Source organism: Thalassophryne amazonica, chromosome 2, assembly GCF_902500255.1.
Source record: "Thalassophryne amazonica chromosome 2, fThaAma1.1, whole genome shotgun sequence".
Classification (NCBI taxonomy): Eukaryota; Metazoa; Chordata; class Actinopteri; order Batrachoidiformes; family Batrachoididae; genus Thalassophryne; species Thalassophryne amazonica.
The window spans coordinates 117,763,202-118,745,196 of NC_047104.1; the positions used below are offsets into that span (position 1 = coordinate 117,763,202).

The 981,995-nt window shown below is 41.8% G+C and overlaps 3 protein-coding genes, 1 long non-coding RNA gene and 1 pseudogene across 5 annotated transcripts in view; 3 read left to right on the forward strand and 2 right to left on the reverse strand.

The window, feature by feature from the left end:
• The window catches only part of gpc6a (glypican 6a), a 743,431-nt gene extending 687,402 nt beyond the window's left edge, over positions 1-56,029 (forward strand). For both annotated transcript variants that reach the window (XM_034192493.1, XM_034192502.1), the window contains 3 exons: positions 27,127-27,257; positions 37,379-37,554; positions 55,409-56,029. In XM_034192493.1, coding sequence (XP_034048384.1) covers positions 27,127-27,257; positions 37,379-37,554; positions 55,409-55,626 — 525 coding nt within the window. In that variant the 3' untranslated portion in view covers positions 55,627-56,029. The remainder of the gene's footprint in view (positions 1-27,126; positions 27,258-37,378; positions 37,555-55,408) is intronic.
• A 74,759-nt stretch (positions 56,030-130,788) lies between these two features.
• Positions 130,789-883,452, reverse strand: gpc5a (glypican 5a). The gene is given in 10 exon segments (XM_034192522.1): positions 130,789-131,625; positions 442,172-442,334; positions 582,415-582,535; positions 719,594-719,719; positions 719,862-719,904; positions 719,907-719,994; positions 723,981-724,214; positions 724,293-724,753; positions 871,623-871,784; positions 883,017-883,452. Coding segments are annotated over 10 exon segments (1,698 nt in total). The 5' UTR covers positions 883,168-883,452; the 3' UTR covers positions 130,789-131,476.
• LOC117529684 lies at positions 622,363-636,223 on the forward strand. Its single transcript, XR_004566074.1, has 3 exons — positions 622,363-622,374; positions 635,877-635,888; positions 636,092-636,223. It is a non-coding gene; the product is annotated as an uncharacterized LOC117529684 (long non-coding RNA).
• Positions 883,453-908,921: 25,469 nt separating the features above from the next.
• LOC117502822 (ephrin-B2a-like) lies at positions 908,922-933,721 on the reverse strand. The gene is made up of 5 exons (XM_034161934.1): positions 933,590-933,721; positions 932,441-932,724; positions 924,483-924,575; positions 912,110-912,229; positions 908,922-909,598 (listed from the first exon to the last, which is right to left on the reverse strand). The coding sequence occupies exons 1-5, from the start codon at positions 933,694-933,696 to the stop codon at positions 909,213-909,215; spliced, it is 990 nt and encodes a 329-aa protein (XP_034017825.1). The 5' UTR covers positions 933,697-933,721; the 3' UTR covers positions 908,922-909,212.
• A 4,200-nt stretch (positions 933,722-937,921) lies between these two features.
• On the forward strand, positions 937,922-944,028 carry LOC117504064 (annotated as a pseudogene).
• Positions 944,029-981,995: the final 37,967 nt, after the last annotated feature.

A 981,995-nucleotide genomic window follows, 5' to 3' on the forward strand; every position in this document is an offset into this window, starting at 1 on the left:
GACCAGTCAGGAGGTCTTCTGCAAACAGGCTGTTCTCTGTGTGTACGCTTATGTGTTCTCCGTAAGCCAGGTCTCAGTCAAACATATTAGGCTACTCTCCCGATACATCTTCTGGTTCCATACAAGAGTCTCTAATTCCAGTGGTGGGCACAGCTAACCAAAAAGTTAGCTTCGATAACAGCTAATCAGCTAACTGAAAAGTTATCTTTTGTAAAGCTAAACCGATAAACCACCCAAAAATTTATCAGAAGCTAAAGCTATCCGATAACTGATAACTTTCAGTATTGTCTCCGGAACACTCTGTTACTAACAAGTTGATTTTGAGTTTTCACACCGTGATCACAAACCCAAACGAGTCACCACTTCTGTGTTTGTGCACCCTGCCCCCTGCTGGAAGCTCCTGTTTGCTACGTATGTTGAAGCAACGAAGAAGTTGAGAGGCGTTAAGCTCAACTCTACCGCAGCAAAAGGAGCCTGATCGCCTGGTTTCATTCAGCAAACCTCAATGTTATTTGGCACATTGTTACAGATCATCTACCACAATGTAAAAAGAGACACAAAAAAAAACTTGTCCTATTATTTTGAACCTCAACTTCATTAAAAACATTAAAAATAAAAAACATGAACAAACAGCGTATGCGGAGCTGCATGCAACAGGCTGCCGTCTCACCAGCGCCAAGACAGATCATTTGCTTTCTGACATTTCGGTTGAACTTGTTGGTTTTGATGAAAGTGTTTGTGTAATGTTGATATTCAGCACTGTGTTGTTTGCTCAATTTAAGAGTCTGATTTTAGTGCAAAGTTTCATGTGATACTTTGCAGTGAGTATGAGTTACCAGTTATGTGCTGGAACAGCAGGTATGGTTGTCAGTGCTATATATCCATCTGTGTTTAACCAACATAACAAAAATAGTTTGATCCATTTTGGCTGAAATGGTGACGTGATCTGCCAAGGACATAGTGATTTAAATTTGAGAAAAAATGGTTAAAGGTCAAAAGCCAAGGTCCAATGCTTGTACATATTTATAATCTCTGATTTCAAGATATTTAAGTTTGTACATTTTATGTCTAAAAAATCATACTGTGTTGAGAGTAGATTTTTCATGATAAATCCTAAACATACTGCAGGTCTTTTTATGTTTCTCTGATTGTTTATATAATAATATATCACCTGTTCTCTTTTTGTAACACTTTTAAAGGGTTAAACATCAACCATTAGTTGCATCTTAGTAACATATCTTAAAAACTAGAGCCAATCAACAATTTCAAAAATCATTTTCATTCTCAGTGCCCCACAATTAGTAAAGTTTGAGTGTATTTATTTATTCTTATTTTATGGCTGAACACTAGTGGAATACCACTCCTTAAAATGGCTTACCTATCCATCCAAAACAAAAAGTTAAATGATACAAACTGTCAACTTGGAGACATTTTTCATGGCAAATGTCATAAATATGAAAGTTTTTCTTTTCTGTTGATCAAGTAATGGTCTCAGGTCTTTTCAGGTCCCCATGCCTTTGAGTAGAACATGTAAAAACTGAATGGATGTTAGACAAACATCAGGGAACATCCATACCTAACTTTGATTGGTTTGCTCGTTAGGCATGTTATACTCACTGTGCAGCTGTTCACTACCGGCAGAGCTGCATCTGGCAGTTGTACGAGGTCTGTGATGAAAAAAGCGGTCCTTTTTATTTTTTCAAAAAATAAATGGATTTGATTCATATGTTTTTACGTCAGACAAGCTTGGACCCTCGTGCGCATGCGTGAGTTTTTTCACGCGTATCGGTGACGTCATTCGCCTGTGGGCAGGCCTTGAGTGAGGAGTGCTCCACCCCGCCCGTCGGAATCTCTTTGTCTGACTAGCCGCTACGGACGGCGCGCGTTGCTTTATCAACATTTTTCTGGACCTGTGAGGAATATCCGAGTGGACACTATTCGAGAAATGAAGCTGGTTTTTGGTGAAAGGTTTAACGGCTGATGAGAGATTATGGGGTGTTTCTGTCGGTGTAAGGACTTCCCACGGAGCGGGACATCCTGCAGCGCTTCCAGGCACCGTCGTCGGCCTGTTTTGACATGAAAACATTCTAATTTAAGGCTTAATTCAGCCAGGACGTCGTGAGAGAACAGAAGATTCAGAAGAGGTCGACATGAGGACTTTATGCGGACATTCCACTGTTTAAGGACATTTTGTAATGAAAGACGTGCGCGCAAATTCGCCGAGTTGTTTCCGTGACGACTCGGCGAATCTGTGTGCGCCGCGACAGGAAAAACACCTCCGTGTTGAAAACCATTTGTAAAATTCAGGCGGCTTTTGATGGCTTTCAACAAGTGAGTAACTGAGAAATTGTTTAACAGCTTGGGCATGTTCCAACTTGCCCGTTAAGGTTTCCAACGGAGGTGTTTTTCCTGTCACGACCCCCCGCAGTCGGGTCCGGTCCGACATGCGACTTTGCCCGCACGTTCTTTCATTACAAAATGTCCGTTAACAATGGAATGTCCGAATAAACTCCTCATGCCGACTTCTTCTGAAAGTTCTCTGTTCTCTGACGACTTACTGGATGAACAGACCCTGAAATGTGGAAGTTTTCAACTTGAAATGGCGAGACGCTGCCACCTCGAAGCGCAGATCGCCGTCAGGCGCCGTGGGCCGTCCTTAAAGCGACACTACCAGACCAAAATCTCTCATCAGCCGTTAAAATGTTTACCGAAAACCAGCTGAATTTATCGAATGGTGTCCACTCAGTTGTGCCTTACAGCTTTTGAAAAAAATTTTATCAAACAAAGCAGCAGTCTCTGAGCCATTCCTAAACAATGAAAAATCGACGAGAGGGTGGGCCACTCCTCACTCAAAGACTGCCCACAGATGAATGACGTAACCGACAGGCGTGAAAAAACCTCGCATACCCACGAGGGTTCAAGCATGTCTGATGTAATCACACGTGATTCAAATCCATACCATCCATACATACCAACTAACAAAGGTAGTTGAGTGTAGTACTTTTTTGAGTGTAGTCCCTAATATTTAAGCAAAACATTTGTAATTGGACAGTTGGCTGCTCGGCTGTTTCACGCTCAGGTGTGTGCTAGTCCCTCATTATTTCATTTACACATCACAGATAAAAGGTCTTCTGTTGATTTCAAGTGTGGGATTTGCATTTATAATTTGTTGTATTTAACTGTCAGTTTGAAGTCCAGAGAGCTTTTGGCAGTGAAGTAGACTGTCATTAAGCTCGCAAACTGAAACAAACCTACGACAAACATATGTAGCAGCTCCATTCAAAGTGGCTACATCGACAGTTTAGCACATTTTAAAATAGGAAATAATACATTCCTGAGCTCAGGAACTCAAAAATGCAAGGAAGGACAAAGTTGTGTGGTTGACGCTCACAGAACCTTTGTCATGGCAAAGAAATAATGATTTTACAAGGTGACCAGATCAAGAAGACCCAGCAAGTAGTCCATTTATTAGATTAGAATTAGATTTTGCCAAAAAAAAACAAAAAAAAAAGAAGAAGCCCTATCTTTGTGATTTATAGTGTATGACCTAAATCACGTAGCACAAGTGCATTTAGAATGTGCCCATGTGCACTTTGCTCCCTACACGGCAAATAATCGAATTCAAAGTAAGGTGCCCAGTACAAAGGGCCACTTAATTAGCCATTGGTGTGTTTTGGGTCAAACAGGAAATAAACCATTCAGACTGTTAAGGTGCACTAACTTTGATTCACACACTTATACGGCCTGTGTCATGCAGGAGAGTAAACTCGTCTTTAGCAGGTGCAGACTGAACGTGAGAAGGACATTGGCATGTGCAATTGTGCAAAGAGAATTTTGAAATGTTCAAAAAATCCTTCACGCATAAATGTCATGCTACGTGGCGCGATCTGCTCGCCAACACTGCGTGCAGCTCTTCAAGTGGAGTAAAGAAGAAGTGAACAGAGCGAGTGGTTGCGTCAGTGGATCGCATCAGAGTGCAGCTCATCTGAAGGATTATAAGGCGATGTTAAATCTGTCATAAACATACTCCTCCTCTCAACCACATCCATATACTACCAGGTGCAGACAGACCCAACCACCCACTCACACCCCACCGCCATCCCCTGTGTACCTAGACACTGTCGCCAGTCCTGTCTTGGTGCTGTCTGCCAGCCAACTCAGGGAGAAAGAAAACCAGTATAAAATATGCTAAAAATCATAGTTGGTAAAGTTCTGGATTTTTTTTCCCAGTGGATTTTTTTTAATATATTTTAATTTAACAAATGTGTAAATCTCAACCTATATGTGATATATCTGAATTTTGTGTCTTGACTTTACACTGTAAAGGATCTAGTCAAGGACCCAAATGCAGAAAAGCACAATGGACGATGGTGAGACTAGATTTTATGGTTCTAAATAATTTAAGTACAGCTGCAGCAGCAACTTGGCAGGCAGGAGGAATGGTCAAAACATGGACCTAGGTCAGGCACAGTAATCCGGCCAAAAAACAGCTTCATCTCAGAGGAAAACACAGGAGAATAATTGAAAAAGCCAGTAAGCATTCAGTAACTGGATTTCTCAGTAGCTACTGAGAGGCTATAAGATAGGAATCTCGAATGGCAGCAAGGGTCTACAACCAAAAACACTGTAACCACAGCACAAAAACAGCAAGCAAAAAATAGGAGTCTGGGACAATGGCAAAAATCTGTACCATGGAATCCACAAAAGTACTGTAACATGAAACACTAGAGAGCACAGTGGAACGTAACAATCTGGTGACTACGAGACATTCTTCCAGTGTTTATAAAGAATGTAGAACTGTTTAAGCCTGGAACTGTGGGTACACCTAAAAATGGAAGTCAACAACCTGGAAGTGAAACTAATACAGGAGAGAACATCAAAGTACGAGCATGACAAATACACATTACTTAACAGCTGGAAAATTAGCACAAATATACAACTAGAGCCAATATGTGACCTATGACAGTTGTCAAATTCACACAGGAGAAATGTGAAAATAAGAACACAATTAATAAAGTACAAAATATAAAAATACCAAGTAACTCAGAGCGAAAACTACCAGAAATAACTCACAATGATACTGGATCAAAACCACGGGTTGTGTTTATCTTACAGGGGGTGAAGTTTTAAGTAACAAGTACAATTGTAGTTGCTACTTATATGACAGGAACTCTGTGCATGAAAATGACAACTGTGTCAGTTGTGCATTAACGGTGACACTTGCACTGGGCTGTGGACTGCTTTGTGCCTCGTTGAAGATAGGTGCCAGAATGCCTGACTAACTTGACCACTACTGGAAGGCCAGACAAAATTCAACTTGTACCAGAAGACTGGAGAAGTAAATTTTCATCATTGAAAATGCACCATTGTATGCATGAAGCTTGGCAGAAGAGGTGGAGTGGAGCTGGTACCAAAAGATTTATTGATGATGTGACTTCTGACAAAAGCAGCATGATGAATTCTGTCATGTTTCAGGCAATATTATCTCTTCACAGCCATCTAAATATTTCAACACTCATAGGCAATGACCTGAAGCATACTGTGACAGCTCCCTGAGACTTCCTAAGGTATGTGTCATGTTCTGCAGGAGCCACATCAGAACGTCTGTGCAAAAACCAGCTCAGCTGTATTTCATTACTTGAAGACAAAATGAACCAAGTGAGCTATGAAGTTAGGCGGACACCTGAAGGAGCAACAGCAGGGAAGGAACAAAAACTTTGGGGATGTGTATGGGTTAAAAAAGTTCAGCTTGTAATTATTTTAGCTTTTATTTGTTGTAATCAGAGCTAAAGCAAAGCCAAAATCAAACCCCAGTATGCAGGCAGCTGAGAGACAAAAAAGTAGTTACTAGAACCATGGTGATTTAATAAGCAGAAATGTGAACAAACAATCCAACAAGACAATGAGCCTGTATATGAATACAAAAGAGTCCAAAGAAGGAACAGGGTGGAGAACGAAAGGAGGATAGGATAGGACAGATGGAAACAACATCTGGAATCTATGAACACGAGATACTCACAGAGACGGCAGGAGGTGAGACCAACGTAACACACAACACATAGTTTGCACAACAGCATCATTACATGAACGACAACGTTAAATAACCTGCGACCACACAGGGAAAGGTGCGACTTAAAAGTAAACAAACTGATTAACAACAGGTGCAATGATCAATGAGGAACAGAACACCAGATACACGTGAAAACCAAAAAAACACAAGGAGACTAAAAACTAAAACATCTTACAGGATGTGGAACGTAAACCTAACAGTGAAACATAACAGACGACATACAGTAGTGTTCAGAATAATAGTAGTGCTATGTGACTAAAAAGATTAATCCAGGTTTTCAGTATATTTCTTATTGTTACATGGGAAACAAGTTACCAGTAGATTCAGTAGATTCTCACAAATCCAACAAGACCAAGCATTCATGATATGCACACTATTAAGGCTATGAAATTGGGCTATTAGTAAGAAAAAAGTAGAAAAGGGGGTGTTCACAATAATAGTAGCATCTGCTGTTGAGGCTACAAACTCAAAACTATTCTGTTCAAACTGCGTTTTTAGCAATCCTGTGAATCACTAACCTAGTATTTAGTTATATAACCACAGTTTTTCATGATTTCTTCACATCTGCGAGGCATTAATTTTGTTGGTTTGGAACAAAGATTTTGCTTGTTTACTAGTGTGCTTGGGGTCATTGTCTTGTTGAAACACCCATTTCAAGGGCATGTCCTCTTCAGCATAAGGCAACATGACCTCTTCAAGTATTCTGACATATCCAAACTGATCCATGATACCTGGTATGCGATATATAGGCCCAACACCATAGTACGAGAAACATGCCCATATCATGATGCTTGCACCACCATGCTTCACTGTCTTCACTGTGAACTGTGGCTTGAATTCAGAGTTTGGGGGTCATCTCACAAACTGTCTGCAGCCCTTGGACCCAAGAAGAACAATTTTACTCTCATCAGTCCACAAAATATTCCTCCATTTCTCTTTAGGCCATGTTGATGTGTTCTTTGGCAAATTGTAACCTCTTCTGCACATCTTTTATTTAACAGCTGGACTTTGCGGGGGATTCTTGCACATAAATTAGCTTCACACAGGTGTCTTACTGTCACAGCACTTACAGGTAACTCCAGACTGTCTTTGATCATCCTGGAGCTGATCAGTGGGTGAACCTTTGCCATTCTGGTTATTTTTCTATCCATTTTGATGGGTTTTTTTCCATTTTAAAGCATTGGAGATCATTGTAGATGAACAGCCTATAATTTTTTGCACCTGCGTATACGTTTTCCCCTCTCCAATCAACTTTTTAATCAAACTACGCTGTTCTTCTCAACATTGTCTTGAACATCCCATTTTCCTCAGGCTTTCAAAGAGAAAAGCATGTTCAACAGGTACTGGCTTCATCCTTAAATAGGGGACACCTGATTCACACCTGTTTGTTCCACAAAATTGACGAACTCACTGACCGAATGCCACACTGCTATTATTGTGAACATCCCCTTTTCTACTTTTTTAAACTCATAACCCAGTTTCATAGCCTTAATCAATCAATCAATCAATCAATCAATTTTATTTATATAGCGCCAAATCACAACAAACAGTTGCCCCAAGGTGCTTTATATTGTAAGGCAAGGCCATACAATAATTACGGAAAAACCCCAACGGTCAAAACGACCCCCTGTGAGCAAGCACTTGGCGACAGTGGGAAGGAAAAACTCCCTTTTAACAGGAAGAAACCTCCAGCAGAACCAGGCTCAGGGCAGGGGCAGTCTTCTGCTGGGACTGGTTGGGGCTGAGGGAGAGAACCAGGAAAAAGACATGCTGTGGAGAGGAGCAGAGATCAATCACTAATGATTAAATGCAGAGTGGTGCATACAGAGCAAAAAGAGAAAGAAACACTCAGTGCATCATGGGAACCCCCCCAGCAGTCTAAGTCTATAGCAGCATATCTAAGGGATGGTTCAGGGTCACCTGATCCAGCCCTAACTATAAGCTTTAGCAAAAAGGAAAGTTTTAAGCCTAATCTTAAAAGTAGAGAGGGTTTGTGTCTCCCTGATCCGAATTGGGAGCTGGTTCCACAGGAGAGGAGCCTGAAAGCTGAAGGCTCTGCCTCCCATTCTACTCTTACAAACCCTAGGAACTACAAGTAAGCCTGCAGTCTGAGAGCGAAGCGCTCTATTGGGGTGATATGGTACTATGAGGTCCCTAAGATAAGATGGGACCTGATTATTCAAAACCTTATAAGTAAGAAGAAGAATTTTAAATTCTATTCTAGAATTAACAGGAAACCAATGAAGAGATGCCAATATGGGTGAGATATGCTCTCTCCTTCTAGTCCCCGTTAGTACTCTAGCTGCAGCATTTTGAATTAACTGAAGGCTTTTCAGGGAACTTTTAGGACAACCTGATAATAATGAATTACAATAGTCCAGCCTAGAGGAAATAAATGCATGAATTAGTTTTTCAGCATCACTCTGAGACAAGACCTTTCTAATTTTAGAGATATTGCGTAAATGCAAAAAAGCAGTCCTACATATTTGTTTAATATGCGCTTTAAATGACATATCCTGATCAAAAATGACTCCAAGATTTCTCACAGTATTACTAGAGGTCAGGGTAATGCCATCCAGAGTAAGGATCTGGTTAGACACCATGTTTCTAAGATTCTAAGATTGTGGGGCCAAGTACAATAACTTCAGTTTTATCTGAGTTTAAAAGCAGGAAATTAGAGGTCATCCATGTCTTTATGTCTGTAAGACAATCCTGCAGTTTAGCTAATTGGTGTGTGTCCTCTGGCTTCATGGATAGATAAAGCTGGGTATCATCTGCGTAACAATGAAAATTTAAGCAATGCCGTCTAATAATACTGCCTAAGGGAAGCATGTATAAAGTGAATAAAATTGGTCCTAGCACAGAACCTTGTGGAACTCCATAATTAACCTTAGTCTGTGAAGAAGATTCCCCATTTACATGAACAAATTGTAATCTATTAGATAAATATGATTCAAACCACCGCAGCGCAGTGCCTTTAATACCTATGGTATGCTCTAATCTCTGTAATAAAATTTTATGGTCAACAGTATCAAAAGCAGCACTGAGGTCTAACAGAACAAGCACAGAGATGAGTCCACTGTCTGAGGCCATAAGAAGATCATTTGTAACCTTCACTAATGCTGCTTCTGTACTATGATGAATTCTAAAACCTGACTGAAACTCTTCAAATAGACCATTCCTCTGCAGATGATCAGATAGCTGTTTTACAACTACCCTTTCAAGAATTTCTGAGAGAAAAGGAAGGTTGGAGATTGGCCTATAATTAGCTAAGATAGCTGGGTCAAGTGATGGCTTTTTAAGTAATGGTTTAATTACTGCCACCTTAAAAGCCTGTGGTACATAGCCAACTAATAAAGATAGATTGATCATATTTAAGATCGAAGCATTAATTAATGGTAGGACTTCCTTGAGCAGCCTAGTAGGAATGGGGTCTAATAGACATGTTGATGGTTTGGAGGAAGTAACTAATGAAAATAACTCAGACAGAACAATCGGAGAGAAAGAGTCTAACCAAATACTGGCATCACTGAAAGCAGCCAAAGATAATGATACGTCTTTGGGATGGTTGAGTAATTTTTTCTCTAATAGTTAAAATTTTATTAGCAAAGAAAGTCATGAAGTCATTACTAGTTAAAGTTAAAGGAATACTCGGCTCAATAGAGCTCTGACTCTTTGTCAGCCTGGCTACAGTGCTGAAAAGAAACCTGGGGTTGTTCTTATTTTCTTCAATTAGTGATGAGTAGTAAGATGTCCTAGCTTTACGGAGGGCTTTTTTATAGAGCAACAGACTCTTTTTCCAGGCTAAGTGAAGATCTTCTAAATTAGTGAGATGCTATTTCCTCTCCAACTTACGGGTTATCTGCTTTAAGCTGCGAGTTTGTGAGTTATACCACGGAGTCAGGCACTTCTGATTTAAAGCTCTCTTTTTTAGAGGAGCTACAGCATCCAAAGTTGTCTTCAATGAGGATGTAAAACTATTGACGAGATACTCTATCTCACTTACAGAGTTTAGGTAGCTACTCTGCACTGTGTTGGTATATGGCATTAGAGAACATAAAGAAGGAATCATATCCTTAAACCTAGTTACAGCGCTTTCTGAAAGACTTCTAGTGTAATGAAACTTATTCCCCACTGCTGGGTAGTCCATCAGAGTAAATGTAAATGTTATTAAGAAATGATCAGACAGAAGGGAGTTTTCAGGGAATACTGTTAAGTCTTCAATTTCCATACCATAAGTCAGAACAAGATCTAAGATATAACTAAAGTGGTGGGTGGACTCATTTACATTTTGAGCAAAGCCAATTGAGTCTAATAATAGATTAAATGCAGTGTTGAGGCTGTCATTCTCAGCATCTGTGTGGATGTTAAAATCGCCCACTATAATTATCTTATCTGAGCTAAGCACTAAGTCAGACAAAAGGTCTGAAAATTCACAGAGAAACTCACAGTAACGACCAGGTGGACGATAGATAATAACAAATAAAACTGGTTTTTGGGACTTCCAATTTGGATGGATAAGACTAAAAGTCAAGCTTTCAAATGAATTAAAGCTCTGTCTGGGTTTTTGATTAATTAATAAGCTGGAATGGAAGATTGCTGCTAATCCTCCACCTCGGCCTGCGCTATGAGCATTCTGGCAGTTAGTGTGACTTGGGGGTGTTGACTCATTTAAACTAACATATTCATCCTGCTGTAACCAGGTTTCTGTAAGGCAGAATAAATCAATATGTTGATCAATTATTATATCATTTACTAACAGGGACTTAGAAGAGAGAGACCTAATGTTTAATAGACCACATTTAACTGTTTTAGTCTGTGGTGCAGTTGAAGGTGCTATATTATTTTTTCTTTTTGAATTTTTATGCTTAAATAGATTTTTGCTGGTTATTGGTGGTCTGGGAGCAGGCACCGTCTCTACGGGGATGGGGTAATGAGGGGATGGCAGGGGGAGAGAAGCTGCAGAGAGGTGTGTAAGACTACAACTCTGCTTCCTGGTCCCAACCCTGGATAGTCACCGTTTGGAGGATTTAAGAAAATTGGCCAGATTTCTAGAAATGAGAGCTGCTCCATCCAAAGTGGGATGGATGCCATCTCTCCTAACAAGACCAGGTTTTCCCCAGAAGCTTTGCCAATTATCTATGAAGCCCACCTCATTTTTTGGACACCACTCAGACAGCCAGCAATTCAAGGAGAACATGCGGCTAAACATGTCACTCCCAGTCCCATTGGGGAGGGGCCCAGAGAAAACTACAGAATCCGACATTGTTTTTGCAAAGTTACACACCGATTCAATGTTAATTTTAGTGACCTCCGATTGGCGTAACCGGGTGTCATTACTGCTGACGTGAATTACAATCTTACCAAATTTACGCTTAGCCTTAGCCAGCAGTTTCAAATTTCCTTCAATGTCACCTGCTCTGGCCCCCGGAAGACAATTGACTATGGTTGCTGGTGTCGCTAACTTCACATTTCTCAAAACAGAGTCGCCAATAACCAGAGTTTGATCCTCGGCGGGTGTGTCGTCGAGTGGGGAAAAACGGTTAGAAATGTGAACGGGTTGGCGGTGTACACGGGGCTTCTGTTTATAACTACGCTTCCTCCTCACAGTCACCCAGTCGGCCTGCTTTCCCGGCTGCTCGGGATCTGCCAGAGGGAAACTAACGGCGGCTAAGCTACCTTGGTCCGCACCGACTACAGGGGCCTGGCTAGCTGTAGAATTTTCCACGGTGCAGAGCCGAGTCTCTAATTCACCCAGCCTGGCCTCCAAAGCTACGAATAAGCTACACTTATTACAAGTACCATTACTGCTACAGGAGGCCGAGGAATAACTAAACATTTCACACCCAGAGCAGAAAAGTGCGGGAGAGACAGGTGAAGCCGCCATGCTAAACCGGCTAAGAGCTAGTAGCTGCGCCAAGCTAGCGGATTCCTAAAAACACACAAAGTGAATAATGTGTAAATAATTTAGAGGTGATTCAGCAGAGGGAGTGCTTTAGTTAAGGCACGTGAAGATTACACTGTGAAACAAATCGTTATCTAGGTAACTAGATCAATCTAACTGCGCAGATTAAACAGCTAACAGATACAGCAAAACACAGCTGTGCTCCGGAACAGGAAGTGATACAATACCGCAGTGAGCGCCAACCACCAGTAGAGGCAAGGATCTCTGCACACTCTTATGGAAGCCTTAAGAGTGTGCATATCATGAATGCTTGGTCTTGTTGGATTTGTGAGAATCTACTGAATCTTGGATTTGTGAGAATCTACTGAATCTACTGGTACCTTGTTTCCCATGTAACAATAAGAAATATACTCAAAACCTGGATTAATCTTTTTAGTCACATAGCACTACTATTATTCTGAACACTACTGTACAACCAAAATACATATAAAGTGGCAAAATGCAAAACAATCGTGAAACGCAAGTGTACAACCGTGGACAAACTGACAAGACTAAAATAAACAAGAAAGGCAATTGAAACGCAAACTTCACAAGAACTAAATTATTATCAAAAGGTAAAGCAAGGAACACACACAGTGACGACACAAGGAACTCAAAAGTGAAAAGGAGTGCAACAAGAAAAACCAAAGAACACATACTGAATCATATAGAGCAAAAACACTCAGACAAGATAAACATAAGGACCGCACAGACCGCAGCCTGATCGCAGGATGACTAATACAGCAGATTACAAATACACACAGACACACATACATAAGACACGGACTTAATTGACAAAACGCACACACATAAGGCACAGATGCAACTGACAGATGCACGAGCACACACACATTATTATTACTTTTGATATCACAAAAAGAAACTGCTGCATTTCATTAAAATTAAACCCAATTTAAGCTGCACTCAGCCCACCGCATGTGTGTTGGACACGTACGTGTCACAGGGAGTGGTAGATTGCAGCTGTGCCACAGGAGTCTGGGGAAAGGTTTGTGAAAGATCACTTGTTGGTCTTTTCATGTACAGGCTGCACACCTGTCTTACACGAGTTATGGGGCATATTGCATGTATGGCGAGTTATGAGTGTGCAGTATTTGAAGACCATCAAATTATGGTAGAAAGTCTGCTCTGCAACACCAACATACTGACAGAGGGCTGCAATCACAAAAACATTGTCACGTTCCATTGGTGCTGCAACAATTAATGGAATAATCTATTGCTGAATTAATTACCATAATTTGGAAAAATCAATTAATTCTTTTCAGTTTATTATTAATGTCCCAGTTTTCTGATTTCAGCTTCTTAAATCAAAATATTTTCTGTTTTTTACTCCTCCTGACAGTAAACTGAATATCCACCCCCTCCCCCCACACACCCACACCGTCTATGAATGCCTGTTTAATTTTTGGCACTTTATATTTTTATCATGTTGAGATTTTTAATACTTTTTTTGAGATGTTTGAAAGCAAAGTTGAACATTATTTGTGGAGTTCATGGTTAAGATTTACTGGAAGATCAACCAAAGGACAATCAACCAATACAAAAATAATCAACAAACTAATTTTTAAAAAATGACTAATTGATTAATCAAAAATTAATGGATTAATTAATTACAACATAGTTGCTCGATGGAACTTGAATGTCCAAATACAAATGGACCACACTGCATGCAATCCATTTTTGCAGGTAACTTTAACCTGTTTGTGTCCATTTTTTTTTTTTATAAGTGGAAAAAGTTGCATTAGTACCTTTGAGATTTTTTATTGTGAGTAGATAATGACAGTGATACACTAAGACAACAATTGTTGCCAGTGGGCAAAATGGGTTAATGCTGCATCTGTGATTGTTTGACTGAAATATGATACCACATGATGCCGCATAAATTTTTAAAGCAGGTTTATTGAACACATCATAAATTCAAAGCTGCAGCAGATAACTTTTATGCACGTTGGTCTGTCAGAACCCAGTAGCAGATAAAGCTGCTCTCCTCATCTTTATTGAATTTGAAATCATTGGAAATCTCTGCAGCGGCTGAGGAACAGTGGGAGGCAGCGGGCTGTAACTCCTGTCAGTCACTCATTTATTATATGCACTGTGATGTGAAGGTGTACAGTAGCTTTGTTTGTGTTTATGATGCTTCTTTTTCTTTTCTGTTAACTTTTTTCAACTATACTATTTTGCCTTACCACCAGTCCTCTTTGTGATTTTCATGGGCAGGATATTGAGGCGTATATGGGGCGGGGGGGGGGGGGGGGGTATGCAGTTGGGTGGGCTCAGGGTCTCATCACTGCTTTTTGCAGATGATGTGGTCTTTCTGCTGCCCGTCTAAACTGAGTGATCGGAGGAGAAGGGCCTTAGTGAAGAACCCGATGGTCACTCTGTCAGAGCTCCAGCATTCTTCTGTGAAGAGAGGAGAACCTTTCAGAAGGACAACCATCCCTGCAGCAATCCACCAATTAGGCTTGAATGGTAGAGTGTCCAGACAGAAGCCACTCCTTAATGAAAGGCACATGGCAGCTGGTCTGGAGTTTGCCAAAAGGCATCTCAAGGACAAAATTTTCTGTTCTGATGAGACAAAGACTGAAGGCGTGAATGCCAGGCATCATGCTTGGAGACAATAAGGCACCATCCCTACAGTGAAGCATGGTGGTGGCAGCATTATGGTGTGGGGATGTTTTCAATGGCAGGAACTGGGAGACAAGTCAGGATTGAGGGAAAGATGTATGCATCAACATACAGAGACATCCTGGATGAAAACCTGCTCCAGAGCGCTCTTGACCTCAGACTGGGGCGACGGTTCATCTTTCAGCAGGACAATGACCACAACCACACAGCCAAGATATCAAAGGAGTGTATTCAGGACAACTCTTTGGATGTCCTTGAGTGTCCCAGCCAGAGCCCAGACCTGAATCCGATTGAACATCTCTGGAGAGATCTGAAAATGGCTGTGCACTGATGCTCCCCATCCAACCTGATGGAGCTTGAGAGGTGCTGCAAAGAGGAATGAGCAGAACTGCCCAAAGATAAGTTCACCAAGGTTGTGGCATCATATTCAAGACTTGAGGCTGTAATGCTGCCAAAGGTGCATCAACAAATTATTGAGCAAAGGGTGTGAATACTTATGTACATGTGATTTCTTAGTTTTCAGTTTTTAATAAATTTGCAAAAATTTCAAAAAAGCTTTTTTCATGTTGTTATTATGGGGTTCCCTGAGTAGAATTTTGAGGGTAAAAAATTAATTTACTCCATTTTGGAATAAGGCTGTAACATAACAAAATGTGGAAAACGTGAAGCTTTGTGAATACTTTCCGGATGCACTGTATTTAGGGCTTTGGGGTAAGGGTCGGGCTCAGCCATGTTGGAGACCAAGGGACCTAAGAGTTGCGTTATCTACTGCTTCCCTACACCAGGGTACCTATGCTCCCACCTGCATCATAATTTTAATTGTTACATTATTGGGACACTTTCTATGTTAATCTGTGTATTTACATTTAATCACCAATTCATCCATGGAAAATCTTTGGATTGTTTGTATCAGGAGGAGGGAACATGGGTCAATGTGGCATGGTGAGGGGAGGGGTAATCCTGTTACTCCCAACCAGGTTGTTGAGAATACACAGGAGCTCAGGCTTACTGTGTGGTATGGACTATTGATGGATTGTTATTCAATGCTTCTGTTGTTACCAGTGAAATGCACAGTGGAGATGGGGTAGATGGATGTGGTAGTGGGGGTGGCATGGTGGGGGAGCTGCAGGGTGCACCTTCTGGGACATGTGGCAACCCCCAACTGGCTGTGTGTGCCTGGTGGATGCCCTCATGTTGGTTTCAGCATTAGGGCCATGGGCTCACGGAGTGTGATGGTGTTTGTATGTGTTCCTGACTTTTGTCTCAGTTGGAGATTCCAAGTGTGGCTGTGGCTCATCTTCTTTGAGGTTCTTGAAAGTGGGAGCCTCTCTGATTTGCTGAATCTTGCATGGTAGTTAGGTGCACTTCTTGATATTTTGGCTTGTATGTGTTTCCTGGAAGTACTCCTTCCCTCTTGGTGGCATTCAGAGCTGGTCATATTTTGCATGCGTCCTCTTGCTTGGTGCCTGGATTGCTCTGCATGTACTACATGTCATGGAAGTGGGATCACTATATGTATCTGCATTTTGGGTGCAGTGTGGCACTGATGCAACTCCCCACAAACTTTCATTTTATCACATCATTACATCTATCGCACTCTGCACATGAATATAAAAATGCCACACTTTCATAAATATGTACATTGATGTAACGCTCACATTCACTAAATTTTTCTATCTAATGGTAAACTGCATATTTTTCTGACACATTATCATCACAATTACTTCCTCTAGTAAGTATTGTTTGATGTTTATTACAACCCTAAATCAGAAAACATTGGGACAGTAAAGCCCCATCACACATACCAAGAATGTGCCGGAGCCAAGCCCGACATGGCAAATATTGCCATAATCCAACGCAGTTGGGAGGAAAAGAGGTGTGGTCAGCAATGTCATATATAATGCCTTTGTGGCACATATCAAAATGTTCAGAATAATCTCTTCTTTCAGAATATGTGATGCATATTTGTCAAGAACACTGTATACACAAATAATGTGCCTCTAAATCTGAAAAGATGAAATGTGTTTTATAAACATTTCAAATCTTGAGTGAATATACATTTTTATTCAGACAGACAAACTGTTTTGTTGTTAGAAATGGGTTTACCAAAGTCTGTAGGTTGCAAAGTAGTAGAACTTTAGCACAAGGGGGAGCTCTATGTCAGATGTCAGTGATTGGTATTTCACCCTCTATGTTCTCACTCACTCACTTACTCATCTTCAACTACTTACTCTAAATGTCACAGGGGAGCTGGGGTCTATACCAGCAGTAATAGGGCATGAGGTGGGGTACACCCTGGACAGGGCACCAGTCTGTTGAAAGGCCACATATAGATAAACAAACACATTTACACCCACACACACACCTACGGACAATTTAAAGTCTTCAATCCACCTAATCTGCATGTCTTTGAATCTGGGTGGAAGCCGGAGCACCCAGACGGTGTTATTGCTGATTGTTTATCATAGGTTTAAATTGTGTGTGTGTGTGTGTGTGTGTGTGTGTGTGTGTGTGTGTGTGTGTGTGTGTGTGTGTGTGTGTGTGTGTGTGTGTGTGTGTGTGTGTGTGTGTATATATATATATATATATATATATATATGTGTGTGTGTGTGTGTGTGTGTGTGTGTGTGTGTGTGTGTGTGTGTGTGTGTGTGTGTGTGTGTTGCATGTTTGGTCATATATAAAAACAAAGAAGGAAAAAAATCACAGTGAAAAAGTTTGCTCTTGTGGATCAAACCACTTTTGGTAGGGAATGTGTGAGGTGGTACAGTTGTAAAACTAGGGGGAGCTCTACATGTTAGTGATTAGTATAGCACCCTCTATGTTGTGATTTGTGTAATTATCAATCATGTTGAGACTGCCAGCACGTTACAGTGGATGCTGGGGTAGTGGATGTTCTACACTGTGACAGCCTATAAAAAGAGCAGGTGAGATGAAGAGTGGGGTGTGACAGTCTTGTCTTCAGATTAGAGAGAGTTCAACCATCTTCCACCACACCTTGGGAAAGCCATGCTGGATTACCTTTCTGGAGTACCGTATGGATCTGTGAAAAGGACTGACCTGGGGCTGTCATTGGACTTGGTGGACATTTGGACTTTGAATAAATATGGTTTATACTCTCCAATATCTTGGTCAGGGTATGTTTTAGGTAGGATTTAGGCATTGTTCATCTTTAAAGCAGTTCAGTTTAATGTTTTTCAAACTGTTTTTGTAAAAGTGTGGTTTAATTAAATTTCAAATTCCACATTCTGTTTAGAAACTAAAACTTTTGTCTGTCGTCCTTGCTGTTGCTTTGTCCATAGCATAAAGGTACTATAAAATATTAAACATATTTTGAAAGAATGTATAAATAAATTACAAAATATATGTGTGGTGCAGGGCAGCTGCTCCAACCACTGGGAATAAAATAAAATCACTCACTAGTCCCAGCTAGATGTATTCTGTCACCACTCTATCCAGAAATGTCCATAAATATCCTTCATTGATGAAGAGTGGAATGTCCCACAGACAGTGGTGGGCACAGATAACCAAAAAATTACCTTTGATAACAGATAATCAGATAACTGAAAAGTTATCTTTGATAAAGATAAAACGATAAACCACCCAAAAATGTATCAGAAGTTACAGATAACCGATAAATTCCAATATTGTCTCTGGTACATTTGCAACTACTAATAAACTGAATTTGAGTTTTAACATCACAATAGCTTCTAGTAATATTAAAAGTGACAACAAACCCAAACAACGAGGCCACACTTTTGTCTTTCAACATCCTACCCATGCTGGAAGCTCTCTATCAATCACAATGCTCCGGTCAGGCAGAGGTCTTGGAAAATAAAGTCATGCTGACTTATGGTTTTGATTTATAAATAACATTAATACCGATAGAATAACTCCATTAATGTCAATTCTGTAATTTGTACAAAGTTAAAATATAACATATATCTTTTAATGTTGAATAATGCACTAATTCTGAGGTTTTGTAACAAACACAGACAGATCGCAAAGGATTCTGGGTAAAAGTGCCTCTGCTAAACACTGATTGGTTCAGTCATTATGTAAACCAACACGTTAATGTGACATGTCGTGTGTTGGTGTTTACAGATAAATGTGCTTTTGTAAAATATTCCATTTTTTATTTGTAAAAACAGGCATTTTTACAGAGCCCTGGAAGTGGCTTTACACTGTGCGAGCTTTGGCCCTTTTTCAGATGATTTTTCATTCGTGCGAGAAATTTTTGGACAGAGTTTCAGGTTAATCGCGCGTCCTGTATCGTGTAGTGTACATGGAGTAACAAGCTGCGTTTAACATCTCATGACCACCTCCTGATCGCCGATCGTATGGTCGAATGAAAATCAAACCTGTTTGATTTTATTCTGGTCGGCCGTCGTGAGGTTATCCTGCTGCTAAGGGGCTGCAAGCGTCCAACCGCTCGCACTATGCCTGTGCAAACACCACAGAGCTGCCTTGTAATGTTATTTTTTTGTTGTTGTTGTTTTGTTTTATTTTTAAACTTAATTTGTAAAAAAAAAAAAAAAAAAAAAAAAGCCATTTGCAAAGCCAAAAAGTTGATTTGACAACCATCTGATATAACCGGAGTCAAAATAAATAGAACACTGCCATCTACTGGTGCCCAGATGCTTAGTACTTAGGGCAAATACTGCCATGAACACTGCTGGCCAGTAGATGTCAGTAGAGGCCTGAAAAACTTGCCAAAACAAACTCCCAGATAATCCGTGTCTGCTACATTTAAGATGCATGGAATTTAACAAACGCAAATACAGTAACGTCTTTAAATGCAGAGAATATATTCACGAGAGTTTTAGGCACTAGAGTTTAATGCTGCCGTGGAGCCTGAACAGAGTGTCTGAAATGCATTTGTCCTGTCGTGAACATACTGAGATTAGACTATCCTACCCATAATGCACTGCTGGGCACAGCATGTGCTCACTAAAACCTTAAAATTAGCACATTACTTTAAAAGTAAAACATATATCTGATATTTTCAATTTATAAAATGTCAGACATGACAGTAATTTTAAATAACTTGTCCAAAATTAGTTTGGTTAAAATTTGAACCATAAATTAAAAATGTATGCCTCTGGATGACTTGGGTGATATTGCCAGCATATCAGTATGGTGTTAAAGGAAATGATTTTTTTTTTTTGTGAAACCAGTTCTCTTTTGCTTGCAGAGGATAGAGTGGTTTCTTCTGGAAGCAGCTCTCTTCTGTTTGTAGAGGGTAGAACTATGCATCTGTTAGGAAACTTTTAACAGGCGGCTCAACTGATTTTAAATTTTAAAAGTGTTTATCACTGTTGATCTTTGTTTACTATGTTATTGGTCTAAAAGTTATCGGACAAAAATGTATCGGAAGATAATTAGTCCGATAATGGTTTTTAAAGTTATCTAAAAAGATAATCCGATAATGAAAACATTATCTTTGACAATGATATGTTATCGGATTATCGGAACTGTGCCCACCACTGCCCACAGAAATGTCCATTTGCACTATTAGAAAAAAAAGTGTTAATTAATTTACTTTATTTCACTTATACGAGGTCTGTCCGTAAAGTATTGTACCTTTTTATTTTTTTCAAAAACTATATGGATTTCATTCATATGTTTTTACGTCAGACGTGCTTGAACCCTCGTGCGCATGCGTGAGTTTTTCCACGCCTGTCGGTGACGTCATTCGCCTGTGAGCACGCCTTGTGGAAGGAGTGGTCCTGCCCCCTCGTCGGATTTTCATTGTCTGGAAATGGCGGAATGAAAAGGACTTTTTTCCATCAGAATTTTTTCAGAAGCTGTTAGAGACTGGCACCTGGAAACCATTTGAAAAATTTATCTGGCTTTCAGTGAAAATTTTACGGGCTTCACAGAGAATAAGGACTTTAACTACAGGTTTAAGGAACACCTCCGTTTCGGAGTGTTAGAGGACAAGTTGGGACATGTCTATCTCGGCTTTCAGTGCTTACCAGTCAAGTGAGTATAAAAGAACTTGTGGAGAGCTGGACATGTCCCAACTTGTCCTCTAACACGCCGAAACGGAGGTGTTCCTTTGTCTCGCTTCATCAGCGAATCGGAGCTGGACATGTCCCAACTTGTCCTCTAACACGCCGAAACGGAGGTGTTCCTTTGTCTCGCTTCATCAGCGAATCGGTCGTGACGCGCGAAGCCTCCGCGCGGCTTTCCATGACAAAATCTCTTGTTAAAAGTGAAATCTGCCGGAAAATGGCTGATGTCCAGCTCTTGTGATAACCAGAGAAAGAGCACACGACGGTCTCGTATCCACAGAGCCATCAGCTTAGAAATGATCCAGTGGTTTGTGCCGCATCGTCGCAGCTCGCAGCACGGCGCACCGACCGTCCTTTAAAGGGGTCCTTAAACCTGTAGTTAAAGTCCTTATTCTCTGTGAAGCCTGTAAAATTTTCACTGAAAGCCAGATAAATTTTTCGAATGGTTTCCAGGTGCCAGTCTCTAACAGCTTCTGAAAAAATTCTGATGGAAAAAAAGTCCTTTTCATTCCGCCATTTCCAGATAATGAAAATCCGACGAGGGGGCGGGACCACTCCTTCCACAAGGCGTGCTCACAGGCGAATGACGTCACCGACAGGCGTGGAAAAACTCACGCATGCGCACGAGGGTTCAAGCATGTCTGACGTAAAAACATATGAATGAAATCCATATAGTTTTTGAAAAAAATAAAAAGGTACGATACTTTATGGACAGACCTCGTATAGTGCCAAATCACAAAAAAGTTGCCTCAAGATGCTTCACACAAGTAAGGTCTAATCGTACCAACCCCCTGAGATTGCACACAGGTGACAGTGGGAAGGAAAAACTCCCTCTGATGATGATGATTTGAGGAAGAAACCTCAAGCAGACCAGACACAAAGGGGTGACCATCTGCTTGGGCCATGCTACTGACACAATTCACAAAACAATTTATAAAATGAATATACAGGAAATTTTGCCAGTGCACAGGACAGGAGGGTTGCAGAAGAAGAACCACTCCCATCTCTGGATGGAGCCACACCTCAAACAGAGAGGAAAAAAAAAAAAAACAGAATCAGGCATCAGGCATGCGCAGTGTAGGCAGGGGGAACTGATTTTTAAGGGGGACCGTTCGGTCGGCAACACTGAAGGCTTCAGCCGCTTGGTCCACCATGTAAAAAACAAGGCTCCACGTTTTCCCACAACAATTAACTTTGTCTGTAGGATTAAATGAAACCTAAAAATTCATTTGTTATTCCTACTGCACATCTCACTGCTGTCGCACTGTCCTTGTACATATCCTGCACCGCCCTCACATACTTTTCTGCCACTCCAGACGCTGTGCTCTGGCTGCAGCGTCCGGGTAGCCGAACACTCTGGGTGGGGTAACAGTGGGGATAACATCTCCAAGGTCTCAATAACTCCCAACAAGCGCAGCCCTGGTTTCAGTTCATGAGTACACAACTGTTCCTCACAATGACCACACCCTTATTTATTCACATTTTTATGGCATATAGCTTAAACTGACTAGTCATTAAAAACAAAAACTTTGACTGTGGTCATGAGCATGTGATTGAAACCAAAACTGCTTCGTGTACCAGACTGTAAAGATTTATTTTCATAACCTTTTAAAAAGGTTATGTTTTTGCGCCATTTGTTTATCTGTCTGTGAACCGGACCTGGCACCACGAGGGGACGTTTGGGGGCGACGCCCCCTCACATCATCAACCTCGCCCCCTCGGATATGAGAGTTATCAAAAATAAAAATAAAAAAGAAAGAAAAATAAATACTGGAAAATATAGCACCTCGCAGTTTCGCAGATTTTTTTAGTCCAATTTTGCATGCTTTTTTTTTTTTTAAATAGCGCATTGTGCTCTGCGTCCTCATCAAGCAGGCCGGTGGACACCTGTTGCGGCACCGCGAAGGGAGAGCACGTGCATTGTGTTCTGCATGTCTGTTTATAAGAATCTTCTCGCCCAGAAGAAAAAAGAGCGCCAACAACTACCCATAACTGTGTTCTTCACTCGGAAAAAGACACCTGCAGCGAGGTGTGACTCAGTGGAAAAAGGTGCAACAGTCCAGGACAAAGCGGCTCGATCAGAGGATGGGTTGATCGTTAAAATTAAATTTGTTAGTTCTAAAAGCCATCATAATTATTTATAGGAAAGCGTTCTATTTTTATTTCTCAAACAAATGTTTGGGCCTGAAAACAGGTTGGTCTCATTTTTCTACTAAGGTTTGAACTTTGAGAGTGTTTACCCACGAGAGAAAAGTGAGAAAATGTTAATGCCTGTTTGAGAAAAGTGTATAGTGTGTAGTGAGGGGTTTTACAGCCTTAAAACATCTATAACAATTGTAAAAAAATAACGCTGACTACTTCACGGATTTTGCCTATTGCGGGCTATTTTTAGAACGTAACTCCCGCGATAAACGAGGGACCACTGTATATCTACATGAAAGGTTTATGTGGGGTTAATCTACTGTCTCATGTCGTTTCTCAGATCAGTTGTTGGTTTGGTTTTGTGGTATGCTGGAGATCACTTGACCGAGGGTCTATACGTTCAAATAATAATTAAAAAATACTGTCATCACTCTTTACTTACTCAGTCCCTTAACAACGGTGTAGCCTAAATACACGAGCTTTCTAGGAGCGCACCCAATTCATTACGCAAGCTCAGAGGCAGGTACCCTCCGGTGCACACTTTCTTTGTGTGTGTGTGTGTAGGGGGGCGACCCCGCCCCGCCCCGCCCCCTGTGATAAACTCATCGCCCCCTTAATATTTTTTTTCTGGCGCCGGGCCTGCTGTGAACAGCCTGGAGCCCACAGTTTTTCATATATCATTATGTAATTTGTCCTGAAAATTCATATCCTGATTGGCAAGAACTGATTCAATTTTCAAAATCATAAGTCAAAGTTTAAAGTCAAGAAAAATCATGGAAAAATCCCTACCTTTAACATTGAATAAATTTTAAAAAATTCATAACTCCAAAAAGATGCCAAAAAAGATGTTTTTCATATACGAGAGCATTATTATTAGGATGGTATCCTTTATTGAGTGTCAAAGTATGATCCGCATCTGATGCAGATTACTGATTTTGTGGCCATTTCAATTTAACCTTGAAAACCCCATTTAATGTATTTTTTACATTATATCCTAATCAAACATGCCCCAATCACTCTCATATTTGCAAGTGAGGGGCAGACTGGCACTCACTATCACCTGACAAAGTTTGATCCAGATTTGATCCAGGGGAGGTGATGGTCTAAGCATTGTGCTTGAGACCAGAGGATCCTCGGTTCAAACCCCGTCCTGACTGGAAAATCACGAAGGGCCGTTGGGCAAGGTCCTTAATCCCCTACTTTCTCCTGGTGTGTAGTGAATGCCTTGTATGGCAGCACCCTGACATTGGGGTGAATGTGAGGCATTATTGTAAAGCACTTTGAGCATCTGATGCAAATGGAAAAGCGTTATATAAATGCGCTATATAACCTATATATATATATATAAATATATATATATATATATGTATATATGTGCCAACCGTATAACAAGCATGAACGTCCACAAATCATCAGACACAAGGGGGTTATTCCCATTCTAATTCAATTCCATCGTCTGCATGGTTTATTTTTCTGTAGGTAATTCAGTTGGCGAGGCTTACCCTCGAGCCGAGGCAGCATCGCTCCAACAGCGGTCAGTTGCGGAGTAATCCACCAAACGTGAAAATCCATCAAATGTGAAATGGTAATTCTGTATCAGAATCCACATCAATACTTTTGTATGGTAGCTTAACTTCACCCATTTAGGCGGTGGTGGTGGTACGTGACTTTCGCTCACTCTCAGCTAACAGTACTAACAGCTAGCAGCGCGGGTAGCCGATGTTCTGTCAAATTGTGCATCTTATCACATAAATCAACAGTTCCACGTCCCCACAATCAGAATCTACATCAACAGTTTCATATGGCAGCTTGAATTCACCCATTTAGGAGGCGGCGTCTTTACGCGACTTTCTCTCGCTCTCAGCTAACAGCACTAACAGCTAGCAGCGCGTGCGGCCAATGTTTTGTCGAATTGTGTGTCTCATCATTTCCACCTCCTGACAATACTGCACATACATGCGCGTTTGTGCGGAAGACAATAATGATATTAGACAGGAATGACATCACGTCAGAACACCGGTCAGGGCGCGGAGTAATACATCCAAATGTGAAACGGTCAAATATTTTGCCACCGTTACCCCAGTATTAGACAGTCTGAAATGTCACACTATTAACCAATCAGATTCGCGGAAAAAATGTAATTGGATTAGAATTTACATTATATCTTAATCAAACATGCCCAAATCACACTCATATTTGAAGGTGAGGTGCAAACTGGCTCTCACTGTTGCCTGACAAAGTTTGATCCAGATTTGATCTGGATTGTGGATTTTGTGGACATTTAAATTTACTATTGAAAAGCCCATTTGGTGTACAATTTGCATCATATCTTAATCATTATATCTCAATGTGCCTCAATCACTCTCATTTTCTGTTATAGATTTACCTATACCACCAAAATTGGATGGAGGTTCCAATTTTACGCCTGTTTGTCTATCTTCCAGTTATCAGTTGGAAACCAAGTGTCAAAAAGCATTGACAAATTGTGCATAGCAAAGATAACCAATGTTCTGAAAAATAATTCAGAAACTAAAAAAGGTGAAAGAAAAAAAAAAAAAAACGACGCCACAGCAAAAATTCAAGTGCATGAACTAAAGACATGCTCCTGACATTTGATCACATCTAATTTAGCTTATGAAGAGCCACTTCTACAGTAAGGAAAATAAGTATTTGATCCCCTGCCAGTTTTGCAGGTTTTCCCACCTACAAAGAATGGAGAGGTCTGTAATTTTTATCGTAGGTACACTTCAACTGTGAGAGACAGAATCTAAAAAAAAAAAAAAAATCCAGAAAATCACATTGTATGATTTTTAAATAATTAATTTGCATTTTATTACATGAAATAAGTATTTGACCCTCTACCAACCAGCAAGAATTCTGGCTCTCACAGACCTGTTAATTTTTCTTTAATAAGCCCTCTTATTCTGCACTCTTTACCTGTATTAACTGTACCTGTTAACAGTTGATGATGATGATTGATGATGTTTCCACCCCCATGCTTCACGGTTGGGATGGTTTTCTTGGGGTTGTTCTCATCCTCTAAACATGGTAAGTGGAGTTGATTCCAAAAAGCTCTATTTTGGTCTCATCTGACCACATGACCTTCTCCCATGCCTCCTTTGGATCATCCAGATGGTCCCTGGTGAACTTCAAACGGGCCTGGACATGTGCTGGCTTGAGCAGGGGGACCTTGCTGCCCTGCAGGATTTTAAACCATGACAGCATCATGTGTTACTAATGTAATCTTTGTGACTGTGGTCCCAGTTCTCTTCAGGTCATTGACCAGGTCCTCCTGTGTAGTTCTGAGCTTTCTCAGAATCATCCTTACCCCACAAAGTGAGATCTTGCATGGAATCCCAGACCGAGGGAGACTGACAGTCATCTTGTGTTTCTTCCACTTTCTAATAAATAATCATAACAGTTGTTGTCTTCTACCAAGCTGCTTGCCTGTTGTCCTGTTGTCCATCCCACCCTTGTGCAGGTCTACAGTTTTGTCCCTGGTGTCCTTAGACAGCTCTTTGGTCTTGGCTATGGTGTGATTGACAAGTTGGAGTGTGATTGATTGAGTGTGTGAACAGGTGTCTTTTATACAGGTAACAAGTTCAAACAGGTGCAATTAATACAGGTAAAGAGTGCAGAATAAGAGGGCTTCTTAAAGAAAAATTAACAGGTCTGTGAGAGCCAGAATTCTTGCTGGTTGGTAGGTGTTCAAATACTTATTTCATGCAATAAAATGCAAATTAATTATTTAAAAATCATACAATGTGATTTTCTGGATTTTTTTTTAGATTCGGTCTCTCACAGTTGAAGTGTAGCTACGATACAAATTACAGACCCCTCCATTTTTTGTAGGTGGGAAAACCTGCAAAACTGACAGGGGATAAAATACTTATTTTCCCCACTGTAACAGGACTCTGACCTTGAAAAAGTTTTCCAAGGTAAAATATTGTGAAATTGGAAACTAGTGTTGGTGGAGGTTTGCGCTCTATGAGTGCAGTGCATTACAGTTTCTAGTGTAATGCTGAAGATTTTAATATGGGGGTCCATATAACTGCAACATTTGGCACTTCATTGGCTTCTTTTGTGGGCACTGAAGGTTGGTGTTTGGTCACAGGCTCTAGAGCACACACAATAGGTTGTCAAGATTGGATCCCAAAGTTCTGGAATCAATCAAGTCTAACAACTTGACAAGTTATGTGGATAAGAAGTTCAACAAATTTCACTTCAGTTCACATCTCACCCTCCAAACCATCAAAGATGCAAAACTATCAACCTCATAGTTTTCTGTCTGGTGTTTTTGCCCTTGGCAGGTGATTGACATCAAAGAGAAGCTGAAGGAGTCCAAGAGGTTCTGGTCCAAACTGCCAGATGACATCTGTGCCAAGGGCAAACTTAGTGATTCTGATGAGGAGCAGTGCTGGAACAGCCATATGAAGGGCAGGTGAGGACTCCTGCTGCTCTTTAAAAACCACAGCAAAGTCACCTCGTTCTTCTCTTATCACATTTTGCCTGCCAGGGATTAAATAACCACACTGTGCCCAGATTAGCACACTCTCTGTAAGTGCAACAGTTCGTGCTTATATGGAGACCCTCCATATAAGCTCTGAGATTCTAATACCCAAGGGACATGTGGACGCTCTTATCACGGCAGTGCGCAGAGGATCACCTCGCTCTGGACCGGCCAGTGATTTGTTTCCTCTGATGGCGAACCACAGAACCTGGCAGGCAGAATATATATCACTCCATCAGCCTCTCCAAGTAACAAAATCACCAGATGGTGCAATAAAAGGCATGTCATTTGCTTTGTTTGTGCCAGTATCTTTCTGAACATTGGTTTAAATGTGGTGGATAAATCATTTGCCCACAAATAATAAGCAGCAGTCAGGGTAAAACTGCACACTACCTCAACACAAAATTCACACATCATGCTGTAAAAACTGATATAATGATTGTAAAAGCTAATGGGATCGGAGACAAATCATTAAATTAGGGTTTCAGTGACACAGGTTATGTGTACAACTGTGTTGATAACAAACACAACAGTTTGACAGATATTTGTTTCTCACTTTGTAACCTCTGTAAATTTAAACATGCAAGACTGAAATTATTTCAGTAATTAAATGGTCTGCTAATAGGCCATTAAGCACAGCTTACCTTTGACTTGTACCATTGTACTTTAATTAATGAGCAGTGACATGGCTTTTGATTCTGGTCACATTAGATCTTATGCTTTGTTTTGAGATTTGTATGTTATTTTAAAGTTTAAATTTGCTGCTTGCAACCTGTTATCAAGTTTACAAAGGATGTTTGTTATCATGACACATGGCAGCTTGACAACATAACCGTAATAAGATATCAGCTCTGATATCTCATTTTAATATCAAGGGCTTTTCCAATAAAAAAATAATATATAATTTCAACAAAAATATTATAATATTTTTTTATAAAATGAATATAAAATATTAATTGCAAATTAATCATGATTATAAAAAATAAAATAATCAATAAAAACAATGAAAAAACAGAAACAAAAATGAATGAAGAAAGTGTGTTGAAACGAACTTTAAAATCACATATTTTGGAGACTGGAGAGGAGAAGGTCTACTGATTCTTCTACCATTAGACAAGACATGGGGTCACAGCAAGAAATTATTCAAAACTAGGTCACATCTGGAGAAGAGTGACTTCTCATTTACAATAAGAGTGGCAGATACATGGAACAGCCTGCTGTAGTATGTAGTAACATTGCAGAGTGATGTTTTAAAAATAGATTTTTATTTTAAAAATAGATTAAATAAACTTAGAGGAATGATGATGGTAACTATATTATGGACAATATTAGATTAATTAAATGTAATGCTAGTGCAGTAGTGAGTTGCATTCTGTGTATATTGTTACACTTGCATCCAGCAATTCACTTAACATAAGAGACAATAGGCAACAAACTGACAAATGCACAATTCATTATTATTATCATCATTATTATTATTTAAGTGAATTGTGGAAAATATTTCACATTAGATAACTATCCCCTGCTAGCTGTAAAACCATAAGGAGGGTGTAATATGCATATGTCACGGACAACGAGTGAAGCTCGTGAGCATCTCACCATGTCATTTAGGTTCTTCAGATGTTATTTTGAGTAAATGCTCCAGGGGAGCATTAGTATGGCAAAAACCTTTCAGCTTCTAGGGGAGCTCTGCCCCCCCCCCCCCCCCCCCCCCAGACTCCCGCCTTTTTAAGCATTTTTCTTTATTTGCCTCTCACACACTTGGAAAAGCTCCTCGCCATCTAACCATGTCCTTTAGGTCCTTCAGACTTTTTTCAGTAAAATGGCTCTTGGGAGCATGAGCAAGGCTAAATCCCCCAATTACAGCCCTGTTAACCTCCTGCCACTTTAAGCATTTTTTTAATGTAGATGTAAATTAATAGTCAAAGTTTTCAGCTAGTTGACAGTAGGGCTGTACAATATGGCCAAATTATCGTATTTCAATATTGTCATGTAAATGTCACTTATATACATGCTGTCCATATTCTTGAGCCGCTTAGGTGGGTAGGGAGAGTTTCCATGGGATAAAAAAGCTTTTCAACCTACCATCCCTAAGTGGCTCTACTCTCTCTCTCTCTCTTTTTTTTTTTTTTTTTAGTTATTTATGTGTACCTTAGTAAACACTAGTAGAGTTCCACTTTAGATTTGGAATGTATAATAGAAGATATAGCTTACTGAATTTTTATATCAATATGATATACGATATGACTATGATTTGACAAAGTGCAGCAACAGTGAAAATTAAACATTCTTAAACAAAACAGTAATAATACTACACTCATTTTGCACTCATCATAAGGTAGGGTACTGTGCCCTCCAAAAGTATTGGAACACTTGGAATTTCACACATTTTAATTTCTTAGTCTTTTAGAGCGCTTTCTGAAAAGTCTTTCAGAAAGCGCTGTAACTAGGTTTAAGGATATGATTCCTTCTTTATGTTCTCTAATGCCATATACCAACACAGTGCAGAGTAGCTACCTAAACTCTGTGAGTGAGATAGAGTATCTCGTCAGTAGTTTTACATCCTCATTAAAGACAACTTTGGATGCTGTAGCTCCTCTGAAAAAGAGAGCCTTAAATCAGAAGTGCCTGACTCAGTGGTATAACTCACAATCTCGCACCTTAAAGCAGATAACCCGTAAGTTGGAGAGGAAATGGCGTCTCACTAATTTAGAAGATCTTCACTTAGCCTGGAAAAAGAGTCTGTTGCTCTATAAAAAAAAGCCCTCCGTAAAGCTAGGACATCTTACTACTCATCACTCATTGAAGAAAATAAGAACAACTCCAGGTTTCTTTTCAGCACTGTAGCCTTGCTGACAAAGAGTCAGAGCTCTATTGAGCCGAGTATTCCTTTAACTTTAACTAGTAATGACTTCATGACTTTCTTTGCTAATAAAATTCTAACTATTAAAGAAAAAATTACTCATAACCATCCCAAAGACATATCGTTATCTTTGGCTGCTTTCAGTGATGCCGGTATTTGGTTAGACTCTTTCTCTCCGATTGTTCTGTCTGAGTTATTTTCATTAGTTACTTCCTCCAAACCATCAACATGTCTATTACACCCCATTCCTACCAGGCTGCTCAAGGAAGCCCTACCATTAATTAATGCTTCGATCTTAAATATGATCAATCTATCTTTATTAGTTGGCTATGTACCACAGGCTTTTAAGGTGGCAGTAATTAAACCATTACTTAAAAAGCCATCACTTGACCCAGCTATCTTAGCTAATTATAGGCCAATCTCCAACCTTCCTTTTCTCTCAAAAATTCTTGAAAGGGTAGTTGTAAAACAGCTAACTGATCATCTGCAGAGGAATGGTCTATTTGAAGAGTTTCAGTCAGGTTTTAGAATCCATCATAGTACAGAAACAGCATTAGTGAAGGTTACAAATGATCTTATGGCCTCAGACAGTGGACTCATCTCTGTGCTTGTTGTGTTAGACCTCAGTGCTGCTTTTGATACTGTTGACCATAAAATTTTATTACAGAGATTAGAGCATGCCATAGGTATTAAAGGCACTGCGCTGCACTGGTTTGAATCATATTTATCTAATAGATTACAATTTGTTCATGTAAATGGGGAATCTTCTTCACAGACTAAGGTTAATTATGGAGTTCCACAAGGTTCTGTGCTAGGACCAATTTTATTCACTTTATACATGTTTCCCTTAGGCAGTATTATTAGACAGCATTGCTTAAATTTTCATTGTTACGCAGATGATACCCAGCTTTATCTATCCATGAAGCCAGAGGACACACACCAATTAGCTAAACTACAGGATTGTCTTACAGACATAAAGACATGGATGACCTCTAATTTCCTGCTTTTAAACTCAGATAAAACTGAAGTTATTGTACTTGGCCCCACAAATCTTAGAAACATGGTGTCTAACCAGATCCTTACTCTGGATGGCATTACCCTGACCTCTAGTAATACTGTGAGAAATCTTGGAGTCATTTTTGATCAGGATATGTCATTCAATGCGCATATTAAACAAATATGTAGGACTGCTTTTTTGCATTTGCGCAATATCTCTAAAATTAGAAAGGTCTTGTCTCAGAGTGATGCTGAAAAACTAATTCATGCATTTATTTCCTCTAGGCTGGACTATTGTAATTCATTATTATCAGGTTGTCCTAAAAGTTCCCTGAAAAGCCTTCAGTTAATTCAAAATGCTGCAGCTAGAGTACTGACAGGGACTAGAAGGAGAGAGCATATTGGCCTCTCTTCATTGGCTTCCTGTTAATTCTAGAATAGAATTTAAAATTTAAAATTTAAAATTCTTCGTCTTACTTATAAGGTTTTGAATAATCAGGTCCCATCTTATCTTAGGGAACTCATAGTACCATATCACCCCAATAGAGTGCTTCGCTCTCAGACTGCAGGCTTACTTGTAGTTCCTAGGGTTTGTAAGAGTAGAATGGGAGGCAGAGCCTTCAGCTTTCTTCCTGTTAAAAGGGAGTTTTTCCTTCCCACTGTCGCCAAGTGCTTGCTCACAGGGGGTCGTTTTGACCGTTGGCGTTTTTCCGTAATTATTGTATGGCCTTGCCTTACAATATAAAGCGCCTTGGGGCAGCTGTTTGTTGTGATTTGGCGCTATATAAATAAAATTGATTTGATTTAATTTGTTTATGTCATTTTAAATACAAGAAATACAAAAAAATAAACAATAAAAATTTCTAAAATTAACTTCCTCAAACTCAAACTGAAAGCAAATCTCTAAAACTTGATCAAACCTGTAAATAATAATCAGTTTTATTGCCAGTTTTCTTCACACAAGTCCGGGGATGGAATCATGAACATTTCCAAGTCACTGAATATGTCTTGGATTTTATTTACATTCAATTATGAAGAAATACAAAAGTTTCTTTCACCAAAACATCAAATCTAGGCTTTTATTTCAAATGTACTTTCCATCAAATTGTAGCTGAACTTTCAGGTCTTTTTAAGAAAAACCTCCTCTACACCACTTCATCAGGAAGCTGGATTTTATATTTTTAATTAATTTATATCAAGTTGTAGAGATCTGCTTTCATTTTGAGTTAAGAAAGATAATTTTAGAAAAAAAAATGTATTTGAAATGGAATAAACAAATTAAAATGTGTGAAATACAAAGTGGTCCAATGCTTTTGAGGGCAATTGAGAAACTTACATCTCATATAAAGTGCAGTAGATAAGAGAATATTTAGAGTGGAATCGTGCAAATGGTGATACAAACATCAAATGTGGCACAAATAATCCATAGACATTAACTCTTTAAAAAAAAAAAAACTGATTGGCCACTTGAATTTTCAATAGGCAGCCAGGTAGGGGTCAACTGAAGAATTACAGAGAGGTCAAAATCACTCCAATCAATATGATTGGAGCATCTTGGTGGGCAACTTGTTCCAGAAAGGGCAAAGAGGGTGTAGGTTCTCTTTGCAGCCACTGGCTCCACCAGGTGATTTCACTGATTAACTGATTCCATCTGCTCAAAGTGATATTAATCAGTGAAATCACCTGGTGGAGTCAGTGGCTGCAAAGAAAACCTGCACCCTCTTTGCCCTTTCTGGAACAAGTTGCCCACCCCTGGTCTAAATTAAAAGATGCTCCAATCATATAGAAAACTATACCACATTATTTGCCTGATCATAAAGATTGCAAAAGAAGGTATAGTTTGGACAATCTGTGACTGAATGTTATGGACTTATGGGGTAAAAGCAGCAAGAATGGTGACAAAGGTCAGGTTCAGTTTGTACAAGGGTCAAAAGTTAAAGTTGCTCCATTAATTTTGCTCCAGCTGAATTTGATGCTTGTATCACCATGGATCTTGTCTGTCAATCCAGGAAGTCTTTGACATTCGAACATTTCCTGTTTCACTGTGACTGAGAATTCGGCACTTCCTGTTTGAGTTTGAGCTTGCCACTGAGTTCCCACGAGATTCCATGGGATCTCGTCTGTCACACTGGAAGTGTTTGACATTTGAACATTTCCTGTTTCACTGTGACTGATAAATTGGCACTTCCTGTTTGAGTGTGAGCTTGCCACTGAGTTCCCACGAGATTCCATGGGATCTCGTCTGTCAATCCAGGAACTGTTTGACATTTGAACATTTCCTGTTTTACTGTGGATATGAAAATTGGCACTTCCTGTTTAGGATGCCCTGTACCATGAGTGAGCTTCGCGCCGCTGCGTGACACTTCGCTCATATAATTGCACTCCATTGAATTTACTTCCTCAATGAATTTGCTTTACTCAACTGAATATTGTTTATTTTTCTTTACTCTCCTACGGCAGCCATGCATTTTTCCACACTTCCTTTTTTTCACTTCATCTTTATTTTTCCAGTCCCTCCATCTATATTGGCCTTGCCTGGGGGAAGTAACCCACACTGGATTGGCATCCTATCTAGGGAGAGTCATGCACACTTGTCTGCTTCACACTGTGGCATACAGAGATATGCACTAGCAATCACTATAGGCCTGTACAGGGCTTTTTCTTTCTTTTCAACATGAGTTGGCTCGTTTTATATCCACACCATAATAAATCAGACAAACATAATTATTATTATTAATAATAATAATAAAATGCAAAATTTCTACATGAATTCTAAGCCTTCCATTTGAAATTTTAAAGACCTGCCAATTGTTCATTTGTGGCAGTGCAGTTATGTCACCAACAGAACTGTTTTTATTCTCAAATGCTGTATCAGAACACAAAAAGACAGGCTTCAGGGAATATCTCTTAATTTATCAAGCCAACACTCAGTAAATTGAATGCCATGATACTAATTGCCAGTGTTAGACGCATGGTGCAGCATTGCGCCTGCTTATGCACTATTTGTGCAGTATTTGTTTCTGATTTTTTTGGAAGACTAACTCCTGTTAAACATTCAACAAATAAATATGGATCCAACAATGTTGTTAAAAGTATTTGACATCCAAACTTTCATATTTACTCATGTGCTCCAAATACAGTAGTGTTCAGAATAATAGTAGTGCTATGTGACTAACAAGATTAATCCAGGTTTTCAGTATATTTCTTATTGTTACATGGGATACAAGGTACCAGTAGATTCAGTAGATTCTCACAAATCCAACAAGACCAAGCATTCATGATATGTACACTCTTAAGGCTATGAAATTGGGCTATTAGTAAAAAAAAAAAAAAGAAAAGGGGGGTGTTCACAATAATAGTAGTGTGGCATTTGGTCAGTGAGTTTGTCAATTTTGTGGAACAAACAGGTGTGAATCAGGTGTCCCCTATTTAAGGATGAAGCTGTTATGTGCTGACGCGGGTCAGAGAACCGAACCAGCAGCTAACAATGGCCCAGCGCTAAATAACCAGAAAGCGGTTCCAAGAAACAAATTTATTCCCCCTCATGTGCAATAATTCGTGTACAACATAAATAGTCAGCTGTCTTGGCAAGGTGAAGGACGGCGCGCTCTCCAGCGCCCAAATGGATCAAAGCCCGGCACTTCTGGACTCAGATTCACCGCAGAACACCCCCCAGGTGAATACGACAAACTGACTCTGTGAAGGACGGAAAAGGTGAGGTAAGTCAACAGAGCTACAACAAATATCCTTCAGAGGCACACACTATCAGCAACAAATTCAGGTCTGAATTTAAGCCTTATGTAAATGAGCAGCTTCTCACAACAGGTGGAGGATCATCAATCCGTACGCCACGGCAGTGAGAAGCAAACTGCACAATTCTCATCAATGTTCAAATATACTGCGTAACAAAACGCCAAATTACTATTAACGATTATTCAGACGATAATCACCTCTGATGTGTGCTGACAGCATGTGTCCCTCACCCGTCCTCCTTCACAGGCACGATGTGTCAAACCCTGGCGCGGTCCTCAGCGTCTCACAACCGAATGTCACAAGGTCGAGTTCCCGGCAATTCTGCTCAAATCACTCATGGCTTAAATGCAGAACGCCATCTCATTATCTGCTTCAGCTGAAAGTCTTTAAGTCTGCACGTGAGCATCATCCACAGGTGCTGCAAGTTGTTAGGCCTGCACGTGAACATCCTCCACAGGTGCAGCCAATAGTTCTGATGAGGGTGGACTCTTCCGCCAGCACCTTCTCCACAGAAAAAAAACAGTTTGCATACCACCTGGAGAGCAAAGAAAAGAAAACAGCACTCAAATGTCCAGCCAAACCCCCCAACACACAACAGAAGCCAGCACCTGTTGAACATGCTTTTCTCTTTGAAAGCCTGAGGAAAATGGGACGTTTAAGACATTGTTTAAGAACAGCGTAGTTTGATTAAAAAGTTGATTGGAGAGGGGAAAACCTATATGCAGGTGCAAAAAATTATAGGCTGTTCATCTCCAATGATCTCCAATGCTTTAAAATGGACAAAAAATACCAGAGACGCTTGGAAGAAAATGGAAAACAACCATCAAAATGGATAGAATAACCAGAATGGCAAAGGTTCACCCATTGATCAGCTCCAGGATGATCAAAGACAGTCTGGAGTTACCTGTAAGTGCTGTGACAGTTAGAAGACACTTGTGTGAAGCTAATTTATTTGCAAGAATCCCCCGCAAAGTCCCTCTGTTAAATAAAAGACGTGTGCAGAAGAGGTTACAATTTGCCAAAGAACACATCAACTGTCCTAAAGAGAAATGGAGGAATATTTTGTGGACTGATGAGAGTAAAATTGTTCTTTTTGGGTCCAAGGGCCACATACAGTTTGTGAGATGACCCCCAAACTCTGAATTCAAGCCACAGTTCACAGTGAAGACAATGAAGCATGGTGGTGCAAGCATCATGATATGGGCATGTTTCTCCTACTATGGTGTTGGGCCTATATATCGCATACCAGGTATCATGGATCAGTTTGGATATGTCAAAATACTTGAAGAGGTCATGTTGCCTTATGTTGAAGAGGACATGCCCTTGAAATGGGTGTTTCAACAAGACAATGACCCCAAGCACACTAGTAAACAAGCAAAATCTTGGTTCCAAACCAACAAAATTAATGCCTTGCAGATGTGAAGAAATCATGAAAAACTGTGGTTATACAACTAAATACTAGTTTAGTGATTCACAGGATTGCTAAAAAAGCAGTTTGAACATAATAGTTTTGAGTTTGTAGGTCAACAGCAGATGCTATTATTATTGTGAACACCCCCTTTTCTACTTTTTTTTACTAATAGCCCAGTTTCATAGCCTTAAGAGTGTGCATATCATGAATGCTTGGTCTTGTTGGATTTGTGAGAATCTACTGAATCTACTGGTACATTGTTTCCCATGTAACAATAAGAAATATACTCAAAACCTGGATTAATCTTTTTAGTCACATAGCACTACTATTATTCTGAACACTACTGTATGTAGAACCAACACACTTTCCCAATCAATTGAATGGGAAAGTGTGTCCATGCCTAAGCAGTATTACTGTACCCTTCGTGGTCCTTCTGTCTCTCCTTCTCCTTGATATATTGTAAAAATGTATTAACAAATAACATGACATTTAAGAAAATCACAAATAACATTTTCACTTGTCTTGTGATTAAGTACTTTTAAATAAACAGTGATGCCATTGAAACTCAAGGTCTAACTCCTGGATGTGTGACCTAACAAGAGTTAGAATAGGATTCAAAAAAATATAATTATGAATAAGTGAGGTCACAAAATGACCTTCTTCATTATTTCATGAGCTTCTATAAACTTAAATATTCCTAACTATGGAAAGAAAAGTTGTTTTGAATGTGTGCTACTACACAAACAGAACACAGTGCTGCAGGGTTAAATGCTATAGCTGAAATGAAGTGAATTTATTTAAGAGTTTCTATTTCAGTGTGTGTGTGTGTGTGTGTATATATTATCTTCCGGTAAAAACACGCATAATTACAGTATTGCCAGCAGAAGTACACATCACTTAGTATAGGTGTATTCAAATGAGGTGCTCTGCAGATGATGGAAATCCCTATATTTTGTAATAAAATCTAACATTTTAAAAGAACATGAGGCATGAGATATTTAGAGGATTTTGGTGTATTGTCCTGACTAGATATTTCCCTGAAGTGGTGAAGGAAGGTCTAACCAATCAGGTCAACAACCCTGAGGTGGATGTGGACATCACCAGGCCCGACACCCTGATCCGACAGCAGATTATGGCTCTCCGTGTCATGACCAACAAGCTGAAGAATGCCTACAATGGAAATGACATCTACTTCCAGGACTCCAGTAAGTTCACTTTAATCCAGAGTACTGTTGGGTTCTTCACAAGTGGAAACATCTGACATGAATATCTTGTTGTGTACATGTAAGACATTAGGTTTTTTTATTGTGATTGTATGACACAAACTCAGGCAGCAACTTGTCATACAGTGCATGCATTTTGCCGCACAGCAAGACGGATTTTATAAGGAGAATAAATAGCTGCCTGCATACAAACACAAACACGTCATAACACAAGCCACTTTTCTGATTTCTGTGGATGCCTTTGAGGTGACACGATGTGAAATTCTCTCAGCGACAAACACTGCTTGGATGCATGACCTATTCAGAGTTACAGTTCAGATTTCAGCTTCTGCATCTTGAATTAACTTTATTTTAACCTCAGAGACCCTGAGGCCTGTTTATAAATCTTTGCTGCACTGTATAGTTTCAAGAAAATGAGCACAAAAATACGAGGTCTGTCAATAAAGTATAGGTCCTTTTAATTTTGGGGGGAGGTGGGGGATATGAATAATAAAAATTTTAAAAAGACAAGAATATTCAACATATACAAATATGTATACGAGGGCTGTCAATAAAGTATAGGTCCTTTTTATTTTTTTTAGAAACTATATGGATTTCATTCATATGTTTTTACGTCAGAAATGCTTGAACCCTTGTGCGCATGCGTGAGTTTTTCCACGCCTGTCGTTGACGTCATTCGCCTGTGAGCACTCCTTGTGGGAGGAGTCATCCAGCCGTGCGGACGGATTGCAGCGTCGGCTCGCAGCCGCCGCGACCAGGGGCGTAGGTTTGCATATGGACCATAGGGACAAGTCACAACCAATATTTTGGGATGGCAAAATAGTCCCTACCAATATTTAGAATTTTTTTTATATAACAAAATCATTCACTATTTTTTTGCGAACTCGATACTATAATTTTAGTCGTCACGTTTTGTGTTTTCGACGTGCCAGAGTGACAGGGTTACCCATGTTGCAATTTCATTAGCTCACGTTCTTCTCACATGGACGTAAACAAAGCGCATCTCGTGGCAGGCAGTGCTTAATTTGTAAAGTGGGAGGTCCCAGAGCGCAGAGGATGGGTGGCTCCGGTGCAGTGTTGCCAGATGTACGATAATTATCGTATTTGTACGATAGTTTTGCCCTCTGTACGATGTACGATCAATAATGGGAAAAAATCCAATATGTACGATAATTTCAGTTGGTTGCCCAAACACGCATCTCTCTCTGACACCCAAGAATCATTTTGCAGGTGTTGCACTCAGGCGGCATCAAATGCTGGCTTTGGGCGACCGGGACAGTCATTTGAAAGCCCGCCCCCTCTCCATACAAAGTTATGAGTTCCCATCCAATCTCTGCCGTGACAGGAAGATTCCCCAACCAACATCTTTTTTTTTTTTTCGAAACTTTATTTCAACAAATGCAATAACAAACGAACAAAACACAAGAGCAAAGAGATATACAAGAAGAATAAAAAAAAAGTAAAAGTTCCTTATGGAGGTATCAACATTTTTTTCTGTGTTCAACAAAATCTGCACAAGTGGCCATGGCATCAGATGACGACAGTGACCTCGAGGTTGAATTCGACTCTTTCTAGTCTGGTAATTAACACGTTTGTGTCCCTTCACAGAAAAAAAAAAAATCTTTCTAGTCTGGTAGTGCATTTGCTTGTGCATTTGCGTTGTTGTTGTGCCATAGTTTCCCCATTACTATAATTACTGTTTAAAAATGTGACATAAAATTCTTTGTAAATAAAAAAAAAACGCTAAAATAGCTACGTTGTATGCGTTTTGTTTGTGTACGATAATTTCTCCCAAAATACGATAATTTTGAGGTTTTGGTACGATAGTTTCATATTTCATATCTGGCAACACTGCTCCGGTGCAGAAAAACAAGAAGGGCGGGGGCTTGCGAACAATGCTGTGCGCCACACTTACAATAAACTGCACACCCACACAAACACGCACACACACCTTCACAAATGACACTAACACCCTGCCTTTTCCTCAAAAATTACTACATTTATGTTTGCTGTCTGTCTCTGTACTTTTCTGTCACTTTTGCGCTCTTTTTCATACTTTTCCCTCGTTTCAAAAGTCACCGAACGCACTTTACCGTAATATATGCAACATATAGCATACTATTGGAAACCACGGGTTCTTGGCTTGCTGTCAGTGTTGAAATTTTTCAGCATGAGGGCTTACATGGCGCACTAGTGTGAAACGTCCGTGTTTTTCCTCTGCGTTATCACATCACAGGCTTACGTTTACCGTAATACACCATATATATCATTGTAAAGCCCTTTTTTTGTTGGCAAATTAGGTTGCCAGATACCTACAACTGCATTATTGATGAAGAGAATAGATTATACATCTTGGTTGCAAAAACTTTTTTTTGTTAGCTCCACAAGTATTTTTTTTGTTGTCTTGTTCTCTCAGGTGTAGGCCTATAGAATAGATTCGTGATTTTGGGTGCAATTTTGTTATTTAAGATATTTGTTTGTTTGCCTACACACTTAATAATGTAAATAAAGTGTTAAATTATTCAGCATTATGTCGTCATATGTTATGTATTATGCTGTACTTGTGCGTCTAATGGTATGAGTGGGTTAGGGGGTGGTGGTGGTGGGCAGGGGGGCGGGGGGGTGGTATTGTCCCTACCAAAGCTGAGACCAAACCTACGCCCTTGGCCGCGACGCTCCGCCACAGGAAAAACACCTCTGTTGGAAGCCTTAAGGACAAGTTGGAACATGTCCAGCTGTTAAACAATTTCTCATATACTCACTCCACTGAAAGCCATCAAAAGCCGCCTGGATTTTACAAATATCAACATGGAGGTGTTTTTCCTGTGCCGCTGCACCGCGTTGGCTGCGTCCCGACGCGCGGACCCGTCCGCACGTCTTTCATTAAAAAAATCTCCTTTAACAGTGGAATATCCGGATAAAATGCTGAAACCGACTTCTTCTGAAACTTCTCTGTTCTCTCACGACGTCCTGGATCAATAGAGCCTGAAATGTGGAGGTTTTCAGCTTGAAACAGGCTGACGATGGCGCCTGAGAGCGCTGCGTGACGTCTCGCACCGTGGGAAGTCCTTAAAGCGACAGTATCACCTCAAAATCTCTCATCAGCTGTTAAAATTTTCACTGAAAACCAGCTTAATTTTTCGAACCGTGTCCACTTCGATGTGTCTCACAGTTTTAGAAAAAATTTTGATCAAACAAAGCGCCAGTCTCTCAGCAACTTTTCAGACAAAGGAATTCCGACGAGGGGCTGGACGACTCCTCCCACACAGAGTGCTCACAGGCGAATGACGTCACCGACAGGCGTGGAAAAACTCACGCATGCGCACGAGGGTTCAAGCATGTCTGACGTAAAAACATATGAATGAAATCCATATAGTTTTTGAAAAAAATAAAAAGGACCTATACTTTATTGACAGCCCTCGTATATCTATATGCAGTACTGTGCAAATGGCATAGGCATTTTTGCTGTGTCTAAAACATTTGACACATGAAGTAAATGTAAATATTTGTAAATACATATAAATTTAATTATATAAAATATGTGACCACTTTCATCCTTTAAACATACATGCTTCATTTACCTGTGTTTTCTGCATGAGTTGTTGTTGTTTCAACTGTTTTGTTGTAACAACAACGACAAGTTGTTATTCTTGGCAACTGTTGAGGTACTGGGTGTTACACCAACAAGGGCATGTATTCTTTTTGTTGATGTTTTATTTGAAAATTAGATTTGTGACTCAGTAATTGATTAATTTCTTAAGGCACTGTTTTTCTTTTCAAAAATAGCATGGTCTAAACTTTTGAGTGTATGCCACATAATTTAGACAAATTTGGATTTCGGAATCAATCAATCAATCAATCAACTTTTTTTCTTGTATAGCGCCAAATCACAACAAACAGTTGCCCCAAGGCGCTCCACATTGCAAGGCAAGGCCATACAATAATTATGAAACACAGTCTACGTCTAAAGCAACATAACCAAGGGATGGTCCAGGGTCACCCGATCCAGCCCTAACTATAAGCCTTAGCGAAAAGGAAAGTTTTAAGCCTAATCTTAAAAGTAGAGAGGGTATCTGTCTCCCTGATCTGAATTGGGAGCTGGTTCCACAGGAGAGGAGCCTGAAAGCTGAAGGCTCTGCCTCCCATTCTACTCTTACAAACCCTAGGAACTACAAGTAAGCCCGCAGTCTGAGAGCGAAGCGCTCTAATGGGGTAATATGGTACTATGAGGTCCCTAAGATAAGATGGGACCTGATTATTCAAAACCTTATAAGTAAGAAGAAGAATTTTAAATTCTATATATACGAGGTCTGTCCATAAAGTATCATACCTTTTTATTTTTTTTAACGTATATGGATTTGATTCATATGTTTTCACGTCAGACAAGCTTGAACCCTTGTGCGCATGCGTGAGTTTTTCCATGCCTGTCGGTGACGTCATTCGCCTGTGAGCACGCCTTGTGGAAGGAGTGGTCCCGCCCCGTCGTCGGATTTTCATTGTCTGGAAATGGCGGAATGATTTGGGTTTTTTTTCCATCAGAATTTTTTCAGAAGCTGTTAGAGACTGGCACCTGGAAACTATTCGAAAAATGTATCTGGCTTTCGGTGAAAATTTTACGGGCTTCACAGAGAATAAGGTCTGTTAGTACAGCTTTAAGGACCCCTTTAAGGATGCTCAGCGCGCCGCGCTCCGAGCTGCGACGACACGGCACAAGCCACCGGACCATTTCTGAGCTGATGGCTCTGTGGATACGAGACCATCGTGTGCTCTTTCTCTGGTTATCACAAGAGCTGGACATCAGCCATTTTCCAGCAGATTTCACTTTTAACAAGAGATTTTGTCATGGAAAGCAACACCGAGGCTTTGCGCGTCACGACCGATTCGCTTTGGAAGCGAGACAAAGGAACACCTCCGTTTCGGCGTGTCAGAGGACAGGTTTGGACATGTCCAGCTCTCCACAATTTCACTGATACTTACTGGACTGGTAAGCATTGAAAGCCGAGATAGACATGTCCAAACTTGTCCTCTGACACGCCGAAACGGAGGTGTTCCTTTGTCTTGCTTCCAAAGCGAATCGGTCGTGACGCGCGAAGCCTCCGCGCGGCTTTCCATGACAAAATCTCTTGTTAAAAGTGAAATCTGTCGGAAAATGGCTGATGTCCAGCTCTTGTGATAACCAGAGAAAGAGCACACGATGGTCTCGTATCCACAGAGCACTCAGCGCAGAAATGGTCCGGTGGCTTGTGCCGTGTCGTCGCAGCTCGGAGCGCGGCGCGCTGATGTCCTTAAAGGGGTCCTTAAAGGGGTCCTTAAAGGGGTCCTTAAAGCTGTACTACCACAAGGGTTCAAGCTTGTCTGACGTGAAAACATATGAATCAAATCCATATAGTTTAAAAAATAAAAATAAAAAGGTATGGTACTTTATAGACAGACCTCGTATAGATTTGTTTAAAATATTATTTATTTATTTGGTGTTAATTTGGAGAAATGCAATTAAAATGACACAACAATTTGGTATTGACACACCCAAATGGAAAATTATGAAGAATTTTGATAGATTTATTAAATACAAACACATCTTAACAAATATGCTCTACATTCGCCACACAAGCATGTGTGTGTGTGTGCGTGTGCATGTGCTATGTATAGTACATTTCTAAACAAACATTACAAAGTGCTTTACACCATGAGTGCAAATAAGTCATAAAAGAAGAGCAAAGAATAAAAATGTGTAATAGGTTACAAAGCAAATGAAGCTGAATATGTGGATCACAGACTGCACCCACAACTAAATAATTGGTCAATTAAAATTAAATAAGCTCATAAACATTAAAATCTGGATAGGCAGACCGGGGTGGTGGTCCCTCTGTTTAAGAAGGGGGACCGGAGGGTGTGTTCCAACTACAGGGGGATCACACTCCTCAGCGTCCCCGGTAAGATCTATTCCACAGTACTGGAGAGGAGAATTTGACCGATAGTCAAACCTAATAAGTTGTTTAACGCAAGCTCTAAAGAGTTTGCGTTAAACAATTATGATCCATCAATCCATCCATTTTCTTTCGCTTTATCTGGAGTCGGGTTGCGAGGGCAGCAGCTCAAGCAAAGCCGCCCAGACCTCCCGATCCACACACACCTCCCCCAGCTCCTCCGGGGGACCCCCAAGGCGTTCCCAAGCCAGCCGAGAGATGTAGTCCCTCCAGCGTGTCCTGGGTCTTCCCCGGGCCTCCTCCCAATGGGCCGCTTGTACTCGCGATCTCGCTCTTTCGGTCATGAGCCAAATCTCATGACCATAGGTGAGGATCGGAACGTAGATCGATCGGTAAATCGAGAGCTCTGCCCCCCTACTCAGCTCTCTCTTCACCACGATGGTCCAATACAGCGACCGCATCACTGCAGATGCTGCACCGATCCGTCTATCGATCTCACGCTCCATCCGTCCCTCACTCGTGAACAAGACCCCGAGATACTTAAACTCCTCCACTTGAGGCAAGGACACTCCAGCAACCTGAAGAGGGCAAAGCACCTTTTTCCGGTTGAGAACCATGGCCTTGGATTTGGAGGTGCTGATTTTCATCCCCGGACACTTCACACTCGGCTACAAACCACCCCAGTGCACGCTGAAGGTCCTGATTTGACAAAGCCAACAGAACCACATCGTCCGCAAACAGCAGAGACGAGATTCTGTGGTTCCCAAACCAGACCCCCTCTACACCCTGGCTGCGCCTAGAAATTCTGTCCATAAAAATAACGAACAGAACTGGTGACAAAGGGCAGCCCTGCCGGAGGCCAACGTGCACTGGAAACAGGTTTGACTTACTACCGGCAATGCGAACCAAGCTCCTGCTGTGGTCGCACAGGGACCGGATAGCCCTTAGCAAAGGATCCCGGACCCCGTACTCCCAGAGCACCCCCCACAGGGTGCCCCGAGGGACATGGTCGAACGCCTTCTCCAGATCCACAAAACACATGTGGACTGGTTGGGCGAACTCCCATGAACCCTTGAGCACCCGATGGGGCGTGTAGAGCTGGTCCAGTGTGCCGTGACCAGGACGAAAACCACACTGGTCCTCCTGAATCCGAGGTTCGACCATTGGTCAAATTCTCCTCTCCAGTACTCTGGAATAGACCTTACCGGGAAGGCTGAGGAGTGTGATCCCCCTATAGTTGGAACACCCCCTCCTGTCCCCCTTCTTAAACAGAGGGACCACCACCCCGGTCTGCCAATCCAGAGGCACTGTCCCCGATCGCCACGCAATGTTGCAGAGGTGTGTCAGCCAAGACAGTCCCACAACATCCAGAGACTTAAGGTACTCAGGACGGATTTCATCCACCCCAGGAGCCTTGCCACCAAGGAGCTTTCTTACCACCTCGGTGACTTCGGCCTGGGTAATGGATAAGTCCACCTCTGAGTCCCCAGTCTCTGCTTCCTCTTCGGAAGACGTGACAATGGGATTGAGGAGATCCTCGAAGTATTTCTTCCACCGCCTGACAACATCAACAGCTCCCCACCCGCACCATAAACAGTGCTGGCGGAGAGCTGCTTCTGCCTCCTGAGGCATCGGACGGTTTGCCAGAATCTCTTCGAGGCCGACCGATAGTCCTCCTCCATGGCCTCCCCGAACTCCTCCCAGACCCGAGTTTTTGCCTCTGCGACCGCACGGGCTGCGGCACGCTTGGCCTGCCGGTACCTGTCAGCTGCCTCTGGGGTCCCACCTAAAAACAAAGATAAGTAGGACTCCTTCTTCAGCTTGACGACATCCCTTACTTCCGGCGTCCACCACCGGGTTCAGGGATTGCCGCCGCGACAGGCACCAGAGACCTTGTGACCACAGCTACGAGCGGCCGCATCGACAATGGAGGTGGAGGACATGGTCCACTTGGACTCCATGTCTCCAGCCTCCCCCGGGATCTGGGAGAAGCTCTCCCGGAGGTGGGAGTTGAAGACCTCGCTGACAGAAGGTTCCGCCAGTTGTTCCCAGCAGACCCTCACGATACGTTTGGGCCTGCGAGGTCTGACCGGCTTCCTCCCCTTCCAGTGGATCCATCTCACCACCAGGTGGTGATCGGTCGACAGCTCTGCCCCTCTCTTCACTCGAGTGTCCGAGACACGTGGCTGAAGGTCAGATGATACGACTACAAAGTCGATCATCGACCTCCGGCTCAGGGTGTCCTGGTGCCACGTGCACTTATGGACACCCTTGTGCTCAAACATGGTGTTCGTGATGGACAAACTGTGACTAGCACAGAAGTCCAACAACTGAACACCACTCGGGTTCAGATCGGCGAGGCCGTGCTTCCCGATCACCCCCCTCCAGGTCTCATGTCACTGCCCACGTGGGCGTTGAAATCCCCCAGGAGAACAATGGAGTCCCCAGTCGGAGCGCTATCTAGTACCCCTCCCAGGGACTCCAAGACAGTCGGGTATTCTGCACTGCCGCTCGGCCCGTAGGCCGAGACAACGGTGAGAGACCTGTCCCCGACCCGAAGGCGTAGGGACGCGACCCTCTCGTTCACTGGAGTGAACTCCAACACATGGCGACTGAGCTGGGGAGCAATAAGCAATGCGACCCCAGCTCTCCGCCTCTCCCCGTGGGCAACGCCAGAAAAATGAAGCGTCCAGCCCTTCTCCAGGAGTTGGGTACCAGAGCCATACCGGGTGACGTCTCGGTCCTTGATTTTATACTGGTCATGGAGGTTCTGAACTGCCCTTAGTCTGACCCGTCACCTAGGACCTGTTTGCCTTGGGAGACCCTACAAGGGGCACAAAGCCCCCGACAACATAGCTCCTAGGATCATCCGGGTACGTAAACTCCCCCACCACGATAAGGTGGCAGCTAGAGGGGGAGACAATTATGATTTTTGGTTTAATCTTTTAAGGACACCCACGGTCATGGGTCATGTGACCAATATTCATATTTGTGTTCAATAGTAACCATACGTGTATCTTTAACTAATTCCTCAGAACAGCCTTTGTAAATGTAATCTTTTGTTAAGCATGAGGCCCAGATTTTGGCCCAGCCTTGTTCACATTTCACAATTTTTTGTCAAAATCAAATCACTTTGTTTTTGGCTGACCATTAATGATTTTGCCACATTTGGCCCAAATTGGGTTTAAGCACTTAATTTTGTTCACGCACAGATAAACACACAGGGCCGAGAACAATATCCCAGCATGCACTACTGCATGCTGGTAATATGCCTGTAATATGCCTGGATGTGTATTGTCACACATTTAATCTTGCAGTTATTATTTGGTGCACTATTAATATGTGCAACTGAATTTACCCGAGCTTTAAAATTAAAACAGTACAGTGCTTTGTGAACACACTGCGAAGCAGAGCCTCGGGTAAAAACACTGTGAATTATATTAAAAACATTCTGCTGCATTGTACAATGAACAATCAAGCGTCATACACAGTGGCAGTCTGTAGTTTGTTCCCTACACTGTTTTGTGCCAGAATAAAGCATGAGGTCATCATGCACCATTACACTTTATTATACTGCCCTATTTATATGTTGGGAAGAGAATAATTACTTCATATTTCTAAATTGATCAAGTTAATTAGGTCATGGTAATTACAGCCCTTCTCTTAGTGCCTACCGTTTTTACATTTAGTGGTGTAATCTGAAACAAAAAAGGTGCAGTTTATCTGCACTGACCTTGCTTTTGTTCTTGCAACACTGTCAGCTAAAATTCAAACTTGATATGAAGTGAACCTGCAGTAAACCACCAGCTTTGTAAGTTTCCGCCCTTCCTAAGGGCCCCTTCACACATAGTGCGAATATGGTCGATTTGCGCATAAAGTGTGCATGAAGCAGGAATCGTGTGCAAAACATGTAAAATCACAGCTGCCTCATACAACTGTTGCGACATCTTTTTGTGCACACCAGCGGCTGAAAGACAGACTGTGCGCTGTGCAAACCCATCAAACCCTCTTGCGGCAGGTGTCGGCCAAATTCCAGGTGACACACAGGAACATTTAAAACCGCTCTCATGGCACTTAGAAAATGTGTGGCCATTTGTACTATTAAAACAACAGCAGACAATCACTGTCATGCTGGCAGTGAAATTTGTCCAAGTGCCCCACCAGTGTGGCTTTGGTGTGTGCGCTGAACTGACAGGAGGTGTGGCAGTTGACAGAAGCAGATGTGGAGATCTGTCATTCTGGACATCCCAGCTGGACAACATGAAATTTCTTTGGATGGACATGGACTAAAAACTGGCCACTGTGACGCGCATGTGTCTGTTTGCTGTGATCATGTGGACATAAATCATGGGTTAAAGTTCTCCGTCACCACGACGGATTTCTGTCATTTGGAAAATTTAACTACACATATGCGTGCGCACGTGGTGTCATGCGTGTTTTGGGACCAAAATATGATAGTCTCACTGTCAAAGCAACATCCCATTCTGAACTAATCAAAGCAGCAGCAATGTCAGCGTGGACTGCGGAGGAAGGGACTGTGTGAATTTTCCTTCCTCTCCACTCTGTTTACTGCTTACCATGAGCCACAGTCCTTCTCCTCCCTGTCTTCGTGGAAACATTGGCAGACACTCCCCAAGTACAGCGGGGCGTGGCTTTGCTTTGAACCAATGAAGCAATGATCCGACTCTGCTTCTATGGTTTGTCGCTTTATCTTAATTTTCCACCGCTAAAACCCTAAAGAGCATGTCTGTGAGTAATATTTACCTTTTTTATATTAAACTGACCTGTTATGGTCTTCTAAAACAGTTGATAGATGTATTTTATAACTTAAAAACGGGACCGATGCTAACGCGTTAGCATGTCTATGGTGTTTTCAATGTTAAAGTTAGCATTAAGCTGTTCGCATCTCAGCACAGTTTGTGTGCATGTTTTCTGTATAATAAATAAATGATGGCTTAGTGTTTGTTGTCGTAAAAGAGTCAAATGTATTCCGAATTGTAATTTATTTATTTATTTTTATTTATATATTAATAATAATAATAATCAGAAGAATCAGAATCATCTTTATTGTCATTGTAATTTGCATGACAAGGAGATTCGATTGCAACTCCAAAAAGGTGCTTTCCGTGGTGCGAGTAATTTTTAGCCAAATAAAAGATAGTGAAATTTAACGGTAAATTATTCAGAGTATATGTACAACTAATATAAACACAAGATAAAATAAAATGAAATGTGGACTAAGTAATGTAAAACGAGAATTATATACAACTGTTTAAGTTTAATGACAATTTGTTTCAGTCAAACCACATCCAAACTGTGTTTTTACACAAGAAAAAAATAAAATGCAGTAAACTGCACATATGTGTCTTTTTTCATGAAAATAACTTATTAAAGATCACATATTACACTTTAGTCAGGCCTTTAAAATACTTTTGTGGACTCTTGCTGTAATATGTTGTCAGTGGTTGAGATAATTTCTGTAGGCATCTAAAAATGCTCATAATTGGGTTAAACCTGATGGAAATCTCTCAGAATAAAACAAAACATTACTCAAGGTATGTTTTTGAGTTTTGAGTTTCTCATTGCGCATGCTTTTTCAAAACTGGTGACAGTGTTACTTTGTGCACAGCAGAACAACATTGTCAGTTGCTTTAGGCCCTAATTTTGTATTTTATTGACTGTACAGCCAGTGACACAACACCCATTTGGTGCATCCTTTGGATTAGAACAGACCAAAATACTACAGAAGACAAAGAATTTTTACTTGACAATTTGAAGTGAGTTTTCTTTGTTTCAGAGGACTTCATACCCATTAAAATTCACCAGAATATACAAAATTTGACTTGCTCTTTTAAAAAAAATTCTGTGGGAGATCCCCCAGACCCCCATAGTTTGAAGTGAGCTTTCTTTGTTTCAGAGTGCTTCATGCCCATTAAAAATCACCAGAATATACAAAATTTGACTTGCTTTTTTAAAAAAAATTCTGGGGGAGATCCCCCAGACCCCCCATAATCAATACTGTGTTTTTACTTAACAGTTTGAAGTGAGTTTTCTTTGTTTCAGAGGGCTTCATACCCATTAAAATTCACCAGAATATACAAAATTTGACTTGCTCTTTTAAAAAAAAAAATTCTGGGGGAGATCCCCCAGACCCCCCACAATCAATACTGTGTTTTTACTTAACAGTTTGAAGTGAGTTTTCTTTGTTTCAGAGAGCTTCATACCCATTAAAATTCACCAGAATACACAAAATTTGACTTGGTCTTTAAAAAATGTTCTGAGGGAGCATCCCCAGACCCCCCAGAATCAAGACTGCACCCCACCACTCTTTTATGTACCTTTATGTTCAGGTTTTGCATTCTTTTTATGCTTTGTCTCTCTCTCCTTAGAGGCTATTTAGAATAGATTTGTATGGTGTATAATGTGTTTATTGTATTTATTGAGGAAAAAAGAGTGTGTGCCCCCACTACTCCACATTTTAGGGAATTGCTGGCAGTGATTTTTGCCAGGAAAAAATTTCAGTCAGATGAAAATTTATTGCTTCAACCCATGACATAAATAAAAACATATATCACTGTGGCGATAGCAGGCTGCCCCCAAGTTGAAACGGACCGTCAGATCATAACTCGCAGCTGGCGATCTGACTGTCACGTAACCCACGTGAGCTCTGTTCCACATGACGCGATGTCAGTCCTGCGACGCACCGGCAGGACACGCGCAGAGCCGGCTGGGCACGCACCAGCAGATGTGGACATGATGAGATGAGCAAACTGCTTCTCATTCATGTCATTTCATGACTGTACATCTGTGACCATGGGTCATCTACAGAGGAACAGATGGTTCATATTTGTATTGCACCGCTTGATAAGAGGGATTCAATATAATGCGATGTTTTTATATGGTGTGTGATTTTATGTTTTTTAAATACATCCACGTCCTTCCTGATATCAGGCAGTTTCCTGCACCTTCACAGGTCAGCGATGGTAGCTCAGTGGTAAAGTTTCTGACTGCCAACCAGAGTTTTTGGTAAGCATAGGTTTGAATCCCGTGGGTGACATGTATTTTTTTTTTTTTCACAGCAGCTGCGTGATGTGGTTACACATCGCACTGCTGCTCGCACTTTGTTCCCATGTGCACAAAACTGTTGCAACATGTATTTTTAAAAATTTTTATTTATTTTTTCTTTACAGCAGCTGCGCAATGTATAACCACATCACAGAGCTGGTACAAACCATGCACGAACCATCACACCGGCATCGCACACGCCGTGATGTTTCGTGGTGCATTCATACGAACTGTTCCAACAGGAGTTGCCCTGAGTTGTACATATTCGCACTATGTGTGAAGGGGCCTTAAAATACACGTTATGCATATGTCAGTTTTCTGTACAAGTGTGCACATTTTAGAAAGTAAGGGCGTTCTACCAGTTTTTGCCCCCAATTTCTGTCCCAGTGTCAAAATTGAGGAAATCTGGCCTGATTGTGTAAAATCGTAGACACTGTTTATATTACCTACTTTTATAATCTCCGCTTACATATGTACAAGTGTAACCAAGTATTGCTGAATACGCCTGAGTATGTACTATTCCCATTGCATGATTGTTTTTGTGTATGCTACAATGCTCCTTTTACTGGCAAACCAACCAACCAAAGATGCAAAGCAAAGCAACCAAAGATGTTAGTAATGTTGTGTATTTATATTTTAACTTTGATTTACTATGTTGTTGGTTTTGATGTATGGGTGCTATGTACCGGATGTGTTGTTATGTAGCAGACCCCTCTGTCCAAGAGGTTATATTTACACACAGTCGAAACAGTTTCCACCTAGCTAGCAGCATGTGATGTCACCGTGCTAATGTCCGCTAAATGGTTTGTAAATCCTTCCAGAGGTGTTATCAGGTTACAAAAACAGCGTTTTCAGAAGTGCTTTTTTAGAAGTGTTTATTTCTCGCTAGCTTTTACATAATATATGAGAAAGGTGTTATTTCTAACCAAAAATGAAGCAGTTAGCAACACCAGGAAGTGACATCAGCACGCTAATGTCTGCGAGATCATGCCATAAAATTAGGTACAGAATGCAACTTTTTAACCTCTTAAAATAACTCTTACAATAGGTCAAGGTTCGCCATCTTCGAACTTGTCCAAGGTCTGTGTCCCAAGAATTTTCCCTGTGAATTTGAAGGATTGGACTTATGTTGAACACAGATGGATGGCGGGACAGACGGATGTCAGGTCTTCACAATGCCCGATGGCCATATGTTGGCCTCAGGTAAAAATGATTATCCATATATGGGCACAGGCAATTGACATTTTTGGCTTAAAATTCAGATTTATTATATGGCTGCGATGCTACGCGCACTCTGACTGACTGATTACAGGTTTGATATTTTCCCATATCAGACCAGTTTCCATGACAACTGGTTCACAACACATTTTCTTTTCAAACCAGAAAGCTAAAAACTTGATTAGAAAAAGCAAGTCGGACATGAACGTACTCCCTAAATATCTCAACAGCATCAGAAAAAACACAGATTGATAGCTTACCAGTTAACGACAGGACAATGTTAGCAAGTTCTTCATGGAGGCGAAGAAATAGAACAAGCTCAATACCGTCAGCAGCATATTCGGGTGATACTGTAAGTTTGCACATTTGTATGTATATAATAGCCATATAATAAAGGAATTATTAACCTCACATTATTAATCGGGGATATCAGACCTTGGTGTTTTCCGCACAGACCTCACTGTGATAACACCTCGGTGTGATATTTCCCCATACAGACCTCTCCCTCGGTTAATAATCCTTTAATATTTAATGTGAAACACCCACTGAGAGCAAGCTTTTTTAACCATTGTTGATGGAGAAAAGGTTGTGCAGTGTGTGGAATCTGCAATCACTCCGGATGCAAACTAAATTGAAGTTCTATTGTCAAACTGATGATTGATATTCCATCACCAAATACATGAACCTCTAGCATTTTGCTGATGTATAAAGTAGTAATGGGGCAGTGTGACGTCAGATGAAATCAGTATTCCATTCACGGAATCCTGGACTGACCAGTCTAGTCAAAAGGCCATCTATTTTACAAAATATGATTCTCCTCAGAGATAACATGCTCTCCTTTGCTCGACCAACTAAAAATATCTTATATTTTTAGAGGGACATGTCACTGTCTCCAGTCCAAACATAGAGCAAACAGCCTCAAATCTGTTTCTGAACATCAATCGAGCCGATGTGAAGCAGCGCCGAGGTAAAAAGTTGTATCCCTAAGGTAAAAAAGTAAAAAGGATGTCATGTTATTGTGATTTTAACATTTGTTCACTTTCCCCATTGTATGAAAGTTTCTTTTTTATTTTCTAATCAATATGATGTGTGTGTGTGTGTGTGTGTGTGTGTGTGTGTGTGTGTGTGTGTGTGTGTGTGTGTGTGTGTGTGTGTGTGTGTGTGTGTGTGTGTGTGTGTGTGTGTGTGTGTGTGTGTGTGTAGAACTCAGGCACATCCTGTGATGTTTAGACAAGACAAATAAATTGAACTAGTGTGTTGCCTGTGGGCATCCACAGGCTCTAGATTGACCCAAAATACATAAGCATACCAAACAGCAAATGTCAGTTCTCCCCAGTTTCTCCGTGATCGAGGTTACACACATGCACAGATATGCAGAGCCATTGCCTTTTAATATACAGATGATTAACTGCCCCCTGCTAGAATGGCGTGTGAATCCAGAATTGAATTCTCAGCGTCCATTGATCCCCTAATATCCCTAATTTCTCCATATATATTAGTCCTGTCAATATTCCTTTTTCGCTGCATTCGTCTTTTACCCAAGATACATAAGCATACCAAACGGCAAATGTCAGCTCTCCTCAGTTTCTCCATGATTAAAGCCATATACACACACACACACACACACACACACATACATGTGCACAGAGGCTACTTGGCTTTTAATGTATAGATGAGTTTTAACAATTTTCACATTTTCATTGAAGCATCTTTCAAGTCCCATTTTATGTTTGTATGCAGTTTTTTGTTGTTTTTTTATGTCCCTGGTGTGTTGTAGTAATTAAATTAAGGGGTTGGGGGGGGGGGCAAATATTATGTGCTTTACAGACTTGGGGAGTAACGGAATACATGTAACGGCGTTGCGTAATTAGGATACAAAAAAAGGTAACTGTATTCCGCTACAGTTACAGAAAAAAAGACGTATTCAGATTACAGGTATATTTAGTAAAAATGGGGATTAGTTCACAGGATTACAATTTTAATGCATTTTATGATATTATCTGTATATATTTTTTTCTTTGAAACGAAAATGTGGACAGCATGACGTCTCCAAACCGGGCAAAATATTGATGAAGTACACGGATGTTAATGCATTTTCAATGGAGATTCACGACTGAACACACTCAGAAAAATGCTCGCAAAATACGTGTTAAAAAAATGCCATTTTGACCTGGATATCGAGCCAGTAAAATTAAATTACATTAAATTATGTCAGGAAAGTATTAAACTTACTCTGACACACACACATTCTCAAATATTAGTGTTGAAAGTTACACGGATCTGCGCTGTTCAAGCTGCTGAGCTGAGGCGTCCTGCTGCAGCTGCTCTGTTCAACGCAGCTCCTAAAACCATTACCAATTACCGATACATTTATATATATTATATTTTTACACAATTATCCTTTATTGACCGAGTTTCATTCATGAAGTCAGTGGTGTGGGTACACATCGCTGTGTGTGGGTGTGACTGTGAGCGGTACAGCACGGGTCATTATAATCTCATTATTTTAAGGTGCAAATAAAAAAAAAAAATCCCGTGTCTTGTCGAACAATTTTAATCACTAACGACAAGTATTTTAACTAGACATTGGTCTAGCAGTGGAAAATATCAACTAGACATAAGTGAAGAGTTAATGGTCCGTGTCATCGGGCGACACGGGTGGCAGGAAACATACAACTGTTGATCATCCAAATATCACGGACAAAGTGACAAGAAAAACCAAACCACTTATGGAAGGAAATATTGTCTCCCTTGTTCCTCCGTTTGTGGCTTTGCCAACATGCGCAGCTTTCCAGAATATTCCACCTGTTTCTTGAACTTCTATTCACGCAAATCACTAACTTGCCCGGAATTAAAATGGCGATCACGCCTCCTTACTGACAGTATTTACTTAATGGTTTTCATTATGCTGTTGTTCTTATTTTGAAAGTTCAATAAGTGGACTGATATGTTAAACATGGTGCAAATGCCATGTGAAAGACTAAAGTAAGATAATTTTATGTTTACTGAACAAGTAGTAGACTTTTTTTGTTTTGTATATTGTTCTGCCACTTTTAATTACAAATTAATCCGCACAACGCCTGAGTTTTCATTATCCTTCATTTGTTTGGCATTTTTTGTTGAAAATTTAGCAGGTGAACACTGGGTGTGTTTAAAACAATATTGTGGCGCTCTTAATTCATAATGTGAAGTAAAACAGAGCATGCCATGTAAAAGAAACAGTTTTATTTTTGCTTAATAAACTGTACTATGTGGTCAAGACTATTTATATTTAGTTTCTTTTGTCTGTATTACCATATTTGATATTGGAGTAATCCAGAAGTAACTGAAAGTAATCAAATTACATTACTTTAATATTATGGTACTTGGATTACATTACTGACTACATTTTTCAACAGGTAACTAGTAACTGTATTGGAATACATTTTTAAAATAACCCTCCCAACCCTGGTGCTTTATTAGTGCTGGAACATTAAATTTTCCACTTCCATAATTTTCACCCATTTTCATTCATTCATGTTTGCAGAAAATATGCAAACCTTATTTTTATGCTCTAGAGTCATATAACTCTTCACACCAGCCGTGTCTGTCTATTTCTTGAAAATGTGCATCATTTCTTGCTGCAGGTGATGAGGGCAGCAGCTCCGGCAGCGGCAGTGGCTGCACTGGCGGCTGCACCACAGAGATGGTTTTCATTGGAACAGAGGCTCCTGTGATCGGAGCCGACAGGAGCGATGAGCGTGCAGCAGCGGCAGGCAGGTTGCCCTCCCATCAGCCGTCTCTGGTGATGCTAATTGTTGTCGTGGCGCTCCCTCTGTGGGCGCTGCAGATACAGTGGAGATAATACACGAGCAATCACAGACCTTTGTACTGTTACGTGCAGTATGTTGAACAGTAAGTGCAAATGCTGTTGACGTTCCCTCACTGGACATGTAGAAGCTCCTGGAGACATGTTGGGCTGCTGTAAGGACTGACGTGAGTGCAGTGCTGCATCCTGCTTGTCCCCCAAAGAATGCTTGGTGCCATCACTGAACCAGCTTTCACACCTCTGAAAAAGAGAATGTGTTGTTTTCTCATTGTTCTGGAGTCGGTTCTGACAACATGTTTCTCTTCTAGAAAGTGATAACCTTCTTAAGATGGTTCACAATTCTTCAGAGAAATGGGATTTTTTTTTTTCTTTATGATAGATTTCTGAGATAAGAGCCATTTCATCCAGCCAGTGCTCCCGATCAGCGGAAAACAAGAGTTGAGTTTTGCAGGCTGCAGGATTGGCAAGTGAGCAGTTGGCCCGTTTTAATTTATTTGCTGATATCACTGTGGCTGTTGGAGGGAGCTGCTTTATTCTTGCACATTTGATAATCTCAGATTAGGTACTAATGTACTGCAACACAGAAGGTACTTTTGCACAGATTAATTTTTGTTGTATTGTTAAATTTATAAAACTACAGGAAGCATCGACCCTCCTACAGAAAGAATATTTGTTTTCAGATCAATTCAGTGATTGTATTGACCGTACCCGTACACTTTTATCCATCTCACTGGCAGTCTTACTGGTTTTGCTAATGGCTGCGAATTTATACAAAATGTGTTGTTTTTAAAAACTCCAAGAACACCTGTCAAATGAAAAACTGCCTGCTGCCAATGTTCAGTTAACGGATTTATTTGCTTGAACATTTCAAATTTAATTTCACTTACTCAGAATGTCTCATAACAAATCAAAAAATTGGGATGATCAAGAGGAAAACTTGAACTTAGTAGAAATGGGTACTCATTAGGGCAGGGGCACTTATCAATGTAAGGTAAGGGTTATATGATGGGGTTACTTCATCCAGTTTGGTCACATGACAATGGATATGCAAATATATATATATATATATATATATATATATATATACAACCCCTGGCAAAAATTATGGAATCACCGGCCTCGGAGGATGTTCCGAGTTGTTTAATGAGTTGTTTAATTTTGTAGAAAAAAGCAGATCACAGACATGACACAAAACTAAAGTCATTTCAAATGGCAACTTTCTGGCTTTAAGAAACACTATAAGAAATCAAGAAAAAAAGATTGTGGCAGTCAGTAACGGTTACTTTTTTAGACCAAGCAGAGGAAAAAAATATGGACTCACTCAATTCTGAGGAGTAAATTATGGAATCACCCTGTAAATTTTCATCCCCAAAACTAACACCTGCATCAAATCACATCTGCTTGTTAGTCTGCATCTAAAAAGGAGTGATCACACCTTGGAGAGCTGTTGCACCAAGTGGACTGACATGAATCATGGCTCCAACACGAGAGATGTCAATTGAAACAAAGGAGAGGATTATCAAACTCTTAAAAGAGGGTAAATCATCACGCAATGTTGCAAAAGATGTTGGTTGTTCACAGTCAGCTGTGTCTAAACTCTGGACCAAATACAAACAACATGGGAAGGTTGTTAAAGGCAAACATACTGGTAGACCAAGGAAGACATCAAAGCGTCAAGACAGAAAACTTAAAGCAATATGTCTCAAAAATCGAAAATGCACAACAAAACAAATGAGGAACGAATGGGAGGAAACTGGAGTCAACGTCTGTGACAGAACTGTAAGAAACCGCCTAAAGGAAATGGGATTTACATACAGAAAAGCTAAACGAAAGCCATCATTAACACCTAAACAGAAAAAAACAAGGTTACAATGGGCTAAAGAAAAGCAATCATGGACTGTGGATGACTGGATGAAAGTCATATTCAGTGATGAATCTCGAATCTGCATTGGGCAAGGTGATGATGCTGGAACGTTTGTTAGGTGCCGTTCCAATGAGATTTATAAAGAAGACAACATGTAAATTTCCACAGTCATTGATGATATGGGGCTGCATGTCATGTAAAGGCACTGGGGAGATGGCTGTCATTACATCATCAATAAATGCACAAGTTTACCTTGATATTTTGGACACTTTTCTGATGTTTAAGGATGATGAAATCATTTTTCAAGAAGATAATGCATCTTGCCATAGAGCAAAAACTGAAAACATTCCTTGCAAAAAGACACATAGGGTCAATTTCATGACATAGGGTTAATGTCAACGAGCAGATGTGATTTGATGCAGGTGTTAGTTTTGGGGATGGAAATTTACAGGGTGATTCCATAATTTTTTCCTCAGAATTGAGTGATTCCATATTTTTTTCCTCTGCTTGGTCTAAAAAAGTAACCGTTACTGACTGCCACAATCTTTTTTTCTTGATTTCTTATAGTGTTTCTTAAAGCCAGAAAGTTGCCATTTGAAATGACTTTAGTTTTGTGTCATGTCTGTGATCTGCTTTTTTTTCTACAAAATTAAACAACAGAATGAACATCCTCCGAGGCCGGTGATTCCATAATTTTTGCCAGGGGTTGTATATATATATATATGCACACACTACCAGTCAAATTCTTGGACATACTTACGGTAGTAACATTCATACATTTACAGTGTTTACAGATAATTTTTTTCTTCACACTGTCGTGCTTCACCTTTTCCTTTTTTCTTTAAGCTGTCCTATTGGGCGTAATCTGTTTTCATGTACTTTTTACAATTCCATGTGTTTCACATTCCATATTAAATCTCCTCAAACGTTCCATAATTCTGTGACTGCATATAGAAATTCTCCTATTGTATGCAAATATAAATCTCAAAACTGCTTACTTTTATGTCATATCTCGACTCCTCCTAACTCTGTGAGACACACCCACTGAGATGCTCTGCGGTCTGTCTGACATGCCCACATGTTTCCATGGCAAGCAGCAGTTCTGTTCTATTTAATGCAACAGATGTAAAATGTAGGGGTTTTTTTTAAGACGTGAAAATAGATTTGATTTAGGATCCATGATCTCAGTGTTTGTGGGTATTTTTTTTAGTGCAAACTGTAACATAATTTTGAAAACACCTGATGATTTCTGTTAGTTTGCTTTAAAAAAAAATGTAAAATTGTAGATGATTTTTTAGTTGTTTCAATTATTTTTCTACCACTGAGCAAGACTTATATTACATAACAAAGTGAAAACAGAACTACAGAATGTTTTGTAATTCAAAGGAAATCCTGAAAAATCAGGTGGCACAAGGTTTAAAACCCTTAGACACTTTTAAAAAATGGAATGCACCTTTGTATTTGTCCACAGCTTCCTTTGAATCCTCCTGTGGCACATTTAGTTGATCAGACACGATTAGGAATTTCTCACAGATCTGGGCAACAGTCTGACAAAAGTTATAGATGTATGAAACAATCTCGACTTTTTCCAGAACAGGTCCATTTGCTAAACTAAGCTACCAAGAGAGAACTGGCTTGATAAGAGTGATGACCAAAAATCTGATGGTCAGTCTGGCTGAGGTTCAGAAAATCTGTGTGGAGAAACACTCAGAATCATCACTTCAACACTGCAGTAAACTGGGCATCACAACAAAGTGACCAAGTGGAAGCCTCTCCTCACAAAGACACATGAAAGTCTGCTTCGAGTTAGTAAAAGGTCTCTTTTATTATGTGCTGCTAGAAGTGAAAAAGAAAGAAGCCGTCCTCTACATTAACTGATTCTCTGCATCAGACAGACAAGACAGACAGGATGGACATCTAAAAGGAAAAGAAATGGTCTGCTTAAATATATTCAGCTGAATGACACTCCTCAGACTTAAGTACATATTTTTTAGTGCTGATGTGCAGCTAAAGTGATTACTGTTCAGTCAAGGTTTATCTTTATCATGGCAGCCCCAAGGAGCACATTACTCAAAAGTAATTATCATTATCCTGGCATGTTACCTAGAGCCAGGGGGATTTAAACCCTTCTAAAAAAAAAAAAATCCACACCTCATAATTGCAGTTATATATATATATATATATATATATATATATATATATATATATATATATATATATATATTGTAATTTCCACAAAATAAAGCAATTTCTTCAGGAAAAAAATAAATAAAAAAGCATGAAACAATTACTTCAGAAAATGAGTCAGTTTTGAAATGCTCTAAACACTAAATCAAATTATATATATAAATGTCAACACACAAATACTAAAGCATAACATCATAAAAGATCAAGCTTACTATGAATTAATAAATTATGGTAGAACCAATTCTTCAATCATAAATACTGGGGGGGAAAGATGTTTGAACCCTTGACTTAAAACCTTCCCCAATTTGTCTAATATTTGCAGGGAAGCTGTTCTGTAAAGTTGGCACCTGATGAGCAAAGACAATACATCTTTTGTAACAGATATGTTCTAAAATAAGTCAGTTTTGAAATGCTATATGAATGGTTGTTTAAGGCTGGCCTTCCATTGCTAATTTTCAGCCCTGATTGCCATCCAAATTAAAAAATGATGAAACTGGGCCCCATTGTCCACAACATCAGTCTAAAGTTATAGTATTATAACTATTATATGCACTATTATACACAATATACACCAGGTTATTGGCGATTATAAACAACATTAAATGCAGCCCCATGACACGGGAGCTACTGGGTATGCAATCAGTGCATAATAATGTCTGGTGTTACCTTTGTACAAAGCTAAAATGTATCTGTTAACATCTGAAAAATGTGTTCTGCTGAAGGATGTGGCATTCCTTTCTTGGGATTATGGATGTTTGTTATATTTCAAGAAGAGATTTAAAGAGGTCAGTGAACAGCGAGTCTGTGAACACAGTCATGCACACAGACTGACCTTTGAGCTCTGCTGCAGGTCCGATCAATGACATCGCTCTGCTCCAAAACAGAAAACAATCTGCACTGTATTTTAATTTTAGCCTTTAACTTTAACCTGGATTCAAAATGAATGAGCAGCCAAATCCCCATTCAAGCATAAATTATTAATTTGAAGATGCAGAGACAGAGAATGTGTCTGATTATTCGCTTTTGTGGATCATGATATGCAATGCTTTTTTTTTCATATTCAAAATTCTCCCAATTGGTATATTAACTATATTCTGCATCATATAGCATGCTCAAAATGAATACCCTTTCTTTTTTTTTTAGCTCCAGAAGTGAACAATTGGGTGTTAAAAAAAATCAATAATGGAAGACTTGCTGAGAAAATTATTGTTCTGAAATGCTCAAAACACAATGCAAACTGAAACAATTGTTTCTGAAATTTTTCAGTGTTTTACAATAACCAAATCACTCAGTGGAAACAATTTCTATTGATAATTTCTTTAGAAAATGTTAAGTTTTCAAATGCTGCACATCTCAGGATGGCATCATATAGTCAGCACTGGGGATTCCTTGGGTCAGAAAATGATTCACCGTCATGAAATGTGCAACAAAATATTACTTCAAACAAGGTTAAATCTGGCAAGACTTCAAGATCAGACTATTTCTCAGGAATTTGCATGCAGTCTGGCTGGAGGACTTGCAGGCATGGACACAGGTCATGATCCAAATAGGCTGGGGGAGTTCTTCTGCAACCAGACTCTGAAAGCTGCTGAGGATTTCATTGTAGCCACCAGTGTCTATAGGAGGAGGTGTTTCATTTCTGAGGACAATCTAGATATCATCCACAGGAGTTGTAGTGCATGTTAGGATGTACAGGGAGCTGAGAAAGCGAGCTGTGATTTCCCTGAGAATGGACAAGGAGGCGTTAGAGGAATTTGTGATCAGGTGACACACCATCTGTGTCTAGCGACCCTCAACCTGCTTACAGAAGAATCAAAGCGCCTTGTTCGTCCAGACCTACACCTTGCCCCACTACAGCTATGGAAGAGGATGTTTCAGTCCTGACAGATGCCTCTGCTGTACTCTCAGATTGTGCCAGATACTTTAAACAGTTGTATAAAGCTGATCCCCCTGCTGGGATGTTAGACATTTCTGGTGCCAGGGTTCTTGTAGTTGAATCTCCAGTCAATTGTGAACCACCAAATCTTGTTGAGATCACAAAGGCTGTGAAACAACTGAGGGTGGGGAAAGCTCCAAGGATTTGTGGCATTCGAGCTGAGCTCCTGCAGGCCGGTGAAGATGCTATTCTCCTGGCATTGCAAAACTTTTTGTTTCAGTCTGGGAGACGGTTATCATCCCTACAGATTGGAAAAAAAGGTCTTGTTGTCCCACTCTGGAAAGGAAAGGGCGATCACAATCGATTGTAACAAATATAGGGGTATCACGCTGCTCTCTGTACCTTGGAAGGTGTTTGCAAGGATCATTCTCAGTAGGATTCAGTTTCAGCTCAGTGACCAGAGCAGTCTGGCTTCACACCCAAGAAGTCAACTGTTAACCACATTTTAGCCCTTCAGATACTCACAGAGGGCAAGTGTGAGTATCGACAGTGCTTCTTTGTAGTCTATGCTGATTCTCGTAAATCGTTTGATTCAGTTGATTGGACTGTTCTCTGGGACATCCTGAGGATTTGTGGGATCTGCAAGAAGCTGCTGGACATCATAGCCAGCCTATACACAGACACTGAGTGCTGTGCAGAGTGGAGGCAGAGACTCTTTCCCAGTGAAAACTTGCATTCATCAGGGTTGTGTTCTGGCTCCTACATTGTTCAATGCCTGCACAGATTGGGTGTTGGGTAGGATTATGGGAGCCAGTAACTTGGGAGCTTTTGTTAGCAAGGAAAGGTTTCCTGACCTTGACTTCACAGACGATGCTGTGATCTTTGCAGAGTCAATGGATGGGCTGATTACAGCACTTGAGAAACTGAATGAGGAATGGAGTGCCTGGGTTGGAGATTGTCCTGGGGTTTCAGGCTTTTAACGATTTCCTGGAGTCAGCCATCAGAAGAGTAGCTCTGTGTGGTGAAGGAGTTGAACTTATGGAGCCATTCACTTATCTCGGCATTGACATACACGTCTCTGGGTCGTCTGCCTTTTAGATCAAGAGGCAACTGGGAAGAGCTTATGGAGTCATGAGGTCACTGGACAGAGGTGTTTGGCAATGCTGATATCTTTATAGGCGAACAAATGTCCAAGTCTTTAGGGTCCTGGTGCTGCCTGTCTTGTTGTATGGTTGTGAGATTTGGAGGCCAACCAGTGACGTAAGGCGACAACTCGATGCCTTTGGTATGAAGTTGTCTTTGAAGGATCCTCGAGTATCGCTGGAATAACTTTGCATGAAATGAGTGATTAGTGAGAGAGACTAAGGGTCCCTTCACACACAGTGTGAAGTTTGGTCGAAGTGCGCACGAAGCAGGAAATGTATGCAAAACATTTGGAATTGTAGCTGCCTCTCACACCTCTTGCACCCACCTGTCGCTACAACTGTTTGCGACCACCAGTGGCTGAAAGACAGAGTGTGCACTGTGCGAACCCATCGCTCCCTCTCGCGGCAGATGTCGGCCAAATTCCAGGTGACACGCACGAACATCTAACACCGCTCGCATGGCACTTAGAAAATGTGTGGCTAGTCGCACTCTTGGCACAATAACAGACTGCAGACCATCACTGTCGTGCTGCTGTGAAATTTGTCTAAGTGCCCCACGACTGTGGAGTTGCCGAGATGTGGAGTGCCACAGAGTGTCAGCTCCCCCCACAAAACGTGCGTGTGTGTCGCGCACTCCCTCCTGCTTCCCCCAACATGTGCATGTGTGTGGTTCCCGTGCGTCCCCGCAGGTGAGTGACACCTTGGACTGTGCTCTGAACGGACGGAGACATGGCAGCTGTTGACATCTGTGGTCTCTGGACATCAGAGCTGCAGAACACGCACCGTGTTTTGAAGGACGTGCATGTGTGCGTTTGTGGTCCTCACATTGAAACATGAAACATATATTGCTTCTTCGACGGGCTGGAGAGTGGGCACACTGACAGGCTGTTCCAGCTGGACCAGACCGTCAGTTTATGTGGACACGCAGCAGGTAATCTGAATGTCACGTCTGTCTGACAGGACAGTGAGCTGCTTGCCGCAGGACCATATGACAGGCCAACAGTACGACAAATACGCCACTTTCAGTCACGTATCAACAGAAATACACCATAGCAAACGATGTTTGGTCAGTTATCACGCCGCTTTTTTCTTACTTGTTGATTTTAGCCATTTCACACTCCTGTTATGCACCACTATCACATACAGTGATTGTGGTGCAGTGGTAAGAGTGTCCATCTGGTGATCAGAGTGTGTGGGTTCAAATCCTATGAGTTTTTTTTAACCAGGGTTGTTTAACCGCGGGGTTCTGTATTGTGTCCCTCTTTTTGTATTATTTATATCAACCCAGTGATATTCACTAATTATACAGCTGGTTTTATTTAATTTTCCTCCACATCAGCAGTGCATTGTGGTGCAGCTCGTCCCATGGAACACAATGCGAGCAGCTGCTGTTCTTGCTCGACAGACACCATCACGTGCATGAACCATTGCGCCAGCGTCATGCACGCCTGCCCTTCGGCGCAATGTTTTGTGGTGCGCTCATATGACTCTACCGCTGTGTGTTGCCCTGGAGTTGTACGCAAATCGACCAAATTCGCACTGTGTGTGAAGGGGCCCGAAGATGAGGAGTATCACTTGCATTGTGAGGGAGCATCAGCTACAACATTTTAGCCATGTAGCCCATCATCTAGCATGCAGATACCTGAGTGCTGAGGACCCCAGTGGCCTGAGAAGGCCAAGGGGACGTCCACGCTGCACCTGGCTGAAGCAGATAGATTGTTATTTTAGACATGTGGAAATGGATCTGCCTGGGTTGTCTGCCTGGATCCAGAGTCCGGGTTCCATGGTGTTGTGGATGTGGCAAAGTGCAGCACCAGCACGTGCTCTCAGGCTTAACTTGACTTCGCTTCAAACAAAAGTGCTTGCTATTTAAAATGTGTTGAAACATGAAATGGAACAATGTTTTGATTCTACTGAAACATTTAATGAACAAAATTGGTATGAAGTCACCAGTATTTAACAAAAAAATCGAAACACTAAATCCTAAAAAGAATAATTATCCTCCTTGAACGTTTTTAATAATGTGCTGTTTCAGTTTAAGACTGAAACATTTACCTTCCCCTGACAAACCAAATCCATTTGGTGCAGAAGGTTTTGGCATTTGAATTGAAGAAATAATGCATTGTTTATTCCCTTTCCACAGGAATCTAATTTTTAAATGGAGCCTCATACCGTTTCCAGAAATTTAACTCAACAGGAGCTGAGTACCATTCATGTCAGATTACACTATGTAACACAATTTTTGTTCCTGGCTTCTAAGTGTTATATTTCAACTGCTTATGTCTAAAGTCTATGTAAAAATGACTACATTCAGCACAAAATTTGATTTTTTTTTTTTTTTACGTTCTAGAAAGTTCTAAAAGTTTCTTGAAATTTCTAGATAATTCTGGAAACTTTTAGAAAATTCTGGACAGTTCTAGCAGTTATAGAATATTCTAGAAGACTACTCAGTAGTAGTGAAGGCGAATCGAGAATATTCTTGAAAACAGACAAATTTCAATATATCACTGTCCTGATCACAGAAGCAACGTTTCTGTGGAATAACAGCTATTTTCTATTTATTTAAGGCATAACAGGTTAGGAAAACACACTGTGTACCCAGGAACAAAACAAAAATAAAAATTTGTTACATAGTGTTATATATGTAGTTTTGGGTAAGTGGTAAATGAAATAAAGAGAAATAAGATTATTGGAAGTGTAACAACATCGGTTGAAGCTCACTGCATTCAAACACCACCGTATAAATATATTTTTACAGCATTAAACAAAAAATATTGTCAAGACATTTGAACCAAAAGTGAAGCAGGAAAACTGATACAGTCTATATTCGATGATAAGGCAAGACGTGTGATGAATAATGGTCTTAAATTCTTATTAAGCATCAACTACTCTAGAATGCTGAAATGAAGCTGTGAGAAAAAAAAACCCAGGATAAACAAGAAGTCTTTTTTTATAGAATGGCTGAAGAAATGTTCTGTTTTTTTTTTTGGGGGGGGGGGGGGGGGGTTTGTTGTTGTTGTTTTGTGTGTGTGTGTGTGTGTGTGTGTGTGTGTGTGTGTGTGTGTGTGTGTGTGCTTTTTTCTTTTGTTGTTTTTTTGCCCACTGTTGTGTGTTTCCTGCTAACAAGCTGGTCAGACAAACACGATCACTATCTGAAATTCTTCACTTGTTCTGTATTTTTTTTGTTTAAATACATGTATCTATCTGTCTATCTATCTATATATATATATATATATATATATATATATATACACACACTTCAGAAGACTAAATCATGGGTGGCTTTAAGGCTTTAACAGAATGCTCAGTATATAATGTGTTATGCAAAGTCTTTTTCATTTTGATGTTACTCGTTTGCTGCACTTTTGCTGAAACATTATGCTGTGAGTGTAGTGCTGTGGTGATTTGCAAAATCGGATAAGGAAGGAGCACATTAAGATTTTCAGAGCTGACAGTGCACGCTGTTTTAAGTGTTTTGGGGGAACTCAGATTGATGGTTATTCAAGCAGACATGCCTTACCATTTTTTAAGACTGAAAAATGGATTGCTTATTTGGCTTTTGTTATACGTTCTTGTATACAGAAAATAATACAAGTAATAATAAACATTTTATTAAAAAATGACTGTTTAATTGTTTTTATATGAATACATTTAATTTAGCACAGGTCTGAGGGCAGCACGGTGGCTTAATGGTTAGCACTGTTACCTCACAGCAAGAAGGTCATGGGATTGAATCCCACCTGTGGCCTTTCTGTGTTGGGTTTGCATGTTCTCCCCGTGTTTGTGTGAGTTCCCTCCGGGTGCTCTGGCTTCCTCCCACAATCAAAGACATGCAGGTTACGTGGATTGTAAACTTTAAATCAGAGCTCTCAAACCTGTTCCAGAAAGGGCCGAGAGGGTGCAAGCTTTTTGTGCAACCACCCACTCCAGCAGGTGATTTCACTGATTAACTGATTTCACCTGCTCAAAGTGATGTTAATCAGTGAAATCACCTGCTGGAGTGGGTGGTTGCACAGAAAGCCTGCACTCTCTCGGCCCTTTCTGGAACCGGTTTGAGACCTCTGCTTTAAATTGTCCGTAGGTATGCATGTGGGTGTGAATGGGTGGCCCTGTGATAGACTGGTGTACTGTCCAAATTTTTTATGATATTTTTTCAAATTTATAAAAAAACAAGCAAACAACAACAAAAAAAAACAGCCTTTCCCCGTGAAGCTCATAATTGAGCTCAGGTGCATCTTGTTTCCACTGATCATCCTTAAGATGTTTTTACAGTTTAATTGTAGTCCATCTGGGGTAAATGCAGTTGATTGGAAATGATTTGGAAAGGCACACACCTGTCTACATATAAGGTCCCACAGCTGAAAGTGCATGTCAGCTGTGGGCAGTGGCACCATGTCAACTATTTATTTTCCTACTGCCTCATGGATTGTTACTACTTCTGTTTCTTTTCTTCTTAGCCCTGGTCACATCGAATAATGGATGAAGAATAATGAGCCACATACCATGTTTTTTTTGGGGGGGGGTTTGGTATGAGTGGAGTTATTCATGAAATGTGGGAGAATAGTGGCTCTTAGAGGCAGATTATTCGGCTAACAAGGCTCATCTCTGAGCGTGGCACTAATTTCAAGTTCAAAATTTACCAAAAATAGTGGGGGGTGATTTGTGTACGAGGTACTACGAGGACAAATGAGGATGTTACAGGCATGTTAGTGGTGAGTATGAGGCTGTTAGAAGCCTATTATCCGAGTACCTGGCAGCTACAAGGACAGAACAGGCTATGTGCAACAGAGCAGGTTCCACTCTGAGAAAGCCCTTGTAGCCTTTTCTAACATCTGTTTCCTGCAATTCCTTCAGAAGAACATCATATACATGGCTCATTATTCGAATAATCACTGAAATTTCTGACAAATCCATACGTGGCCCATTATTCATGGCTTTAATTAGTTGGTGTGGCCAGGGCTTTACACTACTTAGTGTGATGATAACGAGCCAAAGGTCCATTCAATCTAAAAACTGCTTTCACACCACAATCAAAACTGACCATGGTTCTGTTGGAGAGGGACCAAGACCATCCCTTTGACCAAATTTTGGTCAACGTAGCGTTCACACCTGGTAGTTTGGTTTCCATCAAAGTGAAAACTCAAACGGTCAGGACCAAATCAGGGTGTGTGTGAAAGCACTGCCAGTTAAGACTGATAAACAGTGCCATATAATTTACAAATGAAATTCTCACTTTATCTCACCAGAAAATACTCGTCAAATGACATTCACTGAAACTACTCATGACATTTTAAACAAAGCTTCAGATGACATGTATGTAAGATAAGAGGGAAAATGTAAAACACTCACTTTCCCAAAATAGCAAATTACTGAATTGTCTGCTTTCAGATGCTAATAAATGTGAGAATGCTTGATGACAGCCTGAATTAATGCAGTTCCAAGCTGAATTGCAGCTCACTGCTCATGAAAGGGATCTTGATCTTAAAAAAAGAAATTATTCCTGCATGCAAACTAATGAACTCCAATGAGCCCTAATTAAATAAAAACACATATCTTTTCTCCAAGCTGATTTGCATCATCTCTATGGAAGTTCTTCATTTTCTCAATTATTTTGCTTTTTGTTATTACCTGTTCTACACTGATATTCTTTCACAAATTACTGAGTTTTCAAAACAAATGCTGTATGTATGTGTGTGTGTGTGTGTGTGTATATATGTATATATATATATATATATATATATATATATATATATATATATATATATATATATATATATGTGTGTATATATATATATATGTGTGTATATATATATATATATATATGTGTGTGTGTGTGTGTGTGTGTCTGTGTGTGATGATTTTTTTAACAGCAGCAATATTTTACAGCATGCAAAAGTAAGCTTACTGCACAAAAACATGCAGAAATACAGTATGCTTGTGCCAACAAAGTGATGTGGATAAAAACAGCAGAAACAGACAGGGAGTAGATACAGTAGAGCACCGTTGGCCACAGTAAAGATTAATGTGCAAACTGCTACCTGTAATTTGTCAGTGCTCAGACTTGCCTCTGCATCACATTTTGTGTCTGTTTCAGCACCTGGCTGGCTGGTAGACCAAAAACAGACAAAAAGCTTACTGCACTGCCACATTCAATACAGCTTAGTATCTCCCCAAACATCCATTTATTCATTTTCAGATGACAACATCAGTGGCGACATGAAACTGCTTCAGATCTGAACCAGAATTATTCATTATAAATCTCTTTTTCTGTATGTACAATTATTCATGTGGTTTAATTATTGATGAAGGGATGTAAAAGGACCAAGCTCCGGATGAAGTAAAAATATATGTATAAATTTCAGGGCTTTCAAAGGCATGGCTGAGTTTTTCTGTAGGATTCACATGATTATCTTTGATTGCTCTTGGCAAAGCCTGGGCAACAGTGAGAATTAGCTGTGATGTACTGTACTCTGCAGGAATCCAGGATGAGAGTCGCACATGCACCAGAACCACCTGATCTGCTGCTGTAGTTTATTTTCTTACATCCACCAACAAAGTTGGAGGAGATTATGTTTTTGCCCCTGTTTGTCTGTTTTTCTGTTTTGAACAGCCTGGAGCCCACAATTTTTCATATATCGTTATGTCATTTTTACTGAAGATTCATATCTTCATAACCAGAAGGGATTAAATTTTCAAAGTCATAGCTCTAAGGTCAAAGTTAAGAAAAATCTTTGAGATTTGGAAAAATCCCTGTTTTTAACATTGAACTAAATTTCAAAAACTCGTAACTGTCAAAAAAGATCACATTTCTTTCATATTTGAGGGCTTTATGTGGGATGGTGTCCTTTATTGACTGACAAAGTTTGATCTGGATCTGATACAGATTTTGTGGGTATTTAAATTTAACACTGAAAACCCCATTTAATGTATATTTTATATTATATATTTATCAAACATACCCAATCACTCTCATACTTAAAAGTGAGGTGCAGACTGTCACTCAGTATCACTGACAAAGGTTGATCCGGATCTGATCCAGATTGTGGATTTTTTTTTTTAACATTTGAATTTAATATTGAAAGCCCATTTGATGTACATTTTGAATTATGTCTCAATCAAAAGTGATTCAGTCACTCTCATTTTTCTGTTATGGATTTACCTACACCACCAAAATTGGATGGAGGTTCCAATTTTATGCCTGTTTGTCTATTTTCCAGTTATCAGTTGGAAATCAAGTGCCAAAAAGCAATTTGGTACTTTAACGCTTCCCAGAATGCACTGTGGTGCAAGCAGAGTTCTGGCGTCTCACAGCACATGTAAGCAATGACAAATGAGGATGTGGATGGTGGTGATCCAGTGAATTCACGGGTGATTATGATGATGACACATTCTTCCAATTTGAGAGGGTTATCTAAAGGAGATGTAGCACCGTGCCCCAATGTCATCGTGTTGTCCATACATTGGTTTGTTTACATTGTGCCCTGAACTGGAACTCTGCTGAAACTGACCTCTCGTGTGAGTCACGGACCACAAGACAGCACAAGATTCACAACTGCGAAACACTGAATGACAAATTGTGCATAGCAACAATAACCAATGTTCTGAGAATATTATCTGAAAAAGAATTCAGTCACAGAAAAAGTTGAAAACAAAAAAAAAAACCTGACAACACCACAAAAAACTTTGACTCAAGTGCATGAACTAACTCTAGTGTGTGTGTGTGTGTGCGCGCATATCTGTCTGTCATATATACACACAAACGTATGCATTCAGGTAAAACATATGTCATATATCATGGTATGTCATTGTCATATGCCATACTGTATGACAAAGTTAATACGTAGTTGTGCATGTTCAAATCTATTGTACGTAGCGTACACATTTGACAACAGCATCTGTGATGTGAGGTGTGATGCTCTTGATGGAAAATCTTTTGTATCTCAGCCTCATCTCAACCCCTCTTTGAATTTGACTTTGTACTATTATAACTGGGAAAAACGTATACTCGTAAGTGCATAAACTATGAAAAAGCATTAAAAATAAACAATTTCAGAGGTTATTTAACACTGATGTATTGTGATATGTCTTTAAGTTTGTTTTTTATCTAATACACAATTTCAAACTCACTGATTCAATTCACTATGAAATACAAAAAGCTGCAAATCATCTGAGGCTTGAAAGACGATATGCACAATACCAGTCAAACATCTGGACACACTGTCACATTCAACTGTATGGAAAACATTTGACGCGTGCTGTGGCATCAGATTGTCTCTGTATTGGTTAATTAGATTGTAATGATTATTCAAAAACCTGGCCAAAATATTAATGTCAATAAATTAATGAATGGAATACAACACAAAATCAGTTTGGAACATAATGGGGCATTGTGGTGACTTGGATTTTACGATGCCACACCATTCATTGTGATTTTCAGCCTGACAAGGTCTGTTACACATCTTTCCAACACTCATGAGGTATGCTTCTTTCATGGATGTGAGTTCTCTTTTCCATGAGCCTCCAAAATATGGTGTTTTGGGAGGGTTATATCTGAAGATGAGTTGTTGAGAGACTAAAGCCCCCATCACACATAGCAAGAATATGTAGGAACCAGGCCGAAACAGGATATATTACCATCATCGGACGCAGTCGGGAGGGACACGTTGGCTGCACGACGTTGGCTGCACATCGTTGGCTGCACATCGTCTCTCACATTGGCACATTTTTATTTACAAAGCGATCTTAGGTCAACTCCCCCAAAATCTATGTGGCTACATTTCGAGAACCCAAAGCACTTACTCCTTGCATTCCAATGATTGCTATTTGCTCAATGTCCCCAAAATTCGCACTGAGTTAGGTAAGCAATCCTTCATGTGCTTCATACCTGCTGCCTGGAACTCACTACAGATAACTTTGAACTTGAGAGAACTAACTTCTTTTTGAACATTTAAAAACATTATGAGGGACTTAGTATCTGCCTCATATCATTCTTGTTCCTGCTTATGAAAGTCCCATATTAACTCTATGATGTGACCAGATTGTATTAGTCTGTTTTATTGTTGTCTGACTCCGTGTTCTCCTCCTGAAACTTAATGTTTAAGCTGCTTTCTTGGCCAGGCTTCCCTTGGAAAAGAGATCTTTGTGTCTCAATGGGATAGACCTGGTTAAATAAAGTTTTAATAATTAAAAAAGAGGCATGGTCAGCCATGTCAGAACACATCCAGATTACCTCGTCCACACCTGCACGATGGCATCGAAAACACATGTTGACAACAGTTTAGATGACACAGACTGCTGTCAGATGGCCATAAAAGGCACTGAAGCAATAGAGAAGGCTCTGTCCCCTTTGATCTTCCTTCTGGATCTCGGGACTTCCAGGAGGGGCTGGTTAGCTGGCCAAGAGACCGACATGTTACATAAGAATGAAGAAGCTCAGAGAGGTAAGGCGGGGCAATACTGTGAAGAGAATTAAAAACGAACATAAGAATTTTAAAATGTATCCTAAAACATACAGACAGCCAACGAAGTGAGGCCAGTACAGGAGATATATGATCTCGCTTTCGACGTTCCTATCACAAGGCATGCAGCGGCATTTTGAACCAACTGCAGATGTGAAAGTAACGACTGATTGACTCCCACATAAAGTGCATTACAATAATCCAGCCGAGATTAAATAAAAGCATGGATCACTGTTTCAAAGTGCTGTCTAGACAAGAAAGATTTCACAGTTGCTAACCGCCGTACATCATAAAAAACCGGACTTAACCACAGCTTTAATTTGGCTGTCCAATTTAAAATCACTGTCCACCTTAAAACCAAGATCTTTATTAACAGGTCTAAAATAAAACTTTCAATAGGTTCTAAGGCAACGGAGGAGGACTCACAGGGGCCACTGGGTCCAAACACCATCATGAGCAGGATACCACCACCTCAGGAGTAGGACGAGGTATGGCAGTCATCAGCTAAATCCAGAGAAGCTGTGGCAAAATCATCTACTGTGTCACTAGGCAAGCAACTAAAGTGCAACATCTGGTGCAGCAGATTCATCTGCCATGTCTGAATTTGTTGAGGTGTGTGGTGCCACTGTTATCTAGGAATGAGGAGCTAGAAAAGCAGATGGGGGTACCACTGCCTCTGAGACAGGATCATAGGATGCTGTGTGGTCTGAGGTTCGGATTAGATTGGTCATGAACTCCATTCACTATCTCAAATGTTTGTGCCTCTGTTTCTGCTTTCTGAAGCCTTCTCTGCATTGGGGGAGCACGTCATGTCACCACCCTCAAATTGTTGTCCAGTCACCTGTATCTCCCATCCACTTGCATTTCCTCTTCAATCTATACCTTTATTACCTCCACAGTGAGCAGATTCATTCTTTCCTCCAGTGCAGCTACCTGAGAATCACTCATACTGACAGAATGGTGTGTCATGGCACTCTGGCTACTTCCATAAGTGTATCAAATCCCAGCGCTCCCACTCTGACTCAATGTCATTAGGATTAATTTTGATGGCTGTTCACTGTTATGTAAGGAAAGGTGGGATTAATGGATTTTACAGGTAGGGGAAATTCTGATGATTTGGTCTAGTCTGGTCTTTCCTCTCCATTTGAGGAGATTGGCCCTGAGCCACCCCATTTCTCTCAGGCTCATCCACCACCAGTGACTTCAGAGTTAGGGAAATGGGCTTTAACCTCTTCTTCTGGCTTGTTGCCACCCTTTTGAGACTTTAGCTCAGGACTTAATCTGCTTGGAAGGTAGGGGCTTGCAGCTTATTCTTGGGCCTGAGGCACTTCCCATGTGACAGTGTGGTTTGAATTCAGCCAGTTTTATTGCCCTTGCATTTTCTCTGCCATGGCCCACTTAAGTGTAGCTTGAAGACAGTGTAAGAACTATTAGGTTTGGAAAGTGGATTGGTGATAAGGTTCAGGTGGAATAAATCGGATGAGTGAGACTTCATGATCAGATGACTGAGAAACTAACAGTGGTGGTCAAATCTAGTCCAGCTTGCATTTATTGCAAGCGTGCATATGCTGAAAACATCATGCAATGAAATGAATGATTGAAATATGAATACAAATATGAAAAAACTGAATATATATATATATATATATATATATATATATATATATATATATATATATATATATATATATATATATATATATATACGAGGGCTGTCAATAAAGTAATGGTCCTTTTTATTTTTTTCAAAAACTATATGGATTTCATTCATATGTTTTTACGTCAGACATGCTTGAACCCTCGTGCGCATGCGTGAGTTTTTCCACACCTGTCGGTGACGTCATTCGCCTGTGAGCACTCCTTGTGGGAGGAGTCGTCCAGCCCCTCGTCGGAATTCCTTTGTCTGAGAAGTTGCTGAGAGACTGGGGCGTTGTTTGATCAAAACTTTTTCTAAACCTGTGAGACACATCGAAGTGGACACGGTTCGAAAAATTAAGATGGTTTTCAGTGAAAATTTTAACGTCTGATGAGAGATTTTGAGGTGAGACTGTCGCTTTAAGGACTTTTCACGGTGCGAGACGTCGCTCAGCGCTCTCAGGCGGCGTCATCAGCCTGTTCAAGCTGAAAACCTCCACATTTCAGGCTCTATTGATCCAGGACGTCGTGAGAGAACAGAGAAGTTTCAGAAGAAGTCGGTTTCAGCATTTTATCCGGATATTCCACTGTTAAAGGAGATTTTTTTAATGAAAGACGTGCGGACGGGTCCGCGCGTCGGGACGCAGCCGACGCGGTGCGGCGGCACAGGAAAAACACCTCTGTTGAAAGCCTTAAGGACAAGTTGGAACATGTCCTGCCTATTAAACAATTTCTCATATACTCACTCCACTGAAAGCCATCAAAAGCCGCCTGGATTTTACAAATGGTTATCAACACGGAGGTGTTTTTCCTGTGCCGCCGCACCGCGGCGGCTGCGAGCCGACACGCGGATCCGTCCGCACGTCTTTCATTAAAAAAATCTCCTTTAACAGTGGAATATCCGGATAAAATGCTGAAACCGACTTCTTCTGAAACTTCTCTGTTCTCTCACGACGTCCTGGATCAATAGAGCCTGAAATGTGGAGGTTTTCAGCTTGAACAGGCTGACGACGGCGGCTGAGAGCGCTGAGCGACGTCTCGCACCGTGAAAAGTCCTTAAAGCGACAGTATCACCTCAAAATCTCTCATCAGACGTTAAAATTTTCACTGAAAACCAGCTTAACTTTTCGAACCATGTCCACTTCGATGTGTCTCACAGGTTTAGAAAAAATTTTGATCAAACAACGCGCCAGTCTCTCAGCAACTTCTCAGACAAAGGAATTCCGACGAGGGGCTGGACGACTCCTCCCACAAGGAGTGCTCACAGGCGAATGACGTCACCGACAGGCGTGGAAAAACTCACGCATGCGCACGAGGGTTCAAGCATGTCTGATGTAAAAACATATGAATGAAATCCATATACTTTTTGAAAAAAATAAAAAGGACTGTTACTTTATTGACAGCCCTCGTATATATATAATTAAAGATATCCTAATGAACACTAAAAATACAAATAAAATAGACCAAAATATGAACACCGCTCGCATGGCACTTAGAAAATGTGTGGCCATTCACACTCTTGGCACAACAACAGTCTGCAGACAATCACTGTCATGCTGGCAGTGAAATTTGTCTAAGTTCCCCACAAGTGTGGCTTTGGTGTGTGCGCTGAACTGATAGGAGGTGTGTCCACACACTGAAGCGGCTGTGGAGATCTGTCATTCTGGACATCCCAGCTGAACAACACGTACTGTGTTTGGACAGACATGGACTAACAACTGCCCACTGTGACGTGCGTGTGTCTGCTTGCTGTCATCTCATGGACATAAATAAAAACATATAGTTTTATGCAAAAGTTTGGGCATCAGTGATAATTTTCTTTTATAAATAATTCTTTTATAAATCATTGTTTGTCTGGATCAGAAATTTCAGTTAAATATATCATATAGCAGACAAACACACTGATATTTGAGAAGTGAAATGAAGTTTCTAGTATTTACAGAAAGTGTGCAATAATTATTTAAACAAAATTGGGCAGGTGCATAAATTTGGGCACCCTTGTCATTTTATTGAATTCATTTAGCACTAATTATTGGAACACAAAATTGGTTTGGTAAGCTCATTCACCCTTGACCTCCTTACACAGGTGAATCCAATCATAAGAAAGGGTATTTAAGGTGGCCATTTGCAAATGTTTCCCTTTTTTGCATCTCTTCTAATGAGTGGCAACATGGGAAACCTCTAAACAACTCTCAAATTACCTGAAAACAAAGATTGTTCAATATCATGGTTTAATGGAAGGATACAAAAAGCTATCTCAGAGATTTCATGTCAGTTTCCACTGTGAGGAACATAGTGAGGAAATGAAAGACCACAGGCACAGTACTAGTTAAGGCCCGAAGTGGCAGGCCAAGAAAAATCTCAGATAAGCTGAAGCGAAGGATGGTGAGAACAGTCAGTCAACCCACAGACCTGCTCCAAAGACCTACAACATAATCTTGCTGCAGATAGTGTCTCTGTGCATTGTTCCAGTCAATATCAGCAGATTCTTGAGAACAGTGGCCAAGACTCAGTGACAAATTTGAAGTTGTGCCGGGGCTGGATCTTTCAACAAGATAACAACCCTAAACACTGCTCAAAATTTACTAATGCATTCATGCAGAGGAACAAGTACAACGTTCTGGAATGGCCATCTCAGTCCCCACAGCTGAATATTATTGAAAATTTGTTATGTGATTTTAAGCAGGCTGCAGAGTCTCATTGGAAGCTATAGAAAGTTTTTAGAGGCTGTTATTTCTATCAAAGGAGGATCTACTAAATATTGATGTATTTTTTTTTCTGTTGGGGTGCCCAAATTTATGCACCTGCATAATTTTGGTTACAGAATTATTGCACACTTTCTACAAATCCTATAAACTTCATTTCACTTCTCAAATATCACTGTGTTTGTCTGCTATATGATATATTTAACTGAAATTGCTGATCCAAAAAATCAATGATTTATAAAGGAAAATCATGGAAATCATCAGGGGTGCCCAAACGTTTACATACCACTGTATATCGCTGTGGCAATATATGCTGTGGGCTGCAGCTCATTGATAGGCTGCCCCCAGGCTGAAACGGACCATCAGATCAGAACACACAGCGGGCAGTCTGACTTTCACGTCACCCACGTAACCTATGATGCATATTTGAATTTGATTTTTTTTTTTTTTTTGAATTTATTAGACACCACTGCTTAACAAAAAAAAAACACTCATTTACAGGCTACAAAATAAAAACAAAAAGTTACAGAAAAGAAGAAGAAAACAATGTACATGGTGCCAAAAAGGGGTAGGCAGAAGCAACACTTATCAACGCCTACACCCACCCATACAGTCAAATCAACCCAAGCTATGTGCCAGTTCATGCACATTCATTTCCAACAAAGTCTGAACAGTAGCAGCTCATAACTACAGCTGAGAGAAGTCAATATTTCACAAACAGCTCCTATTTCGTACTAGTTACCATGGTACATATTCAGTAATAAGAATTCAAATGAAGGAGATTCATCATACAACACAAACTCAACGTTTTTCATCAGATATATATCCGGAGAACACCATTTCTTTGTATAAATATTTTGGACATCGTTTGAGTTTCTCGGGTAACTTATTCCATTTTTTGGGGGGGGGCACAAATACAGATTCAGAAGCATTTCCTGGTTGTCCTAGCTCCAGCAATTTTAAAATGATACAAACCCCTTAAATTATAAATTCCTTCTCTTTGCGTAAAATATTCTTGAATTCTAAATGCTAATTGCTTCTTTTTCACTTTATACATCAATTGAACAGTCTTAAATGTCATAGAGTTTTAATATCTTCGATTTAATAAGCAATGGGTTAGTATGATCTCGATACCCTGCACTGTGAATTATTCTTGCTCTTTTTTGAAGGATGAATAATGGTTGCACTATAGTTTTATAGTTATTGCCCCAGACTTCAGCACAGTAAGTGAAGTAAGGTGCAATCAATGTGCAATACAGAGTATGTCGTGATTTACTATCAAGAATGTGGTTTGCCCTATTTAATACTGCAATACTTTTTGATACTTTCTTTTGAATATGTTGAAATATGAGCTTTCCAGTTAATTCTATCATTGATGATCACACCTAACAACTTGTTCCCTTTGACACATACTATATTTACCCCACGTATATTTAACTGTATTTGTTCATCTTTTTTATGATTTCCAAATATTATTTTCGTTTTAGACCAATTTAATGACAATTTGTTCATATCAAACCAACTCTTCAACTTTATCATTTCAGATCCCAAATCAATTAATAATTGTTGCAAATGATCTCCTGAACAAAATAGGTTTGTGTTGTCTGCAAAGAGAATTGCTTTAAACACATCTGAAACTTTACAATAAATCTTTGATATACAAAAGGAATAATTTTGGTGCCAACACAGAACCCTGAGGAACCCCACAAACAATGTCCAGATGCGAAGAACAGCAGTCCCCTATTTTGACAAACTGTTTCCGGTTTTGTAAATAGCTTTTAATCCATTTCAGAGCCACTCCTCTTATCCCATAAATCTCCATCTTTTGTAATAATATGTGGTGATTGATTGTGTCAAAAGCCTTTCTTAAGTCAATAAATAATCCTATTACTGTTTTCTTTTGGTCCACATGTTTATTAATCTCTTCTATTGCATCGAACAAAGCCATTGCTATGGACCGTTTTGCTCTGTAACCATATTGACTGTCATTAAGCAAGTTCTGTCGTTCAATACATTTATCCAAGCTGTTATTATAAAGTTTTTCCAATATCTTTGAAAATTGTGACAATAAAGACACAGGCCTGTAGTTAGTAAAAATATGTTTGTCACCAGATTTGAATATAGGTATTACTTTTGCTACTTTCATACCATTTGGGACAATTCCAGTTTGATATGATTTATTAAATATCTATGTTAATGGTTTAGTAATTTCTGCAATTATTTGCTTTACTAAGGCCATATGTACATCATTATGATCCTCTGACTTTTTGCTTTTACATGTACTGACTACCTTAATAAATTCCCTCTGATCAACTGGGCCAAGAAACATTGCATATGGATTTCTGTCAATTAATTGGTGATTTACCCATGGGCTGTGTGGAATGTTAGCTGCCAAATCTGGCCCAACATTAGCAAAAAAATTATTGAAACTGTTCACAACTTGGTTCATGTTGTATTCATCCTTGTTATAAGTAAAGTATTTTGGGGAGTTCTTTGCCTTTGGTGCATTCATCTCTAACTTGTCAATGAGTGCAGATAGCATTCTCATTATTGGTGACATTAACATTCATATAAATAAGCCGCGTGATCCCCTCTGCAAATCATTTATGGAAATTGTGGATGCATTAGGATTTCAGCAGTGCATTCAGGACTCAACGCACATTAGTGGAAATAACCTGGATTTGGTTCTCGCACATGGTATTGCTGTTACAAATATTGACATCATGACTCTTGCATCGATGGTCTCTGATCACTCACTTATTAGATTTACAGTTTTGCTGCAATGTTTAGTGGAACAACAACCTTATTTATCACTGCGGTGAACAATTAACTCCTTAATTACAACTGAACCTGAAGCTAGACTGCCTGATATTCACATTTGGAAAATGTCCAATCAGTAGACAGTCTTGTGGATAGCTGAATCTCAGCGCTCAAAACTACACTCAACATGATTGCGCCACCTTTATTAAAACCATGCCCCCCAAAACACAGTCACCTTGGTTCAGTGACTACTTGCTTGACCTCAAGCATACGGTTAGATGTCTAGAACGGAAATGGTGTAGTTAAAAATTAGAAGTATTCCACCTTACGTGGCGTGATGCTATCTTCGACTATAAGCATGCACTGCTGGCTGCAAAGTGGGCCTATTACTCTGATCTGATCAACAAAAACAAGCATAACTCAGGTTCTTGTTTGACACGGTGGCAACACTTATTCATGGACAACGGATATCAAATTTATCATTCTGTCTGGTCATTCCCACTGTGTTATGTGCAATGACACTACCTCTGATTTTAGGGGCATGAAGTTTGGGGTTCTGCAGGGATCATTCTGGGCCTCCTGCTTTTTTCCCTGAATACCTGGAAATCTTGTCCACATAAAACCTTTAGACGACTGCCTTGCAGGAGTGAGAAGTTGGATGTCTCGTAACTTTCTACTTTTGAACTCTGACAAGACTGAAATGATGTTTCTTGGTCCAGCAAGACATCAGCATCAATTTGATCAGCTAGCGCTTAGCCTAGGTTCTTGTGTTATACATCATACTGACAAAGTGAGGAGCCTTGGGGTAATTTTTGATCCTATGTTGTCCTTTGACCTCCACATTAGGGACATTACGAGGACTGCTTTCTTCCATTTAAGGAATATAGCGAAGATTCGTCTCATCCTGTCTATGGCTGATGCTGAGACACTGATTCATGCATTTATTTCTTCCAGATTGGACTGTTGTAATGTTTTGTTTTCTGGTTTACCGCAGTCCAGCATCAGGGGTCTTCAACTGGTTCAGAATGCTGCTGCCAGACTTCTGACATGAAGCAGAAAGTTTGACCATATTACACTGGTTCTGGCACCCCTTCCTGTCTCTCTGAGATCAGATTTTAAAGTATTATTATTGGACTATAAAACTATTCACGGACTGACACCCCCCTACCTGGCCGGCCTGGTTGAGCCTTATATACCGGGTCGGGCCCTGCGTTCACAGGGTGAAGGCCTATTGTGTGTCCCTAGGGTGAAAAAAAAGTCAGTGGGTTACAGAGCCTTCTCTCACCGTGCTCTGTGGAATGATCTACCTACGCAGATCCGACAGTCGGACTCTGTGGAGACTTTTAAGGCCAGACTGAAGACACACTTTTTTCCTTGTTTTATCATTAGTATTTTATACATTTGTGTGTCTTCTTTTATTATTTTTATTTATTTTATTAATTTTACTTATTTATGTTTTATTGTTTTATTTTGTTTTTAATCTTAATTAATTTTATTCTGCCTATTATATGATGTTTGTGAAGTGCCTTGAAGCGACTAGTCGTGATTTGGCGCTATATAAATTAATAAATTTGAAATTTTGAATTTGAACCACCTGTAAGTCTCTCTCCTTTGTCAGCACAGGATTTCTTGGATTACTTTGAGAAGAAAATAGAAGACATTAGGTTAAAGATATCCCAACTTGCCTTCATCCAGCCACGATACCCTGCTATTGAGGTAGGTGCCATCACTGAGGTGTTACCTAGATTTACAGAATTTGATAGTATCTCACTCGCAGTGGTGGGCTTGGGATTACCTTTCACAGTTATGCTGATGATACTCAGTTGTACATGCTGATAACTGCTGGTATTCTCAACCACATAAAATCCTTAGAAGATGGTCTTGCAACAGTGAGGAGCTGGGTGTCTAGCAATTTCCTACTTTTAAACTCTGATATGACTGAAATGATGATTCTTGGACCAGTGAGACATCGGCATCAACTTGACCAGCTAACGCCTACCCTAGGCTTGTGTGTCATACATCACACTGACAAAGTGAGGAATCTTGGGGTAATTTTTGTTTCTACGTTGTCCTTTGACCTCCACATTAGAGATATTACGAGGACTGCTTTCTTCTGCCTGCAAAATATAGTGAAGATTTGTCCCATCCTGTTTATGGCTGATGCTGAGACCCTGATTTATGCATTTGTCTCTTCTAGATTGGACTACTGCAATGTTCTATTTTCTGTTTTACCGCAGTCCAGCATTAGGGGTCTCCAATTGGTTCAAAATGCTGCTGCCAGACTTTTGACATGAAGGAGAAAATTTGACCACATTTTGGCATCTCTTCACTGGCTTCCTGTCCCTGTGAGATCAGATTTTAAGGTTCTGCTAGTAATCAATAAAATTATATTCACAGACTGGCACCTCCCTACTTAGCTGACCTAATTAAACCTTACATACTGACCAGGGCTTTACGTTCTTAGGGTGTAGGACTATTTTGTGTCCCCAGGGTGAATAAAAAGTCTGCAGGTCACAGAGCTTTCTTTTATTGTGCCCCTGTTCTGTGGAATGATCTCCCTGCGTCAATAAAACAGTCAAGTGCTGTTGATACTTTCAAGTCCAGACTTAAGGCGCACTTATTTTCCCTTTCCTATGGCTAGCATACTGGCATAGCATGTTACTATGCTTTTTACACTTTTAATTCATTTTATTAGGAGTTGTTTTTGTAATTTGTGTCGGTATCTGTGTCGGTAGCATAGCCCAAGCAGAGGGTCGCCCCTTTGAGTCTAGTCTGCTTGAGGTTTCTTCCTCAGAGGGAGTTTTTCCTTACCACTGTCGCCTGTATGCTTGCTCTGGGGGTTGGTAAGGTTCGACCTTGCTTGTGTGAAGCACCTTGAGGCACCTTTGTTGTGATTTGGTGCTATATAAAATGAAATAAATTGAAATAGAAAATTTAAATAGTATAATAACATGGAGAGGAAGAAATCACAACTGAGAAAATCTCCAAAACAAATACATTGTAATAGTCAAACTGAGGTACCACAGGGTAAGGTTCAAGGACTCTGTTAGTGTCAGATCAGCACAGAAAATAACAACTGTATTATATTCATATCACATCATAATCATGAAGCACCCTTTTATGAACAAATATGCTTTAAACAAAATGATCCCATTTGCCTCTGCACATTATGAATATTTCATTTCTGTGTCTAAATGTAGCACAACAGACAGTCTAATGTAAGACAGTGAAACCAAGTAGATCGGTTTGTCTTTTAAGTGTCCTTCACAGCTCATGAAAATCAGCATTCTGAAAGTGGGCTCATGTAAATATTAAGGTCTGAGTATGTTGTTAATAGATCCTCTGATGACACGTTTCTTCCTGCCACTGATTGTAATTGCTTTTTACGTGACAAGTAATAGTGTGAGGGCTTTGGAGATGACAAAAATCCCTTGGAAATAGACGCCTGTGAAATTAAACCTTGCTTTTCAATTTTCACTCCCACAAGAGTTAAGTAATTAGATGTATTTTAAATGAGTACAGTGTCAGAAGATATAAATAAGTCTCAAAAATGGATCTCAGGTATTAATTTGTGTCACATAATTTTCATTGAAAAGTTTAATAATTTTAAATCACAAAATAATAAATGTGACTTCTAACGTGATTTTTTGTGATTTTGTAGCTCCGAAGCCCAATGCAGTATGGCACATATGCTTTTTAAAATTATTCAGTACTAAAAATCTTGTTTAAAATAATTTATGTACACTTTGCTATCATGCCTATGGCTTTGTTGTCTAGGGCTAATAATCTTTAGAAACATGTCCTTGTACCTGTTTGAAAACTGAAAAGAATCTGTTGTGAATACCATCAGCCCCTTATTTTCCCAAGGTTTTCAAAGTACTTGTTTCTCTATGCTGTCTTTCCCTCTCTGGATTTAGGATAGAAGCAGAATTAGAGAGTAGAACAGTCTTGGATAGCAGAGAGATTACCCTTCCCAGTCTTTCTACAGACAAGAATAGTTCAGTTCAAAACCCTCCCTCAGGACATAACCGCCTCAGCGCTGACAGACTACATATTAACATTCGACAAAGAAGAAAAAGAAAGCAGTTTTATCCCTTTTGACCCACCACTTGACGTTAAGAAATGGAGGACTCGAGTGAGGTCATGCAGTAGATTTAGTTGTATCACAGCAATGATCGGTACTCTGAGGATAAAAAAAGGAACAATGATCCTGTATTGTAGTATTAGAGATAAAGGTTTCGCTAAAGGAGTGGATTTGGATTTTGAACCCCCTCTGACTATTCCCACACATGGTGATGACAGAAACAAGGCTTTCTGAAACTTTGGACCAATTGCTTCAGCAAATGATTGACTTTGTGAAACTGAACTGGAACTGAAACAAATTTTCCAACTATGCAAAACCTTTCAATCAATCAATTTTATTTATACGTATAGCGCCAAATCACAACTAATGAAGTAACTAATGAAAATAACTCAGAACAATCGGAGAGAAAGAGTCTAACCAAATACTGGCATCACTGAAAGCAGCCAAAGATAATGATACGTCTTTGGGATGGTTATGAGTAATTTTTTCTTTAATAGTTAAAATTTTATTAGCAAAGAAAGTCATGAAGTCATTACTAGTTAAAGTTAAAGGAATACTCGGCTCAATAGAGCTCTGACTCTTTGTCAGCCTGGCTACAGTGCTGAAAAGAAACCTGTGGTTGTTCTTATTTTCTTCAATTAGTGATGAGTAGTAAGATGTCCTAGCTTTACGGAGGGCTTTTTTATAGACCAACAGACTCTTTTTCCAGGCTAAGTGAAGATCTTCTAAATTAGTGAGACGCCATTTCCTCTCCAACTTACGGGTTATCTGCTTTAAGCTGCGAGTTTGTGACTTATACCATGGAGTCAGGCACTTCTGATTTAAAGCTCTCTTTTTCAGAGGAGCTACAGCATCCAAAGTTGTCTTCAGTGAGGATGTAAAACTATTGATGAGATACTCTATCTCAGTTACAGAGTTTAGGTAGCTACTCTGCACTGTGTTGGTATATGGCATTAGAGAACATAAAGAAGGAATCATATCCTTAAACCTAGTTACAGTGCTTTCTGAAAGACTTCTAGTGTAATGAAACTTATTCCCCACTGCTGGGTAGTCCATCAGAGTAAATGTAAATGTTATTAAGAAATGATCAGACAGAAGGGGGTTTTCAGAGAATACTGTTAAGTCTTCAATTTCCATACCATAAGTCAGAACAAGATCTAAGATATGATTAAAGTGGTGGGTGGACTCATTTACATTTTGAGCAAAGCCAATTGAGTCTAATAATAGATTAAATGCAGTGTTGGGGCTGTCATTCTCAGCATCTGTGTGGATGTTAAAATCGCCCACTATAATTATCTTATCTGAGCTAAGCACTAAGTCAGACAAAAGGTCTGAAAATTCACAGAGAAACTCACAGTAACGACCAGGTGGACGATAGATAACAACAAATAAAACTGGTTTTTTGGACTTCCAATTTGGATGGACAAGACTAAGAGTCAAGCTTTCAAATGAATTAAAGCTCTGTCTGGGTTTTTGATTAATTAATAAGCTGGAGTGGAAGATTGCTGCTAATCCTTCGCCTCGGCCCGTGCAACGAGCGTTCTGGCTGTTAGTGTGACTCGGGGGTGTTGACTCATTTAAACTAACATACGAGGTCTTTTAGAAAACTATCCTACCTTTTTATTTTTTAAAAAACTATATGGATTTGAATGATGTGCGATTACACCACTCATGCTTGAACCCTCGTGCGCATGCGTGAGTTTCTTCACGGGTGTCGGTGACGTCATTTCCCTGTGGGCAGGCCTTGAGTGAGATGTGGTCTCGCCCTCTCGGCTGAATTCCTTTGTTTCACACACTGCTCGAGACGGCGCACGTTGCTTTATCAAAAATTTTTTTGGACCTGTGAGGAATATCCGAGTGGACACTATTCGAGAAATTAAACTGGTTTTCGGTGAAAAGTTTAACGGCTGATGAGAGATTATGGGGTGTTTCTGTCGCTGTAAGGACTTCCCACGGAGCGGGAAGTCGCTCAGCGCTTCCAGGCGCCGTCGTCGGCCTGTTTCGACCTGAAAACATCCTAATTTAAGGCTTAATTCACCCAGGACGTCGTGAGAGAACAGAGAAGATTCAGAAGAGACCGGCATGAGGACTTTATGCGGACATTCCACTGTTTAAGGACATTTTTTAATGAAAGACGTGCGCATCTGTGTGCACCGCGACAGGAAAAACACCTTTGTGTTGAAAACCATTTGAAAAAATTCAGGCGGCTTTTGATGGCTTTCAACAAGTGAGTAACTGAGAAATTGTTTAACAGCTTGGGCATGTTCCAACTTGCCCGTTAAGGTTTCCAACGGAGATGTTTTTCCTGTCGCGACCCCCCGTGGTCGGGTCCGGCCCGACATGCGACTCTTCCCGCACGTTCTTTCATTACAAAATGTCCGTTAACAATGGAATGTCCGAATAAACTCCTCATACCGACTTCTTCTGAAAGTTCTCTGTTCTCTGACGACTTCCTGGGTCAACAGAGCCTGAAATGTGGAAGCTTTCAACTTGAAACGGCGAGACGCTGCCACCTTGAAGCGCAGATCGCCGTCAGGCGCCGTGGGCCATCCTTATGGCGACACTACCAGACCAAAATCTCTCATCAGCCATCAGCCGAAAACCAGCTGAATTTATCGAATGGTGTCCACTCAGTTGTGCCTTACAGTTTTGAAAAAAATTTGATCAAACAAAGCAGCAGTCTCTGAGCCATTCCTAAACAATGAAAAAATCGACAAGAGGGTGGGCTACTCCTCACTCAAAGACTGCCCACAGGCGAATGACGTAACCGACAGGCGTGAAAAAACTCTCGCATGCCCACAAGGGTTCAAGCATGTCTGATGTAATCACACATGATTCAAATCCATATGGTTTTTGAAAAAAATAATAAGGTCGGATACTTTTCTAATAGACCTCGTATTCATCCTGCTGTAACCAGGTTTCTGTAAGGAAGATTAAATCCATATGTTGATCAATTATTATATCATTTACTAACAGGGACTTAGAAGAGAGAGATCTAATATTTAATAGACCATATTTAACTGTTTTAGTCTGTGGTGCAGTTGAAGGTGCTATATTATTTTTTCTTTTTTAATTTTTATGCTTAAATAGATTTTTGCTGGTTATTGGTGGTCTGGGAGCAGGCACCGTCTCTACGGGGATGGGGTAATGGGGGGATGGCAGGGGGAGAGAAGCTGCAGAGAGGTGTGTAAGACTACAACTCTGCTTCCTGGTCCCAACCCTGGATAGTCACGGTTTGGAGGATTTAAGAAAATTGGCCAGACTTCTAGAAATGAGAGCTGCTCCATCCAAAGTGGGATGGATGCCGTCTCTCCTAACAAGACCAGGTTTTCCCCAGAAGCTTTGCCAATTATCTATGAAGCCCACCTCATTTTTTGGACACCACTCAGACAGCCAGCAATTCAGGGAGAACATGCGGCTAAACATGTCATGAACGTAAGGTTTAATTAGGTCAGCTAAGTAGGGAGGTGCCAGTCTGTGAATATAATTTTATTGAGTACTAGCAGAACCTTAAAATCTGATCTCAAAGGGACAGGAAGCTCTGTTGTCATATTTTGCGCTTCATAATGCGCAACACAATTTCAATGGGCAACAGGTCTGGACTGCAGGCAGGCCAATCTAGTACCCGCACTCTTTTACTACGAAGCCACGCTGTTGTAACACGTGTAGAATGTGTCTTGGCATTGTCTTGCTGAAATAAGCAGGGATGTCCCTGAAAAAGACGTTGCTTGGATGGCAGCATGTGTTGCTCCAAAACCTGCATGTACCTTTCATCATTGATGGTGTCATCACAGATGTGTAAGTTGCCCATGCCATGGGTAATAACACACCCCCATACCATCACAGATGCTGGCTTTTGAACTTTGCACTGGTAACAGTCTGGATGGTATTTTTCCTCTTCTGTCCGGAGGACACGACGTCCATGATTTCCAAAAACAATTTGAAATTTGGACTCGTCAGACCACAGCGCACTTTTCCACTTTGCGTCTGTCCATTTCAAATGAGCTCAGGCCCAGAGAAGGCGGCAGCGTTTCTGGATGTTGTTGATGTATGGCTTTCGCTTTGCATGGTAGAGTTTTAACTTGCACTTGTAGATGTAGCGACAAACTGTGTTAACTGACAATGGTGTTCTGATGTGTTCCTGAGCCCAAGCGGTAAGATTCTTTACACAATGATGTTGGTTTTTAATGCAGTGCCGCCTGAGGGATCGAAGGTTATGGGCATTCAGTGTTGGTTTTCGGCCTTGCAACTTACATGTAGAAAGTTCTCCAGATTCTCTGAATCTTCTGATTATATTATGGACTGTAGATGATGGAATCCCTAAATTCCTTGCAATTGAACATTGAGAAACATTGTTTTTAAACTGTTGGATTATTTTTTCACGCAGTTGTTCACAAAGTGGTGACCTTCACCCCATCTTTGCTTGTGAATGGCTGAGCCTTTTGGGGATGCTTGTTTTATACCCATTCATGACATTCACCTGCTTCCAATATGGTGTTCTTTGAGCATTCATCAACTTTCTTTTGTTGCCCCGTCCCAACTCTTTTGAAATGTGTTGCAGGCATCCATTTCAAAATGAGCACATATTTGCACAAAAACAAAAACGTTTATCAGTTTGAACATTAAATATCTTGTCTTCGTGGTGTATTCAATTGAATATAGGTTGAAGAGGATTTGCAAATCATTGTATTCTGTTTTTATTTACATTTTACACAACGTCCCAACTTCATTGGAATTGGGGTTGTAGAATTCCATCTGCAAAGTGCATATGATTTACTGTGAGTTATTTCTATAATATTTTAGCTCGCGTGGCCATGTAACATGGTCTGATTTAAACTCACTGCAGTTCTGTACATTTAAAATCAGCAAGCGGACTCTGCATCTTCTGTCCACTAGTTTTTATTTGTTTGATTGATGTTGATTTGTGCCAGTGATTTTATTGGCTTATTTGTTTTAAAATGATGAGTTGTTAGGAAGGAAAAAAGAATCACCCATAATTATCATCTTCCATAAAGTCAGCATGAAGAGGTTAAATTATCTATAGAGACCAAAACCAGGCTGTAAACATGTTTATTTGTGCTGTAAAGAATGGAGAATTTAACATGGGATTCTACGGGGAGTGATTCACTTTTGGAACCAGCCTGAAGCTGCCATACAAGGCCTTGTTGAACCCCCATCACCATTCTTCGGCTTTTGTAGACATGGCAAAGCCATGTTGAAAGTACCATTCAAAATCCCTCATCTGTTACACGTCTCCCTAGCATAAGCTCCTCCTTCATCACCCAATTAAGAAGCATGAATAATGTACTGTCTTATGCCATAAACGGGAGCTGTCAGCAGAGGATCTGTTCCTGATCTAAAACGGGAGCTAAGGCTAAGCGGAACACCCACCTTGCACCATTAATCTATGGGAAAAGAAAGTGAGGAGGAATCTGAAGAAGAGTATAGTGGAGCAGTAGCTTGGAGCAGATAAGTAATGTGCAAGAGGAGATAAGCAGGAATTATGCGATTAGAAAATTTGGAATTTTTAAAATTGGCTTCTCCAGCAAATGGGTCAGCGGCCATGGGGATGGGCTGGTCGGCATGTTTGTGTCAGCTTCTCTAAGTGGGTCAGTTAATAAAACGAAGCTGTCCTCCCTAAACGTCGCTGAAAATGATGACGGTGAAGCATGATGGGAGCACTGTGAGCATGCCACCTGGAATAAACAGGATCATTTTAATCTATTAATTATGCTCTATTAATGCACTCACTTGAAGGTGTAAACAGCAGTTAAGGTGTAAATAAGGGGATTAATTAAATCCTCTCTTCCTCTGACAGCACATGCATATTTTTCAGGCTTAGCAGCAGTTGGTGTGTGCCAAATTAGCTTCCTGTTGTGTGATACTGCATTGTATGGACAGATGCCAAAAGACTTTCCAAAAGCAGACAATGTGGTGATGATGAGGGAAAATGAAAGAAGAGGCGGTGCTCGTCTCAGGACACAACAGGAAGGATGTGACCCATTTATGATATATATCATGTCCTATTTTTTTGGAAAATGATAACAGCTGAAGAAGGGTGGGCATTTAGATTTTTTTAATTATTTTTCCAGGTCTATTCTCTTCAATTCTTCCATCTGTTCATAATAGAAACATTCTGATCTGCACTGTCTGCAAAGCTAAATGTTGGAAAAGTATGTTAATTAGGCTGCTGTGGATTAATGCGACATCAAGCCAAACCTTTGGATGAGAGATGAAGGAGCTCGAAAAAGCAAGGGAAAAAAGATAAGTGACAAAGAAAGCAGAGGAGGGAAGGACTGAAAGGATTAATGGTGAAAGCAGCTGTGTAGTTCTCTCTGATAATGTGAAAGCTGTGGGAGGGTCGACAGCAAGAAAACACCATATTGATGGGACTGTTTACCCCTGTGTCTGAAAAATATCTCGAATGGGAAAAGAGTGAAAATGGACGGGCTGATGTCTCCAGGAAGAACAGGTGTGTGTCATTACCCTCAGCATATCATTAATGTCTCAAATCGCACAGCAAGTAATACATCTATGGCTCTGCATGGAGGCACTGTTTGGCACTCATGGAATATATATGTGCAGCTGAGGCCATATGTTTATACACACACCTTGGATAAAAACAATCCAGCTCTGTTTTCCCCAGTTCGACACATTTCATGTTGCCAAACAACTTGTGTTCATGTAGTATGTCTACTTATTTTCCATATAAATCTATTTAAAATATATTAACAAACAGATTTTTTCAGTTTTTTTCACTCATTTCAGTTCCTCGGGGTTCAGTTTGAGATCCATTATTATTCTCTTTTTATGTAGTACAACTTGATTGTATTATTTACAGTCATCGGATTAATTATCACTTTTATGCTGATGATATACAGATGTATATGACTGTTGTTATGGTTAATGTATCTCATATAACAAATCTGGAGACTTGTCTGGTTGCAGTGAAAAGCTGAATGTCATCTGATTTTGGCCCAGTGGAAACATTTATATGATCATTTAATGCTGACTGTAAGTGATTGTGTCATTCATCATCATGAAAAGATTAAAAATCTTGGTTGAGTTGTTTTTTTGTTTTTTTTTTCAGTCCCAGCGAATTAATGGAGTGACTATAAATGTACATTTCATTACATAACAATGCAGTAATTAGATCTCAGTGCAACAGTGGTGCCTAAACCATGAATGAACTTGATGCCAGACTTCCTGGGCATGATTACTGCCATAGATAGACTAGTGGATAACTTAAACTCAGCAAGTCTATTAGATGTTGTTGCTGTATCTACTATAAAAGCACATTGCCCTAAAATGCAAACACCATTGATCAACGAATATCGAAGTAATGTTAAGCCAACCCAGTCTCACACCATTTTGTGATTGCATCACGAAACGTAAAGTGATATATTGCTTCATGATACCATCATGAAAATATGGAGCTTTTCATGATGGGAGCATGAACTCATTTCATGATGGTATCACAAAATGCAGGATGACATAGGGGGGTGGTCTGTGGGGGCTGTGGTTAGAGTTAGGGGAAGGGATAGAGTTAGAAATAGTAAAATAAAAAGATTCTCACCAAATTTGCAACACAAATAGATATTAGGGCACGAAAGACTCCACTGAAGTTTTGACGTGACCCAGATTTAGATCCAGATTCTGGATAAAGATTTCACGTCACATCGGCTTTGAAGGATTAAGGATTACAACAAAATTACTTTACAGATTCTCACCAAATTTGCACCACAAATAGATATTAGGGCATGGAAGACTCCACTGAATTTTGGAGGTGATCCAGATCCAGATTCTGGATCAAGATTTCACTTAATATACGGTTTGAAGCGTTACGTCAAAACTACTTCACAGAATCTCATCAGATTTTTACCACAGACATATAATAGGCCATAAAATGGCGTATGGATGTCAATTTGTACAGCATTCATGAAATTTGTGCTCTAGTGTGACAGGGGTATAAGCAAAGCTCTCAATTTACCACCCAGCTTTTCTTCCAGTTCTATTATAAACACAACTTGTGGCCATTGTTCACAACGACACCATACTTACAAGGTGCTAACATGAAGATACAATTTGATAGACAATGGAGATTTAGGATTCTGTGCCTTTGCACTGACATAAGCAGACTGAGGTACTTTGAGTACCTACAGCAAGGATGCCTCTTGGCGGATGACAGGCCCCTTGGAGGTGTTTTGTGTGTGACAAATGGCACGAGCGTCTGGAGCAGAACCAATGTGTGCTGGGTGGATTACATCACAGTTGAAGCCTGAGTCTTCAGATACTGGCATTACCAGGACTCTGGGAAGCTGGCTTTTTAAACATATGTCTGTGACCTCATTCATTTGTATTTGCTGAAAACTATAACTGCTATAGTTTGGTCCACGCTTGAAACTGCCTTAACTGATCCATGTGGTCTTTTTTCTATCAATTATTCTTTTATATTTAAGAAATGGCAACAACAAAAAGTGTAAAGTAAAGCAACAGCAAACAAAACTCTGAATGGATATGACATTTGTGCATTACAGCATGCAAATTATCAGGTGCAGAAGGCATTACAAATGAAAAGATAATATACCCCTTTCAAAATGAAATAGCCAAAGAGCTACGTAAATGCATTTTAAAATTCACCTTGGGATTTTGTGAAAAATTAGAGCAAATACTTATTTCATATGTATTTCTAGAAAGCTAATTTTAAAAAAATGGTGATATTTCTGTTATTACCTGTGAAAGTATGGCAGACTTCTCAGTGTAAATTTAACTTAAGAGTACAGTGTTATTACCTCCGTCAATGAAGTCGTTGTTTGTTTATTTGTGTGTTTGTTTTTGAACAGCTTGGAGCCCACAATTTTTCATATATTATTATGACATTTTTTACTGAAGATTCATATCCTGATAGGCAAGAACTGAATCAATGTTCAAGGTCATAGGTCAGTTTTACAAACAATTTGTAAAACTGAAAAAATCTCTATCTTTAACATTGAACAAATATTCAAAATTCAGAACTATGTCCAAAAATATCACATTTCTTTCATATTTGGGAGTTTTATGTAGGATGGTATCCTTTATCGACTGACAAAGTTTGATCTGGATCTGATCTGGATTGTGGATTTTGTGAACATTTGAATTTAAAATTGAAAAACCCATTTGGTGTACATTTTTATTTTTATATCTCGGTCATTATCTCTCATTTTTTCTGTTCTAGACTTACCTTCACCACCAAAATTGAATGGAGGTTCCAATTTTATTCCTGTTTGTCTAGCTTCCAGTTATCAGTCAGAAACCAAGTGCCAAAAAGCAATGACAAATTGTTTATGTCAGGGCTGGTGGTGGTTTGACGCAAGAAGCAGTCGGAGACCAATGCACACTCACAGACATGACTGGTTGTGGAGAATAAGTAGCTTTATCTGATAACCAGGCAGTGGGTTCGATACACAGGAAGTCAGACATACAGGCAGAGGTATCAGACATGGAACAGGCAGAGTCATGGTCAAAAAACAAACAGAGTTTGTACCAACGGTGTCAAGGAGTATAACAGGCAGGGCAAAGGCAGAGTCAAAAAACAGGCACAGTTCAGGGCTACGGCGAGGTGGAGGACAGAGTACACAAGCAAGGTCAAAAAACACTAGAGTGCAAACTGGACAGGACGAGAGGTGAGAGAGTGATCAAAATCAACAATCGGGCAGTGAGCTGTGGAAGTTAATAGAAGCAAACTAATCAGGGTGATGTGAAGCAGGTGTGTGGAAGGTTCTGGAAAGAGGTGTGATTTAGTGAACAAAGAAGTGGGAGGAAAGGCAAGAGAGTGCGGTAGGGAAAAACAAAGCAGTGCAAAGCAAGATAAGTAGGTAACAGAAAAACTAACTGAATAATGTGACATGTTCCAGATAAACAATAATGCATGAAAGAGGGAAAAACAAGGAACTTAATATTAAACCAAACTAGGATGAAACAGATACTGGCTGAGACAAAAGAGAATACAATAAATAAAACAAGATAATGGATAAACATAAAATGCAATGAATAACAAATTAAACATAATCAGATAAGCAACACTGAAGATAAATAATAACAAAAACCTGTGACCAAGCATTATACAATAAATTTGATAAACTCATGATAAAAATGAAAACACAAACCGGCAGGACAAAACTAAAATGGAACTGAATCATGACAAAAGAATGCGAAGTGACAAAGAAACAAAGTGACAAAGCAAAATGGAACACAGAATAAACACATGATGAAAATACCCCACTAATAAAACAAAGCAGGAGCCGAAGGGGAGGAAAAGAAAGAAGGAATCAAAGTGTTGAACAGGGCCAAACCATGACAGTTTATAGCAGAGATAACCGATGTTCTGTGAAATAGTATTTGAAAAAGAATTCAGAAACCAAAAAAGTTGACAATACCACAAAAAAGCCTTTGATTCAAGTGCATGAAGTAAATACATGCTCGTGACATTTGATCACATCTAATTTAGCTTAGGAAAAGTCATTTCTAACAGGACTTTGACCTTGAAAAATCTTTCCAAGGAAAAAAATTTTGGACTTGGAAACTAGTGTTGGTGGAGGATTGCACTGTATGAGCGTGGTGCTCTAGTTTTGCTTGCTGTATGGTTAGTTGTGTTGTGTGGGCCGCTGAAGAGGAGGTACTGCTGGCCCACCATCACCAGATGGCGCCCTGCTTGAAGTGCGGGCTTCAAGCATGAGAGGGCGTCATAGCAACCGGGAGTGACAGCTGTCACTCGTCATCAGCACCAGCTGTCACTCATCCACATCACCACCACCTTAAAGGCCGGATTGCAACTCCACCTCCCCGCCGAGAAATCAGCTACCTTGGAGGTAATTTCTCTGCTGAACTAAACACTGACTTATAGTCTGAACTACTTTGCAGCCGTTTTCCTGTGGTGTTGCCTTATCTGTGGGATTGGCGTTTGGTGTGAACAGTGACGGCTTCGCTTCACACCCCAACCAGATAAGTGGTTAGACAGGAGCTGCACGAGCGTGTTATTGGAGGTGGAGGTGCTCCCTCCCTAAGGAACACAGACTGTGGGATTACTGAGTGTGCGTACTCACACTCACCTGTGCTGTTTCTGTTCTCTGCCAGCAGTGCCAGGTCTGACAGCTGGAGACGGTGACCACCTGGGGACTCAGGACTTGGCAGCTCCGGTGTTCTTCAGATCCGTTGGCGGTGAGGGCCGTGTGGGATCCGGCTCGGTTCTGGACGGGCGTCTCCTATCCTCAAGCCTGCCCACACGTCACCCAACGTGTAATTGACTGTAGTTCCAAACTTGTTGTTGTCTGTATTCTGTTGTGCACACAATTGTTACTGTTTGGCTTATCCATTGCCCGTTCTTTTATGCCCCCTGTTGTGGGTCCGTGTTCCTACACTTTCACAACAAGTTGTACGAACAGATCAAAGAAGTTGGTTCTTTTGTATTTCTGTTGAGTGACATTTGAGTATTATTTAATGTATAGGTTAGCGCTGTTACCACCAGGTTAACATGAATTAACAGATAGCTTGATGACATTAGGTCCACTGATGGTGCAATTATGCACTCAGCCACATGGGGTATGCAGCCAGTACATTCTGAGTGCCGGTCCCAAGCCTGGATAAATGAGGAGGGTAGAAGGAGGCAGGGTGTTTGCCTGAAGGTTTGTCAAATCTCCGCCAGTTGTGGTGTGCAGCCAGTACACTCTGAGTGCTGATCCCAAGCCTGGATAAATGAGTAGAGCTGCATCAGGAAGGGCATCCAGCATAAAACAAGCCAAGCTAACCATGCAGAGTACAAATCAAATGTCCATACCGGACTGGTCTAGGCCTGGGTTTACAACGATTGCCACCAGTGCCATTGTCCAAGATGGTGCCTGCAGAAATTGGGCTACTGCTGGGTGATGATGAAGAAGAGGAGAAGAATGTGTCCAGGGGCAGTGGGAGAAGAGGAAAACTGGGAGGGTAAAAGTGAGAGTCTGGACATTGAATGTTGGGCGTATGACTGGTAAAGGGGAGAGAGCTGGCTGACATGATGGAGAGGAGAAAGGTAGACATATTGTGTATGCAAGAGACCAAGTGGAAGGGAAGTAAGAGCAGGAGCATTGGCAGTGGGTACAAGTTGTTGTACCATGGTGAGGACAGGAAGAGAAATGGCATTGGGGTCATTTTAAAGGAAGAGTATGTAAAAAGTGTGTTGGCGGTTAAGTGAGTGTGAGATGATGAGTGTGAAGTTGGAAATTGAAGGGGTGATGATGAATATCATCAGTGCATATGCTCCACAGGTAGGTTGTGAGATGAAGGAGAAAGAAGATTTCTGGAGTGTGTTAGATGAGGTGGTGGAGAGTGTGCCCAAGCATGAAAGAGTGGTGATAGGAGCAGACCTCAAGGGCATGTTGGTGAAGGGAACAGAGGTCATGAGGAAGTAATGGGTAGATATGGTATCTACAGGGGTGGAATGAAGTCACCATCAAGTCACTCTGAACTCATGAATCAGCAAGTCAAGTCTCAAGTGAGCACAGATGGTAGCTTATTTTGCAAAAAGGATGGAAATGGCTGTAGTGAATACCAACTTCAAGAAAAGGGAAAAGCACAGGGTGACATATAAGAGTGGAGGACAGTGCACACAGGTGAACTGCATTCTTTGTAGGAAATACAAGTTAAAAGAAATTGGAATCTGAAAGGTGGTGGCATGAGAGTGTGTAACTACACAGTAGAAGATGGTGGTTTGCAGTCGTGGGCACAGTTCCAATAATCTGATAACCAATAATTATCGAAGATAAAGTTTTCATTATCGGATTATCTTTTCAGATAACTTTGAAAACCATTTTCGGACTAATTATTATGAAATGTATATGGATTAATCAAAAGTTGCTATATTTATTGTTTATTTTAAAACTATTTACAGAACAGCCTCAAAATTGAGATTCAAATAAATGTTTTTGCTCACAAAAGTAAAAGGAACTATTTACAGAACAAGTTTTTTATAAACTCAGAACATGAATATTCTTAAGTGTATGAATAAATAACAGAACATTCTCAGAATTGAGATTCAATGTTTCTTTATCACAATAATAAAAGGAACTATTTACAGAACAAGTTTTTTTATAAACTCAGAAAAAGAATATTCTTAAGTGTATGAATGAACAACAGAACAGCCTCAGAATTGAGATTCAATGTAGTAGGAAATTATGAACAACTAAGTATGCACGAACAAGAGTTGTCATACTCAACACAACTTTCTTTTTTATTTTTTTGATAATTTTATGATGAAACTGTGGGGGGGGGGGTTGACTGTGTGAGAGGGATAGAGAGACTGACCAATTTATTTTTATGAACTGCAGTGAGAAAATGTCAGATACTGCATGTAGCCATATACAATAAAAATATTAATATAGGCTACTTTGTGTGTTCAGCTATATGTGTGTGAGCAAAGTTTTCCAACTGACTTTATATCACCAGCCAAACTAAGAGCAAACATACGGTTAAAAAAAAACCCCGACCGGACTGGAGGCAGTGACCGGCGACACGAGCAGCACTGTCTTGTCAAATGTACTGCGTACGTTACAAAACAAGTTCACAAAGTCACTTTAAATATCATACGAACCGAAATAGAGGTGAGCTGAAGAAAACCTAAGGAGTACTGAGAGAGCAACATGAGGTAGTCAAGCCAAGCACAGAGAGAGAGAGAGAGAGAGAGAGAGAGAGACAGAGAGAGATATCAGTCTGTTTCTGTGTGTGTGAGAGGCTGCAGAGAGGTGTCTGTGTAGGGAGGGGCGGGCACTGTGTGTGACTGCCAATCACAGAGCATGAAGGCAGTCAGTTACCCAATGAGGATTTTCCTTCAGCACGAGCACAGATATTGACGGGTTTTACTTGTATAGTGCTAGTACTCATCAAAAATGTTTTATCCGATCAACCCTAATATTGGGTATATGTGTGTGAATGAGAGGGAGTAGAAGTGGTGAAAGTAGATGAGTTTAAATACTTGGGATCAACTGTCCAAAGTAATGAGAGTATGATAGAAATGTGAAGAAGAGAGTGCAGGCAGGGTGGAGTGGGTGGAGAAAGATGGCAAGAGTGATTTGTGACCAAACAATATCTGCAAGAGTGAAGGAGAAATTTTACAAGACAGTAGTGACCAGCTATGTTTTGTGGCTTAGAGATGGTGGCACTTAGAAAAAGACAGGAGGCAGAGTTGAAGGTGGCAGAGCTGAAGATGTTGCGATTCTCTATAGGAGTCATGACAATGGACAGGATTAGGAATGAACATATCAGAGGGACAGCTCAGGTGGGACGGTTTGGAGACAAAGTCAGAGAGGTGAGATTGAGATGGTTTGGACAAGTGCAGAGAAAGGACCCAGGATATATAGGGAGAAGGATGCTGAGGATGGAGCCACCACGCAGGAGGAGAAGAGGGAGGGCAAAAAGGAGGCTTTATGGATGTGGAGAGGAAGGACATTCAGGTGGTTGGTGTGACAGAGGAAGATACAGAGGACAGGGTGAGATGGAAACGATTGATCTGCTGTGGTGACCCCTAACAGGAGCAACCGAGAGAAGAGGATGGTGCAACGGTGACTAAGGCAATATGCTGGTCATATGCTGTAATACACAAATGCAGGAGAAGGAGAGAGCATATCTCACCCATATTGGCCTCTCTTCATTGGCTTCCTGTTAATTCTAGAATAGAATTTAAAATTATTCTTCTTACTTATAAGGTTTTGAATAATCAGGTCCCATCTTATCTTAGGGACCTCATAGTACCATATCACCCCAATAGAGCGCTTCACTCTCAGACTGCAGGCTTACTTGTAGTTCCTAGTGTTTGTAAGAGTAGAATGGGAGGCAGAGCCTTCAGCTTTCAGGCTCCTCTCCTCTGGAACCAGCTCCCAATTCGGATCAGGGAGACAGACACCCTCTCTACTTTTAAGATTAGGCTTAAAACTTTCCATTTTGCTAAAGCTTATAGTTAGGGCTGGATCAGGTGACCCTGAACCATCCCTTAGTTATGCTGCTATAGACTTAGACTGCTGGGGGGTTCCCATGATGCACTGAGTGTTTCTTTCTCTTTTTGCTCTGTATGCAACACTCTGCATTTAATCATTAGTGATTGATCTCTGCTCCCCTCCACAGCATGTCTTTTTCTTGGTTCTCTCCCTCAGCCCCAACCAGTCCCAGCAGAAGACTGCCCCTCCCTGAGCCTGGTTCTGCTGGAGGTTTCTTCCTGTTAAAAGGGAGTTTTTCCTTCCCACTGTCACCAAGTGCTTGCTCACAGGGGGTCGTTTTGACCGTTGGGGTTTTTCCGTAACTATTGTATGGCCTTGCCTTATAATATAAAGCGCCTTGGGGCAACTGTTTGTTGTGATTTGGCGCTATATAAAGAAAATTGATTTGATTTTCAGGAGCTAAATTCTGAATAATTACAAGCAGCAAAACAGATCAAGATAATTCAAATGGAATGCACTCTTCTTAATTAGGGCCTAATTTACGAAGATAACGAGAGTTAAATTGCGTGGGCAATCCAAACCTTTGCACACTGGCATGGGGGCAGTTTGGTGGAGATTTACTAAGAGCAAATGTGCAGTTGATAGCAGGTGGTAATGTGATGTAGACAGCAGTATGTAAATGAGGATTTTGCCATTTTACTGGCCATAAGAAATTAACTCAGTCACTTAAATTACAAGACACAGGTGCAAGACACCTCTTTATGCAGGTGAAATATACATGGAAAACAACTCAGTACTCAAACAGTAGTATATTTTATTGATTTATCAAATGCTGTGTATATTGTACTTACTATCATTATTTCTCCATAGTTTGTCTAATCTATATTATAATAGCCAAGTGGCCTTTGTATGCATGTATGTGTTCATGTGTATGGCATCGACCATGGAGAAACTGGGAAAAGCTGACATTTGCCCTTTGGTATGCTTCTGTATTTTGGGTCAAGGATGAACGCTGCAAAAACAGAAAGTTGATAGCACTAATAATTTTGAAGAAATTAGTGAATATTAGCTTACAACAGCCAACAATGGACATTGTGCTGCAATGCACCTTGGGAATTCAGGGTTTTGATGTTTTAAATGGTGCTATTGTGGTTCATGTTAAACAGTGCTGTTAGTGTTATTTAGTGTTATGTAGATTGATTGTGATTTTAGTTCAATTGGATTAGTAATTTTACTTAAGTGGCGTATTACCATTGCCATGACTGAGTTAAGTGTCATGTTGCTGTTACCATGAGTGAGAAGGATAGTAAATGGTAAATGGACTGCATTTATATAGCGCTTTTCCATCTGCATCAGGCACTCAAAGCGCTTTACAATAATGCCTGCCATTCACCCTAATGTAAGGGTGCTGTCATACAAGGCGCTCACTACACACCGGGACACAAATAGGGGATTAAGGACCTTGCCCAAGGGCCCTTACTGATTTTCCAGTCAGGCTGGGATTTGAACCGAGGATCTTCTGGTTTCAAGCCCAATGCTTTTACCACTAGACCATCATGTCCCCTAAACCTCCATTTCAGGGGACCTCCCATGGGGATTCCTGATACTATGTTTGATGTCTTCCATCAATGACTCTGTGGGTGTGTTAAAATAAAAACACCTGCTTGCTGCAGAATGCAGAAAAGACAAAAAGGTCTGTGTGCTCACTTGTATAACCTCAATCACAGACAAAATGGGGAGAGCTGACATTTCCATTTGGTATGCTTATGAATCTTGAGTCAAGGATGAGTGTTGCCAAAAAGGAACATTGATAGGACTAATAGTTTTGGAGAAACTACGGATATTAGTTAACAACACTGAACAATAGATGTTGCTAATTACATTCTGGACTCACATGCCATTCCAGCAGGAGGTGGAAAATTATCTATATATTAAAAGCGTGAGTGCATGCATGATTTTATTTTACTAAGTTCAATGTAAGTGCAAAACAGAATGATAAATAAAATGAAGCTGAGAGCTGTACTGTCTGGAGCCTTTGTGCTCCTGGTAGGGTTTCCCATGGCAAATTGGTCTCAGGCGAGAGGCCAGATTAAGGATGGTTCACAAGACACCATGATAGAAGGAGGTAGAGGAAATGTGACCCAGCCCGGACGAAGCCCAGGGCCCTCCTCTGAAGCCAGGCCTGGATGTAAGGCCTGTCAGTGAGTGCCTAGTGGCTGGGCTTGCCACGGAGACCAGTCGGGCACAGCCCGAACAGGTAACATGGACGTTCCATCTCCACCCTGTGGGCTCACCACCCTCAGGGGGAACCGCTGGTGTCACATGTACTGTCCCTTGGGTGGCAGTAAAAGTCGAGGGCCTTGACGGACCAGACCCAGGCAGCAGGGGCAAGCTCTGGAGGTGTGGAACGTCACCTTGCTGTGGGGAAAGGAGCCGGAGCTTGTGCAGGAGGTGGGGCGATACCAGTTAGATCTGGTGGGCTTCGCCTACACGCACGGCCTCAGCTCCGGAACCACTCTCCTTGATTGGGGTTGGACCTTATTCTTCTCTGGAGTTGCCCAGGGGGTGAGGCGTCAGGCGGTTATGGGGATACTACCGAGTTCCTGGCTGAGAGCTGCTACGTTGGAGTTTATTCCGGTAGATGAGGAGGTCACCTCCTTGCATCTTTGGGTGGCAGGGGGGAAAACTCTGACTGTTGTTTGTGCATATGCACCGAACAGCATTTTGGAGTATTTGACCTTCTTGGAGTCCCTGAATGGAGTCCTCTATGGGGCTCCGGTGGGGGACTCCATTGTTCTGCTGGGGGACTTCAATATGCACATGGGCAATGACAGAGACATCTGGAGAGGTGTGATTGGGAGGAAGGGCCTCCCTGATCTAAACCCAAATGGTCATTTGTTATTGGACTTCTGTGCTAGTCACAGACTGTCCATAACAAACACCATGTTCGAACATAAGGATGCTCATAAGGTACTTGGGACCAGAGCACCCCAGTCCAAAGATCAATGATCGATTTTGTGATCGTATCATATGATTTGAGGCTGCATGTTCTGGACACTTGGGTGAAGAGAGGGGCAGAGCCGTCAACTGATCACCATCTGGTGGTGAGTTGGATCAGAGGGAGGGGAAGGACTTTGGACAGACCTGGTAAACCAAACAGATAGTTCGGGTGAACTGGGAATGTCTGGAGGAGCCCACTGTCCAACAGATCTTCAACTCAGACCTCCAGCAGAGCTTCTCTAGCATCCCTGTGGAGGTTGGGGCATTGAACCAGAATGGGCAATCTTCAAAGCTTCCATTGCTGAAGCTGCAGCGGGGATCTGTGGCCTGAAGGTCTTAGGTGCCTCAAGGGGTGGCAAGCCTCGAACACCATAGTGGACACCTGTGGTCAGGGAAGCCATCCGACTGAAGATGGAGTCCTTCCGGGATATTTTAGCTCGGAGGACTCCAGAGGCAGTTGCAAGGTAGTGATAGGCCCGAAGGGCAGCAGCCTCTGTTGTGAGGGCGGCAAAGCAGTGGGCATGGGAGGAGTTCAGAGCAACCATGGAGAAGGACTTTCGGTTGTAACCAAGGTGCTTCTGGCGGACCGCAAGGCACCTCAGGAGGGGAAAACATTCAAGCTGTCAACAGAAATGATGGGACTCTGTTGACCTCAACTGGGGATGTAATCTGGCGCTGGAAAGAACACTTTGAGGAACTCCTGAATCAGACCGGAGTGCCCTCTATAGTAGGGGTAGAGCTGGAAGCTGATGGAGGATTTTTGTCAATTTCCCTGGTGGAAGTCACTGAGGTAGTCAAACAACCCTGCAGTGGCTAGGCCCCAAAATGATGAGATATGTCCAGAAATGATGAAGGCTCTGGGTGTGGAGGGACTCTCTTGGGTGAGACGTCTCTTCAACATTGCGTTGAGGTCTGGGACAGTGCCTACGGAGTGGCAAACTGGGGTGGTGGTCCCCATATTTAAAAAGGGGGACCAGAGATTGTGTGCCAACTACATGGTCATCACACTGTTCAGCCTCCCTGGTAAAGTCTACTCCAGGGTGCTGGAAAGGAGGGTTCGGCCAGTAGTCGAACCTCTGATTAAAGAGGAACAATGCAGGTTCCGTCCTGGTCGTGGAATAACCGACCTGCTCTTGACTCTCACAAGGATGCTGGAGGGTGCTTGGGAGTATACCCACCCAGTCTACATGTTTTTTGTGGACATGGAGAGGGAGTATGATCGGGTACCCTGGGAGATACTGTGGGAGGTGCTGCGAGAGTATGGAGTGAGGGGGTCCCTTTTCAGGGCCATCCAATCTCTGTACTCGCAAAGCGAGAGCTGTGTTCATGTGCTCGGCAGTATGTCAGACTCGTGTCTGGTGAAGGTTGGCCTCCGCCAGGGCTGCGCCTTGTCACCAATCCTGTTTGTGATATTCATGGTAATGAAGTTTCATTACACTAGAAGTCTTTCAGAAAGCGCTGTAACTAGGTTTAAGGATATGATTCCTTCTTTATGTTCTCTAATGCCATATACCAACACAGTGCAGAGTAGCTACCTAAACTCTGTAAGTGAGATAGAGTATCTCGTCAATAGTTTTACATCCTCATTGAAGACAACTTTGGATGCTGTAGCTCCTCTGAAAAAGAGAGCTTTAAATCAGAAGTGCCTGACTCCGTGGTATAACTCACAAACTCGTAGCTTAAAGCAGATAACCCGTAAGTTGGAGAGGAAATGGCGTCTCACTAATTTAGAAGATCTTCACTTTGCCTGGAAAAAGAGTCTGTTGCTCTATAAAAAAGCCCTCCGTAAAGCTAGGACATCTTTCTACTCATCACTAATTGAAGAAAATAAGAACAACCCCAGGTTTCTTTTCAGCACTGTAGCCAGGCTGACAAAGAGTCAGAGCTCTATTGAGCTGAGTATTCCATTAACTTTAACTAGTAATGACTTCATGACTTTCTTTGCTAACAAAATTTTAACTATTAGAGAAAAAATTACTCATAACCATCCCAAAGACATATCGTTATCTTTGGCTGCTTTCAGTGATGCCGGTATTTGGTTAGACTCTTTCTCTCTGATTGTTCTGTCTGAGTTATTTTCATTAGTTACTTCATCCAAACCATCAACATGTTTATTAGACCCATTCCTACCAGGCTGCTCAAGGAAGCCCTACCATTATTTAATGCTTCGATCTTAAATATGATCAATCTATCTTTGTTAGTTGGCTATGTACCACAGGCTTTTAAGGTGGCAGTAATTAAACCATTACTTAAAAAGCCATCACTTGACCCAGCTATCTTAGCTAATTATAGGCCAATCTCCAACCTTCCTTTTCTCTCAAAAATTCTTGAAAGGGTAGTTGTAAAACAGCTAACTGATCATCTGCAGAGGAATGGTCTATTTGAAGAGTTTCAGTCAGGTTTTAGAATTCATCATAGTACAGAAACAGCATTAGTGAAGGTTACAAATGATCTTCTTATGGCCTTGGACAGTGGACTCATCTCTGTGCTTGTTCTGTTAGACCTCAGTGCTGCTTTTGATACTGTTGACCATAAAATTTTATTACAGAGATTAGAGCATGCCATAGGTATTAAAGGCACTGCGCTGCGGTGGTTTGAATCATATTTGTCTAATAGATTACAATTTGTTCATGTAAATGGGGAATCTTCTTCACAGACTAAAGTTAATTATGGAGTTCCACAAGGTTCTGTGCTAGGACCAATTTTATTCACTTTATACATGCTTCCCTTAGGTAGTATTATTAGACGGTATTGCTTAAATTTTCATTGTTACGCAGATGATACCCAGCTTTATCTATCCATGAAGCCAGAGGACACACACCAATTAGCTAAACTGCAGGATTGTGTTACAGACATAAAGACATGGATGACCTCTAATTTCCTGCTTTTAAACTCAGATAAAACTGAAGTTATTGTACTTGGCCCCACAAATCTTAGAAACATGGTGTCTAACCAGATCCTTACTCTGGATGGCATTACCCTGACCTCTAGTAATACTGTGAGAAATCTTGGAGTCATTTTTGATCAGGATATGTCATTCAAAGCGCATATTAAACAAATATGTAGGACTGCTTTTTTGCATTTACGCAATATCTCTAAAATCAGAAAGGTCTTGTCTCAGAGTGATGCTGAAAAACTAATTCATGCATTTATTTCCTCTAGGCTGGACTATTGTAATTCATTATTATCAGGTTGTCCTAAAAGTTCCCTAAAAAGCCTTCAGTTAATTCAAAATGCTGCAGCTAGAGTACTGACGGGGACTAGAAGGAGAGAGCATATCTCACCCATATTGGCCTCTCTTCATTGGCTTCCTGTTAATTCTAGAATAGAATTTAAAATTCTTCTTCTTACTTATAAGGTTTTGAATAATCAGGTCCCATCTTATCTTAGGGACCTCGTAGTACCATATCACCCCAATAGAGTGCTTCGCTCTCAGACTGCAGGCTTACTTGTAGTTCCTAGGGTTTGTAAGAGTAGAATGGGAGGCAGAGCCTTCAGCTTTCAGGCTCCTCTCCTGTTGAACCAGCTCCCACATTTACTGGATCATTTCACAGCCAAGTGTGAAGTGGCTGGGATGAGGATCAGCACCTCTAAATCTGAGGCCATGGTTCTCAGCAGGAAACCGATGCATTGCCTACTCCGGGTAGGGAATACGGTCTTGCCCCAAGTGAAGGAGTTCAAGTACCTCAGGGTCTTGTTCATGAGTGAGCGAACAATGGAGCATGAGAATGGGAAGGAGAATCGGCGCAGCAGGGGCAGTATTGCATTCACTATGCCATACTGTTGTGACAAAAAGGGAAAGGCGAAGCTCTCGATCTACTAGTCAATCTTTGTTCCTACTCTCACCTATGGTCATGAGGGTTGGGTGATGACTGAAAGAACTAGGCCGCGGGTACAAGCAGCCGAAATGGGCTTCCTCAAGAGGGTGGCTGGTGTCTTCCTTAGAGATAGGGTGAGAGGTTCGGTCATCCGTGGGGAGCTTGGAGTAGAGTTGCTGCTCCTTTGTGTTGAAAGGAGCCAGCTGAGGTGGTTCAGACATCTGGTAAGGATGCCTCCTGGGTGCCTCCCTAGGGAGGTGTTCCAGGCACATTCCATTTGGGAGGAGACCCCGGAGAAGACCCAGGCTGAAGTGGAGAGATTATATCTCCACACTGGCCTGGGAACGCCTCGGGATCCCCAGTCAGAGGTGGTCAATGTGGCCCAGGAAAGGGAAGACTGGGGTCCCTTTCTGGAGCTGTTGCCCCCACGACCCGAACCCGGAAAAGTAGTTCAAGATGAATGAATGAATGACAAAATAGACACAATGACAGAACAAGGCAGAGGAAGTTTGACCTGACCTGGAGGAAGCCTAGGGCCCCCGTCTGGAGCCAGACCCGGATGTAGGGAACGCCAGCAAGTGCCTGGTGGCTGGGCTTTCCACAGAGCCCAGTCGGGCACAGCCCAAAAAGGCAACATGGACCTTCCATCTCCACCCTGTGGCTTACCACCCACTGGGGGAATGCTGGTGTCAGGTGCGTTGTCCCATGGGTGGCAGTGAAAGTCAAGGGCCTCAGCGGATCAGACCCAGGTGGCAGGGACTTGCTCTGGGGGTGTGGAATGTCACCTCACTGTGGAGAAGGAGCTTGTGTGGGAGGTAAAGTGATATTAGTTACATCTGGTGCGCCTTGCCTCCACACACAGCCTCAGTTCTAGAACCACTCTCCTTGATAGGGGTTGGACCTTATTCTTCTCTTGAGTTGCCCATGGTGTGAGGTGCCGGACAGGTGTGGGGATACACAGGAGTCCCCGGCTGAGCGCCGCTACGTTGGAGTTTACCCAGGAAGATGAGAGGGTTGCTTACCTGCGCCTTCAGGTAGTGGTGGAGAAATCTGACTGTTGTTTGTGTGTATGCACCAAACAGTAGTTTGGAGTATTCAGCCTTCTTGGAGTGCCTGAATGGAGTCCTGTATGGAGCTCTGTGGGGGATGCCATTGTTCTGCTTGTGCACTTCAACACACACGTGGGCAATGACAGAGGCACATGGAGAAGTGTGAATGGGAGGAACGGCCTCCCTGTGTAAACCCGAATGGTCATTTGTTCTTGGACTTCTGTGCTATTCACAGACTGTCCATAATGCAAGGATGCTCATAAGTGTAAATGGTACCAGAGCACCCCAGTCCAAAGATCAGTGATTGATTTTGTGATTGTATCATCTAATCTGACGCTGCATGTTCTGGACACTCAGGTGAAGAGAGGGGCAGAGCTGTCAACTGATCACCATCTGGTGGTTAGTTGGATCAGAGGGTGAGGGAGGACTTTGGACAGACCTGGTAAGCCCAAACAGATAGTGCGGGTGAACTGGGACCATCTGCAGGAGCCCAATGTCCAACAGATCTTCAACTCGCACCTCTCGCGGAGGCTTTTCCAGCATCCCTGTGGAGGTTGAGGGCATTGAACCAGAATGAGCAATGTTCAAAGCTTCCATTGCTGAAGTTGCAGTGGGGAACTGTGGCCTGAAGGTCTAAGGTGCTTCAAGGGGCAGCAACCCTCAAACACCATGGTAGACACAGGTGGTCAGATAAGCAATATGACTTAAGATGGAGTCCTTCCGGGATATGTTATCTCAGAGGAGTCTGGAGGCAGTTGCAAGGTACCAAAAGGCCCGAAGGGCAGCAGCCTCTGTTGTTGGGGAGGCAAAGCAGCAGGTGTCAATATCAATTTCAATTTCAATTTATTTTCATTTATATAGCGCCAAATCACAACAGAGTTGCCTCAAAGCGCTTCACACAGGTAAGGTCTAACCTTACTAACCCCCAGAGCAACAGTGGTAAGGAAGAACTCCCTCTGAGGAAGAAACCTCAAGCAGACCAGACTCAAAGGTGTGACCCTCTATTGGGCCATGCTACAAACATAAATTACAGAAACAATTCACAGAACAATTCAGGGATGAATATACAAGAAATGCTATTGGTGCACAGGACAGGAGGGTCGCAAACACAACTCCCATCTTTGGATGGAGCTGCACCTTAAACAGAGAGAAAAAACAGAATCAGGCATCAGAAAGACAAAAAAATACTGTATAATTTGCCAGCATTAATCAACAATCAAAACAGAAGAAATACTAAGGAGATCGCTGGCCACTGGCCCTAAACTTCACTAAAAGACCCTGAATTTAGGTAAAGTTGAGGCCGCAGCCCACTCCAATTACTGATAAATGAATTAAAAGAGTAAAAAGCAAACAAAACAAAACTGGGACTGGTTGGGGCTGAGGGAGAGAACCAGGAAAAAGACATGCTGTGGAGGGGAGCAGAGATCAATCACTAATGATTAAATGCAGAGTGGTGCATACAGAGCAAAAAGAGAAAGAAACACTCAGTGCATTATGGGAACCCCCCAGCAGTCTAAGTCTATAGCAGCATAACTAAGGGATGGTTCAGGGTCACCTGATCCAGCCCTAACTATAAGCTTTAGCAAAAAGGAAAGTTTTAAGCCTAATCTTAAAAGTAGAGAGGGTGTCTGTCTCCCTGATCCGAATTGGGAGCTGGTTCCACAGGAGAGGAGCCTGAAATGACTCCAAGATTTCTCACAGTATTACTAGAGGTCAGGGTAATGCCATCCAGAGTAAGGATCTGGTTAGACACCATGTTTCTAAGATTTGTGGGGCCAAGTACAATAACTTCAGTTTTATCTGAGTTTAAAAGCAGGAAATTAGAGGTCATCCATGTCCTTATCTCTGTAAGACAATCCTGCAGTTTAGCTAATTGGTGTGTGTCCTCTGGCTTCATGGATAGATAAAGCTGGGTATCATCTGCGTAACAATGAAAATTTAAGCAATGCCGTCTAATAATACTGCCTAAGGGAAGCATGTATAAAGTGAATAAAATTGGTCCTAGCACAGAACCTTGTGGAACTCCATAATTAACCTTAGTCTGTGAAGAAGATTCCCCATTTACATGAACAAATTGTAATCTATTAGATAAATATGATTCAAACCACTGCAGCGCAGTGCCTTTAATACCTATGGCATGCTCTAATCTCTGTAATAAAATTTTATGGTCAACAGTATCAAAAGCAGCACTGAGGTCTAACAGAACAAGCACAGAGATGAGTCCACTGTCTGAGGCCATAAGAAGATCATTTGTAACCTTCACTAATGCTGTTTCTGTACTATGATGAATTCTAAAACCTGACTGAAACTCTTCAAATAGACCATTCCTCTGCAGATGATCAGTTAGCTGTTTTACAACTACCCTTTCAAGAATTTTTGAGAGAAAAGGAAGGTTGGAGATTGGCCTATAATTAGCTAAGGTAGCAGGGTCAAGTGATGGCTTTTTAAGTAATGGTTTAATTACTGCCACCTTAAAAGCCTGTGGTACATAGCCAACTAATAAAGATAGATTGATCATATTTAAGATCGAAGCATTAAATAATGGTAGGGCTTCCTTGAGCAGCCTGGTAGGAATGGGGTCCAATAGACATGTTGATGGTTTGGATGAAGTAACTAATGAAAATAACTCAGACAGAACAATCTGAGAGAAAGAGTCTAACCAAATACCGGCATCACTGAAAGCAGCCAAAGATAACGATACGTCTTTGGGATGGTTATGAGTAATTTTTTCTCTAATAGTTAAAATTTTATTAGCAAAGAAAGTCATGAAGTCATTACTAGTTAAAGTTAAAGGAATACTCGGCTCAACAGCCTGGCTACAGTGCTGAAAAGAAACCTGGGGTTGTTCTTATTTTCTTCAATTAGTGATGAGTAGTAAGATGTCCTAGCTTTACGGAGGGCTTTTTTATAGAGCAACAGACTCTTTTTCCAGGCAAAGTGAAGATCTTCTAAATTAGTGAGACGCCATTTCCTCTCCAACTTACAGGTTATCTGCTTTAAGCTGCGAGTTTGTGAGTTATACCACGGAGTCAGGCACTTCTGATTTAAAGCTCTCTTTTTCAGAGGAGCTACAGCATCCAAAGTTGTCTTCAATGAGGATGTAAAACTACTGACGAGATACTCTATCTCACTTACAGAGTTTAGGTAGCTACTCTGCACTGTGTTGGTATATGGCATTAGAGAACATAAAGAAGGAATCATATCCTTAAACCTAGTTACAGCGCTTTCTGAAAGACTTCTACTGTAATGAAACTTATTCCCCACTGCTGGGTAGTCCATCAGAGTAAATGTAAATGTTATTAAGAAATGATCAGACAGAAGGGAGTTTTCAGGGAATAGAGATATGATTAAAGTGGTGGGTGGACTCATTTACATTTTGAGCAAAGCCAATTGAGTCTAATAATAGATTAAATGCAGTGTTGAGGCTGTCATTCTCAGCATCTGTGTGGATGTTAAAATTGCCCACTATAATTATCTTATCTGAGCTAATCACTAAGTAAGACAAAAGGTCTGAAAATTCACAGAGAAACTCACAGTAACGACCAGGTGGACGATAGATAATAACAAATAAAACTGGTTTTTGGGACTTTCAATTTGAATGGACAAGACTAAGAGTCAAGCTTTCAAATGAATTAAAGCTCTGTCTGGGTTTTTGATTAATTAATAAACTGGAATGGAAGATTGCTGCTAATCCTCTGCCTCGGCCCGTGCTACGAGCATTCTGGCAGTTAGTGTGACTCGGGGGTGTTGACTCATTTAAACTAACATATTCATCCTGCTGTAACCAGGTTTCTGTAAGGCAGAATAAATCAATATGTTGATCAATTATTATATCATTTACTAACAGGGACTTAGAAGAGAGAGACCTAATGTTTAATAGACCACATTTAACTGTTTTAGTCTGTGGTGCAGTTGAAAGTGCTATATTATTTTTTCTTTTTGAATTTTTATGCTTAAATAGATTTTTGCTGGTTATTGGTGGTCTGGGAGCAGGCACCGTCTCTACGGGGATGGGGTAATGAGGGGATGGCAGGGGGAGAGAAGCTGCAGAGAGGTGTGTAAGACTATAACTCTGCTTCCTGGTCCCAACCCTGGATAGTCACGGTTTGGAGGATTTAAGACAATTGGCCAGATTTCTAGAAATGAGAGCTGCTCCATCCAAAGTGGGATGGATGCCGTCTCTCCTAACAAGACCAGGTTTTCCCCAGAAGCTTTGCCAATTATCTATGAAGCCCACCTCATTTTTTGGACACCACTCAGACAGCCAGCAATTCAAGGAGAACATGCGGCTAAACATGTCACTCCCGGTCCGATTGGGGAGGGGCCCAGAGAAAGTTACACACCGATTCAATGTTAATTTTAGTGACCTCCGATTGGCGTAACCGGGTGCCATTACTGCTGACGTGAATTACAATCTTACCAAATTTACGCTTAGCCTTAGCCAGCAGTTTCAAATTTCCTTCAATGTCGCCTGCTCTGGCCCCCGGAAGACAGTTGTCTATGGTTGCTGGTGTCGCTAACTTCACATTTCTCAAAACAGAGTCGCCAATAACCAGAGTTTGATCCTCGGCGGGTGTGTCGTCGAGTGGGGAAAAACGATTAGAAATGTGAACGGGTTGGCGGTGTACATGGGGCTTGTGTTTAGAACTAGGCTTCTTCCTCACAGTGACACAGTCGGCCTGCTTTCCCGGCTGCTCGGGATCTGCCAGAGGGAAAGTAACGGCGGCTAAGCTACCTTGGTCCGCACCGACTACAGGGGCCTGGCTAGCTGTAGAATTTTCCACGGTGCGGAGCCGAGTCTCCAATTCGCCCAGCCTGGCCTCCAAAGCTACGAATAAGGTACACTTATTACAAGTACCATTACTGCTAAAGGAGGCCGAGGAATAACTAAACATTTCACACCCAGAGCAGAAAAGTGCAGGAGAGACAGGAGAAGCCACCATGCTAAACCGGCTAAGAGCTAGTAGCTGCGCTAAGCTAGCGGATTCCTAAAAACACACAAAGTGAATAATGTATAAATAATTTAGAGGTGATTCAGCAGAGGGAGTGCTTTAGTTAAGGCACGTGAAGATTACACCGTGAAACAAATCGTTATCTAGGTGACTAGATCAATCTAACTGCGCAGATTAAACAGCTAACAGATACAGCAAAACACCGCTGTGCTCCGGAACAGGAAGTGATACAATACCGCAGTGAGAGCCAACCACCAGTAGGCCTTCTTATGGCAATGCATGATTTGCTTTTAGCTGCTGCTGATGTCCATCTCTCCATTTTTATTCTCTTAGATCTCAGTCCAGTCTGTGACACAGTTGCTCAAACCATCCCTGTGTCCCATTTTGAGAACTGGGTGGCCATCGGTGTCAGACGAAACCTTCTGCACTGGAATTGCTGAGTTCAGGGGTCTCATTTGTAAACTATGCTTTTGGATAAAAAAAAATCTTTAAACATCTTTTCCCACACATGGACTGGAATTTATAAAGAAAGACAATGCTGTGAGAATGAGTATAATTCAAACCACGCATATACACATTTTTCAGTCAAGTCAAGACTGATATAATAACTTGGAAATGACTGCTGACTGAGTTTTGTGTTTCTTTTGAGTCACTGCTTAAATTGTTCAACATATCTTTGATTATAATGTGTCTTTAATAATGGCTTTCTCCCACGTTTTCTTATTTGAAGTTTGTCTTGGAAGTAATTTTTACTGAACCCTAATTGGCTGACATGCGTGTGTGTGTGTGTGTGTGTGTGTGTGTGTGTGTGTGTGTGTGTGTGTGTGTGTGTGTGTGTGTGTGTGTGTGTGTGTGTGTGTGTGTGTGTGTGGTTAGTTGAAAGCGCTTCATTTTGATTGTGGTATAATTCTGTACATAAACATACTGTAAATACAATCCCAAATCAAAAAAATGTTGGGACAATATGGAAAATGTAAATAAATTAAAAAAGAAAAAAAAAGCATGCAGCATTCCTGGCATTTAGTTTAACTAATACAGTAGTGTTCAGAATAATAGTAGTGCTATGTGACTAAAAGGATTAATCCAGGTTTTGAGTATATTTCTTATTGTTACTTGGGAAACAAGGTACCAGTAGATTCAGTAGATTCTCACAAATCCAACAAGACCAAGCATTCATGATATGTACACTCTTAAGGCTATGAAATTGGACGATTGGTAAAAAGAAGTAGAAAAGGGGGTGTTCACAATAATAGTAGCATCTGCTGTTGACGCTACAAGCTCAACACTATTATGTTCAAACTGCTTTTTTTTTTTTAGCAATCCTGTGAATCACTAAACTAGTATTTAGTTGTATAACCACAGTTTTTCATGATTTCTTCACATCTGCGAGGCATTAATTTTGTTGGTTTGGAACCAAGATTTTGGTCGTTTACTAGTGTGCTTGGGGTCATTGTCTTGTTGAAACACCCATTTCAAGGGCATGTCATCTTCAGCATAAGGCAACATGACCTCTTCAAGTACTTTGACATGTCCAAACTGATCCATGATACCTGGTATGCGATATATAGGCCCAACACCATAGTAGGAGAAACATGCCCATATCATGATGCTTGCACCACCATGCTTCACCATGCTTGAATTCAGAGTTTGGGGGTCATCTCACAAACTGTCTGCGGCCCTTGGACCCAAAAAGAACAATTTTACTCTCATCAGTCCACAAAATATTCCTCCATTTCTCTTTAGGCCAGTTGATGTGTTCTTTGACAAATTGTAACCTCTTCTGCACGTCTTTTATTTAACAGAGGGACTTTGCGGGGGATTCTTGCAAATAAATTAGCTTCACACAGGTGTCTTCTAACTGTCACAGCATTTACAGGTAACTCCAGACTGTCTTTGATTATCCTGGAGCTGATCAATGGGTGAGCCTTTGCCATTCTGGTTATTCCTCTATCCATTTTGATGGATGTTTTCCGTTTTCTTCCACGTGTCTCTGTTTTTTTGTTTTGTTTTGTTTTTTTGTCCATTTTAAAACATTGGAGATCACTGTAGATGAACAGCCTATAATTTTTGGCACCTGCGTATAAGTTTTCCCCTGTCCAATCAACTTTTTAATCAAACTACATTGTTCTTCTGAACAATATCTTGAACGTCCCATTTTCCTCAGGCTTTCAAAGATAAAAGCATGTTCAACAGGTGGTGGCTTCATCCTTAAATAGGGGACACCTGATTCACACCTGTTTGTTCCACAAAACTGACGAACTCACTGACTGAATGCTACACTACTATTATTGTGAACACCCCCTTTTCTACTTTTTTTTTTTTTTTTTTTTACTAATAGCCCAATTTCCTAGCCTTAACAGTGTGCATATCATGAATGCTTGGTCTTGTGAGAATCTACTGAATCTACTGGTACCTTGTTTCCCATGTAACAATAAGAAATATACTCAAAACCTGGATTAATTTTTTTTTTGTCACATAGCACTACTATTATTCTGAACACTACTGTACATCACTGCAGACAGTACAAACCCAAGATGTTTCATGATTTGAGTGGTCAAGTTAATTATATTTGTTAATATTATCCATTCCTGCATTTATGGCCCGCAACACATTCCAAAAAAAGGAGCAACAGGGCAATTTATTCTAAATATAAGGACTAAATTATCACATTTATAGGCAGTTGTCTTTAGACAAGTCAGGGGATGGATACAAGAACATTTCCAAGTCACTGAATATGTCATGGACTTCGTTTAACCCCTTAACGCCTGAATTCATATAGCTGTATATAAAAAAATGTTTTGTGTGTGTTTTTGCCTTTAAGTAGATGTAAATAATGTTGAGATTATTAATTTCACTTTTGCACAAAAAATAAATAGTAATTTTGGTATTTTGGTAATGACTTTATGTTATAATGTTATAATAATAATAATGGTATGTTGCAAATTTGCGACAACAGGCATACTGGTCAATTTGGTATGTTGCATATTTGAGTCAAATATTGTAGCATACTCAACAAAAATATAAACGCAACACTTTTGGTTTTGCTCCCATTTTGTATGAGATGAACTCAAAGATCTAAAACTTTTTCCACATACACAATATCACCATTTCCCTCAAATATTGTTCACAAACAAGTCTAAATCTGTGATAGTGAGCACTTCTCCTTTGCTGAGATAATCCATCCCACCTCACAGGTGTGCCATATCAAGATGCTGATTAGACACCATGATTAGTGCACAGGTGTGCCTTAGACTGCCCACAATAAAAGGCCACTCTGAAAGGTGCAGTTTTATCACACAGCACAATGCCACAGATGTCGCAAGATTTGAGGGAGCATGCAGTTGGCATGCTGACAGCAGGAATGTCAACCAGAGCTGTTGCTCGTGTATTGAATGTTCATTTCTCTACCATAAGCCGTCTCCAAAGGCGTTTCAGAGAATTTGGCAGTACATCCAACCAGCCTCACAACCGCAGACCACGTGTAACCACACCAGCCCAGGACCTCCACATCCAGCATGTTGACCTCCAAGATCGTCTGAGACTAGCCACTCGGACAGCTGCTGAAACAATCGGTTTGCATAACCAAAGAATTTTTTGCACAAACTGTCAGAAACCGTCTCAGGGAAGCTCATCTGCATGCTCATCGTCCTCTTCGGGGTCTCGACCTGACTTCAGTCCGTCGTCGTAACCGACTTGAGTGGGCAAATGCTCACATTCGCTGGCTGGCGTTTGGCACGTTGGAGAGGTGTTCTCTTCACGGATGAATCCCGGTTCACACTGTTCAGGGCAGATGGCAGACAGCGTGTGTGGTGTCGTGTGGGTGAGCGGTTTTCTGATGTCAGTGTTGTGGATCGAGTGGCCCATGGTGGCGGTGGGGTTATGGTATTGGCAGGCGTCTGTTATGGATGAAGAACACGTGCATTTTATTGATGGCATTTTGAATGCACAGAGATACCGTGACGAGATCCTGAGGCCCATTGTTGTGCCATACATCCAAGAACATCACCTCATGTTGCAGCAGGATAATGCACGGCCCCATGTTGCAAGGATCTGTACACAATTCTTGGAAGCTGAAAATGTCCCAGTTCTTGCATGGCCGGCATACTCACCGGACATGTCACCCATTGAGCATGTTTGGGATGCTCTGGACCGGCGTATATGACAGCGTGTACAAGTTCCTGCCAATATCCAGCAACTTCGCAGAGCCATTGAAGAGGAGTGGACCAACATTCCACAGGCCACAATTGACAACCTGATCAACTCTATGCGAAGGAGATGTGTTGCACTGCATGAGGCAAATGGTGGTCACACCAGATACTGACTATTATCCCCCTCCCCCAATAAAACAAAACTGCACCTTTCAGAGTGGCCTTTTATTGTGGGCAGTCTAAGGCACACCTGTGCACTAATCATGGTGTCTAATCAGCATCTTGGTATGGCACACCTGTGAGGTGGGATGGATTATCTCAGCAAAGGAGAAGTGCTCACTATCACAGATTTAGACTGGTTTGTGAACAATATTTGAGGGAAATGGTGATATTGTGTATGTGGAAAAAGTTTTAGATCTTTGAGTTCATCTCATACAAAATGGGAGCAAAACCAAAAGTGTTGCATTTATATTTTTGTTGAGTATATATGCAACAATAGGCATTAAGGGGTTTAATTAAATCATTAAGAAATGTATCAGTATAAATCGGTAAGAAATGACACAATGGCGCACATTTGTGTCTGGCTGCTCGTTTGCTGCTCTCCAGTCTGTTTGTTATTTTATTGTTTTTAATTTATGCTGTTTTTGAGTCAGAAGCACTGCGGGTGTATGATCGCCAAACTCTGCTGGATCTCCAGCCCCCGGTTCATGGTGCGGTGTGGTTATCGGCGGGTGGACAGAACTTTCCGCCCCCATTTTTAGCGGAGGTGCCGGCTTTTCTGTGCCGTGCTCCTGCGCTGCCTTTCGGCCGAAAGCACAGTCATCGTCGCAGGAAACGAAGTGGACGTCTTTTTTCCATTTGGCTTCCGGACGAGCTGTGCACAGAATTCTGCTGGTCGGCTCTGAGGACTGTCAGCCCGGCCGTCCACGTCTTCGCCGGATTGATGTGCGCCAGTGGCGCTCTCGGAACCTGGGCTTGCTTCGCCGGGTTCCGAACAGTGAGACTGTCATCCCCACTGAGGTCCTTACCCTGGGTCTCCTGAAAATCAGATCAGTGTCCTCAAAATCATTGTTGATTAATGATTTAATCATGGATCATCATTTAGATATGATTGGCTTGTGTGAAACCTGGCTCAAACCCACAACTCTCCTTCCTCTGAATGAGGCCTGCCCACCAGCATACACATTTAGTCACGTGTCTCGTGGTGTGAAGCAAGGCGGGGGTGTGGCTTTTATTTACAAATCTAGGTTTTCTTTATTAGCTGTTAGGGGTCACAAATATAATTCGTTGGAGCATCTGACTCTCCGTTATGCCCATGATGCTAAGTACTGTCAGGGTCATAAAACTGGAGCTCAGCTATGTTATTTTGTCACTTTTTATAGGCCCCCTGGCCCATATTCTGACTTCTTAGATGAATTTGGTGCGTTCATCTCTAGTTTGTCAACTAGTGCAGATAACATTTTGATTATTGATGACTTTAACATTCATATAAATAAGCCGTCTGATCCCCCAAGCAAATCATTTATGCAAATTGTGGATGCTTTAGGATTCCAGCAATTCATTCAGGACTCGATATACATTAGTGGAAATACCCTGGATCTGGTTCTTGCACATGGGTTTGCTGTCACAAATATTGACATTTTGCCTCTCGCATCTATAGTCTCTGACCATTCACTTATCAGGTTTACATTTACGCTGCCACGTTTAGTGGAACAACAACCTTGTCTACAACTGCAGCGTCATATTAAACCCTCAACTATGACTGAACTTGAGGCCAGATTACCTGATATTTTAGCTTTGAATCTGGAGAATGCTAAATCAGTGGACAGCCTCGCGGATAGTCTAAATTTAACGCTTAAAACTACACTTGATAAGATAGCGCCTCTTCTTTTAAGGTCACGCCCTCCTAAGGCACAGTCACCTTGGTTCAATGATTATTTGCGTGACCTCAGGCAGATGGCTAGAGGTTTGGAACGGAAATGGCGTTATTCCAAATTAGAGGTGTTCCGCCTTGTGTGGCAGGATGCTATTTTAGATTATAAGCATGCACTACTGGCCATGAAGCGGACCTATTACTCTGATTTGATCAGTAAAAACAAACATAACTCAAAGTTTTTGTTTGACACTGTCGCAATTCTTATTCACGGGCAGCCACCTGTTAGTCGTTCTCCCTTTTCAGCACAGGATTTCTTGGATTATTTTGAGAAGAAAATAGAAGATATTAGGCTGAGCATATCTCAGCACGCCTCGGCCCAGCCATTAAAACCTGCTATGGAGGTGGGCGCTACCATTGAGGTGTTACCTAGATTGACAGAATTTAATAGTATTTCACTGGGCGTGCTGACGAAACTTGTGGTATCTACAAAAAGCACAACCTGTTTATTTGATCCTGTACCAACAAAACTGTTTAAGGACCTGTGGCCCACTCTTGGACCAACTGTGCTGGAAATTATTAATCTGTCATTAACCTCTGGATCTGTTCCGAAATGTTTTAAATCAGCAGTGATTAAACCATTACTTAAGAAATCTAATCTTGACCCTAGTGTATTGAAAAATTACAGGCCGATATCAAATCTATCATTCTGTTCCAAAATTTTAGAAAAGGTGGTTTCACAGCAGCTCATAGACCACCTTACTGAGAATGATCTTTTTGAGCCGCTGCAGTATGCTTTTAGGAAATATCACTCCACAGAGACAGCGCTCACTAAAGTTGTGAATGATCTTCTGCGAGCAATGGACCCAGACACCACTAGGATTTTGGTGTTGTGAGATCAGTGCTGCGTTTGATAACGTGGATCATCATATTTTGCTCAATAGGTGGAGAATTTTTTGGGGATTACTGGAAGTGCCCTTGCCTGGTTGACGTCATATCTGTCCAGTCGTTCTCAATGTGTCTTGTATAATGGCACTACCTCTGACCTTGCTGACATGAGATTTGGGGTTCCACAGGGATCTGTTTTAGGCCCCTTGCTTTTCTCCCTGTATGTGGCATCCGTTGGGCATATACTGCAGAGTTTTGGGATTTCCTTTCATTGTTATGCTGATGATACTCAGTTGTACATGCCAATAACTGCGGGAAATCTCACTCCCATAAAATCCCTGGAGGACTGTCTTCTATCAGTGAGAAGTTGGATGTCTAGTAACTTCCTACTTTTAAACTTTGATAAAACTGAAATTATGGTTCTTGGTCCAGCGAGACATCGGCATCAGTTTGACCAGCAGCGCTCAGCCTGGGTTCCTGTGTCAAACATCATACGGACAAAATGAGGAACCTTCGGGTAAATTTTTGATCCCACATTGTCTTTTGACCTCCACATCAGGGATGTTACTAGGACTTGGACCCAAAAAGAACAGTTTTACTCTCATCAGTCCACAAAACGTTTAACAGAGGGACTTTGCGGGGGATTCTTGCAAATAAATTAGCCTCACACAGGCGTCTTCTTACTGTCACAGCACTTACAGTCTTTGATCATCCTGGAGCTGATCAATGGGTGAACCTTTGCCATTCTGATTATTTTTCTATCCATTTTGATGGTTGCTTTCTGCTTTCTTCCACGCATCTGTTTTTTTTTTTTTTGGCCATTTTAAAGCATTGGAGATCATTATAGATGAACAGCCTATAATTTTTTGCACCTGCGTATAAGTTTTCCCCTCTCCAATCAACCTTTTAATCAAACTACACGGTTCTTCTGAACAATGTCTTGAACGTCCCATTTTCCTCAGGCTTTCAAAGAGAAAAGCATGTTCAACAGGTGCTGGCTTCATCCTTAAATAGGGGACACCTGATTCACACATGTTTGTTCCACAAAATTGACGAACTCACTGACCAAATGCCACACTACTATTATTGTGAACACCCCCCTTTTCTACTTTTTTTTTACTAATAGCCCAATTTCATAGCCTTAAGAGTGTGCATATCATGAATGCTTGGTCTTGTTGGATTCGTGAGAATCTACTGAATCTACTGGTACCTTGTTTGCCATGTAACAATAAGAAATATACTCAAAACCTGAATTAATCTTTTTAGTCACATAGCACTACTATTATTCTGAACACTACTGTATATATATATATATATATATATATATATACAACCATACATGCATACCCATATGCACACACATACCTACACATACACGTACATATGTACATATGCATATATATAAACATGACTGGGATTGAAAGGGAGATAGGAGCATCTTCTTTATAATATGTGAAATGGAGTTTAGATGTGATAAGGTGACATTAGTGCTGGGATTTGTAAACGAGTTGTTATTGCACATCATATGTGGCTATATTAATAATATTGCACGTGATTTGTGGACATATTATTGCATGTGGTTATTTCACAGTGTTATTGTACAGTCTGACAGCAGCAGGGAGGAACGACCTGCGGTATCATTCCTTCTTGCACTGAGGGTGCCTCAGTCTGTCACTGAACGAGCTGGTCAGCTCCACTACAGTCCGGTACAGAGGGTGAGAGGAGTTGTTCATGATGGATTTTAGCTTGGTTAACACCCTCCTCTCTGCCACCTCCTCCAGAGACTCCAGAGGACAGCCCAGGACAGAGCTGGACTTCCTGACAAGCTTGTTCAGTCTCTTTCTCTCCCGCTCTGTGCTGCCTGGGGCCCAACAGACGACAGCATTGAGGAGAGCTGAGGCTACGACAGAGTTGTAGAAGGTCTTAAGCAGAGGTCTGCTCACTCCAAAGGATCTCAGTCTCCTCAGGAGGTGGAGGCGACTCTGATCTTTTTTGTACAGGGCGTCGGTGTTGTGAGTCCAGTCCAGTTTGCTGTTGAGGTGTACACCCAGGTATTTGAGACTGTCTACAGTCTTTATGCCCTCCCCCGGATGTTCACCGGTGGATGAGGTGGTGGTTTCCTCCTGAAGTTGATCACCATCTCCTTCGTCTTACTGGTGTTGAGACACAAGTGGTTGTGCACACCAGTCCACGTAGTCTGTGATGACCGTCTGGTACTCCAGCTCGTTCCCCTCAGACACGCGACCCACAATGACGGCGTCATCAGAGAACTTCTGGAGGTGGCGGCTGTCCGTGTTGTAGGTGAAGTCCGAGGTGAAGAGGGTGAAGAGGAAAGGTGAGAGGACGGTGCTCTGGGGGGCCCCGGCGCTGCACCTTACCACCTCAGGCTGACAGCCACGTAGCCGCACATACTGTCGCAGAGGGGACGGACGAGGTCCGGGGTGCAGTGAAGGTGACCAGGGGGTAGAAGGTGGTGGGTCAGAGGGACAGGAGGGCTGGCTGCTGGAGACATGTGAGGGGCCGGGAGCAGGCGGGGGGCAGGCGTGGAGGAGTCAAAACAGCTAAAGTAGCTGTTTAGCTCCTCTGCGAACCGAGAATCCCCATCTGCAGTCCTGCTGGCACCCTGCCCAAATCCGGAGGCAGTCTTGAGGCATCTCCACACTTCTCTGACATTGTTCCGGGACAGCTGCTCCTCCATCTTCCCTCCATACACCTTCTTGGCTGCACGGATCTTCCACTGGAGCTCCTGTTGGACTCTACGCTACCCCTCTCTGTCTCCCGAGTTGAAGGCCCTCTTCTTCTGGTTCATCAGGGCCTACAGCTCGGGGGTCACCCAGGGGTGGTTGTTGCGGAAGCACGATACCCTCCGGGTGAGCACAGTGCTCTCCACACAGAAGTTAACATAGTCAGTGACACACTGGGTCAGGCCGTTGATGTCTTCACCATAAGAGTTTTGAAACTTGCTCCAGTCTGTGGTTCTGAAGCAGTCCCTCAGCCTCTCAGTGGCCTCTTCAGTCCAGAGTTTCTGTGTAGGCTCTCAGTTGTCCAGCTGGTTTCCATTGTAGAGAAGCTTGAATCTTCAACTGGACTGGGTTGCTTGACGTGAGGACATTTCGCTTCAAATCACAGAAGCTTCCTCAGCTAAAATTCTTGCTCTGGTAGTCTGACTTCTGTCTTGACTCTTGTAGAGAAGAATAAACAGAAGCCACAAAAGCTGGATATATATATATATATATATATTTGTGTATGTGTATATACATATTTGGGGCATATGTAATAATTGGTAGTGAGGGAGAAAGGGGTGGGATAAATAAGCTGATGCTTCACTATGTTGGGTAGATAGTGTTAATTATTTATTTATTTGTCTTCTGTTTTTATTTGTCTAATTATATTGGGTGTGTCGTGTCTTTTTCACTCTTCACTTACCTTGTGTCACATGTTCAAAATAAACAGTATTTATATACAATTATACAGTTAAATACAATTAAATGTTTATATAAAGATATGGCATTCACTAGATATGTTTATGATGATGGGATTTGAGTTTGTGTTGTGTTAAAAGTGTTTGTAGAATAGCCCAAGCAGGGTCACCCCTTGGAGTCTGGTCTGCTTGAGGTTTCTTCCTCAATACATCAGAGGGAGTTTTTCCTTACCACTGGCACCTGTGTGCTTGCTCTGGGGGTTGGTAATGAGTATATATGTATGTATGTATATAAGGGGTGGGTGTTTATAAGCTTTGCTTCTGCTCACCCCCTTTTTGTCACACATGTCACTGTGGAATTGTCTTGTGTATCAGTTTTTTGTTATTGTTGAGTCTGTGTGCCAAATAAAATCATTAATTCAGTCATTCAAATTTTGTGCAGTTGGAAACTAGTGTTTGCGGATTTGTGCGCACTATGAGTTCAGTGCTCTAGTTTTTTTATTGTGTGTCGAATTTTAATAAAAAAATTTGTTTCATCTATTTAGGAATAAGACTGTAACATAACAAAATGCTGAAAAAGTGAAGCGCTGTGAATACTTTCCAGGTGCACCGTACATATCACGTGGGAAACAAAGCACTTTTATTTTCTCTGCACAAAACCTGCAAAATAGCTGCAGTCAACAGACAAGCAGGAGGAAAACGTAATATGATACTTCCTCATCAGTGAACCCAGACGTTACCACCTTCCACCCAGGCTGATAAAGGCAGAGAAAAATTGTGTTTGAATGATGGTAATATGCTCCTGAAAACTTAATCTCTTTCTCATGAAGAAAGGACTATGAATTCTCTTGGCTTCTCCCTTGGCTTCCCCCGTCACAATGTTAAAATTGAATTGTTCCAATTAGATAGACATTGAACAGCAACAGAACTACTGCATATGTAAAGCCAAGTACAGTCTATCTTATTTTCTCCAGTTCATCAGCTGCACAAACATGCCTGAACATTTTACACACACACACACACACACACACACACACACACACACACACACACACACACACACACACACACACACACACACACACACACACACACACACACACACACACACACACACACACACAGCCTTCTACGTAGTTGATCACTAGGTCCTTGGTCCATTGCGTTTTAGGAGATGAAGTGCTGCCTAAAGTTGAATATTGTCACATTTCTCTCTGAAACCTCTTACCTTAACACCTTAATTAGTTCCTGAAGGAAATCTCCACTCTTTAGAGATTAATGGAGCAGGTTTGAAACCAGAGGATCCCTGGTATGGTTCTCCGTCACACAGGAATATCAGTAAAGTATCTTGGGCAAGGTCCGGATCATCTTCAAGTTTCTCCCATCATGCAGTTGAGTGCCTTGCATGGCAGCAAATTGACACATGCATTTGTGTGTGTGTTTGTGTGTGTGTGTGTAAAGGATCATTTTAAAGCACTTTGAGCATCTGCATCAGATGGAAAAGCGCTATAGAAATGTGCTAAATATTCCTGATCCTGCAATTACACCAATTAGTTATTTGGAAATTTCATAAATCAATCAATTTCTGGTATGTAGCAGATTCAGGTAAGTTAGTCCCTTTGGCTGCTCCCTTGTTTTGCACTCGGGGTCGCCACAGCAAATCCAAGGTGGATCTGCATGTTGAATTGACACAGGTTTTACGCCGGATCCCCTTCCTGACGCAACTCCACATTACATGGAGAAATGTAGCAGGAGGGGATTTGAACCCGGAACCTTCTTCACTGAAACCAAGTGCTTTAACCACTTGGCCACCACCCCTGCTGAATCAGGAAGAATATAATATGTGTTTTAGGTTATTTGAAATTATCACTTGTGGATAATTTTACCTCGATTACTGGGGGCACAACTTATGACTGAATGATATTATAACAAGATTATAATATCACTGATTTTAGGGTCAGTCAATAGTAAATATTAAAATCAGTCTCTACTCTTCAGGAGTAAGTTCTGCAGGTCAGATCCGACACCCTCTGTAAAATCATACAAAATCACAGACAACTTCACACGTTTAAGATATTTATTTAACTCAGGCAGGAGTTAAATAAAGCCACTCTGTTTTTTATCTGACACGGTAGCCCGGTCTTACTTTGGAGGCGCTGTGCAGATCGGTCTCTGTAGGTCAGGTGCTGGAATTGTCTCCTCAGTCGATGACCCGTCTATCCCACAGCTGCTTCAGGGGCCTTGGCAAAGAGACTCTGCTGGTCAACCCACCCGGTTTCATTGGTTACCAGGACACTTTCCGTTGTTAGGCTGTGACTTGCGGTGGCGGTTCACATCACTGTCTCAGCTGACCCGGGTGTTATTATCTCTGCAGAGCGTGTGGTCTGGGCTCGTCCGAATAAAGGTTTGAGCGTCTTTATTCTCTATCAAAAAAATCAAAAATTCATCTTTCGTCATCGTCGGTGAGAGTGGGGTCAAATCAAAAACTCAATACAAAAATAGTTGACTTTATGAGAAAAATGTTCACGAGAAGAATTTGGAGTTTAAGAAGAAAAGGGTTTTAATTTGAAAAATCATCAAAACAAGTTAAATGCACCTGCACGTGGGTCAATTTTAATCAGAAAAACTTGATCAGCAAGTTGATGGCAATTCTTCACTGAGATGGTTTTTCTTGAGTCTGGTTGTAAAGACATATTTTTTGGACTTGGGGGCAGATATGTCTTGCTGTGGTCTGTTTCTTTTTCTGAGACAGTAGCTGGCACATCTGGTTTGGAATCTTGATAAGGGAATTCGCAGCTCCGTGAGGAATGCACTTTGCGGAGTCTTAAATCCTGGAAAGGGTCGGGTTTATGACACCGAGCCATCCTGTATTGGCTCGAATGGTGGTGCAGCTTTCCGCTACATGTATCTTCATTGCTTAAAGAAGCATTCATCCATTAATCCATCCATTTTCTTCCGCTTTATCCGGAGTTGGGTCGTGTGGGCAGCAGCTCAAGCAAAGCCGCCCAGACCTTCCGATCCACACACACCTCCCCCAGCTCCTCCGGGGGGACCCCGAGGCATTCCCAAGCCAGCCGAGAGACGTAGTCCCTCCAGTATGTCCTGGGTCTTCCCCGGGGCCTCCTCCCAATGGGACGTGCCCGGAACACCTCTCCAGCGAGGCATCCAGGGGGCATCCGGAAAAGATGCCTGAGCCACCTCAGCTGGCGCATTTCAATGTGGAGGAGCAGCGGCTTGACTCCGAGCTCCTCCCGAGTAACCAAGCTCCTCACCCTATCTCTAAGGGAGCGCCCAGCCACCCTGTGGAGGAAACTCATCTCGACCACTTGTACTCACGATCTCGTTCTTTCAGTCATGAGCCAAATCTTATGACCATAGGTGAGGGTCGGAACGTAGATCGATGGGTAAATCGAGAACTTTGCATCCCAGCTCAGCTCTCTTTTCACCACGACAGTCCAATACAGCGACTGCATCACTGCAGAGGCTGCACCGATCTATCTATCAATCTCACACTCCATCCGTCCCTCGCTTGTGAACAAGACCCTTAGATACTTAAACTCGTCCACTTGAGGCAAGGACACTCCACCAACCTGAAGAGGGCAAGGCACCTTTTTCCGGTCGAGAACCATGGCCTCAGATTTGGACGTACTGATTTTCATCCCAGATGCTTCACACTCAGCTGCAAACCGCCCCAGTGCACGCTGAAGGTCCTGATTTGATGAAGCCAACAGAACCACATCGTCCGCAAACAGCAGAGATGAGATTCTGTGGTTCCCAAACCGGACCCCCTCTACACCCTGGATGGTCCTAGAAATTCTGTCCATAAAGGTAATGAACAGAACTGGTGACAAAGGGCAGCCCTGGCAGAGGCCAATGTGCACTGGAAACAGGTTTGACTTACTACCAGCAATGCGAACCAAGCTCCTGCTGCGGTCGTACAGGGACCAGATAGCCCTTAGCAAAGGACCTTAACACCTAGACATTGACCCCGTACTCCCGGAGCACCCCCCCTCCCCCCACAGGGTGCCCCGAGAGACACGGTCGAACGCCTTCTCCAGATCCACAAAGCACATGTGGACTAGTTGGGCGAACTCCCATGAACCCCCGAGCGCCCGATGGAGGGTGTAGAGCTGGTCCAGTGTGCCGCGACCAGGACGAAAACCACACTGCTCCTCCTGAATCTGAGGTTCGACTATCGGTCGAATTCTCCTCTCCAGTACTCTGGCATAGATCTTACCGGGGAGGCTGAGGAGTGTGATCCCCTATAGTTGGAACACACCCTCCAGTCCCCCTTCTTAAACAGAGGGACCAACACCCTGGTCTGCCAATCCAGATGCACTGTCCCTGACCGCCACACAATGTTGCAGAGATGCGTCAACCAAGACAGTCCCACAACATCCAAAACTTAAGGTACTCAGGACGGATTTCATCCACCCCAGGAGCCTTGCCACCCAGGAGCTTTCTGACCACGTGACTTCGGCCTAGGTGATGGATGAGTCCGCCTCTGAGTCCCCAGTCTCTGCTTCCTCTTCAGAAGATGAGACGATGGGATTGAGGAGATCCTCGAAGTATTCCTTCCACCGCCTGACAACATCCCCAGTCAGGGTCAACAGCTCCCCACCTGCACCATAGACAGTGCCGGTGGAGAGCTGCTTCCACCTCCTGAAGTGTCGGACGGTTTGCCAGAATTTCTTTGAGGCCGACCGATAGTCCTCCTCCATGGCCTCCCTGAACTCTTCCCCAGTGTTGTATTGTAAAGAAGTAAAAATACTTCACTATTGTACTTAAGTACATTTTGGGAGACTTAGTACTTTACTTGAGTTTTTTTAATTCAGCTTACTTTCACTTTTACTTCACTACATTTCCGACCTTAATTGCATATTTCTACTCCAATACATTTTCTATGCGCCATGCCTTTACTCGTTACAACCCCCCCCCCACACACACACAAAAAGTCATGTTTCACCCAGAGACACCACTGATTACTAGTGAAGCAGTGATTCGCAGGTCGAAGCAGTGCTTCGATCTACGATTAGTGGATTTTTTTTTTTTCGGTTTATCCTAATTTTCTCCCGCTAAAACCCTGAAGAGCATATGTCTGTGAGTAATATTTAATATTTTTAGGTTAAACTGACCTGTTATGGTCTTCTGAAACAGTTGATAGATGTATTTCATAACTCAAAAATGGTACTGATGCTAACGCGTTGGCATGTCTATGGCATTTTCAATGTTAAAGTTAGCATTAAGCTGTTCGCATCAGCACATTTGTGTTGATTTGTTTTCTGTATAATTAATGGCTCAGCGTTTGTTGTAGTAAAAGAGTCAAATTGTAATTTTTTAAAATGTATTTTTATTCATATATTATAGCAACAACAATAATAGTCTAATAGACAATAATAGTCAATAATAATAGACTAATAATGTTACAATACAATTTTAGAGAAATAGACAAAAAAAAACTAAAAACACAACAGAAAAGATAAAACCATATAACAATGAAAATAAATAAATACATATAGAAATAAATAACTGTTTCCTGTGAACACCTAGTGAGTAGCCTACTCTCGTTTAGGTTTTGAAACCTTGTTTCTGAAGTGTTTTTGTGTGATGTGCACAATTTTCAGTATTTTGACTAATACTACCAGTCATTTACAAGCCTAGATAAACTTTTATTAAAAAAATCAGTCTGTTTTTGATTATTAACATTTACTTGTACTTTCAATACTTTACATTTAGTTGTACATTACTTGTCATACTTAAGTACAATAAATACTAGATACTTTAAGACGTTTACTTGAGTAGCATTTCAATCAGTGACTTGAACTTCTACCAAAGTCATTTTTAATGGGTATCTGTACTTTTACTCAAGTGTGATTTTCCGGTACTTTATACAACACTGCTCTTCCCAGACCCAAGTTTTTGCCTCTTTGACTGCATGGACTGCAGCCCGTTTGGCCTGCCGGTACCTGTCAGCTGCCTCTGGGGTCCCACTTACCAACAAAGACAAATAGGACTCTTTCTTCAGCTTGACGGCATCCCTTACTTCCGGCCTCCACCCCCGGGTTCGGGGATTGCCACCCCAACAGGCACCAGAGACCTTACAATGACAGCTATGAGCGGCCACATCGACAGTGGAGGTGGAGAACATGGTCCACTTGGACTCCATATCTCCAACCTTCCCCGGGATCTGGGAGAAGCTCTCCCGGAGATGCGAGATGAAGACCTCGCTGACACAGGGTTCCGCCAGTCATTCCCAGCAGACCCTCACGATATGTTTGGGCCTGCCAGGTCTGACCGGCTTCCTCCTCTCCCAGCGGATCCAACTCATCACCAGGTGGTGAACGGTCGACAGCTCAGCCCCTCTCTTCACCCGAGTGTCCGAGACGTGACCAAATGTCAGATGATACGACTACAAAGTCAGTCATCGACCCTCCGGCTCAGGGTGTCCTGTTGCCACATGCACTTATGGACACGCTTGTGCTTGAACATGGTGTTCGTGATGGACAAACTGTGACTAGAACAGAAGTCCAACAACTGAACACCATTCGGTTTCAGATTGGGGAGGCCATGCTTCCCAATCACCCCCATCCAGGTCTCACTGTCACCGCCCAAGTGGGCGTTGAAATCCCCCAAGAGAACGATGGAGTCCCCAATTGGAGCACTATCTAGTACCCCTCCCAGGGACTCCAAGAAGGACGTGTACTCTGCACTGCCACTCGGCCCGTAGGCTGAGACAAACAGTGAGAGACCTGTCCCCGACCCGAAGGTGTAGGGACGCGACCCTCTCGTTCACCGGGGTGAACTCCAACACATGGCGACTGAGCTGGCGAGCAATCAGCAATGCTACCGCAGCTCTCCGCCTCTCCCCGTGGGCAACACCAGAAAAGTGGAGCATCCAGACCCTCTCCAGGAGTTGGGTACCATAGCCCAAGCTGTGCGTGGAGGTGAGCCCGACTATCTTTAGTCGGTATCTCTCAACCTCCCGCACAAGCTCAGGCTCCTTCCCCCAGCGAGGTGACGTTGCACGTCCCAACAGCCAGGGGCTGTGAGCGAGGACCTGGCCGCCGGGCCACCCGCACTCGACTGCCACCCAATCCTCTCTGCACCCGACCCCCATAGCCCCCTCTGCAGGTGGTGAACCCACAGGAGAGTGGGCCCACATCGCTCTTTCGGGCTGAGCCATGACCCCCAGGCGCTCGCGCGCGAGCCCCAACCCCAGGCCTGGCTCCAGGCAGGGGCCCCAGCTCCACCATACCTGGCAACGTCTCGGTCCTTGATTTTGTACTGGTCATGGGAACTTCTGAATGAAAACAACAAAATTACTTTCCAATATGGAGTGGAATTCACCTCCAGTAGTCAATGTACTCCCTGGAAATCTGACAGCTGAGCAGGTGTTTCTAATGATGCCAAACACACGAGCAAGACGCTCTCTAACTGGAAGTCTCGGTTTCAAGATGGCAGCGCATCTTGAAAATTGTCCATTACAAAAAAATGCTCATGCTGTAGTATATATGCCAGGCCTGTATGTGATGCTGTTAGCCCCCCCCCCCCCCCCCCCCCAAAAAAAAGAAAACAAGAAGACATGGAGCACGCACATAACTAGTGGAAGCTTATCAATGTAGCAGCAGAAGCTACATAAAGGGGTACACTGAGTAAAATAAAGCCTTTTCAGAGAAAGAGGGTCATCTGAAATAGACATGGCATATTTAAAGCGAACCAGTGTGTTTGTGTATTTAAAAAAAAAAAAAAAACGGCACTGTGTTTTGGTCCACAGGCTGCTCTTCACCTTGCAGATGAAGTAAAACAGCATGCACTTTAACTGAATCAAGTTTAACTATCCAAAAAAAAAAAAAAAAACCCCTTTATTCAGATTCTAGCAGAGTTTTCATCAACAGGGTGAAGAGTGGATTTATCAGTGTGGCTTTTGTGGAGAACAGTTTATGGTGGAAAAGCTGGCCTCCACATCTGTTTTTTCACAGGCTGTGTTCACGTTCACAAGCAGCCTGACAGAAATACAGCACTTATGGGTCCAGGAAAGCCCATACATTTGTAACAACGTGAAAAATAATTATGTGGGAAAACAGAGAGGGAACATCCTAAATTTGAAAATCTCTGTGATGGTGAAGCACCACTGTGCCACCGCTTAGGGAGAGCCCTGGCCCTATTGATATTCTTGTTTTTGATATATTTGATAGCTGCAGCCTTAATATAATGAAATATGTGCAATAGGGGGAAATTGGGCTTGAGCGTCTTAAGGCAAGGTAAATGTAACCTTATGTCTGCAACTGTATGTCGACATAGAACAGCAAGATACCTCCTCAGAGTAAAAGTCCGCTAACTGGAAGAAGAGTCAAGACATCAACATGTATGTGTAGTTATCAAGTGTCCCATGGATAAAATGCTAGTAGCTACCAACATCAATAAACACAAACTCTGTGCAATGAGAGTGTTCATACAGGGAGGCAAGAGAGTGTCTGAGCCATTCCTGGATAAAACAGAAAAATTCATGAGAGCCGATGGCTTCCTGAGATGAAGAGGTAAGTGCCTCCGACAGCAAGATACAGGAGGTGATGGGGAATTGGAGGCCTCGCAGAAAACTAAAAGCTTTTCCACGAGACGTAGTTTTAACAAATGCAAGAAATGGCTGACGTTGACAGCAGTAGCTGCAAATGACTGGTCTGAAGGACACCACAGTAGATCTGATCATGGCAGCGTAACAACAGGCCCTCAACACAACATCAGCAGAAACAGGTCAGGTTACTCCCATGTTCATTATGCCAACGGGACACTTGCACTATATTTCTTCACCATCTTTCACCATACCGCCAACAATTATTATTTCATCACTCAGTCGATGAAAAGACTGAAATCAATACCAGTGACTGTTGATTATTGACTTCATAATGGGAATTACATTGCTACGCAGGTTTTATTTTGAGACATAAAGCTGCTTACACAAGAAAAACCTGATATTTGGAATGCTTGCGACGACTCTGCCGCTGTCCTTGAGCCTGTAGTAGCGTCACTAAGCTTCTACGTTCAGCTCTCATTGAATTTGTTGCCTTTAATTCATGATTTCTTTGATTTAGTGAAGATTTCTCCCCATGCATTACAGATACTTTGTATGTACTCTTGGGATGACATTGGAGTAACAAGCTGTTTTAATTCAGACAGCAATTTCAAAACTATACACGATAAAAAAGTACACGAAACAAGAAGAAGAGCCTTTATTGTCATTGTACAAATATACACACATACAACAAAAGTTGTCTTCTGCATTTAACCCATCCTAATTACAGTTACACACAATCCAACCTCTAGGAGGAGTGGGCAGCCACAGTCCGGCACCTGAGGACCAACTCCAGATGTAGAGATGCTGCCTTACATGCATGTTTTTTTGATTGTGGGAGGAAACCGGAGTGCCTGGAGGAAACCTACACAGACACGGGGAGAGCATACAAACCACACAGAAAGGATGGGAAGCGATCTCACGGCCTTCTTGCTGTGAGGCACCAGTGATAACCACAAAGCCATTGTATCACTAATTGCAAAGGCAAAAACTGTAGAGGCCTCGGTCAATCATATTCCAAATAAAATATCAGTGATAAAACCTCATTTTACAAAAGACACAAAATACCTTTGTAGCACATTAAATTGTAATATGGTGAATCTTACTTATGTACAAATCATTTACGTATATATGTGCTGAAATATAATTTAATTTACAACAAAATCTTACAACATATACTGTATAGTGATTTGTACATTGTGTAATGTATTCTATTTAAAATAAATCATTCACAGAAATAAATGGCACTTAATGATTTGAAAACTGTTATCAAAGCTGATACATAATCTCTCTTAGAAAGGTTTGGTTTGTCAGTCCATGAAGATGCAGGTGTGCTTCCACACAGTTGTTAGAGTTCATGTTTGGGTCCTGGACTATGTGGAATTACAGTTCACAACATCTTGGAGTTTGTTGGCTGGATGTTTCATTAATTGGTAAACGAGTTTCACTCTTGGTTTCTGCGCAGATCTGGTTAAATTGAGTCTTGACGGAACGATATTGAAAAAAAATAAGTTATGAAGCCAGCAGTATGTGTAAGTAATTCATCATTAATATTAGCAGAGCTCCTGTCGGCCTGTGGCTCCCGGATCTGACCTCCAGTTCAGAATCATCTGCATAAGGGTAGTGATGATGTCTGTGATCTCTGGCAACACTTGGGTTCACTGAGGAGAGAGCAGAGACAAATGGTTCAAACAAAATTATTAAGGTAAGGTGGTAAGGTTAGACCTTACGCGTGTGAAGTGTGCAGCATTGTTGCAATTTGGCGCTATACAAATGAAATAAATTCAGCTGAATCAGAACAAGTGTATTCTTAAAGGCATTAAAGATATCTATTCTTGTGATTACCATAGTCTGTATATAACTATGTTGTGTGGATGTGTGTCAGCACTATATCTTAAAAACAGTGATTATGATTTTGACCAAATTATATATATATATATATATATATATATATATAGTGGTGGGCACAGATAACCCGATAACAGATAATAAGATAACTGAAAAGTTATCTTTGATAAAGATAAATGGATAAACCACCCAAAAATGTATTGGAAGTTACAGATAATCGATAACCGATAAATTCCGGTGTTGTCTATGGGACATTTGCAGTTACTAAAGAGCTGAAATTGATTTTTAACATGATCGCTTTTGAAAGCATCAAAAGCGGTAAAAAACCTAAAGAATAACCAAGAATGTCTGACCATGCTGCCTCCTGCAGGAAACAGCACAGACAAATCCTGAGCACCCACAAAATCAACTCTTTACTAATTATAATCATTTTTCTTTCAGCATTCTGCCCCTGCTGGAAGCTCTTGTTTACAACAATGCTCCCACAACAGAAGTACACTGAAAGCAATCATAAGGCCAGCTCCCTATCAATTTTAACACTCCGGTCAGGCGGAGGTCTTGAAAAATAAAGTCATACTAACTTATGGTTTTTTGAAAATACTCATAGAATAACTCCATTACTGTCAATTCTGTCATTTGTACAAAGTCAAAATATAACATATATCTTTTAATGTTGAATAAGGCACTAATTCTGAGGTTTTGTAACAAACACAGACCGCAAAGCATTCTGGGTAAAAGTGCTAAACAGTGATTGGTTCAGTAATCCATTACGTAAACCAACACGTTAATGTGACATGTGTCGTGTGTTGGTTTAAAGATAAATGTGCTTTTGTAAAATATTCCATTTTTATTTGTAAAAACAGGCATTTTTATGGAGCCCTGGAAGTGTCATCGCAATTGCATGTTTTAAAACTTTTATGATGTTGTAAAACGTGCACTCAATATTAGTAGTAAGTAAGTAAATTTATTTATATAGTGCCTTTCACAGACATAAGGCCATGTACACACGTTGTCGGGTATTTATAAAACCGAATATCTTACCCTTTCAGTTTGGGGAAAAAACTTCATCCACACTACGTCGTTTAAAAAAAAATCCATCCACATCGAACCGTATAAATGTGTTGTAATTAGTCTGCCAAACCTTTGGGTGGCGGTACTGATTAAAATTCTATCCAATCAGAAGCCTTATTCTCTTGCCGTCACTTCCACAAAAACTAAAAACATGGCACCAACCTCATTCGTGTGGACCGATAAGGAGTCGGAATTACTTCTAACCGTAGTTTTAGAATACAAAGTTAACAAATATATGCACACAAAAAGCGCCTGGACAATACCAACACTTTGACAGCAGCCATGTACCCAGATGTTTAATACTGCCATGAACACTCCTGGCCAGTAGATGGCAGTAGCGGCCTTGAAAAAATGTCAAACAAAATTCCAGACAATCCGTGTCTGCTACATTTAAGATGCGTGGAATTTAACAAATGCAAATACACTAACGTCTATAAACCCAGAGAATATATTCACATGAGTTTTAGGCACTAGAGTTTAATGCTGTTATCTGTGGACCCTGAACAGAGTGTCTGAAATGCATTTGTCCTGTCGTGAACGTCTGAGATTACCTTATGCTACCCATAATGCATTGCTGCCTGGCACAGCATGTGCTCACAAAACCTTACAAATTAGCACATTACTTTAAAACGAAAACATATATCTGATATTTTCACTTTAGAAACTTCAGACATGACAATCATTTTAAATAACTTGTCTAAAATGAGTGGTTAAAATTTGAACCATAAGTTAAACATGTATGCCTCTGGATGACTTGGTGACATTGCGATTATATTAGTATGATATTAAAGGAAATGACTTTTTTTTTTGGTCATCAGTTCTCCTTTGCTTACAGACGATAGAGTGGTTTCTGTTTGCAGAGGGTAGAACAACATGTCTATTAGGAAACTTTTAACAGGTAGGTCTCAACAGCTTTAACATTTTTGAAAATGTTTTTCACTGTTCAGCTTAGTTTAGTACGTTATCAGTCTAAAGATTATCGGACGGTAATTCATCGGAAGATAATTAGTCTGATGATGGTTTTTAAATTTATCTAAAAAGATAATCCGATAATGAAAACATTATCTTTGATAATTAACTGTTATCGGATTATCGGAAGTGTGCCCACCACTGTGTGTGTATATATATATATATATATATATATTAGTGCATCTAGAAAGTATTCACAGTTTCCCTTTTTCCACATTTTTTTTTGTTACAGCCTTATTTCAAAATGGATGAAATTCTTTTTTCCCTTCAAAATTCTACACACAATAACCCATAATGACTATGTGAAAAACATTCTTTTGAGATTTTTGCAAATGTATTAAAAATAAGAGCAATGTGAGATTTCTGATGTCCACCAAGGGTTGACAAAGGACTCAAAAGATATATGATTCATATTGTGACACAGACTTTACCTCGATTCGGATTCCACAATACAATAATTGCATACTGATCCAGAATGGTTTGACTGATCAAGATGTGGCAATATGATATTTAATTCACAAGCTGAAACAAAACAGTGTCTTCCTGATCTTGGTTTTACATTGTGATGTCATACGTTTTTGCGGCAGAACCTGCATATTGATCCAGAACACTTCCAACATCCAACACTAACAGAGCGTTCCTTTGTACAGTAGCCACAAGTGATTTAAATTTTGCCAAGATCCATCAAGCAGATTTGAGATGATCCTTAAAATCGAAAGAAATTATCCAAAATCAGGATCTTGATCCCGATCTAAATCTATGCCGTAGTTTTGATGTAATCCTTAAACGCATTCTTGCTCAGTGACATCCTGAACCAGAATCTGGATCCGGATCACCTCCAAAATTCAGTGCAGTCTTCCATGCCCTAATATCTATCTGTGGTGCAAATTTGGTGAGAATCCGTGAAACAGTTTTGATGTAATCCTTCAAAGCCTATAAAGTTGAATCCTGAGCCAGAATCTGGATGTGGATCACCTCCAAAATTCAGTGGAGTTTTCCATGCACTAATCTGTGCTGAAAGCATAAAATGTTCTGCTGATCAGTATTAAGTTGATTTTCTGTTGGGTACAAGTCCGGGTACCTATACCGTACTAATGTACTTTGGATACCTAGCACAGTTTCATAAATCAAGACAACTGGAAAGTCTAATTTAGGGAAAATCACCCAAAATCGCATGTCACAATTGGCCACATCACATTTAATACACACAACTGTCACTAAAATATGTCTGTTGTTAAAGATTCCGAAACACTTTTTGTAATTTTTTTATTTATATGTCTGGCAATAATTTCTTCATTAGTATATTCATGTGCACAAGTCAATCATATATGTCACAGTTCAATGGCTGAGAAAACATATCATTTTGAAACTGCTGTTTCAAGCTCCAAATGTTTGTTTTTACTAATGTCGTCTGTTTTTCGCAGGATATTTATTGTTTACAGATATAACAGAATTTTTACCTCAATTTCGATACATTTCTCAGTGGCTGCATTATGACTACCATATATGCGAATTCCATAATGGTTTTGTCACATCCGTAGACCACCATTTCCTGATGATCTTGATGATTTTGTTCTAAAACTGGTTGTTGTCAGTGTCAACAACAGTGCTGAACACAATGGTATTTATGACTTTCAGTCTAAGCATGCTTGGTGGTGGTTTTCAATTTTCCACTAAACTCACTAATTATTGTACGTCAAATCCGTAGACCAATCAGTACCTCGGTGCTCACAGTCTCCTAACCTATAATTGATTACTAATATTAGTAAACAACCTTTACGGCTGCTATATTACTTTATCACTCCATCTCATGTTTTATCTATCCTGTGTTGTGGTGTTTTTTACTATTCTGCACTTCTTCTCTATATTTTCCAATGAAAATCCAATGTTGTGGATCAAATGATTTACAACAAAGTCCTAATGCATCAATTCAGTGTCAAGGTGACAGAAGGTTTTCTATATGCTATTTACTTACTTCAATATTGATGCATACTTATTCTTCATCATGTCTCCACATAAACCAGTCTTGTTCTGTTGTGTGTGACGTTACGTCCGTAGACCAGTATATTTTACAAATATGTTCAATAATTTACCACGTTTTTATGAAAAATGAAATTCCATTATGTTTTCACTGCTTTTGCCAGTTAACTGTCTTGGCTACAAAATTAAGGTATTTCCATAAAGCTAATTCACAATTCATTTTGAGGGGTAGGTGGCCACCATTTGGCACCATAATAAAATTTCAACCCATCTGTGGTACAAATTTGGTGAGAATCTGTGAAGTAGATTTGATGTAATCCTTCAAAGCCTACACAAAACGAAATCTTGATTCAGAATCTGGAACCGGATCATCTCCAAAATGTTATGGAGTCTTCTATGGCCTATTATCTATCTGTGGTGAAACGTTTGTCAAAATCCATGTAGTAGCTTTGTCGTAATCCTGCTAACAGACAGACAGACAAACAAATAAATAAATAAATGCCAATGATTTTATTATACCCTGGACGGACGTAATGAAATAAGGAATCACATGTACATAATTATTCCCAGCCTTTGCCATGAAGCTCAAAATTGAGCTCAGGTGCATTATGTTTCCACTGATCATCCTTGAGATGTTTCTACAGATTAACTGGAGTCCACCTGGGGTTAATTCAGCTGATTGGACATGATTTGGAAAGGCACACACCTGTCTACATATAAGGTCCCACAGTTGACAGTGCATGTCAGAGCACAAACCAATCAGGAAGTCAAAGGAATTGTCTGTAGACCTCCAAGACAGGATTGTCTTGAGGCACAAATCTGGGGAAGCGCACATAAAATTATGCTGCTTTGAAGGTCTCAATGAGCACAGTGGCCTCCATCATATGTAAAATTGTATTACAGAGATTAGAGCATGCCATAGGTATTAAGGGCACTGCGCTTGTTGGGAAAGTGTAGGAACACGGACCCACAACAGGGGGCGCAAATGAACGGACAATGGAATAGGTCAAATAACAACACTTTACTGTTGCGAACGTGCACAACAAAAACAACAAATTACAACAATGGACAAAGTTCAATTCACAAAGGTGTCGTGTGGGCAGGCTCGAAGATAGGAGACGCCTCTCCAAAGTAGAACCGGAACCACACGGTTTCCTCCGCCACAGGACCCCGGGAATACTGGAGCCGCCGAGTTCCGAACTCCCAGGTGGCCACTGCCTCCGCGTGTCGGACCTGGTACTGCTGGCGAGGAACAAGAACACAATTAAACGTGGGCGCGTTTGCACCCAGCAACCTGCACGGCAGGGAAGCTACCTCCACCTCTCGTTGGAGAAAAAAAAAGTCTGCAAGCACTCACAAAAATCACAAAGGTTACTGTCAAGCAGTCAGCTGAGATTATTACCTTCCAGGTAGAACGATATCTCGGCGATGAGGTGGAGATGCCGTCCTGCTGATATACCCCAGTGATAATTGCCGTCAGCTGTCTCAGGTGATGGGTGACAGCTGTTACCGAGGCAGCTCCTGTGGGGCGGCAGCGCCCTCTGGTGCCTGGAGCCCGCACTCCAGGCAGGGCGCCCTCTGGTGGTGGTGGGCCAGCAGTACCTCCTCTTCAGCGGCCCACACAACAGGACCCCCCCTCAACGGGCGCCTCCTGGCGCCCGACCGGGCTTGTCCGGGTGGCGACGGTAGAAGTCGGCCAGGAGGGCCGGGTCCAGGATGAAGCTCTTCTTCACCCAGGAGCGTTCTTCGGGACCATACCCCTCCCAGTCCACCAGATATTGAAAGCCCCGGCCCATCCGACGGACGTCCAACAACCGGCGCACTGTCCAAGCCGGCTCGCCATCGATGATCCGGGCAGGAGGTGGTGCCGGACCGGGTCATCAGAGGGGCGAGGTGTGATGGGGCTTGAGCTTCGACACATGAAACACAGGATGGATCCGCAGTGAGGCTGGAAGCTGAAGCCTCACTGCGGCGGGATTGATGACCTTGAGGATTTTAAACGGTCCTATGTACCTGTCCTGTAGTTTAGGGGAGGCCACTTGTAGTGGGATGTCCTTTGTGGACAACCACACTTCCTGCCCGGGGCGATACGTAGGGGCCGGGGTCCGCCGCCGGTCTGCATGGGTCTTCGCCCTCATCCGGGCCTTCAACAAAGCAGAACGGGCGGCGCGCCACACCCGACGGCACTTCCGCAGGTGGGCCTGGACCGAGGGCACACCGACCTCCCCCTCAACCACCGGGAACAACGGGGCTGATACCCCAAACACACCTCAAAGGGGGAGAGGCCGGTGGCTGATGACACTTGGCTGTTGTGGGCGTACTCGATCCAGGCCAGATGAGTACTCCAGGCCGCCGGGTGCGCGGCTGTCACACAACGCAGTGTTTGCTCCATTTCTTGATTGGCCCGCTCTGCTTGCCCGTTGGTCTGGGGGTGATACCCGGACGAGAGACTGACCGTGGCCCCCAGTTCCCGGCAAAAGCTCCTCCAGACATGCGAGGAGAACTGGGGACCGCGATCGGAGACGATGTCTGACGGTATCCCATGCAGGCGGACGACGTGGTGGACCAGGAGGTCCGCTGTCTCCTGGGCCGTAGGGAGCTTCGGGAGGGCCACGAAGTGGGCCGCCTTGGAGAATCGGTCCACTATCGTGAGGATCATGGTGTTTCCCTGGGACGGCGGGAGGCCCGTGACAAAATCCAGGCCGATGTGGGACCAGGGGCGATGAGGCACGGGCAGCGGCTGTAGCAGTCCCGGAGCCTTGCGATGGTCAGCCTTGCCCCTGGCACAGGTGGTACAGGGCTGGATATAGTCCCGGATGTCGGCCTCCAGGGACGCCCACCAGAAGCGCTGCCGGACAACTGCCACGGTTCTTCGCACCCCTGGGTGACAGGAGAGCTTAGAGCCGTGACAGAAGTCCAGGACTGCAGCCCTTGCCTCTGGTGGGACGTAAAGTCTGTTCTGTGGTCCAGTCCCGGGGTCCGGGCTTCGTGCCAGGGCCTCCCGGACGGTTCTCTCTACGTCCCAGGTGAGGGTGGCCACGATAGTGGACTCCGGGATGATGGGTTCCGGTGGATCCGACAACTCCGCTTTGACCTCGTCTTCGTGTACCCGGGACAAGGCATCCGACTTCTGGTTCTTGGTCCCGGGCCGGTAGGTGATGCGGAAGTCAAAACGGCCGAAGAACAGTGACCAGCGGGCTTGCCTGGGATTCAGCCGCTTGGCGGTCCTGATATATTCCAGGTTCCGGTGGTCAGTGAAAACCGTGAATGGCACGGACGTTCCCTCCAACAGGTGTCTCCACTCTTCAAGAGCCTCTTTCACCGCAAGGAGTTCTCGGTTGCCGACGTCATAGTTCCGTTCAGCCGGGGTCAACCTGCGGGAAAAATAGGCACACGGATGAAGGACCTTATCGGTCTTCCCACTCTGGGACAGCACAGCTCCTATCCCTGAGTCCGAGGCATCCACTTCAACCACTAACTGGCGACTAGGATCGGGCTGCACCAGAACGGGTGCAGACAAGAAGCGCCGTTTCAACTCCTTGAACGCGGCATCGCAACGATCCGACCAGGTGAAGGGGACTTTTGGTGAGGTCAGGGCTGTCAGGGGGCTAGCAACCTGGCTGTAGCCCTTAATGAACCTCCTGTAGAAATTCGCAAAGCCGAGGAACTGTTGCAGCTTCCTACGGCTTGTGGGTTGGGGCCAGTCTCTCACCGCTGCAACCTTGGCCGGATCAGGAGCGACGGAGTTGGGGGAGATGATGAACCCCAGGAAGGACAAAGAGGTGCGGTGAAACTCACACTTCTCGCCCTTAACAAACAGCCGGTTCTCCAATAACCGCTGCAGGACCTGACGTACATGTCGGACATGGGTCTCAGGATCCGGAGAAAAGATGAGTATGTCGTCTAAATATACGAAGACGAATCGGTGCAGGAAGTCCCGCAAGACATCATTAACCAATGCTTGGAACGTCGCGGGAGCATTTGTAAGACCGAACGGCATGACCAGGTACTCAAAATGACCTAACGGGGTGTTAAATGCCGTCTTCCACTCGTCTCCCTTCCAGATCCGAACCAGGTGATACGCATTCCTAAGATCAAGCTTGGTGAATATCTTGGCTCCATGCAGGGGCGTGAACACCGAATCCAACAAGGGTAAGGGGTATCGGTTACGAACCGTGATTTCGTTCAGCCCCCTGTAATCAATGCATGGACGTAATCCGCCATCCTTTTTCCCCACAAAAAAGAAACCCGCACCCATCGGGGAGGTGGAATTCCGGATCAACCCGGCAGCCAAAGAGTCCCGGATGTAGGTCTCCATTGATTCGCGTTCAGGTCGTGAGAGGTTGTACAGCCTGCTGGACGGGAACTCAACGCCTGGAACCAAATCAATGGCACAATCATACGGGCGGTGCGGGGGAAGGGTGAGTGCTAGATCCTTGCTGAACACCTCCGCAAGGTCATGGTACTGCACCGGCACCGTCCCTAGATTGGGCGGGGCTCTGACCTCCTCCCTGGCCTGGGAACCGGGAGGAACCGAGGAACCTAAACATACCCGATGGCAGGTCTCGCTCCACTGGACCACTACCCCGGACGGCCAATCGATCCGGGGATTGTGTTTCAACATCCAGGGAAAACCTAAAATCACACGGGAGGTGGCCGGAGTTACAAAAAACTCGATCTCCTCCCGGTGATTCCCCGACACCACCAGAGTTACTGGTGGTGTCTTGTGGGTGATTGGAGGGAGTAGGGAGCCATCTAGTGCCCGTACCTGCACAGGCGAGGTAAGCGCCACCAGAGGGAACCCTATCTCCCTGGCCCATTTGCTATCAAGCAAATTCCCTTCTGAGCCCGTGTCCACCAGTGCTGGGGCCTTCAGGGTTAAATCCTCATAAAGGATTGTAACTGGGAGTCGTGTGGCGATGTGGGTGTGTCCCACGTGAACGTCTCGGCCCCCCCCTAGCCCAGTGTCTAGGGGTGGGCGTTGGTGTTTAACCGCTCGGGGCAGTCTCTTACCTGATGCTCAATCGAGCCACAAACAAAACACGCTCCGCGGGCCAGCCTCCTTTGTGTGACCGGTGCCCTAAATGTTGCCCTACTCGTGTCCATAGCTTCGTCAGCAGGGGGAGCTGTGATCGCACGGAGCGCAGGGGCCGTGGAGCGTGGGGAGGGCGGAACGCGGTTGGAACCGGAAGGGAGAGGGACGACGCGTGCCTGGTCACGCCCTTCGTCTCGTTCCCGACGGCGCTCATTTAACCGATTGTCTAATCATATGACAAGATCGATAAGCCCATCCAAATCCCGCGGTTCGTCCTTAGCCACCAGGTGCTCCTTGAGGACCAATGACAGTCCGTTTACGAAGGCGGCGCGGAGGGCAGTGCTATTCCAGCCGGACCTCGCAGCCGCGATGCGGAAGTCGACTGCATAGACAGCTGCGCTCCGGCGCCCCTGTCTCATTGACAGCAGCACGGCTGAAGCGGTCTCTCCTCTATTAGGGTGATCGAACACTGTTCTGAGCTCCCTCACAAACCCATCATATGTCAGAAGGAGCCGTGAACTTTGCTCCCAGAGCGCTGTAGCCCAAGCGCGTGCCTCACCACGAAGCAGATTTATCACATAAGCTACTTTGCTAGCGTCGGTCGCGTACATGACGGGACGCTGTGCGAAGACGAGCGAACACTGCATAAGGAAATCCGCGCACGTCTCCACACAGCCTCCGTACGGCTCTGGGGGGCTTATGTATGCTTCAGGGGACGGTGGGGGGGGGTCGTTGGACAACCAGTGGAACGTCGCTGTCACGCACAGGGTCTACGAGAGGGAGAGCCGCAGCGGCGCCCGGAGGGCGCGCTTCCACCTGCGCGGCGAGAGCCTCCACCCTGCGGTTCAGGAGGGCGTTCTGCTCGGCCATCAAGTCTAACCGAGTCGTGAAAGCGGTGAGGATCCGCTGCAACTCACCGATTACCCCTCCTGCGGACGCCTGTGCGCCTTGTTCTTCCATTGGCCGTTCAACAGCCGGTTGACGCCCCTCGGGATCCATGACGCTGGCCGAGATATCCTGTTGGGAAAGTGTAGGAACACGGACCCACAACAGGGGGCGCAAATGAACGGACAATGGAATAGGTCAAATAACAACACTTTACTGTTGCGAACGTGCACAACAAAAACAACAAATTACAACAATGGACAAAGTTCAATTCACAAAGGTGTCGTGTGGGCAGGATCGAAGATAGGAGACGCCTCTCCAAAGTAGAACCGGAACCACACGGTTTCCTCCGCCACAGGACCCCGGGAATACTGGAGCCGCCAAGTTCCGAACTCCCAGGTGGCCACTGCCTCCGCGTGTCGGACCTGGTACTGCTGGCGAGGAACAAGAACACAATTAAACGTGGGCGCGTTTGCACCCAGCAACCTGCACGGCAGGGAAGCTACCTCCACCTCTCGTTGGAGAAAAAAAAAGTCTGCAAGCACTCACAAAAATCACAAAGGTTACTGTCAAGCAGTCAGCTGAGATTATTACCTTCCAGGTAGAACGATATCTCGGCGATGAGGTGGAGATGCCGTCCTGCTGATATACCCCAGTGATAATTGCCGTCAGCTGTCTCAGGTGATGGGTGACAGCTGTTACCGAGGCAGCTCCTGTGGGGCGGCGGCGCCCTCTGGTGCCTGGAGCCCGCACTCCAGGCAGGGCGCCCTCTGGTGGTGGTGGGCCAGCAGTACCTCCTCTTCAGCGGCCCACACAACAGCGCTGTGGTGGTTTGAATCATATTTATCTAATAGATTACAATTTGTTCATGTAAATGGGGAATCTTCTTCACAGACTAAGGTTAATTATGGAGTTCCACAAGATTCTGTGCTAGGACCAATTTTATTCACTTTATACATGCTTCCCTTAGGCAGTATTATTAGATAGCATTGTTTAAATTTTAGTCGTTACGCAGATGATACCCAGCTTTATCTATCCATGAAGCAGAGGACACACACCAATTAGCTAAACTGCAGGATTGTCTTACAGACATAAAGACATGGATGACCTCTAATTTCCTGCTTTTAAACTCAGATAAAACTGAAGTTATTGTACTTGGCCCCACAAATCTTAGAAACATGGTGTCTAACCAGATCCTTACTCTGGATGACATTACCCTGACCTCTAGTAATACTGTGAGAAATCTTGGAGTCATTTTTGATCAGGATATGTCATTCAATGCGCATATGTATTTTCCATTTGCGCAATATCGCTAAAATTAAATCAAATCAAATCAATTTTATTTATATAGCGCCAAATCACAACAAACAGTTGCCCCAAGGCGCTTTATATTGTAAGGCAAGGCCATACAATAATTACGTAAAAACCCCAACGGTCAAAACGACCCCCTGTGAGCAAGCACTTGGTGACAGTGGGAAGGAAAAACTCCCTTTTAACAGGAAGAAACCTCCAGCAGAACCAGGCTCAGGGAGGGGCAATTAGAAAGGTCTTGTCTCAGAGTGATGCTGAAAAACTAATTCATGCATTTATTTCCTCTAGGCTGGACTATTGTAATTCATTATTATCAGGTTGTCCTAAAAGTTCCCTGAAAAGCCTTCAGTTAATTCAAAATGCTGCAGCTAGAGTGCTGATAGGGACTAGAAGGAGAGAGCATATCTCACCCATATTGGCCTCTCTTCATTGGCTTCCTGTTAATTCTAGAATAGAATTTAAAATTCTTCTTCTTACTTACAAGGTTTTGAATAATCAGGTACCCATCTTATCTTAGGGACCTCATAGTACCATATCACCCCAATAGAGCACTTCGCTCTCAGACTGCAGGCTTACTTGTAGTTCCTAGCCTTCAGCTTTCAGGTTCCTCTCCTCTGGAACCAGCTCCCAATTCGGATCAGGGAGACAGACACCCTCTCTACTTTTAAGATTAGGCTTAAAACTTTCCTTTTTGCTAAAGCTTATAGTTAGGGCTGGATCGGGTGACCCTGAACCATCCCTTAGTTATGCTGCTATAGACTTAGACTGCTGGGGGGTTCCCATGATGCACTGAGTGTTTCTTTCTCTTTTTGCTCTGTATGCACCACTCTGCATTTAATCATTAGTGATTGATCTCTGCTCCCCTCCACAGCATGTCTTTTTCCTGGTTCTCTCCCTCAGCCCCAACCAGTCCCAGCAGAAGACTGCCCCTCCCTGAGCCTGGTTCTGCTGGAGGTTTCTTCCTGTTAAAAGAGAGTTTTTCCTTCCCACTGTCGCCAAGTGCTTGCCCACAGGGGGTCGTTTTGACCGTTGGGGTTTTTCTGTAATTATTGTATGGCTTTGCCTTACAATATAAAGTGCCTTGGGGCAACTGTTTGTTGTGATTTGGCGCTATATAAATAAAATTGATTTGATTTGATTTGATATGTAAATGGAAGAAGTTCGGATCCACAAGCACTCTTCCAAGCGCTAGCCACCCATCCAAACTGAGTGATAGAGGGAGAAGGGCCTGAGTCAGGGACGTGATCAAGAACCCGATGGTCACTCTGTCAGAGCTCCAGCATTCCTCTGTGGAGAGAGGAGAACCTTCCAGATGGACAACCATCTGTGCAGCAATTCACCAATCAGGCATGTATGGTAGAGTGGTCAGACAAAAGCCAGTCCTAATTAAAAGGCACATAGCAGCCCACCCTGGATTAAAACCTGTTTGCCAAAAGGCACCTGAAGGACTCTCATATATATATATATGCTTGCGTAATTTTTCACTATGCACTTGGTCCTCCAATGTTCAAGCTTCATTATTCCTTTACAGAAGAAGGTCACATCTTGAGCGTCCAGATACTCCTGTTTCCAAGTGTGGCTGAGAACATTTTGAATTACCCTCATTTAATATATATATCATAGGAAAATGGCTAGTTTAATGGAAAAGAGTCCAGCTATTCTGGAACACCACCAGATGTACAGATTCTTGTAATAACCTTGTTCACTTTGTGTGTTTGTACTGTTGCAATCAGGGCAGGAGTTCACGCTGATGCAAGAACTGGAGCGCAAGGGCTCCCAAGGGAACTGTACATAATTATAAATAATTGTGTTTTGCTGTGGTATTTTGGAATGTTTATTGCTTGTTTAACTGTTGTGATAAAGTAGAGAGGTTGCGTGTTTGTCAAAGTCCACATGTGAGGTGGGTTTTATTATTCACCTCCTGTAAGTAGTGATTTACTGAATCATGTTCACCTGTTGTTGCCTGTTTTTGTGGTTAAATAAAGAGGTACTCTCAGGATCATGTGGTGTATGAGGCATCAGAGTCACCAGCCTAAAAAGACAATCCCTTGTGGTGAGTGCTGCCACAGTGTGCATGTATATGCGTTAGGAAAATAAGTAAATAGTTAATTTTATGGAATTTCATTAAGATGTACCAATACTACACAATCGTGTGATTGCTTTAGTAATCACCTGTGTTAACATGTATGTATTGTATCTTTGAAAAATGTCTTTAGAATGCCAAATATGATTACGATCAAACTTGGCAAGAATATCAGGCCTATAGATTGGAAGAAGTAATATGTATGTAAGTTGTTAGGACAGATCAACACTCAATGCTGATCAAGGTCAAATTTTCAACTCCATACTAAATAGCTAATTTTATGGAAATGGGATATTTTATTGTTAGTGAACTTGACCATTTAAAAGCCCATGTGTCATTTTTTTTTCTCTATGCCTGATACTATAAAATGTGGATGTCATTACTTTGTGGTCTGACCCCCTTTTGTGGACAGTGTGCTATTGTGAGAGTCACTTCCATATTTCAAATGTGTTTTTGTGATGCATCTGTGGAGATATTATCAGTAAAGTATTGACTGAATTTTATAATCTTTCCTTATTTTTTTCCAATCTTAACACGAAGATCTTTTTTTAATCTCTTTCTTTTACATTCTTATTTTATGATGTCATAAAGATCAGCTAAGAATAAAAGTCAGAATTCTGATTGCCCACCTCTGTGGGTTTGCAGAGGCGGTATTTATTCTAGCGACAGTATGCTCTCTGTTTAAGTCACGCTCTTTTAGTCTTTACCATCATGCTGTGCAGTCAGATGAAACACTCTTACCCTCTGTCTTTCTGTGAATCCTCACAGTGGTTTAGTATGTGTTGCATCAATAAACACAATCCAACCACCGCATCTCACAAGTTCACACTGTAGATATTCTTGTAGGTGCAAATAAAATCAACAGATATAAACAAGAAGAATGTTTAGAGTCCACTCTTCTGCAAAGCCTCAAAATGTTTTACCTTAATGCCTGATGAAAACTTGTAAAATTGTCTGTATGACTCTCTTAATGTATGGAGTGGCAAATAGGATTTTCTTAAAACATGACATTTCAACTACAAGATGCAAGTATAGGCACATGGGAGATTGAAGCCTAGATTTGCTCAGTTTTCTTGTTTGAAAATCTTTATCTGTCCAACTCCAACATGAAGCTATGACTGGTGGAACAGACAAAACATGCTCTCTGTGCAGTTTCTCAATCACAGCCACAGAAGCCTATAACTTGTCATAGGTGTCTTGATGGTTTTTTGAATTTCATATTCATATTTAACCACTCCAGCCAACATGGTGTCTGCATGCACACTAGAATGTACTTTGCTTGTAAAACTAAGAATTGTCTTAAGAGCCTGTCACACCTTGATGATTTAGCCTGCGTATGCCAACCCTATTAAAAACGCTGGCATACATGGGCGTATGTCTAATAAATTATGCAGCTGTCACACCTTGATGGTTTAACCAGCATATACTGACAGTCCCATTTCCACTGAGTTGTTTGGGTCAGTACTGCACAGTATTATATACATGTCGGAACAGTTCAGTCTGGCTTGGTTTGCGTTTCCGCCACAGGCAGAACCCATTGTTTCACAAGTGGAACACTAAAATATTTATTATTTTGTTTTATTTAATCTTTGTCTTTGTGGATCATGGGATTTATTTTCATTGCATGCAGACAGAATCGACTGATGCATGCGTTAGCATTAATGAATGAGGCACTGTGGCGCAAAGCGCTGGCTGAGGCATGCACACGGAGCAGAAAAAGATAGAGGGACTTGTTTCTTCAGCAATGACAAGGAATTAAAGTATTTTCTGATATTGTTTTCCAAAATCAGGAGGCTTGATATGGATATGTGTTCCTCAGGCTGTGATGATGAATCCGAGTGAAACGAAAAGGTAAGACTTTATATTTACTCTGTGTGTGTAGAGTTTTAATATTTGAAAGAGTGTGTTCACATGAGGACTGCAGCCAATTAATGGACATATTTCAACTTATGAGTAAATTACAAGAAATGTGTGTCAACAATCGCATGACTTACCTACAAGCTTAGAAAAAAAACATTTCATCAAAAATTTTGCACCCTTAATCTTCAAATTAAAGTATATTTTACAGCCTAAATCATCTCACCTTGAAGTCAAACACCACCGCTTGCCTCACTCTTTGAAACTTCAACTAAACAGCACAGAAAATCAATTCAGACAGCTGCACTGCAGCAGCTGTCAGCATCCATCTCACTGTTTAGATCTGTTTATAGGCTTCAAGATTTGGAGGGAGTTTCACAGTCCCTTCCTGAGGGAAACACCATACAGATCATCCACTTTATCCATGCTGATGCTACTGCACAACACCTTGGACTCTTTCCAGTTTCACCACCACAGGGGAGAGAGGTGAGGCTGAGCCCTGATAGTTGATCAGCAGCTCTGGGTCTTCCAGGTTCCTCACGTCGTCACAAGGGTTATAAACTCTGTTGTGTGCAGGATTACGCGAATCCCGACCCTATCAGACTCTATAAAAGACTTTGTATCCAGCCTTATCTTCAGAGCTGAAAAATAAGACCAACTGTTGAGGCCGTTTCTGCTCTCCGGAATGGGAGAACAAATACAGCCTGTGATTCTTTTCTCTAACACAGGGTCAGTGACAATTACGCATTGCTATAACAGAAAAACAGATTTCTTTCTTCCTGTGAATCTGTATGTCCGTGCGGCCTCTTTGTCAGACTTCATCCTTGCAGATTTCACAAAAGCTGAATGCTAGATTTTTGCAGAAAAAAAGATATTGATCACTCCTTTCCACATGTAAGACATAGCCACAGAAACCCACATTTTTAAAAATGTCATGACTACCAGTACAAAACTCATATCTTAAGTGGTAATGGCTACAGGCAAGAGACATTTTTGTGACAATACTGAGTATGTGGAACTACGAAGGCCATGGCAGAACCCAGCAGGATAAACAGTGAATAAACAGTGTACTGCAGTTCATAGTTAATTACCAGAGATGCGCTGCGATGGAGCCATAAATGAGGGCAGGGATAAATTCTGGTGGCCACTTTTGTAATACCACCATGTATGTTCTGCACCTTTCATCTCAGAGTGGTAAAATGATACCATAAATAACAGATTTTGTTAATAAATGAAACCTGTCGGCTATGAAAAAAACCTTTGTTTATTTCCTCACATTTTTTGCAGTAGTCAGACTTAACAAGCACATCTGCTCAGAGCTTTTAATTTTGACTCACTTTTTTCCTGTGAGCTAATTGTGGGGGCCAACAGAGGCTACAACACTTCCCAATTAAGACAACACCAGCAAAAACAGACAAGAGTGGTCTGAGAGCACAATATCCCCCACTGCTAATGCTGCTTTGGTACAAGTGCTTGGTACATTCTGTTAACATTTCAAGGTATCTGATGACATTTGCTTTGTCAACACACATCAGCTATTTGCACTTCTATCACAAACTGTAAAATGAGCGAATTTTAGTGAAAAATTTATTTCATAAATCCAGTGAACCATTTCTTGCTAATGAATCACAGGATATAATAATAAATGTATTACTTTTCAAAGTTCACCTGTTGATTCAGACTCTGCAGTAACAAATATAAATGAAAAGGAATTTTCTAGGATGTGCCTCAAGTTGAATGATATGATAATAGGTGTATTACCAACCTATAAAAAGGACTTGTACAAAGTTTTACAAGATTCCTCCTAAACGTTTGAGAAGAATTGGTTTCAGAATGCATGCACCCACTCATTAAACTGATGGAGTCTAGATTTGTTAATCAAGGGCCATAACTCTGGTAAAATGGGCCCAACTCACACGATATTATAATAGGTGCATTACCAACCTATAAAAAGGACTTGTACAAAGGTTTACGAGATTCTTCGTAAAAGTTTGAGAAGAATTGGATTCAGAATGCATGCACCCATTCATTAAACTAATGGAGTATAGATTTGTTAATCAAGGGCCATAACTCTGGTAAAATGGGCCCAACTCGAACGATATTACAATAGGTGCATTACCAACCTATAAAAAGGACTTGTACAAAGATTTACGAGATTCTTCCTAAAAGTTTGAGAAGAATTGGTTTCAGAATGCATGCACCCACTCATTAAACTGATGAAGTCTAGATTTGTTAATAAAGGGCCATAACACTGGTAAAATGGGCCCAACTCGCACGATCTGATAATATGCGTATTACCAACCTATAACAAGGGCTTGTACAAAGTTTTACAAAATTCCTCCTAAAAGTTTGAGAAGAGTTGGTTTCAGAATGCAGGCACCCACTCGTGAAAGTGATGGAGTCTAGATTTGATAATCAAGGGCCATAACTCGTAAAATGGGACTAACTCAAATATATAATAATATGAGTATTATCAACCTGTAACAAGGACTTGTACCAAGTTTGACAAAATTTGTCCTAAAAGTGTGAGAGGAGTTGATCTCAAAATGCTTATACACTTTTCAGGACAGACGGATGGACAGACAGACAGATGGACAGAAATCGCCATGACAGGATCCCCTTCAGGCTGTCAGCTAGCAGGGGATAAAAACGCAAATGCAAAAAGCAAGTGCATAAATTCAACAACAGGTAATCAAAAAATATTTTGCAAATTTGAAAAAAAATGCTTGCAAACACATAGAACACAAATATAACCTGCAGTTCTTAAACCAAATTATTTGATAATGACAAAACAGAAAAGAAGGACTTAAACACAAACAGTATTTTTTTTTACCTGTTTTTTACCCATTTTTTTTTACCTGGAGGACTTTAATTGATGAACTGCTCAGTGCATCATGGTGCTGCTCTCGTTATCTCTACCTGGTCAGCAGAGGTGAGTAAGTTTATTCATTTACTTTATTCATGGTTTTACACTAATTATATTTTCACATTTTATTATTTTCTTTGCAATGCACTGAAGAATAGATGTCAGTTTAAGTCTTCCAGGCAGAAATTTATCCCACAGTTGTACAGTCTCCTGGTGACATGGTATAGAGGAGGATTTCTGACCATGGGAAACCCAAATCTAGATTTTATCTGCTTTCCTGTTTTATAGTCATTCTCTATAAAATGTTGTCTATGTTGTCCTTGTCTTTGTGGCCCTTGCATGTCTGTTTTTGTTTTATGTGGCAGCTTCCTGCACTTTGTCCCAAGACAAATTTCCCAGAGAGGGACAATAAAGTGTATCTTATCTTATCTACTCCACTCCAACATGAAGCTAATATGTATATATCACAGACATGAATAAGTGAAGCCCTCACCATGTCATTTAGGTCCTTCAGACTTTTTTTTTTTTTTTTTTTTTTGAGTAAATGCTTCAGGGGAGCATTGGCATAGCAAAAACCTTACAGCATATTTCTATTTTTCTCTTTCAGCTTCTGGGGGGGGGCTACATCCACAGATCCCTCTTATTACAGCCCTCTTAACCACCTTCTACGTTAAGCATTTTTTTTTAATGTAGATGTAAATTAACATTCAAAATTTCCAGCTAGTTGACAGTAGGACTGTACAATGTGGCCAAATTACTGTATCTCAATATTGTCATATCAATATGATATATGATATGAGTATGATTTCACACAAAGTGCAGCAACAGTGAAAATGAAACATTCTTCAACAAAAAAGTAATAATACCATACTCATTTTGCACTCATCATGTTAGGATACTGTGCCCTCCAAAAGTATTGGACACGGTCGAACGCCTTCTCCAGATCCACAAAACACATGTGGACTGGTTGGGCGAACTCCCATGAACCCTCGAGCACCCGATGGAGCGTGTAGAGCTGGTCCAGTGTGCTGCGACCAGGACGATGGTCGCAGCCCGGTCCATGCTCACAGCCCCTGGCTGTTGGGACGTGGAATGGTCCTGGTCCTGGTACAAAAATATAAAGACTAAAAATTTCAAAATTATCTTCCTCAAACTCAAACTGAAAGCAAATCTCTAAAACTTGATAATACCTGTAAATAATAATCAGTTTTATTGCCAATTTTCTTCAGACAAGTCAGGGGATGGAAACATGAACATTTCCAAGTCATCAAATATGTCTTGGACTTTATTTACATTATTTATGAAGAAATACAAAAGTTTCTTTCACCAAAACATCAAATCTAGGCAAATGTAGCTGAACAATCAGGTCTTCTTTTTAAGAAATCCTCTACACTACTTCTTCAGGAAGCTGGATTTCATATTTTTAATTAATTTATATGAAGTTGTAGAGATTTGCTTTCAGTTTGAGTTTAAGAAGGATAATTTTAGATTTATTTATATAAAGTTGTGTCACTGGTGTGTCACTCAGACAGCAAAATTAGCAGGCTATTTAAAAATAAGTCCTTCAGAGAGCAAAATTAAGAGGTTACACAGGTCTTATACAGAACAGAGGAGGAGTAAATTACCTGTATTTCTTTCAGCCTGTGTCTTCACGTTATATCTCATGAATCAACATCTACCTGCTCATTTAAAATCACTGGAGACACATGCATATATAAGACAACTCGAATTAAAGGAGAAATGCTGTTTTTAACAACTTGGACCTAATTTCTGGCATAAAATACAAGTCACTTACTCACCAATATAACTTTGGTGCCATTATTAGTCCCTATTCAAATGACGTGTATCTAAGTCAAACATTTTTCTTCTTCTACTAAGGTGGATTCAAACGTTTTGTGGTACACAGTGCCGACTACTGTACAGGAGAGGCCTAGCAGTCAGTATGTGTCACTGATTTCAAAATGCATCTCTTTTCAACTTTCTGTGCTCTGAACCATGTATGTACCAAGAACTCTCCTCACACTTATGTCATTCACACAGCCACATATAGAAAATAGTAACCACTGGCACCCAAACCAGTAACATAAGTTCAACAGCAGAAAATGTCATGACGGATGTAGATAGTGGGAAATGGTCCACTGTGGGATGCTACAGTAAAATATAGCTGCATTTTAATTGCACAAAAATCCCACTGGGGAGAAATAGGCCTAATGCTTATTTGGGCATTTATATATTTTTTCAGCTAAATTGTCCAAAAAGCAAAAAAACATAAAGAAAAGAAAAACAGAAAAAGGCAAAAGCAGAGGAGCTATCAGAATAAGTGAAGCTAAACCTAGCTGAAGAAACTGAGCAGCACAGTTATCATTAGCTATGTCCCGATAGGGATGTCCGCGCTGCCAGCGGTCATAAATAACTTGTTTCTGTGCTGCACTGTGACAAAGCTGCTGTTAGTGAATGACTGACCAGACACAAACAGCAGGCTGTGTCAGGCCAACGCGGCACAGAAAGCTGCGTACTGAATTTTAGCTCCTGTTTCACTTTAATTCTCCACAGCACTGCAGTTTTGCTGGAGGATAAAGTTTCAGTTAAATTTCAGTGTGTTGTTTTGTGTTGATGAGGTGTTTCAATCATCGCACTGAAAGGAGTTTTGTTCACTAACTATCAGTCTATCATCCTGATCAGCAGCATTGGTTTAATTCTTACTAATGTAATAGTGGTAGATATAGATGAAGTCCTACACCAGGCTGTTTGTCATGAAGTAAAAAAAGTCCATTACTAACCATTAAAAGAGAAGTTCACTATTTTTAGCAACAGTAGTCACAATAAAGCATTATACAAGGTCTGTGAGAAAAGTATCGGACCTTTTTATTTTTTTCAAAAACTATATGGATTTGAATCACGTGCGATTACATCAGACGAGCTTGAACCCTCGTGGGCATGCAAGAGTTTTTTCACGCCTGTCGGTTACCTCATTCGCCTGTGGGCAGGCTTTGAGTGAGGAGTGGTCCACCCCTCCCGTCGGAATCCTTTGTCTAACAACTTGCTGAGAGACTGCCGCTTTGCTTTATCAAAATTTTTGATAAAGTGGACACCATTCGAGAAATTCAGCTGGTTTTCGGTGAAAATTTTAACGGCTGATGAGAGATTATGGAGTGTTACTGTCGCCTTAAGGACTTCCCACGGAGCGGGACGTCACACCGTGCTCTGAGGCGCCGTTGTCAGCCTGTTTCGAGCTGAAAACCTCCAAATTTAAGCCTCTGTTGTCCCAGGACATCGTGAGAGAACAGAGAAGTTTCAGAAGAGCTCGGGATCAGCAGTTTATCTGGACATTCCACTGTTAAAGGAGATTTTGTAATGAAAGACGTGCGGACGGATTGGCGCGTCGGCAGGCAGCCATCTGTTAAACAATTTCTCAGATACTCTACTGAAAGCCATCAAAAGCCGCTTGGTTTTTACAAATGGTTATCAACACGGAGGTGTTTTTCCTGTGGCGGCGTGCTGCGCCGGCTGCCTGCCGACGCACCAATCCACATGTCTATCTCGGCTTTCAATGCTTACCAGTCCAGTAAGTATCAGTGAAATTGTGGAGAGCAGGACATGTCCAAACTTGTCCTCTGACACGCCGAAACGGAGGTGTTCCTTTGTCTCGCTTCCAAAGCAAATCGGTCGTGACGCGCGAAGCCTCCGCGCGGCTTTCCATGACAAAATCTCTTGTTAAAAGTGAAATCTGCCAAAAAATGGCTGATGTCCAGCTCTTGTGATAACCAGAGAAAGAGCACATGACGGTCTCGTATCCACAGAGCCATCCGTTTAGAAATGGTCCGGTGGCTTGTGCCGCGTCGTCGCAGCTCGGAGCGTGGCGCGCCGAGCGTCCTTAAAGGGGTCCTAAAGCTGTACTAACAGACCTTATTCTCTGTGAAGCCCGTAAAATTTTCACCGAAAGCCAGATAAATTTTTCGAATGGTTTCCAGGTGCCAGTCTCTAACAGCTTCTGAAAAAATTCTGATGGAAAAAAAAGTCCTTTTCATTCTGCCATTTCCAGACAATGAAAATCCGACGAGGGGGCGGGACCACTCCTTCCCAAGGCGTGCTCACAGGCGAATGACGTCACCGACAGGCGTGGAAAAACTCACGCATGCGCACGAGGGTTCAAGCATGTCTGACGTAAAAACATATGAATGAAATCCATATAGTTTTTGAAAAAAAAATAAAAAGGACCGTTACTTTATGACAGACCTCGTACTTTCTGTCAAATTGTAGCTGAACTTTCAGATCTTTTAAGAAAATCCTCCTCAACACCGCTCAGATCAGGAAGCTGGATTTTATATTTTGAATTCACTTATATCAAGTTATAGAGATTTGCTTTCAGTTTGAGTTAAGGAAGATAATTTTAGAAAAAAAAAATGTATTTGAAATAGAATAAACAAATTAAAATGTGTGAAGTACAAAGTGTTCCAATACTTTTGAGGGCAACTGAGAAACACTGAGGAGCAGCATCTTACTTTTTATATATAGTGCAGCAGATAAGAGAATATTTAGAGTGGAATTTTGCAAATGGTGATACAAGCATCAAATTTGGCACAAATAATCCATAGACAGAACTTAAAAAACCCCTGATTGGCCAGGAGGACAGGAGGAACCGGCAGTCAATGTGACTCACTGATTTGAAATGCAACTCTTTTCAACCAAACGTGGGGTGCTGTGACATGTCATCATCTGTGTCCAATCAGATTTCAGGAACGTTCCAGTGAAACACTGGCCTCCGCCTCTAGCTCCACCCATGCCAGGAAGTCTTGACATTTGAACATTTTCTGTTTCACTGTGACTGAGAATTCGGCACTTCCTGTTTGAGTGTGAGCTTGCCACTGAGTTCCCGCGCGAGTTCCATGGGATCTCGTCTATCAATCCAGGAAAGTGTTTGACATTTGAACTTTTCCTGTTTTACTGTGGATTGGAAAATTGGCACTCGTGTTTAGGACGCCCCATACCATAAGCCAGCCTCGTGCCGCTGAGCAGCACTTTGCTCATATTATTATTATTTTCTCTCTTATAGGAAAGTTTTTTAAAAGAGTCATAATGCAACATACATATGCAACATCAGTATTGAACAAACTGACTAAAGCAGACTTTTAACGACTCAATTATTACTATTTTTAATTTATTTTAATTAATTGTTTAGTTTATATAGTTTATATGTGTAACCATTAAATGTCCACATACAATATTTTCTATGGCGGTAGCTAAGTGGTTAGGTGCACTTACTTTCAGGTGCGGAAGGTTCCTGGTTCAAAATTCCCCACTGTCCATGTAATATGGAGTTGTGTCTGGCAGAAAACCTGTGCCAAATCAACATGCACGTCTGTCTCATATCTGCAGTGGCAACCTCGAGTCTCTGGTGGAGACGTTAAGAAAATATCCACCAGAGGGCATTACAGGCTGTCGTAAAAGATGCTACAACCTCAAACATGTCGATGGTCAAAGAAGTTGTAATCATGTTTGTACCACAAAGAATATTCAGTGGTGTCTATGTGACCATTAAATTATTTGCTATAAGATCACATATAGAAAACTCTGGTCAAGAGCAGCACGCTGGTTTAGTGGTTAGTACTGCTGCCTCACAGCAAGAGGTCATGGGAATGCTTCCCACTAAGCCTTTCTGTGTGGAGTTTGCATGTTTTATGTGTTCACGTGGGTTCCATCTGTGTGCCCCAGCTTCCTCCCACTTCCAAAGAAATGCAGGTTAGGTGAATTGGTGACTCCAAATTGACCATTTCTGTGCGTGCAGGTGTGAATGTGTTTGTATGTGGCCATGTGATACATCACACCCTATGACTCTGGGACAGGCTCCACCCGCCACATGACCCTTGACTGGAGTAAGCGGGTAATGAATGCCATTGCTAATGGTCTTCTTCGTACACCTTTATTTTAAGTTGCTCCATTTCTTGCATATGTACAACCCCTGGCAAAATTATGGAATCACCAGCCTCAGAGGATGTTCAATCAGTTGTTTAATTTTGTAGAAAAAAAAAGCAGATCACAGACATGACACAAAACTAAAGTAATTTCAAATGGCAACTTTCTGGTTTTAAGAAACACTATAAGAATCAAGAAAAAAAGATTGTGGCAGTCAGTAACGGTTACTTTTTTAGACCAAGCAGAGGAAAAAAATATGGAATCACTCAATTCTGAGGAAAAAATATGGAATCACCCTGTAAATTTTCATCCCCCAAATTAACACCTGCATCAAATCAGATCTGCTCATTGACATTGACCCTATGTGTCTTTTTGCAAGGACTGTTTTTGCAGTTTTGCTCTATGGCAAGATGCATATCATCTTGAAAAATGATTTCATCATCCCCAAACATCCTTTCAATTGTCCAAAATATCAATGTAAACTTGTGCATTTATTGATGATGTAATGACAGCCATCTCCCCAGTGCCTTTACCTGCCATGCAGCCCCATATCATCAATGACAAGGAAATTTACATGTTCTCTTCAGGCAGTCATCTTTATAAATCTCATTGGAAAGGCACAAACAAAAGTTCCAGCATCATCACCTTTCCCCAATGCAGATTCGAGATTCATCACTGAATATGACTTTCATCCAGTCATTCCACAGTCCACAATTGCTTTACTTAGCGCCATTGTAACCATGTTTTTTTTCTGTTTAGGTGTTAATGATGCCTTTCGTTTAGCTTTTCTATATGTAAATCCCATTTCCTTTAGGCGGTTCTTACAGTTCGGTCACAGACGTTGACTCCAGTTTCCTCCCATTCGTTCCTCATTTGTTTTGTTGTACATTTTTCGATTTTTGAGACATATTGCTTTAAGTTTTCTGTCTTGACGCTTTGATGTCTTCCTTGGTCTACCAGTATGTTTGCCTTTAACAACCTTCCCATGTTGTTTGTATTTGGTCCAGAGTTTAGACACAGCTGACTGTGAACAACCAACATCTTTTGCAACATTGCGTGATGATTTACTCTCTTAAGAGTTTGATAATCCTCTCCTTTGTTTCAATTGACATCTCTCGTGTTGGAGCCATGATTCATGTCAGTCCACTGGTGCAACAAGCTCTCCAAGGTGTGATCACTCCTTTTTAGATGCAGACTAACGAGCAGATCTGATATGATGCAGGTGTTAGTTTTGGGGATGAAAAATTTACAGGTGATTCCATAATTTTTTCCTCAGAATTGAGTGATTCCATATTTTTTTCATCTGCTTGGTCTAAAAAAGTAACCGTTACTGACTGCCACAATCTTTTTTTCTTGATTTATTATAGTGTTTCTTAAAGCCAGAAAGTTGCCATTTGAAATGACTTTAGTTTCATGTCATGTCTGTGATCTGCTTTTTTTTCTACAGAATTAAACAACTGAATGACATCCTCCGAGGCCGGTGATTCCATAATTTTTGCCAGGGTTGTATAAGCCAATTTCAAACAGATACATGACTGAGCTAATCGCTTGACACAGAGTAGCGTGTGATGAAGATGTGAAGGTAAATGGTCCTAAGGATGAGTTTGAGAACCACTGGTGTAAGCTAAGCTTACAGACATAAATATGGATGAAATATTCTTCAGGCATTGTTGTACCACTCGCATGCTGACGACAAAAAAAGTAGGTTGCTAGGTTGCATTATTTTTGCTGTTATTGTGAGCATACATAGAATTTTTGCAACTCCCACGGCACCTACCCCATTCACTTTCATTCCTTCTTTTGCAGCACTCACAACTTTGAGTGCTAGCAATATTTTAATATGACAAGGGCTGTAAAAAAGTGAACGTACTCCCTTCAGAATGTGATGAATCTACTACATATTGTCAGTTATCACTTGTTCACCAATGAATATGGCTTAATACCCCTGAAGAAAACCATACCTGTGTATGGTGTAGGGTGTAAAATGCCATATTCATTGGTTAATAAACAACTTGATAATGATTTTATCATATACCTATAAAGGATAAATGTATGTTTTCTGAAGGGTGTATAAAGCCATATTCCATTGGTTAAAAACAACTGATAACATTTTATTCATATACCTATAAAGGATAAATGTATGGTTTTTCTGAAGGGTGTATAAAGACCTATTCCATTGGTAAAACAACTTGATAACGATTTTATCATATACAGTGGTCCCTTGTTTATCGTCGGGGGAATTACATTCTAAAAATACCTGCGATGACACGAGATCCGTGAAGTAGTCAGCGTTATTTTTTACAATTATCATAGATGTTTAAGGCTGTAAAACCCCTCACTACACACTTTATACACTTTTCTAAAACAGGCATTAACATTTTCTCAGTTTTCTCTCCTGTGTAAACACCAAGGTTCAAACCTTAGTAGAAAAAAAAATAGAATGTTTTCTATAAATAATTATGATGGCTTTTAGAACTAACAAATTTAATTTAATTTTAACGATCAACCTACGAGGTTGGACACGTAAGAAATATTAATAGTGACTCACCAGTATTTCACAGTTCCTCTGACCGCGCCTCTTCGTTGTGGTGCCGCTCCGCTGTCCGGATTGGCTGATTACTCGGGTGGTATGAAAAAATATTACCCGTCTGCGAAAGGGTGTATTGCTATTTATTCTTTAGTGTTTTATCCAACCATATTGGCGTATAATTTATAGGTATATGATAACTTCTTTTACTGCCCACACTGAAAAAAAGTGAAACAGCAGTGCACTTCATTCAAAGTACTTATTTACATTGGTGTAATGGAAAATTGTGGTTTACAGTTTAAATCCGATGGAATCACTTTGCATCAAAGCGAGTGTTAAGCCCTCTTGTCAAACCTTATAATATTACTTTGATGAGAGCGATAATCCTACATTAAAGCAATCATTGGTTGTCACGTGATCACGTTATCAATCAATCAATCAATTTTTTTTTATATAGCGCCAAATCACAACAAACAGTTGCCCCAAGGCGCTTTATATTGTAAGGCAAGGCCATACAATAATTATGTAAAACCCCAACGGTCAAAACGACCCCCTGTGAGCAACCACTTGGCTACAGTGAAGGCTTTTTAGGGAACTTTTAGGACAACCTGATAATAATGAATTACAATAGTCCAGCCTAGAGGAAATAAATGCATGAATTAGTTTTCAGCATCACTCTGAGACAAGACCTTTCTGATTTTAGAGATATTGCGTAAATGCAAAAAAAAGCAGTCCTACATATTTGTTTAATATGCGCTTTGAATGACATATCCTGATCAAAAATGACTCCAAGATTTCTCACAGTATTACTAGAGGCCAGGGCAATGCCATCCAGAGTAAGGATCTGGTTAGACACCATGTTCTAAGATTTGTGGGCCAAGTACAATAACTTCAGTTTTATCTGAGTTTAAAAGCAGGAAATTAGAGGTCATCCATGTCTTATGTCTGTAAGACATCCTGCAGTTTAGCTAATTGGTGTGTGTCCTCTGGCTTCATGGATAGATAAAGCTGGGTATCATCTGCGTAACAATGAAAATTTAAGCAATACCGTCTAATAATACTACCTAAGGGAAAGCATGTATAAAGTGAATAAAATTGGTCCCTAGCACAGAACCTTGTGGAACTCCATAATTAACCCTAGTCTGTGAAGAAGATTCCCCCATGTACATGAACAAATTGTAACTATTAGACAAATATGATTCAAAACCACCGCTGCGCAGTGCCCTTTAATACCTATGGCATGCTCTAATCTCTGTAATAAAATTTTATGGTCAACAGTATCAAAAGCAGCACTGAGTGTTATGTGTCGGACGCAGCTCGGAGAACGACCAGCGTTTGAAGGACCCAGTATGAAATAAGCAGAGCACGGTACAAAGGCTAACTGAATTTAATACATAACAGTGATACAAAAAATAACAATGAAAGTGCGGTCTGGCGTGGTGCGCTCCCAGCAGCGCTACGGTCCGGAGCCAGAAGCTGTTCGGACCCCAGACACTAAATAGTGAAAAACAAAAAATAAATCCCACACAAAAAACCAACCTCAAAAAACACCCACACAAAATGAACTAACACAAACAAAATAAGTGATTTATACCGTCAAGCTCCAACAAATGGAACACACCTGTTTCCAACTTAAGAGCTTGACGGTAATGTGACTCAGTCACCAAAAGAGGGAGCCAAAGTGCTAAAAATAAAAACCCCCTTTGGTAACTGAGAAAACAAACTCATGCTGCCTTTCTGTGAGCAGCACACAACCAAAAATGTGATTCAACTAAATAACACCGGAGCTGACACAACAGACGCAGTAGCTATCATTACCCGGGGAAACGGGCTACGACTGTAAACACAGGAAGCACCGCGACCCATGCCACAGAGCTCCGCCGTGCGCGTTCACCCATTACAGACTCACTCCTGCAGCTCCCGTTCAAACCTCTTATCCGGTTGAAGTGCGACGCGAAGCCGTCGCCAGTCACACTCCACCACGACCCACGGATAAGGCACACACAGGAACACGGCTGCAAGAGAGCACGAATCAGTATTCAGTAATGGGTCTCAAACACGCACCATCCGGGCGTGAGAGCACCCGCAACTGATCCGGATAACTTCTGAACGTCTGCTGCCGCCTTCCCGGCGCGTTACCGTCTCTGCTACCGCTGGGTCCGTGATGTTTGGCCAGAGACTGCTGTTATTGTGTCGACGCAGCTCGGAGAACCGACCAGCGTTTGAAGGACCCAGTATGAAATAAGCAGAGCACGGTACAAAGGCTAACTGAATTTAATACATAACAGTGATACAAAAATAACAGAAGTGCGGTCTGGCGTGGTGCGCTCCCAGCGCGCTAACGGTCCGGAGCCAGAAGCTGTTCGGACCCAAGGACCCCGCCGACACCCCCCAGGTGCCGCAACAAACCGAGTCTGTGAAAGAAGGAACCATTATGTGAGTCCACACTCTACACACAGAGAGAACACTTAAAGGTGTACAAACAGCAAACACTTCCTGGCTGATTACTAATCCGCTTCCCAACCTGCAGGCATGGAACATCCAGTTCACAAAACTCCACTGCAGTGGAAGCCGATACATGACTAACATACAGCTCAATATAATAAAGGTGTGAGGGACACCACATTTACTGACTGATAAATGTTAGCTCACAAAATCTAACGTACCTCAGGAAGTGTGCTGACGAGCGTGAGACCTCACCCCCTCCTCTTTCACAGACCGTGCATCAAACCCTGGACGTTCTCTGCATCCACTGATGATGAGATGGCTCCCGAGACGACGATCTCACCCGTCTGGTCACAAGGTCGAGTCTCTGGCAAATACACACTGTATACTCCAGTCTTAATGCCACCATGTTCCAATCCATATAGATGCACCTCAGCTGTGAGTCCTGACGAGCCGCAGGTGATCAGGGTGAGGTCCTGATAACCTCAGCAACACAGCCACTCAGTCCCAAATGCAAGCCACCTGGAAGGAAAAACAAAAGACAGAAACAAAAAAGCAGCCAGGCCCCCCAGCCATACAACACTGAGGTCTAACAGAACAAGCACAGAGATGAGTCCACTGTCCGAGGCCATAAGAAGATCATTTGTAACCTTCACTAATGCTGTTTCTGTACTATGATGAATTCTAAAACCTGACTGAAAGTCTTCAAATAGACCATTCCTCTGCAGATGATCAGTTAGCTGTTTTACAACTACCCTTCAAGAATTTTGAGAGAAAAGGAAGGTTGGAGATTGGCCTATAATTAGCTAAGATAGCTGGGTCAAGTGATGGCTTTTTAAGTAATGGTTTAATTACTGCCACCTTAAAAGCCTGTGGTACATAGCCAACTAACAAAGATAGATTGATCATATTCAAGATCGAAGCATTAAATAATGGTAGGGCTTCCTTGAGCAGCCTGGTAGGAATGGGGTCTAATAGACATGTTGATGGTTTGGATGAAGTAACTAATGAAAATAACTCAGACAGAACAATCGGAGAGAATGAGTCTAACCCAAATACCGGCATCACCTGAAAGCAGCCAAAGATAACGATACGTCTTTGGGATGGTTATGAGTAATTTTTTCTCTTAATAGTTAAAATTTTGTTAGCAACGAACGTCATGAAGTCATTACTAGTTAAAGTTAATGGAATACTCAGCTCAATAGAGCTCTGACTCTTTGTCAGCCTGGCTACAGTGCTGAAAAGAAACCTGGGGTTGTTCTTATTTTCTTCAATTAGTGATGAGTAGAAAGATGTCCTAGCTTTACGGAGGGCTTTTCAGGGACCGAAGAGTTATGACGTCAGACGTCATAACTCTTCGGTCCCTGAAAGTTTTTGATGTCAGCCATTGCCTCGCTTCGCAAGAGCACCGTCGTCTACCTCGTGCTGGAAAGTTCTATAAGGTAAGAGTTTGAATTTGTATGTTGTCATGTACATTTATGTTTAGTAGAAGAACAGACCACAACTTTACTAACTGTCTAAAATACTTTTACACTGCGCTCTTTTAACAAGGCAACTTTCAAAAACTTGAACTGGCGAGCTAATTAATATTTCTTTCTCACATCTTTGGTAATTTGGTTATTTTGCGGCTGGACTGAAAGCGCGGGACGCACAGGAGCCACAGCGGGCACCTGCTCTCTCTCCTCCCTCCAGCCGTGCGGCCCACAGGGAGGCGGGCGGCTCTGTGCACAGGCTTCTGCTGCTGCTGACCCGCTCTAAAGGAGACAAAACCAGAACCTCCTTCAATGCGTTGTCGAACCACGCGTGGTTTCTTCTTCATCAACAGTAACAGAGTTTCAAGTGAAGCCTTTCCTCCGCAAAAGTCTGCGCACATTCACGTGTGTCTGTGTGCGTGCGCGCACGTCGGTGTGCCTCGTTTTGAGTGGGGAATGGCATGACTGGAAACTAAATGTGACAACGGAGGACGCTCTATCGTTTAAGACTTGCATCCTATATGAAGCCTTCAGCTGGTGAAAATCATAAAACACACACACTTAGAAATCTCACTCACTTGGATTCTACTGGTTGGCTCTCACTGCGGTATTGTATCACTTCCTGTTCCGGAGCACAGCGGTGTTTTGCTCTGTCTGTTAGCTGTTTAATCTGCGCAGTTAGATTGATCTAGATAACTAGATAACGATTTGTTTCACAGTGTAATCTTCATGTGCCTTAACTAAAGCACTCCCTCTGCTGAATCACCTCTAAATTATTTACACATTATTCACTTCGTGTTTTTTAGGAATCCGCTAGCTTAGCGCAGCTACTAGCTCTTAGCCAGTTTAGCATGGCGGCTTCTCCTGTCTCTCCCGCACTTTTCTGCTCTGGGTGTGAAATGTTTAGTTATTCCTCGGCCTCCTTTAGCAGTAATGGTACTTGTAATAAGTGTAGCTTATTCGTAGCTTTGGAGGCCAGGCTGGGCGAATTGGAGACTCGGCTCTGCACCTTGGAAAATCCTACAGCTAGCCAGGCCCCTGTAGTCGGTGCGGAGCAAGGTAGCTTAGCCGCCGTTAGTTCCCCTCCGGCAGATCCCGAGCAGCCGGGAAAGCAGGCCGACTGGGTGACTGTGAGGAGGAAGCGTAGTCCTAAACAGAAGCCCCGTGTACACCGCCAACCCGTTCACATTTCTAACCGTTTTTCCCCACTCGGCGACACACCCGCTGAGGATCAAACTCTGGTTATTGGCGACTCTGTTTTGAGAAATGTGAAGTTAGCGACACCAGCAACCATAGTCAATTGTCTTCCGGGGGCCAGAGCAGGCAACATTGAAGGAAATTTGAAACTGCTGGCTAAGGCTAAGCGTAAATTTGGTAAGATTGTAATTCATGTCGGCAGTAATGACACCCGGTTACGCCAATCGGAGGTCACTAAAATTAACATTGAATCGGTGTGTAACTTTGCAAAAACAATGTTGGACTCTGTAGTTTTCTCCCCTCCCCTTTTTCCCCTCCCCAATCGGACCGGGAGGGACATGTTTAGCCGCATGTTCTCCTTGAATTGCTGGCTGTCTGAGTGGTGTCCAAAAAATGAGGTGGGCTTCATAGATAATTGGCAAAGCTTCTGGGGAAAACCTGGTCTTGTTAGGAGAGACGGCATCCATCCCACATTGGATGGAGCAGCTCTCATTTCTAGAAATCTGGCCAATTTTCTTAAATCCTCCAAACCGTGACTATCCAGGGTTGGGACCAGGAAGCAGAGTTGTAGCCTTACACACCTCTCTGCAGCTTCTCTCCCCCTGCCATCCCCTCATTACCCCATCACTGTAGAGATGGTGCCTGCTCCCAGACCACCAATAACCAGTAAAAATCTATTTAAGCATAAAAATTCAAAAAGAAAAAAATATAGCACCTTCAACTGCACCACAGACTAAAACAGTTAAATGTGGTCTATTAAACATTAGATCTCTCTCTTCTAAGTCCCTGTTAGTAAATGATATAATAGTTGATCAACATATTGATTTATTCTGCCTTACAGAAACCTGGTTACAGCAGGATGAATATGTTAGTTTAAATGAGTCAACCCCCGAGTCACACTAACTGCCAGAATGCTCGTAGCACAGGCCGAGGCGGAGGATTAGCAGCAATCTTCCATTCCAGCTTATTAATTAATCAAAAACCCAGACAGAGCTTTAATTCATTTGAAAGCTTGACTCTTAGTCTTGTCCATCCAAATTGGAAGTCCCAAAAACCAGTTTTATTTGTTATTATCTATCGTCCACGTGGTCGTTACTGTGAGTTTCTCTGTGAATTTTCAGACCTTTTGTCTGACTTAGTGCTTGGCTCAGATAAGATAATTATAGTGGGCGATTTTAACATCCACACAGATGCTGAGAATGACAGCCTCAACACTGCATTTAATCTATTATTAGACTCAATTGGCTTTGCTCAAAATGTAAATGAGTCCACCCACCACTTTAATCATATCTTAGATCTTGTTCTGACTTATGGTATGGAAATTGAAGACTTAACAGTATTCCCTGAAAACTCCCTTCTGTCTGATCATTTCTTAATAACATTTACATTTACTCTGATGGACTACCCAGCAGTGGGGAATAAGTTTCATTACACTAGAAGTCTTTCAGAAAGCGCTGTAACTAGGTTTAAGGATATGATTCCTTCTTTATGTTCTCTAATGCCATATACCAACACAGTGCAGAGTAGCTACCTAAACTCTGTAAGTGAGATAGATTGTCTCGTCAATAGTTTTACATCCTCATTGAAGACAACTTTGGATGCTGTAGCTCCTCAAAAAGAGAGCCTTAAATCAGAAGTGCCTGACTCCGTGGTATAACTCACAAACTCGCAGCTTAAAGCAGATAACCCATAAGTTGGAGAGGAAATGGTGTCTCACTAATTTAGAAGATCTTCACTTAGCCTGGAAAAAGAGTCTGTTGCTCTATAAAAAGCCCTCCGTAAAGCTAGGACATCTTACTACTCATCACTAATTGAAGAAAATAAGAACCCCAGGTTTCTTTTCAGCACTGTAGCCAGGCTGACAAAGAGTCAGAGCTCTATTGAGCCGAGTATTCCTTTAACTTTAACTAGTAATGACTTCATGACTTTCTTTGCTAATAAAATTTTAAATATTAGAGAATAGAATAAAATTACTCATAACCATCCCAAAGACGTATCGTTATCTTTGGCTGCTTTCAGTGATGCCAGTATTTATGGTTAGACTCTTTCTCTCCGATTGTTCTGTCTGAGTTATTTTCATTAGTTACTTCCTCCAAACCATCAACATGTCTATTAGACCCCATTCCTACCAGGCTGCTCAAGGAAGCCCTACCATTAATTAATGCTTCCATCTTAAATATGATCAATCTATCTTTATTAGTTGGCTATGTACCACAGGCTTTTAAGGTGGCAGTAATTAAACCATTACTTAAAAAGCCATCACTTGACCCAGCTATCTTAGCTAATTATAGGCCAATCTCCAACCTTCCTCTTCTCTCAAAAATTCTTGAAAGGGTAGTTGTAAAACAGCTAACTGATCATCTGCAGAGGAATGGTCTATTTGAAGAGTTTCAGTCAGGTTTTAGAATTCATCATAGTACAGAAACAGCATTAGTGAAGGTTACAAATGATCTTCTTATGGCCTCAGACAGTGGACTCATCTCTGTGCTTGTTCTGTTAGACCTCAGTGCTGCTTTTGATACTGTTGACCATAAAATTTTATTACAGAGATTAGAGCATGCCATAGGTATTAAAGGCACTGCGCTGCATTGGTTTGAATCATATTTATCTAATAGATTACAATTTGTTCATGTAAATGGGGAATCTTCTTCATAGACTAAGGTTAATTATGGAGTTCCACAAGGTTCTGTGCTAGGACCAATTTTATTCACTTTATACATGTTTCCCTTAGGCAGTATTATTAGACGGCATTGCTTAAATTTTCATTGTTACGCAGATGATACTCAGCTTTATCTATCCATGAAGCCAGAGGACACACACCAATTAGCTAAACTGCAGGATTGTCTTACAGACATAAAGACATGGATGACCTCTAATTTCCTGCTTTTAAACTCAGATAAAACTGAAGTTATTGTACTTGGCCCCACAAATCTTAGAAACATGGTGTCTAACCAGATCCTTACTCTGGATGGCATTACCCTGACCTCTAGTAATACTGTGAGAAAACTTGGAGTCATTTTTGATCAGGATATGTCATTCAATGCGCATATTAAACAAATATGTAGGACTGCTTTTTTGCATTTGCGCAATATCTCTAAATTAGAAAGGTCTTGTCTCAGAGTGATGCTGAAAAACTAATTCATGCATTTATTTCCTCTAGGCTGGACTATTGTAATTCATTATATCAGGTTGTCCTAAAAGTTCCCGGAAAAGCCTTCAGTTAATTCAAAATGCTGCAGCTAGAGTACTGACGGAGACTAGAAGGAGTGAGCATATTTCACCCATATTGGCCTCTCTTCATTGGCTTCCTGTTAATTCTAGAATAGAATTTAAAATTCTTCTTCTTACTTATAAGGTTTTGAATAATCAGGTCCCATCTTATCTTAGGGACCTCATAGTACCATATCACCCCAATAGAGCGCTTCGCTCTCAGACTGCAGGCTTACTTGTAGTTCCTAGGGTTTGTAAGAGTAGAATGGGAGGCAGAGCCTTCAGCTTTCAGGTTCCTCTCCTGTGGAACCAGCTCCCAATTCAGATCAAGGAGACAGACACCCTCTCTACTTTTAGAATTAGGCTTAAAACTTTCCTTTTTGCTAAAGCTTATAGTTAGGGCTGGATCAGGTGACCCTGAACCATCCCTTAGTTATGCTGCTATAGACTTAGACTGCTGGGGGGTTCCCATGATGCACTGAGTGTTTCTTTCTCTTTTTGCTCTGTATGCACCACTCTGCATTTAATCATTAGTGATTGATCTCTGCTCCCCTCCACAGCATGTCTTTTTCCTGGTTCTCTCCCTCAGCCCCAACCAGTCCCAGCAGAAGACTGCCCCTCCCTGAGCCTGGTTCTGCTGGAGGTTTCTTCCTGTTAAAAGGGAGTTTTTCCTTCCCACTGTTGCCAAGTGCTTGCTCACAGGGGGTCGTTTTGACCGTTGGGGTTTTTCCATAATTATTGTATGGCCTTGCCTTACAATATAAAGCGCCTTGGGGCAACTGTTTGTTGTGATTTGGCGCTATATAAATAAAATTTATTTTTTATTATTAATGATAAAACGCTATTTTTTTTTTTACACTCTCTTGTTTAGATTTGGATTTTTCATGGCTTTCATAATATATCTATGCAAGACTTGGTTTGTACATAACCAGGTCCAAAGGTAGAGCAATAATTTTTCTTTTTTTTTAAGTACCAATAAGAGTCAGTTAAAGAACTGGACTCATAATGAGTATTGATAGTTTTAATATTGCCTAATTCTTAACAATTCCATTGCTTTGTCTGTACTTATCAATTTGTTGCTGTATGTACAGCTACTGCATCATTCACAAACCGAAGCCCTTTTTTGGAAAGTTGTGTGCCTCATGTTTAATGTTAAGCAAAGCAGCTTACTACTGCTTAGCCTTTTCCCTCTTCTTTCATGCCATGAATTCAGTGTCCATTTTGCTTCAGGGGATTTGTTTACTCTTTTTTTTATAAAAACCTGTATTCACATTTTTTAAACTACGTGGATACTACTTTTATTATATTTTTTAAACATTTTATTCTAAATAATTGAGTGATATCTGATAAAAGGGAAAATACATTTTGCAACATACAATTACTTCTTAATTTATTAGAGCTAGTTAATGAGTCTCAAATTGTAGTGACGACAAGGAATAATATTTACTGTCCTAACAAAAATACATTTCACTTTCCTTTGTATTCACAGGATTAGATTTCTGGAATCATTCAAGGTTTCAGTCTGGTTGCTGAATTTGGTAAGTAGCCCACAAAAACACAACACAAACGCACCAGAACATGTCATATATGAATGGCCAACCCTAGGAAATTCAGCACTTACAAGTTTACACTCTCTTAGCCTAACATTCAGCTTAAAGAGTGTTGTCTTCCTGCTAAAGAAGTAACTGTCAATAAGCATAATTATTTCTATATGCCATTCTGCAGTATTGTCAGAAAAGTGTTCTGTTGTGAATGAATTTTACTATGAGACTGTCCAGAGTAACTATAATCTTGGTCCCTGCTATTGGAATTAGAAGATAATAAGTTATTCTGGACATTCTCACAGTAAAATCACATTTAACATTGAAAACAGACTCCAAAATCTGGCTGCAACTGGACACCAAAATGTAACAATTTGGCTGTAATTACTGCGAAATGCCCCATATAATATGCAAAAAGTTTTATCCTGCATTGTGACTATTGTGCTTAACTGCAAATGGGTAAGGGTGGTATTTTTTGTTTCTCTCTAGTTTTCTGATGAATGTGGAAATGCAAAGACTGTGGTTCTTCTGTGTCACGAAGATCTGAGCTTCTTAAACATTATAAGCTTGAACACAGTCATTATGGACGCCGCTATTCTTATCCTTGCATCTATTTTAGTTGTCCATGTACCTGTAAGAGTTGGAAGGCACTTCTGACCCACTTGTCCAGATTTCATCAGTCATCTTCACAAACTGAAACCACCACACTCAAATGCCTCATATGCAACTGCAATCAAAGTTCAACATTGAAGGACTACTTTAAACATATAGCACAACATCTTCAGAACAATGAAACAGTAGTGTGTGTTTCAGGGGTGTTCATACAAAACAAATATCTATGCTTCTTATCGCACACACAAAAGCAGAAATCATAAGGACTGTTCAGTAAAAGACCTAAAACCTGGAATTTTTGAAAAACAGAGTTTGGCTACAAATTTTCATGCTGAAACAAACAGTTCTGATAGTATCCACATTGATGGTATTCATTCAGAGGCCTCAGATGATATCACTACAGAAGATTTCAGTGATGTCTGTTTTGACGGCCAGGATTTAAATGACGTGCCACGTAATGTTGAACTCAAACTTGCATCTCTTTTTCTGAAGCTGGAACATATTTATCTTGTTTCTAGTGTTGCTGTTGATGAACTTTTGCAAGAGTTTGACCATTTGATAAGCACTGCTTCTGTCCCTCTTATCCATCAAACTGTAGTTCAGCACTTGCAGAATGGTAACTGTTGTGTAGATGAAACAGTTGTGCAAGATCTGGTATCTGCTCTTTGTAAACACATCCAGTTGCAGCCACTCTTGGAAATCATGGCTCACTTTCCACTGCTTGGAAGAGAAAGACGTACTATAAGAAACATTTTGATATTGTTGAACCTGTAGAATTTGTCCTCGACAGCCAAAACAGAAAATCATTTCAATACATCTCTATACTAAAATCCTTACAGCAGATTTTAAGCTGTGAAAATTTTCTGGATATTGCCATCAATTTAAAATATCCCCATCAAATTCAGTCAGATGAAATACAGTACAAGTCATTTTATGATGGTAGTAATTACAAAGAAAATGTATTTTTTTCAAACGCGTGTGCTATTTCAATTTGTATTTAGACGACTATGAAATTTGTAACCCTCTTGGTACCTCCAGAAGAAAATTTAAAGTCTGTGGGGATATTGGACTTTGGGTAACTTACCTGCTACTTGTCACTCATCACTGGCTAATATATATTTAGCAGCACTAATTCACAGTGAGGATGTCAAGTACTATGGTTATGATGCTGTAAGGAAGCCCTTATTGCAGGATCTTATAATATTAGAACAAGAAGGTATGTTTATAGCCAAATTAGGAAAAAATGTGAAAGGCTTTGTTCACTGTGTTTTAGCAGACAATCTTGGAGCACACAGTTTTGCAGGCTTTGTGGAAAACGTTTCAGGCAGGCACTTTTGCAGATTTGTACAGCAGAAAATGTAGATATTCAATCAAAAGAAGTTGGGAGAAGAAAGAAGTCAGGAGCATTTTGTCTGAGGAGCAAGGAAATTCATGCTTCTCATCTTAAAGCTGTGAAGAAAATTCATTGGCTAGCCATTTTGGTGTAAAAAGGAAGTGTGTGTTGTCAGAGAATTTGTCATATTTTAATTTGACACAAGGTTTCCCCTGACCAGGTACTCAAAATGACCTAACGGGGTGTTAATGCCGTCTTCCACTCGTCCCTTCCAGATCCGAACCAGTGATACGCATTCCTAAGATCAAGCTTGGTGAATACTTGGCTCCATGCAGGGGCGTGAACACCGAATCCAACAAGGGTAAGGGGTATCGGTTACGAACCGTGATTTCGTTCAGCCCCCTGTAATCAATGCATGGACGTAATCCGCCATCCTTTTTCCCACAAAAAAGAAACCCGCACCATCGGGGAGGTGGAATTCCGGATCAACCCGGCAGCCAAAGAGTCCGGATGTAGGTCTCCATTGATTCGCGTTCAGGTCGTGAGAGTTGTACAGCCTGCTGGACGGGAACTCAACGCCTGGAACCAAATCAATGGCACAATCATACGGGCGGTGCGGGGGAAGGGTGAGTGCTAGATCCTTGCTGAACACCTCCGCAAGGTCATGGTACTGCACCGGCACCGTCCCTAGATTGGGCGGGGCTCTGACCTCCTCCCTGGCCTGGGAACCGGGAGGAACCGAGGAACCTAAACATACCGATGGCAGGTCTCGCTCCACTGGACCACTACCCCGGACGGCCAATCGATCCGGGGATTGTGTTTCAACATCCAGGGAAAACCTAAAATCACACGGGAGGTGGCCGGAGTTACAAAAAACTCGATCTCTCCCGGTGATTCCCCGACACCACCAGAGTTACTGGTGGTGTCTTGTGGGTGATTGGAGGGAGTAGGGAGCCATCTAGTGCCCGTACCTGCACAGGCGAGGTAAGCGCCACCAGAGGGAACCCTATCTCCCTGGCCCATTTGCTATCAAGCAAATTCCCTTCTGAGCCCGTGTCCACCAGTGCTGGGGCCTTCAGGGTTAAATCCTCATAAAGGATTGTAACTGGGAGTCGTGTGGCGATGTGGGTGTGTCCCACGTGAACGTCTCGGCCCCCCCCTAGCCCAGTGTCTAGGGGCGGGCGTTGGTGTTTAACCGCTCGGGGCAGTCTCTTACCTGATGCTCAATCGAGCCACAAACAAAACACGCTCCGCGGGCCAGCCTCCTTTGTGTGACCGGTGCCCTAAATGTTGCCCTACTCGTGTCCATAGCTTCGTCAGCAGGGGGAGCTGTGATCGCACGGAGCGCAGGGGCCGTGGAGCGTGGGGAGGGCGGAACGCGGTTGGAACCGGAAGGGAGAGGGACGACGCGTGCCTGGTCACGCCCTTCGTCTCGTTCCCGACGGCGCTCATTTAACCGATTGTCTAATCATATGACAAGATCGATAAGCCCATCCAAATCCCGCGGTTCGTCCTTAGCCACCAGGTGCTCCTTGAGGACCAATGACAGTCCGTTTACGAAGGCGGCGCGGAGGGCAGTGCTATTCCAGCCGGACCTCGCAGCCGCGATGCGGAAGTCGACTGCATAGACAGCTGCGCTCCGGCGCCCCTGTCTCATTGACAGCAGCACGGCTGAAGCGGTCTCTCCTCTATTAGGGTGATCGAACACTGTTCTGAGCTCCCTCACAAACCCATCATATGTCAGAAGGAGCCGTGAACTTTGCTCCCAGAGCGCTGTAGCCCAAGCGCGCGTGCCTCACCACGAAGCAGATTTATCACATAAGCTACTTTGCTAGCGTCGGTCGCGTACATGACGGGACGCTGTGCGAAGACGAGCGAACACTGCATAAGGAAATCCGCGCACGTCTCCACACAGCCTCCGTACGGCTCTGGGGGGCTTATGTATGCTTCAGGGGACGGTGGGGGGGGTCGTTGGACAACCAGTGGAACGTCGCTGTCACGCACAGGGTCTACGAGAGGGAGAGCCGCAGCGGCGCCCGGAGGGCGCGCTTCCACCTGCGCGGCGAGAGCCTCCACCCTGCGGTTCAGGAGGGCGTTCTGCTCGGCCATCAAGTCTAACCGAGTCGTGAAAGCGGTGAGGATCCGCTGCAACTCACCGATTACCCCTCCTGCGGACGCCTGTGCGCCTTGTTCTTCCATTGGCCGTTCAACAGCCGGTTGACGCCCCTCGGGATCCATGACGCTGGCCGAGATATCCTGTTGGGAAAGTGTAGGAACACGGACCCACAACAGGGGGCGCAAATGAACGGACAATGGAATAGGTCAAATAACAACACTTTACTGTTGCGAACGTGCACAACAAAAACAACAAATTACAACAATGGACAAAGTTCAATTCACAAAGGTGTCGTGTGGGCAGGATCGAAGATAGGAGACTCTCCAAAGTAGAACCGGAACCACACGGTTTCCTCCGCCACAGGACCCGGGAATACTGGAGCCGCCAAGTTCCGAACTCCCAGGTGGCCACTGCCTCCGCGTGTCGGACCTGGTACTGCTGGCGAGGAACAAGAACACAATTAAACGTGGGCGCGTTTGCACCCAGCAACCTGCACGGCAGGGAAGCTACCTCCACCTCTCGTTGGAGAAAAAAAAAGTCTGCAAGCACTCACAAAAATCACAAAGGTTACTGTCAAGCAGTCAGCTGAGATTATTACCTTCCAGGTAGAACGATATCTCGGCGATGAGGTGGAGATGCCGTCCTGCTGATATACCCCAGTGATAATTGCCGTCAGCTGTCTCAGGTGATGGGTGACAGCTGTTACCGAGGCAGCTCCTGTGGGGCGGCGGCGCCCTCTGGTGCCTGGAGCCCGCACTCCAGGCAGGGCGCCCTCTGGTGGTGGTGGGCCAGCAGTACCTCCTCTTCAGCGGCCCACACAACAGCGCTGTGGTGGTTTGAATCATATTATCTAATAGATTACAATTTGTTCATGTAATGGGGAATCTTCTTCACAGACTAAGGTTAATTATGGAGTTCCACAAGATTCTGTGCTAGGACCAATTTATTCACTTTATACATGCTTCCCTTAGGCAGTATTATTAGATAGCATTGTTTAAATTTTAGTCGTTACGCAGATGATACCCAGCTTTATCTACCATGAAGCAGAGGACACACACCAATTAGCTAAACTGCAGGATTGTCTTACAGGACATAAAGACATGGATGACCTCTAATTTCCTGCTTTTAAACTCAGATAAAACTGAAGTATTGTACTTGGGCCCCACAAATCTTAGAAACATGGTGTCTAACCAGATCCTTACTCTGGATGACATTACCTGACCTCTAGTAATACTGTGAGAAATCTTGGAGTCATTTTTGATCAGATATGTCATTCAATGCGCATATGTATTTTCCATTTGCGCAATATCGCCTAAAATTAAATCAAATCAAATCAATTTTTATTTATATAGCGCCAAATCACAACAAACGTTGCCCCAAGGCGCTTTATATTGTAAGGCAAGGCCATACAATAATTACGTAAAAACCCCAAACGGTCAAAACGACCCCCTGTGAGCAAGCACTTGGTGACAGTGGGAAGGAAAAACTCCCTTTTAACAGGAAGAAACCTCCAGCAGAACCAGGCTCAGGGAGGGCAATTAGAAAGGTCTTGTCTCAGAGTGATGCTGAAAACTAATTCATGCATTTATTTCCTCTAGGCTGGACTATTGTAATTCATTATTATCAGGTTGTCCTAAAGTTCCCTGAAAAGCCTTCAGTTAATTCAAAATGCTGCAGCTAGAGTGCTGATAGGGACTAGAAGGAGAGAGCATATCTCACCCCTATTGGCCTCTCTTCATTGGCTTCCTGTTAATTCTAGAATAGAATTTAAAATTCTTCTTCTTACTTACAAGGTTTTGAATAATCAGGTACCCATCTTATCTTAGGGACCTCATAGTACCATATCACCCCAATAGAGCACTTCGCTCTCAGACTGCAGGCTTACTTGTAGTTCCTAGCCTTCAGCTTTCAGGTTCCTCTCCTCTGGAACCAGCTCCCAATTCGGATCAGGGAGACAGACACCCTCTCTACTTTTAAGATTAGGCTTAAAACTTTCCTTTTGCTAAAGCTTATAGTTAGGGCTGGATCGGGTGACCCTGAACCATCCCTTAGTTATGCTGCTATAGACTTAGACTGCTGGGGGGTTCCCATGATGCACTGAGTGTTTCTTTCTCTTTTTGCTCTGTATGCACCACTCTGCATTTAATCATTAGTGATTGATCTCTGCTCCCCTCCACAGCATGTCTTTTTCCTGGTTCTCTCCCTCAGCCCCAACCAGTCCCAGCAGAAGACTGCCCCTCCCTGAGCCTGGTTCTGCTGGAGGTTTCTTCCTGTTAAAAGAGAGTTTTCCTTCCACTGTCGCCAAGTGCTTGCCCACAGGGGGTCGTTTGACCGTTGGGGTTTTTCTGTAATTATTGTATGGCTTTGCCTTACAATATAAAGTGCCTTGGGGCAACTGTTTGTTGTGATTGGCGCTATATAAATAAAATTGATTGATTTGATTTGATATGTAAATGGAAGAAGTTCGGATCCACAAGCACTCTTCCAGCGCTAGCCACCCATCCAAACTGAGGTGATAGAGGGAGAAGGGCCTGAGTCAGGACGTGATCAAGAACCCGATGGTCACTCTGTCAGAGCTCCAGGGGTCATTCCTCTGTGGAGAGAGGAGAACCTTCCAGTGGACAACCATCTGTGCAGCAATTCAGCCAATCAGGCATGTATGGTAAGAGGGTCAGACCAAAGCCAGTCCTAATTAAAAGGCACATAGCAGCCCACCCTGGATTAAAACCTGTTTGCCAAAAGGCACCTGAAGGACTCTCATATATATATATGCTTGCGTAATTTTTCACTATGCACTTGGTCCTCCAATGTTCAAGCTTCATTATTCCTTTACAGAAGAAGGTCACATCTTGAGCGTCCAGATACTCCTGTTTCCAAGTGTGGCTGAGAACATTTTGAATTACCCTCATTTAATATATATATCATAGGAAAATGGCTAGTTTAATGGAAAAGAGTCCAGCTATTCTGGAACACCACCAGATGTACAGATTCTTGTAATAACCTTGTTCACTTTGTGTGTTTGTACTGTTGCAATCAGGGCAGGAGTTCACCGCTGATGCAAGAACTGGAGCGCAAGGGCTCCCAAGGGAACTGTACATAATTATAAATAATTGTGTTTTGCTGTGGTATTTTGGAATGTTTATTGCTTGTTTAACTGTTGTGATAAAGTAGAGAGGTTGCGTGTTTGTCAAAAGTCCACATGTGAGGTGGGTTTTATTATTCACCTCCTGTAAGTAGTGATTTACTGAATCATGTTCACCTGTTGTTGCCTGTTTTTGTGGTTAAATAAAGAGGTACTCTCAGGATCATGTGGTGTATGAGGCATCAGGAGTCACCAGCCTAAAAAGACAATCCCTTGTGGTGATGCTGCCACAGTGTGCATGTATATGCGTTAGGAAAATAAGTAAATAGTTAATTTTATGGAATTTCATTAAGATGTACCAATACTACACAATCGTGTGATTGCTTTAGTAATCACCTGTGTTAACATGTATGTATTGTATCTTTGAAAAATGTCTTTAGAATGCCAAATATGATTACGATCAAACTTGGCAAGAATATCAGGCCTATAGATTGGAAGAAGTAATATGTATGTAGTTGTTAGGACAGATCAACACTCATGCTGATCAAGGTCAAATTTTCAACTCCATACTAAATAGCTAATTTTATGGAAATGGGATATTTTATTGTTAGTGAACTTGACATTTAAAAGCCCATGTGTCATTTTTTTTCTCTATGCCTGATACTATAAAATGTGGATGTCATTACTTTGTGGTCTGACCCCCTTTTGTGGACAGTGTGCTATTGTGAGAGTCACTTCCATATTTCAAATGTGTTTTTGTGATGCATCTGTGGAGATATTATCAGTAAGTATTGACTGAATTTTATAATCTTCCTTATTTTTTTCCAATCTTAACACGAAGATCTTTTTTAATCTCTTTCTTTACATTCTTATTTTATGATGTCATAAAGATCAGCTAAGAATAAAAGTCAGAATTCTGATTGCCCACCTCTGTGGGTTTGCAGAGGCGTATTTATTCTAGCGACAGTAGCTCTCTGTTTTAAGTCACGCTCTTTTAGTCTTTACCATCATGCTGTGCAGTCAGATGAAAACACTCTTACCCTCTGTCTTTCTGTGAATCCTCACAGTGGTTTAGTATGTGTTTGCATCAATAACACAATCCAACCACCGCATCTCACAAGTTCACACTGTAGATATTCTTGTAGGTGCAAATAGAATCAACAGATATAAACAAGAAGAATGTTTAGAGTCCACTCTTCTGCAAAGCCTCAAAATGTTTTACCTTAATGCCTGATGAAAACTTGTAAATTGTCTGTATGACTCTCTTAATGTATGGAGTGGCAAATAGGATTTTCTTAAAACATGACATTTCAACTACAAGATGCAAGTATAGGCACATGGGAGATTGAAGCCTAGATTTGCTCAGTTTTCTTGTTTGAAAATCTTTATCTGTCCAACTCCAACATGAAGCTATGACTGGTGGAACAGACAAAACATGCTCTCTGTGCAGTTTCTCAATCACAGCCACAGAAGCCTATAACTTGTCATAGGTGTCTTGATGGTTTTTTGAATTTCATATTCATATTTAACCACTCCAGCCAACATGGTGTCTGCATGCACACTAGAATTTACTTTGCTTGTAAAACTAAGAATTGTCTTAAGAGCCTGTCACACCTTGATGATTTAGCCTGCGTATGCCAACCCTATTAAAAACGCTGGCATACATGGGCGTATGTCTAATAAATTATGCAGCTGTCACACCTTGATGGTTTAACCAGCATATACTGACAGTCCCATTTCCACTGAGTTGTTTGGGTCAGTACTGCACAGTATTATATACATGTCGGAACAGTTCAGTCTGGCTTGGTTTGCGTTTCCGCCACAGGCAGAACCCATTGTTTCACAAGTGGAACACTAAAATATTTATTATTTTGTTTTATTTAATCTTTGTCTTTGTGGATCATGGGATTTATTTTCATTGCATGCAGACAGAATCGACTGATGCATGCGTTAGCATTAATGAATGAGGCACTGTGGCGCAAAGCGCTGGCTGAGGCATGCACACGGAGCAGAAAAAGATAGAGGGACTTGTTTCTTCAGCAATGACAAGGAATTAAAGTATTTTCTGATATTGTTTTCCAAAATCAGGAGGCTTGATATGGATATGTGTTCCTCAGGCTGTGATGATGAATCCGAGTGAAACGAAAAGGTAAGACTTTATATTTACTCTGTGTGTGTAGAGTTTTAATATTTGAAAGAGTGTGTTCACATGAGGACTGCAGCCAATTAATGGACATATTTCAACTTATGAGTAAATTACAAGAAATGTGTGTCAACAATCGCATGACTTACCTACAAGCTTAGAAAAAAACATTTCATCAAAAATTTTGCACCCTTAATCTTCAAATTAAAGTATATTTTACAGCCTAAATCATCTCACCTTGAAGTCAAACACCACCGCTTGCCTCACTCTTTGAAACTTCAACTAAACAGCACAGAAAATCAATTCAGACAGCTGCACTGCAGCAGCTGTCAGCATCCATCTCACTGTTTAGATCTGTTTATAGGCTTCAAGATTTGGAGGGAGTTTCACAGTCCCTTCCTGAGGGAAACACCATACAGATCATCCACTTTATCCATGCTGATGCTACTGCACAACACCTTGGACTCTTTCCAGTTTCACCACCACAGGGGAGAGAGGTGAGGCTGAGCCCTGATAGTTGATCAGCAGCTCTGGGTCTTCCAGGTTCCTCACGTCGTCACAAGGGTTATAACTCTGTTGTGTGCAGGATTACGCGAATCCCGACCCTATCAGACTCTATAAAGACTTTGTATCCAGCCTTATCTTCAGAGCTGAAAAATAAGACCAACTGTTGAGGCCGTTTCTGCTCTCCGGAATGGGAGAACAAATACAGCCTGTGATTCTTTTCTCTAACACAGGGTCAGTGACAATTACGCATTGCTATAACAGAAAAACAGATTTCTTTCTTCCTGTGAATCTGTATGTCCGTGCGGCCTCTTTGTCAGACTTCATCCTTGCAGATTTCACAAAAGCTGAATGCTAGATTTTTGCAGAAAAAAAGATATTGATCACTCCTTTCCACATGTAAGACATAGCCACAGAAACCCACATTTTTAAAAATGTCATGACTACCAGTACAAAACTCATATCTTAAGTGGTAATGGCTACAGGCAAGAGACATTTTTGTGACAATACTGAGTATGTGGAACTACGAAGGCCATGGCAGAACCCAGCAGGATAAACAGTGAATAAACAGTGTACTGCAGTTCATAGTTAATTACCAGAGATGCGCTGCGATGGAGCCATAAATGAGGGCAGGGATAAATTCTGGTGGCCACTTTTGTAATACCACCATGTATGTTCTGCACCTTTCATCTCAGAGTGGTAAAATGATACCATAAATAACAGATTTTGTTAATAAATGAAACCTGTCGGCTATGAAAAAAACCTTTGTTTATTTCCTCACATTTTTTGCAGTAGTCAGACTTAACAAGCACATCTGCTCAGAGCTTTTAATTTTGACTCACTTTTTCCTGTGAGCTAATTGTGGGGGCCAACAGAGGCTACAACACTTCCCAATTAAGACAACACCAGCAAAAACAGACAAGAGTGGTCTGAGAGCACAATATCCCCCACTGCTAATGCTGCTTTGGTACAAGTGCTTGGTACATTCTGTTAACATTTCAAGGTATCTGATGACATTTGCTTTGTCAACACACATCAGCTATTTGCACTTCTATCACAAACTGTAAAATGAGCGAATTTTAGTGAAAAATTTATTTCATAAATCCAGTGAACCATTTCTTGCTAATGAATCACAGGATATAATAATAAATGTATTACTTTTCAAAGTTCACACTGTTGATTCAGACTCTGCAGTAACAAATATAAATGAAAAGGAATTTTCTAGGATGTGCCTCAAGTTGAATGATATGATAATAGGTGTATTACCAACCTATAAAAAGGACTTGTACAAAGTTTTACAAGATTCCTCCTAAACGTTTGAGAAGAATTGGTTTCAGAATGCATGCACCCACTCATTAAACTGATGGAGTCTAGATTTGTTAATCAAGGGCCATAACTCTGGTAAAATGGGCCCAACTCACACGATATTATAATAGGTGCATTACCAACCTATAAAAAGGACTTGTACAAAGGTTTACGAGATTCTTCGTAAAAGTTTGAGAAGAATTGGATTCAGAATGCATGCACCCACTCATTAAACTAATGGAGTATAGATTTGTTAATCAAGGGCCATAACTCTGGTAAAATGGGCCCAACTCGAACGATATTACAATAGGTGCATTACCAACCTATAAAAAGGACTTGTACAAAGATTTACGAGATTCTTCCTAAAAGTTTGAGAAGAATTGGTTTCAGAATGCATGCACCCACTCATTAAACTGATGAAGTCTAGATTTGTTAATAAAGGGCCATAACACTGGTAAAATGGGCCCAACTCGCACGATCTGATAATATGCGTATTACCAACCTATAACAAGGGCTTGTACAAAGTTTTACAAAATTCCTCCTAAAAGTTTGAGAAGAGTTGGTTTCAGAATGCAGGCACCCACTCGTGAAAGTGATGGAGTCTAGATTTGATAATCAAGGGCCATAACTCGTAAAATGGGACTAACTCAAATTATATAATAATATGAGTATTATCAACCTGTAACAAGGACTTGTACCAAGTTTGACAAAATTTGTCCTAAAAGTGTGAGAGGAGTTGATCTCAAAATGCTTATACACTTTTCAGGACAGACGGATGGACAGACAGACAGATGGACAGAAATCGCCATGACAGGATCCCCTTCAGGCTGTCAGCTAGCAGGGGATAAAAACGCAAATGCAAAAAGCAAGTGCATAAATTCAACAACAGGTAATCAAAAAATATTTTGCAAATTTGAAAAAAAAATGCTTGCAAACACATAGAACACAAATATAACCTGCAGTTCTTAAACCAAATTATTTGATAATGACAAAACAGAAAAGAAGGACTTAAACACAAACAGTATTTTTTTTTACCTGTTTTTTACCCTTTTTTTTTTACCTGGAGGACTTTAATTGATGAACTGCTCAGTGCATCATGGTGCTGCTCTCGTTATCTCTACCTGGTCAGCAGAGGTGAGTAAGTTTATTCATTTACTTTATTCATGGTTTTACACTAATTATATTTTCACATTTTATTATTTTCTTTGCAATGCACTGAAGAATAGATGTCAGTTTAAGTCTTCCAGGCAGAAATTTATCCCACAGTTGTACAGTCTCCTGGTGACATGGTATAGAGGAGGATTTCTGACCATGGGAAACCCAAATCTAGATTTTATCTGCTTTCCTGTTTTATAGTCATTCTCTATAAAATGTTGTCTATGTTGTCCTTGTCTTTGTGGCCCTTGCATGTCTGTTTTTGTTTTATGTGGCAGCTTCCTGCACTTTGTCCCAAGACAAATTTCCCAGAGAGGGACAATAAAGTGTATCTTATCTTATCTACTCCACTCCAACATGAAGCTAATATGTATATATCACAGACATGAATAAGTGAAGCCCTCACCATGTCATTTAGGTCCTTCAGACTTTTTTTTTTTTTTTTTTTTGAGTAAATGCTTCAGGGGAGCATTGGCATAGCAAAAACCTTACAGCATATTTCTATTTTTCTCTTTCAGCTTCTGGGGGGGGGCTACATCCACAGATCCCTCTTATTACAGCCCTCTTAACCACCTTCTACGTTAAGCATTTTTTTTAATGTAGATGTAAATTAACATTCAAAATTTCCAGCTAGTTGACAGTAGGACTGTACAATGTGGCCAAATTACTGTATCTCAATATTGTCATATCAATATGATATATGATATGAGTATGATTTCACACAAAGTGCAGCAACAGTGAAAATGAAACATTCTTCAACAAAAAAGTAATAATACCATACTCATTTTGCACTCATCATGTTAGGATACTGTGCCCTCCAAAAGTATTGGACACGGTCGAACGCCTTCTCCAGATCCACAAAACACATGTGGACTGGTTGGGCGAACTCCCATGAACCCTCGAGCACCCGATGGAGCGTGTAGAGCTGGTCCAGTGTGCTGCGACCAGGACGATGGTCGCAGCCCGGTCCATGCTCACAGCCCCTGGCTGTTGGGACGTGGAATGGTCCTGGTCCTGGTACAAAAATATAAAGACTAAAAATTTCAAAATTATCTTCCTCAAACTCAAACTGAAAGCAAATCTCTAAAACTTGATAATACCTGTAAATAATAATCAGTTTTATTGCCAATTTTCTTCAGACAAGTCAGGGGATGGAAACATGAACATTTCCAAGTCATCAAATATGTCTTGGACTTTATTTACATTATTTATGAAGAAATACAAAAGTTTCTTTCACCAAAACATCAAATCTAGGCAAATGTAGCTGAACAATCAGGTCTTCTTTTTAAGAAAATCCTCTACACTACTTCTTCAGGAAGCTGGATTTCATATTTTTAATTAATTTATATGAAGTTGTAGAGATTTGCTTTCAGTTTGAGTTTAAGAAGGATAATTTTAGATTTATTTATCTAAAGTTGTGTCACTGGTGTGTCACTCAGACAGCAAAATTAGCAGGCTATTTAAAAATAAGTCCTTCAGAGAGCAAAATTAAGAGGTTACACAGGTCTTATACAGAACAGAGGAGGAGTAAATTACCTGTATTTCTTTCAGCCTGTGTCTTCACGTTATATCTCATGAATCAACATCTACCTGCTCATTTAAAATCACTGGAGACACATGCATATATAAGACAACTCGAATTAAAGGAGAAATGCTGTTTTTAACAACTTGGACCTAATTTCTGGCATAAAATACAAGTCACTTACTCACCAATATAACTTTGGTGCCATTATTAGTCCCTATTCAAATGACGTGTATCTAAGTCAAACATTTTTCTTCTTCTACTAAGGTGGATTCAAACGTTTTGTGGTACACAGTGCCGACTACTGTACAGGAGAGGCCTAGCAGTCAGTATGTGTCACTGATTTCAAAATGCATCTCTTTTCAACTTTCTGTGCTCTGAACCATGTATGTACCAAGAACTCTCCTCACACTTATGTCATTCACACAGCCACATATAGAAAATAGTAACCACTGGCACCCAAACCAGTAACATAAGTTCAACAGCAGAAAATGTCATGACGGATGTAGATAGTGGGAAATGGTCCACTGTGGGATGCTACAGTAAAATATAGCTGCATTTTAATTGCACAAAAATCCCACTGGGGAGAAATAGGCCTAATGCTTATTTGGGCATTTTATATATTTTTTCAGCTAAATTGTCCAAAAAGCAAAAAAACATAAAAGAAAAGAAAAACAGAAAAAGGCAAAAGCAGAGGAGCTATCAGAATAAGTGAAGCTAAACCTAGCTGAAGAAACTGAGCAGCACAGTTATCATTAGCTATGTCCCGATAGGGATGTCCGCGCTGCCAGCGGTCATAAATAACTTGTTTCTGTGCTGCACTGTGACAAAGCTGCTGTTAGTGAATGACTGACCAGACACAAACAGCAGGCTGTGTCAGGCCAACGCGGCACAGAAAGCTGCGTACTGAATTTTAGCTCCTGTTTCACTTTAATTTCTCCACAGCACTGCAGTTTTGCTGGAGGATAAAGTTTCAGTTAAATTTCAGTGTGTTGTTTTGTGTTGATGAGGTGTTTCAATCATCGCACTGAAAGGAGTTTTGTTCACTAACTATCAGTCTATCATCCTGATCAGCAGCATTGGTTTAATTCTTACTAATGTAATAGTGGTAGATATAGATGAAGTCCTACACCAGGCTGTTTGTCATGAAGTAAAAAAAGTCCATTACTAACCATTAAAAGAGAAGTTCACTATTTTTTAGCAACAGTAGTCACAATAAAGCATTATACAAGGTCTGTGAGAAAAGTATCGGACCTTTTTATTTTTTTCAAAAACTATATGGATTTGAATCACGTGCGATTACATCAGACGAGCTTGAACCCTCGTGGGCATGCAAGAGTTTTTTCACGCCTGTCGGTTACCTCATTCGCCTGTGGGCAGGCTTTGAGTGAGGAGTGGTCCACCCCTCCCGTCGGAATTCCTTTGTCTAACAACTTGCTGAGAGACTGCCGCTTTGCTTTATCAAAATTTTTGATAAAGTGGACACCATTCGAGAAATTCAGCTGGTTTTCGGTGAAAATTTTAACGGCTGATGAGAGATTATGGAGTGTTACTGTCGCCTTAAGGACTTCCCACGGAGCGGGACGTCACACCGTGCTCTGAGGCGCCGTTGTCAGCCTGTTTCGAGCTGAAAACCTCCAAATTTAAGCCTCTGTTGTCCCAGGACATCGTGAGAGAACAGAGAAGTTTCAGAAGAGCTCGGGATCAGCAGTTTATCTGGACATTCCACTGTTAAAGGAGATTTTGTAATGAAAGACGTGCGGACGGATTGGCGCGTCGGCAGGCAGCCATCTGTTAAACAATTTCTCAGATACTCTACTGAAAGCCATCAAAAGCCGCTTGGTTTTTACAAATGGTTATCAACACGGAGGTGTTTTTCCTGTGGCGGCGTGCTGCGCCGGCTGCCTGCCGACGCACCAATCCACATGTCTATCTCGGCTTTCAATGCTTACCAGTCCAGTAAGTATCAGTGAAATTGTGGAGAGCAGGACATGTCCAAACTTGTCCTCTGACACGCCGAAACGGAGGTGTTCCTTTGTCTCGCTTCCAAAGCAAATCGGTCGTGACGCGCGAAGCCTCCGCGCGGCTTTCCATGACAAAATCTCTTGTTAAAAGTGAAATCTGCCAAAAAATGGCTGATGTCCAGCTCTTGTGATAACCAGAGAAAGAGCACATGACGGTCTCGTATCCACAGAGCCATCCGTTTAGAAATGGTCCGGTGGCTTGTGCCGCGTCGTCGCAGCTCGGAGCGTGGCGCGCCGAGCGTCCTTAAAGGGGTCCTTAAAGCTGTACTAACAGACCTTATTCTCTGTGAAGCCCGTAAAATTTTCACCGAAAGCCAGATAAATTTTTCGAATGGTTTCCAGGTGCCAGTCTCTAACAGCTTCTGAAAAAATTCTGATGGAAAAAAAGTCCTTTTCATTCTGCCATTTCCAGACAATGAAAATCCGACGAGGGGGCGGGACCACTCCTTCCCAAGGCGTGCTCACAGGCGAATGACGTCACCGACAGGCGTGGAAAAACTCACGCATGCGCACGAGGGTTCAAGCATGTCTGACGTAAAAACATATGAATGAAATCCATATAGTTTTTGAAAAAAAATAAAAAGGACCGTTACTTTATTGACAGACCTCGTACTTTCTGTCAAATTGTAGCTGAACTTTCAGATCTTTTTAAGAAAATCCTCCTCAACACCGCTCAGATCAGGAAGCTGGATTTTATATTTTGAATTCACTTATATCAAGTTATAGAGATTTGCTTTCAGTTTGAGTTAAGGAAGATAATTTTAGAAAAAAAAATGTATTTGAAATAGAATAAACAAATTAAAATGTGTGAAGTACAAAGTGTTCCAATACTTTTGAGGGCAACTGAGAAACACTGAGGAGCAGCATCTTACTTTTTATATATAGTGCAGCAGATAAGAGAATATTTAGAGTGGAATTTTGCAAATGGTGATACAAGCATCAAATTTGGCACAAATAATCCATAGACATGAACTTAAAAAAACCCCTGATTGGCCAGGAGGACAGGAGGAACCGAGCAGTCAATGTGACTCACTGATTTGAAAATGCAACTCTTTCAACCAAACGTGGGGTGCTGTGACATGTCATCATCTGTGTCCAATCAGATTTCAGGAACGTCCAGTGAAACACTGGCCTCCGCTCTAGCTCCACCCATGCCAGGAAGTCTTTGACATTTGAACATTTTCTGTTTCACTGTGACTGAGAATTCGGCACTTCCTGTTTGAGTGTGAGCTTGCCACTGAGTTCCCGCGAGATTCCATGGGATCTCGTCTATCAATCCAGGAAGTGTTTGACATTTGAACTTTTCCTGTTTTACTGTGGATTGGAAAATTGGCACTTCGTGTTTAGGACGCCCCATACCATAAGCCAGCCTCGTGCCGCTGAGCAGCACTTTGCTCATATTATTATTATTTTCTCTCTTATTAGGAAAGTTTTTTAAAAGAGTCATAATGCAACATACATATGCAACATCAGTATTGAACAAACTGACTAAAGCAGACTTTTAACGACTCAATTATTACTATTTTTAATTTATTTTAATTTAATTGTTTAGTTTATATAGTTTATATGTGTAACCATTAAATGTCCACATACAATATTTCTATGGCGGTAGCTAAGTGGTTAGGTGCACTTACTTTCAGTGCGGAAGGTTCCTGGTTCAAAATTCACCACTGTCCATGTAATATGGAGTTGTGTCTGGCAGAAAACCTGTGCCAAATCAACATGCACGTCTGTCTCATATCTGCAGTGGCAACCTCGAGTCTCTGGTGGAGACGTTAAGAAAAATATCCACAAGAGGGCATTACAGGCTGTCGTAAAAGATGCTAACAACCTCAAACATGTCGATGGTCAAAGAAGTTGTAATCATGTTTGTACCACAAAGAATATTCAGTGGTGGTCTATGTGACCATTAAATTATTTGCTATAAGATCACATATAGAAAACTCTGGTCAAGAGCAGCACGCTGGTTTAGTGGTTAGTACTGCTGCCTCACAGCAAGATGGTCATGGGAATGCTTCCCACCTAAGCCTTTCTGTGTGGAGTTTGCATGTTTTATGTGTTCACGTGGGTTCCATCTGTGTGCCCCAGCTTCCTCCCACTTCCAAAGAAATGCAGGTTAGGTGAATTGGTGACTCCAAATTGACCATTTCTGTGCGTGCAGGTGTGAATGTGTTTGTATGTGGCCATGTGATACATCACACCCTATGACTCTGGGACAGGCTCCACCCGCCACATGACCCTTGACTGGAGTAAGCGGGTAATGAATGCCATTGCTAATGGTCTTCTTCGTACACCTTTATTTTAAGTTGCTCCATTTCTTGCATATGTACAACCCCTGGCAAAAATTATGGAATCACCAGCCTCAGAGGATGTTCAATCAGTTGTTTAATTTTGTAGAAAAAAAAAGCAGATCACAGACATGACACAAAACTAAAGTAATTTCAAATGGCAACTTTCTGGTTTTAAGAAACACTATAAGAAATCAAGAAAAAAAGATTGTGGCAGTCAGTAACGGTTACTTTTTTAGACCAAGCAGAGGAAAAAAATATGGAATCACTCAATTCTGAGGAAAAAATTATGGAATCACCCTGTAAATTTTCATCCCCCAAATTAACACCTGCATCAAATCAGATCTGCTCATTGACATTGACCCTATGTGTCTTTTTGCAAGGAATGTTTTTGCAGTTTTTGCTCTATGGCAAGATGCATTATCATCTTGAAAAATGATTTCATCATCCCCAAACATCCTTTCAATTGTCCAAAATATCAATGTAAACTTGTGCATTTATTGATGATGTAATGACAGCCATCTCCCCAGTGCCTTTACCTGACATGCAGCCCCATATCATCAATGACAAGGAAATTTACATGTTCTCTTCAGGCAGTCATCTTTATAAATCTCATTGGAAAGGCACCAAACAAAAGTTCCAGCATCATCACCTTTCCCAATGCAGATTCGAGATTCATCACTGAATATGACTTTCATCCAGTCATCCACAGTCCACAATTGCTTTACTTAGCCCATTGTAACCATGTTTTTTTCTGTTTAGGTGTTAATGATGCCTTTCGTTTAGCTTTTCTATATGTAAATCCCATTTCCTTTAGGCGGTTTCTTACAGTTCGGTCACAGACGTTGACTCCAGTTTCCTCCCATTCGTTCCTCATTTGTTTTGTTGTACATTTTTCGATTTTTGAGACATATTGCTTTAAGTTTTCTGTCTTGACGCTTTGATGTCTTCCTTGGTCTACCAGTATGTTTGCCTTTAACAACCTTCCCATGTTGTTTGTATTTGGTCCAGAGTTTAGACACAGCTGACTGTGAACAACCAACATCTTTTGCAACATTGCGTGATGATTTACTCTCTTAAGAGTTTGATAATCCTCTCCTTTGTTTCAATTGACATCTCTCGTGTTGGAGCCATGATTCATGTCAGTCCACTTGGTGCAACAGCTCTCCAAGGTGTGATCACTCCTTTTTAGATGCAGACTAACGAGCAGATCTGATATGATGCAGGTGTTAGTTTTGGGGATGAAAATTTACAGGGTGATTCCATAATTTTTTCCTCAGAATTGAGTGATTCCATATTTTTTTCATCTGCTTGGTCTAAAAAAGTAACCGTTACTGACTGCCACAATCTTTTTTTCTTGATTTATTATAGTGTTTCTTAAAGCCAGAAAGTTGCCATTTGAAATGACTTTAGTTTCATGTCATGTCTGTGATCTGCTTTTTTTCTACAGAATTAAACAACTGAATGAACATCCTCCGAGGCCGGTGATTCCATAATTTTTGCCAGGGGTTGTATAAGCCAATTTCAAACAGATACATGACTGAGCTAATCAGCTTGACACAGAGTAGCGTGTGATGGAAGATGTGAAGGTTAAATGGTCCTTAAGGATGAGTTTGAGAACCACTGGTGTAAGCTAAGCTTACAGACATAAATATGGATGAAATATTCTTCAGGCATTGTTGTACCACTCGCATGCTGACGACAAAAAAGTAGGTTGCTAGGTTGCATTATTTTTGCTGTTATTGTGAGCATACATAGAATTTTTGCAACTCCCACGGCACCTACCCCATTCACTTTCATTCCTTCTTTTGCAGCACTCACAACTTTGAGTGCTAGCAATATTTTAATATGACAAGGGCTGTAAAAAAGTGAACGTATCCCTTCAGAATGTGATGAATCTACTACATATTGTCAGTTATCAAGTTGTTCACCAATGAATATGGCTTAATACACCCTGAAGAAAACCATACATGTGTATGGTGTAGGGTGTAAAATGCCATATTCATTGGTAAAACAACTTGATAATGATTTTATCATATACCTATAAAGGATAAATGTATGGTTTTCTGAAGGGTGTATAAAGCCATATTCATTGGTAAAACAACTTGATAACCATTTTATCATATACCTATAAAGGATAAATGTATGGTTTTCTGAAGGGTGTATAAAGCCATATTCATTGGTAAAACAACTTGATAACGATTTTATCATATACAGTGGTCCCTTGTTTATCGTGGGAATTACATTCTAAAAATAACCTGCGATACACGAGATCCGTGAAGTAGTCAGCGTTATTTTTTACAATTATCATAGATGTTTTAAGGCTGTAAAACCCCTCACTACACACTTTATACACTTTTCTAAAACAGGCATTAACATTTTCTCAGTTTTCTCTCCTGTGTAAACACCCAAGGTTCAAACCTTAGTAGAAAAAAAAATAGAATGTTTTCCTATAAATAATTATGATGGCTTTTAGAACTAACAAATTTAATTTAATTTTAACGATCAACCTACGAGGTTGGACACGTAAGAAATTATTAATAGTGACTCACCAGTATTTCACAGTTCCTCTGACCGCGCCTCTTCGTTGTGGTGCCGCTCCGCTGTCCGGATTGGCTGATTACTCGGGTGGTATGAAAAATATTACCCGTCTGCGAAAAGGGTGTATTGCTATTTATTCTTTAGTGTTTTATCCAACCATATTGGCGTATAATTTATAGGTATATGATAACTTCTTTTACTGCCCACACTGAAAAAAGTGAAACAGCAGTGCACTTCATTCAAAGTACTTATTTACATTGGTGTAATGGAAAATTGTGGTTTACAGTTTAAATCCGATGGAATCACTTTGCATCAAAGCGAGTGTTAAGCCCTCTTGTCAAACCTTATAATATTACTTTGATGAGAGCGATAATCCTACATTAAAGCAATCATTGGGTGTCACGTGATCACGTTATCAATCAATCAATCAATTTTTTTTTATATAGCGCCAAATCACAACAAACAGTTGCCCCAAGGCGCTTTATATTGTAAGGCAAGGCCATACAATAATTATGTAAAACCCCAACGGTCAAAACGACCCCCTGTGAGCAAGCACTTGGCTACAGTGAAGGCTTTTTAGGGAACTTTTAGGACAACCTGATAATAATGAATTACAATAGTCCAGCCTAGAGGAAATAAATGCATGAATTAGTTTTTCAGCATCACTCTGAGACAAGACCTTTCTGATTTTAGAGATATTGCGTAAATGCAAAAAAAGCAGTCCTACATATTTGTTTAATATGCGCTTTGAATGACATATCCTGATCAAAAATGACTCCAAGATTTCTCACAGTATTACTAGAGGCCAGGGCAATGCCATCCAGAGTAAGGATCTGGTTAGACACCATGTTTCTAAGATTTGTGGGGCCAAGTACAATAACTTCAGTTTTATCTGAGTTTAAAAGCAGGAAATTAGAGGTCATCCATGTCTTTATGTCTGTAAGACAATCCTGCAGTTTAGCTAATTGGTGTGTGTCCTCTGGCTTCATGGATAGATAAAGCTGGGTATCATCTGCGTAACAATGAAAATTTAAGCAATACCGTCTAATAATACTACCTAAGGGAAGCATGTATAAAGTGAATAAAATTGGTCCTAGCACAGAACCTTGTGGAACTCCATAATTAACCCTAGTCTGTGAAGAAGATTCCCCATGTACATGAACAAATTGTAATCTATTAGACAAATATGATTCAAACCACCGCTGCGCAGTGCCTTTAATACCTATGGCATGCTCTAATCTCTGTAATAAAATTTTATGGTCAACAGTATCAAAAGCAGCACTGAGTGTTATGTGTCGGACGCAGCTCGGAGAACCGACCAGCGTTTGAAGGACCCAGTATGAAATAAGCAGAGCACGGTACAAAGGCTAACTGAATTTAATACATAACAGTGATACAAAAAATAACAATGAAAGTGCGGTCTGGCGTGGTGCGCTCCCAGCAGCGCTAACGGTCCGGAGCCAGAAGCTGTTCGGACCCCAGACACTAAATAGTGAAAAACAAAAAATAAAATCCCACACAAAAACCAACTCAAAAAACACCCACACAAAATGAACTAACACAAAACAAATAAGTGATTTATACCGTCAAGCTCCAACAAATGGAACACACCTGTTCCAACTTAAGAGCTTGACGGTAATGTGACTCAGTCACCAAAAGAGGGAGCCAAAGTGCTAAAAATAAAAAACCCCCTTTGGTAACTGAGAAAACAAACTCATGCTGCCTTTCTGTGAGCAGCACACAACCAAAAATGTGATTCAACTAAATAACACCGGAGCTGACACAACAGACGCAGTAGCTATCATTACCCGGGGAAACGGGGCTACGACTGTAACACAGGAAGCACCGCGACCCATGCCACAGAGCTCCGCCGTGCGCGTTCACCCATTACAGACTCACTCCTGCAGCTCCCGTTCAAACCTCTTATCCGGTTGAAGTGCGACGCGAAGCCGTCGCCAGTCACACTCCACCACGACCCACGGATAAGGCACACACAGGAACACGGCTGCAAGAGAGCACGAATCAGTATTCAGTAATGGGTCTCAAACACGCACCATCCGGGCGGAGAGCACCCGCAACTGATCCGGATAACTTCTGAACGTCTGCTGCCGCCTTCCCGGCGCGTTACCGTCTCTGCTACCGCTGGGTCCGTGATGTTTGGCCAGAGACTGCTGTTATGTGTCGGACGCAGCTCGGAGAACCGACCAGCGTTTGAAGGACCCAGTATGAAATAAGCAGAGCACGGTACAAAGGCTAACTGAATTTAATACATAACAGTGATACAAAAATAACAGAAAGTGCGGTCTGGCGTGGTGCGCTCCCAGCAGCGCTAACGGTCCGGAGCCAGAAGCTGTTCGGACCCAAGGACCCCGCCGACACCCCCCAGGTGGCCGCAACAAACCGAGTCTGTGAAAGAAGGAACCATTATGTGAGTCCACACTCTACACACAGAGAGAACACTTAAAGGTGTACAAACAGCAAACACTTCCTGGCTTGATTACTAATCAGCTTCCCAACCTGCAGGCATGGAACATCCAGTTCACAAAACTCCACTGCAGTGGAAGCCGATACATGACTAACATACAGCTCAATATAATAAAGGTGTGAGGGACACCACATTTACTGACTGTATAAATGTTAGTCACAAAATCTAACGTACCTCAGGAAGTGTGCTGACGAGCGTGAGACCTCACCCCCTCCTCTTTCACAGACCGTGCATCAAACCCTGGACGTTCTCTGCATCCACTGATGATGAGATGGCTCCAGAGACGACGATCTCACCCGTCTGGTCACAAGGTCGAGTCTCTGGCAAATACACACTGTATACTCCAGTCTTAAATGCCACCATGTTCCAATCCATATAGATGCACCTCAGCTGTGAGTCCTGACGAGCCGCAGGTGATCAGGGTGAGGTCCTGATAACCTCAGCAACACAGCCACTCAGTCCCAAATGCAAGCCACCTGGAAGGAAAAACAAAAGACAGAAACAAAAAAGCAGCCAGGCCCCCCAGCCATACAACACTGAGGTCTAACAGAACAAGCACAGAGATGAGTCCACTGTCCGAGGCCATAAGAAGATCATTTGTAACCTTCACTAATGCTGTTTCTGTACTATGATGAATTCTAAAACCTGACTGAAAGTCTTCAAATAGACCATTCCTCTGCAGATGATCAGTTAGCTGTTTTACAACTACCCTTTCAAGAATTTTTGAGAGAAAAGGAAGGTTGGAGATTGGCCTATAATTAGCTAAGATAGCTGGGTCAAGTGATGGCTTTTTAAGTAATGGTTTAATTACTGCCACCTTAAAAGCCTGTGGTACATAGCCAACTAACAAAGATAGATTGATCATATTCAAGATCGAAGCATTAAATAATGGTAGGGCTTCCTTGAGCAGCCTGGTAGGAATGGGGTCTAATAGACATGTTGATGGTTTGGATGAAGTAACTAATGAAAATAACTCAGACAGAACAATCGGAGAGAATGAGTCTAACCAAATACCGGCATCACTGAAAGCAGCCAAAGATAACGATACGTCTTTGGGATGGTTATGAGTAATTTTTTCTCTAATAGTTAAAATTTTGTTAGCAAAGAAAGTCATGAAGTCATTACTAGTTAAAGTTAATGGAATACTCAGCTCAATAGAGCTCTGACTCTTTGTCAGCCTGGCTACAGTGCTGAAAAGAAACCTGGGGTTGTTCTTATTTTCTTCAATTAGTGATGAGTAGAAAGATGTCCTAGCTTTACGGAGGGCTTTTCAGGGACCGAAGAGTTATGACGTCAGACGTCATAACTCTTCGGTCCCTGAAAGTTTTTGATGTCAGCCATTGCCTCGCTTCGCAAGAGCACCGTCGTCTACCTCGTGCTGGAAAGTTCTATAAGGTAAGAGTTTGAATTTGTGTGTTGTCATGTACATTTATGTTTAGTAGAAGAACAGACCACAACTTTACTAACTGTCTAAAATACTTTTACACTGCGCTCTTTTAACAAGGCAACTTTCAAAAACTTGAACTGGCGAGCTAATTAATATTTCTTTCTCACATCTTTGGTAATTTGGTTATTTTGCGGCTGGACTGAAAGCGCGGGACGCACAGGAGCCACAGCGGGCACCTGCTCTCTCTCTCCTCCCTCCAGCCGTGCGGCCCACAGGGAGGCGGGCGGCTCTGTGCACAGGCTTCTGCTGCTGCTGACCCGCTCTAAAGGAGACAAAACCAGAACCTCCTTCAATGCGTTGTCGAACCACGCGTGGTTTCTTCTTCATCAACAGTAACAGAGTTTCAAGTGAAGCCTTTCCTCCGCAAAAGTCTGCGCACATTCACGTGTGTCTGTGTGCGTGCGCGCACGTCGGTGTGCCTCGTTTTGAGTGGGGAATGGCATGACTGGAAACTAAATGTGACAACGGAGGACGCTCTATCGTTTAAGACTTGCATCCTATATGAAGCCTTCAGCTGGTGAAAATCATAAAACACACACACTTAGAAATCTCACTCACTTGGATTCTACTGGTTGGCTCTCACTGCGGTATTGTATCACTTCCTGTTCCGGAGCACAGCGGTGTTTTGCTCTGTCTGTTAGCTGTTTAATCTGCGCAGTTAGATTGATCTAGATAACTAGATAACGATTTGTTTCACAGTGTAATCTTCATGTGCCTTAACTAAAGCACTCCCTCTGCTGAATCACCTCTAAATTATTTACACATTATTCACTTCGTGTGTTTTTAGGAATCCGCTAGCTTAGCGCAGCTACTAGCTCTTAGCCAGTTTAGCATGGCGGCTTCTCCTGTCTCTCCCGCACTTTTCTGCTCTGGGTGTGAAATGTTTAGTTATTCCTCGGCCTCCTTTAGCAGTAATGGTACTTGTAATAAGTGTAGCTTATTCGTAGCTTTGGAGGCCAGGCTGGGCGAATTGGAGACTCGGCTCTGCACCTTGGAAAATCCTACAGCTAGCCAGGCCCCTGTAGTCGGTGCGGAGCAAGGTAGCTTAGCCGCCGTTAGTTCCCCTCCGGCAGATCCCGAGCAGCCGGGAAAGCAGGCCGACTGGGTGACTGTGAGGAGGAAGCGTAGTCCTAAACAGAAGCCCCGTGTACACCGCCAACCCGTTCACATTTCTAACCGTTTTTCCCCACTCGGCGACACACCCGCTGAGGATCAAACTCTGGTTATTGGCGACTCTGTTTTGAGAAATGTGAAGTTAGCGACACCAGCAACCATAGTCAATTGTCTTCCGGGGGCCAGAGCAGGCAACATTGAAGGAAATTTGAAACTGCTGGCTAAGGCTAAGCGTAAATTTGGTAAGATTGTAATTCATGTCGGCAGTAATGACACCCGGTTACGCCAATCGGAGGTCACTAAAATTAACATTGAATCGGTGTGTAACTTTGCAAAAACAATGTTGGACTCTGTAGTTTTCTCCCCTCCCCTTTTTCCCCTCCCCAATCGGACCGGGAGGGACATGTTTAGCCGCATGTTCTCCTTGAATTGCTGGCTGTCTGAGTGGTGTCCAAAAAATGAGGTGGGCTTCATAGATAATTGGCAAAGCTTCTGGGGAAAACCTGGTCTTGTTAGGAGAGACGGCATCCATCCCACATTGGATGGAGCAGCTCTCATTTCTAGAAATCTGGCCAATTTTCTTAAATCCTCCAAACCGTGACTATCCAGGGTTGGGACCAGGAAGCAGAGTTGTAGCCTTACACACCTCTCTGCAGCTTCTCTCCCCCTGCCATCCCCTCATTACCCCATCACTGTAGAGATGGTGCCTGCTCCCAGACCACCAATAACCAGTAAAAATCTATTTAAGCATAAAAATTCAAAAAGAAAAAATAATATAGCACCTTCAACTGCACCACAGACTAAAACAGTTAAATGTGGTCTATTAAACATTAGATCTCTCTCTTCTAAGTCCCTGTTAGTAAATGATATAATAGTTGATCAACATATTGATTTATTCTGCCTTACAGAAACCTGGTTACAGCAGGATGAATATGTTAGTTTAAATGAGTCAACACCCCCGAGTCACACTAACTGCCAGAATGCTCGTAGCACAGGCCGAGGCGGAGGATTAGCAGCAATCTTCCATTCCAGCTTATTAATTAATCAAAAACCCAGACAGAGCTTTAATTCATTTGAAAGCTTGACTCTTAGTCTTGTCCATCCAAATTGGAAGTCCCAAAAACCAGTTTTATTTGTTATTATCTATCGTCCACGTGGTCGTTACTGTGAGTTTCTCTGTGAATTTTCAGACCTTTTGTCTGACTTAGTGCTTGGCTCAGATAAGATAATTATAGTGGGCGATTTTAACATCCACACAGATGCTGAGAATGACAGCCTCAACACTGCATTTAATCTATTATTAGACTCAATTGGCTTTGCTCAAAATGTAAATGAGTCCACCCACCACTTTAATCATATCTTAGATCTTGTTCTGACTTATGGTATGGAAATTGAAGACTTAACAGTATTCCCTGAAAACTCCCTTCTGTCTGATCATTTCTTAATAACATTTACATTTACTCTGATGGACTACCCAGCAGTGGGGAATAAGTTTCATTACACTAGAAGTCTTTCAGAAAGCGCTGTAACTAGGTTTAAGGATATGATTCCTTCTTTATGTTCTCTAATGCCATATACCAACACAGTGCAGAGTAGCTACCTAAACTCTGTAAGTGAGATAGATTGTCTCGTCAATAGTTTTACATCCTCATTGAAGACAACTTTGGATGCTGTAGCTCCTCTGAAAAAGAGAGCCTTAAATCAGAAGTGCCTGACTCCGTGGTATAACTCACAAACTCGCAGCTTAAAGCAGATAACCCATAAGTTGGAGAGGAAATGGTGTCTCACTAATTTAGAAGATCTTCACTTAGCCTGGAAAAAGAGTCTGTTGCTCTATAAAAAAGCCCTCCGTAAAGCTAGGACATCTTACTACTCATCACTAATTGAAGAAAATAAGAACCCCAGGTTTCTTTTCAGCACTGTAGCCAGGCTGACAAAGAGTCAGAGCTCTATTGAGCCGAGTATTCCTTTAACTTTAACTAGTAATGACTTCATGACTTTCTTTGCTAATAAAATTTTAAATATTAGAGAATAAAATTACTCATAACCATCCCAAAGACGTATCGTTATCTTTGGCTGCTTTCAGTGATGCCAGTATTTATGGTTAGACTCTTTCTCTCCGATTGTTCTGTCTGAGTTATTTTCATTAGTTACTTCCTCCAAACCATCAACATGTCTATTAGACCCCATTCCTACCAGGCTGCTCAAGGAAGCCCTACCATTAATTAATGCTTCCATCTTAAATATGATCAATCTATCTTTATTAGTTGGCTATGTACCACAGGCTTTTAAGGTGGCAGTAATTAAACCATTACTTAAAAAGCCATCACTTGACCCAGCTATCTTAGCTAATTATAGGCCAATCTCCAACCTTCCTCTTCTCTCAAAAATTCTTGAAAGGGTAGTTGTAAAACAGCTAACTGATCATCTGCAGAGGAATGGTCTATTTGAAGAGTTTCAGTCAGGTTTTAGAATTCATCATAGTACAGAAACAGCATTAGTGAAGGTTACAAATGATCTTCTTATGGCCTCAGACAGTGGACTCATCTCTGTGCTTGTTCTGTTAGACCTCAGTGCTGCTTTTGATACTGTTGACCATAAAATTTTATTACAGAGATTAGAGCATGCCATAGGTATTAAAGGCACTGCGCTGCATTGGTTTGAATCATATTTATCTAATAGATTACAATTTGTTCATGTAAATGGGGAATCTTCTTCATAGACTAAGGTTAATTATGGAGTTCCACAAGGTTCTGTGCTAGGACCAATTTTATTCACTTTATACATGTTTCCCTTAGGCAGTATTATTAGACGGCATTGCTTAAATTTTCATTGTTACGCAGATGATACTCAGCTTTATCTATCCATGAAGCCAGAGGACACACACCAATTAGCTAAACTGCAGGATTGTCTTACAGACATAAAGACATGGATGACCTCTAATTTCCTGCTTTTAAACTCAGATAAAACTGAAGTTATTGTACTTGGCCCCACAAATCTTAGAAACATGGTGTCTAACCAGATCCTTACTCTGGATGGCATTACCCTGACCTCTAGTAATACTGTGAGAAAACTTGGAGTCATTTTTGATCAGGATATGTCATTCAATGCGCATATTAAACAAATATGTAGGACTGCTTTTTTGCATTTGCGCAATATCTCTAAAATTAGAAAGGTCTTGTCTCAGAGTGATGCTGAAAAACTAATTCATGCATTTATTTCCTCTAGGCTGGACTATTGTAATTCATTATTATCAGGTTGTCCTAAAAGTTCCCGGAAAAGCCTTCAGTTAATTCAAAATGCTGCAGCTAGAGTACTGACGGAGACTAGAAGGAGTGAGCATATTTCACCCATATTGGCCTCTCTTCATTGGCTTCCTGTTAATTCTAGAATAGAATTTAAAATTCTTCTTCTTACTTATAAGGTTTTGAATAATCAGGTCCCATCTTATCTTAGGGACCTCATAGTACCATATCACCCCAATAGAGCGCTTCGCTCTCAGACTGCAGGCTTACTTGTAGTTCCTAGGGTTTGTAAGAGTAGAATGGGAGGCAGAGCCTTCAGCTTTCAGGTTCCTCTCCTGTGGAACCAGCTCCCAATTCAGATCAAGGAGACAGACACCCTCTCTACTTTTAGAATTAGGCTTAAAACTTTCCTTTTTGCTAAAGCTTATAGTTAGGGCTGGATCAGGTGACCCTGAACCATCCCTTAGTTATGCTGCTATAGACTTAGACTGCTGGGGGGTTCCCATGATGCACTGAGTGTTTCTTTCTCTTTTTGCTCTGTATGCACCACTCTGCATTTAATCATTAGTGATTGATCTCTGCTCCCCTCCACAGCATGTCTTTTTCCTGGTTCTCTCCCTCAGCCCCAACCAGTCCCAGCAGAAGACTGCCCCTCCCTGAGCCTGGTTCTGCTGGAGGTTTCTTCCTGTTAAAAGGGAGTTTTTCCTTCCCACTGTTGCCAAGTGCTTGCTCACAGGGGGTCGTTTTGACCGTTGGGGTTTTTCCATAATTATTGTATGGCCTTGCCTTACAATATAAAGCGCCTTGGGGCAACTGTTTGTTGTGATTTGGCGCTATATAAATAAAATTTATTTATTTTTATTATTAATGATAAAACGCTATTTTTTTTTTTACACTCTCTTGTTTAGATTTGGATTTTTCATGGCTTTCTATAATATATCTATGCAAGACTTGGTTTGTACATAACCAGGTCCAAAGGTAGAGCAATAATTATTTCTTTTTTTTTAAGTACCAATAAGAGTCAGTTAAAGAACTGGACTCATAATGAGTATTGATAGTTTTAATATTGCCTAATTCTTAACAATTCCATTGCTTTGTCTGTACTTATCAATTTGTTGCTGTATGTACAGCTACTGCATCATTCACACAACCGAAGCCCTTTTTTTGGAAAGTTGTGTGCCTCATGTTTAATGTTAAGCAAAGCAGCTTACTACTGCTTAGCCTTTTCCCTCTTCTTTCATGCCATGAATTCAGTGTCCATTTTGCTTCAGGGGATTTGTTTACTCTTTTTTTTATAAAAACCTGTATTCACATTTTTTAAACTACGTGGATACTACTTTTATTATATTTTTTAACAACATTTTATTCTAAATAATTGAGTGATATCTGATAAAAGGGAAAATACATTTTGCAACATACAATTACTTCTTAATTTATTAGAGCTAGTTAATGAGTCTCAAATTGTAGTGACGACAAGGAATAATATTTACTGTCCTAACAAAAATACATTTCACTTTCCTTTGTATTCACAGGATTAAGATTTCTGGAACCATTCAAGGTTTCAGTCTGGTTGCTGAATTTGGTAAGTAGCCCACAAAAACACACACACAAACGCACCAGAACATGTCATATATGAATGGCCAACCCTAGGAAATTCAGCACTTACAAGTTTACACTCTCTTAGCCTAACATTCAGCTTAAAGAGTGTTGTCTTCCTGCTAAAGAAGTAACTGTCAATAAGCATAATTATTTCTATATGCCATTCTGCAGTATTGTCAGTAAAAGTGTTCTGTTGTGAATGGAATTTTACTATGAGACTGTCCAGAGTAACTATAATCTTGGTCCCTGCTATTGGAATTAGAAGATAATAAGTTATTCTGGACATTCTCACAGTAAAATCACATTTAATATTGAAAACAGACTCCAAAATCTGGCTGCAACTGGACACCAAAATGTAACAATTTGGCTGTAATTACTGCGAAATGCCCCATATAGAATATGCAAAAAGTTTTATCCTGCATTGTGACTATTGTGCTTAACTGCAAATGGGTAAGGGTGGTATTTTTTGTTTCTCTTCTAGTTTTCTGATGAATGTGGAAATGCAAAGACTGTGGTTCTTCTGTGTCACAAAGATCTGAGCTTCTTAAACATTATAAGCTTGAACACAGTCATTATGGACGCCGCTATTCTTATCCTTGCATCTATTTTAGTTGTCCATGTACCTGTAAGAGTTGGAAGGCACTTCTGACCCACTTGTCCAGATTTCATCAGTCATCTTCACAAACTGAAACCACCACACTCAAATGCCTCATATGCAACTGCAATCAAAGTTCAACACTGAAGGACTACTTTAAACATATAGCACAACATCTTCAGAACAATGAAACAGTAGTGTGTGTGTTTCAGGGGTGTTCATACAAAACAAATATCTATGCTTCTTATCGCACACACAAAAGCAGAAATCATAAGGACTGTTCAGTAAAAGACCTAAAACCTGGAATTTTTGAAAAACAGAGTTTGGCTACAAATTTTCATGCTGAAACAAACAGTTCTGATAGTATCCACATTGATGGTATTCATTCAGAGGCCTCAGATGATATCACTACAGAAGATTTCAGTGATGTCTGTTTTGACGGCCAGGATTTAAATGACGTGCCACGTAATGTTGAACTCAAACGTGCATCTCTTTTTCTGAAGCTGGAACATATTTATCTTGTTTCTAGTGTTGCTGTTGATGAACTTTTGCAAGAGTTTGACCATTTGATAAGCACTGCTTCTGTCCCTCTTATCCATCAAACTGTAGTTCAGCACTTGCAGAATGGTAACTGTTGTGTAGATGAAACAGTTGTGCAAGATCTGGTATCTGCTCTTTGTAAAACACATCCAGTTGCAGCCACTCTTGGAAATCATGGCTCACTTTCCACTGCTTGGAAGAGAAAGACGTACTATAAGAAACATTTTGATATTGTTGAACCTGTAGAATTTGTCCTCGACAGCCAAAACAGAAAATCATTTCAATACATCTCTATACTAAAATCCTTACAGCAGATTTTAAGCTGTGAAAATTTTCTGGATATTGCCATCAATTTAAAATATCCCCATCAAATTCAGTCAGATGAAATACAGTACAAGTCATTTTATGATGGTAGTAATTACAAAGAAAATGTATTTTTTTCAAACGCGTGTGCTATTTCAATTTGTATTTAGACGACTATGAAATTTGTAACCCTCTTGGTACCTCCAGAAGAAAATTTAAAGTCTGTGGGGTATATTGGACTTTGGGTAACTTACCTGCTACTTGTCACTCATCACTGGCTAATATATATTTAGCAGCACTAATTCACAGTGAGGATGTCAAGTACTATGGTTATGATGCTGTAAGGAAGCCCTTATTGCAGGATCTTATAATATTAGAACAAGAAGGTATGTTTATAGCCAAATTAGGAAAAAATGTGAAAGGCTTTGTTCACTGTGTTTTAGCAGACAATCTTGGAGCACACAGTTTTGCAGGCTTTGTGGAAAACGTTTCAGGCAGGCACTTTTGCAGATTTTGTACAGCAGAAAATGTAGATATTCAATCAAAAGAAGTTGGGAGAAGAAAGAAGTCAGGAGCATTTTGTCTGAGGAGCAAGGAAATTCATGCTTCTCATCTTAAAGCTGTTGAAGAAAATTCATTGGCTAGCCATTTTGGTGTAAAAAGGAAGTGTGTGTTGTCAGAGAATTTGTCATATTTTAATTTGACACAAGGTTTTCCCCCAGATGTTGTTCATGATTTGTTTGAAGGGATTGTACCTGTTGAGATTGCTCTTTGTCTTACTGTGCTAATTTCAAAACAATATTTTACACTGTCCAATTTGAATGAGGCAATAACAAAGTTTCCATTTAAATGGACTGATAAGACGAACCGTCCCCATCTTGTACCCAAAACCTACGCAACGAAGACAACAATTGGAGGAAATGCACACGAGAACTGGAGCCTGTTGAGATTTCTTCCTCTCTTAATCGGACCCAGAGTTCCTGCAAATGAGCCAGCGTGGCAAGTCCTCTGTGATTTAAAGGACAATGTCGAACTTGTTGTTGCACCTGTTCACACTGTGGACTCAATTTGTTATCTTGACTTCAAGATATCGGAACACAGGACTGTATTTCAAGAAGTATCCCCTCATGAAAGAATACTTCCAAAACACCATTACTTGGAGCATTATCCACAGCTAATACGGCAGTTTGGCCTTCTTGTTGTTGTGTGGGCCGCTGAAGAGGAGGTACTGCTGGCCCACCACCACCAGATGGCGCCCTGCTTGAAGTGCGGGCTTCAAGCACCAGAGGGCGTCATAGCAACTGGGAGTGACAGCTGTCACTTCTCATCAGCACCAGCTGTCACTCATCCACATCACCACCACCATAAAGGCCGGACTGCAACTCCACCTCCTCGCCGAGAAATCAGCTACCTTGGAGGTAATTTTCTCTGCTGACCTAAACACTGACTTATAGTCTGAACTTCTTTGCAGCCGTTTTCCTGTGGTTTGCCTTATCTGTGGGATTGGCGTTTGGTGTGATCAGCGATGGCTTTGCTTCACACCCCAACCAGATAAGTGGTTAGACAGGAGCTGCACGAGTGTGTGATTGGAGGTGGAGGTGCTCCCTCCCAAAAGAACACAGATGGTGGGATTACAGAGTGTGCATACTCACACTCATCAAAACTGTTTCTGTTCTCTGCCAGCAGTACCAGGTCTGACAGCTGGAGACGGTGGCCACCTGGGGCTCCAAGACTTGGCGGCTCCGTTGTTCTTCAGATCCGTTGGCGGTGAAGGCCGTGTGGGATCCGGCTCGGTTCAGGACGGATGTCTCCTATCCTCAAGCCTGCCCACACATCACTCAACATTTAAGTGTCTGTGGTACCAAAACTGTATTTGTCTGTATTCCGTTGTGCACTTCACAACATTAAATTGTTACTGTTTGGCTTATCCATTGTCCGTTCATTTAATGCCCCCTGTTGTGGGTCCGTGTTCCTACACTTCACAACACTTGTTGCACTGTGGACTATGAGATTTGAAGCAAAACATAGCTTCTTCAAAAGAGTGATCCGTCATACAAATTGTTACAAAAATGTATTGTATTCATTAGCACAAAGACATCAATTTCAGACTGCACATAATCTGCACATCTGTAGGTTTCCTAAACTGTCTTTAGAGGTCAGTGAGGTCTCAACAGTGCCCTTTGATATTGTTAATGAAGATATAACACTGGCACTGAAACACGAGTACCCATATATGGACACCGTGAACTTGGCCAAAAATGTTTTGTATAATGGCTTAAACTACAGGATTGGAATGGTGGTAGCACATTGATCGCTGTCTGGACTTCCGGAGTTTTGTGAAATTGTTCATATGACTGTTGAGCAAGAGACTCTGCTCTTCATTGTAAAGAATCTGGATGCCTGGTATATGGAACATTATCGAGCTTATGACTTGGTCACATCCGCAAATGGAGTGCTAAAGCTTGTTGGGGTGCAAGAACTGACAGATCACTACCCTCTAAATCAGTGATTCTCAACCGGGGTGCCGTGGCACCCTAGGGTGCTGTGATTGATCGTCAGGGGTGCCGTGGGTATTTTTCATATTCTCGATTATTTTTCATATTCGCGATTACCGTGAATTATTTATTTTATCCACAAAGCATAAAACGACTCAGAATCTGATGTCAAACGTGCTGCAGCCTCGCTCTCGTCTTAAGGCGGGACAATAACAAGGAGGCTGACGGCCGATTAAAACAGTGCCGTCTCCTTCAAAAGCCGTCTAAAATGCGGAGCTGTCGGTGTGTGTGTGTGTGTGTGTGTGTGTGTGTGTGTGTGTGTGTGTGTGTGTGTGTGTGTGTGTGTGTGTGTGTGTGTGTGTGTGTGTGTGTGTGTGTGTGTGCGCGCCCGCAGTTAACAGGCTGCAGACTGCGAGGGAGGGGGTGGGTGAGGGAGATTCCTGAATGCAGGCGCGACACGTTCAGTGTGCAGCGAGCGCGGAGCAGAGAGAGGATTTTAACCCGAGTGAACGTTAACAAAACGGAAACATGAAGCTGCCTTTACTTCTCTCTGAACTTTCTCTAAAGGTGTGATTCTGCCGTTACCGACCTGTTCACACCATGTGCGCGTCGTATGCTGAATTTATGAGATCATGAGATGAAATAAACGGTCAAATATCTTTAAAAACATTTTTTAAAAATGAGAATATATGAATGAACTGAGATACACAAAAAAAAAATGTTCAGACGCACAGATCAGAAAAAGCAGGTAAGAACTCTGAACTTTAACAGCTTTTCCAAAGGTATTTATTTGTTCAGTCTTGAGCTTAATGCAGTGTTTAAGCACAAAACGTGACTGATGAGGAGAAACAATTTCAGAAATGCAACAGAAACAACCACAAATCAGAAAAAGTTGGGACTGTATGTAAAATGAAGATAAAAATAAAAATGTTGCACCATTCCCAGTTTCTCCACTCACAGAAGCCAAACGTTCTTTCAGAGTTGTGTAATTATACTACAATAGTAGAATATAAAGAAGGGGAAAAAAAGAAAAAAAAAATAGACAATATATTCGTCAATCGCAATTATTTGTCTGACAATTAATCATCTCCAGAAATTCCTAATTGTGACAGCCCTACTTGAGATCAGAGCGCAAAATGCTTGAGGATTTTCGAAATGCGGTGTTTTCTGTATCGATTTTCTATTGCGATAATTTGGTTTTGCGCAAAACCAGAGGTAATAGCATTATAATATTATTTTGGTTGGTGGTGTGCCGCAGGATTTTGTAAATATAAAAAGGGTGCCGCGGCTCAAAAAAGGTTGAAAATCACTGCTCTAAATCATTATATGGTTGGTGGACGGCGCCTCATCTCCCTGAAAAGATACATACACGCATAAGGTGGTATATTTATGGTTATGATTAGAACTGCATTTGTTTTAAGCCTTTAGTTAACACTGTCTGTTAACCCTTTGGGCACCACCAGAGCAATTCTACACCACAGTCATTTGCTGTGTTTTGAGGTGCTGGGACAGGCCTTCCCCTATCTTTTAACTGCTGAAATAATACATGGTGCATGTTGAGGACATGGTGCTTAGACCAGGGCTACTATTGAACATTTAGCTTACTATGAGATATCTTTTCTTTTCTTTTCTTTTTTTTTTCTTCAAACAGCCAATCCAAAAATTTTGTGCCAAAAGGGTTAATATTAATGCAAAAATGATGCAGCTGTGCAACACACTTACAACTTATTTTACATTTGGAAAAACTTTATATGTACAATGTTTGGTGTATATCAGTATTTGTAATAATTGTTGTTTTATCGTTTTTAGAGCTGTATTGGGTGACGCAGCAGTGAAAATGCCGGCCAAGTTGCAGATTATTCTGAAGCCCGATGACACCAGGAAGCTTATTTTGCCCACTGGAATTCCAGAGACAATGGAGAAACTCCTGGATGAAGTCAGGAAAGTGTGTGGTTTGAATGGGGAATTCAAACTACAGTACCAAGACATTGGAGATGCATTTATGAATTTAACATCTGCTGCGGAACTTGAGGATCTGGCAACTATCAAGGTCATCCCAATAACTGATGATAGCAGCCAAGGATGCAATGTCACAGGTTTTGAGGACACACAATCTGCTCGATCATCTTTCTGTGATTCAGATGACACAGAGATCCTTTCCTCACCATCCAGCTCATCCACAAGAAGAGAATTGTGGCCTAGAGAGTTTCCAATCCCAAAATTTTCCTATGACACTGAACTGCAGTTAGAAAAGGGAATTGCAGAGTATAGGTCAAACAACACAAGGCTGACTCAAACTACAAAACTGAAGTTAGATATTCTGTTAAGGGTGTCTGATGAGATATTCAAGTTCAAAGCTTACCCAACAGATGCTGACTACACTGAAGTAGCTGAAGCACTAATTAAGAAACATCCATTCCTCTCTGAACCTGGTTCATACAATGGCTGCTATGGTTGGAAACAGCGACTAAAGACAAAAATGGGCAACTTCCGAACTCAGTTGAAGGAGGCTGGATGTTCTGAATTACTTGTCAATTCATTGAAGTCCAAAGCTCCAGAGGATGCATTGCCAGCAAAAAAGGTGAAGAGACCGAGAAGAGGGGAAGCGAACCACATACCTGACATTCCAATGGGAGAGACCACAGAAAAATTTGAAAATGAGAGACTGTCACTTTTAACAAAAGTAAAGAAGCGAGACAATTGTGCAGTGATAAAGTACAAAATGGCCAAAACATTTCCTCTGCGAAGACAAGAAATTGTGGAAAAGAAATCAAGAGTGGAAGAGTTGAGAGAGAGATGGCCTACATTGTTCACAGTAGATGAGGCATGTAATCTTCTGAATAAAATTTGTCAAAAAAATTTTTACATTTATTCAAAATACAAGTTTTGTCGATTAGTTAGTAATGTATTTCTGTGTCATTTATTTTTAGATCAATGCTGAATTTCTCCACTTCAAACAAGATTCCTGGCTGCCTTGGACAAGCACTATATCAAGCTGATTGAGCTCATCAGAAGCAAGGGAGGAGCTGTCAGGGAGAAGAGCAAGAGGATGCTCAAAATTCTTGATCAGGTATGTGCTAAAGTATTTTCCTCACTCGTGTGTGTGTGTATATATATATATATATATATATATATATATATATATATATATATATATATATATATATATATATATATATATATATATATATATATATATATATATATATATGTGTGTGTGTGTGTGTGTGTGTGGCCATCTTTTTTATATGTGTTAACCTTCACCTAGAGCCTTGAGGTCAACATAAAAAGGGAGTGTCTGCTGAAGGGCCTAATACTTTACCTTGGAGAAGACCTGGGCACACTTATTAAGGAGTATTTGGTGAGTGATTTTGAAACAATATAATCTCAATATATTATATCGTGGAATGTGTAATTTCTGTCTATAACACTGATATACAATTTTTTTGGAAGTTGCCTGCATCAGAAATTTTGGTTTAGTTTAATGAGATAAATGGAAATATCACAATAAGGTTTAATGCAGAAATTACTGTACTGGGTGTGCAAAACTTTGGTGGCCGTCGCCAACAATCAGCAACACACAGAACCCCGCAAGTAAGAGAAATTCAGATGTAATTTCCTGCATTCTGGTGTATTTTAGACAGCTATTTTCAGATTCTGTTGTCCAAAATCAGCTTTTTATGCATGTAAAATGCATTTTAAACAAGGCATGTTATGGGACCCCTTTCTATTTGAGGCCTCTCAGCGATTGCCCAATTAGCCCACCTCTATAGTTACAGCCCTGCAACTACATAATGTGGAAAATAAACATTATGCACAGTATTTAACAACTTGAGGACATTTAGACACACAGCTCAGGAACAGGGATAAAGCATTCACTGAGTATGAGGAATTCATGCTTGACTTATTTATATCAGTCGGCTATAATGTGAAGTGGCTTATATTATGTTTTGGCTCATTATAGTTTCATAATATTTACACATCATTTCTCTTTTCAAACTTTAGCCTACAACCCCAACCCCAATTCCAATGAAGTTGGGACGTTGCATAAAATGTAAATAAAAACAATACATTGATTTGCAAATCCTCTTCAACCTATTTTCAATTGAATACACCACAAAGACAAGATATTTAATGTTCAAATTGACAAACTTTATTGTTTTTGTGCAAATATTTGTTCAATTTGAAATGGATGCCTGCAACATGTTTCAAAAAAGCTGGGACAGTGGTATGTTTACCACTGTGTTACATCACCTTTCCTTCTAACAACACTCAATAAGCATTTGGGAACTGAGGACACTAAGTGTTGAAGCCTTGTAGGTGGAATTCTTTCCCATTCTTGGTTAATGCACGATTTCAGTTGTTCAACAGTCCGGGGTCTCCGTTGTAGTATTTTGAGCTTCATAATGTGCACCACATTTTCAATAGGCGACAGGTCTGGACTGCAGGCAGGCCAGTCTAGTACCTGCACTCTTTTACTATGAAGCCACGCTGTTGTAACACATGCTGAATGTGTCTTGGCATTGTCTTGCTGAAATATGCAGGGACGTTCCTGAAAAAGACGTTGCTTGGATGGCAGCATGTGTTGCTCCAAAACCTGGATGTACCTTTCAGCGTTGTACCTTCAGTGTTGGTTTTCGGCCTTGGTGTTTACATGTAGAAAGTTCTCCAGATTCTCTGAATCTTCTGATTATATTAGCAGGAGGTGATGATCTAGTGGTTAAGGCATTAGGCTTGAGACTAGAAGATCCTCGGTTCAAATCCCAGACTGGAAAATCACTAAGGGCACTTGGGCAAGGTCTTTAATCCCCTATTGCTCCTGGTGTGTAGTGAGCGCCTTGTATGGCAGCACCCTGACATCAGGGTGAATGTGAGGCATTACTTGTAAAGCGCTTTGAGCGTCTGATGCAGATGGAAAAGCGCTATATAAATGCAGTCCATTTACCATTATGGACTGTAGATGAGGCAATCCCTAAATTCCTTGCAATTGAACGTTGGACTATTTTTTTTCCATACAGTTGTTCACAAAGTGGTGATCCTCACCCATCTTTGCTTGTGAACAGCTGAGACTTTTGAGGATGCTCCTTTTATACCCAATCATGACACTCACCTGTTTCCAATTAGGTGTTCATTGAGCATTCATCAACTTTCCCAGTTTTTTGTTGCCCCGTCCCAACTTTTTTGAAACGTGTTGCAGGCATCCATTTCAAAATGAGCAAATATTTGCACACAAAAAAATAAAGATTATCAGTTTGAACATTAAATATCTTGTCTTTGTGGTGTATTCAATTGACTATAGGTTGAAGAGGATTTGCAGATCATTATATTCTCTTTTTATTTACATTTTGCACAATGTCCCAACTTCATTGGAATTGGGGTTGTACTTCTGCTGTTTATTGCATTTATTGTCATCAAAAATTATTGCTGCATTTATTTGACACCAAAACAAGAGACTGGTGAGCTCACAGTGTCAGTCCAAATCCTACACAGTTCCACTTCTCTTCTCCCTCCCTGCTTATTTGCAGCTTTTATCCAGTGCACTGCTCTGAGCGGGTCTGCGTGCTGACTCTGACCGCTGTGAGTGCACTGTGGGTGGGGTCGTAATGCTGACAGACCTGCTCTCCAAGCGTGGCTACTGTAGCGATGCGCTGAACCTGGAAATTATGACACCAGCAACATAGAGGTTTTAAATGAAATGCAACCCGCAAAGGTAAAACGTTTGTAAACTCAGAAATCACCACAGATAGATGTTCAGCATCTGTTGGTCTCTTCTGAGTGCATGAAGAGACAGGGGGAGAGTGTGTTGATTTAAAAAAAACTAAACACAAAAAAAAAAACTGTTATGACCCCTGTTAACACTGGAGCAGTGGATTTGATCTTGATGCTTTGAAAATTGAGGGAGGAGAGTTGCAGTCAATGATGACTTCTGCCCCCCCTTCTTAGCAGAATTTAAACATGCACATTTCAGCAATAAAAACATCGGCATCCTTTCGGTCTCTTTTGGCCATGAGACATAGGCAGTGTAAATCACACTGTACGGTAGGCTAAAACAGATAATGTATCACAATAAAAACACCAGATTGACTATAGTTTTTAAGATATTCTAGTTTTTAGGGTTCTTTATCAATATACATGTATTGTGTTAGGCACTAAATATAATTCTTAATTATGAAGTCTTCCTGTGTTTCTGGTACCTTGGTTTGTTCTCTGATTGGTTTTAACTCACAAAACACAAGTCCAATAAAAACAGGAAGCGGGTTTCCATGTTATAAGGCACTTGTCTCCATTTAAACACAAGAGCGACCCAATTCAAAATTGAAAACATAATTTTCAGTCTCAGGAACCCTTGATTAGTAAGGCTTAACTAAATTTGTTTTTGAAGCAGATTGTCTGTATACCAGTGTAATTTAAGTGTGTGTTGCCCAACACTGTTAACTATTCACAAAATGTTAGGGTTCAGCTTTCAGGTCAAATTTCTGAATTAACTTAAAATGCAGGTGACCTTGATGTGACTGTTGAATGCACATATCTAACTGTTTATATTTCAGTACTTTTTGCAGAACTTGCTGTTTTCTAAGCTTAATGTCAAAAATCACAAGTGAAAACATAAATTGACCATTAAATGTCCTGTTTTAATCAGTATGGGATTTTTGTGAAACCCAATACAAATCCTGCCTTTAACATTCAGTCTTAACAAAATGTATTTTGTTTTGCTTGAAATACTCATCACTCACTCAACTTCATCCACTTTTCCGGGTTCGGGTTGCGGAGGCAACAGCTCCAGCAGGGGACCCCAGACTTCCCTTTCCCGTGCCACATTGACCACCTCTGACTGGGGGATCCCGAGGCATTCCCAGGCCAGTGTGGAGATATAATCTCTCCACCTAGTCCTGGGTCTACCCCGGGGTCTCCTCCCAGATGGACATGCCTAGAACACCTCCTTTGGGAGGCGCCCAGGAGACATCCTTACCAGATGCCCAAACCACCTCAGCTGGCTCCTTTCAATGTGAAGGAGCAGCGACTCTACTCCAAGCTCCCCACGGATGACCGAACTACTCACCAGCCACCCTCCTGAAATGGAAATAAACAATGCTTAAATTGGAGCAAATTTAGCTTATGTTATTGACAAACTGTAATACTGTAGTGACCTAAATATATTGACCAAGTTGTAATAAATTTTGTCTTTTATCAGGTTGTCCAGAAGGATGAAGCAGAAAACGAGCTTGCGAGTTCCACAATGGCTGTGTTTGTCATCAGGGAGGAGGAGAATTCTCCACAGCCACCACTTGAAATCGGTGTTGTCATCGAAGGTGTGGAAGTCCTAAATGGGTTACCATCCGTCGCACATGCATGTGCCATGTTATTTGGCCTAATATATGTGCTGAACCTGAGCTATCCAGGTGAGCTGAAACACACCTTTGATGCACTACAGAAGATCTTTATGGAGATCGAGCCAAAGAAAATGACTTTGGCTCAGCCTCAGTGCTAAACTGTGAAACTTCAATTTGCCAAGAGAAATGTTTGGATCCGGTGTGTTTTGTTCGGTTTTAGAGCTTGTGTTCCAGAATAGTGTATCACTCTTAAAAGGTGGAAACAACTTGAAAACTAAGGTAACAGTCTTTATGATTTTGTTTTATTACTGACATAAGTGATGTTTGTGTTAAAAATGTAATAATTTAGTAATGCATAGATGACCAAACTTTGATTACAGTTTGCACTACAAGCCATTAAACATTTTTTTCAATAATTTAGATTTCTTGATCTCACATTTGTATTTGGTCAGCATAATTTTCTGTTTTTGCATTCATTCATACAGTTCTCCTTGGACACTGTTAAAGATTTTTTTTGTTACATCTCCTAATGGCTGTTACATATGAAGAGTTCAGATGCAAAACTCAGTATCTCCAAAACCATAAATTTTTAGTTGATGCCAACATGTACTTGGCTGTCAAAGGGACCATCGATGTGCAAAATATGAAAGAATTTGAACAAACGTTTTCATTTTATTGATGAAAGTCTGTGCATTTCCGCATAGGGTTTCCTTTAAATCTTCATTTTTCGAACTGCATTTTTCTCCATTTGGGGGGATAAAGGACTTACTGGGTTTTGCATCTGAACTCTTCATATTTCAAGTGTTGCATGCTTTTTTGCTAAACTAATTTGAATTGTTACATGGATGTGGGAGTAATACTCCATTTTGTCTTTAAGCATATAAATATAGATTTTTTTTTTCCAAGTATAGCGAAGTTTGCACACTGGAGACTGTTCTGCACTTAATGGCTTGAACATTTTAGCAATAAAAATGTTTAGACAACAAGTACTTTGTGTAAGCATGATGTGGCTAGTTGAAATGTTTAAAGAAATATATTTTTGTTCCTCAAGTGCTTATGTGGACAGCACATGCAGGCAATTTGTGTGCTAACTGCTAAAATCATTGTTGATTGCTGGCAATATGCACTACAATAAAACGCCAAGGTCCTTTGAAGATTTTTGGGGTCTTTATTTATGGAAAGTGAGTTAAGCATTGACTTAAACAGGATACTATTAGATTTGAAGTACAAAAAAAAAAAAAAACAGTGGTAACAATATTTGTGCAAATCTAGATTTTTGTCCTTGACCAACTATGTGTTTATTATATTAACCTAAATATTTTAACTATGGAGTAATCAGAAATTATAGTTTGTTCTAGCTAAGAAATTCATCTTGAACAAAACTAATCAATTACATCAATTTTATTAGTTTTTTCAAAGTAAAAAATCAATTTGTTTAATTGAAACTAAAAATATTAGGTTTTTCCAATTTGAAAAAAAATTGTTTGAAACAAAGTAAATTAGGTGCCATATAGTCTTTAATACAACTTATCTTTTTAATTTGTGTGAATGTAGATTTTTGTCTTGTGGGAATGTAAGATTTTGATTGACATTAAATTAAAATTTATGGTTAACACCAAAGCTTAAATATAATTTGAGATAAGCTAAACTATTCAACTTATTTTATCAATTTCAAAGTAAAAACTTTCATTGGATTTAATTGTAAATCTCCATTTTATCAAAATGAAATAATTTGGTTGTATCAAAGTGAAAAATTAACCTTGTTCATTGAAACAAATAAACTTTTTTTATTTGAACTAATACAATTTTTTGTGTTTGAGAAAACTAATATTTTTGGTTGACATTAAATCGAAATGTATGGTTTTAACCAAATCATAAATATACATTGTGAAAAACTAAAAAAATTAGCTGTAACAAATTACATCAATTTTTTAAGTTGATCCAAAGTACCATTTTTTTCAGTGCATGTTCTGAAGTGAAACATATTTACATTGTTCTAAAGTCATCATAATGCATGTTTATGAGGGTACCATGCAGGATGATTGAAAATAACATTGAGATAATTTTTTTTTAAAATTGACACATCATTGATAATAAAAAAATGGTTCAGATTGAATCATGGGCCAAAATAAAATAAGATGTGTGTGGTACATTGCTTTTAATTTTTTGATAAATCAGTTGAAAGTTGTGTACTTTTGAAATGGTCCTTGTGCCCATGGTGTGTTCTTGAAGCTCCTGCATACAGTATGGCCAAAGATTACCTACTGACTCACTGCAGAGGCATCCTTAGACTACAATGTGAACTGTGTGAACTGTGAAATGTGATTGTGTGTACTCAGCTCACACACAATCTGGCTGAATTTTTCTACTGAACTTTAATGGGTTAATCAGTTCCTCTTACTGGAGCTTCAAGGTTTCCAATCCAGCAACAGACTGTCAACAAAATGAAAGAATGTATCTTTTTGATGCATAAATGGTATGCCACTTAAATCACATTCCCTTTTATTTATTTATTTTTAGACTGCCTTGCAAACACGGGGAATACATATGCTGTAAAAGTAAAACCTAAAACATTAAACTGAACATGAAATGATCAAGTATAAATACTTGAAATTCAAAGTGATGGGTGAACTGGCGACTGGAGAAATGGCTTTAAGTCCCGAGATTGAAGGCTTGTTCCCCAGACTAAACGGACAAAACAATGTAGGTGAGGGTAGTAAAGAACAGCATGCAAGGTGGCCTTGACCAAGGTCCTTAATTCCCAAGTTGCTCCCAGAGTGAAACTGGTATCAATGTGTGCATTTGAATGTGCCTGCCTCAGAAAAAGCAACACACAGTAGAAATGTAATCGTTTGAAATGCTTCCTCTATGTAGACACTTCTGACATGCACACAAGCATAAACAAGATAGGAAATAAGGAAAAACCTGCACATTCTGCATAAAGAGATGAGATACATCCAAATATGCCATACTATTTGACATTACAGTTGGTATTATGTCACAGTCAGTACAGTGTCCAAATATTCAGTAGACATGTAGCAGCTGTAGTACGGTACCCAGACGATCTGCTACCACAACAGTTTGCAAATGGGCTGCACTACACTATACAGTGATGCAACTGTAGCCTGCTAACCGAAGAACTTCCAATGAAAATTCAAAGACAATAGTGGAAATAATAATGTAAACAAAAAAAATGCTTGTAAATAATGTAGGTGTGTATGTATATGTATGTAGTGTGTATATGTATATATACATTCTTTATTTTAATGGTATAAGGGGAGGGTGCTTATAAGCTTTGCTTCTGCCTTCACCCTTTTGGTCACACGGGTTGTCATATGTTGTTTCTTTTATGTTTTGTTATTGCTTTTGTTGTTGCTAGTTGTGTGCCGGATAAATAAATAAATAAATAAAAATAAAATAATTGTACATGAAAGCAATAGTGGTGTGCAAGGAGCATTGCAGCTTTGTTGAGCATTGTGGAACTATACAAATACAGATCAGGAAATATTAAAATATAACACAATGCTAAAATACCCACGTGTGTGTGCGCATACATGAGCTTTTGAAAAGACCAGGAGTTACCTTTGGCCACATGTGGTGCGCGTGCACACTAACATCCATAAGATGTCTTGTAAATCACTCCAGATGTGTTATCAAGCTACAAAAACTGTTTTCAGTTTTAGAAGATTTTATTTTTCACTAGCTTTTACATGTTAGATTTACACAGAAATGCAGCGGTTTTGGAGCGGAGCGGATTCTGCCATATTGGATTGGCAGCCACAGAGAGAGACCAGCCAGTAATGTCACAGTGCCTCTCTACTCTGCTTGGCTGTCACTGTGTCCTTCCTACAGCCCCCCCCCCCCCCCCCCCAAAAAAAAAGAGATTTGCATGATTCATGCTGTTGGCCATGAGCATAACATGAACATAGGAAACAGAATGTGACTTTTTAACCTCTTAAAATACCTCTTACAATAGGTCATGGTTAGCCATCTTTGAACCTGTCCAAGGTCTGTCCAAGAATGTTCCATGTGAATTTGAAGACACCGGCAGTAATAGGACCGGACTTGTGCTGAGCAGCCACAGACGGACAAACGGATGGACGGACGGACGGACAAATGGATGGACGGACAGACAGACAGACGGGCGGACGGACAGACGCAAGACCTTCTCAAAACCTGATGGCCATATTTTGGCCTTGGGTAAAATTCATCTGTAAACATCTGTGCCAAAGGACAGGTAAGATGTGGTGGTGTGGCACATCCAAACTATGTCCCTGCTGTTTGCTTGCTTACTTCCAGTACATACTAATGGTTCTGTAATAGGTTCCTATTCAACATTTGTACATACTGAGTACTTGGATGCAGGGATGGAAACGTCACCCTTATCTTCTTCTACACTGCATAAGTGTGGAATATGACCAGTATAAGTCTGTATTACTGCCCTCTAATGTTCATCTTTTTTCCACAGTTAATCACGATGTGATCAAAGTACACTAGTGACTTCAAACTAAAATATTTGTAACAAAAATAATGCCAGTTTTCATCCACAACCTCAGTCATAAACGAAGTGTGAGACAGAATGTTAAAAAAGAAAAATAGTGCCATGCTGGCTTGTTGATTACACTCAGGATTAAACATGTCAGCGTAATGCTTAATAAAGGTAATTTGGAAACAAACTTGAAAATTGTCAACAAAGTCGGAAATCCGATCCTCGGTCTGGACTGACTGTCACAGCAACAGTCTGATATGGGAAAATATCAAACCAGAAATCAGCCATTCAGAGGGCGCTTACTGTCATAGCCATATAATAATGCATTTTATTTTAGATGCCATGCTATGTCCTGTGAAATTAAGTGATAAACATGGGAAATTTAGCCTGATTTCACCTGCTGCTGATAAAAACTCAGAAATCTGAACCTCTCAGAAAACTTTGATTACATCATCTCAGAGCAAGTCACATAGGGCTTTGTGCCCACTTGCGGTACGCTGATCACACTCACCCCTGCAAGCTGTGAACCAGTTTTCTGACATGGATATGCCTGTTATGAGTTCTTCAAGCTCAGGGGTGACTTCCACTCCTATCTCCAGGCCGAAACGCCAAGCTTTAGTGATAGGGGATTCTATCAACCGCAAAGTCAGGTTACAGACGCCAGCTGACATTAAATATATTCCTGGGGCCAGAGGTCCCAACACTGCCTCCCATTTTAGGGTACTGATGCTGCAGAAGAGTAGACAGACAAAGTAACATGACACTAGATACAGTCACATAGTAATCACGTCAGCGCCAATGATGTCACAGTAAAATCACCAGTGTAAAACTAACACTGACAGTGTTAAATTAACACAACCAGTGTACATATGGTCCCACTCTAACCAGAGTCCCACTCTGGTCAGAGTGGGACCATATGTACACTGGCAGTGTTAATTTAACACTGGTGATTTTACTGTGCAGGATGAAGCACTCTGAGGTCACAAAAATGGACACAGAGAGGACATGTGACCTTGCCAGAAAGATGTGTCTGCATCAATTAATAGTCGCTGGTCACCTACAGTCCAACTGTCAACCCCACAGAGGTCTGGGTCTCATTAACATAAGATCACTGTCCTCAAAATCACTGCTGAATAATGATCTAATTATGGATCATCACTTAGATATGATTGGGTTATGTGAAACATGGCTTAAACCTACAGCTGCCCTCACCTTAAATGAGGCCTACCCACCAGCGTACACATTTAGTCACGTCCCGCGTGATGCGAAGTAAGGCGGGGGTGTTACTCTTATTTATAAATCTAGGTTTAATTTATTAGCTGTTAGGGGTCACAAATATAATTCGTTTGAACATCTGATTCTCCGCTCTGCCCACGATGCTACGTATTGCCAAGGTCAGAAGAATAAAAATCAGCAGTATTACTTTGTCACTGTATGTAGGCCCCCTGGCCCATACTCTGAATTCTTACATGAATTTGGTGCATTCATCTCTAACTTGTTGCAGGGGTGGTGGCCAAGTGGTGTGTGCACTTGGTTTCAGTGCAGATGGTTCCCGGTTCAAATCCCACCCCTGCCACATTTCTCCATGTAATGTGGAGTTGCATCAGGAAGGGCATCGAGCATAAAACCTGTGAGTGTCAAAAGTCACATGACCGAATTAAGCGTTCCTCCCATCAAATTCCCCACACTTTCGGTTTCAGTTTGAATGTTTGTTGAAAGTGTAGACTTCAGCCTTTAAACCAGTTTTTAAATTTTGTTGCTAGATTCAGTAAAACTTGAATAATGATTAATAAATTTCTGAAGGTTTTTACTGTGTTATTATAGTAATGTGTGTGGAGCGGTTCTCTGTTCGTGTGCTCATCCAGCACACATGCACACATTTCTCTCTCTCTTTCCTCTTGTTTGCTTCCAGCAGTTTCAAGGTGAAATAAACCATGTCTGTCCCTTTATGATTTAGTGTTAAACACATGCTCTAAACCAAACCAAAACTGATCATAAACCCATTCTTTTCTGATTCAATATGAAAACCTTGGACCTCTTTTTCCATGGTCGTGGGCTTGCTTTCTTGAATGGTTGAGAGTGTTTTTCTGGGAGCGTTCGATTGTTGTCTTAGACCCTGGACCTTATTACTGCCGCAGACCTATCCTCCAAAGAGGACTGTATTTTTTTGGACTCCTTTTCGTTGCACGACCTCCGTGTTCTCCGCCAAGGGCTTAGAGGAGTCTCATGCATCAGGAAGGGCATCCGGCATAAAACCTGTGCCAATTCAATATGCAAAGCCACCTTGGATTTGTTGTGGCGACCCAGAGTGCAAACGAGGGAGCAGCCGAAGGGACTTACTTTTTATCTCTAACTTGTCGACTAGTACAGACAACATTCTGATTATTGGTGGCTTCAACATTCATATAAATAAGCCTTCTGATCCCCTCTGCAAATCATTTATGGAAATTGTGGATATATTAGGATTTCAATAATGCATTCAGGATTCGACACACATTAGTGGAAATACCCTGGATTTGGTTCTCACATGTGGTATTGCTGTAACAAATATTGACATCATGCCTATTGCCTCAGTGGTCTCTGATCACTCATTTATTAGGTTTACAGTTTCACTGCTATGTTTAGTGAAACAACAACCTCATTTATCACTGCGGCAACGCATCAACTCCTCAACTATGACTGAACTTGAAGCTAGACTCCCTGATATCTTAGCTTCATATTTGGAAAATGCCCAATTAGTAGACAGTCTTGTGGATAGTTTAACCCTCTGGAGTTGTTTGACACGAGTCAGTGTCAAAAGTCACATGACCGAATTAAGCGTTCCTCCCATCAAATTCCCCACACTTTCGGTTTCAGTTTGAATGTTTGTTGAAAGTGTAGACTTCAGCCTTTAAACCAGTTTTTAAATTTTGTTGCTAGACTCAGTAAAACTTGAATAATGATTAATAATTTTCTGAAGGTTTTTGCTGTGTTATTATAGTAATGTGTGTGGAGCGGTTCTCTGTTCGTGTGCTCATCCAACACACATGCACACACTTCTCTCGCTCTTTCCTCTTGTTTGCTTCCAGCAGTTTCAAGGTGAAATAAACCATGTCTGTCCCTTTATGATTTAGTGTTAAACGCATGCTCTAAACCAAACCAAAACTGATCATAAACCCACTCTTTTCTGATTCAATATGAAACCTTGGGCCTCTTTTTCCATGGTCGTGGGCTTGCTTCAGAACGACAACATACGCAACATGCATCCAGCAGAATACACGCTGCCTGTACAACTGCCTGTAAAGTTTTTTGGCAAGTTATAACTTTCTAAACAGTGTAATTTGTAATGAAAGCCGCTTCATTTGTGCGGCTCTTTCGGCGCCATGTTTGTTTTTTCAGAGACAGCAGTAAGCTCCTCCTACCCATCCAAACGGAGGGATTTGTAGCCCTTCGCCTTCCCCTCCACCTCGCTCCAAAAAGAGAGACTCAGCCAGTGTTTAGCAGAGGTACTTTTACCCAGAATCCTTTGCGATCTGTCTGTTTGTTACAAAACCTCAGAATTAGTGCATTATTCAACATTAAAAGATATATGTTATATTTTAACTTTGTACAAATGACATAATTGACATTAATGGAGTTATTCTATCGGTATTAATGTTATTTATAATCAAAACCATAAGTCAGCATGACTTTACTTTTCAAGACCTGCGCCTGACCGGCGTGTCGTAATTGATAGAGAATTGGCTTTATGGCTGTTCTTGGAGTGCCTCTGTGCTGGGAGCTCTGTAGTAAACAAGAGCTACCAGCAGGGGCCAAATGTTGAAAGAAAAGTTTGGTCTCATTGTTGTGGTCTGTTGTTGTTTTTAATATTATTATAAGCTATTAAATTTGTTTTACTACTAGTTGTAGATGTGTCAGAGGTAATATTGGAATTTATCGGTTATCTGTAACTTCTGATACATTTTTGGGTGGTTTATTGTTTATCTTTATCAAAGATAACTTTTCAGTAATCTGATTATCTGTTATCGAAGTTAATTTTTTGGTTATCTGTGCCCACCACTGCCGCCAACACCAAGGACGTGCTACAGAGATTGATCACTCGCTTTAGGGATGGCTGCAGTGAATTTGGGCTTACCATAAGCCTAAAGAAGACCCAGGTAAATCTGTCAGGATGTCAGCAGCGATCCCTGCATCTTCATCGCTGACCACACTCTGGAAGTGGTGGAGCGATCCACCTACCTGGGCTCCATCATCTCCAGGAACCTCACCCTTGAGGCCGAGCGGAAGGTGAGGATTGGCAAGGTATCATCAACAGCAATGGCCCGCTTCATCAGGATTTTTTTAACTAATGAAAAATTTGAACGAATGCCGCCGAAAGCCAACCCTGTCTCAGGGAAAGTCGTGATTCAGGAGCACGAAATATACATTAATCTATTGGTTCGTGATATTGTGACGAAAAAGTAAAAAAAGTCATAATTCATTGAGAAAAGGTGGATGAAAGAGCTTTATCACCGAACAGCCTGAAAAGCAAGAGCGCAAAAGGGACGAAAGAGGAACTTAACAAAACCAAAGGTAACGATCTCGACGCTTTAACCAAAACAAGCCTAGAGCCACAGCTGGAGCAGTGTGTGTGTCTGCATCTCTGAGTTCCAGGACTCTGTGCTGAGACAGAGCTCATAGTACCTGAAACCTGGAGAAACTGCAAATAGAAGCTATGGAGATCTGTGCGCATGTTGGTGTACCACCTGCTCTGGTTCCTCGTCCAGAACAAAAGAGGTATCATCTCCTTCATCATCAGAATCCACACTGTCTGTCAACACACTGCACGCTCCGTCTTGCTCCAATTAAAAAAAAAACTGCGGTGTTCCGTGGTCACTGCTGTATCACTGTATTACATTACTAAGACATATATTGATTTATAACAGAAAACTGTCAAAACAGGGAATAAATATAAGTATAAAGGTGATTGAATATATCAGTGATCAGAATATGATCAGTCCATGTGAACACGCATTGACTCACATGTGCGGTTATTCCAACCAGCTACAACTGATCCACAACATTAATTCTGCCTTCCAGAACAGCTCTTTATATAATCTTTTGAATCATTTACCTGTTGCCACATGCACATAATGGCTGGATTGTCATTCCTACACTCATATTGTTATATTTAATAAAATATAATAATGCACACAGCAGCTGCTGCTCTCGCTGCTGCTGCGTTCGAGTACCCTCGGAAATTACACAACTTTTTTGTTGTTTCAAATTCAGCACTTGCTTGTGGCAAAATAATTAAATATATCCACACAAGATTAATTCTTCTCTATATAAGGTGTCTGAGCCCACTGAAGCTGACGCCCCCACCCAGATAAAAAAAATCCAAGCAAGCAGGCTGAGTTTGCCCTGTAATTTCCGATGGTACATGAATGCAGCCTCAGCAGCAGCGCTCACAAACCGGCTGCTGCACTGTGTGAAAACATTCAGCTGGTCGAACAAAGTCAAACTAAACACTAACGTTACAAAAACAAAGCAAACGATTAAGAAATGTCAAGAACAACAGCAAAACAAAACACGGATGAATTGAGGTTTCCGTTGTCCTTTGTTCAAATTTTTCAACAGTGTAAAAATCCAGACGAAGCGCCAGCTGCAGGAACGAAGCCGGGCGAAAGGTTAAGCGATGCCAACGAAACTCCAGATTTCTTGTTTCGTTAGTGCTTCATTGCCGTTCGTTAAGTGCCGTGTGACTGGGCCATAAAAGTCTCATTCCAATGCTCATCAGCGCGCTCCAGCAGGCATTCCACCTGCTGCTGCTGCTGTGCCTGATGTTTGGGAAAATGAGCGAGGCAAGAGCTGCATGGAGCCCCACATCTGGCTCTCTCCTCGTCTCCACGTCTCCTCTTCCTCTCTGCACCACTCCATGGCACAGAGCCCAACTAAGCATGCAGTCACAAAGTTCTTCTGCTATGGATTCATCGAGATTTTGAGGAGCAAACTGGAGCAATCTGAATTGTTCAGCAGCTGATGGTAGGATGAATATGGGGGTGTGCGACAGAACGTAACGATGCGCTGTTACCCGCAACAGCGCAGAACAGCGAGCAACAGCGCGGAATATTATTCTTGATTGTGCGTAATGGTTCCTGATAATTTGCCAGCAATACATGCCATTAACCGTAACGTGTGGTAACAGGTTGCAGCAGTTCCTGAGGACACCTGATGTCTCTGCCTCAAATCATCACATTCGTGATCAGTGGCCAAGAATGTATACTTCATGGCATTCATCATTATGTGTAAACACAGCATAAGCCAAAGGTTGTATAATGAGTTGGAATGGCATGTGAATCAAGACTGTTTTTAGAAACATACCCCTGTCACACATAGCCAGAATCACACAGAATGGTGTCAGAATGATGAATCAGCGCACATCTGAAAAGTGTTGGATTTCAGTTCCAAAACATTCTGACAGCCATCTGCGGAAGTCCACACAGTTGGTCAAAATCGGCCGGCGACCCCGAGTGTGATGCACATGTTTGAAACCCTCCAGACCGCTGTCTGATAGGTGTCCCATCTCGACAGCGGTTCATGTGCAATCTGAGGACCATCTGACTGAAATTTACATCTTCTGATGGCAGCAAAACAGGATCCAAAACGACTTGCACACATACGAGGGAACCTCAAGCTGGATCTGGCAAAGCAAAGCCTGCCGGTATGACCTGCACATGCCACGTATAATAATGTCCACTCCCCCACCCCCCCGCCAGAGCACAAAAGAACTGTTGAAATGTATGTGGCATCCTTCATCATGATAACAATTATGAATTATTTTCATGTAAAGTGAATGTGAACAGCAGCTATCAAACCGAAAGCTCTGTGTGCTACTGTTGGCATGCAGCCACAAATCTGAAGAGGCTGTCATATTCACAATAGACCTTATACTCCAGATATTTGTCCATTCCTACCCATGGGCAACATAAATAATGTGAATACTGTCTCCATCATAACTGTATACACCACAGCTGTGCCTCTCTGTGGTGCATAGTAATGCGTCATTGCAAGCATCAGGCTTGGAGCTGCATGGATCTCATGCTGTAATAAATGATCACCTTCTAACTCTGTAGGAGATATGACAGGGAACTATTTGCCAGGCCATGACATAATTAATAAACATTAATCTCACCTCCAACAGCGGTCCAGGAGTGTTTCACAGCACGAATATGGGGGTGAAGCCGGACCGCAAGCCTGTGGTTAAAATCTTCTCACCCAAAATGTAACAATAAATCCCATGTGATAATCCAACCAACGTGGTGTCCAGAGTTGCGTTGTCACCATGAAGTGAGCAAAAAAGAAAAAAGAAATTAAAGTTTGCTGGAAGGCTCCATCTGACACATGGGACAGCATGGCACACTGCCAGCAAACTTTCAGAGAAGCTGTCCAGTGGCACTAAGCTCATGCAGGGTTATGCATACACACACACACATATACACACACAGACGCGTGATAACTGCAGCCCCATGAGTGTGCGCTGAGTGCACATGTGCTGCGCACACATGTGCGTAAGGAACACAGTGCTCCAGTCCTGTGTTTGCCATCCAGACATTTGGACATCGGACAGTCTTCAGCGCCTTTTATGGCCATCTGACAACAGTCTGTGCGTGCATGTACCTGTTGTGTACATGCGCATTGGATGCCATCATGCAGGTGTGGACAAGGTAATCCGTATGCATTCTGATACAGCTGACCATGCCTCCTTTCAATCCAACTGCGTTGGATTATGGCAATATTTGCCGTGTCGGGCATGGTTTCTGCACATTCTTTATATGTGTGACGGGGGCTTAAGACTTCAGCAGTTTTTAGAATTTTTAGAAGAGGAACTCAACCCTTTTATTTCCTGTTAATTACACAATTTTTAATGTTAATTTACTGTCTTAATGCATTTAGAAATTGTTTAGGTTGTTTTTAACATATTCACATGATTATCATTATTATTATTATTACTATTATTACTATTTATATTTATACCATAGTCAGTGAGAATTCCATGTCTAACTGGTGTGCATTATTTTCGTGTATACGCACACGTAGGTCGGCGATGTAAATTCACTGTAATATCACTCCGCTGTGGTCATCACCATAGCAACGCTCAAATCAGTTGGCGCAGATCAGCTGTGTTTTGACAGGTGAATGACAGAAACGCGATAAAACATGGATTTCCAAGTGACTTTTAATATTTTTGGCCAAAATAAATGTTTGAGGAATGGGAAGAGGAGCAGAGCAAACGAGAAGAACAGCAAAAGCAACGGCATAAAGATTTAACATTGGACGAACTGGACAAGATTGAAGACAGGAAAGAAGAAGAGAACACGAAAAAACTTAACTTAAATAAATATTTGTGTGTTAGCTGACTGTGTGGGGACCATGGTATAAGCGGATTAACAACTCGAAGCCGTGCATTATACGGTTTGAATGCACTTCGCGGATTAACACCACTCCACTTCACGTCATGGTGTTTTGGACTCCGCTTGGTGCATTCAAACCGTATAATGCACGGCTTCGAGTTGTTCAATCCATACATATATGTCGCAGACATGAACGAGCCAAGCATCTCACCATGTTCATTTAGGTCCTTCAGGCTTTTTTTTTTGAAAAAATGCTTCAGGGGAGCATGAGCATGGCTAAATCTTTCAGCTTCTGGAGGAGCTCCACCCCCACCCAGACTCCCACCTTTTTAAGCATTTTTCTTTTTTTGCCTTTCAGCTTCTGGGGGGCTCCACTCCCCCAGACCCCCTTAATTACAGCCCTTTAACCCCCTGCCACTTGAAGCATCTTTTTAAGGTAGATGTGAATTAATATGCAACTTTCAGCTCGTTGACAGTAGCGTGCAATATGGCCAAATTATCATATCGCAATATGGTCATGTCAATATGATACGATATCACTATGATTTCACATTGTTTGAAAATATGATGAAGTGTACACGTGCTTGTCACGTCTTGCTTTCAGCCTCCCCCGCTGACTAGCGGACCACTGCTTTGCAACACCATGAAAGGGGAGCCGAGGTGCGTAAGTCTGGCCCTATCAGTATACGAGGTCTGTTAGAAAAGTATCAGACCTTTTTATTTTTTTCAAAACCTGATGGATTTGAATCACGTGTGCTTGCATAAGCCAACCTTGAACCTTCGTACAAATGCGTGATTTTCACGCCTGTCGGTTGGCGTCATTTGCTTGTAAGCAGCCTTTGTGTGAGGATGGATGTAGTCTCTCGTCGTTTTTCTTTGCAAGGAAATGGCGGAACGACTGGAGCAAGCGCGCTGACTGCATCAATTTTGCCAGAAACTGGGCCACAGCCAGGTGGAAACCATTCGGATTATTCAGACAGCTGGCTGTGGACAGTTTGTGCGACAATACGAGCATTGCAGGCACGAAGTGTACTAGGGGGGTCGGGGTCATGCCCCCCCCAGGAATTTTTAAAAAATGTTGCATTTTGGTGCACTGTGGGATTTCTGGACACACAATTCTTATCACTCTTTTCTCAGGTATGAAGCCCTCTGAACAAAGAAAACTCACTTCAAACTGTCAAGTAAAAATTCTTTGTCTTCTGTAGTATTTTGTAGCATTTTTTACCGGTTCTAATCCAGTAAAAGCACCAAAAGGGTGCTGTGTTGCTGGCTGTACAGTCAATAAAATACAAAATAAGGGCCTAAAGCAACTGACAGTGTTGTTCTGCTGTGCACAAAGTAACACAGTCACCAGTTTTGAAAACGCATGCGCACTGAGAAACTCACTCATAAAACTAACTAGGGCTGCAACTAATGATTTATTTTAGTATCTTTTTTTTTTTTGATTAATTGTTTTTTGTTTTGTTTTTTTTTTACTTAATTTTTTTTTAACTTACAATATTTCTATATTATGTTCATTGTTAGTTGGCTTTATCTTTTCTGTTGGTTTGGTTTATTAGGGTCTTTTTGTCTGTTTCTCTAAAATTGTATTGTAGCATCATTAGATATGACTATTGTTGTTCCTATTATTATTAATATATAAATAAAAATAATAACCAATATTACATTTTGTAATACATTTCACTCTTTTTACGACAATAAAGACTGAGCCATTAATTATTATACAGAAAAACAAATGCACAAAAACTGTGCTGAGATGCGAACAGCTTACTGCTAACTTACTTACTGCTAAAATGCCATAGACATGCTAACACGTTAGCATCAGTCCTGTTTTTATAAATAAAATAAATATAGTTATAAATATATATATCAACTGTTTCAGAAGACAATAACAGGTTGGTTTAACCTAAAAAAAAGTAAATATTCACAGATATATGCTCTTTAGGGTTTTAGCGTGGCAAAATTAAGGATAAAGCGAAATAAAACAACAACCCATCGACAGCAGAGGAGTCAGATCAATGCTTCATGGTTCAAAAGACAAAGCCAACGCCCTGCCCTACTTGGGGAGAAGGTCTGCCAAATGTTCCCACGAAGACAGGGAGGAAAGGACCGTGGTCAAGGCAAGCAGTAAACAGAGCGGAGAGGAGTGAACAATTCCAACAGTCCCTTCCTCCGTGGTGCAGCGCCAAACATGCTAACACTGGTGTCGCTGTTGATTAGCGTAGCAGAAGGGATGTTGCTTTGACAGTGAGAGTATCATATTTCGGGCCCCAAAACATGCATGTCCACCATGTGTGCGGGCGTAGTTGTGGTTACATTTTCCAAATGATGGAAATCCCATCATGGAGATGGAGAACTTTAACCCATGGCTATACCTACCTTATTGTATTCAAGGCGCAGTGATAGAGTCGCTTCAAAATCCAACCACCTCATGGCTCGTGTAACAAATCAACTTTGCCTTCAATTTAATTTCCGGTAATGGGGACTCCATTATTGCAAAACACTACGGAATTCTTTGGTTTTCAACCGATTTGTGTCAAAGTAAAGCATTAAATATTTTTTTTAACTTAGCGTTTGAGAACTTCTGACGGAAATGACGGAAACTGAATTTCGTTTTGACAGATTTACGTAATTTGACAGACAACTAGCACCCACACACCAACCAAGGAAATGTAATGTCAGAAGTATGTGTCCCAGCCTCTCTGACGTCCTCCAGCAAATTAACAATGCCAGGAAAACAGCAGTCATCGACCGCAGCAAAAGAGACTCACATTGACATACCCACACACTGCAAGAGACAAGGCTTCCCTCCAATGGCAGCCTTAAGGAGAGGACTATGCTCCCACACTCTGCTCTATAGTTGAGGCAAAGGATGCATTCTAACGAGGACTTGAGGCCATGACTCAAGGGATTCCCAAAAAGGAGCAAGTGTTCCTGCTTGGTGACTTAAATTCCCGAGTGGGTGCAGACTACAGCTCCTGGCCGCAATGCACTGGACACTTTAGCATTGGCAAGCTCAACAAGAACAGTCAGTGACTACTCGAGCTTTGCTCAAACCACGGTCTCTGTCTCATTAACACTTCTTCCCACCAGCCCGGCGTGTCCTGATGGCACCCCAGATCCCGTCACTGGCACCAGTTTGGACCTCATCCATCACCAGGAGATACCTGCTATACCAGGTGCATCATCACATGCACCTACCACAGCACGGGTTGCGACACCGACCAACTCTCTGGTCCACAGAAAAGTGCATCTTCTCCCCCGATGTATCCCTCTGCTCCAGGCAGAAGGTCATCCTCGCAGCAACACAGCTAAGACAGTCCAATACCTGAACTGCATGAGCGCTTTGCCAGAGACATCAATAGTGTCCTTGAGGTGTCCTTGAGGACTGCCACACCGACAGCACCATATTATGGCGAACTACTCTGTGATGTTGTGTACCAGGCTGCCTGAATCATTTTGGAAGGACAGAGAAATGAGGACTGGTTTGAGGCAGGAATTTTCGAGATGGAGCCCATCATTGCAGCCAAGCAAGCTGTTCTCCTCATATGCAAGAGAGAGCCCTTACAGAAGACTCTTGCTGCTCTACGTGCAGCCCAGAGAAATGCCCAGTGGGCAGCCTGACAATGACCCAACAAGCACTGGTTAGTGCTGTGTCAGGCATCGGCTGACTGTGGCAACGTCTGTGCCATGAATGATGGCATGAAGAAAAACTTTCAGACCAAGCATCATCAAGACTGCTCCCTCAAGGCTGCCTCTGGTCAGTCCTTACTGACCCGCAACCAACCGATGGAGAAGTGGCAGGGCAGTACCAGGAGTTGTACTCCAGGTACACGATGTTCTCCAGGAGAACATCGTCACTCACAAAGCCACTGAGAAACCACCCACCTGCCCATCATGGAGGAGCTGGACACCCCCCCACCATCGTAGAGCTCCGCAAGGCCATCGACTCACTAGCCTGTGGCAAGACTCCAGGCAGTGACACCATTCCCCTGAGGTTATCAAAAGCCGGCAAGGACAGCTCCCTCCTGGACCAGTTATACAAGCTACTATTGTAATTCATTATTATCAGGTTGTCTTAAAAGTTCCTTGAAAAGCCTTCAGTTAATTCAAAAGCTGCAGCTAGAGTACTAACGGGGACTAGGAAGGAGAGAGCATATCTCACCCATATTGGCCTCTCTTCATTGGTTTCCTGTTAATTCTAGAATAGAATTTAAAATTCTTCTTCTTTCTTATAAGGTTTGGAATAATCAGGTCCCATCATTCTTCGCTCTCAGACTGCAGGCTTACTTGTAGTTCCTAGGGTTTGTAAGAGTAGAATGGGAGGCAGAGCCTTCAGCTTTCAGGCTCCTCTCCTCTGGAACCAGCTCCCAATTCAGATCAGGGAGACAGACACCCTCTCTACTTTTAAGATTAGGCTTAAAACTTTCCTTTTGCTAAAGCTTATAGTTAGGGCTGGATCAGGGTGACCCTGAACCATCCCTTAGTTATGCTGCTATAGACGTAGACGGCTGGGGGGTTCCCATGATGCACTGATGTGTTCTGTTCTCTTTTTGCTCTGTATGCACCACTCTGCATTAATCATTATGATTGATCTCTGCTCCCCTCCACAGCATGTCTTTTCCTGGTTCTCTCCCTCAGCCCCAACCAGGTCCCAGCAGAAAGACGGCCCCTCTCTGAGCCTGGTTCTGCTGGAGGTGTTCTTCCTGTTAAAAGGGAGTTTTTCCTTCCCAATGTCGCCAAGTGCTTGCTCACAGGGGGGGTTCTTTTGACCGTTGGGGTTTTTACGTAATTATGTATGGCCTTGCTTACAATATAAGCGCCTTGGGGCAACGGTTTTGTTGTGATTTGGCACTATATAAATAAAATTGATTGATTGATTGATTGATACTATATACAGTGCTGGGAGGAAGGGACAGTACCCCCAGGACATTGCGTGATGCCAACATCATCACGTTGTATAAGAACAAAGGGGACCACAGCAACTGTAACAAGTATCAGGGCATCTCGCTTCTTAGGCATCGTCGGCAAAGCCTTCACCCACGTCATCCTCAACAGACTGGCAGTTCCTCGCTGAGGAGGGAGAAGCGGGTGTACTCAGAGTCCCAGTGTGGCCTTCATAGCCACCCAGGTCGACCATCTACATGGTGTTCTCCACGAGGCGTTGCAGGAGAAGTGTCGGGAGGAGAGATGACCCCTGTTCATGGCCTTCATTGACCTGACCAAGGCATTCAAGCTGGCCAGTCGAGAAGGACTCTTCGCTCTCTGCACCAGATTGGTGCCCCACAAGTTCCTGAGGATGATCACATCCTTCCACAACATATGAGTGGCACTGTTCAGGTATGACATATCATCCTTGGATCCCTTCCTAAATAGGAGCGGTGTGAAGCAAGGGGTATGTCGTTGCCACCAACCTTTTGGCGTGTTCTTCTCCCTGCTGCTGTGCTACACCTTCCAACAAATTCCGAAGATCGTGTCTTCCTCCACAGCAGAAGCAGTGGCAGCCTCTTCAACCGAGAATGCCTCTGAGCAAAGACAAAGGTGCGAAAGGCTTTCATCAGGGAGATGCTGTTCACAGACCAGGCCCCCTCACCGCCCACACCAAGGAAGTGCTACAGAGATTGATCACTTGCTGTGCAGATGCCGGCAGTGACTTTGGACTTACCATAAGCCTAAAAAAGAACCCAGGTCATGGACCAGGATATCAGCAGCTATCCCTGTGTCTTCAGCGCTGACCACACCCTGGAAGTATTGGAGCGAATTCACCTACCTGGACTCCATCATCTCCAGCAACCTCACCCTCAGTGCCGAGCAGAACATGAGGATTGGGAAGGCATCGACAGCAATGGCCCCGCCTGGACGAAGAGAGTCTGGGACAACACCATTCTAATGACCAACACCAAGATGGGGTGTATCAGGCATGCATGCTAAGCACTCTCCTCTACGGGAGTCCAAGCATGGACACCTCCCGCCAAGAACACAGGCTGAATGTCTTCCACATGCACAGCCTCAGAAGACTGCTTGGCATCACCTGCAAGGACTGCGTCACCAACTCTGATGTCCTGGGCAAGGCATAGATGCCCAGCATGTTTACCATCTTCACCCAGAGACACATGTGCTGGCCTCGGACATGTCAGGTGTATTGGAGGATGGTGGGGGAGAGGAGGCTCCACCACAGCACAGACTGCAGCTAGCACCCCACTATCATAGACAACCCAACCGACAGATTATACCTGCAGCAACTGTAGCAGGCCAGTGTCGGTCCCACATCAGCCTGTACAGCCACACCAGGCACTGCAACTCAACAACTTGATGGACGGCCTTGGACCTTGAAACCATGATCTTAGCGGGATCAATGGAGCCACACTATGATTTACACAAAGTGCAGCAAGAGTGAAAATTAAACATTCTTAAACAAAACAGTAATAATTCCACACTCATTCTGCACTCATCATAAGGTTAGGATACAGTGTCCTCCAAAAGTATTGGAACACTTGGTGTTTCACATATTTTAATTTGTTTATGCCATTTCAAATACAAGAAATACAAAAAAATATAAAGAATAAAAATTTCTAAAATGATCTTCCTCAAACTCAAACTGAAAGCAAATCTCTAAAACTTGATAATACCTGTAAAATAATAATCAGTGTTATTGCCAATTTTCTTCAGACAGGTCAGGGGATGGAAACAAGAACATTTCCAAGTCACTGAATATGTGTATTTACATCAATTATGAAGAAATACAAAAGTTTCTTTCACCCAAACATCAAACCTAGGCTTGCATCTCAGATGTACTTTCTGGCAAATTATAACTGAACAATCAGGTCTTCTTTTTAAGAAAATCCTTCTCTACACCACTTCATCAGGAAGTTGGATTTTATATTTTTAATAAATTTAAATAATCATGTGCAGAGATTGCTTTCAGTTTGAGTTTAAGGAAGATAACTTTAGATTTATTTATCTAAGTTGTGTCACTGGTGTGTCACTCAGACAGCAAAATTAAGAGATTATTTAAAAATAAGTCCTTCAGAGAGCAAAATTAAGATCTTACATACGTTTTAGACAGAACAGAGGAATAATTACCTGTATTTATTTCAGCCTACGTGTCTTCACACTATATCTCATGATTAACAGCTGCCTGCTCATTAAAAATCATTGAATAAAATGTAAATATAAGGCAACCCGAATTAAAGGAGAAATCCCACTTTTAACAGCCTGGACTTCATTTCTGGTATAAAATATGGATATTCACTCACCAATATAACTGGTGTCATTTGGAGTCTGTGGTTCAGACAATGTTTCAGTTTAAAATGTTAGTCAATATTTTCTTCTTCTACTAAGGTGGATTAGACCTTTTTGTGGTACACAGCACCAACTACTGTACTGCAGGGGCCTGTGCTCAATATGTGTCACTGATTTCAAAATGCAGCTCTTTTTGTTTTTTTCTTTTTTTGCATGTGCCATGACATGTCAATCATCTGTGCCCAATCAGATTTCAGGGGAGTCCAGTGCAACCCTGGTCTCTGCACTAGCTCCATCCATACCAGGAAGTGTTCAACATTTGACATTTCCTGTTTCACTGTGGACTCAAAATTTGGCAGTTCCTGTTTCAGTGTTAACTTGACATTGTGTTCCTGCAAAATTTCATGAGATCTTGTCTGTCGATCTAGGAACTGTTTGACATTTCTTGTTTCACTGTGGACTCCAAATCTGGCACTTTCTGTTTGCGACTTAGTGTACCATGAGCGAGCTTTGCGCTGCTTCGCGTTGCTTCGCTCATACAATATAGATAATCTTCAAGAGACGCAAGGGCTAATGACTGAGTTCATTTTGCAGCCTCCTTTCCTCAACATTTAGGTCAGGCCAACTCTGAGAGCATGCGCTGTTGCTGCACATCGCCACATCAACCACTTTGCAGAACTGTCCCAGTTTGTGGATGGAAACCACCCATAATTGTCAACAACTGTCACCACCTCTCAAAAATAACCACCTGTCTGTTGCATCCAGATAAAAAGTGTGCACTCTGTTGGCCCTCTCCAGCTGCTGGAGTCATCAACACTGGGACAACGTTGGATCATATCCAGAGAAATGCAACACAAGTCCAAAATCTGGTTACAGACGCTCCCTTACAATGCAAATGATACTCCTCATTTGAACACCCAAAAGTAGCCTTTCATCTGACAGAAAGTTAATCCAGTAGTATGCAAAGATGCTCCAAACAGACCTGCCAACAAAGACCAGTTCCCTCCTTTGGTCTCTGATTAGCATCCAAATCTCACAACCATACATTAAGGTAGGTTGCACAAGGACTCTAAAACATGGACCTTCGTTCTCCTGCAGAGGTAACAACATCACCAAACAACTGTATACAGCGACATCATATCTCTGTAAGATCTTTTCAGAAATCTGTGAACGTCAAAAACAGAGGACGCATAGACATAAATGCCATGGGAAAGCAAACCTCTCAACAAGTTTCAAAAATTTCACTGTTTCCAGATACACTTCTAATGGCTGAGTCTAGGAAGTCATTGCAAGCCTGGATCTTCATCTGGATCCAGGAGAATCACAAACCCAAAAACATTTCTCACTCACCCACTAAAGTTCTGCAATGGGGGAAATCATTGATTATGCAAAGATTACACAATCGACCAAGAAGTCAAGGTCGGTAAACCATTCCTCCTTGGCAAAGTCTCAAAAGTACTGGTCTCCATGACCCTACCCAGTTCATGCAAGCATTTAGCAGTATAGGAGTTAACATTTACATATCTGTTTTTCTTTCTTTTCTTTTCTTTTTGTAATAAGCAATCCATCATTAACATTGCAATTTCTGAAATGCATTTTCTCAGAGAGAACTGCTCTTATAACAGACGTGCAACTTCAATTATCCACCTCACACTATCAAACAGAGCCTTTTTACACTCCTGTAGGTGCACCCAAACTCTGTGCACGTGTGTCATGGTGTGCGACAACGTGTGCGGCTTAGCTTCTCAAAATGAGCTTAATCTCAGTACGCTGTACGTACGTCATGTGGAGCATAATAAGCAGGATAAGGGGTAAATGAAAAGACTCGTGTATGTTTCTGATCGAGCTGTTGTTTTTTTTTCCCCCTCAGAAATGCTTTGTTTACATGAGTGAGATCCACTGCACAAAAATGCTAAATGAAGAGAAACCACCTGAGACCACTTCAGAAAGCTGAGTACTCCCGTTCTCAAACAGAACAATTGAATAACATACTGCTGAGCTGGAGACAACATCCCCTTTCAATTAAACTCAGACACTCAGAGAAAATAAAACAATTTACTGTGTATTTAGAAAATAAATATATTAAATTTCCACAGCTTGACTCACTTATGCTGTCTGGACAGTTACATGGGACAACCAGCACTGATTCATTTACACTTAAAGCTGCTGTGTTATTTTTCACAGGTTTTTTTTTTTCTTCCCTTCGTGGTGTTCAGCAGTGTGTCACGTCTTAATATTTCAGCTGCCACATCACTTCACGGTGCAGCAGCACTAGACGTGTGGACAACATCATCTGATTCATGAGCCAGAATGAAATCTGAGCCAAGGATCACAAACTGACAGTCAGGTTTCGAATGCTGATAGACAGTAAAATTTCCAGTGTTAAATCAATCACTGAGTTAACACTGTTCCATTCAAAGCATGGTTAAATTATTAGATTATTATTATTGTTAGATTATTAGATATTAAATTATTGTTTCTATTTTCATCAAAGCAGCACACAGCGCAACACAAGTGTTATTGTTAGTGTCTACCATAGACCATAAGCAACCAGTCTGCTCTGTGTCAGGCTGGTCTTATCAGATCACAGAAGATGGGAAAGGTGGTGGAAAAATGGTAAATAAAATGGTAAAATGGACTGCATTTATAAAGCACTTTTCTATCTGTATCAGAAGCTCAAAACACTTTACAATAATGCCTCACATTCACCCAAGGCACTCACTACACACTGGGCGCAACTAAGGGATTAAGGACCTTGCCCAAGGCCCCTGAGTGATTTTCTGGTGTGGCTGGGGTTTGAACCGAGGATCCACTGGTCTGAAGCACAACGCTTAACCACTAGACCATCACCGCCCAGACACTGTGAGTCATCAAAAGACCAACAGCAACTTTATATAAACAGAAACTAATAATAATTTAAATGTGTCTGTACGGGGGGAGATGTAGATGAATAACTGTGGCATCCAGCCAACCAACTTAATTTATTAAGCACTTTAAAGAACCAAAATGTACCAAAGTGCTGCAGAGAAAATAAAAATCATCACAAAAGGCATAGTTCACATAAAATTGTAAACAAACTACAACTAAAAGCTATAATAATTCGCTGATGAAGCGAGACAAAGGAACACCTCCATTTCGGCGTGTTAGAGGACAAGTTGGGACATGTCTATCTCGGCTTTCAGTGCTTACCAGTCGAGTGAGTATAAAAGAACTTGTGGAGAGCTGGACATGTCCAAACTTGTCCTCTAACCCTCCGAAACGGAGGTGTTCCTTGTCTCGCTTCATCAGCGAATCGGTCGTGACGCGCGAAGCCTCCGCGCGGCTTTCCATGACAAAATCTCTTGTTAAAAGTGAAATCTGCCGGAAAATGGCTGATGTCCAGGTCTTGTGATAACCAGAGAAAGAGCACACGACGGTCTCGTATCCACAGAGCCATCAGCTTAGAAATGATCCAGTGGTTTGTGCCGCATCATCGCAGCTCGCAGCGCGGCGCACCGACCGTCCTTTAAAGGGGTCCTTAAACCTGTAGTTAAAGTCCTTATTCTCTGTGAAGCCTGTAAATTTTCACTGAAAGCCAGATAAATTTTTCAAATGGTTTCCAGGTGCCAGTCTCTAACAGCTTCTGAAAAAATTCTGATGGAAAAAAGTCCTTTTCATTCCGCCATTTCCAGACAATGAAAATCCGACGAGGGGGCGGGACCACTCCTTCCACAAGGCGTGCTCACAGGCGAATGACGTCACCGACAGGCGTGGAAAAACTCACGCATGCGCACGAGGGTTGAAGCATGTCTGACGTAAAAACATATGAATGAAATCCATATAGTTTTTGAAAAAAATAAAAAGGTACGATACTTTACGGACAGACCTCGTATGTATATAAAACTATGCATATACCCATGATAACTAATACAAAATATAAATTAATCACTGAACTAAAATTTCAAAGCACAAACATGCAAACAGCAGGGCAACAAAAACAAAACAAAATCGATAAACCTAATTCATCTGTATCTGTTATCTGTTATCTGTTAATTTTGGCTCTCTGTTGGGACTGTTTACACAGAGACTGCTACCTGCTGCTTTGGACTTTGAACTAATAGTCTTTTTCAAGACTTTTTTACTTTTTTACCTTTTTATTTTTTTTTTTTTTTTTTTTTTTTTTACTTTTTTACTTGACTCTACTGGTGGTCGGCTCTCACTGCGGTATTGTATCACTTCTTGTTCCGGAGCACAGCGGTGTTTTTCTGTATCTGTTAGCTGTTTGATCTGCGCAGTTAGATTGATCTAGTTATCTAGATTACGATTTGTTTCCCAGTGTAATCTTTACGTGCCTTAACTAAAGCACTCCTTCTGCTGAATCACCTCTAAATTATTTACACATTATTCGCTTTGCGTGTTTTTAGGAATCCGCTAGCTTAGCGTAGCTACTAGCTCTTAGCCGATTTAGCATGGCGGCTTCTCCTGTCTCTCCCGCACTTTTCTGCTCTGGGTGTGAAATGTTTAGTTATTCCTCGGCCTCCTTTAGCAGTAATGGTACTTGTAATAAGTGTAGCTTATTCGTAGCTTTGGAGGCCAGGCTGGGCGAATTGGAGACTCGGCTCCGCACCGTGGAAAATTCTACAGCTAGCAAGGCCCCTGTAGTCGGTGCGGACCAAGGTAGCTTAGCCGCCGTTAGTTCCCCCCTGGCAGATCCCGAGCAGCCGGGAAAGCAGGCCGACTGGGTGACTGTGAGGAGGAAGCGTAGCCCTAAACAGAAGCCCCGTGTACACCGCCAACCCGTTCACATCTTTAACCGTTTTTCCCCACTCGACGATACACCCGCCGAGGATCAAACTCTGGTTATTGGCGACTCTGTTTTGAGAAATGTGAAGTTAGCGACACCAGCAACCATAGTCAATTGTCTTCCGGGGGCCAGAGCAGGCGACATTGAAGGAAATTTGAAACTGCTGGCTAAGGCTAAGCGTAAATTTGGTAAGATTGTAATTCACGTCGGCAGTAATGACACCCGGTTACGCCAATCGGAGGTCACTAAAATTAACATTGAATCGGTGTGTAACTTTGCAAAAACAATGTCGGACTCTGTAGTTTTCTCTGGGCCCCTCCCCAATCAGACCGGGAGTGACATGTTTAGCCGCATGTTCTCCTTGAATTGCTGGCTGTCTGAGTGGTGTCCAAAAAATGAGGTGGGCTTCATAGATAATTGGCAAAGCTTCTGGGGAAAACCTGGTCTTGTTAGGAGAGACGGCAGCCATCCCACTTTGGATGGAGCAGCTCTCATTTCTAGAAATCTGGCCAATTTTCTTAAATCCTCCAAACCGTGACTATCCAGGGTTGGGACCAGGAAGCAGAGTTGTAGTCTTACACACCTCTCTGCAGCTTCTCTCCCCCTGCCATCCCCTCATTACCCCATCCCCGTAGAGACGGTGCCTGCTCCCAGACTACCAATAACCAGCAAAAATCTATTTAAGCATAAAAATTCAAAAAGAAAAAATAATATAGCACCTTCAACTGCACCACAGACTAAAACAGTTAAATGTGGTCTATTAAACATTAGGTCTCTCTCTTCTAAGTCCCTGTTGGTAAATGATATAATAATTGATCAACATATTGATTTATTCTGCCTAACAGAAACCTGGTTACAGCAGGATGAATATGTTAGTTTAAATGAGTCAACACCCCCGAGTCACACTAACTGTCAGAATGCTCGTAGCACGGGCCGGGGTGGAGGATTAGCAGCAATCTTCCATTCCAGCTTATTAATTAATCCAAAACCCAGACAGAGCTTTAATTCATTTGAAAGCTTGTCTCTTAGTCTTGTCCATCCAAATTGGAAGTCCCAAAAACCAGTTTTATTTGTTATTATCTATCGTCCACCTGGTCGTTACTGTGAGTTTCTCTGTGAATTTTCAGACCTTTTGTCTGACTTAGTGCTTAGCTCAGATAAGATAATTATAGTGGGCGATTTTAACATCCACACAGATGCTGAGAATGACAGCCTCAACACTGCATTTAATCTATTATTAGACTCTATTGGCTTTGCTCAAAAAGTAAATGAGTCCACCCACCACTTTAATCATATCTTAGATCTTGTTCTGACTTATGGTATGGAAATAGAAGACTTAACAGTATTCCCTGATAACTCCCTTCTGTCTGATCATTTCTTAATAACATTTACATTTACTCTGATGGACTACCCAGCAGTGGGGAATAAGTTTCATTACACTAGAAGTCTTTCAGAAAGCGCTGTAACTAGGTTTAAGGATATGATTCCTTCTTTATGTTCTCTAATGCCATATACCAACACAGTGCAGAGTAGCTACCTAAACTCTGTAAGGGAGATAGAGTATCTCGTCAATAGTTTACATCCTCATTGAAGACAACTTTGGATGCTGTAGCTCCTCTGAAAAAGAGAGCTTTAAATCAGAAGTGTCTGACTCCGTGGTATAACTCACAAACTCGTAGCTTAAAGCAGATAACCCGTAAGTTGGAGAGGAAATGGCGTCTCACTAATTTAGAAGATCTTCACTTAGCCTGGAAAAAGAGTCTGTTGCTCTATAAAAAGCCCTTCGTAAAGCTAGGACATCTTTCTACTCATCACTAATTGAAGAAAATAAGAACAACCCCAGGTTTCTTTTCAGCACTGTAGCCAGGCTGACAAAGAGTCAGAGCTCTATTGAGCTGAGTATTCCATTAACTTTAACTAGTAATGACTTCATGACTTTCTTTGCTAACAAAATTTTAACTATTAGAGAAAAAATTACTCATAACCATCCCAAAGACGTATCGTTATCTTTGGCTGCTTTCAGTGATGCCGGTATTTGGTTAGACTCTTTCTCTCCGATTGTTCTGTCTGAGTTATTCTCATTAGTTACTTCATCCAAACCATCAACATGTTTATTAGACCCCATTCCTACCAGGCTGCTCAAGGAAGCCCTACCATTATTTAATGCTTCGATCTTAAATATGATCAATCTATCTTTGTTAGTTGGCTATGTACCACAGGCTTTTAAGGTGGCAGTAATTAAACCATTACTTAAAAAGCCATCACTTGACCCAGCTATCTTAGCTAATTATAGGCCAATCTCCAACCTTCCTTTTCTCTCAAAAATTCTTGAAAGGGTAGTTGTAAAACAGCTAACTGATCATCTGCAGAGGAATGGTCTATTTGAAGAGTTTCAGTCAGGTTTTAGAATTCATCATAGTACAGAAACAGCATTAGTGAAGGTTACAAATGATCTTCTTATGGCCTCGGACAGTGGACTCATCTCTGTGCTTGTTCTGTTAGATCTCAGTGCTGCTTTTGATACTGTTGACCATAAAATTTTATTACAGAGATTAGAGCATGCCATAGGTATTAAAGGCACTGCGCTGCGGTGGTTTGAATCATATTTGTCTAATAGATTACAATTTGTTCATGTAAATGGGGAATCTTCTTCACAGACTAAAGTTAATTATGGAGTTCCACAAGGTTCTGTGCTAGGACCAATTTTATTCACTTTATACATGCTTCCCTTAGGCAGTATTATTAGACGGTATTGCTTAAATTTTCATTGTTACGCAGATGATACCCAGCTTTATCTATCCATGAAGCCAGAGGACACACACCAATTAGCTAAACTGCAGGATTGTCTTACAGACATAAAGACATGGATGACCTCTAATTTCCTGCTTTTAAACTCAGATAAAACTGAAGTTATTGTACTTGGCCCCACAAATCTTAGAAACATGGTGTCTAACCAGATCCTTACTCTGGATGGCATTACCCTGACCTCTAGTAATACTGTGAGAAATCTTGGAGTCATTTTTGATCAGGATATGTCATTCAAAGTGCATATTAAACAAATATGTAGGACTGCTTTTTTGCATTTACGCAATATCTCTAAAATCAGAAAGGTCTTGTCTCAGAGTGATGCTGAAAAACTAATTCATGCATTTATTTCCTCTAGGCTGGACTATTGTAATTCATTATTATCAGGTTGTCCTAAAAGTTCCCTAAAAAGCCTTCAGTTAATTCAAAATGCTGCAGCTAGAGTACTGACGGGGACTAGAAGGAGAGAGCATATCTCACCCATATTGGCCTCTCTTCATTGGCTTCCTGTTAATTCTAGAATAGAATTTAAAATTCTTCTTCTTACTTATAAGGTTTTGAATAATCAGGTCCCATCTTTTCTTAGGGACCTCGTAGTACCATATTACCCCAATAGAGCGCTTCGCTCTCAGACTGCAGGCTTACTTGTAGTTCCTAGGGTTTGTAAGAGTAGAATGGGAGGCAGAGCCTTCAGCTTTCAGGCTCCTCTCCTGTGGAACCAGCTCCCAATTCAGATCAGGGAGACAGACACCCTCTCTACTTTTAAGATTAGGCTTAAAACTTTCCTTTTTGCTAAAGCTTATAGTTAGGGCTGGATCAGGTGACCCTGAACCATCCCTTAGTTATGCTGCTATAGACGTAGACTGCTGGGGGGTTCCCATGATGCACTGTTTCTTTTTCTTTTTGCTCTGTATGCACCACTCTGCATTTAATCATTAGTGATCGATCTCTGCTCCCCTCCACAGCATGTCTTTTTCCTGGTTCTCTCCCTCAGCCCCAACCAGTCCCAGCAGAAGACTGCCCCTCCCTGAGCCTGGTTCTGCTGGAGGTTTCTTCCTGTTAAAAGGGAGTTTTTCCTTCCCACTGTAGCCAAGTGCTTGCTCACAGGGGGTCGTTTTGACCGTTGGGGTTTTACATAATTATTGTATGGCCTTGCCTTACAATATAAAGCGCCTTGGGGCAACTGTTTGTTGTGATTTGGCGCTATATAAAAAAAATTGATTGATTGATTGATTGATAACAAGGAATTAAATAATTTTTGTAGAGCCTTTAAAGTCAACCAAGTTACTGAATGATTTTATGTTATCCGGGCACTTATTCCAAATATTAACACCTTTAGCAGAAACACAATGACTTTTTACAGAAGTTTGAATCTTTGATTTCTGAAATAATAGTGTTCGTCACAAATTATAACTGGAGTCCCTCATTTTAAACAGGTCCTGGACGTGTGGAAAAAGTTTATTTTTTACTTTAAACATAATTTGTATTATGATATAATCAATCAAGTCCCAAATTTTTAAAATATGTAAACAGACAAATAATGGATTTGTTGGCTCATGGTGTAGTTTTGTTATTAATAATTCTTACAGCTTCCTTTTGGATTTGGATTAGTTTTGTAGGTGGTTCCCCAAACTTCAATACAATAGGTCAGGAGTGGCCAAGTTCGATCCTCGAGAGCCACATTCCTGACACTCTTAGTTGTCTCCCTGCTCCAACACACGTGAATCCAATGAAAGGCTCATTAAAAGTCTGCTAACGAGTCTTTGATTGGATTCAGGTGTGTTGGAGCAGGGAGACAACTAAGAGTGTCAGGAATGTGGCTCTCGGGGACCGAACTTGGCCACCCCTGCAATAGGTCATGTATGGAACAAGTAATGAATCATATGAGGTAACTAGTGTTGGGAGAGGAAGTCTTGTAAAGTGTCAAAGACCAAGGAGAATAGATGGGTTTTCAAAAGAGATCTAAAAGCAGACAGAGATGAGTTTTGGCTAATCTGCTGAGGCAAGTCATTCTATAATTTTGGAGCTGCAACAGCAAATTTGCGGTTGCCTCTGAGCTTCCGCTTGGTTTTCAGCACACTCGGGCAGCTGCTCAGCTGACCTGAGAGAGCCTCCCATCCCAGAGACTTTAAGTTTGAGCCCAATGAAGGGCAAAACAATGCAGGTTACACAAGCAATGAACAGTGACGGAGCGAGAACACATCTGTGACAAACACTGGCAATCAATGGGAAGAAGGCAGAGACTCTGCCACCACTCTGCACAGTCCCTGTGTTTAGGCCAGCTGTTATATCCAGCAAGGTGTTGGAGAGCAACCTAGTCACAGTCTGAAAGGCCCTTAAATGCCCAGTCATCTTGAGTTAGTTCAGTCTGCCTGTTGTCTGATTGAATTTACCTTGTGTACATACAGCTAAAGTATTTCAAATGTCTGGTCTATCCCCAATAAAAGCAGTATCCATCCTCTTTGTGCATTTATAGAGAAAAGCAGGATCGATTTAATCTAATTTACAACAGAGGCATCCTTCTAAAATACATGATCCTGTGCCTGTCTGCCTAGAGTGTACAGCAGAATAAAGTATTTTGGTTATATCCAGACAGCCCTGTTGCAAAAGCCACATAGAGTGTTCATGTCCAGGATGCCATCACCACAGCCTCCATTACATCCTCAGCAGTCAATACTGACCGCCAGTCACTCACTCTCAGGTTGCACACACAGGGAGAATACAAATAGGCGGGGATGCTGCTATTCAAAACACAGTTGGAAACTCAGCACTCTGCATCCTCTGCACGTACACACCTTGCTCATGCACCCACAGCACAAACGTACATCACAAAACACAAAAGTGCAAATATAATTATGGGCTAACATTTATGTTGAAATGGCTCTGTGACGCTGTTACATCTGTTGTGGCACAGATAAGCACATGAATCATTTGCTGTAGGTGATTATGAACAATATAATGTCATGTTATAACAATAATACTTGAAATCTTTGCTCACTGCCTGTATGGATTTAAAGAAAACAAAATGCAATACAAAAACAAGAGAGACTTGAATTTTCTGATGTCCTACCATGCTTTTGGTACACACGCATACACACTCAGGTCCCAGGTTTGTTTCCAACATGGTCCTTTGTGTGGAGTTTGCATGTTCTTCCAATTACCTCCTTTTTTTTGGCTCTTCCCATTAGGGGTCGCCACAGCAGATGAATTTTCCAGATGAATGAAGTTTCCATCTCACCCTGTCCTCTGTATCTTCCTCTGTCACACCAACCACCTGCATGTCCTCCCTCAGCACATCCATAAACCTCCTCTTTGCCCTCCCTCTTCTCCTTTTGCCTAGTGGCTCCATCCTCAGCATCCTTCTCATTATGTGCCCTGTGTCTCTCCTCTGCACATGTCCAAACCATCTCAATTTCACCTCCCTGACTTTGTCTCCAAAGATTCCAACCTGTGCTGCCCTTCTGATATGTTTATTTCTAATCCTGTCCATCCTCATCACTCCCAAATAAAAGTGCAGCATCTTCAGCTCTGCCACCTCCAGCTCTGTCTCCTGTCTTTTTGTTAGTGCCACTGTATCTAAACCGTACATCTTGTATCCTGCTGCCATCTTTCTCCACCTGCTCCACCCTGCCTTCACTCTCTTCTCCACCTCTCGACCACACTCTCGATTACTTTGGATGATTGACCCCAAGTATTTCAACTCATCTACTTTCACCACTTCTACTCCTTGTAACCGCACTATTCCACTGGGCTCCCTTTCATATTTACACACATGTACTCAGTCTTGCTCCTACTAACATTCATTCCCCTTCTCTCCAAAGCATATCTGCACATCTTCAGGCTAGTCTCAACCTGGTCTCTCCCTGCAGATCACAAACTCGTCTACAAACATTGTAGTCCATGGAGAGTCCTGTCTGATCTCATCCGTCAATCTGTCCATAACCACTGTGAACAAAAAAGGACTCAGAGCTGATCCTTGGTGTAATCCCACCTCCACCTTGAATGCATCTGTCCTTCCTACTGCACATCTCACCACTGTCACAGTGTACATATCCTGCAGTACCCTCACATACTTCTCTGCCACTCTAGACTTCATCATACAATAAGTTTTGTCTAAATCCACAAACACAACTCCACTCCTTCTGGCCTTCTCTATACTTCTGTATCAGCACTCACAGCAATCATTGCACCTGTAGTGCTCTTTCTCAGCATGAAACCATGTTGCTGCTCACAGATTTTCAGCTGTTTTATAAGCCTAGCTTTTACTACTTTTTCCTATGGTTGATTAACTTTATTCCTCTGTAGATTTTATTAAATAATCTGATTTGAAACTCCACTGCCATCTCTTCTAAATATTTCCATGCCTTCACTGGAATGCCATCTGGATCAACTGCCTATCCCCTCTTCATCCTAACTAATCCCCAGCACTTACTGATTTATTCTCTCCACATCATCCAGTCTTTTCTCTCTCTCATTTTCTTCATTCATCAGCTCCTCAAAATATTCCCTCCACCTTCTTAACACACTCTCCTCACTTGTCAGTACATTACTATCTGCATCCTTTATGACCCTAACCTGCTGCACATCCTTTCCGGTTCTGTTCCTTTGTCTCATCAACTTCCTTCGTGTTTAACTTACTGTACAGTTCGTTATGTGCCTCTTCCTTAGCTTTTGCCACTTCTCCTTATGCCACATCTCCTTGTACTCCTGTCTACTTTCGTCATCTATCTGACTGTCCAAGTTCTTTTTCCCCAACCTCTTTCTCCTTATACTTTCCTGAACATGTTCATTCCACCACCATGTCTCCTTGTCGTCCTTCCACTGTCCAGATATCACATGCAGTATTTTCCTAGTTGTCTCCCTCACCACATCTGCAGTACTTTTCCAGTTGTCCAAAACTGCTTCCCCTCCATCCAGTGCCTCTCTCACCTCCTCCTTGAATTTCACACAACAGTCTTCCACACCTCACAGCTTCCAACACCCGATCCTTTGATGAGTTCTCACTCCCTTTCTGTTTTCCACCTCTAAAGTCATTCTACAAACTACCATCTGATGCTCACCACCTTACAATCTCCCATTTATTTTAGGTTGCACCTCCTGCAAAGAATGTAGTCCACCTGTGTGCACCTTCCTGCACTCTTATACGTCATCCTGTGGATCTTCTGCTTCTTAAAGTAGGTACTCACCACAGCCATTTTCATCCTTTTTGCAAGATCTATTGTCATCTGTCCTTCCACATTCCTGTCCTTAACACCATATCCATCCATTACTTCCTTATCACCTTTGATCCCTTTAAAAACATGGCCATTGAAGTCTGCTTGCCATTCTCGCTTGGGTACACTCTCACCACCTCACCTAACTCATTCCAGAAATATTCTTTCTCTTTCATCTCACAACCTACCTGTGGGGCATATGCAGTGATTACATTCATACTGATTACATTCATCAACAACCCTTCAGTTTCCATCTTCACACTCATAACTCTGTCAGCTGCTTGAACTCCAACACACTCATAATGTGCTCTTCCTTTAAAATGACCCCAACGCAATTTTTCCTCCCATTCAAATCATGATACAACTTGAAACCATTTCCTATGCTCCTGACCTTTCTACTCTCCATCGTATTAACCAACCCCCTCCCTTTTCCAGTCATGCTGCCAACAATCAAAGACCACATTCATAGTTCCACTCATCTAACTTTTCTCCACTCCAGCTGTTTCTGAATATGGTCTCCTCTTTTTCTTCTTCACCCAGCAGTAACCCAATTTCCGAGGCTTCAGATGATTTTGTGTGGAATTTCGATTTGTGTCATTACATGGTATGCTTGAAAAGCCATCTTTACACTTGCAAAATTTGATCCCCCTACTGGCACACAGTCTTGCGTGCCAATTAGTAAACCTGTCATAAACTGTGCGCTAACTGTGCACAAACAATGAGAGACCCATCCTCTCATAGTTGAAGTAGAGACAGAATCCAAAAACAAATTCAAAAATCACATTTAAATAATTAATTTGCATGTTATTGCATGAAATAAGTATTTGATCACCTACCAACCAGCAAGAACTCTAGCTCTCACCGACCTGTTAGTGTTTCTTTTAGAAGTCCTCCTATTCTGCACTCTTTATCTGTATTCATTGCACCTGTTTGAACACGTTACCTGCATAAAAGACACCTGTCCACACACGTAGTGTACCTATGATAAAAAATACAGAACTCTCCATTCTTTGAAGGTGGGAAAACTTGCAAAATTGACAGCGGATCAAATACTTATTTACCTCACTGCATATACGACATTCAGTTGTAGGACAAAAAGAGCATGAAAAAAATTGATGGATCAAAAAACCAATAACATTAGAGTGGTCCCTGCAATGCAGCATAATATTTCAGTTAATGATCATAAAACTGTGTTTTATGACTGTTGGCTGAGTTTGAGTTTATATTATTTGTAAGTGAGTTTAAGGAATCATAAAACTGTGTGTGGATGGGGAAGTTCATGATCATCAAAATCACATCCCGTGATATCATCCCATCTATGCACACAGCGGTGGGAAATAAAAAATCTTTACTTGTGTATGTGACTGACAACTGTTGAAAGATACCATTAGCTAAAACAATTGTTACTGTTGCATCAGGGGAAGTCAAGGTGTCTCATCAAAGGCCATGCTGGATTTGTTGCATTGTTTTATGTGCAGGTTGTGTTGCCACAGTGAGGGGAAAAAAAAGCATCAGTCTCATGTCAGGCCCAGTATTAAAAATCACTGTGGTTCAAATCACACAAACAAAAGCTCATCCAACACCTAACTCTCCATGATTGGAGACATTTTAATGAGGAATTCCAGTATTAAGAGATGGTCATTATTTGGATTTCCTGTTTTGCTTACTTTGGGAGGCTAGTTGAGAGCATGAGGATGAAAATGGACAACTTGCACTTTGTTCTGCCTTTATGGCAATTTCTGCTTAAATGTAAATACATTCAGAAATCAGCTGATGTAAAAACATAGGTTTTAGAACCTGAACAATATCATTTGAAAGGACTGTTGATTAACCCTTTGAGGTGGATGGGCACGTCGGCGCATGTTTGTTGCCATGTTTCCATTAATAATTCAGTGACAGAATGTTACAAAGTCTTCACTGAAACAGTTCCTGAAACTACAGACAATCACCTCTAGTTTCACTCTCTGTTCTAGATGATCTTTGCCTTACAACCAATTTTCAAACCCAGAATAGATCACCTGGCTCTCTCTTTCTCTCCCTCTCTCTCTCTTTCTCCTTGTCTGCTGCTTCAACATGCTCATTCAGAGGAGACCGCCCTCTGTTCAGGAGTCAGAATCATTCACAATGCCACTAAACCTTCATAAATACTAAAAACAACTCTGTCAACCTGAAGATATATATATATTTTTTTGTACTTTTTATTTGGTCCTTCAAACAACACACACTGTCACAAAAACACATGGATGGGCTTTTTTTTCCAGAACTTACAAGCCCACGATGGAGCCAATGACCATGATTTACAGTATAAAATTTATTTATTTATTGTGCGGGTCCTGCCACTTTTCATTCAATGACACATATATATATGGACATTTCTGGAGACAGAAAACATTTAGCAGGAATTTATTTACATTGATATACAATTTTCTTCATATAATACGGATATGTTGCGGATATGAAGGAGCGAAGCTTGTCAGCATCTCACCATGTCATTTAGGTCCTTCAGACTTTATTTTGAGTAAATGCTTCAGAGGAGTATTAGCATGGCAAAAAAACTTTCAACTTCTTGGGGGGGCATTTTAAGCATTTTTCTTTATTTGCCTCTCACATGCCTGGAAAAGCTCCTCGCCATCCAACCATGTCATTTAGGTCCTTCAGACTTTTTTTTCAGTAAAATGGTTCTTGGGAGCATGAGCATGACTAAAACCCTTCTTGGGGGGGGGGGGGGGGGGAGCTCCCAGACCACCAACCTTTGTAAGCATTTTCCTTATTTTGCCTTTCATCTTCTGGAAGGGCTCTGCCCCATACTCCCCACTTTTTAAAGCATTTTTCTTTTTTTTGCTTTTCAGCTCACCCCCCTAATTAGAGCCCTCTTAACCTCCTGCCACTTTAAGCATTTTTTTTAATGTAGATGTAAATTAATATTCAAAATTTTCAGCTAGTTGACAGTAGGGCTGTACACCATGGCCAAATTATCGTATCTCAATATTGTCATATAAATTGTCATGTAAATGTCACTTATATACATGCTGTCCATATTCTTGAGCCACTTAGGTGGGTAGGGAGAGTTCCCATGGGATAAAAAAGCTTTTCAACCTACCATCCCTGGTTCTCAAGACCAGGCACCTAAGTGGCTCTACTCTCTCTCTTTTTTGTTAAGATATTTAGGTGTACCTTAGTAAACACTAGTAGAGTTCCACCTTAGATTCAGAATGTATAATAGAAGATATACCTTACTGAATTTTCATATCAATATGATATACGATATGACTATGATTTGACACAAAGTGCAGCAACAGTGAAAATTAAACATTCTTATACAAAACAGTAATAATACCACACTCATTTTGCACTCCTTATAAGGTTAGGATACTGTGCCCTCCAAAAGTATTGGAACACTTGGAATTTCACACATTTTAATTTTAAATTATGCCATTTTAAATACAAGAAATACAAAAAATAAAGAATAAAAAAACTGAATGCAAATCTCTAAAACTTGATAAAACCTGTAAATAATAATTGGTTTTATAGCCAGTTTTCTTTAGACAAGTCAGGGGATGGAAACATGAACATTTCCAAGTCACAGATTATGTGTTGGACTTTATTTACATCAATTATGAAGAAATACAAAAGTTTTTTCACCAAAACATCAAATCTAGGCTTTCATCTCAAATGTACTGTCAAATTGTAGCCGAACTTTCAGGTCTTCTTTTTAAGAAAATCCTCCTCAACACTGCTTCATCAGGAAGCTGGATTTTATATTTTTACTTAATTTATATCAAGTTTAGAGATTTGCTTTCAGTTTGAGTTAAGGAAGATAATTTTAGAAAAGAAATGTATTTGAAATGGAATAAACAAATTAAAATGTGTGAAATACCAAGTGTTCCAATACCTTTGAGGGCAATTGAGAAACACTGAGGAACAGCATCTTACATCTCATATATAGTGGAGCAGATAAGAGAATACTTAGAGTGGAATCCTGCAAATGGTGATATAAGCATTAAATTTGGCACAAATAATCCACAGATATGAACTCTTTTGAAAAAACTGATTGACCACTCCATTAATTTTGCTTCAGCTGTGTTTGTGCTTTATCTGATCCTTGTATCACCATTTGAAGGACTGTTTCAGTTATCTGCTCCACTAATAAGCCAACAGAGCATGAACCACCTGCTGTCTGTTAGCTTAAACATGTGTATATAAGGCAACCCGAATTAAAGGAGAAATGTTGCTTTTAACAACCTGGACCTCATTTCTGGCATAAAATCCAGTCGTTTACTCACCAATATTAAGTTTGGTGTGATTAGAAGTCCATAGTTCAAATGATATGTTCAGTGGAAATCTGAAGCAAACATTTTTCTTCTTCTACTAAGGTGGATTAGAACTTTTTTGTGGTACACAGCACTAACTACTGGACAGGAGGAAACTAGCAGTCAATGTAACTCACTAATTTCAAAATGCAGGTCTTTCAACCAGAAGTGTGGTGCCATGACATGTCCAATCAGATTTCAAGGGAGTCCAGTGAAACCCTAGCCTCCGCTCCAGCTGATTTTATTTGATTTATTTGTCATTGTCATCACACAGGTGCAACAACAACGAAATTGCTCCACCCATGCCAGGAAGTGTTCAACATTTGACATTTCCTGTTTCACTGTGACTGAAAATTTGGCACTTCCTGTTTGAGTGTGAGCTTGCCACTGAGCTACCATGAGATTCCATGAGATCTTGTCTGTCAATCCAGGAAGTGTTTGACATTTGACCATTTCCTGTTTTACTGCGGATTTTTAAATTAAACTTCCTGTTTAGGACACCCAGTACCATGAGTGAGCTTCGCACCGCTGCATGATGCTTCACTTGTATTACCCTACTTTTGTGAGTCAAAGACTTTGCTGAGACCCTGTCTAGTAACAATAAAGAGTTCAGTAAAGTGGAAATTAACCTTTTCAATAAAGATTTAAAGAATTTTCTAAAAATGATTTTTTTTTTTTTTTTCAGATTTAGAGATGAAATATTTAAGCAATGTTCTAGACAAAGCCGTGACACATATTCTGGAAGATGGGTTTTATTGTCAACATTTTAATATGCATTATACAAAAAAAGTACTTTAAAATGGTAATTACTGAAACTATAGTAACAAGGAAAATACCCTTGGACCCCAGAGGGATAAAGGGGTAACACAAGCCAAGCATTAAAAATGAGTTCATATTTTCAGAAGCTGCTGAATGAATTATTTATATCAGCAGTGATAGAAAAAGGACAAGAATAACAAACATGCAGTTGGCTCATTCCATATCAGGTGGATCCAATTTTAGTAAAAGTAAAATTAAGCCATTAAAAAAAATGGAAAGATGTAAATATTTGGAAATATAGAAATATTTTTATGTTAAGACTGCAAATATGCAGAATGTTCAGCATAAGATTTGCAATCATGTTTTCACAACACACTGTTTAAATAAGTTGGTTTGATTGTTTGTTGTATTTTCACAGCTTCTAGAGCAGAAACCACAGCATTGCATGTTTACAGAGTAAAAAACTAGGCAATATTCCCCATGGGCATGAAGACGTGAAAGGCTATTGCAAATAAAAAGGAGAACTAACACATCAATAAGGATGTGGTCAGCTTCTTTAAGATAGAATTTCCTGGTAAACAACTTAATTCGTTGCCTGGTAGAAGCATGGCGTTTGATCCAATAACCTTGACCGTTCCCCAAATAACTGCCCATTGGCTGACCTTGCAGAGGAGTTCAGGAATCCAGCTACATATGTGTGCCAAGTTTGGTTCAAATTGGAGTGAAAATGAATTTTGTGGACCTTCACCCCAATGGCCTTGATTTTTCACAAAATGAAGCCTTTTCCAGGGTGTAAGTCATGTTGTTTTTTTTTCTTTTTACTAGTTTGGAAGATCCTGTGACTTATACTCTGGAGCGACTTATATACCGCAAAATCACACATTCATTAATAATAATAATAATTATAATGACTACTTATATAGAATGTTCCCATGAATCAAAGCACAAAACAAAGGAAACTCTAATAATAGAAGAGTAAGTGTAAATAATAAAAAAAATACTGCAATACAGCAGTGCAATTACCAGCTCTTTAATTTGGGGGTTTTGTGAATTGCTGTAGTGTACTTTTTATTATTTGTATTTACACTTTTATTATAAATCCCAAATTAAAGAGCTGTTAATACAGAAGAAAGGTACAATTTATACTCCAGTGTGATCTATTCTCCCATGTGATTTATAATCTGGTGCAATTTATACTGAAATGCGATTATACTGAATAATACACGGTACACAGTAAAATCACCAGTGTAAAACTAACACTGATAGTGTTAAATTAACACTGCCAGTGTACATATGGTCCTACTCTGGTCAGAGTGGGACCATATGTTCACTGCCAGTGTTAATTTAACACTGGTGATTTTACTGTGTACTATATATTTAGCCAGTATATATATAGTATACTATATATACTGATGGTCCTTCAGGTCATTTTTCAGACTTTAGTTAGAAGAGACCTAGGCAAGACCTCCAAGGATCTTCTTGTCTGGGTTTCCTGATAATCAGTTGTAAAATGTTAATAACAACAATGTTTTCTATAACATTTGGACAAACATACTATTTATTTTTGATGTTTGTCTCAGTCATGCACAAGGGAAAAGACTTGCATGTTTTTAATAGCTACTTCAGGAGAACTGTCCATGGTGCTGACCAGGCACGGACTATAGTAATGTGATACTATTAACTGATTTTCATGTATTCTATATATTTAAGATAAGATGATGAGCTGGGTTTTAATCTGATAACCAATTAAATGCTTAAAAACAGACAAGCATCAACTGCCCTGTATTTCTGCAGCAGTTGATGCACAGACATCTCGAGCTCAAATATAAACATTTGCAAAGCTGTGGCATCTTGTGGTATATCCTGAATTAAGAGCTACATGATGATTTCAGTACCAGCACCCAGTGGGAACTTGGTGGTCCCACCTTATGCACAATAAATCCTCCTCAAACAATCATAAACTTTACGTACATGTTGACTGAAGAAGGGACTGGTGACAGAAATGACTCCGCTTAACAAATTTTAATCAAACACCTATATCATGTTATTTTGAAATTGTAGTGTAGTTTTAGTCCGGTACATAATATTTTCTTCCATTCAAACATCTACAGTATTCTGAGTATGATCTGATCAACCAGATATCTCACACACACTCATCTTCAACCGCTTATTCAAGATCAGAACGCGGGGGGCTGGAGCCTATTCAAGGAGTCATAGGGTGTGAGGCGGGGTACACCCTGGACAGGACGCCAGTCTGTCGCAGGGCCACATCTAGACAAACAAACACATTCACACCCACATGCACACCTATGGACAGTTTAAAGTTTCCAATTCACCTAACCTGCATGTCTATGAAAGTGGGAGGAAACTGGAGCACTCAAAGAGAACCCATGCAAAGACAGAAAGAACATGCAAACTCCACGCAGAAAGGTGTGGGAATCAATCCCATGTCACAGTGCTAACCACTAACCCACTATGCTGCCCAACCAGATAGCTGTCTTCTGAAAAACAAAAAGACTATTTGCATATGGTTTGTGAATTTGCTCGCGGGATTCGAACAAGCAGCTTACAAAAGCTCTGCGCTACTTTCACCGCTTTATAACAGAAGTGTAAAATACAAGGAGATAAACATATTTTTAAAAAAAATAGGCGATGTATAGAAGAGGAAGCTCATTTATGAGATATTTTCCTGCCTAACCAACAAATTATTAGTTGATGTTAAATGACAAAACAGGTAAGTTAAAGCAAATTTTGCCACAAAGAGATCTGTGCTGGACTGATTAGGTCTGCTCGGCTTGATCAGCCATTGGGCGCTAAGCGCCCTGTCTCACTGGGGAGAGGATTAATTGTGCATGAATTGAGTATACAAATTGCGGGCATTCGTTGTCATTCGCAACAAAAATGGCCAAAAATGACAAATGTCCCAGTATGAATTACAGATACACTCAACAAAAATATAAACGCAACACTTTTGGTTTTGCTCCCATTTTGTATGAGATGAACTCAAAGATCTAAAACTTTTTCCACATACACAATATCACCATTTCCCTCAAATATTGTTCACAAACCAGTCTAAATCTGTGATAGTGAGCACTTCTCCTTTGCTGAGATAATCCATACCACCTCACAGGTGTGCCATATCAAGATGCCGATTAGACACCATGATTAGTGCACAGGTGTGCCTTAGACTGTCCACAATAAAAGGCCACTCTGAAAGGTGTAGTTTTGTTTTATTGGGGGGGGATACCAGTCAGTATCTGGTGTGACCACCATTTGCCTCATGCAGTGCAACACACCTCCTTCACATAGAGTTGATCAGGTTGTCAATTGTGGCCTGTGGAATGTTGGTCCACTCCTCTTCAATGGCTGTGTGAAGTTGCTGGATATTGGCAGGAACTGGTACACACTGTCATATACGCCAGTCCAGAGCATCCCAAACATGCTCAGTGGGTGACATGTCCGGTGAGTATGCCGGCCATGCAAGAACTGGGACATTTTCCAAGAATTGTGTACAGATCCTTGCAACATGGGGTCATGCATTATCCTGCTACAACATGAGGTGATGTTCTTGGATGTATGGCACAACAATGGGCCTCAGGATCTCGTCACGGTATCTCTGTACATTCAAAATGCCATCAATAAAATGCACCTGTGTTCTTCATCCATAACAGACGCCTGCCCATACCATAACCGCACCACCACCATGGGCCACTCAATCCACAACATTGACATCAGAAAACCGCTCACCCACACGATGCCACACACGCTGTCTGCCATCTGCCCTGGACAGTGTGAACCGGGATTCAGCCGTGAAGAGAACACCTCTCCAACGTGCCAAACGCCAGGGAATGTGAGCATTTGCCCACTCAAGTCGGTTACGACGTCGAACTGGAGTCAGGTCGAGACCCCGATGAGGAAGACAAGCATGCAGATGAGCTTCTCTGAGAGGGTTTCTGACAGTTTGTACAGAAATTCTTTGGTTATGCAAACCGATTGTTTCAGCAGCTGTCCGAGTGGCTGGTCTCAGACGATCTTGGAGGTGAACATGCTGGATGTGGAGGTCCTGGGCTGGTGTAGTTACACGTGGTCTGCGGTTGTGAGGCTGGTTGGATGTACTGCCAAATTCTCTGAAACGCCTTTGGAGACGGCTTATGGTAGAGAAATGAACATTCAATACACAAGCAACAGCTCTGGTTGACATTCCTGCTGTCAGCACGCCAATTGCACGCTCCCTCAAATCTTGCGACATCTGTGGCATTGTGCTGTGTGATAAAACTGCACCTTTCAGAGTGGCCTTTTATTGTGGGCAGTCTAAGGCACACCTGTGCACTAATCATGGTGTCTAATAAGCATCTTGATATGGCACACCTGTGAGGTGGGATGGATTATCTCAGCAAAGGAGAAGTGCTCACTATCACAGATTTACACTGGTTTGTGAACAATATTTGAGGGAAATGGTGATATTGTGTATGTGGAAAAAGTTTTAGATCTTTGAGTTCATCTCATACAAAATGGGAGCAAAACCAAAAGTGTTACGTTTATATTTTTGTTGAGTGTATATTAATAATACGAGGTCTATTAGAAAAGTATCCGACCTTATTATTTTTTTCAAAAACCATATGGATTTGAATCACGTGTGATTGCGTCAGACAAGCTTGAACCCTCGTGCGCATGCGTGAGTTTTTCCACGCCTGTCGGTTGCGTCATTCACCTGTGAGCAGGCTTTCAGTGAGGAGTGGTCCACCCCCTCGGCGAATTTTCATTGTCAGGAAATGGCGGAATGATTTGGGCTTTTTTTCCATCAGAATTTTTTCAGAAACTGTTATGGCGCACAGCAACGCCGTGATGAAGCCTCACGGGACATGTTCTGGCATGTCCAGGCACATCCACAATTTCTCGGATAATCACTTGATGGAAAAACCACAGACAGCTGTCTGAACGCCATCTCAAAGCCGTCCTGTGAGACCAAAACGGAGGTGTTCCTTTGTCTCGCTCCATCAGCAAATCAGTCGTGATGTGCGAAGGCTCCGCTCGGCTTTCCATGACAAAATCTCTTGTTAAAAGTGAAATCTGCCAGAAAATGGTTGATGTCCAGCTCTTGTGATAACCAGAGAAAGTGCACACGATGGTCCGGCTCCACAGAGCCATCCGTTTAGAAATGATCCGGTGGTTTGTGGCTCTCGATGGTGGCACGGAGCGCGGCACGCCGAGCGTCCTTAAAGCCGTAGTAACAGTCCTTATTCTCTGTGAAGCCCGTAAAATTTTCACCGAAAGCCAGATAAATTTTTCGAATGGTTTCCAGCTGCCAGTCTCTAACAGTTTCTGAAAACATTCTGATGGAAAAAAAGCCCAAATCATTCCGCCATTTCCTGACATTGAAAATCCGCTGAGGGGGTGGACCACTCCTCACTCAAAGCCTGCTCACAGGCAAATGACGCAACCAACAGGCGTGGAAAAACTCACGCATGCGCACGAGGGTTCAAGCTTGTCTGACGCAATCACACGTGATTCAAATCCATATGGTTTTTGAAAAAAATAATAAGGTTGGATACTTTTCTAATAGACCTCGTATCTTTGGTAATTGGTACTTTAATACCAATGGAAAGACTAGTGGCATTTGCAAACGATGTGTTTGAGAAATCAAGTTCTATTCTGTAATTTTATTTTAATTTTGTTTAAGTTACGTTCCATTAATTTTGGGCTCGTATTTCACACAAATGGCCTGCTTAGAGTTAGAGTTGAATTGGTCACATGGCAGAAGCAACTTAGAGTTAAATTTTTAAGGCTTCATCCTATGTTTTTCTTAAAAAAAATAAATAAATACATGAATGTGTGCTGATGGACCTTGACCCTCATGATTTTCTTCACATTGTATGTTTATTAACATTGATTTTATGATGCTTTTATGTTGGAGACAATTGCATAAAATGGTGTGTGTGAGGGTACCATTTATTTACCAAAACACACAATTACCCTCCCTGCAAAGAGAAATAAATGAGAAATAATCTTTGTGTTTTTTTTCTGCACCATCTAAAACCCTATTTCTTTGAGAATAGATAAGAATAATAACAGCATTTCAAAGTAAAAAGATTGGAAATGCAAACAGCACAGACACATAGGACCATGTTATCAAAAAGTTGAAGAAAATGATATCAAAACTTTTTGGATGAATCCTCATTTAATGTTATGCTGTGGTTCAAGTACAAGTATTTGCCAGATGGCAGAGTGCATTCCTCAGCCAAAACTGAATAAACATGCATTTTAAAAATATTATTAAATTTCTTTTTTCCTTGTCTTGTCTATGTATACTGCTCTTGTATGAATCGAGATGGTTTGTACCATCATTCAGTTCTTAATTGTGCAACTGTCTGCAGCTACATTTCACTTAGTTTAAATTGCTTACAAAGAAGACAAGCGACAACAACAACAAGAGCAATCTGAGATTTCTGATGCCCACCAAGGGTCAGTGAGGACTCAAAACAAAAGATATGACCTGAACTTCACCTGGATCCAGACTCCACAATGCAATAATTGCATCTGGATCTGGACCACCTACAAAACACTCCCTGGCATGAGTGGAGCTACAGCGGAGGCCAGGGTTCCACTGGACTCCCCTGAAATTTGATTAGTCACAGATGATTGACATGTCACGTCACCACACGTGTGGCTGAAAAGAGCTGCATTTTGAAATCAGTGAGTCATACTGACTGCTAGGTTCCTCCTGTTCAGTAGTTGGTGCTGTGTACCACATAAAGTTCTAATCCAACTTAGTAGAAGAAGATTTGACCTGAACACGTCATGATGTTGTGAGTAAATAAGCATATTTTATGCCAGAAATGAGGTCCAGGTTGTTAAAAGTGGCATTTCTCCTTTAATTCGGGTGGATGTATATATACGTGTTTCTCCAGTGATTTTTAAATGAGCAGGCAGCTGTTGATTAAATAATCTCTTAATTTTGCTGTGTGAGTGACACACCAGTGACATAACTCTAGATAAATAAATCTAAAGTTATCTTCCTTAAACTCAAACTGAAAGCAAATCTCTACAACTTGATATAAATTAATTAAAAATATAAGATCCAGCTTCCTGATGAAGGGTTATAGAGGAGGATTTTCTTAAAAAAGAACACCCAATAGTTCAGCTACAATTTGCCAGAAAGTACATCTGAGATGGAAGCCTAGATTTGATGTTTTGGTGACAGAAACTTTTGTATTTCTTCAAAACTGATGTAAATACACATATTCAATGACATGGAAATGTTCATGTTTCCATCCCCTGACTTGTCTGAAGAAAACTGGCAATAAAACTGATTATTATATACAGGTATTATCAAGTTTTAGAGATCTGCTTTCAGTTTGAGTTTGAGGAAGATGATTTTAGAAATTTTTATTCTTTATATTTTTTGTATTTCTTATATTTGAAATGGCATAAACAATTAAAATGTGTGAAATACCAAGTGCTCCAGTACTTTTGGAGGGCACAGTATCCTAACTTTATGATGAGTGCAAAATGAGTGTGGTATTACTGTTTTGTTGAAGAATGTTTAATTTTAACTGTTGCTCCACTTTGTGTGAAATCATATCATATTCATATCATATCATAATCATATCATATCAATTATCATATTTATATCACAATATTGAGATATGTTAATATGGCCATATTGTACAGCCCTACTGTCAACTAGCTAAGCTAGCTTATTTTACATCTACATTTTAAACAATGCTTAAAGTGGGGGTGGCGACACAGGAATATCTGTGTTAGGTGCGCACAGCAGGGGACAGAGAGGAGGTGAGAACGCAGCCTGCAGGTTCTCTGCACAGAGAAGTCAGAGTGACTTATCTTCTAGTTTATATTTGTTGTTGTGCTGAGCTGCAGGTTTGCACTCTGAGTTCTGTTATAGTTTATCTTTCCTCCTTTGACTTTGAGATGCGCGCGTGCGCGCAAGCGAACCATCTGTGAGCAAATGTGGAGATGTCTGGAGTTATACTTGATGTGGACATGTCCTGTCTCTGGCAATGAGTCTGTGAGGAGGACTTATGTCCTTTTTTGTCCTTTTTTTTAACATAGTGATGACAGAGTTTGAGGGGAGAACAAGGAACTAACTGCCTGCAGGCAGACAGTTTTTTTTTTAATTGTTCACATGTGCGCACGCGAACAAATCATCTGTGAGTGGACTGGAGATGTCCGGAGTTTTTACTGAATGTGGACATGTCCTCTCTCTGGCAGTCAGTCTGTGAGCAGGATTTTTATGGACTTTATTTAAACACTTTTGTGAGACAAGAGCGAGGAACAGTAGCTTTTTTTTTTCTGTGCTCTTTTTTGAGCATGTAGTTTTACTGCATTGTGTACACGGTATAAAAATAATCCTGCATGATTAGGAATCAGAAATTGGCGTCGGGTAACGTTGTATTGTGAGGGTGTGGCTTCCAGTCACGTTGAGTACCGTCCTGTTGCCCTGACTTGCGCTGAAACCACTTAATTTCTGTGTCGAGCACAGGACGCAAAAAAAAAAAACATATTTAATTTTTGGCGTCCGATTTGCTTCATCCTTTGCGCCACTTCCGGTGTTGTGGCGTTGAGCTACATTGTCTCGGCACTAGGTTGCTTCCCCGCAGCATCATCATGATGCCGCACGACACAACTCGAAGCAGCCCCGGTGTGAAAGGGGCTTCACACCTTGTCCACACAAGTGGTGCCGAGCCACTGAAGGAGCCCCAGTACAAATGCCAAAGCCACTGCGAGAGTGAAATTACACATCCAGAGTAGCTGCAGGGACCACACCACAGAGAAGCCCACCAAACCTCCCAGCGTACAGAACCTGATCAAGCCTGGATCACAACATACTGTATATACTACAGACTCCCAGTCTCTACTGTTGACAGGGCCCAGAAAATGGCAATTACCCACCTAAGAGCAGACAGACCAGGTAACAACCCTGAGCACCATCACTCTCCCCTGAGGTTAAACCCACAGCACGAGAGTCAGAAAGAAAGCATGTTCCAGCCACCAGCCCCAGGCATGCACCCAGCTCATCAAAACTACCAGCTCTTTGGTGTACAACCCATACTGCCACTAAAGGGAACAGTCAGCCATCCACTTCAGTACACCATCCTAACCACCACTTGTAACTAACCCTGGGCCCATCTAATCCAACCCCTGGTGACTAGTAGGTGACAAAAAAACCATCAAAAAACACCCTATCAAAAACATCCCTGCCCAAGCTCACAAGGGGGGACTCAGGGGTGACACACATGATCAGGGAGTCCCAGCTGTGACCGTAGACACCCCAAGCCACTTTGCCATAGCTAACTAAGTATGCCCCCTCTGCAGCCACAGCCAAGTTCCCCGTATCTCCCCTGATCACCCAACATAAGTAGTGTTGGACATAATAATATAACAAATAATTGCACTGGGCATGCTGGTGCAGGTCAAAGGACATAGCTCCCCAACATAACCAACAATGATGGAACAGCATTTATAGGATATTCCAAGCAACATAAAGTGTATGTTTTAAAAGATTTTTGCAAAAAAATATGATTCTGTTGCTGGAAATAGGTTTGCATGCAAATTGCAAAATGCATCATTTTGTTATGTGAAGCAGATGAAAAGCAGTTTGCAAAACAAGATTTCAAGTCGCTGCTTCAAATACAAGTAGACAGAGTTGGAGTGGTAGTTTTTTGGTCCACTGGAGATGTCTGTGTCAATAGTGAGCTTTGGATTGCTTACAACATGAAAATAGGATAAATAACTTCATAGCTAACAGGACTGTATTGGGCAAATCAAGTCATGTGTGGGAGAATGCACTGTTACCACATGTCACCATATCCACCACACCACTTAACAACCCTGAATCCTGAATGGCAACCACCCAAGCAGACAACCGATTGCAGACAGATGAAACATGAGCATCTCCTAAGTCTTAGCTCCTGGGCCCATAAATGTAAAATATAAACTACAAGATCCATTTATTAATTTAGCTCACTCACAACATCCTTTAAGAGCTTTCACTTCAGTGGGGGAAAGCAAGAATGATTGGTGCATTATGTACCTCAAAACAACATTGTGCTTCACTCCTGAATGGAATCAAATTCTTGTCTCTAACTATTAAGGACTCACTGTGCACCACTGCTGGACACATGAATTAGTGACAAAACACGCAAACAAGACTGTCAGTTAGTATCTCATTGAAGTGCCACTTGCAGCTGAAGAAACATGACACGTTTGCATCATGGAGCTGATTGGTCTCACCTATTCATTATCACCTGCACCTGTTTTTAAACCCCAGCTCTTCCACTCCACACACACCAGAAACGTGGTTATCCTGCGGGGTACCTGGCCTCAGTTTGTCTTTTTGACAACCTTTTGATTCCTTGTCTTCTGGCTCCCTGTATTTTGTTCTTCTCAGATCACCTGCCGACTGTCAGCTCTGTCGTGGCCGCCTGGTTCTGTCTCTGCATTTGTGGAACTGGCAATATCAGTCCTCTGGTTCAGGGACAGCTACCCTCACCGTTGGCACCAGCAGATGTCTCTGCCCTGCGGTGCCTGCTTCCACGACTTTCACATTTATCTGTTCACTTTGTTAACAATAAATTGCTAATTTTTTTTCAATTCTGCCTGCTTACTGCAATTTGGGTCCTAATTATATCTTTGGATGTTTTCCACAACAGTGTGTGTCCTTTGATTTGATTTAACATATTAGGCAATAACACTGTAAGTCCCTTTTGCTGTTCCCTTGCTTGTTTGTTTGTTTTTACTCGTGGTCTCCACAGCAAGTCTGAGGTGGATCTGCACATTGATTTAGCACGTCCTCCTCCGTTCTCCTGCATTTTGGCTCTGACGGAAATATGACATCACATTTCCATGGCACGGCATTTAGTACAAAGATTTTCCAAGTTGAAAGACACATATGAACACTGTTGGAGCTGGAACTGAGCAGTGTGTAGTTTAATGAAAACATGTCTCATATTTCCTCTGATCAAATCAAATCAAATCAATTTTATTTATATAGCGCCAAATCACAACCAACAGTCGCCCCAAGGCGCTTTATAAAAGCCATACAATAATTACAGAAAAACCCCAACGGTCAAAACGACCCCCTATGAGCAAGCACTTGGCGACAGTGGGAAGGAAAACTCCCTTTTAACAGGAAGAAACCTCCAGCAGAACCAGGCTCAGGGAGGGGCAGTCTTCTGGTCAGACTGGTTGGGGCTGAGGGGAGAGAATTAGGAAAAAGACATGCTGTGGAAGAGAGCAGAGATCAATCACCAATGATTAAAAGCAGAGTGGTGCATACAGAGCAAAAAGAGGTGAATAAAAAGAAACACTGGGTGCATCATGGGAAACCCCCCAGCAGTCTAAGTCTATAGCAGTATAACTAAGGGATGGTTCAGGGTCACCTGATCCAGCTCTAACTATAAGCTTTTTCAAAAAGGAAAGTTTTAAGCTTAATCTTAAAAGTAGAGAGGGTGTCTGTCTCCCTAATCTGAATTGGGAGCTGGTTCCACAGGTGAGGAGCCTGAAACCTGAAGGCTCTGCCTCTCATTCTACTCTTACAAACCATAGGAACTACAAGTAAGCCTGCAGTCTGAGAGCGAAGCGCTCTATTGGAGTGATATGGTACTATGAGGTCCCTAAGATAAGATGGGACCTGATTATTCAAAACCTTATAAGTAAGAAGAAGAATTTTAAATTCTATTCTGGAATTAACAGGGAGCCAATGAAGAGAAGCCAATATGGGTGAAATATGCTCTCTCCTTCTAGTCCCTGTCAGTACTCTAGCTGTAGCATTTTGAATTAACTGAAGGCTTTTCAGGGAACTTTTAGGACAACCTAATAATAATGAATTACAATAGTCCAGCCTAGAGGAAATAAATGCATGAATTAGCTTTTCAGCATCACTCTGAGACAAGACCTTTCTAATTTTAGAGATATTGCGCAAATGCAAAAAAGCAGTCCTACATATTTGCTTAATATGCGCATCGAAGGACATATCCTGATCAAAAATGACTCCAAGATTTCTCACAGTAATACTGGAGGTCAGGGTAATGCCATCCAGAGTAAGGATCTGGTTAGACACCATGTTTCTAAGATTTGTGGGGCCAAGTACAATAACTTCAGTTTTATCTGAATTTAAAAGCAGGAAGTTAGAGGTCATCCATGTCTTTATGTCTGAAAGACATTCCTGCAGTTTAACTAATTGGTGTGTGTCCTCTGGCTTCATGGATAGATAAAGCTGGGTATCATCTGTGTAACAATGAAAATTTAAGCAATGCCGTCTAATAATACTGCCTAAGGGAAGCATGTATAAAGTGAATAAAATCAGACCTAGCACAGAACCTTGTGGAACTCCATAATTAACCTTAGTCCGTGAAGAAGACTCCCCATTTACATGAACAAATTGTAATTATTAGATAAATATGATTCAAACCACTGCAGCGCAGTGCCTTTAATACCTATGGCATGCTCTAATCTATGTAATAAAATTTTATGGTCAACAGTATCAAAAGCTGCACTGAGGTCTAACAGGACGAGCACAGAGATGAGTCCACTGTCTGAGGCCATAAGAAGATCATTTGTAACCTTCACTAATGCTGTTTCTGTACTATGATGAATTCTAAAACCTGACTGAAACTCTTCAAATAGACCATTCCTCTGCAGATGATCAGTTAGCTGTTTTACAACTACCCTTTCAAGAATGTTTGAGAGAAAAGGAAGGTTGGAGATTGGCCTATAATTAGCTAAGATAGCTGGGTCAAGTGATGGCTTTTTAAGTAATGGTTTAATTACTGCCACCTTAAAAGCCTGTGGTACATAGCCAACTAATAAAGATAGATTGATCATATTTAAGATCGAAGCATTAATTAACAGTAGGGCTTCCTTGAGCAGCCTGGTAGGAATGGGGTCTAATAGACATGTTGATGGTTTGGAGGAAGTGACTAATGAAAGTAACTCAGACAGAACAATCGGAGAGAGTCTAACCCACTTGTGATCATGCGTCCCTCACAATGAGCACATCAAAGAACTCCCACCGCATGTCCTCAGAGAGAGAGAGAGAGAGCAGAAGAAACAGAGAGAAAGAACGAGAGACAGAAAAAGAGAGGGATACAGAGAGAGCTCTCCAGATAAAAAAGTTTAAAACCGACACAGTGCTGCCTCAATAAAAAAATAAATAAAACAAAACAAAATAAACTTAAAAATAAACATTAAATACTCAAGTCCAGAAGTCCTGATGTCCATTGCACTTGCCAGGCTGGGAGCAGCTCGGCCACTTCCAGAAGAGGATGTTCCTCTCCAATCATCTCCGATATGGTGACATGCTCCCCCACAGCTGGTGCATGTGACCCCCCAACCCCCCCCAGCCTTGCCTCCGATCCCACACAGTTCACTTGTGAATTCCTCTTGTTAGGAGCGTCAGCGAGTACATTCAGAGGGTCACATGACAGCACTGATGACTCCGGGAGCACACAGGGAGGAGCCTTGTTGCCTCGGCAACTTTGAAAAATTCGAAATCCAGGTATAACGCTCTGCGAGTAAAAGATAATTCGCTCAATTCAATTACTGTTCACATGCTGTTGCAACCCAGTAAGCTAGAACTCTAAGTTGGCGTGCACTATTATGACAACCTGTAGAATCCTGCTCTATGATGGGGCAGTGGTGGGGCAAAACAAATAAAATTTTATTTACATTATTAGCAAAAAAACTTTTATAAGACAGCAGTGGTTGGGTAACTGTTCCAAATGCATTTTAATTGCCTTAAACAATGTGCATGACCACAGTACTAAAAGTATCATCAACAAATTTTTACACACATGGTGCACCAACACATTCCAAGAGGAGACACTTCAGGCAGTACATGCTGAAAGAAGCTCAGTACCAAGTTTTTCATGTCAGAATGATTTCATGGTGTGTGTGTGTGTGTGTGTGTGTGTGTGTGTGTGTGTGTGTGTGTGTGTGTGTGTGTGTGTGTGTGTGTGTGTGTGTGTGTGTGTGTGTGTGTGTGTGTGTGTGTGTGTGTGTGTGTGTTCTAATGGCTCAACTGATTTCTCCAGTCGAGCTCTCCCTGTGGTTGATTAACTTTGTGATCCATTAAGTGGCTCCATCCTCTCAGCAGGGACAAAGTGCCCTTCACCCACACACCGCAGAGGATTAGGACAATCCTTCAGACATCATCAAAACCACTCTAAGGTGAACAGTCTGGCTCACTTTCTATAAAGTGCCAATGAAGACAGAGCCACAACTCCACACAAGACTGTAGAATAACAAAATACAGCTGTGGCTCCAAATAAGAGGTATTTATACCTTATACGTACATACTGACTGAGAAGCTGCATGTATACTATATACTGTTAACAATTAGAGGGTTTATTTTTCTTGCATCTTTCGAAAATCAGTCAATTAAGTGTAAGAATTATCAACAGCAAGTAACCCAGCAAACAGTTCTACACTGGTAGGACATTGTGAAAATATCACTTTTTGGTCACCACCATATTACATAGTACCGTTGTCATGACGTAACTGTGTAGACTCCCAGCTATATTGCAGCTGCATCATGGAGTGACCGCCCCCCCCCCATGACCTTCATGAAAGTACATTATAATCTTCCCTTACACTAATCTACAATACTGTATTACTGCAAACTGTTTTACTCTCTTTTCCTACAGGAATGATGCACTGTAGACTACATTTGTTGAAAAAAAAATGACAATAAACCAGTCACGCAACATCTGCATGACATCTGCTGTATGTCACAGTATGAGCTTCAAAATGACACCCAAATGACATCATATCATAATGTCACTGGGATGTCATGATTTGTCATCATTTAGTGATGTTTTGTGACATTTAGATAATGTTATTACTGACATGACTAAATCTTGAACAAAACCTGGCGCCAACTGAACATTATGTGTTTACTGGGATAGCAGGAAATGCTTCACTGAGGAAGAATGAAGTCCTCAAGTTCATCTTTTCAGTTTTTAGTTTCACTTTTTTAAACAAGGACTTGTTGAAGTATCAAAGTCAACAATGTGTGATGGTAATGTAAATAAATTATTACTTCCACTGAAGAACATTATGTATCATTGTTGTCTGTTTCTCTGAATATCAAGATATCTCAAAAAGCTATGACATGTACAGGCTTGGGGAGTAACGAAATACATGTAACAGCTTTACGTAATTAGGATACAAAAAAAAAGGTAACTGTATTCCGCTACAGTTACAGAAAAAAACACGTATTCAGATTACAGGTATATTTAGTAAAAATGGGGATTAGTTCGCAGGATTACAATTTTAATGCATTTTATGATATTATCTGTATATAATGTATTTTTTTTCTTTGAAACGAAAACGTCCCTTCATGGACAGCGACATGACGTCTCCTAACCGGGCAAAATATTGATGAAATACACGGATGTTAATGCATTTTCAATGGAGATTCGCGACTGAACACACTCAGAAAAATGCTCTCAAAAAATACGTGTTAAAATGCCATTTTAACCTGGATATCAAGCCAGTAAAATTAAATTACATTAAATTATGTCAGGAAAGTATTAAACTTACTCTGACACACACACATTCTCAAATATTAGTGTTGAAAGTTACACGGATCTGCGCTGTTCAAGCTGCTGAGCTGAGGCGTCCTGCTGCAGCTGCTCTGTTCAACGCAGCTCCTAAAACCATTACCAATTACCGATACATTTATATATATTATATTTTTACACAATTATCCTTTATTGACCGAGTTTCATTCATGAAGTCAGTGGTGTGGGTACACATCGCTGTGTGTGGGTGTGACTGTGAGCGGTACAGCACGGGTCATTATAATCTCATTATTTTAAGGTGCAAATTTAAAAAAAAAAATCCCGTGTCTTGTCGAACAATTTTAATCACTAACGACAAGTATTTTAACTAGACATTGGTCTAGCAGTGGAAAATATCAACTAGACATAAGTGAAGAGTTAATGGTCCGTGTCATCGGGCGACACGGGTGGCAGGAAACATACAACTGTTGATCATCCAAATATCACGGACAAAGTGACAAGAAAAACCAAACCACTTACTTATGGAAGGAAATATTGTCTCCCTTGTTCCTCCGTTTGTGGCTTTGCCAACATGCGCAGCTTTCCGGCATATTCCACCTTTTTCTTGAACTTCTATGCACGCAATTCACTAACTTGCCCGGAATTAAAATGGCGATCACGCCTCCTTACTGACAGTATTTACTTAATGGTTTTCATTATGCTGTTGTTCTTATTTTCAAAGTTCAATAAGTGGACTGATATGTTAAACATGGTGCAAATGCCATGTGAAAGACTAAAGTAAGATAATTTTATGTTTACTGAACAAGTAGCAGACTTTTTTTTTGTTTTGTATATTGTTCTGCCACTTTTAATTACAAATTCATCCGCACACCGCCTGAGTTTTCATTATCCTTCATTTGTTTGGCATTTTTTGTTGAAAATTTAGCAGGTGAACACTGGGTGTGTTTAAAACAATATTGTGGTGCTCTTAATTCATAATGTGAAGTAAAACAGAGCATGCCATGTAAAAGAATCACTTTTATTTTTGCTTAATAAACTGTACTATGTGGTCAAGACTATTTATATTTAGTTTCTTTTGTCTGTATTAGCATATTTGATATTGGAGTAATCCAGAAGTAATTCAAAGTAATCAAATTACATTACTTTAATATTATGGTACTTGGATTACATTACTGACTACATTTTTCAACAGGTAACTAGTAACTGTATCAGAATACATTTTTAAAGTAACCCTCCCAACCCTGGACATGTACATACATCTTCAACTGCTTATTGGGTCATGGGGAGCAGCAGCTCCAGCAGGGGATCCCAATCTTCTCTCTCCCAGGCCACATTAACCACCTCTGAGTGGGGGATCCTGAGGAATTCCCAGGCCAGTGAGGAGATATAATCTCTCCACCTAGCCCTGGGGTCTCCTCCCAGATGGAACACCTCCCTAAGGAGGCACCCAGGAGGCATCCTTACCAGATGCCTGAATCACCTCAGCTGGCTAATTTCAATGCAAAGGATCAGTGGCTCTTCACCAAGCTACTCATGAATGACTGTGCGTCTCACCCTATCTCTAAGGGAGACACCAGCCACCCTCCTGAGGAAGCCCATTTCGACCAGTCATAACACAATGCATTCACTTATTAGATTATGATTCCTCTGATTCAGACATTACCTGCTATCTCTAATACAGTTACTAATTACAAGCTAAATTCAGCAATCATGATCAAAAGTCAGGATCTGCACCTTGATCCTGATTCCTTTGATGCTGATTACAGAAACAGAGTAATCAGCAGTCAGCCATCAAAATGAAAGTTCTGTGGCCAGGGTCAAAGTTCAAATATGAGTATAAAGGACCTAAGTTCAGAAATCACAATCAAATATCAGCAATCAGGATCAAGGGTGAGTGATAAAGATACATTTCAGAAATTTGGGTCAAATATCTAGTTAAAGGTTGGCTGATGACTGTCAGAAGTCCACAATCAGGATGAAAGCCGTGGAATATCTTCTCACTTCCAAAGACATGCAGGTTAGGTGAATTGGTGACTGTAATTTCACTGTAGGTGTGAGTGTATATATGTTTGTCTGACTATATAGCCCCGTTTCCACTGAGAGGTCCTGGTCAGTATGGCACATTATTTGTGTTTCCACATCCAGATTCAGTGGTGGGCACAGCTAACCAAAAAGTTACCTTCAATAACCGTTAATCTGCTAACTGAAAAGTTAGCTTTTATAAACCCCTAAAAAGTTGCAGCTTAAAGCTAAACCGATAACTGTCAGTATTGACACCATTACACTGGCAGGCAGCTACTGATACAACAATGAATCAGCACTTCTGTCTCAGATCAGCCTTCTCTCAGCAAAAGAGATCTGGGGACCAGAGGGGAGGAGAAGGGAAGGGAAGAAAAAAATAATGCACTGCGGCATGTGTGTCTGTGTTCTGTAAATGCTAAAACCTTCAAAATTAGTGCATTACTTTAAAACTAAAACATATAGCTGATATTTTCACTTTGCAAAATGACAGAGGTGACGGTAATTTCAATAACTTCTGCTCAATTAGTTTTTTTAAAAAAATTAACCATAAGTCAAAACTGTCTGCCTGTGCGTGACTTGTGTGATATACCTACAAGTCTGTATGGTGTGAAAAAAAATGTTTTTTTTTCCCTCTTCCAGCTCTCCGCTGCTGGCAGAGGACTGAGTGTTGCCACTCATAGCTGTCTGTCTGCTACAAAACATACAATAGGCATGCACTAAAATCTATGATTTCAGACTTTAGAAATGTTTTTAAACTGTTAAACTTTATTTACTATGCCCGCAAAAATATGTTAGCGGTCCAAAAGTTATCGGAACTAAATTTGTCAGAGGCTAATTGGTGTGCTGATGGTTTCCGAAGTTATCTGAAAAGATAATCTGCTAACGAAAATGTTAGCTTCAATAGTTAGCGGATTAGCAGAACTGTGCCCACCACTGTCCAGATTTAAGAACAGGTACCAAAATAACCAGCTCTGCAGCTAAAGTTAAAGCTGCAGTCCTCACATGAACATCCAAACAGTTCAGAGTGTTTCAAATATTAAAACCATTCACATACTGAATAAATACAGTCTTAAGCTTAACTGGTATGTCATTTCAGTTGGATTCATCATCACAGCCTGATGAAAACCTATTCATTGTTAGGGTTTATGCTTTTGCCTTCCCCTTTCCTTATATGTCTTGTTGTTTTCCTTCATCAGTCTGTCTCTATGTTGCTGGGTGGGGACTCTGTGTTCCCTCCTACGGCCTATCCATCTAATTCTGAGCAGCTACTGTCTGCTCACCTGCAACCAATCTGCAATCAACCCTCTGCGGGATGTAGTCGCGGCTCAGACATCCAGACACTGCCAGATCTTTCAGTCTCCAGTGTGGAATTGACGTCTAGGCCTCATCACTGATGATTTTTTTCATGTTTTGTATTTTGGAATGGAATGGAATGGAATGAGATTTATTGTCATTGTCATTACAAGTGCAACAACAACGAGATTATGTTTACACTCCAATTACCTTAGACATGATACAGCAATTAATCCACAATTATTACTTGTTTACCGTAATAATGGGTCAGATCAAAACTAAAGACAACACATATACACTTGACATTGTTTATGTGCTCTAAACTTGAAGCAGTCATCATCCAAATTGAGGCAAAGTGGGTGAGGGCCGCAGCAACATTAGTCGCGGTGTTGGTGTTTGTCATGAATTGGTATTTGTCTTCCTGAAACTCCTTCTGTCTGTGCTTCAGATCTGCCACACCCAGTCCACCCATATTTGACTTCTATGCTTTCCCTGCCCAGCTGTTCCTGTCCTCCACTATAAGACCACTCCAGCCAAGCCTGACTGCATGTCACACAAAATAAACTGTAAAACACCATTCTCTGTCTCCAGGTTGTGTCTGCACTTTGGAAACTCTGTGAGTTCATGGATCAACCATAACATGCACATAAAGTGTTCGTATGGAAACGACATCTGGAAATACGTGGTGTGTCCATAAAGTAACGGTCCTTTTTATTTATTTTTTTAAACTATATGGATTTCATTCATATGTTTTTACGTCAGACATGCTTGAACCCTCGTGCGCATGTGTGAGTTTTTCCACGCTTGTCGGTGACGTCATTCACCTGTGAGCACGCCTTGTGGAAGGAGTGGTCCCGCCCCCTCGTCGGATTTTCATTGTCTGGAAATGGCGGAATGAAAAGGACTTTTTTTCCATCAGAATTTTTTCAGAAGCTGTTAGAGACTGGCACCTGGAAACCATTCGAAAAATTTAGCTGGCTTTTGGTGAAAATTTTACGGGCTTCACAGAGAATAAGGACTTTAACTACAGCTTTAAGGACCCCTTTAAGGACGGTCGGTGCGCCGCACTCCGAGCTGCGACGTCGCGGCACAAACCACTGGCTCTGTGGATACGAGACCGTCGTGTGCTCTTTCTCTGGTTATCACAAGAGCTGGACATCAGCCATTTTCCGGCAGATTTCACTTTTAACAAGATATTTTGTCATGGAAAGCCACGCGGAGGCTTCGCACGTCACGACCGATTCGCTGTTGAAGCGAGACAAAGGAACACCTCCGTTTCGGAGTGTTAGAGGACAAGTTTGGACATGCCTATCTCGGCTTTCAGTGCTTACCAGTCGAGTGAGTATAAGAGAACTTGTGGAGAGCTGGACATGTCCCAGACCTCGTACTTTAATTCCTTGTGGTAGCTGAAGAAATGCATAGTTTTGAAAGAAGTCCCTCTGTGTTTGTCTGCTCCGGGTGCATTTCTCAGCCTGAACTAAAGGACGCAAGTGCTTTGTCCCATAATAAGAAAATTAACTTATTTTAAAAACTGAAAGAGTCACAGTGTCGCATTCATTCATGCCAGTGTTTACCACAGCCATGCATCTTCTCTTCAGCATTCTGCACCTGATGAGAATAATCCCATGATCCACCAAGACAAAAAAATTATCAAATTAAATTTTTAAAAATGTTAAATTACACTGTGTGGACTCCGTGTATGCGGTGTGACAGTGTATGCACTGTCAATGATGTGCATGCTGATGACTACATGCTCTGCTTACCAAACAAAAGGGTACTGCTGACAGTGGACACACAAGCCAAGCCACACTTAACCATTTTCACCTACTATACAATGCCATACCGACCCGGACCACCTAGTGAAAATGAGGCTTATGTGTCAATAAAGTGATCGGCTGGTGGCCTGCCCAGGCTGCTGGGATAGAACTGGAATTAGCAGGTTTAGAAGATGGATGGATGGATGGATGGATGGATGGATGGATGGATGGATGGATGGATGGATGGATGGATGGATGGATGGATGGATGGATGGATGGATGGATGGATGGATGGATGGATGGATGGATTTCAAGTACTATGTTTTTCTTCCCAAAAGCATGTTTTTTCCTTCTTCTACACAGACTTCACTGTATTTTAAAGCTTTGCGGTCCCTGTTGACGTCAACTCGAAATTCATAGCGCTTAGGTCATAATGCTCTATTACTGCAGTGCTGTGAGATGTAGCTGCCTACAAGGACACAGCAACTTGAACTTTTCATCAACAATCCCAGACAAGGCGTGAATGTGGCATGAAATGAGGTGCAGAAGCAAATTGATATTTAATTAATGCAAAGGCTTGACTGGAAGGCCAAGGCTCATCTGCTGCATGTCTTATCCGATACGGGTGATTTACATAGGGGCATCTTTCCACAGTAATCATGTCATGCAATTGGGAGCATCAATGTGACATCATGACTGCACATGCAGGATGCAAAGATTCAAAGGCAACAATGGTTCAATGGCGCAATGATTGTGTGAATAAGTACGCAAGAACACAAGGAAATTAAATGCTTGAGTGTGTTGTTGCTTCTAGTACATCAGGATACTCATTTATGTCTTATTACCTTTTATTTATTTATTTATTTATTTATTTCAAATTGTTTACTTTTTGAGGAAGTACTGTGTTCCGGTCAGGTATGGGAACATGCACTGGTGCTGCATGTCATACTTTTTGTCCTGGATGCCAACCATTCAGGCAGAGAAACAGTCCATCCCAACCACTCAAACCACACCTACACCATATGGCCAAAATATCATAGCTAAGGATTCACCACAATGCATGTGGCCAAAAAGAAGACACTATTACACGTGACACAGGTCATGCTGGGAGGCTTTGTGGTGCCAGATCTATCTCAAGGTTCCCTCGTACATGCTCAAATCATTTTGGATCCCGTTTTGCCGCCATAGGAATATGTAAATTGTGGTTAGATGGTCCTCAGGTAACACATGTATCCCATCTTGATGGTGCCCAGAGAATTACGAAGATGTGCTTCACAGTTGGGGCTGCCAGCCGATTTTAACCAACTGTGTAGACTTTCGCAGATGGCTGTCAGAATATTTTCAGGGAGAAAATGCCTCGGTCTCCCCTACAAAACTCTAGCCTGCAGCGCACTGCGCGGCAAGATGCAGGAGCAGCGGGGGGCGGGGGTTCTCCTAAGTTCTCCTGCTGTTGGAGAAAACTTCCTGCAGCAGGAGAACGCAGCAATGGGAAAAGTTCTCTGACACACCAGAGAACCTTTTTGCGCAGTCCCACGGAAATTATGGGGAACAAAAAAAGCCGGTCCATGTGTATGTGTGTGAGCGTCACCGTGTACACGTTTGGAATCCAAAGCGCAGATGGTTTTCACCCTCCACAGTCTCCTCTTCCTCAGCAGGGGCACAGATTCATCCAGGCATCTTTTATATTATTTGTCTTTTAAACTTATTTTATGTCAAACACAACACTTGATGCAGCAGCGGTGGAAGGCGCTGCACTCCGGCTGTAGAAGACTGTATCTCTTTCCGCTGTACGGCTGCGCTTCGACTGACTTTCACCACAGGCATTGCCCAATCAAATTTCTTCTACTTTTATATTGTAGTAATGAGTAACAAAGATGTTTAAGGGAAATGTATTGGAGTACAAGTATACATTTTATTGAGTGAAAGTCGCCAGAAATGTAAATAACGAAGTACAGATACGTCAAAATTCTACTTAAGTACAGTAACAAAGTATTTCTACTTCATTACATTACAACACTGTACAGTACCCACTTTCCTCAAATCGGCGAGTGTCAGTGCTCTGTTACTGGGCACGTCCAGACTGCTCTATCTGGTATATGCAAGGGGATTTTAATGGAAATACATTATGATGGGACGGGACGTTTTGTCCGATGTGAGCGAAAATCTGTAATACAAAATCCGTCATATACGGTGTTTATTACACGGAAAACCATTTAAAAGCTTTGAGATTTTTGCTTTTGCCGGTGAGTGCAAATATCCAGTTTATACGATGACAGTTTAGGCATATTTTACTGTACAGTGGACCCTCGTTTATCGCGGGAGTTACATTCTAAAAATAGCCCATGATAGGTGAAATCCGCGAAGTAGTCAGCGTTATTTTTTACAATTATTATAGATGTTTTAAGGCTGTAAAACCCCTCACTACACACATTTTCTCACTTTTCTCTCCTGTGTAAACACTAAGTTCAAACCTTAGTAGAAAAATAAGACCAGTATTATAGAATGAAACCAAAGATCAAAACCTGTTTTTAGGCCCAAACATTTGTTTGAGAAATAAAAATAGAACGTTTTCCTATAAATAATTATGATGGCTTTTAGAACTAACAAATTTAATTTTAACGATCAACCTACGAGGTTGGACACATAAGAAATTCTTAATAGTGCCTGACCAGTATTTCACAGTTCCTCTGACTGCGCTTCTTCGTCCTGGCGCCGCTCCGCAGCGTGTTTTTCCACTGAGTGACACCTCAGTGCAGGTGTCTTTTTCCGAGTGAAGAACACAGTTATGGGTAGTTGTTGGCCCTCTTTTTTTCTTCTGGGCAAGAAGATTCTTATAAACAGACACACGCAGAACACAATGTGCATGCTCTCCCTTCTCTCACTGCCTCCGGTGTTACTGCTGCGGGACGGATGCGGGACCTGCAAAGAATCCAAGTCATTAAAAAGAAACAAACTTCTCTCAGTGGCCACGAAGCTCTGCGGCTGCAGTTACCGAGACCATGCAGCGCTGCTGAATTCTATCCTTGCGGGCTGCTGGAGTGCTCTGCATCAAAACAGCGAGCGTGGTCTCTGGACCAGTTGCCAGATTTTGGCCGTAACTCCGCACAGCAGACTGTGGGGCGGTGTGAGTGGCCCGCTGCAGCGCTTACCGAGCCCGCAGACTTGGTAAGCGCATCGGAGGCAGTGAGAGCCGACCGGCCTGCCTGATGAGGACACAGAACACAATGCGCTGTTAAAAAAAAAAAAAAAAAAGAAGAAGAAGCATGCAAAATTGCACTAAAAAAATCTGCAAAACTGTGAGGCCGCGAAAGGTGAACCGCGATATAGCGAGGGACCACTGTACACAAAAATGTGAAGCGTCAAAGTCTTCAATTACATTTTACACTTTAATCCCTAAAGAGTACAGAAGGAATCAGTGTTCTTCCCGAGCTCCCCCCCCCCCCCCCCCCCCCATATGTGTTCAGCTGGTAAAGAGACCATAATTTTCCTCCCTCATCCATCTGTCGGCTCTTATGTTGCTCACATTACATTAAATAAATGCTCAGCTTCAGCTGCAGTAGCCTTGTTAAAGTGCCTACCTGTGTTATGATGATACATTTTCCCCAAAACCTTGGACCCCCAATAATCCCAGGATCCCCATAAATGCAGAGCATTTAGATGGCATTTGGAAATTAGATTGCATTTGGACTCAAGGATAGTCGATGTGAAGGAACAATAAACAGCCAGTGTCGCAACATTACAATGATATCTTTGGTAATAACACAACAATAATAAAAAAACAACAGAATTAGAAATTAGAAAAAAAATAGAAAAGTATTATCAATAATAGCTGCTTTGGTCATGCTCAAAGTAATTCTGTGTTGTTAAACGTATTTACATCCACTAATGCGTATGCATACAGTGTTCTGCCAAAGGCTATGTGACATTACATGTTAATCAAAGATGTTTTCGAATCATTTTTATGTGGCAACTCAGAAAATATGCAAATGAAACACGTGCACAACAAAAAGCAAAGCATAATCTGTAATCTTAAAGCCCTGTACTGTAGAACTCTATAGAAAGGCAAACAGCAACTTCATTCATATTCTAAGCTGCAGCAAAACTGTACAGTATTGGACAAAGTTGATTAATTATGCAAGAGCTGGCTGTCAGAAACTAGAGAACCTAAAGATGTTGCTGCCACACAGTCGCAATCATGTCTGCTTGCCAATTTCCCACCAAGCCTTAGTGACAAGCGTGCGTGATAATGGATGGCTCTAATGGTCAAGCATGGACCGCACTTTAGGAATCCGGTCGATTCACAGCATTGCACACAGGAAGCACTGCCACTAATCAATGCTAGGCTAATGGGCGAAAAGGAGCAAGTTGGATGTCTGTGTTGCCAATCAATAACTATTCATTTTCAGCAACCACATGTCCACAAATAGGACACTTAATATTGTGTGATTAGATAATTACCATGCCCAATTAAGGATGTGTGACACAAAGCGATGGATGGTAGGTGGAAAACATCTGCCACATGGAACTAAAGTAGACACATGCCAGACTGTGATCGACAGTCCAGAGATGAATCTTGATGTCGGCAAACTGTGGGATGCCAACAAAACCTGCAGCAGTCAGATAATTCTCACTCTGGCTTCGAGGCACCTAAGATAATGGATGTCCATCCTCTCATATTCAGCTCTAACAGGAAAAATACTCCCCAAAAGGGAAGAGATGCAATCACAATATCTACTGCTAATCTTCAAAAGTTTTTATACACACACGCACATTTGGACATTTAATAATTACAACCATTAGTAGAAACTGTCGCATCAGTTTCAGAGCCCATGAATAACTGGACAAATTAAATGTAAGTATTTTGAATATAAATTGACGCTTTTACAGCTTTGTTTAGACAAGTCAGGGGATGGATACATGACATGTGGTACTGTGTATTGAATGTGTCTGGAGTAGGTAGTTTTTGAAAACTGAGTGACTATGCAAAAAGGAGAGAATTGAGGGAAGCCACCAAGACAACTACAGTATGACAGTTTTGAAAGCTTCTGTGGCTGTGATGAGAGAAACTGTTGATCTCCCTGCATCAATAAAACAGTCAGATTGTGTAGAGGCTTGCAAGTTCAGACTTAAGACGCACTTATTTTTCCTTTCGTATGGTTAGCTCACTGGCATAGTATGTTACTATGCTTTTTACTCTTTTAAATTCCTGTTATTAGGGAACGGAGCAGGTTGCGGCCTCAACTTTATCTAAATTCAGGGTCTTTTAGTGAAGCTTAGGGCTAGTGGCTGGTGATCACCTTAGCATTTCTTGTTTTTCTTGCTGCCTAATGCTGACAAATTATATTGTACTTGTTGTCTTTCTGATGCTTGATTCTATTTTTTTCTCTCTGTTTGAGGTGCGGCTCCATCCAGAGATGGGTGTGTTGTCTGTTCCTGTAACCCTCCTGTCCTGTGCACTGGCAACATTTCCTGTATATTCGTTTTGTGAATTGTTTTGTAAATTGTGTCGGTAGCATGGCCCAAGCAGAGGGTCACCCCTTTGAGTCGGGTCTGCTTGAGGTTTCTTCCTAAAATCATCACAGGGAGTTTTTCCTTACCACTGTTGCCTGTGTGTTTACTCTAGGGTTTGGTAAGGTTTGACCTTACTTGTATGAAGCACCTTGAGGCAAATTTGTTGTGATTTGGTGCTATAAAAAAGAAAATAAATTGAAACTGAACTGTGAATAGCTTCATGGTGGAGCGGCACAAATAAGAATTTTCTTAAAACTAAGACATGAAATTTCAGCTGTAGTTTGCCAAAGGGCACGTTTGTTTTGTTGTTGTTGCTTATGTGTGTGTGTTTTGTATGTTTGTTGAATATTAAATCATACATGCTATATCACGCCTGAATAGATTCTTGTCATCTGATTGGTGCTTTGTATGTCATGTGAGATGGATCATTCATCTCATTTGCCATTGTGTTCCATTTAGCGTACAAATTTGGTTCCATGTGATTTGTACCATTGCACACTACAACCACCGCATGCACGCACCATGCACACACAAGTAACAACGGCATGTAGCAGCTTATTGACGCTGCTCATTCTTCAAACACACACACACACACACACACACACACAGAAAAAACAAAACAAATCCAGTACGCCGTAAGCCATCTGGAGGCATTTGCTATATTTGCTGGGACGTATCTAGCTAAAGTAGAACCAACAGGACTCCACAAATTTCTGTTGCAAATTTTCGCTGGACTGAGAAAAGCAGAAGAAGTACACAAAAAAGTCAGGGCATGGCATCAGCTATGGGCTACATCATCGTAATTATTTTAGAACTATCTGACTGTTTTTGCAAATTGTCAATTTTGGATTGGATTGGACTCCTATTTAAAATTCATGTTGGAGTCTTTGGAACCTCCTGACATCAAAGGACCAGCGATGCACACCTAAATACAAGTCCCTTTTCTCTTGTTTAGAAATGAATAAAATATCCCATTTTCAGGTGTTATATAAAACAAATAATGAATGTTTTTTTCAGTCATTCAGAGGTACGAATATTCCACCTCATGAAATATTTGTCCCATTGCACTCATAAACATTCCTTATTTGTATATTTTATTTTATCCTCAATATATTAGCATGGCACCTTGTCTTAACGTCTTCCTCTTTAAACCTTAAACATGAGGTACAGTCACATCTTGGGACATTGTGAACAGAAATTCAGATCATCATATGTTGAGGTGGACTAACAATTCAGACTCTATCTTTCCCTCCAGTCAAGTGTGTCTCTGCTGGAAACTTGAGTAAATTTGAACCCATGGCTGTACTCCTGAGGCAGATCTGACTTCCCATCAGTCTTGCCAGTTCAATCACTAAATATATCTAAAATATCTAAAGCTTCTTCTCAAAAACAACAAGCTCAACAATCATTTTAGATTCACAAATCTCCAAACAAGCCCAATAGTGTCATTGATTATTATTTTGACAACTGACCCAATGACCTTGACCTCTTCCAAAACAAATCCCTTAAGGGCATTTCTGGGGTCAACCTACATACACAGTAAGTTTGGTAGAAATTGGCACAAGCACCTTGGAGGAGTACTGGAGCAAACACACACGCACGCACACACACACACACACACACACACAAATAAAAACACAAAGGTGCAATGCATTATTACACTGTAAATTCCATATTTTATATTTTGACAGAAAATGAATATTTTACAGGAAAAGTATGGCAAAATATCACACTGCTTTTTATATCTTTTATTTTGCATACTTTGCGGTCTGCATTGAATTGTGACATGATTATTAAAACTTGCTGAATGTTGTACTGCTAAGAACATTTTAGAACATTTCTATCGACCTGCTACTATTTGACAGATGACTGTCAGTGTGGTGCTCATCTTTGGAATCAACAAAAAAGTGCACTTTTTCCTTCTTTTTTGTGCCAAAACAACATCCCTGTCACAGAAAACATTTGTGAATATTTTTCCCCCAACTCAGTGCAGCTCTGCTCAACTTGCTCACTAATTCTTGTTGTAATTTCATTATTTGAAACTGCTGTTGTTCCTTCACTGTTCATTCGTTCACAACATTGTGTGGTTCCACTGTTTTAACAGAGAATGATGGGTTGCTTGTGACAGCCACCACGCCGACAGCAAACAAACAAAGGAATGGAAATGAGTCACGCTTTAACAGCAGACGTCAATCAAATAAAATACATGGAAAATACGTGCTACTATCCTTCCCCTGCAGGTTACTTCTACAAAACATTAAATGACATCTTTAGTCGTTCAAGAAAATGACATCAGGCAGGTTAACATGTTTATTTCATGTCATATATGGGAGGAAATATTATTTATTAAATAATGTGATGAAGAACTTTTTCCATGCGGTTTGCTACTTGTGTTTGTCATTCTGATTTTTGACAGAAAATGAGTGATCGCTGCCAACCTACTTAAAAAAAACAACATAACTTATTCATGTCATATTTGAATATTGTTTTTTTTTTTTTGGACACATTAAGATCCACATAAGTTCTCCCATTCATTGAGTGTCACAAATGTGAAACAGCTAAAATAAATAAATGAATGGCTCTCGATCAGTGTACAACCCCAATTCCAATGAAGTTGGGACACTGTGTAAAATATAAATAAAAACAGAATACAATGATTTGAAAATCTTCTTCAATCTATATTCAACTGAATACACCACAAAGACAAGATATTTAATGTTAAAACTGATAAACCTTGTTGTTTTTGTGCAAATATTTGCTCATTTTGAAATGGATGCCTGCAACACATTTCAAAAAAGTTGGGACGGTGCAACAAACGACTGGAAAAGTTGATGAATGCTCAAAGAACACCTAACTGGAAACAGGTGAGTGTCATGATTGGGTATAAAAGGCACATCCCCAAAAGGCTCAGCCATTCACAAGCAAAGATGGGGTAAGGATCACCACTTTGTGAACAACTGCATGAAAAAATAGTCCAACAGTTTAAGAGCAATGTTTCTCAACGTTCAATTGCAAGGAATTTAGGGATTCCATCATCTACAGTCCATAATATAATCAGAAGATTCAGAGAATCTGGCGAACTTTCTACACGTACGTGGCAAGGCTGTAAACCAACACTGAATGCCCATGACCTTGAATCTGTCAATGCATTAAAATCAACATCACTGTGTAATGGATCTTACCGCGTGGGCTCAGTAACACTTCAGAAAACCATTGTCAGTTAACACAGTTCGTCGCTACATCTACAAATGCAAGTTAAAAGCAAAGCGAAAGCCATACATCAACAACATCCAGAAACACCGCCGCCTTCTCTGGGCCTGAGCTCAGTTCAAAAGCCAGCATCTGTGATGGTATAGGGGTGTGTTAGTGCCCATGGCATGGGCAACTTATACATCTGTAATGGCACCAACAATTCTGAAAGGTACATCCAGGTTTTGGAGCAACAAATGCTGCCATCCAAGCAACAATTTTCAATTTCACTTTATTAATTTATATAGCGTCATCTCATGACAGAGTTGCCCCAAGGCGCTTCACACAGCACATAATTCATAACAGCACAAAGTAAATTAAAATAAAAAAGGGCACAATAAAAAGGTAAAACACAGTAGAATAAAAATAAATTACAAGGCAAACATAAAACAGAATAAATTAAGGATAAGACAGTCTAAAAAAGTGGGTCTTCAATGTTGTTTTACTTTATAGCTGCAGGTAGATCATTCCAGAGAGTAGGGCCACGGTAGGAGAAGGCTGTATACCCCACAGAGTATTTATTCACCCTTGGAACACACAGAAGTCCTGTGCCCTGCGAACGCAAGGGGCTCAAGGGCTTCACTTTTAATTTTGTGCAGCCATCACAGAATGAATTAGAATGCATTCGTGCTGCCATGATGAAAATGAGGCACTTTTCATCACAATAACACGAACCAACAGATTAATGTATATTTTGTGCTGCTGAATCACGACTTGCCGTGAGACCAGGTTGGTTTGATGTGTCTCTTCAAGAAATAGTCCTTCTTTTCTTTTAGCAGATAGATTGATAATCTTGAAATCTTTTTTCAGATCTACTTCAAATTTTTTTTAATGTTTATCACTTTTATAGTCCATGAGCCCACAGCCAATTTAGATGTAATTAGTCACACCTAATGGGACAAAACAACTCTTACACTCCAGTCTCAGGATACCACTGCAACACAAACATGTATGATAACATGAAGCTCCTTCATTCATATTGAAAATTACAAAACAGCAACACAAACATGTATGATAACATGAAGCTCCTTCATTCATATTGAAAATTACAAAACACAATAGTTACCTCCGCCCACGAAGTTGGAGGAGGTTATGTTATCACCCCTGTTTGTTTGTGAACAGCAGGGACTCCACAATCTATATACATAAAGGGCTACGTCTGTCTGTCTGGGATAAACTCCCAATCTATAATATGTAGCCCTAAAAACGATATACGAGGTCTGTCCAAAAAGTATCAGACCTTTTTATTTTTTTCAAAAACCTTATGGATTTGAATCACGTGCTTGCATGTGCCAACCTTGAACCTTCGTGCGCATGCGTGATTTTTTTTCACGCCTGTCGGTTGCGTCATTCGCCTGTGAGTAGGCTTTGAGTGAGCACTGGTCCTCCCCCCTCGTTGGATTTTCATTCCGAGGAAAATGTCTGAACGATTGGAGCAGCATTGAATCAAATTTTTCCAGAAACTGTGAGAGACAGCCAGGTGGAAACCATTCGGAAGACGGCTTTCGGTGGCTTTTCAGTCGAGTGAGTATCCGAGGAATTGTGTAAGAGCTGGACATGTCACAACATGTCCTGTGAGACTTCCAACTTCCGCATGTCTTTCATTACAAAATCTCCTGTAACAGTGGAATGTGCCGAAAAAGTGCTGATGTCCACCTCGTCTGCAATTTCTCTGGTAGACAGACGACGTCCCGGATCAACACAGCGTTCACTTTGGAAATGATCTGGTCGTTTCAGCCTGTCGATGGCCGCTCGGAGTGTGGCGCACCCTCCGCCATTGTGCGCCGTCTTTAAACTGGTTGTAACACTCCTTAATCTCTGTGATGCCCATAGGATCGTCACCGAAAGCCGTCTGAATCTTCCGAATGGTTTCCAACCTGGCTGTCTCTCATAGTTTCTGGAAAAATTTGATGCAGCAAAGCTCCAAATCGTTCAGACATTTTCCTCGCAATGAAAATCCAACGAGGGGGGAGGACCAGTGCTCACACAAAGCCTGCTCACAGGCTAATGATGCAACCGACGGGCGTGAAAAAAATCACGCATGTGCATGAAGGTTCAAGGTTGGCTCATGCAAGCACACATGATTCAAATCCATATGGTTTTTGAAAAAAATAAAAAGGTCTGATACTTTTTGGACAGACCTCGTATATTCTGAATCCTCATGACATGGGGAACAAACTAGTACCATTGTTTTTTTTAAAAGTTGAACTGAAAATTACCCCCAAAATAGCCGGCTGTGGGTATGACCAGGCAGATCCAAATTTACAGCCCTGTATATGTGTTGGCCATCTCTGTTTATTTAATCCCTTTCTACAGCACACTCAGCACAGCACACTCAGCAATGCAACAACATGCGTAGGCTGAGGCTGTGGGTATGTCCAGGCAGATTCAAATTTCCAGCCCTGTATATGTGTTGGCCATCTCTATTTATTTAATCCCTTCCTTCAGCTACTTTATGTTCTCAACTGTTAAGCACCTGACTGTCCTGTACAACCCAGTTTGCCTTCCTGTCTGAATACATTCATTTTATGTTTGCAAAATTGCAATGTAAAAATAGTGAAATACACCACTACCTCAATTTTTTATTCATTGATATTTACATTTACTGTTACCTACCTTTTGTGTGTAATTTTGTTATAAATTTGATTGAAAAACAAAGTCTGCATGAAGGATTTCAAATGTGTTTGTCTTTTAACCAAGTATTTCCACTTAGTTTGGGGAGTCCACCTCTTATAGTTCTGCTGGACAAACTTTAGCCAATTAACTATTATATTTATGAGACATCAGCATTACAAAAACAAATGTTGGGCAATTGTTTTGATTAAAATGATTGGCATTTGGCTTATGTCTAAAACAGATTAACCCGGGCAGCGCCGGGTACCCCAGCTACTTTTTCATATATCTTTATGAAAATTACTGAAGATTCATATCCAAGAACTGACTGAATTTTCATGGTTAAAAGGGCAAAGTCAGGAAAACAATCTTGGAAAAATCCCTCTAACATTGAAGGAATTTTCAAAAATTCTGTAAAATTTTGTGGAATTGGAAACTAGCGTTGGTGTAGGTTTGAGCTCTGTGAGCGTGGTCCTCTAGTGTTGACTGTTTAGATTGCTTGGTCTCTACATGAATGGAAAAAGAAGTTTAACATTCCAGGCATTTTATGGAAATGTTCACAAATACCTTGTTTCATTCAGACTTGTAAGGCTGTAACATAAAAACGTGGAAAAAGTGCAGCGTTGAGGATACTTTCTGGATTCAATGTACCTTTTTTTGAAATTTGTAAGATCAGACAAGTAATGTAGTATAATTTTCCAACATGACTGGAGTGTTTTTAAATTTTGACCAACTGAGCAACTAGCTCAGTGGATAAGGAACTGGTCTGCCAGTATGTAGACCTGGGTTTCATTCCTACTCATGCTACTTGATTGTGTACTAGGACAGAGCACTTAATCTAGATTGTCTCAAATAAAGACATGGCTGGAGAAGTAACCTAATGACATCCCATCCAGGGGAAGTAATAGACTCTTATTCGCATTGCACGACAGAATCTGGAGATAAACGCCAGCACCAACAGGCATCAGGGCTGATATGCAGTTGGACTTACATTTCTCCTATCTGGCTGTAGCTACCATTGTGGGATGGACATAGATTTTTATGAAAGCCATGATGTCTTCAGACTGGATAGTAAATGTTGTTTGTCACCACCGGTTATATCATAAAGTTGCTTCACTTATGGACTATCACAATTAACTGAGAAAAAAAAAACAACAAAGCATTAATGCAGAAACTTCAAAATGCATTCCATGTACTTCAAGTATGTGCATTAAACCATGTCAGAAATATTTTAGCCTGCTCAAACCAGTGGCAGGGCACAATGGTGGCTTAGTGGTTAATTTCCTCACAACGAGAAGGTCCAAGGGTCCCTTCCGACCTGGTCCTTTCAATATGTTATTTGCATGTACTCCTGTGTTTGCGTGGAAAGACATGCAGGTCATGTGTAGTGGTGACTCTGAATTCACCACAGGTGTGAGTGTGAATGTGTTTGTCTGTCTATATGTTTCATCCCTGCAGTAGCCTGGTGGCCTGTCTCCCAATAATTGCTGGGTTAGACTCCAACCCCCCTGGTGAAATTGGAAAAAGTATGTTTAGAAAATGTATGGATGGAAACCAGAGGCAAGAAAAGCTGATTATAATGTGTCCTTTAATAAGGAGGCAGGGCTGTCTAGTGCTTAGATCTGACTAATAAAAGTAAATATGCCTGCCAGGAGGCAACAGGAAGCACCATATGGGCTGCAACTGGCAGTTATTGGTACCAAAAACACACAGTGGTACAATATACAGCCTCAACACAAATCATGACGGTTCTTCAATGTGACCAAAATATGCAGCATCTTACAAATCATCTTTTTCAAATCTTTACAAGTCACATTTTCATGCAATACATCACACATGCACCACACAGCTATAATTTACAGAAAATCTCTTCTTTTCAGAATATTTTGTGCTGCTGTGCGCTTCAGGCAAAGGAGATTATCAGAATAACATGCAAAGCAATTCCATCAGCTGAAGTTTGACTGAAGTGAGTGATGCTGTGTGGATTACATGTTTACCAAATTTAGGAGCAGCTTCACATATGCAGATTTCTGGAACAAAACAGATAGAGAGGGAGAGGGAGAGGGAGAGGCCAGAACAGCTAAATGTTCACTGTGTGTATGCGTACCTTATATTAAAGATGGATGGGAAAACGTTCCTGACAATATTATGAACCCAAGATCTCTGAAATCACTGTCAGAAAAGTGTATTTTGAAAAACTGTTAAAGTGTGAAAAGTGTTACCTGTGCACGACCTCTGTATTTATATCTAATGCTGTACAAAATCAAAAAGCAAGCTCTCTTTGACGTTATCTGGATTGTAAACTTCTTCTTATCTTAGGGACCTCACAGTACCATATCACCCCAATACAGCGCTTCGCTCTCAGACTGCAGGCTTACTTGTAGTTCCTAGGGTTTGTAAGAGTAGAATGGGAGGCAGAGCCTTCAGCTTTCAGGCTCCTCTCCTGTGGAACCAGCTCCCAATTCGGATCAGGGAGACAGACACCCTCTCTACTTTTAAGATTAGGCTTAAAACTTTCCTTTTTGCTAAAGCTTATAGTTAGGGCTGGATCAGGTGACCCTGAACCATCCCTTAGTTATGCTGCTATAGACTTAGACTGCTGGGGGTTCCCATAATGCATTGAGTGTTTCTTTCTCTTTTTGCTCTGTATGCACCACTCTGCATTTAATCATTAGTGATTGATCTCTGCTCCCCTCCACAGCATGTCTTTTTCCCTGTTCTCTCCCTCAGCCCCAACCAGTCCCAGCAGAAGACTGCCCCTCCCTGAGCCTGGTTCTGCTGGAGGTTTCTTCCTGTTAAAAGCGAGTTTTTCCTTCCCACTGTTGCCAAGTGCTTGCTCACAGGGGGTCGTTTTGACTGTTGGGGTTTTTCCGTAATTATTGTATGGCTTTGCCTTACAATATAAAGCGCCTTGGGGCAGCTGTTTGTTGTGATTTGGCGCTATATAAATAAAATTGATTTGATTTTGATTTAAACAGCATCAGAAGAGATGTCACCACCGCAGATGAATTGAGATGACAGGTTTGAGTTTCCATGTGTGTAAGCAGTGTGCCAGGGAAATCCAGGGCCCCAATGCACCAAAACAGGAGCATTCAGGCTCACTCTGTTTCACAGAGACCAAGCCGGAATGAGCAGACACGGATACTACGAGTCAGGTGATACCAATCCTGCATAAGTGTGCGTATGTGGATTCCTCAAACAGACCCCACCATGGATCACAGATTCACAGATGCACCATGGCAGCCAGAGCAATGTACTTCTCCCCGGCAGCAGGCGAGAAACAAATAATCCTGCGTTTACACATAACGACAAGAAGTCACGAATGCCACGAAGTACACATTCTTGGCCGCTGATCACGAATGTGATTATTCGGGCCAGAGGTGTCAGGTGTCCTCAGGAACTGCTGCAACCTGTTACCACACGTTACGATTAATGGCACGTGTTGCTGGAGAATTATCAGGAACCATTACGCACCGTCAAGAACAGTGTTCCGCGCTGTTGCGCGCTATTGCGCTAACAGTGCATCGTTAAGTTCTGTCACGTTGTGAACGAGGGGAATTGTCTCTACACACACACCCATATTCATCCAACTGAATTTAGATCACTCCAGTTTTTCAGAAGAACTTTGTGACTGCATGCGTAGTTGGGCTTTGTGCCATGGAGTGGTGCAGAGAGGAGGAGGAGGACAGAGCCAGATGCGTGGCTTCACGTGGCTCTCGTCTTGCGCATTTTCCCAAACATCAGGCACATGCAGCAGGTGGAACACCTGCAGGAACGCGCTGAAGAGCACTGAAATTAGACTTTTAGCCGACATGGTGTCAGCAACCAAACTGAATGTGATGCAGCAGGGTTTAATTGTGCGCACGCTTCTTCCTCCGCTGGACGAAATGAGGGTGGTGTGTGACATTCGTGGAAGATTTTTTGACAGGCAAAAACATGCTCCACAAATATCAAGAATATCACGCACCAACACGCACTATTAAGAAACCAATTCAGATGCATTAAGTCACATTAAGAATGTCAGGAATGTGTCACGAATGATAGAAAAATGACATTCGTAACGTGTCTTGGTTATGTGTAAACGCACCTTAAAAAAGAAAGGTAACATCGCCACAGTTATAAAACAATGACAGAAATTGCAGCAAAGTATTGCAGACTGCCTGAATGCGTTACTAATGCACAAATACTCACTGCTTCACTGAAACCAGAACAATTACAATCCAAATAGTTAATTAACATCTCTTAGAATGGAGTTGCACCCTGAATATGAATCTGTTGCAATTGTAAGGGAAACTGTGTAAATGTTCTCCATCAGACTGGATAAGTCTTTAACAAATAGAGAACTGAATAATTGAATTCCCCTTTGGGAATAAATAAATAATAAATAAATAAATAAAGTTCCTCTTATGTTATCTTGTGTTTGCTCCTCTGCTGTGTCAACAGCCTGTATGTATGCAAGTGTGGTTGCATGTGTATGCTGACTGATCATATACGTGGTCTGTCCATAAATTATCGGTCCTTTTTATTTTTTTAAAAAACTATATGGATTTCATTCATATGTTTTTACGTCAGACATGCTTGAACCCTCGTGCGCATGCGTGAGTTTTTCCACGCCTCTCGGTGACGTCATTCGCCTGTGAGCACGCCTTGGGAAGGAGTGGTCCCGCCCCCTCGTCGGATTTTCATTGTCTGGAAATGGCGGAATGAAAAGGACTTTTTTCCATCAGAATTTTTTCAGAAGCTGTTAGAGACTGGCACCTAGAAACCATTCGAAAAATTTATCTGGCTTTCAGTGAAAATTTTACGGGCTTCACAGAGAATAAGGACTTTAACTACAGGTTTAAGGACCCCTTTAAGGACGGTCGGTGCGCAGCGCTGCGAGCTGCGACGATGCGGCACAAACCACTGGATCATTTCTAAGCTGATGGCTCTGTGGATACGAGACCGTTGTGTGCTCTTTCTCTGGTTATCACAAGACCTGGACATCAGCCATTTTCCGGCAGATTTCACTTTTAACAAGAGATTTTGTCATGGAAAGCCGCACGGAGGCTTCGCGCGTCACGACCGATTCGCTGATGAAGCGAGACAAAGGAACACCTCCATTTCGGAGTGTTAGAGGACAAGTTTGGACATGTCTATCTCGGCTTTCAGTGCTTACCAGTCGAGTGAGTATAAAAGAACTTGTGGAGAGCTGGACAATAAAAAACGACGAGAGGGTGGACTAGTGCACACACAAAGCCTGCTCACAGGCGATTGACGCAACCGACAGGCGTGGAAAAACTCACGCATGCGCACGAGGGTTCAAGCATGTCTGACGTAAAAACATATGAATGAAATCCATATAGTTTTTGAAAAAAATAAAAAGGTACAATACTTTATATACAGACCTCGTATATATATATATATATATATATATATATATATATATATATATATATATATATATATATATATATATATATATATATATATGAGGTCTGTTCGAAAAATATCGGACCTTTTTATTTTTTTCAAAAACCATATGGATTTGAATCACGTGTGATTGCATCAGACAAGGTTGAACCTTCATGCACATGCGTGACTTTTTTCACGCCTGTCGGTTGCGTCATTTGCCTGTGAGCAGGCTTTGTGTGTGCACTGGTCCACCCTCTCGTCGTTTTTTTATTGTGAATTTTTTTCCAGAAACTGTGAGAGACCTCCAGGTGGACACTGTTCGGAAAATTAATATGGCTTTCAGGGATGATTTTATGGGGATTATACAGATTAAGGAGTGTTACTGCCGCTTTAAGGATGGCCTACAACTGCTGAGAGCGCGGCGCGCTCCCAGCGCTGATCGACATGCTCAGACCCCGCTGAAGCAACCAGATCATTTCCAACGTGAAGGCTTTGTTGATCCGGGACCTCGTCTGACTTTCACAAAAAGGCAGAAGTCGTGGACATCAGCACTTTTTCGGCACATTCCACTGTTACAGGAGTTTTTTATCATGGAAAGAAAAGCAGAGGGACGCGCCACGGAGCCGTTCATTACGCGGGACAAAACCACCTCAGTGTTGGTCTCACAGGACGGCTTTCAGGTGGATTTCAGATGGATTCCGGTTACTTTTCAATCGTGTGATTATCCGATTGTGATTGTGCATGAGCTGGACATGCCCCAACATGTCCTGGAAGGCTTCATCACGGCGTTGCTATGCGCCATGCGGCTCCACCGCGCACGTCTGTCTTAATGTGCTGAAAAAGTGCTGATGTCCACGTCTTTTCACAATTCCTGTGCTAGTCAGACGACATACCGGATCAAGACAGCGTCCAGTTTAGAAATGAACGGCACATTCCACTGTTACAGGAGTTTTTGTCATGGAAAGAGGAGCGGCTCCACCGCGCTCCACTGCTCACAGGCGAATGACGCAGCCGACAGGCATGAAAAAACTCATGCATGCGCACGAAGGTTCAAGCTTGTCTGATGCAATCACACGTGATTCAAATCCATATGGTTTTTGAAAAAAATTAAAAGGTCGGATACTTTTTTAACAGACCTCGTATGTATATACACACACACACACACACACACACACACACACACACACACACACACACACACACACACACACACACACACACACACACTCAACTCAGCTTTATTTATAGAGCGCTTTCGAACAGCCAAAACTGGAACAAAGTGCTGTACATGAGGGTCATAAAAAATCAACAAAGCAACCCAACAACAATTAAAACAGCAAAAAAACAAGCAAAACAACTAAAACAGAGCAAAGTCTCATATTGTGTTAAAGCCAATTAATAAAAGTAATAAAAACAAAATAAAAATACTGTATTTCTATTTATATGGGATGTGTATTTTATATGTCTATGTGAACCTGTACATTATCTAATGATTGTAACATCATCTAAAATCACTTCATCTAAAATCACTTTATCCAAAATGATTGGAATTAATGATCACAAGTGTTTAGTTAATGACAGTGGGTCTAGTTAAATATGGTAACAATGTGTAATGAGGAGTGGAATAACTATTGGTGGCTGCTGACCCCCAAAACATGAATCTGCGGCAAATCGTGAATTATCTGCAAACCATTAATGTAATGATGTAATGTAATCAGATGTAATGAAAATTCACGCAAACCATGAATATCGCGAACCATTAATAATTTTGCTGCAAACCGTGAATAAAATATCCCACAAAACATCAACGTAGGTCTCGCAAAACATGAATATTATCCATGACATATATTTTCTTTGAGTTTAAGTAGTTTAGAGAAGTCAGTCCATTACTTCAAGACAACTTGATTGCAAACCCTACCTCTGCAGAGATATTTTATTTTCTTTTGGTGGGGGGGTTGGGGGGGTCACTAGAGTGCCTTAATTGCGAGAGTGTCATCAACTCAGAACATGGCGCTATTTTGGTTCCAACTGCACTGAACTACTGAATGAGCCTTTTATGTTTTCAACATTTTTTAAAAATCATTTAAGCACATACAGCAACAAATTGCAGGTACAGGTACTATCAAAATAAGTATAAAAATAGTTAAGCTATCAAATTAACAAAAAAAATTACAATTTATGATGATTTATTTAATGAATTTAAAGCCTGATTTATGCTTCGGCAGCTCTGTAACTCTGTAATGCAATGACGTGTGTGACAGATTTAAAGCTCTCTGTAGCTGGATCATGCATTATTATGGATTAATTTGACTCTCAAGAAGCTTTTCTTTCTACAACAATCACCTCCAATTTAAAGGTAAGATGTACAATTTCCCAGTGGTGGGCACAGTTCGATAATCTGATAATTATCGAAGATAATGTTTTCACTATCGGATTATCGTTTAAGATAACTTTAAAAACCATTATCGGACTAATTATCTTACGATACATTTTTTTTAGACCGATAACGTGGTAAATAAAGCTGAACAGCTACAAATATTTATAAAACTTAAAATCAGTTCGTAGATGATGTGTAGTTCTATCCTCTGCAGGCAAAGGAGACCGGGTCCCCCTCAAAAAAAAACTCATTTCTTTTAACCCCATACTGATACGTGGGCAATATCACCCAAGTCATCCAGAGGCATACATTTTTAACTTATGGTTCAACTTTTAACCAAACTAATTTCGGACAAGTTATTTAAATTAATGTCATGTCTGAAGTTTTATAAAGTGACAATATCAGATATATGTTTTAGTTTTAAAGTAATGTGCTAATTTTTAAGGTTTTAGTGAGCACATGCTTTGCCCAGCACTGCATTATGGGTAGGATAGGGTAATCTAAGTACGTTCACGACAGGACAAATGCATTTCAGACACTCTGTTCAGGCTGCACGGACAACAGCATTAAACTCCAGTGCCTAAAACTCTCATGAATATATTCTCTGGGTTTATAGACATTGTTATTGTGTTTGCATTTATTAAATTCCACGCATCTTAAATGTAGCAGACACGGATTATCTGGAATTTTGTTTTGGCAAGTTTTCAAGGTCTCTACTGCCATCTACTGGCCAGTAGTATTCATTCGCCCTATTGACGTAGCCCATAATCCCTTGCATGCCAGAGTCGCTGCAGTCAAACAACATATAGACAATCAACACGGTGACAGTTGTAAATTAATATTATACTACAAAAAAGTATTTTTTTATGCTTTTCGTCACATAAGAGACTGCTGCATGATACCCTGAAAACTTGCTAAAACAATTATAACAAATAATCCATGTCTGTTACGTTTAATCTGCGTGGAATTTAATAAACGCAAACCGAATTTCAGACATATCATATATATTAGTCTGGAACAAAGAGCACAAAGAGTGTTGTAAAGAACAATAATCAAGACGTTAAAGCGCAAACTTCACTTTCCCCCAGAATGACATGATCAGGAAGCGAGCGTAGCTCACAGCAGCTCCCATTGAAAATAACAAAGAGACAGCCTGTGATTCTCGCATGTTTACATAAAACAAATGCAATAACAACGTCTAAAAACCCAGACAATATATTCACGAGAGTTTTAGGCACAATATAAAAATAGTTTTATGTTGCGATGTTAATAGTGTTGTCTGTGTGCAGCGGTTAAAGTGCAGTGTGATCAGAGCGTCTCAATGCAGTTCTCAATGTTACTGAGATCTCGCAGCACGGCGACCTCTCTGAGGTTTTGCGGGATTTGAAACATCAATAGGGCGAATAGCCAACATTTATGTGTCAAGACAATATTGAGTGCACGTTTTACAATGTAATAAAACCTGTGCACAATATAATAAAACGTGCGCACATCATAAAACGTGCGCACAATATAATAAAATGAGTGCACATTCTCTCCACATGCAAAACATTTTGCGATTACACTTCCAGGGCTCCGTAAAAATGCCTGTTTTTACAAATAAAAAAATTGAATATTTTACAAAAGCACATTTATCTGTAAACACCAACACTGTCAGGATCTGCCCCAGCCTGGGGTTCATGTCTGGGTTTTCCCCTTATTGGGTCTAGGCTTCCACTGAGGGTTTTATAGTTTTACTTTTCATATTATTATATGTGGTCATGTAAGTCTTGGTTTGGTTCTGCTCGTTTCTGTACTCTGTGTAATGCTTCTGTTACCGGTTTTAACCTATGTATCATTTATTTATGGTTTAGTCATTCATTGCATTACCTAGTCCCTGGTTTTGATTTGTTCATCATTTATTTCCTTTTCTGTCAATAGTTTGTTTTGTCATGTTTACTGTATTCACTTCCTGTGTCACGTCCTCTTTTTTTAGTTATCACTGGTTTTTCACTCCTCGACTCTCCACCTTAGTTTTAGTTTCACCCCCTCTGTTTTGTTCGTGTTTATTATGGTTAGTCAAGCACGTCACATTTTGCACCGTTGGTTTTTCTGTCATTTAATTATCTTGCTCCAGTTCACTTTGCTTTTGCCTTACTGCACTCTCTTGCACTTACCTTTGTCTTCCCTGGTCATGCCCCCTTCCAGCACTCTCTGCACACCTGTTCCTCATTTCACACTCTGATTCTTCCACTAGTATTTAAGCCCTCACAGTCTCACAGTCCCTCGTCAGATTGTTGCATGTTGCACTTTCCAGCCTCACACCTTTGTCCTGTTTTGCCTCGTAATATTTCTGACCTTGCCTGTGTTACCTACTTCCGCCTCGTCTTATCCCTGAACTCTGCTCGTTTTTGACTTTGCCTCTGCCTCAGCCCTGTGAACTCCTGTCGCCGTGTATTTGGAACTGTGCTTGTTTTTTGGACTCCGCCTCAGCTTGCTACCTGCCTGTACCTCCACTACGTTGACTGATTTCCTGTGTACCGAACCTACTGCCAGGTTACCAGATAAAGTTATTTTTTTCTTACTCCAACACCTGTGTCTGTGAGTCTGCATTTGCCTCCTACAACTTTCAGGGTCAAGCCACCACAAACCATGACAAACACACGGCACATGTCACATTAACGTGTTGGTTTACATAATGAATGACTCAACCAATCAGTGTCTAGCAGAAGAGGCACATTTTACCCAGAATCCTTTGCAATCTGTCTGTGTTTTTTTTTTACAAAACTTCAGAATTAGTGCATTATTCAACATTAAAAGTTATATGTTAATATGTTATATTTTAACTTTGTACAAATGACAGAACTGACACTAATGGAGTTATTCTATCAGTATTCATTTTATTTATACACCAAACCATAACTCAGCATTGCTTTATGTTCCAAGACCTCGGCCTGACCAGAGCGTTGTGACTGGGTAGAGAGCTGAGCTTTGCAGCTGCTCTCAGTGTGTGTCTGTGCTGGAAGCCATGTAGTAAACAAGAGCTTCCAGCACAGGGCAAGCTATTCAAAGACAGAAGTGTGGGCTCATTGTTTGGGTCTGTTGTTGCTTTGATGCTACCAGAAGCGATCGTGGTGTTAAAACTCAAATTCAGTTTGTTAGTAGTTGCAAATGTACCAGAGACAATACTGGAATTTATCGGTTATCTGTAATTTCTGATACATTTTTGGGTGGTTTATCGTTTTATCTTTATCAAAGATAACTTTTCAGTTATCTGATTGTCTGTTATCGAAGTTAATTTTTTGGTTATCTGTGACCACCACTGCAATTTCCTCTTTTCCACTCTGTGTTGTAAGGTTGCGGACTTATCTGATCCATTTGTAATCAGCGTGTGCACTGCAAAAACTATTAAAATATGAAAGAGTGAAAGCAGAAAAGTGTCAAATCACAGCCTTTTGTGTCTGATTTAACAGGTACACGTCAGGCTGTGGGTCCGAGTCTGAGCACGGTGTAAAAAGAATAAACGGTCAGACTTTTAATCAAGAAAATGATTCCGGTCCCACTTTCCTCAAATCAGCGAGTGTCAGAGCTGAACTAATTTGAACCTTTGTTACTGTGCACGTCCAGACTGCTCAGCTTTTTTAATGGAAATACACTGCGATCAGACGGGACACTTTATCCAATGTGAGTGAAAAGCCGTTACACAAAATCCCATATATACAGTGTTTATTACATGGAAAACAACACGAAAACATTGGGACTTTTTTTGTCCGGTGACTGCAAAAATCCTTTTTATACAATGACGATTTAGGTAAGATTTACTGTACAAGGGACTGAACAATAAATTTACCTCTCAAAACTCTGACGATGATGTCAGCTTCCATCCCACAAAGCTGACTTTATTTTCCCAAATTTTTCTTCTGTTCAGATGTGAAGGGAATCTGTACATCTTGATCCCACTCACTCATCTTCAACCGCTTTTCTGGGTTCGGGTCACGGGGGCAACAGCTCCAGCAGCAGGGGCGGATCTACTGGGGTGGCAACTGCCACCCTAAAAATAGCTCTTGCCACCCCAGTTGCCACCCCAATCAGAAGTGGGTGACATTTTTTTCAAAAAAGGGACCTTGTGAATGACTTTAACCGGCGAAAACTGTGCTCTCTGAGCGCCCTTGAATGCAGCACAAGCTGCACTTCGCGCTCTCCCTGCCCCCCCACCTGTTGTGACGCCGAACTTTCCCTAAAAGACACGACGACACACCAGCACACACGGCTGCCAGGAAAACTTTGCGAAGAAGGTATGTTATTTTCGTAATATATGTTTCATATGAACTCTAAGCATTGTCTGCATCAACGTTTATGTATATTATCAGTGTTGGCACTGTATGTACACTACAAAGAGCATGAAGCACGATGTCTTGTACCTTTAGATAGCATTGTTAGTGGCCATGTGTGTTTCACTAAGAGATGTATAATTGTTTTATTGTTCATTAGGTTTGTCTGCATCGCTAGTCTTAAAAGCTATAGCTATCAACTTTCAAACAGTGTTACAAATTCAGGGCAAAGGCAACTTAATCCATAGTCCGCACTCGTTTAGTGTTAGTAAAATCCCTTCTTTGTCCGATATGAGAACTTTCTGGACAACATGCGAAATAACAGCGAAATTCTCCCTCTTTTTTTTTTTTTTAGCGCAAAATCAGGCTACCTCATCTCAAAAAAGCACCTCGGAGACCACCTGCCACCTCTGATTTCACAGAAGAGGGTGTGTAGCATACGTAATAATTACAATAATAATTCTTACCTGTGATATATTTTCTAAAAAATGTGTATTCTTGTTTCAGATATTAACGGTATTAGGGGAAAAGACGGTGGTAAGTTTATAATTTTTAATACTCATTTATTTGAACAACCTCATTCATTTTGATCACTTATAGACTAACATGAAAAGGAAGAGTGTCGACATTTCCAAGTATTTTCGACCAGTGATGACAGCAGGAAGCAGCAGCGGCAGTGTAGTAAAAGATCACCACAGTAGAGAGGAAGAATTGAATGAGATTGGCAGAGGGAAAGATGAGGATGAGGATGAAGCAGTGGAAGAAGAGGCCACAGATGAAAGGGAGCACAAAGATCCAACTGGTAGGAAACGTATAAGAGGAGACTAACATGAAAAGGAAGAGTGTCGACATTTCCAAGTATTTTCGACCAGTGATGACAGCAGGAAGCAGCAGCAGCAGTGTAGTAAAAGATCACCACAGTAGAGAGGAAGAATTGAATGAGATTGGCAGAGGGAAAGATGAGGATGAGGATGAAGCAGTGGAAGAAGAGGCCACAGATGAAAGGGAGCACAAAGATCCAACTGGTAGGAAACGTATAAGAGGAGATGAGCCTTTTTTTTGTCCCTCAGTGGGTAAAATTTCAGTGTGAGGTAAAGTGTAAAGTAAAAAATCCCATATTTAAATTATTATTCTGAGTTCTCAGTTTCTTACACATTCTGTCACACACTCTCTCAAACAGTCTTAACGCATTCAATCGCTCATTCTTGACTCACTAATATTCAATTTTTATTTGATTTTTTTATAGATATCTCCAAATGGTGGCAGGAGGGACCACAACAGCCCATATTAACAGACTTTCTCAAATCCATGCAAGGAGGTTCAAGGAGGAGTTTTCATGCTGAATGGTATAAGAGCTACACCTGCCTTGAGTACTCCTGTGTCAAATACTCTGCTGTTTGTTTTGCATGTAGACATTTTAGCCTGCCAGATGCCTCAAGAACCGTTTTCACTTCACCAAATGGCTAACACAACTGGAAGAAGGCAACATTTAAAGACTGGTTTCTGTTCACACATACAGTCAGAGAACCATATCAAAGCTATGTATGCCTGGAATGTAAATAGACAAATGAAAATGAACAGCACATCACTAGCAGCACTATTAAAAAAAAAAAAAGAACAGATTGCAGAAAATCAACACTATGTCAAATCACTGGCAGAGATTTTGTTATTAACTGCCACTGAAAATGTATCACAGAGAGGTCACAGAGAATCAGGGGATGAGACTAATAAGGGCATATTTCTGGCAATGCTGGATTTGTTGGCAAAGCATGACCCAAAAATTGAAAAAAGACTGTCAAATCAACCCAAAAATGCAACATACACGAGCACAACTATACAAAATGAAATACTTGAATGTCTTGCAGATATGGTGAAGGAAGAAATAGTTAATGAAGTAAAGAAAAGTGGCCAATTTTCACTGATTGTTGATGAAACTAAAGATGTAAAGAAAAAGAAACAGATCTCATTTGTTTTGAGGTATTTCTATGAGGGAATGGTTTACGAAAGCTTTCTAGACTTTTCTGAAGCAGATCATCTAGATGCAACTTCCCTGTCTAAAAACATTATTAATTTTTTTGAGAAGTATGGATTAGAATACGAGACAAATCTGGTAGGACAGGGCTATGATGGTGCGGCTGTTATGAGTGGTGTACATGCTGGTGTCCAGGCAAAAGTTAAAGAAGTGGCCAAGCATGCAGTCTACATTCATTGTAGTGCTCATTGTTTAAATTTGGTCATAGTGGATAGCGTCAAAAGTGTCCCAGATGCAGGAACCTTTTTTTCATTATTGGAGCAATTGTATGTATTTTTATCTGGATCATATGTTCACAACAAATGGTTACAGGTACAGAAGGACATGTATGATGGTGCCCCAAGAGAGCTCCAGCGTCTTAGTGACACTCGATGGGCATGCAGGCAGGTAGCATGCCGTAATGTTTTGGACAGGTTGCCTGCTATTTTACGTGTCCTGGAGGAGTTATCTTCTGAAAAGCATCCCCAAAGAGCTGTAGAAGCAAGGGGAATACTGGCACAAATTGATATAAATTTTGTGGCATGTCTTGTGATCTTCACTGAGCTTTTAAGTGAATCAAAATTCCTTTCAGATCACTTGCAGTCAGAAACTTTGGACTTCTGTAAAGCTGTGGACCTCATTAGAGCTTTTAAAGATACACTGGTTCTCTATCGCAGTGATGATCATTTTGATGAACTATGGAGTAAAGTCTTAGACACATGCCAGCAGACCAATATATGTATAAGCACAGAGAAAAAAAGGATGTACACAGACAACATGTTAACTCAAAGACAGCGTAATTACATCTACTATCGGACAGCATGTGCCACCTGAAGGCAAGAGTTGTTTTCGGAACAAAATTTACTATGCAATCTTGGACAGAATGATGGGAGAAATAGACAAGCGTTTTTCCAAAACAAGTTGTGATGTCCTGAAAGGAGTACAGGCACTTAATCCTTCTAGCAAGACATTTTTAGGTGAAGATGTTATGTTATTGGCAAGTACATACAATTCAAACATTCAGGACCTTTCTCATGAGCTTGCACAGATCAGACGGGTTCTTGACAGATATCAAAACGACAAAAAAAATGGTTCTGGTGAGCTTTATGGATTTCATAAATTTTATGATGCAATTTGAAGATGTGTCTTTTGAGTTGTACAGACTGAGCAAAATTGCTGTTGTTTTGCCTGTTAGCAGTGCAAGTTGTGAACGCAGTTTTTCCGCACTTAGATTAATTAAGAACTACTTAAGATCAACAATGACAGAAAGCAGATTATCAAACTTGGCCTTACTCAGCATTGAATCAGAATGAGCTAAAGCTCTAGATCTGGACGTGTTCATTAAGAGGTTTGCGGAAAAACATGGTAATCGAAGGCTGCAGTTAATTTAAATTTATAATGAATCACCAGTTTTGTGTTTTGGGGGATTCAATATGTCCCTGTAGGTGCCACATGCTGTCCGACCATTATTTTGGGAGACCATGTTGGCAACCCAAAAATGTTTTTTTTTTTTTAAGCTTTGTGTGTGACTAAGCTTTATTCTGAACTTTGTTTGTCAATCTGAGCAGAAAGTTTGAAACACAACAGGTGACATGACTTCTGTCTTTTGCAATCATAATACTGGAAAGTCGCATTTGCGGCATTTCTTTGTGAGCATGAATAAATATGATATGCAAAGATCACTGTCTTTTTGGATGGAACTGTTCAGATTCCCCAGTTCCTCATCCTCACTGTACAACTAAATTACTACCTCACCAGAAGAATATAAATTCTATTCTTTAATGGCTAAGGTTTTTAAGGAGTGATATGTGTCCAGAAAACTGCCAAATTTGTGTCAAACATAACATCAGCTGTGGGATGTTATGGTTACTTTTCCAACAGTAAGCTCCAGCGCCCCCTGCTGCGAGGCGGAGGGAAGTATATACAAATCCGATCACTAAATCAATGTGAACAAAAAATTAAACAAAACGGTAATTTTATTGGATCTTTTCCTATGTACATGTACATGTATGATATGATTTAAAATCAAATCAATTTTATTTATATAGCGCCAAATCACAACAAACAGTTGCCCCAAGGCGCTTTATATTGTAAGGCAAAAGCCATACAATAATTACAGAAAAACCCCAACGGTCAAAACGACCCCCTGTGAGCAAGCACTTGGCGACAGAAACCTCCAGCAGAACCAGACTCAGGGAGGGGCAGTCTTCTGCTGGGACTGGTTGGGGCTGAGGGGAGAGAATCAGGAAAAAGACATGCTGTGGAAAAGAGCAGAGATCAATCACTAATGACTAAATGCTGAATGGTGTATACAGAGCGAAAAGAGAAAGAAACACTCAGTGCATCATGGGAAACCCCCAGCAGTCTAAGTCTATAGCAGCATAACTAAGGGATGGTTCAGGGTCACCTGATCCAGCCCTAACTATAAGCTTTAGCAAAAAGGAAAGTTTTAAGCCTAATCTTAAAAGTAGAGAGGGTGTCTGTCTCCCTGATCCGAATTGGGAGCTGGTTCCACAGGAGAGGAGCCTGAAAGCTGAAGGCTCTGCCTCCCATTCTACTCTTAAAAACCCTAGGAACTACAAGTAAGCCTGCAGTCTGAGAGCGAAGCGTTCTATTGGGGTGATATGGTACTATGAGGTCCCTAAGATAAGATGGGACATGATTATTCAAAACCTTATAAGAAGAAGAATTTTAAATTCTATTCTAGAATTAACAGGAAGCCAATGAAGAGAGGCCAATAAGGGTGAGATATGCTCTCTCCTTCTATTCCCCGTCAGCGCTCTAGCTGCAGCATTTTGAATTAACTGAAGGCTTTTCAGGGAACTTTTAGGACAACCTGATAATAATGAATACAATAGTCCAGCCTAGAGGAAATAAATGCATGAATTAGTTTTTCAGCATCACTCTTAGACAAGACCTTTCAAATTTTAGAGATATTGCGCAAATGCAAAAAAGCAGTCCTACATATTTGCTTAATATGCACATTGAAGGACATATCCTGATCAAAAATGACTCCAAGATTTCTCACAGTATTAAAAGAGGTCAGGGTAATGCCATCCAGAGTAAGGATCTGGTTAGACACCATGTTTCTAATATTTGTGGGGCCAAGTACAATAACTTCAGTTTTATCTGAATTTAAAAGCAGGAAATTAGAGGTCATCCATGTCTTTATGTCTGTAAGACATTCCTGCAGTTTAACTAATTGGTGTGTGTCCTCTGGCTTCATGGATAGATAAAGCTGGGTATCATCTGTGTAACAATGAAAATTTAAGCAATGCTTTCTAATAATACTGCCTAAGGGAAGCATGTATAAAGTGAATAAAATTGGTCCTAGCACAGAACCTTGTGGAACTCCCTAATTAACCTTAGTCTGTGAAGAAGACTCCCCATTTACATGAACATATTGTAATCTATTAGATAAATATGATTCAAACCACCGCAACGCAGTGCCTTTAATACCTATGGCATACTCTAATCTCTGTAATAAACTTTTATGGTCAACAGTATCAAAAGCAGCACTGAGGTCTAACAGAACAAGCACAGAGATGAGTCCACTGTCTGAGGCCATAAGAAGATCATTTGTAACCTTCACTAATGCTGTTTCTGTACTATGCTGAATTCTAAAACCTGACTGAAACTCTTCAAATAGACCATTCCTCTGCAGATGATCAGTTAGCTGTTTTACAACTACCCTTTCAAGAATTTTTGAGAGAAAAGGAAGGTTGGAGATTGGCCTATAATTAGCTAAGATAGCTGGGTCAAGTGATGGCTTTTTAAGTAATGGTTTAATTACTGCCACCTTAAAAGCCTGTGGTACATAGCCAACTAATAAAGATAGATTGATCATATTTAAGATGGAAGCATTAATTAATGGTAGGGCTTCCTTGAGCAGTCTGGTAGGAATGGGGTCTAATAGACATGTTGATGGTTTGGATGAAGTAACTAATGAAAATAACTCAGACAGAACAATCGGAGAGAAAGAGTCTAACCAAATACTGGCATCACTGAAAGCAGCCAAAGATAACGATATGTCTTTGGGATGGTTATGAGTAATTTTTTCTCTAATAGTCAAAATTTTATTAGCAAAGAAAGTCATGAAGTCATTACTAGTTAAAGTTAAAGGAATACTCGGCTCAATAGAGCTCTGACTCTTTGTCAGCCTGGCTACAGTGCTGAAAAGAAACCTGGGGTTGTTCTTATTATAAAAGAAAAAAGAAATATAAAATTGATACATTCACCAAGTATAAATTAATAAATAATGAGGAATAAGTTTTCAGTGGTATTTTTATTAGGGCGGAACCTCTTGTTTCCCTCGTCGTTTAAGGTGAACTGAAAACAAGGACGGACGTCAACACTGGTCACATCAGCCGGCAAAACTTTCTTTGTAGCTAGACTTCAGCTTTACTCATGTCTCTCATAGATATTAGGGATGTTTCGTCCAACCTTAAAGTCATGTTATGTTAACAAAAGTCCATGTACGCATGCGGCAATGTACGCTTTTTATGTTTCACTTTCATTTCATAACGCGACAGTGGAGCACTTTTTTTTTGCTGAGGGGAGAAAACACTTTGTTGTGGATTTAGAGGAACATTGGAAACAAGAGAAGAGGGTGTGAGGAGAGGACAGAAGGATGGACAGAGGACAGAGGGATGGACAGAGGACAGAGGGATGGACAGAAGACAGAGTACAGAAGGATGAGCAGAGGACAAGCGCTGATACACACACCCTTGAGGTGTGTTTCTGTGAGTCTTCAGCTCAGGTAAGACTCATACAGCTTCTCTGCTGTCATTTGATTACCGTATTTTCCGGACTATAAGTCGCACCGGAGTATAAGTCGCACCAGCCACTTTATCCATTATAAAGAAAAGCAAACCATAAATAAGTCGCACCGGAGTGTAAGTCGCACCAGCCACTTTATCCATTATAAAGAAAAATAAACCATAAATAAGGTCCACTGGACTATAAGTCCCATGGACATACAGGTATGTTAACATGAAAAGTTCAGATGATAATATTGTGACGGCTACCGTTTTCGGATGCATATTTCACCAGTCGCAACTTGTAATCTGCAGAGTATGATTTTCTTTTTGGTGGCATTTTTTCGGGCCTTCTCCATTGTCTTGTTATCAGTAATGTTAAAATTTTTATTTTTCTATGGTAGTCAGAAGTCGCAGGAACAGTCACACAAGCCTCGAGTGCCCTCTCGTGAGCTGCATTTTACCTACGGATATGTTTGTATTTTGCGGACCACATTGCGAGCCGAACCATGCAGCGCCTACCTGCGCAGCTCATGACCTCCCAGCGGTGTCGATCCAGCTCCTTCCAAGTGGAGACGCTAATCCTCCGCCGTCGCTCAGTGCTCCCATGCAGCTCTCAGCCTCAACTCTGCTCACACTGATATCCAAGGGTTGAAGCTGTCTTGTTAGCCGTCCCGGAATAAACACCATGTTCGTCTGCTTCAAACGCTTTTCACAATCATCGACGCCAGCTCCTTCCAAGTGCACACACTAATCCTCCGCCGTCGCTCACCCAATGCTCCCACGCAGCTCTCAGCGTCAACTTAAACACTCTGCTCACATTGATATCCAAGGGTTGAAGCTGTTCTGTTCGCCAAGCCGGAATAACAGCAAGCACCGAGTTCGTCAGCTTCACACGCTGTGGGTGAGGTGAGGAATACACATCCAAAGTTCTGTTCTCTGATTGGTTATCGCGACCAGCGTGAACTATAGGATGGCCGTCATACTACAGTGCCCATGATGCATTGCATTTCCTTTTCCGGTGGCCATTTTAAAACATAGATCGACTCTGTCACGTAAAATTGTTTTGTTACAGTAAATTAATTGAGATCCTACCGGTATATTTTTCATTTATAAGTCGCACCGGAGTATAGGTCGCACCCCCGGCCAAAACATGTAAAAAAGTGCGACTTATAGTCCGGAAAATACGGTAAACATGTTGTTTTCCACTACAGCAATGTTCGTTTTGTGATCATGAAAACACAATTTACAGATCTATGAAGCCCATTGGAGCGCTTGAAATTACCTTTCCACTCACACATTTTTTACACACATTGTTTATAGTTTTTTATATTGGTCTGCAAAAATGTTGTTTTAACGTTACATGAAAATTGGTCCATGGCGCAAAAAGCTTGCGGGCCGCTGCTCTAGGCTATATGAAACTTGGACTCGTGATGGTATAATCCAGATTCCTGACCTATAATAACATAATACATACACATTACATTGCCACCCCACATAATAGTGCCTGTCCCTGCTTTCCACCCCATGAATTTATCTCTAGATCCGCCCCTGTCCAGCAGAGGACCCCAGACTTCCCTTTCCCATGCCACATTGATCACCTCTGACTGGGGGATCCTGAGGCGTTCCCAGGCCAGTGTGGAGATATAATCTCTCCACCTAGTCCTGGGTCTTCCCTGGGGTCTCCTCCCAGATGGACGTGCCTGGAACGCCTCCCTTGGGAGGTGCCCAGGAGGTATCCTTACCAGATGCCCGAACCACCTCAGCTGGGTCCTTTCAATGCAAAGGAGAAGCAACTCTACTCCGAGCTCCCGACGGATGACCGAACTTCTCACCCTATCTCTAAGGGAGACACCAGCCACCCTCCTGAGGAAGCCCATTTCAGCCGCTTGTACCCGTGATCTAGTTCTTTCGGTCATGACCCAACACTCATGACCATAGGTGAGAGTAGGAATGAAGATTCACCAGTAGATCGAGAGCTTCACCTTTTGGGTCAGCTCCCTTTTCGTCACAACAGTACGGTTGAGCAAAAACAATACCGCCCATGCTGCGCCAATTCTCTGGCCAATCTCTCGCTTCATCGTCCCCTCACTCATGAACAAGACCCCGAGGTACTTGAACTCCTTCACTTCAGGCAAGGCCGTATTCCCTTCCCGGGGTAGGCAATCCATCAGTTTCCTGCTGAGAACCATGCCCTTAGATTTAGAGATGCTGAACCTCATCCCAGCCGCTTCACACTCGGCTGCGAACCAATCCAGTGAGTGTTGGAGGTCACCGGTCAATGAAGCCAACAGGACCACATCATCTGCAAAAAGCAGTGATGAGATCCTCAGCCCACCAAACTGGAAACCCTCCTCCCCTCAACTATGCCTCGATATCCGGCTATGAATATCACAAACAGGATTAGTGACAAGGCGCAGGCTTGGCGGAGGTCAACATCCACTGGAAACGAGTCGAACTTACTGCCCCGAACACAGCTCTCACTTTGCGAGTACAGGGATTGGATGGCCCTGAGAAGGGACCCCCTCACTCCATACTCCCACAGCACCTCCCACAGTACCTCCCGGGGTACCCGATCATACGCCTTCTCCAAGTCTCTTCTCCAAGCAGACTGGGTGGGCATACTCCCAGGCACCCTCCAGGATCCTTGTGAGAGTAAAGAGCTGGTTGGTTGTTCCATGACCAGGACGGAACCCGCATTGTTCCTCTTCAATCTGAGATTCGACTATCGGCCAAACCCTCCTTTCAAGCACCCTGGAGTAGACTTTACCAGGGAGGCTGAGTCATGTGATGCCCCTGTAGTTGGCACACACTCTCTGATCCACCTTTTTAAATATGGGGACCACCACCCCAGTTTGCCACCCCTTAGGCACTGTCCCAGACCTCAATGCAATGTTGAAGAGACGCCTCATCCAAGACAATCCCTCCACACCCAGAGCCTTCAGCATTTCTGAACCACTGTCCTTGATATGAATTTTCTGAAACAAAATTTTTGGGTCAGCCATCATTGAAATACTGAGTTTGGTAGAAATAAGTAAAAGAACCAGGGAGGAGTAAGACAATAGACAGGTAGACATGACCTTTACATCACTTTTCTAAACAACTCCAGAACCCACCCACATGTGTGTGTCACGTTTGATGCAAACTGGAGTCAAAAACTTACATTTTGCCCTTTAACCCTCATGGACTTGACCCAAATGATGGACCTTTTGCAAATTTGACCTTGCCTGGGCAATTCCAGAACCCACTTACATATGTTTGCCATGTTTGTGGGACAGGGCAGCACGGTGGCTTACTGGTTAGCACTGTTGCCTCACAGCAAGAAGGTTGTGGGATGGCTTCGCACCTGCGGCCTTTCTGTGTGAAGTTTACACGTTAGTGTTGGTTCCCTCCAGGTGCTCCAACTTCCCCCCACATTCAAAAACAAGCAGGGTATGTGAATTAGAAACTTTAAATTGTCCGTAGGTGTGGGTGTGGATGTGAATGTGATTGTCTGTCTATATGTGGCCCTGCGATATGGCATCCTGTCCAGAGTGTACCTTGCCTCATGCTCCAAGCCCCCTGCCAGTGACACTTAATTGCAGAAAGTGGATATAGAAAGTGGATGGATGGAACTTTGCTGGACATTGGACTGAACCTCTTAATTTTGACCTTTTACCTTGAGCATTGCCAAAACAAACGATTTAAGGGCAAATCTGGGGTTGGCTGTCATCCACATACCAAGTTTGCTGGAAGTTACGAAAAGGACCCAGGAGGAGTAGGGGAACAAACAGATAAACAAAATTTTGACCTCTGACTGCCAATGATCCTGACCTTTGCCAATACAAACCTCTTCAGTAAATTTGTGAGGTCAATCTATATGCAAACAACAACTTTGATGGAAACTGACTCAAGCACTACGGAGAAGTAGTGGAACAAACAACCACACAAACATTTCTCACACTATGGTATGACGAATACGTATTCATATTAATATCACATTTAATTTTTCCTATGAGTTTTGACTTGTCCATGTCCTATCTCCTAAAACGACAACACCTTGCACTGTGTACACAGTATATTTTTCAATGTGTGCGAGTGTGTGTGTTTGTGTGTTAAGTGATTGTGATTTGATAGATGTGAAAATGTGTGAGAGCTGCACAGTGTTGTGACATTCAATCACCCTGACGTGGAAAATAACTCATTGTGGGTCTTCAGGAGGCAGAGAGGAGAAATGCAGCAACTCCCACAGGGGGATCACAGATCACTGACACATATCAGCTCCCTGATATCTGACTGATACCATCATGTGGCTGCACAAGTGACACGGGTAAGTTTTCTGTTCCAGATGGTTATCATTGGCACATGTTCACAAGCCTCATTCCCATTCTTTACAGCTCAACGAGCTTGGGCTTGTCCTTCAGCTTGTATTTGTTTGTGTCTTGTTTTTGTTGCTTACACTTTTGAAAGAGAGTTTCCCAGCTAACAAAATAAAGTTCCCAAAACTGTATAAGGACATTGGTCACATGTTATCAGAATGTTAGCTGTAACATTCTCGTAACGTTTTTAAGGGCCCCTTCACACACAGTGGGAATTTGGTTGATTTGTGTACATCTCCAGGGTAACACACGGCGGTAGAGTTGTATAAGTACACCATGAAACATCACGCTGATGGGCAAGCGTGCAGGAGGCTGGCACAATGGTTTGTGCACCCAACGGTGTCTGTCGAGCAAGAACACTGAGCTGCTGCAGCTGCTCACATTGTGTTCCATGATACGAGCTGCACCACATCAAGCTGCTGATGTGGAGGAAAATGAAATAAAAACCAACAGTATAATTAGTGAATTTCACTGGGTTGAAATAAATAATACATAAAGGAGGATGCAATACAGAATCTCACGGTTAAACAACCCTGGATAAAAAAAACACCGCGCACGTGATTTGAACCCACACGTCCTGATTACCAGACAGAAACTTTACCACAACACTACAATCACTGTCTCATAACAGGAGTGTGAAATGGCTAAAACCAACAAGCAGACAAATGTATTTTCTAAAAAGAGAAGAAAATCGCTGTGATAACTGACCAAATAGCGTCTGCTACAGTGTATTTCTGCTGATACGTGACTGAAAGTGGCGTATTTGTCGTACTGTTGGCCTGTCATATGGCCCTGCGGCGCCCCACTCACTGTCCTGTCAGACAGACATGCAGACGTGATGTTCAGATCGCCTGCTGTGTGTCCACTTAAACTGACTGTCCGGTCCAGCTGGAACAGCCTGTCAGTGTGCGCGCTCTCCAGCTCTTTGCAAAAGCAATATATGTTTTTCGATGTGAGTACAGCAGGTGCACACACGCGTGTGTCCGTCAAAGCACGATGCATGTTCTGCAGCTCTAATGTCCAGGACCAGAGATTTCAACAGCTGCCACTCCCCTGTCTGCTCAGAGCACAGTCCAAGGTGTCACTCTGTGGTCAGATGAGATGCGCCTCGCCTGCGGGGGGGACCCACACGCATGCACGTGTTGGGGGAGCAAACGACATGCACACGTGTTGTGGGGGGTGCCGACGGCACGCCACATCTCCGCAACTCCATAGACGTGTAGAACTTGGTCAAATTTCACTGCAAGCATGACAATGGATGTCTGTAGACTGTTGTCGTAGCAACAGCTGGTGCGCCCAAGCTCAAACATACACAGTTCAAAGCTTGAAGAGGAGAGACAGGACAGGAGTTTGCAACTTAAGTTCTCTTTTAAAATAACAGCTACTCCTCCTCCGCGTCCAGTGGTCCTTGTTGAGTTGAAACAAGTACAGCCAAGCGGCAACAGTTCAGACAAGGCAGCACACTCACCAACACTCAGCCAGGTCTCTGTCACAAACAGAACATCCAAATTCCGCGACGTGAAGTAATCCTTCAGGATGAAAGTTTTGTTCGATCGGGCGTTAACCAGGGCACATCTGATAGGAGCTGGGACCTCGGCCGTTTGGGTTGCCCGAGCCAATGGTCGGAGGTAGCGGTGATCCAATCCACCTTGGCGACGGCAAATGAGACAAGGACCGGGAGGGTGGGTCTCCTCATCCGGGCCAACAACAGGTACGAGCCAGGTACCAACAGGGTCCAAGACTCGCCACGAAGACAGACGACGACAGGTTGCATCATGTAATGATGGGTAGCAGTGGAGCTGATTTTCTCTCTTCGATTTTATCCAGGGAGCCACTACGCTTTCCACGGCATCTGTGGTGTCTCTTCTGGGAAAGCGAAGCCTTAGCACAAAGGAGGTGAGCAGCTACATCCGAGAGGAGAGGGGGAGGCAGTGATCCTTAACCCATTTACATCAAACTTCACCAAGGCATCAACAGAAAGTTTAATCTTAAGAAAAGCTTGACAATCATAACACAGCAGAGAGTTTATGTTTCTGGGAACAATTGTTAGTATTAACATAAACACAAGCATAGCAGGGAGCGTCACACAGCGTGCCACACACACTGGTGCCCTCTTCGTCAGTCAGTTATCAGCAGGAAACTGCTGGATTTCCTACTCCGGGTAGGGAATGAGGTCTTACCCCAAGTGAAGGAGTTCAAGTACCTCAGGGTCTTGTTCACGAGTGAGGCAACAATGGAGCGAGAGATTGGCTGGAGAATCAGCGAGCAGTAGCTCAGAGTAGAGCCACTGCTCCTTTGCGTTGAAAGGAGCCACCTGAGGTGGTTTGGGTATCTAGTAAGGATGCCCCCTGGGTGCTTCCGTAGGGAGGTGTTCCAGGTAGGTCCAGCTGGGAGGAGGCCTCGGGAAAGACCCAGAACGAGGTGGAGAGATTATATCTCCACACTGGCCTGAGAACACTCGGTATGCACTATATATATATATATATATATATATATATATATATAAAATATACAGTGGCAAAAGTATTCAGCTCCTTGGTATTTCATGCATTTTAATTTGTTTATGGCATTTCAAATACAAAAAGTAAATCAGACTTCTCAATATAAAAATTTCGAAAATTATCTTCCTTAAACTCAAACTGAAAGTAAATTTCTACAACTTGATATAAATTAATTAAAAATATTGCATATGTAATGGGCCCCTTTGGTGTAATACGTGTAAATAATAAATTTAATTCCCAGTTTTCTTCAGCTGTTACATGAAATACATTATACATCATGATGAAGTGGTACAGAGGAGGGGTTTATTAAAAAGAAGAGCTGAAAGTTCAGCTACAATTTGGCAGAAGGTACATCTGAGATGTAGACTTAATGTTTTGGTGAAAGAAAACCCTCCTCTGTGCCACTTCATCATGAAGCTGTATAACTGGGGATACAAAATAGAAAACATGCACTATGCACAATTTGTCCAATCACAAACAGAGAAACTTAAAACTTCTTCTGGGTTGTCTGGGTGTCTTGGTGGCTTTCCTCACTCTTCCTCTTGCACAGTCACTCAGTTTTTGAGAACTGTCTACTCCACACAGATTTCCATTAGAGCGCCATACTGTTTGTATTCCTTCATAATCGATGCAAATAAAGTTCAAGACATATTCAGTAACTTGGAAATGTTCATGTGTCCATCCCCTGACTTGTCTGAAGAAAAGTGGCAATTAAATTAATTATTTACAAGTATTATACCCAAAGGGGCTGATTACTTATGCAACCCATCATCTTGGCTTTTATATTTTTAATTAATTTATATCAAGCTGTAGAGATTTACTTTCAGTTTGAGTCTAAGGAAGATAATTTTAGAAGCTTTTATTTTGAGAAAGCTAATTTACTTTTGTATTTGAAATGCCATAAACAAATTAAAATGTGTGAAATACCAAAGGGCTGAATACTTTTTCAAGCCACTGTATACACACACACACACACACACACACACACATATATATATATATATATATATATATAAAATACTGTGGGGCAAATAAGTATTTGATCCACTGTCGATTTTGCAACTTTTCCCACCTACAAAAAATGTAGACGTCTGTACATTTTATCGTAGGTACACTTCAACTGTGAGAGAGAAAAAATTCAGAAAATCACATTGTATGATTTTTAAATAATGCATTTGCATTTTATTGCATGAAATAAGTATTTGATCCACTAGAAAAACAGACCTTAATATTTGGTACAGAAACTAGGGCTGCAGCTATCAAATATTTTTTGAATCGAGTATTTGCCGAACCATAAGCTCAGGCGGTCTGTGAACTTCAGTGTGCAGACAGGACATTCTTTTTTTCCCTCTTATTGCACATTTCATTTGCACTTTTTATTGCTGTGATTTATTAGTGTTTAGTGTATATTTATACGAGCCATACAGAGTGCAGCTAAAACTGAAGTCAAATTCTATGTTTTCTGTGGATACCTGGCGAATAACAAAGCCTTTGAACTCCACAGCCGTTTGGCTGTGGAGTTCAGTGTTTCCACAACAGCTGCACTGATAAATGATCTGAATATAGGCATTTTTTTTTTTTTTTTGAATAATTAAACATGATTCATTTAAGTGCGTGTCCTTTCACTTCATCTGCGGAGGTGGAGAACGGCCAGTGGAGCAAACCGTGACTTTTAAAAATATATATAAACACACTGCTTCACTTTAAATGCATAATAAGTCTGTTTCAGATGATCAGCATGGACCCTTTCTCTTAAAAGGCTTTATTTAACTCAGAGTGCGGCATTGTAAGCTTGTAGCATCGCAAGCTACATTGATTAACGCTTACATTAGTTATGGGCATGCTCTACGGTCTTCTTCTCTTTTTTGTGGGAGCATTAAAGCACTACCTACAGGCCTGGTGTATGTACTACAGCTTTAAACGAAGCCTCGAGGCAAAGAATTTGCCTCAAACATTTTTTTGTAATTGAATTATTCAAATTACTTGATTAATCGTTTCAGCCCTAACAGAAACGTTTGTTTGCAGTTACAGAGGTAAGATGTTTCCTGTCATTCTTGACCAAGTTTGCACACACTGCAGCAGGGATTTTGGTCCACTCCTCCATACAGATTTTCTCCAGATCTTTCAGGTTTGGAGTTTCAGCTCCCTCCAAAGCTTTTCGATTGACTTCAGGTCCTGAGACTGGCTCGGCCACTCCAGGACCTTGAAATGCTTCTTACGGAGCTCCTCCTTAGTTGCCCTGGCTGTGTGTTTGGGGTCATTGTCATGCTGGAAGACCCAGCCATGACCCATCTTCAATGCTCTTACTGAGGGAAGGAGGTTGTTTGCTAAAATCTCACGTTACATGACCCCATCCATCCTCCTTTCAATATGGTGCAGTCGTCCTGTCCACTTTGCAGAAAAGCACCCCCAAAAATGATGTTTCCACCCCTATGCTTCACGGTTGGGATGGTGTTCTTGGGGTTGTTCTCATCCTCCAAACACGGCGAGTGGAGTTGATGCCAAAAAACTTTATTTTGGTCTCATCTGATGACAGGACCTTCTCCCATGCCTCCTCTGGATCATCCAGATGGTCACTGGTGAACTTCACACGGGCCTGGACATGTGCTGGCTTGAGCAGGAGGACCTTGCTGCCCTGCAGGATTTTAAACCATGACGGCATCATGTGTTACGAATGTAATCTTTGTGACTGTGGTCCCAGCTCTCTTCAGGTCATTCACCAGGTCCTCCTGTGTTGTTCTGGACTTTCTCAGAATCATGCTTACCCCACGAGGTGAGATACTGCATGGAGCACAAAACCGGGGAAGACTGACAGTCATCCTGTGTTTCTTCCATTTTCTAAGAACTGCGCCAACAGTTGCTGCCTTCTCACCAAGCTGCTTGCCTTTTGTCCTGTAGCCCATCCCAGCCTTGTGCAGGTGTCCAATTTTGTCCCTGGTGTCCTTAGACAGCTCTTTGGTCTTCGCCATGGTGGACAGGTTGGAGTGTGACTGAGTGTGTGGACAGGTGTCTTTTATACAGGTAATTGTATGTTTGTCTGTTGTATTACTTTGTTTCACTGCGTTACATTACTGACTAGCATTTGTTTCTCATGTTTATTTTTTGTTTGTACACAGAAACTGATGTACGGGGTGGGAGTTTATAAGCTTCTGCTTTTGCCCACGCCCTTCCAGCCGCACTAAATTGGTAAATTGTTTGAGTTTTGTTCTATATGTTTTAATTTTTGTTTTCTCTTGACTTGTTTTGCAAATGAGTTTGTTCATGCGTGCTGAATAAACCATTCATTCATTCAATGTTCCAGAAATGAAAAAATATATGTCCCCCAAATTACACTCATGATTTAAAAAAGTTCTAACAAAGAACTTCAGCAGAATTCATTTTTGCCAAACATACAGTCTTAACCCCATTTGAAAATAGATTGTTTTTGACTGTATGTTTCATTTGAAATTGGCCTTCCCACAGGTTTTCACGCAAGTGTTCCCAGAACATTTTGATAACATTATACAAAATCAAGTAATGTCTCATTTCATCCAAGTGTTTGATTCCATAACAAGTTTCCAACAGTTATACCCCCATCACACATAGCCAGAATCACACAGAAGGGCGTCAGAATGATGAATCAGTGTGCATCCGAAGAGTGTGGGATTTCAGTTCCAAAACATTCTGACAGCCATCTGTGGAAGTCCACACAGTTGGTCAAAATTGGCCGGCGGCCCCGAGTGTGATGCACTTGTTCAAAACCGTTGTGATGGGACACCTATCCAACGGTGGTCCATGAGCAATCTGAGGACCATCTAACCACAATTTACATCTTCTGATGGTGGCAAAACAGGATCCGAAACTATTTGAGCACATATGAAGGAACCTCGAGATGGATCTGGCACAGCCAAGCCTGCGGGTGTGACCTGCACGTGCCACGTATAATAATGTCCACCATCAATACCACCACCACCACCCCCCCACCCCCAGAGTGCAAAAGAACTGCTGAAATGTATGTGGCACGTTTCATCATGATAATAATTATGAATTATTATCATGTACAGTGAATGTGTACAGCGGCTATCAAAGGAAAAGCACCATGTGCTACTGTGCGCATGCCGCCATAAATCTGAACAGGCTGTTATATCCACAATACACCTAATAGTACAGATATTTGTCCATTCCTTCCCATGGGCGACGTAAATAATGTGAATATTGTCTCCATCATAACTATATATAACACGGGCAGCTGTGCCTCTCCGTGGTGCACAGTAACGCATCATTGCACACGTCAGGTCGGAGCTGAACGGATCTCACGCTGTAATACACTTCTAACTCTGTAGGAGATATGACGTGGAACTCTTGTGCTAGGCCGTTACAGCATTAATAAACAGGAATCTCACCTCCAACAGCAGTCCGGGAGTGTTTAACAGCGCTGACATTGACGTGGAACCGAGATCGCAGCCTGTGGTTAAAATCCTCTCACGCAAAATAAAAAAATAAGTCCCATGTGATAAGCCAACCATTACGGTGTGCAGAGTTGTGTTGTGCTGCTGAAGTGAACAAAAAAGGAAAGAGAAATTAAAGTTCCCTGGAAAGGCGCTCCGTCTCACGCAGGGGACAGCATGGCCCAATGTCAGCAAACATTCAGCGAAGCTGTCCAGTGGCATGTGCCTGCTTACTGGCTCATGCAGCATTATGCATACACACACAGCCACACAGCTGAGTGATAATTGCAGCCCCACGTGTGCACGGAATGCACGTGTGTCACGCACACGTGTGCAGGTGTGGACGAGGTAATGTGGTTGTGTTCGGACAGTGCTGACCACGCCTCTTTTCCTCCTGACTGCATTGGATTATGGCAATATTTGCTGTGTCAAGCATGGTTCCTGCACATTCTTGCTATGTGTGACGGGGGCTTTACTGATTCAAATACTTTGGACTCAGAAGTAAAGTGAAGTTAGAAGTAATATCCTTGTTAAATGTTCTGTCAAATTTCCCTCAACTATATTCGTCACCTGTAAATGTAAATATTTCATGTTTCATCACATCGACAAATCAAGCACATTCATTCATTTATGAAACAGGTCTTCCAAGCAGTGTTTCATTCAAGTGTTTTGTCATTATATAAATTGTCAAAATGTATGTTTCAGCCAAATGTTTCCAGAACATTCTGGTAACGTTTACCTATGTTCACTGAATTAATCTGGATAACTAAAGAAGGTGAAATAAAAAGCGATATCTTTTTAAAAATTTTTGTGTATTTTCCTCGACTATGCATGTGACCTTTTTAAAGTACTTCGTATTTCATTAAAAATTAAACAAACTTTGGCCATTCTGGTCATGTTACCTATATATATTCACTGAAGGAAGATGATATGAGAAGTAACAGCCTTGGAAAATGTTTGTAAAATTTCTCTCAACTGTAAACACAACCTACTAATCCTATGTTTACCAATTCATGAAATAGGCTGTCTTGACAGCATTTATTTCAAATGTTCCCAGAACATTCTGGTCACGTTAACTATATATATTCACTGAAAGATGATATGAAAACTAACAGCCTTGGAACATGTTGTAAACACAACCTACTAATTGTATGTTTAACAATTCACGAAATAGGCCACCTGGACAGCTTTTAATTCAAACGTTGCCCGGACATTCTGGTGGTGTGACAGGAAGCCAACTAAAGGTATGTTTCATCCAAACATTCCCAAAACATTCTGGTAATGTTACCTAAAGTCATTGTCTAGTCAGTGAAAGAAATCTGAGTAATAAAGATGGTGAGACTAGTATTAATATATTTGTCAAATGTCCCTCAACGATAAACATGACTTTTCAATCTATAATAGGAAGTAATATACTCAACCTAAGGTTTTAAGGTTCTGCTACTAGCCTATAAAAGTGTTCATAGACTGGCACCTCCCTCCTTACCTGACCTAATTAAACCTTACGTACCGGCATGGGCTTTGCATTCTCAGGGTGCAGGACTACTTTGTGTCCAAAGGGTGAATAAAAAGTCTGAGGGTCACAGAACATTCTCTTATTGTGCCCCTGCTTTGTGGAATGATCTCACTTCATCAATACAACAGTCAGATTCTGTAGAGACTTTCAAGTCCAGACTTAAGACGCATTTATTTTTCCTTTCATATGGCTAGCATACTGGCATAGTATGTTACTATGCTTTTTACTCTTTTAAATTCATTTTATTAGGAAACGGAGCGGGCCGCGGCCTCAACTTAATCTAAATTCTGGGTCTTTTAGTGAACACTTAGCGATCACCTTTGTATTTCTTCTGTTTTTTTTTTTGTTTGTTTTTTTGCTTAATGCTGACAAATTATACTATATTTGTTGTCTTTCTGATGCCTGATTCTGTTTTTTCTCTGTTTCAGGTGTGACTTCATCCAGAGATGGGTGTGGTGTCTGTTTCTGTAACCCTCTTGTCCTGTGCACCGACATTTCCTGTATATTCGTTTTGTGAATTGTTTTGTGAATTGTGTCTGTAGCATGGCCCAAGCAGACTGTCACCCCTCTGAGTCTGGACTGCTTGAGGTTTCTTCCTCAAACCATCAGAGGGAGTTTTTCTTTACAACTGTCACCTGTGTGCTTGCTCTGGGAGTTGGTAAGGTTAGACCTTACTTGTGTGAAGCACCTTGAGGCAACTTTATTGTGATTTGGTGCTATATAAATGAAAATAAATAAAAAAAACAATAATTGTATGTTTAAGAATTCACAAAATGTTCCCAGAACATTCTGGTCACATTACCTACATATATATTCACTGAAAGAAGATGATATGAGAACTAATAGGCTTGGAAAATGCTTGGAAAATGTCTCTTGACGATAAACACAACCTAATAATTGTATGTTTAACAATTCACAAAATAGGCCGTCTGGACAGTGTTTACTTCATACGTTCCCAGAACATTCTGGTAACCATAATTTAAATATAACGTTACCAAAACGTTATGTGTTATCTGGGTTTGTGCATATTGATCTGTCTGTGCTCACTGAAAGCAAACAGCTCCTCACTGGCTGTGTTCTGAGGTGCATCTGTTCTCAGCCAGGTTTTGCCAACAATACATTTTGTGCATGCAACTCAATATATAAAAGCATACAGAATGGGTCAAAAGGTCAGTAGGCATAACAACAGGAAAGTCATCATGTTCGTACTTGTTTGTTGCATCTAACAAAAGTCAACAGCAATTGTGTAAACAAAAACACCTTGTCAGTGAGAAAAGCCAATGGCACAGACTGTGGAACAGGAGGATCACAGGCAAGAACAGTCCTACACAAGCCAGAATATCTTCAGAAGTAAATGTAAAGGAACCAGTTAGATTTCAAATGTTACCGAACAAAAAGTAAAGTGAAATGCTCTGTGCACTCTACACACCACACTGTAAATGTACAAGCAAATATACAAATGTTTGTAACCATTTAATATTCCCATGATGTCTGAAGGAAATCCATCCAACCATTTTTGATTTATCATATTTTCTGCACCATAAGGCGCACCGGATTATAAGGCGCAACCTCAATTAGCGGGTACTTAACCCTTACAAAAGGTGCACGCTAAAACATATAGTCTACAAAAAATAAAAAAGGTCACGGAAGCAAAACAGTGAGTTTATTTGAACATTTTAACAACTTTGAACTACCGGTATTTAACAATATGGTACTCACATTATTTTTTATTATGGTTCTGTCACAAATCCATCAAAGTCCTCATCTTCTGTGTCTGAACTGAACAGCTGGGCAATTTCGTCTTCAAACACGCCAGGTTCCCGCTCTTCTTCCATCTCATCATCGCTATCATTTTTGCCTTCAGCCGAATGGTGACTGTAGAGATGCTTCTCCCAGCTGTTCTTTGTTCAATGACCCATTGCTCGAGTTGGTCTTAGCTGTGCCAACCTCGCTTTGTTTCTGCGGAAACTCCGTTTGGTCTTTTTAACTTGACGCAGTTCATTTTCTTGTTTCCTCCACTTACGTACCGTAGATTCATTTATCTTGAATTCACTCACAGCTGCTCTGTTCCCATGAACAACCACGTAACTGATAGCCTGCAGTTTGAATTGTGCCTCGTAAGCATGTCTCTTCTCTGGCGCCATTTTCGGGGGTCCTTAGACAAACAAATGTTGTTTTGCAGGATACCTGTAGTATACAGTAACTACTGGAGGAGTGGCGGAGGTAAGTGTACGTACCACGGACTCACGGATTCTTCTCTGATTGGTTTATCGCTGGCATCGTATGTATTCTACGCTACCAGTGTACGTATTTTACGTATTATGTAATGTTCTCCGATTGGTTTATCACTGCCAGGGTACGTACTCTATGCTGCCAGCGTACATACTTTACGTATTACGTCCCTGTGTCAGCGGGAAATGGTCCGATATTCCGACGGTCAAAGACAACGTCGGTCATTTTTACAGATTTTTGGAATTCAGTGCACACATAAGGCGCACCGGATTATAGGGTGCACGGCCGATTTTTGTGAAAATTTAAGGCTTTTAGGTGCGCCTTATGGTGCAGAATCTTGTTCACACACACACACACACGTGTCAGCAAAAACAATACCCTGCCCATTACATAGCTGACACATGGGGTAAAAATGCAAAACCTAGTGAAATAATACAAACACAAATGTAAACTGGATACAGAGGAATGGTCTATTTGAAGAGTTTCAGTCAGGGTTTAGAATTCATCATAGTACAGAAACAGCATTAGTGAAGGTTACAAATGATCTTCTTATGGCCTCAGACAGTGGACTCATCTCTGTGCTTGTTCTGTTAGACCTCAGTGCTGCTTTTGATACTGTTGACCATAAAAGTTTATTACAGAGATTAGAGCATGCCGTAGGTATTCAAGGCACTGCGCTGCGGTGGTTTGAATCATATTTATCTAATAGATTACAATTTGTTCATGTAAATGGGGAATCTTCTTCACAGACTAAGGTTAATTATGGAGTTCCACAAGGTTCTGTGCTAGGACCAATTTATTCATTTTATACATGCTTCCCTTAGGCAGTATTATTAGACAGCATTGCTTAAATTTTCATTGTTATGCAGATGATACCCAGCTTTATCTATCCATGAAGCCAGAGGACACACACCAATTAGCTAAACTGCAGGATTGTCTTACAGACATAAAGACATGGATGACCTCTAATTTCCTGCTTTTAATCTCAGATAAAACTGAAGTTATTGTACTTGGCCCCACAAATCTAAGAAACATGGTGTCTAACCAGATCCTTACTCTGGATGGCATTACCCTGACCTCTAGTAATACTGTGAGAAATCTTGGAGTCATTTTTGATCAGGATATGTCATTCAATGGGCATATTAAACAAATATGTAGGACTGCTTTTTTTTGCATTTGCGCAATATCTCTAAAATTAGAAAGGTCTTGTCTCAGAGTGATGCTGAAAAACTAATTCATGCATTTATTTCCTCTAGGCTGGACTATTGTAATTCATTATTATCAGGTTGTCCTAAAAGTTCCCTGAAAAGCCTTCAGTTAATTCAAAATGCTGCAGCTAGAGTACTGACAGGGACTAGAAGGAGAGAGCATATCTCACCCATATTGGCCTCTCTTCATTGGCTTCCTGTTAATTCCAGAATAGAATTTAAAATTCTTCTTCTTACTTATAAGGTTTTGAATAATCAGGGCCCATCTTATCTTAGGGACCTCATAGTACCATATCACACCAATAGAGCACTTCACTCTCAGACTGCAGGCTTACTTGTAGTTCCTAGGGTTTGTAAGAGTAGATTGGGAGGCAGAGCCTTCAGCTTTCAGGCTCCTCTCCTCTGGAACTAGCTCCCAATTCGGATCAGGGAGACAGACACCCTCTCTACTTTTAAGATTAGGCTTAAAACTTTCCTTTTTGCTAAAGCTTATAGTTAGGGCTGGATCAGATGACCCTGAACCATCCCTCAGTTATGCTGCTATAGACTTAGACTGCTGGGGGGTTCCCATGATGCACTGAGTGTTTCTTTCTCTTTTCGCTCTGTATGCACCACTCTGCATTTAATCATTAGTGATTGATCTCTGCTCCCCTCCACAGCATGTCTTTTTCCTGGTTCTCTCCCCTCAGCCCCAACCAGTCCCAGCAGAAGACTGCCCCTCCCTGAGCCTGGTTCTGCTGTTAAAAGGGAGTTTTTCCTTCCCACTGTCGCCAAGTGCTTGCTCACAGGGGATCGTTTTGACCGTTGGGGTTTTTCCGTAATTACTGTATGGCTTTGCCTTACAATATAAAGCGCCTTGGGGCAACTGTTTGTTGTGATTTGGCGCTATATAAATAAAATTGATTTGATTTTGATTTTGGTCATTCCTGACTGAGATTCCCTTTGTTAAAATCACCGAGAATTATAACAAGAGAGTCCGGAAAGTCTTTCTCCATGCTCATAATCTGATCCGCGAGCACGCGCTCGGCCTCGTGCACGTCTGCGCTCGGTGGAATATACACAGAGCAAAGTATGAAAGAGTTAAACTCACGTGGAGAGTAGAACGGTCAGCAGTTTATGAGGAGATATTCCAGAGAGATTCCAGCACCAGGCCTTGTTGATGTAGAAGCAGAGTCCTCCCCCTCTAGTTTTTCCACCAGAGAGTGCTCGGTCTCTGTCTGCGCGGAGGAGTTGGAATCCCTCTAGTTGGAGCGCGCAGTCCGGTGTCTGTGCATTTAACCACTTCTCCGTGAAGCACAGTACACAAGATGAGGAGAAATCTCTATTCTTCTTCATTAGCAGTGCCAGCTCATCCATCTTGTTGTGGAGTGAGCAGACGTTGGAGAGAAATATCCCAGGTAGGGGCGTGCGCGTGCTCCTTCGTCTGAGGCGCACGAGAGCTCCAGCTCGTTTTCCTCTCTGCCGTCGTCTCACTTTTTTGGCCAAAAAGTGAACCAGTTCAGCTGCAGGCACTAAAAAAACTGGCGTAATGTCAATGGGTGTTGATGATTTGATGTTTAGAAGCTCCTCGCGGGTGTAGGGACACGATGACACACAATTCACTCACAAAAACAGACAAAACAGGGAGCACCAGAGTACCAGGGCGCCTTCACGTGGCGCCATCTTGGAAAGGTGGAAAAAAGATACGTACTGTTTTGTTCTCAGCTGCAATCACCGAAATAGTTGCAAAAAGTGCAGTTTTTTCGGTTCCCAGTGGAGAAGGGAAGACAAGGACAATGGGAGAGGTCGTGTCAGTAGGTTTGAGGCTTAGACACATTGACAGAGTAGTTGTGGCCTCTCATCGATGCCTGGACCACCGCTTCGACATGTTTGAGCTCCGGGTCATAAACAAACTGCAACATATGTCCACTTTCCACCATATCTTCACTTTTCTTTGCATTTTCACTTTGTTTGCCGTGTAATTTGTCCAAAAACTCAGAGAAAGTGCCATGTTTCTGATGAAAACAGATGAGTGACTGGGCGATAATGTGGCTGTCCCCGGAAGTACAATTATTGCGTCATATGCTCTTTCATTTTAACCCTTTATCGCCCACCCTCAAACGAGATTATGGTAACCTATACATTCAAACTCTTTTCAATTTGCACATCTTTTAAGCAGGATATTCCCTTTTAGATTCAAGTGGCTGAACCACTGATTTAGATGTTCCAGCATATCTAAATTGTAAGGAAGAGAGTACCTTCAAGGGCACTGCATGCCGTGTTTTTAAAAAGACTATTACCACCAGGACAATGAATGATGGCTAAATACAAAGACCTTCTTAGTGGAGTTTTTATATAGCAAAGAAGGAATAACATAGTATTTTGAAGTATTACTTGGCAATTCCTTGTCCCTCAATGGACAAGTGTTAACAGTATTGCATTAAAGAACAGAGAAATTATGCAATCCCAAGAAGAACATAACTTCTCTGGACTCTGTGGAATCAACACTCATTATTTGTAAAATTGGATTAGATTAGATAGAACTTTAGTGATCCCTTGGGAAGAGTCCCTCAGGGAAATTGTGGTTCCAGCAGCATTATACAGGAGCACACAGAGTAAGAAGCGCACAGAGTATCAAAAGTGAAAGTAAAAAGAAAACAGTTTGCAAATATAAATATAAATACACAATATAAATACCAGACGTACTGATCAATACTGGTTTACTGGCTACTACTCTTCCTCTCATTCCCGACCTCTGTCTTCCTGTTACTTCTTCTCCCATTGAGTGAGGAGTTGTACAGTCTGATGGCCTAGGGGACAAAGGAGTTTTTCGGCCTGTTGGTCCTGCACTTGGGGAGGAGCAGTCTGTGGCTGAAGAGGCTCCTCTGGTTGGTGATGGCGGGTGTGCTGTCACCAGAGAATCCAGCTTCATGCCAACCACAGTGCCATGTAATGCTGTTGTTCAAACATAGTTTAATCTTAAAATGATCTCAGTTAAGCACTTGCAGACAATGAATAAGTATATGGCCAGATAGGCATATACTATGACAGACAGCTCAAAGGAAAATCACAAGGTCACAGTAGCCTAATTTTCATACATGACATATTTCTATCTGAAAAACCATGTGCACACCAAGTCTGGTATCTATACACCTAAAGTCCGATTTTGATGGAATTATTTCCACATTGTGTGTGTCACTGTAATTATTATGAGAGTTACTCTGTGATTTTAGTCCAGTCTGAATGTGGCATTTCACTTATTTTTATAGACTGCATGCTCCCATGTCAGACCTTTTACCTTCTGTAAAATTATCCATAGAAATTACCTCAAGTTATACTAGGGTAGTAGATATGTCAGTACGTATGTCATCATATGCTGTGTAAAAGGAGTTGTGGTTCATCTTAAGTACAGAGAGGCTTGAATAGGCATTTGGAACACAACACATGCACAGCGCACACCACACACAATGCAACTTTGCACAAACCATAAATAACCACCCCCCAAAAACAAATACATAAAACAGACAGATAACTTAAGAAGTTTATAGAGAGTAACCATCAAGAGAAAGCCATTCTGTCACAGATCGGAGACTACGGAAATGAAAAAAGACAAAGGTACAGAAGTCAGGTAATGTTCTCTTCTTTCTTGTTTTTTTAAATAGGTTATGGTGGTGCATCAGGCCTGTTTATTGTGTAGCAACTCCCCTCTATACATTTATACCAAGAATTCTTTTCCCGTGTGAACAGACCATATATATTACAGACATCCTGAGGTAAAATTACATTACTCCACCTCCCCATATAAAACTGCTCCTTTCCAAATAGGACTTTAGTGTAAAATTATGGCCTAGAAAAGTGTTTTCAGGCAGTAGAGCTGATGGAGAGTAAACCTCTAACCCCCCTTTGGTCCAGTTAATAATAACTGATTCCATCAAGAAAGAACTGATTACTGATAGATTACTGTTGAATGAAGAATTCATTGCTAAGGGCCCCTTCACACAGTAGGAAGTCTGAACGAAGTGCACACTTAGTGCACATGACACAGGAATCGTGTGCAAACCGTGTACTTTCATCCCTGCCTCTAACGCCTTATGTACCTGTTGCTACAACTATTTGTGGACACAAGCACCTGAAAGACACATTGCGCCCTCTTGTGGCAGTTTTCGGCCAAATTCCAGGTGACACGCACGAACATCTAACACCGCTCGCATGGCATTTAAAAAATGTGTGGCCAGTCGCACTATTGATACGACAACAGTCTGCAGACATCCACTGTCGTAATGGCAGTGAAATTTGTCTAAGTTCCACATGACTGTGGAGTTGCCGAGATGTGGTGTGCCGTCGGCTCCCCCCACAACACGTGTGTGTGTGTTGCGTGCTCCCCCACTCCCCCCCAACACGTGCATGCGTGTGGTCTGCTCCCCCCATTGCAGGCGAGGCGCATCTCATCTGATCACAGAGGGACACTTGGGTCTGTGCGCTGAACAGACGGGGGCGTGGCAGTTGTTGACACCTCTGGTCCTGCACATCAGAGCTGCAGAACACGCACCATGTGTTGACGGACACGTGCATGTGCGCGTTTGCCGTACTCACATCAAAAACATAAAAACATATACCGCTTGCAACGGGCTGGACAGCACGCACACTGACAGGTCCAGCTGGACCGGAGCATCAGTTTATGTGGACATGCAGCAGGTGATCTGAACGTCACGTCTGTCAACACAGGACAGTGAGCGGGGCACCGCAGGACCATATGACAGGCCAACAGTAAGACAAATACTCCACTTTCAGTCACATATCAGCAGAAATACACAGTAGCAAATGCTGTTTGGTCAGATATCACAGTGCGTTTTTTTCTTTTTTTGAGAAAATACATTTGTCTGCTTGTTGATTACAAGACAGTGATTGTGGTGCAGTGGTAGAGTTGCCGTCTGGTAATGTGTGGGTTCAAATCCCGTGAATGTTGTGTTTTTGTTTTTACCAGGGTTGTTTAACTGCTGAGTTCTGTGTTGCATCCCCCTTTATGTATTATTTGTATCAACCCAGTGATATTCACTAATTATACAGCTGGGTTTTAATTTATTTTCCTCCAAATCTGCAGCACGATGTGGTGCAGCTCGTCACATGGAACACAATGCGAGCAGCTGCAGCAGCATGAGCTGCTATTCCTGCTCCACAAACACTGTCGCGTGCACGAACCGTCGCGTACACAAAACGTTGCACTGGTGTCGGGCAGGCCTGCTCATCGGTGTGATGTTTCGTGGTGGGCTAATTTCAAACTGCTTTGCGCTGTTTCGCTGTTTTCGTCCACACATCATCCACACTTCGCACTATGTGTGAAGGGGTCATAACCAAACTTCTCTTGGATTTGAAGTAGGATGCACACTTCCTGATGCACAGTATTAATCAGATGATTAATGCACAGTACATTTTTAAATCAGAACCAGAAAATATCACAGACATCTTCTAATGATTATATATCTGACAACACAAAAAGCAGTTTAACCTGGAACTGTAACAACGTTTGCATCATTCATGAAGGATTGCATCTATTCCAGTCTCTTCTGTTGCTTTTTATCCAATACTGCTGAAGGTCAAACCAGACGTCAAGTCTGAACAGATTCAGACATGTTCCTGTTGCAAAACTCAGATTTCCACTGGCTCATCTGACGCGTTTCTCTCTGAGAATGTGTCCACACATGTTTATGTATAAATGTGTAGTTGCTGCAAAGCGTAGTGCTGAGGAAAATGTTGAGCTGAGTGCTTTTACAGTAGACATAAAGCATATACTTTTTTTCCTTCTGCCTGGCAGGGAAAGCATGCACAGAGGAGGGATAGCGGGAGAACTGAGTGAGAGTCTGCCAGAGCTGCTGATGCACATCTGAGAATGACCTTGGAGGTCTGAGGATGAAGGCTGAATGAAATTTTCAGAGAGCACGGGGAGGAAGGAGACCAAACCTGTTTGTCATATGTCACTATGCTGACAAGTGGTATGAGTCAGGCAGAATTTACTTTCATGTAAGACAAAAACACAGCCTAGAAAGGACATTTCAATTCAGTTCAATTTATTTATACAGCACCAAATCACAACATAACTCGCTACACGAGTAAGGTGTAGAATTTACCAAACCTATGAGCAAGCACATTGCCAATAACGGCAAAGAAAAACACGTTGAACACTTTTTTAATTATAGGAAAAAACCTTAAGCAGGCAGGACTCAGTGAAGTGACCATCTGTTATGACCATGCTAATGAGATAAAAGAAAAGCCACCACACCACATTTAAGGAATATGCAAAGTTACAAAGGATGCAGCTAAACAATCATATATATCTTAAGACAACAATTAAGAAAAAAATCTGACTTGAAATTATTATTATTTTTATTACTATTATAAGTAGTATTAGTAGTAGTAATACTATGAAAAAAATTTCTTTGAAAGTGGACTTCTAATCAAGGGCTGTTGTGGGGAGCTGCGTGCCCCCACCCCCACATCCACGCCCCCTTCCCACATGGATTCGCCCCTGGCTTGTTTGAGCAGAAGAATGGTAACATTTATTAAGGCAGAAAACACGACCAGATTGACAGGTAAGAAAATTTTATCAGCATTTTTTACATCATGTTGTCCTCAGAACGAGACTTTAGATGCATTTGAGTGGGGAAAAAAGCATGTGTATTTGGTGCTGTGAGCAGCAAGCAAGTGTAGAAGAATTTTTAGGTCCATATTTGAACTGTGATGAACTATCAAGTGTCCTGATCCGAACTGTATGTCCTCTGGTTGAACTAGCAGGTGTTCAACCCAAAAAAAGGGCTCTATTAGTCATTTAGTCTGTCAGGGGCTTTCCAAGGCCTTTTAGGTGCTTTCCCGCAGGCCACGTGCGGGGGCCTCAGGCCAGCTGCACGTGTGGCTGAGGCCACGTGCGGAGGGGGCCTCAGGCCAGCTGCACGTGTGGCTGAGGCCACGTGCGGAGGGGGCCTCAGGCCAGCTGCACCTGTGGCTGAAGGTCTTTTAAAAAAATCAGTTGTAAATCCTTCATGTTTTAATGGGAGCGTTTGTCACATTGAAATAATGGCCTAACACCTGCTTAGGGTTCACTAGAGGACGCTTCCAATAGAAAACCATGTCTTGGGAATGAAATAAATAAAAAAGTCGAAGGAGGAGCGATGCCCGCGGGTCTCCAATAAATAGACGAGCGCGGTTGTCATATTCAGTCTCTCTAGAGGACTCAGTTTGTCTAAGCTTTGTGTCAAAGGCTTAAATAAACTTAAAACCTCTGTGCATTTTATCTTGCTTAAGGCTGAATTATTCTAAAGTGTTGTGTCCTCTTTCTAGCATATCACTTGCAATTAGTTTGTGTTATCTAAAAGACGACATCCTGAGAAGACCAAAAAGACGAGCCGCAACAGAACTTGGCGAGCCAGCCAGGAGGGTCCAGGGGCATTCCGGCAGCCTGGGGCAGTCCAGCTCATCCCTCCAGACCGTAAATAACAGTGATCACGACTAAAAGGTAAGCAGAAACCTTTTATAATTTCTGCACGATCTGGAGGAGTGAGTCGGGATTTCCGCCCAAGTTGACAGGTGATATTTTTAATTGCCTCTTACCCAAAGAACCTGGACTAAGAAAATTGATAAGAGACTAAAAAAAGATAAGATTGAAAATTATCAGGCCTTGTAGATAAAATGCTCAGAAGGTGTGTGTGTTCCCGGGAAAAAGAATGTCTATGTGAGTGAAAGTTCAGGAATGTTCATGAACTCTGGTGCGGAAAGAGTGCGTGGAGAACTAACCTGGATGCTTGTGGAATAATTGGTGTTGAAATTCGTTACTAACATGCCGGCTGATAGCATGCGCTGTAGGGGTTAATTTAGGGGAGTATACTGACAAATAGATACAAGGTAATACAAGGTTATTTAAAGAGTTTAACAGAGACTGAAGTGAAATAAGTGAGAAAAAAGAGTTTAACAAGAGAATACGTGCAGATATAGCACAAGATAAGCGCCTGAGGGGGCGCAGTAGAAATACCGTACGTGATAAAGAGATTTAAAGAGAAAAGTGCAAAGAAGCACAGCTGACAGTAAGTAAAAGAGCTCAATAAAGGACGTCATTTTTTAAGAAAAGAGAAAAACTATAAAAAAATAATAAAATAAATAGAGAGTTAGTGCAGAATACATGAGAATTAATGAAGCAGAAAATAGTGCAGTAAGGCACCAAATACACGCTTGTGGGGCGTGGGAGAAGAATAAGTAATTAAGTACACAGTAATATGAGTTTTTTTATAAGAAAAGAAAAAGAGAATATTTTCAGTGCAAAGGCACATTAAGCTCACGAGGAGCTCAGTAAGTGAAAAAAAAAAGGCAGAAGAAAGTGCAGAAAGGCACAGGATACGCACGCGAGGCGCGGTAAGGCGTAGAAGTAAATGAAATATTGTATGCTCAGAAAGGAGCTGGTGGAAAATAATATATTAAGCACAGGATATGCACGCGAGGCGCGGTAAGGCATAGAAGTAAATGAAATATTGTACGCTCAAAGAGGGCTTGAAAAAAGTAATATATGAAGTTGCTGACAGCGCCGGAGAAGCTGTCTAACGTGAAGAAGAGATACATGCTTAAACAGAACACATTGGTGTTAAGTGAATAAAAGGTTGTTTAAAGCCGCGGAGTGAAAAGTGGCAGAAGTCTAGATAGAGATATATAGAAAGTTGTTTTTAATAATTTTTGTGTATAAAGCTTTTGAAGATTGGTGTGTGGGAGAGTGGAGAGTAATCTGTGTAAAGCTGTGAGAACTTGCAGGCTGGCTGACATACAAGATTAATGTGAAAGAGTATGAGGGGGAGGTATTTAGACCCAACAGGAGGACTTGGGAGGTGCATGACAGGCAGAGAGGAAAGTGTGAAACAGAGGCAGTGAAGAAAAAGACAGGAGAAGAGTGCTATGTAAATACAGAGAAGGTAGATATTATTTCAAAGAGAGAAAACTAATAAACAAACATAGCAGAAAAAGACGAGAAGCAGAAAGTTAAAAAAAAAAAAAATAAAATAAAAATTAGAAGGGAAATAGAAAGTCGGGAGCAAAGACATTAGGAGGTGTTAGGGTTGTAAGAGGATTAAATAAATAAAGTTGGTTATAAATCAAAAGAGTTAAAGCTTAGATTATAGTGAAAAAGCTGACAGACTGATCAATGCTTGGGACAGTCATTGATGGGAGACTTAAGTGATGATGAAATAATACTCCCAGAACATTACTTGACTGACGGAGACATCGAAACCCAGGGAATCAGGACACATTTTTGGCTGGAAAGGACCTATTTTGACAGGGTAGGAGCAGAACATTGGCAGACGAACAAGAGATCAATCAGAAATTATGGCAGATTACTAAGGTAATCAATCTGAAGCAAAAGAAAGAACAATTCCCTCTAATTAATTGGGAGCTGCTGATAAGACGTCTGTGGCATCAGGGTTTAACCCCGTGGCTGGAGCTGCTTTGTGCTGACCCTAATAAAGAACTTAGCATACCATTAAATCATTTAGTAACACTACCAACCGATCCAGGTGAAGAACTGTTTCCTAGGTTGACTCTGACTGTGGTCCCAAGGAAGGTTCGGTGGGAAACAGGTAAATTTTCATATTTAGTTAAAGAAAAAGAAGACGGGCATAGCAGTTGGAAATTTAATCCTTTTAAGGGTTTAAAATACAAAACAGAGATTTCCCTTTCATGGTGGATACAGGGGCAACATACTCTTGCATAGGGAAAATGGGCGCTCATCTCCCCCTCTCTGGGTCTGTAATTAAGACCATCGGCTTCTCTGGGAAAACTCAAATAATACCTTTTACACGCCCACTTCCTGTAATGATTGCAGGAAAAACAATTGAAGCACCCCTGTTATACTCACAAAATACACCTGTGAATTTGCTGGGAAGAGACATTTTATGTAAGCTACAAACCCAGATAGTGTGTACCCATCAAGGACTGCAAATACACTTTCCTGACGAAGCACTCGCCAACATTATGGTGCTTATGGACATGGAAAACAAGGTCCGACCTGTGCAACCCATGGTATACTGGCTGAAGTTACAACCAGAAAATTCAAATCTTCAACTGCAATGGGAAAAATGGAAGCCCTGGGCCGAACAACACTATGAAGCAGTATATACACCTAGTTTACCTTTACATGTCACCCTGATGTTCGATGCCAAACAAGAACAAACTGACTGCATGCTGCTGGGATGCATTGATGAATCAACGGCTGTTTCACATAACCACCACAGAAATTTATTTAGGCCCCCAAGGGGCCGCAGCTTCTGTCAAGCTAACTTCAGCTGAACAACAATGGTATCAAGTGCCGAATGCCATGCCTCATGTGACCCTTTTAGTCTCAGAAAAGTACGAATCCCATGACCTAGGTCCAATGGTAAAGACAGCCTCAGAAGTTGAAGAATGGCAAAACATGGAAAGTCCACAAGTACATCTGTCAAAAGACCAGCAGTTTATACGAATTAATTTAAAAGTAAATGATGAGGCTATAGCTCAAAAAGTGGAGCTCAATCCTAGACCAGAGGGACAGATGGTGTTATCGGCCCAACAAGAGAAATTGTTAGAGCAAATACCACCAGTGGTGTGGTCCAAAAGCAAAACAGATGTAGGACTAGTAAAAACAGCCTTACCAGTAAAAATAAAAGTAAAACCGGGAGCAAAACTGCCTCACCAAAGGCAGTATCCATTAAAACCTCAGGCTATTGAAGGCATAAAACCAGTAATTAAGGGACTAATGGCAGCTGGAGTTTTAATAAAAACTGCAAGCCCATGCAATACACCTATCTACCCTATCCCTAAAAATAATACCAAAGAGTATCGGCTGGTACATGATCTGCGTCCTATCAATGCAATTATAGAAATGGATGCACCTATAGTACCTGATCCGCATACTATACTATCAAGCATCCCTGCTGGAGCAAAATGGTACACAGTAATTGATCTGTGTTCAGCCTATTTCAGTGTGCCTGTGCACCCAGACTCACAACATTTGTTTGCATTCACATTTCTGGGACAACAGCTAACGTATACACGGCTACCTCAGGGACTGAACCTGTCCCCAGCCATCTTTAACAAAGTCCTGGCTGAAGATTTACAACACCTTGATATACCCAGTACATTGGTGCAATATATGGATGATCTCCTTATTGCATCAGAGACTCAAGAACAGTGTGAAAAAGATTCATTAATTGTATTGCATGCATTGGCAGATGGAGGTCATAAAGTAAATAAGGACAAATTGCAGTTCTGCAAACAACAAGTAGAATACTTGGGAAGACAGTTGTGTGGGACCACGCGATGTATAGCCCCAAGCCAAGTGGAGGCTATAATCAAGGCTCCCAAACCCCAAACAGTGGGACAGATGCTTTCATTCCTTGGGATGGCAGGGTACAGTCGGCCGTGGATTTGTGATTATGCTATAAAAACTGCACCTTTGCGTGCCATGATTAGAGCAGTGGGGCAAACAAGCAATGCAGCTCTCCTCGTCTGGACAGATGAGGCAATGGGAGCTTTTGAGGCCCTAAAAACAGACATGCAATCTGCTCCCGCGTTAGGCAACCCAGATTATGGGAAACCTTTCCATTTGTATGTTACTGAAAAAAACTGGATATGCTTGTGCTGTACTAATGCAGGAAACAAATGAAGGAAAACAAACCATTGGCCTATTATAGTACAAAGCTTGACAACATTGAAACAGGATTGCCACCATGCTATCAGGGTCTAGCAGCAGCTGCCTTTGCATTTCAAAAAGCATCATCCATAATCATGGGACATGCAGAACGTTGTACACGTCGCATCAGTTACATGCCCTGCTAACCAGTCAACGTTTTGTCTTAACACAAGCTAGACGCACTGGATATGAAGTTGTGTTGTCCGCCCCAGAAATAACAATACAACGTTGTCACACGGTGAATCCCGCCACCAAATTGACCACACCGTTAGATGGTACTCCACATAACTGTGTGGCAGAGACAGAGAAATTTTGAGAGCCAGAGAACATTTGTATAATCAACGCCATAGATGCAGATCTAACCCTGTTCGTGGATGGCTCATAGCTTTCGGGATGCCCGGATTGCATGCGGGTATGGGGATTGTTAAACTAAACACGGATGGCGAGACCTTTGAATTACTGGAGTCCCAAGGAATTGATCAGCCTTGTTCAGCCCAACTGGCAGAAATCACAGCCTTAACTATGGCTTGCCAGATAGCTAAAGATCAACGTGTTAATATCTACACAGACTCAGCCTACGCTTATGGCGTATGTCATGTACATGCAAACATTTGGAAACAAAGGGGATTCCTGAGAGCAGATGGCACCCTGTCACTCATGGAGAAGCGATTTCCCAACTGTTACAAGCTCTCCAATTACCGTCTGAGGTAGCCATCATTAAATGTGCAGGTCATCAAAAGAATAATAACATCATAGCTCAAGGTAACAACCTAGCAGATGACGCAGCGCGCAAAGGAGCACAAGGAGAAAATATGTTTCCCCTGCTAACCATCCAAGATTGTGCCCCACTGGTTTCACTTGACGCACTGATAGTGGCTCAAAGTAGGGCCAGTGGAGAAGAAAAACGAATGTGGGTTAAACGAGGCGCTATTGAGACACGCAGTCAGGGGCCAGCGGACAAGCTGTGGCGCAGTAGTCATGGACATTTGTGTTACCCACCAATTTATTACGACATGCAATCATTTGGGCCCACGGACCCGATCATTGTTCGCGAGTCCAAATTATGAACAAACTAAAAGCTGTCTGGTGGTCACCATAATATGGCAGCAACAGTGGACCGTTTGTTGAATGAGTGTGAGGTATGTGCACAGTACAATGTCCGGAAATCATTCACAGCCCCTTTAGCCCACATTCCGGTCCCTGATGGGCCATTCAGACATCTTATGATGGATTTCATAGACATGGGAGCTGAAAATCGAGTTAAACGAATGAGATATGTTTTGGTAGTGATATGCAGATTCAGCCGATGGATTGAGGCAGTAGCCTCTGCAAATCAAGACCATAAACGGTAGCCAAATTCTTGTGCCGAGATGTCTTTCCAAGATTTGGCATTCCAGATACTATCTCATCTGACAACGGTAGGGCTTTTGTAGCCAGGTTACACAAGAAACATTCAAACAATTGGGTATCAAACAGAAGTTTGGGTGTGTTTATCACCCTCAATCAAATGGGGCAGTGGAACGGGCTAATTGGCATTTAAAGAACAAACTAGCAAAAAATCATAGCAGACAGCAATGGCAAACTAACCTGGCTGGATGCGTTGCCGCTTGCTTTATTGTCAATGCGCTCACAAACTAACCGACTAACCCATTTGACACCATTTGAAGCTCTTACAGGTCGGCCGATGCCTATTCCATACCTGAGAGGACCCTACGAAGGACCATCGCTGGAGCAGCTACAAGACGAATGGCATAATTATCTGAGACAGTTAACCCAAATACACAAAACTATCTTTTTGCAGGTCAAAGGTGCTACAGAAGACAGAGAAGCAGAGATTCCACTCGAAAATCAGAGCATCCAGCCTGGTGATCTGGTTTACGTCAAGGTGTTCAAAAAGAAGTGGGACAGGCCCCGCCGAGAAGGTCCTTTTAAAGTTATTCTTGCCTCACGTACAGTAGTCAAAGTAGACGGTAAGGACACTTGGTTTCATTTAAACCACTGCTGTAGGGTTGGTGGCCCAGCGCCCCTGCGGCCTTGGCAAGCTCGTCTTGGCAGAGCCGCCGGGCCAAGGGGGGAAGCAGGAGAAGCCAGAGACCCTACAGCAGCACCGAGGGACGGCCACGCCTCCCTGCAGCCAGAAGAAGCACCGAGGGAAGGCCACGCCTCCCTGCAGCCAGGCGAACACTGGCCAAGGCGCTCACAGAGACTGATTGAACAAAGACGACGCACAGCTTCAGAGAGTAGTGGATCCCTGCCAGATAGAGCAGCGACAGACTCAGATGCAGACTCAGAGACAACTGGAGACGCAGGCCAACAGACAGACAGAAATACAGACCGACAGATAGACAGGCCACAGGAGACATCAGACTCGGACAGCAACTCAGTAGATTTACCGACAGAAGAACCGCAGGAAGTACAACCCAGACAAAGCACAGATACACCACACATCCCTAGTGACAGCTCATCTAGTGACGGCTCACTTAGTAGCACATCTAGTAGCACATCTCAACAGTCATCAGAGCAATGATTAAGGATTATTCAAGGGATTGACAATACTACTGGTGGTCAGTATGGAGAAAATAGACATCCAAAACATACAACGGACTGAGCCGTGGCCATGGCCGCAATAGCAGCTAAACAAGGCATTCTAAACACAGGAAAAACATATAATTTGGTATACATTAAATCAAAAGCCTACAAGAACATAGGAATACAGGGAAAGCTGGGGGATTACATATTAGGCGAAGCCATTAGCATCAAATGTGAAGAGGAGGGAACACTCAACATAGAGGTCATTTGTGATAAAAGAGGATGCAGGGAAACCAAGCAAGACGTAACTGTTACAGTACATGAAGCCACAAAATGGGTAAAAATCAAACCAAGGAAAAAGAGGACAATTAGAAGCCTAGAAACAAGCAGTCACTTAGGGAGATGGGATCCCAGTACAGACCTAGCCCGCACACAAGGGTTGAAGACCAATTTATTTTACCAATGGTTGAAATTTTCGGCTAGGCAGATCAGTGAAAAGCCTTGCATAGCCTGTCACCGGAAAGGTGTGATACCTCAGGCTAAAACCCCTACCTGATATCACAACTGTTATAGGAGTCCCCAACATAACTCAGACCAAGCAGAATGCTATTACACAATGTGTATGAAAATGGCAGTAGGTGATGAAAAATATGCTGCCGACAGTAAACTTTGTCCAGTGCCCCTAAGTACAGAAGAACCGTTCCACCTATGATTAAAATAAGAGAAAGGGATGATACACCCATTCTGTATAGCTAAAGGCTTAGTAGCACAATACATAAGCGATTGGCAGGTAGGGACGACCCAGCAAAACACCACATACAGTGTATGCAAAAGCAGCAAGAATACAAAACGGCTAAAACAGCATGGAAACATTACCGTCTGTCACACCCTGCCAGCAGCAGGCATACAGTGTGAACAATAGTAACGGCCACAGGGGGGTCTGTAATTGGACTGAATCTCACCCATGCTTCATGGGTATCTACTCAAATTTAGCTAAGGGTACCGTTCCCTTAGCTGACATCTTTTGGATATGCGGACAAAAAAGGAAACTCCTGTCATCGCTGTCCCCGAATTGGAAAGGCCTTTGTGCTCCTGCGATGCTCACAGGAGCAATAACAGTAATTGAAATGCCAAATTCAATACAACCCATGCCACTAGAAACTTCGTAAGAAAAGAGGAATAATGACGTTTAAAACAGACTACAACATCACAGTAAGAAACGGGATACCAGAAGGGATACCCCGACAGTTAGAAGCCATAGACAGTAGCAGAGTTAAAGCAGATGAAGATGCGGATAATGGGGATGGGCATTGGCTCTGTTTGGGGTTACTCCAAAAATCCGTTCTAGGTTCCAGGAGGTGCAGTGGATTAATTACTTGTGGTATAATCAGCAAAGATACCTGAACTGGACATTGGCAGCAGTAGGAGCCTTAACCGAACAACTGCATGCCACCTCACTAATGACAATGCAAAATAGATTAGCTATCGAGATGATGATGGCTGATGAACAAGGAGTTTGTATTATGATCAAAGCCACCGAATGTTGCACAGCTATTCCCATGCGTACGGGGAAGACGGAAATTTGACAGAGCTCTTAATCACACTTGAAGAGATGCAACGGAACTGTTAAGTAACTCCATAGGAGGGAGAAATGAAACTGACGATTCTGGATACATTGTAGGGAATGGAATGAATATTGGCCCACTGTTTTTCACTGTTTGGGACTCTAAGGAGAGGGTGGATATCATGGAAAGACTGGTTGTACAGATAGGTGTAATCTTGGCACTAACAGGGGTGGCGGTCTTGCTGGTAATATGTTGTGGTATTCCCTTGATAAATTCCTGGTCAATAAATTGATTTCATCCACAGTAGGACAGCTCCCACTGCTAGCCATCCGAGCCCTAGAAGAAGCACAAACGAAACAGACAGAGAACCAGATATATGGAAATGGAATGAAATACCAATTATCCTCCCCGACAGCCCCAGCTCCCTAACTATTGTGGCGTACACCCCAGATAGGGAGGACTGGGATGGGACCGTGCTTGGTGATAGTGTAGACGAGGAAGAAGACATGCACGCACATTTACATTCACACACATGCACCCCAAAAATGAGGGATAGGATAGACAATATCTGAAAGAATGATATGGAGCTGTAATATGAACGTAATGTATATTACTAGGACACAGGAGTATGGCTGAGAGACCAGACTCCCCTGATCAGGGACCTATGCCCTGATCTGCCCTCTATCAAGTCTGATTGGACTCTCAGAACTGTTTGGAGAAGAGGATATGCAGGAGGGGATGGTCGAGACATGATTGATCGCCACAGCCGCCATCCATCCAGCAGCTAAACCAGTTGGCAACAGAAGGATCTTCATCGTTCCAGCACCTGGCGATGACGGCTTCACAGAATCTGCCTGCAGCAAGAGTCGGCCCGAGGACTCCACCATCACCTGAAGGACCCTTTGGACTCAGGAACACACCCCTTCCGCAGATGCCATGGAGACAGTCACATGTGCCAGTGGCAACGATACCCTCCAGGGGAGGCAGCCAAGGTCGGCCATATGCAGCAACCGCCGAGTGCATCCTAGACCCAATTCACTGCTAGGACCTGTCCCCAGCTTTCCACCCCCAAGGCAGGAGAGATATTCTGATCAGCCCAGTACCTCTGGAGGAGGATCAGCAGGGGTAGACCTTAGCCGAACTCACCCACCAGGACAGAGGGGAGCTTTGTACAGGCTGCTAAATGCCCAGAGTGTCCCACCCACTTGCCTGTGCGACATCAACAATACTCCCCCCCACACACGAAATGCCTTCCCCCCTTGTACTTCCTGTCCCCTGGACTGCACAACCTTAATCTGGTCATGGTCACCCCACAGGACATGGCAATCTTGGTTTGAGAGCTTCGTCTTCCACAAGAGTCTGTTCCAAAAACCTTGGAGCAGCTCCTGCCCCTCACAAATCACATTCCCCCATGAGCTATTTGAGGAAATCATGCCACAACTAAGTCAGACAGCTGCATACCTGTTCAGGATACACCGTGACAATGCCAACATCTCTTGTGCTCAGGAGGGCCTCCATACTCAACTGTGTGGTCTTCAGTCTAGTATGGACATGCTAGCCTGCATGATGGAGCATATGGAAAGGGAACAGCTAGGGCTGGCCACCACCACCCTGAATGTGGGCAAGAATTCTCTCGGGGCCCTGTACAACCTGGCCAAGCAGCACAAGGAGCTGGAAAGATCCATCAGAGAACTGCACGACTGTCTGAAAGCCAGAATTCCTGATCCTCCCCCCACTACCCCTGAAAGGCCAACCTCCCCATGTTCCCCAACTTCTCCCAAAACTTCAGATGCTGAGTAAATGCTGAGGAGCGCGGACTGACGTAATGGCACTGAACACGGACTATGATCTTGGTTCTTGAGTTTGAATTGCGGACTGGTTTCAGAAATCTGAGTGTAACTAAAAACAAAGAAGGATATATGTTAGTAACGAAAGTTGGGTAAATGTCTGTCCTTACCATCATCTGCGTAACACAGATAAAGCTAAATGCATACACATAGATATCACATTGCAAAGTTATAAAAGGGGACCCTTACACGGCGTGTTTGTAAATTTAGTAGTAAAAATGCACCATAGGGACCCCTTTTTCTTAAATTATAGCATGCCTCAAGAGACATGCATCGCCTAAATTTGGCGTCTGGCCAAAAAGGGCATTAGAAAACAAGCTGAAAAAGAAGAAAAACAAAATGGAGAATGTTGAGAAATGGCCTATAATGAAAACCATTATATGATTGACTAAGGCAAATGACTTAAGGACGGACATGAAGGGAAACCATTTATTGTGTTTATCATTTAACTAGACATAGCTGCGCTAACCTTAGAATAGTTTCTTGATTGGTTGACTAAATAGTGGTAACGTAGGGGTTATTTGATGCATTTAAATAATAAATGTGTGACGCTTTAACAAAATAATATGTTAGAACCAAGTATAATGGGTTGGAGCCTCTGGTTGAGTGAGTCAATAGATGCCAGAAGATGATTGGTTGCACTGAGTCAATGTGAGCCTTTACTTTGCCATGATTAAGAGGTTGAATGTCAACTTGTTTTATGTGGCCATTTTAAGTGCCTTGAATTACACCAAAACTCAATGTTTGAATGTCACCTTTGTTGATATAATCCAGCTAATTGCTCACCTTGTGCCTTAGTAGTAGGTTCACCTGCACTGCAATATATTACCGTGTGAAGTATCACTGATATTCATATCCGCACCAGAGTTATCAGTAACTCGAGTGATGTGTTTTTTCTTTTTTATTGCAATGCACAAATGAGGATGTCTTGTCAGTAAACAACCCAAGAGATAGTTGATGTAATGGGACTCTTTCGAGTCCCAGAGGACGGGACTGTAGAAGAATTTTTAGGTCCATATTTGAACTGTGATGAACTATCAAGTGTCCTGATCCGAATTGTATGTCCTCTGGTTGAACTAGCAGGTGTTCAACCCAAAAAAGGGCTCTATTAGTCATTTAGTCTGTCAGGGGCTTTCCAAGGCCTTTTAGGTGCTTTCCCGCAGGCCACGTGCGGGGGCCTCATGCCAGCTGCACGTGTGGCTGAGGCCACGTGCGGAGGGGGCCTCAGGCCAGCTGCACGTGTGGCTGAGGCCACGTGCGGAGGGGGCCTCAGGCCAGCTGCACCTGTGGCTGAAGGTCTTTTAAAAAAATCAGTTGTAAATCCTTCATGTTTTAATGGGAGAGTTTGTCACATTGAAATAATGGCCTAACACCTGCTTAGGGTTCACTAGAGGACGCTTCCAATAGAAAACCATGTCTTGGGAATGAAATAAATAAAAAAGTCGAAGGAGGAGCGATGCCGCGGGTCTCCAATAAATAGACGAGCGCGGTTGTCATATTCAGTCTCTCTAGAGGACTCAGTTTGCTAAGCTTTGTGTCGAAGGCTTAAATAAACTTAAAAACTCTGTGCATTTTATCTTGCTAAGGCTGAATTATTCTAAAGTGTTGTGTCCTCTTTCTAGCATATCACTTGCAATTAGTTTGTGTTATCTAAAAGACGACATCCTGAGAAGACCAAAAAGACGAGCCGCGACACAAGCAAGTTTTCACATGGGACTTTTCTTGCTCCCTCCCTTTTGACTTTCCAAACCTCTGCGTTTGGACGTGGTTCCAAGACGTCAATTAAAAATGTTCTCATATGACACTGGTAGTACGGGGTGTATTATTGAGGGGCATACGGAGGATACTGGAGTCTGATGACCAATTTGGACATGGACTGGGCCATCTAAACACCAGGAAGACAAGGATCTTTTGGTGCTTTTGCTCAAGTTCCTGTCACCATCCAGGGGGGAGAACACTGAGATGCGTAACATCTATAAGTACCCAGGTGTTCGACTGGGTGACAAGTTAGGATGGGAGGTAACCATGGACAGGCTATACAAGAATGGGCAGAGCTAAGTTTTTCTGAGAGGTCAGCGGCTGATGTTTTCTATACTTCTGTGGTGTTGTCATTCTTTCTGCTGATGTGTGCTTGTGCAGCAGTATCAGAGCCATATACACCAAAAAGACTGAGCAAGATAATCAGAACAACTGGCTGTGGCTTGGGGCCAAAATTGAACGCAACCTGGCAAAGAGGCACATTCTGGCAAAAGTGTCAGCAATCATGAAGCTCCTCTACAATCCATTCCATAAAACACTACAGGGGCAGAGGAGTTCACGTAGCACCAGACTGCTCCTGCTGCAGGAAGGAACCTGTCCCGCAAGTTATTTCTCCCCAGTTAGCAGGCTGTACAACATCCATTCATCATATGTGCTGTCTTAAGAAATGTACAGTTTTTCTACTTGTTATGTCATGTCATGTACATTATGTACTCCTACTAACACTATAACACTGCAGTGAGGCTTTACTACTGTGGATCCAGAAAGTATTCACAGCGTTTCACTTTTTCCACATTTTGTTATGTTACAGCCTTATTCCAAAATGGAAAAAATAAATTTTTCTTCTTCAAAATTCTACTCAAAATACCTCATAGTGACAACATAAAAAAAAGATTTTTATTTATTTATTTATTTTGCAAATTTATTAAAAGTAAATTAACAAATTACATGTATATACAGTACATACACACATGCACAAGCTGGCATCAATTATGGGCAATCCCTCTCACCCCCTACATGAGACTGTGGAAGCCTTAAGTAGCTCCTTCAGTAATAGACTGTTGTACCCTCGTAAAACAGAACGCCTCCGCAGGTCAATTATTCCAACTGCCGTCAGACTATACAATACCTCAAAATGTTTTTAGCACCATAACAACCTGCTGATTTTGCATTATTAACTACGTCTACTGTCACCTTTTTGTGCTTTATTACATGCACAATCTGTTATGTGTAGGACGCAGGTGGAGGAGCGGTCCCAGCGTCTGACTGAACCCAGCGCTAAATAACCAGAAGCAGTTCCAAAAGAAACAAATTTATTTTTCTTCCCACTGTGCTATACACAAATACAAAGTAAATGAGTCTGGTGGGGTGAAGAGGCGGCACGCTCTCCCAGCGCCTCAACAGATCGGAGCCCGAACATTCTGGACTCAGGAGTTCCGCCGACACCCCCCAGGTGGCTTTTCCCGAGACTGTACTCTGCGAAGGAGGAACAGAGGTAAGGTTATTCAGTACTTTTATCAAGAAAAACTATTTAGAGGCACACTTATCAGCAACACGTTCAGGACTGATTTCAGGCTTAATTCAAAAGAACAGCTGCTCACAGCTTGTGGAGGATTATCAATCTGCACGCCACAGCCGCAAGGAGCAAACGAGACAATTCTCTTCAATACTTAATTTTAGCTGCGCACAATGCCACGTTATATTTACAGATAAGCTTATAAGGATAATCACCTCTGACGTGTGCTGACAGCACTTGCCTCTCACCCTCGTCCTCCTTCACAGACGCAATGTCAGATTCTGGAGCAGCCCTCAGCATCCTCAAACGGTCGTCACACGGTCGTATTCTCCGGCAATTAAGCCCAGATCACTGCTGGCTAAATGCATTCTTCATCTCTTCATTGGTACCAGCTGAGAGTCCTCAGAACTGCACGTGAATGTCACAGGTGTCATAGATCGTCCTGATTAGAGAATCGCACGTGAGTGCAACAGGTGCAGCAGATCACCGTGACAGAGGTGAGAGATTCTTCTGCAGCACATTCTCCCCAGAGATCAGCGCCAACCACCTGGGAAGGAAACAAACACAAAAACCACAAAACAGTGTCCAGCCAAGGCCCCCCCCAACACACAACACACATCTGTGCAATAATTCTTACCATATGTATACATATTTGTAGTCACTTATATTCTTTTTTCATGTAATCTGCCCACATCCGTATTTATGCACCCACCAGCAAACATTGCAATATGCTTTAGTCGCCTTTATTTAATGTAAATATTTCTTAGAAAAGGTGGGGCCATTTGTGCAGCCAGCACGAAAGTAGAGAGCAGGCAGACCACTTTTGAGCACCAACATGATTGTTCCCGTATTTTCTAAGTGCATTGCAACTGTGCTGTTACCGAGCAACACAAATGGCGTGCAAGTGTGCCCCTCCCCCAGCAACACAAATGGGGTTTAAGTGTGTCGGCACCCCCCACCACCACCACCAAACACGTGCACGCACGCACACACACACACACACACACACAGACACACACCATGATCAGAGGAGAATGTGCATCAAACAGGGTGTGCAAAGATAAGCAATAATAATACTTGTAACAATACAATAAAATAAGAAAATAGGTAGAAATACTATATATATATATATATATATATATATAAACATGATTAGAGTTAAAAATAGGAGCATCTTATTTACAATATGTAAAGTGGAGTTAAGATGTGATGACTCTAGTGCTGGAATTTATTGCACATGATTTGTAGACATATTATTGCATGTGGTTATTTCACAGTGTTCTTGTACAGTCTAACAGCAGCAGGAAGAAACCATCTGCAGTATCGTTCCTTCCTGCACTGAGGGTGCCTCAGTCTGTAACTGAAGGAGCTACTCAGCTCTACTACAGTCCGGTGCAGAGGGTGAGAGGAGTTGTCCATGATGGATTTGAAATTGGCTAACACCCTCCTCTCAGCCACCTCCTCCAGAGACTCCAGAGGACAGCCCAGGACAGAGCAGGACTTCCTGACCAGCTTGTTCAATCTCTTTCTCTCCCGCTCTGTGCTGCCCGGGGCCCAACAGACGACAACATAGAGGAGAGCAGAGGCTACAACAGAGTCATAGAAGGTCTTAAGCAGAGGCCTGCTCACTCCAAAGGATCTCAGTCTCCTCAGGAGGTGGAGGCGACTCTGGCCTTTTTTGTACAGCGTGTCAGTGTTGTGAGTCCAGTCCAATTTGTTGTTGATTTGAACACCCGGGTATCTGAAACTGTCCACAATCTCTATGTCCTCCCCCTGGATGTTCACCGGTGGATGAGGTGGTGGTTTCTACTGATGTCGATCACCATCTCCTTCGTTCTTACTGGTGTTGAGACACAAGTGGTGTGCTCACACCAGTCCACAAAGTCTGTGATGACTGACCGGTACTCCAGTTTGTTCCCCTCAGGACACACGACCACACAATGGCGGAGTCGTCAGAGGAACTTCTGGAGACGGCAGCTGTCCATGTTTTAGGTGAAGTCCGAGGTGTACTGGGTGAAGAGGAAAGGCAAGAGGACAGTGCATGTACTGCGGGTGGTCAGTGAGGTAGTCGATGGTCCAGGCGGCGAGATGTCCATCCACACCTGCATCCTCCAGCTTCCCCAGCAGCAGCGCTGGTCTGATGGTGTTGAAAGCGCTAGAGAAGTCAAAGAACATGACTCTCACAGTGCTCCCAGATGAGTGAGCGCCCACTGCATCAGGTAGATCACAGTGTCATCTATCTAAAAAATGTCCAGTATTCTATTGTCCCTGGTTTTACACGTGACGTACTGGGTGAATATGGGGAGGGTGGCGGAGAGGGAGGCGTGGTTAAAGTCCCCGGTGATGAGGAGGAGCACGCGGGGGTGTTGTGTCTACAGCCATGTCACTGCACTGTGATCCGCTCACAGGCAGTGGTGGCGTCTGCAGAGGGAGGAATATACGCGCAGAGCGTAATCACACTCCCAAACTCCCGTGTGAGATAGTACGGGCTCATGCTCACCGTGAGTAGCTCCATGTCCGAGGAGCAGATCTGATCCTTCACGTGAACATGAGCTGTGTTCCACCATCTCTGTGTGTATATCTTCCCCCAGGATATCCTAGCTGTCTTACGATATCTTGCCCCCACCTCCTGCATAGCAAGTTGCTGCAGTATTATCACACATTTCATCCTACCCAAATTCATACATGGCTGAAAGAGTGGAAACACTGATATTGTTGAGGCCATTTGATAGAAAACCTATTCCCATCTTGAACACATATCTACTTGTCTAAGCCCTCTTTTCAGTGGAAGTTATCCTAGGATATCTTATCCCCACCCTGGATATCACCACCCCCACCCACCCACCCACCCCTGCATAGCACGTCTGCTGCAGTATTATCATACATTTCATCCTACCCAGATTTATACACGGCTGGAACACATATCTACTTGTCTGACCCCTCTTTTCGGGGAAGGTGTCCTAGGATATCTTACCCCCACCCTGGATATCTTCCCCCAACCCCTGCATAGCAAGACTACTGCAGTATTATCACATTTCATCCTACCCAGATTTACACATGGCTGACACAGTGGAAACAACATTGATACTGTTGAGGCCATTTGATAGAAAACCTATTCCCATCTTGAACACATATATACTTGTCTGACCCCTCTTTTGTGTAAATTGTCTCAATTCACATCTAATTTCTTCCCTGCTCATGTATTATTTGACCTCCCCACTTATGTCTGGGTAGGAGGAAAGATATCCTGACCTGGATATCTTCCCCTCACCCCTGAAAAGCAAGTCTGCCATAGCATTATCACCCATTTTATCCTACCCAGATTTATACATGGCTGACAAAGTGGAAAACAACATTGAACGTGTATGTCACAGGGATGTGGTCTTGCCCTTGACTACCCTAGGATATCTTAACCCCCCCCCCCCCCAATCATGGACAGATGTTCTATCATATTTAAGGTTGTCAATCAGGTCCATATATCTGTAGAGTATATTTGGAAGGGGGATTTAAAGATACTTCAGAATAGAAAATAGTACTTTGTAGATAGATTCATACAGAAAGAATACCAATATCGTTCACCATCAATCAAACTGTGCTTCATCTGGGACCATAAAACATCCATGAAATGTAGAGTTTAAAGGTTTTTCCAGATTGGAAGGTTGCTACATCATTGTTTAATACTGCCAAGTTTATAGTGGGATAAATTTGGCAATATATAGCACAGAATTCTTGATATTGGGGTGGGGTGGGAGGGATATCCAGGTCACGATATCTTACCATCCACTCCATCATGGACAGATGGTCCATCATATTTCAGGTTGTCAATGAGGTCCATATATTTGTGGAGTATATTTGGAAGGGGGATTTAAAGATACTTCAGAATAGGAAATATACTGTTACACAGAGTATATTTGGAAGGGGGATCGACTTCAGAAGAGGAAATGTTCCTATTGTAGATAGCTATAGATACATACAGAAAGAATACCAATATCATCCACAGTCAAACTGTGCTTCATCTGGGACCATAAAACATCCTTGAAATATCGAGTTTAAAGGTTGCTCTATCCTGACTGGGCCTTATCAAGGTTTGGGAAAGCTTTAATCAGTGCTGCCCTGTAGGAATGTTGCCTTTCAGAGGTGGGGGGGTTCCAGGGTGGGGAGGAACATATCCGGGGGGAAGATATACTGTTACATCGTCAACCCCAGTCTGAGGTCAAGAGCACTCTGGAGCAGGTTTTCATCCAGACTGTCTCGTACATTGCTGCATTTATCTTTCCCTCAATCCTGACTAGTCTCCCAGTAAAATCACTAAAACTGTTACATAATACTGTACATTCCATTAGAGCGGCAGGGTTGTGACCAGAGGATCATTGGTCTGATGACCCATCAAATGTAACAATCAATAAGGTGCCCTTGAGCAAGATCCTTAATCCTGAAATTGCTCCCAGTGTGCAGCTGAGCACCTTGCAATGACAGCATGCTGAGGTAGAGGGAAGGGTGTGTGAATCCATGAATATGAAACAACACTGTAATGCTCTTTCAGCATCTGCATTAGATGGAAAAGCGCTATGAAAATTCAGCCAATTTAATGAGGATATTCATTAGTTTTCAGGGCTCTAAGAATGACATGAAATACCAACTGTGTGTTACTGTAAAAGGTCAAGAAAAAAAAACATTTAACACCACACGACTCTTGTAAGGATAAAGTATATAATATTACTGTATGACGAGTCCATACAGGGAACACAACAATTCAGCAGTATATGAAACACCCCAACAAACAAAGTGTCATTTTACCTGAGGTCATCATATATGGCCATTGGGTATTGCAAAGGCTTTGCGTCCGTCCGTATGTGTGTGTGTGCTCAGCATAAGTTCTGTTGGTGCAGCCATGCCGCGAAGTAAGATTTTGAGATGCCAATAAAAAACGAAGGAAAAACTCACCACACAAGCGTTGCATTTCACATGCATGCAACAGGTCTCCTTAATGAGCAGCAGCCTTTTATTGCAGATCGCGCACCGGTGTGTAGCTCCGGCCACACCCCAAAAACAGGTCAATGGGTCAATTAAGAACAAGAACAATAGATCGACACCCCCACTTGTTGCATTGACAAGGTTCAAACAGTGCATCAAATTCACAAATACATTTTCCAATACGAATATTCAAATACCAAATAAAAAAGTTACAAATTTATCCATTCTTATTTTGGAAACAGATTAAGTAAAAACATCTGCCACCATTCCATCTGTAGGGCAATAATTAAGTGTTATTTTGCTATCACTGAGTACAGATCGGACAAAATGATAAGCAATATCGATGTGCTTGCACTGTTGGCAACAAACTGGATTTCTGGAGAGGGCAATGGCACCTTGACTGTCTTCAAAAATAGTTACAGGTGTATATTCCAGACCATTGTCCATTCCAGCCAATAGGTGAACAAGATAAAGCCTTTCTTGTGTAGTAGCTGACAAAGCCATGTATTCAGCTTCACATGTTGATAAAGCTATTGTGAGCTGTTTCTTGGACTTCCAGGAAATAACATTGCCATTCTCAGACAAACTAAAGCAGTAGCCAGTAACACTGCACCTGTCATTCAGGTCCGCTGCCCAGTCTGCATCGCTATAGGCAACAAGTTTAAGATTGACATTCTGTTTTCTGTAACACAATTCCTGGTTCACAGTACCTTTTAAATACCTCAACATGTTTATCTGCAATCCAATGTTGTTGCTTTGGTTCAGAAAGATATTGTGACAATTTTTCAACAACAAAACTGAAATCTGATCGAGTAGATGTCATAACATAAATCAAACTTACAACCACTTCACAATACTTGTTTTGATCAGCAGGTTCACCCTCACTGTCAAATTTCATTTTCATTTCACATGGTGTTAGTCTTGGTTTGTAGTGAGTCATATCGATTCTCTCCAAAATTTTGGTAATGTGTTTTCTTTGATTCAATTTTAATTCCCCTTCTATTTGTACAAAATCAAAGCCAAGGAAAAGTCTCAGTTTCCCAAGATCTTTAATGTTGAAATTTGCACCCAACATCTCCTTCACACTTTTGCGTATTTGACCATCACTCGCTGAAATAATAAGATCATCAACCCAAATAATCAATATGACTCTAATATCATTGTCTGATATTTCACACCAGTGGCTAAAAGACAGAGTGTGTGCTGTGACAGCCCATCGAATCCTCTCGTGGCAGGTGTCGGACAAATTTCAGGTGACACACACAAAAATCTAACACCGCTCGTTTCGCACTTAGAAAATGTGTGGTCATTCGCACTGTCATCACAGAACCAGTCAGCAGACAATCACTGTCGAGCTGGATGTGAAATTTGTCTAAGTGCCCCATGACTGTGGAGTTGCTAAAAGCCACACACATGTGGTGCATGTGTCTCACACATGTGCGCATGTCGCCCCCCCCCACCCCCAACACATCTGGAGTGCTGGGGGGGGCACACTTGCATAAAATGCTTATATGTATGTACAGATCTGAGAACATGGGGGCCGGACAGCAAGGTCTGATCGCACACAGCACGGGGAGGGGCCTCTCAGCTGATCACAGCACACTGACAGCTGGATGATGGCTCAGTGCACACATTACAAACACAGAAACCACCACCAGGACAGTTATATAAATAATTACGACAATACCTACATATACAATTACATAACAAATAGCGAAAATGAATGACCACACAACACAGAGAGTGACACTTTGATCTGGGTGCTGGGTGTCTCTGCCCGCTGTCCTCAAGTGGAGCTATATAAAACATCTTTTGCTTTTGTGCCAGGCTGCAGTGGCTGGATACAGCGCACCTCGTCCATGTCTTATTGATTTCAGGCATATTTCTGCACTGATTACAGGACAGCGATGGTAGCGCAGTGGTAAAGTTTCTGTCTGGTAATCAGATCTTACGGGTTCAAATCCCATGAGTGACTTTTTTTTAACCAGGGTTATTTAACCGCAGGGTTCTGTATTGCATCCCCTTTATTTATTATTTATATCAACTCAGTAATATTCACTAATTATACAGCTGGTTTTTATTTTAATGTTCTCCACATCAGTGGCATGATGTGATGCAGCTATTCACACTGTGTTCCTGCTCGAAAGACACCGTCACGTGCATGAACCACCACACCGGGATCGTGTACGCCTGCCCATTGGCTCGATGTTTACGTGGTTCGCTCATACGAGCTGTTTCACCGGGAGTCGTACTAAGTTGTACTTATTCACACCTGATTGATGGTAAGGCTTGGGACTTCGGCGAGGGTGGTTGCATCTCCTCCTCTCTCCTCTCCTCTGTGTTTTTCTATCTCTGCTCCAACCTTCAAAAGTCCCAACTTCACCAGACTGTGAATTCTTCAAGCTATATTTGGAATAACCATGGAATTGATAAGCAGGTCTCTCAATGCTATTGACACAATTTTTTCAGGAAGGAAATCGGGGCTGGGGTACCCTGTGTGCCCAGATGGAACCTATCATGTGGGCTATGTTCTCGACACCTGGGAAAAGTGGTGCGTTGCGTGCTTGGCACCTTTCTCCGTGGAAGATGTCAAAGATTTATTCTTATTTAGTTAGACTCTTTCTCTCCGATTGTTCTGTCTGAGTTATTTTCATTAGTTACTTCATCCAAACCATCAACATGTTTATTAGACCCCAGCTGGGGCTGACTGGGTTATGCGCTGCTCTGACCTACTGGAAAATTGGAAAGATGGCTGCTGCCAGAACCACAACCCCACATCTGTCCATGATGATTAATGAAGTGGGTAAGGCTGTTGGGAAAGTGTAGGTACACGGACCCACAACAGGGGGCGCAAATGAACGGACAATGGAGGAAGTCAAATACAACACTTTACTGTTGTGAAAGGGCACAACAAACACAACAGATTACAACAATAGACAAAAGGTCAAATCACAAAAGGTGTCGTGTGGGCAGGCTCGAAGATAGAAGACGTCTGTCCAAAGTAGAACCGGAACCACACGATTTCCTCCGCCACCAGACCCCGGGAATACTGGAGCCGCCAAGTCCCGAACTCCCAGGTGGCCACTGCCTCCGCGTGTCGGACCTGGTACTGCTGGCGAGGAACAAAAAAACAATTAAACGTGGGCGTGTATGCACCCAGCAATTCACACGGCAGGAAAACCAACTCCACCTCTTGTTGGAAAAAGAGTCTGTTATACGATACACAAAAAGTCACAAAAGGTTACTGTCGAATAAATCTCACAGCCAGCTGAGAACGTTACCTTCCTGGTAAAGCGATATCTCGGCAAAGAGGTGGAGATGACGTCTTGCTGATATACTGATGCTGATCAGATGAGTGGTGACAGCTGTCATAGGTGATGAGTGTCAGCTGTCACCCCGGCTACTCCTGTTAGGCGGCAGCGCCCTCTGGTGCCTGGAGCCCACACTCCAGGCAGGGTGCCCTCTGGTGGTGGTGGGCCAGCAGTACCTCCTCTTCAGCGGCCCACACAACAAAGGCGGTACATTCTCAGACTGCGTTAACTTTTGAACTCAAACGCAAGTTGGAAAACATCTTGGAGCAAATATCTGGCTTTCAAAGGAAGTCGTTGGAGACCAGGGAATATTCATGAATTGGATTTTGACAGTCAGAGGAGCCACAAATGGAATTTCTGTGCCTCTCTGCCTAACTGAAAACATGGCAGCCTTATCAGCTACCGACGATCAAAACACTCTGCTTGTTTCCCTCCAGAAGGACTTCAACAGCCTTGGTGAAGCATTAGGCTTCCCTCTTGTGTTATCTCTCCTCCCTTACAGCCTGCTGTTGTCAAGGCAACTCCAGATGCACACACGGACAAAGACTGCACACATGACGCACGCCTCCCCCCTCCCACCCCTAAACAACCCCCCTTGTTTCTCTGACCTTATCCTCCCACACCCAGGCCTCCGCTCTGCCACTCTGGGAGGCTGTGCGCACATAAACAATATCAAATGTATATGTATTGTTCTAATTCTGATGTGTGCCATTATTACGTTCAGCTAGTAATAATTGTGGATTAATTGCTGTATTTTGTTTAGGGATCAATAAAGTTGTTTGAACTTGAAAATGTCTGAAGGGGCCCTTACTGTAAACACAATAGTCTACTGTGTTCTGGACAAACTAATTTTCAACTAGAAGCACTTGGAGAGCGCAGACCTCCGCCAAGGCCATAGGGTTACCGACATCACATGGAATACCCTTTGACAAAGAGACTTATTCCACATCGTTTCATGCATCGTCATGTTTCAGATTCAGTAGTTAATACTCTGGGGTCCGAGGGCATTTTTTTGGACAGTTCACTTGCCTGGAATAAATGTTTTATTATTGCTGTTAACAGCTCTCCCTGCATCCCACAATCAAGTTTTATGTCTCTTTTTTTCATGACAACCTGTACTCTCTCTCTCTCTCTCTCTCTCTCTCTCTCTCTCTCTCTCTCTCTCTCTCTCTCTCTCTCTATCTCTCTCTCTCTCTCTCTCTATATATATATATATATGCTATAGTTGTGTTTTATAAGTGTAATAAAGGTTTACAATCAGAAATAAGAAAGGAAAAAGTAAAGCGGAAAATAATTTTCCACACACATTTATTCAAAACACACAGCAAACTATAATAACCTAGTAACACATCACTCCTAAAAACAATCTTTGGTGTGTCACGTGAGGTGAATCTGCCCTATAATTGCATTGTGAACCAATTCCGACTGGACACTCACATTGCTCACATCATCACACAACTTCTATGAGGAGTACAAAGATGGTGGACGGTGGCTTAAAAGTCCGCAGAGTTAACTTTTCAGCAAAAAAGTAAGTTTTTATCTCATATCATTAAAAAGTTATTTCTAATTTAGTAAAGCTTGGTCTCAGCCGTCGTATACGACAGCTTCAGCCCCAGAGGGTTAAACCCTTAGATCTTCAGCAATTGTATTTATAAAGAGAAACTGCATGAATTACACAAGTTTTTTTTATTTTCTAATAACAAGTTTATTCAATGAGGAGAAACAAATACTAAATTATTGTTGTTTCATAACTTAATTTTTGTTCAGCCTTTGTGACCCTTCTTCATGAAGTTAGATGAAAAAATGTTGAAATTGGCCCTATCCTGCAATGATAAAGAACCCTTAAAAAAATTACTGGATCTGGATCGTGTTCCAGATCATTACCAAAATTTAATGACTTCTAAGTTAGGCCAAGATACACCCCTGGTAAAAATTTCACTGAAATCCATTGAGGATTTTTTTGAGTAATCCTGCTAACAATCCAACCAACCAACCAACCAACAAACACACGAACGCAACTGAAAACATAACCTCCTTGGCAGAGGTAATTAAGAAATCATGGAGCATTTCATTACAATTTCGTCCTGACCGCATTAAGCCATAAAACGACTTACTGAGTTTACACATCAATTTTTGTCCTGTTTTAGATTTGACCTTAAATCCTTCTGGTTGCTCCATATAAATTTTGCAATCTATTGGGGCATGCAGATATGCAGTTTTAACATCCATCTGATGGAGCTCTAGATCATACTGGGCTGCAAGCTGCATTAAAACGCATACAGAGGTCATACCTGCAGTAGGTGAGAATGTCTCATTATAATCAAGACCGGCCACTTGGCGAAAACCTTTTGCCACATACCTGGCCTTGTATATTGTCCCAACTTGATTTTCTTTAATGACATAAACCCATTTGCTCCCCACTGCATGTTTCCCTTCAGGTAAGTGTCTTGAAGTGAATGTATCATTCTCTAACAGTGAGTCTATTGCCTTGGGCTCCCTTAACAGTGAGCCCAAGGCTTCCTGCAGGGTCTAAAGGACATCACATATTATCCGATAACACTAGCCAATATTTGGTCTTAAGATTTAACCTGAGATGCAAATAAAACAATGTTATTCCCAAATGCATGAAGCAAAAGCCACTAGAAGCAGGCCACACAGCAGAAAAGATCCAGCACAGTTACCTTAGGAGGATTTTGGGTCTTAGAATTAGAAGGCTTCATTTTAAAATATTAGACCTCCAAAAATAATCTTGATAGTTTGCAAAAAGGTTAGAAACCTTAGTGGGGGAAGAGGCCCATAATAAGATCACAAAGTTCATAGTTAAAATTCAAATGGCTGAGCATTTAAAAAGTAAGGCATGGCAAATCAGGACGTTTCACAACCTTTTAGTGCAGAAAAGGCGTACTTTCAGTGGGAGTAGTTTTAAAGATACACCCAGACAAATTAGTGACAACAGGGAAAATTGGGTAAGGAATCTCTCCGACTGGGTTCTTACACAGACAGAAAAGGATGTGCTCGCTAAAGGACTAAAATTTCTCAGTGAGCCCTAAACATATACTGACAGTAGATTACATCACTGCAGTAGAGTCAGACATTAAACATAACAGTTTGTCAGAGTCAGAAGCTGGGGACCTCTGACTAAGAGCCACAGCAGTGATGAACAGTGCTAAGCCTCCTCCGTCCAACATCACAGGAGAACGGAAAGCTTTGTCAGCACTGCAGAAGGACCAAAGCATCCTTATCCTGCCAGCGGATAAAGGCAGATGCACGGTGGTCCTGAACACATCGGACTACGAGGCAAAAATCAACAAATTGCTCAGTGACTCCAATACATACGAACGTCCGAAGAGAGACCCCACAAGCGGCTATAAGAAGAAAATCATTAGTTACCTCCAAAACCTGGAGAAAGAGGGACTCATCGACAGGCAGGCATACTACAGACTGTACCCTGGGGATGCCACTCCATGCATCATGGACTGCCCAAAATCCACAAACAGGACGTGCCACTCAGGCCTATTGTATGTAGCACAGATTCCATCACGTATAATTTGGCCAAGCACCTCAAGTGGATTTTGGCTCCTCTAGTGGGTAACTCAGACCACCATGTGGAGAACACACAAAAGTTTGTGAACAAGATCAAGGACCTGCAGCTGGAGGCAGATGAAACGATGGTGTCATTTGATGTGACATCATTGTTCACCTGCATCCCCACCACTGAGGCCGTCTCAGCTGTAAGGCAGAGACCGCTGGAGGATGTGTCTCTACTTGAAAGGACCAAACTCACACCAGACCACATCTGCCAACTCTTGGAGATCTGTCTTAACACCACATATTTCCTGTTTAGGGGGAATTACTACAGGCTGATCCATGGTTGTGCAATGGGGTCTCCGGTATTCCCCCATTGTGGCCAATCAGTACATGGAGCGAGTGGAGAAGACAGCCTTGACGTCTTTCATGGGCATCCCTCCCAGTCACTGGTTCAGATATGTTGATGACACATGGGTTAAAATCAAGCAACAGGAGGTTGAGGACTTTACAGAACACATCAACTCGGTGGACTCCAATATCAAGTTCACACGTGAGGATGCCAGAAACAACCATTTAGCCTTCTTGGACTGTGATGTTACGATTGGAGAGAACAGGCAGCTCCAGACAGGGGTTTACAGAAAACCCACTCACACTGACCAATATCTGCTCTTTGGCTCAAACCACCCCCTTGAACACAAGCTTGGGGTGATAAGGACTCTTCAACACAGAGCCCTACAGGTGCCCACAACTGCAGAGGGAAGGGCTAAAGAACAACAACTTGTCCAGAAAGCCCTCACAGTATGTGCATACCCACGATGGTCCCTGGACAAAGTGCAGAAGTCCCAGAGAACAAAGAGACCAGATAGACAGGAGATGGAGACAAGAAGAAGAGGAGTGTCTCTCCCTTATTTAGCAGGAGTAGGGGAAATACTACAGAGGATCTTCAGACAGCACAAAATCCCAGTTTACTTTAAACCGGTTAACACCTTGAGACAGAAATTAGTTCACCCTAAGGACAGGATCCCTAGTTACAAACAGAGCAATGTAGTGTATTCTATCAGATGTCAGGAAAACTGTAACAAATACTGCATAGGTGAAACTAAGCCACCTTTATACAAAAGGCTATACCAGCACCGCAGAGACGGCGCCAGTGGACCTCAGTCTGCAGTTCATCTCCACCTTAAAGAAACTAACCACACGTTTGAGGACAAGGAAGTTAAAATCTTAGCCAGAGAGAAGAAATGGTTTGAGAGAGGGGTCAAGGAGGCATTCTATGTGAAACAGTTGAAACCCAGCCTTAACCGGGGAGGGGGTCTGAGACACGCTTTGTCCCCTGTTTACAATGGGGTAATCAGGTCAAAGCAGTTTCAGTCTTTGGTTCATGGTAATGAGTCATTCACGTCATCAGGAGAGTCGTCAAGAGAGCCATCAGGAGAGGCGTCCATCCCATCATTAGGAGGGACAGCTGCCCTGTCATTAGGAGGGTGCTACTAGAGCACATTAGGTCCTAATTAGAGCTATTGTTTAGTCACTAGCCTACAGCAGTCTGCCTCTCGGTAGGAGGGGTCTGGTTAGGTTTAAAACTCCAGCCTTTGTGGCTTCTGTTTATTCTTCTCTACAAGAGTCAAGACAGAAGTCAGACTACCAGAGCAAGAATTTTAGCTGAGGAAGCTTCTGCAATTTGAAGCGAAACATCCTCGTGTCAAGCAACCCAGTCCAGTCGAAGATTCAAGCTTCTCTACTATGTTGTAGCACCTATTTCTTATCATAGCAGCAGTCTGTACTGCATAGGTCCACAACTCTTTGGGTAATTTACTTTCAATTAACATGCATCTTGTCATTTTAAATAATGTCTTCCACGCTCTTTCTGCAGCTCCATTCTGATGGGGCGAGTAAGGAGCTGAGATTTCATATCTGATGCAGTTTTGACTAAGCAGTGACTGATACACAGAAGATGTAAACTCCATTCCATTATCTGAGCATATACATTTAATTTTGACATAAAGGCAACATCAGCAATGAAGCTCTCTGTGACTTTAACAGCATCACTATTAGCTCTAAGAAAATACGTGAACATAGCCCCTGAATAGTCATCTGTAAATGCAAGAGCAAACCTGAAGCCATCTTTCCCTGCTGGCTCTACAGGTCCAGCCAGGTCTGCATGAACAAGAGCCAACACATCTTTCGCCTTTTCATCTGGATCTGTATTTCTGCTCTGTGCAAATTTTCCCTTGATACACACTTCACATGCTAATTGGACTTGTCACTTTTTCCTTTCATTTTCATACCTTTTGTGACACTTTCCAATTTTAACACGTCATCACAATTACAGTGACACAAAATTTCATGCCACGTCTGAACGTCATAACACACATTACATTCATCAGTCAAAGTACTAAAATAGTCTGTCTTGTGTGTTAATATCAAAAGTCATACCATTTTTGAGGATGAGTTGATTCTGCCCTTCTTTAAAGATGACAGTTGCATCTTGCACTGTAGCCCCTTTCAATGAAAAGATGTCATGAGAAAATGATGGGACGTAGAGTGCCTCCTTCAGCATTACATTCACTTCATGGCCTTTACTTTCTCTCATGCACACGTTAGTGGTGCCTTTCTTGAGTGTAATTCTGCTGGCACGTTCTCCGTCAGCCAATTCTAGAGCATGGTTCTGTGACTTGAAGCTTGGGTCAAACTGAGCGAATTTTCCAATGTCAGTAATGATGTGCTTCATCGCTCCCAAGTCGACCGTGAGACACTTCGCCTTCACTGTTCCAAGCTCAGCAGTATCCACCTGCACCTTGAAAGCGAACGTGTGGTCCTCTTCATCCACCGCTTGTTTCACCGTGTCCCACTTTCCTTGCCAACAGTTTGAGTCTTTGTACGTGGCGCTTTTACAGAAAGTACACCACTGTCTCTGCTCCCTGTGCTCTCTGATAGCGGTCTCTGTGCAGATAATGTAGTCTGTGACGCTCTCATTCACACCTTTTTGGAGAGAAGTCAACTCGGTGTACAGATTTATTACGCAAGGCTTTCCCTTCAACATGCAATGGTCGTGCAGGATCTGCAGCACTTTTCTGCCATCATCGGCGGCGTCTCTCATTACAAGGGACAAACCTTTTTCATCCAACTACTGGATTAGAACTGCGTACGCCACCTCATTTTTATCAGGGTCTACCTCAACACCTTCGGCGTCTGAATCGGGGGCTTCACTCAGAATGGTTGTCTTTCGGTCAAGCAGACGCAAATGTGCCAGGAACTTTGTTTCCCACAGTTCATAATTCTTTTCATCTCTGTCAAAACATAAACCATTCCATTGTCTCCAAAAGTCTTTACTGGGCCCATAACCTGTTGGCGCAGCCATGCCTCGAAGTAAGATCTTGATATGCTGGTAAAAACAGAGGAAAAACTCACCACTTCCTGGTGTTGCTAGCTGCAAACTTTGCTTCATTTTTGGCTAAATATAGCACCTTTCTCATGTATTGCGTAAACACTAGTGAGAAATACACACTTCTAAAACCGAAAATGCTGTTTCTGGAACCTGATAACACCTCTGGAGTTATTTACAAGACATGTTGTGGACGTCAGAGTGCATGCTAACTTCCGCTAACTCAAGGCTAACTTCCGCTCCTGTCAAAAGCTCATGTACACATACACTCCTGCAGTTGCCATTAAAACGTAAATATTGGTTATGATTGACTGACTGATTGACAGCAGGGCTTTATTGAACATGTACAAATTGTACATAAGACAATAGGATCTTAATAATTAATTAAACTGCAAATTACAAAGAAGACAATGATCATATGGCCAAGAGTATTTTAGCATTGCGTTATACTTTAATTACACTAAAGCATTACAGTTCCTTTGTTGCACATTTTTTAAAGATCAGTTAGTTAAAGCTTGAAATGAAGCCCTAAACTGCGTCCAGTCAACACATCCATTAATGCGGCCATCAATGCAATCACACAGACAGGGAGTGGGAAATAGAGAGAAGTAGACACCGTTAATTGGTTTGCTGGACCATCAGAGAAAACGCTGTCTTAATGAAACGTTCAGTGCCTGTGCTTATTGATAGAGCACAGTTTTGGTAGATGGGCTGTGTGTCTGACACAGAGCTGATTATTAAAACAGTTCACACAAGGATGTGTGCGTGCCCTTTTCATGGTTCATTAACACAATGAGACGTCCTTCCGCATGCAAGTCACAGCTCATTAAGCCAGCCATTAGTTCATGCAAAGTCTCTGAAAATGATTGAAAAACAGCAATGTGCCGCCCAAGATAATGATAACTTACTGTGGTTAAAAAGATATGCTTAAAAAACAAACACCTGGAAGGCAAATGATAAAGGAAAGACAAGGTTTCTATTATCTTGCAGTAAAATGCCATTATGTTTACTGTGGCAAATCAAAAAGAAATTGTTTTTATCCATGGGTGGACTCATATAGGCAATAACACTCAAATCACATAGACTACGAGAGTGTTTCATATCAAACACTATCCCACCTGCGCTGTGATCCTGTTATTTGTTGAAAATTAAAACTGGTTTTATGTCCACGTTTGTCTGAACTAGGTAATCATGACACTACATTATAGAATCATATAGCTCTGTGTTGTCAGTGCTAACATAATGGTAAGTATTCAAATTTCACATGTACATGCAGAAACCAAGTCCTAGATTTTGAAAGGGATTTGCGTGCACGGCAGGTGGGTCCTGGCCCGGCTGCAGAGCCAGGTGGATGGACAGTGCTGGACTCGTTTGGCCACTTCCAGAAGTCTAGTTCCTCTCCGATCATATAAAAGGAATAGCTCACAACTGCTCACAAGTTGTGTCACATGTTGCGCACATTCTGAATTGCGGAGACTACATGGTTAGGGGTACGAGATGCCTGCATGACTAATTGGCTGGATTTGTCACGCACATTTATTTAGTCTGTTCAAAAACGAGCAACACGCAGGCACCGCCCTGTGGCTCAGGTGACGGGATGGAAAACAGCTGCAAACGTCACGCCAAATTCCACAAATTCCCTCACGGATGCTGTTTACAAGCTGTCGCAACCCAGTGAGGGACTACCCTTTGGAGAATTTGTGACTCTAAATTGACCGCAGGGGTGTGTGTGTGTTGCATGTGTGTGCGTACAAATAGGCTTGTCCATCTATATATTAACTGCCATCCTGTCCATTGGGTGCACCCCGCCTCACACCCTATGACTGCTAGGATAGGCTTCAGCTCCCTTTGATCCATGCAGTGGGTATAGAGAATGAATGAATAAAACACACACGCACTCATCTTCAACTACTTATCCAAGATTGGATTACGTGATGAATAAACAAATAAGTGCAATGATCATATCATATTAGTCAGAGCGAAATTTCACATTTTGAAAAAATAATCTGTAAATACTGGATGTGGGTGCCGTATTTTTGTTTCTTTTTGGGTGGGGGGGGCAATGGTTACTATCATTATCTTTGAATGCTCAATGTTCTGCTCACACAAGTTGAAGAAATAGAAAAAAAAAACTTATTGTATTGTTTAGCTCTTTAATTTGGATTTTTTTTTTTTTTTGCATTGTCGTAATGTAATTATTATTGCGGGGGGGGGGGGGGTTGTTTGGTTTTTTTTATTTGTTTTTTATTATTAGTGCTTAGATTCCTGGGAAATCCCTATATAAATAGAACGCATGGTTTTTTGGTATATCAGTTCTACTGGGATATACATCGCAGGACATCTAAAGCTAGTTACAATGCCATGACCTATCCTCCAGAAAATACAGGTAGATAAAGACACAGGTAGGTAAAATATATGTAAGATCATGCTTTCAATACACGTATTGAAAGCATGTACTGATTGGTTTTCAGACATCATGTTTAATGTCACATTCACTATGCAACAAAGCACAGGTATCCTAACATATTAGGGGTTGGTGTGTTGGCACTGAGCTGAGAGAGGACCCATCAAATAAATCTGATGGAGGAAAGAAAAATCAGCACACTTTATTTCATCAACCTGACCTGAGTGAGGGTATCTGAAACCCATTCAGTTATTGTTTGAAAACTTCATTGCAGAATTGTGAAAAACCCTGCTATAACTTTAAAATGCCAAATGATGACTAACTGACTAACCTTCCGAAAGCTTCAAATGAAGTGCTTTACCAATTCCACTCCAATTCCAATTACCAATAACCAATTCCAGTTTGTGCATGTTCATAAGCTATGGGCTTCATACAATTATCATTGCTGATAATGATATTATATTGCTTTCAAGTTGCACTTTGCCCTAAAAAACATTATGATTTCCACGATTCACTGCTTTAGCTGTGCCCATTCCTACTAGGTGTGTCATACTGGCTTGTGCTTTTGAAAAACAGTCACATCTTGCCCACCTTGCTTCCACACCTATGAGATCTGACACAAATCATAATTGGGATTCGTCCACATCCTCCACTATGACACAACTGAACTCCTTTCTCTAAAATAATTGCTAAAACAAGAGCAATCAGAGAATTCTGACATCTGCCAGTCTGGATCCTGATCACCTCAAAATTCAACAGAGTCCTCCATGCCCTAATATCTATTTGTGGTGCAGATTTGGTGAGAATCCATGAAGTAGTTTTGACGTAATCCTTAAAAGCCTATAAAGTGAAGCTTGATCCAGAATCTGGATCCGGATCACCTCCAAAATCCGGTGGCATCTTACATGCCTTAATATTTATCTGTGGTGAATATTTTGTCAAAATCCGTGCATTAGTTGCTCTGTTGCTCTATAAAAAAGCCCTCTGTAAAGCGAGGACATCTTACTACTCATCACTAATTGAAGAAAATAAGAACAACCCCAGGTTTCTTTTCAGCACTGTAGCCAGGCTGACAAAGAGTCAGAGCTCTATTGAGCCGAGTATTCCTTTAACTTTAACTAGTAATGACTTCATGACTTTCTTTGCTAATAAAATTTTAACTATTAGAGAAATAATTACTCATAACCATCCCAAAGACATATCGTTATCTTTGGCTGCTTTCAGTGATGCCGGTATTTGGTTAGACTCTTTCTCTCCGATTGTTCTGTCTGAGTTATTTTCATTAGTTACTTCATCCAAACCATCAACATGTCTATTAGACCCCATTCCTACCAGGCTGCTCAAGGAAGCCCTACCATTAATTAATGCTTCGATCTTAAATATGATCAATCTATCTTTATTAGTTGGCTATGTACCACAGGCTTTTAAGGTGGCAGTAATTAAACCATTACTTAAAAAGCCATCACTTGACCCAGCTATCTTAGCTAATTATAGGCCAATCTCCAACCTTCCTTTTCTCTCAAAAAATCTTGAAAGGGTAGTTGTAAAACAGCTAACTGATCATCTGCAGAGGAATGGTTTATTTGACGAGTTTCAGTCAGGTTTTAGAATTCATCATAGTACAGAAACAGCATTAGTGAAGGTTACAAATGATCTTCTTATAGCCTCAGACAGTGGACGTATCTCTGTGCTTGTTCTGTTAGACCTCAGTGCTGCTTTTGATACTGTTGACCATAAAATTTTATTACAGAGATTAGAGCATGCCATAGGTATTAAAGGCACTGCGCTGCGGTGGTTTGAATCATATTTATCTAATAGATTACAATTTGTTCATGTAAATGGGGAATCTTCTTCACAGACTAAGGTTAATTATGGAGTTCCACAAGGTTCTGTGCTAGGACCAATTTTATTCACTTTATACATGTTTCCCTTAGGCAGTATTATTAGACAGCATTGCTTAAATTTTCATTGTTACGCAGATGATACCCAGCTTTATCTATCCATGAAGCCAGAGGACACACACCAATTAGCTAAACTGCAGGATTGTCTTAGAGACATAAAGACATGGATGACCTCTAATTTCCTGCTTTTAAACTCAGATAAAACTGAAGCTATTGTACTTGGTCCCACAAATCTTAGAAACATGGTGTCTAACCAGATAATTACTCTGGATGGCATTACCCTGACCTTTAGTAATACTGTGAGAAATCTTGGAGTCATTTTTGATCAGGATATGTCATTCAATGCGCATATTAAACAAATATGTAGGACTGCTTTTTTGCATTTGCGCAATATCTCTAAAATTAGAAAGGTCTTGTCTCAGAGTGATGCTGAAAAACTAATTCATGCATTTATTTCCTCTAGGCTGGACTATTGTAATTCATTATTATCAGGTTGTCCTAAAAGTTCCCTGAAAAGCCTTCAGTTAATTCAAAATGCTGCAGCTAGAGTACTGACAGGGACTAGAAGGAGAGAGCATATCTCACCCATATTGGCCTCTCTTCAATGGCTTCCTGTTAATTCTAGAATAGAATTTAAAATTCTTCTTCTTACTTATAAGGTTTTGAATAATCAGGTCCCATCTTATCTTAGGGACCTCATAGTACCATACCACCCCAATAGAGCACTTCGCTCTCAGACTGCAGGCTTACTTGTAGTTCCTAGGGTTTGTAAGAGTAGAATGGGAGGCAGAGCCTTCAGTTTTCAGGCTCCTGTCCTGTGGAACCAGCTCCCAATTCAGATCAGGGAGACAGACACCCTCTCTACTTTTAAGATTAGGCTTAAAACTTTCCTTTTTGCTAAAGCTTATAGTTAGGGCTGGATCAGGTGACCCTGAACCATCCCTTACTTATGCTGCTATAGACTTAGACTGCTGGGGGGTTCCCATGATGCACTGAGTGTTTCTTTCTCTTTTTGCTCTGTATGCACCACTCTGCATTTAATCATTAGTGATTGATCTCTGCTCCCCTCCACAGCATGTCTCCCTGCATCCCACAATCAAGTTTTATGTCTTTTTTCAGGACAACCTGTTCTTTCATAATATATATGCTTTTGTTGTGTTTTATAAGTGTAATAAAGGTTTACAATCAGAAATAAAGGAAAAGTAAAGCTGAAAATAATTTTCCACACACATTTATTCAAAACACACAGCAAACTATAATAAACAACTGTTTGACACTTTATAAATGAAATTTGGGGTCTTTTGTGAAAGACTGCACAACAAAAAAGTTCAAACAATAAACACAAATGCACATTTTGAACAATATATACAAAATGGTGAGGTGTTTTTTTTTTTTTGTTTTGTTTTGTTTTTGTTTTTTTGTCTTCAACTCAAAGCAATTTTGGTCTGCTATTACACAAAGGTCACATCACAAATTTCTACTGTGTTTTGGAGTCTTCTGTCTGACTCTGCAAGCAGCTTTCATTTCACACTTTTGTTCCTTACAGTCTGAGGAGCGGTCCCTCTCCCTCACCTCATTGATATGGTAAACAGTGCTTTACGCCAGAGGGAGAGAGCCAGAGAATAATCCAGTAACATTCAAATGCAAACTAGTGGAGCAATCCTGATAGTTACACACTCTTTGTTTGAGCATGTGAGATTGTCATGTGAGGCTCTCTGTCTGCTTTCACTTTCGCTGTGCGTAATGGTGCAGGGCGCATTGGAAGAGTTAGGGGGCTATTCAAAAGGGGCCAACTAGTAAGATATCACTCCTGAAAATGATCTTTGGTTTATCATGTGAGGTAAATCTGCCCTACGATTGGATTTTGGAAAACCATGTGACGGTGAACCAATTCCGACTGGACACTCACATTCTGCACATCATCACACAGCTTCTATGAGGAGTACAAAGATGGCAGACGGTGGATTGAAAGTCCGGGGAGTTAACTTTTCAGCAAAAAAAGGAAGTTTCTATCTCATATCATTAAAAAGTTATTTATAATTCAGTAAAGCTTGGTCCCAGCTGTCGTATACAATGGCGTCGGCCCCAGAGGGTTAACAGACAAACAGCAGCCAAAACATAACTTCCTTGGCAGAGTGAAGAATAGTTCCACACAGATATAATCTACACATTATGTGACATAAACAACTACTACTGATGACTGTATGTTGTCAAAGCACTAGTTCTATTGGACAAAAACAGGTAGATGTTGGAAACCGTGCATGAATATCCATGTAAAGTAGATAATGGTACAGTAATGGCAGGGATTCATGACGAGTGACAAGAGTCTGATTACATAAAACTAATCCCCAGAAAGGCCTAAACCAAAAACAATGTGAAGATGAAAACAAAGCAGTGGTTTGTGGCCTGTCCAGGGTGTGCCACGCCTATTATACAAATAATGAATGTTTATGAGTTCAATCGTATGAATATTTCACTGAATTAGATATTCATTCCATTGAAAGAATGTAAAAACATTAATTATTTGTTTTATATAACAGCTAAAATAGATCCTTGTCATTTGATATTTTATTAATTTAGAAACAACAGAAAAGGGACTTACATTTTGGTGTTCCACTGCTTCTAAAGTCCAAATTTTGACATGTAGTCCAGTGATGCTGTGCACTGACTTCAGACTTCCATAAGAAAAAAAAGGACTTTGTGTAGTTCCTCAGTCTGGCCAAAAATCACTTCAGCTTTACAGCTTTTCATCTGAACAACTCTTCATGCATCCAGGCAGCTTACAGCGGAGTGGTTTTTGTGTGTGTGTGTGTGTGTTTATGTGGGTTTTACAAGAATTAGCACCGTCAGTTAACTCAATGAAATCGTCGTCTCGCTTGTGTCGTTGTCCCGCGTGTGTTCGCATGCGCACTTACATAACCGGGTCAGCGCTTGTGCGTGCGTGTACTACAAAAAAAGACTGTGTACATCCTCAGTGCAGCAAAAAAATAACATCAGAAATTAGTCCAGCTTTTCATTCTAACTTCCTGCTAACAGCCTCCAGACGGCGCAGTGGATTTGTTGTGTGTGTGTGTGTGTGTGTGTGTGTGTGTGTCAGAGTGCAATGGTACCAAATGTGTGGAACCAAATTTGCACTCTAAATGGAATCAAACTACACTCAAAATGCAATGCAACACAAATGGGACAAATAATCCATGTCATGTGACATACAAAGCACCAATCAAATGACAAGGATCCACTCAGCCGTTATATAATGCTCAATGACCGCTGGGATATGCTCCAGCTCCCCCGTGACCCTTGTATGGAGTAAGCAGGTATAGAAAATCAATTTATTAATAAAGCAGTGGTGCTCTTTGTTGTTTAAAGGAGCATTTCGGTGATAGAACATATCAATAAATTCAACTATGGTAGCATTATAACCTGTACAGTAACACATACATCAGTCAGCCACCAACATTGTGTTTGCAGATAGGTGAAGTGAATAACATAAATTAACTCATTACAATTGCACTTGTCGGTGGGTGGGATGTATTAGACAGCAAGCTAACATTTTGTTCTCAGAGTTGATGTGTTGGAAGTGGGGAAAAATGGGGACCCAATGTGATACAAACGGTTTAAGTTACTTTAACAAGGTCTAAATTGTGATGGCTAGACAACTGGGCCAGAGCATCTCCAAAGCTGTTTTGTTCGGTGTCACCACAGTGGATACAGCCAGATCCGCATTGGTTTCCACAGTTTCACGCCGGATGCCCTTCCTGAAGCAACTCCAGTTTTACCTGGAGAAACACACACAGCCGCTGGTGTTCCAAAGTGGTCTCCCATCAGAGTACTAACCAGACCCTACTCTGCTTAGCTTCTGAGATCTGACGGAATCGGGCTGACACAGAGCAGAGCAGCTGTGCGGGATGTTACCAGTCTGAAGTGGTCAGTTTTTAGTAAAAGTGGTAGAAGGAAGGAAAAGCAGTGAACCGGCGACAGGGTCTTGGGCAGCGAAGGCTGGCCCGTGTGATTCAATCCAACAAAAGAATTAGTTGCTAACAGCTTGGTGCCAGATACCACAGCACACCTTCCGAGGTCTGGTGTAGTCCATGCCTCGACCTGTCAAAGCTGTTGATGGCAAAAGGGAGACCTGTACAACATTTGACAGGTGGTCCCAATGTTATGGTTCATCGGTGACACAACCTATGTGACCAATCATATTTACGCCACAAAGAGAGCTTCAGGCGGGTCTATAGAGAGACATCAAAGTCTACTGATCACTGTGCAGAATATTTGAGATTAGTGCCAAAATAGAGTTTTCTAAATGTGCGATATTAATTTTAATCGCATGGAAATCATGCAGCTGGTGTTTGTAGAAATAGACTGTGCACACATTCACAATGCCATCTGCTGACAGTGTTAAAATACAGTGAGCAAGCAAAGCATAATAATGATGCACCTTGTAGTCAAAGCAGTGGAGATAGTAATGGTAGTTGATGTTAAAAGTTATAGTCAAGTAAATTAACCCTCTGGAGTTGTTTGATGCAGATACGCATCACTGTCACATGACTGAATTAAGCGGTTCTCTCATCAAATTCCCCAAACTTTCAGTTTCAGTTTGAATGTTTGTTGAAAGTGCAGACTTCAACCTACATACCAGTTTTTAAAATTTGTTGATAGAGCCAGTAAAACCTGAATAATAATTAATAATTTCATCATTATTATAGTAATGGGTGGAGCACCGCGCTGTTGATTGCTTTGTCCAGCCCATGCGTGAATGGGTGGTTTTCCTCATTTTCCTTCTGTCTGCTCAGAGCATTTACAATGGGAAAAGAAAAAACATGATTTCCCCTGTATCCCTTGTTGGAAAGGGCCCAAACTCTCATGAGAGCCACTAGCTTAGCTTATGACAAGCTAAAAGTGGACGCTCTCATTTTGGCTGAACAACTTTCCACAGTTTCTGGGGATTCTGTATTAGTACTCGCCCGTGGCCGACGTGCTTGATGAATTCCTGTGCAAAAGTAGTTCCCAGATAATTGTGATATATTCCTGTGAAATAATGAGTATATCTCATCTAAATCAATTCTAAAACTGACTAGTAATAAAATTAGAAAGATAACTGAAGTTTTAAGAGTGGCTGTAATAAATATTTAAGAAACTTAAAGTTTATGAGCACCTTCACTTGTTATTGCTCAAGCACATTGTAAACACTGACATGATGGAGTTTGATACAGAAGAGTTCAGAACGATACAATCGGAATGTTTTGATTACCATTTACAGTTGGCGGTGAAAGACTTGAGTGTTAAATTCGTGTTAAAGTCAGAACAAGAAGCTGCAGTGAAAGAGATCTATCTGGGAAGAGACACATTCTGTGTGTTGTTCCTCCAACAAGAGCGGCACGCTGAGCAGGGTGGCAAAAGTGGTCCAGCAAGCTCAATCTGTGGGCATGAGCTATCCCACAATGGCAAAATAGCAGAGATGTCGGTCCAATGAGAGCGGCACTCTGAGCAGGATGGAAAAGCCCATCCATTTGGCAGGAAAAGGCGCATTCAAAGCAGCTCCAATCTCTGAGGTGCGATCGCTTTGTCCAGTGCACGCTTGAACGTGTGGTTTTCCTCACTTTCCTTCTTTCTGCTCAGAGCAATTACAATTGGAAAAGAAAAACCTTGATTCCTCTTTATCTTTAGGTGGAAAAAAGCCAGCCCTCTGGAGGGACAGGCATATCCAAAGCCAAATAAAATGTTCACAGACCCATTTGTTATTGATGTGCACTGCATTTGCGTGTGTGGACATCAGGCCGTTATGACACCTCTAGCTGGTGGAAGAAAAAAAAAATCTTCCAAAAAGCCTTTACCAAAAGCACAACGTCAACGTGCATTGACCCCCACTCTACACATGGGTCCATCCAGGTGTCACTGAAATTGAGGAGAGGAAAAAAAAATCCTCCAAGGGCCCAATACTGCCTCCGAGTGGACAACAGAAGGACATTTCAGGTCTGTGACATGTCTAACACAAGTCAGAGAAGTCTTGATTTGGACAGGAATTGTTTTTCTGAGTGGCACAAATATAATTTGTGTGGCATCTCACTGTTTTGTAAATAGCAGTAAAAAAAACACCTGAAGCATTTCCTACATTTTAATGTAAATACTTTTCTCTCTCTCTCTCTCTCTCTCTCTCTCTCTCTCTCTCTCTCTCTCTCTCTCTCTCTCTCTCTCTCTCTCTCTCTCTCTCTATATATATATATATATATATATATAAACTGCTGTTTTCAACATTTGAACATATTTTTTTGAAATTTACAATTTATATTTACATTCTAAGTTATAAAAAATGGTTTATTAAACATATTTGTGTGAATTTATGTTTGCTGTGTAAATGTACTATGTCAGAATGAAAGAAAAACTAAGGTAGTTGAGGTTTTGCTGAAAAAAAATTATACCAAACAAGGCAAAATAACAGTTTTTTAAGATAAATGATGAAGGTAAAACCAAAAACCGCCAATTATACCCTGGACTCCAGAGGGTTAATGGATGCAGGTATAAACACATCTTTATCGAGATCTAATATGCATGAAATAGCCCCAACAGTTGAATATAACTAAAAGACTAAAACAGGTAAAAGGTTTAACCACACACAGTGATAATTAGAGGCTGCACATATTTGTCACTTCTCCAGCCAGCAAGGTCAGGATCACACCATGGGTGGAATTATGACAAGCTGCACTGTCTCATTTATGTGTTGTTTGGTGTGGAAACCATAACTTTGCTAGAAGCTCCATACAGTCCTTTCTAAAAGTATTAAAACAACAAGACCAATTCCTTTGTTTCTGTTGTTCACTGAAGACATTTGAGTTTAAGATCCAAAGATGAATATGAGACAAGTGTTCAGAATTTCAGTTTTTATTTCCTGGTATTTACATTTAAACAACTTAGGACAAATCACCTTTTGTTTTAGACCACAACATTTGTAGGTGAGCAAAACTAAAGCAAAAAATAACCTAGAGTAAATAACATTTAATATTTGGTGGCATGACCCTTGCTTGCAATAATTGCCTCAAGTCTGTGACCCATGAACATTACCAAACTGTTTCATCCTTAAGGGACCCCTCACGCATAGTGCAAATTTGGTCGACTTGCGCAGAAAGTGCGCATGAAGCAGGAATCGTGTGCAAAATGTCTAATTTCGTAGCTGCTTCCAACACCTCGTACACATGTTGCTACAACTATTTATGCACCCCAGCAGCTGAAAGACAGGGTGTGCGCAGTGCAAGCACACTGATCCCTCTCACGGCAGGTGTCAGCCAAATTCCAGCTGACACACATGAACATCTAACACCGCTCGCATGGCACTTAGAAAATGTGTGGCCATTCATACTATCATCACGAAAACAGTCACCAGACAATTGCTGTTGAGGTGGATGTGAAATTTGTCTGTGAAATTTGGCATCTCTCATCTGATCACAGAGTGACATCTTGGTCTGTGCGCTGACAGGACGGGGGCAAGCCAACTGTATGACAAATACGCCACTTTTAGTCATGTATCAGCAGAAATACATCGTACCAAACAATGTGTTGTCCGTTATCACAGCGCGCTTTTTTTTTAGAAAATATGTTTATCTGCTTGTTGATTTTACCCATTTCACGCTCCTGTTACAAGACAGTGATTGCAGCGCAGTGGTAAAGTTTCTTTCCAGTAATCAGAGCGTGTAGGTTTGAATCCCATGGTGTTTTTTCTTTTTATTTAACCAGGGTTATTTTACGGCCCCTTCATGACTGTATGTCTGTGACCATGGGTCATCTACAGAGGAACAGACGGATCATATTTGTATTGCCCGCTTGATAAATGTGGTGTTTTTATATGGTGTGCGGGTTTATTTCATTCTAAATAGGTCCATCTCCTTCCTCAGACAGGTTTCTGCAGCTTTCAAAGGACAGCCATTGTAGCTCAGTGGTAAAGGTTCTGACTGGCAAGCAGAGTTTTTGGAAGACATGGGTTTGAGTCCTGTGGGTGGCATGTATTTTTTTTCAGCTGCTGTGAAAAGCTGCTGTGTTCCCACATGCACAAAACCGTCGCATGTATTTTTTTTTATTTATTTTTTCTTCACAGCAGCTGTACGATGTGTAACCACATCATGCAGCTGATGGCAGTGTGTTCCCACATGCACAAACCATCGCACTGGCATCGTGCATGCCTGTCCTTTGGCACGATGTTTCGCAGTTCGATCATATGAACTGTTTCGCCGTGAGTCGCCCTGAGTTGTACATTATTCACAAAATGTGGGAAGGGGCCCTAATTTGTTATGCTATTCCAGGAATTTATCACGGCTTCTTTCAGTTCTTGTTTGGTTCAGGGGGTTTCTCCCTTCAGTCTCCTCTTCAGAAGGTGAAATGCATGCTCTACTGGGTTAAGGTCAGGTGATTGACCTGGCCAGATTAAAACCTTCCACTATTTCCCCTGATGAAGTTGTTTTTTTCTTGGCACTGTGCTTTGGATCATTGTTGTGCTTGCATGATAAACCCCACCACCACTCCCGATTAGTTTGGATGCATTTCTCCGTAAATTGGCAGACAAAATGTTTCTGTACACTTCTGAATTCATTCTGCTGCCACCATCATCAGTTAGATCAACAATAAATATTAATGAGCCTGTTCCAGAAGCAGCCATGCAAGCCCAAGCAATGGCATTACCTCCCCCATGCTTCACAGATGAGCTTGTATGCTTCAGATCATAAGCAGTTCCTTTCTGTTTCTACACTTTGGCCTTTCCATGACCTTGACAGAGCTAAATCGTGGCCTCATAAGTCCATAACATTGTGTTCCAGGGTTAGGGTTAGCAAATTTAATCTGGCCTTCAAATTTTTACTGCTGATGAATGGTTTGCATCTTATGGTATGGCCTCTATATTTCTGCTCTCTGAGTCTTCCTCAAACAGTGGATTGTGATCCCTTCACCCCTGCACTGTGGAGGTTGTTGGTGATGTCACTTACTGATATTTTTGAGGAATTATTCACAGCTCTCGTAATTTTTCTGTCATTGACTACTGTTGTTTTCCTTGGCTGATCTGTTTGATGTCTGTTGCTCAGTACACCAGTAGTTTCTTTTTCAGGACATTCCAAATTGTTGTGCTGGCTTTACCCAGTGTTTGTCCAATAACTCTGATTGATTTTCCTTCTTTTGTCAGCTTCAAAATGGCTTGTTTTTCTCCCAGAGACAGCTATCTGGTATTCATGTTGGTTTACCTCTTTAACAAGAAATGCAGTGATTATAGGTTAAACACAAGGCTAGTCACACAGAGCTCTTTAATGTTTGAACAACCAATCTAAAAGGCAACACCTGGGCAATAAGAAACACCTGTCAGTCACACGTTCCAATAGATATGCCCACTTGAAAATGGGTGGGTTCAAACAAAGAATCGTATGTCTTGAGTTGTTTAAGACATCTCGATGTACAGGGCTGTTACATTTTATACAATGTCAGATGGAAATCCAAAATGCAGGCAGCAAGAGGCAGCTGGAAAGCGCAAAAAACAGTTGATTGATTGTCTAAAACACAGCCAGTACTCCAAACACTGACAAAAGGTGAGTCGTGGGAAAAGGGTCCAAAAACACACAAAACAGAGTCCAAATTGAGTCACAAGGAAATAAATCAAAAAACACTTGGAATAACACAGCAGCACGGGAAACCTCTGAATACTCACAGAAAGCAGGAAGCAATGTGAAATGACTGGCAAAACTAATGAGTAAATAAACAACAGGTGTGTGACAAGGTCAAAGGTAAAGTGAAAACAAAAAGGTGGCTATAAGACAGACATCTAAAGGAAGTAGGAACAACACATAACCTAAGAAGAATAATCACAAAACCAAAAACACAAGGTGAATAAACACAAACAACCTCCAGGCGTAAGCAGAAATAAAAAAATAACTGAGGTCACAAATCACCACAGAGGAAGTGATAAAATCTAAATATAAATCCAAGTACACAAAAGAACAACCATGGAACTCAAAAGTGTAACAAAGGGGAAAACTCACAAGAAGAACTAAAACATGAAAAGAGGCAATCAAAGTACAAAAAATTAAAAACTAAGTCAAAAACTCAAACAGAAAACCAACATGGAGCTCAGCATCGAATAAAGTGCTACAGTGGAAAAAACTAACATGAAGATGAACACATAAAAGGGGACAAACAATAATCAAACTCCAAAAAGAATTGAACACTCTCAAAAAACTAAATCAAGGAACAGTAGCAAAAAATCAGTGAAACTCAACAGAGAACCAAGTGCAAACCAGGAGGGCACAGGGGAAACATAGCACGGAGAACTCAGGACAAGGGACACAAAACACAAACAGTGGGCAGACAGACCCAAGACAAAGACAGGGGATGAACAACAATGGTGGCACACCCGGATGACAGACAATGACCATAAGAAATACACAAGCGCAGGACATGGGAGCGCACTCACACACATGCACACACAACACAGTGCATCACTTTTTTTCAGATTTTGTTATGTTACAGGCTCACTCCAAAATGAATGAAATTTTTTTTTCCTCTAATGTCAACAGACAATACCCCATAATGACAATATGAAAAGTTTTTTTTTGTTGTTTTAGATTTTTGCAAATTTAATTAAAAATAAAAATTTTACATAAGCATTTTTAAAAAACATTTCTGCTGCTTTGAAGGTCCCAATGAGCACAGTAGCCTCCATTGTCCATAAATGTTTGACTCCACTACGACTCTTCCTAGAGCTGGCCACCCATCAAAACTGAGCAATCAAGGGAGAAAAATCTTAGTCAGGGAGGTGACCAAGAACCCGATGGTCACTCTGTCAGAGCTCCAGCATTCCTCTGTGGAGAGAGGAGAACCTTCCAGAAGGACAACCATCTTTGCATCAATACACTAATCAGGCCTGCATGTGGTAGAGTGGCCAGACAGAAGATTGAACTCTTTGGTGCGAATGCCAGGCGTCATGTTTGGAGAAAAACAGGGACCATCACTACAGTGAAGCATGGTGGTGGCAGCACCATGCTGTGGTGATGTTTTTCAGCAGCAGGAACTGGGAGACTAGTCAGGATTGAGGGAAAGATGAATGCAGCAATGTAGAGACATCCTGGATGAAAACCTGCTCTAGAGCGCTCTTGACCTCAGACTGGGGTGACGGTTCATCTTTCTGCAGAATTAAATTCAATTAAATTCAATTTTATTTATATAGCGCCAAATCACAACAAACAGTTGCCCCAAGGCGCTTTATATTGTAAGGCAAGGCCATACAATAATTACGCAAAAACCCCAAAGGTCAAAACGACCCCCTGTGAGCAAGCACTTGGCTACAGTGGGAAGGAAAAACTCCCTTTTAACAGGAAGAAACCTCCAGCAGAACCAGGCTCAGGGAGGGGCAGTCTTCTGCTGGGACTGGTTGGGGCTGAGGGAGAGAACCAGGAAAAAGACATGCTGTGGAGGGGAGCAGAGATCAATCACTAATGATTAAATGCAGAGTGGTGCATACAGAGCAAAAAGAGAAAGAAACACTCAGTGCATTATGGGAACCCCCCAGCAGTCTAAGTCTATAGCAGCATAACTAAGGGATGGTTCAGGGTCACCTGATCCAGCCCTAACTATAAGCTTTAGCAAAAAGGAAAGTTTTAAGCCTAATCTTAAAAGTAGAGAGGGTGTCTGTCTCCCTGATCCGAATTGGGAGCTGGTTCCACAGGAGAGGAGCCTGAAAGCTGAAGGCTCTGCCTCCCATTCTACTCTTACAAACCCTAGGAACTACAAGTAAGCCTGCAGTCTGAGAGCGAAGCGCTCTATTGGGGTGATATGGTACTATGAGGTCCCTAAGATAAGAAGGGACCTGATTATTCAAAACCTTATAAGTAAGAAGAAGAATTTTAAATTCTATTCTAGAATTAACAGGAAGCCAATGAAGAGAGGCCAATATGGGTGAGATATGCTCTCTCCTTCTAGTCCCCGTCAGTACTCTAGCTGCAGCATTTTGAATTAACTGAAGGCTTTTCAGGGAACTTTTAGGACAACCTGATAATAATGAATTACAATAGTCCAGCCTAGAGGAAATAAATGCATGAATTAGTTTTTCAGCATCACTCTGAGACAAGACCTTTCTAATTTTAGAGATATTGCGTAAATGCAAAAAAGCAGTCTTACATATTTGTTTAATATGCGCTTTGAATGACATATCCTGATCAAAAATGACTCCAGGATTTCTCACAGCATTACTAGAGGTCAGGGTAATGCCATCCAGAGTAAGGATCTGGTTAGACACCATGTTTCTAAGATTTTTTAATTACTGCCACCTTAAAAGCCTGTGGTACATAGCCAACTAATAAAGATAGATTGATCATATTTAAGATCGAAGCATTAAATAATGGTAGGGCTTCCTTGAGCAGCCTGGCAGGAATGGGGTCCAATAGACATGTTGATGGTTTGGATGAAGTAACTAATGAAAATAACTCAGACAGAACAATCTGAGAGAAAGAGTCTAACCAAATACCGGCATCACTGAAAGCAGCCAAAGATAACGATACGTCTTTGGGATGGTTATGAGTAATTTTTTCTCTAATAGTTAAAATTTTATTAGCAAAGAAAGTCATGAAGTCATTACTAGTTAAAGTCAAAGTAATACTCGGCTCAATAGAGCTCTGACTCTTTGTCAGCCTGGCTACAGTGCTGAAAAGAAACCTGGGGTTGCTCTTATTTTCCTCAATTAGTGATGAGTAGTAAGATGTCCTAGCTTTACGGACGGCTTTTTTATAGAGCAACAGACTCTTTTTCCAGGCTAAGTGAAGATCTTCTAAATTAGTGAGACGCCATTTCCTCTCCAACTTACGGGTTATCTGCTTTAAGCTGCGAGTTTGTGAGTTATACTACGGAGTCAGGCACTTCTGATTCAAAGCTCTCTTTTTCAGAGGAGCTACAGCATCCAAAGTTGTCTTCAATGAGGATGTAAAACTATTGACGAGATACTCTATCTCACTTACAGAGTTTAGGTAGCTACTCTGCACTGTGTTGGTATATGGCATTAGAGAACATAAAGAAGGAAACATATCCTTAAACCTAGTTACAGTGCTTTCTGAAAGACTTCTAGTGTAATGAAACTTATTCCCCACTGCTGGGTAGTCCATCAGAGTAAATGTAAATGTTATTAAGAAATGATCAGACAGAAGGGAGTTTTCAGGGAATACTGTTAAGTCTTCAATTTCCATACCATAAGTCAGAACAAGATCTAAGATATGATTAAAGTGGTGGGTGGACTCATTTACATTTTGAGCAAAGCCAATTGAGTCTAATAATAGATTAAATGCAGTGTTGAGGCTGTCATTCTCAGCATCTGTGTGGATGTTAAAATCGCCCACTATAATTATCTTATCTGAGCTAAGCACTAAGTCAGACAAAAGTTCTGAAAATTCACAGAGAAACTCACAGTAACGACCAGGAGGATGATAGATAACAACAAATAAAACTGGTTTTTGGGACTTCCAATTTGGATGGACAAGACTAAGAGTCAAGCTTTCAAATGAATTAAAGCTCTGTCTGGGTTTTTGATTAATTAATAAGCTGGAATGGAAGATTGCTGCTAATCCTCCGCCTCGGCCAGTGCTACGAGCGTTCTGGCAGTTAGTGTGACTCGGGGGTGTTGACTCATTTAAACTAACATATTCATCCTGCTGTAACCAGGTTTCTGTAAGGCAGAATAAATCAATATGTTGATCAATTATTATATCATTTACTAACAGGGACTTAGAAGAGAGAGACCTAATGTTTAATAGACCACATTTAACTGTTTTAGTCTGTGGTGCAGTTGAAGGTGCTATATTATTTTTTCTTTTTGAACTTTTATGCTTAAATAGATTTTTGCTGGTTATTGGTGGTCTGGGAGCAGGCACCGTCTCTACGGGGATGGGGTAATGAGGGGATGGCAGGGGGAGAGAAGCTGCAGAGAGGTGTGTAAGACTACAACTCTGCTTCCTGGTCCCAACCCTGGATAGTCACAGTTTGGAGGATTTAAGAAAATTGGCCAGATTTCTAGAAATGAGAGCTGCTCCATCCAAAGTGGGATGGATGCCGTCTCTCCTAACAAGACCAGGTTTTCCCCAGAAGCTTTGCCAATTATCTATGAAGCCCACCTCATTTTTTGGACACCACTCAGACAGCCAGCAATTCAAGGAGAACATGCGGCTAAACATGTCACTCCCGGTCCGATTGGGGAGGGGCCCAGAGAAAACTACAGAGTCCGACATTGTTTTTGCAAAATTACACACCGATTCAATGTTAATTTTAGTGACCTCCGATTGGCGTAACCGGGTGTCATTACTGCCGACGTGAATTACAATCTTACCAAATTTACGCTTAGCCTTAACCAGCAGTTTCAAATTTCCTTCAATGTCGCCTGCTCTGGCCCCCGGAAGACAATTGACTATGGTTGCTGGTGTCGCTAACTTCACATTTCTCAAAACAGAGTTGCCAATAACCAGAGTTTGTTCCTCGGCGGGTGTGTTGCCGAGTGGTGAAAAAACGGTTAGAAATGTGAACGGGTTGGCGGTGTACATGGGGCTTCTGTTTAGGGCTACGCTTCCTCCTCATAGTCACCCAGTCGGCCTGCTTTCCCGGCTGCTCGGGATCTGCCAGAGGGAAACTAACGGCGGCTAAGCTATCTTGGTCCGCACCGACTACAGGGGCCTGGCTAGCTGTAGAATTTTCCACGGTGCGGAGCCAAGTCTCCAATTTGCCCAGCCTGGCCTCCAAAGCTACGAATAAGCTACACTTATTACAAGTACCATTACTGCTAAAGGAGGCCAAGGAATAACTAAACATTTCACACCCAGAGCAGAACAGTGCAGAAGAGACAGGAGAAGCCGCCATGCTAAACCGGCTAAGAGCTAGTAGCTGCGCTAAGCTAGTGGATTCCTAAAAACACGCAAAGTGAATAACATGTAAATAATTTAGAGGTGATTCAGCAGAGGGAGTGCTTTAGTTAAGGCACGTGAAGATAACACTGTGAAACAAATCGTTATCTAGGTAACTAGATCAATCTAACTGCGCAGATTAAACAGCTAACAGATACAGCAAAACACCGCTGTGCTCCGGAACAGGAAGTGATACAATACCGCAGTGAGAGCCAACCACCAGTAGAGGTTGTGTCAGAACAATGACCCTAAGCACACAGCCAAGATATCAAAGGAGTGGCTTCAGGCAAACTCTGTCAATGTCTTTGAATGAAGAACTGGCAATAAACCATATCACAGACAAACAAATACGAACAACTAATAAAGCAATAAGAAAGTGATAAAACCTAAAACACAATTGGTTCAAAATAATGACAAAAACCAAAATCCAGAATACAAGTATCAACATGTGGAAATCAGCATAATGACGGCGCATGAAAAATTATAATAATGATACAGAGACACATGAAAGGGGATCAGCCTCAAACTGAGCAATACACACGCAAAGCACTGGACACACACACGACACAGAGTGGACACCGCACATCCACAAAACACAGACACACACCCACACACGCCAGAAGGAGGGAGGCTATTGGCACACACACACACACACACACACACATACATATCACAAGAAACACAAGAATGAACGGCAGAACCACACACTTCCATCCACACAGTGGAGGAAGGACATGATAGACACAAAACACTCAGCCACACAAGACACAACAGAGTAAGCCACGCACAATCAGTTGCACACGACGGACAAGAGGATACACACCCACACACAGGCAACGAGGACCAGGGTACAAAAGCCAGACACAAGGAGACACGGGAGAACAGAAAACAACAATATACAAAAACCCAAAATCAACCAGATCTCAAAGACACGGCCAAACGGGCTGGTGGCCGAAACCACCACATGAGGTTATTTCCCCAGCCATGGCCAGTGTTCATGTACAGCTCAGTGGACTTAGACAACGCAGATGAAGTGACACAGACAGACAGCATGACTCCTGCAAATGATTTAATAAACATAATTATGTAAGTAAGTTCTTTCTGGTTCTCCTTTTCACTTGGGTTCGCCAAAGCAGATGGATAGCTTTTATTATCATTGTCATTACAACAACGAGCTCAGATGTTCTTCCTGACACAACATCACATTTCATGGAGAATGGCCAAGCTTGGTCTTGAACTGGGAACCTTCCAGCATGAAGCTGCCCAATAAAAATTGATGCTGTACCCAGGGCCGATTATTTTAAAGGCAGACACACACACACCACCCTCACTGCACCATGTTAGTTCTTAAAAACACTGGTGCAGGACAACTGTCCAAATACATGTTATTATTTTTGACACAGGCACAAGGCGTCAAGCAAAAATAGGACAGCTGAACTCAAATATTAATCAGACTTTTAAGGTCCTTTAAAAGTGGCACACACAGACTTTCCTAAAACAGAGCTGTCAGCACAGAACCAAAAAAAACACAGAAGCATATCACTTTATACATCAGTCTTTTGTGAAAATTACTTTAAATTGCAGTACATCAGTGAAAAAAATGATCAGCACTCATTTATTAATAATAATAATAATAATAATAATAGTAATTCAACTGAATAGGAAAGTATGGCCAACGTTCTGACGGCTATGTATTTAACTGAGTTGCAGTGTATATTGGTAAATACTGTCATTGTGTTGCAGAACTGACTGTTTCCTTATTTTAGCTGAAAGTTACTCTTTATATATTAGAATATCTATATAATTGGTTTCCTGCCATAATATTTCTTGCCTAACCATCATTTCTCTTTACTTTGGTGCAGACAAGTGTGGAAACCTTTGTGTTGGTATTTAAAAGAAATAGAAATGATTAGCAGCAATATACGCATGAATGGTAGTGGCAGTATCAAGACGATCGGCAGAAACAAACAATGGTGGAAAGTTCTGAAAACGAGTTGTACAAACCAAAGTCCACAAATTTCCCACCTGCATCACTGGTGTTGCATAGTGACAAATATGTTTGTTAGATCAGATGGCTTAACTTCATTATTTAGATGGCTGTTGTCCATGGTCTGAGTACCTTGGTGTGCCCTCTAGTAACACACAAAGTCCACAGGCAAGCCCAATATTGGTCAGAATGCCACCAGTTGTCTACGCGAACACCTAGTTAAAAAGCAAGTACCGTATTTTCCGCACCATAAGGCGCACCTAAAAGACTTAAATTTTCACAAAAATCGGCCGTTCGCCCTATAATCCGGTGTGCCTTATGTGCGCACTGAATTCCAAAATCTGTAAAAACGACCGACGTTGTCTTTGACCATCGGAATATTGGACCATTTCCCGCTGACACAAGGACGTTATACGTAAAGTACGTATGCTAGCAGCGTAGAGTACGTACCCTGGCAGTGATAAACCAATCGGAGAACATTACGTAATACGTAAAGTACACTCAACAAAAATATAAATGCAACACTTTTGGTTTTGCTCCCATTTTGTATGAGATGAACTCAAAGATCTAAAACTTTTTCCACATACACAATATCACCATTTCCCTCAAATATTGTTCACAAACCAGTCTAAATCTGTGATAGTGAGCACTTCTCCTTTGCTGAGATAATCCATCCCACCTCACAGGTGTGCCATACCAAGATGCTGATTAGACACCATGATTAGTGCACAGGTGTGCCTTAGACTGCCCACAATAAAAGGCCACTCTGAAAGGTGCAGTCTTATCACACAGCACAATGCCACAGATGTCGCAAGATTTGAGGGAGCGTGCAATTGGCATGCTGACAGCAGGAATGTCAACCAGAGCTGTTGCTCGTGTATTGAATGTTCATTTCTCTACCATAAGCTGTCTCCAAAGGCGTTTCAGAGAATTTGGCAGTACATCCAACCAGCCTCACAACCACAGACCACGTGTAACCACACCAGCCCAGGACCTCCACATCCAGCATGTTCACCTCCAAGATCGTCTGAGACCAGCCACTCGGACAGCTGCTGAAACAATCGGTTTGCATAACCAAAGAATTTCTGCACAAACTGTCAGAAACCGTCTCAGGGAAGCTCATCTGCATGCTCGCCATCCTCATCGGGGTCTCGACCTGACTCCAGTTCGTCGTCGTAACTGACTTGAGTGGGCAAATGCTCACATTCGCTGGCGTTTGGCACTTTGGAGAGGTGTTCTCTTCACGGATGAATCCCGGTTCACACTGTTCAGGGCAGATGGCAGACAGCGTGTGTGGCGTCGTGTGGGTGAGCGGTTTTCTGGTGTCAATGTTGTGGATCGAGTGGCCCATGGTGGCGGTGGGGTTATGGTATGGGCAGGCGTCTGTTATGGACGAAGAACACAGGTGCATTTTATTGATGGCATTTTGAATGCACAGAGATACCGTGACGAGATCCTGAGGCCCATTGCTGTGCCATACATCCAAGAACATCACCTCATGTTGCAGCAGGATAATGCACGGCCCCATGTTGCAAGGATCTGTACACAATTCTTGGAAGCTGAAAATGTCCCAGTTCTTGCATGGCTGGCATACTCACCGGACATGTCACCCATTGAGCATGTTTTGGATGCTCTGGACCGGCGTATACGACAGTGTGTACCAGTTCATGCTAATATCCAGCAACTTCGCACAGCCATTGAAGAGGAGTGGACCAACATTCCACAGGCCACAATTGACAACCTGATCAACTCTATGCGAACGAGATGTGTTGCACTGCATGAGGCAAATGGTGGTCACACCAGATACTGACTGGTATCCCCCCCCAGTAAAACAAAACTGCACCTTTCAGAGTGGCCTTTTATTGTGGGCAGTCTAAGGCACACCTGTGCACTAATCATGGTGTCTAATCAGCATCTTGATATGGCACACCTGTGAGGTGGGATGGATTATCTCAGCAAAGGAGAAGTGCTCACTATCACAGATTTAGACTGGTTTGTGAACAATATTTGAGGGAAATGGTGATATTGTGTATGTGGAAAAAGTTTTAGATCTTTGAGTTCATCTCATACAAAATGGGAGCAAAACCAAAAGTGTTGCGTTTATATTTTTGTTGAGTGTATGTACGCTGGTAGCGTAGAGTACGTACGCTGCCAGCGATAAACCAATCAGAGAAGAGTCCGTGAGTCCGTGGTAGGTACACTTACCTCCGCCACTCCTCCGGTAGTTACCGTATACTACAGGTATCCTGCAAAACAACATTTGTTTGTCTAAGGACCCCCGAAAATGGCGCCAGCGAAGAGACATGCTTACGAGGCACAATTCAAACTGCAGGCTATCAATTACGCAGTAGTTCATGGGAATAGAGCAGCTGCGAGAGGAAACAAGAAAATGAACTGCCCCAAGTTAAAAAGACCAAACGGAGTTTAAGCAGAAACAAAGCGAGGTGGCCACAGCTAGAAGATCAGCTGTTCAATTCAGACACAGAAGATGAAGACTTCGATGGATTTGTGACAGTACCCGCTAATTGAGGCCGCGCCTTATAATCCGGTGCGCCTTTTGTAAGGGTTAAGTACCCGCTAATTGAGGGCCCGCCTTATAATCCGGTGCTCTTATGGTGCAGAAAATACGGTATATGTCCACCCTTATACCCCCGTCTCACATAGCTGGAATCACACAGAATGGTGTCAGAATTATGAATCAGCGCACATTCGAAAAGTGTCGGATTTCAGTTCAAAAACGTTCTGACAGCCATCTGCGGAAGTCCAGTTGGTCAAAATTGGCCGGCAGCCCCGAGTGCTATGCACATGTTCAAAACCCTCCGGGCGCCATCAAGATGGGACACCTATCCGACAGTGGTCCATGTGCAATCTGAGGACCATCTGATGGCAATTTACATATTCTGATGGCGGCAAAACAGAATCCGAAACTATTTAAGCGCATATGAGGGAACCTCAAGATGGATCTGGCAGGTATGCCTGCCGGTATGACCTGCACATGCCACGTATAAAAATGTCCACCCCCCACCCCCGGAGCACAAAGGAACTGTTGAATTGTCTGTGGCACGCTTCATCATGATAATAATTATGAATTATTAGCATGTACAGTGAAAGTAAACAGCGGCTATCAAACCTAAAGCTCCGTGCGCGACTGCATGTATGCCGCCGCAAATTGGAACAGGCTGTTATATCCACAATAGACCTTACAGTACAGATATTTGTCCATTTCTTCCCATGGGCGACTTAAATAATGTGAACTATTGTCTCCATCATAACACGGCAGCTGCGACTCTCTGTGGTGCGCAGTAACGCATCATTGCAAGCGTCAGGCTCAGAGCTGCACAGATCTCACACTGTAATAAATGATCACCTTCTAACTCTGCAGGCGATATGACATGGAACTGTTGTGCCAGGCCGTTACACCATTAATAAACATGAATCTCACCTCCAACAGCGATTCAGGAGTGTTTCACAGCGTGGATGTGAAGCCGGGACAACAGCCCGTGGTTAAAATCCTCTCATCCAAAATAAAATAAATTAATCCTAATTAATTAATTAATTTAAAATCTGCTTAAGAAAACACATTGTGACAGTTTTGCTTAGAAAAGTCTTACTGCACATTTTCAGGTAATGTTACATGTTGCCTGAAAAAAATGACAACCTAACTCTGTGCATGTTTTGCCTGTTAGACTAACTAACTAGCATATAACAGAAACACATATTTGGACCTTGAAGAATTATGGTACAAGCAACAGAATCATCCATCCATCCACTTTGCAAATGTGCTTACTTCAGTTAAAGTGTAGGTGACACCAAAAATGTGCACAAATAATCACTAAAAATGATCAAATGCTGATATTTTAAAAAATACTGAACAATAAAAGTCAATGATAAGTGCATGGGTGAAGGATTAACAACAGCTGTCTGAAGTGTGCACTCTACTTCAGCCCTCAGCCGCATATTATTTCTATGTCAGGCGAGAAGCTAAAGCTGTGACGCAACAGAACTAACCACTAAACCAATGTGCTTCAAAATAAATAAATTAAGCAAGCAATCTGAGATTTCTGATGTCCACCAATCTGGATCCAGATCACCTCTAAAATTCAGTGGAGTCTTCCATGCCCTAGTAGCTCTCTGAGGTGCACATATGGTGAGAATCTGTGAAGTAGCTTTGATGTAATCCTTCAAAGCCTATATAATGTGATATCTTGATTCAGAATCCAGATCCGGATGTAGAACACTTCCAAAATTCAATGCAGTCTTCCATGGCTTAACATCTATCTGTGGTGAAAATGTCTTCAACATCTGTGCAGTAGTTTTAAAGTAATCCTGCTAACAGAAAGACAAATAAATAAATAAGCACCATTGATTTTATTACATCCTTAGTGGACATAACAATAATAGTTATAATAAAGTACTTCAAGAGATAGGAAGTGAGTAGAAAATACTGCGAAACACTGAACAATGAAACGTGAAGATGAATCTAATATGTGACACCTACTGTATCTAACTATGGCTCTTTTCTTGTCATGTCCCACATCTCATCCCTCAGTTTTGCAACCAGAATCTCCATTTTCTTTTTTCCATGTAGCTGGACCTGTTGCAGGGCTCGGGCCTTGGGACAAAGTGAGCTCCCATGTAACGCCATAAACACAACTCTGCTGTAAAACCAGCGTTAACGGGAAGGTTTATACATAATGTGATGTCTATGACCGTTCCAGGTATGAACTAAATTGAAGTTATATTGCCAAGTTGATCACTGGTGCATTAAATATATGTAGATAATAACCTTATTTGTTTAATCCACCGCAGCTGTATACAAGGAAGAAAAAGTCCACATATTTCACTGGAAGTGAGATCCTGTGTAACGGCATAAACGTGGCACAATTCTGCCATAAACCCACTTTTGTACATAGCATGAGACTACGAACACTCCAGACATGAGCTAAATTGAATTTGTATTGCCAAACTGATGATTTGAACATTAAATATGCATGAGCACTTTACTAATGTTTAAGACATAGCAATTGTTAAAGTGTGATATCAGACGAAATCAATTTTTCCCTTGAAGAGATGCTGTCAACTGGACTAAACAAGCCAGACAATGGCTGTCTGCAGCACAATGGGCCATCTTGTAAAGTACATTTGGAAGATGGAATGCTGAATCCCACTTCAGATGCCCATTTTGGAAATCCTTAACATTAAAGAACGACCACTGTGAGCACAAATACCATACTAAGGTGTTTGTACCTCATTTAAAAAAGCACCACAGGAACTTCTGCTGACATACTGACATATCAGAGATGGTTCACAGAAACAGTACTTTCTGTGAACCAGGATCTCAAGGGTGTGGAGCTGACAGCTTTTAATGGCAGTGATTGTTGAAAGATTGTGTGCAAGAAACTGGGACACTGTTTTACTTGCCGCAGCACTGCTGTGGGTTTTCACCCACAAAACACAGATTTGTTCTTACACTCAACAAAAATATAAATGCAACACTTTTGGTTTTGCTCCCATTTTGTATGAGATGAACTCAAAGATTTAAAACTTTTTCCACATACACAATATCACCATTTCCCTCAAATATGTTCACAAACCAGTCTAAATCTGTGATAGTGAGCACTTCTCCTTTGCTGAGATAATCCATCCACCTCACAGGTGTGACATATCAAGATGCTGATTAGACACCATGATTAGTGCACAGTTGTGCCTTAGACTGCCCACAATAAAAGGCCACTCTGAAAGGTGCAGTTTTTATCACACAGCACAATGCCACAGATGTCGCAAGATTTGAGGGAGCGTGCAACTGGCATGCTGACAGCAGGAATGTCAACCAGAGCTGTTGCTCGTGTATTGAATGTTCATTTCTCTACCATAAGCCGTCTCCAAAGGTGTTTCAGAGAATTTGGCAGTACATCCAACCAGTCTCACAACAGCAGACCACGTGTACCACACCAGCCCAGGACCTCCACATCCAGCATGTTCACCTCCAAGATCGTCTGAGACCAGCCACTCGGACAGCTGCTGAAACAATCGGTTTGCATAACCAAAGAATTTCTGCACAAACTGTCAGAAACCGTCTCAGGGAAGCTCATCTGCATGCTCGTCGTCCTCATCGGGGTCTTGACATGACTCCAGTTCGTCGTCGTAACCGACCTTGAGTGGGCAAATGCTCACATTCGCTGGCGTTTGGCACGTTGGAGAGGTGTTCTCTTCACGGATGAATCCCGGTTCACACTGTCCAGGGCAGATGGCAGACAGCGTGTGTGGCGTCGTGTGGGTGAGCGGTTTTCTGATGTCAATGTTGTGGATCGAGTGGCCCATGGTGGCGGTGGGGTTATGGTATGGCAGGCGTCTGTATGGATGAAGAACACAGGTGCATTTTATTGATGGCATTTTGAATGCACAGAGATACCGTGACGAGATCCTGAGGCCCATTGTTGTGCCATACATCCAAGAACATCACCTCATGTTGCAGCAGGATAATGTACGGCCCCCTGTTGGAAGGATCTGTATACAACTCTTGGAAGCTGAAAATGTCCCAGTTCTTGCATGGCCGGCATACTCACCGGACATGTCACCCATTGAGCATGTTTGGGATGCTCTGGACCGGCGTATACGACAGCGGTTGTACCAGTTCGTGCCAATATCCAGCAACTTCGCACAGCCATTGAAGAGGAGTGGACCAACATTCCACAGGCCACAATTGACAACCTGATCAACTCTATGCGAAGGAGATGTGTTGCACTGCATGAGGCAAATGGTGGTCACACCAGATACTGACTGGTATCCCCCCCCAATAAAACAAAACTGCACCTTTCAGAGTGGCCTTTTATTGTGGGCAGTCTAAGACACACCTGTGCACTATCATGGTGTCTAATCAGCATCTTGGTATGGCACACCTGTGAGGTGGGATGGATTATCTCAGCAAAGGAGAAGTGCTCACTATCACAGATTTAGACTGGTTTGTGAACAATATTTGAGGAAATGGTGATATTGTGTATGTGGAAAAAGTTTTAGATCTTTGAGTTCATCTCATACAAAATGGGAGCAAACCAAAAGTGTTGCATTTATATTTTTGTGAGTGTAATTACAAACAGCCCTATTAAACCAAATTGAAGACGACGAGGAGCGACAGTGAAGCACAGTACCACAGAGGATCTACTGCTTGCCTTCAGTACTGCTGCTTTCTGAAATAACTCAGAACCCCACACGCTCACACACAGTCAGAAAGAACTAATTGCTTTCTGTCGCTTCCAATGCTCTCTTTGGTCAGTGATTTTAAATAGCAATACGGCTAATCATTAATTAAGCTGTGTTCAAGTGTACTGTGTCAGATGTGCTTGCAATCACACAAGTAGTGACTTCATTGATTTGCAATATCTCAAACAATAACTTATAAAATACTTTTTTCTGTTTCTATTTGTGGTCTTTCAACAGAGAATTAGCAAACTGTTAATTTGGCATTAACTGAAAACAGGTTGAGTGATAACTGAAAGAAGAATGGGAAAGAGCCTCGTCAATGGATGCAAGGGTCGGTGTCCTACTAGGGGCTGCGTGGGGGTGTCATCTGGAGACCCTGGATGCTCTCCTGGTCACTGGGGAGGGGGGCTGTGTGTCTCCATTGGCTCCAATATGGTAGGTCTTAACAGTGGTCTTGGAACATGGACTTCGTGGGGTGGTGTTAGTTGGGCATTGGCCCACCCTCTTTTTGGGTTTTCAAGCCCTGACTGGTGTTGGCGATGGGGTCCTATATCACATGTTCGCAGGGCTGCATCACACCTGCCTGTGGCCTGGTTGGGTGCACCTACTCAATGAGCAGCTACTCTGTGGTCCCTGTGGTTACCATTGCTTCCTGGTAGCTTGGGGTATCTAGCTTATTGGTTGCAATGTCACCGTGTCATCGTTCACACCTGTCCGACCATGTGTCCCTGCCAACAGCAGGTGGAATTTTTCATTGTTCACCAAATAGGTTTTTGTTCTTTGCTCTTTTCCAGCCGCTTCCTGTTTCTGTCGCCCAAATTTGTGTTATGTGTGAAGGGGCAGTAATTAATGGGGAAAATGGAAGGTAGCAAATTGCTACTTTAATGTAAAAGTGTTTTATATTCTTAATGGTCTAAGCCAGCTAGTGACTCATACTGGTGGGATATGTATACAGACAAAGGGCAAAAATAAAAGAAAGAATGGGACAAACCTGAAGGTTTAAAGGACAGGTTCACATAGGCCCTGAGCACTCTACTCTCCACAACATCATATATGATGACTGTGAAACATATAGAAATCTTTTTTGTTTTGGTGAATTAGTTTAGTAGTTCAGGTAGTCCAGGAGAGTCGTTGTGCAGCTTCCTGGGGTCTAAAAATCCACTGTTTGCTTAAAATAGCAAAAAAAAAAAGAAAAGCAAAACAAAACAACGACAACCTTTTTTTAATTGCAATAATAGTCAGCGAGGTGTATTTTTCCCCAATATAACAGTTGAACAGTCAAATTCAGATGAAGCACTTGCATGTAGGGCTTTAAACTCAAAGGTCTCTGCTTCTAAACAAGTTACCAGTGGTCTTGGAAATAAGAATAAAAATGGCAAACAAGCTAATTCAATTTACATGTAACTTCAAAATCACACATATTCTGAGAGAGAAAAGAAAGAAGAAGAAGTTGCTTGGCTACGTGCACATTAAAACTGAAAACTAGGTTATTTGAGTTTTAGAATGTAAACTACTCAGTAAATGGTAAATGGACTGCATTTATATAGCACTTTTCTATCTGCATAAGACACTCAAAGCGCTTTACAAAATAATGCCTCACATTCACCCCGATGTCAGGTGCTGCCATGCAAGGTGCTCACTATACACGGGGAGCAACTAGGGGATTAAGGACACTGCCCGTTGTTTTGTAATTTGTGTCTGTAGCCATGGCCCAAGCAGAGGGTCACCCTTTGAGTCTGGTTGCTTGAGGTTTCTTCCTTAGAGGGAGTTTTTCCTTACCATTGTTGTTCTGGGGGTTGGTAAGGTTCGACCTTACTTGTGTGAAGCACCTTGAGGCAACCTTGTTGTTATGTGTCGGACGCGGGCGGAGGACCGACCAGCGTTTGAAGTAAGACCCAGTATAAAATAAGCAGAGCACGGTACAAAGGATAACTGAATTTAATAACATAACAGTGATGTGCAGAATTACAAACAAATAAATGCGCGGTCTGGCGTGGTGGAATAGCGGTGCGCTCCCAGCAGCACAAACGGTCCGGAGCCAGAACAGTTCGGACCCAAGGACCCCGCCAACACCCCCCAGGTGGCCGCGACCAACCGAGTCTGTGAAAGAAGACACCATCATGTGAGTTCACCACTCCACACACAGAGAGACCACTCAAAGGTGTACACAAACAGCAAACACTTCCTGGCTTAATCACTAATCAGCTTCCCACCCTGCAGGCATGGAACACCCAGTTCAATTCTCCACTGCAGTGGAAGCTGATTTAAACGACTAACATAACAGCTCAATATAACAAGGTGTGAGGGACACCACATCTACTGACTGTACTCATGTTAGTCACAAAACCTAAAGTACCTCAGGAAGTGTGCTGACGAGCGTGAGACCTCACCCCCTCCTCTTTCACAGACCATGGCGTCAAACCTGGTACGGTCTCTGCATCCATGATGATGAGATGGCTCTGTAGACGACGATCTCACCCGTCTGGTCACAAGGTCGAGTCCTCTGGCAAATACACACTGTGTACTCCAGACTTAAATGCAACCATGCCCAATCCATGTAGAGGCACCACAGCTGTGAGTCCTGACGAGCTGCACATGACCAGCCTCAGGTGATCAGGGTGAGGTCCTGATAGCTCAGCCACACAGCCACTCAGTCCTGAACGCAAGCCACCTGGAAGGAAAAACAAAAGACAGACACCGAAGACAGAAACAAAGGCAGCAGGCACCCCCAGCCATACAACACTTGTTGTGATTTGGGGCTATATAAATTAAAATAAATTGAAATTGAATTTAAATCGCCCAAGGCACTTAGTGATTTTTCCGGTCAGGCTGGAATTTGAACCGAGGATCCTCTGGTCTCAAGCCCAATGCTTTAACCACTAGACCATCACCTCCCCCATCAGTCCTTTTTCTCTCTCACTGGCAATTATACCGGCTCCTCATACAGCATTAATGTGTGGTCAACACATTTCTGATATACTACATAGGCAACACAAAACTGTCCTCATATATGCCCTTTAATTGCTGAGTTATTTCTTGTTTTTGAGTAGATTGTGTTAACCACTTGGAGGTTATGGACTCTCATCTCGCTATCTACTTACTGCATTTTACAGGGTACATGCCTAGACAACCTAGGGCTACTGTTACTATTGATACCATATAAACCATGCATCTGCAGCCTTTTTCAGACATGCACTGCAATGATGAACTTTTCTAGCCATTACCCAGAGATGCAGAATGTGAGAATGCAAATGCCTGTTTCAGTTGGATGGACATTAAATAGACTTTAACCTGCCAGCTACCCATTATAAATTCTGTATAAAGTCCAACTGAACTCATATGCAAATACAGCAGATCATTATGTAAAAGAGTCAGAGGCAGTGAGTGAACATGTTGATAATGTTTCCATAATGCAACTGCTGTGTAACTCGAAGAACAGAAACATCCGGGGTTGAAGAAGGGCCTTTTGCAAAAAGATGTCAACTGAAATATTTAACTGAAGAGACAATAAGATTGTGGAACATCTTTTCAAAAGGGACAACATCTAAATCAGACAAATTCAAGGAATGGGAAGAGCAATTTCTGCAGCATAAATACTTTTGGTCACGTCCTTCTTCTCGCATGCGCTACTTAGGTGCAACCCCTCAATTCAGTTCAGTCCATTTTAATTTATGCAACAACAAATAAAACAGGCAACTCTAATACACAATTTTAACCCATACCCACCCCATGAGCAAGACCTTTGGTGACCGAGTGGTTGAGTGAATTATCAGATGAAAACTCAAGCTGACGAAGTAGTAGATGACCACCTGCTTTGTTCATACACTGAAAAAAAATGAAACATCAGTGCACTTCATTCAAAGTACTTATTTACATTGGTCTAATGGAAAATTGTGGTTCTAGTTTAAATCTGCTGGAATCACTTTACCAAATCATATATATACATTGTGGAAAACAGAAAAAAATTAGCTGTAACAAATTACAAGAAAATTTTTAGGAGTTGATCCAAAGTAATCATTTTTTTTTCAGTGTATGAACAAATACAAGAAAACAACAAAAATTATCCAGACCTGCAGTGATCATGTTTCTGCAAAATGATGCAGCTAAGCAAACATATATAGCTCAATATTCACAATGGCAGATGGCCGGAAGGACATTCAGGAGGAGACAGACACAGAGTCCTGCACAAACAGACCGCATGAGTAAATCATTGATGCCATCACTGCCAGATCTGCCATTGCAGTAGGACATTCTCAGATTCTCGTCCCCTCGCAACAGACGCAGAATCCAAAACTCCCAAAATCCCCGGAAGCATAATTCTAGTCCCTTCAGTAAGCCACCTCATGTTCAACACCAGCAATGCCAAATTTCTTCTGACAATATCAAGCTCCTTACATTTTGTTTTACAATGTTTGGGACTCTTTATTCTGACACCAAAGGAGTTCAATGAAACAAGATATTTTCAAACATGTTCCAAATCATCAACCATACAAATTCATTTGGGCCTCCCTTTCTTTGCAAGGGCCTCAAGGTACGTCCCCTTCATTAATCATGACAAATTGGCAATTCTAAATGGCATATTGTCATTCACTATTTCACCTGCAGTTGTGGGAATGTAATAGGAAAGCTCTGTCTTCAAGGCACAGCACGTCTCAAAAATGCTGAATTGTGATTTATATTCTCACTGCTCCATCAGGTTTGGACCTTAATTAAGTAACAATATCTCCACTTCTGAAATGCAAAATTACTATGTGGTCTTTCTGGTCATCTCTGGAGGCCTCCTCATCTATCTGCCAGTGACAGGGTCGTTAAATGAATGTGCTCATGAATGCTTCATGTTTCTTACAGGGACCTTGAGGCTCAGCTTGACTCTCTCCGGCTGTAGTACAAAGCAGTTAACTTAATGGTGGACAGAGTTTGAAGGATTTTCTGTGTCTTGATATCGATGGCCTCTCGCAGCAAAGATACTGAAGTGAAACAGTGAAAAGCCTTTCTGCAACACGGCGTTGCAAGAACACAATTAAAATCCTCAATGTCAATTCAGATCGACAGCTGCTAAAAATTACCACTGTTCCCGTGTTTTATATTTGTTACCAGTTCCAAATTAAAGTTACTTTTGATAATGCTATAGTGTTATCTTTCTGATAATCGTATTATTTTATAACATATGAAGTGTATCAACACTATAGACAGTACTTTACTGTTCAGATTTGAAAGTGTGACATTGTATGATGTGCTTGTGGCACATAGTGGCCAGTTGGGTGGTGAGTGCAACATGCACCTCAACATCACGCACATGTCTTACACATCCACACAGATCTGAGAATGACAGCCTCAAAACTGCATTTAATCTATTGTTGTGTGTTGTGGGCCGCTGAAGAGGAGGTACTGCTGGCCCACCACCACCAGAGGGCGCCCTGCCTGGAGTGCGGGCTCCAGGCACAGAGGGGCGCCGCCGCCTTACGAGAGCAGTCAGGGTGACAGCTGCACCCATTACTGGACCACAGCTGACTCCACTCAACACGGGGTATATCATCAGGACGGCGTCTCCACCTCAGGCGAGATATCGCCTTAAGACTGAGGTAACGTTCTCTGCATTCATATTCTGAATAACCAGCTAAGACTTGTAACCTTTTCAGGACTGCTGACTACTAAGAGCTAAATTGCTTGGATAAGTACTCACCTTCCTGCTATATATTGTCAAGAGGTGGAGCGGCTTCTCCCCTCTCCGTTACTGGGTGCTGTCGCATCCACATCTGTGTGTTGTTGCTCTCATCCCGCCAGCAGTACCGGATCCGACGAGCGGAGGCAGTGGCCACCTGGGAATTCGGGACTTTGGCGGTTCCATGTATTTCCAGGGTTTCGGTGGCAAGGAGATCTGGGTGGTTCCGGTTCTAGCTGAGACGGACGTCTCCTACCTTCGAGCCTGCCCACACGACACCAGCGATTCGACCCCAAATTGTTAATTGTTGTATTCGGTTGTGCTCGTTTCACAACAGTAAAAACTTGTTGTTCACCTTCCTCCATTTTCCGTTCATTACGCCCCCTGTTGTGGGTCCGTGTACCTACACTTTCACAACAGTTAGACTCGATTGGCTTTGCTCAAAATGTAAATAAGTCCACCCACCACTTAATCATACCTTAGATCTTGTTCTGACTTATGGTATGGAAATTGAAGACTTAACAGTATTCCCTGAAAACCCCCTTCTGTCTGATCATTTCTTAATAACATTTACATGTACTCTGATGGACTACCCAGCAGTGGGGAATAAGTTTCATTACAGTAGAAGTCTTTCAGAAAGCGCTGTAACTAGGTTTAAGGATATGATTCCTTCTTTATGTTCTCCAATGCCATATACCAACACAGGGCAGAGTAGCTACCTAAAATCTGTGAGTGAGATAGATTATCTCATCAATAGTTTTATATCCTCATTGAGGACAACTTTGGATGCTGTAGCTCCTCTGAAAAAGAGAGCCTTAAATCAGAAGTGCCTGACTCCGTGGTATAACTCACAAACTCGCAGCTTAAAGCAGATAACCCGTAAGTTGGAGAGAAAATGGCGTCTCACTAATTTACAAGATCTTCACTCAGCCTGGAAAAAGAGTCTGTTGCTCTATAAAAAAGCCCTCCGTAAAGCTAGGACATCTTACTATTCATCACTAATTGAAGAAAATAAGAACAACCTCAGGTTTCTTTTCAGCACTGTAGCCAGGCTGACAAAAGAGTCAGAGCTCTATTGAGCCGAGTATTCCTTTAACTTTAACTAGTAATGACTTCATGACTTTCTTTGCTAATAAAATTTTAACTATTGGAGAAAAAATTACTCATATCCATCCCAAAGACATATTCTCTTTGGCTGCTTTCAGTGATGCCAGTATTTGGTTAGACTCTTTCTCTCCGATTGTTCTGTCTGAGTTATTTTCATTAGTTACTTCCTCCAAACCATCAACATGTCTATTAGACCCCATTCCTACCAGGCTGCTCAAGAAAGCCCTACCATTAATAATGCTTCGATCTTAAATATGATCAATCTGTCTTTATTAGTTAGCTATGTACCACAGGCATTTAAGGTGGCAGTAATTAAACCATTACTTAAAAAGCCATCACTTGACCCAGCTATCTTAGCTAATTATAGGCCAATCTCCAACCTTCCTTTCTCTCAAAACTTCTTGAAAGGGTAGTTGTAAAACAGCTAACTGATCATCTGCAGAGGAATGGTCTATTTGAAGAGTTTCAGTCAGGTTTTAGAATTCATCATAGTACAGAAACAGCATTAGTGAAGGTTACAAATGATCTTCTTATGGCCTCAGACAGTGGACTCATCTCTGTGCTTGTTCTGTTAGACCTCAGTGCTGCTTTTGATACTGTTGACCATAAAATTTTATTACAGAGATTAGAGCATGCCATAGGTATTAAAGGCACTGCGCTGTGGTGGTTTGAATCATATTTATCTAATAGATTACAATTTGTTCATGTAAATGGGGAATCTTCTTCACAGACTAAGGTTAATTATGGAGTTCCACAAGGTTCTGTGCTAGGACCAATTTTATTCACTTTATACATGTTTCCCTTAGGCAGTATTATTAGACAGCATTGCTTAAATTTTCATTGTTATGCAGATGATACCCAGCTCTAATTTCCTGCTTTTAAATTCAGATAAAACTGAAGTTATTGTACTTGGCCCCACAAATCTTAGAAACATGGTGTCTAACCAGATCCTTACTCTGGATGGCATTACCCTACCTCTAGTAATACTGTGAGAAATCTTGGAGTCATTTTTGATCAGCATATGTCATTCAATGCGCATATTAAACAAATATGTAGGACTGCTTTTTTGCATTTGCGCAATATCTCTAAAATTAGAAAGGTCTTGTCTCAGAGTGATGCTGAAAAACTAATTCATGCCTTTATTTCCTCTAGGCTGGACTATTGTAATTCATTATTATCAGGTTGTCCTAAAAGTTCTGTGAAAAGCCTTCAGTTAATTCAAAATGCTGCAGCTAGAGTACTGACAGGGACTAGAAGGAGAGAGCATATCTCACCCATATTGGCCTCTCTTCATTGGCTTCCTGTTAATTCTAGAATAGAATTTAAAATTCTTCTTCTTACTTATAAGGTTTTGAATAATCAGGTCCCATCTTATCTTAGGGACCTCATAGTACCATATCACCCCAATAGAGCACTTTGCTCTCAGACTGCAGGCTTACTTGTAGTTCCTAGGGTTTGTAAGAGTAGAATGGGAGGCAGAGCCTTCAGCTTTCAGGCTCCTCTCCTCTGGAACCAGCTCCCAATTCAGATCAGGGAGACAGACACCCTCTCTACTTTTAAGATTAGGCTTAAAACTTTCCTTTTTGCTAAAGCTTATAGTTAGGGCTGGATCAGGTGACCCTGAACCATCCCTTAGTTATGCTGCTATAGACGTAGACTGCTGGGGGGTTCCCATGATGCACTGTTTCTTTCTCTTTTTGCTCTGTATGCACCACTCTGCATTTAATCATTAGTGATTGATCTCTGCTCCCCTCCACAGCATGTCTTTTTCCTGGTTCTCTCCCTCAGCCCCAACCAGTCCCAGCAGAAGACTGCCCCTCCTGAGCGCTGGTTCTGCTGGAGGTTTCTTCCTGTTAAAAGGGAGTTTTTACTTCCCACTGTCGCCAAGTGCTTGCTCACAGGGGGTTGTTTTGACCATTGGGGTTTTTCCGTAATTATTGTATGGCTTTGCCTTACAATATAAAGCGCCTTGGGGCAACTGTTTGTTGTGATTTGGTGCTATATAAATAATGTCAAAATGCGATGACTTGGGTGTGAGACTGGGTTGCTTTGGGATACACAGGTACACAGCTGTCTGTCTGCCTGCCTGTCATGTGTACTTGTGGTAGTTTGACCTCTTGTGTCCTTATTATTCTCCCTCCATTTGCTTGCAACCAGCCACATTTTTCCATCTGAAGTGACTTTCCAGTGTCACTGCTTATATTGACAAGGCCTCAGCCTTGTCAATATAAGGTCACTAAGGTCTAAAACACTGCTGATCAATGATCTTATTTTGGGGGCATTGGTTAGACATGATTGCCCTATGAGAAATACAGGTGAAACCAAATGTGAACCTGCCTTTGAATGAAGCTTGTTCACCTGTGTATGGACTTGCTCAAGTTGTCCATGTTCTTGGACAAGGTGGCGGTGCTGCTCTAATTTACAAATTTGGTTTTGGACTGATAGCTTATGAGGGTGCTTGTTTTGACTTATTTGAATATTTAGTTCTCGGCCTTTGCAAGATGCTGGAAGAAGTTATGATCAGACATTTGGATTACATATGTGTTGTTTTGGTTGTTGTGCATATATCCTGGCCTCATTCCAAATTCTGAGATGAATTTGGTGATTTAAATTGTGACTAGGTGGCTCATGCAAATAGAATTTTCATTACTGCTGGCATTAATATCCACATTAATCAGCTTTGAACCAGCATTTTTAGATGTTCTGGAAATGTCTGGTTTTGTTCAGATTTTATTCCAGTGGTCTACCCACTGTAGTAGCAACCCTTTTGATTTGGTCCTGGCTTGTACCTTGTTTTGGTTTTTTTGCATATTTGATCATTTCTGTTGTACTTTGATCTCTGTTGCTGTTAGAATGGCCAAAGCAATGGGTCACTCCTCTGAGTGTGGGTTGCATGAGGTTTCTTCCTCAAAAAACACCAGAGGGAGTTTTTTCCTTACCACTCTTGCCTACGTGTTTCCTTAAGGGGGTTGGTAAAGTTAGACCTTACACTTATGAAGTGCCTTGAGGTGATGTTGTTGTGATTTGGCACTATATAAACAGATTAATTTGAAATAGGGATTCTATGGCCGTGTTTGGCATCAGTGAAGAACTGGACATCCTGTAATTTCTTACTTTTAAATTCAGAAAAGACAAACATGATGGCCATTGGTGCCGTGAGACACAGAAGCCAGCTTGTCCAGTTAATGGTAAGGCTGGGCATGTGTCAATCAACAGAGTAATAAAATTTGCAAATGGGTGACTATGATCCTATACTGTCCTTTAATCTACACAAAGATTGTACAAAGACTGTGTTCTTTTATCTACACAATATTGCGAAGATTCAACTTACTCTATCAATAACATGCAGAAAAACTGATCCATGCTTTGTTTCATCTAAAATTGATTATTGTGGTGTTTTGTTTTCTGGATTAGCACATACAAGCATTAGAGGTCTTCCAATGCTGTGGCTAGACTCTTAATTCGGAGAGGAAAGTCTCCCTTCATTGGCTTCCGTTTTCAAAAAAGTCATGGGCTTAGTTGCGCTGAATTATTGTTCTCCTTAATTTAATAATTGGCAGGACTGTTGGAGAGAGTCTCAGTCTCATTACATCGAGATTTTGGTGAATATCGGCCAAGCGTGAGATTGGGTTTCAATTTTTTTGACAGATACTTTTGGTTGTTCAGTGCAATATTTTTTTGTTTGTGTGGCAAATTTCTTGTGCCTTGCTTTACTTATGTGAATTGTTAAAAACTGTATTTGTTTATTGTTGTTGTGATGCCCAGAGCAAGTGGAGCCTGGTTTGTTAATGTTGGGCCTTGCTCTTGTGAACTGCCTTCTTGGGGCAAAGCATTGTGATTTGCCGTTATATAAATAAAATTCAATTTAACTGAAGTGAGTGCATGCAAACTTCACAACACAATGGTATATGTCCAACAAAGCAAGTCCTTATTTCTCCAACCTCAAATTTACAGCTGCCACATGCACACCACCACAAAATATACCAGAAAATTGATTGTGCAAATGTCTGTAGCTCCACCTCTCTTGTTGAATGTTATGTCCATTCTCATGGGATGTTAAGCTGTCGAGAACCTTTACATACAACAGTTCCATTCGGCAGTTAATTGCTTCATGCCTGTGAGGCACAAGCTCAGATAACAACAAATACTCTCCTGCTGAGTCCCTGTTAATTAATAAGAGTCATACTAAAGGGATGCTCTCCCCATCCTGTCATTGTACTTGGTAGAAATCGATTTGTGTCTCTTTTGCTGCCAGTGTGTCTGACAGATGTCTCTCTGCAGCACAATACTCACTCTGAATGCAGTCACAGTGTCTGCAGCTGAACCATGCCGGTCCAGATAAGAGTCCTGGAGGAAGGGTGGTTTGTGTGAAACATGTTTTTATTGTCTCACAGCTGTGTACTGATGAGCCCTTTGCAGCCAGCCCTGTGGCATAGCAGGCGTCACACAAAATATCATCATTTTTGATTGGTACGTTAATTTTTGTCCTGTTCTTGTTTGCAGCTATTTGTTTGTGATTTGGACATTGTTTTCTTCTTCAATTTGTCATTTTGTATTATTATTATATTATCATTTTATATAATGCCTGAATAGATCCTTGTCATTTGATTGGTGGTTTGTACAGTATGTCACATGATATGGATTATTCATATCATGGAATAATCCATTCTTGAATAGAACATTCCATCTTTCACCTCATGAAATATTCGTACCATTGCACTCATAAACATTCATTATTTGTGTAATATTGACTCCAAGTTCTTAAACAGCTCTGTAAAAACATTCCAGACTGGATCAAAATGATCAACTAAGCATCCCTTCATGTTCTAAACTTTATTATTTTAGCAGTGACTGGGCAAGACACAATGTACACCTGGACACATCACCAATCTATCACAGGGCCAGTACATATAGACAAACATTCACACTTCCAGCCAGGACTATGCTCAATTTAAAGTCTCCAATTCACCAGTCTTAATGTGAGGCATGGTCATGCAGAGTGTTGGAGCATTGTTATCGTGAGGCATCTGAAAGCGATTGCCCCATACACCATCAAAAACCTGTGTACACAAGGCTATATTGAAAACAACAACCAAACCAAAAAAAAGTAAATGCTAATAAAAACATACAATCCTTCACTATTCTGCTTCATTGTTTTTCCACAGGAAGCTTTGGTGGTTACTCTCTGCTTCTATGAATAGACTCAAAACACACAGATCCATAAACTCACCAGCAAAATTTTCACTTGAGTCCACTGTTGAAATAGTTTGGATTTGTCTTGTGGGCATGTGTGCACCCCCCACCCCATTCAAGCGTTCAGCGTTAAATCAGCAGAAAAATGATCATTGTATAATTGGCACCTTTCACTGGACTTTCTATGTCTGGAAAAGAACACAGCCATGAAATATATAGTTGTTTTTTAATAATTGCAGGGACTGAATGAAAGTCTCACAACTGTTCAGAAAACTCACTTTTGTCCTGGAACGCCACACAGAAAAATGTTTAGGTTATAAAAGACTGTGGCACCACACAGAAAAAGACAATGGATTTTACAAAGACCTGAGCACCACAGGGAAAAAGAAGAACGTAAATTGATGGTGAGTCCACATAAACTTTAATGTACCTATTAATATATTAACATGTTTTTGTTTGGTGCAGTCAGGCTCACAGCAGTTTAAGAAAAATGCACACCCCTACATAATACATCCAAACTGAATGCATTGTACAGAAATGCAGAAAAAGGATTCATTTAACATTGTTTTGTCTGCTGTGATGACAGCTTGTTAGTTGATGCTACAGGCTGTCATCCTAACAGTAGCTGCCGATTTCTCAGCAGCTTCAGCTTACTGCTGGCTGCAAAAAATGCATTTAATGATAAGATGCTGTGGTTAGACAGGTGGAGCTCTGACATAATCCTTTCAGAAACATTCCATATTGCTTATGCACACGGAGACGCAAATACAGCATTTTCAGATTTACCCGTTTTCAAATACTATCATTTTTAGCCAACCAAAATGCTATTTACGTGTGGATGAAATGCCAAAACAATACAAAACCTATGCAGATACGCTAAATGTGTTCCCATGTGAATGAAGCCTAAGTCACACTGTGATGGATTAAGGAAACATATGAGTAGTGGATAAGACAATTTGATGTCCGTTTTGTCCTGTACAAATCATTTTCTCATTTGTTAAATGTGTTCCATGTCAGCTGATGTCCGGCAAGTCGGAAAGTTTTATGCACGCTCAAAACTCTGAGAAGACATCAGCTGGACAGCTTGCATGGGTTGCACATTGTTTACCGTTTTGTCCTGTACTTGTTCCCACCTTGCCAGTGGACATCCTGTAAACATTACTTTGTTCTGTGCTTCTGTTCACATCCAGAAGTGCTGCAAACCTGCATTGGGTGGTTATCCACTTATTCCATCAGAGGCCCAAATCCACTGGAGACTGACAGATTAGGTGACTTTTGACACTGGACAAAGTATTTCAATCGTTATGAATCAGTGTACTCATCCTTCAAAGCAGTGACTACACCATTACAAATGCCCTCAAAGTTAGCCAAATTCACTTTCATAAGTTCAACCAATGGGAGAACAGTTGCGTGTATCAACTGAAATATGCGTGTATCAACTGAAATAAAAATCTATAGCTAATAACCTGTAAAGAGTAGCATTCTTAATTGTACGACATGACTTTAAAATCAGTGGATGGTCAACTGAAATGTACAATTGTCATATAAATCTAGTTTTTTCCTTCTTAAACATCGGGCATGGTTTAGTAACGTATTGCTAATTCTATAGCACAACTTGTCCAAAAAGCTATTTGTAGGCCTTTTCAAGCATCACAAATATGGAACAAACTAATATTACAGTAAGTGGTTACTGATGGGTTAGTGTGGCATGAATAGCAAAAGGGACTTTCAAGATATTTAAAGAATAGCTAGGCCAGGTTTTATGTGAGTAACCAAATGTGTAAGAATTGAACACTCTCAAAAAACAAATCAAGGAACAGTAGCAAAAAATCAGTGAAACTCAACAGAGAACCAAGTGCAAACCAGGAGGGCACAGGGGAAACATAGCACGGAGAACTCAGGACAAGGGACACAAAACACAAACAGTGGGCAGACAGACCCAAGACAAAGACAGGGGAAAACAATGGTGGCACACCCGGATGACAGACAATGACCATAAGAAATACACAAGCGCAGGACATGGGAGCGCACTCACACATGCACACACAACACAGTGCATCACTTTTTTTCAGATTTTGTTATGTTACAGGCTCACTCCAAAATGAATGAAATTTTTTTTTCCTCTAATGTCAACAGACAATACCCCATAATGACAATATGAAAAGTTTTTTTTTGTTGTTTTAGATTTTTGCAAATTTAATTAAAAATAAAAATTTTACATAAGCATTTTTAAAAAACATTTCTGCTGCTTTGAAGGTCCCAATGAGCACAGTAGCCTCCATTGTCCATAAATGTTTGACTCCACTACGACTCTTCCTAGAGCTGGCCACCCATCAAAACTGAGCAATCAAGGGAGAAAAATCTTAGTCAGGGAGGTGACCAAGAACCCGATGGTCACTCTGTCAGAGCTCCAGCATTCCTCTGTGGAGAGAGGAGAACCTTCCAGAAGGACAACCATCTTTGCATCAATACACTAATCAGGCCTGCATGTGGTAGAGTGGCCAGACAGAAGATTGAACTCTTTGGTGCGAATGCCAGGCGTCATTTTGGGAAAAACAGGGACCATCACTACAGTGAAGCATGGTGGTGGCAGCACCATGCTGTGGTGATGTTTTTCAGCAGCAGGAACTGGGAGACTAGTCAGGATTGAGGGAAAGATGAATGCAGCAATGTAGAGACATCCTGGATGAAAACCTGCTCTAGAGCGCTCTTGACCTCAGACTGGGGTGACGGTTCATCTTTCTGCAGAATTAAATTCAATTAAATTCAATTTTATTTATATAGCGCCAAATCACAACAAACAGTTGCCCCAAGGCGCTTTATATTGTAAGGCAAGGCCATACAATAATTACGCAAAAACCCCAAAGGTCAAAACGACCCCCTGTGAGCAAGCACTTGGCTACAGTGGGAAGGAAAAACTCCCTTTTAACAGGAAGAAACCTCCAGCAGAACCAGGCTCAGGGAGGGGCAGTCTTCTGCTGGGACTGGTTGGGGCTGAGGGAGAGAACCAGGAAAAAGACATGCTGTGGAGGGGAGCAGAGATCAATCACTAATGATTAAATGCAGAGTGGTGCATACAGAGCAAAAAGAGAAAGAAACACTCAGTGCATTATGGGAACCCCCCAGCAGTCTAAGTCTATAGCAGCATAACTAAGGGATGGTTCAGGGTCACCTGATCCAGCCCTAACTATAAGCTTTAGCAAAAAGGAAAGTTTTAAGCCTAATCTTAAAAGTAGAGAGGGTGTCTGTCTCCCTGATCCGAATTGGGAGCTGGTTCCACAGGAGAGGAGCCTGAAAGCTGAAGGCTCTGCCTCCCATTCTACTCTTACAAACCCTAGGAACTACAAGTAAGCCTGCAGTCTGAGAGCGAAGCGCTCTATTGGGGTGATATGGTACTATGAGGTCCCTAAGATAAGAAGGGACCTGATTATTCAAAACCTTATAAGTAAGAGTAGAATTTTAAATTCTATTCTAGAATTAACAGGAAGCCAATGAAGAGAGGCCAATATGGGTGAGATATGCTCTCTCCTTCTAGTCCCCGTCAGTACTCTAGCTGCAGCATTTTGAATTAACTGAAGGCTTTTCAGGGAACTTTTAGGACAACCTGATAATAATGAATTACAATAGTCCAGCCTAGAGGAAAATAATGCATGAATTAGTTTTTCAGCATCACTCTGAGACAAGACCTTTCTAATTTTAGAGATATTGCGTAAATGCAAAAAGCAGTCTTACATATTTGTTTAATATGCGCTTTGAATGACATATCCTGATCAAAAATGACTCCAGGATTTCTCACAGCATTACTAGAGGTCAGGTAATGCCATCCAGGTAAGGATCTGGTTAGACACCATGTTTTCTAAGATTTTTTTAATTACTGCCACCTTAAAAGCCTGTGTACATAGCCAACTAATAAAGATAGATTGATCATATTTAAGATCGAAGCATTAAATAATGGTAGGGCTTCCTTGAGCAGCCTGGCAGGAATGGGGTCCAATAGACATGTGGATGGTTTGGATGAAGTAACTAATGAAAATAACTCAGACAGAACAATCTGAGAGAAAGAGTCTAACCAAATACCGCATCACTGAAAGCAGCCAAAGATAACGATAGTCTTTGGGATGGTTATGAGTAATTTTTCTCTAATAGTTAAAATTTATTAGCAAAGAACGTCATGAAGTCTATACTAGTTAAAGTCAAAGTAATACTCGGCTCAATAGAGCTCTGACTCTTTGTCAGCCTGGCTACAGTGCTGAAAAAGAAACCTGGGGTTGCTCTTATTTTCCTCATTAGTGATGAGTAGTAAGATGTCCTAGCTTTACGGACGGCTTTTTTATAGAGCAACAGACTCTTTTTCCAGGCTAAGTGAGATCTTCTAAATTAGTGAGACGCCATTTCCTCTCCAACTTACGGGTATCTGCTTTAAGCTGCGAGTTTGTGAGTTATACTACGGAGTCAGGCACTTCTGATTCAAAGCTCTCTTTTTCAGAGGAGCTACAGCATCCAAAGTTGTCTTCAATGAGGATGTAAAACTATTGACGAGATACTCTATCTCACTTACAGAGTTTAGTAGGTAGCTACTCTGCACTGTGTTGGTATATGGCATTAGAGAACATAAAGAAGGAAACATATCCTTAAACCTAGTTACAGTGCTTTCTGAAAGATTCTAGTGTAATGAACTTATTCCCACTGCTGGGTAGTCCATCAGAGTAAATGTAAATTGTTATTAAGAAATGATCAGACAGAAGGGAGTTTTCAGGGAATACTGTTAAGTCTTCAATTTCCATACCATAAGTCAGAACAAGATCTAAGATATGATTAAAGTGGTGGGGTGGACTCATTTACATTTTGAGCAAAGCCAATTGAGTCTAATAATAGATTAAATGCAGTGTTGAGGCTGTCATTCTCAGCATCTGTGTGGATGTTAAAATCGCCCACTATATTATCTATCTGAGCTAAGCACTAAGGTCAGACAAAAGTCTGAAAATTCACAGAGAAACTCACAGTAACGACCAGGAGGATGATAGATAACAACAATAAAACTGGTTTTTTGGGGACTTCCAATTTGGATGGACAAGACTAAGAGTCAAGCTTTCAAATGAATTAAAGCTCTGTCTGGGTTTTTGATTAATTAATAAGCTGAATGGGAGATTGCTGCTAATCCTCCGCCTCGGCCAGTGCTACGAGCGTTCTGGCAGTTAGTGTGACTCGGGGTGTTGACTCATTTAAACTAACATATTCATCCTGCTGTAACCAGGTTTCTGTAAGGCAGAATAAATCAATATGTTGATCAATTATTATATCATTTACTAACAGGGACTTAGAAGAGAGAGACCTAATGTTTATAGACCACATTTAACTGTTTTAGTCTGTGGGCAGTTGAAGGTGCTATATTATTTTTTCTTTTTGAACTTTTATGCTTAAATAGATTTTTGCCTGGTTATTGGTGGTCTGGGAGCAGGCACCGTCTCTACGGGATGGGGTAATGAGGGGATGGCAGGGGGAGAGAAGCTGCAGAGAGGTGTGTAAGACTACAACTCTGCTTCCTGGTCCCAACCCTGGATAGTCCACAGTTTGGAGGATTAAGAAAATTGGCCAGATTTCTAGAAATGAGAGCTGCTCCATCCAAAGTGGGGAGGATGCCGTCTCTCCTAACAAGACCAGGTTTTTCCCCAGAAGCTTTGCCAATTATCTATGAAGCCCACCTCATTTTTTGGACACCACTCAGACAGCCAGCAATTCAAGGAGAACATGCCGGCTAAACATGTCACTCCCGGTCCGATTGGGGAGGGGCCCAGAGAAAACTACAGAGTCCGACATTGTTTTTGCAAAATTACACACAGATTCAATGTTAATTTAGTGACCTCCGATTGGCGTAACCGGGTGTCATTACTGCCGACGTGAATTACAATCTTACCAAATTTACGCTTAGCCTTAACCAGCAGTTTCAAATTTCCTTCAATGTCGCCTGCTCTGGCCCCCGGAAGACAATTGACTATGGTTGCTGGTGTCGCTAACTTCACATTTCTCAAAACAGAGTTGCCATAACCAGAGTTTGTTCCTCGGGGTGTGTTGCCGAGTGGTGAAAAAACGGTTAGAAATGTGAACGGGTTGGCGGTGTACATGGGGCTTCTGTTAGGGCTACGCTTCCTCCTCATAGTCACCCAGTCGGCCTGCTTTCCCGGCTGCTCGGGATCTGCCAGAGGGAAACTAACGGCGGCTAAGCTATCTTGGTCCGCACCGACTACAGGGGCCTGGCTAGCTGTAGAATTTTCCACGGTGCGGAGCCAAGTCTCCAATTTGCCCAGCCTGGCCTCCAAAGCTACGAATAAGCTACACTTATTACAAGTACCATTACTGCTAAAGGAGGCCAAGGAATAACTAAACATTTCACACAGAGCAGAACAGTGCAGAAGAGACAGGAGAAGCCGCCATGCTAAACCGGCTAAGAGCTAGTAGCTGCGCTAAGCTAGTGGATTCCTAAAACACGCAAAGTGAATAACATGTAAATAATTTAGAGGTGATTCAGCAGAGGGAGTGCTTTAGTTAAGGCACGTGAAGATAACACTGTGAAACAAATCGTTATCTAGGTAACTAGATCAATCTAACTGCGCAGATTAAACAGCTAACAGATACAGCAAACACCGCTGTGCTCCGGAACAGGAAGTGATACAATACCGCAGTGAGAGCCAACCACCAGTAGAGGTTGTGTCAGAACAATGACCCTAAGCACACAGCCAAGATATCAAAGGAGTGGCTTCAGGCAAACTCTGTCAATGTCTTTGAATGAAGAACTGGCAATAAACCATATCACAGACAAACAAATACGAACAACTAATAAAGCAATAAGAAAGTGATAAAACCTAAAACACAATTGGTTCAAAATAATGACAAAAACCAAAATCCAGAATACAAGTATCAACATGTGGAAATCAGCATAATGACGGCGCATGAAAAATTATAATAATGATACAGAGACACATGAAAGGGGATCAGCCTCAAACTGAGCAATACACACGCAAAGCACTGGACACACACGACACAGAGTGGACACCGCACATCCACAAAACACAGACACACCCACACACGCCAGAAGGAGGGAGGCTATTGGCACACACACACACACACACACATACATATCACAAGAAACACAAGAATGAACGGCAGAACCACACACTTCCATCCACACAGTGGAGGAAGGACATGATAGACACAAAACACTCAGCCACCAAGACACAACAGAGTAAGCCACGCACAATCAGTTGCACACGACGGACAAGAGGTACACACCCACACACAGGCAACGAGGACCAGGGTACAAAAGCCAGACACAAGGAGACACGGGAGAACAGAAAAAACAATATACAAAAACCCAAAATCAACCAGATCTCAAAGACACGGCCAAACGGGCTGGTGGCCGAAACCACCACATGAGGTTATTTCCCCAGCCATGGCCAGTGTTCATGTACAGCTCAGTGGACTTAGACAACGCAGATGAAGTGACACAGACAGACAGCATGACTCCTGCAAATGATTTAATAAACATAATTATGTAAGTAAGTTCTTTCTGGTTCTCCTTTTCACTTGGGTTCGCCAAAGCAGATGGATAGCTTTATTATCATTGTCATTACAACAACGAGCTCAGATGTTCTTCCTGACACAACATCACATTTCATGGAGAATGGCCAAGCTTGGTCTTGAACTGGGAACCTTCCAGCATGAAGCTGCCCAATAAAAATTGATGCTGTACCCAGGGCCGATTATTTTAAAGGCAGACACACACACACCACCTCACTGCACCATGTTAGTTCTTAAAAACACTGGTGCAGGACAACTGTCCAAATACATGTTATTATTTTTGACACAGGCACAAGGCGTCAAGCAAAAATAGGACAGCTGAACTCAAATATAATCAGACTTTAAGGTCCTTTAAAAGTGGCACACACAGACTTTCCTAAAACAGAGCTGTCAGCACAGAACCAAAAAAACACAGAAGCATATCACTTTATACATCAGTCTTTTGTGAAAATTACTTTAAATTGCAGTACATCAGTGAAAAAAATGATCAGCATCATTTATTAATAATAATAATAAATAATAATAGTAATTCAACTGAATAGGAAAGTATGGCCAACGTTCTGACGGCTATGTATTTAACTGAGTTGCAGTGTATATTGGTAAATACTGTCATTGTGTTGCAGAACTGACTGTTTCCTTATTTTAGCTGAAAGTTACTCTTTATATATTAGAATATCTATATAATTGGTTTCCTGCCATAATATTTCTTGCCTAACCATCATTTCTCTTTACTTTGGTGCAGACAAGTGTGGAAACCTTTGTGTTGGTATTTAAAAGAAATAGAAATGATTAGCAGCAATATACGCATGAATGGTAGTGGCAGTATCAAGACGATCAGCAGAAACAAACAATGGTGGAAAGTTCTGAAAACGAGTTGTACAAACCAAAGTCCACAAATTTCCCACCTGCATCATGGTGTTGCATAGTGACAAATATGTTTGTTAGATCAGATGGCTTAATTCATTATTTAGATGGCTGTTGTCCATGGTCTGAGTACCTTGGTGTGCCCTCTAGTAACACACAAAGTCCACAGGCAAGCCCAATATTGGTCAGAATGCCACCAGTTGTCTACGCGAACACCTAGTTAAAAAGCAAGTACCGTATTTTCCGCACCATAAGGCGCACCTAAAAGACTTAAATTTTCACAAAAATCGGCCGTTCGCCCTATAATCCGGTGTGCCTTATGTGCGCACTGAATTCCAAAATCTGTAAAAACGACCGACGTTGTCTTTGACCATCGGAATATTGGACCATTTCCGCTGACACAAGGACGTTATACGTAAAGTACGTATGCTAGCAGCGTAGAGTACGTACCCTGGCAGTGATAAACCAATCGGAGAACATTACGTAATACGTAAAGTACACTCAACAAAAATATAAATGCAACACTTTTGGTTTTGCTCCCATTTTGTATGAGATGAACTCAAAGATCTAAAACTTTTCCACATACACAATATCACCATTTCCTCAAATATTGTTCACAAACCAGTCTAATCTGTGATAGTGAGCACTTCTCCTTTGCTGAGATAATCCATCCCACCTCACAGGGTGCCATACCAAGATGCTGATTAGACACCATGATTAGTGCACAGGTGTGCCTTAGACTGCCCCAATAAAAGGCCACTCTGAAAGGTGCAGTCTTATCACACAGCACAATGCCACAGATGTCGCAAGATTTGAGGGAGCGTGCAATTGGCATGCTGACAGCAGGAATGTCAACCAGAGCTGTTGCGCGTGTATTGAATGTTCATTCTCTACATAAGCTGTCTCCAAAGGCGTTTCAGAGAATTTGGCAGTACATCCAACCAGCCTCACAACCACAGACCACGTGTAACCACACCAGCCCAGGACCTCCACATCCAGCATGTTCACCTCCAAGATCGTCTGAGACCAGCCACTCGGACAGCTGCTGAAACAATCGGTTTGCATAACCAAAGAATTTCTGCAAAACTGTCAGAAACCGTCTCAGGGAAGCTCATCTGCATGCTCGCCATCCTCATCGGGGTCTGACCTGACTCCAGTTCGTCGTAACTGACTTGAGGGGCAAATGCTCACATTCGCTGGCGTTTGGCACTTTGGAGAGGTGTTCTCTTCACGGATGATCCGGTTCACACTGTTCAGGGCAGATGGCAGACAGCGTGTGTGGCGTCGTGTGGGTGAGCGGTTTCTGGTGTCAATGTTGTGGATCGAGTGGCCCATGGTGGTGGGGTGGGGGTTATGGTATGGGCAGGCGTCTGTTATGGACGAAGAACACAGGTGCATTTTATGATGGCATTTTGAATGCACAGAGATACCGTGACGAGATCCTGAGGCCCATTGCTGTGCCATACATCCAAGAACATCACCTCATGTTGCAGCAGGATAATGCACGGCCCCATGTTGCAAGGATCTGTACACAATTCTTGGAAGCTGAAAATGTCCCAGTTCTTGCATGGCTGGCATACTCACCGGACATGTCACCATTGAGCATGTTTTGGATGCTCTGGACGGCGTATACGACAGTGTGTACCAGTTCATGCTAATATCCAGCAACTTCGCACAGCCATTGAAGAGGAGTGGACCAACATTCCACAGGCCACAATTGACAACCTGATCAACTCTATGCGAACGAGATGTGTTGCACTGCATGAGGCAAATGGTGGTCACACCAGATACTGACTGGTATCCCCCCAGTAAAACAAAACTGCACCTTTCAGAGTGGCCTTTTATTGTGGGCAGTCTAAGGCACACCTGTGCACTAATCATGGTGTCTAATCAGCATCTTGATATGGCACCTGTGAGGTGGGATGGATTATCTCAGCAAAGGAGAAGTGCTCACTATCACAGATTTAGACTGGTTTGTGAACAATATTTGAGGGAAATGGTGATATTGTGTATGTGGAAAAAGTTTTAGATCTTTGAGTTCATCTCATACAAAATGGGAGCAAAACCAAAAGTGTTGCGTTTATATTTTGTTGAGTGTATGTACGCTGGTAGCGTAGAGTACGTACGCTGCCAGCGATAAACCAATCAGAGAAGAGTCCGTGAGTCGTGGTAGGTACACTTACCTCCGCCACTCCTCCGGTAGTTACCGTATACTACAGGTATCCTGCAAAACAACATTTGTTTGTCTAAGGACCCCGAAAATGGCGCCAGCGAAGAGACATGCTTACGAGGCACAATTCAAACTGCAGGCTATCAATTACGCAGTAGTTCATGGGAATAGAGCAGCTGCGAGAGGAAACAAGAAAATGAACTGCCCCAAGTTAAAAAGACCAACGGAGTTTAAGCAGAAACAAAGCGAGGTGGCCACAGCTAGAAGATCAGCTGTTCAATTCAGACACAGAAGATGAAGACTTCGATGGATTTGTGACAGTACCCGCTAATTGAGGCCGCGCCTTATAATCCGGTGCGCCTTTTGTAAGGGTTAAGTACCCGCTAATTGAGGGCCCGCCTTATAATCCGGTGCTCTTATGGTGCAGAAAATACGGTATATGTCCACCCTTATACCCCCGTCTCACATAGCTGGAATCACACAGAATGGTGTCAGAATTATGAATCAGCGCACATTCGAAAAGTGTCGGATTTCAGTTCAAAAACGTTCTGACAGCCATCTGCGGAAGTCCAGTTGGTCAAAATGGCCGGCAGCCCGAGTGCTATGCACATGTTCAAAACCCTCCGGGCGCCATCAAGATGGGACACCTATCCGACAGTGGTCCATGTGCAATCTGAGGACCATCGATGGCAATTTACATATTCTGATGGCGGCAAAACAGAATCCGAAACTATTTAAGCGCATATGAGGGAACCTCAAGATGGATCTGGCAGGTATGCCTGCCGGTATGACCTGCACGGCCACGTATAAAAATGTCCACCCCCACCCCCGGAGCACAAAGGAACTGTTGAATTGTCTGTGGCACGCTTCATCATGATAATAATTATGAATTATTAGCATGTACAGTGAAAGTAAACAGCGGCTATCAAACCTAAAGCTCCGTGCGCGACTGCATGTATGCCGCCGCAAATTGGAACAGGCTGTTATATCCACAATAGACCTTACAGTACAGATATTTGTCCATTTCTTCCCATGGGCGACTTAAATAATGTGAACTATTGTCTCCATCATAACACGGCAGCTGCGACTCTCGTGGTGCGCAGTAAGCATCATTGCAAGCGTCAGGCTCAGAGCTGCACAGATCTCACACTGTAATAAATGATCACCTTCTAACTCTGCAGGCGAGATGACATGGAACTGTTGTGCCAGGCCGTTACACCTATACTAAACATGAATCTCACCTCCAACAGCGATTCAGGAGGTTCACAGCGTGGATGTGAAGCCGGGACAACAGCCCGTGGTTTAAAATCCTCTCAGCCAAAATAAAATAAGTAATCCTAATTAATTAATTAATTTAAAATCTGCTTAAGAAAAACACATTGTGACAGTTTTGCTTAGAAAGTCTTACTGCACATTTTCAGGTAATGTTACATGTTGCCTGAAAAAAATGACAACCTAACTCTGTGCATGTTTTGCCTGTTAGACTAAACTAACTAGCATATAACAGAAACACATATTTGGACCTTGAAGAATTATGGTACAAGCAACAGAATTATCCATCCATCCACTTTGCAAATGTGCTTACTTCAGTTAAGTGTAGGTGACACCAAAAATTGGCACAAATAATCACTAAAAATGATCAATGCTGATATTTTAAAAAATACTGAACAATAAAAGTCAATGATAAGTGCATGGGTGAAGGATTAACACAGCTGTCTGAAGTGTGCACTCTACTTCAGCCCTCAGCCGCATATTATTTCTATGTCAGGCGAGAAGCTAAAGCTGTGACGCAACAGAACTAACCACTAACCAATGTGCTTCAAAATAAATAAATAAGCAAGCAATCTGAGATTTCTGATGTCCACCAATCTGGATCCAGATCACCTCTAAAATTCAGTGGAGTCTCCATGCCCTAGTAGCTCTCTGAGGTGCACATATGGTGAGAATCTATGAAGTAGCTTTGATGTAATCCTTCAAAGCCTATATAATGTGATATCTTGATTCAGAATCCAGATCCGGAATGTAGAACACTTCCAAAATTCAATGCAGTCTTCCATGGCTTAACATCTATCTGTGGTGAAAATGTCTTCAACATCTGTGCAGTAGTTTTAAGTAATCCTGCTAACAGAAAGACAAATAATAAATAAGCACCATTGATTTTATTACATCCTTAGTGGACATAACAATAATAGTTATAATAAAGTACTTCAAGAGATAGGAAGTGAGTAGAAAATAACTGCGAAACACTGAACAATGAAACGTGAAGATGAATCTAATATGTGACACCTACTGTATCTAACTATGGCCTCTTTTCTTGTCATGTCCCACATCTATCCCTCAGTTTTGCAACCAGAATCTCCATTTTCTTTTTTTCCATGTAGCTGGACCTGTTGCGGGCTCGGGCCCTTGGGACAAAGTGAGCTCCCATGTAACGCCATAAACACAACTCTGCTGTAAAACCAGCGTTAACGGGAAGGTTTATACATAATGTGATGTCTATGACCGTTCCAGGTATGAACTAAATGAAGTTATATTGCCACGTTGATCACTGGTGCATTAAATATATGGTAGTAATAACCTTATTTGTTTAATCCACCGCAGCTGTATACAAGGAAGAAAAAGTCCACATATTCACTGGAAGTGAGATCCTGTGTACGGCATAAACGTGGCACCATTCTGCCATAAACCCACTTTTGTACATAGCATGAGACTACGAACACTCCAGACATGAGCTAATTGAATTTGTATTGCCAAACTGATGATTTTGAACATTAAATATGCATGAGCACTTTACTAATGTTTAAGACATAGCAATTGTTAAAGTGTGATATCAGACGAAATCAATTTTTCCCTTGAAGAGATGCTGTCAACTGGACCTAAACAAGCCGACAATGGCTGTCTGCAGCACAATGGGCCATCTTGTAAAGTACATTTGGAAGATGGAATGCTGAATCCCACTTCAGATGCCCATTTTGGAAATCCTTAACATTAAAGAACGACCACTGTGAGCACAAATACCATACTAAGGTGTTTGTACCTCATTTAAAAAAGCACCACAGGAACTTCTGCTGACATACTGACATATCAGAGATGGTTCACAGAAACAGTACTTTCTGTGAACCAGGATCTCAAGGGTGTGGAGCTGACAGCTTTTAATGGCAGTGATTGTTGAAAGATTGTGTGCAAGAAACGGGACACTGTTTTTACTTGCCGCAGCACTGCTGTGGGTTTTCACCCACAAAACACAGATTTGTTCTTACACTCAACAAAAATATAAATGCAACACTTTTGGTTTTGCTCCCATTTTGTATGAGATGAACTCAAAGATTTAAAACTTTTTCCACATACACAATATCACCATTTCCCTCAAATATTGTTCACAAACCAGTCTAAATCTGTGATAGTGAGCACTTCTCCTTTGCTGAGATAATCCATCCCACCTCACAGGTGTGCCATATCAAGATGCTGATTAGACACCATGATTAGTGCACAGTTGTGCCTTAGACTGCCCACAATAAAAGGCCACTCTGAAAGGTGCAGTTTTATCACACAGCACAATGCCACAGATGTCGCAAGATTTGAGGGAGCGTGCAACTGGCATGCTGACAGCAGGAATGTCAACCAGAGCTGTTGCTCGTGTATTGAATGTTCATTTCTCTACCATAAGCCGTCTCCAAAGGTGTTTCAGAGAATTTGGCAGTACATCCAACCAGTCTCACAACAGCAGACCACGTGTAACCACACCAGCCCAGGACCTCCACATCCAGCATGTTCACCTCCAAGATCGTCTGAGACCAGCCACTCGGACAGCTGCTGAAACAATCGGTTTGCATAACCAAAGAATTTCTGCACAAACTGTCAGAAACCGTCTCAGGGAAGCTCATCTGCATGCTCGTCGTCCTCATCGGGGTCTTGACATGACTCCAGTTCGTCGTTGTAACCGACTTGAGTGGGCAAATGCTCACATTCGCTGGCGTTTGGCACGTTGGAGAGGTGTTCTCTTCACGGATGAATCCCGGTTCACACTGTCCAGGGCAGATGGCAGACAGCGTGTGTGGCGTCGTGTGGGTGAGCGGTTTTCTGATGTCAATGTTGTGGATCGAGTGGCCCATGGTGGCGGTGGGGTTATGGTATGGGCAGGCGTCTGTTATGGATGAAGAACACAGGTGCATTTTATTGATGGCATTTTGAATGCACAGAGATACCGTGACGAGATCCTGAGGCCCATTGTTGTGCCATACATCCAAGAACATCACCTCATGTTGCAGCAGGATAATGTACGGCCCCATGTTGGAAGGATCTGTATACAACTCTTGGAAGCTGAAAATGTCCCAGTTCTTGCATGGCCGGCATACTCACCGGACATGTCACCCATTGAGCATGTTTGGGATGCTCTGGACCGGCGTATACGACAGCGTGTACCAGTTCGTGCCAATATCCAGCAACTTCGCACAGCCATTGAAGAGGAGTGGACCAACATTCCACAGGCCACAATTGACAACCTGATCAACTCTATGCGAAGGAGATGTGTTGCACTGCATGAGGCAAATGGTGGTCACACCAGATACTGACTGGTATCCCCCCCAATAAAACAAAACTGCACCTTTCAGAGTGGCCTTTTATTGTGGGCAGTCTAAGACACACCTGTGCACTATCATGGTGTCTAATCAGCATCTTGGTATGGCACACCTGTGAGGTGGGATGGATTATCTCAGCAAAGGAGAAGTGCTCACTATCACAGATTTAGACTGGTTTGTGAACAATATTTGAGGGAAATGGTGATATTGTGTATGTGGAAAAAGTTTTAGATCTTTGAGTTCATCTCATACAAAATGGGAGCAAAACCAAAAGTGTTGCATTTATATTTTTGTTGAGTGTAATTACAAACAGCCCTATTTAAACCAAATTGAAGACGACGAGGAGCGACAGTGAAGCACAGTACCACAGAGGATCTACTGCTTGCCTTCAGTACTGCTGCTTTCTGAAATAACTCAGAACCCCACACGCTCACACACAGTCAGAAAGAACTAATTGCTTTCTGTCGCTTCCAATGCTCTCTTTGGTCAGTGATTTTAAATAGCAATACGGCTAATCATTAATTAAGCTGTGTTCAAGTGTACTGTGTCAGATGTGCTTGCAATCACACAAGTAGTGACTTCATTGATTTGCAATATCTCAAACAATAACTTATAAAATACTTTTTTCTGTTTCTATTTGTGGTCTTTCAACAGAGAATTAGCAAACTGTTAATTTGGCATTAACTGAAAAACAGGTTGAGTGATAACTGAAAGAAGAATGGAAAGAGCCTCGTCAATGGATGCAAGGGTCGGTGTCCTACTAGGGGCTGCGTGGGGGTGTCATCTGGAGACCCTGGATGCTCTCCTGGTCACTGGGGAGGGGGGCTGTGTGTCTCCATTGGCTCCAATATGGTAGGTCTTAACAGTGGTCTTGGAACATGACTTCGTGGGTGGTGTTAGTTGGGCATTGGCCCACCCTCTTTTTGGGTTTTCAAGCCCTGACTGGTGTTGGCGATGGGGTCCTATATCACATGTTCGCAGGGCTGCATCACACCTGCCTGTGGCCTGGTTGGGTGCACCTACTCAATGAGCAGCTACTCTGTGGTCCCTGTGGTTACCATTTGCTTCCTGGTAGCTTGGGGTATCTAGCTTATTGGTTGCAATGTCACCGTGTCATCGTTCACACCTGTCCGACCATGTGTCCCTGCCAACAGCAGGTGGAATTTTTCATTGTTCACCAAATAGGTTTTTTTCTTTGCTCTTTTCAGCCGCTTCCTGTTTCTGTCGCCCAAATTTGTGTTATGTGTGAAGGGGCCAGTAATTAATGGGGGAAAATGGAAGTAGCAAATTGCTACTTTAATGTAAAAGTTTTTTATATTCTTAATGGTATAAGCCAGCTGTGACTCATACTGGTGGGATATAGTATACAGACAAAGGGCAAAAAAAGAAGAATGGGACAAACCTGAAGGTTTAAAAGGACAGGTTCACATAGGCCCCTGAGCACTCTACTCTTCCACAACATCATATATGATGACTGTGAAACATATAGAAATCTTTTTTGTTTTGGTGAATTAGTTTAGGTAGTTCAGGTAGTCCAGGAGAGTCGATTGTGCAGCTTCCTGGGGTCTAAAAATCCACTGTTTGCTTAAAATAGCAAAAAAAAAAAGAAAAGCAAAACAAAACAACGACAACCTTTTTTTAATTGCAATAATAGTCAGCGAGGTGTATTTTTCCCCAATATAACAGTTTGAACAGTCAAATTCAGATGAAGCACTTGCATGTAGGCTTTAAACTCAAAGGTTCTCTGCTTCTAAACAAGTTACAGTGGTCTTGGAAATAAGAATAAAAATGGCAAACAAGCTAATTTCAATTTACATGTAACTTCAAAATCACACATATTCTGAGAGAGAAAAAGAAAGAAGTGCTTTGGCTACGTGCACATTAAAACTGAAAACTAGAGTTATTTGAGTTTTAGAATGTAACTACTCAGTAAATGGTAAATGGACTGCATTTATATAGCACTTTTCTATCTGCATAAGACACTCAAAGCGCTTTACAAATAATGCCTCACATTCACCCCGATGTCAGGGTGCTGCCATGCAAGGTGCTCCTATACACCGGGAGCAACTAGGGGATTAAGGACACTGCCCGTTGTTTTGTAATTTGTGTCTGTAGCATGGCCCAAGCAGAGGGTCACCCCTTTGAGTCTGGTCTGCTTGAGGTTTCTTCCTTAGAGGGAGTTTTTCCTTACCATTGTTGTTCTGGGGGTTGGTAAGGTTCGACCTTACTTGTGTGAAGCACCTTGAGGCAACCTTGTTGTTATGTGTCGGACGCGGGCGGAGGACCGACCAGCGTTTGAAGTAAGACCCAGTATAAAATAAGCAGAGCACGGTACAAAGGATAACTGAATTTAATAACATAACAGTGATGTGCAGAATTACAAACAAATAAATGCGCGGTCTGGCGTGGTGGAATAGCGGTGCGCTCCCAGCAGCACAAACGGTCCGGAGCCAGAACAGTTCGGACCCAAGGACCCCGCCAACACCCCCCAGGTGGCCGCGACCAACCGAGGTCTGTGAAAGAAGACACCATCATGTGAGTTCACCACTCCACACACAGAGAGGACCACTCAAGGTGTACACAAACAGCAAACACTTCCTGGCTTAATCACTAATCAGCTTCCCACCCTGCAGGCATGGAACACCCAGTTCAATTCTCCACTGCAGTGGAAGCTGATTAAACGACTAACATAACAGCTCAATATAACAAGGTGTGAGGGACACCACATCTACTGACTGTACTCATGTTAGTCACAAAACCTAAAGTACCTCAGGAAGTGTGCTGACGAGCGTGAGACTCACCCCCTCCTCTTTCACAGACCATGGCGTCAACCTGGTACGGTCTCTGCATCCATGATGATGAGATGGCTCTGTAGACGACGATCTCACCCGTCTGGTCACAAGGTCGAGTCTCTGGCAAATACACACTGTGTACTCCAGACTTAAATGCAACCATGCCCCAATCCATGTAGATGCACCACAGCTGTGAGTCCTGACGAGCTGCACATGACCAGCCTCAGGTGATCAGGGTGAGGTCCTGATAGCTCAGCCACACAGCCACTCAGTCCTGAACGCAAGCCACCTGGAAGGAAAAACAAAAGACAGAACAGAAGACAGAAACAAAAGGCAGCCAGGCACCCCCAGCCATACAACACTTGTTGTGATTTGGGGCTATATAAATTAAAATAAATTGAAATTGAATTTAAATCGCCCAAGGGCACTTAGTGATTTTTCCGGTCAGGCTGGAATTTGAACCGAGGATCCTCTGGTCTCAAGCCCAATGCTTTAACCACTAGACCATCACCTCCCATCAGTCTTTTTCTCTCTCACTGGCAATTATACCGGCTCCTCATACAGCATTAAATGTGTGGTCAACACATTTCTGATATACTACATAGGCAAAACAAAACTGTCCTCATTATATGCCCTTTTAATTTGCTGAGTTATTTCTTGTTTTTGAGTAATTGTGTTAACCACTTGGAGGTTATGGACTCTCATCTCGCTATCTAACTTACTGCATTTTACAGGGTACATGCCTAGACAACCTAGGGCTACTGTTACTATTGATACCATATAAACCATGCATCTGCAGCCTTTTTCAGACATGCACTGCAATGATGAACTTTTCTAGCCATTACCCAGAGATGCAGAATGTGAGAATGCAAATGCCTGTTTCAGTTGGATGGACATTAAATAGACTTTAACCTGCCAGCTACCCATTATAAATTCTGTATAAAGTCCAACTGAACTCATATGCAAATACAGCAGATCATTATGTAAAAGAGTCAGAGGCAGTGAGTGAACATGTTGATAATGTTTCCATAATGCAACTGCTGTGTAACTCGAAGAACAGAAACATCCGGGGTTGAAGAAGGGCCTTTTGCAAAAGATGTCAACTGAAATATTTAACTGAAGAGACAATAAGATTGTGGAACATCTTTTCAAAAGGGACAACATCTAAATCAGACAAATTCAAGGAATGGGAAGAGCAATTTCTGCAGCATAAATACTTTTTGGTCACGTCCTTTCTTCTCGCATGCTCTACTTAGGTGCAACCCCTCAATTCAGTTCAGTCCATTTAATTTATGCAACAACAAATAAAACAGGCAACTCTAATACACAAATTTTAACCCATACCCACCCCATGAGCAAGACCTTTGGTGACAGTGGTGAGGAATTATCAGATGAAAACTCAAGCTGACGAGAGTCAGTAGGATGACTACCTGCTTTGTTCATACACTGAAAAAAATGAAACATCAGTGCACTTCATTCAAAGTACTTATTTACATTGGTCTAATGGAAAATTGTGGTTTCTAGTTTAAATCTGCTGGAATCACTTTACCAATCATATATATACATTGTGGAAAAACTAAAAAAATTAGCTGTAACAAATTACAAGAAAATTTTTAGAGTTGATCCAAAGTATCATTTTTTTTTTTCAGTGTATGAACAAATACAAGAAAACAACAAAAAATTATCAGAACCTGCAGTGATCATGTTTCTGCAAAATGATGCAGCTAAGCAAACATATATAGCTCAATATTCACAATGGCAGATGGCCGGAAGGACATTCAGGAGGAGAAGACCAGAGTCCTGCACAAACAGACCGCATGAGTAAATCATTGATGCCATCACTGCCAGATCTGCCATTGCAGTAGGACATTCTCAGATTCTCGTCCCTCGCTAAACAGACGCAGAATCCAAACTCCCAAAATCCCTGGAAGCATAATTCTAGTCCCTTCAGTAAGCCACCTCATGTTCAACCCAGCAATGCCAATTTTCTCTGACAATATCACAGCTCCTTACATTTGTTTTACAATGTTTGGACTCTTTATTCTGACACACAAAAGGAGTTCATAATGAAACAAGATATTTTTCAAACATGTTCCAAATCATCAACCATACAAATTTCATTTGGGCCTCCCTTTCTTTGCAAGGGCCTCAAGGTACGTCACCCTTCATTAATCATGACAAATTGGCAATTCTAAATGGCAATATGTCATTCACTATTTCACCTGCAGTTGTGGGAATGTAATAGGAAAGCTCTGTCTTCAAGCACAGCACGTCTCAAAATGCTGAATTGTGATTATATTCTCACTGCTCCATCAGGTTTGGACCTTAATTAAGTAACAATATCTCCACTTCTGAAATGCAAAATTACCTATGTGGTCTTTTCTGGTCATCTCTGGAGGCCTCCTCATCTATCTGCCAGTGACAGGGGTCGTTAAATGAATGTGCTCATGAATGCTTCATGTTTCTTACAGGGACCTTGAGGCTCAGCTTGACTCTCTCCGGCTGTAGTACAAAGCAGTTAACTTAATGGTGGACAGAGTTTGAAGGATTTTCTGTGTCTTGATATCGATGGCCTCTCGCAGCAAAGATACTGAAGTGAAACAGTGAAAAGCCTTTCTGCAACACGGCGTTGCAAGAACACATTAAAATCCTCAATGTCAATTCAGATCGACAGTGCTAAAAATTAACACTGTTCCCGTGTTTTTATATTTGTTACCAGTTCCAAATTAAAGTTACTTTTGATAATGCTAATAGTGTTATCTTTCTGATAATCGTATTATTTTATAACATATGAAAGTGTATCAACACTATAGACAGTACTTTACTGTTCAGATTTGAAAGTGTGACATTGTATGATGTGCTTGTGGCACATAGTGGCCAGTTGGGTGGTGAGTGCAACATGCACCTCTAAACATCACGCACATGTCTTAACATCCACACAGATGCTGAGAATGACAGCCTCAACACTGCATTTAATCTATTGTTAGTGTTGTGTGGGCCGCTGAAGAGGAGGTACTGCTGGCCCACCACCACCAGAGGGCGCCCTGCCTGGAGTGCGGGCTCCAGGCACCAGAGGGCGCCGCCGCCTTACGAGAGCAGTCAGGGTGACAGCTGTCACCCATTACTGGACACAGCTGACTCCACTCAACACGGGGGTATATCATCAGGACGGCGTCTCCACCTCAGTGCCGAGATATCGCCTTAAGACTGAGGTAACGTTCTCTGCATTCATATTCTGAATAACCAGCTAAGACTTGTAAACCTTTTCAGGACTGCTGACTACTAATAGCTAAATTGCTTGGATAAGTACTCACCTTCCTGCTATATATTGTCAAGAGGTGGAGGCGGCCTTCTCCCCTCTCCGTTACTGGGTGCTGTCGCATCCACATCTGTGTGTTGTTGCTCTCTCCCGCCAGCAGTACCGGATCCGACGAGCGGAGGCAGTGGCCACCTGGGAATTCGGGACTTGGCGGTTCCAGTATTTCCAGGGTTCGGTGGCAGAGGAGATCTGGGTGGTTCCGGTTCGACTGAGACGGACGTCTCCTACCTTCGAGCCTGCCCACACGACACCAGCGGATTCGACCCCAAATTGTTAATTGTTGTATTCGTTGTGCTCGTTTCACAACAGTAAACTTGTTGTTCACCTTCCTCCATTGTCCGTTCATTACGCCCCCTGTTGTGGGTCCGTGTACCTACACTTTCACAACAGTTAGACTCGATTGGCTTTGCTCAAATGTAAATAAGTCCACCCACCACTTTAATCATACCTTAGATCTTGTTCTGACTATGGTATGGAAATTGAAGACTTAACAGTATTCCCTGAAACCCCCTTCTGTCTGATCATTTCTTAATAACATTTACATGTACTCTGATGGACTACCCAGCAGTGGGGAATAAGTTTCATTACAGTAGAAGTCTTTCAGAAAGCGCTGTAACTAGGTTTAAGGATATGATTCCTTCTTTATGTTCTCCAATGCCATATACCAACACAGGGCAGAGTAGCTACCTAAAATCTGTGAGTGAGATAGATTATCTCATCAATAGTTTTATATCCTCATTGAGGACAACTTTGGATGCTGTAGCTCCTCTGAAAAAGAGAGCCTTAAATCAGAAGTGCCTGACTCCGTGGTATAACTCACAAACCTCGCAGCTTAAAGCAGATAACCCGTAAGTGGAGAGAAAATGGCGTCTCACTAATTTACAAGATCTTCACTCAGCCTGGAAAAGAGTCTGTTGCTCTATAAAAAAGCCCTCCGTAAAGCTAGGACATCTTACTATTCATCACTAATTGAAGAAAATAAGAACAACCTCAGGTTTCTTTTCAGCACTGTAGCCAGGCTGACAAAAGAGTCAGAGCTCTATTGAGCCGAGTATTCCTTTAACTTTAACTAGTAATGACTTCATGACTTTCTTTGCTAATAAAATTTTAACTATTGGAGAAAAATTACTCATATCCATCCCAAAGACATATTCTCTTGGCTGCTTTCAGTGATGCCAGTATTTGGTTAGACTCTTTCTCTCCGATTGTTCTGTCTGAGTTATTTTCATTAGTTACTTCCTCCAAACCATCAACATGTCCTATTAGACCCCATTCCTACCAGGCTGCTCAAGAAAGCCCTACCATTAATTAATGCTTCGATCTTAAATATGATCAATCTGTCTTATTAGTTAGCTATGTACCACAGGCTTTTAAGGTGGCAGTAAATTAAACCATTACTTAAAAAGCCATCACTTGACCCAGCTATCTTAGCTAATTATAGGCCAATCTCCAACCTTCCTTTCTCTCAAAACTTCTTGAAAGGGTAGTTGTAAAACAGCTAACTGATCATCTGCAGAGGAATGGTCTATTTGAAGAGTTTCAGTCAGGTTTTAGAATTCATCATAGTACAGAAACAGCATTAGTGAAGGTTACAAATGATCTTCTTATGGCCTCAGACAGTGGACTCATCTCTGTGCTTGTTCTGTTAGACCTCAGTGCTGCTTTTGATACTGTTGACCATAAATTTTATTACAGAGATTAGAGCATGCCATAGGTATTAAAGGCACTGCGCTGTGGTGGTTTGAATCATATTTATCTAATAGATTACAATTTGTTCATGTAAATGGGGAATCTTCTTCACAGACTAAGGTTAATTATGGAGTTCCACAAGGTTCTGTGCTAGGACCAATTTTATTCACTTTATACATGTTTCCCTTAGGCAGTATTATTAGACAGCATTGCTTAAATTTTCATTGTTATGCAGATGATACCCAGCTCTAATTTCCTGCTTTTAAATTCAGATAAAACTGAAGTTATTGTACTTGGCCCCACAAATCTTAGAAACATGGTGTCTAACCAGATCCTTACTCTGGATGGCATTACCCTTACCTCTAGTAATACTGTGAGAAATCTTGGAGTCATTTTTGATCAGCATATGTCATTCAATGCGCATATTAAACAAATATGTAGGACTGCTTTTTTGCATTTGCGCAATATCTCTAAAATTAGAAAGGTCTTGTCTCAGAGTGATGCTGAAAAACTAATTCATGCCTTTATTTCCTCTAGGCTGGACTATTGTAATTCATTATTATCAGGTTGTCCTAAAAGTTCTGTGAAAAGCCTTCAGTTAATTCAAAATGCTGCAGCTAGAGTACTGACAGGGACTAGAAGGAGAGAGCATATCTCACCCATATTGGCCTCTCTTCATTGGCTTCCTGTTAATTCTAGAATAGAATTTAAAATTCTTCTTCTTACTTATAAGGTTTTGAATAATCAGGTCCCATCTTATCTTAGGGACCTCATAGTACCATATCACCCCAATAGAGCACTTTGCTCTCAGACTGCAGGCTTACTTGTAGTTCCTAGGGTTTGTAAGAGTAGAATGGGAGGCAGAGCCTTCAGCTTTCAGGCTCCTCTCCTCTGGAACCAGCTCCCAATTCGGATCAGGGAGACAGACACCCTCTCTACTTTTAAGATTAGGCTTAAAACTTTCCTTTTTGCTAAAGCTTATAGTTAGGGCTGGATCAGGTGACCCTGAACCATCCCTTAGTTATGCTGCTATAGACGTAGACTGCTGGGGGGTTCCCATGATGCACTGTTTCTTTCTCTTTTTGCTCTGTATGCACCACTCTGCATTTAATCATTAGTGATTGATCTCTGCTCCCCTCCACAGCATGTCTTTTTCCTGGTTCTCTCCCTCAGCCCCAACCAGTCCCAGCAGAAGACTGCCCCTCCCTGAGCCTGGTTCTGCTGGAGGTTTCTTCCTGTTAAAAGGGAGTTTTTACTTCCCACTGTCGCCAAGTGCTTGCTCACAGGGGGTTGTTTTGACCATTGGGGTTTTTCCGTAATTATTGTATGGCTTTGCCTTACAATATAAAGCGCCTTGGGGCAACTGTTTGTTGTGATTTGGTGCTATATAAATAATGTCAAAATGCGATGACTTGGGTGTGAGACTGGGTTGCTTTGGGATACACAGGTACACAGCTGTCTGTCTGCCTGCCTGTCATGTGTACTTGTGGTAGTTTGACCTCTTGTGTCCTTATTATTCTCCCTCCATTTGCTTGCAACCAGCCACATTTTTCCATCTGAAGTGACTTTCCAGTGTCACTGCTTATATTGACAAGGCCTCAGCCTTGTCAATATAAGGTCACTAAGGTCTAAAACACTGCTGATCAATGATCTTATTTTGGGGGCATTGGTTAGACATGATTGCCCTATGAGAAATACAGGTGAAACCAAATGTGAACCTGCCTTTGAATGAAGCTTGTTCACCTGTGTATGGACTTGCTCAAGTTGTCCATGTTCTTGGACAAGGTGGCGGTGCTGCTCTAATTTACAAATTTGGTTTTGGACTGATAGCTTATGAGGGTGCTTGTTTTGACTTATTTGAATATTTAGTTCTCGGCCTTTGCAAGATGCTGGAAGAAGTTATGATCAGACATTTGGATTACATATGTGTTGTTTTGGTTGTTGTGCATATATCCTGGCCTCATTCCAAATTCTGAGATGAATTTGGTGATTTAAATTGTGACTAGGTGGCTCATGCAAATAGAATTTCATTACTGCTGGCATTAATATCCACATTAATCAGCTTTTGAACCAGCATTTTTAGATGTTCTGGAAATGTCTGGTTTTGTTCAGATTTTATTCCAGTGGTCTACCCACTGTAGTAGCAACCCTTTTGATTTGGTCCTGGCTTGTACCTTGTTTTGGTCTTTTTTTGCATATTTGATCATTTCTGTTGTACTTTGATCTCTGTTGCTGTTAGAATGGCCAAAGCAATGGGTCACTCCTCTGAGTGTGGGTTGCATGAGGTTTCTTCCTCAAAAAACACCAGAGGGAGTTTTTTCCTTACCACTCTTGCCTACGTGTTTCCTTAAGGGGGTTGGTAAAGTTAGACCTTACACTTATGAAGTGCCTTGAGGTGATGTTGTTGTGATTTGGCACTATATAAACAGATTAATTTGAAATAGGGATTCTATGGCCGTGTTTGGCATCAGTGAAGAACTGGACATCCTGTAATTTCTTACTTTTAAATTCAGAAAAGACAAACATGATGGCCATTGGTGCCGTGAGACACAGAAGCCAGCTTGTCCAGTTAATGGTAAGGCTGGATGCATGTGTCAATCAACAGAGTAATAAAATTTGCAAATGGGTGACTACTGATCCTATACTGTCCTTTAATCTACACAAAGATTGTACAAAGACTGTGTTCTTTTATCTACACAATATTGCGAAGATTCAACTTACTCTATCAATAACATGCAGAAAAACTGATCCATGCTTTTGTTTCATCTAAAATTGATTATTGTGGTGTTTTGTTTTCTGGATTAGCACATACAAGCATTAGAGGTCTTCCAATGCTGTGGCTAGACTCTTAATTCGGAGAGGAAAGTCTCCCTTCATTGGCTTCCGTTTTCAAAAAAGTCATGGGCTTAGTTGCGCTGAATTATTGTTCTCCTTGATTTAATAATTGGCAGGACTGTTGGAGAGAGTCTCAGTCTCATTACATTGAGATTTTGGTGAATATCGGCCAAGCGTGAGATTGGGTTTCAATTTTTTTGACAGATACTTTTGGTTGTTCAGTGCAATATTTTTTTGTTTGTGTGGCAAATTTCTTGTGCCTTGCTTTACTTATGTGAATTGTTAAAAACTGTATTTGTTTTATTGTTGTTGTGATGCCCAGAGCAAGTGGAGCCTGGTTTGTTAATGTTGGGCCTTGCTCTTGTGAACTGCCTTCTTGGGGCAAAGCATTGTGATTTGCCGTTATATAAATAAAATTCAATTTAACTGAAGTGAGTGCATGCAAACTTCACAACACAATGGTATATGTCCAACAAAGCAAGTCCTTATTTCTCCAACCTCAAATTTACAGCTGCCACATGCACACCACCACAAAATATACCAGAAAATTGATTGTGCAAATGTCTGTAGCTCCACCTCTCTTGTTGAATGTTATGTCCATTCTCATGGGATGTTAAGCTGTCGAGAACCTTTACATACAACAGTTCCATTCGGCAGTTAATTGCTTCATGCCTGTGAGGCACAAGCTCAGATAACAACAAATACTCTCCTGCTGAGTCCCTGTTAATTAATAAGAGTCATACTAAAGGGATGCTCTCCCCTCCTGTCATTGTACTTGGTAGAAATCGATTTGTGTCTCTTTTGCTGCCAGTGTGTCTGACAGATGTCTCTCTGCAGCACAATACTCACTCTGAATGCAGTCACAGTGTCTGCAGCTGAACCATGCCGGTCCAGATAAGAGTCCTGGAGGAAGGGTGGTTTGTGTGAAACATGTTTTTTATTGTCTCACAGCTGTGTACTGATGAGCCCTTTGCAGCCAGCCAGTCTGTGGCATAGCAGGCGTCACACAAAATATCATCATTTTTGATTGGTACGTTAATTTTTGTCCTGTTCTTGTTTGCAGCTATTTGTTTGTGATTTGGACATTGTTTTCTTCTTCAATTTGTCATTTTGTATTATTATTATTATTATCATTTTATATAATGCCTGAATAGATCCTTGTCATTTGATTGGTGGTTTGTACAGTATGTCACATGATATGGATTATTCATATCATGGAATAATCCATTCTTGAATAGAACATTCCATCTTTCACCTCATGAAATATTCGTACCATTGCACTCATAAACATTCATTATTTGTGTAATATTGACTCCAAGTTCTTAAACAGCTCTGTAAAAACATTCCAGACTGGATCAAAATGATCAACTAAGCATCCCTTCATGTTCTAAACTTTATTATTTTAGCAGTGACTGGGCAAGACACAATGTACACCCTGGACACATCACCAATCTATCACAGGGCCAGTACATATAGACAAACATTCACACTTCCAGCCAGGACTATGCTCAATTTAAAGTCTCCAATTCACCAGTCTTAATGTGAGGCATGGTCATGCAGAGTGTTGGAGCATTGTTATCGTGAGGCATCTGAAAGCGATTGCCCCATACACCATCAAAAACCTGTGTACACAAGGCTATATTGAAAACAACAACCAAACCAAAAAAAAGTAAATGCTAATAAAAACATACAATCCTTCACTATTCTGCTTCATTGTTTTTCCACAGGAAGCTTTGGTGGTTACTCTCTGCTTCTATGAATAGACTCAAAACACACAGATCCATAACTCACCAGCAAAATTTTCACTTGAGTCCACTGTTGAAATAGTTTGGATTTGTCTTGTGGGCATGTGTGCACCCCCCACCCCATTCAAGCGTTCAGCGTTAAATCAGCAGAAAAATGATCATTGTATAATTGGCACCTTTCACTGGACTTTCTATGTCTGGAAAAGAACACAGCCATGAAATATATAGTTGTTTTTTAATAATTGCAGGGACTGAATGAAAGTCTCACAACTGTTCAGAAAACTCACTTTTGTCCTGGAACGCCACACAGAAAATGTTAGGTTATAAAAGACTGTGGCACCACACAGAAAAAGACAATGGATTTTACAAAGACCTGAGCACCACAGGGAAAAAGAAGAACGTAAATTGATGGTGAGTCCACATAAACTTTAATGTACCTATTAATATATTAACATGTTTTTGTTTGGTGCAGTCAGGCTCACAGCAGTTTAAGAAAAATGCACACCCCTACATAATACATCCAAACTGAATGCATTGTACAGAAATGCAGAAAAAGGATTCATTTAACATTGTTTTGTCTGCTGTGATGACAGCTTGTTAGTTGATGCTACAGGCTGTCATCCTAACAGTAGCTGCCGATTTCTCAGCAGCTTCAGCTTACTGCTGGCTGCAAAAAATGCATTTAATGATAAGATGCTGTGGTTAGACAGGTGGAGCTCTGACATAATCCTTTCAGAAACATTCCATATTGCTTATGCACACGGAGACGCAAATACAGCATTTTCAGATTTACCCGTTTTCAAATACTATCATTTTTAGCCAACCAAAATGCTATTTACGTGTGGATGAAATGCCAAAACAATACAAAACCTATGCAGATACGCTAAATGTGTTCCCATGTGAATGAAGCCTAAGTCACACTGTGATGGATTAAGGAAACATATGAGTAGTGGATAAGACAATTTGATGTCCGTTTTGTCCTGTACAAATCATTTTCTCATTTGTTAAATGTGTTCCATGTCAGCTGATGTCCGGCAAGTCGGAAAGTTTTATGCACGCTCAAACTCTGAGAAGACATCAGCTGGACAGCTTGCATGGGTTGCACATTTGTTTACCGTTTTGTCCTGTACTTGTTCCTCACCTTGCCAGTGGACATCCTGTAAACATTACTTTGTTCTGTGCTTCTGTTCACATCCAGAAGTGCTGCAAACCTGCATTGGGTGGTTATCCACTTATTCCATCAGAGGCCCAAATCCACTGGAGACTGACAGATTAGGTGACTTTTGACACTGGACAAAGTATTTCAATCTGTTATGAATCAGTGTACTCATCCTTCAAAGCAGTGACTACACCATTACAAATGCCCTCAAAGTTAGCCAAATTCACTTTTCATAAGTTCAACCAATGGGAGAACAGTTGCGTGTATCAACTGAAATATGCGTGTATCAACTGAAATAACAAATCTATAGCTAATAACCTGTAAAGAGTAGCATTCTTAATTGTACGACATGACTTTAAAATCAGTGGATGGTCAACTGAAATGTACAATTGTCATATAAATCTAGTTTTTTCCTTCTTAAACATCGGGCATGGTTTAGTAACGTATTGCTAATTCTATAGCACAACTTGTCCAAAAAGCTATTTGTAGGCCTTTTCAAGCATCACACAAATATGGAACAAACTATCCATATTACAGTAAGTGGTTACTGATGGGTTAGTGTGGCATGAATAGCAAAAGGGACTTTCAAGATATTTAAAGAATAGCTAGGCCAGGTTTTATGTGAGTAACACAAATGTGTAATTATGCAATCAGTCTCAATCATAAATGAATGCATAACAGATCATTTTCTCACACTTATTACTTGCAACCACTTACACCCGACCCATTATTCAACTAAAATCATGAGGGGTATTAAATCAGTGTTTAGTCAGCATTGAAGTGGGGTGGCTAAATGGTTGTTTCTGGCATCTCAAGTTCACATGTGAGGATGTCAGAAACAACCATTCAGCTTTCTTGGACTGTGATGCTACGATTGAAGAGAACAGGCAGCTCCAGACAGGGGTTTAAAGAAAACCCACTCACAATGACCAATAGCTGCTCTTTGGCTCAAACCACCCCCTTGAACACAAGCTTGGGTTGATCAGAACTCTTCAACACAGAGCCCTACAGGTGCCCACACCTACAGAGGGAAGGGCTAAAGAACAACAATATGTCTGGAAAGCCCTCACAGTTTGTGGGTACCCACAATGGTCTCTGGATAAAGTGCAGAAGTCCCAAAGAACAAAGAGACCAGACAGACAGGAGACGGAGCCAAGAAGAAGAGGAGTGTCTCTCCCTTATTTAGCAGGAGTAGGGAAAAACTACAGAGGATCTTCAGACAGCACAAAATACCAGTTTACTTTAAACCTGTTAACACCTTCAGACAGAAAATAGTTCACCCTAAGGACAGGATCCCTAGTTACAAACAGAGCAATGTAGTGTATTCTATCAGATGTCAGGAAAACTGTAACGAACACTACATAGGTGAGACTAAGCAACCGTTGCACAAAAGGCTATACCAGCACCACAGAGAGGGCGCTGATGGACCTCAGTCGGCAGTTCATCTCCACCTTAAAGACACTAACCACACATTTGAGGACAAGAAAGTTAAAATCTTAGCCAGAGAAAAGAAATGGTTTGAGAGGGGACTGAAGGAAGCATTGTATGTGAAACAGTTGAAACCCACGCTTTGTCCCCTGTTCACAATGGGGTACTCAGGTCAAAGCAGTTTCAGTCTTTTTGTTCATGGTAATGAGACATTCACGTCGTCAGGAGAGCCATCAGGAGAGGCGTCACATAGACAGACAGACAGACAGACAGACAGACAGACAGACAGACAGACAGACAGACAGACAGACAGACAGACAGACAGACAGACAGACAGACAGACAGACAGACAGACAGACAGACAGATAGATAGATAGATAGATAGATAGATAGATAGATAGATAGATAGATAGATAGATAGATAGATAGATAGATAGATACTTTATTGATCCCAGAGGGAAATTCAAGGCATCCAGCAGCTTACACATTAGACAAGACACACACATTGCAGCAGACACACAAAATAGGGTTAAGTAAATAAAAGAAAAATGGACTAATCAATAAAAGCTACTAACTAAAAATAAAATAAATTTGTGTACAAGTGCAGCATCCAGTCTCAGAGAATATGACGGAGGAGTAAATGTAGTAGTGCTGTAGTGAGGAGGTAGCACAGATGTAAACAGTACACAATGTGAACAGTGTAGGTTGTGCAAAAAGTAAGCAGTGTAAACAGTGTTGGTAGTGCAAAGAAAGCAATAAAAGGTCAAACAGATGTGTCACAGGATTATTTCTTACTGAGATGGGAAGAGTTGAACAGTCTGATGGCCTGAGGGACAAAAGACTTCCTGAATCTGTCCGTGTGGCAGGACTGGGACAGCAGTCTGCCGCTGAATGAGCTCCTCTGCCTGATGATGGCGCTGTGCAGAGGGTGCTCAATATTGTCCATGATGGCCAGCAGTTTACAGAGGGTCCTTCTCTCTGCCACTGATGTTAGTGTCTCCAGCTCTGTTCCCAGCACTAAACCAGCTTTCCTCACCAGCCTGTTCAGTCACCCAGCGTCCCTCCTCTTCATGCTGCTCCCCCAGCAGACCACCACAGAGAAGAGGACACTGGCTACCACAGACTGGTAGAACATTCGCAGGAGTTTATGGCAGATCTTGAAGGACCCTAACCTCCTCAGGAAGTACAGTCTGCTCTGTCCCTTCCTGTGGAGGGTGTCAGTATTGGCTGACCAATCCAACCTATCATCCATAAGTATCCCCAGATATTTGTAAGTCTGGACCACCTCCACATCGACCCCCTCAATGGAGACTGGCTGCAGAGTGGGCCCGGACCTTCTGAAGTCCACTACCATCTCCTTTGTTTTGGCAATGTTCAGCTGCAGGTGGTTTGATTTGCACCACTCCACAAAGTCCTGTATCAGGTCCCTGTACTCTCTTTCCTGTCCCTCTCGCACACATCCCACAATAGCAGTGTCGTCTGAAAACTTCTGCATGTGGCACGACTCCGAGTTGTAATTGAAGTCTGATGTGTACAGAGTGAACAGAACTGGAGAGAGCACAGTTCCTTGTGGTGCTCCAGTGCTGCTGATCATTGTGTCCGAGGTGCAGTTACTGAGTCTGACGTATTGTGGTCTTCCAGTTAGATAATCAATGATCCAGGTGACCAGATGAGTGTCCACCTCCATCTCCATGAGCTTGTCTCTCAGTAGCAGGGGCTGGATGGTGTTGAAGGCACTGGAGAAGTCAAAAAACATGATCCTCACAGCGCTGTTACCCCTGTCTAGATGAGAGTGGGCCCTGTGAAGGAGGTAGAGGATGGCGTCCTCCACTCCCACCTTCTCCCTGTATGCAAACTGCAGTGGGTCCTCAGCATATCTGACCTGAGGTCTGAGGACGCTCAGCAGCAGTCGCTCCATGGTCTTCATCACATGGGATGTCAAAGCGACTGGCCTGTAGTCATTCAGCTCCTTCGGGTGTGCCTTCTTAGGAACTGGAATGACACAGGATGTCTTCCATGTGACTGGGGCCTTTCTGAGACGCAGGCTCAGGTTGAAAATATGCTGGAGGGGCTCCCCCAGTTGGTTGGCGCAGGCCTTATGCATTCTGGGACACACTTTATCCGGGCCTGCTGCCTTCCTGGGGTGGAGTCTCCTTAGCTCTCTCCTGACCTGGTTTGCCATGAAGGAGGGAGGACGGTGAGAGTGGGTGCTTGTTCCGGCTGACTGTGACGATGATGATGATGATGGTGGTGAGGATGGTGAGGGTGAGGACGATGGCTGATCCACTGTGGGTTTTGGTGCTGACGGTGATGATGATGATGGTGAGGGGGAGGGCTGATCTGCTGGGGGTTTTGATGGTGATGAAGTAATAACTGCTGCGGGAGGGGTTGATGGGGGGTTTGCAGAGGTAGAACAATCAAACCTGTTAAAAAAGTCGTTAAACTGGTTTGCTCTGTCCACACCCCCATCTACTGGGCTGCGGCTGCTGCTTTTGCAGCCTGTGATGGTTTTCATTACATCCCAGACCTCCTTCATGTTGTTGTCTTGCAGCTTTCTCTCCACCTTCTTCCTGTAGGACTCCTTGGCCTCTTTAAGGCAAGCCTTTAGTTCCCGCTGTACACGCCTAAGCTCCGTCCCATCTCCGTCTTTGAATGCCCTCTTCTTTTGGTTTAGAAGATTCTTGACATCGCTGGTGATCCAGGGCTTGTTGTTTGGAAAGCAACGTACAGTTTTTATGGGAACAGCAACGTCCCTACAGAAGTTCAGGTAGCCCGTGATGCAGTGTGTCACTCCATCTATGTCCTCACCATGTGTGTCCTGCAGCACGCTCCAGTCCGTAGTCTCGAAGCAGTCCCTGAAGCAGTCCCATCGTTAGGAGGGACAGCTGCCCTGTCATTAGGAGGGTGCTAACTAGAGCACAATAGGTGCTAATTAGAGCAATTGTTAGTCACTAGCCAATAGCAGTCTGCCTCTCAGTAGGAGGGGTCTGGTCAGGTTTAAGACTCCAGCTTTGCTGGCTTCTGTTATTCTTCTCTACAAGAGTCAAGACAGAAGTCAAACTACCAGAGCAAGAAATTTTGCTGAGGAAGCTTCTGTGATTAGAAGCGTAACGTCCTTGCGTCAAGCAACCCAGTCCAGTCAAAGATTCAAGCTTCTCGACTTTGTATAAAAGCATTTTCAAAAGTATAAAATATTATATACGAGGTCTGTCCGTAAAGTATAGGTCCTTTTTATTTTTTTCAAAAACTATATGGATTTCATTCATATGTTTTTACGTCAGACATGCTTGAACCCTCGTGCGCATGCGTGAGTTTTTCCACGCCTGTCGGTGACGTCATTCGCCTGTGAGCACTCCTTGTGGGAGGAGTCGTCCAGCCCCTCGTCGGAATTCCTTTGTCTGAGAAGTTGCTGAGAGACTGGCGCTTTGTTTGATCAAAATTTTTTCTAAACCTGTGAGACACATCGAAGTGGACATGGTTCGAAAAATGAAGCTGGTCTTCAGTGAAAATTTTAAACAGCTGATGAGAGATTTTGAGGTGATACTGTCGCTTTAAGGACTTTTCACGGTGCGAGACGTCACGCAGCGCTCTCAGGCGGCGTCATCAGCCTGTTTCAAGCTTAAAACCTCCACATTTCAGGCTCTATTGATCCAGGACGTCGTGAGAGAACAGAGAAGTTTCAGAAGAAGTCGGTTTCAGCATTTTATCCGGATATTCCACTGTTAAAGGAGATTTTTTTAATGAAAGACGTGCGGGTGGATTGCAGCGTCGGCTCGCAGCCGCCGCGACGCTCCGCCACAGGAAAAACACCTCTGTTGGAAGCCTTGAGGACACGTTGGAACATCTCCAGCTGATAAACAATTTCTCATATACTCACTCCACTGAAAGCCATCAAAAGCCAACTGGATTTTACAAATGGTTATCAACACGGAGGTGTTTTTCCTGTGCCGCCGCGCCGCGTCGGCTGCGTCCCGACGCGCGGACCCGTCCGCACGTCTTTCATTAAAAAAATCTCCTTTAACAGTGGAATATCCGGATAAAATGCTGAAACCGACTTCTTCTGAAACTTCTCTGTTCTCTCACGACGTCCTGGATCAATAGAGCCTGAAATGTGGAGGTTTTAAGCTTGAAACAGGCTGATGATGCTGCCTGAGAGCGCTGCACGACGTCTCGCACCGTGAAAAGTCCTTAAAGCGACAGAATCACCTCAAAATCTCTCATCAGCTGTTAAATTTTCACTGAAAACCAGCTTAATTTTTCGAACCATGTCCACTTCGATGTGTCTCACAGGTTTAGAAAAAATTTTGATCAAACAAAGCGCCAGTCTCTCAGCAACTTCTCAGACAAAGGAATTCCGACGAGGGGCTGGACGACTCCTCCCACAAGGAGTGCTCACAGGCGAATGACGTCACCGACAGGCATGGAAAAACTCACGCATGCGCACGAGGGTGCAAGCATGTCTGACGTAAAAACATATGAATGAAATCCATATAGTTTTTGAAAAAAATAAAAAGGACCTATACTTTACGGACAGCCCTCGTATAAGCATCAAAATGCTTTATACAGCATTCTGGGATAAAACCATAGATCCCTGTCTTTCCACTTATTGTGCCATATTTACTCAAATGCAAGGCTGTGAAATGAAAATTGTGAAATCTGAGGAAAATTTGCAGGGGGTCTGGGGGGTGCAGCCCCCAGGAGCCGGAGGTTTAGCCTTGGCTCTTATTGTGAAAGACTCGTGCAAGAAACAGGAAGAGTTGTGTGGCAATGTGGCTAGCTTTGTAGAAGCTACAGTCACACGATGAAAGAGCTGTTCTGTTTGTGTTCATTTTTGTCTGATAAAAGTCCTTTTTCCTTCCAGCAAAATAAGTTTACTGTCAGCTGAAGCCCGCAAAGTTCACCATTAAGTTTTGTGTGTGTTCAGAACTTTGAGGGGTTCTTTTCTGCTGCCTAGACATGTGTTTGCTGCCTTGACTCTGACACAGTGGGCCACAGAAGACACGCAGTGTGAACATGGAGAAAAGTGACTTCAAGTGTTAACAGTCAGCGACAGACTGGATTTTCTGAGTTTTCAGTAAGTCTGACAGGAAAATTTGGGATTTTTTTATCTGAAAGAACAGGAATCACAGACAGTAACAGATTATTTAGCTGCAGAGTCACCTGGATTTAAACACGTAGTAGGTTTTTTAAACTTCCATGAGTGCCAGATAATTCAATTTTAATATACTGTGCATATGGAAAGTATTGATAGTGCTTCACTTTTTCCACATTTTGATATGTTACAGCCTTATTCCAAAATGGAGTAAATTCATTTTTTCCCTCAAAATTCTACTCACAACACCCCATAACGGCAACATTAAAGATTTTTTTTTAAATTGTTGCAAATTTATAAAAAAAAAAAAATAAATCACACGTACATAAGTACTCACACCCTTTGCACAATACTTTGTTGATGCACCTTTGGCAGCAATTATAGCCTCAAGTCTTGAATATGATGCCACAAGTTTGGGGCACCTGTCTTTGGGCAGTTGTGCCCATTCCTCTTTGCAGCACCTCTTAAGCTCCCTGTTGGATGGGGCGTGTTGGTGTGCAGCCATTTTCGGATCTCTCCAGAGAGCTTCAATCAGGCTCAGGTCTGGGCTCTGACTGGGCCACTCGAGGACATTCACAGAGTTGTCCAGAAGCCACTCCTTTGATATATTGATTGTCTTGCTGCGCTCTAAAAGTTATCTTAACTAAATTTATCAGAAGATAATTGGTCCGATGATGGTTTTAAAACTTATCTGAAAAGCCAATCCACTAACATAAACATTAGCGTTGATAATTATCGGTTATCGGATTAGCTGAACAGTGCCCACCACTGGCCAGACATCAGCTGACAAGGAACATATTTAATAAATGACAAAAGGATAGGAAGAAAAACTGACACAGACAGGTGATTTATTCTTTATTTTGAGGAAATCAGACATTTTATTGAAATGGACTGTCCAACAAACGTAATATTTTGACGGGTTTGTGCAAATGCCCACCCTCACTTCAAGCAGAATTTTGCGCAGAATGCCCAGGGCATGAATACAGTATATGTAAGCCACTGCTGGACAATTTTTTATAACAAATTGCTATTTTTTAAATATATCCTTACAGATTTTTTAGCAATCTTACAAGAAGAGCTGTGACTGGCTCAACTCACTATTTGCAACTAATAAGTTATTCAACTGTTTCACCATTGTTCGGTCATGTCTGGGAGATTGTGTTGATGTTGCATATCACCACATCTACAACACTATGGATGGTACAGACTGGCAACCACCAATCCATCAACATGTACATCCCCACTTCTTGAAAGTATCTGGTGCAGCCGGGAGAAACATCCCCATAGTCTTTTGCAGTTGCTCTGGTCCTCAACACTGAGGTACCTACACGCTGGATCATGCTCAAAGAAATGCACCACATGGCCATAGGTTTATAGCTTACATTCACGATATAAGCAGTATGTCTCATTTGATTCTGCCAAAGTAAACCTTCATTTGACACAAGATATTTTCAGCCATACCCAAGGGTCACCAAAAAGACATAGTGTCAAAGACATGCAGATATTACCCTAGGTCAGTGGTCTCCAAACTATTCCAGAAACGGCCGAGAGGGTGCAGGTTTTCTTTGCAGCCACTTACTCCAGCAGGTGATTTCACTGATGAACTCATCCCACCTGCTCCAAGTGATGTTAATCAGTGAAATCACCTGCTGAAGTCAGTGGCTGCAAAGAAAACCTGCACCCTCTCGGCCCTTTCTGGAATAGTTTGGAGACCACTGCCCTTGGTGATTAGGTCACATCCATTCTCACAGCCATAGTGTCACCTGAATTTTGAACAGTCTGAAGTTGGCGAAGTGACAAAGGTCCTCACCAAATACTCAGTGCCATCACAGATGTCCCAAATCCATCTGAATGTAGTCTCTATGACTCATAACATGCGAGAATTATGAGAGAACTTTGTGAGGGGCTCATGATTGACAAAACCATATTGTGAGCAATTGGAGACAAAAATGAAGAGCTGACATCCCTCATGGAAGTCACGCACAAGCTGCCTTGGGAGTGCATCATAATAGCGGAGATGATCAGAGAGACACCATGCATTTCAAAGCAGCTGAGGGAGTCAGCAGTCACAGCTCAACTGCCAAACCACATGCATGCATGGTCACCAGGCTAGACACACCTGTCCACAGTAGCTGAGATGATCTTTTCTTTTCTTCTAAATCAGGACCACAATGGGAAAAGTGTCATGCTGGTGGCTGTGAGCCATGTGCATGCAAGGTCAGCTCATGCGCACAGAGGTGGGCTTCAGCACAGCAGCTGACGAATACTGGTCATTCCTGAGAATCAAGGAGGACATCTGTCAACAGGCCGACGTCACGCACATTGCCAGTCAAGAGTTCTTTTATAGTGTGGACTACTGGATATTACATATTTCATCCTGTGGGCAGTTATTCTACAAGTGGGTGTGTACTCTGTTCAGATTTCTTCCTGCTTCATGTTTTTTCGTCAGTGGAGCCAAGCTAGACTTTGTTATTATTCATTTATTTATTTATTTACTGATTTATTATTTTATTTTATTCTATTATTATTATTTACAGGGCTGTTTCTTAATAGATACAGTCAGGGGAATTTTCACAGTATTTATTTACATGTATAATAACAGTGCATAATGTCATTAAACAATTCAAGGAATTTCAATGTATAAAGGGGAAGTGTGCAAGCCTAAGATGAATATCACTGACCTCCAATCCCTCAGATGGCACTGCATGAAGGATTGCCACTCATCAATAGCTGATATAAATACATGGGCATAATTTTGTAAATGTTTGTCACGGCATACAATATGGAGTTATATTTACAAATGGCACTTAAATCTTTACTGTGCAAAAAAGAGGCCTAATATTAACCTTGTACAGAAGCAATATCGACTTCTGAGCTTTGATGCATCTGGATTGGACCACCACACAGCAGAAATGTGTATTGTGGTCAGACGAATCAGTATTCCAGATCTATTTTTGGAAGACATGGACACCATGTGCTCTGGATGAAAAATGAAAAGGACCATCAAAATTGTTATCACCAACAAGTCCAAGGGAAAAGTAATTTATACTTCTGTTGGCAGCATTAATGCAGAAAAGTACATTGAGATTTTAAAGCAAAATATGCTGCTTTCAAAATGACATGTTTTTCAAGAATGCAATGCAAAACTACACTTTGCACACATTACAAAGGCAAGTTACTGGACTCCACAACATTACACAACAAATCAGAGACTGTACTCATTCTACGCAGCACTTATAGTGTATGTATATAGGCTGGTCTTTCAGCAATGTGTCCTTTCACTAGTTCTTTGAATTTACACAAATAGAAAGTCTTACTCACAATCTAACAAAAGGAATGACTTGGTCTGATGGCTCTGTTATCTGGAGTGCTTAACAGCAAATACCACCAACTTTGTTAAAACCCTTGAAAGAGTTTATGAGGATAAACCGCACACATTGACGCTTCCTGTCACATATGCAGTTTTCCAATACAAAAGTAATTCTGTTTAATGAGGATAATCCCTTAAATCAGGCGTGTATTGGATTTATCTCATTTTATTTACTTATCACACTGATCTGTCTCAGCACGTTCTCCTGATAAATATCAAAGACACAAAAGGACGCGATTGTGGATAATGGCACTGAAAGAAATCCAATTAATTAATACAAGCAGTGTGGGGTCTGTATCTGGCACAGAGATGGTGATAACAGTGGAATCAGGGTACCATGATATGGTGCGTACATCTCATTGTCATAATATGGCAGCTGGAAGATATTACACATTCTTGTAACTTTATTAGCCAAGACAACGATCTCTGAATTCAGACTGTAAGGGGTCTTTCACATAGTGTGCATAGCACACTGGGAATGTCACAAGTGGATGCAAAAACTTTGCAGGGATTTGTACATCACTGTTTCTGTTCTGGAAGCTAAAGAAGTCTCACAGTCATTATATTTGTGAAGACTTGTGTGTTAATGAGAAATTAATAAATAAATAAATAAAATGTGAAGCATTCAGTCTGTAAGTCATAGCCACAAAATTAACAGAAAAACGCAAAAGAACGAGTGACGGAGATCACACTGCTGGGAGGAGCTTTCTTCAATGACTGACCATCAGTGAGGCCTTGCAGGGCCGAAGCCGCCCAGAGTCGGACATTCTTCACTTTTGGACATATACACAGACCCAGTTTGAGCAATGGAGCTTTTTCAAATTTGTCTAATGTGCATAAGTAATCTCAAAATAAAACGTGATGTTAATGAAACCCTGAACACTGAAGTTTAATCAGCTAACATTAGCTTAGCCAGCAGGATGCCTTTGTGCTGGATCAATCACTCAGGTGAGCTCACTGAATGCTTTATATTTGTAAATTGTTCTATCTAGTTATTTTTTAACAAATAAATCTACAGCATTGATAAATTAATAACCAAGTGGCCTCTGTGTGCGTGTATCTGTGCATACATACATACATACATACATACATATCCTCTTCGGCTTGGAAGGAATCCACAAGGATTCCTATCGGAAAGCCGATCTTCTTAGACCTGGTCCACCGTCATATGTGGGTTGACTGGACAGTCGAGTGCCCTGTATTTATAGACCATAGGGTGATCCTTGAAATAATCATCCAATCGGCTTTTAAATGAATTTGTCGTGGGTGCATCTATCACTTCTTGAGGAAGACTATTCCACCAGGCACCTACTCGTTGAGTGAAGAAGTACCGTCTCTTATCTGTTCGGCTGTACATCTTCCTCAGCTTCTGATCATGGCCTCTAGTTCTTCTGTCGTCCTCCAGTGGTGGTAAACATGAGTCCACATCATATTCACCTGTGAAGTACTTGTATGTGTTAATCAGGTCTCCCCTCCTTCTCCTGTATACAAGGGTAGGAAGCTTGAGCTTTCTTAAACTCTGCTCGTAAGAGAGATCCCTGAGTCCTGGCACCCTCTTAGTTGCTCTTCTCTGCACTTTCTCTATTTCCTCAGCTAGCTTCCATGTATGCGGTGACCAAACAGGTGCTGCATACTCCAAGTGAGACCTTATCATTGTCTTATACAGTATCTTGAACATAGCTTCGTCCATATAGTTGAATGATCTCCACAATAGTCCTGTCATTTGGTTTGCCTTTTTGACAATCATGCTGATATGGTAATCGAACTTAAGAGAGGTGTCTACATATACACCTAGGTCCTTCTCAGGCTCTGACTTGGATAACTCCACCTTTATGTTCCCATCCATCATGTAATACCTGTAATCTGGATGATTAGCACCCACTTGTAAGATGGTACATTTCTTGGGATGGAAGCGCAACTGCCACCGGTTTGCCCAGTCTTGTAGTTTCTTCAGATCTTCTTGGATTTTGTCACAGTCTTCCGCATTCTCAACTCAATGATATATTTTTGTGTCATCTGCAAACAGCTTTATTGGGCACACAGTTTCACTTGGCATATCATTAATAAAGATTGTGAAACGCACCGGACCCAAGACACTCCCTTGTGGAATGCTCCATTTATTATAACCCGCTGTTGGCGATTTGACAGGAATGCTTCAATCCAAGAGTATACTTTCCCCATAATCTTATAGCTGAGTACCTTTTTCAGCAAGCGTTGATGGGGAACGGAGTCAAAAGCTTTTTGGAAGTCCAAGTATGCAATATCAACTCCTATCCCTTCATCCAATGATTGCGACCAAAATTCAATCGTCTCCAGAAGCTGTGTCACAGTTGATCGGCCTGCCATAAACCCATGTTGGTGTGGGCTGAACAAGTCATTTTCCGTCATGTGTTTCACTACCTGATCATGTACACAACCCTCCATTACTTTGCATAGAACTGATGTCAGGCTGACTGGTCTATAATTTCCAGCTTCAGTTTTTGCACCTTTCTTATAAATTGGGGAGACATGGGCCACCAACCAGTCTCTTGGGAGCACCCCCTCATTTAGTGAAGACTGGAATAACAAGCTTAGTGGGTGTGATAAAGAAGGTGCCAGTTCCTTCAGAAGCCTCGGGTGTAAACCATCAGGTCCAGGTGACTTACTAGATTTTAATTTGTTCAGTTTCTTCTGTACTTCTTCAGTGATCTGGAAAGTGTCCAGCTCCATTATTCCCTCGTGGTCATTGATGCTAGGGACGTTGGTAAGGTCCTCCTTTGTGAAGACACTTGTAAAGAACTTGTGCATTTGTGTATGTATACCTACCTTGGATCACGGACAAATTGGGGAGGCTGACATTTGCTGTTTGGTATGCTTATGTATTTTGGGGATGTATTTCAGGGATGAACACGGAAAAAATGGAAAGTTAATAGGACTAATATTTTTGGAGAAAGAACTACAGATATTAGCTAACAACACTGAACAACGGACTGTGATAATTACATTTGGGACTCACACACCATTCCAGCAGGGGGGTGGCAAATCATCTATATCAGGGGTTTTCAAAGTGTGGGAGAGTGGGCACCTGCACCCCTCAGAGAAACAAATGAATAGCTACACCACACACACACACACACACACCAGACACACAAACACACAATTTCAACATCTCCGTGTGTTTCTTTTATTCTTTTACACATCTTAAACACAATTTAAAAGTATTTGTGCATTTTTTAAGGAAACTGTCTATGCATTTACACATTTTACAGCCTTTGAAACATTTTAAACGTGTTTTTAAAGAACTTCCCATTCTTCTATTTTTACCTTTTGTCATATTTTTAAACAAAGATTTTTAACCATTTAAACATCTCTGTGTGTTTTAAATGTTTTTGGCATAACTAACACATTTTTAAGTTTGAAAACCACTGATCTATATATTAAAAGCAAGATGGTGTCTCTTATTTGCAGTAGTAACATACAAATAAATTATTAAAAAATAATACATTGTGATTTCCGGATTTTTTTTTGGGGGGGGGGGGGGGGGGATTATGTCTCTCACATGCACCTAAGATGAAAATTTCAGACCCCTCCATGATTTCTAAGTGGGAACTTGCAAAATCGCAGGGTGTTCAAATACTTATTTTCCTCACTGTATATCTCCCTCATCACTTTTTTTCTGATGTCAAGGATGATTAACAGATGTTAACATTTTTTAATTATTTTGGACAGGGTTGACTGAATATTCTTTATTTTTATTTTGTTTATGAATTGATAAAACAACAAAAAAACAAAAACATATCAAGACCAGCACCTAAGTGGCTCTACTCTACTCTTTTCTACTCTCCTATTTTACTCTTCCTTTTTAGATATTTAGATATACCTTTGTATACTAGCGTAGTTCCACCTTAGAATTGGAATAATTGGAATTTTTCCACAGCACTGTATTTTCCTTTTTTCCTCTTCTTCCAGTATGGAGTACAGATGACCTGCAATGTATTGTTATTCATTTATTATATTGTATTTGCATTTTTGTATTTGGCTCTGTTTGTATTGGACATTGTATTTCTGACAGTTTGGCTTCATGTTTGAAACCCTTGCACAGAAACTGAAGTAAATCCACCTGTGTTCATTTGCACTGTCACCACCACAGCAGTTTCGACTCACTGTGACCAATTTCATTTCTGTTGATATAATAACTTTTGCAATTAGGCTATTCTGAATGTCCATTTCTCTAATAAATGATAGAAAATAACTCACTTCTTAGTGGAACGTGGGGCAATTACTTCTCCAACTGTGGGAAACACTGCTAATACCTCAGTGCATGTGCAAACTAAATGAACCTTAGCCTCTGAATTAATAAGTATTTTCCAAAGTAGAGATGCTGAATCTTCGACTGGACTGGGTTGCTTGACACGAGGATGTTTCATTTCAAATCGCAGAAGCTTCCTCAGCTAAAATTCTTGCTCCAGTAGTCTGACTTCTGTCTTGACTTTTGTAGAGAAGAATAACAGAAGCCACACAAGCTGGAGTTTTAAACCTAAACAGACCCCTCCTACCGAGAGGCAGGCTACTATAGGCTAGTGACTAAACAATTGCTCTAATTAGCACCTATTGTGCTCTAGTAGCACCCTCCTGATGACAGGGCAGCTGTCCCTCCTAACGATGGGACTGACACCTCTCCTGACAGCTCCGCTGACGACTCTCCTGATGATGTGAATGACTCATTACCATGAACAAAAGACTGAAACTGCTTTGACATGAGTACCCCATTGTAAACAGGGGACAAAGCGTGTCTCTGGTTCAGATATGTCGATGACACATGGGTTAAATCAAGCAACAGGAAGTGGAGGCCTTTACAGATCACATCAACTCGGTGGACTCCAATATCAAGTTCACATGTGAGGATGCCAGAAACAACCATTTAGCCTTCTTGGACTGTGATGTTACGATTGGAGGAGAACAGACAGCTCCAGACAGGGGTTTACAGAAAACCCACTCACACTGACCAATATCTGCTCTTTGGCTCAAACCACCCCTTGAAAACAAGCTCTGGGTGATCAGGACGCTTCAACACCGAGCTCTTCAGTTGCCCACTACTACAGAGGGAAGGGCTAAAGAACAACAACATGTCCGGAAAGCCCTCACAGTATGTGGTTACCCACGATGGTCCTTGGAGACTGAGCCAAGAAGAAGAGGAGTGTCTCTCCCTTATTTAGCAGGAGTAGGGGAAAACTACAGAGGATCTTCAGACAGCAAAAAATCCCAGTTTACTTTAAACCTGTTAACACCCTGAGACAGAAATAAGTTCACCCTAAGGACAGGATCCCTCATTACAAACAGAGCAATGTAGTGTATTCAATCAGATGTCAGGAAAACAGTAACAAACACTACATAAGTGAGATAAGCAGCCGTTGCACAAAAGGCTATACCAGCACCGCAGCAAGGGTGCCGGTGGACCTCAGTCTGCAGTTCATCTCCACCTTAAAGACACTAACCACACGTTTGAGGACAAGGAATTTAAAATCTTAGCCAGAGAAAGGAAATGGTTTGAGAGAGGAGTGAAGGAGGCATTGTATGTGAAACAGTTGAAACCCAGCCTTAACCGGGGAGGGGGTCTGAGAAACGCTTTGTCCCCTGTTTACAATGTGGTACTCAGGTCAAAGTAGTTTCAGTCTTTTGTTCATGGTAATGAGTCATTCACGTCATCAGGGGAGCCATCAGGAGAGGCGTCAGTCCCATCGTGCTACTAGAGCACAATCGGTGCTAATTAGAGCAACTGTTTAGTCACTAGCCTATAGTAGCCTGCCTCTTGGTAGGAGGGGTCTGGTTAGGTTTAAAACTCCAGCTTGTGTGGCTTCTGTATTCTTCTCTAAAAGAGTCAAGACAGAAGTCAGACTACGAGAGCAAGAATTTTAGCTGAGGAAGCTTCTGCGATTTGAAGCGAAACATCCTTGCGTCAAGCAACCCAGTCCAGTCGAAGATTCAAGCTTCTCTACTATGGAAACCACCTGGACAACTGAGAGCCTTCACAGACGTTTTTTGCAAGCAAGCCTAAATTTACCTAGATTTACAGAATTTGATAGTATCTCATAGGTGTGCTGATGAATCTCGTAACATCTACCTGCTTATTTGATCCTATACCAACAAAACTGTTTAAGGTCCTGTGGCCCACTCTTGGGCTGATTGTGCTGGTGATTACTAATCTCTCATTAACCTCTGGATCTGTTCCTAAATATTTTAAATCTGCAGTGATTAAACCATTATTTAAGAAACCTAATCTTGACCCTAGTGTATTGAAAAACTATAGGCCAATATCAAATCTATCATTTTGCTCTAAAATTCTGGAAAAAAGTGGTTTCCCAGCAGCTCGTGGACTATCTACTGAGAATAACCTCTTTGAGCCAATGCAGTCTGCTTTTAGAAAATATCATTCACAGAGACGGCTCTCACTAAAGTGGTGTTTGCAATGGATTTCTGGTTTATCACAGTCCAACATTAGGGGTCTCCAATTGGTTCAAAATTCTGCTGCCAGACTTTTGAAACGAAGCAAAAGGTTTGACCACATTACACCCATTTTGGCATCTCTTCACTGGCTTCCTGTCCCTGTGAGATCAGAGTTTAATGTTCTGGTACTAGCCTATAAAACTGTTCACGGACTGGCACCTCTCTACCTAGCTGACCTAATTAAACCCTACATACTGGCCCGAGCTCTGCGTTCTCAGGGTGCAGGACTACTTTTTGTTCCTAGGGTGAATAAAAAGTCTGCAGGTCACAGAGCTTTCTCTTTTCGTGCCCCTGTTCTGTGGAATGATCTCCCTGCATCAATAAAACAGTCAGATTCTGTTGAGACTTTCAAGTCCAGACTTAAGACGCACTTATTTTCCCTTTCGTATGGCTAGCATTTGTGTCATGTAATTGTGTCAGTATTTGTGTCGGTAGCATGGCCCAAGCAGAGGGTCACCCCTTTAAGTTTGGTCTGCTTGAGGTTTCTTCATCAGAGGGAAGTTTTTCCTTGCCACTGTTGCTCTGGGGGTTGGTAAGGTTAGACATTGCTTGTGTGAAGCACCTTGAGGCAACTTTGTTGTGATTTGGCGCTATATAAAATGAAGGTAAATTGAAATTGAAAGCTCTTGAACTGGCATTGCAAGCAGGTAGGCAACAATCACATACGGTGACACTTTAAAAAATCTGAATATTTTTAACTTTCAATGGCATGCATTGTTTCAAAATGAGGCTGCCGCTCCCACAGCCAGCAATGATGGAATTTTTTCATTATTTTCTCTTTCAAAACAAAGGAAGATCCAATTTACTATCTAGCGTATACAGGCAACAAGTGAATGTTGTAACACAAGTCCGTACATGAAATCAGCTGGGTCACATTTGTGGTGAATAGAACTGTTCAAATCATCTATCAGAACTATTCACAAAATCCTAAAACACCTTTGAACAAGACAGAAAAGGAGCCACAAATTTGGATGCAACAAATGGGTGTCATGCACCCCTATGGGTCGTATTTCTTACTTCTATTTGATCTAGCTCTAAGGATCTCAGGGGAGGCTCATTCCCTGGCAACTGTGTTTCCACTCACACATAAAACAAACCGAGTTACTTTTTTGTCCATCGAGGGAGACCAACATTACTGTGATGGCCCTCAAAGTATGTGACAACAGTTCAACACAGCTGATGACGATTTTCACTGCTGGTTTATCGGATGTAACAGGTGGGAAGATCAGATTCTAAATCCAGGAAAGTGGTGTGCTGTGGAAAATTAATTTATGGGCTACTGGCATATGATAATACCAGACAACATCTAGCATCTAGTTTAATTAAGACAGAGTTTGTCACTGAGCAGACACCTGCAGCAGCAAGAACATCCCACTCCAGGAGCTCACATCAAACTAATCAAATTTAATTATATCTTTGCGGGAAAGAACATTACACAGAACAAGTGTATCAGAAATAGTGAAATATGTTATGTAGCATCTTATTATAGCAATGAAGTCATTGGGTTATATTTTATTAGTATGCTCGCATAAACTACTTTTAAACCATGAAGAACAAAACCTTCAAACTGTTGGCTGATTGTGGTTATACTGCTCTCAAGATTGACTACAACTTACATGATGCTAAAAGCACAATATTTTACATTGATGTAAGGGAATATTTTTATGTTGTTCTTTATATATTTTACTGATAATGCAATAAAACATTAAGAGCACTCAGTGCACCAACCCATGCATTTTAAATAGTTTGTTAGTTGCAGCACCACCTTCTGCAGCTTTTATTGAAATGTAAATGCCTTGCGGAAAACCATGAACATAAATTTAGGTCCATATGCAAATGGGAAAAAATGCCATTTTGGCCATGATGGCTCTGTGCACCATCACAATGGATATGAAATAAAACTATAAAGACATGGTTTAAGTGGAGAACTTCAGCTTAGGGTATCTACATCCTAAAGAAATGACAGGTTTAAGAATTGCAGCCTATTTTATTCACTGGCCCCCCATGTTCTGGTTTCAGCTATGTCATGGACATGTGTGTGATACGGTGTTATTATTTAATTTGCAAGTAAATCGACAGAAGGTGTGGCATTAAAATGGAAAAATAGCATTTGGAATTTCTTGCATGACTTAGTTACGCAGGTCAAGAAACATCACAACAGACTGATTTTGATAAATGCATCAAAAGTTATTGGAAGGTGAGGCATTGTGGAAATGGGCAATGATCAAACCTATCAAAAATTCTGAAGGCAGAGAAATGGAAAATTCACAAATGTCCTGAACCCAAGAACATGTATTTCACTTAACAACAACAATGCAGTTTTCAAAACATTCATGGTCACCTGTCATCACACCATCACAGACAAAACTGGAGTCATTGATGGCAGAATTTAAAAAAAAAAGTGAAGTTCCTGCAAAGCATCATTAAGGAAAAAACAGCATCTGGTAACATCTGTGGGTTTAGGATGTCAAGTCTATTTGTAAAAAATTACCATCTAAAAAAGTGTTGTAATTCCAAGAACTTTCAATGGATTTGGAGGTAAATATTCTCAAACTAAAGCTGAAAAGCTTCACTTATACCACATATGGATTGTCCCCGTCCGAGTCCATCTTGGTGGTACATAAAGCAAAGATGATTAAATTGGTTGCCTTCCTTAAATACTTACTGATCTAACTCTACATATGCACAGGCTCCACAACAGACTGGTCATCATGTACCCTGCTGTTCGTCCAATGACTGCTGGGAATGGCTCTGCACCTCCCCAACACTTAACAGTTCAGAAAATTAATGAATAACAGCATGATCTAACACTTTCAGCAAGAAAGTTTCTCTCCACAGTGCAAGCATTGAAAACATCACAATAGTGTTCAAATGGAGTACATACGTGGTGTGTCCATAAAGTAATGGTCCTTTTTATTTTTTTTAAAAACTATATGGATTTCATTCATATGTTTTTACGTCAGACATGCTTCAACCCTCGTGCGCATGCGTGAGTTTTTCCACGCCTGTCGGTGACGTCATTCGCCTGTGAGCACGCCTTATGGAAGGAGTGGTCCCGCCCCCTCATCGGATTTTCATTGTCTGGAAATGGCGGAATGAAAAGGACTTTTTTTCCATCAGAATTTTTTCAGAAGCTGTTAGAGACAGGCACCTGGAAACCATTCGAAAAAGTTATCTGGCTTTTGGTGAAAATTTTACAGGCTTCACAGAGAATAAGGACTTTAACTACAGCTTTAAGGACCCCTTTAAGGACGCTCGGTGTGCCGCGCTCCGAGCTGCGACGTCGCGGCACAAACCACTGGATCATTTCTAAACGGATGGCTCTGTGGATACGAGACCGTCGTGTGCTCTTTCTCTGGTTATCACAAGAGCTGGACATCAGCCATTTTCCGGCAGATTTCACTTTTAACAAGAGATTTTGTCATGGAAAGCCGCGCGGAGGCTTCGCGTGTCACGACCGATTCACTGATGAAGCGATACAAAGGAACACCTCCGTTTCGGAGTGTTAGAGGACAAGTTTGGACATGTCCAGCTCTCCACAAGTTCTCTTATACTCACTCGACTGGTAAGCACTGAAAGCCGAGATAGGCATGTCCAAACTTGTCCTCTAACACTCCGAAACGGAGGTGTTCCTTTGTCTCGCTTCATCAGCGAATCGGTCGTGACGCGCGAAGCCTCCGCGTGGCTTTCCATGACAAAATCTCTTCTTAAAAGTGAAATCTGCCGGAAAATGGCTGATGTCCAGCTCTTGTGATAACCAGAGAAAGAGCACACGACGGTCTCGTATCCACAGAGCCATCAGCTTAGAAATGATCCAGTGGTTTGTGCCGCGACGTCGCAGCTCGGAGCGCGGCACACCGACCGTCCTTAAAGGGGTCCTTAAAGCTGTAGTTAAAGTCCTTATTGTCTGTGAAACCCATAAAATTTTCACCAAAAGCCAGATAACTTTTTCGAATGGTTTCCAGGTGCCAGTGTCTAACAGCTTCTGAAAAAATTCTGATGGAAAAAAAAGTCCTTTTTATTCCGCCATTTCCAGACAATGAAATCCGATGAGGGGCGGGACCACTCCTTCCACCAAGGCGTGCTCACAGGCGAATGACGTCACCGACAGGCGTGGAAAAACTCACGCATGCGCACGAGGGTTTAAGCATGTTATGATGTAAAAACATATGAATGAAATCCATATAGTTTTTAAAAAATAAAAAGGACCGTTACTTTATGGACACACCCACGTAAATAACAAATTACAGGACATCCAGTTTTGCAAAATGAGAGGCATTACCTCCATAAACAGGCACGCACACGTGCAGGTCATTAGCAGATGTAGTTAAGATCAATCTCAAGCCTAAGTGCCATGTGACCAAGAGGGATAGCATATAGATGAAAGCACAGTGGACCCAACACACAACCTTGAGATAACCCATATTTCATCTCTGATAACTGAGATGTACCATTATAATTAACACATTTGCAACTGACCTAGCGAGTAATATCTCAGCCACAGAAGTATTCCCCCAACAAAATACAGCAATAAACAGCATTACAAACTGCACTTCAATGAAGTACATCAACACTGATGCAGTTCATAAAGTTATGGCAACATATGAAGAAAGGGAAATAAACTACTTCAGTAGTGTGCTGTACTATAAGCAACTAGGAAAATACTGCTGATCACAGGGAACTCTATCCTCAGCCAGCAATTCTGAATAAACTTTGAATTTTTCTCTGACAGCAAAACCAAATGACGGCTACTCACAGCCACTAATGAGAAATACATCAAAAACTGAACTACTTTCCTACAATCATGAAAGGAAAAAAACTATGAAATCCTGTTGGGGAAGGCTCCAGATGTGGATCAGGTAGCGAACCCTCAGTCGTTGTCTGAGGCTTATACAGCAGGGCACTAATGCTGGACAGAGGTTAGGACAGATGTCTGTCCATAAATATGCAAAACAGGCTGATCTGGCCTATGACAAGGAAGGGGGCAGCTCCACTGTCATAGGTGATAAATGTCACAGTCTCCCTGCAGCCTCTGATGAGCGATTATTATACGGCTTCCCTGAGCCTGAGCTGCAAAAGCCCGGAGACAGAACGAAGAGTAGTCAAGGAAACATTTACACGGACAGAATGACTTGTTTGGATGACCCACCTGCTCTTCTCGCTGCTGCCGTAGGCAAAATGAATGAGGTGATTAATCAGGTTGTTAACATGTTTGATGGAGAGCAGAGGGGAGGATCCCATGTGCTGAGAGGAGAGTGTGAACAAAATGAAGAGGCGAGCACTATAATGATTCATCAGAGCTCACTGATCCTCCAGGGAAACATAATTTTTCTAGTAATAGGCCTTGATTGTAATAATGTCCCCACAGCAACTATTATCTTTAACAACTACTATTATGGCGGTCATAAAGTAGAGACTGGAGCAAGAATATAGTGAAAAATTAGAACACATTATGCAACTGCAATTTCACTGTTCAAATGTGTATTTAAATCTGGGAATATGATAATAGATGGATGAAGGGGTGTTTTGTTCAAGAGTTGCTTTGGATGAACTCTGCTGGATAACTACATGTTGGCATGGTGAACTGATTAAGAGGTCACTAAAATAAAAGAAACACATAACTTACATTTGGCAACTCTGGAGACCTTTCTGTTCATCTCGTCACCACCTGAACCAACGCAACCATCCTCATCATCGCAGTCACCACTGTAATGGCCTTCTGCATCACCGCTTCCTGTTTCAATCTGGTCCAGTGTCCCAAATTTAGGAATAGATTTACCCTGCAACAGCTGGTATTGAGGAGAAAAAGCACAATATCCATGAAATTGCCATGATTTATTCATTTTTCAGATTAGTTTCAACTGGTATCACCAGGATCCTGTTCTCACAAATGTCAAAAACATTTTCTGTTTCCTGCTGTAAGAAGGACACAGGTCAGATTATGTATGTTTTCATAATATGATGGGAAAAAAATGAAGAATACACTGAAAGCTATTATGCTAAACTTTAATCCCCCAAAAAAGTCTAAAATACATCTGGAAATACATGGACATCTTCAGCTTTTTTGCACTGTAAAATGCTTTGCATATTATTCTTAACTTTGGTAACTTAATTTCATGAATTCATTTGACTTTCAATTTCAATTCAATTTATTCATTTCATATTGCTCCAAATCACAACAGGGTGCCTCAAGGCGCTTCACACAAAACAATTCAGAAAACAAAATAAAATGATTTAAAAGATTTTAAAAAGCACAATAAAAGAGTAAGAAGCATAGTAACATAATACGAGGTCTATTAGAAAAGTATCCGACCTTATTATTTTTTTCAAAAACCATATGGATTTGAATCACGTGTGATTGCGTCAGACAAGCTTGAACCCACGAGCGCATGCGTGAGTTTTTCCACGCCTGTCGGTTGCGTCATTCGCCTGTGAGCAGGCTTTGAGTGAGGAGTGGTCCAGCCCCCTCGGCGGATTTTCATTGTCAGGAAATGGCGGAGTGATTTGGGCTTTTTTCCCCATCAGAATTTTTTCAGAAACTGTTAGAGACTGGCAGCTGGAAACCATTTCGAAAAATTTATCTGGCTTTTGGTTGAAAATTTTACGGGCCTTTCACAGAGAATAAGGGCTGATACTACAGCTTAGGACGGCTTTAAGGACGCTCGGCGCGCCGCGCTCCGTGGCGCCATCGAGAGCCACAAACCACCGGATCATTTCTAAACGGATGGCTCAGTGGAGCCGGACCATCGTGTGCACTTTCTCTGGTTATCAAAAGAGCTGGACATCAACATTTTCCAGCAGATTTCACTTTTAACAAGAGATTTTGTCATGGAAAAACGAGCGGAGGCTTCGCGCATCACGACCGATTTGCTGGATGGAGCGAGACAAAGGAACACCTCCGTTTTGGTCTCACAGGACGGCTTTGAGATGGCGTTTCAGAGAGCTGTCGGTGGTTTTTTCATCGAGTGAGTATCCGAGAAATTGTGGATGTGCCTGGACATGCCAGAACATGTCCCGTGAGGCTTCATCACGGTGTTGCTGTGCGCCATGCGGCCACCGCCACGACGCGCCGAGGCCTCCGCTCCTCTTTCCATGACAAAAATCCTGTAACAGTGGAATGTGCCGTTCATTTCCAAACTGGATGCTGTGTTTATCCGGGACGTTGTCTGACTAGCACAGGAATTGCGAAAAGACATGGACATCAGCACTTTTTCGGCACATTGAGACAGACATGCAGAGGAATTCGCGCGTCACGGCGATGCCGCATGGCGCACAGCAATGCCGTGATGAAGCCTCACGGGACATGTTCTGGCATGTCCAGGCACATCCACAATTCTCGGATAATCACTCGATGGAAAAACCACCGACAGCTGTCTGAACGCCATCTCAAAGCCGTCCTGTGAGACCCAAAACGGAGGTGTTCCTTTGTCTCGCTCCATCAGCAAATCGGTCATGACGCGCGAAGCCTCCGCTCAGCTTTCCATGACAAAATCTCTTGTTAAAAAGTGAAATCTGCCGGAAAATGGTTGATGTCCAGCTCCTGTGATAACCAGAGAAAGTGCACACGACGGTCCCGGCTCCACAGAGCCATCCGTTTAGAAGTGATCCGGTGGTTTGTGGCTCTCGATGGTGACACGGAGCGCGGCGCGCGCGAGCGTCCTTAAAGCCGTCTTAAAGCTGTAGTAACAGTCCTTATTCTCTGTGAAGCCTGTAAAATTTTCACCGAAAGCCAGATAAATTTTCGAATGGTTTCCAGCTGCCAGTCTCTAACAGTTTCTGAAAAAATTCTGATGGAAAAAAAAGCACAAATCATTCGGCCATTTCCTGACATGAAAATCCACCGAGGGGGTGGACCACTCCTCACTCACAGAGAATGACGCAACCGACAGCGTGGGAAAAACTCACGCATGCGCACGAGGGTTTAAGCTTGTCTGACGCAATCACACGCGATTCAAAATCCATATGGTTTTTGAAAAAATAATAAGGTCGGGATACTTTTCTATAGACCTCGTATGCCAGTATGCTAGCCATACAAAAGGGAAAACAATCGTCTTAAGTCTGGACTTGAAAGTCTCTACAGAAACTGACTGTTTTATTGATGCAGGGAGATCATTCCACAGAACAGGGCCCCTTATAATTAAACTAAGGGGACGACTAGATGTCTTTGGTGCTGGTCGGATCCTTGACAACTGCCAGATTGACTTTGTGTAAAAATGACTGGTTAACTGGGCAGCGTAGTCTCGTTTGAGGGCAGGCGCTAATCTTGTGGTCTCGTTTGTGGGCAGGCCACTTATCTCAATTATCTCAATGAGACAATGAGATAATTGTGTGTCATTGAGATGATAATCAGTGCACACATCCTGTCCTTAACTCGTGATATTTCAGAGTAATTATTCTGTGCCAGGACCCCAAACTGCATCAAATCTTCTGCACCAGGCTCCCTCGAGCAGAGCGCAAGTCTGAAGCATATATCCAGTGTATCAGTCTAAGTCACAATGTGACGGACTGAGGAAATGTATGAAATGGATATGGAATTTTGATATCGTTTCTGTCCAATTTTCTTCCTGTACAAATTCTTTTTCTCACCTATTAAATGTGTTTCCTTGTCAGCTGATGTATGGCAAGTCCTTCGCTAAGTTTTGTGCATGCTCAAACCTTTGTGCGAACATCAGGCCAAGAGTTTTCCAAACACTGATGCATGTTTGATCACCATTTTGACCTCTGCTTGTTTTTTATTTTTACGATGCTCATGCATTAGTCCTGTGGGTGTCTGATGCTTCAGACTAGGCTTCTGACCGGCCAAAGCTCTGGTGCAAGGTGTGAATTCTACGTGAGTGGGAGAGAGGACAGTTTTCAACACAGCAACACACAGAGCCAAGCTCAGACTTAACTGAAGAAAAATTGGCAGCTGTGTGTTTTCTTTATCTAGATGTCAGAGCGCCTGGCAGATTCTCTTGTGCAGACGACAAAGCAGAGTTGTTTGCTGTCCTCGCTGCTGCAGCCGCACTGAATGCCAGTATAGTGAGATGATGTTGTCAGAGCATGAAAATAGTGAGAATGTTGTGTGGGCTGCCAGAAGAGGAGGTACTGCTGGCCCACCACCAGAGAGTGCCCTGCCTGAAGTGTGGGGCTTCAGGCACGAGAGGGCGGTGCCTGCCCACGGACACAGCCAGGGGTGACAGCTGTCACTCATTATCTCCTGACAGCTGTCACTCATTCATGCTTCATCATCTCACTCCATAAACCCGGACATCATCTCCACCTCATTGCCGAGATATCGTCGAACCATTCAGGTGGTATTCTCAGCCTTAAAAGTAAACTGTGTGTCAGTCTGAACTCTTTTGCAGCCGTTTTCCTGTGGTGTTCCTTGTCTGTGAGACCGGCGTTCAGTGTGACCACACCTCTACCAGATAAGTGGGTAGACAGGAGCTGCACGAGTGTGTGTTAGAGGTGGAGGTGGAATTCCCACCGTTGTTGCTACTGGGTGTGCACACACCCATATCTTATTGTCTCTGCTCCCTGCCAGCAGTACCAGATCCGACTTTTGAAGACGGTGGCCACCTGGGGACTCGGGACTTGGCGGCTCCAGTGTTCTCCGGGTTCGGTGGTGGAGGAAATCATGTGGTTCTGGTTCATCTCAGGACAGACGTCTTCTATCCTCGAGCCTGCCCACACGTCACCCTAGTGATTGACTGTCTGTAAAATTTCACATTCCTCTGTGTTGTGCTCATTCACAACAGTAAAGTGTTCATATTTGACTCTTTCATTGTCCGTTCATTTACGCCCCCTGTTGTGGGTCCGTGTCACTACACTCTCACAACAGGATATCTCTGCCAGCGTCATGGATCCCGAGGGAGTCACCCATCTGTTGGACAGCCATGGAAGAGCAGGGTGCACAGGCGTCTGCAGGAGGCCATGCTCGGTGAGTTGCAGCAAATCCTCACCGCCTTTACCGCTCGGCTGGATTTGATGACCGAGCAAAACGTCATCCTTAATCGCAGGATGGAGGCTCTCACCGCACAGGTGGAAGCGCGGGATCAGAACGCTGCTGCGGCTCCTCCTCCTGCCGACCCTGTGCCCGATATTAACGTTCCACTGGTCGTTCAACGAACCCCCCCCACCATCCCCTGAAGCATACATAAGTCCCCCAGAGCTGTACGGGGGTTGTGTGGAGATGTGCGCGGACTTTCTGATGCAGTGTTCGCTCGTCTTTGCACAATGACCCGTGATGTACGCGGTCTGACGTCAGCAGGGTGGCTTATGTTATTAACTTGCTTCGTGGTGAGGTACGCGCTTGGGCTACAGCGCTTTGGGAGCAAAACTCACGGCTCCTTACCTCTTATACTGGGTTTGTGAGGGAGTTCAGAACAGTTGACCGCTTTCAACAGTGCTGCTGTCAATGCGACAGGGGCGCCGGAGCGCAGCCGAATATGCAGTCGACTTCCGCATCGCAGCTGCGAGGTCCGGCTGGAATAACGTTGCGCTCCGCGCCGCCTTCATAGACGGACTGTCGTCGGTCCTGAAGGAGCACCCTGGTAGCTAAGGAAGAACCGTGGGATTTAGATGGACTTATCGATCTCGTTATACGGTTAGACAATCGGTTGAGGAACGCCGTCGGGAGCGAGACGAAGGACGTGGCCTGGCACAGCGCCCGTCCCTCTCCCTTCCGGGTTCGAAAAGGTTCCGCCCTCCCCACACTCCCACAGCCTCAACGCTCCGTGTGGCTACAGCTCCCCCTGCTGACGAAGCTATGGACACGAGCAGGGCCACATTAGACCACCTATCAGACAGCGGAGGCTGGCCCGCGGGGAGTGTTTTGTCTGCGGTTCTAATGAGCACCTGCAGAGGAGACTGCCCCAAGCGGTTAAACACCAACGCCTGCCCCTAGAAATGGGTAAGGGTGGCCAAGACATTCACGAGGTAGGGCTCCCTCTGGTGGCACTTCCTTCGCCATTGCAGGTGCAGGGCACTAGATGGCACCCTTCTCCCTTTGATTACGCACAAGACACAACCAGTAACTTTGGTGGTGTCTGGAAATCATCAGGAGGAGATCGAGTTTTTTGTGACTCCTTCTACCTCCCGCGTGATTTTGGGCTTCCCATGGATGTTGAAGCACAATCCCCGGATTGATTGCCCGTCTGGGGTGGTGGTTCAGTGGAGCGAAACCTGCCATAGGGTGTGTTTAGGATCCTCGGTTCCTCCCGGTTTTACATGCTAAGGAGGAGGTCAAAGTCCCTCCCAATCTGACGGCGGTGCGGTTGAGTACCACGATCTTGCTGATGTCTTCAGCAAGGATCTGGCACTCGCCCTCCCCCCGCACCGTCCGTACGATTGTGCCATTGATCTGATTCCAGGCGTTGAGTTCCCGTCCAGCAGGCTGTACAACCTCTCACGACCTGAGCGCGAATCAATGGAGACCTACATCCGGGACTCATTAGCTGCCGAAGCTGATCCGGAACTCCACCTCCCCGATGGGTGCAGGTTTTCTTTTTTGTGGGCAAGAAAGACGCCGGACTCCGTCCATGCATTGATTACAGGGGGCTGAATGAGATTACGGTTCGCAACCGATACCCGTTGCCGCTGTTAGATTCCGTGTTCACCCCCCTGCATGGAGCCAAAATCTTTACTAAGCTGGATCTTAGGAATGCGTATCACCTGGTTCGGATCCGGAAGGGAGACGAATGGAAGACGGCATTTAACACCCCGTTAGGTCACTTTGAGTACCTGGTCATGCCGTTCGGCCTCACCAACGCCCCCACAATGTTCCAAGCCTTGGTTAACAACGTCTTGCGGGACTTCCTGCACCGATTCGTCTTCGTATATCTGGACGATATTCTCATCTTTTCTCCGCATCCTGAGACTCATGTCCAGCATGTACGTCAGGTCCTGCAGCGGTTGTTAGAGAACCGATTGTTTGTAAAGGGCGAGAAGTGCGAGTTTCACCACACTTCTTTGTCCTTCCTGGGGTTTATCATCTCCTCTAACTCCGTCGCCCCTGATCCGGCCAAGGTTGCGGCGGTGAGAGATTGGCCCCAACCAACAAGCCATAGGAAGCTGCAACAGTTCCTCAGCTTCGCAAATTTCTATAGGAGGTTCATTAAGGGCTATAGTCAGGTAGTTTGCCCCCTGACAGCCCTGACCTCTCCAAAAGTCCCCTTCACCTGGTCGGATTGGTGCGAAGCCGCGTTCAAGGAGTTGAAACGACGGTTCTCTACTGCGCCAGTGTTGGTGCAGCCCGACCCTAGCCGCCAGTTTGTGGTTGAAGTGGACACCTCTGACTCAGGGATAGGAGCCGTGCTATCCCAGAGCGGAGAGACCGATAAGGTTCTTCACCCGTGTGCCTACTTTTCTAGCAGGTTGACCCCAGTTGAACGGAACTATGACGTCGGCAATCGAGAACTCCTTGCGGTGAAAGAGGCTCTTGAGGAGTGGGGACACCTGTTGGAGGGAGCGTCTGTGCCATTCACGGTTTTCACTGACCATCGGAATCTGGAGTATATCAGGACCGCTAAGCGGCTGAACCCCAGGCAAGCCCGCTGGTCACTGTTCTTCGGGCTTTTTGACTTCCGGATCACCTATCGCCCCGGGACCAAGAACCAGAGAATGAATGCCTTGTCCCGGGTACACGAAGAGGAGGTCAAAACTGCGCTGTCGGATCCACCGGAGCCCATCCTTCCTGAGTCCACTATCGTGGCCACCCTCACCTGGGACGTGGAGATCGTCCGGGAGGCGCTGGCACGAAGCCCGGACCCGGGAACCGGACCAAAGGACAGACTATACGTCCCACCAGAGGCCAGGGCTGCGGTCCTAGACTTCTGTCACGGTTCCAAGCTCTCCTGTCATCCGGGGGTGCGAAGGACCGTGGCAGTTGTCCGGCAGCGCTTCTGGTGGGCGTCTATGGAGGCCAACGTCTGGGAGTACATCCAGGCCTGCACCACTTGCGCCAGGGGCAAGGCTGACCACAGGAAGTCCCAAGGACTGCTCCAACGGCTTCCTGTGCCTCATCATCCCTGGTCCCACATCGGCGTGGATTTTGTCACGGGCCGCCCACCACCATCCTCACGATAGTGGACCGATTCTCCAAGGCGGCCCACTTCGTGGCCCTTCCGAAGCTCCCTACAACCCAGGAGACAGCGGACCTCCTGGTCCACCACGTCGTCCGTCTGCATGGGATCCCTACTGACGTTTTCTCGGATCGTGGTCCCCAGTTTTCCTCTCAAGTCTGGAGGAGTTTCTGCAGGGAACTGGGGGCCACCGTGAGCCTCTCGTTTGGGTACATCCACAGACGAACGGACAGGCAGAACGGCCAACCAGGAGGTTGGAACAGACCCTCCGCTGTGTGACATCCGCGCACCCGACAGCCTGGAGCAACCACCTGGCCTGGATCGAGTATGCACATAACAGCCAGGTGTCTTCTTGCCACCGGCCTCTCCCCGTTTGAGGTGTGTTTGGGGTACCAGCCCCCATTATTTCCCATGGTTGAGGGAGAGGTCGGTGTGCCCTCGGTCCGGGCCCACCTTCAGAGGTGCCGTCGGGTGTGGCGCACCGCCCGTTCTGCCTTGTTGAAGGCCCGGACGAGGGCCAAGACCCATGCAGACCGCCGGCGGTCCCTGGCCCCTGCATACCAGCCCGGGCAGGAGGTGTGGCTATCGACAAAGGACATCCCGCTTCAGGTGCAGTCACCGAAACTGTGGACAGGTTCATCGGACCCTTCCGAATCCTCAAGGTCCTCAGCCCTGCCGCAGTGAAGCTCCAGCTCCCAGCTTCACTGCAGATCCACCCGGTGTTTCACATCTCCAAGATCAATCCACACCACACCTCACCCCTCTGTGCTCCCGGTCCGGCGCCGCCTCCTGCCCGGATCATTGACGGGGAGCCGGCCTGGACAGTGCGCCGGCTCCTGGACGTCCGTCGAATCGGCCGGGGGTTCCAATATCTGCCTGGTTGAGGGGGGGGTCCTGTTGTGTGGGCCGCCAGAAGAGGAGGTACTGCTGGCCCAACACCAGAGAGCGCCCTGCCTGAAGTGCGGGCTTCAGGCACGAGAGGGCGCTGCCGCCACGGACACAGCCGGGGGTGACAGCTGTCACTCATTATCTCCTGACAGCTGTCACTCATTCATGCTTCATCATCTCACTCCATAAAACCCGGACATCATCTCCACCTCATTGCCGAGATATTGTCGAACCGTTCAGGTAGTATTCTCAGCCTTAAAAGTAAACTGTGTGTCAGTCTGAACTCTTTTGCAGCCGTTTTCCTGTGGTGTTCCTTGTCTGTGAGACCGGCGTTCGGTGTGACCTGCGACGGCGTCGCTTCACACCTCTACCAGATAAGTGGGTAGACAGGAGCTGCACGAGTGTGTGTTAGAGGTGGAGGTGGAATTCCCACCGTTGTTGCTACTGGGTGTGCACACACCCATATCTTATTGTCTCTGCTCCCTGCCAGCAGTACCAGATCCGACCTTCGAAGACGGTGGCCACCTGGGGACTCGGGACTTGGCGGCTCCAGTGTTCTCTGGGTTCGGTGGCGGAGGAAATCGTGTGGTTCCGGTTCATCTCAGGACAGACGTCTTCTATCCTCGAGCCTGCCCACACGTCACCCTAGTGATTGACTGTCTGTAAAATTTCACATTCCTCTGTGTTGTGCTCATTCACAACAGTAAAGTGTTCATATTTGACTCTTTCATTGTCCATTCATTTACGCCCCCTGTTGTGGGTCCGTGTCACTACACTTTCACAACAGAGGAAGTATGATGCCATGATCTCCAGGAGTCAGATTCTATCCACATTTGTGTTCAGACTTGGTGAATCCCTTTAAAATCCAGCTTCCCCCAGCCTGCATATACATATCTTGAAACTGGAAAAATCATTCTGCTGAATGCTGCTCTTTGTGTAGTCAGTGGAAATGTAACATCATCCATCCATTAGAGCCCAAAAAGGACTGGTGACCAATGGATTACATGATTTTGGCAGTGGACAACATACTTAAATATGTAATTAATCCATTTGCTCTGTCCATCACAGTGTAACAACACCTTTAATTTGCCAGCAGAGCAGATATAGGGTAGAAATTAGTTTAATTTGTGCCTTATGCTTGTCTTTTGTTTGTGTCTGGAAGCGCTTCGCGCCTGCATTCGATTGCTGTCCTCTCATTCCATCAGAGCCCCAAATCCATTGGAGACTAATGGATTTGGTGACTTTTGACACTGGACTAATTATTTCAATTACTACTCAGTAAGGTGTAGTCGCACAAAGGTTTGGGTGCCATGAACGCTGATGGCACCCAAATGCACCTGTTACTTTTGAACAAGAATCTTGGACTCCTTCACTTTGGGGCAGAAAAAAGAGTAAATAAACAGTCGTGTCTAAAAGCAGTTGTGCATTCATGTTGAAGTTGTGCATTCATGTGAATGGATCATGTTAAAAGCAGACAGCTTTTAACATGATCCATTCACATGAATGCACAACTTCTTTCTACCAGTACATACTTTGCGTTTACTGCAACTCTTCATCGAAAGTCATACAGTTATTTCTTCAAAAACAAGTTACCATAAAAGGAAATTTCACACATATCAATTTGTTCATATGCATGCTAAACCACAGAAGGTGTGAGGGGTGGCAGGCCATACAGCTCACAAATCAGCTATGATTTTTGTGCACAACTCATTGAGGAAATATCAACATCTGGTTTGTTCTTGCACATGCAGAAGCAGAAAAAAGATAAATTTAATAAATACAAAAATAAAAATACTGCAGTACTGCTGCACTGTGTGTGGTTCTGCTCACATAGCAAGCAATAGTATAGTTTTATGCCATCATCCTTGCAGGGAATGGAACATCTGGTTTACTGACTACCACACACCTCTAACGTGAATTAAGCATGAATGCTGATGGCACCCAAATGCACCTGTTACTTTTGAACAAGAATCTTGGACTCCTTCACTTTGGGGCAGAAAAAAGAGTAGATAAACAGTTGTGTCCCACTGAAAGCCATCGCCTGAATACCACCATCAGAGCTGCATCTTCTAACTAAAAGAAAAGCTGTGGAAACACCAGTCGACACTCTCTGACCCTCAGCTACTCCTTGAGAATCTCTTAAGGAAAATCACAAACAGAATCAGTGACAAAATACAAAGAAATGTGAAGAACAACAAAACATTTACAACATATTTACTCTCAACGTTGAGCAGGTAGCTCAATGAGATATGGAGTTGGGCTACAAATATGTGGACATGTGTTTGGAGTCTGATCACATCTGTGTATTTGGACAAGATGTATGCCTTATCACATGTCTGTTTATGTATCACGCCCTGTATCATGCCCCGAATTATGAGATACAGGTACGAGGGGCATAATGCAGGATGTGATACATAAACAGACATGTAATAAGATATTTATCACATATTACAACAAAAACAAAGAACAATAATCATACAGATGAATCATGTAGAATGAATAATGTAGGTTAATCATGTAAATATATAAATTATGGAATGTTCTTATGTCTCACACACACACACACACACATATATATATATATATATATATATATATATATATATATATATATATATATATATATATATAGGGGATCTTTGCCATTTAATTGGTGCTTTGTATGCCACGTGACATGGATTTTCCATCCCATTTGGTTCCATTTAGAGTGCAAATTTGGTTCCATACTGTTGTGTGGGCCGCTGAAGAGGAGGTACTGCTGGCCCACCACCACCAGAGGGCGCCCTGCCTGGAGTGCGGGCTCCAGGCACCAGAGGGCGCTACCGCATCATGGGAGTAATCTGGGTGACAGCTGTCACCCATCTCCAAACACAGCTGTTTCTACTCAGCACCGAGGTATATCAGGAGGACGGCGTCTCCACCTCAGTGCCGAGATATCGCCTTAAGACTGAGGTAACATTCTCTGCCTTCATATTCTGAATAACCAGCTAAGATTTGTAAACCGTTTCAGGACTGCTGACTACTAACAGCTAAATTGCTTGAATAAGTACTCACCTTCCTGCTGTATATTGTCAAGAGGTGGAGGCGGCTTCTCCCCTCTCCGTGGCTGGGTGCTGTCGCATCCACATCTGTGTGTTGTTGCTCTCTCCTGCCAGCAGTACCGGATCCGACGAGCGGAGGCAGTGGCCACCTGGGAATTCGGGACTTGGCGGTTCCAGTATTTCCGGGGGTCGGTGGCAGAGGAGATCTGGGTGGTTCCGGTTCGACTGAGACGGACGTCTCCTACCTTCGAGCCTGCCCACACGACACCAGTGGAATTCGGTGTAAACCCAAAGTGTCAATTGTTGTATTGGTTGTGCATTTTCACAACAGTAAAAATTGTTATTTACTTTCTCCATTGTCCGTTCATTGCGCCCCCTGTTGTGGGTCCGTGTTCCTACACTTTCACAACAGGATATCTCGGCCAGCGTCATGGACCCCGAGGGGCGTCAACCGGCTGTTGAACGGCCAATGGAAGACCAAGGCGCGGCGGAGGCTCCGGGAGGGGTACTCGGTGAGTTGCAGCGGATCCTCACCGCCTTCACCTCTCGGATCGATTTAATGACCGAGCAGTACGTTCTCCTAAACCGCAGGGTGGAGGCTCTCGCCGCACAAGTGGAGGCGCGCCCTTCGGGCGCCGCTGCGGCTCTCCCTCCCGAGGACCCTGCGCGCGAAAGTGACGTTCCACTGGTCGTTCAACGGTCCCTTCCTCCGTCCCCAGAAGCATACATAAGCCCTCCAGAGCCGTACGGAGGCTGTGTGGAGACGTGCGCGGACTTTCTGATGCAGTGTTCGCTCGTCTTCGCACAGCGTCCCGTGATGTACGCGACTGATGCTAGCAAAGTAGCTTATGTAATAAATCTGCTTCGCGGGGAGGCACGCGCTTGGGCTACAGCGCTCTGGGAGCAGCACTCGCGGCTCCTTCATACCTACGATGGGTTTGTACGGGAGCTCAGAACAGTGTTCGACCATCCCAACAGAGGAGAGTCCGCTTCAACCGCACTACTGTCAATAAGACAGGGGCGTCGGAGCGCAGCTGCCTATGCAGTCGCCTTCCGCATCGCGGCGGCGAGATCCGGCTGGAATAGCACTGCCCTCCGCGCTGCCTTTGTAAACGGACTGTCACTGGTCCTAAAAGAGCACCTGGTGGCTAAGGACGAACCGCGGGATTTAGATGGGCTCATCGATCTAGTCATACGACTCGACAACCGGTTAGAAGAACGCCGCCGGGAACGAGGCGAAGGGCGTGGCCAGGCACGCGTCGTCCCTCTCCCTTCCGGGTCCGGTCGGGCTCCGCCCTCCCCACGCTCCTCTGTTCCTGCGCTCCGTGGGGTCACAGCTCCCCCTACTGACGAAGCTAGGGACACGAGTAGGGCAACATTTAGGGCACCAGATGCACAGAGGAGATGGACCCACGGAGCGTGTCTTGTTTGTGGTTCAATAGAGCACCATGTGAGAGACTGCCCCGAGCGGTCAAACGCCAAACGCCCGCCCCTAGAGACTGGGCCAGGGGTGGGTCAAAACATTCACGTGGGACACACCCACATTGCTACACGACTCCCAGTCACGATCCTGTTTGAGGATTCAACCCTGAAGGCCCCAGCACTGGTGGACACGGGCTCTGAGGGGAATCTGCTTGACAGTAGATGGGCCAGGGAGATAGGGCTCCCTCTGGTGGCTCTTACCTCGCCTGTGCAGGTTCGGGCGCTAGATGGCTCCCTACTCCCACCAATCACGCATAAGACACCCCCAGTAACTCTGGTGGTGTCAGGTAACCACCGGGAGGTGATCGAGTTCTTTGTGACTCAGGCCACCTCCCGTGTGGTTTTGGGTTTTCCCTGGATGCTAAAGCACAATCCCCGGATCGATTGGCCGTCCGGGGTAGTGGTTCAGTGGAGCGAAACCTGCCATCGGGAGTGTCTAGGTTCCTCGGTTCCTCCCGGCTCCCAAGCTAAGGAGGAGGTCCGAGTCCCGCCCAATCTGAAGGCGGTGCCGGCGGAGTACCATGACCTCGCTGACGTGTTCAGCAAGGATCTGGCTCTCACGCTTCCTCCCCACCGCCCGTATGATTGTGCCATTGATTTGGTTCCAGGCAGTGAGTTCCCGTCCAGTAGGCTGTACAACCTCTCACGGCCGGAGCGTGAATCAATGGAGACCTACATCCGGGACTCATTAGCTGCCGGGTTGATCCGGAATTCCACCTCACCGATGGGTGCAGGTTTCTTTTTTGTGGGTAAAAAAGATGGCGGGCTTCGTCCATGCATTGATTACAGGGGGTTGAACGAAATCACGGTTCGCAACCGATACCCGTTGCCCTTGTTGGATTCAGTGTTCACCCCCTTGCATGGAGCCAAAATCTTCACCAAGCTGGATCTTAGGAATGCGTATCATTTGGTTCGGATCCGGAAGGGAGACGAATGGAAGACGGCATTTAACACCCCGTTGGGCCATTTTGAGTACCTGGTCATGCCGTTCGGTCTCACTAACGCTCCCGCGACCTTCCAAGCATTGGTAAACGATGTCCTGCGGGACTTCCTGCACCGGTTCGTCTTCGTGTATCTGGACGATATACTCATCTTTTCCCCGGATCCTGAGACTCATGTCCGGCATGTCCGTCAGGTTCTGCAGCGGTTGTTGGAGAACCGTCTGTTTGTGAAGGGCGAGAAGTGTGAGTTCCACCGTACTTCTTTGTCCTTCCTGGGGTTTATCATCTCCTCCAACTCCGTCGCCCCGGACCCGGCCAAGGTTGCGGCGGTGAGAGATTGGCCCCAACCAACAAGCCGTAGGAAGCTGCAACAGTTCCTCGGTTTTGCTAATTTCTATAGGAGGTTCATTAAGGGCTACAGTCAGGTAGTTAGCCCCCTGACAGCCCTGACCTCTCCAAAAGTTCCCTTCACCTGGTCGGACCGGTGCGAGGCCGCGTTCAAGGAGTTGAAACGGCGCTTCTCGTCTGCACCAGTTCTGGTGCAGCCCGATCCTAGCCGCCAGTTAGTGGTTGAAGTGGATGCCTCGGACTCAGGGATAGGAGCGGTGCTCTCCCAGAGCGGGAAGACCGATAAGGTCCTTCACCCGTGTGCCTATTTTTCTCGCAGGTTGACCCCCGCTGAACGGAATTATGACGTCGGCAATCGGGAACTCCTTGCTGTGAAAGAGGCCCTCGAAGAGTGGAGACATCTGTTGGAGGGAACAGCCGTGCCATTCACGGTTTTCACTGACCATCGGAACCTGGAGTACATCAGAACCGCCAAGCGTCTGAACCCCAGGCAAGCCCGCTGGTCACTGTTCTTTGGCCGTTTGACTTCCGGATTACCTACCGCCCCGGGACCAAGAATCAGAGATCGGATGCATTGTCCCGGGTGCACGAAGATGAGGTCAAAACGGAACCGTCGGATCCCCCGGATCCCATCATCCCGGAGTCCGCTATCGTGGCCGCCCTCACCTGGGACGTGGAGAAGACCGTCAGGGAGGCCCTGACCCGTGTCCCGGACCCCGGAAACGGACCAAAGAACAGACTGTACGTCCCACCAGAAGCTAGGGCCGCAGTCCTGGACTTCTGTCACGGTTCTAAGCTCTCCTGTCACCCAGGGGTGCGAAGGACCGTGGCAGTCGTCCGGCAACGCTTCTGGTGGGCATCCCTGGAGACCGACGTCCGGGACTACGTCCAGGCCTGTACCACCTGCGCCAGGGGCAAGGCCGATCATAGAAAGACCTCAGGGCAACTACAGCCATTGCCTGTGCCTCATCGCCCCTGGTCCCACATCGGCCTGGATTTCGTCACGGGTCTCCCGCCGTCCCAGGGACACACTGTTATCTTCACGATAGTGGACCGTTTCTCCAAGGCGGCCCACTTCGTGGCCCTCCCGAAGCTCCCTACGGCCCAGGAGACAGCGGACCTCCTGGTCCACCACGTCGTCCGTCTGCATGGCATACCATCAGACATCGTCTCCGATCGCGGTCCCCAGTTCACCTCGCATGTCTGGAGGAGCTTCTGCCGGGAACTGGGGGCCACGGTCAGCCTCTCGTCTGGGTACCATCCCCAGACCAACGGACAGGCAGAGCGGGCGAATCAAGAACTGGAGCAGACACTTCGCTGTGTGACAGCCGCGCACCCGACGGCCTGGAGTACCCACCTGGCCTGGATCGAGTACGCCCACAACAGTCAAGTGTCATCAGCCACCGGCCTCTCCCCGTTTGAGGTGTGCTTGGGGTATCAGCCCCCCTTGTTTCCGGTGGTTGAGGGAGAGGTCGGTGTGCCCTCGGTCCAGGCCCACCTACGGAAGTGCCGTCGGGTGTGGCGGGCCGCCCCGCTCTGCCTTGTTGCAGGCCCGGACGAGGGCGAAGAAACATGCAGACCGGCGACGAGCCCCGGCCCCCAAGTATCGTCCTGGGCAGGAGGTCTGGTTATCCACCAAGGACATTCCCCTACAGGTTGACTCACCTAAACTGCAAGAACGATACATCGGACCGTATAAAATCCTCAAGGTCATCAACCCCGCCGCAGTGAGGCTCCAGCTTCCGGCCTCACTGCGGATCCATCCAGTTTTCCATGTTTCCCGGATCAAGCCTCTCCACACCTCACCCCTCTGCACCCCGGGTCCGGCACCGCCTCCTGCCCGGATCATCGACGGAGCACCGGCTTGGACTGTCCGCCGGCTCCTTGACGTCCGTCGGATGGGCCGGGGTTTTCAGTATCTGGTGGACTGGGAGGGGTACGGCCCCGAGGAGCGCTCCTGGGTGAAGAAGGGCTTCATCCTGGACCCGGCCCTCCTGGCCGACTTCTACCGACGCCATCCGGACAAGCCCGGTCGTGCGCCAGGAGGCGCCCGTTGAGGGGGGGGTCCTGTTGTGTGGGCCGCTGAAGAGGAGGTACTGCTGGCCCACCACCACCAGAGGGCGCCCTGCCTGGAGTGCGGGCTCCAGGCACCAGAGGGCGCTACCGCATCATGGGAGTAATCTGGGTGACAGCTGTCACCCATCTCCAAACACAGCTGTTTCTACTCAGCACCGAGGTATATCAGGAGGACGGCGTCTCCACCTCAGTGCCGAGATATCGCCTTAAGACTGAGGTAACATTCTCTGCCTTCATATTCTGAATAACCAGCTAAGATTTGTAAACCGTTTCAGGACTGCTGACTACTAACAGCTAAATTGCTTGAATAAGTACTCACCTTCCTGCTGTATATTGTCAAGAGGTGGAGGCGGCTTCTCCCCTCTCCGTGGCTGGGTGCTGTCGCATCCACATCTGTGTGTTGTTGCTCTCTCCTGCCAGCAGTACCGGATCCGACGAGCGGAGGCAGTGGCCACCTGGGAATTCGGGACTTGGCGGTTCCAGTATTTCCGGGGGTCGGTGGCAGAGGAGATCTGGGTGGTTCCGGTTCGACTGAGACGGACGTCTCCTACCTTCGAGCCTGCCCACACGACACCAGTGGAATTCGGTGTAAACCCAAAGTGTCAATTGTTGTATTGGTTGTGCATTTTCACAACAGTAAAAATTGTTATTTACTTTCTCCATTGTCCGTTCATTGCGCCCCCTGTTGTGGGTCCGTGTTCCTACACTTTCACAACACATACGTTTGGTACCATTTCACTTTGCGCACACACATACGCATGCACATACACACACATGCACACAAAACAAATCCACTGCACTGTAAGACTTCTGATGTGATTTTTGTCACTACACTGGGGAAGTACACAGTCTTTTTTTTTGGTAGAACATGCGTGCACAAGCGCTGTCCCGCTTGTGTGTTCGTGCACCACACACACACTCACACAAGCTGGATGGCGCTTAACTTTAAAGCAAACATAGCTGCGTTTGTTTTGCTGACAGATGACGATTTGATGTACGGCATGGCAGACTCAAAATTATTTTTGGACTCCTATTTAAAGTTCGTGTTGATTGTTGACCAAAACTGGATTAATTTCTGATGTGATTTTTTTCGCTGCACTGAGGGGGTACCAAAATGTAAGTCCCTTTTTTGTTGTTTGTAAATTAATATAATAGAAAATGACAAGGATCTATTTTAGCCGTTATATAAAACAAATAATGAATGGTCAGCTTTGCATCATTGAATGGGATGTTCCATCATTCACCTCATGAAATATTCGTACCACTGAACTTAGAAACATTCATTATATATATATATATATATATATATATATATATATATATATATATATATATATATATATATATATACAGTGGTCCCTCGTTTATCGCGGGAGTTACGTTCTAAAATAGCCCGCCGCGAAGTGGCCAGCATTATTTTTTACAATTATTATAGATGTTTTAAAGCTGTAAAACCCCTCACTACACACATTATACACTTTTCTCAATCAGGCATGAACATTTTCTCACTTTTCTCTCGTGTGTAAACACTCTCAAAGTTTAAACCTGAGTAGAAAAATAAGACCAACCTGTTTTCAGGCCCAAACATTTGTTTGAGAAATAAAAATAGAACGTTTTCCTATAAATAATTATAATGGCTTTTAGAACTAACGAATTTAATTTTAACGATCAACGTACGAGTTTGGACACATAAGAAATTATTTATAGTGACTGACCAGTATTTCACAGTTCCTCTGATCGCGCCTCATCGTCCTGGCGCCGCTGTGCTGTCACGTCTTTTTCCACTGAGTCACACCTCGCTGCAGGTGTCTTTTTCCGAGTGAAGAACACAGTTATGGGTAGTTGTTGGCGCTCTTTTTTCTTCTGTGCAAGAAGATTCTTATAAACAGACACGCAGAACACAATGCGCGTGCTCTCCCTTCGCAGCTCCCTTCCCGGCTGCTTGATGAGGCTGCGGAACACAATGCACTGTAAAAAAAAGCATGCAAAATTGGACTAAAAAAATCCGCGAAACAGCGAGGCCGCGAAAGGTGAACCGCGTTATAGCGAGGGACCACTGTACACACACACACACACACACACACACACACACACACACACACAACCCCAATTCCAATGAAGTTGGGACATTGTGTGGAATGTAAATAAAAACAGAATACGATTTGCAAATCATCTTCAACCTATATTCAATTGAATACACCACAAAGACAAGATATTTAATGTTTAATATTTAATAGACTTTTTTTTGTTTTTGTGCAAATATTTGCTCACTGTATAAACATATTTGACTGATAAAACTTAAATGTTAGCTGATTTAAAATTAGCAGACCTAAATTCATGGTTTGCTAATCATTTTCAAAGTTAGCTGAAAAGCTAATCTGCGAATGAAAATGTTAGCTTTGTTAATTAGCGCTTCACTGATTAGCTGAACTGTGCCACCGCTATCTAGATGTTTACTCTAAAGCAACTGGATTACCTGTTTAGCCTTCAAGATATTTTGCCACTTATCCAAAACTGAAAACTTCCAACGAGCAAAACCACTTGAAAACTAAACAAGAAGTGTAGCTGCCCCAGAGCAAACTTTTATATTCAGGTTTCCTCATGACTAAATGTAGTAAATTGAGGATAGACATCAACAATTATACTGACAGACAACATCTAAAGACTAAACTCGAAATAATGTCTGAGTTATGTGAAGCTCACTGTTGCACACGGGTGTGACCTGTATGGCAGTGAAACATTCTGCTGTATTTTCTGCAAGAGAATCTTAATCAAAGAATTTGTGAAACCGATACCAGGGGAAACGCATGCACTAATTGCTTCATTTAAAATTCATTGTGTGTCACTGGAAACAAGAGTGAATGTTTTGTGTCGATCAGAAAGGTAGTGTCTATGCTAATTAGTGGCTGTTATGGTTCAGTGCCGGGTAGTAAAAGTGTCACGGATCCTGCCATGGCTGAGCTGGGCCATTTCAGTGCTGGTAATTAGTCTGTCTGCAGTCCCCACTCCAGTGAAAGAGTAGAAGACGAAGCATACTGATGGTTTAGGCCATCTAAGTGCTCCTTTCATGTGTGTCATTTATTTCTTTTTCAATTATATCAGAAATCTCACCAAATTTGTAATTCTGCACTACATTATGTGGAATGATGAGTTTCCGCAGTGTCTGAGATTTGGCAGGGTGTAAAAGTTTCACTGAATTTAAAGTTTATGTCTTACAGTTCAGGAGGAGAACTGCTCAAGGGCTCGAGGCGATTAGGAGTTGAAAGACTGTAGACCTTCACTTGATTTTATAGAGAGAGAAAGCAACTTCATAAAATCAATCTGCAGTGGAGACAATGAGACGTCTGAGTAAGAAAGCACAACACGTCAGCTGCTGTTTATACATAATACACAGTGTGGCAACATCAAAACACACATTATTGTTCATGGACAAGTTGCAGATGCACTGTGTGTACAATATATCACATTTATGTGGATGCAATGCCTGGTCTGAATTACAAATTCATAATTTGAATTAAGCTTCAGTCATATCTACTTTGTGAAAAATAGCTTACAAATGCCATTAGTGTTGTGCATTTCATTTTAAAGGAATTAGTGAAATAAAAATTACAAAACCAAATTTGTTCTATTAACAGTATAACAAGCAAGAGTGGTCTTGATGGCCACACAAAGGAAACTTACATTAAACTTGGTTACATTAATTCAACATCCTTTCTGCACAGTTGTGTGGACTTGTGACCGCGTTTTTGAATATAACCATTATTAACTAATTGTAATGGTTTATTTTACCTCATTTAAAAAAATCATTGGGCGAAATGGTTTGATAAATACACCTGCTCCTAATCCATCATCAATCCAGCATCAAGTACCATCTGGCAGGTGACAGACACATCTACTGGATATTGCACAGCTAAACAAAGCTGCATTTGTGGACTAATCTGATACATTGAGGTTCACCATTTCACTCCCTTGTCTATTAGTGTGAGTCACATGCCATTTCAGCGGGGCATGTCAGCGTCACCACTAATCACCACTGTGGCCCCGGGGGCCATGTCACTGCATCAGAGCCAATGGGAGATACCTCACTCCCGCCAGCATTGCGCATGCACAGAATCCAGCCACCAACCAAATGTGAGGCAACCAATACTGCCAGAGGGGCTACGCCCAACCAACACCAAAAATCAATCTCAAGCCAACCACCTTCCAACCTGAGGACATAGGGCCACAGCACAACCACCCTAAAACACCTAATAATCGCCCATGGCTACAGAGCAAATCACTACCCAGGAAGTTGGATCAAGGCAGCATCTAAGTTCAATGGCCAGTGACTACCATACACATGCTTCAGGGTCCCCCAGACAGCCTCCATGCACCACCAACACTCTGGTCATAGGTGGTAGTAGGACCCTGCTGCCCACACCCACCAATCAGCCCTCTCCAAGACCCCTATCTATCAGACAGCAATGACCATTTTTTTTAGATTGTAGCAGACTACAATCTGAAAAAAAATTACAATCCAGTAAACTTACAAACAAAATGATCCTCATCCACATTGGAACAAGCGAATTCATTCACTTCTTTTGTTTTACCATCAGTTAGCATTTAAGTGGCTAATGCTAATTTAACGTGGCCCTGCCGACCTGTGCGGCAAAAACCCTGCGTTTTATCATACCATAAATCTCTGATTCGCACATCCAAACCTGGAACGACAAATGTTTGCAGTGAAAATTCACTTTGAATTAAACTAGCAGCAGACGTTTTAGAAAGCTGCTAAGCTAATTCTTAGCACAGCGCATTTTTCACAATGATTGGGAAATTGGCTTCAAAAATGAAAATAGCTACGAGTGATACCGCTGATCAAATCTGGGGACAAACATGTCTTTCAAACTACAGGCTGATCTCACTGTTAACACAGTTTTTAAAAAATAATAATTGTTTTGTAAAGGGGTAAATGGTTTCAGGGCTAAACACAAACTACCTGGTGAACAGTAATAGAGATTCAGAAAATTTCTAACCACCTTATTAGCTTTAATGAACAAATAACAAATCTAATTGAAAAAGCAATATGCAGTAGAGTACTTTTTCATTTACAGAAAACATATGATACCATGGGCCGCACTTTACTATTAAATAAAATACAGAAGTATGGGCATCAGGGGTTGGCACAGGGCTGGATAGCTGGCTATTTACATGTTAATAAAATCAGAATTTTTAAAGATTACATGTGGGGATCATTTTGGGACAGCTTTTGGATATGGTGGAGATGTTTTGATTCAAACAAATTATGAATTCTGTAAAATAAAGTGCATTATATTTGGAATAAGCCCATGATTTCAAGCAGAACATTACCAATACATGATGTTGGAATTGAAATTGTAACTGAAACCAAATTTCTTGGAGTTACTATTGATGATAAATTAAGCTGGAGAACACAAAAAAGTATGTTAACTCCAAAATGTCAAAATGAATGGCAATTCTGTATAAACGCCATGATTTCCTCTTTTAATATTCAATAATCACTTTATATTATTCATTAATAGCTCCATCTATGACATGCTGCATTGAGGTTTGGGAAATGCATGTAAAACAAAACACTAATTGAACATTTCTATTGCAAAAGAAAACCACCAGTAATAAACCTTACCTTGAGCCAACTAACTCACTATTTATTTAAAACATTCTGAAATTCATGGACTTAGTTGATTACATTACAATACAAAGCAAAAAATAAACTTCTATTCCAACATGCTCCAAATGTGTTTAAAATGAAGGACTCCAGTTACAATTTGGAAGGAACATTATTTGGTAATCCGAAGACGAAACTACAAAAAATATAAATAACTGAGTGAATGAATAAATAAATTACTAGGGAAGGGGAATATAACTGTGTCTCTGTGGGAAAAAGTGTAAACATTTGGAATAACTGTCCTGAAAGTATTGACTTTTTGTTCTTCTAGTTGACTTCAAAACACTTTCTAGAAACAAGTACTGTAGCTCTTTATAGTATGGAAAATAAAGTTTACTGAACTTGTATTATTATTTTTGGATTGTGTCTATAACTTATTTTGTTGGGCTGAAGAAATTTAGGTTCATAAATTACCTTCAAATGTCTGTGCGTGCTTTGCAGTTGTTGTATTCCTTGTGATGAGTATAATTTTTTAAGGTAAAAGGGGGTTGGCTGATGAATATAAATTGGTGGATCAAAATGCAGTGGGACTGAGTCAACCATCTGTTGGAGGTACAATATAACCAAAAAATGTAGGTAGATTTAATTACATCCATTTCAATGTGCAAAGGTTGAATATTCTGATCAGAGACATTATGACTGGACTACATGAACAACTAGAAGCTACAGTACACTGATGGATTACCAAAAGAGACTGGCACTGGACTTCTTCATAGCCAAAAGGGGGTGTATGTCACATGACTGGCCAAAGAGTACTGTGCATTTATCCCAAAAACAATACTGCACCTGATGGCTCTATAACCAGAGCCCCGAAGAACTGGCTAAAAATCCTGCAATCAATAACCCAATAGTTGACTGGTTTTATAAACATTTCGGCAAGTGGAAAGGACTGGTAGCTTCAATTCTAATTTCTCTGACTGTAGCAGTAACTGTACTGGTCCATGGTATAAGACATTTGTCTCTCAAATGCATCACTTCTGTCTTAGATAACAAATTGGGGGCCCCTCAACTCCTATTAAATGTCACAGCACTCTCCTAATGAAACCAGATCATTAATGAAGACCCAGGGGCGTCGGACTGGGGGGGTAAAGGGTACTATATACCCAGGGCCCAGAGCATGGGGGGGCCCACAAAAAACTGGCATTAAATACATTTTTGTGCTGTATGTTATTAATGTCCATATAATTCATGTTGTAAAATAATATATTTAGAATGAATGTATAAATGTTGCAAAACATAATTCTGCTCTAACAATAACATTGAAAGATCTCTGAGGGCCCTTCCACCCCTGCACAGTTGTACAATGGTTTAGTCCAGGCGCACAGGCGGCACTCCCCCCCACACAAACATCCCGAACAGGATCTGACAGAAAGAGGAGGTGTTTAGTAGTGCTGAAACAAATATTCCATTTAATCGATTATTAAAATAGTTGTCAACTAATTTAGTCATCAGTTAGTTGTTAAATAACTTTGTTTTACCGCAAATGTTTCATTTCATTTGCTTCGATCTGGTGCTTTGTTGATTCAGTGTTTTATTTCACTTAATCTTAATTTTTCCCCACTAAAACGCCAAAGAGCATATGTCTGTGAGTAACATTTACCTTTTTATGTTAATCTGACCTGTTATGGTCTTCTGAAACAGTTGATAGATGTATTTTATCACTTAAAAATGGGACAGATGCTATAGCGTTAGCATATCTATGGCGTTTTCAATGTTGAAGTTAGCATTAAGCTGTTGCAGCTGTCAGCACATTTGTTTTCTGTATAATAATTCATGGCTCAGCATTTGTTGTCGTAAAAGACTCAAATGTATTACAAATTGTAATATTTTATTAATTTAGCTTTATTTATATATCAATAATAATAATAATAATAATAGCAACAACAACGACAACAATAATAATAGTAATAATACCTAATAATGCCACAACAGTTTTAGAGAAACAGACAAAAAGAATCTGATAAAACAAAACAGAAAGATTAAACCAACTAACAATGAACATAAATAAATATAGAAATAACTGTTTCCTGTGAACATCTAGTGACTCTTAAACCTCCACTTCATCCCTGTTTAATTTAAGTTTAATGACAATTTGTTTCGGTCAAACCACATCTAAGCTGTGTTTTTACACAAGAAAAAATAAAATGCAGTATATTTGTGTCTTTTTTGCAGTAGTATTTGTGTCTTTTTTCATGAAAATATCTTATTAAATATAACATATTACACTTTAGTCAGGCCTTTAAAATAGTTTTGTGGACTCTTGCTGTAATATGTTGACAGTGGTTGAGATAGTTGCTGTAGGCATCTAAACCTGATAGAAATCTCTCTGTGGTGTGTTGGTGATGTATGTATGTGCAAAATAAAACAAAACACTACTCCAGGTATGTTTTTGATGAGAATATAACATAACTTTGTTACAAGATCAAACATTGATGTTGCGTGACAAAGGCCTTTTAATAATAACTCATGGGATAACAGATGGGAATGCTGCAATTTGGTGCATTCCTGTGCATTTTAACAGATGGGAATGGTGCAATTTGGTGCATTACTGTGCATTTTAACAGATGGGAATGGTGCAATTTGGTGCATTCCTGTGCATTTTAACAGATGGGAATGGTGCAATTTGGTGCATTCCCGTCTAAAATGCACAGGAATGCACCAAATTGCACCATTTTTCTAGAAAATGGTGCAATTTGGTCCCCCAGACCCCCCAACTCAATACTGCTCCCCCAACTTTAAAAAGGGTTCTGACTCCCAGGTGTGATCTAAGGTATACATGATTTTGACCTGGTTTGACTACGCATTAGAAATTTGGTGTCTGCATTAATAAAAAAGAACATAACAGTGGGGGGGGTCTTCAATATGGCTAGGACCTAGGGCCCAGAATCTGGTGCTACGCCCCTGTGAAGACCAATGTGTTTTTACTGCCTACAACCCCTGGCAAAAATTATGGAATCACCGGCCTCGGAGGATGTTCATTCAGTTGTTTAATTTTGTAGAAAAAAAAGCAGATCACAGACATGACACAAAACTAAAGTCATTTCAAATGGCAACTTTCTGGCTTTAAGAAACACTATAAGAAATCAAGAAAAAAGATTGTGGCAGTCAGTAATGGTTACTTTTTTAGACCAAGCAGAGGAAAAAAATATGGAATCACTCAATTCTGAGGAAAAAATTATGGAATCACCCTGTAAATTTTCATCCCCAAAACTAACACCTGCATCATATCAGATCTGCTCGTTAGTCTGCATCTAAAAAGGAGTGAACACACCTTGGAGAGCTGTTGCACCAAGTGGACTGACATGAATCATGGCTCCAACACGAGATATGTCAATTGAAACAAAGGAGAGGATTATCAAACTCTTAAAAGAGAGCAAATCATCATGCAATGTTGCAAAGATGTTGGTTGTTCACAGTCAGCTGTGTCCTAAACTCTGGACATGAGAACATGTACATTTCCACAGTCATTGATGATATGGGGGCTGCATGTCAGGTAAAGGCACTGGGGAGATGGCTGTCATTACATCATCAATAAATGCACAAGTTTACGTTGATATTTTGGACAATTGAAAGGATGTTTGAGGATGATGAAATCATTTTTCAAGATGATAATGCATCTTGCCATAGAGCAAAAACTGCAAAAACATTCCTTGTAAAAAGACACGTAGGGTCAATGTCATGGCACAGGGTCAATGTCAACAAGCAGATCTGATTTGATGCAGGTGTTAGTTTTGGACATGAAAATTTACAGGGTGATTCCATATTTTTTTCCTCAGGCGGCGATATTTCTGGATGTTGTTGATGTATGACTTTGGCTTTGCATGGTAGAGTTTGAACTTGCACTTGTCGATGTAGCAATGAACTGTGTTAACTGACAATGTTTTTCTGAAGTGTTTGAGCCCACGTGGTAAGATCCTTTACGCAATGATTTTGGTTATTAATGCAGTGCTACCTGAGGGATCGAAGGTCACGGGCATTCAATGTTGGTTTTCAGCCTTGCCGCTTACGTGTAGAAAGTTCTCCAGATTCTCTGAATCTTCTGATTATATTATGGACTGTAGATGATGGAATCCCTAAATTCCTTGCAATTGAACATTGAGAAACACTGTTCTAAAACTGTTGGACTATTTTTTTCACGCAGTTGTTCACAAAGGGGTGATCCTCGCCCCATATTTGCTTGTGAACAGCTGAGCCTTTTGGGGATGCTGCTTTTGCGGATTGCTGTGGCGGATTGCAGCGTCGGCTCGCAGCCGCCGCGACGCTCCGCCACAGGAAAAACACCTCCGTTGGAAGTCTTAAGGACAAGTTGGAACATGTCCAACTGTTAAACAATTTCTCAGATACTCACTCCACTGAAAGCCATCAAAAGCCGCCTGGATTTTACAAATGGTTATCAACACAGAGGTGTTTTTCCTGTGCCGCTGCACCGCGCCGGCTGCGTCCTGATGCGCGGACCCGTCCACACGTCTTTCATTAAAAAAATCTCCTTTAACAGTGGAATATCCGGATAAAATGCTGGAACCGACTTCTTCTGAAACTTCTCTGTTCTCTCACGACGTCCTGGATCAATAGAACCTGAAATGTGGATGTTTTCAGCTTGAAACAGGCTGACGACGGCGCCTGGGACCGCTGCGCGACGACCCACTGCGTGGGAAGTCCTTAAAGCGACAGTGTCACCTCAAAATCTCTCATCAGCCGTTAAAAGTTTCACCAAAAACCAACTTAATTTTTCAAACCGTGTCCATTTCGATGTGCCTCACAGGTTTAGAAAAAATTTTGATCAAACAAAGCGCCAGTCTCTCAGCAACTTCTCAGACAAAGGAATTCAGACGAGGGGCTGGACGACTCCTCCCACAAGGAGTGCTCACAGGCGGATGACGTCACCGACAGGCGTGGAAAAACTCACACATGCGCACGAGGGTTCAAGCATGTCTGACGTAAAAACATATGAATGAAATCCATATAGTTTTTGAAAAAAATAAAAAGGACCTATACTTTATTGACAGCCCTCATATATGAATGTTAAAGTCACCATAAATTAAGATGTTATCTGCACTAGTTGACAGACTAGAGATGAACGCACCAAATTCATCTAAAAAAAAAATCTGAATATGGGCCAGGAGGCCTATAAACAGTGACAATATAACATAATTGATTTCCATTTTTATGACCCTGGCAATACGAAGCATCGTGGGCATAATGGAGAAGCAGATGCTCAAACGAATTATATTTATGACCCCCAACAGTTAATAAGGTAAACCTGGATTTATAATGGACTACATTTATAGCGCTTTTCCATCTGCATCAGATGCTCAAAGCGCTTTAGACATCAATGCCTCACATTCACCCCGACGGGCAAGGCGCCCACTACACACCTGGAGCAACTAGGGGATTAAGGACCTTGCCCAAGGGCCCTTAGTGATTTTCCAATCAGGCTGGGATTTGAACTGAGGATCCTCTGGTCTCAAGCCCAAGGCTTTAACCACTAGATCATCACATCCCCTTTTATTTCTAAATAAAAGCAACACCCCCACCTGTCCTCACATCACGAGAAACATGACTAAATGTGTATGCCGGTGGTAGGCCTCACTCAGAGGAAGGACAGCTGTGGATTTAAGCCAGGTTTCACATAACCCAAGCATATCAAGAAGATGGTCCATAATTAAATCATTAACCAGCAATGACTTCGAAGACAATGATCTGATGTTAATAAGACCCAGGCTAAGGATCTCGGTGGGGAAGGCAGTCTGACTTTTCGGAACCCGGGAAAGCAAGCCCAGGTTCTGAGAGCACTGCTGGCGCAAATCAATCCAGCGAAGGCGTGGATGGCCAGGCCGACAGTCCTCAGAGCCAACCGCCAGCACCACATAGGCTTCGACCGTATCTACAAGGTGCCAGGGCAGCACAGATCCCGCCAGGTATCTGCGCACACGATGTCCTGACGCCAAACAGCAAGCCAAATGGAACTTCAGTTTCACCAGCCAGCCATTTCGTCTCCAGCAGTGACGACCACGCTTTGGCTGAAAGGCAGCACAGGAGCCCGGCACAAAACCTCCAGAACCTCCAATAAAAATGGGGGCAGGACCTTCTGTCCACCCATCGATAAACGCACCATAACCTGGACCGGGGGCTGAAGATCCAGCAGTGTTTGTCGATCATACGCCAGCAGTGACTCCAATTCAAAAACAGCATAGTTAAAAACAATAAATAACAAACAGACTGGAGAGCAACAGACCAGCAGCCACACACAATGGCGCCATCTTGGCCTGACATTAAGTTTAGGCTGCTTCTTAAACCTGCACTCAGCTGCCCCCAGTGGGCAGGTCTTTCCCCGCCATGTGGATCAGTGGAGCTACGTGATTGGGTGCATTCACATTGTTATATTCAAGCGGTATGTGTCATATCAAAGCTTTGTGATGAATGTGTTTGTGTCAGCGTGATAAGCAAAGAACAGAACATTTCACGGCGCCAAAGTTTGTCCCAGGCAGATACAAAGCCCTTGGCTTATCAGTTTAGACTGTAGGCAAATGATGACATTTTTGGGCATGCGTCAGGGCCGCACACAAAGCAGTCAGGTCAAATCCAGTCTGTAACATTAAGTGGAGTGAGGACAGGCGTCATGGAACAATTCATCCAACAGAAGAGCCGAGCTTAACAATTAAAATGAAGGTGACCACACAAAAACATGAAATATATTGGGTTCATACTGTATTTTTTGTTTGTTTGTTTTTGCATTTTCCATACAGTTCAATGTTTTTCTGGTTTGGAGTTGTATATTGTTGGGCATGCAAACCATAAAATTAACTGTTGCAAAGTCAATGACATGACCTTAAGGATACATAAAACCAATGTCCCTAGAGACAAAGCCCCCTTTTTTTCAACTTTGCCTCTGCCTGCTGCAATAGCCACTCAGAGTCGCCCTTCTTCAGTGCAGTGCCTGTCACCACCTTACTGCTAACAACTCACAGCCCCATCCAGGTTGAGCCAAATCCACCTGTGCTCAACGCTTCTCTTTCTGAAATAGAGACTGAATGAAGCTGTAAATCCTGAGCCATGAGAGAACAGTCTGTACCACTTTCCAACACAGGGTTGCAGGCTGAGGGAAAACTGTAAACAAACCGCATCCCTCTAGTAGGAGGTATAGCACCTCGTAATAAGGTGGGAAAAGGTTTAACGCCTGTTTTGTGCACAAACAGAACTGGCTTTGGAGTACTTTATAAAGTGCTAACATTAAGGAATCATTAGGGCCACAGCTAACAGCTCTTCAAAGTTATCGCCACTTATCAGCTCTGTGAATGTCTGATGAACCTCTCTTTCTCTCTTTCTTCATCTGACTCAGACATGTTTCAGAGTGACACGCAGCAAGGACACAGAGTTTTCTTGGGACTAAACAGTTTCTGGATAGAAACACGAAGAGAAAAAGAAAGACAAAGACATCCTATCAAGAGAAGATAAGTGGAAGTGCTAAGCAGTGGTATTTAGAGAAACATTCAGATGACTTGGCAGCTCTGACAAACCAGTGTCGTGCCTAGGGATGGGTATCGAGAACCGGTTCCTTTCGGGTATCGCTAAGAAATTATTCGATCCACTGACATCAATAAGCTTTGTGCTTAACGATTCTGTTATCGGTCCTCCAGAGTGGCCGTTATTTTGGGGGGTGTTTGTCAGGAAAATTATAATTTCTCTACATTGATTACAGACCCAGCAGCAGGTCCCTAATCAACTTTCTGCAGTGTGGCTTTGCTTTGAACCTGAACCAATCGAAGCAGTGGTTCGCAGATTGAAGCGATGCTTCAATCTATTGCTTCGTTTATTCTTTCTTTCTTTCGCTTAATTTTCCCCCGCTAAAACCTTAAAGAGCATACATCTGTGAGTATTATTTACCTTTTCTATGTTAAACCGACCTGCTTTGGTCTTCTGAAACAGTTGATAGATGTATTTTATAACTTAAAAACGGGAGCGATGCTAACGCGTTAGCATGTCTATGGCATTTTCAATGTTAAAAGTTAGCATTAAGCAATTGCAGCTCTCATCACGTTCGGGTGCATTTGTTGTCAAATTGTAATATTTCTTAAATTTATTTTTGTTTATATATTAATAATCTAATGATTATTATATACAATTTTAGAGAAATAGACAAAAAGAACCTGAATAGAAACACAACAGAAAATATAAAAGCAACTATCAATGAACATACATAAATAAATAAATACATACAGAAATAAATAAATGTTTCCTGTGAACACCTAGTGACTCTTATACCTCCATTTCATCCCTGTCTTACTTAAGTTTAATGACAGTTTGTTTCGGTCAAACCATATTTTCAATGTGTTAATTTCTTCAGTGATTTCCTCCACAACTATCTGCCAACTAGAAAACTGCTGCATCCTTGTAAGAGCAGAATATTACTGGAATTAATATGAATAAGAAAGTTGTTTTGTTTTGTTTTTTTCTCACCTAAATGGATGCTGCACTCACTCCAGTTATCGTCTGGAATAGTCCCAGATTGCATTTCAGAGCTTCTAGAATTGAAACATTTTCGTGCGAGTGGTGTTGGGGGGTATTGTGGGTTTCAGCTTTTTTTGTTTTTCATCACTTTCATCCCTGAATATGTCAATCGTGAGTAACTTTTGTGCGGATTAAAGTCACTAACTGGGACTCCTGTCTTGTTGTGAGAAAGAAACGAGAATCGTCCTCCGTTCTGTTCACACAGCTCCAAACGTTGCGCAGCTCTCTGCAGAGTCAAGTTAGAATGATAGAGTCCAGTCGGAATTAATAACTTCAAAGTGAAACACCATTTTGTTTATTTTTTTGCTGCCTCTACTGGTGGTTGGCTCTCACTGCGGTATTGTATCACTTCCTGTTCCGGAGCACAGCGGTGTTTTTCTGTATCTGTTAGCTGTTTAATCTGCGCAGTTAGATTGATCTAGTTATCTAGATTACGATTTGTTTCCCAGTGTAATCTTACGTGCCTTAACTAAAGCACTCCTTCTGCTGAATCACCTCTAAATTATTTACACATTATTCACTGTTGCGTGTTTTTAGGAATCCGCTAGCTTAGCGTAGCTACTAGCTCTTAGCCGATTTAGCATGGCGGCTTCTCCTGTCTCTCCCGCACTTTTCTGCTCTGGGTGTGAAATGTTTAGTTATTCCTCGGCCTCCTTTAGCAGTAACGGTATCTGTACTAAGTGTAGCTTATTCGTAGCTTTGGAGGCCAGGCTGGGCAAATTGGAGACTCGGCTCCGCACCGTGGAAAATTCTACAGCTAGCCAGGCCCCTGTAGTCGGTGCGGACCAAGGTAGCTTAGCCGCCGTTAGTTACCCCCTGGCATGATCCCGAGCAGCCGGGAAAGCAGCTGACTGGGTGACTGTGAGAGGAAGCGTAGCCCTAAACAGAAGCCCCGTGTACACCGCCAACCCGTTCACATCTCTAACCGTTTTTCCCCACTCACGACACACCCGCCGAGGATCAAACTCTGGTTATTGGCGACTCTGGTTTTGAGAATGTGAAGTTAGCGACACCAGCAACCATAGTCAATTGTCTTCCGGGGGCCAGAGCATGGCGACATTGAAGGAAATTTGAAACTGCTGGCTAAGGCTAAGCGTAAATTTGGTAAGACTGTAATTCACGTCGGCAATAATGACACCCGGTTACGCCAATCGGAGGTCACTAAAATTAACATTAAATCGGTGTGTAACTTTGCAAAAACAATGTCGGACTCTGTAGTTTTCTCTGGGCCCCTCCCCAATCGGACCGGAAGTGACATGTTTAGCCGCATGTTCTCCTTGAATTGCTGGCTGTCTGAGTGGTGTCCAAAAAATGAGGTGGGCTTCATAGATAATTGGCAAAGCTTCTGGGGAAAACCTGGTCTTGTTAGGAGGAGACGGCATCCATCCCCCTTGGATGGAGTAGCTCTCATTTCTAGAAATCTGGCCAATTTTCTTAAATCCTCCAAACCGTGGACTATCCAGGGTTGGGACCAGGAAGTAGAGTTGTAGTCTTACACACCTCTCTGCAGCTTCTCTCCCCCTGCCATCCCCTCATTACCCCATCCCCGTAGAGACGGTGCCTGCTCCCAGACTACCAATAACCAGCAAAAATCTATTTTAAGCATAAAAATTCAAAAAGAAAAAATAATATAGCACCTTCAACGGCACCACAGACTAAAACAGTTAAATGTGGTCTATTAACATTAGGGTCTCTCTCTTCTAAGTCCCTGTTGGTAAATGATAAATAATTGATCAACATATTGATTTATTCTGCCTAACAGAAACCTGGTTACAGCAGGATGAATATGTTAGTTTAAATGAGTCAACACCCCGAGTCACACTAACTGTCAGAATGCTCGTAGCACGTGCCGGGGCGGAGGATTAGCAGCAATCTTCCATTCCAGCTTATTAATAATCAAAAACCCAGACAGAGCTTTAATTCATTTGAAAGCTTGACTTAGTCTTGTCCATCCAAATTGGAAGTCCCAAAAACCAGTTTTATTTGTTATTATCTATCGTCCACCTGGTCGTTACTGTGAGTTTCTCTGTGAATTTTCAGACCTTTTGTCTGACTTAGTGCTAGCTCAGATAAGATATTATAGTGGGCGATTTTAACATCCACACAGATGCTGAGAATGACAGCCTCAACACTGCATTTAATCTATTATTAGACTCTATTGGCTTTGCTCAAAAAGTAAATGAGTCCACCCACCACTTTAATCATATCTTAGATCTTGTTCTGACTTATGGTATGGAAATAGAAGACTTAACAGTATTCCCTGAAAACTCCCTTCTGTCTGATCATTTCTTAATAACATTTACATTTACTCTGATGGACTACCCAGCAGTGGGGAATAAGTTTCATTACACTAGAGTCTTTCAGAAAGCGCTGTAACTAGGTTTAAGGATATGATTCCTTCTTTATGTTCTCTAATGCCATATACCAACACAGTGCAGAGTAGCTACCTAAACTCTGTAAGGGAGATAGAGTATCTCGTCATAGTTTTACATCCTCATTGAAGACAACTTTGGATGCTGTAGCTCCTCTGAAAAAGAGAGCTTTAAATCAGAAGTGTCTGACTCCGTGGTATAACTCACAAACTCGTAGCTTAAAGCAGATAACCCGTAAGTTGGAGAGGAAATGGCGTCTCACTAATTTAGAAGATCTTCACTTAGCCTGGAAAAAGAGTCTGTTGCTCTATAAAAAAGCCCTCTGTAAAGCTAGGACATCTTTCTACTCATCACTAATTGAAGAAAATAAGAACAACCCCAGGTTTCTTTTCAGCACTGTAGCCAGGCTGACAAAGAGTCAGAGCTCTATTGAGCTGAGTATTCCATTAACTTTAACTAGTAATGACTTCATGACTTTCTTTGCTAACAAAATTTTAACTATTAGAGAAAAAATTACTCATAACCATCCCAAAGACGTATCGTTATCTTTGGCTGCTTTCAGTGATGCCGGTATTTGGTTAGACTCTTTCTCTCCGATTGTTCTGTCTGAGTTATTTTCATTAGTTACTTCATCCAAACCATCAACATGTTTATTAGACCCCATTCCTACCAGGCTGCTCAAGGAAGCCCTACCATTATTTAATGCTTCGATCTTAAATATGATCAATCTATCTTTGTTAGTTGGCTATGTACCACAGGCTTTTACGGTGGCAGTAATTAAACCATTACTTAAAAAGCCATCACTTGACCCAGCTATCTTAGCTAATTATAGGCCAATCTCCAACCTTCCTTTTCTCTCAAAAATTCTTGAAAGGGTAGTTGTAAAACAGCTAACTGATCATCTGCAGAGGAATGGTCTATTTGAAGAGTTTCAGTCAGGTTTTAGAATTCATCATAGTACAGAAACAGCATTAGTGAAGGTTACAAATGATCTTCTTATGGCCTCGGACAGTGGACTCATCTCTGTGCTTGTTCTGTTAGACCTCAGTGCTGCTTTTGATACTGTTGACCATAAAATTTTATTACAGAGATTAGAGCATGCCATAGGTATTAAAGGCACTGCGCTGCGGTGGTTTGAATCATATTTGTCTAATAGATTACAATTTGTTCATGTAAAAATGGGGAATCTTCTTCACAGACTAAAGTTAATTATGGAGTTCCACAAGGTTCTGTGCTAGGACCAATTTTATTCACTTTATACATGCTTCCCTTAGGCAGTACTATTAGACGGTATTGCTTAAATTTTCATTGTTACGCAGATGATACCCAGCTTTATCTATCCATGAAGCCAGAGGACACACACCAATTAGCTAAACTGCAGGATTGTCTTACAGACATAAAGACATGGATGACCTCTAATTTCCTGCTTTTAAACTCAGATAAAACTGAAGTTATTGTACTTGGCCCCACAAATCTTAGAAACATGGTGTCTAACCAGATCCTTACTCTGGATGGCATTACCCTGACCTCTAGTAATACTGTGAGAAATCTTGGAGTCATTTTTGATCAGGATATGTCATTCAAAGCGCATATTAAACAAATATGTAGGACTGCTTTTTTGCATTTACGCAATATCTCTAAAATCAGAAAGGTCTTGTCTCAGAGTGATGCTGAAAAACTAATTCATGCATTTATTTCCTCTAGGCTGGACTATTGTAATTCATTATTATCAGGTTGTCCTAAAAGTTCCCTAAAAAGCCTTCAGTTAATTCAAAATGCTGCAGCTAGAGTACTGACGGGGACTAGAAGGAGAGAGCATATCTCACCCATATTGGCCTCTCTTCATTGGCTTCCTGTTAATTCTAGAATATAATTTAAAATTCTTCTTCTTACTTATAAGGTTTTGAATAATCAGGTCCCATCTTATCTTAGGGACCTCGTAGTACCATATCACCCCAATAGAGCGCTTTGCTCTCAGACTGCAGGCTTACTTGTAGTTCCTAGGGTTTGTAAGAGTAGAATGGGAGGCAGAGCCTTCAGCTTTCAGGCTCCTCTCCTGTGGAACCAGCTCCCAATTCAGATCAGGGAGACAGACACCCTCTCTACTTTTAAGATTAGGCTTAAAACTTTCCTTTTTGCTAAAGCTTATAGTTAGGGCTGGATCAGGTGACCCTGAACCATCCCTTAGTTATGCTGCTATAGACGTAGACTGCTGGGGGGTTCCCATGATGCACTGTTTCTTTCTCTTTTTGCTCTGTATGCACTCTGCATTTAATCATTAGTGATCGATCTCTGCTCCCCTCCACAGCATGTCTTTTTCCTGGTTCTCTCCCTCAGCCCCAACCAGTCCCAGCAGAAGACTGCCCCTCCCTGAGCCTGGTTCTGCTGGAGGTTTCTTCTTGTTAAAAGGGAGTTTTTCCTTCCCACTGTAGCCAAGTGCTTGCTCACAGGGGGTCATTTTGACCGTTGGGGTTTTACATAATTATTGTATGGCCTTGCCTTACAATATAAAGCGCCTTGGGGCAACTGTTTGTTGTGATTTGGCGCTATATAAAAAAATTGATTGATTGATTTTTATTTATGTACAGAGATCAAGGATACAGTGACCAATTTCATATTTATTTACTTTAAGACTCAATGAAATACATAGAAACCTGTAAAGCCTACTTTTAGTACAAAATTCACGAGGTATCGATAAGGGAATCGATAAGGAATCGGCTCAATAAGCAGAATCGATAATGGCATCGATATCGATAAAATCTTATCAATACCCATCCCTAGTCATGCCACAGCTGTCCCTGTCAATGCGCACCCAGCCAAATCTTGGCCAAATCTCGCGCATGTGCATGGAGAGCCACCTGATCAGTCATTTTGGTTCATTTGATGGTCTTTGAGGTGACACAGCACTTGGAACACAGCACAGGAATCAGAGTTTACATTTCCTTACTCAAGTAAGTTCAATTTAGTGTTTGCTTTGGATACAGAGAACTTTTACTTTGCTTCATGATTGATACAGTGAAAAGTTGGCTGTCTAGCAATTTCTTACTTTTAAACTCAGACAAGACTGAATTGATGGTTCTCGGTCCAGTGAGTCATTGGCATCAATTTGACCAGCTAACGCTTAGCCTAGGCTCATGTGTCATACATCACACTGACAAAGTGAGGAACCTTAAGGTATTTTTTGATCCTACATTGTCCTTTGACCTCCACATTACAGATATTGCGAGGACTGTTTTCTTCCACCTGCAAAATATAGCGAAGATTCTTCCCATCCTGTCCATGGCTGATGCTGAGACCCTGATTCATGCATTTATCTCTAGATTGGACTACTGCAATGTTCTATTTTCTGGTTTACCGCAGTCCAGCATTAGGGGTCTCCAATTGGTTCAAAATGCTGCTGCCAGACTCTCGACAGGAAGCAGAAATTTTGACCACATTACACCCATTTTGGCGTCTCTTCAATGGCTTCCTGTCACTGTGAAATCAGATTTTAAGGTTATGCTACTAACCTATAAAATTATTCACGAAGTAGCACCTCCCTAACTAGCTAACCTGATTAAATCCTACGTACTGGCTCGGGCTCTGCGTTCTCAGGACACAGGGCTAGTTTGTGTCCTTAGGGTGAATAAAAAGTCTGCGGATCACAGAGCTTTCTCTTATCATGCCCCTGTTCTGTAGAATGATCTCCCTGCATCAATAAAACAGTCAAGACTTTCAAGTCCAGACTTAAGACGCATTTATTTTCCCTCTCATATGGCTGGCTAGCATACTGACATAGCATGGTAGTATGCTTCCTATACTTTAAATTGATTATATTTATAAACGGAGCAGGTCTCTGCTTCAACTTACCTAAATTCTGGATTTGTTAGTAAAGCTTAGGGTTAGCAGCCGGCGATCACTAGTATTTTATCTGCTTTCCTGCTGCTTAATGCTGATGAATTTTACTTTAAGTGTAGTTTTTTCTGGCTGACTGTTTTTTTCTCTCTGTCTGAGGTGTGGATGACATCATGACATCACGTGCTGGATTTGATGACTGCATAATTCCTGAAATGGACAAGGAACATGGAATGGACTCTTCCATGAGAACAGGACCACTGAATGGCATGATGGATGACCTGTACCAGTGGACTGGACACCTGCATGGACTTCTCATTAAATTCATCTTTTGTTGTGTTATGTTGTGTTTTGTAAAACTTTGCAAAATCATGTAACTGTTAGAATGGCCTAAGCAGTGGGTCAACCCTCTGAGTCTGGTCTGCTTGAGGCTTCTTCCTCAATATTATCAGAAGTAGTTTTTCCTTCCCACTGTCACCTGTGTGCTTGCTCTCGGGGTTGGTAATGGTAGACCGTACTTATGTGAAGTACCTTGAGGCAGCTTTGTTGTGCTTTGACGCTACATAAACTAAACTACAGGACTCAAGATGATTGATAGATGACTCAGGAGGATGATTTTGGCAGCATTCAATGCTGTGTGGCAGTGCCATTCCATGTTTCACGTCCATTTCAGGAATTATGCTGTCATCAAATCCATCAAATGAGACACATCGAAGTGGACATGGTTCGAAAAATTAAGCTGGTTTTCAGTGAAAATTTTAATGGCTGATGAGAGATTTTGAGGTGATACTGTCGCTTTAAGGACTTCCCACGGTGTGAGACGTCGCTCAGCGCTCTCAGGCGGCGTCATCAGCCTGTTTCAAGCTGAAAACCTCCACATTTCAGGCTCTATTGATCCAGGACGTCGTGAGAGAACAGAGAAGTTTCAGAAGAAGTCGGTTTCAGCATTTTATCCAGATATTCCACTGTTAAAGGAGATTTTTTTAATGAAGGACGTGCGGACGGGTCCGCGCGTCGGGACGCAGCCGTCGTGGTGCGGCGGCACAGCAAAAACACCTCGGTGTTGATAACCATTTGTAAAATCCAGGCGGCTTTTGATGGCTTTCAGTGGAGTGAGTATATGAGAAATTGTTTAACAGCTGGACATGTTCCAACTTGTCCTTAAGGCTTCCAACAGAGGTGTTTTTCCTGTGGCGGAGCGTCGCGGCGGCTGGGAAGTCCTTAAAGCCACAGTATCACCTCAAAATCTCTCATCAGCCGTTAAAATTTTCACTGAAAACCAGCTTAATTTTTCGAACCGTGTCCACTTCGATGTGTCTCACAGGTTTAGAAAAAATTTTGATCAAACAAAGCGCCAGTCTCTCAGCAACTTCTCAGACAAAGGAATTCCGACGAGGGGCTGGACGACTCCTCCCACAAGGAGTGCTCACAGGCGAATGACGTCACCGACAGGCGTGGAAAAACTCACGCATGCGCACGAGGGTTCAAGCATGTCTGACGTAAAAACATATGAATGAAATCCATATAGTTTTTGAAAAAAATAAAAAGGACCTATACTTTATGAACAGACCTTGTATATGGGTCTGTAAATGTTAATAAAGCCAGTTAACGAAACAAAGGCTGGATAGTTGATGACAACAACCAATCCGGAAGTAAACAAAACTGTTGCACATTGGAGCTGTCTCTTGGCAACACCACGCACAAGGCCGTTACGCCTGTGAAAACCGTTGACTCACGAAAGACGGCCAATCTACAAGTTTAGTTGTCGATGTTAAATGGTGAATAGACAGATAATGTTGGACGACTAACTGTGGTCGACTAAAGGTGCCCTTGATCCGCGCACTTGCACGCACTCTGTCGTGTGGAAGAGGAAACTCGTCTCAAACTCATAAACCATTTTAAACTGTGCGCAGCTTCATGCAAGTGCGCAAAGAAAATTTTGAAATGTTCAAAATCTTCATCACACATTAATAATGTGAATTTCACGTGAACATTGTGCAAACAATTAAAAAACACCACGTGTGACGTGCGAGTGATTGTGTCAGCGCACCGCATCACAGCGCAGCTCATCTGAACGATTATAATGAGATATTAAATCTATCATAACCATATTTTTACTGCTACTCATAAGAAGGAAAGAACATGCAACTGTTTTGCCATTTATTACACTATAAACATTACAAATAATTACCTTATAGATTGTTCCAAATGTGTTCTCCACTTCATGCAGCGCACAAGAGAGAAAGAGAATTGATAAGCTCCAGCTGAAATGGACCTCTGTGATTCCAGAAGTGATTAGAGGCGTTTTCATCAAAGAAAATTATTAATCCACTACGAAATAATTAGTTTATATGTGCAGCATCCAGCACACAAAGCATAGCGTCCAGCGGAACAAAGCACGGCATCCAGCTGGGAACACGGTGGGATCGTCACAACGAACTGCATGCAAGTACGCGGATGAAAGTTGTGCAAGTGTCAGGGCACCTTAAGTAAGTTTAGGAGACTGAAAGATTAGATTGCTTTATGAAACCAGGCCCTGAGGTTTTTTGTTCATATTGATCATTTGGGACGACATCACCAAACCACAGGATTTCTTGAACCAGTCCTCACTCGCTAACGGTATTTCACAGCAATCTCATTTGTTCTGAAGGAAAGTGTTTCCATGATTGATGAAGCCTGTGACAATCAAATGGAAACTTGATACTTTTACTCATCAGGGCGGAGGACAAACTGCTCTCCGTTTGATTGCGTGGAGCTGCTTCTCTTTCTGCCACACGATGAAGGACACTTGAAATAGCCCGCTGTGTTATTAGCTGCACTCGTGTGAATGGGCTTTAGCTAATGCCGTTTGTGAAACAGGCACTCAGATTTCTTCATTTCCGCTGAGAATATTTGCGGGCAGAATTTCAGTCACTCACAAATCTTTTTGACTCTGCTATGAGCACCTTAGGCAGGTCTCTGGGAGCAATTCCACCATGTGAAAAATTACCGACAACACCATTACTCGCTTCACAAACAAAGGCAGCCATGACACACAAAGGAGACTGTCAGTTTTGGAGAGAAATAAGAACAACCTCACTGAACTCAGGGGGAAAATGGTTTCATGGTGTTAAAATAGGAGAGAAAAAGTAGTTACCTTTGCTGACTGACAGAGGAGGGTGGAGGTTTTCTCATTATGATGACATTTTGTGGTCCCTGAGTTGAACAAATTCTGGCGGTATTCTGACACTGCCTGAAAACATTTAATTTAATCTCTTTCTCAATGCATGAATAAAAAATCTGAATTGCACTTTTGTGTCTTTTTCTCTCTACTTGTGTTCAATCATGGGCAGCATGGTGGCTTAGTGGTTAGCACTGTTGCCTCAAAGCAAGAAGGTCATGTAATCGATTCCCAGCTGTGGCCTTTCTGTGTTGAGCTGGCGTGTCCTCCTCATGTTTGCGTGGGCTCCCTCTGGGTGCTCCAGCCTCCTCCCAAATCCAAAGATATGCAGGTGAACTGCAAACTTTAAATTGTCTGTAGGTGTGCATGTGGGTGTGAATGCGTTTGTTTGTCTATATGACAGACTGGCGTCCTGTCCAGGGTGTAACCCGCCTCACACCCTGTGATTGCGGGGATCGGCTCCAACCACCATGTGACTCTTAATTGGAGTAAGCGGCTGAAGATGAGTGAGTGAGTGTTTTCAATCATATTCACCGCAAACTTATTTTGGAGAATAGAAACCATGAGGGTTAAATGACGGATGGAGTAAACAAAATGTGTTTCCTTATTTTTTAAGCACTGGAATGCAGAACATTTTGGTCTCAACAGACATGTATCTGATGTAATGTGATGTGTTTGCTTTTGGCTGCCCCCAGTTACTCAGGGTCACCACGGTGATTCAGGTACTGTCATGGGCTGCCTTTGTCTGCCTCTCTCCTTCCCTTTTTTTAGCCTTGTGTGTAGTGTGTCTGTTTTTCCCCACAGATGGCACACTCTGAGCTGAGGAACACCTGCTGCTTATCAACAACACACACCTGACGGTCTTGAGCGGCTCATCAGGAGCAGGTTACTTGAACCCCGGCTTTGTGCTCATTCACTGCCAGATTCTTCCAAGAGCTTCCACGAAACTCCATGAGATTCCATGTTCTCTGACCTTGTCATTCCTGTCGCTTCCATGCGCTGTGACAGCTGAGCTTTCTGCAGCTCATTTCAAGGTAACCTGGCCAACTCTAATTTCTGTAATTAGAGCTCATTGATATTTTTGGTATTTCCAGATGCCCGCCTACGCGGCTTTCATATCATATATGCTCCTGGCCCTCACCCCACTACCAAGCACTATGTCACTTTGGAACTCTTCGGCTCTCAGTTTCAGAGTGCGTAGCATGTCTGTGAGATCCTGTTCTCACGCTGCTCCTACTTGTGACTGTGCATGACTAAGAAGTGTTTCCAAAAATTGTATCCAAGAACTGTTTCCAAGAACTATTTCCAAGAACTGTATGAACTCTGATACTGAACCACTAAGAACTTTCCATGTCGTTTCTAAAGTCCTGTTTAATTGGAATTGCATCACAAGACGTGCAGCACCTGACTTCTGACCTATGAAGATATTCATGAACTGTGAAAGATTCATGAATGGCAAACCTTATTTTCAGAACTGTGAACATTTCTGTTTTAAACCTTCAGTGAACTGTGTATTGTTAAAGGCTTCAGTGTTATGAGTGCAATCACTCACCTCTGTTCTCCTCCGTTCTACTAGTTCCCGTCCTCGGCTCTGTGCATTCCACCTGGCTCTGGCTCCAGACACATATACTCCAGGATTTCAGTTCTCTTTCAAGACTGGCTCAGGAACCTGCAACTTCCTAATTTCCAAGGCTACAAGCGGACTGACTCTCCACTCTGCAGGCACCCCCAGCGCAGCAATATCATTTATTTATTTATTGTAAAATAAATCTCTTTTCATTCACAACCAGTTCTCTTCCTTGCTCCCAGCATTTGAGTTCATCACCTGTAATGGTTCGGTCCCGTCCGGACCTCTGCAGTGGGATTTGGCACACGTTTTATGTCACATGGCCTTCCTGACACAGCTTCAGTTCTACAGGGAGAAAAACACTCAGAGCCCCTGGTGTTCCCAAGTAGTTTCACAGCGATGTAGTAATCAGGACCTATTGTAGAATGTTCTCTGACTGAGTCGGCAGTAAAAACTGTTAAATTCAACCAAAAATCATTCTTCTTTCTTAGTTCTTGGTGGATTTTCTTTACAATTTTTTTTGTTTTGTTTGTTTGCTGCATTTAAGCACTGCTCACAATTTTTCCTAGCATAATTTTGAATTTTCTTTTGAAAAATACAGACTTTTGGTGGTTAAAACACTGAAATTCACCCAAAATATGGGATTTCTTGCATTGTATGGTTGGTGTGAAAAAAAAATCACCAAAATAAGACACCATTAAAGAAAATTTACAACCCCAATTCCAGTGAAGTTGGGACATTGTGTAAAATGTAAATAAAACAGAACACAATAATTTGAAAATCCTCTTCAACCTATATTCAATTGAATACACCACAAAGACAAGATATTTAATGTTCAAACTGATAAACTTTGTTGTTTTGTGCAAATATTTGCTCACTTTGAAATGGATACCTGCAACACTTTTCAAAAAAGTTGGGACGGGGCAACAAAATACTGGGAAAGTTGATGAATGCTCAAAGAACACCTGTTTGGAACATTCCACAAGTGAACAGGTTAATTGGAAACAGGTGAGTGTCATTGGGTATAAAAGGAGCATCCCCAAAAGGCTCAGCCGTTCACAAGAAAATATGGGGTGAGGATCACCACTTTGTGAACAACTATGTCAAAAATACTCCAACAGTTTCAGAACAATGTTTCTCAACGTTCAACTGCAAGAAATATAGGGATTCTATCATCTACAGTCCATAATATAATCAGAAGATGCAGAGAATCTGGAGAACTTTCTACACATAAGTGGCAAGGCCGAAAACCAACATTGAATGCCCGTGACCTTTGATCCCTCAGGTGGGTCTGCATTAAAATCTGACATCATTGTGTAAAGGATGTTACCGCGTGGGCTCAGGAATACTTCAGAAACCATGTCAGTTAAACAGTTTGTCGCTACATCTACAAGTTGCAAGTTAAAACTCTACCATGCAAAGTGAAAGTCATACATCAACAACCCATCCAGAACGCCGCCGCCTTCTCTGGGCCCGGTCATTTGAAATGGACAGACGCAAAGTGAAAAAGTGTGCTGTGGTCTGAGAGTCCACATTTCAAATTGTTTTTTTGGAAATCATGGACGTCGTGTCCTCCGGACAAAAGAGGAAAAAGACAATCCAGATTGTTACCAGTGCAAATTTCAAAAGCCAGCATCTTTGATGGTATGGGGGTGTGTTGTGCCCATGGCATGGGCAACTTACACATCTGTTATGGCACCATCAATGCTGAAAGGTACATCCACATTTTGGAGCAACACATGCTGCCATCCAAGCAATGTCTTTTTCAGGGATGTCCGGGTTATTTCAGCAAGACAATGCCAAGCCACATTCTGCACGTGTTACAAGAGCGTGGCTTCATAGTAAAAGAGTGCGGGTACTAGACTGGCCTGCCTGCAGTCCAGACCTGTTGCCCATTGAAACTGTGTGGTGTATTATGAAGTGCAAAGTATGACAACGGAGACCCCGGATTGTTGAACAACTAAAGTCTTACATCAAGCAAGAATTGGAAAAAATTCCAGCTACAAAGCTTCAACAATTAGTGCCCTCAGTTCCCAAATGTGTATTGAGTGTTGTTAGAAGGTAAGGTGATGTAACACAGTGGAAAACATACCACTGTCACAGCTTTTTGGAAACGTGTTGCAGGCATCCATTTCAAAATGAGCAAATATTTGCACAAAAATAATGACATTTATCAGTTTGAACATCAAATATCTTGTCTTTGTGGTGTATTCAATTGAATATAGGTTGAAGAGGATTTGCAAATCATGTATTCTGTTTTATTTACATTTTACACAACGTCCCAACTTCATTGGAATTGGGGTTGTATGTATTGTCAAAAAGACTACCAGCAAAAATATTTCCAGCAGTGTGCAAATTTTTGTCACCCAACACAGTTTACATGACTAAACATTTTACCCGATAATCCAGTTTTGTTCCAAAAATGTATTTACACAACAGGTGTAAAAGCTCAAATGATTCCGAAAATTTACAGCTGTTGGCAAAGAATTGTATTTACATTGTGTCATAGACCAGAGAATAACACCAAATAAGCTCTGCATCCATTACTCTGGTTTGTATACTTCAACAACCAGAGGCCTAGATGGATAATCTAAGGCATATATTGGTCAGCAAAATATCTGCAATTGACTGGTATGAATGACTTCATTTTTTTCATTTCATTTCATTTATATAGCATCAATTCACAACAAAGCTGCCTCAAGGCGCTTCACACAAGTAAGGTCTAACCTTACCAACTTAATACTTGATCTAACCTTACCAACTTATATTTAACCTTATGTTGAAGGCACATAAGGCATGTGATGAAGTCATACATAATCAAAAACACCATTACAGACATATGTAGATTTACCTGAACATTTATTTTATGGTGTGTAGAGCATGCACCATATGCATCAGCCGTTTGATGCATTTCATTTACCTCTGTGGAGACACCAATATAGACTCACACAACAATAAATCCAATTACAGCACCACACAGTGCATCTGGAAAGTATTCACAGTGTTTCACGTTATGGACTAAGACTGTAACATAGCAAATAAAATGGCATAAATGCATAAAAATGGCCGCCATTTCCAAACGAACAAATCTATGCAAATAATTTTGGGACAGGAACAATGTCAATGTTAATGACCAATATTTTGCCCTTGTTAAATTAAAAGAAGTTATCGGACAGTTTTAGAGGAAATTGGGTCCAAATACCTAAATTGACTGTTTTGGCATAAAAATGGCCGCCTTTTCCAAACAAACAAATCTATGACTGTACGTTTTTGACATGAAATATGTCAATGACCCATATTACGCCCTTAACAAATTAGAAAATAAAATTTATCAGATCATTTTTGAGAAAATTGCCTTTATGTGCTCAAAATGGCTATTTTTGGCATAAAATGGCCACCATTTCCAAATGAACAAATCTATCAATATGGTTTTTAGATGATAACAATGTCAATGACCCATATTATGCCCTTGACAAATTAGAAAAAAGTTAGACAGTTTTTGAGCTATCACAATACACGGACGACAATGATGGATGCCATGCCATGACATAGGGTTAGTGGTCTATCTGCTGGTAACCAAAAAAAAAAAGAAAAGAATTTACTGCATTTTAGAAAAAGTGGAAAAAGTGTAGCACTGTGAACACTTTCCGGATGCACTGTAGACATGCATCTAAAAATTACTATATAGCTGAATCAACAGCTTCCTGACAGCATCAACAACAGCAACAAATTATTGGTTTCATAAAGTTAGAATTTATTACAGCTCTGCTGGACCGGAGGTGTGCTTATTTTTCACTGACTGAACAGTTTTGAGGTCACGCAATTTATAACCATTAGCTCTACTGACAGTTATTCCTGGAGCTCAGTGTGTAGTGGAGTCTATGACACCTGAGTTTTTTTAAGTTATGAGGTTTTTTCCACAACAGGATCTATAACTACTGACATACAATAGTATATTTGAACCACTGACACAAAACAGGACAAGTAGGTATAATAATTTAATATATCCCTAAGGACCTATCTTCCACTCAATGCAAAGGACCACACAATGCAATGCAAGCATACATATAAGTTTCCAGATGAGGCAGTTGTGGTTTTCCAGCCCCAGCACCAACATCAAAACCACTGAACAGAAACTGTGCTCATCTGTGCGCCTCTGGATGTCTTGTTCTAAAATGAAGTGTGGTCAGTTGTATTGCTGGTGCATTGGTACTATCGATTATAAGGACAAGATCAGTAAAAACATGGTCTGAAGTACAAGGCAGTGCAATTGTGCAAATTAAAAAACCGCAACACTCAGTTGCACCTTACATCATGGGTTAACAAGCATGTAGAGCCTGTTTAAAACACAACAAAACTGAATTTAAAAAGCCAAAAAAAAACATGCAAACATTCATGGAGAAATATAATCCTTTCTCAACAGTAGAGTGACGTGCACCTGGCACACTCCAACTTCTGATTCATTTTATTTAAGGGGTTGCCCAAACACACACTCATGAAAAATGAAGAAGATAAATCCAGCCCCTTTGCAACCAGCACCCAACTTTGTCTTCAGATTACATGCCTTATTGTTGTTGTTGTTGTCCTTTCGGCTGCTCCCGTTATTGTTCGGGGTCGCCACAGCGGATACAGCCTGATCCGCAAAAGTATTTGCCACACGTTTTACGGCAGATGCCCTTCCTGACACAACTACAGTTTCACCTGGAGAAACACACACAGCCATTGGTGTCTGAAGAGGTCTCCCATCCAAGTACTAACCAAGTGCCGCAGTGCCTAGCTTCTGAGATCTGAAGGGATCAGGCTGACACAGAGCAGACCGGCTGCAAATACTGCATGCCTTATAAATAGCACAAATGAGTTGAACACGCCAAAAGTGCATTTGTGCTGTGTGGGGTAGAATGTGCACTACAGATCGTCAAGGTAAGGCCCCTAAGTCTTGGCAGTACACAAAGCAACACGTACTGTGACACAATACAACAAAACGGTGTCATTGTTTTCGTACTTATGGATTTTAGGAAGCGTACAGACAACCTGTAGATCCCAGTGAATGGGAGATTATACAAATAATGAATGTTTATGAATTCAATGGTATGAAAATTTCATGAGGTGAAAGATGAAATGGTACGTTTCAGTTTTAACCTAATTAAATATTCGTTCCATTGAAAGAATGTAAAAGCATTCATTGTTTGTTTTATATAACAGCTAAAATAGATGCTTGTCATTTGATATTTTATTAATTTAGAAACAGAAAAGGGACTTCCATTTTGGTGTGGTGCTTTGACATCAGCAGTCCAACAGAAACTTTAAAAAGGAGTCCAAAATTGTTCTCAGTCAACTTAGAAAAACAGTTAAATAGTCTGTGATACTTACAAAAAAAAAAAAGACTTTGTGTACTTCCTCAGTCCAGCGAAAAATTGCATCAGAAATTTTTACAGCTTTTCATCCTAACAGCTTTTCATGTCTCCAGATGGCTTATGACGTAGTGGATTTTGTTGTTGTTGTGTGTGTGTGTGTGTGTTAGAAGAATTAGCACTATCAATTAGCTCCTTCAAATCGTTGTCCGTCAGCAAAACAAAGTCCGCCATGTTTAGCTAAACGCCACCCCCCACTAGTGTGTGCGTGGGCGGGGCTCACAGCGTGCAATAGTACAAAACGTGCAAATTGCACGGTAAATGGAACCATATTTGCACGCTAAATGCAACGCAACACAAATCGGACAAATAATCCATGTCATGGAACATACAAAGCACCAATCAAATGACAAGGATCCACTCAGCTGTTATATAATACGCAACAGCCTATGCACTGTATGTATGCTGCCTGCAATCCAAAACAGCGCACATGACACAGCTGCAATATTCCTTTCGATCTAAGGCAGTTTTAACACTTGGACCTTTTCAAACCTCAAAACAAAATAAGATCGATGACCCAGCATTTTTTTGCAAATGTGAACATTCCAATCGTGCTCAGACCCCTTTAAAATGAACCATACCATGATCTCAATACGGTTTGCTAAAAAGCTGCACTAGGGTTCCCCAAATCTACATATTATGAACACAAAGTGCGCCAGGTTCACTTCACCTTTTTGCACTGTATTGTAACCCTCTTTGCTTGCCATAGATAGGTCACATGATTGTAGTTCTTTTCCGCCATGTCTGTCTTTTTTGTAGTCTCCCCAATCGCTATTTGCGCTCATATGCAATATACAGAATTCTATTTTTCTTTTCCCTGTGTTAGAGTAATCTTAGTACGTGACAAGGGCTTGACAGTAACGCTTGCCCACTCAACATCAGTGTTGCCACAGTTACTTTGAAAAAGTAATCCAATTGCTGATTACTGATTACTCCTTGAAAAAGTAACTAGGTTACTTTACTAATTACTCAATTGTAAAAGTAACAGTTAGATTACTAGTTACTTTTTTAGTTACTTTCCCCAGCTGCCGACAACAGCCCTCTGCCAACCAACATGACAGTGATACTTGTTTTGCCAAAACTCACTTTATAGTCACCCTTTCTTGACTTCAATGAAAATAAATACTTGTTTTATAAAAAGTAAAATAAAGACCTCTTTCTTGACCTCACATTAACTGTTGACAGCACTGTAACAGTAAAACTTGCAATTTCCAAACTGCATTGTTTATAAATGTAACTATTAAATTCTTTCTAACATTTCCCTAACATTTAAATTCTCTCTAAACATTTTATTTATCAAAATTATTATAAGTAGTATTAGTAGTAGTAATAAAAAAAAAAAGGCTTCAAAACTGGACATTTAATCTAGGGGTGTTGTGGGTGGGGGGGCACATCCCTGCCCCATGCCCCCATTCCATCTGGATTCGCCCCTGCTTTGGCATCTGAGCACAAAGAATGGATAACATTTATTTATGCAGAAAACATGACCAGATTTACAGGTAAGAAAGTTTTATTGCGTTTTCACATCATGTGGTCCTCAGAAAGAGAGTTTACGTGCATTTGAGTGGAAAATAGTGTTAATTGTTGACGCATCATGGAGGATCAGCTGTTTTTAACAAGCAGATACAGAGCGGCTCAGCTCAGAATTCTAAATAAAGGAGAAAAAAGCATAAAAATGTCTTTGTAAAGCTCAGTGCAGGTGTGCTGTTGTCACCGCGCTTTAAGAGGTGAGGACGAGTCGTAGCTGCTACAGAAAACCGTGGATGAAAAGCTCACAGGTCACTTAAAGTGTGCAGTTCAGTCGAACCCTGACCCCCTGCCCACAGACCAAGTTTAATGCTGCTATCGACCCACAAAAATAATAGTAACGCACAGTGACTTGAAGAAGTAACTTTAATATGATTACTGATTTGGAAAGATTAACGCATTAGATTGTTTGTTACTAAAAAAAAGTGGTTAGATTAGAGTAACAAGATACTAAGTAACACATTATCGGCATCAATGCTCAACATTAGCGATTGAACGGTGCAGTTGGACTAGTGTTTCATGCCCCTAACTTGCCCGACGTGGCAAGTTCATTTTCAGCAGCATTTTGAACAAAATTTGGTCAAAAATCAATGTATTTCAGTGATGTTCTGGGGGCAGCAGAAGCATTTTTCTGATTGACTGTTTTAGGATAAATAAAACCTGAATCGTCTTGTATGTGTGATGTTGGAGTGAACAAGCACACAGCTCTGCATTCAGAGCAGAGCACAAATGTTTTAAAAGCACATTGTCACGAGGGATCAACTGAATTCGGCCAGTTTTGCCTTGAGTTAAATGCTGATGCATCCATTTTTACAACAGATGTCCATGTGGCCACAATGCTCTGCATTTTTACATACATATACAAAGTCCACTCTCTCAGTCTCTCTCTGTGACGCAAATGGAGCTGCACTCAGTGTCAAACTTTAGAAAAAAGTCTGAAGCCGAGCAGTGATTAAAACAATAAATCCCCCAGGGGCGGCTGCATGCTGTTACATTCAGACATTAATGGTTTATTTAACAGATTAAAGGCTGTTTCCTTCACCGTTTGGTCTGCTAGAGGCGCGACTTTCAACTGACTTGCAGGGGATGGTGGGTGGGGGTGGGGGCTGAGAGGAGATGAGGAGGCGGGGGGGGGGGGGGTGTCATTTTATGTCCATCCAATGTTAATGTGTTTTTAACCTTTTAAACATTATTTATGACCCATGCATAACATCAAAACACATGAAATGTAACATTATCGAATCCTGAGTTGCTTTAATTTATGCTGCTTAACACAGACCTATTGATGTTTGAGAACAGTCACATGGAGCACACAGGTCCATAATTCAGGCACTGAGGAAAGAAGAAAAGTAAGAACTTTACCATTCATGATGTGCCATCTGATGGAAATTGTTTTTTCCATTGTTTGTCACTTTCCCGCCATGACTATTTGGTCAAACTGAAATTTTGAGGCATACAATCTGTTCAAACATAGCTGACAACTGTTATCTATGGTCCAACAAAGTTATGTAGAGTCATGATCTCTTGCCAACAAGGCAAACCTATGTCAATCAAATGATTCCCCTGAAATAAAGTCAGCTGCTGCTACTCTGGGTTGCAACATCAATGTGTGTTTGGCACACGGTCTAAACAACAGTGTCACTTTGCAGCCCTTCCAACCAGAGTCTGTAATGTCTCAGGTAGTACAGGCTCTCTTGACAAACAATCACTTCAGGCTGTTGGTTCCCATGGCAGGGTCTCAACAACGGATCACTGGCAACATTCGTCCATCCTATGTTTGTGTAGTGGCCAGCACTCCCCATGCTAACACCTAAAATACTTCTCCACCCACACACCCTAAAGATCAATCCCTGCCAAAAAGCAAAAGAATTTGCAAGGATCCTACTAGTTTCCAACTCTCTCACCAACTACTCTTATGCAATTTATGACAAGTGTCCATAATCACCTGACGTGACCCCATCCAACCCACAAACCATACCTATGCCACTTTCAACAGGCCATCAGGTAATACTCCAGACATAAACAACAACAGTACCACTCAACCTATGATATCTAATCCCAATCTATGATATCTAATCTGCAGTCTCAACACATAGACAAGTAAAACAAAGACAAAGACAAAAAAAACTGTGTAATATCAAACTGGCAGCACAGCAAAAAAAGAAAAACAGATTTCTAAAAAGAAACAAGTTAAAAAGGCTTCAGATCTCACATCCGCCATTTCTGTCAGGCCAACCAAAAATTCAATCAATCAATCAATCAATTTTTTTATATAGCACCAAATCACAACAAACAGTTGCCCCAAGGCGCTTTATATTGTAAGGCAAGGCCATACAATAATTATGTAAAACCCAACGGTCAAAACGACCCCCTGTGAGCAAGCACTTGGCTACAGTGGGAAGGAAAAACTCCCTTTTAACAGGAAGAAACCTCCAGCAGAACCAGGCTCAGGGAGGGGCAGTCTTCTGCTGGGACTGGTTGGGGCTGAGGGAGAGAACCAGGAAAAAGACATGCTGTGGAGGGGAGCAGAGATCGATCACTAATGATTAAATGCAGAGTGGTGCATACAGAGCAAAAAGAGAAAGAAACAGTGCATCATGGGAACCCCCCAGCAGTCTACGTCTATAGCAGCATAACTAAGGGATGGTTCAGGGTCACCTGATCCAGCCCTAACTATAAGCTTTAGCAAAAGGAAAGTTTTAAGTCTAATCTTAAAAGTAGAGAGGGTGTCTGTCTCCCTGATCTGAATTGGGAGCTGGTTCCACAGGAGAGGAGCCTGAAAGCTGAAGGCTCTGCCTCCCATTCTACTCTTACAAACCCTAGGAACTACAAGTAAGCCTGCAGTCTGAGAGCGAAGCGCTCTATTGGGGTGATATGGTACTACGAGGTCCCTAAGATAAGATGGGACCTGATTATTCAAAACCTTATAAGTAAGAAGAAGAATTTTAAATTCTATTCTAGAATTAACAGGAAGCCAATGAAGAGAGGCCAATATGGGTGAGATATGCTCTCTCCTTCTAGTCCCCGTCAGTACTCTAGCTGCAGCATTTTGAATTAACTGAAGGCTTTTTAGGGAACTTTTAGGACAACCTGATAATAATGAATTACAATAGTCCAGCCTAGAGGAAATAAATGCATGAATTAGTTTTTCAACATCACTCTGAGACAAGACCTTTCTGATTTTAGAGATATTGCGTAAATGCAAAAAAGCAGTCCTACATATTTGTTTAATATACGCTTTGAATGACATATCCTGATCAAAAATGACTCCAAGATTTCTCACACTATTACTAGAGGTCAGGGTAATGCCATCCAGAGTAAGGATCTGGTTAGACACCATGTTTCTAAGATTTGTGGGGCCAAGTACAATAACTTCAGTTTTATCTGAGTTTAAAAGCAGGAAATTAGAGGTCATCCATGTCTTTATGTCTGTAAGACAATCCTGCAGTTTAGCTAATTGGTGTGTGTCCTCTGGCTTCATGGATAGATAAAGCTGGGTATCATCTGCGTAACAATGAAAATTTAAGCAATACCGTCTAATAATACTGCCTAAGGGAAGCATGTATAAAGTGAATAAAATTGGTCCTAGCACAGAACCTTGTGGAACTCCATAATTAACTTTAGTCTGTGAAGAAGATTCCCCATTTACATGAACAAATTGTAATCTATTAGACAAATATGATTCAAACCACCGCAGCGCAGTGCCTTTAATACCTATGGCATGCTCTAATCTCTGTAATAAAATTTTATGGTCAACAGTATCAAAAGCAGCACTGAGGTCTAACAGAACAAGCACAGAGATGAGTCCACTGTCCGAGGCCATAAGAAGATCATTTGTAACCTTCACTAATGCTGTTTCTGTACTATGATGAATTCTAAAACCTGACTGAAACTCTTCAAATAGACCATTCCTCTGCAGATGATCAGTTAGCTGTTTTACAACTACCCTTTCAAGAATTTTTGAGAGAAAAGGAAGGTTGGAGATTGGCCTATAATTAGCTAAGATAGCTGGGTCAAGTGATGGCTTTTTAAGTAATGGTTTAATTACTGCCACCTTAAAAGCCTGTGGTACATAGCCAACTAACAAAGATAGATTGATCATATTTAAGATCGAAGCATTAAATAATGGTAGGGCTTCCTTGAGCAGCCTGGTAGGAATGGGGTCTAATAAACATGTTGATGGTTTGGATGAAGTAACTAATGAAAATAACTCAGACAGAACAATCGGAGAGAAAGAGTCTAACCAAATACCGGCATCACTGAAAGCAGCCAAAGATAACGATACGTCTTTGGGATGGTTATGAGTAATTTTTTCTCTAATAGTTAAAATTTTGTTAGCAAAGAAAGTCATGAAGTCATTACTAGTTAAAGTTAATGGAATACTCAGCTCAATAGAGCTCTGACTCTTTGTCAGCCTGGCTACAGTGCTGAAAAGAAACCTGGGATTGTTCTTATTTTCTTCAATTAGTGATGAGTAGAAAGATGTCCTAACTTTACGGAGGGCTTTTTTATAGAGCAACAGACTCTTTTTCCAGGCTAAGTGAAGATCTTCTAAATTAGTGAGACGCCATTTCCTCTCCAACTTATGGGTTATCTGCTTTAAGCTACGAGTTTGAGAGTTATACCACGGAGTCAGGCACTTCTGATTTAAAGCTCTCTTTTTTAGAGGAGCTACAGCATCCAAAGTTGTCTTCAATGAGGATGTAAAACTATTGATGAGATACTCTATCTCACTTACAGAGTTTAGGTAGCTACTCTGCACTGTGTTGGTATATGGCATTAGAGAACATAAAGAAGGAATCATATCCTTAAACCTAGTTACAGCACTTTCTGAAAGACTTCTAGTGTAATGAAACTTATTCCCCACTGCTGGGTAGTCCATCAGAGTAAATGTAAATGTTATTAAGAAATGATCAGACAGAAGGGAGTTTTCAGGGAATACTGTTAAGTCTTCTATTTCCATACCATAAGTCAGAACAAGATCTAAGATATGATTAAAGTGGTGGGTGGACTCATTTACTTTTTGAGCAAAGCCAATTGAGTCTAATAATAGATTAAATGCAGTGTTGAGGCTGTCATTCTCAGCATCTGTGTGGATGTTAAAATCGCCCACTATAATTATCTTATCTGAGCTAAGCACTAAGTCAGACAAAAGGTCTGAAAATTCACAGAGAAACTCACAGTAACGACCAGGTGGACGATAGATAATAACAAATAAAACTGGTTTTTGGGACGTCCAATTTGGATGGACAAGACTAAGAGTCAAGCTTTCAAATGAATTAAAGCTCTGTCTGGGTTTTTGATTAATTAATAAGCTGGAGTGGAAGATTGCTGCTAATCCTCCGCCCCGGCCCGTGCTATGAGCATTCTGACAGTTAGTGTGACTCGGGGGTGTTGACTCATTTAAACTAACATATTCATCCTGCTGTAACCAGGTTTCTGTTAGGCAGAATAAATCAATATGTTGATCAATTATTATATCATTTACCAACAGGGACTTAGAAGAGAGAGACCTAATGTTTAATAGACCACATTTAACTGTTTTAGTCTGTGGTGCAGTTGAAGGTGTTATATTATTTTTTCTTTTTGAATTTTTATGCTTAAATAGATTTTTGCTGGTTATTGGTAGTCTGGGAGCAGGCACCGTCTCTACGGGGATGGGGTAATGAGGGGATGGCAGGGGGAGAGAAGCTGCAGAGAGGTGTGTAAGACTACAACTCTGCTTCCTGGTCCCAACCCTGGATAGTCACGGTTTGGAGGATTTAAGAAAATTGGCCAGATTTCTAGAAATGAGAGCTGCTCCATCCAAAGTGGGATGGATGCCGTCTCTCCTAACAAGACCAGGTTTTCCCCAGAAGCTTTGCCAATTATCTATGAAGCCCACCTCATTTTTTGGACACCACTCAGACAGCCAACAATTCAAGGAGAATATGCGGCTAAACATGTCACTCCCGGTCTGATTGGGGAGAGGCCCAGAGATTCATATGAAGAAAGAGAATAAAGCCTTGAAAACATGTATTTCAAATTTGCAGTTGTGTATGTCCCACTCATACCAGATGAGTCCAAAAAAGAAATGTACAAACTTCGCCAAAGAATGCTCAGAAAAATTCTTCTGCAGTCAAGCAAGCTTCAATCTTCTAGCCATGGAAGTTTTCCCATTTGAGTTTTCACAGAATCATGTCAAAAAAGTTTGGATAACAAATTTAAAGAAGCACTTGCTGCCTTCAGGCCATTTGAGTTAAAACAATTCCAGTACAATTTCAACTTTTGTAACATTTATTATGAGCATTTGCAGATGATGCACTTCAGTAAATCTCACATCAAATTGTTTTCAGAGGAATATAATATGGTCCCTGGTCCAGCCCCCCCTCCCAACTCTCCAATTTGACAGTAGTACAACAAAACATAATATCACTCATTTCCCTATGCATCAATATTCACATGCTGAACCATGGATGTATTGCTTCAAATGCCCACTATGTCACTTTCCTTAATGCGAACCCCTTAGATCTAATCCAGCACTGGTCCATGACGAGAACAAATGCCTCCGCCTTGAAATGGCAAGGGACCATCCCTGTCTAGTTCAAATTCACAATTACAAACACAAGGTTGGCATGTCCATGGAGACATTTCCATAATTGTTTCCAAGAGTGATGCACAAATCCCATCATTTTATTAATTTTTTAAAATTTAATTTACATAGTGCCAAATCACAACAAAGCTGCCTCAATATCTGATATTCTGTCCACAGAAAAATATGTAACAGGTTATGTCTGTAAAGGCAACCAACCCACAGGGGCAGTCCACACTTCATTTTTTAATGTGATCAACAATGAACCTGATGCTGAGGCCTCTGCAAAATCAGCTATCATGAAATCTCTTGTAGGCACTGTAAAACACAACATATCATCTGTAGAAGCTTGTTTGAAATTTCATCTATACCAATCTTCCGATGCTCACATACTATTCAAAGTATCAGTTTATCAGGTGCTCGAATCCTTGAACAACAAAATGTGCAGTATGCCACAAAAAACAGTGCACTAGACCATTACACCAGTTGTGATGGGGAGATCCCCAGTCTGTGTTTAGATTTTTTATGCACATCAAGCAAAGTGCCAGTGATCACAGGGTGTTACATTGTCCCTGCATGGCCTGTCAGTGAAGATTATACAAGTGCCATGCTCCTATTACATTTTCCTGGCAGGCGACAGATAACTGATATCAAGCCATCACATGTCAGCTGGACAACAAAAATGACAGAATTTCTAAATTCTAACACCTGTCCAAGTTTTGTAAAAGCTTCAGTTGAACGTGCTAAAGAAAAACCTCTAAGGCTGACTCAGATAAAAATTCACAAATGCAGAAGCAACTGGTGATCAACCTGAGTGGGTTGATTTTATCCGTTAGTTATGATGACGTCTTAGTGGAAGATTTCACACATGATGATGGGGCTTGGAATGTGATTGGACAAAAAAGTCCTTTCAATATTCAGACACAGCGCCCATTTGGATGGAGCAGGTGAACAACTTCCTTCAACAAGCCAATGATGAATGAAGTTAAATGAATCCCAGCAAATAGCTTTTAACCTTCATTGTGGGTGGTACAGCGGGCTCTCAGAAGTTGGTCCTGATCAAATCATTTGATAAGGATAATCATTTCGTAATATTTCAGTAGCAATGAAGCTGTAAATGTTCTTTGTCCAACAAGAAACAGTGCACACATCATATCTGGATACACCCTTCACAGCTTCCTCAAAGTTCCCACGTCAAACAAAATAAAGAGATAAAACAACCAGATGGCACTACAGGCCAAATTCTCCAGAGAAATGGCCATAATTTAAGAGTTTTGCTTGTTGATGAAAGGTCAAGGATCGGGACTAATACACTAAGCTGGATGGAATTCATGTGTAAATATGGTGTGCAGAGCGGTGCCAACTCAGACAAACCTTGGGGTGGACTGCCTATGGTTGTCTTCTTTGGTGATGATGTCCAGCTGCCACCAGTAATAGACAGCCCAGTGTATTGCTGCACATCAAAGTCACCGGCTGAGATCCATGGAGCTCTAGTGTGGCAGAGTCTTACACTTGCTATTATTACATCCACAAAGGATGTAATAAAATCAACAGCATTTATTTATTTGTCTGTCTGTCTGTTAGATTACATTAAAACTACTGCATGAAGTTTGACAAAATTTTCACAACAGACAGACAATAGGCCATGAAAGACTCCATTAAATTTTGAAGGTGACCCGGATCCCGATCTGGATTCTGGATCAAGTTTAACTTGACTAGGCTTTGAAGGATTACGTCAAAACTACTTCACGGGTTCTCACCAAATTTGCACTACAGATAAATATTAGGGCATGGCACACTCCACTGAATTTTGAAGATGATCCGGATCCGGATTGGCGGATGTGAGAAATCTCTGATTGCTCTTGTTCTTGACAAGACTGTAAGACAATATGACGCAGAATCAGAATTTAGAAATGTTCTACTCTCATTAAGAGAGTTTCTGGTGTTTTCCTCGTCTCTTCCAGGTCTGATGTGATGATGTCATCAATTTGACCTGTGTTCTTATTTTGAAAGAATCTTGTGCAAGAAACAGGAAGTGCTTTGGGACAAAGGCTAGCGTTGAAACCTGGGTTACACTGTGACAGAACAAGGAAAGGAGCCGATACTATTAGTTTGTGTTCATTTTTGTCCAACAAAAGTCTTTTTTCCATCCACAAAATGAGTTTCTTGTCAGCTGATAACCGCAAAGTTTGTCAGAAAGTTTTGTGCATGTTCAAATCTTTGAACAGAAATGAGGCTTCCTGCACATTTGTTTGCCACTTCGAGTGGGAGAGAGTGTGACACAGTGTAAGAACACGCAGTGCTTCTGGATGTGACTTCACGTGTTGACAGTCAGCAGCAGTCTGGATGTTCCACCGTTTTTAGTGGCAAACTGATGGGAAAATTGTGGACATTTTATCTTAACGAGGAGGAGCAACAAACAAATATTATATATACATATATATTCCCAGTTCAAACCCCACCCCTGCCACATTTATCCATGTAATGTGAAGTTGCATCAAGAAGGGCATCCGGTGTAAAAATTGTGCCAAATCAACATGCAGATGGACCTTAGATCTGCTGAGGTGACCACAAGTGAAAACAAAGGAGCAGTTGACGGGACTTATATATATATAAAAATAAAGGGACAAATAAAGAAAAACTACTATTTCATTTTTACCCGAGGCCAAAATATGGCCATCGGGTATTGCAAAGGACTTACGTCTGTCCATCTGTCCCTCCAGCTGTCTGTGCTCAGCACAAGTTGAGTTCAATTACTGCCAGGCAGTGGTGGGCACAGTTAACCAAAAAGTTAGCTTCGATAACAGCTAATCAGCTAACTGAAAAATTATCTTTTACAATGCTAAACCAATAAACCACCAAAAAATTATCGGAAGCTACAGCTAACCGCTAACTGATAACTTTCAGTATTGTATATAACCAGGCACCAGTAGATGGCAGTGTTCTATGCATTTTGACCCATCTACTGGATGGCAGTGGGAATATCACTCTGTTGACGATCTCAATCCCAACTTAACAAAGAGACTTTTTGGTTTTGCAAATGCCTTATTTTTTTTATTTTTAACAAATTTAAAAAAAATGAAATATTTTGTAAAAGAACATTTATTTGTAAACACCAACACACACATTACAGGAACTTGTGTTGTTTTTTACATAGAATGACTGAATCAACCAATCACTGTGAGCAGAGGCTCAGTTTACCCATAATCCCTTTGGGCATTTGTGTGTGCTAATTCTCAAAACTTCAGAATTAGTGCATTATTTTAAAATCAACAGATATGTTATATTTTGACTTTGTACAAATGACAGAATTGACATTAATGAAGTTAAACTATCCAGATTAATTTGGTTTATAAATCAAAACCATAAGTCAAACCTGCTTTCCTTTTGAGGACTTTGGCCTCACGACTAGACCACTGTATGCTGTAAAGAACAATGACTTTTGTTTTTGTGTTGTTTTATTTAGCAGTCTGGCGGCCAGGACCGTTCTGCTTAGGTAGAGTTGAGCTAAGCTCCTTTGAGCTGCCTCACTGCTGCAAAATATATAGCAGACAGGACCCAACAGGGTTTTTCACTGTTATTATGTAAAAAAAAAAAAAAAAAAATGTTTGTGGTCTAAAAGTTATCGGAACTAAATTTATCGGAAGCGAATTGGTCTGATGATGGTTTCTGAAGTTAGCTGAAAAGCTAATCCACAAACAAAAAAGTTAGCTTTGCTAATTAGTGGTTAGCGGATTAGTGGAACTGTGCCCACCACTGCTGCCAGGGTCTTCAAACTCACAGGGAACATTCTTGGGACACAAACCTTGGACAAGTTCAAAGATGGCTAACATTGACCCATTTTAAGCGGTAAAAGGTCACATTCTGTTTCCTATCATTATGCTCATAAGGCTGACAGCATCAGTCCATTCCTATTACTGTCAGGGTCTTGGGACAAAAACCTTAGACAAGGTCATAGATGGGTAACATTGACCCATTTTAAGAGGTCAAAAGGTCACATTCTGTTTCCTGTTTTTATTCTCCTATGGCCAAGGGTATTCAGCATTGTGTTATATTTCTGTTTTTCGGCCACAAACGGCCGGTGCCTCATTCTTTGGAGTTGACAGCATGGTGTATCACATATATTACAAACAAAATCCATACACTATGAGATTGCAGATCCTCATAACCTTAATTAATTGTTAATTATTCTTAATTTAGTTCTATTTTTCTGTGTAAAATACGCATTTGCACATTTTTGTATGCATCTGCAGATCTCAGTATGCATTTGCAGTTTGTTTTACATATTTATGTACACACAAATTGACACAATTTCAATACAATTTATTTTCATTTATATAGTGCCAAATCACAAAAGAGTTGCCTCAAGGCGCTTCACACAAGTAAGGTTTAACCTTACTAACCCCCAGAGCAGCAGTGGTAAGGAAAAACTCCCTCTGAGGAAGAAACCTCAAGCAGACCAGACTCAAAGGGGCGACCCTCTGCTTGGGCCATGCTACAGACATAAATTACAGAACAATTCACAAAACGAATATACAGGAAATGCTGTTGGTGAACAGGACAGGATGGTCTCCAGCACAAATACCACACCCATCTCTAGATGGAGCTGCACCTTAAACAGAGAGAAAAAAAAATAGAATCAAGCATCAGAAAGACAAGAAATACAGTGTAATTTGTCAGCATTAAACAACAAGAAAAACATGAAATAGGTGATCGCCGGCAACCAGCCCTAAGCTTCACTAAAAGACCCAGAGTTAAGGTAAAGTTGAGGCTGCGGTATGCTCTGTTTCCTAATAAAATGAATTAAAAGAGTAAAAAGTGTAGAACTATACTATGTCAGTATGCTAGCCATACGAAAGGAAAAATAAGTGCGTCTTAAGACTGGACTTGAACGTCTCAACAGAATCTGACTGTTTTATTGATGCAGGGAGATCATTCCACAGAAGAGGGGTACGATAAGAGAAAGCCCTATGACCCACAGACTTCTTATTCACCCTAGGGACACAAAGTAGTCCTGCAACCTGAGAACGCAAAGCCTGGGCCAGTAGGTAAGGTTTAATTAGGTCACCTAGGTAGGGAGGTGCCAGTCCCTGAACAATTTTATAAACTAGTAGCAGAACCTTAAAATCTGGTCTCACTGGGACAGGAAGCCAGTGAAGAGATGCCAAAATGGGTGTAATGTGGTCAAACTTTCTGCTTCATGTCAAAAGTCTGGCTGCAGCATTTTGAACCAATTGGAGACCCCTAATGCTGGACTGTGGTAAACCAGAAAATAGAACATTGCAGTAGTCCAAACGAGAAGAGATAAACACATGGATCAGGGTCTCAGCATCAGCCATAGAGAGGATGGAACAAATCTCTGCTATATTTCGCAGGTGGAAGAAAGCAGTCCTCGTAATATTTCTAATGTGGAGGTCAAAGGACAATGTAGGATCAAAAATTACTTCAAGGTTCCTCACTTTGTCAGTGTGATATATGACCCACGAGACTAGGCTAAGTGTTAACTGGTCAAATTGATGCCGACGTCTAACGACCAAGAACCATCATTTCATTCTTATCAGTTTAAAAGTAGGAAGTTTCTAGACATCCAACTTCTCACTGATGCAAGGCAATCTTCTAAGGATTTTATGTGAATGAGATTACCAGCAGTTATCGGCATATATAACTGAGTATCATCAGCATAGCAGTGAAAGATAATGCCAAAACTCCGCAATATGTGCCCAAGGGGTGCTATATAAAGGGAGAAAAGCAGGGGGCCTAAGACGAACCCCTGTGGAACCCAAAATTTCATGTCACTAAGGTTAGAGATAGTGTTACTGTACAAAACACAGTGAGAATGACTGGTCAAGTACGACATCAACCATGCAAGGGCACTCCCAGTAATCCCAAAATGATTTTGAGGCCTATCAAGTAGAAGATGATGATCCACGATATCAAATGCAGCACTGAGATCTAACAGCACAAGAACATAGTGGTGTATGAATTCATTGCGAGCAGAAGATCATCCACCATTTTAGTGAGAGCCGTCTCTGTGGAATGATATTTTCTAAAAGCAGACTGCAGTGGCTCAAACAGATTATTCTCAGTAAGATAGTCCACGAGCTGGCGTGAAACCACTTTTTCCAGAACTTTAGAGCACAATAATTAATTTGATATTGGCCAATAGTTTTTCAAGATTAGGTTTCTTAAGTAATGGTTTAATCACTGCAGATTTGAAACACTTAGGAACAGATCCAGAAGTTAAAGAAAGGATTAATCATTTCCAGCACAGTCGGCCCAAGAGTGGACCACAGGTCCTTAACCAGTTTTGTTGGTATAGGATCAAGAAAACAGGTTGTGCTTTTTGCTGAAAGTTTCATCAGCATGCCTACAGAGATACTCTCAAATTCTGTAAATCTAGGTAGTACCTCAGTAATGGCAACCACCTCAATAGTAGGGTGTAGTGGCTGGGTTAAGGCATGCTGGGATATGTTTAACTTAATGTCTTCTATTTCAGCCCAGTCACACGCTATTTTTTCATGCTCCCGGCATGAAATGAGTCAAATTTTCGTGACGGGGCTTTTTTTAACTCAATATTACTATAAAGCCTGGGTCCCACAGAATAATGAGCCACGCAGCATGTTTTCTTTGCTACGAGAGGGTTTCTTCAACTATCGTTTGAGTTTCGTGGCTCTGAGTGGCTCTTAGAGGCATTATCTTCAGTTGACGACGCTCCGGTCTGAGTGTGGCACTAATTTCAAGAAGTTCAAAATTTAGCAACAACAGCGTGGCGCAGTTTGTGTACGAGTAACTGTGACGGTTTACAGGCATTTGCGTGGTGCTTACGAGGCTGCTAAAAGCCCATTATCCATGCGTCTGGCAGCTACGCGGGACCTGAGAGGCTATTTTTGGAGCGGCTGCCCTCTTGCATACACAATTCCACCTGCTCTGTGTGCTGGACTCTATATAAAATAATTATTTTGTAGCAGATTAATCATTTTCTGCCAAACCTTGGATGCTGAAAACACCTCTAATCACTTCTGGAATCACAGAGGACTGTTTCATCTGGACGCTTTTTTCCTCTCTTTCCTGCTCCATGTGGAACAGCTTAAGGTAACTATTTTTAATGTTTTTATAGCTTGATAAAACAGTTCCTAGCTGTAAAACTATGTCTGTTGTATGTTGATGTCTGTTGTATGTAAAAGTATGTTGATTTAATATCTTGTTAATGGATCACATGAGCTCCGCTGTGTGTGCGCAATGACGCAATGAAGCAGTGACTCATCATCACGCTTCAAACGAGCATTTAGTCAGAACACCAGGTCACAAAAGAATGATTTTTCAGTCAATATTGGACAAATACAAAGTTAAAATTTGGGTGACTGCGTGAAAGTGGATGTGTGTTTAAAGCCATGGAAGATATTAACTCCAGTGAAGCCGCTAAAAGCAGAGCAGAAGCTGTGCAGCAACACAGGATGAGAGCGTGCAAAAGACCGATTTTGAAGACATAACAAAAAGTTAAAAGTTGTATCACAGTGACTTGTAAGCTGCGAAATAAATCATATTTATATTAATATATATATTTTTTTTTTAAATGATCCACAGGTGTCTATAATAAAGCGGCCACCTCATTCTGTATGCAGAACGGCACCGTGTGCAAAAGAGCGCTTTTGCAGAAATAAACGAACAAACACAAAGTTAAAAGTGTGATCACGGTGTAAAAATGACTGTGTTTAAAGCCAGGGAAAAAATAATGCCAGCAAGCCACGGAGCCAGCGAGGAGCACAGAGGCAGCTCTCCAGGAACCCATGGTCTGGTGCATTACAGGTGGACAGCAGCCTGGTGCACAGCGCACAACCACGGGACTGTGCTGGAGTGTCTATTTTTGGACTGCATTTAAAAAATGGGACATCTTTAAATGCTGCTGTGAATCTGTGAATTGAAAACCGACACTTTAAAGGGATCAGGTGTGGGAGGACTGGAGGTTTGGACCAAATCCATGCCTAAACATACGCCAACATGGCATTATCATGGCACTATCATGACACTACATGGCTTAGTGTGGCTGATGCGAGCCATTTGAGGCTCTAATGACCGGTCGGTCGTGGCTCATGAGAGGCTGCTACGTGGCACATGCTGGGTACAGAGAGGCACATAGAGGCACCTTCGTAGCGGATATGTGATAGATGAAAACGTGGGTCATTCTTATTTGGTGGGACCCAGGCTTAACCCTACTCCAACCCCCAACCCTAACCTTAACCATAACCTAATCGTACTCCTTCCCCCCACCCTAACCATAACCACCCCGACCCCCCCGCTTCACTTTTAATTTCGTGCAGCCATCACGGAATGAATGAGAATGAATTTGTGCTGCCATGACGAAAATGAGGCACTTTTTCGTCACAATATCACGAACCAATAGATGAATGTATATTTCATGCTCCTAAATCACGATTTGCTGTGAGACAGGGTTGTCTATTTTCTTCTCAAAGTAATCCAGGAAATCTTGCGCTGTAAGAGGAGAGTGAACTACAGGTGGTTGTCCATGTATAAGTGTTGCCACCGTGTCAAACAAGAACATTGAGTTATGCTTGTTTTTGTTGATCAAATCAGAGTAGTAGGTCTGCTTTGTAGTCAGTAATGAATGCTTATAGTCTACGATAGCATCACGCTACGCAAGGTGGAATACTTCTAATTTTGAACTACAACATTTCCGTTCTAGACCTCTAGCCTTATGCTTGAGGTCATGCAGGTAATCAATGAACCAAGGTGATTGTGTTTTGGAGCGGCGCGGTTTTAACAAAGGTGGCGCAATCATGTCGAGTGTAGCTTTAAGCAATGAGTTTAAATTATCCACAAGACTGTCTACTGATTAGGCATTTGCCAAATGTGAAGCTAAGACATCAGGCAGTTTAGCTTTGAGTTCAGACGTAGTTGAGGAGTCGATGCATCGCCGTTGTGATATATAAGTTTGTTGTTCCACTAAACATGGCAGCAAAACTGTAAACTTAATAAGTGAGTGATGAGAGACCGCTAATGTAAGAGGCATGATGTCAATATTCGTAACAGCAATACCACGTGCAAGAACTAAATCCAGGGTATTTCCACTAATGTGCGTTGAGTCCTGAATGCATTGCTGAAATCCTAATGCATCCACAATTTCCATAAATGATTTGCAGAGGGGATCAGAAGGCTTATTTATATGAACATTAAAGTCATCAATGATCAGAATGTTATCTACACTAGTTGACAAGTTAGAGATGAATGTACCAAATTCATCTAAGAATTCAGAATATGGGCCAGGAGGCCTATATACAGTGACAATGGCTGATTTTTATTCTTCTGATCTTGGCAATGTGTAATATCCTGAGCAGAGCTGAGAATCAGATGCTCAAACGAGTTTTATATTTGTGACCCCCAACAGCTAATAAGCTAAACTTAAATTTATAAATAAGAGCAACACTCCCGCCTTGCTTCACATCACGAGGGATGTGACTAAATGTATATGCTGGTGGGCAGGCCTCACAGCTGTCCTCAAGGGGAGGACAGCTGTAGGTTTAAGCCAGGTTTCACATAACCCAATCATATCTAAGTGATGATCAATCAATCAATCAATCAACTTTTTTCTTGTATAGCGCCAAATCACAACAAACAGTTGCCCCAAGGCGCTCCACATTGCAAGGCAAGGCCATACAATAATTATGAAACACAGTCTATGTCTAAAGCAACATAACCAAGGGATGGTCCAGGGTCACCCGATCCAGCCCTAACTATAAGCCTTAGCGAAAAGGAAAGTTTTAAGCCTAATCTTAAAAGTAGAGAGGGTATCTGTCTCCCTGATCTGAATTGGGAGCTGGTTCAGCTGGTTCATTATGATCAGCTGGTTCATTATGATCAATAATTAGATCATTAATCAACAATGATTTTGAGGATAGTGATCTTATATTAATGAGACCCAGACTAAGGACCTCAGTGGGGTTGACAGTGGACTATTTGGGTTTTAGGGTTGGTTCCAGAGTAGCATATATAAAATGCCTAGAAGTAGGTTTAGGTTTGAGACATTCCACGTGGGTTGTAGGTAGCAGACACAAAATCTTTGATATTGCTGGGACAACCATTGGGCCATCCTCAATTTCAACATCATCCAATGTAGTAATGGGTATTAAGTTTGCAAAGCATATCCCTCTATGATTTTTATGGACACATCTATGGAAGCAGACGTGTCCATAAAAACAGACACACAGACACACAAGACTCCACATACATTTGCAAATGACTGCTACCTTAATGGCCCCAGTATACACTGAACAGAACAATCTCACATCTTGGAGTACAATACATTCTTTATCCCATCTGCTCACAATAGGAATGAGACCCTCATCAACAATCTATTTGTGTGGACTTAGCTGACACATGTCATCAAAGTGAATAAGACTGAGTTAAGGTGCTGCCTGTACAGTGTATCCAGAAAGTATTCACAGTACTTCACTTTTTCCACATTTTGTTATGTTACAGCCTTATTCCAAAATAGATTAAATTCATTTTATCATTCAAAATTCTCCTCACAATACCCCATTGTGACAATATGAAAAAAGTTATTTGAAATTTTTGCAAATTTATTAAAAAATTAAAAAACTAAGAAATCACATACATATTCAATTCGATTCAATTCAAGTTTATTTATATAGCACATTTAAACAGGTGCAGTTGATCAGAGTGCTTCACAATAATAGCAATACAGCCAGTGTTGAAAGCCAAGGAAAAGAAAAGGGTTGATTGTTCCAGAATCGTGGTGCTGCCACAGAAAAAGCTCTATCACCTCTGGATTTAAGCCTGGCTTTAGGAACAGCCAGGAGAAGCTGGTCAGCTGACCTCAGAGCCCTATGTGGAGTGTACGGCTGCAAGAGCTCACTCAGATACATTGGGCCTATACAGTGCAGACACTTAAAAACAATCAGCAAAATTTTATATTTAACACAAAAGCCAACAGGGAGCCAGTCTAAGGTGCAGAGCACAGGGGTGATGTGCTCATACTTCTTTGTTTTAGTCAAAAGGCAGGCTGCAGCATTCTGTTGTCATTCCATGAGCTTGGTCGTATCACTCACCGCACTGAGTCAGTCTGGCTGATTATTGGAGAAAATCACTCTGAGATGATAACTTTTCACGTGTTCGATAAAATGATTCATTCGGCTATTTTGGGGCACCCCTGGTTAAAGATGCACTATCCACAGTTAAATTGGTCTGAATGAAAAATTAGTTACTGGGGACCCGCCTGTGCGGGTCGGTGCCTAATCAGTTCCGCTAAAATGGTCTTAACGTCTAATCCCGATCTCACCTGGGTTCCTTTGTGTTATCATAACCTCGCAGTAGTTTTTAGTAAAACCAAGGCTAAATCGCTACCTCCGCATCATGCTTACGATTGTGCCATTGAGCTACCTCCCAGTACCAGTCCTCCTTGAGGAAAACTGTTTTCTCTGTCTGCCCCTGAACACATTGCTATGAATGAGTATATCCAGGAATCATTGGAGGCAGGTTTGATTCAACCCTCGTCGTCACCCGCGGGGGTGGGGTTCTTCTTCGTGGAAAAGAAACACAAGTCACTCCGTCCATGCATAGATTATCGCAGCCTTAATGATGCTACTGTCGAGAACCGTTATCCCCTGCTTCTCATCACCACTGCGTTTGAACTTCTAGAGAGCACCACAATTTTTACTAAGCTTGACTTACGTAATGCATACCATTTAGTGCGTATCAAGCAAGGGGATGAATGGAAAACGGCCTTCAATACCCCCACTGGCCACTATGAGTACCTTGTCATGCCCTTCGGGGTAACTAACACACCTACAGTTTTTCAGAATCTGGTTAATGATGTCTTGCGCGAGTATCTGAATAAGTTTTTATTTGTTTATCTGGACAATATTCTGATTTGTTTCCCCGGATGAAGAAACTCACATGCGGCATGTCCGCTCAGTTCTGGAGACCCTGTTACACAGTCATCTATTTGTAAAACCTGAAAAGTGTGAATTTCATAGATCCACAATGTCGTGTTTAGGGTTCGTGATCGCACAGGGGATTTCTCGGATTCGCTAATTTTTACCGTAAATTTATCCATAAATTTAATTTTGACACAGACTGAGTCAAATTAAAAAAGTCAATCAAATTTAAGAAGTCTTTAACAATCGGCTTGGATTCGCAACAGACGTGGATATTAAAATCCCCAACAATCAGAAAGTGGATGGATGGATGGATGGATGGATGGATGGATAGCTTTATTATCATTGTCATTACAAGTGCAACAACAAGATTACATCCACACTCATTTCACAGACAAACAGCAATTAATCCACAATTATTACTTGTTTACCGTAATAATGGCACACATCAGAATTAAGACAACACATATACATTTGACACTGTTTATGTGCACTAAACTTGAAACAGTCCGTTTTCCAAATTAAGGCGATGTGAGTGTGTGGTAGCCGCTGCAACCGGAGTCGCGCCACCGCTATCTTGGGGGGAATGGGGACCTGCTGCAGCTAAAAACCGTGCAGCCTCCGCAGGGGAAAGGGGTGGCGTGAGCGGTGGCCAGGATAGGGTGTATGATGGGGGGGCAGGAAGGGAGGTGAAGGGAAAAATGGAGCATGCTTCAGTCTTTGTCCATGTGTAAGTCTGTCAGTTTATTGTCTTTGTGGGTTGAGATAAGAAAGAAGCCGAATAACCTCACGAAGGCCTGAATAAATTCCTCTGGAGGAAAACAGTGGGCAATTTGTCCTTCAGGCTTGATAAGCCTGGAGTGTTGTGGTTGAGCAGTGAAAAACACTTTTAACAGTCCACTTGAACAACCAAATCCCAATTATGAATTAAGAATATTCCCAATTATCAATTAAGAATATTCACCGGCCTCCGAAACCTTCAACTTCAACTGCAAGGCACACATCTGCTCCAAGATGTCTTCCAATTTGTGTCTGAGTTCAAGAGTCATCGCAGTCTGAGAATGCACTGCCTTGCCAACCTTGTTAATCATGACAGACAAGCGAGGGGCCGTGGTTGATGCCGCCGTCTTGCCAATTTTCCAGTAGATCAGGGAAGAACATAAGCCAAAAAGTACCAGCCCTGCTACCATAAGACCAAAAATGAATAAATCCTCTATGTCCTCAATGAAGAAAGGCGCCAAGCATGCCACATGCCAAGAGCTCCAGGAGTTGAGAACATAGCCCGCAGGATACGTTCCATCTGGGCAGGTAGGATCCCCCGGTCCTGACCTTCTTGTAGACAAAATGGTGTCAATAGCGTTCAGAGACCAGCTGATCAATTCCATGATAAACTCACAGGAATTCACAGTCTGGTGAAGTAGGGACTTGAAGGTTAAAGCAGAAAGCAGAGATAAGGGAGAGTGGAGGAGATACAACCGCCCTCGTCGGAGTCCCAAGCTATTGTGATTGTAATTCAATGACAAGCTGGCCACAAAGTCAGTAAAGTCCTGAATGAAGTCTTTATTTGGCTTTGGAGGGCAATACACAAGCGCACAGGGTTGTAATATCAGAGCTTATCACAAACGTCTGCAGTTTAAAGCTGGAGAACAGATCTGCCGGTACCTGCCAACAGGTGTAGTTTTCTTTATATACAGTAGCTAGCACACCGCCTCTGCCAGTCATTCGAGGCGTATTAAGATAAAGGCATACAGGGGGTAAAAGCTCGGAGAAAGATGAAGACTCACCGACTTGGAGCCAGGTCTCTGTGAGCAGCATTATATCCAGTTTGCACAATGTAAAGAATTCTTTCAATAAATGTTTTGTTAGCTAGCGATCTAGCATTCAACAAGCCAAGGCGTACAGACACACTTTCACAGACCCGCAAGGAGCAGCGACACAGCAGCCGGAGGGTGTCAAAATCCACACTACGGCACTTCGTTAGGCGTTTGAGCCGAGGTGCTGCAAGCGGCAGATGACGCAGGCCGGTGTCCAAATGCATAGGGAACACAGGCTGGATCCATCATAATCCATACAATCTTCTAAATACTGGGAATCCAGGAGTGCACAGATGGACCTTCAGTGAGCTTTAATTTTCACAAGGACACTTCTGCGTTTACCGTGCTTTCTGGGTTGCTTCCTCCGTGTGAAGACAGGTGAGCGCAGCAGTTAAGCAGGTACAGAGCTCAAGGGAGAGGGGAGTCTGGATGTTTGGTCCCCAAAATTGTTACTTAAAATCAGCTCGTGAGAGAGTTTGAGATCAATGAGTGCCTGGCGATCACACACTAGCAATCCAGTGATGCTTTTGCACAAAATAAATGACACTACAGCAATAAAAACAAATAACGCAGAGCAGGTAGACGACTGCCAGTACACGTTGACACCATCTTGACCCCATTTAAGCATATGTTTTCATGTATACACAAGTATTCACACCCTGTGTTGATGCACCTTTGCAACAATTACAGCCTTAAGCCTTCTTGAATATAATACCACAAGCTTGGCACACTGATCTTTGAGCAGTTTTGCCTATTCCTTTTTGCAGCACCTCTAAACTCCATCAGCTTGGATGAGGAGCATCAGTGCACATCCATTTTCAGATCTCTCCAATGATGTTCAATTAGATCCAGGTCTGGGCTCTGGCTGGGTCACTCAAGTACATTCACAGAGTTGTCCTGAAGCCACTCCTTTGATATCTTGGCTGTGTCATCATCTTGGCTGTGTAATCAGCAAAAATCTCAAATAAGCTTTTTTTTCACATTGTCATTATGGGGTATTGTGTGTAGAATTTTCATCCATTGTGTGTAGAAGTTTCATTCACTTTGGTATAAGCCTGTAACATAACACAATGTGGAAAAAGTGAAGCGTTGCGGATACTTTCTGGATGCACTGTACAATTAGTTGTTTAAAATATTTCATTTGCAGAGGTAAATCTGTATGTTTACCTCTGTAGTGATCCTCTACATGCAACCCCAAACACTTCTACATGCAACCTCAAACACTTCTAATGATTCTGTCTGTTCTCTTTGAGGTTGACCTTGAGGTTTTGATATTTTTATCATTGTATAACTGTTTAATCCCTGATGTCTTCATATTCTAACTCATGAATACACAGATTATTTTTATCCTTATCCAAAAGGAAAAGCTTAACCTAAAAACTAGAAAAACATCTACATTGTAAAAATAGGGCCTGGCTTCCCCTGTCATGAAAATGATGCAATCAGTTGCTCCTGTCAATGACCTGTTATCTATCGGATCTTCCTCACAATAGCATTTCAATTAAACCCCAATTTACTCCTGGACAACCACTAATGTTCAACTTTTGAAATCAGATCCCTTCAGATAATCTAGTGCTATTTTGATCCGGCAATTACAAAGTGAAATGTATTAATCCCAAAGGGGCATTTTAGTCTAGCCCTAACTTTAATCCTTTTATGTGAAACCACCCTATAAATATTCAGACAGTCACATTAAATGTACTGTGATAGCAACTTTTAGGAAGAACAGGAATAAACCGTGAAAGCAGTTCATTGTCAGAGTTAATTCTTTGGACTGAGGAGAAGGGATATGAATAATTCACAAGCAAAACTACTGGTCAACCAGCACATCAATGAGCGGTAAATAATTCACCCCACAGACTGTGAAGGACCGCTCAGCCATGGCTTTGATTGAGAGACACACAGAAGGGTCCTGCTTGTAGATTCTTGATGGGTTTTACCACATCAAGAGCAGAGGACAGGCAAGGAGGAGAGAAGGCAACAAATAATTCATAGGAAGGAGGTGCTGATGAGCAAAATGATGAAATCTAGAGTTTGTACTCCCAGATAGCATGATGAATTTGTCAATAACTACATTGCTGTTTTGTGTTTTGCTGCAGTCTGCGCTGTGGAATAGTAATGATACATTTCCATTTGGTTCCGGGGGAGCTAGGAGCTTTTTCATGCAGTTCACTAAGTCAAGGTCAGTGGGAAATAAATGAAAACAGTAAAGGAGCATTTGCTATCTGTAGATGGAAAATGTGACCTTCAACATTTGCATGTACACATTAGTATTCTCTTAAAAATGTCTTTAGAATTAAAATTTTGCCTTTTACTTGATGACTTCAGCCATATTTCAGCTTACACTGCCTCCCTTTTCACTCCACAGTCATGTAAACTCAGATGTTGGCATTCATGTACACGGACAAGCACTTTATCATACTAGGTTTTAGCACATTAACAGTAATGTCAATGTCAGTAATGCCATTGTAGGGAATATAACAGGTGGAATACTTATTTCCGATGTCAGTGATCACTTGCCAGTTTTTGTAGCCTTTCAATCATCAGTGGACAGCGTGCACCAAACAAAAACTGTACATTTTATTAGGAAAATAACTAATGTTAATATTGAGAACCTCAGAAGGGATTTACTGCACCAAAAAGTGGTGTGAAATTTATTGTGATGATGTTGATGAATCATATGAATCATTTATTTCTATTGTATCTAATCTGTATGATAAACATTGTCCGTGGGTGCCTAAAACCGGAAATACGCAAAGGACTGATAAACCTTGGATAACAAAGGGACCCCTGAATGCATGTAAAAAGAAAACATTATTGTATAAGAAGTTTTTAAAATTTAGAACCAATGAAGCTGATAGGAAATATAAGACATATAAAAATAAATTAACAAACATTATGCAATTGTGTAAGAAGCAGTATTACTGCGATTTGTTGGAGAAAAATAAAACTAACATTAGGGGAGCATGGAAGCTCTTGGGCGAAATCATCAAAAAGAAAAAAGTTGTTAAAGATTATCCATCTTACTTTTATATAGACTCTGATAAAATTGTAAAAGGAAATAAAATTACTGCTGATTATTTTAATGATTATTTTGTTAATGCTGGTACAAATTTATCAAATTCAATTGTAACCACGGCAAAGTGTTCTATGGACAACTGTAAATTAATTAATAAAATTCAGGATTCAATGTTTATTAGAGAAACGGATGAAAAAGATTTTTTTTACATAGTTCATGAAATTATGGGGAAAAAAATCCACTGACACTGATAGCTTTGATATGGTTTTGATTAAGAACATTGACTACTGACTGTATTATCAAACCCTTAACATATATTTGTAACCTGTCACTTATGACTGGGAAATTTCCCTCCAGAATGAAAATTGCTAAGGTGATACCATTGTTTAAATCTGGCGATAAACACGTTTTTTTTTTTTTTTTCAAATTATAGGCCAATCTCTTTGTTACTACAGTTTTCTAAAATTCTGGAAAAATATTTGTAAAGAGGTTGAACGATTTTATAGAAAAACATCATATACTTAATGAACAGCAGTATGGTTTCAGGAAAAATCGAACAACTTCTTTGGCTTTAATAGATTTTGTGGAACAAGTTACAAATGCAATAGAGAAGGAGCAATACACTGTTGGGGTTTTTCTTGATTTACAGAAAGCATTTGATACGATTGATCATACCGTATTATTGGAAAAATTACAGATGTATGGTATTAGAGGACTGGCCTTTAACTGGATAGCTAGTTATTTACGTAATAGATATCAGTGTGTTCACCTTGGTGGGATAAAATCTGAAATTTTGAGGATTACATGTGGAGTGCCCCAGGGGTCAGTTCTCGGGCCATTATTGTTTTTGCTGTATATTAATGATATAAGTTTGGTTTCTAAGTCTTTGAGTTGTATTTTATTTGCTGATGATACAACTGTGATTGGTAGTGGAGATAATTTGGGACAGCTCTTGGACTTGGTGGAGAGGGAACTGCAAACATTTAAATACTGGTTTGACTCTAATAAATTATCACTTCATTTCGGTAAAACTAAATACATTATATTTAGAAATAAGCCTAGAAATTTAAGCAGTAAATTATTGTTGAATGGTATTGAAATTGAATCTAAAACTAAATTTCTTGGAGTTTTTGTTGATGACAAGCTTAGTTGGAAAACTCATATAAAACATATTGAGTCTAAAATATCAAAAGTTATTGCTATCTTATACAAAGTACAATACTTTCTCCCCCAACATCTGTTGGTTTCATTGTATCACTCTTTACTTGTCCCTTATATGACTTACTGCATTGAAGTTTGGGGAAATACATATAAAACAAATACTAATCCAATATTTCTGTTACAAAAAAGCTATAAGAGTGATAAGTAAAAAACCATATCGTGAACAAACAAATTCACTGTTTGTGTTGTGTGGGCCGCCGAAGAGGAGGTACTGCTGGCCCACCACCAGATGGCACCCTGCCATGCTGGCACCTTTATGCCCTGCAGAGGGCGCACAGACCTGTTGGCACTACCAGGTGCGTCCCGTTAGGCTGTCTTCAGCTGTCACTCATCATCATCATCATCATCATCTACACCATAAAAGCCTGGGAAGGACACCATAACTCTGCCGAGTTATCAGCTTACCTTACAGGTAAAACTACTCAGCCATTTTGTGCCGTACACATTCATTGTAACTGAAGTCATTGCAGTTGTGACTTATACTTGCAGCTTGTAGCCGAGTTTGTGGAAGTTGGAGGAGTTGACATCTCCACTCCTCACTTCTGACTTTCTGAGTATAACCTTTGACACTGCACATCCTCCAGTTTTTCCTCTGCACTCTGGGAGTATCTGGATTTATTCCTCCAACAGGATAACTGTGAGTTGCTGACTGTTTGCTGGGTGAACACTCACCCACCCTAACCTGTTTTTGCTCCTGCCAGCAGTACCGGTCCAGCAGCCTCGGACGGTGGCCACCTGGGGAGGTCGGGTCTTGGCGGCTCTCATGTATTGCAGGCCTCCGGTTGGCGGTGGGGCTTAGTGGGTTCCGGCTCTTCTCTGGATAGGCGTCTCCTACCCTCGGGCCTGCCCACGTGTCACCTTTTTGTTGTGAATTGGACTAAGCATATTTGACATGTGTTTGACTCATTACCCCATCCCCGTAGAGACGGTGCCTGCTCCCAGACCACCAATAACCAGTAAAAATCTATTTAAGCATAAAAATTCAAAAAGAAAAAATAATATAGCACCTTCAACTGCACCACAGACTAAAACAGTTAAATGTGGTCTATTAAACATTAGGTCTCTCTCTTCTAAGTCCCTGTTGGTAAATGATATAATAATTGATCAACATATTGATTTATTCTGCCTTACAGAAACCTGGTTACAGCAGGATGAATATGTTACTTTAAATGAGTCAACACCCCCGAGTCACACTAACTGTCAGAATGCTCATAGTACGGGCCGAGGCGGAGGATTAGCAGCAATCTTCCATTCCAGCTTATTAATTAATCAAAAACCCAGACAGAGCTTTAATTCATTTGAAAGCTTGACTCTTAGTCTTGTCCATCAAAATTGGAAGTCCCAAAAAACAGTTTTATTTGTTATTATCTATCGTCCACCTGGTCGTTACTGTGAGTTTCTCTGTGAATTTTCAGACCTTTTGTCTGACTTAGTGCTTAGCTCAGATAAGATAATTATAGTGGGCGATTTTAACATCCACACAGATGCTGAGAATGACAGCCTCAACACTGCATTTAATCTATTATTAGACTCAATTGGCTTTGCCCAAAATGTAAATGAGTCCACCCACCACTTTAATCATATCTTAGATCTTGTTCTGACTTATGGTATGGAAATAGAAGACTTAACAGTATTCCCTGAAAACTCCCTTCTGTCTGATCATTTCTTAATAACATTTACATTTACTCTGATGGACTACCCAGCAGTGGGGAATAAGTTTCATTACACTAGAAGTCTTTCAGAAAGCGCTGTAACTAGGTTTAAGGATATGATTCCTTCTTTATGTTCTCTAATGCCATATACCAACACAGTGCAGAGTAGCTACCTAAACTCTGTAAGTGAGATAGAGTATCTCGTCAATAGTTTTACATCCTCATTGAAGACAACTTTGGATGCTGTAGCTCCTCTGAAAAAGAGAGCTTTAAATCAGAAGTGCCTGACTCCGTGGTATAACTCACAAACTCGTAGCTTAAAGCAGATAACCCGTACGTTGGAGAGGAAATGGCGTCTCACTAATTTAGAAGATCTTCATTTAGCCTGGAAAAAGAGTCTGTTGCTCTATAAAAAAAGCCCTCCATAAAGCTAGGACATCTTTCTACTCATCACTAATTGAAGAAAATAAGAACAACCCCAGGTTTCTTTTCAGCACTGTAGCCAGGCTGACAAAGAGTCAGAGCTCTATTGAGCTGAGTATTCCATTAACTTTAACTAGTAATGACTTCATGACTTTCTTTGCTAACAAAATTTTAACTATTAGAGAAAAAATTACTCATAACCATCCCAAAGACGTATCGTTATCTTTGGCTGCTTTCAGTGATGCCGGTATTTGGTTAGACTCTTTCTCTCAGATTGTTCTGTCTGAGTTATTTTCATTAGTTACTTCATCCAAACCATCAACATGTCTATTAGACCCCATTCCTACCAGGCTGCTCAAGGAAGCCCTACCATTATTTAATGCTTCGATCTTAAATATGATCAATCTATCTTTGTTAGTTGGCTATGTACCACAGGCTTTTAAGGTGGCAGTAATTAAACCATTACTTAAAAAGCCATCACTTGACCCAGCTATCTTAGCTAATTATAGGCCAATCTCCAACCTTCCTTTTCTCTCAAAAATTCTTGAAAGGGTAGTTGTAAAACAGCTAACTGATCATCTGCAGAGGAATGGTCTATTTGAAGAGTTTCAGTCAGGTTTTAGAATTCATCATAGTACAGAAACAGCATTAGTGAAGGTTACAAATGATCTTCTTATGGCCTCAGACAATGGACTCATCTCTGTGCTTGTTCTGTTAGACCTCAGTGCTGCTTTTGATACTGTTGACCATAAAATTTTATTACAGAGATTAGAGCATGCCATAGGTATTAAAGGCACTGCGCTGCGGTGGTTTGAATCATATTTGTCTAATAGATTACAATTTGTTCATGTAAATGGAGAATCTTCTTCACGGACTAAGGTTAATTATGGAGTTCCACAAGGTTCTGTGCTAGGACCAATTTTATTCACTTTATACATGCTTCCCTTAGGCAGTATTATTAGACGGTATTGCTTAAATTTTCATTGTTACGCAGATGATACCCAGCTTTATCTATCCATGAAGCCAGAGGACACACACCAATTAGCTAAACTGCAGGATTGTCTTACAGACATAAAGACATGGATGACCTCTAATTTCCTGCTTTTAAACTCACATAAAACTGAAGTTATTGTACTTGGCCCCACAAATCTTAGAAACATGGTGTCTAACCAGATCCTTACTCTGGATGGCATTACCCTGACCTCTAGTAATACTGTGAGAAATCTTGGAGTCATTTTTGATCAGCATATGTCATTCAAAGCGCATATTAAACAAATATGTAGGACTGCTTTTTTGCATTTACGCAATATCTCTAAAATTAGAAAGGTCTTGTCTCAGAGTGATGCTGAAAAACTAATTCATTATTTCCTCTAGGCTGGACTATTGTAATTCATTATTATCAGGTTGTCCTAAAAGTTCCCTGAAAAGCCTTCAGTTAATTCAAAATGCTGCAGCTAGAGTACTAACGGGGACTAGAAGGAGAGAGCATATCTCACCCATATTGGCCTCTCTTCAATGGCTTCCTGTTAATTCTAGAATAGAATTTAAAATTCTTCTTCTTACTTATAAGGTTTTGAATAATCAGGTCCCATCTTATCTTAGAGACCTCGTAGTACCATATCACCCCAATAGAGAGCTTCACTCTCAGACTGCAGGCTTACTTGTAGTTCCTAGGGTTTGTAAGAGTAGAATGGGAGGCAGAGCCTTCAGCTTTCAGGCTCCTCTCCTGTGGAACCAGCTCCCAATTCGGATCAGGGAGACAGACACCCTCTCTACTTTTAAGATTAGGCTTAAAACTTTCCTTTTTGCTAAAGCTTATAGTTAGGGCTGGATGAGGTGACCCTGAACCATCCCTTAGTTATGCTGCTATAGACGTAGACTGCTGGGGGGTTCCCATGATGCACTGCTTCTTTCTCTTTTTGCTCTGTATGCACCACTCTGCATTTAATCATTAGTGATCGATCTCTGCTCCCCTCCACAGCATGTCTTTTTCCTGGTTCTCTCCCTCAGCCCCAACCAGTCCCAGCAGAAGACTGCCCCTCCCTGAGCCTGGTTCTGCTGGAGGTTTCTTCCTGTTAAAAGGGAGTTTTTCCTTCCCACTGTAGCCAAGTGCTTGCTCACAGGGGGTCGTTTTGACCGTTGGGGTTTTACGTAATTATTGTATGGCCTTGCCTTACAATATAAAGCGCCTTGGGGCAACTGTTTGTTGTGATTTGGCGCTATATATAAAAAAAATTGATTGATTGATTGATTGATTTGCACACTGCATAATAAATTGTTATGTCTGTGCATTCACTTTCCTTACAGGATAACTCGGCCACGTCATGGACTCCGAGGGGCGTTTACCACCAACTGACCAATCAATGGAAGTGCAAGGTGCGCAGGATCCACCAGGAGGATCGCTGGGTGAGCTGCAGCACATTCTGTCTAACCTCACTGCTCGGTTGGATTTATTAACTGAGCAAGACGCTCTCCTCAGCCGTTGGATGGAGGCTCTCACCGCGCAGGTAGACGTGCACTCCAGGCGCGGCTCCAGCCGCTCCCCCTCCAGTGGATCAGCAGCCAAACAGAGTTAATCCAGTGGTCGTTCAGAGGTCCCCCCCCTCGTCGCCCGAAGCTTACATAAGTCCCCCGGAACCGTACGGTGGTTGTGTTGAAACGTGCGCGGACTTCCTGATGCAGTGCGCGCTCATTTTTTCACAGCGGCCCGTTATGTACGCATCTGACCACAGCCAGGTGGCTTACGTAATTAATTTACTTCGGGGCAGAGCACGCGCCTGGGCTACGGCGCTCTGGGAACGAGATTCACGGGTCCTCTCTACTTATACTGAGTTTATAAGGGAGTTTCGACTGCTGTTCGATCATCCCAACAGAGGCGAGGCCGCTTCAAATACGCTGCTGTCAATGAGACAGGGACAGCGGAGTGCTGCTGATTATGCAATCGACTTCCACCTCGCGGCAGCGAGGTCCGGTTGGAATGCAGTCTCACTCCGCGCCGCCTTTGTAAACGGGCTGTCTCTGGCCCTAAAGGAGCATCTGGTGGCTAAGTATCAGCCGCGGGATTTAGATGGGCTTATTGATCTGGTTATACGCTTAGACAATCGGCTTGAGGAATTCAAGCGGGAGCGAGACGAAGGGCGTGGCCGGGTGCGCGCTGTCCCTCTCCCCTCCAGATCCAAGCTAGTGCCGTCCTTTCCCCGCTCCAAAGCCAGGGCTCTCCGCATTACACCAGCTCCCCCTGCTGACGTTGCTATGGAAATGAGCAGGGTGAAAGTGACAGTAAAGGGAAAACACAGGAGACTGACACGTGGAGAGTGTGTTTACTGTGGCTCGAATGAGCATGCACAGAATAAGGGGCCCCAGGCGGTTAAACAACAAAGCTCAACCTTAGAGACTGGGCTAAGAGTGAGCCATACAAACCACACGGGTGTCCCACGCAAATGCGCACAACTCCCAGTCACAATCCTCTGTGGGGATTTAACCCTTACCGCTCCAGCACTGATCGACACTGGATCGGAAGGGAATCTACTGAATAGTAGGTGGGCTAAGGCTGTGGGGCTCCCTCTGGTGGCCGTTCCTTCACCATTGAAGGTGTGGGCACTAGATGGCACCCTACTACCAGAAATAACACACCAGACACAGCCTTTAACCTTGGTTGTCTCTGGTAATCACAGGGAAGAGATTGTGTTTTATGTAACACCTTCTACCTCCAGAGTTATTTTTGGTTATCCATGGATGATACAATACAATCCTCGGATGGATTGGCCGTCTGGGGTTGTGGCTCAGTGGAGCGAAACCTGCCACTGGGAGTGTTTGAGATCCTCAGTGCCACCTGGCGATGAAGTTAAAGAGGAGGTCAGAGTCCCCCCCAATCTCACGGAGGTGCCGGCTGAGTATCATGACCTTGCTGACATCTTCAGCAAGGATCTGGCACTCACTCTGCCCCCTCACTGATTGTATGATTGTGCCATTGATTTGGTTCCAGGCACTGAGTATCCGTCCAGCAGGCTGTACAACCTCTCACGTCCTGAAAGCGAATCAATGGAGACCTACATCCGGGACTCATTAGCTGCCGAGCTAATCCGAAATTCTTCATCCCCGTTTGGTGCAGGTTTCTTTTTTGTGGGCAAGAAGGATGGCAGTCTCCGTCCATGCATTGATTATAGATGGATGAACGAGATCACGGTTCGCAACCGATACCCGTTACCTCTATTGGATTCAGTGTTCACGCCGCTGCATGGAGCCAAAATATTCACAAAACTGGATCTTAGGAATGCCTACCATCTGGTTCGGATATGGAAGGGAGACAAATGGAAGACGGCATTTAACACCCCATTACGTCACTTTGAGTACCTGGTCATGCCGTTCGGCCTCACCAACGCCCCCGCGATGTTTCAAGCTTTGGTTAATGACGTTCTGCGCGATTTCCTGCACCGATTTGTCTTCGTATATCTAGACGATATCCTCATCTTCTCCCAGGATCCTGAGACTCATGTTAAGCATGTCCGTCAGGTCCTTCAGCGTTTATTGGAGAACCGGCTGTTCGTGAAGGCTGAGAAGTGCGAGTTCCACCGCACCTCTCTGTCCTTCTTGGGGTTCATTATCTCCTCCAACTCCGTCGCACCCGATCCGGCTAAGGTAGCTGCGGTGAGAGATTGGCCCTAACCAGTAAATCATAGGAAGCTGCAACAGTTCCTAGGGTTCGCCAATTTCTACAGGAGGTTCATTAAGGGCTATAGTCAGGTAGTCGGCCCCCTTACAGCCCTGACCTCCACAAAAGTCCCCTTCACCTGGGCGGATCGATGCGAAGCCGCGTTTAGGGAGATGAAACACCGGTTTTCGACTGCACCCGTTCTGGTGCAGCCCGATCCTAACCACCAGTTTATTGTTGAAGTGGATGTCTCTGACTCAGGGATAGGAGCCATGCTGTCCCAGAGCAGGGAGTCCGATAGTGTTCTCCACCCCTGTGCTTACTACTCCCGCAGGTTAAACCCCGCAGAACGGAACTATGACATTGGCAATCTGGAACTCCTGGCGGTGAAAGAGGCCCTTGAGGAGTGGAGACATCTGTTGGAGGGAGCTGTGGTCCCATTTGTAGTTACATCCAGTTTGTTCGCCTTCAGTTTTTGAAATTTTATGACTTGGTTGATTATTTTACAATACAGACAATGTATAAAGTTAAAAATGGACTCTTGCCTCATCATGTCCAGGAGCTGTTTAAAATGAGAGAGTCCAGTTATAATTTGCGTGGAACTTCTGCATTTCTGTAAAGGGAGTTAGAGTGTGGAATAACTGTTTAGACTGTATTAAAGTATCCAGTACATTGGCTTGTTTTAAAAGACTGTATAAAAATAATACATTAACTTGTTATAGTTTGCGTAATTAAGTAAATTGACTGTGTGGCTATTTTTTTTTTGTTTGTTTGTTGTATTACTTTGTATGTTTCACTGCGTTACATTGCTGACTGGAAATTATTTTTTTTTGTGTGTTTATTTTTGTTTGTACACAGAAATTGATGTACGGGGTGGGCGTTTATAAGCTTTTGCTTCTGCCCACACCCTTTCAGCCGCACTAAATTGGTAAATTGTTCGAGTTTTGTTCTATATGTTTTAATTTTTGTTTTCTCTTGACTTGTTTTGTGAATGAGAGATTTTGTCTGTGCGTGCGTGCTGAATAAACCATTCATTCATTCATTCAATGTGAAGTCAAGAAATGTTCAATCAGAACAGAGCAGAGTACAGTGCGGAACAGTGCTTGCAGCAAATATTATACAAATAATGAATGTTTATGAGTTCAATGGTACATTCAGATGGTTTACAGCGGAGTGGATTTTGTGTGTGTGTGTGTGGTGTTACAAGAACTAGCACTGTCAGTTAGCTCAATCAAATCATCCCTCTTGTGTCATTGTCCCGCGTGTACTCACACAACTGGGATAACGCTTGTGTGTGCGTGTGCTACCAAAAGAAAAAGACTTTTCAAGACAGCTTTTCATTCTAACGTACTGCTAACAGCCTACAGACAACTTACAGTGCAGTGGATTTGTTTTGTTTGTGTGTGTGTGTGTGTGTGTGTGTGTGTGTGTGTGTGTGTGTGTGTGTGTGTGTGTGTGTGTGTGTGTGTGTGTGTGTGTGTGTGTGTGTGTGTGTGTGTGTGTGTGTGCATGCTCGCGTGTGCGTGCATATACATGCTCGTGTGTGCGTGCGTGCGTGTACCCCATGCAGGTGTACGGGGTGTATGGTAGAGGTAGTACCTCTGTTGGGGGGACATGTCGTGCTCTTTGGAGTAGTTCGCCCATCTTGGTCCTCACCATGCACTCAGCTCTCCCCTGTGGCTCCTAGCAGCTGTTAGCATGCAACAGCGGCCACACCCCGGGCAACGGCTTCGACTGGCCGGCTGAACCAGGCGGAGGGTAGCTGACGGGTCTAAAACCCTCAGTGAATTCGGGCTTGTCTACCCTTGCATGCGAAGACTGGATCCGGCGGAGTGCGCGGAGGAAACCAACAGATTCGTTCAACGGGCAAAAAGGCGGACCCAGCAAAGCGCTGTGGAGCGCGAACAGGGCACAGTGAGACACTAAGGACGCTGTTGGCCATCCACTGCATCCCGAGCCATCTCCAGCCGTCCTGACTATGTCTTGCCACTGGACACAGATTGGCCGGGATAAGAGAGTGAGTTTGATGACTGTGCGCAACTCTCCCTCACTTAAATCCAAGTCACGCGCAAGTCATGACTCCACCCTCCACCCACCACTACACACCCACCACCGTAATTAAAAAAACAAAAACAAAAACACAAGTCCTGTGGCGATGGGCGAGTGGCGAAGCAGCAGGTGCGGATACACTGGGAGCTGTAGTCACAAACCTGCACACAGGCGGCCCAGGGCATAGGGTCGCTCTCTACTGGACTGAAGTAACAGTGGAGTTCGGCAGCCCCCTGGGCGACTGAGCAGCCCTGTTTAGGATCACTCTGCTCACCTCCATGGAGGAAGGAGCTAGAAAAGGTGCCTCAAACATAGCCTGCTTCAAACTCACCCCGGTAAGCATACCGCGGCTTGCGGGGATCCCACTCAGCGGTCGTAACTCAGCAAAAAAGAAAGTAAAGGTATTAAATCTTGGCACATGGAATGTGCGAACCCTGCTGGATAACATCAAAGCAGACAGGCCAGAAAGAACGGCGCTAGTGGCCAGGGAACTAGCTCGCTACAATGTGGACATAGCAGCACTCAGCGAAACACGCCTTGCGGACAAGGGCCAGCTCACAGAGCAAGGTGGCGGATACACTTTCTTCTGGAGCGGTCGCAGCAGCGCTGAACGGCGAGAAGCAGGAGTTGGCTTTGCCATCGAGTCCCATCTTGCAAGGAAACTTGCCAAGCTTCCAGAGGGCATCAATGAACGACTGATGATTCTTCACCTCCCGCTGGGGGGAAAGAAGAATACGACTCTGATTAGCACATATGCCCCCACCATGACAAACCCTGAAGACATCAAGGACAACTTCTACGAAGAACTCGACACCCTTATTGCAGCAGTCCCACAGTCTGAGAAACATTTTGTCCTCGGCGACTTCAATGCTAGAGTAGGGGTCAACCACCAGACCTGGGATGGAGCCACTGGAAGACATGGCATTGGCAAGTGCAACAGCAACAGACTGCTGCTTCTCAAAACCTGTGCTACACACGACCTCGTCATCACCAATACCCTGTTCCACCTCCCCATCCGCAACAAGACATCTTGGATGCACCCGCGTTCCAGGCACTGGCATCTCATCAATTATGTCATCACCAGGAAGAGGGATAGGCAGGACGTGCGGGTGACCAAGTTGATGTGCGGCGCCGAGTGCTGGACTGACCACCGGCTCATCGTCTCTAAGTGCAAACTTCGCATCCAACCAGCAAGAAGACCCCAGGGTCAGAAGGCTGTAAAGAGGCTCAACGTCTCGAAGTTGAAGAAGGTCGCTGACCAACTCTCCAGTGACTTGGATGACAGGCTGCTCGACACGCTGAACGACCAGAACAGCATTGAGGAACAGTGGGCTGTGTTCAGAGACACTGTCTACACCATGGCTCTCGAACACCTCGGACCAACCATACGTAAAAACCAGGACTGGTTCGACGAGAACGAGGAAGAGATTCAGTCCCTGCTGACAGAGAAACACCAGCTGTTCCGAGTCCACCAGAACGACCCCTCCTCACAAACTAAGAAAGATGCTTTCACTAACGCCAGGCAGAGGGTCCAGAAGAAGATACGCGAGATGCAAGATGCCTGGTTCAGCAAGAAGGCCGATGAAATCCAGGGCTATGTGGACAGTCACAACACCAAGTGCTTCTACGACTCGCTGAAGGCTGTCTACGGACCTCAGTCCTCAGGCTCCTCCCCCCTGCTCAGTGCAGATGGGACCCAACAGCTGACAGAGAAGAAGCAGATACTGGAGAGATGGGCTGAACATTTTAACCAGGTCCTCAATCGCCCTGCCGTAATCAACGAAGAGGCCATTGCGCGCCTACCTCAAGTGGAGGTCAACGAAGACCTCGACACTCCTGCAGAAGACACAAGTCAGATGGACTGGCCACGTAATCAGAATGCCAGACACTCGACTGCCAAAGCAGCTCCTGTATGGAAAATTGTGCCAGGGCAAGCGCTCTGTCGTGGGGCAGAAGAAACGCTACAAAGACTGTCTCAAAGTGTCCCTGAAAAACCTGGCCTTTGAGCTCACCTCCTGGCAAACGCTTGCCCACAACCGCCCTCAGTGGCACAGCAAGACCACCAGTGGCGCCCGCGCAGCAGAGGCCAGACGGATCGCGGATGCCCAAACAAAACGAGCCGCACGCAAGGCCAGAGCTACCTCTACCTCCACCGCAGTACCCACCCATGTGTGTCCCGCATGTGGGCGCACCTTTCAAGCCCAGATTGGCCTCATCAGCCGTTGTCAGTCACTGATTACCCACCTAGTGGAGCCATGGTCATCTTCGACCCCGAAGGATGAACAACAACAACAATGTACGTGTGTGTGTGTAGGTTTGTTTGTGTGTAGTGGTACAAGAACTAGCACTGTCAGTTAACTCAATCAAATCGTTATCCCGCTTGTGTCGTTGTCCCACATGCGTGTGTGCACTCACACAACCGGGACAACGCTTTTGCGCGCATGTACTACCAAAAAAAAACTCAGTACAGCAAAAAAGCTTTTTATTCTAACGTCCTGCTAACAGCGACAGCTTACAACGCAGTGGATTTGGTTTTTTTGTGCGTGCATGTGCGTGTTGTTTGTGTGTGTGTGTGTGTGTGTGTATGTGTGTGTGCATGCTCGCGTGTGCGTGCTTATGTGTGAGTGTGTGTATGTGCGCATGCGTGTGTAGGTGCTTTTGTGTGTGTGTGTGTGTGTGTGGGTGTGAGCACACAGAGGGCAATGGTACCAAACATATGGAACCAAATTTGCACTCTAAATGGAACCAAATTGCACTCTAAATGCAATGCAACACAAATGGGACAAATAATCCATGTCACGTGACATACAAAGCACCAATCAAATGACAAGGATCCACTCAGCTGTTATATAATATTTAATTAGTATTTTCAATAAATGAGATATTGTTATATTTCTGACTATCCATCCATCCATCCATTCATTTTCTTCCGCTTATCCTAGGTCGGGTCGCGGGGGCAGCAGCTCAAGCAAAGCCGCCCAGACCTCCCAATCCACACACACCTCCCCCAGCTCCTCCGGGGGAACCCCAAGGCGTTCCCAAGCCAGCTGCAAGACGTAGTCCCTCCAGCATGATCTGGGTCTTCCCCGGGGCCTCCTCCCGATGGGACGTGCCTGGAACACCTCTCCAGCGATGTGTCCAGGAGGCATCTGAAAAAGATGCCCGAGCCACCTCAGCTGGCTCCTTTCGACATGGAGGAGCAGCGGCTTGACTCCGAACTCCTCCCGAGTGACAGAGCTCCTCACCCTATCTCTAAGGGAACACCCAACCACCCTGCGGAGGAAACTCATCTCAGCCGCTTGTACTCGCGATCTTGTTCTTTCAGTCATGAGCCAAATCTCATGACCATAGGTGAAGGTCAGAACGTAGATCGATCGTTAAATAGAGAGCTTTGCCCCCCTGCTCAGCTCTCTCTTCACCATGACGGTCCGATACAGCGACCGCATCACTGCAGACGCTGCACCGATCCGTCTATCAATCTCACGCTCCATCCGTCCCTCACTCATGAACAAGACCCCGAGATACTTAAACTCCTCCAGCTGAGGCAAGGACACTCCACCGACCTGAAGAGTGAAAGGCACTTTTTCCGGTCGAGAACCATGGCCTCAGATTTGGAGGTGCTGATCTTCATCCCGGACGCTTCACACTCCGCTGCAAACTGCCCCAGTGCACGCTGAAGGTCCTGATTTGACGAAGCCAACAGGACTACATCATCCGCAAACAGCAGAGATGAGATTCTGTGGTTCCCAAACTGGACCCCCTCTACACCCTGACTGCGCCTAGAAATTCTGTCCATAAAAGTAATGAACAGAACCGGTGACAAACTCTTTCAAATTTCTGACTATATTGCCAATAAAGATCACTCATTCATTCACATGTGCAAAAATTGCATGCACATTAAGTGTGTGCCTGTAATTACATGCACCCATGTGCACAGAGCACTGATCTATGAATTGGCCACAAATCCATTTGTAAACATTTCTATTACGACTGAAATGAGAAGTATCACTTGTATTGTGACTCTGCGCCAGTTAAGTGTTGTGTGTAGAATTTTGAGGGAAAAAAATGAATTTAATCCATTTTGGAATAAGGCTGTAACATAAAATGTGGGAAAAGTGAAGCGCTGTGAAAACGTTCTGGATACACCGTACATGCAGCGTCGCTTTAATTAGCTTACCACATATACACATACAAATACAGCTGGCACGAACTGCTTCACATCAGTTCAGTGACCAAAAGACCAGAAAGACCTCAGACAAGACATGCCATTGGAGCTTGACAGACCACAGGGGTCCATGTGGGTTAATCCTACAGCCAGGAAGCAACGGATGTAACAGAGACAGGAAACAGAAGCAGGGCTAAGTCGGGACATGAGCCGGGTTAGGTGGAGACCCGCATAAGCCTTCACTGCTGAGCCTCTTCATCACAAATGTAAGATCACTTCCCAACAAGAACAAGAACCTACAATTTACTATATCCATGCAGAAAAACATGCAGGACTGCTGGGTTATGGAAACCACAGGGACATAGCTCAGTACAACAATCCCACCTGAGGCCAACGGGCCAGCAGGCCGCTTGGAATACCTCCTGATATATCCACATACCTCCTGAGTCTAACACTGCAACAGCTGTGGACTATTTGCTAACTGCAATTAGTTAATAACAGTCACTCCAGCCTAACAGAGGATTTGTAATAACAGGTGATTTCAACAATCTCAAATTTTATGATTGTTCTCCCCAAATTTTATCGACATGTTCAGTGTCCCATGAGAGGAAAAACACACTTAACCATGTCTGTAGTAACAAGCATGGGTTTAAAGGTATCACCTCTCATTCATCTGGGAGAGTTTGACAGCCTTTCCTTGTTTTTGACTCCAACATACAGACCATTAATCAACCCTGGCAAACCAACACAGAGAGAAATAGAAGTGTGACCTGAGGGGGCTTCTAAGCAGCTGCAGGACTGCTTTAGGAGCACTGACTGGAATATATTTGACGATGGCATTATTGGCGTCTACACCTCCTAATACCTCACATACAATACTGCAAAGACACTGTCACCACCACGAAACGGATCTGCGTGTTTCCTAACAACAAGCCATGAATGACCAAGCACATAGAGTTGTGGTCAAAAAGTGTATACACAATCGTCATGGGCATGAATAGTGTGGTCATTCTGCGCTTTTAATGATGTCTTTGAGCTGTTCTTTTGCCAGGCTGGAAAGACTGTACAGCATACATTTGATGACTTCAAAAACAAGAATTAGGTGCATGAGTTTGAATTTGTTTTGGATCTTTCTAATCCACACAAGGTCAAAGTTAGGCATACATGCTCAAATATATAGATAAATTCACTCAAATCTTTTAATAAGTGGTGCAGAAAGTGCTCCAATGTCTTTTAACATGACAAGGCTAAGGCCTATTAACTCCTCATTTGTGATCATGATTGACTACAACTGGTAGTTTCTCTTTGCCAGCATAGAAAGGATGTGGGCGACAGCACTGCCAGCAGGGCTGGCAACATTATTCCGGACGGACTGAACCACGGGCTTCTAATTAATACAAGGTTGTCATCATTTTATTTCTGCTACCTGTCTATCACTTCTGTTCATTTTTAAGTGCAACAGCTACTATTTTAGCTCACTGTTTTACTCCTGTGTGGATTCTAGGAGTGGTTAGCTTTTCATTAGTTAGACTGTGCTAGCTTTTGCTATATATTTGGATTCTCTGGCGCACAATGTACATTACACTTTATATTAATCTTGAGCGATTCTGACAGAAAGGGTGGACATCTTAGAGAGCTAGGTCTATAAATTAGAGCAGCTTCTTAGTTCCATGGAATTACACAAAATGGGCACTCCAAATGAGCTTAATGTTGAGCCAGCTATTGGGTCCATTAGCGCTAGCTTAGCTCCACCAGCTAAAGAAGACAGATTTTGGACTGTAGTTAGGCGGAAGAACTCCCATACGGCTTAGTGCCCAGTTGTGGTACCCGGTTCACAGTCACCACTGCAGACTGTTAATCATTTTTCAGCCGTGGACATGGCTGTTGATAGTCCTCCAAGCCCACGGGTGACTTCTACCCCAATCTCCAGGCTGAAACGTCATGCGTTAGTGATAGGGGATTGTATCATCCAAAATTTAATTTAATTTAACCTTTATTTAACCAGGTTAGTCCCACTGAGATTGAGACCTCTTTTGCAAAGGAGACCTGGACATTTATAAAGTTTCCAATTCACCTAATCTGCATGTCTTTAAATGTGGGAGGAAACCGGAGCACTTGGAGGAAACCCGTGCAAACATGGGGAGAACATGCAAACTCCACACAGAAAGACCACAGGTGGGAATCGAACCCATGACCTTCTTGCTGTGAGGCAACAGTGCTAACCACTAATCCACCGTGCTAAATTAGATTACAGATGCCAGCTGGTGTTCATTGTATTCCTGGGGCCAGAGTACCGACAGTGCCTCTTCACCTTAGGGTGCTGACATTGTACAAGAATAGTTAGACGAAGGAACATGACACCACATAGTTATTCATGTCAGCAATGATATTAGGATGACAAAATTGGAGGTCACAAAAATGGGCATAGAGAGGACTTGTGACCTCGCCAGAAAGATGTGTCGGCATCAATTAATAGTCTCTGGTTCCCTCCCCTCTCAGGGTAATGATGAGGTGATTAGTAGGCTGATGTCGTTGAATAGGTGGCTGGCATAATTTTGTAGACAGCAAGGTTTTAGTTTTACTGATAACTGGTCCACTTTGTAAGTCAGAAAGTACAACAGATTAGTAAGAAAGAAGTCAATTTCAATCAATTTTTTTTTTTTTTTTTCAATTTTTTTTTTTTTATATAGCGCCAAATCACAACAAACAGTTGCCCCAAGGCGCTTTATATTGTAAGGCAAGGCCATACAATAATGATGTAAAACCCCAACGGTCAAAACGACCCCCTGTGAGCAAGCACTTGGCTACAGTGGGAAGGAAAAACTCCCTTTTAACAGGAAGAAACCTCCAGCAGAACCAGGCTCAGGGAGGGGCAGTCTTCTGCTGGGACTGGTTGGGGCTGAGGGAGAGAACCAGGAAAAAGACATGCTGTGGAGGGGAGCAGAGATCGATCACTAATGATTAAATGCAGAGTGGTGCATACAGAGCAAAAAGAGAAAGAAACAGTGCATCATGGGAACCCCCCAGCAGTCTACGTCTATAGCAGCATAACTAAGGGATGGTTCAGGGTCACCTGATCCAGCCCTAACTATAAGCTTTAGCAAAAAGGAAAGTTTTAAGCCTAATCTTAAAAGTAGAGAGGGTGTCTGTCTCCCTGATCTGAATTGGGAGCTGGTTCCACAGGAGAGGAGCCTGAAAGCTGAAGGCTCTGCCTCCCATTCTACTCTTACAAACCCTAGGAACTACAAGTAAGCCTGCAGTCTGAGAGCGAAGCGCTCTATTGGGGTGATATGGTACTATGAGGTCCCTAAGATAAGATGGGACCTGATTATTCAAAACCTTATAAGTAAGAAGAAGAATTTTAAATTCTATTCTAGAATTAACAGGAAGCCAATGAAGAGAGGCCAATATGGGTGAGATATGCTCTCTCCTTCTAGTCCCCGTCAGCACTCTAGCTGCAGCATTTTGAATTAACTGAAGGCTTTTTAGGGAACTTTTAGGACAACCTGATAATAATGAATTACAATAGTCCAGCCTAGAGGAAATAAATGCATGAATTAGTTTTTCAGCATCACTCTGAGACAAGACCTTTCTAATTTTAGAGATATTGCGTAAATGCAAAAAAGCAGTCCTACATATTTGTTTAATATGCGCTTTGAATGACATATCCTGATCAAAAATGACTCCAAGATTTCTCACAGTATTACTAGAGGTCAGGGTAATGCCATCCAGAGTAAGGATCTGGTTAGACACCATGTTTCTAAGATTTGTGGGGCCAAGAACAATAACTTCAGTTTTATCTGAGTTTAAAAGCAGGAAATTAGAGGTCATCCATGTCTTTATGTCTGTAAGACAATCCTGCAGTTTAGCTAATTGGTGTGTGTCCTCTGGCTTCATGGATAGATAAAGCTGGGTATCATCTGCGTAACAATGAAAATTTAAGCAATACCGTCTAATAATACTGCCTAAGGGAAGCATATATAAAGTGAATAAAATTGGTCCTAGCACAGAACCTTGTGGAACTCCATAATTAACTTTAGTCTGTGAAGAAGATTCCCCATTTACATGAACAAATTGTAATCTATTAGACAAATATGATTCAAACCACCGCAGCGCAGTGCCTTTAATACCTATGGCATGCTCTAATCTCTGTAATAAAATTTTATGGTCAACAGTATCAAAAGCAGCACTGAGGTCTAACAGAACAAGCACAGAGATGAGTCCACTGTCCGAGGCCATAAGAAGATCATTTGTAACCTTCACTAATGCTGTTTCTGTACTATGATGAATTCTAAAACCTGACTGAAACTCTTCAAATAGACCATTCCTCTGCAGATGATCAGTTAGCTGTTTTACAACTACCCTTTCAAGAATTTTTGAGAGAAAAGGAAGGTTGGAGATTGGCCTATAATTAGCTAAGATAGCTGGGTCAAGTGATGGCTTTTTAAGTAATGGTTTAATTGAGGTGAGGTGAAGTGAAGTGAGGGCACCTACGAAGCGGATGAAGAGTGGAAAGGCAGTTGGTCCAGATGACATTCCAGTGGAGGCATGGAAATGTCTAGAAGAAATGGCAATGGAGTTTCTAACGAGATTGTTTAATAAAATCTTGGACAGTGTGAGGATGCCTGAGGAGTGGAGACGAAGTGTGCTGGTTCCTATTTTTAAGAACAAGGGCGATGTGCCGAGCTGCAGTAACTACAGAGGCATAAAGTTTATCAACCACAGCATGAAGTTATGGGAAAGAGTAGTAGAAGCTAGGCTTAGAAAGCAGGTGAAGATCTGTTAGCAGAAATATGGTCTCATGCTGAGAATGACCGCTACAGATGCAATGTTTGCTCTGAGAATTCTGTTGAAGAAGTACAGAGAAGGCCACAAAGAGTTACATTGTGTGTTTGTGGATTTAGAAAAAGCTTATGACAGGGTGTCAAGAGAAGAGATGTGGTACTGTATGAGGAACTCTGGAGTGGCAGAGAAGTATGTGAGGATAGTACAGGACATGTACAAAAATACTGTGACAGCGGTGAGATGCGCAGTGGGAATGACAGACTCATTCAAGGTGGAGGTGGGATTACACCAAGGATCAGCTCTGAGTCCTTTTTTGTTCGCAATGGTGATGGACAGGTTGATGGATGAGATCAGACAGGACTCTCCATGGACTATGATGTTTGCAGATGACATTGTGATCTGTAGTGAGAGTAGAGAGCAAGTTGAGTCTAGTCTGGAAAGGTGGAGATATGCTCTGGAGAGAAGGGGAGTGAAGGTCAGCAGAAGCAAGACAGAGTACATGTGTGTGAATGAGAGGGATCCCAGTGGAATAGTGCAGTTACAACGAATAGAGGTGGTGAAAGTAGATGAGTTTAAATACTTGGGGGTCAACTGTCCAAAGTAATGGAGAGTGTGGTAGAGAGGTGAAGAAGAGAGTGCAGGCAGGGTGGAGTGGGGGGACAAAGGTGGCAGGAGTGATTTGTGACTGAAGAATATCAGCAAGACTGAAGAGGAAAGTTTACAAGACAGTAATGAGACCAGCTATGTTGTATGGCTTAGAGACAGTGGCACTAACAAAAAGACAGGAGGCAGAGCTGGAGGTGGCAGAGCTGAAGATGTTGAGATTCTCTTTGAGAGCAATGAGAACAGACAGGATTAGAATGAATATATCAGACGGTCAGCTCAGGTGGAACGGTTTGAAGACAAAGCCAGAGTGGTGAGATTGAGATGGTTTGAACATGTGCAGAGGAGGGACCCAGGGTATATAGGGAGAAGGATGCTGAGGATGGAGCTACCAGGCAGGAGGAGAAGAGGGAGGCCAAAGATGAGGTTTATGGATGTGGTGAGGGAGGACATGCAGGTGGTTGGTGTGACAGAGGAAGATTCAGAAGACAGGATGAGATGGAAATGATTGATCTGCTGTGGCGACCCCTAATTGGAACCAGCTGAAAGAAAAAGAAGACAACTGGTCCACTTTTTGGGGTCGCCCTGGCTTGCTGATGCCGAACGGCCTCCACTGGGGAAGGTGCTGCCATTTTAACTATGAAGATAGATAGAGTTCTACAGGGAGGGTCACATTAGGACTCTTTTAGGTCACGGAGCAGGTAATTAGAGAACCTGCAGAGCTTGCTATTAATGTGGTTGTGGAATCCATTAGGTTAGCGAGGAAATTAGTGCAGAAAATCCACTATGGTGACTAGGGATGGGTATCGAGAACTGGTTCCTTTTGGGTATCATTAAGAAATGATTCAATCCACCGACATAAATAAGCTTTTTGCTTAACGATTCCGTTATCGGAATCGGTCCTCCAGAGTGGCTGTTGTTTTTGGGGGTGTTTGTCAGGAAAATGATAATTTCTCTACATTGATTACAGACCCTGCAGCGGATCCGTAATCAACTTTTCTGCAGCGTGGCTTTGCTTTGAACCTTGAACCAATCGAAGCAGTGGTTCGCAGATTGAAACAGTGCTTCGATCTATTGCTTCATTTATTCATTTTTTTCTTTCGCTTAACTTTCCCCCGCTAAAGAGCATACGTCTGTGAGTATTATTTACCTTTTTTTTTAAACCGACCTGTTATGGTCTTCTGAAACAGTTGATAGATGTATTTTATAACTTAAAAACAGGAGCGATGCTAACGCATTAGCATGTCTATGGTATTTTCAATGTTAACGTTAGCATTAAGCAGTTGCAGCTGTCATCACGTGCATTTGTTTTTAAATTGTAATATTTTTTTTATTTATTTTTGTTTATTTATTAATAATCTAATGATTAGTTATTATATACAATTTTAGAGAAAGAGAAAAAGAATCTGAATAGAACACAACAGAAAATATAAAACCAACTAACAATGAACATACATAAATAAATACATACATACAAACAGAAATAAATGTTTTCTGTGAACACCTAGTGACTCTTACACCTCCATTTCATCCCTGTCTTAAGTTTAATGACATGTTTGTTTTGGTCAAACCATATTTTCAATGTGTTAATTTCTTCAGTGATTTCCTCCAGAACTATCTGCCAAGCTAGAAAACTGCTGCATCCTAGTAAGAGCAGAATACTACTGGATAAACTGCACTCACTCCAGTTTATCATCTGGAATAGTCCCAGACTGCATTTCAGAGCTTCTAGAATTCAACCATTTTCGTGCAGGTGGTGTTGGGGGTAACTTTGGGTTTCAGCTTTTTTTGTTTTCACCACTTTCATCCCTGAATATGTCAATCGTGAGTCACTTTTGTGCAGATTAAAGTTACTAACTGGGACTCCTGTCTTGTTGCGAGAAAGAAACGAGAATTGTCCTCCGTTCTGTTCACACAGCTCCAAAAGCTGCGCGGCTCTCTGCCGAGTCAAGTCATAACGAAAGAGTCCAGTCGGAATTAATAACTTCAAAGCGAAACACCGTTTTGTTCATTTTTATTTATGTCCAGAGATCAAGGATACAGTGACCAATTTCATATTTATTTACTTTAAGACTCAATGAAACACATAGAAAACCTGTAAAGCCTACATTTAGTACAAAATTCACAAGAGGTATCGATAAGGGAATCGATAATGAATCGGATCGATAAGCAGAATCGATAATGGCATCGATATCGATAAAATCTTATCAATACCCATCCCTAATGGTGACAGTGTAGTTTATGTGCCAGGAAAGGAAATTTTTCGAGTTGAGATTATGGTCTGTTTCTGCAGACATACCCATAAAAGAGCATAGAGGGACATGTTTTGCAAACATAGTTCCCATCACTACATTGGAAAACAGCAAAACTGTTATAACTGATGATAAAAAATGCAAAGCTGTTAAAACTACAACCTGTCACTGAAGTTAAAGGGGGCAATACACGGTATTAAGAACAGGAGTATGTAAACTTTTGATCCGGGTCATTTGGGTACTTTTTGTTGTTGTTATTATTTTAAAAGAGTGAACACAGTTGTTTGACAATAAATGGCTTCACCCAACCACTAATCATAAGTGAAAAAAAAGTTTTGTGTTATCATTCATATTCTCTGAAAAATGGCAAAAAAAAAAAAAAAAAAAAAAATCTGCCAAGGTATGTAAACTTTTTAGCACATCTGTATTTTCCTCTGGAATCACCCCCAAATTGTAAAAGTTCAAATGTCAAGCCCAATGAGGTCCTAGTTTGTTTGTTTTTTCTCATTAACATAAGGTCACTGTCCTCAAAATCACTGTTGATAAATGACCTAATTCTGGAACAGATATGGTTGATTTGTGTGAAACCTGGCTTAAACCTACTGCTGCCCTCCCCTTAAATGAAGCCTGCCCACTGGCGGACACATTTATTCACATCCCTCGTGATATAAAGCAAAGTGGAGGTGTTGTTCTAATTCATAAATCATAAATCTGGGTTTAGCTTACTGGCTCTTGGGAGTCAAAAATATAATTCATATGAACATTTGACTCTCTACTCTGCCCAGGATACTATGTATTGCCTAGGTCAGCAGAATAAAAATCACCCATGTTATTTTACCACCATATAGAGGCCCTTGTGCCCATATTCTGAATTCTTAGACAAATATGGTGAGTTTATTTCTAATTTGGCAACCCATGCAGATAAGATTCTGATTGTTGGTAACGTAAACATTCATTTTTTGATTCCAGCATATTAGGATTCCAGCAATGCATTCAAATCAAAAATCAAATCAATTTTATTTATATAGCGCCAAATCACAACAAACAGTTGCCCCAAGGCGCTTTATATTGTAAGGCAAAAGCCATACAATAATTACAGAAAAACCCCAACGGTCAAAACAACCCCCTGTGAGCAAGCGCTTGGCGACAGTGGGAAGGAAAAACTCCCTTTTAACAGGAAGAAACCTCCAGCAGAACCAGGCTCAGGGAGGGGCAGTCTTCTGCTGGGACTGGTTGGGGCTGAGGGAGAGAACCAGGAAAAAGACATGGTGTGGAGGGGAGCAGAGATCAATCACTAATGATTAAATGCAGAGTGGTGCATACAGAGCAAAAAGAGAAAGAAACACTCAGTGCATCATGGGAACCCCCCAGCAGTCTAAGTCTACAGCAGCATAACTAAGGGATGATTCAGGGTCACCTGATCCAGCCCTAACTATAAGCTTTAGCAAAAAGGAAAGTTTTAAGCCTAATCTTAAAAGTAGAGAGGGTGTCTGTCTCCCTGATCCGAATTGGGAGCTGGTTCCAGAGGAGAGAAGCCTGAAAGCTGAAGGCTCTGCCTCCCATTCTACTCTTACAAACCCTAGGAACTACAAGTCCGAAGCGCTCTATTGGGGTGATATGGTACTATGAGGTGCCTAAGATAAGATGGGACCTGATTATTCAAAACCTTATTAGTAAGAAGAAGAATTTTAAATTCTATTCTAGAATTAACAGGAAGCCAATGAAGAGAGGCCAATATGGGTGAGATATGCTCTCTCCTTCTAGTCCCTGTCAGTACTCTAGCTGCAGCATTTTGAATTAACTGAAGGCTTTTCAGGGAACTTTTAGGACAACCTGATAATAATGAATTACAATAGTCCAGCCTAGAGGAAATAAATGCATGAATTAGTTTTTCAGCATCACTCTGAGACAAGACCTTTCTAATTTTAGAGATATTGTGTAAATGCAAAAAAGCAGTCCTACATATTTGTTTAATATGCGCATTGAATGACATATCCTGATCAAAAATGACTCCAAGATTTCTCACAGTATTACTAGAGGTCAGGGTAATGCCATCCAGAGTAAGGATCTGGTTAGACACCATGTTTATAAGATTTGTGGGGCCAAGTACAATAACTTCAGTTTTATCTGAGTTTAAAAGCAGGAAATTAGAGGTCATCCATGTCTTTATGTCTGTAAGACAATCCTGCAGTTTAGCTAATTGGTGTGTGTCCTCTGTCTTCATGGATAGATAAAGCTGGGTATCATCTGCGTAACAATGAAAATTTAAGCAATTCTGTCTAATAATACTGCCTAAGGGAAGCATGTATAAAGTGAATAAAATTGGTCCTAGCACAGAACCTTGTGGAACTCCATAATTAACCTTAGTCTGTGACGAAGATTCCCCATTTACATGAACAAATTGTAATCTATTAGATAAATATGATTCAAACCACCGCAGCGCAGTGCCTTTAATACCTATGGTATGCTCTAATCTCTGTAATAAAATTTTATGGTCAACAGTATCAAAAGCAGCACTGAGGTCTAACAGAACAAGCACAGAGATGAGTCCACTGTCTGAGGCCATAAGAAGATCATTTGTAACCTTCACTAATGCTGTTTCTGTACTATAATGAATTCTAAACCCTGACTGAAACTCTTCAAATAGACCATTCCTCTGCAGATGATCAGTTAGCTGTTTTACAACTACCCTTTCAAGAATTTCTGAGAGAAAAGAAAGGTTGGAGATTGGCCTATAATTAGCTAAGATAGCTGGGTCAAGTGATGGCATTCAGAGTTCGACACACATTAGTGGAAAAACCCTGGATTTGGTCCTCGTTCATGGTATCGCTGTCACAAATATTGATATCATGCCTCTTGCATTAGCGATCTCAGATCACTCACTTATTAACCTTATTTATCACTGTGGCGACACAACAACTCTTCAACTACAACCGAACTTGGAGCCAGGCTGCCTGATATCTTAGCGTCACTTTTGGAAAATGACCATTCAGCGTACTTATGGACAACTTAACTCACAGCCACACTCTACATAATTGCTCCACCTACATTAAAACCACAGCCCCCAAAACATACTCGCTTCGGTTCAACGATTACTAAGCATAGGTCTAGCGGTCTAGAATGAAAATAGCATAGTTCAAAACTAGAAGTAGCATTCCAACAGGACAATGATCCCAAACACACATCAAAACTGGTTGTGGGTTAGAAAGAAGCAGGGTAACACCTTAAGCTTCTGGAATGGCCTTCCCAAAGCCCTGACATCAACCTTATTGAAAATCTGTGAACTACACTTAAAAGCCAGGCTCATGCCAGGAAACAAACCCATTTAAATGAACTCTACCAATTCCGCTAAGAAGAGTGGTGAAATATCCACCCAGAATTATGCCAGGAGCTTGCTGCCAAAACCATCTGGTCAAAGTGTAGCTTGCTAAGAGACTTTTAACCAAATATTAGCAGGGGTATAAGTATATGTTTGAGCTTGTATATATAATTTTGACCTTGAGTGGATTAGGGTAGATCCAAAATGAATTCAAACTGGTGCATCCAATTCTTGTTTTTTTAAAGTTATTAATGATATATGCTGTACAATCATTCCACCCTGACAAAAGAACAGTTCAAAGACATCTTACCGTGGCATTCATACCCATGATGATTGTATGTAAACATCTGAACACAACTGTAGAACTCCTGGTGAAGGCCCACAACACTGCTTTCCAGTCTGCTGACACACAACAGTACAGCACAGCCCAGGCAAACCTGAAGAAGGGCATCACAGATGTTAAAGTAGCCTAAAGGCAGAGGATAAAGGACCACTTTGGCAACTCAGACCCCTGTTGAACATGGTAGTGGATATATGACATCACAAGTCAGAATACCACAAGTAACCTGACCACAAGTAGCCTGAACACCAGAAGTGCTTTCATGGCAGAGCAGCTCAACCAGTTTTTTGGCCACTTTAAGGTGGAAAAATTAGGGACAACCATTGACCCAGCTACAGCACCCAACAGCCAGGCACTCATCATTCGGTCTGCTGATGTGATACATACACTCCATAAATGTAACAGATGGAAAGCAGCTGGCCTAGACGGTGTTCCGGGGTGGGTCTTCAGAGACGGTGCTGCAGAGTTGGGTGAGGTATTTACAGTTGTACAAACATCTTTAACCTTACTCTGTTGCAATGCACTGTCCCCACCTATCTGAAGATGACCACATTAGTTCCAGTTCCAAAGCAGACTGCTGTAACAACCCTCAGTGATTAGAGGCCAGTGGCACTGACTCCTGCAATCATGAAGTGCTTGGACAGACTGGTTCTGCAATACATCAAGGCTGCTCTACCACCACCCTGGACTCCAGTCAGTTTGCATATTGAACAAACCGGTCAATGTATGATTCCATCTCTACTGTCCTACATGCTGCATTGTGCCACCAAGGAACAACAAGCTGCACATGCACGACTGCTATTTGTGGATTACAGCACTGCATTTAACACCAATTTACCCAGTAGACTGTTCTCCAAGATGTCAGACCTGGGCATTCAACATATTTTCTAATGGATAAAAGATTTCTTGACAAATCGGCCCCAGTCAGTTAGGATGGGTCTGTATCGTTCCTCCACCCTGACACTCAGCACAGGAGAATGAGCAGTGCATGCTGAGTCCGTTCCTCTACTCTTTGTACACCCATGACTGTTTCATTTCATAACACCAACACCACAGTAAAATTCACAGACAAGATCAAGAGCAGCAAGTCTGCCTACAGAGAAGAAGTACAAAAGCTTACAGATTGGTGCACAGACAAGAATCTGACTGAACATAATTTAAAAAAAAGAACTCTTATTTCAGGATGAAGCAAGAGGTCCATTCAACACTGTATATTAACAGGAGAGGGTGGAGAAGGACCAGTTTCAAATACCTCGGCACACACATTTCAGAGGACCTCTCATGGACAACAAACATCACAGCGGTAGTCAAGAAGGCATAACAATAGATGTACTTCCTGACAATGGTTAGGGCCCCTTCATACATAACATGAAAGATGCAGAAACCAGAAGAAAATCCGTGAACCAAAAAAGGAAATGGGGAACCGTGAAACATTCTGCTGTCGGGAGGGATGCACGGTTGGACAGGCATGCACAATACACGGCAACGGTTTTGTGCACACTCGTGTTCGCGTGCATGAACACAGTGTGAGCACATGGAAAGTTGCACACACAGCAGAGGAGGAAAAAAATTAAAAACACCACAATTTATAATACTTCATTCTTGTTAAAAAGAGCCTCCACCTAGACGTACACCAGGAAGTAATGAAATGGCGTGAATTAATGTTCTACGTTTTATGTTTTACATGAATTACCTGATGCGCTCGGCTCATGAAGAGCTGGCCGGCTCTCGTGTCATGAAGAGTCGGCTCCCGTCCCATAAAGAGCCAGGCTCTCGCGTCGTCAACACGTGATCCGCTGCAAATGTGATTATGTATTTTAATTATTACAGTGTGGGGAAATCCCACAGTGACACACGCCTCACAGGGACGTCCTGTGGGGTGATTTCCTGCATAGTACGATATTCAGCAGTGTTGTGGTGCGGTGACGTGCCACTCAGCTGTAGCAATATGTGTTTAATTTATTTCCATGTGAGGACAGCATGCCGACGTCCGTGCTTCATGCTGTAGTTATGCGACTTCATATCCTACAAGCCAGTACAGGTGTTCCCCAGCTTTGACTTGCGAGCACATATCTGAACAGCTGCACGTCACAGGGGGACATTTCTGCGGACCTCGTCCGCTCACAGAACAAAAAAAGCTCACTCTCGGTTCTTTCATTCTGTGATTTTTATTTCATGTATGTATTATTATTTGTTTGTTCTGTGTATGTCTGATGTCTATGTTTGTAATTTAACACCTTGCATACACAGTCATGTCCAGCTGACAGGCGCTGTATGTCTACAGCAAAGCAATCACAAATGAATGAGTTCATGCCTTTACCCTTATTTCAATTTACGTGGTGGAAGTGACATCAGCTTGCTCGGGCGTGTCATTAATTCCACAACGTGCCACGTGCTTAGATGCTGGCCAGTCCTCGTGATGATGTCGGTACGTAACTGTCAGCATGTCATGAGGGCATGCGCGTCCGCCCACATGTGCATTGCATCTTCACCAGCATTGTAGTACACAGTGGTCAGTTGTTCCAGCAGCACACTCTGCTGGACAGCGGCTGAACTCCAGGACTTTCAGCCACAGCTGACAATGTTGGATTCATGGTGTGTGTGTGTGTGAGTGTGTGCGTGTGTGTGTGTGGGGGAGGGGCACAACGACGCACTCCACAAACCGTGTGTGTGTGTGTGTGTGGGGGGGGGGGGGTCGGCACAGTCATGCCCATGTGTGTTGCTAGGTTACGCCACACTCATGGGGCACTTAGACAAATCTCACAGACAGGTTGAATGTGGTCACCTGCTGTCTACTCTCGTGCTGGGAGTGCGAACAGCTCCGTCTTTTCTAAGTGTCCAGTGAGCCGTGTTAGATGGTCGTGTGCAACACCTGGAATTTGGCCAACACCTGCCAAGAGCGGGGTCAAATGAGCACATGCATGGCACTCGCTGTCTTTCGGCCACTGGTGTTGGCGAATGGTTGTCGCGATAGCTGTACGAGGCATTTGAGGCGGCTCCAATTTTTCACAAGTGGCATTTGACTCCTCCTTCATGCGTCATTCTGCCTCAATTGTGTTATGTGTGAAGGGGCCCTTAGGAAGGTAAACCTGCCTCATCAGCTCCTGGTGTCATTCTACCACTACTCTATTGAGAGTGTCCTCACACACGTCATCCTGGTGTGGTATAAAAGCAGCACTGCCATAGATAAGAAAGCCCTGCAAAGAATCATCAAGACTGCACAGAATACCATAAATTGACAGCTACCTGCCTTGAATGACATCTTCACCTGCAGAAGACATATAATATCCTAAAGGTCTCATTCCACCCTGCCTACCATCTGTTTGAACTGCTGCCCTCCAGAATACATTATAGGTCCATCAAAACATGGACCACAAGATTTATGAACAGTTTCATTCCCAAAACCATTACCATACTGATCTCTGAACACATAGCTCCCAAATCCAAAATGGCAGTAATGTGCAAATTTAAGATTTTATGACTTCTAAGACTTTTAAATGTAGCATCTTATTTCTGAGCACAATTTTCATTTATAGGCAGTTTGATTAACTGCATACTTGGCAATAAGTGGATGGCGAGGAAACGTTATCTATTTATTGGTAGCAATATTTATTTATTTTATTTATTTGAGACTGGTGCACCAAATTTTGTTGTTTTTCTATACAATGACAACAATTTTATTTTAAAGCTACGGTATGCAGGGATAAGCACCGGCACCAATGGGCCTCAGTTCCAATATAAAAGATGGATAACACAAACAACAATAAAACAGTCAAGAAAACCTTTGTTAAAATTATGTTAAAAAAAAAACAACTTCAGGCAAGGTTTACAGTTTATCCAACAGTGCAACCACAGTATTATAATATTTTCCGTTTAAATTGTATGTTGTGGAGGCAGTACCGGTGTCGCAGACCGAGTGGTCCCCCCTAAAAATTGATCTGCTTTTTGCATCTGCGCATGTGTCATTAGCCACGGTTCACAGATTAAAACCTCGTTTCTGCTTAAAACTCCACTCCAGTCATCATCTACGTATCTCAGCAACAGATATCTGAAGCTTTTGTACAACAATCATTTCCACATAAATTCAGCATTAGCATAAATTCAGCTAGTGGCTAAACAAGCTGCTAGCTGATGCATTCACTGTGAGTTGGTCATTTCAAAGTGTCACGGAATTTCATGAGTTTCTGTTTAAAACTGCCTCGTTTTTGCTTAAAACTGACTTTAGAATTATTTAAGAGGTTTTATTTTGTCATCTGATGGTTAATAATCCCATTAATCCATTTGACTGCTTTGGGTGAAGAGAGTCCGTCTGAGATGTGCTGCTGTGGTCCGAAATGAAGCGTGCACAGATGCAAAAGGTGGACCGATTTTTCGGGGTGGACCGTTTGGTCTGCGACACCGGCACAGTCTGTGTGGATTTGATGAGCAGAACTTGTGTAGTAGTGTAAACAGAGAGTTTCAACAGGTTGTCTTTTTCACAAAAAGCCTCCATTTTAAAAATACATGAGGAATGTCATTCACGCCACTTGTTTTCATCCAAACACTTCTTGCCAACTTTGAATTTGTTGTTGTCAAACTCACAACGTAAATAAACAAAAAGAATTGACAGTGTAGCCTTAATGCTGGAGGGAAGTTGTGATTGACTACACTCTTCAAAAGATTGATTTAAAGAAGGTCAGGTCTGGGAGTTATGTGCCGATGCCATGCATCGCCACATCCAGCACACCATAGAACTGCCCAGAGTGCTGGAAGACAATCAATACATCCTTACCTCTTGAAAGTAGCAATCTGTCACAACCAAATCTGTTGACAACAACTGACCGGGTAAAATCCTGATTTCTTGAACATTTTTTCTGCATCCTTATACTTTCATTCACCCTTTGTGGAAAGTTTTTCTATTCCACCACATGAAAATTATTCTCGTCATTTTCACAGCTAATAAATGACCACTTACTGAACAATCATCATCAAAGCAGAAGGTGCAAAATTACATTTATTGTGGTTATTAAATCCAGGCACAGCTGACAATCACAGTATAGCCATTTATTATTTCACTAACAATGCCTGCTCATTGTGTTTGAGGGTCACAAAGTTGAAGTCGTGGGAGATAATGATACCACCCTGTGTTATGGCTTCAGCAATGTCCAAAAAAATAAACCCAATATGCTATTTCTAACCCTACCCTTAGTGATTAACTTTTTTGAATTTTGTGTATGCTGCTGTGGGATTGTGGGGCAAAAGTCACTGCTCTGTATCCACTGGAATCGTGTAGAAGCTCACATTTTCCTTCTGTCCACATCTGTTGTGACAGTGAACTGTACAAGTCTCTGGCATGGCGTATTAGCAGAAAAAAACGCCAAAAAACAGAGGAAGGATGAGTTGAGATGGCTTGTTTACACAGCCAAGTGTATTCTAACTGGCTAAACCTGACCTTCGGCTGTGCGTGGCACCCCTGTGATATGTGACGTGACGTGCAAAGCCTCTATAACACTGTACAAGAAAAGATGTGACTAAACACAAACCCAAAAACAAAAGGCAGAGACCCTGAAACAGACACACGCAAACAACACCCTTGATAGAATGTTGGTTCATCACAGGACTAAAGCCTCAATTTGTCTTTCAGTGGATGGAGGCATCCTGGAACAACTGCTTAAATGTGTAAAAGCAATTTCTAAAATAACAACAACAGATGGCGGAGTGACAAAAACATGTCTCAGTCAGCTCTGTGTACAAATACAGTTTGTCAAGATCTGTGATTTTAGGATGTGTCATCACAGTTTGAGGTCAGAGACTGGCTCTAAGAATGGCAGTGTCCATGATGCCTGCAAGATCTTATCAAAATAAACACCACTGATGTTCACAGAACAGCTGAAGTATTGTCACTTTAGAATGGCAAATGAGAAAAAGACTTGAAGCTTTACATATCAACTATGAGGGGAAGTAAAAACAACTAACTAACTAATTAACTAACTTATCTTCATGTCAGCTAATGCCTAATCTATGTCTGTAAAAAACAGTTAGAAAAATGCCAAAATGTGTTACAAAACATTTTCTTACTCTCAAAAAAAGACCAAGACAAAAGGATTACATACATGTACGGACTCATCAGACTATGTGTCAATCCTTATCTGGGTCATTGTACAGTTGTTCCTTTGAAATAAAAAATGGTATTGTCCCAAATTTGAAAGGACATGTTGCACCAAAATCAAGATTTAGGCTGTTAGTGACCATCCAATGATCCACTGCGATTACTTTGTGCACTTCCGTGATAGGTTTCAAAGTACAGTATACGGTATTCACAACAAACAGATATGGAGATGTCCGAAAACAAAGTACTCGTGAGTACTCAGGTGTTTCCAACAAGTAGCGTCGCAACTAGAAGCGTCACAGCGTTCGCTTCAATGGAATGCAGCTGATAACGTTAAGAACGGAGGCACAGATTAATTCCAAAGTTGACACAAGTGTGATGTCATGTCATGATGACTCATTTTTAAGTGATAAGTGTTCATTTTGATGGATTCACGGTAAAATCTGTAGCTCCAAGAAGGTTTCTGTGTACCTCCATGACCATGAGTCATAACCGCAGCCTGTCAATAACCATCTCTGCTCCAGGTTCAGCTTTGTGCACGATTAATTATGAGTGTTGTTATCAATAAAATCTAAAAAAATACATCTGCTGCCGGGGGAAAATGAGGTGTCTCGTCAGCTGCACAGCGTACGCGCGCGCACACACACACACACACACACACACACACACACACACACACACACAGCTCCAAATTTACACTCTCTCACAGTTAAAAAAAAAAGAAAAAAAAAAGAAATAGAAATCTAGCCGCAAAACACAAAAGGGGAACATCACTCACCATTGTGTTCTGTATTAATTTCCAAATGTAAAAAGAAATGCGCACGTAAAATTGCCCGCTGCAGCTCCGCCTCTCTCTCGGTCGTGGCACGTAAAATAACGTCCATGAACTCCTGGAAATAATGTATTCTGACTTTTTCCAGTGTAATAAATCCATCTCCGTGTCCAGGCAGTCTGTTAAAAACAGTGTCAGATGTCCCACATCCATGGACACAGCTTCAGTAACCAGCATCCACACAAACAGCGCATCACCACACTAGGCTCCAAAATCCAACATGTTTTCGGGTGAAGCGTGTTGTCTGCTCTCAGTAAAGCTGACCCATCACATTCGAACAGTAGCTCAGAAACTTCATTTTGGATGGAGCAGGTTCTTTTCCCTCTGTCAGTCATTGAGAAGTTTCTGTTTTACTTCTGTCGGCACACATTCGGCAGTCGGACACTGTGGAGACCTTTAAATCACGTTTAAAGACTCATTTATTTTCCCTGTGTTATTATTAGTGTTATGATGTGTTTTTAATCTTGTACTTTTTTACTGTTTTTTTTTCTTATGGTTGTTTTTATTGTGTTTTAAATTTTTAACCGTTTTTATGTTGTGAAGCGCCTTGAGACGATTTTGTCGTGAATTGGTGCTATATAAATTAATAAATTTGAATTTGAATTTTACTTATAAGTGCATCACACACTGAAAAATGCCAAGAACTGCTGAGTGAAACGTTTTCCATAAATGCAAGAATGATCCGAAATACCTTCAACCACAATCCAGACTCTCACTGGAAGCCATAGGAAATGTTTAGAGGCTGTTATTTCTGCAAAAGGAGGATCTACTAAATATTGATGTATTTTTTTTCTGTTGGGGTGTCCAAATTTATGCACCTGTCTAATTTTGTTTAAATAATTATTGCCAACTTTCTGTAAATACTAGAAACTTCATTTCACTTCTCAAATATCAGTGTGTTCGTTTGCTATATGATATATTTAACTGAAATTTCTGATCCAGACAACCAATGATTTATAAAGGAAAATCATGAAATCTATCAGGGGTGCTCAAACTTTTGCATATTGTATCTCTGATGAACAAAGAGCAGGAAAGTGGGTATAAATATTATTCAGTGAATGCACAAAAAAACTTGTTTATTTTCCTCTTTTGAATAGTTGGACAGAGGTGGTAAAGTAAAGAATGATAAGATGCTTTGATAGCTCACTTACAAAGGAGATAACAGGTACAGAAGTGTTTGTTCTTCTATTTTCTTCTCTCTTTCATATGGGGGGGGGGTTCAGAGCAGGTTTGCTCTATGGCCCAATTTACAGTTTCAGCTTTGAAGTGCAACTTTTGTGCAGTGTTTGTCAGGAAGCCGTGTAAAAAAAAAAATCAAATATCAAGTTATATGTGAACACAGACAGACAGACAAGGTTTAATAATACAATAAATAATGTTTTTTATCAAGAACATATCAAGGTTGTCACTGTCAATTGATTTTTCCTTTTTAACTTGCGAACTATATCAATTATTTCAATTTCATCAGTTTCATTAATACACATTGAATCCAGAGTTGTATTAATTGTATTGCTGTTGTCCAAAGAGCACGTTTTTAGGGATACAATTGAATTTGACAAGTTTTTACCCACACTGACAAAATAATCATTGAAAGGATCAGCAATAGTTTTTTTCTTTTACAGTTTTGTCAGAATCAGTATGAAAGTAAAATGGATAATCATTAACAACTTTTTTCTTTTTAATAATTTCATTTAAAAGCTTCCAGGTGCCTTTAGTGTTGGTTTTATTTTTTTTCCAATAAACTGCAATAAAACTGCTTCTTTGTACAATTTTTTTTTCTTTTTACATGCATTCTGGAGTCCCTTTGTGACCCAAGGTTTATCGACACACAGCAACTGACAATTTAAAGTTTCCAATCCACCTAACCTGCATGTCTTTGGATGTGGGAGGAAGCCGGAGCACCCGGTGAGAACCCATGCAAACTCCACACAGAAAGGCCACAGGTGGGAATCGAACCCATGACCTTCTTGCTGTGAGGCAACAATGCTAACCACTAAGCCGCCGTGCTGCCCGCAATTAGAAACAATAAAACAATAAATAAAAGCAAACTATAAATACACTAAAACAAAAACAGAGTCTCATGCAGAGTTAAAAGCCAGGGAGTAAAAGGGTTTTAAGACTGGTTTTAAAAATGGACAGTGAGGAGGCTTGTCTGATGTTCAATGGTTCCATAATTTTGGAGGAGCAATGGAACAATCTGGAAGGGGTGTGGCAAACAGAAGGGACAAGACATACTCACACCAAACACTAAACACCAGACAAGAACGTGCAGTAAGCCAAAAGCAAAGTGAACAGGACCCAACTCAAACATGAACCTAAAACCACAGTGATCTAAACAAAATGCCAAAACCACAGAAGAACAAAACCCAAGTTCTCATAACAAAAAAAAATCAATAAAGAAGACCCAACACAACAGAACAAAGAATTAACCAGAAAACAAATGCAAGCACTGAAAAGAGATCAACAAAAACAAATGCTAAGACTAAACTGGAATAGAACTCACAAGTGGCAACAGTAAAATAAACAGATGATTCAATATATGATGAAAGAAAAACAACCAGGTGATAAAACTAATGATAATATAATGGAGAAAAACAAACGCTGGACAAAAACTGGAATGGAAGTAACCCCTCTCAAAGCCATTAAAATATCGTGAGTTACTTTTGTGTGGATTAAAGTCACTAACTGGGACTCTTGTCTTGTTGCAGTCAAGAAAAGAGAATCGTCCTCCGTTCCGTTTGCACAGCTCCAAATGCTGCGCGGCTCTCTGCTGAGACAGAGTCCGGTCAGAATTAACAATTTCAAAATGAATTGCCACTTTGAATAAAATTACACTGCTTACAAACATAATGTTAAGGATTTTATATATATATATATATGTTATCACTGTTAAACATTTGTACCTTTTGTCTTCTTTCTGATGAGAACGGTGTTGTGCTGTTTGCACTTAAACCCGAGAATGTACGTGTTATTCAACCTTGTTGGAGCTGGATGTACTTATTATTATTATTACACAACTTGTTTTCGTAGCCGCTAACGACTGGGAGTAAAAGAACTGAAGGTTGAATTTTGACTGATTGTGATGTGATGCTTAGTGTTCCAGGCAGATGCAGAACAGCTGATAACTGCAACAGACGAACGAGATGTGCTGACCTCCGACGATAAGAGTAAAGAAAGAAACTGTTTTTCCTTACAGCTGCGCTTATTGACGTATGTGTTTATGTTACGGGAAGAAACTTGTCTCGCGTTGTCCCCCCCCCCTTAGGACAAGTTTTATGATGTGATGAGGGATTCACTAATAAAAAGAGCGAAGCGCAGGCCAGACTTTAGTGTAGCTTTGGTGTACAGCCTGGCCGCACTCCGCGCGTAAAATTTGACTTTCTGTCTCACTGGTGTTTCTTGACTCTGTTTGTCTTATCAAAGGTTTTAAGAATGTTTGGAGGAGAAAATACCCAACATTGACTGGGGGCTCAGTCCGGGATCTCAACAATACCGGAGGTGTCCAGCGGAGGTCGTCAAGTCCAGACGTAAATCCTTGGCCAAGGTCCGATCGATTGATCGTGTCTGCAATTGTCGACCACCGTTGGCATCGTCTGGTTGACGAGATTCTCCCGAAGAAGACAGACAGGAAGTCGAGTCAGTGAGTAAAATTTCTTTGTAAACAGTACTGAGTGAGTGGTGATCAGATCACATAAACAGTTAAATTCCGCAAGCGATGATACAGAATCGTCTGTTAATGCAAAGCAGTTAAACTCTGTAAGGAGGGTGCGGACTCCTCTGTTTATATACGCGTACCGGTAGGGGATAAAAGTGATCACATAAAACAGTTAAACTCCGTAAGCGATGATACAGAATCGTCTGTTAATGAAACAGTTAAACTCTGTAAGGAGGGCGGACTCCTCTACGGTTGCGAGGGACGCACGTAGTTAAATTCCGGAAGGAGGATACGGACTCCTCTGTTTTAATACGTAAAGGAAATCCCGGGTAGAAATACGTGCACTGTAAAAAAGCAGTTAAATTTGGCAGGGACGGCGGAGTCCCCTAATGCAGGACATTAGTTAAATTTCACGGGAGGGCGAGCTCCCCTGGCATAAGAATACGCGTACGATTATTAAAAGTGTTTCTATGTGTAAATAGTGTTTTGTGTAAGTGTAAATAACTGTGTGAAAGTGTAATACTTTGGACAACGTTAGTGACAACCGTGCGTGTGGAAGCAGCAGGCAAGTGATTTCGCTTCCTACGGGGAGGTGAAAGGAATCAACCACACGACAGCAAATTAATTGTCACGTCCAAAGAAAGTGTGAAAACTTCAGATTTAGAACACCCTAGGTGTGCCCCCGTCTGAAGTCCAAATTATAACAAGGGATAATAAAAATGGGGGGTAAGACGTCTATAAATAAGGGAAATTTATCAACTGACGACTAGAAATTTATGGAAGCAAAAAATCCAAAAACAACAAAGAAATTGGAGACCTGGATAAATAAACATGACTTTGACGGACGACTGAACCTGATCAGTATACAGAAGCTAAAGAAGGAGTTAGAACAGCAACATAAAGGTGATGAGAAAAAGATGCAGAAAGTAGGGGCAGATTTAGTGGCATTTTGGGAGGAGGAAGCAGAGAACAGACAGAAGGGAGCAGAGAAGCGACGATTAGAGAAAGCAAGGAAAAAGAAAGCTGTAGGTAAGGCAGAAGATGTGATAATTCAGCACAGAGAACCAGAACAGCCTCAGCAACCACCGCCGGCTGGATCGTCGGTGACAACACCCTTATCTCCTCTACCAGAGGATGACGATGTACTGCCACCACAGTATGATTTAGCAGTAAAACCTAAGGTAAAAAGTGAAAAACCAGAAAAACCAGAAAAACCACAAACACGCAGTCAAGCGAAAGTGCCTACAGCCCCTCCCATGGTGGAACACAGTGACCAGGGAGGTGCCTATCCTATGATAGAAGTACCAAATCCTCGTGCAGGAACAGCAGGATATCGATCAACCATGCTCGTATATCGAACATGGAATGCTGATGATATCAAAGCAGCAGTCGACATGATACCATCGCCACATGTCGATATTGAGGGATTTATGCAGGATATAGAAAACATTAGAAGTTCTTACCACCTTAGTGGACCTGAAGTCCAACAGGTGTGGATGAAAGCATGTGGCCCTAAATGGAGTCAGGTACGCGGAGACTGGAATCCTGCAGACCAACAAGGCGTACCACGGACACATGATGATCTAGTCTTAGAAACAAGTGTGGAAGCTATGATTACACGAGCAAAAGGTGTGTTAGGACCAAAGATAAATTATACTGAAATGACCAGGACAACTCAGAAAGAAGGAGAACCATGGATAGAGTTTAGATGCAGATTTGAGAGTGTATTTAGAGTCCATAGTGGCATATTGCCAGGAACACCAGTGTATGAAAACAAATTGAAAAATATTTCACCTGTGAAGCTGACAATGACCGATTTGATTCATGATGGCAACTCAACAGCTGTCATAACAGTAACAGGTGCCACTGAAGATGTTTTAAAATTGAGATTCACAGGTATGCCATTACATGTGTCACTTTGTAAACCATATTTGACAGAATGGCAAGAATTGGGACTGACAGTCATAACAGCTTTGTCAGCCACTGATTGGAGCAGAGTTGGACCACGAACGGAGTTCAGTCCATCAACTAAATTGTATAAAGTGCCAGTTAATGTCTCATTGGTGCTGACAGCTGGAACACACATTGATGTGTCCACTTCACAATCCTGAGTGTTTCAGTTGAGTCCTGAAGAGGATGATCTTCTCTCTTCTGTACCATCAGGATTGTGGACAACAGGTCCTTCAGACGTAGGACTGATAAAAAATGCACAACCTGTAGTTATAAGACCAAAAACAGAATACAGACCATGTGTAAGACAGTATCCATTGAAACCTGATGCAATTGACGGAATCAGGCCAGTAATAGAGGATTTATTAACAGCAGGAGTAATAGTGCCATGTCCAGATTCACCATGTAACACACCCATATTTCCTGTAAAAAAAAAGGCTCCGCCCTCAGTGGGGTGGAGAATGATTCAAGATCTGCAGGCAGTAAATGCTGCTGTGATTAAAAGAGCACCATGTGTACCAGATCCGCACACACTGTTAAGCTCATTGAGATTAAATTCTAGTTGTTTTTCTGTAATAGATATCAGTAATGCATTTTTTTTTTTTTTTCTGTACCAGTACACCCAGATAGTCAATTCTGGTTTGCTTTTACCTTTAAAGGACAACGATATACATTTACCAGATTACCGCAGGGTTACGCAGAGAGCCCAACTATTTATTCTCAAGTCATGTCAGCATGTTTAGCCAATTTTGTTCCACCGGCAGATAGCCAACTGTTAGTGTATGTTGATGACATTCTGATTGCCTCTGACACACGAGAAAACTGCATAACTGACACAGTAGCATTATTATGTTTCTTATTTGACAATGGCCACAAAGTGAGTAAAAACAAAGTTCAGTTGTGTAGGGATAAAGTACAATATTTAGGACATGAATTATCAGCCACAGGGCGTACTATCCTGTCTGACAGAAAGGAAGCAATTTTGCACGCTCCAAAACCACAAACCAAAAAGCAGATGATGTCATTTCTTGGACTGACTAATTACTGCAGGGCATGGATTCCCTGCTATGCAGAATTGACTAGTCCACTTTCTGATTTGATGTACAAGGATGATATTTCAATGTCAACCGTGTTGGAATAGAACATAGATGCTGAGGAAGCCTTTGTAAAAGTTAAACAAACATTAGTGTCATCCACAGTTTTGGCACTACCAGATTAAAGTAAACCATTCATTCAAACAGTGCAAGAAACTACAATCAACTAAAACATTTTTTTTCCTCCCAAAATGAGACGTCCTGCAGTCTTTATAAATTACATCCTGACGTGCAGCACAGCCAGCTGCAAGAGCTCAGCTCAGATGTATGGAAAGACATTCATGCCAATAATGTCTGAAAGGAAATGCTTTTGACAAAAAATACAGATTTTGTTTATTTCTATTTATGTCCAGAGATCAAGGATCAATCAATCAATCAATCAATTTTTTTTATATAGCGCCAAATCACAACAAACAGTTGCCATACAATAATTATGTAAAACCCCAACGGTCAAAACGACCACCATGGATCCACCATGTAGTTTATTATGTCCAAAGTTTAAGGATCCAGTGACCAATTTCATATTTATTTACTTTGAGAATCAATAAAATGTTGTTCAATTTCAATTAAATTTCAATTTAATCGGCTTATAAAGCGCCAAATCACAACAGAAGCCATCTCAAGGCACCTCACATAGAACAGTTCAACAAAAAAATTAAAATAAATAATAAAAAAAATGCAAATACATAATTAAAAACAGAAGTAAAAGAATAAAACAAATAAAAAATGTAAAAAACTATTCATAAGAAAGAGAATAAAAATAGGCTTTAAGTCTTGACTTAAAAATGTCCACAGACTCTGACTGCCTCAGAGTCGCAGGAAGACCGTTCCACAGAGCGGGTGCAGGATAAGAAAACTCTTTGACCCTTTGACATAGAAAACGTGTAAAGCCTACTTTTAGTACACAAAAAATTTAAGAGGTATCGATAAGGGAATCGATAAGGAATCGGATCGATAAGCAGAATCAATAATGGTATCGATATCGATAAAATATTATCGATACCCATCCCTTGGTTATGCTGCTTTAGACGTAGACTGTGGGGGGTTCCCATGATGCACTGTTTCTTTCTCTTTTTGCTCTGTATGCATCACTCCGCATTTAATCATTAGTGATCGATCTCTGCCCCCTTCCACAGCATGTCTTTTTCCTGGTTCTTTCCCTCAGCCCCAACCAGTCTCAGCAGAAGACTGCCCCTCCCTGAGCCTGGTTCTGCTGGAGGTTTCTTCCTGTTAAAAGGGAGTTTTTCCTTCCCACTGTAGCCAAGTGCTTGCTCACAGGGGGTCGTTTTGACCGTTGGGGTTTTTCATAATTATTGTATGGCCTTGCCTTACAATATAAAGCGCCTTGGGGCAACTGTTTGTTGTGATTTGGCGCTATATAAAAAAAAAGTTGATTGATTGAGTTGATAGTGCAGTTTGGTTCCATACATTTGGTACCATTGCACTCTGCACACATGCACATACACACACACGCACAGACACATGCTCATATGTACTCGCACACGTACGTGCACATGTGTACATGCACGCACATGCATGTGCGCACACACTGTGTGTGTGTGTGTGTGTGTGTGTGTGTGCGTACGCACACACACAACAAATCCACTGTGCTGACTGGAGGCTGTTGGCAGGAAGCTAGAATGAAAAGCTGGAATAATTTCTGACGTGATTTTTTTTTTAGCTGCCCTGAGGATGTACACAGTCTTTTTTTTTGGTACAACACGTGCACACAAACCCAATTATTTGTGTGCGCGCACAAGGGGGATGACTCTACCGAGTTGACAGTTTGATTGAGTTAACTGATGCTGCTAATTCTTGTAACACGCACACATACACACACTGCTGTCTGGATGCATGAAGAACTGTTCAAAAGAAAAGCTGATGTGATTTTTGGCTGGACTGAGGAACTACACAAAGTCTTTTTTCTCATTTTATGGAAGTCAGTGCACAGCATCACTGGACTACACATCATAATTTGGAATTTAGCAGCAGTGAAACACCAAAATGTAAGTCCCTTTTCTGTTGTTTATAAATTAATAAAATATCAAATGACAAGGATCTATTTTAGCTGTTATATAAAGCAAATAATGAATGGTTTTACATTCTTTCAATGGAACAAATTGAACTCATAAACATTCATTATTTGTATATTGTCTCACATTGTAAGTCATACTACTGAGTTTCCATAATTAACAGCTCGTTTGGTACAGTCATTCCAGCAGTACCGAAGGATTCTCCGAAGAGACCTGGTACCAAATGGTACCATCATTGTCGCCTTTAGATATATATATATAAGTTTCCATTCTAGATTTTTAATAAGATATTTTTAATTCACTACTTAAATTTTGTGTAATTTGAAGATATTGAAAACATTCGCACTGAAGAGCATCCAAGTCTTACAACCATAGAGTAAGACAGGAAGCACCCAGGCCCCAAAGATGTTAAGGCCAAGGACAGAGACATGAATGTCACTGCCGAGATAAATGAATGTCTCTTCAACACTTTCGCCACATACAGATGCACTTGCTACGGCCAAGCGCAGGAAGTCATTAAAAGCCTGGATCTTTGTGGTGATCCAAGACACTGCGATTCCTCACTCAGCTTCTCAAGTGCTGCAATCAGGGTATCCATTGATTCACACAGCATCGTCCAGAAAGTCGAGGTCGGTAAACCTTTCCTCACCAAAAAGACACCTAAGGTGCTGGTTTCCACATGAATGATGAACCCATCTCCAATGATAATGAACCAAGGAGCCCCTGTACCTCATCAGTAAGAGCTTCTTGGCAGGTGTGCACCGTCTGGGGCTGCAGCCACATTTTTCAGCTTTGCAGGCAATGATCAAAATATTCCTCTTAGATACAGCATTCCTCTTATTTAAAGAAACAGGAAGTACATCATCTCTGCACATTGGAAACTGATATAAAGGACCTTGAAAACAAATATATAGGTAGTGGGAACCAAACTATACTTGGCCAGCTAAATAAGGCAAAGTTCGATTTAAATTCCATAATGCAGGTGAAAACAGAGTTTTTATTATTAGGAGAATATCTGGTTATTGACTAACCTGTCAGTATTGTCTGACTGGATTGAAGAAGAGATGGGGGGGGGGGGGGGGGGGGGGGGGGGAATCGCCAACTAGAGATGGTTTACCAACAGATTATGATAAAGCATTTCCAGACTAATTGGCCGCAAGAAATAATTATTTCATGCAATAAAATGTAAATGAATTATTTAAAAAATCATACAATGTGATTTTCTGATTTTTTTTTTTTATTATTTTTTTTTTAGATTCTGTCTCTCATAGTTGAAGTGTACCTACGATAAAACTTACAGACATCTCCATTCTTTGTAGGTGGGAAAACTTGCAAAATTGACAGTGGATCAAATACTTATTTGCCTCACTGTATATAATTGGAAAATGTAAAAATACATGGATGACACAAGAAAGTGAAAACACTTATTCCCACTGTGGTCCATTTAAAAATCAATTGACAAAACAGAAGTACAAATAAAATAATAATAATAATAATAATAATAAAGTAGTGTACACAATAACAAGAACCTAAACAAGAACCGGCTGATGAGAGATTTTGGATTGTTTCTATCGCTGTAAGGACTTCCCACGGAGCGGGACGTCGCGGAGCGGGACGTCGCGCAGCGCTCCGAGGCGCCGTCGTCATCCTGTTTCAAGCTGAAAACCTCCAAATTTAAGCCTCTGTTGACCCAGGACTTCGTGAGAGAACAGAGAACTTTCAGAAGAGGTCGTAATCAGCAGTTTATCTGGACATGCCACTGTTAAAGGAGATTTTTTTTTAATGAAAGACGTGCGGATGGATTGGCGCGTCAGCTCGCAGCTGGCGCCGCGCACCCGCCACAGGAAAAAGACCTCCGTGTTGATAACCATTTGTAAAATCCAGGCGGCTTTTGGTGGCTTTCAGTTGAGTGAGTATCTGAGAAATTGTTTAACAGCAGGGCATGTTCCAACTTGTCCGTAAGGCTTCCAACGGAGGTGTTTTTCCTGTGGCGGTGCACGGCGCCGGCTGCGAGCCAACGCACCAATCCGTCCGCACGTCTTTCATTAAAAAAATCTCCTTTAACAGTGGAATGTCCGGATAAACTGCTGATTCCGACCTCTTCTGAAAGTTCTCTGTTCTCTCAAGACGTCCTGGGTCAATAGAGGCTTAAATTTGGAGGTTTTCAGCTTGAAACAGGATGACGATGTCGCCTTGGAGCGCTGCGCAACGTCCCGCTCCGTGGGAAGTCCTTACAGCGATAGAAACAATCCAAAATCTCTCATCAGCCGTTAAAATTTTCACCGAAAACCAGCTGAATTTCTCGAATGATGTCCACTCGGATGTGCCTCAGTTTTTGAAAAAATTTTGATCAAGCACAGCGCCAGTCTCTCAGCAACTTCTCAGACAATGAAAATCCGACGAGGGGGCTGGACCACTCCTTCCACAAGGCGTGCTCACAGGCGAATGATGTCACCGACAGACGTGAAAAAACTCTTGCATGCCCACGAGGGTTCAAGCTTGGCTGATGTAATCACACGTGATTCAAATCCATATGGTTTTTTTTTTTAAATAATAAGGTCAGATACTTTTCTCACAGACCTCGTATGATGTGTATGTGCCTCTGCTGCCTTTTTTTTATCTTCATTACATGAAGGACAATATGAATGAGTAAATGGATTAATGTGGTATGGAAACCTGAATTGCCTTTTGCCAAAAAAGGTGCCATTTTTAGCTTATTTTCTATTTTTTCCTCTTTTTTTCTTTTTTTTTTTGTTTATTTGGGTCCAAACACGTGAAAATTTTCAAATGTTTCCTGTTTGCAATTTTTTGGCTTTGAGTTTAAACATGTGCACAACTATTTATGTTTGGTTTTCTCATTAATGGGAAAACTGAAATTTGGCAGATGTATGGATGGCCTCTGTTAGAGACACAGCACCAAAATTTGGTTGAAGTGTGCCAGTAGATTGTGTTGCAAAGTATATTTATATAAATTATAGAGCTCTAACACATGGGTTTAAGTTCTCCGTCACCACGACGGATTTCCGTCATTTGGAAAACTTAACCACACATACGCATGCGCACGTGGTGTCATGCGTGTTTTGGGGCCGAAATATGATAGTCTCACTGTCAAAGCAACATCCCATTCTGCACTAATCAAAGCAGCAGCAATGTCAGTGTGGACTGTGGAGGAAGGGACTATGTGAATTTTCCTTCCTCTCCGCTCTGTTTACTGCTTGCCATGAGCCACAGTCCTTCTCATCCCTGTCTTTGTGGGAACATTAGCAGACACTCCCCAAGTAGAGCGAGGCGTGGCTTTGGTTTGAACCAATGAAGCAATGATCCGACTCTGCATCGATGGTTTGTCGCTTTATCTTAATTTTCCCCCGCTAAAACCCTAAAGAGCATGTCTGTGAGTAATATTTACATTTTTTATATTAAACCGACCTGTTATGGTCTTCTAAAACAGTTGATAGATGTATTTTATGACTTAAAAATGGGACCGATGCTAACATGTTAGCATGTTTATGGTGTTTTCAATGTTAAAGTTAGCATTAAGCTGTTCGCATCTCAGCACAGTTTGTGTGCATGTTTTCTGTATAACAAATAATTAATGGCTTAGTGTTTGTTGTTGTAAAAGAGTCAAATTTATTACGAATTGTAATTTATTTTATTTATATATTAATAATAATAATAATCAGAAGAATCAGAATCGCCTTTATTGTCATTGTAATTTGCATTACGAAATTCGAGTGCAACTCCAAAAAGGTGCTTTCCGTGGTGCGAGTCATTTTTTGCCAAATAAAAGATAGTGAAATTTAACGGTAAATTATTCAGAGTATATGCACAACTAATATAAACATAAGGTAAAATAAAATAAAATGTGGACTAATGTGGACTTGTAATGTAAAACGAGAATTATATACAACTGTTTAAGTTTAATGACAATTTGTTTCGGTCAAACCACATCAAACTGTGTTTTTACACAAGAAAAAAAAAAATGCAGTAAACTGCACATATCTGTCTTTTTTCATGAAAATAACTTATTAAAGGTCACATATTACACTTTAGTCAGGCCTTTAAAATACTTTTGTGGACTCTTGCTGTAATATGTTGTCAGTGGTTGAGATAGTTTCTGTAGGCATCTAAAAATGCTCATAATCAGATGAAACCTGATGGAAATCTCTCTGTGGTGTGTTGGTGATGTATGTATGTGCAAAATAAAACAAAACATTACTCAAGGTATGTTTTTGACGAGAATATAACATCATAACTTTATTACAAGCTCAAAAGTTGATGTTGCATGATAAAGACCTTTTAATAATAACGCACTTCAAGAAATAATGGCAAAACTCACATGTAAGTAAAAAAATAACGCAAACAACAAAAAAATGATTAATCAATTACTAAAATAATCGTTAGTTGCAGCCCAAGTTTGTTTTACAAGTGACAGCATTTTACAGATTAAACAGACAGTTTTGTGTTCTCAATGCGCATGCATTTTCAAAACTGGTGACAGTTACTTTGTGCACAGCAGAACAATGCTGTCAGTTGCTTTAGGCCCTAATTTTGTATTTTTTGACTGTACAGCCATCAACACAGCACCCTTTTGGTGCATTCACCGGATTAGAACAGATCAAAATACTACAGAAGACAAAGAATTTTTACTTGACAGTTTGAAGTGAGTTTGCTTTGTTTTAGAGGACTTCATACCCATTAAAATTCACTAGACTATACAAAATTTAACTTGCTCTTTTAAACATTTTTCGGGGGGGGGCACCCCCAGACCCCCCATAATTAATAGTGTGTTTCTACTTCACAGATTGAAGTGTCTTTTATTTGTTTCAGTGGGCTTCATACTCAATAAAATTCACCAGAATATACAAAATTTGACTTGCTCTTTTAAAAAAAATCTGTGGGAGATCCCCCAGACCCCCACAGGTTGAAGTGAGTTTTCTTTGTTTCAGAGGGCTTCATACCCATTAAAATTCACCAGAATATACAAAATTTGACTTGCTCTTTTAAAAAAATTCTGTGGGAGATCCCCCAGACCCCCACAGGTTGAAGTGAGTTTTCTTTGTTTCAGAGTGCTTCATACCCATTAAAATTCACCAGAATATACAAAATTTGACTTGCTTTTTAAAAAAAAAATTCTGGGGAGATCCCCCAGACCCCCCATAATCAATACTGTGTTTTTACTTAACAGTTTGAAGTGAGTTTTCTTTGTTTCAGAGGGCTTTATACCCATTAAAATTCACCAGAATACACAAAATTTGACTTGGTCTTTAAAAAATGTTCTGGGGAGCACCCCCAGACCCCCAGAATCAAGACTGCACCCCACCCCCACCACTCTTTTATGTACCTTTATGTTCAAGTTTTGCATTCTTTTTATGCTTTGTCTGTCTCTCCTTAGAGGCTATTTAGAATAGATCTGTATGCTGTATAATGTGTTTATTGTATTTGTTGAGGAAAAAAGAGTGTGTGCCCCCACTACGCCACATTTTAGGGAATTGTTGGCATTGATTTTTGCCAGGAAAAAAATTTCAGTCAGATGAAAATTTATTGCTTTAACCCATGCTCTAAATTCAATGCAGATCTTGCCTGAGGCCCCATTTTACTATTAGACCAAAGGCGATGATAAATCATTTTACAAAAAAATCCTTTCATATTTTTAATTAAATAACTTAAATATCTTGAAATCCCCTCACATTAGTGGATGTGTCAAATGTCAAATTTGCCAGCTTCGTCTATCATACTGTTAACATTTCTTGTACTCTATTTAGCAAAATGTCAAATCAAATCAAATCAATTTTATTTATACAGCACCAAATCACAACAAACAGTCGCCCCAAGGCGCTTTATATTGTAAGGCAAAAGCATACAATAATTACAGAAAAACCCCAACGGTCAAAATGACCCCCTATGAGCAAGCACTTGGCGACAGTGGGAAGGAAAACTCCCTTTTAACAGGAAGAAACCTCCAGCAGAACTGGAGGGAACTGCTGGGACTGGTTGGGGCTGAGGGGAGAGAATCAGGAAAAGTGTGTCACAACCGGTCCTTAAATGTTGTTCAGATGTTCACAATTAAAAAACATGCATCCAGATTTGTAAATATCACAGTTCAGACTGAATGGTGACTATCTAGATGTTGTTGCAGCAAACAGGGATTTTGCTTCTTCTTCTGTTTTGGTGCTAGGCCAATCAGCTGACCGGTGCATTACTGCCACCATCTGGTGGGACTTTTGTATAAATTTGGGCAAAATTAAACATGCACTTTGTGTTGCTGTATGCTTGTCTGTGGTCCCTGCTTGGGACAGGCCTTGGTCTGCAGTGGTGAGGGGGTACTTGAACCCTTAATATCTGCTTGCAAATCTAGTTTTTGTTTTTGTTTGTGTATGTGTGTTATTGTTTACAGTTGAGTTGAATGTGAACACAGACTGGATAAAGTTTGTGTATTTACTGTATGTTCCATAATAGAAAAAACAAAACGTTCAATCACAAAAAAAGATACTCCACTTAATCCCCACTAAGTAGGGACAATGGACAACATCTTTTAACTGCTGACATTTTGAAGTGAATTTTCCAACATTAATTTTCATTTTAATCTAAAATGCATGTTTGGCAGAGATGTTAAGATATTAACAGATGTTAACATGTTAAGCAGAGATCATCAAATTTGTTTTCTGTTGCCTTTTGTGTGGTGCATAAAACCATTTAAAGATTCTCTAAAAAAAAAGCGCGCGCACACACACACACACACACACACATATATATTGAAAATACAAATTGGGAAAACATACCACACACAAAACATGCATGTGGCAGGTCAGGACCAGTTCTCTAATGGTTATGATGCAAATTTATGTGTTGTGACACCCCACAGATGGTGTGAATTAGGCCGGGAAGGATGCCAGGATTAGGTCAAGACAGATGACCTGGCCTTCAGCCTGCCACTTGGGAACCTGGAGCACATGACACATGAAGTTGGCACTGTGCAACAACTGAGATGCTGCTGCTGCAGCTGCTGTGTACACCTCCGTTGAGATAAATAGGTCTGAATACAGGCACAGAAGCAGGCTGGGTAATATAAACACTACATTTGTTTGGAAAAAGAATAGGAAGAAAAGAAAATTTGTAAGGAATTTGTGCTGTTACATGTTCTAATGCACTACATTTCCCAGAATGCTCGGGGAAGTTGTTGGTAGCATCAAAATGGCTGCAGTAAAAGTTAAGAGAGAAACCCATACAGACTGTCTGAGTCTTCATTTAAATGCACTACCAAGCCTAACATGGTGTCAGAAAAAGGAGCATGTTGTTGTGTGGGCCGCCAGAAGAGGAGGTACTGCTGGCCCACCACCAGAGGGCGCCCTGCCTGAAGTGCGGGCTTCAGGCACGAGAGGGCGCTGCCGCCTCAGGAACAAGCCGTGGTGACAGCTGTCACCCATCAACCATGACAGCTGTCACTGATCATCTACTCCACATCTTGAATAAAAGCAGGAAGACACCTCCACCACATTGCCGAGATATCATCTTCATCAAGAGGTAATATCCTCAGCCTTTGTGGTAACTTTCTAAATCTATCTATTGTTGAGTGTTTGCAGGAATACCGGTCCTTAGTTTGTGGAGGCTGTGCAGGACGGCACTTTTTTCCTCTGGGGGATCGCTGCAACACGTATTGAGTGAGAGGTGGAATTCCCACCATAATTGTTCTGGGTGTACACACACCCTCACTTGACTGTTTTTGTTTTCTGCCAGCAGTACCAGATCCGACACGCCGAGACGGTGGCCACCTGGGGATTTCGGGACTTGGCGGCTCCAGTATCCCTCGGGTTCGGTGGCGGTGGAAATTGTGTGGTTCCGGTTCGTCTCCAGACGGGCGTCTCCTATCGTCGAGCCTGCCCACACGACACCTTTATTAATTGACTTGTGTACATTCTGTAATCTGCTGTGTTTGGTTGTGACATTCACAACAGTAAAGTGTTCTAATTTAACTCCTTCCATTGTCCGTTCATTTACGCCCCCTGTTGTGGGTCCGTGTCACTACACTTTCCCAACACATGTAGAGCAACGGGTGACTGCATGCCAACAAACGACTCGTGAGTGAGTTGAAGCTGAGCAAAAAGGCAAGCTACCAAAGGCGATGAGCAGGCTAATCGATGCTAAGGGCAGAAGCTACCGGCTACAGTGACGACGGCAGTCAGAGCAGCAGTGTGCCAGAGCTGGCTTTAGGGTGAATTCCACAGCAAACTCCGCTATGGATAAGCTAAGTCTAAGTCTACCCTCACCTATGCAGTTCAGTGGAAATCTTGCTAATAACTTAAAAATGTTTCAAGCAGAGATTTGTAATATATCTGGCTGCTAGTGGAGCAGCAGGAAGAGATGAGAAAATGCCAGCTCAACTCTTTCTTCATGTGATGGGGAGGATGCAGTGGACATTTTTAACACTTTTCAGATTGTGCCAGACAATCTGAAATTGGAAACAGTGATACAAAAAATTGAAGCATACTTTGTGCCAACTAAAAACATAACATTTGAGAGATATAGGTTTTCCTCCTGTGACCAGAAGCCAGGGATTACATTTGCCCAGTATTTAGCTGAGCTGCACACATTGAGCAAATGTCATGAATTTCAAGATCTCAGAGAGTTTGATAAGAGATAGCATTGCTTGCAGAATTATAGATAATGGATTAAGAGAAAGGCTGTTGTGAGAGAGAAATTTGATGTTGGACATTATTATCACTTTACCGGGGCATTGCTAGGCCGGTATCATAGATTTACATCGACGGTATCTGGCTATACCCGCCCGCTGTGCGTAAACAAATAACGTCATAGCGCGTGCACAGCCCAAGAACTGTCCGCAGAGGGGGAAAAAAAAACAAAACTGTCCGCAGAGGAAAAGATGAAAAGGCGAGAAGTGTGTTTTGGTCCAAATATGGATATTCCGGATGATTTTCTCATGGATAGTATGACAATGAACAGCAGCTAAAGCAGCCAGCTTGATGAGGACACACTGCTGAATTTGAACAGCAGCGTGCGCATGGCGAAAACGCAGAAGTGAGCCAACTTTTTATGTACGCATTACGTGTTGTGTATCTCAGTAAATAGTGATAATAATGCAAATAACATGCTGTTGTTGTGCGGTATGCATTTTTCTGAGTCCCTCCGTCCATCCCGTCGCCCGCAATGACAGCTATTCGCCCTCGTCTAACTTGGGCGAATAGCTGTCATTTTGGGCGACTGGGCATGGACGTCGGGCCTCTGAAAATGCATACCGCCCTCCAAAAGCATGTTATTGTATTAATATTATTATCTACCACAAGATAATAGACACAGTATTCAAAAACATACCTGGGGTTACAATGATGATGGATGATATTATTATCTGGGGCGCAACAGGAGGACAAATGTGAGTTTGCTGTCAAGTCACTTACCTTTGTTGGAGAAGTTGTATCTGAAGACGGGGTGAGTCCTGACTCGAGAAAAACACCAGCCATAGCAAATATGGAGAGACCTCAGAACAAGAAGTAGCTGAGATGCTTCTTGGGGATGATCTTGATCTTGCACAGTTCATCCCAAGATTGTCCACAATAACAGCACCATTGAATCCCAAGATTGTCCACAATAACAGCACCACTGAAAATGCTTCTGAAGCAAAATAATGAGTGGATGTGGCAACATGAGCAAGAGCTTGCAGACACTGAAAAACATATTGAGGTTCTACGACTCAACAAGGAACACAAGAATCTTCGCAGACACTTCACAACATGGCTTAGGAGCTGTTCTTCTGTAAATGTATGAGGAGACATGGCAACCAGTGGCCTATGCATGCAGGGCCTTGACAAGCACAGAGGTCAAGTATGTGCAGATTACGAAAGAACTGCTGGCCGCAACCTATGCATGTGAACGCTTCCATCAATATGTATATGGACAAGCAGTTGAAGTGGTAACTGACCACACACTCTTTGCCACCGTCATGTCCAAGCCATTGGCCGATTGTCCAATGAGGATACAGCACAGATTTGTTATTCCAACCTCCATGCACAAAGAAATGCTAATAAAGATACAAGAAGGGCACTTGGAGGAAGAAAAATGCAAACGTAGAGCACACAAGGTTATGTACTGGCATCGAATAAACCAAGATATTAGCCACACCACAGCCACGTGTGCATTGCTTTTTGCAATGCCACACTCATGGGGGCACTTAGACAAATTTCACATCCAGCACGAAAGTGATCTTCTGCTGACTGTTTTCGTGCTAAGTGTCAAACAAGCCGTGTTGGATATTCATGTGTGTCAGCTGGAATTTGGCTGACGCCTGCCGCGGGAGAGATCAAATGGGCTCTTACAGGGCACACTATGTCTTTCAACCGCTGGTGTGCGCAAATAGTTGTAGTGACAGCTGTACGAGGCATTAGAAGGAGCTCCGATTTGTAGCGACAGCTGTACATGGTGTTAGAGGCAGCTCCGATTTTACATGCATTGCATACATTTCCTGCTTTGTGCGCAATTCAACCACATTCGTACTATGTATGAAGGGGACTTAGAGGCAAGGTGTTTGGCAGACAAGAGTGACACAGCAGTAAAAACTGCAATTAAAAATAGAGTAAGGATGAGAATAATATACACATAACTCACTGTAAAAAAATAAAGTAAAAGAATAAGTAATCAACTGAATTTACCACAGGTAGACTCCAATTAAGCTGTAGAAACATCTCAAGGATAATCAGTGGAAACAGGAGGCACATGAGCTTAATTTTGAACTTTATGGCAAAGGCTGTGAATACTTATGTACACGTGATTTCTTTTTTGTTGTTGTTTTGTTTTCTTTTTTGTAATTCACTTTTTATTGCTTTATGAACTTTAAAACAGTAAAACCAACACACACACACAGTGGGACAAGAACAAACCCACTACAGCTACAGTAAATTGTTAACAACAAGAAAAAGGGGAGAAAGAGAAGAAAAAAAGGGGGGGGGTTGGATTTGGGCGGGAGAGATATATATACCACAAGTCCCAGGTTAATGTTCTCCAACTCTTCAGCTCTCCTCCCACAGTCACCTCTCCCCTCCACTTCACAGCCAAGATCTTTTACAGTCTGAGTATTTCATCCTTCACATGAAAATCAAACTACTACATTTCACGTATCACCCATTTTGTAAGTGGTTCAAATAGGGTCCCCATAATTTCAAAAACACCTCCTCTTGGTCATTCAGTCTAAAAGTCAACCGTTCATAGTTGGCCATTTTGGTCATTTCTTCTAACCATTCATTGATTGGAATAACATTTTTTGATTTCCAGTGTCTAAGGATGATCCTACAACCTGTCACAAAGGCCAATTTACACCATAGGTTCTGCTGAACGGATAACCTCCTTTCACCTATCAAACCTAAAATACACAAGGCGGGGCCCTGAGGCATATCTATCTCCAGAACTTTGTTGATAACTAATATTATCTTTTTCCCAAGGTTCTGTGTCATTTCACACTCATACAGCATGTGTACAAGTGTTCCCTCCCACCTCTCACATCTCCAGCATAAGTCCGAGTCACAGAGCTTTAACCTTGCCATCTTACTGGGGGTCCAATACATTCTATGTATAATTTTGTACATAATTAAGCGAGTCTGTGTCTCTCTTGATATCTTATGCCAAGATGAGGTAATTTCTTCCCACTTCTCCCCAACGATCTCACCCCCTAAATCCTTCTCCCATGCCCTCTTAAGAGCCTCAAGTGTGGGTGGATGAGATTTTCTCATGAGACTATAATATTTAGATGCCCCACCTTTAACCCCCCGGTTAATCTGCATTATTTTTTGTAACTCGGATTGAGTAACTAGTGGAAGTTTTTGTTTTTGTTGCAATATACAGCTTCATAACTGCAAATACTTCCAAAAATCCTGTTTGGGGAGTTTGTATTTACTAGCCAATTGTTGAAAGGACATTAAGTGGTCACCCTCAAAAACATCTCCAACATATATAATCCCTGTTATAGCCCATGATTTCCAATACATTTCCCGACTTTCAACTGCTTATTATGCCAAAGGGGTGACTGTTTAGTAAAAAAGGGGTCAGAGCCAATAATATCATGTGATCTTTGCCAAGTTTCTTTGGCGAATAACAGTAAGGGATTACCAGAAGGACTTTCACCTCCAGTTTGAGAGATAAAAGCTTGCAATGGAATAGGCTCCGTCAGTTCCTTTTCAATCAGAACCCAGCCAGGGGCTTGGGCTTCTGTATTGTCTATTTTAGCCAACTGGTTGAGAGAGAAGGCATAATGATACCAATCCATTCTTGGAAGATTGAGACCTCCATCTTCAATTGCAGCATTCATCTTATTTCTGTTTAAACCAGGTCTTTTGCCTCCCCATAAAAAAAATTTACTGCTACGTTGAATTTTTTAAGTAACGGGGATGGGAGACTTATGGGTAGCAAGTGCAAAATATAGTTAATTTGTGGGATAATCATCATTTTCAGGACATTTATTCTACCCAGCAGAGATAGTCCTAATTTAGCCCAATTCTGTAAAGTGTTCTCAATTTTCATCAGGGTGGGAAGTAAATTTTCTGTCATAATATCTTTTAAACCTGGTGTGAGTTTTATCCCCAAGTACACCAAACCTGAAGGGAGCCAGTTAAACTGCAAATTCTGTCTAATACTTTTATAGCCTGAGAGAATAGAGAAAGTATCAATTAAAGACAAAATTTGAGGAACCGCTGTCTCTGGATTTGAAGTCACTAACAGAATATCATCTGCGTAAAGAAATAGTTTGTGCTCAAACTTTCCAGCTAAAATACCCTTAATAACTGGATTCTTCCTGATGGCTGTTGCTATGGGTTCCAGTGCCAGTGCAAAAAGCAGAGGGCTCAGGGGACAGCCCTGTCTTGTACCCCGGAATAAAGGGAAACAGGAGGATAAATTCCCATTCGTCAAAACCGAGGCCTTGGGATTACAGTATAGGAGACTAACCAAATTTATAAAGGAGGGACCTAATCCAAACCTGTTTAGTGTTCTGAACAAGTAAGTCCACTCCACTCTATCAAAAGCTTTCTCTGCATCTAAAGAGAAAGCCACTATGGGTTCAGTGTAGTTCCTTGCCTGCCAGATTAGGTGTAGTAATCTGCGTACGTTATCTGCTGAAGACCTTCCTCTAATAAACCCTACCTGATCCAGATGAATCAGGTTGGGTAAATGTACCTCTAGCCTCCTGGCTAATACCTTGGCCAGTATTTTAGCATCTACATTTATAAGAGACACTGGGCGATAATTTCCACACTTTTGTGGGCTTTTACCTTTCTTATGTATCAAGGTTATTACTGTAGATTGCATGCTCTCTGGCATATTACCCCTCTTAATTGCATCTCGAAAAACTATCACTAGCCTTGGTGCTAGTAGGTCCACAAATTCTTTATAAAAATCTATTGGCAGCCCATCATTTCCAGAAGCTTTCCCAGGGCTCATCTTCTTTATAGCTTGCTGAACCTCTTCCAGTGTAATATCTCCCCCAATCTCCTTTTGATCTTCCTCAGATAGGGTAGGTAGATCCATTTGGGACAAGAACATATCTATATCCTTTTGCTCTATCTGTGAAGTGTACAATTTTTGATAGAATATCTTAAATACTTCATTAATTTCTCCTCTGCCTGTCACTATTGTCCCATTTTCATTCTCCACCGAGGTTATTAAAGTACAGTTATGTCGCTGTTTTACTCTTTGGGCTAAAAATCTCCCTGCAGCTTCTCCTTGTTCGTAATACTTCTGTCTACACTGGAATAACGAGAATTCAGCCTTTTTTTGCAGTATGGAGTTTAGTTCAAATTTCAATTTATTCAACTGGGTAAAGATTGTTGGGTCTAGTTGGGATGCATACACTTTTTCCATATCCTTAATTTCTTTTTCCAATTCAAGTAATCGGACAGTGGCTTGTTTTTTCAAATAAGAACTATGTTGTATTAAGCGGCCCCTCAAACAGGCCTTAAATGCATCCCATTCTAGTCCACTATTGGAAGCTGAGCCTTCGTTAAATTCCCAGTACTCAAGGATTTCCTTCTTGATAAAGTTGCACGATTCTTCACTTTTGAGCAAAGAGGTATTAAGTCTCCACCAACCTCGGGGGGTTTCGTTTTCCGTTTTAAAACCCAACACCACCTCAACTGGTGCATGGTCTGAAAGTACAATATTTCCAATTGAAGTAGAGACAACTGCACTAACTGTTTTGATAATAGGAAATAGTCTATTCTAGAATATGAAGAGTGTGGATTTGAATAAAAAGTATATTCCCTTTCACGGGGGTGTAGAGTTCTCCAAATTGTTGTGTGTTGGGGGGTGTGGCTGGATATTTTGGTGTTCTTTTCTTTTCTTTGCTCTCCAGGTGGCATGAGAGCTGATTTGTCTGTGGAGAAGGTGCTGGCTGAAGAATCCTTCACCCTCATCAACATCATGTGCAGCACCTGTGAATGGTGCTCACATGCAACCTTAAAGACTTTCAGCTGAAGCAGATAATTGGATGGCGTTCTGCATTTAAGTCATGTGTGATTCAAGCAGAACTGCCGGGAACTCGACCTTGTGATGTTCGTTTGTGAGACGCTGAGGACCGCGCCTGGGTTTGACACATCGAGCCCGTGAAGCAAGGAAGGGTGAGGGACACATGCTGTCAGCACACATCAAAGGTGATTAAGTGTTTGACTAATTAACTTGGTATTTTGTTACGCAGTATACTTGAATTGTGATGAGGATTGTGCAGCTTGCTTCTCACTGCTGTGGCATGCGGACAAGCGGTCCTCCACCTGTTGTGAGAAGCTGCTCATTTGCATAAAGCTTAAAGTTCAGACCTGCATGTGTTGCTGATAGTGTGTGTCTTTTGAAGGATATTAGTTGTAACTGCTGACTTACCTCACCTCTTCTATGCTTCGCAGGGGATCGGTTTGTCGTGTCCACCTGGGGGGTGTTTGGCGGTGGTAGTGGGTCCAGGAGCACCGGGCTTCAATGCTTTTGGGCGCTGGAGAGCGTGCCAGCCTTCACTCCACCAGAGGGACGCTTTTTCAGTTCTTGCACTTTATTATGCACCAGTGGGTGTAATAAATATATTGTTTTTGGAACCGCTTTTCTGGTTATTTTTTAGCGCTGGGTTCTGTCTGACGCAGGTCCGCTCCTCAACCCGCGTCGACTCATAACAGTAGTTCCCGGCCATTCCATAATGGACCCAGCGGCAGAGGCAGTTCCTTTTGCCGAAAAAGTTCAAGAACACTTGGAGAAAATATGGGAGCAATTACAGCATCTCGTAAACCAAATTAAACAAACAGACGCCCGTGTTACGGAGTTTGCAGCGCAAGCCATTTCGCTTCCTGCTGCTCCAGCTGTGGCACCATCGATACTAGTGCAGATAACTCCGTCACCCAGAGATTCGGCGTCCGAACCGATTGTTTGTCGTCCGGAGCCATGTGCGGTGATGCAATGTTCTTTGGTTTCTGCTCAGTCAGGTTGGAGCGCCGCAGCTTTACGAGGAATGTTTGTAGATGGGTTAAATGAGTCATTAAAAGACGAGCCGGCAGTCCGTGACGAGCCAAACGATTTAGATGAGCTAATATTGTTGGTGATTCGTCTAGTTGATCGGATGAAGGAGCGTGGACGCGAGAGAGGGCGACCATCAGAGCGGGTTTTTTCGTCTAGGGGCTTTCCCCGACACAGATCTAGGCCGCCTCTTCTTCGCCCCACTGAGGCTCCTCCGACGGGACCTCTGGCTCCTCCTGTTGACGAGCCCATGCAGCTCGGACGAGCAGAGATTACAGTATTGCCCCGACATATAACCGTCAAGAAAAATAATGGTGACGTATCTCCAGGTGTTCTGGGACAGGCAAAATAACACATATAAAAAAATAAATAAATAAATAAAAATCTAGTACGGGTTAATGTTTTGTTTTCTTCAAATAGGGGTTATAGTTTGTTTGGGGAGTTAGAGGCGTGTCTGGTGGAGTGAATTGTTAGGCGGATAGAAGCCCGTCTGGGCTCACTTAATTGTTAATTTTTTATGTGTTTTTAGGTATTTTCTGTTTGGGTTGTTGGGTCGTTTTATTTTGTTGTTTTTTTATTTCCCTACATCCCTAACCCCAACCTCACTTGCCCCAAAACCGTTTGTCTTGTGGGTTGTGGGGTGGTGCAGGTTGGTCCCGCTGAGCGTTCTCAGAAGACCTCTGCACCTAGGGGGGGGGGGTGTTAGGGGCGTTTTTCTTGGTTTGGTTAGGGCCCGGTTCCACTCCAGCCTCGGTGAGCCTTTGTACCATTCGTCATTGGTGTTGCCGGGGTGTGGTGCAGCGGAAACATACCTCAGTCGGAGGGGTGGGCCGATCTGTTGCCGTTCGCCATTTCGGTAGTTCCACCCCTCCCGAGAGGCTGGGGTATGGTCGAGTTGGGGCACCGGACGTATTTCCTGTTCTCCGCTGCGCTTTGGGGTTGGGGCTGGGTTAGTTTTTCATGTTTCCTTCCCCGGCTTGCTGTTTTGAGCCGTTCGCCAAAACTGAGCCTCCGGGGGGCTCTGGGAGGGACCTGGGGTCTTTCGGGGTGCCGGGGAGGGTAACAGGGTTTGCGGTCATTTTATATCCCCCCGGGGTTGTTTTTGGTAGTCCTCCGGGGGTTGACTTTTGATTTTGTTCTGTTTCCTTCCGGGTTCCACCTCCAGGGTTGATGGGACGGTCCTCTGGGGTGGAATTGGCTTGGGGCCAACTAGCCAAGTGTGGCCGGGTCTGGGGTTCCGGGGTTGTGGGGAGGGTACCTCCTGGGGTTGATGGTACAGTCCTCTGGGGGGCGCCGTTTGCTCCATGTATACCTGGGGACCTTTGTGGGATTCTGATTCTGGCTGTTCCTCCTGGAACTGGCGGTAAAGGCCTTCTGGAGGGGGGGGTTGGGCTCTGCAAGTCGTTCTGGGGGGGTTGTTTGTTATTTTTCTTTTATGCATTTATGTTTGTATTGTGTTTGTGGGGCTGTGTTGGGTTTTTGCGTTTGGGAGTTTTTCTTTTCTTCCCGGGGTTTGATGGGACGGTCCCCTGGGGAGGTTTTGGGTGGGTTTTGTGTTTTTTTTTTCTGTGTGTTGGATTGTACTGGGGAATGTTTTGGGGCTTTTGTTGATGCCAGCCGGCCTTCCAGCTGCGGTGCCCTGTCCTGCTGTCTGTGGTGGACCTTAGGAGCGTGGTGCTGTCTGCTTCCTGACGAGGACCCCGGAGGGAGGTGCTGTTCTCGATCCTGGTCTGTTCGGTCGCCGGGAGGCTTCCCGTTAAAGGGGGGGGTACTGTTGTGTGTTGGGGGGTGTGGCTGGATATTTTAGTGTTCTTTTCTTTTCTTTGCTCTCCAGGTGGCATGAGAGCTGATTTGTCTGTGGAGAAGGTGCTGGCTGAAGAATCCTTCACCCTCATCAACATCATGTGCAGCACCTGTGAATGGTGCTCACATGCAACCTTAAAGACTTTCAGCTGAAGCAGATAATTGGATGGCGTTCTGCATTTAAGTCATGTGTGATTCAAGCAGAACTGCCGGGAACTCAACCTTGTGATGTTCGTTTGTGAGACGCTGAGGACCGCGCCTGGGTTTGACACATCGAGCCCGTGAAGCAAGGAAGGGTGAGGGACACATGCTGTCAGCACACATCAAAGGTGATTAAGTGTTTGACTAATTAACTTGGTATTTTGTTACGCAGTATACTTGAATTGTGATGAGGATTGTGCAGCTTGCTTCTCACTGCTGTGGCATGCGGACAAGCGGTCCTCCACCTGTTGTGAGAAGCTGCTCATTTGCGTAAAGCTTAAAGTTCAGACCTGCATGTGTTGCTGATAGTGTGTGTCTTTTGAAGGATATTAGTTATAACTGCTGACTTACCTCACCTCTTCTATGCTTCGCAGGGGATCGGTTTGTCGTGTCCACCTGGGGGGTGTTTGGCGGTGGTAGTGGGTCCAGGAGCGCCGGGCTTCGATGCTTTTGGGCGCTGGAGAGCGTGCCAGCCTTCACTCCACCAGAGGGACGCTTTTTCAGTTCTTGCACTTTATTATGCACCAGTGGGTGTAATAAATATATTGTTTTTGGAACCGCTTTTCTGGTTATTTTTTAGCGCTGGGTTCTGTCTGACGCAGGTCCGCTCCTCAACCCGCGTCGACACATAACACAAATATCGGTTAAGCCCAACTCGTCTTCCAGAACATCTATGGCTAGTTGTGATTTATGTACTAATCCCACCCTGGTAGCTTTTGATTTATCTAGGGCTTGGTTTCTTATCTGGTTAAAGTCCCCCCCAATAATTATGTAAGTATCCCCCAGTTGTTTAGCCACCTTACAAATATTAGCAAAAAAATCGGGAGAGTCTGTGTTTGGTGCGTATATATTAATAAAAGAGCATCTGCTACCAAACATATCTGCACTTACCGCTACCCACCTGCCCTCCCTGTCCGAGAGTTGTTTGTGAATAGTGATATTTACACCTTTACGTAATAGGATACAGACACCCCTTTGGCTAGATGAGTAGGCACTATAAAATACTTTGTTGACCCAATCCCTCTGCAGTTTTGTTGACTCCTCATTATCTAGATGAGTTTCTTGTAAAAAAAAAAAACAGACATCTACCTTTTTTTGTTTAAGGTACAGGAGAAGTTTCTTCCTTTTTATAGCAAGATTGGCCCCCTTAACATTCCAAGAAATAAATTTAAGTGTATGAACCATCCTAAAATAACCTCTCTATTATTTTACTCTCAGCCCTCATACTGAACTTTGAAAAACCAACCCATGAAGATGTAATCATGTGAAAGCAGCTTGATATCATTATGACTGTAATGTACACATAAAAGAAAAAGGCCAAAAACAGAGAGAGGGGAAAAAAAAAACAGGATTGCTCCTTTATCCCCAAAAACAAGACACAAAATAGTACGTCCGTGAAACACCTGAGGTCCCGACCCGGCCTCCGTAGAAAACACCCATCACTCCTTATGATTCAGTATATAAAGAACAAAAATAAATAAATAAAATAAAAAAATTCAACACCCGCAAGTCAGTATTTAGAGCATAAATTCAAATAGGAATCACTGGAATACCAGTGTTTGACACTTGCATTAACATGCTGAATGTCCATCATACATCTTTAGTGGCCTAAACAGTTCTTCAGCTGTTTACTGCATAAACATCCTCAATAATATTTCCAGTCCAGAAGAGGTAAAAGATAAGAAACGTAAAATACCTGTTGCGTGTGGAATATAATTTTAAACCGTGAGAAAAAGAAAACGCATGCAGTAATAAACCCAAAAATGTTTTGCTTTGCTCCAGCACTGAACCATATGAACCTGAGTATAATTGTGTTTAAAAATGAAATCGGAATGACTCACGTAACAGTTCGTTTAAGTGGAGCCGCACCATCCTGTCCGTCTCCGCGGTATTTTTATCAGGCTCTCTTAGAGATAAAGTCCATAACCTCTTCAGGAGAGGTGAAGGTGTGTCGGATGTTGTCCGCCACCACTCTCAGCATGGCCAGGTACAACATAGAGTAACGAAGCCCTTTCTCTTGAAGCTGTCTCTTCGCTCTGTCAAATTTTTTGCGCTTCTGTATGACACCTTGGGAGAGATCCTGAAAGAAAGAAATCCTCTTTCCTCGCCATTCCACTCGCTCCTTCTCCCGAGCTGCGCGCAGCACCGTCTCTCTGGCGCTGAACCTCAGGAAACGTACCAGAACATGCCGGGCCCGGTTGCCCCGCTGACCTGCTCTGTGGACGCGCTCAATTTCGAACTCCGGGCCCATTTCAATATCCAGAACTTCCGCCAGGAGCTTCTTCACAAACTTATGCACGTCTCGCTCTTTGGCGTCCTCCTCTATTCCAACTATACGGATATTATTGCGGCGGCCGGCGTCCTCGAGGTACACCTGGATGCCGACCGTGGCATCCAGGTTCTGACTCTGATCTTCCAGATCTGATATTCGAGTCTCAGCTTCAGTCATCCGAGCTCCCAGGTTATCCACCGCTGCCTGAACTGCATCCATACCGGACTTTAATCCGCTCATATCTGAAGCAATATTCTGTAGCAGCGTTTTAATGGTCGTTATCTCGGTTGCGGTGTCCGTCTGTAATGGTTTTGGAGTAGCCGCCATGTTGTCCTCCGTGCTTCCCTCATCTGTTGTGCGAGGCTCCTTAAACCGTACTGCGTAAGTTTTCTGGACTTGTTGCATACTAAAACAAAGTTGTACGTCCCCCGGCAATTATTTCAAGTGTTCAGATCCTATCTCTCGGAACTTTTAAGGGGGAGGAAGGAGAGCGGCTCCGCAGCACTTAAACTACGCGGCCATGTCGGACGCCCGCTCCACCGGAAGTGTTTTGTTTTCTTTTTAATAAATTCGCAAAAACCTCAAAAAATATTTCTCACTTTGTCATTATGAGGTATCGTGTGTAGACGTTTGAGGGGAAAATGAATTTCATCCATTTTGGAATAATTCTGTAACATAATAAAATGTGGAAAAAGTGAAGTGCTGTGACAACTTTCCGAATGCACTGTATGATGCAGATTAATACATTTTCTGATAGGTCTGTCTATAATTAAAAGTGATATTGTCAAAGATGTTTTAAAATGGGGTGCCGTCAGAAACAAAAGTGACTAAATCATTCTTAAAAACTGCACTATAATGTTCTTATAATGTACTAAATAACCCCATTCTAAACATCTTCAACAATATTACTTTTAATTATATCCAGAAATGTCATAAAATGCATTAATCTGTATAATAAGTAATGTTTCCAAGATGTTTTCGAGATGCCTCCGAGAGGTCTCTGGGATCCATCCCCACAGCAGCCGATCAGAGAAACAGCAGCCAGTGTCATCGAGCAGACACACACACAGTCCAAAATTCTTCACTTTTAGACATGTATATACACACTCAATTTGAGCAACAGAACTTCTGCAAATTTGTCTGAGGTGCGTGAATAATCTGAAGATAACAGGTGACGTTAGCGCACCACTGAACACTGAAGTTTTATCAGCTAATGTTAGCTTAGCCTTTAGCTGCAGTATGCTGAATCAATCACTCCGTTGAGCCGACTGTTTTTTTACAGTTGTAAATTATTTGATCGGTTTTTATTTTTGCAAAATAAATCTACACAATAGTTTTTTATTGTTAATGCTATGACTAGAAGAACAGTCGCAACGTTTAAATAATTTAGATTTGTTATTTTCATTTTTTAAACTATTGAGTAATCAGACCTTTAAAGAAAATAGCACAGCACTGTTTCATGCTTCTTTATATGTTGAAGTGAAGAAATTTATTCATTAAATAAATTAATAAATAAATTTCTTCACTTGTCCCACATCAGGAACATTTCAACATTTGCTGTGCAGAGAACCTTGCAAATACAGATGCACCTCAAAACTTCCAGGGATGAGCTGAACACCAAAATCTGAAGTCCAGAAGGAAGAAGAAAATATCTCTGCTTCTCAAAATGTGAGGAAAGTGTCTCCAAAAACTCCAAGAGGTGGCAACACCTGTTGCTACACTTCTAAATAAAATAAAGCCTCATTAAAGAGCAACTATGTTATTATTTGAAAAAGCAGTTCCCTTTTATATTTCAACATGAAATGAATGAATCATTAAACATGTCCATGAATTCACAGTTCAGTCAGACATTTGCACAAGTAGGAGAAGCCCTGCCCCCATTGTTTATAATTTAAAAGCATTCACAATCAGTAGACTAATCAAATGCATGACAATCATGAGCACATGACTACATGTGCTGACAAATAACCATCAAAAGTAAATTAAATGTGATTGTAGAGAAAATACATTCATCTTTAACAGACACACTGCAGTCATTGTTACATCATCTCCAGTTGTGTTCATAAAAAATATTTGTATTTATTTACTGTGCATTATTTCCTGGTTAAAATGCAGATATGGATGAATGAATCTACCAGAATTAAAAATGTACACATTACTTTTCATTAGGGATGTCCTGATCCGATCACATGATTGGAAATCGGGCCCGATCGCGTGGTTTCAGACTTGATCGAAATCGGACGTTGCATCCCGATCAGGAATCCGATATAGATTTTATCTTCATTATTTTGATCAGCGCTATTTCAGGCTCATTATTGCAGATTAATGGGCCTTTCACGCGTTGGAAGCATTAGAAGCGTGAGACACGTTGCGTTTTAGTGGCGTAAGAAGCGTCACTTTAGCTCGGCTTTTGACATGACGCTTTTGACGGGAGCGCGCATTGCCGCTTGTCGGCAGGCTGACGCGCTCAAAGTTCAACCCAATCTTTTTTTTTTTAACTGAACAAAAGAAAAAAACATAAGTTCAACCGGACAGAGATGGGGGGAGTCACGCGCGCAAAGTTTCTTTCGCAGAACTGCTGTTTGTGTGTTTACGTGCTCAGCCTGACGCCTCGATGGAATGACAAGAGGATGATGGATACTTTCCCTCCGAAACTCTTGCTCAGTCATCCTTCCGTGCGCAGCAGGACCCAGTGCTGACCAAGTCCTCAGGACAATGAGCTGTCATCTGATTAACAAAAAGAAGAAAACGAATTGTCCTGTGATCATTTGTCTGTGAAACGGAGCGAGAGATGGTGTGGGCACGAGCGACGTGCACACTCATCACATTTAGGAGTGCGTCTTAAAGAGCTTCCGTCTTCATTCACGTTCATTCACGCTGCTCTGAACTTGTTGAACACTGATAAAGCATCAGAGGGACACTGAGGACTGTCAGGATGCAAATGTAAGTTGTTGTTTTTTTTTCCTTTTACTTTTCAAGTTGGCTTTTGAACTTTTGACGCTCTGAGCTGTGACGTAGCTTCGCGCTGTCCAATACGAACGACGCGTCGGGCCAAAACACGGAAGACTAGTGGCAGAAACCACTAATCTGTACAAATGGTAAATGGACTGCATTTATAAAGAGCTTTTCCATCTGCATCAGACGCTCAAAGCACTTTACAATTATGCCTCATATTCACCCCGATGTCAGGGTGCTGCCATACAAGGCGCTCACTACACACCGGGAGCAATAGAGGATTAAAGACCTTGCCCAAGGGCCCTTAGTGATTTTCCAGTCAGGCGGGGATTTGAACCACAGATCAGTGCAGAAACCACGTGTCTGAAGAAAAATCCTTGGAAATGTTTTTTGTTGTTGTTGCTTGTTGCTTGTTACCTCAAAATGTCTGATTACTGTTTAAAAAATTTAGAACACTTGTAATTAAAATAGCTAAATTAATAAATGGTTCTTTAGAAACCTTTCATCTATAAATTAAAACCACCTGTTATTTCAGATTAGATAATTTCTTGTTTAACATAAGGAACCTTTGACATTTATTTTTAGACAAATAAAATAACATGGAAATTTGTAAATTTTTTGTCTGGTAGATTATTACTTGATTGTTCAAGCTACCTCAAGTAGAAGTGCACTGTTTAAGTGATAAATAATAAAATAAGGCGATTAAAATGAAATTATTATATAAGAGTATTTAGCATTTGTTCATTGTTCATTCATTTTTTTAAAGTATCGGATCGGGACTCGTTATTGGCAGATACTCAAAATCAGATGACTCGGAATCGGATCGGGGCCAAAAAAACCTGATCGGGACATCCCTACTAAATGCTATTTTATTTGTCGTAAAATAAATGTCCAATTTTTTTTTATCATGTTCATTAAGAAATCTTTTTTTTTTTTTTTTTTTTTTTTTTTTACTTCGACCTAAGTTTTCTAATTTAAGAAATGTTTTTTAAATGTAAAAAAATGTACAGTAATCAGAAATTAATCTTGAGCTAAAAAAAAAAACACTTGCAAGGATTTTCTTTAGAAAACTGCTGTGTAGCAGTTCTGATGTTCCTCTGACACTGTCATGGTCTGCCTCTGTCCTTGCCCTTTCTAACCTCTTGTGTGTAGTTTGTATATTTTCCCTCCAGGTGGCGCACTGCAGAGCCGAGGAACACCTGCAGCTCATATTCTCCTCATAGCTGACGCTCATGAGCTCCTGATCAGGAGCCGGCTACTTAAATCCTGGCTCTGAGCTCAATTTTTGGCAGAGTCTTGGTGACCCTGACCCACGACAGTCTTCCGTGACTCTCCGTGACTTTCCATGATACTCCGTGAGCCTTACATGAGAAATCATGACCCTGTCTACGCTGACGCTTCCATGCGCTCTGATGTCTGAGCTTCCCGCAGCTCACCTCAAGGTAACCTGGCCACCTCTAATTCCCGTATTAGAGCTCCTTGATCTTTTGGTGCTTCCAGACACTTTCCTGCGTGACTTCCATGCTGCATGCTCATAGCTCCCATGCCACCATCTGCACAATGTCACTTTGGAACTCATCTGCTCTCAGCTTCAGAGCATTCAGGTAAGTTCCTGCATGTCTGTGAGATCCTGTTCTCACATTGCTCCTATTTGTGACTGTGCATGACCAAGAACTGTTTCTAGGAACTAGTACCAAGAACTGTTTCTAAGAACTAATTCCAAGAACTGTTTTCCAAGAACTGTATTAGCTCTGATGCAGAACCACTAAGAACTTTCCAAGTCGTTTCTAAAGTCAAGTCTAGCTTAATTGGAAGTGTTCACAAGATGCACAGCAGCTGACCTTTGACCTCTGAGAACAATTCATGAGCTGTAAATATTCCTGCCTTAAGCCTACAGTGAACTGTTGTGTTGAGGGCTTCCAGTGTTACGAGTGCAATCACTCACCTTCTTTTCTACTATGTCCTCCTAGTTCCTCATCCTCAGGTCTCTGCATCCCACCTGGCCCCAGTTCCAGCTCCATATACTCCAGGACTCAAACTCATTCTCAGACTCCCAAGTCTGTCCCTGTGTGCACTGCGGCTCCTGAACTTCCACCACTATACTGAGCCGAGGCCCGACCTCGGCTCAGTCCGGCAATCTCAGTCAATCTCAGTCCGGCAATCTCAGTCCGGCAATCTGCCCGCGGCCGAGGTGGTTCCCAGTGCGTCGTCCGGCAGTCCGCCCGCAGCCGAGGTGGTTGCCAGTGCACCATCCGGCAGTCCGCCCGCGGCCGAGGTGGTTCCGAGTGCGCCGTCCGGCAGTCCGCCCGCGGCCGAGGTCGTTCCGAGTGCGCCGTCAAGCAGTCCAGCCGAGGTGGTTCCCAGTGCGCCATCCGGCAGCCCGCCCGCGGCCGAGGTGGTTCCCAGTGCGCCGTCCGGCAGCCCGCCCGCGGCCGAGGTGGTTCCCAGTGCGCCGTCCGGCAGCCCGCCCATGGCCGAGGTGGTTCCCAGTGCGCCGTCCGGCAGTCCGCCCATGGCCGAGGTGGTTCCGAGTGCGCCGTCCGGCAGTCCGGCTGAGGTGGTTCCCAGTGCGCCATCCAGCAGTCCGGCCGAGGTGGTTCCCAGTGTGCCGTCCGGCAGTCCGCCCACAGCCAAGGTGGTTCCCAGTGCGCCGTCCGGCAGTCCGACCATGGTGGTTCTCAGTGCGCCGTCCAGCAGTCCGCCCGCGGCCGAGGTGGTTCCCAGTGCGCCGTCCGGCAATCCGCCTGTGGCCGAGGTGGTTCCCAGTGCGCCGTCCGGCAATCCGCCTGTGGCTGAGGTGGTTCCCAGTGCGCCGTACGGCAGTCCGGCCGAGGTGGTTTCCAGTGTGGCATCCGGCAGTCCGCCTGCAGCTGAGGTGGTTCCCTGTGTGCCGTCCGGCAGGCCGTCCACGGCCGAGGTGGTTCCCAGTGCGCTGTCCGGCAGTCCACCCGCGGCTGAGGGGGCTTCGAGGGTGCAGTCCGGCAGTCCGCCCGCGGCCGAGGTGGGGGCTGACTTCGGGGCTCCTGCCTGCAACGCTCCGGTTGTCCTGATGAACTCTTGCCAGCAGCCTGGTCGCCCTCCTGATGCGGCAGTGGACTCCTGCCGACCGTGTGGCTGCCTGCCTGACCCTGCTTGTGACACTCGCCGGTCCTATGGTCACTCTTTGCCTCTTGCTCTGTCTCTTACCCGTCTGCACGGTCTGGCTCCAGCCCCTGCCTTCGTCTCCGGTTGGTCAGGGAACTGCAGGCCCTTGAGCCATTTTTTGAGTTCTGTGCCGTCCTTTGCATGTCCTGTTGGTATTCCAGGTTTGTTTGGTGGTGGTCCCTGCCTTCCTACCCCCTCCTCCCTCCCTGGTTTGTGTCATTTTGGGGGTCTTGGGGTTTTGTTTGTTTCCAGTTTTTCTTTTTGTGTCTGTTTTTTGTTCCCCCTGTCTTTGTTGGTCCCAGTTTTTGTTGTGGGGGGTTCTTTGTGGGCCGTCGGAGCTGTCCCTTGGGGTGGGGGTGCTGTTGGGATTTGCTCCCCGTTTGTGCACATTTAAGATTATTTTGGAGTTTATGTATTGGTGTTTTCTGTATAAGTTACTTATTCATGTTGTTTCTTGTGGGTGGTCTGGGCCCGCTTGTCCCACCCCTTGATCCTCACCCGTTAGTCTGGTTCGCTTTAACTCTTAGTATTGGTCATTTTTAGTTCTTAAAGTTTTTGTTCTTTTTCACATTATTTATGTTTAGTCCTTTACCCTCACACTTTATTTGCTCCTGAGTTATTTCTTTCTTTGGGAGTTTATGATTTCACTTAATATTATGTATTATGTCAGTTTCTCCTTTTTTGCACTTTATTAACACCTGAGTTCTATGTTGTGTTTTTGAGTTTTCCTTCATTTTTTTGATGGTTGTTTATTTTATGTCACTCACCCCTCGTAATCAGTTGCGCTGTTTGGCACCGTCTAGTCTGCGTTACATTCACTCACCTCGTGTTTGTTAATTTCCATGTGTTCTTGCTGATTCTCCTCACCTGTAATAATTTAGGTCATTTGGTATTTAAGTTGTCACCTGTCAGTCTGTCAGTCTTTGGTTGCGGGTTCATTCTTCGTTGTTGGCTCTCCACGCACTCCGTGAGTACATGTTTTTCCTCCGCGCTTCATCCTCCGTCTCCTGCTCTTTTATTGCTTAGTAGTCCCACGCCTTGCTGTTTTTTCATTATTTGTTGCAGCCTCCTGGAATTAACGTTTGTATTTTGTTTTTGTATGTTATGAATTGTTTGCTTTTGGCTCGGCCAATAAATCGATCTGGGTTTTGACTGAACACGCTCTCGTGGTTTATGTCTGCAACTCTGGGTTCGTTATTAGAACAAAACCGTAACAAATTGTGACCTTCTCTGTCCTCTAGAATTGGCTGCATGGCAAAGATTGTCTATATCAGTGATTGAAAATAGAGGTGACACACTGTAGTCACACAAAGTGGTAGAATTACATTTCTGTGACATTCCATCGCTGATCAATTAATAGAAATATGACAAAATACAGAGTTGGACTTATCCGTGCATCCATCAACCCCAAAGAGTTAAACAAACCCAGGCAATGTCTGTGCACTATGTTGAATTTACACCATAGTGTGATTCAGTGTCCTTTTGTTGCCACAAAAAAATATTTCTGGGTGCTTTCATTTTTAAAGAATGAAGAACTACCAATACCAGTTGAGTTGTTGCAAAGAGTGCTGGTGTCATAATGGTCTCACCGTTGACTAGTCCGGTTTCACCCCCTACACTATGGCTTATTGAAAGGACTACATATGTAGTAAATCAGAACAAAGAATGGGAGGCTCACCTGAATGACATGCTTCAGCTTGTCTATGATCTGACTGATCACAGGGTCAACCATCTTCACTTTGACTTCTGGGTTGGCAGTCTGAGCCTTGACCCCATTTCCCACCACACGAAGAGTGTAGCTGTAAACAGTACAAAATTCACATATGGCGCATTACTGAGTTGGAAAACAGACGTAGCCGTCTAGATGCCAGAATACTTCAAAAGAAATCAACCTTTCAAAGGAAAAAGATCCCTTTCATGACTCGGCCTGCAGGAATTCTGTGTTTACACAAAGTGTTCTTATTGTGAGGCTTTCGAACTGAATTTTGCCAACAGAACACACTATCACATAATGTAGTTCACAGCTTCATTTCTGCAGGGGGTGGGTCCACTTTTTTGTGTGGCAGCACTTGTTCCTCTTTACAGAGGTGACTCTTTTAGAGCCGTTCACATCAAAGATATGCTCATTTCAGTCATATTTCTGGCTTTTATATATATATATACACACACACACTCATCCTTACAGTCATCAGTCCTTCCTGAAGGAATAAAATGCAGGCTGACTCACTTCACGTTCGTTTAGTTAATTATTTATTGCAACTTTCTGCTCCTCAGCACAGCTCATCATTCATTATCACTTCGTTAAGATCATCGTTTATTATCACTTCTTGCTCTCACTCACTGTTTTGTCCTACTTCTACACTTAAGCATGTTGGTGAAGGAATGATTCATTTCAGTTAGTGCACTGGTTGAAAGCACTATATGAATAAATAGCTAGGCAACATGTAGAAATCTTTTACAAAATCATTTTATTCACATACAGGATTAGTTCTTCGAGATTTATTTCAACGCTAAGAACACATTACTACTCATTTTTGTTACTTTTTCTGATAGCTGAGTAGTACATTACTAACATGCCATACAACTAGTAAACTATGTGCACAACTGAAAGCAATACAACTTTGTCATATATGACAAAAAACTAATGTTACATTTTGAAATACTTTCTGTGTTACAACTTTTTGTTTATGTCTTGAATTACAGGGTGATCCCCCCCCCCCCCCCCAAAAAAAAACCAGAGTCCATGAAAATTGTAATAAATCCTACTTACATTTCAGTCTGTATATGACTACTTTTGTACCTTTGTTTTTTTGTTTTTTTTTTAAGTCACCCTGTATGTCACTGAATTGGTGTTGTATTATTGAATGCTGTTTGTTACATATTCTGTTATTGATTAAGCATGGGTTAACTTTGATGAACAAGATAAATGCAAAAAAAAAACCTTTGTTTTATATTACATACCACAGTCCTTTCTGACAACTCCTGGACAGGTCTGGGATTGTTGGAAAGAATAACCTTATCACATGCATGATAAACATAAGAAGCAGGTGTGCTTGAAGTCACATGTACACAAGCTTGAAATGAGCTTGTTTGTTAGGTTCTTTCATTTTCAAAGCTGAGGTGTTGTGGCCACTAAGGCCACCACTGCTTACCTCACAATATAAAAAGCAAAAATTAAATATTTCCAACTCCACTATTTCATCCTCCCCATAATAGACTGATATCGAGTCTAGGTGACTTACAAAGGACACCTTCTCAGGAAGACGGTTTGCTTCAGGTGACCGCCAAAGTTGGCAGCAGTCATTATTTAAACATGGCTGCCAGTGTCCTGTCTGGCACTGAACTATGGTGCCTAACACAAGCTTGTCATGATCAACATAGAAAATCATGTTGCTCTGGGTATAAATTTAGCACCATTTCAAATTTTCTTCATAATATACTGTTGTGTTACAATGGTAATCAATACATACTGCTCACAATAATCGTAAATACTAAAGGATTATTAACTGAGTGCGAGGACTGGGAAAATATCAGACCGAAGTGTAAGTACGGACCCGCGTCAGCCAATCAGAGCGCATGTAGCATGGCAGCCATATAATAAATAGTTTTATTTTGCAATGGCAAATACCTAGTTTTATGTTTTGCAATTGTATATACACCTCAGACTGTGCACCTTATCCCCCTTTCCTGTATCATTTGTTTTATATGTTTGTGCTATGAAGGAGTTGCTTTTAATCTCATTGGGCCTCATGTATCAACGTTGCGCACTTGTGGCGTAAATTTACGGTGTAAATTTGAAGTACACCAAAGTTGCCGTGACACGTATCAAGCAGTGCGCACCTGCCCATTTCCGGCGTACGCCTGACGTGACCTTGATAAATGCGGCGGGTGAAAACAATCGTAATTATAATAAACACGCCCATAAATATTCAGACTCCGCTTGAGACACACCCTCATTTTACGACATGGAAGCCAGGTAGATGGCAAAGAAAAAGAACTCCACCAATCACGACGCATGCCAATAGAGCGTCAAAAGCAGCCGTAGTATAATCAAAAAAGTGTTACAGTGTTCCCTCGTATATCGCGGGAGTTACGTTCTAAAAATAGCACGTAATACACGAAACCGCGACAGTCAGCGTTATTTTTTACAATTATTATAGGCGTTTCAAAGCTGTAAAACCCTGTAAAACCACTTTATACACTTTCTCAATCAGGCATGAACATTTTCTCACTTTTCTCTCATGTGTAAACACTCTCAAACTTCAAACCTTAGTAGAAAAATAAGTCCAAACTGTTTTCAGGCCCAAACATTTGTTTGAGAAATAAAAATAGAACATTTTCCTATAAATAATTATGATGGCTTTTAGCACTAACAAATTTAATTTTAACAATCAACGTACGAGGATGGACACATAAGAAATTATTAATAGTGACTGACCAGTATTTCACAGATCACGCCTCTGCGTCCTGACGCCCCGCCTTTTTCCACTCACACCTCGCTGCAGGTGTCTGTTTCCGAGTGACAAACATAGTTATGAGTAGTTGGCCCTCTTTTTTCTTCTGGGCGAGAAGATTCTTATAAACAGACACGCAGACCACAATGCACTGTAAAAAAAGCATGCAAAATTGGACTAAAAACTCCGCGAAACAGCGAGGCCGCGACAGATGAACCGCGTTATAGCGAGGGACCACTGTATTCTCTTTTCACATGTCAATAATGCTTGACATGTGGATATTTCCTCGCTCAATTAATAAGACATGCCTAATTTTTCAGATTTCTTTACTTTTAAAATGTATTTCTTTATTTATTTTATCGTAACAAATGAATGGAGAAAACAAAACCTGATTGCAGCACGGGCGAAGGGAATGACAACACTACAGTTGTAATTATCAATTTCATTGTCTAAAACGATCACACCACATAAAGTTAAGCTCAGCGCTGCTCTGGCTCCAGGCTCGACGTCTGGAGAAAAAGGCGAGCAGCGCTTTCTTTGCGGGCAGCGCTGTGGCCACGGATCGTGTTCGATAGACCAGCAATCCCGCAAAAGCGGGATTTCTATTGATTATTATGTAGTATAATCAGGAAAGTGTTATTTATGTAACATATGCATTGATTTGTATAATGGCACTGTTTATCATGTTGATAATTTTCATTTTTATGTGGATTCCAGAGCTGGTTCATTTTGGTGTATACGAGGTCTATATTAGAAAAGTATCCGACCTTATTATTTTTTTAAAAAACCATATGGATTTGAAGCAAGTGTGATTGCGTCAGACAAGGTTGAACCCTCGTGCACATGCATGAGTTTTTTCATGCCTGTTGGTTGCGTCATTCGCCTGTGAGCAGGCTTTGAGTGAGGAGTGGTCCACCCCTCTTGTCTATTTTTTATTGCGAATAAATGTCTGAATGATTTGGAGCTTTGCTGCATCAATTTTTTTCCAGAAACTGTGAGAGACCTCCAGGTCGACACCGTTCGAAAAATTAATATGGCTTTCAGGGATGATTTTATGGGGATTAAACAGATTACGGAGTGTTACTGCCACTTTAAGGACTGCCCATGACTCCTGAGAGTGTGGCGCGCTCTCAGCCCCAATCGACAGGCTGACACCCCACTGAAACAACCAGATCATTTCCAACGTGAAGGCTTTGTTGATCCGGGACCTCGTCTGACTTTCACAAAAAGGCAGAAGATGTGATTGTGCATGAGCTGGACATGCCAGAACATGTCCTGTAAGCTTCATCACAGCGTTTCTTTGTGCCATGCAGCTCCGCCGTGACGCGCAGTGGAGCCGCTTCTCTTTCCATGACAAAAACTCCTGTAACAGTGAAATGTGCCGTTCATTTTTAAACTGAACGCTGTCTTGATACGGTATGTCATCTGACTAGCACAGGAATTGTGAAAAGACGTGGACTTCAGCACTTTTCCGGCACATTAAGACAGACGTGTGGAGCCACTCGGCGCAAAGAAATGCCGTGATGAAGCTTACAGGACATGTTGGGGCATGTCCAGCTCATGCTCAATCACAATCGGATATTCACACGACTGGAAAGCAACCGGAATCCATCTGAAATCCCCCTGAAAGCCGTCCTGTGAGACCAACACCGAGGTGGTTTTGTCCTGCGTAATGAACAGCTCCGTGGCGCATCCCTCCGCTTTTCTTTCCATGAAAAAAACTCCTGTAACATTGGAATGTGCCGAAAAAGTGCTAATGTCCACATCTTCTGCCTTTTTGTTAAAGTCAGACAAGGTCCCGGATCAACAAAGCCTTCATGTTGGAAATGATCTGGTTGTTCCAGCGGGGTGTGAGCCTGTCGATGAGGGCTGGGAGCGCGCCACGCTCTCTGGAGTTGTGGGCAGTCCTTAAAGCGGCAGTAACACTCCGTAATCTGTTTAATCCCCATAAAATCATCCCTGAAAGCCATATTAATTTTTCCAATGGTGTCCACCTGGAGGTCTCTCACAGTTTCTGGAAACAAATTGATGCAGCAAAGCTCCAAATCGTTCAGACATTTATTCGCAATAAAAATCCGCAGAGAGGGGTGGACCACACCTCACTCAAAGCCTGCTCACAGGCGAATGACGCAACCGACAGGCATGAAAAAACTCACGCATGCGCACGAGGGTTCAAGCTTGTCTGACGCAATCACACGTGATTCAAATCCATATGGTTTTTAAAAAAAATAATAAGGTCGGATACTTTTCTAATAGACCTCGTAATTTACGCCACCTCTCGACCTGGTGTATATTTTCAGTGCAGCATACGCCAATGACCACATTGATAAATGCCAAGTAGCGCAGCCATTTTGGCGTACACCCCATATACGCTCAAATATTGCCGTACGCACGTTGATACATGGGGCCCATTGTACATGTGTATAATGACAGTAAAGGCATTCTATTCTATCCTATTCTAATCTAAAAGTGACCTTTCTGACAAAGTCGTCAACTGCCTGTACTAGTTCACACATTGTGATAAAAACAAGAAATAAGTGAGAGTTGGTGTGTCACAACCCATGTGGAAAAGAAATAGAAAAACTTACAAGAAGTTACATCAATTCCTGTAATAAATCTTTATGTTTGACATGGGTTGTGCTTATAAGTCTCAGTTTGATATTACACATATCTACTAAGGATTCTGTATGTGGAATTACTGTCATATACTGTTCTTTTAAGTTCCCAGTATATATAAGTTGCATATGGTACAAATTTACTAAGGATCTTCCTGCTGATCAATGGGTGAGCCTTTGCCATTCTGGTTATTCTTCTATCCATTTTGATGGTTGTTTTCCGTTTTCTTCCACGCGTCTGTTTTTTGTTTTGGGTTTTTTTTCCCCATTTTAAAGCATTAGAGATCATTGTAGATGAACAGCCTATAATTTTTTGTACCTGCGTATGTTTTCCCCTCTCCAATCAACTTTTTAATGAAACTACGCTGTTCTTCTGAACAATGTCTTGAATGTCCCATTTTCCTCAGGCTTTCAAAGAGAAAAGCATGTTCAACAGGTGCTGGCTTCATCCTTAAATAGGGGACACCTGATTCACACCTGTTTGCTCCACAAAACTGATGAACTCACTGACTGAATGCCACACTACTATTATTGTGAACACCCCCTTTTCTACTTTTTTTTACTAATAGCCCAATTTCATAGCCTTAAGAGTGTGCATATCATGAATGCTTGGTCTTGTTGGATTTGCGAGAATCTACTGAATCTACTGGCACCTTGTTTCCCATGTAACAATAAGAAATATACTCAAAACCTGGATTAATCTTTTTCGTCACACAGCACTACTATTATTCTGAACACTACTGTATATCTGGTTTGACTATCACATGCATCACTTACAAGTTCCAGATAGAACAGCTACAAACTTTATAAAATGTATGTATATCTTTTCCATATGGGAAGTTTCAATCTAGATATAAAAATAGGATTTTTTTTTTTTTTTTTTTTACCTGAAAATTACACTTTGCATTTTAACAGCATCTGCACCTCAACATCCCAACATGTATACTGTATTAATCTGGTGAACTACTAAATAAATAAATAAAATACAATAAAACAGCCTTGTGGTCAGTATTGCAAAGTTATGATCAAATGTCTTGTGTAGCACAGTGATTCATTTACAGACACACCCTGGATTTAAATGTCAGATATGTGTTGTAAAATAAAAAGATACAGCAGCGGTAGAGGGTATAAATGAATCTGTTACTGCTGCAGAGGTACAGCTACAAGAAAAGCATACACGTTATAAAAAACTATATGTCAAATCTTTTTCTATCTGCTTCAGAAGTGAAATTATTAAACTATTAAAGCATCATGGTGGTGTATTAATGGGCCAAAAAGACCATTTATAATTTTCACCCTGTTGCTTTAATATGCATCATTACTCCTTTCACCATCCTACAGTCAACTCGACACCTTCACCTCTGAATCTCATTACGTGTCAGCTGTAATGAGTCCAACCATGGTTAGTGGCATTGGATCACAGGTGACATACGTCTGAATACGATCACCATTAGATTCTCTAATCAAGTACTGTAAGTAGTGCAAGGTGAAGCTACTTTTTTCAGAAAAATTCCCCGATCTATGTGTGTGACATGACAGAGGTCATGTGCAAATTGTGTATGCCAAGAAGAAATTAATTTTGTTGCATTGAAAAAACTGGGTGTGCATTTAGATCAATGCCAGGTTATGTAGTATGTTAATGCACCTGTCATAGCAACTTGTAGCCTTATCTGCCTACACATGCATGCATCTGCTCAAATCCACTCAGAATGACAGCTGACATTCTGATTGGCTGAATTTATGTTCAGCTCACAACCTGTACTTGACTAATGCAGATTATAAAACCAACCCTTCTCCCCCTACCACCCACCTTTATGTTCAGTTTATGCATGTGCTACACAACCCAAATAAGTGTATCTCAGACACACTCAACTGTGAGCAAGATCACATTCACAAAGACCCTCTAAACTACTGCCAACTTTAATTAAGAGTATTGATTATTTTATTTTTATTTTTTTTGCCCATGATAACTTTAACAAAATTTACTGGATTTTCACCTAATTTGATGTGGACATCCCAAATGATTGTATCTCAGGTCAGTGTCAATTTAAGCATGATTGGATTTCATGAAAACACGCTGAGGACCCTCCACTTTACTGAACAGAGCATTGATTATTGTAATTTATTATCCCCAGCAGCTGCAGGATTTCTTCTTCTCAGTATCAGCTGTCTCTGTCCATAATTGGTATACATAAATTATAAACCTACCATCTTTAAATTTTGAAATTAGAACTGCCAATACTAAATTAGGTCACATCCCAAAGTAGTGGCATGGTTAGGTCAACAAGACACCTCTTTTTTATTTCCACATATATTATCAGAAAGACATGCTTCTGTGAATATTGCCTCAATTTATCTTCCAAAGTGATCACAAAGCCAATAAAACATACTTTACGGCAAGATGGTAAGATGCTGTCTTGTGGTATACTGCCAAAGACATCATTGTTGTGTGGGCCGCTGAAGAGGAGGTACTGCTGGCCCACCACCACCAGTCGGCGCCCTGCTTGGAGTGCGGGCTTCAAGCATGAGAGGGCGCCGAGACAGAGTGACAGCTGTCACTCATTTACACCAGCTGTCAACAATCACCGTCATCTCTATAAAAGCCGGATCATTACTCCACCTCCTCGCCGAGAAATCTACTACCGTCGAAGGTAATCTTCTCTGCTGTATCTAACGATATTATTATCATTATTATTCTGCTTTGCAGCCGTGTTCCTGCGTCTCAGTCCCTGCTGGAGTGGTATACAGTGAGAGTCAGCGATGTCCTCGCCTCTCACTCCTCCTAAGGAAGCGACTGACAGGAGCTGCACGTTTGTTCTTTATTGGAGGTGGAGGTTCTCCCTCCTGAAGGAACTAGTTCCAAGGATTACTGGGTGTGTGGATACACACTCACCTTAACTGTTTTGTCATCTTCTGCCAGCAGTACCAGGGTCTGCAACAGAAGACGGTGACCACCTGCGGACTCAGGACTTGGCGGCTCCGGTGTTCTTCAGGCCGTTGGTGGTGGAAGCTGTGTGGGTCCCGGCTCTCAGATCGCCAGAGGTCTCCTATCTTCGAGCCTGCCCGCACGTCACCTTGTGTACAATTGGCACTATCTGTATCTGTATTTAGTTGTGCGATTCACAACATTAAATTGTTACTCTTTGTCTTATCCATTGTCCGTTCTTTTGCGCCCCCTGTTGCGGGTTCGTGTTACGACCCTTTCCCAACAGGATTTCTCGGCCATTCGTCATGGATCCCGAGGGGCGTCAACCACAGCTTGAACAGCCAATGGGAGAACAAGGAGCGCAGGCATCAGCAGGAGGCGTGGTAAGTGATCTGCAGCAAATCCTTACCGCTTTCACTGCTCAGTTAAATCTGGTAACCGAGCAAAATGCAGTCCTCAATCGGAGGGTGGAGGCTCTCACCGCCAGAGTGGAAGCGCGCGACTCGAGCGCTGCTGCAGTGACTCCTCCTGCTGGCTCTGGGCCACGTACAGACGTTCCACTGGCCGTTCAACAAACCCCCCCACCGTCCCCTGAAGCTTACATAAGCCCTCCAGAACCGTACGGAGGCTGTGTCGAAACGTGCGCAGACTTCCTAATGCAGTGTTCGCTCGTTTTTTCACAGCGTCCAGTTATGTACGCATCAGATGCCAGCCGGGTGGCTTGTGTGATTAATTTGCTTCGAGGTGAGGCACGCGCTTGGGCTACGGCGCTTTGGGAACAGAATTCGTGGCTCTTGACGTCATACGCTGGGTTTGTACGGGAATTCAAACAGGTGTTTGATCATCCCAACAGAGGCGAGACCACCTCGAGCGTGCTGCTGTCAATGAGACAGGGGCGCCGAAGCGCAGCTGATTATGCAGTCGACTTCCGCACTGCGGCTGCGAGGTCCGGCTGGAATGATGTTGCGCTCCGCGCCGCCTTCATAAGCGGACTGTCTCCAGTACTGAAGGAGCATTTATTGGCTAAGGACGAACCGCAAGACTTCGATGGGCTTGTCAGTTTGGTTATACGCTTAGACAACCGGTTGAGTGAACACCGTCGGGAGCAGGCCGGGGGGCGTGGTCGGGCTCAAGCCGTCCCTCTCTCCTCCGGGTCCGAAAGGGTGTCGTCTTCCCCACGTTCCACTGCCAGAGGGCTCCGTGTGGCAACAGCTCCCCCTGCTGACGAAGCTATGGACACGAGCAGGGCCAAATTAAAACCTAATATCAGACAAAGGAGACTGGCCCGCGGGGAGTGTTTTTTCTGTGGCTCTTGTGAGCACATGTTAAAAGACTGCCCCAAACGATCAAAACTCCAACGCCCATCCTTAGGAACTGGGTTAAGGGTGGGTCATAATATTTACACAGAGAAAACCCATAAATCAGCACGAATCCCAGTAACAGTCCTGTATGGGGATTTAACCCTTCATGCCCCAGCACTGGTAGACACGGGGTCAGAAGGGAATCTGCTGGACAGCAGATGGGCTAGGGAAGTAGGGCTTCCTCTGGTGGCCCTGCCTTCACCATTGAAGGTACGAGCACTAGATGGCACTCTACTCCCGTTGATTACACATCAGACACAGCCAGTAACCTTGGTTGTGTCTGGGAATCACAGGGAGGAGATTGTGCTTTATGTAACACCATCTACCTCCCGAGTGATTCTGGGATTTCCATGGATGGTGAAGCACAATCCCCGGATTGATTGGCCGTCTGGGGTGGTGACGCAGTGGAGCAAAACCTGCCACCGGGAGTGTCTTGGATCCTCGGTTCCACCCGGAATTACAGCTAAAGAGGAGGTCACAGTCCCCCCCAATCTGACGGCGGTGCCCGAGGTGTACCACGATCTTTCTGACGTCTTCAGCAAAGATCTGGCACTCACTCTTCCCCCGCACCGACCGTACAATTGTGCCATCGATTTGATTCCGGGCGCTGAGTACCCGTCCAGTAGATTGTACAACCTCTCACGTCCGGAACGCGAATCGATGGAGACCTACATCCGGGACTCCTTAGCCGCCGGGTTGATTCGGAACTCCACCTCCCCGATGGGTGCGGGTTTCTTTTTTGTGGGTAAAAAAGACGGCGGACTCCGTCCATGCATTGACTACAGAGGGCTGAACGAGATTACGGTTCGCAATCGATACCCGTTTCCCCTGTTAGATTCAGTGTTCACGCCCCTGCATGGAGCCAAAATGTTCACCAAACTTGATCTTAGGAATGCGTACCACCTGGTTCAGATCCGGAGGGGAGACGAATGGAAGACGGCATTTAACACCCCGTTAGGTCATTTTGAGTACCTGGTCATGCCGTTCGGTCTCACTAACGCCCCCGCGACGTTCCAAGCATTGGTTAATGGCGTTTTGCGGGACTTCCTGCACCGGTTTGTCTTCGTATATCTGGATGATATACTCATCTTTTCTCCGGACCCTGAGTCTCATGTCCAGCATGTACGTCAGGTCCTGTAGCGGTTACTAGAAAACCGGTTGTTTGTGAAGGGCGGGAACTGTGAGTTCCACCGCACTTCTTTGGCCTTCCTGGGGTTCATCATCTCCTCCAACTCCGTCGCCCCGGATCCGGCCAAGGTTGCGGCGGTGAGAGATTGGCCCCAACCAACAAGCCGTAGGAAGCTGCAACAGTTCCTCGACTTTGCAAATTTCTATCGGAGGTTCATTAAAGGGTACAGTCAGGTTGTTAGCCCCCTGACTGCCCTGACCTCCACTAAAGTCCCCTTCACTTGGTCAGATCGGTGCGAAGCCGCGTTTAGGGAGTTGAAACGCCGGTTTTCGTCTGCACCAGTTCTGGTGCAGCCTGACCCTACTCGCCAGTTCACAGTGGAGGTGGACGCCTCTGACTCAGGGATAGGAGCCGTTCTGTCCCAGAGCGGGGAGTCCAACAAGGTTCTCCATCCATGTGCCTACTTTTCCCGCAGGTTGACCCCCGCAGAACGCAACTATGACGTGGGCAATCGGGAACTCCTCGCGGTGAAGGAGGCTCTTGAAGAGTGGAGACACCTGTTGGAGGGAGCTACGGTGCCTTTCACGGTTTTCACAGACCATCGGAACCTGGAGTACATCCGGACCGCCAAGCGGCTGAACCCCAGGCAAGCCCGCTGGTCCCTGTTCTTTGGACGCTTTGACTTCCGGATCACCTACCGTCCCGGGACTAAAAACCAACGATCCGACGCACTGTCCCGGGTGCACGAAGAGGAAGCCAAGGCCGAGTTGTCAGCCCCCATCGAGACCATCGTTCCCGAGTCCACTGTCGTGGCCACCCTCACATGGGACGTGGAGAAGACCGTCCGGGAGGCCCTGACCAGGAACCCGGACCCGGGGAACGGTCCAAAGAACAGACTTTACGTCCCACCAGAGGCCAGGGCTGCCGTCTTGGACTTCTGCCACGGATCCAAGCTCTCCTGTCATCCCGGGGTGCGTAGGACCGTGGCAGTAGTCCAGCAGCGCTTCTGGTGGGCGTCACTGGAAGCCGACGTCCGGGACTATGTCCAGGCCTGCACCACCTGTGCCAGGGGCAAGGCGGATCATCACAAGATCAGGGGCCTCCTCCAGCCCCTGCCTGTGCCTCATCGCCCCTGGTCTCACATCGGCCTGGACTTCGTTACGGGCCTCCCGCCGTCCCAGGGTAACACAGTCATCCTCACGATAGTGGACCGGTTCTCCAAGGCGGCCCACTTCGTGGCCCTCCCGAAGCTCCCAACGGCCCAGGAGACAGCAGACCTCCTGGTCCACCACGTCGTGCGTCTGCATGGGATACCAGCAGACATCATTTCGGATCGTGGTCCCCAGTTCTCCTCGCAAGTCTGGAGGAGTTTTTGTAAGGAACTGGGGGCCACCGTGAGTCTCTCGTCCGGGTATCACCCACAGACGAACGGCCAGGCAGAGCGGGCGAACCAGGAGTTGGAGCAGGCTCTCCGCTGCGTAACCTCCGCGCATCCGGCGGCTTGGTGTGACCATCTGGCCTGGATCGAGTACGCCCACAACAGCCAGGTCTCGTCTGCTACCGGCCTCTCCCCTTTCGAGGCGTGTTTGGGGTATCAGCCCCCTTTGTTTCCACTTGTGGAGGGAGAGGTCGGGGTCCCCTCGGTCCAGGCCCACCTGCGAAGGTGCCGCCGGGTGTGGCGGACCGCCCGTTCTGCCCTGTTGCAGGCCCGGACGAGGGCTAAGGCCCATGCAGATCGCCGGCGTTCCCCGGCCCCTGCATACCAGCCTGGACAGGAGGTGTGGTTGTCTACCAAGGACATCCCACTGCAGGTTGAATCACAGAAGCTCAAAGACCAGTTCATCGGACCCTTCTCTATACTCAAGATCCTCAGTCCGGCCGCAGTGAAGCTGAAACTCCCAGCTTCACTGCGGATTCACCCAGTTTTTCATGTCTCTAGGTTAAACCCATACCACGCCTCACCACTCTGCACTCCTGGATCCGTACCACCTCCTGCCCGTATCATCGACGGGGAGCCGGCATGGACTGTTCGTCGGCTCCTGGACGTCCGTCGGAAGGGCCGGGGTTTTCAATATCTGGTGGACTGGGAGGGGTACGGACCCGAAGAACGCTCCTGGGTGAAGAGGAGCTTCATCCTGGACCCAGCCCTCCTGGCCGATTTCTACCGCCGACACCCGGACAAGCCTGGTCGGGCGCCAGGAGGCGCCCGTTGAGGGGGGGGTCCTGTTGTGTGGGCCGCTGAAGAGGAGGTACTGCTGGCCCACCACCACCAGTCGGCGCCCTGCTTGGAGTGCGGGCTTCAAGCATGAGAGGGCGCCGAGACAGAGTGACAGCTGTCACTCATTTACACCAGCTGTCAACAATCACTGTCATCTCTATAAAAGCCGGATCATTACTCCACCTCCTCGCCAAGAAATCTACTACCGTCGAAGGTAATCTTCTCTGCTGTATCTAACGATATTATTATCATTATTATTCTGCTTTGCAGCCGTGTTCCTGCGTCTCAGTCCCTGCTGGAGTGGTATACAGTGAGAGTCAGCGACGTCCTCGCCTCTCACTCCTCCTAAGGAAGCGACTGACAGGAGCTGCACGTTTGTTCTTTATTGGAGGTGGAGGTTCTCCCTCCCGAAGGAACTAGTTCCAAGGATTACTGGGTGTGTGGATACACACTCACCTTAACTGTTTTGTCATCTTCTGCCAGCAGTACCAGGGTCTGCAACAGAAGACGGTGACCACCTGGGGACTCAGGACTTGGCGGCTCCGGTGTTCTTCAGGCCATTGGTGGTGGAAGCTGTGTGGGTCCCGGCTCTCAGATCGCCAGAGGTCTCCTATCTTCGAGCCTGCCCGCACGTCACCTTGTGTACAATTGGCACTATCTGTATTTGTATTTAGTTGTGCGATTCACAACATTAAATTGTTACTCTTTGTCTTATCCATTGTCCATTCTTTTGCGCCCCCTGTTGCGGGTTCGTGTTACGACCCTTTCCCAACAATCATGCTTTTACAACAAAATGTTGCCAATATGTATCTTATTTCATCTTAATGCAATAATGCCAATAAACCACATTAGTAGGTGTACAACAATGATCTACATAAAGTAGATATTTTATAGTGTTTTCAGCATGGATTACAATTAGTGAGTGAGTAATGTGCATTATTTGAGGGAATCATAACTTTGACGATAAAAGCTTGAAATTTGGCACACAGTTAGAGCATGACAACCAGATCATTTTTGGCTGTGGGGCATCACCTAAGCGGCCATTTTCCAAGATGGCTGCCGCGGGTTGTTGTTTTATCAGTTGCTCAGGCTCTAGACAATCAAGGCTCTTAATTTCGGTGGCTAATCCTACATATTCAAGGATGAGGAATGCAGTAGTGCTATTTACAACATGCTAGCACCTATGTAACAACATATGGCTAGCATTCAGGTAATTAAATAATTGTAAAACCATTAAAATATGTAATATTGGTGATATTATACATGTTTTCCAACTGTGACTAATGAGAGTACAATACAGTACCTTACTTCTCAATGTTTCATTAATTGCTATTTACAAGAAGTATCCAGTAGAGGGAACTCAAGAATAGTGTGACCTGCACCAGCTTTTTGTCATCCACTATTCTTTGCAGCAAGACTTGGTGCAGATTTGATTGCTGCAAGAAATGTATGAGCAGTTTTTTTCAATACTCAACAAAGAACATGTGAAAGTTTTGAATTGAATGCATTTGAGCACTATGTTTATTAATCCTCATTATTAAGCAAGCTAGTAGCTAACATGTTTGGCTAACATCAGCAATCTATCTGAGTAGCAAGCATTTATGAAGGGGCTGTGTGTACATACGCAGCATATTTCAAACTGATTTGAAAATGTTATTTTATTGGTCAAAACATCGGTATTCAGTTGGTTTGGTCCAATGTCAATCTCAATTTTTGGGACTAATCTGCATGTACATTTGTATGCTTTCAGCTGACCATTGTCATGATTTGCCTTGGATCTGGGCTCATGTCCTGTTTTTTTTGTTGTTGTTGTTACTTTTGTCCTTGCTTTTCTGTTTATCATGGTTTCAGTCCCTGCTTATATGTATCTGGTCATTGTATTTTAGTCACTTGTTAAGTCTTGTTTTGGTTTTGTTCTGAGTATCTCTTTTCTGTGCATATTATTTTTGTCATTGGTTTTATGCTATGTTTATCATTTATTTTCTGGGTAGTCATTAGTTGTATTTTCTGTTATACTGTTGCCACTTGTTGGTCCCATTCTAGTGTGGTCTCTGCCTTTATTTTCTTGTTGATCACTGTCTTATGTTGGTACTCTTTTCTTGTCTTCTTCTCTGCTTTAGGTTTTTCAGTTTTTATCACAGTTGGTTGGGGTTTGATTTTCAGTCACTGAGTCTGTTTCTTTTAGTCACGCCCACCTGTCACTCTACTCCTGCCTCACTTCTGTCTTGTCTGACCATGCCCCTTCCAGCACTTCCCTTACCAAAAAGTAGTATATGCAAGTATGTTTCAAGTATACTTGTAGTTTACTTTTTATATACTTATCAGTACTATTTTTTGGTAAGGGTTTCCCTGACACCTGTGTCTTGTTTTCCTAATCACTGCACCTGTTATTTAAGCCCCTCACTTTCTCCACTCCCTGCCAGTTCGTTGTGCTTTCTAGTTCACGTTCCAGGCCTTTGTCTAGCTCTGTTTTGCTCTACAGTGTTTTTGACCGTGTTCTACCATTGACCTTGCTCTCGCCTCAGCCCATGACCATTGCTGCCTTGTGTTTTGATCAGTTTATATTTTTTGACCTTTCCTTAGCCTGATGCCTGCCTGTACTGCTGCCTCTCTGACTGTCTACTTGTATACCGAATCCCTGCCTGCCTTTTTTGAGATAAAGCCTTTTTACTATCACACCAGTCTGAGTTTTGCATTTGCGTCCATCCACCTTCTGTGCCACACCTAGTCTGATCCTGACAACCATCACTGGTCTGATGCAGCCAACTGTACTCTTCCCTACCATATCTCACGCCATGTCATGATTCAGCATCACAAAATATACGTTCATCTATTGGTTTGTGATACTGTCACAAAAAGTGCAAAATTTTCATAAGGGCAGCACAAATTTATTCTAATACATTCCGTGATGGCTGCACAAAATTAAACGTGATGCGGGGTGGTCTGGGGGGGGTATGGTTAGGGTTAGGGGAAGGAGTAGGGATAGGTTATGGTTATGGGGAGGGGTAGGGTTAGTAACAGTAACATAAAAAAACAATTACGAAAATTTGAATCATTTCGTGATGGGAGCACAGTGGTTTCAGCTGATGCTGGATTGGTGGTGCTAGAGCTAGTACATACTCTTCTTTAAGTAGCATAGTGAATTGTGAGACAATGGCTAAAATATTCAAGTTAGTGGACCCCACTGAGCCTGGAATGACAGATACACCGTGTTTGACCACAGACTGGAATAAATGTGTTCTGTGTCAGGAACATAGAGATGAGATATTGAAATGTCCAGCTAATTCAACAAGTGGCAGAGATGGAGCAGGATACAAGACCTCTTTTTGTTGTCACTATGCCACTGCAGTTGTGTTTTCAGAGCTAGCACTGCATTTCAGCATTCACTGTAACTGTATGACCTCTTTTTTTGTCATTAAAAACAAACAAAACAAGCAAACATTAGATTTCATTGATTTAGATGAAAGTTTTTAAAGATACACTAATCCTAATTCATATGTTTGACCTAATAGTGGCGCTAGAAGGAAAGTCCAAGGATCACCAATATCAACAGACTTCATCCTCAGGGGACCATGAATGTTTCCAGATAATTTGAAAAGAATCGGATGAAAGCTCTTGGAGTTAACATGATAATGTGAAAAGTCTGCAGTGGCGGACACGGTGGTGGTCCACAAAAACCATAATATCCCTCCCTCTCTCATTGTTTGGGGACATAAATAGTACCACTGCATTCCTCATCCTTAATAGTGTAGGATTAGGCACCTGGATCAACACCCTTGGGGGTCTAGAGGCTGAGCTACAAATAAAACAACGTGTGGCAGCTATCTTGGGAAAATGGCCGCCTCTGCGATGCCCCTATAGCCAAAAATTATATTTAGGGTATGCTCGAACACTGTGCCAAAGTTCATGCTTTCATCGTCAAAGTCACAATTCATCCACATATCTGCTCCGCTAAATATATATTACAGCATTTCTCAATGGATGGAAAACATTTTTTTAAACTGTGGTCAAAAACATCCAAAGTACAACAACTGTGCTAATATCATATGCAGAACTCTTAATAATTTTTTTTCTTCATTCCCAAAAGAAAACTGCCTCTTTGTTTTTGCAAAATGGCTAATACAAATAGTATCGATCAATACAAGACCCATACCATAGTCTCTGGCACAAATGTTTTCCAATTGAAGATAAGTACCACGTTTTCTGGAGTACAAATTGCACCTGTCAAAAAATGCATTGTGAAAAACAAACAAACATACAAGTCACACTGGTGTATAAACTGCACAGAGATATAAGTTGCACTAATGCATAAGCAGTACCGGATTAGAATTTACACCTCTTGAGTTGGATTGAGTTTAACAACAGGACCTCGGTGTGCACACCACAGCCTGTACTATGACTGAACATAAGGACTTTTAAATTGCAAAAATAAGGAAGGACAAAAAAAAATGTGAGATGGACACAGATTGTTGGTCCATAAAGAAGAGAACAGTGAATTTTTTTTAAAGGAAACCCTCAGCTTGTCTATGTAGTTGCAGATATGTTTGTTGTTTTAGCTAATGTGCAAATACTATGGTACAAATTCTTAACTGGCCAAAAAGTCTGAAATCTTATATAAAGAGGAGTGCATATAAAGTCTGTACAAGGCAAATACAACAGAACCTTTGAGAGTGAGAGGCACAAGAAAATGTTTGGGCAAGACTGTTAGGAGACATGGGCAAGGGCAAAAGGGTTGCGAAATTACAAATTTCACCAAATAACATCAGGTTCACTACAGTGCACCCGGAAAGTATACATAGGGTTTCACTTTTTTCACATTTTGATATGTTACATCCTTATTCCAAGAAGGATTAAACAAATACCACATACAATACCCACACTACACACAATACGAGGTCTGTTAGAAAAGTATCCAACCTTTTAATTTTTTTCAAAAACCTGATGGATTTGAATCACGTGTGCTTGCACGAGCCAACCTTGAACCTTCGTGCGCATGCATGAGTTTTTTCACGCCTGTCGACTGCGTCATTTGTTGGTAAGCAGCCTTTGTGTGAGGATGGGTGGAGTCTCTCGTCGTCTTTTCTTTACAAGGAAAATGGCGGAAGGACAGGAGCAGCACTACTGCATCAAATTTTGCCAGAAACTTGGCGACAGCCAGGTGGAAACCATTCGGATTATTCAGATGGCTTTCGGTGACGATCCTATGGGCATCACACAGATTAAGGAGCGGTACAACTGGTTTAAAGATGTCTGCACAAAGGTGGAGAGCAAGCCACACCCCGGGCGGCCACCAACATGCTGAAACAACCAGATCATTTCCAAAGTGAACGCTGTGGTGATGCGGGACCATCGTGTGACTATCCGAGAAACTGCGGAAGAGGTGGACATCAGCACTTTTTTGGCACATTCCACTGTGACAGAAGATTTGGCCATGAAAAGAGTTGCAGTGAAATTCATGCCGATGGGTTCGGCACGAAGCTGATGGCGGCGCAAAAGCGCCACCGTGTTGAATTCTCACAAGACATGATGGACTCGGAAAAATGATTCCCACCTCTTCCACCATTCAGAAGATTCAGACGGCTTTCGGTGGCTTTTCAGTCGTGTGACTATCCGAGAAATTGTGGAAGAGGTGGACATGTCATAACATGTCACAAACCAAGCATGAAGTCAAAGGAATTGTCTGTAGACCTCTGACAGAGGACTGTATCGAGGTATGAATCTGGAGAAGAGTACAGAAATATTTCTGCTGCTTGAAGGTCCCAATGAGCATAGAGACCGCCATCATCCATAAATGGAAGAAGGTTAGATCCACCAGGACTCTTCCTAGAGCTGCCCGCCTGTCTAAACTGAGCAAATGGGAAAGAACGGCTTTAGTCAGGGAGGTGACCAAGAACCGAATGGTCACTCTGTCAGAGATCCAGCATTCCTCTGTGGAGAGAGGAGAACCTTCCAGAAGGACAACCATGTTTACAGCAATCCACCAATCAGGCCTGCATGGTAAAGTGGCCAGATGGAAGCCACTCCTTCATAAAAGGCACATGGCAGCCCACCTGGAGTTTGCCAAAAGGCACCTGAAGGACTCTCAGATCATGAGAAACAAAATTCTCTGGTCTAATGAGACAAAGATTGAACTCTTTGGTGTGAATGCCAGGCGTCATGTTTGGAGAAAACCAGGCACCATCCCTACAGTGAAGCATTGTGGTGGCAGCATCACACTGTGTGGATGGTTTTCAGTGGCAGGAACTGGGAGACTAGTCAGGATTGAGGGAAAGATGAATGCAGAAATGCACAGAGACATCCTGGATGTAAACCTGCTCAAAAGCACTCTTAACCTCAGACTGGGGTGACAGTTCGTCTTTCAGCAGGACAATGACCCTAAGCACACAGCCAAGATATGAAAGGAGTGGCTTCAAGACAACTCTATGAATGCCCTTGAGTGGCCCAGAGCTCAGGCTGAACCAGGCTTAAGAAATCACATGTTCAATCAGACTCCAGAGCCCCTGGGCTCTGGAGTCTGATTGAACATGTGATTTCTTAAGCCTGGTTGGGGCTCTGGAGTCTGATTGAACATGTGATTTCTTAAGCCTGGTTCACACGGCAAAATAATTAGGTCGATATCGGACCCGATCTTTCCCTTCTGACAATCTTAAGGATGCTCCAACAATCGTGATGACGCTAAAGATAATCTTATCAGATATTCCTGCCATGTGTGGTGTGTTAAGAGCGCTCTGATCTGCTTGGAAGGACGTGGGCGCTTTAATTGCAAATTGCGGATATTCAACCCAATATCGCAGCATATGTGGTGTTCTCCGACCACAAACTAGCACTGCTGAATGTGATGTGTAGTCAATCAGAAAGCGAGGTGACGGACATGCAGAGCAGAAAATAAAATCAAAACAGCTGTTCATTTTGACATTTGACAAGACATTTTGCGACATTTCCTGTCTGAGCTGGGAATGTTCGTGTGTGAAATCTGTTCGGGCGTAGTGTGTTTTATATATATATATATATATGCAAAAATTTTAAAAATAATTTTGTCATTAAGGAAGCTGTGAGTAGAATTTTGAGGGAAAATTGAATTTACTCAATTTACTCAAGACTGTAAAATGTAAAAAAAAATGTGAAGTGCTGTGAATACTTTCCTGATGCACTGCATATTGACAGGGTATAGTGTTTAAGGTCATATTTGTATCTTTTATATATATATATATCTCAAAGATGCAGATATGACCTTACCTTGAACACCATACCCTCTCTTCTTTTTTATGCCATTTGTCTCCTATTGGGATTACTGTGTTGTAGAACAGCCAATACAACAACAACAACAATAAAGCTTTCCTCATGGGCCCTGCTCTCTAAAATAAAGAATCAACGCAAGAAATTGTTTCTAAAATTCACTGAGGCTTTAATGCTCTTTGGGTGCTGTGATCAGAGTAAATTACTTTGACATGCTAACTGTACATTGTTCTGATGTCAAGGAGAAAAGATGAGAAGGCCTGTGGGCTCTTTTGCACAAAAAAAAGAGAAAAATTGAGCTTTTCAGTCTTTTTCGATCTGGAGCTGGGCGGGTGTGTGAGCACAGATGAGATGCAAGGCAAATGGCCCTTTGGGGAGAACAGTGTGGATTACAGGATCCTGTGCTGGTCCATGGAGACACGGGCAATCACTTAGGTGTTTGATATCCTGTTGGAGGTTGTGACTGATGTCATTGTTTGCTTATGAAGAATGCAGAATGAAAATCAAGATATTTCTGTGTTTTGTTTTTAAATGTGATGTCTTTTTAAAGATTAGGCACATATTCTCCAGTGCTGCTGTGGCCTCCTGAGAGTCTTGGTGTTGCACTGCCAGCCTAGAGCATGTTACATGAGATTGCCTGCATTTCATATTATGGATCCCAGTGGCATAACGTAATACACTGCCTACTAAATGCAACAGAAACTGCAGTTGTGTGCATAGGTATGATATTTCATGCGTAATTCCACATCTAAATTGATTTAAAGGTATACAGTTATTTTTAGAATGGAAATGATTTTTTTTTTTCGGCTGGGGGTAGGGCAGGGTGGATGTTAGGAAACCTAATACAAACTTTTGTTTAACACAGATGTGGGGTCTCACATTTGATTTAGCTGAAGTAGGCACAGAAGGTTCTGATGTATTACCTTCAATCTGATATTAAAAAGCATATCTTACTCCAGTCAACACTATCTTTTAAAAAAATTATATATGAGATTATAAAAGCTTTCGTCCAGCTCTTTAACATGTGCGGGCACCGATAAAGCTGATAAAAGTAAAATAAGTCAGAGTGCATGTGAAAACCGCATGACAGATTAACAGCCATTTTGACCCAGAATCATTACATAATGTCAGGTAGCTGAAGGTCACTCTGCCTGTGTCCAGCTACAGTCCATTTTGTGACTTATATGCGCTGTGAATCCGGGTGCTTTTTGTCTATAAATGCAATATTCTTTCATTTGGGCTTTCGAGATAAATTCTTGTATTTTGCAACCAACATATGTCTGTCTCCATCTCATTGTAACCTGCAGTGTATAAAAAAACAAAACAAAAACATTGCAAATCTCTCAGTAAGACTGAATTCTAATGATTACATATCCTGGAAGAGGTGTCGCTGACTTCACATCTGCTGTGTTCACACACTGAGCATGTAGAATTATTGTTCAGCTGTGCAGCACTGTCTACAGTAAACACTGTTCCTCCACCAGACACGCCGGCTCATGGTAGCTTAGCTTAGCTTAGCTTAGTCCATGTTACACACACCAATAATGCAAATGGCTGGAAGATGGTTCACATCACGGCTCACCCATTAACAGCGAGTGCTATCGTCACTCTCCGGCACATTTTCTCCGACTCTCCGTGATCACAGATGATGTTGCATCCTCTACGAGACTCAACGGTGTCCCACGTGTAGCAGCTTAGCTTAGCATAGCGCAATGCGGCAGCACAAACTACAAACATGGCCGGTTCCACGCTTTTGGGAGAGGAAACATGCTTTGTTAGAGTTCTCCTGGCCCCACAAATGGAACAAATAAAGTCTGTGGTTAGATCCATGTTTTAAAGACCATTCTCGCGCTGTGCTAAGCTTCATTTCTGCAGTCTGTCTGAGAGGCACTTTGAGGAAAAAAAAAAAACACCCACTTTCCTCCACAAAATCTTATCTTTGGGAAAACTGTCCACCTAATAAACATCATGAGTGCTTTTGCTGCATCCTCCCAAACCACAATTGTTCACCATTTCAACATATTCACCATCAAAGTCCACAAAAACACAGAATTCAAATTGCAAAAAAAACAAAAAAAAAATCATTTTCTCTTTCAGTTCAATCATGTCTCTGAGTGAGCTTTGCCTCACATGATGTCACTGAAGTCTACCTTTCTAACAGGTTCATGTTTCTGAGCATTTATGAGCGGCAGATGAAATTAGGCTAAATTCCCTATGTTTATGACTTATTTTCTCAGGGAATATGGCACCAAAAATAAAACACAAGACATCAATATTTTCATAATTCTTTATTCATTTAGAATAGTCAGCTCATTTGACATTTCATTTACCAGTGAAAGGCATTTTAATCAGACCAACAGGAAACAAGGCAAACCCTTCAGTTAAGGGCACAAAGTGGTGGATTTTGTTAAATTTGTTACATAAGATAGCATTTTATGAAGCAAACTCTGAGAATATCAATGACTGCATGTAGGGAGAATGAAATGTTCCATTTATTTTGTCAGCAAGTGGTTTCCATAAAACATGAGCAGGAGAGATAAAACTGATGAACTCATCCCATCTACTCAAAGTGATATTAATCAGTGAAATCACCTGCTGATGTCAGTGGCTGCATAGAAAACTGGCACCCTTTTGGCCCTTCCTGGAGTTCCTTTGGACACAACCTATGTACAATTAGTGAAAAGAGGTGGGTCGGATGTTAAGAACTATTAAACCACTATCCATTGTTGTGCGGACTTCTTTAAACCAGTTGTACCGCTCCTTAATCTGTGTGATGCCCATAGGATCGTCACCGAAAGCCATCTGAATCTTCTGAATGGTTTCCACCTGGCTGTCGCCCAGTTTCTGGCAAAATTTGATGCAGTAGTGCTGCTCCAGTCGTTCCGCCATTTTCCTTGCAATGAAAATCCGACGAGAGACTACACCCATCCTCACACAAAGGCTGCTTACCAGCAAATGACGCAATCGACAGGCGTGAAAAAATTCACACATGCGCACGAAGGTTCAAGGTTGGCTCATGCAAGCACACGTGATTCAAATCCATCAGGTTTTTGCAACAAATAAAAAGGTCGGATACTTTTCTAACACACCTCATACGGTCTCTGGTTCATGAATCTCAATAACTGGACTGGAAACCATAAAATTTGTTGTTCTGTTTGCAATTTTCATGGCTTTGAATTTGACCATGTATGACGTTCTTTACTTCATGATGCATTTTCTCAGGAATGGGATCACCAAACGGCATGAAATCTGGCAAAAACGCCTCTTGTTAGAGTTGCAGTGCCACATTTGGTAGATCTATGCCACTAGATGAAGTCTGACTTATGAAGTCTTATGAAGTCTAACATCAAAAACCTGAGTTTAGTAGATGGACAGTTCTATCCTCTGCAAACAGAGAAGAGCTAGTTCCAGGAGAAACTGCTCTATTCTCTGCAAACAAAGGAGAACTGCTCACAGGAAAAAAAAAACTCATTTCTTTCAATCCCATACTAGTTTGCTGGCAATATCACCCAAGTCACCCAGAGTCATACAGTTTTAACTTATGGTTACAATTTTAACCAAACTAATTTCGGACAAGTTATTTAAATTCACGTCACTTCTAAAGTTTTATAAAGTGAAAATATCAGATATGTTTTAGTTTTTAAGTAATGCATTAATTTTGAAGGTTTTAGTGTGGACATGCTGTTTCCAGTGCATTACGGGTAATCTTAGTGCATTCATGACAGGAGAAATGTATCTGTGACGCTCTGATCAGGCTCCACATGAACAACAGCATTAAACCCTTTGTATACTGTGTCTAAAACTCTCGTGAATATATTCTCTGGGTTTATAGACGCTGTTATTGTGTTTGTTTTATGTAAAAATGCCAGAAGAAGCTCAGGTTGCTTCTCCATTATTTTCAATTGGAATTATTGTGAGCTGCAATCCCTCCTGTATGCTCTTTAACGTCTTGCTTATGTCAAACACTGTCTGCCCTCTTTCTTCCAGAGCAATATATATGTCTGAAATTCGGTTTGCGTTTTTTAAATTCCACGCATCTTAAACGTAGCAGACACGGACGGATTATTTATTTGGAATATTTGTTTTAGCAAGTTTTCAGGGTCTCTACTGCCATCTCCTGGCCAGTAGTGTTCATGGCAGTATTTGCACTAAGTACTGAGCATCTGGGCACCAGATCCATGTAGTTGGGGCCAGTGGACTAGATGACGTCACATTTCCACGGAGTTCTGGACAGAGCAGATGCATTTTCTGGGTTTACAGACAAACATGCTGGATTTGAGCAGAGTTTTGCATCCTGGAAGCATGAAGTTATGTTTCCTCACTCAACCAGAACGGCTGTATCACTTTGCTGAGAGAGAGAGAGGGAGAGAGAGAGAGCTGTCTATTTCTTCCAGACATGGAGCTGCGCTTACTGGGTCAGTCCTTTCTCTGCTTGCTGAACCTTTCACCAATCAGAAAGCCAGAATGAACTGTCAGACAACAGCAGGAAAAATGACATGCAGAGGACAAAGCAGCAGTAAAAAAAAAAAGAAAAAAAAAAGCACAAGCAGCGACAAAGTTCTCCGCCTGATATCTAATCAACTTGGTGGACATGAGCAGACAAGGTGCGCATTTTGCAAATGAGAAAATTACTTTTGTGGGACAAAAACAAACATGAAAGTATAGAATCAGTTCCTCATACGTTTTGTTGATCGATTCGATTATAGTGTGACTGGGGCTTATATATTTTTTGTGCATTCTGTCCATTACCTTGCTGGAAGATGTCCGGTAGATGTTTATTTTATCTGTTCATCATCCATTCGTGTCTGTTGGTAAAGTCGGTACATATTCGGTGGTTGTCCGCTCATTGGACCTCATGTATCAAAGTTGTGCACTTGTGGCGTAAATTTACGGTGTAAATCTGAAGTACACCAAAGTTGCCGTGACATGTATCAAGCAGTGCGCACCTGCCCATTTCCAGCGTACGCCCGACGTGACCTTGATAAATGCGGCGGGAGAAAACAATCGTAATTATAATAAACACGCCCATAAATATTCAGACTCCGCTTCAGACACACCGTCATTTTACGACATGGAAGCCAGGAAGACGGCAAAGAAAAAGAACTCCACCAATCATGATGCGTGCCAATAGAGCGTCAAAAGCGGCAGTCATATTAATTATTTTGTAGTATAATCAAAAAAGTGTTACAGTGGTCCCTCGTTTATCGCGGGAGTTACGTTCTAAAAATAGTCCGCAAAAAGCGAAGTCTGCGAAGTAGTCAACGTTATTTTTTTTACAATTATTATAAACGTTTTAAAGCTGTAAAAACCCTGTAAAACCACTTTATACACTTTTCTCAATCAGGCATTAACATTTTCTCACTTTTCTCTCATGTGTAAACACTCTAAAAGTTCAAACCTTAGTAGAAAAATAAGACCAACCTGTTTTCAGGCCCAAACATTTGTTTGAGAAATAAAAATGGAACGTTTTCCTATAAAATAATTACGATGGCTTTTAGAACTAACGAATTTAATTTTAACGATCAACGTACGAGGTTGGACACATAACAAATTATTAATAGTGACTGACCAGTATTTCACAAATCGCGCCTCTTCGTCCTGACGCCGCGCCTTTTTCCACTCACACCTCGCTGCAGGTGTCTGGTTCCGAGTGACAAACACAGTTAAGAGCAGTTGTTGGCGCTCTTGTTTCTTCTGGGTGAGAAGATTCTTATAAACAGACACGCAGACCACAATGCACTGTAAAAAAGCATGACAAATTGAACTAAAGAAATCAGCGAAATGGCGAGGCCGCGACAGGTGAACTGCGTTATAGCGAGGGACCACTGTATTCTCTTTTTACATGTCAATAATTCTTGACATGTGGATATTTGCTCGCTCAATTAATAAGACGCGTCTAATTTTTCAGATTTCTTTATTTTTAAAATGTATTTCTTTATTTATTTTATTGTAACAAACGAATGGAGAAGACAAAACCTGATTGCAGCACGGGCGAAGGGAATGACAACACTACAGTTGTAATTATCAATTTCATTGTCTAAAACGATCATACCACATAAAGTTAAGCTCAGCGCTGCTCTGGCTCCAGGCTGTGGAGAAAAAGGCGAGCAGCGCTTTCTTTGCGGTCAGCGCTGTGGCCACGGATCGTGCTCGATAGACCAGCAATCCCGCAAAAGCGGAATCTGTATTAATTATTATGTAGTATAATCAAGAAAGTGTTATTTATGTAACATATGCATTGATTTGTATAATGGCACTGTTTATCATGTTGATCATTTTCATTTTTATGTGGATTCCAGCGCTGGTTCATTTTGGTGTATAATTTACGCCACCTCTCGACCTGGTGTATATTTTCAGCGCAGCGTACGCCAACGACCACATTGATAAATGCCAAGTAGCGCAGCCGTTTTGGCGTACACCCCATATACACTCAAATATCGCCGTACGCAACATTGATACATGAGGCCCACTGTCCATTTTACCCATTACATATCCTGTACTGTATCCATACATGACAGCCTAAATCCACTGGAGCCCAACAGATTAAGCAATTTATGACACCGCACAAATTATTTCAGTCTCTTACTAATCTGTTTAAGCAGTGACTTGCGTTGGTGACTGGTTGTCTTTGCTATGAGGGTATTCCTGGAATGATTATGTGTCAAATGTACAGATACACAGGGAGACTGACATTAAGTCCACTACTTACACCGTGAGGGAACATCGGCTATGGATGACATTTTGGCCCTCTGGCACATTTCTCTGTGCATGGCCCAGCACACAGGTGCTTCATTGTTGAGGACCACAGCAAGCAGAAATGGCCAAGAGGATAAACAATGATCACCTGGCTGCATCAAAAGATGACCAATTTTGCCTGGATGAGTGAATATCAAGTCCCAGGAGAATTTCCAAGCATGGAGAGTGTGACTACACAGGCAGTGCATTCACACAAATAACTGGTGGATACAAATTCTGACAGTTCTTTGTGCAGATTTTGTATGTATCGCAGATATTTTACACCGGGAGGCAGTGATGATAACACCGCCACCAAAATGACAGATTATCCAAGCAAAACTAAAAAGTGGTATGTCATTTTTTACCCCCTCATTATTATGGTTATTCTATCCCTAAACCTAATCCCAACTTTAAATACAATGCAAACCCGTGTTTCGGGATGTTTTAAGTGAAATACGCTTTGCAAGACAAGAGCAAGTCAGGCATCTGAGTAATAATTTAATCCAAAAGCCAGTCAGATTTCATCTGTCAAAATGAAATGTGATTCAAAATAAACCGTCTGCACTGTAGTGCAAAATAAGATGTAGGCTGTCTGGATGGTGGAATGTATTTTTTCCTGAATGTAGCCTCAACAAAAGGCTACGCAGACAGGAGTTCACTGGCTCCAGAGATAACAGACCACACTGTTCACGCATGGATGAGTAAGAAGCAAAGCAGAGCTGCTGTTCATAGACTCGGAGGCAATACCTACTTTCCATTTGGAAGTGAGAACACCAAAAGTGCTTGTGGCTCATTGCTGATCCCAGAGAGGATCCACACAAGTCTGTTACTTCAAAAAACCCTTTTCTCAAGACTCACACCCCAAAAAACTAAAAATACTTCAAGCAAGACAATAGAACACATGCACTTTAATGCGTAAAATCAGCTAGAAAGACCAGACCAGAGTAAATATTATAATAAAGGAAATACAACTACACAGTAAAATCACCAGTGTAAAACTAACACTGCCAGTGTACATATGGTCCTACTGTGGCCAGAGTGGGACCATATGTTCACTGTCAGTGTTAATTTAACACTGGTGATTTTACTGTGTACAAATTTTCCTCCTGTAGTGGGGAAATGTATGTTCTGCAACAGAATGTACATCAAGAGCACCTATGCTTTCATCTGAATGTTTGCCATTTCTACTTAGGTATAATTTCTCAATTATAAGAATTAATTGGCTGATAAATCTTTCCAGGAGAGACAGAGTGATCATATCACAGGTTGTGATTGTGCATTTTCAAAAAGGATTATTGTGATCTGGATTGCAAGGTTTGGCAGTATGCATATCTAGAAGGTAGTCTTGTGTACCTTTTCTGAGAGCTGTGACAAAGAAGATAATACAACAGTAGTCAACACCTCCGCTGGCAAAGCTTTAGCTCCAAACATCACTATCGCCATGTTTGTTCCAATTACTAGAAAGCCTTGAAGTCATATTGACTTTTAACAGGGAGACACGGTGGAATTAGCCAGACAGAGCTGTTTGAGCAAGGTGCCATTTGTAATTAATGCCCTCTGGTAGTTGATTGCAGAATAAGAGTACAACAATCTATACTTCCACAGTTGTGCTGGGATGTAGGCACTTGCTTGTATGAAGCGACAGATTAACTGACAGTTTGCGAACCTATGATTGCCATGGGGATTGATCAAGGTATGTTTCATATTTGCAGTACATGTACTACCTCTGACATATCTTGGTGCTGTAACAGTTAGCTGGGCTATGACTAATACAATATTGTGTAGAAATGGTTTACAGTCATTGCTGAATGACATACTGATTTTTGTGATTATTCAATTGTTAAATACCGACATAGTTTTCATGACTCAGTTAACCGGAAAATCAGCGTGCATGTGAAACCGGAAACGTACGTACGCAGGAAGTAAACCAACATTCACTAAGAGCAGAATTGTCAAAATAACAGTACAAATCAAAATAACAAAATGGAATAGATTTTCGTCATGGCAGCACAAATTCATTCAAATTCATTCCATGATGGCTGGGTTAGGGTTAGGGTTAGTAATAGTGAATTAAAAAAAAAAAAAAAAAAATCACAAAAATTTAAATCATTTCGTGATGGGAGGATGAAAAAAAACGTGAGACTGGGCTGTAATAAAATAGTTTAATGGTCAAGAAGCAGTTTAAGCCTGGGTCCATAGCATTTAAAGATGTCCCTTCTTTTTTTTTTTAACGCAGTCCAAAAATAGACACTCCATCACAGTTCCGCTGTCCACTTGTAATGCACCAGACCAGCTAGACCCGAACCACGGGTTCCTGGAGAGCCGCCTCTGTGCTCCTCGCTGGCTCCGTGGCTCTCTGGCTTTTCTTCTGCGGCTTTAAACAAACAAAACTTTATGTTTGTCCATTTATTTCTGCAAAATCGCTCTTTTGCGCGCGCTGCCGCCTCTGTGCTCTAAGTGGCTTCCTTTCCATCCGTGGCTTGCTGGCTTTATTTTTTCCCTGGGTTTAAACACAGTCATTTTTACAACATGATTCCATTTTTAACTTTGTGTTCGTCCGTTTATTTCTGCAAAAGCGCTCTTTTGCGCGCGGTGCCGTTCTGCATACAGAATGAGGTGGCCGCTTTAATTATAAACACCTGTGGATCATTTTCAAAATATATATATATTTCTTTATTTCTTGTGCAGCTTACAAGTCATCGTGATACAACTTTTAACTTTGTGTTATGCCTTCAAAATTGGTCTTTTGCACGCTCTCCACCTGTGTTGCTGCATAGCTTCTGCTCTTAACTGCTCCACTGGAGTTATCTTCCATGGCTTTAAACACACATCCACTTTCAAGCAGTCAGCCAAATTTTAACTTTGTATTCGTCCAATATTGACTGAAAAATCACTCTTTTGTGAGCTGGCGTACTGCCTAAATGCTCGTTTGAAGCGTGATGATGAGTCACTGCCTCAGTGCGCATACACAGCGGAGCTCATGTGATCCATTAATTCCAGAAGTAATTAGAGGTGTTTTCAGCATCCAAGGTTTGACAGAAAATGATTAATCCGCTACAAAATAATTATCTTATATAGAGTCCAGTGCACAGAGCAAGTGGAATTGTGTGCACAAGAGGAGAGCCGCTCCAAAAATAGCCTCTCAGAAAACATGCTGCGTGGCTCCTTCTTCATCCTTCATTATTCGGTGGGACCCAGGCTGCCTCGTACAATAACATTAATTAGCCCATTAGCTTCTGCTCACTAACATGGTGCTTGCATAAAAACAAGTAAATAATGGTATGATTAAATTGATATTATCAGTTATCAAGATTAATTCGGCCTCAGGGTGTATGGTTTTCTTCAGGGTGTATAAAGCCATATTCATTGGTAAACAACTTGATAACGATTTTATCATATACCTATAAACAGTGGTGGGCACAGATAACCAAAAAATTAACATCGATAACAGATAATAAGATAACTGAAAAGTTATCTTTGATAAACAGATAAACCACCCAAAAATGTATCGGAAGTTACAGATAATCGATAAATTAAATAAAGTCAATACTGCAGAAAGGTGAGTACTTATCTTTTAGTAGTCAGCTGTTCTGCAAAACTCAGAGAGACAATATAATGTAGCAGAGAATCGTTACCTCTAACGTAAGGCGATATCTCGGCACTGAGGTGGAGACGCCGTCCTCCTGATATACCTCTGTGCTGAGTGGAACAGCTGTGTCTGGTGATGGGTGACAGCTGTCACCCAGGCTACTCCCATAAGGCGGCAGCGCCCTCTGGTGCCTGGAGCCCGCACTCCAGGCAGGGCGCCCTCTGGTGGTGGTGGGCCAGCAGTACCTCCTCTTCAGCGGCCCACACAACAGGACCCCCCCCTCAACGGGCGCCTCCTGGCGCACGACCGGGCTTGTCCGGATGGCGACGGTAGAAGTCGGCCAGGAGGGCCGGGTCCAGGATGAAGCCCTTCTTCACCCAGGAGCGCTCCTCGGGTCCGTACCCCTCCCAGTCCACCAGATACTGAAAACCCCGGCCCATCCGACGGACATCAAGGAGCCGGCGGACAGTCCAAGCCGGTGCTCCGTCGATGATCCGGGCAGGAGGCGGCGCCGGACCCGGGGTGCAGAGGGGTGAGGTGTGAAGAGGCTTGATCCGGGAAACATGAAAAACTGGATGGATCCGCAGTGAGGCCGGAAGCTGGAGCCTCACTGCGGCGGGGTTGATGACCTTGAGGATCTTATAAGGTCCGATGTCCCGTTCTTGGAGTTTCGGTGAGTCAACCTGTAGAGGAATGTCCTTGGTGGACAACCAGACCTCCTGCCCAGGACGATACTTGGGGGCCGGGGCTCGCCGCCGGTCTGCATGTTTCTTCGCCCTCGTCCGGGCCTGCAACAAGGCAGAGCGGGCGGCCCGCCACACCCGACGGCACTTCCGTAGGTGGGCCTGGACCGAGGGCACACCGACCTCTCCCTCAACCACCGGAAACAAGGGGGGCTGATACCCCAAGCACACCTCAAACGGGGAGAGGCCGGTGGCTGATGACACTTGGCTGTTGTGGGCGTACTCGATCCAGGCCAGGTGGGTACTCCAGGCCGTCGGGTGCGCGGCTGTCACACAGCGAAGTGTCTGCTCCAGTTCCTGATTCGCCCGCTCTGCCTGCCCGTTGGTCTGGGGGTGGTACCCAGACAAGAGGCTGACCGTGGCCCCCAGTTCCCGGCAGAAGCTCCTTCAGACATGTGAGGTGAACTGGGGACCGCGATCGGAGACGATGTCTGATGGTATGCCATGGAGACGGACGACGTGGTGGACCAGGAGGTTCGCTGTCTCCTGGGCCGTTGGGAGCTTCGGGAGGGCCACGAAGTGGGCCGCCTTAAAGAAACGGTCCACTATCGTGAAGACGACGGTGTTTCCCTGGGACGGCGGGAGACCCGTGACGAAGTCCAGACCGATGTGGGACCAGGGGCGATGAGGCACGGGCAGTGGCTGTAGCTGCCCTGAGGTCTTTCTGTGGTCGGCCTTGCCCCTGGCGCAGGTGGTACAGGCCTGGACGTAGTCCCGGACGTCGGCCTCCAGGGATGCCCACCAGAAGCGTTGCCGGACGACTGTCACGGTCCTTCGCACCCCTGGGTGACAGGAGAGCTTAGAACCGTGACAGAAGTCCAGGACTGCAGCCCTAGCCTCTGGTGGGACGTATAGTCTGTTCTTTGGTCCGTTTCCGGGGTCCGGGACACGGGTCAGGGCCTCCCGGACGGTCTTCTCCATGTCCCAGGTGAGGGCGGCCACGATAGCGGACTCCGGGATGATGGGATCCGGGGGATCCGACGGTTCCGTTTTGACTTCGTCTTCGTGCACCCGGGACAATGCATCCGACCTCTGATTCTTGGTCCCGGGACGGTAGGTAATCCGGAAGTCAAAACGGCCAAAGAACAGTGACCAGCGGGCTTGCCTGGGGTTCAGCCGCTTGGCGGTCCTGATATACTCCAGGTTCCGATGGTCAGTGAAAACCGTGAATGGCACGGCTGTTCCCTCCAACAGATGTCTCCACTCTTCGAGGGCCTCTTTCACAGCAAGGAGTTCCCGATTGCCGACGTCATAGTTCCGTTCAGCGGGGGTCAACCTGCGAGAAAAATAGGCACACGGGTGAAGGACCTTATCGGTCTTCCCGCTCTGGGAGAGCACCGCTCCTATCCCTGAGTCCGAGGCATCCACTTCAACCACTAACTGGCGGCTAGGATCGGGCTGCACCAGAACTGGTGCAGACGAGAAGCGCCGTTTCAACTCCTTGAACGCGGCTTCGCACCGATCCGACCAGGTGAAGGGGACTTTTGGTGAGGTCAGGGCTGTCAGGGGGCTAACTACCTGACTATAGCCCTTAATGAACCTCCTATAGAAATTAGCAAAACCGAGGAACTGTTGCAGCTTCCTACGGCTTGTAGGTTGGGGCCAATCTCTCACCGCCGCAACCTTGGCCGGATCAGGGGCGATGGAGTTAGAGGAGATGATAAACCCCATGAAGGACAAAGAAGTGCGGTGGAATTCACACTTCTCGCCCTTCACAAACAGGCGGTTCTCCAACAACCGCTGCAGAACCTGATGGACATGCCGGACATGAGTCTCAGGATCCGGGGAAAAGATGAGTATATCGTCCAGATACACGAAGACGAACCGGTGCAGGAAGTCCCGCAGGACATCATTTACCAACGCTTGGAAGGTCGCGGGAGCATTAGTGAGACCGAACGGCATGACCAGGTACTCAAAATGGCCCAACGGGGTGTTAAATGCCGTCTTCCATTCGTCTCCCTTCCGGATCCGAACCAAATGATACGCATTCCTAAGATCAAGTTTGGTGAAGATTTTGGCTCCATGCAAGGGGGTGAACACCGAATCCAACAGGGGCAACGGGTATCGATTGCAAACCGTGATTTCGTTCAATCCCCTATAATCAATGCATGGACGAAGCCCGCCATCCTTTTTACCCACAAAAAAGAAACCAGCACCCATCGGAGAGGTGGAATTCCGGATCAACCCGGCAGCTAATGAGTCCCGGATGTAGGTCTCCATTGATTCACGCTCCGGCCGTGAGAGGTTGTACAGCCTACTGGACGGGAACTCGCTGCCTGGAACCAAATCAATGGCACAATCATACGGGCGGTGGGGAGGAAGCGTGAGAGCCAGATCCTTGCTGAACACGTCAGCGAGGTCATGGTACTCCGCCGGCACCGCCTTCAGATTGGGCGGGACTCGGACCTCCTCCTTAGCTTGGGAGCCGGGAGGAACCGAGGAACCTAGACACTCCCGATGGCAGGTTTCGCTCCACTGAACCACTACCCCGGACGGCCAATCGATCCGGGGATTGTGCTTTAGCATCCATGGAAACCCCAAAACCACACGGGAGGTGGCCTGAGTCACAAAGAACTCGATCACCTCCCGGTGGTTACCTGACACCACCAGAGTTACTGGAGGTGTCTTATGCGTGATTGGTGGGAGTAGGGAGCCATCTAGTGCCCGAACCTGCACAGGCGAGGTAAGAGCCACCAGAGGGAGCCCTATCTCCCTGGCCCATCTACTGTCAAGCAGATTCCCCTCAGAGCCCGTGTCCACCAGTGCTGGGGCCTTCAGGGTTGAATCCTCATACAGGATTGTGACTGGGAGTCGTGTAGCAATGTGGGTGTGTCCCACGTGAATGTTTTGGCCCACCCCTGGCCCAGTCTCTAGGGGCGGGCGTTTGGCGTTTGACCGCTCGGGGCAGTCTCTCACATGGTGCTCTATTGAACCACAAACAAGACACGCTCCGTGGGTCCATCTCCTCTGTGCATCTGGTGCCCTAAATGTTGCCCTACTCGTGTCCCTAGCTTCGTCATTAGGGGGAGCTGTGACCCCACGGAGCGCAGGGGCTGTGGAGCGTGGGGAAGGCGGAGCTCGATCGGAACCGGAAGGGAGAGGGGCGACGCGTGCCTGGCCACGCCCTTCGCCTCGTTCCCGACGGCGTTCTTCTAACCGGTTGTCGAGTCGTATGACCAGATCGATGAGCCCGTCTAAATCCCGCGGTTCGTCCTTCGCCACCAGGTGCTCTTTTAGGACCAATGACAGTCCGTTTACAAAGGCGGCGCGGAGGGCAGTGCTATTCCAGCCGGATCTCGCCGCCGCGATGCGGAAGGCGACTGCATAGGCAGCTGCGCTCCGACGCCCCTGTCTCATTGACAGTAGCGCGGTTGAAGCGGACTCTCCTCTGTTGGGATGGTCGAACACCGTTCTGAGCTCCCGTACAAACCCAACGTATGTATGAAGGAGCCGTGAGTTCTGCTCCCAGAGCGCTGTAGCCCAAGCGCGTGCCTCCCCGCGAAGCAGATTTATTACATAAGCAACTTTGCTAGCATCAGTCGCGTACATCACGGGACGCTGTGCGAAGACGAGCGAACACTGCATCAGAAAATCCGCGCACGTATCCACACAGCCTCCGTACGGTTCTGGGGGGCTTATGTATGCTTCTGGGGACGGAGGAAGGGACCGTTGAACGACCAGTGGAACGTCACTTTCACGCGCAGGGTCCTCGGGAGGGAGAGCCGCAGCGGCGCCCGAAGGGCGCGCCTCCACTTGTGCGGCGAGAGCCTCCACCCTGCGGTTTAGGAGAACGTGCTGCTCGGTCATTAAATCGATCCGAGAGGTGAAAGCGGTGAGGATCCGCTGCAACTCACCGATTACCCCTCCCGAAGCCGCCGACGCGCCTTGGTCTTCCATTGGCCGTTCAACAGCCGGTTGACGCCCCTCGGGGTCCATGACGGTGGCCGAGATATCCTGTTGTGAAAGTGTTGGAACACGGACCCACAACAGGGGGCGCAATGAACGGACAATGGAGAAAGTAAATAACAAGTTTTACTGTTGTGAAAGTGCACAACCAATACAACAATTGACAATTTGGGTTTACACCGAATTCCACTGGTGTCGTGTGGGCAGGCTCGAAGGTAGGAGACGTCTGTCCAAGTCGAGCCGGAACCACCCAGATTTCCCCTGCCACCGAACCCTGGAAATACTGGAACCGCCAAGTCCCGAATTCCCAGGTGGCCACTGCCTCCGCTCGTCGGATCCGGTACTGCTGGCAAGAGAACAAACACACAGGTGTGGATGCGGCTGCACCCAGTACACAGAGAGGGAAGTAGCAGACTCCACCTCACGTCAATACTGCAGAAAGGTGAGTACTTATCTTTTAGTAGTCAGCTAAGGCGATATCTCGGCACTGAGGTGGAGACGCCGTCCTCCTGATATACCTCTGTGCTGAGTGGAACAGCTGTGTCTGGTGATGGGTGACAGCTGTCACCCAGGCTACTCCCATAAGGCGGCAGCGCCCTCTGGTGCCTGGAGCCCGCACTCCAGGCAGGGCGCCCTCTGGTGGTGGTGGGCCAGCAGTACCTCCTCTTCAGCGGCCCACACGACAGTATATATTGTCTTGTGTCTCTTCATGACACATTTTGACACATGACACAAGACCAATACTTCAGTGTGACTTATAGTTCACAAAACATACTATTCATCTAATATAAATAACAATGGTACAACATAAAATACAATATGACCCTCTTTGGCAAACTAAGTTGGCTATTAGCCGAACCAGCTGGCCTAGAGTATCTTGTTTTTTGTTTTTTTGCAAATTTTCTTGAACAGAAAATTTGAACATCTGGCTTGTACAGACACTGAAGTTTACTGTATGCCACAGAAATTTGATATTACTAGCAATATATACTGTAAGTAATCATTAAATGTGAGAAGGCAGTAATAGCAAGAGCAACCAGAGACTTCTAATGTCTGCCAATCTGGATACGGATCACTTCCAAAATTCAGTGTAGTCTTCCATGGCCTAATATCTATCTGTGGTGCAAATTTGGTGAGCATCCGTGAAGTAATTTTGATGTAATCCTTCAAAGCCTATATAATTTCAATTTCAGTTCACTTCAATTTCAATTCAATTCAGTTTATTCATTTTATATACTGCCATTTCACAACAGCGTCGCCTCAAGGTGATGCACACAAAACAATTTAAAAAAAACAAGATAAAATGAATTAAAAGATTAAAAAGCACAATTAAAAGATTTTAAAAAGCACAATAAGAGTAAATAAAAAAAAATAAAAAAAAATAAAATAAATAAAAAATAAAAAGCATAGTAACACAACATGCTAGCCATAAAAAGAGAAAACAAGTGTGTCTTAAGACTGGACTTGAAAGTCTCCATAGAATCTGCTTTATTGATGCAGGAAGATCATTCCACAGAACAGGAGCAGTGCACGATAAGAGAAAGCTCTGTGACCCGCAGACATTTTATTCCCCCTAGGGACACAAAGCCTGGGCCGTAGGGTTTAATTAGATCAGCTAGGCAGGGAAGTGCCAGTCAGTGAACAATTTTAAAGGCCAGTAGCAGAACCTTAAATTCCTATATAAAGTGAAATATTGATCCAGAATCCGGATTCAGATCTGGATCACCTCCAAAATTCAGTGGAGTCTTCCATGGCCTAATATGTATCCATGGTGAAAATTTGGTGAGAATCGAGGTAGTTTTGACATAACCCTGCCAACAGTAATCCTTCAAAGCCAATATGTACAGTGAAACTTGATCCACAATCCAGATCCGGATCCAGATCACCTCCAAAATTGAATGGGGTCTTCCATGGCCTAATATGTATCTGTGCTGAAACTTTCATCAAAATCCATACAATAGTTTTGACATAATCCTGCTAACAGACAGACAGACAGACAAATAAATAAATAAATGTCGATGATTTTATTTCGTCCTTGGCGGAGGGAATTATCTTTGTGTCGTCTTCACTGATCTCCCAGTACTGTGACATCATCTTGGCAGTAACAAGCAACATATGTTTCCAGAACTGCTTGTTTAAAAAGAGCACTAGTCTAAACTTTTAGGAACACATTGACAACTTTAACTATATGGATTTGAATGACATGCGATTACACCAATCATGCTTGAACCCTCATGCGCATGCGTGAGTTTTTTCACGCGTGTCAGTGACGTCATTTCCCTGTGGGCAGGCCTTGAGTGAGATGTGGTCCCGCCCTCTCGGCTGAATTCCTTTGTTTCACACGCTGCTCGAGACGGCGCGCGTTGCTTTATCAAAATTTTTTCTGGACCTGTGAGGAATATCCGAGTGGATACTATTCGAGAAATTAAGCTGGTTTTCTGTGAAAAGTTTACCGGCTGATGAGAGATTATGGGGTGTTTCTGTCGGTGTAAGAACTTCCCACGGAGCGGGACGTCGCGCAGCGCTTCCAGGCGCCGTCGTCGGCCTGTTTCGAGCTGAAAACATCCTAATTTAAGGCTTAATTCACCCAGGACGTCGTGAGAGAACAGAGAAGATTCAGAAGAGGCTGGCATGAGGACTTTATGCGGACATTCCACTGTTTAAGGACATTTTTTAATGAAAGACGTGCGTGCAAATTTGCCGAGTTGTTTCCGTGACAACTCGGCAAATCTGTGTGCGCCGCGACAGGAAAAACACCTCCGTGTTGAAAACCATTTGTAAAATTCAGGCGGCTTTTGATGGCTTTCAACAAGTGAGTAACTGAGAAATTGTTTAACAGCTTGGGCATGTTCCAACTTGCCCGTTAAGGTTTCCAACTGAGGTGTTTTTCCTGTCGCGACCCCCCGTGGTCGGGTCCGGCCTGACATGCGACTCTGCCCGCACGTTCTTTCATTACAAAATGTCCGTTAACAATGGAATGTCCGAATAAACTCCTCATGGCGACTTCTTCTGAAAGTTCTCTGTTCTCTGACGACTTACTGGGTCAACAGAGCCTGAAATGTGGAAGTTTTCAACTTGAAACGGCGAGACGCTGCTGCCTCGAAGCGCAGATTGCGGTCAGGCGCCATGGGCCATCCTTAAAGCGACACTACCAGACCAAAATCTCTCATCAGCCGTTAAAATTTTTACCGAAAACCAGCTGAATTTATCGAATGGTGTCCACCCAGTTGTGCCTTACAGCTTTTGAAAAAATTTTTATCAAACAAAGCAGCAGTCTCTGAGCCATTCCTAAACAATGAAAAAATGACGAGAGGGTGGGCGACTCCTCACTCAAAGACTGCCCACAGGTGAATGACGTAACCGACAGGCGTGAAAAAATTCTCGCATGCCCACGAGGGTTCAAGCATGTCTGATGTAATCACACGTGATTCAAATCCATATGGTTTTTGAAAAAAATAATAAGGTCCGTAACAGACCTCGTATTGTGAGTTGCATCTCTACACAGCAATACCCCCCCCACACACACACCAAAAAAAAAAAAAAAAAAATCACACAAAACTGAACAGTGCGTCATATTGCACACATAATTTTCCTGTGAAGCTAAGTGGCCTGTAAGTGAATATGAGCTACTGCATCATGTAAGCTGTTAGCACCAAATAGATATCAGAAGCCCTCAAACAGCTATGTAACTTTTATAACACCCCTTAAATATTTTATTTTATGGAAGGTAATAACGGCAAATGGAAAGACTGAAAGATCTAGGTGGTACAATGGCCTCATAAAACCAGATGGTCACTGAAATGGAGAATATTTTAAAGATGTTAATGTTTCATAAGGCCAGTAATGTGCAGGATTAAACAGATGTGGTAAGAGCGGGCCACACAATAAAAAGACTCATCCACGTTTTTATGTCATCACTGATCAACATGTTCACATCCAAAATAATGTGCCGCAAAATTTTCTCTACAAAGCATACAGGATCTGTTCCATCATCTAAAAGTTTTACTTTGTTTCTCTCATACTGTAGTTTTCCTGCTGCTGCAGATCATAAATAGAGATTATGCTGTTTTTTTTTTTTTGTTTTTTTTTTTTTGTCATGCACCACTGCTTCCAATCCAGTACAGATTATCAAAATAATCACTCTGATGAAAAATGTTCTTCTCTGGCACGAAACATGAGGCTTATGCATCTTTGCCAGCTCCACCCGCTGAGCGACTTAGACCAATATGTACACCTGCTGCTTGGAGATGTCCAGATAAAACACACACAGAGGATGAGATTATGGATTCATAACATACATAAACAAATCAACAAGTCTACAGCATCTGGCTCTATTCCCAGACTGTCCCAAACCAGCGAGTGCAAGAATGTCAGATTGATCGTAAACACTTCAGCACTGACTGGTCACAGTAGCACCGTCAGAACTACGTGCATAAATGCACAAATAGATTGTAATAAGCTGTGAAGATGCATACCACACCAATCGTAAGTGTGGAGATATTCACATAGGCAATCACCATCTAATCTGGCAATATGATGCTCACCGCTGCTGCAATTTTACTACCTCACTGCCTGAAAATGATCAGCACTTTATTGTCAAGCATGAGTTGAGAAAGTTGAGGAGGTGCTAATTTAAGGTCTTAGTGAGTGCTAAGACACCTGCATTCTCTTCACTGATACTGTGTCTAGGTGGAAAACTTCACTGCACCTGCAGATGAGTGATTCAGTGCATCCCAGACAGTTTGTGCATGGGTGCAATTTCCCCGCCACCTTTTCAACCAAGGGGGACAGAATATGGTACCCCCCCCCCCCCCCCCACCTTCTGACATATGTGTACTTGAAACATGCTATTCCAGCCTTATGTGCAAACCATGTCAGTCTTATGTGCAAACCATGTCAGAATACGTAGTATCTTTGTTTCTGCAAGTTTGTATTTTTAGCAGCATTGACTTGTTTACAACACCTGTTTCTTGTTTGTCACATTCGGAATTTTCTGGGACTGCATTTGCCCAGATATGAAACCAAAAATAGTTGCCTCTAGGGACTAGTGTCTACACATAAGTATCAATGGACCATATGCTAATTTACTAAATTCTGAAAGTTAGAAAAGGAAATCAGAAAAGCTATCTGGGACCTCAGAAAGCCCATCTGCAATTATTGCTTGATCTCCAAAATCAGTCTATGCAAGCGAAATGATGTTCAGTATGAGTGTTGTCAATAGTGCCACTTCGAAAATTAAATTCATGATAAGTAATTTATCCTAAACTTATGATGTTGTTTTTTCAAACTTATGCAAAAACAAATCTTGAGAAAAAAAATACAGTATGCGATAGTTAATAATTATTAAGAGCCTGTTCTTTCATATTTATGAATACATTTTACCACATTGCTGTTGTTTTTTTAATGAAAACTCAACCTATCATTCTTTTTGAGTTCTACACATGTGGTGATACCTTATTTACACCAGGATGTTAATAAAATCAATGCTGGCTATTCTCAGAATAAAGTACTTATATCCACAGTTTCAAATTGCATAAGTCAAATGGTGTCCACTTTATGGTCTTCTCAAAACATTAAAATGACAGTTCTGGATGCTCAGAATGCATCTGAGCTTATCTATAAACTGTTGGCCTCGCACTTTATCCCCCCCAATTTCTAGTTCTAAATTGCGCCCTTGAGTTTGTGCAGACAATAACTCAAAAACAACACCGTGTCATCATGTAAGAGCATCGTTGTCGTGCCTATGTAATATTTCAAACACATACTGCCAACTGCTGCATGGTTCGTGGAGCCGCCTGTCTTCATGATGTCAGTTAATAAGGTATGGGCATTCTACCTCCTGAACATTGGATACCTCATGTGGTTTTTGCTCCTATCTATACAGCTAACAAGCTAGCAGGAACCCACATGATGCCCTGTATGTGAGCAAAATCTACATAGATTAAATATACAACAGAAAACCAAAACCGGAATTAAACAACAACTACTGGACAGTGTCAAGACTTTTCATCAGTTTTATAAATTACTCATGGCTAATTAGAAACACTGCTCCAGAATATTTCAAAATCTGTTGTGAACATACGCAGTTCCTGACGCTGTATCAAAAGGAAGACAGCAGACTTGAATTACTAAGAACTCAGATAACAAGTGCTAAATTGCATTCCAACGGCAGAACGCAGCATAATTATTCACTAAATGCTTAAATACTGTGGCTGGAACAGTATTTATAAGTCTAAAATAGGCAAATGAGTATTTGATCCACTGTCGATTTTGCAAGTTTTCCCACCTACAAAGAATGTAGAGGTCTGTCATTTTTATCATAGGTACACTTCAACTGTGAGAGACAGAACGTAAAAAAACTTCAGAAAATCACATTGTTTCAATTGTAAATAATTAATTTGCATTTTATTGCATGAAATAAATATTTAATCACCTACCAATATTTAATCACCAACCAACCACCAGAATTCTGGCTCTCACAGACCTGTTAATTTTTCTTTAAGAAGCCCTCTTATTCTGCACTCTTTACCTATATTAATTGCACCTGTTTGAACTCGTTACCTGTATAAAAGACACCTCTCAATCAATCACACTCCAACATGTCCACCATTACCAAGACCAAAGACCTGTCTAAGGACACCGGGGACAAAATTGAAGATCTGCACAAGGCTGGGATGGACTACAGGACAACAGGCAAGCAGCTTGATAGAAGACAACAACTGTTATGATTATTTATTAGAAAGTGGAAGAAACACAAGATGACTGTCAATCTTCCTCAATCTGGGGCTCCGCGCAAGATCTCATCTCGAGGGGGAAGGAAGATTCTGAGAAAGCCCAGAACTACACAGAAGGACCTGTTCAATGACCTGAAGAGAGCTGGGACCACAGTCACAAAGATTAATGACACACTACGCTGTCATGGTTTAAAATCCAGCAGAGCAGCAAGGTCCCCCTGCTCAAGCCAGCACATGTCCAGGCCCGTTTGAAGTTCACCAGTGACCATCTAGATGATCCCGAGGAGGCATGGGAGAAGGTCATGTGGTCCGATGAGACCAAAATAGAGCTTTTTGGAATCAACGCCACTCGCTGTGTTTGGACGATGAGTACAACCCAAGAACACCATCCCAACTGTGAAGCATGGGGGTGGAAACATCATTTTTGGGGGTGTTTTTCTGCAAAGAGGACAGGACGACTGCACCGTATTGAAGGGAGGATGGTAGGGGTCATGTATCATGAGATTTTAGCAAACAACCTCCTTCCCTCAGTAAGAGCACTGAAGATGGGCCGTGGCTGGGTCTTCCAGCATGTCAATGACCTGAAACACACAGCCAGGGCAACTAAGGAGGGGCTCCGTAAGAAGCATTTCAAGGTCCTGGAGTGGCCTAGTAAATCTCCAGACCTGAACTCAAAAGAAAATCTTTGGAAGGAGCTGAAACGTGAAACCTGAAAGATTTGGAGAAGATCTGTATGGAGGAGTGGACCAAAATCTCTGCTGCAGTGTGCAAACGTGGTCAAGAACTACAGGAAACGTCTGACCTCTGTAATTGTAAACAAAGGTTTCTGTACCAAATATTAAGGTCTGTTTTTCTTATTGTAGCAAATACTTATTTCATGCAATAAAATGCAAATTCATTTTTTAAAAATAATACATAATTTTCTGAAAAAAAAAATAGATTCTGCCTCTCACAGTTGACGTGTACCTATGATAAAAATTACAGACCTCTCCATTCTTTGTAGGTGGGAAAACTTGTAAAACCGACAGTGGATCAAATAATTATTTGCTTCAATGTATGTGTATCTGTGGGTGGACCACCTATTGTGCATGGAGGCATTTATCCATGCATTTATCTCTTCTCGATTGGACAACTGCAAAGTTCTATTTTCTGGTTTACCGCAGGCTAGCATTAGGGGTCTCCAATTGGTTCAAAATGCTGCAGCCAGACTTTTGACACGGAGCAGAAAGTACAACCACATTACACCCATTTTGGCATCCCTTCACTGGCTTCCTGTCCCAGTGAGATCAGATTTTAAGGTTCTGCTACTAACCTATAAAATTATTCATGGACTGGCACCTCCCTACCTAGCTGACGTAATTAAACCTTACGTACCGGCCCGGGCTTTACGTTCTCAGCGTGCAGGACTACTTTGTGTCCCTAAGGTGAATAAGAAGTCTGCGGGTCACACAGCTTTCTCTTATCGTGCCCCTGTTCTGTGGAATGATCTCCCTGCATCAATAAAACAGTCAGATTCTGTGGAGATTTTAAAGTCCAGACTTATTTTCCCTTTCATATGGCTAGCATACTGGTACAGTTTTGTTTTACGCTTTTTCAATCAACTCAATCAACTTTTTTTTTTATATAGCGCCAAATCACAACAAACAGTTGCCCCAAGGCGCTTTATATTGTAAGGCAAGGCCATACAATAATTATGAAAAACCCCAACGGTCAAAACGACCCCCTGTGAGCAAGCACTTGGCAACAGTGGGAAGGAAAAACTCCCTCTTAACAGGAAGAAACCTCCAGCAGAACCAGGCTCAGGGAGGGGCAGTCTTCTGCTGAGACTGGTTGGGGCTGAGGGAAAGAACCAGGAAAAAGACATGCTGTGGAGGGGGGCAGAGATCGATCACTAATGATTAAATGCGGAGTGATGCATACAGAGCAAAAAGAGAAAGAAACAGTGCATCATGGGAACCCCCCCACAGTCTACGTCTAAAGCAGCACAACCAAGGGATAGTCCAGGGTCACCCGATCCAGCCCTAACTATAAGCCTTAGCGAAAACGAAAGTTTTAAGCCTAATCTTAAAAGTAGAGAGGGTATCTGTCTCCCTGATCTGAATTGGGAGCTGGTTCCACAGGAGAGGAGCCTGAAAGCTGAAGGCTCTGCCTCCCATTCTACTCTTACAAACCCTAGGAACTACAAGTAAGCCTGCAGTCTGAGAGCGAAGCGCTCTATTAGGGTGATATGGTACTACGAGGTCCCTAAGATAAGATGGGACCTGATTATTCAAAACCTTATAAGTAAGAAGAAGAATTTTAAATTCTATTCTAGAATTAACAGGAAGCCAATGAAGAGAGGCCAACACGGGTGAGATATGCTCTCTCCTGCTAGTCCCCGTCAGTACTCTAGCTGCAGCATTTTGAATTAACTGAAGGCTTTTTAGGGAACTTTTAGGACAACCTGATAATAAAGAATTACAATAGTCCAGCCTAGAGGAAATAAATGCATGAATTAGTTTTTCAGCATCACTCTGAGACAAGACCTTTCTGATTTTAGAGATATTGCGTAAATGCAAAAGGCAGTCCTACATATTTGTTTAATATGCGCTTTGAATGACATATCCTGATCAAAAATGACTCCAAGATTTCTCACAGTATTACTAGAGGTCAGGGAAATGCCATCCAGAGTAAAGATCTGGTTAGACACCATGCTTCTAAGATTTGTGGGGCCAAGTACAATAACTTCAGTTTTATCTGAGTTTAAAAGCAGGAAATTAGAGGTCATCCATGTCTTTATGTCTGTAAGACAATCCTGCAGTTTAGCTAATTGGTGTGTGTCCTCTGGCTTCATGGATAGATAAAGCTGGGTATCATCTGCGTAACAATGAAAATTTAAGCAATACCGTCTAATAATACTGCCTAAGGGAAGCATGTATAAAGTGAATAAAATTGGTCCCAGCACAGAACCTTGTGGAACTCCATAATTAACTTTAGTCTGTGAAGAAGATTCCCCATTTACATGAACAAACTGTAATCTATTAGACAAATATGATTCAAACCACCGCAGCGCAGTGCCTTTAATACCTATGATATGCTCCAATCTCTGTAATAAAATTTTATGGTCAACAGTATCAAAAGCAGCACTGAGGTCCAACAGAACAAGCACAGAGATAAGTCCACTGTCCGAAGCCATAAGAAGATCATTTGTAACCTTCACTAATGCTGTTTCTGTACTATGATGAATTCTAAAACCTGACTGAACCTCTTCAAATAGACCATTCCTCTGCAGGTGATCAGTTAGCTGTTTTACAACTACCCTCTCAAGAATCTTTGAGAGAAAAGGAAGGTTGGAGATTGGCCTATAATTAGCTAAAATAGCTGGGTCAAGTGATGGCTTTTTAAGTAATGGTTTAATTACTGCCACCTTAAAAGCCTGTGGTACATAGCCAACTAACAAAGATAAGTTGATCATATTTAAGATTGAAGCATTAAATAATGGTAGGACTTCCTTAAGCAGCCTGGCAGGAATGGGGTCTAATAAACATGTTGATGGTTTGGATGAAGTAACTAATGAAAATAACTCAGACAGAACAATCAGAGAGAAAGAGTCTAACCAAATACCGGCATCACTGAAAGCAGCCAAAGATAACGATACATCTTTGGGATGGTTATGAGTAATTTTTTCTCTAATAGTCAAAATTTTGTTAGCAAAGAAAGTCATGAAGTCATTACTAGTTAAAGTTAATGGAATACTCAGCTCAATAGAGCTCTGACTCTTTGTCAGCCTGGCTACAGTGCTGAAAAGAAACCTGAGGTTGTTCTTATTTTCTTCAATTAGTGATGAGTAGAAACATGTCCTAGCTTTACGGAGGGCTTTTTTATAGAGCAACAAACTCTTTTTCCAGGCTAAGTGAAGATCTTCTAAATTAGTGAGACGCCATTTCCTCTCCAACTTACGGGTTATCTGCTTTAAGCTACGAGTTTGTGAGTTATACCACGGAGTCAGACACTTCTGATTTAAAGCTCTCTTTTTCAGAGGAGCTACAGCATCCAAAGTTGTCTTCAATGAGGATGTAAAACTATTGACGAGATACTCTAACTCTCTTACAGAGTTTAGGTAGCTACTCTGCTCTGTGTTGGTATATGACAGAGAACATAAAGAAGGAATCATATCCTTAAACCTAGTTACAGCGCTTTCTGAAAGACTTCTAGTGTAATGAAACTTATTCCCCACTGCAGGGTAGTCCATCAGGGTAAATGTAAATGTTATTAAAAAATGATCAGACAGAAGGGAGTTTTCAGGGAATACTGTTAAGTCTTCTATTTCCATACCATAAGTCAAAACAAGATCTAAGATATGATTAAAGTGGTGGGTGGACTCATTTACTTTTTGAGCAAAGCCAATAGAGTCTAATAATAGATTAAATGCAGTGTTGAGGCTGTCATTCTCAGCATCTGTGTGGATGTTAAAATCGCCCACTATAAGTATCTTATCTGAGCTAAGCACTAAGTCAGACAGAAGGTCTGAAAATTCACAGAGAAACTCACAGTAACGACCAGGTGGACGATAGATAATAACAAATAAAACTGGTTTTTGGGACTTCCAATTTGGATGGAAAAGACTAAGAGACAAGCTTTCAAATGAATTAAAGCTCTGTCTAGGTTTTTGATTAATTAATAAGCTGGAATGGAAGATTGCTGCTAATCCTCCGCCCCGGCCCGTACTACGAGCATTCTGACAGTTAGTGTGACTCGGGGGTGTTGACTCATTTAAACTAACATATTCATCCTGCTGTAACCAGGTTTCTGTTAGGCAGAATAAATCAATACGTTGATCAATTATTATATCATTTACCAACAGGGACTTAGAAGAGAGAGACCTAATGTTTAATAGACCACATTTAACTGTTTTAGTCTGTGGTGCAGTTGAAGGTGCTATATTATTTTTTCTTTTTGAATTTTTTTGCTTAAATAGATTTTTGCTGGTTATTGGTGGTCTGGAAGCAGGCACCGTCTCTACGGGGATGGGGTAATGAGGGGATGGCAGGGGGAGAGAAGCTGCAGAAAGGTGTATAAGACCACAGCTCTGCCTCCTGGTCCCAACGCTAGACAGTCAGAGTTTGGAGGATCCAAGAAAATTGGCCAGATTTCTAGAAATGAGAGCTGCTCCATCTAAAGTGGGATGGATGCCGTCTCTCCTAACAAGACCAGGTTTTCCCCAGAAGCTTTGCCAATTATCAATGAAGCCCACCTCATTTTTTGGACACCACTCAGACAGCCAGCAATTCAAGGAGAACATGCGGCTAAACATGTCACTCCCGGTCTGATTGGGGAGGGGCCCAGAGAAAACAACAGAGTCCGACATTGTTTTTGCAAAGTTACACACCGATTTAATGTTAATTTTAGTGACCTCCGATTGGCGTAACCGAGTGTCATTACTGCCGACGTGAATTACAATCTTACCAAATTTACACTTAGCCTTAGCCAGCAATTTCAAATTTCCTTCAATGTCGCCTGCTCTGGCCCCCGGAAGACAATTGACAATGGTTGCTGGTGTCGCTAACTTCACATTTCTCAAAACAGAGTCGCCAATAACCAGAGTTTGATCCTCGGCGAGTGTGTCGTCGAGTGGGGAAAAAACGGTTAGAGATGTGCACGGGTTGACGGTGTACACGGGGCTTCTGTTTAGGGCTACGCTTCCTCCTCACAGTCACCCAGTCGGCCTGCTTTCCCGACTGCACGGGATCCGCCAGGGGGGAACTAACGGTGGCTAAGCCACCTTGGTCCGCACCGACTACAGGGGCCTGGTTAGCTGTAGAATTTTCCACGGTGCGGAGCCGAGTCTCCAATTCGCCCAGCCTGGCCTCCAAAGCTACGAATAAGCTGCACTTATTACAAGTACCGTTACTGCTAAAGGAGGCAGAGGAACAACTAAACATTTCACAACCAGAGCAGAAAAGTGCGGGAGAGACAGGAGAAGCCGCCATGCTAAATCGGCTAAAAGCTAGTAGCTACGCAACCTAGTGGATTCCTAAAAACACGCAAAGTGAATAATGTGTAAATAATTTAGAGGTGATTCAGCAGAAGGAGTGCTTTAGTTAAGGCACCAGACAGGCCATGAAGCAGCACAAGCAACGCACGGCAACAGCGAACGCACGACAACGGTGCAAAAATAAAATAAAAATCCACTAGACAGGCTGTGGAGCAGCACAGGTAACGCACGACAACAGTGGTAGAAAATAAAATAAAAATCCACTAGACAGGCTGCGGAGCAGCACAGGTAACGCACGACAACGGTGGTAAAAAAAATAAATAAATAAAATAAAAATCCACTAGACAGGCCGTGGAACAGCACAGGTAACGCACGACAACAGTGGTAAAAAATAAAATAAAAATCCACTAGACAGACTGTGGAGCAGCACAGGTAACGCGCGACAACGGCGGCAAAAAATAAAATAAAAATCCACTAGACAGGCTGTGGACCAGCACAGGCAACGCACGACAACGGTGGCAAAAAACAAAATAAAAATCCACTAGACAGGCTGTGGAGCAGCACAGGCAACGCACGACAACGGTGGCAAAAAACAAAATAAAAATCCACTAGACAGGCTGTGGAGCAGCACAGGTAACGCACGACAACAGTGGTAAAAAATAAAATAAAAATCCACTAGACAGGCTGTGGAGCAGCACAGGTAACGCACGACAACAGTGGTAAAAAATAAAATAAAAATCCACTAGACAGGCTGCGGAGCAGCACAGGTAACGCACGACAACGGTGGTAAAAAAAATAAATAAAATAAAAATCCACTAGACAGGCCGTGGAACAGCACAGGTAACGCATGACAACAGTGGTAAAAAATAAAATAAAAATCCACTAGACAGGCTGTGGAGCAGCACAGGCAACGCACGACAACGGTGGCAAAAAAACAAAATAAAAATCCACTAGACAGGCTGTGGAGCAGCACAGGCAACGCACGACAACGGTGGCAAAAAACAAAATAAAAATCCACTAGACAGGCTGTGGAGCAGCACAGGTAACGCACGACAACAGTGGTAAAAAATAAAATAAAAATCCACTAGACAGGCTGCGGAGCAGCACAGGTAACGCACGACAACAGTGGTAAAAAATAAAATAAAAATCCACTAGACAGGCTGCGGAGCAGCACAGGTAACGCACGACAACGGTGGTAAAAAAAATAAAATAAAATAAAAATCCACTAGACAGGCCGTGGAACAGCACAGGTAACGCACGACAACAGTGGTAAAAAATAAAATAAAAATCCACTAGACAGGCTGTGGAGCAGCACAGGTAACGCACGACAACGGCGGCAAAAAATAAAATAAAAATCCACTAGACAGGCTGCGGAGCAGCACAGGCAACGCACGACAACGGTGGCAAAAAACAAAATAAAAATCCACTAGACAGGCTGCGGAGCAGCACAGGTAACGCACGACAACAGTGGTAAAAAATAAAATAAAAATCCACTAGACAGGCTGTGGAGCAGCACAGGTAACGCATGACAACAGTGGTAAAAAATAAAATAAAAATCCACTGGACAGGCTGCGGAGCAGCACAGGTAACGCACGACAACAGTGGTAAAAAATAAAATAAAAATCCACTGGACAGGCTGCGGAGCAGCACAGGTAACGCACGACAACAGTGGTAAAAAATAAAATAAAAATCCACTGGACAGGCTGTGGAGCAGCACAGGTAACGCACAACGGTGCTAAAACAAAACAAAAATCCACCGGACAGGCTGTGGAGCAGCACAGGTAACGCACGACAACGGTGCCAAAACAAAACAAAAATCCACCGGACAGGCTGTGGAGCAGCACAGGTAACACACGACAACAGTGGTAAAAAATAAAATAAAAATCCACTGGACAGGCTGTGGAGCAGCACAGGTAACACACGACAACGGTGCTAAAATAAAATAAAAATCCACTGGACAGGCTGTGGAGCAGCACAGGTACGACAACAGTGCTAAAAAATAAAATAAAAATCCACTGGACAGGCTGTGGAGCAGCACAGGTAACACACGACAACAGTGCTAAAATAAAATAAAAATCCACTAGGCAGGCTGTGGAGCAGCACAGGTAACGCACGACAACAGTGCTAAAAAATAAAATAAAAATCCACTGAACAGGCTGTGGAGCAGCACAGGTAACGCACGACAACAGTGCTAAAAAATAAAATAAAAATCCACTGGACAGGCTGTGGAGCAGCACAGGTAACGCACGACAACAGTGCTAAAAAATAAAATAAAAATCCACTGAACAGGCTGTGGAGCAGCACAGGTAACGCACGACAACAGTGCTAAAAAATAAAATAAAAATCCACAGAACAGGCTGTGGAGCAGCACAGGTAACGCACGACAACAGTGCTAAAAAATAAAATAAAAATCCACAGAACAGGCTGTGGAGCAGCACAGGTAACGCACGACAACAGTGCTAAAAAATAAAAAAAATCCACTGGACAGGCTGTGGAGCAGCACAGGTAACGCACGACAACAGTGCTAAAAAATAAAAAAAAATCCACAGAACAGGCTGTGGAGCAGCACAGGTAACGCACGACAACAGTGCTAAAAAATAAAATAAAAATCCACTGGACAGGCTGTGGAGCAGCACAGGTAACACACGACAACAGTGCTAAAAAATAAAATAAAAATCCACAGAACAGGCTGTGGAGCAGCACAGGTAACACACGACAACAGTGCTAAAAAATAAAAAAAATCCACAGAACAGGCTGTGGAGCAGCACAGGTAACGCACGACAACAGTGCTAAAAAATAAAATAAAAATCCACAGAACAGGCTGTGGAGCAGCACAGGTAACGCACGACAACAGTGCTAAAAAATAAAATAAAAATCCACAGAACAGGCTGTGGAGCAGCACAGGTAACGCACGACAACAGTGCTAAAAAATAAAAAAAATCCACAGAACAGGCTGTGGAGCAGCACAGGTAACGCACGACAACAGTGCTAAAAAATAAAATAAAAATCCACTGGACAGGCTGTGGAGCAGCACAGGTAACGCACGACAACAGTGGTAAAATAAAATAAAAATCCACTGGACAGGCTGTGGAGCAGCACAGGTAACGCACGACAACAGTGCTAAAAAATAAAATAAAAATCCACTGGACAGGCTGTGGAGCAGCACAGGTAACACACGACAACAGTGGTAAAATAAAATAAAAATCCACAGAACAGGCTGTGGAGCAGCACAGGTAACGCACGACAACAGTGCTAAAAAATAAAATAAAATCCACTGGACAGGCTGTGGAGCAGCACAGGTAACACACGACAACAGTGGTAAAATAAAATAAAAATCCACTGGACAGGCTGTGGAGCAGCACAGGTAACGCACGACAACAGTGCTAAAAAATAAAATAAAAATCCACTGAACAGGCTGTGGAGCAGCACAGGTAACACACGACAACAGTGGTAAAATAAAATAAAAATCCACTAGACAGGCTGTGGAGCAGCACAGGTAACACACGACAACAGTGCTAAAATAAAATAAAAATCCACTAGACAGGCTGTGGAGCAGCACGACAACAGTGCTAAAAAATAAAATAAAAATAAAAACGAAAGCGTTAGCAAGCTAGTTAGCTTGCCAACACTGATGAAAGTTAGCTGATAAAAGTGCTCCGTCGCGATGTTTCGACCGTTAGAGGTCTTCTTTAGGCGTTGGAGCACGGTGAAAAAGTAAAAAAAAAAAAAAAAAGTAAAAAGTAAAAAGTCTTGAAAAAGACTGTTAATTCAAAGAACTCAAACAGCTCAGTTCAAACAGCTAACAGATACAGCAGAACACCGCTGTGCTCCGGAACAGGAAGTCACAGGAAGTCATGTCTACAGCAGCTAGAACTGGGCAGCAGTTTAATTCATTTATTAGTAATTGTTGCAGGCTGCGGCCTCAACTTCACCTAAATTCTGGGTCTTTTAGTGAAGTTTAGGGCTAGTGGCTGGCGATCACCTTAGTATTTCTTCTGTTTTTCTTGTTGTTTAATGTTGGCAAATTATACAGTATTTTTTGTGTTTCTGATGCCTGATTCTGTTTTTTCTCTCTGTTTAAGGTGCAGCTTCATCCAGAGATGAGAGTTGTATTCGTGTTGGCGATCCTCCTGTCCTGTGCGCAAATAGCATTTCTTGTATATTTGTCTGTAAATTGTTCTGTAATTTATGTTTGTAGCATGGCCCAAGCAGAGTGTCACCCCTTTGAGTCTGGTCTGCTTGAGGTTTCTTCCTCAGAGGGAGTTTTTCCTTACCACTGCTGCTCTGAGGGTTGGAAAGGTTAGACCTTACCTGTGTGAAGCGCTTTGAGGCAACTCTGTTGTGATTTGGCGCTATATAAATGAAAATAAATTGAACTGAAATTATTCTGAAAGAAACAAGCACGGCATAAACCATTAACTCTTTATTATGCCCACTAATCGCAATGAATGATTTTTTTCCCCTGTGTTTCAGGAGGCAGAACAGCAGCCTATCAAGCTCAATAAATTAACAAGAAGGTTTCAAACATGCAAAATCCAGACACTATCAGCACCCAATAAATTTCCTTTTGGCTTTGATAATGTGCAAACCTCACTTGTTTTTGTGCTTTTCAAAGATGCAGTCCTCCGTGTGCTCGTAAAACAGCATGCATTGTTTTTTTGCAAATGCTATGGTATTTGTGCACGTTTAAACACATGCCACAACCTTTAGAAAATCAGGCCCATTATAAGCTGTGCTAAATCTGGCACCAATCATTCATTTTTAAACCCTTTTAGTTCAAGTCAGGGTCATGCTTTGTAATGCTCCTGGTGATATGGTGTTAAACCACAGTAAAATACGAGTGAAGCAATGAGGACCACAATATTTATGAATTTCACATTTAAAGATGACAGAGAAAGCTCTGTACATGCACTAGCAGGCACACTGTTTGTAGTAAGAAACTAAATAAAAAAACATATAAATTAAACAGAAAAAATAAGAAGAATAGGCGCTGCATATAAAATAGAAACATCACTGGCTACACTAAATATGACAACCAGCTGAAAGTCCGACACTGGGTTACTGATAAGAACAAGTGATAAGATAATCCTTTAATAGTCCCACAACGGAGGAATTTAAGAGAGCAGCACAGGGACAGTCACAGAACAACACTGCAAGTATACAAAAATAAGGTAGAAGAAAAATAATTACGAAAATACGGAAGTCAAGTTCTGTGCAGAATAACAATACATACAGTAGAATAGAGTACACTATATACAAGGAGTAAGAATGTTTTGTAATACTGCACATCAGTGTTCAAGTGATGTTGTAAATGTGTGTTCAATAATTATTGCAGAGAATGTGTAGTATTATTGCAAACTGCTGATAAAATGTTGCTATAATGATATTGATATGCAATTGAGAAGTTTTGAGCCTTTAACCTGAAAAATAGGGCATGTTTCTCCATTTTTTTCCCATTCTGAAATACCAACATTTCTCGAGCATGTGTGACGTCTTGACTCACTGGGTGCAATGTTGAAGAAATGTTGGTTTGTCAAAATGTAAAAGATTGAGAACCATGCCCTACATTTTCTGGTTAGGCTCAAAACTACTCAGTCATCCCTAATATGCATATGTCATGGACATGAATGAGCGAAGTTCCTCAGCATCTCACCATGTCATTTAGGTCCTTCAGACTGCATTTTGAGTAAATGCTTCAGGGGAGCATTAGCATGGCAAAACCCTTTCAGCTTCAGAGTTAATCAGGTTTTAATAAGTAACAGTTTGCATCATGTGTCATGCTTAGTTTATGTTACAGGGTAGCATATGTCACATGTCATAGAATCCAATGGACATTGACCTTGTTTGACCTTTACTTTGGAGACCAAGCATTCAGCACTGTCAAAACTATTCCATTTATTAATCCTATTAACTCAACCAATAATATGAGATGAGATGAGATATACTTTATTGATCTCACAGTGGAGAAATTAGGTTTACACTCCAGTTACCTCAGACAGCATTTAGTCCACAATTATTACTTGTTTACCGTAATAATGGCGCACATCAGAATTAAGGACAGCACATACACATTTGACATTGTTTACGTGCACTAAATTTGAAGAAATCCGTTATCCGAATTGAGGCAAGTGGGTGAAGATCACACAGCAACCCTGAGTTGTGCCGCCGTCAGCTTGGGGGGGACCAGCAGCAGCTAAAACCGCGCCGCCCCCGCAGAAGGGAAGGGAGTGACGTGAGCAGAAGCCGGAGTAGGGGGTGTGACGGGGGGTGGGTGGGGGGATAGGGAGTGGAGCATGCTTCAGTCCAGTGAAACAGTTTATTGTCTTTGTGAGTTGAGATAAGAAAACAGCCAAATAATCACCAAGTCCTGAAGACATTCCTCTGGAGGAAAAACAGTTGGGCAATTTGTCCTTCAGGCTTGATAAGCCTGCCGTGTTGTGGTTTAAGCAGTGAAAAACATTTTTTACAGGTCCACTTGAACAACCAAATCCCAATTATGAATTAAGATTATTCCCAATTATGAATTAAGAATATTCACCAGCCTCCGAATTCTTCAACTTCATCTACAAGGCACGCATCTGCTCCAAGATGTCATCCAATTTGCGTCTGAGTTCAGAAGTCATCGCAGTCTGAGAATGCAACACCTTGCCCACCTCGTTAATCATGACGGACAAGCGAGGGGCCGTGGTTCTTGATGCCACCATCTTGCCAATTTTCCGATTGATCAGGGCAGCACATAAGCCAGAAAGTACCAGCCCTGCTACTGTAAGACCAAATATGAATAAATCCTTGACATCCTCAACGGCAAAAGGCGCCAAGCATGCAATACGCCAAGACCCTCAGAAGTCGAGAACATAGCCAGCGGGATACGTTCCATCTGGGCAGGTAGGATCCCCAGTCCTGACCTTATTATAGAAAAGATGGTGTCATTAGCGTTCAGAGACCAGCTGATCAATTCCATGGTTAATCCAATAGTAGTCCAATAGAACCAGTATCCAATATAATTTGAGGAATTCACAGTCTGGTGAAGTAGGGACTTGAAGTTTAAAGCAGAGAGCAGAGATAAGGGAGAGTGGAGGAGATGCGACCGCCCTCGTTGGAGTCCCAATATGCATCACTTTTTACCAAAATTAGAGCAAGTCTTTACCTTTTGATCCCTGTACAAACTGAAATTGACCTTTGACACTATTCTTGCTGTTTTTACCCCAAAACTCCATAACATTCAGTCAAAGATAGCCCAAACTGAACCTTTTTGGAATCTTTACAATCAAACAAGTAACATGATGTAGTTTTCAATTTGATTGGAGCATTTTTAAATTTTGACCCCTGTATAATTCTTCAATTGACCCCTACCTGGCTGCCTATTGAAAATTCAAGTGGCCAGTCGTTTTTTTCAAAGTGTAGTGTCTAAGCTGTATTTGTGCTGAATTTGATGCTTGTATCTTGTATTTGAAGGTCTGTTTCAGTTATCTGCTGCACTAATAAGCCAACAGAGCATGAACCAGCTGCTGTCTGTTAGCTTAACCCTCTGGGGTTGATGCCACAAGCTTTACTAAATTATAAATAACTTTTTAATGATATGAGATAGAAACGTACTTTTTTTTTGCTGAAAAGTTAATTCTGCAGACTTTCGATCCATCGTCGGCCATCTTTGTGCTCCTCATAGAAGCTGTGTGATGACGTGCGCAATGTGAGTGTCCAATCGAAATTAGTTCAACGTCACATAGTTTTCCAAAATCCAATCGTAGGGCAGATTTACCTCAAATGATAAACCAAAGATCATTTTCAGGAGTGATATCTTACTAGTTGGCCCGTTTGAATAGCCCCCTAACTCCTCCAATGTGCCCTGCGCCATTATGCACAGTGAAAGTGAAAGCAGATGGAGAGCCTTGCATGACAATCTCACGTGCTCAAACAAAGAGTGTGTAACTATCAGGATTGCCCCACTAGTTTGCATTTGAATGTTACTGGATTACTCTGTGGCTCTCTCCTTTTGGCGTAAAGCACTGTTTATCATATCAATGGGGTAAGGGAGAGGGGCCACTCCTCAGACTGGAGCATAAACGCATAGGCCATTTTGTATATATTGTTCAAAATGTGCATTTGTGTTTACTGTTTGAACTTTTTGATGTACAGTCTTTCACACACGACCTCAAATTACCTTTATAAAGTGTCAAAACAGTTGTTTATTTTAGTTTGCTGTGTGTTTTGAATAAATGTGTGTAAAAATTTTTTTCGCTTTACTTTTTCTTTTGTTATTTTTGATTGTAAACCTTTATTACACTTATAAAACACAACAAAAGCATATATATTATTAAGGAACAGGTTGTCCTGAAAAAAGAGACATAAAACTTGATTGTGGGATGCAGAGAGAGCTGTTAACAGCAATAATAAAACATTTATGCCAGGCAAGTGAACCGTCCAAAAAATGCGTAAACATGTGTATATAAGGCAACCCGAATTAAAGGAGAAATGCTGCTTTTAACAACCTGGACCTCATTTCTGGCATGAAATCCAGTTGTTTACTCACCAATAGAAGTTTGGTGTGATTACAAGTCCATAGTTCAAATGACATGTTCAGTTCAAATCTGAAGCAAACATTTTTCTTCTACTACTAAGGTGGATTAGAACTTTTTGTGGTACACAGCACCAACTACTGGACAGGAGAAACCTAGCAGTCAATGTGACTCACTCTTCAAAATGCAGCTCTTTCAACCAGATGTGAGGTGCAGTGATATGTCAATCATCTGTGTCCAGTCAGATTTCAGGGGAGTCCAGTGAAACCCTGGCCTCCGCTCTACTTCCACCCATGCCAGGAAGTGTTCAACATTTGACATTTCCCGTTTCACTGTGACTGAAACTTTGGCTTGCCACTGAGTTCCCGCGAGATTCCATGGGATCTCATCTGTCAATCCAGGAAGTGTTTGACATTTGAACATTCCCTGTTTTACTGTAGATTCAAAATTTGGCACTTCCTGTTTAGGACTCCCTGTACCGTGAGCGAGCTTTGCGCCGCTGCGCGCCACTGCGCATGTATTATTATATGGCTATGACAGTATGCACACTCTGTTTAGCCGATTTTCTGTCTGATATTTTTACCTCCGCCAAGGAGGTTATGTTTTCGGTCGAGTTTGTTTGTTTGTTTGTCTGTCTGTTTGTCAGCAGGATAACTCAAAAGGTTTTGAACGGATTTTGATGAAATTTTGTGAAGTGGTTGGAAATGACAAGAGGAACAAGTGATGAAATTTTAGTGGTGATCTGGATCACGATCTGGATCCAGGAATTTTTTTAAAGGATTCTTCACCATTGCGGGATAGGGGGAATTTTGACATTCTAGTTTCTAACTCCACAAAAACAAGGCAGAAAGGCTTGAAAAAAATTAGGGTGTAACATAGTCAAATGTTCTATCAAACAACAAAGTTTGGTGATGATCGGATCCGGATTCCGGATCTGGTGATCCAGACTATGCAAAAATATAGGGAAAATAGAAAATGTGTCAGTGTAAGGTGACAAATGAAGCTAGAGATGCACAACTAACACCAAATTGTAGCTGAATCTGTACTGATTCAGTAAGGTGTCATCAGATTTGATGTAGCTTCAAATGTTATGGAGCTAGATACAGAAGAAAACCGCCATTACCGAAAAATCGTTTTTATACAATAAGTTTTGAACTAATAAAGACAGAAAAGTGATTCCAAGTTCTAGTGATATGTTTTCATGGTCAAGGATGTCAAATATAAAGGAAAGAAAAGTGTATGTATCATTTTACAACCAACAGTTTTGGTTGTAACACTGAATTGTTGAAAAGATCACTGTGCCAAGGAGGGAATCTCTTTAGGGTCAGTGACCCTATGGCCTTGTTAGTAAACGATGTCAAATACAACACACTGCAAAGAGGAAATCCCTCATGACAAACTATACAGGGCTGGGGAGCACAATGAATTTATTAGATGAAGGACTATCATTTGGCATTATTATATTTTAGTGGCAATGAATATCACTATCCAGATTACTTCACTTAGCAAAAGCAAAGTGATGAGTCAGCAGTATACTCAGCAGTAAGTTCTGGTTTAGTGCACATCACTGAACAAAGTACACAAGGTGCAAAACCCACTCCCAGGTGTTAATGAATCATGCCTAGGATCCAGAAAACCCAGAGGCTGACATCAGCACCTTACTGTCGCATATATTCTGCTTCGGTGCACTTCACTGAATATATAGAAGGTGCACTTCATTATGTAGCACATGCAACGCTTAAAAAATAGTTCTATTTCAGAATTTACTGTTATTTATTTAGAGAAGTGTTTCATAAATGTTAAAAAATTCATATATTTGCAGTTTAGTTGAATAATAAATTGAATTTTGTCTCTTATTTGTTTTTGTCTATAAGCACATGTAATATCAATATCAGTACTCAGATGACAGTAGCTTCTGGGAAAGGTGCAAGTTGCAATAAACTGTGATGCCAAGCGCTAAGGATACATGCTATCCAGTCACAGCAGATTTGCGACTTTGTTTACAATTTTCACAACGCAAAATAAAACAAGACAAAAAGCAGAACAAAGAAATTATGAGCGATGAAGAGGACCATTCTCCAAGCAAATTTTATTACACTGACAAGTTTGAAAAGGAGGAATTAACAGCAAGCAAGCTCAAAGTGGACATGCAAAATGAAGACCAACAAGATGAAAACATAGCTCCGAACAGCCATATAATAAACAAATTACTAACCTCGCTTGCTCGGTCTGTACGGGAATATTAGAACTTGGTACTGTGAAGACCTTGGTCTGATATTTTCCTGTACAGACCTCGCGCTTGGTTAATTATCCTTTAATATTTACCATACAGTAGTACCATACTGTTTGTATTTCTGAATCATTGACGTAAATGAAGTCCAATGAAGTGACTTAAAAATGTTCATGTATCATCCCCTGACTTGTCAAACAAAGCTGCCTGTAAAAGTCTTGATTTAGCTGTGTCATACTTAAAGATGTCAACATGTATGCACACCATTGTTTTGGCTTTTATATTTTAAATTCATTTATCTCATGTTGTAGACATTAATTTTTGCTTGCAGTTTAAAGAGCAAAGGGCTTCACACAATTTTGACCTGAACTGCTCGTTCGGTCTCTCTCTGTTGCTCTAATTGAGTTTAGTGATTAAAAAACACATATGTGCAGTTACATTAACTTCTGAATTAATATGTTAGAAATATAAATGTGTGCCCTGCAAAAGACTGGAGTCCTGTCCAGGGTGTACCTTACCTCACGCTACTTACTGCTGGGAAAGGCGCCAGCCCCTATGCCCCCCCGGTGACCCTTAATTGGGTAGCATGCATAGGAAATCAATGGACAGATGAATGTGTTTTCTGGGGATGGGGGTCTGTTTGCATCGTGCACCATGTGGTGAGCCCTGGTCATCCTGCATGGAGCGCCTTAGTACATATGTACCAAACGAGCAGGAGCAGCCCCATAATCTCAAATTCCATCTCTTAATGACACAGTCGTGTCTTCCTGCACAATTTGTATTTAATATGCAGCAGTGACATAGCAGACACCAGCACCCTGCAATTAGCAACAATGCTTCATAAACTGCATGCAAAATAAAACATCTACTTTACATGTATCTGCCTGAACAAGGCCAGACATCTCTCAATGTGCCAACAATTAATATATAAAACAATAACTGCTAATTATTATGTTAAAATATGCAAATATGGCCCAGAATAGGAGATCTGGTGGTCCACATCAGCATCTATTAGAATTTGAATAGTATCAGAATCAGAATCATACTTTTGATGTTGTTATTGACAGACTTTTGCGGGCGCACTCACTCACTGACTTCACTATGCCCATCGTTACCCTGATAATCAGACGGAATAAACCCGACCAAACAACAAGCCTAGAGAACACCAATCTTTTAAGTGAACAATTCCAAAAGAGCTGCTTCACTAAAGCAAACAAATGAAAACTATTTCCTCTCTTTCTCTGTCTTTATTAAAACAATTACTGGGGGAAAAAAAGCAAGAAATACTTAAGAATACAATATGTGGTTAATATTGTGAATCTTTAAAAGCCATGTCCAAAGGTCCGGAAATCTACGAGGTCTGTTAGAAAAGTATCGGACCTTTTTATTTTTTTCAAAAACCTGATGGATTTGAATCACGTGTGCTTACATGAGCCAACCTTGAACCTTCGTGCGCATGCGTGATTTTTTTCGCGCCTGTCGGTTGCGTCTTTTGCTTGTAAGCGGCCTTTGTGTGAGGATGGGTGGAGTCTCTCATCGTTTTTTCTTTGCAAGGAAATGGCGGAACAACTGCAGCAGCGCGACTTCATCAAATTTTGCCAGAAACTGGGCCACAGCCAGGTGGAAACCATTCGGATTATTCAGACGGCTTTCAGCTACGATCCTCTGGGCATCACACAGATTAAGGAGCGGTACAACCGGTTTAAAGATGTCCGCACAACGGTGGAGAGTGCGCCGCACTCCGATCGGCATCAACATGCTGAAACGACCGGATCATTTCCAAAGTGAACGCTGTGGAGATGTGGGACCGTCGTGTGATTATCCGAGAAATTGCGGAAGAGGTGGACATCAGCACTTTTTCGGCACATTCCACTGTGAAAGAAGATTTTGCCATGAAAAGAGTGGCAGCGAAATTCATCGGCACGAAGCTGATGGTGCAGCAACAGCGCCTCCGTGATGAAGCCTCACAGGACATGTTGTGACATGCCCAGCTCTTGCACCATTTGGAAGATTCAGAAGGCTTTCGGTGGCTTTTCAGTCATGTGACTATCTGAGAAATTGTGGACGAGGTGGACATGCCACATGTCCTGTGAGGATCGTCACAGAAAGCCGTCTGAATAATACGAATGGTTTCCACCTGGCTGTGGCCCAGTATCTGGCAAAATTTGACAAAGTCGCGCTGCTCCAATTGTTCCGCCATTTCATTGCAAAGATAAAACGACGAGAGACTACACCCATCCTCACACAAAGGCTGCTTACAAGCAAATGACGCAACCAACAGGCGTGAAAAAAATCACGCATGCGCACGAAGGTTCAAGGTTGGCTCATGCAAGCACACGTGATTCAAATCCATCAGGTTTTTGAAAAAAATAAAAAGGTCCGACAGTTTTCTAACAGACCTCGTATATTGTCCTTGAAGACTGTTATATATAAAGTCAGAATAATCTGTGTATTTTTTCCCAGATGTCAGTATGTCAGTTTATTTCCTTCCTTATTTCGTTACACATAGCTCCTGAAATATACCATGCTGGTGAGAATGCGCACTGCTGCATGACGTCAGAGCAGGGATAGCCCATTACACACACACACACACACACACACACACACACACACAAATCTATACAGTGCTTTTCCATCTGAAAGTCACTAAGGCCCTTGGGCAAGGTCTTTAATCCCCAGTTGCTCCAAGTGTGAGTAAGTGGGTTAATTTATTGTGGGGCCGCTTAATTTTGATTAATGTTTTGCTTGTGAACATTCCTGGATACAACTTTCTTCCATAGATTTCCACCTGTAAATTATGAAGCGAGAGGGGAAATCTTTCTGTTGTGTGCTGCCATCTAGTGGAGGTACTGTTGTATGAGGTATTCAGCTAACAACAAATTGATATGATTGTCTTGCTTAAGGCCCTGTCACACCATGATGATTTAGCCAGCGTATGCCAAGCTGGCATAAGTCTAATAAGTTAAGGGTAAGTTTTGTATAAGTTAACAGCACGCTGAAGCTCACTGATATACGTCCTAATATACTGAGCTCCTTGAAAAATTTTGGGCATGCTGAAAATTTTCATTGAGTGATCAGAGCTGAATGAATTGCTGTGACTCTTTAAACTGTGCCGACAGATCACACAGCACTTAATTCAGGTCTGATCACACCTGATCGCGGTCAACTGGCACTTTAAAAGTATAAATCATCACAGCGTTTCATTCTTCAGGTCTATGATGACCTGATCAGAAATCAACCGCTCGGCACTTTGAAAGTTTAAAAAGTCACAGCACTCCATTCATTCATGGCAGCGTTTACCACAGCCAGTCGACTCATCAGCATTCTGTACACAGTGAAAATGGTCCACCAAGATAAAAAATTAAAATAAATAAATAATGTTATATTACTCTATTTCTGACCCACACCAACTGTGAGTTCCCATCTTGTTTATTTTATATATAAATGAATGTAGCAGTCCCCCCCCCGCCGCTTCACTTTTAATTTTGTGCAGCCATCACGGAATGAATTAGAATAAATTTGTGCTGCCGTGACGAAAATGAGGCGCTTTTCGTCACAATATCACAAACCAATAAATTAATGCATATTTGATGTTGCTGAATCACGACTTGCTGTGAGACCAGGTTGATAAAACACAGGAGAAGGTTCTAGATCAGTGGTGGGCAATTAATTTTTACAAGGGGCCACATAGGGAACCTGAATTATGTCTGAGGGCCACACCATCGATAACTCGGCTGTCTCCCATTACAAATTTTACAAAAAATTACCTATTTAATAGCTTTTATAGGTAATTTTTATTATTGTAATAATATGTAAATATTTAAATATACCTAAATAAACCTCTCTAATGATTTGTAACACACAAGCTTGACATTTTTAATATATGTAATAATAATCACAGACCTCATGAGGGCCGGACAGAGACATGCAAAGGGCCGCATGTGGCCCCCGGGCCGTGGTTTGCCCAGGTCTGTTCTAGATCCTCAGTCTGTTGGGGACCATACTCCAGTTATACGAGGGCTGTCAATAAAGTTACGGGCCTTTTTATTTTTTTCAAAAACTATATGGATTTCATTCATATGTTTTACGTCAGACATGCTTGAACCCTCGTGCGCATGCGTGAGTTTTTCCACACCTGTCGGTGACGTCATTCGCCTGTGAGCACTCCTTGTGGGAGGAGTCGTCCAGCCCCTCGTCGGAATTCCTTTGTCTGAGAAGTTGCTAAGAGACTGGCGCATTGTTTGATCAAAATTTTTTCTAAACCTGTGAGACACATCGAAGTGGACACGGTTCGAAAAATTAAGCTGGTTTTCAGTGAAAATTTTAACGGCTGATGAGAGATTTTGAGGTGATTCTGTCGCTTTAAGGACTTTTCACGGTGCGAGACGTCGCTCAGCGCTCTCAGGCGGCGTCATCAGCCTGTTCAAGCTGAAAACCTCCACATTTCAGGCTCTATTGATCCAGGACGTCGTGAGAGAACAGAGAAGTTTCAGAAGAAGTCGGTTTCAGCATTTTATCCGGATATTCCACTGTTAAAGGAGATTTTTTTAATGAAAGACGTGCAGACGGGTCCGCGCGTCGGGACGCAGCCGCCGCAACGCTCCGCCACAGGAAAAACACCTCTGTTGAAAGCCTTAAGGACAAGTTGGAACATGTCCTGCCTGTTAAACAATTTCTCATATACTCACTCCACTGAAAGCCATCAAAAGCCGCCTGGATTTTACAAATGGTTATCAACACGGGGGTGTTTTTCCTGTGCCGCCGCACTGCGTCGGCTGCGTCCCGACGCGCGGACCCGTCCGCACGTCTTTCATTAAAAAAATCTCCTTTAACAGTGGCATATCCGGATAAAATGCTGAAACCGACTTCTTCTGAAACTTCTCTGTTCTCTCACGACGTCCTGGATCAATAGAGCCTGAAATGTGGAGGTTTTCAGCTTGAACAGGCTGATGACGCCGCCTGAGAGCGCTGCACGACGTCTCGCACCGTGAAAAGTCCTTAAAGCGACAGAATCACCTCAAAATCTCTCATCAGCTGTGAAAATTTTCACTGAAAACCAGCTTAATTTTTCGAACCGTGTCCACTTCGATGTGTCTCACAGGTTTAGAAAAAATTTTGATCAAACAAAGCGCCAGTCTCTCAGCAACTTCTCAAAGGAATTCCGACGAGGGGCTGGACGACTCCTCCCACAAGGAGTGCTCACAGGCGAATGACGTCACCGACAGGCGTGGAAAAACTCACGCATGCGCACGAGGGTTCAAGCATGTCTGACGTAAAAACATATGAATGAAATCCATATAGTTTTTGAAAAAAATAAAAAGGACCGTTACTTTATTGACAGCCCTCGTAGTTCACAATAAAAAAAAAATCTGCCAGGTAAGCTCTTATGGATATCTAGGTGTTCACTTAGATAATGTGTTTAGTTGGGAAACCCATATTGATCATTTATCTGCACGCTTAGAGTAAAGACTGTATTTTTTACGTCGACTCAGGGTGTTTGGTGTTGACCAGAAAGTCATGTTTTATCAGGCAGGGTTGGAGAGCATTGTTAGATACGGGATGGCAGCATGGTATGGGAACTTATCAGTTCAGTTAAAATCAAAGCTTTTCATCTGGTGCAGACCACCATGAAGGTTATGGGGAGGACCAGAACCCTTCCCCCTTCAGCCCATCTTTGTTCCGTCTGTCTATAGGCAAGCACAGAAAATACTCTGTGATCTGTCCGACATCCTCCATCAGGAGTATTAACTTTTACCATCTGGTAGATGATACAGAGTCCCCAAGTGCAAACTGAACAGATATAAGAGCTTTTGTTCCCACTTCAATTAGACTCCTGAATGCTGCAGGGGTTGTCCAGGAGAGCAGCGTTAGGGGCTTTATATACGAGGTCTGTCCATAAAGTATCGTACCTTTTTATTTTTTTCAAAAACTATATGGATTTCATTCATATGTTTTTATGTCAGACATGCTTGAACCCTCGTGCGCATGCGTGAGTTTTTCCACGCCTGTCAGTGACGTCATTCGCCTGTGAGCACGCCTTGTGGAAGGAGTGGTCCCGCCCCCTCGTCGGATTTTCATTGTCTGGAAATGGCGGAATGAAAAGGACTTTTTTTCCATCAGAATTTTTTCAGAAGCTGTTAGAGACTGGCACCTGGAAACCATTCGAAAAATTTATCTGGCTTTCAGTGAAAATTTTACGGGCTTCACAGAGAATAAGGATTTTAACTACAGGTTTAAGGACCCCTTTAAAGGACAGTCGGTGCGCCGCTGCGAGCTGCGACGATGCGGCACAAACCACTGGATCATTTCTAAGCTGATGGCTCTGTGGATACGAGACCGTCGTGTGCTCTTTCTCTGGGTATCACAAGACCTGAACATCAGCCATTTTCCGGCAGATTTCACTTTTAACAAGAGATTTTGTCATGGAAAGCCGCGCGGAGGCTTCGCGCGTCACGACCGATTCGCTGATGAAGCGAGACAAAGGAACACCTCCGTTTCGGAGTGTTAGAGGACAAGTTGGGACATGTCTATCTTGGCTTTCAGTGCTTACCAGTCGAGTGAGTATAAAAGAACTTGTGGAGAGCTGGACATGTCCCAACTTGTCCTCTAACACTCCGAAACGGAGGTGTTCCTTTGTCTCGCTTCATCAGCGAATCGGTCGTGACACGCGAAGCCTCCGCGCGGCTTTCCATGACAAAATCTCTAAAAGTGAAATCTGCCGGAAAATGGCTGATGTTCAGGTCTTGTGATAACCAGAGAAAGAGCACACGACGGTCTCGTATCCACAGAGCCATCAGCTTAGAAATGATCCAGTGGTTTGTGCCGCATCGTCGCAGCTCGCAGCGTGGCGCACCGACCATCCTTAAAGGGGTCCTTAAACCTGTAGTTAAAGTCCTTATTCTCTGTGAAGCCCGTAAAATTTTCACTGAAAGCCAGATAAATTTTTCGAATGGTTTCCAGGTGCCAGTCTCTAACAGCTTCTGAAAAAATTCTGATGGAAAAAAAGTCCTTTTCATTCCGCCATTTCCAGACAATGAAAATCCGACGAGGGGGCGGGACCACTCCTTCCACAAGGCGTGCTCACAGGCGAATGACGTCACCGACAGGCGTGGAAAAACTCACGCATGCGCACGAGGGTTCAAGCATGTCTGACGTAAAAACATATGAATGAAATCCATATAGTTTTTGAAAAAAATAAAAAGGTACGATACTTTATGGACAGACCTCGTATATATATATATATATATATATATATATATATATATATATATATATATATATATATATATATATATATACACACACAGACACACACACATACATGTGTACATGTGTGTGCGCCTGTGTGTATATGCATATGCACAAGTAACTTATGGCCTGTTTTAATCTGGTTTTTATCAGTTTTATTATGCTGTTTTCATTGTATATTATATTATGGGTAACATGCAATATGCTGATGAATTTTCCATGGGTATGCAAGCAGTGTACTGTTTGTTGCTGTATTTATTGATTTTTGAGACAGAAATGTTTGGAGAGCACTTGAAGTCCAAGACAAATTTCCCCTTGGTGACAATAAAGTGTATTGTATCATATTGTATCGTATCCTACAGTACCGACCCGAACCACTTGGTGGAAACGGGGCTGTCGGCATACGCTGGCTAATCATTAAGGTGAAAAGTAGTCAAACAAACACGTGATGTCATGACAGGGAGTGTCCTGCTTGGATTAACAGTCCGCAAGCATGGGAGACTGGCTTAATTTACATTTCATCTCCGCCATTCTGTTGTTTACCTGGCTTATATGGATATAACGATTCAGATATTTTGAAGCTATGTGGAGTCTATTTTAGAAGATGGTGCATCCCTGGTGCACAATCTGTCAAGAGGACACGAAAACGACTGGGATGGTCCCACAAAACAAACTATCATATGTTGTTGCCATTTCACTGACACCAGCTACATAAACAAGATGCGGTATGACACGGAGCAAGCTGAGTTCCTGAGGCTGAAGATGAATGCCAGCCCCAGCATTCACCCTGAAGGTACAGGACACATTCTGTTCATGTGCAACCGATGTATATTTTTAAGTCATGTAGTAAGTTGTAACCGTGTGATCATGTAACCGACCACAACATAGTCGGTTCTGTTTGGGAAGCTAACGTTAATACACACTTTTGTTTGCATTTCTTGTTATACGCATTTGTTGTTACGACCATTACTGTAGGGTGAAGCGACACTATTGTACTTTATACGCCAGTTATTCAGCTTTGTTGGCTAGCAAGGTGCGCTAGGCTAGTTAATGGCTAAATTAACGGTAGCTCATCTGGCTATAGTTAGCTAACTTTCGGGATTTGCACTTTTATTTTACATTATGTAGATTTTTAATGGTTCTTCAGTTTAATGGGTTCTTTAATAGATATCAATAGATAGTATCTAAGGTTGAGGTTTCCATTAGAAAGCATGTAGAGAATGAAATTTGTCTTCCTATAGTAGCAATCCATAACCTAGCTAGCAGGGTGAACTTTAGATAGAAACCTAAAACATTATATCATAGCTTGTTTCTGTAATAACATAACCAGATTTACAGTTTAGTCTACTAGCTATAATTTAGTTTTACAACAAGTCTACAGACTAGGTAGATGTATACTACAATCTTCTCCTGTATGAACACTTAGGATTCAGGAGCTAACTCCTATAATATTATGTAGTAACTATACTTCTTGTATATGTTGTTTACTGCCCTGTTTGTGTAAATGTCACTTATTAATTTTCTGTCCATATTCTTGAGCCACTTAGGTGGGTAGGGAGAGTACCCATGGGATAAAAAAGCTTTTAAACCTACCATCCCTGGTTCTCAAGACCAGGCACCTAAGTGACTCTGTTCCTTTTTTAAAGATATTTAGGTGTACCTTAGTATACACCAGTAGAGTTCCACCTTAGATTTGGAATGTATAATAGAAGATATACCTTACTGAAATTTCATGTAAATTTGACAGACTTGTTTTTTTGTTTTACTCTACACGCCACACGATACAGTAAGATCTTTTAGAGCACATTAGAGAGCAGGTTGAGACTAGCTTGGAGATGAGCTATAATATCATCTATGGCGTCGAGGAGCTGTGTGAGACTGGAGCTTTAGCTTCAGTGCTTGATACGAGAAATATGCCTTGATACAAGATACGTTTTCATATCTCAAGAACGTGATGTTCAGATTCAGTGCCCCCAAATTACCAAAAATCTGTTGGAAAACTCCATGCAAGAAAAATCGTGTTGACCAGTGTTATCTCATTGGCTCCAAAAATGTTATTATCATTATTAAACTTATAGAGCACCAAATCATGACAGCGTCATCTCAAGATGCTTCAGATAAAAGAACTCAACAATAAAAACCAAGACAAATTATATCAAGAAAATCAAAAAGCATAATAAAAAGGTTAATCCTTTTAACAAGTTAATCCTTTTCAACCCAGGCAAAGTTATAATCTTTTTTTTTTTTTTTTACACATTTTACAAACTTCATGTCTTGACAGTAGCAAGGCTCCCATTTTGACTTAAATGGGAACTGGTCGGTAATTCATGCAGATACAGTTTGTCCACAGTAGGTTCTGTGATGAATGATATGTGTACGAGGTCTATTAGACAATAAACCGACCCTTTTATTTATTTTTTTTTAACTATATGGATTTGAATGACGTGCGATTCCACCAATCATGCTTGAACCCTCGTGCGCATGCGAGTTTTTTCACGCGTCGGTGACGTCACTTCCCTGTGGGCAGGCCTTGAGTGAGATGTGGTCCCGCCCTCTCGGCTGAATTCCTTTGTTTCACACGCTGCTCGAGACGGCGCGCGTTGCTTTATCAAAAATTTTTCTGGACCTGTGAGGAATATCCGAGTGGATACTATTCGAGAAATTAAGCTGGTTTTCGGTGAAAAGTTTAACAGCTGATGAGAGATTATGGGGTGTTTCTGTCAGTGTAAGGACTTCCCACAGAGCGGGACGTCCTGCAGCGCTTCCAGGTGCCGTCGTCGGCCTGTTTCGACCTGAAAACATCCTAATGTAAGGCTTAATTCACCCAGGATGTTGTGAGAGAACAGAGAAGATTCAGAAGAGGCCGGCATGAGGACTTTATGCGGACATTCCACTGTTTAAGGACATTTTTTAATGAAAGACGTGCGTGCAAATTTGCTGAGTTGTTTCCGTGACAACTCGGCAAATCTGTGTGCGCCGCGACAGGAAAAACACCTCCGTGTTGAAAACCATTTGTAAAATTCAGGCGGCTTTTGATGGCTTTCAACAAGTGAGTAACTGAGAAATTGTTTAACAGCTTGGGCATGTTCCAACTTGCCCGTTAAGGTTTCCAATGGAGGTGTTTTTCCTGTCGCGACCACCAGCGGTCGGGTCCGGCCCGACATGCGACTCTGCCCGCACGTTCTTTCATTACAAAATGTCCGTTAACAATGGAATGTCCGAATAAACTCCTCATGCCGACTTCTTCTGAAAGTTCTCTGTTCTCTGACAACTTCCTGGGTCAACAGAGCCTGAAATGTGGAAGTTTTCAACTTGAAACGGCGAGACGCTGCCGCCTCGAAGCGCAGATCGCCGTCAGGCGCCGTGGGCCGTCCTTACGGCAACACTACCAGACCAAAATCTCTCATCAGCCGTTAAAATTTTTACCGAAAACTAGCTGAATTTATCGAATGGTGTCCACTCAGTTGTGCCTTACAGTTTTGAAAAAAAATTTTATCAAACAAAGCAGCCGTCTCTGAGCCATTCCTAAACAATGAAAAAAATCGACGAAAGGGTGGGCGACTCCTCACTCAAAGACCCACAGGTGAATGACGTAACCGACAGGCGTGAAAAAACTCTCGCATGCCCACGAGGGTTCAAGCATGTCTGATGTAATCACACGTGATTCAAATCTATATGGTTTTTGAAAAAAATAATAAGGTCGGATACTTTTCTAATAGACCTCGTACAACTTAATCATCGGTCTTATCAAACAGTTTCACCGTGCAGCAAAGTACAGAAGAATTGGGAGGAATAGGATTAATAAGGTAAAAAAAGATAATAAATAAATAAATAAATAAAAGAATAAAAGTATAGCAAACAATACATTAATCATATAAAATGGCAAACAAATGTGTCTTCAGACGCGACTTAAAAGTCTCCACGGAGTCTGACTGCCTCACTAAAACAGGTAGCTCATTCCACAGGACCAGGGCACGATAAGAAAAAACTCTATGTCCCACAGAATTTTTCTTCAATCCTGCATCCTGTGAGTGCAGAGCCCAGGCTGGTATGTAGGGCTTAATGGTGCCAAGACTACTTAATTTTTAAATTTGTCTATTGAACATTAAAATCTGGATGAAAAGCATCATGAACCAAACATCTTTAAACTGTTATAAGCCTGCTGGAGCTCCGTGAAGCTGTTAATTAATGATCACTAAAGCCAAACGCGTTAGTAAACAAAGAAACTCCCACATTTGAGTTAAAACGACAGTTATTAAAGCAAGTTAACTTTGGCATGAAAATTATTTAACGTGTATTTTACCTGCATGTCTCGTTAAGCAGGAGAAACATTAATGAGGCCGTTTTAACCACAAAAACTAACTTGCGCTGTGTCTGTGCTGATCGCGTGATTTTCTTGCCAGTAATTAAAAAAATTAAATACTTCTGATTAGGTGTTATTGTTTAAACTGTGCAAAAAAGTCAGTCATCTAAGGCAGTTATTGCTCTCAAAAACACTTTATCCACAGACCAAGTCAGTGACATCTAAAGAAAACAGAGCAAAGTGTGATCAGTTACAATTTTAAAAAATGAACGCATTATAGCAGGTGCTGTAATTAATTAATGTAAATTGACATGCTATTTTGTCAACTAAAATAGCATAATAAAATAATAATAACAAATGGTTTTTGTGACGGTAACACACTCACTGGCAGAACCGTCCAACAGAGTGAAAAAAACCCCACCCATCCCGTCGGTAAATCCATTTATTAAGCTTGAAGCCCAAGACTCCAAGCATCTCAGGGGCTTTGAAGGCAGCATTGATGGACACCACAGCCCACATTTTTCAAAGTTACCTATGATGTAAACACGTAACGTGCTGTGCACACCCAGAACCCATACACATTGGACTGAAAGCTCTGTTTTGTGAAAAATATTGATTTTACATGAGTGTCTGGAAGAGATGTGGTGATTTTCAACCTGAATGAAATTGTGTCAGAATGGGTGAGACCTGCCTGGACAATGACATTCAAACGGTCTGGAACACTGATAACCATTATAACAGCGGTGGACTCAGGCAGAAAAAAAACCCCTCCTTTTCCCATCTGGCAGTGCGTCGCCAAAATCGCCCTTATCAAATCAAATCAATCAAATCAACTTCATTTATATAGCGCCAAATCACAACAAACAGTTGCCCCAAGGCGCTTCATATTGTAAAGCAAAGCCATACAATAATTACGGAAAAACCCCAACTGTCAAAACGACCCCCTGTGAGCAAGCACTTGGCAACAGTGGGAAGGAAAAACTCCCTTTTAACAGGAAGAAACCTCCAGCAGAACCAGGCTCAGGGAGGGGCAGTCTTCTGCTGGGACTGGTTGGGGCTGAGGGAGAGAACCAGGAAAAAGACATGCTGTGGAGGGGAGCAGAGATCAGTCACTAATGATTAAATGCAGAGTGGTGCATACAGAGCAAAAAGAGAAAGAAACACTCAGTGCATCATGGGAACCCCCCAGCAGTCTAAGTCTATAGCAGCATAACTAAGGGATGGTTCAGGGTCACCTTATGAACGAACCACCCCCGCATACAAGCTATGGAAAGTTTCTACGGATTACGTAAAATCAGTTTAAATCAAGATCAGATTTTAAATATCATTTCTGTGTTTTGAGTGCTTTTCCCCTCAAGGCCAACTAATTGATACAGAAATTCATTACCACTGATTTATTTTTATAATTGATTTTATCAGTCAGCGGTTCCCACGCAGATGGTGCGAAGAGTGAGTTTGAGGCTTGTTTGTTATCGACCTTGTGGCTATATATCTGATTATTTTTCCACAGATGGCAGGAACACGTATTTACAGCAGCCTTCTCTCACAGTCACAGGGATCCGCAGCAGTAAATAACATCTGAGCAGAAGGGACCAGCCACCAACAGTCTAATCACCCCTCTGAAACTGTGCTTTCCCATTTAACTAAAAGCTGAAAAGCACAAAAGCAAAACGAAAAAATTGAGACTAACGGAAAAGAAGTTAATAAACATCCATCAACTACTTGAAGCTCCAAGGTGAATGATGGCTTCAAAAAGATGAATCATTTTCCATCTTTTCACACACTTGAAGGCATCTGAATGTCATCAAATCATAAAAAAAGTGGAGATGGAGAAAAAGTAGAAGCAAAGCAGACTGGATGACAAATGTGGGTGGATAAGCTGCTTTGTACATCTAAAATATCATGTGTACCTCTGTTTTTAAGTCCACTGGTGCATCTGAAAGATGCACAACATATTCAGCGACGTTAACATTTTTCCACCCGTGTGACACAAACAGGTTGGCTCCAAGCCAATTTTACAGTTCACTGATGAGATCGCATCCCGTCACCCTTGAATGGATTTATCCGTGTTTGTTTCGATGGGGTATTTTCCCAGATGCTCACAGGGGGGAAAATACAATCACACAACTGCAACCCTTACGGCTTTAAATGCATCTCTTTCGACTCCTCCAGCGCTCCAACAAGATCCATCATGTTCACTCCTATCTCTTCATCTTTTTACGTTTGATGCTACATCACTCACTGTGCTTTCCCCTCAGGTAGACCTCGTTGTTTGATGGGCTTTTCTAATTAAGGAAATACTCAATACCAGCTTTTTCATGCTTCACAACTGTGTTACACTCATTTTAACAACCATCCATCCATCATCCCTATCTGTTTATCTTATTAAGGGAGGGGGGTCACAGGGGGATGGAGCTTATCCCAGCAGCGACTGGATGAGAGGCGGGGCACCCGCAGCTATCACAGGGCTTGTAGATAGACGCCTGCACTAACACATATAAAAATAAAACTACAAGGGCACTAAGAGAGTGTAGAGCTGTGACAACACCAACAGTGCATTCTTCTATGATGGGTGCACTAAAGTTTGTCTGTCTGTCAGCACGATTACACAAAACCTACCTAGTTCAAATAATTTGGTGGAGGAGAGGAGCAAGGCTCAAGGAAGAACTCAGATCCCTGTTGTTGGAACAGGCCCACTGACAGTGTGAGGAATGCCCCCTGCCTGTGGTGCAAATGTCTGCGTGGACTTCTCATATTCTTTATATTATTATGTTGTTTGATTTCCTGTTTTCTGTTATCAGCTTTGTAAAACTTTGTACAAACCTTGTAACTGTTAGAATGGCCCAAGCAGTGGGTCACCCCTCTGAATCTGGTCTGCTTGAGATTTCTTCCTCAATATCATCAGAGGGAGTTTTTTCTTACCACTGTCACCTGTGTGCTTGCTCCAGGGGTTGGTAAGGATAAACCTTTCTTGTGTGAAGTGCCTTGAGGCAATTTTGTCATGATGTGGTGCTGTATAAATGAAATGAAATGAAGTGAAACTAATTAAATGTTGGGAGTGGATCTGAACCAAGGTATGGTTTCAGAAACTATGACCTTTGCACTTAAGATTTAGAGGTTGTCTGCCCTTTCTGTCACTCACTTGTGTATGATATGTATTTCTAGTCTGATTTGTTACCATGCCATGACTAAGTTCAAACCCAGAAAAAGTATTTTGATCCACTGGATCAAAACTTTTATCCAGATCCATACTGAATCCTACATGTTCTTAGATACAGTATTAATATTACTGTGCACCAATCATCCACAATACTGTGACTAGTGGACCACCTGCTTTATATTGTGTCGGTCTCTCCTTTGCTACCAAAATGAGACATGGTGGGGGGGCCTCCATGGGACAGATGTGTTTGTCCAAAACATCCCACAGATGCTCGTTTGGATTGTTCAGCGGTTTTCCTTCTTTGGATCACTTTTGGCAGATACTGATAACTACAGACCAAGAACATCTAACAAGAACTACAGTTTTGGAGATGCCCTAGCCCACTTACCTAGCTATGATAATTTGGTCCTTGTCAAAGTCACTCAAATCTTTCTGTGGACCCATTTATCCTGCTTCCAGCACATCAACTTTGATGACAATGAGCGTGCACGAAACCGTTGATGCAGTATCGTGCAGGCCTGTCCGACTATGCGTCCCTCCCAACAGCAGGTGGAATGTTTCGTGGTTCCCCATTTTGTGTTTGGCTTGCAGATTTTCTTCCAGTTTCTACGTGTTTCGTGTTAAGTGTGAAAGGGCCCTTGGATCTGTATTTTCTTTTGTGACCTTTGACACTGCAGTTTGATTTTTGGACTTTATGCTTTGAACGGCAAGCACCTGAACATGGCCTTGAACTAAAATTGCCTTAGATTCAAGAACACTGTTTGAACCTATACAATATTGAAGAAAGTGAAGGAGGGGACACAAAAATCCTGCATCCAGCCCAGATACAAATTTGTTCCAAAATGTCATGGGTTATGGTTGTGCAGAGCAATTGGCTCTGTGTGACAAGAATTGCTACCCATTTTGCTTTATGGTCATGAAACCAGTGACCTAAGGCATTGACTGGATGTCTTTGGTTGCAGGTCTCCTCGGAGTATCCTTGGGTACCGCTGGAATGACTTTGTATCAAATGAAACTGGAATGAGGAGTATCACTTTCATTGTGAGGTACCATCAGCTCCTCAGTGTGGAGGACCCCAGTTGCTGGAGAATGCCAAGGGGATGCCCACGTTTCACCTGACTGCGGCAGATATAGTTATTTTAGAGATGTGTGAATGACTGATTGTCTACCTAGGTGGTTGGCAACCAGGACCCAAGGTGGTTCCATGGTGTTGTGGATGCAGCATCAGTGCATGCTCCCAGACTTCTTGTTGAATGACTGCAATTGAACCCCAGTAACAAAACTTGGGTTTAATTCCAGTTACCTCCTTCAAGCTACCTGTCTGTGACTTTGGATCAGGATTGTCCCAGTCCATCCAGCTGTGGAAGTTGTAGACTCTCATTTGCTTCGTGATACTGAATCCAGGGATAAGCACTGGCACCAATATTATAGATCTTGGCTGATGGAGGAGTTGCATGCAATGGACTGGCATTCCATCCAGGTGGAGTCTTAGCTACACTAAGGTACCTGGGTTTAAGCATATGCATGTTTTTAGTGCAAAGAAAAATCGGCTACACAATTTGAACATAGGTGTAGTCTGTGGTAAAAGTAGCATTGTAGAATATTATGAGAAATCAGGAAAGTCTTAAACTAGTTTAAAACATCTCACTTAGTGATATATAAAATGTGACTAATTGGATGTAATTTGTGCAGATTGGGGTAATTATGCACCTTTCACTTTAAAATTACAGATGCGTTTGTTTTTTATTTTCTTAATGCAACTTGAAATAAATCATTTCTGCTTGAATGTTGATTCGACTGCTCAGTTATTTTGATGACAGGCTACAGTTTAATCTAAAATTAAAATACAGTGCAGACTGTTTTCTGCATCAGAGCAAGCAGTGAATGATTTAATGGGAGTGCGGTGAAAATTATCCAGAGTCGGCAGTAATTATTTGTCCTTGTTCTGCAGTGTCTGTGTGCCAGGGAGCGGGTTAAGGGTATGGCTCCATGAGGTGCACGGCTCCATGCGAGTGCACAGGTGAGGAGGTGATGGTCTCGTGGTTAAGCATTGGGCTTGAGACCGGTTCAAATCACAGCCTGACTGGAAAAATCACTAAGGGTCCTTGGGCAAGGTCCTTAATCCCCTAATTGCTCCCAAAGTGTAGTGGCCGCCTTGTATGGCAACAGCTTGACATCAGGATGAATGTGAGGCATTATTGCAAAGCGCTTTGAGCATGTGATGCAGATGGAAAAGCGCTATATAAATGCAGTCCATTTACCATGTATTTACAGCTAAGTGGAATAGCTCTGTGCGTGATGCACACCACTTCTCTCATAATTGTGGCAAAAGCATAGATGTCACACACGTGTATGATATCTATGCAACAAAATTCAGCGATGCTGAACATGCGGGTACAACATGCAGTGATAGGGACCTACCATTCTGTGAGCAGGAGCCTCCTGATTCTCCTCTGCAACATAAAACCATAGCATAAACCCCATGAAAAGCATGCCACAGTCTTCAGCAGATGGCAGATGTGGGAGTTAACAGGTACATTTTATCTTTGTGGAAAACTCTTGTTATAACTGCAGATGTTTGCGTATAGACTCTATAGAGTACCACTGTGCGCATGCCCAGAAGCTCTCGTGTCAAGGGCTGTATTCAAATGTGTTTGTAGTCTGAACTGCCCTGCTGAATATAGCATACATTAGACTGCTATTGTAATAAATCAGAACCCAATTTCCTCATTTATTGGCATTGGGAAGGCAACTGCGTCCAGAATTCTGCAGTGGGAGGCTGCCCTTATTTCTTCTACAACTGTACTACTCCTTTCTTGACCCATGCTCCACTATTTCACCACATTTCATGGCAATCAGCCCAGTAGTTTTTGCATAATCTCACTCAGTTGTGCGGACAGATGAGACAAACAAACAAACGGTAATGAAAGCATAACTTCCTTGAAAGAGGTAATCAACACAAAATGGCCCCAAGTATGATTCAAAGGACATTTTTTGCAGTTGTTCTGCCATGAATAACATTGTGCACTAAGCACAACCTTATACTTACAGTAACGCACATACTGCAATCACCAGCAGTTACACATTCACAAACACAAATACCTGCCCTTGGCATGGCTTGTACTCTACTGGATTTGTGGATTAATTTATTTGGTGACAATTTTTAAATAACATGCCCCAGGGTCAGCTGTGAAGTTTTGTAATTACTATAATTTATTCTGTTACTGTGCTTGAAGCAACAAGCCCTCACTGTTGACCAGAGCAATTAAGACGTAAGCTTCCTCAAAAAGCCTAATTTAGCGCGGTCATGCATTTCATAACAGACAGCTTGGTATCCGTGCAATTTAAATGTCAAAACAATACCCTGTCCCTTTAGACACCTTCAGTGACAACTTATTCTAATTAGACATGCTTGACCCCAGCCAGAAAATTAATTATAGTAATATATTTAGATAATTGTTAATTTTACCTTAATATAAGTGCTCCACCCCTGCTGATGTCAACAAAGTGCACCGTTTCAGGAAGTTATTTCCTGGCTTAGTCAACCTATTTATTTTATGGTGTACTAATTTTCCTTCAACCTACTTTATGTTCTTGTTCAATTAGGAATTTCTTAGATTTCCCAAAAGACTATAAGCAATTTTCTCTCAAAGGCAAAACACATTCACACTGTACATAGCATACATCATTGCAGTAAGAGAAAGAAATTCCTTTGTACACAAAATCATGGTCACAGCAAGTATTTGTGAAGTGTGCAATCAGCCATTACAGATGTGGTGGTACAAGATTTCAACTCCTGTATCCAACAAAAAAAGCCTCCCCCATGTAATAGTGTAAAATGTCAGAGTGACAAATGTGGCATGAAACATATTTGGGCTAGTTCATTTGTGAATTGAAACTGGTTTCCAAGCTACACTGCAAGCAGCTGTACTAATCTTCACAACCTCTTTGCACTTCTTCAGCTTATGTCAACAGCAGTGTGAGTCAGTTGGCCACTCATATGCTGCTACAGATGGTCCCATCCCTCTTCTTCAGCTCAGCCACTGACATGGTTCATGGTGCTCTGCATCTTGATTTAGGGTCGCCTTCATATTTCTGTTAGCCCACAGCACTGACACATTTCTTTGAGATATTCCCGAAGCAATGACCCAAGTCTGCCTGCACCCTACACGTCTGAAGAAGAAGAAGAAAAAAAAAAGTTCTGCCTGCGCAAAACATTACTCAACAGATATGTACTGTAATTTAGTATACACATAAATATAAGCTGATGCCCTTTGTTCTTATTGTCTTATAGCATGTGCTCCAGATGGGCAACAAATTTAAAGAAAAAAAAAAATCAACATAAAGATTCCAATCTTGACAGCATATGCAAAAACAGACGGTGCAAATCCATTTAGGGCATGACTAAGGGCACACTGCTCATGAAGAGGCGGGAAATATCAATAGAAGGGAGGGTGAAAGATGCAAAAGGGGCTAGTGTAAGGCTTCACATTATTCAGGAGCGTTTTGTGTCATGGGTAATGTTTTGATGTTTTGCTTTAGCCACCTTGCCTGATCTTGACACAGCCGCAGCTGTGGGGAGGGAGAAAAACAGTGTGAAAACATGGTTAAAACTACAGTGTTCAAGTTTTGTTTTTCCATTAATGATTAGTGTTATTTCACTGTTCATTACTGTATTCAATTCAGTTTCATTATTCTATGTTCTCCAATGTGTCATGGTGGGCAGATTCCCCCTTGTTGACAACACTGGATTTAATTTGAAATTGAAACTGAGTATGTGAACCTGGAACAGCTTTCAGACCTTCCTTGTTTGGTCCATTTCAATCTGACAAAGAGCAATAGCCTTTTCAAAAATTGCAAAAATGACTGTCCATCCAAGAAGTCAACAAGCGTGCAGTCTTAAGGGCCCCTTCACACATAGTGCGAATACGTACAACTCAGGGTGACTCACGGCGGTAAAGCTTGTATGAGCGCACCACGAAGCATCGCGCTAACGGGCAGGCGTGCATGATACCGGTGCGATGATTCGTGCATGTGACGGTGTCATTTGAGCAGGAACACAGTGTTCCATGGGATGAGGTGCACCACATCGTGCCACTGATGTGGAGAAAAATAAAATAAAAAACAGCTGTATAATTAGTGAATATCACTGGGTTGATAGAGGAGACGCAATACAGAAGCCCGCGGTTAATTAACCCTGGTTAAATAAAAAGAAAAAAATGGCATGGGATTCAAACCTGCACACTCTGATTACCAGACGGAAACTTTAAAACTGTGCCGCTTACAGCCCTCATGGCCCGGCACACGTGTCCTGTCAGACGTGACATTCAGATCGCCTGCTGCGTGTCCAAACGGACTGACGGTCCATTTCTCCTCCCATCTCAAAAGCAACATATGTTTTTATGTATTTCCACACAAGCACACACACACGCATGTCTGTCAAAACATGGGACGTGTGCTGCAGCTGTGATGGGCATCCAGCCACGCCCCCTGTCCTGTCAGTGCACAGACCAAGATGTTACTCTGTGATCAGATGAGAGATGCCTCGTCTGGGGGGGGGGGACCACATGCACAGATGTGTTGTGGGAGGAGCTAACACTCTGGCACGCCACTTGCACTCGGCAACTTCACAGTCATGGGGCACTTAGACAAATTTCACATCCACCTCGACGGTGATTGTCTGCAGACTGTTTTTGTGGTGATAGTACGAATGCCACACAATTTCTAAGTGCCATGCGAGCGGTTTTAGATGTTTGTGCATGTCAGTTGGAATATGGCCCACACCTGCCGCGAGAGGGTTCGATGGGCTCGCACAGCGCACACTTTGTCTTTGTTGTAGCAACAGGTGTACGAGGCGTTAGAAGCAGCTACAATTCTACACGTTTTGCATACAATTCCTGCTTCATGCGCACTTTATGTGCAAATCGACCAAATTTGCAGTATGTGTGAAGGGGCCCTGAACAAAGGTACCCGAGGCGCCTCCTCTCTTGAGGACACGCCATCCCAAGGCATGCTCACCTTGGTTTAATGGTTACCTGCGTGACCTTAGGCAGAAGGCTCGAGGTTTTGAACGGAAATGGCATAGTTCTAAGTTAGAGGTGTTCCATCTTGCATGGCGAGATGCTGTCTTGGATTATAAGCAGGCACTACTGGCTACAAAGCGTGCCTATTATTCTGAATTGATTAATAAAAATAAGCATAATTCCAAGTTTTTGTTTGAAACTGTAGCATTTCTTATTCATGGACAGCCACCTGTTATTCACTCTCCTTTCTCAGCACAGGACTTCTTGGATTACTTCGAGAAGAAAATTGAGGATATTAGGTTGAGTATATCTCAGCAGGCTTTGGCCCAACCACTGCATACTGCTGTGGAGGTGGATGCGCCCACTGAGGTGGTATCCAGATTTCCAGATTTTAACGGTATCTCGTTAGGCGCACTGACAAAGCTCGTGACATCTACTAAAAGCACAACCTGTTTAATTGATCCTATACCAACGAAATTGTTTAAGGACTTGTGGCCCATTCTTGGACCAACTGTGCTGGAAATTGTAAATCTCTCATTGACATCTGGATCTGTTCCTAGGTGTTTTAAGTCTGCAGTGATCAAACCATTACTTAAAAAATCTAATCTCGACCCTAGTGTATTGAAGAATTATAGACCGATATCAAATCTGTCATTTTGTTCTAAAATCCTAGAAAAAGTGGTCTCGCGACAGCTCGTGGACTATCTCACTGAGAATAATCTTTTTGAGCCACTGCAGTCTGCTTTTAGAAGATTTCACTCCACAGAGACAGCACTTACTAAAGTAGTGAATGACCTTTTGCGAGCAATGGACTCGGATATCACTACGGTCCTGGTGCTGCTGGATCTTAGTGCTGCATTTGACACTGTGGATTACCATATTCTACTCAATAGGCTGGAGAATCACTTTGGGATTACTGGAACTGCTCTTGCATGGTTGACGTCGTACCTGTCTAGTCGTTCCTACTGTGTATTGTGTAATAGAACCTCCTCCGATCTGTCAAGAAAGATGACTTTAAGCTTGCTTTCAGCTTGTGTTCATCTTGGAATATAATATGAGCCATGGAATTAATATACATGCTGTTGGATTAAACTGCACAGTTTTTGGTACTTTCCAGGAGTAAGTGAGGTCATACCAGACTTTTCCATTACAAATGGGGAGGCCCACGGAATGAACTCGGTGGTGAAGACGATGGAATATGTCTAAGAATGATTCTAACATGACAAGTATGATCAAATGAAGTATTAATGTGTTGAAATTAAGAGTTGATTAGAAAAGGTATGTTACAAATAAGTGAAATGAATGATTATATGAGTTGTTTTTCATAAAGAGTGCAGAGTCAGAGGAAAAGAGGAAGTGAAGATGATGTCGCAAGCAGGGCAAGAAAAGCTGATGTTAAACAACTGATCAAATGATTAAGATGTTGGTAAAAATTAAATGAATAATAAGGAACGAAAATGTTTGTATATGATCATATGAATTGTTTTTATGTGAAAGAGAGTTGTAATGAAATGATTGAATATGATTGATGTGATTTTGAAGAAATGATTTAAAAGAATGAATTCTCAGAAAAGCTGAAGTGTTAACAGAAAAGAGGAACTTGAGAAATAAGTTACTGGCAAAGGGGCTGCAAATGACTTCCAGTAAGCGAAGGAGAAGGGAGGAGGTTTTGAGTCACCAGCGTCCCCATGGTAACCAAGATCATCTGAGGACAACAAGAGTCAAGCACATATATAAACTGTGAAACACCAGAAAACGGGGTTATTCTTCCAGGGAGAGGTGCTGTTGCCACTACTCCCCTGCTACGAGGAGATCACAAGACTTGACCATCTTGTGAGCAGCAATTGGAATTGTGGAGTGAGAGGATTGGAGCCATAAAGATCATTTGAGAGAGTTTTCAACTCCCACTCAGGCCGTCCAGTCACGGAGTAGCAGAACAACGGAAGAGTAACCACTGGCCTTAAGTCTGAGTGGGGAATGTTCAACGATTACTCTCCCGAGGAACATCACCGAATACCAGAATGGATTAGATCAACTTTTGGTTGATTGAAGATGGAATAAATTCTTATGTGGATTAACTTCCTGAAGGATTACAACATCACACAAGGATCGTGGTCAGCTAACAATGAATAGCTGATGAAGAGGAAATTAAGTTCATCGAGCTGGGGACTTTAACCTCAAAAACCTCCTTCCCTCACTCCTAGAAAAAATTGTTAAGAAGTCAATCCAGTCCCAGTCGAAGTAAGATCAGTCAGAATTATTGAATTAAAAACAAAAACCTCTGCCAATCATTATTCTAATTATACTTGAATACTGTTGTGAAATTATCACCATATAACCTATTTTGATTATGTTATTGGCACTTGCAAAACCTGCAATAAATTTCCAAGCATGCAGTTAAAGTGTTACGGCTTGGACATTGGATTTATTGATGCTTCTTAAGGTGTAAAAGTTAAAGTTTATTGAATGTACAACATCAAAAGGCTCTAAAAGGTTAGTCTGGTTTTAAATGAAAATAACACATCCTGGGGACTCGCTGTACGAGTCACTGAATTCAAAATCTAGCAACATTCCAAGAGCCCTGATCCATAAGAGGAGAGCTGCCGTTAACGGGCATGGCCGGTTCATATCCTGGTTCCTGAGAAGGCTATTTGACCGGGGTGCGAGATCAGCTTCAGCGGGGTGGACGTCCGGATGGAGGCAATGAGCAGCTAGACGAATCTCCTCGCCACCAGCTTGAACAGCCTTTGTGCAGCCCTGCCGGGTAATACCCGTAGAGACACGAAGGTCGGACCCCAGAGACGGAGAGCTGGTTTTGTACACAAACGCACTCATCGGAGGGTGAGCGTGTGCCGTGTACCTAAAGAAGCAGGATTTGACAGATCGTAGAGACATGAAGTTTGGGGTTCCTCAGGGATCCGTTTTGGGCCCCTTGCTTTTTTCTCTTTATGTAGCACCCCTCGGGAATATATTGCGGCGTTTTGGGATTCCCTTTCATTGCTATGCTGATGACACTCAATTGTATATGCCAATAACTGCTGGTAATCTTACTCACATAAAGTCCTTGGAGGATTGTCTTGCATCAGTGAGAAGTTGGATGTCTAGTAACTTCCTACTTTTAAATTCTGATAAGACTGAGGTTATGGTTTTTGGTCCAGCGAGATATCGGCATCAATTTGATCAGCTAGCATTTAGCTTAGGTCCGTGTGTTATACATCATACGGATAAAGTGAGGAACCTTGGAGTAATTTTTGATCCTGCATTGTCCTTTGATCTCCACATTAGAGACATTACAAGGACTGCCTTTTTTCATTTGCGAAATATAGCGAGGATTCGTCCTATTCTGTCTATGGCTGATGCTGAAGACTTTGATTCATGCGTTTGTCTCTTCTAGATTGGACTATTGTAATGCTCTATTCTCTGGCTTACCGCAGTCCAGGATCAGGGGTCTTCAATTGGTTCAGAATGCTGCTGCCAGACGTTTGACACGGAGCAGAAAGTTTGACCACATTACGCCAATCTTGGCGTCCCTGCACTGGCTTCCTGTTTCTGCAAGATCGGATTTTAAAGTATTGATTTTAGTTTATAAAATTGTTCATGGACTTGCACCTCCCTATCTGGCTGACTTGATAAGCCCCTATGTACCAGCTCGGGCCCTGCGTTCTCAGGGTGCAGGACTTCTGTGTGTTCCCAGGGTGAATAAGAAGTCTGCCGGTCACAGAGCTTTCTCCTATCGTGCCCCAGCTCTGTGGAATGATCTGCCGGCACACATTCGGCAGTCGGACACTGTGGAGACCTTTAAATCACGTTTAAAGACTCATTTATTTTCCCTGTTTTATTATTAGTGTTATGATGTGTTTTTAATCTTGTACTTTTTTACTGCTGTTTTTTTTCTTATGGTTGTTTTTATTGTGTTTTAAATTTTTAACTGTTTTTATGTTGTGAAGCGCCTTGAGACGATTTTGTCGTGAATTGGCGCTATATAAATTAATAAATTTGATTTGAAATTTGAAATTTGACAATGTAAAAATAAATAAAAAATCTTTTATGAATCAATGCATTTGATCAGGGCACACGTGATGTATTGATTTTGACTCAGATATCCATACATTAATAAAGCATTTTTTTATGTTTTTTTTTTCTTCTTACACTAGAGTGTCTCACAGGTGAGATGTCATTTTGTGATTTTTGAATAGACTGTTGCTCTCATCCTTGATGAGCAACCAATTGTACTGACATTCTATGACCTACTGCAGCACTCTTCCCCCAATCTGGTTTGTTCTGTTTGCTTGGTTCATTTGCGTAGGTGTGAACACGCAGTCCAATGCAGAAACCTCTTCTGCTTCTACTTACACTATTGACTACCAACCTATAAACTGGGATTCAGTCCCAGGTAGGTGTTGGCTACCGGCATCCTTGCACAATACACTTTATCTGTATTCAACCCACTCAGCTGTAAATGGATGCCATCCTTTGCTGGTACCACCATCCCAGCCAGGGGGGACTCAGACTCTCATCCACTTCACAATATGGTATGTAGAGATAAGCATGGGTACCAATGGTCCTCAAAGAACTATATAGGATGTACAGTGGAACCTCAGGTTTTGAGCGGCTTTCTTTACGAACAAATGGGTTCACGAAAATATTTTTCGAATGAAAAATGCCCTGGTTTTACAACGACATCTTGGTTCATGAACAACTGCTAGCCTCCTGCCAACAAATTCCAAAGAAGAAAAAGAACGTGTGGCTTCCAGCAGAGACATGTCAGTCACACTGCAGCTCAACAGGATTGAGAATTTTCCCTTTTTTGTTGGTGTTGCCCATAAAGAAGCTAAAGAAATGGGGTGAAAGAAGGAAGGCAAAATGTGAAAAACCATATAGGAAAGTTGTGAGAACCACAACAGAGGTGAAGAGAGATCATTTTGAAGCACGTAAATGGCGTCAATGTGTCGGATCTCACTTTGCAATACAGTATGGTGAAATCTTCAATCTGTACCAGACTGAAAAACAAAGTGGCGATAATGAGAGCTACACAGGGAGTGACAGTGATTACCAAACAAAGATCACAGACACTGGAAGAGGTGGAAAAGTTGTTACTGATCTGGATAAATGAAAAGCAATTAGCCGGTGACCACAGTACTGAGCTCTCTACGGAGGAACTAGAACTTCTTCAGAACAAGCAGATGGAGGAACTGACATCAAGTCTCTTCTGTATAGGTACAATGAAATTTAATTGTCTATTTTATTAAAATTACTGTATGGTATTTTGTATAAGATCTTAGTCATATTCTTTGTTTTTCATCTGCCTTTTATGCATGAAATGATGTTAAAAAGGTAAAAACACAGTGCTCTTTTTCATTGTTTCCTAGGGGAAAATTGGTTTAAGTTTAAGAACAAATGTGTTTAAGAACATTTAGGAATGAATTAAATTCTAAAACTGAGGTTCCACTGTACTTCAAGGAACCTGAATTCAAACTTTGGTGCAGACCAAGCAAGCTAACAATGGTGTGCCTGAAAATTCTGGACTAGGTCCAGTTCCAAGTATACCATGTTACAGAACACATAAGTGAGAATGTAATCCAAACCAACAGACCAGAATTAAAGATGTAAAAATCACTTTCATAAAACTGAGATATTGCTTGCCATATTTGCACATTGGAAGGCCCACCTTGAGCAGCCGCCCACCCACTATTTTTAATGAAAGTTCCTTAAACATCCACCCTAAACCTTTACATCAATGGACAGTTTGCATCTTTTGAACCACTGAGGGAGACGTTCAGTCTGCCACACTCTCATTTTTTTTTTTCTTATCTACAGGTTAAGCCAGGGGTGGGCAATTATCTTTTGTAAATGAGAAAGAGAAAAAAGTCTGCACAAAAATAATTTCATTCCTACATAAAAAGCAATAGCTTTGTTTTGACAAACTAGATGTTCTGATTAGGCAATGAAAAAAAAGAGGTTACCTTACAAAAATGTAATTTCTTCAATCAAATGTTCCAAGACAATAGTGAACAAAATGTGAAACATTTCTGACTCATTACATTTGTGATCATTTTCAGTCACATTGACCCCATTTTGAGTTTAATATACTGTTGAAACAAGTTGGTTCTTAGCTTTCTGAAGACATCACATCAATTGTCATTGTAAACCAGATATTAAGGACAAGTCACAATATCATTGTCACTGATCTGTGCAGAAAACAGAGAAAAGTGACCCAGTTCACTAGTTCTTATCATGTCTGTGCATGACTACATTTGTATTTTCCAACACTTTTTACATTTTAGTGTTTTTAGTTCTTTTTTCTTATTCCAGTGAGAGATATCTACAACCCCTGGCAATAATTATGGAATCACCGGCCTCGGAGGATGTCCATTCAGTTGTTTAATTTTGTAGAAAAAAAGCAGATCACAGACATGACACAAAACTAGTCATTTCAAATGGCAACTTTCTGGCTTTAAGAAACACTAAGAAATCAAGAAAAAAAATTGCGGCAGTCAGTAACGATTACTTTTTTAGACCAAGCAGAGGGGAAAAAAAATATGGACTCAATTCTGAGGAATAAATTATGGAATCACCCTGTAAATTTTCATCCCCAAAACTAACACCTGCATCAAATCAGATCTGCTCGTTAGTCTGCATCTAAAAAGGAGTGATCACACCTTGGAGAGCTGTTGCACCAAGTGGACTGACATGAATCATGGCTCCAACACGAGAGATGTCAATTGAAACAAAGGAGAGGATTATCAAACTCTTAAAAGAGGGTAAATCATCACGCAATGTTGCAAAAGATGTTGGTTGTTCACAGTCAGCTGTGTCTAAACTCTGGACCAAATACAAACAACATGGGAAGGTTGTTAAAGGCAAACATACTGGTAGACCAAGGAAGACATCAAAGCGCCAAGACAGAAAACTTAAAGCAATATGTCTCAAAAATCGAAAATGCACAACAAAACAAATGAGGAACGAATGGGAGGAAACTGGAGTCAACGTCTGTGATGAATCTCAAATCTGCACTGGGCAAGGTGATGATGCTGGAACTTTGGTGCCGTTCCAATGAGATTTATAAAGATGACTGGACACTTTTGGACACTTTTCTTATCCCATCAATTGAAAGGATGTTTGGGGATGATGAAATCATTTTTAAAGATGATAATGCATCTTGCCATACAGCAAAAACTGTGAAAACATTCCTTGCAAAAAGACACATAGGGTCAATGTCATGGCCTGCAAATAGTCCGGATCTTAATCCAATTGAAAATCTTTGGTGGAAGTTGAAGAAAATGGTCCATGACAAGGGTGTGACACAGGGTGATTCCATAATTTATTCCTCAGAATTGAGTGATTCCATATTTTTTCCCTCTGCTTGGTCTAAAAAAGTAACCGTTACTGACTGCCACAATTTTTTTTCCTGATTTCTTATAGTGTTTCTTAAAGCCAGAATGTTGCCATTTGAAATGACTTTAGTTTTGTGTCATGTCTGTGATCTGCTTTTTTTCTACAAAAGTAAACAACTGAATGAACATCCTCCGAGGCCGGTGATTCCATAATTTTTGCCAGGGGTTGTACTCTCTGTTGATCTTTAACAAGTGTGTAGTCAGACTGAATGTCTGAGGTGGAGATGTGAAGCACAGCCGACATGATCATCAGTGAGAGAGGACCTGGACTTGGATTTGTTCAACTTCATCAAAATTTGGCATTCAGCATCCACCTTTCTCATTTTGGCATGAGCTGACGTTTTTGAGGAGCAATACACATTGAATGGATTAATCATTTCCGAGAACAAAAAAAAAAAAAAAAGAGGCTTCAAAATAAAAGCACTGCAGTTTTAGTTCAGTCATAAAGGCCCAATTACACGACGACAGCAGAACAAAGGAGAAAAAGTCAAAAAGTCACAAATCGTCGGGAAAAAGGTGGATGAATGATCCTGCACCTTTCCCATCACCGAAAAGCCTGAGCACCAACAGTGCATGAGTGTGAAAATGAAACATTCACGATCACGGGACCGAAAGTGAGTATAAAACCAAACTGTCTCTGGTGCTGGTTCCATGGCTCCAACCACCATCTCTGTCCCTGTCCCCACGTATAGTTCCCCATGGATCCCGTGAACGCACCATGCCAGACTGTCTGGCATGGTGCCATCGCTCCATGCCAGGCTGTGCTATTACGCGATGACGCTGTGCCAGGCTGTGTGGCGAACGTGATGTCACCGTGCCAGGCTGTGTGGCAAGCATTACGTGTTGGCACTGTGCCAGTCTGTGTGGTGAATGTGATGGCACCGTGCCAGGCTGTGTGGCAAGCATTACGTGATGGCGCTATGCCAGTCTGTGTGGAGCAGGGCAATCGCTCTGTGCCAGGCTCTGCCATTACCCGATGGTGCCATGCCAGGCTGTGCACCTTGTGGCATGAATTGCGCAGTGGTGCAGTACCACTCTGTGTGGCGTGGAGCGATAACTCCGTGCCAGGTTCTGCTGTACTCAGGAGGACAAGACACGAAGTCACAAATGGCTTGGGAGGTGGATGAAGGTCAACCGCAAAGCTAACTTGATAGAACACTAAATATTTTATTCTTTAATTGCCAGGTATTTGCGGGCTGGTCCCAGTCAGCCAAAGGGCCCAATATGGCCCACGGGCCCTAAAATGCCCAGGTGTGGGTTAAGCAGTACATTCAATCCAAAATATCTAACTTTGTGACCCTCAAATGGGAGCACATCTTTTCTGATATTCTACAGAATTCCCCTGATTCTAGGCCTCTAGTCTCCAAGTTTGTGAATATTTTTGATGAGGGTGAACCAGCATCCAGTATCAAAATTAAAGAGATCTGGTCTAAAGAGCTGGATATCAGCATATCTGGCAAAGTATGGGAGAATAGCCTATGTACAATAAAGTCCTGCTCTATTAACAGCAGACACCATTTAATTCCATTTAAGAGGCCCGCCGTCTTCATTATTCAAAGGTCAGGCTACATAAAATTCATCCTACTGTTTTCCCACTGCATGACAGATGTGAAGTCTGAGAGCACACTGCTTCATACATTTTGGTCTTGTCTTCTTTTGACATGATTCTGGTCCAAGATATTACATGTGCTCCATCTCCCCTGATGCTGAACTGGCCATCCTCGGTTGCACAGAAGCCTCTATGAGTCTCCCTAAAGCCACACAGCTGTCTCTCAGGTTAGGCATGGTCTCTATGAGTGAAAATCATCAACTCCTCCATCCTTTAAAGGGTGAATTGCAGACATGATCTGTCATACAGATGGAAAATTTGAGACATTCTAGAACGGACTCTTCCACACGGTTTGCTACTATCTGGGACTCTTTCCTCATCCAGTTGGGATCAGCGTGCCAACGTAACGACCTCCTTGTGGGACACTGCATGAACAACACCTTGGACCTCATGTTACAAGCAGCAATTTTGATTATGTATTTTCTTTTCCTTTTCTGTTTATGGGTATCGACGTGTGCACTGTTTTTTTTTTGTGTGTGTGTGTGTGTGTGTGTTTGTCTGGGCCTGAAGCATAATTTTTTTATTTCCATTTGTGTACAAAAATAAATACCTAAATAAATAAATAAAAACACCCACCCTAAATTTTGTTAACACTGCTTCAATGCCCACCCCAAATTAACTTCAAATACACAAATAAACTTCTTTATCTTACCTGTAATGACATCATCAGTGTGTGATGGTCTTTCCCAAGTTAATGTGCCTGATGACCCACAATAACTTTTGTTTTGCATGGGGAATTATTTAGATTTTTTACAGTTCATTAATATTTTGCACATGCTCGCAAAGGTGCTTATTTCTGTCTCTCTCTCTTTAAAACAGTAGCAGTAGCATGATAATGTCAATTTGAAAGTTTATAGTTAGAGAGTTATGCACAAGGCTAAACACATCTGGCATCATTTGGAACTAAACAGGTGACTTATCTGTGATGAAATAAGACATTTTTTACCTGAGGCCATCAAATATGGCCATCGGGTATTACAAAGACGTTGTGTCTGTCCGTCTGTATGTCTGTGCTCACCATACGCCCAGTCCTATTGCTGCTAGAGTCTTCAAATTCACAGGGTACATTCTCGTGTCACAGACCTTGGACAAATTCAAAGATGACTAACCTTGACCTATTTTAAGGTATTTCAAGAGGTTAAAAAGTCACATTCTGTTTCAATCTGTTCCGTTTACTGTTTTGAGTGACAGAGGTGACAGCCAATCAGAGTAGAGCAGCACCGTGACATCACTGGCAGGTCTCTGTAAAATGCTTCTTTATTTGTTTATATACACTCAACAAAAATATAAATGCAGCACTTTTGGTTTTGCTCCCATTTTGTATGAGATGAACTCAAAGATCTAAACCTTTTTCCACATACACAGTATCACCATTTCCCTCAAATATTGTTCACAAACCAGTCTAAATCTGTGATAGTGAGCACTTCTCCTTTGCTGAGATAATCCATCCCACCTCACAGGTGTGCCATACCAAGATGCTGATTAGACACCATGATTAGTGCACAGGTGTGCCTTAGACTGTCCACAATAAAAGGCCACTCTGAAAGGTGCAGTTTTATCACACAGCACAATGCCACAGATGTCGCAAGATTTGAGGGAGCGTGCAATTGGCATGCTGACAGCAGGAATGTCAACCAGAGCTGTTGCTCGTGTATTGAATGTTCATTTCTCTAACATAAGCCGTCTCCAAAGGCGTTTCAGAGAATTTGGCAGTACATCCAACCAGCCTCACAACCGTACACCACGTGTAACCACACCAGCCCAGGACCTCCACATCCAGCATGTTCACCTCCAAGATCGTCTGAGACCAGCCACTCGGACAGCTGCTGAAACAATCGATTTGCATAATCAAAGAATTTCTGCACAAACTGTCAGAAACCATCTCAGGGAAGCTCATCTGCATGCTCGTCGTCCTCAATGGGGTCTCGACCTGACTCCAGTTCGTCGTCGTAACCGACTTGAGTGGGCAAATGCTCACATTCACTGGCGTTTGGCACGTTGGAGAGGTGTTCTCTTCACGGATGAATCCCGGTTCACACTGTCCAGGGCAGATGGCAGACAGCGTGTGTGGCGTCGTGTGGGTGAGCGGTTTTCTGATGTCAATGTTGTGGATCGAGTGGCCCATGGTGGGTGGGGTTATGGTATGGGCAGGCGTCTGTTATGGACGAAGAACACAGGTGCATTTTATTGATGGCATTTTGAATGCACAGAGATACCGTGACGAGATCCTGAGGCCCATTGTTGTGCCATACATCCAAGAACATCACCTCATGTTGCAGCAGGATAATACACGGCCCCATGTTGCAAGGATCTGTACACAATTCTTGGAAGCTAAAAATGTCCCAGTTCTTGCATGGCCGGTATACTCACCGGACATGTCACCCATTGAGCATGTTTGAGATGCTCTGGACCGGCGTATACGACAGCGTGTACCAGTTCCTGCCAATATCCAGCAACTTCGCACAGCCATTGAAGAGGAGTGGACCAACATTCCACAGGCCACAATTGACAACCTGATCAACTCTATGCAAAGGAGATGTGTTGCACTGCATGAGGCAAATGGTGGTCACACCAGATACTGACTGGTATCCCCCCCCAATAAAACAAAACTGTTGGGAAAGTGTAGTGACACGGACCCACAACAGGGGGCGTAAATGAACGGACAATGGAAGGAGTCAAATTATAACACTTTACTGTTGTGAATGACACAACCAAACACAGCAGATTACAGAATGTGCAAAAGTCAATCAATAAGGTGTCGTGTGGGCAGGCTCGACGATAGGAGACGCCCGTCTGGAAACGAACCGGAACCACACGATTTCCACTGCCACCGAACCCGAGGAATACTGGAGCCGCCAAGTCCTGAAGTCCCCAGGTGGCCACCTTCACGGCGTGTCGGATCTGGTACTGCTGGCAGAAAGCAAAGACAATCAAGGGTGGGTGTGTGAACACCCAGTAACAATCCTGGTGGGAATTCCACCTCCACCTCTCACTCAATAGTTGCAGCGATCCCTCAGAGGAAAAACAGTGCCGTCTTGCACAGCCTCCACAAAAAGGACCGGTACTCCTGCAAACACTCACAATAAACGGATTTACAATATACCACAAAAAAAGGCTGAGGATATTACCTCTGGTAGAAGATGATATCTCGGCAGTGTGGTGGAGGTGTCTTCCTGCTTTTATTCCAGATGTGGATTGGATGATTAGTGACAGCTGTCACGGATGATGGGTGACAGCTGTCACCACGGCTTGTTTCTGAGGCGGCAGCGCCCTCTCGTGCCTGAAGCCCGCACTTCAGGCAGGGCGCCCTCTGGTGGTGGGCCAGCAGTACCTCCTCTTCTGGCGGCCCACACAACAAAAACTGCACCTTTCAGAGTGGCCTTTTATTGTGGACAGTCTAAGGCACACCTGTGCACTAATCATGGTGTCTAATCAGCATCCTGATATGGCACACCTGTGAGGTGGGATGGATTATCTCAGCAAAGGAGAAGTGCTCACTATCACAGATTTAGACTGGTTTGTGAACAATATTTGAGGGAAATGGTGATATTGTGTATGTGGAAAAAGTTTTAGATCTTTGAGTTCATCTCATATAAAATGGGAGCAAAACCAAAAGTGTTGCATTTATATTTTTGTTGAGTGTACAACCCCAGTTCCAATGAAATTGGGACATTGTGTGAAATGTAAATAAAAACAGAATACAATGATTTGCAAATCTATCAACCTATATTCAATTGTGTGTTTTTAAGAGCTGACGTAACATGTGAATATCTCCTCTGTGAGATCAATAAATTTTATCTTATCTTATCTTACACCACAAAGACAAGATATTCAATGTTCAAACTGATAAACTTTTTGTTTTGTGCAAATATTTGCTCATTTTGAAATGGATGCCTGCAACACATTTCAAAAAAGCTGGGCCAGGGCAACAAAACACTGGGAAAGTTGATAAATGCTCACCTGTTGGTAAACAGGTTAATTGGAAACAGGTGTGTGTTATGATTGGGTATAAAATGAGCATCCCCAAAAGGCTCAGCTGTTCACAAGCAAAACTGGGGCGAGGATCACCACTTTGTGAACAACTGCGTGAAAAAATAGTCCAACAGTTTAAGAACAATGTTTCTCAACATTCAACTGAAAGGAATTTAGGGATTCCATCATCTACAGTCCATATCAGAAGATTCAGAGAATCTGGAGAACTTTCTACATGTAAGCGGCAAGGCCGAAAACCAACAGTGAATGCCCATGACCTTCGATCCCTCAGGCAGCACTGCATTAAAAACCAACATCAAGGATCTTACCATGTGGGCTCAGGAACACTTCAGAAAACCATTGTCAGTTAACGCAGTTCGTCGCTACATCTGCAAGTGCAACTTAAAACTCTACCATGCAAAGTGAAAGCCATACATCAACAACATCCAGAAATGCCGCCACCTTCTCTGGGCCCGAGCTCATTTGAAATGCACAGATGCAAAGTGGAAAAGTGTGCTGTGGTCTGATGAGTCTACATTTCAAATTGTTTTTGGAAATCATGGACGTTGTGTCCTCTGGACAAAAGAGGAAAAAGACCATCCAGAGTGTTAACCAGAGCAAAGTTCAAAAGCCAGCATCTGTGATCATATGGTGGGGTGTGTTAGTGCCCATTGCATGGGCAACTTACACATCGGTGATGGAACCATCAATGCTGAAAGGTACATCCAGGTTTTGGAGCAATACATGCTGCCATCCAAGCAACGTCTTTTTCAGGGACGTCCCTGCTTATTTCACCAAGACACATTCTGCACGTGTTACAAAAGCGTGGCTTCATAGTAAAAGAGTGCAGGTACTAGACTGGCCTGCCTGCAGTCCAGACCTGTCGCCTGTTGAAAATGTGTGGCGCATTATGAAGCGCAAAATACGACAACGGAGACCCCGGACTGTTGAACAACTGAAGTCGTACATCAAGCAAGAATGGGAGAGAATTCCACCAACAACGCTTAAACAATTAATGTCCTCAGTTCCCAAATGCTTATTGAGTGTTGTTAGAAGGAAAGGTGATGTAACACAGTGGTAAACATACCACTGTCCCAGCTTTTTTTAAACCTGTTGCAGGCATCCATTTCAAAATGAGCAATATTTGCACAAAAACAATAAAGCAGTCTGAACATTAAATATCTTGTCTTTGTGGTGTATTCACTTGAATATAGGTTGAAGAGGATTTGCAATCATTGTATTCTGTTTTATTTACATTTTACACAACATCCCAACTTCACTGGAATTGGGGTTGTAACATGTTTCTCATATTCTGTAAAAGCTAGTGAGAAATAAACATTTCCCAAACTGAAAATGCTGTTTATGGAACCTAATATTACCTCTGTAGTGATGTACAAGACATTTAGCGTACATTAGCATGGTGACGTCACAGGCTGGTAGCTAGCTGAAAATTATGTTTTGTTTGTGTGTAAACATAGCGTCTTTGTCATATATTATGTAAAAACTAGCGAGAAACACTTTTAAAACTGACAATGCTGCTTTTGTAAGCTGATAACATCTCCAGAGTGATGTATACAAGACATTTTGCAGACTTCAGCATGCATGCTAACTTCCGCTAACTCAAAGCTAACTCCGCTCCTGTCAAAATCTCATAAATGTAAATATTGTTTTTGACTGAATGATAGAGGGGCTTTATTGAACATGTACAAATTGTAAGTAAAACAGTAGGATCTTAATACTAAGTAAGTCCCTTCGGCTGCTCCCGTGTTTGCACTCGGGGTCGCCACAGCAAATCCAAGGTGGATCTGCATGTTGAATTGGCACAGGTTTTACTCCAGATGCCCTTTCTGACACAACTCCACATTACATGGAGAAATGTGGCAGGGGTGGGATTTGAACCCGGAACCTTCTGAACTGAAACCAAGCGCATTAACCACTTGGCCACCACCCCTGCACAATAGGATGTTAATAATTAATGTAAATAACAATGAATGTATATATATATATATACATATATATATATATATATATATATATATATACATATATATATATATATATACATATATATATATATATACATACACACACACACACACACACACACTTTGCACTGGGAGACCAATTAAACAAATTATAAAGAAGACAGTGCTCATACGGCCAAGGATAGTTTAGCATTGTGTTATATTTTCAAATACATGAAGAGGTGGGTGTTCTGACCTGTGCATTTGCCCACCACCTTTTCAAGCAGAATTTATGGTAATTTATACCAAATACATGGACGAAATTGTTGCACATTCCTTTTTTTTGGGGGGGGGGGGGGGGGGGGGGGGCAGGCTAGTCCACTGTTTTAGTCTTCATTAACAAAGATGGCCAGTGATTGGGAGAAAAGACGTACTTGTGTCTCATTCATTTAAAGTTGGAAAAAGAAAATATCAATCCAGCCGCTTCTCTTCACTGCATTATTCATCAGGATGCACTCTCTGGGAAATGGCTAAATCAGAACTGTTTTGTCAGATGTGGTGACAAGCATTAGCTCGATCAGATCAAAGGGCTTATGGCACTGCCAATTATAAGCTTTTTTGGGAGGAAACAGACAGAATATGCTAATGTCGTCTACTTAAAGGAAGAGTTTTTTTCTTTGATTATGTGGTTGTTCAAGTGGGCTAGGGTGAGGACAGAACCTGGCCACTGGCACTCAGGTAATTTCAGTTTGAAACCATTACTCCACAACAGAATTAAAAACAAATTAGGCCTCAGTGAAAGCATTTAGCAGAGAACTCATTTCTTCTCATGGCCAAGGTCATGGCCAACTCATTAATAAGAATGCAGAAAATAGACCACGCCATTCTGCACAGCTTTGACTCTTTTGCTTTCACTCTGAAAGTCAGCGCAATATGTGCACCCCCATTAAAATTAAACTGGCGTGCAGCGGTGATTGTTTCCGTATTCAATCTGTTTGTTGAATTTAATAACCTCACATTGGTTTGCTTCTATCAAGAGTCAAAATTTTCCTCCAATTTAGTCTGTAAGGCTTTCCAATTGCCCTGTCAGAAACCACTATAACAAAAGACTGTGCACAACACTTCCTTATCGCGACCAGTAAATTACCTCAGCATCAGATAGAGACTGCCAGCTCGCGGAAACTCCACTCAGTAGACACGGAGAAAAGAGAGGAGATAGCAATGGAGGGAGAGAAAAGAAAAAAAAAGTGTCAAGACATGACAAGAGGAGGGGAGCAGGCCTGTAGAGAACGATAGTTTCAGCTGGTCTCAAAGGTCAACTGATGGTATCTAAAGATCATCGACAGTCGCCGCTGTTCACCTTTTATGCTCCACTCAAAAGCAGGAGTCAAGGACCTGTCAATCAAATGTTTCATAACCCTCAGCGATGGCATGGTGGCAGCGGGATTCCTTTTCAATTTATTCACAGGAAAATTCATAGGATTATGCACAAAATATTTTTCATATGATATCATACAAAATGCATCATGGGACTTTCCATGCTGAATGGGAAAATTTTGATTTTTTTTTATTTTTTTTTTAAACAGTGGATCCCTTGCATTTTCAGACTTTTGGTGTAGTATGAGTCACCTGTTGCTAGTAGTCCACCCATTTGTGCTGCCAGGCACACAAGGAGTGGTGTCAGCTTCTTCAGCCAGGAGGTGTGGATCATACAGGGCCCTGGTGCTGTCCAGCTCTTCATCCATGAGACTTATTATTGGATGTTGTGATGTTGGCTGATTCTTGTTCTAGGAGGTGGCTGGGGTGCCCACATCGGTCATTAGCCACTTGGCTTTCATGTTGTGTGATGCCTCTTTCTCCCAGATGTTCTTCCAGTACTGTTCAGTCTCAGTTCTGGGCAGGACTGTCCTTATATCAAGTATCCATCTGACTGGTTTCATTTTGGGAGTTATGAAGTGGCAAGGAAAGGAATTGGTCACCCAACTTCATCATCCTGTGGCCAAGGATGTGCTCAACTAGTAAGGACATCCCGAAAGCTCAGAAATAAGGATGGAGTGAATCTTCCCTTAGATATCATCATAATAAGTTATGAAATCAGTAATCTATGTACACAAGCAGCAGTACCCTTAGTGGCCACCAGACGTAGGCTTTGGAAATGAAGGAAACTGAGAAAAAGCCCATTTCAAGATCCATGTTACTTCATCCACCTGCTCCTAATTTCCATCCTGTGTGTTATGATAAGCTTATTCATTGTAACAACCCCAGATATGTCCAGTAGATGTCAGTATTCACAAGGTGGTGGGAAGGTCCATGGTACTGAACAAAAGCAAAAAACAAAGTTGCTTTTGGAATGAATATGGTGCATCAAAGTTCACCATGTAATCACTTTGTCTTCAGAATAATCTGAGTTTTAAGATGATGGCGATTATTCTTCTTAGCTACTGTGACACACTGGAGGGGATGATCTCATTTCTCTATCCATCTATCTCTTCATTCACAACAATTTTCAACGTACATGCCTAGGTTTAGCAATAACTGATACAAAACATAGTTGCAGATGGTTTTTAGCCCACGCAGTTACAACCAAATTCCAATGAAGTTGGGACATTGTGCAAAAAGGAAATAAAAGCAGAATACAATGATTTGCAAATCCTCTTCAACCTATATTCAATTGAATACACCACAAAGACAAGATATTTAATGTTCAAACTGATGAACTTTTTTGTTTTTGTGCAAATATTTGCTCATTTTGAAATAGATGCCTGCAACACGTTTCAAAAAAGTTGGCACAGTGGTATGTTTACCACTGTGTTACATTACCTTTCCTTCTAACAACACTCAATAAAAATTTGGGAACTTAGGACACTAATTGTTGAAGCTTTGTCAGTGGAATTCTTTCCCATTCTTGCTTGATGTACGACTTCAGTTGTTCAACAGTCCAGGGTCACCATTGTCATATTTTGCGCTTCATAACGCGCCACACATGTTCAATGGGTGACAGGTCTGGACTGCAGGCAGGCCAGTCTAGTACCCGCACTCTTTTACTACGAAGCCACGCTGTTGTAACACATGCAGAATGTGTCTTGGCATTGTCTTGCTGAAATAAGCAGGGGCATCCCTGAAAAAGATGTTGCTTTGATAGCAGCATGTGATGCTCCAAAACCTGGATGTACCTTTCAGCATTGATGGTGCCATCACAGATATGTAAGCTGACCATGCCATGTGTACTAACACACCCCCATACCAACACAGATGCTGGCTTTTGAACTTTGCGCTGGTAACAATCTGGATGGTCTTTTCCTCTTTTGTCCAGAGGACACAACGTCCATGATTTCCAAAAACAATCTGAAACATGGACTCATCAGACCACAGCACACTTTTCCACTTTGCGTCTGTCCATTTCAAATGACCTCGGGCCCAAAGAAGGTGGCGGCTTTTCTGGATGTTGTTGATGTATGGCTTTCGCTTTCAGTTTTAACTTGCACTTGTAGATGTAGCGACAAACTGTGTTAACTGACAATGGTTTTCTGAAATGTTCCTGAGCCCACGCGGTAAGATCAAACAATGATGTCGGTTTTTAATGCAGTGCCTCCTGAGGGATCGAAGGTCACGGGCATTCAATGCTGGTTTTCCGCCCTGCCGCTTATGTGTAGAAAGTTCTCCACATTCTCTGAATTGTCTGATTATATTATGGACTGTAGATGATGGAATCCCTAAATTCCTTGCAACTGAAGATTGAGAAACATTGTTCTTGCACTATTTTTTTTTTTACTGTTTTTTCACACAGTTGAATACAAAGTGGTGATCCTCACCCCATCTTTGCTTGTGAATGGCTGAGCCTTTTGGAGATGCTCCTTTTATACCCAATCATGACACTCACCTGTTTCCAAAAGTGTTCTTTGTGCATTCATCAACTTTCCCAGTCTTTTGTTGTCACGTCCCAGCTTTTTTGAAACGTGTTGCAGGCATCCATTTCAAAAGTTTATCAGTTTGGACATTAAATATCTTGTCTTTGTGGTGTATTCAATTGAATATAGGTTGAAGAGGATTTGCAACTCATTGTATTCTGTTTTTATTTACGTTTTACACAACATCCCAACTTCATTGGAATTGGGGTTGCAGTATGAATATTTTTTTAAACAATGTGTATGACAGTAGTACACAAAGTAGCTCCAATCAGGCTTTTCAGGAGCTCAGCTGGTTCCCTTAAAAGCAACAAAACGCTTTGAAGGATTATTGTAAAAAAAACAAAAAAACAAAAAAACGGTGATGCACTGGGGAACGTGCCTTCTTTGGTGCAGATGAGCCTCAGCTCCTCTCTGCAGCACCATGAGAGCGCTGCTCCAGCGTGGCAGAACGGAGCAGATGGTGAACGTGTGCGCCACTCACGCATGTCATCATCACCTTCATTATCTGAAGGTGACATATAACATCATCTGGCCCCGTGCACATTACGTGGCTCGACAAAGAGCTGTTTGCTACATTTGTTTTTTCATCTTTTTACTGCAGTGTGCTTCAAGGTTGTTTATGGGAGGTATTGTGAGTAATCGCAAATTGCCCTCACATGCCTTCTGCCGGCGACTCCTCCTCAATCCTCCGCGTCCCCTGCACCTCCCGGCATTAAGGTAAATAAGGGCTTCCTGCAGAGAGCCAATGAGCACGAGCCACTGAGCAGAGATGCATGTTTGTGTTGCCTTCCTCCCAGGACTCCGCTCGTTTATCTTGGCTGTCAGGTAAAGGGCAGACTCAGAGAAGGTGAAACTTTTTTTTTTAATAAAGCTGGCTTGGTTTCCATGGAAACTATAGGACAACATCACAGGGACAATGATATGAGAGCAGCGTCTGGTTGCAGGGCATCCCATGGTGTACCACATTACTGTTTGAGATATTTGTGTTTGCGTCAGAGAAATGAAAGAGCTTCATTAAAAAAATCTCCTTTAACAGTGGAATATCCGGATAAAATGCTGAAACTGACTTCTTCTGAAACTTCTCTGTTCTCTCACGACGTCCTGGATCAATAGAGCCTGAAATGTGGAGGTTTTCAGCTTGAAACAGGCTGACGACGGCGCCTGGGAGCACCGTGGGAAGTCCTTAAAGCGACAGTATTACCTCAAAATCTCTCATCAGCCGTTAAAATTTTCACCGAAAACCAGCTTAATTTTTCGAACCGTGTCCACTTCGATGTGTCTCACAGGTTTAGAAAAAATTTTGATCAAACAAAGTGCCAGTCTCTCAGAAACTTCTCAGACAAAGGAATTCCGACGAGGGGCTGGACGACTCCTCCCACAAGGAGTGCTCACAGGCGAATGACGTCACCGACAGGCGTGGAAAAACTCACGCATGTGCACGAGGGTTCAAGCATGTCTGACGTAAAAACATATGAATGAAATCCATATAGTTTTTGAAAAAAATAAAAAGGACCTATACTTTATTGACAGCCCTCGTATTTAGAGCCTGCAAACTCAGACCTTTTACTGCGGGAGGTAAGATTAATGAGAGCATATCCAAACGCAGCTCTCGGGTCAGGAGCTAAAAGGATGCCGAGTCTTCTGCAAGACCAAATAAAAACACAACAGACCTGCAAAGGCTGCAACTCACATGTGATTGCCAGGTCTTGTGGAATAAATTTGAGAAACAGATGACAGCTTTGTTGACTCTCTGGCAAACTTTATTTTTTTTTTATATGGCGCTCAATAATAAAACTCTTCCTCCAAGTCTGTCGATATTCCAAATGCGACAGCACGCTTGGAATATTCTCCAGGCTAAAAGTGCTTAAAGGTGGAACAAACTGCACAGGTAATGAATACTTAATGACTACTACATTTTTCACTTTGTGGCAGTAAATGGGGAACATGTTTAGTTAACAAATGAGTGGAAAATCAAAGGAACAGAAGGTAGCACACGTTCTGTCAAAAGCCTGCAGCCGTGAGATAAACCCAACACAATGATCGGACGATATGAGAGTCTTTGTTTCCGACCATGCTCCTGTGGGAAAGAAATTAAGTCTATTCTGCACCAGGATCCGACGTGGATACAAGTCAACGTGCAGTCATAAATTCAATATAAGGTGTTCCTGATAAACCCAGGCAAGTCTAATTTATAAATACATGCACCACATGCTCAGGCACACTTCAAAAAGCGTTGAATTCAACCACAATCATCAAACACCCATTTAGCATACAACACACATACACCTTGTGATACTGCGTCAACAAGAAATGCTGTGACTGGTGTACCAACCAAAAAAGTACACATAGTTCACTGTACTGCACCGTGCTCTCTCTAGTCATTAAGGAGTTTAAGCAATGATTAGATTAGATTAGATAGAACTTTACTGATCCCTTGGGAAAACTCCCTCAGGAAAACGGAGGTTCCAGCAGCATTGAATAGCAGCACACAGGGTAAGAAGCACACAGACTATCAAAAGTGAAAGTAAAAAAGAAAAACAGTTTGCAAATATAAATATAAATACACAATATAAATACCAGACATACTGATCAACACTTTACTTTTAGACTTAATTTCTTTAGCTCATTTATGGTCAAAGTGCTTTGCAGTGATGCCTCACATAGATCCACACACACCGATGCCAGGGTGCTGCCATATAAGGTGTTCACTACACACCAGGTACATCTTGGAAATTCAAGACCTTGTCCAAGGGCCCAGAGTGATTTTGACGGTCTGAAGGGATTTTAACCAAAGAACCCACCATTTTAACCACTCAACCATCACCTCCCCAGTCCCCTCCCAGGGACTGAAAAAAGTCCTCTGGTCTCTTTGTATTTGTGTCAGCTTGAGTATTCAACATAGCCTGCAGCTCTACAATGGCAAAGTTTTCCATTTGCTACTGTGTTATGGGGCTATTCCACGGAGCGCAGTTCCTTCCTGTTCCATCCCAAATAGCAAATTGGGGTGCGTGTTGAAGCATCATAGTAACTTCTTGATGCATATTTGTCAATCTTGAACAAACTTGGTATACATAGTAGTTGTGGTCATCATCGGCACCAGATCTGAAAACAAGGTCAAATTTTCGAGCTGTTAAAAAATTTCATCCTGATCCTCAAAATCTTCGCTAGTGCGTGGTAACTTCTGGGTGTTCGTAGTCTTAACAGCTTCAGTCATGTTCAAACGTCTTTAAACAGGACAGTCCACGGAGCTGTCATGGGTCCTAGGTGCCAACCACCTTGGCCTTCTCCAGCCACTGGGATCCTCAACACTCAGGGACCTATGCACAAGACCAGGTACATATTATATGTGTGTACTCTGGGCATGGTTTCTGTCGCTGGAACTGTAGGGGATCCCCCAGCATTGGCGGTGGGCTTAGCACTTCAGCCACCAAAAAAAAAAAAAAAGCACCTTGCCAAGCCAAAAGCTGAAAAACGGAGATTCTTGATTCCGCTCCCCATGGGAGACAAAAAGAGACCACAGGATAGCGCCAAGGGTCTTGTCTTTGGAGGATGTCAGCTGACTACCTGAGGCAGCTCATATGGGTGGGCACCTGGAGCATCCTTTCACTCAGGTCACCAATGGAGACCAAGTTTCTATAAACATCAACAGTCCTGCAAATACTGATCAATATTTGCATTAACTGCCATCTACTTTTATAAAAGAATTATGTTTTTTTATGTCTAAATTCAATGCAGTTGTTGTGAATGGGAAACTAGCTATACGAGGTCTGTTAGAAAAGTATCAGACCTTTTTATTGTTTTCAAAAACCTGATGGATTTGAATCACGTGTGCTTACAATAGCAAATCTTGAACCTTCGTGCGCATACGTGAACTTTTTCACGCCTGTCGATTGCATCATTTTCTGGTAAGCAGTCTTTGTGTGAGGTCGTGTGTAGTGCGCTCGGCGGCTTTTCATTTCAAGGAAAAAGACGGAACAACTGGAGCAGCGCCGCAACAAATTTTGCCAGAAACTGGGCGACAGCCAGGTGGAAACCATTCGGAAGATTCAGACGGCTTTCGGTGATGATCCTGTGGGCATCACACAGATTAAGGAGCAGTACAACCAGTTTAAAGACGTCCGCACAACGGTGGAGAGCGAGCCACGCTCCGGTCGGCCATCAACATGCACAAATGACCAGATCATTTCCAAAGTGAACGCTGTGGTGATGCTGGACCGTCGTGTGACTATCCAAGAAATTGCGGAAGAGGTGGACATCAGCACTTTTTCTGTACATTCCATTGTGACAGAAGAATCGGCCATGAAAAGAGTGGCAAAATTTGATTCGGCGCTGCTCCAGTCGTTCCATCTTTGTCCTTGAAATGAAAATCCGCTGAGCGCACTACACACGACCTCACACAAAGGCTGCTTACCAGAAAATGATGCAATCGAGAGGCGTGAAAAAGTTCACGCATGCGCACGAAGGTTCAAGGTTTGCTCATGCAAGCACACGTGATTCAAATCCATCAGGTTTTTGCAAAAAATAAAAAGGTCCGATACTTTTCTAACAGACCTCGTAGAGTCCAAAGCTGTTTTTTGTCCCAATTGGAAACATGTTTATTCCTTTCTGTAAAGTTGACATTTTAGCACGAGGGCCGAAGGGGACTGACACACTTTTAGCACCAGTCTCAAGTGACTATGTAAAGAACTGCAAATTTTGGCACTTCCATATTGCTGCTCACTTGGATCAAATTTTAATGAATGAACTGGCCAGGCTATAAACACTTTAAGCTGCAGTTTTTTCATTCATTCATTCATTCATTTTCTGCTGCTTATCTGTGTCCGGGTCACAGCGACATTTTGTCCGAGTTGGCATTTTATTGATTCTATTAATTTTGATGCAATTCTCATTAAATTGACAGACAAAATGTTCCTTCAGACTCCTGAATTAATATTGCTGCTCAGATTTTCAGCTGTATTATCAACAAGAACGCACACTCATGCGCTGAGCATCCCCCCCCGCCCCACTGATAATTTGTACTGTGGCATTCAATTGGCTTAGTTTTCGCTTGATCACCTTGGCAGATAAATTAGTAGCTATTCACTGAAGCATGCCTTTTGTGTTCTGATACTGTGTTTGGAAATTAAATCCCAACCGTGCTACCATATTTGATTTAGCTAAATAGAAAATTGTCAGTTCTGCTTTCAAAATTTAAAGCTGGAAGGTTTATCATTTATGTCAACCAAATACTGTTATGTTCTTTGTGGCTGATTGGTTACAGGAGGGATATGAATAACAGCTGGCTGATACTGAAAAAAGAAAAGAAAAAAAAAAACAACAGCTGCCGGGGGATAATGAATTACAATAATCAATACCCTGTTCAGTAAAGTGGAGGCCCTCAGAGGGTCTTGGTGAAACCCAAGCTGTAACCTCCTGTGCTGCTAAGTGAAACCAATATGGATGTGCCAAAACTTGCACTTCCTTGAGGCTGGATCGAAAAGCGAGCCACTACCCATAGACCCCCATGTTGAAATGCCCAACTTCACAGCAGAAATAAACATTTTACAGCATGTTTAATAAAAATAATAATAATCAGTTTTTGTTTCCCCATTTGTTTCGCCACACATTTTCAACAGGTGACAGGTCTGGACTGCAGGCAGGCCAGTCTAGTACCTGCACTCTTTTACTACGAAGCCATGCTTTTGTAACACATGCAGAATGTGGCTTGGCATTGTCTTGCTGAAATAAGCAGGGACGTCCCTGAAAAAAGACATTGCTTGGATGGCAGCATGTGTTGCTCCAAAATCTGGATGTACCTTTCAGCAATGATGGTGCCATCACAGATGTGTAAGCTGCCCACGCCATGGGCACTAACACACCCCCATACCATCACAGATGCTGGCTTTTGAACTTTGCACTTGTAACAATCTGGACGGTCTTTTTCCTCTTGTCCGGAGGACACGACGTTCATGATTTCGAAAAACAATTTTAAATGTGGACTCAGACCACAGCACACTTTTCCACTTTGCGTCTGTCCATTTCAAATGAGCTCGGGCCCAGAGAAGGCGGCGGCGTTTATGGATGTTGTTCATGTATGGCTTTCGCTTTGCATGGTAAAGTTTTAACTTGCACTTATAGATGGAGCGACAAACTGTGTTAACTGACAATGGTTTTCTGAAGTGTTCCTGAGCCCATGCAGTAAGATCCTTTACACAATGATGTCGGTTTTTAATGCAGTGCCACCTGAGGGACCGAAGGTCACGGGCATTCAATGTGGGTTTTCGGCTTTGACGCTTACGTGTAGAAAGTTCTCCAGATTCTCTGAATCTTCTGATTATATTATGGACTGTAGATGATGGAATCCCTAAATTCCTTGCAACTGAAAGTTGAGAAACATTGTTCTTAAACTGCTGGACTATTTTTTCACGCAGTTGTTCACAACGTGGTGATCCTCGCCCCAGCTTTGCTTGTGAACAGGTGAGCTTTTTGGGGATGCTCCTTTTATACCCAATCATTACACTCACAATTAGTGTCCTCAATTCCCAAACGCTTATTGAGTGTTGTTAGAAGGAAAGGTGATGTAACACATTGGTAAACATACCACTGTCCCAGCTTTTTGGAAACGTGTTGCAGGCATCCATTTCAAAATGAGCCCAATATTTGCACAAAAACAATAAAGTTTATCAGTTTGAACATTAAATATATTGTGTTTGTGGTGTATTCAACTAAATATAGGCTGAAGAGAATTTGCAAATCATCGTATTTTGTTTTTATTTACATTTCACACAACGTCCCAACTTCATTGGAATTGTGGTTGTATTTTAACCCATAAATTTACAAATAATTAGGGGTGTGGTCGCTTTGATTGACTGGAAACAACCCACTAGCAAAGGCCACTACCAGTGGTAGCTAACACCTATGGGACTTGTTCATGTTTGTCCTTTCTGATCATTTTATTACAAACATTTGAGATAATCACTCTCACTCACTTGCCCATCTTCAACCACTTACTCCAATTAAGGGTCATGGGGCATGAGACAGGGTACACCCTGAACAGTCTGTCCCAGGGCCACATATTGACAAAGAAACACATTCCCACCTGCACATACACTAACAGACAATTTGAAGTTTCCATTCCCCCTAACCTGCATGTCTTTAGATGTGGGAGGAAGCCGGAGCACCCGGAGGGAACCCACGCAAAGAAAAAGAAAGAAAACCAGTCAGTCGGAAAACCAGTCAGTATATGGTGTGACCACCATTTGCTTCATGCAGTGCAACAGATCTCCCTCACATAGAGTTGATCAGCAGCCAGACGCCATCAGATGTGAGAATTTGCCCACTCAAGTCGGTTACGATGATGAACTGCAGTCAGGTTGAGACCCTGATGAGGTCAACGAGCATGCAGATGAGCTTCCCTGAGAAGATTTCTAACAGTTTGTGCAGAATTTCTTTGGTTCTGCAAACCGATTGTTGCAGCAGCTGTCTGGGTGGCTAGTCTCAGATGATCTTGGAGGTGAGCATACTCAATGTGGAGGTCCTGGGCTGGTGTGGTTACACGCGGTCTGTGGTTGTGAGGCCAGTTGGATGTATTGCCAAATTTTCTGAAATACATTTGGAGACGGGTTATGGCAGAAAAATGAACATTCAATTCACGCCAACAGCTCTGGTGGACATTCCTGCAGTCAACATGCCAACTGCATACTCCCTGAAAACATGTAACATCGGTGGCATTGTGCTGTGTGATAAAACTGAACATTTTAGAGTGGCCTTTTATTGTGGCCAGCCGAAGGCACACCTGTGCAATAATCATGCTGTCTAATCAGCATCTTGATATGCCACACCTGTGAGATGAGATGGTTTATCTCACCAAAGGAGAAGTGCTCACTAACACAGATTTAGGCAGATTTCTGAACAGTATTTGAGAGAAATAGGTATTTTGTTTATCTAGAAAATGTTTTAAATCTTTGAGTTCAGCTCATGAAAAATGGAAGCAAAAACAAAAGTGTTGCATTTATATTTGTGTTTATGTATGTGTGTGTGTGTGTGTGTGTGTGTGTGTGTGTGTGTGTGTGTGTGTGTGTGTGTGTGTGTGTGTGTGTGTGTGTGTGTGTGTGTGTGTGTAGGGGTCATCTCAGGAACCTCAGAATTCTCCTAAATGTCCGTTGCATGCCTCTGGTCTGTGCAGCCAACAACACCTGTTTTATCATGTTTTCTGACCAAGGCAGCCCACAGAAAAATGTAGGTTTTCTATTTCACAATTTATGTGTTGAGCCGTGCATTGGTGTGGAAACACTGGACAGGTGAGCGTTTCAAAATCGGTCTCCTTTTGGTAATATTGCACAGGGGCTTACTCACTGATGTACTGTAGATGCTTAGTACTGAACTGTTCTGCAGTTCTTTTTTATTTGCTGGTCTGCAGTACAATATTGTTCAGTAAAAAGAAACAGTTTTTGTTATCCTAACAATATTGCCATGTCCTTGTGATTCAGTCACAAGGGGAGACTTTTTAGTCAGTGGTGCTGAGCTTTTATGACAAAACAAAAAGATACCATACACACAGTAGTTTTTCTCACTGCCTTTGTTCCTGCTTTATGTGCATTAACTTCAAATATTTTTCCAGCGCTTTGTTCCTTCTATGCAGCTGCCTCTGATTTATACCTGAAGGAAGAGAGGAAGAGTGCTCCACAGGGACAAGGAAAAGTGTGCGCTCTGCAGTTGACAGAGGCAAACTGATATCATGCAAGGGTGAGAGTGGGCTCAGACAGCTCATCAGTGGACCATAAGGCCTTGGCTGTTAATGTTCTGATACCTGGCACACCGCAGGGTCACAATCTGCTCCAGATGCTGGAGGCAGCTTTCCAACTTATAGCTGGGAGGGGGAGCACTCAGACTTTGAGTTAAGAGAACGGACTTGCTGAAAAATGACTGGACAGATGAGAGCCACGTTCTGACAGCAGCTTTCACACAAGTATGCAGACATGTTGGCAAATCAGCTGAACATTTCAAAGTTAAAATGGAGTCATTTTAACAGCACGAGGACGCCTGCAGTGTAACAGCTTTCAGTTCTGAAAAAAGGGCTGTAAAGTACACCAGCAGAGTCGCTTGCTCAGTATATTGCCATTCTCCCATTTTTTCCCACACAGAGAAAAATAGAAGAGTAGACCTTTTACTCCTTATACCAAGTGTGCTACCACAGAGTCATCCGTCATCATCAAGTGCTCCCAATCAATGCAAATTAATGCAAACCAGACACTCAGCAACAAAGCAGTACAGAAATTTATCTTAGCAAAACCATGAAAATAAATTAATTTGGTTAATATGGTTTAGTATTGTATTTTCTGGAGAATAAGTTGTGATTTTACTAGTTTGGGATGTCCTGCGTCTTACATTGCAAAACAACATATGAAAAAAATACTGCAGTGCCTGCACACGACAATCTGCTCATGTGTATTAAATGAGGTACTGCAATTCACACTCTCAAGCAGGTGGTAGTATTGCACCATTAGGCTGAATGCTTGCCACTGTAAAGCAAGAAGAAGAAAAAGGAGGAGGAGGAATAGAAGCTTTAAATGAGAATTATGTTCTTTGTCTTAGAGAAGAGAATTAAATAATCATGCTCTCAAACTGAAAGACCGCACTTTGGAATAAAAAGAAGGAATATAACCTTCATACACTCAACAAAAATATAAACGCAACACTTTTGGTTTTGCTCCCATTTTGTATGAGATGAACTCAAAGATCTAAAACTTTTTCCACATACACAATATCACCATTTCCCTCAAATACTGTTCACAAACCAGTCTAAATCTGTGATAGTGAGCACTTCTCCTTTGCTGAGATAATCCATCCCACCTCACAGGTGTGCCATATCAAGATGCTGATTAGACATCATGATTAGTGCACAGGTGTGCCTTAGACTGCCCACAATAAAAGGCCACTCTGAAAGGTGCAGTTTTGTTTTATTGGGGGGGATACCAGTCAGTATCTGGTGTGACCACCATTTGCCTCATGCAGTGCAACACATCTCCTTCGCATAGAGTTGATCAGGTTGTCAATTGTGGCCTGTGGAATGTTGGTCCACTCCTCTTCAATGGCTGTGCGAAGTTGCTGGATATTGGCAGGAACTGGTACACGCTGTCATGTACGCCGGTCCAGAGCATCCCAAACATGGTGAATGGGTGACATGTCCGGTGAGTATGCCGGCCATGCAAGAACTGGGACATTTTCAGCTTCCAAGAATTGTGTACAGATCCTTGCAACATGGGGCCGTGCATTATCCAGCTGCAACATGAGGTGATGTTCTTGGATGTATGGCACAACAATGGGCCTCAGGATCTCATCACGGTATCTCTGTGCATTCAAAATTCCATCAATAAAATGCACCTGTGTTCTTCGTCTATAACAGACGCCTGCCCATACCATAACCCCACCGCCATCATGGGCCACTCGATCCACAATACCGACATCAGAAAACCGCTCACCCACACGATGCCACACACGCTGTCTGCCATCTGCCCTGAACAGTGTGAACCGGGATTCATCCGTGAAGAGAACACCTCTCCAACATGCCAAACGCCAGTGAACGTGAGCATTTGCCCACTCAAGTCGGTTACGACGACGAACTGGAGTCATGTCAAGACCCCGATGAGGACGACGAGCATGCAGATGAGCTTCCCTGAGACGGTTTCTGACAGTTTGTGCAGAAATTCTTTGGTTATGCAAACCGATTGTTTCGGCAGCTGTCCGAGTGGCTGGTCTCAGACGATCTTGGAGGTGAACATGCTGGATGTGGAGGTCCTGGGCTGGTGTGGTTACATGTGGTCTGCGGTTGTGAGGCTGGTTGGATGTACTGCCAAATTCTCTGAAACGCCTTTGGAGACGGCTTATGGTAGAGAAATGAACATTCAATACACGAGCAACAGCTCTGGTTGACATTCCTGCTGTCAGCATGCCAATTGCACGCTCCCTCAAATCTTGCGACGTCTGTGGCATTGTGCTGTGTGATAAAACTGCACCTTTCAGAGTGGCCTTTTATTGTGGGCAGTCTAAGGCACACCTGTGCACTAATCATGGTGTCTAATCAGCATCTTGATATGGCACACCTGTGAGGTGGGATGGATTATCTCAGCAAAGGAGAAGTGCTCACTATCACAGATTTAGACTGGTTTGTGAACAATATTTAAGGGAAATGGTGATATTGTGTATGTGGAAAAAATTTTAGATCTTTGAGTTCATCTCATACAAAATGGGAGCAAAACCAAAAGTGTTGCGTTTATATTTTTGTTGAGTGTAGGACACTGCACAATACTTCTTTGGACACTGTGAGACAACAAGAATAGCAACAGGATGTCAGCTAGGCAAAGCTAAGGTCAGGTTATTATCTTTTATAAATGTTTTACAAAAGAGTTTTCAAACATTGAATGACATTGCACATTTATCTTGCTTATGGTTGTCTGTTCAGTAGCGACAAGAAGCAGGTTATTGGAGTTGTTGGTCCGTCATACAATAACATTAATTAGCCTGTTAGCTTCTGCTTGCTGATGCTGTGTTTTTGTGATAAAGAAATAATGAGACAATTCAATTAATTTTGTTTCTTGTTGCATGAAGCAGTAGCACCACATTTTAAAAATAAATGTGACTTATAAACTGGTGAAACTTATATATGTTTCCTCTTTATAATGCATTTTGAACAGATACAACTAATACTTCAGTGCAAGTTATAGCCCAGAAAATATGGTACTTACTACAAATGCATTTAATAAGAAAGGTTCTGTTTGTTTGTTTGTTTGTTCATGTTATACCATGAATTGACAATTTATGGATAGAATGGACAGCTTTTAGCTGGAGTCACTAATGCAAAATTTTGCACAGGTCTTGCAGATTTGCAGCAGAAAGTATTCAAAATATGTTTATTTATATCCAGGTAGCTCAGTGGATAAGGAGCTGGCCTGCCAATATGTAGACCTGGGTTTGAATCACACTTATGCTGTACATAGTGCAGCAGATAACTGAAACAATCGTTTAAATGATGAAGCAAGCAACAAATTCAGCAAAAATACTCCTTAGACATTACTCTTTTGAAAAAACCCACTGGCCACTTGAATTTTCAATAGGCAGCCAGGTAGGCGTCAATTGAGGAATTACACAGGGGTCAAAAATGAAAAATACTCCAATCATATTGAAAACTATACCACATTATTTATCTGATCATAAAGGTTCCAAAAAGGTATACTAGTAGTCAATGTCTACAATGGCTGTGGAATGAGCACCTGAAGTTGCTGCAGTGACATTAACCCTGAAAAATTATCGCAGCACTTCTGACTAATTGTATTGGGTTGTAGTTTGGACTATCTGTGACTAAATGTTCTGGAGTTATGGGGTAAAAACAGCAAGAATCAAAGGACAATTTCAGTTTGTACAGGGGTTGCTCCACTTTTGGTAAAAAGTAATGCAAATTACTGGTTGAGCTAATAGGATTAATAAATGGAATTACACATGGAATGACCTCCTGCCTGCGGTGCAATTGCTTGTGTGGTCATCTCAATAATGGACTTTGTTTTTTATGTAATTTTGTTTGATGTTCCTGTTTCTTCAGCTTTGTCGGATTTTGATGATGAATCCAACTGAAAGGAACAGGAAAATTAAGACTTTATATTTACTCCGTGTGTGAATGGTTTTAGTATTTGTAACAGCTTGAACTGTTCGCATGAGGACTGCAGCTTTCAGTTGTTCAGCCAATCAATGGACAGCATCAATAGACGTACTTCAACTTATGAGCAACTTACAAGAAACGTGTCAATAATCGCATAATTTACCAACAACTTATGGCCGTGTATGCGGGACCTATGAGACATATGCTGGCATATGTCGAAAATATTGTGCATGGCCAAAACTTTTCGACATACTCACCATATTACAACATATATCAGTGTGCTTCAACGTGCTCTTAACTTATACAAAACTTATTACATGTACGCCAGCATATGCCAGCGTTTTTAAAATGGTCGGCATACACTGGCTAAATTGTCGAGGTGTGACAGGGGTGTAAGATAACACTTAGCTGCACAGGGTTTATAAATACATGTATTGAGTTTCACACCAAAATTAAAACACTTCGTATGACACCTAAATAGAGCCTCATCATTGGATTGGTGGATTGTATGTCACATGACATTTATTATTTTCCACATTTTATAGAAAAACAGCCTGACAACTCCATTTCTTTTCTTTAAAATGCATGCATGATATGAGGACATTAAATCCAGTATGACATAAGCCGATTAGTGTTTGCTGTGACATTTTTTTTTAATGGACTGTGAAAGCGGATGTGTGCTTCCACACAGTGTGCAACAGAACAGGCCTCACTTCATCTAAATTCTGGATCTGTTAGTGAAGCTTAGGGCTTGCGCCCGGCATTGAGCTTAGTATTCTCTCTGCTTCCCTGAAGATTTATTGCTGGTGAACTCATACCTTAGGTGCAGTTTTTCTGGCCGACTGATTCTGCTCTTTTTCGCTCTGTCCAAAGAACTGATGACGTCTTACAAGGCTGACAGCTGTACACAAGCTGATGCAGCACACTACAGTCTGCTTTTGGAACGGGCCCACTGATGATGTAATGGATGGACGCTGGCCCTGCACCCCAGGGTGCTGGATGACCTCCTGCCTGCCGTGCAATTGCTTGTGTGGTCATCTCAATAATGGACTTTGTTTTTTTATGTAACTTTGTTTGATGTTCCTGTTTCTTCAGCTTTGTAACAACTTTGCACAAACTGTTACAGTGGCTTAAGCAGTGAGTAACCCCTCTGAGTCTGATCTGCTTGAGGTTTCTTCCTCAATATCATCAGAGGGAGTTTTTTTCTTACCACTGTCCCCTGTGTGCTTGCTCTAGGGCTTGGTAAGGTTAAACCTTAGGGCCCCTTCACATATGGTACAAAGTTTGAATGAAGAGTGCGCATGACACAGGAATTGTGTGCAAACCGTGTAATGTCGTCCCTGCTGCTAACGCCTCGTACACCTGTTGCTACAACTATTTGCGCACACAAGCGCCTGAAAGACACAGTGTGGCCTGTGTGAACCCATTGCACCCGCTCGCGGCAGGTGCTGGCCAAATTCCAGGTGACACGCACGAACATCTAACACCGCTCGCATGGCACTTAGAAAATGTGTGCCCAATTGCACTCTTGGCACGACAACAGACTGCGGACAATCATTGTCGTACTGCTGTGAAATTTGTCTAAGTTCCCCACGAGTGTGACTTTGCAAACACACACACACTGACACGTGGTTGTGTATGCTCCACTCACGGGAGGCGTGGCTTCCGACAGAATCAGCTGTTGTGATCTGTCATTATTGACATTCCAGCTACACAATAGCTACTGTGTTTGGACAGACATGGACTAAAAACGATCCACTGTGAGGCGCGTGTGTCTGATTGCTGTATTTATGTGGACGTAAATAAAAACATGTATCGGCGTGGTGATGACAAGCAGCAGCAAGCCAGTGCGCACACGGAGCGGACACTGACAGCCCCCCAGGTTGAAACGGACCACCACATCACAACACGCAGCGGGCGATCTGACTGTCACGTCACCCACATGAGCTCTGTTCCAAATGATGCAGTGTCTGTGCTGTGGCGCGCCGTCCACAAGACACGCGTGTCGGGCAGAACACGCGCAGCCGACTGGACGCACCTGACCAGTAGATGTGGACATGATCAGAGCCCACTGCTTCTCATTCATGTCATTTCATGACTGTATGTCTGTGACCATAGGTCATCACCAGAGGAACAGACAGATCATATTTGTATTGCTCGCTTGATAAATTCAGTGTTTTATATGGTGTGGGATTTAATTTTTTTTGGTAATACTTCCATGTCCTTCCTGATTCCTGCAGCTTTCAAAGAACAGCTCCATAGCTCAGTGGTAAAGTCTCTGACTGGGAATCAGAGGTTTTGAAAGGCGCAATTTCGCATCCTGAGTGGTGTGGGTTTTTTTTCTTTTTTTTAATTATTCCACATAAGAGATGTGGTCCCACAAGTGTTGTGTGGGCCGCCAGAAGAGGTACTGCTGGCCCACCACCAAAGGGCGCCCTGCCTGAAGTGCGGGCTTCAGGCACGAGAGGGCGCTGCCGCCACCGACACAGCCGGGAGTGACAGCTGTCACTCATTAATTACTGACAGCTGTCACACATTCTTCATCATCACACTCCATAAAGACCAGACGTCATCTCCACCTCGTTGCCGAGATATCGTACTTCATTGTAGGTAATATCCTCAGCCTTTTTGTGTTTATCTGTAATCTGTACATTGTGAGTGTTTGCAGGCGTACCGGTCCCTTGTTTTGTGGAAGCTGAGTGAGTGCAGGACGGCACTCTTTTTCTCTGAGGGATCACTGCAAACACATCAGCATATTGAGTGAGAGGTGGAGGTGGCATTCCCACCGCTGTTGTTACTGGGTGTACACACACCCACACTTGACTGTCTTTGTTCTCGCCAGCAGTACCAGATCCGACAGTCGGGGACGGTGATCACCTGGGAATTCGGGACTTGGCGGCTCCAGTATTCTCTGGGTTCGGTGACGGAGGAAATCGTGTGGTTCCGGTTCATCTCAGGACAGACGTCTTCTATCCTCGAGCCTGCCCACACGTCACCTTTGTGATTTGACTGTAATTATATTCTGAGATTGTCTGTATATTCGTTGTGCACGTTTCACAACATTAAATTGTTACTTTTTGGCTCATCTATTGGCCGTTCATTTGCGCCCCCTGTTGTGGGTCCGTGTCACTACACTTTCACAACAACAAGTACTGACTGGTTTTTATTTTTTTATTTATTCCACATAAGCGGCGCGATGTGATTCAACACGTACCAGCTGTTTTTTATTTATTCCACATAAGCGGCACCATGTGCTGCAGCTGGCACTGTTCCTGCCCGATGGACACCAGCACGTGCCACTACAGGCATTAACATTCATTATTTGTAAACTGACCACTGACTCTTGAGATACCGTGGTTCATCAATAGAAGGATACACACAAAGATAGGAATAATACAGTGCTTTTTCTTCTGCTTTTTTTTTTTGGTGAGGTTCATGAATTCATCTCATCAGTATGCCGGTCATGTCGTCATTGCTTTAGAGTTCAGACTGTTCACAGAAAGCACAAATCCCCAGTGTGTCTCTTTCCAGATGCCCTCCCATCCAATCATAATGACATATAAATTTCTCTCAAAGAGCTGACACCTTGGGATGACAACGTGTTTGGGGGAGACCAGGGAGGAATGGAAATTATGCAAGGCAGGGGGTCCCAATGGAGCTGGTTGAAAAAAACTGCTGCAGTACACCCACTCAAACCAGCCATAACAACTCCAAAACTCACACTGTATCTTGTGAGGTCTCACTGGATAAAGCCAACACTTACTGCAGCATCATCTGGGATAACATCTGAGCACGCAATAAATCAAATCTCTCATTTCCACAGAGCGCTAGACTGAATATTTATCTGTTCAGAGCAATCATGCATAATTTGTCAATGTGGGACTAAAGCAGATAGAAAGAAGCATGCACCCTCCATGCATGTGTGCACACATCCATGCACGATTATGAGTGGGAATTATGAACTCAATTTGGTCTGCCGGACAGACTTCTTGAGTCAGTCACTCAGGATAATCGTCAGGATGTGGTACTCTGACCGAGCCCTGTGTCTAAACCCTGGCAGGATATAAGGTCATGTTGGAGCGGAATTCTAGCCATGCAACACCCACACCTCAAGTGCTCCAGTGGTTTTGCGGTTATCTGCAGCAGCCAGCTGTCGCAATACACAGGAGCTCTTCAAGAACGTCCCCTCTCCCTCTCATCTTTCTCTCCTCATAAAAAAAAACAACCCAGTCTGCCCCAGCCAACCTCTCTTTGATCAAAACTTCAGCATGTGAAATCAGTTGCGATTCAAGCAAGTGCTCGATTTTAGCATTTGTTCTCTTTCCCGTGCATTTTGGAGCAACCAAAGGATGAACTATCTTGTTATACCTTAGGACAGGATACTGAATTTCTCAGGCAGCTCGACTTTACGTGGCCTCTGAGGAAGAGCGCTCATTTTGAGCCGTTTCTCGTATCGCGAGGAAAAAAAAAAACTCTCCGGCTTTCACATGAGAGCGACTCAGAGGACAGCTATGCATAATATATCAGACAGAGCATGTTTAAAAGGTTATTCCTTTCCATTTGAAATCAGGTCAGTTCATCATCTCAAAGGAAGGGAAACAGGAGGTGGTGAAAATTGGATGTTGTGCACGTGTGTCCCTTTACCTTAAAATTTGTTTTCAGTCTGTCATTGTCAGGTTAAGAGCTGCTCTGTGTGTACATACCCCCAAAACGGATGCAGAAATGAAGTGATCAGCAATCCAGCAGGGCTCTGTTGTGCTTGAAACACAAAGTACGGAGCCCCACCTGCTGGTTAAAGAGCGCTACAACAACACTATTTCAGGCTCGAGGCACATTAGGTGTTTGACTGCATTCATTTCACTAAGGAATGGGTGCTAATGGGCACATTGATACACCAATAATTATTACTTGTGATCTGACACTGTACACGCTGATGAGCCTGTGCAGCACGTACATAGGAGGAACACGAGGCTGACGTACAGTAAAAGATAATTTTCCTATCAGTTCTGCATATTATTATTCCAGGTGCAGTGCTATGAGTGCTGTGGAGAGTTTTAACAGAGGCTCTCATGTCTGAGTAATACTCAAATAAAGTGGAATATTTCCCCAACCAGGCCAGGATAACGTAAGCTCTTGTGTCTGTTCAGCGGATTCCAATTAGCAGAGATTTAAAAGGTGTCATTTCAGTAATCCCACAAAACTCACCTAAGCTCAAAAAGGATAGCCTGGAAAAAATTTTCAAGGTCAAAGTCCTGTTCGAAGTGGATTTTCATAAGGTAAATTAGATGTGGTCAAATGTCAGGAGTATCTAATTAGTTCATGCACTTGAATCAAAGTTTTTTTTTGTGGTGCTGTCAGGTTTTGTTTTTTTTTTTTTTTTTTTCAGTTTCTTCATTCTTTTTCAGATCATTTTCACAGAACACTGGTTATCTCTGCTACTATGCACAAACTGTCATTGCTTTTTGGAACTTGGTTTCTGACTGATAACTGGAAGAGACCTAATCTGAGACTTTGGTGGTTCTTGAGTTTTAAGACAGATGTTGTTGTTATAGGGATGGATGGAAATATGTGTAAAATGTAGACATAGTAAGGGACTATTTCATAATAAACTAGAGCACCACGCTCATAGAGCGCAAACCTCTGCCAAAATGAATTTCCAATTCCACAAATTTTACCTTGGAAAAAAATTTCAAGGTCAAAGTCCTGTTAGACATCAATTTTAATAACCTAAATTAAATCACGTCAGGAGTATACGGTATATTTAGTTCATGCCTTTGAATCTAAGTTTTTTTGTGGTGTCGGGTTTTTTTTTTTTTTTTTTTTTTTTTTTACTTTTCGGTTCTGGATTCTTTTTCAGATAATTTTCACAGAAAATTGGTTATCTTTTCAATTTGTCATTGCTTTTAGCACTTGGATTCCAACTGGAAGATAGACAGTCATAAAATTGGAAACTCCATCCAATTTTGGTGGGGTAGAAAAACAAAAGTGACTGAGGCACTTTTAATTGAGATAAATGTGTTTTCAATGTTAAATTTAAATGGCCACAAAAAATGTAATCTGGATCAGATCCAGATCAAACTTTGTCAGGTGATACAGAGTGCCATTATGTACCTCACTGTCAAATATGAGGCTGATTGGGGCATGTATGATTAAGATATAATGTAAAATATACATTAAATGGGGTTTTCAATGTTAAATTTACATAGCCACAAAATCTGTGATCTGGATGAAACTTTGTCAGTCGATAAACGATACCATCCGACATAATGCCGTCAAATATGAAACAAATTGGATCTTTTGTGACAGAGTTATGAATTTTTGAAAATTTGTTCAATGTTAAAGAGAGGGACTTTTTCCAATTTTCCAAGATTTTTCCTGACCTTGATCTTTGACCTTGAAAATTTAATCAGTTCTTGCCTATCAACGATATGAATCTTCAGTAAAAATTTCATAACGACATATGAAAATTTGTGGGCTCCAGGCTGTTCACAAACAAAAAAACAAACAGAAGCGAAACATGACCTCCAACTTCGTTGGTTTAGGTAAAAATGCGTGACAATAGAATAGAAGAGAAGAGAAGAGAATAGAATAAGTCATGTTCTACTCCTCTACTAAAGGGCCAAACATTGTGGAGACGTCAGCATGCAAGCTCTTATTACCATGTGATTAACCTCTTCAAATGATCTGGACAACAAAGACACAGGAAAGGTCAAAGGGTTAGCTCTGCGACATCAATTTCAGCATGAAGGATGGCCTTTAAGAATTAAAGGCCACAAGCAAATTTCCCCATCATCAAACATCTTTTAGATAAACCTGGCAGTATTCATCCAGGAGCACTCAGCTTTCCATTCCAACGGCATACACGGTCTTATACCGTTGCCATACAAAATTTAAAAAACATTGCATTCATTTTTTTTTAAGGGTCTATGAAGATATAAACATACCAAATACTGGATGTGTGTTAGCAGCTAAGAGACAGAGTGCAGGCAGGGAGGATTTCACACCGGAGGAGGTAATCATAAATAAAACAAGACTCTCAATTGTTGAGGCTGCAGCTTTCGTCTTTTTTTATAAGCAGCGCTGTAACTCCTGAATGATGAGAGTGAATTTGGAAAAGAATGTTTTAATCAAATGTCTTAAAAATGCATTTGCTACCCTGCAGACACTCGAGATACGGTGTCAGATCAAATTAGCATGCAAAGACCCAGTTGCTGAGATGACATGGAGATCCAACAGATAAGCGATGCTGCAAACATGGAAGCATGTGAATCCATGACTGAAGACCATCGAAAGGATGTGGGAATCAAGGAATGTGGGAATAGCCAGGAATTCCCCTATAATGTTAAGATCTCACTCACCAAAAATCTGAATCTTTATTTTATTTTTCTCCATTCAATGCTATAGATAACATAGTTGCAGAGCAGTTAGCACGCTTGTCTCAGAAAGAAAGTCCAGTGTTCAAAGCCCATCTATGCTCCAATGTTCTTGTACAGCTGGAGGACATCAGTAAATGCATCGAGTACAAATCTCGTAAACCATACTGGTTCTCCTGTAGGAACCAAGAGCCAAACAGGAGAGACCAAGCAGTAAGTCCTATACAGGCCCTGAGGCCTTCTGATTTTGGCGCGTAGCTCCAGATTCCATAGCGTGGAGCGGATGACAGTCGACTTCCCCCTGGATGTGACACCGGCCCAAAGCAGGTTAGTTTCCCATCCCAGGTCAGTACTCTTTTAAAGCAGGGGGAACTGACACCATGCAGATTAAGTAAGAGGTCAAGAGAATAATTTTTAATCAGTATTTTAATTGTTTTAAGACAGTGAATCATTTTCTGAAATAACTGTTTTGTGTTTTGAGCATTTCAAACCACTGAGTCAGTTTCTTAAAAAAAGGTTTCATTCAGTGTTGATAGCATTTTGAAACAGTGACTCATTATGTGAAATAACTGGTGCTCCCAGCCTTTCAGAATCATGAACTATTTTCCAAAATGATTCCATCATTTAGTGCTTTGAAATGCTCTAGTATTTCATTTACCGTGTTGAGTGTTTCAAAACAATGAACCTTTTTCTGAATCAAATGTTGAATCAGTGTCTGAGCCAAGGAATCTGCACTGTCCATTAGATGTCACCACTATGAGTGTTAAACATGTTTTGGTTTTTTTGTTTGTTTTTTTGGGAAAAAAAATTGAAACAAATGTTTGATTTAGGGCTTTTAGTTTTTCAAACACTGAATAATTTTCTGAAGCAAGTCTTTCACTTTATTTTTCAGTCTTTTCAAAACAGTGAATAATTTTGTCAAAATCAATGAATAATTTTCTGAAGTAAGTGGTTCCTTTCCTACTCACAGCCCTTTAAAAAAAATAAAAGATTTTCTTCAAAAGTGTTTAATTTTGGTGACATGGTGGAGAAGTGGTTGGCACTGTTGCCTCACAGCAAAAAAATCCACCTGGTTTGAGATCGAGTAAGTTCTCTTTGTATGCTCTGGCTTCCTCCCACATCCAAAGACATGCAGCTTAAGTGAACTGATGGCCTTAAACTGACCGTAGGTGAGAGTGTGAATGTGTTCGTCTGTCTCATTGTGGCCACGACAGAGTGGCGGTCTGTCTAAGAACAGTGGTGGGCACAGTTCCGCTAATCTGCTAACCCCTACATAGCAAACACGAGCTTCCGGCAGTGGGCAGGGCGCACAAAGACAGAAGTGGTGGCTCATTGTTTTGGTTTGTGATTGTGGTGTTAAAACTCAAAATTGCCTTGGTAGTAGTTGAAAGTGTACCGGAAACAATACTAAAAGTTATCGGTTAGCTGTAGCTTCCGATAAATTTTTGTGTGGTTTATCAGTTTAGCTTTATAAAAGATAACTTTTCAGTTAGCTGATTAGCTGTTATTGAAGCTAACTTTTTGGTTAGCTGTGCTCACCACTGTCCATTCGCCCTATTCACATATATCCTAATCCCTTGCGCGCCAGAGAGTCGCTGCAGTCAAACAACATATAGAGTATCCACATGATGACAATTGTAAATTAATATTATACTACAAAAATGTATTTTTTATGCTTTTCAACACGTTAATAAGAAACTGCATGCATGATGCCCTGAAAACTTGCTAAAACAATTATAACGAATAATCCGTGTCTGCTACGTTTAATGTGCGTGGAATTTAATAAGCGCAAACTGAATTTCAGACATATTATATATATTAGTCTGGAACAAACAGTGTTGTAAAGAACAATAATCAAGACGTTAAAGAGCAAACTTCACTTTCCCCCAGAATGACATGATCAGGAAGCGAGCGTAGCTCACAGAAACTCCCACTGAAAATAACGGAGAGACAGCCTGTGATTCTCACGTTTACATAAAACAAACGCAATAACAACGTCTATAAACCCAGAGAATATATTCACGAGAGTTTTAGGCACAATATAAAAATAGTTTTATGATGCGATGTTAATGGTGTTGTCCGTGTGCAGCGGTTAAAGTGAAGCCCAATCAGAGCGTCTCAATGCAGTTTTTAATGTTACTGAGATCTCGCAGCGCGGCGACCTCTTCGAAGTTTTGCGGGATTTGAAATGTCAATAGGGCGAATGAATGATGTACCCCACCTCTTGCCCAGTGTCCCCTGGGATAAGGTCCAGGTCCCCCATGACCCTTAACTGAAATAAGCGGGTACAATGAATGTTTCATTTAGTATATGAAGGATTTTGACAATGAATTTTAAGCAAATGTCTCATTTAACACTCTCAGCCTTTTGAAACACTCAATTTTCTTAAGCTATTATTCCATTTCATGCTTTGAGCATTTCAAAACACTGAACAATTTTCTGAGGTATACTATTTACAGTTTCAAATGTTTCAAAGCACTACATAATTTCCTGAATCATTTAATTACTGTTTGAGCTTTTCAAAGTCATGAATCATTTTCTGAAGCAAATGTTTTGTTTAACAGTTTCAGGCACAAAGAGCTGTTAGGAGGAATTTAGAATGAAAAGCTGTACTAATTTCTGAAGTGATTTTTTTTCGGTGCAATGAGGGGGTACACAGTCTTTTTTTTGGGGGGGGGGAGTACACGAAGTTGGTGCACGGCATCGCAGACGTCATTGTCAGAATTGTTTTTGGACTCCTATTTAAAGTTCATGTTGGATTGTTGATGTCAGAGCAGCAGTGATGCACCAAAGCTGGACACATTTCTGACGTAATTTTTTGCTGGATTGAAGAAGTACACAAACTCTTTCTTCTTTTTTTGGGGGGGGAAGTACACAAAATCAGTGCAGTGATGTACCAAAATGTAAGTCCTTTTTCTGTTGTTTAGAAATTAATATAATATCAAATGACAAGGATCTATTTTAGCCGTTATATAAAACAAATAATGAATGTTTTTACATTCTTTCAATACAACAAATATTTAATTCGGTGAAAGCTGGAACAAACCATCAAAGAGGCGAAGCTTTCCAGCTTTCACCTCATGAAATATTCATACCATTGAACTCATACATTCATTATTTGTAAATCAGCTGTCAGCTGACAAGGAACACACTTAATGAATGAGAAAATGGGTGAGTTACTTGCAATTTATTTTTTTCAATTTGTGATGAAATCTGCCATTTTATGAAAACAGGAGGTCTGACAAATGTAGTATTTGGCCATGATTGTACATCGGCCCGCTCCCTCTTCAGGCAGAATTTTGCGCAGAACACCCAGGGTGCACAACGCACGAATACGGTATATTGCGATACACCTGCCGTGATTCAATACATATCACGATACAATTACATTACTGTTCACCCTAATTAGATCAAAAGTAATCTGTAGTGAACGTTTCATTTTAACCCTCAAGCAACTAAGCTACAACCCCAATTCCAATTAAGTTGGGATGTTGTGCGCAATGTAAATAAAAACAGAATACAATGATTTGCAAATACTTTTCAACCTATATTCAATTGAATACACCACAAAGACAAGATATTTAATGTTCAAACTGATAAACTTTATTGTTTTTGTGCAAATATTTGTTCATTTTGAAATTGATGCCTGCAACACGTTTCAAAAAAGCTGGGACAGTGGTATGTTAACCACTGTGTTACATCACCTTTCCTTCTAACAACAGTCAATAAGCGTTTGGGAACTGAGGACACTAATTGTTGAACCTTTGTAGGTGGAATTCTTTCACATTCTTGCTTGATGCATGACTTCAGTTGTTCAACAGTCCGTGGTCTCCATTGTCGTATTTTGCGCTTTATGATGCGCCACATATTTTCAATGGGTGACAGGTCTGGACTGTAAGCAGGCCAGTCTAGTACCCGCACTCTTTTATTATGAAGCCACGTTGTTGTAACACGTGCAGAATGTGGCTTGGCATCGTCTTGCTGAAATAACCAGGGACGTCCTGGATGTACCTTTCAGCATTGATGGTGCCATCACAGATGTGTAAGTTGCACATTCCATGGGCACTGACACACCCCCATACCATCACAGATGCTGGCTTTTGAACTTTGCGCTGTTAACAATCTGGATGGTCTTTCTCCCCTTTTTTTCTGGAGGACACGTCATCCATCCATGTGGACTCATCAGACCACAGCACACTTCTCCAATTTGCGTCTGCCCATTTCAAATGAGCTCGGGTCCAGAGAAGACAGCAGCGTTTCTGGATGTTGTTGATGTATGGCTTTCACTTCGCATGGTAGAATTTTAACTTGCACTTGTAGATGTAGCGACAAACTGTGTTAACTGACAATGGTTTTCTGAAGTGTTCCTGAGCCCATGCGGTAAGACCCTTCACACAGTGATGTTGTTTTTTAATGCAGTGCCGCCTGAGGGATCGAAGGTCATGGGCATTCAATCAATCAATCAATCAATTCAATCAATTTTATTTATATAGCGCCAAATCACAACAAACAGTTGCCCCAAGGCGCTTTATATTGTAAGGCAAGGCCATACAATAATTACGTAAAAACCCCAACGGTCAAAACGACCCCCTGTGAGCAAGCACTTGGCAACAGTGGGAAGGAAAAACTCCCTTTTAACAGGAAGAAACCTCCAGCAGAACCAGGCTCAGGGAGGGGCAGTCTTCTGCTGGGACTGGTTGGGGCTGAGGGAGAGAACCAGGAAAAAGACATGCTGTGGAGGGGAGCAGAGATCAATCACTAATGATTAAATGCAGAGTGGTGCATACAGAGCAAAAAGAGAAAGAAACACTCAGTGCATCATGGGAACCCCCCAGCAGTCTAAGTCTATAGCAGCATAACTAAGGGATGGTTCAGGGTCACCTGATCCAGCCCTAACTATAAGCTTTAGCAAAACGTTTTAAGCCTAATCTTAAAAGTAGAGAGGGTGTCTGTCTCCCTGATCCGAATTGGGAGCTGGTTCCACAGGAGAGGAGCCTGAAAGCTGAAGGCTCTGCCTCCCATTCTACTCTTACAAACCCTAGGAACTACAAGTAAGCCTGCAGTCTGAGAGCGAAGTGCTCTATTGGGGTGATATGGTACTATGAGGTCCCTAAGATAAGATGGGACCTGATTATTCAAAACCTTATAAGTAAGAAGAAAAATTTTAAATTCTATTCTAGAATTAACAGGAAGCCAATGAAGAGAGGCCAATATGGGTGAGATATGCTCTCTCCTTCTAGTCCCCGCCAGTACTCTAGCTGCAGCATTTTGAATTAACTGAAGGCTTTTCAGGGAACTTTTAGGACAACCTGATAATAATGAATTACAATAGTCCAGCCTAGAGGAAATAAATGCATGAATTAGTTTTTCAGCATCACTCTGAGACAAGACCTTTCTAATTTTAGAGATATTGCGTAAATGCAAAAAAGCAGTCCTACATATTTGTTTAATATGCGCTTTGAATGACATATCCTGATCAAAAATGACTCCAAGATTTCTCACAGTATTACTAGAGGTCAGGGTAATGCCATCCAGAGTAAGGATCTGGTTAGACACCATGTTTCTAAGATTTGTGGAGCCAAGTACAATAACTTCAGTTTTATCTGAGTTTAAAAGCAGGAAATTAGAGGTCATCCATGTCTTTATGTCTGTAAGACAATCCTGCAGTTTAGCTAATTGGTGTGTGTCCTCTGGCTTCATGGATAGATAAAGCTGGGTATCATCTGCGTAACAATGAAAATTTAAGCAATGCCGTCTAATAATACTGCCTAAGGTAAGCATGTATTAAGTGAATAAAATTGGTCCTTGTGGAACTCCATAATTAACCTTAGTCTGTGAAGAAGATTCCCCATTTACATGAACAAATTGTAATCTATTAGATAAATATGATTCAAACCACCGCAGCGCAGTGCCTTTAATACCTATGGCATGCTCTAATCTCTGTAATAAAATTTTATGGTCAACAGTATCAAAAGCAGCACTGAGGTCTAACAGAACAAGCACAGAGATAAGTCCAATGTTTTCAATGTTAGTTTTCAGCCGTACCGCTTTCGTGTAGAAAGTTCTCCAGATTCTCTGAATCTTCTGATTATATTATGGACTGTAGATGATGGAATCCCTAAATTCCTTGCAACTGAACGTTGAGAAACATTGTTCTTAAATTGTTGGACTATTGTTTTCACACAGTTGTTCACAAAGTGGTGATCCTCGTCCCATCTTTGCTTGTGAACAGCTAAGCCTTTTGCGAATGCTCCTTTTATATCCAATCATGACACACAATTAGTGTCCTGAGGCTTACTGAGTGTTGTTAGAAGGAAAGGTGATGTAACACAGTGGTAAACATACCACTGCCCCAGCTTTTTTGAAACATGTTGCAGGCATCCATTTCAAAATGAGCAATTATTTGCACAAAAAAATAAAGTTTCAGTTTTAACATTAAATATCTTGTCTTTGTGGTGTATTCAATTGAAAATAGGTTGAAGAGGATTTGCAAATCATTGTATTCTGTTTTTATTTACATTTCACACAATGTTCCAACTACACTGGAACTGGGATTGTATTTTTGCGACTAATAAAAAGTCCCTTTGGCTGCTCCCTTGTTTTTACTCGGGGTCACCACTGCAGATCCAAGGTGTATCTGCTTTTTAATTTGGCACAAGTTTTATGCCAAGTTTTTAGCAACTAATATGGTAGGATAATTACAGTATCAAATATAGAAGAAGCAGTGACTACCAAATATACCAATACTGAACTTTAATACAAATCTCAGTGAACCCATCAGTCATCCTTTCTGACAATAATGAGCTATTTTTATCCTCACTCTGGGCATCAAGAATCAGTCTCAATGCTTGTACAGCTGTAAATCTTGCTATTGTAGGTCTGTTGGCTATGCTTCCTTGCAAAACAGTAAAATATGATAAGAGTTGGCAAATTACAATACCATCTGAAGCTATAATGCTGAAAATCTAATGGATCTTCCCGGGGCGGTCATAAGTGACCCCGCACAAGTTTGGATTATACTTGCCACATGAATCAGCTGATCCTTGCAATATTCTGTGAACAAATAAATACAGGACAAATAAACTGACAAATTCATGGTAGGAAACATTTTTCCAATTAAAATCAGAAAAATGGTGCACAAAAATATGGCCAGGGTCATAAATGACCACACTCAGTCACTTGAGGGTTAAAGAAATTATTCTGATGTACAAATTGTAAACCCTGATGTTTTCTGTTTCCTATTTGTATATTTGATAAAACATTTCTGATTGCTCTACAAGATGTCATTATTTCTTCCATGTACTAGCTGACGTTTAATGGTATCATGATTAGGGATGGGTACTGATCAGATTTTATCAATATCAATACCATTATCGATTCCGCTTATCGATCCGATTTCTTACTGATTCCCTTATCGATACCTCTTGTGAATTTTCTGTGTACTAAAAGTAGGCTTTACAGGTTTTCTATGTCATCAACATTTTATTGACTCTTAAAGTAAATAAATATGAAATTAGTCACTGGATCCTTAAACTCTGGACATAATAAACACTACATGGTGGACCCTGGATCTCTGGACATAAATAGAAATAAACAAAATCTGTAGTTTTCATCAAAAGCATTTCCTGTCAGGCATTATTGGAATGAATGCCTTTCCATAATCTGAGCTGAGCTTTTGCGGCTCGCTGCGCTGCATGTCAGGATGTAATTCATAAAGAAGGCAGGAAGGCTCATTTTGGGAGGAAAAAACATTTTGGTCGATTGTAGCTTATTGTCTGTATTACAGCGTTTGGAAAGAGGTGTCATTTTATTTAAAGTGGCGATTCGCTTTGACGTTATTAATTCCCGACCGGACTCTGTCTCAGCAGAGAGTCATGCAACGTATGGAGCTGTGCCAACGGAACGGAGGACGATTCTTGTTTCTTGACTGTAACAAGACACGAGTCCCAGTTACTGACTTTAATCAGCAAAAAAGGGACTCACGATTGACATTTTAATGGCTTTGAGAGGGGTTAAGAGGCGGACTTTCCGCTTCTGAAGAGCAGTGAATCAAAGAACCAATGAGCCAGCGGATCGACGCACTGCTTCATTGGTTCAAGCTTCAAAGTAGAGTCATGCTACAGAAGCGGTTGATTACAGAGTCTGTAATCAACGTAGAGAAATGATCATTTTCCCGACAAACACCCTCAAAAACAACAGCCGCTCTGAAGGACTGATAAGGGAATCATTAAGCAAAAAGGTTATTGATATCGTTACATTGAATCATTTCTTAACAATACCCAAAAAGAAGCAGTTCTTGATACCCAACCCTAATCATAATGCTTGCGTTAAAAACAGCACGTTTCGATTGTGTCTCCATTCGATTCACAGTATCATTACATGCCTTTTATGGCTGTTTTAAATTCTATCTTGGTGTCCGACCACTAGTCTGCAGTCTTAATAATGGATCATTACAGGTAAATCTCACGCTCACATCAAAGTGTTATTGCGGAAAGAGAGACGGGACAGAGAGAAAAGAATTTGTTTACAAATCTCCCCTGAAGCGAAACTCCATCATCTCCATTCGCACAGGCGTCGACACAAAAGCCGTTTGTGTTCCTCCTCTGTGATCTTATCTGATTGTACTTTATCTTTTTTGTTTAGCAGGGACCCAGATGAGGATGTGCCTTAAATCTCTTAAATCTCGAGCTGCTGTGTCATGTTTTTGTGCTTGTCCTTTATTATTAAATAAAACAGAAAGCTCACTTCTTCTTTAAGGATGGAAAAACAATCTGTGCCTGCACGCGGAAAAAACGCGCACGGGCATGTGCAGTTGCGTACACACGCGTGTAGTTTCATACACACGCGTGCGCACACACACACACATATAAATAGGAACTGAACCAATCATTCAAGATCTCTTAGGCCTCCATAAGCTTCTGTAAATCAGCCTCCATCCAGCGCTGAGTTTTATTCCCGTCTCTCTCTCGCTCTCTCTCAATGGATGTTGGGTTATGACCGGTAGGCATGAGGTTATATACTGCATTTGTCTCAGCTTGCCTGGACTCCCAGCGGCTCATCTAAGCTCTAAGAAAGCAACACAGTGCTGTCTATCTGCAGGGAGCCTGCTCAGCTATGTTTTCTCCACATTTCTAATATCTCCATTCTTCAGCCCTCCACCACTACGTCGGGTAATGGCCAGAGTCAAAATGAAACCCTGCCAGTTAGGTGAATGACTCCCTATTATTAAGTCTTATTGTGTATGAGGGGAAGAGGAGGGAGGGTTGGGGAAAAAAAAGTCAGGCAAACCATAAACATTTCTCTGAGACTACCGGCTGAGATGACGGACAGGCTGCAGCCGGCCGTCTCGCCTCTTTCTCCATCACACAAGAAACATCTCTATTCTCAACGATGGCTGCTGCCTTTGTAATGGAAACTCGAGGAGCTATGTTGGAGAATAACAAAAAAGAAACCAGCCAGAGCTGGAATGAAACATAACAGTGATACTGCATCTCCACAGCAATGATATTTGTGATGCGCGGGGCTCTTAGCATTTTGGCGAGAAGCCTGTGGACCTCCTTTTCCCTGCACTCTCTGTACCTTCACACAGCAGCTGTGAAACAATCTCAATAAGGCTGTCATCATTTACAATGAAGCATCTGGCCCAATCTGGCAATGCCACTCTCGCTGTAGCCTGAAATACAGGCCCACCTGCATTTGTGCTGACAGCAGCTGACACTTAAGAGGAACAACCGCTAACTGAGGATATATGATGGCGTCCTTGAGTGATGACAGCGTGGCTAAGATAGAAAATGGTGATGTAACAGAGACAAGGCTGCTGACTGATACTATAAAAGAGGCCAGTTTGTCTGCTCCTGCTCAAAGACATTCATATTCAAGATCTATGTCTGTGGGCAGCGAGCAGCCAAGGGATGTAGTTGACACACTCGTGTCAGCTTGTTTGTGTATATCTAAAGGATGTTTTTTTGTGTGTGTGTGTGTGTGTGTGTCTGAGAGCCAAACTGTGCACTGTAAGGGATTACCTGCTTTTTGTAGGCATCATAAAACACTGCTAAGACACTGATAAATCTTTAAAGCTGTAGCATGTAGAATTTAGTGGTGTTTATTAGCAGAATTAGAATATAGCATTCATTCTAAATGTTCCATGGGTGGGACAAAATCGTGGCATTTATCCAATGGCCGTCGAGTTTCGATGCAATGAAAAAACCTGGTACATGCCGTGCCATTGAAGTGCACGGACGCTGAGCTTCTACATTGACCACAGACCATGTAAGAAAACGATTTCTTGAAATCTATGGCAGTGTCACTATGGGAGGATGATTCTGAGTGAACTTGTCTTCAAGGTGAACGAGTTTGAATGCATCTGTAGTCAATGAAATGTTAACTGTACGTATTTACCCATTTAATTTTTGACATATTAGGGGAAACTGAGCTTCTCTTGCAGTCTTAGAGAAATCACCTCTGGCTGTAACATAACAAAATGTGGAAAAATTGAAGCCCCATGAATATTTTTCCAGATGCACTGTAGCTGTAACTTTAACAGGAATATAGATCAAGTATTTCCGTACAACAATATATAACATGTTTGTGCCTTACATTAAAATATAAAAGATTGCAGCTATAAGTGCAAACAAATATCAGTGATATAACCTAAGATACATCAAAATCAATTTTTAATGTACAGTGGTCCCTCGCTATAACGCAGTATAGCGTCAGTTTTTTGTGCAATTTTGCATGCTTTTTTTTTTTAACAGCGCATTGTGTTCTGCGTCCTTATCAGGCGGGCCGGTCGCGGCACTGGTCGGCATCACCGTGATTGCTCTCACTGCCTCCGATGCGCTTACTGAGTCTGCGGGCTCGGTAAACACAGCAGCGGGCCACTCACACCGCCCTCCTGTCTGCTGTGCGGAGCTGCGCCAAATCTGGCAACAGGTCCAGAGACTACGCTCGCTGTTTTGATGCAGATGTTGACCGCAGCTGCAGAGCTCCGTGGCCACCGAGAGAGGACTTGGATTCTTTGCGGGTCCCGCATCCGTACCTCCGGAGGCAGTGAGCGAAGGGAGAGTTCTGTGTGTGTCTGTTTATAATCTTCTCGCCCAGAAGAAAAAAGCGAGTGTTTACACAGGAGAGAAAAGTGAGAAAATGTTAATGCCTGTTTGAGAAAAGTGTATAAATTGTGTAGTTAGGGGTTTTACAGCCTTAAAACATCTATAATAATTGTAAAAAATAACGCTGACTACTTCGCGGATTTTGCTTATCGCGGGTTATTTTTAGAACATAACTCCCGCGGTCATGCCACAGTCATGTGGGGTTGATGTGTTGTGTGCGTGAGGTTGCACCACTTTTAGGTTTAAACATCTTGTCCAGTGCTTGGACACTGTGGAATCCACTGTGACTAGAGTGACCAGACGTCCTCTTTTTCGCGGACATGTCCTACTTTTGAGACCTAAAAAAATGTCCGCGGGGAATTTCAAAATCGGCCGGGATTTTGTTCAACTGCCTCAAACATAATACATGTACAGTACATTGTCCATAGAATTGCCACTCCGTTCCATTTTACTCCATTCCAGGTTTCTGAGTATTGTTTGCAAATTAGTCACGCCCTTCTCCTCAAATCCAGTCACTTTGCATTGTGTGTGTGTGAAGGAAGTAGGGTGGGCTAGCCAGTCTACCCCGAGTGTTAACAAGCGAAAGCACGTGTGTCCGCCCGTTCTACGGCAATGCCGAAATGCAAATGCACGTTCACGGAGGAGTTGAAGAAAAAATTCCCGTGCTTTCGTCAGGGTCACGATCCCTATGAAGCTGAGTGCTTGACATGTAAGGCAGGCACTTACGTGTCTGTGGCAAATAAAGGTGCCAACGACCTGCAGGTACACATAAATTCAACCAAGCACACAAAAGCAGCGAGGGGCGAGAGCTCATCATCTAAAGTCACGGATTTCTTTGTGACTAAGTCCGAGAGTGTAGCTGTCACTGCAGCAGAAGGCAGCTATGCTTTTCACACAGTTAAGCACCACAAAAGCTACAGGTCAATGGACTGCACATCTGGCTTGTTAAGGAAGGTTTTCACAGACTCCCCAACAGCTCAAAAATTCTCATGTGCCCGAACGAAGACAGAAGCCATTGTAAATTCCGTGATAGCCCCCCATTCTGTTGACGTTGCTTTAGAAGAACTTCAAGGTATTCCCTACTGTGGCGTGTCCACTGATGGCAGCAACCATGGAGCAGTAAAACTGTTCCCTCTGCTGATCCAATATTACGACTGGAAGAATGGTGGTGTGCAAAGCGAATTAATCGAAATTAGAAGCACCCCAAATTAATAAGATGACACCATTGCTCAGTACATAAAAGACACACTGCAAAAGAAGGGAATCTTTTCTAAATGCATTGTATTTACTGGAGATAACTGCAATACAATGTTTGGAGGAATCCGGCATAATGAGGAAGGAAAGAATGTTTTTGCAAATTTAAAGAAGTCCCTGCAGAACACAGCTCTTACTGGTGTTGGCTGTCCAGCTCATATTCTGAACAATTGTGTTCACCATGGCGCAGACACACTAGACCTTGACATTGAGCAAATCATTTTCAAAATCTATCATTACTTTCATATCTACACTGTCCGCACAGAGAATTTGAAGGAGTACTGTGAATTTGCTGATGTTAATTACAGGGTTCTCCTCTCTCACAGCAAGACACAATGGCTGTCATTATTCCCAGGGATTGAGAGATTGCTACAAATGTATCCAGCTTTGAAAGCATTCTTTTTGTCCCAGGACAGGCCACCACTGCAGATCAAGACGTTTTTTTTGAGGATGAGCTCAGTGAGATTTACCTGTGGCAAATGCATTCACTGATGTCAGTGCTTCAGTCCAATATTCAAGAGATGGAGAGGGAGGATAACTCCATTGTGGAGGTGAAGAGGATTCTGAACAAGGTCCAGAGCTTGCTTCATGAGCGCAAGATGAACAACTTCATGCCTCTTAAAGTCAAAAGTATGCTGGCTCAAAAGCAGAAGGATGGATATGGGCAAAGGTGTGACCAGTTCAGTGCTCAGGTTCAGGGCCTGTACAGTTCATGTCTTGACTACCTTCAGAAATGGATGACACCCATGGAGGAGTTTTCCACGTTTATGTGGATGGATCTGAGTGAAATTCCAGACTGGAATGATGTGGAGGCCTGCATCAGGAACCTGGCTGAAAAGGGAGTCGAAGTTGATGATGCAAAGTGCTTTGATCAGGTCACCAATCTCAAGAAATTCATTGAGAAAAATGGTGCGGAATTCAGTGATCTACAAGCACATCAGAGTTGGACCAAATTTTTTGAAAGGTCAAAAAGTGTTGATTTTCATTCAGAGCTGCTCAAGATGGTACAGTTTTTTGTTTTTTTTGCCATACCTGCCCACAGTGCAAATGTGGAGCGCATCTTTTCACTGATGCAAGCGCAGTGGACAAAGGAGAGGAATCGCATGTCTGTGGATTCACTGAAAGGGATTTTGTGCACCCAGTACAATTTCAGGAACATGACCTGCAAAGATTTTCATACCTACTTAATGGGTAATCATAAACTGTGGAAAGAGATGCTGTCTTCTGACAAATACACCCCGCAAGAGGAGGACTGAAGAGGAGCCAATTTTTTTTCAGGAGGACTGAAGAGGAGCCAATTTTTTTTTTTTTTTTTCAAATGCTGCACTGATGGCCCTATTTCTTTTTTCTTTTTTACTTAGTCTACCACTATTACACTCAAAAATGTCAGTGTACATATGTTTTTGTTAGTGTACATATGTTGTTTTGTGTTATTCGGGCCAATAAATGCAATTGTTATACAGACACCATGTCATTTGTGTCATAACATACACCGATACACCGATGAATCCCCCCCCCCCCCAAAAAAAAGGTGTCCTCCTTTTCGGAAACCCAAATCTGGTCACCCTAACTGTGACATCTGTCAATCTGGATCCGGATCACCTCCAAAATTCAGTGGAGTCTTCCATGTCCTAATATCTATCTGTGGTGAAAATTTGTTGAGAATCCATGAAGTAGTTTTGACGTAATCCTTCAAAGGCTATATAAAGTGAAATCTTGATTCAGAATCCAGATCCAGATCACCTCCAAAATTCAGTGGAGATTTCCATGCACTAACATCTATCTGTGGCGCAAATTTGGTGAGAATCTGTGAAGTAGTTTTGATGTAATCCTTTAAAGCCTATATAAAGTGTAATCTTGTACCAGAAATCTTGATCCAGATCTGGATCACCTCCAAAAATTTAAGGGAGTCTTCCATGGCCTAATATCAATCTGTGGTGCAAATTTTGTCAAAATCTGTGCAGACATTTTGCAGTAATCCTGCTAACAGTCAGACAGACAGACAGACAGACTCCACCAAGAAGACAAAAAAACACAACAGGTAGGCATCATTATTCTTTTTGCTTATCGTCTTAGGACCACAGGGGGCGCTATCCAAGCATCCCAAATGTGCCTTCCAGCAAACCCAAAGCAGTGAGTACTTTTTATAGGTGACACTATTGTATTTGAAAGTAGACTGATGACAGCGTCATTTATTAGACAGGATTCAAATTACAAACATCCATTTGTGAAGAGTATTATGATATGTTGTGGTGAATGGACTGTTTGGGTGTGGTAAATTGAGATGGAATTTGTGGAAGGATTGGTTTGTTCACATGGAAAAAAAATACCACTCTACTTCATTCACCTGGCAGAATATGATACACCCGGGTTGTCATGGTGAAGAACACTGCGTCACATGAGTGCCCGATGAAAAAGTGCATTCGGGAGTCACCTGGACTGTCGAACAAGTCGCACATTCTGGCAGGTATTCTTAAAGTAATCCTGATATGTCACAAGACCAAAACCGTCCTAGTTTGCTGTTATTTGGATACACTTAGACACCACGACACACACAAAGTTTTACTATGTTAAACACGTGACTACTTCCATAACTAATGTGGGCTGTCTGTTACACAGACTAGGCTAAAGATGGGAAGGGCCATGGTATACTCTCAGTATACCATGGCCTACAAAGAAAATGCATGATAGGCTTCCCAGAGTCCAATGTCTAAGGTCAAAAACAATGACCTTTGTCAAATCAAGGTCATTGTCTACGTAAAATACATATAATCCATATATCTCATGAACTACACAAGATATTGAATCTATGTTTTCTGCTCCGGCTTTTGCTCTCTTGGGGCTAACAAACAGATCAGATATCCGAGGCCAGTGATGTTACCTGATGCCATCAAGCAACGTCTGGATGCCTTGTTCTTGGGATTTGGAAATTTAAAAAAAAAGACAAAAAAAGAAGAAAAAAAACACACAGTTATCTTTAATCTCTGAAGTAGTGTTGATTTGTACTAACAAGAGGGTCAGACTATAACAAAAAAGCAAATTGGTTCATATCACACAGGGACAAAAAAGTAGGTTACGAGCAAAATATTTGGTGATAGTCCTTGATTCATATTAATTTATGAATGAACAAATTGTTTAGGTGTCACTTTAATTAAATGTTGTCACAGAATGGTCCATTGACTTGTACAGAGAATACAACTACAAATCAGTCTGGAGTTTAGAACTAATTTTTTTTTTAATGATCTATAGTCAAAGTTTAATGAACCATATCAGAAACTGGAATTACAGTGGGGAAAATAAGTATTTGACCCCCTGTCAGTTTGCAGGTTTTCCCACCTACAAGAATGGAGAGGTCTGTAGTTTTTATCATAGGTACACTTCAACTGTGAGAGACAGAATCTAAAAAAAAAAATCCAGAAAATCTCATTGGTAATGATTTTAAATAATTATTTGCATTTATTGCATAAATAAGTATATGAACACCTACCAACCAGCAAGAATTCTGGCTCTCACAGACCTGTTAATTTTTCTTTAAGAAACCCTCTTATTCTGCACTCTTTACCTGCATTAATTGCACCTGTTTGAACTTGTTACCTGTATAAAAGATACCTGTTCACACACTCAATCAATCACACTCCAACCTGTCCACCATAGCCAAGACCAAAGAGCTGTCTAAAGATACCAGGGACAAAACTGTAGACCTGCACAAGGCTGGGATGGACTACAGGACAACAGGCAAGCAGCTTGGTAGAAGACAACAACTGTTATGATTATTTATTAGAAAGTGGAAGAAACACAAGATGGCTGTCAATCTCCCTCGGTCTGGGATTCCATGCAAGATCTCACTTTGTGGGGTAAGGATGATTCTGAGAAAACTCAGAACTACACAGGAGGACCTGGTCAATGACCTGAAGAGAGCTGGGACCACAGTCACAAAGATTACATTAGTAACACATGATGCTGTCATGGTTTAAAATCCTGCAGGGCAGCAAGGTCCCCCTGCTCAAACCAGCACATGTCCAGGCCCGTTTGAAGTTCACCAGGGACCATCTGGATGATCCAGAGGAAGCATGGGAGAAGGTCATGTGGTCAGATGAGACCAAAATAGAGCTTTTTGGAATCAACTCCACTTACCATGTTTAGAGGATGAGAACAACCCCAAGAAAACCATCCCAACCGTGAAGCATGGGGGTGGAAACATCATACTCTGTGGGTGCTCTTCTGCAAAGAGGACAGGACGACTGCACCGTATTGAAGGGAGGATGGATGGAGTCATGTATCGCGAGATTTTGTGGCAAACAACCTCACTGAAGATGGGTCATGGCTGGGTCTTCCAGCATGACAATGACCCCAAACACACAGCCAGGGCAACTAAGGAGGGGCTCCGTAAGAAGCATTTCAAGGTCCTGGAGTAGCCTGGCCAGTCTCCAGACCTGAACTCAATTGAAAATATTTTGAGGGAGCTGAAACTCCAAACCTGAAAGATTTGGAGAAGATCTGTATGGAGGAGTGTACCAAAATCCCTGCTGCAGTGTGTGAAAACTTTGTCAAGAACTACAGGAAAACGTCTGACCTCTGTAATGGCAGACAAATGTTTCTGTACCAATTGTTAAGCTCTGTTTTTCCAGGGGGTCAAATACTTATTTTATGCAATAAAATGCAAAATTAATTATTTAAAAATCATACAATGTGATTTACTGGATTTTATTTTTAGATTCTGTTTCTCACAGTTGAAGTGTACCTACGATAAAAATTAAGACCTCTCCATTCTTTGTAGGTGGGAAAACCTGCAAAACTGACAGGGGGTCAAATACTTATTTCCCCCACTGTAGCACTACGTAAAACTGAAGGAAGGTTATTCTGAAATTCACGTCACAATAGGATGAGTTATTTTCAAAATAGCAAGAGAATTTTGATGAGACAGACTGATTCTGAAACTATGATTTTCCACTGTCATTGTGTACAACAGGTAGATCAGTGGGATAAGGAGCTGAGCTACCAATATGTAAACTTGGGTTCAATTCTAGGTCACATAGCCTGTGTCTTAGTACAAGACACTTCATCTGCATTGTCTCGGTCCATCCAGAGCCAACTGGGTACCGGCCTCAGATGGGAAAGTAAGGGGCCGGTCACACAGCGATAGCTGAACAAAGGATAAAAAGTCAAAAAGTCACAAATTGTCAAGAAAACGGGACGAATGATCCTGCACCTTTCCCATCACTGAAAAGCCTGCGACTCAAGAGCGCAAAAAGGAACGAAACAAAACCGAAACTAACGAAAGATAAACAAAGTGAATGTCAACCTCAACGCTTTAAATGAAATCAAAAGGAAACATTCACAATGACGTGACTAAGAGCGGGTATGAGACCAAGCGTGGCCAGCCTTGTCCGCATGCCCACAATACTTGCAGGTGCGGGATTTGGTTGTCTTGACAACAGGTGAGAGATGTTTGTCTTCACAACAACAGTGTGTGTGCACACGGAGACTAGCCACAAACAGTTGGAACGTGTGTAGTTACAGTGGTTGATAAAATGTTATTACTACTATTGATTCTGTATGACAACGTTGCTTTTCGTCCCGCACATGGATGAGTCATCAGCGATACGAGGATGTTATGTTCAGCTCGTCGGAGCTTCACTTATTGATCCGTTCAGATATCTTCAACCTTCGTCCAAGACATCGGACTTGATAGGTTGGACAAAGTTGGACGACAGTCAGACAGAACGCTGACATTACGGGAACTACGCAAATGATGAGGAACCATCAAGACAGAAAGCAAAACGAAATACGGACAAATTGAGGTTGTCGTTGGTATTTGTTCACATTTTTCAACAGTTTGAAAATCTTGACAAAATGCCAGCTGCAGGAACAAAGCTGGACGAAGATTAAACAATGCCTTGGAAAGTCTACATAAGTCCAGATTTCTTGTTTTGCTTTGGGCTTCATTGTCTTTCGTTAGTGCCGTGTCACCAGGGCTTTAGCTGCGTTGGACTGGAGTCGCATCCGGGGGGAGTCACAGACATTAAATCTGGAAGGAACCAAGTCATGTTGCAAAAGGTTTGACGCACATGTGCAACGATTTCTTGAGCAATCATCTGTGCAGTGATGCTCACATTGAATAGAAGCTATTTCAATTTTACAGTATTTCCTAAATATTTTCTGTGTTATCCACATGACATACGCTGCCACTGCTAGAATTTAAAGTGACCAGAATGGACTGTCAGCTTGTGTCAGTAGTACCTCTGGTCTTTTCTCACCAGGCCAGGTTTACACAATGAGACGGCTCCAAGCTGAAAGCCTGGGCTGACCCAATCCATGCAAGGATTTTAGAGACCTCACACACTGAACAGGTACTGCGTCCGCCAAGATTATCTCTTAACTCGTTAGCTCATCTTTACGTCAGGCAGTGAAGTATGATGGCACTTCCAAGACATGTGAAAGCCGGAACCATCGTGATCCAAAGAAGCAATAATTAAATTCCCAAAATGAAAACCCAGAGTTTAAAAAAAAAAAAATCCAGATTCAGAGTATTAATTAAACACACCTTTTCACAATGTCGCCTCCATTCCAGCAGGAAAATCCATCACCAGATGCCAACTCACTGACACACAGCTGATCGGCCAGGCCGCCGTAGTAAGTTCGATAAAGACGCAGACTGTTCAGGAACTCCCTGCCACAGCACGGATACAAATGACTCAATTTTAACTTTAATGTGCAGGTTTAAATGACCAAAAAATAGATGGAAAATGACAATAATCAAATAAAAAGGTTTTCTGACATCTTTTTTGTCCCATTATCAATCAGTCACTTACTTTCTCCTGATAGCGAGTGACACTCCGGTCAGTCTGAAAGAAGCTTGAGACCAACAGTTTCTCTGCTGCTGCTACGCCTGATGCTGACTGATTGCACGGGCTTCCTGCTCGGCACGCCACAAATTCTATGTACCTATCAATAAAAAAAGAAAAAAACAAGATGTTTGTATATGCACATGAAAGAACTGCTGAAAAACTAAAACTGACCCAGGAAATCACACATAGTTTGTGGCCAGCAGGACAGCCAAGCCAGTCACATCCACACTCTGCAAGATCAGCCTATCAAGTAGAAGTGACAGGAGGCACCCACTAGATGGAGGTGTGGCATCTTAATACAGCCAGATTAGTGCTGCTGTGTCTTCAGGAAAGCATACAGAAAGTTCCACAATGTTAAAAACCTATTGGTGGAGGGGATTTTAAGGGCTGCCCATTGACACTGATCAAACATGTTTTTGTTAAGTGGAATATCTTTGGTCTCTATCACTCATATCTAGAAAAGCAATGTAATTTGAAAGTCAGTGAATATTTATTAGAGATGGTTTAAATCAATCAATAAGAAATAAAAGGAAGGAAGGAAGACAGACAGACAGACAGATACAACCCCAATTCCAGTGAAGTTGGGATGTTGTGTAAAATGTAAATAAAAACAGAATACAATGATTTGCAAATCCTCTTCAACCTATATTCAATTGAATACATCACAAAGACAAGATATTTAATGTTCAAAGTGATAAAGTTTATTGTTTTTGTGCAAATATTTGCTCATTTTGAAATGGATGCCTGCAACACATTTCAAAAAAAACTGGGACAGTGGTATGTTTACCACTGTGTTACATCACCTTTCCTTCTAATAACACTCAATAAGTGTTTGGGAACTCAGGACACTAACTGTTGAAGCTTTGTAAGTGGAATTCTTTCCCATTCTTGCTTGATGTACGACTTCAGTTGTTCAACAGTCCGGGGTCTCCGTTGTTGTATTTTGCGCTTCATAATGTGCCACACATTTTCAATGGGCGACAGGTCTGGACTGCAGGCAGGCCAGTCTAGTACCCGCACTCTTTTACTACGAAGCCACGCTGTTATAACACGTGCAGAATGTGTCTTGGTATTGTCTTGCTGAAATAAGCAGGGTCATCCCTGAAAAAGATGTTACTTGGATGGCAGCATGTGTTGCTCCAAAACCTGGATGTACCTTTCAGCATTGATGGTGCCATCACAGATGTGTAAGTTGCCCATTGCATGGGCACTGACACACCCCCATACCATCACAGATGCTGGCTTTTGAACTTTGCACTGGTAACAATTGGATGGTCTTTTTCCTCTTTTGTCCAGAGGACACGACATCCACAATTTCCAAAAACAATTTGAAATGTGGACTCATCAGACCACAGCACACTTTTCCACTTTGCGTCTGTCCATTTCAAATGAACTCGGGTCCAGAGAAAGCAGCAGCGTTTCTGGATGTTGTTGATGTACAGTAGTGTTCAGAATAATAGTAGTGCTATGTGACTAAAAGGATTAATCCAGGTTTTGAGTATATTTCTTATTGTTACATGGGAAACAAGGTACAAGTAGATTCAGTAGATTCTCACAAATCCAACAAGACCAAGCATTCATGATATGCACACTCTTAAGGCTATGAAATTGGGCTATTAGTATAAAAAAGGGTGTTCACAATAATAATAGTGTGGCATTCGGTCAGTGAGTACGTCAATTTTGTGGAACAAACAGGTGTGAATCAGGTGTCCCCTATTTAAGGATGAAGACAGCACCTGTTGAACATGCTTTTCTCTTTGAAAGCCTGAGGAAAATGGGACGTTCAAGACATTGTTCAGAAGAACAGCGTAGTTTGATTAAAAAGTTGATTGGAGAGGGGAAAACCTATACGCAGGTGCAAAAAATTATAGGCTGTTCATCTACAATGATCTCCAATGCTTTAAAATGGACAAAAAAAAAAAAAAAAAAAAGAGACGTGTGGAAGAAAATGGAAAACAACCATCAAAATGGATAGAAGAATAACCAGAATGGCAAAGGCTCACCCACTGATCAGCTCCAGGATGATCAAAGACAGTCTGGAGTTACCTGTAAGTGCTGTTACAGTTAGAAGACGCATGTGTGAAGCTAATTTATTTGTAAGAATCCCCCGCAAAGTCCCTCTGTTAAATAAAAGATGAGCAGAAGAGGTTACAATTTGCCAAAGAACACATCAACTGGCCTAAAGAGAAATGGAGGAATATTTTGTGGACTGATGAGAGTAAATTGTTCTTTTGGGTCCAAGGGCCGCAGACAGTTTGTGAGATGACCCCCAAACTCTGAATTCAAGCCACAGTTCACAGTGAAGGCAGTGAAGCATGGTGGTGCAAGCATCATGATATGGGCATGTTTCTCCTACTATGGTGTTGGGCCTATATATCGCATACCAGGTATCATGGATCAGTTTGGATATGTCAAAATACTTGAAGAGGTCATGTTGCCTTATGCTGAAGAGGACATGCCCTTGAAATGGGTGTTTCAACAAGACAATGACCCCAAGCACACTACTAAATGAGCAAAATCTTGGTACCAAGCCAACAAAATTAATGCCTCGCAGATGTGAAGAAATCATGAAAAACTGTGATTATACAACTAAATACTAGTTTAGTGATTCACAGGATTGCTAAAAAAAGCAGTTTGAACATAATAGTTTTGAGTTTGTAGCGTCAACAGTAGATGTTACTATATTATTGTGAACACCCCCTTTTCTACTTTTTTTTTTACTAATAGCCCAATTTCATAGCCTTAAGAGTGTGCATATCATGAATGCTTGGTCTTGTTGGATTTGTGAGATTCTACTGAATCTACTGGTACCTTGTTTCCCATGTAACAATAAGAAATATACTCAAAACCTGGATTAATCTTTTTAGTCACAAAGCACTACTATTATTCTGAACACTACTGTATCGCTTTCGCTTTGCATGGTAGAGTTTTAACTTGCACTTATAGATGTAGCGACAAACTGTGTTAACTGACAATGGTTTTCTGAAGTGTTCCTGAGCCCACACGGTAAGATCCTTTACACAATGATGTCGGTTTTTAATGCAGTGCCACCTGAGGGATCGAAGGTCATGGGCATTCAATTGTGGTTTTCGGCCTTGCCGCTTACATGCAGAAAGTTCTCCAGATTCTCTGAATCTTCTGATTATATTTTGGACTGTAGATGATGGAATCCTTAAATTCCTTGCAATTGAAAGTTGAGAAACATTGTTCTTAAATTGTTGGGCTATTTTTTTCCACACAGTTGTTCATAAAGTGGTGATCCACACCTCATCTTTGCTTGTGAACGGCTGAGCCTTTTGGGGATGCTCTTTTTACACCCAGTCATGACACTCACCTGTTTCCAATTAACCTGTTCATCTGTGGAATGTTCCAAACAGGTGTTCTTTGAGCATTCATCAACTTTCCCAGTCTTTTGTTGCCCCATGCCAACTTTTTTGAAACGTGTTGCAGGCATCCATTTCAAAATTAAATATCTTGTCTTTGTGGTGTATTCAATTGAATATAGGTTGAAGAGGATTTGCAAATCACTGTATTCTGTTTTTATTTACATTTTACACAATGTCCCAACTTCATTGGAATTGGTGTTATAGATATCAGTGTTGTCACAGTTACTTTGAAAAGTTACTTTTTAGTTACTTGATGCAGTTATTTCATTAGCAGCTGCCGACAACTTATAACAAATAATCTAACTAATAAGATAACTTGTAATCTAACTTGGTTACGCTTAAGATTGAATAATCAGCAAAGTAACTAATCAGCAAAGTAACTAATAGTTACTTTTCTGAGTACTCAATCTTAAAAATAACCATAGATAGATAGATAGATAGATAGATAGATAGATAGATAGATAGATAGATAGATAGATGGATAGATGGATAGATGGATGGATGGATGGATGGATGGATGGATGGATGGATGGATGGATGGATGGATGGATGGATGGATGGCTAAGGGTATATCACCACTATGTTCTTCTTCTGGTTTACCCCAGTTGATGCCGTTTCTCGACGGTGCAAAGGCCAAGTACATTTTTTAGATTCACTTCCTGGCACAACATAAATCTCTCCAAACACCACTTCTGACCTGTGTTAAAAGACGAGGGCCACTTTTTTGTGCATATCCAACAGCATTGTGTATTAGTGTATGAACTCCATGTAACACTTGTTCCAAGTCCTGAGCGCCTTGCATCCGCGCTGACAAGCCCTCCATAGAGCGCACAAACTCTCTCCAATGGGTGTCGATCTCTGCCATGCTTGCCAAACAGCCCCGCATGACGTTGAGGCAGTAGCCCATGCAGGGCTTCGACTGGGTTAATCCCTGTGAAGAAAATAAACGAGGGATCAGTGATGGAAGATGATAGGTGGTAAACGTTCAGCCAGAGACCTGAATCCATACCTGACAGTGAGGACAGTACTGCATCTTGAGAAGGGCCCGTCGACATTCACGGCTCACCTGAAGGTGGTCAGTGGTGTTGATAACTTCTATGCCCAGGTGTAATGCCTGGAGGAGGAGTTTCCCAGAAACTCCTGAACGAGTTATCTGGTCAACAAGGAGACCAGGTGCCACTCCAAATGGCCTCACGTCACGACTAGACAACCTTACACACTCCACATAGCTCTGTGCAATGTCAGTGATACCTGGGTTAAGAAGGTGATTATATACCAGCGGAAAGAGGGCATCAAAGAACCGTTGAACAATGTCATCCACACCAAGTTCAGATCCCAGCAAGAATAGTCCAATATCAGTGAAGAGCTCCCGCACAGGGGCCATAGCCTGATCGGCCATGCTGGGGTAGGACTCACGGAGGACAGCATTACTGTGGTTCTCTGCTTGTTTCATCAAACTTTCAAAGATCTCTGTGGGATGGAAAGGAGGAGAGAGACAGAGAGTCAAATACAGAAAGAAAAGTTATCGTCAGGCCAAAATGTGTCGCTTGTCTCGCTTTTGTTAGGTTCTTCGTGATGCCTTTAGGTGTTGTAGGACTAGAGCCCAAAATTTAATTTTTTACAACTTCAGTCAAAATTCTAATCAAGCCCAGCTTTGAGAACTGCACTGTATTAGAAAAATCCTCTTTTTGAAAAACTGCTTAAAGCTCCAAGATACATTTTTCGACCTTCAAACTGTGTAGTGTAGTTTTTAATACTGTTGTGCATTTTTTATTTACTCAAGTCATATTCCTATAATAAAAACAGCAACCATTAACATCCGCGCAAAGTTAGTAAGTCCCTTCAGCTTCTCCCTTGTTTCACTCAGGGTCGCCACAGCAGATCAGGTGGATCTGCATGTTGATTTGACACAAGTTTTATGCTGGATGCCTTTTGTGATGCAGCTCCACATTACATGGCGAATGGGCAGGGGTATCCTTGAACCGCGAACCTTCTGCATGGGAAATAAGTGCACTTAACCGCTTGGCCACCATTTGTGCTAAGCAAACTGATGGGAATTGCCTTCTTTCACCAATGCACGGTTGATATAATCCCATGTGTAAAGATGGTTTTCCACATGCTATGTTTGCGTTGCATCACTTATCGTCACATCTATGTGGTGTTTTTGGTCTACAGACGTTTGGGAAATTGGTGGGAAAAAACGTACAGCTATGTGCAGAGATTTAAAAAGAGAGAGATTATTATTATTATTTTTTTTTTTAAGTAAAAGAGAGTGTGGCAGGGATTATAACAAGAACCAGAGTGCTCTGAGAGCACAATATCCCCCGATGGCAAATGCTGCTGTGTTACAAGTGCTTGCTACATTTTTATAACATTTCAAGGTATGTGATAGTTGATTTCAGAATGCACATGTCAACTCATGAAACTGGACGTGTCTAGGTTTGTTAATCAAGGGCCATAACTCTGCCAAAATGTGTCAAACTTGTACAATATTACAATGCATATTACCAACCTATAACAAGGACTTGTAACAAGTTTTATGAAATTCCTCCTAACCGATGGAATCTAGATTTGTTATTCAAGGGCCATAACGGGTAAAATGGACCCAACAGGAACAATATGACAATATCCGTATTACCAACCTATAACAAGGACTTGTACCAAGTTTCACGAAATTTCACCTGAAAATGTAAGAGAAGTTGAAATCAGAATGCAGGCACCCACTTATGAAACTGGCAGAGTCTAGATTTGTTAATCAAGGGCCATAACTCTGGTAAAATGGGCCCAACAGGAACAATGTGATAATGTGCGTATTACCAACCCATTACAAGGACTTGTACCAAGTTTCATGAAATTCCATCTAACTGACGGAATCTAGATTTGTTATTGAAGGGCCATAACTGTGGTAAAATGGACCTAACAGGAACAGTATGATAATGTGAGTATTACCAACCTATAACAAGGACTTGTACCAATTTTCATGAATTTCCTTCTAACCGAAGGAATCTAGATTTGTTATTCAAGGGGCATAACTCTGGTAAAATGGGCCCAACAGGAACAATATGATAATATGCATATTACCAACCTATAACAAGGACTTGTAAAAGGTTTCACGAAAGTTTACCTGAAAATGTAAGAGAAGTTGAAATCAGAATGCAGGCACCCACTCATGAAACTGACGGAGTCTAGATTTGTTAATCAAGGGCCATAACTCTGGTAAAATGGGGCCAATGCAAACAATATCACAATGTGCGTATTGCCAACCTATAACAAGAACTTGTACCAAGTTTCATGAAATTCCTCCGAACCGACGGAAATTCGATTTGTTATTCAAGGGCCATAACTCTGGTAAAATGGGCCCAACAGGAACAATATGATAATGTGTGTATTACCAATCTATAACAAGGACTTGCTGTAGTATGTATGCGTCATGTTTCCTGATTTGTTCTAATTCTTGTCATAGTTATGTTATATTCTGTTTTCTCCTGTTCATTATTCTGATATTCCTCACACTCAGCTTATTATGTTCACATCACTGCACCTGCCCCATGTCTTTGTCTCCCACCTTGTTTATGTCTACTTTGTGTTTTTGTTCACTCCCACTCTTGCACCAGCTCACGTGTCTTTGTGTATTAAATCACTTCAGTTTGTGCACTCCCCTCCTCACAATCCTGACTGTGCATTATCTCTGTTCACTAGCCACGCCCCCTTTCCTGATTGTTCCTCACGTGCACCTCGTTGATACCGCCTGTCCCTCGTTTCACACTAATTAGTCCACATGCATTTAAACCCCACAGTCCTTCACTTCCCTGCCAGATTGTTGTCTCAGTACACTTTCCAGTGCCCTTCACAGTCCTGTTTTTGTTAAGCCGCGTATCGAACTACTGCTTTGTGTTTCCTCGACCATGCTTCTTGCCTCATCCCAGATGTCGGTGTTTGCTCATGCCTCTGATCCCTGCTCGTTCAAGACTGCGTCTCTGCCTAATCCTGCTTGTACTTCTGCTGTGCTGACTGACCACATGTGTACCGAAACCAAGCCTGGAATAAAGACCATGATTTCTCCTACTTCTAATCCTAGTCTGGGAGTTTGCATTGTGGGTCCAGACACCATGGTAGCCGGGCAGCTGCCCGCTCTGACAATTAGTTTAGCATTATATTATTATTTCAATTGTAATACTTGGAAATGTTAATGTCATTATGACGTAATTTATGTGGAACTTTCAAAGTATCTGCTCCAATATAATTAAATATACAATTAGTTACTGAAAACATAGGTTTGGATGACAGCAGACTAAACTACAAATGACTCCTATTCCAGGTGTGGCCCACTTGTAAATTTTGTATGTACTTAAGAAAAACTCAAAATATGAAAAAATTGCTTGAAGCTTGAAGTTCTCTTAAATTACTCCAAAAATATTATATACAACCCCTGGCAAAAATTATGGAATCACCGGCCTCGGAGGATGTTCATTCAGTTGTTTAATTTTGTAGAAAAAAAGCAGATCACAGACATGACACAAAACTAAAGTCATTTCAAATGGCAACTTTCTGACGTTAAGAAACACTATCAAGAAAAAATTGTGGCAGTCAGTAATGGTTACTTTTTTAGACCAAGCAGAGGGAAAAAAATATGGAATCACTCAATTCTGAGGAAAAAATTATGGAATCATGAAAAACAAAAGAACGCTCCAACACATCACTAGTATTTTGTTGCACCACCTCTGGCTTTTATAACAGCTTGCAGTCTCTGAGGCATGGATTTAATGAGTGACAAACAGTACTCTTCATCAATCTGGCTCCAACTTTCTCTGATTGCTGTTGCCAGATCAGCTTTGCAGGTTGGAGCCTTGTCATGGACCATTTTCTTCAACTTCCACCAAAGATTTTCAATTGGATTAAGATCCGGACTATTTGCAGGCCATGACATTGACCCTATGTGTCTTTTTGCAAGGAATGTTTTCACAGTTTTCGCTCTATGGCAAGATGCATTATCATCTTGAAAAATGATTTCATCATCCCCAAACATCCTTTCAATTGATGGGATAAGAAAAGTGTCCAAAATATCAATGTAAACTTGTGCATTTATTGATGATGTAATGACAGCCATCTCCCCAGTGCCTTTACCTGACATGCAGCCCCATATCATCAATGACTGTGGAAATTTACATGTTCTCTTCAGGCAGTCATCTTTATAAATCTCATTGGAACGGCACCAAACAAAAGTTCCAGCATCATCACCTTGCCCAATGCAGATTCAAGATTCATCACTGAATATGACTTTCATCCAGTCATCCACAGTCCACGATTGCTTTTCCTTAGCTCATTGTAGCCTTATTTTTTTCTGTTTAGCTGTTAACGATGGCTCATTTGTTTTGTTGTGCATTTTCGATTTTTGAGACATATTGCTTTGTTTTCTGTTATGTGGGCCGCTGAAGAGGAGGTACTGCTGGCCCACCATCAGAGGGCGCCCTGCCTGAAGTGCGGGCTTCAGGCAGGAGAGGGCGCAGCCACCTCGCAGGAGCAGCCGGGAGTGACAGCTGTCAGTCATCACCACCTCATCACCAGCTGTCACTCATCAACCACAAACCACCATCACCATAAAAGCCGGGCAGCAACTCCACCTCGCTGCCGAGATATCGTCTACCCTGTAGGTAATACTCTCAGCCGTGTTTGGTGCCCAACGCACGTGATTCTCTTCTGAACCGTTTGCAGGTGTCCTGATTCTCGCTACTTGAAGCTGGAGGCTGGGTTCGCGGATGGTGGAGGAGTGACACCTTTCACTCCTCACTCCGATAAGTAGTGACTCAGACTCTGCATAAACTGTGTTCTTGTTTTGGAGGTGGAGGTGTTTTTCCCACCAGAAAAAGGAGAAACTCGTGTTGCTGACTGTTTACTGGGTGTGTTTTCACACACTCACCCTTAACTGTTTTTCTGCCTCCTGCCAGCAGTACCAGATCTGACAGCTGGAGACGGTGGCCACCTGGGGACTCAGGACTTGGCAACTCCGGCGTACTTCAGATCCGTTGGCAGTGGAAATCGTGTGGGACCCGACTCTTCTCTGGACAGACGTCTTCTATCCTCGAGCCTGCCCACACGTCACCTCTGTATATTGACTGATATCAAATTCTGTGATTGTCTGTATTTCGTTGTGCACATTCACAACATTGAATTGTTACCTTTTGGCTCATCTACTGACCGTTCATTTACGGCCCCCTGTTGTGGGTCCGTGTCACTACACTTTCCCAACATTTTCAGTCTTGACGCTTTGATGTCTTCCTTGGTCTACCAGTATGTTTGCCTTTAACAACCTTCCCATGTTGTTTGTATTTGGTCCAGAGTTTAGACACAGCTGACAGTGAACAACCAACATCTTTTGCAACATTGCGTGATGATTTACCCTCTTTTAAGAGTTTGATAATCCTCTCCTTTGTTTCAATTGACATCTCTCGTGTTGGAGTCATGATTCATGTCAGTCCACTTGGTGCAACAGCTCTCCAAGGTGTGATCACTCCTTTTTAGATGCAGACTAACGAGCAGATCTGATTTGATGCAGGTCTTAGTTTTGGGGATGAAAATTTACAGGGTGATTCCATAATTTTTTCCTCAGAATTGAGTGAGTCCATATTTTTTTCCCTCTGCTTGGTCTAAAAAAGTAACCGTTACTGACTGCCACAATTTTTTTTCCTGATTTCTTATAGTGTTTCTTAAAGCCAGAAAGTTGCCATTTGAAATGACTTTAGTTTTGTGTCATGTCTGTGATCTGCTTTTTTTCTACAAAATTAAACAACTGAATGAACATCATCCGAGGCCGGTGATTCCATAATTTTTGCCAGGGGTTGTACTATGAACAAATCTGTTCATACGAGTGGTTGTTGTGTATGTGAAGTATTGTGCTGCCTTGAAATGATGTAAAAATTCATGTGTACATTTTCTTACATTTCTTTTCTCCTTTTCTTACATCCTACTGAGTAGTTAATGTTGTAGCTTCTGCTACTGGTGTCTGCAAGTACCATTAAAATTCAGTAAAGTATGTCTTCTATAATATATTCCAGTTCTAAAGTAGAACTATACTAGTGTATACTAGGGTATATCTAAATATCTAAAAAAGGAAGAGTAGAATAGAGTAGAGTAGAGCCACTTAGGTGCCTGGTCTTGAGAACCATGAACAGACAACATCAAGGGCCATAACCCTCTCACAATTGTGTACACAAACTATTTCAAAGTTAAGAAACAGAAACAATTCTGCTCATGAATGGTGGAAAACCATTCAAAGAGCCTCCTTCACTGTATGATGGAGGACAACAACATAATGAAAGACAATAAATATAACGCAATGCTAAAATACCCTTGGCCATATGAGCATTGTGTTCTTTATAATTTGCAGTTGTTTAATGAATTATTAAGATACTATTGTCTTGCATACAATTTGTACATTTTCAATAAAACCCCTCTATCAAACAATCAAAAACAATATTTACATTTTAAGAGCGGAAGTTGTGTAAATCAAGGAATATTTGTAGATCACCCTCTGTGCATTTGCAGGTATTAATGAGAGAAATGTAATGCCATAGAAGTTAGCTTGGAGTTAGCTGAAGTTAGCATGCACGCAAATGTCTGCAAAATGTCTTGTAAATGACTCCAGGGGTGTTATCAGGTTACAAAAACAGCGCTTTCAGTTTTAGAAGTGTTTATTTCTCGCTAGCTTTTACATAATATATGACAAACAGAATATATTTACACACAAAGGAAACAGAGTTTTGCAGCTAGCTATCAGCCTGTGATGTCACTGCTAGCGTCCACGAAATGTCTTGTATGTTCAGAGGTGTTATTATGTTTCACAACTACTGTTTTAACTTTTAGAAATGTTTATGTCTTGCTAGCGTTTACATAATATATGAGAAACATATATATAAACACAGAAAATGAAGCAATTTTGGAGAGACCAGCCACTGACATCACAATGCAGCTCTACTCTGATTGGTTGTTTATTTTTATTCTATTAAAATAGGACCAGCCATCTTTGAACTTGTCCAAGGTCTGTGTCCCAAGAAATGTTCCCTGTAAATTTGAAGACTCTGGCAGTAATAGGACTGGACGTATGCTGAGCACAGACAGACGGAAGAACGCAAACTCTTTGCAATACCTGATAACCACATTTGATGGCCTCAAGTAACAAGATGCACACAAAATAATTCCTTCACAGGCTTTGTATTCTGCTTTTAAACATGCAAAAAAAGATGGAAAGTCTGACATTACGAGCATTCCAAAGAGCACCCCTCACCAAAACTGGAACATATTTTGTGGACTCCTAAGAGATCAAAGAGTTCTAACAGGATTATAAACTGTAAGCAACACAACAACACCCAGAGGAGCCTGACAATTCAGTAAAACATTCACTTCCACCAGATCAGAGCGAGGGAGAGGAGGTCGCAGCAGGAGATGCAGCCCGATGTGTCGTTCTCATGTGGGGAACAGCCTGTCAACTCCTCTGTCCCTCCATAGAGGGACAGAGAAAGAACAAGATCTGATGAAGAGGGAGAACATGATAAGAAAGGGCAGAGGTTAAAGCCCCGTTTACACATAGACGGTAAGAGCTCCCGGAAGCGTCCGGAAGAGTTTTTGGCCGTCTTAAGGATCACACGCCGCTGTTAACGCCGGCACTAGGGGGCGTGGCTTAGTTCCGGCTTTACCGGGAATCGTCGAAAAAATTATTCAACATGTCGAATAATTCGTGTGACGACGGAGACAACGCGATCAACGGCGTTTGACACTTTTTAATCGCCGTTTCATCCTGCCCCTCCCTGTAGTGCCACAGTTTACACCGCCGTAATTGGCGGCCGGTGTTGTATCCCTAATCAACGGCGTGTAAAACGGCGATAGAGCCCACATCGGCGTGCTCAAAGGCGTTTTAACAGGCGACAGAGGAAGACAAAATGGCGGCGCTGGAGGACAGTACGCCGTTCTAAATGCCACCTCCCGGTTAACGGCGTTTCAAACGGCCAATAGGCGGCGGTCAGTATGAAAATGCTAGCGCGCTGCATACAGGTCTCTCACTCGCGGCCAGCTCCAGATATTTTTGCAGAGAAGCTCCAGTATGCCTCCTAAAAGAAAAATGACAGCAGCAAGGACTTACCAAGAGGTCTGGTTCAGAAGCAGAGGGTAGCCCTGTGGTGGAGACGAGCAACACGTTGAGGAGGGAAAAAGGAAAGGAGAATAAAAGGCTGAGAGGATGAGCTCCCTCCCCCTGCAGTGACAGCTGCTTCAGCCTATTATACTCTGGGGGCGGTGCCTATATGCAAAAGTTCCTGGAGTAACACAGGACTTGCCTGGATAAATCCAGCAGTACACAGGGCATTATCGGAAGCAGCAGAACACCGCCGTTCTCACGCACGTCTTAACCTGCGATTGTAAAGGATAGAACTGGGTATTAACCCCCATTGCCTGACGTGTGCCGGATGCTACGGCATCAAAACGCCACTTTATTTGGCAGATTTAGCAGTGTTTTATCAGCGTATTTGCAGCTAGTACGGTGCTCAAAACGCCGGTGAAATGCTCCGCACCTTTCCACCGTGAAAACAGCTGGAACTACCGCGAACTTCGGTCTATGTACTACCCGCCGACAAAACCGTCTATGTGCAACCTGGGCTTAACAATCAAAAAAGAAAAGAAAATGGAAAAGAGGTAAAGGTGAGAAAAATTGTTAAATTCAGAGGACAAGCACATAATTGTATCCTTTCAGCCTGTATACACACAGGCTGTGATTACCCAGGTAGGCACAAACACAACACAACTAGATAAGACATTTTAAAAGGAAAAGCATTCATTGATATTCTCAATGTACACATTTACCACATTGAAGAAAAGGGTAGAACAAAACATCAACAGCAAATTATGCTGAGCTGTGCTCATGAAAATTCAGTAAGGTATATCTTCTATAATACATTCCAAATCTAAGGTAGAGCTCTACTAGTGTATACTAAGGTACATCTAAATATCTAAAAAAAAAAAAAAAGTAGAGCCACTTAGGTGCCTGGTCTTGAGAACCAGTGATGGTAGGTTGAAAAGCTTTTTTATCCCATGGGAACTCTCCCTACCCACCTAAGCGGCTCAAGAATATGGACAGCATGTATATAAGTGACATTTACACAATCAGGGTAGTAAACAACATATACAAGAAATATAGTTACTACATAATATTATAGGCGTTAGCTCCTGAGACCTAAATGGTCATACAGGAGAAGCTTGTAGTACAGTGGTCCCTTGCTATAACGCGGTTCACCTTTCGCGGCCTCGCAGTTTCGCGGATTTTTTTAGTGCAATTTTGCATGCTTTTTTTCTTTTTAACAGCACATTGTGTTCTGCGTCCTTTTCAGGTGGGCCGGTCGCGGCACCGGTCGGCATCACCGCGATTGCTCTCACTGCCTCCGATGCGCTTACTGAGTCTGCGGGTTCGGTAAACGCAGCAGCGGGCCACTCACACCGCCCTCCTGTCTGCTGTGCGGAGCTGCGCCAAATCTGGCAACAGGTCCAGAGACTACGCTCGCTGTTTTGATGCAGATGTTGACCGCAGCCGCAGAGCTCCGTGGCCACCGAGAGAGGACTTGGATTCTTTGTGGGTCCCGCATCCATACCTCCGGAGGCAGTGAGCAAAGGGAGAGTTCTGTGTGTGTCTGTTTATAATCTTCTCACCCAGAAGAAAAAAGAGAGTGTTTACACAGGAGAGAAAAGTGAGAAAATGTTAATGCCTGTTTGAGAAAAGTGTATAAATTGTGTAGTTAGGGGTTTTACAGCCTTAAAACATCTATAATAATTGTAAAAAATAACGCTACTTCGCGGATTTCGCTTATCGCGGGTTATTTTTAGAACGTAACTCCCGCGATAAACGAGGGACCACTGTACGGGGTCTGTTAGAAAACTATCCGACCTTTTCATTTTTTGCAAAAATCATATGGATTTGAATCACGTGTGATTGCATCAGCCAAGCTTGAACCTTCGTGCGCATGCGTGAGTTTTTTCACACCTGTCGGTTGCATCATTCACCTGTGAGCAGGCTTTGTGTGAGCACTGGTATAAAATGTCTGAACGATTTGGAGCTTTGCTGCATCAAATTTTTCCAGAAACTGTGAGAGACCTCCAGGTGGACACCAGTCGGAAAATTCAGATGCTTGACAGTGTTTGAATGAATGTAAGGTTACAAATGTAACTGTCTGAAATTATTTACTATGAATGAACTATGAAGCTTTTTGTTAGTATCTCTTTCATATTGAAATAAGCCGTTTAAATATATGAAGAATATGATAATTCCTCTTCCTGTGGAGAACTGGGATGAGACCCCAAGGCAGACATTGAATGTCCTGAAGAAATTACAGTCCACCTGAAACTACCTCAGGATACTCCACAATGTGCTGTAAGGATGGGCTAAAGACACCCCGTACTGGATAAGTAGGTATAACATGAAAATACAGAATGTAATAATGGATGGATGGTTTGCACAATTCTCTCGCTCTTCGTGTCCTAAAATATAGGCTTGCATTTAACCAGGAGAAAATACCTTGAAGTACCTTTATGGAGCTATTGTATGCCATAGAAGTAAAATCAGAAGAGGTCGTGATGTTTTCGATAACAGTTAATCCGCTAACTGAAAAGTTATCTTTTATAAAGCTAAACCGAATAAACCCCTAAAAAATGTAGCGGAAGTTACAGATAAAAGCTAAACTGATAACTTTCAGTATTGATTTCAGTACACTAGCAGCTACTGACACAACAACGAGCCAGTGCTTGTGTGCCAGATTAGCTTTCTCTCAGCAAAAGAGACCTAGTGACTGAGGAGGAGGAAGAAAAAAGAATTTCTCATTACATCATAATGACTCACCGGCATATTACGCAAGTCATCAACAGGCATACAGTTTTAACTCAGGGTTGAAATTTTAACCAAACTAATTCCAGACAAGTTATTTAAATTAATATCATGTCTAGGTTTTATAAAGTGAAAATATCAGCTATATGTTTTAGTTTTAAAGTAATGCACTAATTCTGAAGGTTTTAGTGTTTGGACCACACATGCTGCAGTGCACTATGGGTAAAGTTTCATGACAGGAGAAATGCGCTGAGACGCTTTGATGAGGCAGCACTTTAACCGCTGCACACGGACAACACTATTAAACTCTTTGTATATTGTGCTTAAAACTCTTGTGAATATATTATCTGGGTTTATAGACAGTTATTATTTTTGTTTTATGTAAACATGCCAGAAGCTCAGGTTTATTAAAAGTTTTCAGGGTCTCTAATGCCATCTATTGGCTGGTAGGAGAGTAAGGAGGAGAGTGTAGGAGAGTACGAGAAATAATCTTTTTTCTCTCTCTTCCTTTCTCTCCTGTAATCAGCTCTCTTCTGCCTGCAGAGGAAAAAGTTGTCTGTCTGCTAGGAAATATTTAACAGGTAGGTACTAAAATCTTTGACTCCAGACTTCACAAATGTTTTTAACTTTAAGCTTTATTTGCTATGCCTGCAAAAATATGTCAGCAGTCTAAAAATGATTGGACCTAAATTTATCAGAAGCTAATTGGTCCACTGATCATTTTCAAAGTTATCTGAAAAAAAGCTTCAATAATTAGCAGTTAGCTGATTAGCGGAACTGTGCCCACCACTGACTCTGGGGGAAAAGGACACATGGCTGACCTCTCTCTCCTCATTTCCTGTCTGTTTCTTCAATGTTTTAACAATCAAAGGTAGATATATTCCTTAAAAATGGACTAATGTTGTAACACTGGCATATCAGCATTCCAGCAGAGAATTGTTACATACATAACACCTAAATTGATCCTTGTCACGTGATATTGACTGCTCATCCCATTTGCCATTGTGTTCCATTTACCGTGCAAAATTTGGTTCCATTCACCGTGCAAATTTGGACCCATACATTTTGTACCATTGCACACCTCGACCACTGCATGCTCACACTAGCGGCGACAATGCTCAGCTTAAAAACAAACAGCTGCCCAACACAGTGCCCAGACTCGCTGAGTAATGGACTGGAAGGCTGGATGCTCTGAGGGAGCTCGAGAGCAAGTTGTTGGGGGGGGGGGTAAGTCCTGGTAAAGGACACATGCCGGTTTGGCCCTGCCGCAGCTCGGAGCTTGCAGGGGCCACTGGGGCACAGCAGGCTCTGTCAGATGACACCTGGGTGAGACGGGACATCTCTGTCTCGCTGCCGAGCTTTGGTGGACACTATAGGACCAGGAAAGGCGCAAGTACCTTTTCTCTGGTTTATAAATTAATAAAATATCACATGACTAGTATCTAGTTTAGGCATTATATGAAACTAATAATGAATGTGTTTTTATTCATGCAATGGAAAAATATTTCATGAGGTGAAAAATAAAATGTTCCAATTAACGAGACTCCATAACAATGTTTCAAATCACTGGTGTTTCAAAAGTTTCTAAATGTTATTAAGTTAACCATTAGCAATCAACAGTGCAAATGATCCCCAGCCAAACATTCTATCTATGTTCTAATTACAGTTTTACTTCATCGTTCTGGTGTACATCATCCCATATTTGCCCACTTACTGGATGTCATGTTTCGGTGAAGTTAAGCATGCTTTTGGTGATATCATGTGGGGGTGGGCATATCAGCATTGATCTTAGGATTTGGTGCATCAAAGTTCGCCTCTCACTACATCATCATTATGCACGCTTTTTAATTTGGCATTTACTATTTTTGAGTGATCACTTACTCACCCACTCATCTGCATTTTTACTGTCTAGGCCCAAGCTGTTACCAGTGCAGACAACATATATGAAGATGCATCAGAATTTTGGCTCTCTGTTGGGACTGTTTACACAGAGACTGCTACCTGCTGCTTTGGACTTGAATTAACAGTCTTTTTCAAGACTTTTTTACTTTTTTACCTTTTTACTTTTTTTTTTTTTTTTTACTTTTTTACTGTGCTCCAACGCCTAAGGAAGACCTCTAACGGTCGAAACATCGCGACGGAGCACTTTTATCAGCTAACTTTCATCAGCGTTGGCAAGCTAACTAGCTTGCTAACGCTTTCGTTTTTATTTTTTTTATTTTTTTTATATATATATATTTTTTTTAGCACTGTTGTCGTGCGTTATCTGTGCTGCTCCACAGCGTGTTTAGTCGATTTTTATTTTATTTTAGCACCGTTGTCGTGCGTTCGCTGTTGTCGTGTGTTGCCTGTGCTGCTTCATGGCCTGTTTGGTGCCTTGATTGGGGCACTCCTTCTGCTGAATCACCTCTAAATTATTTACACATTATTCACTTTGTGTGTTTTTAGGAATCCGCTAGGTTGCGTAGTTACTAGCTCTTAGCCGATTTAGCATGGCGGCTTCTCCTGTCTCTCCCGTACTTTTCTGCTCTGGGTGTGAAATGTTTAGTTATTCCTCGGCCTCCTTTAGCAGTAACGGTACTTGTAATAAGTGCAGCTTATTCGTAGCTTTGGAGGCCAGGCTGGGCGAATTGGAGACTCGGCTCCGCACCGTGGAAAATTCTACAGCTAGCCAGGCCCCTGTAGTCGGTGCGGACCAAGGTAGCTTAGCCGCCGTTAGTTCCCCCCTGGCAGATCCCGGGCAGTCGGGAAAGCAGGCTGACTGGGTGACTGTGAGGAGGAAGCGTAGCCCTAAACAGAAGACCCGTGTACACCGTCAACCCGTTCACATCTCTAACCGTTTTTCCCCACTCGACGATACACTCGCCGAGGATCAAACTCTGGTTATTGGCGACTCTGTTTTGAGAAATGTGAAGTTAGCGACACCAGCAACCATTGTCAATTGTCTTCCGGGGGCCAGAGCAGGCGACATCGAAGGACATTTGAAATTGCTGGCTAAGGCTAAGCGCAAATTTGGTAAGATTGTAATTCACGTCGGCAGTAATGACACTCGGTTACGCCTATCGGAGGTCACTAAAATTAACATTAAATCGGTGTGTAACTTTGCAAAAACAATGTCGGACTCTGTTGTTTTCTCTGGGCCCCTCCCCAATCAGACCGGGAGTGACATGTTTAGCCGCATGTTCTCCTTGAATTGCTGGCTGTCTGAGTGGTGTCCAAAAAATGAGGTGGGCTTCATCGATAATTGGCAAAGCTTCTGGGGAAAACCTGGTCTTGTTAGGAGAGACGGCATCCATCCCACTTTAGATGGAGCAGCTCTCATTTCTAGAAATCTGGCCAATTTTCTTGGATCCTCCAAACTGACTGTCCAGCGTTGGGACCAGGAGGCAGAGCTGTGGTCTTCTACACTTCTCTGCAGCTTCTCTCCCCCTGCCATCCCCTCATTACCCATCCCGTAGAGACGGTGCCTGCTCCCAGACCACCAATAACCAGCAAAAATCTATTTAAGCATAAAAATTCAAAAAGAAAAAATAATATAGCACCTTCAATTGCACCACAGACTAAAACAGTTAAATGTGGTCTATTAAACATTAGGTCTCTCTCTTCTAAGTCCCTGTTGGTAAATGATATAATAATTGATCAATGTATTGATTTATTCTGCCTAACAGAAACCTGGTTACAGCAGGATGAATATGTTAGTTTAAATGAGTCAACACCCCCGAGTCACACTAACTGTCAGAATGCTCGTAGCACGGGCCGTGGCGGAGGATTAGCAGCAATCTTCCATTCCAGCTTATTAATTAATCAAAAACCTAGACAGAGCTTTAATTCATTTGAAAGCTTGTCTCTTAGTCTTGTCCATCCAAATTGGAAGTCCCAAAAACCAGTTTTATTTGTTATTATCTATCGTCCACCTGGTCGTTACTGTGAGTTTCTCTGTGAATTTTCAGACCTTTTGTCTGACTTAGTGCTTAGCTCAGATAAGATAATTATAGTGGGCGATTTTAACATCCACACAGATGCTGAGAATGACAGCCTCAACACTGCATTTAATCTATTATTAGACTCTATCGGCTTTGCTCAAAAAGTAAATGAGTCCACCCACCACTTTAATCATATCTTAGATCTTGTTCTGACTTATGGTATGGAAATAGAAGACTTAACAGTATTCCCTGAAAACTCCCTTCTGTCTGATCATTTTTTAATAACATTTACATTTACCCTGATGGACTACCCTGCAGTGGGGAATAAGTTTCATTACACTAGAAGTCTTTCAGAAAGCGCTGTAACTAGGTTTAAGGATATGATTCCTTCTTTATGTTCTCTAATGTCATATACCAACACAGAGCAGAGTAGCTACCTAACTCTGTAAGGGAGTTAGAGTATCTCGTCAATAGTTTTACATCCTCTTTGAAGACAACTTTGGATGCTGTAGCTCCTCTGAAAAAGAGAGCTTTAAATCAGAAGTGTCTGACTCCGTGGTATAACTCACAAACTCGTAGCTTAAAGCAGATAAACCCGTAAGTTGGAGAGGAAATGGCGTCTCACTAATTTAGAAGATCTTCACTTAGCCTGGAAAAAAGAGTTTGTTGCTCTATAAAAAGCCCTCCGTAAAGCTAGGACATCTTTCTACTCATCACTAATTGAAGAAAATAAGAATAACCTCAGGTTTCTTTTCAGCACTGTAGCCAGGCTGACAAAGAGTCAGAGCTCTATTGAGCTGAGTATTCCATTAACTTTAATAGTAATGACTTCATGACTTTCTTTGCTAACAAAATTTTGACTATTAGAGAAAAAATTACTCATAACCATCCCAAAGATGTATCGTTATCTTTGGCTGCTTTCAGTGATGCCGGTATTTGGTAGACTCTTTCTCTCCGATTGTTCTGTCTGAGTTATTTTCATTAGTTACTTCATCCAAACCATCAACATGTTTATTAGACCCCATTCCTGCCAGGCTGCTCAAGGAAGTCCTACCATTATTTAATGATTCAATCTTAAATATGATCAATCTATCTTTGTTAGTTGGTTATGTACCACAGGCCTTTAAGGTGGCAGTAATTAAACCATTACTTAAAAAGCCATCACTTGACCCAGCTATCTTAGCTAATTATAGGCCAATCTCCAACCTTCCTTTTCTCTCAAAGATTCTTGAGAGGGTAGTTGTAAAACAGCTAACTGATCACCTGCAGAGGAATGGTCTATTTGAAGAGTTTCAGTCAGGTTTTAGAATTCATCATAGTACAGAAACAGCATTAGTGAAGGTTACAAATGATCTTCTTATGGCTTCGGACAGTGGACTTATCTCTGTGCTTGTTCTGTTGGACCTCAGTGCTGCTTTTGATACTGTTGACCATAAAATTTTATTACAGAGATTAGAGCATGTCATAGGTATTAAAGGCACTGCGCTGCGGTGGTTTGAATCATATTTGTCTAATAGATTACAGTTTGTTCATGTAAATGGGGAATCTTCTTCACAGGACTAAAGTTAATTATGGAGTTCCACAAGGTTCTGTGCTAGGACCAATTTTATTCACTTTATACATGCTTCCCTTAGGCAGTATTATTAGACGGTATTGCTTAAATTTTCATTGTTACGCAGATGATACCCAGCTTTATCTATCCATGAAGCCAGAGGATACACACCAATTAGCTAAACTGCAGGATTGTCTTACAGACATAAAGACATGGATGACCTCTAATTCCTGCTTTTAAACTCAGATAAAACTGAAGTTATTGTACTTGGCCCCACAAATCTTAGAAGCATGGTGTCTAACCAGATCGTTACTCTGGATGGCATTTCCCTGATCTCTAGTAATACTGTGAGAAATCTTGGAGTCATTTTTGATCAGGATATGTCATTCAAAGCGCATATTAAACAAATATGTAGGACTGCCTTTTTGCATTTACGCAATATCTCTAAAATCAGAAAGGTCTTGTCTCAGAGTGATGCTGAAATACTACTTCATGCATTTATTTCCTCTAGGCTGGACTATTGTAATTCATTATCAGGTTTCCTAAAAGTTCCCTAAAAGCCTTCAGTTGGTTCAGAATGCTGCAGCTAGAGTACTGACGGGGACTAGCAGGAGAGAGCATATCTCACCCGTGTTGGCCTCTCTTCATTGGCTTCCTGTTAATTCTAGAATAGAATTTAAAATTCTTCTTCTTACTTATAAGGTTTGAATAATCAGGTCCCATCTTATCTTAGGGACCTCGTAGTACCATATTACCCCATTAGAGCGCTTCGCTCTCAGACTGCGGGCTTACTTGTAGTTCCTAGGGTTTGTAAGAGTAGAATGGGAGGCAGAGCCTTCAGCTTTCAGGCTCCTCTCCTGTGGAACCAGCTCCCAATTCAGATCAGGGAGACAGATACCCTCTCTACTTTTAAGATTAGGCTTAAAACTTTCGTTTTCGCTAAGGCTTATAGTTAGGGCTGGATCGGGTGACCCTGGACCATCCCTGGTTATGCTGCTTTAGACGTAGATTGTGGGGGGTTCCCATGATGCACTGTTTCTTTCTCTTTTGCTCCGTATGCATCACTCTGCATTTAATCATTAGTGATCGATCTCTGCCCCCTTCACGGCATGTCTTTTTCCTGGTTTTTTCCCTCAGCCCCAACCAGTCTCAGCAGAAGACTGCCCCTCCCTGAGCCTGGTTCTGCTGGAGGTTTCTTCCTGTTAAAAGGGAGTTTTTCCTTCCCACTGTGGCCAAGTGCTTGCTCATAGGGGGTCGTTTTGACCGTTGGGGTTTTTCATAATTATTGTATGGCCTTGCCTTACAATATGGAGCGCCTTGGGGCAACTGTTTGTTGTGATTTGGCGCTATATAAGAAAAAAGTTGATTGATTGATTGATTGATGTCAGCATCAGCCTTTGTTTGATGAGCTTTATTATTATCATCATCTTTTGGCATTTTGTTGTCCAAATAATCAATCTTAAAACATGACAGCAGAATCAACAGCAGAAATAATCAATAGTTGTGGTTGTAATCCCTTTGTGTGTCTCTTTTTTCTGTTTTGGTTTCAGCGAATATTCGAGACACAGCCGTTCTGATATCATGTGATAGTCACGGGTTTGGGTGAAGGCCTGGAGTTGCACCGTGGCCAATGGGGGGGGGCCTCTCTTTGAGACTCAAGTGCTGTACAACATGCCATGGTGTGGAAACTCTGACCAGTGCCCCTGGAGAGGGGGACAGCCTGGTGGGGGAAACAGATGAGTGTGGGACGCCTGAAGGCCCCTGTCTCCAACAGGCAGCTTTAAAACGCTGTGCCACCAAGAAGTGATCGCAGATTTTCTGTGATCAGCAGGGAGATGAAGTGTCTCAGGAGATCTGAGACTAAAGCTGTTTACCTCCTACACAGCACACGCACAAAGCTGGCCACAGCGCCACATGAAAAAGGAAGAGCGGGACATGTACAAAGGATGACAAAGACAACAGTGGCAGCTGTGGCAACATGCATGGTATCGACATGTATGTGTGTGTGGTGTGTGTGTGGGTGTGTGTGTGTGTGTGTGTGTGTGTGTGTGTGTGTGTGTGTGTGTGTGTGTGTGTGTGAGAGTGGGGGAGGGGGGACAGAAACAAAGAGAAATATGTGTAAAGAAAGTGCAGCTACCGATTATTACAGCTCTCAGATGTGCGAAGCAGAGCAGGTAAAAGTTATGATGCCTCCCACAGGGATTACAGTGCGCGCCTCTGGAACTGTGGGGGTTTACTACTTCAAATTGCAAAGTTAATGAAAACCACCTGTCAAACCGCATAAAGAATATCTGTGTAAGAAACACATTTGTATCACTTGCTTCCATTTGTGCTCTGAGGCAAGTCTCACCAAGCGTACTGGCAAATTTGCTATACATAATCTGATAAAGTAATTCTGCTTGCTCAGCCAATGCTCAGCCAATCTAAAAAAAAAAAATTAAAAAAAGTCTACACTCAAGCTTCCATAAGTCCAATCAATGTTAATTACTTATTTCTTACTAAAAAGACAGCATGGAGCACTAACTCTCAGTCAGACCAGTAGGCAGGCTCCTGGGCAAGCCCGAGGACAGAAATACCACACAGAAAGCAAAAACCAAAAGAGGATAACAACACATTTGGAAGGATGTGGGAGAGAAAAGTTTTTTTACAGCTAAACTGACCTTTTTCTCTTTTTATATAGAAAAAAGTTATGGAGAACCCACTTTGTTTCTAGTTTTAGCAAGGTCCATATCCGTCTTTGACACACGTTTATTTTCGCTGAGTACAGACCAATCACAACCACCAGGAGAGAACATTTTTTTAATACTGACAATGAAAAATAACATTGTAAAAATGGATTTGTTAAGCTTGTAAAACTGTAAATATAATGCACTGCTAAAATACAGGCGGCCATAAGAGCATTGTGTTCTTTATAATTTGCAGTTGTTTAATTAATTATTAAGATACTATTGACTTTCATACAATTTGTACATGTTCAATAAAGCCCCTCCATCAGTCAATCAATCAAAAAACAATATTTATGTTTTAACGGCGTCTGCAGGAAGCCCTGCATGTGCGCATATATGAGCTTTTGACAAGAGCGGAACTTGTGCAAATCAAGGAATATTTGCAGATCACCCTCTGTAGATTTGCAGGTATTTATTCACCCTTTTCAGGTTTCAAATCCCGCAAAACCTCGGAGAGGTCGCCGCACTGCGAGATCTCAGTAACATTAAGAACTGCACTGAGACACTGATCGGGTTGCACTTTAACCGCTGCACAAGGACAACAGCATTTACATCGCAACATAAAACTATTTTTATATTGTGCCTAAAACTCTCATGAATATATTCTCTGGGTTTATAGATGTTGTTATTGCATTTATTTTATGTAAACATGCGAGAATCACAGGCTGTCTTTCCATTATTTTCAATAGGAGTTGCTTTGAGCTACACTCGCTTCCTGATCATGTCGTTCTGGCGGAAAATGGAGTTTGCTCGTTAACATCTTGATTATTGTTCTTTACAACTCTGTTTGTCCTCTTTGTTCCAGACTAATATATGAGGTCTGTTAGAAAAAGTATCGGACCTTTTTATTTTTTTCAAAAACCTGGTGGATTTGAATCACGTGTGCTTGCATGAGCCAACCTTGATCCTTCGTGCGCATGCGTGAATTTTTTCACACCTGTTGATTGTGTTATTTGCTTGTAAGCAGCCTTTGTGTGAGGATGGGTGTAGTCTCTCAGCGTTTTTTCACTCCAAGGAAAAAGACGGAACAACTGGAGCAGCACCGCTTCAAATTTTGCCAGAAACTGGGCGACAGCCAGGTGAAACCATTCGGATTATTCAGACGGCTTTCGGTGACGATGCTATGGGCATCACACAGATTAAGGAGTGGTACAACCGGTTTAAAGACGTCTTCACAACGGTGGAGAGCGAGCCACGCTCCGGTCGACCATCAACATGCTGAAATGACCAGATCATTCCAAAGTGAACGCTGTGGTGGATGCGGGACCATTGTGTGACTATCTGAGAAATTGCGGAAGAGGTGGACATCAGCACTTTTCGGCACATTCCACTGTGAAAGAAGATTTGGCCATGAAAAGAGTTGCAGTGAAATTCATGCCGATGGCTTCGGCACGAAGCTGACGGCGGAGCAAAAGCGCCTTTGTGTTGAAGTCTCACAGGACATGTTGTGACATGCCCACCTCTTCCAAACATTCGGAAGATTCAGACGGCTTTCGGTGGCTTTTCAGTCGTGTGACTATCTGAGAAATTGTGGAAGAGGTGGACATGTCACAAACATGTCCTGTGAGACTTCAACACGATGGCGCTTTTGGAAATGATCTGGTCATTCAGCATGTTGATGGCCGACTGGAGCGTGGCTCGCTCTCCACCGTTGTGCAGACGTCTTTAAACCAGTTGTACCACTCCTTAATCTGTGTGATGCCCATAGGATCGTCACCGAAAATCGTCTGAATAATCGGAATGGTTTCCACCTGGCTGTTGCACAGTTTCTGGCAAAATTTGATGCGGCGCTGCTCCAGTCGTTCCGTCTTTTTCCTTGGAATGAAAAAAACGGCGAGAGACTACACCCATCCTCACACAAAGGCTGCTTACACGCAAATGACGCAATCGACAGGCGTGAAAAAATTCAAGCATGCGCACGAAGGGTCAAGGTTGGCTCATGCAAGCACACGTGATTCAAATCCATCAGGTTTTTGAAAAAAATAAAAAGGTCCGATACTTTTCTAACAGGCCTCATATATAATATGTCTGAAATTCGGTTTCTGTTTATTAAATTCCACGCAGATTAAACGTAGCAAACACGGATTAATTCATTAGAATTGTTTTTTTAAATAACATTTATGTAGTATAATATTCACTTACAATTGTCATCATGTGGATTCTCTATGTTGTTTTGACTGCAACGACTCTCTGGCGCGCAAGGGATTATGGGACACATGAAAACCCTGGATAATTTAACTACATACGAAGTTAGCGTTGAGTGAGCAGAAGTTAGCATGCACACTAACATTCGAGAATTGTCTTGTAAATTAGTTCAGAGGTGTTATTAGGTTTCAAAAACAGCATTTTCAGTTTTAGAAGTCTTTATTTCTTGCTAGCCTTTACATAATATAAGAAAGGTGTTATTTCTAGTCAAAAACGAAGCCAAGTTAGCAGCTAGCGAAACCAGGAAGTGATGTCACCACGCTAACATCCACTAAATGTTTTGTAAATCCTTCCAGAGGTGTTATCAGGTTACAAAAACAGCATTTTAGAGATGTTTATTTATTGCTAGCTTTTATATAATACTATATGAGAATGGTATTTCTAGCCAAAAACAAAGCAAAGTTAGCAGCTAGCGACACGAGGAAGTGACAATCATGCTAACCTAAGCAAGAATGTGACTTTTAAACCTCTTAAAATAGGTTAAGGTTAGCCATCTTTGAACTTGTCCAAGGTCTGTGTCCCAAGAATGTTCCCTGTGAATTTGAACACTCTGGCAGTAATAAGACTGGACTTATGCTGAGCACAGACAGACGGACAGACAGATGGACACAAAGCCTTCACAATACCTGATGGCTATTTTTATGGCATCGGATAACCAGAGCTAATGAGGATGCATAAGAATGTCAGTGGGTGTCAGTGACCTCCTGTCTGATAAGACAAGAACAGACATATTTGTCCTTCTGGCAGCAAGAGGAACAATGAGAAGGTTTATTCAGCATGATAGCAAAACACTTTCCTACTATGGAGTGGCGTCTCCTCCAATGAAGTTCTGCTCTGTTTCAATTAAGCAGCAGCTGAATACACGGAGAACATCATGTTCATTTGATAAAGATGGAGTGTGTGTTCTGATAATTAGATATTCACAGAAAATATGAGCCAGCACTGATTGGAAAACGAATTACAGTATGGAACCTGGGCAGCTGTAAAGGCTGCTGATAGCAACATGCAAAATAACATTTATAATGTTCTGACTTCAATACAAATAGTTGTGGAAGAAATAATATGCAATTATAAAAATAATTTTATTTATGCAACCCTTTCCAAAACATTAGCATGGACTCCTTCCACAGGCTGATATATATATTATATAATATATATATATTATATATAATATATATATATATATATATATATAAAAACAGCTGACTGGATCCTTTCCATTTGATTGGTGGCTTGTATGTCACGTGAAGTGGACTATTCATACCATTTGCCATTTTGTTTCATTGACCGTGCAATAGTTCTTTTTAGTGAGCAATTTTGGTGCTATATGAAATGTACTATTGCACACCCCGATCACCGCGCATTCTCACACTATCAAGGGCGGTGTTTAGCTACACATAGCATATATATATATATATATATATATATATATATACATATATATATACATACATACAGTGGTGGGCACACTTCTGATAATCCGATAACAGATAATTATCGAAGATAATGTTTTCATTATCGGATTATCTTTTTAGATAACTTTACAAACCATTATCGGACCAATTATCTTCCGATTAATTTTTGTCAGATAACTTTTAAACCGATAAACAAAGCCGAACAGTGACAAGCATTTTTAAAATTTAAAATCAGTTCAGCACCCACCTGTTAAAAGTTTTGTAACAGACGCACAGTTATACCCTCTGCTAACAGAAGAGAACTGCTTGTATGAAAAGCATCTCAATCCTCTGCAGACAAAGGAGAAACGTTCATGCTCCACGGACAACAGCATTAAACTCTAGTGCCTAAAACTCTCGAATATATTCTCTGCATTTATACATGTTGGCTTTATATTGCGTTTGTTAAATTCCACGCATTTAAATGTAGCAGACAGGGATTATCTGGAATTTTGTTTTCAAGGCCTCTACTGCCATCTAGCATCGACTGGCCAGTAGTGTTCATGGCAGTATTCGCCCTAAGTACTAAGCGTCTGGGAACCAGTAGATGGCAGTGTTCTATTTATTTTGACCCTGGTTATATCAGATGATTGTGAAATCAACTTTTTGGCTTTGCAAATGGCTTTTTGTTTTTTTACAAATGAAGTTTAAAACAAAACAACAACAGTAAAATAATAATAATATTAATAATAATAATAATAATAACATTACAAGACAGCTCTGCAGTGTTTGCACAGGCACAGTGCAAGCGTTTGGATGCTTGTAGCTTTTCAGCAGCAGGAAACCCTCACGACGGCCGACCACAATAATATCAAACAGGTTTGATTCTCATTCGACCATATGATTGGCGATCAGGATGGGGTCATCAGATGTTGACCACAGCTTGATACTCCATGTACACTACACGATACAGGACGCATGATTAACCTGAAACTCGGTCAAAAAATTCTTGCATGAAAAATCATCTTGCACAATGTAAAGCATGTTTTACAACATCATAAAACGTGCGCACATTCTCTCCACATGCAAACATTTTGCGATGACACTTGCAGCGCTCCGTAAAAATGCCTGTTTTTACAAAAAAATTGAGTATTTTACACAAGCACATTTATCTTTAAACACCAACACACGACAGACGTCACATTAACATGTTGGTTTACATAATGAATGACTGAACCAATCAGTGTTTAGCAGAGGCACTTTTACCCAGAATCCTTTGCGATCTGTCTGTTTGTTACAAAACCTCAGAATTAGTGCATTATTCAACATTAAAAGATATATGTTATAAAATGACAGACACCGACCCGACAGCGGGTCGGTGTCTGTCATTTTGCGGCGACTGGACGTGTGGTGGTGGAGACTATAAGTGAGAATTGTTTCACAATTAATAGTGGCCAGTACTAAATCACAATAGTCAACATGGCACCACCTAAGAAAACAGATAAACTTGAGGAAGACATAGAGGAGATAAAGACCTCATTAAACCGTATATCAAAAGACATGTCTAATCTAGACAAGTTGACAGAGAAGATTAAATAGCTCAAAAATCTTGTTAAAGAGAAGGACAAGATTATTAAGAAGCTTGAACAACGTGTGGATGAACTTGAACAATACTCTAGAAAAGACAATGTTATAATATCTGGTTTAGAAACAAAACATCGGTCTTAAGCAAGGGTAGTGGATTCTAGTGGAGTCAATGGGGAGGATGCACCACCTGAAGAACTTCAAACATTGGAACAAGTTACAAATTTTTTTTATATCAAAAGGTGTTGTCATCCATCAAGACACTATATCAGACTGTCATACTAATCCATCCAAAGATAGTACAAATAAACTATCTACCATTATTATACGATTTACAAGCAGAAAATACAAAAATGAATTATTAAGAGAGGCAAAGAATCTGAAAGGAACAAGTGTCTATATAAATGAACATCTCACGAAAAAAAATGCAGATATTGCTAGGGAAGCAAAACTACTAAAAAACAGAAACACATTGTTGCTACATGGGTCTGGAACTGTAGGGTGTGGATTAGAGTGAGAGAAGGAAACAAATCAAAAACATGGCTGACCTCACAAATACAGACCTGAACAGACAATTAAGTATGACGCCAGTTGGTAATTTGACAAACAAAAATCAGATCAAACATGGAAACAGATGATAAAATATATGACATAGACACCAACATTGATGAAAGTATATTTGACTTAAAAACAATTGGTTGTGAGTATTATATGGAAGAACAGCTAAATAGTGAAAAAATTACAGAAAATACCCTGTCACTCATACATATAAACAGCCGAAGCTTGTATTGTAAAATGTCAAAAATAAAAGATTATTTAAATCAGTTTAAAAATAGATTCAGCATTGTTGCAATCACAGAATTTTGGCTTAAAGATGACCTCATGGCTGATGTTCAAATGGAGGGATATGAGCTGTATTTTGTAAACAGAAGAGATAAAAAAGGCGGAGGTATTGCTTTGTACACAAAACAGATCTGACATGTACAATTGTAGAAGAAATGACAATTATAGATGATGTAATAGAAATTGTAACAGTGGAAATTGTACATGAAACATCTAAGAATATTCTAATCAGTTGTGTATACAGAGCACCAGACTCTTGCGTTGTGAAATTTACAGATAAAATAATAGAATTATTCCATCAAATCAAAAACAAAACGCTTTTTATGTGTGGAAACATTAATATATAAAGCTCCAGTTGCCAAAGAACAATTGATTTTGTGAATTCAATGTATAGTTTGGGTTTATTCCCCTTGATAACAAAACCAACCAGAATTACATCGCAAAGTGCAACTGTAATTGACAATTATTCACAAATAGAACAGATAAAATTATTAAGAATGGGATCTTGATGACAGATCTTAGTGATCGTTTACCAGTTTTTTCAATATTTAAATACAAAATTGGTACAAGAAAAAAACTGTTATAAATTTTAAAAGAGATAAGTCAGTAAAAGCCTTAGAGGCATTAAATTATGACCTTAAAATCAAAATTGGGAAGAAGTTTATGTCGGCGATGTTAATGTAGCATATATTCATTTGAAAATACTGATGAAATCGTATAATAAAAACTGTAAATTAATAAAAATTAGTAAGAAAAGAGTAAATAAACCATGGCTGACTAAGGGAATAAAAAAATGCTTGTGTAAAGAAAAACTATTTATATAGGTGCTGTTTAAATATGCAAACAAAGGAAACAGAACACAGATACAAAAAATATAAAATAAACTATTGACAATAATTAGGAAACAAAAAAATTATTAGTGAACAATTAAATAAGAGTAAAGATAATATAAAGGCAACATGGGGAATTATAATAGTGTGATTAAAAGTGATGGAGCGAAATCAAATTTTTCAAATTACTTTGTCAAGGAAAATAAAGATATATGACAAAAGAAGTGCAAATGAGTTTAATGATTATTTTTCAAATGTGGGATCAAGTCTGCTGGGAAATAAACTAATAGTAGAAGATAAATTAAATACACTTGTAAATACGGTCAATAGTATTTTCCTTGACAATGTGGAAAAAGATGAAATAAGAAATATTGTAAAAAACTGTGTAAGCAAAAGATCAACTGACTATGAAGATTTAGACATGATGACTGTAAAAAGTATAATAGAAGCTGTTATTGAACCATTCACTTACATTTGTAACCTGTCTCTGTCAACAGGAATTTTCCCAGACGAAATGAAAATTGCCAAGGTACTCCCATTATATAAAAATGGAGACAAACATAATTTTTCAAATTACAGGCCAGTGTCATTGCTTCCACAGTTTTCTAAAATTATGGAAAACGTTTTTGTGACAAGGTTGGACAAATTCATTGAGAAACATCATATTTTAAATAATGCTCAGTATGGATTCAGAACAAAACATTCGACAGCTATGGCAATTATGGAATTAACAGAGAAAATATCAACAACAATAGATAATAAGGATTATTTTGTATTTTTATCGACCTGAAAAAAGCTTCTGATGTTATCGACCACTCAAGATTGCTTCACAAGTTACAACAATATGGAATTAGAGGTATTGCACATCATGGGTAAAAAGCTACTTAGAAAATAGAAAACAGTTTGTTCAGATAAATAATACTAAATCAGAATTGTGTAACATTATTTATGGAGTACCACAAGGGTCGGTACTTGGACCCAAACTGTTTATTTTGTATATTAATGACTTCGTGAATGTATCTAAAGTACTTGGCAGCATATTATTTGCTGATGATACAACATTATTTTACTCTGGTTCAGATATACAGGAAGTAGTACAAGTGATAATACAGAGTTGGAAAAAGTTAAACATTGGTTTGATATAAACAGATTGTCACTAAATCTTAAGACAAATTTCATATTGTTTAATGACAGAGTGGAAAAAAATGATGTGTCATTAAAAATAGATGGAATGGACATACAAAGGGTAAAAGAAACGAAATTTCTAGGAGTCATGATTGATGAAGATCTTACATGGAAGTCACACAAATTACACAAAAGGAAAATAGCGAAAGCCATTGCTGTTTGCATAAAGTAAAATTTTCGTTGAATATTTATGGTTTATTAACATTGTACAATTCATTGATTGTCCCATATTTAACTTATTGTGTAGAAATCTGGGGATCAACATGTAAAACTTATACACAACCATTATTTATTCTGCAGAAAAGAGCTTTAAAAAGATTAGCAATAGTCGTTTTAGAGATCCATCTAATCCATTATTCATTAAGTACAGGGTACTTAAATTTCATGATTTAGTTGATTTGAAAATATTAAACAATGCACCAAGCTAATAAAAATACCTTACCAATAAACATTCAAAATATGTTTGAAAAAGAGTAAGTAGTTATAATTTGAAAGGAATAGAAGTCTTAAAAAAAAAACAAGATTCAGAACCAAAATAAAGGAACGGAGTATTGCAGTGAATGGTGTAAAATTATGGAACAACCTCAACAAAGAAATCAAAGAATCAAGGTCGCTTAAATTATTTAAAAAACGTATTAAACTAGATGTATTAAGTAAGTATGAAACTATGAAATAAGTCAGTGGGTTGTGACAAAGTCTAAAATGTAATCTGTTAATAATGTCTAAAATGTTTTAAGTCTAAAATGTAACCTGTTAAAATGTAATCTTTTAAATAATGGCTAAAATTATGAAATACGTCAGTGGTATGTGACAAAGTGAAAAAATGTAATCTGTTAAATAATGTTGAATAATGATGCTTAAAATTGAAAGATTGTATTGTAAAAAGGGGCAGAAAATATAAGACTTGTTCTTTCCTCTGCTCCTTTTCATTCAATGTCTTGTAATATATTCATTTGTTTTTCTTTTAAATGAATGAAATAAATATTGAAAAAAAAATTGACATTAATGGAGTTATTCTATTGGTATTAATGTTATTTATAAATCAAAACCATAACTCAGCATGACTTTATTTTTCAAGACCTCCGCCTGACCGGAGCATTGTAATTGATAGAGAGCTGGCTTTAGGGCTGCTCTCAGAGTGCCTCTGTGCTGGGAGCGCTGTAGTAAACAAGAGCTTCCAGCAGGGGCAGAATGTTGAAAGAAAAAAGTGTGCTCTCATTGTTTGGGTCTGTTGATACTTTTAATATTACTAGAAGCTATTAAATTTGTTTTACTAGTAGTTGTAAATGTACCAGAGATAACATTGGAATTTATCTGTTATTGGTTATCTGTAACTTCCGATACATTTTTGGGTGGTTTATTGTTTTATCTTTATCGAAGATAACTTTTCAGTTATCTGATTATCTGTTATTGAAGTTAATTTTTTGGTTATCTGTGCCCACCACTATATATATATATATATATATATATATATATATATATATATACACATACACACGAGGTCTGTCAATAAAGTAACGGCCCTTTTTATTTTTTTCAAAAACTATATGGATTTCATTCATATGTTTTTACACCAGACATGCTTGAACCCTCGTGCGCATGCGTGTTTTTCCAAGCCTGTCGGTTACGTCATTCGCCTGTGAGCACGCCTTGGGAAGGAGTGGTCCCGCCCCCTCGTCGGATTTTCATTGTCTGGAAATGGCGGAATGAAAGGACTTTTTTCCATCAGAATTTTTTCAGAAGCTGTTAGAGACAGGCACCTGGAAACCATTCGAAAAATTTATCTGGCTTTCGGTGAAAATTTTACGGGCTTCACAGAGAATAAGGACTGTTACTACAGCTTTAAGGACCCCTTTAAGGAAGGATTCGCTTTGGAAGCGAGACAAAGGACACCTCCGTAAGTATCAGAGAAATTGTGGAGAGCTGGACATGTCCAAACTTGTCCTCTGACACGCCGAAACGGAGGTGTTCCTTTGTCTCGCTTCCAAAGCGAATCGGTCTTTACGCGCGAACCCTCCGCGCGGCTTTCCATGACAAAATCTCTTGTTAAAAGTGAAATCTGCCGGAAACTGGCTGATGTTCAGCTCTTGTGATAACCAGAGAAAGAGCACACGACGGTCTCGTATCCACAGAGCCATCCGTTTAGAAATGGTCCAGTGGCTTGTGCCGCGTCTTCGCAGCTCGGAGCGTGGCGCGCCGAGTGTCCTTAAAGGGGTCCTTAAAGCTGTAGTAACAGTCCTTATTCTCTGTGAAGCCCGAAAATTTTCAACGAAAGCCAGATAAACGTTTTGAATGGTTTCCAGGTGCCAGTTTCTAACAGCTTCTGAAAAAATTCTGATGGAAAAAAAGTCCTTTTCATTCCGCCATTTCCAGACAATGAAAATCCGATGAGGGGTGTGGGACCACTCCTTCCCAAGGCGTGCTCACAGGCGAATGACGTAACCAACAGGCATGGAAAAACTCACGCATGCGCATGAGGGTACAAGCATTTCTGACTTAAAAACTGATGAATGAAATCCATATAGTTTTTGAAAAAAAATAAAAAGGACCGTTACTTTATTGACAGACCTCGTATATATATTACAAGGTCTATTAGAAAAGAAACCAACAGTTTTATTTTTTTAAAAACCATATGGATTTGAATCACGTGTGATTACATCAGCCAAGCTTGAACCCTCGTGCGCATGCGTGAGTTTTTTCACGCCTGTCGGTGACGTCATTCGCCTGTGAGCATGCCTTGTGGGAGGAGTGGTCCAGCCCCCTCGTCAGATTTTCATTGTCTGAGAAGTTGCTGAGAGAGTGGTGCTGTGCTTGATTGAAATTTTTTCCAAAACTGTGAGGCACATCCGAGTGGACATCATTCGAGAAATTCAGCTGGTTTTCGGTGTAAATTTTAACGGCTGATGAGAGATTTTGGATTGTTTCTATTGCTGTAAGGACTTCCCACGGAGCGGGACATCGCGCAGCGCTCCGAGGCAACGTTGTCATCCTGTTTCAAGCTGAAAACCTCCAAATTTAAGCCTCTGTTGACCCAGGACGTTGTGAGAGAACAGAGAACTTTCAGAAGAGGTCGGAATCAGCAGTTTATCTGGACATTCCACTGTTAAAGGAGATTTTTTTTAATTAAAGATGTGCGGACAGATTGGTGCGTCGGCTCGCAGCCCGCGCCGCGCGCCCCCACAGTAAAAACACCTCCGTGTTGATAACCATTTGTAAAATCCAGGAGGCTTTTGGTGGCTTTCAGTTGAGTGAGTATCTGAGAAATTGTTTAACAACAGGGCATGTTCCAACTTGTCCTTAAGGCTTCCAACAGAGATGTTTTTCCTGTGGCGGTGCGTGGCGCCGGCCTCGAGCCGACGCGCCAATCCGTCCGCACGTCTTTCATTAAAAAATCTCCTTTAACAGTGGAACGTCCGGATAAACTGCTGATTCTGACCTCTTCTGAACTAAAAACTTGGTGGAATGCTTGAGGGTTGGCCAAAGACACAGAGATTTGATTTTGAGAAAAATCAGTTCAAAATCAAGGTCACAGACTATGGTCCAATTTTGTGCCCAATTTGTCTATTTGTAGGATATTTCAAATGGCTATTCTGAGAAATAGATTGAAGGTAAACCTATGGTGTATTTGTCATGTGACCTCTGACCTTGAGTGACCTTGAAAAGGTCAAACTCAATGTTTCGAGTCATTATGCGTTCAACATGGCGTAAGGGTTGTGTGGTCATCAAGGATTACTTGGTTCAGTTTTAGACACAGCTGATAAAATGTCAAGACAGAACTATATATTCCCGTAACAATAGCAATAATAACAAAGAAATCATTTTCATTATTTGATGTCAACATTCTCATTACATCATAATGACTCACCGGCATATTACGCAAGTCATCAACAGCATACAGTTTTAACTCAGGGTTGAAATTTTAACCAAACTAATTCCAGACAAGTTATTTAAATTAATATCATGTCTAGGTTTTATAAAGTGAAAATATCAGCTATATGTTTTAGTTTTAAAGTAATGCACTAATTCTGAAGGTTTTAGTGTTTGGACCACACATGCTGCAGTGCACTATGGGTAAAGTTTCATGACAGGAGAAATGCGCTGAGACGCTTTGATGAGGCAGCACTTTAACCGCTGCACACGGACAACACTATTAAACTCTTTGTATATTGTGCTTAAAACTCTTGTGAATATATTATCTGGGTTTATAGACAGTTATTATTTTTGTTTTATGTAAACATGCCAGAAGCTCAGGTTTATTAAAAGTTTTCAGGGTCTCTAATGCCATCTATTGGCTGGTAGGAGAGTAAGGAGGAGAGTGTAGGAGAGTACGAGAAATAATCTTTTTTCTCTCTCTTCCTTTCTCTCCTGTAATCAGCTCTCTTCTGCCTGCAGAGGAAAAAGTTGTCTGTCTGCTAGGAAATATTTAACAGGTAGGTACTAAAATCTTTGACTCCAGACTTCACAAATGTTTTTAACTTTAAGCTTTATTTGCTATGCCTGCAAAAATATGTCAGCAGTCTAAAAATGATTGGACCTAAATTTATCAGAAGCTAATTGGTCCACTGATCATTTTCAAAGTTATCTGAAAAAAGCTTCAATAATTAGCAGTTAGCTGATTAGCGGAACTGTGCCCACCACTGACTCTGGGGGAAAAGGACACATGGCTGACCTCTCTCTCCTCATTTCCTGTCTGTTTCTTCAATGTTTTAACAATCAAAGGTAGATATATTCCTTAAAAATGGACTAATGTTGTAACACTGGCATATCAGCATTCCAGCAGAGAATTGTTACATACATAACACCTAAATTGATCCTTGTCACGTGATATTGACTGCTCATCCCATTTGCCATTGTGTTCCATTTACCGTGCAAAATTTGGTTCCATTCACCGTGCAAATTTGGACCCATACATTTTGTACCATTGCACACCTCGACCACTGCAGCTCCACATATCGGCGACAATGCCTCAGCTTAAAAACAAACAGCTGCCCAACACAGTGCCCAGACTCGCTGAGTAATGGACTGGAAGGCTGGATGCTCTGAGGGAGCTCGAGAGCAAGTTGTTGGGGGGGGGGGGTAAGTCCTGGTAAAGGACACATGCCGGTTGGCCCTGCCGCAGCTCGGAGCTTGCAGGGGCCCATGGGCACAGCAGGCTCTGTCAGATGACACCTGGGTGAGACGGACATCTTCTGTCTCGCTGCCGAGCTTTGGTGGACACTATAGGACCAGGAAAGGCGCAAGTACCTTTTCTCTGGTTTATAAATTAATAAAATATCACATGACTAGTATCTAGTTTAGGCATTATATGAAACTAATAATGAATGTGTTTTTATTCATGCAATGGAAAATATTTCATGAGGTGAAAAATAAAATGTTCCAATTAACGAGACTCCATAACAATGTTTCAAATCACTGGTGTTTCAAAAGTTCTAAATGTTATTAAGTTAACCATTAGCAATCAACAGTGCAAATGATCCCCAGCCAAACATTCTATCTATGTTCTAATTACAGTTTTACTTCATCGTTCTGGTGTACATCATCCCATATTTGCCCACTTACTGGATGTCATGTTTCGGTGAAGTTAAGCATGCTTTTGGTGATATCATGTGGGGGTGGGCATATCAGCATTGATCTTAGGATTTGGTGCATCAAAGGTTCGCCTCTCACTACATCATCATTATGCACGCTTTTTAATTTGGCATTTACTATTTTTGAGTGATCACTTACTCACCCACTCATCTGCATTTTACTGTCTAGGCCCAAGCTGTTACCAGTGCAGACAACATATATGAAGATGCATCAGAATTTGGCTCTCTGTTGGGACTGTTTACACAGAGACTGCTACCTGCTGCTTTGGACTTGAATTAACAGTCTTTTTCAAGACTTTTTTACTTTTTTACCTTTTTACTTTTTTTTTTTTTTTTACTTTTTTACTGTGCTCCAACGCCTAAGGAAGACCTCTAACGGTCGAAACATCGCGACGGAGCACTTTTATCAGCTAACTTTCATCAGCGTTGGCAAGCTAACTAGCTTGCTAACGCTTTCGTTTTTATTTTTTTTATTTTTTTATATATATATATTTTTTTTAGCACTGTTGTCGTGCGTTATCTGTGCTGCTCCACAGCGTGTTTAGTCGATTTTTATTTTATTTTAGCACCGTTGTCGTGCGTTCGCTGTTGTCGTGTGTTGCCTGTGCTGCTTCATGGCCTGTTTGGTGCCTTGATTGGGGCACTCCTTCTGCTGAATCACCTCTAAATTATTTACACATTATTCACTTTGTGTGTTTTTAGGAATCCGCTAGGTTGCGTAGTTACTAGCTCTTAGCCGATTTAGCATGGCGGCTTCTCCTGTCTCTCCCGTACTTTTCTGCTCTGGGTGTGAAATGTTTAGTTATTCCTCGGCCTCCTTTAGCAGTAACGGTACTTGTAATAAGTGCAGCTTATTCGTAGCTTTGGAGGCCAGGCTGGGCGAATTGGAGACTCGGCTCCGCACCGTGGAAAATTCTACAGCTAGCCAGGCCCCTGTAGTCGGTGCGGACCAAGGTAGCTTAGCCGCCGTTAGTTCCCCCCTGGCAGATCCCGGGCAGTCGGGAAAGCAGGCTGACTGGGTGACTGTGAGGAGGAAGCGTAGCCCTAAACAGAAGACCCGTGTACACCGTCAACCCGTTCACATCTCTAACCGTTTTTCCCCACTCGACGATACACTCGCCGAGGATCAAACTCTGGTTATTGGCGACTCTGTTTTGAGAAATGTGAAGTTAGCGACACCAGCAACCATTGTCAATTGTCTTCCGGGGGCCAGAGCAGGCGACATCGAAGGACATTTGAAATTGCTGGCTAAGGCTAAGCGCAAATTTGGTAAGATTGTAATTCACGTCGGCAGTAATGACACTCGGTTACGCCTATCGGAGGTCACTAAAATTAACATTAAATCGGTGTGTAACTTTGCAAAAACAATGTCGGACTCTGTTGTTTTCTCTGGGCCCCTCCCCAATCAGACCGGGAGTGACATGTTTAGCCGCATGTTCTCCTTGAATTGCTGGCTGTCTGAGTGGTGTCCAAAAAATGAGGTGGGCTTCATCGATAATTGGCAAAGCTTCTGGGGAAAACCTGGTCTTGTTAGGAGAGACGGCATCCATCCCACTTTAGATGGAGCAGCTCTCATTTCTAGAAATCTGGCCAATTTTCTTGGATCCTCCAAACTGACTGTCCAGCGTTGGGACCAGGAGGCAGAGCTGTGGTCTTCTACACTTCTCTGCAGCTTCTCTCCCCCTGCCATCCCCTCATTACCCCATCCCCGTAGAGACGGTGCCTGCTCCCAGACCACCAATAACCAGCAAAAATCTATTTAAGCATAAAAATTCAAAAAGAAAAAATAATATAGCACCTTCAATTGCACCACAGACTAAAACAGTTAAATGTGGTCTATTAAACATTAGGTCTCTCTCTTCTAAGTCCCTGTTGGTAAATGATATAATAATTGATCAATGTATTGATTTATTCTGCCTAACAGAAACCTGGTTACAGCAGGATGAATATGTTAGTTTAAATGAGTCAACACCCCCGAGTCACACTAACTGTCAGAATGCTCGTAGCACGGGCCGTGGCGGAGGATTAGCAGCAATCTTCCATTCCAGCTTATTAATTAATCAAAAACCTAGACAGAGCTTTAATTCATTTGAAAGCTTGTCTCTTAGTCTTGTCCATCCAAATTGGAAGTCCCAAAAACCAGTTTTATTTGTTATTATCTATCGTCCACCTGGTCGTTACTGTGAGTTTCTCTGTGAATTTTCAGACCTTTTGTCTGACTTAGTGCTTAGCTCAGATAAGATAATTATAGTGGGCGATTTTAACATCCACACAGATGCTGAGAATGACAGCCTCAACACTGCATTTAATCTATTATTAGACTCTATCGGCTTTGCTCAAAAAGTAAATGAGTCCACCCACCACTTTAATCATATCTTAGATCTTGTTCTGACTTATGGTATGGAAATAGAAGACTTAACAGTATTCCCTGAAAACTCCCTTCTGTCTGATCATTTTTTAAATAACATTTACATTTACCCTGATGGACATACCCTGCAGTGGGGAATAAAGTTTCATTACACTAGAAGTCTTTCAGAAAGCGCTGTAACTAGGGTTAAGGATATGATTCCTTCTTTGTGTTCTCTAATGTCATATACCAACACAGAGCAGAGTAGCTACCTAAACTCTGTAAGGGAGTTAGAGTATCTCGTCAATAGTTTGCATCCTCTTTGAAGACAACTTTGGATGCTGTAGCTCCTCTGAAAAAGAGAGCTTTAAATCAGAAGTGTCTGACTCCGTGTATAACTCACAAACTCGTAGCTTAAAGCAGATAACCCGTAGTTGGAGAGGAAATGGCGTCTCACTAAGTTAGAAGATCTTCACTTAGCCTGGAAAAAGAGTTTGTTGCTCTATAAAAAAGCCCTCCGTAAAGCTAGGACATCTTTCTACTCATCACTAATTGAAGAAAATAAGAATAACCTCAGGTTTCTTTTCAGCACTGTAGCCAGGCTGACAAGAGTCAGAGCTCTATTGAGCTGAGTATTCCATTAACTTTAACTAGTAATGACTTCATGACTTTCTTTGCTAACAAAATTTTGACTATTAGAGAAAAAATTACTCATAACCATCCCAAAGATGTATCGTTATCTTTGGCTGCTTTCAGTGATGCCGGTATTTGGTTAGACTCTTTCTCTCCGATTGTTCTGTCTGAGTTATTTTCATTAGTTACTTCATCCAAACCATCAACATGTTTATTAGACCCCATTCCTGCCAGGCTGCTCAAGGAAGTCCTACCATTATTTAATGATTCAATCTTAAATATGATCAATCTATCTTTGTTAGTTGGTTATGTACCACAGGCCTTTAAGGTGGCAGTAATTAAACCATTACTTAAAAAGCCATCACTTGACCCAGCTATCTTAGCTATTATAGGCCAATCTCCAACCTTCCTTTTCTCTCAAAGATTCTTGGAGGGTAGTTGTAAAACAGCTAACTGATCACCTGCAGAGGAATGGTCTATTTGAAGAGTTTCAGTCAGGTTTTAGAATTCATCATAGTACAGAAACAGCATTAGTGAAGGTTACAAATGATCTTCTTATGGCTTCGGACAGTGGACTTATCTCTGTGCTTGTTCTGTTGGACCTCAGTGCTGCTTTTGATACTGTTGACCATAAAATATTTATTACAGAGATTAGAGCATGTCATAGTATTAAAGGCACTGGCGCTGCGGTGGTTTGAATCATATTTGTCTAATAGATTACAGTTTGTTTGTAAATGGGGAATCTCTTCACAGACTAAAGTTAATTATGGAGTTCCACAAGGTTCTGTGCTAGGACCAATTTTATTCACTTTATACATGCTTCCCTTAGGCAGTATATTAGACGGTATTGCTTAAATTTCATTGTTACGCAGATGATACCCAGCTTATCTATCCATGAAGCCAGAGATACACACCAATTAGCTAAACTGCAGGATTGTCTTACAGACATAAAGACATGGATGACCTCTAATTTCCTGCTTTTAAACTCAGATAAAACTGAAGTTATTGTACTTGGCCCCACAAATCTTAGAAGCATGGTGTCTAACCAGATCGTTACTCTGGATGGCATTTCCCTGATCTCTAGTAATACTGTGAGAAATCTTGGAGTCATTTTTGATCAGGATATGTCATTCAAAGCGCATATTAAACAAATATGTAGGACTGCCTTTTTGCATTTACGCAATATCTCTAAAATCAGAAAGGTCTTGTCTCAGAGTGATGCTGAAATACTAATTCATGCATTTATTTCCTCTAGGCTGGACTATTGTAATTCATTATCAGGTTTTCCTAAAAGTTCCCTAAAAAGCCTTCAGTTGGTTCAGAATGCTGCAGCTAGAGTACTGACGGGGACTAGCAGGAGAGAGCATATCTCACCCGTGTTGGCCTCTCTTCATTGGCTTCCTGTTAATTCTAGAATAGAATTTAAAATTCTTCCTTCTTACTTATAAGGTTTTGAATAATCAGTCCCATCTTATCGTAGGGACCTCGTAGTACCATATGACCCCATTAGAGCGCTTGCGCTCTCAGACTGTGCGGCTTACTTGTAGTTCCTAGGGTTTGTAAGAGTAGAATGGAGGCAGAGCCGTCAGCTTTCAGGCCTCCTCTCCTGTGGAACCAGCTCCCAATTCAGATCAGGGAGACAGATACCCTCTCTACTTTTAAGATTAGGCTTAAAACTTTCGTGTTTCCGCTGAAGGGCTATAGTTAGGGCTGGATCGGGTGACCCTGGACCATCCCTGGTTTGCTGCTTTAGACGTAGATTGTTGGGGGGTTTCCCATGATGCACTGTTTCTTTCTCTTTTGCTCCGTATGCATCACTCTGCATTTAATCATTAGTGATCGAATCTCTGCCCCCCTTCACGCATGTCTTTTTCCTCCTGGTTTTTTCCCTCAGCCCCACCAGTCTCAGCAGAAGACTGCCCCTCCCTGAGCCTGGTTCTGCTGGAGGTTTCTTCCTGTTAAAAGGGAGTTTTTCCTTCCCACTGTGGCCAAGTGCTTGCTCATAGGGGGTCGTTTTGACCGTTGGGGTTTTTCATAATTATTGTATGGCCTTGCCTTACAATATGGAGCGCCTTGGGGCAACTGTTTGTTGTGATTTGGCGCTATATAAGAAAAAAGTTGATTGATTGATTGATTGATGTCAGCATCAGCCTTTGTTTGATGAGCTTTATTATTATCATCATCTTTTGGCATTTTGTTGTCCAAATAATCAATCTTAAAACATGACAGCAGAATCAACAGCAGAAATAATCAATAGTTGTGGTTGTAATCCCTTTGTGTGTCTCTTTTTTCTGTTTTGGTTTCAGCTAATATTCGAGACACAGCCGTTCTGATATCATGTGATAGTCACGGGTTTGGGTGAAGGCCTGGAGTTGCACCGTGGCCAATGGGGGGGGCCTCTCTTTGAGACTCAAGTGCTGTACAACATGCCATGGTGTGGAAACTCTGACCAAGTGCCCCCTGGAGAGGGGGACAGCCTGGTGGGGGAAACAGATGAGTGTGGGACGCCTGAAGGCCCCTCGTCTCCAACAGGCAGCTTTAAACGCTGTGCCACCAAGAAGTGATCGCAGATTTTCTGTGATCCAGCAGGGAGATGAAGTGTCTCAGGAGATCTGAGACTAAAGCTGTTTACCTCCTACACAGCACACGCACAAAGCTGGCCACAGCGCCACATGAAAAAGGAGAGCGGGACATGTACAAAGGATGACAAAGACAACAGTGCAGCTGTGGGCACATGCATGGTATCGACATGTATGTGTGTGTGTGTGTGTGTGTGTGTGTGTGTGTGTGTGTGTGTGTGTGTGTGTGTGTGTGTGTGTGGGTGTGTGTGTGAGAGTGGGGGAGGGGGGACAGAAACAAAAGAGAAATATGTGTAAAGAAAGTGCAGCTACCGATTATTACAGCTCTCAGATGTGCGAAGCAGAGCAGGTAAAAGTATGATGCCTCCCACAGGATTACAGTGCGCGCCTCTGGAACTGTGGGGGTTTACTACTTCAAATTGCAAAGTTAATGAAAACCACCTGTCAAACCGCATAAAGAATATCTGTGTAAGAAACACATTTGTATCACTTGCTTCCATTTTGTGCTCTGAGGCAGTCTCACCAAGCGTACTGGCAAATTTGCTATACATAATCTGATAAAGTAATTCTGCTTGCTCAGCCAATGCTCAGCCAATCTAAAAAAAAAAAATTAAAAAAAGTCTACACTCAAGCTTCCATAAGTCCAATCAATGTTAATTACTTATTTCTTACTAAAAAGACAGCATGGAGCACTAACTCCTCAGTCAGACCAGTAGTCAGGCTCCTGGGCAAGCCCGAGGACAGAATACCACACAGAAAAGCAAAAACCAAAAGAGGATAACAACACATTTGGAAGGATGTGGGAGAGAAAAGTTTTTTTACAGCTAAACTGACCTTTTTCTCTTTTATATAGAAAAAAGTTATGGAGAACCCACTTTGTTTCTAGTTTTAGCAAGGTCCATATCCGTCTTTGACACACGTTTATTTTCGCTGAGTACAGACCAATCACAACCACCAGGAGAGAACATTTTTTTAATACTGACAATGAAAAATAACATTGTAAAAATGGATTTGTTAAGCTTGTAAAACGGTAATAAATGCACTGCTAAAATACAGGCGGCCATAAGAAGCATTGTGGTTCTTTATAATTTGCAGTTGTTTAATTAATTATTAAGATACTATTGACTTTCATACAATTTGTACATGTTCAATAAAGCCCCTCCATCAGTCAATCAATCAAAAAACAATATTTATGTTTAACGGCGTCTGCAGGAAGCCCTGCATGTGCGCATATATGAGCTTTTGACAAGAGCGGAACTTGTGCAAATCAAGGAATATTTGCAGATCACCCTCTGTAGATTTGCAGGTATTTATTCACCCTTTTCAGGTTTCAAATCCCGCAAAACCTCGGAGAGGTCGCCGCACTGCGAGATCTCAGTAACATTAAGAACTGCACTGAGACACTGATCGGGTTGCACTTTAACCGCTGCACAAGGACAACAGCATTTACATCGCAACATAAAACTATTTTTATATTGTGCCTAAAACTCTCATGAATATATTCTCTGGGTTTATAGATGTTGTTATTGCATTTATTTTATGTAAACATGCGAGAATCACAGGCTGTCTTTCCATTATTTTCAATAGGAGTTGCTTTGAGCTACACTCGCTTCCTGATCATGTCGTTCTGGCGGAAAATGGAGTTTGCTCGTTAACATCTTGATTATTGTTCTTTACAACTCTGTTTGTCCTCTTTGTTCCAGACTAATATATGAGGTCTGTTAGAAAAGTATCGGACCTTTTTATTTTTTTCAAAAACCTGGTGGATTTGAATCACGTGTGCTTGCATGAGCCAACCTTGATCCTTCGTGCGCATGCGTGAATTTTTTCACACCTGTTGATTGTGTTATTTGCTTGTAAGCAGCCTTTGTGTGAGGATGGGTGTAGTCTCTCAGCGTTTTTTCACTCCAAGGAAAAAGACGGAACAACTGGAGCAGCACCGCTTCAAATTTTGCCAGAAACTGGGCGACAGCCAGGTGAAAACCATTCGGATTATTCAGACGGCTTTCGGTGACGATGCTATGGGCATCACACAGATTAAGGAGTGGTACAACCGGTTTAAAGACGTCTTCACAACGGTGGAGAGCGAGCCACGCTCCGGTCGACCATCAACATGCTGAAATGACCAGATCATTCCAAAGTGAACGCTGTGGTGATGCGGGACCATTGTGTGACTATCTGAGAAATTGCGGAAGAGGTGGACATCAGCACTTTTTCGGCACATTCCACTGTGAAAGAAGATTTGGCCATGAAAAGAGTTGCAGTGAAATTCATGCCGATGGCTTCGGCACGAAGCTGACGGCGGAGCAAAAGCGCCTTTGTGTTGAAGTCTCACAGGACATGTTGTGACATGCCCACCTCTTCCAAACATTCGGAAGATTCAGACGGCTTTCGGTGGCTTTTCAGTCGTGTGACTATCTGAGAAATTGTGGAAGAGGTGGACATGTCACAACATGTCCTGTGAGACTTCAACACGATGGCGCTTTTGGAAATGATCTGGTCATTTCAGCATGTTGATGGCCGACTGGAGCGTGGCTCGCTCTCCACCGTTGTGCAGACGTCTTTAAACCAGTTGTACCACTCCTTAATCTGTGTGATGCCCATAGGATCGTCACCGAAAATCGTCTGAATAATCGGAATGGTTTCCACCTGGCTGTTGCACAGTTTCTGGCAAAATTTGATGCGGCGCTGCTCCAGTCGTTCCGTCTTTTTCCTTGGAATGAAAAAAAACGGCGAGAGACTACACCCATCCTCACACAAAGGCTGCTTACACGCAAATGACGCAATCGACAGGCGTGAAAAAATTCAAGCATGCGCACGAAGGGTCAAGGTTGGCTCATGCAAGCACACGTGATTCAAATCCATCAGGTTTTTGAAAAAAATAAAAAGGTCCGATACTTTTCTAACAGGCCTCATATATAATATGTCTGAAATTCGGTTTCTGTTTATTAAATTCCACGCAGATTAAACGTAGCAAACACGGATTAATTCATTAGAATTGTTTTTTAAATAACATTATGTAGTATAATATTCACTTACAATTGTCATCATGTGGATTCTCTATGTTGTTTTGACTGCAACGACTCTCTGGCGCGCAAGGGATTATGGGACACATGAAAACCCTGGATAATTTAACTACATACGAAGTTAGCGTTGAGTGAGCAGAAGTTAGCATGCACACTAACATTCGAGAATTGTCTTGTAAATTAGTTCAGAGGTGTTATTAGGTTTCAAAAACAGCATTTTCAGTTTTAGAAGTCTTTATTTCTTGCTAGCCTTTACATAATATATAAGAAAGGTGTTATTTCTAGTCAAAAACGAAGCCAAGTTAGCAGCTAGCGAAACCAGGAAGTGATGTCACCACGCTAACATCCACTAAATGTTTTGTAAATCCTTCCAGAGGTGTTATCAGGTTACAAAAACAGCATTTTAGAGATGTTTATTTATTGCTAGCTTTTATATAATACTATATGAGAATGGTATTTCTAGCCAAAAACAAAGCAAAGTTAGCAGCTAGCGACACGAGGAAGTGACAATCATGCTAACCTAAGCAAGAATGTGACTTTTAAACCTCTTAAAATAGGTTAAGGTTAGCCATCTTTGAACTTGTCCAAGGTCTGTGTCCCAAGAATGTTCCCTGTGAATTTGAACACTCTGGCAGTAATAAGACTGGACTTATGCTGAGCACAGACAGACGGACAGACAGATGGACACAAAGCCTTCACAATACCTGATGGCTATATTTTATGGCATCGGATAACCAGAGCTAATGAGGATGCATACAGAATGTCAGTGGGTGTCAGTGACCTCCTGTCTGATAAGACAAGAACAGACATATTTGTCCTTCTGGCAGCAAGAGGAACAATGAGAAGGTTTATTCAGCATGATAGCAAAACACTTTCCTACTATGGAGTGGCGTCTCCTCCAAATGAAGTTCTGCTCTGTTTCAATTAAGCAGCAGCTGAATACACGGAGAACATCATGTTCATTTGATAAAGATGGAGTGTGTGTTCTGATAATTAGATATTCACAGAAAATATGAGCCAGCACTGATTGGAAAACGAATTACAGTATGGAACCTGGGCAGCTGTAAAGGCTGCTGATAGCAACATGCAAAATAACATTTATAATGTTCTGACTTCAATACAAATAGTTGTGGAAGAAATAATATGCAATTATAAAAATAATTTTATTTATGCAACCCTTTCCAAAACATTTAGCATGGACTCCTTCCACAGGCTGATATATATATATATATATATATATATATATATATATATATATATATATATATATATATATATATAAAAACAGCTGACTGGATCCTTTCCATTTGATTGGTGGCTTGTATGTCACGTGAAGTGGACTATTCATACCATTTGCCATTTTGTTTCATTGACCGTGCAATAGTTCTTTTTAGTGAGCAATTTTGGTGCTATATGAAATGTACTATTGCACACCCCGATCACCGCGCATTCTCACACTATCAAGGGCGGTGTTTAGCTACACATAGCATATATATATATATATATATATATATATATATATACATATATATATATACATACATACAGTGGTGGGCACACTTCTGATAATCCGATAACAGATAATTATCGAAGATAATGTTTTCATTATCGGATTATCTTTTTAGATAACTTTACAAACCATTATCGGACCAATTATCTTCCGATTAATTTTTGTCAGATAACTTTTAAACCGATAAACAAAGCCGAACAGTGACAAGCATTTTTAAAATTTAAAATCAGTTCAGCACCCACCTGTTAAAAGTTTTGTAACAGACGCACAGTTATACCCTCTGCTAACAGAAGAGAACTGCTTGTATGAAAAGCATCTCAATCCTCTGCAGACAAAGGAGAAACGTTCATGCTCCACGGACAACAGCATTAAACTCTAGTGCCTAAAACTCTCGAATATATTCTCTGCATTTATACATGTTGGCTTTATATTTGCGTTTGTTAAATTCCACGCATTTAAATGTAGCAGACAGGGATTATCTGGAATTTTGTTTTCAAGGCCTCTACTGCCATCTAGCATCGACTGGCCAGTAGTGTTCATGGCAGTATTCGCCCTAAGTACTAAGCGTCTGGGAACCAGTAGATGGCAGTGTTCTATTTATTTTGACCCTGGTTATATCAGATGATTGTGAAATCAACTTTTTGGCTTTGCAAATGGCTTTTTGTTTTTTTACAAATGAAGTTTAAAAACAAAACAACACAACAGTAAAATAATAATAATATTAATAATAATAATAATAATAACATTACAAGACAGCTCTGCAGTGTTTGCACAGGCACAGTGCAAGCGTTTGGATGCTTGTAGCTTTTCAGCAGCAGGAAACCCTCACGACGGCCGACCACAATAATATCAAACAGGTTTGATTCTCATTCGACCATATGATTGGCGATCAGGATGGGGTCATCAGATGTTGACCACAGCTTGATACTCCATGTACACTACACGATACAGGACGCATGATTAACCTGAAACTCGGTCAAAAAAATTCTTGCATGAAAAATCATCTTGCACAATGTAAAGCATGTTTTACAACATCATAAAACGTGCGCACATTCTCTCCACATGCAAAACATTTTGCGATGACACTTGCAGCGCTCCGTAAAAATGCCTGTTTTTACAAAAAAATTGAGTATTTTACACAAGCACATTTATCTTTAAACACCAACACACGACAGACGTCACATTAACATGTTGGTTTACATAATGAATGACTGAACCAATCAGTGTTTAGCAGAGGCACTTTTACCCAGAATCCTTTGCGATCTGTCTGTTTGTTACAAAACCTCAGAATTAGTGCATTATTCAACATTAAAAGATATATGTTATAAAATGACAGACACCGACCCGACAGCGGGTCGGTGTCTGTCATTTTGCGGCGACTGGACGTGTGGTGGTGGAGACTATAAGTGAGAATTGTTTCACAATTAATAGTGGCCAGTACTAAATCACAATAGTCAACATGGCACCACCTAAGAAAACAGATAAACTTGAGGAAGACATAGAGGAGATAAAGACCTCATTAAACCGTATATCAAAAGACATGTCTAATCTAGACAAGTTGACAGAGAAGATTAAATAGCTCAAAAATCTTGTTAAAGAGAAGGACAAGATTATTAAGAAGCTTGAACAACGTGTGGATGAACTTGAACAATACTCTAGAAAAGACAATGTTATAATATCTGGTTTAGAAACAAAACATCGGTCTTAAGCAAGGGTAGTGGATTCTAGTGGAGTCAATGGGGAGGATGCACCACCTGAAGAACTTCAAACATTGGAACAAGTTACAAATTTTTTTTATATCAAAAAGGTGTTGTCATCCATCAAGACACTATATCAGACTGTCATACTAATCCATCCAAAGATAGTACAAATAAACTATCTACCATTATTATACGATTTACAAGCAGAAAATACAAAAATGAATTATTAAGAGAGGCAAAGAATCTGAAAGGAACAAGTGTCTATATAAATGAACATCTCACGAAAAAAAATGCAGATATTGCTAGGGAAGCAAAACTACTAAAAAACAGAAACACATTGTTGCTACATGGGTCTGGAACTGTAGGGTGTGGATTAGAGTGAGAGAAGGAAACAAATCAAAAACATGGCTGACCTCACAAAATACAGACCTGAACAGACAATTAAGTATGACGCCAGTTGGTAATTTGACAAACAAAAATCAGATCAAACATGGAAACAGATGATAAAATATATGACATAGACACCAACATTGATGAAAGTATATTTGACTTAAAAACAATTGGTTGTGAGTATTATATGGAAGAACAGCTAAATAGTGAAAAAATTACAGAAAATACCCTGTCACTCATACATATAAACAGCCGAAGCTTGTATTGTAAAATGTCAAAAATAAAAGATTATTTAAATCAGTTTAAAAATAGATTCAGCATTGTTGCAATCACAGAATTTTGGCTTAAAGATGACCTCATGGCTGATGTTCAAATGGAGGGATATGAGCTGTATTTTGTAAACAGAAGAGATAAAAAAGGCGGAGGTATTGCTTTGTACACAAAAACAGATCTGACATGTACAATTGTAGAAGAAATGACAATTATAGATGATGTAATAGAAATTGTAACAGTGGAAATTGTACATGAAACATCTAAGAATATTCTAATCAGTTGTGTATACAGAGCACCAGACTCTTGCGTTGTGAAATTTACAGATAAAATAATAGAATTATTCCATCAAATCAAAAACAAAACGCTTTTTATGTGTGGAAACATTAATATATAAAGCTCCAGTTGCCAAAGAACAATTGATTTTGTGAATTCAATGTATAGTTTGGGTTTATTCCCCTTGATAACAAAACCAACCAGAATTACATCGCAAAGTGCAACTGTAATTGACAATATATTCACAAATAGAACAGATAAAATTATTAAGAATGGGATCTTGATGACAGATCTTAGTGATCGTTTACCAGTTTTTTCAATATTTAAATACAAAAATTGGTACAAGAAAAAAACTGTTATAAATTTTAAAAGAGATAAGTCAGTAAAAGCCTTAGAGGCATTAAATTATGACCTTAAAAATCAAAATTGGGAAGAAGTTTATGTCGGCGATGTTAATGTAGCATATAATTCATTTATGAAAATACTGATGAAATCGTATAATAAAAACTGTAAATTAATAAAAATTAGTAAGAAAAGAGTAAATAAACCATGGCTGACTAAGGGAATAAAAAAATGCTTGTGTAAAGAAAAACTATTTATATAGGTGCTGTTTAAATATGCAAACAAAGGAAACAGAACACAGATACAAAAAATATAAAAATAAACTATTGACAATAATTAGGAAACAAAAAAAGATTATTATAGTGAACAATTAAATAAGAGTAAAGATAATATAAAGGCAACATGGGGAATTATAAATAGTGTGATTAAAAGTGATGGAGCGAAATCAAATTTTTCAAATTACTTTGTCAAGGAAAATAAAGAGATATATGACAAAAGAAGTTGCAAATGAGTTTAATGATTATTTTTCAAATGTGGGATCAAGTCTGCTGGGAAATAAACTAATAGTAGAAGATAAATTAAATACACTTGTAAATACGGTCAATAGTATTTTCCTTGACAATGTGGAAAAAGATGAAATAAGAAATATTGTAAAAAACTGTGTAAGCAAAAGATCAACTGACTATGAAGATTTAGACATGATGACTGTAAAAAGTATAATAGAAGCTGTTATTGAACCATTCACTTACATTTGTAACCTGTCTCTGTCAACAGGAATTTTCCCAGACGAAATGAAAATTGCCAAGGTACTCCCATTATATAAAAATGGAGACAAACATAATTTTTCAAATTACAGGCCAGTGTCATTGCTTCCACAGTTTTCTAAAATTATGGAAAACGTTTTTGTGACAAGGTTGGACAAATTCATTGAGAAACATCATATTTTAAATAATGCTCAGTATGGATTCAGAACAAAACATTCGACAGCTATGGCAATTATGGAATTAACAGAGAAAATATCAACAACAATAGATAATAAGGATTATTTTGTATTTTTATCGACCTGAAAAAAGCTTCTGATGTTATCGACCACTCAAGATTGCTTCACAAGTTACAACAATATGGAATTAGAGGTATTGCACATCAGTGGGTAAAAAGCTACTTAGAAAATAGAAAACAGTTTGTTCAGATAAATAATACTAAATCAGAATTGTGTAACATTATTTATGGAGTACCACAAGGGTCGGTACTTGGACCCAAACTGTTTATTTTGTATATTAATGACTTCGTGAATGTATCTAAAGTACTTGGCAGCATATTATTTGCTGATGATACAACATTATTTTACTCTGGTTCAGATATACAGGAAGTAGTACAAGTGATAAATACAGAGTTGGAAAAAGTTAAACATTGGTTTGATATAAACAGATTGTCACTAAATCTTAAGACAAATTTCATATTGTTTAATGACAGAGTGGAAAAAAATGATGTGTCATTAAAAATAGATGGAATGGACATACAAAGGGTAAAAGAAACGAAATTTCTAGGAGTCATGATTGATGAAGATCTTACATGGAAGTCACACAAATTACACAAAAGGAAAAATAGCGAAAGCCATTGCTGTTTTGCATAAAGTAAAATTTTCGTTGAATATTTATGGTTTATTAACATTGTACAATTCATTGATTGTCCCATATTTAACTTATTGTGTAGAAATCTGGGGATCAACATGTAAAACTTATACACAACCATTATTTATTCTGCAGAAAAGAGCTTTAAAAATGATTAGCAATAGTCGTTTTAGAGATCCATCTAATCCATTATTCATTAAGTACAGGGTACTTAAATTTCATGATTTAGTTGATTTGAAAATATTAAACAATGCACCAAGCTAATAAAAATACCTTACCAATAAACATTCAAAATATGTTTGAAAAAGAGTAAGTAGTTATAATTTGAAAGGAATAGAAGTCTTTAAAAAAAAAACAAGATTCAGAACCAAAATAAAGGAACGGAGTATTGCAGTGAATGGTGTAAAATTATGGAACAACCTCAACAAAGAAATCAAAGAATCAAGGTCGCTTAAATTATTTAAAAAACGTATTAAACTAGATGTATTAAGTAAGTATGAAACTATGAAATAAGTCAGTGGGTTGTGACAAAGTCTAAAATGTAATCTGTTAATAATGTCTAAAATGTTTTAAGTCTAAAATGTAACCTGTTAAAAATGTAATCTTTTAAATAATGGCTAAAATTATGAAATACGTCAGTGGTATGTGACAAAGTGAAAAAATGTAATCTGTTAAATAATGTTGAATAATGATGCTTAAAATTGAAAGATTGTATTGTAAAAAGGGGCAGAAAATATAAGACTTGTTCTTTCCTCTGCTCCTTTTCATTCAATGTCTTGTAATATATTCATTTGTTTTTCTTTTAAATGAATGAAATAAATATTGAAAAAAAAATTGACATTAATGGAGTTATTCTATTGGTATTAATGTTATTTATAAATCAAAACCATAACTCAGCATGACTTTATTTTTCAAGACCTCCGCCTGACCGGAGCATTGTAATTGATAGAGAGCTGGCTTTAGGGCTGCTCTCAGAGTGCCTCTGTGCTGGGAGCGCTGTAGTAAACAAGAGCTTCCAGCAGGGGCAGAATGTTGAAAGAAAAAAGTGTGCTCTCATTGTTTGGGTCTGTTGATACTTTTAATATTACTAGAAGCTATTAAATTTGTTTTACTAGTAGTTGTAAATGTACCAGAGATAACATTGGAATTTATCTGTTATTGGTTATCTGTAACTTCCGATACATTTTTGGGTGGTTTATTGTTTTATCTTTATCGAAGATAACTTTTCAGTTATCTGATTATCTGTTATTGAAGTTAATTTTTTGGTTATCTGTGCCCACCACTATATATATATATATATATATATATATATATATATATATATATATATATACACATACACACGAGGTCTGTCAATAAAGTAACGGCCCTTTTTATTTTTTTCAAAAACTATATGGATTTCATTCATATGTTTTTACACCAGACATGCTTGAACCCTCGTGCGCATGCGTGTTTTTCCAAGCCTGTCGGTTACGTCATTCGCCTGTGAGCACGCCTTGGGAAGGAGTGGTCCCGCCCCCTCGTCGGATTTTCATTGTCTGGAAATGGCGGAATGAAAGGACTTTTTTCCATCAGAATTTTTTCAGAAGCTGTTAGAGACAGGCACCTGGAAACCATTCGAAAAATTTATCTGGCTTTCGGTGAAAATTTTACGGGCTTCACAGAGAATAAGGACTGTTACTACAGCTTTAAGGACCCCTTTAAGGAAGGATTCGCTTTGGAAGCGAGACAAAGGAACACCTCCGTAAGTATCAGAGAAATTGTGGAGAGCTGGACATGTCCAAACTTGTCCTCTGACACGCCGAAACGGAGGTGTTCCTTTGTCTCGCTTCCAAAGCGAATCGGTCTTTACGCGCGAACCCTCCGCGCGGCTTTCCATGACAAAATCTCTTGTTAAAAGTGAAATCTGCCGGAAACTGGCTGATGTTCAGCTCTTGTGATAACCAGAGAAAGAGCACACGACGGTCTCGTATCCACAGAGCCATCCGTTTAGAAATGGTCCAGTGGCTTGTGCCGCGTCTTCGCAGCTCGGAGCGTGGCGCGCCGAGTGTCCTTAAAGGGGTCCTTAAAGCTGTAGTAACAGTCCTTATTCTCTGTGAAGCCCGAAAAATTTTCAACGAAAGCCAGATAAACGTTTTGAATGGTTTCCAGGTGCCAGTTTCTAACAGCTTCTGAAAAAATTCTGATGGAAAAAAAGTCCTTTTCATTCCGCCATTTCCAGACAATGAAAATCCGATGAGGGGTGTGGGACCACTCCTTCCCAAGGCGTGCTCACAGGCGAATGACGTAACCAACAGGCATGGAAAAACTCACGCATGCGCATGAGGGTACAAGCATTTCTGACTTAAAAACTGATGAATGAAATCCATATAGTTTTTGAAAAAAAATAAAAAGGACCGTTACTTTATTGACAGACCTCGTATATATATATATACAAGGTCTATTAGAAAAGAAACCAACAGTTTTATTTTTTTTAAAAACCATATGGATTTGAATCACGTGTGATTACATCAGCCAAGCTTGAACCCTCGTGCGCATGCGTGAGTTTTTTCACGCCTGTCGGTGACGTCATTCGCCTGTGAGCATGCCTTGTGGGAGGAGTGGTCCAGCCCCCTCGTCAGATTTTCATTGTCTGAGAAGTTGCTGAGAGAGTGGTGCTGTGCTTGATTGAAATTTTTTCCAAAACTGTGAGGCACATCCGAGTGGACATCATTCGAGAAATTCAGCTGGTTTTCGGTGTAAATTTTAACGGCTGATGAGAGATTTTGGATTGTTTCTATTGCTGTAAGGACTTCCCACGGAGCGGGACATCGCGCAGCGCTCCGAGGCAACGTTGTCATCCTGTTTCAAGCTGAAAACCTCCAAATTTAAGCCTCTGTTGACCCAGGACGTTGTGAGAGAACAGAGAACTTTCAGAAGAGGTCGGAATCAGCAGTTTATCTGGACATTCCACTGTTAAAGGAGATTTTTTTTAATTAAAGATGTGCGGACAGATTGGTGCGTCGGCTCGCAGCCCGCGCCGCGCGCCCGCCACAGTAAAAACACCTCCGTGTTGATAACCATTTGTAAAATCCAGGAGGCTTTTGGTGGCTTTCAGTTGAGTGAGTATCTGAGAAATTGTTTAACAACAGGGCATGTTCCAACTTGTCCTTAAGGCTTCCAACAGAGATGTTTTTCCTGTGGCGGTGCGTGGCGCCGGCCTCGAGCCGACGCGCCAATCCGTCCGCACGTCTTTCATTAAAAAATCTCCTTTAACAGTGGAACGTCCGGATAAACTGCTGATTCTGACCTCTTCTGAACTAAAAACTTGGTGGAATGCTTGAGGGTTGGCCAAAGACACAGAGATTTGATTTTGAGAAAAATCAGTTCAAAATCAAGGTCACAGACTATGGTCCAATTTTGTGCCCAATTTGTCTATTTGTAGGATATTTCAAATGGCTATTCTGAGAAATAGATTGAAGGTAAACCTATGGTGTATTTGTCATGTGACCTCTGACCTTGAGTGACCTTGAAAAGGTCAAACTCAATGTTTCGAGTCATTATGCGTTCAACATGGCGTAAGGGTTGTGTGGTCATCAAGGATTACTTGGTTCAGTTTTAGACACAGCTGATAAAATGTCAAGACAGAACTATATATTCCCGTAACAATAGCAATAATAACAAAGAAATCATTTTCATTATTTGATGTCAAACATTTACAAGTCAGGTGTTTCACCCTGAGTGTCCTGTCTTGTCTGGGAATTATTGTGTTGGTTACTCTGCATGTTTCATCAAATTTATTCTTAAGTGTAGACACATGTAAAAGCATAATTCAGGTAGTGGATCAGTCAGTTCATTAAGAAATAAAATGAGACAATAACATATTTTAAGCACACACTGAGATCAGATGAGACAATAACACATTTTAAGCACACACTGAGATCAGTTTCAGTTAAATGCTTTGTTTGCTTTTTCCACACTCTGAGGTTTAAAGTGTTCAAAGGACACCAGTTGACCTCAGTGCTGAGCTGTTAAGCAGAGCAGAGATGGCTTTTATTCATGTGATTCACCCTCTGTGAATGGCTACAACCACAACAGAAAAGCCCATTGACATGTGATAGGCTGCAGAAAAAGCCAGTACCGAGGATGAGTCAGACGCTCGGAGGGTTTGGCTCCATGCACAGACACAATGAGCGTCAGTGATGTCCAGCCCGGCGCAGCCAGGAGAGTCAACACAAAGCTACGTCCTCACTGGTGCACGTGAGAAGGTGCTCGCTCACGCTGTTGTTCAGGATGTAGTTTGATGACAATCGTGTTTCCAGCACAAACATCTGGAGTGAAGCAGACTAAACAAACACAGACGACACAGAGAGAGTTTGAAAGCACAAAGGTACCTGCTGTGTTCAACCTGACCGCACATGCATCCTAAGTTACAAGTTTTTTCTTTTGTTGGTTTTTTGTGGATTTAAGATAAGATATGATAAAACTTTATTGATCTCACAGAGGAGAAATTCACATGTTACATCAGCTCTTAAAAAAAACAAACAAGATGGGTGCAAGTAGAGGAAAATGTTAATCAAACAGCGTGTGCAAGGATAAGCAATAATAATAATACTTGTAACAGTACAAGACATAAGAAAATGAGGTAGATACAGAATATATATATATATATATATATATATATATATATCAGAATCAGAATCGCCTTTATTGTCATTGTAATTTGCATTACGAGATTTGAGTGCAACTCCAAAAGGTGCTTTCCGTGGTGCGAGTAATTTTTAGCCAAATAAAAGATAGTGAAATTTAACAGTAAAGTATTCAGAGTATATGTACAACTAATATAAACATAAGGTAAAATAAAATAAAATGAAATGTGGACTAAGTAATGTAAAACAAGAATTATATATAACTGTGGAATCATATATGTGTATATACATATATGATGTATATGTGTATACACATATACATGCACATACACATACATACATGGTCTGTCCAAAAAGTAACGGACCTTTTTATTTTTTTCAAAAACTATATGGATTTGAATCACGTGTGATTGCATCAGCCAAGCTTGAACCTTCGTGCGCATGCGTGAGTTTTTTCACGCCTGTCGGTTGCGTCATTCGCCTGTGGGCAGGCTTTGAGTGAGCACTGGTCCACCCCCCTCGTCTGATTTTTATTGTCAGTGAAATGGCTGAGAGACTGCCACTTTGCTCCATGAAATTTTTTTCAGAAACTGTTAGAGACAGCCAGTTGGAAACCATTCGAAAGATTCAGATGGATTTCGGTGAAGATTCTGTCAGCGTCAGACGGATTAAGGAGTGTTAATTAAGGAGTTTTAAAGACGGCCCACAGCGGCGGAGGGCGCGCGGCGGACTGAGCGGCCATCAACAGGCTGGAACGATCAGATCATTTCTAAACTGAACGCTGTGTTGATCCGGGACATCGTGTGACTACCACAGAAATGGCAAGAGAGCTGGACATTGCACTTTTGCGGCACATTCCACTGTTACAGGAGATTTTGTAATGAAAGACGTGTGGAGGATTTCGCGCGTCGGCACGGAGCCGCTCACTGCGCGCAACAAAAAAAAAACACGTCCGTGTTGGAAACCATTCAGAAGATTCAGACGGCTTTCGATGGCTTTTCAGTCAACTGAGTATCCGAAAAATTGTGTAACAGCTGGACATGCCACAACATGTCCTGTGAGACTTCCAACACGGAGGTGTTTTTTGTTGCGCACGCATGTGCACAAGGGTTCAAGCTTGGCTGATGCAATCACATGTGATTCAAATCCATATAGTTTTTGAAAAAAAATAAAACGGTCCATTACTTTTTGGACAGACCTAGTACATACACACACACACACACACACACACATATACATATATATATATATATATATATATATATATATATATACACGTACATATATAATACATATATGTATGTATGTATTATGCATATACAATCCCTGGCAAAAATTATGGAATCACCGGCCTCGGAGTATGTTCATTCAGTTGTTTAATTTTGTAGGAAAAAAGCAGATCACAGACATGACACAAACCTAAAGTCCTTTCAAACAGCAACTTTCTGGCTTTAAGAAACACTATAAGAAATCAAGAAAAAAAATTGTGGCAGTCAGTAACGGTTACTTTTTTACACCAAGCAGAGGAAAAAATGGACTCACTCAATTCTGAGGAATAAATTATGGAATCACCCTGTAAATCTTCATCCCCAAAACTAACACCTGCATCAAATCAGATCTGCTCATTAGACCGCATCTAAAAAGGAGTGATCACACCTTGGAGAGCTGTTGCATCAAGTGGACTGACATGAATCATGGCTCCAACACGAGAGATGTCAACTGAAACAAAGGAGAGGATTATCAAACTCTTAAAAGAGGGTAAATCATCACGCAATGTTGCAAAAGATGTTGGTTGTTCACAGTCAGCTGTGTCTAAACTCTGGACCAAATACAAACAACATGGGAAGGTTGTTAAAGGCAAACATACTGGTAGACCAAGGAAGACATCAAAGCGTCAAGACAGAAAACTTAAAGCAGTATGTCTCAAAAATCGAAAATGCACAACAAAACAAATGAGGAACGAATGGGAGGAAACTGGAGTCAACGTCTGTGACCAAACTGTAAGAAACCGCCTAAAGGAAATGGGATTTATATACAGAAAAGCTAAACGAAAGCCATCATTAACACCTAAACAGAAAAAAACAAGGTTACAATGGGCTAAGGAAAAGCAATCGTGGACTGTGGATGACTGGATGAAAGTCATATTCAGTGATGAATCTCGAATCTGCATTGGGCAAGGTGATGATGCTGGAACTTTTGTTTGGTGCCGTTCCAATGAGATTCATAAAGATGACTGCCTGAAGAGAACATGTAAATTTCCACAGTCATTGATGATATGGGGCTGCATGTCAGGTAAAGGCACTGGGGAGATGGCTGTCATTACATCATCAATAAATGCACAAGTTTACATTGATATTTTGGACACTTTTCTTATTCCATCAATTGAAAGGATATTTGGGGATGATGATATCATTTTTCAAGATGATAATGCATCTTGCCATAGAGCAAAAACTGTGAAAACATTCCTTGCAAAAAGACACATAGGGTCAATGTCATGGCCTGCAAATAGTCCGGATCTTAATCCAATTGAAAATCTTTGGTGGAAGTTGAAGAAAATGGTCCATGACAAGGCTCCAACCTGCAAAGCTGATCTGGCAACAGCAATCAGAGCCAGATTGACGAAGAGTACTGTTTGTCACTCATTCGTTCATGCGTTGAACGCGCCGTCGGGCCGCTCCCCTGTTGGTTTGCTGTGCTGTCTGGTGGCTCTGGGGGCTGCCTTTCCTGGCCACCGTGCCCTTCCGCTGCCCCTTTTCTCCTGGCTCCCCCGGGGCCCTGTGTCCTGGACCCACTTCCATCGTCGCTAGCGGCCGGCCGTGTGGCTTCTGATGTGCCAGAGTGGTCCATGTCATATGGTAAGGTTCTGTACTCTTGTCTTGGCCCAACACACCAGCCACAGTAGTGATCGGATACTTAGCTGTGATCTGGGTCTCTGTGTGTGCATGGTTGCGTGTTTGTGGCCATCACCACAATTCGGTTTTTGGGTGCTCTTAAGGGGATTAACACTATGGTGTTCTAGATTAGGGTATGGATGCTCACTAATTAGACAACAGACTGTTGCTGTCACTGTTTGTTCATGTGTGGTTGTTTGTCATGGTATGTCGTATGGTTGGGGCCCCGTCTCCTCGGTGTCTCACATCACAGTTATTGTCTTCACCACTTGTCTCTTGTTCTTGTCTGTCTTTGTGTTGTTTTGCTGGTCAGCCCTTCCTGATAGAAGCTGTCGGTTGGCTTTGAGTAGGATGTTGCAGGCTGATTGGGAAGGGTGGATGGGGGTCACACACACACCACATTCACTCATGCACTACATACCTTAATGTTCATAAATGGTTCTGCCGGTGTGGCATTTACCATTACTATATATGCAGACAGGGGAGAAAGAAAAAAAAAAAAAAAAGCAGAGGCCTGCTCACTCCAAAGGATCTCAGTCTCCTCAGGAGGTGGAGGCGACTCTGGTCTTTTTTGTACAGGGCGTCGGTGTTGTGAGTCCAGTTCAGTTTGTTGAGGGGAACACCCAGGTATTTGAATCTGTCCACAGTCTCTATGTCCTCCCCCTGGATGTTCACCGGTGGGTGACGTGGTGGTTTCCTCCTGAAGTCGATCACCATCTCCTTCGTCTTACTGGTGTTGAGACACGTGGTTGTGCTCACACCAGTTCACGAAGTCTGTGATGACCGACTGGTACTCCAGCTCGTTCCCCTCAGACACGCGACCCACAATGGCGGAGTCACCAGAGAACTTCTGGAGGTGGCAGCTGTCTGTGTTGTAGGTGAAGTCCGAGGTGTAGAGGGTGAAGAGGAAAGGTGAGAGGATGGTGCCCTGGGGGGCCCCGGTGCTGCACTTTACCACCTCAGACTGACAGCCGTGCAGCAGCACGTACTGTCCATCCACAGGTGTCCATCTGCATCCTCCAGCTTCCCCCACAGCAGCTCCGTTCTGATGGTGTTGAAAGCGGTGGAGAAATCAAAGAACATGACTCTCACAGTGCTCCCGCCGGTCTCCAGGTGGGTGAGCACCCGCTGCAGTCGGCAGATGATAGTGTCATCTATCCCGATGTTGGGCCTGTAGGCGAACTGCAGTGGGTCCAGGATGTCGCTCACCACGGTGCGGAGGTGAGACAGGACGAGCCGTTCCATGGTCTTCATGGGGTGGGAGGTCAGGGCAACTGGTCTGTAGTGGGCTGGTTCCTTGGCGTGCTGTGTTTTGGGAACCGGGACCACACAGGAGGTCTTCCACAGGGTGGGTACCACCCCCAGGCTGAGGCTCATGTTGAATTAACCCGCCACAATAACAGCATCAAACAAAGGGGGTGGGGGGGATATATAACCACTGATGCAATACAAGTGGAAGAGTACCGCAAGGAAGAACAAAGAAGACAAAAGCAATCAGAGATTTCTGCCGTCCGCCAATCCGGATCACCTCAAAAATTCAGTGGAGTCTTCCATGCCCTAATATCTAACTTTGGTGCAAATTTGGTGAGAATCCATGAAGTAGTTTTGGATCCGGATCACCTCCAAAATTTAATGGGGTCTTCCATGGCCCAATATCTATCTGTGGTGAAACTTTTGTCCAAACCCGTGCAGGAGTTTTGATGTAATGCTTTAGTCCAGTGGTCGCCAACCCGTCGATCGCGATCAACAGGTAGATCTATAAGCCTTTCCTAGTGGATCTCTTTAGTCTCAACCAATTTGGTTGAAGCTGCCGTGGCATATATAGCTCTATTAACATAGTTTTCATTCATTAAATGGGAATGCAGTGCCTGCTGTAGTTCCGAGATCAACCACCGTATGGGTTGCCATGATCGAGTGGCGCTGTATGTGTTCATCAAGTCCAAAAAAGAGCGAAGAAGAATAAGTTAAAGCCCCGCTGAAATTGTACCTGCAATGGCAGATACCTAGCAAAAAAAGTCAAAGACCTACCATTTTCATCCAGAATGGGAGGAGGAATTTATTTTTACCATGGTGAAGGACAACAAGTGTGTTTGCATGTTATGCCACCAACCACAGGTGCTTTCTAAATGAGGGAACCTGCAGTGTCACCACGAAACCATCCACCCGAAGTTTAAAGATAGCTACCCGCCAAAGAGCTCTATTTGCCTAAAAAAGGTTGGCGAACTGAAAACAGCATTGAAAGCCCAGCAGTTGTTTTTCACCAAACCTTCAACTCAACACAAAGCTGCCACAGAAGCTTTGTTTCGCATGAGGCATACCTTGGCTAAACACTTAAAGACATTTACAGATGGTGATTTGTTTAAAGAAGCCATGCTCACTACTGCAGAAACTATATTTAATGACTTCAAAAACCAAGATGATATCAAAAGTGCCCTGTGAGCAGTACCACTGGGATCTGCGATGGTGACAAGGAGGGTCGAAGCACTATCCTGGGATTTGGATCAACAAGTGTTAATGGACTTGTCACGATGTGAATATTTCACCCTGCAGTTTGATGAATCTGTGGATATTACAGACACCGCTCAGCTTGTTGTATTTGTCAGGATGGCTTTTCAGGATTGTACCACAAAGGAGGATTTTCTCACAGTTTGGCACTTAAAAGAGAGAACCAGAGGTGAGGACATTTACCATGAGTTTAAAAAATATATTACGGAGAGTAACATTCCCATTCATAAACTTGTGGCGATTACGACTGATGGGGCTCCAGCGATGTGTGGTGTGCACAATGGTTTTGTCGCACTCTGCCGTAATGATCTGGACTTTCCAGACTTTGTGAATTATCACTGTGTTATCCACCAGCAGGCCTTGGCTGGAAAGGCCTTGGCCGTGGATTTTTCTCATGTCATGAATTTGGTGGTCAAAGTTGTCAACTCGCCCCACGCTAAAGCACTACAGCACCGCTCACTCAAGCCGTTACTAGATGAGCTCGACTCCGCGTACGGGGACCTGCTTCTTCATGCAAATGTCCGCTGGCTGAGTTGGAGCAAAGTGCTGCAGCGGTTTCTAGATTGCTGCCTCATAAAAGCTTTCTTATCCACAAGAAATGAGGAGTACGAGGAACTGTCTGACAATTTGTGGCTTCTGGACCTAGGATTTTGGACTGATTTAACTGCCAAACTGAACGCATTAAATCTGGAGCTACAGGGAAAAGACAGACACCTGCTTCACATGGTTAGCTCAGTGAATGCCTTCAAAGCCAAGCTGGATGTTTGGGCAACACACTTAAAAAACGGGATGCTGACACACTATCCCAACCTGGATAAAATGTCATGGACAATCAAAAACAAACATACTTTTCATCCAGAATTGTACTGCCCACACCTGGAGAAATTTGTTACTGAATTCTGCAGGTGTTTTGGTGAGTTATGGTTAATTGAAGATACTGCTGCATTTGTGTCAAACCTGTTCATGTCCACTGATATAGAACAGATAGCTACCAAATTTCAGCATGTTTTCTCTTTGCCAAGTGGAGCTGATATGAAAATAATTGACTTGCAGAATGACATTGAGCTTAAATGCAGATCAAGAGACAGTGACTTTTGGGGACTTGTGAGCAGAGAAAGGTTTCCCCTCCTTACTAAATGCGCTCTAAGAGTAAATGCATATTTTGGGTCAACTTATCTGTGTGAGATGGCATTTTCACAAATGAAAATAATAAAATCCAAGTACAGGAACTGCCTGATAATCATCTCACTGACTGTCTCAGACTTGCAGTCAGCAACTATAGACCAAACTATAAAGCGACTATCAGAGGAGGTTCAGTCTCAGCCATCACACTGACTTAAGATGTTTGAAAGTTGTCTTGTTTGCACAAATCTTGTTTGCACTATGTGTGCATGATTTGCACTGAAGTTCTTTTTTGCAGTTGCACTTTATAAGTAGTATAAAATATGAAGCTTGTTAAATCTTTATAAAATATTACACAAAAATATACCAAAAACAGAAAACAGTTCTCAATTAATTGGATTTCTGAATTGTATTCAAATAATATTCTCAAACACTGTTAAAATAAAGAATTTTCCTTTTGGAAGTATTATTGTTCTTGTGTATTTTTGTTTACAGTACGGTTGGTAGATCTTGTCTTCTTCTTAGGCAGAGCTAGGGGATCTTTGGCTTAAAAAGGTTGGTGTCCATCTACTTCAGTTCTCCCACCAAGCCTTTACAGCATTCGGTTAGAATGGTTTTATCGTCAATCAGCTGATCAATTAAGGACAGGTGTCTCTGTATGGTGTCTCTTGAGGAATCATTTTTCAATACTCATTTGTTGTGGGCTGGGGTGTTTGGCTGGCTTTGTTTTTGTTTTCTGTTTCTCCCACCAGGTGGTATGCATTCAGGACTGAGTGGCTGAGCATTAGGACCTCACCCTGAACACCTGAGGCTTGTTTTCACGTGCAGGTCATCAGGACTCACAGCTGTGGTGTATTCTGTCTTGATCAGAGATTGCTGCATTTAAACCTTGAATGCACAGTGTGTGATTGCCAGAGACTCGACCTTGTGAGCAGACGTGTGAGATCGACGTCAGGAGAACAATCTCACCATTACGGATGCAGAGACCGCTCCAGGTTTGACGCCACAGTCTGTGAAGGAGGATTGGGTGAGGTCTCACGCTCTTCAGCACACTTCCTGAGGTAATTTGGTTTTGGTGACTTTTATGAAGTAATAACAGTGGATTTGGTGTCCCTCACATCTTGTGTTATTATGCTAATTGTCTAATCAGCTTCTGCTGCATTGGAGACTTTTTTAATTCCCTTTACAACCTCCAGCCTTGGCGCGCCTCTGTGCCGTTTGCCATTGGCATTGCTGGGGTGGTGCAGTTCGGTTATGCTGGGCGTTTCCCAGGTAACCTCTGCACACAGGTGGGGGGTTTAGGGGTGTTTTTCGTTACTTCCCTGTTCCACCTCCGGCTTCAGCGCGCCTTTGAGCTGTACGCCATCGGCGTAGCTGAGGTTTGGGGCAGTGGAATATACCCGCAGCTGGTGGCTGGTTTAAAAGTCGGAGGGGTGGCGCCGTCTTGTGCCGTACGCCATTACCGCTGTTCCACTCCTCCCGGTTGACTTTTGGGGTATAGTCATAGTTGGTGACACTGGACATACTTCCAGGGGTGTGACTGTGGTGTCCTCTGGGGGGGAAATGACTGTGGGTCCATCTAGCCGTAGACGGCCGGGGCTGGGTCTGTTGTTAGTCATGGCGGGGGTGTCTCCTGGGGTTTGATGGAACGGTCCTCTGGGAGGCGCTAGGAGCCCCCGTGGGTGACTTTGGATCCCAGAGGGACCTCGGCTGTGGTTATTACTCCTGGAGCTGGCGGGATGTCCTCTGGGGGGTGTTGGTCCCTACATGTCATCCGGGGGAGGGGGGTGTTAGATTTTTCTTTTTTTTTTGCAAGCTTAAGTTTGGGTCGTGTTTGTTTTTTCTTTTCTCCTCTTCCCGGGGTTTGATGGGACGGTCCTCTGGGGAGGGGGGGTGTTGGTATGGTTGTTTGTGTTTTTCTTTTTTTCTTTTCTCCCAGTTTGCACCCCTGGGGTTGGTTGTGGTGTTCCCTGGGGGGTTGGAATGGTTGTTTGTGTTTTTCTTTTTGTTTTGTGACTAGGCAGACTATGAACATGGTCGAAAGAAGGCTGAATGCACAGGTTTATGAACTCCTGGCCAAATCTGTGCAAAGTGAATGACAGAAGCAAGAGTTGACAGAAACGAATGCAAAGATGCAGTCAGACGTGGAGACGCTAATAGGTCCGCTAAATGAAGCAGTAGGCAAGACCATCAAATTTAACAAAAGATATCTCTGCACTGGAGTGTCAGCTGCAGGACATTCAGGAGCTGCTCCAAGAGGAAGTCCAGTAGACACCTTCCTTCTCCATCTGCCTAGGGTAGATGGAGGATGAGGGGTATATTTTGCGGGAGAAGCTGAAAGAAGAGAACGAGAGCAAGAAGACTGTAGAGAAGTATGTCTTTGCTCTCTAGACTCAGCTGGCTGAAAGAAAGACAAAGGCAGGATAGAACACCTTGTCAGTAGAGGGGGCTGAAGAGGGCCTCAAAGGAGTCCAGTGGGAATTTGGACGGTGTTCAGCGGCAGCTGGAGTAGAAAAGTTCAGCCTATGGATAAACTGGATAAGATAGAGATCCGTTTGCAGCAAGAGAAATGGATGACCTCTTGGTGGACCAGGACCACCTTCGGCAGATCGTCTCCAATCTGGAGAGGAAGCAAAAAAAAAAAAAAAAAAAAGTCTGACCAGATGTGGGCCAAAGAGAAACGTATTGCTACTCTACATGCAGAGGAGTATGATCGTGCTGAAGCGGAGGCCAGGGAGGAGACAAAAGTGTTGACCCTGGCAAGAGAGTTAAAGACTCTTACAGACCTGAAAGATGAAATTGACCGATTTAATAAAGTGCTCAAGACCGAGACGGATGACTTCGGAAAGAGTTCATAGTTTGAAGAGGTCCAACCGTGCCATGGAGCAGCAACTGGAGGAGATGAAGATTCAGCTGGAGGATGTATATAGGTAATGTTTCCAGGCCCACTCTGCCAAGAAGAAACAGGAGCTGGATCTGGGAGGGCTTGAAGGCCATCTTGAAGATGCTACTGAAAATCGCGATAATGTCTTATAGCACTTGAAGAAACTGCAGGCCTGAATGAAAGACCAGATGAGAGGACTGGAAGAGCTGTGAATGTTCGGGGATGAAGCAGTTAATGATGCTAAAGACAGTGATAAGAAGCTTAAAGCCATGGAGGGAGACATGTTACACATTCAGGAGGAGCTGTCTACTGCAGACAGGCTCAGGGAGTGAAAGGATGAGATCTATAGTCTCAACACAGAGTTCCCTGTTGGCAGAGAAGAGGTGGCTGGAAGCTCGTATCATCCAGCTGAAGGAAAAACTAGAAGAGAAGCTCAACATTGAGAGGGTCAATGACCGCATGATGAAATTCACATGAGGTTGAGCAGCCGACGACGGAGCTGTCTTCAGAGCGCAGTAACGCTCGGCTCTTGGAGACAGGCTTTCCCAGCTGGATCGTCAGCACACGGAGCTGAAACTGAAGCTGCAGGAGGTGTTTTTTTTTTTTTGCTCCCACCCGACATTCCAGCCATGGTCCCTGGAGGGGGGTGTTTTTCCTGGCCCAGGTTCGTGTGGTCGCCGGGAGGCTTCCCGTGAGGGTGGGGTACTGTTGTGGGCTGGGGAGTTTGGCTGGCTTTGTTTTTGTTTTCTGTTTCTCCCACCAGGTGGTATGCATTCAGGACTGAGTGGCTGAGCATTAGGACCTCACCCTGAACACCTGAGGCTTGTTTTCACGTGCAGGTCATCAGGACTCACAGCTGTGGTGTATTCTGTCTTGATTGATGTGATTGCCAGAGACTCGACCTTGTGAGCAGACGTGTGAGATCGACGTCAGGAGAACAATCTCACCATTACGGACGCAGAGACCGCTCCAGGTTTGACGCCACAGTCTGTGAAGGAGGATTGGGTGAGGTCTCACGCTCTTCAGCACACTTCCTGAGGTAATTTGGTTTTGGTGACTTTTATGAAGTAATGACAGTGGATTAGGTGTCCCTCACACCTTGTGTTATTGAGCTGTCACGTTATGCTAATTGTCACATCTTGTGTTATTATGCTAATTGTCTAATCAGCTTCTGCTGCAGTGGAGATTTGAACTGAGTTGTTCCGTGCCTGCAGGGTGAGAAGCTGAGTTATATTAAAGCCAGGAAGTGTTTGCTGATTGTGTGCACCTTTTGAGCTGTGTCTCTCTGGGTGGAGAGTGTTGGACTCACCTCATGTTTTCTTTCTTCACAGACTCGGTTTGTCGCGGCCACCTGGGGGGTGTCGGCGGGGTCCCTGGGTCCGAACTGCTGTGGCTCCGGACCGTTTGCGCTGCTGAGAGCGTGCCGTGTTTTCACCTCACCAGACCGCGGACATTTTTGGTTGTTTATCACTGCACTCATTATGATTATTAAATTCTGTTATCTTTTGAACCGTGCTCTGCTTATTTCATGCTGGGTCCTGTCAAACGCTGGGTCGGTGGTCCGACCGCGTCCGACACATAACACTCATTTATACTTAACTCAAACATTGATTATTTCTAAATGTATATATGGAGCTCGGTGTCGTTCTTTTGTTTAGATTTTTTTTTTCTCTCAATCATTTTGTCTTGAAAAATGAATAAATCAATAATCGTGCAATGATTCGGGATTGATTAGGCTGTGAAGGATACACCTGTTGTAGCCTTCATTTTCACACACATCGGCCACATTCCAAGCAGCCTTCGAAATGAGACTGTCTGGACATGCCACTGTGATGCACGATATCAACAAATTCAGTCTTCGAAGAATGCAGCCCCTGCATTGTGACACGACCACAAATGTCGTTTTGTTTGTTTTTTTCCAGGTTATTACATCATTTCTTCATTCTTACACAACAAGCTCCTTTGGGCTAGTGCTATGAAATTTTCATTCTTAGCCAGCGTGGCTCAGCAATATACACAGAGTATAGCATCAAGTCCAGTTGACTTCTGGGATATTGATTTGGCCAGTTAAATAACAGGGGGTTGTTAATCAGTTTCAGCTGCTTTGGTATTGATGAAATTAACAACAGGTGCACTTGAAAGGCAACAATGAGACAACACCCAAAACAGGCAGACCCGACATCATGGGCTGGCCTCAGGGTGCCATGTGTGCCCTCAAAGTCAGTTGGGACAGCCCTGGACGGATGAGCCTGACAGTCACTCGCCAACCACAAAAAAATATTAAAAAAAAAAAAAAAAAAAAAAAAATCACACGCAACCATGATTAAAATTTGTATAAATTTCCAACAGATGATTCATAATAATATTGATGAATAAAATATGGAGTAATTATTAGGCTGTAGCCTAATAGTCATCAGGCACACATACAGAGACAGACGCAGAGCGAGTTGCTGCAGCAACCTGACCGACAATCCCACTTTACTGCATGCCCATATATGGCACACAGATATGACAAATAGAATATGAAACTGCCTTTTAAACTACACTCAACAAAAATATAAACGCAACACTTTTGGTTTTGCTCCCATTTTGTATGAGATGAACTCAAAGATCTAAAACTTTTTCCACATACACAATATCACCATTTCCCTCAAATATTGTTCACAAACCAGTCTAAATCTGTGATAGTGAGCACTTCTCCTTTGCTGAGATAATCCATCCCACCTCACAGGTGTGCCATATCAAGATGCTGATTAGACACCATGATTAGTGCACAGGTGTGCCTTAGATTGCCCACAATAAAAGGCCACTCTGAAAGGTGCAGTTTTATCACACAGCACAATGCCACAGATGTCGCAAGATTTGAGGGGAGCGTGCAATTGGCATGCTGACAGCAGGAATGTCAACCAGAGCTGTTGCTCGTGCATTGAATGTTCATTTCTCTACCATAAGCTGTCTCCAAAGGCGTTTCAGAGAATTTGGCAGTACATCCAACCAGCTTCACAACCGCAGACCACGTGTAACCACACCAGCCCAGGACCTCCACATCCAGCATGTTCACCTCCAAGATCGTCTGAGACCAGCCACTCGGACAGCTACTAAAACAATCGGTTTGCATAACCAAAGAATTTCTGCACAAACTGTCGGAAACCATCTCAGGGAAGCTCATCTGCATGCTCGTCCTCATCGGGGTCTCGACCTGACTCCAGTTCATCGTCGTAACCGACTTGAGTGGGCAAATGCTCACATTCGCTGGCATTTGGCACGTTGGAGAGGTGTTCTCTTCACGGATGAATCCCGGTTCACACTGTTCAGGGCAGATGGCAGACAGCGTGTGTGGCGTCGTGTGGGTGAGTGGTTTTCTGATGTCAATGTTGTGGATCGAGTGGCCCATGGTGGCGGTGGGGTTATGGTATGGGCAGGCGTCTGTTATGGACGAAGAACACAGGTGCACTTTACTGATGGCATTTTGAATGCACAGAGATACCGTGACGAGATCCTGAGGCCCATTGTTGTGCCATACATCCAAGAACATCACCTCATGTTGCAGCAGGATAATGCACGGCCCCATGTTGCAAGGATCTGTACACAATTCTTGGAAGCTGAAAATGTCCCAGTTCTTGCATGGCCGGCATACTCACCGGACATGTCACCCATTGAGCATGTCTGGGATGCTCTGGACCGGCGTATACGACAGTGTGTACCAGTTCCTGCCAATATCCAGCAACTTCGCACAGCCATTGAAGAGGAGTGGACCAACATTCCACAGGCCACAATTGACAACCTGATCAACTCTATGCGAAGGAGATGTGTTGCACTGCATGAGGCAAATGGTGGTCACACCAGATACTGACTGGTATCCCCCCCCCAATAAAACAAAACTGCACCTTTCAGAGTGGCCTTTTATTGTGGGCAGTCTAAGGCACACCTGTGCACTAATCATGGTGTCTAATCAGCATCTTGATATGGCACACCTGTGAGGTGGGATGGATTATCTCAGCAAAGGAGAAGTGCTCACTATCACAGATTTAGACTGGTTTGTGAACAATATTTGAGGGAAATGGTGATATTGTGTATGTGAAAAAAGTTTTAGATCTTTGAGTTCATCTCATACAAAATGGGAGCAAAACCAAAAGTGTTGCATTTATATTTTTTGTTGAGTGTAAATAAAAACAACAAAATAGGAAAGCTATACAAGTCAGTGAAATGAAGCACAACAACCCCATGAATCTTTATTAATGGTAAATGGACTGCATTTATATGGCGCTTTTCCAACTGCATCAGATGCTCAAACTGCTTTATAATAATGCCTCATATTCATTAAGGATCTTCTGGTCTCAAGCCAAACGCCTTAACCACTAGACCATCACCTGCTCTAATAGCCGAAATGACATGATTTCTCCTGCGGGATAGGAGAAGACACAAAATCAATGCATCTCTATGACTGTGCGGGTATAAATTCTCAGTTTCACAGGTTTGGGCAGGACTAGACATAAGGCACCTTGACACTTGCACAAATTTGATCATCGCACTGCCATGCAATCTGGCATGCCAATGAGTAAACTCTTCGTAAACTGTGCGCGGCTACATGCCAGTGCGCAAAGAAAATTTTTAAATGTTTAAAATTTCTGGCATGCATAAATTTCGTGCCACTAGTCGGAAACACTGCGCAAGCTATTCGGAAATACTGCGTGTCATTGTGTCTCATTGCGCACAGGGCATCTGAACGATTATGATAAGATGTTACATCTATAATAAACATAAGTTTACAGAAACATTATCTAAATCATAAGAAGGAATGAAAATTCAACTGTTTTACCAATCGATTACTATATATATATATATATATATATATATATATATATATATATATGAACGACAAATAATTACCTTTGAGACAAGATTCCAAATGCATTCGCCACCACATGGCGTGCACGAGACAATCTGCAGCTGTAAATAATTTCTCTGTTATTCTGGAAGCGATGATAGAATAGCTTCATCGGCCACGTTCTGAGAGCAAATGCGTCATTGGCTACAAAATTATTATATTATACAGTGTGGTGTTAAGCGGGTCAAAGTGTGGCGTCAAACGAGACAAAGCGGGACGCATTGGCACGATGAACTGCACGGTAGTGCGGGGATCAAATTCATACAAACAACATGGAAATCAATGGCAAAACTATTCTATGCCCAGATGTGGCTGCAAATCTATTATCTGTTCTGAAACCAAGGCTTCACAGTCCACCAACTGAAACGTGTTTCTGAAGTATTAAATGGGAAAGTGTGTCCAAACTTTTAACTAGTACTGTAGCTTACTAACAAACAAACAAAAAACAGAACTGAAAACATTCTGGCATCCTTGGCGGGGATAATGATGTACTTACAAGACGTAACACTCAACATTAAGGAGATTAAAACACTTACAGTCAAATAATGTACTGCATTAACAGCTAGCATAAGTAGAAAATGCTTAATGCAAAGTGATGTGACGAGTCGTCCGCACGTTGCACAAGCATCCATCCAAACCAGTCACCATATGGTAATGAATCATTAGGAATCTCTCCACTCAAATTACTGTATATAAGTGCCCTGAGTAGGTGGATGCCATTGGTAATCAATAATCAATCATAGCACAGGATTGAGTAGGACTAAATACACCAAAGTGTAGTCACTTCGTCATATTGTCAATACACTGTAAAACTAGATGTTCCTGTGTGTTTGTGTTCACCAGTCGTCGAGATAACAACCCTGTCACATTTACTCACTCAATCACACTTGAGGGATCTAAGAGAGCTTCATAAATTTTAACACATGTATGCTGATTCGTGTGGAATAACACACAGTTTTGCAGTCAGACAAACATGTTTAAGTGCTTCACTAAAGACTTTCTCATGATTTTTGCAAGAAAACAATTGATACCGATCCTCAAGACACAAAAAAACAATGTCGCTGAAAAGAGATGAAGGAAGCAAACAGGAATCTGTAAGCAGGCGCACACAGCCTGGTAGACTGTCCTGATTTAGCAAAGAGACAGCCCTCAGTTTACCTGCCTGTTCTGTAATCCAAACAAACCAGCAAGTTACACTGGACCTTTTATGTGTGGTGGAACATGTGCAAGCATGTTTGCTCAAGAAGGGGGAAAAAGAGATACAGAGGCGCACAGAAATCCACATCGAGCCAAACCGACCACCTCATATCAAACTATCTCCATGAGTGGTTCCACTTTTTGTCTCTCTGCCTCCTTTTCACACTGAGAACAGATGCTCTGACCCACATACGGCAGAAAAATAATACCGGAGAACAGTTCAAAATTCCAGGGATGTTGTCTTTTTCCATCCATCATCAGTTCCCACAAAGAGGACACTGTTTTAAACTGAAAGCAGTCGCCTTCACAGAGTGTGTTCTTACCAAGCCCCAAACCTCTGGTACTGAAAAATGGAGCCAACAGGGAACTGAATATCTTGCACTTCCTTGAGTGGCCACTTGAGGACGGCTTCAAAATGAGTCACTCCCCACAGACCCAAATGTTAATGTCCAACTCTACAGCAGAAATAAACATGTTTACAGCCTGGTAGAAAAAACTGTTGATGTCTACAGCTAGTGTCACCGTTCACACCGACTGTAAAACGGGTGAATTTTTATATAGCCCACTGGTTTAAGATAGTATAATCCATAAAGTTATGAAAAAATTGCAGTGTTATCACATTGAGTGATAGCTAATGTGTTGGCCGCTAGCATTGGCTGATAGCTGCTGTGGACTTTACCATGTTTGTCCTTTCATAGCACTGTGTTACAAGTATATCATAATATAGACTTCTCTGAGGTAAATTATAGAAAATGTCATCTAAGAGATTTGTGTTCCAGTGTTTCTGTTGAGTGAAATGCTAGTTGTTATGTTCACTGTGGATATTGTGTGCATAGCTTGGTAAAATACGCCATCTAGTGGTTGTTTGCAGTTCACTTTGTTTAAGACAGTAGAAGAAGAACTTAGACAGGAAGTCATTGTAAAAACGGTCTCACTGCAGTTCATGGCAGCTCCACTTTCCTGGTTTCCTTCATTTTGATGTTGGCTAAAGCGTCGCCTGTAAGTATTTCATAGTAAAAATAATTGGACACCAGTCCTCTGGTTCCATATTTGAGTTAAAACATTTTGTTGCACTATAAAAGATGTAAAACCATGCGCTAATTTTCACACTAATCACAATGCTAATCGCTAAGCTAACAGCTATATGTCATACCTATGGTAATGTGCTTGTCATGGCCTGACACTATTGTTTATTATATATATTGATATGTATTTTTTCTGTTTTTTTCTGTATTGTTACACTTTCACAAAAAATAAGATTCAGTAAACTACATTTACCGTCTTCCACAGCCTGCGAAGTTTCTGGATCTGTGTTTAGCTATTTGGATAGCTAGATCAGCTTCTAACAAGGCCAATTACACTAGTATTATTTAATTTATATATTAGCAGCGCCATTAGCACTAATTAGCAGTTATCAAGAGTCTGGTGATGTTATTTCCACTGTTATTCTACAGTAACTGAGATAATATGCACATTTTTAAATACCCACAGCCAAGACACCAGTTATGAAAACCACCGCCTGGTCTGCACAAAATACATATTAATGAAATGCGTGACAGAAAATTAGCCTGTTAGCTTTAGTTTGTTTGGTAACAAAGATGGACTTTAATCATTTTGTCCAAACTCCAGCTCTTTACCCATTTATGGCTTCGTCTGGAGTCAGGCACTATCAAGAAGGCAACTGAGGGTTTGTTCAGTATATACAGTGTATGGTTCTGGTTCCGTGTGAACCATGAGAGGACAGGAGATGAGGAAAGGAGAAGAGGACCATTAAGTGGTTTTAATCCATTTTGCCTGCTGTCAGGTCATATCTCTGTGCTTCCTCCTCCACATCAATAAACAACCTCCTCCCCACACAGATCAGCAGATGACAAACAGCAAACCCAAACTTCTAGTCATAAATCTGATGACGCCCACAAGGATGACAACAAAAACCACTTCCCTTCGTCTCTCCCTCCACCATTTTTTACTCTCATCTCCCTGGCTTCCCTTTTCCTCCTGAAGGCTAAAAAAGTCAATATCTGAGGATCTTTTGCAGCTCTCGGGCACTTGAAATAACGCTGTAATGTAGCCTTTAATGTGCTGTTCAGAAAAAAGAAGGAGAGAGGCTCAATAAAGTGAGGCACAAGTGCTTCTTGTAGAGAAGAAGTGTGCGCGTGTGTCTAATGAATAAGTCAAATATCCTGTCATCCACTGTGTGTACACACAGAAACACGGGTCAGGTTTAGCACACATGACCTCGTCAAGGTTTCGGAAGTCTCTGGCATGCAGGCAGACTGAAAGAAAAAGCTGCCACAGTTTTAAAGGCCAGTATGAAAATAGTGATATTCAGGGGCCTCATGTAGAAAGTCGTGCGTGGGTTGAACTAAATGAAGTAATTGATATGCAGGAATATCTTATTTGGTACCCTGTCAACCGGAATAAACATGAAGCGGGAGCAGCGCACGCACACTGAATGCACCGCGGCTGATACAGGGTGACATGGAGGGTTATGGTTAGGGTTGGGAGGAAGGGTTAGGGTTAGGAATTGTCAAATAAAAAAACGTGGCATGGAAATGTCACTCATTTTGTGATGGGGGCATGAAAAAAAATGTGAGACTGGGCTACCCCAACCACACTGCTAGTCAGGACGGATGAGTCATGCGTTGAATCAGTCCACCTAGCCACAATGATAGTTACATACATTTCCGCATCACGTATGATTTGTACATTGATGGAATGAAAATGTTTCCTATTAACCAAAACAAATTTGTCATGTGATGGCACCTTCATTTCAGTATGTGTGCAGTCAATAGCTGTGATTACATTAGGGAAACTGGCTCTCGCTGCAAATTGAGCTGTAATGTTGGAATGTGATGTGCCTGGATGACATTCGGATGACTGCGTTCCATACAGCAGGCATGGCTCAGCTCAGGGTTGACTGGCACACTCCTAACCGATCAGCCAGCTGCCGCTAGAATGCCCCTGTTGCCAGGAAGCCCAGTGTGGTCAGCACCTGTGTGGGCACAAACAACCGCCTGGCTCCTCGCCATATTGCGCTCTGTGCCAGCTGCGTTCTGCAAGCAGCTTCACTAACACTGGTCTTGGTGATCAACATCGGCTTATGACCTAATTATCGTCATTTACAAGTAAATCCTCACATTCCCTGAGTACATATTCATGTCAGACTGCACCATTTGTGAGGTTCTCCAACAACGCTAACATAGCCACTGTTAGTGCCATTTTACACATCACTTTGCACATGCTTTCATGTCCACCCATATAATTGCAAACATGTGGGTGTGTTAATTGTTCATAGTGTGTCTCTGATGTGCACATCACTCTGATGACTTCATGTTTTCACACTATTAACAGTTTTCCAGCATGACTTCTATGTGTCTGTCCGCAGTGGCACAATAGATGTAGAAACGTGCGTACGCCAGCCAGGATTTTTGCATGACGCGCCGCACATTTACACAGGCATTTCACTTTTGATACATCTGAACGTTGGTATGGAGATGGACGTACACCATGTTTTTCTGCGTACACACACTTCGTACACTTTGTAAATTTCTCCCACATATGTACAGTATTGAGATTAGGGTTGGGTATCGAGAACCGGTTCTTTTCAAGTATCGTTAAGAAATGATTCATCCACCGGTATCAATAGCCTTTTTGCTTAACGATTCCCTTATCGGTCCTTCCAAGCAGCCGTTGTTTTTGAGGGTGTTCGTTGGGAAAATGATCATTCCTCTATGTTGATTACAGGCCCTGTAGCGGGTCTGTAATCAATCGTTTCTGCAGCATGACACCACTTTGAAGTGTGAGCCATTGAAGCAATGCTTCGATCCACTATCTTGTGGGTTCTTTGATTCGCTGCTCTTCAGAAGCGGGAAGTCCGCTTCTTAACTCCTCTCAAAGCCATTAAAATATCGTGAGTCACTTTTATGTGGATTAAAGTCACTAACTGGGACTCTTGTCTTGTTGCAGTCAAGAAACGAGAATCGTCCTCCGTTCCGTTCGCACAGGTCCAAACGCTGCGTGGCTCTCTGCCAAAACAGAGTCCGGTCGGAATTAATAACTTCAAAACGCATTGCCGCTTTAAATAAAATGACACCTCTTACAAACGTAATACAGACAAAAAATTACAATAGACTAAAACGTTTTTTTTTTTCCTCCCAAAGTGAGACGTGCTGTATTTCTTTATAAATTACATCCTGACGTGATGTAAGAGTTCAGCTCAGATGTATGGAAAGACATTCATGCGAATAATGTCTGAAAGGAAATGCTTTTGACAATAACTACTTGTTTATTTCTATTTATGTCCAGAGATCAAGGATCCACCATGTAGAGTTTATTATGTCCAAAGTTTAAGGATCCAGTGACCAATTTCATATTTATTTACTTTAAGACTCAATAAAATGTTGTTCAATTTCAATTCAATTTAATCGGCTTATAAAGCGCCAAATCACAACAAAAGCCATCTCAAGGTGCCTCACATAGAACAGTTCAACGTAAAAAATTTAAATAAATAAATAAAAATTCAAATACATAATTAAAAACAGGAGTAAAAGAATAAAACAGATAAAAAATAAAAACTATTCATAAGAAAGAGAATAAAAATAGGCTTTAAGTCTTGACTTAAAAATGTCCACGGAATCCAACTGCCTCACGGTTGCAGGAAGACCGTTCCACAGAGCGAGTGCACGATAGGAAAAAGCTCTTTGACCCACTGACACAGAAAACCCATAAAGCCTACTTTTAGTACACAAAAAATTCACAAGAGGTATCGATAAGGGAATCGATAAGGAATCGGATCGATAAGCGGAATCGATAATGGTATCGATAGATAAAATCTTATTGATACCCATCCCTAATCGAGATACATGAGTTATGATACGATTTATGGACGATACTTTCCATGAAGGAACAATTTGGTGCAATATGCTGTAATCTGATATAATTATTTCTATAATGCAGACATTCATTTTCTATGATTAATAAGAAAAAGCCAAAAGTGGCATTGCTTACCTTAAAATACATATTTCAAGAAAAAACAGGGACCTTCTTCAGGATTCTACTTCTGCAGGGATGGTCCTGGGTAAAAATCCCAATGGACCAAAGACTGACTCATCATAAAGTCAACGTGCCTTTTCCAGCAATGTATGGGCAATGTGTACCATTTCTGAAAAAGAAATGGTACACACTGATTCGATTCCCATCCATCCTGTATACTGTCAAGCAAGATTTACATCACTGTGGTCTGAGAGACTGAGTGACAGAAAGAAGACCCTGCTTTATGGGGCTGTTTTACTACCAGTGGTCCTTGCTAAATCAAATCAAATCAGTTTTATTTATATAGCGCCAAATCACAACAAACAGTTGCCCCAAGGCGCTTTATATTGTAAGGCAAAGCCATACAATAATTACGGAAAAACCCCAACGGTCAAAACGACCCCCTGTGAGCAAGCACTTGGCGACAGTGGGAAGGAAAAACTCCCTTTTAACAGAAAGAAACCTCCAGCAGAACCAGGCTCAGGGAGGGGCAGTCTTCTGCTGGGACTGGTTGGGGCTGAGGGAGAGAACCAGGAAAAAGACATGCTGTGGAGGGGAGCAGAGATCAATCACTAATGATTAAATGCAAAGTGGTGCATACAGAGCAAAAAGAGAAAGAAACACTCAGTGCATCATGGGAACCCCCCAGCAGTCTAAGTCTATAGCAGCATAACTAAGGGATGGTTCAGGGCCACCTGATCCAGCCCTAACTATAAGCTTTAGCAAAAAGGAAAGTTTTAAGCCTAATCTTAAAAGTAGAGAGGGTGTCTGTCTCCCTGATCTAAGCTAAGCAGATGAAAAAAACAAGAACTACATCAGAATTCCTCCAGCTGTCACCAATCATCAACTCATCAACCACTCCATATAAGCTGGAAGACATCTCCACCCCGCTGCCGAGATATCGTTTGCCTCTGGAGGTATATTCTCAGCCGTATTCAGTAGGTGCTACTGTTACTCGTTATTGTGTTCCTGTTTTGGAGGTGGAGGTGTCTTACCCACCATTAAGGAACTGTCGCTACTTGTATTTGCTGGGTGTACACACACCCACACAACTGTTTCTGCTTCCTGCCAGCAGTACCAGATCCGACAGCCGGAGACGGTGGCCACCTGGGGACTCGGAACTTGGCGGCTCCAGTATTCTCCGGGTTCGGTGGCAGTGGAAATCGTGTGGGATCCGGCTCTTCTCTGGACGGAGGTCTTCTATCCTCGAGCCTGCCCACACGTCACCTTAGTACATTTGACTCTGTCCAAATTCTGTATTTGTCTGTATTCGTTGTGCACGCTTCACAACAGTAAAGTGTTGTATTTTTGGCACATCTATTGTCCGTTCATTTACGCCCCCTGTTGTGGGTCCGTGTCATTACACTTTCACAACAGGATATCTCGGCCAACGTCATGGATCCCAAGGGGCATCAACCATCTGTTGGACAGCCAAAGGAAGAGCAGGATGCACAGGCGTCTGCAGGGGGCGTGATCGGTGAGTTGCAGCAAATCCTCTCTGCCTTTACTGCTCGGTTGGATTTAATGACCGAGCAAAATGTCATCCTCAACCGTAGGATGGAGGCTCTCACCGCACAGGTGGAAGCGCGCGCTCAGGGCGCGGCTGCAGCTTCTCCTCCTGTTGACCCGGTGCTGAATATAGACGTGGTCGTCCAATGAACCCCCCCCCCCCCACCATCCCCTGAAGCTTACATAAGTCCCCCGGAGCCATACGGAGGTTGTGTGGAGACGTGCGCTGACTTCTTAATGCAGTGTTCGCTCGTCTTTGCACAGCGTCCCGTAATGTACGCTTCAGACGCCAGTAGGGTGGCTTATGTCATTAATTTGCTTTGAGGTGAGGCACGCACTTGGGCTACAGCGCTTTGGGAGCAGAATTCACGGCTCCTTACCACTTACACTGGGTTTGTGAGGGAGTTCAGAACGGTTTTTGATCACCCTAACAGAGGCGAAACCGCTTCGACAGTGCTGCTGTCTATGAGACAGGGACGTCGGAGCGCAGCTGAGTATGCAGTTGACTTCCGCATTGCGGCTGCGAGGTCCGGCTGGAATACGGCTGCGCTCCGTGCCGCCTTCATAAACAGACTGTCGTCGGCCCTGAAGGAGCACCTGGTGGCTAAGGATGAGCCGCGGGATTTGGATAGTCTAATTGATCTAGCTATACGTTTGGACAATCGATTAGCGGAACGCCGTCGGGAGCGAGACGGAGGACATGGCTGGGCATGCGCCATCCCTCTCCCTTCCGGTTCTGACAAGGTTCCGCCCTCCCCACGCTCCACAGCCTCTGCGCTCCGTGTGGCAACAGCTCCCCCTGCTGACGATGCTATGGACACGAGCAGGGCCAGATTAAGATCATCTTACAGACAGAGGAGAATGGCCCGTGGGGAGTGCTTTTTCTGCGGCTCAAATGAGCATCAGCAGAGAGACTGCCCCAAACGGTTAAACACAAACGCCCGCCCTTAGAGACCGGGTTAAGGGTGGGTCCAGACATTCACGTGGGACATACACGTATTTCCACACGTCTCCCAGTCACAATCCTGAGCGGGGATTTAACCCTTCAAGCTCCAGCACTGGTGGACATGGGGTCAGAAGGGAATGTGCTGGACAGCAGATGGGCAAGTGAGGTAGGGCTCCCTCTGGTGGCGCTTCCTTCACCTTTGAAGGTACGGGCACTAGATGGCACCCTTCTCCCTTTAATCAGACATAAGACACAACCAGTAGTTCTGGTGGTGTCTGGGAATCATTGGGAAGAGATAGAGTTTTATGTGACTCCTACTTCCCGCGTGATTTTGGGCTTCCCGTGGATGGTAAAACACAATCCCCGGATTGATTGGCTGTCTGGGGTTGTGGCTCAGTGGAGCGAAACCTGCCACCAAGAGTGTTTAGGATCCTCGGTTCCTCCCGGTTTAAGTGCTAGTGAGGAGGTTATAGTTCCCCCCAATCTGACGGCGGTGCCGGTTGAGTACCACGATCTTGCTGACGTCTTCAGCAAAGATCTGGCTCTCACCCTTCCCCCCCACCGTCCATACAATTGTGCCATTGATTTGATACCGGGCGTCGAGTACCCGTCCAGCAGGCTGTACAACCTCTCACGTCCGGAGCGCAAATCAATGGAGACCTACATCCGGGACTCATTAGCTGCCGGGCTGATCCGGAACTCCACCTCCCCGATGGGTGCTGGTTTCTTTTTTGTGGGCAAGAAAGACGGCGGACTCCATCCATGCATTGATTACAGAGGGCTGAACGAGATCACGGTTCGCAACCGATACCCGTTACCTCTGTTGGATTCAGTGTTCACGCCCTTGCATGGAGCCCAAATTTTTACAAAACTTGATCTTAGGAATGCGTACCACCTGGTTCGGATCCGGAAGGGAGACGAATGGAAGACGGTATTTAACACCCCGTTAGGTCACTTTGAGTACCTGGTCATGCCGTTCGGCCTCACTAACGCCCCCGCGACATTCCAAGCTTTGGTAAATGACGTCTTGCGGGACTTCCTGCATCGATTTGTCTTCGTATATCTGGACGATATACTCATCTTCTCCCCGGACCCTGAGACTCATGTCCAGCATGTATGTCAGGTCCTGCAGCGGTTGTTGGAGAACCGGCTGTTTGTGAAGGGCGAGAAGTGCGAGTTCCACCGTACTTCTTTGTCCTTCCTGGGGTTTATTATCTCCTCCAACTCCGTCGCCCCTGATCCGGCTAAGGTTGCGGCGGTGAGAGACTGGCCCCAACTGACAAGCCATAGGAAACTACAACAGTTCCTCGGTTTTGGAAATTTTTACCGGAGGTTCATTAAGGGCTACAGTCAGGTAGTTAGCCCCCTGACAGCCCTGACCTCCCCAAAAGTCCCCTTCACCTGGTCGGATCGGTGCGAAGCCGCGTTTAGGGAGTTGAAACGTCGGTTCTCGACTGCATCAGTTCTGGTGCAGCCCGATCCTTGCCGCCAGTTTGTGGTTGAAGTGGACGCCTCTGACTCAGTGATAGGAGCCGTGCTGTCCCAGAGCGGGGAGTCCGACAAGGTCCTCCACCCTTGTGCCTATTTTTCTCGCAGGTTGACCCCGGCAGAGTGGAACTATGACATGGGCAATCGGGAACTTCTTGCGGTGGAGGAGGCTCTTGAGGAGTGGAGAAATCTGTTGGAGGGAGCTTCGGAGCCGTTCACGGTTTTCACGGACCATCGGAACCTGGAGTATATCAGGATTGCCAAGCGGCTGAACCCCAGGCAAGCCCGCTGGTCACTGTTCTTCAGGCGTTTTGACTTCCGGATCACCTATCGCCCCGGGACCAAGAATCAGAGGTCGGACACCTTGTCCCGGGTACACGAAGACGAAGTCAAAACAGAGCTGTTGGATCCACCGGAATCCATCATCCCTGAGTCCACTATCGTGGCCACCCTCACCTGGGACGTGGAGAAAACCGTCGGGGAGGCCCTGGCATGAAGCCCGGACCCAGGCACAGATTCGAAGAACCGCTTATACGTCCCACCAGAGGCCAGAGCTGCAGTTCTGGACTTCTGTCACGGTTCCAAGCTCTCCTGTCACCCAGGGGTGCGAAGAACTGTGGCAGTGGTCCAGCAGCGCTTCTGGTGGGCGTCCATGGAAGCCGACGTCCGGGAGTATATCCAGGCCTGCACCACCTGCGCCAGGGGCAAGGCCGACTACTCGAAGGCCCAAGGTCTGTTGCAGCTGCTCCCGGTGCCTCATCGCCCCTGGTCCCACATCGGCCTGGATTTTGTCACGGCCTCCCGCCATCCCAGGGCATGACGACCATCTTAATGGTAGTGGACCGTTTCTCCAAGGCGGCCCACTTGGTGGCCCTCCCGAAGCTCTCGACGGCCCAGGAGACTGCGAACCTCCTGGTTCACCACGTCGTGCGTCTGCATGGGATACCAACAGACATTGTCTCGGATCATGGTCCTCAGTTCTCCTCCCAGGTCTGGAGGAGCTTCTGCAGAGAACTGGGGGCCACTGTGAGCCTCTCGTCCCGGTATCACCCACAGACGAACGGACAGGCAGAGCGGGCAAACCAGGAACTGGAACAGGTCCTCCGCTGTGTTACATCTGCGCACCCGACGGCCTGGAGCAACCACCTGGCCCGGATCGAGTACGCACATAACAGCCAGGTGTCCTCTGCCACCGGCATCTCCCTGTTTGAGGTGTGTTTGGGGTACCAGCCCCCATTGTTTCCCGTGGTGGAGGGAGAGGTCGGTGTGCCCTCGGTCCAGGCCCACCTACGCAGATGCCGTTGGGTGTGGCGTTCCGCCCATTCTGCCTTGTTGAAGGCCCGGACGAGGGCTAAGGCCCATGCAGACCGCCGCTGTTCCCCGGCCCCTGCATACCAGCCCGGGCAGGAGGTGTGGTTATCCACGATGGACATTCCTCTCCAAGTGGACTTCCCGAAACTGAAGGACAGGTACATAGGCCCCTTCACAATCCTCAAAGTCCTCAGTCCAGCCGCAGTGAAGCTCCGGCTCCCAGCTTCACTGCGGATCCACCCCGTGTTTCATGTTTCAAGGATCAAACCACACCACACCTCACCCCTCTGTGCTCCCGGACCGGCGCCGCCTCCTGCCCGGATCATCGACGGGGAGCCCGCGTGGACAGTCCGCCGGCTCCTGGACGTCCGTCGTATGGGCCGGGGGTTCCAGTATTTTGTGGACTGGGAGGGGTACAGACCCGAAGAACGCTCCTGGGTGAAGAGGAGCTTCATCCTGGACCCGGCCCTCCTGGCCGACTTCTACAACCAACACCCCGACAAGCCTGGTCGGGCGCCAGGAGGCGCCCGTTGAGGGGGGGGGGTCCTGTTGTGTGGGCCACTGAAGAGGAGGTACTGCTGGCCCACCATTCAGAGGGCGCCCTGCCTGGAGTGCGGGCTTCAGGCATGAGAGGGCGCTGCCGCCTCACAGGACAGCCGAGAGTGACAGCTGTCACTCATTAACTCCTGACAGCTGTCACCAATCATCAACTCATCAACCACTCCATATAAGCTGGAAGACATCTCCACCCCGCTGCCGAGATATCGTTTGCCTTTGGAGGTATATTCTCAGCCGTATTCAGTAGGTGCTACTGTTACTCGTTATTGTGTTCCTGTTTTGGAGGTGGAGGTGTCTTACCCACCATTAAGGAACTGTCGCTACTTGTATTTGCTGGGTGTACACACACCCACACATAACTGTTTCTGCTTCCTGCCAGCAGTACCAGATCTGACAGCCGGAGACGGTGGCCACCTGGGGACTCGGAACTTGGCGGCTCCAGTATTCTCCGGGTTCGGTGGCAGTGGAAATCGTGTGGGATCCGGCTCTTCTCTGGACGGACGTCTTCTATCCTCGAGCCTGCCCACACGTCACCTTAGTACATTTGACTCTGTCCAAATTCTGTATTTGTCTGTATTTCGTTGTGCACGCTTCACAACAGTAAAGTGTTGTATTTTTGGCTCATCTATTGTCCGTTCATTTACGCCCCCTGTTGTGGGTCCGTGTCATTACACTTTCACAACAGTACTGGTCTCAATGTGATTGCAAATATCTGGGCTGTGCTTAAAAGTAGTGCCTTTGCCAAGAATCCATACAAGTTAACTCTACCAATTCCTCCAAGAAGAGTTGTCAAATATCCAGCTAAAATTCCTGCAGAGATTTGTTGATGGCTGTTAATGGTAGTAGCCAGTAAACCAGTATGTCTGGTATTTATTTTGTATATTTGTACTGTATTTATATTTATATTTGCAAACTGTTTTTCTTTTTTTCCACTTTTGATACTTTGTGTGCTTCTTACCCTGTGTGCTGCTATACAATGCTGCTGGAACCTCAATTTCCCTGAGGGAGACGTCTCAAGAGATCAATAAAGTTCTAAGTAATCTAACTACCAGCGTCTGATCAAGATGAAACTTGCCAAGGCACATTCGGCCAATTATCAGGCCTACTGAATGTGTGGTTTTGACCCAGGAAGTACGTTGCTGACCCAGTGTTGTGCTCAGAATAATTTCAATAAATTAAAATTGTTGCACTTAACTCTTGGGTATTATTTGTTGTATTTGTTGTTGAAAAAGACCAGAAATTGCTAAAAGCCCATTATTACCATGCCATGCATGTACATAATGAGGGTATGTATATTCCTGACTACAACTACATACATGAAAATTCAGTAAGGTATATCTTCTATTATACATTCAAAATATAAGGTGGAACTCTACTAGTGTATACTAAGGTACCTATAAATAAAAAAGTAGAGCCACTTAGGTGTCTGGTCTTGAGAAAAAGGGATGGTAGGTTGAAAAGTTTTTTATCCCATGGGAACTCTCCCTCCCCACCCAAGTGGCTCAAGAATATGGACAGCATGTATATAAATGACATATATACAATGAGGGCAGTAAACAACATATACAAGAAATACAGTTATTATTACATAATATTATAGGAGTTAGCTCCTGAAACTTAAGTGTTCATACAGGAGAACATTGTAGTATACATCTAGTCTGTAGACTTGTTCTAAATTTAAATTATAGCTAGGAGGCTAAGTATATATGAATTTGGTTATGTTATAGAAACAGAAGCTATGATGTAATATGTTTTAGTTTTCTATCTAAAGTTCACCCTGCTAGCTAGGTTATGGATTGCTACTACAATCCCTGGAAAAAATTATGGAATCACCGGCCTCGGAGGATGTTCATTCAGTTGTTTAATTTTGTAGAAAAAAAAGCAGATCACAGACATGACACAAAACTAAAGTCATTTCAAATGGCAACTTTCTGGCTTTAAGAAACACTATAAGAAATCAGGAAAAAAAATTGTGGCAGTCAGTAACGGTTACTTTTTTAGACCAAGTAGAGGAAAAAAATATGGAATCACTCAATTCTGAGGAAAAAATTATGGAATCATGAAAAACAAAAGAACGCTCCAACACATCACTAGTATTTTGTTGCACCACCTCTGGCTTTTATAACAGCTTGCAGTCTCTGAGGCATGGACTTAATGAGTGACAAACAGTACTCTTCATCAATCTGGCTCCAACATTCTCTGATTGCTGTTGCCAGATCAGCTTTGCAGGTCGGAGCCTTGTCATGGACCATTTTCTTCAACTTCCACCAAAGATTTTCAATTGGATTAAGATCCAGACTATTTGCAGGCCATGACACTGACCCTATGTGTCTTTTTGCAAGGAATGTTTTCACAGTTTTTGCTCTATGGCAAGATGCATTATCATCTTGAAAAATGATATCATCTCCAAACATCCTTTCAATTGATGGGATAAGAAAAGTGTCCAAAATATCAACGTAAACTTGTGCATTTATTGATGATGTAATGACAGCCATCTCCCCAGTGCCTTTACCTGACATGCAGCCCCATATCATCAATGACTGTGGAAATTTACATGTTCTCTTCAGGCAGTCATCTTTATAAATCTCATTGGAACGGCACCAAACAAAAGTTCCAGCATCATCACCTTGCCCAATGCAGATTCGAGATTTATCACTGAATATGACTTTCATCCAGTCATCCACAGTCCACGATTGCTTTTCCTTAGCCCATTGTAACCTTGTTTTTTTTCTGTTTAGGTGTTAATGATGGCTTTTGTTTAGCTTTTCTGTATGTAAATCCCATTTCCTTTAGGCGGTTTCTTACAGTTCGGTCACAGACGTTGACTCCAGTTTCCTCCCATTCGTTCCTCATTTGTTTTGTTGTGCATTTTCGATTTTTGAGACATATTGCTTTAAGTTTTCTGTCTTGACGCTTTGATGTCTTCCTTGGTCTACCAGTATGTTTGCCTTTAACAACCTTCCCATGTTGTTTGTATTTGGTCCAGAGTTTAGACACAGCTGACTGTGAACAACCAACATCTTTTGCAACATTGCATGATGATTTACCCTCTTTTAAGAGTTTGATAATCCTCTCCTTTGTTTCAATTGACATCTCTCGTGTTGGAGCCATGATTCATGTCAGTCCACTTGGTGCAACAGCTCTCCAAGGTGTGATCACTCCTTTTTAGATGCAGACTAATGAGCAAATCTGATTTGATGCAGGTGTTAGTTTTGGGGATGAAAATTTACAGGGTGATTCCATAATTTATTTCTCAGAATTGAATTTTTTTTTCCCTCTGCTTGGTCTAAAAATGTAACCGTTGCTGACTGCCACAATTTTTTTTTTCCTGATTTCTTATAGTGTTTCTTAAAGCCAGAAAGTTGCCATTTGAAATGACTTTAGTTTTGTGTCATGTCTGTGATCTGCTTTTTTCTACAAAATTAAACAACTGAATGAACATCCTCCGAGGCCGGTGATTCCATAATTATTGCCAGGGGTTGTATAGGAAGACAAATTCCATACTCTACATGCTTTCTAATGGAAACCCTAAACTTAGATACTATCTACTGATATCTATTAAAGAACCCTTTAAACTGAAGAACCATTAAAAATCTACACCATGTCAAAAAAAAGTACAAATCTTGAAAGTAGGCTAACTATAGCAAAATGAGCTACCGTTAATTTAGCCGTTAACTAGCCTAGACATGACTTTGCTAATATGTCAAGCTATCATGCTAAAATTAGCCATTTCAGGCCTAAATTGTTTTTGCTTACTGTAGCATTGTTTCATGCTCCATTCAGAGACACGGAATGAAACATTTATGACAGTCTTGTACTCCCAACAGTAAAAGTAGCATTCATTTGTCACTCATGTCGGGATATGAGTGATAAGGAGGACATTTATACCATTATATCTGGTGTGCGGACGGGAGGAAATAGTGGAGAGTGGAGGCAGACAGTAGGCTCAGTGTGCTGCTGTGTTTAGGATTTCATTGCCCGGATGACTACAACCTAATCCCTCGAGACTCCTTACTTACTTTGGAAAAGCTTCCCTCCATCAGACTGACTGACAGAGGAAATGATTAACAGAGCAACAAAATCAGAACAAACATCCCCAAGTGCCTTACAGGATTGAAAGGAAAAAATAAAAGGAAAGTGATGTTTTCATAAGACTGCCATGTTTTGGGGGGGTTTCAAGACTATTTGCTGTCAGTTTCAGTTGAACTTTGCTGTATATTGTCTAACTATGGCAAAAACACTTTCAGCCCATTTGCATAAACATCACACTGGTTTAAGTTCTCCACTTGTATCAACACAGTGAAAACGTCGACATGGCAAACTCTGTCATGAACACTGAGCCCGTGTTTAGCAGTGTGCTGTATCATCTCATCCTGAAAACGGCCTGAAGACAACAGCCAGCAGCCAGGAATCTCCATTTCAAACAGACACAAGGAAATAAAGTGCTGACGAGTGTATTTTTAGAGCTCATCTCTATGCAGTGAGCCCTTCTGTGTGTGAGTGTTCGTGTCAGAGACGTGAACGGCCAATACAAAACCCAGACAAAGTGTCACAGTGATTGAAAGTCTCCAATTAGCTTCAAGTCTAAGATTGTGAAATTTGACAGTTTCTGCAGCTGCTCTTAAAAATGTCAGATGACAGTGTTGGTACTTAAAACTTATTTATGGTCAGTGTCAAGTCTTACAGCATGCAGCATGTTGCTGCATCCACCACACTATGGAACTGTCCTGGATGGAAACCACGCTGGCAGTCAACCAGTCCATCCCCACCTCTTAAAAGTAACCATCTATCTGTCACAGCCAGGTTAAAACTCACTATTCCCTTGTCCAGACACTGAGGCACCTGCACGTTGGATTGTGCCGGACAAACACACCACATGGCCAAAATTGCATTACTGATATATCCACACAATGCAAGTGATACTCTTTATCTGAGTTGGGAACTTCCCTCATGTCCTAGGGTCCACTAGTCCTGGTTAGGGATAGGGGTGAAATTTAAAATCAGTTTGGGGTTGTAATAAAATATAAAGAGGTTAGGACCAATGGAACCTAGGATCAGTGGACCCTAGGACTAGTTCCCCATCCGAATCTCCCTTCGAAAGCCTGATATATGCTTCTACAGCTCCGTAACCCGCGTTGGTGGCTGTCGCAATGCAATTTACCGCAACTCTGTGGCCATGCAATCACGTCAACGTGGGCGCAACGCTTTTGAAGTTCTCCGAATATTAGGGGCATGTGAAGAACAAGGCAGGGACTATCTTGCTTCCTGCATTGCCACTGAAACTAGTGGGGGTTTTTTTTTTGGACCAGCTTGTGCCTCAGTGGCCTCCACTTCTTTGTACAATCATCCACCTCCAAACCAACATTATGTGCAGTTTTCCTCCATGAATTGCTGGTCATTTGAGCATCTTTGCAGTTTTTCAATACTTTGTTGTAAAGGTGGTCATATTTGCAGACTTCTTCTGCCAAATATTCCTTTATTTTATTCATAATTGAAATGTATTCTGTGTGCACACTGAAAAAACGTTTTTTAAATGATGGGAGATCATTTCGTGATGGGAGATCGTTTCGTCATTTCAGTTTTTGGGAGATGCACGTCAAGCTACAAAGAGGGGCTCGGAGAAGGTTCATAACGACGCAGGTGGCTCTACGTGGCTATGGAGACAAAGTAGCATAAATCTGGCTTAAAGAGACTAAGTACCAAAGACATCCAGTGCTCACCTGAGGTCGCTGGTTCGCATTCAAGTCTCACAACCACATAGTCAGGATGTTTTCACACCTAAAAGTCAAGATCCATATCAAGGTCCATCTTTTCATACATTTGGTCCAATTAGTTTGGTTTCACATTGCAATTTTGCATTTGCACTGACAAACTTTCCACGACATACTTACGTTCTGTCATAGTCTTCTGTGTAGGCTGTGTCTCACTATACTCAACATTACTGGTTTGTACACGTGTGCATCTGATGCTGGCTTGTTTTCAATTTGTTGGGCAGTTCCGGCTCAATGAAAAAAAATTTACATATCTTTTAAAGTTGACTTTTACTTCTTCTGACTAAATTGCAGTTAAAGGCTTCACCTCCTCCTCTCCCCTTCTGCCTTTACAGTTCAGTTTAATTTATTATTCTACTGTTTAATGGGTGACGATAACCTGCCTCAACTTCCTGTAGTCAGTCAGAAAGTCCAAATTACTATATACAAAATGTTTTTTCGCTTTTGTGAAACATTGTTTGAGGTGCCTGTGTGAGACAAAAAAACATAGGAAAAATAAATTTAAAAAATGCACCACTAGGTGGCAACAACCTGTTCACCAGTAGTTCTGAACTCAACCATTCCTGGTGACCATTCCCACACGCTGTCATGTTGGTTTGTAATTCAGACAGCAAAATCCGTTATGGACATAATGTTAACAGGATATGCTCAACACAACAACTAGCACAAAACCAGTGGTGGGCACACTTCTGATAATCCGATAACAGATAATTATCGAAGATAATGTTTTCAGTATCGGATTATCTTTTTAGATAACTTTAAAAACCATTATCGGACCAATTATCTTCGGATTAATTTTTATCCGATAACTTTTAAACCGATAAACAAAATAAACAAAGCTAACAGCAACAAGCATTTTTAAAATTAGTTCAGCACCCACCTGTTAAAAGTTTTGTAACAGACGCATAGTTATAACCTTTGCAAACAGAAGAGAAGTGCTTGTACGAGGTCTGTCCATAAACTATAGGTCCTTTTTATTTTTTTCAAAAACTATATTTCATTCATATGTTTGTACGTCAGACATGCTTGAACCCTTGTGCGCATGCATGCTTGAGTTTTTCCACGGCAGTCGGTGACGTCATTCGCCTGTGAGCACGCCTTGTGGGAGGTGTGGTCCAGCCCCCTCGTTGGAATTCCTTTGTCTGAGAAGTTGCTGAGAGACTGGCGCTTTGTTTGATCAAAATTTTTTCTAAACCTGTGAGGCACATCGAAGTGGACACGGTTCGAAAAATTCAGCTGGTTTTCGGTGAAAATTTTAACGGCTGATGAGAGATTTTGAAGTGATTCTGTCGCTTTAAGGACTTCCCACGGAGCGGGATGTCGCGCAGCGCTCCCAGGCGCCGTCGTCAGCCTGTTTCAAGCTGAAAACCTCCACATTTAAGCCTCTGTTGACCCGGGACGTTGTGAGAGAACAGAGAAGTTTCAGAAGAAGTCAGTTTCAGCATTTTATCCGGATATTCCACTGTTAAAGGAGATTTTTTTAATGAAAGACGTGCGGGCGGATTCGCACGTCGGCTTGCAGCCGGCGCAGCGCGGCGCAACAGGAAAAACACCTCCGTTGGAAGCCTTAAGGACAAGTTGGAACATGCCCAGCTGTTAAACAATTTCTCAGATACTCACTCCACTGAAAGCCATCAAAAGCCGCCTGGACTTAAAAATGGTTATCAACACGGAGGTGTTTTTCCTGTGGCGGAACATCGCGGCGGCTGCAAGCTGACGTGCGAATCCGCCCGCACGTCTTTCATTAAAAAAAATCTCCTTTAACAGTGGAATATCCGGATAAAATGCTGAAACTGACTTCTTCTGAAACTTCTCTGTTCTCTCACGACGTCCCGGGTCAACAGAGGCTTAAATGTGGAGGTTTTCAGCTTGAAACACGCTGACGACGGCGCCTGGGAGCGCTGCGCGACGTCCTGCTCCGTGGGAAGTCCTTAAAGCGACAGAATAATTTTTCGAACCGTGTCCACTTCGATGTGCCTCACAGGTTTTGAAAAAAATTTTGATCAAACAAAACGCCAGTCTCTCAACAACTTCTCAGACAAAGGAATTCCGACGAGGGGGCGGGACCAGTCCTTCCCAAGGCGTGCTCACAGGCAAATGACATCACCGACAGGCATGGAAAAAACTCACGCATGCGCACGAGGGTTCAAGCATGTCTGACGTACAAACATATGAATGAAATCCATATAGTTTTTGAAAAAAATAAAAAGGACCTATACTTTATGGACAGACCTCATATAAAAAGCATCTCAATCCTCTGCAAACAAAGGAAAAACAGCCCCAAAAGGAAAAAGAAAAAAAACATTTCCTTTAACACCATACCAATATGCTCGCAATATGACCTAAGTCATCCAGAGGCATACATTTTTAACTTATGGTTCAAATTTTAACCAAACTAATTTTGGACAAGTTATTTATTTCAGATATATGTTTTAGTTTTAAAGTAATGTGCTAATTTTTAAGGTTTTGTGAGCACATGCTCTGCCCCACAGTGCATTATGGGTAGGATGATGTAATCTCAGGACGTCACGACAGGACAAATGCATTTCAGACACTCTGTTCAGGCTCCACGGACAACAGCATTAAACTCTTTTTAATTGCGTTTTTTAATTGCGTTTGTTAAATTCCATGCATTTTAAATGTGAGCAGACAGGGATTATCTAGAATTTGTTTTGAAAGCCTCTACTGCCATCTAGCATCTACTGGCCAGTAGTGTTCATTGCAGTGTCTGGGAACCAGTAGATGGCAGTGTTCTATTTATTTTGACCCCGGTTATGTCAGATGATTGTCAAATCAACTTTTTTGTTTTGCAAATGGATTTTTTTTTTACAAATGAAGTTTAAAAACAAAACAACTGCAAATAATAATAATAATAATAATAATAATAATAACATTATTACAAGACAGCTCTGCAGTGTTTGCACAGGCACAGTGCGAACGGTTGGATGCTGCTTGTAGCTTTCAGCAGCAGGATAACCTCATGACGGCCGACCACAATAATATATCAAACAGGTTTGATTCTCATTCGACCATACAATCGGCGATCAGGAGGTGGTCGTCAGATGTTGACCGCAGCTTGATACTCCATGAACACTACACGATGCAGGACGCACGATTAACCTGAAACTTGGTCCAAAAAATTCCTGCATGAAAAATCATCTCGCACACTGTAAAGCACGTTTTACAACATCAAATGAATGTTGTAAAGACAGAATGTGGAGAGAATGTGCGCATGTTTGCGCACATTCTCTCCACATGCAAAAAAATTTGCAATGACACTTCCAGGGCTCCGTAAAAATGCCTGTTTTTACAAATAAAAAAATGGAATATTTTACAAAAGCACATTTAAACACCAACACACGACAGACGTCACATTAACGTGTTGGTTTACATAATGAATGACTGAACCAATCAGTGTTTAGCAGAGGCACGTTTACCCAGAATCCTTTGCGATCTGTCTCTTTGTTATAAAACGTCAGAATTAGTGCATTATTCAACATTTAAAGATATATGTTATATTTTAACTTTGTACAAATGACAGAATTGACATTAATGGAGTTATTCTATCGGTATTAATGTTATTTATAAATCAACACCATAACTCAATATGACTTTATTTTTCAAGACCTCCGCATGACCGGAGCTTTGTCATTGATAGAGAGCTGGCTTTATGGCTGCTCTCAGGGTGCCTCTGTGTTGGGAGGGCTGTAATAAACAAGAGCTTCCAGCAGGGGCCGAATGTTGAAAGAAAAAAGAGTTGTCTCATTGTTTGGGTCTCGGGGTGCCTCTGTGCTTGCAGCGCTGTAGTAAACAAGAGCTTCCAGCAGGGGCAGACTGTTGAAAGAAAAAAGTGTGGTCTTATTGTTTGGGTCTGTTGTTATTTTTAAAATTATTAGAAGCTATTAAATTTGTTTTGCTAGTAGTTGTAAATGTGCCAGAGATAATATTGTAATTTATCTGTTATCGGTTATCTGTAACTTCCGATACATTTTTGGGTGGTTTATTGTTTTATCTTTATCGAAGATAACTTTTCAGTTATCTGCTTATCTGTTATCGAAGTTAATTTTTTTGGTTATCTGTGCCCACCACTGCACAAAACTAATTCACAGAAGTAGACAATTATTTATCATTAGAGTGGTCTCACTGTCCTTTGCTCTCCTGTGATATCACAGCGCTGCTGTCTTTACCAAGATATAATCTTTTCTTTCCTAATTAAATTTGTACAGCAAAAATGATGTAGATGAATTCTTACTATAACATTTCAGGAGACAAGTTATTTTTATGCCTTGTAGTAAGAGGCAAATATCGAGGTAAAGGTTTTTATTTAAATAAGGGAGAGACACATCAACTTTGTTTCTCCCCAACAGAAAAATACAGACTTTGACTTTAAAGACCCTGTCCTGATGATAGTGCATGGTCTAAAGTGCAAAACACAATTAATTTGATTGTAACATTAAGGTGCAGGACCATGGGTTTGGTTTGGTTGGGACATAAATGACCCTAATCAATGTGTAGGGTCATTGTCATTAAAAATCCCTTGTGCGTGGTGCATTGCTATATAGATGGCGGATTCAGTAGGTGACAAAAGTGAGACATCTTTTGGCCAGGAAATGATCTGTGGGCGAATCATCTTGCATGACTGTGTGCCTTATTCTGAAATATTGAGAAATACCATCTGCAGAAGGACTGAAGCCATGATCACTCAGCAGCAGCTGTGACACCTGGGCCATGCAGGAAGGATGCCCACAAACTGGCAACCACACTGTGTACTATATATCCAGCTACACTGTGGATAAGATTTTGCTGGAGGTCGAAAAAAGCACTACAACTGGTGTCATTTTTACCCAAGACAAGCGATGTGCTACCAACAAAGATATTATAATGATATCCAAAGGCCAAGAGAAGATTATGTTGTATATTACTGATAACATTTAACAGCTGTTTAGAAGGATGCATACAGTGCATCCAGAAAATATCAGTGATTTAGTTTTCCCACATTTTGTTATGCTGCAGCCTTATTCCAAAATGGAGTAAATTTATTTTTTCCTCTCAAAATTTTACTCACAACACCTCATAGTGCATATTTATTAAAAAACAAGAGCAATCAGAGATTCCTGACCTCCACCAATCCAGATCTGGTGTCATGGACTGAACGGTCCCCCCTAAAAATTGGTCCGCCCTGTCTCCACTACGCATGCGTCATTTGCAACCACAGCAGCTCCTGTGAGATGGACTCTTCACCCAAAGCAATCAAATGGATTAATGTGATTATTAACAATCAGATGAAAAGGTAAAACCTCTTAAATCATTCTAAAGTCAGTTTTAAGCAGAAACAAAGCATTACTGGGTGACGCTTTGAAATGACCGATGCGCAGTGAACGCATCAGCTAGCAGCCCGTGTAGCCGCAGAGCTCTGATCACTTCCTCCGTCTTTTATGATGAAGTAATGCTGAATTTATGTGGAAATGATTGTTGTACAAAAGCTTCAGATATCTGTCGCTGAGACAGATGTTGACTGGAGTGCAGTTTTAAGCAGAAATGAGGTGATAATCCGTGAACAGTGGCTAATGACGTGCAGTGAAGGCAAGGTGGACCGATTTTTAGGGGGGGCAGTTCTGTCGGCGACACCGGATCACCTCCAAAATTCAGTGGAGTCTTCCATGCCCTAATATGGGCACAGTTCCGATAATCCGATAATTATCGAAGATAATGTTTCATTATCGGATTATCTTTTCAGATAACTTTAAAAACTATTAACAGACTAATTATCTTCCGATAAATTTTCTTCCGATAATTTTTAGACCATTAACACAGTAAACAAAGCTGAACACCTACAAACATTTTTAAAAATTAAAAAAAAGCTGCTTTTAACCCCATACTGATACGACGGGAATATCACCGAAGTCATCCAGAGGCATACATTTTTAACTTATGGTTCAAATTTTAACCAAACTAATTTTGGACAAGTTATTTAAAATTACTGTCACATCTAAAGTTTTATAAAGTGAAAATATCAGCTATATGTTTTAGTTTTAAAGTAATGCGCTAATTTTTAAAGTTTTAGTGTAGACATGCTGTGCCTAGCAGTGCATTATGGGTAGGATAGGGTAATCTGAGTATGTTCACGACAGGACAAATGCATTTCAGACACTCTGATCAGGCTCTACGGACAACAGCATTAAACTCTAGTGCCTAAAACTCTCATGAATACACTCTCTGGGTTTATAGACGTTGCTACTGTGTCTGCGTTTGTTAAATTCCACACATCTTAAATGTAGCAGACACAGATTATCTGGAATTTTGTTTTGGCAAGTTTTCACGGTCTCTACTGCCACCTACTGGCCAGTAGTGTTCATGGCAGTATTCAAACTGAAGCTGAGCTGATATTTTCAATCACTGTACTCGGTTCCAGCTCAAAAGTTCAGAGCGCACGATTTATGTTCTCACACACATTGTACGTTCAAAAGCCACACGTCGGACTCGTGTTTCCAGAAGCAAAACGTAAAGCTTTTTTTTTTTTCAAACTTAATTTACAAAAACTCTCAATGGGAGACATCAAAGTTTAAAAACAAAACAAAAACAACAACAACAAAAATTACAAGACAGGTCTGCGGTGTTTGCACATACACAGTGCGAGAGGTGGTCGTGAGATGTTAAATGCAGCTCGTTACTTCATGTATACTAAACGATGCAGGAGGCGCGATTAAACTGAAACTTGATGCGATCCAAAAAACTCTCGCACGAATGAAAAATCACCTGAAAAAGGGCCAAAACTCGCACAGTGTAAACCCAGCTTAAATACTGAACGTCTGGCACCAGTAGATCATGGCAGTGTTCTATTATTTATTTTTAACACAGATTATATCAGATGGTTATCTAATTACAACTTGGCTTTTTTTTTTAAAATTCCTTTTTTTTTAAACAAATAAAAAAATTGAATATTTTACAAAGCACATTTATCTGTAAACACCAACACATGACACACCTCACATTGTGTTGGTTTACATAATGTATGATTCAACCAATCAGTGTTAGCCGAGGCACATTTTACCCAGAATCCTTTGTGATCTGTCTGTGTTTGTTACAAAACTTCAGAATTAGTGCATTATTCAACATTAAAAGATATGTTATATTTTAACTTTGTACAAATGACAGAATTGACAGTTATTCTATCAGTATTCATTTTATTTATACACCAAACCGTAACTCAGCATTGCTTTATTTTCCAAGACCTCCACCTGATGGCAGTGTTGTCAATGAGTAGAGAGTTGAGCTTCATGGCTCCTCTCAGCTTGCGTCTGTGCTGGAAGCCATGTAGTAAACAGGAGCTTCCAGCAGGGGGCATGACGCTCAAAGAGAGAAGTGCTGGCTCATTGTTTGGGTCTGTGGTCACTTTTGATACTTTCAGAAGCGATGGTGGTGTTAAAACTCAAAATCAGCTTGTTAGTAGTTGCAAGTGTACCGGAGACAATACTGGAATTTATCGGTTATCGGTTAGCTGTAACTTCCGATACATTTTTGGGTGGTTTATCGGTTTATCTTTATCAAAGATAACTTTTAAGCTATCTGATTATCTGGTTATCTGTGCCCACCACTGCCTAATATGTACGTGTGGTGCAAATGTGGTAAGAATCCGTGAAGTAGTTTTGACATAATCCTTCAAAGTCTATATAAAGTGAAATCTTGATCCAGAATCGAAAAGCTCACTCCCAGATTCATCAGTCCTTTTCTGATTGAAGTGATCAACACGGTCGCGGTCTGTCTCTGGCTGCCCAGATCCCTGCAGGTACATCCTGCCTTTCATGTCAGCTGAGTCAAGCCTATGAATACTGGCCCGCTTTGCCCTCTGGCCAAGCCCCCTCTGACCGCCCAGGTCGTTGACACCCTGTCTTCCCTGTTAGACGACTCCTGTCTTCTCGTTGTCAGGGTCGGGGGTGCAATGGACTGGGAAGGATATGTTCCGGAGGAATGGTCCTGGGTGAATGGTCCCGGTTCATTTTGGACAAGGCTCTTATTCAAGACTTCAAGTCTTGCAGCCCGGGGCTTCTGGGCTGTCAATGGTCGGCCTCTTGGGGGGGTGATGTCATAATTGGTCTTTGGGGTTTTGGTTGAGTTAAAGTTGTGGGACTTTTTTGCTGCTCCAATCCTCCCTCCTGTTTGCCACACCACATTCGAGATCCTCCCACCACACCTGTCCTGCATTTCGTGATTATCACCTCCCCTTTATGAGTTGCACCTCTCCCCTCACTTCCTTGCGAGATAGTCGTGTCTTGTGCCTTTGTTTGAGCTTTTCTTCTGTGAGTTTTGTCCTGTACCTGTCTTGCCATATTTTTGACCTACAGTAGTGTTCAGAATAATAGTAGTGCTATGTGACTAAAAAGATTAATCCAGGTTTTGAGTATATTTCTTATTGTTACATGGGAAACAAGGTACCAGGAGATTCAGTAGATTCTCACAAATCCGACAAGACCAAGCATTCATGATATGCACACTCTTAAGGCTATGAAATTGGGCTATTAGTAAAAAAAAAAGTAGAAAAAGGGGTGTTCACAATAATAATAGTGTGGCATTCGGTCAGTGAGTTCGTCAATTTTGTGGAACAAACGTGTGAATCAGGTGTCCCCTATTTAAGGATGAAGACAGCACCTGTTGAACATGCTTTTCTCTTTGAAAGCCTGAGGAAAATGGGACGTTCAAGACATTGTTCAGAAGAACAGCGTAGTTTGATTAAAAAGTTGATTGGAGAGGGGAAAACCTATACGCAGGTGCAAAAAATTATAGGCTGTTCATCTACAATGATCTCCAATGCTTTAAAATGGAAAAAAAAAAAAAAAAAAAAAGAGACGTGTGGAAGAAAATGGAAAACAACCATCAAAATGGATAGAAGAATAACCAGAATGGCAAAGGCTCACCCACTGATAAGCTCCAGGATGATCAAAGACAGTCTGGAGTTACCTGTAAGTGCTGTTACAGTTAGAAGACGCATGTGTGAAGCTAATTTATTTGTAAGAATCCCCCGCAAAGTCCCTCTGTTAAATAAAAGACGAGCAGAAGAGGTTACAATTTGCCAAAGAACACATCAACTGGCCTAAAGAGAAATGGAGGAATATTTTGTGGACTGATGAGAGTAAAATTGTTCTTTTTGGGTCCAAGGGCCGCAGACAGTTTGTGAGATGACCCCCAAACTCTGAATTCAAGCCACAGTTCACAGTGAAGACAGTGAAGCATGGTGGTGCAAGCATCATGATAGGGGCATGTTTCTCCTACTATGGTGTTGGGCCTATATATCCCATACCAGGTATCATGGATCAGTTTGGATATGTAGAAATACTTGAAGAGGTCATCAATCAATCAATTCAATCAATTTTTTTATATAGCGCCAAATCACAACAAACAGTTGCCCCAAGGCGCTTTATATTGTAAGGCAAGGCCATACAATAATTATGTAAAACCCCAACGGTCAAAACGACCCCCTGTGAGCAAGCACTTGGCTACAGTGGGAAGGAAAAACTCCCTTTTAACAGGAAGAAACCTCCAGCAGAACCAGGCTCAGGGAGGGGCAGTCTTCTGCTGGGACTGGTTGGGGCTGAGGGAGAGAACCAGGAAAAAGACATGCTGTGGAGGGGAGCAGAGATCGATCACTAATGATTAAATGCAGAGTGGTGCATACAGAGCAAAAAGAGAAAGAAACAGTGTATCATGGGAACCCCCCAGCAGTCTACGTCTATAGCAGCATAACTAAGGGATGGTTCAGGGTCACCTGATCCAGCCCTAACTATAAGCTTTAGCAAAAAGGAAAGTTTTAAGCCTAATCTTAAAAGTAGAGAGGGTGTCTGTCTCCCTGATCTGAACTGGGAGCTGGTTCCACAGGAGAGGAGCCTGAAAGCTGAAGGCTCTGCCTCCCATTCTACTCTTACAAACCCTAGGAACTACAAGTAAGCCTGCAGTCTGAGCGCGAAGCGCTCTATTGGGGTGATATGGTACTATGAGGTCCCTAAGATAAGATGGGACCTGATTATTCAAAACCTTATAAGTAAGAAGAAGAATTTTAAATTCTATTCTAGAATTAACAGGAAGCCAATGAAGAGAGGCCAATATGGGTGAGATATGCTCTCTCCTTCTAGTCCCCGTCAGTACTCTAGCTGCAGCATTTTGAATTAACTGAAGGCTTTTTAGGGAACTTTTAGGACAACCTGATAATAATGAATTACAATAGTCCAGCCTAGAGGAAATAAATGCATGAATTAGTTTTTCAGCATCACTCTGAGACAAGACCTTTCTGATTTTAGAGATATTGCGTAAATGCAAAAAAGCAGTCCTACATATTTGTTTAATATGCGTTTTGAATGACATATCCTGATCAAAAATGACTCCAAGATTTCTCACAGTATTACTAGAGGTCAGGGTAATGCCATCCAGAGTAAGGATCTGGTTAGACACCATGTTTCTAAGATTTGTGGGGCCAAGTACAATAACTTCAGTTTTATCTGAGTTTAAAAGCAGGAAATTAGAGGTCATCCATGTCTTTATGTCTGTAAGACAATCCTGCAGTTTAGCTAATTGGTGTGTGTCCTCTGGCTTCATGGATAGATAAAGCTGGGTATCATCTGCGTAACAATGAAAATTTAAGCAATACCGTCTAATAATACTGCCTAAGGGAAGCATGTATAAAGTGAATAAAATTGGTCCTAGCACAGAACCTTGTGGAACTCCATAATTAACTTTAGTCTGTGAAGAAGATTCCCCATTTACATGAACAAATTGTAATCTATTAGACAAATATGATTCAAACCACCGCAGCGCAGTGCCTTTAATACCTATGGCATGCTCTAATCTCTGTAATAAAATTTTATGGTCAACAGTATCAAAAGCAGCACTGAGGTCTAACAGAACAAGCACAGAGATGAGTCCACTGTCCGAGGCCATAAGAAGATCATTTGTAACCTTCACTAATGCTGTTTCTGTACTATGGTGAATTCTAAAACCTGACTGAAACTCTTCAAATAGACCATTCCTCTGCAGATGTTGTGTGGGCCACTGAAGAGGAGGTACTGCTGGCCCACCACCACCAGAGGGCGCCCTGCTTGGAGTGCGGGCTCCAAGCACAAGAGGGCGCCAGACCCAGAAGAAGTGACAGCTGTCACTCATCCTCTGCACCAGCTGTCACTCGTTCATCATCACCACCATAAAAGCTGGACTGCAACTCCACCTCCCCGCCGAGAAATCGACTACCATTACCAAGGTAATTTCTCTGTGAACTTAAGACTGTATATCTGTCTAAACTCTTCTTTGCAGCCGTTTTCCTGTCGGTGAGACTCGTCTGTGGAGGTGGCGTTTGAGGTGTTCAGCGACGGCTTCGCAACACCTCCCACCCAGATAAGTGCTCAAACAGGAGCTGCACAAGTGTGTGCTTGGAGGTGGAGGCGCTTCCTCCCTCGTTAACCGTGGATTTACTGAGTGTGCAGACTCACACTCACTCATCATATTTCTGCTTTCTGCCAGCAGTACCAGGGTCGACAGCCGAAGACAGAGGCCACCTGGGGACTCGGGACTTGGCGGCTCCGGTGTTCTTCAGACCGTTGGTGGTGGAAGCCGTGTGGGACGCAGCTTCTCTCTCGTCGGGGGTCTTCTATCTTCGAGCCTGCCCACACATCACCTGGTGTTAAATTGACTGTGCAGATTATAGTACGTTTCGTTGTGTATTATCGCAACATTAAATTGTTACCTTTTTGGCTTATTCATTGTCCGTTCATTTGCGCCCCCTGGTGTGGGTCCGTGCTACGACACCTTCCCAACAGGATTTCTCGGCCATCGTCATGGATTCCGAGGGGCGTCAACCCGAGCTTGAACGGCCAATGGAAGAGCCAGGAGCGCAGGCGTCAGTGGGAGGCGTGTTGAGTGAGCTGCAGCAGATCTTAACCGCCTTCACGGCTCGGTTAGATTTAGTGACCGAGCAGAATGTCCTCCTTCATCGGAGGGTGGAGGCTCTCACCGCCAGGGTGGAAGCGCGCGACCAGGGCGCTGCTGCAGCCACTCCTCTGGCTGGTCCTGGGCCTGTATCAGACGTTCCACTGGTCGTTCAACGAACCCCCCCACCGTCCCCTGAAGCATACATAAGCCCTCCGGAACCATACGGGGGCTGTGTCGAGACGTGCGCGGACTTCCTCATGCAGTGTTCGCTCGTCTTTTTACAGCGCCCTGTCATGTACGCGTCAGACGCTAGCCGGGTGGCTTATGTTATTAATTTGCTTCGAGGAGAGGCACGCGCATGGGCTACGGCGCTTTGGGAGCAGAATTCACGGCTCCTAACGTCTTATGCTGGGTTTGTACGGGAGTTCAAACAAGTGTTTGATCATCCCAACAGAGGCGAGACCGCTTCGAACGTGCTGCTGTCGATGAGACAGGGGCGCCGTAGCGCAGCCGAGTATGCAGTCGACTTCCGCATCGCGGCAGCGAGGTCCGGCTGGAATAACGTTGCGCTCCGCGCCGCCTTTGTAAACGGACTGTCCCCGGTCCTTAAGGAGCACCTACTGGCTAAGGAGGAACCGCAGGATTTTGACGGGCTTGTCGATTTAGTTATACGCTTAAGACAACCGTTTAAACGAGCATCGTCGGGAGCAGGCCGGGGGGCGTGATCAGGCACAAGCCGTCCCTCCCCCTTCCGGTTCCGACAAGGTGACGTCGTCCCCACGCTTCACTGCCAGAGAGCTCCGTGTGGCTACAGCTCCCCCTGCTGAGGAGGCTATGGACACGAGCAGGGCCAAATTAAGATCAAATATCAGACAAAGGAGGCTGGCCCGCGGGGAGTGTTTTGTCTGCGGCTCTTGCGAGCACATGCAGAAGGACTGCCCCAAACGGTCAAACTACAACGCCTGTCCTTAGAAACTGGGCTAAGGGTGGGCCATAACGCACGCGGGAAAACCCCGCAAATCTGCAGGAATCCCAGTAACAATCCTTTGTGGGGATTTAACCCTTCACGCCCCAGCACTGGTAGACACGGGGTCTGAAGGGAATCTGCTGGACAGCAGATGGGTAAAGGAAGTAGGGCTCCCTCTGGTGGCTCTGCCGACACCATTGCGGGTGCGAGCACTAGATGGCACCCTGCTTCCATTAATCACACATCAGACACAACCAGTGACTTTGGTTGTGTCTGGGAATCACAGGGAGGAGATAGTGTTCCATGTAATACCTTCTACCTCCCGAGTGATTTTGGGCTTTCCATGGATGGTGAAGCACAATCCCCGGATAGATTGGCCGTCCGGGGTTGTCACGCAGTGGAGCGAAACCTGCCACCGGGAGTGTTTAGGATCCTCGGTCCCTCCCGGCACTACGGCTAATGAGGAGGTCAAAGTTCCCCCCAATCTGCCAAAGGAGTACCATGATCTTGCTGACGTTTTCAGCAAGGATCTGGCGCTCACTCTTCCCCCGCACCGACCGTATGATTGTGCCATCGATTTGGTCCCGGGCACTGAGTACCCGTCCAGTAGGTTGTACAACCTCTCACATCCGGAACGCGAATCAATGGAGACCTACATCCGGGACTCCTTAGCTGCCGGGCTGATCCGGAACTCCACCTCCCCGATGGGTGCTGGTTTCTTTTTTGTGGGTAAAAAAGACGGCGGACTCCGTCCATGCATTGATTACAGAGGGCTGAACGAGATCACGGTTCGCAACCGATACCCGTTACCTCTGTTGGATTCAGTGTTCACGCCCCTGCATGGAGCCCAAATTTTCACTAAATTGGATCTTAGAAACGCGTACCACCTGGTTCAGATCCGGAAGGGAGACGAATGGAAGACGGCATTCAACACCCCGTTAGGTCATTTTGAGTACCTGGTCATGCCGTTCGGCCTCACTAACGCCCCCGCGACGTTCCAAGCTTTGGTAAATGACGTCTTGCGGGACTTCCTGCATCGGTTCGTCTTCGTATATCTGGACGATATACTCATCTTTTCCCCGGACCCTGAGACCCATGTCCAGCATGTACGTCAGGTCCTACAGCGGTTGTTGGAGAACCGGCTGTTTGTGAAGGGCGAGAAGTGCGAGTTCCACCGCACTTCTTTGTCCTTCCTGGGGTTCATCATCTCCTCCAACTCCGTCGCCCCTGATCCGGCTAAGGTTGCGGCGGTGAGAGATTGGCCCCAACCAACAAGCCGCAGGAAACTACAGCAGTTCCTAGGCTTTGCAAATTTCTACAGGAGGTTCATTAAAGGTTACAGTCAGGTAGTTAGCCCCCTGACTGCCCTGACCTCCACCAAGGTCCCCTTCGCCTGGTCGGATCGGTGCGAAGCCGCGTTCCAGGAGTTGAAACGCCGGTTCTCGACTGCACCAGTTCTGGTGCAGCCTGATCCTGATCGCCAGTACATAGTAGAAGTGGACGCCTCTGACTCAGGGATAGGAGCCGTGCTGTCCCAGAGCGTGGAGTCTGATAAGGTTCTCCATCCTTGTGCCTTTTATTCCCGCAGGTTGACCCCCGCTGAACGGAACTATGACGTCAGCAATCGGGAACTTCTTGCGGTGAAGGAGGCTCTTGAAGAGTGGAGACACCTGCTGGAGGGGGCATCGTTGCCCTTCACGGTTTTCACGGACCATTGGAACCTGGAGTACATCCGGACCGCCAAGCGGCTGAACACCAGGCAAGCCCGCTGGTCTCTGTTCTTCGGGCGCTTTGACTTCCAGATCACGTATCGCCCCGGGACCAAGAACCAAAAACCAGATGCATTGTCCCGGGTGCACGAAGAAGAAGCCAAAGCGGGGCTGTCGAACCCCACCGAGACCATCATCCCCGAGTCCACTGTCGTGGCCACCCTCACCTGGGACGTGGAGAAGACCGTCCGGGAGGCCCTGACAAGGAGCCCGGACCCGGGGACTGGCCCCAAGAACTGACTGTACGTCCCACCAGAGGCAAGAGCTGCTGTATTGGACTTCTGTCACGGGTCCAAGCTGTCCTGTCATCCCGGAGTGCGTAGGACCGTGGAAGTGGTCCAGCAGCGCTTCTGGTGGGCGTCACTGGAAACCGACGTTCGGGACTACGTCCAGGCCTGTACCATCTGCGCCAGGGGCAAGGCAGACCATCGGAAGACCTCGGGACTCCTCCAACCCCTGCCGGTGCCTCACCGCCCCTGGTCTCACATCGGCCTGGACTTCATCACGGGCCTCCCGCCGTCCCAGGGCAACACCATCATTCTCACGATAGTGGACCGGTTCTCCAAGGCGGCCCACTTCGTGGCCCTCCCGAAGCTCCCGACGGCCCAGGAGACGGCAGACCTCCTGGTCCACCACGTCATGCGGCTGCATGGCATACCATCAGACGTTGTATCAGATCGTGGTCCCCAGTTCTCTTCACAGGTGTGGAAGAGTTTCTGCAAGGAGCTGGGGGCCACCGTGAGTCTCTCGTCCAGGTACCACCCCCAGACCAACGGCCAGGCAGAGCGGGCCAACCAGGAGTTGGAGCAGGCCCTTCGGTGTGTCACCTCCGCGCATCCGGCGGCCTGGAGTCACCATCTGGCCTGGATCGAGTATGCCCACAACAGCCAAGTTTCGTCTGCTACCGGCCTCTCCCCTTTTGAGGCATGTTTGGGGTACCAGCCCCCACTGTTCCCACTGGTGGAGGGAGAGGTCGGTGTGCGCTCGGTCCAGGCCCACCTCAGGAGGTGCCGCCGGGTGTGGCGGACCGCCAGCTCTGCCCTATTACAGGCCCGGACGAGGGCTAAGACCCATGCGGACCGCCGACGTTCCCCGGCCCCCACATACCGGCCCGGGCAGGAGGTGTGGCTTTCAACAAAGGACATCCCCCTTTGTGTGGACTCCCCTAAGTTAAAGGACAGGTACATTGGACTATTTCACATCCTCAAGATCATCAACCCGGCCGCAGTGAAGCTCCGACTCCCGGCTTCACTGCGGATCCACCCTGTATTCCACGTGTCCCACATCAAGCCATACCGCACCTCGCCCCTCTGTGCACCTGGACCTACGCCGCCTCCTGCCCGGCTCATCGACGGGGAGCCTGCTTGGACGGTCCGCAGGCTCCTGGACGTCCGTCGTAAGGGCCGGGGGTTCCAATACCTGGTGGACTGGGAGGGGTATGGACCTGAAGAACGCTCCTGGGTGAAGAGGAGCTTCATCCTGGACCCGGCCCTCCTGGCCGAGTTCTACGCAAGACACCCGGACAAGCCTGGTCGGGCGCCGGGAGGCGCCCGTTGAGGGGGGGGTCCTGTTGTGTGGGCCGCTGAAGAGGAGGTACTGCTGGCCCACCACCACCAGAGGGCGCCCTGCTTGGAGTGCGGGCTCCAAGCACAAGAGGGCGCCAGACCCAGAAGAAGTGACAGCTGTCACTCATCCTCTGCACCAGCTGTCACTCGTTCATCATCACCACCATAAAAGCTGGACTGCAACTCCACCTCCCCGCCGAGAAATCGACTACCATTACCAAGGTAATTTCTCTGTGAACTTAAGACTGTATATCTGTCTAAACTCTTCTTTGCAGCCGTTTTCCTGTCGGTGAGACTCGTCTGTGGAGGTGGCGTTTGAGGTGTTCAGCGACGGCTTCGCAACACCTCCCACCCAGATAAGTGCTCAAACAGGAGCTGCACGAGTGTGTGCTTGGAGGTGGAGGCGCTTCCTCCCTCGTTAACCGTGGATTTACTGAGTGTGCGGACTCACACTCACTCATCATATTTCTGCTTTCTGCCAGCAGTACCAGGGTCGACAGCCGAAGACAGAGGCCACCTGGGGACTCGAGACTTGGCGGCTCCGGTGTTCTTCAGACCGTTGGTGGTGGAAGCCGTGTGGGACGCAGCTTCTCTCTAGTCGGGGGTCTTCTATCTTCGAGCCTGCCCACACGTCACCTGGTGTTAAATTGACTGTGCAGATTATAGTACGTTTCGTTGTGTATTATCGCAACATTAAATTGTTACCTTTTTGGCTTATTCATTGTCCGTTCATTTGCGCCCCCTGTTGTGGGTCCGTGCTACGACACCTTCCCAACAGCAGATGATCAGTTAGCTGTTTTACAACTACCCTTTCAAGAATTTTTGAGAGAAAAGGAAGGTTGGAGATTGGCCTATAATTAGCTAAGATAGCTGGGTCAAGTGATGGCTTTTTAAGTAATGGTTTAATTACTGCCACCTTAAAAGCCTGTGGTACATAGCCAACTAACAAAGATAGATTGATCATATTTAAGATCGAAGCATTAAATAATGGTAGGGCTTCCTTGAGCAGCCTGGTAGGAATGGGGTCTAATAAATATGTTGATGGTTTGGATGAAGTAACTAATGAAAATAACTCAGACAGAACAATCGGAGAGAAAGAGTCTAACCAAATACCGGCATCACTGAAAGCAGCCAAAGATAACGATACGTCTTTGGGATGGTTATGAGTAATTTTTTCTCTAATAGTTAAAATTTTGTTAGCAAAGAAAGTCATGAAGTCATTACTAGTTAAAGTTAATGGAATACTCAGCTCAATAGAGCTCTGACTCTTTGTCAGCCTGGCTACAGTGCTGAAAAGAAACCTGGGGTTGTTCTTATTTTCTTCAATTAGTGATGAGTAGAAAGATGTCCTAGCTTTACGGAGGGATTTTATAGAGCAACAGACTCTTTTTCCAGGCTAAGTGAAGATCTTCTAAATTAGTGAGATGCCATTTCCTCTCCAACTTACGGGTTATCTGCTTTAAGCTACGAGTTTGTGAGTTATACCACGGAGTCAGGCACTTCTGATTTAAAGCTCTCTTTTTTAGAGGAGCTACAGCATCCAAAGTTGTCTTCAATGAGGATGTAAAACTATTGACGAGATACTCTATCTCACTTACAGAGTTTAGGTAGCTACTCTGCACTGTGTTGGTATATGGCATTAGAGAACAATAAAGAAGGAATCATATCCTTAAACCTAGTTACAGCGCTTTCTGAAAGACTTCTAGTGTAATGAAACTTATTCCCCACTGCTGGGTAGTCCATCAGAGTAAATGTAAATGTTATTAAGAAATGATCAGACAGAAGGGAGTTTTACTGTTAAGTCTTCTATTTCCATACCATAAGTCAGAACAAGATCTAAGATATGATTAAAGTGGTGGGTGGACTCATTTACTTTTTGAGCAAAGCCAATAGAGTCTAATAATAGATTAAATGCAGTGTTGAGGCTGTCATTCTCAGCATCTGTGTGGATGTTAAAATTGCCCACTATAATTATCTTATCTGAGCTAAGCACTAAGTCAGACAAAAGGTCTGAAAATTCACAGAGAAACTCACAGTAACGACCAGGTGGACGATAGATACTAATAAATAAAACTGGTTTTTGGGACTTCCAATTTGGATGGACAAGACTAAGAGTCAAGCTTTCAAATGAATTAAAGCTCTGTCTGGGTTTTTGATTAATTAATAAGCTGGAATGGAAGATTGCTGCTAATCCTCCGCCCCGGCCCGTGCTACGAGCATTCTGACAGTTAGTGTGACTCGGGGGTGTTGACTCATTTAAACTAACATATTCATCCTGCTGTAACCAGGTTTCTGTAAGGCAGAATAAATCAATATGTTGATCAATTATTATATCATTTACTAACAGGGACTTAGAAGAGAGAGACCTAATGTTTAATAATGTTGCCTTATGCTGAAGAGCACATGCCCTTGAAATGGGTGTTTCAACAAGACAATGACCCCAAGCACACTAGTAAATGAGCAAAATCTTGGTTCCAAACCAACAAAATTAATGCCTCGCAGATGTGAAGAAATCATGAAAAACTGTGGTTATACAACTAAATACTAGTTTAGTGATTCACAGGATTGCTAAAAAAGCAGTTTGAACATAATAGTTTTGAGTTTGTAGCGTCAACAGCAGATGTTACTATTATTGTGAATGCCCCCTTTTCTGATATGCACACTCTTAAGGCTTCAGATATCCTGGACCTACGGGACCTATTTAGCCTTAAAAGAACGTTGTGAGCAAAGACAAAAGTGGACATCATCATCATATTTGATCGACAACCATAAGGGCCCTGTATTCGGCGAGGATAAAATGCTTCAGTTTTGGACTGTCTTGATCACTGTCACGACTGCACACAACCATATATCAGTGGCGGATCTAGAGTGGGGGTTGAGGGGGATGTATCCCCCCAGTAACTCTCTGATCATTGACGTGATAAAAATATGGGAAACGTCTTGAATAAACAAAGATTGCTTGAACGCTCCTGCATGCAGAATTACTGCAGAGAACGGCTCGTTTCAAAATTTCCAGTGTTTAAAATGAGTATTTTTTTCAGTATTTGGCTTCCTAGATTGCCTTAGATTGCACGAAAAAGGCCATAGATTTGTAAAATTTTCAAAGTTTCTGCAGAATATTATGATAACAATGAATCAGAAAGGGTTAAATTACATGCATCTTTCACACATGTACAGTGTGGGTGTTGGACTCTGTGTGCTCCTTACTGCTCCAGTTGTTGCCTACACATGCAATTCTCCTTTTTCTTGGCAAATTCAATTTTGTGTGTTGTGGGCAACATAAAGCCCATTGAGAGGTTTTGTGATTTAGGGCTACATAAGTAAATAAAAATTGAAATATGAACGTAATCCTTCACTGTGACTCTGGTGGAACACTAGCCACACTTATCCTTTCCCGTCCACCTTTCTTTAAGATTAGTGAGCTGCACAGACTCATTTCTTAGTGAGACTGTGCAGCGAGCAGCCCGCAGCACTACAGTAATGCAGTGTTCTTTTCCAGTAAGTTTTCTGTGCTGGTCACAGATTGGCTGCTTGCCTCACTCAGGGAAAAAATGCTACTTTTTATAGGGCTCTGTATTTTAGGACCTTTTGTCTTTTCTTCACAATGAATGCCCTTTCTTACACTTAAAGTCAGTTATACGAGGGCTGTCCATAAAGTATAGGTCCTTATCTTTTTCAAAAACTATATGGATTTCATTCATATGTTTTTACGTCAGACATGCTTGAACCCTCGTGCGCATGCGTGAGTTTTTCCAAGCCTGTCGGTGACGTCATTCGCCTGTGAGCACTCCTTGTGGGAGGAGTCGTCCAGCCCCTCGTCGGAATTCCTTTGTCTGAGAAGTTGCTGAGAGACTGGCGCTTTGTTTGATCAAAATTTTTTCTAAACCTGTGAGACACATCGAAGTGGACACGGTTCGAAAAATTAAGCTGGTTTTCGGTGAAAATTTTAACGGCTGATGAGAGATTTTGAGGTGATACTGTCGCTTTAAGGACTTCCCACGGTGCGAGACGTCGTGCAGCGGTCCCAGGTGCCGTCGTCATCCTGTTTCAAGCTGAAAACCTCCACATTTCAGACTCTATTGATCCAGGACGTCGTGAGAGAACAGAGAAGTTTCAGAAGAAGTCGGTTTCAGCATTTTATCCGGATATTCCACTGTTAAAGGAGATTTTTTTTAATGAAAGACGTGCGGGCGGATTGCAGCGTCGGCTCGCAGCTGCCGCGACGCTCCGCCACAGGAAAAACACCTCCGTTGGAAGCCTTAAGGACAAGTTGGAACATGTCCAGCTGTTAAACAATTTCTCATATACTCACTCCACTGAAAGCCATCAAAAGCCGCCTGGATTTTACAAATGGTTATCAACACGGAGGTGTTTTTCCTGTGCCGCCGCACCGCGCCGGCTGCGTCCCGACGCGCGGACCCGTCTGCACGTCTTTCATTAAAAAAATCTCCTTTAACAGTGGAATATCCGGATAAAATGCTGAAACCGACTTCTTCTGAAACTTCTCTGTTCTCTCACGACATCCTGGATCAATAGAGCCTGAAATGTGGAGGTTTTCAGCTTAAAACAGGCTGACGACGGTGCCTGGGACCGCTGCACGACGTCTCGCTCTGTGGGAAGTCCTTAAAGCGACAGTATCACCTCAAAATCTCTCATCAGCCGTTAAAAATGACCTATACTTTATGGACAGCCCTCGTATAAGTAGCTAGACAGTGACACAATTTTAGTATTTTTGTCTCTGAAAACCACTGCAGTGAAGATTAAATAAACCAGTCAAGCTGTGCTTGTAATGGAGACCTTCAGCTTTAATTCAAGAGATTTAATAAAAACTACTGTGTTGCCTGTGGGGATCCATGGGCTCTAGGTTGGGCAGTGTTTATAAAATAGGTTGCTGAAATTTTTCAAGGGTGATAATAAATTATGCAAAGTTTTTTCTAATAATTTTAACTGAAAGTGCAGGAAATTAAAATGAGAATGTTTTGTGTATTTATTTTTTGGCACATTTAGTTGAGGTCATGTTATCCAACTGGCAAGGTTGAGATATTTTCTTTGTCCGGAGCTTGTCTGGTTACCAGGGACTGATTAATGGTGATATCAACATCCATTGTTCACTGTTGTTACTTAATATCCCTAATGTCTCCAAAAATATTAGTCTTATCAACTTTCCATTTTCATGGCGTTCATCCTTGACCCAAATACATAAGCATGCCAAATAGCCACTCTCCTCAGTTTCTCCGTGATCAAAGTTACACACATGCACAGATGTACACAGAGGCCACTTCACTTTTAATATATAGATATATTCCATGAACTGGTTAGGAATTACCGCCATTTTTATACATAGTTACATTTTCAGAGCGTGCAAGCAATTGGATAAAAGAAATATCAGCATTATTTTTTGTTTGTATCATCACTTTTACAGCTAGCTTTCTTCAGATAGCTCAGGGGATGGATACATAAACATTTCCAAGTCAGTGATCATCTCTTGAACTTCCTTTCCATCACTCAAAAATACAAACAGCATGCTGCTGCATGGTGAATCTGTCTGAAGTATGCAGTTCTCAAAAGCTGATTGACCATGCAAGAAGGAGAGTAGTGAGGGAAGCCACCAAGGCACCTTCTTTGTCTTCTGTGGCTGTGATTGTAGAAACTGTGCTTTAGGTTTGCTTAAGTTTGTTTGTTGTTTGGGGAGTTAAAGAAAGCTTATGACAGAGTGCCAAGAGAAGAGTTGCGGTACTGTTTGAGGAATTCTGAAGTGGCAGAGAAGTATGTGAGGGTGCTGCAGAATATATCCAAAGCCAGTCACCCCGCTGAGTCTGGTGGGCTTGAGATTCCTTGTTATAATCAAAATGCCTGTTGCCAGTGTGGTTGTTCAGGGGGTGGGTCAGGTTAAACCTTATTCACATGAGGCAACTTGAAGTGATCAATGATGTGATTGGGCAATGGACTGAGTTGAACATTTTTTAAAAATATATGGCAATCACCACAAACCTTTATATGTACCACAAACAGAATATTACTATCAGTGTAGTTGGTATTTGATTGAACACTTGGTTGAACAGATATGAAGTTACTATTAGATTACTATTCGATTTTGAATATTGAATAATATAAATTGACAGACTACAGATAACCCCGTAGACACCTGCACTCAAACCCTCATGTACGTGAAAGGAGTAATGGCTGTTATTCAGTGGATGTGCTGAAAAAGAATGGACATCTTGAATGAAGTTAGACCTTGACATTAAATGTGGCATGATAGCGTCACTGCCCACATGGGTCAGTGGGACTTGCTGGGTGGGTATATGCTGGTTTCATAGTGCGCCATAAACACCATTTACATTAAAACACACACACACACACAAAATGTTTTTCATGTAGAAATGAAAACTGATTTCTCAACATGTGATATGCAGCAAAATCTAAATAACAGCAACATTTTTTTTTGGTTTTGTTTTATAATTTCCCTTTCTTACAGAAGAAATTTTGAATATGTGGGGAACTGAATGAATTTTAGAATACAACTGTTTCCTCAATTAAAATATATTTCAATTAATGTAACAAACAATGATGATGATTAATGGAATTCCAGAAAGCAGTAAAAAAAAAAAAAAAAATTCAAGATGATTTCAAAGTACTTTTTGACCAAACAGTATGAAAATGTTTTACATCACAGGTTATTTAACATCCAGTTAGCAACACAACATCAAAGTATTCATAATTGTAAGTCTATCTGTGCACATGTGGTAATAATTTGTGGTATCTGATGTACTTTATTGCTAATTATCCATCTCGCTGAGCGAGTTAAAAGGGGCATTTCCGGGAAAATGTCTTACTCTGCAATTTCTCTGCATTTCTCTGTGTGCAATGTACATTTTAGAATAAGCAGAAACATCCTGATGACCAACAGACAGAGCGAAACAAATGCAGTTATGTCCAAGAATGAAGTTTCTGAGCTTTCATTTGAAAGTGATTGCTCAGATTTACAGAGGAGAGGACACACTTCATCCCAAAACTCTTATTCAGTATGTCAGATTTTGGAACCTAGCGTATGGTGACGCTGCTGTCTGTGTTGCAGGATGCCGTTTTACTGCCACCGTGAACATGGACATGGAATGTCTCCACAATGCTGTTTTTCAGGCTGTTTGAACACAGGTGTATTCCTTACAATGGAAAAAGTCAGTAGATGTTAGTTTCAGGAGATAATGGACTTTCTGACTAATGTGCCAGAATCGTGAGAGAACTTGAGGAGCTGACAGTGGAGCTGCAGTGGGACATTCTCTGACCGGCAATCACGTGCGATCTGTGCATGAGGACTTAAAGTGGACCTGGACATTGTTTTCCAGCTGGCGATCACACGCACAATCCGTGCTTGGGGACTCTTTGGTGGAGTGGACTTTACATTTTTAATCTTGAAAATCATTCAATCATCAAGTGGGTGAGTGCCCTGTGCATTTTCTCCCCTTTTGTATTTTGTTGTCCTCAGTGGAGCTGGTAGGCTTTATTTTTATTTTACTTTGATAGTCTGTTGGATTTTGGATCTTGATCTGTGCAGAGAAGCATGCTGTTTGAACATGCACACTGACCTCTCTGCTATTTTTCAGCCTATGTGATCACACAGATGTATTTTTTAGATTTTTCAGTTATATTGATGACAACACTTTTAAGTGTGCACAAAGCCTAGCATCTAGCGGAATCTGTTTTTAACAGGCTGTGTTTATGACTAATATCAGTGCACATGCATTAAGTCTTCTCACAGTGGAGAGTGGCTGCTCCTTTTACATTTACTGCATCAAAATTAACAGTTATCACTTAAAAACAAGTCATCATAACACGACATCACACTGATGTAAACTTTGGAATTAATATGTGGTTGTGTTCTTAACGTTAGCAGCTACATTCCATTCAAGCGTGCGCTGGGACGTTTTTCTCAAAGCTACGTAAATGCTGTCGGAAACAATCGGAAAAATGAGTACTTGCGATTACTTTATTTTTGGCAGTCTCTGTAACTGTTTGTTGCGAATGTCGTGTACTTTGAAACCAGTTATGGAAGTGCACAATGTAATCCCAGTGTATATGATTTTGGTGCGACATGTCCTTTAAAACCATATGAATTAACTTTAAAAAAAAATCAGTTCTCAAAACAGCTGACTTTTTGGGGGTTGACTGACTCATTAACTACTCCTTTTTGGCTCTAGTTATCTCATGGAAACTTAAAAGTTTTTATTTTTATACCTTTGGCCTTGCTGGTTAAGTATTATTTGAAGATATTTCAAGAGATTTAACTTTGTTAATTACAGAACAACGGAGCTTGAAAACAAGAATTTGCCAGAACCTTTAATGCAAAACGAATGTCTTTATAGTGACTTTGTGAAGGGGCAGTTGTACGTTTGAGGGTTTTATAGGTTGATTCCCAAAGCTGACTTTCAAAGGTCACCTGTTCTCTGCTGCTTTGTGTGTGGGATCATTCATTTAACACCCACTTTGTCCACAGCCAGCTTTGTTGTCACTCTTTACAAGAGCAGTGTGTGTCAGTGCCAGTGCACGGTCCTCCTCCAGATTCCAACAGAACCAGGACTAGCTTTGTGGTGCAAGGCTGGACAGTTGAGCCAAAGCAGGACAGAAAGTGAAAAAGAAAAATGGAGGAACTGATGGAGAGAAAGTTGGGTGGATGCCAGCTTCTTTTGAAAGTCTTTGTACAGTGTTTGAAATCAGAGCATGAGAATTTAGAGGGAAGCAGGATTATTCAGAGTCAGTACTCTTTACTCTTCAACTATCCATTGGCTGCCGCATAGTTGTCCATGTTGTCTCATACTGCACTTACTGCATTATACGTGGTTAGTGTTATAACGTAATTCCGTGAACACACCTATTTAAAACTGTTTGTGTGTAAGGATACAGCTCTCATGCTGTTTACAAAAAGTTTGCAAGTTTGCAGTTTACCTAATCTTGGACCATTGCAGACTGAAGAGGTGTTTGGTGATATCACTACCTTTATAGGAGAATGAAGGTCCAAGTTTTGACCTCACTTATCAACCATTCGTATGCACAGATTTATGCTTAATGCGCGCATACAAACATCCATCCATCCATTTTCTTCCGCTTTATCCGGAGTCGGGTCGCGGGCATACAAACATTTCTATGCAAAATATGGAATTATTACATCCACCAAGGACATAATAAAATCATCGCTGTTTACGTATTTATTTATTAGTCTGTCTTTTAGCAGGATTATGTCAAAATTACTGCATGGATTTTGACAAACATTTCCATCACAGATACATATTAGGCCATGGAAGAATCCATTAAATTTAGGAGGTAATCTGATCTGGATTCTGGATCAAATTTCACTTTATATAGGCTTTGCAGGATTACTTCAAAACTACTTCACGGATTCTCACCATATTTGCATCACAGATAGACATTAGACCGTGGAAGATTTTGGAGATTTTTTACCAGATTTGGTAGTTGAAACAACAAGATTTGGAAATTTGTGTAAATATTGGCACAACCCTGACTGTACTATACAAAGCATCCAGTGGTAGAACAGGGAAACTACAGGTAGAAAGCGTTACTGTCGTTCTCATACATTCTTGTATTTCCTCAAAATTAACAATTGCACAATTTGTTATTATGTCGAGTAAGATACAGACGTGTCACCATCATCAACAAACACTTGTGTGAACTAAACAGTAGCTTTTGACTTCAGCATTTTTAAGGAAGGAGTTGTGGAATTCTCACACAGAAAGCCGAGCTGAGGAGAAAAAGCTTCAACTCCAGGATGCTGTGGTCGCATGGCATGTGAGCTCGCCCCAACGCTGGAAAGGCTGACAAAATCAGCATATACACACTGACACAAAAGCTCTGCAACAAAGTACACTGAAAACACCAATGATCCGATGAGTACAAACCAGCTTTATTATCCTCCCCGACTGAGGCGTCCTTGTGCGACACACAGAGTGTGGTAGTAATTTGACAGCTGACTGTGCTCTTCTCTCAAGTCATGCTGGGGGCCATTTGCTATTCAACTATTTTCTTTTCTCCAAACAGATTAAAAGATGGGTAGAAAATCCTTTCACGGCTGGTAAACAAAAACACAATTTGCATTCTTGAGTCAAAATACCAAGCCTGAGCGCAACAGGCTAGCATTCATGATAGCAGCGTTCACTCTTGACTGATCTTGCATACATGAGCACTGCTGGTGCTCCTGATAAAACAAAGTGCAGCAAAAAAAAAAAGCGAGGCTGACTGAGTGTATCTGCCCTATTCATGCATCCTAATTTTACCAGTCTTCTTTGTTCAGGGTACACAAATAAAATGCCTTTGGAAAACAGCTCATAGGGTGTTAACATGCAGTGCCAGAGAAAGGCCGCAACACTATGACATTAAAATAGCACCAGCAAATGTAGAAAAAACATATAAATACAAAAAAATACCTGCATTAATTGCACAATGGGTAGATAATCAAAACACACACACACACACACACATTTTACCTATTGATATAATGCTTGCAAACACAGACAGCACAAATATAGTCTCCAACACATGCAATAATTTAACATGATAAAGCGTCAGGTGCAAATTCACACAACACGTGCAAATACAGACGCACTGCAAAGCTCCACAGCATAACAAAAGACAAGCATATCGTCTGTATTACAGTACCTGTCACACCATGATGGATGAAGAAAACGTATGAGGAGCTGATATGAATTTTGGATAGCTGTTTTTGTCCTGCAAAAGTCCTTTAACCCATTCGTTAATTGCGTTCCTTGTCATTCGATGTCCGCCAAGTCCGTTGGAAAGTTTTGTGCATGCTTGAAAACGTTTTGAACATTCAAAAAACTTTGAGCAAGCATCAGGTGGAGAGCTTTTCCGGTGCCTGCACAATTGTTGACCATTTTGTCTTCTACTTGTTTTGTTTTTTTTTTCTTTGTTTTTAACTTTAATGATGCTTGTGCATTTCTATCCTGTGGTTGGTGCTTCAGACACGGCTTCTGATTGGCTAAAGCTCCAACGTGGGGTGTGAATTCTGCAAGCAGGAAGAGGACCCAATGCAGCAACATGCAGCTAAGATCAGACTTAACTGAAGAAAAAGACAGCGCGGCTGTGCTTTTTTTATCTGGATGTCCAAGCATACTTGTCAGACTCTCTTGAGCACCGATGCAGCAGCAAGGACACCTTGCAGCCGCATTGAATGAAAGCCAAGATGATGGGTTGCACAAGTAATCAGCCCCTTTGGTATAATACCTGTAAATAATCAGTTTAATTGCCAGTTTTCTTCAGACAAGTCAGGGGATGGATACATGAACATTTCTAAGTTACTGAATATGTCTTGAATTTTATTTACATCAGTTATGAAGAAATACAAACAGTATGGCACTCTATGGTAAATCTGTGTGGAGTAGACAGTTCTGTGAGTGAGTGAGGAAAAACACCCAGACAACCCAGAAGAAGTTATAGACTTCTGTGGCTGTGATTGGAGAAATTGTGCATAGTACATGTTTTGTATTTTGTATCCCCAGTTATACAGCTTCTACAGATGTGGCAAAATATTAAAACCCTTTTACATTTGATGTGTTACTCCACTCTGTCCACTTGCTGCACAGGTGACAGGGCCCCTTCACACATAGTGCGAAGTTTGGACGAAGTACACATGACGCAGGAATCGTGTGCAAACCGTGTAATGTTGTCCCTGCCTCCAACGCCTCTTTTTTTTTTTTTTAGAAAATATGTTTGTCTGCTTGTTGATTAGAGCCATTTCATGCTCCTGTTACAAGACAATGATTGTGGTGCAGTGGTAGAGTTGCCATATGGTAATCAGGCGGTGTGGGTTCAAATCTTTTGAGCAGTGGTTTTGTTTGTTTTTTTGTTTGTTTGTTTTTTACCAGGGTTATTTAACCGCGGGGTTCTGTATTGTGTCTCCCTTTATGTATTATTTATATCAACCCAGTGATATTCACTAATTATACAGCTGGTTTTATTTAATTTTCCACCAAATCAGCAGCGCAATGTAGTGCAGTTCGTCCCATGGAACATAATGCGAGCAGCTGCAGCAGCGTGAGCTGCTCTTCCTGCTCAGACACCGTTGCATGCACGAACCATCGTGCCAGCGTCGTGCATGCCTGCCTGTCCGCGCAATGTTTCGTGGTGCGCAAATTCAAAGTGTTTTGTGCTGTTTCGCCGCATTTGTCCAAATGATGTCAAAACTACACACTATGTGTGAAGGGGCCTTCAACAATGATGCTGTCACCTGAGACTGACAGAAATTAGCACAGCGACGGTGATCCCGAAATACGTGGATTTAATGGATTTAACTGGATTGATTGATGGATTTACTGTCGATTTAACTCAATACACCCGACGAGATGGAGAAATCTGTGGGTCTGCTCACAGAATTTCCAGTTTGGCATGAAGACACTGATGCGACCATTTATTTATTATTATTATTTATTTATTTTTTGCATAGCTACATACACGATGTAAAAACTTGTATAAAGGCCAGCAAACACTGACAACATTATGTCGAGAGTTCTGTGGATAACACAGACCAGAGTACTGCTTCACATGCAGTTCCTCATATCAAACTCTTCGAAGGAAGGTGTTGTTCTGATCCATACCTCACACAGTTTTGACACAATTTGTGTGAGCCCATCTCACTCACACACACACACACACTCAACAGTCGATCCATACAGTTCTCTTCTTCAGTTTTTCTTACCTCCTGCACCACGGGCTGCTGGGATTGCAGCATTTGGTTACCCATGGTTGTAAGACAAACCTGTGTAAGAAGAAAAAGATCTCCCCTGAAGCACTTCACAGCAGGCTGCATTTTTGCGGATGCACACAAAACTCTCAATCCATGAACAAAAACATGTAGTTCAGCCAGACATATGAGCAGACCAAGAGAATGAGAAAGCAAATCCAAATCGCTACAAAATTCAAAGGTCACCAACTTGACGGCAATCTATGAGATATTTTGACTCTTTCTCCACCTCCGCTGCCCATATATTAATATTAGACTGTGATATTATGTCGAAGACTGATTTCAAGGTCTTTACAAAGACAATTCACTATTTTTTACTACCTGGGTCATAAAAGTTTGTTAGCAATCAAGCCTCTGAGCGCCCAACTCACTTTTAATAATGACTGAATTTGCAAATTCTTTTTTCCAAACAGTAGGGAATAAAAAAGTGAATTATTATTGAATGTTTTGGGTAATTGTGTAAGACAATGCATCTGCACAGAAAGCAAGAATAATTTCTTGCACTGACAACAGTATAATATAGGGCAAAAATGCAGATCAGTGGATGAGTGGGTTTGTTCATTTCAACCAGCTTGTACAAGTGATAACTCAAAAATCAATAAATGTTATCATCTTGTATGTCTCCAGTAAACTTTGATGACATTTGACACACCAGATGAATAAAAAAAAGCAACATTGTTTAGCTTATGTCATATCCCACAGACGTGTCTGCCACCTGCTGGATGCAACACATGCCTTCACATGAGTTTACAACTTAAGCTACCAATCACTCGAAGAAACATAAAGCCCACTACATCCCCAAATAAAAGAGAAAATACACAATATAGATCAGGAAAATAAAACCAGAATTTAAAAAAATGATGGGTAGGGCCCATAGTGATGTGCATGAACCCACTGGATTTCTATAGAGACCTGTGTCGCCGACCGAACGCCCCCCCCCCCCCCCCCCCCCCCCCCCAAAAAATCGGTCTGCCCTGCCTTCACTGCGCATGCGTCATTAGCCGCGGTTCACCGATTATTACATTGTTTCTGCTTAAAACTGCACTCCAGTCATCATTTATCTCAGCAACAGATATCTGAAGCTTTTTGTACAACAAATATTACCATATAAATTCTGCATTATTTCATCATAAAAGATGGAGGAAGCAATCAGAGCACGGCAGCTACACAAGCTGCTAGCTGATGCGTTCACTGTGCATCAGTCATTTCAAAGCGTCACCGAGTATCGCCCCATTTCTGCTTAAAACAGTCTTGTTTCTGCTTAAAACTGACTTAGAAGAGGTTTTACCTTGTCATCTGGTGGTTAATAATCCCATTAATCCATTTTATCGCTTTGAGTGAACACCTGAAGACCCAAAATGAAGCCAGTGTCTGGGCTTTGTTCTATATGGCGCCATTTTCACAGAAGCTAAAGGACGACCTCATTAATACATAAAAGGGCGGAGCATAGGTGGCTCTATGTGCGACGAAAGATACCTGAACACGCCCCTCTCTCAGAGTCCGAGCCACTTAACCTCTGTTCAGGTGTTTGTTAAATCATCTTGTTGGTGACTGTGCAGTGGTTCCCTTAATGGTTTACTTTGTTGTGGACATTAAGAGTTATGAGACACGTATTTTCACAGTAATCATACATTAAGTGAATATAACGGATGACGCTACCGACAGCTGCTAAAAGTGCTAACACCATTAGCATACAACATTAAATCTGACGAGGGTTTCACTCAGTGTGAATACTGCAAGCATGAGATCCATTAGGATGTTTCACCACACAATAAGCCACATTATTGCAGGTGTTTGGAATAAAATACTCCAAACAAGCAAACACAGCCTCCATGCCCAGCCGCATCAAGTGGACTTGGAGCTAAAGATGAAACACAGAGCTGTCACGCAAAGGCTGTAAACGTGTATATTTCTGCTCTAAAGTTGGACATTTTAACACAGAGTTCTATGGGAAAGTGCTCAGTTATTTCACCAGCCTCAAGCAGCCAGTCAAGGTAAGCCCTGGTCCCACTAAATAATAAAGGCATGAATAATGAGCCATGTATATAAACATTGCATAAACACTTAAAAAACGCTGCGTGTGGGTCAATGCGTCAGTGCAGCTCATCTCATCGATTATAACGAGATGTTGAATCTATCATAAACATACTTTTAGAGCTGCTCATAAGAAGGAATGCACATGCAACTGTTTTACCAAGGCATTACAAATAATTACCTTTTAGAATGTTCCAAATACGTTCTCCACCTCATGAAGCACAGGAGAGAGAGAGAGAGAGAGAGAGAGAGAGAGAGAGAGAAGCTGCAGCTGAAACGGCCCTCCAGAAGCGATTACAGGTGTTTTCAACAGGTGTTTTGTGACAGAAAATGATCCACTACGAAATAATTATTTGCTAAATGCAGCGTCTAGCGCACAAAGCGAGTGGGACTGTCACAACGAAGTGTGCGAGAGGGTGGAACCAAAATAACCTGTCCAAAATAGCCTGTCCTGTCCTCGCAGCTGCCAGGTACTCGGATAATGGGCTTCTAACATCCTCATCCTCACCACTAAAATGCCTCGAACATCCTCATTTGCCCTCGTAGTACACAAACTGCCCCACGCTGTTTTTTCTAAATTTTGAACTTCTCGAATTTAGCGCCACGCTCAGAGATGAGCCTCTTCAGCTGAATATTCTGCCTCTAAGAACCACTATTCTCCCACGTTTGATGAATAACTTGACTTGTACCAAAAAAACATGCTACCTGGCTCATTATTCATTGTTCATTATTCGGGGGGACCAGGACTTTACTATACTTTTGCGTTGGCTTCAATTACTCAAGCTTGCATTTGACCCCAACCCAGAAGTGCAGTTCCTTGATTGACTGCTTGAGGTTGGCTCCAAAACAGAGCACATTCCCATAGAAAACCCATTTTAAGTTCAACTTTATAGCAGAAATCTGTATGTGTCTGTAAACAGTTTTTCCTGCATGACAACTGTACAGGCTGTGATTTTTTTTCTATCTTATTAGTTTAAAACATTGTAATCCATAAAATTCTGTATAATTGTGGGCGTGGTTGTTTTGAGTGACAGGGGCTGAGCCAGTGACGACTCCTCTCATAGCATCCGACCATAACGGAGCCACTCGCTGTTGTGTTGTTGTGTCTGTTTTTAGTATTTTATTACAAACACCTGGAATAATATGGCTTGTTGTGCAGTGAAATATCCTAACAGATCATCTAAGATATCTCTTACAATATTCACGTTGAGTGAAACGTCTTATTTAATGTTGTATGCTAGCAGTGTTAGCACTTTTAGCAGCTGTCGGTAGGTCCACTTCATGTACAGTTACTAAGGAAACATACGGCTCACGACTTTTACTGTCCATGCCAAAGTAAAACGCTGGGCACCCACTGCACAGTACCCTAAAATATTATTTAATAAACACCCGAAACAAGGTTAGCCTGTTAGCTGGTGTTTCAGTCTCAAAGAGAAGGGCATGTTTAGGCCTTTTTTGTCACACACTGAGCCACCCACTCTACACTGCTTTATGTATTAATCACTTCTTTCAGGACAGGGCTCTCAACACGGTGACGCCCAGAGAAGGGGTCATTTCGGCTGTTCTGGGTCTCTACAGAAAACCCATGGATGACATCACACAGGCTTTGTCCAGCATATATACACAGTCTATGGGTAGAATATATGAAAGAGATTGATTACTCATGGCAAACTCAAAACACTGTTCTGGAGTCTGAAGAAAAGGAACACATCATGTGCTGTCCTGCCACCTGCTGGATGATTCATGAATGTGCATCCATATGAAACCATAAATTTCATATTTAACGGGCTACATGGCGGTGTTCCATGCATTTTGGGTAAAATCCATAGAACACTGCCATCTACTGGGTGGGAGTGTAAATAGCATCCAACTGTCACACGGTCACCATTCGGTGCTCTGAATTGCACAAATTTCTCTTTTTTACAAACGAGAAACAAATTACTTTACAAATACACATTAATTTGTAAAAAACAATAAACACATTACAGTAACTTGTGTGTTGTTTTTTTACAAATAAACCAACCAACCAGTGATGAGGAGGCTCATTTTCCCATAACGCCTTTTGGCATCTGTGAGTTTTAATGCTCAAACCTTCAGAATTAGTGCATTAATTTAAAGCTAAAAGATATTTGTGATATTTTCAATTTTGTAAAAATGACAGAGTTGACGTTAAAATCAATCAAATGGCCAGAATTAGTTTGGTTTTTAAATCAAACCATAAGTCAAACCTGCTTTGCTTTTTATGCCTTTTGCCACACGCCTGGGGCACTCTATGCTGAATGTAAATTACTTTTTTTTTCTTTGTAGCAGCTGGGCAGCCAGATCCCTTCTGCTGGGGTAGGGTTGAGCTCAGCTCCTCATAGCTGCCTGACTGATGCAAAGCACATAACAGACAGGAACAAATGTGTGATTTTAGGGTTTACAAATGTTTTTGACCGTTTGGCTTTACTTACTATGCCAGCAATAAAACGTTAATGGACTAAGTTAGCAAAACTAAATTTAGCAGAAGCTAATTGGTCCATTGATGGTTTTCGAAGTTAGCTGAAAATCAAATCTGCTAACAAAAAAGTTAGCTTCACTAATTAGCGGATTAGAGGAACTGTGCCCACCACTATATACAGCTGTATGCAAAAGTGTCAGGTTTTTGGTCTTTTGGATTGCTTTTGTGTTCTGTCTGCCTCTTGCTCTGTCTTTCCAGTTGGTTGTTCTCTGTCCTGCTTTCTCTTGGCTCTTGGTGGTGGGTGTTTCTCTCTGTCTGGCCACACCCCAGTTCTGGGAGCTTCTCCACACACCTGTTCTTGATTTGCAGTTAATCACCTGGGTGCTTTATAAGCCTCACAGTTTGCCTTTGTCCCTCGCCAGATCAGTGTGCCTAGTGCCTCTTTCCAGCTCTGCTCTCTTATTTTTTACCTTGCTCTGATTGCCTCATTGTGTTTTTTGAATACTTGCTTGTGTACCTCGACCACGCTTTTAGCCTGATGCTTTTGATACTGTTGCTCTGCTTGGACTGTCTCTCCGTGTACCGACCTCAGCCTGTTAACCCAGTAAACGTTTTTATTCCACTGAGCTGTGTACCTGCATCCTGCATTTGCGTCCAGCCTGTCCTATTGACCAAACCCGATAAAAAGTGTGGGCACCCCTGATAATTTTCATGATTTTCCTTTATAAATCATTGCTTGTCTGGATCAGAAAATTCGGTTAACTGTATCATATAGCAGATGAACACACTGATATTTGAGAAGTGAAATGAGTATTTACAGAAAGTGTGCAATAATTATTTAAACAAAATTAGGCAGGTGCATTAATTTGGGCACCCTTGTCATTTTATTGGTTTGAATACATTTAACACTAATTATTGGAACACAAAATTGGTTTGGTAAGCTCACTGACCCTTGACCTCCTTACACAGGTGAATCCAATCATGAGAAAGGGTATTAAGGTGGCCATTTGCAAATGTTTCCCCTCTTTGCATCTCTTCTAATGAGTGGCAACATAGCGCCTCTAAACAACTCTCAAATGACCTGAAAACAAAGACTGTTCAATATCATGGTTTAGGGGAAGGATACAAAAAGCTATCTCAGAGATTTCAGCTGTCAGTTTCCACTGTGAGGAACATATTGAGGAAATGGACAGGCACAGTACTAGTTAAGGCCCAAAGTGGCAGGCCAAGAAAAATCTCAGATAAGCTGAAGTGAATGCTGGCGAGAACAGTCATAGTCAACCCACAGACCTGCTCCAAAGACCTACAAAATGATCTTGCTGCAGATAGTGTCTGTGCATCGTTCAACTATACAGCGCACTTTGCACAAGGAGATGCTGTATGATGGTGTAATGCAGGGGAAGCCTTTTCTGCGTACACGCCACATACAGAGTTGCTTGAGGTATGCTAAAGCACATTTGGACAAGCCAGCTTCATTTTGAAATAAGGTCCTGTGGACTGATGAAACTAAAATTGAGTTATTTGGACATATCAAGGGGCGGTATGCAGGGCTGAAAAAGAGCATAGCATTCCAAGAAAAGTTCTTGCTACCTACAGTAAAATTTGGAGGTGGTTCCATCATGCTGTGTGGCTATGTGGCCAGTGCAGGTACTGGGAATCTTGTTAAAGTCACATGGATTCCAGTCAATATCAGCAGATTCTTGAGAACAATGTTCAATAATCAGTGACAAAGTTGAAGTTGCATCAGGGCTGGATCTTTCAACAAGACAACAACCCTAAACACTGTTCAAAATCTACTAAGGCATTCATGCAGAGGAACAAGTACAACATTCTGGAATGGCCATCTCATTCCCCAGACCTGAATATTATTGAAAATCTGTGGTGTGATTTTACGCGGGCTGTCCATGCTCGGAAACCAACAACCTGAGTGAAGTGGAATCTTTTGTAAAGAAGAATTATCCAAAATACCTTCAACCACAATCCAGACTTTCATTATAAGCTATAGGAAGCATTTAGAGGCTGTTATTTCTGCAAAAGGAGGTTCTTCTAAATATTGATTGTATTTTTTCTGTTGGGGTGCCCACATTTATGTGCCTGCCTAATTTTGTTTAAAGAATTATTGCACATGTTCTGTAAATCCTATAAACTTCATTTCACTTCTGAAATATCAGTGTGTTTGTCTGCTATGAGATATTTAAGTGAAATTGCTGATCCAGGCAGCCATTGATTTATAAAGGAAAATCAGGGTAATCATCAGGGGTGCCCAAACCTTTACATACAATTGTATATTATATACAGTTGTATATAATAATACAATTATAATAATATAATAATAAGTAATATACAATTACTGTATATTATATATATATATATATATATATATATATATATATATATATACATACACACAAGGTCTGTCCGTAAAGTATAGGTCCTTTTTATTTTTTTCAAAAACTATATGGATTTCATTCATATGTTTTTACGTCAGACATGCTTGAACCCTCGTGCGCATGCGTGAGCTTTTCCACGCCTGTCGGTGACGTCATTCACCTGTGAGCACTCCTTGTGGGAGGAGTCGTCCAGCCCCTCGTCGGAATTTCTTTGTCTGAGAAGTTGCTGAGAGACTGGCGCTTTGTTTGATCAAAATTTTTTCTAAACCTGTGAGACACATCGAAGTGGACATGGTTCGAAAAATTAAGCTGGTTTTCAGTGAAAATTTTAACAGCTGATGAGAGATTTTGAGGTGATACTGTCGCTTTAAGGACTTTTCACGGTGCGAGACGTCGCGCAGCGCTCTCAGGCGGCGTCATCAGCCTGTTTCAAGCTTAAAACCTCCACATTTCAGGCTCTATTGATCCAGGACGTCGTGAGAGAACAGAGAAGTTTCAGAAGAAGTCGGTTTCAGCATTTTATCCGGATATTCCACTGTTAAAGGAGATTTTTTTTAATGAAAGACGTGCGGGCGGATTGCAGCGTCGGCTCGCAGCCGCCGCGACGCTCCGCCACAGGAAAAACACCTCTGTTGGAAGCCTTGAGGACACGTTGGAACATCTCCAGCTGATAAACAATTTCTCATATACTCACTCCACTGAAAGCCATCAAAAGCCAACTGGATTTTAACAAATGGTTATCAACACGGAGGTGTTTTTTCCTGTGCCGCCGCGCCGCGTCGGCTGCGTCCCGATGCGCGGACCCGTCCGCACGTCTTTCATTAAAAAAAATCTCCTTTAACAGTGGAATATCTGGATAAAATGCTGAAACCGACTTCTTCTGAAACTTCTCTGTTCTCTCACGACGTCCTGGATCAATAGAGCCTGAAATGTGGAGGTTTTAAGCTTGAAACAGGCTGATGACGCTGCCTGAGAGCGCTGCACAACGTCTCGCACCGTGAAAAGTCCTTAAAGCGACAGAATCACCTCAAAATCTCTCATCAGCTGTTAAAATTTTCACTGAAAACCAGCTTAATTTTTCGAACCATGTCCACTTCGATGTGTCTCACAGGTTTAGAAAAAATTTTGATCAAACAAAGCACCAGTCTCTCAGCAACTTCTCAGACAAAGGAATTCCGACGAGGGGCTGGACGACTCCTCCCACAAGGAGTGCTCACAGGCAAATGACGTCACCGACAGGCATGGAAAAACTCACGCATGCGCACGAGGGTGCAAGCATGTCTGACGTAAAAACATATGAATGAAATCCATATAGTTTTTGAAAAAAATAAAAAGGACCTATACTTTAAGGACAGCCCTCGTATATACACACACACACACACACACACACACACACACACACACACACACACACACACACACACACACACACACACACACACACAACCCCTGGCAAAAATTATGGAATCACCGGCCTCGGAGGATGTTCATTCAGTTGTTTAATTTTGTAGGAAAAAAGCAGATCACAGACATGACACAAAACTAAAGTAATTTCAAATGCCAACTTTCTGGCTTTAAGAAACACTATAAGAAATCAGGAAAAAAAATTGTGGCAGTCAGTAACGGTTACTTTTTTAGACCAAGCAGAGGGAAAAAAAATATGTAATCACTCAATTCTGAGGAAAAAATTATGGAATCAACGCTCCAACACATCACTAGTATTTTGTTGCACCACCTCTGGTTTTTATAACAGCTTGCAGTCTCTGAGGCATGGACTTAATGAGTGACAAACAGTACTCTTCATCAATCTGGCTCCAACTTTCTCTGATTGCTGTTGCCAGATCAGCTTTGCAGGTTGGAGCATTGTCATGGACCATTTTCTTCAACTTCCACCAAAGATTTTCAATTGGATTAAGATACGGACTATTTGCAGGCCATGGCATTGACCCTATGTGTCTTTTTGCAAGGAATGTTTTCACAGTTTTTGCTCTACTATGGCAAGATGCATTATCATCTTGAAAATGATTTCATCATCCCCAAATATCCTTTCAATTGATGGGATAAGGAACGTGTCCAAAATATCAACGTAAACTTGTGCATTTATTGATGATGTAATGACAGCCATCTCCCCAGTGCCTTTACCTAACATGCAGCCCCATATCATCAATGACTGTGGAAATTTACATGTTCTCTTCAGGCAGTCATCTTTATAAATCTCATTGGAACGGCACCAAACAAAAGTTCCAGCATCATCACCTTGCCCTATGCAGATTCGAGATTCATCACTGAATATGACTTTCATCCAGTCATCCACAGTCCACGATTGCTTTTCCTTAGCCCATTGTAACCTTGTTTTTTTCTGTTTAGGTGTTAATGATGGCTTTCGTTTAGCTTTTCTGTATGTAAATCTCATTTCCTTTAGGCGGTTTCTTACAGTTCGGTCACAGACGTTGACTCTAGTTTCCTCCCATTCGTTCATTTGTTCTGTTGTGCATTTTCGATTTTTGAGACATATTGCTTTAAGTTTTCTGTCATGACGCTTTGATGTCTTCCTTGGTCTACCAGTATGTTTGCCTTTAACAACCTTCCCATGTTGTTTGTATTTGGTCCAGAGTTTAGACACAGCTGACTGTGAACAACCAACATCTTTTGCAACATTGCATGATGATTTACCCTCTTTTAAGAGTTTGATAATCCTCTCCTTTGTTTCAATTGACATCTCTCGTGTTGGAGCCATGATTCATGTCAGTCCACTTGGTGCAACAGCTCTCCAAGGTGTGATCACTCCTTTTTAGATGCAGACTAACGAGCAGATCTGATTTGATGCAGGTGTTAGTTTTGGGGATGAAAATTTACAGGGTAATTCCATAATTTATTCCTCAGAATTGAGTGAGTCCATATTTTTTCCCCTCTGCTTGGTCTAAAAAAAGTAACCGTTACTGACTGCCACAATTTTTTTTCCTGATTTCTTATAGTGTTTCTTAAAGCCAGAAAGTTGCCATTTGAAATGACTTTAGTTTTGTGTCATGTCTGTGATCTGCTTTTTTTTCTAACTAAAGTCATTTTCAAATGGCAACTTTCAATTAAAGCTTCCTTTTATTTCCCTGTGTCTCCTTTCAAACTATACTACATTCTTCTAATTTCTTCATCCTGACTTCTCTTCCACTGCATCACTTAAAGAGGCATAATTGAAGGTTCCGCAAAAACAAAATAACAACAAAAACAAATGACCGCATCATCCTTCCCCTCTTAAAGTTGTCTCTCTTCCTGTCTGTGGCTGCAATTTGTGATGCATTCTGCTTCTTCTCTGCTGTCTCTCATTTACTCTGCTATTTGCAGACTAAATGGAAGGGTCACGGTAGAACCCACCCACACAAAATACAGTTTCTTTCATGTTTTAGGTTCACGCGCCCACTAATTCAAAGCAAAATAAGCGAGTGACATGAACAAGCGTCCCAGTGCCTCCACCTGTCTTTTGCCTTTGCTCGCACACAGAACATGTATATAATACAAGTTTACTTAACACAGGTTTACATTTAGACTACAATGTGAGGTGGGAAAGTAAAGGCCCTTCACACTACTGCAGCCTGAAAGTCCTCAGGTCACACAAGAGGAAAACAAAACTCACATTGCTGATCGCTACCTACTTACACAGGAAACATGCCTCAAGCATTTAGACCATGGACTGGACATATACTGGACAAAGAGTGCATGACGTCACCCAGAGGTTCACTATAGATTCAATAAAAGCCCATATCTGGGCGTCACTGTGTTGGCAGCAGTGGCAGTACTGAGTCTGGCTACATCACAATGTTGACATGACACATGACAAATCATGACAAATCATGACAACAACACACCATGACACATGACAACATGGCACACCATGACACATGACAAATCATAACAACACACAATGACACATGACAACATGGCACACCATGACACATGACAAATCATGACAACATGGCACACCATGACATGACAAATCATAACAACAACACACAATGACATGACAAATCATGACAACAACACACCATGGCACATGACAACATGACACACCATGACACATGACAACATGACACACCATGACACATGACAAATCATAACACCACACCATGACACATGACAAATCATAACACCACACCATGGCACATGACAACATGACACACCATGACACATGACAAATCATAACAACAACACACCATGGCACATGACAACATGACACGCCATGACACCCCATGATGACAGCACACCATGACACCCCATGATGACAGCACAACATGACACATGACAACACAGCATGACAACATGACACGCCATGACACATGACAACACAGCATGACAACATGACACGCCATGACACATGACAACAACACAGCATGACAACATGACACATGACATGCCATGACACATGACAACACAGCATGACAACACGACACGCCATGACAACACAGCATGACAACATGACACATGACATGCCATGACACATGACAACACAGCATGACAACACGACACGCCATGACAACATGACATGCCATGACACATGACAACAACACAGCATGTTGTCATGTGTTGTTGTCATGTGTCATGGTGTGTTGATGTGTCATGGTGTGTTGTTGTCATGTGTCATGGTGTGTCATGTTGTCATGTTGTGTCATGGTGTGTTGTTGTCAAGTGTCATGTCGTGATATTAACCAGTGATCCGATAACGCATTACTTAGTAACGCATTACTCTAATCTGACTACTTTTTTCAGTAATGAGTAATCTAACATGTTAATCTTTCCAAATTAGTACAGTTATTAGATTAAAATAACTTCTCCAAATCACTGCATTACTATTATTTTTTTATCGTGGTCTGATCACACCCTTAAAACTCCCGTGGGCAGGGGAAGGTCAGGGTTCGAACAGAGTGCCTTAATTGAGAGAGTGGTGTCAACTCAGAACATGGCACCATTTTGGTTCCAACTGCGCTGAACTACTGAATGAACCTTTTATGTTTTCAACATTTTTTTAAATCATTTCACCACATACAGTAACACATCCAGGTACAGGTGCTATCAAAATAAATATAAAAATAACGCAATGCTAAAATACCCTCGGCCGTATGAGCATTGTGTTCTGTATAATTTGCAGTTGTTTAAGTAATAGGTTCCAAAATCTGACTTTGCAGCTCGCAAGCAGACTGTGACGTCATGGTGCAGCTCTACTCTGATTGGCTGTCACCTCCGCCACTCAAAAAGTAACATCTGCTAAATGTCTTTTAAATCACTTCAGCTTATTAGTAGGTTCTAAAAACAGCATTTTCAGTTTTTGAAGTCTTTATTTCTCGCTCGCTTTTACATAATATATGACAAAGAGGGTATACTGACACACAAACGAAACAGTTTTGCTAACAACCTGTGATGTCATCATGGTTTGGGAGGATTACTTTGAAATGTAATCCAAAGGTAATCAGATTACAAGTAATCCAAATGTATGTACATACATACATGTAATCCACATGTATTCTTTCAAAGTAATCCTACCCAACCTTGGACGTCACCACACTAACGTCTGCTAAATGTTTTGCAAATCCTTCCAGAGGTGCTATCCGATTAGAAACACAGTGTTTTCAGTTTTAAATGTGTTTATTTCTCACTAGCTTTTACATAATATCTGAGAAAGGTGTTATTTCTAGCCATAAAATAAAGTGAAGCACCTAGCAATAGGAGGAAGCGATGGCACCACGCTCACGCACTGATGTCCGAGAGATCATGCCATAAAATTAGGTACAGAATGTGACATTTTAACATCTTAAAATACCTCTTAAAATAGGTCAAGGTTAGCCATCTTTGAACTTGTCCAAGGTCTGTGTCCCAAGAATGTTCCCTGTGAATTCGAAGACTGTGGCAGTAACAGAAATGGACTTATGCTGTACACAGACGGACAGACGGCAGGTCTTCGCACTATCTGATGGCCATATGTTGGCCTCAGGTAAAAATAGTTAAGCTATCAAATTTACATAAATTTACAATTTATGCTGATTTATTGAATTAATTTAAAGCCTGATTTACGCTTCTGGAGCTCTATAACTCTGTGTCATGCAATGACATGTGAGACAGTTTTAAAATTCTCCATCTCTGGATTATGGTTTATTCTGGACTAATATAACCCTCAATAAGCTTTTCTTTCTACAATCATCACCTAATCAAAGGTAAGCTGTGCAATTTCCTCTTTTTCTGACTTCGTGCTGTAAATGTGCAGACTTTTATGATGCATTTGTAATCAGCGTGCGCACTGCAAAAACTATGAAAATATGATGGCAGACGAATTAGTGAAAGCTGCAAAGTGTCAAATCCCAGCCTTTTGCTGTGTTTGATTGGGACTGAACAATAAATTTACCTCGCAAAGCTCTAACGATGAAGTCGCTTCCATCCCACACGGATGACTTCATTTTCCCAAATTTTTCTTCTGTTCGAATCTGAAGGGAATCTGTACATCTTGAAGCCCTTGTTGTGTCTATTTGTGCATCCAAACACACAACAACCCATCATTCTCAGCGAATAAATAAATAAAATAGCTGGATTTCAATGCAGACAGATTAACAGCGAACTCTATTTTGAACACAAGATGGCACCACAAGTCACATGACCGTTTTTTTTGTTGTTGTTCTTGTTTGTTTTTTTTGGGGGGGGGGGGGGGTTGACTCGTCATGTTGCTTAGAAAGAATTTAAATGTTAGAAAGAATTTAATAGTTACATTTATAAACCATGTAGGTTAGAAATTATACGTTTTACCGTTACCGTTAGGCATGTGGAGATTAATCAATATGAATCGGTATCTAGATACAAACGTGCGTGATGCGAGTGCATCGATTCATTCAGTGTGCATCGATTCAATTGACGGTTAAAATCACGATGGATCAGTCCCTGCTTGCTTGCATCAATTTTTTTCCGATGCACACTGAATGCACCACGGAATGATGAGATTCACATGCCTAGTTACAGTGCTGTCAACAGTTAAATATGAGGTCAAGAGAGATGTCTTTATTTTATTTTTTATAAAACAAGTATTTATGTTTGCTGAAATCAAAAAAGGGTGACTAAAGTGAGTTCTGGCAAAACAAGTCATCATGTTGAGGTGGCCGGGGTGTGTTGCCGGCAACTGCTGAAAGTAACTAATAAAGTAACTAGTAATCTAACTTAGTTACTTTTAAAACTGAGTAATCATTAAAGTACCTAAGTTCCTTTTTCAATGAGTAATCAATAACTGGATTACTTTTTCAAAGTAACTGTTGAAACACTGATACTAACTAAAGCTTGAAAATCACCTGTGGAGGCCGTCTTGAATTTCTAAGTGAGCGTCAGGAGGATTCATTTAGACTTTTCATATGTTGTTTCGGATGGGTTGGGGCACCATTAAGCTTTAGTTTGTCTCGCATTATAGTACAGAAAATAGCAAAATTTCAATGCTTTTGAGCTACCTCTAAAAACGAATTTATACAAACAAAATTTTACACAGCATGTTTTTTTTTTTTCATCAATTAGAACCCATTTAGGGCATCAGAGTATTAACCTATTTTGCCCCACTGGCAACAATTGTTGCCAAAGTGTATCACTGTAATTTTGTACTCACAATAAAAAAAAACCTCAAAGGTACTAATGCAACTTTTTCCACTTATTAAAAAAAAATCTGGGCATAAACGGGTTAAATTTCAAAACTTTGCAAAATAAGGACCACCCTAAAGTACAGTGCAGGTGTTACACTCTGTGTGTACCTTATTGTTGTGGGTTTTTTTAACCATAGTTTTTGAATCTAATTTTCTTGAAACAGTACCCTTATACCAACAGACCCCCCCCCCCCCCCCCACCACCACCCCACCCCTACTGCACCTGACATTCCAACAAACAAGCGAAACAACAAAGAAGTGGAAAGAAAAAAAGGGGAAAAAAGAAAAAACAACCGACGTTACAATGATAATTTGCTCATCTCCAATTCTTTGATATAAGATGGGCTGCCACACTGTGTGGAATCTGACTGTGTTGCCTCTTGTAACAAATCTTATTTTCTCCTATACCAGGTAGTTCAGAAGATGTTTAATCCAGAGGTTGAACGTTGGGGGAATTCCATCTGAGTAGAATAAGCCACCTGATAACTGGTGCTGGGAAAGCAATAACATTCTTAGCATTACGGCTGACGTATATCACTACAAATATTGCAGAGAGGACATGGCATTCTGGGTTGAGTTTAAAAATCTCTGAAGGGAAAAAAAAAACTGAATATTGATTGCCAGAAATGGCTCAATCTGGGACAAAGACAGTGCATGTGTGACAGAGTTCCTGGTGTTTGATTAAATCTATCACATCTGGAATTGGAGGCGAGCTTTAGCTTTGCTCATTTTGCTTTAAACTCGATGACTATTTTAAACAGAAAGGTGAGAGACAAAGATTTAGCTGTTATTGTGTTATGTTAGTGTATGTGCACACATAAACGGCAAACTCTTCATCCTGGTGCCACACACTTTGTCTGTCTGTGGCTCCCATGCGGTGCCGCCGTGACTTTTAAGAGACACTTAAGAGCCTGTGAACAGTGCCACATTGGTGGCTTTCTGCGGCTGTGTGTGGGTGTAAGCAGATATAACAGCCTTTGCGTCAGACAGTCAGAACGAGCAAACTATGTTGCAGTTTGCGTGAATACACAGAGACGGAATGCTTCATACTCCAGGCTAAATGATTTCATGTTGATTTTAATTAAATAGTCTATGAGCCAGTCATCAATTTGGACCTAATCGATACCACGTAAGGTGACGAAACGACACTTAGAATCCAGCCTCAGTGTACCATGGCCTACAAAAATATATGATAACCATCCCAGGGTGGCAGCTGTAGCCAGCTAGGGGTCAATGAAGGGTTACACAGAGGTCAAAATAAAAAAAAAAAATGCTCCAATCATGTTGAAAACTATACTACATTATTTTTCTGATCATAATGATTCCAAAAATGTATAGTTTGGACTATCTATGACTGAATGTTCTGGAGTTATGGGGTAAAAACAGCAAAAATGGTGAGAAAGGTCAGTTTCAGTTTGTACAGGGGTCAAAAGTTAAAGTTGCTCCAATTTCAATAAAAATTATGCAAGTTATTGGTTGAAATAAAAGGATTAATAAATGAAATAGTTTTGATTGTGTTGAATGTTCAGTCTCCAAAGTAAAGGTCAAACAAGGTCGACATCCATTGGATTCTATGACGTGACATATGTTACCCTGTAACATGATATAAATAAGCATGACAGATGGTGAAAACTGTTCCTTTTTAGAACCATATTAACCCAAACAATAATTTCCATCATTTCTTACTGAAATTGGAGCAACTTTAACTTTTGACCCTTGTACAAACTGAAACTGACCTTTGTCACAATTTGTGTTGTTTTTACCCCAGAACATTCAGTCACAGATAGTCCAAACTATACCTTTTTGGAATCGTTATGATCAGACAAATAATGTGGTATAGCTTTTAATATGATTGGAGCATTTTTACATTTTGACCTTGTGTAATTTTTCATTGACCCCTAGCTGGCTATAACTACCACCCTGAGATGGTTATCATACTTTTTCGTGTAGGACATGGTACACTGAGGCTGGATTCTAAGTGTCATTTCGTCACCTTAAGTGGAACTGAAAACCTGCTTGGCCCATGGACTAAAAGTCATCATATAAGAAACAGAACCTGGATGCAAAATAACTACCAACATTAGCGCCTGTGTAGCGCGTGCTTTGCCTTGGTGCCAGTTGCACGATGAAGCGTGGATGTTGGAAGCAGACGCTGTGGTTTGTTGACAGACGAGAGCTGATGTTCACAGGAAACTCTGTTTGTTTGGCTTGGCAGGCGTGTGCGCCGGCATGCATTCCGGAGATGAAACTATGGGAATGCTACTCATTTTGTGAGCGTTTTCAAAAAGCCGCCGTATCCCGCAGCCTTACTCGACCTCTGCCCTGTATGCTCAAAACTGCGCACTCTGCAGAGGCGCCAAACTCATGACAATTTCAAGAGAGGTCAATTTTAAAACGAGGACATTGTAAACTGTCTCTGCAAACCACAACTAGAACACTGTTATCATGTGAGACTTTCCCATAAACTATTTGGGGTTTGGGAGGAGGATGACTGTATGTCTATGTGCAGACACATCATTAACGTCAATTGGTTTAATGACATGTCTGAGATGATACAAGTCATAAGCTCTGCGTTTGTTTTCAGCAATCATATGACAGCTCTCGACATGACTGTCAGAAACAACAGAGGCGTGTCGCTGAGTGTTGGCAGGTTCAGTGGGGACATGAGAGGAAACTATGACTGTTTCAAAGCAAAAGAGACATGTCACTTCATCATAGAGGTTTGTATAGTTAGTTATATATAGTTATCAAATTTGTTATTACTTTACAGAAAGTGAAGAAAAAGGAATATTAGGCTGGTTTAAAAAAAAGTAGCGTCTGCATTTTCCTTTCTTTCAAACAGGTGGCCCTTATTCAAGAAAGAAGGTAGCAAATGTTGTACATTACACTGCAAAAAAACCAAAAAAACAAAACAAAATCATCAAGCTAAATTAAAACTGAGTTTTTTGGGTTTTGTTCCAGAGTCCGCATGAAAAAGAAGCACATGCTGTGCTGCCACCTGCTGGAAATTTCAGGGATGTATAGCCATATGAAATTCTGAATTTAAAGCTACAGCCAGTATAGGGTTGGTATGTGTCAGGCCCGGTGCCAGAAAAAAATATTAAGGGGGCGATGAGTTTATCACAGAGGGCAGGGTCGCCCACCCCCAAAAAAGTGCGCACCGGAGGGTACGTGCCTCTGAGCGCGCGTAATGAACTGGTTGCACTCCTAGAAAGCTCATGTATTTAGGCTACACACTGCAAAGCTCTCGATTTACCGATCGATCTACATTCTGATCCTCACCTATGGTCATGAGATTTGGCTCATGACTGAAAGAACGAGATCGCGAGTACAAGCGGCCGAGATGAGTTTCCTCTGCAGGGTGGCCGGGCACTCCCTTAGAGATAAGGTGAGGAGCTCGGCCACTTGGGAGGAGCTCGGAGTCGAGCCGCTGCTCCTCCACGTCGAAAGGAGTCAGTTGAGGTGGCTCGGGCATCTTTTCCGGATGCCCCCTGGACGCCTCGCTGGAGAGGTGTTCTGGGCACGTCCCACTGGGAGGAGGCCCTGGGGAAGACCCAGGACACGCTTGAGGGAATACATCTCTCGGATGGCTTGGGAATGCCTTGGGGTTCCCCCGGAGGAGATGTGTGTGGATCGGGAGGTCTGGGCGGCTTTGCTTGAGCTGCTGCCCCCGCAACCCGACTCCGGATAAAGCGGAAGAAAATGGATGGAGATGTAAGAGACTGACTAAGAGTAAAGAGTGATGACAGTATTTTTTTAATTATTATTTGAACGTATAGACCCTCGGTCAAGTGATCTCCTGCATACCACAAAACCAAACCAACAACTGATCTGAGAAATGACACGAGACAGTAGATTAACCCCACATACAGCCCTCCATCACAAGCGCAAACACAGCGCAATTGGCCATGACAGTCACAACGGGTCAAAAAGATAAACCTTTCATGTAGATATACAGTGGTCCCTCGTTTATCGCAGGAGTTATGTTCTAAAAATAGGCGAAATCCGCAAAGTAGACAGCGTTATTTTTTTTACAATTATTATAGACGTTTTAAGGCTGTAAAACCCCTCACTACACACTTTCTACACTTTTCTCAAACAGGCATTAACATTTTCTCACTTTTCTCTCGTGTGTAAACACTCTCAAAGTTCAAACCTTAGTAGAAAAATAAAACCAACCTGTTTTCAGGCCCAAACATTTGTTTGAGAAATAAAAATAGAACAGTTTCCTATAAATAATTATGATGGCTTTTAGAACTAACGAATTTAATTTTAACGATCAACCTATGAGGTTGGACACATAAGAAATTATTAATAGTGACTGACCAGTATTTCACAGTTCCTCTGATCGCGCCTCTTTGTCCTGGCGCCGCGCCACTGTCGCGCCTTTTTCCACTCACACCTCGCTGCAGGTGTCTTTTTCCGAGTGAAGAACACAGTTATGGGTAGTTGTTGGCGGTCTTTTTTCTTCTGGGTGAGAAGATTCTTATAAACAGACACGGAGAACACAATGCGCGTACTCTCCCTTCGCGGTGCCGCAACAGGTGTCTCGTCATCTCGACAGAACAACGGCCTGCTTTGATGAGGACGCAGAGCACAATGCGCTGTAAAAAAAAAAAAAAGCATGCAAAATTGGACTAAAAAAATCCGCGAAACTGCGAGGCGCTATATTTTCCAGTATTTCTTTTTCTTTCTTTCTTTTTATTTTTGATAACTCTCACATCTGAGGGGGCGAGGTTGATGACGTGAGGGGGCGCCGCCCCCAAACGCCCCCTCGTGGCGCCGGGTCCGGTATGTGTGTATGTGCAGTGAGGCTCCTTTCTGTGTAACTGCTTCAGCGACTCTTGCACTGTTTTGTTGTGGAATTTGTGCGCTACAGATGGCATTACACTTCCACAGACTGTGCCGCTTTTTTGGCATATAATGCTGGATTTTGTGCGGTTTCCATGATATTTTCTCACTGTGTGTGCGCACTCAAGGAGAGAGCGAGAGAGAGCACGAGCAGACAAAACCAGCTAAATATTAAATGTTTCATTTGGATTTGGTGCATGTGCGTTTCTCCATCATTCTGTGCGCACTCAAGGAGAGAGCGAGAGAGAGCACGAGCAGACAAAACCAGCTAAATATTAAATGTTTCATTTGGATTTGGTGCATGTGCGTTTCTCCATCATTCATTAGCAATGTCAGCTAAATCTGCAGAAAAGTGACATCACTGAACAAATAACACCTTTCACTGGACTTTCTATGGCTGGAAAACAACTGACAGCCATGAAAAATAAAAAATAATTTTTAATACCATTGCAGGGACTGCAAAAAAAGTCACATGACTGTTGTCCTGTTCATAAAACTTTTTTTTGTCTTCTTTTGTCTTCTTCTTTTCACATGGCATTCTGTGATTCAAACTCGAGATTAAATAATTCATGAAAAAAGGACAAAACTGTGGTGAGTCCACAATGAACTTAATGTACAGTGAGGTAAAAAAAAAAATATTTAGTCAGTCCCTGATTGTGCAAGTTCTCCTACTTAGAAAGATGAGAGAGGTCTCTAATTTTCAACACAGGTACCCTTCAACTATGAGAGACAAAATGAGAAAAAAAAAATCCAGGAAATCACATTGTAGGATTTTTAAAGAATTTATTTGTAAATGATGGTGGAAAATAAGTATTTGGTCAATAACAAAAGTTCAACTCAATACTTTGTAACATATCCTTTGTTGGCAATGACAGAGGTCAAACATTTCCTGTAAGTCTTCACCAGGTTTGCACACACTGTAGCTGGTATTTTGGTACATTCCTCCATGCAGATCTCCTCTAGAGCAGTGATGTTTTGTGGCTGTCACTGGGCAACACAGACTTTCAACTCCCTCAACTAATTTTCTATGGGGTTGAGGTCTGGAGACTGGCTTGGCCACTCCAGGACCTTGGATGCTTTTTACAAAGCCACTCCTTCGTTGCCCGAGCGGTGTGTTTGGGATCATTGTCATGCTGGAAGACCCAGCCATGTTGCATCTTCAATGCTCTCACTGATGGAAGGAGGTTTTGGCTTAAAATCTCACGATACATGGCCCCGTTCATTCGTCCCTTAACATGGATCAGTCGTCCTGTCCCCTTTGCAGAAAAACGTTTCCACCCCCATGCTTCACAGTAGATATGGTGTTCTTGGGATGCAACTCAGCATTCTTCTTCCTCCAAACACAACGAGTTGAGTTTTTACCAAAATGTCCTATTTTGGTTTCATCTGACCACATGATATTCTCCCAGTCCTCTTCTGGATCATCCATATGTTCTCTGGCAAACTTCAGACGGGCCTGGACACCTACTGGTTTAAGCAGGGCGACATGCCTGGCACTGCAGGATTTGAGTCCCTCTCTACGTAGTGTGTAGCCTTTGTTACTTTGGTCCCAGCTCTCTGCAGGTCATTCATCAGGTCCCTCCGTGTAGTTCTGGGATTTTTGCTCACCGTTCTCATGATCATTTTGACCCCATGGGATGAGATATTGCGTGGAGCCCCAGATCGAGGGAGATTATCAATGGTCTTGGTCTTGTGTTTAAGGATATGATTCCTTCTTTATGTTCTCTAATGCCATATACCAACACAGTGCAGAGTAGCTACCTAAACTCTGAGATAGAGTATCTCGTCAATAGTTTTACATCCTCACTGAAGACAACTTTGGATGCTGTAGCTCCTCTGAAAAAGAGAGCTTTAAATCAGAAGTGCCTGACTCCGTGGTATAACTCACAAACTCGTAGCTTAAAGCAGATAACCCGTAAGTTGGAGAGGAAATGGCGTCTCACTAATTTAGAAGATCTTCACTTAGCCTGGAAAAAGAGTCTGTTGCTCTATAAAAAAGCCCTCCGTAAAGCTAGGACATCTTTCTACTCATCACTAATTGAAGAAAATAAGAACAACCCCAGGTTTCTTTTCAGCACTGTAGCCAGGCTGACAAAGAGTCAGAGCTCTATTGAGCTGAGTATTCCATTAACTTTAACTAGTAATGACTTCATGACTTTCTTTGCTAACAAAATTTTAACTATTAGAGAAAAAATTACTCATAACCATCCCAAAGACGTATCGTTATCTTTGGCTGCTTTCAGTGATGCCGGTATTTGGTTAGACTCTTTCTCTCCGATTGTTCTGTCTGAGTTATTTTCATTAGTTACTTCATCCAAACCATCAACATGTTTATTAGACCCCATTCCTACCAGGCTGCTCAAGGAAGCCCTACCATTATTTAATGCTTCGATCTTAAATATGATCAATCTATCTTGTTAGTTAGCTATGTACCACAGGCTTTTAAGGTGGCAGTAATTAACCATTACTTAAAAAGCCATCACTTGACCCAGCTATCTTAGCTAATTATAGGCCAATCTCCAACCTTCCTTTTCTCTCAAAAATTCTTGAAAGGGTAGTTGTAAAACAGCTAACTGATCATCTGCAGAGGAATGGTCTATTTGAAGAGTTTCAGTCAGGGTTTAGAATTCATCATAGTACAGAAACAGCATTAGTGAAGGTTACAAATGATCTTCTTATGGCCTCGGACAGTGGACTCATCTCTGTGCTTGTTCTGTTAGACCTCAGTGCTGCTTTTGATACTGTTGACCATAAAATTTTATTACAGAGATTAGAGCATGCCATAGGTATTAAAGGCACTGCGCTGCGGTGGTTTGAATCATATTTGTCTAATAGATTACAATTTGTTCATGTAAATGGGGAATCTTCTTCACAGACTAAAGATCAGGGAGACAGACACCCTCTCTACTTTTAAGATTAGGCTTAAAACTTTCCTTTTTGCTAAAGCTTATAGTTAGGGCTGGATCAGGTGACCCTGAACCATCCCTTAGTTATGCTGCTATAGACGTAGACTGCTGGGGGGTTCCCATGATGCACTGTTTCTTTCTCTTTTTGCTCTGTATGCACCACTCTGCATTTAATCATTAGTGATCGATCTCTGCTCCCCTCCACAGCATGTCTTTTTCCTGGTTCTCTCCCTCAGCCCCAACCAGTCCCAGCAGAAGGCTGCCCCTCCCTGAGCCTGGTTCTGCTGGAGGTTTCTTCCTGTTAAAAGGGAGTTTTTCCTTCCCACTGTAGCCAAGTGCTTGCTCACAGGGGGTCGTTTTGACCGTTGGGGTTTTACATAATTATTGTTGCCTTACAATATAAAGCGCCTTGGGGCAACTGTTTGTTGTGATTTGGCGCTATATAAAAAAATTGATTGATTGATTGATTGTATGTCTTCCATTTTCTTACAATTGCTCCTACAGTTGATTTATTCACACCAACCTGCTTGACTATTGTAGATTCGCTCTTCCCAGCCTGGTGCACATCTACAATTGTCTTCCTGGTGTCCTTCAACAGCTCTTTGGTCTTGGCCATGGTTGAGTTTGGAGTCTGACTGTTTGAGGCTGTGGATAGGTGTCTTTTATAGAGATAAGGAGTTCAAACAGATGCCATTAATACAGCTAACAGGTGGAGGACAGAAGAGCTTCTTAAAGAAGTTACAGGTCTGTGAGAGCCAGAAATCTTGCTTGTTTGTGGGTGACCAAATACTTATTTTCCACCATAATTTACAAATAAATTCTTTAAAAATCCTACAGTGTGATTTTCTGGATTTTTTTTTTCTCGTTTTGTCTCTCACAGTTGAAGTGTACCTATGTTTGAAAATTACAGACCTCTCTCATCTTTCTAAGTAGGAGAACTTGCACAATCAGGGGCTGACTAAATACTTTTTGGCCCCACTGTACCTACGTATAAATTAAAATGTCCGCTCCTCCCTCCCATTCACACACATGCACTCAGTCTTGCAGACTTTCATTCCCCATCTATCCAGAGCATATCTTATCTCCACCAGGGACTACAGGTGGAAATTAGTATTTTTTGCTATAACCTGGCACAATGCATCTTTCCTGTTTTTTTAGGTCAATGTATTATTGTGCACTGTCCCTGAGAAATAAAATCATATCATACCATACCTCTCCAAGCTTGTCTCAACTTGCTCTCATTACAGATCACAATGTCATAGTCCATGAAGACTCTTGTATGATCTCATCTGTCAACTTGTCACGACCACTGTAAACAAGAAAGTGTTCACAGCTGATCCTTGATGTCACCGCGACCTTGAATAAATGAACAGACAGACAGACAGATGCTCTCGATCTACTAAATCGTGCTCTCATTTTACTAATTCGTGCTCTCGTTTTTACTAAATCGTGGTCTTGTTTTACTAAATCGCGCTCTCGTTTTACCGGTGAGTTTTGTCACCGGTTCTGTTCATTACCTTTATGGACAGAATTTCTCGGCGCACCCAGGGTGTAGAGGGGGTCCGGTTTGGGAACCACAGAATCTCGTCTCTGCTGTTTGCGGACGATGTGGTTCTGTTGGCTTCGTCAAATCAGGACCTTCAGCGTGCACTGGAGCGGTTTGCAGCCGAGTGTGAAGCATCCGGGATGAAAATCAGCACCTCCAAATCCGAGGCTATACTTCTCAACTGGAAAAAAGGTGCTTTGCCCTCTTCAGGTCGGTGGAGTGTCCTTGCCTCAAGTGGAGGAGTTTACGTATCTCAGGGTCTTGTTCAAAAGAGAGGGACGCATGGAGCATGAGATCGACAGACGGAACGGTGCAGTATCTGCAGTGATGCGGTCGCTGTATCGGACCATCGTGGTGAAGAGAGAGCTGAGCAGGGGGGTAAAGCTCTCGATTTACTGATCAATCTACATTCCGACCCTCACCTATGGTCATGAGATTTGGCTCATGACCGAAAGAACAAGATCGCGAGTACAAGCGGCCGAGATGAGTTTCCTCTGCAGGGTGGCTGGGAACTCCCTTAGAGATAAGGTGAGGAGCTCGGTCACTCGGGAGGAGCTCGGAGTCGAGCCGCTGCTCCTCCATGTTGAAAGGAGCCAGCTGAGGTGGCTTGGGCATCTTTTTCGGATGCCCCCTGGATGCCTCTCTGGAGAGGTGTTCCGGGCAAGTCCTATCGGGAGGAGGCACCGGTGAAGACCCAGGTCACGCTGGAGGGACTACATCTCACAGCTGGCTTGGGAACGTCTCGGGATTCCCCCAGAGTTGCTGGGGGAGGTGTGTGTGGATCGGGAGGTCTGGGTGGCTTTGCTTGAGCTGCTGCCCCCGTGACCCGACCTTGGATGATGCGGAAGAAAATGGATGGATGGATGCTCTCGTTTTACTATTGTGTGCACATTTTACTATATTGCCTTCTCATTTTACTATAGTGTGCGCTCGTTTTACTAATCTGTGTTCTCGTTTTAAGCACTGTAAAATGAACACAGTTTTGTAAAACGAGGGCACAATTTCTAAAATGAGCAAACAATTGAGTAAAAGGTGGTGACGATTTAGTATAATGACAGCACAATTTGGTGAACACTGTTACAGAACATTGTGTCCACATTGTGTCTGAGCCTGGTTCTGCTGGAGGTTTCTTCCTGTTAAAAGGGAGTTTTTCCTTCCCACTGTAGCCAAGTGCTTGCTCACAGGGGGTCATTTTGACCGTTGGGGTTTTACATAATTATTGTATGGCCTTGCCTTACAATATAAAGCGCCTTGGGGCAACTGTTTGTTGTGATTTGGCGCTATATAAAAAAAATTGATTGATTGATTGATTGATTTGGCGCGCCATAGGTTGAATAAATTTAATTGAATTAATTTGTCAAGGATGATAAACTATTTTTTTTAATGGGGCCCAATTGTTCCTAAGGCTGCTTTGCACTGAAACGTTTTAAAATGTCCACTGTGTGTGTGTGTGTGTGTGTGTGTGTGTGTGTGTGTGTGTGTGTGTGTGTGTGTGTGTGTGTGTGTGTGTCTATATATATATATATATATATATTTTTTTTTTTTCTTTTTTCTTTTTTCCCACTGTCGCCAAGTGCTTGCTCACAGGGGGTCGTTTTGACCGTTGGGGTTTTTCCGTAATTATTGTATAGCTTTGCCTTACAATATAAAGCGCCTTGGGGCAACTGTTTGTTGTGATTTGGCGCTATATAAATAAAATTGATTTGATTTGATTTGATCTACTTAAACATGGCCACAATTTCTAAAATGTGCACTCAGTATTGTTTTGACACATGTAAATGTAAGCATCTCTCACATACACTCATCTTCAACTGCTTAGTCCAATTAAGGGTCGCGGGGAGCTGGAACCTATCCCAGCAGTCATGGAGAGTGAGGTGGGGTACACTCTGTACAGGACGCCAGTCTAACATGAGCATATTATAGTATATTTGAGATTTCAATCTACTAATTGCAGGTGACCCCGCTACAAAGAGTAGAAGTCCACTATAAACCATCACCACCTACTGGTGAAAACTAACAAGGCTTTAAATAACTGCCTACGGTTATCATGCTCACCAATATGAACTGTAATGCCAATAATGAGCTCACGTTTTATTAAACTGAGGGAGCAATTAAAGGGAAACGTGCTCACAAATCATCATGGCCAGAAAAAAAATATCACTTTAAGTGACCTCTCCCGGGTTCTGTATGAAGTCATATCACAAAACGGTCTTTTTAAGTGTCCGTCAGTTTCTGTGAGGCTGCACTCGGATGCTGCACATTAGTGTTACTCAGAGGCACATAAACATTCTGCTTGTCACACAGACACAAATGAACCACAAAATGAGAAGGAACGAGCCTGGAGACAAACACTGAGTAACTTCTATCTGAATGGATGATAGCCTGGGGAATGGATGGATTAGACTTCCAGGAAACTCCGCCTACTCATGTAGGGAGAAGAAGAAATATTGGTAGAAGGCAGACGTAATTTGGTGCCTAACAAAAAAAAAAAAAAGAAAAAAAAAAACACATCTGGTGGGAAACCCAGCTGGTACGAAAACCTGCAGACTGCCAAACATGACACATGACAGCCCACTGCTGAATTAAGGAATGAACCTGAGTCGGATGCCGCTTAAACAGCACTCTATTATGTAAATTGGTCTATACTATGCAAATATGATCACGCTCACAGCTGGGACACATGTACTGTGCGTACAGTAAAATGCATGCAATCCCATTTACATGCATTATTGTACGGCAGTGAAACAAAACGGATCAATACACGCTCAGGCTTTTTACTGCCTTTTGTGAAACACAGTAATCTAGCTGACTGATGGCACACATGATGTTTAAGTCATGAGTGGCTTCATTTTATTCTGTACTTGTTTCACAATTCATGGACACTTTCTTGACAACACACAGTGTCTCCATGTGTTTCTCAGAGAAAACATCATCCTACCTAATATTTTTAACATTGTAACAAATGCTATGTTGCTCCAATGCAAATTGAGTACTTGCTATAAAATACACACTAAAAATGGTTGCTTTACATTTTGAATAATCTTTGCTGGTTAAAATCTTAGACTTGAGGAGTGAAACAGAAAGGGCCCTATCTGGAAGACGTGTGGCAGATGGTCTCAAGCACATAGCACAAGTGCATTAGGTCCATGTCACGCAAAGTGGTCCTGGATCTAAAAAATATAAAGTGCTTCCTTTGTCTATGAAATTCTTTTTTTTTTTTTTTTTTTTATGCCAGATATCCAAGTCACCCAGAAAAACCCATCTGGAGCATGTGGGATAGTGTTCAGTGGAATTTTCTGCTATTGAAATTGACTTACACAATTTCATGGTACTCATCAGAAAAATCATCCGCACATTATGTCATCTAAAACCATTTCATTCATGAAGATCCTCTCATATTTACATTTTCTCTGGCAGAAATACATATAAACTAGCTCAACAAAAAGTTAGCTTTGATAACCACTAATCAGCTAACTGGAAAGTTATCTTTTGTAACACTTAATCAATAAACCACCAAAAAATTTATCGGAAGCTACAGCTAACTGCTGATAACTTTCAGTATTGTCTCCGGTAGACTCTCAGCTACTGACAAGCCGATTTTGAGTTTAAACACTGCCAAAGCTTCTGATAGAATCAAAGGCAATCACAAACCCAAACACAGCCAAAGAGTCAGCGCTTCTGTCTTTGTGCACCCTGCCCACTGCTGTAGGGAAGTGTCATTTACCTTAACAGCATACAGTAGTCCAGTCGTAAGGCAGACGTCTTGAAAAAGAAAGCAGGTTTGACTTGTGGTTTTGATTTATAAACCAAATTAATCCAGATAGTTTAACTACATTAATTACATTAATGTCAAGTTAATTTTGTTAATTTTAAAATAATGCACTAATTCTGAAGTTTTGAACATGTTAACACACACAGATGCCAAACTGCATTATATGTAAACTGAGCCTCAATTTCAATTAGATTTATTCACTTTATATTGCGTCAACAGAGTCACCTCAAGGTGCGTCACACAAAACAATTCAGAAAACAAAATAAAATTAATTAAAAGATTACAAAGCATAGTAAAAGAGTAAAAAGCATAGTAACATAATATGCAAGTATGCCATCCAGTAGATGGGTCAAAATGCAAAGAACAATGCCATCCAGTAGATGGCAATGTGAACACCTGGTTATATTACTTTTGTTGCTGCCTGGCTGAATCACAACTTAAACAGAATTTTCAGTTTTGCAAATGCCTTTTCTTTAATGAAAAAATGACATATTTTACAAATACACATTTATTTATTTGTAAAAACCAACACACACGTTATGTTTTGTGTTGGTTAAATGAATGAACCAATCACTGATCGCAGGCTCAGGTTACCCATAATGCAGTTTGGCATCTGTGTGTTTGTTCAAAACTTCAGAATTAGTGCATTATTTTAAAATTAAGAGATACATGTTATATTTTCACTTTGCACAAATGACAGACTTGATATTAATGTCGTTAAACTATCCAGATTAATTTGATTTATAAATCAAAACCATCAGTCTAACCTGCTTTCCTTTTGAGGACTTGGTCCTCACGGCTGGACCACTGTATGCTATAATGGGAAATGACTTTTTTATGGAACAGCCTGGCGGCCAGGCCCCTTCTGCTGTGGTAGCGTTGAGCTCAGCTCCTCTTAGCTGCCTCACTGCTGCAAAATACAGAGCAGACAGGAGCCAATAGGGTTTATAAATGTTTTTCACTGTTACTAACTGTGTCAAAAAAATGTTAGCGATCTAAAAGTTATCGGAACTAAATTTGTCAGGAGCTTATTGGTCCACTGATGGTTTCTGAAATTAGCTGAAAAGCTAATCCGCTACATGAAAAAATTAGCTTTGATAATTACCGGTTAGTGGATTAGCGTAACTGTGCCCACCACTAAACACACGTAACATGAAACAATTTTTTTCCAGAGAATTCCACAAATTTATATCAAGTTCTCCAAATTTAGGATTTAAAGAAAGAACATGCTTACAGATGTAATTTCAGGACCATTCAGATGAAAACCTTGTTTTGTGAGTATTACATAACTGATGCAGTTGCTGCTAGAGAGACCTCATAAAATCCACACCAAAACATTTTTTTTCTTCCTATACATTAGAATATTCTCAAATCTTTTAGAAGTAAGGAAAGAAGTTCATGTCTACAGCAGAAAAACCCTTTCATTGGGTGAAAAAAACAATGTTCAGTGGTTAATTTCTAGATTTACTTCATACAAAATCTTCTCATCATTGTCAACACCAACCATGCCAACTGGTAATGGCAGATTACACAGCATATTTTCAGGCCTGTAATCAATGGCATCAACTTGCACTGGCCAAGATCATTTGCCCTTCCTTACAGGATTCATCACAGATACCCTCGTGTCATCATCTATGATGTGAACCACCTCACCAGAGAAAGCACACCCATCATACCTTACAAGAACCCAGTCGCCAACTTTCCAACCATTATTTTTTGGGGCCTGTGGGTATAATACAGAAACCAGTGGTTCACTGTCTATGTCTGCATGAAACAAGTTGCTTATTGAACCATCTGTACACCTAATGAACTTTGCTGGTACAAGGGGCATCCAGAACACCAGACCATGGATTTTTCCCTCAATGAACTCAGATACTTCAGAATGGGGAATGTGCATAACCTTTACCTCAGGCATACATTTCTGGGCTACATCACTAAAATCTGTACAATGGTGGCATTGGGACCCTTGCTCATCACCTTTAAATGGTAAATGGACTGCATTTATATAACGCTTTTCCATCTGCTTCAGGCGCCCGATCTTTCTCCTGACATTTGACTTGGCTGCCCCACCAATGCCATCAGCGACACCTTTCCCACGAGAAGTAGCAAAGTACTTACATGTAACTTCCCCGTAGATCGTTCGGCGCCTCCTGACTGTAACTAATCTGTTACATACATAACGGATTTTGTCCGTTTTCTACAAAGAACAGATTTTGTCCGTTTTATACATATAATGTTTTTTGTCCGTTTTATACATATAACAGATTCTGTCCGTTTATACATTTAACAGATTTTGATTATAAAGGACAAAATTCGCTGGTCCACCTGAATCCATTATATGCGAATTTTACGTTTTTTCTTTCCCATCACGTTCAGGATTCCTTACAAGAGCAAGTCTTCCACTAAAATTTAGAATGGTTTCCAAATGAATCTATGTGAGGCAAAATACAGGTTGACTGGAAACCAGGTGCAAAGCCATTTAAAAATAAATTGTGCAAAAGTCACCAAAAGGGCATGTTAATTGTTGATGCACATTTCAAATCCCAAAAACAATGTTTAAAAGTGTGAAATAATTGCTAGAAAATAAAGGAAACTTTGCTCATTCAGACATGTAACGCATGTAACATTTTTTGTAACAGATGTAACGTTGTATTTTCACCTGATAAAGTTCTCTGAAGTCAAATTTTCTTAATTCCACTTCTGCATCCAAATAGTAGTGATATCACAGTAAAATGATTGAGAACTCCAGAAAATACCACTGCACACTTCACAGAACTTTCACTGTTTTGAAAATTTTGTTTGTGGTGTGTCCAATTCCACTTTGTTCTTTATATGGCGCACAATCTCAAAGCAAAGTTAGGCTTATGGTGCAAAGGGGGTTGTATTTAGTCTCCTAAATACTCTCCCTGAGATGAAGCATTTGAATGCCTTGTTCCACAACGCTTCATCCACCTCATTCTGCTCCAACTAGATCCAACCCGATCTCCTCCATTTCTCACTAGGTGCGGATGTCCCCCACCAGTCCCACTGCACTTGGTCACTGTGACCAGCCCCGTCTTGCTGCAACCCACCAGCCAACTTTGGGAAGAGGAATCATAAAACCATCATAAAAACACACTTCTTCCCATCCATACATTCAAGATATACTAGTCTACAATTTTTTTTTAGAGGTTTATTCTGGTTTTGGTGTGCTAAATTCAAATATGACAATGACAACTGCTGACTGACTAGTGTTTCCAAGATTTTTAAGCTTTACAGTTTACACCGTGTATACTGACTAACGACTAGGCATTGTGGTTAAGTATTTAATTTTATAGCAAAAAATGTGTCTTATGGAACTAAGGTCTGATTGGGTAAATGGCTGCTGGTGGCCATCTTGGATTATAATGTCATACAGCTGAACTCACACTGGGTCATCTTGGGTCTGTTTAGAATTGATGTCTACATATATTAAGCCACATGGCATGCTGGCATCATCCACTTCTTGAACCCAGTTATTCCAGTTAACAGTCACAGGGGGTGGTACCTATCCCGGCGGTCATTGGGTAAGAGGCGGGGTACACCCTGGCCAGGTTGCCAGTCTATCACTGGTCCATGTTGGTATCATATTCTGCACAATTGTTACACGTTACCTGGATTACTTCTCTTTAACTCTCTTATCTTATTCTCTTATCCTCTGCCATATCCTGACCTGGAAGCGTAACTTGAAGTCTAAAGCCAATCAACAGACTTAAGCATAATTTTCATTCTCATTGTCCCAGAATTAGTAAAGTTTGACATCTATTTCAGAAGCTTTCTGGCTGTCAACCAGTGGAACCAAAATCTGATTAGGTAGTCTGAAGATGTCTTCCTACCATTCAAACAAGCATAGTTAGAGACAAAGGCAATGACGTGTGTTTAAGCCCGTTCCTCCCACAGGAACTCGCTGAGCATTTTAGGGGGTCTAACACATTTGCGCACATCTCCCCCCGTAGCCACATGAGCCCAGTGGATCTTCACCACAATGGAGACACATTGGCTGAGAAGGCCAATTAGAGGGCCACTGCTGTGAACATTTACAAGTGCTGGGAAGAACGCCGAGTTCCGACAGTGGAAACGGACCTCTTGTCTTTCCCTGATTAGTACAAGAACACTGATGTTTTCAATAACAGTGGTTTAATTTATTTCCCGCGGTATTTGAATTAATTTTTATCCTTACAGTCACAGTCAGCCACAGTCATTCACAGTAATTGGTGGTCGTGGATGTGATGGATTTAGACCTAATGAGGGAAGAGACAGTTGTAGATCTCCTCACTTGAAGTTCTTTGGCTACAACACGGCAGATAACATTTCAGTCTGATCACCATGTGCGCGAAACACACAATACACAGCAGGCACATCTAAAACACAAGAATCATTTTGAGCAAAACAGTATCTGGTGAGAGCACAAATAAAATGAGTTCTGTGACTAAAACCTACTGTGAATACAACAGAAGGCTCCTACTAATAGAGTCGGTCTGATTTCGTTATTTAGGATAGACAGCGTAGCCTCACAAAGAAGTGCAGGTGATTAGGCAGAACCCTGACAGACACGCACCCTTACAGCCGGCCTCTTGATTCACAGCCTTCCTATCTAATCTGAGGATCAGAGAGCAGCGGTGGATCTGGAAGGAGGACAGACGCAGCTCTGTTTGCTTTTCTCTTCACTCAGCCGCTGACCCGACCCAGTGTTTTTACAGCACCCACACAAAACCTAAGTCCTAAATGCACACTGGGAAATACACCCAAACTCCTACGCAGTATCTCATTATCCACCTTAGAATCTCATCTCTTATTTCAGTGCATGCACATGAATTTTATGTTTTACTATGCCCACCGTACAGCTCCGGATGTCATGTGACTCTGTCTGTTAACACCTCCACGCTGCAGGAAAGCATCAAGCTCAGTGAATTAGACAAAAAAAAATAGCACAGACAGTGATCTAAAGCCATGTGTTTGTTACAAGGCAAAAAAAAAAAAAAAAGATTAACTATCACTGATCCACACTTAACTCTCAACAAGTTTACGAAAATATTTCAAACATATAAATCCAGAATTTAATTATTTGGTAAACTTTCCCTGTGCCAACTCTAGAATTACTACTAAAAATTGAGATTTCATTATGATTTTAACTTATAAATGATATATTTTGGCTTGTGATCTGATCACAACCGTTTGAATAATAAAATAGCTTAAGTCCAGTTTTATTTTGTTTTTTCACTGTGAAATAAATGTGCATATGATAAGTTTGATACAGTTCTGTTTCGATAAGGGTTGGGCAATGTCTGATTAATTACAAAATCATGTCTGCAGGAAAAAATTGTGATGGATGATGAAAGCAGGCGGTTGCACTTTGCACATAATATATTTTATGCTCATTTAAATGTTGACTGGTACTCATGAATTAATTAATATTTATTTAGTTCACTCACGCACTCATCCTCAACCGCTTCCTCCAATTAAGGGTCGCGGGGGGCTGGAGCCTATCCCAGCAGTTATAGGGCGTAAGGCAGGGAAAACCCTGGACAGGACGCCAGTCTGTCGCAGGGCCACATACAGACAAACACACTTTCACACCCGCACTCACACACACCTACGGACAATTTTAAGTCACCAATCCACCTAACCTGCATGTCTTTGGATGTGGGAGGAAGCCGGAGCACCCGGAGAGAACCTACGCAAACACGGGGAGAACATGCAAACTCCACACAGAAAGGCCACAGGTGGGAATCAAACTCATGACCTTCTTGCTGCGATGCAACAGTGCTAACCTCTAAGCCACCCTGTTGAGTTATGTAGTTACTACTAATTTACAATCACCGTAAAAGTAACAATGCACCGGGGATCATTTCCCAAGCAGCTGTTGCCTGGCTGTGTTTAGAGCACTTTAGAGTAGTTGAGTCCTCCTCAGCCTTCAACAAAAGTTGGTGTGGGGAGGCAAATTAATTAAATAATTAATCCCCTGTCACATGTCTGCATAACTCCAGGCAGGCAAATTCTTCTTGATATCTCAAATGTTTTTTTTTTTTCTTTGCATGTCAAGAAAATTGGGTGACACATTGTGCACTACAGCGGTCACCAGGACATTCTGTTGGAGTCAATCTGAATTAATTGGATTGTTTCCCCACACACACAGCTCACAACAACCCAAGAGGTCTCTGTGCATTGCTTTTTGTTTTGATTAGGAGTAACTCCTATCAGTTTAAAAAAAAACAAAAAAAAAAACAGGCACAGCGACAGGCTGTTTTTTTCAAAGGTGTTTTCAGGCTGCAATACCACAGTGTTCATGGTCTTTCTAGACACAAACCTTTTTTGTTTTCAAAACACCTGGTGGCCCAAAAGAGTATAAGGCCCCTTTAAATGAACTTTATTTCCCTAAAGGACAGATCATTATGGACAGAGACCCAGATCTGGAAAATTGTTATCACATGGTGTTGATACACAATTTGGTCCATATATTTTGATAATACTATGATTTTTGTAATTTTTAGTGTCAGTGTCCTTAAATCACAGGAGTCACTCTTACTACAACTGACTCTGCTATTCCTCCCAGTTTGGCTGCGACTTGGAACGAGGAGGTAAACACGGATGTACGGACAGACATATACGTGCACTTTCAAAGCATACCTTGAAAAGCAGCCACATTTCGTGAGATGAGCAACTTCAGGTTGGAGCTGGATGTCTGCAGAAGGTTCTGGATGTCTCTCCGGGCCGCCAACTGGTACCTTGCCTCTGTCTTTTTGGTGCAGCAGGTCAAGTTCCTGGACATGCATACCTGTAGTTCTGACCCTATAAATCATTAAGACTAAATTTATTCTTTTAAATCTGTCATGATAGATGTCAGAGACAAAAATGCAACTACAGGCAGTGAGGTGGATCTTCACAGTTAGAAAGAGCCCACTGTTGTCTTCAGGAACTTCTGTGTGCAAGTTACATCCCTGTGTTACAGCAGTCAAATTTCCATATCACATTCCAAAAACAAGTCAGATGTTCTGAGCACTGTGAGTTTCTTGTCTGAACAACTTCTGGAATATGTCCATACTGAATGGACAACACCCTTTATATATTTGTGATGGTGTCTGCTGTCCATTTAGAAGCATACATCAGCACAGCAAAATGAGTAATGCGTGAACACAAGAGTACTTATTAACGTGCACTTCCCTGGAAAGTCCAAAAACATCTTGTCAGGCAGTATTAAAAAAACACTGAAAAATTCCCTAGATTCACCGCGAACTATTAATTCTTGATAAATATCTCAGGGGAGGACTGTTTGGTTGGTTGGTTTTGGGATTTTTGTGGCTATACCAAAATACGAAATAGAGCAAAATGGGGACGGATGATTACGAAATGGGGGTAAAAGGTAAGGAAATGGAGCAGACTGACTCAAACTGACTTCAAATATGAGTAAATTAAGTGCTTTTATTCATTTGTTGGTGGGTTTTTTGTAGCATTTTGGAAATGCAGAATTGCCCTCCGTACATGTACTCAGGGCGGGTGTGACACCTAGTGTTCAAGAGATGAAACTTCAGCCACTGAACCAACAATGGCCCTGTCTATATGTACACCATTAATCTGATTTATTTTGTTCTATTTGCGCGTTTCACCATTCTAAAGAGCTAATAGGAGATCGTAGTCTCGTTTGAACCCTCCGTGCTATCGTGGGATTTGACCACTTATGGGGACCTCCATTACACAACATAACTTCACACGGGTAAATGGTGTACAGTTTTGTTTTCGGCTGCAATCACTGAAGCAGTCGCAAAACGGGATTTTTTTTTCCCGTTCCCGGTGGAGAAGAAAAGACGGGGAGGTAGGAGACGTCATGTCAGTAAGTGTTAGCCTACACAGCTAACAGAGTAAGCTCCATTCTCTCGCCTGCAAAAAAACCTCAACACGTTTGTGCTCCAGATCATAAACAAACCACAACACATGTCCACTTTCCCACCGCATTGTCACTTTTTCTTTGCATTTTCACTTTGTTTGCATGTAATTTGCCCAAAACCCCATTGAAAATGCCGTGGTTTGTAACCCAAAGTAGAGAAATTACGTCCTATGCGTCATATTTTACCTCTTTAGTGCCTGCCCTCAAACGAGACTGCACTGCCCTATTTCTTGGAAAGAGAGAGAGGGGGAGTACTGTCTTTTCAGCTTTTTTTTCCAAGACCTGCTCTTTATGAAATGTACCGTAATTTTAGACCGCATTTCACTCCCCATTTCAGTCCATTTCATTACATTTTATGCCCATTTCGTAATTAACAGTCCCCATTTTGCTCCATTTCATTACATTTTATGCCCATTTCATTCATTTTGTATTTAAGTACAGCTCGGATTTTTTGTTTTTGTTTTCCCACTTATCCTTGTCATGGTGGCCATACACATTATATACATAGACGCCTCATAACTTGCTGCAACGTAATCCAGCGTCGCCGCCATATTGGATTGGTCTCTTCACAATAGGCTCGCATCGGAGTCAATGGAGAGGGAGCAAATATGCCGCAGTATAGAAGCCAGATCACGTGAGAGTACCTTTCACAAATATGATTGAACAATACTGATTGATTGATTTAGAAATTCCATATAAAACATATGTCTGATACATTTTATGGAATTTCAAAGATAACAAGAAAGTCATACGACTTATTTCCATTGTGGTCCTTACATAAAACAACACAACAGGCAACAAAGATAGAATCTAGATAAATAAAAATCCAGATAAATAAATAAAAAATAAAAACACCAAAAAAAAAAAAGGTGTTATTTCACCATTTGTAATATTATGTCATCGTAACAAATGATACTTACGTGTAATGTTATTACAGCAGGAAGTGGTACTCTCTGTCATTAGCTGTGTTTCCATACTGGTATCGCAACTCTTAAGCAAATTTTCGTTAATGCAGCAAAAGGAAGAATGTATTTGTGCGCATTTCCATCCACTTGTTATGCCCTTTTGTTTCACAATTCTTTGGAATTGAGAACTATTATTTCATGTTTCAGTCATTTGTGGTGTCTGTATTTCACAAAGTAAGGCTGCACCACATCGCAAAATTAACTACACTGGAGTTACAGAGTGCCAGCACGCGCAAGAAGCTGTGCAAAACAGTTCTTTTTCAAGGGTTTTAGCTCCTCAGACCCAGTTGTAAGCCGAACAAGGTAGTTTAAGACCCCGGAATGACCCGGAACTTTCTTTTCCTGGACTTGGAAACAAAAATGTTCATCTTTGTAACAAAACCTGGTGAGGGAAGCAGAGGAAATTAAAGTGATGTACCCTGAGTGTGCGCGTGTGTGTGACAGAGAGAGAAATACATTCAAATGTACAATCCAAACTTGTTTCTTTACTAAATTATAAAATTAATTCATGTATACATTTATCTATATGTCTTTGTTAAAGAGCATAAGACAAAGTCTTTCAGCATGAAAGTATGTATTTTTAATGTGTGACAGCATCCTGTATCGTAACTGAATTTCTGCTGTTTCTAACAAACCAAACGGTGGGAAAATCGAGTAAAAATTTAAATAAATGCACTGGGGGCACAACAGGGACCGAGCCAAGATGGCGGCCGGCTGACACACCGGCTCAAATAGGCAGCGACAGTCCATGAGGCGTCTACGTATATAATGTCTATGGTGGTGGCAGTACACCAAGCAGCTCCTCCCACACTTCCCTATCCTCTGCCAAATCCTGTAATTCTTCCTGGGGTATCCTATGTTCCCAAGCCAGCTGGGTAACGCAAGTTTACTTCCCCAGCTAAGGCTGGTGTCGCAGACCGTGACTGCGACAGTGCACATTTAGTATCTTGTCCAAGGACACAGACAAGCAGCAAGAGTGGGATTCGAACACAGGTCCACATATTGGCAGAACAGCTCCTTATTCACTCTGCTACCTGCTGTACGTCGCACGGTATGAAACTCACATTTTTCTTCATACTGTACACATAAAAAAATAAATAAAATGCAAAAAAATGTGCATGAAATCCAAAACAGGTATTTCAGCATCAGAAATGTCAGATTCTCAACAGCTTACAAATATGAAAATGTGTACATGAGACACACAAATCATCTTAAACTTCACCTAAAACTCTGCAGAAGCTTGAGATATGTCTCGACTGCTGCTGCTGACAAAGACACTATCAGCAGTGAGCTTCACGAGCAGGCAGTGGCACACGTGGAGGAATTCAAACTCTAACAGATAAGACAACATGAAAATGCCCTGGGTCTGGCTTTTCAAAGCAAAATATTTCCCAGAACTGTTTCCATCTTCCAACGCTGCCGACAACGTTTTAGCCGAGGCTGATAGACTTCTGTTTTGACCTGAACTGATAGGCTGTTTGCCACTTCTTATCAGACAGCCTGCGTGAAATGTAAAATTAACTCTGGAAGATATTTGTGCTCAAGCCCACATACAATTACAGATATCTTGTTAAATCACTCTCACAGATCTGCTCTACCTGAGCCGCTGCTTCTTACTGCCCATTATTTCATCTGATGCATTTCCACAAAATAACTGCAATCCGTCAAAAAAACGATTTACATCTTTCCGCTAGCGCTTCTAAGTGCGACCAGTCAGCATTTGGGCTTTGAAGACTTTTCACTTAGATTACCAGCAACATCAGTGCAGCTTCAGTTTCTACCAGGTTGGTCGGTAACACTGGCCTTAGAGGCCACCAGTACATTTTAATTTTAGGTTATGTAATATAATTGCAAATGAACTGATATAACTGTGTATAAATGTGTTTGTTCTGATACTTATGAGTACTCTTGAGTGATTTGGAAGTTTTTTCTCACGATTAAAGTCCAAAAAATAACCCAAATCAATCAAGTCTGAAAATGATCCGAGAACAAAACAGCTTGGTATGCCAACAAAACATTCATTAATCCAAAATTAAACATTAATCAATAAGATATATGCCTCCCCCAAGCATTTACACAGTGCTGGCATTGATTTGGTATACTGATTTGGTATACTGCAGTAATCCTGTCAACAGCACAAAAACATACCTGTTTCTTTAACTGAGCAGTACTGTCACTGTGCATGTTAAAAAAAAATGCTAAAATGGCCCAAAACATGAAGTTCACTGGTCTTCATCTGTGTCTACCATGACCCACTATTTTAGAGCGGAATATGCAGTAGTTTTTACAGAATTGCTTGTAGAAATTTTGAAGCCCCACTAACGCACTGACTCCATGAATCCTATGTTTGCCGGGATCATAGAGATAATATGAAGCCCACGAGTGGACATTACTGGCTGAAGCAACCACTAATGAGCAGGTCAGACTGCCATCTTGGGCCAGGAAATGAATGACATTCCACAATGTTAACAAACAAAAGTGCGACAAAAGCAGCAAAAATGCTTGAAGGGGAGTTCCTGTCTATGGGAAACATGTGGCCAAGTGGTTAGTGTGCTTACTGACTGACCAGAAGGTTCATGGTTCAAGGCCACCATTGGAGGGGCATCCACTGTAAAACTTGTGCCACATCAACATGCAGATCCATATCACATCTGCTGTGGTGACCCCAAGAGAAAAATACCATCAGCCCAACCCTGTACATAGAGTGATTCCCAAAATAAAATGCAATAAATTGTAATACTCTTAATTTCTAAATACTGTTACATATTATACTTTCTTTACAGAATGAGGATGACAAGAGTTTATAAAAATCTCAGTTTTTGTTACTTAAATAAGAACAGCAGACCCCCCCCCCCCCCCCCCCCCCCCCCCAAAAAAAAAAACTTTAAATCTTCTGTCTACTCTGATCTCATCTTCTCTCTTCTAGCTTAAATAACAAATAGCTTAAAAAACTTCTCTCCAGATGCATTATGCTGGTATTATGTTTGTTGCTGAATTACTGAAATACGTTAATGGAACCTGTGGTTTGTATTTTTGTCGTATTTGTCACAGCCACCAGATAGAGGGTTTTATGCAATAAATTTATCCGACAGATACGAACGAGTTATCAATTCTGTTGTTGTATTCTGTCAAAATTCGTTTCCCACGATGGCAGATGAAATGAACTTAAAGTTCGCCATAGTGTTTTTCTATCTCTATGGTACAGTTGTATCATCTCAAATGTGCAGATTTGCAGTTTCTCTCAGACTTATAACACTAAACTCTTTTTGAACTGCCAGAAGGAAAAAACAAGGAAACCAAAGTCATTGTGCACTTTTGCCAGCTTTGCATCATTCTGACTTTTTCTCTCCCTACAGTATGAAGGCCAAATGTAGCACCACAGCAGCAAAAAAAAAAAAAAAAAAAAAAAGCCTAGAAAATCTGTATGTTTCTCTTTTGGTTTTCTTTGAAGATAAATGACTTATTTACAGCCCTTTCTTATTTAAAAAAATGCAAAAATAAAATAATAATAAAAAAAAAAAACACTTTTCTGATTCAACTACTGGGAGGAGATTATCACCTGGCAAACTATGGGGAAATACTCTGCACAGAATGCAACTCAGAGAAGTCAACAAAGTACCTTTCTGACTGCAATTTTGCAATGACAGCAGCACAGAGACTTAAAGCAAGTGCTCATTTGAGGGATCAGATGGCCTTATTGAGGTTAATTAAAGGTTTAAGAGGCATGTGAAGGTTTTCTGTCAAGTGAATGTATTCCCTCACAGCACCCAGGGAACGAGACGTCAAAATGAATGCAGCACCACGGTGGTCAACACCACTCTGACCTTTTTTTTTTTTTTTACAAGATAAACAGTAGCAGCACTGAGATGTCCAGTCAATGTCAGCCCACAGCAAGCAACAGTCCACACCCATAATTCCCTAAAATCTAGTCCAGCAGTTTGGTATTATATGATGGGTGGTGGTTGGAACATTAAGTGAAGCCTAGTTTACCTAAATTTACACAAAGCTACTTCTGTTTATTCCAACAAGCCACTTATGTACTTTACAGAGACAGAGTCACAGTTTTAAGGTTTCTTTTCTCTCACAACCAACAAATAAGTTTTCTACATTAGCAGCATTAAAGAAACACATCCTCTCTGAGTCCACTGGTGGACGCTATTAGAGCCTGACTGATACGTCAGCCAATATGAGCCTTTCGCAAGTATCGCCGTTATTTTTGCAGATATGAAAACTTTTATTTGACAGAATAAACAATGCAGAAAAATACATAGTTTGTCCAGCAGCACTGGTTACAACGCTGACACCCTCATCACCCCTTGGTCACATTAGCCACAAGAGACAGAGGCAAAGCGACCAGCTGTCATTCATTGTCAATCACAGTGGGTGTTTTTCAGCCACAAGAGAAACGCGATAGCTGTGCTGCTGGCTACGCGGGGCCAAAATAAACAGCAAGTCTATTTTATGCAAATGTTGAGTGATGTGACACAGTGACTGACAATCTGAGTGAAGGCAGAGGGACGGCAGCACAATGTACACTACCAGTCAAAGTGCATCCAAACATTTGACTGCTACTGTACGATGGTTGGTTGTTGGTTATATTTATAGTTTCTTAATAATAAAGTTCATATTTAATCTGTAAAACATCAATCTTTAATTAAACTTCTATAAGGGCAGGGTAACAAAATATTAGGAATCACAACCTTTTTTAATGTATGCAGCAGATATGTTGGTATCAGAAACCTTTTACTCCTGAATATCGGTATTGCATTGGCTCCCCACAAAAACCCATCAGTCAGGCTGCAGAGCAGATCATGAGAGATCTTAGTAAATAAAAGACAAGTTGTAGCTTTTATTTACTGTGTCACTGTGAAAACTTTGGATTAATTCCTCTCCAAATCTGGTCCTGCAGACATACAACAGTAGTGTCCAACTGATTCTGAAATAATCTGCTTTGGCCAAAGTCTGCACCCATAAGGCCAATGTAAAGGGGAAAAATGTTTAAGTGGTGCTCGGAGAGTGCCTGAGGTACGCCCTCCTCCTTGGGAAATATGACAATATAAGCATTTCATTGACTGTTTAACATTATGTGACTGATCGTTAGGCTTTAAATCAGGCTAAAGTTAGTTTATCCAGTGCTGTAGCCGCAAATTAAATAACGGCTTAAGTCAGCAAGGTTTATCAAGAAACTGCTTAGCGGACCTCTGACCTTGAAAAACAATGGTGAAGGTCAGCTATATGCAAACTCATGTGAGATCATCACATGAACCATCTATGTACCAAATTTGGTGAAACTGCTGTTATTTGTTCTCAAGTTATTTGTTAAGTCAAATAGAAGACTTAACAGTATTCCCTAAAAACTCCCTTCTGTCTGATCATTTCTTAATAACATTTACATTTACTCTGATGGACTACCCAGCAGTGGGGAATAAGTTTCATTACACTAGAAGTCTTTCAGAAAGCACTGTAACTAGGTTTAAGGATATGATTCCTTCTTTATGTTCTCTAATGCCATATAACAACACAGTGCAGAGTAGCTACCTAAACTCTGTAAGGGAGATAGAGTATCTCGTCAATAGTTTTACATCCTCATTGAAGACAACTTTGGATGCTGTAGCTCCTCTGAAAAAGAGAGCTTTAAATCAGAAGTGTCTGACTCCGTGGTATAACTCACAAACTCGTAGCTTAAAGCAGATAACCCGTAAGTTGGAGAGGAAATGGCGTCTCACTAATTTAGAAGATCTTCACTTAGCCTGGAAAAAGAGTCTATAAAAAAGCCCTCCGTAAAGCTAGGACATCTTTCTACTCATCACTAATTGAAGAAAATAAGAACAACCCCAGGGTTCTTTTCAGAACTGTAGCCAGGCTGACAAAGAGTCAGAGCTCTATTGAGCTGAGTATTCCATTAACTTTAACTAGTAATGACTTCATGACTTTCTTTGCTAACAAAATTTTAACTATTAGAGAAAAAATTACTCATAACCATCCCAAAGACGTATCGTTATCTTTGGCTGCTTTCAGTGATGCCGGTATTTGGTTAGACTCTTTCTCTCCGATTGTTCTGTCTGAGTTATTTTCATTAGTTACTTCATCCAAACCATCAACATGTTTATTAGACCCCATTCCTACCAGGCTGCTCAAGGAAGCCCTACCATTATTTAATGCTTCGATCTTAAATATGATCAATCTATCTTTGTTAGTTGGCTATGTACCACAGGCTTTTAAGGTGGCAGTAATTAAACCATTACTTAAAAAGCCATCACTTGACCCAGCTATCTTAGCTAATTATAGGCCAATCTCCAACCTTCCTTTTCTCTCAAAAATTCTTGAAAGGGTAGTTGTAAAACAGCTAACTGATCATCTGCAGAGGAATGGTCTATTTGAAGAGTTTCAGTCAGGTTTTAGAATTCATCATAGTACAGAAACAGCATTAGTGAAGGTTACAAATGATCTTCTTATGGCCTCGGACAGTGGACTCATCTCTGTGCTTGTTCTGTTAGACCTCAGTGCTGCTTTTGATACTGTTGACCATAAAATTTTATTACAGAGATTAGAGCATGCCATAGGTATTAAAGGCACTGCGCTGCGGTGGTTTGAATCATATTTGTCTAATAGATTACAATTTGTTCATGTAAATGGGGAATCTTCTTCACAGACTAAAGTTAATTATGGAGTTCCACAAGGTTCTGTGCTAGGACCAATTTTATTCACTTTATACATGCTTCCCTTAGGCAGTATTATTAGACGGTATTGCTTAAATTTTCATTGTTACGCAGATGATACCCAGCTTTATCTATCCATGAAGCCAGAGGACACACACCAATTAGCTAAACTACAGGATTGTCTTACAGACATAAAGACATGGATGACCTCTAATTTCCTGCTTTTAAACTCAGATAAAACTGAAGTTATTGTACTTGGCCCCACAAATCTTAGAAACATGGTGTCTAACCAGATCCTTACTCTGGATGGCATTACCCTGACCTCTAGTAATACTGTGAGAAATCTTGGAGCCATTTTTGATCAGGATATGTCATTCAAAGTGCATATTAAACAAATATGTAGGACTGCTTTTTTGCATTTACGCAATATCTCTAAAATCAGAAAGGTCTTGTCTCAGAGTGATGCTGAAAAACTAATTCATGCATTTATTTCCTCTAGGCTGGACTATTGTAATTCATTATTATCAGGTTGTCCTAAAAGTTCCCTAAAAAGCCTTCAGTTAATTCAAAATGCTGCAGCTAGAGTACTGACGGGGACTAGAAGGAGAGAGCATATCTCACCCATATTGGCCTCTCTTCATTGGCTTCCTGTTAATTCTAGAATAGAATTTAAAATTCTTCTTCTTACTTATAAGGTTTTGAATAATCAGGTCCCATCTTATCTTAGGGACCTCGTAGTACCATATCACCCCAATAGAGCGCTTCGCTCTCAGACTGCAGGCTTACTTGTAGTTCCTAGGGTTTGTAAGAGTAGAATGGGAGGCAGAGCCTTCAGCTTTCAGGCTCCTCTCCTGTGGAACCAGCTCCCAATTCAGATCAGGGAGACAGACACCCTCTCTACTTTTAAGATTAGGCCTAAAACTTTCCTTTTTGCTAAAGCTTATAGTTAGGGCTGGATCAGGTGACCCTGAACCATCCCTTAGTTATGCTGCTATAGACGTAGACTGCTGGGGGGTTCCCATGATGCACTGTTTCTTTCTCTTTTTGCTCTGTATGCACCACTCTGCATTTAATCATTAGTGATCGATCTCTGCTCCCCTCCACAGCATATCTTTTTCCTGGTTCTCTCCCTTAGCCCCAACCAGTCCCAGCAGAAGACTGCCCCTCCCTGAGCCTGGTTCTGCTGGAGGTTTCTTCCTGTTAAAAGGGAGTTTTTCCTTCCCACTGTAGCCAAGTGCTTGCTCACAGGGGGTCGTTTTGACTGTTGGGGTTTTACATAATTATTGTATGGCCTTGCCTTACAATATAAAGCGCCTTGGGGCAACTGTTTGTTGTGATTTGGCGCTATATAAAAAAAATTGATTGAATTGATTGATTGAAGTTATCCTGTTCACCAAGAATTTCCTATGTTGACGTCTGTGTTTCTCAAAGCCCCAAACGTCTTTTGTCCACAACCCAAAGATTTTCAGTGTCCTGTCAGAGAGAAGCAGAGGTCAAAAACCCTGGTTTCAGTGAGCAAAAGTCCAACTACGTTTGCTCCATCAACCCACAAAACCAGCTGATTCTGTTGAGTTTGACTCTTCAGGCAGGTAGATGAGCTAATCAGTGAAATCATTTGTTGTAGGTGCACAGATGGAAACAATACACAGTAAGACTTTTACTCACTAAAGCCAGGGTTTCCCCACCTCTGGTGAAGAGTAAAGAAACAAAGTGACCACATTTAACAAGCTTAAGCCACAGAATTTGAAGATTAACAAAAGATTAAAAATTAAACCAATGAATGGTTGGCAGTTAATTTAACTGATTCATAATCAGCCATTTTTTCCAGCTCTAGGATATACTGCCACCTGTTTCACTTACTCTTCAAAGTCACATTTGCACATTTGGGGGATTTCTTCCTCTGAAGCTGTGGTTGTGTGTATGTCTGTGTTTTGAAAGCAAAATATTTTCCAAGCACCAGATAGACTAAAATTAAAGGAAAATAAATGCCTGAGAGTTTCTCTTTACCAAACTGCTGCCAAAGTGCTTGCTCGGGGCAAGGGTAAGAATCATTACCCTTGGGGTAACTTATATTGTGATTTGGAGCTATCTAAATACATTTATGAGTGTCCCATTTCATGTTTTGATGTCACATAGCCTTCTATTTGTAATATTGTTTTACTGGGAATAAATCAATACATGTATGTGTGCAAGAGGGACACATTTAAAACTGATCACACAAAAACGCCCCTTCAGAAAATCTGCCTACGCACCTGTTTTTTTTTTTTTTGTTTTTTTTTTTCAAAAACGTCTCTTCAAGATGTAAACATTTTCCAAATAAATGAAAACAGGATCTTTATTTAAATTATAATCACAACCTGGGATCTAAATGTTCATGTTTCAAACAGCCTTAAAGGTAAATAAAGGCTTTTTTTCCCCCACAGAAAGATGCTAAATGATTCATGAGATTAATTCAGTCACTGGTTGACATAGTGATGAGTTACTAAAATAAATAAATAAATAACTAGTAACGTACCTGAAACGGGTTGAACGGGAAGGAACTGATTGGGTCCAATTTGTCTGAGTTGGAAAACTTTCCGTACTTCGTCGCAACTTTTTGGGCTTCCAAAAATTAATCCAGTGCAACAAAAACAGAAGACAAAACAAGTAATCCACAAAACACCCATTCTAATTTAAATATAATTTTTTTTAAAGCATGTGTAAACTAGATTCCTGTCCAGTCTTCAGTGTGTTCGGGTTCGACTGGTCCGCTCAGGTGAGTTCCGGACACGTGTCGGCTTTTAATGATGAATGTGTTGATTTTCTGCTCCAGATAAACCTTTAAATCCAAAGTCGTCGCAGAGGACGTGTGGAAGTGGCATGTTGTCCAAGTTTTGTGACCGGCCAGCGGAGGCGGTACCACAGCTGGACTCTGCCGCCGGACCCGCGCCTCTGCCGCGGAGCAACGGCGCCATCTAGTGGACTTCAATCAATCAATTTTTTTATATAGCGCCAAATCACAACAAACAGTTGCCCCAAAGCGCTTCACAATGCAAGGCAAGGCCATACAATAATTATGTAAAACCCCAACGGTCAAAACGACCCCCTGTGAGCAAGCACTTGGCTACAGTGGGAAGGAAAAACTCCCTTTTAACAGGAAGAAACCTCCAGCAGAACCAGGCTCAGGGAGGGGCAGTCTTCTGCTGGGACTGGTTGGGGCTGAGGGAGAGAACCAGGAAAAAAGACATGCTGTCGCACTTCAAACTGTGGATTTTTTTTAATACAATATTAAAAGTTTTAAGATTGGAAAATTTAATGGAAAACAGTAGTTTAGATGTTACGTTTCCTGTATATTTCGGCAATTGCCAAGTTGAAACACTGTACCCCGGAATGAAACCTAAACTTTTTTTCCCTATATGGACCTTATTCACAATTTTGATCATTAAAAGCATTTCCATATTTTAAACCAAGTCAGATGAGCTTGATTACATTTTCAAAGTTTTTGGTGACTAACAACTATAAAGTTGAAAAATTAAAAGGTTATTGTGAGTTACTTCATAACCCACCAAGACCCCGATCACATGTAAAAACCTCAATCTCTTTTATGGCAACAACCTCAATAGATTTTCAATCCAACCTTAATTTACAGCTTTTTTTTTTTTTTTTAAGGGTTTCATTTACTTTTTCAGTATCAAGTCAGCAGCACAGTGGCTTAGTGGTTAGCACTGTTGCCTTACAGCAAGAAGGGTGTGGATTTGAGTCCCACCTGTGGCCTTTTTGTGTAGAGTTTGCATGTTTTTCCCACATCCAGACATGCAGGTTAGGTGATTTAGCACCAGGTTCTCCACAAACATGAGTTACGTGGGAGTAGAGGGGCGGCCGGCCGCACCCGTCCAGTCACGAGCAGCTCTGCTCACCGGGCCCCCCGGTGGGGGTTGGCCCAGCTATCAGGGGCCAACCGAAAATCCACAGCACTTCGGTATCGCTTCGTCTAGGCAGAATTCTGACTTAGAGACGTTCAGTCATAATCCCAGATGGTAGCTTTGCACCATTTGCTCCTCAGCCAAGCACACCAAATGTCTGAATCTGCGGTTCCTCTTACTGAGGATTACTATTCAAAGAACACATCAGTAGGGTAAAACTAACCTGTCCCACGATGGTCTAATCCCAGCTCACTTTCCCTATTAGTGGGTGAACAATCCAACGCTTGGTGAATTCTGCTTCACAATGATAGGAAGAGCCGACATCGAAGGATCAAAAAGCAACGTCACTATGAACGCTTGGCCGCCACAAGCCAGTTATCCCTGTGGTAACTTTTCTGACACCTCCTGCTTAAAACCCAAAAAGTCAGGAAAAAGTCAAGAAAAATGTATTTTTCCTGATTCTCTCCCCTCAGCCCCAACCAGTCCCAGCAGAAGACTGCCCCTCCCTGAGCCTGGTTCTGCTGGAGGTTTCTTCCTGTTAAAAGGGCGTTTTTCCTTCCCACTGTCGCCAAGCTCTATTGAGCCGAGTATTCCTTTAACTAGTAATGACTTTCTTTGCTAATAAAATAAAAACTATTAGAGAAAAAATTACTCATAACCATCCCAAAGACGTATCGTTATCTTTGACTGCTTTGGCTTGCATTAGTTCATGTTTTGCATTTTGTATCCTGTTATACAGCTTCATGATGAAGTGGTACAGAGGGTTTTCTTTCACCAAAACAAATCCATGTTTGTATCTCAGATGTACCTTCTGGAAAATTGGAGCTGAACTTTCAGGTCTTTTTAAAATCCTCCATTGTACCACTTCATGAAACTGTAACTGGGGATACAAAACATGCACTATGCACAATTTCTCCAATTACAGTCACAGAAGCTGTTAACTTCTGGGTTGTCTTGGTGGCTTTCCTCACTTATTCTTGCAGTCACCCAGTTTTTGAGGACTATCTACTCCACAGATTTCCATTAGTGTCATACTGTTTGCACTTCTTCATAACTGAAGTTCAAGACATATTCAGTGACTTGGAAATGTTCATGTATCCATCCCCCAACTTGTCTGAAGAAAACTGGCAATTAAACTGAATTATTTACAGGTATTGCACCAAAGGAGCTGATTACTTATGCAACAATCTTGGCTTTTACATTTTTAATTAATTTATATCAAGTTGTAGAGATTTACTTTCAGTTTGAGTCTCTAAGGAAGATAATTTTTATAAATGTTTATATTGAGAAGCCCGATTTACCTTTTGTATTTGAAATGCCATAAACACTTTAAAATGTGTGAAGAACCAAGGAGCTGACTACTTTTGCAAGCCACTGCATACAATTCTTCAAATAGTAATACAAGCACCAACTTCAGCACAATTACACCTGAAAACATCTTTAAAAAAAAAAAAAAAAAAAAAAAAAAACTGGCAGGCTACTTGAATATTCAGCAGGCAGCCAAGCAGGAGTCAACTGAAGAGGTTTTTTAAAAAAGGAATAGTTTATAGTGTCATGCTTAGTTATCTCATTCAGGGGTAACATGTCACACAATACAGTCGTCAACATTGAGGTTTACTTTGCAGAACAAGCATTCAAGTCAAATCTATTCAATTTATTGATCCCATTAGCTCAACCAATAATTTGCACTTTTACCAAAAACTGGAACTTCTTTTGACCCCTGTACAAACACCGTTTTTACCCCATAACATTCAGTCACAGTCCAAACTATACCTTTTAGGAATCTTTACGGTCAGATAAATAATGTGGCAGTTTAATATGATTGGAGCATTTTTTTGTTTTGATGTAACATCTTGTCAATCTTTTAGGTTCAGATGCCGTCCACACAATGACAGGCAGTGTTTTCAAACAGGTTGCAATGTTCAGGACTAGTTCACTCAATTGGCACAAAAATCATCACATAAATTTTGAACATTTTAAAGTTTTCTTTGCGCACTGGCACAGCCACACAGTTCAGTTTATTCATTGGCATGCAAGATTACGCGCCAACACATGGATCCAAGTGTCAAGGTGCCTCAAGGAGTATTTGAGCTGAACTTAGCGCTTGTGTCACCATTTCTAGGATTCCTCTGTAAATATTATTACCTGCTGCACTAACAGCTCGAGATCACACTAAACTTGTCAACTACTGAAGGTGTCTGACAGTTGATAGCCTTGGGCCACAGCTGTTACCTTCAACAATCATGCTGATCTATAACCACACAACTGGCCATTTTAAAAAAGGTACACACACACATACTTTTTTTTTTTTAAGACACCCCTTCAGTTACACTGTGTGCACATTTCTCCACCTAAAACTAGGGCTGGGTATCAATTTAAATTTCAAGAATCAATTTCTGATTTAAGATTCAGAATTCACATAGATTTGGGTTCGTGTTATTAAAACGGTTTTGGAGCCATTACCCAATTGTCTATGTATGCAGCATAATACTAGTTCACAAAATTTGGCCTTCAAAATGTAGGTAATAAGTGTTTGAGTTATAAATTTAAAAACTCTCCAGGGGATAACGGCCCTGTTCCCCCCCCCCATTAAAAAAAACCCAAACCAAAAATAAACCTTGCACCTGCAGTGCTTGCTGCGTGGCACACAGCAGGAGAATGCAGCTGGGGGGGAAGTTCTCCCAAGTTCTCCTGTAACAGGACAATGTAGTTATCGGAAACGTTCGTACACAGTCAACACCAGAGAACCTTTGTGCGCTGTCCCACGTAAATGGCTTGTTACAAAAAAAAAGGTCGATGAATAAATTGTGAATGCGCTGCTTCTAAACAGAACCAGCTTGTCCACAATCAATGTCATTTTTCCAGTTACACATCCCCTGAAACTGCGTAACCTCCCAACTAGTGTAACTTTCAGGCACACCATTATAACGCTGGCAAGAAGTGCACATATACATTTCATTTTTAAAATCGATCTTTGGATCTATGAATCCAGTCATGACAGTGGGCCATGGGAAGGAGGAGAGGGGGGAAAAAAAAAACCAAAACAACTTACAATTTTTGGCTAGGGCCAAAGGCCCAAAGGCCCTGGTGGGGGGTCTGGGGTTCTCCCCCAATTTACTCAAAACACACACACCTCCAAATAATTTATTTTTGTTGCGCCAGGCAGTTTTCCATCCCAGTCTTAACTTATGTTGTGCTACCAGCCTTTTAGCACCCAGCCCCCCCCCCAAAAACCCGTGGTTCATAAAACTTCACTGTAAATGAAATGACAATTCAAAGAGGAGTATTTACGGCACATTAATGCATCAACTTGTTCAGCCTTCACTCACTTCTCAGTTTTCTTAGTTTTGGCAGGAGCTTTGGAACTATTGATAATCTATTTTCAAATGATTGGCTACCTTAAAATCTTTGTGTTAACTTCAAAATTCATTTTGTGATTGCTGAACTTTTAGTTTAAAAAAAAACTACATTAGAACTAAATAAGTTTTAATAATAAAAAGATTCTTTAGAAGTCTGATGTTCATCTGTAAATTAAAGCCGTATGTTGAGAATTTCTTATAAGGAATCATGGGCATTTGTTTTTCAACAAATGAAAATCAGTTATTTAAAGTTGAGACTTTTCTTGTAGTTCACAGTAACAATTAAAAAACTGTAGCTTTATCTGGAAAAAAAATAAATGGGTGGAACAATTTACAAATAGAAAAAACACACAGCTCTGTGATTAATCGAACTTCCTGCAGCTAAAAGGCTAGCATTAGCTGATAAACTTCAGCAGAGCATTAATGTCGTATCATTTTCAGTGCTCACTCACCTCAGACAAATTTTTGTCCATTGCTCAAAATCAATCTTGTGGTAGTACCTCGCATACAGAGTTATACTCTTGTCTATATAGTTACGATGTTACCATTTTTAGCAGCTGGAAGCTTCACCATTAGCTTGATTAAATGTGTCATTACAGGAAGAAATATGCAACTCATAACATTTCATGTCCACAACAAAGTTAACAAGAGAACCACCTCTCAGTCCCAAAAATTATGATTTAAACTCCCCAAACAAATAACCCTTCTTTGGAGACTATTGGCAGCTTTTAAAGCAACACGGTGCATTACTGCCACCAATTATTTGGGCGTGGAAATGAATGAATTCTGACATATGCTACCAAAAATAAATTCATTACGTGAGTAAAAACATGCAAATCCGATAATCTTTTATTACTGGGAAGTGTGGGAATTAAAATGAGAATCGATTTAAAATTGGCGAATCTGTATTTCAACCTAGAACTACCTAAAACTTGCATTTTAATGTAAAGACAAGAAACTTGATGAGCACAATTTAATTTTGAATTCCACATTACAGATTAGACTGTAAACACATGCTGTTCATGATGTCAGATCAAAAACATTCAAGGAGATTCTGGCTCAGAACTGAAGTCCAGGTCAGCTCCATCTCCTTATTCCTGCACAGGCCGGGACAAGTGCAATACCCCAAAAAACACAGCATTGCTACTCATCCCCACCTGCACAAGAAAGGACACCAACCATTGCCTGTAACAATTATTTATAATGGAGAGGAGAAGAAAAAAGAAAAAGCACACATCTCATCAACCTAGTCAGTTTTGCATGGATTTGCACAGCAAACACTTGTTAAAGCTGAATGCAAACCAGCAAAACTGACCAAGTCATGATCAACAGATCATCCAGAGAGATTCCCACTTCTGTAGAGATGCAACTAGTTAGAAGTACTTCAAGTGCTTACATTGCAGTAGATTTCCAAAAACACTACCTGCACTATAAGCACTTTAGTACTGCTGAACCTTTTGACAACGCCTGGAAGAGAATGAACAAAATTCCTGGTGTATGTGTCACACACTTGAGATATGCTGTGCATTCAATAGCAAACACCTCAAAACCAGAAAAAAAAAAACAAAAAAAAAACTAACAGGTGGAGAGCAAGCAGGCCACCATCAGTTTTGCATAGATTTGCACAACTCATCTATTCTTGTAGTGCAACTATGCAAAACTAGCAGAGAACTGCAAGATTTGAGCCAAATTAGAGATTATAAACTGTCTGGCAGTGCATATCACAGCCCCTTATGCCAGAAGGAGCACTTAGGGCAGTAGGTGCTAGTCTATTTCACTATCTGCACTAGATGCACCTTAGCACAAAGACAGTTCTTCTAAGAGAACGGAACAGAGAAGTGGCACGCCACTGCTGAGGTATTGCTGTAAGTGCCTCCACTGCAGTAGGTATCATGTAGTACTACCTGCACTGTAAGCACTTTGACAATACAAAGACTCAACACAGCCAGAGCGAGATCCACAGTCACACTGCCTGCTGGTAACAGTCCTCTCACTTCATGGTGGACCTGAAATGGACAGGGAAAAAAAAAATAAAAAATATTATATAAAAAAAAAAATTCAGTATTGCAACAAGTTCTCTGCAAGACCCTTTTAACCAAGGCGATTGACCACCGTGAGCACGTGTAGTATCACAGTTGAAACGAGATCGTGGACGGTTGCTGCCCACGTGTTTACTCATGCCTTTAACTTGCAAGGTGAGGCTTTTCCTTCTTTAAGCACTTTGAGGTGCGCATTATTTGCAAAACAATGAAAAGGACTCTACAGTTGTGCGTGCGCGGTTAAAAGAAAAGTTGCGTTCGGCGGCGACACGAGGTGCAGAAAGCATGAATGAGCGGCTGCTGCGCAGCACTGGCGCGCATGCGTATATAGGCGCGAGCTACTCCCGAGTGTTGATTGCCCCTCCCCCACCGTCTTTAACATGGCGCCTCGAAGTGCGCCAACCTTAGCAAGAAGTTACCTGCAGCAGCCGCTCGCACTCGTAACTAATAACTACGTCGCCTTCTTGCTCCGTCAAGAAACGCAGCGGTTTGTGTGAGCAAAATAGAACTGCCGCCCGCGTGCATACAGCGACGAGCTAACGAGGCTACTTGGCGTTAGCTTGAGAACAGTTGCAAGCGTGTGGCTACAACTGCCCCCCCCTCCCCCCCACCAAAAAAAAAAAAAAAAAACCCACCGCTAATATCCTCAGACACACACTAAATACATACAACAGAACGAACTTTAACGGTCTGCTCATTTCATTACTAAACTAACGAATAAATAACGTAAGCGGAGTTTGACGACGCGACTAGCTAGCCTGCTACGTTAGCTTAGTGTTTGTTAACAACAACGTGCGGGTGCGAAAACGCAACCAAAGCCACATCCACTCAGCTGGAATTGTTGAATTTAAAACGAACTACGTTTTGTTATCTGCGTTACAAAAAAAACGCGGTGTTTACGTTTAATGTAAAAAAAAAAAAAAGACAGGCGACTCTGCTAAGCTAACAGGCTAAAGCGCGAGGCCTGTTAAGTGCTCCATGTGCTGCCGCTTTGTTCTGCGAACACTTTAACTCATCACACTCATCACTCCGCAGCAAATTACTAATTTATCCCTTAAATATCACACTGAAGTGAAGCAGGAGAAAAAGGTCTGGTGGCGTTAGTTTAAAAAGGCTTAGGTTTTTCCTCCAACTAGTTGCTAAAGGGCAGCATGGTAAAGCTGCGGGCAGCTTTTCAAATCTCCCTCATATTCCCGTCAATGGAGGCGCTGCTGCCATGCGCCTCACCTCACACTGTTTTTAGCCTCATTTACACGACCCAAGCGGGATCAGCCCGTTAACATCGCGTTAAAGCATGCAAAAGAAAAAAAAAAAATCCACGCGTGAAATATAACAACGATGGATTCAGACGGCCAAGCGGAGTCCCACTCGGAGATCGAGAGCGGACTTCCTTTGCCATAAACATGCGCTCGGCAGCAGGCAGACACTCACCAGTGCTCAGATCCACCATCTTCACTTGCTCGGGCTGCTGCCGTGTGCGCACACACGCACAAGAAAAACACAAATACGCAAGTGGTCCGAAAAGTTTCCCCACCGCCAAGCAAAATAACAAAGTGAAATCCGAGTGGACGATACGTGCGTTTATACCGCAGCTGGTCTTTGGTCAAAGTGACTGCGGGGAAAGTGGCGCGAAGGCGACCAGTTGGAAACCATGTGGGTGAATGAAGGGCGGCTCCCTCTGAACGTAAATATCAAGCTCCAACCCCCAATACACACGCGCGCGCGCGCGCGCACACACACAGGAGTACACGTGTGTTCTGTGAGTTTAACGTTGTTGATTATTTAGATCAGCGCGTGTGCGTGCGTGCGTGCGTGCGTTCAGTGAGAAAAATAACATAATTAGGTGACTTATAAACCTGTTGTTGCGCTGTCGACTTTTACATTTCTTTCACACGACCAAAAATAAGTTTGACAAATTTGAATGATTTTATGTATTTTCGCTATAATGTTGTTATTTAAATAACTTTATCTAAATATAACTTTTGCCTCGTAAAACAAGGACGTAAGAAAAAGAGAATGATGAAGTTGGGGGTTTTTTTGTTTGCTTGTTTGTTTGTTTGTTTATTTTTTCATGGTGCTTGGCAAGATTCGGAATGTAAGATTTTAGTTTTATTTAGTTTCTGTATATGAAGAAAGAAAGAAAGAAAAGTTCTTTATTCTTATTAACATTTAAATGTGTTTAAGGAAGTACAGTATTTTTTATTCTTATTAACAATTAAATGTGTTTGGGTAAAGATACAAAGAGAAAGAATAGATGAAAGAAAGGAAAGAATACGCGAAAGAAAAATTTTTCTTGTGTTGAAAAAAATCAAATTGATTGAATGAATGAAAGAATGAATTAAAATAAATGCTTTAAGTGTATTGACATTTATTTGTGTGTAAAAAAAAAGAAAGAATCAAAGAAAGAAAAGCTTTTATTGTTAGTGACATTTAAATGTGTTTAAAGAAAGATACAAAGACAAAATACACAAAAAGAAAGGACAAAATTAAAGGCTTAATCTAACTGAATTTTTTGTGTATAGAAAGAAGGAAAGAAAGAAGGAAAGATTTTATTCTTGTAAAAAAAAAATCAAGTCACTCGAGGAAAAAAATGAAAAAAAATTAAAATGTTATTATTTTGGAAAATGCATAGTAAAAATTAGATATAAAAAACTTTCAGACCCAGACAAGGTGCTGAATCTTGGAAGCTTTAGGACACTGACTTCAATTCTGACCAGAAGAGACAACTGACAATTTACAGTTGTAAACAACATTTTCCTTTTACAGAAAAATAACCTACAGCAAAAAAAAAAAAAAAAAAAGTACTGCTATGTGCAGGCTTTGCCCATGACTATGTCAATTTGTATTTCAGAAGTTTTAGGAACTTAGTACTTTGTTCTGTTAACCCGCATTCTATGGTAACATTAAATTGTATGGGAGGTATATTGATGACATCTTGATGTTGTTTTCTGGTTCTGAAAGGATATTGTTTCAATTTCATAAATATATCAGCTTTCTCAGTAAGAACTTGAAGTTGATTATTGTAGTAAAATGGAAATTCATTTCCTGAATTTGAAAATCTTAGAAAATAATAATGGTTCACTTTGCGCTGCTTATCTATAGAAAGAACACAGAGTGTAACCCAGTCCGTGGAGTGGACAGTTTATATACTCCTGGTTTATTTAAGAACATTTCTCTTGGGCCATTTCAATGGCTGCATCATATTTGTGATATAGATGAGGACTTTAAGGAGAAGTCTTTGGAGACGCATGTGAGATTCCAGAAAAAGAGATACAAGTCTAATTTCTCACCATGCACCACGGTGGCTTAGTGCTTAGCAGTGTTGCCTTCCAGCAAGAAAGTCATGGGTTTGATTCCCACCTGTGGCCTTTCTGCGTGGAGTTTGCATGTTCTCCTGGTGTTTGCGTGGGTTCTCTCCAGGTGCTTCAGCTTCCTCCCACATCCAGAGACATGCAGGTTAGGAGATGTTAAATTGTCTGTAGGTGTGCGTGCAGGTGTGAATGTGTTTGTCTGTATGTGGCCCTGCGACAGACTAGCGTCCTGTCCAGGGTGTACCCCGCCTCACGCCCTATGACTGCTGGGATAGGCTCCAGCACCCCCGTGACCCTTAATTACCGTAAGTGGTTGAAGATGAGTGAGTGAGTGAGTGAGTGAGTGAGTGAGTGAGTGAGTGAGTGAGTGAGTGAGTGAGTGAGTGAGTGAGTGAGTGAGTGAGTGAGTGAGTGAGTGAGTGAGTGAGTGAGTCTCTCACCAATGTTAAACCTTTGGAAAAAGAAAACCTCAATCATGTAGGCCTTGAAATTCACAGCAAAGTAATTTTGTAACAGTATAGTCTAGAAGCCGCCCAAATTAAGGATAATGAAAACAAAGTAGGTTCATTGTTGAAAGTGATCCCACTTTGAAGCTCCCAGCCTTCTTATATAGACGGGCACAAAAAACCAACAGGTACTCATGTGGAAACTGTAATTTTTGTCCTCACATTGTAAAATCCAACAATTTTAAAGACTCTGTTGGACTGATTGTATGCTATATTAATTCTTTTATCAACCGCAAAAAAAAAACATGGTTTATGTGCTGGAGTGTAAATGTTTTTGTTTTTATGTGTGTCTGAAACACTTCTCGCAATGAAATACTTTTTGGATTTTCTGACTTAAGGCCAGCCTGGATATATCCTGGCCTTAATGAGGAAATTACTCTCTTTTTCTGTAATACTGTGATGTACAAGGTCTTGCAGGCCTACTGTATATAGGTCTTGTTATTTTGCACCTCTCTTCAGTCACTCCAATAAAGGCCAGTGCATGCTGCAACACAAAGAACTATTTCAATATTTTTTGTCATTTTATATTTTAGTTGTCTTTGTGCAATGTCAGGGGACATAAACGCATCAAGTTTTCAAGCTCTTTCTTTCATGATTTTTTTTTTGGGGGGGGGGTGGGAGGGTCATATTTGAGTTTTCCTGGAATTGGAATGTTTGATCATTTCAAATTTGGTATTCTGTTGACTTGCTGGTCAAGAAAAATATCAACTGTTACTTCTTTAAATGGCTTTATATATATATATATATATATATATATATATATATATATATATATATATATATATATATATATATATATATATATATATATATATATATATATATATATATATATACACTGTGGCAATGGCTTTGTATATCTAGTCTATAGACTATATATAGACTATATATAGTCTTATAATCAGATACAGCTCTGTCCATTTGAAACTGCAAGTTGAATGCATTGTTGTTTTGCTCCTTTGTTTTATTGCTGAAAACTAAACTTTTAATTGATATCATTAAAGTTCTTGTTCTGACTATGAAACTGAGACTTTGTTTGAAATCAAAATTGTCCAGTAATTTTAAGTTGCGTTGTGAATTCTTTAACTCTAACAACAAAATGAAATAAATTTTTTGACTTTGTAATAATCTAGATATGCCTTAATGTGAAAAATGAGACAGTTGAAACAGCTATTCCAATTTAGTAATTTATATTTTAACAGTAAGATTTAAACTGTTTATAAACAATTTTTTTTTTTTTTCATAACCTAATTAAATAAAGCTGCAGATGTTTAGATTATGCACTGTGAATATTCCTTGTGGATTGAATTAGCGAGGATGGTAACTTCATTCTGTGAAGTTCTATTCTGATTCCATTTATGCTCTGGATATTGGTAACTTTCATGTTCAGAGAGTTCATCGAGTCACCTAAATATCCCGTAGATTTTGTTGATGAAAATCTTATATTTAGTTGACTTAAAATAGGTTAAAACTAAATTCAGTCAAATTATGACTCAAAATAAATGATATTTTAGTCGATTGTGACTAAAACTAAACAAATCTATGCTGTCAAAATTAACACGAAGGCCACATTCCCTGAGGATAGTAAATTGCAAAATCGAGGACAGCTGCCATGCCATTCCAGAATATCTTCAAATGATCTGTCTTTATTACTACTGTATGTCATACAGACACAAACAAAATGTCATTTTTTTATGTTCTCTTACATTCTGAGTCCATTACCACCACAATTACATAGATTTAAAGAAATGGGGGGGAAAGAACCTGGTATGATATCTAGTTCATTATTATTATCATCATCTTCATCATCATCACTAATTATTATTATTATTATTATTATTATTATTATTATTATTATTATTATTATTATTATTATTATTATTATTATTATATCAAACAACGTCTGTGCAAAATTTGGTCATTTTACCATAAAATGCTAAATAAGTTTCACATATCTGCCCCCAAAAAGCAGCTGTATTAAAATAAGTTTTGGGCCCTCTGATCTGAACTAAAATGCTGTACTTAATGTAGTTATGTCAGCCAGTCCTACAAGTGGCTTAAATGGGGAAACATAATATGCAACTGTAACAGTTTGTTTCAGTTTTCTATTCCAATTTGCACTTGCTATCTTAACATTAACATTTTTAACATTTTACTTTTGAGAGTGTAGGCAAGTTGTGTTTCTCATGCCTCAAATGAAGATGATTACTCTCTGAATAATCATACAGTAAGGATCATTTTAATAGGAGTGTTCTGCAGGCCTCATTATGAAAATTAGCATTTCAGTATTAAATGAATTAAAATGACAGTTAATTATGTGTAGGATTGGGATGATTAATCTGCATTTTGTTCCAAAATTGTTATGCATTCTTTAAAGCTATTCGATTAGTAAGTATGAGTTAAACAATTTAATATGACATCCCATGAACCTTTAATTTTAGACTACTTTCCATACAAGAAGTACTTTCGCCTGTGCTTTTTGCAAACATCAGTGAAAGAGCTTTCCAATAATGCCTTTGTTCACAAGACAAAGGTATAAATTCATAAATGACAAAAGAACTGTTTTTGCAACAATGCCTAGAACATTGGTATTGTACTTTAACAACAAAGACACAAGGGATAATCCCTCATACTTGTTAGCTTCCAACTTCATACCGACCTTATCCCATTGACCAACTCAGTAATAGAGCTGTTCGTGCTGGAAGTATGGTGACTCACTGCGATCGGACATGTAGTGTAAATTTGCTAGTGTGTTGCTCCATTTGATGTGTTTGAACATCTGCAGCTCAGTGTGTGATACAGTATGATAGCTGGCCAGCAGAGGGAACTACCAAACTAAGATGTTTTCAGGAGAAAGCACAAACTCCAACACAACCTGGAATTTATGCTGCTGAAAACAAATCATCCTCGTGCGTGTCACTCTCTCAGGTGGATTTTAAATTGTCCGCAGAGCACCGATAACATTTTGCCGAGGGTTTTGCTAGAAAGGTTAAAGGTGTGATTGGAACTGTAATCCACATCCTTCCAAATGAGCAACAGTTAGAGAACTGCTGCACAACGGCAGAATATTTGTTCTTCTCCGTTTGCACAGGCACAGGTCAACACTGTGAGAGCCCCATGACCCCCGACCCCCAACACAAAGCCAGCGGTGGGGATAGTTTCTCTGCATATGGAAGTAAAGTGGGGGGTGGGCTGACCAAGGAGGTTGAGGGCTTGGTCCCATGGGGTCAGATAAAAGCTTGCTGCTCCCTCCCCTCTTCCCCTCCCAGGTCTGCATGTACAGCACAAATCATGATGTAGAGATGTAAATTATAGATGCGTGTCCAGTGGGATCAGGTATCAGAGTCAGAAGAGCTTTTTTTTTTTTTTTTTACGATTCTTCATGATAGTTTCTATTATTTGACATAAAGAAAACACAGAGATGCTTGTGGAGCCATAAAAACAGTGACTGTCATTTTTTTTAAAAATTCAAAGCAAAGAAAATTTATTTAAATTGACTGCTGGTAATAACTGTGACACTTGAAATCTAAAGTATCCACTCTGATGTAATGTCTCTGCCCCCCCCCCCCCCTCTTTTTTTTTTCTAAAATGTCCCGCTAAAGCCAGGCTCCTCCCAAAGCGGGGGCTGTGAGCCCGGGAGTCTGTGTTTTGTTCTTCCTATAGAAGCCGGTCTGCCATTGTCTCAGTGTGACACCGAGGTCAACTGAACTCACCTCACCCAACCACGAAGCATTCAGCTGCGAGGTTTCACACAGGACAAAAACATCTCACCAGAGTGAGGATCACTTCAAGCGAATTTGAGAAGGAAGCACTCTTCAAGAGCTCTTCAAGGTTTCATTTGTGTAATGCTATGTCAACAGTGTGGCCACTTTGAGCCTTGATCCAAAACTCAGCTTTGAATACATGAAGCTGAAACAATTGTAGATCAATTTTAGGCTGTAATGGACCCATATAAGTACAACCCCTGGCAAAAATTATGGAATCACCGGCCTTGGAGGATGTTCATTCAGTTGTTTAATTTTGTAGAAAAAAAGCAGATCACAGACATGACACAAAACTAAAGTCATTTCAAATGGCAACTTTCTGGCTTTAAGAAACACTATAAGAAATCAAGAAAAAAAGATTGTGGCAGTCAGTAATGGTTACTTTTTTAGACCAAGCAGAGGAAAAAATATGGAATCACTCAATTCTGAGGAAAAAATTATGGAATCACCCTGTAAATTTTCATCCTCAAACTAACACCTGCATCAAATCACATCTGCTCGTTGACATTGACCCTATGCCATGACATTGACCCTACGTGTCTTCTTGCAAGGAATGTTTTCGCAGTTTTTGCTCTATGGCATGATGCATTATCATCTTGAAAAATGATTTCATCATCCCCAAACATCCTTTCAATTGTCCAAAATATCAATGTAAACTTGTGCATTTATTGATGATGTAATGACAGCCATCTCCCCAGTGCCTTACCTGACATGCAGCCCCATATCATCAATGACTGTGGAAATTTACATGTTCTCTTCAGGCAGTCATCTTTATAAATCTCATTGGAACGGCACCAAACAAAGTTCCAGCATCATCACCTTGCCCAATGCAGATTCGAGATTCATCACTGAATATGACTTTCATCCAGTCATCCACAGTCCACGATTGCTTTTCCTTAGCCCATTGTAACCTTGTTTTTTTCTGTTTAGGTGTTAATGATGGCTTTCGTTTAGCTTTTCTGTATGTAAATCCCATTTCCATTAGGCGGTTTCTTACAGTTCGGTCACAGACGTTGACTCCAGTTTCCTCCCATTCGTTCCTCATTTGTTTTGTTGTGCATTTTTCGATTTTTGAGACATATTGCTTTAAGTTTTCTGTCTTGACGCTTTGATGTCTTCCTTGGTCTACCAGTATGTTTGCCTTTAACAACCTTCTCATGTTGTTTGTATTTGGTCCAGAGTTTAGACACAGCTGACTGTGAACAACCAACATCTTTTGCAGCATTGCGTGATGATTTACTCTCTTTTAAGAGTTTGATAATCCTCTCCTTTGTTTCAGTTGACATATCTCGTGTTGGAGCCATGATTCATGTCAGTCCACTTGGTGCAACAGCTCTCCGAGGTGTGTTCACTCCTTTTTAGATGCAGACTAACGAGCAGATCTGATATGATGCAGGTGTTAGTTTTGGGGATGAAAATTTACAGGGTGATTCCATAATTTTTTCCTCAGAATTGAGTGATTCCATATTTTTTTCCTCTGCTTGGTCTAAAAAAGTAACCATTACTGACTGCCACAATCTTTTTTCTTGATTTCTTATAGTGTTTCTTAAAGCCAGAAAGTTGCCATTTGAAATGACTTTAGTTTTGTGTCATGTCTGTGATCTGCTTTTTTTCTACAAAATTAAACAACTGAATGAACATCCTCCGAGGCCGGTGATTCCATAATTTTTGCCAGGGGTAGTAGTTGTTTGCCAATGTGAAAACATGAATATGTGGAAATTGTGACAGATGAAAAAAAGAGCAACAATTTCCCATTTTGACAACACAACGGTGTGTCACTTTATTTCTCTCCTGTCACACAGTTCACAGACTTTTTAATATGTCACGGACATGAACGAGTGAAGCTTGTCAGCATCTCACCATGTCATTTAGGTCCTTCAGACTTTTTTTGAGTAAATGCTTCAGGGGAGCATTACCATGGCAAAAACCCTTGAGCTTCTAGGAGGATCTCTGTGCCCCCCCACCCCCAGACTCCCCGCATTTTTAAGCATTTTTCTTTATTTGCCTTTCAGCTTCTGTGGGGGCTCCACCCCCCCCAGACCCCCGACTTTTTAAGCATTTTTCTTTTTTTTTTTGCCTTTCAGCTTTTGGGGGGGAGACGACTCCCCAATTACAGCCCTCTTAACCCCCTGCCACTTTAAGCATTTTTTTTAATGTAGGTGTAAATTAATATTCAAAGTTGACAGTAGGGCTGTACAATATGGCCAAATTGTCATATCACAATATTGTCATATCAATATGCAGCCCAGTCTCACGTTTTTTTTTTGTTTTGTTTTTTTTGTGCTCCTGTGACGAAATGAGTCAAATTTTTGTGACAGGGCTTTTTTTTAACTCACGATTACTAACCCTACTCCTACCCCCTGACCCTAACCTTAACCATAACCTAATCCTACTCCTTCCCCCCACCCTAACCATAACCACCCCGACCCCCCCCCCCCCCCCCCAACTCTTAATTTCGTGCAGCCATCACGGAATGAATTACAATGAATTTGTGCTGCCGTGATGAAAATCAGGCACTTTTCGTCACAATATTACGAACCAATAGATTAATGTATATTTCGTGCTGCAGAATCAGGACTTGCCGTGAGACCAGGTTGCAATATGATTTACGATATGACTATGATTTCACACAAATTGCAACAACAGTGAAAACATTCCTAAATAAAACAGTAATAATACCACACTCATTTTGCACTCATCATAAGTTTAGGATACTGTGCCTTCCAAAAGTATTGGAACACTTGGAATTTCACACATTTTAATTTGTTTATGTCATTTCAAATACAAGAAATACAAAAAATATAAAGAATAAAATTTTCTAAAATTATGTTCCTCAAACTCAAACTGAAACCAAAACTCTAAAACTTGATAATACCTCTAAATAATAATCCGTTTTATTGGCAGTTTTCTTCAGACAAGTCAGGGGATGGAAACATGAACATTTCCAAGTCACTGACTATGTCTTGGACTTTATTTATATCACTTATGAAGAAATACAAAAGTTTCTTTCACCAAAACATCAAATCTAGGCTTTCATCTCAAATGTACTTTCTGTCAAATTGCAGCTGAACGTTCAGGTCTTCTTTTTAAGCAAATCCTGCTCTACACCACTTCATCAGGAAGATGTATTTTATATTTTTAATAAATTTATATCAAGTTGTAGACATTTGCTTTCAGTTTGATTTTAAGGAAAATAACTTTATATTATTTATTTATTTATTTGTATTTAAAATGGCAATAAACAAATTAAAATGTGTGAAATACCAAGTGTACCAATACTTTTGAATACAGTTGAGGAAACACTCCGTGGTATATGTATTTTTAAGTGAAATGCATCCATCATTCTGGTGTCACTCAGAGAGCAAAATTAAGAGGTTATTTAAGTCCTTCATACAGCAAAATTAGAGGTTATTTAATCAACAGCTGCCTGTTCGTTAAAATCACTGGAGACACGCGGATATATAGACAACCCGAATTAAAGGAGAAATGCCACTTTTAACAACCTGGACCTCATTTCTGGCATAAATATGGTCGTTTACTCACCAATATAACTTTGGTGTCATTATTAGTCCATGGTTCAGTTCAAATCTGAGGCAAACATTTTTCTTCTTCCACTAAGGTGGATTAGAAGTTTTTGTGGTACACAGCCACCAACTACTGAACAGGAGAAACCTAGCAGTCAGTGTGACTCACTGAGTTTAAAATGCAGCTCTTTTCAACCAGATGTGCGGTGCTCTAACATGTCAATCATCTGTGTCCAATCAGATGTCAGGGGAGTCCAGTGCAACCCTGGCCTCCACTCTAGCTCCACCCATGCCAGGAAGTGTTCAACATTTGACATTTCCTGTTTCACTGTGGACTCAAAATTTGGCACTTCCTGTTTCAGTGTGAACTTGCCACTGAGTTTCCATGAGATTCCATGGGATCTTGTCTGTCAATCCAGGAAGTGTTGATCCAGGAAGTGTTTGACATTTCCTGTTTCACTGTGGACTCAAAATTTGGCACTTCCTGTTTGGGACTCCCTGTACCATGAGTGAGCTTCATGCTACTGAGCGGTGCTTCGCTCAAATAACAGCTCGGCCCCGCCCATTAACCTCACAGGAGTCCTGACAGAAAAATCACCACAGGGGGCAGAGACAGCTTGTCATATGCATAGCAAGAATAAACATTGTCCATTGCCTACGTAGGGGCCAAGACAGGAAACATCAACATCCGAGACAGGCTGTCATATGCATAGTAGAAAACAGAAATACCATTATTTTTGGCAGCTTATAATTGTTACTAGAACCAACTGTAAGGCCTCGAGGCACATTCAACTTGGAGGAAGCCCCAGGGAAGACCCAGGACATGCTGGAGGATTATATTTGCTAGCTGGCTCTGAAATACCTCAGGATCCCGTGGAAGAGTTACAGGACTTAGCCGAGGATAGGGAATTGCACGATGAACTGCTTGGTCTGCTGCCACTGTGACCCGGACCTGGATAAGTGACAGAAAATGAATGAACTCCAAGGTGTGGCCTTTGTGGAGCTACAGCCTCCCCAAATACTTCAGTAGTCCCACTATAACCCCACCAGAAAATTTGATATTTGCAATTTTGAAATCTCATTTTTTTCAGCCTCACTTTCTGTTCAGTCCTTTATAAATAAAATTATTATTGTTATCATTGTTGTTGTTGCTGTGGTTGTTTCCTTGTCAAACAACCTCGCCCAGAGACAGGGAAAACATGGTGAAAATGAAAAAAAGTGAAAACAGTCCAACATTCATAAAGTGCAAAGGAGAGCCCGAATATCATTTGTTCATATCCATACAGTTTTTTTGGTGGTTCTGCTTACACAATTTTTCAAATTTTCCAGCTTGAGGACACATGAGTACAAAATTTAATCACTGTCTACAAGAATTCCCTATTTTTCTTAGAATAAAAGTGGCAAATGTCAAGAAAAATACCTACTTTACATTCTGTTTCGATATTACAATGCCACATAGTGTTTTGTACCATAAAATAGATACGTTTTTAATTTTGAAAGCAGCACAGTAGTTTCTGTTGTGATTTCCCCATGATGCCACTTGGGGAATCACTTAACATTTGCTAAACCCTATATGGTGAACAGCTGAGGCAAAACATTGTGTGAATACAGTGTCATTGACAGCGCTTCACTTTTTTCCCATTTTGTTACAGCCTTATTCCAAAATTGATGACATTCATTATTTTCATCAAAATTCTACACACAGTACCCCATACTGACAATGTGAAAAAAAAACATTTTTTGAGATTTTTTGCAAATTAAAAAAAAAAATTAAGAAATCACATGTACGGAAGTATTCACATCCTTTGCCATGAAGCTCAAAATTGAGCTCAGGGGCATCCTGTTTCCACTGAACATCCTTGAGATGTTTCTACTGCTTAATTGGAGTCCACCTGGGGTAAATTTAGTTGACTGGACATGATTTGTAAAGGCACACATCTGTCTACATATAAGGTCCCACAATTGACAGTGCATGTCAGAGGGCAATCCAAGCATTAAGTCAAAAGAATTGTCTGTAGACCTCAGAGACGGGATTGTCCCAAGGCACAAATCTGGAGAAGGACACAGAAACATTTCTGTAGCTTTGAAAGTCCAAATGAGCACAGTGGCCTAAATCATCCGTAAATGGAAGAAGTTCAGATCCACCAGGACTCCTCCTAGAGCTGGACGCCCATCTAAACTGATCTCTGTCAGAGCTAATGCATTCATCTGTGGAGAGGGGAGGAGCTTCCAGAAGGACAACCATCTCTGCAGCAATTCACCAATCAGGCCTGTATGGTAGAGTGGGCAGAAGGAAGCCACTCCTTAGTAAGAGTCATATGGCAGCCCACCTGGAGTTTGCCAAAAGGCACCTGAAGGACTCACAGACCAACGGAAACACAGTTCTTTGGTCTGATGAGATGAAGATTGAATTCGTTGGCCTGAATGCCAGGCACCATGTTTGGAGGAAACCAGCCACCATCCCTACAGTGATGCATGGTTTTGGCAGCATCATGCGGTGTGGATGTTTTTCAGCAGCAGGAACTGGGAGAGTAGTCAGGATTGAGGGAAAGATGAATGTGGCAATGTACAGAGACATCCTGGATGAAAACCTGCTCCAGAGCGCTCTTGACCTCAGACTGGGGCAACAGTTGATCTTTCAGCAGGACAATGACCCTAAGCACACAGCCAAGATATCAAGGAGTGGCTTCAGGACAAACTCTGTGAATGTCCTTGGTGGTCCAGCCAGAGCCAGACCTGAATCTGACTGAACATCTCTGGAGAGATTTGAAAATGTCTGTGCACCGACGCTCCCCATCCAACCTGATGGAGCTTGAGAGGTGCTGCAAAGAGGAATGGGCAAAAGTGCCCAAAGATACGTGCACCAAGCTTGTGGCATCATATTCAAGAAGACTTTAGGCTGTAATTGCTGCCAAAGGTGCATCAATAAAGTACTGAGCAAAGGGTGTGAATACTTATGTACACGTCATTTCTTCATTTTTATTTTTAATAAATTTGCAAAAATTTCAAAAACCTTTTTTCATGTTATTATGGCATGTTGCGACTAGAATTTTGAGGGGAAAAATGAATTTACTCCATTTTGGAATAAGGCTGTAACATAAAATGTGGAAAAAGTGAAACGCCGTGAATACTTTCCGGATGCACCGTATAAAACCAGGTGTGGCCTCAAACCTAATAGTGTGTGCTTTTTCTTTCATTATTACATTCCATGTAAAGTTAAATCAGGGTGTAACTTTCTGTCATGTAATGTCCTTACAGGTGTGAAAATACCAGTATTATATTACTGGATTTTAATTGTTGGATTGTTTTTTTTATTATTTCAATTTTTGTATATACACTCAACAAAAATATAAATGCAACACTTTTGGTTTTGCTCCCATTTTGTATGAGATGAACTCAAAGATCTAAAACTTTTTCCACATACACAATATCACCATTTCCCTCAAATATTGTTCACAAACCAGTCTAAATCTGTGATAGTGAGCACTTCTCCTTTGCTGAGATAATCCATCCCACCTCACAGGTGTGCCATATCAAGATGCTGATTAGTGCACAGGTGTGTCTTAGACTGCCCACAATAAAAGGCCACTCTGAAAGGTGCAGTTTTGTTTTATTGGGGGGGATACCAGTCAGTATCTGGTGTGACCACCATTTGCCTCATGCAGTGCAACACATCTCCTTCGCATAGAGTTGATCAGGTTGTCAATTGTGGCCTGTGGAATGTTGGTCCACTCCTCTTCAATGGCTGTGCGAAGTTGCTGGATATTGGTAGGAACTGGTACACGCTGTTGTATACGCCGGTCCAGAGCATCCCAAACATGCTCAATGGGTGACATGTCCAGTGAGTATGCCGGCCATGCAAGAACTGGGACATTTTCAGCTTCCAAGAATTGTGTACAGATCCTTGCAACATGGGGCCGTGCATTATCCTGCTGCAACATGAGGTGATGTTCTTGGATGTATGGCACAACAATGGGCCTCAGGATGTTATGTGTCGACGCGGATTGAGGAGCGGACCTGCGTCAGGCAGAACCCAGCGCTAAAAATAACCAGAATGCGGTTCCAACAACAGAAACAATTTATTTTTCACCTGTGCATAATAATGTGTACAAAACTAAAAGAACGTCCTTCTGGTGGAGTGACTGTTGGCGCGCTCTTAAGCGCCCAAAAGGATAGAAGCCCGGCGTTCCTGGACCCACTACCACCAGACAAACACCCCCCAGGTGGACACGACAAACTGACTCTCTGTGAAGCAAAGAAGAGGTGAGGTAAGTCAGCAGTTACAACAATATCTTTCAAAAGACACACGCTATCAGCAACACATTCAGGTCTGTATCTTTTTAACTTTATGCAAATGAGCAGCTTCTCACAACAGGTGGAGGATCACTTATCCGCACGCCACAGCAGTGAGAAACAAGCTGCACGATTCTCATCACAATTCAAGTATACTGTGTAACAAAACACCAAGTTACTATCAACAATTAAACACTTAATTACCTTTAACGTGTGTTGACAGCATGTGTCCTCACCCTTCCCTGCTTCACGGGCTCGATATGTCAAACCCAGGCGCGGTCCTCAGCGTCTCACAAACGAACATCACAAGGTCGAGTTCCCGGCAGTTCTGCTTGAATCACACATGACTTAAATGCAGAACGCCATCCAATTATCTGCTTCAGCTGAAAGTCTTTAAGGTTGCATGTGAGCACCAGTCACAGGTGCAACACATGATGTTGATGAGGGTGAGGACTCTTCAGCCAGCACCTTCTCCACAGACAAATCAGTTTCCATGCCACCTGAAGAGCAAAGAAAAGAAAAGAACACCAAAATATCCAGCCACACCCCCCAACACACAACACAGGATCTCGTCACGGTATCTCTGTGCATTCAAAATGCCATCAATAAAATGCACCTGTGTTCTTTGTCCATAACAGATGCCTGCCCATACCATAACCCCACCGCCACCATGGGCCACTCGATCCACAACACTGACATCAGAAAACCGCTCACCCACACGACACCACACACGCTGTCTGCCATCTGCCCTGGACAGTGTGAACCAGGATTCATCCGTGAAGAGAACACCTCTCCAACGTGCCAAACGCCAGTGAATGTGAGCATTTGCCCACTCAAGTCGGTTACGACAACGAACTGGAGTCAGGTCGAGACCCCGATGAGGACGACGAGCATGCAGATGAGCTTCCCTGAGACGGTTTCTGACAGTTTGTGCAGAAATTCTTTGGTTATGCAAACCGATTGTTCCAGCAGCTGTCCGAGTGGCTGGTCTCAGACGATCTTGGAGGTTAACATGCTGGATGTGGAGGTCCTGGGCTGGTGTGGTTACACGTGGTCTGCGGTTGTGAGGCTGGTTGGATGTACTGCCAAATTCTCTGAAACGCCTTTGGAGACGGCTTATGGTAGAGAAATGAACATTCAATACACGAGCAACAGCTCTGGTTGACATTCCTGCTGTCAGCATGCCAATTGCACGCTCCCTCAAATCTTGCGACATCTGTGGCATTGTGCTGTGTGATAAAACTGCAGCTTTCAGAGTGGCCTTTTATTGTGGGGCAGTCTAAGGCACACCTGTGCACTAATCATGGTGTCTAATCAGCATCTTGATATGGCACACCTGTGAGGTGGGATGGATTATCTCAGCAAAGGAGAAGTGCTCACTATCACAGATTTAGACTGGTTTGTGAACAATATTTGAGGGAAATGGTGATATTGTGTATGTGGAAAAAGTTTTAGATCTTTGAGTTCATCTCGTACAAAATGGGAGCAAAACCAAAAGTGTTGTGTTTATATTTTTGTTGAGTGTATTATATATTACCTGGTATACGTTTGGATAGATTCCGTGGACCAATAAAATAATGGAGTACATTACTGAGATGTAATGAAGCAGAAGTGGTCGTAACTTAAATTTGTAGTGAAGTACTTGAGTAAATGATTACATTTACTCAAGTACTCTGCTGAAGATGTGGTGTGATTTAACTGTAGAATTACAAATATTAAAGAATGGAGATGGTTTCTGGCCCTGAATATATTTTAGTGTTTTTATCATTTTGAGTTTTTTTTCTCCTCAGAGAATACAGTTAAAAAAAAATCAGCTTACTCTTGTTCACATTGCATAGAGCAGATCACTGCACAAAACATGTGCCATACATGTCATACAGTCCCTGCTTTTTGAATCCACACTGTCCCCAGTGGACAGGAAGCTCACGGAATCTGACAAGTTGAAAATATGAGGCATGATGTGGCTGAAGAAGCATGAAACATGTTCATCCATGGAAGCCAATCTGAGCGCCACTGGAGAGACAACCAAACAACAGTATGTTTGGACCAAAAATATATATATTTTAAACCTTTACATGAAGTTTGTCTCAGGCAGATTCCAGAAACGTTATTGACCTCCACATGTGACAGTGGAGCTGTTCTAAGAGTCAGAGGTTCAGGGAAAGGGTCACAATAACAATCAACAATTATTGATTTGAATTATGCATATTTGCGTGTGTGTGTGTGTGTTATGTCTGGTACATTTATGGCAGTAAATATTTCGCTTTGGAGAGGCTATGAGTCTAATGTTGTTTTTAGAGATTTATTTAGTATGTTGTCTCACTGCAGGTCGACTAATTATCCCTAGAACATCAGAAGTCCATTGTACTGTATGCGTATCCAAACCCCCAAAATCCTTCAGAAAACACTGTGAACTTTTTAATTTTGCTTCATATTCACATCAGATGTAAGATAACAAAACACACACCATCATTATTTGGGATTTGCATTTATTTGTTAAAAATGCTATTTTATAAATTGCAGAGGAGTCAAATCCACATTGGTGTAGAAATATATAAATTATGTTTCTCAGTACTGTTTGAACCGTTCATTATACTCTGCTACACCACTTATAATTCCTTTATACCGTTTCAAAACTTCTATTTTATTATTATATTTCATTACTTTTCTATTAATGTTTCCTTGTTAGAAACAGAGATGGAGATCGTTGCAAATATTTACTTGATGTATACCTTTTTTAAGCAGTGTTTGCAGTTAGGAGTTCAATTTGAAATAAAGGATTTGATGGTACAGTCAGATGATGTTTGGAAGACGCTGACTACAAAATATAGTAAAGTGATATATAAATCCAATGTTGGTATTTCAAGTAAAGTCTAAACTGGATAAACCTGGATATTGGTATTTTAGGGTATTGTTTATTTGCAGAGGTGGGACAAAGTTACGGTGAAGTCATCAGTCTACACCCAAGTCAGCTTAAAAAAAAATTGGTGGTCATTATAACTTGAGACTTGACTTAGGACTTGCTGATTTATGACTTGAGAGTGACTTGATGGTGACTTCGTCCCACCTCCGTTGATTTGTTTCATAAAATTGATATTTTTAGCTGCTGCTCCTTCATGTTTCCTGTAAAATGCAGTGACTGAATAGAAGAGTTCATTCCCTCTAGTTTATTTACAGTAACTCAGTGATTGCTGAACACTGCCACCTGCTGGACATGTCTGGGCTTGCTGCAGGAAATGACGAAAATTCCACCACACCCGCTCCTGATTTCTATTGCGTGCTCATGTCCAGTAGCTCTGCCTAATAGTGTGTAAGAAAAGCAGATTTGCTTTTCAAAAAAAAAAAAAATCTCACACATTAAAGCTAAGAGAATTTTAATCATTTTATCCTCTTAATTTGGTAAGTCACAGCATGATGACATTTATTGTTTTGTAGTGGACTAATCTAACTGTATCTAGTTCTCTAGTTACTCACTGCATTGTACAGGGTACGTGCCTGGGCTTTTCAAAGGCAAGAAGTAAATATGACTAATTTAAAAAAAAAAAAAAATCCACTTTACAAGCCAGGACAGAGACTCATACAAAACCAAAACCTCCTTGCAGTAACTACAACTGACTTACAAAACATTCTGTAACTTTTCATATTTTCAGTATAAGATCAAACATTTGTCAATATTTATTCAGGACATTTGCTGAAGAAAACTTTTTTTTTTTGTGAGAAGAAAATCAGACACAAATAAAACTGGCAAAGAACTCCTGAATGATGAAGTAGCCCATTCTAGCAGAAGAGATTCTTCTCTAATTCCCTTCCACACAAAATCCAGACTGCAAAGCATTTTGTGCACTTGCTGCAGTGCAACATAATTTAACATGGTCTCATGTGACATTTCTTCACACTCTTTGCAAACTATACAGATGCAGCATTAGTCGGCGGCTGCAGCCTGCAGGTCGTCAGCTGTGCAGATTCAGGACTGACATCGTACTACTGAAAGAATTGTGCGGCGAAAGAACACATTAGACTTTGTAGTAGATGTTTGCAGGACTCTGAGGTGTTACTTCCTGAACTATGTACACAGGGGCCCCATAGTCACTGCTCACGTGCTCATAATGACGACAGATCATGCTGTCAGCAGGCCGCAGAGGAAAAACCACATCACTGCGCTCTGAGTCGTTGTTGTCACTGCTGATGCTGTCCCGCTTTGTCACAGCTAAAGTGTTGAGGGACATGGAGGTGGACTGCTGGCTATCTGGAACACAGCGATGCTGGTTGTGCCTCCACAGCAGGACCAGCAGAATGATGATGGCCAGAAGGAGGACCGTGCAGCTGCAGACCACCCACACCAACAGCCTGGGTTCAGAGCCGCTGTTGCCACGAGGCTTCAAGTGTCCCATTTCTGCATCTGCATACAAAGGAGAAGCAGAGAGGGAGAGATGATCAGGACGTGTGACTCAGAGGAACAATGTCACTCAGTTTATGACCCTGTTGAACATTTATAGAGCATCATCCTGCTCCGAGCTGCACAGAGGAGAACACATTCTTATGCCTTTGTCACTCACACGACATAGCCTAAATTTACATTTTATGGAAGGGGTCAAAATTATACAAAATAAAGGCAGATTTATCAGATTTTAAAATGATTACATATGAGTAATTATTACATATGACACATTATTTACATTAATTATTACATATGACATAATTTTAGCCAATTACAGCCAAAACTGTAACATTCAGTACTGTGCAATAGTTTGAAGCACCTTTGTGTTTCTGTATAAATTATTTTTATAAAGAGTATTCAGCAAAATACCAAATTTGAAATGTTAATTTAAAAAAAAATCAAATGTAGAAAATTTTGCTAAATTTATTAGTATAGTTAATGCAAATACAGAAAGCAACAGGCATTTTTCAGGTAAATGAAAAATTTGAATTCCATGTGATTTTCCAGCCCAATGCAAAATTAAACAATTACCGTAAACATGTGATAAAAATGAATGAATAATTAGTCAATCAACATGATATTCTCATAAAACCATGGGCTTGTTCACCCAAAATAATTTACACTGTAAAAAATTTGACCAGTGTTTACTCAAAAAAAAAAAAAAATTGTGGCAACAAAGTGACAAAGTTCTACAATTTTGATTAAGAAGTATTGAATAACTAAACCTAAACAAAAAAATTAAGTACATATTAACTGAAGCAGCAGCTGAAATGTGTTGGATTTAGTAATAGCACACCAAATGATGAGTTACATTGCCAAAAAATATTTAGTAATTCCGAGTCAATTTCACAAGGAAAGCTGATTCATATTTACTAAGTATCTGAGCAAAAATAATTTAGATTTACTAGATATCTGTTACAGGAGTTTTTGTCATGGAAACAGGAGTGGCGGCTTCGTGCGTTGCGACGGTGCCGCATGGCGCACAGCAACGCCGTGATGAAGCCTCATGGGACATGTTCTGGCATATCCAGGCACATCCACAATTTCTCGGATAATCACTCGATGGAAAAACCACCGACAGCTGTCTGAACGCCATCTCAAAGCCGTCCTGTGAGACCAAAACGGAGGTGTTCCTTTGTCTCGCTCCATCAGCAAATTGGTCGTGATGCGCGAAGCCTCCGCTCGGCTTTCCATGACAAAATCTCTTGTTAAAAGTGAAATCTGCCGGAAAATGGTTGATGTCCAGCTCTTGTGATAACCAGAGAAAGCGCACACGACGGTCTCGGATCCACAGAGCCATCCGTTTAGAAATGATCCGGTGGTTTGTGGCTCTCGATGGCGGCACGGAGCGCGGCGCGCCGAGCGTCCTTAAAGCCGTCCTTAAAGCTGTAGTAACAGTCCTTATTCTCTGTGAAGCCCGTAAAATTTTCACCGAAAGCCAGATAAAGCCAGATTTTGCACAGTACTCCATGTTTGCATCAGCACTAACCTGTATATCAAAATGGTTATCATTTAAAAATGTTAAACATCTCAACCATTAAATCAATTTTATTATACATTATTTATTGTGAGAAATCCTCACTTAAAATGAGTACATCAAGATTCAGATATGTGCACCCCCCCCCCCCCCCAATTAGCCTATTTTGCAAAGTAGTTCTTACTCCAAAGTTAGCAATAAACAATGTGTATTATTAACTGGAAAATTAAATTGCCTGTAATTATCACAATTTTAAACAAGTTTTGCAAAAACATGATTAACAAAAATAAGCCATAGCTTTTCACTAAAGATTTTCTTTTACCCAAGGGCTGCCTGAGAAGACCTAGTACCAAAGAAATGGAGTCATCACATTAGGGCACTAGGTCATTAGGTCACTAATGTCCAAGTCTCACAACCACACAGTAAGACAGAGTAAGCACCAGACACTGACATCTTGGACATTTGTTCTCCTGGGACAGTAGGTAGGTAGGTAGATAGATAGATGCATTTGGCATCACCAACTGCCTCTGTCCAGGGACCTCATAAATCCATAATTTCTTCACAGGCATCTCTCAATTTCAAATGCCAAGAACCCAGACACATAAACGTCAGTGATGCGGAATGAACATTGTGTAGCTTTTTTGTTATCCAAAACACTGGCTGCAGCATCCTTCTAAAATCTGAATTGAGGTCTAAGATGATGTCTCAGCTGCCTAGTAATTTGGCAGATCACATTTTCTTAAATGATCACAGTTAGAATAAAGGTAAGGATTTAATTTCTCTAAAATACATGTTAAAAAGCCTGGAAATTTGAACATTACTTTTGAAATCATGCAACAGCTTTGCGCACTTGCAAATTCTTGCACATTAGCACAATTTTGATGTGGTTTGGGCCCAATACCAGAAGATTTTACCTTCCCAAACTGAGCAGAATATCAGTATTCCAGTAGTCCTTATTCTGGTTGTGGCTAATATTTTGAAAATTGTGTACATACCACTTGAGCTTTTCAAATCCTGCTCCGTGCTGGTCGGGTCCTTATTGGCTTTGGACTTTGGTTGTTTTGGAGGGAATCTGGTGGGTGATTCCAAGAGTGTTGACAGTGGATCTGAAGAGCCTGAAACAACACAGGATGGTGACTAAGCTGCATCATTCATCCGCTAGAATTCATCACACCACCATCAACCTGCGAAAGGTTCACAGCAAAGACTCAAAAAAAAAAAAAACTACAGAGTTTCTAAATTCATCAGAAGTGTAGAAATGCATCAGACAGATTATGACAGGAGCTTTCTGATGGTCTGTATGTCTGTATTTAAAAGCATCATTGTAACATTTGCCCACTGGGAGGAGCCTGAGGTCCTAATTATCAGGCATATCTATCACAAAGAATCTCAGAGTCCTCTCAGAGCTCCCAACTTAGCTTTGTCAGGATGATGAAACTCAGCAAAATTAAATGAATTGCTACACAGCTTCAAAATGTTTGAACATACCTCATTCACGTTCACAATTATTATATTATTTACCTTATTGTTATGTTGACTGGTATATGCTGCAATCCAAAGCAAGAGCAGAGATTGCAGCACACAAGCAAAGTTCTTCTCAAACAGGTGAGTGATGTAGGCTGCTGATATCACTTTGATATTAATAATTGTATGAATGTTATAGAATTTACATGCAATTTACATTTTTCTCATAGCCAGGTATCACAATGTTGTGATGACCTTTCATCTCAGGTGCTATTGTGTTACTACGCTGGGTGGGAAAGTAAGCTCACGCCTGATGAGGACAACCACAAACATCATCCCTGCACCATCAAGCTGATAACGTGTTACTGAATCACTGCCATTCACCATACAGAATCTCTCCTTCCACTCTCTCATCTATTAAAGACGCTTTTAGTCTTATTAAAAGTCCTGCTCCCTACTCTTAACAATTTTTCACCTTAGGAACTCTCTCAAGACCTAAGATGCTTTGTGAATAACTTTTATCTTACCAAAGAAAAATTCTAAGAATTCAAGGAATTCTAAGATTATTCTTAGAATGACATCACTAAGACCTACTTTTAGCCGTAGGATGCTTCGTGGATACAGGCCCTGGTTATTTGAAAGTCAGGGCTGAAAACTAAAGGTGATGGAGAATTTGCTGTTGTTGCACCTGACGTTTGCAGAAACCTGCCTGAAAGTCTCATAGAATCGAAATCAGTATATTTGTGGTTTTCTGTTTTGTGGTCTGTACTTTTTGTCCTTTTGTTGGTGACACCTCACTTACTTCCAACAAGAGGAGAAATTGGCATCTTTTAGGTAGCAGCATGACTCAAAACATGTTTTGGGTCAACTTTTGCATTCTGACAGATAATACACACAGGAAAACATGATTGTATTTTAATGGGAATCTCGATCATCGTAATTTTGTTTTGTTTCTTTCTGCTTCAAGAAGCTGTCTTATTGTATGACAAAGATCTGTAGGTATCTTACCTCTTAAAATATTTCATTTATATGTGTGACTCTGTGGAACTAAAAAATAAAAATACACATCAAGTGAGTCTTTATATGCAGTTTTATGATGACGTTACCCTTGAAGTCTGTTTGGGTCGTCAAGATTAAGTCTGAATCAGTTTTTTTTTTTTGTCCACAGGGATGTTATGTATTAAAAGTTAGAACCCCAGAACAGCTTTATGATACAGTGAGAAGTGTTGATCCAGTGAGGTGGTAATTTTAAGAAAGTCTTCTTATATTAAATCTATATGATGTACATTCTTTTCTAAATACATTAGTATTTTTATGCTGTCCTTATGTTCTATATTTTATGTTCAACTTGTTAAGAACTTTATAGCATCTTTTTTGTAAAAGTCATATAAAGAAATATTTGTATGTGTGCGGTTGGTATGGGCATTTTTTTCTTACATGGAAAAATAACTTGTGTTATTAGTTTCTCCACCCACACACATAATTCAAAACTGAATACAAGACGTTCTCACTTGTTGTTTGGGGGAATTTCAAAATATATAATGATATATGTAGGAAAACAAAACTTAAGTAGAGAAGACAGTAATTTGAAACAAAATAATATTTTATGTTTCAAGCTATCAGGCAAGATGAAAAGAAATGAAGTAAAGAGGGAGTCCACCAGGCAGCATTAAGAAATACTGAAACTTACTGAGCCCCAGATGATAATTATTGTATAAACCGGGACAAATTAGCAAACCACAAAACTCTGTAAAATGGATCCTACTTTTTAAATTCAGCGAAACAAACCTACTTAGTTTGTGAATAACATCATGATTCACTGACGAACGTTAGATTTAAAAAAGTTTGTTTTTGTAGAAGTGATTTTTTGTTGTTGTTGTTGTTTGCAAACACCCATACCCAGTATAATAATCTGAGAATAATTTTAGAAACCAAGAGGACTACAGAAATAGTATAATAATTTGTATATCAAAGACAAAATGTGAAATCACATTTAGTATTTTTAGTATATGATGTTTCAGAGTGTAACTAGTTTTTATAACACATCAAACACCAAACGTACAACACTGGGGACATTGTGGGCACACGAAGAGCAGATTGTTCATTATTACTTCACCAGCATCAGTAAAACTGTTACTAGATGATTTTTTTTTTTTTTTTTTTTTTTTTTTTTTTAAATAGGTGGATTCACTGAAGACTGACATTTGTTTAAATTTCCACTTGATTCCTCACATTTATCACAAGAATGATGGACAACATATAGGCTGGCATCCTGCCCAGAATGTGCCCCGCCTCACGCCCTATGACTTCTGGGACAGTTTCAAGCCAACCCTCCAACCCCCTATCTGAGACCCTTAATTGGAGCAAGCGGGTATAGAAAATGTGTGGATGTATGGATGGATAGACAGTGTCTTCACCCAAAAGTAGGAGAGAACAGTTGGGCAATTCCATGAAAAATGGGACATGACCAGGCAAAAATGATTTAATTATTTCCAGTTATAGATTTTGAAAAAGGTTGCAACTTATTTATAAAACCCACAACTTTACAATGCAAGTTGAATTTATTAGTAACGATCCCTTTCCCACATGAATTTTGGCTGTCAAATGATTAATTAAATTGGTTGGTTGTCAGTTTTTGCCAGATTTGATTTTTTGTTTTGATATATGTTCTTGTATCTCTAGAAAGATTGGACATGCAAGAGGAGTGGAATAATTTTTCTCAGAATTCCTAAAACCATTTAAATCCAGAAATGCATGAAAGGGTGTAACTTGATGTAAAATAATCAGTATTTGGTTTATGTAATATTTTCCTAAGGAAATCAGTAAAATATCTCAGAAAACATACTTTTCTGACATTTTCTGCAAGTCATGTTAATGAATCAGATGCAACGTCCATCATGTAACGTCTGTCTCATGGAATTTTTTCCAACCCTGAAGCCAGGGCTGCCAGGTGCCTCACTGTTTGTTCTCTACTACAGTTAGTATATTAGTGAGCCTACTCCCCCTATATACCTAGAGTTCACAATTAGGAATTGTTCATTTTCAGATAATTTTGAAATAAAATTTGAGGAAAATTTCATCTTTTTCTTGTAACATCAGTCACTCATTTTTTGTTTTCTTAAAAAAAACAAAAACAAAAAAAAAACAAGCATCACTGGATATCTTTTCTTCCCTCTCTAAATACCTCAAGAAGTAACGATACCCACACAAAAGATTAGGGAATTATGGCTTCAATTTTTAGTGTAAGACTGGTTGAAATGGCTCAGACTCCTTCCAAATGTAACATCCCTCATGGTGGAATTAACCAGTTTGCTTCAGTGAACATACGAAGTCTGTCCGAAAAGTAATGGACCTTTTTATTTTTTTCAAAAACTATATGGATTTGAATCATGTGCGCTTACATCAGCCAAGCTTGAACCTTCGTGTGCATGCGTGAGTTTTTTCACGCCTGTCAGTTGCGTCATTCGCCTGTGAGCACGCCTTGTGGGAGGAGTGGTCCAGCCCCCTCGGCGGATTTTCACTGTTTAGAAATGGCTGAGCGACTGACGCTTTGCTCCATGAAAATTTTTTCAGAAATTGTTTGAGACAGCCAGGTGGAAACCATTCGCAAGATTCAGGTGGCTTTCGGTGAAGATTATATCGACATCACACGGATTAAGGACCATTACAACCGGATTAAAAACGGCCCACAGCGGCAGAGGGCACGCCGCGCACCAAGCGGCGATCAACAGGCTGAAACGACCATATCAGTTCCAAAGTGAACGCTTTGTTGATCTGGGACATGGTCTGACTACCAGAGAAATGGCAAGACAGCTGCACATACCACTTTTTTGGCACATTCCACTGTTACAGGAGTTTTTGTCATGAAAAGACGTGCTGAGGAATTTGCGCATCGGGACGGAGCCGCTCATGGCACGGGACAAAAGCACTTCCGTGTTGGTCTCACAGGACATGTCCTAACATACCCAGCTCTTGCACCATTCGGAAGATTCAGACGGCTTTCGGTGGCTTTTCAGTCGTGTGACTATCCGAGAAATTGTGGATGACCTGGACATGCCACAACATGTCCTGTGAGGCTTCAGGAGCACTCTCTAAAAACATTTGCCCACTGAAGCACTTGGTGGGTCTAGTGTTTGAATGAATGAATGAATGAATGAAAACTGTTTATTTCGAACATTTGATACAACAACAATTACAAGATAGATCAGTAAAGACAACAACAAAAAAGTTCCTACTGTGTACCCAACATGTCCGAAAAGGGGTAGGGTGAAGCATCAGCTTATTTATCCCTACCCCTTCTTCCCCACAACCAGTAATACCCTTTGCCACATATACACAGATTCCTACACACCTAAACCGATATCAATATATATATATATATATATATATATATATACACACACACATACACACATCAACATACATACACATATATACACATAAATATACACCTACACATACCTACTTACATACAAAATACTATATATTTACAAGCCGAAGCAAAAAACAAAAACACCCTAACCCTCATTACCCTTCCTCCTCCCTATACCCAGAAAAAAACATATTTTTGTACCGCTGTTTGAACTGGTTCATGCTTGGACATTGCTTGAGCCCCACTCCCAATCTGTTCCACATCCTCACCCCACAGATAGAAATACAGAAACCTTTTAATGTTGTTCGTGCCCACTGATGCTTTAAATTAAATTTCCCCCTCAGACTGTAATCCCCTGATCTGTTAAAAAAACATATTTTTAATATTTGCTGGAAGTAAATTGTTTATTGCTTTATACACAATTTGTACTGTTTGAAAATGAACCAAGTCTGTGAATTTTAAGAATTTGGATTGTAAAAATAGTGGATTTGTATGATCTCTATAGCCAGTATTATGAATAATTCTTATAGCTCTTTTCTGCATTACTGATAGTGATTGTGTTGTACCTTTATAAGTATTACCCCATACCTCTGCACAGTACTGTAAATATGGTAAATATGGTTTCTGGATATAGTGAAGACATAACACATCTAGATGGAACTGGTGAGTGATTTTATGTTACAAAAAAAAAAGATTTTGAATGTGTCAGTGTGTGTGCATGTGTATGTGTGTACTGATAGTTTCTAGTGGTTAGAACTGCTGCACTGCACATATTTTGTAATTTATGTATACATTGTTGCAAAACCTTTTTCAAATATTACACTACTTGGGTGTCATCCTACAGGGACATAGCACACACTCCTATAGCAATTCATATATATATATATATATATATATATATATATATATATATATATATATATATATATATATATATATATATATATATATATATATATATATATATATATATATATATATATAAACCGTTATCTCACGAAGTGACATTACATCTACTGTGTGCCAATGATACCAAACCTGTAACACCAAAAAGAAACGTGCTGTAGTCTTTGAATAAAATAAAGGCTGATGATTACAACAGTGTATTTTGCTGCATTGCGTCAGTATTAACTCAACCATGAACAGACTTCTCCAACATTACAGTTTTTAACTGTGACTAAAAGTGCAAACTAAAGTATCACCACACTACCAATACTGAAATGAGAAGTAGATGATTACGCTTGAAAGCGATGACAAATTGGGTAAACACTGGAACCGACGACACCAGTTTGTGAAGTGATTAAAAAGTGTTTACACCAGTACCATGTGTAAACCCAGCAGATGTGTCAGCCCATTTTTCAATTATTGATTAGCTAAGAAACACTGAAAGTGCAGATTTCCCTTCTACAAGTCAAAGTCTTCAATTATTAATGTGAATATATTTTGAATTACTGGTGAAAAAAGTACAGATCGTGGCAGATTCCTGTTTTTAACATATTTCACAAACATGAAAACACAGCATAGCTGTGACTCTATGCAGTTATCACATGTATTTCAATAAGTATAAAGTAAAAGTGTATATATTCATATAAAATGATAGCAGCCACCCCTAAAGACAGACAGATTTTATAACCACACTTGCATTATGAGGTTTGATTTGATGTTTAAGAAACAAACATACAAAAAAAAACCTTTCTGAACTTTCAGGACTGACTGATCTGCAGGCTTTACCAAACATACTTAAATATTCTGGTTTATACACGGGGGGGGGGCTATCACTAAGAAAAGAAAAAAAAAAAAAAAAAAGAGACTGACATCGATCAGCCAAATGATTGCATGCATGTGCTCGATAATACTGATGTCCTAAGCTGCCAATAGTCTGAATTAAGGATTTAAATCATTTACTGCAGCAACCTTTCTGCCACAGAATGAACAGATACAGTCCAGATTACCTGAACATTTAATAATTCCACACTGCTTGCCATAATTGTATTATATGGCAGCACGGTGGATTAGTGGTTAGCACTGTTGCCTCACAGCAAGAAGGTCATGGGTTCAATTCCCACCTGTGGCCTTTCTGTGTGGAGTTTGCATGTTCTCCCCGTGTTTGTGTGGGTTTCCTCTGGGTGCTCCGGTTTCCTGCCACATTTAGAGACATGCAAGTTCCAAAATCTTAAACATTGCAAGTTAGAGCATTTTAACATTTTTTGTGAATTTCTCATACGATAAAAAGAATAGACCAGTTTGGGGGTGGGGGGGAGGCATACATGGAATACTAATATGCCTCTTTTCTCCCAGAAGGCTCTATACATTATCTTTTGAGGAATTTAAAAAGAACTTTTTAAAAAAGAAATTTTTTCTCACAATGTAAAGACAATTTAAAAAAAAAATCCCTGTTCCATTCCCTTAACTGGATCTACTGCATATGGTTCAATGGTTTCATCCTTGACCCATACCCCACATTTCCACCAGGTTTCACAAAGATTGGTTCAGTAATTTTTGGGTAATCCTGCTAAAAGTTAAACAAAGAACACCGAAAACATTCCCTCCTAGAGGGGCACTCAGTAGAGCGAGTTCCTCAACCAAGGCTGAACAGCCCTACGTTTATCTGTCTTCAACTGTGCTGAAGGGGAGGTGGGGGCACTGTTTGTGCGAATAACAATGGGAAAGCTTGTCTTTTAAAAAAAGATTTAAAAATGATTGGGGGTCCACATCTGGTTCAAAATCTAATCCACGCTTCCTTGATCCTGCCCCTTTACCAAATTTCATTAAAGTTCATCCATGTCTTTTTGAGATACCCTGTTGACAATCAGACAGACACACACACAGATGAAAACCCTGTTTCTTGAATGCAACTAGATGGGTAATGCAGTCAAGTGCATGCTTCTTCCAACTCACAATAGGTTCTTCAACCAGATGAAGCAACTCATTGAAACTGTATGTTGGATTTTTTTTTTTTTAATTGACGGCTGTGCCTAAATTATATTTTAAAGCCCAAACACTCACCATGTGTTTTTTGGATTACAAGGCAAACAACTGGCTCCTCAAGATGTCCTACAGGACTCCTGGGTGTCAGGACCACTGCAAGGGCTGGATCTGGTATCTATATGAACAAACTAGGAGGTGTGTCTGCATTCCTGACATTTCATCAGACCCGGTGGGTGTTGCTGCCCCTTGTCACCAGTCCTGTTAATGATGGTCTTGGACAGGATTACAGCCACACTCAGGGATTGGAATGTGTCCAGTTTGGTGACCTGAGAATTACATCTCTGCTTTTTGCAGATGATGTAGTTCAGTTGGTTTCATCAGGCAGTGACAGCCGATGTGCACTGGGCAGGTTTGAGCCAGAGTGTGAATTGACTGGGATGAGGATCAGCACCTCGGAATGTGAGAACATGGTCCTTTGTCCGAAAAAGGGTGTATTGTCCCCTCTGAGTCAGCAGAGAGTTGTTGCCCCTAGTGGAGGGGCTCATGTATCTCTGGGTCTTTTCACAAGTGGGGGGGATTATTTAAGATAAGATGGATAAGAAGATGGATAAGATGGATGGGGTTGTGAAATCAATAGACAGACTCGGGCAGTGTTTGAGATCCTGTGATGCGTACTGGATTGTCTTAGTGAGAAAGAACTGAGCCAGAAGGTGAGACTCTCAGTTTACTAGCCCGTTTAAATCAAATCAAATCAATTTTAATTATATAGCGCCAAATCACAACAAACAGTTGCCCCAAGGCGCCTTATATTGTAAGGCAAAGCCATACAATATTATGGAAAAACCCCAACGGTCAAACGACCCCCTGTGAGCAAGCACTTGGCGACAGTGGGAAGGAAAAACTCCCTTTTAACAGGAAGAAACCTCCAGCAGAACCAGGCTCAGGGAGGGGCAGTCTTCTGCTGGGACTGGTTGGGGCTGAGGGAGAGAACCAGGAAAAAGACATGCTGTGGAGGGGAGCAGAGATCAATCACTATGATTAAATGCAGAGTGGTGCATACAGAGCAAAAAGAGAAAGAAACACTCAGTGCATCATGGGAACCCCCCAGCAGTCTACGTCTATAGCAGCATAACTAAGGGATGATTCAGGGTCACCTGATCCAGCCCTAACTACAAGCTTTAGCAAAAAGGAAAGTTTTAAGCCTAATCTTAAAAGTAGAGAGGGTGTCTGTCTCCCTGATCCAAATTGGGAGCTGGTTCCAGAGGAGAGGAGCCTGAAAGCTGAAGACTCTGTCTCCCATTCTACTCTTACAAACCCTAGGAACTACAAGTAAGCCTGCAGTCTGAGAGCGAAGCGCTCTATTGGGGTGATATGGTAATATGAGGTCCCTAAGATAAGATGGGACCTGATTATTCAAAACCTTATAAGTAAGAAGAAGAATTTTAAATTCTAGTCTAGAATTAACAGGAAGCCAATGAAGAGGGACCAATATGGGTGAAATATGCTCTCTCCTAGTCCCCGTCAGTACTCTAGCTGCAGCATTTTGAATTAACTGAAGGCTTTTCAGGGAACTTTTAGGACAACCTGATAATAATGAATTACAATAGTCCAGCCTAGAGGAAATAAATGCATGAATTAGTTTTTCAGCATCACTCTGAGACAAGACCTTTCTAATTTTAGAGATATTGCGCAAACGCAAAAAAGCAGTCCTACATATTTGTTTAATATGCGCAATGAATGACATATCCTGATCAAAATGACTCCAAGATTTCTCACAGTATTACTAGAGGTCAGGGTAATGCCATCCAGAGTAAGGATCTGGTTAGACACCATGTTTCTAAGATTTGTGGGACCAAGTACAATAACTTCAGTTTATCTGAGTTAAAAGCAGGAAATTAGAGGTCATCCATGTCTTTATGTCTGTAAGACAATCCTGCAGTTTAGCTAATTAGTGTGTGTCCTCTGGCTTCATGGATAGATAAAGCTGGGTATCATCTGTGTAACAATGAAAATTTAAGCAATGCTGACTAATAATACTGCCTAATGGAAGCATGTATAAAGTGAATAAAATTTATCCTAGCTCAGAACCTTGTGGAACTCCATAATTAACCTTAGTCTGTGAAGAAGATTCCCCATTTACATGAACAAATTGTAATCTATTAGATAAATATGATTCAAACCACTGCAGCGCAGTGCCTTTAATACCTATGGCATGCTCTAATCTCTGTAATAAATTTTATGGTCAACAGTATCAAAAGCAGCACTGAGGTCTAACAGAACAAGCACAGAGATGAGTCCACTGTCTGAGGCCATAAGAAGATCATTTGTAACCAGTTAGTGTGACTCGGGGGTGTTGACTCATTTAAACTAACATATTCATCCTGCTGTAACCAGGTTTCTGTAAGGCAGAATAAATCAATATGTTGATCAATTATGATATCATTTACTAACAGGGACTTAGAAGAGAGAGATCTAATGTTTAATAGACCACATTTAACTGTTTTAGTCTGTGGTGCAGTTGAAGGTGCTATATTATTTTTTCTTTTTGAATTTTTATGCTTAAATAGATTTTTACTGGTTATTGGTGGTCTGGGAGCAGGCACTGTCTCTACGGGGATGGGGTAATGAGGGGATGGCAGGGGGAGAGAAGCTGCAGAAAGGTGTGTATAAGACTACAACTCTGTTCCTGGTCCCAACCCTGGATAGTCACGGTTTGGAGGATTTAAGAAAATTGGCCAGATTTCTAGAAATGAGAGCTGCTCCATCCAAAGTGGGATGGATGCCGTCTCTCCTAACAAGACCAGGTTTTCCCCAGAAGCTTTGCCAATTATCTATGAAGCCCACCTCATTTTTTGGACACCACTCAGACAGACAGCAATTCAGGGAGAACATGCGGCTAAACATGTCACTCCCAGTCCGATTGGGGAGGGGCCCAGAGAAAACTACAGAGTCCAACATTGTTTTTGCAAAGTTACACACCGATTCAATATTAATTTTAGTGACCTCCGATTGGCGTAACCGGGTGTCATTACTGCCGACGTGAATTACAATCTTACCAAATTTACGCTTAGCCTTAGCCAGCAGTTTCAAATTTCCTTCAATGTCGCCTGCTCTGGCCCCCAGAAGACAACTGACTATGGTTGCTGGTGTCGCTAACTTCACATTTCTCAAAACAGAGTCGCCAATAACCAGAGTTTGTTCCTCAGCGGGTGTGTCGCCGAGTAGGGAAAAACGGTTAGAGATGTGAACGGGTTGGCGGTGTACACGGGGCTTCTGTTTAGGACTACGCTTCCTCCTCACAGTCACCCAGTCAGCCTGCTTTCCCGGCTGCTCGGGATCTGCTGGAGGGGAACTAACGGCGGCTAAGCTACCTTGGTCCACAACGACTACAGGGGCCTGGCTAGCTGTAGGATTTTACAAGGTGCGGAGCCGAGTCTCCAATTCACTCATCCTGGCCTCCAAAGCTACGAATAAGCTACACTTATTACAAGTACCATTACTGCTAAAGGAGGCCGAGGAATAACTAAACATTTCACACCCAGAGCAGAAAAGTGCGGGAGAGACAGGAGAAGCCACCATGCTAAACCGGCTAAGAGCTAGTAGCTGCGCTCAGCTAGCGGATTCCTAAAAACACACAAAGTGAATAATGTGTAAATAATTTAGAGGTGATTCAGCAGAGGGAGTGCTTTAGTTAAGGCACGTGAAGATTACACTGTGAAACAAATCGTTATCTAGTTAACTAGATCAATCTAACTACGCAGATTAAACAGCTAACAGATACAGCAAAACACCGCTGTGCTCTGGAACAGGAAGTGATACAATACCGTTTACACTCCTATCCTCACCTATGGTCATGAACTTTGGGTAATGACTAAAAGAACAAGGTCGCGGATACAAACGGCAGAAATGAGGTTCCTTTCTGTGACGTATCTGAGCTTAAACTTTGGGACAGGGTGTCTATTGTCTATCCAGGAGGGATTCACAGTAGTGCCGTCACTACTCTGCCTCCTTCACATCGAAAGGACTAAGCTGAGGTGGTTTGGAGATCTGGTGAGGATACCCTCTGGTCATCTCCATAGAGAGGTATTCCAGGCACGTCCAACTAGGAAGAGGCCCTGGGGAAGACCCAGGAGGGATTACATCTCCCAGTTGGTTTGGGAACACCTTGAAATCTCCCAGGAACAATTACATGGCCTTGCCAAGTATAGGGGAGTGTGGGATGAGCAGCTTTATCTGCTGCCACTGCAACCTGGAGCCAGATAATCAGCAGATAATAAATGAATGAATGAATGAAAAAAAAAAATTACCTAATTTGCCACCAAATTAAAATCACTTCTTCCACACCCAACTCTGCAATGTTTGATGAAAATTGATTCATAAATTTTGATGATGACAAACACACACTCAAAAATCCTGGATCCACTGGATCTGATCACATTTTAAGGTATTCTTCTTTGGTCTAGGGCTCACCCCTCAACCAAGTTTGATGACAATCATTCGGTATGTTTTTGAGTAATCGTGGAGACAAACAGACAGAAGAAAACATCACCTCTTCAGAAGAAGAGCATTGTTTCATGAGCACACATGCACAGGTGCACACTTACTCTGGCCAACCCTCAGCACCAGCTTCATGGATTTGGTTCGACATACACCTCCATCTGTGTTATCCAGGCCCTGTATGGAGCTGGTGGAAGTGGCTGATAGAGACAGGAAACAAAAGCTGAATATACACTGTGATCTTATTTACAGTGTAAACATCATGAAAGATGCAACATGGATGGTTGACAAAGTGAACACTTGGGTTTTGCAGCCACCAGGCCTTACTAAGATGTAACCAGTATTTAATTGAGAGATAATGAACTGAGAAATGGACTGGCAGAAGGTTATCGTCAACCAGTTGATTAAACATTTAAAAGGTCTCATATTTTGCAAGAACATCATTATTTTTCCTTTAGCAGCTACATGTTGTGTCACAATAAACACCCTTGAAGTACCATAATTTAATGACCGTGGCTGTAGATACTGTCCCACCATCAGTACAATTTAGAATTTAAATGGTTTGTTTCCGTAAGGGCCCCTTCACACATAGCGTGAATATGTACAACTCAGGGCAACTTTCGGCGGAACAGCTCATATGAGTGCACCACGAAACATCACACTGACGGACAGGTGTGCACAATGCCAGTACGATGGTTCGTGCACACGTGAACACAGTGCCTGCTGTGAAAATAAAAAAATAAATACGTCACCCATGGAATTCGAACCCACGCTTTCCAAAAGCGATTACCAGTCAGAAACTTTACCAGTGAGCTACCATCACTGGCTCATGAAAGATGCAGGAAAATGTTTAATACAAGGAAGGACATGGACATATAAAAAAAATAAAACTACACACCATATAAAAACATTACATTATATTGAATCCCTCTTACCGCGCGAACAATACAAGTATGATCCGTCTATTCCTCTGTAGATGACCCATGGTCAGACGTACAGTCATGAAATGACATGAATAAGAAGCAGTTTGCTCACCTCACAACGTCCACATTTGCTGGCGCATATCCAGCTGGCCTACGCATGTGTCCTGCCCAACACGCCTGTCTTATGGATGGCGTACCACAGGACTGACACCACGTCATGTGGAACAGAGCTCACGTGGGTTACGTGACAGTCAGATCGCCCGCTGCGAGTTCTGATCTGACAGTCTGTTTTCAACATGGGGGCAGCCCGTCACCACAGCGATATATGTTTTTATTTATGTCCACATGATGCCAGCAAGCAGACACATGCGTGTCACAGTGCGCAGTTGTTAGTCCATGTCCATCCAAACACAGTACGTGTTGTCCGGCCGGGATGTCCAGAAGGCTAGATCTCCACAGCTGCTTCTGTCCGTGGCCACACCTCCTGTCAGTTCAGCGCACAGACTAAAGCCAAGTGCCATGCGTGCGGTGTTAGATGTTTGTGTGTGTCACCTGGAATTTGGCCGACACCTGCTGCGAGAGGCTTCGATAGGCTCGCACAGTGGACTCTGCTCCTGTACTCCCCCTTTCTCATAGTACAGAACCAGGTCCCAAACCAAAAAAGGGTAAACGAGCTTGTCATTCCAAGAAAAATCCAAAAACTTTATCAGCTTAGCAGAAGCAAAAGGTCTCAAAATCTGTCATCTAAATATACGCAGCCTTGCACCAAAAATAGATGAACTGAAAATCAATCAATCAATCAATTTTTTTATATAGCGCCAAATCACAACAAACAGTTGCCCCAAGGCGCTTTATATTGTAAGGCAAGGCCATACAATAATTATGTAAAACCCCAACGGTCAAAACGACCCCCTGTGAGCAAGCACTTGGCTACAGTGGGAAGGAAAAACTCCCTTTTAACAGGAAAGAAACCTCCAGCAGAACCAGGCTCAGGGAGGGGCAGTCTTCTGCTGGGACTGGTTGGGGCTGAGGGAGAGAACCAGGAAAAAGACATGCTGTGGAGGGGAGCAGAGATCGATCACTAATGATTAAATGCAGAGTGGTGCATACAGAGCAAAAGAGAAAGAAACAGTGCATCATGGGAACCCCCAGCAGTCTACGTCTATAGCAGCATAACTAAGGGATGGTTCAGGGTCACCTGATCCAGCCCTAACTATAAGCTTTAGCAAAAAGGAAAGTTTTAAGCCTAATCTTAAAAGTAGAGAGGGTGTCTGTCTCCCTGATCTGAATTGGGAGCTGGTTCCACAGGAGAGGAGCCTGAAAGCTGAACGCTCTGCCTCCCATTCTACTCTTACAAACCCTAGGAACTACAAGTAAGCCTGCAGTCTGAGAGCGAAGCACTCTATTGGGGTGATATGGTACTACGAGGTCCCTAACATAAGATGGGACCTGATTATTCAAAACCTTATAAGTAAGAAGAAGAATTTTAAATTCTATTCTAGAATTAACAGGAAGCCAATGAAGAGAGGCCAATATGGGTGAGATATGCTCTCTCCTTCTAGTCCCCGTCAGTACTCTAGCTGCAGCATTTTGAATTAACTGAAGGCTTTTTAGGGAACTTTTAGGACAACCTGATAATAATGAATTACAATAGTCCAGCCTAGAGGAAATAAATGCATGAATTAGTTTTTCAGCATCACTCTGAGACAAGACCTTTCTGATTTTAGAGATATTGCGTAAATGCAAAAAAGCAGTCCTACATATTTGTTTAATATGCGCTTTGAATGACATATCCTGATCAAAAATGACTCCAAGATTTCTCACAGTATTACTAGAGGTCAGGGTAATGCCATCCACAGTAAGGATCTGGTTAGACACCATGTTTCTAAGATTTGTGGGGCCAAGTACAATAACTTCAGTTTTATCCGAGTTTAAAAGCAGGAAATTAGAGGTCATCCATGTCTTTATGTCTGTAAGACAATCCTGCAGTTTAGCTAATTGGTGTGTGTCCTCTGGCTTCATGGATAGATAAAGCTGGGTATCATCTGCGTAACAATGAAAATTTAAGCAATACCGTCTAATAATACTGCCTAAGGGAAGCATGTATAAAGTGAATAAAATTGGTCCTAGCACAGAACCTTGTGGAACTCCTTAATTAACTTTAGTCTGTGAAGAAGATTCCCCATTTACATGAACAAATTGTAATCTATTAGACAAATATGATTCAAACCACCGCAGCGCAGTGCTTTTAATACCTATGGCATGCTCTAATCTCTGTAATAAATTTTATGGTCAACAGTATCAAAAGCAGCACTGAGGTCTAACAGAACAAGCACAGAGATGAGTCCACTGTCCGAGGCCATAAGAAGATCATTTGTAACCTTCACTAATGCTGTTTCTGTACTATGATGAATTCTAAAACCTGACTGAAACTCTTCAAATAGACCATTCCTCTGCAGATGATCAGTTAGCTGTTTTACAACTACCCTTTCAAGAATTTTTGAGAGAAAAAGGAAGGTTGGAGATTGGCCTATAATTAGCTAAGATAGCTGGGTCAAGTGACGGCTTTTTAAGTAATGGTTTAATTACTGCCACCTTAAAAGCCTGTGGTACATAGCCAACTAACAAAGATAGATTGATCATATTTAAGATCGAAGCATTAAATAATGGTAGGGCTTCCTTGAGCAGCCTGGTAGGAATGGGGTCTAATAAACATGTTGATGGTTTGGATGAAGTAACTAATGAAAATAACTCAGACAGAACAATCGGAGAGAAGAGTCTAACCAAATACCGGCATCACTGAAAGCAGCCAAAGATAACGATACGTCTTTGGGATGGTTATGAGTAATTTTTTCTCTAATAGTTAAAATTTTGTTTAGCAAAGAAAGTCATGAAGTCATTACTAGTTAAAGTAATGGAATACTCAGCTCAATAGAGCTCTGGACTCTGTCAGCCTGGCTACAGTGCTGAAAAGAAACCTGGGGTTGTTCTTATTTTCTTCAATTTAGTGATGAGTAGAAAGATGTCCTAGCTTTACGGAGGGCTTTTTTATAGAGCAACAGACTCTTTTTCCAGGCTAAGTGAAGATCTTCTAAGTTAGTGAGATGCCATTTCCTCTCCAACTTACGGGTTATCTGCTAGCAGATAAAATCATACTAGCATAAACCAAAGCGATAAAATCATACTAGCACAAACCAAAGCCTATGTAATGGCAATCAGTGAATCCTGGCTAACACCAGGAATTCCTGATTCTTTTCTCTCCATTGAAAATTATAGTTTATATCGGAAAGACCGTATTGGTAAATGTGGAGGTGGAGTAGCGCTTTATGCAAGTCAAAATTATGCGCACTCCATATAAAAAATTGAAACTGCCTTGGAGTCACTGCAGCTAGTTATAAATTTTACAAATCAACATGCAATTACAGTTATAGTAACGTATAAACCTCTGAATGTAAATCCAAACCTATATGTGTCTCAACTCTCTGATATATTAAAATTAGTGAATACAAAGGATTTGATCGAACTCAGAGACCTAAATCAGGACTGGAATGACAGCTCATCTAAACCATTAAAGGCTCTTGCAATCAAATTTGGACTTACTCAGTTAATCAAAAACCCAACTAGAATTGGAAAAACACACAGCTCTGTGCTTGATCTCATTTTTACTTCCCAACCTTCCAAATTCACTCTCTCTGGTATAATAGAAACTGCTATTTCTGATCATTTCCTTACATATGTAACCAGGACAAAAGCCAAGATTACAAAAGGTCATGCTAGTCATCTGACTGTAACCAAAGTACCGAACTCTAACTTACCACAATTAAATGAAGAAATAGATAATATTGATTGGTCAAATGAAATGCAACTTACAAACCCTGATCAAATTTTAGTTAATTTTCATGAGAAAATCGAAACTAACTACAAAATATACAACTGTCCGAACAACAAAACAACAGCAAAATAAGCTACCTTGGATTAACTCCCAAATAATTAGACTTCTTAAACAAAAAGCTACATCCTTAAAACATTATAGAAAAACCAAAACACCAGACAGTGAATATCAATTTAAGCAAATTAGAAATAAATGCACGGCCAAATTACATAAATCCAAAATGACATATTTTCAAAACTTAATTGTTCAAGCTCAACAACATAATAACATAATAGGAAATAACAAAAAGAACAACTTAAATAAAATTCAAATTAATATCGATGGTAATCTTGTAACAGAACACAAAAAGATTGCAAGTGCTTTTAATGATTACTTTATATCTTCTGTAAAAGGAGTTATCTTCTGTCTTCACATCTCCTGATATTACACCAGTGCAGACATGTTCTCAATCTTTGTTCTCGTTTGCGGAGGTCTCCCAACAAGAGATATCTGCCACTTTTCAATCCTTAAACAACTCTCACATACGGGATGTTCCAGGCTTAACAATGAACTTCTTGAAGACACACTCTGAAAGCTTTGTACCTTTGTTTCACCACCTGATCAATTTATGTATTAGACTGTCTGTGTTCCCATCTTCCTGGAAAACTGCCCTGATCATTCCCATATTTAAATCAGACAATCCTACATGCATTTCAAATTACAGACCAATAGCTATACTTTCAACGATATCAAAATTACTAGAAAAAAACTTTGTATAATCAACTTATCAGCTTCCTGGAGAAAAACCACCTGCTTAGTGACTTTCAGTATGGTTTTCGGTCCAAACGTTTGCCTTTAACAACCTTCCCATGTTGTTTGTATTTGGTCCAGAGTTTAGACACAGCTGACTGTGAACAACCAACATCTTTTGCAACATTGCATGATGATTTACTCTCATTAAAGAGTTTGATAATCCTCTCCTTTGTTTCAATTGACATCTCTCGTGTTGGAGCCATGATTCATGTCAGTCCACTTGGTGCAACAGCTCTCCAAGGTGTGTTCACTCCTTTTTAGATGCAGACTAACGAGCAGATCTGATATGATGCAGGTGTTAGTTTTGGGGATGAAAATTTACAGGGTGATTCCATAATTTTTTCCTCAGAATTGAGTGAGTCCATATTTTTTTCCTCTGCTTGGTCTAAAAAAGTAACCATTACTGACTGCCACAATCTTTTTTTCCTGATTTCTTATAGTGTTTCTTAAAGCCAGAAAGTTGCCATTTGAAATGACTTTAGTTTTGTGTCATGTCTGTGATCTGCTTTTTTTCTACAAAATTAAACAACTGAATCAACATCCTCCGAGGCCGGTGATTCCATAATTTTTGCCAGGGGTTGTACACTAAGGTGTGGAATGATATCCCTCTGGGCACTAGAACTATCAGCTCAGAGATACTATTTAAAAAAAACTTACAGAGACGATTTATTGAATAGTTACTCGTGTAACTACTGATCTACCTCTCTTACTTGACTGATCACTTTATGATTGTGTGCTGTACATGTTAGGTGTCCAAATGATTGAATGAAACGTTTGTGTGTCGGTTTGTGCGTAAAACAGGAACCTGCTGTAAAACAGTGTTATTGAGTCAGGCCTGGGGTAATGTGCAATTGTGCTTTTTAACCTTTTCCTGTATAAATAAATAAATGAAATGAATTCTGCCTTTCAGCCATTGGTGTGCACAAATAGTTGTAGCAACAGGTGTACAAGGCATTGGATGCAGCTAAGATTCTACATGTTTGCATACAATTCCTGCTTCATGTGCACTTTATCGCACCAAATTGACCAAATTTACACCATGTGTGAAGGAGCCCTAACATATGTCACAGAATTTCATCTCTGAGCTCCTGCTTCCTCGCTGAGATGTGTCCACTCAGCTGGTCTTCGGTCTTTGTGACACAGCAAAAGAAATAGAGACAAACCTCCCAAAGCAGAGGGGTCTTTACAAACAGCTCCTTTTAGGTTTTCCAGATGTAGAGTGCACCACTCCTTATCCCAGACACTGTTACTTTGGCATGGTGCGTTTGATTATTGACTGGTCATACTAACGAAAACACTAACATCAGCATATGCGGCCGTGTGTTAGTGCTTAATGTTAGCAATATTCTGTCACTGAGGCTAGCATTAAAAATCAGTGATTGATGCTAACCATGGTCGTGTTGAATGCAGCGAGCATGCCCGCATGTGCTAATGCTAGCACATGGCTGTATATGCTAATACAGCTGCAGTTCTCGTTTTCTTTGACCTATCAGTACTCAAATAGGTCACGTCAATGCAACAATGTCGTGGTAAAGGAGTTGCTGCTTGCTACGCCGCCCCCGGGTGCGTGTCTCTCTGTCTGTGTCCCCCTGCGTGCTGTGTGGACGTGTCAGACAGACCACACACCACATCAGTGGCTGTGTCTCAGAGAAAGTCAGAACTCATAGATGGACCTCTGTGACATGTGCCATGGAAGTCTAAGCAAGACATTTCAGGTCTGAACTTGAGACGGAGATAAAAAGCAGATTTTCCACACTGTGGAAAATCTGCTTTTTATCCTTTAATTCATGATTTACAAAAATAAAAATTAACATTCTCAGGAATTAAATTCTCTGTCTTTCTTTGCTTTATATCACCTTTCTTTGGTTTCTAGGAATTGTTTATTGTCATTTTCTTTATTTTCACTTAATTTGGTTCCATTAAATGATCCATCAGAAATAGTCTGCAGCCTAAACTGAACCAAACACGTTCCAAAACAAACATGCACAGGCTCTCCGACGTGTGAGAAGCATTTAGGTCAGATAACCGCGTATCACGGGCTACAAGCTCGAAAGCCGCCTTCAAATCTGCCTGATGCTGTAAAAGCCTTGTGTGATTTGGAGCATGTAAGGCTTTGGAATCTCACTGCCCTGCCAGGGCCAAGTGTGCTGTCAGACTACCACTGCATCTCATGCATCGCTTGTCCCTAAGATGTTGCTTTAACAGACAGCGGGCGAAAACCAAAAAAACAACAAAGAGGCCACACTTTGATTCTCACGCAAAGTGACAAAATAAAATGGAGCAAAAGATGATGAGTCCTTGCTTGTGATGCATTCAAACGCTGCTCCACCCCTCAGAATTTTGAATGTTGGAGACACACACACACACACACACACACACACACACACACACACACACACACACACACACACACACACAGGTCGGCTTTGTGAAGTGATGTGATGTCACACTGACTCACAGGTGATGTAATAGTCCTTTCCCTTCAGGAACTCCAAACCCCACAGGTTGGGGCTGAACTCTTGGAACTTGAAGGTGAACTTGACATCCTGATGAGGTTTATCACAGTTCAGCAGGGGTGTGTCTGTCTTGTCCACAGTGCAGCTCTGCATCTGCTTTTGGGTTACCAGGTACAAGCGGTAGAACTCCTCCTTTTCCCCCGAGGACATGCCCACCCGTGGACACACGATGTCCATTTTGTCTCCTATTTGAGGATACAGAACCAAGCCTTCACCTGGAGTGAATCTGTGAGACAAGGGGGGGGGAGTATTTTATATTAAATTTAGAGAGCCACTCTGCTCAAAATGTGTCTTTTTAGTAGTTTCATTGTCATGTTCACAGTTTGTCATTTCAGTATTTTGGTCACAACTGAGACAGGGTTTTTATTATTATTTATTTGGTTTTGGACTGTTCATTTTTTCCCGTGTGTGTGTGTGTGTGTGTTTTATATTTGCCTGATATCAGAGTTTTTCCACAAGCATGCACAAGTCTGACTATTTTAAATACGCTTCAACAATGCATGATAACCCCAAATTAAAGATAAAAATGATAATAGAGATAAAAGGTGTAACTTCCATATGGATTTTATACATATTTTTTAAACAGGTGCGACTTATACGCTGGAAAATATGGTGTATATACTAGACTTTGCAGTCATTTTTAAACAGACTGAGAAACTGTTAGAATAAGATATTAATTTAAAATGTGATAGTTTACCAATATATTCATGGACAGAGGCTGCTTTAGATAAAAAGTAGGATCTGAGTCATTTTCTCTCTCTCGCTCTCTCTAATGATTATGTAAATCTGTGATGGAGAGTATCTCTATCTGTTAAACCGTTCAGTTTAAACTGATAGTTGAATTAAATTTATTGTTTACTTCATGCAAATAAATAAATAACTCCACCAACAATGTAGACCAGCGTCTGGAAGTATTTGAAAAAGCATAGTTTGCATAAGTTGTTGAAAAAGTTGCAAACCTGAGCTGCATTAAATATGAATACTGCACCAGCCTGAACTGACCTAAAGCATTTGCACATATAACTTGGAGATTCAGGCATAAAACACGAAAAGATGCAAAGCTGTTTGCATGCAGACTCTTGTTGACTTACTTTGTGTTGGAGCTGCTCCAGCTGATGGACTCCAGTGTGGCGGCGCCGCACCAGCTCAGGATGTCCAGGAGGACCGTCAGCCTGCAGCTCCATGTGCTTCTCCCCATCACAGGAACGATCTCAGGTGCACCAGCTCAGTATCACAAAACACAGCCCAAACAAGCGCAAATCTCTGCCGTCATGGTTCCACCATGTGTGCCCACGGCACGCGCTCCCGACACAAATCCAAGTTACCAGATGATACGGTTGTGTGAAATTTAAAAAAATGCACAACCGGCTATAGCAATATTCATGCAACGAAATCCAAGCATTGAGGACAGAGATTGTGTGGAGCATTTCACTGATCAGTTGACTAACAGATCCGCCCATTATATCTACAGACATTTATAGGGGAGACCGGGGCAGGTGTATACTGATTTGATTTTAGTATGTGAATTACTTCAATAAATCGTTATAGGATAATAGCCATAACAACAACAACAATAATAATAATAAGTTAGCAAAATATTTGTATGTATTTTAACACAAAATTTAATTATTTAATCAATACAAATATAGAGGTGCACAGAGGTGTATCAATGGTAGCGACAGTGCCAACCAATAGAATTGTAATAATAATACAATATTTAACCTAAAATTTAAGCTATTAAATATGATTAATACAAATTTATAGTTGACTCAATAATTCTAATAAGTAATTATAAACAATCATTCTTGTAATTTTATTTTATCAAAATTACTGAAATGAATGCATGACCCTATAAGAAGTCTTAATTTAATTGAAACTGGTGTGAAATAATAACTAATAATTTTACAAAAATATTAGAACATTTTATATTTATTTCCTCTTGTGCAAATCCATGTTAGAGACAAATGTTTTTATGCTTTCTTTTAACAGTTCTTTTAAAAACTGATCTGCTATAGCGGTAATTTTGCAAAAGTCATTTAAATTTAAATTTTTCAAACTTTATACAAATGTTACTAGATACTACTGTACTATAGAGTTACAATTGCTGAAATATGTTTACATACATCTTGGCTCAAAACTTCCAAAGTCAGCTCATTTTTGATGAATGGCTTGTTAACTGGTCGACAGGTTTTGAGGTCATGGTGTTGTTTTTTTTCTTCTTCTTCTTCTTCTTCTTCTTCTTCTTCTTGTTTTTACTAGGAAAGAATATTTGCACACAAAGGGAAAATTCTCAGAAAAGAGACAAAGGGACAGGAAATCTATGTCATTTTGATGATAAGAACCACCACTGAAACAGAATTAACAGCCCGATAGTTGTACGAGGTCTGTTAGGAAAGTATCCGACCTTTTTATTTTTTTTTTTCAAAAACCTGATGGATTTGAATCACGTGTGCTTGCATAGTAACAGAAAATAAAAAACAGAAAATAAAAAAGAAAATGGGGGGCATCAATCATGAGACAAAGACTGAAGAGAGTTGAAGAACATTAAAAATGATTCACACTTTTTGTAAAACATTTCAGAAGTACCTCTCACTGAATATTTAATTTTCTCAAGCTAAAACACCGTCATGTCCCTGAGCCACTGAGTGCTGGAAGGAGGATTCATGGATGTCCAGTGGAGAAGTTAAGGAAGGAAGCAAACCTCCAGCTGCATAGAGGTCTATCGATTGTAGTCTTGGGGACACCAAAATGTGGGAGCATGGGGAGAGGTATTTATAGTGATACTTCTTGTTTACAAGCATTGACATCACAAGCATGTGCATTGACATGGTTGGCAAGAATGTGTGTAAACTGATACCATGAAAGAGCAGAGGTGTCAAGTAACGAAGTACAAATACTTCGTTACTGTACTTAAGTACACTTTTTAGGTATCTATACTTTACTCCATTACTTATTTTTCTGCCTACTTCCGACTTCTACTTATTACATTTTCACACAAGTATCTGTACTTTCTATTCCTTACATTTTTAAAACAAACAGCCTCGTTACTCTTGGCTTCAATGCCGGTGGATGTGCACATCCACCGGAAGCTCGAGGCCAGCGCGGCTTTACCGAGGTGCCAGCGCGGATTTATCTGACCATGGGTCCGAAGAAGGCACTGACGGCGGAGGAGGGAGACGATATCAAGAAGTCCCTGGACTTTTTGTCTGAGGAAATCTCTGTTGTTAAAATGCAGCAGAAATCCATTATGGAGCTGGTGGAAGAAGTGAAGGCTCTCCGGATCCAGAATGCCGAGAAAGACCGGCGTCTGGTGCACCTGGAGAACCGTATTGCAGAGTTGGAACAGTACACAAGGATGAACGACGTTATTATTACAGGAATTCATATTAAACCTCGATCCTACGCACGGGCGGTGTCAGAAGACAGCGGAGGGGAGGTCAGTGAGCAGGAGGCCAGCTCAGTGGAACAACAGGTGGCTGACTTCCTGCAATCTAAAGGTATTCAAATGGACTGTAATAACACTGAAGCGTGCCACCCCCTGCCCAGGAGAGAGGATGGAGACAAGCGAGCTGTTATAATGAGGTTTGTCAACAGAAAACATAAAATGGCATTGTTAAAACAGGGACGGAAACTCAAAGGAACAAACGTATTCATCAATGAACATCTGACCAAAAGAAACACAGACATCGCCAGGAAAGCTCGTCTCTTAAAAAAGCAGGGAAAAATTCAACAGACATGGACATCCAACTGCAAAACATTCATCAAACTGAACGGAACACCAGAACAAGCGAAGGTTATGGTAATCAGGAACATCAAGGAACTGGACAAATACAACCAATAAGGTATGAGGACACAAACACATCACAACACCATGACACAGACCAGAGGAACCTATTCATCTACTACCTATTCATCTACATCTGGAGACAAGAAGGATATAACTCAAAGGATTGCTGATCATGGAAAACTAGAACTGAGAACATTTAAATACACAGACCACAATGTACTGGACTTGGAGCACGATATAGACCCGGACAATAATTTCTTCTCAAATATTAATGACAGTTGTTGCTATTATACAGATGAACAGTTTAATCGGATCATTAAAACGGATAACAAATTATCAATAATCCATTTCAACAGCAGAAGTCTGTATGCAAACTTTAACAACATTAAAGAATATTTAAGTCAATTTAAAAAAAATATTTAACATAATTGCTATATCAGAAACATGGATCAATGAAGATAAAGGAATGGATTTTGAACCAGTCGAAGCAGTGGTTTGCAGTTTGAAGCAATGCTTCAACCTATTGTTTTGTTTATTCTTTCTTTCTTTCGCTTAATTTTCCCCCGCTAAAACCCTAAAGAGCATACTTCTGTGAGTATTATTTACCTTTTCTATGTTAAACCGACCTGTTATGGTCTTCTGAAACAGTTGATAGATGTATTTTATAACTTAAAAATGGGAGCGACGCTAACACGTTAGCATGTCTATGGCATTTTCAATGTTAAAAGTTAGCATGAAGCAGTTCCAGCTGTCTTCACGTTCGGGTGCATTTGTTTTCAAATTGTAATATTTCTTAAATTTATTTTTGTTTATATATTAATAATCTAATGATAATTATTATATACAATTTCAGAGAAAGAGACAAAAAGAACCTGAATAGAAACACAACAGAAAATAAAATATAAAAGCAACTAACAATGAACATACATACATAAATACAGAAATAAATAAGTGTTTCCTGTGAACACCTAGTGACTCTTACACCTCCATTTCATCCCTGTTTTATTTAAGTTTAATGACAGTTTGCTTCGGTCAAACCGTATTGTCAATGTGTTAATTTCTTCAGTGATTTCCTCCAGAACTTTCTGCCAAACTAGAAAACTGCTGCATCCTAGTAAGAGCAGAATACTACTGGAATGAATCTGAATAAGGAAAGTTTTTTTTTTCTCACTAAATGGATGCTGCACTCACTGCAGTTTATTGTCTGGAATAGTCCCAGATTGCATTTCAGAGCTTCTAGAATTGAAACATTTTCATGCAGGTGGTGTTGGGGGGTAATTTTGGGTTTTGGGTCTTGGGCCACATGTAGAACGAATCAGTTTTTAAATTAAGCTTTCAATTCATCTAGTGGCATCTACCTTTTTTTTTTTTTTTTTTTTTTTTTTTTTTTTTTAAGGTTACTTTATACTTTTATACTTTAAGTAGGTTTTGGAGCACATACTTTTTCACTTTTACTTGAGTAAAAAGGTCAAGTTGATTCTTCAACTTTTACCAGAGTGTTTTTAAACTGCAGTATCTATACTTCTACTTAAGTAACAAATGTGTGTACTTTTGACACCACTGTGAAAGAGAGAAAATATGGCGTCTTCAAGTCCAGGAAGCGATTGCGCGGTCTCTGAACATGTTCGAAACCTAGATGGAACAGCAAAAGCAAGGTATTTCTCTACGCTAACCTCCAACAAAGGTCTCTGAAGGCTTCCAGATCTGTCAACAAACCCATGTGACCATAATGACGTCATGAGAAGTATCACTGCACATATTGAAAGTATTTTAGACATAGTATCGAAATAGCACTGCCAAAGGTTAGACAGTAGTGGGCGGGAAAAGAACATATAACTAACACTGCAGGATGACGCATGACATTTATCACCCAATCATCAGTTTCTTGTTGTATGGCTGGGGGGCCTGGCTGCCTTTTTGTTTCTGTCTTTTGGTTTTCCTTCCAGGTGGCTTGCATTTGGGACTGAGTGGCTGTGTTGCTGAGGTTATCAGGACCTCACTCTGATCACCTGCGGCTCGTCCGGACTCACAGCTGAGGTGCATCTATATGGATTGGAACATGGTGGCATTTAAGACTGGAGTATACAGTGTGTATTTGCCAGAGACTCGACCTTGTGACCAGACGGGTGAGATCGTCGTCTCGGGAGCCATCTCATCATCAGTGGATGCAGAGAACGTCCAGGGTTTGATGCACGGTCTGTGAAAGAGGAGGGGGTGAGGTCTCACGCTCGTCAGCACACTTCCTGAGGTACGTTAGATTTTGTGACTAACGTTTATACAGTCAGTAAATGTGGTGTCCCTCACACCTTTATTATAATGAGCTGTATGTTAGTCATGTATCGGCTTCCACTGCAGTGGAGTTTTGTGAACTGGATGTTCCATGCCTGCAGGTTGGGAAGCTGATTAGTAATCAAGCCAGGAAGTGTTTGCTGTTTGTACACCTTTAAGTGTTCTCTCTGTGTGTAGAGTGTGGACTCACATAATGGTTCCTTCTTTCACAGACTCGGTTTGTTGCGGCCACCTGCGGGGTGTCGGCGGGGTCCTTGGGCCGGACCGTTAGCACTGCTGGGAGCGCACCACGCCAGACCGCACTTTCTTTTGTTATTTTTTGTATCACTGTTATGTATTAAATTCAGTTAGCCTTTGTACCGTGCTCTGCTTATTTCATACTGGGTCCTTCAAACGCTGGTCGGTTCTCCGAGCTGCGTCCGACACATAACATTTCTTATTGGCCATGAAGTGCCCCCCACCATGCTCCCCCCCCAAAAAAACACACGTGCACACACACACACATATACACACTTGAACAAACCAATACTTTTCTGAAGCCTTAGTATGCCTAGAATATGAAAATTAATTGTAACTTTGAAAATACTGGGATGAAATACATGTTATGACTGTTTAAGTAAAAGTTTCTAAAAGCACTTTTTGTGCACCGTGTCAAACACAATATTTACACTCAACAAAAATATAAACGCAACACTTTTGGTTTTGCTCCCATTTTGTATGAGATGAACTCAAAGATCTAAAACTTTTTCCACATACACAATATCACCATTTCCCTCAAATACTGTTCACAAACCAGTCTAAATCTGTGATAGTGAGCACTTCTCCTTTGCTGAGATAATCCATCCCACCTCACAGGTGTGCCATATCAAGATGCTGATTAGACACCATGATTAGTGCACAGGTGTGCCTTAGACTGCCCACAATAAAAGGCCACTCTGAAAGGTGCAGTTTTATCACACAGCACAATGCCACAGATGTCGTAAGATTTGAGGGAGCGTGCAATTGGCATGCTGACAGCAGGAATATCAACCAGAGTTGTTGCTCGTGTACTGAATGTTCATTTCTGTATTCTGTATTGTGGACAGTCTAAGACACACCTATGCACTAATCATGGTGTCTAATCAGCATCTTGATATGGCACACCTGTGAGGTGGGATGGATTATCTCAGTAAAGGAGAAGTGCTCACTATCACAGATTTAGACTGGTTTGTGAACAATATTTGAGGGAAATGGTGATATTGTGTATGTGGAAAAAGTTTTAGATCTTTGAGTTCATCTCATACAAAATGGGAGCAAAACCAAAAGTGTTGCGTTTATATTTTTGTTGAGTATAAGAAGAAGGTCAATAACAGATACAAGCAGTCTCCACATGTAATATCTTAAATGAGTATTTAAATTCTACAATTCAGAATAGATGGTCACTACTTTTTAGAATGTCCCTCGACGTGACTATCTAAGATATCAACATTAGTTTTATTCCAATTGTGATTGAGGTGGACCTTTAGAACAAAAGTTCATTCATTCCTGAATGTTAATCGGAGCCTCATTTTTTTTAATGTCCGTATGGTCCCAAGCTTCTTATATGTTTATATCATAGCCTGAATACAGGCTTGCAGTATCATGAATGTTCTTGAAATGGCTCCAAAGGAGGACATTGACTTATAGAGATCCAATTCTGTGCCTCCAGAAACCTTAGCTCAATGTTTTGGAATTGTGATTTGTTGTGTTGTGAAAAGTGTAGGAACACGGACCCACAACAGGGGGTGCAAATGAACGGACAATGGAATAAGCCAAATATAACAATTTAATGTTGTGAATGTGCACAACAGAGCAACAGACAACACAATTGAGATCAACAGTCAAATTAGTTACAGTGATGTGTGAGCAGGCTCGAGGATAGAAGATGCCCGTCCAGAAAAGAGCCGGATCCCACACGCCTTCCACTCCACCGGACCTGAAGCAATCCTGGAGCCACCAAGCGCTGGGTCCCCAGGTGGCCACTGCTTCCGGCTGTCAGATCGGGTACTGCTGGCAGGAAGAACAGACAGGTGATGGTGGGTGTGTGAACACCCAGCAAACAGTTCAATATAAAGGTGGAAAGCACCTCCACCTTTCAATCACAATTCTCACGGAGCTCGTGCAGATCCTGATGTCACACTAAACAGAGTCTGCAAACTCAGAATTAATGTCAGTCAAGCACAGAAGTAAAGACGTTACCACTGTATGGCACCAAAAAGGCTGAGACGTTTACTTGTTCAGTAGACGATTTCTCGGCAGTGAGGTGAAGATGCTGCCTGGCTCTTATGGAGGTGTGGATGATGATGATGATGAGTGACAGCTGGCGTTGTTGATGAGTGACAGCTGCCACTCCCGGTTACTCCGGCGCCCTCTCGTGCCTGTAGCCTGCACTTCAGGCAGGGCGCCCTCTGGTGGTGGGCCAGCAGTACCTCCTCTTCAGCGGCCCACACAACAGGACCCCCCCCTCAACGGGCGCCTCCTGGCGCCCGACCAGGCTTGTCCGGGTGACGGTTGTAGAAGTCGGCCAGGAGGGCCGGGTCCAGGATGAAGCGCCTCTTCACCCAGGAGCGCTCTTCAGGTCCATAACCCTCCCAGTCCAGTAGATACTGGAACCCCCAGCCCTTACGATGGATGTCCAGGAGCCGGCGAACTGTCCACGCGGGCTCCCCATCAATGATCCGTGCAGGAGGCGGCGCCGGTCCGGGGGCATAGAGGGATGAGGTGTGGTGAGGCTTGATCCGGGAGACATGAAAGACAGGATGTATCCGCAGTGAAGCTGGCAGCCTCAGCTTCACCGCGGCAGAACTGAGGACCTTGATGATGGGGAAGGGGCCGATGTACCGATCCTTCAGTTTTTGTGACTCCACCTGTAACGGAATGTCTTTCGTCGATAGCCAAACCTCCTGCCCGGGCTGGTATGCAGGGGCCGGGGATCACCAGCGGTCTGCATGGGCCTTGGCCCTCGTCCGGGCTTTGAGCAGGGCAGAGCGGGTAGAGCGGGCAGAGTGCCACACCCGATGGCACCGCCTCAGATGGGCCTGGACCGAGGGCACCCCGACCTCTCCCTCCACAAGCGGAAACAAAGGGGGCTGGTACCCCAAACACACCTCAAACGGGGAGAGGCTGGTGGCAGACGAAACTTGACTGTTGTGTGCGTACTCGATCCAGGCCAGATGGTGGCTCCAGGCCGTCTGGTGCACCGAGGTCACACAGTGAAGGGCCTGTTCCAATTCTTGGTTGGCTCGCTCTACCTGTCCGTTGGTCTGGGGATGGTACCCGGACGAGAGGCTCACGGTGGCCCCCAGTTCCCTACAGAAACTCCTCCAGACTTGCGAGGAGAACTGGGGACCATGGTCAGAGACGACATCGGATGGAATCCCATGCAGACGTACGACATGGTGGACCAGGAGATCTGCAGTCTCCTGGGCCATCGGGAGCTTCGGGAGGGCCACGAAATGGGCCGCCTTGGAGAACCGGTCCACTATCGTGAGGATGGTGGTCATGCCCTGGGACGACGGGAGGCCCGTGACGAAGTCCAGGCCGATGTGGGAACAGGGGCGGTGGGGCACAGGCAACGGCTGGAGGAGACCCTGTGCCCGTTGGTGGTCTGCCTTTCCCCTGGCGCAGGTGGTGCAGGCCTGGACATACTCCCGGACGTCGGCTTCCATAGACGCCCACCAGAAGTGCTGCCTGACCACTGCCACGGTTCTTCGCACCCCTGGGAGACAGGAGAGCTTGGACCCGTGACAGAAGTCCAGGACAGCAGCTCTGGCTTCCGGTGGGACGTAGAGTCTGTTCCTTGGGCCGGTCCCCGGGTCCAGGTTCCATGCCAGGGCCTCCTGGACAGTCTTCTCCACGTCCCAGGTGAGGGCTGCCATGATAGTGGACTCGGGGATGATGGGTTCCGGTGGATCTGACAGCTCGACCTTGACCTCCTCTTCATGGACCCGGGACAGGGCGGCAGATCACTGGTTCTTGGTCCCGGGGCGGTAGGTAATCCAGAAGTCAAAACGCACGAAGAACAGTGACCAGCGGGCTTGCCTGGGGTTCAGACGCTTCGCGGTCCGGATGTACTCCAGGTTCCGATGGTCCGTGAAAACCGTAAATGGTACCGCAGCTCTCTCCAACAGGTGTCTCCACTCCTCAAGAGCCTCTTTCACCACAAGAAGTTCCCGATTGCCGACGTCATAGTTCCGCTCCGCCGGGGTCAACCTACGGGAAAAATAGGCACATGGATGGAGAACCTTGTCGGACTCTCCGCTCTGGGACAGCACGGCTCCTATCCCTGAGTCAGAGGCATCCACTTCAGCAACAAACTGGCGATTGGGGTCGGGCTGCACCAGAACGGGTGCAAATGAGAACCGACGTTTCAACTCCCTAAACGCGGCTTCGCACCGATCCGACCAGGTGAAGGGGACTTTAGTGGAGGTCAGGGCCGTCAGGGGGCTAACTATCTGGCTATAGCCCTTAATAAACCTCCGGTAGAAATTTGCAAAGCCGAGGAACTGTTGCAGCTTCCTACGGCTTGTTGGTTGGGGCCAATCCCTCACTGCCGCAACCTTGGCTGGATCGGGTGCGACAGAGTTGGAGGTGGATGATGAACCCCAGGAAGGACAAAGAAGTGCACTTCTCGCCTCCTCTTCAGTGGCCCACACAACATGTTGTTTGTTTTGTTTTGTTTTTTTACCTGTACTTATCAAATGCAGGAAAGCACTGGTTCTCCAGATCGGACCTCATAAAAATCCAAACACTCCCAAGTTAACCTTAAGTCAATTTGTCATTCAGAAGCTTTTACAAGTAATTCCATCAATTTCAGGACTCTTCTATACCGTTTAAAGCCAGCAGGTGTGGTGGACAAGCAGTTAGTGGCCTTATTTCCATTGCAAAACATTCCCGGTTTAAGTCCAGCACTGCCCATTTTCCATGTAATGTGGAGTTGTGTTAGGGAGGGCAACCAGCATACACCAACATACAGATACATCTCTGATCTGCTGTGGCCACTCAGAGTACAAAAAGGGAGAAACCATGGGTGCTTGCATAGATCTGCGTCGTCTTTAGATCAGAAAAAGCAAATTAGTGAATACAAGTGCCAGGCCGGCTCCAGTTCCCAGTTGGTCGTGTCCTGCGGAACGGTAACTACGCAGAGTGGGTCGGTGCCAGTGCCCCAGTGTACCTGGCGGCGGTGCTGGAGTACCTGAGAGTTGACATCCTGACGTGTGCCAATAAAGCTGCAAGGGACAACAAAAACACCTGCATCATCCTGTGTCTGTACGCAGCGACGAAGAGCTGAACAAACTGCTCGGCGGTCTTACTATTGCCCAGGGAGGTGTGCTGCCCAATATCCAGGGCGTACTGCTGCCCAAAAAGACTGGCCAGGCGGCACAGAGCTCCGGCAAGATGGGAAAGAAGGCCTCCTCTCAGTCCCAGGAGTATTAATCCACCGGCTAACTTTAACTGAAAACTACGGAGTACAGAGTGAATCCAGAGGAGCCTCTTCAGCCACAGACTGCTCCTTCCGAAGTGCAGGACCAACAGACTGAAAAACTCCTTTGTCCCTCAGGCCATCAAACTGTACAACTCCTCACTTAGGGGGAGGAGGAGTAACAGGAAGACAGAGGACGGGAAGGAGAGGAACAGTAGTAACCAGTAAACCAGTATTGATCAGTATGTCTGGTATTTATATTTGTGTATTTATATTTATTTTTGCAAACTGTTTTTCTTTTCTTTTTTCACTTTTGATACTCTGTGTGCTTCTTACCCTGTGTGCTGCTATACAATGCTGCTGGCACCTCAATTTCCCTGATGGAGTCTTGCGAAGGGATCTATAACTTTCTTAATCTAATCTAATAAAAAAATAAATAAATTGATATTGTAACTATTTTTTTTAACCAAGGTGTTTGTAAACTTATGTCTGTAGCTAAATATGATGTTATGTGGAACACAGAATTTTTTTAAACAAACATTAATAAGCTAAAAAAAATCAGCTGTCAGCTATCAAATGTACTTTACAAAAATACTTTAACTTTATTTTGTGTTTATACTACATGAAATACACGGTTTTTAATACTGCAGTTGATTCTTTTGTCACATCACCAATCAATCAATCAATCAATCAATCAACATTTATTTATAAAACGCTTTACAGCACCGACAAAGTGCTTAACATTAAAAACACAAATTCACAAAAATAAAACACATATAAAATAAAATTGTGAAACAGCACATAAAAAACATTATTATTATTATTATTATTATTATTATTATTATTATTATTATTATTATTACTACTACTACTAGTATTATTTTCTTTATGTTTTTTCTTTTATCGGCATGGAGCAACCATAGTCAATTGTCTTCCGGGGGCCAGAGCAGGCGACATTGAAGGAAATTTGAAACTGCTGGCTAAGGCTAAGCGTAAATTTGGTAAGATTGTAATTCACGTCGGCAGTAATGACACCCGGTTACGCCAATCGGAGGTCACTAAAATTAACATTAAATCGGTGTGTAACTTTGCAAAAACAATGTCGGACTCTGTAGTTTTCTCTGGGCCCCTCCCCAATCGGACCGGGAGTGACATGTTTAGCCGCATGTTCTCCTTGAATTGCTGGCTGTCTGAGTGGTGTCCAAAAAATGAGGTGGGCTTCATAGATAATTGGCAAAGCTTCTGGGGAAAACCTGGTCTTGTTAGGAGAGACGGCATCCATCCCACTTTGGATGGAGCAGCTCTCATTTCTAGAAATCTGGCCAATTTTCTTAAATCCTCCAAACCGTGACTATCCAGGGTTGGGACCAGGAAGCAGAGTTGTAGTCTTACACACCTCTCTGCAGCTTCTCTCCCCCTGCCATCCCCTCATTACCCCATCCCAGTAGAGACGGTGCCTGCTCCCAGACCACCAATAACCAGCAAAAATCTATTTAAGCATAAAAATTCAAAAAGAAAAAATAATATAGCACCTTCAACTACACCACAGACTAAAACAGTTAAATGTGGTCTATTTCTTTGCTAATAAAATTTTAACTATTAGAGAAAAGATTACTCATAACCATCCCAAAGACGTATCGTTATCTTTGGCTGCTTTCAGTGATGCCGGTATTTGGTTAGACTCTTTCTCTCAGATTGTTCTGTCTGAGTTATTTTCATTAGTTACTTCATCCAAACCATCAACATGTCTATTAGACCCCATTCCTACCAGGCTGCTCAAGGAAGCCCTACCATTATTTAATGCTTCGATCTTAAATATGATCAATCTATCTTTATTAGTTGGCTATGTACCACAGGCTTTTAAGGTGGCAGTAATTAAACCATTACTTAAAAAGCCATCACTTGACCCAGCTATCTTAGCTAATTATAGGCCAATCTCCAACCTTCCTTTTCTCTCAAAAATTCTTGAAAGGGTAGTTGTAAAACAGCTAACTGATCATCTGCAGAGGAATGGTCTATTTGAAGAGTTTCAGTCAGGTTTTAGAATTCATCATAGTACAGAAACAGCATTAGTGAAGGTTACAAATGATCTTCTTATGGCCTCAGACAGTGGACTCATCTCTGTGCTTGTTCTGTTAGACCTCAGTGCTGCTTTTGATACTGTTGACCATAAAATTTTATTACAGAGATTAGAGCATGCCATAGGTATTAAAGGCACTGCGCTGCGGTGGTTTGAATCATATTTATCTAATAGATTACAATTTGTTCATGTAAATGGGGAATCTTCTTCACAGACTAAGGTTAGTTATGGAGTTCCACAAGGTTCTGTGCTAGGACCAATTTTATTCACTTTATACATGCTTCCCTTAGGCAGTATTATTAGACGGCATTGCTTAAATTTTCATTGTTACGCAGATGATACCCAGCTTTATCTATCCATGAAGCCAGAGGACACATACCAATTAGCTAAACTGCAGGATTGTCTTACAGACATAAAGACATGGATGACCTCTAATTTCCTGCTTTTAAACTCAGATAAAACTGAAGTTATTGTACTTGGCCCCACAAATCTTAGAAACCTGGTGTCTAACCAGATCCTTACTCTGGATGGCATTACCCTGACCTCTAGTAATACTGTGAGAAATCTTGGAGTCATTTTTGATCAGGATATGTCATTCATTGCGCATATTAAACAAATATGTAGGACTGCTTTTTTGCATTTACGCAATATCTCTAAAATTAGAAAAGTCTTGTCTCAGAGTGATGCTGAAAAACTAATTCATGCATTTATTTCCTCTCGGCTGGACTATTGTAATTCATTATTATCAGGTTGTCCTAAAAGTTCCCTGAAAAGCCTTCAGTTAATTCAAAATGCTGCAGCTAGAGTACTAATGGGGACTAGAAGGAGAGAGAATATCTCACCCATATTGGCCTCTCTTCATTGGCTTCCTGTTAATTCTAGAATAGAATTTAAAATTCTTCTTCTTACTTATAAGGTTTTGAATAATCAGGTCCCATCTTATCTTAGGGACCTCATAGTACCATATCACCCCAATAGAGCGCTTCGCTCTCAGACTGCAGGCTTACTTGTAGTTCCTAGGGTTTGTAAGAGTAGAATGGGAGGCAGAGCCTTCAGCTTTCAGGCTCCTCTCCTGTGGAACCAGCTCCCAATTCAGATCAGGGAGACAGACACCCTCTCTACTTTTAAGATTAGGCTTAAAACTTTCCTTTTTGCTAAAGCTTATAGTTAGGGCTGGATCAGGTGACCCTGAACCATCCCTTAGTTATGCTGCTATAGACTTAGACTGCTGGGGGGTTCCCATGATGCACTGAGTGTTTCTTTCTCTTTTTGCTCTGTATGCACCACTCTGCATTTAATCATTAGTGATTGATCTCTGCTCCCCTCCACAGCATGTCTTTTTCCTGGTTCTCTCCCTCAGCCCCAACCAGTCCCAACAGAAGACTGCCCCTCACTGAGCCTGGTTCTGCTGGAGGTTTCTTCCTGTTAAAAGGGAGTTTTTCCTTCCCACTGTCGCCAAGTGCTTGCTCACAGGGGGTCGTTTTGACCGTTGGGGTTTTTACGTAATTATTGTATGGCCTTGCCTTACAATATAAAGCGCCTTGGGGCAACTGTTTGTTGTGATTTGGCGCTATATAAATAAAATTGATTGATTGATTGATTGATCGGCATGGATGACAGAGAAGAGAAATATGCAACAAAGTTGATAAAGATAAACATGATCATTTCTGTGAAACAGAATGTGGTTCTAAACCTTATAGGCTCCAAGTGCAACAGGAAGGTACTCAGCATTAAAGGAACCAGGTCATTTTATATAAGCTTTTTACTCTTTTAATTAATTTATTAGTAATTGGGGGGAAGGTGATGGTCTAGTGGTTAAGGTGTTGGGCTTGAGTCCAGAAGATCATGGGTTCAAATCCCCGCCTGACTGGAAAATCACTAAGGGCCCTTGGGCAAGGTCTTTAATCCCCTATTGCTCCCGGTGTGTTGAGCACCTTGTATGGCAGCACCCTGACATCGGGGTGAATGTGATGCATAATTGTAAAGCACTTTGAGTGTCTAATGCAGATGGAAAGGCGCTATATAAATGCAGTCCATTTTAATTGGCGTGGGCTGCGGCCTCAACTTTACCTAAATTCTGGGTCTTTTAGTGAAGTTTAGTGGCCGTCGATCACCTTAGTATTTCTTGGTTTTTCTTGTTGTTTAATGCTGGCAAATTATACAGTATTTCTTTGTCTTTCTGATGTCTGATTCTGTTTTTTCTTTCTGTTTAAAGTAGACCTGCATTAGAAATAAATGCAGTCAGATCTTTGGACCAAAAAATGACTTATATTTACACATAAGATCCTTCTGAATGTCATAAAGTAAATCTGCAAGCCCAGATCTGTCATTCAACGGAGAAATCTTCATTTAAAAAATGACAAATTTGGCGACAGTGGGAAGGAAAAACTCCTTTTTAACAGGAAGAAACCTCCAGCAGAACCAGGCTCAGGGAGGGGCAGTCTTCTGCTGGGACTGGTTGGGGCTGAGGGGAGAGAATCAGGAAAAAGACATGCTGTAGCTTGGCAGCTTGACTTGCTGCCAAGTTGGCTGCACCTCCATACAGGGAGGTGGTGCTGGCTGCACAGCAGACACGGGGGCGGTGTGAGTGGCCCGCTGCGGCGTTTACCAAGCCTGCAGACTCGGTAAGCGCATTGGAGGCAGTGAGAGCAAGGCGTCGGAGAAGAACGTCCCCCGCTGTCGATGTCGCCGCTGATCTGAGCATGCAAAGCTGTATCTCGCATTCATTGCAGCTTACTTTTGGATGTTGAAACCAGGATGTGTATAACAGTAACATTACTAACAGATAAAATCAATTTCAATGCGGGATCGGACTGAAGGCGCAAGCGCTCCGTCTTCTCCCCGACGTCATGGAAATGACCCGGATGTACAAACTGTTTTTGCGGAGGGCTAAATTTTAGCTGCAAATTTGTCATTTTTAAACAAAGATTTCTCCGCTGAATTACAAATTTGGGCTTACAGATTTACTTTACTGCATTCATAAGGGTCTTATAAATACATATCAGCTATTTCTTTTTGAGATCTGACCACATTTATTTCACTGCAGGTCTACTTTAAGGTGCAGCTCCACCCAGAGATGGGAGTTGTATTCGTGTTGGCGATCCTCCTGTCCTGTGCGCCAATAGCATTTCTTGTATATTCGTCCGTGAATTGTTCTGTGAATTGTTCTGTAATTTATGTTTGTAGCATGGCCCAAGCAGAGGGTCACCCCTTTGAGTCTGGTCTGCTTGAGGTTTCTTCCTCAGAGGGAGTTTTTCCTTACCACTGTTGCTCTTGGGGTTGGTAAGGTTAGACCTTACCTGTGTGAAGCGCTTTGAGGCAACTCTGTTGTGATTTGGCGCTATATAAATGAAAATAAATTGAAAAATAAATTGAATATATGCCACCATGAGGTACAAGTAAAGTTTCTAAAATGCCATCATAAAAACATTTGACCAAGGGAGTTTTTCTCTTGATCCCTCATAATGGAATACTCCCCCCAGAGTATTCCACTTTTGATACTCTGTGTGCTTCTTACCCTGTGTGCTGCTATACAATGCTGCTGGCACCTCAAGTTCGAGAACTCCCCCCAGAGAGATCAGTTCTGACCATTTCAGTTCAGTCTGTTAGTTATTCTATGTAGAAGGAGCAGCATATTTAAAAGCTTTTTTTTTCCAAGTTCTGTTCTCACTCTTGGGACCACCATCTGTAGAATAGAATGAGAGTGAAGGCCACATTGATTTTGGTGTCTATAATGTAGGTATCTAGTATGAGTTAAGTATATCTGAACAACATTAAATGCAGGTGTTCCAGAGTTTTGGTTACTGAGGAGGAGGAACAGTAGATGACTGTATCGTCTGCAGCATTCGATAAATTGTCACAGAGGTTGTTTACATATGTTGAAAACAACAGTGGTCCCAGAATGGAACTTTGGGGCATGCTGCTTGGCACAGGCAGGAAGGCAGAGGAACACTCAGCAAATTGGACATATTGAATCTAGCATGCTCAGATAAGCCAATATTATAAAGTATTTCTGTCAAGGTGACATGGTCTATACATGAGCTACACAAATTATTGCCATCATCATCATCATTATTGTAAATGGAATGTGCTCTTTATTATGAATTTTGGCTGCTGAATTCAAATATGACAATAAAAATGGCTCCTGTTTTCAAGATATTTAAGTTTTAACATTTTATGTCTACATAATGATATTGTGTTGACAGTAGAGCTTTCATGATAAATCATACACATAGGTCTTTTCATGTTTCTCTGATTGTTTATATAATAATAATATTTCACATGTTCTCTTTTTGTAACACTTCAAAAATCTGCAAAATTGTTCTATAGTAACCCTTAGTAGCATCACAGTAACATATCTCAAAAACTACAGCCAATCAACAATTTCAAACATCATTTTCATTCTCAGTCGCCCAAAATTTGTTAAGTTTGACGGCATTTATTTCAGGAGTTTGGCTGTAACACAGAGATATCACAGTGAGACGTTCTGCTGCAGGCAGCCTGTGCAGGTTTTTATCAGGAGCCTGTGTTCAAACAGCACATAAAAAGCTTCAGATTGAAGCCAAATGAACTTGCTGTGTGAAATAACTAAGAAAAAAAAATAATGCTGTACTCATATGTCAGTGAGAAGCCAAAGCCATAATCCTTCAGGAAATCTGAACTAATGGCCAAATGATTTCAGAAGATTACAGTTTATGTCAAGAAACAGCTAAATTACGCAGAAATGTCTGGATTTTTATTAATAATAATCATCAGCATTGAATTATTTATTTATTTATTTTTTGTCTGTCTGTCTTTTAGCAGGATTACATCAAAACTACTGCACGGATTTTGACAAACTTTTCACCATGGCTACATCGTAGGCCATTGAACACTCCATTAAATTTTGGAGGTGATCCGGATCCAGATTCTGGATCAAGATTACAATTTATATATGCTTTGAAGGATTATGTCAAAACTGCTTCACAGATTCTTATCAAATTTGCACCACAGATACACATTTTAGTGATTTATTTAAAGTTCTTGTTTTGCTGATGTATATTGCAGAGAAATCAGATGCAGAAATAAGAATTATAAACATGAAATTACACAAATACATGACAACACAACAAATAGGGAAAAAAGTTTCTTTCAACGCAAACACATTCTGTTAAATATTTTATTTATTTATTTTAAATCTGGATGTTTCTCATTACTTTACATTTGCATGATTTGCAGTATGACTACAATTTTTTTCTTTCAACTCATTTTTTTTAGATACACACAGTACTGTGAAAAAGTATTAGGCACATTTAATGTGTCTGAATTGTTACAAATGTCATTAAACACATGAATCATATTATTAAATGAATAGAACTAAAAAAAAAAAAATCTGTGATCCCTTCTCACCTTGTAATTACAGAATTTATTATAGGTGATAAAACAGCAGAATCTGATTGAGATTGTCTCCTACCAATGATTTAAAATCAGGCTATATTTACCAAAGGTTTTGCAATTATTTTATTTTTTAGCAAACATTGGCAACTGAGTTTGTGTTTTTTTTTTTTATACCAGGCAGCACAACTACAAATAACCAAACAAATAAATAAATAGTTGTCTTTCATTTTAAAATAAAGTGTTGAACTTAACAGTAAATTAGTTTATTTTATGAAGTAACAAAAAAATTCTCACATTAGATTATTGTTGGGGTAACAGTGTTTAAAACAAAAACCCTCAAACCCTGCATTTTTTAAATTTCTTAACTGAATTCATTTTAAGACCTTGTATGGCTAAAATGTTTGCGCAACACTGCATATACCTCTGTTAGTGCAGTTTTAGTCAAAACTGAAAAATTAGGAATAAGAAAATAGGACAATATACCAGATTCTGACTTGTTACCTTTACAAATCACAAGTATTGCATATAATGTCAGGTTTTTTTTAATACATATTATTTTATATATTACATCAGAAATATGGGACTGTACGGTTAAACATCTTGTCTACAATTGTACCCAGTAAACCAAAGTGCTAAATACAATGTAAATAAATGCCCTGAGTAAATAGTGAGTTCATCCTTCCAGGTTTTTAATATGATGACTTAAAAGCAATAAATGTTATGCATATTTCCAAATTAAAAGGGCATATAATTAGGATAAAAAAAATTAAAATAAATTTGATTGATGCACCAAATCAATCAAAAAATCAGCTTTTATTTATTTATTTATTTATTTATTTTCTTATTTAAATACCAAAGATCTGTCTGCCACCTGCTCAATCTGACCATCACAGGAATGATGCAAATTAGGAACAGGTGTTGTTGAAGTTGCGTTTGTTTGTTTTGTTTGTTTGTTTGTTTGCTGTCCCCAGCCTATGTCTGGGGACCACCACAGCCCCTATTTTGTGAGAACTTGTAAAATATACCAATAAATTACTTCTGTAACAAAAGTGACAGAAATCCAGGATCCACCTCTTCATAAACATCTATTCAGACATTTTTGAGTAATGGTGTCAAAAACACACAATCATGCACATTTTAAAAAGTCTTTTCAAATCCAGACACTCTGTGCAGGTCTGGATGTGGTTGCAAAGTAGACAGACAGCACAGATCGTCTTAAATAACACTTTATCTCAACAAATATCCCTCGGCTGCATCAGGTCTTCTTCTTCGACCTCAGTGGAGATCTCTCAGAGTGAAGCTAATGCTAACATGTTAGGTATCTGCTAATGGACAACCCCTATCACGATTAGCATTAACCTCAACCTGAGACCTGGTGGATCCTTGGTCTCCCACCGTCTTATCTCAGAGTGCAGATCCAGGTTTGCTTGGGGGTGAAAATCCTGCAGGGGTACAAGATACAGCAGTCAGTCATTGGCTTTGGGTGATTCATACTGAAATATTTTAACTGAGCATCAAATATTCACACTTCCATTGTTTTGTTTGTATGAGGTCATAGAAAATTCAAAAATGTTGGAGAATGTAATTGAAGAAAACCACTTATTATTCAGTTTTAAACTTTGTTTGTTTGTTTGCACCCTTTGCCCCCATTGAACCAGAGAGGCAGAGCAAATAGCAGTTCTAGAAACAAATGCTACCATATTGTAAGATGCATTGTTTGGTTAGAAATTGTAATATCTGTATTTAATACACCTTCTGATTGCTGGAAATATGTTTAATATAACCCCTGTAAAGAAGTTCAGACTTGAAACTAATTTTAATCTGATAACAGTGTATTTTCAAAGTTTTTGTAAAATTTATGTTACACTGCTTGCCCTTAAATTTAGAGCAAATACCACATACTATTTCAGTGATGCTGATATGTGGTACATACATTATATTGTAAGTTCACTTGCAAATTTGCTGGTTGGTTCGTCTGTATATCAGCAAGATATGTCAAAACATTTGCAGCTGATCTCCATAAAATTTGGTAGAACAGAATGAAATAAAGATATCAAAATGAAGAATCCAATAAATTTTGGTGGTGATGAATATGTAGGTATGGAATCTTAATTAGTTTGTATTCATACAAATTTAACATCTTCAAAATGTGTGAATAACTTCTAACATACACTCAGAGTGCTACACTGTATATAAATGTATAGATTGCAATCATATTTCTATAGATAGATAGATGGCAATTTCTTATGTGAAAGTACAGAAAAACTCTAAAAAGTCCAGTACAACTTTTACTTTACAATAACAATGTTCTATTGTAGCAATTCCCAAAAATGCTACAGTCCACTTCAAAATCAGAAAATCTTCTGTGGCCCACCCTAACCTTTAATCATAATTTTCATCAACACAAGACCAATATGAAGTATTTCCATATTTTCCATATTGTATATGAAACTAGATTAAATGGGTTAAGAATAACACTTAAACCCATGGCTTTGTTTTATTTCTTCTGATTAAGATTTAAAAATAATCAGGAATATTTTAACGAAAATTGAACTAAAACCAACCAAAAATGAATCAAAGACCTTTCACAGCCCACATGCAGTACCTTCACAGCCCGCCAGAGGGGTGCAGCCCATACTTTGGGAATAATGTTTTGTTGTATTTCATCTTTTGTTTTTGTTTGTTTGTTTGTTTGCTTTTTGAACAGCTGGAAGGAACACAGAATTTGTAAATTTACATAATCCACATGGTTTGTAGCAAAAAAAAAAAAAAAATTTAAGTCCTTTTGGATAAAATCTGTTTTGTAATGGAAACAGAATAATGAGATGTGAATCTAAGAATTCTTCAAGTTGACAATGTGACAAGGTTGCAGTGGTGAGACTGCCGCTCTGTGGAGTCACTTGACCACATAGTTGTATTGGTTAAATTTTGCTCTGAAACAATTGTGGGTATCTGAATCCTTGTAAATGTTCTAAAAATATTTTAAAACTAAAATAATATAAAGAACTTAATGGATCAACAACTTTGATCAAACAATGCGAGATTCCCTTTTAGAACTTTCAGAGAAAATCTAAATTTAATTTGGAGTATTTTAAAACTTTTACAACTGTAGGACAATATCTAAAACATTTTAAATATAATTTCTGCAACATTTCAAAGTAAAGCATTTTTTGAGAATTGATAGAACCAAATCCACAATGCTCACTTATTTGAATGCAATAATGTAAAGTTTTACTGCGACATACGGCTCAAAATTTATTATTTAAGCACTTATTATTATTATTATTATTATTATTATTATTATTATTATTATTATACAAATAAGGTTTGTCAGCTGGGTGCTTGGACACTAACATGACACAATGACTGTAATATTAATGAACTTCACACACTTTAATTACAGGTTTTACTCCCACAAAAGTGCATCACTAATTTGTAAACTCTATTTAGATGTAACTTTTAGTTTTTATGCTAATTCTACATATGTGTGTGTGTGTAAAATTACTTATATATATATATATATATAAGTAATTATCCTGGCAAACTACACTTAAGTTATTTTACCTTTCAACTGAATTAATGCCACAAGACTTCTCTAGTTGAAATAACTTTAAAAATATATATATATGAAAATTGTTACATCACTTTTTCTCCTTAAGACAGCGATTCATTTTTTAGCGTGTACAGTAAACACATAATCAAACACTAACCGATTCTTATCAAACTATATCCTCAAAATATTTTGGGGAAACAAAATATTCTAAATGGCTGACAGTTCATCAAACACCAGTAAGAATCCTGTGATGTTTAGTTAGTTTAAAACCCACTTAGCCCAGTATTCTTCGTAAACAGATTATACATCACTTTTTTCTACTTTCTTTTTTCTACTCTTTATAACAAGCTTGAAATTGTGGGTGCTGACTGTTTGTAAGCTGTGAGGCATTCAGTGTGTTAGGGTGGTTAGATTGTACCAACCTGTTTCCTGAAGACATTTCCACTTTTGATCACATCTTCATTTACTGTGATGTGTGTGTGTCTCTCTCTCCTTGTCGTACTCCATCTCTCTTGCTCTCTCGCTCTCTCTCTCTCTCACTCTCCTGCCTCCTTCACTATAAGACTCTCTCACACTGAACCCAACTGTGGTTAATGCTTCTTTTATATTCTTGTCCGTGACTCATGTAAAATCCCCACTGAACAGAATGACTGTTAGAAAAGAAATTCACGCAATAACTTTGCAGTAAGATGCAATTTATCTTTTTATGTAAATGCTGCCTACAGAAGAGAAAAAAATTTCTTGAACATTTTACTTGTAGCTGATGATGGCAGCATGACATAAAGTGAAAAACACATTAAATACCCTGCCCCCTTTTTAGTAACAGGACATAGTGATGGGAAAACAAGAGGACCTGTGTGGCCCCCTGAATTATAAGCATGAAAACTTGTCCATAACATTAATTGCAATGTCTTCATGTTTTTTTTTCCTGCCACACTCATGTAAAAAAAAAAAATCAATGTTTTTACTCTGTGTCAGAATTGAATCATCTGTTCATTGAACCATGGGTCATCTTCATGTCTGTTGCTTTTTCAGACACAAACAAATAGACTCATATGACGTCCACTCAGTCAGAATATAAGGTAACTAGCGCGTTGCCCTTGGGGATCCACAGACTCTTGACCCAAAATATATAAGCATACGGCAAATTTCATTTCTCCCCAGTTTCTCTGTGTCCGAAGGTACCAACACGCATGCACGCATATAAGTACACAGAGGCCACTTAGGGAATAACTCTGTTGTGTCTAATGATTTGCGGACGTTAATGCTGGATTTTACGGTTGCAAATTGAGGATATTTGCAACCGTATTCCACCATTAACGTTCGCAAACCATCAGATGCAAGGGTGTTATTCCCATTCTAATCCAATTCCATTCTTTGCACGGTTTATTTTTCTGTAAGTAATTCGGTCGGCGAAGCTTACCGCAGCAACAGCGTCGTTTTAACATATCAGTGGTTTACTGCCCCCTGCTGGAATGGTGTGTGAGTCCAGAATGTAATTATAAATGTCCATTGTTCACCGTTGTTAGCTAATATATGTAGTTTCTCCAAAAATATTAGTCCTACCAACTTTCCGTTTTTTTGCAGCGTTGATCCTTGACCGAAAATACATACCAAAGGGCAAATGTCAGCTCTCCCCAGTTTCTCCATCATTGAAACATACACGCACACACAGAGGCCACTTGGCTTTTAATATATAGATAAAGATATTTTGTAATAAAGGACATAAAACATCATGTTTTGCTGTTTATCTATTCAAGTAGTGTGTTGCACAGCATATATCTGACTCTGAGCATGCACTGGTGTTAGCGCGTCACCACATCCACCACAATAAGAACTGCCCTGAGTTCTGGATAGCAACCACCCAGGCAAAAAAATATCAGTCCACCCTCACCCCTCGAAAGTAGCTGTCTATCTGCCGCAGCTAGATGAAATATGAATGTCACCTTGGCCTTCTCAAGTTTTTGGGGTTGTGCTGGATCATGTCCAGCGGAATGTGCCAAGCGTTCAACATGTGTAGCTGATGTTCCCTCACGGTGCATGTGACACTCCTCATCTGAGTCTCCTGAAGTAACCACTCAGTCCTGCAAGTCATTTCAGCTCTGCCCAAGGTTCCGCCAAAGACTTTCCATTGTCACCTTAGGTCACCGGTGAGCAGAACCCTAAAGACGTTGACCTTCATACTAAAGGTATCAGCAACTTCATGATTCTTCAAGTTCTTCCCAGGTGTCTCTTAATCTCAAAGACGGAAAATCCGGAGACACGGGTGTTACTGCAGAGGTAAGCATCACAGTGAATTAAAATTAGTTTTGAACTAAATATATTTCTATTATTACATCTGCCAACAGACAGAGGAGGAGGTTAGTAATGGCCACTTCCTGAATGCAATGAAGGATGGTTTCTTTAAAAACAAAACAAAACAAATGGTGGGTGCCTTTCCATATCACTGGGTCAGAGAAGAGTCAATAAAATGTTGCCACTGATTTTAATCTGTTTCACAATTTTTCCTTATATCTTGTTCAATAACATTTAAGCTTTGTGATGTCACAAAGAACTGCTGGAGAAAACAGATGTGCGTGTGGTCCTCTGTCGGCACATGGGATGTCACAGCGGGTCTCTCTGACATATTCTACTAACTGTTAGTTTCATGTCTGTGTTCACAAAGGAGAGACTTCAAACAAAACTTAAACAGAGTTTCACTCTGCAAGCGCTGGTAACTGAATAATATATTAATTTATTCAGATTTCTGTATCCGTTTCTTATCACGCCACCTGTCCAGCTTTATTATGACTGTCGCAGGTTTGAAATGATTTAGATTTCTGTTTGTCAGTTATGGGTGTGTGACCCGTGGGGAATTCGAAAGAGACCCTTTTTCCACTAAATGACTGTGATCCTGCACATGATCCTCATTATATTTGTCACTTGCAGCGAATGGCCCAGAATCTCATTGGCCGCAGTGTTTGCTTGTGGTGACCAAGTCATACTGTTCTGTTTCTGAGAAGACAAGGTGCCTCCCCCTGCCGCCACACGGTTGTATGCAAACGTTTCAGGCTGGGCAAAAACTATACTCTCCACTTTCTTCATGTCATTATTCCACATTTGTATGGGCTCAATGGGGGGGACAATGGGGCTCAACATTGAGCAGTTCAGGGGTTCTTTGTTTTGCTCAAGAGTGCAGCTTCATTTGTGGATTAAATTAACATTTGAATGTAAAAGTGATGATTTGTTTGAACAATAACCAATAAAAGAATTTAGTTTGTCCAATTACTTATGAGCTGTGAAAACAGAGGGACGATGACATAAATGGCTGTAATTCTTAAATGGGTCATGCAATGTTATTGTTGAACCCCTTTAAATTATTACTAAAGCTGTACATGACAAGCACATCTTGACTGTTTTATTATAATTCCTTTGTAGTGCATGGTGTACAGAGGCCCAATGAGAATAAAATATTGTGTCACTGTCCAAATAATTATGGACCTGACTGGACAAAGTCAGGTCTGGGAGGATGTGCTGGTGGTGCACTTTGCACTACCCCTGACACCACAGAACTGTCATGGGTCCTGGATGGCAACCACCCAGGCACACAACGGTCCTTCCTCACATCTCTAAACACAGCTGCATCTCTGACTGTATGTGTGTGTGTGTGTGTGTGTGTGTGTGTGTGTGTGTGTGTGTGTGTGTGTGTGTGTGTGTGTGTGTGTGTGTGTGTGTGTGTGTGTTTTAAGTTCAAGGGTTTTTTTTTTTAAGTTTTTTTAAGCTTGAAATGAATTTGTCAGTTTCTTACTTTTCAAAAGCTGAGGTCCGGTGGACAACAAGATCTTTATGACATCATCATTTTGAAATATCACAAGAGAACAATACATTTGGAAATATTCTTTTGTCCATTGCCATATGGCTGGAAATGTCATTACTAAGGTCATGTCTATGAACATGCCCTGGTGCCATGCGTGCCACCATAATATAGAACCACCTTGGTTGGAGGATGGCAGCTACACGAGCAGGTAACTGGTCCATCCTCACTTCTTAAATGTAACCGCCACGTTAAATGTGAGTATTCTCTTGGCCATCTTCTAGACTTGCCATTGGGGTGCTCAACACTCAGGCACTTGCACATTGGATCATGCAGAAAGAAATGCTCAATTATTAAGTTGTGCTATATTAAAGAGACCATGTGATATACAACCCCCAAATCAGAAAAGGTTGGGATGATATGATGATATGAAAAAAAATGAGGTGGGCTTCATAGATAATTGGCAAAGCTTCTGGGGAAAACCTGGTCTTGTTAGGAGAGACGGCATCCATCCCACTTTGGATGGAGCAGCTCTCATTTCTAGAAATCTGGCCAATTTTCTTAAATCCTCCAAACCGTGACTATCCAGGGTTGGGACCAGGAAGCAGAGTTGTAGTCTTACACACCTCTGCAGCTTCTCTCCCCCTGCCATCCCCTCATTACCCCATCCCCGTAGAGACGGTGCCTGCTCCCAGACCACCAATAACCAGCAAAAATCTATTTAAGCATAAAAATTCAAAAAGAAAAAATAATATAGCACCTTCAACTACACCACAGACTAAAACAGTTAAATGTGGTCTATTAAACATTAGGTCTCTCTCTTCTAAGTCCCTGTTAGTAAATGATATAATAATTGATCAACATATTGATTTATTCTGCCTTACAGAAACCTGGTTACAGCAGGATGAATATGTTAGTTTAAATGAGTTAACACCCCCAAATCACACTAACTGCCAGAACGATCGTAGCACGTGCCGAGGCAGAAGATTAGCAGCAATCTTCTATTCCAGCTTATTAATTAATCAAAAACCCAGACAGAGCTTTAATTCATTTGAAAGCTTGACTCTTAGTCTTGTCCATCCAAATTGGAAGTCCCAAAAACCGGTTTTATTTGTTATTATCTATCGTCCACCTGGTCGTTACTGTGAGTTTCTCTGTGAATTTTCAGATCTTTTGTCTGACTTAGTGCTTAGCTCAGATAAGATAATTATAGTGGGCGATTTTAACATCCACACAGATGCTGAGAATGACAGCCTCAACACTGCATTTAATCTATTAGACTCAATTGGCTTTGCTCAAAATGTAAATGAGTCCACCCACCACTTTAATCATATCTTAGATCTTGTTCTGACTTATGGTATGGAAATTGAAGACTTAACAGTATTCCCTGAAAACTCCCTTCTGTCTGATCATTTCTTAATAACATTTACAATTACTCTGATGGACTACCCAGCAGTGGGGAATAAGTTTCATTACACTAGAAGTCTTTCAGAAAGCGCTGTAACTAGGTTTAAGGATATGATTCCTTCTTTATGTTCTCTAATTGTCATGTCCCGGCCGTTTCCAGGCTTCAGCCCATATGTCCCTTCTTCATTTAGTTCTGTTCCTTTGGCATCAGCCTCGTTTTGTTAATTACCTTTTCTTCTTGTGGGGTTTTTTTTCCATGTTCTGATTTTGCTTAGTCACTTTCTTCCTTTGTTACTTTTCACCTCAGTTATGTCTTAGTCTTGTTTTGTTATTGCCTCTTTCTTCATGTTTATTCAATGTTCTCATATTGCTTTGTCACTTTCTTTCTTTGTTACTTTACAGCTATGTTTTAGTTCCATTCTAGTTTATCCACAGTCTGTTTTTATGTTTCAGCATTTAGTGTTTGTTTGCTTATGTTACTGTTCTCTCTTCTGTTAAGTATTTGGGTATTTCTGGTTTTGGTTTTCAGTTTTGTTTTCTTGTAGTTCTTCTGTCTGTTCTTAGTAGGTTTATTGTAATATTTCCCATGATTCACTTATCACGTTCCTGTATGCTTTTCAGTTTTGTTCAAGTTAGGGTGGTGTTCTTTGTACTATCTCTTATTGTCATGTTTGTATCTAATCACCTTTCTCTTGCTCCTGCTTGTCAGTCTCTCATTGTTTCCACAGTCTTTTCCGGATCACTGCACTCTCAGTTCCGCACCTGCACTTTGTCCTCTCAGTCAGCCACGCCCCTTCATCTGTCATTCTCTTGCCCATTTGTCACCGCCCTTCTGCATCATTGGCCTCTTAGTTGTCACCTGACCACGCCCCCCTTTCCAGGCCTTTCCTCCTCCATGTGCACCTCATTTCCTGATTAACACCTGTCCCTATTTAACCTGCGTCGGTTCACTTCTTCCCCGCTCGTTCGTTGATTCCCTCACGTACCAGCCTCTTGTTTCGCTCTTGTTTTGCCTAGCCTTGTTTTTGGACTCTGTTTTGTGTTCTGGATCCTGTTTTTTGCCTCTGCTCTGACGTACCTGTTTGCTCGTGTTTTGACCTTGCTTGTTCTTTGGACCACGTCTTTAGCTTAATCCTTGTCAAGTACTTTTGCTTCGTGGACTGCCTTGCTGTTAACGATCCCTAGCCTGAATAAACCACCCTTTAAGTATATTTCCTTTTGTCGAGCCTGCATTTGTGTCCTGCCCTCGTCCAGTCCTGACACTAATGCCATATACCAACACAGTGCAGAGTAGCTACCTAAACTCTGTAAGTGAGATAGAGTATCTCGTCAATAGTTTTACATCCTCATTGAAGACAACTTTGGATGCTGTAGCTCCTCTGAAAAAGAGAGCTTTAAATCAGAAGTGCCTGACTCCGTGGTATAACTCACATACTCGTAGCTTAAAGCAGATAACCCGTAAGTTGGAGAGGAAATGGTGTCTCACTAATTTAGAAGATCTTCACTTAGCCTGGAAAAAGAGTCTGTTGCTCTATAAAAAAAGCCCTCCATAAAGCTAGGACATCTTACTACTCATCACTAATTGAAGAAAATAAGAACAACCCCAGGTTTCTTTTCAGCACTGTAGCCAGGCTGACAAAGAGTCACAGCTCTATTGAGCCGAGTATTCCTTTAACTTTAACTAGTAATAACTTCATGACTTTCTTTGCTAATAAAATTTTAACTATTAGAGAAAAAATTACTCATAACCATCCCAAAGACGTATCATTATCTTTGGCTGCTTTCAGTGATGCCGGTATTTGGTTAGACTCTTTCTCTCCGATTGTTCTGTCTGAGTTATTTTCATTAGTTACTTCATCCAAACCATCAACATGTCTATTAGACTCCATTCCTACCAGGCTGCTCAAGGAAGCCCTACCATTAATTAATGCTTCGATCTTAAATATGATCAATCTATCTTTATTAGTTGGCTATGTACCACAGGCTTTTAAGGTGGCAGTAATTAAACCATTACTTAAAAAGCCATCACTTGACCCAGCTATCTTAGCTAATTATAGGCCAATCTCCAACCTTCCTTTTCTCTCACAAATTCTTGAAAGGGTAGTTGTAAAACAGCTAACTGATCATCTGCAGAGGAATTGTCTATTTGAAGAGTTTCAGTCAGGTTTTAGAATTCATCATAGTACAGAAACAGCATTAGTGAAGGTTACAAATGATCTTCTTATGGCCTCAGACAGTGGACTCATCTCTGTGCTTGTTCTGTTAGACCTCAGTGCTGCTTTTGATACTGTTGACCATAAAATTTTATTACAGAGATTAGAGCATGCCATAGGTATTAAAGGCACTGCGCTGCGGTGGTTTGAATCATATTTATCTAATAGATTACAATTTGTTCATGTAAATGGGGAATTTTCTTCACAGACTAAGGTTAATTATTGAGTTCCACAAGGTTCTGTGCTAGGACCAATTTTATTCACTTTATACGTTTCCCTTAGGCAGTATTATTAGACGGCATTGCTTAAATTTTCATTGTTATGCAGATGATACCCAGCTTTATCTATCCATGAAGCCAGAGGACAAACACCAATTAGCTAAACTGCAGGATTGTCTTACAGACATAAAGACATGGATGACCTCTAATTTCCTGCTTTTAAACTCAGATAAAACTGAAGTTATTGTACTTGGCCCCACAAATCTTAGAAACATGGTGTCTAACCAGATCCTTACTCTGGATGGCATTACCCTGACCTCTAGTAATACTGTGAGAAATCTTGGAGTCATTTTTGATCAGGATATGTCATTCAATGCGCATATTAAACAAATATGTAGGACTGCTTTTTTGCATTTGCGCAATATCTCTAAAATTAGAAAGGTCTTGTCTCAGAGTGATGCTGAAAAACTAATTCATGCATTTATTTCCTCTAGGCTGGACTATTGTAATTCATTATTATCAGGTTGTCCTAAAAGTTCCCTGAAAAGCCTTCAGTTAATTCAAAATGCTGCAGCTAGAGTGCTAACAGGGACTAGAAGGAGAGAGCATATTTCACCCATATTGGCCTCTCTTCATTGGCTTCCTGTTAATTCTAGAATAGAATTTAAAATTCTTCTTCTTACTTATAAGGTTTTGAATAATCAGGTCCCATCTTATCTTAGGGACCTCATAGTACCATATCACCCCAATAGAGTGCTTCGCTCTCAGACTGCAGGCTTACTTGTAGTTCCTAGGGTTTGTAAGAGTAGAATGGGAGGCAGAGCCTTCAGCTTTCAGGCTCCTCTCCTGTGGAACCAGCTCCCAGTTCAGATCAGGGAGACAGACACCCTCTCTACTCTTAAGATTAGGCTTAAAACTTTCCTTTTTGCTAAAGCTTATAGTTAGGGCTGGATCAGGTGACCCTGAACCATCCCCTTAGTTATGCTGCTATAGACTTAGACTGCTGGGGGGTTCCCATGATGCACTGAGTGTTTCTTTCTCTTTTTGCTCTGTATGCACCACTCTGCATTTAATCATTAGTGATCGATCTCTGCTCCCCTCCACAGCATGTCTTTTTCCTGGTTCTCTCCCTCAGCCCCAACCAGTCCCAGCAGAAGACTGCCCCTCCCTGAGCCTGGTTCTGCTGGAGGTTTCTTCCTGTTAAAAGGGAGTTTTTCCTTCCCACTGTTGCCAAGTGCTTGCTCACAGGGGGTCGTTTTGACCGTTGGGGTTTTTACGTAATTATTGTATGGCCTTGCCTTACAATATAAAGCGCCTTGGGGCAACTGTTTGTTGTGATTTGGCGCTATATAAATAAAATTGATTTGATTTGAATTGATATGGAAAATGCAAATTAAAAAACAAACAACAAAAACAAAACATGGCAATCTTTACATTTACTTTGACTTCTATTTCACTGCAGACAGTATGAACCCAAGACATTTCATGTTTCGTTTGGTCAGCTTCATTTCATTTGTTAACATACATCCATTCCTGCATTTAAGAATTGCAACACATTCCAAAACAAGTTGGAATGCTGACGGATTTATCACTTTGCAATGTTGCCATTCCTTCTCACAACAGTAGACATTGTGGCACAGAGGAGTCAAGCAATGAAGTATTTCAGGTGTTACTTTTTCCCCCATTCTTCCTGCAAGCACATCTTAAGGTGTGCAACAGTATGGGGTCAGCATTGCATTTTTCATTTCAAATTTCTCTACACATTCCCTATTTGGGAGAAGTCTGGACTGCAGGCAGGCCAGTCCAGTATCTCTACCACCTTCTTTTTCAGGTATGTCTTTGTAATGTTTGCAGAATGTGGTTTTGCATTGTGTTGTCAAAAAATGCATGGACATCCATGGAAAAGAAGAAGGAAGCATTTGTTGCTGTAAAATTTCAGTGTACTTTTCTGCCATCTCAGAAGTATGAATTACCTTTGCCAAGAGCACTGACACTACCCCGTAGTGTGACAGACCCTGGCTTTTATACTTGTTGCGGATAACTGTCTGGATGTTATTTTTGTCTTTGGTCCAGAGTACACTGTCTGCATTTCTTCCAAAAAGGATCTATATAGACGTTTCCACTGATGCTTCAGAGAACAGAGGAGTTGACATCGCTCCCTGACAAGTTAATGTGAGGCTTTTTATTATTATTATTTTACACAGTAAAGTTTCAATTGGCATTTGTGACTATAACTCTGTATTGTGTTGCTGGACAAAGGTTTCCCAAAGTAATCCATTGCTCATGTGGTTATATCATCTATTGATGAATGATGATTCTTGATGCAGTGCCATCTGAGGGACTGGTGATCACAGGTGTTCAGTTTAGGCTTGTGCCATTGCCCTTTACGCACTGAAATTTCTCCGTATTCTTTGAATAATTCAGTGATATTCCGCACTGTAGAGAGACAAATATGCAAATTACTTCTAATGTATCTTAGAGGAACACTGTTTTTAAACATTTCAAACTGGAGAGCCTTGGCCCATCTTTACTCTTCAAAGACTTAGCTGTTCGTGGTTACTGTTTTTTGCCAAATCATGATTACAATCGGCTGTTGACATCACCTGTTTGAAGTAACATCATTATTTAAAAATTAAATAATGATGTCAAATAATAATGAGGCTGGATACACCCTTGACAGGAGGCCAGTCTGTCACAGGGCCACATACGTGGTCTATTAGATAATAAACCGACCCTTTTATTTTTTTTTTAACTATATGGATTTGAATGACGTGCGATTACACCAATCATGCTTGAACCCTCGTGCGCATGCATGAGTTTTTTCACGCATGTCCGTGACGTCATTTCCCTGTGGGCAGGCCTTGAGTGAGATGTGGTCCCGCCCTCTCGGCTGAATTCCTTTGTTTCACACGCTGCTCGAGACGGCGCGCGTTGCTTTATCAACATTTTTCTGGACCTGTGAGGAATATCCGAGTGGACACTATTCGAGAAATTAAGCTGGTTTTCAGTGAAAAGTTTAACGGCTGATGAGAGATTATGGGGTGTTTCTGTCGGTGTAAGGACTTCCCACGGAGCGGGACGTCCTGCAGCGCTTCCAGGCGCTGTCGTCGGCCTGTTTCGACCTGAAAACATCCTAATTTAAGGCTTAATTCACCCAGGACGTCGTGAGAGAACAGAGAAGATTCAGAAGAGGCTGGCATGAGGACTTTATGCGGACATTCCACTGTTTAAGGACATTTTTTAATGAAAGACGTCGAAAGAGTCATTTCCGTGACGACTCGGCAAATCTGTCTGCGCCGCGACAGGAAAAACACCTCCGTGTTGAAAACCATTTGTAAAATTCAGGCAGCTTTTGATGGCTTTCAACAAGTGAGTAACTGAGAAATTGTTTAACAGCTTGGGCATGTTCCAACTTGCCCGTTAAGGTTTCCAACGGAGGTGTTTTTCCTGTCGTGACCCCCCGCGGTCGGGTCCGGCCCGACATGCGAGACTGCCTGCATGTTCTTTCATTACAAAATGTCCGTTAACAATGGAATGTCCGAATAAACTCTCTTTCTTCTGAAAGTTCTCTGTTCTCTGACGACTTACTGGGTCAACAGAGCCTGACATGTGGAAGTTTTCAACTTGAAACGGCGAGACGCTGTCGCCTCGAAGCGCAGATCGCCGTCAGGCACCGTGGGCCATCCTTAAAGCGACACTACCAGACCAAAATCTCTCATCAGCCGTTAAAATTTTTACCGAAAACCAGCTGAATTTATCGAATGGTGTCCACTCAGTTGTGCCTTACAGTTTTGAAAAAATTTTGATCAAACAAAGCAGCAGTCTCTGAGCCATTCCTAAACAATGAAAAAATCGACGAGAGGGTGGGCCACTCCTCACTCAAAGACTGCCCACAGGCGAATGACGTAACCGACAGGCGTGAAAAAACTCTCGCATGCCCACAAGGGTTCAAGCATTTCTGATGTAATCACACGTGATTCAAATCCATATGGTTTTTGAAAAAAATAATAAGGTCGGATACTTTTCTAATAGACCTCGTATATACAAACACATTCACACCATCGGGCAATTAAAATTTTCTAATCCACCTAACCTGCATGTCTTCGGATGTGGTAGGAAGCCAGAGCACCCGGATGGAACCCACACAGAAAGGCCACAGGTGGGAATTGTTCCCATGACCTTCTTGCTGTGAGGCAACAGTGCTAACCACTAAGCCACTGTGCCGCCCAATGATATATCCTAATAAATACAAATATTCAGGTCTCTATGAAATGGCCCATCTGTGTGCCTGTCACTTGAAATGAAAAGGAGGTGATGCTCACAGAGGGGCTTTTTCTCCATCCTCCTCCAGAGTGTGCGAGTGTGTCCAGTGTAGGACAGTCCAGCTCAGTGGGTGTGTCTCACAGATCATACAGGATTCCAGATGTGGATGTTCATGACATACGTCACAAAAGTTGAACACAAACCATTTCAGGCCTAAATTTTGCATACACCAGGGGACTTTCTCCATGCACAACACACAAATGGATTATTTAAAAATAAACTTGAGGAAAAAAGTTTTTTTTTATAATATGACTCATTTAAAGGGGGTGTCTGCTTATGGAGCTAGTACTATATATATATATATAACTATTACTGAAAAACAGAAAATCTAATTAAATTGCTTCAACTGCCAACACTCAAATGAATTAAGTTTGTCCAAATCAAGTGAACAAGTTGGTTTAAATATGTGGATCAACCAAATTCATGTTAGTATTACCAATAAAAGCATTTAATTAAGCTGGCCCAACAAGTCTCTTTCTTCAGTTTATGTATATTTTATATTTAATCCATTTAGATCATGTTGTAGATTTTTCATGCAGAGAAGAAGATAATAATAACAAAAAAATAGTGTAAAAAATCTGATATTTTTTTTCAAGTTAAAAAACAGGGAAGGCTAACATACCCTTATACCTCTCTCTGAAGTATATCTGTTTTATAGTTAATTAATTTAGATGATGTTATAGTTTTTTTCATGTTGAGATGAAAGAGCTGTGTAGAAATTATCCTTTTAAATCCTTTATGATCCTTTTTAATGACTTGATTTAAAAAAAAATGTCATGTGTGCTCATGCCTTCTACAAATAACATTTACAACAAATTGTTAACTTAATTTGGATAAACTTAATTCATTTTTACCTCTGCCAACAAAGCTGGAGGAGGTTACGTTTTCACCCCTGTTTGTTTGTTTGTTTGTTTGTTTGTTTGTCTGTCTGTTTGTGAACAGCCTGGAGCCCACAATTTTTCATATGTCATTTTGAAATTTTTACTGAAGATTCATATTCTGATAGGCAAGAACTGATTCAGTTTTCAAGGTCATAGGTCAAAGGTCAACATCAGGAAAAATCTTGGAAAACAGGAAAAATCCATATCTTTAACATTGAACGAATATTCAAAAATTCATAACTGTAAAAAAAGATAAATGGTATCCTTTATCGACTGGCAAAGTTTAATCCGGATCTGATCTAGATTACAGATTTTGTGACCATTTAAATTTAACAATGAAAACCCCATTTAATGTGTATTTTACATTATATTTTAATCAGACATGCTCCAATCACTCTCATATTTGAAAGTGAGATGCAGACTGGCACTCACTATCACCTGACGTTTGATCTGGATCTGATCCGGATTGTGGATTATGTGGATATTTGATTTTACAGTAACATTGAAAAGCCCATTAGGTGTACATTTTGCATTAGATCTCAATCAAAAGAGCCTCTATCACTCTCATTTGAGGTGCAAACTGGCACTCTCAATGAATAAACTAAGTTTGATCGTCATCTGATCCGTGTTGTGAATTTAGCGGATATTTGATTTTAACATTGAAAAGCCCTTTTGATCTATATTTGTATTATATTTTAGCTTATGAAAAGCCACTTCTAATAGGACTTTGACCATGAAAATTTTTTCCAAGGTAAAAATTTGTGGAATTGGAAACTAGTGTTGGCAAAGGTTTGCGCTCTACGAGTGCGGTGCTGTAGTTGTGTTATCGGTTGAAGCACTTTATTAGACCGGTCCAACAACTCTCTTTTTTGTATACATCTGCTTTATAGTTAATAATAATTATTATACAGAAAATAAGTATTGAACATGTCACCATTTTTCTCAGTAAATTTGTAAAGGTGCTATTGACATTAAATTTTCAGCAGATGTTAGTAACAACCTACATAATCCAGACATACAAAGAAATCAAATCATAGATGTCCATAAATTACGTGTAATAGTGTGAAAAGCAAAAGTATTGGACACCTGAATAAAGGGAGGTGCAAAAAAGGCATGGCAAGCCATGGCACCTGCAGAAATCTATCAGTAATTAGAAAGCAATCCTGCCCCTTGTCAGTGCAAATAAATATCAGCTGGATCAATCCCAACTGATGGTCTATAAAAAGGTGTCTCACCACCAAGGTGTTACACAAGAAACATCTCATGATGGGTAAATGTAAAGAGCTCTCTCAAGATCTTCACCTTATTGTTGCAAAACATAGTGATAGCATTAGTTACAGAAGGATTTATAAACTTGTGAATGTTCCAGTAAGCACTGTGGGCCCATAATCCGAAAGTGGAAAGAACATCATTTCACCATAAACCAGCCATGACCAGGTGCTTTTTGAAAAGGATCATCAAAAGAGTTATCTAAGAGCCACGGACCATCGTGGAGAGCTTCAGAAAGACCTAGAATTAGCAGGTACAATTGTTTAAAAGACAACAATAAATAATGTACTCAACTGCCATTGCCTGTATGCACCCTCACCATGGAAGACTCTTTTGTTGAAGAAAAAGCATGTTGAAGCTTGTTTAAAGTTTGCTGCACAACCTCTAGACAAGCCTGTGAAATACTGGGACATTATTATCACTTACTGAGGCGTTGCTGGGCCGGTAGCATTGATTTACATTTATGCTACCTGGCTATACCTGCCCGCAGTCGCCAGGTATGTACGCGTTTCTTGGGTGTTGTGCGTTTTCAAATGACATTAATTATTGTTAATGTGATTCCACGTGTTGTGTATCTCAGTAAGTGATAATAACGCAAATAACATGCAGTTGTCATGCTGTATGCATTTTCTGAGTCCCTCCGTCCATGCCATTGCCCAAAATGACAGATATTCGCCCGAGTTAGACAAGGGTGAATATCTGCCATTTTGGGCAACTGGGCGTGAATGTCAGGCCTCTGAAAATGCATACTGCCCTCCAAAAGCACCAAAATTGAACTCTTTGGATGCCATAATACACAATGTTTGGAGGTCAAATGGCATTGCACATCACCCCAAAAACACCAGACAAACACTGAAGTTTGGAGGTGGGAACATCATGGTGTGGAGCTGTTTTTCAGCATATGAGCCATTCTTGATAAAAATCTCTTGTCTACCAGGATGACGAAGATTAAACGAGGATGGACATTTCAGTAAGATGATGATCCCAAACACACAGCCAAGGAAATGATCAGCTGGCTTCAGAGAATGAAAGTAAAGCTGCTAGAATGGTTCAGCCAAACACTTGACTTGAATCTAGTAGAAAATCTATGGAAAGAACTAAAGATCAGAGTTCATAGAAGAGGTCCACGGAACCTTTAAGATTTGAAGACTGTTTGTATGGAAGAATGGGTCAGAATCACACCTGAGTAACACATGTGACTAGTTTCTCCATACAGGAGGCATCTTGAAGCTTCATTACCAACAAAGGCTTTGGTACAAAGTATTAAATGAATTTCAGTAAGTATGTGTTCAATACTTTTTCCTTGTGTCGTTCCATTTTATAACCCATAACTTAATTTCTGTAATTATTTATTTTGGCTTATATATATATATATATATATATATATATATATATATATATATATATATATATATATATATATATATATATATATATATATATATATATATAGTATAGTAGTATAATCACAGGAAAAAGGTGTTATACTGTCAAATCTTTCCTTTAACTCTGGCTCAGTGAATTGTTGTCATTCACATCATAGATTTATGAAAGGAAGCAGCAGACAGATGCATCATGGGGAAGAAAGGTTGAAAGTACATGAAGAGGTGGGGGAAGAAGCGGCAAATCGGCAGGGACCACCCCTTCTTCTACTGGAAATTCACAGTGTGTAATCGGCCGGATCGGTAGAATCCTTCTGTCTGTCTTTTAGGGCAAAGAAATAATGGCCCCATGTGAGGAAACCTTTGCCTTTTTCAGAAGAAAAGCTGATGGTGAATGTTTTTGAAAATGTAGACAAGTGAAGGGATAAAATTTGAAATCTAAGCAAACTCTTCATCACCACTGCCAACTTCCCTTTAACATCACCGACCTTCGAGTCTTTCGACCCTTTACTACAAAGGAAACCAGTACTGAAAGCTGTGTGAAAGCTTACTCTTTATCTCTTTTCTGCACCTTTTGTCAAAAGTAGAACTTACTTTCTCTCTCTCACTGGAGCTTTTTCCACGTGGGCACGTTTGCCTTCACTCTGTTTTCTTGTTCTATGTGGGACACACATGAGCGCAATGACACACAGCTGATATCATCTCATACGTCATCCTGCAGCAGGCTGCGTGTTCTCCAAATGTGAGACGTGTCTCACGACCACAAAGCATTTTATACCATTTAACACTTCGTGCGCTTCCCTCACACTCAATCCAGCTATGTATCCAAGCAAGCCGCAGATATTCTCAGAGCAGCAAACAGCTCTGAGTACGAGAGCACAAGGGAAAGTTCACTTTGATTCCCACAAAGCACAGTTGGCATTTGAACAGTCTGTTGTTTCCCCAAAGAAAAACCCTGCATGTAAATTTAACACATTTAACAGAAGTGTGGGCGAACCTCAGATGTGGAAAAACCGACACGGTGTTATGATTAAACTCCACAGACTCATTATATGCAGCATTTCACATATTTTCATTATTGGAACAGTTGGTTCACACAAATAAATGAGCAGAGCAAAGTCAGTCCTTAAGGGGTGAAGTACAGAACGTAAGCAGATGTATTCCTGTTCTTGATCATTCATGTGACATTTCTTTTTTAATATGGTAATTATATGCGGACAAGTCTTGGTTACTAGTTGCGAGCAAAGTTGCATGATGTTTAAAGTAATTTGGGTTTTTTTCTGCATACGGGCTCATCTTTCCTTTGACGGGACAGACAATCCATTAGCATGCTAATCAATCTGCTAGCCTCTAAAATATTGTGTATGTGATATCTTGGCAATGATTTTATGCATCAAGGTGAAACTTGGTCCACAAAGTCAACTCAGTAAACCCTCAGACATGTTCAACATTGGGCGAGTTTTGATTATAACTGTGGCCACCAGGGTGCTGAGTGTCTGAAACCTTGTGTAGGTAAAAATCATAGACTGCATGTTGAATTATTAGACAAGTTGTATTCATTCATTCACTCTACATAGAAAGTGTCAGTAAAATGTTTGGACACTAGGGATGTGGAGATGAATCAGTATGAATCGGTATCGAGATACAAATGTGCGTGATGCGAGTGTATGGGTGTGCGTTTGGAGATATTTTGGCTTTTTTTTCTTTAAAGATGGGAAACTTGACAAGACTGTTGTGTGTGGGCCGCCAGAAGAGGAGGTACTGCTGGCCCACCACCAGTGGGCGCCCTGCCTGAAGTGCGGGCTTCAGGCACGAGAGGGCGCTGCCGCCACGGACACAGCCGGGGGTGACAGCTGTCACTCATTATCTCTTGACAGCTGTCACCCATCTACTCAACATCATCTCACTCCATAAAGACCAGACGTCATCTCCACCTCGTTGCCGAGATATCGTACTTCATTGGAGGTAATATCCTCAGCCGTTTGTGTGGTACAATATAATTTGTATATTGTGAGTGTTTGCAGGAGTACCGGTACCTATGTCGGTGGAAGCTGAGAGAGTGCTGGACGGCACTTTTTCCCCTGAGGAATCACTGCGGTACTCAGCAAGATATTGAGTGAGAGGTGGAGGTGGCATTCCCACCGTTGTTGTTACGGGGTGTACACACACCCACACTTGACTGTCTTTGTTCTCGCCAGCAGTACCAGATCCGACAGTCGGGGACGGTGATCACCTGGGAATTCGGGACTTGGCGGCTCCAGTATTCACCAGGTTCGGTGGCGGCGGAAATCGTGTGGTTGCGGCTCTTCTCAGGACAGACGTCTTCTATCCTCGAGCCTGCCCACACGTCACCTTTGTGGATTGACTGTAATCATATTCTGAGATTGTCTGTATGTTCGTTGTGTTCCTTCACAACATTAAATTGTTAATTTTTGGCTCATCTATTGACCGTTCATTTGCGCCCCCTGTTGTGGGTCCGTGTCACTACACTTTCACAACAAAGACGCAGGTTATTTGGAAAGAATGCCGTGGCCACCGCTGCGCCACTGGTAAGAAAGTATCTCAAATTACTTTTGCCAAGGTGGTATGCTGTCAGTGAGTGACTCACTTTAAGTCTCTTATTGAGAGTGATGTTGTTTTACTGTTTACTGTTTAAGTTCTGACAGTGTGATGAAACAAGTTCCACATATGAGGGAACGGATTCCTGTTCCTTAATGTTGCACCTGGTAAATTTGCTGCTTATAAGGAGTAAAACAAATCATCTGCCTCTATTAGAATCAGAAGAAGAAGAATACCATAATATATATAGGCCTACTACTGTCAACGTTAGCTTACCTGTAATTTATCCTTCTCTGTCAAGCTAGTCAAAGGCTAACCTGGCCTACATATCCTTTCACTAAGGTACTTTTATCATGTCTCCATATACATTTCAGCATGCTTTAACTTTTTCTTGTTCTTTTTTTAATATTATTATATTAGTGATAAAAATGGAGGAGTGGGGTACTATTAGTTAAACCTAACAGCTAACGTTAACTTATCTAGCTGGCTGCACCACCGTTTATCATAGCTAACAATATAGTTCGTTCTGTTCTCTTTGGGAAGCTAACGTTAATACACACTTTTGTTTACATTTGTTGTTATATGTATTTGTTAATACCGTTATTGTAGGATTAAACTACACTATTGTACTTTATACGGTACAATTTGTTTAACCTTGTTGGCTAGCAAGGTATGGTTGGGTTATTAACGGCTAATTTAATGGTAGCTCATCTAGCTATAGTTAGCTTATTTTCGTTATTTACATTTTTATTTTACATGGTGTAGATTTTTAATTACCACCCAAGTAATCAGCCAATCCGGACAGCGGAGCGGCACAACGAAGAGGCGCGGTCAGAGGAATAGATATCAACATATAGTATCTATGTTTGGGGTTTCCATTAGATAGCATATAGAATATGTATTTTGTCTTCCTATAGTAAGTTAGCAGGGTGAACTTTAGATAGATACTTCAAACATATAATGTTTGTACAGTTGTGTATTTTAAAATTCTGTTAACTTAATTCAAGTTCTTTCCTCTCTTACGTGCTATTGTGCACTGAGCACATGGAACAGATCCAAATAATAAATATTCTGATTCTGATGACAATTGCTCAGTTTTCTTCAGATCTTTTCTTTCATCTGAAATAACAGGGAAAAAAATCCTTGCTCTTCTTCACTTCTTCTATTGTGGATTCCCGGACCGTATCTGACAGGCATTCCAAAATTTCTTTCTCAATTGTGTTACTGATATACTTGGTATTGCCTGAAGCTGTTAATTTATTTTTTTTAATTACTAGATTGTGTCTTGCAATCAGTTTAATCATTTCTAAGAAATTTTCTTTGTTTTGTGAGCCTTCAGTTTTGACATGTTCGTTTTGAGCAATTTATTCAATTTATTACATTCATATAGTACCAAATCACAACAAAGTTGCCTCAAGGCACGTCACACAAGTAAGGTCTAACCTTATCAGCCCCCAGTGCAAGCACACAGGCGACAGTGGTGAGGAAAAACTCCCTCTGATAATTTGAGGAAGAAACCTCAAGCAGACCAAACTCAAAGGGGTGACATTGGGCCATGGAAGACTCTGGATCCAAGATTCGCTTTATTTAGTCTTTGAAGGATTGTGTCAAAACTACTTCACAGAATCTCATCAAACGTGCACCACAGATAGATATTAGGGCATGGAAGACTCGTCTGAATTTTGAAGGTGATGTAGATCCAGATTGGTGGATATCAGAAATCTCTGATTGCTCATGTTTAGGGTCTGCTCCTTTCTCTGCCCCTGACCAGTGCAGTGTCTCTTCATCTGGAGTTGGTCCCTGGGCACTGGACTGTGGCTGCCCACTGCTCCTAGTGGTTGGATTGTGTCTAACTGTTAAAATGGGATTAAGATGGATCTCCTCTTACATCACCATCTGATACACAGCTACCACTGCTAAGGAGCAGGAGCAGACTGCAGCATATCATCCACGCAGCAGAGAAGGTGATCAACTGCAATCTGCCATCCCTACAGGACCTGTACACCTTCAGGGCCTTGAGGTGAGCAGGGAAGATTGTGGCCAACCCCTCTCACCCAGGCACCCAAAGCTCAAGACACAAAAACAGCTTCTTTCCATCCACAGCTAGATGCCAGAGACCCCCATTTACCCTGCCTCCCTGCCCCCCACTTCCACAAAGTACAGATTGGTCATCCCTGCACTGAAAGGTACTGTACATCTGCACACCAATCACATGCTTTTGCACACACTTTTTCCCATCCCACTACATTATACTTATTTAACAGTGAACATAACCTTGCCTATTTTACTCTTTTACTTCTTACAGAAGTATTTTTTCCTTTTCTTTTTTATTATGGCTGTTTATGCACCAATAACACTAGATCAAATTCCTTGTATGTGAGAACTTAGTTGGCAATAAATTAAATTCTGATTCTGATTAAATGCAGAGGACAAATTTTGTTGTATGCACATTTGTATGACAATAAAAGCCCTTCTTCTTCTTAATTCAACACTTCAAAACTTTGCAAAGTGCCTTGACAAGCTCAGCAGATTTGAATAAATTCACATTTCAACACAGTTCATCATTGACGATGACAAAGCAAGCCAGCATCCAAATTTAGCAAACTTCTCACAAGCAGGCAGCATTCCCCAGTGGACACACAGCAAACAATCAAAATGGAGGATTTCACAGGCCAGTTGGTCTGACGTTTGTGTTGAGATCAGTCTTTGGCGTTGAGGCAATCATGCATATAATCCATAAATTCACAAGGAAACATGATAAAGACACATTCAATGAAAATATGTCAAAAGATGTAAAGTATCAAAAGCAGGTTTAAATTTCAATAGGTTTGCACATCCAGGCGGTCAAGAAAACATGTGCTCTTCCCAGTCATGCCCTCTCCATACTGCCTTAACAGTGTCAGGTGCATCCATTAATTCATTTCCTACACCAACACCCAAATTGTCATCATCATGTCCATCATCCTTTTCATCCTCACGCTGGGCATCAAGAATCAGTCTCAATGCTTGTGCTGCTGTAAATCTTGCTATTCTAGGTCCATTGGCCATACTCATAGATCTTCCCAGGGCCCTAAGAGACTCGCACAAGTTTGAATTATACTTGCCACACAAATTGGCTGATTCTTCAACAATTCTATGAACAAATGCAGGACAAATTGATTGACAAATTCATGGTAGGAAACTTTTTTTCTGATTAAAATTAGACAAATGGTGCATAAAAATATTTGCCCAGGGTCATAAATGACCCACTCAGTCGCTTGAGGGTTAAACCTCGGAATGTCTGATCGGAATCAGCCTGACAAAGGCTTTTTTTAAAACAGGCAGTCGGCCCTGCTGCTGAGTTTAACGCAGATCCACAATGCATGTTTTATACACAAAGTCACTAAATCACTTTAAAGACAAAACAAGTCTATTTTATTCACACAGATCAACAGTGCACGTCAGTCTTGTTCTGTTTCATAGCGTGGTACTGATACAGGAAAAACGGCCAGCGAATCCGCGGAAAGGACATTAAATCCTTGTCTTTAAATAACAGCGAGTTTGGTGATGGTCTAGTGGTTAAAGTGTTGGGCTTGAGACCAGAGGATCCTTGGTTCAAATCCCTGTCTGACCGGAAAATTACTACGGGCCCTTGGGCAAGGTCCTTTATCCCCAAGTTGCTCCCAGTGTGTAGTGAGTACCTTGTATGGCAGCACCCTCACATCGGGGTGAATGGGAGGCATTATTGTAAAGCACTTTGAATGTCTGATGCAGATGGAATAAATGCAGTCCATTTAACAATGTGAGTCATGAATGTACAGCTTGCAGATTTACAATAGCAGATGATGTAAACAATGTTGATGATGTAAACGTCTATGTGCAGTCCGCATAAGTTGGGAGTGGCAAGATGGCCACCAGATCAATGGTCTCATGTGGTCTTTGCCAACCAATCCCACAATGCACTGCGTGGATCAAGATGCGCAATTCACAAGTTGGGCACATTTTACTCTTAATTTTGGCCACCAGAGGGCAGAGCTTCAGAAGGTGCAATAGAAAACACCACAAGACCCTCATGGATTATCGTCAAATTTGCTACTGTAGATTAGATGATACCTTGTTTGGACGTGCACATGTTAAGTGCACATGTTACGTGCTGCTCTGTGATTCACAATCAGCCGATCTGTGAATCTCTGGGTGTCTACAGCACAGTGCAGAAGATTTACATGAGGGAAAGCTGCTAAATATGGAATATTCAGAAGTATTATTAACTGGTAAAACTTTAGAAATACATAATTTCTTTTACTTGAAAATCAGGTTGGAATCAGGTTTTTACAATCATTTTATTATTTTCTGACCATTGACAACTTTGTGTTGACATGTCCTGGGCAGTACAGCTACAAAGGAACTATGATTTTTTTGTTTGTTTGTTTGTGCTTTTAATATGAAAGGGACTCAGTTTTTTAACTTGATAAATGTTTTGTGCCTTCACTTAAAAGTGGTGAGGGAGTTAACACAGTGAATGGGTGAATGTGAGGCAAAATTGTAAAGGGCTTTGGGACACCGCCATCTAGTGACCGAGCTCTACCACTGCAGATTTAGTAGCTTTTTAAACATCCGGTACCTTTTCTCCATCGTGATTATGAAAATCAGCTCAGGTCAGGGTTGGGAGCAGGATCCACCACAATACACATCTGCCTTGGGTTCTGGGTAGCAACCACCCAGACAGACAACAGGCAGGGGAAACCGGGGCACCGTGAATCACAGGGCACAGTGAATCAGTAGCTATATCTGCAAAACTACATGTATTTGCAGTTATGCCATATTTCTTTATGCATAAAGACACCACCTTATAATTTTGTTTGTTTGTTTTTGGATACATTAATGGTAAAACTAAGTGGCAAGTGAAGTCAGTTTTTTCCTATCAAAAGTCAATTTTGTGGATGTCAATGTCTTTGTAATTATTTCTCACAACAGAGGAAAGGTGACCCAAAACTTGTTATTAGTTAGAAGACTACCCCGTGCAACTGATGAGCATGTGTTATGTCTTCTCCAGACTATCAGCTATTTGATAACATGACTCATGTGTCTCACATGCACCCGGGGCACAGTGAATCAGTCTACAAAGTGATTTACTAAGCCCCAGTATCAAGTGGATGACAAATATTACTGGTTGAAGCTTATACATTTATTTTTCCATGAATTATTTCTATAATTTGTGTATATAAACAACAGTTTTACACGTTTGAACAGAAATTATGACACTTGTATTTATAATAGTTTCTAAAGGACTTATATCACTATATAAGACATTCACACATTACATAGCTGGTTTGCTGGATTATAGTTTGTATATGTATCAGCATATATTTAATCACTTTGAAGAAATCTTTATAATCGTGTTTTTTCATTATATTCTAAGTTGATTCACTATGTGCATCTTTTTATACACCTCCATGCCAGATATAAACAGTGGACAACTCCTTTCACACAGACACTTGTGTTCACACAATATTAACATAACCTGATGGAATTTCTATGGATCAATTCACAGAAGGTAAAAGACACGACTGCATGCTCACAGTTTGTGTGGAGCAAAACACTCAGGATTTCTACTAATAATTACTGCATCCCACCTCCATTTATAAAGCCATATAAAGCCTGGCTTGCCTGAATAATTTCCGCAGTAAGCGATTTACTAGTCACTTATACTGCACCCATATGATAAGATTTTCATGAAGGCAGAAGAGGAAATATTTTTGTGACTTTTACACACTGACCACAATTCTCATTTATCAATAAAGTGAGAAAACAGACCCATTTTTAACCCAAATGCTGCTGAATGAAGTGAAGACTCCATTATCCAAGTAGAAATAATATAAAAATAATTATCCAAGTAGAAATAATATAAAAATAAACAGTCATGTTACTGATGTTTGATAGTTTGGAAATTTGATATGTCACCTAGGATCCTCAGAAATGTCTATACAGCTGTATTGTTGAGAGCATCTTGTCCAGGTGCATCACTGTATGGTACGACAGCACTACTGTTATGGAGTACAAATGCCTGCAGAGAGTGGTGAAGACTGCTGAGAATCTCTGCAGAGCATCTTCTACCGCAGAGTCCACAGGAGAGCTGCCTCCATCCTCAAGGACTCCACTCACCCCCAGCGCGGACTGTTCACACTTCTACCCTCAGGCCACAGACACAAAATGTGAAATGCAGGACTTCCAGACTAAGTAGTCTTTCTTTCCCATTGCCATCAGATTCCTAAACAGTGAACAGGGGTGCTTTGACTATATTATGCTGCTTTTATAATTGCTTTTATTTTTATTTCTCTTAGATTCTCATTATTGGAGTACACGGGGTTAAACCTTGAATCTTGATCAGTGCTCCTGTGTCATTTACGCTCACACCTCATGTTTATGCTCCTCTAGTCCACAGAAAAAAAACTTTTAGGAAATCTGTTAATTAGTAAGCTTAATATAACACTTCAAACATTGCAGTTGCTATGAGGAAGGCACCGCAGTGCCGGCACTTTCTGCGAGTCCTCAACAAAACCTTCCTGGGTGTCAAGCTGCTGTCCGTCTTCTGCTGTAGACAGCAGCCTGATGCACCAAATCGCAACAAAGCTGCCTCAAGGTGCTTCACACAAGTAAGGTCTAACCTTACCAAGCCCGAGAGCAAGCACATAGGCAACAGTGGTAAGAAGAAACTCCCTCTGATGATTTGAGGAAGAAACCTCAAGCAGACCAGACTCAGAGGGGTGACCCTTCTCTGAGGCCATTCTAACAGTTACAAGGTTTTGCAGTTTGACAAAGCTGAAGAAACAGAAAATAGACTCATCTGCTTAGTCTTTCTGCAACCTGGTCCAAACCTGCGCCAGCAGACCAGCCCCAGCCATGGCCTAGAGGGCTCACCTGACCAAGCCAAACACACCTGTCTGTGTGCTAACTTTCTCATCACAGTTCACACCGCATAGTATGACTTCATCCAAAACGAACCGCATAGTATGACTTCATCCAAAATGAGCAATACCATTGCAGTCAGGTATATAGCCCTGTTTTTGGGGCACCACAGTGCTCCCTGTCATGAACTCCTGTCTAATTCATGTTGCATTTTTTTAAAAACCCAATCCAGTTATGGCACGCGTCTACAAGACAAATATGTCAGGTTGCATAATAGAAAAACTGTCAGTCTTTCTGTGTGTGTCTGGTCGTGTTGCATAGCATGTTCTTCACAGCAGTTGCCAGCACGTGTTGCCACAGGCACACATTTTTTTGGTCCTCAGCCTGTTCAAAAGCAGAGCAAGCTCAAACTGTGCTCTCAGTGAGTCGTACAGTTCTGCCACAGTCATGCGGGTTTCAGAAAAAAGGAAAAGTCTTATGAATTTGTGCACACGGCCGTGCCACAACACTGTTGCCACCATCGTGCATATGAAATGCATCAATGCCTTTGAGACCATCGCAAAAGACTCCTATGCACTGCATGCACAACTTTTAGACAAGTGAGCATTTTGACATTATCATCAGTTCTGTGCATATTTTCTAACTTAAAGCTTTATCAGGCTTGTTGGATTTGTGCATTCTCAGGTAATGCAGATTATGCACACTGGAAGTGTGTCCTTTGGTCACATGAGACTAAACTAGAGCTCTTTGGCCATAGAGATGTTACTTATGTTTGGAGAAATAAGGGAGAGGCTTATAACCCAAAGAACCCCGTCCCCACAGTGAAACACGGCAGTCGGAGTATGATGCTGTGGGGATGCGTCAGTCCGTCTGGAACTGGAAATCTCCTCAAGGTGGAAGGAATCATGAAGAAAGAAGGATATGTGAAGATTTTGAAAGAAAACCTCAAGCACTCCGCAGCAAAACTGGGTCTGCTTCATTGCTTTGTCTTCCAGCGTGAAAATGACCCAAAACGTAGCTTGAAGACCAAAGTGAACATTACTAACTGGCTCTAACAAAGCCATAACTTGAATCCTATTGAAAATCTGCAGTGTGACCTGAAGACCAAGGTCCATGTCAGAAGGCCATCAAATGTGAGAGATTCGCCAAAGAAGAATGAGCTGGGATTCCTCAGGAGACACATGTTGTTGAAAACTACAACAAATGACTGCAGGCTGTTAGCCAGTAAAAAGGACACACAATTACTATTAGTGTCAGGAGGGCTAAGAATTTTGACCCTGGTAGTTTTTGTGAAATAATTTTGAGTTAGACACCAGCAAGGTGAAGACGTGGTACTGGTATGGGCTATTCTTATTAAGGATGAGTTAGTTGGACTTTTTCGGGTGGAAGATGGACTTCAAATCAACTGGCCGCCCTACTGCCAGTTTTTAGAAGGTACTTTCATCAAGCTGTGGTACAGGATAAAGTCAAGAAGGCCATGATTTTTATGCAGGACAATGCTCCATCACAGGCATCCAAGTACTCCACTGCTCGGCTGGCCAGTACTAATATGTCCCCGTATTGATATTTCAGTTGATGTTGATGCTCAACCATCGTGTGTCCATGGATTATGGGTTGACCTGTAGTTCAGGTGTGCGCTTGCAGTCTTGGTGAGAAAATATTGCAGGTGCAGGCAGGTCATAAAGTGACAAAGCACAGTTCCCACTAAGTAATTATTACAGGGGTATTATTACGGGCTAAGATGTGATTAGTTTCATCTTCTCTTTTCTCTTCTCCCTCTCTCGTAGCCTTTTTTTTTAAGTGCCAGATGTCACAGTTTTGCACGTGAAAGTTTGTGTGTGTGTGTGCATGTCAGAGAGCGAGAGAGAGAGAGAGAGAGAGAGAGAGAGAGAGAGAAAGAGTGCGTGGGTGGTTTGGGTCATAAGTCACTGCATATTTCTGTGGGTTGGGCGTGTCAATTGGTTTGGGTGGATGCCATCACTGTTAGTCAGCAAAGGCCTAAAAGATGACAAAATAATGACGTGGCCCCCTTACTCACCTGA

Excerpts from the sequence above, each read along its gene's own strand:
- LOC117502822 (XM_034161934.1), bottom strand. The coding sequence starts at position 933,696 with ATGGGGAGAAGCACATGGAGCTGCAGGCTGACGGTCCTCCTGGACATC. Across the intron at positions 912,230-924,482 it reads GGTGCTGAGGGTTGGCCAGA|GCTCTTCAGATCCACTGTCA; the intron begins GTAAGTGTGCAC and ends GTGTTGTTTCAG. Across the intron at positions 909,599-912,109 it reads GGATTTGAAAAGCTCAAGTG|ATGCAGAAATGGGACACTTG; the intron begins GTATGTACACAA and ends CTTTGTATGCAG.